General features: G+C 37.8%; 4 protein-coding genes, 3 long non-coding RNA genes, 1 other non-coding gene and 5 pseudogenes across 37 annotated transcripts; 7 read left to right on the top strand and 6 right to left on the bottom strand.

Annotated features, from left to right (window-relative positions):
* Positions 1–28803: 28803 nt before the first annotated feature.
* NEUROG2 (neurogenin 2) lies at positions 28804–31534 on the bottom strand. The gene is made up of 2 exons (XM_025922297.2): positions 31162–31534; positions 28804–30770 (listed from the first exon to the last, which is right to left on the bottom strand). Exon 2 carries the CDS (start codon positions 30767–30769, stop codon positions 29951–29953), a length of 819 nt encoding a protein of 272 aa, XP_025778082.1. The 5' UTR covers position 30770; positions 31162–31534; the 3' UTR covers positions 28804–29950.
* Positions 31535–32116: 582 nt separating this feature from the next.
* Positions 32117–35048, top strand: LOC147581811 (uncharacterized). Its single transcript, XR_015250289.1, has 3 exons — positions 32117–32275; positions 33731–33809; positions 34747–35048. It is a non-coding gene; the product is annotated as an uncharacterized LOC147581811 (long non-coding RNA).
* A 10839-nt stretch (positions 35049–45887) lies between these two features.
* LOC112859229 (U4 spliceosomal RNA) lies at positions 45888–46027 on the top strand. Its single transcript, XR_003223506.1, has one exon. It is a non-coding gene; the product is annotated as a U4 spliceosomal RNA (small nuclear RNA).
* An 11200-nt stretch (positions 46028–57227) lies between these two features.
* ZGRF1 (zinc finger GRF-type containing 1) lies at positions 57228–151632 on the bottom strand. Of its 5 annotated transcripts, none has more exons than XM_086704373.1 (30): positions 151200–151632; positions 144802–144891; positions 143072–143152; positions 134159–134218; positions 131518–131703; positions 128928–131202; positions 122739–122812; positions 118695–118745; positions 115807–115890; positions 113580–113765; positions 108129–108231; positions 107933–108030; positions 103491–103614; positions 99354–99997; positions 98070–98208; positions 96867–97051; positions 95510–95706; positions 93620–93759; positions 85120–85263; positions 83460–83571; positions 81011–81270; positions 79058–79217; positions 77726–77803; positions 77140–77287; positions 73178–73305; positions 70843–70966; positions 59777–59953; positions 59510–59644; positions 58555–58816; positions 57228–58402 (listed from the first exon to the last, which is right to left on the bottom strand). In XM_086704373.1, exons 2-30 carry the CDS (start codon positions 144820–144822, stop codon positions 58257–58259), a joined length of 6522 nt encoding a protein of 2173 aa, XP_086560499.1. In that variant the 5' UTR covers positions 144823–144891; positions 151200–151632; the 3' UTR covers positions 57228–58256. The 5 variants fall into 5 exon arrangements, with proteins under 5 accessions (XP_086560499.1, XP_086560497.1, XP_086560502.1 ...); XM_086704371.1 differs by having other exon boundaries at positions 83460–83574; positions 151200–151627; XM_086704376.1 differs by having other exon boundaries at positions 83460–83574; positions 99945–99997; positions 151200–151621.
* On the top strand, positions 119253–120141 carry LOC112858193 (large ribosomal subunit protein uL18 pseudogene; annotated as a pseudogene).
* Positions 151633–151655: 23 nt separating the features above from the next.
* On the top strand, positions 151656–170975 carry LARP7 (La ribonucleoprotein 7, transcriptional regulator). Of its 4 annotated transcripts, none has more exons than XM_086704379.1 (13): positions 151656–151802; positions 157879–158089; positions 158696–158796; positions 158866–158949; positions 159090–159254; positions 159335–159428; positions 159502–159852; positions 159948–160092; positions 161763–161911; positions 162700–162818; positions 165916–166075; positions 166283–166374; positions 170352–170975. In XM_086704379.1, the coding sequence occupies exons 2-13, from the start codon at positions 157888–157890 to the stop codon at positions 170430–170432; spliced, it is 1743 nt and encodes a 580-aa protein (XP_086560505.1). In that variant the 5' UTR covers positions 151656–151802; positions 157879–157887; the 3' UTR covers positions 170433–170975. The 4 variants fall into 4 exon arrangements, with proteins under 4 accessions (XP_086560505.1, XP_025777423.1, XP_086560504.1 ...); XM_025921638.2 differs by having other exon boundaries at positions 151657–151802; positions 159499–159852; XM_086704378.1 differs by having other exon boundaries at positions 151679–151802; positions 157886–158089; positions 159499–159852.
* A 20944-nt stretch (positions 170976–191919) lies between these two features.
* On the top strand, positions 191920–192444 carry LOC112858159 (small ribosomal subunit protein uS12 pseudogene; annotated as a pseudogene).
* Positions 192445–231242: 38798 nt separating this feature from the next.
* ANK2 (ankyrin 2) lies at positions 231243–905049 on the top strand. Of its 23 annotated transcripts, none has more exons than XM_086704361.1 (52): positions 334710–334864; positions 413475–413535; positions 694035–694136; positions 730330–730428; positions 731819–731917; positions 760660–760758; positions 764853–765038; positions 765484–765507; positions 768646–768744; positions 769982–770080; positions 776916–777014; positions 782346–782543; positions 784724–784822; positions 784989–785087; positions 790534–790632; positions 797195–797392; positions 800293–800391; positions 800992–801090; positions 806043–806240; positions 811502–811600; positions 812306–812404; positions 817790–817888; positions 818825–818923; positions 827196–827268; positions 828462–828515; positions 834723–834867; positions 841503–841605; positions 842236–842339; positions 847091–847126; positions 854038–854262; positions 855797–855895; positions 856885–857039; positions 859288–859499; positions 860077–860281; positions 863291–863387; positions 865606–865834; positions 866648–866773; positions 869271–869393; positions 871034–871066; positions 873265–873286; positions 876102–882350; positions 883906–883980; positions 886920–887051; positions 888007–888150; positions 891254–891539; positions 893159–893447; positions 895799–895891; positions 896420–896503; positions 896607–896771; positions 898045–898227; positions 899721–899812; positions 902792–905049. In XM_086704361.1, the coding sequence occupies exons 2-52, from the start codon at positions 413515–413517 to the stop codon at positions 902973–902975; spliced, it is 12429 nt and encodes a 4142-aa protein (XP_086560487.1). In that variant the 5' UTR covers positions 334710–334864; positions 413475–413514; the 3' UTR covers positions 902976–905049. The 23 variants fall into 23 exon arrangements, with proteins under 23 accessions (XP_086560483.1, XP_086560487.1, XP_086560480.1 ...); XM_086704347.1 differs by lacking the exons at positions 334710–334864; positions 413475–413535 and adding exons at positions 659294–659696; positions 837581–837592 and having other exon boundaries at positions 841518–841605; XM_086704357.1 differs by lacking the exons at positions 334710–334864; positions 413475–413535 and adding an exon at positions 231243–231858.
* Positions 279383–280708, bottom strand: LOC112858803 (cytochrome P450 2G1 pseudogene; annotated as a pseudogene).
* Positions 284002–291534, top strand: LOC147581810 (uncharacterized). Its single transcript, XR_015250287.1, has 3 exons — positions 284002–285587; positions 286476–286538; positions 287321–291534. It is a non-coding gene; the product is annotated as an uncharacterized LOC147581810 (long non-coding RNA).
* LOC112858194 (small nuclear ribonucleoprotein E pseudogene) lies at positions 703451–703799 on the bottom strand (annotated as a pseudogene).
* LOC112859230 (U4 spliceosomal RNA) lies at positions 800406–800486 on the bottom strand (annotated as a pseudogene).
* LOC147581809 (uncharacterized) lies at positions 837961–872432 on the bottom strand. The gene is made up of 2 exons (XR_015250288.1): positions 872176–872432; positions 837961–841823 (listed from the first exon to the last, which is right to left on the bottom strand). It is a non-coding gene; the product is annotated as an uncharacterized LOC147581809 (long non-coding RNA).
* Positions 905050–951583: the final 46534 nt, after the last annotated feature.

The following is a 951583-nucleotide window of genomic DNA, read 5'->3' as shown; positions in this document are numbered from 1 at the left end:
CGTGAATTCGAGCCCCGCATTGGGCTCTGTGTTGATAGTCCAGAGCCTGGAGCCTGCTTTGAATCCTGTGTCTCCCCCTCTCTCTGCCCCTCCCCTGCTCACACTCTGTGTCTCTCTGTCTCTCAATAATAAATAAATGTTAAAAAAAAAAAAAAAAAAAAAGATGATCAATAGGGGAACCCGACCGGCTCAGTCAGTAGAACATGTGACTCTTGATCTCAGGCTCATGAGTTCAAGCCCGACATTGGGAGCCCTACGTTCTTAAAAAACAAACGGTGATCAATAAATGTTGCTATAAACTCACATTATATGTATTATACGATATGCTTTCAATAAAGCACGAATTGCTTTAGAAATAAAGAAGGCCTAATTTATTGGTGCTGGCTCAGACACCAAGTGCTTTTAAGTGCATTAAGAAGGGTATTTTTCTGGGCGCCTGGGTGGCTCAGTCGGTTGCATGAACTACTCTGGCTCAGGTCATGATCCCCTAGTTCATGGATTCAAGCTTCAGGTTGGGCTCCGTGCTGGCGGTGTAGAGCCTGCTTGGGATACTCTCTCCCTCTGTGCCCCTCCCCAACTCATGCTTTCTCTCTCTCTCTCTCTCGAAATAAATGAATAAAAACTTAAAAAATGAAAAAGAGGGGCGCCTGCGTGGCTCAGTCGGTTAAGCGGCCGACTTCGGCTCAGGTCATGATCTCGCGGTCCGTGAGTTCCAGCCCCGCGTCCGGCTCTGTGCTGACAGCTCAGAGCCTGGAGCCTGTTTCAGATTCTGTGTCTCCTTCTCTCTGTCCCTCCCCTACTCATGCTCTGTCTCTCTCTGTCTCAAAACTAAATAAACGTTAAAAAAATTTTTTTAAATAAAAATAAATTAAAAAATAAATAAATAAATAAATAATAAAAAAGAAGGGTATTTTTCAGTTTTAAGAATTAAAGAGTTCACTTCCTTCTTTAGCCAGAGGAGATAAGCATTACTGAGATTAAGGGCACATTATAAAACTACAACAGGCACTTAAATTTTCTGTCCCAAGATGCTGCCATTGTTTCCTGGTTTTTTCCTGGTTAATCTCAGGATCATTCTTCACTACCTACACCCAAGGGTTAAAAGATGAATAGTATCAAGCTGAAAGATTTTAAGAATTAGAAAAAGCATACATAAAGTTATTACAACGGTGTTTGTCGCAGAGTAAATATTCCATAAATGGTTGCTCTTGTTTCATCATTATTTATTCACCATAGTTTCGTTCTCTAAACCAAAGCAGAACCACCGTTATGTACTTTAGCTTTGCTTTCCTCTAGAGCTAAGGCTAGTTTCTAGATGAAGGCCAGTTGCTCTAGTTCTCGTTTACTGATAGAATCTGGTTTCTGCATAGTTACCTCCCCAGGCATCCACATATGGTTTCATGGTATTTCCTGCATGTTTGCTATGATTCAGTCTCTGCTGTAAGCCCATTCAACATCATGAATCTTCCATCCTGATTATGAAAACCTGTCTTTCCAAAAGCCTCTTATTCTGGTAATATAGGGTCATTTAATATAGGGTCACACAGTCATTTATGATCAGGGCTGCAGGACTGCGCAGCTTCTGAGGATTCCGTTCCCCTGAAATCAACATGTGGTAGTTTTCTTTTGCTATGTAACAAATTACCACAAATTTAGCATCTTAAAACAAGGCAATTTGTTATCTTACAGTTCTATAGGTCAGAAATACAGAATGGTGTAGCTAGGAGCTCCGCTCAGGATCTCACAAGGTTAACATCAATGTGTCAGCTAGGTAAGTTCTCATCTGGAGATTAAGTCCCTCTTCCCATCTCATGCCTGTTATTGGCAGAATTCTGTTCCATGCAGCTGTAGAAATGAGATCTCATTTCCTTGTTGCCTGTTAGCTAAGGATTGCACTCAGCTACTTGTGGCCACTCTCCAGTCCTTGCACAGGGCCCCCTCCACCTTCAAAGCCCACAAAAGTACACTGAAATCCTTCTCATGCTTCAAATCTCTCCAACTTCTCCTGCTACCAGCTGCAGAAAACTTTCTATTTGAAAAAGAGTCACCTGATTGAGTCACGCTCACCTTGAAAATCTTCAGATCTTAAAGTTAGCTGCTTTGGGATTTTATATCTGTGAAATCTCTTTAGAGCAGTACCTAGATAAGGGCTTGAATAGCCAAGGTATGAGAAACTTGGGAGTCTGTCTCTAAAATCCTGCATACCACACAATGTGAATTTGGTTCTCCTGATTTTGAGATGCTGGATGTCATGACATTGTTTAAAATTTTTAGTTGCAAAGAACAGACACTCTTTAAAGATAATTAATTTGGGTCCACATGAGATAATAAGGAAGTAGTTTCATGTAAAGTCACTGATTGACTTCTTTCTGTCTTTTTTTTTTTTTTAAAGGTCTTTTTTTTTTTTTTTTTTAATTTTTTTTTCAACGTTTTTATTTATTTTGGGACAGAGAGAGACAGAGCATGAACGGGGGAGGGGCAGAGAGAGAGGGAGACACAGAATCGGAAACAGGCTCCAGGCTCCGAGCCATCAGCCCAGAGCCCGACGCGGGGCTCGAACTCACGGACCGCGAGATCGTGACCTGGCTGAAGTCGGACGCTTAACCGACTGCGCCACCCAGGCGCCCCGACTTCTTTCTGTCTTTAAGCTTAGATTTCTAGAGTTTGCTTCTACTTAGGAGGTGGAAAATCAGAAGAGAAACACAGTTCCCACCTTAGCAACCAAACAAAGCTAGAAAATCTACAAACTTTTCTTGAGCCCATATGAGAACTGAGGCTACAAGCCAATCAAACAAGTTAAATCCCAAATAATCGCAAGCCCTTCCAAGGAGAGACAGGAAACACAAACTCCTTTACCTTTGGCAAAACAGAAAAGAAATACATGACCACTATATAAGTCAGTAAGGAAAAATTAAACGTTTGATAAAGTCTTAAAGGACAAGTATGGACTAGAGTATCAGTGTGGAATGGCTGGGAGTTGAAGACAAGAGGACTTTGCCCTAATCCACAAGTTCTTTTCCACTGGAGTCTCATAAGAAAAGCTAGAGTCAGAGCGGGCAGGCAGGAGGTGATCAGTGGTGTAGACATATAGGAAATTTTTCGCTGTCACTGTGGCAAAAGTGTGAAAACCCACCCAGCAACCTGGTTCGTTCTCTCATAAAAAGCAAAAAGGCTGAACCTCCTGGAGGAAGGGGCAAACCTATTGCTTCTAGGGAATGAATAGAAGCAAAGGTCCTATGCCTCTACACAGAAGCAGGAAAACTCTTGGACTTAGGATCCTGCTCTGGTGTGAGGATGGGTGTATTACTTCCAGGAATACACAAGAAACTCTTTTCTATCCATGACCTACAAGTAAGAATTCAGCATTGGGAAGAGGGGTAAGAAATGCTGATAAAATCCTATTCCTGACAATCAGGCACAGGGAGTCTGCCAAAGACTAAAATCCCAGAAAAGTAAAGATTCCTTCTTTCGTACCATAAGCCTAGTACGACAGGGAAAGATAAGATTCAGTAGACAGAAAGGGAGAGGCTAGGGCTTAAAGGTCCCTGGGTGGTGAAAAACACATATTTTAAAATATTTCCTCTGGAAACATCCTCAAGCAAAGTCCTTCAGGTGTAAATTCCTCTTAAGAATGTGACAGACATTGCCTATCCGCCTCAGGTTTCCCTCAGGAATTTGACAAAAGACCTGGCTAAAAATAAGTAGACCATAAGACATATGACCCACAAGGAACAATATGGCCATAGACCACCCCTCATACAATGGAAATGAGCCAATCAAAAAGGAATGACTAGGCACTTCGATTTACCTGGCCAATAGGGGTAAAACCTGAGGAGGAACAAGGGGGAAAGAAAGGGGCCCGACCAAAATCCTATAGAGCAAAGTCCCTTGCATATAGCCGAGGCATTCACTTTCAAATACCCCCTCTCTGTAAAGACAGCTTTCATACTATTCTTCCCTTCTGATCTTATACTCTACTAAACTTCTGCCTGCTGCTCATTTTGTTTTGTGTCCACCTCTCCATTCTTCGAAGTGGGGAGACAAGGAACCCCGGGCATGGAGGTAAAAAATCCTGCAACACTAGTGCATAGTAACAAGAAATGTTAGCTCACGGTAGAAGGAGGACGAAGCACATGGAAAGAGAAACAGGCACGCAGGGAGTACGGGACGCTGAAAATGGGGCAGGAGCAGTAAGAACAAAAATGAAAACCCACAGTCCTCCAGGAGCCCAGGCCCGCCCAGCTCTAGGCACAAAGCACCGGAGCCACCTCTGCAATGAAGAAAATGAGGGTAACAACGAAACCCAAAACCAGCTGAGCTTCTGACCAGACTAATTCAACTTCTGACATGACAGCCTGACAAAAGAGGCATGTCTATTTTCAGAGTTAAATATTATTTCCCTCAGCTCCCTTTACTCTTCGATAAATGATATCAAGACTTCATTGAAATGGTATGCAATATTAAAAAGCATAAAACGCGGGGCGCCTGGGTGGCTCAGTCGGTTAAGCGTCCGACTTCAGCCAGGTCACGATCTCACGGTCCGTGAGTTCGAGCCCCGCGTCGGGCTCTGGGCGGATGGCTCAGAGCCTGGAGCCAGTTTCTGATTCTGTGTCTCCCTCTCTCTCTGCCCCTCCCCCGTTCATGCTCTGTCTCTCTGTGTCTCAAAAATAAATAAACTTTAAAAAAAAAATTTTTTTTAAATAAAAAGCATAAAACACAATCTATTGTTAACGTATAAAGCAATCAATAGAAGTAGTCATTAAGGATGACCCAGATGTTGAAAGTATCGAAGATTTTTTAATTGCTATGATTAGTATTTTAAAAATTTAACAAGGGTTGATAGCACGTATGGGAACAGATAGGAAATTTCAGCAGAGGCATAGAAACTATAATTTTTTGAAGTTAAATGGAAGTTTTATATAAAGAAAAAGAGAAACACATTATCAGAGATGAAGAATTCCCTAGATGGGTTTATCAGCAGACTAAGAAAAAAAAAATCAGTAAATTTGAAGTTCAATCAGTATATATTATATAAACTGAAATGCAAAGAGTAAAAAGAGTTAAAGAAAGAGAGAGAAAGAGAGAGAGGGTTAAGCTGTGCTGCAATATCAAAAGGATGAATAATATACATGTAATTAGATTTCCAGAAAAAGAAGTAGTAGAGAATGTGGCAGAAGAAACATTGCAGAGATAATTTCTGAGAAACGTCCAAAATTAATAAAAGACAAAACTCTACAGATCCAAACACCCAGAGAATCCCCCAAAGTATAAATACCAAAAGAAGTCACACCTAGACACCTTGTAGTAGAATGGCTAAAACCAAAGATAAAGATAAAATCTTGAGCCACCAGGGAGGCTCAGTCAGCTGAGCATCTAACTCTTGGTTTTAGCTCAGGTCATGATCTCATGGTTTGTGGGTTTGAACCCCCCGTTGGGTTCTGTGCTGACAGTGCAGAGCCTGCTTGGGATTCTCTCTTCCTCTCTCTCTGCCCCTCCCCTGCTCTCTCGCTCTCAAAATAAATAAATAAACTTAAAAAAAAAGATAATGTCTTGAAAGCAGATAGTAAGTGTGTGTAGGGTGGGATGGAGAGGGTGTTACATAAAGAAAAACAAAGGTGAGAATTATAGTAGATTTTTGGCCAGAAACTATACAAGTCAGAAGACAATGGAGAAATATATCTGAGGTACTGGGGGGAAAACAGTTAAACAGAATTCTATACCCAACAAAAATCTCTTTTAAAAATGAAGACAGATACTTCCAAATAAACAACAGCTGAAGGATTTCCTCACAAGCAAAACCGCTGCAAGAAATATTAAAGGAATTTCCTCATGCAGGAGTATGATACAGACAGAAAGCTGAATCTACAAAAACCAAAGAGTGGAAGAAATGTTTATAATCAATTAATTAATTAAGAAGAAATAAATAAATATAAATGTATATGTAAAGGATGATTTCCTTTTTTTTTTTTTAATGTTTATTTATTTTTGAGAGAGAGAGCATGAGCAGGGGAGGGGTAGAGAGAGAAGGAGACACAGAATCCCAAGCAGGCTCCAGGTTCTGAGCTGTTACTTGACTGCTTTGAAGCCCCACCACTCTTTCTTATCTTTCTGCCTCCCATCCAGAGAAGGCAACCAGAAAGCCCAGGTGCTTTCTCTTTTGGCACCAGCAAGAAGTTAAAAGCATGCCAATTCCAACTTAAAAAAAGGGTTTTTATTTTATTTTTTTTTTAATTTATTTATTTATTTTGAGAGAGACAGAGACAAGGTGAGAGGGGGAGGGGCAGAGAGATAGGGAGACAGAATCCCAAGCAGGCTCTGCACTGCCAGAGCAGAGCCCAATACGGGGCTTGAACCCATGAACGGTGAGATCATGACGGGAGCCACAACCAAAAGTCGGACGCTTAACCAACTGAGACACCCAGGCACCCCTTAAAAGGATTTTTAACGAGCCCCTCCCTCTAAATACCACATAACTTTAAACCCATTCTTTCAAGCCATTTTAGACATGTTTGGAAGCCTGACTTGTTCCCCCCAGAAAGTTTTATTATATGAGCGATACTCTCTTCACACTCTTGGTGAATGTGTGGCATCATCAGTCTCTACATCCAAATTTTGTATCTGCAGGCTGATCACAAATAGGGGAGAATTGACATCGTAGCAATATCAAATCTTCTGATCCATGAGTACCACACATCTTTCCATTTATTTAACTCTTCTTTAATGTTTCCCATAAAACATTTAGTTTTCTAGCTTTCAGCATGCACATCTTGCCTATATTTTGTTATATTTGTCTTTGAGTCGTTTATATTTTTTATGGTATTGCATATAGTGTTATTTTCTTATGTCAACTTCAATTGTTCTTTAATAGTTCATGGAGGATACTTCAAATGCCACCAGCAAGATGGCAGAGTAAACATTTTCTACCTTCATCCCTCCATAATACATCAATTTTGGCGGTCACCCATAGACAAGAGTCCATTCATGGGAGTCTGGGAGTCCAGCAGAGGAGTTGCATACAATTAGAGCAGAATAATCCAAGAATAGATGCATTGAAGAAGGTAAGAGGAACAGTTTCACTTTGCCCTCAACACTCGTCCCCCAAGGCAGTCTGGCTCAGTGCCAGGAGACACCTCTGCAGATGTGATTCCTCCCACAGGGAAAACTGAGAATAGGTAACGGAGTTCCTGCCTTCCCTAGCCATGCAGGATGCTGCCCAAGAGACCCATTTCTTTCTTACCTCACCCAGATTACTGAGGTGATCTGCAAGCCTCAGGGATTGGAAGAAGTTAAGAGTATAAACGGCCAGGGCTCTGAACTCATCAAAACGATCTTACTAACTGCTTCATAGTTCTGCTACTAACCAATTCACAAACTCCATTAGGAAGCCTACTCACAAAAAACCGTGGATGCCCCAAACGTGGGCCCCAATTGCCCCACATCCATCTCTAATGTTTCTCATGCATCATCCACACTCTTCTCTCCCTGCATGGCCAGCTTCCATGGACAGTGAGAAGGAGACTTTGCAGCTGACTAGCAAGCAAGCACAGAAAGCCAGACTAACTCTGTGCGAGATTAGGAGAACGCTCGCATGCATTTCAGGGCACCGTCCCAGGGAAAAATGGGAGATTCTCAGCACCCAAAACCCAGTTTTACAAGATTAAGAGAAGGCATACAATTTTAGTAATTTGTCCCTAAGAGGGAACAAAAAGCATGGAGTGGCACACCCATAGAGGAGATCTGAAACAGCCTCAGAATCCCTAGCTGTACTAATACGTGACGGTACCTCTCTCCAAAAGTCAGTCGTTTTCCTAAAGGAGGTAACCACTTCTTTAAAAATAAAAACAGCAATGTGAGACTTCAAGGAACATGAAAAATCAAGGAAACACAACACCACCAAAGGAACACAATAATTTTCTAGCAACTGGCCCCAGAGAAATGGGGATCTATGAATTGCCTGACAAAGAATTCAATGAGATGATTATTTTAGGAAGCTCAATGAGTACAACTCAGATAGATAAAACACAGATAGATAATACAATAAACTCAGTAAAACAACACAGGGATGAAATAAAAAGTTCAGCAGAAATATGAGCTATTTGAAAGAGAAATTAAGAAAATAATCTCATTTAAAATAGCATCAAAAAATAAAATACTTAAGAATAAGTCTAACTAAGGAGGTAAAAAATCTTTACACTGAAAACCATAAGACATTGATGAAAAAAATCAAAAGCTCAAATAAATGGAAAGATATCTTGCATTCTTGGATTGAAAGAATTTGTATTGTTAAAATGTCCATATTACCCCAAGTAACCTATAGCTTCAACGCAATCCCTATTAAAATTCCAATGGCATTTTTCATAAAAATAGGAAAAAAATCCTAAAAAATTTATGGAACCCCAAAAGACCCCAAGTGCCTATAACAATCTGGAAAGGAAGAACAAAGTTGGAGGCATCACATTTCCTGATTTCAAACTATATCACATAACCATAGTAATCTAGGGTATGTTACCATTTTATGATTTTATGTTAGTACCATAAAAACAAATACATAGACCACTAGAACAGAATAGAGAGCCCAGAAATAAAATACAATCAACCAATCTTTAACAGTAGTACCAAGAACACACATGGAGGTAGGATAGTCTATTCAATTAATGGTTTTGGAAAAACTGGATATTCACATACAAAAGAATGAAACTGGACCTCTATCTTATTCTACTTCCCCAAATTAACTTGAAATGGATCTTAAAAGCCTTAAATATAAGACCTGAAACTATAAAACTCCTAGAAACAAACATATAGGAAAAGTTCCTTGAAATTGGTCTTGGCAATGATTTTTTTTTTTTGAATAGGAAACCAAAAACACAGGTAACAAAAGCAAAAATAAACAAGTGGGCTACATCAAACTAAAAAGTAAAGGAAAAAAATCAACAAAATTAAAAGGTAAACTATGGAATGGGAGAAAATATTTGCATATCATATATCCAATAAAAGGTTAACATCCAAAATATATAAGGGATTCATACAACCCAGTAGCAAAAAACAAGCAAATAAATAAAGAATAATACTATTTTTAAATGGGCAGAAGAACTAGACATTTTTCCAGAGAAGATATACAAATGGCCAATAGGTATATGAAAAGATGTTCAACATTACTAATCATCAGAGAAATGCAAATCAAACCAAAATAAGATATCATTTCACACACCTTAGGATGGCTAGGATCAAAAAGAGATATCAAGTGTTAGTGAGGATATGAAGAAAAGGGAACCCTTGTACACTGTTGATAGGAATGTAAATTGGTACAGCCATTATAGAAAAAGTATAGAAGTTCCTCAAAAAATTTAAATTGAGGGGCGCCTGGGTGGCGCAGTCGGTTAAGCGTCCGACTTCAGCCAGGTCACGATCTCGCGGTCCGGGAGTTCGAGCCCCGCGTCGGGCTCTGGGCTGATGGCTCAGAGCCTGGAGCCTGTTTCCGATTCTGTGTCTCCCTCTCTCTCTGCCCCTCCCCCGTTCATGCTCTGTCTCTCTCTGTCCCAAAAATAAATAAACGTTGAAAAAAAAAATTTAAAAAAAAAATTTAAATTGGAATTGCTATATAATCAAGCAATCCCATTTCTGGGTGTATATGCAAAGGAAATGAAACCAGTATCTTGAAGAGATATCTGCACCCCCATGTTCATTGTAGCATTATTCACAATAGCTAAGATATGGAAACCACCTAAATGCCCATCTACTGATGAATGGATAAAGAAGATAATAGACAGAAAATTCAGTATTCTTCACTCATAAAAAATGAGAATCTTTTTGCTACTGAGTTGTATGAATCCCTTATATATTTTGGATGTTAACCTTTTATTGGATATATGGTATGCAAATATTTTCTCCCATTCCATGGGTTACCTTTTAATTTTGTTTTGTTTTGTTTTGTTTTTCCTTTCCTTTTTAGTTTGATGTAGCCCATCTGTTTGGGACAACATGGATGAAACTGGAGGGCATTAAGTAAAATAAACCAGGCAAAGATAAGTGCTGTATGGTTATCACTTATGTGGGGGGTGGGGGGGAAGGTTAATCTCATAAAACCAGAGTGTAGAATAGTGTTTTCCAGGAGCTGAGGGATAGAAGAAGTGTGGAAATGTTGGTAATGCTGGCAAAAGGGTAGAAGTTACAAGATAAATAAGTTCTAAGGATCTAATATACAGCATAGCGACTATACTTAATCATACAATATGTATATTTGAAATTTGCTAAGAGTAAAGCTCGTGTTCTCACCACAAGAAGAGAAAAGGAGGGGCATACGTCTGGCTCAGTCAGTGGAGCATGAGACTCTTGATCTTTGGGCCGTGAGTTCAAACCCCACATTGGGTGTACAGATTACTATCAATATAAAATAAGTAAAATAAAGATAAAAAAGGAAATATAAAATATAAAAAAGAAATATAACTGACTTCTGTAGAATGTGCTTATATGCTCTGATCTTACTAAATTCTCTTAGTTCTAGTAGCTTTTGTGTAGATAGGTAACATGTCAACAGTGTATAGTGGTATTTTACTTCTTTCCTTCTAATCATTATGCCTTGAATTTCTATTTCTTGCCATTAGCACTGACTAGGAACTCCAGTTTGATAGTGAATAGAAGTGGTGAGAGTAAATATCCCTGCTTTGTTCCAATCTTAAAAGGAAAACATTCAGCCTTTTATCACTAACTATAATTACTGTAGGGTTTTTGTTGAGGTCCTTTATTGGGTTGCCAACATAATTTCTTTCTGTTCCCAGTTTTCTGGAAACATTTCTGATGAATTGATGTTGAATTTTGTCAAATGCTTTTTCTGCATCTATTAATGGTCGTGAGGATTTTCTTTTTTAGTTTCTTTATATGGTGAATTACATCGATGAATATTCAAATGTCAAACCAACTTTGCAATCTTGGGACAAACCCTATTTGGTCTTGAGGCATTTTATATATATATATATATATATATATATATATACTGTTTTTATATATATATATACTGTTAGATTCAATTTACTAAAATTTTGTAAAGCTGTTTTGTGTCAATATCCATCAGGGGTATTTGTCATTTATTTTCTTTACTTAATTATGTATTTAATAAAATACATTTTAAAAACTAATTATCTAATAGAAATAAGTTTCTTTTATTGTAATGTCTTTGTCTGGTTTTATTATATATATATACTGTTTTATATATATATATACTGTTTTATATATATATATACTGTTAGATTCAATTTACTAAAATTTTGTAAAGCTGTTTTGTGTCAATATCCATCAGGGGTATTTGTCATTTATTTTCTTTACTTAATTATGTATTTAATAAAATACATTTTAAAAACTAATTATCTAATAGAAATAAGTTTCTTTTATTGTAATGTCTTTGTCTGGTTTTATTATCAGGGCAATCCTGGTCTCACAGAATGAGTTGAGAAGTATCCCAATCTCTTTTATTTTCTGGATATGTTTGTGTAGATTTGAGATTATTTCTTCCTTAAATGTTTGAAAGAACTCATGAGTAAAAACTGTGCCTGGAATTTTCTTTTGTTGTTTGTTTGTTTTTGCGAGAAAGTTGTGAGATGCACATTCAATCACTTTAATGGCTATAGAGCTGATACAGAGAGTTCTATGTAGCCATATTCTGTTATGGTTCATCTGGTACAAAGTACTTCCTCTATCAGCCTGTAAGGAAACAGAGGTTCTGTCTTTCTGGTTATGTTTTAAAATTTTAAAAGGGTGAGAGTTTAACTGTTGTTTAGTGGGTACTGAGTTTCTGTTTGGGATGATGGGCAAGTTCTGCAAGTGGATAATGGTGATGGTCACACAATATTGTGAATCTTTTAATGCTGCTAATTGTACTTAAAAGTGGTTACAATATAGGTTTTATGTTTAAAAAGTAATATGGGTTCAATGTTGAAAAATATAAAATGTCGAATAAACAAAAATTATAAATTTTTAAACATTCATAATCCAAACAGATTACTATGAATATATAAAGTTTGAATGTCTTCGTCTATAAAGCAGGAATAACAATAGTGCCTACTGTAAGATTTTTTACACAACTATCTACGTAAAAGACTTAGCAATGGCCTTCACACGTGGTAAGCACATGATGAAATTTAGATATTATTATACCTAGTGTGTGACAATTTTGCACACATTATTGTAATCTGCTCCTTTTAATCTTATGATATATTGAAAAGAAACTTCGATGTGAATAAAAAGACACGTGGTGTCTTATTCCTGTGCACTCTTCAGTGTAAGAAAATTAATGTGAGTGCATAGTTTAGCTACAGTGCTATTATTTATGACAGCTTTGTATCAGCTAGAGAAAAACTGCAAATAGTCTAAACACCTTGTGATAGGAAATATAGCTTACAGGTGTAGAACCAAGAGTTCAGAAAGGCTAAAGAACTTATTCAGAATTACACAAAGAACTCAAACCCAAACCCAACCTGCTCATTACGAATGCTGTGCTTTTTCTCTCAATATACTCCTTTTGATTATCAAACCTTTAACCATCAGTACAGTATAGGCAAAAGGGTCTTTTGTTAGACATCGAATTTTTTGAGACATAAAACTTTAGAACTTTTTTCAGCTTGTAGGAATTCTCACTCTCCCCTCTACCTGTTGTCCCAGCAGAAACCCATTGTTAGAAACTTCTTCCAACACATGTACCTGCTTTATTCTCAAATCATCATCAGATCAGAAGCCTTGTGCACAACAGATGTTTTGAATATGTGTTCACCTTATCCTGGAAGAACTTTTGTCAAATAACACTTCATAGGCCTAAAATCCCCTTAATATTCAAAATATATGTAATGACTTTTTCCCTTTTTTCATAAAAAAATGAAATAACACATTGTAAACTATTTTCAGGATAGTCCCACCATGATCACTGTGCATATTCCTCAGAAAGAAACATAATTCACAACATGGTAACAAATGGAATGTAATATTTGTCGAGTTCCTTTGAGTAATTCTTCTCCAAAAACTATACCAACTTACAGCTTAATGTGACTGCCAAAGAAGAGAGAGAGTAACCTGTCCATTCACCTTGACTCAAATGAGGCAATGAAGTTAGGACTAGATGTTCTCATTGCCAATCCTATTTGCCGGAGCAAAAGCATTTGGATGACTTTAAGGTGACTTTGAAGCAGATGCCAGGTTAAGAGCAAACCCTACTGGAGAGTCTAGATTTGCTTAGATAGATGAGAAAGAAAGAAATTTCTCAAGGAAGAGGCTAAAACTGATTGGATTAATTTGAATATTTTAAAGCAGGAAATAAAGGGTCAGCAAGATTATCCCTTGACTGGTCTCCAGGTCTCCGGGTGTCCTGAAATTGCTGTCCCTTTATTAATTGTCAAAGCAAAGTAAGGCTGGCTTAAAGAAGAGAGTCAAACCCCAGGTTGCTGGGTGGCTCAGTCAGTTAAGTGTCCAACTCTTGATTTTGTCTCAGGTCATTATCTCACAGTTTGTGAGTTCAAGCTCCATACCCAGCTCACACTGATAGTGCAGAGCCTACTTGGGATTCTCTCTCTCTGCCCCTCTCCTGCCTCACATGCTCTTTCTCTCTCAAAGTAAATAAAAACAAAAAAAGAGAGAGTTATACCCCAATCTCACAAGGACCAAATATATGTCCTGACAGAAGCTTAGGAGGCTTGTCTTGACTATATTTCATGTGTTTATTGGTTCTTTTTAATTACCTGGGTGATATAACCTCACAAAATTGTATACCCTATTGTATATAGTACAAAGGATACGGGCCTCCTTTACCCCACCAATGCAACCCCACTCCCCAATGGCTACTGTTACTATTTGGTGTATATTCTTTCATATGTTTTCCTATGTTCATGTGAACAAGTGGATATAGATAAAAATATGTGGATATTTTTATTAAGATTGGATGATCCCATGCCTGCATTAAGCGAGACATTACAATGACAAAATCCACAAAGCTAATTCAGCCGCAGCTTGAGAAAGAACTCAACACTACTGAGTTACTGTTCCCGCTGCCCCCAGCACACTGGACAGTTCCCTGCACTGCCCACCACCTCCCCCCACCCCTCCCCCCGTCCCCCCCCCCCACCCCTGCAGGGAAAGAAAGGCAAAGAATTTGAATTCTCACAGTTGCCCCTCAAACCAGAGTTCCTGGAGTGCAGTGCCCGAGGGTGGAAAGAAGGGACACTGCCTCCACTGATAACCAGGACCTGGAGAAATGGCTGGCTAAAATTGCCTGATAGGCAGATCCAAAGTGCAGGACATGAATGTGTATGTGTGTCCCTGACAGTTTTGGAAAAGGGTGTGGTAGTCTGGAGTTGATACAAAAAAGCACAGAATGTAATTAGAAACATTGTCTTGTTCTGGAAACTGCTGTTGAAAGTAACTTGGAATTTTTTTAAGTTTAGTTCTCTGTCATTGCTTTCTAGACACTTATTCCACTTGTGTGTCTTCCCTTTGTTAAGGTGTATGTAATATCCCTTGAGCGTATGCTTGACATAGGGTCAAGGTCTTTGTGACCACAACAAGTGTATCCACATAGAGAGGATATTATCATGGGAGTGTGTTTATCATCTGAAAAAGTTTTTTTTGAGGTGGGAGGAGAGAGAGAGAACACACACAAGCGAAGGAGGGGCAGAGAGGGAGACAGAATCCAAAGCAGGCTCCAGGCTCTGAGCTGTCAGCACAGAGTCCAAATGCACGAACCGTGAGATCATGACCAACTGGAACCAATTGATTTCCAGTTGCTCGTGACATTCATGGGCAGCATATCATCTAGTTCTTTGTGAATTCTCAGGTGCGTGGTTATAGTGACAATGTGGTCTCCTGACATGTGAAGACAGGTAGAAAATAACAAGTCCATGTTGACAGTGGGTCTGTTCTTCATCAGCTTGGTGACTTGTCCACACTCCAGCCTTACAGCACTTAGGTTTCAAAAACATGTCTTCAACCCTTGGAGTCATTCACAGATGATGGAACTGGAAATACTAAATCCCCAAATGCTAAGGGTCTAGTGTGTTCTAGTGGTTTCCCTTAACTGGGGGATTATATGGCAATTTAGAAGCTGTTCTATTTTTCTGGATGGCAGAGGGTCCCTGGGCTATGTTCGCTTTGTTGTTTGTCCAGCCTCTATTCTGTACTCTTAGCTAGAATGCCATGGAATACATGTGAATAAAAGTTCTCTTTAAAAAAATAAAGATTGGATGATTCCGTACATAATATTCTACAGCTTGGTATTTTCATCTACTAAGATATTGCGGGCAATTTACCCCTTCCCAGTTTATCCCAAGGTAGACTTTCCCAGGAATAATGTAAATGGGAAGCATTACCATAACTTAATACAACTTTCTTGCAAAAGAGCCCTCCCAAATTGCATACTAAAGCCATCTGGGAATAACCCTTCATATGTGTCTTTATTGTCTTATTTCACAGTTCCTGAACGTCCATCCCAGACTGATGCCAAGGTGGTTGCCTCAAAATCATTTCAGTTTTTTAAAAACCATACAGATTCTGGTTTCTTGCTTCAAAAAAGTCATCCCATAAGTCTGAGGAAAGGGCTGGGAATCTATAAAATATAACACATATAAATATAAAATATAACACAAGTGATTCTGGCGATCAGCCAGGTTTGTAGATAATGAAACCGTCAGTGTTTCCTGGAGAACACGTTACCGGTGTTAGTAGTGGGAGATGAGCTCGTGATTATCCGAGCAAGTCAGTTCACCTAGCAATACTCCATTCTTTTGTGATGATGTATACTCTTCCAGCACATGAATGTGCCAGGCATGAGGTAACTTATTCCCTACTGATGAACATTTAAATTGCTTCCAAACTTTTTTATTTTATTAGCAACACTATCATAAATATTTGTGTGTGTGTGTGTGTGTGTGTGTGTGTGTGAAGAACAGAGAGACAATGGGAGAGTTCCTGTAGGATAACTTCCTAAAAATGGAATTTCTGGTTCTAACAGTATATGCTTTTTGATTTTTGAAACAATTCGTCCAGAACCACATTATATAGACTCCTGTCTTATCCCATAATATATTATCAAAGGATGAAGTATTTTATTTCACCTCTCCAAAGAATTATATTCATTGTAGTTATTAACTGTAAATTGCCTCAATATAAAGTCAATGGTAGTTACAATTATTCTAAATTGTTACTACTACAGTAAAACCTTGGTTTGCAAACATAATTTGTTCAGGAAACATGCTTGTAATCCAAAGCACTTGTATATCAAAGCAAATTTCCCCATAAGAAATCATGGAAACTCAGATGATTCTTTCCACAACCCAAAAATATTCATATAAAATTATTACAGTACTGGAATATAATACAAAATAACAAAGAAAATACAAAATATAAAGAAAAATAAACAAATTAACCTGTGCTTACTTTGAAAACCTTCGTGTCTGGTGTGAGGGAGACAAGAGAGAGGTTTATTGTACAGGACAACTTTCACTGTCACTAATGGAATCACTGCATCTTTTGGCTCCATGGAATCTTTTTCTTTTCCTGCAGCTTTAACAAGGAACCTATCCCATAACACTTGCTTTTGCCTCCTTCTGAGGATTTCACCGAAATATGACATTGTCATTAAACAGATTCGTTGTTCGCACTGCTACAGCTTTATTCTGGTAGTACGTTTTTTTCTACAAGACTTTGCACTGTTCCCCACATTCTACACATCTCCCTAATCTCATTTGAAGTGAAGGGTTCCTCCGCCTTTTTCTTCTTCTCCTCTGCAGATGAGAGGCAGATGTAGACTTCTTATAAAATTTTGCAATTTCGGCCACTTCCGTACCTCATTCATATTCTTGATGATTTCCTTCTTAATTTCCAACTTAACCTCCATCTCCTTCTCACCACCACCTTTCTTTTCAACCTTTCTCTGCATGGGGGCCATTGTATACACTCGCACAGATATTGACTAACCTCTTGTCATCGACTGTATTTAATGTAACTGGCAATTAGGCAGCAGAGGAAAGGGTCTATATCTGCAGGCAGCCTGACCTAGAATGAGGCAAAGCATTCTTATGCTTACTCTTGTATGGAAAAGCAAAGGACTGTCCATAGGTGCTTTGAAGTGACAAAAAATACACTAGTGCCCGTTGTGGGCACCTACCAATGTTCTGAAAAACCACTGATTTCTGCCAAACACTGTGGCCTGAGACCGGGAATCTGAGCATGGAGACCATCACTACAACCCAGCAGCAAGAGAGAGAGAGAGAGAGAGAGAGAATCATTGGCTCAGTTGTGATCATGTGGTGTTTGGTGGCACATACTACTCCTGGAAGATATCACTCATTTATCAAGTTAAAATTTATTAGAAATGCTTGCTTGTCTCGAGGAACACTAGCAGCACAAGTTACTTGCAATCCAAGATTTTAATGTATACATTTTTCTTTGATATTTTCATAAACCTGATGTAATTTTTGAAACAACTAAAATTCTAAAGCCTGTATAATTTTATACTTAAAATACCATGTACATTTGGTACTCATAATTTTCAAGAAAATAGTGGAATAGCAATCATTTATTAGGACCTACTATGTGCCAAACACATGACATGCATTAGCTCATTTAACTATTAGAAATAGGGAACTAGGGGCACCTGGGTGGCTCAGTCGGTTGAGCGTCCACCTTTGGCTTAGGGCACGATCTCTCAGTTTGTGGGTTGAGCCTCGCATCAGGCTCTGTGTTGACAGTTCCAAGCCTGGAGACTGCATCGGATTCTGTGTCTCCCTCTCTCGCTCTCTCCCTCTTTTGCTGGCACTCTGTGTGTATCTCTCTCGAAAATAAATCAACATTAAAAAAAATTTTTTTTAAAAGAAATAGGAAACTAAGCTCAAAATTAAGGTGCTTAAGACCACAAAGACAATATATATTAGAAGTGGGATTTGAACTCAGGCTGATTGATTCCCAAACCAAGCATGTAATACTCACAGTATTAAAATTATTTATTTTATTTAAGAGAAAGAAAGCGAGAGCACAAGGTGGGGGGAGGGCAAAGAAAGATGGAGAGAGAGAATCCCAAACCTGCTCCACACCAAACATGGAGCCCGCCATGGGGAAGGGGGAGGCTCAATCCCAAAACTGTGAGAACATGACCTGAGTCGAAATCAGGAGTCAGATGCTTAACCAACTGAGCTGCCCAAGCACCCCTCAAATTTCACTTTATTTTGTTGTGATAGCAATGTGAATGGAAACTCAAGTATATTAAAATGCAGGTAGAAAGGCATTGCTATTGACTCTTAATGTCTTCAAACAATTGTGTTTATATAGAATATATCTGAGCCCCTAACTCCCACCTCATTCACTACTTCACAATATTATTGTAAGTATGCTTTTCTTAGCTCTGGAAGATTCCAGATGCAGCTTGAAAAGATGAACTATTGTGTAAAGAAGAAAAACTAGAATTTAGGCAGACCCACTTATGACCACATCTATGACAGAGGTTGGGTGAAATGTTAACATTTGAACAAACTTTCTTCTTATCAAGGAATCAATGGGGGGAAGGGACATTGAGATGTGTCTTAATTGAGTATATAGATAAATAGGAACTTAGAACTGACTATTCTTTGTCTATAAAAAATTACTTCATGGAGCACCTGCATGGCTCAGTCAGTTAAGCATCCCACTCAGTTTAGGTCATTATCTCGCAGTTCTTGAGTTTGAGCCCCACGTTGGGATCTCTACTGTCAGCGCAGAGCCCACTTCAGATCCTCTGCCCCCCCTCCCCCCGCTCTTCACCCGTGCTCACTTTCTCTCTCTCTCAAATATAAATAAACATTAAAAAAAATTTCTTCATCAACATTAACACAACAAATATTTATTGAGCTCCTACCGTGTGGGAGGTACTACTATAGGTGATGGAGATAGCACCGAACAAAGCACGCGCATGCACGTAGGCACGCACAAACACGGGTCCTCCTGGCATTTGCATTCTAATGAGGGAAGACAATGTAAACGAGTTACTTGTTGGTGATTCATGTAAGAAAAATAACGATGGGTGGGCGTTTCCAAAGTAAGGGTACAATGTAACTGGAACAAGAGTACAAAAAATCATAGATGTATTTCATATATTGTCTAACTGAATCAGTACCTAAAAATAAGCTACAAGTTTATAAAGGTCATTTATTGACTTGGAGCTCTCCAAGTCTCTGCATCATGAAGGGAAAATCAAACCTCCTTAGGAAAAGATGGATACTTTTGTTACTTTTCATGAAGTTCAGTGACAGAGTAGAGGACTTCATCTAGCCTTTGGAAACAAAGTATTATTCTAAGTTGATGCTAGGTGAACACTAGTTCATAGGAGTGAAGTAAAAACCGTAACTGACCTGCTTGGGGCTGGTTACTTCAGATTTCACTACCTTTCTCTGTTCTACAACTCTCTGCGCTGAGGCCCACCCTCTCCCTTCTTCAGCAAACCAGACCGTCATGTTAATAAGAGTTGATTTGTAAATAGCGTCTCCCTCACCCCATCTCTACCCCCCTTTGGCCAGGCTCCTACTTTTCTGCTCAATGGCACAGATGCGGCTTTGAGCTGACTGGGACCAGGCAGCTATTAGCAGCAAATCCAGTGAGGGAAATTAATGAAGGGGACAGCTAATAAAAGACAGCTCAGGACAGCCAGACTAACTTGCTCGGAGCAGTAATTAACTTTTTTTTCTTTCTTTCTTTTTTTTTTCTTTTCTTTTTCTTTTTTAACTCATGAAGGTAAATATGCCATCAGCACTGGTCCAACTCTTCTTTATTAAAATGGAGAGAGCAGAGCTATTCATGGGGACCTGAGACTTAATCTGTTTTCCCCCCAAGAAGAACAATTTTAAATTACTTATGTGATGTGTTTATAGATCCATGATGTCCAAATCAAGAGACGCCTTTAAAGATGAGAAATAAAGGAGGCAGATGAAGGAATATGAGTCCCTGAATAAAAGACATAGTCATCCTCTGCCTGGACGCAGCTTAAAAGACAGAAATCTTTTTTAAAGATTTGCTTTTCTTCCCCACCTAAAATGATTGGCTTCTGTTCAGTGCCAAGTGTTGAATGGAAAAAAAAAAAAAAAAAAAAAGATCGGATTCAAGGTGCATGGCAAGTCTTACGTGTCAGTGTGAAATAATAGCCTAGCTTGAGGGACTTTTCAATTGTCTTCCTCAAACCTCCAGTTTCCATTTTTGAAGACCCATTTATTAAAGGCAACTTAAAATTTGGTTTCTCCATCCATTTTTAGAAATCAATATGGCTCTTTTAAAAATAAATCTTTCTGAGATCTCTTTTGCACTGCTGGTGGGAATGCAAACTGGTATAGCCACTCTGGAAAACAGTATGGAGGTTCCTCAAAAAGTTAAAAATAGAACTACCCTATGACCCAGAAATTGCACTACTAGGTATTTATCCAAGGGATACAGGAATGCTGTTCCAAGGGGCACATCACCCCAATGTTCATAGCAGCACCTTCAAAAATAGCCAAAGTATGGAATGAGCCCAAATGTCCATCGATGGATGAATGGATAAAGAAGATGTGGTATATACGTATATATATACAAATGTATGTATATACAATGGAGTATTACTCGGCAATCAAAAAGAATGAAATCTTGACATTTGCAACTACGTGGATGGAACTAGAGGGTATTATGCTAAGCGAAATTAGTCAGTCAGAGAAAGACAAAAATCATATGACTTCACTCATATGAGGACTTTATGACACAGAACAGATGAACACAAGGGAAGGGAAGCAAAAATAATATAAAAACAGGGAGGGGGCAAAACATAAGAGACTCTTAAATATGCTGAACAAACAGAGGGTTACTGGAGGAGTTGTGGGAGGGGAGCTGGGCTAAATGGGTAAGGGACATTAAGAAATCTACTCCTGAAATCATTGTTGCACTATATGCTAACTAACTTGGATATAAATTTTAAAAAGTAAATTTTTTTAAAAAGTAAATCTTTCTAAAAAATACATTGAGATAAAGGGTGCCTGAGTAGCTCAGTCAGTTAAGCATTTGACTTTTGGCTCAGGTCATGATCTCATGGTTCACGAGTTCAATCCCTGCATCAGGCCCTGTGCTGACAGCTCAGAGCCTGGAACCTGCTACAGATTCTGTGTCTCCCTTGCTCTCTGCCCCTCCCCCACTTGCGCGCGCTCTCTCTCTCAAAAACAAACATTAAAAAAATTTTTTTAATTACCTGTGTGTCCCCTTATTAGGCTTGGGTACAAGAGGATCAAATGACATTATGACAGTGAGTTTTATCCATAGTGTCCCAGGAATCAATCTACTCTTCAAATGAATCTCCAGAACCTATCAAACCACTTCAATCACATTCTGATAGAATGAGGCAAAAACATAATTACCTTCAGGGCTCTCTCAAGAATAGGTGGCTTCATTCAAGAGGGACAGGTACCCAGATAATGGGTGCCCTCCCTGCAAAATTGCCCTCAATCAGTCACTACTATACAAAGGAGAGCACAGCTCCATATTAATAATTATTTCCCACAATGTAGCAGAAAGAGTAGGTGTGGTAAACAATAGAACTTTATACAATGTTCGTTTCTACATCAGCAGTGTGGAGAAATAAAATTAAATCTTATTAAAATGAGATAGAGAAAAGTAGGGACAGGGATAACATGTGCTTCAAAAATGAAAACAGCTTTTATTATATAACGTATGTAACATACGCAAATTCATAGAAAGAATAGTGGTTTCCACGGTAGGGAAAATAGGAGTTGTTATTTGATTGGTACAGTGTTTCAGTTTTGCAAAATGCACAAGTATGGGGATTACTTGTACAACAATGTAAATATACTTAAAGCTACTAGGCTTACAAAATGGCTAAGATGATTTTAAAAATCACTTTTAGGATGGCTATAGATTTCCAGGCATTAAAGCTTTTTTTGCACGGCTGTAAATAAAAACTAGAATGGTTTTTGTAACAGAATCTTCAAGCTTTTCAGAGATTAGTTACCAAGTTTTAGTCAACTATAAGACATTGTTTTGCTGCAAGTAAGTTATGTAGTCCCCAAATAAATATACATGCATATTAATCAGAGTAGGCTATTACAATGCAATCATATAACCACCAAGTCCTAGTGGCTTTTAACTCACAAGTTTCTTCTCTGTCACTCCACATCCACTGCAAGTTTGGGTGACTCGGGAGGACCACTGCTGCTTATATGGCCATTCAAAAGCCCAACCAGCTTTACTATTTGTCCTCACCATGTCAAGAGAAGAGGAAGATAGAGACCAGAGATGGGGCCCCACCCAATGGTAAGGGCCCTGAACATGCCCAATAGGGTTAGAACATCAGATACTGGTGGAGACTAGGCACATCCTCCACAATATCCAGCAGCAGGGTTTTGTCAGATGGAATGAAATGAAATAACGGGCTTTGAATAATCATTAGATCAGCTTCCTCTGTATAGTTTAGAACTTTTTGCTTTGAAAAAACTCTAGGGAGTCTAGAAAACTCCCCCCGGTATGAAAGAGCAGAATAGTCTAAGATTCTAGAACTGTTCTACATGAGGAGAACTCAACGCTTTTTAAATGATTTGGTCACAAAAAAGAAAACTCATTTTTCACTGCATTCTTTCTGAACTTCCCAGACCGAAGATGTTGTCAGGTGGACTCTTTAAGTTTCCTGCACAGGACAGGAGCGTCTTTTGCCAATGCCAACAAGAGCTTGGGAAAGGCTTGCCTGGGTACATACTCCCTGTCAGGTGGATATGGTGAAATCATTTTTCTTCCAACTCAAGAGAAGCACTGGATTTGAATTCAGGACTTTCAAGATTCCTTTTCCTGCTCCACCAGGAAAACGATGTTTCACTTCTCTATTTCCAAGTTTCTGCCATGGCAATCTTTGAGAGTTAAGGAAAATAAAACTAGTTCAGATGGGCTTGATTTTTTTTTTAATGTTTGATCATGTTCTAGGCACTGTGATATGAAAGAAGTATTAATGCATTAATACCATACTTATCCAAGGTTATGGTTACACTTTCCTCCACATAGTTTCAAAGATATGTTCAAGGTCTTAACCCCACATGATTTCTTTTTTCAAAATTAGCTGGAAAAAAATTATATCTTCACATTGAATCAATCTTCTTGTATTTGTTTGCATGTTGTGTTTCGTTAGATGTAAAAGCTTGAAAAAACAAAATCAAATTAAAGTTATACTCAGAATCCCTCATTTTTAATTGTTTCAAGGCATACCAAGATTTATGTACTACAGAAAGCAAGCCATGGCAAGCCTGTGGGCTTACTCTTTTGTCACACTGGCACTAGTTTGGCTTCTTTCTGCTATTCTTATACCGAGGAGGCAATAAACCCCCTTGAGAGTCATGGAGCTGCCCGTGGAGCCCTGACGGTGCGGAGAAGCTTTTATGCCAAAATACAATGCACAAAGGGATCATAAACACGTTTGAAAAGGAAGATGACCTCTTTGTCACAAGGAATTAGGCTTTATTGCAAGCTGCTGCCATGGAAACCAGCCCTGAGTTTCCCTCTGCTTATTTTGAAGGTTCCTGTTTCCATGTTACATGGACTTCAGCACTTTTATTTAATTGTTGCTGGATCAAATAAAATAGGTGAAAGGTTTTGGTTCTTGGCGCCGCTGTTGACCATCTCCAGGTACTCGTCCAGGCACTGGAGGGAAGAGAAAGAGGTGGTGATGGTATCATGAGAAAGCAAGGAGGAATGTGGAAAGACCTTGGTGGCACAGTCTGCTCCCTGCAATTCAACAAGATCAGAGAAGATACGCCCTCGTTTCTAAACCTTTGAAAAGCCAGTTACAGTGCAAACAGCCTCTCCTGGAGACGTGTCCTTTGAAAGAAATTTAACTTTTTGCAACTAGATTTCTTACACCCCTGGAATTCAATGTACACTATTAACTACAGTGCCTACCAGGTCACATGAATCTAAAAGCACTGCCCCCAAAGTCCAACCAAAATTAAAAGTATGCTTCCACTGGGAGGAATCTTAGATCCCAAATCCTTTTATTTCTTAAGAAATGCGACTTTTGTACGGTGAGAAACTTGACATGAAAACCTAATGCTGACACAGTTACAGCCTTGACAAGTACAAGGGAAAAATAAGTAAAAAGAGGATTGATAACGAGCTAACCACCACTGAAGCTCTGAGATCCCAAAGCTGGTTAGAACACCTGATGAGTAATGGCCCCGAGTCCGCTCGGTGAGAGGCGGGGGCTAGAGAGGGAGAGGAAAGCCCTGCGGATCTTCCTTCCCGCCTGCAGCTCCCCACCCCCAACCCTAAGGGATTCCGGCGCTCTGATCCCAGGAGGCTGAGCCCTTTTGGAAGGTGAGAGATCTGCTGGGTGGAGCGCAGAGCTGGCCCCTGTCCGGGTGCTCAGGGAGTCCCGGCCTTTCACTGGGTGTTCCTGGTCGATAATCCAAGTTGACTTTGCCCCTTTGCGCTGTGAGTGGCTGGAGAAGCCTGGTGCGAGCGAAAGCAGACAGGAGCACTCTTGTCGCCCTCCCTCTTCCTCCGCCAGTGGCACCAAGGGGTTGGGGGGAGGGGGTCATTTGTTGTAGTGCGCACACCATCGGGATCCTTTCCCACTCCATCCTCCCGACTCACGCCACCTTGCAGGAAAATAATAGCTTCGGCCACACTGGCTTTCCAGTTCTGCTTTCCGGATGACTGCATTTCTTTGCTCCTCTCTCCTGTCGGGGACCATCTAAAACTGCCCCCAAGTGGTGTCCCCAGGAGACCCCCCCCCCCCCGATCCGACTCGGGGACTAAAGAGCAACTCACTTCATCTTCCTCGGTAAGAGGAGCTCATCCAGGCTGAATAAAGCAAACTGGAAAAAGAAAACCAGGGGGTAGGGGTGGGGGTGGGGGTGCAAGGAGAACCGCTCCTGCAGTTCTCGCTCCTCCCCGCCCGGCCGGACCTTGCGGGTGCCCACTGTGTGCCACGTGGGGCGGCCCCTAGCGAGCCGCCCCGCCCCCCCCCCCCCCCCTCCACATCCACACCCAAAGGTTTTGGAAAAGAAACTGCCCAGAGCAATGAACCCTAGAGGATAGGGAGAGGGGGTGGGGGGTGAGAACCCTCGTTTTTCACACTCACACACACACACCCCTTTTTTTGACACTCCTTAAGTGTAATCATTAAAATGAATTTTTAAAAAAGGCAGGCAGCAGCTTAACGCTGCCGTTTCTGACAATCTGCCCCACACACTGTTAGCGAAGTGAAAGATCTGGACCGAGCTTTGTTGCTTCGCTACCAATAGCAGACTTGGGGAGACCAAGCCTCCGATTTCTGGCCACATCAAAGCACTGATTATGCAAATACCCCCCCCCCCCTTTATTTTTAAGAATAAAATGGAAGGGGAATTATTTATCACACAATGAACCCCCTGCCAGGGAGGGAAACAATAGATCAGACCAGATAGCCCTTCTAGCCCCAGGCTGGGGGAGCGGGAAGGGGGTTGCTGGAGCCCTCACGTTTTATTGGTCTAACCTAATTTCACTAATTCTCTTTTCACACATTTTCTTTTGCGGATTCGGAGGCCGGGACTTTCACGCTCCCGGGAGCGCCCTGCATCGGTGCGATTCAAGGGCTGCCTGCTTTATTTAATTAATACATTCAAAGCTCGCCTGGGAGCCCAAGAACTGAGGGGGCGCTGCGCCGGGGGGATTGTGGGGGGCGGGGGGTGAGGAGGCCCGGCACGCGGAGGAGGCGCTTTTAACGGGTTCCAGGTGTCGGTGCCCAGAAGTCAGAACCTGCCCAAGGCTGTGCAATGCAGGGGGTGCGCCCGACGAACGGCGGCAGGCGGAGGGCGAGACGGGTGGGGGACTCGCAGCTCCCAGCCTCTCCCGCAGCCCTGGCCTGCCGCAGCCAGAAGCCCTTGCCATCAGGACCCGGGGGTGTGCGCGGCTAAAGCGGGCCTTGGGCCCGGATGTCCTTCGTGCGTAATCGAGCTAAACTCGGAGAAGGACCGACGACCCCTCGCCCTCTCCCGGCCAAGGCCGCCCTGGGCCTTCGGCTGCCCTAGCCTCAGCCTGCAAGGCTCAACTCCTGCTCAGGAGCGGCGGGACCCCGGGCTCCTCTAACCTCGGCTGGGCCTGGGCCGGGGTCCCGCGGCGGGGCCCAGCAGTTGGCAGCCCACCTCTCTGCTTTTTTTCCTCCTTGTTGGTCCTCAGCTGGATTTATTTAAAATCTGGTGAAGAAATAATAAGGCTGTTAACAAGTCCTGGGCAGTTCAGAACAAATAAATATAACCTGTGCCGGAAACCTGACGGCGTCGAAGCCACGTTTCCAAAGAGGACAGAACCAGGCTTCACACCTCTCAGCCATTAGGTAAACACGCGCAGCTCACGGGCTGGCGCGCTGGAAAGATCTAGCAACTCTGCTGGTGCGGGACTGGCATCGGAAGAACATCGCCTTGGCCTAGTTTGAAACGTATGCCATCAAATAGCTGCCAGAAAAGAATGGCCGCTCGGCGGCCCACGAGCCCTCTCGGTGTAGACAGACCAGCTTTTCATGGTGTGGTCAAAGCGTGGGGAGGAAATGGAGAAACTGGAAGAGCGACTACACTCGCTACTGCAGAAGCAGCGGCTTCAACCGTGTAATTCTCATTCCTACAGAGGCGAGGAAAGGGCCGTGGGGCCTCAGCCCACGCGCTGTGGAAGTTGCTGTAGGTTGGGGAGGAGAACTTCCAGCGCGAAGTGAGGCAGAAAGAACATCATTCTTAAGCACTAAGAGAGATTGGACGCCATAAAAAATAATTGCACCAATTTAGTGTAAAATAAGGTCTGCTCTAGATGGGGGAGGGAAAGCCTGAGTGTAGATCACAAATGGTGGATGGAATTCTGGCCATGTGTGACCACTGACGTCTATGGGGACCGACAAGCTCCAGCTAAACAGGTCTCTCTGGTGCCGTGTGGAGGTGGCTGCTAGGCTGAGCAAAGTAGCGGGTCTAGTCGTTCGCTGTATTACTCTTACTCAAAGCTGTGATTACTGGACCATCTGACCATGCCTCTCCAAGTAAACAATGAGTGTCACCTGTTTATGGGGTCACCTCACCAACTGAGGAGGTTTCCCCTAGTCTTGGGAGAGTAACTGCACCTGAGAGTTTGCCTCCACAGACCTGTGCCATGAACTGTTTCTTTGGCAAATTTCTGAAGGCAGCATCTTGTATCAACATAAGCCGCGTCATGATGAGAACAATTATTTGTCACTAACACTGACATTTTAAAACGCCCATACGGGGCGCCTGGGTGGCGCAGTCGGTTAAGCGTCCGACTTCAGCCAGGTCACGATCTCGCGCTCCGTGAGTTCGAGCCCCGCGTCGGGCTCTGGGCTGATGGCTCAGAGCCTGGAGCCTGTTTCCGATTCTGTGTCTCCCTCTCTCTCTGCCCCTCCCCCGTTCATGCTTTGTCTCTCTCTGTCCCAAAAATAAATAAACGTTGAAAAAAAAATAAATAAATAAATAAAACGCCCATACATACTACAATTGTTTTGCTTACAATTGTTTGGCTTCTTAAACATTAGAATTAGAAATGTAAATATGAGGTATGGCACTTTTTTCTCATATCAGATCATCAAGAGTGCCTAGGAATAACAGGCCTGAAAATAGAAAGGTATTCCAACAGGTCTCTGTTATGTCCAGCTATGAAAACAAAGCAAAACCCTGGCTCGGTTCTTCCTTTGATAAAAAATGGAGTCATTAAGATATTAAACACTTAATATTTTCCATATGGATAGACAGGAGGAGTCATTTCAGATAGATATCTCAGGAGAAGTTATTGCTGCTTGAAGCAGAGGACTGGAGGATTTAACCCAAACCAGAAGCAGATATGAAGTTCATGGGCGGTGGGGGAGTTGGGCACGAATGACCATTTCTTTGCCAAGGTGATTTTTTTTAAGCTTGTGTAGTCCAGTGGACACCCTCCCCCCAAGGAACGGGCTTAAATCTAGAATGGAGTCAACCTTCACTTGGTCATCTTTTTTTTTTTTTTTTTAATAATTTATTGTCAAATTGGTTTCCATACAACACCCAGTGCTCATCCCACTTGGTCATCTTTGACCCATGGTGCTATTCATTTCTGCTTTGGAGATTGAAGTGCAAGTTATAGAGTTTTGTGCTTTGGAGATTAGGAAACCATTTTTGCTTTCTCTTTGAAGAAGTTTTGGCTATGTAATTATTCTAACAAAAAATGAAAGCTGAGCTATTTCCCTTAGATACAATTTTATCCCAGCTCACTCTGAGTATTTTTTCTCCAGGAGTTTGCTTTTCAAACCAACAAGCTTGTTAAAGCAGCTAATACAAAATCAGCTTCTGATAATGAATTATAAATACAATACAAATGCTAGAACTGGAAGGGGGCCTTCCTTAGAAGTCATTGTCTAATTCCTACAATTTACAGATAATAATTGAGACTCAAAGTGTAGGCACCACATTTTTACACATTCTAAGAAGAAATTTCAACCTCACTATCTCTTTTTAAATCAAGAACTTTGGAACTTACCACGATTTAATTATCTTTTAATCCCCACCCCAACCCTTTTTTTACTGATCTTGTATGCTCAGAAATTGATTTCTTAAAAATCAAATTTTGGTTGTATGCAGAGCAACACTCTGATGTCAGTGTCTCAAATATGATTCAGCTTCTTGTGATTTCTTAGACCTTATGTGTCAGTGAAATTCTACACACAAACACTGATGAAAAATACAAGGACTCTACTCAGTTTGCTATAAGGAGAATTTCACAAAGACACAACACATTCTTCTAAAAACCACATAAGCAGGCAAAAGTTACAACACACAGAAATTATGAAAATTATATATTTTATTTATAGTTTAATCACAAGAACAATTTTTTTGTTCAAGATGTAAATACATACTAGAATAAACTCTGTAGAATATACAAAAAATACATACTTTTCCCATGAAAAATTTCTTTATAATAAATAGAAGGGAACACGTGTGTGGCTGATCCTGATAATGCTCCGTGTCTGCTTAGGTTTTCAGTCTGTTGATTTATTTTTAATCTCTTGAAAGACTGGGGGAGTTCCTTCTCCCCTAAAAGGTCGAGATAAATAATGCATGAAGCAATCCTCCCTCCTGATTTTTCCCTTTTCCTCCACATTTTTCCTTTTGATAGAGAGTTCAGCCTAAATTTCCACGCTTGCATTCAATCATTACAAAGCCTACAAATTATACAATGACTTCTAACCTGGCCCTCTAACAAAACAACTTTTTCCCCCCTTATAAATCATAAGAGACAGATGGCAAAATGGAGAAGAAAAAGGAAAGAGAAGGACGGGACAATAGGCATTGTGACGAATCTGGGAAACAGAACAAAGTGCACATCAGAGAGGGAAAGTTTGGTTTGACAGGTGAAATTCCCACAGCCCGCAGACAGCAATGGGAATAAAGCAGATGCCAGCCATTGCAAATCTGTGGATAATATTATTACCGGTAAAATCATTCAGATGCTAAGATACATTTCTTTCTACTCGACATTAACATCTCTATGTAGAAGCAAAGGTGAAGAGATCAGAGGAACCAGTTGCATTCCCCCTGGGAGATTCACACGCACTGCGCCGGGTCCCTCTGGTGTTACAGAGAGGGGGAGGAGCGTCAGTCCGCTCTGCAAACTGTTTAGACTGGCCACCTTCTTTGCTTCCCAGCATCTTTTTAGCCTTAAGAAACGCCCCCTCCCCCCCAAACTCTACCCTCCTCTTTGACAATAAGCTCCATCACACCTTCAATAAATTAGAGACCGTCTGACGGAAGGAAACCCTTGGCCAAGGAATGCAGCAAACAACCCAGGAGTCAGAACGGCTACATCTGCCCTGCGAAATGAGATGGTTTCCAGGGCGTAGAAGTGGGGACAGGAGAGGGGTGGGAGGGCTTGGTCCAGGACAGGAAAGGGAACCCACTAAGGCCTGGCGCGGGTAGCAAGGATGGCAGTTCTAGATACAGTCCCTGACTATGGGGAGGTGAGGTGCGTAGCGGTGCTTGTCGGGAGGTGGGGGCTGCCAATAGTCCATGTCAGAACCAGCCGGGCTGGCAGGAGATAAAGTGCAGCTGTAGGGGGAGGTGGAGTTGGAGGACGCCGAGGAGGACGGCGCCGGGCTGTTGGTGCAGCTCCAGGTGGAGGCAGGCGACGGACTGTCTCCGCTGCTGCTCAGGGAGGCGCTAGCGCTTCCCGGACTCAGCAACACGGTCTCGGAAAAGAGCGCCCCCGGCAGGCCTCCGCCGCCACCCCCGCAGTGGTCCGCCAGGCGAAGGGTCTCGGTAAGCGCCCAGATATAATTGTGGGCAAAGCGCAGGGTCTCGATCTTGGTAAGCTTGGCGTCCTCCGGGAACGTGGGGAGTACCTCGCGCAACGCGTCCAGCGCCGCATTGAGGTTGTGCATGCGGTTGCGCTCACGGTTGTTGGCCTTCAGTCTACGGGTCTTCTTGATGCGCTGCACGGTCTCGGCTGTCTTGGCGCCGCGGGAAACGGCCCGCGCCCTGGAGGGGCGCCGCTTGCATTCATGCACCAGACCCAGCAGCCGCGCTGGCCGGCAGCCCTCAGCTCCGGCCGACGGGCCGCCCAGCCCCCCGGGCCCGGCCTCGGCCCCAAGCTGCCGTCGCGCCCCTCCCGACGCGCCCAGCTCCTCCTCTTCCTCCTCGTCGGCGCTGGACGACAGCGGGGTGAGGGCAGCCGAGGCGGGGGAGGCCGAGCCGAGCAGGACCAGCACGTCCTCTTCCTCCTTCAACTCCAAGGTCTCGGATTTGACAAACATCCTACCGGGGAGAGCGGGGAGGAAGAAAGAACCAAAGGAGATGTAAATACAGAAGCAGAGGCACGTTCTTGGTGCCAGCGGGAAGTACTCCTGCGCGCACCCACTAGGACTGGTTCGGAAGGGCGGCGCCAAGGAGGAACGTAGTTAGGGAGGAGACCCCGCCAGTGCTCTCCAAGCTCAGGAGAGCCCCTCGTTGTGTCCCCGCTGCCAGCCAACAGGGTCCCGCCCTCGGCTGGTCGACCTCGCGGCTGTGTTCCCGCCCGGAAAGAGACAGCAGCCCCTGGGACAAAGATTCTGTGCCTGCAAAGGGTGCTCTGACGTGGTGGAACAGAGTGCCGGAAAAGAGTGCCGGAAACACCCTTCCAAGTTGGAAGACACCGGCGGATACTTACGTAGTTCGCTCCCTCAGTGCGTCTCGGCGAAGCTATTACTTTGGCGTGTGCTGCGATTCTCCGCGCTGCCGGGAGCGCAGCGCTGCGTCCTTCTCTTAGCGTGAAAGCGGCGGATCTGGCGCGGCTCCGCGGGGGACCTCTCCGACTGGCGAGTTTGCCAAGAGCCCCGGAGGCCGCGGCGATCCGCCCGGGTCTCGTGTGTTGTGGTGGTGGTGCGTGTCTGTCTGTCAGTCAGTCCTCGGCCGTGCAGCTCCTGGCACGCGACTCCCGGGCACTCCAGTTAAAGCGAAGCTGCTTGTGGTTCAGTGGCTGCGTGTCTGGCACACGACTCTCCTTAAAACCCCTTATATACCACCAAGAAAACAATCAGATCTGCCCCCAGGGCCCCCACCTCCCCCCCAACCCCTGCCGCCGCCTCCTCCTCCCCCCTGTGCAGGCCCCCCTTCTCCCCCGCTTTTCCCTCCCCCGGCTTATTCTTTTCATTGCATTATCATCATTCATTTCTTTCTCTTTCTTCACCCGCTTCCCCCCTCCCTGGCCCTGCCATCCATCCTCCTCCTCCCATCGCCCCCCGCCTCTCTTTTCCCCCTTTATCTAATCAGCATAAAATGGTTCTAAAGCTCCTGTTGGAGCTCGAGGCTGCGGTCGGAGCGGCTGAAGCCGCGGTGGCAGCTTCAGCTCAAGCTGCGGCTGTTGTCGCCGCCGCTGCCCATTGTGATTGGTGGCTCGCGCTCGGCTGGAGCGTGCCGCTAATTTATTAATGAATGGAGGTCGCGAGGCGCAGCTGGCCAATCAGGGCGCCCCGGACTCCGGGAGGCCTGCGAGCCACGCGCACCGGAGCCCGCTCCCTTTCAGCAGCTCATTAGGGGCCGGGGCGCCGGGGGCCGTTGGGGAGACGGAGGCTACCTCCCCCCGCCCCCGTCCTTGCGGCCGCACCCCACCCCCAGCCCCGGCGCGCGCTCGCTCACCGCACCAGGCGCTGCCCGGCCTCTCAGCTCCCGGACGTTGAGCTCCGAGGAATTAGTTAGTGGGGGTCAGAATCTCGGGGAAAGCAGCAACCCTCTGGTGCTACCCGGCGTCTCTTGGCAAAGCCTCTTAGGAGCTGTACCAAACAGTAAATGGTTTTAAAACGCATTCATTTGGTCAAGGGAGGAGTGGGGTGTGGGTGGCGAGTTGTGGGCACATGGTGGGCAAACGTGTTTAGGTTCCAGAGAGAATGGCGTAGAAGGGTGAAGGAAGAGGACGTTGGAAGGTTCATCGAGGCGTCTCCTAGAAGGGGAGATCCAGTGCGGGAGCGGTAGATGGGCTTTTAGAGGATGTGAGGATAAACGCACTCACAGGTTAAAGCTAAAAGCCTCCTCATTTTGCCGGTGACGAACGGAGTCTCCGGGAACCGACACAGGTTCTGTCTGTTCGTTTGCTTTGTTTTGTTTGTTTTGTTTTGGGGTTTAACCCCGGTTTACGGCAGAGCCAGACAACAAGTTGGCTTCCTTGCAAGGGTGGCAGCCAGCGGAGTGGGAGGAGCGGCCGACCTGCAGCGCCTGTGAGCGCCTGGGCTGAGCTGACATTTCCGTGACCTCTGCTCCGCGCTGGGGGGCGTTGTAGGGACAAGGGGCCCGTCCTCCCGATACTCGGCGCTTTTCAACGGGAAAATAGAGCCGAGGGCTACTGGACTTCGGAGGGAACTTGTTCTGAATTGCTCGTCGGCCCTCCCTCTCTCCTCCTCCCCCACGCTCACGCCCACCCTCTTGTCGCCTTGACTGACTTTTCTTAGAGACAGAACCAGAGTCCCTAGAAGTGTGTGTGCCGGATGGAGCGTTAGACCGTGCCAGAGTAGCTGACAAGAATCCGGACTGCGGTAGATAGGAGAGGAGTCCCTTGAGTTCCCTTTTGCAAATTCAGTTTAAGCAAGGCGTATTTGGAATGGTGGAAGTTGAAAAGTGACAAGAGAGAAAAGATTCTTGTCTGCAGGTCTCTGTGTCACTCAGGTTGTAGGAATTGGAAACAAATTTATTTCAGAGAAGGGCATGATGAAAGCGGTTGTTAGTGTTTTGGCATGGTTTCAATTTGTTTAATGCTTTCTGCATGGAGTAACTGCAGGATTGGAAGGTGCAAAGTAAAGAAGATGGAAATTAGAATCCCGTGAAAGAGACTTTTGCCCACTGCAGCCCTCCAACCTCCAGACTCCCTTCTGTCTTAAAATGATTTGAAAACTGCCTCAATTTTCACTTTGCTCGTTGATATTTGTGTTTTGCCTCTCTTCCCCTTGGAAAGAGCAAGTTCCCTACGCTTAAAAGCATTATTTCTCCAGATGCCCCCTCAATCTTTTCAGAACAGCTTGATTTCATGTGTTAACAGTTCAAACATTTATAAAGAAGAGAGACACTTTCAGTCTCCAGAATACAGCATCTGCCTCTCTCACACTTCTTCGGGTCTCTGATTCTGGATCATGAGCCTACAGAATCAGAACTTCATAAAAGAGTTTGATCAAGCAGAAGATAGGTCAGTAGTAAAAGTTACCAGAAGTGCTTTACCATGGTTGCATGTATATCTTAACATTATTTTGCAGGTGATGCTCACCGATACCAAACAAGTGAATACTCTTCACAGTCCCTCTAAAAGAAAGCCTTCAAAGTCATGGCTAGCAGGTAAAGATTGAAGGAACACAGGAACACTGCAGTGGATGCAAGATTTTTGTGTTGAGTGAAACAGAGGATGAGAAGGCTGGGTTCTGAGGAAATGATCAAAGACTGCTAAAAAAGAAATACTGGGATGATGGGAGGAACCACGCACGGAGTGTCAGTCTTTAGATAGATACATCTCATGTAGGAGTTGCCCGCAAAGAATGACAAGCCAATTGGTTAATGTAACAGAAAGCAAAGGAAGCTTCATTTCGGTATCAGTAGAAACGTACCCTTTGGACAGGTTGTTGTAAATTTTTGGTTTGGCTAGAAAGTGCTGGGTTGATACGATAAAATATATTTGGGTGAAGAACAGAATCAGAATCCAGTTAAGAAGAAGCTTAAAGGAAAATCTGGTAAATCTTGTATAACTCTACACAGAGATCCAACTGGGTCTAATGCTTAGTGCTAGTGAAACACACAATGGATTTCTTTAGTTGATTGTTAACAGCATTTGGGTGTCTGACTTCCCAGCTTTTATGTTCTCCCAGGTTTTATGTTTTTATGATGCACCGAAGGGGTGCATGCTTTCTCTTGTCAAAATCCAAACTTTCTACACCGTAAGAAGTTAATAATACATATTTAAACATGTCCTGTGCAGATATTTAGTAAAGATAAAATATCATGAGGGTAAACTGCACATTTTGGATTCCAGAAATTTCCTTCAAAAGGAAAAATTCTGCGGAGAAACTTAAGGTTTCAAACATAGACGTAAATCAGCTTCTAATCTTTATAAATATAAGGATATCATGGAGTTCATAGAATTTTATCTTTAAAATAAGGGCTTCTTTGGGTGTATGCAGTGGTGTATCTTAGATTACTGTGCAAAGTACAGAGTTTTTAAAAATCACCCTTTATATCATCTTGGAATTCTAAGAATTTTGGTTGTATGTTTGTGTTATAGCTTTCAAGAGAATCATCACTCAGTAATAGAGCACTTCTGGAAATATTTCCCACTATGAAGAATATTATTTTTAAAAAGAAAAGAAACAACTCCAAGAACAGTCTAACAACGCTAGTGAAGTCCAGAAACCAACCATTCACACTCTGTTGCAGAATTCTTTTTGTTCAGCATTTTGCTCCGTTTTGCTGAAAGAAAGAAATTTTAATTTGTACTCAGATGTGCGAAGACGTGACCGACGCCAAATATCCTTAGCTGGACTCTTCTAGCACTCTTTTAACTTAAATAAATTCAAGAGGCACTTGTGTGGTCTAAAAGATTGTCCAGATGAAACGAGGCTGAAATGTTATGCGAAGGGGGAGGGGAGCGCGTGAATAGCATCAGTGAGGACGGTGACCGAGGGCCGCTCCTGTCCACTGCGTGAACTGTCCTGAAGGGTCAAACTGTTCATCTTCAGCCCTTCTTTCAGTGTGCAATCCTACTTTAAGAGAACAAAAGCTCAAAGCAGGCAGTTATCAAGAGATGGGAGCACAATGATTTAAACTCATCCCTAAGCCTTCGAAAGAAAGGGGGTCGAATCGTGTAGCGAGAGAAAAGTGAAGTAAGGGGAGGGGTGAGAGGGTGGAGATCTTTAGAAAGTCTTTGTTGCCTCTAAGAAGCTTGAACTTTGAGGCGACCCAAAAGCCCTAAAGTTTAGGGTAGGTGTTGCTGTGGGGCCATAGGCTACATCCCATCCACACTTCGACCTCACAAGTGGCCAAAGAGGGCAAATGGTCTCCTCCCCAAACTCACGCTGCTGCAGGTGAATGCGGGGTGAGGGTGGGCGGAGAGGCCGCGAGGGAGGGCTCTTTTCCCAGAGTGCAGGAGGAAAAATTTGCCTGCCCAGCGAGCCTGTCCCCCAATTCCCAGTAAACCATCCTGCCTGCAAGGAGAGGGAGCGTCTACACCCTGCTAAAAGGATAGGGTGCCGTGCCTGCCAAAGGGATTTTATAGCCTAATGTCCCAATCCCCCGAGGGAGCGCTCAGAAAGGCGTAAAGATGGAGAGAAAAAGTTAGCCAATCCTGAAGATCGTTAGTTCTTCACTGGGGGCTGCAAACGCCGTTTCCAGGGTCGGGGAGGCCGGCCTGGAAAAGGTTAGCTTTCCTCGCCGAGGACTCCTCGCGCTGCCAGAGTTCGTTATTTGTGACGACAAGCGCTGGCAGCTAGTGTGAGCTCGGGTATATTGGCGGTCCCCTTCCGGGGGAAAAAAAAAGAAAAAACAAAACTGAAATCACGCCCCACTTTCGTCCTGGACCCCTGCATGGAATTCCCAGTCTTCCCCGGCTTTCCCCTCGGATCTTGTCCGGGGAGGACTGGGCATCACCCTCGTACTGGAGAGGTGCAAGCTAGGAGCTTCACCGCGCCAGCGCCCCCGCCCCTCTCTTCCATAAACTGGTAGTCGCGGAGAAATCGACGGGAGGAGATCCAGGGCAGACCATCTCCCCACCCGACCGACCCCACCCTACTCCCTGTCGGAGCCCCATTCCCGAGATCCTCGCTCCAAGCCCGCACAAAGTGCTTTGGTCCCTCAAGCCAAATATTCAGGGAACCCATCTTGACGCACGAGGTCGTCTTGAAGGCGGCGAGATCTGCCCGGCAAGCGAGGGGAGGCTCCCTTTCTTCTGCCCGGACCCTAACCCTGTCCCCATCAGCTCTGGAAAGGCAGTGCCCTACAGGCTTCTCCTCACTCCTTAAACGACCCAAGTGCCCCTTTGCTTTCCCAGGAAGGAAAGAAATCCCTGTTAGAAGATTTTGCCAATCCACGCCAGCTTTCTGATTGTTTTCTTCAGGTAAGAGGAAAAGAACAGCCGGCGCGTGAATGGGGACTTGGGGGCCCACTAGTGAAAGAAGGCTCCCCCACCCTAACCCTCCGTGCCTGCAAAAAGGGACATTGGCTATCCAGGGGAAAGTGCAAGAAAGAGAGCACTAATCGCTGAACCAGGAGACAAACACGATTACCAGCTCCGAGCCTTGAGTCAGAAAGTCTCATAGACTTTAAGATGTTAATCCCCAGCATAATCCTTCCTTTGGCGTGTAGGAATAGTGCAGCCACAAGAGTTGTTTTGTTATTTATATTGGCGTTTAATAAAACTCAGCCAGTGGTGAATGGGCTGCCCACTCTCCAATGGTAATTAATTCCCTATTTCAGTGACCCAATTGTCCTGGGACAGAGCGTTGGGCCCGTCCCGGTGCCCCGGTCCCCCTTTGTGCGGATACACGGCCCTCGTGCTTCAACAGCTATGGAAACTCATTCTTTTGATGTCATTCAAGGAGTTTTCCTTGGGCATCTTCTAAACTTCAAGGACCCTTTTCTTTCTCCGTTTCATGAAAAGCAGTGCGAGCTTGACCACCTCTGTAGAATTTAATGATTTGGTGAAAGGGCCCTTTGGGTTTGTATAAGGAGTTAGACCGACAGAAAGGAAATTTGGCAGCCTGCTCCCTCGCCCGGACAGTACCGAACCTGGAAAACACAAAACTTATTCAGAGCGATGGATAAAGATCTGAAAGCTGATTTTCCCCTCTGCTTTCCCCACTAAAGAAAAAAACAAAACCCCCCAAACACCGAATTCTCTTCTGGAGATAAGTGCATTTTTCATTGTTGCTGATATAGATTTTTAAAAAGGGTGAGATTGCACTAAATAAATTCGAATCTTTAGGAGAGAAGTTTCTTTAATCGTATCTTTGGGGAATAGGAGGATCCGTTTACCGCTTTAACTCATTCATTCAATCATCCCTCCTTCCTACGTTCAAAATACACTTAATGAGTACCCTATGTGTGCCAAGCACTGTACCAACCCCTGGGAACAATGCGACGCGCAAGACAGACACGATTTCTACTCCCATAAAGCTTGCATTCAAATAAGTAGGCAAGAAAAGAGAGAGAGAGTTGCAGAAATCAGGAAAACGTGTGTTGTGTGGACGATAAGACAGTGTTATTAGTGTCAAGAGAGAGCGAGACTACGTTTTCTTTTGAGAGACCCAAAGTATATTTTAGAACCGAAAACATTCGGGGTCGACCTTTGTCGCTGATGTATTCATTCTTTCATTGCCCCCGAGTCTCCTCGAGCGCCTACTGTGTGCCAGGCGCCGTGCAAGGCGCAGAGTACGCACCTCGAGCGAGCGAACCAGACAGCTGCGGCCGGCTCGGTGGTTGGTCACGTCAGTGTGCTAATGCCATCGCTGACACCGCACTCCGCGGAGCGGCGACGGCCGGGTCTCCAGGCCGGGAGGGGGCGGCCGCGGCGCGCCCGGGCAGCGCTCCCTGCACAAGTAGCTCGTCTATGTCTTTATACGCATTTCCAAAAAAACTTCGCAAGTCACAGAAACAATACAGAATTCAACTAAGAAAATACAGAGTGAACCATATGGCCTGGGTGGCTCGAGTCGGCTGCATTTTCCTCCAGACAAAGAAGGGATTGAGAGTTGAAGGAAAGGAGAAAAAAACCAACTTTCCGGCTGATGAAGCTGTTGTCTGGAGGCAATGATCCCAAATCTGAAGGCTTTATTCCGGCTCCGACGGAGACGTGATATGTCATATGATTAGCATCTTTCATATTTACAAGAGTGGTATGGGCTGCCAGTCTTGAGAGAAAGGCCAGAGAAAGAAGGGGGCATATGCTGAAATGGATTTTGCATTTGAAAGAGAGAAAGGAGATCGGATAAATACACTTAAACGAGGATTTCGTTTTACTCCTGTTGAGTTCTAATGGATTGTTGATTGAGATTTTAGGGGCCTGGAACCGAGGTGTCAGCAGTAATTTAAAGAAGGCATTCAGTCCCCCAGCGCCTCTTTTCTCCGTTTCCCCCTCCCACCCCTCCCACCGTCTCTCATTTACGCCTTCAAGCAGTACCGGGACGGAGAAGGCTTTTAAAACAAAACACAAAACAAGATCTCACGCGAGGGCGATATCCGCGGGAACGCGAGCGGCTGCTGGGTTTGGAAGAGGCGCCCCCTACCGCCGGCCGCACCCCCGGGGTCAGGCTCCCTTCCGGTCACACCTAGAGTTAAGCGCAGAGGGTCCAGGGGAGCTGGGCGCGCGGCGAGGTCCTGGCGCCCCCTGGCGGGACCACGGGCGGACTACGGCGGGGCCCGGGGTCCGCCGGCTGCAAACAGGACTTTGGGCTGTCCGTCACTTCGCAGTTCCTCCGGTGGTACCCTCTGGTGCCTTCACCTGGACTTGTTTTACAAACGCATGGCACCCGGCCACTTCTAAGCATCAGACTCAAAAGCGTCCGTAGTGTGTGTGCGCCTCGGAGCCGAAGTAAACATACAAGGCACCTCCCCCAGCGATTCTGATGGCGGCCAAGTTTGAGAACAAGGGGGCCTAGGCCCCAAGACTTTTGTTTTGAGGATTTCTCTATTCACCAGCTAGAAGTGACGCCAAGATGCAGTAGACTAAGGAAAAGGCCTGAATTCCAGACTGTTGAAAGGACTTCATCTGCACTTATTGAGCATACACTATATCTGTATATTATATAAAGGGTGTAGATGAATGTTTCTCCTGACACACAAAGAGCCACTTTCCAGACTCCTTCTCAGATTGCTTGCCGTTCCCCTAGTATATGTTTTTCTCTTCCAAATTGATATTCGATACACATTTTAGCTGGATATCATGTATGTTGGGAGAGGGGGCTATGAGGCACACAGTGCCAATTGCCTTAAGCTTCATCCCTTGGATTCAGAGGCTCAAATTCCAATTTCTGCTACCCATTTTCATTTCTTCCCCACTAGAATGTACTTGTCTTTAACTTTGTCAGGCAAATTGGGCTTTCCCAATTGTCAAAGATAACTTAAGGACTTATAATTTTAGCACTTCGCCTGCGATTTTTTTAAGTTTGACCATATTTACCAATGTAGAGTCTAATAATAAGTTATAGTATTACCACAATAACAAAATGTCGTGCAAACTTTCAAATATTTTTGGCAGATATTTCACCTTTAAAATCATGATGTAATTCTTAGTATGACTCCAGTTTGTAGACAATATGTATACTTGAAAGATTGCAGGGACATAAAAACACATACATCCTGGAAAGAAAAATATTCATCGTGCTTTTTTTTTTTTTTTTTTTTTTTTTGCCATTGGGTAGTGGTAATTGAAATTTTCTTCTTTGTGTTTGCCAGGTAAACTTGGGGACATTTATAATCAGAAATTATTATTTAAAAGCTAATGACCTTCTGGGGTTCACCTTTGTCTTTTGTAGTGTTTGTCAAAGATTGGGGGTAAATTTCAGATTAGAGATGCCTGAACTGGGGTGAGTTAGATCATAGAACTCCTTCACGGTTAAAATTAAGGATCACACAGACGGATCGATTGATCCATCTTTGGTTGATTGTTATTGATTGATATTGGCTTCTGTAACTTGAAACCAACATTTAAAACTTGCTCTTGAACCACAGTGTAAACATTGTTGTATAGGAAACATTCAGTGCTAATTTCAATATTTTTGTAAAACACAATTCTTGGGGTTGGATAGGGAAAGGAAATCTCCTTGATGCTATTGTTTTCTATATTCTGGGTAAATCACATATAATTTTCCCAAAGAGATGAGATCTCATCACAGATAGTGTTTTGATGGATATCTAAAGAAAGATTTTTTAACCATGTATCAAAGTAGTATATCCCCCTTTTAAATGGCACTTGTTAACAGAAAATTCTTTGTGTCTAATCTTCCTTAAATGTACTTCTTCTTGACCTGTTCTTAGTAGTGATTAAAAACTTTCCTCCTCTTACATTCTGTGCTTGAAAATACGGCATTTAAAACTTCTATTTAAAAAACAGTCAGGATCCAGAAATTGTTTAATTCTGAATTTTGCTTTCTGATGCTATTAGGGCTTTGGCTTTATTGACAGAAGCCATCTTTACCCTGAAGGAGACTATTGTGGGTTTCTATTTAACTTTGCATTTTTATAGCACCAATCATCACACTGAAACTATGTTGTGTTATTGTCTGTGTATGAGGCAGCAGGACTGAGAATAAGAGAAAGGAAAGGATTTGCCAGAGGATAATGGCATTCTTCTCAGCAAATTCTCTTTTTCTCCAAGGTTTTTTTTATTTTTGAGGATTTGAGAGTTCACTTTCTCTTGGTGAAAGGAAAAGAATAATTTCACAATATTAAGCAGAAAAATCAAGAGATATTTTCTAAAGTTTTTTTATGGTAAATGTCTGTTAAGAAATTTCTGAAAAAGAAAACTTTTTTAAATTTCCCAGCTGCACTGGATCTAATATGCCCCTAAAAATTGGAGGAAAATACAGTTTATTTTTTGCATGAATCTGATCACCTTTTATCCTTATACTTCAAATTATTTGGCCTACATTGGATTTGAGATCAACAGTTTCTCAGAAAACAAGTCATTGGAAGGCTTAAAGGAAGTTGTTTTATGACGAAGTGCATTGTTCCTGAGAATAAATTGCTGGCTGCTCCCGAAAAATCACATGGTATTTGGTTTTCTCTCTGAATATTCCTTTGGCACAGTGTCTCACAAAATAGGCATAAACAGTGCTTACCTACCCCCATGGTGATGCTTGGAAACAATTCTTTTGTTCAAAATAAGCTAACCAAGGAGTAGTGTCTTATTAAAATACAGTAAAACCTTGGTTTGTCATCATAAGTCGTTCAGGAAACACGCTTGTAATCCGAAGCACTTGTGTATCGAAGTGACTTTCCCCATAAGAAATAATGGAAACTCAGATAATTCATTCCACAACCCAAAAATATTCATATAAAAATGATTACAATACTGTAATATAATACCAAATAATTTTTAAAATGCAAAATATAAAGAAAAATAAACAAATTAACCTGTACTTATCTTTGAAAACCTTTGTGGCTGGTGTGAAGGAGACAGAGAAAGAAGGGTTATTGTGTAGGACGACTTTCACTATCACTAATGGAATCACTGCTATCTTTTGGCTCAGTGGAATCTTTTTCTTTTTGTGCAGCTTTAACAAGGAACCTATCCAAGGACATTTGCTTTTGCCTCCTGTTGAGGATTTTGCCGAAATGTGACATTGCATTGTCGTTAAACAGATTCACCACTCACACTGCTACAGCCTTATTCTGGTGGTGCTTTTTTTATACAAAATTTTGCACTGTTTCCCACATTTTACACATCTCCCTAATCGCATTTGAAGGGAGGGGTTCCTCTGCTTTTTTCTCCTTCTCTGAAGAAAAGACACAGATGTAGACTTCTTATAAAATCTTGCAATTTCGGCCACTCACATACCTTGTTCATACTTTTTGATGATTTCCTTCTTAACTTCCACCATAATCATCTCCTTCTTACTGCCTTTCTTTTCACCTTTTTTCTACATGGGGGCCATTGTATATGCTAACACGGATGTTGAGTACAGTATTAATAAACGCTTGTCATATACTATATTTAATGTAACTGGCAATAAGGCAGCAGAGGAAAGGGTCTATATCTATAGGTAGCCTGACCCAGAATGAAGCAAAGCATTCCTAAGCTTCCTCTTGTATGGAAAACAAAGGACTGTCCATAGGTGCTTTGAAGTGATAAAAAATACACTAGTGCCAATTGTGGGCACCTTCCAGTGTTCTGAAAATGTTAACTGATTTCTGCCAAACACCTCAGTCTGAGACTGAGCATCCGAGCAGGGGAGATCACCCACAATGTAGCAGCGAGAGAGAAAGAGAGAGAGAGAGAGAGAGAGAGAGAGAGAGAGAGAGAGAGAACCACTGGCTCAGTTGTGATCATGTGACATTTGTCACCACTTACTACTTGTATGGCAAGACATCACTGGTTTATCAAGTTAAAACTGATTAGAAATGTTGGCTCGTCTTGTGGAACACCCGTGGAACAAGTTACTTGCAATCTAAGGTTTTACTGTAACAGGTTTTTCCTTCCCTCTTAACTGAAAAGCTCAAAGTGCTTTTTCTTCTTCTCATAAAATAGAAATAAAAGCAAGTAGGACATACAGATTTTTTAAATAATAAATACAACAAATTAAATAAAATATATGCACACAGTCTAATAAGAAGTCAGTAATACATTTCTTGGTTCCAAGCATTTGGCCAAGAAAGGATACCTAGGTGATTTCAATCATAATTTGGCAACTGAAATTCTAACTTAATATTTATGGAGAAATAAATCTGTAACTAGAGAACACAGAGTAAATTTAATCATTGTAGAAAGTCAAGTCAAAATTTAGGTTAACACAGCATTCACAGAGATGAGGACCATCACTTTTTCTTCTTGTTTCTTTTCATTAAGCAATATTGATTACATAATATGTAGTTGATAGATGTATCAAGGCTGTGTCAGATCAACATCAGTGATCTTGATAAAACTTTTTTTTTAAGTTTATTTGTTTATCTTGAGAGAGAGAGAGAGAGAGAGTGCAAGCAAGCATGACTGGGGAGGGGCACAGAGAGGGGGAGAGAAAGAATCCCAAGCAGGCTCTGCACTGTCAGTGGAGAGCCCCACATGGGGTTTGATCTCACAAACTGGGAGATCACGACCTGAGCAGGAATCAAGAGTCAGATGCGTAACCAAATGAGACATCCAGATGCCCCAAAACTGTGTTCTAAAGGAATGATTTCTTGGGCAGTTTTTTCTCCACTTAATCTTTCCCCATATTTTTTGGTTGTAGTGAACAGCCAGGGAAGACAGTGTTTTCGGGCTGATACCTGATGAAAACTGAGAAAATAGAAACTACTTCTTTTTTTGTTAATTTATTTTTTCAAGTTTTTTTTAATTTATTTTGAAAGAGAGAGAGCAAGTTGGGGAGGGGCAGAAAGAGAGGGAGACATAATCCCAAGCAGGCTCTGCGCTGACAGTGCAGAGCCCAATGTAGGACTTGAACTCGTGAACTGTGAAATCATGACCTGAGCCAAAATCAAGAGTTGGACCCTTAACGGACTGAGTCACTCAGTCGCCTCTATTTATTTATTTTGAGGGAGAGAGCACAAGAGAGTGGGAGAGGGGCAGAGAGAGAGAGAGAGAGAGAGAGAGAATCCCAAGCAAGCTTCATGCTGTCAGCACAGGGCTTAATGCCACAAACCGTGAAATCATGACTTGAGCTAAAATCAAGAGTCTAACACTTAATCAACTGAGCCACCTGGGTGCTCTATTTTTTTTTTAAGTTTATTTATTTATTTTGAGAGAGAGAGACACACACACACACACCAAGGTCACATATTAATTAAAGGTCAGGATCCCGGTCACAGACTAGATCTGTCACACTGTATGCCCAGGCTTGAGAACTCCAAGCCTATGCCCTTCCCTTGAGAAATGCAAAGAAATATTTGAAACAATGACTGAAATTTCCCCCCAAATTAATACCAAACACCAAATTACAAATCCAGGAACCTCAGAGAGTACCTAGCAGGATAAATGCCCCATTCCCACCACTCCTCCCCCCACCTCCTGCTAAAAATCACCTAGGCTTTATCATTTTCAAATTGCAGAAAATCAAAGATGAAGAAAAAATACCAAAAGAAGCTGGGTTGGGGCAGGAAGGAATACCTTACCTGTAGAGGGGCAAAGATAAGAATTACAGTTGACTTCTCCTCAGAAACCATGTAAGCAAGAAGACAGTAGAGTGAAATGTTTAGTGTTGAGACAAAAATAAAAATAAAAATAAACAAACAAAAAATACCACTCACCTAAAATTCTGTACCCTGAGAAATTATCCTTCAAAAGTGAAGGTGAAATAAAGGCTTACTCAGGAATACAAATATTGAGGGCATTTTTTGGCTAGTAAATCTGCCTTATCAGAAATGTTAAAAAAAAAGTTCTTTTGATGGGAATGCAAGCTGGTGCAGCCACTCTGGAAAACAGTATAGAGGTTCCTCAAAAACTGAAAATAGAATTACCCTATGACCCAGAAATTGCACTACTAGGCATTTATACATGGGATACAGGTGTGCTGTTTTGAAGGGACACATGCACCCCCATGTTTATAGCAGCATTATCAACAATACCAAAGTATGGAAAGAGCCCAAATGTCCATCGATGGATGAATAGATAAAGAAGATGTGATACACACACACACACACACACACACACACACACACACACACACATATACACACACAATGGAGTATTACTCAGTAATCAAAAAGAATGAAATATTGCCATTTGCAACTACGTGAATGGAACTGGAGGATATTATGCTAAGTGAAATTAGTCAGAGAAAGACAAAAATCATATGACTTAATTCATATGAGGACATTAAGAGACAAAACAGATGAACATAAGGGAAGGGAAAAAATATAAAAACAGGGAGGGGGACAAAACAGAAGAGACTCTTAAATATGGAGAACAAACAGGGTTGCTGGAAAGGTTGTGGGAGGGCGGGTGGGCTAAATGGGTAAGAGGCACTAAGGAATCTACTCCTGAAATCATTGTAGCACTATATGCTAACTAATTTGGAGGTAAATTTTAAAAAATAAAAAATTAAATTAAAAAAAAAAGTTCTTTTGAGAGAAGGATGATGATATAGTTCAGAAATTCAGATCTACATAAAGAAGAAGAACACCAAGTAAAGAATAGGTGAGGGTAAAATGAAACCCTTTATTATTCTTATTTTTAATTGACCTAACAGAAAACAATTTGTTCAAACTAATAATAACAACAGTGTATTGAGTTATGTATACTTATGTGTATATGCTTATGTCTGCTTACATATAAGTGAAATGAATAAAAGCAAAGATACAAGGAACAGGAAAAAAGGAATTAGGTTTATTTTGTTATTATAAGGTACTCATGCTACCTGTGAGGTGGTATAATGTTATTTGAAAATGGGTCTGGATTAGTCATAAATACATATTGCAAACTCTAGGCAATCACTAAAAAAAGTAAAAAAGTAAGAACAAACCAACAAAAGCAAAAACAAAAAAAGAAGTCTAACTGACACACTAAGGAGGAAAAGAAAATGTAATCATATAAAATGTTCAATTGAAACGATAAAAGGTAGAAAAAGCCAAGAAGACAAAACAGGAATAAAGATCAAGGACAACAACAATGAATGTGGGAGATATTAATCCAAATATATCAACAATACTTTGAATGTCAATGCTCTAAATGCACCAATTAAAAAACAGAGTCTGTCAGAGTGGTTCAAAAAACAGAACACAAGCTTTGCGCAGTGGCAGTATCGTAGCCAATGAGGTTTATCCGAGGCGCGATTATTGCTAATTGAGAAAACAGAACACAACTATATGTTGTCTACTGGAAAACCACTTTGACTACAGACAAATTATAGATTAAATATAAGTGGAAGGATAAAAATACACCATCCTAACACTAATCAAAGGAAAGTGGGAGTAGCTATACTAATTTCAGACAAGACAGACTTCAAAGTAATGAAAGTTATCAGGGATAAAGAAGGGCATTACATAACGATAAAGGAATCAATTCTCCAAAAGACATAACAATCCTTAATATATATGCACCTAACAACAGAGCATCAACGTAAGGGAGGCAAAAACTTATAGAACTGTAAGGAGGAATAGATATATCCACTAATATAATTAGATACTTCAACACCCCTCTCAGGAATGAACAGTCCAACAGGTAGAAAATCAGTAAGGACATAGTTGAATTCAACAACACCATCAATGAACTGGATATAATTGACATCTCTAGACTACTTCATTCAACAATAGCAGAATACACATTTCTCTCATACATGGAACACTTACCAAGCTTGAACATATTCTGGACCATAAAACACCGTAACACATTTAAAAGTATATAAATCATACAATATTGACTTTCAGACCACAGTGGAATTAAACTAGAAATCAGTAACAGAAAGATAACTGAAGAATCCCAAAACATATGGAAACTAAACAACACACTTCTTTTTTTTAAAGTATATTTATTTATTTTGAGAGAGAGAGAGCAAGTTTGGGCCAGAGCGAGAGGGAGAGAATTTTAAGCAGACTCCTTGCTCATCGTGGAGCCCAAAGTGGGGCTTGATCCCATAGAAATGAACCAATTCCTTGAAAGATACAATCAGCCAAAACTCATAGAAGAAAAACAATCTGAAAAGACCTATATTTTTAGAGAAATTTTATCAATAACTAATAACCTTCCAAAACAGAAAGTACCAGACCCAGATGGGTTGACTGGTGGATTCTACCAGACATTTATGGAAGAAATTATACCAAATATCCAATTCCCTGCAATCTCTTTCCAGAGGATAGAAGCAGAGGGGATACTTCCGAATTCTTTTTTTTTTTTTTTTTTTTGAGGCCAGCATTACCCTAATATCCAAACCAGTCAGATATAACAAGGATAGAGAACTACAGAACAGTTATCTCTCATGAACATTGATGCAAAGATCTTCAACAAATTATGGGCAAATGAAATCCAAAACAGAATTATATGCCACAACCAAGTGGGATTTATATAATCCACCACATCAAAAACTGGGAAAGAAAAATCACATTATCATCTCAATAGATGCAGAAGAGGCAATTGGCAAAATCCAATACCTATTCATGATAAAAACTCTCAGTAAGTTAGAAAAAGAGGGGAACTTTCTCAACTTGTTATAAAGCCTAGCTACAAAAAACCTACTGCTAATTCCATACATAATGGTGAGGAATTCAAAGCTTTCCCACTAAGAACAGGCACAAGGCAGGATGTACCCTCTCACCACTGCTTTTCAGCATCATACTGGAAGTCCTTGGTAATGGAATAAGGCAAGAATAGGAAATAAAAGGCAAAGAGGTTAAGAAAGAAGATATAAAACTGTCTTTGTTCATAGATAATATAATTGATCTGTGTAGAAAAGAGTCCACAAAAATCTCCTGAAACTAATGAGCAATTATTGCAAGGTTGCCAGTTACAAGGTTAATAAACAAATGTTAACTGTTTTCCTATATGTTGACAATGAACAAGTGGAATTTGGAATTAAAAACACAATACTATTTATATTAGTACCCGATTCAATGAAATACTTAGGTATAAATCTATTAAAATATAAGATCTATTTGAGGGAAATTACAAAGCTCTGAAGAACAAAATCAAAGAACTAAATAAATAGGTATTTCATCCTCACGCACAGGAGGACTCGATATTATCAAGGTATCGGTTCTTTGCACTTTGATCTGCCAATCCAATATAACCCCAGTCAAAATCCCAGCAAATTATTTTATGAATATTGACAAACTGATTCTAAAGTTTATGTGGCCAGGCATCAGACCTACAATAGCCAACACAATATTGAAGGAGAAGAACAAAATTGAAAGATTGATGCTACCAACTTCAAGACTTGCTATAAAGTTTTAGTAATCAAGACAGTGTAGTATTGGTAAAAAAAAAAAAAAAAAAAAAAAAAAAAAGACAACAGAGCAGAATGGAGTCTAGAAATAGACCCCTATAAATATAGTCTACTGATATTTGACAAAGGAGCAAAGGCAATAAAATGGAGCAAAGGATAGTCTCAACAAATGATGCCGAAACCACTGGACATGCACATGCAAAAAAATGAATGTAGACACAGACTTGACACTCTCCACAAAATCTGCAAAATGGTCCATCACCTAAATGTGAAATGCAAAACCATAAAACTCCTAGAAAATAACATAGGAGAAAACCTAAAGTACTTTAGGTATGGCGATGCCTTTTTTGATACAGCACCAAGGGCATGATCCATAAAAGAAATAAATGATAATCTGTGCCTCATTAAAAACTTGGGCACACACAAAAAGAAAAGATCAAGAGAATTAGAAGACAAGCCACAGGACTGGGAGAAAATATTTGCAAAAGACACATCTAATAAAGAGTATCCAAAATGTACACAGATCTTAACACCTCACCAAAAAAAAAAGATACAGATGACAAATAAGCATATGAAGAGATGCTCCACACCATATGCCATCAGGGAAATGTGAATTAAAAAAACGAGAGCACTACACATGTATAAAATGGCCCAAATCTAGAACACCAAAAACACCAAATGCCAGTGAGGATATGGAGTGACAGGAACTCTCATTCATTGCTGGTGGGAATGCAAACTGGTACAGCCACTTTGGAAGATAGTTTGGCAGTTTCTTACAAAACCAAATATACTCTTACCATATGATCCAGCAATCACACTGCTGGGTTTCAACAAAGGAGTTGAAAACTTCTGTCCAAACAAAAAACTGAACATGGATGTTTATAGAAGCTTTATTCATAATTGCCAATACTTGGAGGTAACCAAGATGTCCTTCAGTAGGTAAGTAGATAAATAAATTGTGGTACATCCAAATAATGGAATATTATTCAATGACAAAAAGAAATAAGCTATCAAGCCATGTTGTGGCACCCATTTGCATATTAGTATAATTTTCATCTTTTCATGTATAATTTTCTCAAGAGCACCCAGCAGCAGCCCAGGTATGAGAAATGGAAAAGGATGTTAGAGTTTTATCAGCTGGAAAAACCCACAGCGAAGAGTCAATGCACCAAGGCAGTTGAGTGTGATTAACACAATGGTGTCTGGGCAGACAGGAAAAGATCAAAGGATGCAAAAGATCAAAGGCAGAACAGTAAGGAGTCAGGAGATGAGAGATCATGATGAAGCCAGGGAGTACATGTTGGGGAAGTGAGGGAGAGGCTGTGGTCAGTGGCATGTTGGAGTAATTTATGCTGATGACAAATCTCAGGTGATTGTTTAAAAGTATGAACATGGCATGAACTGGAAGACAATACTGTTCAGTAAAAAAAGCAAGGTACAAGAAAGTGTGTATAGTAGAGTACCATCAGAGGGCAAAGCCACTAATATTTATTGTATGCTAGTAAAATATTTCTGGAAAGAAATTTAAGAACCTTATAATATTGGTTGACTCTGGGGAAGAGAACTGGGTAGCTAAAGGACACGACAGGGAAGTAGACTTTTCACTCTGCTCCCTTTTGTTCCTCTTGAATATTGAATCATGTGTATGTTATTACCTGCTCAAAAATATATAAATAAGCCTAGACAAAAGGAAGGGAAAAGAAAATATGGTATAATGAATAAACACAGAACAAAGTGAGGTATTCATGCTTTAAGTATACAAATTAGGCATATATATGGACAAATACTAGAAGGTGAGAAAAATAAGCTCAACTTGATTTGTTTAAAAACATAGAAGAAAATGTTTAAAAAAAAGAAAGGAAAACATGCGACCTGGACATTCTAGATTTTATATTATTCAATGTGTAAACACTGAGAACCTATTGTGGTGGTGCTGATCCTAATTTAGAAACGCAGAATAGGTTTTGAAAAGCCATTGGCACTAAAGTTATGAATGTAGCACCCTTTGCAATATGTTCTTTATTTTGTCCTTAGCCCCTTGTATTCAGTCAGCTTGCTTACACAGTATGCCTGATACGTGAAAACAAGTCTCATATAACAATGTCTAGACTCAGCAATTTCCCTGAAATGCTGTTCATTATACTTCGTCTGATGCCCTGATTCTGCACTCATGTGATGTCTCCATGTGGAAGGTCATCATTATGCATTCAAAACACTGGATATGGCCCATGATATGTGAAAAGAGTCATAGACTACTTGGAGATGCCATCTGGTTAGACACACACACACACACACACACACACACACACACACACACACACTCACCCCATCTGTGAGACTTGGTATCTTTTCATGCCTCAGAATTTGTCAACCCTGAATATTCCCCATCAGTTACCCCCCTCCATGCACATCCAGCCCTCTTCTACTTCTCGTTGCCTTACCTGGTCTTCAAAGATCTGGCCTCTACCTCACACCCCAAAGCCTGACACTAACTCTAGGAGTAAGGAATCTGGAAATGTAGGTAACAATGTATCTGAGCTCCCAACATCATCATGGCCATGGTAGTTCTTGCTTTATTTAGAAATAGACACTCCAAAAGAATGGTCAAAGAAGCCTGATATTTTTACCTCAAGAATTCTGCCAAGTTTCTCTATCAGGGATAGCTTTAGCCTGCCCCACATAGGCGCAAGGTGGTACATAACTAATTCACCTGTACTCCATGCCTGGGCTGACAAATAAGACAAGCTGCACACATGTGTTCCCGAATACTGAACCAGCCTGCTTTCCATTGAATATGGGGCCAGCCACAGAGTAGATGCTCAATGAATGCACTGACTTCAACTGAATCAAGGAATGATTTCTATTCCCCAAAGCCACAAATCCATTATAATCCAGCCAATAAAATAAATGTACTCAAAGTTTCTGTTGTAAAAGAGGTACTCTAGGGGTTCCTGGGTGGTTTGGTTGATTAAGCGTCCAACTCCTGATTTCAGCCCAGGTCATGATCTTAGAGTTCATGAGATGGAGCCTCGCATTGGGCTCTGCACTGACAGAATGGAACCTGCTTGGGATTCTTTCTCTCTGTCCCTACCCCACTCATTCTATGTCTCCAAATAAATAAATAAACTAAAAAAAAAAAAAAAAAAAAAAAAAAAAAAAAAAAAAAAAAAGAAAGAAAGAAAGAAAGAAAAGAATAGGAGAGAAAATCAATAATAAAGAGACTAAATAAAACAGAAGAGTTAGGGGCACCTGGGTGGCTCAGTCGGTTGAGCATCTGACTTCGGCTCAGGTCATGATCTCACGGTCAGTGGATTCAAGCCCCGCATCAGGCTCTGTGCTGACAGCTCAGAGCCTGGAGCCTGCTTCGGATTCTGTGTCTCCCTCTCTCTCTGCCCCTCCCCTGCTCATGCTCTGTCAAAAATAAATAAACATTAAAAAAAATTTTTTTTAATTAAAAAAATAAAAATAAAACAGAAGAGTTAAAAATATTAACCTATCTAGTATTTCAGGATGAAAAGAACTCAGGGCCTTGCAGAGATATTTGTATTGTATTTTTCCTTTATTCTATCATCAAGTCATGCTAATATAAACCAAAAACACAACTTGAGCTAAACACACATTTCACTCATGACTAATTACGAAGCAGGCATTTCAAGTCAGCATTAAGCTAATGTTTTTAGAACAATTATTTAATTTTCAAGGTCCAATATCTGTCGAGTAAATCACCAATTTCCATTTCCTTCTTATTTAATATAAAAAAATCAAATTAGTAGAAAGCTATTTCACAGCTGTCTTTAAATTAAACCATAGTCAAGAGCATGCAGCATTGCCAAATCAAACATTCTTTTTGTTCCAATATCATAGAACAATACCAAACGTTACATTTTACTGTGAAGTTTTAAGCTGGGCTTCATAATCTCAGATTTTAACTTGTGATTTTTCACAAACGACTCAAATATTGAAATGCATATTTCTAAGGACAGGGGTTGGCAGCAGAGTATGAAACATATATGTTCTTTTTAAGTCAACTTTTGAAAATAAGGATTTTAGGAATCACCAGCTCAGCTATTAAACTTCTTTGCTGGTAATCAGTTTTTCTTGCATTAAGTAGCAAAGTGGATCCTAGTAGCAAATGTAGACCTTCAAAGACCTTCAAAGAGCAATCAACAATCTGATTTCTTCACAGTTTGGATGAATGTTTAAGCGTGCAATTGCTGTTAAACTCAGGAACACATTTGGGACAAGGCTTGGAGAATTATGAAACAAGTTTTGTTTCTTCAGTGGCTTTATTTCTTTCCCAAACATAAAAGAATAGTTTTATAGAAGTAGACTGGTCATTTTTTATTATAAAATAATTCAAGTAAGCGGTTTTCTGTTTTAACTGATAAAGACAACACTTCATTGCTATTAATTATAATCAAGCCCTTGCCATTTTTCCATATAGAATGAGTAAATGTTCCTTTGTTAATGTTTAAAATCATACCACAAATGGGTTAACTTATTCACATATATACATTGTTGTTTGTAACGATTATCTCTGGGTAGTGGATCCCTAGGTGCTTTTTGTTTTCTATTGTATACTCTGCTGTATTTTACAAATTTTCTACAAAGAGAATGTATTCTTTTCATAATAAAAAATTGTGTGGGGGGGGTAGGCACCTGAGTGGCTCAGTCGGTTGAGAGTCCAACTTGATTTTGGCTCAGGTCATGATCTCATGATGGTGGGATCAATACCCACATTGAGCTCCATGCTGCCTGCTTGGGATTCTCTCTCTCCCTCTCCCTCTGCCCCTCCTCTGCTCATGTGCACATGAGCATACACATTCTATAAATAAATAAACAAACAAACAAATAAATAAATATTTTTTAAAAAATTTAGGAGTGACGTCAACAAGATGGTGACATAAGTTGTTCCTGACTTTGCTCCCCCACACCAGAACAACCACCACTCAAGAATAAGACCCACTGAGAGAATCCTAGAACACAAAAATGAGGCTGAAACACCCCCACATCACAGACACCAGAAGAGACTGCATTCAAAGGGTAAGAAGTGACTACATGTTGACCACATTGCCCCTCCCCTGAGATAGCACAGCACCACTTGGAGAGGTCTCCCCTGAACCTCTGGATCTTCCAGTGAGAAGAGACCCAAGAGGAATAGCCAGTCATCCCCAGCATTGGGTCACTTTAAGGAAGTCCCTACTCTGATCTCACTCCATGGAGATTGCTGGGGAATCTGCAGGGCCCAGCCACTGGGAATCTGACTGTGACAAAGGAGGCAGGGGCTTACAACAAACAGGACAGTCAGACTGAGTTCACACCTGCAGTGCCCAAGAAGTAATCCCAACCAGGGGTTTTTGCTTACCTGCAAAACTCTGACCAGGGAGCTCAGCAGGTAGGAGATCTGCCTGATTTAGTTCCTCAAAAGAATTCTGCCAGCTCTAAAGCCTGGCTTGCCCCAGGCCCAAGCCAAGGACCTGAATCAGAGCTCCACCCTCTGTAGAGTGTCTTATGGCCCCATCTGACCAGAAGGGCTGGCACAACTGGAATCTGCGGTCCAGCAGCAGCAGTAGAGCAGAGAAGTGGATGGGCAGAGCTGATTGTCCCCGGAACAAAGCCAGTACTGGGAGTGGAGTGTTCCCACACTACACACAAGCAGAGGGGTCAATTCACAGCCCAAACTGAGGGTAACTTCTGGCTCCTCCCCGTGAAACTTCAGAGTAGCCTGAAGTAGCCTCCCCCTTCCCACCCAGACAAAGGAGCTTCAACATAGCCCCATCCCTGTGAACAGTGGCTTTCGACCCCATCTGACCAGAAGCACTGTGACAACTCCTGGAAACTGTGTGGCCTAGCAGAACTCAAACTGAGAGGTAGACAGCAGAGCCAATAATTTGACAAGCAAAGCCATGGTCCTGTTCATCCAGGGAACGTGGGATGTGGGTTGGTTTGAGTTAAGACAACAAAGAGCATCTGAGAGTCTCCCATGGCATTTGAGAATCTAATTCACAGCTCCGCTCATTGCTGAATATAGCCTTTACTACGTCTGACCAAGGAACCTAATACACAAGATGCTACACAGTCCATTCAACAGCACTGCTTACTGTGGCACTGGAACAGAGCGCAGCCCAGGCTTCCCCCCTCTGCAGAGAAGAGCCAGTGGCCTCACCTGACCAGGGAATTCAGTGTACAATCTGACCTGATTTGGGTCGCTCAATGATGAGCCGTCTGGGCCCTGGATCCTTTCCTACTGCGCAGGCAACCCAGAGACCATCCTACAGCCTCGCTTGGGTAGGGGACTGAGCCAGCCGTTCTATCCAAATGTTCTCTGCCAGTGGCACAACCCCCCACCTAATCGTCAGAGCTCAAACCCTTACCTCACCCCAAAACAGACAATACCATGCCCCACCTGCCCAACAACACGGCCAAGAAATCCAAACTGAGCTGACTGGTTAAGAACTGTCTCTGCGAAAGCAAATCTTTAAAGACTGGAAGGGGAGCCTGATTACTCAAATGTACAGGTACAACATACAAATCAAGGATCATGAAAAATCAGGTAAATATGATACCACCAAGGAAAGCTAATATAGCTCCAATAATTGACCCTAAAGAAATGGAAATCTATAAATTATCAGAGTTTAGAATAATCCTCTTAAAGTTTAGTGAACTATAAGAAAACACAAATAAATGAAATTAGGAAAACAATGCATGAAAAAAAACCACAAGAAGTTTGACAAGGAATAGCAACCATCAAACAAATTAAGAGACATAACCCCCCTTTTTAAAACTAGGATTGTAAGTGAATTATGTACCATTATTACTATGTTGCAGAATCTAACTATGACTATATATTTACCATTATTGGTGGGATTTACACTACCTGTGTTTATGTTAATTAGCATTCTTTTACTTTTGCTCAAAGAACTCCCTTTGGAGGGAGGTCTGGTGGTAAGGACCCCCCCTCAGCTCTTGTTTGTTCAGGAAACTCTTTATCCCTGTTTCTGAACGACTTCACTGGCTATAGAATTTCTGGTTGACAGTTATTTTCTTTTGGTATTTTAAATATGTCATCTCATTCTCTCCTGGCCTGAAAAGTTTCTACTGAGAAACTGGTCAATAGTCTTATGGAGTTTCCGTGGTATATAACTTCTCTCTTTTCTTTTGCTCCTTTTAAAATTGTCTTTGACTTTTAACAACTTAATTACTATGTGTCTCAGCGTAGTCCTATTTGTGTTGACCTACTTGGGATCCTTTATCCTTTGGGCCTCATAGATCTGAATGTCCATTTCTCTCCCCACATTCTCTGATTGCTTTAAATACAGTTTCTGTTCTTTTTTCTTCTTCTGGAATTCCCATAATGTGAATAGTGTTTGTTTTGTGTTTCATAATTCCCAAAGGCTTTCTTCAATCTTTTTTTTTTTTTTTTTTGCTTCTCTGGAGAATTGTCAATATCCCTTTCAATGTCCTTTACGTAACAAATTCTTTCTTTTACATGGCAAAGTCTACTTTTGAAAATCTCTATTGAATTCTTCAGTTGTATTTTTTAACTCTAGATTTGTGTTTTGTTTTAGATGGTGCCTATTTCCTTGTTGAACTTCTTGTTTTGTTCATACATTGTTTTCCTAATTTAAATGCACACTAAAAGGATCATTCACCATGATCAAGTTGGATTTATTCCTGGAATGCAAGGACAGTTCAATATATACAAATCAATGTGATACCCTGCAATAATAGAACAAAAAAATGAATCATCATCTCAATAGATGCAGAAAAAGCATTTGACAAAATTCAATATCCATTCACAATAAACTCAATAAATTAGGCAGAGAGGAACATATCTCAACATTATAAAGGCTATATATGACAGGCCCACAGCTAATATCATACTCAATGATAAAAGGCTGAAAGTTGTTCCTCTAAGATCAGTTAAAAAAAAATGGGCAAAAGAACTAAGTCTTTTCTCCAAAGAAGATATATGAAAGGCCAGCAGGTATGTGAAAAGATGCTCAACATCACTAGTCATTAGGGAAATGCAGATTAAAACCACAATGAGGTATCTACCACCTCATGCCTGTTGGAATAGCCATCATCAAAAAGACAAGACAACAACTGTTAGTGTGAATATGGAGAAAAGAGAACCCTTGTGCATGTTTGTAGGATTGTAAATTGGTATAGCCACTATGGAAACAGCATGGAGTTTCCTCAAAAAAAAAAAAAAAAAAAAAAAATTAAAAATAGAACTACCATATGATCCAGCAATTATATACTTCTGGAGATATATCCAGAGGAAATGAAAACTCTAACTCAAAAAGTCATCTGCACCATTCATAGCAGCTTAGACGTGGAAACAACCTAAGTGCCCATTGATGGATGAATGGATAAAGAAGTTGTGATATAGGGCCGCCTGGATGGCTCAGTTGGTGGCACATGTGACTCTTGATCTTGGGGTCATGAATTCAAACTCCAAAAACGGTGCAGAGTTTACTTAAAAAAGGCAGAAGCTGTGATATATATATCATATGTAAATATGAATATGAATGTACATCATATATGAATATCACATGTTATTTAGCCATAAAAAACAAGGAAATCCTACCATTTGTGAAAACATGGATGGACCTTGAAGGCATAATATTAAGTAAGTCCAAGAAAGACAAATACTGTATGATCTCACTTATATGTGGCATATTAAAAACAAAAATCCCCAAACTTCTAGAAAAAGAGATCAGACTTGTGGTTACTAGAAGTGGAGGGTAGAGGGAGGGGGAGTTGGAAGAAGGTGATCAAAAGCACAAAATTCCAGTTATATGATAAATAAGTACTAGGAATGTAATGGACAACGTGATGACCACAGCTAACACTGCTGTACAATATATAGGAAAGTTGTCAAGATAATAAACATAAGAATTCTCATCACAAGAAAAATTTTTCCCTTTTTCTCCCTTTTTATTGTACCTATATGAGAAGATGGACGTTAGCTGAACCTACTGTGGTCATCATTTCACAATACATGTGAATGAAGCCATCATGCTGTATGCCTTAAACTTATGCAGTGACATATGTCAATTATTTCTCAATAAAACTGGCAAAAAAAAGAGTAATATATGTAAGTAGATTACAGTTATTTTTACAGTGGAATATCAAACAGGAACGAGAATATTAAAAACTACCAATATTCAAAACAATGTGAATGAATCTCGTGAGAATATTTAATCAATCACATGTAGAAGCATAATGTGATTACATTTCTATAAAGTCCAAAGCCTGCACATGATAACATGAATCTCAAACCTATGTTTTTAAAAGTTATGATATTGGTTACCCTGAGGGTGAGAGTGTAGTAGCAGTGAGGGGACACCGAAGGGGCTTCCCGATACTGGTTATGTTCCGTCTGTGATCTGAGTGCTGATTACAAAGATGTATTCACTTTATGAAAATTCACTCAGCTGTATACTTGTAATTTGTACACTTTTCTAGACGTGTGTATTAAAAAATACTTCAAAATAAAAAAATTTAAATCCATTATATATTTTATATACCAATATCTACCATGTGAATAAATGCACAGGAAAAAGACTAGAAGGAAACGAACCAAAGGTAGTCTCTCATTCATTCATTTGTTCATTCATCCAATGGCTACTTACGGAGAACCTACAATACCAGGTATGGTGTTGGGTACTGGACAAGGCCAGGTACTGAGCACTGCATTCTCCAGGAGTGAATTTTTTGCATTTTTCTTCTTCTTTTTATATTTCTAAAAAGTTATTGTGAATATGTTTTTACTTATAACTGGGCATTATATATATTTAGTTTTTAAAGATTCTGATAGAACTGTAGTTCAGAAAGGGGTGTATTGATACAACTTTGTAGCCATGTTCTAATAGATGAGTTTTTGAGATATTTACTTATTTTTGAAGTAACATTGGTATTCTCCAGGAGGGCTTTTCCATACCCTTTGTAAAATTTATTCCTTTAGCAAACAGAAATAATAATTTTTAGAAAAAAGTGTATTTTTATTAGTAAGATTTTATATTATGTTCAACATCTGCCTATCTTAATATAAGTATGTATATTTTTTGAAGAACAAATTTTTATTTGGAGTTAATTTATTACATAAATATTATAAATTTTTTATCAATAACAACATTTTGGGGTAGTAAAAATATAAAAAATATATAGTGTAAAATGAATTTGAATTCATATAAATACAAATTATCTATGCCATGACTTTTTGTGAATGAGATTTATCTTTTTCACTCTTTTTCTTCTGTTTCTCTTCTGCTTGTTTTTCAGAATAATCTTTAAGAAGATGATTCAGCTGTGGTTCACATTGGCTTGCATGTTGTAATCCATCTTCCCTTCCTAAAAAAGAGATAAAACGTGAGACGACGATATTTCAGTCATCTCACACAGTGGCAAAGTCAGAGCTAGTCCTACCTGAACCACTCCAAGCACTAACTCAAGAGTCATTTTTAATTCAAAACACTTGAATTAAAGATATTTTTATATTTTACCTTCACAGTGTTGGATCACACGTCCCCAGAGTCGATTTTTCCGCAAACAGGCTAAATTTCCCACGATCAATAAATGCCTCCTTCCTCTGGTCAATGCAACATTCATTCTTTTTTCTGAATCAATAAATCCTACTTGTCTTGTCCTTACACAGGACAGAATAATAATCTCCTTTTCAGCTCCCTGAAAAGCATCTACTGTGGATACCTGCACGGCTTTGATATCAGGATGATCAAAGTCCACGGCATTGAGTGAATGACAAAGCTGTGGAGGAAAAGACGAGATCACACAGGGAAGAGACCATGAAGAACTTAAGCCCTGAACCTATTCACAGCAGCTATTTTTATTTAACTAGTAGTGGATAATTTTCATTTTTTAATGATTCACATAGATTTGGTAGTTTATAAAATGATTCATAAATAACTAGATGTCAATATAAATTAGGAAACAAAAGCAAAAGTGATGATTTATCTATTGTTGGGGAATTCATCCAGATATACTAATTCAGAGTTGAAAATTAATAATAGAATAGATGAAAAATATTTTAAAAAAGAAAAAAAGTAAAAACTAGTTAGAAGTAATTGGTTTATATGTACATTAATATTTGCTATCTACTTTTGATTTATTAATAAAATGAAATAATAATGAAAGAACATTTTGGAAAACAGAGATTGAATCCCATCTGGCCCAAAACACAAAGCATACACTGTATTTTCTTCCCTCTAATTTGTTTATTTGCATTTTGCCCTAACAGCTGTAAACTGAATTTAATTAAACCTTGTTAGGTTTACATTTAATTATACAGAAAAAAAGCCAGACCACACAAAAATCAGAATTTTTAAAAATGTTACACTCCCAAAAGTTTTTTAAGTACCAAACCCAACTACTACTCAAATGTAACTATCAAATATTGTAACAAAAAGTCCCAATATTTAAGTGTCATAATACGATACAAACCTTGTACATCTGGGATTTGTATAATGTTATCACCCCGATCACCGAGCCTGCTATTCCACTCACAATCAGTGATTGAATCAGCTTGAGTGTAAAAGCAGCTTCTGCCACATTATGAAAGCTGTTATCTCTTTCAATCTGGAATATGAAACAGAGCCTAAATTATATTTCCCAGAAAGGCTGTGGAAAGACCAAGAAAACCATATAAACAACAACAATAAAATTAAACCAGGAAACTAAACCATGTTGACTCTCATTAATGTCATTTACCTGCTCCAGTCCTTTAACGTTATAGAAACACAGAGTTGGGAGCCATTCCAATAAAGGGCTCCTCTCTGTTTCTGAAATGCCATTCATGAGGTTTCCTTCATAAAACAGATCATTAGAGATAGCACTGATTGCAGGGTGACAACGGTATTGGGTTCTCAACAGAACTGGCTTATGACCCTAAGAAATTTAAATGAAGAAAAAAAAGTTAAAGCATTTTTTTCCTTAGGGGGAAAAAAAGATTAGTATTTAAAAATTTAAAAATATCAACATACTGTGCTCTTAGTATTACAACTATGATCAAATAGACTATAAGTAACAATTTTTAATTACTAAAAATATCTTCATGGTAACCTATTATTTACACCACAAAATTATACAGCATGTCAAATGTTAGACTTATCTAATAAGTTTGGTGCCTAACATTAGGTGGTTTCATAATGTATGTGGAGTTGACCTGACACTAAATTGAAAAGGAATCTTCAAAAAATATATATTTGAGGGGCACCTGGGTGGCTCAGCCGGTTAAGTGTCTGACTTCAGCTCAGGTCATGATCTCATGGTTTGTGGGTTTGAGCTCTGCATCGTGCTCTGTGCTGACAGCTCGGAGCCTGGAGCCTGCTTTGGATTCTGTGTCTCCCTCTCTCTGTCCCTCCCCCGCTTGCGTGCGTGCTCTCTCTCTCTCTCAAAAATAAATAAACATTAAAAATTTTTAAAAAATGTTAGAAAGAGTTGTTGATAGCTCATTAATTTTTCTCCTTGGGCACAAGCCATCTTATATTTTGAATCCTCAAAGAAGTTTCCAATCTTGTTAGTGCATCATAAAATCCACATTCCATCCAAGTTAGAGCTCTTGTAGAGCATGCTCTGTGTTTGCAAAATGTTCTGGAGCACTATTTGAACATTTTGAATAACTAAAAGGTACTCCAACAATAATAATGCACAGTTAAAGGCAGGATTAATGATCACACAGACAAGGTATCTTTTATGGAAGAAAAACAGTAAGGAAAAAAACAGTCCTTGTATTATTTAGGGCATAAGTTTGTGGATGAGTCTAAGTCAGTGGGCATGTGAAAACCTCTGCCAAAAATACAAAATATGCTCAAAGTACAAAAATTCTCAAATGATTTTTTTTTTATTCAAAGGACCATTATTTAGTACTAGAAACAATGTTAGAAAAATGATTAAATTATGGTATATTCACATAATATTTGGTGATTAAAATATTTGTGACAACAGTGATTACAAAGCTAGTAATAACACAGGGAAATGGTTTATTATAATGCAAAGTTTAAAAAAGGCAGGAGAGGGGCGCCTGGGTGGTGCAGTCGGTTAAGCGTCCGACTTCAGCCAGGTCACGATCTCGCGGTCTGTGAGTTCGAGCCCCGCATCCGGCTCTGGGCTGATGGCTCGGAGCCTGGAGCCTGTTTCCGATTCTGTGTCTCCCTCTCACTCTGCCCCTCCCCCGTTCATGCTCTGTCTCTCTCTGTCCCAAAAATAAATAAAAAACGTTGAAAAAAAAAATTTTAAAAAAGGCAGGAGAGTAACTACATGGTATGGTTTCAACTACGTAAAAATACATATTTTTACAGATTTATTGCGATATAATTGACATTTAACATAATTGTGTAAGTATAACACAATTGTATAAGCTGAAGGTGAACCATGAATTGATTTGATATTCATATATTGCAAATTGACTACCACCATAGCATTAGGTAACACCTCTATCACATCACATAATTAGGTAATTACATTTCTTTTTTAATAGTGAGAACATGCAACATCTACTCTCTTAGCAATTTTCAAGTATATGATATTATTAACTATAATTACCATGCTGTTAATTAGATCCCCAGAACTTACTCATCTGATAACTGGAAATTTATGCCCTTTGACCAACATCTCCCTCTTCCTACCTTTCTACCTCCTAGCTCATGGTAACCACCATTGTACTCTTTGTTTCTATGAGGTCAGCTTTTTTTTAGATTCTACAGGTAAGTGATAACATACAGTATTTATCTCTTTCTGATTTATTTCACTTAGCATAATGCTCTCAAGGTATATCCATGTTGTTGTAAGTGGCAAGACTTCCCTCTTTTTTTATGGCTGAATGATATTCCATTGTGTGCACATATATCAAATATATGTATTCTTACAGTGTATATATTTGATATATGCAGACATCCCTAGGATAAAAGCTGGAAGGAATGATACCAAAATATTACAAAGGATTCTCTCTTGGGGGCAGTGAGGTTATTATAGATTTTTTTTAACCTTTTAGTTTTCTGTAGTTTCCACACTTTCTATAATGAATAATAGATACTATTTTTGTTTCTTTTAATTAATTCTGAACTAGTTCAAATATACAGAAAAGCAAAAAAATATAATACTCATCTATGTACCACACAAATCTGACATTAGTATTTAGTCATCTTGCTTCAGATTTCCTTTTTGTTAAAATATGAAATGTAGCATAGATAGCTATGCCCCCCCCACCTGCCCCCCGCACTCATCTATTTCCTCTACCACCTTGTCTAGAAACAGCTCCAATACTAACTGTGTTTTATGGCATTCCCATGCAAGCTTTATATGTTTCATACATGGGCATGTATGTATGAATAATACACATTATTTGCTGTGTTTTTGAAATTCACATAAATTGTATTTTATACTATGTATCTCTTTGTACCTTGCTTCTTTCAACATCTACTATGTTTATGAGAATGATCTATATGGATCAAGTTCATTCACCTTGAATGTTTTATATATTCCATTTCGTAAATTCAATTCCATTATATTCTACAAGTAAATCCACTTTTCAGTCTATCTTTATTTGCCCTTTTAAAATTCCCTCAATAATCTACTTCATGTTTTGAAAATCATCGACAACAGATAAGTGAAAGAGCAAAGAGCATAACGGCATGTGTTGTACGGTAGCATTTGTAAAAGAGGGGGGAAATATTTTATGTATTTGCTTATGATGGCATAAATTATCACTAGAAGAATACAAGAAAAAGATGACAGTGCTTTGGGGCAGAAAAACTGAGTGGTTGGGAGACAGGAGTAAAAGTCTTCACTCTACTTTATGGTTCCTTTAGAATTTGCATTTTGAATCATGTGACTAGGTTACCTATTTAAAAATGTTTTCAGAATATAAATAATTTTTTAAATTAAGATTTTTTTTTAATTTTTTTTTTTCAACGTTTATTTATTTTTGGGACAGAGAGAGACATAGCATGAACGGGGGAGGGGCAGAGAGAGAGGGAGACACAGAATCGGAAACAGGCTCCAGGCTCTGAGCTATCAGCCCAGAGCCCGACGCGGGGCTCGAACTCACGGACCGCGAGATCGTGACCTGGCTGAAGTCGGACACTTAACTGACTGCGCCACCCAGGCGCCCCTAAATTAAGATTTTTAAAAAGCCAATGGAAAGGTCTGATTCAAAAGAATCTGAACACGGACTTATCATGGAAGGGGTAGAAAGTTGTGCAATTCAATTCAGTTACAATTAATAACTCAAGATAATTGAAAGCTTGAGTCTTCACAAAATTGAGTACAACTCAACTCAAAACAACACAACTTGAAACTCAGTGTAAGGGGAAACTTCTGAAAAAGGTGGAATAACACTGACTTGCAGAATCCATTCTCCAATACCTAAAGAAACATCTACAACAATATATTAAAAATAGCAAAGGAAAAATTCAGTAGCCATGCACCAAAGAAAGGTTTAGAGACAACTCAATGCCATAAAGTTTATAAAGTGCTTATCAAGAAACAGCATTCTAAAGCAGAAGGGAGAGGGGTGCCTGGGTGGCTCAGTCGGTTAAGTGGCTGACTTCCGCTCAGGTCATGATTTCGCGGTCCGTGAGTTCAAGCCCCGCGTCGGGCTCTGTGCTGACAGCTCAGAGCCTGGAGCCTGTTTCAGATTCTGTGTCTCCCTCTCTCTGACCCTCCCCTGTTCATGCTCTGTCTCTCTCTGTCTCAAAAATAAACGTTAAAAAAAAGTAAAAAATAAAAAATAAAGCAGAAGGGAGAAATGCAGTACAGATCTTTCTTGACTTATGATGGCGTTACATCCTGATGAACTCATCATAAGTTGAAAATGGAAGTGAAAATGCATTTAATACACTTACCCTATGGAACATCATAGCTTAGCCTATTCTACCTTAAACATGCTCAGAATACTTACATTAGCTAGCAATTGGGTTAAATCATCTAACACAAAGCCTAATTTATAATGAAATATTGAATATTTCATGTAATTTATTTAACACGATACTGACAGTGAAAAACAGAATGGCTGTATGGGTGCAGAATGGCTGTAAGTGTATAGGTTGTTTACAGTCATGACCATGTGGCTGACTGGGAGCTGTGGCTCGCTGCACTGCCCAGCATCATGAGAGAGGATCTTACATCATATCGTTAGCCTGGGAAAAGATCAAAATTCAAGATTCAAAGGATAGTTTCTACTAAATGTGTATCACTTTCACACCATCATACAGTTGAAATTGTTAAGTCCAAATATTGTAAGTCAAGGACCATCTGTATGGTGAGATTCCTAACTTCTCTAGAAGTCATAACATAGAAATTGCTCCTAAGAATAGTAATGAAAGAGGGAAAGTGATCTGAGCAGTTAGTTTTTAGTGAAGTGAAGGCTCTGAGGATGAAACATCAAACTGGGGGGACACCTGAAGTCCAAGAATATTCCTTGTCTGGGAAAGGGACAATACCTCCAACTATGTGGAATGAATCCTGATACTGGATATTTAATAAAACCTTAGAATTGAGAGAGCCCATGTAAGCAAAAAAAGGCAGTACACGTTCTTAACTTTTTTTTTTTTACTTATTTTTGAGAGAGAGAAAGAGAGAGAGACAGGGAATGAACAAACGGGGGAGGGGCAGAGAGAGAGACACACAGAATCCGAAGCAGCTCCAGGCTCCAAGCTGTCAGCATAGAGCCCCACGCAGGGTTCGAACCCATGAACCGTGAGATCACGACCTGAGCCAAAGTCGGACGCTCAACCGACTGAGCCACCCAAGTGCCCCAAGACAGTACACATTCTTAATTCAGTTCTATTCCAGTCCCACACCTACCCCACTCCCCACACCCTATTTTCAGGGTACTAAGAAAATACAGAATCTGAGAGCTACCTAAGCAAGAACATCAGGAGATCAAGCAGGAATGGCAACTGTGCTAACACACTACAGCTTCCCCTCAAACTAACAAGATAAAGACAATGCAAACACTATGTATAGAACGCAGCCTAGACAAAATATAACCAAGAAACAGAAGAAAGTTTTCCTCAAGTCTCAACCTTTAGAATATAATCAGAATGTAACTGAGTGAAATAAAATCTCAACAGTGAGATGATGAAAAGACAATGAGATTTAAAAAGATAATGAGATTAAAAGGGAAATTTCAATCCTAACAAACTAATTTTCAAAATAGTATCATTAGAGAACTAAAGGAAGCAAAGAACAAATGGAATTTCTTCATAAAACTCACTACAACCCAACTTAAAACTCAATGCAACTTCAAACTCAATGTAAGGGGAACAGACATATTAGAAAGCCTTCACAGATAATGAAGACAAAAAATTAAAGTAACATTAATGGAAACAGATAAAGATACCCAATATAAAAATAATTGAGGGGCCTTTGTATTTTAGACCAAATGTGTCTCCGACCCCAGTTCCTATGTTGCAGCCCTAAACCCCACGGAGATGATATTTGGAGGCGAGGCCTTTGGAAGGTAATTAGGTTCAGATGAGGTCATGAGGACGGGGTCCTTATGATAAGATTAGTTTCCTTATTAGAAGAGGAAGAGGCCAGAGTTTTTTTCTCATTCTACCATGTGAGGACACGGCCAAGAAGAGCATTCTTACCAGGAACCAAATCTGAAGGTACCTTGATCTTGGCCTTCCCAGCCTCCAGAACTGTGAGAAATAAATGTCTGTTGGTTAAGCCACCCAGTCTATGGTATTTTCTTACAGCATCCTGCACAGACTAAGCTACTGGTAGAGAATTCATCAGGTAGAGCAGAACCCTTTCCTGAAACAAAGAAACAAGAGTCTCCAGTTTGAGAGAACTTTTATTACAGAACGATTAGTTACAGAAAGCTCCACACTGAGATATACTGTGGCAAATTTATAAACTTTAAGGTTGTAAAAAGAGTTATTGTATCTAGGTAGAAAAAATAAATCATTACAAGGGGAAAATAATCAGGCTGGCCCTAAAATTCACAGTAATACTTGATGCAACTATTCAGTAAGCCAAGATGCCTTTTACATTTAAAAGCAATGGACATTTTGAAACAAAACGGACTCAGGAAAGTATGTATCTATAAGTCATTCTTGAAAAAAAAAAAATTGATGATGCAGTCCAAAGCACCCATATGAATGACACTGAAACTTCTAAATATAGAACTAATTCTAGGGTCACCTGGGTGGCTCAGGTCATGATCTCATAGTTTGTGAGATCGAGTCTTGGGTCGGGGCTCTGTGCTGACAGTTTGGAGCCTTTTTGGGATTTTCTCTCTCTCCCTCTCTCTCTGCCCCTCCCCTACATGCATGCGCACACGTGTGTGTGCGCGCGCATGCATGCGTGCTCTTTCTCTCTCTCAAAATAAACACTTTTTAAAAAATTAAAAAATATATAGAATGACTCTAAACAATTGTACAAATTATGACTATAGAACAAAAAGAATAACAACGTAACTAACAAAAATAGGAATAAGGGAAGGGATAAGAAAAGGGGGAAAAGCATGAGAGCACTAATATCTCTACCGTTTAGAGCAAAGCAATCAATCCATCCATCTAAAATCTCTTGTTAGAAGGATCTTTTAGGAAATACTATCTCTTGAGGGTGAAGAAACATTTACTTGAGATTTAATCATTCTTTTAGTTTCATTTCTATTTTTCTTCCTCTGTTAAGAAAGTACAGATTATTCGGTGTCTGGGGGGCTCAGTAAGTTAAGCATCTGACTTCAGTTCAGGCCATGATCTCATGGTTCATGAATACAAACCCTGCTTCAAATGAGCACAAGCCCCACTTTGGGTGAGCATGAGCCCTGCTTTGGGTGAGACCCAGTTCTCTCTCTCTCTCCCTCTCTCTCTCTCTGTCTGCCCTTTGCTCAGTTATACCCTCTCTCTCAAAAAAAAAGTACAGATTATTGAAAGTTCAAACAGCAAAGTAACTCCTTAAATGCAATTTAAGCTAGCAACACTGATAAAATTTTTCTTTTGGTAGATTTTCTATATTCTTTTGGTCGTAATACTTTAATATTCTGCTTATAAAAATAGCTTGATTTTGAATATTGCATCAAAACAATAGTAATAATAAATAGATAAGCAAATTGTGGTACATGCATACAATGGAATATTATTCAGCCATAAAAAATTAAATAATATAGACCAATGGAATAGAATAGAGGGTCCAGAAATAAACCTGCACATAGTCCACTGATTTTTGTCAAGGGTGCCAAAACCATTCAATGGGGAAAGGACAGATTTTTTTTGACAAATGGTGCTAGAAAAACTGAATATATGCATGGGAGAAAAAAAAACTGGACCATATCTTATACCTTTACAAAAATAAACTCAAGATGGATCAAAGAATCTTAAGTAAAATGTAAGACCAAAACTATAAAACTCTTGAAGAAAACACTGGGGAAAATTTGTATGTTACTGGATGAGGTTTCATGGATATGACCCCAAAAGCACAAGCAACACAAGAAAAAAAAAATAGATAAACTGGATTTCAGCAAAATTACAGAACTTTTGTTCATCAAAGGAAACTGTCAAGGGGCGCCTGGGTGGCTCAGTCAGTTAAGTGTCTGACTTCAGCCCAGGTCCTGATCTCACAGTTCGTGAGTTCAAGCCCCACGTTAGGCTCTGAGCTGATAGCTCAGAGCCTGGAGTCTGCTTTGGATTCTATGTTTCCCTCTCTCTCTGCTCCATCACTGCATGCACTCTGTCTCTCTCAAAAATGAACAAAGGTTAAAAAAAGAAAAAAAGAAAAAAGAAAAGAAAAGAAAGAAACAGACTCTTAACTACAGAAAACAAACTGATGTGGTTACCAGAGGGGAAGTGGGTGGGGGATGGGTTAAACAGGTGATCAGGACTAAGAAGGGCACTTACTGTGATGAGCATCAGGTGTTGTATGGAAGTGTTGAATCACTACACTGTACACCTGAAACTAATATTACACTGTATGTTAACTAACTGGAATTTAAATAAAAACTTAAAAAACAAAGAGAAAGGATTTAAAAAAAAAAACCCATAAAATTATTATATGACCCAGTAGTAGCACTTCTGCATGTATACTCAACAGAACTGAAAGCAGAGACTCGAATAGGTATCTGTATACCAATGCTCATGGCACTGTTATTCACAATAGCTGAAAGACAGAAACAACCCAAATATCCATCCACAGATGAGAGGATATATGAAATGTGGTATTACATACAATGGAATATTATTTGGTGTTAACAAGGAATGAAATTCTGACACATATTACAACATGGACACACTCTGAATGGATTATGCCAAGTAAATAAGCCAAACACAAAAGGACACAAATCATATGATTATACTTATATGAAGCACATAGAGGAGGCAAATTCACAGAGGCAGAAAGCTGAATAGAGGTTACCAGGTGCTCAGGAAAGAAGAGGCATTATTGTTTAATGGGTACAAAGTTTCTGTTGGGATAATGAAAAAGTTCTAGATATGAGTAGGGAGATGACTACAGTACCATTAAGAATGTATTTTTGTTTAATGTAATACAGTATTGATATATGCTATAATGTGGATGAACCTCAAAAACTCGGTGCTAAGTGACATAAGCCAGGCACAAAAGGTCACATATTGTATAGATTCTGGGTTGTATATGATATGAAAGTTGTAAGATTGTATGACATAAAGTATACTGACTAGATACGACTATACAGACTGAAAACAGACTGGTGGTTGCCAGGGTCTGGAGAGAGGAGGGAATGGAGAAACTGCTAAATGGGTATGGGTTTTTATTTTTGGGTGACAGAAGTGTTTTCAAATAGAGCCCGTGTTTACACAGTACCGTGAACGTATTAAATGCCACTGAATTATCCACTTTTAAAACGGTTAATTTTACATTATGTGAATGTCACCTCTATTTAAAGATATATTATCACCACTGTTATTCAACACAGTATTGGAAGTCTTAGCCTCAGCAATCAGACAACATAAAGAAATAAAGGCATCCAAATCGGCCATGAGGTCAAACTTCCACTTTTCGCAGATGACATGATACTCTATATGGAAAACCCAAAAGATTCCACCAAAAAACTGCTAGAACGGATTTTGAATTCAGCAAAGTTGCAGGACATAAAAACAATGCACAGAAACTGGTTGCATTCCTATACACCAACAATGAAACAACAGAGAGAGAAATAAAAGAATCGATCCCATTTACAACTGCATCAAAACCCATAAAATACCTAGGAATAAATCTAACCAAAGAGGTGAAAAATCTATACACTGAAAACTATAGAAAGCTTATGAAAGAAATTGAAGACACAAAGAAATGGAAGAAGAGTCCATGCTCCTGGATAGGAAGAACAAAGATTGTTAAAATGTCAATACTACCCAAAGCAATCTATATATTCAATGCAATCCTTATAAAAATAACGCCAGCATTCTTCACAGAGCTAGAATAAACAATCCTAAAATTTGTATGGAACCAGAAAAGACCCCAGATAGCCAAAGCAATGCTGGAAAAAGAAAACCAAAGCAGGAGGCATCACAATTCCAGACTTCAAGCTGTATTACAAAGCTGTAACCATCAAGACAGTATGGTACTGGCACAAGAACAGACACTCAGATCAATGGAACAGAATAGAGAACCCAGAAATGGACCCACAAACATATGGCCAGCTAATCTTTGACAAAGCATATTTATCCAAGGGATATAGGTATGCTGTTTTGAAGGGGCACATGCTCCCCAATGTTTATAGCAGCATTATCAACAATAGCCAAAGTATGGAAAGAGCCCAAATGTCCATTGATGGATGAATGGATAAAAAAGATGTGGCATACACACACACACACACACACACACACACACACAATGGAGTATTACTCGGCAATCAAAAAGAATGAAATCTTGCCATGAGCAGCTACATGGATGGAACTAGAGGGTATTATGCTAAGCGAAAAGTAGTCAGTCGGAGAAAGACAAATATCATATGACTTCACTCATATGAGGACTTTAAGATACAGAACAGATGAACACAAGGGAAGGGAAGTAAAAATGATATAAAAGCAGGGAGGCAGACAAAACATGAGACTCTTAAATATGGAGAACAAACAGAGGGTTATTGAAGGGGTTGGGGGAGGGGGGATGGGCTAAATGGATAAGGGGCATTAAGGAATCTACCCCCGTAATCATCGTTGCACTATATGCTAACTAACTTGGATGTAAAGTAAAAATAAATACATAAATAAATTAATTAAATTTTAAAAAAGATACATTAATAATTAGGGGAGCCTGGGTGGCTCCATCAGTTAAGTGTCAGACTTGATTTAGGCTCAGGTCATGATCTCATGGTTCACTGAGTTCGAGCCCTGCATTGGGCTCTGCGATGACTTCTTGGGATTCTGTCTCTCCCTCTCTCTCTGCTCCTCCCCTGCTCAGGATCCCTCTCTCTCAAAATTAGTAAATGTTAAAAAATATATATGTGTATATTAATAATTAATTAAAAAAAATTCTTTTAAATGTGAAGCAGCACTCTACAACAGCCCTACAATAGGGGACATGGATAATAAAGACATTATAGAGTTTTTTAAGATTTTAGAGCAAAAGCCATATATTTACTACCCACTATTAAAGTAGTACATGGGGAAAAGATTCATTATATAAAAGGGTACTTAAATTACAAGGTGCTAGTTATCTTTAAGAGGGGTACTTTCTAAACAGTTACAATTATTTTAGGGCAGGGACTAAGCCTTCTAATATTTTCATTTTCGATCTATCTACACAGTATATAATCCATAAATGATAATTCTGCATGAATTGAACAGTAGTACCATTAAGCAGAGCCGATCAAAAAGAGTTTGTTCTAATCCATTTTCATGAGCTGCATCAGAACCCTGAATAGTAGGAGGAAGCTGTTTGGGATCTCCAACAAGAATCAGCTTTTCACACTCGAACCTAAAAACAGAATTCCAAAAATTAATCTAAGCAATAAGAGAAGGCATGCATTGACATCATTTGCTGCACTATTTTCCAACATGTATTCCCAGAGTTCTGGGAACTAACAAGGCTTAATAATGCTAATAAATGTATTAAAAGGCTTTGAACTTACTCAGTAAAAAACCCCTTACAATTTTTTCCTACATAAAATGTACTAAATGTCCCCTTGCCTCTGCATGGAATTAGCATTTTGCCCAACACGTTTTGAGAAACAATGACTTTTAAATTCTATAAACTTAGAGGCTTTCATAGAAAACATTTGGCTTAAACTCTTGCTTTAGAATGAAATAAAGTTCCTGGGGCTAAATGTCTTTTTAAATCGAGGTAGGATATCGTGGGAAAATGTCCAATTTTTTGTAGAAAAACTTGTATCTAAATCTCAACTCCATTATATTCTATGGACACAACAAGTTATTTAACTTCTCCAAGCTTCAGCACTCTTACCAGTAACCTGGATATGCTACTACTTTGCATAACTGTTATCAGGACTTCGTGCAGTATATAATGTGTTTAGTATACAGCAGGTGCTTCACATAACAGGAAATATTTCTTGTTACTCATATTAGCATTATTGCTTCTATTGTTAAATAGATTAACCCTATTACTCCTCTATCCTCTGTGCAGGACCTTACTGTTCCTCCATTCCTGGCTCCTGAGTGGGGTGACCAACTCATATTGGTTTGCTTAGGACTGTCCCAGTTTAACCTAAAATTCCCATGATGCAAGACCTCCCAAGGCCTGGGAAAATCATGACAGTAGGTACTCGTTCCTTCATTAACTTGGGATAGAACAAGGATTAGAACTCAGGCCTACTGAGTCCAAGTCTAGCACTCTTTCCACTGCCTTCAGGATCCCTCAGAGATGCTTTAAAAGCACAATGTTTCAATTAACTGATACAGCTTAGAAGATTTTATAGTCTTCTAAATTTTATTGGACAAAGTTTCATTTTCAACTTATTTTTCTGTACATAGTTTATATCCTTTCATAATATAAATTTTATTTTCAGAACTTAAACACTGGAACTTTATCAAAGTAAGCAACTGAAGAACATTCTTCAGTAGACTTAGGTTCTCAAAATAGGACTAAAGAAGAACCTCTAATCTAGGTGAGAAACCTGCAAGGTTCTCTAGTAAAATTCTAGCACTAGTGTTATCAAGGCTTTAAAAATTATGTGATCTATCATCAGGGAAATGTAAATCAAAACTACAAGGAGATATCACCTCACACCTGTTAGAATGGCTAAAATCAACAACCAAAGAAACAACAGGTGTTGGCGAGGATGTGGAGAAAAAGGAACCCTTGTGCACTATTGGTGGGAATGCAAACTGGTACAGCCACCATGGAAAACACTGTAGGGGTTCCTCAAAAAGTTAAAAATAGAACTACCCTATGATCTAGCAATTGCACTACTAGGTATTTACCCAAAGGATACAAAAATACTAATTCAAAGGGATACATGCACTCTTATGTTTACAGCAGCATTATTTACCATAGCAAAGATATAATAGCAGCCCAAGTGTCCATCCAGTGATGAATGGATAAAGAAGTCGGGTATACATACAATGAATATCATTCAGCCATAAAAAAGGAATGAAATCTGGCCATTTGCAATGACACAGATGGAGTGAGAGTATAATGCTAAGTGAAACAAATCAACCAAAAAAAGACAAATACCATCTCATTTCACTCATATGTGGAATTTAAAAATAAACAAGAAAGGGAAAAAAATAAGAGAGAGGTAAACCAAGAAACAAACTCTTAACTATCGAGAACAAACAGATGGTTGCAAGAGGGGAGGTGGGTGGGGGGAATGGGGTGAAATAGATGATGGGGATTAAGGAGGGCACTTGTGATGAGCACAGGATGATGTACAGAATTGATGAATCACTATATTGTATACCTGAAACTAATATAACATTGTATATTAACTCCCTGGAATTAAAACGAAAACTTTAAAAAGAATTATGTGATCCAAATGTCTCAACTGTGATCTAACAAAATTTTGACACATTAACCCCTCTCAAGTTCCCCTCTGCATTCTTTTAAAAAGTCACTTTAGTACCTAAACTGTTAAAAATTTTCAAAAAGTTTGGTAAGAGTTTGAAGTGCAAAATTATTTGAAATATTATGATATCTGGGTGTGTTTTGGAAAGGAATTTTTTAGGTTACCTTGCAATGGGAAGGAGAGAGGCCGGTTCAGTTATTTGACTACACTCATCCAGCACAACTACAGGAAATTTAAGATCATTCATGCATGGGAATGGGCAGGCTGCACAGGTAACTCCAACTACCCGCACCTTTATTACAATAAGAATATTATTAATTAACAAACTTTTAAAAAATAAGACAATGTATTTACCAAAGAACTTGTAGGCTAAAATCAGAAACGAGCTGTCCTAATTTAATTACTGGCAATCAGAAATCATAGGTCACTTTATTTCCACATTTTTGTCATTCCCACAGAGTGAATGGAAATCACAGCATAGAGGCTACTTAAGCCACAAGCCCCTTAATAAGAACAGATAAAAGACACATTTTGACATTCACAAGGGAGGTATTACAGTGTCAGGATTTAAAACGTTAAGGATGATATGCATATTTTATCCTTCTAGATGAAGCTAAATAAACACCACATGTGTTATCATCAACACAGGCCAAAGTGCTCCACGAAGAGCACTGAACACACTAATGAACTGCACTCTAGGATTTTAACTTACTTAAGAAAGTAAAGATGGCTACTTCTAAACAACAGTAAATTAGTGTCCTTGTGGCCTGTAAGTATATTTGAATCTTATAAGAGAATACCATTATTCTCAAGGCAAAAAGCCTGATGTAAAAAAAAAAAAAAAAAAAAAAAAAAAAGCTCATATTTAATCTCTGCAACTAAATATAAACAAGAGGAAAATGACTGAATTTTCTAATTACATGTGGCCATTGTACTAGTAGTCTAATAGCTACACACACACACACACACACACACACAAACACACACATGTGTGTACAGATACACATACACACAAGCATATATACATTTTTTTTCCTCTCTTAACAATCTGAAGTATAATTCTACTTCTTGGTAGCAAGGGCAGTCCACACAAACTGACCAAAATTTTGTCAACAAATGTGATTGACAAAAATATGCTTTACAAATTAAACACTGCCTCCATAGGCCCTGTGAAACAAGAAATATTATAAACTCCTTATTTTCTTTAATAATAGATAACATTTATCACATACAATAACGCTTCGTCAGTTAGGTTCTCCTCTTGTTAAAAACAAAACCAAAAATCCCAAGGCCCCATTTATATTAGAAACTCCACAGTTTTTAAATATTCAGCTCTTGCGAAAGGATCCAGCAGGGGACACCACACGGTAGCACTATACATTCTCATGGTACCACTCTCAAATGGCATTCCTCATTTAATTTCTGGGAACTGTATCTGATAAGACAACCTTAGAATGAGAACCCTGAAGTTGTGACCCAGGAAGCAGTTTTTTTAGTTAAATAAATATCTAATACAAAAACCTAAATAACTAAGTTTTCTTTAAAATATCATTATTATTACTGAGGAGGGCACTCATTGGGATGAGCACTAGGGGTTGTATGTCAGCGATGAACCATGGGAATCTACCCCAAAAACCAAGAGCACACTTCACATGCTGTATGTTAGCCAAGTTGACAATAAATTATATTGAAAAATAGGGGCGCCTGGGTGGCGCAGTCGGTTAAGCGTCCGACTTCAGCCAGGTCAAGATCTCACGGTCTGTGAGTTCGAGCCCCGCGTCGGGCTCTGGGCTGATGGCTCAGAGCCTGGAGCCTGTTTCCGATTCTGTGTCTCCCTCTCTCTCTGCCCCTCCCCCGTTCATGCTCTGTCTCTCTCTGTCCCAAAAAAAATAAATAAAAACGTTGAAAAAAAAAATTAAAAAAAAAAAAGAAAAATAAAATAAAATACTGTATTATTTATATATTTTAATTTGTCCTTGTATTGCTGAGGTTCTAACTACAGAAGAGATTTTTATTATTGATCTAGGAAATAGTCAACCACGAAGCATTTTTTAAAATTAATTTTATTGTAAAGACATGCCACTTTAGAAATGTGTTAGCTCTGACCGTGGAAATTTGCTAAATAAACTTTAAGAAAAATGTTTCCTTTAAAAGAGTTCTCATTTGTGAACAGATATTACCAGTGAGCAACAGATTATGCTATCTGGGCTTTTGCTCAGAAAATTATCAAAGAAGTCGTTAACAATTATTCTTACATGTCAATATTATGTTGAGTAAGTGACTAAAATGGTAAATAATTTACATAAATGACTAATTTGCATTGATTGAACACAGTCAAACTCAGCCCTTCTGGATTAAGTAGAGAAGGAAGTAGAATTTGACTCTATAATTCAAAATACTTGAAAGCTCATCTGAAGCCTTCTGAGGACTTCTGTAAGCAAAACTTGTTGCAGATTGGTTATCATTTCCAAATCCCCCCCTCCCTCCTTGTGAGAGTATTACACATCCGCACCCTTTGCCATGTGGCTTTGCAGCGCTTCCCACCAGAGAAGTAGGTGGAGTGTATTTCCCTGTCCCACTACTGCTGGGCTTGGCCATCTGACCTGTTAAAGCAAATGGAGTATTAGCAGACATAATATGAACAAACGCTTTAAATGTATTTGTGTGATCCTGCCCACCTTCTTGTGCTTCTGCCATCCGTCAGGAGAAGGCCATCATGCCATAGGCAACTGTTCTCAGAACGAGAGACCTGAACCACAGCCTCAAGCTGGGCCGTGCCAAATGACCTCTACAGTCATGAGTCTGTTGTCTTAAAGTACTGAGATTTTGTTTGTTAAGCAGCATTTTTTGGAAAGAGCTAAGCAATACCAGGACCCAAGGATGTTGATTTTTCCAAATTTCTTTTTATATAATTTTTTTAAGTTTATTTATTTTGAGAAGGGGTGGGGGAAGGAGAAGGAGAGAAAGAGAATCCCAAGCAGGCTCCACACTGTCAGTGCAGAGACCGATGCGGGGTTTGAACTCATGAACCGTGAGATCATGACCTGAGCTGAAACCAAGAGTCAGCCGCTCAACTGACTGAGCCGCCCAGGTGCCCCGATTTTTCCAAATCTCTTGCAGAAAGTGACCAATGTCCACATGGTCCAAAAAGCCAACAACCCCCTTTTCCTCCATTCCTCTTTCTTTTCTGCATGCTCTCCTTTCATTGGTGGGAGCTACTCATTGGCTTCTTTCTCATCAGCTGCCAGCTGAAGGAAGCTGCTCTGGATGAGAAGTTGATAAAAGGGATGATGCTACCTGTTACAGGTTAGGATCCTATGTGCCCGGTCTTGGCTTCCAATACCTAGAAGCAAGTATCTGAGACTCCTAGATTCTCAGATACAGACAGACCCTGAAAGGCTTGGCTTTCTAGGGAAAGCATTAAAGACAAATTTCACTTGATATTTTGCCCAGGTCAGACCTTCTCCTCTCCAATTTCACCTAGAAAAAAACCAAGTTTCACTTAACTTGCCAAGAAAACTATCTTCTGTTTCCTCTTTAAGGGGAGGTTTTTCTCAATAAATAATTATTATAAATAATATACTTATATATAACTTATATAAAAATTATAAAATAATGCATTAATAATAAAAACCTTTTCTTTTTCCTCTTTAAGCTTATAAAAAGATATACAAATAGGGGCACCTGGGTGGCTAGGTTGGTTGAGTCTGACTCTTGATTTCGGCTGAGGTCATGATCTTACAGTTTCATACGTTCAAATCCTGCGTTGGGCTCGGTGCTGACAGTGCGGGGCCTGTTTGGGATCCTCTCTCTCCCCATCTCTCTCTACCCCTCCCCCACGTGTGCTCTTTCTGTCTCAAAATTATAAATAAATAATGAATAAATATTTTAAATACACACACGCAAATACAGAAAAGGAGAAAAGATAACTCAGTCATGGTAAGCTGGATCTGTTCACAAATTTGAAGAGTGTTTTCCGATAGGATAAAACACACACCAGATGGACATACACACACCTGATGTGAATCTAAACTATCACAGTCATTTGTTTAATTTAAAGGAAATATTCTCTGTCAACAAGAAAAAGAAATCTGAATAGTACGTATAAATGAAGAAACAAACTTACCTGCTTCAGCAGGGTTTTATTGGTCCCCAATTTATGCTGCTCAATACTTTTTCTGACATAGATCTTTTCCAGAGGAGTCAAGTCTTCTTTCATTAGTGCATTCAGTTCTTTTAGTTGCTCATTTTCATTTTCTGAGCTAGCATGCAAACTAAAAAAAGTATTACATAAAACAATATCCCTCTTTGTCCCATTTTCACATTATAAATATATAAAATATAGATTTTCTAAGTTAACCAGAAAAAAAAAGATAAATATTTCTCCACTCTTCTTCAAAAACCAAATTTAAGGTAAGAGTTATATAAAATTATTATACTTCTTGGGGCGCCTAGGTGGCTCAGTCAGTTGAGCAACAGACTCTGGGTTTCAGCTCAGGTCATGATTTCAGAGTGTTGGGATCAAGTCCCAGTGCTGGGCTCCACATTGAGTGTGGAGTCTGCTTGGGATTTTCTTTATCCCAATCTCTCTCTGCCCCTCCCCCGCTTGTGTGTACGTGGGTGCACTCTCTCTCAAAAATAAATAAATAAACTTAAAAAAAATATTGTACTTCTCTGAGCACTCTGTGACTTCTGGAATTCAGTGTTCTCACCTGTAAGGTAAAATTGGTTTGGCAATCTTCCTAACACTCCCAACTCTGACGAACTTTTCAAATCCAAGACTGAGAAGCCTTTAAAGAAAACAAGGTAAAATAGATTCCGATTATTTAGAAGAATATAAAGCAAAGTTTCATATAATATTTATGTTACTAAAATTAATTTTGTGTAATAGTGTATCTTATAGTTATAGAAGTCAATCTGTAATGTCCAAACTCAGAGTAAATGCAATGTAGCTAAAAGTCTTTTTTATATAAGGCGTTTTATAGAGAATTTTTAAATTCAACTGAGGGTTCATTAAATGTTTATAAGATATTAATGCTAGTATTTATCACATATAAAATTTTCTCTAACAACATAATAATATGGAAAACAATAGCTGCCATATACTTAGCATCAGGATTTATTAGGAATAAATACTTTATCTTTACATACATTATCTCATTTAATATTCATTACAGCTCTGCACGACAGTATCTCATCTTAGAGATGAGGACTCCAAAAAAAAAGTGAGGTATTTTGCTGAGGCCACATAGCTAAAAAGTGGAGTCAGCCATGATTCAACCTAGGCAAGTCCGTCTACCTCTAAAGGCTATGATCATTTGTATATATACATCACTCCCTTTCTGAAGGACAATTTTGCAAAATATATTAGGGAGCTTAAAAATGTTTGTATCTTGGGGCGCCTGGATGGTTCAGTCAGTTGAGCCTCTGACTCTTGATTTTGGCTCAGGTTATGATCTCACAGCTTACAGGTTCAAGCCCCACGTCAGTCTCTGCACTGCCAGGGTGGAGCCTGCTTGGGATTCTCTCTCTCTACCTCTCTCTCTCTCTCTCAAAACAAATACATAAACTTATAATAAACAAACAAACTTAAAAAAAATTTTTTTTTAATGTTTATATCTTGGGGCACCTGGCTGGCTCAGTTGGTAAGAATGCAACTCTTTATCTCAGGGTTGAGAGTTTAAGCTAACATTGGGCACGTTGGCCACAGAGCTTACTTAATAAGAAAAAAAGGTTGATATCTTTTATTCTAGACCTGGGACTGTTTCCTAAGGAAAGAATCAGAAATGGAGATAAAGATTTGTATTTAAGGATTTTGTCACAATATTATTTATAATGGCAAAAATATGGAAAAAATTAACGGATCAAAAATTGGTTAATTAGGGGCACGTGGCTGGCTCAAGTGGAGGAGTGTGCAACTCCAGATCTCAGAGTCATGAGTTTGAGCCCCACGTTGGTTGTAGAGATTACTTAAATAAATAAAACTTGTAAAAAAAAATAAATAAATAAAATATTAGACACTTAAATACACTAGTCATACCTACCCAAGAAGTACTCTGTCCACAGCTACATTAGTGGAAGAAGAAATGAGAAGTTTCCATGGTCTTGCATTTCCAACTGTAGGAACTTCACTCTTTTCAAATAGCTGTACAAAAAACAAAATCACCACTGCCAGCAAATAACTCTTTCCTGCTCCAAAAACACCTAATTATTTTGAAGGAAGGGGAAATAGAATAAAGGCAATGTCATAAATAAATTTTTGAAAGTATAAGAAATATTTCATCCATCTGCTTCCCTCTCCCTTTCATTTAATTAATTTAGTCAAAAGACATTCACTGAGTGACTACTATGTGCTTTGCACAAGGGATAAATAGATAACCAAAGGCCTCCACATTTAATGAATCTACACAGGAAAACAAAGTGAAGGAACAATGATAAAATAATATGATAAGCAACACTGTTATTGTATCAAAGAAAGAACATTCCTCTCTGCTTTGGTAAAGATGGGAATGCTTCCTAAAAATAAGAAGTAGCAGAACTAAGTCTTCCAGCATAATATATCCAGACTGCTTAAAGAAACGGCCATTCCAGGCAAAGGCATGGCAAAGTATGCAGATGTTAACTATTTCTATACAGCCTATAGCAAAATAGGTAAGAGACAAGGCCGACAAAGTAGGCAAGAGGATAAATCACAAGAATTCTGCTTGGTGTGGTGAAAAAGTTTAAATTTTGTCTTGCAGACCAGGGAAAGTCACTGAAGGATTTTAAGCAATAGAATTGACTTAGGCAGACTGTATTTTGTAAAAACTACTTGAGTGAAAATATTAAGAAGGAAAAAACTAAAGGTGGAGCAATTAGAAAGGGGTGTGAGATAACCATAACAATAATACATGCTAACTTTCCTCAGTGCCTCCCATGTGTCAGACACTGTTCCACGCCCTTTACCAGCGTTCACTCATATGGTCCTCCAACCCTAAGAGAAAGATGCTGTTATCAACTTATGTTACAGAGTAGGAAATTAAAGCTGAGATAAGTAACCTGCTAAGGTCATGCAGCTAATACATGAGAGCGCCAGGATATAAATCCAGGATTCCAGCTCTAGAGCCTACCTTTTCACCACCAGGCTATATAGGAGGTACAGTGAAGGCTTGGATGGAGGGGACCCAAGTAACCTGGAGAGGAGAAAACTTATAGGAAAGAAAGGTAGAAACCAGAAGTGAAACATCTCAGTGACTAATCTGATGGGGGGAGATAAACAGAGAGGAGGAGGAAGATTAAGAGAGTCACTTCATCTAAGGAGAAAGAATAATCAAGGATGAGTCCCAGGTATCTAGCTTGGTCAACAGGGTGAATGTGATATAAATCCTCAAAACAGCACAAAATAGCTTTGGAGTGGATGTTTGAGGAAATGAGCTAAAAAGGTGACAGAATCCAGATAGAATTATTAGCTCTGAAGAGGGGGAAGTAAAGCTCCTTTACTGGGACAGAACCAAAAAAGGTAAAAATAGGTTCAAACTTAGGTAAAATGGGGGAGAGCAGGATATTGAGAGGAATTTCTGTTATAAACTCCATTTCCTGTTTTGAAGGCAGAATCAATTTTAGAGGCAGTAGGGCAAGGGCCAGGAGAGATTAAAGGTTTGGAATAGCTGCTGGGGGAGGATGAAAGTGTGAGCTCACTAGGAATTAATAAAAGGCTTTGTTGCTCGGGCTTGAAGTTCACTCTGATAGTGCAACACGTAGATATCTAGATCAAGTCTGGATACTGTGAATAATGAGTATATAATGCTACTCATTCATTAGATACGCTGCCTATTCTCCCTTTCAGGATGGTCAGTTCTGCTCTCATCTAATAGTTTACTAAAGTAGGTTCAGACTCAAAATAATCTATGTAGAGTCATTCTAGAATCTTCTGTGATTAGGAAATTACAAGCAGACAGAGTTACAAAAGTGCATATAACAGTATATTTATTAGAACTGCTTTCTTTCTTGCTTCTTACCATGTATGATCGTGATAGGGAGGATATGTGTTTGCAGTTCCTTCACTTCAGCATTTTCGTGCGATGCCATCATTTGAGCTATCTGAATTAAGGCTGTAGCTTGATCCTCATTTAACTTGTGTGCCTGAATTAATTGACTAGCTAACTGCAATGTTGCTTCTAGGCTGAGAAGTTCAAATTTTGTATTGATACTTGAGAAGGCTGGTGGGATAAATTTTCTCTTACTGACTCTCTTGTTGCTAACTACAGTTGACGAAGACCTAGTAAAAAGGCAGCAAAAAAAAAAAAAAATCAAAGGAAAATGAGGGGTTTTTGAAATAGTGAGTAAACCTATTAATAACCTTCATTTCATAAGCATCATAGAGAACATTTTTTTTAAGGGCACAAATGGATATATATACCCCATTTTGAAAGAGGGTAGAGGAGAAGAAAACTAATGTTTTAATGCTATTTTGAATACCAACTATGTGCCAGCACTATGCTAAGCATTTTACATATTATTTGATGTGATCTTAAAAACAACACTAAGAAGTAGTTAATTAGCCCAAATAAGATACAGAAATATTAAATTTTTTTCCCAAAAAGCACACAGATAATAAGTGGTGTACTGACTTTAAAGCCCATGTTCTATTATACAAGGCTGTCTTAGGTAATTAATACAGCCTCTATTTCAGGTAAAACTATAATAAATAAATTGGTTTTATTTCTATTTTTATAAAGGATCAATTCATTTCAAAGATTAAATAACAAAGATAGATAATGACATAATGGGATCATAAGGATTTTTATTTTTTACCTAGAGCTTCATTATACTGAGAGAAAGGAAACACCACAAGACAGATAACATTCCAAATTAGAAACTAGACTTTTTCTACCATTTTAGTGAATTTAATAGAATATCACTTCCAATATTTTAAAATGGGGTATTTTAAAACTTGAGAAATTAAGTTTATGTCAAGAATAAAGCGAGTACAGGGCACTTGGGTGGCTCAATCGGTTAAATGTCCAACCCTTGATTTTGGCTCAGGACATGATCTCACAGTTCATGAGATCAAGCCCCCCACAGGGCTCTGCGCTGACAGCATGGAGTCTGCTTGGGATCCTCTCTCTCTCTCTGTTTCTGCCCCTCCCTTGCTCGTGCATGCACGCTCCCTCTCCCTCAAAATAAACATAAAAAAAATAGTATCGATGTACATACTGAATTCAACCTATAAAAAGGATTCTTTTTTATTTTAGTTTAGTTTATCTTTTTAATTTACATCCAAGTTAGTGAGCATATAGTAAAATAATGATTTCAGGAGTAGAATCCAGTGATTCATTATCTACATATAACACCCAGTGCTCATCCCAACAAGTGCCCTCTTCAATGCCTCTTGCCCATTTAGTCTATCCCCTGACCCAACACCCTGCCAGCAACCCTCAGCTTGTTCTCTGTATTTAAAAGAAAAAATTTTTTTAATGTTTATTCACTTTTGGGAGACAGAGGATGAGCGGCGGAGGGGCAGTTAGAGAGGGAGACAGAGAATCCCAACCAGGCTCCAGGCTCTGAGCTGTCAGCACAGAACCTGACACGGGACTTGAACTTTCGAGCTGTGATATCATGACCTGAGATGAAGTTGGACGCTTAACCAACTGAGCCACCCAGGTGCCCCTGTTCTCTGTATTTAAGAGTCTCTTATGTTTTGCCCCCTTCCCTGTTTTTATATTATTTTTGCTTCCCTTCCCTCATGTTCATCTGTTTTGGATCTTAAATTCCACTTTTGAGTGAAGTCATACAGTATTTGTCTTTCTCTAATTTCACTTAGCATAATACACTCTAGTTCCACCCACACTGCAAATGACAAGATTCCATTCTTTTTCACTGCCAAGTAATACTCCATTGTGTGTGTGTGTGTGTGTGTGTGTGTGTGTGTGTGTGTGTGTGTACACACCACATCTTCTTTATCCATTCATCAGTTGATGGACATTTGGGCTCTTTCCATATTTTGGCTACTGTCAATACAGCTGCTATAAACACTGGGGTGCATGTGCCCCTTTGAAACAGCACTCCTGTATCCTATGGATAAACACCTTGTAGGGCAATTGCTGGGTCATAGAGTAGTTCTAACTTTAATTTTTTGTGGAACCTCCATACTGTTTTCTAAAGTGGCTGCACCAGTTTGCATTCCCACTAAAAGAATTCTTTTACATGTTAAATAATTTGTGGCATAAAAACAGAAATGAATAAAAAATCAACACTCAGAATCTCCCTAAAATATCATTCCTTGAAGAAGGCAAAAATTTACACTAACATCCTTTTAACTACTGACAGACAGTAACCTCATGGTCTCTGAAAGATAATTAAAATATTTTTGGCAAAAATATATGTAATGTACTTTGAACACATTTTCATATTCACAGTTAGTCACCATTTTTGAACACCAATGACCGCTGGTAAATAATGACTTACATTGTTAACAAGTACGGTGTTAGAGGTAGAGTAGCTGGGTTAAAGTAGTCCTGAATGTTTTTCAAAGTGGTCAGCTCTGTGCTAGCATTACAAACCAACAATGCATGGACCACTACTGTAGAGAGAACGCAGAAACTGAACATTTAATGAAAATAAAATGGATCATAAAGGAACTATTTAAAACATTCGATACAACTCAGAGCTCAGCTACTGCATTAATCACATGACATAAAATAAACCCTTAAGTATATGGGGAGGTACTTCTACCCATTAAACCACTATACGATCTACTTATTCATACTTTGTCCACGGGTATCCATAAATTACATAACTCAAATCAAACTCGGATTTCTATATATCACCTAATGAGCAATAACTACTGTTCTGAGTTAGTGCATGGTGACCCTCCTTGACAGTTCCAACTAATCAGCATACCATCTTGTGCTGTATAGTATTTGTGTAACTTTGGAACATTTTCTTTCATTCTTCAACTATTTTATAGAAATATATGGAAAGCAGAAAGTTAGAATGCTGATATTGCTGGGGAAACAATGGTAGCAAATATTAAAATACACATATGGGGCGCCTGGTGGCCCAGTCAGTTAAGCATCTGATTTTGGCTTAGGTCATGATCTCACAGCTTGTGGGTTCAAGCTCCACGTCAGGTTCTGTGCTGACAGCTCAGAGCCTGGAGTCTGCTTCAGATTCTGTCTCCCTCTCTCTCTCTCTGCCCCTCCCCCACTCGCACGCATGCACGTGCGCGTGCTCTCTCTCTCTCTTTCTCTCAAAAAAAAAATAAAAATAAAAAAAAATACACATATGAAAGTGACAAATTAAGTAACAAATGTTTACTTAATTAGGCAGGCTCTTACTGGACTCAAGCTAGTTGACTAGATTTATTTCGTTCTTGAAGAAAATATTCAAAAGTTACAAATGTATATGAAGTACTTAAATGAATCATTAAATGTTGTCTTTAATTAGTTATAGACCAAATTCGACCATCAGGAATTATTTCAGAGATCAAGATGTATAGAGATATCTACAGATTCTTAGAACTGAACAGGGATTCAGCCTACTAAAATTTCCTTTATTAAAATAGTAATAAGACTGGTAGCCTAGTAGCTTATTGAAAATTTCTCAAGACAGATGATAAAATACCCTCAAAATAAAAATCATACCCTCCTCTTCAGTTGCCTACAAAATCTCTTGCAAAATCTATAAGACCTTCTCAATATAAAATAAACAATTTATTTACTAAATGTACCCTATTAGAATAATAAACCAAAAGAATTCAAAAACCAAGAGAATCAAAACTTGCTGTAAGAAATTATTTGAGAAAATACTTATTTATATGTTTAATGTTTATATTTTTAAAAATCAGGTATATTCTGTGTAAAGATCAACTTTAACAAATTAAGTGAGGATTCAAAATTTTATTATATTGTTATCCCTCTGAGACTTGAACTACAGAAATATTTATATATTCGACTTTTATACACATTTTTCAGGAACACATTATACACAATAATAGGAAGTAGAGGTGGATGCTTTTTGTTGGCTTTAATCAAATAACCCCAAAGTTAGCATCCTTGCTCACAATACATCTTATGTCTATCATTCTTCTTTTAATATAAATTAATATAAGCATGGCAATACTTACTGTTAGTGGGCCAGTTAGAGGGGAAATAACCTTGCAAAGGTAGTAGCTCCACCTCATTGGTAGATGATGGTCCAAAGAAAGCACTACATGCAATAAAAGTATCCAATTCAAAGTCTAGGGTTTTTGAAACCACCCAAAGATCATCTGAGAAGACAAACAATTTTTAAAGAACTTAGAACTATGCTCAATTTAAAATTACTTTGGACTTCTTACATGTTTAGTCCTATGTTATTTCTCAAAAAAACAAAATTGAAGGGCACCTGGGTGGTGGTCAGTTAAGCGTCTGACTCTTGATCTTGGCTCAGTTCGTGAGATCGAGCCCCAGGCTCATGAGAATGTGCCCCATGACGGGCTCTGCGCTGACAGCTCAGAGCCTGCTTGGGATTCCCTTCCTCCCTCTCTCTCTGCCCCTCCCCTGCTCACGCTCTTGCTCTCTCTCTCTCTCAAAATAAATAAATATTTTTAAAAAGACAACTTTATAACTGTATTAGACTTTCCCAAGGTAGAACATTAGTCTGAAAAGAGGCTCTGCCATATAATGGTTTTCATGCTCAAATAAAGTTGGCAATCTGTGGATAGAATACAAGTTCTCTTAATGGATTGTCCTTAACTGATGCTGTAGATTAATTAATGTACTTCTTTCTTTCTGTATAATATGCCATCTCCATGGCATATTGAGCACTCATAGCTAGTAGGCTATTTTCCACAATACCTGTACACCATTTCTACCACCAGTTGAGTTTACACTTACAAAGAGTCAATTGTATTTGTTCTAAAACTTATTTATACAGTTGGATTAGTTATAATTATATATTATATATAATTATTTGAGTATGAAGAAAAATAATTGTTTTACGAAAACTAAAGTAATAGTTTAGAAAGAATTCATTACAATTTGCTTTAAGAAAACCACAAAACACAAAAACACTGCTGTTGACTCAAGCATAGGTGAAGGAAATATAAAAGATTAGAAAAGAAATTGAAAACATTTATTTATTTTTTTTTTTTAATTTTTTTTTTTTTTTTTAACGTTTATTTATTTTTGGGACAGAGAGAGACAGAGCATGAACGGGGGAGGGGCAGAGAGAGAGGGAGACACAGAATTGGAAGCAGGCTCCAGGCTCTGAGCCATCAGCCCAGAGCCTGACGCGGGGCTCGAACTCACGGACCGCGAGATCGTGACCTGGCTGAAGTCGGACGCTTAACCGACTGCGCCACCCAGGCGCCCCAAGAAATTGAAAACATTTAAATCATTCTCTACTTAGATCGCTTCACAAGTTCTTGCTCTGTGTTTAAGAATTCAGAATGGTAAATCTCTGAGTGGTATATTTGTGGGTACAGTTTATACAAGATAAAAAAGATCTCCAACCACAAACCCCACATTCCAAGCAAAAACCTTGATTCTTCATCAAAAGATCATTAAATTATCTCATATATTTTAAGTTAAAATGTTTTATGTTCATATGCATTATTTATTATAATCCCTGACCTTAACCAACTAAGAAAATTAACTGACAAACCACAAGTCTCAACTGCATCAGAAAAGATAGTGTACTGGGCTACATTCCCATCTTGGAAAGTCCAATGCATTCCAGCATGTTTAAGATTCTGAAAAATCTTAGATTAAGGTTATTTGTTTAACATAGCACTCTCCAAATTTATTTAGCCACAGAACCACCTGCCCCTTTTTTTTACACTGAATTTTATCATACCCCATAAAACTACTGTTTTAGAAAATATGTTTAGGAAACTATTTTTTAAAAAGTTTATATATATTTTATATCTAATTTTTAAAAAACTACTTGCCAACTTACGTAATATATATTTAAACAATTTTCCCTGGGCACCAGGGTAAGATGAATAGATCAGAATCTATTGGCAGATCATGTATCTATGGGAATTTTTTTTTTTTTTTAATAAAACGCAATAGCCTAGGGGCAGCCTGGCTAGCTCAGTTGATGGAGCATGCGACTCTTAATTTCAGAGTTGTAAACCTAAGCCCATGTTGGGTGCTGAAATTACTTTAAAAAAATAAAATCTTCCAAAAATAAAAATAAAAAAACAACCCCCACAAAATAACCTATATTATATTCTGGGTCAATAGATATTTTAAATGTCAAGTAGGTATTATTATTATCACCATTTTATTGAGGAAGGAAGACTGACCCAAAGAAGTTAAATTGTCCATAGACACAAGGCCAGTAAATAGCAGATCTGGGACTGAACCCAACTCCCTGACCTCATTGGAGCTGACCAGACTGTGGTCAGCCTTCACTCATATGCATTGTCCAGAAAGAACAGCTGATACCACGAGGGGAAAATTAGTTCACGGGCCAAAATAATGAGACATTTAAGGAGACAAAGACTTCAAAAGAAAAACATACTGGATTACAGAGTCCTACAGAAAAAGAAATACCAGAACAGATGGACCAGTCATTTAAATTTAGCCTGGTAAAGAGATTTTTTTACAAGAAGGAAGACAGTTGCAATGCAAAATAAGAACCAGAAAATAATGAAAGGTAATGAACAAAAATATCAGGTTGAAAAAATATGGTAGCTGAAATAAAGCTATAATTGATGTGTTAAATCATAGAATGGATACATTTGAGTAATAACTAAGCAATTTAGAAGACCATATTAAGGATATTTCCTAGAAGGAAGAGATGACAAAAGCCTAGACAATATAAAAGAAATGTTGAGTCAGAGGTGCTACATTGGAATAATAAAAGTCTTAGAGAAATAAAAGTAAAATGAAGATTATTCGAAGATAAAGGAGATCAATTTCCCAGAATTAAAAAAAAAAAAAAAAAGGACTTTAGTATTTTTTTTAAAAAAACACCTTATGGAGGTATGAATGACATACAAAAAGCTGTACCTATTTAATGCATATACTGGATGAGTTTGGAAATAGACACTTAATAGATTTAAAAGGCTCACAGTGTGCCCAAGAGGAGGAAAAGGAAAAACCACATTTAGACACATTACAAGGAAATATAAGACTATAATAGTCAGAGAGAAAATTCTAAAGCTTCCAGTCAGAAAGAGCGAATAACATACAAAGGAATAAGAATTGGAATGCCAACAGATTTTTCAACAGCAAGAAGATAACCAAGTATATTAATATTTTCTTAAAACATATAAAATTGCTGCTTCTGGGGGTCAAAAGTATTAAGTGAAAAGAACTTATAACCTAGAATTTTATGTGCAGCCAAACTATCATTCAAATATGAATGTATAACAAAAACATTCTCAAGCATTCAAGGCTTAGAAGGTTTACCATACAACGACCTACATTCAAAACAGTTTTTGATGAAATACATTAATAAGAGAAAAATTTAGGAGACGCTAAAAGAGATACATAAACTGGGGCGCCTGGGTGGCGCAGTCGGTTAAGCGTCCGACTTCAGCCAGGTCACGATCTCGCAGTCCGTGAGTTCGAGCCCCGCGTCGGGCTCTGGGCTGATGGCTCAGAGCCTGGAGCCTGTTTCCGATTCTGTGTCTCCCTCTCTCTCTGCCCCTCCCCCGTTCATGCTCTGTCTCTCTCTGTCCCAAAAATAAATAAACGTTGAAAAAAAAAAAATTAAAAAAAAAAAAAAAAAGAGATACATAAACAAACGTAATTAAATTACCCTGGACAAGTCTGAGTCATCTTTTAAAAAGTACTTACATTCAAAGAAGATAGAAAATAAATCCATACTAACCTAAAATTTATAGGTTTAGATTAGTGCTATTCAAAGTAGCCTGTCTTAAATAGTTCTGTTATAGGTCTGCAACATAAAGTCAGTGCTAGAATGCAATTTAACAAATCAACATAACGCTTCCTTCATTCAGAAGTCTTGCTACAAACAAAACAAAGCAAAACCCAACTAAACTAGTTTGCTTATTGACATGGGTAGTTTATAACACCCTGGAGCAGCTCCTCACCTCTCTTTGGAAACCAGTAACAGTGTTTGGACTAAAACCAGTCTGCAGACCATACTTTGAGTAGCACCATTGTAGAAAATATCAATAAGATGTAGGGAAGGGGAGAGTGAAAGAAAAGGTCAAGAGGAAGAAACAAGCTCTTAAAAAAAAAAAAAAACAGGAAGAAACAAGAGGTGTGTTTTGTAAGTTCTTATCTTATTGGAGGGTAAGCTTTTAAATATCAATTTTAAAAAAAGCAAGAAATGATTTAAAAGAGCATAGATAAAATGGGATAAAAAGAAATAATTTAAAATTGTAGAAACACGAAAGGGCACATGCGCCCCATATTTATATCAGCACTATCAACAATAGCCAAAGTATGGAAAGAGCCCAAGTGTCCATCAATGGATGAGTGGATAAAGAAGATGTGGTGTGTGTGTGTGTGTGTGTGTGTGTGTGTGTGTGTGTATATATATATACCAATATATATGTGTGTGTGTACACACACACACACACACACACACACACACACACACACCAGTATGGAGGTTCCTCAAAAAATTAAAAATAGAACTACCCTACAACCCAACAATGGCACTACTAGGTATTTATCCAAGGAATACAGGTGTGCTGTTTCGAAGGGGCACATGCACCCCAAAGATTATAGCAGCAGTATAAACAATAGCCAAAGTATGGAAAGAGCACAAATGTCCATCAATGGATGGAGTATTACTCAGCAACCAAAAAGAATGAAATCTTGTCATGTGCAACTACGTGGATGGAACTGGAGGGTATTATGCTAAGCGAAAGTAGTCAGAGAAAGACAAATATATGACTTCACTCATATGAGAACTTTAAGACACAGAACAGATGAACACAAGGGAAGGGAAGCAAAAATAATATAAAAACAGGGAGACGGACAAAATATAAGAGACTCTTAAATATGGAGAACAAACAGAGGGTTGCTGGAGGAGTTGTGGGAGAGGGGATGGGCTAAATGGGTAAGGGGCATTAAGGAATCTACTCCTGAAATCATTGTTGCACCACATGCTAACTTAGATATAAATTTAAAAAATAATAATGATAAAAATTAAAATAAATAACAATTTTAAAAAATAAAATTGGAGAAACATACCCAAGCATATTATTATTATTATTATTATTATTATTATTATTATTATTATTATAAATTTAAATACTGGACCTATTCCATTCATAAGTCAAAATTTTAAAAATTCAGACATCTGCTATTTATAAGGGACAATGTAGGAACACACAAAGGTGGAACAAGAATGTTAGAAGACTTATCAAACAAATACTAATCGAAATAAATCTCACATAGTTATATTAAAAACTAGATTATAAGAAAAAAGTATTATTACAGATGAAGAGGGTCTCTATACAATAATAAAAGTTTCAATTTATCAAGAAGATAATAGCAATTTAAAATATAAACCTCAATATATTCAAATATTAAAATAACCTCAATGTATAAGATCCAAAAAGTAGTAAAATAGCCGGGAGAAAGTATACCATAGATGGAGCTACAGTAATTTAGACAGTATGGAATGGACACGAGGATATACAAATTGAACACTAGTATAAAATAGGGAGTCCAGAAACAGATCAACATTATTTTGAACTTGGCTATAACCGAGATACATTTCAATTTAGAGAGGAAAAGCAGGACTAATTAATAAAAAATGATTACTATGCTAGCAAAACTGTTCATTAAAGAGACAAAAAATGAAATTGGATCCCTATCTCATACCATGTACAAAAAAAAATAAAAACTCCAAATGGATTGAAGATTTTCGCATGTAGTATGTCATTAAGAAAACCTTAATAAACTTTAAAGAAGTAAAAAAAAAAGTCAAAAAGAAAACTTTAAAAAAAATTAGTAGAAAATAAAGGTGAATAATTTTAGACCTCAGTATAGGGAAAGATGTTAAAAATGAGACACAGAGGGGTGCTTGGGTGGCTCAGTTGGTTAAGCGTCCAACTTCAGCTCAGTTCTTGATCTCATAGTTTGGTTTGTGAGTTTGAGCCCTGCAGGGCTCTGTGCTGACAGAGTCAGCTGGCTCTGGCTGGCTCAGTCAGAAGAGTACATGACTCTTGATATCAGGGCCGTAAGTTCAAGCCCCACAGTGGGTGTAAAGATTACCTAAATAAATGAAACTTAAATAAACAAACAAATAAATAAATAAATAAAAATAAAGTAAAGTGAAAAGACAGGATACAAACTGTGAGTGGACAGTCACAATATACATGATCAACAAAAAATTAGCACGAAAAATACAGAAGAACTATAAATAAGATTACAAATAATAAAATGGGTAAGAAACAACAATACAGGGGCGCCTGGGTGGCGCAGTCGGTTAAGCGTCCGACTTCAGCCAGGTCACGATCTCGCGGTCCGGGAGTTCGAGCCCCGCGTCGGGCTCTGGGCTGATGGCTCAGAGCCTGGAGCCTGCTTCCGATTCTGTGTCTCCCTCTCTCTCTGCCCCTCCCCCGTTCATGCTCTGTCTCTCTCTGTCCCAAAAATAAATAAACGTTAAAAAAAAAAACAGAAACAACAATACATAAGCAAAAAACACATGAAGAGCTGTTCCACACCATTGGTGAGCAGAGAAATGCAAACTAAAACCACAGTGAGATCCTTTTACACCCATTTGATCAGGCTGATGCAAGATAGTAGAAGATAAGCTGATGTAACCACTTTAGAAATGACTTTGGCACTACCACCTGAAGGTGTGGGCATTTTCATTCTTAGAATTATATCCAAAAGAAGCTGCTGCACATCCACAAGACAGTACAAGAATATATGTAGCATACTGCTCACAATGGCAAAACTTAGAAACCAAAATCACCATCAGTGGAAGAGCGAATGAATAAACTGTGGCACATTCAGAAAATAAATTGATATAGCAGTCAAAGCAAGTAATCTACACTCTAGATTTCAGATCAACATCAATAAAACGTCTATATTGCAACGATATGTCTGTCACTAAGTGAAAAAGATAAATAAACTCCAAAAGATTACAGATTTATATCACTTTAATAATGTTTAAAAAAAAAAATTTAAACTACAACTGACTCCTGAACAATATGGAGGTTAGAGGTGCTAACTTCCCACAGTCAAAAATCTACATATAACTTTTGACTCCCTAAAGACTTATCTACTAATAATAGCCTACTGACCAGAACTTTACAGATGGCATAAACAGTCAATTAACAAACACTTTGTATGTTATATGAGTTATCTATTGTATTCTTACAATAAAGAAACAAAAAAGAAAATTTTAATAAGAGAAATTATAGTTACAATACTGTACTGTATATATTTTAAAGATCGATGTATAAGTGGATCTGCACAGTTCAAACCTATTTTGCTCAATGGTTAACTGTACGCTCTTGAGGAATTCATTTCTATCAACTTACAAACAAAGAGGAGCAAGATGCTGATGAACACAGGGATGAAATGATAATTACCTTAGGTTAGGAGACAGCCAGATTGAGTTAGTGGGGTCACTTTATATTAAATGTAGGTAGCTAGAAAGGTACTTGATTTTGCCTCAGTTTGTAGATTCACAGATAATTACATTTAAAGTAACTAAATAATCAAAGCACTCTAGGTGAGGACCAATGATATGAGTAGGTCATGAAACCAAAGATAATGATGAACCCAATTTAGTGCATCTAAGCTCCTTAGAAAAAAAAATTCTTTTAAGGATTTTATTTCTAATTCTCTATAACTGGTGGTCTAGTCCTGTCAAATTGTGCAGACAATGACAGAAGTGTCAATAAAGTCATTACATTTTCAGTTTATTTTTTTAAAGTTTATTTCTTTATTTTGAGACAAAGAGTGAAAAAAAGAAGAGAGAGAGAGAGAGAGAGAGAGACTGTGAGCGGGGGAGTGGCATAAAGAGAGGGAGAGAAAGAATCCCAAGCTAGAACCCGACACAGGGCTTGAACCCACAAACTGTGAGATCATGACCTGAGCCAAAACCACGCGTCAGATGCTTAACTGACTGAGCCACTCAGGTGCCCACATTTTCAGTTTATTTTTGATATTAGATCAGAGTACAGCTGAATCAATATACTTATTTATATAATGGTAAGAAGCTAGTATAATTTTTCTAAACAAAATTAAATAGATTTTGTTAGCCTTTAATAAAATTTTTAGGGACTAAAACTAAAATTTTAGGGACACTTGGGTAGCTCAGTCAGTTAAGAGTCTGACTTCAGCTCAGGTCATGATCTCGCATTCCGTGAGTTTGAGGCTTGCATCGGGCTCTGTGCTCTGTGTGTCTCCTTCTCTCTCTGCCCCTCCCCCCTCACGCTCTGTCTCTTTCACCCTCAAAAATGAATAAATATTTTTTTATTTAAAAAATAACAATAATAAACTAAAATTTTAAAATACGCTTTTTGGAAATGGTCTAATTTATTACATAGTAACTCTTATATAATAACTCAGAGTATATGCTACTATTAAACAGTACTTTATAAACCTTCTTTAATGTAAAGAATTTGCAGAGCTGTATGTAACGGAGATACAAGGGTAGACTCTGTCACCACCATGACCAGGTCAACTTACTTTTACTATAAGTTGAAGAACTTTCCTTCCGACTCAGCTTAAGATAAAGTTTGCTTTTAGGTTCACTATAAAATTCAGGATTTACAGTTGTAAACTTCTTTAGTTTGCCATACTGTGTTCTTTGAAAGTCAAATCCTTTTCTGAAAAATGAGCAAAAACAAAAATGAATTTAAATATTAAGATACAAATTTTTACTAAGATATAATTGTCAATAACAATTGAAACAATTGTATTAGGTGTACAATTAGGTGTATTAGGTGGTTCGAGATGTGTGTGTGTGTGTGTGTGTGTGTGTGTATTTATGGTAAAATGATCACCAAAATAAGTCTAGGTAACATCTATCACCACACAGAGTTACAAACTGCCTTCCTTGTGATGAGCACTTTTAAGATCTACTCTCTTAGCAACTTTTACATATACAATACGGTATTATTAACAACAGTTACCATGCAGTACATTACAACCCCAGGACTTTATAAGTTTGAAAGTACATTTTTTTTTTCATCTTTAAAATATAGCATTAAAAGGAGGGAACCAGAGTGAGTGTATGTTTATATACTTTCATCCATGGACAAAAAATAAAAAAGTAGGAAGAAAATAGCAACCCTCACAGAATCATTAGTTTTATTTTTTTTTTAATGTTTTATTTATTTTTTGAGAGAGAGGAGCACAAGTGAGGGAGGGGCAGAAAGAAGGGACATAGGATCCGAAGCTGGCTCCACACTGGCAGGCTGACAGCAGCAAGCCCGATGTGGGGCTCGAACTCATAAACTACAAGATCATGACCTGAGCTGAAGTCAGATGCTCAACTGACTGAGCCACCCAGGCGCCCTGAATTATCATTAGTTTTAAGATGAGTAAGCCAGGGGCGCCTGGGTGGCTCAGTCGGTTAAGTGTCCAACTTTGGCTCAGGTCATGATCTCACGGTTTGTGAGTTCAAGCCCCGTGTCAGGCTCTGTGCTGACAGCTCGGAGCCTGGAGCCTGCTTCGGATTCTGTGTCTTGCTCTCTCTCTGCCCCTCCCCCGTTCACGTTCTGTCTCTCTGTGTCTCAAAAATAAATAAAACATTTAAAAAATTAAGGGGCGCCTGGGTGGCTCAGTCGGTTGGGCGGCCGACTTCGGCTCAGGTCATGATCTTGCGGTCCATGAGTTCAAGCCCCGTGTCGGGCTCTGTGCTGAGAGCTCAGAGCCTGGAGTCTGTTTCAGATTCTGTCTCTCTCTCTCTCTGACCCTCCCCCGTTCATGCTCTGTCTCTCTCTGTCTCAAAAATAAATAAACGTTAAAAAAAAAATTAAAAAAAAAAAAAAATTAAAAAAAAAAAAAAGAAAGAAAGAGAGACTAAGCCAGGACAAGTATTGAAAAAGTACACAAAAGATAGAGTATCTCAGCTTCAATAACTGTAATAAATCATCCCCATTATTTCCGTATCTTATAGGTTATTATGATGATTAAATGAAATAATACATGCAAAGTCCTTAGAAGAATGCAGGCATGTATAAACTCCCCAAAGATGTTATTAAATTACGATGCACATGTTCATTATAGCTACTTTTTGGATAATCCCACTTTTATAGGACATGTTTCCAAATTGTAGCATTCTATTATCCTATAAAACTAACTAGTTAGGCTACCTATTATCCTGCACTGACAAAAATTATTCTTGTGGTTTGTTCAACAGGGTTTTCTAAGGATTGTGACTATATATAAAAATGATTGTCTAAAAATAGCTTTAGAAAATTATTTCCATTTTAAAGTTAGAAAACCTGAGGTACTCTATCTTTCAGACAATTTACCTATCTCAATATCTTTTAAAACTGGTAACAATCATGTGAGGTTATTATTTTCTGATATAATAATTAATTACAGGCATTATTTGCTACCAAAGCATACCTCACCAAAAGCTGGCATTCCTCAAAGAGAGGTATCTTTTGACTTCTTAAGTATAAGCCAATACTCTTTATATCACTTAAAACCATGCTAGTTAGAGAGGCTTCCTTTGTTAAATATCCTGGGGTCACTTCTTCAAGCCACTTGAAAAATTTACATCGGTTGGCTTTGGGTCCATCACAGGTATAAAAGAGACGACCCTAAGAGGAAAAAGATATTGCAATTGAGTAAGAAAAATTTTATATTTTACTATTTTTGTATTATGTTTGTCAAGACTTCTATAAAAAGGTGCTTGGCATTAATGTGCTCCAATAAATTATTCATCATACAAGTTAATCTTTTTATTAATACTAAACAACAAATTAAAATTTAAAACCACTTAGTTGACATTTCTCTTTATCAGAAAATTACATTATTCTGAGAACATAAGCTTATTTGAAAAATAAAATTTTTTGTTTCTCCAATTTAAAATGTTCACCATAGACACCCTGAAGGCTACCCAGAAACAACTACAAGAAACATCTTGTGCATTTCTTTTTGGCCTTTTTTGTCACTCACATAAGTGTGTGTGCGCACAAGGACACACACATACACTGTTTTTTTTTAAAAAAGTAAAACTCAGATGATGATGTGTTTTCTATTCCATAACCTAATATAACCTAACACAATAACATGCTGTACGCATGACAACCATGTCATCAAATTATCTTAAAAAGAAAAAAAAGACTTTTGATGGCTCTATAATATTTTATTCTATGGTTATAATATTATTTACAAATTCTTGCCTTTGACGCCTAAATTTAAATCTCAATGTACGTACGCAATACATAAACATTTTACTAACTTGACATCTTCCATAATAATGTTATCAGCAATGTAAATTAAATCAGTTTGCTTTTACATTCCTCAGGCCTTATCTATTACTCGTACTGGGGCTCACACAGGAGACTACTTCAACTTTCACTTCTTCAGGCTCATCTCTGCATTCTCTAAGATCTCAGGTTGGGACATATTCCTTCTCAGTGTTCTCACTGTAACTTGGGCATATCCCCCTATTCTATCAATTATACTATTACATAAAATTTATTTTTATGTTTCTGTCTCCAGCCACCACTATGCAATAGATTCACAGGCAATCTGAAGGATTATCTTAACTCATACTTTTATACCCTAGAACACAGATCATCTTTTAGTAAAAATTTACTGGGAGTTTACGGTAGGTTAGTTACTAATACCTCAAGTAGAAGGCTCCTAATCAGGACCTGCTCTTTAACAAAGCCGGTCATAAAGCAATAGGTACCTAAATTTTCTACAAGACAAGTATTCGGTGGGGCAACCGGTGAGTAACAGGGAACAATACCTTATTTGGACCTTCCTTTTTAACCGTGACAAGTTTTGCAGGTTGATGATGATGGCAGGATGGCACATTACTTTCTACATTTTTCAGTTTCTCTCTCTTTAGTGATGTGTAAAATGATATGTCAACTTTTGAAAGAGCTTTGTGCAACCTCTGTGCCAATTCAAACAGCAATATATTTAGATGTTCTACAAAAAAAAAAAATATATATATATGTATATGTATATACATGTGTATATATATATATACATAAATACAGATGAAAATTAAATACAAAATAAGTTTGTGTTTGTATCATGTGTACTGTTAGCTAAGTTTGAAAATGACTTTTAACAGTAATCTATAATCTAACACTAATATTCATTTTTTTAAAGGCAAGTTTTGCCCTTATACAACAAAACAATCAAAACTAATCATGCATCATACTTAAAATTTCTTAACAAAACCATCTGTAACACTTCTAGTTGTTATTATTATTTTTAAAAATTAAATTGAGCCATCCAGGCACCCCAGTAACACTTCTAGTTTAATAAAAAAAAAAAATGAAGAGGTGCTTGGGTGCCTCAATCAGTTGAACTGCTGAATCTTGATTCAGTTCAGGTCATGATTTCATGGTTTGTGAGTTTTGTTTTTTTTTTTTCAACGTTTTTATTTATTTATGGGACAGACAGAGACAGAGCATGAACGGGGGAGGGGCAGAGAGAGAGGGAGACACAGAATCGGAAACAGGCTCCAGGCTCCGAGCCATCAGCCCAGAGCCTGATGCGGGGCTCGAACTCACGGACCGTGAGATCGTGACCTGGCTGAAGTCGGACGCTTAACCGACTGCGCCACCCAGGCGCCCCATGGTTTGTGAGTTTGAGCCTAGCATCAGGCTCCGTGCTAACAGCCCTGCCCCTCTCCCTCTCTCTCTGCCCCTACCCTGCTCTCTCTTTCTCTAAAAAATAAGTAAACATTTTTTTTTTTAATGAAAAATTCTAACTTTTAAAAGATAATACTGTCATTTCCTACTTTTGACACTCAATTTGACCTGAAATTAGAATGTAAGTTACTGTTGAAAACTGGAATGGACATATGGAAAATAACAAAACTCAAGTAGAGAATTTAATATGAAAGTTCACAATATAAGATACTATGTTTTCTCACAGCTATCCTACTTACGTTAAGCAGCAACCAATTATAATAAAATAGGAAGATAAGTCATACCTATGAGACAAGATGTAAAAATTTGCTTATAATGAGCAGGAGACTGAAAAACAGCCGGTATATGAATTTGCCTTTGGGGAAGATAAGCAGATTTTATTTTCTGCCCACTTGGGAAGCACAGCTCAGAGCCACTTATCCCCTGAAATGGAATAATTCAAGTTATTATAACAACTCCAGAAAAATACTGTCTACTAATGAGTAAATTATTTTCTATAGATATGTTTAACAAACACATTTTTTTGATTTTTCAGAATCCTTGAAAATCATTTTCTGATTTTATTATTATTATTATTATTATTATTAGTAGTAGTAGTAGTAGTAGTAGTATTTTAGAGAGAGAGAACACAAGCAAGGGAGCAGGGCAGAGGGAGAGAGACAGAATCTTAAGCAAGCTCTATGCTCAGTGCAGAGCCGGATGCAGGGTTCCATTCCATGACCTTGGGATCATGACCCGGCTGATATCAAGAGTCAGGTGCTCAATCGACTGATCCACCCAGGCGCTCTTCATTTTCTCATTTTAAATGAGATACCAAGTATAGCAAGAATGGCTACGCATCGCACTTTTAATCATATAAATAAGACTAAACGTGGGGTGCCTGGGTGGCTCTGTCGGTTGAGTATTCAACTTCAGCTCAGATCATGATCTCATGATTCATGAGTTTGAGCCCCATATTGGGCCCACTGCTGTCAGGGCAGATTTCACTTTGGATCCTCTGTTCCCTTGTCTCTCTGCCCCTCCCCCACTTACCCTCTCTCTCTCAAAAATAAATGAACATTAAAAAAAAACAAAACTAACCATTTCTGGTCTGCCTCTTAATAAGTTTGTAAAAACTTTTTTCTAGGAAAAACTTAGCTGATGTGAATGGTATCATTATGTGTTTCTATTTCCGGTTACAACTACAATAGAATTTTGCAAAACCAATGTATAAGATGTAACTTTACCCTAATCATGATCTGATCGGCAAAATTGAGCTGATAGTGAAAAATGAAAACAATCACAGTAATAGTAGTGGCAGAAGTGGAAACAGTTGGAGCTATCATTTATTAAGTACCTATTACGTGCCAGATACCACATAATTTCTTTTAATGCTCATAACTACTAGGTAAGATTTTAAGTCAAAGAAGATATGACTATAGCTAGAGTTCTGTAAAACTCAAAAAAAGAAGTCATTAGCTCTAAAAGCAAAATCATTGCTCCTATATGATTTTGGTAATTCTTTTGTTGAAATTCAAACACTAACTATTAGACACAATGCACCAAGATACATTGGCTCATTTCCTCACCTGTAAATCTCCTGTTACACTGTAGTTGCAGCAGGCAGACTCTCCTAACACATTGTGAATTTTCTCAGTCTTGGTAGTCTGCTTTAAATTCAAAGACAGTGCTTTCTTTCTGGAAATCAAATCCTGACTGCTAAAATCCTGTTGCTGCTGATGGAGCATGTCTTTTATCATTTGCAAATGCATGGAGCTTTCATTCACAGCATCACTCTGTCTTTCACCTATGTCACTACAATGTGTCCCAGAAACAACCTCAGCAAAGAAGCCATCTGTTACTTTATCAACTACATTTAGAGCAGTCAAGTTGCACTGGGGTATGTTTTGATATTTCAGCCACTTGCTTTGAGTAGATATATTATTGAGAAGTAAAACATCCTTTGGAGTCACTTCTCTGGATTCTTTAGAGAAGGAAGTTTCACTTTGGCTGTCAAGTCCAAAGCTAAAAGAAAGAACCGCTGACTTTTCACACAAGTTGAATATGGGGGAACCAGAAGATTCTTGCCTGTCACAGATGATGTCGTATGAACGAGAATCTAAATCAGGTGACCTATCAACATGTGGCAAAGTAATAAGTGGAACTCGGGTTCTACTTACTAATGGAAGCCTTTGAAAGTTCTTATTCCCCAGAGAACTGGGTTTTTTGATAACTGGAAAAAAAAAAAAAAAGAGCTGATTAAATAAAAATGTATTATGGCCATCAACTAGGCTCTAAAAACCAGTAGCTATCTATACAAGAAAGAAAAAGTAACAACTTGCCTTGCCAAAACAAACAAAAAAACAAAAAACAAAAAATAGGTAATTTTAGTTCCTTTTTCATAATAAAATATTTTTAATGATTTTAGTCTCAAAAAAATGAAGATTTCAAAGCTCAAGAGACTCAAACTTTTTTAAGGTTAATGCATTTGAAATCCTTCCCTTTTTCTTTTTCCCTTAGCTAAGATTCCCCCCAACCCACCACCACCAATCACTAGATTATATTTACATAGCACGTAACTTTTCAAAGTACTTTACAACCATGAAGGGATTTATTATTTTCATTTTACAGATGAGATTGCCAAGGCCTAGAGGTAACATGACTATCAACTGGCAGAGTCAGGACATGAACTGAGAACTGGTTTTTTGTTCTTAATTGTATATTCCTACTCCAGAGACTGAAGTTCACGGTTTATTTATCTATGTGACTGTAACTTCCTTTATATTTACTATACCCATGAAGTGATATGTTAACCTTCAGGGTAAAGAAGATAGTTAGCTTTATTCTGATCTATTGGTATGTGGTAAGAGTATAATTCTCCTAAACTAGATTTTGGCTGAGTTTTAGAATTCCTTCTGTCAGCAGTATTAATAATAAATATATTCCTAAAATGTAAAAAGCAATAATAAATATTTTTTCAATAAATAAATGAATAAATAATACCGCATGGGAGCTATATAAGCTTAACGTTTTTATCTGACAATGCTATGGTTTCCTATTTTATAATAATGTACCTTCTTGACAGAGTTAATATTTGTTGGAAATAAACTTTGGGGATCATTTGGGTAGGTAGTAGAGCAGTAAGTGAGCAAATGATATTCTTTTATAGTGTTATTTTATAATTCTAACAAGCCAATCAAGCAACACTGACAGAAAAGTTAAAACATCATTAAAGAGTAAAAGATTGGCACAAAAATAGACATATAGATCAAGGGACAGAGTAGTGTCCAGAAATAAGCCAACACTTATGGTCATACAACAAAGGAGGCAAGAATATACAATTGAGAAAAGACAATCTCTTCAACAAATGGTGCTGGGAAAACTGGAGAGCTACATGCAAAAGAATAAAACTGGACCACTTTTTTACATGAGACACAAAAATAAACTCAAAATGGATTAAAGACCTAAATGTGAGACCTGATGTCATAAAACTCCTAGAAAAGAACATAGACAGTAATTTCTTTGACACTGGCCATAGAAACATTTTCCTAGATAGGTCTCCCCACGCAAGGGCAACAAAAGCAAAATTAAACTATTGGGACCGCACCAAAATAAAGCTTTTGCACAGTGAAGGAAACCATTAACAAAAGAAAAAGGCAACCTACTGAACAGAAGAAGATATTTGCGAACGATATATCAGATAAGGGATTAATATCCCAAATATATAAACAACTTATATGACTCAACACCAAAAAAAGCCAATAATCTGATTAAAATGGGCAGAGGAACCAAGGCACCTGGGTGGCTTCATCAGTTAAGGGTCCAACTTTGGTTCAGGTCATAATCTCACGGTTCGTGAGTTTGAGCCCCACACCAGGCTCTGCGTTGTCATCGCCAAGCCTGCTTCAGATCTTTTGTCTCCCTCTCTCTCTGCCCCTCCCCCGTTCTCGCTCGCTCCCTCTCTCTTGCTCTCTCAAAAATAATATAACATAAATAAAATAAAATAGGCAGAGGACCAGAAGAGACATTCTCCCAAAGACATACAGATGACCAATAGACACATGTAAAAATGTTCACTAATCATCAGGGAAATGCAAATTAAAATCACAATGAGATATCACTTTACACCTGTCAGAATGGCCAAAATCAAAAAGACAAGAAATAACAAGTGTTGGCAAGGATGTGGAGAAAAAAGAACACTGCACTGTTGGTGGGAATGCAAATTGGTGCAGCAACTATGGAAAACAGTATGGAATTCCTCAAAAAATTGAAAATAGAACTACCATATGATCTAGTAATTCCACTGCTGGGTATTTACCCATAGAAAATGAAAACATTAATTTGAAAAGATATATGTACCCCTATGTCTACTGCAGCATTGTTTTCAATAGGTAAGATATGGAAGCAACCCAAGTATCCATTCGTGGATGAATAAAGAAGAGGTAGTACATACCCACCCACACAACACACACACAAACACAATGGGATATTACTCAGCCATAAAAAAATGAAATCTTGCCATTTGTAACAACACGGATGGGCCTACAGGGTATAATCCTAAGTGAAATAAGTCAGAGAAAGACAAATATATTATTTCACCCATATGTGGAATTTAAGAATCAAATGAACAAAGAAAAACGGAGATAAAAAAACAGACTCTAACATACAGAGAATAAACTGGTGGTTTCCAGAGGGGAAGTGGGCAGGAGGAGGAGGGAAAGAGATAAAGGGATTAAGAGTACATTTATCTTGATAAGCACTGAGAAATGTCTAAAGTTGTTAAATCATTACACTACACACCTGAAACTAATATAACACTACATGTTAATCATACTTGAATAAAAAATTAAGAAATCAAGAGTAAGATTCATGCTTTAACTATGAAAATCATCTATTATTCCACTGTCACTTCATTTGTTTTCGATACCCACTCCTCCCATACTGACTTTTCCCTACCTTGCTTCCTCTACTAGCCATACCCACTAAACCTTCTTCAACCCAACTACCCATTCACATTACAAAGTTGGTGGGGTTTTTTTGTTCTTTTTTTTATATCGTCCACTCCCCAAAATTACCTACAACTTCATCCCTTACCCAACATAACTTCGGAATCAGGGAAGATACGTTGGTGAGATTTCAAGAAAAGAGAGAGGGAAAGAAAAGTTAGTGGAAAGAATCCTACAGAATGTACTGTACTTATCAAGAAGCAGGAAATTACTCATAGGGAAGACTTAAAATGTATGAAAACACAGAGATCTGAGAATGCAACTGTGGTAGCAACAGTTGGAAGAGTTCCCTGATTTTGCCAGGATCCCAAAGCAAAAAAGGGGAAACTAAGAGGTTATACCAAAGTCAACCAATGGTGTAAATCAGACATTCACAATGAATCATTCCCTGGGAGGGGAGGGCACTATAGAGGGGCCCGACTCTGGAGTTACAGCTGTGAGAAGTACTGCAATGATGGAAGACATTTGCAGAGGTCTGTCATGAGAAGTTGAGAGGAGAAGAAGGACCTGAGAGTTAGAAGGGTGTACTGTATTTGGAAGTAAGAGCCATCTCAAATAGAAAAGTGGTGTGGGAAGGATTGAGGGGGATGACACTGAATCTGGTTTCAAGATATTTTTAGTTTAGTGACAATTTCTCAAATAAAAAACTTCATTTTACACATATAAGTATTATTAGAGCAGCAGGGTAGCAACTGTCTAAGCTGAGGAAGTAAAGGTCACCAGGTAAAGTTCTTGCTTTCAGGGACTCCGTAGAGAATTCTAGCACAAAGTCTTCATCTCTTGAGTTCAAAGAAAAAGTAGAAACAGGGTTTAAGGTCGAGATCTTTTGCTCTGGTGATGTCATCTATTCAGAAAGAAGAAACAAAATTACTAACCAAATGTTACTACATTTTTTTCCCTATAGTTTGAATGAATTCTAGTAATCTATATCATACAAATAATGCTTTGAAGCACATTATGTAGAACTACAGTAGGGCAAAAACTCTTCCCAAAGGGACAGGATAAACTCACTAAAATCAACAAGAATAATAAAAAAATAAAATGCAGAACATAAAAACCATTGGATTTATTTGAAATGGGTCAGATCCTGACTTAGACTGATCTGGGTTATGGGGATTTGGTTCTGAAGATGAATTTCTAGTCAATAGGGCTTAAGACTAACTCAGATTTCATGTTTGAAGATGTGAAGGTAAAACTTCCTGCAGACTCATGGAATGAACAGCTTTCTCTTATGTCCTCAGGTCTAGGGTTTATCTACAGTTGACCTAAACTTGAAGATACTACTTCCAAATGGACTGAACTTTTTTGATCTATTCAAGACATGAATAGTCATATTACTCATTATGTTATTCTCCTTAGAACAGTATTTAATTTTCTTGCTGCTTCCAGAAATTAATCACCTTAAAAATATAATACGATGATCACATTTAATATATATATATATATATATATATATATATATATATATATATATATATATATATTTGTATAACAATAGAGTGAAAGAATAAAAGTTTGGAAGAATACATACCAAACTGTTAAGAGTGGTTGGTTTCTAATGCAGGTGGAATTAAGGAGAAAGGATTCTTGTAACTTTATGTACTTCTGAATGGTTTAAATTTTTTAGAATGTGCATGTCTTTTTTTTTTTTTTCAGTAAATTACAATAAAGTTAAAAAATGTATATATAAATTTTAAAACACTCTCTTAATTAGTCATTTGGTTCTAGGTGTTGTGCTAGGAAATAAGGATGTGAAGATGATTACTCATGATCCCCACATTCAGGGAGTTCAGTCTAGTAGAAGAAACTGACAAATCAATGGGAAATTACATTCAATCATCACCATAGTAATAGTCTTATTATAATAACAAATTCTTACTATGTGCTAGGGACTGTCCTAAGTACCTTTTAGTTTTAACTTATTTGATCCTTACACAACCATATGAGGTCAGTACTCTCATTTTCCTTATTTTACAACTGAGAGAATTGAGAAAAAGAGTAGTTAAGCAATTAAACTTGTTTAAACTCATCCAGCTTATTAGCAGCAGAGTTGGTATTCAAACCTAGGCAGCCTAGATTGTATTGCACTTTCAACAAAAGTAACAATAATAGGCAATACTTACTGAGTATGCACCTTGTTCCCACAGTACATTCTCTATCAACCAGCCATAGGTTTCTTTCTAAACATAAGTTTAATCATTTCACTCTTCTCATTAAAACTAATGGTTCCCAAACTCTCTCAAAGTACAACGCTCTGAAAATGTCCTACCCAGTTGCCCTATAAGATTAGGTCCTTTACTTCCTTTCTGATCTCACTTCCTACCACTTTCCCCTTCGTTTGTTCACTCATTCCATGGCTACCTCCTTGCTGTTCTACAAATTGGCCAGCATTCCCCCGTCTCAAAACCCTTCCATTTGCTATTCCTTATGCCTGGAATGCTCTTCCTCCAGATATCTGCATGGCATGCGTGTCCTCTCCCTTCCTCTCTTTTCTTTCAGTTCTCCACCTCAGTGTTTTATTAGAGAGGCCCTATTTTACCTATAAAATAGAACTCCATCCCTCTTACACAGCTTTATTGTTCTCCACAGCACTTAAACCCTCTAAGGTACTATATACTTGCTTATTATCTGTCTCCTTTCATCAGAACGCAAGCTCCAGGAGAGCAGATCTTTGCCTGTTTTATTCATAGGCCTACCTCTAACACGTAGAACAGTGCAACATACAGTAGATGCCCCCAAAATATTTGAGGAATGAGTGGCTGATCAATCAAATATGTTACTCTTTTTAAGGAATTTTCCATATCCAGTCACTACTTTCTTACATCTCATTTACCATTTAATCCATCTAAACTGGTTTCAATCCTCACTATTTCACTGAAACTGCTCTTGCCAAAGTCACCAATAACCCTCAAGTTGCCACATGAACCTGTTTCTGTCATTTTACCAATGTCTCCACAATAACTGACATAGCAAACCCTCCCTACGCCCCAATTCTTAAGAATGGGATATAACACATTCTCCTTTCTCTACACACTCTTGAAATGAACCCATCCATTCTCAGTGCTTTAAACTTTGCTATGTGCAAATGACCATGCAAACTTCTCTGAACCAGACCCATGTATCTGATTTCTAACTTTACATATCTACCTGACTGATTCACAGGTGTTTCTGTCTGTTCCTATGTATTCACCAAACCCGCTCCTCCCTGCTGTGGACTGAATTGTGTCCCCCACAAATTCAGATGTTGAAGCCCTAACCCCAATGTAACTGTACTTGGAGACATGGCCTCTAATAGGTAACAAAGTCTAAATGATAAATGAGGTCATAAGAGTGGGGCTGTGATCTGACAGAATTAGTGGTCTTATAAAAAGAGAGCTTGCATTCACCTGCTCTCTTTCTTTCTTTCCATGTATACACATCGAGGAAGGGCCATGTGAGGACACAGTGAGAAGGTAGCTGTCTGCAAGCCTGGAAGACAGTCCTCATGAGAAACCAAATTAGCCAGAACTATGATCTTGGACTTCTGGCTTCCAAAATTCTGACAAAATAAATTTCTGCTGTGTAAGAGACACATTCTGCAGTATTTTGTTATGGCAATCCCGGCAAACTCATACTCTCCTCCTTCTTACTCCACGCAGTGAAAATCACACAATTGTTAAGTCAGATAGCCAGGAATCTTTCTTCTCCCTTTTCCTTCACCCTAACTATCTACATTCAATCCATCAACACCCATGCTTCTAACTCCTTTCACTGCCACAATGCCTATCCTCAAGTCCCTATCAATTAAGTCTCCTCTAAACTGGTTTCTCTGTTTCCACCACAGCATCCATTAAACCCATCTACCACAGAGCAACCAGCAAACCTTTTAAAAATGTAAATTAAGGGGCGCCTGGGTGGCGCAGTCGGTTAAGCATCCGACTTCAGCCAGGTCACGATCTCGCGGTCCGCGAGTTCGAGCCCCGCGTCAGGCTCTGGGCTGGTGGCTCGGAGCCTGGAGCCTGTTTCCGATTCTGTGTCTCCCACTCTCTCTGCCCCTCCCCCGTTCATGCTCTGTCTCTCTCTGTCCCAAAAATAAATAAAAAAACGTTGAAAAAAAAATTTAAATAAAAATGTAAATTAAGTCATGTAATTTTCTGCTGAAAACCCTTCATGGATTTCCCTGAGGAACACAGAGGACTATCAAAATTCTTTACCTCACCTGTAAGATTGTGTGACTGGCCCTGCTCACTTTTCCAATCTCTAATTACCACTTTCACGCTCTACAATCCCACTACTCTGGCTCTCGTCCACTTTCTCAAGCCCACTCAACTCTTTTCGATCTCAGGGTATTTATACTTGCAGTTTCTTTACAAGGTATGCTCCTCCCCCTACAGCTGCCACAGCTGGAAAAGCCATAAAGTAGATTTATCCATAAAGTAGATTCCCTTATTTCAGAGTACGTTCATAGCTTTCTTACATAGCAATTATCTCAATTTATTTGTTTGCTTGCACTCTTGATTAACATCTCTCTCCCTCCTTTAACCATCTCATCCTCTTTCTCCTTGGCCTTTAAAGACAGAGATCATACATACCTATTTTGTCCATCACTCTATACCCAAGTCTTACAAGTTCTGACCTACAGAGGGTATTTGGTATTGGTGAATTGCTATGTATTCATGAATTTTATATTTCATAGTCTATTCCACACATGTTCCATATATTTACAATTAAGATTATGCCTAGGCATTGTATATCAGTTGTTATTATTGTCGGAACACTTTTCTATTTTGTTTTCTAACTGGTTCAGGAAAGCTATTAATTTTTTAAGTTTATCTTGCCTTCAACTAACTTACAAAATTGTTCTTAAACTTCTCATTTTTAATTGATTCTTCTATTTCTTCCCCTCTAATTATGTATGCCTCCTATGTCATGTCATATTAGAAAATTCAAAACACCTTTGAATAATAAGATGGTAGTCATCTACATTTTGTTAATTATTCTAACAGAAATTTTGCTGCTTGTTTTATCGTTAAAATAATGTTGGCTGGTTATTGATAAACTTTATCACGTTAAAAATGATCCAATCTTAAAATTTTTATCTTTTTCGTTTTTAATGGATTCATTTCTTATAAGACTACCAAGATTTTTTACTACCAACTATTAAAACTTTGCTTACACTGTACCTTATTTGCTTCCAGTGAAGTCCTCTCTGCTGATTTAAAATCAGAATCCAAATAATGATATGAACGTTCTGACTTTTTAGGAGAGAAATCTAAAATTGCTGTGGAGGAAAAAAAAAAAAAGCGTGGATTTTTACATAATGGTTTGTTCAATGTCAAATAACTTTTTAATGTTATGTTTTATTTAGACTTTACTTACAGTCATTTTCAACTGTGTCCTTATTAGACTCAGCTCTCACTTGAAAATTGTCTTCAATATTAAAACTAATACCTCCTTTTGGAAAGTCGTCTTCATCTGGGAACTAGAAAACAGAGATCCATTTATCAGTTTATTTAGTAAAAAGAAACTGTATGTGTGTGTGTGTGTGTGTGTGTGTGTGTGTGTGTGTACATATCTATATCTTTATCTACCTCTCTATATATACACATATAGCTTGTGGTTATAACGAGACACAGACAAACAGAAAACAATATGTTATGAAACCAATTCTAGTCAGGGAAAGTAGAGTATATTACATTTCATCTATTCTTACAGTTCACATTTCTTATACCTTAACACCATTGAAATGCAGATGAAGCCTGTGATGACACTTTTACATCCCTATAGCACCAGCAATGGTTGTAACATAGTTGGTATTGCTGTGCAAGTGAAACTATATGCAAGTTAGACATACTGTTCATATATTGGTCACTTAAATAGGAGTTTGCATTAACATTACCATGTTATGAAATTTTGCTGTTTAAATGTATTCAAAAGGATGACGTTATCATTTGCCATTGAACAAAAAAGTCTTGTGTTCACAGAAGGGCAAGGAAACAAAGCAGGGTGATATACCTTACTTGTGATATACAAATAAATCCAAGACTTCTTTCAATAAATATAACATTAAAAATCTAAGTGAAAGTGAAAAAGTTCTAGAGATCTGTTTCACAACATTGTAAATATACTTCACATGACTGAACCATACACATAAAAACGGATGAGGTTGGAAACTTTATGATGTGTTTTTTACCACAATAAAAACTTTTCAATAAAAAGTCTAAGTGATAAAGCATCGTATGTTAACTGACTGTTCTTCTTTCTCAGTGGTGTATAATAGAACAGTGCGCCTTTCAATCAGTGAGAGCACCTGAGAATTTAATGAACTACAGAATTTTTTTTAAAGTTCAGAGACTGCTATATGCAATTTGCCACACTCACACCAAAAAAATTCTCTCTGGTCCTAGATCTATCTGGTCATTTTGCCTTAAAACATATCATAGAAACTCATGATACAAAACATTACCATAACCAACGTATGTAAAAATAATTAGAAATAAAACAAATGGGGGTGCCTGGCTGGCTCAGTCGGTACAGCATGTGACTCTTAAGCTCAGGGTGGTGAGTTCAAGCCCCACATTGGGCACGGAATAAAAATAAAATAAATAAAACAAATGGATACAAATTTCATTGTCAATATGAGTGCCTCTATTCTCCTCAAAAAAACCATAGGAAATAAGACACAAAAACATCTTCTATCTTTGATGAAACTAAGAAACAATGGTAACATTTAACAACCATATATTAAGAGGATGGGGAAGAATACAAACTTCATCATATGAAAGAAAGTCACACCAAAGTACCTATTACAGGGGAGTCCAATGACAAGTAAACTGATTTACCCCTATAACCATGGAAACACTTAGAAACTATGCCGTCCACAGGGGCTGCTGAAAAAGTAGGCTACAAAAGGCTAAAAACATTTGATAGAAGCTTTATTTTAAAAAAAAAAATTTTTTTTCAACGTTTTTATTTATTTTTTTTGGGACAGAGAGAAACAGAGCATGAACGGGGGAGGGGCAGAGAGAGAGGGAGACACAGAATCGGAAACAGGCTCCAGGCTCTGAGCCATCAGCCCAGAGCCCGACGCGGGGCTCGAACTCACGGACCGCGAGATCGTGACCTGGCTGAAGTCGGACGCTCAACCGACTGCGCCACCCTGGCGCCCCTGATAGAAGCTTTAGAATGAGAAAAATCAAGAAAATAATGGGGAGGAAATTACCAAAAAATTATTTTTAAAAAAATTTTTACAGGACTGATGGACTTGTATCTGCAGGATAGATTCACTGAGAATTCAATATCCAGTATTAATAAAACCTGAAGGAAGGTTCATCACTGTGAAATTTCAGGAATAAAGAATACAAAGAAAATATGCTTAAAAACCTCTAGGAGAAAACACTGCTAAATTTAAATTTAAAAAGAAAAATAGCAGATCATATCCAATTTCTATATTTAGCCTATCAATCAAGGATGACAACAGAATAAAAATATTTACAACATACAAAGTCTCCCAAATTCTATTTCCTATTCTCCCTTTCTTCAGAGGCACTTAAGATGTGTCATAACAAAACAAGAAAAAAAGACAATGTTCAAGATATAGGCAACTCAAGCTAGGAAATAGGCAAAGTTTATTTATTTTTTTTAATTTTTTAAAATGTTTATTTACTTTTGACAGAGAGAGAGAGAGAGACAGACAGAGTATGAGCGGGGGAGGGGCAGAGAGAGAGAGGGAGACACAGAATCTGAAACAGGCTCCAGGCTCTGAGCTGTCAGCACAGAGCCCGACACGAGGCTCAAACTCACAGACTGCGAGATCATGACCTGAGCCAAAGTCGGACGTTCAACCGACTGAACCACCCAGGTGCCCCTAGGCGAAGGTTAATTTTAAGATGCCAACTATACAGTGTAGATTAGAACAGACAGATGGAGGACATAGGAAAGAGATCCAAGGGGGAAAAAAATGAACTAACAAAGTTTATCTAATAAGTTTGTGTAGATTCCTGTATTGAAGGGTATTTTATAAAAAGCTTTTCGAGTATGTGAAAAATCTTTACTCCAATATTCAAAGAATACTAAGCAAATTTTTAAAAATGAGACAATTAGAAACTAAGAAAAAAATCCAAAATTATAAAAGAAACAAAATGTAACCACAGTATATTGTTTCAGCTGTGAAAATATTACAGTATTTATAATACAAATGTTGAACATCTATTTATCTAAAAATGATATAGTTATACTAGGAATCTGAGAGAATATAAAGAAGGAATTCAGAAATAACTTATTCTACTTAACATAGCCAATCATTAGTTCTTACTAAAAATAGTGTAAAACCATGATAATAAAGAAAAGCAACAAGATTTATTATTAAAAAGAACTAAAGGAAAACTTAAGAGTTCTGGCTCCAGAAACCATGAAAAAAAGCACTGATAGATCTGATTACATAAATATTAAAAATGCATTTCTGCAGAAAATCATAAACAGAACCAAAACACTAATACATTAGGAGAAATGGCAAACGGTTAGTTTTCTTAATATGAAAAGAGCTCCTACAAATCAAATATACAAATAACAGATAGAGAATGCTGTATGCCACAAATGTAAAATTTTATGGGAAAAATTTAAGATCAAAATAGAAAATATATTATTACAATATTGAAAAAATATCAATAAAATATTGTAAAAATGTCAATTCTCCTCAAGATTTACATACACAATGAAATTCCAATCAAATTCCCAGCATGTTTACGTACATGTGTGGAAATTATTAAGCTAATTCTAAATGTATATGGAAATGCAAAAAGCTAAAAAGAAGAAAGTGGGAAGATTTAGAGATGCATGAAAACACATACTTTGTAAGATATGAAGACTTCCCAAACTACAAACCAATGAATCAGAACAGAAACCAAAACTGGACCTGAAATATAAGGACACGTGATTTACACAGCAAAGGGGGAAACACAAAAGGATGGAGAAAAGATAGCCTTTTCAATAAACGGTGCTAGGTCAACTGAATGTCCATATGGAAAAAATATGAAACTTTATCCATATCTCAATACATAAAAAATTGTACATCAAAGTGTGAAAGGCAGATAATAAAGCTTCTACAAGATAATATGAGAGAATATTTTCTTTTCTTTTTCCTTTTTTTTTTTTTTTTTTTTTTTAGAGAGAGAGAGAGTGTATCTGAGCAGGGGAGAGAGGGCGGGGGGGGGGGGGGGAGACAGAGGGAAAGAAAGACAGAGAGAGAGAGAGAGAGAGAATGAGAATATCCCAAGCAGGCTCCACAGTCAGCACAGAGCTCAATCCCGCAACGCTGGGATCATGACCTAAGCTGAAATCAAGAGTTGGACGCTCAACCACTGAACCACCCAGGTGCCCCATGGAGGAAAGACTTCTTAGACCTAAGACAAAAAAGCATTGATCATAAAGGAAAGGGTAGATAAATTGTATTATGTTAAAAATTATAAACTTCCATTCATCAAAAAGCATCATTAGGAGTAAAATATAAGACAGAATCAGGGAAGGTATTTGCAAAGTATTCAACTGACAATGAGTATATATCCAATATATAAAGGATTTCAAAAATTAATTAAAAAGATAAACATGAATTAAAAACTGAGGAAAAAATCTGAACAAATACTTCATCAAAGAGAATACAGAGAAGGCCAATAAGCATCTATAAAGGTCCCAACCTCACTGTTAGGCAGGAAAATGCAAACTAAAACCACAATGAAATACCACTACATATCTACCAGAATAGCTAATATTCAAAACACAAACTGTCAGAACCAAGCGTTGATGAAGATATAGAGTGATGGGGACTCTCATACACTTCTGATAGAAATGTAAACTATAACAACCATTTTTGGAAAGCAGTTTGGCATTATATACTAAAAGCAAAGATATGCATATCTGGTGACTCAACAATCTCACTCCAATAAAGTATAATTAACAGAAGTGCATGGCAGCACACGAATGTTCCTATCAGCATTATCCATAACAACCAAATGCAAACAACTGAAGAATGGACAAACTGGGGAATATTCATACAACGGACTAGCACACCAGCAATGAAAATGAATAAACTACAGCTACAGGTAACAACAGTGATGAATTTCAAACATTCAGTGTTGAACAAAAAGAATGAGACACAAAAAATACATTGCATATTACTACTCTATTTACATCAAGTTTTAAAAGCACAATGAATATATGGTGTTTTAAGTCAAACTAATGGTTACCTTTGGAGGGAACAGAAGGAGTAGTAGTTGAAAGGGAGTAGAGGGGGACTTCTGGGTGGAGGTTACATGGGTGTGTTCACTTCGTGGTAATCATTAAGCTGTGTACTTATGGTATGTACATTTATTTTGTATGTGCATCACACTTTAATAAAAAAGAAAAAAAATTTAATCTCTTTGACATTGTTTCAAATATATGCATATTGTTCTCTCTCTATGACCTCTATTTGGTAGCAATGAGAAGTACCTGGTGTCACAGTGAAGTGGGGGTGGGGATAATAGAAGAAAAGAAAAAATCTATAGCTGTTAAATATATTTTCTAAATGTGATCTATTTGCCATTGTCATGAATCCCTAGTCTTTTCTTAAATGAAAAGTAATCCTTTAAATTCCAGGTCCTAAAAGGCAGCAAATCTTTCAAATAAAATATTTTTCTCTTATTTAGATTGATTTCAGATACCATGCTTATCAATTTACTAAACTCCTTTGTAACTTACATTTGTTCAAAGATTTAAATATAATCTGTTTATAAGATTTAACATTTACGTAAAGAAAATGATTTGGCAAGGTGCAACTAGAAAAAATATTTTTACCTGCAAGAAATCAATCTGCATACAAGCACTAGTCAATTTTGGTGTCAAAAAACAAGAGTCCGTCATGCAGTTTCCATACTCAATACTATCTGGGAACTGACTGCATTCTAGCTGTGAGTTGTGTCCTCTGACCATCACAGTGCTAGTGGCTGATCCTTTCACTTGGTGCCCTTGAAACTCAACAGGCTACAAGTAAATTATTAAAAATGAGTATTGCATAAGTATATATTGATATATAGTCACAATGTATATATACACAGAAATCACAATTCAGCTCTATTAAATATTACTTAATGTAAGTAATTACTAAGTGACCAATACTAAAACCAGGAAAGACCCCTATTATCCTAATATGTTAATTATGAAATATAATTCAGTTATTGATTTAATTCAGTTCAAAATGAATAAGTACTAATTTTTTCATTATAAGCATAAAAGTATAGTTATAATGAACTAATTCCACCAGAAAGATGTGGAGCAGCTCACAGTTTGTGAGTTCGAGCCCTGTGTCAGGCTCTGCGCTGATGACAGTATGGAGCCTGCTTCAGATTATCCCTCCCTTTCTCTCTGCCCCTCCCCCACTTGCTCTCTCTCAAAAATAAATGAATAAATTAAAAAAATCAGAAAGATGCAGCACCTGGGTAACTCAGTCAGTTGTGTCCAAGTCTTGATTTGGGCTCAGGTCATGATCTCATGGTTGTGAGACTGAGCCCCCAGTCGGGCTGTGTGGGACCTACTTGGGATTCTCTCTGTCCCTCCCCTACCTGTGTGTGCTCTTTCTCAAAACAAATAAACATTAGAAGAAAAAAAAACAGGAAGACATAGTTGCTCCTTTCTCTATGCTTCCCCTGTACATTATAAAATTTTCCATTATAGACTTACCACATTATAGTACAACAAAGTTTCTTCTTATCTATATACTACCTATACTGTAAGCTCCTTGAGGGAAGAGACCTTTTTGTTTCATGAGGATATAATGTGCATTTAACACTGTCTTTGGCATATAGGAGACAGTCAACAAACATGATAATAGGAGGGAAAGTAAGAGAAGAAATACAAGAAGCATTTTCCTTTGTTTAGGCATTTTGTACACTATCAGGCTTAACAGAGGAGGGATGGGGGCTCCCAGAAGATCTGATCCTATTGCTCTGAGACCAGAGGCCTAAAAATAGGATGCCAATCTAGGCATGTACTTCAGGGAGGTACTGTCATCTCCTCAAAGACTTGATCAGCTTTCAGGCTCCAAATGGCTTTCTCTGCTGCCCCCTTGAGGGCTCTAGGATTTTTACTCCTCACAGGAAGACCAAACCTACCCAGAAAGGAGGAAATTAAGATTGCTAATAGAGCCAAAGGAATGTACATAAAGGACAAATTTATTTCTAACTCATAAATGAACAAAATTATAATAGTATATAATCTGAATATTCTCTTATTAAAAATGAAGATTCTAAATCACACATTTGAGAGGAAAATCAAATCTAAATTGCCCCTGTATGGGACTTTTATTGAAAATATCCTGAATTATGAAGCACACACATTTCAATAAAAAACAGTCTCAATTGTTAAAGACTGTATATTTCCGTTTTGTTTGATGGGGAATACACATTCTCCACAAGAACACAGATGCCTTGTTGTCTATGTTTCTAAGTGGATCTCTTCTGTAGAGATCTATTGGGTTTAAGAAACAGAATCGGTACTTACAAAACTCAACTATTTATATGCTACTTTCTCTATCAATTTTTGATATGCAGTAGGTGGAACTACTTAGACCTTGGTTTATATATACTTCTACAGAAGTAGAAGTGGTAGAGTAGACTATATGTTCATAGCTATAAAGAGCTCTATTTTGTTCTCCACAGAACATTCATTAATTATACTTAATTTATTATCCTGTCCAACCCCTAGGGCATCCTTCACACACACACACACACACACACACACACACACACACACACACACACACACACACACACATATATACACACACATATACGTGTATATATATCCTTCATATATACATATATATGAGATGCATTATTCTTAGTTCATGAGTAAAGAGAAAGGGCTCAAGACCAAACAAAGGCTAGCAGTCAGTTACTCTTGCTCTTAAAACCAGGTTAATTCATTATGCTCACTAACCTTCTACCTATGAAAACTCTGATAGTTGTATAAAAAACAGCAGGAAAAGATAGTAGATTAGAAAATCAAAGTTCTTCACAAGTTTTACCTTAGGATCACAGGTTTTTCTCTCTAACTGTTTAGGAATAACATCTAGAAAAGTAGCCTCTTCTTCATCTCCCAAGGGAAAGAACTAGAATAAAATATCAGTAAGTGTGTTAGCTACAATAGTTTTGTAGGTGGTTCATGGCTTAGATGGGAAAATACTCCCAAAACTTAAAGTTTCCCATTTGAAAATACACTTGCCATTTCAATCTTCTGTATATACATATGTATAAAAGGTACCCCTGGCAAAGGAGTTCTCTAGCAGATAAGGCACTATGCTAATTAATTTTAAAATTCAGCAATAAAAAAATTCTAATCCTAAAATTTTAATTGAATGTTTTAACACTAGAAAAAATTGTTGAGTACCTAATAATTATCCATCAAACCTAATATTTAATGCGAATGCAGATTATTTAATTCAAAAATTAATATGAAATCAAAGGAGGAAAAATTGTAAACAGTGTTAACAGTTTATCTAAAAAATGAATCAGGGCACCTGGCTTGCTCAGTCAAGCACGCAACTCTTGATCTCAGGATTGTGGGTTGTAAGTTCAAGCCCCAAGCTGAGTGTTAAGCCTACTTAAAAAAAAAAAAAAAAAAAAAAAAAAAAAAAAGAATAATTTTCTAGCAACCATAAAACACAAGATATAGACAATAGAAACTAGTCATTTTTAGTTCATCAAATGACAATGTAAAATAACCATGATTTCTCCTATGATTTAGATAGAAAAATGAATTCAACTGAGAAGCAATTTTTATGTTTAAAAAATATAGAGAAAAAAATTTCCCCAATAGACAGAAGAGATAAATTAGTGTATTTCTTCAAATAATGGGAGCTTTCCATTAATAACAAAATACATTTACACATCTCCCAACGAAGTAGTTCTTGAAAACTTTCAACTCTTATTTTATTTTTTTTATCAACTCACATTTTAGAATTAGAATTTTCTAATACAGTGAATTTAAAAAATCAATTAGCATAGCACCTTCTCTTCTGCTTTGCTATGTGTAGCTAATTATAGAAATAAAGTGGCAGTGTCATTAAGTGTATCCTCAAAGAGGACCCTAATTTAAAATTTTGAAAGTTCTTTCTATCACTAGTGTACATGAAGAGATTGCTTCAGAGGGTTGTAGTACAAAACGCATTACATAAATGCAAATATATTCCTATATTAATGCTACAGATTTAAATAATTTTTTTTTGCAAAAGACCGTAAGACCTTTTTCATTACTGTTAAAATTACAATGCACTTTTTAAAAAACATGTAACTATTTACTTATTTATTTATTTAGAGAAAGCGTGAGCAAGAAGGGGCAGAGAGAGGGAGAGAGAGAATCCCAAACATCTTTGCATTGTCAGTGCAGAGCCCTATGCAGGGCTCAGTCTCATGAACTGTGAGATCAGGACCTGAGCCAATACCAAGAGTTACATGCTTAACTAACTGAGCCACCCAGGCGTCCCAAAACATGTAATACTTGTTTTAAGAGGAAACTCATTCTGGAGGAAAAAACAGTGATATTGTTTATTTGCAGTTTATACTTTGTGATAACTGTTCTTGAAAGCATTAAATCCTAATTTTTCAAGTGAAAGAAAGCATTAAGAATATGATCATATATGGCCCTGGGTGGCTCAGTCAGTTAAGCGTCCCACTCTTAGTTTCTTTTAGCTCAGGTCATGACCTCATGCTTCGTGAGTTCACACCAGTAGCATGGTTCCTGCTTTGGATTCTCTCTCGCTGTCCCTCCCCTGTTCCTGTGCATGGTGCACCCACTCTCTTTCTCTTTCGAAATAAATGAATTTAAAAAAAAAAAAAAAAAGAGGGGCGCCTGGGTGGCGCAGTCGGTTAAGCGTCCGACTTCAGCCAGGTCACGATCTCGCGGTCCGTGAGTTCGAGCCCCGCGTCGGGCTCTGGGCTGATGGCTCGGAGCCCGGAGCCTGTTTCCGATTCTGTGTCTCCCTCTCTCTCTGCCCCTCCCCCGTTCATGCTCTGTCTCTCTCTGTCCCAAAAATAAATAAACGTTGGAAAAAAAAAAAAAAAAAAAAGAGGGGTGCCTGGGTGGCTCAGTCGGTTAAGCGTCCGACTTCGGCTCAGGTCATGATCTCGCGGTCTGTGAGTTTGAGCCCCGCGTCAGGCTCTGTACTGACAGCTCAGAGCCTGGAGCCTGTTTCAGATTCTGTGTCTCCCTCTCTCTCTGACCCTCCCCCGTTCATGCTGTCTCTCCCTGTCTCAAAAATAAATAAATATTTAAAAAAAAAAAAGTGACCATTTATAAGCTAAATTATGCAGTTGCTAATTTTGATTTTATACATTTGCTCTTATTATATACATAAAGTGTGAAACATGATTGAGCCACCACAATATGAATTTTATTTGTTATGTTTTGTTCTCTTTTAGGCAAAGGAGTTGCAGGTGCAGCTTTAATTGTCAATGACAATTCTTGGATTAAGTAATGCTTACAAAGTTTACAGACTTAGTTTTATAATAAAAGATTTGTTATATAACCAAATTGCATTGACCACACAGGCATTGGTACAAAAGATAGCAGGATCATCTAAGTAAGTATAAAGGAGCAACTAATTATAAATGAGATTGAAAACTAGTGGTGCCTGGGTGGCTCAGGCATTAAGCATCTGACTTTTGATTTTGGCTCAGGTCATGATCTCACGATCATGACCTTAAGATTCTCTCTCTCTTCCTCTCTCTGTGCCCCTCTCCTACTTACACACATACTGTCTCTCTCTCTCAAAAATAAATTAATTAATTAAAAAATAAAAAATAAGATACATGAGACTGAAAACTGACAATGTAAAATACAAACATAAAATTATATGCCATACCTATATATACAACTATAATTTCTGGCTACTTTATAGTTTCAAAATGAACATACCTGCAAAGACTGAAGTGGTCCACTTGGTTTGACTTCATTTTCTTTTATAATCTTAGGAACAGAATATTAATATAAGAACAACTAAAAGGTAGTAGTAAGTTACAAAAAATACATAAATTTCAATTAGACATAAGAAATAAAAGAACACCATCACTAATAATCAAGGAAGTAAAAAATGTTAATGAAACACTATTTTACTTAGCAAGAATTGAAAATATCTTAGTACTGGTGAATGTAGAGTGAAATAAATATTCATATTGTAAAACAGTAAGACTTTTAAATTTGACAATATATATCAAGAAAATTGTTCTTAGCCTTTCAAGCTATCAGTTCCACTTCTGGGACTCACATCTAAGGAAATAACTTAAATGTAAGCAATGATTCATGTGCAAAAACATTTACTAATATTTTATTTATCCTAGCAAAATGCTGGAAATAACCTAAATGTTCAAAATAGGGCACTGCTTGTCCAAAGCACAGGATATCCATAGGACGGAATAGTAAGTAACCTCTAAAAGATATATTTAACTGCTGGTCAGTACCCAGTAGCAAGCCCCCAATGCCAAACTCTGTTCCGCAGGATGGGGTTTATTAAAGTTGTCAAGAATAAGACTGATTTCAAGAGATACCAAGTGAAATTTAGAAGACAAGAAAACAAAACTGATTACAATGCTTTGAAATGCTCGGCGATTCAGGATAAAAATAAGTACAACACACCTTAATACAGGATGGTAATTTGTGTAACAAACAGAGATCTCATTTGTCAGATTGCTAATGCCCCTAAAGGAGATACACTAGTTTGTACAGCTCATGGGCATGAACTCCCAAAGTACGGTGTGAAGGTTGGCCTGACAAATCATGCTGCAGCATAGTGTACTGGCATGCTGCTGGTCCACAGGCTTCTCAGTAGGTTTGGCATGGACAAAAGTCTATGAAGGCCAAGTGGAGGTGACAAGATGAATACAACGTGGAAAGCACTGATGGTCAATCTGGTGCCTTCGTCTGCTATTTGGATGCAGGGCTTGCCAGAACCCCTACTGAAAATGAAGTTTGGGAGGCCCTCAAGGGACTTGTGGATGGAGGTTTCTCTACCCCTCATAGTACCAAAAGATTCCTTGGTTATGATTGGGAAAGCAAGGAATTCAATGCAGAAATACATCAGAAGCACATCCTGGGTCAGAATGCTGCAGATTATATGTGTCACTAATGGAAGGAGACTGAGATGCTTACAAGAAACAATTCTCTTGATAAAGAACAATGTAACTCCAGGCATGATGGAGATGTATAAGAAAGCTCATGCTGCTGTACAAGAGAATCCAATCTTTGAGAGAAGCCTAAGAAAGAAGTTAAAAAGAAAAGGTGGAACCATTCCAAAATGTCTCTTGCCCAGAAGAAAGATCGAGTAGCTGAGAAGGCAGCTTCCTTAAAGCGCAGGATCGGCTGCTGAGAGCTAATAAACCAAACCATTATTTTCTTTGAAGATTTTTCAGATTAAAGATAATAATAAACCTATTCACCAAGCAGGTAAAAAAATAAAATAAATTAATAAAAGATATATTTAATAAGTGTTTTAATGATGTGAGAAATACATTAAGGGGATAAGATAAAAACTACTGGCACACATCAAGCTAACCATATTTTTAAAAATAGGTCAAAAAATCCTGGAAACACTAATAATAATTATCCCTCAGTAGGTTGTTTTATTTTTCTTCACTTTATTCTATAATTAAAAAAGAGAAAACATCAAGATTATTAAAAAAAAAACAGTAACATGGAAAACAGAGTAAGATACAAAGTGGGGCAAATGAAACATTTCACTTTCTTTTCTTTTAAATATATCTTCTCGAAAAAGTGTCATATGAATTATCCCTCCAAATATGCTAATAGTATCCCCACTGAGAAACAAGAATTTAGATTTATTCTAATAAATTAATTTTATTCTAGAATTTCAATGTATCTAATTAGTACTATTATTTTTATATTACTACAATGGTTCCCAAACTGTTCAAGGTACTTTGGGGTGCCACAGGAAACTCAACATGGGCTCCATAAGATATTTTAAATTTAAGGGAAATACAGTGTCATTTGACCTCTATTGAATGAACTACTAACTCAAGGTAGTTCTATTTCAACAGATCTTATGTCATTTCTCTCAATGGCACCTTGTAAAGCTGAGTTTTCAGAAATTGCTATGATAAAAAAAAATCAATTACCATGAGAAAAACAACGTGAACTAATTATTCTAAGGTTTGAGAAGCTGAGCAGTGCCCAACAAATGCATACATTCTATCAGTGATTGTGTTTAAAAATAAAATGCTTACAGCAACTTCTTACTTAACACATCTTTAGAGGCAAGGGAAACAAAAGCAAAAATGAACTCTTGGGACCTCATCAAAATAAAAAGCTCTGCACAGCGAAGGAAGCAATCAGCAAAACTAAAAGGCAACCGACAGAATGGGAGAAGATATTTGCAAATGATATATCAGATAAAGGGTTAGTATCCAAAATCTGTAAAGAACTTATCAAACTCAACACCCAAAAAACAAATAATCCAGTGAAGAAATGGGCAAAAGACATGAATACATATTTCTCCAAAGAAGATATCTAGATGGCCAACCGACACATGAAAAAATGCTCAACATCACTCATCATTGGGGAAATACAAATCAAAACCACAATGAGATACCACCTTACACCTGTCAGAATGGCTAACATGAACACCTCAGGCAACAACAGATGTTGGCGAGGATGCAGAGAAAGAGGATCTCTTTTGCACTGCTGGTGGCAATGCAAGCTGGTGCAGCCACTCTGGAAAACAATATGGAGGTTCCTCAAAAAATTAAGAATACTGGGGCGCCTGGGTGGTGCAGTCGGTTAAGCATCCGACTTCAGCCAGGTCACGATCTCGCGGTCCGGGAGTTCGAGCCCCGCGTCAGGCTCTGGGCTGATGGCTCAGAGCCTGGAGCCTGTTTCCGATTCTGTGTCTCCCTCTCTCTCTGCCCCTCCCCCGTTCATGCTCTGTCTCTCTCTGTCCCAAAAATAAATAAACGTTGAAAAAAAAATTAAAAAAAAAATTAAGAATAGAACTACCCTACAACCCAGCAATTGCACTACTAGGTATTTATCCAAGGGATACAGGTGAGCTGTTTTGAAGGGGCACATGCACCCCAAAGTTTACAACAGTACTATTGACAATAGCCAAAGTATGGAAAGAGCCCAATGTCCACTGACGGATAAATGGATAAAGATGTGGTATGTATGTATGTATATATATATATATATACACATACATACAATGGGGTATTACTTAGCAATCAAAAAGAATGAAATCTTGCCATGTGCAACTACATGGATGGAACTGGAGGATATTATGCTAAGCGAAAGTAGTCAGAGAAAGGCAAATATCATATGACTTCACTCATATGAGGAATTTAAGATAGAAAACAGATGAACATAAGGGAAGGGAAACAAAAATAATATAAAAACAGGGAGGGAGGCAAAACTAAAAGACTTAAATATAGAGAACAGAGAGTTGCTGGAGGGGTTGGGGGGGGGATGGTTTAAAAGGGCAAGGGGCATTAAGTAATCTATTCCTGAAATCATTGTTGCACCATATGCTAACTAACTTGTATGTAAATTAAACAATAAACTAAAAATTAAAAATAAATAAAATGTTTACAGTAATCATTTCACTATACATATATCAAATCATTATGTTGTACACCTTAAACTGATCACAATGTTATATCTTTTATATCAATGAAAATGGAAAAAATAAAAAGCTCACTAAATTACTAGGACATAATACTTACTATGTTGTTTAATACTACTAACAACTTAATAAATGGAACTGCCAGTTTGGTTTTTCTTTTTTCCTTTTAGCCAAGGGATATAATGAAAAATATTCTGATACAAAGTGTGGGAGAGTCATGAAGCAAGATAGCTTGGAACCCTTTATATTACTGTAATTTCATTACTAATGACAACATTCTATATCAAAATATAAGAATATGCTGATAGGAAAAAAAAAAAAAAAAGACGTACCTGTTGAGAATCCTGGTTCAGATGAGGAAACTTTGGTAAAGTTTGTGAAACTACTTCAGTCAATGGTTTCCTAGCTATAATAGATAAAATGAAATTATTTTATTCATCATACATATAGTAGTGTTTTAAACTTTTTAAAAACTTATTTCTAGGGGCACCTGGCTGGCCCAGTTGATGATGACAACTCTTGATGTCGGGGTTGTAGGTTCAACCCCACACTGGGTATAGATACTACTTAAAAATAATAAAATCTTTGGGGGTACCTGGGTGGCTCAGTCGGTTAAGTATCTGATGCTTGATTTCAGCCCAGGTCATGATCTCATGAGAGATCAAGCCTCCATGCTGACAGCACAGAGCCTGCTTAAGATTCTCTCTCTCCTTCTCTCTGCCTCCCCCCAACTCCCACTTGCACGAGACTGTGTACGCTCTCTCAAAATAGACATTTAAAATAATAACAATAAAATCTTTAAAAAACCACCTAAAACTGAATGAAACAAGGAATACAACTTAAATTTGAAGATAAGGTAGTCTTGATAATTGTTGAATATGGATTTTGGATATCTGAGGATTCATTGTCTATTCTCTGTATGTTCAAACATTTTCATGATAAAAATTTTTAAATAAGATTTTTTTTGGTTATGTTCTAAGTCAGTACTAGAAATGCTTCCTTTCGTCAAACTAATTGAAAAACTGAGTAAACAGCTAATAATCTATACTAAAAATTCTAAAAATGAAACATTAACTGTTAGAAGAAAGCCAAGACCACCCTATACAGCTGCTATGTGCAAACACAGAAAAGAAAAGAAGAACTTCATGCTATTTCTGGGTCTATTTTAAACCCATTTGACTATGGTTTGAGAAAAAAAAAACTTCAATTATTTCCAAAGTGTATTATGCCAGACACTGGGAAAACAGCAGTCCCTTGAAAAGGGAGAGCCACAGAATAAACAAACCGCATAAATTCAGATTATGATACAAAAGGGCATCATAAAGGTTGATATGACAGAGACTAATGTAGATATGATGATTGGAAAGCTCTCTTGTGGGAAGTGATACTTAAGTTGAGATCTGAATATAAGAAAAGGCCACCAGCTATGCCAGGGGTAAAGGTGTTGAGAACAAAGGCACAAGTAAAAAGACTCTTGAGACAGAGAAGTTGACAAGTCTACTGAATACAAAAGACATGGTGGCCAGGCCATCCTACCTTGCTTCAAAATAGGATTTTTTTTTTCTTAAAGAAAAGTGCATATTCAATCATTTCAATTCCTTCTAAAGTCACAAACACTATAACTTTTTAGTCAATTGTTATTTATGGTTTCATTATTTTCCTGTTAAAATTCAGAATACATTAAATGAAATAAAAATAAGTGGGTCTTGGAACTTGATGCTATTTTTAAAAAGATTTTCATGCACTGCATGAAAATTGGTGTGTTTTCCTTGATTGCCTTCACTCAAGAATAAAATTCTAAATTAACATTTCAAAGTTATTCTTAATTATCTCATAAAAACTTTAACCTACTGAAGAAAAAAAATTTTTTAAACACATTCACACATCCTAAATTGGTGGTAAAACTGACTCATCTCTAATTCTGTATTAATTTTCTCAGATTGTCTTAAGAAAACCAACATTCCTTTTTGAAGAAATACATTTATATCAGAAAACAAATACAGTTAATCTTCCTTACTCACAGATCTTACCTACGCACTAAAATTTATTCAGAAACCCCAAATCAATACCCTGTTTTTGAGGTCGTTTGTAGACATACAGAACTACAAAAAATAAGTTGCCCGACATATACATTCCCAGCTGAGGTAGAACAAGGCAACACTCTGCCTTCTTGAGCTCTCATACTATAAACAAGTATCCTTTTTGTCATCTACTTAGCCCATGTTTTTGTATTTGGGGGCTTTTTGTAAAGGACTGTGCTATTTAAAATGTTCCCTAAGCAGGGGCGCCTGGGTGGCGCAGTCGGTTAAGCGTCCGACTTCAGCCAGGTCACGATCTCGCGGTCCGTGAGTTCGAGCCCCGCGTCGGGCTCTGGGCTGATGGCTCAGAGCCTGGAGCCTGTTTCCGATTCTGTGTCTCCCTCTCTCTCTGCCCCTCCCCCGTTCATGCTCTGTCTCTCTCTGTCCCAAAAATAAATAAACGTTGAAAAAAAAAATTTAAAAAAAAAAAAAAAAAATAAAATAAAATGTTCCCTAAGCATAGTGCTGTCTAGTGTTGCTAAGTGCAAGAAGGCTGTGATGTCCCTTACAGACAGAACATATGTTAGATGAGTTTCTTTTTTCTTTTTTATTTATTTATTTTGAGAGAGACAGAGAGAGAGTGCAAGCAGGGGAGGGGCAGAAAGAAAGGGGGAGAGAGAGAGAGAGAGAGAGAGAGAATCCCAAGCAGGTTCTGCACTGTCAGCACAGAGCCTGATGTGTGGCTCCAACTCACAAACTGAGATTATGACCTGAGCCGAAAACCAAGAGTTGGACGCTTAACCAACTGAGCCATCCAGGCGCCCCTAGACAGAGGTTTCTTTCAGACATTAGTCATAGTGCTGTTCACTACAAATTCAATGTTAATGGATCAACAATATATATTGTCTTCAAATGGAAACACAGATAAAAACAAGATTTTGATCAGTTGATGAAAATGCTTTGACCAGAGGCTTGAAGGAATCTACCCCTAAAAGCAATGACTCATTTTTCACTAATTCAGTGTTTATGTTGATTTTATAGAATATAACTACCACAAATAAGAAGAATCAACTGCAATCCTCTTTTTAACTTGATGAGAAAAAAGATTTCTTAAAACTAAATTCTATAATTCTCAAGTCTTCATACTAGGGATTTACATCCTTATATATTACATAATCATATCTACCCCTACTTATTTTTCATTAAAATTTCTTCTTTCTTTTTAATTTTTAGAAAACAAACTATCAACTGCCATCAAACAACTACATTTTTTAAATTAAATTAAATTTTATTTTTACTTTATTTTTTAATATGAAATTTATTGTCAAATTGGTTTCCATACAACACCCAGTGTTCATCCCAACAGGTGCCCTCCTCAATGCCCATCACCCACTTTCTCCTCCCTTCCACCCCCATCAACCCTGTTTATTCTCAGTTTTTTTTATAGTTTTTAAATTTTTTTAACGTTTTTTTAAATTTATTTTTGAGACAGGTAGAGACAGAGCATGAACAGGGGAGGGTCAGAGAGAGGGAGACACAGAATCTAAAACAGGCTCCAGGCTCTGAGCTGTCAGCACAGAGCCCGACGCGGGGCTCGAACTCATGGACCGCGAGATCATGACCTGAGCCAAAGTTGGCCGCTTAACCGACTGAGCCACCCAGGCGCCCCTATTCTCAGTTTTTAAGAGTCTCTTATGGTTTGTCTCCCTCCCTCTCCAACTTTTTTTCCCATTCCCCTCCCCCATGGTCTTCTGTTAAGTTTCTCAGGATCCACATGAGTAAAAACATATGGTATCTGTCTTTCTCTGTACAACTTATTTCACTTAGCATAACACTCTCCAGTTACATCCACGTTTCTACAAAAGGCCATATTTCATTCTTTCTCATTGCCAAGTAGTATTCCATCGTGTATATAAACCACAATTTCTTTATCCACTCATCAGTTGATGGACATTTAGGCTTTTTCCACAATTTGGCTATTGCAAACAACTACATTTTAAAGAAACATATCAGGGGTGCCTGGGTAGCTGAGTTGGTTAAGCTGGCCAACTCTTGGTTTTGGCTCAAGTCATGATCTCACAGTTTGTGAGTTCGAGCCCCTGCTTGGGATTCTCCTTCTCTTTCTGTTCCTCCCATACTTGTGCTTTCTCTACCCCTTTCTCTCACTCAAATAAATAAATAAACAAACAAACAAACTTAAAGAAACATATCAGTACATATAATAATTTATTCCTATTTTTCTCAGGAATCCTTGAGATATTCAAATAAGAATTCAATTTTAACTTCTCTTTGAGTATCATAAAGTACATTGTTCATTCACATTCATATGTATATAATATTTGCTATATTTACTAATATGTTCTATAATAGTTTTTCTTTAAAAAAAAATGTTGCTGTTGGCAACATACCATAAGCAAAGTCAGAAGACCAATACTATACTGAAAGAAAATATCTGCAACATATATCATAGATAAGAGGCTAGTATCTCTAATATATAAAGAACCCTTACAAATCAATGAGAATAAAAAGAACAACACCCATTAAAATCTGGACAAAAGGGTAAGAAAATTCATGAAAAAAAGATATATAAATGATACTTAAACATATGAAAAGATGCTCAATTTCACTTGTAGTAAGAGAAATGCAAATTTAAGTATACTGAATGCCATTTCTCATCTATTAGATTAGCAAAATTCAAAAGCTTGGTAACACACTATATTGGCAAGACTAGAGAAACAAGCACTCTCAAACATTACTGACAGGGCTACGAAATGGAGGGAATGTTGAAATATCTAATAAAGTCACGCATTTACGCAGCAAACCTACTGGGAATTTGCCCTGAAGACACACCTCAAACAATATGCAACACACACACACACACACACACACACACACGGTTATGTATTGTCACATTATTTGTAATAGCAAAGTATTGGAGACAGGTTGCATAAATGATGGTTTATCCACACAGCGGATCCACACAGCGGAGTATTACACAGATATAAACAAATAAAATGAGGATGTGTCCTATGAATTGATATGAAGTGATTTCCAGAATATATTAAGTGAAAAGTAGGTGCTAAAGAATATACAGACTTTACTGTCTTTTGTTGAATATGTGTGTGTCGGGGGCGGAGGGGGGGACAAGAATTTAAACATAGAGCTGTTTATTTCTGCAAAAAAGAAACACAGGTATGATATATTGGTTACATATAGCAGGTGAGTAAGAACAGGATAAAAGGCTTAAGGAAGGCATATGAATTTATGTTTTCATACAGCTTTGACTCTTAACTAGGTTCATATTTTACATAGTCAGAAATAAAAATAAATCAACAAGGTTGAACAAAAAACCCCTCATACTGAAATATAAACAATAAACTTAACTATATTTACATCAAATGATACTACAATCACAGTAAAGAAAAGTAACCCAAGTAACTTTTGAACATAATACTCCAACTCTATATTCCCAGGATACATTCTAAAAAAAAAACCAAAAAAACAAAAAAAACAAAAAAAAAAAATCAAAGGATTTGTGAACTTCACAAACTTGTAAAGGTTTTTTTGCTAGTAGTGATACTAGTATAACAATTTGGAAGCTATTTGATGTGTATTGTATGTAGAATTGAGGAAGTAAATATACGGATGTTGTTGGGAACCAGGGCCCCTTCTCATTTTAGAAGTAAAGAAATATAATCATGAAATGGAAGGACAGGAAGAACCCTGTGGTTTAGAACTGGAATTAGAGATATCAATATGAACTCATGATTATTTTTTAAAAGTATCTTCCAGCAGGGTGTCTGGGTGGCTCAGTCAGATGAACCTCTGACTTCAGATCAGGTCATGATCTTAGGGTTCATTAACTCGAGCCCTGCTTCGGGTGAGTGTGAGCCCCACTTCTCTCTCCCCCTCTCTGTCTCTCTGCCCCTTGCTCACTTGCGCTCTCTCTCAAAAAAAAAAAAGAAAAAGCATCTTCTAGCACACATCTAAAAATGTAAGACAGGAATGGATATTCACACACATATTGCTTATATATGCCTATATATGTTTATATATGCATAAAACATTTGCAGAAGGATATCCTGGAAGGAAACTGTGGCTAATTCTGAGGATTGGACTGAGGGACTGCAGAACTTACTAGATTATCTATTAGAACTGATTTTACCAAGTACATGTATTACCTATTTAAATACTATGTAATTCTTAAGTTTATTTATTTTGAGAGAGAGAGAGAGAGAGAGAGAGAGAGACAATGAGCAGAGAGGGAGAGAGACAGAGAATCCCAAACAGGCCCTGCACTATCAGCATGGAGCCCAACGCAGGACTCGAAACCACGAACCATGAGATCACGACCTGAGCCAAAATCAAGAGTTGGACACTCAACCGACTAAGCCACCCAGATGCACCAATACCATGTAATTCTTTAACGTAGCCTCCAAAGCAAATACTTCTCATCCTTACAGTTATACAGAGAACAATCCAAAACAAACACACCAATCTAACCTTCAGGATTGCTGTCTGGCTCACATGTCTCCAGAGTTCCTTGTTGCTTAAAGGTTGTATTTTTCTTTTTCAATATTTCCAAGCCTTCTAAAGCCGTACTATGTTCAGACAATGACTTTAAAAGGGAAATGTTATTTACTAATCCAGAGAGTTCTGAAGGATTTCTAGGAATATTCCAGTATTGTTTGCTTTCTCCAACAGTTTCTACATCAATACGGTCATGGTCTAAACTTCTAATCCTTCCCAAATCTTCAGGTTCAGGAATACACGCTTCTGTGTCTTTGGAAATTGGACGCTTTTTTCCCAGAGGGTAAAACAAAGAATTAGAAACTTGGGTATTTGATTTATCAAGTGCAACACATTCTTCAGAGTGATTCTGATTGACATTTAATTGTTGGATACTGATATCACTGCTAGAAGTTGATGGTAAAACCCATTCATCGTTTTTGTCTACATTACTTCCCATAACAAAAGGCTGAGGCTCCTCCTGGTCTGAGAATAGGCTATTTTCAGGAGTCTGATTAATGACTATATTTAAATGAGGAATATGTAAATTCGAGCTGACATCTTTAGATTTACTCAGTAGTGAAGCAGTATCATAGTTAATTCTCACTTTTTGAATAGATTTATTAGCATCTTCATTATTATCTACATATACATCATCAGTCCATTCTAAGGATGAGTCAAAATTGCTTAATGTGTCACTGTACTCTTCTGTTCCTTTTCTAACGTTTTCAGCTTTCCAAGGTCCTGTGTCAAAAGCCACATAAGCTTTATCACAAAATTGTGATAGAAGAGTCTCTTTAATAGGAAATGTCTTTGTAGGTTTATCCCCAATAGACGTTAAGAGAGACAAATGTTTACTGCCAACTTCTGTACAGCTTATATCTTCACATCTCTTTTGAACATCTGGACTACTGTCATTAACCAAAGTTTCCTTTACACGACTCCCTGAATCCTGGGAAATTTTGTTGTTTTCCTGTGACTCCTCCTCAGTGTCACTGGTTTCAAAATTGTTCAGATTAAAAGTCACCTCCACAAGTGGCTGTGTTACATTGCTCATAGGTTTGGGAATACTATTAAGACTTTCACTATCAGTATTACTGTTAGAAAGCATGCTGGTAAAGTCATCAGAGACCCTAGAATTTTTACTTCTAGAAGATTCAATCTGTAGATGTTCAGATTCTGGCAGAAACGACACTGGCTGTTTGTACTCCTTTTCTGGTGTTCTACATATATTTATCTCCTGAGTATTTTCTCTAATGAGAACTGATCCTTTTAGACACATCTGGTCATTTTCATTAACAGGTATTTTATTATTTTTTTGAATGTCAGGCTCGGATAATAAGCCATCATTCTCTACATTGCTACAGGTAACTGGTATATGGTTGCTTTCACAGAATGAAGGAATTTCCAGTTTTACTTCCTGATCCCAAAATTGATCATTAGCATCTACTGGCTTGTCTTCATTATACTTTTTACCCTCTTCAGCACATGTTTCAAAGAACTGTATCTTTTCTTGTACCAAAAGGTCTCTCAAATTTAAATCTATATTGTCTCCCTGGGCCTTGGGTTTCCTTTCTATATTATTTCCATCTTCACTAGAAGAATGTACAGGTGAGCTCTGTGAGGATAAATACATGGCCCACCGGCTTTTATTTCTCACGTTTTTTTCTGATTGATGTCGGTCGTGTAAACTTTCTGTGCTCTTCACGTCAGCACACTCCTTCTGTTCAATTATGCACTTTGGTTTAGTAGGAATGTTTATACTTCCTTGCAGTTGTATCTGAGGGATATGTTCTGTAATCCCAGAATTTAGCTCCTTACACATAGTTGACTTGGACTTCAAAAGAGCTAATATATGTGCTTTGCTTCTGACGTTTTGTGAAACTCCCAAACAGTGAGATATCAAACCATCTTTTTTTATGGCCTCATTGGTCAGTAAAGAATCTGAATGCTTATTTACAGAACAGACAGGAAAGCAAGAATAATTTTCTTCACATAGCATTTCTGGGTTACTCTTAAAAGATGGAGTAGAGACAACTGAAGAAAAACGTAAGCCATTTGCTTCTCTATTCCTGTAAGTGACAATGTTCTCAGGGTCTATTGGCATATTATTTATATCTTTCTTGCCAGCAGTAGAAAACAAAGGAGGTGTGCTGTACAAGGGAGAAAGAAAATTAGGGCCAGGTTTCTTAGCCTCAAGTGATGCAGTTGATTCACCATTTTCTGTATTCATCATTTTCTTTGGCACTTGACGTGGTCCTTGAAAACCCTAAAAATATTAAAACAATTATTAGCTGTCCCATTATCTACAAAGGAAGTGTAAAATGAACTGGCTCAAAAAAACAGAAAGAAAAAAAGGAGTCTGTTTTACCAGGTACAGTAATAAAGATATAAAATCTGCTAAATTAAAATGTAAATGCTCATTTGTATTAAGATTTTTCTAATTAGGGTTTACTTCCCTACCTAAACATATATTATGAAGTACCATTTTAATGATACAGAGTACAATAGCTTCAAATTCACTACTTCTTGGAACAATATTATAAATATATATTGACTTATTATTTTCAACAGATAAACTTACAGTAAACTTCCTTTTTAAACCAGCAGGCTGACATCCAAGGGATCGGCCAGAGGATAGAAATGTCCTTGGACTTAACTCTGGTGCTTCTTTACTGACATCCTGTTTAATAGCTATGCTTCCAGCAACTTTAACCTCCTCAACTGTGATTAAGTATCGGTCACCTTCTAAGTCATCTCCAGGCTTCACCTAAATTTTAAACAATACATTTTAAAGAACAAATAAGTTCTAAAACATAAATTCAAAATCACATGTATCTAATTACTGGATTCTGTGTTCCAGTAGGTCACTAACACTACTAGCAAGACACAATAGGTATTCGATAAATAATTGTTAAATGTATTAATTGATAACTAAGTCTTTATTTATTATTATGTACTAGTTAAGAAGCACAAAAAGGAACAATACAGCAAAAAAATTGTCACCAATTTATGTATCCAATAATACACATATGAGACCCTTTGTTGCATGCAGGATGTACAATGACAAACAGCACAAGTATGCCCTCTTTCAAGGAGTTCACCAGGAACTAAACGTAATTTTTTAAATTAGAGCTATTAAATAGCAATTATATATTTATCCTTATAAATTCAGATGAATTATATGCTCATAATTATTACAAATTAAATATTATTATAAATTATTAACTGAAATATTATAAATTATTAACTGAAATTGCTGAAATAATCATACTCCAAAAATGCATTTTAATTACTTGAATAAACAAAATATATTTTTTAAGATGTTTATTTTTGAGAGACAGAGAGACAGAGTGTGAGTGGGGGAAGGGCAGAGAGAGAGGGAGACACAGAATCCGAAGCAGGCTCCAGGCTCTGTCAGCACACAGCCCGACATGGGCTCGAACTCACAAACCATAAGATCATGACCTGAGCTGAGGCTGGATGATTAGCTGACGGAGCCACCCAGACACCCCATAAATACTTTGAAAAAACAAAACAGGGGCGCCTGGGTGGCTCAGTCGGTTGAGTGTCTGACTTCAGCTCAGGTCATGATCTCACGGTTTGTGGGTTCGAGCCCCACATCAGGCTCTGTGCTGACAGCTCAGAGCCTGGAGCCTGCTTCAGATTCTACGTCTTCCTCTCTCTCTCTGCCCCTCCCCTGCTCACACTCTGTCAATCTCTCTCTCAAAAAATAAACATTAAAAACAAAAAAAATTTTTTAATAAAAAAAACCCAAAAAACATAGCACCTGCCACCATCTCTGTAGCATAAAAATAAGATTATTAACCCCTGGTAATACACAAAATCTGTGTATTATCTCACACAATGTGCTTAGTCTTTACTCATTAGTAAATGATTTAAAATGAAATAACAGGGGCGCCTGGGTGGCGCAGTCGGTTAAGCGTCCGACTTCAGCCAGGTCACGATCTCGCGGTCCGGGAGTTCGAGCCCCGCGTCAGGCTCTGGGCTGATGGCTCAGAGCCTGGAGCCTGTTTCCGATTCTGTGTCTCCCTCTCTCTCTGCCCCTCCCCCGTTCATGCTCTGTCTCTCTCTGTCCCAAAAATAAATAAACGTTGAAGAAAAAAAAAAAAAAAAAAAAGTAAAATGAAATAACAGTAGTTAGGCCCAATTAAGCATCTACGGAGATAGTGCTTTTCCTCTTTATGATAAATATAAAGATACCACAACCACTATTAATGTCACATAAAATTTTAGGAGATTTATGGGGCGCCTGGGTGGCTCAGTCGGTTAAGCACCCGACTTTGGCTCAGGTCATGATCTCACGGTTCATGGGTTCAAGTCCCGCATCGGGTTCTGTGCTGACAGCTCAGAGCCTGGAGCCTGTTTCAGATTCTGTGTCTCCCTCTCTCTCTGCCCCTCCCCTGTTCATGCTCTGTCTCTCTGTCTCAAAAATAAATAAACATTAAAAATTTTTTTCTTTAAAAATTTTAAAAGATTTAACACCATGGTCAAAATCAACACAATGATAACAAGAATATGCATTTTAACACTTTTAGAATCACCATACTGAACTGCTAAGCACTTCACATACATTATTTCTAATTTTTAGACCAACACAATGAAATCTGTCTATTGTCTGTATTTTATAAACAGTAGAGAAGTTAGACACAGAGAGAGGTTAGCTAGGAAGCATTTGAAAGTGGGACATGAACCCAGAATGACCTACTTTAATAGCCTTATTCTTTACACTGAAATTGCCTTTAGTTCCCTTTTTTTCCCTCCAAAAGGGAAAAACAGAGAATAATTGAGAAAATATTATAAATAGGAATAATTTCACAAAATATTTCCCACTGTAGTTCTCAGCCTATCAAGATCATGTAATAGAGTTAGGATATAGGGTCACTTCCTGGGTTCAAATCCCAGCCCTACCACTGTAACTCTATGAACATGAGCAAGTTACTTAACTTTTCTGTACTGCACTCCTAATCTATAAAAATCACAGGGTTGTGGAAAGATTAAATGAAACAATATCTAAAAGTTTTTAGCACAGAGTGTGGCTAATAATAAATGTTCAATAAGTACTAACTATAATTAATACTATAGTAACACTAATAGTAACACTAACAGTATTTGACAATATTCATAAAGGAAAAAAAGAGATGTTTTTAACTTAAATATAGAGATTTAGATAACTTAAAAATAAGATAGAAACATTAAAATACCTCAAGGCACTTAAGAAATATACTCTCCAAACATTCTCCTTTGTCATCATATAAAATTGCCTGTATTAAAACAAATGTTAAACAATATAATATTGCTTTTCTTAAACATCTTCAATAAATAGCAAATCAAAAGTTGTTGCATAAGTAATCATATAATGAAAGAATTACCCACTTTGTTTTGGACTAGAAAGTGTACTTCAGCGTACCTGGGTGGCTCAGTGAGTTAAGTGTGACTTCAGCTCAGGCCATGATCTCATGGTTCATGAGATAAAGCCCACATTGGGCTTGCTGCTGTCAGTGCAGAGCCTGCTTCAGATCCTCTGTCCCCGTCTCTCTCTGCCCTCCCCAATTTGAGCACACTCACTCTCTCTCTCTCTCAAAATAAACAAACATTTTTTAAAAAGTAAAAAAAAACCAAAAAACAAAAACAAGGAAAAAAAGTGCATCTGTCTCAAATGTTTCCTAAGCAACTATTCAGTCTGTGCAAGAGAGCAAAGGTATACACGTAAGGAATTCACAAACTTAATCTCTACCAGAAGGATCTGGGATGGAACTGGAAAGAAAACAGAACTGGAATGTATTAGAGGGCAAAACAGAAGGCAAAATGAGTAAAGAGATTATGGTAATGGTGTGGCACAGAGCACCAGGGAGATGATCAGTGCTTGAAATAAGTCATCAGCATTGGGACGGATACTTGTTTATGAGGTATAAGGAATAAAATTTGAAGGAGAAAAAGGAAACTAAGGTAGTTATAACTTTCTGGCTTTCTCCTTGTTATCTCTAGACATTTTTTATACCAGTTTCTCCACTAGTCCCTTAAATATTACTGTTTCCATCACTTTGGAAAATAGTTTGGCAGTTGCTTAAAAGGTTAAATATGAGATGCCACGTGATCCGGCAATTCCACTCCTCGATATATATACAGAGAAATGAAAACATAGATCTTCACAACTTCACAAATATTGCACACAAATGTTCATACCAACATTACACATAACACACATAACAGCCAAAAAAGTGGAAATGACTCATATGTATACCAATTGAAGAATGGATAAATAAAATGTGACATATCTACACAATAGACTATTACTGAACAATAAAAAGGAATAAAGTACTGACACATGCTTCAACATAGATGAACCTTGAAAACATGCTAAATGAAAGTAGTCATTCAATGAAAGAACACATATTATACAATTCCATACACGTGAAAAGTCCAGAATAGGCAAATCTATTGAGACAGTAAGTAGATTAGTGGTTGCTTAGGGTTGGGAGGTGGATACTGAGTAGTGACCATTAATAGGTATGGGATTTCTTTTAGGGGTGACAAATGTTCTAAAATTATATTGTAGCAATGGTCAGCAAAATTCTGTGAATATACAAAGAACCATTAAACTGAATACTTTAAATGGGTGAATTGAAAAGTTTGTGAATGTTATCTCAACACAACTCTTTAAAAGACTGGTGTTTACAAAGGCCCTATCTTTTCCCCTCTATTCTTTACATTCTCTACTCCATCCTTTGGCGATATCATCCACACACACCAGATCATGTCATGCTTCTGTTCAAATCCTTCCAATGTCTCCACAGCTCCCAAAAAATAAGAACAAAAGTTCCTACCACGACCAATAAGGCTTACATAATCCCCTTTATCTCCATTCTCACCCTTGCTCACCCTACTCCTTGTTGTTTGCCTAACTCACTAGCCATACGTATTCATTTAGTTTATTGGTCTCTTTCCTCCATGCTATTTCCATGAAGTCAGGGATTTATGTGTTTTGCTCTCTCTGCATCCCCTAGAATAGTGTGTAACTCATAACAGGTTCTTAAAAAATATCTGCTAAATGAATAGATGAATGTATTCACTCCAGGAATTTCAAATATCTAAGTTTACATACTCCTAACATATCTATATCAGTGGCCCAGAACTTTCCTGAGTTCCAGGTCTCTAGAGACAATTACTTAAATGTTCCTAGGACAGAAAAAATTCAGTAAATTCAAAACAATGGAACTCAAAATCTTAATTTTTCCTCCTAAACTTGCTTTTTTTCTTTTTGAGATATCCTATTTCAGTACCATAAAAACAATACAAAAACCTGAAAGTCATTGTGAATTCTCACCTTTCACATCCAAGACCTTAAGATTCTATAATATTTTCATAATTTCTCCCTAATCATCCTTTCTCTCCACTGTCATTGCTAATGCCTGGTTGGCCAGACCCCCATCACTTTTTGTCTACATTATTCTTTAGACTACACTCTTCCTAACTTCATCCTACACAGCTCAGAAGTTATGATACACATTGCTGCCAAAGTGATCTTTCTAAAATAGAAACATGATTATGTCACTCTTCGACTCCTAATTCTTCACTGGCTCCTGAAGCAGAGAAGACAAAGTCCTTCATTATATGACTCCTGACTGCCTCTTTAGCTATATTCTACAACTGTCCAATATGAGTTCTTCATTCCAGGCATATTTAATTGCTTATAGTTCCCCAAATGTTTAATACACTTCCATACCTCCACGTTGTTACAGTTATACCATCTTTAGCTTCCGTCCCTCCAAGCTATCAATTCTGTTTACAAAACAAAACAAATCCTCAAAAACTATGCTTCATCTGGATAGACTTGTCTGAACCGGAGTCAGACTTTGATGTCTCTCCTTTGTAATCTCATAGAACCCTAAGCATATCTCTTTACATATTATAATCTTATGTTCTCAGGTAAAAGCTCCTTGAAGGCAAAACTATAATAACAGTTACCATTTATTGCATTCTTACAGTGTGCCAGGTACTCTGATAAGAGATTTATACATTTTTCTTATTTTTCTTATTTAATCCTCAAGACAACTTAAAGAAACTATAGCCCTTGAGAGGCTAAATAACTTGCCAAGATTACACATCTAGTAAGTGAAGAACCAGGATTCAAACTAAGGTTGTTTGACATTAACTGGTCTTCTACATTGCCTCCATATGTCTTATTTAACTTCTCCCACTGCCTACCAGCAACATATGTTTATTGAATGATGACTCAATTAATGGAAGATGAGTAACTATGACGGTAAGAATTTGGATAGGTAGGGAAAAGGTAATACTAGTAAGAGAAATGGTGCAAGCAGTGGTTTGGATTTGAGAACAAGGCTGTAATTTAGGATCTACTAACTTTCTTGCATCACAGAAAATCCCTAGGACTAACTTGAATTTATCTTGTCTTCCTGTAACTTACCAATGAGAGGCATAAAATAGACATTCAATAAATATATGCTATACGTGCAGATAAAGTTGGATAACACTACTAGTGTGACCTAATATTATGATTTTGTAACAGAAGACATGAAGGATATGCAGAATCTAATCAGATGTCTTTTTTTTTTTAATGTTTATTTACTTTTGAGAGAGAAAGAGAGAGAGCAAGGAAGGGGCAGAGAGAGAGGGAGACAGAACGCAAAGCAGGCTCCAGACCCCGAACTGTCGGTACAGAGCCCGATGCAGAGCTCGAGCTCACAAACTGCGAGATCATGACCTGAGCCGAAGTCAGATGCTTAACCAACTGAGCCACCCAGGGGCCCCAGATGTCCTTTTAATATAAGACAAAATCTATAAGACTTTGCAGACTTGGCCCAACCAAATAGGAAAACTATTAAATATGTGTATATATATAGAGAGAGAAAGAACAGCTCAAACAGTGAATGGATTAATTAGTTTAAGACAAATTATTTAAAAATATGAATGAGGGCAGGCATAGACATTCATCTATTCAGATTAAAAGAATTAGGTAATTGCAAACTGGTGCAACCATTCTGGAAAACAATGTGGCGGTTCCTCAAAAAATTAAAAATAGAACTATTCTACAATCCAGCAATTGCACTATTAGGTATTTATCCAAAGGATACAGGAGTGCTGATTCGAAGGGGCACGTGCACCCCAATGTTTACTGCAGCAATATAAACAATAGTCAAAGTATGGAAAGAGCCCAAATGTCCATCAACTGACAAGTGGATAAAGAAGATGTGATATACATATACGATGGAATATTACTCAGCAATCAAAAAGAATGAAATCTTGCCCTTTGCAACAACGTGGATGGAACTAGAATGCATTATGCTAAGTGAAATAAGTCAGTCAGAGAAAGACAAATATATGATTTCACTCATATGTGGAATTTAACAAATAAAACAGATGAACATAGGGGAAGGGAAGCAAAAATAAGATAAAAGCAGAGAGGGAGACAAACCATAAGAGACTCTAAATACAGAGAACGAACTGAGGGTTGCTGGTAAGGTGTTAGGAGCAAGGATGGGCTAAATGGGTGATGGGAATTATGGAGGGCACTGGTTGGGAGGAGCACTGGGTGTTATATGTAAGTGATGAATCACTAAATTCTATTCTTGAAATTATTACATTATATGTTAACTAACTTTGACTTAAATTTTAAAAAATAGGGATGCCTGGGTGGCTCAGTCAGTTGAATGTCTGACTTTAGCTCAGGTCATGATCTCAAGGTTCATGAGTTCGAGCCCCTCATCGGGCTCTGTACTGACAGCTCAGAGCCTGGAGCCTGCTTTGGATTCTGTGTCTCCCTGTCTCTCTGCCCCTCCCCCACCACGCTGTGTTCTCTTTCAAAAATAAACATTGAAAAAAATTTTTAATAGTAAGTAAAAATTAAAAAATAATAAAAGAATTAGATAATGCCATGACTTAAACCTAAGATATCAACTCTGAGACCAACACTCTCTAAAGGGCATGGACTTAGACATCCTGTTGTTACTCCCACTAAACACAAGGCTCAACATATCCCTTTATGATGCTGGTAAGGGTACAGTGATTATTTTTAACCCTAGGTCTCAAGTCCCAGCCTAGAATCTAATTAGTAACTTGTGTTCACTGATATACCTTCAATTTACTTGGGCAGTAACATTTTTATCTAAAGTTTATTTATTTGTTTCTTTGTTTATTTTTAAGTAATCTCTACACCCAATGGGCTCAAACTCACAATTCACAACCCTGAGACCAAGAGTCACCTGCTCTATGGAATGAGCCAGCCAGGTGCCCCTAAAAAAAAAAAATTTTTTTTAACTATGGAAAAGGACTTTTTAACTCCTGAAACATTTAGAACTGGATAGTGATAAGGCAGTAAATCACCCCCAAAATATCAATGCTTTTGAATTAAGATCATGAATAGGTTTTAGTAATTATGCAACCCATGATTTTGAAGTATCTGTGCTATTTTAACATTCAAAAATTATTTTTTACTTTAAAAAGTACTTGTAATGTTTAAATTTACAAAGACAGATTATACATTTATGATCCCAAATGTGTAACTGAAAAATTCATTTTGGATATGTGGCCTTTATTTTTTTGTAACTCTTAGAGAGAGAGGAAGGAAAGGGAAGAGAGAGAGAAAGAAAGAAAGAAAATCAGAGTCACCTGGCTGGATCAATGCAAGCAGGAGAGAATGCAAGCAGGGGAGAAGAACAGAGGGAGAGAGAAAGAGAATCTTAAGCAGGCTCCATGCTCAGCACAGAACCCAACATGGGATTTGATCCTACAACCCTGGGATCATGACCTGATCTGAAATCAACAGTTAGATACTCAACTGAGCCACCCAGGTGCCCCAGATATGTGATTTTTTTTTTTTTTTAATTTTTTTTTTCAACGTTTTATTTATTTTTGGGACAGAGAGAGACAGAGCATGAACGGGGGAGGGGCAGAGAGAGAGGGAGACACAGAATCGGAAACAGGCTCCAGGCTCCGAGCCATCAGCCCAGAGCCCGACGCGGGGCTCGAACTCACGGACCGCGAGATCGTGACCTGGCTGAAGTCGGACGCTTAACCGACTGCGCCACCCAGGCGCCCCGATATGTGACTTTTTAAGTGAAAGAGGTGGGTAACTTAATTTTACTAAGTTTATAAACAGTATTAGAATACTTACAAAGCCTTAAGAATAACTATGTTTATGTTTAATTTACTAGATATAATAGAAGGATTTTGGCAATTGGGAGGTTTTTATTTGTTAGGACAACTAAAATGCTAAAGAAAGAAAATCAGAGGCACCTGGCTGGCTCAATTGGTATGACATGCAACTCTTTTTCTTTTTCTTTTTTTTGTACTTGAGAGATGGAAAGAGCTTGAGTGGGGGAGAGGCACAGAGGCAGGGAGAGGGAGCATCCCAAGCAGGCTCTGCACTGAATGTGGAGCCCAAGGGAGGGCTTGATCCCACAACCCTGGGATCATGACCTGAGCTGAAATCAAGAGTCAGACACTCAACCGACTGAGCCACCTATGTGCCCCAGCATGCAACTCTTGATCTTGGGATCATGAGTTTGAGCCCCACATTGGATGTAGATATTACTTTGGGGGAAAAAAAAAAAGAAAGAAAAAAAAAACGGACACCTGGCTTGTTCAGTAGGAGGAGTATTTCACTTTTGATCTAAGGGTTGTGGGTTTGAGCCCCATGTTGGGTATAGATTACTTAAAAACAAAATCTTAAAAAAAAAAAAAAGAAAAAGAAAAAAGAAAATAAATTTATAAATTTAAAATATTTAAAATTTTATGTTTAAAAAAAAATTTTATGTTTGTTACTAGACTGATGATTAAAAGTATCCAGTTTGTTCAACTTAAATTGACTAAACGTTAAACCCACTGAACGTTAAAGTTAATAGGAAGTGTAAGTTGAACTTGAAGGCTTAAAGCAAAACGATTTTTTTCTTTTAATTTTGTTTTAACTAATTGCTAATTTAAAAATAATAACAAGTAGCCTTTCTACATTGAAAAGCTTCTCTGGTAATTTCACAATGATAGATATGTAGAATAAGGACAGAATATGGAGATCTTTAACTGCTAACTGAGAAGTATGACTTCTAACTTTATGTATTGTCAACTCAAATGTGTTGGAGGGTTTTTTGTTTTTTGTTTTTAATTTGTAGTATTAACAGAGACAGCAGAATGGTTAGGATATGGGCTCTGGAGCCAAAAAGCCTAGGGTCACATATGACTTCTCCATTTTCTAACTGTGAGATCTGTGGACAAGTTACTTCACCTTTCTGTGCTTCAGTTTCATCCTCAGTAAAATAAAGATAAAAATAGTACCTAATAGTGGAGTTACGTAGACTAAGTAAGTTGACACATTTAAAGCATGCCTGGCACCTAGTAAGCAGTTGACAATATAAGTTTTTTTAAAAATCCATCTGGGGGGCACCTGGGTGGCTCAGTTGGCTGAGCATCCTACTTCGGCTTGGGTCATAATCTCATGGTTTGTGGGTTCGAGCCCCACATCAGGCTCTGTGCTGACAGCTCAGAGCCTAGAGCCTGCTTCAGATTCTGTGTCTCCCTCTCTCTGGCCCTCCCCTGCTTGCACTCTGTCTCTCACAAAAATAAATAAACATTAAAAAAAAATGTTTTTTTAACCCATCTGGGAAGGGGAATGAAGGGACAAAATGGATGAAGACGTCAAAAGACACAAAATTCTAACTATAAAAATAAATAATGTACAGCATAGTGACCATAATTAATACCACCATACTGCATATTTAAAAGTTGCTAAAAGTAAATCTTAAAAGTACTCATCACAAAAAATAAAAGAAAAAAAATTTTGTTAACTATATATGGTGACAGATGGTACCCTACACTTACTGTGATCATTTTGCAATGTATATGAATATCAAATCACTACACTGTACACCTGAAACTAACATAATGTTAAATGTCAATTATACCTCAATAAAAAAATAAACAAATAGAGCAGATTGCTCTCCCTAATTGGGTGGGCCTCATCTGATCAGAGGAAGGACCGAAGAGAATAAAAAACTTGAGTAAGAAAAAACTCCTCCTGCCTGATTGTCTCTCAGCTGAGTTATGAGTGCTCTCCTGCCTTTTGACTCAAACTGAAATACTGGCTCTTCCTGAGTCTCAAGCATTCCAACATTTATATTGAAACTACACTATTGGCTTTCTTGGGTCTCCCATCTTACCAACTATGGATCTTGGGACTTGTCAGCTTCCACAATCACATGATCCAATTCCTTAGAATAAATCTCTTTTCTCCCTCTCTCTCTCTACATGTGTGTATACACACACACACACACACACACACACACACACACACAGGGATAAAAGAGAGAGTAAGAAAGATTTATATACCTTTATGTATTTCTTTATAAGTACATGTAAGACTGAGTCCTAAGGAAAAATTTAAAGTTTGAGAAGAGAATGAGCCTACCGAAATACTTAGACGTCAGTAAGCAACATCAGGAAAGTGTGGTGTCACAAAAGTCAAATGAAGAGGTATCAGGAGGAAGAATGGAGGAGCCAACAGTGTTGCATAAGGTCATGAGAACTGGTTAAAGAATATTACAATTTGGCAGATGGAGATCCTTGGGGGTGAGAAAAGAAACCCATAGAAGGATTACCATATCTAGTAAAGTAAAAGATCACCCTAGCAAATAATTCTCTCCAGACTGATAGGTACATATCACAATCAAAGTAACTGACTGAAAGAAAACATGAAAATAAAGAGTACTCTGTACATAATTTTAGAAATCAGCAACTTTTCTACAATGGTGTGTCAACTCTGTACATACCATTTCCCTCTATTACCATGTTAGAAATATATTTTAATATATTTTTTTATCATTAAACTCATGCCTGCAAAGAAAAAAAATATGCCAAAATTCCTAAATCATTTTATAGAAAACCTAATCCAACTTTTGAAAATCAAAACAAATTCAATAATATTTACTGAACTTTTATAATGCACAAATTAATCACTATAATCATTTGATCACTTCTGTTTTCATATTGTTTCAGTTTATGGACAAATTTAACATTCTATCATCTATAGAGTCTTTTTTAATACTCAATCAAAAGGCAAGAATCTAGCTCTTGAATTTTGTAGTCAACTGCTTTGTACTTACTTTGTTTCCCAAGTGAGTGATCTTCAGAGTTCCATCTTGCCACACTTTTGACTTCTTCATTTTTTGATGAGTATATAGTACCTTATTTCCAAAAGTACAAAAGAAATGGTTTCTTTTTACATGTATTAAATGTTATATATCTTTATACACTTCTTACCCACAAAAAATATTTAGACATCTTTTATCGAAACAAAACATATAATAATAACAACAAAACATGAGGGTGTCTGGTTGATTCAGTTGGCACAGTACATAACTGTGAGTTCAAGGCCCACACTGGGCCCTGAGCTTACATGAAAAAACAATAATAATAACAATAAATAACAACAAACATCAATTTAAAAAAAAGAAACTTGGTAGTAGAAGTCAAGGCAGGAAAGAAACAAGATAAAATCTAAAAAGGAAACTGAAAAGTTAACTGGACAACAACAATTTTGAGGGGCACCAGGGTGGCTTAGTCACTTAAGCATCCGACGCTTGATTTCAGCTCAGGTGATGATGCCAGGGTTGTGGGACTGAGCCCCATATTGGGCTCTGTGCTGAGCGTGGAACCTGCTTAGGATTCTCCCCACCTCTACCCCTCTCTCCTGCTTGCACGCACACTTATACACTCTCTCTCGCTCAAAAAAATAATAACAATGATAATTTTGAGCTTCTCAGTCATCTGTGGGAAGGAAAATATTTGTTGAGTTATACAGAAGTCATGATCTGTGCTCAAAATGTAGTCCAGAGACTCCTATAAGTCCCCAAGACCTTTTCAGGGGTCTATGAGGTCATAGGTCTATGAGGTCATATTTTCGTGATGTTATTTGCCTTTTCTCTCATTTCTTCAGGCATGCAGAATGGAGTTTCCCAGGGTTATGTATACGCAATGTTGTAAGATTCAATTTCAGACTAATGCAGAGGCAGATCTGAGAATCTAGCGGACTTTTATTAAGTCAATTGCTCGGAGGATTTGCAAAAAAAAGTAAAGCAATGCCACTTTTTTCTATGTGTTTTTCTTCTGTTGTTGTTTTGGAAAATATAGCTATTTCCATTTAAAAAAAAAAAGTAATTTATGTCCGATGTAATGGGTTATTTTTAATGAATTAATAAATATTTTTTAAATTTGTTACAATTTATCATATGAAAGACATCAATAGACATAAGCCCCATAATCAAAAATTCTCTTGGGTCCCCAATAATTGTTTAGAGCATAAAAGGATCCTAAGACCAAACAGTTTTAAGAATCACTAATCTAGATAGAAGAGGCATGCCAATTCTTCAAAAGAAATTATTTCCTGGTCCTAACAAAGAGCTTACAAAGAGTTTGTTCCAAAGGACTTTGTATAACAAACCTGAATAGTAGGCAAGAGATAGGGTTGCCAGGTAAAACATCAGGCAATATTTGAAATATACATATTTATACCAAAAAAATTATTCACTGTTTATCTGATACTTAAATTTAACTAAGTGTCTTGCTTTTAGGTTCTGAGGTTGTTTGTTAAATCTATCAACCCTAGCAAGACATTTGTGAAATGTGAAAGGAAGTAAGAAAAAGGAAATAGTGGGGCACCTGGCTGGCTCAATGGATGGAGCGTGCAATTCTTGATCTCAAGGTTGTAAGTTAGTGCCCCACAGTGGGTGTAGAGATTACTTGAAAATAAAATATTAAAAAATAATAATAATAATAAAATAAAGAGGATTTTAAAAAAAGAAAAAAGGAAATAGTGAAAACTGGTAAGACTCACAATAAATTCCTGGCTTTCCATTATTTCTTCCGAAGTTATAAACGAGTCAGGTCCAGAAAATAACTGTGGTTATTCAATTATTTGTATCACCTAAAATGAAAACAAAGAACATTCAACCTTGATGAAAAGAATAAATATCAAACACAATTGTTGCCCACAAACTCGACAGAAGAGAGAAATCTGAGAGTTCTAAGTCTCTTAGAATCACCAAGGGAAACATAGGTATAATCAAATTATCTGATACTAAGTACACAATAAAAGAGTGACCCTACCCTGTGGAAAAAGAATTTGCCAAGAAAAACTAAAAGAGAAAACTAAGTAAAATATGTAAGATAATGTATATTATAAAATACATAAAATAACATGTTATTAATATATATTATATAACAATAATATATATATTATATAAAATAATTAGCGTGGAAAGCTTTTTCTAGGTGCCATAACATGTATTTGAAAATGATCCCACAACATATGGGATCCTTGTGGAAAGAGCTTCAATTTTCCATTTTCTAAATTGCTATAGGCACCACAAGATGGCCCCCTTGCGTTTTGAATTTTTCCTTTTACATCTTAAAGTCAACATATCCTAGCATCCAAGAATATACAAATTTCCTCTGCAAGGAATAATCTTTGCAATATCACTGCAATGATATTGGAATGAGTACTGTAGGTATCCTATGCTACTGGATAAAATTGTTACTGTGGGCAAATTTAGAAATCTAAAATTACTGATGGGGAATTGAAGAAGTAAACAGAGATGCCAATGAAAAAAAAATTTCTAAAGCACTGGTTCCAAAGGTATGAACCCTGGACTAACAAGACAACATCACCTGGGAACTAGTTAGAAATTCAAGGTCTTGGGTCCCACCCCTGCCCTGTTCAATCAGAGAGTCTAAGGTCAGGCCCAGTACTTCGTTTTAACATGCCCTGCAAGCGATAGTGATATATGCTCAATTTTGAGAACACACGGCTAAACCACCCAGGATGAATCAATAGAAGTATAATTTGCGATTCTAGATTCAAATCCCCTTTCATACATATAAAATATACCACATACGTATCATTTATAAATTACATATATTATTTCGTTAGTACTTGCCAGACAATGTGCTAAACTAGGTACTAAAATGAACAAAATACTATTCTTAATCAAGGAAATTTCAGTGTAGCAGGGTGAAAAACAGTACTTACAATAAACCATGACAGAAATAAGCACAGGAGGGGCACTTAACTGGGTCTAGGGCATCAAATAAGGCTTCCCGAAGAACATAATGTCTAAGCTGCAAGTTGAAATAACCATAACCAAAAGATGCCAGGAATGTATTTCCAAAATGAAATCAATATATACAAGGACCTGTGAAAAGACACAGCAAGGCATGATCAAGGAACTCAGTACAATTAAGGAGTCAAGATAGGGAATAGTGAGAGAGAAGACTGAAAAAAACCGAGAAATAATAGGAGTCAGAGGGCCTTCTATGCTATGCCGAGTTGTTTGAACTTTGCATAAAGGCAGTGGGAAGGGTAGGGTTTTAAGAATAAGATTACATAATCTGATTTGGGTTTTACAAAGATTGCTCTGGCTGCTGAATGGAGATAGGAGGGATAAGGGATTAGGCAAACGAGGTATGAATACTTGCCCCAGGACATAGTTCACAGGACGGGACACAGGCCTATGGAGGCACTGCCTTTCAGAGATAAAAACTCCCATATCCTACATCCCTCCCCTCAAACCCACAGGAATTGCTAAATCCCTAATGAATGCCAAGAAGATAACAGATGTCCAGAGAAACACATCTTTTACTACTGTTTTAGAGCAACTTGCTCCCAGCCACTGAATGTGTTGGACATTCTACATATGTATGAGACTACATGGTGTAGGCACAGTGCTTGGCATGTGGCAGTTATTGATATGAGATTGCTTTAATAACAGCTATCATTTATTCAGTGCAATTATGTGCTAGACATCTAACATGCTTTAAATGCTCACCACCTTACTGTATAGATTTCAATTTTCACATTATTTTACAAAAAAAGGAAACGAAAGTATATATCAGTAAATAATTTGCCCAAGATCACAAAATAAATGGCAGATTCAAAATTCAAAACTAAGTAGTTTAGGGGCCCCTGCCTGACTCAGAGCATGCACCTCTTGATCTCCAGTTGAGTTCAAGCCCATGGTGGGCATAAAGTTTACTTAAATACGAAATTTTAAAAACTAAGTAGTCTAAACTCTGGCACTCATACTCACAAATATGACATATAACTATTTATTGAGTGCCTACTATATCAGGCAGGAAGTAGACTAGATAATTTATATCATATAAAAATCATATATAATATTTGCCAGTCTCAGAATCCTGAAGGCATGATCTAGAGCACTGGTTTAGATATTATCACCACAACATACAGATTAGGAAACCGGTATTTACTAATATAGGATTACTTATATTCTATTTAGGAATTGCAAGATAAATCCCCATTGTTTTCCTAAATCTGAGATACTACTTGCGGGATTTACAATTTAAAAGGAATTGTAAAGATCCATGCTCTCAGAAGTGTAAATTAGATAATAAAAAAAAAAAAAAAAAGACTAGCTTAAAAAAAAAGGCTAACTGTATTCAAAAATATTTAAAGAGGCCTGGAGTGCCTGGGTGGCTCATTCGGTTAAGCACCTGACTCTTGATTTTGATTCAGGTCATGGTTCGTGAGTTCGGGCCCTACATCAGGTTCCTACTGACAGTGAGGAGGTTACTTGGGATTCTCTCTCACCCTCTCTCTCTCTCTGCTCCTCCCTCTCACACAGGTGCACACACTTGCTCTCCATCGCAAAATATATACATTTTTTTTTTTTTATTTAAAAAAATTTTTTTTTTCAACGTTTATTTATTTTTGGGACAGAGAGAGACAGAGCATGAACGGGGGAGGGGCAGAGAGAGAGGGAGACACAGAATCGGAAACAGGCTCCAGGCTCTGAGCCATCAGCCCAGAGCCCGAGGCGGGGCTCGAACTCACGGACCGTGAGATCGTGACCTGGCTGAAGTCGGACGCTTAACCGACTGCGCCACCCAGGCGCCCCTATAAATTTTTTTTTTTAAAAGAAGAGCTAGTAACTATTCTTCTCAAACTGTTCCAAAAAATAGAATTGGAAGGAAAGCTCCCAGACTGATTCTACAAGACCAGCATTACCTTGATTCCAAAACCAGACAAAGACCTCGCTAAAAAGAAAAATTACAGGCCAATATCAATGATGAACACGGATGCAAAAATTCTCAACAAGACATCAGCAAATCAAATCCAACAGTATATTAAAAGAATTATTCACCATGGTCAAGTGGTATTTATTCCTGGGCTGCAAGGGTGATTCAGTCTTCACAAATCGATCAACGTGATACACATTAATAAAAGGATAAGAACTATATGATCTTGTCAAAAGATGTAGGAAAAGCATTTGACAAAATACAGCATCCATTCTTGATAAAAACCCTCAAAAAGTAGGTATAGAGAGAACATACCTCAACATCATAAAAGCCATATATGAAAGACACACAGCTAATATCATCCTCAATGGGGAAAAACTGAGAGCTTTTCCTTATAGTCAGGAAGGAATAAGACAGATTTCCAGTCTCACCATTACTATTTAAATAGTACTAGAAGTCAGCCTCAGCAATCACACAACAAAAAGAAAACAACAGGCATCCAAATCAGCACGGAAGAAGTCAAACTTTGCTATTTGCAGATGACATGATACTCTATGTAGAAAACCGGAAAGACACCACCAAAAAAATTACCAGAATACGTGAATTCAGCAAAGTCTCAGGATATGAAATCAACATGCAGAAATCTGTTGCATTTCTATACACCAATACGAAGCAGCAGAAAAAGAAATCAAGCAATCTATCCCATTTGTAATTGCACCAAAACGATTAGATACCTAGGAATAAACCTAGATAAATAAAGAGGTAAAAGACCTATACTCTTGAAGACTATAGAACACTTATGAAAGAAATTGAGGAGGACACAAAGAAATGGAAAAGCTTTCCATGCTCATGGAGTGGAAGAAAAAACATTGTTAAAATGTCTATAGTACCAAAAGGAATCTACATATTCAATGCAATCACTATCAAAGTAACACCAGCATTCTTAACACAGCTAGAACAATCTTAAAATCTGTATGGCACCACAAAAGACCCCAAATAGCCAAAGCAATCCTGAAAAAGAAAAACAAAATCGGAGGCATCCTGATTCTGGATTTCAAGCTATATTACAAAGCTGCAGTCATAGAGACAGTATGGTACTAGCACAAAAACAGACACATATATCAATAGAACAGAATAAAGAACCCAGAAATAAACCCATAATTATACGGTCCATTAATCTTTGACAGAGCAGGGAAGAATATCCAATGGAAAAAAGACAGTCTCTTCCACAAATGGTGTTGAGAAAACCAGACAGCAATATGGAGAAGAATGAAACCAGACCACTTTTTTACACCATACACAAAAATAAATTCAAAATGGGGGTGCCTGGGTAGCTCAGTCAGTTAAGTGTCCAACTCTTGGTTTTGGTCATGATTTCACAATTCGTGAGATCAAGCCCCATATCAGGATTTGCACTGGCAGCACAGAGCCTGTTTGGGATTCTCTAGCTCCCTCTGCCCCTCCTCAGCTCATGCCATGTTTGTCTCTCTTAAAATAAATAAATAAACAAACAAACAAATAAATTTGAATGCATGAAAGAACTAAATGTGAGGTAGGAAACCATCGTAATCCTAGAAGAGAACAAGCAGCAACCTCTTTGACCTTGGCCAGAGTAACTTCTTACTAGAGACATTGTGGAAGGCAAGGGAAACAAAAGCAAACATGAAGTATTGGGACTTTATTTAGATAAAAAGCTTCTGCACAGGGAAGAAAACAATCAACAAAACTAAAAGGAAGCCTACGGAATGGAAGAAGATATTTGCAAGTGGCATATCTGATAAAGGGTTACTATCCAAAATCTATAACAAACTTATCAAACTCAACACCCCAAAAATAAACAATCCAGTTAAGAAATGGGCAGAAGGCACGAATAGACATTTTTCCAAAGAAGACATTCAGATGGCAAACAAGACACATGAAAAGATGCTCAACATCACTCAGCATAAGGGAAATACAAATCAAAACCACAATAAGATACCACCTCACACCTGTCAGAATGGCTAAAGTAAACAACACAAGAAACAACAGGTGTTGACCAGGATGTGGAGAAAGGGGAACCCTCTTGAGTTGTTGGTAGAAATGCAAACTGGTGCAGCGAGGAGGCCCGGGGCGAGCAGCCCCGGGCCTGGAGAACATAATGGAGGTTCCTCAAAAAGTTAAAAATACAACTACCCTATAGTCCAGCAAATGCACTAGTATTTGCCCAAAGGATAAAAAAAGTACAGATTCAGAGGTACATGCATCCCAATGGTTATAGCAACATCAACAATAGCCAAACTATGGGAAAAGCCCAAATGTCCAGCAACTGATGAATGGATAAAGAAGATGTGTTGTATCTATACATATATACATGTACACACAATAGAATATTACTCAGCGATCAAAAAGAATGAAATCTTTCCATTTGCAACGATGTGGATGAAGCTAGAGTATATTACGTTAAGCCACATAAGTCAGTCAGAGACTTACAGGATGGGGGGAAAAAAGGGAAACAAACCATAAGAGACTCTTAAGGATAAAAAACAAACTGAGGGTTGATGGAGGGAGGAAGGTGGGAGACAGTAGATGCATGATGGGTACCAAGGAGGGCATTTGTGAAGAGCCCTGGGTGTTGTATGCAAGAGATGAATCACGGAGTTCTACTCCTGAAACCAAAATTGCACTGTATGTTAATTAACTATAATTTACATAAAATTTTGAAAAGAAAAAAAATTTTCCTTAAAGTCTTCATCTAACCACATCAAGTGTTGATCCACTAAAGGGTCAAAGTTTAATGTGGAAAACTTTTAAAGTGGTATGGAGCCCTCAGATGGTGTGATGAATATATAACCAGACACATACAAACACACCCACCACACACATACATACTCACACATCCTTACACTGCTTTGTACATTCATATATAAAATTCAGTGTTCTCAATGAGTACCACTTCCTTTTAAGTACCACAAAATTTTTTTGGTCTTTTATTCTGGAACAAGCAGGACCTTTAGAATCCCTAAATGGTTCAGATTCAAAAGTTTGAGTCTCGAACCCAATATCCTGTTTAAGAAACCAGTCAGTCCAAGTAACCAAAAGAAGCCCACACTTCATTTACCAAGATAGTAATTACCATGATCCTGTGTTAACCAAGTGGCAATGAGACTTGACCCTTTGTCAGTCCTAAAAACAAACAGAAAAACCCTCCCTGGTCCTTACACGTATGCGGGAACTGCAGAGCAGAGGCTTGGAAACGCGGCGAAGAGGAGGCAGCAATTTTACAGGGATTCGGAGCAAGTTGCGACAGTCACTACCCAAACGTGGTCCGCACGGCACCCGGACCAGTCCGCTTCTGGCGGAACAGATTCTTTTAACTCTTTGCCCTAAATCAGTGACGCTGCCTCTCGCTCAAAATCCCCTTGCCTATCCACCCTCAATCCCGGGAAAACAGTTCACTTCACCGGTCCATTGCATGAAATCCACTTTCGAATTTCTCCCGCGAAAAACTGTGACGTCATTAGCCCGCGACCGGAACAAATCAGGACCCAATACTTGGCCCGCCCACGAGAAGCAGCATTTTCAAACCGCCAAACTTTTCGCTGAGAGCCTAGGCCAGCCGCGTACTCCGACGCCCCGCCCCCTTCGCCAGCTCACGCTTGTGACGTAAGCGACGGACGCGCGGTCTCCGTGCTCGTCTTTTCCGAGGCGTACGGGAGAACGGTGTCGCTCGTCCTATGACGCGGAAACCCGGACCATAAGGATCCAGAGACGAAAAGGTTGGAAGACGCAGTCCCCAGCCCTGTGTGTTGGGAATTGAGCGGAGTAAGTTCCAAGTAGACTGTAGATAGTGTTGGTCAGGTTGAGCGAGGTCTCAGTTTCTCTTTTTTCATGCAGTCCATTTTATCTATCGTTCTTCTCACCTCGCCCCTCCCGCAAACCCATCAGTTTGCTTGTGCTAGTTCTCTGTGCGCACGCGCAGAAATGCTTTGGCAGCCCTTGTAGTTCCAGTTTTCAGAGGTTGGGGGCGCGTATTGTCCGGCGTTGGGAGGTTGGGGGTCCGCCCAGCATTTGGCGACGTCCTTGCGAAAGGACGGGTGCTGAGGGGGGCCGTAGCCAAAGTGGAAATTACCTTACTTCGTCGATCTGAGCCTTGGCGGCCAAACGATAGCGAATGTGAGGGCGTGTGTTGTGAAGTTAAGTCATTTTCTTTTTCAGGATTCTAGTTTTTGTCATCAAAGGATGTCGAAAATCAATTACGGAAAGGAGCTAACAAAGTAAAAGTGTTAAGTGTACTGAGTGCGTTCATAGATGCCCTTTAGGGAAAGTAAGGTAGCAGTTAATTAAGGAAGAAGTGGTCTTGGAAAGCTATAGAGAGTAAGATGCCATTTAACGTGGATCTTGAAAATTGAATAGAGGTTTATAAGACAAGTAAGGTAAAAAGAACTTGCACACAGGCAAGGGAGTTCTGGTACCGTTGGGTGGTCAGCCGTGACTAGAACTTAACGTTTTTGACACACCATTTCCTCCAAAAACGATAAAAGCTATGGATGAGTTTCCCAGGAAAATTCATGTACATGTCCAAATATTTTGCGTATAATTTTGTAGGGAAATTATGAAGAACCTTGAAACGGCCAAGAAGCGTTATATTGTATGTGTTGTCTAGGTTATCTCTTTCATTGTCATTGAGTTATTTTACTTTGTGTAAGTTGTAGAAAACGATAATAATGGAAATTAGTCTTGGAATTAAATTAATTTTGCAATTACTGCCGTAACCAGTTTTACACCTATTAACAAATTCATTTCAGTGTTCCTCATTGCTTATTTATTTTAATTCTCCTTCGATTTGGTATTTTATATAATTTTTTAAATTTATTATTTGTTTATCTTGTTTTAGGTAGGCTCCACACCGAACATGGGCCCTTAAACTCATGACCCTGAGATTAAGGGTCACATGGTCTTCTGAATGAGCCAGCTCTGCACCCCCTGAGCTAGTTTTTAATACTTAACTGTTTCCTAACACAGAACACACACATAAAAAATCCTACTTAACTAGTTCCGTGATTTATTACTTAAAATATTTGATGTGTATTCATTTTATATTCACATATTTAGATTTCTCTTTTTAAAATATGTCTTTTAACAATTTCATGAAATTGACAAGAATGTTTGAAACCCATCCAAAATTCCCTGGACTTTAGGTTAAGAATATCTGAGTCAGAAGATAGAATGAATGATGACAGACTACAAGAGGTTCTACTAATAGGAGTCAAATTTACCAGAACTTGTTTACCTAGCTAGTTTCGGCCAATTCACTTCACCTTTAAGCCTGTGTCAAAACAAGTTGGAAGAAACTACCTGATTGTGACTGAGGATTTAAAACAATATATGTAAAGTAACTGGCATTGTTATACAGTAACTTTTATTCCTTAAGCCCCTGTTTAGAAGCCAGTTAGATGTCACTGGTTCATTACCAATTTTTTAATTTTTATTTTTTTATTACCAATTTTTTAAACTTGCATATTGTAAGAAAGTGGTAAAGGATTTTTAATGTTGAAAGTTGTAACATTAAAATCATAAAATTATAACTGTGTTTTGGACAAGTTACACAGCTTCTGAGAAGGATAGATGACTTCTGGAACCATTTATAAACTGTTCCCGTATTATAGTAACAGTAGTTGTGAACACACTGGAAGGAGAGAAAGAGCCCTTCCAGAAGTTGGTAATAATAATGGTAATAATAATGGTTACGTTTTATGGAGGGAGTGAGAAGTCTAGTAGAGTTGAAGAATCAAGACTGTGACAAAAGTACTGCCATGTAACTTCCTGATTTTCTAGCAGCCATTGCATAGGAAAGTTAAATTGAATCCTATCTTGTTACTTTATGTTTCATCCATATCTTCTCTAATAACAGAGATGTGTTTGATTATCTAGAGGATATATTTCTTAAAATCGAAATTGCAGGGGCGCCTGGGTGGCGCAGTCAGTTAAGTGGCCGACTTCAGCCAGGTCACGATCTCGCGGTCCGTGAGTTCGAGCCCCGCGTCGGGCTCTGGGCCGATGGCTCAGAGCCTGGAGCCTGTTTCCGATTCTGTGTCTCCCTCTCTCTCTGCCCCTCCCCCGTTCATGCTCTGTCTCTCTCTGTCCCAAAAATAAATAAATAAACGTTGAAAAAAAAAATCGAAATTGCAGACATATGTTATACACACTAGGCAAGAGTTTTGGAACTTAATTATTCGGGTCACAAAAATAATCCTTAGGAAAAGGAATGAGGAGGGTCTCTGAGATGAGAATGATAGGAAAAATCTGGTTTGGGGAAATCGTGACTTTCTTCACTTCTGCAATTCTGTCCACTGTTTCTTTAGATGGTGGCTCTGACAAGGAAAGGAACTAGAGAGCTAATAGTATGCCATTTACTAATTTGGAGTTTTTACAAAAAGGAAAGTTAACATTGGATACTTATGTAATAATTTTTAGCTTCCGCGTATTTTTAAATTATAATCCTACCCCCTTTCAAAAGAACTTGAAGTGCTTAACGTTTTGCAGTGTATGAGAGATCCTTTTAAGTAATTAGTTAACAAATGCTTAAGTTGTGATCAAGCTCAAGTCCCTACCTTCAGAGTTTTTTGCATTCTAGTGGGGTAGACAGACAATAAAATTATAACTCCAAGAAGATACAAGGATACAAAGTGGTGACAGAGGGGATAGGTGGGGTTAAAGTTGCCAGGTAAGGAATATCTTAGGTTGAGTGAAAGAAAGCCTTTTTGAGAAATTGACATTTATGGAGACCTGAATGAACAGGGAAGTAATCCCTGCGATGTGGCAGGGAAGGTAAACAGCAAGAGCACAGGCCTTGAGATGGGAATGGCCTTAGCATGTTTAAGGAATGATATGTTGTAGTTGGAGTGAACCTGTTGGAAAGAATTGTTAGGAAATGAAGTTAGATATCCCCAGGCTAGAGAACATACTGCTTAGGCATACTATGGATTTTGGATTTTGAGTGTGATTAAAAATCCTTTGGAGGACTTTGTCCAAGATGTTGACATCTCTGGTTTACATATTCTGGCTGCTGTCTGGAAAGTTGGTGATAATGGAAGAAGAGTAGAAGCAAGCACAAGTTATGTTCTTGTAGTAGTTCAGACAGGACACAATGATAGCATGAACCAGGTGATAAATGAAAAGTATTCATATTCAGGATATATTTTATAAAGGTAGAGCTAACAAAAATGCTAATGGATTTGTTGTGGTATATGAGGAAAAGAAGGAGGATTTCAGAATTTTTGCTCTCAACAGTTTTGTGATTGGTGTTTTCCAGAATGGGGAAAACAAGGCAAAAAGAGGTTTGTTAAAATTTGAGCGTTCGGTTTTTGCCATTTTCCACATGAGATATATATAGTTCAGGAAGATAAGTGAAGATGTCAAATGGATGATTGAATATTGGAATGGGAGGAGCTAATGGGAGAAGTAAGGGCTGGAGAATATAGATTTGTAAAACATCAGCATAGAGCTAAACAGCGTAAAGCCTGGGAAAGGATATGTGTGGAGATAAGAAGGGAGCCCAGGACTGAATTCAATTCTGGGTAGCATGTAAAGGTAGAGCAGAGTAGAATGGTCCAGAAAAGGAAATTGAGAAGGAGGAAAACTCTCCTGGAAGCCAGATGAAGAAAATATTTTCAAAGAGGGAGTTTGACTGCAAGAGCTGCTTAGGGGTCCAGTAGTCAGTGGAGATCACTGTTTTCAGTTTCACTAGAATGATGGAAAGGGAAGCTTCACAGAATGGGCTAAAGAATGTGGTTATTCAGCACTAAATGACACCTGATTGGTTTTTGTTTTTTTTTGTTTTTTTTTTTTTTTAATGATTAATTCTGACAAGTAACTCTTTTATAAGTATCTCAATAAATACTTCATTACTTGTATATTTTCAAAATTGGTACTTGGTCAGTCAGCTCCAGCCTGTTCTGAAAATGCCAAAATACTCATCTGATTTTTGTGAGATTGCATGTTTAGTTGGAGATTTGAACATGCATTAATGGCTTGTACTCTCTTACTGGGTGTCACTTTGAAACACATTTTCCATTTCTATTACTGTCTGCAGCATTGGTGCTCAGTAACTGATTCCAGCTGACAGGCCAAAGAGACAGAAATAGGCTTTAATACTATGTACACTGAACTTTAAAGAAGGATAAAGACAGAAGATACAGTAGGGACAGCATCTTCATCTCATCTGGAGTCTCGGCCCCAGCACTTACTCAAACTGAGCAGTTAATCCAAATCCACTTTTTTCCCCCCTTTACATTACAACAGACGTGTGTGACTTCCATAGATAACGGACCAGAATGTTTTAGGTCACCTTGATGTGTAAAAGCCTTAGCCCCTGTTTCCCATCAATCTAGTATGCCATTCTGGTCCATAGGTCCAAGGCCTGCATACCAACCAGTAGTGGCTCCCACCCTGGTGCAATCAGATAAAACTCTCCCCATATGTCTTCACTCTCCTGTGTCCCAAGAAAACAGTTATGGGAGCCTGGGAAATAAAATATGGGAAAACTATGTTACAGAGATAAATCTCACCGCAGGCCCGATTTAATAAGCCTTTGCTCATTTACTTCTTTTTGTGTATGTACTTCTAGTGGTTCAGTGAAGAGGCCACAATTCATTCAACAAATTTTTGAGTGACTACTGTGTGCCAGGGAATGGGAATTCATCAGTAAACAAAACAGACAAAAACCTGATTTCATTAATATTACATTCTAGGAAGGATAAATAAAAATGTACAGTAGGGGCACCTGAGTGGCTCAGTTAGTTGAGCATCCAACTTCCAGGTCAGGTCATGAGCTCACGGTTCATGAGTTTGAGCCCCATGTCAGGCTTTGAGGAGCTTCCCTAGTATTGTCTATCTCCCTTTCTCTCTGCCTCACCACTCCTAAAAACAAATAAGCATTTTTTTAAATGTACAATAATGTTAGAAGATAAGTGCAATGAAGGAAAAGTAAGGCAAGGGAGATACAGGTATCCAGAAATTTGCAGTTTTAAATGAAGTGACATTTGAACAAGACTTTAGTAAGTGAGGGAGCAAGCCATGTTATCTAGGCAGCAAGTGTTTGGAAGGGAACTGCAAATTCAGAAGGCCCTCAGTTGAAGATTTGCCAGCCAGGTTTTAGGAAGAGCTAGAAAACCAGTTTCAGGACGAGCTAGATAACCAGGTTTTAGGAAAAGCTAGATAACAAAGAAGATACATGCAAAGTAACTCAAGGAAAGAGGTTTGCTGTCCCAAGAAATAAACACTGGGATGGGAAGGTCACCTGGAAAAGAGAAAGCCAGTTCTGTTTCTAATGAACAGAAATTAACATTTCTGGGCACGTGGCTAGCTTAGTCCATAGAGCATGGGACTCTTGATCTCAGGATTGTAAATTCAAGCCCCCAAGCCCCACTTTGGGTGTAGATTACTTGAGAAAACACTGAAAACAAAAACACTTAAAAATCAAAACCAAGATCAACTTATTTCATTGGAGATTGTATTTTTTAGTTTGTTAAGATGGAGAATGCCTGAGACTTTAATCTTATAATTTGACATATTGATTTAGAAGTGTACTTTGGTGAGATATAGATGTTGGTAGAGATTTTATGCTATACTAGAACATTCTGGCTCTGAACTAAAATGCATCAAAAGCTTAAGCTAACTAATGACATAGGTTGTAAATTATTTTGAAAGTAAAAAGGCCAATGAAAAGTGAACAGGTAAGAGATTTAAAAAAAAACCACAATGAAAGTTTTCTCAGCTAATTACAAGTGTTAACTCAAAGTTTGTTCTCTGCCAGCTGAATGAGTCTATTAAGCCTTCAGATAATAAAAAGGGTAACCTAAATATTTTCCTATTACATGTGATATAAACCTTTTTTCAGTACACAGGAATGGAAGCTGAAAGTGGAAATCAAGAAAAAGCAATGGAAGAAGAAAACCCTGAAAAGAAAAAAGAAGTAGAAAAAAAGAAACGGTCACGAGTTAAACAAGTGCTTGCAGATATTGCTAAGCAAGTGGATTTCTGGTTTGGAGATGCAAATCTTCACAAGGATAGATTTCTTCGAGAACAAATAGAAAAGTCCAGAGATGGATGTAAGTTTACTTCACTGTATAATGAATGGAACTAGTTTTAGAGGGTTATTGCCTTAAACTAAGTACAACGTTTACCATAAATACAATAAACTTGTACAACGTTTACCATAAATACAATGGTAGCATATTTTGTATTGTGATATATACCATATACTATACATACAAATCCATTAGTTTTTACACGTGAAAACTATTATAGCTCACTTTTGCTTTAGAAGACAGATTTCTAGTGTTAAAAGACAAAGATTTCAGTTAATTCTGGAGACACACATCCTATATTTTTTTGTTTATCTTAGAGATAGAGCAGAGATATGGGGACAGGGGTTCACAAGCAGGCTTTGTGCTGAGAGCAGATTATGACCTGAGCTAAAGTCGGAGGCTTAACCTAACTAGCCACCCAGGCTCCATGTTTGTGTGGTTGAGCTCCTTGCAAGCTCAGTTTTCAGTGAGCAAAGTTTTCAGTGTTGAGTTTTCTTGAATGCTGTGTGCTTAGTGCATTAATTCTCATAAGGCATTTTACTAATTAATTTTGAAAGGAGGGAAATGTGATTAATTTTTTACCAAAATGCAATTATTCTGTAATACTAACTTATGCATTTCCATTAGATGTTGATATATCACTTCTCGTGTCTTTCAACAAAATGAAAAAATTGACCACAGATGGAAAGTTAATAGCCAGAGCACTGAAAAGTTCATCTGTTGTAGAGGTAAGAATTATTACAACTATATCATGGAATTATTATGTCAATTATTAATCTCATGTAACTATTTCATAGCTGGACTTAGAAGGCACCAGAATCAGGAGAAAAAAGCCTTTAGGTGAACGACCAAAAGATGAGGATGAGCGGACAGTGTATGTGGTATGTATGTGGTGAGACCTTATTTTCTAAAAGCTCAGTGCTGGCATTCAAAAGAATGACAGAAACATTCTAACATTACAAGTAAAAATTTATTGACCCTGAAAAAGTTCTTCTATTTTAATATTGCTTCTCACTTATAGGAATTACTTCCCAAAAATGTTAATCACAGCTGGATTGAAAGAGTATTTGGGAAATGTGGCAATGTTGTTTATATAAGTATACCACATTATAAATCTACTGGAGATCCAAAGGGATTTGCCTTTGTAGAATTTGAAACAAAAGAACAAGCAGCGAAAGCTATTGAGGTAGGTCCCGAACCTAAAAAGAAAAGCAAAGACAATTAGCAAGTGTTTTTAAATAGTAACAAAATTTTATTGGTTTTCAGTTTCTTAACAACCCACCAGAAGAAGCACCAAGAAAACCTGGCATATTTCCTAAGACAGTAAAAAATAAGCCTATTCCTGTCCTTGGAGTATCAGGTAACTTAATATTGATATTTAAGTAAACGTAGTTGAATTAAAATGAACACTAATGATAACATTGTTACAGAAGAAAAGAAAAAGAAGAAGAAGAAGAAAGGCCGAATGAAGAAAGAGGACAATATCCAGACCAAAGAGTCAAATATTGACACAAGTAAAGAGACTGTAGGAAAAATGAAAAGATCCAGGACCACATCTGAGGGATCTGAAGTAGAGATTACTGAACCCCAGAAGCCACCGTCTAAGAAAAAGAAAAAACGGGAAAGAGCAGAAGCATCCAGCTTACCTACAGTCAGAACGGGGAAGAGGAAGAGAAGTATCTCTGAAGAAGCAGAACACCCAACTCCCAGGTCAAAAGTAAAGAAAATAACGCAGAAAGACAACATTAAAAAAGAAGATGTAGAAGTTCCCAAAGAAAACAAAGGTATTGACAACTTCAAGGTTAATTTATCTACAATTAAATTAAAATGAGAGATTAAGGAATCCTTATTTACCTAAAGTTAACTTTTTGATATTAAGATTTAGAAGTCTCTACTGAAGAGGAAAAGGATACTGGAGATGCAAAAGATGGATCCCTTTTAAAAGCAAAAAGGAAGCATAAGAAAAAACACAAAGAGAGGCACAAAATGGGAGAAGAGGTTATACCCTTAAGAGTACTTTCAAAGTAAGTAGACGATACAGATTCTGTAGTTGAAAATTGGCACACGCCATCACCATTGCTAAAGTGCAATTCCAAGTTGTATTGAACAGAGTTGCATATTAGCAACAGTCATGGCATGTAGCCAAGATCTGCACATACAATGGATATAAGGCAGTTGAGGATTTGAAAGGAACCACCACACTAAAACATGGAAGCACTTATTTTTATCATGTCACAGCAAGTGTCTCCATGTTAAAGTAGAGGGCGTTCCTTAACAGTTTTAAGGGTACAGCTTAAATATACCATAGATGGTCATTTCGGTGAGGCTTAAATTAAGCCTTATAAGTTTCTAAAATGTAAAAGTAAGACTTACCATCACTAAAACATGGAAGCACTTACTTTTTTAGATACAAAGCAAGTACATCCACGTTTAAGTGGTGGGGAGCCCAGTCTTGTAAAAATGTGAAAAAGTTACCATTCCTTAACCTGTAAAGTAAGCTTAGAAGATGCCGGATCAAGATAAAAGTTGTGTCCATTTGGGAATACCTCCACTGAAACATGGAAGCACTTACTTTTGTTTTACACAGCAGGTACCCCCATGTTAAAGCAAAGGGACTCCCCTTGGGCTATATAAGGAACTTGCCTTGTTACATTCAGAGGAATGATTTGGATTCACTTCTACTAAAACATGGAAGCACTTACTATTTAAAAGTCAAAGAAAGTACTTCCATGTTAAAGTTAAAGGGAGTCCATCCACACAAGAAGCGGAAGCCATGTAGGAAAAGAAAAGGCAAAAAACCATACCTTTGCCAAGAAAGTTTTTCTGATCCTTCTTGAATTGTACTCTCGAAGTGCCCTGTCCTCCTCTTGAAGGTTAAAAGGCAAGGACTTCAGGCACTTGTATTTATACTATTCTTAACTGCTGAATTCCTCTTGCCTTTTTATCTCAGAGAATCATTACAAGAGGTTTTTGTTATTCTAATGTATCAGCTCTCTGGGAATGTATGATCCTGGGTGGGTCTGGATACTTTTTTTTTTTTTTTTGAAGTATACAGATGTCAATAATAACAGCTAAGACCATTACCACAAGATATCCTCTTTAAAAAAAAAAAAAAAAAAAACCCTATCTGCTTGTTTGATGGCATAGATTAGAGTAACAATGAGTGCTCCTGTGGAGCCTGGAGAGGCATTGTGTTTCTATCTGGAGGAGCTCTAGCTGTTTGAAGAAACATCTACATGTTAAATGCATGTAAATAAATAAATTGCTTCCATGGGGCGTTTTTTTTCTTCTTAGAAATTCCTTTTGAGTCAAGTAAATGCTAAGGAATGTTATCTCCCAAATTGGAAGCAGTTTAACAAATAATCTCTAAATAGTAATCTGCCATTTTCCCCCTAGTGATGACTAATTGTTACTAGTTAATTAATTCAAAACTTTTATTTTCATAAATGAAAATATTTGAAACATACTCAAGAATTGAATTGTCAAATTTAAAACATTTAATCTGAATGTTGGGTCAGATGGAACTCCCCTTTATATATTTACTGGATGGACTTAGGACTCCAGAAGTAGTGTGAATGTATGTGTTTGAAGAAGGAAAAGATTACAAGGCACTGTGAATGTATATACTTTGATAATAACTTTTTATTTGACCATCTTTTTTCACTATTTCAAAAGTACATTCTTTTCGTTACAGGAGCGAATGGATGGATTTGAAAAAAGAGTATTTAGCACTGCAAAAAGCCAGCATGTCTTCTTTAAAAAAAACAATATCCCAAATAAAATCGGAGTCAAAAATGGAAACAAATGGAGTAGCTCCTAACTCTGGAATAGAAAATGAAAAAAGTAAATACCACTATAATAGTTTTTGTAGTATTGTATTGTGTTTATATACTAATGTACTATTTCTGAGTTACAGGATAAACCTTAATTTTTAAAAACTTAAATGTGCAATTTATTTTTGATATAAGAATATTTGAAGTGCTCGTTTCCATGACTCCTGTTTTTCTGGGCACCTGGCTGGCTCAGTAGAACATGTGTCTCTGGATCTGCGTCCTATGTTCAAGCCCCTTGTAATTCAAGCCCTTGACATTTAAAAAAATTAAAAAAAGAAAAAAGAAAGTGTCTTTTTTACTTAAGTTTTCTCTACAGTTTTTATTAATCAGAATTAGTGATGAGTGTCTATCAATTGAGCAAGTTTGTAGAAAGAAAAATTACAATTTCCGTCTGTAATTTTATCCTATTAGGACATATTTGGAATTCTTACAAATTGAAAATCTTAAATTTTCACATTTTAATTATAATGTTTGTTGAATGTTAACATACTGTTCTGTGTCTGTTTACTAAGTAAAGTACTCTATTATTTGGTTAAGAAAAAGGGGGAGTTTTTTCTAAGGTTTTACAAGTGTTCTAACCAGGCTCTGCAATTAGAGTAGTAAAGGTTTGGGTATTTTTATTCATGGTAATCTGCAGTAAGCAGTATGACACCAGAATAACTTATTTTACAGTTACATTAAGTAAATTAAAATTGGTTACTTAAATCAGCTGAAGAAATTACTGTTGTTCTTCTAAAGTGGGCCTACTAAATTACTGAGTGTAAGAGGCTTATTTCTCTTTCCTTTTCAAATCAACAGCAAACAGTGAAGAGTGTTGTCCCCAGGAAAAGGTTAATGCAACAGGACCACAGTTTGTCAGTGGCGTGATTGTGAAGATCATTAGCACTGAGCCTCTGCCTGGCAGGAAACAAGTCAGGGTAATGCTTTTGTGTGTTGAGGATAGTTGTTGCTCTTTCCTTTTTAAAACTTCCCCATGTGAAAATGTTTTGCATATGGAAAACAAAGCAAGTAAAATTAGAATTTGTTCCTCTGCAATAAACTATGTCTAGATTTGATTCTACCGTAACTCTTGTATTTGACTTGAAGCAAAATCTGAAGTCTGAAATTCCCTGCTGGATGAAATTTGCAGTGAGCTCAGTTTAAAACATCTTTCAGTAGAACTGCACTTGGCTTATTTTTATTGGTGCCGTTAACGATTGATTGAGTAGTTGAATGAGTAAGCCTTACTATAGTCATTATAACTTAAAAGAATAAATTAGTAAAATGCTTTCCTGGTATTCCTTTAAGGGACATCTATTTTCAGAGAAAATTTATTTTAGAAAATATTTCATGCTAAAATGTATTAAATATCTAGTCAACGTTAGAGTTGGTCTGAAGTTATTACGAATTTTTAATCATCTGTTGTTGTCTGATTTTGTAGCAAACATAATTCGTTTTCATTAGAGCTCTTAATTTCCAGTAGATTCCCAAAAGATTTTGTGACCTAAAGAAAGTCAGAGCTATTTTGGAACAAAGGGGATATTATATGCATATTTTTTAACTTAACGTAAATTTAGTAATTTTGTCTGTTAATCCTCTTGGAAATTGAAATTTTTTCCTGGAAGAAATGGAAGATATTTTTGGAGAAAAAATATTTCGTTAATATTATTTATTAATTTTTTTTGCTATTTTCAGTCTGCACTGATTGTTTAAAAATGTGAAACAATTTTTAAAAATGTGAAACAATTACAGAAAAGTGTAAAATATTTTGAAAAGCTACAAAAATTTTGTATGCGTGTACAAATAAATACGGAGTCCTATATAATTTACAGTACACATTGTTATATCTATTGCTCTGCAGTCTTTTTTCACTTTATCTATTTGATCTTCTAACAGCGTTTTGTAACAGCACAACCATATTTCTTTATTATTGACATATTCCTATGTAAAATAGCATATATATTTTCATAGCAAATATATTTTCAATTGTTATGCTGACATTCATCATCATCTAGTATGTTGTTTTGATTTTGCATAGACTCCTACCAGTCACATTTTTTTAACTTGCATGACCATTGAAGTTGCTCACTGAAATAAGCTTGTGAACACTTTATCTGAAATCCTGTTTCCTGTAAAATCCTGTAGCTGTCACTAACATAAATTTAGATTCTCTTTAAGATGTTGATGAGGGATGTGGTGAATCCCAAATTGGTATTACCAACTTATATTTCAGAGTATGGTAACAATACAGAATTTCAGATCAGAAGGGTAAAAAACTGAGGATGTAAATGAAGCTGTGGTTAATCAGGTTGCAAAAGATTTAAAAGAAAAATTAGAAAAAGTTTGTTATTTGAAATAACATAGATTCAGTAATATTCATCAAAGAGCTTTTGTTATCTAAAAGATAATATATCAGTTAAAAATTACTTACAAAATCATAACATTGTTAAAAGTTAGTAGTTACTTACATTTTGCCGGAACAAAAATGGAGTTATTATGGTATTTACTGCTATTTAACTTGCCCATGTGATTACCAGGCTAATTTATCATTTTAAGGAATGGTTTTAAGTCCTGGGATTAGCCTAACATTATAATGGATATATAGGTAATATTTTGAATTGTAGTAATCGGGTCTATCTGGTAAGTCAGTTACAAAACACTACCAGTTAATATATTCACATTTCATTAACTTCATACCAATTATTTGTCTTGCTTTCTAAATTTAGTACTCAAGTACAAGTGGAAAGAATTGGCAAGTATATTTCCCTCCAGTTCTATTTTTTTCATGTAATTAGCAATCAATAAGTGCCAATTTTGAGATAGGCAATATGCTAAGAGTAGGGTTGAGTTAATACTCCCTGGCTTCTCAGGTTTTTATTGCTTATTCTTTATTATTAACTAATAAACTTTTCTTATATTGTGGTGAAATAATATTTCCAGAATACTGCTCAGTTACAGAATTCAGACCTTAAAAATCCAACATCTAAAAGTAATCTAAATTCTTTGAGGCTTGAAATTTGGGTCAAAAGTAAAGCCAGATGCGTAAAGGGCTTTTTTTTTTTTAAGTTGGGAATCTCTAGTAATTTCTTTGGTTTTCTGAATGGAAGTTGATGAATGAAGAATTATATAACATTCCTGCATAATTGCATTGTTTACACCACAGAACATGCTGGGAAGAAATGGTTAGGAATGCAGGAATCTTGTTAATTTGCCCTCACAGCAGGCATTATAGGTAAAACTTTTCCTTGCTGGGGGACCACAACTTGTTTAGAAGAGATTGTTGAGGTATTTCATCAGAAAGTATGAACTCTTGAGCTATATTCCCATAGATCTACTCAGGAACCTAGGATTTTTGTAGGCTCCCATGAAATGTTTTTTTTCACAAGTTGTTAGAAAAAGTTGAATTTTTTTTCATATATTTTAAGTCATAAGGAATTTTGTACAGATAAGTGGAAACGCACCTTCTCCCCCAATCCATTCTGGGTTTTTTGTTTGTTTTTAATTGTATTCCTTATTTTAACTATACCGTGACTTGTAATCCCCTTCTTGATGTGGGGGCTAGGGGAAATTATTTGTACATCCTGCTCTATAAATCTGTTGTCTCTCTGTAGTAGTCCTATGCTAGTTAATATTCTAAGATTGTGATTGAAAAAAAGGGTTTGATTAGAGTTTTCAACTTTGTCCAAATCAATTTTAAGAGTATTTGTGTATATTTTAGAGGTGCGTGGCTGGCTCAGTCAAGAGAGTTTATGACTCTTGATCTTGGGGTTGTGAGTTCTAGCCCAGATTATGTAAATGATCTCTACCCTCAACATGAAGCTCGAACTCAAAACCCCTACATCAAGAGTCACCTAACTTGTACTGACTGAGCCAGCCAGGCACCCCTGTGTATGATAAGTAGGATAGTTACTCCTCATTTTAAACTGGATATGGCTTATTTATGTAACACATTCTAACACAACCATGGGAATAATTTTATAATTATTATCAAACATTTCTATTATTTATGTAAAATCTTTCTGAACTCTAATGCAGGATACTTTGGCAGCAATCTCAGAAGTTGTTTATGTGGACTTGCTAGAAGGAGATACAGAATGCCATGCTAGGTTTAAAACCCCTGAGGATGCTCAAGCAGTAATAAACGCATATACGGAAATTAAAAAGAAACACTGCTGGAATCTCGAGATCCTTTCTGGTAAGACGTCAGAGTCTTTTTTAATAACTCTTACTTAGAGGTGATTGCACTATGTTTTCTGATTTTGATTAATAAACTTTTTATTCATATTCTAGCATGTACAAAGTAGTATTTAATCAGACAACTATAGATTTATTATTGAAGTGTGATTAATGCCTTGAATATGTTTCTTCATTTGTATCAGTGATTATTGTTTTTGTTTTCAAGGTGATCATGAGCAGAGGTATTGGCAGAAGATTTTGGTAGATAGGCAGGCCAAACTTAATCAGCCTCGTGAAAAGAAAAGAGGCACTGAGAAGGTAATCAATTCATTTTTTTGTTTTTTGTTATAGTTGTTTGATAGCTTAAATATAATAGGTTGAATGTTTTCTGGAAGTCAGTAATGTGTAGTCCTAAAATAACCTTGGTTTTCCTATACACGATAAAGATTTACATGGTGTATACTGCATTTTAAATTGTGAGAGACAATACTTGTTTCTCTGCATTTTGAAATATACGAAATTAGAATTATTTTCCCCACAGGGTACATAATTTTAATTTAGAGTTTTCTTGTTTTCCTTTCTTTTATTGTACCTGTTAGTAGCAGTTTAATTTCAACAGTGTTGAATTCTGGCTGCTATGTATCATAGTTTGGTAGTAAATGATTATTTAAAGATTGTCTTAATGGTAAAAACACAATGTATTTAAGAGTGTAGTTTTTTAAGATATGACCCCCCACAGATAAGATTGGGAGACTTTATGCCTAATGTTTGTTATAGCAATGATAAGCTTTATTCCTTTTTCTCTATAGTAGTCAAGTGAAACAAACAAGCTTAAATACTTTAAATAATGTAAAATAGACTCTGTTTCAATAATTTCATTTTAAATGATAGTGAGTAATTTACTACTTGTTGCTTGTGTGCTGTCACGTTTATTCTTTTTAATCAGATTATTATAAATAGTAGTACATCTTTAAGTGCTTAGAACAAATTAAGGGTACATAATAACTAATGCTATTATAAAATTTTTAAATGTGTATTATTAAATAAGAATCTAAAAAGATATGCATTCTTCTATGACTGGTTACACTTAAAATCATAATACTTCCTGTGTGCTAGGTTTGTTGAGTGTTTTTCATTGGCCTTGCATTGCCAAGGATTCACTGGAATTTAAGATGATTTGAAGGGAGGTTTCCTACTGGTCTTTGTTAATTCTGTTTCCATGAATACAGACTGAATTTGCTGAAATGTGGGAAGGCCTCCTTCCTCCCTAAGGATTCTTTCAGGTCTAAGAGGTGGTAATTTCAAAGCCTGCTTGAGATTATTTAAATGTTAAAATCATTGAACCAGAGCTCATAACTAAAATGAAATCACTTTGTTAAATAGTATTTACCATTCTAATTGGTGTGAAATTTCATTTAAATCGTATATGTTTTTAAAACTAGGAATTAGTTTTGTTTTTCAGAAAGATCCAATCTCCATAAATAAACTTGAGGCAAGGAAATAAACAATGACTGGGGAATTTTATAAGTTTCATTGGAACACAATGAGTGCCTCTGTTACTGAGTTGGAAAGTTTTTTCCTGATCTCATTTATCTGTTGCACCACCAGTCTTGTCCTTAGCATGATTTGTTTGATAAATAGTATAGGATTCTAGCTGAAGATGTGAAAGTAGCTAGTTGGCTCCCGTCATATAATTAAAATAAGGTACCACACAAAGTGGGTATTGTACATACTTTTCAGAAAACACAGTAATTAGTATGTCAGTCTACCTTTTTGATAATTCATTTAATTAATATTTTTTGAGTGCTGATTTGTGTTAGCCACCATTCTAGGAAATAGCTGCAAGTAACAAAATACCCTGTTTTCGTGAAGTTTGCAGATGAACAGTTTAGGTCAGGTGATGACAAATGCTGTGTATAAAGAGCAAATTAAAGGGTATTGTGAGATATCTTTACATCACATGAGGTTCTGGGAAGTTCTCTGTGAAAGCGACACTAGAGCAGACCTTAGGAAAGTGAGCATACAAGCAGGAGAGCTTAAATGCATGGCTTTCCAGGCAGAGGCACCAGAAAGCACAGAAGCCTTAAAGGGAAGGAGGCCACTACAGCTAGATCCCTGGGAGCAAGCACCATAGTAACGGAAGTTAAATATTTAGAAAAAAATTAGCGGCTAAAAAAGTATGACGTTAGCGCTTTTCTGATAGGACAGTTCAAAGTTTCCCAGTAGTATTGTAGTGTTTGGTCCATGAGCGAAGGAAGAAAAGCACTGGTAATGAATCTTCGTTCTGCATTTTCATGTCGGGGAGCAGAAGGAAACTAGGGACAGTTTCCTAAGTCCCAGTCAGTTTATGCAATATTAAAAGAGGAGAATAGGTGAAGAAAAAAGGTGTTTTGTACTCATGGTAGTATTTTTTACATATAGAGATCAATATGGGTAAATTCTCACAAAAGATTAGTAAGATGAGGAAGCGTCCCCCAGAAAGGGGCTCATTCCTTCTGGCGAGTCTTTGTAGCCTTTGTAGTCTTCCCTATCACTTTGAGCATGTGGGTAAAATGCAGTAACAGCTACTGGAGACAATGAGTCTTTTCTCATTCATCCTTAGCTTTTAAAGCATATTTGAAATTTAGTTAGCATGGTCTTTTTTCTACAAATTACTGATATATCAGATATTCAACAGGTAAAGACAGAATTCATGAAATTATAATGAGGAACAGGCTTTTGGTTTAATCTTGAAGTGACTTTGTACAAAAACAACAAATACAGGGGCACCCTAATTTCATTTCCATGGTAATAAAATCTTAAATATATCCCATAAACCTTTACTTCCATAGATATAAACCCTGGTTATGGCTTTGCTGATGACTTTTGTGAATGTGGTCCTCATGTGGCTATTACTGTTTTCTATCATAAACAGACTGTTTGGTGACCTTGGCATCTTTTGAGTTTTTGTTTTTAAGTACTTGTATTTTTAACTTGTGTAGCCGGTCTATCTCTATGCTGACTTCTACTTTAACTTTTAAGTAAACTTTTAATATTAAGCAAACACTTTAAGAAACTAAACAATAAATAAAAGTGACTTCCTACCAATGGCCACAGTCACAAAACATTTTAACGAAACTGGTGAATAATTACTAGAATCTATTTTTTTTATTTTTTATTTTTTGATGTTTATTTTTGAGAGATAGAACACGAGCAGGGAAGGGGCAGAGAGAGAGGGAAACACAGAATCAGAACAGGCTCCAGGCTCTGAGCTGTCAGCACAGAGCCTGACGTGGGGTTCAAACCCACGAGCTATGAGATCATGACTTGAGCCAAAGTTGGATGCCCAACCATCTGAGCCACCCAGGAGCCCCTAGAATCTATTTTTTAAGGGAGTAAGATTTTCATTTCCTCCAAAGCTACAATAAGATATTTAAATTTTTTACATCAAGAAAACTTTTGGAATATTTAGACATCTTAAACGGTCTTCTACATTCCATACAATTTCATTTGCCTTTAAAAAATACTGAAGTATTGGGGCGCCTGGGTGGCTCAGTCGGTTGGGCGGCCGACTTCGGCTTGGGTCATGGTCTCGCGTCTGTGAGTTCGAGCCCCGCGTCGGGCTCTGTGCTGACAGCTCGGAACCTGGAGCCTGTTTCAGATTCTGTGTCTCCCTCTTTCTGACCCTCCCTCATTCATGCTGTATCTCTCTGTCTCAAAAATAAATAAATGTTAAAAAATTAAAAAAAAAAAAAAATACTAAAGTATTTATGTAAGGGTGTGGTAAGTAATAAGTTCTCTTAAGAGTGGATCCCTAGGTAGAATATTTTAATCTTCAGATTTGTAAGCAAACCTTTGTGTAGCACTCAGACCAAAATATATTGTCTCATTCCAATAATGCATGAATTCGCACGCACAATATAATTATTTAGGATCACATATCTTTTAAGAAATTTCTTAGTAATTAATACTCAAGTCCAAGGGGATATGAAACAACTAACCAGTATGGGTCTTGAACCCTCCTAAAAGGTTAAAAAAAATTGCCAGCATGGAGTGGCTGTTTTCAACTGAAAATTTTTTAGTAATGTGAAACTAAAATTTGAGTGTTTTAGGTAATTCTAAGATTTATTATCTATTATACTTAATAAGCCATAATCCTGAACAGTTCTTTCTATATTGATTTGGGCTACGCTTAATTTATGTCTTTTGTCTACCTTTCCCTCTTTTAAAAAATTTTTATTCAACCTGATTTTTCTAGTCGTAATTATCTTTTTAAGCATCCGGTACATTCTGATTTCTAATTTCTTTCTCCATAGTTAATCACCAAAGCTGAGAAGATTAGACTGGCAAAGACTCAACAAGCAAGTAAACATATTAGATTTTCTGAATATGATTAAAAAACACTTTTGGTTCACCTCTTAAGATTTCAATGATTACTTGAACTTTTCTTAGGAAATCCATTTTATTATGGTAGTCAATAATAAAGAATGTTTTTCTGAAACCTACGTTAATTAAAAAAAATACCTTTGTTCCTTAACTTGTAAATAAGACTTTTTTTTGAGACAAGTACATCATATACCCACAGTTTTACATTAAACGTCTTATTTGCTGAAATTATCTTCTACAAATCAACCTCAAAATAATTAGTAAATGTTTTGAACATTATCATTGATTTTGTTGTTTTTATATTACAAAAAACAAAATATTTGCAAAAATAATACTACACAAATAGTTTAAGAAAATCTGTTTGACAGTAGACTCACTGTACTTGTTTTATAGTTTGCTTTTTCCATTTCAAATATCTAGGATATCTTTTCATGTTGACTTATACAGAGACTTATGTGTGATACTTCATTCTGTTCATTGCACTTTGCTTATGTGAGCTTCCACTGAATAGGCCATATGAACTGTCCAATTAAAATATTAAACTTTTAAAAGTATTGAGTTTGTTTTTCATAAATGAAGTTAAACATTTGATTTTGCTTAACCAAAGTAAAATGTACCAGATGCTCTGAACACAGGGAGAAAAAACATCTTCTCAGAATCAGCCTTGGGCATAACTGAACTCTATCATTTTATTCAGGAAAGTGGCAGACTGGAGTATTTTAAGTCCTTCTCAGAACTGAATCTACAGGGCTTTTTCATGACTGGCATCTTGATCCCCTATCAGAATATTAAAAACAGCCATGGGGTTCATTTCCTTGGGCTAGAAACCATTTGTAGTTCCATCAGCTTTATCCAGAAGTGAGGGCCTCATTTGGTGCCTAATTGTAGAAGACCTACAGTCAGGAAACTACTTCTGTGGGCCAGGGATTTGAGGAGATTGGCTGCCTCACTGGTTGAGGTGACAGCAGTTTATTAATACTAAAAACAGGTATCTGGCAAGTTGCCCACTGACCCGTTCCCTTTTTTTTCTCTATAAAGGAAAGCTAACGTACACACACTGTAATGGAGGGAAAAAAATATCTGTAAATAGTTACTAAACCTTATTATGAAGATTATGACTAAATATGCTTCAGTTGATCCAGAATAGTCAACAGATGGATGTATGTTTAAAGGATTCAGTTGGTCTCAGTGAGGACGGTCTTAAGGTAACTTTGGAAGGGTTATTAAGTAAAATTTAAGAAATTCTCCCCTTGGCAGTTTTTAAAACAAGATAAGTGGTCATTCAGCAAATCTCTTTGGACACTTTTAGCACTTGGGACAAAGATCTCTCTCCCATGGACCTTATAGTTCAGCAGTAGTTAGAGATGGTAAGCAAAAATAAGTAATAAAAGTTATACTTTGTTAGGTAACTCCTTAGGACAAACAGAAAAGGTGGAGGAGAAACCCCATTCATTCATTCTTCTATTTATTCTTTAATTCATTTAATTAAAGAAATACTTAGTCTTTGCTACACATTTGACCCTGACAAACAGCTACAAATAAAAGGTAAGGCATCCTGCCCTTGAGCAGTTTACAACCTTGGGGAAGACCCACAAGCCAACATAATCATGATACTATGTAAGTAATGTAACAAGTAGCTCCAGATTATGTGAGATACATTCCTAAAAGCTTACTCATGATAATTGAGTTGACCTTCCAAGGTTTCTATGAACCTTTAATTTGGTGGGGGGGTGGGGGGGGGGGTTGGTAAGTGAATTTCCTTTTTATCTAACACTTAGCACATAGTAATTGTTTAATACATATTTGTTTAATTGAGTTAAATTGAATATGTGTTTCAAGATGTACCCCCAGGATGGATGTTACAGTTTGCTCCAATGAAGGATATTTTCTTACTCAACTTGCTGATTCTCAGTGTTCACATTCCTTTTTTTTTGTAAGTGCTTGCTATGTACCTGTCTTTATGTATTTTGGTGGGATTTAGTTTCTTAACTGCAAAACTAATTTTATTTAAGCACCTTACAGTAGCTCAGTACCACTCATTGGTCATTGTCTGTTGTTAGTAGTTGTTGAAACTAAAGCACTTGTCAAGGTTATAATACCTAATCTGAGATTTAAGTTCAGTTTCTCTTATTCTAAAGACCACACATTTAACAACTGTGATACCTCCCTTCTTAACCACCTTCCCGCCTTTCTCCTTTTCTTATTTTATTCTTTCTAGCCAATGTTTTCCATGTTATGGTAGAGATGTACTGTAGTTTATTTAACCATGCTTCTATTGGACAAGTAGTTGTCTGCTTTTTTACTACTAAGAGCAATGCTGCAATGAACATCATGTCCACCTTATTGAAATGTATTTGCAGGATAGATTTCTGGAATAGGAATTGGGACAAAGATATCTTTTAGGGGTGCCTGGCTGACTCCTTTGGTAGAACATGAGTTCAAGCCCCATGATGGGCATGGAGCCTACTTAACAGTTAAAAATACATATATATCTTTTATATTAGTATGTCTGAAATAGCCCAAAATGGTGTATAAATTTTCACTGGGCAACAATTACATTTTCCCTTTTTTTTTTTTAATCTAAACTCTTACTAATACAGAATCTGGGGTGCCTCACTGGCTCACTCAGCAGAGCATGCACCTGTTGATCTCAGGGTTATGACTTGGAACCCTCTTTGGGCATAGAGTTTACTTTTTAAAAAGTACAGGTTGAGCACCTGGGTGGCTCAGTCAATTAAGCATCCAACTCTTGGTTTTGGCTCAGGTCATGATCTCATGGTTCTTCAGATTGAGCCCGTCAGGCTCCACGCTGATAGCTCAGAGCCTGCTTGGGATTCTCTCCCACTCTCTCTGCACCTTCCCCCCTTGTGCCTATGCTTGTTCACTCTTGAATAAACTATTTTAAAAAGTACAGGTTCTAATCATAATCAGTCGTTTTCGTTTTTCCCGATCTAAACATGAAAATGTGAAGTGTATTCATGATAAATATGATCGTGACGTGAGCCAAAAACAAGATTCAGATACTTAACTGACTAAGCCACCTGGGTGCCCCAACAAATTATTATTTGTAGATTTTTATGGCATGGATAATTTCTTTTTAAGGACTGAACTGCAGAACTTTTTATGTTAACATATCTTTATAAATATGTTCTCCCATTCAACCACTTGCCTTTCAACTTGGTTTATAATACATTTGTTGTATAAATATTTTATATTTTTACAGAGCTGTATCTTTCAGTCTGCTGTTTACAAAATAATTTCCCAGTCTGGAGTCTGTGAATCCTGCCTTCTTTTCTTATTTTCTCATGTTCAGAATATTGACAGATAAGCAGGAATCTTTGAGTTAGCATGAGAGACTTTGTGGACAAGTGCAATCTTTTTTTTTTTTTTTTTTAACATTTATTCATTTTTGTGAGACAGAGCATGAGTGGGGGAGGGGCAGAGAGAATTCAAAGCAGGCTCCAGGCTCTGAGCTGTCAGCACAGAGCCCGATGTGGGGCTCGAACCCGCGAACCGTGAGATCATGACCTGAGCTGAAGGCAGATGTTCAACCAACTGAGCCACCCAGGTGCCCCGCGGACAAATACAATCTTAATTAAAGCAATACCTTTCTTTAAAAAATAAGTCACAAATTTTATTTTTTTTTAATACCTTGGGAAGTTTATAATATAAAGAGAATTAAAATGAAAAAGTAGGAAGCAGTCACACTAGAAGAGTCCACACTATCACTTTTATTTATTCCCCATTTGTCTGATGACTGACTTATCACAAACAAGACTGTCTCATTTATGCAGCTGCACAAGTTATGCACCAGTGCTAGCATTTGCATAGAGTACGATGTGAAGGTGTTCTTGGAGGTATATAGTGCACAATCTGCACACTGTACATGACAGCCCAGTGATCCTTAGCTTTTTCTGTTTTGTGATTGAGACCATCCTTACACTGCTGGGGAAATAAGACAAAAAACTAACATTCTTGTAAATTACCACAGTACTCCAGGTCTGAGGTGATCCAAACCTGGAGACTTGGTTTATATTACAGAGCAGGTTATCAAAATAGGGACTTACAAGTATAGACATTATACTAGGGATCTCTAAATGTCAACCTGAGGTTTTGCAGCCATTATAGGAAAAATTTCTATAGCAATACTTATAACTATAATATATATAACTATATTGTGAATGTCTACCGAAATGTTTTAGATTTGCTCTATCTTGACTAACCAGGGCTTGGTCTTAAAAGTTGTGTTTTGGGGGCACCTAGCTGATCCAGTGGGTAAAGCATGAGACTCTTACTAATCTTGGGGTCACAAGTTCAAGCCCCATGTTGTGCACAGAGTTTAGTTTTTATTTTATACTTATTTTTTTTTAATTTTTTTTTATGTTTATTTATTTTTGAGAGAGACAGAGTGTGAGCAGGTGAGAGCCAGAGAGAGAAGGAGACACAGAATCTGAAACAGGCTCCAGGCTCTGAGCTGTCAGCACAGAGCCTGACACGGGCTCGAACCCACAAACTGACATCATGACCTGAGCTGAAGTCGGGTACTTAACCGACTGAGCCACCCAGGTGCCCCCAGAGTTTAATTTTTAAAAAAGCATCTGGGTGACTCTGTCCATTGAGCATCCAACTCTTGATTTCCACCCAGGTCATGATCTCATGGTTGTGAGATCAAGCCCCATGTCAGCTATGTGCTGAGAGTGGAGTTTGCTTAAGATTCTCTCTTTTTACTCTGCCCTTCTCCCATGAGCATGTGCGTGGTCACTTTCTATTTATCTGGAAAAAAAAAGTCAACTACACTCACTTAATATGGTGCCCAAACTCGTCCCAAGATCAAAAGTCATATGCTGTACTAACCAAGCCAGCCAGGCACCGCAGGCATAGAGCTTACTAAAAATATATATAATAATGTTTCATATTTGAATAGCTTATTGAAATGATAATATTTATTGGCTTAAAATATTACTAAACTTAATTTCATTTGCTTTTTTTTTTAACCTTTTTAATGTTGCTATAGAAAATTTTATTTTTTTAATTTGTTTTTAATGTTTATTTTTGAGGAAGAGAGAGTATGCACACACGAGTAGGGGAGGGGCAGTGAGAGAGGGAGACAGAGGGTAGGAAGCAGGCTCAGGCTGTGTGCAGACAGGAGAGAGCCCATGCAGGGCTCTCCAACTCAGAAACCTTGAGATCATAACCTGAGCTGAAGTCAGATGCTTAACCAACTGAGCTGCTCAGGAACCCCCGCTAATAGAAAACTTTAAATTACTTACATGCCTCACATTATATTTCAGTAAGATAGCACTGACTTGGAGAAACCACAATACAACTGGAATCAGTGGTAGTATTTATAGTAATAGCTTTTATACTGACTCAGTTACTGAAAGAATCAACTGAAAATATCCAAATGCTTATTGCTCTACAAAAGACTTAGTCGATACTAGGAAAAGAAAAGTCTGTTCTAGGTCTTACCATTTGGTAAGGTTTGTTATCTTTTGATTGGAATAGATCTGAATTTGTATTTCTGTAAGTCCCTAGTGGGGTAACTAAATAAAAATTGTCGGGGGTGCCTCGCTGGCTCAGTTGGTAGAACATGCAACTCTAGATCTCAGGGTTGTGAGTTCAAGCCCCATGTCAGGCATAGAGCTTAAAAAAAATTATCAGGATTTAAGGGGTTTCTCCCCCCCGTATACCTGAAGAACTTTTCATGAAATTACTTAGTAACCAAACACACACCTGCCTAATCCTTATTTTAAATAAAGTGATACTTAGAAAAATTGGGTGAATGTATTAAAATTAATCTTGATATACTGTGGGTTAACTAGTGAATTCATTATATAATTGATAAATTAGATTTTGGATCCAATGGATATGGTCAAATAATGTTTATCTTACAGTACTTACGTATTACAAAATCCAAGGGTACCTGGGTGGCTCAGTCGGTTGAATGACTGACTTTGGCTCAGGTCATGATCACATGGTTAATGAGTTCGAGCCCTGCATATAGCTGGCTGCCGTCAGCCTGGGGCCCTCTTCAGATCCTCTGTCCCTCCGTCTCTGCCCCTCCCCAACTTGTGCTCTTTCTCTCTCAAAAATAAGTATTACAAAATCCATTATTTCTGTTGCAATATAATAAATCTTGGCCCACAAAGGTGTGCAAGTATAACTTTATATTTTTATAATTCAACTTAATTTCAATTTCAAGCCCTACTTTCTACAAAATTCTTAACCTCAGTCAATGTAGGGTTCTCTCCTTTTTTCTTAAAAGTTGAGTCAATATTAGATGCTTATGCAATACCAAGTGGGAGGGGCACCTATTTGTTTCCAGTCCTATTATCTGAGAAGGCCACTGCCCCAGTTCCAAGTCATTCATTCACTCCAGGTTTATAAGTATCCCTTGTTCCTGCGTACTTAGCCCAAAAGTTCTCATTGCCACTTCTCAAGCATGCTCACGACTGGTAAATAACTACAGAGCTTTTGTGCTGTTCTGTAACTTGCCCGTCTCATGAAGTAAACACTTCGTGACTGTTGATTTACTTCTCTTCACCTGTCAGAGTAAGGATAGGTCAGTATGGGACCCGGCAACATATTTACAGAATAAGTATGCAAGAAAAAAAAATTAGAAGAATAAGTGTGCAAGAGCAAGTGAGAAATATTTTGTTTTTGAGAGAGCACAATGGGAGGGGCAGAGAGAGGGCGACAGAGGATCTGAAGCGAGCTCTGTGCTGACAGCAGAATGCCCCAACGTGGGTCTTGAACTCAGGAACCACAAGATCATGACCTGAGCTGAAGTCAGATGCCCAACTGACTGAGCTACCCATATGCCCCTTCTCTTTGGTTTTTGTTTGTAAGTAGGCTTTACACCCAATGTGGGGCTAGAACTCATGAAAATGAGATCAGGAACCGAATGTCCTACTGACTGAACAGTCAGATGCCCTATTTACTATTTTTTGGTTGCAAGAAATAGAAACTACACTAGATTAAGCAAAGGGGAAAAAAATTATTGTAAATACAAGGGAAACTTGTGAAATCTGAGAAAGAAGTAAATGAAGTACAGGAGCCAGGACAGCTCTGGATTTCCTCACAGATTTTAGAGAAGCTAATTACTGTTCAGTCGATTCAGCAACAGTGTTTTCCAGGCTCATGGACTCTCAGTTCAAAATTCCCATTTCCCTTAGGAGACCAACTCTCCTGACCAAGCTTGGGTCGAGTCGAGTGCATTCTTGCATTATTATTAATTATAGTAAGTAGATATTCTGAAAGACGACTACAGGTTTAGGATTCGTGCTTCAAGACGACAGCAAAGGTTGTTAGCTGACCTTTGTTACCATCTCTTGTATCAGTAGAGTTAAGAAAACAGCACATATAAAAATGCTAAAGGAGGAACTTGCCTGGTGTGTTTGAAAAATCTCAGCAGCTGAAGAAAGTTCGTAAAAAGAAAATAGGGAAAGATAAAGAATAGGATAGGTTGATAAGGATCGGTCTATAGAAATTTTTTGAATGTTAGATTCAGGGATTTACCCTGTGGCAACTGTAGATTTTAAACAAGGGAAAGATATCAAAGTATCAGTGTAAAAAAACCAGCATCAATATGTCAACTATTGGAAGGAAAGAAGGAAGAAACAAGTAAGTGTCTGGCTCTTGATCTCAACTCCGGTCTTAATCTCAGTTTTGTGAGTTCAAGACCCGTTATGGGCTACAAGCCCAACATGGAGCTTACTTTAAAAAAAAAGTGTCAGGGTTAGGGGTGGTGCCTGGGTGGCTCAGTCGGTTAAGCGTCTGACTCTTGCTTTTGGCTCAGGTCATGATCTCACGGTTCATGAGTTTGAGCCCCACGTCAGGCTCTGTGCTGACAGTTGTGGGCCTGTTGGGATTCTGTCTCCCTGTCTGCCCCTCCTCTGCTTGCTCTCTCTCTCTCAAAAATAAATAAACGTTTAAAAAAAAAGTTCTTAAAAAAAAAAAACTATTAGGCTATTTCAGTCATGAAGCAGTGGGGTTCAGAGAAAATGAAAAAGATGTTATGAATGCAAGGTCTAGGTCAGAAGGGCTAACAGTCCTTGGTGACTGATCAGATAAAAAATGGTGGAAATGGAAGAGTAAAAGCTATCTAAGAAATTCTAGGCTAGGTGACAGAACACAACAATTGATTTTAAAAAATAAAATAAGTTTGAGACCCACATCAGGCTCTGCACTGACCATGCAGAGCCTGCTTCGGACTTTCTCTCCCTCTATCTCTGCCCCTTCTCCACACACAAGCTCTCTCTCTCAAAATGAACTATAAATAAATAAATAAATAAATAAATAAATAAATAAATAAATAAGGTTAAGATGAGAGTTGATTTTCAGGAGGTGTGCTGGTGGGGTGAGGATATAATTAGCAACTTTTTAACATGTTAATTTGAGGGTGGAGTTCTGTATGAAAATGTCCTACAAACTGTTGGACGAATAGAAACTACAATCATAATACAAGAGGCCAAATACAAGGATTTTGGGTTTCTCCCAAATAGCTGTGTATAAAAACTGATGCCAGAGCAATATCTGGGAATGTAAGGTTATATGTGTTAGTCATACATTTGTAACAATTATATATTTAGTTGTTGAAATATGCAGAAGCACAGAGCTAAAATTCAGTAAAAGTAACCTAGCTAATCACTTTATGTTGCATAAAGCACCACTGTTTATGTCCTATAAAGCACAGCACCAACAACTACCTTGTCAACTTCTTAAGAAGCACAACATGTATACTGAAAACTGTACTTTGTGTTTTTGTTTGTTTTTTGAAGCTTAGTAAAGATCAATGAAATTTTACAAAAGGAACACATGGGTAAGCAGCACCCAAATCAAGAACTATCATCATGAGCACCCTCGGAGTCCCTCTTCCAGCCACCCCCACTCCCTCCACAAAGGGAGGAGACTTAGCATAGATTACTTTCATCTGATTTTGTACTTTATATAAGTAGAATCAAATGTTTAGATGTTCTTTTGTGTCATTGGTGTGGTCATTCCAGGAAAAACTCTATATCTTCAAAAAAGAACTAGTTCTTTACATTACTATATGTTTATCCAATTGAATGCAGAGGTTAAGATTGAAGTGGAGGAAAGATGTTATAAGTCAGTAATAGAGTATGAGCCCATCTGGGTAAATATATTAAAGATAATGTATCTACTTCAAAAAGCATTTATCATATTTGTGCTGTTGCATACATTAAAAACATTTTATTATTATTATTATTTTAATGTTTATTTTGAGAGAGACGAGGCAAGCCAGGGGATGGACAGAATCCCAAGAGAGAGAATCTCAGGGCTCAAACTCAAGAAGCTTGAGGTCATGACTTAAACCAAAATCAAGAGTCAGACATTTAACCCACCAATCCACCCAGATGCCCCTTTACATTAAACACATTTTAGAATACTACATAGGAAATTGATAACCGTGATGCCTTTGGTGAAGATGACCAGACTTTTTGGGGGCTCCTGGGTTGCTCCATCGTTTGAGAGTCCTACTCCAGCTCAGATCATGATCTCAGGGTCTGTGGTCTCGAGCCCCCCATAGGACTCTGTGCTGACAGCTCAGAGCCTGGTGCCTGCTTTGGATTCTGTGTCTCCCTCTCTCTCCTTGCCCCTCCCCTGCTTGCACTCTGTCTTTCTCTCTCTCAAAAATAAATAAACATAAAATAATTTTTAAAAAAAAACAGACTTTTTAATTTTAGCTCTTTGTGTCTTTAATTTTAACAACCATGCATTTTATTCAATTAAAAAAAACATGAGTAGAAAGTTGAAGAATCCTTTAAATACAATCCTCGCATTTAATTTGAGAACCCTTGTTGACTACTGTGGTAATAAAACATTGGCCCAAGAACTTAAATCACAGCACTGAAAATGTCTGAAAATTCTAGGAGTAACTGGTGACCCACTTAAAATTGTTGATTTAAGCTGTTAAAATTGTTGATTTAAACTTTGAATCAGGCCATTTTCACAGTCATGATTTTCAAGCTCCCAGAATAAAATCAGAATAATTAGTATGCGTATCTATTACTCAGGAAATCCAAACAGTTTTAAAAGAAAGTAATGGAAAAAACAAAAAGAAAAGAATGTTTGGGAGCTTTAGCTGCTATTACTAAGGAAACCAACTCTATTTGCCCTGTCACTGGATTTTAAAAAAGAAAACCAACAAGTTTGATAAACAATAAGGAAGAAAGACTAAGAGAGTGAAGAAAGATTTTTAAATTCTCGCAAGTACTGAAAATAACTTTTTTTTTTTTTTAAGTAGGCCCCATGCCCAACATGGTATTTGAACTCACAACCCAGAGATTAAGACTCACATGCTATATACCAACTGAGCCAGCCAGCACTCCCCTGTCCCCCAGTTGGGGTTGTGAGTTCAAGCCCCAGGTTGGATATAGAGCCTAGTTAAATTTTTTTTCAAAAAACAAAAAACAAAAAAAAAAAAATTTGCCTATTATATTTGAGTTACATAAATAACACAAATTTATTAAGGAAAAAATTAGAAATTGTATGAGAACAAAACAGAAAAGAAAGTGACCAAAATTTTATACAGGTTATTACACTTTCATAACCTCCTATGTTTAGTGAATAGTATACTGTAAAGATTTTTCTGTCAATAGATATTACCTTCTCCAAGTGAGGTTTATGTTTTATTTTTATTTTTTATGATTTTATTTTTAAGTAATCTCTACACCCAATGTGGGGCTCAAACTTAAAATCCTAAAATCAAGAGTTGCATGTTCTGAGTGAGCAGGCCAGGTGCCCCTCCAAATCATGTTTTTAATCTACAAAATATGGACAGTAATATTATGTACCGTGTAGCACAGGCCTGGCATATGATAATCATTCAAAAATAGCATCTTTTTTTTTTTTTTTTTTAAAGCACCTGGGGGGTGTTCAGTCATTAAGCATCTGACTTCAGCTCAGGTCCTAATCTCATGGTTTGTGAGTTCAAGTCCTACATTGGTTGCGCTCAAGTACCACAGTGGGTGAGCTCAAGCCCTGCTTTGGGTGAACATGAGCCCCACTTCTCTCTCTCTCTCTCTCTCTCTCTCTCTCTCTCTCTCTCTTCTCCTCTTGGGATTCTCTCTCTCTCTGTCCCTCACTCACATGCGCCCCCCCCATAAATAAATAAATGTTTGTTTGTTTATTTTGAGAGAGAGAAAAGAATATGAGAGGGGCAGAGAGAGAGAGAGAGAGAAACCCAAACAGGCTCTGCACTGCCAGCATGGATCCCAATGAGGGGCTTGAACCCACAAACCACAAGATCATGACCTGAGAAGAAACCAAGAGTCAGACACTAGACCGAGCCACCCAGGTGCCCCACATTGTTATTTTTATTTTTATTTATTTTTATTATTATTATTTCTTTATTTTTGAGAGAGAGAGTGCGCAAGTGAGCAAGGGCAGGGTGGGGGGGTGGAATCCCATGAGGGGCAGACAGAGACAGAAAAAGAGAAGTGGGGCTTACCTGGGGCTCGTGTGTGTTTCTTTTTTTTTTTTTAACCCAAAGCAGGTCTTGTGTTGACCGGAAGTAGGCCTCAAGCTTGCCCCATGTGGAACTCAAAATGTGAGATCATGACCTGACCCCAAGTCAGAAGGTTAACGGCTGAGCTACTTAGGCACCCCTACATTGTTATTTTTAATAGCTACTTAATACCCTTTATGTTATTTACTATAGCTTCTTTTTTAAAGATTTTTTGTTTTTAGAAATTTTATTTAACTATTTTTTATTATTTTAGAGAGAGTGGGGAGTAAGGGGAGGGGGCAGAGGAAGAGAGAATCAGTCAGGCTTCATGGTCAGTGCAGATCCCGACTCAGGTCTTGATCTCATGACCTGAGCAGAAATCAAGAGTTGGATGCTTAACTGACTGAGCCACCCAGACACGCCAAGATTTTTTTTTTTAATTTTAGTTTTAAGTAGTTTTTATCTGTACCCAATGTGGGGCTCAAACTTACAACCCTGAGATCAAAAGGCACATGCTCTACCAAATGAGCCAGCCAGGCACCCCCTACTATAACCTATTAATGAAACAATTATTGCTTGACATTTGGTTTCCTAATTTTCTTTTAATTAAAAAAAAATTTTTTTTAACGTTTGTTCATTTTTCAGAGACAGAGACAAAGTGTGAGTGGGGGAGGGGCAGAGAGAGAGGGAGACACAGAATCTGAACCAGGCTCCAGGGTCTGACCTGTCAGCACAGAGCCTGATGCAGGCCTCGAACTCACAGACCACAAGATTGTGACCTGAACCAAAGTCCAATGTTTAACTGACTGAGCCACCCAGGTGCCCCTCTAATTTTTTATTATTATGTGTGTGTGCTTAGAAAAAATTCCTAGAAGTGTTTATGACAGGCAAGGGGTGCAGTACAAAGAAAGTGAAGGAAGTGGTCCATGAATTCCTAAGGGCCTGCTAAATATTTCTTTTTTTTTTTTTAATTTTTTTATTATTTTTATTTATTTTTGAGACAGAGACAGAGCATGAACGGGGAAGGGGCAGAGAGAGAGGGAGACACAGAATCGGAAGCAGGGGGCCTGCTAAATATTTCTAAACGCATTTTCCCCCTCCTATAAAGTTCATATGGTTTGTGCCATGCATGTCAAGTACTTATGTTGCTACCATGACCATGACTGACTAGACCAGACTCAAAAGCAAATGTGTGGCCTAGACCTGGGGGAGGCCAAGCGTCTCTGGGGCGTCTGGGAGTCAAATCCCATCCAGTTGGTTTGCCACTGGACCCAGCATCACCTTCTCTCCTGGGTGATAGGTGTCTCGATGAACAGACTGAGCTCCTGCAGTGCTGCTCCAAGAGGATTGCTCTTATCCAAAGCTTGGCTGAATGGCTGAGGAGCTGACATCTGTGTCTTATACTGAAGAGACATGGGTATGTCTCTCTGCTATGACTCTTCTAGAACCTGATCTTCCATCTTTAAAATGAAATAGGAGGGGTGCCTGGGTGGCTCAGTCGATTGAGCATCTGACTTCGGCTCAGGTCACGATCTTGCGGTCCGTGAGTTCGAGCCCCGCATCGAGCTCTGTGCTGACAGCTCAGAGCCTGGAGCCTGCTTTGGATTCTGTGTCTCCCTCTCTCTTTTTTAAACGTTAAAAAAAATTTTTTTTTTTTTTTTAAATGAAATAGGAGAAACTGGAAGGAACACCTTAGGAGACATATTAAGGCACTATAAATTTGTCTTCGTTCTGAATACAATGGTTGTACTTTGGAGCACTAGCTGAACTGTTGCTCTCTATCCGTGCCAGCATAAATACTTATACATCCTGTTTCTTCCCAGTTGTGGGTTCAGTGTTTGACTGAGCTGATTGAGAACACTGTCTCTCTGGGGTGACTGGGTGGTAGCTCAGTCAGTTGAGTGTCCGACTCTTGATTTTGCCTCTGGTCATGATCCCAGAGTTGTGAGATGGAGCCCTGTGTCATTGAGCCTGCTTAAGATTCCCTCTCTTTCTCTCTCTCCCCCTCTGCGTCTCTACCCCACTCGAGCTCTCTCTCTCTCTCTCTGCCTCTCTCTCTCTCTCTCTCTCTCACTCAAATAAAAAAAATTAAATAGGGGTGCCTGAGTGGCTCAGTTGGTTAAGCATCCTACTCTTGATCTCAGCTCAGGTCATGATCTCATGGTTCATGGGATAGAGCCCCAGCTCAGGCTCTGTGCTGACAGCTCAGCCTGCTTGGGATTCTCTCTGCCCCCTCCCCCCACCTCAAAATAAATAAACACACTTAAAAAAATGAAATAAAGGAGCCCACCTGGGTGGCTCAGTTGGTTAAGTGGCCAACTTCAGCTCAGGTCATGATCTCATGGTTTGTGAGTTCAAGACCCACATCAGGCTCTATGTGGACAGCTCAGAGCCTGGAGCCTGCTTCAGATTCTGTCTGTCTGTCTGTCTCTCTCTCTCTCTCTCTCTCTCTCTCTGTCTCTCTCTCTCTGCCCCTCCCCCCACTCATGCTCTGTCTCTTTCTCTGTCTGTCAAAAATAAACATACATACATACATACATACATACATACATACATAAAGTGGTTTTAAAAAAATCACAGCCTTTCTGGGGTTCCTGGCTGGTTCAGTCAGTAGAGCATATGACTCTTCATTTCAAGTTTCTGAGTTCAAGCTCCACATTGAGCATAGAGCTTACTTTAAAAAAATATTCAAAAACAATGAAACAAACAAAACCACAGTCTTTCTAAGAATAAGCTGTCCAAAAGCCTCTGATCACATCATACTATTGACTTGAATTCCCCATTGGTCCCACCCAGGACTCTAATCCTCAAGACTATTCTTTGTTTTATGGACATATTTTGTTTTGGATGGTGCTGACTTTGGTCTCAGTTTTAATATATCATATATCAAATTATCTTAGATTACTCTTAAAGGAGAAAAGCTGACCTCAATATCAGTGAATAAATAGATTTTTCAGTTTAACAATGGACCCTAGTCTCTATTATACACTTACCCTCTCTAACCAAAAACTATCCACTTTGGTTTTTCAGGTGGCCTAAAGGTCATCTCCCTATCCATATTTGATTACGAGTGTGTGGAAGAATGGGCCTAATTTATACATAGTGTATTTTTTAAATGCTTTTTTATTTTGAGAAAGAGCAAGGGGAAAGGGCAGAGAGAGAATCCCAGGCAGGCTCCATGCTGTCATGCTCACGGTCAGTGTAGAGCCCCCACAGGGCTCCATCCCACAATGGTGAGATCATGACCTGAGCTGAAATCAAGAGTCAGACACAACCGACTGAGCCACCCAGGTGCCACTAGAGTATATATTTTTAAAGATTTTGGGGGCGCCTGGGTGGCTCAGTCGGTTAAGCGGCCGACTTCGGCTCAGGTCACGATCTCGCAGTCAGTGAGTTCAAGCCCCGCATCAGGCCCTGTGCTGACAGCTCAGAGCCTGGAGCCTGTTTCAGATTCTGTGTCTCCCTCTCTCTGACCCTACCCCGTTCATGCTCTGTCTCCCTCTGTCTCAAAAATAAGTAAACGTTAAAAAAATAAAATAATAAAGATTTTTATTAAAAAAGTTTTTTTAAATGTTTATTTATTTTTGAGAGATAGAGAGAGAGTGCAAGCAGGGGAGGAGCAGAGAGAGAGGGAGACACAGAATCTGAAGCAGGTTCCAGGCTCTGAGCTGTCAGCACAGAGCCCGACACAGGGCTCAAACTCATGAACTGCAAGATAATGACCTGAGCCTAAGTCACTTAACCCACTGAGCCACCCAGGTGCCCCAGAGATTTTTATTTTTAAGTAATCTCTACAGCCAACATGGGGCTTGAACTCACAACCCCAAGATCAGGAGTCGCATGCTCCACCCACTGAGCCAGCCATGTACCCCTACAGTGTATTTAATCCTCTATAATATATACCAGGTATCGATTTCTTTCTGATTATAAAATAAATATAGTTAAGTGAAAAAGCAAGTTGAAGAGTAAAACAATTTCATTCATATAAAACATGTTTACATACATACAGATATAAAATTTATATTTGCATACAAAAACTAGGGACAAATATAAGCCAAAATGTTAACAGTGGCTATATCTTCAGAGTGGAATCTGGTGTGGATTTTCACTTTTTACTTTATTTTTTTTAACATATATATATTTTTTTTAATTTTTTTAACGTTTATTTTTGACAGAGAGCGCATGAGCGGGGGAGGGACAGAGAGAGAGGGAGACACAGAATCTGAAGCAGGCTCCAGGCTCTGAGCTGTCAGCACAGATCCTGACATGGGGCTTGAACTTATGGAGTGTGAGATCATGACCTGAGCTGAAGTTGGACGCTCAATCGACTGAGCCACCCAGGTACACCTAACATATATTTTTTAATATTTATTTTTGAGAGAGAGAGAGAGACAGAGTGTGAGCAGGGGAGGGACAGAGAGAGGGAGACACAGAATCTGAAGTAGGCTCCAGGCACTGAGCTGTCAGCACAGAGCCTGACGTGGGGCTTGAACTCATGAACCATGAGATCATGATCTGAGTCAAAGTCAGTTGCTTAAACAACTGAGCCACCCAGGCGCCCCTTTCACTTTTTACTTTATACAACTCTGTATTAATTAATAATAAAAGTGAATACAGGTGTTTACTGTGCCAAGCACTATAGCAAGCACTATATATTTATAATTCATACTTAGAACAATCCTATGAGATAGATACATTTACATATGAAGAAACTGAGGATCAGAGAGATTAAGAAACTTGTCCAAGATCACAGGCTAATAAAAGGGAGAGCTGGGATTTTAAACCAGGTCTCCCCAGTGCCCAGATAAGTTCCTGGTGCATAGAAAGCATGTTGGTCATCTTGATAGATGCAGAGAAAGTATTTGACAAAATTCAACATCTTTCATGATAACACTCTCAACAAATTAGCTATAGAAGCAATTTACCTCAACATAATAAACACTTTATATGACAAGCCCATCATACTTGTGAACATCATACTCCATGAAAAGCTGAAAGTCTTTCCTCTAAGATCCGGAATAATAAGACAAGGGTGCCCACTCCTACCACTTCTATTGACCATAACACTGGGAGTCCTAGCCAGAGCAACCAGGCAACAAAAAAGAAAGCACAAGGAAATAGAAAAGGAAGAAGGGAAATTGTGTTTGCAGGTGACATGCTTTTATATATGAAAAGAACTACAGACTCCACCAAAAACTGTTAATACTAATAAGTGAATTCAGTAAAGTTGAAGGATGAAAGATTGACACACAAAAATTTGTTGCGTTTCTGTTCACTAACAATGAACTATTTACAATAGCATCAAAAAGAGTAAAATATGGAGTGCCTGGCTGGATCAGTCAATAGAATATGCAACTCTTGATCTCAGGGTTGTGTGTTCAAGCTCTATGATGGGAATAGAGTTCACTTTAAAAAAAAAAAAAAAAAAAAAGAATAAAATATTTAGGAAGAAATTTAACCAAGGAGCTGAAAGACATATTTACTAAAAACTATGACACTTTGATGAAAGAAATTGAAGAAGACACAAATAAACAGAAAGATGCCCTATGAATTGGAAGAATTAATATTGTTAAAATGTCCATATTACCCGAAGCTATCTACGGATTCATTGCAATCCCTATCAAAATTTCAATGGCATTTTTCACAGAAACAGGAAAAAGAAGCCTAAAATTTGTATGGAACCACAAAAGACCTTGAATAGTCAAAGCAATCCTAAGAAAGAACAAAGCTAAAGGCATTTTGCTCTCTGATTTCAAACTATATTACAAAGCTATGTTATTTTTTAAAAGTATGGTACTGGCATAAAAATAGACACATAGACCAATGGAACAGAATAGAGAGCCTAGAAATAGACCCATGCACGTACAGTCAACTAATCTTTGACATGGCAACAAGAATTCACAGTGGGTAAAGTATCTCAATAAATGGTGTGGGAAAACTGGAGAGACAAAGTGGAAAATAATGAAATTGGACCTTATACCATACATAAAAATTAACTCAAAACGGATTAAAGTTTTAAATGTAGAACTTGGAACTATAAAACACCTGGAAGAAAACATAAGGAAAAGCTCCTTGATACTGGTCTTGGCAATGATTTTTTGGATTGGACACCAAAAGCTTAGGCAACAAAGGCAAAAATAAACAAGTGGAACAATGTCAAATTGAAAAACTTATGTACAGCAGAGGAAACAACAAACAAAATGAAAAAGCAACATATAAGAGCAGTGCCTGGGTGGACCAGGCAGTTAAGCATCTGATCTCATAGTTCGTGAGTTCAAGCCCTGCATGAGACTCTGCACTGACAGTGTGGAGCCTGCTTGGAATTCTCTGTCTCCCTCTCTTTCTCTGTACCTCCCTCACTCCTTCTTTCTCTCTCAGAAAAAGAAAGAAAGAAAGAAAGAAAGAAAGAAAGAAAGAAAGAAAGAAAGAAAGAAAAGCAACGTATGGAATGAGAGAAAATATTTGCAAATCACATATCTGATATAAAATATAAGGAATTTTTATATAACTTGATAGCCAAAAAAAATCTGATTAAAATATGGGCAGAGGACCTAAATAAAGACATACAGATGGTACTGTATGTAGGTTCCTAAAAAGGTACTCAATATTAGTAATTATCAGGGAAATTAAAATCAACCACAAAAGATACCACCTCACACATGTCAGCATGGCTATTGTGTATAGGACAATAGATACCAAGTGTTGGGAAGCGTGTGAAAAAACGGGAATACTTGTACACTGTTAGCGGGAATGTGAAGTGGTAACAGCCATTAGGGAAAACAATATGGAGATTCCTAAAAAATTTAAAAATAGTGCTACCATGTGATCTAGCAGTCCCACTTCTGGGTATATATACAAAGAAAATAAAATCAGTATCTTGAAGAGATATTTGCACCCCCAAGTTCACTGCAGCACTTAGTAACAATAACCAAGAAATGGAAACAACCAAATTGTCTGTTGACAAACGAATGCATAAGGAAAATATATGGATGCAGTGGAATACTACTCGGCCATAAAAAAATGAAATCCTGCCATTGGTGACAACATGGGTAATCCTGGAAGACATTATGCTAAGTGAAATAAGTCAGGCACAGAAACACTGTATGAGCTCACTTACATGCAGAATCTAAAAAAGTCAAATTCATAGAACTACAAAGTAGAATGGTGGTTGCCAAGGGCTGCAGGTGGTAGAAATGGGGTGATGTCAGTCAAAGGGCATAAACTTTCAGTTATACGATAGTAAGTTCTGAGTATCTAATGATCTAATCTACACATGGTGACTGCAGTTAATAATACTGTATTGTATACTTGAAATGTACTATGAAAAGTAAATCTTCAGTGTTCTCATCATAAAAAAAGGAAAAATAAAAAGTTGGTAACTATGTGAGGTGATGTGTGTGTTAACTAACTTGACTGTGGTTATCATTTCATAATGTATATGTAAATCATTGTATTGTGGGGCAACTGGGTGGCTCAGTCGGTTAGGCATCCTACTTCGGCTCAGGTCATGATCTCACGGTTCATGGGTTCGAGCCCTGGGTTGGGCTCTGTGCTGATGGCTCAGAGCCTGGAACCTGCTTTGGATTCTGTGTCTCCCTCTCTCTCTGCCCTTGCCCTGCTTATGCTGCCTCTCTCTCTGTGTCAAAAATAACTAAACATTAAAAAAAATTTTTTTTAATTATTATATTGTACACCCTTAAGGAAAGATTAAACATTATGAATAAATTAAGCTTATTTTAATTAGCATCAGTAAGGTATTTTTGATTACTTAAATACTAAAAACAGAAGAAATATTCACTTACACGTGTTATTAACTTCAAATTATTCCTATTTAGTGATACTGTGCATGCTGTTAGTCCATCTTCAAGTACTGCCAAGGAATATATGTCAAAATAAAGAAAATTCTTTTCAGTTATTCTTTAAATCAGATTTTAACTAATTCAGACATCTTTCTCCATTGGTTTAATATGTGAGGCCAACATCTATGAAATCCCATAGAAGTATATTAACTGTAGATCTGGGTTCTACTGAGCATTTCTCCTCAGAGACGGCCATCTTTGTGGAATCTTTAGGGAGTATTTCATGTTGTTTATGATAGGGGCTCAAAACCCTATCCTACCACTTACTAGCTAACTGCTTTTGGGAATTTTCTTCACCTTTTTCTGCCTCAGTTTTCCAAACTACGACGTAGAGATTAGGATAATACTCTATTGTAGAGCATGTGAGGAAAATTAAGTCAGTTAATAGGTCTTATGTGCTTAGTACAATATCGGGCATGTAGCAAGGGCTCTATACATACTCATTGCTATAAGAAAAAAGATTGGTATTTATATAAATAATACAATAATCTTTTAAGAAGGGATATGAGAAAAGTGATCATTCTATGCCATAGTACTTGTAAAGTTTATTTTTAAATTTTGAAAGAATTTTCAGGTCTCAAAATAATATCATTTTGAGATGTGGAGTGAAAGAACAACAGAAAATGCTTATTGATTGGCCTATAAGCAAACATGAGTGATCTTTCTTTTCTGACACATTTTGCATATTTCTTTTACCTATTTTTTCTATGGATTCTTCTTATTCTGATGTCTTCAGTTTCTTAACTAGTTCTTCATATAATTACTCATTTTTATTATTTTATTTATTTTCTTACATTTATCCTTAAAAAACACACTTTCCATTAAGAATCAATAAAAGAGGTATACGATGGAGTATTACTAGGACTCAAAAAGAATGAAATTTTGCCACGTGCAACTACGTGGATAGAACTAGAGGGTATTATGCTAAGCGAAAGTAGTCAGAGAAAGACAAATATCATGACTTCACTCATACGAGGATTTTAAGAGACAAAACAGATGAACAGAAGGGAAGGGAAACAAAAATAATATAAAAACAGGGAGGGGGACAAAACAGAAGAGACTCTTAAATATGGAGAGCAGAGGGTTACTGGAGGGGCTGTGGGAAGGGGGATGAGCTAAATGGGTAAGAGGCATTAAGGAATCTACTCCTGAAATCATTGTTGCACTATATGCCAACTAACTTGGATGTAAATTAAAAAAAAAAGAATAAAGTAGGAAGGGAACACCTGGCTGGTTCAGTCAGTTAAGCATCTGACTCTTGATTTTGACTCAGGACATGATCTCATGGTTCATGGGATTGAGCCACTGTGCTGATAGTGCAGAGCCTGCTTGGGATTCTCTCTCCCTCTCTCTACCCCTGCCCCCCCTCAAAATAAATAAATGAAACAAAATCTCAGTCTCAAATCTACATAGATAATTAATTTAGAAAACTTCTTTAATTTCTGTAATACAGGTTTGCAGTATTAACTAATTTTCATTAATTATATACTTGCTGTTGTGATCTAAGCAGGAACTAAAAATTCCTGAACCTGAGGATGGGGTTCAATAGGTTAAATATTTTATTGATAGTTCTAAAAGTTCAGACTCTTTCTGAGGCAGGGATAGATAGGTCTGAGAAAGGAAGGCTGCACGTGGAATAATCATGTGCAAAAAAGACACACAAGCATCATCTTGTAAATTATTGCTTATGTTACAGATGAGAAACAGAAGCCCTGAGTTGTTCAATTACTTGTCCAAAGTCACAGGACAAATGGAGTTATCCCAGATGCTAGATTTAGGTGCTAAAGCCAACACCTAGGAGAAACGCCACTAGTAGTCAAATTTATCCTAGGGAAAAAGAATCCCCCAGGAATATGCCTCGGTAGAAAAATTAATTCTCGAGGCACCTGGGTGGCTCAGTCAGTTAGGCGTCCAACTTCGGCTGAGGTCATGATCTCACGGTTCATGAGTTTGAGCCCCATGTCAGTCTCTATGCAGACAGCTCAGAGCCTGGAGCCTGCTTCAGATTATGTGTCTTCCTCTCTCTCTCTGCTCCTCCCCCACTCTGTCTCTCAAAAATAAATACATGTTAAAAAAGAAAAATGAAGTTCAACAGAACCAATTTTCCTATTATTAGAAGCAGTCCCTGTTCCTTCCAATGGACACAGATGTATGTGAAGATCATGTCATGAGACAAGTGAATCTTGCTTTTGCTCAAGCCCATGGTGCTGGCAGGATGGGCAAGTGTCATGGTCTTCATACTGCCAGGAAGCTCTGTAGCCACTGACGAGATCAGAAGTGGTACGATAAACAGTACAAGAAAGCCAATTTGGGCACAGTCCTGAAGGCCAACCATTTTGGAGGCTCTTCCCATGCGAAAGGAATTGTGCTGGAAAAAAGTAGGGGTTGAAGCCAAATGGCCAAATTCTGCCATCAGGAAGTGTGTCAGAGTCCAGCTGATCAAGAATGGCAAGAAAATCACCGCCTTTGTACCCAATGATGGTTGTTTGAATTTTATCGAGGAAAACGGTGAGGTTCTGGTTGCTGGATTTGGTTGCAAAGGTCATGCTGTTGGTGACATTCCTGGAGTTTGCTTTAAGGTTGTCAAAGTAGCCAACGTCTCTCTCTTTTGGCCTTATACAAAGGCAAGAAGGAAAGACCAAGATCTTAAGTTTTGATGATGAAAACATGACAATAAATTTTCATATACAACAACAACAACAAAAAGACAAGTGAATCTTTTTTAAAAAAATTCTTTTTTTTTTTTAATTTTTTTTTTTAACGTTTATTTATTTTTGAGACAGAGACAGAGCATGAACGGGGGAGGGTCAGAGAGAGAGGGAGACAGAATCGGAAGCAGGTTCCAGGCTCTGAGCCATCAGCCCAGAGCCCGATGCGGGGCTCGAACTCACGGACCGTGAGATCGTGACCTGAGCCGAAGTCGGATGCTCAACCAACTGAGCCACCCAGGTGCCCCCCCCAAAAAAAATTCTTTAACATTTATTCATTTCTGAGAGACAGAGAGAGTGTGAATGGGGGAGGGGCAGAGAGGGAAACACAGAATCCAAAGCAGGTTCCAGGCTCTGAGCTGTCAGCACAGAGCCTGACGTGGGGCTGGAACCCACAAACCGTGAGATCATGACCTAAGCCAAAGTTGGATGCTTAACTGACTAAGCCACCCATGTGCCCTAAACCTTTTTTTTTTTTTTAAGATTTTATTTTTAAGTAATGTCTACACCGAAAGTGAGGCTCAAACTCACAACCAGAGATCAAGAAGTCACATGCTCTACCCACTGAGCCAGCCAGGCACCCCAAGTGAATCTTTAAGTGCTAAATCACACACAAGTGTGGCTCAATGTTCACACTCAGAAAAGAATTTGGAAAATGAAGCCTGGGAAGAGTATATTCCTGTTTCCCAATTAAGACTTTCCCATATAAATTAAATTATCACACTCTTTCTCTCCTCTTCTCCCTCTTCTTTACTTTTCTCCTTTTTCTCCCTCTCTCCTTTCTGAGCTTGTAGGATTTGTTATTTCAGGGAAATGCATGGATTTTCTTGACTCCACCAAGGTTGATGGGACTGTAGGACTCTATAAGAGATACTGGAATAGTGGAAACAGCGAAGAAAATACATGAATAACAATCATCTGTTATCGAGGAATGCCTGGTGACTTTCTTTGGTTTATATCACATAGGAAGTATTTACCATTTTTTTCTCACCATCCCAATGACTTACTCTCCCAAACCTCAGACCTCATTTCTCAGTACTTGAAACAGTTTGGGCCAAAAAACTATTTAAACACGTTGAACCAAATCTATGGGTTCTGCTCTTCAATACTTTGCTCTGCCTAGCTCTCAGAGTCCTTAACAGGTTTGAAAACGTTTCATTTGGAAATCATCACTCCGCAGGGTATCGAGCCTTGGCAAAATTCCCTCACCAATTCATTATCCATCAGCTCTGCCCTTGATTTAAACTCACTACCTGTGGGGGTGTCTGGCTGACTCAGTCCAAGGAGCCTGCCCCTCTTGATCTTGGAGTTGTAGGTTCAAGTCCCACATTGGGTGTAGAGATTACTTAAAAATAAAATCTTATGGGGCGCCTGCATGGCTCAGTCGGTTAAGCATCCAACTCTTGATTTTGGCTCAGGTCACGATTTCACGGTTTATGAGACTGAGCCCCGAGTAGGGCTCTGTGCTGCCAGCGTGGAGCGTGCTTGGGACTCTCTGTCTCCCTCTCTCCCTGCCCCTCACCCACTCACTCGCCCTCTTGCACATGTTGTTGTTTTCCACCCCCCCTCTCCCTTTCAAAAATAAATACATAAGCATTTTTAATTAAAAAAATAAAATCTTAAAAAATAAAAAAAAAAACTGAATTCACTAAGGTATCCTGGAGTTATATGGACCCCAGAGTGAACAATTACTGCTCAATTATAGATGGCTTCTCATATATGTAGGATTTTTAAATTAAAAACAAAAATATGTAGGATTTTTAAATTAAAACTGGACAGTGTAGCATCACACTTTCACTTTTATTTAATGTATTTGGCATATCTAAAATATTAAGATTTTTAAGAGCTATTTTCAGCCCTGTTACTGCTCCAGTCAAAGGCAGTGAAATGTGAGTAGAGATGCAATTGCATTAAATGAAGCTAACAGGGTTTGCAAAGCATATACAAGCAAGGGCTTCGCTGGGTTGACTAAGGTTAAGCAATGCAGCTTTAGAGCTCAATGTAGGTGGAAGGGGATCAGAAAAGTACTTCAGAAATACAGTGTTAAGACTGACTCAGGAAAACTTGAACTACTTTTGCATGACAGAATTCGGAGTATCAGTCAAAGGCTATTCTTCCTAGCACAAACTTACAATGGAACTATTTTACCTGGTGATGCTGGAGGAAATAGGACAGAGAGTTGTGAAAGCACCTGAAGTATACAAACAAAGGAAGAGAGGCATAATAGTGGAAATTATTTTACATCTTACAATAATTCTTGTTTTAAATGGCTTACACTGCCAGCTATGAAAACTCGTGGATTTTACTTCTATATCAATACTCATTTTGGATGTCAACCTTTTTTTTTTTTTTTTTTTTTTTAATAGTTTTATCACATCACTGCCTCATTTGTGAATCTATCAAGATTTCCTGTTTACTGGTTACTATATCTCTTAGCTTAGCATTCTGGGCTCATTGTCAACTCCTCAACCTCATCTTTTGTTATTTCCTAACATGACCTTCTTCTTGAGCCAAGTTAATTGGCAGATAGCACCCAGCACATGACTTGCTAGTTCCTCTCTGTGGGCCCTTGGAAAAGCCATTCTTTAAATGTGGAATGGCTTTGCCACTCTCTGCCAATCTATATCCATCACTTCCTCTCAGTGCTGATCCAAAACTTAATTTTCTCCAAGGAGTCTTGGAGACTCTGATCACTTCTTTACTGCATATTCCCCAATCATCTAAACTCTGAGGTGCTTCTTACTGTGGTCCTTGTTAATTTCCTTAAATTACTTCATGTGACTGCTGTGTCTACAGAACTGGGACTGATTCTTTCTTTGTTATTTGAATTGAACTTAGCACCTGATGGCACTAACTGATTCCAATGCTATTGCCACTACTTGTCATAAATATCAGAGTTAATTGTTCAATATTTATAAGCCAGGGAAAAGGAAATACAAAGAAAGATTGTAAAGCATAAAAGTAACAAGCACATGGGATAAACTGATACATGAAAGTGTGCACATAAACCAAGTGGAAAAAAAAAAGCAATAGACCCTAATGCTTTATAGATAAAGGTAAACATAAATATATTTTAAAAATAAATAAATAAAGTCACCTGGCTGGTTCAGTCAATAGAGCATGAAACTCGGGGCCCCTGGGTGGCTCTGTTGGTTAAGTGTCTGACTGGGTCTCAGGTCATGATCTTAACAGTTTGTCAGTTCCAACCCTGCGTCGGGCTCTGTGCTGACAGCTCGGGGCCTGCTTTGGATTTGGTGTCTCCCTTTTCTCTCTGCTGTCCCCTGTTCATGCTCTGTCTCTGTCTCTGTCTCTCTCTCTCAAAAATTAAATAATAAACTTAAAAAAAAATGTAAAAGATAGAGTATGTAACTCTTGATCTCAGGGTCTTGAGTTCAACCACCCACGTTGGTCATACAGCCTACTTAAATGTAAATAAATAAATGAACAAATAAACTAAAATAAAATAAAAATTGTATCACAAAATAGTATATATACTGATTTCGACTCAGTAAAATATTAGGTACATTTATCTCATACCTGGTAATTGGTGTTAGAGATTAACTTGTCTTCTATAAATTTGAGTCTAACAAAAAACAAAAAGTAAGAGATAGTGATGGAAGTTGAATAGTTCTGCTTCTTCAGTTTAAGGGAATAAACCCCCATCCCTCCTTTCCTGTCGTCCACAAGTCCACAAGAACTGACGAAGAACATATCCTGTGCAGGGCATTGGCAGTTGTGATCTACCTACAGGTGACTGATGCTCACTAATGTTGGAGAATCTCTGCACTAGGGCACGAGATCCTGTGGTTCAGTGGTTCTCAAACTTTAGGGTTGCATCAGCATCACCTGGAGGGCTTGTTGAACTCTCTACCTCCAGAGTTTCCCATCCAGTAGGTCTGGGATAGGTCTGAGAATTTGCATCTCCAACGAGTCCCCTGATGATGCTGATGCTGATGCTGCTGGTCCAGATGGCTCTCTGAGGACCAGTGTCTTCACGATTATCTGACGCTAATCAGATTACCTTGTACAGCTAATTTTTGCATATCATACGGCTTCTTCTACTTGCTTAAGCCCATATCATATTCCCTTGTAAACTAACCTATGGTCTGCGTCCATCCAACACAACCCCTCTCTCTTTCTACTTAATTTTCCTTCCCCAAGGCTTCTATGAAAAAAACACCACCACCCTCTAATTTACCTATGCCAAGAAAGAGAAAGCTATGATTAAAAGTTCTCAGAGCAGGGGCGCCTGGGTGGCGCAGTCGGTTAGGCGTCCGACTTCAGCCAGGTCACGATCTCGTGGTCCGTGAGTTCGAGCCCGGCGTCAGGCTCTGGGCTGATGGCTCGGAGCCTGGAACCTGTTTCCGATTCTGTGTCTCCCTCTCTCTCTGCCCCTCCCCCGTTCATGCTCTGTCTCTCTCTGTCCCAAAAATAAATAAAAACGTTGAAAAAAAAATTAAAAAAAAAAAAAAAAGTTCTCAGAGCAAGTTTTTGATGATTCTGCTTTAGTCGACACCCAAAGCTGATGTTTAATCCCAGAGGCATGAGACCCTGTGCAGGCCTGAAGAAGTGTTTGGTTTCACCACACTTCTGCCCCCAACCTGCATATCATTGAAAGGTAACCTCTTCTGATTATATACTTACTTAACTTTGAAATGGTTTCAAAAGGTAGGAGGGGACTTAAGACCTTCCTTATGTTCTGCTCTCACAGGGTTATTGAGAATTGATTTCACAAAGACACCCAAACCGAAGCAGAGGCTGCAGCTACTGTTTGAGACTATGCATACCCTCAGAAGTGAGAATGCTGTCAGCACATGACAAATGTTCTTGCAGCAGCTGGGAAGGCATACCAAGCTTCCAATGTGATACGGTATATTTTTGCCCAGAGTCACGTAGTCCCTGCCTTTAAATATCCAGGTTGCACTTTGAAAGGATGAGCCAATCATTTAAAATTTCTGATTATTATATGCAAAATAGAGAACTGTTAACCTTAGCTTCTTTAACTTTCCTACCTCAAAGTTGAAACCAGGAACAACGTAATGTGTTCCTTGATAGGCTCTTATTTTGGCAGTCTTTATTATTTACAGTACAATGTGGTTGTATTTAGGGAGTCATTCCCTTCTAAGCCCTTGAAATTTTTTGTTTGTTTGGTTGGTTTTAGCACCCTTAGAGGAAGAGGAGAGATCTATTAACATACATGAGAAGTGACCACAAAAGGGTTTTAATACAGCAGTGGAGTTTCTGAGATTAGGGTTGGGTTTTCCTCTATTGACAGGATTAATGCAGTCTTGTTTCTGGCCCACTGAAGAGGGTTGGCCTTCTGCAAAGTGATCAAGTAGACAGGTTAATCTTCAGGGTCCGAGCCTGTCCCATTCTTGGGGTGTCTGGATGGCTCAGCTGGTTGAGCATCCAACTCTTGATTTTGGCATGAACTCTCATGGTTCATGAAATCAAGCCACACGTTGGTCTCCTTGCTGAGTGTGGAGACTGCTTGGGACTCTCTCTCTGTGTCTCTTTCTCTTTCTCTTCCTCTGGCCCTCTCCCCCACTACATGCTATCTCTCTAAAATTAAAAAAAAAAAAAAAAAAAAAAACGAAAACCTGTGCCATTCTCTGTCCTTCACCTTCTTGGGTGGTGTCCATCTGATCTCATGCCTCCTTTCATGATTGTACTTTTATTAAAATATTTTCTTAGATTTTTCATTACAAATAGCAATGTATATGATTCATGTATTAATTCAGCAAATATTTATTATACAGCTATTTGGGGCTAAGCATCAGCAACAAAATAATATATCTGGCTTGGCTGAGCTTATATTCCAGTGAAGGGAAATAGCTGTATATGTATATGTATATGTATATGTATATGTATATGTATATGTATATATATGTATATGTGTATATGTATACACACCCATATATAAAACATTTATATTTATTTATATATAAATGTACACACACATGCATACACTATGTTAGATTATGATACACAGTATGTAGAAAAATAAAGCCAGGAAAGGAGATAGGGAGTTCAAGTGGGTGGTGTGTATGCAGATACTGCAATTTTAAATAGGACACTCAGGGGTTGGTCTTACTGAGAAGATGACATTTAAGTCAGGACCTAAAAGATGTGAGATAGAAAGCAATCCAGCTTTCAAGCCGAGGAGGAGCAAATGCAAGGGCCCTATGGTGGGAATGTGCCTCAGATATTGAGGTAACAACAAGAAGCCTGGCCTGGATGGTGTGGAATGAATACGGGAGAGAGAGGCAGGAGATGAGGCCAAGCGTGGAGGTGGACGTCAGATGATATAGAGCCTTGGGGATCGCTGCAAAAAAAAAAAAAAAAAATATTTTGATTCTGAGGGAGATGAGAAGCCACTGGAAGGTTTGGAGCAGAATAATGTGGTCTAAAACATCTTAAAGTACTATCCTTTCTGGGACTACAACACTGTAGAGGTAATGACAATATGTAATATTATGTGTATTATAATGATGATAGAAATAGCCAACATATATTGAACAATTAATATGCACAGGCACTATGATAAGCATTTTATAAGGAGATTCTAAAATAGAATTTCAGCGATAGATATTTTTAGGCAGGAAGTGTCTTCTTTATGAAAACACCTCATTTTCTCTCATTCTCTGTCTACAGACAAGATCAGTCATCCAGTGCCCTAAATTTTGCTGGTGATGTAGAAACTAAGCACTCTTTCAGTCAGAAGAGGTAAAATAGGAAATAAAGAGAAAAGTTTCAGATTACATTTTTCCAGAAACACTATTCTTACTGGAAACCCATCATTAAGGGAAACCCATCATTCCTATCTCATCAAAAAAAAAAAAAAAAAAAATGCTGACCAACTCTTAGCTCTTCATATCCATTCAATGCAAATTCACAGCTCTGTCCTTTTTAATCTTAAATTCTTTCTAGGATGGTGCAGGGCAATTATTTCTCTTTTCTTCCTAAATTCTTTAAATTCTCTGCTTGAATCAGATTTATATTGAGAATCTCTGAAGCTGATGGCTAATGCAAAGTCCTATGTAACTTTGTGTCGATTCAGTAGGGCAAGCTCTGTGGCAACATGGTGGAAAATTGCTGGGTCTGTGTCCTTCCTACTGGCCACTCTTTCAAATTCTCAGTCTCTTTCTTTTCTTTGACATGCACCCAAGTAGATTCTTAACATGGTACATGTATAAGTAAATGGCAGTGTTGGGCACCCTTCTGCAGCACCAGAAGACCAAGGAGCTCTCTCTCAACTTTGCAAAACTTCTCAGATGCCTATGCTGGCAGAGAATTAAACTCATGTTTATGTGGTATGCTCACCTATTTAATTCAATTGCAACAAATACACGAGACACCATTCTAGCTGTGATAAGGAATAAAGGTTTAAGAAACTATTTGCCTGGCCTTATATTTGTCTTTTTGAATATGTTATTTCATATAAAACTTAAATTTTTAGTTAGGTATTATTAGCTACATTTCATCTAAGGAAATTGAAGCTTGGAGAATTAAGATCCTTGATGAAGCTCTTATAACTTGTAAGTGGCAAAGTCAGGAGTAAGATTTCAAATTCAGCTGACATTGAAGCTCATGTTTTGCCAACATAGGTGGTAACATTTTATAAAATAGAATGTAAATATCAAGCACACAGCCCATATATGTATTCATTATTCTATGGAACATTTAACATAATTAACCTATTTGAATTGTGTATTCCTGTGGCAAGAGATTTCTTCTTCGATCTTTTATTGAGATACCAATGTTGTCAAAACACAAGGAAGTCCCCTAAGGCAATGCCAATCACTAGAAACTACGAAATCACTCAGTACCAGCTGGAGTGTCATGGTCGTGTGCATTGTAGGGTTAGCACAGGAGACTGGGAGTTTAGGCTCCTCATGTCTTAATGTGTGTCTCCTCAAGGGCAGGAGGGAGGAGGGAAGTCAAGGGCAGGCACTTGGTGCTCGGCAGGAGGCCAGGTGCAAGATGAGAAGCAACAGCAGCTGAGGATCCGGGGCCTCTGAACCTGTTCTTTTTCTTCGACCTTGACTTATTTGTTTCTATTTTCTTTTACATTCAGTATCAACCTTCTCTCACTTGGTGTTTTCTGTTCCCTGAACTAAATAGGTAGGACTCCCTAAATCCCTTTGAAAAAAACATCACAAGAATATGAAACTTCGGTCCAAGGATACAGCTTTTGTGTGTGTGTGTTTTCCAACATGAAAAATTAGTTTCTTCTTCACTGTTCATGGCAAATAACATAGATAAGTGCAGATGAAGCGCAAGGGGCACATACATACACATGCATATACCTAAAAAAAAAAAAAAAAAAAAAAAGATGTAGAGGGGCGCCTGGGTGGCTCAGTCGGTTAAGCGTCTGACTTCAGCTCAGGTCATGATCTCGCAGTCCGTGAGTTCGAGCCCCGCGTCGTGCTCTGGGCTGATGGCTCAGATCCTGTAGCCTGCTTCCGATTCTGTGTCTCCCTCTCTCTCTGCCCCTCCCCCGTTCATGCTCTGTCTCTCTCTGTCTCAAAAATAAATAAATGTTAAAAAAATTAAAAAAAAAAGATGTAGAAAGGTATATGCTAAGAGTTAGCACTGTTGTCTGGATTGCAGTGTTTGTAGTTCTTTTTCCTTGTCTGTTTTATAATGTTCTTTTTTTTTTTAAGTGATTAGGTATTGCCTTTTTAATAAGGAAGATGAAGATTATAGTTACTATGCATATATGATGACTTATCAACATATTAAAAGTGAAAACTAACAAAACTAACAAAGACTATGTAAGGACAAATGCAGAACCAAGATAGAATTAAGAAAACTCAAAATAACAGGCGAATTGTTAAGAAAAATATAGCATGGAGGCTTCTGCAAACATACCTCCGCTTTTTGGGAGAGTCTTTTCAGTGGACATGGCATGCTGAGGAAAGACTAAAGATCGCTTAACTTGATAGATTAACCTAATTAAACTCTGATGGATGGGTTAACAATAGTCAAATATAAATCATATTGATATCCAAGTAAATCCATAGAACATTATTTTCATTAAAAAAGTATTTTTATTGGGCACCTGGGTGGCTCAGTCGGTTGAGCATCCAACTTCGGCTCAGGCCATGATCTCGCAGTTTGTGAGTTTGAGCCCCACGTGGGGCTCTGTGCTGACAGCTCAGAGCCTGGAGCCTGCTTTGGATTCTGTGTCTTCCTCTCTCTCTGCCCTTCCCCTGCTCCCACTCTGTCTCTCTCCCTCTCTATAAATAAGTAAACATTAAAAAAAAAAGTATTTTTATGAAAACTGTTTAATTGTGTGGGGAAATGTCAAATGAATAAGTCAGGATGAAAAATTGTATTTGTAGTAGGAATACAAATAATTTTTTAAAGTAATCTAAGCATTAAAAAAAATAATAACTGGAAGGAAATTTACCAATAGTCTATCCATGACAGTGATTGTGTAGTGGGACAATGAATAAGCTGTTTTTCCTACTTCTTTCTTTCTGTATTTCTAAAAATTTTTAAATAAGTGTATTACTTTTGATAGGAAATAACAGTAAAGCCATAGTAATATAAGTTTTTAAATAACTATCTTTTTCTATATCAATCAAATAATTTGAGAAGGTTGTTCTTGCACGATTTTTGAGTGAGAATTTAAAAGCTTAGGCCTCCATAAAATTTTATGTTCACCAAGTTCAGTTAAATTTTTGTTTTAGTCATATAGATACTGAATAGAGAAATAGAATTAAAATACATTTCATGAGATTAGACTAAATATTCATTTTTTTTTTTTTTAGTAATCTCTCTCCCCAACATGGGACTAGAACTCAATGACCCCAAGATCAAGAGTCACATGTTCTAATGACTGAGCCAACCAGGCATCCCTTAGATCATAATTTTAGATTATGCTCTAAATTATTAGTAGCATGCTCTACTCTTGATTTCAGGGTAGTAAATTTGAGCTCCACATTAGTTGTAGAGATTACTTAAAAATAAAATCTTAAGAAAGATAGATAGAAAGAAAGAAAGAAAGAAAGAAAGAAAGAAAGAAAGAAAATTATCATCTAATAATATAATCCAAAAAAAGAAACACTCCTTAAATGTTATTTATTTATTTATTTACTTACTTATTCATTTTTTTTTTTTTTTTAACATTTATTTATTTTTGAGACAGAGAGAGACAGAGCATGAACAGGGGAGGGGCAGAGAGAAAGGGAGACACAGAATCGGAAGCAGGCTCCAGGCCCTCAGCACAGAGCCCGACGGGGGGCTCGAACCCACAAACCGCGAGATCATGACCTGAGCCGAAGTTGGCCGCTTAACCGACTGAGCCACCCAGGTGCCCCTCATTCATTAATTCTTAAGTGCTATTTATAACAAAGAAGAATTGGAAGATGATGCAAGGGGAATAGTTACTGAAATTGGGATGTAGATACTTTTTATTGTACAACCATTGTACATGCTACTTTTTTTTAAACATGCTACTTTTGATTATCATGCAGACAAAAGGTAAAACTGAATATGCAATATAGACAGTGGGTTATCCCTGATAATTTCATTATGTAAAAATATGCATGCATCTTACAAATTACTAGGAAAGGAATATACAAAGTATTAATGTTAGCTTTAGGGAAGTGTTATAATGGATGATTTCCCCTTATTTTATATATACAAAAAACTTAAAACATTTTTATAAATGTAGTTTGCTTTTTAAAGGGAAAAATCATCTACAAAATTGCCACTCAAAAAATAACCACAGAGCGAGAGGGGCTACTTTATGTGAGAACAAGTCTGGGCTAGGCAGAGGCAACAAGAGGATAGTACCTATCTGACAGGATTATTTAAGAATTAGTAATGGAGTGCTTAGTATAAAATCTAACACAACATATGTCCCAATGAATGAGGGCCATTCTTACCAACTCTCTTACCCAATTTCTTTCATTTGCTCATTTATTCATCAAACCTTCTTTAAAAAGGGGGGGGGGGGGTTCGGACACCTGGGTGGCTCAGTCGGTTGAGCGTCTGACTTTGGCTCAGGTCATGATCTCACGGTTTGTGGGTTTGAGCCCCCCGTCGGACTCTGTGCTGACAGTTCAGAGCCTGGAGCCCACTTTGGATTTTGTCTCCTTTCCCTCTGCCCCTCCTCCCACTCATGCTCTGTCTCTCTCTGTCTCAGAAATAAACTTAAAAAAAAAAAATAAAAAAAATAAAAAGATTTTTTTCTTAAGTAATCTCGAACTCACACGAAAATCAAGAGTCACATGCTCCACCAAATGAGCCAGCCAGATGTCCCACATCAAACCTTCTTTAAGTGACCGGGCATATGGCATGCTGAAGGTAGAGAAGAGTCTTTCTCTTTGGTTAAGACTAATAGGTATCTACACGTACAAGTTGGGTTGACTGTGTTCAAGAAAGTCCCCTGAGTAGAAACTGGCTATTGAGGAAATTAATGACTTGGTATAGGCACAGCAGACATCACATATGCAGGCCACAGTATTCTTTTGGGCTTAAGAAAATGTTTTAATTGGGGCGCCTGGTGGCGCAGTCGGTTAAGCGTCCAACTTCAGCCAGGTCACGATCTCGCGGTCCATGAGTTCGAGCCCCGCGTCAGGCTCTGGGCTGATGGCTCAGAGCCTGGAGCCTGTTTCCGATTCTGTGTCTCCCTCTCTCTCTGCCCCTCCCCCATTCATGTTCTGTCTCTCTCTGTCCCAAAAATAAATAAAAACGTTGAAAAAAAAATTTTTTTTAAAAAGAAAATGTTTTAATTTATTTTAAAATCAGAAGGAAAAATGACTTTCAGGTTCAAAAAAATATTTTATATTTTAACACATAATATATATTTGCCTTTATACAGCACAGTTATTAACTATAGTTTCAATATTTATAAGGGGACCATGAAGGTAAAAGTGCCAAGGCCATGAAGGTGATAATTTGGTTCTGCCCTCTAGATATGGTCAGCACTTTGATAAAGCACTCAAAACTTTAAACTTAAAAGTACTATAGAAAGGACATTGAAGAAGAAAGAGTGACATTGCAATGCATTGGCTGTAGTGGTATTATCAGGAAAAGGCCAATATTTCGGGTTGACCCAACAGACCTCAAAGGGGAGAGACATGTATTTGAGGCACACTAGAAAGTTACACTCTCTGGGGGATACTCCACAATGGTTTAGTTAAATACCAACTAAGTTCCCTTCCCCATTTGTGCTCAGCAAACAATCTTCTCATGTCTTTTCTTTGTGATTCCTTCATTTTGTTATAATTAAATGGAATCTGTTATTCCCCATAGGACTATAAAGACCTTGAGGGGAAAAACCATAAGCTGCTCATTATTTAACTGTATTAACTTGCAGATAATAGGCACTTAATGTGTACTTGTTGAATTTGTTATTAAACTGATTAACCAGATAGCTCGTCAATAGGAAAAGAGTGATTTGCAAATAAGACACATATATTCAGTCACTAGTGGACTATACACTTTATTTAAAATAAGTGAATTAGGATGCCTGGTTGGCTCAGTCCATGAGGCCTGTGACTCTTCATCTTGGGGTTGTGAGTTTGAGCCCCACCTTGGGTGTAGAATAAAATAAAATCTTAAACAAATATTATATTTATAGCATGTGAGTTTGGGTAGCTTGAGCCATCCTTGAGTAAGCTACCAAGGTCCCAGATCAAAGAAGTTGAAGAACAGACTTTAACCTCATTACCCTTGCCAGAGTATCTTTAGCCCCAGGAGGTCCTCAGTCTTCTTAATCTCCAGTTAACTTTGTCTCAAAATTGCTCCTGCACACCACAAGAAACCCCCATGAAGGGTGTGAACACAAAAGTAAACGGCAGGTAAACTATGATACGTAAGTATGCCTAATATTTAAACATTTTAAGGTATTCAAATAAATGAAAACTAAAGCAACAATGGAAATCTTTTTTTTTTTTTTAATGTTTATTTATTTTGAAAGATTGAGAGAGAGAGAGAGAGAGAGCACACATGTGAACAGGGGACATCAGAGAGATAGGGAGGGAGAGAGAGTATCCCAAGCAGTCTCTGAGCTATCAGATCCCAGCACAGGGCTTGAACTCATGAATGGTGAGATCATGACCTGATCTGAAATCAAGATTCAGAGACTCAACTAACTGAGCCACCCAGGCGCCCCAACAATGGAAAATCTTTTACTTTTTTCTTTACTGCAAAAATTGGCAATTAAAAAAGTTACTACTTGGGTCTCCTGGCTGGCTCACTTAGTAGAGCATGCAACTCTTGATCTCAGGGTTGTAAGTTTGAGCCTCACATTAGGTGTAGAGATTACTTAAAAAACAAAAATAATAGAACCTTTAAAAAATTTACCACTCTGTGCTGACAAGGGTCCAAAGAGAAAAAAGTGATCATATGTTGCTGATACGTATATACTTGACATTTTCAAGAGAACTACTTAACAATTTCTTGAAGAACTTTCAAGAAATTTTGGTCCTTTGATCTAAAAACTCCATTTCCAGGGGCGCCTGGGTGGCGCAGTCGGTTAAGCGTCCGACTTCAGCCAGGTCGCGATCTCGCGGTCCGTGAGTTCGAGCCCCGCGCCGGGCTCTGGGCTGATGGCTCGGAGCCTGGAGCCTGTTTCCGATTCTGTGTCTCCCTCTCTCTCTGCCCCTCCCCTGTTCATGCTCTGTCTCTCTCTGTCCCAAAAATAAATTAACGTTGAAAAAAAAATTAAAAAAAAATAAATAAATAAATAAATAAATAAATAAATAAATAAAAACTCCATTTCCAGGATTCTTTTTCCCAAAGAAAATAAGTCAGATATGTGGGAATGGTCAAGAAAATCTTGGTATACTCATAAGATGAAATAAGATGTAGCCATTAAAGATAATATTTTTGAAAGACTTCACATGACATGTCAAAGGAACTATATTGAGTGAAGAAATATTGGGTTCAAAACTCTGTATAGAGTATGATCCCAACTATATGACATTACATGTATTCTAGACAATACATACATTAGATATTAAATGACAGGAAGAAACCTTGTTTAATATGCTCATATTATAGGGGCGCCTGGGTGGCTCAGTCCGGTTAGGTGTCCGACTTCAGCTCAGGTCATGATTTCACGGTTTGTGAGTTCGAGCCCACGTCGGGCTCTATGCGGACAGCTTAGAGCCTGGGAGCCTGTTTCAGATTCTGTGTCTCCCTCTTTCTGCCCCTCCCCCACTCATGCTCTGTCTCTCTCTGTCTCAGAAATAAAAACACATTAAAAAAAACTTAAAGAAATCCTCATTTTATAATAAAATAATATTTCAAGGAAGAATATATGTTTAAATTTCAAGACTTTAATACCTTGATGGGGATTTTTTCTTTTTTTTGCTTCTTTCTCTCAAAATATCTTCAATCAATATTAGTTTTTTTTTCAGTTTATTTTACTTATTTTGAGAGAGAGTGAGAGAGAGAGAGAGAGAGAGAGAGAGAGAGAGCACAGAAGGGGCAGAAAGAGAGGCAGAGAGAGAGAATCCCAAGCAGGCTCCTCAGTCTTAGCACAGAGCCCAATATGGGGCTGGAACTCACGAATCCTGAAGTCATGACCTGAGTCTAAATCAAGAGTTGGACACTTAACAAACTGAGCCACTCAGCCGCCCCAATATTAGTTTCATGATCAGGAAAAAAAAAAGTTATTGAAAAATATGCTTCTAAAATCTGCTAGGCTAAAAGGTTTTCTTTTCCTTGCTTTCCAGCATCCAGCACATTTATTGGCATTCTGTCAGCTTGCGGAAATACTGGATAAATAAACTTATAAAAGAATGAACAAGTAGATGAATAAATGAAATAAGACAAAGTCCTGTATATTTAAGCCACTTTAACTGCTTTCTTGTCTTCACATTTCACATCCAAACCATTCTCAGATTTTGTCAGTCTTATCTTTATAAACAACCCAAATCTGACCTTTATTGTCACCTATGATACCACCCTAGTCTAAACTACATACTTGGACAACTGGACATGTGCAATGACGTCTCAGCTGGCCTCCCTGCCTTCATGGTTGCTGCCTACAATCTCATCTTAAAAAGCAGTAAGAGTGTGGCTCGGAATGTATAACTCCTCTGCTCTGAAACCTCCAGTGATTTTCACTGTCAATCAAAATGATCAAAAGTCTTTACAGTGGCCCATGAGGCCCTTTGTACCTGGCCCCGCCCCACTTCCCTCTAACCTCTTCTACCTCTTTTCACTCCATTCTGGCTACATTAGCTTTTTGCTCCTGCCCTATGTCCTTTGCATCTGCTTTTCTCTCTGCCTGAAATGTTCTTTCCCAAAATAACTGCAAGGCTTTGCTCCATCACTTCATTCAGGTCCCTGTGCAAATGCCAGCATGACAGAGGGGACTTCCCAGATCCTTCTATTAAAAACAGCACTATTCCCATCCATTATTCTCCCATCATTTTCTGTGCCTTTATCTTCCTTTTTCTTCTTCACAGCCCCTTTAACCACCTGAAATATATATATTTATTTGCAACATCTATCTCCCCTCCCAACCCCCTGCCTAGAATGTAAGCTCCATTAGGGCAAGGGATTTTCTTGTTTTTTCTCTGCTACACACAAAATTAATTTTTTGAAAATGACAACACAATTACTAATGATCAAAATGTTAATGATATGTTCTCCCCTCTGAATTACCTCAAAGATTTGTAATAAGGGTACCTTAAGTTCATTTCTTCTTTAATTTCAGTTTCGAAAGCTGAAAAGTTCCAAAATGTCCTCATGCTATAAGATAATGTGTTAAACTGAGCTGTACAATGAGAGGTACTAGACATCTGGTATATAAAGAACTATAATGCACTTTGTGTCCCAAATTAGAAGTATTTTGATTGATTGCATTTTTAAAAACATTTTAAGGAGCGCCTGACTGTCTCAGTAGAGCATGTGACTCTTGATCTCAGGGTCATGAGTTCAGGCTCCATTTGGTCTAGAGCTACTTTGAAAAATATGTATATAGATATATTGGTTAACATTAATTTATATTGAAAATTATAAATTTCCTATATAGTTGTCATATAGCTTATGACAGAAGAAATATTGTAGTAGTCATTGCTTGATATTTTCTGAGGTTGTATATTTATGAATATGACTTCTGGGGACCTGATTTGATTTCAAACTCTTTGCTACCGTCTTTTTTGTTTGTTGGTTTATTTTTCTTTGCTACAGTCTTAACAGTTACCTAGAAACACTGGTTCCACAGAGCATGTCCCATACATTTGTTTCAGACAATTTAGGTGGACCGAATATTATGATCCTTATTAATGTACATATTCCAAGATTGTTCAGCTCTTCACTGGCTTTGTGATCTTGATCAATGAACTTAACCTCTTCAAACTTCAGTATTCTTATCTGGAAATGGGGATGATAATAGCAGGTAACTAGTAGTCTTGTAGGAATTAAATCAGATGGTATCTATAAAGTACTTGGCATAGTGTCTGAAACACAGTATGTGCTCAGCAAATACCAGCTATTTTTATTATCACAAAGACATATTTATAAGAGTGAGGAAAACATCTCTGGGAGGCTCTCCTAAGCAAAGGCACACATGAAAATTTGAAAGAGTAAGTTCAACCTCACTAGTCATAAAAAAAAAAAATCATCAATTAAACAATATATAGTATTTCACGTATCAAAATATATTTTTAAAAAAATCAATGCACATTCTTCTCGAAACTAGAACAAGCAATCCTAAAATTCATATGGAACCACAAAAGGCCCCGAATAGCCAAAGTAATTTTGAAGAAGAAGACCAAAGCAGGAGGCATCACAATCCCAGACTTTAGCCTCTACTACAAAGCTGTCATCATCAAGACAGCATGGTATTGGCACAAAAACAGACACATAGACCAATGGAATAGAATAGAAACCCCAGAACTAGACCCACAAACGTATGGCCAACTCATCTTTGACAAAGCAGGAAAGAACATCCAATGGAAAAAAGACAGTCTCTTTAACAAATGGTGCTGGGAGAACTGGACAGCAACATGCAGAAGGTTGAAACTAGACCACTTTCTCACACCATTCACAAAAATAAACTCCAAATGGATAAAGGACCTGAATGTGAGACAGGAAACCATCAAAACCTTAGAGGAGAAAGCAGGAAAAGACCTCTCTGACCTCAGCCGTAGCAATCTCTTACTCGACACATCCCCAAAGGCAAGGGAATTAAAAGCAAAAGTGAATTACTGGGACCTTATGAAGATAAAAAGCTTCTGCACAGCAAAGGAAACAACCAACAAAACTAAAAGGCAACCAACGGAATGGGAAAAGATATTTGCAAATGACATATCGGACAAAGGGCTAGTATCCAAAATCTATAAAGAGCTCACCAAACTCCACACCCGAAAAGCAAATAACCCAGTGAAGAAATGGGCAGAAAACATGAATAGACACTTCTCTAAAGAAGACATCCGGATGGCCAACAGGCACATGAAAAGATGTTCAGCGTCGCTCCTTATCAGGGAAATACAAATCAAAACCACACTCAGATATCACCTCACGCCAGTCAGAGTGGCCAAAATGAACAAATCAGGAGACTATAGATGCTGGAGAGGATGTGGAGAAACGGGAACCCTCTTGCACTGTTGGTGGGAATGCAAATTGGTGCAGCCGCTCTGGAAAGCAGTGTGGAGGTTCCTCAGAAAATTAAAAATAGACCTACCCTATGGCCCAGCAATAGCACTGCTAGGAATTTATCCAAGGGACACAGGAGTACTGATGCATAGGGGCACTTGTAACCCAATGTTCATAGCAGCACTCTCAACAATAGCCAAATTATGGAAAGAGCCTAAATGTCCATCAACTGATGAATGGATAAAGAAATTGTGGTTTATATACACTATGGAATACTACGTGGCAATGAGAAAAAATGAAATATGGCCTTTTGTAGCAACGTGGATGGAACTGGAGAGTGTGATGCTAAGTGAAATAAGCCATACAGAGAAAGACAGATACCATATGGTTTCACTCTTATGTGGATCCTGAGAAACTTAACAGGAACCCATGGGGGAGGGGAAGGAAAAAAAAAAAAAAAAAAGAGGTTAGAGTGGGAGAGAGCCAAAGCATAAGAGACTGTTGAGAACTGAGAGCAAACTGAGGGTTGATGGGGGGTGGGAGGGAGGAGAGGGTGGGTGATGGGTATTGAGGAGGGCACCTTTTGGGATGAGCACTGGGTGTTGTATGGAAACCAATTTGACAATAAATTTCATATATAAATAAAAAAAATGTAAAATGTAAACTCTTCATTTTATAGAGGAGGAAATTGTGGTCTATAGACATTCCATGATCTGCATAGAATTACTCAATTAATGTCAAAGCAAAACCTAGAACCCAGAGAACTTAATTCCAAATAAAAACAATGCTGTACTAAGAAAAGGAAAAAAAAATAAAATAAAATAAAAAAATAAAAAAAAATAAAAAAATCAATGCACACTGTTCATAAGTATATGGTGAAAAGGCCACTCTTCTATTCACCACTCATGGGAGTCTAATTTTGTAAATTCTTTCAAATCTGTGTTATGTATCTAAAGCTTCAAAATGTATATGTAAAAAAATATATTTTGAAGTGCTAGAAATGCATTTGAAAGCCATAATTAACAAGGGGTAAAAATATTCAACTATAATGGTACTCATGGGGCACCTGGGTGACTCAGCTGGTTAAGCCTCCGACTTTGGCTCGGGTCATGATCTCAAAGTTCATGAGTTTGAGCCTCACATCAGGCTCTGTGCTGACAGCTCAGAGCCTGGAGCCTACCTTGGATTCTGTATCTCCCTCTGTCTCCCTGCCCCTCCCCTGCTTGTACTGTCTCTCTCTTAAAAATAAGTAAACATTGAAAAAAAAAAAAAGCACACATAACAGCATAGTTTACATATGTTATAATGAAATAAAAAATTAGAAACAATCTGAATAGTCAAAAATAAATAACTGAATAATAATTTACGAATATAATAGAATTCTATGCAGCCGTAAAAAGACGCTGTAAAATCACATTTATTTTTTTCATTTTTTTTTTTAACGTTTATTTATTTTTGAGACAGAGAGAGACAGAGCATGAACGGGGGAGGGGCAGAGAGAGAGGGAGACAGAATCGGAAGCAGGCTCCAGGCTCTGAGCCATCAGCCTAGAGCCCGACGCGGGGCTTGAACTCACGGAGTGTGAGATCGTGACCTGAGCTGAAGTCGGACGCTTAACCGACTGAGCCACCCAGGCGCCCCTTAATTTAAAAAAATTTTTTTTTTGTAAAATCACATTTAAAAGATATTTATAATATATTATTAAATTAAATTAGATGCAGTTTTTTAAATAATTTTTTAAGTTTAATTATTTATTTTTGAGAAAGAGAGAGCACATGTGAGCAGGGGAGAGACAGAGAAAGAGGGAGAGAGAGAATCCCAAACAGGCTTTGTGCTGTCAGTGTGGAGCCTGACTCAGGCCTTGATCCCACAAACTGTGAGATCATGACCTCAGATGAAACCAAGAGTCATACTCTTAACTGATTGAACCACCCAGGTGCCCCCCTCTTTTTTGGAATCTCCACCCACAATGTGGGACTAAAACTCAGGACCCTGAGATCAAGAGTTACATGCTCTAGCAGCTGATTCAGCCACGTGCCCTAGATGTTGCACTTTTTAAATCAGTAGAAAAATAGTTGGAAGAATTAGTCAAGGTGTTACTAGGTCAGAGCCAGTTGGATTATAAATACTTTTCATTTTTTCACCTTGTTATCTATATTTAAATTTTTTTCAATGATAATCTTATGGTATTGCACAATTACGAAAGCACACAGAAAGGCATTTATTGAATGAGAGCATAGCAGTTTAAAGCATTGGCTCTGAGTCAGATGGCTTGTCTTGTCATCCAGCTGTTCCATCAACTATATAAACTTTGACAAATTATTTAACTTTTTTGAACCTCACTTCTCTCTTACAGGAGTGTTGAGGACTAAATACACCAGTGAGTCAAAGTTTAATATTACTTTGTAATAATAATGGCTAACATTTATTGACTACTTACTGTGTGCCAACACTGTTTTAATCTTTACACATATTAAATCTTTTCATCTGTGAAACAGTCTTCTAAGGATGAGCACTCAGTAAATGATGTAATAAATGTAATAATAATTATTATGGTTATTTTAATTGTTCAGTTTAGGACTATATACATATATAAGTAATGTATGTATGTATGTATGTATGTATGTATGTATGAATGTATGTATTTAAAGTAGGCTCGACGCCCAACGTGGGGCTTAAACTCACCGCCCTGAGATCAAGAGTCGAATGCTCTACTGACTGAGCCAGCCAGGCATCCCAGGATTATCAGCTTGAAAACATAGCTGTTTATAAAACAAAAAATGTACACCAAGCCATAATTTTCACATACAGAGGCAATGATATATCTTGTCAACCTATTTTCTGGGGGAGCATCATGGAGGGATTCATCCCAAAGTCATTCCCAGCTCTGAGCATATGATGCCATGATTGAGATATTTGCTAGAAAATTCAGGTATACCTCAAACATAATAAATGTTGACCTAATGGTATTCAGAAATAGATCACAGTATCCTGTAGGCCTATTCTTAGACATTAGCTTTTCACACATTGTGGATAAAATAACTGTGTCATCTTAAAACTATTAAAGCAAAAAGAAGATCACTTCAGTACCACATGGGCTCTCTATCTAACAGATTGCTATTTTATTTTTTAGACTGACTTACTTAATATGTAGTTTAGAAGGAAGCAGAGGTGTAGGAAGGGACACGTTAGTAGAGAACATAGAAGGAAAAAGACCAAAGGATGCACATTCACTGTATTTGTGGTACTATTATGTGTCCAAAGGCGTTGAGTGCTTTATGCAGATTCAGAGCACGGTGATAAAGAGTGTATGCTCTGGGGCCAGACCACTTGGTTCTGACTCTGCCTCTGACACTCTCAGGGTGATCTTGAGCAAATTGCTTAAGCCAGTGCTGTCCTATAGAAGCTTATGAGACACATATTACTTATGAAGTACATAAGTAATTTAAATTTTTTATAGTAGGCAAGTTACAGAAAGTTAAAGTTGTTAAAATATTTTATTTAAGCCAATATATACAAAATATCATTTCAACATGCAATTAATGTAAACCAATATATATTTTTTAAAGATTGTGTTTTATTTTTCCACATAGTTAGACACATTTTTTTTATTAAAAAAAATTTTTTTTAACGTTTATTTATTTTTGAGACAGAGAGAGACAGAGCATGAACAGGGGAGGGCCAGAGAGAGAGGGAGATACAGAATCTGAAACAGGCTCCAGGCTCTGAGCTGTCAGCACAGAGCCCGACGCAGGGCTCGAACTCACAGACCACGAGATCATGACCTGAGCCGAAGTCGGACGCTTAACCGACTGAGCCACACAGGCACCCCTGACACATTTTTTTTTTTTTTAACATTTATTTATTTTTGAGGGAAAGAGTGCCGGCAGGGAAGGGGCAGAGAGAGAGGGGAACACAGGATCTGAAGCAGCATCTGCACTGATAGCAGTGAGCCCGATGCAGGGCTCGAACTCACAAATTGTGAGATCATGACCTGAGCTAAAGTCAGATCCTCAACAAACGGAGCCACCCAGGCACCCCAATGTCAACCAACATTAATGAAATAGCTTGTATTCATCTGTGTATCTCAGTTCAGATGAGCCACATTTTTTTTTTTTTTTAAATAGGCTCCATACCCAACATGGGACTTGAATTCACAACCCTGAGATCAAGAGTCTCATGCTCTCCCAACTGAGCCAGCCAGGCGCCCCACACAGGCCGTGTTTCAAGTGCTCAATTGCCACATGTGCTTCTGACTACTGTGTTGAACAACCCAAGCTTCCACTTCTGCCTGTCTGTAAAACGTGTGTAAAATCAGTACCTGTCTGAGGAGCGGGAGTGAGGGCAGGCAAACTAGGGGAAGAGAGTCAAAAGCTAGAAACTTCAGTGGTGCTTGGCTGGCTCGGTTGATGGAGAATGTGACTCTTGATCTTGGGGTTGTAAGTCTGAACTCCCGACTGGGTGTAGAGATTACTGAAAAGTAAAAGCCTACAAACTTCTGGTTAAAAAATAAATAAGTCAGGGGCGCCTGGGTGGCTCAGTCAGTTAAGCCTCAGTCTTTAGATTTCAGATCAGGTCATGATCTCACGGTTTTGTGAATTCAGGCCCTGCATCGGGTTCTGCCCATGAGCCTGCTTGGCATTTTCTCTCTCCCTCTCTCTCTCTCCCCCTCCCCTGTTAAAGCTCTCTCTGTCTCTCTCAAAATAAGCAAATGAACTAAAAAAGAAAAAAAAAAGTCGTGAGGACGTAATGTACAGCAAGGCATCTGGAGTTAACAATACTGTATTAATATATTAGAAAATTGCTAAGAAAATAAATCTTAAAAATTTCCATCTATTAACTAGGCATTGTGGTGATCATTTTGCAATATATATAAGTATTGAATTATTATGTTGTATGCCTGAAACTAATACAATGTTATTTGTTGGTTTTACCTCAATAAAAAAAAATAAAGATAGCATAAAAGAAAAAAGAAAACAACGGTATGTGTCCCATGAGATTAAATGAGTTAATGGATAGAAAGTGCTTACCACAAACTCAGAATTAAACAAGACAAAACAAAACAAAAAAGCCACCTTTACACCTTCTTCAAAAAGGGCCTGGTATTCTTTAGGGGAAGGCCTGAAGCTTGTTGACAAATAAAGGAGGGGAGATCTCACGAAAGCAGGCTGAGCATGGCTGTAACCATGTTAGCAAAGGTTACAAGGTTGCTTGAAAGAGGCACTGATAGCATAAATGTAAAAGGGATTACAAGATTTGCCTAGTAAAACATTAATGATCTACCATTTTGTTGAGGCTTCAGCTCTCTTTCTCTAATTACTGATATATATGCCTATCTTATTTTGGAGGAGTTCATTCCTACAAGAGAAAATGCCCAATAAGCAATTGCTCTTAAACTATTATCTTTTAAAAAAACTTTTATTTCACTGTGGTAAGTCCACTTAACATAACAGCTACTCTCATACAAATTGTTAAGTGTACATTGTTGACTATTTAAATTATTATCTTAATCTATTCACAACACAATAAGAAAAGTGTTTTTTTTTTGTTTTTTTGTTTTTTTTTTTAGTAAGTTCCACACACAGCGTGGAGTCCAAAGTGGGGCTTGAACTCATGACCCTGAGATCAAGACCTGAGCTGAGATCAAGAGTTGGATACTTAACTGGAGCTATCCAGGCCCCCCAAGAAGAGTGTTTTTAACCTCCATTTTTCAGGTTAGGGATTTTATAGATCACAGAAGGTAAAATAGCTGTTACTCAAAGATCACCCAGGGGTGAGCAAGGATTTGGACCTGGGTTATCTGTTTCCAAAGCTCATGCTCTTTTCATTTCACCATATACTGAGGAATTTCATAGATTCTGCCAGATGTTTAAATCAAATCAATTTTGTAATTTGTCTTTTCACAATACCGTATCTTTTATTTATTTACTTATGAATTAATTAATTAATTTTTAAAGTAGGCTCCAGCCCAATGTGGGGCTTGAACTCATGACCCTGAGATCAAGAGTCACATGCTCCACTGACTGAGCCAGCCAGGGGCCTCCACCATACCATATCTTATTACTATTTTCTAAACAGGTATATGTTCAAATATTAATTTCTGTTTTGGTAGATTTTAGTTTTTAAAAAGGTACTAAATTTGGTACATTAATACCACTGCTATACAGAACCCAAAGAATCTTGAAGTAAGCAAAATATTCTGAGTATGCAAAATAATTGTCCTAAAGTCCATTGCTCTAGAGTTCATGACTATTCTCTTTTTTTAAGTTTATTTCTTTTGAGAAAGACAGAGACAGTGTGCAAGGGGCGGGGGAGGGGGGAGAGAGAGAGAGGGACAGAGACCTGAAGCAGGCTCTGTGCTGGCAGAGAGCCTGACACAGTGCTGGAACTCAGGAACCGCCAGATCATGACCTGAGCTGAAGTCAGAGCTTAACTGACCGAGTCACCCAGCCACCCTCATGACTATTCTTACAAAAGAGTCTTCAGGACCTCATTCTGTATCCATCTGTTTGTATTTTGCATATAGTTACAGCAACTTTTATGATGTGTCTTCTAAACTTAAACTGATCAGATTGGTGTTAGAGGAAGAACATCTGTCTCAAGTGGCATATTGACAACAGTAGTAAGCAAAAAATCATTTCATATCAGCAAGGAAGGAAAACAAAAATATAGAAAAAACTTAAATACTTCAAAGAAAAGTAATAAGGAGTCATTTAGTAAGGTCAAACAGTAGTAGTATTTCTTCAAACAGCAGGGAGTTTCCACACCCGGAAAACAAATAACCCAGTGAAGAAATGGGCAGAAAACATGAATAGACACTTCTCTAAAGAAGACATCCGGATGGCCAACAGGCACATGAAAAGATGCTCAATGTCGCTCCTCATCAGGGAAATACAAATCAAAACCACACTCAGATATCTATCACCTCACGCCAGTCAGAGTGGCCAAAATGAACAAATCAGGAGACTATAGATGCTGGAGAGGATGTGGAGAAACGGGAACCCTCTTGCACTGTTGGTGGGAATGCAAATTGGTACAGCCACTCTGGAAAACTGTGGAGGTTCCTCAGAAAATTAAAAATAGACCTACCCTATGACCCAGCAATAGCACTGCTAGGAATTTACCCAAGGGATACAGGAGTACTGATGCATAGGGGCACTTGTACCCCAATGTTTATAGCAGCACTCTCAACAATAGCCAAATTATGGAAAGAGCCTAAATGTCCATCAACTGACGAATGGATAAAGAAATTGTGGTTTATATACACAATGGAGTACTATGTGGCAATGAGAAAGAATGAAATATGGCCCTTTGTAGCAACGTGGATGGAACTGGAGAGTGTGATGCTAAGTGACATAAGCCATACAGAGAAAGACAGATACCATATGTTTTCACTCTTATGTGGATCCTGAGAAACTTAACAGAAACCCATGGGGGAGGGGAAGGGAAAAAAAAAAAAAAAGAGGTTAGAGTGGGAGAGAGCCAAAGCATAAGAGACTCTTAAAAACTGAGAACAAGCTGAGGGTTGATGGGGGTGGGAGGGAGGGGAGGGTGGGTGATGGGTATTGAGGACGGTATCTTTTGGGATGAGCACTGGGTGTTGTATGGAAACCAATTTGACAATAAATTTCATATATTGAAGAAAAAAAACAGAAAGCAGGGAGTTTATAGTACATCCTAGAAATTTTTCTACATAAAATGATTAATACAAAAATATTGTTGGTGCTTATAAAGAACACTGTCAGCTATCCTTTAAAATCTCCAACCCTCTGTCTGTCTGTCCATTCATCCTTATGGATGAATCCACTATGCAGGGAATTTACATTCAAAGAGGGAGAAGAGCCACATAAATCATCAAAGCACAGTGACAATATAGTAGAATTCCTGGCACATAGTAGGCACGCAAATAATTGTTGAATGAATGAATGCGTAGCATAAGTAAAATGAGAGCATAAAACAGGAATTTATGTGGGGGTGGGAGGTAACAGAACCCAGAAGAGGGACCTTGAGCATTGGTTTATAGAAGTAAGAATGAGCATTTGACTCATAGGCAGCAGGGTGTTTGAAGGCAAGAAGGTAGAAAATAGCAAGATATATTCAGGGCACGTGTGGAAATGGTAGCTGATGATGCAAGAGCCATGGGCAGGGACCAGACTGTGAAGAGCTTTGCTCATTAAACTCAAGGATTTGGATTTTATCCTGAATCCTGTGCAGTGCCTTTGAAGGAGTGAAAACAGAAGTGCCACCTGATTACACTTTTGTTTCAGAAAGATCATTGGAGGATAGATCATGGGATCAGAGTCAGACAGAGCAGTCAAGGAGTCCCTGCCGTAAAATGGGAAAAGGTGTCAGGAGCTTGAAATTGTGGCCACTGTGAGGAAAGAAAAGGGGACTGTTACCAAAGAAGTTGGTAGGAAGGGAATTTAATAAGTGATGTGGGGAAGATTGGTGGAAGAGAAGAAGGAGATTAGGATGATCCCGGAATTTCTGGTTTGTGCTGTGAGAATGAGAAGAAGCAGCTGAGGTTGGTTTTGGTCATGCCATGTGGGGTGCTCACTGGTCCTGAATAGTTGACTTCTAAAGGATGTTTTATCCTTGTCTTGGTCTTTCAGTATTATCATTCTCCATATCCCCTTTTGCACTTAAGAAAGAAAGATGCATAGAATTGAAGCAACTATTTCAAGGACACCAACTGAAACTTTGCTTACATGCCCAATTGACAAAAAAAAAAAAAAAAAAAAAAAAAAAAAAAAAAAAAAAGATACTTATCTTAAAAGCTAAGTAACAGATAAAGCACTTTTAGCAGAACAGGAAAATGGTTGTTTAGTGTGGGGATTCAGACATTATTTTATCACCGAAGTAAATTAGTCTTTATTTCTTTCCTGTTCTCTCTGATCTGTTTTTACAAAGTCACATCTATGTGCCATCTGCAAAGCAATGAAATTTGTTATTCAAAATTCCCTAGTTGTTTATGAATATTCTGCTCCAATTTACAGATCCTTAGATTGCATTTTAATTGATAAAAAACATACAGGGTCAAATGCACATTTTCTCATTTATAAAAGTATATCTAACTTGATTTCTTCTGCTTTTATTCCCTTTATTACTTCACCAAGAACTAATATCTATTAGGAAAGAAATTCTATCATATGGCAGAATTCTTATTTATTTTATAAAGTTGTTTTCTATTCTACATTCTTTTAGAAAAGTACTTTTTGACAGAGTCCTATTTCACATTTTTTCTTATTTTATTTTTTTAATGTTTATTTTTTATTTTTGAGAGAGAGAGGGAGAGCAGGAGCAAGGGAAGGGCAGAGAGAGAGAGGGAGAGAAAGAATCCCAAGCAGGCTCTGCACCGTCAGTGCAGAGCCCGACCCAGAGTTCGAACACAGGAACTGTGAGATCATGACCTGAGCTGAAACCAAGGGTTGGATGCTTAACCAACTGAGCCACCCAGGAACCCGCTCTTTCACATTTTCTGAAACACCTTATACAGCTGTTTCAGCAACTGTGAGGTGAATGTGTCCTAAATTTGTAGTTTTCCTCAGTCTTCCTTGTACTTCAGTTTCCTAATTGTTCTGAATGGTCACTATTAGCTATTTGGAAGGTGGATAATACTATCTTAATACACTAAGGTACTTCCTGTCTTTCAGTGGGATTTGTTTCAAACACTAGAGCAAGTCTATAAAAGAGTACTTCACCTGTTTGACCTACACAGCTGATTTTCACATTGGCTCTTCATGTACCAGGCATATTGCCCTGGATGAACTGGAAAATATCCCAGTGAAGAAGAAGGTCAGAAGCCTTCTGGAGGTTTTTTTCAGTCAAGATTACCTTTTCTGTCCTTTAAGGTCAAAGTAAATCATGTTGTCCAAATGATTTTTGGATTTTGGATATTGCATGTCCAAAACATGCAATAATAATGGTATTTTCTAATTGTAAACATTTTCTATTGGAAAGATTATCCTGTACCTCATCCAGGACAGTACTCCTAAAGGTACCATCACACTCCTGAAACCAAGCCTGGGCCTATATTAATTTCATAACACAACCTTTGACTTTTAGAGTCACTTATATTTGATTTCTTAAAAATGTGCTGTGATAGAAGATGCTGTGGTGTCTGATAATACCATGTTGTTTATGGTATTAAGACTTCTACTACACCACAATCAAAAGAAATGAACCACTGATTCATCCAACAACGTGGCTGAGTCTCCAGGGAATTCCTCCCAGCGAAAATGTCAGTCTCAACTCTTTGGTCTTGGCTGCAGAAAGGAGATGACAAAGGGGACATCATCATTTGGAAAGTGTTGCAGGGGTGCCTGGATGGGTCAGCTGGTTAGCGTCCAACTTTTGGTTCAGATCATGATCTCATGGTTTGTGAGTTTGAGCCCCGAGCCTGCACTGATGGTGTGGAGGCTGTTTGGGAATTTTTCTCTTCCCCTCTCTCTGCCTTTCCCTGGCTCACGTGCTCTGTCTTTCCGTCTCTCAAAATAAATAAATAAACTTAAAAAAAAAAACAAAAACTAAGTGGATTTGTATATACTGATATGGAAACATGCTATATTGTACAGAGATTAAAAGCACCTTGTGGGGGGAAAAAAAGGAAAAAAGCAACCTGTAAAGTAGAATGTATAACATAATTCCTAAAATATACTTATTTTGTCTTTTCAGACATGTGTGCTAAGAGTTCTGGAAGGACAAATAAGAAATAATTTATAGTAGTTGACTACTAGGGCATGGGACTAAAGTAACGGGAAGTAAAGGACTCATTTTTCACTTTATATACTTTGTATGTTGTCTGTTGTTTACTATGAGAATGCATTACCTTTATAATTAATATTTTATAAAAGATTCAAGCTTAATAACTATTTAGAATCTTAATAAAATTTTGTAAAATACTGAGATACACTTATAAATATGAGTGTCAAAAGCATCTGGAATAACTTCAGGTGATAAGGTATATTGTTATTTAATATGTAAATGTAATGCCATATATTATAATATGTAATGCATGTACAGGTATAAGCTGCCAACTGAGGACCAATGTGTTCTTCAAAACTTGTCTCTCTAGGGGCGCCTGGGTGGCGCAGTCGGTTAAGCGTCCGACTTCAGCCAGGTCACGATCTCGTGGTCCGTGAGTTCGAGCCCTGCGTCAGGCTCTGGGCTGATGGCTCAGAGCCTGGAGCCTGTTTCTGATTCTGTGTCTCCCTCTCTCTCTGCCCCTCCCCCGTTCATGCTCTGTCTCTCTCTGTCCCAAAAATAAATAAAACGTTAAAAAAAAAAAACAAAACTTGTCTCTCTGTACTCTTTATTATTTTGAAGAAGTCAAAAATGACTGGAAAATGAGAAAAATATCCCTTTCTTTTTGGAGCTCCTACATAAAAACTAATGTCCATTTCTAGGGATTTTTTTTATTTCTGGTGACTTTTTAGAAATATCAACAATCATTTATTTCATGCCTATTATTTGTAGGACATGTACTGGGTTCTGGAAATAAAGGCAATTATATGACATAGCCCCTGACTTTAAGCTGTTAATGACATAGCAATTGGGAAATAAACTGCATACATAAAATACAGAAAACTATACACTGTTACCCTGTATTATATATACATAAGAGTGATAGGATTGCTACAGACAAAAAGTGCTAATAAATAATCAAAAGTTATGGCCATTAGAGAAGTCTAGGGAAATCCAATAATACTCTAACTAGAAGGCAGAAATAAATGTGGGGATTAACTTATGACTTTTTCGTTTGTTTTTAAGTAGGTTCCATGCCTAAATCGGGGCTTGAACTCATGACTCTAAAATCAGGAGTCATGTGCTCTACTAGCCAGGTGCCCCTGTGGGGATTAATTTACACATTAGATTGGTTCAGCTGAAAAAAGTTTTATGTAGACAAAAGATAGGAAATAAAATTTGAAAGAAACAAAGGAGTCTTAATGGAAATCTTCAGTGTCAGCTTCCTAACATTCAGCCTATATTTCATAGGAAACAGAACTTGGATCAAGATCTATGTGAGCTAGGGGCACCTGGGTGGCTCAGTGGGTTAAGTGGCCGACTTCAGCTCAGGTCATGATCTCACGGTCCGTGAGTTTGAGCCCCACATCGGGCTCTGTGCTGACAGCTCAGAGCCTGGAGCCTGTTTCAGATTCTGTGTCTCCCTCTCTCTCTGACCCTCCCCCGTTCATGCTCTGTCTCTCTCTGTCTCAAAAATAAGTAAATGTTAAAAAAAAAAAAAAAAAGATCTTTGTGAGCTAGAATATCTGAATTTCAGGCTATTGATTGTTTTTAAGTTTATTTTGAGAGACAGAGAGAGGGAGAGAGGGTGCACAAATGGGGGAGGGGCAGAGAGAGAGAGAGAGAGAGAGAGAGAATCCCAAGCAGGCTATGCACTGTAAGTAGACCCCGACACAGGGCTCAATCCCATGAACCCATGAGATCATAACCTAAGCAGAGATCAAGAGTTGGATGCTTGGGAATGCAAGCTGGTGGAGCCACTCTGGAAAACAGTATGGAGGTTCCTCAAAAAACTAAAAACAGAACTACCCTACAACCCAGCAATTGCACTACTAGGAATTTATCCATGGGATACAGGTGTGCTGTTTCAAAGGGACACGTGCACTCCCATGTTTATAGCAGCACTATCAACAATAGCCAAAGTATGGAAAGAGCCCAAATGTCCATCGATGGATGAGTGGATAAAGAAGATGTGGTGTATATATATATATATATATATATATATATATATATACACACACACACATATACACACAATGGAGTATTACTTGGCAATCAAAAAGAAGGAAATCTTGCTATTTGCAACTACATGGATGGAACTGGAGGGTATCATGCTAAGTGAAATTAGAGAAAGACACAAATCATATGACTTCACTCCTATGAGGACTTTAAGAGACAAAACAGATGAACATAAGGGAAGGGAAACAAAAATAAAAATAAAAAAATAACAAAAAAATAAAAACAAAAAAAATACAAAACAGAAGAGGCTCATAAACATGGAGAACAAACTGAGGGTTACTGGAGGGGTTGTGGGAGGGGGGATGGGCTAAATGGATAAGGGGGATTAAGGAATCTACTCCTGAAATCATTGTTGCACTATATGCTAACTACTTTGGATGTAAATTAAAAAAAAAAAAAAAAAAAAAAAAAAAAAGAACATAGATTCTGGTGCAAGACTACCTACCCAGGTTTAAATCCCAGCTCCACTCTATTCATCAGCTTTGTGGCCTCAGGCAAGTTACTTTTTCCTTATCTATGAAACAGGGATCATATTGATCCCTATTTGATAAAGTGATTGTCAGAATTTAATAAGTAATTACCTACAGGCTGCTCAGAACAGCACCTTAGAAACATTAAGCAAACATTGAAAAAAAAAAAAAAAAGAGTTGGATGCTTAACTGACCGAGCCACTCAGGTGCCCCTATTGATTTGTTTTGTGTAGTTGAAGCTCCTGTTCTTTTAATTGATTAATTTTAAGATTGTTTTGGACATTATATATATATTGTTTTAATATATTTATTTGGGAACGAGCCCAATTCTCTTTAGAGATTTATTACCCTTTTCAATTTTGTCTGGAAGCTGTAGGAAGACTTTAATTTTTTTTCTTTTTTTCCCTCCCAAGTTTGTGTTTTGCTTTGTTTTGTTTTGAATTCCAGTTAGTTAACATACAGTGTGATACTATTTTCATGCATAGGATTTAGTGATTCATCACTTACATACAATACCCAGTGTTCATCACAACAAATGCCCTCCTTAATATTCCCCATTTAACCCACCAGCAACCCTGTTTGTTCTCTATTTTTTTTTTTTTTGAGTATAGTTGACATACATAAAGAGACTTTTTTTAGCCTTAGAGTTTAGTGTGGAAAGTAAGGCCTTTAGACTACAAATCCTGCCTAAAATGCCAACTGTACTATATTAAAACTATCTTCTCTTATGAATACGATGAGTCCTTAGCTTTTTCCCCCCCAGTTACAAATGGAATTAGAAGAGGAGAAAGCAGCCATAAATGAATGAAAACACTGTAGCCAGGTGGTATGCTGAGGACAAGGACACTCGACATCTGTATGCCCTGGCTACTTATTCACAATTTGCTATCGCATATACTTGATCCTCTGGAAGGCAGCCCTGGATAAACATCAGAAGGGGTGGAGTAATGCCACATTAATGGTGGACCCATGACTTCTAGGAAGTTGATTCAGCAGTTTAGGTGATGTACCCTGGTTACATACTGAAGCATGCATTTCATGTTATTCGTGGTCTTCAGTTGATTTTAGGAAACCGGGAAAAAATGGTAGAGGGAAATTAGGCATCAGAGTTCAAACAAGAGAAAATTCTTTTTTTGTCAGAATCAGAAAACACCTGTGAATTTTTCCCCTCCCCCCACCCTCCGCCAAAGAAAACCACCTGTGAATTTTACTCAAGTTCCAATGTAGTGTAATTCAAGAGAAAATGTTCAACAGGAGCTCTGAAAACAGCACTTACTAGCATGACTTGGGTCATACATCTAAACCCTGAGACTCGTTTTCATTATTTATAACATAAGCATAACACTGTCCTGCCACTCCACATAGTAGTTGTGGGCATAAAATATATGATACCTATAAAAGCCTGCAGATACGGGCGCCTGGGTCGCTCAGTTGGTTAAGCCTCGGACTTCAGCTTAGGTCATGATCTCATTGCTCCTGAGTTCGAGCCTCACATTGGGGTCTCTGCTGCCAGCAGAGCCTGCTTTGGAACTTCTGTCCCCCTCTCTCTGCCCCTCCCCAGCTCGTGCTCTCTCTCTTTCTCAAAAATAATAAACAAACATTAAAAACAGCCTACAGATAAAATAAATGGGAATGTCAGATTAAGGAAGAAAATAAGACCTAATACAGCTTTGAAGTCATTGAGTGTCCAGACACAGTAAATGATTTATATCGCCTCTAGACCTCCAACTCCTACCACACACATACAACCTATAAGGTTTAGAGGGGTAACTTATAATCAGATATAGAAGCCAGACTCAAAGCCAAGTTTGTCACATCATAATACGCACCTTTAATTTTTGGACCTGCACAAATATCGCACCAATGATAATGAGTCTCTGTTCTAGAATGGAGATCAATAGCTATTTAGACATTTGAAAGTTTGGAGGCTCTGGGTTTTTTGAAGCTTGATTGAAATGTTAATGAACTTACTTTAAATATATTTATAATAATGTATATAATACTATTTGGGGAGATATGTAGATCTATGAAAATACAAGATCATACAAATTTATGTGTAAATTTCTATATCTCCATAAGTGGTTGTAATCTCTTTGAGGAAACAAAACATACACCTTTGAGAAGTGTTGACTGTTTTCTGAGAATTGTAAGTTAAGAATTATGTGGTTATGTTTCTTTGCTTCATATTTGACACAATGGTCACTCCAAATTATTTATACAAACACACGAACCTACACACACGTATACACATTCTCACACACACACGTAGTTTGGTGGAAATTCAATGCAGTCAGCTAGCTGTGGTCATAAATTATGATTCGATATTGTTTCAAGTTGTGCTCCTTGAAATCACAAGCTTTATAGAGCACTTACTAACTGTGAAGGGCTCTGCTAGGAACTGAAAATTCAGAAAAAAAAAAAATCCAGTCTTAACTCCCTTTGAAATCTCGTAGTCTGGTTGGGAAGATAACTGTGTAGACAGAAAAATTACAGATGTGCAAGTATTAAAATAGAACTGGCTAAAATTGCTCTGGGGGCACTGAGAACAAAACTCTATCTAAAGGAGTAAACAAAGACTTTTTCTTGATCTAGGTCTTGCAAGGTGCACAGATGTTAGTTAGGTGAAGAAGGGAGGTGAGGGCATTCTGGGCAGATGGAACCCAGCATGTGGGGGGCCAAAGGCATGGTCGAGGCTGGTTTCCAAGGACAAGAAAGTGGCAGAAACAGAGAGTGAATCAGGAGCAGAAGGAAACAAGCTCAAAGGCCTAGTTGTGGAAAAAATGGAGAAGGGCACTAAAGGAAAACAAACAAACAACTGATAACTTGAAACAATTATTTTTTTTGCCTTTTTAAAAAAGTTAGGTAGGTTCCACACCCAATGTGGGGCTTGAACTCAAGACCCTGAGATTATGTGTTGCATGCTCTACTGACTGAACCACCCAGGGGCTCCTTGAAATGATTTTATTATGAAAACTACCATACCTGAAATATTTGCCTGAAGAATTATTTGAATGAGTTAATGGCATTCCATTATACATTCCTGTAATTGGAAGTTCCACAATGTATGTACTCAATTCCCTTCTTTAGAATATTTAGGTGATTTCCAGGTTGTTATTGTTTATTTGTCTTTGTTTTTACTATTATGAAGAATGCTGCAATAAAAAAACCTTTGTTCATGTTTGTGATCATTTTCAAACTCAAAAATTATATGTATATTTGTATATTTTACAGCTTTTTTTTGTACAGAGTGACAAGATATTCTTCAGAATTCTTTTGGAAGCTCTGGAGGGATTTTCATTGCTTAAAATTCTCTTTTCTGTCAATTTAAACATGAAAATAGTAGTTTGTCACTTGCATTTCTTTTATTACAGAAGAGGCTCGACATTTTTTTTTCATCTGTTTATTAGAAATTACTATTCTTTTGTGAGTTCTCCTAAAAGTCCTCCTCTCTTTAAAAAAATTTTTTTTTGTTTTTTTTGGGAGCTAGCATGAGCGGGAAATAAGGCAGAAGGGCAGAGGGAGACAGAGAATCTCAAACAGGGCCTGGGCCCAGCTTGGAGCCTAACGCAGGGCTCAAAGCAGGGCTCTATCCCATGACCCTAGCATTATGACCTGAGCCGAAATCAAGACTTGGCACTCAACTGACTGAGCCACCCAGCTGCCCTCGGTCATTTAGCTTTTAAGTTTTTTCTGTTCACACACAAATACATATTCATAAATATTTTCATGCCCTATAATAGAGTGAGTTTTAATGTAAAGAAGTTTTATAATTTTATGTAGGAAAATCTACCACTTCTCTTTAAATTTTTTTTATAGCTATCATTCTTAGGAAATCTTCCTGAGCATAAAAAAAGTATATTAATATTAAGAAGTGTTTTTATTTCAAAGTGAAAGGATGTAGATTTCATCCTGAGGGCAACAGAAAGCCATCAGGGCTTTTGAAATGGGAGGGTTTTTTGTTTTTGTTTTTGTTTTTAAGGAAGATACTCTGAATTATGCAAGATGTTTCAGAATAGAAAAAGCTCTGAAGGGCCATTATTAAGAAACTACAATAACACACTAAGTGTAGCTGAACTAACCTGGACTAAAGCCATGCATATGGAGAAAAAGAAGCAGGGCTTTACCATATTAGAATTCACAGGGTTTGGTGAGAGATTATGGAGTGTGAGAGATGTAGAGAGGTTGAGAATGACACTAAAGTTTCTAGTTTGAGTGACTCAGTCGACAGCGAGACTCTTTATGTAGATTAAGAATGAAGAGGTTGAAGCAGGTTTTGAGTGTTTGTGTACATGAATGGATAGATGGGATGCATAAGGGAAAAGGGAGGTGTTGTACTTTGAATACCTTATATTGAAAGGACTGAATCATGTCTTTACTTAACCCACTTGAAATAGCTCACACTTTCCTGAGGCACTTTAAAAAAATTTTTTTTAATGTTTATTTATTTTTGAGAGAGAGAAAGAGAGAGGGAGGGAGACAGACCATGAACGGGAGAGGGGTAGAGAGAGAGAGGAAGACACAGAATCTGAAATAGGCTCCAGGCTCTGAGCTATCAGCACAGAGTCCAATGTGTGGCTTAAACAGAGGAAATCTATTCTCTCTCAGTTCTGGAGGCTAGAAATCTGGGATCAATGTTGGCAGAGTGGGTTCTTCTGAGGGCTGTGAGGGAAAATCTGGTCTTTGCCACTTTTCCAGCTTCTAGTAGTTTGTTGGCATTCCTTGGCTTAGAAATGCATCATCCCAGGGGTGCCTGGGTGGCTCAGTCGGTTAAGCAGCCAACTTCGGCTCAGGTCATGATCTCGCGGTCCGTGAGTTCGAGCCCCGCGTCGGGCTCTGTGCTGACAGCTCAGAGCCTGGAGCCTGTTTCAGATTCTGTGTCTCCCTCTCTCTGACCCTCCCCTGTTCATGCTCTGTCTCTCTCTGTCTCAAAAATTAATAAACGTTAAAAAAAAATTAAAAAAAAAAAAAAGAAATGCATCATCCCAATCTCTGTCTGCATGTTCACATGGTGCTCTCCCTGTGTGTGTGTCTCTGTGTCTAAATCTCCCCCTTTTATAAGGACACCAGTCATATTGGATTGGAGGCCAACTCAGTATGACCCCATCTTAACTAACTACATCTGCAACCACTCTGTTTCTTAATAAGGTCATATTCTGAGGTACTGGGGGTTATGACTCAATATATGAATTTTGGGAGACATAATTCACCAAGGAGACCTCACTGATAAGGTGATATTGGCACAGGGGCCTGAAGGAAGTAAGGGAATGATCTATGATGATATCTTCTGGAGAAGTGGTTTAAGTCCAAAGGGCCAAAACCAGAGTAGGCCTGGAATGCTCAAGAAGTAGAAACAAGGTGGTGGGCAGGAATGGAAGATGGATAACATAGACTTTATCTTATATCAAGAGGCGTTTGCTCTGACTCTGAGTGAGTGAGATGAATAGACATAAGAGGTCTTTGAGCATTGGCCAGCTGCTCCATTGCAAGCCAACTGTGAGGAGCAAGGGTGGAGAATGCAGACTGATTAGAGACTTGTGCCATCAGGCAAGTGAAAGATGATGGTGGCTTGGGCTAGAGAGACTATGGTGTAAACGAAGTGATGAAATGCTGCATGAACATAGAACCAATAGGATTTGCATTTAGATCAAATGTGGATCGTGGGAACAAGAGAGGAATTAAGAATATCTTGGAGGTTTTTGCCCTGATCATCTGAAGGATGGGTAGAGCTATAGCTGAGCAGTTGATTTGGGAGGGGAGGATAAAAAGGAGCTCAGTTTTGCACCTGGTAAGCTTGAAACTCCTAGATATCCAGGTAGAGGAGGAATTAGTTGGCAGTAGGAGTTTAAACTTAATAGGGGAATTTGGGGGTGGAGATACACATTTGGGAATATGTATCAGAATACAGATTCTATTTATTTATTTATTTATTTATTTATTTATTTATTTAACTTAAAAATTTTTTTTTTCATGTTTATTTTTGAGAGACAGAGACAGAGCATGAGTGGGGGAGGGGCAGAGAGAGAGAGAGAGAGAGAGAGAGAGAGAGAGGGAGAGACAGAATCTGAAGCAGCCTCCAGGCCCTGAGCCATCAGCACAGAGCCCGACATGGGGCTCAAACTCACAAGCCGTGAGATCATGACCTGAGCCGAAGTCGGAGGCTCTACTGACTGAGATATCCAGGCACCCCATAATACAGATTCTATTTAAAGCCATAGAACTGAGGTCATCTTAAGATCAACAACAAAGTGAGTATAAATAGAGAAGAAAAGGTGGACCAGGACTGAACTTTTTGATATTTCAAAGTGTAGAGGTCTGGAAGATGAGGAAGAAATAGTAAAGGGGACAGAAGAGAAGTACCGGTGAGTTAAGAAGATGATCAAGAGGAATGGATTTTTTTTAGTCATGTTTATGAGCATTTCATAATGTATATAATTGTTAAGTCACTATGTTGTACACCTGAAACTAATATAATATTACATGCAATCTATACTTCAATTAAAAAAAATATCCTTTAGGGGTGCCTGAGGTGGCTCTGTGGGTTGGGCGTCTGACTTTTGATTTCTGCGCAGGTTATGATCTCACGATTGGTGGGATTGAGCCCTGAGACAGGCTCTGTGATGACAAAGTGGAACTTGTTTGGGATTCCCTCTCTCTTCGCCTCCCCCCCCCCCAAATAAATAAATAAAACATTTGAAAAAATCATTTAGCGGTCAAGCCAAATGAAGACTGAGAATTGACCATTAGACCTGGTAACATGAACATCACTGGGAATCTTGGCAATAATAAGTTTGGTGGAATAAATGGAGGAAAGCTTCTATAAGAAGCTTTAGTGGAGAGTGTAAGGATAAGAATGGGAGGTATTGGAACTTTGTTGAAGATCTTGCTGAAAGAGGTATAATCAACTGAAATACTAGCTGGGGGATAGGAGTAAGGGGACGGTATCTGTGGTAAAGTTTGTTTTTTTAATATTTATTTTTTTTTTCAACGTTTATTTATTTTTGGGACAGAGAGAGACAGAGCATGAACGGGCGAGGGGCAGAGAGAGAGGGAGACACAGAATCGGAAACAGGCTCCAGGCTCTGAGCCATCAGCCCAGAGCCCGACGCGGGGCTCGAACTCACGGACCGTGAGATCGTGACCTGGTTGAAGTCGGACTCTTAACCGACTGCGCCACCCAGGCGCCCCAAGTTTGTTTTTTTAAAGGCGGGAATATGTTTGTATGGAGATCCATAAGAAAGAGGAAATTGATGCATGAGAGAGGGAACAATTAATCTCTTGAGGGTCACCTTATCTGTAAAAAGCTGTCATTTCCACCTCAGTGGGGCAGCTGAGCCAATAAAGAGAAAAAATGATCAGGTCTTGGAAAGTGGTTTGCACTTAGCCAATGACAGCTCCAGATGTATCCCTGAGAGACAATAATGCAAACAAAGCTGGTCCCTGTGCGGGATTCACTACTGCTGCCACAAGTTCTTGCACAGATTGAGGTCTGCAAAATCTGGTCCTGTCTTTTAAGTTCTTCACAGGGCTACTACAGAGGACGTCCTCTTCACCTTAGTGAGGATGGGGTCCATCACTACCCTGGACAGTAGTTTGACGGATACTTTCTCATGAATGAAGATGGGAGGGGAGAAGCTGGGTCTTGGGGAAGGGGAAACGCCCAAAGACACACTGCTTAAGGCAGTTCATCAGCCCACAGATGACATAGGTTGAAGTCGCAGTGGCATTTCACGCCGTGTCCAGTCCATAAATTAATTTCTCCTTCTCAATAGGGAGTGGTTGACAGAACAAAGAATGTGTGCCTGTGGAGGCTAGCGGTGAGCGCTGGTGAGTGCGTGGCTATCACAATGCGAAGGGGGAGAATGGGTGTGAACAGGCAATGTGTGCACTGTATGAATGGAGAGAGACGAGCGAGTGTGGAGATGGGCAGGGAAGAGCTGGACGTGTCCTGCAGGCCGGGGGCCTCCCGGGGGAACGTCTGCCTGTGATGCGGGAGCGCCAGCCGAGGAGCCTCCTTCTCCCCACCCACCTCCCGAACTCCGGCAGTCAGTGGTGCATATAGACATATTTCTGGGAGCTGTCCATGAGCTCATCGCTCTCCTGGCGATAGCGGCAGCAGCGAGGGAAGCAGCCTCCTTTCTCCCGGCGCCGCTAGAATAAGCCCCGCCGCTAACACATTCAGACACACGCGCGGAGCGCGGCGCTGGGAAGTGGCCGCCGTCCGCCCGGCTTCGCGGCCAAGGTCGCGCCAGACCCCGGACCGCCATGGCCCCGAGTCTCCCGGCCGGGAGGTAGGTGGGCGCGGGAAGGCGCTAGGGGCTCCGGCCGGGACTCCGCCAGGGCGAGCGAAGGGGCCGGCCGCTCCTTGCACTCTGCGGCGGAGGGGCCCGGGCGGGGCCGCGGGGCGCGGCGGCTGCGGAGTCTCCCGGTCCCTGCGGGGCCGCGGGCCGCAGGCCGGACGCTGAGGACTCCAGGAGACGCGGGGGACCCGGGCGTGACAGGAGGAAGAAACCCGGAGCACCAGGAAGATGGCTTCTCCCACCTCCCCGGCCCCGGAAGGCGGGGCCTCCACCCCGCCGAACCCGCCGCGGATTCGTCAGGTGGGTGCACAAAGTGCGGGAGGGGCGCACCCCATTGTCCTCGCCTCCCTCAAGGACCGGGACCTCGCCCCAGGGTAGGGGCTGAGCGAGAGGTGGGGCTGACATAGGCGTACTTGGCCGCATCGCCTGGCCCAGGACCAGTCTCTCACTCTCTTTTTCTTCATCTCACTTCACACACAGACACACACACAGGCACATAGACACACACACACATACACTCTTAGAGAAACACGTCTTCCAAAACCAGACGTGTAACTTCTGCACACCCCCCCGCCCCCGCAAACTCATCCTCTCACCCCCCCCCCCCCAAGTCGCGCACAGAGGCACACACCCAAATGTCACATGATCTACTGCGGAGCTGCACCATTAGAAGAAACCCGTGGTGCCCTCAGGGTGGAAATGCACCCCAGACCCAAATCCAGCGAGGACTCTGAGAGGGACTGCCGGAAGCATTCACTTCCCACTCTTAGGAGAGGAGGAATCTTGTCTATATGTTACTTACCAGTTCTCAACTTTCAGACAGAGCTACCCCGGACAACTGCAGCCCTGTAATAGACATGTAGTACTAGAAAACATGTGTTCCTGCTCTGTCGTGTGCAAAGACAGTTTTCCCCAATACTGCAAGAGGGGAATGCACATTGCTTTCGCTATTTGAATGAGTCCTGTTTTCTGTTTGTATGGTAATATTAAAACAAGGGAGTACTCCATCTGGTTGTGATCTGCGATTTGGTATCTGAAAGAGTTTTGTGTGTGTGTGTGTGTGTGTGTGTGTGTGTGTGTGTGTGTGTGTGTGTTTCCTGCTGTCATTGCCTGAACTACATACCACTTTAGGTTATCGCCGTAGGAACGCAAGGGTTAGCCCTGATCAGGTTAGTGCATGGGTGTGAAAATATGATCCACTGACTCCAAGGAGGCAACCTCTTTACCAACGATAATTGGATTCCTGTTTAGAAATAGGGTAAAATCGGTTTATGGAAACTATCTGGGCGGGAAGATAATGCCCACCACAATGGTCTTTTTTCAGGACGGTGTAGAAATTATGAAGAACACCAGGGGCTTCAGAATTTCTGAAAAAAAGAAATTCTGCCCATAAAATTTAGTTGACACTTAACCAGGTCTTTGCCATATTTGAATTTTAATATGTACAGGTAGTGCTATTTTAGGGGCAACCTTTGTTTATGTGCATTTTTTAATGCAACAACTAAAAATTAATGTATACTTTTGAAAATCTTCTTTCTTAAAAATGTATACTTTTTTTAATGGCACTTTTTAAAATGGTATCCCAAAGAAACTGTTAGGGTTTTAAACTCTTATAGGGCACAGGACTCTAATTTTATGACAATGCGTTTTTAATTGCACATGGAGCTATTGTGGTGGCAGGTATCGTTAAATCTTTGTGATAAATATTTGTGATATTTATGCATGTAAGAATGAAGGTGAAATTATTGGTATTTGCAATATAAGAGAAAACACATCCTATGCAAAAAAATAGGATGAAAAAACATTTCTATATCTATTTGACTAAATATGTATATATGTATGTAGTATATATATTCATATAAGCATTAAGGATAAAAATATATTAGTTTAAACAGAATATACGTACTCATAAAAATCTCTATGAAATCTTATTCTATATTTAGAATACTTGTATTGATCTAAGAAATTATATATGTAAATAGTTACTAGAAAAAATTTGCAAGAAAGGTCATTGTTATTTTGTAGATATCTACTTAGAGGACCTCCTAACTAGAAGCTGTGTAAATGACATAATGCTGCAACATTCAAGTAATTGAGTGGTGTCCTCTGGTTAGACTTTCATTTATATGACCTTAAAGAAGCACTCTTTTAGTGATTGGTGCATTAATTTGCATAGGATGTAGAAATAGGCTCCTGGAATTATTGGTCATTCCATTCTACCTGATTCATCCAGGTAGGTGGAAAAAAAAATACTGACAACCTCTGACTGCAGTATCACCATTTGCCTGCAAGTGATTTTGAGACAATTAGGAATAAAAAAAAAAACCCAAAACCAAAAAAAACAGAAGAGATAACAGTGTTTTCCTGCAAGTGGTGAAATATTTTAGGCCCCAGTCCCAGTATATTTTAACGGTGTCACTGTTTCTCACACATCTTTTTTCCTTGTTCTTTAAGAATTATTTTTCAAACCAATTCTGGATTGAATCACAACTGACTTAAAATCTGAAATTTTTTTCTTTTTAAGTCATGATTGAGAGAAAAAGTATAATTGAGAAAAGCATAGAACTCCAAAGCAGTGAATTTTAATTATGTAATGGACATTTAAGAAATAAAAAATACTTTAGAAAGTCTTTTTGTGAATATAAATATAATTGGTAAATTAGTGTGTTTAATGTCTAATTTCAATGAGAATATGTTATGTGAAGATTCATTTATTCAACACACATATATTCTGCATAAGGTAATATTTCATGCCTTAAAGATAAAGAAAGGAAGAGGACACACACAAAAATCTTATCCATTAGCAGGTGTAGGTATTTTTAATGAAGACTAACATTAAAACATTTAAATTCTGAATTGCTTATAAGGTCCTTTCCACATTATTTTAAAAATATGTTTATTTCTCAGCTTTTGTTTTGATCATTCCTCTAATAATGAGCCTAAATAATACCTAGGCCTGCATATATCTAAAAAGTCACTGTATGACCAAATTCCTGTTTGCATTAATTTGATATACTTCTGTTCTCTTTTAATTATTTAATATGTTATTAGAATTACATATCAGATACTACATGTATTATTTTACAATTTGATATTTTGGACAAATATTTTTGCTTAGCTTTTGGAAAATACTGATGCAGCATGAAATAGCTAAAGTAGTCCAGTGGCTTCACATACCGTGGTTAAAATCTAGGTTCCAAAAATGAGAAGGTCAAGGGAAAATGACCTTCAACTTCATTCTGTCATGTTGAAGGAGAGAAAATTTATCAATATACTCTGTCTTAGGCTCCTAAGATACTAGATACATAATTTTACCCTCTTTTTTTTATTATTAAAGCATTTTTTAAGTGTTTATTTATATTTTGAGAGAGAGAGAGAGAGAGAGCAGGGGAAATGTAGAGAGAGCCAGAGACTGAATCTGAAGCCAGCTCCAGGCTCTAAGCCGTCAGCACAGAGCCTGATGTAGGGCTCTTGAACTCGTGATCTGGAGATCATGACCTGAACTGAAGTTGGTCACCTAACTGACTGAGGCACCCAGGCACCCCAGTTTTTTCCTTCTTTTAAATAAAGGTTTATCTTTATTTTATATACAAGGTGACGTGGTACAGACGTTTCACCTACTTTATAAATATCTGCATTAGATTAGTTTCCAGCAGAAAGATACATTTACTGGATTTCTTCCTGTGTTTATTCTTCATTCACTTTTTCACTTTGTAAAGAAAAGATTAAGAAATGGTAGTTTTGCAACTAAGTTTTTAAATAGTTTGTCTATGTACATTAAGAGACCCATATGATACCTATGGCCATTGCCAGAAAACTTAAATCAATTAATTAAATGAGTATTTATTGATATCTTGAAGTTAAGATATTTTGCTAGCCTCTTTCTGGCCTTAACCATCTTTCTGATGAACGCTGATGGGAGTTTCCAAGGCAATGATTGCTAGGAGAATTGAAAAGATATAAGAAATCCTTTGAAATTGGTGCTAGTAACATTTAGTGTCTTTTTCCTTTCATGATCAGTCCTTCTCCAAGATTTGTTGGTACTGGTGTCTTTGCATTTATGGCAGCAAGCAAACCAGTGTTCCTTCTTTGTATGCTGTGGTAACTTAGACAACTCCCATATATGATAATGATGAAATATTTATAATGACTCAGGTGTGATGCTAAGCTAGGTTTTTCTCAAGGGTTCCATGAAGGAGGTATTGTTATTCCTCTTCTCCAGATGAGAAATGTGGGTTTAGAGGAACTGAGCTACCTGCTGAAGGTCATAGCTAGACAGTTGCAACTCAGGGATTTCAGACTTGGTCTTATTTGATCATGCCTTGTTTCACAATCACTATTATTTATTGTATTCCCCTTCTAATTTTCAGACATTGTGACTCTTGAGGGAGCTTGTCTTAGCACTCTTGCTAAGAATGTAACCATTCTCCTTTAGGTTACCTTGAAAATAACTGCAGAATTTATAGCAGAGTGAAATAATTTTCATTATTGTAATTTGTTAAGTGAGATAACTTGAATTCCATTTTCACTTCTGTATTCTCTAAGAGAGTATTTCTCTAGCGTCATGGTTGCTGAGAGACTAAATCCCTCATTTAGCTTTTGCTTACCCCTGAGAACTCTTCAATTATTCCTGCTGTTAATACAGTGGTCCTGAAAAAAAATAATTCTGGGGCACCTGGGTGGCCCAATCAGTTAAGCGTCCGACTTCTGCTCAGGTCATGATCTCATGGTTTGTGAGTTCGAGCCCCACATCGGGCTCTGTGCTAACAGCTTAGAGCCTGGAGCCTGGAGCCTGCTTCAGATTCTGTGACTTCCTCTCTCTCTACCCCTCTCCCGTTCACTCTTCGTCTCTCTCTATCAAAATGAATAAACATTAAAAAAATTTTTAAAAATTCTGAAAATGAGTTGGGTTAATGGAGAGTCTTCTGGAACAGGCGTAAACAAACAAACAATAGTCTTATATTTTCAAGTTTTTCAATGCTTCTAATATCAATTCCATTCTTTGTTTATGGTTAAGGTCAAGATAACTTATATTTTGAATTTTCATGTTATGTAAGGTATTTTAGTAACAAAAGAGTATAATTTCCTTCAGACAGTGAAGTAATGGAAGAACAAGGCCATAAATAATATAGCAATACATTGATGTAACTGGTTTTGAGTTTTTAATTTTTAAAAATTTACATACAGTAAAATTCACTTTATATACAGTTTCATGAGTTTTGACAAATACTTAGGCTGTGTCTCCACCACCACTGCCCGGGTACAGAACAGTTCTATCTCCCTGAAACATTCCCTTGTGCTAATTCCACTGTAGTCAAACAACTCTTTCCTTCTCTGACCCCTGGCTGCCACTGACCACAGCCACCGACCTGTCCTGTCCCTACATTTTTGCCTTTACCTGAATCATTATAAATGGAATTATCTAGATAATCACCTTTGGATTTTTTTTTCATCACAATGCTCTAAATATCCATCTAACTTCCTGTGTGCATTAATATTTTGTTCCTTTTTACTGTGGAGTAGTATTCTGTTGTATGGATGGTACCACTGTTCAGCCATTTAGATGAAGGATATTTGGGTTGTTTCCAGATTGCAGCAATTGAGAATAAAGTTGCTATTAAGGTTTTGTGTGAACATAAAGTTTTAATTTGTCTCGGGTGTATACCTAGAAATAGGATTACTGGATCATATAGTAAGTGTATATTTAACTTTATAAAAAAACTGCTAAACTATTTTCCATAGTGATTATACTATTTTGCTTTCCTCCCAATAGTGAGAATTCCTGTTGCTCTGAGGCTTTGTCAACATTTGATGTTATCTCAGTCAGAATGGCTAAAATTAACAACTCAGGCAACAGCAGATATTGGCGAGGATGCGGAGAAAGAGGAACTCTTTTAACACTGCTGGTGGGAATGCAAACTGGCGCAGCCATTCTGGAAAACAGTATGGAGGTTTCTCAAAAAATTAAAAATAGAACTACTCTACTACCCAGCAATTGCACTACTAGGTATTTATCCAAAGGATACAGGTGTGCTGTTTCAAAGGGTCACATGCACCCCAATGTTTATAGCAGCACTATCAATAATAGCCAAAGTATGGAAAGAGTCTAAATGTCCATTGACAGATGAATGGATGAAGAAGATGTGGTGTATGTATATACATATATATATACACAGTGGAATATTACTCAGTGGTAAAAAAGAATGAAATCTTGCCATTTGCAACAATGTGGATGGAACTAGAGTGTATTATGCTAGGCGAAATTAGTCAGAGAAAGACATATCATGTGATTTCACTCGTATGTGGAATTTAAGATACAAAACAGATTAACATACGGGAAGGGAAGCAAAAATAATATAAAAACAGGGAGGGGGACAAAACATAAGAGACTCAAATACAGAGAACAAACTGAGGGTTGCTTGAGGGGTTGTGGGTTGGGGATGGACTAAATGGGCAAGGGGCATTAAGGAGGGCACTTGTTGGGGGGCGCCTGGGTGGCGCAGTCGGTTAAGCGTCCGACTTCAGCCAGGTCACGATCTCACGGTCCGTGAGTTCGAGCCCCGCGTCGGGCTCTGGGCTGATGGCTCAGAGCCTGGAGCCTGTTTCCGATTCTGTGTCTCCCTCTCTCTCTGCCCCTCCCCCGTTCATGCTCTGTCTCTCTCTGTCCCAAAAATAAATAAACGTTGAAAAAAAGGAGGGCACTTGTTGGGATGAACACTGGGTGTTATATGTAGGGGATAAATCACTGGATTCTACTCCTAAAATTATTATTGCACTCCATGCTAACTAACTTGGATGTAAATTTAAAAAAAAAAGTATACAAATTGGTGGTATCATTTTTTTGTTTTAGTCATTCTAATCGGTATGCAGAGGTACCGCATTGTAATTTTAATTTGTATTTCTCTAATGACTGATGTTGTTGAACATCAATTTTCATGTGCTTAGTTGCCATCCTTACATTTTTTTTGTTGAAGTATTCAAATACTTTGGCCATCATTTAAACTGGGTGTTGTTTTCTTATTGTTTAGGGAGTTATTTATATATTCTGGATGTAAGTTCTTTGTTAGATCTGAGATCTGAAAACATTTGCTCTTAGTCAGTTTCTTGTCTTTTCTCTTTACACTTTCTCAGAAATGGCTTATAATTTTGATGAAGTCCAATTATCATTTTTTTTTCTTTTATAGGTTGTATTTTTCTTGTGTTTAAGAGCTCTTTCCCTAATCTAGAGTCACAAATATTTTCTCCCATATTTTCTTAAAAGTTTTATAGTTTTAACATTTTATATTTAAGTCTATGGCCCATATTGAGTTGATTTTTTATAACTTATAGATCAAGATCCTTTTTTTTTTTTTTTTTTTTTTTTTGCCTATGGCTATCCAGTTGTTCCAGCACTATTTGTTGATATGACTGTGCTTTATCTATTAAATTGCCTTTGCATCTTCATAAAAAAATCAATTGACATATTGACATGAGTCCATTTTTGGACTGTTTCTTCTAGGTTTAGATGTTTTGAGTTTTTCAGATTTCAGAAATAGGTATGTATCATGTAATTTTTAGGAAATCTTAATGACATTAAAATGCTTTTGGCTTTGTTTTTTAAAATGTTATTTACATAATTTTAAATCTAAATGTTATATGAAAGTACGAGGCAAATCCTCATGTCTGGTAGGGAAGCCATTTATAAAAGTGAAATGCATACAATAAAACTATATCAAGAAAACAAATGGAAAATGACAAGATAATATGTCATATTGTGTCTGCTTGATGAGTAGAGCTTCCAGGGGCGTTAAGAAAAGTTTCTAAATGAGCTATATTCAATATTGGTAATGAAATGAAAAATAAATAGGGACTTCATTCATTGTAGGTTTTAGAGAAGATTAACGTTTCATGTTTTTTGAAGTTATTTTAAAAAAGAGTTGGGGCGCCTGGGTGGCGCAGTCGGTTAAGCGTCCGACTTCAGCCAGGTCACGATCTTGCGGTCCGTGAGTTCGAGCCCCGCGTCAGGCTCTGGGCTGACGGCTCAGAGCCTGGAGCCTGTTTCCGATTCTGTGTCTCCCTCTCTCTCTGCCCCTCCCCCATTCATGCTCTGTCTCTCTCTGTCCCAAAAATAAAAATAAACATTGAAAAAAAAAAAAAAAAGAGTTATTTGGGGTGGCTGGTCTGGGTGGCTCAGTCGGTTAAACGTCCAACTCTTGGTTTTGGCACAGATCATGATCTCACGTTTCAGTAGTTCAAGCTGCGCATCGGGCTCTGCACTGACAGCACAGAGCCTCCTTGAGATTCTCTCTCTCTCTCTCTCTCTCTCTCTTTCTCTCTCTCTCTCCCCCCCATCCCCTGCCCACTCTCTCTCTCTCTCAAAATAAAGATAAAAATAAATTAAAATAAATTTAAAAAAAGAGTTATTTTATAGGTAGGTTATGGTATATTAAGGAGCTAATAAGGGGGTGCCTGGCTATCTCAGCCTGTAGAGCATGTAACTCTTGATCTCCGAGTTGTTAGTTCAAGCCTCACCTAGGGTTAGAGTTTAGTTAAAAAAAAAAAAAAAAAAAAAGAGCAATTACCTATTCCTAATGACACATACAACCTTGAGTTCAGTAAACCTAGCTGTGATTGCAAAGATTTATAAATAAAATTTCAGTGACCTATTGCTGCATAACAAGTCACCCCAAGCATAGTGGTTTTGAGCAATAGTAATCATGTATTTTGTAATCTGCAGTGTGAGCAGGGCTTGATGAGGGCATTGGGAATCAGCTGGGGTTACCAGAAGGCTTGAGGTGACTTTCTGGCTGGGGGCAGGAATCATGTAAGGTTTGCTCACGGACATGTCTGGTGGACAGTGCTGGCTGGGCTGTTGGTTGGAACGCATGCACGAGTCCTCACCATGTAGACACTTCTTTTCCTCACAGCGTGATGACTGTGCTCTAACAGTAAGAGTCCCAAGAAATCACAGCCGAAGTAAATAACATCTTTATGATCTAGACTTGGAAATCACACAGGGCCACTTTTGCCATAATCTATTGGTTGAAGCAGTCACAAATTTTCACCTAGATTCAAGAGGAGGGGACCTAGATCCCATTACTCCATGGGAAGGGTGAATATCAATCCTACATTTTTAGAACAGCATGGGGGTTAGGATATTAACCACTTTTGCAAACGTGATCTACCACGTTCAGAGAGTGAGAACCAAGTTAACACAAAGTAAGTTGGTATATTCAGCACGTTGTTTTTGTCATTGGAGCAGGAGGTAATACACAGGTGACAACAACTAGTTAAATAAACATTTCAGAGGAAATATTTTCCCACTTACATCTTTGTCAATCACTATATGAAAACACTGAATATACTTTGACTGACTTTCAGTTGCTCAGTGGTCCTGGATTTGGGTTCTGTCATTGGAGTTTGGCGGGTGTCACACAGAATCACCCTTAGACAAAAGCAAAAGAGTCCCCGGCCTATGGACGCTCCCACTCTGGGCCTCCTCTGATGATATCCTTTTCTACCAAGGGAGGAGTGCTTGGGGCCAGGGAACTTGCTCACACTGAGTCAGTACTTTTGTCTTTGGAATTATGCTCTGGGTAGTCAGGAACCAGAATTTTCTGTTCCAGTGACTTCGGGTCTGCTTTCCTCCTAGTCTGTTCTCCAGAGAGCAGACTGAGAGGTATGCGTGTGCACCCGTGGCCCAAATATTATTTGTGGAGGGTGTAGACAGAGCTTGACAGTGAAGCCTGGGGTATGCAGGTGTCCTGTGCAAAGTCTGGTTTGGTCACTTATTGGCCATGTGACCTGATCTTAGGCAAACTAGTTAACCTATTTGTGCCTAGTTTCTTCACTTATGAATGGGGGAATCATAGTGGTATCCACTACATAAAATTAGCTTAAAATTAAAGAATATAATGAATACAGTGCACAATGCCTTTTGCTTAGTGCTTGGCACTTGGTAAATACCAAATAATTTTAGGTATTGTTGTTATACGAGAAATACTTAATAAATATCAGCCCCTTCCCTTTCCCAGGGACAGTGCTAGAAGTAGACATCTAAGTCATTTTTCTGAGGAGTAGACATAAAAGTCAGAAGTCAGGCTTGTACAGCTAACCTGGTTGCTATTTGAGTAAATAAATTATTCTGAGTAAATAAATTATTCAGTCTTGTTAAGCCTTAGTTTTATAATCTATAAAATGCAAATAGGAGCGCCTGGGTGGCTCAGTTGGTTAAGCATTTGACTCTTGATCTCGGCTCAGGTCATGATTTCACGGTTCGTGGGCATGAGTCCCATGTCAGGCACCACACTGACAGTACAGAGCCTGCTTGGGGTTCTCTCTCTCCCTCTCTCTCTGCCCCTCCTCTGCTCCCCTGCTCTCTCTCTTTCTCTCTCTCTGAAAATAAATAAACTTAAAAAAATGCAAATAATTATCATGCTAGCCGAAAGGCCTAGTATTAAACTCTAATAATTCTAAGTAAACCTTACTCCAAACCCAAACTCCACAACCCCCTACCACTAAAGCAACCACTTCTTATATATTCCCTAGAGAAATATTCTGTGTTTATATAAAAATTTACCTGGGGGCGCCTGGGTGGCGCAGTCGGTTAAGCGTCCGACTTCAGCCAGGTCACGATCTCGCGGTCCGTGAGTTCGAGCCCCGCGTCAGGCTCTGGGCTGATGGCTCGGAGCCTGGACCCTGTTTCCAATTCTGTGTCTCCCTCTCTCTCTGCCCCTTCCCCGTTCATGCTCTGTCTCTCTCTGTCCCAAAAATAAATAAACGTTGAAAAAAAAAATTTTTAAAAATTTACCTGTATACATACCTCTACCCCCTTTCATTTACATAAATGTGATCCTACTGTACACATTGCTTTGTACTCTGTTTCTTTCATAAAAAAATATTTTGGTCATCACTCCATTTTGGTACATACACTTCATTTTTTATTCAGCTATGTATTATTTTATTAAATGAACATATCATAATTCATTTCAAACTTTCTTTATGAATGGACATTTCTGTTGCTTCCAGCATTCTGCAACAGTGAAGATCTTGCACATTGTGTTTAAGGGGATGTGTGGGAATATATGGGTTTTTGAACACATGTATTGGTAGATAAGTTCCCAGAAATAAAATTGTTGGATAAAGGCTACTTTTTACCTCCTCGCACTTCTGAGTACTATATTCAGCAATGTAGAAACTCCAAGTAATGAATGAATTACGTCAATTTTGGTCCTAAGTATACAATTGCCAACCAAGCTTTATGTTTTGCAGATCCTTTTTTGTTTCCCTCCACTTAAAAAAAATTTTTTTAACGTTTTATTTATTTTTGAGAGAGAGAGAGAGAGACAGAGTTGAATAGGGGAGGGACAGAGAGAAAGGGAGACAGGATCTGAAGCAGGCTCCTGGCTCTGAGCTGTCAGCACAGAGCCCGATGTGGGGCTTGAACCCACAAACTGCCAGATCATGACCTGAGCCAAAGTTGGACACTTGACCTACTGAGCCACCCATGCACCTCTCCTCCACTTTTAATGTTACGTGCTTATATGTCATCATATTAGGGAAACAGTTATCAGAATCTTGTGATGAGTCCTAATGGATTATATATACTTTGGCTGAAAACTTTTTCTTAACTCCATTATTTTCTTAGATCACTTTGTTTATTTATTTTTTAAGGTTTTATACGTATATAGTAATCTCTACATCCAACTAGAGGTTTGAATTTACAACCCCGAGATCAAGATTAGCATGCTCTATCAACTGAGTGAGCCAGGTGCCCCCTTAGATCCCTTTCTTTCTTTCTTTCTTTCTTTCTTTCTTTCTTTCTTTCTTTCTTTCTTTCTTTCTTTCTCTTTTCTTTTCTTTTCTTTTCTTTTCTTTTCTTTTTTTCTTTTCTTTTCTAAGTAGGCTCCACACCCAGTGTGGAACTCATGACCCTGAGATCAAGACCTGAGTTGAGATCAAGAGTTAGATGCCTAACCAACTGAGCCACCCAGGAGTACCTTAGATCACTTTAGATTAAGTTCCAGGATATTATTAGCAAGTACCATTTCTGTTCACTTTTCATATTCTCTCTTTCATAATCACTCTTTTTTTTTTTTTTTAAAGTTTATTCATTTATTTTAACAGAAAGACAGGGGGCGGGGAGGGGCAAAAAGAAAAGAAGAGAAAGAATCCCAAGCAGGCTGTATGCTGACAGCATCGGCCAATGGGTTCTGAACTGTGAGATCATGACCTGAGCAGAAACCAAGGATCTGACCCTTAACCGACTGAGCCACCTGGGTGCCCCCATAATCATTCCTGACAGTCACTTAATGACTAATATCTGTAACAGCTTGGAAAGCAGATAATCTGTATTTTAGATTTCAGATTAGGTAAGTGGATGCACAAGGAGTATAATGTGCTCAGCATTACCTAGCAAGCGAAAGACAGTCTGAAAAAGACCCTGATTGGTAATTATTTGCTTTTAATCAATGGAACTTTATTGTCTTTCAAAGCAGAGTGCTATCTGCAATCACATTTCCAATTTTAACTATCATTTGATGGAAGATATACTAACAATGTAATCTTCCTCTACAACTTCATTGGACATTATAAAAGGTTGCTCTTAAAATGAAAAACCAAATTGCAAGTGTAGGTGTCTCCTGGAATATTCCTCTAGGTGGACATTATAAGTGATAAGTTCCTCAGATTTTTTTTTTTTAACGTTTTATTTATTTTTGAGACAGAGAGAGACAGAGCATGAACGGGGGAGGGGCAGAGAGAGAGGGAGACACAGAATATGAAACAGGCTCCAGGCTCTGAGCTGTCAGCACAGAGCCCGACGCGGGGCTCGAACTCATGGACCGCGAGATCATGACCTGAGCCGAAGTCGGACGCTTAACCGACTGAGCCACCCAGGCGCCCCCTCAGATTTTTTTAAAAGATAAGCCATGATTATAGAAGTTCTGGTTTATTTGGAAAACTTTTCCTAAAAAGGACTTTAAATTTACCTCTACTCTCAAAATCTTAACAATTCTATGGAAGATGAAATCAAGGAAGGTACACAGCTTACTATAATACAGATAGAATATGGTAAATACAATAATAGAGTACAAAATACCATAAGAAAACAGATAAAAGATGTTTATTTTGGTTGGGGGAAATCACATTAGCTTTACTGAAGCAGTTGAAATATGAGATGGATATTGAAGAATAGATTTAATTTTGACAGGTAGAGATTGGATAAAAAACATTTGAAGGGAGCCTGGCTGGCTCAGCTGGCAAAGCATGTGACTCTTGATCTCTGGGTTATAAGTTCGAACCCCATGTAGGGTATGGATATTACATAAAAGAAAATCTTAAAAGAAGAAGAAGAAGAAGAAGAAGAAGAAGAAGAAGAAGAAGAAGAAGAAGAAGAAGAAAGAAACATTGGAAATTCAGAATGAGTGCATGAAGAGACACATAGAAATGGGGGGAAAAAATGAAGAGTAGACAGAATAGTTAGTAATCAAAACTGACTGGCTACAGAGTAAGAGACCAGGAGTGAATAGTGAAAGATGAAACTGGAATGATAATTGGTATACCATGGAGAGTCTTCAATTTGCTGGAGTTTGATCTTTATTCTGTAGAAGATAAATACCCCTGCTAGGGTTTGGCTCTATCATCATTATCATCATCATCACCTAATCATGGATAAGCCATATTTATACAGTTTTAACTAAAATGTGAATAAAAGTAACTCTAGAAACTACTATTTTCATAAATTCTGTAACATAAAATCTAAGAAAAACGATATGTTTATGTTCTGCATGAGTAACTTCACATCATGCTTCCTTAGAATCTCCCTGTCTTCCTATCATATTTCCTCTCTTAGGTCCCAACTAAATAGAAATTCTGAAGCTGCTGCTGCATGTAGGGATTTTAGTTGAAAGAATAATTTATTTCAAAGGCTGAACAATAATAGATTTAAGATCATAGGTCTAACTGAGATCCTTTTGTGTAAATATAACTTGTAGAACGCTCAGAAAAAAATGAGCACTGTAATAGATTTGCTTATCTGGTTTGGCTCATTTGAGCACCAGAGTCTTGACCAATATTTAAGTATTAGACCAGATATCTTTTTATAACAATGCTTGCAAGAGGTGTTTTTGTTTGTTTGTTTGCCTTTTTTGTATTTTATTTTTATTTTATTATTTTTTTAAATTTTTAAAATTATTATTTTAAAGAGAGAGAGCATGAGTTGGGAAGAGGGACAGAGGGAGAGAGAGAGAGAGAGAATCTGAAGCATTCTCAGTGCAGAGCCCAACACAGAGCTCGATCCCATGACCCTGGGAACGTGACCTGAGCTGAAATCAAGTCTGACACTCAACAGACTGAGCCACCCAGGCACCCCATCCTTTTAAATTTTATTTTGTATTATTTCCTTAGGATTTTGTTTTTAAGTAATCTCTACAGCCAACATGGGGCTTCGACTCCCAACCCTGAGGTCAAGAGTCACATGCCCTACCACCTGAGCTAGCCAGGTGCCCCTAGTCATTTTTTAAGTAAGCTATACACCCAACATGGTGCTTGAACTCAAGACCTGCAGATCAAGAGTCCTGTGCTGTACCACCTAAGCCAGTCAGGCATACCTAGGTTCTTTACTTTAAGACTTTATGGAACCAGTAAATAATTCATAAGGAATAATGGAACTCACAATATAAATAAAAATTACATGCATTTAAAGATACAATAGGGACACCCGACTGGTCCGGTCAGAAAAGCATGCGACTCCTGATCTTGGGGTTGTGGGTTTGAGCCCTATAGTGGGAATAGAGATTACTAAAAAAATAAATTAAAAAAAATGAAGATACAATAAGTTAAACACATCTGTGGTTATTAATACTATCCAGTCAGGGTTTGAAACAAAATACTGTGCCTCTTCACTAGGAAGTCTCAGTCTTTGGTTTTTCCAGATCCAGCCTGATCATATTCTCAATTCCATATTCTTTCCTAGAAATGTCTATGCTGTGATTGATAACTTCCTTGTTTTAGGGTTGTTGTCATTATTTACATGTTAATCTTATTTGATGCTAATGTGATTTAGTTTAAAATTAATTAATTTAAATCAATTAATTTCAACACTAATTTAAATGTTATTTAAAGTACTAAATTTTACAATCTGATTTCTGGGGTCTTTTGCTTCTGTCACTTTACTCTGCAAAACTTCTACCATAATCTACCTATTAACCTGATAATGATATCTATCTAATTGGTGTCTTCTGTCTTGAACATGTGTATTTGGTCATGATCCTCATTTGGTGAGCTGGAGGCGATAGGAGGGATACTTTAAGTTATAGCTTACTAGGTCATTTCTTGGTTGAGTTCAGACTGAAAACAGAATCCTTTGGGCAGAATACAGACTGATGGTATTTCCTATGTTGCATGTAACCAGTTTAGGTGGGGATGTGCCCAAGTTTAGGTGATGGAAACCCAACAAGAAGTCAAAGATATGATCATGCTAGTTGAGAATGGGTATCTTACAGCTTAAAGAAACTAGAGGAGACATCAAGATAGGAGTTACTGTCAAATGCTATATCTGGACTTTATTTTTTCTTTTAATGAAATTAAGGACCTAGGACATATTCTTTTGTTTTATTTGCATATATCTAAAACAATGTTTTTTTAAGCAGACTTCATGCCCGGTGTGGAGCCCAACATGGGGCTTCAACTCACGACCCTGAGATCAAGACCTGAGCTCAGATCAAGAGTCTGATGCTTAACTGACCGAGCTGCCCAGTTGCCCCTCTTTTTTTCTTTCTTTCTTTTTTTTTTTTTTTTTTTAATGTTTCTTAACTTTTGACAGAGAGGGAGAGTGAGCACAAATGGGGAGGGGAGAGAGAGAGACAGGATCTGAAGCAAGCTCTGCGCTGACAGCAGAGAGCCTGAGCCCAATGTGGGACTTGAACTCATGAACTGTGAGATCATGACCTGAGCCAAAGTCTGACGGTTAACCACTGAGCCACCCAGGTGCCCTACCCCCTTTTAAAAAGTAAACTTTACCCCCCAACATGGGGCTTAAACTCATGGCTCTGAGATTGTCATATGCCCTACCATCTGAGCCAGCCAAGTGCCCCAACAATTTTGTTCTTAAAAGAACAAAGCATTTAAAAATGCTTTGTTTTACTTGGAGTAACATAGCAATAAATCGCCTCGAATCTTCCACACTGTCTTATATAGAAATTATTTATTTCAACAATTTTCCTTTATAATGGATGGTAGCTTGCCAGACACTTGGTATTAAAAACTAGACTCCTAGCAATGCAGTTTTTTAAATTCATTAACCTTTATTCAACTCTTATGTTAATAAAAGTAGAAGGATCATGTCATTTTTCTGCAATGTATGGTATAATATAAATTGGGTTTGTATGACCTAAAGAATAGGCTTACAAAAGTACAAGAAATCGGGGCGCCTGGGTGGCTCAGTCGGCTAAGTGTCCAACTTCGGCTCAGGTCATGATCTCAGTTTGTGGGTTTGAGCCCCGCGTAGGGCTCTGTGCTCACAGCTCAGAGCCTGGAGTCTGCTTCGGATTCTGTGTCTCCCACTCGCACTCTGTCTCTCTCTGTCTTTTTCTCTCAAAAATAAATAAACATTAAAACTAAAAGAAATCTTCCCACAGGTTTTATGAATACTGAGTTTCTATTTTAATGTCTGTCTTCAGTTGCATACCATAAGGTCATTTCACCCTAGTTCATTTTGGGATCAGGCAAGTGAAATAAACGCTTTTGGGAACTGGATTTAACCTGGTTTAACCAACTTGCTGCCTCATGTAATGAATATTACATGCATCATACTGTGATATTGCTTAAATTAAGTGAGCTTATAAATTTAAGAATAATGGATGTAGGGGTGCCTGGGTAGCTCAGTCAGTTGGGCTTCTGACTCTTAATTTGGACTCAGGTCATGATCTCACAGTTGGTGGTATGGAGCCCCGTGTTGGGCTTTGTGCTGGCAGCATGGAGCTTGCTTGGGATTCTCTCTATCCCTTTCTCTCTCCCTGTCATGCTCTCTCTCTCTCTCTCTCTCTCTCTCAATCTCTCTTACAATATAAATAAATAAACATTAAAGAAAAAGAATAACAAATATATTTGACATAACTTATATGGACTATTCACTTTCATAATACTAGTTTATAAGGAAAAATACTTGTTTTTTAAGTCTGCACCATTGAGCTAAAAATAATGCTTACCAAATCAATGTATGTCGTGCTATTACCTATCCATGATAGTTATCAAGTATTTGTATACCTTTGTTAGAAGTGCTCATATAGTTGATTTAGACACCAATGAATAATAAAAGACCCATTTACAAATATAAGAAGCTAAGTTGTACAAAAACACCAGAGCTGTTGACTAAATCAGAATTCTAATTGGGTAAGGGAACTTGTATGCCAACTTTGAAAATCCTATTTCCTTTTTTTTTTTTTAATGTTTATTTATTTTGAGAGAGAGAAAGAGAGTGAAGGAGGGGCAGAGAGAGAAGGAGAGAGAGACAATCCCAAGTAGGTTCTGCACTGTCAGTGCAGAGCTAGACGTGGGGCTCAAACTCACAAACCATGAGATCATGCATGATGTGAGCTGAAATCAAGAGATGGGGCGCCTGGGTGGCGCAGTCGGTTGAGCGTCCGACTTCAGCCAGGTCACGATCTCGCGGTCCGTGAGTTCGAGCCCCTCGTCAGGCTCTGGGCTGATGGCTCAGAGCCTGGAGCCTGTTTCCGATTCTGTGTCTCCCTCTCTCTCTGCCCCTCCCGCGTTCATGCTCTGTCTCTCTCTGTCCCAAAAATAAATAAACGTTGAAATCAAGAGCAAAATGCTTAACTGACTGAGCCACCCAGGCGCCCCAGTCCTCTCTGTTTTTGATAAAAGCAGATTGGTTTCTTGTATTACTGACTTAATTCTTTCATTGAGAGTAAAAAATGTTTTATTCACAAATGCCTCTTTTATAGTCATCCTCTTTAGTTATAAAAGAAAACCAGAAACATACCTCCAGCTCTACACATAGTATTTTCACATATTCTTGCTTTCTTTATTCCTGTTTCATAGGAAGAATTATCCTGACCTTGATCCCACTCCTTTTGCCTACTCTAGGAAGTTACTTTGCCTAGGAGTTGTTTTTTTTCCCCCCATTTTTTTTGTCTTCATAGTTATGGAGACCGGAGCAGGGTTGAGCCTGATGGTGAAGTGAAAGACGCCCAACTATGTGGAGAGAAGGTTGCTTTGGTTGAAAATTTAACAACTGGCAGCCCTAATCTTACTAGACTTCTCAGCAGTTTTGATTCTGTTGATCTTTCTTTCCTTTTTGAAACTCTTCCTGGGAGGACTGTAGAGCACCATTCATATATTCAACCATTACATTGAACTCCCTCTGAAATATGATGCTAACTCTTAACGGAGCCTGAGTGTGTGCCAAGTTCTATACATGTATTCTCTTATTTCGTTCTCCCAATCTATAAGGCAGAGAAGTAGGCTTAATAGTTTACCTATGATCACATGGGCAAGTAAACGGCAGAGTAATGGATTTATATCCACATGTGTTAGGCACCATAGCCATGTCCTTAAATAGAGCATATAATACCCACTCCTCATTCCAGGTGCCCTGTTAAGGCCTGGAAATGCAGAGGTGAAAACAGTCACTACTCATGGAAGTTACCCTATGGTGGGAAAACAAAGCAAAACAAAAAAACAAATAGAATGTGATGATTTGGATCATGGGGGTATGATCCCAGGCAGTATGGGCCTTTGTTTACTGGGGGGGATTTCAGCAATGGCCTGGGAGAGAAGCTGGTGTTTGAAGGAAGAGTAAAAGTTTGAAAGATAGAGAGGAAATTCCAGGCAGAGGACAGAGCAAGTGCAAAGACATAGAAGTAGAAAGCATATTGTATTTTAGTGAGTTATCAGCAGATATGAATGGCTGAACCAGAGTGTTGAGAGGGGGTCACAGGAGATGAGACTGGTAATTCAGTCAAAAGCCAGATCATAAAAAGCCTTATTTATGACCATGACTCATTCATGATTTTCCTCCCAGTGCTTTCCCAGGAAGTTCTTTATTATTCTCCATCATTTCCTCTTCTCTCACTTGTCTTCGTTATTAGTGTCTCTCAGCGTTCTGCATTGGACCGTTATTCTCCCTCCTTCTCTCTCTCCCCGCCCCATCTCTCTCCCTCTCTCTGCAAACGATGAAGTTGTGGTCTGGAATCACAGCTGTTTAATGGAAGAGTGTACCTAACACACATACATATACACACATCATTTAAGATGCTTCAGCTAATCTTGCCTTAAGCCATAAAGAATCTACTGTTTACCTAACAAGGAGGTCAGAAGTTATTGATGTTATCAGTAATGTTATCAGTGATTGAAGCCTCTCTAATCTTTCTGTTTTGCAGTCCTCAGGTGTAATCTATGTTGTACCTCTTGGTCACAGGATGGCTGCCACAGTTCTAAGCATCATGTAGTTTTTTGTGGTAAACTACATCCAATGTGGGGTTCAAATTCATGACCCCAAGATCAAGAGTCACATGCTGTCTCTCTTTTTTTGTAAATTTAATTAATTAATTATTTTTAAAATTTATATCCAAATTAGTTAGCATATAGTGCAACAATGATTTCAGGAGTAGATTCCTTAGTGCCCCTTACCCATTTAGCTCATCTCCCCTCCCACAACCCTTCCAGTAACCCTCAGTTTGTTCTCCATATTTATGAGTCTCTTCTGTCTTGTCCCCCTCCCTGTTTTTATATTATTTTTGTTTCTCTTCCCTTATGTTCATCTGCTTTGTCTCTTAAAGTCCTCATATGAGTGAAGTCATAGGATATTTGTCTTTCTCTGACTGCCTAATTTCACTTAGCATAAGACCCTCTAGTTCCATCCACATAATTGGAAATGGCAAAATTTCATTCTTTTTGGTTGCCGAGTAATACTCCATTGTATGTATATACCACATCTTCTTTATCCATTGATCCATTGATGGACATTTGCACTCTTTCCATACTTTGGCTATTGTTGATAGTGCTGCTGTAAACATTGGGGTGCATGTGTCCCTTTGAAACAACATACCTGTATCCCTTGGATAAATACCCAGTAGTGCAATTGCTGGGTTGTAGGGTAGTTCTATTTTTAGTTTTTTGAGGAACCTCCATACTGTTTTCCAGAGTGGCTGCACCAGCTTACATTCCCACCAACAATGCAGAAGAGATCCTCTTTCTCCTCATCCTTGCCAACATCTATTGTTGCCTGAGTTGTTAATGTGAGCCATTCTGACAGGTGTAAGGTGGTATCTCATTGTGGTTTTGATTTGTATTTTCCTGATGATGAGTGAAGTTGAGCATTTTTTCATGTGTTGGTTGGCCGTCTGGATGTCTTCTTTGGAGAAGTGTCTATTCACGTCTTTTGCCCATTTCTTCACTGGACTCTTTGTTTTTTGGGTGTTGAGTTTGATAAGTTCTTTATAGATTTTGGATACTAACCCTTTATCTGATATGTCATTTGCAAATATCTTCTCCCATTCTGTCGGTTGCCTTTTAGTTTTGCTGATTGTTTCCTTCGCTGTGTAGAAGCTTTTTATTTTGATGAGGTCCCAGTAGTTCATTTTTGCTTTTGTTTCCCTTGCCTCTGTAGACATGTTGAGTAAGAAGTTGCTGTGGCCAAGATCAAAGAGGTTTTTGCCTGCTTTCTCCTCGAGGATTTTGATGGCTTCCTGTATTACATTGAGGTCTTTCATACATTTTGAGTTTATTTTTGTGTATGGTGTAAGAAAGTGGTCCAGGTTCATTTTTCTGCATGTCGCTGTCCAGTTTTCCCAGTACCACTTGCTGAAGAGACTGTCTTTATTCCATTGGATATTCTTTCCTGTTTTGTCAAAGGTTAGTTGGCCATATGATTATGGGTCCATTTCTGGGTTCTCTATTCTGTTCCATTGATCTGAGTGTCTGTTCTTGTGCCAGTACCATACTGTCTTGATGATTACAGCTTGAGTCACACACTCTTTTGACTGACCCAGCCAGACGCCATTACTCCCATCTCCCCGCACCCACCAAGTATCATGTCTCAATGTAATGTTATCCAAAGTAGAAAGCAAGGTTATGTGGAGTGTGGCACATGATGGCTAGGTCTTTCTCTGGTCACATCTCTTTTTGTGTATCAGGGAGAAAAATCTTTCCTAGATGTCATCCTTCAAAAACCTCCTTTCATTTCATTGTTAGAACTGGATCATGTGCCTGCCCCTAGAAAAATCTCTAGGAATAAGAACACGATGCCATGTGTTGGGGTTGGGTACATTATCATTTAACCAAAATGGTTGGGGAAAATTAGAGAAAGGTGTTAAGTAGCAAATCAACAATATCTGCTAAACTAAATAGCTAGAACTTGATTGAATTTTAGATCTCATGAATCTGCAGTTAATTTACTGGAATTTACTTCTGTTAGGCTTAAAGACTGAGTTTTATGTTCTGAGTTTTATGTTCTGAGTTTTATGTTCTCTTTCTATTTAGCTATCTCTATGAGGGCTTGATATAAACTTTGTGGTTAATGTTTCCATGGTGATCAAAAGCATTATCATCTAAGAGCATTCCTTTAGAACCTAACAGCAAAAGACACAGTTTAGATGATGATCACAGGAATAAACAAAAATGGTCCCTGGCAATTGTTGAGAATGTGTTTAGAAAGAATTTGTTCTTCAGTTCATGTGATGTATGCATTACATTACTGAAATTACCTCTGGGTTTAAACTTTAAAATATAATCAATAGAGATAAGAGTCTCAATTTTACACTCAAACTTCTGAGAGAATCTGTTGAGATGGTCTATATAATAATTCTTACAATAACTATGCTCTTATCTTTTCAACTTGGAAATTATGCTAAGATAGTGGTGCCTGGCTGGCTCAGTTGGTAGAACATGAGACTCTTGATCTCTGGGTGGTGAGTTTAAGCCCCAAGTTGGTCACAGAGCTTACTTAAAAAAAAGAAAAGGAGAAAAAACACAAAGAAAATTATGCTAAGATGAAAGAAGGTGTGGTATCACTTAGTTCATTTTATAAATATTTTTTGATGCCTAATATGCCTTTATAACACTGTCAGGCAGCGTTACAGAATTTGGGAAGCAACAGTGACAAAATGAAGTCCCCGGCTTCATGAAGCTTATATTGCAGCAGGTAGGAAAGATAGAAAAGAAAGATATAAAAATAAATATATGCCATGTTACGCCTATTGGTATAGCTACTATCAAAAGGCAGAACGTAATTATTGACAAGGATGTGGAGAAATTGGAGCCCTGTGCACTGCTATTGGGTATGTAAAATGATACAGCTGCTGTGGAAAACAGTATGGCGGTTCCTCAAAACATGAGAAATAGAACTCCATATGATCCAGCAATTCCTCTTCTAGGTATATAACCAAAAGGGTTGAAAGTGCGAACTTGAACAGCTATTTGTATACCCATTTTCACAGGAGCATTCTAGCCAAAAGGTGAAAGCGACCAAAGTGTCCATCCATGGAATAGTGGATAAACAAAATGTGGTATATACATATTATGTTTCACATATATTTCACATACAATAAAATATTATTCAGCCTTAAATAGGGAGGAAATTCTGACACATGCTACAATAATGGATGAATTTTGAAGACATTATGTTAAATAAAAGAAGCCAGTCACAAAAGGACAAGTACTGTATGATTCTACTACCATGAGAAACCTATAGTAGTCAAATTCAAAGAGACAGAAAGTAGAATGGTGGTTGTCAGGGGCTGTAGAGAGGGTGAAATGGGGAAATTGTATAAGGGGTATGAACTTTCTGTTTGGGAAGGTGAAGACTTTTGGAAATTGGTTGCATGACAATGTGAATGTACTTTACGCTACCAAACTGTACATTTAAAAATAGTTGAGCAGTAAATTTTATGTTATCTGTATTTTACCACAATTAAAAAAAATAAAACAAGAAGGGAAGAAGGAAGGAAGGAAGGAAGGAAGGAAGGAAGGAAGGAAGGAAGGAAGGAAGGAAGGAAAGATAGGTAGAAATATTAGGTAGTGATAAGGGCTATGCAAGAAGTCAAACACAGATATGGGAGCACATGGCATGAGCAGGGTACAGATTGCTATTTTATATTTGGTGGTCAGAGAAAACCTCCCTGATGAGCGACAGTCAGTCGTACAGAGTTTTGAAGCATAGGAAGGAGGGATCACCCATCTGGGGGAATAGCATTTTAGGCATATGTTAAGCGGATGAGAATGGTCAAAGGTAGGACCAGTTTGGTATTTTCCAGGAATAGGGAGATTGTCGTTGTAGTTTAAGCAGTCTAGGTAAGGTCGAATGAGGCCTCAGAGGTGAGGATGGGCAGATCGTGTTTCAGGTTGTGACACTGAGTGTGTTAAATGCATCTTGGTACGAATAAAATATGGATATTATATTTCTCTATACTTGTAGGCATAATGTCATTTGTTTGAAAGCAGATGATCATATTGACCTAAATCATATATGTTTTCATTCTGTATACTCCTACAGTTAATAGAGGAACGTTCATATTGGTGTATACAGCCCCTAAACTGTCTTTAGTGACATTCTTCTCTACTCCCCTCACCACCTCCCACTCTACCCCATTTGCTCATCTTTTAAAGGAATATTTTTCCAAGATTTTCAAATTACAGACTTAATATTCTGTTTATATCTTCAGAGTCAGAAATTAAGCTTATTTTAAGAATTCTGCTTTTGAAAAAATAATTTAAAAGTACAGAAATCAAAGTATAAGCCTTCTTGATTTTAGAATCATTGAGCAATTTACTGAAAACGTATAATAAGAGGAGTTTTCTTAGTGTTTATAAATATCCAGCAATAGTTTACTATTAACTTTATATATAAAATTAGATATTACATACAAGGTTCAGTATATAGCTAGCTGTAGTGTTCAATATAGACAGTTATTGTTAAAGTACTATTATATAAATTACTTAACGCATATTTTTACATGGAACTGAAAAACAAAACAAAGCAAAACTTGTAATTATGGCACAATGTGTGATTATGCCATAAGATTTAGCCTCAAAAGACCAGGATCAAGCATGTATTATTTACTAGATGTAAGCCCTTTGGAAAGCTGGAAAGTTAAGAATCCTCTCTGAAACTCAGTTTCTTCACTTGAAAATAATATCCATCCAACATGGTTGCTATATGGACTAATTGAGATATTGTAAGTAAAGCACATGGGATACACTTAATTAATTGTTACAAAATTAGAAATCATATGTGGTTAATAATGTCATTCAAATAGGAATTATTAATGCATTTACAGTGGCTCTCCTCCATCTAGAAGGGGATTAGGGGTGGAAATCTGATTAGAAGGGGCAGATACATGGGGGAATCTGTCTTGAATCTGTAGTTGCATAGCAAACGTACTGTTTCAGTTAGGTTGTATGTTCTTTGGGGGCCTCTTTTGCCCCCTAGGCACCACTATGAATTTAGTTATTCTGAAAATTACAGTCTGTTTCAACATTCCAAAATCAGAGAAAATGCTATCATTCATATTAGTGTATATAGTGACTAATATCTACACATTTTATATATATAGCACTTACCAAGTGCCACTTTTATAAATAACTTTACATGCAGTGATGTGGCCATGTAACCAGTTCAAGACGAACCTATTATTAAAATACCAGAAATTCTGTGAGTTGACTGACCTCACACTGGTAGGAAATTGGTAATTGCTACAAAGCATACTTACTACCCAGACCTATTTTTAAACATTTACGATCACACCATTATGTGCACCAACTCCATTTACTCTCACAGTGACTTCATAAAATGGATACAATTATCATTCCCACTTTACAAATGACGAACTGAGACCAGGGAAGTTGAGGTCACTTGTCCCATCCACGGTCACATAGATAATAAGTTGCACAGTAGGGATTTTTATTTCAGCAATCAGGCTCTGAAGTTCATGGTCTTAAACTCTTTGCATTGTCAATGTTGCTTGATCCCAAAGCTGTGTTCTCTCCTTGCAGTGTTTTCTACAAAAAAGAATGCAGCCTCACAATGGAAGGTTGGAATGTATTCTTAAAAGTCATCCACATGGCGGGGGCGGGAGTGGGGTGGGGGGTGTGCCTGGGTGACAGCCGACTTCAGCTCTGGTCATGATCTCTCTGTCCGTGAGTTTGAGCCCCACATCTGACTCTGTGCTGACAGCTTGGAGCCTGGAACCTGCTTCAGATTCTGGGTCTCCTTTTCTCTCTGCCTCTCCCCTGCTCACGCCCTGTCTCTCAAAAATAAATAAACATTAAAAAGAAATTTAAAAAAAGTCGTCTACATTGGTTTTCACCGACAGCAGACACAATGGGCTACTCTGGATTGGAAACAGCCTGGGTCTCCCTCTACTTCTAAATAGCACTCATTTACCCCCTGAGACTTGTATTCCTCTTCTAAAAGTAAAGAATTTGATTATATCTAAAATGTCTTCCATGTATAAAATTCCTACTTATCCAAAGCCTGTCCAATTCTGTCTCTTGGCACCGGTGTTTGTAGACTCAGCATCTGCCCCACAGGTAGCCTGTGATTCTACCGGTGAGCAAGCATTTGAGTCTGTTGGCAATTTTTCTCTGGTTGTTTTATACACGTACATATTTTTTATAGAAATCAGGTAGGTTTGGGGCACCTGGGTGGCTCAGGAGGTTAAGCACCCAGCTCTTGATTTTAGCTCAAGTCATGATTTCACTGTTCCTGGGATTGAGCCCTGTGTCAGGCTCAGAACCTTCTTGGGATTCTCCATCTCTCTCTGCCCTTCCCCTGCTTTCTCTCTCTCTCTCAAAAATAAATAAGCATTAAAAAATTAGGTAGGTATTAGGCTAATAGCTTATCATGATTTTGAAAATTACACTTTAAACGTTGTGAAGGAGGAAGCCCTATCTGTTTTGCTCACTGGCATGGATGAAGTATTACCTCAAATTTTGACAGTTGTTGAGTGATTACATGAAATTTTCTTTGGTTCACTTCAGCAATTCAACTGCAGTTCGAATCAACAAGTGTTACTATTATGGGTGTAGTTGAATATATTGGGGGTGGAAAGAAATTAGAAAATTGGAGACAGAAAAGCTACTTGCTGGCTTAATCGGTAGAGCATACAACTCTTGATTTTGAGGTTGTGAGTTCAGGCCCCACAGTGGATGTAGAGATTACTTAAAAATAATTAAAAAAAAAAAAAGAAAGAAAAATAAAAAGGAAAGAAAATTGGAGACAGACACCAGTGATGTGATGTCATATGTGTGTGTGTGTAACATACATATTTGCATATATATGCATAGACTATCTGTGGAAGGAGGGGCGCCTGGGTGGCTCAGCTTTAAGCTCCCGACTCTTGGTTTCAGTTCAGGTCATGATCCCAGGATCGTGGGACTGAGTCCCCCATTAGGCTCCGCAATGATTGTGGAGCCCACTTAGGATTCTTTCTCTCCCTCTGCCCCACTCCCTTGCTTATGTTTTCTCTCTCTCTCTCTCTCTCTCTCTCCCCAATAAATAAAATAAAAAGATTTAAAAAAAAAGAATATCTGTGGAAGAAAATGGAAGAAACTGATAACATTGCTTTCCTTTAGGAATGAAAAGTGTAAGTTCAGTTGTAAACCTACCCACAGTCTCTCCTTAAAAGAAGATCCCATTGGGACGTCTGGTTGGCTGTCAGAAGAGCATGTGACTCTTGATCTCTTGTGAGTTCAAGCCCCACACTGGGTGTAGAGATTACTTAAAAAGAAAAAAAAAAAAAAAGAGAAGATGCCATATCTTCTTTTCTTGTGGAGAGGAAACTAACTCCCCTAATTGGCTCAATGATGGGACTGTCAAGTTCTATAAAACATCTTAACCGATGGGAGCCTTCCTGCTGTTCCTTCCTTCTAGTTAAGTGCAGGGCCAAAAGGCACCTCAGGAATGGTGTAGTGACTTTCCATCATATGTATTCAAAGTCATTAATTGTCAAGAGCTATTGACTCAGACATTATGCTGGGAAGACCTCTGTTAGGGGTATGTATGATCAATGGAAGACAAATAGCTGTAGTCCCCACTTTGCTTGGTGATACAGAGATAGAGAGAGTGATCTGAGAACTTTGAGGAAATCTGACCAGGAGAACATGTCCCCTCATTTTATTAAGGATGATCCCTGGGGCACCTGGCTAGCTCAGTTGGTAGGGCATGTGACTCTTGATCTTGGGGTTGTAAGCTTGAGCCCCATGTTGGGTGTAGAAATTACCTAAAAGTAAAATCTTAAAAAAAAAAATCCGCATCATTTTTCTTTCAGGATCTCAAGGAATAATTCTCTCATTTTCCAGTGTCATTTATTATAATAGCAATTTGTTTCATGAAATGTGTTTCCATTGTACAAAGTGTTCATGCTTATTTTAAAACATAAGAATAAAAAGCAATACAGAGAAAAGGTCTTCCATTGTTTTACCACCCCAAAATAACCACCATTGCTGTGAGACATTTCTTTCCATTTTCACTTTTTATAGTACTTTGTTGGTGTGTGTAGGAAGTAATCTGGGCATTTTGCCCAGTTTGGTTTAATTTTTGTTTATTTGTGAAGTGTCTTAGGTTGCATTACACTTATTAAATCATTACTGTTATTAGCTGTTACTAATGATACATCATAATGGGTTCTTATCAATCTAAAATTGAAGCAATAAAAGTTCATTCCTTAGGGCAATCTGTCATATATTGTTTTAATTATGAAGAAGTGACACACAGTGGAAATATAACTCTAACTACAATGAATTTAAAATTCCCTGGATTGTGGTTCTTTAAACATTTCTTCTCTGTATATATTGCTTCGTGTAAAATCAGAGTGTTTCTTTTCCTGTCCCCAGCACTCTGTGGCCTTTTCTACCTTCCCACTTTTACTCATCTCTTCAATCTTCCCAATCTCTACCTGTCAAGACTTAGGCCATCTTCAAGGACTGCCTCCAGATTTACTTCCTACAAGGAGGCTTTCCTTGTCCCACTAACTTTCACCCTTAACTTTCACAACTTAAACAGCAGTGAATCTGTCATTTTCTCAAGCTCCTGCACTACTTACTATCTGTACCATTCATGTGGTATTTATATTCCATTTCCCTTTTTTATTGCGGTCAACAGCTCATAATGTAAAATTGACTATCAACCATTGCTAAGTGTACAGTTCAGTAATGTTAAGTATATTCATACTGTGGTGCAACTGATCTCCAGTACTTTTTCAACATGCAGAACTGAAACTCTATACCCATTAAACAACAGTTCCCCGTTCCTCTTACCCCAGCCCCTAGGAACCACCATTCTGCTGTGTTTCTAGGAATTTGGCTACTCTTGACACCTTGTGTAAGTGGTATCAAATAGTATTTGTCTTTTTGTGACTGACATTTCATATATTCCATTTTCCTTGGTTGTGATTATTTACATATGTGTCTTTCCTTTTCTATCAGATGTTAAGCTACCAGAAAGATATTGTCATGCACATTTTCTGATCCTTCGTATTGATCAGTATGGAATAGTTTTCATTCAATGTGCTCAACATGGGGCGCTGGGATGGCCAATTGGTTAATGAAGCGTCTGACTCTTGATTTCGGCTCAGGCCATGATCTCACTGTTCTTGAGATCAAGCCCCCACATTGGGTTCTGTGCTGACCCTGCAGATCCTGCTTGGGATTCTGTCTCCTCTCTCTCTGCCCCCTCTCTGCCCCTCCTCCTGCATGCACTTGCATGCTCTCTCTCTCTCTCTCTCAAAATAAATAAATAAACTAAAGAAAATTAAATATGTTCAATAAACTTGTGTTGAATGAGTACAGTCAGATTTTCAAATCTGACCCATGCATAGAATTGCTTTAGCTACATGTCCTGCATACTTGTGGGAACCATGAGGGATACTTAGGTAACATTTCCAATTCCTAGGTTCTTTTTTTTTTTTCTTTTCACAGCAAGTTTTAGCTTTGCTGGCAGATTCAGTGTAGGTAATTTGAGAGTCATTTGTACTGCTTTCCCCCAAATTCTATGTTTTCTTTTAGGTTTCAGAATAGAGGGGCACCCGGGTGGCTCAGTCGATTGAGCATCTGACTTTGGCTCAGTTCACGATCTTATGGTTGTGAGTTTGAATCCTGCGTCAAGCTCTGACAGCTCAGAGCCTGGAGCCTGCTTCATATTCTGTGTCTCCCTGTCTCTCTGCCACTTCTCTGATCATGAATGCACTCTCTCTCTCAAAAATAAATAAAAATTGAAAAAAAAAAAAAAGAATGGAAATAAACCCAGGGATTACCAGTACCTTTCAATTAAATTTTATATATAATATGTATGTTATATATAACATACATATGTTATATATTATATACTATATGTTATATATAGAATTTATTATTTTATTATTTTACTACATTTTATTATATTATTACTTTATTATTTTATATGTATAATCTTTTACCTAACTTAATGACTTAAACTGCTAAATTACTTCATTTATCTAACTTAAGGACATAGCTGCCAAATATATCTTAAAGAAATGAAAAATAGAACCATAGAATTTATAAGATCAAGTTCTCTAATTTACACATGAAGAAATTGAATCTAGAGAACTGGGGGTACTGAAGAATGTGGCAGATCATCATCACTTCCCCTCCGTGGTGGCAAATTTCAGGCTTGTACCAGTTGGGGAAGAAATTTTTGATCACATAGGCTTTTCCTTGCAAGCGACATCATTTCCACAGGTGCTGAATGTTGGTAGGGTTAACTCTCTTTCTGCAAATCCTTTTTAGAGGTAAAATGGGTGATAAGTCATCCCACTCACAGGCGCTGGTGGGGGGCTAACTTACAGTGATATTGCCCCTTATTCCAGTAGCCCTGGTGGAGCGGAGCCCTGCCGAGCTGGGGAGAAAGAGAAGTGCCTAGAGAATCATGACAGCAATTCTTTCTTTAAGGAGCACCATTAAAATGGTTATGACAGTTGGGTAGTGGTGGTGGTGATGGTGGTGGCTCTTTCCAGAATGTCCCCTAGTGTTTTTAAGATCTTAGGCTCTGAAGAGTCACTGGCTAGGTTGAAATGCTGGCACTGATGCTTACTTGCTGTGTGACCTCAGACTGGTGACCTCATCTCTCTAATCCTCAGTTTCCACATCTGTAAATTAGGGATAAAGTGTAGCATAGAGCTGTCGTGAGAATTAAATGAGGGGCACCTGGCTGGCTCCATCTGTAGAGCATAGGACTCTTGATCTCAGGGCTATGAGTTTGAGACCCACATTGGGGACAGAGATTATTAAAAAAAAAAAAAAAAAGGAATTAAATTATATCTGGCACATAGTAAATACTTTATAAACATTAGTTATGTTACATGGCTGAAAGAAAAGTGCTAACAGGTCATAATGCTTGATTTAAAAACACAGTAGACTATGATATGTCCAGAAAACATATAGCTTCTCTCTGGAAATTTGCTGCCTGTCACTGAAACAAGTCTTTCACTGTACATATAATATTATTTCTGTGAAATTTAAATTAATATATATCAATCATCTATCCTGGTTATCAGTTCCTGCATAACAAATCATTTCAATATTTACTGGCTTAGAACTATGGTAATCATTTATGTGTTCATGATTCTGCCATTTGTGCAGGACTGGGTATAGCACCTTGTTTTTGCTGCACATGGCATCAGCTGGGACAGCTTGCCTGGTGTTGGATGATCCATTTGTTTTTTGTTTTTTTAAAAAAAAGTTTAACATTTTTATTTATTACTGAGAGAGAAACACAGAGCATGAGCAAGGGAGGGGCAGAGAGAGGTGGAGATACAGAATCCGAAGCAGGCTCCAGGCTCTGAGCTGTCAGCACAAAGCCTGATGTGGGGCTAGAACTCACGAACTGTGAGATCATGACTTGAGCCAAAGTTGGAGGCTTAACCAACTGAGCCACCCAGGCGCCCCTGGATGATCCGTTTGTAAGATGGTTCATCACATGACTGGGAAATGGGTGCTGGTTATTAACTGTGAGTTTGGTTGCAGGAGACGTTCATTTCTTGCTCAGCTGCAGTTCCTTGGTTCTGTCAGCTGGGTTCTTGGCTGTCTTCCACGTGGCCTCAGCATACAGATAGCTTGGGTTTCCCCCTAACTTGGTGGTTTCAGGATAGTTGACTGTGTATGTGGGGAGTAACTTCCATGCGTGCAAAAAGAGAAGCTACTAAGCTTTCTTGAGGCTTAGGCCTGATTAGTGGTGAGCATGTATCTTCCACTGTATTTGACTGGTTAAAGAGTGTCGGATTCAAGGTGCCTGGGTGGCTCAATTGGCTGAAAATCCAACTTTGGCTCATGTCATGATCTCACAGCTGGTGGGTTGGAGCCCCGCATCAGGCTCTGTGCTGACAACTTAGAGCCTGGAGCCTGCTTTGGATTCTCTCTCTGCCCTTCCGCCACTCACGCTCTGTTTCTCTCTCTCAAAAATAAATAAACATTAACAAATTAAAAAAAAACCAACAGTGTCAGATTCAAGAAAAGGGGACTGCATAAGGATGTAAATAGCAGGAGATGTGGGCATTGGGGCCCAAAGAGCATCATACCACTCATCTAATACAAACATTTGGCTACTTCTTGGAATATAAGAGAATATTCATTTATTATTTCCACAGTTATTTGCTGAGCATCTATCCTGTGCCAGGGCTTGTAGTAGACACCGGGGATACCACTTGTACAATTGAACAAAATGTACAAGGTCCTTGTCCTGATAGATCATACATCAGGCAATTAAACAAGTGATTTCATTAACTCGTAATTTGATGGGTGCTCTGAAAATGGTAAGAGCTATACTGCCAACATTTAGCAGGGATCTCAACTTAGTCTGTGGGTTCAGGGAAATTCTGATTTGTGAGGTAAAAATAATACATTCTATAGGATTTGACGAAAGGAGAGAAACAGTTAAAGTAGGCAAGGAAAAGTCTGTTTTTTTCTGCTATTAAATGATGTGAAACACTTGAAATGGTAAGGTGTAAGGAGGAAGCTTTCCAGATGAAAGAAATGAGTGCTGAGCCTGGAAGCAAGTGTGTGTGTGTGTGTGTGTGTGTGTGTGTGTGTGTGTGTGTGTGAGAGAGAGAGAGAGAGAGAGAGAGAGAGAGAGAGAGAGAGACAGAGAGGATGAGAGAGAGAGAGAGGGATAGAGAGAAATGAGGTGAGTGGTTCCTTTCTACAGCAGGAGTGCTGGGTTTGTAGTACTTTACTGCTCTCTAATTTGGGGCCATGTCACATGCTTACAAAATAGCAGGCAGAGAGGAGTGTATTTGATATTCATGAATCTAGGGATTGGCTGTTTGACCTTGAGGTAATCAGCAAAATACCCAAGTGATTCCAGAGAGAGGGAAGGCAAATGTGCATGGGATGCAAGCTTTTAAAGGTTACCTCTGCCTTCCCTCCCTTGTGCCAAATTACCAAATTCCTGATATTCTCATGGTAGAGGGCGGGGAGTGGTTTCCTCCCATCTCCCCTCCAATCACTCTTTCTGACAGATCTATGTTGTTGCCCTTTCTTTTATTAACAGAGGAAAATATCAGAGAACCACTGGTTTAATTCAGGTGTGCTGGGAAGTTTCCAGAAAAAAAATTTCTTACTGAAAATACCATTGTCATTGTTGAATATTACCATTGCCTGATTTCCTATTTAAAGTAGGCATTTTTATCAATTAGAATAAAGCAGGGGCACATTTAATCAGTTTAAGCCTACTCACCTGTGTAATAAGGAAGCTGGATTAGATCCAGTAGTTTAGGTTTAATACTCTGTTTCTGCTTTAGGAATTAAAAACATGTAGTTTGAGTTTCATTTCTCAAATATATTTGTTTCATTTTTAGACATTTTTTAAAAAAAGCATACACATTGAAATACGTTAAGTGCAAAATTTAATAACTGGCAAACACAAATTTGAGTTAAATTAAAATCTCTATTTTTTTCAAGCCTGCACCCAATAGTTAAATTTGGTCAATGAAAACTATACAACAGTGGTGTCATTTTCCATCAATAATCCTGAACCTTAAGGGACTCTTCCCCTCCCCCGTTAATGCTCTGTCTCTCTCTGTCTCAAAAATAAATAAACGTTAAAAAAAATTTTAGAAAAAGAAAAAAGGAAAAAAAAGGGGCGCCTGGGTGGCTCAGTCGGTTGAGCATCCGACTTCAGCTCAGGTCACGATCTCGCGGTCCGTGAGTTCGAGCCCCGCGTCGGGCTCTGGGCTGACGGCTCAGAGCCTGGAGCCTGCTTCGGATTCTGTGTCTCCCTCTCTCTCTGCCCCTCCCCCGTTCATGCTCTGTCTCTTTCTATCTCAAAAATAAATACATGTTAAAAAAATTTTAGAAAAAAAAAATAAGGGACTCTTAATGCTGTCCGGAAACATTCCTGCACTTCCCTCATCTCAGGCATGCAGATTTCATTGAGCATCACTCTCACCTAGGGGGCCTGTTAAAACATGAATCAGGGGTGCCCTACCTCCAAAGTTTCTGATGGGGCCTTGAGAATTTGTAATTTCTAACAAGTTCCCATGCCATACTGGTGCGGCTGGTCGGGGCACCACAGTTCTGTAAACCTGTGTCTTAAGCCACTCACTCTCTCACTTTATTTCATAATTTCCCCTCTCCATTCTCTTAAACTTCTAACATCTCCTCCTTCACACTCATTCTCAGCTGATGACCTTGCTTCTGGATTCACTGAGAAAACTGAAACTATCAGAAGAGAACTACGCAAACTCCCATCAACATCAGCAAGTCTGTGCCCACCCAGTGGGGCCGAGCACATAATAAGCAACCAAGTTATTTTCTTAGATAAGTCTTATGAAGTGCCTTAACAACAAAATATAGATTTGGATTTAAATAACACATTTATCCTAATAAAATACAGCTTATATCACTTTTATATTAGTGAACATAAATATATTATGTATTTATCTATTTGAGTTATACTGCAAAAAACAAAATTGAAAACCCACTGGAGTTTATGACCTTCAAGATCCCTTGCAGCTGAATCGCTTTTAAGACTTCATGTAATGTGGAATAATGAGATAGGAATTGAAACGAGACAGAATAATCCTCAAAAAGGGAAGGAGGGGTGTCACTTCCATAGACAAATTAAGTGGAGAAAAACTACAGGAGTTATTTTGTTGGGCAAAAGGTCATTGTCATGATGAAGGACTTCCATAAAGAGTTGGATTAGTAATCCGTCACCACATGAAAAGATATTATGTAGGTGAGTGATCATCTGAATTATGTTTAAAAAAATCACTTGCCACCGTGTGGTGCTTAGGTGCAATGAGGACAAGAGTGTTAGCATGACTGGTGAAGGCAGTACAGTAATCCATGGAAGAGATCATGGTAATTTGGTGCCATCGATAGTGCCATCAATAGAGGTAGAGAAAAGTGAATGGTATTGAATATTTAGGAGACAGAGTTCACAGACTTCCTGATGAATATGGTTGTTGAGGGAAAGAAGGGAAACAAGATGATGCAAGGTTGTCATTAATGATAGTTCGAGTCATTGTTCTATTTTCCTCTTAATACTTTCTGTATTTCCCCAATTGTTGTCTTGCGTTAATAATGAGAAAGAAGGAGGCACCTGGGTGACTCAGTCAATTAAAGATGGGACTCTCAATTTAGTCTCATCTCAAGGTTTGTGGGTTGAGCCCCGTGTTGGGCTCTGTGCTGACAGCATGAAGTCTGCTTGGGATTCTCTGTCTCCCTCTCTTGCCACCCCTCCCCTGCTCCACACTCTCTCTGTCTCTCTCAAAATAAATAAATAAACTTAAAAAAAATCAGAATGAAGTAACAGATGTCATTTACAATATTAAACATAGTGAATAAAGTTGTAAGCCATCTAAAAGTAATATATTATATATATATTCTTACATATATTTTTAAAGTTTATATCTAAAATATTCTGTTTACAGAAACAATCGTGACATATTTATTGAACGATAGATACTTTAGGAGGACAATCTTCAATCTCTCGGCATAAACATACGTTGTATTTTCTGCACTAAGATGCGGGAACTTCAACATACTCCAGATTGATTGGATCGCTGTTAATCCTAGGGGATTCTTTCTAGCTGTAAGAAAGCCCAGGTTACTGTTTTAATTAGTGGTTTCTCTGTTTACTTATTTCCAAGAGGGTGATAGTTTGCTGTGTTAGAAACCTGGTCTGCTTTAGATGCAAGTGTATAATTAGCACTAATGTTCATTCAGGGCCAGAAAACATCAGTATGCTTTTTTTTACAATTTATCAGAAAAATATGATTAGAGTTTTTGGGGCTGAGAGAAGGGCTGTATAATGCATTTTTATACTAAAATAATAGATCAAAATTAAATCGTTGCCAGTATTTTTCCTCCCCTCCCCCAGGTAGGATGATCAGGTAGTGACTCTTATATGTCCCCTGTGTTCTTTTGCTTTCCTTTCTCTCTTGTCTCTTCCTAGCCTGTCTCTAGTCTCACGCTGTTCTAGTTTGATCCTTTACCACTAGAGAGATCTTTAATAAACTCACATTTCATAAAGGCTTATAAAGATATATTTCCTTGCTTGAAACAATTAAATGATTCTTCATTACCTTTAACAGAAAGTCCAAATTCTTAATAAGGCTTCTGAGGTTCTCCAAAGTCTGGCTTGTCCCTTCTGACCTTCAGGGACTTCAGGGCCCCAGGTCTCTGAATGGGCTGGGAAATTTTTGCTTCTCGTCCAAATTCCTTTGTTTAGATCCCAAGTCTTCCCCCTCCCTTTCAACCAAGGAGTCTACTTCTCTTTCTCGAGTCCTCTCAAGAGTCACACCTCTATGGGAGGCTTTTCTGAGTCTCCAAGGTTGAATGCATCAGCCCTTCTTTGTGCTCTGCCTCCACCTTTACAGGCTTGCATTACTGTCGCCTACAACAGCTTACTGCACTTCTTTTTGGTAACATCTGTCACATCCTTAAAGGCATGGACTATGTCTTATTCATCTTATTCCCAGTGCCTAGCACAGGGCATAGTGCAGAGAAGGCACAAGATATGTTATATGAATCATTCAATGAATGGTAGTGGTTTTCTTGGGAAAAAAAAAAAAAACTTTAAGAAGTAAACATTTTGGTTACAGGATGATTTTTCTAGCTTGGAGGTTTTATTTTCCAAATTCTCACCACCATCCGGTTCCTTTAAATGTGGTTAGCTGTCAGTATTCTAGTCCAGGTTCTGAAGAGGGAGAAAAAAAAAAAAAAAAAAAAAAGGAAAAGCAGAAACAAATAGCTATTACCAAAAGAGCAAAGGCATTATTCTCCGAAGGATTATTATCTCATATGACAACCACTCTCTCCCTAGCAACCATCATTTATCATGTGCTTCTGCATCCAGAGATTCAGCTCTGCCTTTTGCACCCAGGCATCAACACACAAGAGAAAGATATTAGCTCAACTTCCTTTCCTTCTGTGATCTAACTGCTTTCATTAGTCTTTTCCCTAATGAATAGGCTTCCCCTTTTCTAAAAGCACTTTCCAATAAGACATCTTCTTCCCAACAAGTCTGGCACCCCTACACTTGGCCCTACCCAGAAAGCTTCCTTTTCCTTACATTGTCGTCTTGACAGACAAAGCCTGTCCTGTCCATGGTCTCTCTAAGGGCTGGAATTAGGAACTGTGGGTGGCAGAGCAGCCTTAGGGTTCATAGCGTTGTCTAGTGCAAGCATTCATAGTCAGAGTTCGTTCTGGATAGAATTTAGAATTGCGATTTTGTTTTTTCTTCACCATTACATTTAGATGTTATTATTCTTCCTGTCAAACAGCTTGTTTGTACATCTCTATAATTGGCATTGGACTCAAACAACTGCATAAAGCATTTTCCTTACTAATTGATATAGTTATGATGTAACAAAGTTTCAGGTACTAGATGCTAAATACATGGCCCCTTTACTTGAATAGGTTACTGTTTAGAAAAGGGAATAAACACTTAAACAAAAGTGTGATAAATACCATGCAAACCTGAGGAAGGTCTTCAGAGAGGAGATGAAATCCATTCTATGTTAGCATGGCATCCTCCTTAAACTTTGTACTGATGAAAGAGAGAGAGAGAGAGAGAGAGAGAGAGAGAGAGAGAGTGGGGGGGGGGAGGGGGGGTGTGGAGTTGGATGAACAGAGACCCTAGATAAGGCTGGTTCAGGTAGGTTGGGGCCAGAATGTTAAGGGCCTTGTTTGTCTTGATAAGGAAGAGTTAGGGCATTATCCTTTGAACAATGGTCACCCATAATAGATTTGCAAGTACAGGAGTAACATGAACAGATATATTTTCATTCTTAGAACAAAGTAAAAGTAAAATTGCAGAAAAGTGCCCCAGAATAAAATGTCAGATGATCCAAATGTCAGATGATGGTTCAGTGACAATGCATGAGATTTGGGGGATTAGCCCTCATTCCCTATCTCCTTTTGAGATCTGTGGGGGCTACCATAACAGATCAAAGCCCAAATATTGACTCTGATCCTTTGCATGAAGAGTATGGAACTCTAATCTTCCTCAGGCTGTAAAAGCAAATCTTTTTCCATATCAGCTCACTACCTTGCTTGGTCAATAACACTGTTATTAGGGAACTGGATTTTTATCCAGTCTTGCCATTTTAATGGTTGTTCTATAATCTTTCCTTTCCATTTAAAACAGAAGTGTGAAAGTGAAGGCAGTTCTCTTTGGCTGACACCTGGCGAGTCCTATATAGTAGAATTTTATATGGTTCGCCTTGCTTACTAAGTTATTATTTACATATTTTATTTTAATCCTACATAATGAATTTTATTTAAAAGTGTGCAATTTTCTGGTTACAGCATAATATATGCTTGTAAATCATCAAACACTCTAGAAACATATCAAAGGGAAATGGCGATCTTTCATAGCTTTCTTCTCTAAAGATAACTCCCTTAGTAGTCTTCCAGCTTTTTCACAAGTTGGTTGCTTAAACCAACACTTAGAGATGTATTATTCTATATTTTATATTTCTCATTAGCATTTGGATACAATAGCACAGATAGATTTATTGAATGGCTATAGAGTATTAAATTTAATGGATGATTCTACTCTTTGAATCCTTTCCATTGTTGCCAGTTTGTTTGTTTGTTTGTTTTTAAATTTACATCCAAATTAGTTAGCATATAGTGCAACAATGATTTCAGGAGTAGATTCCTTAGTGCCCCTTACCCACTTAGCCCATCCCCCTCCCACAACCCCTCCAGCAACCCTCAGTTTGTTCTCCATATTTATGAGTCTCTTCTGTTTTGTCCCCCTCCCTGTTTTTATATTATTTTTGTTTCCTTTCCCTTATGTTCATTTGTTTTGTCTCTTAAAGTCCTCATATGAGTGAAGTCGTGTGATTTTTGTCTTTCTCTGACTAATTTCACTCAGCATAAGACCCTCCAGTTCCATCCACTAGTTGCAAATCATTGTTGCCAGTTTTTCATGTTATCTATATTATTTCCTTATGATGAGATCCTAAAAGTAGAATTTCTGGGTCAGACTATATGCATTTTAAATTTTAGTATATGTTGTCCTCTGCAGTTATGGCACAAATTTACATTCCTGCTTAAAAAGAGTATCAGAGTGCCTGTTCTAGCAAATGCTTCCCAATATTAACTATTTTCTCTTCTTTTTTAATCTTTGCTAGTCTGATAGCCAAAATACATTTCATTTGGTTAGCATGTATTTCTTCTTTTGTCATCAGGTTAAATATATTTTTGTAAGCCTATTAGCTATTTTTATTTCCCTATTTGTGAATGTACACAGTCTTTGTCATTTTTTATTGGTGCTTTGGACTCTTTCTAAGTGACTTGTGAGGCCTTTTTATATATGTGTCACATACGATCAAATAATTCTTTCCTGGTGGAATTGGAATCCTTGGATTCCATTTATCATGTTTTTTCTTCATATATTCATAAGTAGGTAATCACATTTATCAGCCCTTTTCTTTCTTCACTATTTACTTCTTCCTTGACTAATTTGTAAAAATCAGTAACATGTATTCACCTATCACACAGGTCACAACACATATGCCTGAGGTATAAACTCATACATAAAAACGATTTTAAAAATACTGTTTTTTGCAACACAGTATTCATCTTGTCCTCTTACCCACCCCTTCTCACTTCAGCCCATTAAAGGAATCAACTGAATTTTCAATTATGCAGTGGCTAAGATATTTTGGAAGTTCTTAGAAAAGATCACAAATTTGGGGGATTACAATGAAGTTAGTAGGTATAGCCAGCTTTTGTTGATCATCATGTACAAGAATTAAGAAAGTAGAAAAATTATATTAACCTGAGACTAGTTTTCCAAATATATTTCAAGAGGACATTATTTGCGTTTAACTTCAGTGAAAACTACTTTTTCAACTCTTAAGTATGATGTAAATAAAGGAGAGTCTAGATAAGATGCTGTTTGGTTTGTGAAGTAGCAGAATTAACTTGGGAACCAGAAAATGCCTTTGAATACCTCTCTCCTGACATGCAAATGATATCATCATTTCTCTTGTATTGGAAAGGTACGGATGATGTGTTCCTTAGCTTATGCACATGCTTTACTGTTAAGTAATATTTAGTATCACATGAAGATTTGTAACATAGAGACAAATAACTTGACACGTTAATCTAAAGGAGTTTGTTCATTTTTATAATTTAAGATAGGTTTAAATAATAAGGTAAATTTTAATCAAGCATAACAGAGAAAACCTGATGGAAGTTAAAGTTATTCCTATTTGATGACAAAAGATATGGTTTTATTTTTCTGCAAATACTTCAAATATATTCAGAAATCCGATTTTAAGCAGTAAGTAGGTTTATAACTGTATTCACATATTTATGAGATCCCTGAAATGAATTTCAACATGTATTACATTATTTTGGGAATTGAGTACAATTAATGGTGTCAGACTTAAAGCAGCAGACATTACCTTTACATTTCTCAAAAAGAAGAGAGGAACAGTAACCAGATCTTCTAAGGTTGAGGAATTCCTAAGAGCATAAATTATAATAAAGGGTATCAACATCCTGAGGTGATACATTCTTCACCCAAACTGTGCGGATTTTCAAAGTGAGAAATTCTTTTGTATCTTTGAAACGAGGAAAATCAAAGGAATTTCTTTTAATCTGGCTTACATCCAGGTCAGTGAGTGGCACTAATAAGGAACAAACACATTAGCACCAAAAGGACATGATAATTAGAAAAGAAATCTTAATCCGTAGACCACAGGCTGGGATGTATAAAGCCTTGCCACCGGACTTTAAATGTAAAAATCACATTCAAATGTGCAAAATGGTAATACACAAGAATATTTGCATGTGAAAATGAGTGGCTTATGCGCAAATTGATTAGGTGAATACCTTTTGTTGGGGAGATGGAAGATGGTTGTTTTCTCCTAGGAACTGTTGGGGGTGGGGAGCGAAGCATGATTTTACAGGAAAGCACTGGATTTAAGAGAAGATTTATTTTTTCAAATTAATAAGTAAATAAGTGCTTCCGATTAAGCAAAGTGCTTTTGCTCTGATTTATTTTAATGGTGGTTCTCTAAATTTGGTTCTGCTTATCGGAAGCCATTTCCCTTCTTAATACTGAGAATGAAAAGGTGGGAAAAGTATGAAGAGTGATAGGACACAATAACAATCTACATTAAATAACAGACTTTAACTCTTAAATATCTTAGGGGATGAAAAGAGGTATTAATTGTGAGACAAAAGTTGAATACTGATACCTGCTAATGTTTTCAGTATAATCCCTGCACAATGAATTAATTTCTATTGTAGAGAGTTCCCAAAGATGTCATCAAATATATTTTATGAACTTTTTTTCATTGATGAAAAGATTTGCCTATTATTCTAGAATATAAGCTCTCCATTAGCTATCGAGAGGTAGTAAAAGCTGTTTTCGTACATGTATCTTTTGGTAAGCATACTTCAACTAATTTCAATATCTTCAGTACATCAGGAAAATATGGTGATTAATATTGTATGATGTATAACACCAAAAGCTCTTCTGGAAGACTGTCTTGTTCTTGGATTCCCATACCACTTGACAAGGGATGCCCCAAGCAAAAACCAGTTTTTAATCTGGAGCAGAATACCATCTGATTTGCTTGTTTACACAGACATGTTTACTGTGTAACAATTGTAAGATGGCAAATTAGAATGATCATCATGGGTTTTTTAGAGTAAATGTGGTGTGGCAAGTCAGAAATAAGTTTCAAGGTCCCCAACGTGGTGGTAAATCTAATTCAGACTTACTAGACCTGAGCTTGCTGAGGAAATGTAGAGAACGCCTTCATAATGAGCCTGAAACAAAGTTTGTCTTCTAGGAACATGTGTGACCAGCTGTCCTTAGTCTCTGAAGAGGGTCAGTTCATAGTGATAAATTCTTTGTTCCTGAAATCTGCTTTTTTTTCTTGTTTGCTTTATCTTTAACCTAGGAGGGTATGTTAATTTCATGCACAGACAATACATTACTGTTTGACTTTCCTGTTTTTTCTCTGGCTCCTGCTGCCTTTGGGCCTGAAGTTCTCAACATGATTTTGTCCTGGATATGCTCTGAAAATGGATGCATACAGGATACTCCTATACGTACATGTTTTATAGTCCCCTTAAAGCAGGGCAATTGAAAACCACTTGGTTGGAGAACATCTTGAAATATACCTATATTTTTTAAATGCTTGGATTATTGGAAACAAGAATTACACATTATTAACTTCATAAATAGCAGTGAAAAGTAGATTTGGTTCTTTAAAATAAAGGTATGGTACTGACTCATGATTCTCAATCACCTTTAATTGATGCTTTTAAAGATTTTATTTAATTTTCTAAAGTAATCTGTAACCCCAATGTAGGAAGCAGACTCAGGACCCCTGAGACCAAGAGTCACATGCTCCAGTGACTAAGCCAGCCGGGCACCCCTCCCTTTAATTGATTCTTTTTGACCCGTGTACATTTCATCAGTTATCACCATAGATAAAATCTCCAGTGATGTTATTCGTACCGCATATGTGAAGATTTTGTTTCTGGTGGAAAAATGTCTTGGGTTGCTCTGTACTTAAGTATAAAAGTAGATCCATAGATACTAATGGCAAGCACTTGTTGATGGATCAAAGTAAATTTTGGAATTTGGAAGAAAATGTTACATTCAGAAAATGTATGGAAAAGCATGGGTTGTTTACTCTAAAATTTACCAAAGTCAGCTATCCCCAGCCCTGCAGAGTTTGTGAGCTAGATTGTCTGAATAGAATCACCGGATTGAAAACAATCACAGCAGTATTTTCTAGGATTGCCCTGTAATGTTCCTGGATGGTGCTGGATAAAGAGGAAGGATTTTTTTTTAATATATAGAGGCTTGGGGCACCTGGGTGGCTCAGTCGGTTAAGCGGCCGACTTCGGCTCAGGTCATGATCTCGTGGTCCGTGGGTTCAAGCCCCGCATCAGGCTCTGTGCTGACAGCTCAGAGCCTGGAGCCTGTTTCAGATTCTGTGTCTCCCTCTCTCTGACCCTCCCTTGTTCATGCTCTATCTCTCCCTGTCTCAAAAATAAATAAAATGTTTTAAAAAAATTTAATAAAAAAAATATATAGAGGCTTATCATGGAATATAAAAGGTGTTCATTTCAGTATTATTCAAACCTAGGCACCTTCTAACACATTATTTTCTTATTTCCACAATTTCTTACTTAGAAACCCAAAAAATATGCCTCATGTCCAACGTTTTTGATTACCCTAGTGATCATGAATGAGAAAAATCCAAATAGATCAATACTATATACACACCTGTTTGTTTCCATGCAGTAGAGCATGGATATTATTAGGCTTCATTTTATCTATAAGAACATTTGCTTTCTGTTAAAGGTAGCAGATACTGAGGGAGTAAATCTCAGGTTAATTGAAGAGGAACAGGAGGAGTCAGTGGTTAAAGAAAGCCCCCCCCCGGACACTTTGCCCCATTCCACACGTCAAAGAAAGAGTAATGGAAGCCCTTCAGAAATTCACTAAGTAGGGAAAAAGTCTGCCATTGTTTTTAGAAAAATCACCCTTCAAACTTTTATGTATTTGTCTGGATGAGTTATAGGTGCAGACAAGGATCTCAGCACACTTTCTTTTAACCAGATTTATTGATTACTATCATATATATCATTTCTACACACACACACACACACACACACACACACACACACACACACATACACAAACACTTGTGTATATCGTATGTATATATGGACTTTGAGATTCCTCCAAATTTCTTTCTACCACCTGCCTGCACAGTTTTTCAAATCTCAGCAGATGAGGCAAGACAGGTGATCTGAGCCCAGGGGAAGCACCAGGTGAGACAATGAGGAGTCCTAAGAAGGAAAAGGCCTAGGGCTAGAGAAAAGAACGGGAAACCGAGGCCTGAAGAGAATGAGGAACTAAGCTGGTAGGAAGGTTTCTGAGAACAACACTGGTATGAAATGAAGGCGGTGAGGGAAAAGAGATAGTTCCAGGCAGGGGAGGGTTGTTTGGGAGAGCTGGTGAGAAAGGCTGTGTGTATACTTCAAGGCCAGGCTGAGAATGAAGCAGAGAAGCATTGATTGACCCAAATGTAATTACCCAGAGAAAAAGTGCCTCACTTGTTTCACCTCATCCCAACCGTGTCCCAGCGGCAAGAGCAGTGCTCTCTATGGATAACCTACAAGTATCTCTCAGGGTAGAAACAGATGGTAAAGAGCAGAAAGTAATGTCAATTTAATGAGGACCAGAAAGAGAGTGAGGTTCCAAAGTGTCTGATAAAGAACTCGGTAGAAGACTGATGAATGAATGAAGGGTTGATTTTTCCTCCGTTAATTTCTGTCTCCTAAAACAATGGTAGTTCCTGGATGAGGGCATCAGTCTGTGGCACGTGTATAAGAAGTCTTGCCTTCAGTGGTCGTTTGCCCTCATGAAATAAGTCTTAGGAATGGTGGCAAAAACACCAGAGCACACCCCAAACTCTATTTCCCTTCTTTTTACTGAGAGTAAAAGTAACTCACTAAAATTTCATAGTCTTCCTTAAGCAAAGCTTCTCACCTCTGCTGCAACATCCCTTCTTGAACCCTCACTCAGCACAGCCCCCAGAAGAAAAGATCCAAAAATTTGCCCCACTTCTTCAAGCCTTAACAATTCTCTTGGGATTCTTTATGCACATGGACTTCACTTCCTACTTTAGAGATAAAATCTCTGCCATCTGTTGTAAACTCCCTCCACACCTTAGCATATCTCTGGGTGCATTCCTGTCCCTACATTTTTGCTAAAACTATTTCCTTCAGCTTTCCCCTCCCCTGCTTCTAATTCCATCCCTCCCCCACTGCTACTTAATCCTTCTCATCCTTTAGGACCTAATCTAATCCATTGCTCCTCTGCAAAGTTTTCCCTGACATTTCCTGCCCACAATGATATCTTTCTTCTTTGAACTTCAATGAAATCTGTCATAAAATGTCTTAGAATCACCAAACTGGCAGGCAGCTCCTTAAATCGCCTTGTAGTCTAACCTCATCAGTTTACATATTTGCTTAGTCTTTTGGCTAGTTAATGGCTGAGCCAGGACTAGACTTCTGTTTTCTGATTCCAGTGCTGTGTTAGCTGAGCCACCATATTGTTAAAATTAAAGGCCAAGTGTTTCTTTGCTTTCACAGATTGCGGCATTCTAAATGCTGGCAGGTTTCCTCCATTTATGCAAGCATGGTCATGTTTTATGTTGCTACATTTCCTTGGTGGGAGGGATTGGGGTTGTTTTTGGGAACCAAGAGGCAGTATGGTAGAGCAGGAAGAGCTTAAGGCTGGAGAAGAGACTTGGGTTGAGATGACAGGCATTAACTGGCCATCAGATACTTGATATTTCTTTCTTTGTTTTATTTCTTCTGTACATTGAACAATCTATTATTGCATGGACATTGATAAAACTACTTTCCAAACATTCACAGTTTCTTTCTTCTGCTAGACTGTGAGCAGCTTGAGAACAGGGACTTGAGGGCATCCATGTCCTCTGTCTGGTGTGGTAATTTATCACCAATTAACACTGATTCACTTGTACTGAAGCCACAGTTCCTCTCTGGGCCAGTTTCTCTTTGCCATAAAACAGAGTGTTTGCTCCTGATGATTTCTAAAATCCTTTCCAGTTCTAAATTTCTATGGCCAATCTGAATCTTCTTGTAAATCGAAAGCAGAGGTAGCTGTCAACTTATGGGCTAGGTTGGGTTGATGTCATATTTTTGGTGTGTGTGTGTGTGTTTGGCTACATTATATTAAAATTTTTTAATTAGCTTCCAGTGCTTAAAAGTCTTCATATAAAACTGTGGACTTTTACCTTCTCTCTCTCTTTAAAAAAAAATATATATGTGTATATATATGTGTGTGTGTGTGTGTATATATATATATATATATATGGCATACTGAGTTTACCAGTGACTTTCCTTCAGTTTGCAGCCACCACCTGCAGACTCCTTGAAGTTCACCAGTTTCCAGGTCTCCAACCTGTGTCAGCCTTTCATGTGTATTTCCTAGCCACTCTGTGTACTGTGTCTGTTGTCCCTGCCCTATAGCTGCCCAAGAAAACCTGCTAGAAAGGAAAGTGGTAGAAGAGAGTGAGGGGTCATGGAAAGAAAAATCCACAGTAGAGATTTGGGGGAATGAAATACTGAATTGAATGATAGATTCTAATATGATGACAGTAGTTACCTCTACAAATAATGACAGAAGAATAGAAAGGAAAAGGAAATATTTTACTTTTTACCTTAAACTCTTGTGTCTTGACAGTTCACAAGCAAGGAAAAATCCAAGATGAAAACTTAAAGGCATATCAGCAACTTAAAACTAGCTAATATTTACTTCGTTAAGATTTTAAGTCTTATGATTGACTAATACATATGCTTTGGCAGGAACAACTCTTTTTCATTCTTTTCATTAACCTATAAGCCCTGTGGAATGCTACTGGTATGGAATAAATGTTTATTGAATTGAAATTAGAGAAATATATATTTTTAAGTTTATTTATTGTGAGAGAGACAGAACACACACATGCGAGCAAGGGAGGGACAGAGAGAGAGGTAGAGAGAGAATCCCAAGCAGGCTCTGAGCATTTGGCACAGAGCCCAATGAGAGGCTCAAACTCACGAACGCAACCGTGAGACCATGACCTGAGTGAAATCAAGAGTTGGACGCTTGACTGACTAAGGCACTCAGGTAATCCTAAAATAAGAGAAATATTAATTTTAAGGTTATTTTTTTATGTAATTAAAACATGTGGGGCACCTTGGTGGCTCAGCCAGTTTAGCATCTGACTTTGGCTCAGGTCATGATCTCACAGTTCATGCATTTGATCCCCACATCCAGGTCTCTGCGGTCAGTGAAAAGCCTGCTTTGGATCCTCTGTCCACCTCTCTCTTTGCCCCTACACTGCTCGTGCTCTGTCTCTTAAAAATAAATAAGACATTTAAAAAAAGTAATTGAGGGGCGCCTGGGTGGCGCAGTCGGTTAAGCGTCCGACTTCAGCCAGGTCACGGTCTCGCGGCCCGTGAGTTCGAGCCCCGTGTCGGGCTCTGGGCTGATGGCTCAGAGCCTGGAGCCTGTTTCCGATTCTGTGTCTCCCTCTCTCTCTGCCCCTCCCCCGTTCATGCTCTGTCTCTCTCTGTCCCAAAAAAAATAAATAAATGTTGAAAAAAAAAGTAATTGAAATATGCATATATTTCAGTATTCCTCAGAGTTGATTCCTAGAATCCTTTGGTCTTGTCTTTGAGGTTTATGGATGTAATTTGAATCTGTTGTGATAATGGTTCCGGTATTTCTGACCGTGCATTTGCCAGCATCTAGAGGATGTTTATTCAAGTGGCTGAGGGCAGATCATTGGATTCTAGCGCATTAGCATGTCATATGGCTCTGTTCCTGCCCTTTAGACTGTGGACCTGGTTTCTACCGTTTAGAAAGAAAAGACTACATTCTCAAAGGTCAGGTGGTAAGTTCCTCATAAATATTTGTTGACTAGATGACTGTGGTCCTTCCAATATTATCTTGTCAACATTTTTATCCAAGGCTGTTCTGCTACTGAGAACAGTGGAGGAAATAGGAGCCTTAACTTTAAAAATAAAAATACTTCAGTTTAAAGAAGTTTAAATAATCTAAATATACAAGCTCTGTTTAGGTCTATCTATATTCCCTAACACCTCCTAAATGCCAGACAGATTCAATGTACCATTTAAGTTTCTTTCAGGAAAGTCATCTAGTTTACTCTGTAGGTCTGCCTTTTCTAATTTTTTAAAGATATCCAAGTTTACTCAATTGAATATTCTTCAACAAAACTAAGAACGTTTTTAACGTTTTAAATGGTTGAAAAATTGGAAGAATAATAATATTTTGTGACATGTGTAGTCAATGAAATTCAAATTTCAGTGTTCATAAATGATGGTTTTTGGCATCAGAAACATTCTTATTCATTTATGTACTGTCCATGGTCACTTTTGTAGTACATGGTAGTGGGTGAGTAGTTTTCAGATTCCGTAGTTCAGACAGAGAGGGTATGACTGGAAAAACCTAAACTATTTTCTATTTGGTCCTTAACAGAAAAAGTTTGTGGACCACTGTTTAGTGTTATTCCTTTTCTAATGGTCAGAATCATTGGTTCTAATATTCTATGATTATGGGATTCTGGGATTCTAAGATTCTATAAAATAGCATTCAACTTACCATTCAGACCTGAACATCAGATACAGACCAATGAGGGTGCCTGTTTGGCTAAGTTGGTGGAGCGTGTGACTCTTGATCTTGGGGTTGTGAGTTGGGTGTAGAGATTACTTAAAAATAAAATCTTAAAAAAAATAAAATCTTAGTTAAAAAATAATATAGACCAGTTGTTGGAGGTCATATCTCACATGTTCCTAGGGAGAACTTAGACCATAGAGACTTATCAGAAGAAAAGCATACAAAGGCTTCATTCTTCTTGAAGCAGCCCTGCTCATCCACGAAGTGCTGGGTATAGAAGGCATCTGGGTAATGTAAGTATTTGGGGTCTATGAGGACAAAGCCAATCAGGGGCAACACATTGGTGCCTTTGGGCAGAAAGTAGCCTTTGAAATGAATGTCCCTGGATGACATTATGGGGGACACCCTTGGTACAATATTTGTCAGATTTTATATCTTCTGGATCATAGCATCTGTGTAGGACATTTTGACTTGGTTATCTACACCTGTGGTCCAGTCACTTAATCTCTTCATGAATCTTGGCTTTCACCTTAGGATGCTTCATCATTAGCATAAATCCACAACATTGCATAGAGCTCACAGTCTCTGTGCCAGCCAAGAAGATGTTGAGAGTGGTAAGGACCAAGTTCATGAGATTGAATTCTATGTGGGGATCATTTTTATCCTGGAGCATCTGGATGAGCAAACAGTCAATGAAGTCCCAACGGCTTTGTGGGTCAAGAGATGCTTTGTTGATTTTGATCCTAGAGGCAATGAAGTTCTTGAGCTCCTCTAACAAGTAGTAGATGCAGTTGTGTCTTCCTGGCAAATATTGCATGATTCTGGAATACATGTCATATAGCTTTGCCCAAGGTGTGCTCATCTCAGTGAAACTCTCAATGATCATGTGCAGCAGCTTCAGGAACTGCTTGTCCTCACAGTCTAAGTGGCTTCTGAAGACAACCAACTGATGATATTGTAGACAGTGAGGTTCAGGAAGAAGGTGGGTTCAGTGGGAACACCTGTTGTCTTCTATCATACCTCTACTAAGAAGCCCGTCTCCTCCTGGATCCACTCCTCAGTGCCCTACTTTCCTATCCCAAAGCCCAAAAGAATGGTTAGGTAGGCGCATCAGAGAATCTTCCATCATTCTCCATTAGCCAGATCTACACCATGACTTCGGAAGTTACACTTTATTGAAACCAATTCTCTGCGGCTGCTGAACTCATCTGCTCTATGCACCAGGGCCTCCTTCACTGCTTCTGCCCACATAAAACAACTACTGGCTGGGGACCCATGTACACAGTGAAGACTGGGCCATATTTCTCCCTGAGCTTCATATAAGACTGAAAAATGGCATCAGTAGGGACTTGCAACGGTTGCCCAGGAAGTGTATCAGTGTGGAGCGGGGGATGCTTTCCTCTTTTGGTCCTCTGTCTCCAGGCAATAAGGATGAGTAGACAAGGAGAGTGCCAGAAAGATAGTGGAGGCCCTTCCCAGCTCCATGATGCCAGGTCCAGGTATTTGTTGATATATTTGTTGTGTCCAGGGCACCAGATCCTGCTCAAATATATTCTGGGAAATTAGCTGTGCAGAAATCTGAATATCCTGAGATTTAACTTTTCTGGGTTTGGATGCCATTAGACAGGATATTGCTGTATCTGGTGGGTGGTTATATAACCTAGAATCTCCCACCTGAATAAAGGTGGATTGAGGGGTGCCTGGATGGCTCAGTTGGCAGAGCATGGGACTCTTGATTTCAGGGGCTGTGAGTTCAAACAGAATGTTGGTTATAGAGATTACATAAAAATAAGATCTTTAAACAATAAAATAAAATCTTATAAAGAAAAGTTTGATTGAATTTACCCAGGGACATCCACTGGGGCCACTCCTTTCTTCTTATTTCTAGTCCCTCAGCTCAACTCCTCGTTCAACATGTCTTGGTAGGATGTGGGAGGCACTTGAACATCATTTTTAGGCTATTGCATTTAGGAATCAGATGATCTGGGTTCAAATTTCGGTGCCTTTAAAAATTTTTAGAAACAAATGTCTATTTTAATTTTAAGCTAAGGTTTACTATTGCCCTTGTAGTAAATTCTGTTGGGAAAATACCAATATAGTACTAGCCTTTATAAAATCAGACTGTTGAGGGTAAGAAGATAAGCTTGTCTATAGTTTATAGAAAATAAACTGAGAGTCCAAAGGTTCTCTGTGCTTTATCTTTATCAACATTTATATACTATAGTTCAATTAATGGCATTAAGTTCTTGCTGTTTGTGAGAAGGTATAAGATGTATAGGGACCCTTCTAGCCCTTAGCTGCTGACAGATTGGCGGGGAGGAAAGGACTTGAACAAAGAGTGGCAGTGTGATGCATGGGGGAGGAATGCCATATTAAGGCAACAAAATTAATATGTTACAATTCAAAATAACTGGTAGCATAATGGGTAAAATGAGAATTACTCAGAGGCAGTTAATTAGCATTCTTTTATCCCCCTTCATTTGATTTACAACTTTGGCTAACTTTACCAATCTTATGTATCTTACCATCTCTTACGTAGGTTAATTGTTGTATTATTATTTTCTGACCATTATGTTTATAAGTATTATACATTGTCTAGCTATTTTTTACATCTTTTTTACTAGAAACGATTATTAAAATGAGTCACTGTGTTTCTGGATAGTTTTAAACAAAAAGAAGAAAATGTCCTCTACTCTTTAATGAGTGGAAAATATATTTAAGATAGAAAGACCCCTCAGTCCTTCTAACAAAGGGCTTTCCTTGCTGGGATGTCAAACAGCCCTTGAATGAGTCAGGAATGCAGGATTGGCTTCTGGCTACTGAGCCTTCACCGAACTAAAATAGAATCTAGTGACAGGACAATGCAAAAGGGGCCTAGAAGAGAAAGCAAGTGTAGGTGGATTTCTTTCTTTCTTTCTTTAAAACACTCTTTCTCCGTATTACAAAAGCAGTGTCCAAGTATTTTCTTTAAATAGAACGACCATTTCTTGTAGGATTTTTGAGAAACTGATATTATTTGTTGCCTCTGGGAAGAAGAGCTTATGTTGGGGGAGGGAGAGGATATTTTTGTATATTTTATCTGTTAAAACATTTGTATGTAGTAATTTAAAAAAATTAAGTGATGTCTTGTAATTGTAGAAAAATAAAAGTAAAAAAAATTAAGCAAAAAGAAGAAAATAAAAAATACCCTGATTTTATAACCCCCAAATGATCATTGCTAACATTTTGGTTTTTTTGTTTTGTTTTTGTTTTTGCTTTTAAAGGAGTTGGAAGTTTATTGAGTACACTGTTAGGGAGTGGAAGATAGGACAGCAAAGGAGAGACTGCCTTATTGCTAACATTTTGATGTATACTTTTCTATTTTCCCCTCTATGCATCTGACTTTTAACAAGAAAAGCAGGTCATACACACACACACACACACACACACACACACACACACACACACACACATGCACCTCATTCTCTAGGAAGACAGGCTAATGTAGAACACCCCCCCTTTTTTTTTCTTATCCTTTTAGGGTAAAGTTACAGAAAGCAAGTTCTATCAATCTATCAGATGAAGGTGACAAGTAGTGTATCAGTGGTTGAGGAAACCACTGTTGCAGTTAGATCAAAATATTTTAGATTAGAAGAATCTTAAAGATGGAATTCAAATCCCTCATTTTAGAAGCAAATTGTGTTGTGAAAGGTAAGGCTACCAAATGGTGCATGAGAGAAGTGGCCTGAGTCTCAGGTGAGGGATCATCATGTCACTATGTCATTCTTCTAAAAGTCCTAAGTTTCAGTGTGTGGACAGACTCCACACGAGAGGAAAGCCTAGAAGGGACTAGACTTCCCCTGACATTGAAGAAGTTCAGTTTTGATATATGTAGGAACTTGATTTAAAGCAAAGATTATTAATGACAGTAGAAATGAAGAACAAACCAGCAGAAATAAAACTCCTCTTTTGAGTTAAAACTTTTGAAGCTAGCAAGAGACTCAATAATAAGTAATAGTAATGATGTTGTTATTTCTTAATTATGTTGTTGTTTTAAGAGCTGTGTACTTCTTACTGCTTTTTTAATTTTTAAAATCCCTTTTCTTACTAGGGAAGTTTTCAAGCCTTTATAGAAGTGACATGAATAATTTATTATTCCTTTATATAACCATCACTTTGGTTCAGCAGTCACCAACATTTGACATTTGCTTCATCCATCCCTATTTTTATCTTTCCGTCCATCCTTCATTTTTGTTGCTATAGTATTTTATTTTTTGTTACTTCTTAAAACATTTTTAAAACATGTTTTTTATTTATTTTTAAGAGAGAGAGAGAGAGAGAGAGAGAGAGAGAGAGAGGGAATGAGTGGGGGATGGGCAGAGAGAGAAGGGGACAGAGGATCTGAAGTAGGGTCTGCACTGATGGCCGTGAGCCTGATATGAGGCTCAAACTCATGAACCATGAGATCATGACTGGAGCCGAAGTGGGACACTCAACTGACTGAGCCACACAGCTGCCCCTGTTGTTATAGTATTTTATTTATTTTTTTATTTTTTATTTTTTTTTTATTAAAAAAAAATTTTTTTTTTCAACATTTATTTATTTTGGGGACAGAGAGAGACAGAGCATGAACGGGGGAGGGGCAGAGAGAGAGGGAGACACAGAATCGGAAACAGGCTCCAGGCTCCGAGCCATTAGCCCAGAGCCCGACGCGGGGCTCGAACTCACGGACCGCGAGATCGTGACCTGGCTGAAGTCGGACGCTTAACCGACTGCGCCACCCAGGCGCCCCGTAGTATTTTAAAGCCAACCCCTGATTTCTCATCATTTCACCTTTTTGCATTTGTGATTACGTCACCCTGTAATTGCCATGTTACAATTTCATTGCTGACAATTTGGGTTGGCACTTTCCTTAGATCTCTTAATGCCAGCAGTGACATATTTTATCAGTAACTGTCTAACAGAATTAATGAGAGTCTACATTGATGGAGTACCATGTGCCAGGCAAAGGTCCAGGCATTTTTACGTGTATTAAATTTTTTAATCAGTTCTGTGAGGTGTGAGTTACTATCATCTCTGGTTTTATAGATGAGGAATTGGAGGTATAGAGAGTTAGTTTATGGTAGATTACTTATGGGCAATTAATCACTTATTTAATAAGTAATTCACAGTTTACAGGTTATGAATCTTCATAAATTGAAGCCAGGGAGCTTCTCACTCATGAATATTTTATACTTTTCTACATTTTGCTCTCCAGATTTTAGGCTAAATCTTATTTTTGTGTCTTTAGTCATTTTCTCATACCACAGGAGGTAAGGCTGAGGACTGAGAAGTGTGTATGTGAAGGAAAAAAAGAAAGGTAAAAGGTTTCTTAATTTTGAGCTGTTAATTGTAGACGTTTTCCTTGATCTCCCAAGGTTTCCTGGCTGGGTCTGAAATGTAGACTGACAAAGATTAACAGGAGAAAACACGCAAATTTGTTTAATACAAGTTTTACATGACATGGGATCTCTTATGAGAAAAGATCTGAACGAAGTCATTAAACTGGAGTGCTTTGATGCTAGGTTTGCTGAAGAATGACATTGTGGAAAGATATGATAGGACAAAGAGTGTGAAGTAGTTGTAGTAAACTGGGGAAATGTAGCAAGCCCTATGTATTAGATCTCCTTCTGTGTCCCTTTCTCTGTAGAGATAGGGAGGGCATCTCACGTGAGGAACTTATCACTTGCTTCAGGGAAGGTTAGGAAGTTCTTCCTGCACCTCCTGTTTTTAGATGCCTTCAGTTTAGAATGTTCCAAATGCACAGGTGCCATATTTTTGGGGTAGTATGTCTTGATTACATACCCTGTATAATCATTTTAAAGATGTGTAATTGGGGCACCTGGCTGGCTTACTCGGTAAAGCACATGACTCTTGATCTTCGGGTTATAGGTTGGAGTTCCACTTTGGGTGTAGAGATTACTTACAAATAAAATCTTAAAAAAACGCATTGTTTTAGGTGTATGATTCTGAGTTACATTCAAGTTTTACTAGTGAGTTGGAAAATAGGATTTTGTTTTCTATTTATAGCCTACCTGGGATTTGAAATACAAGCCTACATATATTTTGTTCTCTGATCAGTTTTAAATGTTATTTCTTCCTAATTAGTTTTTCTATTTATAATTTTCAGACAACAATAGCTTGGGTGAGATCTGCTGTCAGAACAGTCTTTAGAAGATAGCCAATCTTTCTAATTACTGAATTTTGAATAGCTATTTTCTTTCCCTTTCTAGGAAGTGTTATCAGACAATAAGAATAAAGGTGGATGTTGCCTAAAAATAAGAGGATTCCCTCCAGCCTGTCCCTTGGTGGTAAATTCCATCTCAATACTGTAGAGAATGGGGAGGTGAGTCAGTTAGCATGTGAAAGGAAAGCCCACTTTCTCCCTTATCCTCAGCTTCCCTGGTTTTGATTAGGTCCTGTAGTTTCATTTCCACATTTTCCTGTCATCCAGGTCTGGAACCATATTGGATTACTAATGATCATTTTAACTCCATACCTTGTAGGGGACTTGATGCTTTTCAAAGTGCTCTTACCTCCTGATGTACTATATGTTGTTCCTCTCTTCCCTTTATTTTCGTCCCATGCAATTTGTTGTCAACTTCCTATTGATTTCCTGACTGTAATGTCTTTCAGATTCCACCCCTCCATTCCAGTAGCTGATACCATAAAAATTACAGCATGGTGGGGCTGGAAGTATCCTTAGAGATCATTTAATATGAACTCCTCATCTTTTAAATAAAGATATTAAGATATGATGACGGTTATATAACTTGGGCAAGATTAGAGGTACCCTTAGGTCCCCTGACCGCTTGCCTTCCAGGCCACAAATTAAAGCCTGACTGCTTAGTTCCCCCACCCCCACCCTAACCCCAATTCTAGTTCTTTAGTGTGCAGCTTGGAGGAAAATAGATTTCAAATTTCATTTTTGATTTCAAATTTCATTTTTGTAACGTTGACCTCTCTCCTCTAGACTTAATGGGACTTCTTATTTTCTGATGTATTAAATCAAATGTGTCTTAGATTGGTTTAGTATGTGTTCTTTTTAAACAATTCTTTTTTTCCCCTAAACACATGTGTTTTTTTTTTTTTTTATAGTAAATTCATTACAGTTGAATATATATTGCTTTTATAGTGTCCTGAAGTGTTGGATATGTATTTTTTATTTATCTAGTAGGCTTAAAACATCTGTGAGGAATGATATCCCTTATTTCTTTCGTATGCTTCTCCACAGTGCCTCCTATGTATGGTGTTCTGAGCTGGTACTCAGTTAATAAAAAGAAGGTTCCTTTCCAAGGTGAATATAAAGACAGTGTTTGGAAGTATTTCTTTTAATAATGTATTCTTAACATTTACTGATCTCCCTGTCTTTCATTATTATACTTCTACTTTTGCATGTAACTGTATTTTTTTCCTCATTTTACTCTATTACTTATTGTAAGGGAGCAAAGATATCTTTCTTCTACCCTGTTAAGTTCTTAACTGAGACATCTGTAACAAGACATAGATTAACAAGAAAAAAGCATACAAGTGTACTGAGTGTAAGTTTAATGTGACATGAGAGCCTCCATGAGAAGGGAAGTCCCAGTGAGATGGTTAAGCCTGAGTGCTATTATGCTAGGTTCGATGAAGAGTAGGAAATGGTGGAAAGATATGATGGGACAGAAGACAGAAGGAAAGTGTAGGAAACTGGGGAAACTTAGTAAGTGAGGCTTGTTCATTCAGATTTCTCTCTGGGAATGTTCCTTTCCTCTGGGACTTGTGACCTTTCTCTGGAGAAGGTCAGAAAGCACTTCAGGCAGGTGTCATTTCTCAAATTCCTTAAGCAGAAGATATTCAAAATGCCAGTTTGCCACATTCAATCAATATTTACAATATTTAACATTTAATTTGCCATATTTGGGGGAAGCATGTACTGAACCCTGTGATATAGACTTCTCGAGGGAGGAACCAAGCCACTGGTGCATGCAACATAGTAGATCGTTAAGAAATATTTCCTTCATGTAATTGCACTGAGTACACCAAGTATTGTAGGAGTACAGAAATGCACAGAGGAAGGAATCTTTGCTTTTTCTACAGGTGATGTGGTGCTAGAGAAACCTGGACCGACATTTCAACTAAGCCTGGAATTACTGAGCTAGGGAAAAGGACATTTCAGGTAAAAGAAATTGTTTTACCAAAGGAGGGAGAGTTCCACCATTTTAGGTGGGATTTTATCCAGGTTGCCCCAGTTGATTAGTGCATCGGAAGATTGAAAACACAGACTTCTAAGAAAAGTGTGCTTCTTTAAAATTTACTTTATTATTTAAGTAAAAAAATGTTTCCTTAACTTTTGATTAGATCATTGGAAAATGAAAGGATGCAAAGATACTTGCTAGTTAAGGGAAAATTGCTAAGCTCAAATTTGCACTCTTAATAAAGCGAGGTAATCTGCTTGGTTAGGCAGAGTAACATCTGATTTGAAATTGCAGCAAGGTTTGACAATATTGTTCTGTTGAAACTTTACTTTTGTAAGAGTTTCAGATATTTATTGGCAATGTTTAAAAATCAGTTTAAAAAAATATTTAGTGGGAAAGAATAAAATTAAGCACAAGTTAGTTTTCCTAAATATCTTGACACTCTAACTTGTACTTTTTTGGTTTGTTTTTAATACTTCAGAATTGAATTGTGTAGCAACTTGAAAACTGCTTATTTTTTTTAATGTTTGTGCTTCTTGGCTTTTGGTGCCCTCCAGTGGCAGGAATGAACTGTTAAATCCTTAATTAAGTGTTTTGAAAACGCTCAATACTACTTGATAGAGTTAATTCTATGCATATTCAACATTTCATTAGGAGAAAATTAAACTTGCAACTAATGGGAAGGAAGTACTAATTTGGATTAGTATAAAGTGATAACTCCTGGAAATATTGTTGGAACACATGATGAATATTCAATGCATTTAAGGCAAGAAAAAGAATCTGCTGCAATTCTCAAAAGGTATTAAGGAACATAGCTTGGAGCTGAATCCCATGGAAATTTTATCTAGGAAGATAAGTGTATCAAATCAAGAGGATATGGAGGACATACAAAGTGTAGTGATAATTTACATAGTTTCTTACATCTATAGATTTGTGATAATTAGGGAGTATGGTCCCTAGGAGGGGTAATCTGCTGCTTTCAAAAGATAAGTAAATGTGGTGGAATTTTCCCTTGTCCCAGAAATCAGATTATAGAATTACAAAGTACCAGATAAACTGGTCAGTTTCCCAACTTGAGTTGAATCATCCAGTTGAAACTTTACTTTTAAAGTAAAGTGGTTCTAGTTCAAGATCAGTCTTTGATCAGCAGTCACTAGTGGGAGGGAGGTTCCCACAATATTACATTACATTATATTATATTATATTATATTATATTATATTATATTATATTATATTTAAAATGTTTATTTTTGAGAGAGAGACAGAATGCAAGTGAGGGACGGGCAGAGAGAGAGGGAGACAGAATCTGAAGCAGGCTCCAGGCTCTGAGCTGTCAGCACAGAGCCCAATGTAGGGCTTGAATCCATGAACTGTGAGATCATGACCTGAGCCAACGTCGGATGCCCAGCTGAGCCACCCAGGCGCCCTTCCCACAATATTTTATATGCCCTTGCTTGCCATCATGTTTGTGGTGGGCTCAAGATCCAGAATCCCAATACTGAGTTTGGGCAGTTGCCCCAGGTCTGACTGGCCATTGCCGTTATCCTTCTTGGCTTTGTTTTCTCATCTGTAAAGTAGGGATAGTTAGAGTTTACCATTCATTACTTTTGTGCCTTAAGTGACATGTAGAGATAGAGTGTTTCCTAACTTTAAAAGACCTTTAGGTGGCTCAGTTAGTTAAGCGTCTGACTTTGGCTCAGGTCATTATCTCATGGTTTGTGAGTTTGAGCCCTGCATCTGGCTGTCTGCTGTCAGCAAAGAGCCCGCTTTGGATTCTCTGTCTCCCTCTCTGTATCCCATCCCTGCTCACTCTCTCTCTCTCAAAAATAAATAAATGGTAAAAAAAAATCTTTAAAAATTAGGTTATTATTGTTCCTAGGCTGTGAGGAGACAGAGCCATGCAGGGCCTTTCAGAAGTGACATTTCAGCCAGGCTTTTAGCAACTGCTAAAAGATTTAAAAGATTTTGCCAAGCTGTTGAGTTCAGAATTGTAATGCATAAAGGAGACTAGGCCTGAAAGGTAAATGAAAGTATAAAGAATTAGTCTCCTGCAGGAAAGGCACTACACATTTCTTTCTAAATCTGTGAACAGTGTTTATTTTGCACTTTTCTCTTTTCACTACATAACTATTAGGTCTTCATTTGAGCTGTTGTTGGGGGAGTCTGGGGTGATCTCATTCCTTTATAAATTGCCCTTGATACTTTTCAAAACTCATTTTATGTCAATTATCACTTTATTTAGGAATGACCATTAAGATCCAGGCCCAATGCAAAACCTCTGCTTTTTCCTACTTGAGTCTGCCTATGAGAGTTAACACTGCAGTAACTCAGACCCAGAGAAGCTTCTGGAATGGGGAAGGTTCACTGTTCTAAGAGTTCTTTCTATACTTTGACTAGCTCTACCATCTGGCAAACAGGAAATTCTCCCTCAAAGCAATCATTCCCTTGGGAGTCCCAAACTTTTCTTCCACTGAGGTATTTCCCAGTATCTTCTATCTGGTCTTGACCCCACTCTCAACTCTTGTTAATTCAGTGAGTAGCTCATAGTCTCATTAATGGAGAGCCCATACACAACTGCTGAAGCTAATTTCAGGAGTTCCACGGAAACTTGACTATTAAGAATGCCTGAAGAACCTTGCTTGTGTTGAATTATTACAATAATTTCTCATTAACTTAAGGCAAGGATAACTGCCAACATTTCTGAGGCAGAGCCTCTCAGCATACGTTGCTGTCTTCCCCCTAACCCCCTCCCCCCCTCCCCCCCTGGAAATTACCTGTCTTTTGCACTCAACACTTAGGAAATATTGAGTGTTCACACTTTCGGGTTTTTTTTTTATTAGCAGACTCTTATTTAATCCTCATAATTTTATGAGGGAGGTATTATTATGAACCTCGTGATACAAATAAGGGACCAGATGGAATAGAGATGTGAAGTAATGTGTTCAAAGTCACTTCCTAGTATTTGGCAGGGTGAAGAATTGAGCCCAAGAAGCATAACTCCAGAGTTCTTGCTGTCAACCGTAGTACTATGCAGGCTTTTTGTTTTGCTTAAAATCCTTTCTTGATCCTGCCAACATGTTCTTTCATCACCCAAATCGCATCCACTATCTCTATTCCCTTATCAATGGCTTACTCTTCACCTCCCTGCATTCTGCCTTTCTCTATTGACATTACTTCTTTCCTTTTTTTTAAGATCAGTAATCACCAGCTGTTTCACATGTTTTCATTTTTTTAACCTTCCTTTATTCTTAGCATTGTTAAGTCTTTCCTCCTTGAAACTCTTTCTTTTGTTTTTGGTGACACATCAATCTCTTAATTGTATTACATTCCTTTGACGGTTCCTTCTTTGAGTCATTTATTCAGGCTTTCATTTAGTGTGTGTGTTGTGTGTGTGTGTGTGTGTGTGTGTGTGAGAGAGAGAGAAAGACAGAGAGAGAGAGAGCAAGATTAAGAGACAGAGCAGGCAAGAGGCACTACTTGTCATTGGAGGTTGAAAAATTGTTTCTTAACCTGAGTGCTTATTAGAAGAATATGTTTACTCTGTGAAAATTCATGAAGGCCTGCATTATTATTTGTGCTTTTTATGTCAATCTTCAGTAAAGCATTTATTTATTTTCTAAGGTTTTATTTATTTTTGAGACAGAGAGAGACAGAGCATGAGCAGGGGAGGGGCAGAGAGAGAGAGAGTGAGACACGGAATCTGAAGCAGACAAGGGGCTCGAACTCGTGAACTGTGAGATCATGACCTGAGCCGAAGTCGGACGATCAGCCGAATGAGCCACCCAGGCACCCCTTTAGTAAAACATTTAAAAACAAGTACATGTAATGAGGAGCTCGGGGTCTGGTGTGGGAAAGACAAACAGCTGATGACATTGCAGTATGATTGCAATGCCATATAGACTGATGTGGGCCACATAGACTGATATAGACTGATGTGGGCTGTGACCTAGAGTCCTATGAAAGTACAGACTGAGCAGTGACAGCTGAGGAAGTGATGCCAGAGTTGAAAATCACACACAAAAAATGTTTAAGAAGGTCGAAGAGTTTGAAGAAGATTTAATTAGGACTGTATGTAAGCACCTTTTAGACAGAGGTTATGGCACGTCAAATGTACATTTTTTTTTTTCAACGTTTATTTATTTTTGGGACAGAGAGAGACAGAGCATGAACGGGGGAGGGGCAGAGAGAGAGGGAGACACAGAATCGGAAACAGGCTCCAGGCTCTGAGCCATCAGCCCAGAGCCCGACGCGGGGCTCGAGCTCACGGACCGCGAGATCGTGACCTGGCTGAAGTCGGACGCTTAACCGACTGCGCCACCCAGGCGCCCCAAATGTACATTTTTTTTAAATAAGGTTTCTTAGTGCTTATGCTTATTTATTATTTTTTAATGTTTATTTATTTTTGAGAGAGAGACAGAGACAGAGAGAGCGGGGGGAGGGGGGAAGGCAGAGAGAGAGGCGAGAGAATCCCAAGCAGGCTTTGTAGTGTCAGCACAGAGCTGATGTGGGGCTCAAACTCAAGAACTGTGAGATCATGACGTGAGCCAAAGTCCAATGCTTAACCGACTGAGCCACTCAGGTGCCCTGTCAAATGTGCATTTAAAACATAAAGAGAGGTTGTTAAGTTTGGAAGGTTTCGTAGCCATCGGTCCATCCATGTGATAGTTTTTGAGTGCCTACGCTTGGATGCTATGCTAGGAATGACAAAGTCAGTCTCCATTCTCAACAAGTTTACCAAATAGCACAGTGTATGAGATAGACAGTTCATCAAGCAGTTAGTGTAAGGTGTAATGAGTACCACTACCAAGGAAGTTGAGAACTAAAATAAATTAATAGACATTAGACTTGAAGCTGAGTCCAAACCCTAATGGTTACATTAGTTGTTTAGGATTTTATCTCACAGGCAGTTTGAAGCCACTGATAAGTTTGCCATTGGAAAGCAAAAGGGTCAAATTTGTAGTTATGGCAGGTTCTCTGTCTATGGCTGCGGGGGTAAGGCTGGACCTAGGATCCCAGTAAAAAGGATGTTGAGACAGTAGACATGTAAGAGATATTAGATGCCTGGATTTGCTAGCTGCCTTCATGATAGTGAGACCAGGTGGATTCCATAGACTGACTTCTCAGAACCTGGTGTTAATTGGATGTCAGCCAGAGAGGGAAGGGAAGCCTCCCTCAAGGGAGCCTCTCATGCCTCAGGCACATTCAGTTGAAGAAGACCAAATGCTAAAACTGAGAATGTGAGATCAGGTCTTGTTGTAGGGAAAGCTGATAAGTCTAGTTTTGGCCTTGTTGAGATGAAAGTTCCTTACGGCTGTATGGCCACAGCAGGTTGCAGGTGGACTAGGGACATGGGTGGGTAGCAGATCTGTGAGGACATTCCATGTCTGTCTGTGCCCTTGGAATCTCTCCCTAAAGGCCCTGAGGAGCTCTGAGAGCTTCTTCCATTCCAATATTTGACGCGCAACATTCTTACACTTACTGATCTCATTTACCGCCAATAATTATTATGTTCATGTGGGATATTCCTAAGTCTATGTTTCAACGTACATTTCTTCAGCGATCCGCATACATCATTTCCATTGGCCTACTTGGTGAGAGGTGCCACGTGGTTGTCCTATATCTCTCTTTAATATCTCACTCACACTTAAATTTCAACGTGACTCCCACATTTGCTCCTTCTTGGTCTCATAATTATTTTTTTCTCGCACCGTCCTCCCAATATACAGCCACTAAAAATTGGCAGAATCTTTGATGTCATGTACTCTGCATATTCAGTAAGTTCCTGGTCCCATCGATCTCTTTTCCGGTGTCTCTCTCTAATCTTGTTCCTTATTTTCCAGTTACTTCTGTGTTTCCTTTTTTTTTTTTTAATTAAAAAAACATTTATTTATTTTTGAGAGAGACAGAGAAAGACAGAGCATGAGTGGGGGAGGGCAGAGAGAGAGGGAGACACAGAATCCAAAGCAGGCTCCAGGCTCCGAGCTGTCAGCACAGAGCTGGATGTGGGGCTCAAACCCATGAACCATGAGATCATGACCTGAGCCAAAGTCAGATGCTTAACCGACTGAGCCACCCAGGTGCTCCATTTCTGTGTGTTCTTTATATTTCTCATCGATTTTGCCCATGTATCTTCTGACTGGTCTTCCTGACCCCACTATCAATCCTCTCTAAATCAGTTGTCCTGACTGGTGGGCCTGGCAAACGTGGTCATCATGAATAAAGATCACTTATGGTTTTCTTTTATTTCTTGTCCTACATAGTTTGTACATCTGTAAAAAGGAAAGGATGCATATATATTTTAATATTCTCTGATAAAGTTCTAGTTTTCTTAACATTTTATTATGAAAAGTCTTTTAACATAAAGAAGAGAGAATAGGCTAGGGAAAATTCATATATCCAGCAATATTTTAACAAAATAATTAAGAAGTAATTAAGGAGAATATTCATTAAGATGCTAAATTGAATCTTTAACCCAGTATTCTAGCTTTAACAATTTTTAAGATTTTGCCACATGTACTTCATCTTTTTTTAGGTGAAATATTCTAGAGTACTTAAAGAAGACATGATGGTTGTTCACCTCTGAATATTTACCTATACATTTCTAAAAATATGAAGATTTTCCTACATAACTGTATCAAACAAAATGAACAGTTCTTCATATTATCTAAGATCCAAACTATGTTCAGGTTTTTCCAGTTGTCCCCAAGCTATCTTTGACAGCTAATTTGTTAAAATCAAGAGCCAAGCAAGGTCCACATATTTATTGCATTAAGTTGTTTTGTTTCTTAGGTCTCTTTTAATCTAGAACAGTCCTCCCTGCCCCAAGCCCCACCCTTTTTTATGACCTTGCCTTGTTGAGAGGGAAGACCAACTGTCTGCAGAATGTCGGCCCTTTGAATTTGTCAGATGGAAACTCTATTTTATCATTAGCTTGTTTTATCTGGCTCCTCTGGTCACCTCAGGCATTTTTTTCTATGTTGGTCCTTAATCATTTGCTTTTTTGAAACATTTTTTTCTACTCACTGAAACCTTTATTTGCCTTTTATCTTCTGATCCTGAATACCACTCTGTTCTGCCTTCTGGAACAGATTTTCCTTTTCCATTTGTTTTCCTTATTGGGACTTCTGACATGTCTTTTATACAGGATATGCCTGACCACTCTAAAATCCTCAGTTCTAGGATGTCATGGTCTGGATCTTTACCTGAATTCAATGGTTCCCAGTCAGGAGTAGTACTGCCCCCTAGGGGCACTTCTGGAATGTGTGATACTTTCAATTGTTACAGTGACTGGGGGCTTACTGGTCAATATTCACCAGTGGCCAGGGTTGCAAATGTTCTTCTCTACTTGGAATAATCTTGAGCAATTAAGAATTATCTTCCCTAAAATAATAATATGTTGAAGAACACCTGATCTTTGTTAATTTACTCTTGGGTTAACTGACGAGATGTGATACACCAGCACGTAGTAGGTGAAATGTTTGTTGAATGAATACGTGGGTTTTGAAATTTGACCTTTTAAAAGCAGACTTGTATGCAGGTATGTATGTAATCTCTACACCCAAAGTGGGGCTTAAACTCATACCTCCAAGAGTTTCATGCTTTTTTGACCAAGCCAGCCAGGCACCACAATAAAATCTTTTTAAAAAAAGAAATCTCTACACCCAATGTGGAGCTTGAACTCACAACCCCGAGGTCAAGAATCACATGCTCTACTGACCTAGCCAGCCAGGTGCCCCAGACAGTGGGAGGTTTTAGAAGTTTTTTGAAAAGAGATTTAACAGAACTCAATACTATTTGTGGAAAACAGCGTCACAAAGAGACGTGAGCCCCAGGAAAATACTTTTTTGAAACTCTCAGGATTTTTATTGGTATACAACAAGGTCTTCCCATCAGTTTCTTCCCTTCTCGTGGGTTTTTTCCAGAAGGAGTGTGGGGGACAGATTTGTGTGAGGATCCACCAGCAGTGAATAGACTGGGTACTGATTCTCTGCAGCATAAACAGTGAAGGTCAGAATGCAGAATAGGTCATAAGAGATGTTGCTAAGGTAGAGTCAGAACGTGGTGACCAGATGGGGCAGATAAGAGAAGTAAACTAAAATACATGTTTTTGTTTTTGTTGTTGTTGTTGTTTTTTAATTCTCAAGTTAGTTACAGTATAGTCTTGGCTTCAGGAGTAGAACCCAGTGATTCATCACTTATGTATAACACCTAGTGCTCATCCCAACAAGTGCCCTCCTTAATGCCCATCACCCATTTGACCCATTTCCCCACCCCCATCAATCCTCAGTTTGTTCTCTGTATTTGAGTCTCTTATGATTTACCTCCCACTCTGTTTTTATATTATTTTTCCTTCCCTTCCCCCATGTTCACCTGTTTTCACAAATTCCACATATGAGTGAAATCATATATCTTTCTCTGACTGACTTACTTCACTTAGCATAATACTCTCCAGTTCCGTCCATGTTGTTGCAAATGGCAAGATTTCATTCTTTTTCACTGTCAGGCAGTACTCCATTTTGTGTGTGTGTGTGTGTGTGTGTGTGTGTGTGTGTGTATCTCACATCTTCTTAATCCATTCATCAATTGATTGACATTTGGGCTCTTTCCATAATTTGGCTATTGTTGAATGTGCTGCTATAAATGATTTTTAAGATTTCTGGGCTAAGACACTGGGTGAATGTTAGGTATTAACTGAGATGGGACAGTAGGAAAAGGGACAGGTTATAGGGTATACGTGGTAGGGAGAGGGGTAGGAAGATAGGAGCTTATTGCTTTGTTGGATTTGAGATACACTGAGGATATTCAGATAGAGAGATGTAGCAGGCAGATGAGAACTTAAGTCTGGAGCTCATAAGAAAGGCCAGAGCCAGCAAGTATAGATTGATTGATATTATTTTTAAGTTATCTTTATACCTAATGTGGGGCTTGAACTCATGATGCCAAGATCAAGAGTCCAGGGCTCTACCAACTGAGCCAGGTAAGCTCATCCCTAGAGTTTCTGATTCAGTCTGGGCAAGGCCCAAGAGTTTGCAGCTCTAACAAATTTCTAGTGACGCTGCTGGTCTGCTGACCACACTTCGAGAAGTACCAGCCTAAAGAAATAGGTAGTGAACTGGGTGGGGGTGGGGGGGCATTGGAGAGCGCCCAGATTAAGAAGGAAGTGAAGGAAGAAAAGCTAAGTGAGAGATACCTATAGACATGTCTTACAGTCCTTGCATTGTAATAGAAATAATTGTACATTAAATGTACTTATTATGCACACTTCTTTGCATATTAAATGTGCACGTATTGGGTATACAGTTAGATAAGGAGTATCAGAAGAGAACTGAGAAAACAGAGAATGCTATGAATCCCAGAAATTTCGTCTTTGGAAGAATCCCTCTCATTCTGTTTAATCCCTAAGTGGCTTTCATTTGGGACTCATCCACTTTATACAGGCCTCAGTGGCCAGTCCCATTCCTGGAATAAAAATGTCAAGCCAAGGGGCACCTGGGTGGCTCAGTAGGTTAAGCGTCCAACTTCAGCTTAGGTCGCGATCTCACGGTTTGTGGGTTCAAGCCCTGTGTTGGGCTCTGTGCTGACAGCTCAGAGCCTGGAGCCTGCTTTGGATTCTGTGTCTCCCTCTCTGCCCCTTCTCCACTTGCACTCTGTCTCTGTCTCGTCTCTCAAAAATAAATAAACATTAAAAAAAACTTTTTTAATGTCAAGTCAAATTTATAATCTGAGATTTTCTGTGAGCTGCTCCTAAAAAATTAAAATGGATTTTAATTTTTTTTATTACAAGGAAAGTGAAAATAACATCAGTAACAAAAATAACTCAGTGAGTGTTGACATAATATATTCTTGTTAATTTTATTGTTTCCATATACAGTTTTGTTTTGGGGGAGAAACTATACCTCACCAGCAATATGCATGCAGAAGACTCAAATGAGCTAAATCACATTGTGGGGAACTTACTCAGCAAAGCAAAAATTTTAAAAGCCCTGTTACTAATAAAAATATTGAAAGTATTGAAATTAGTTTTTAAAAAAAAATGTCCATGATCTCATATTTGAGAAATAGCCACCACGAAGATTTAGGTATATTTCTTTCCAGTCTCATGTATATTGTAGGGGAGGCAAAATTATTTTTCCTACTACCCTCTAGGTTTGCTTGCTGGGGTCCTGCATATTGGACTAACAAAAGATTAAGAAGAGAAAAAATACATACACATTTAAGTTTTATGTGGCACAGGAACCTTCACAAGGAGATGAAGCCCTGAAGAAACCCTTGGGTCTGAGTGTTTTTATATGAGATTTGATGAAGAATGTATAGTCATGGAAAGACATGATAGAATAAAAGGGTATGAGCTAAAGGTAGTAAAGAGGGGGAGACTTAGCAAGGCCTGTTCATTCAGATTCTTCTTTACCTCCAGGTAAAGGGAGGGCACCTTTCCCACTAGAGTCTCATGACCTGTGTTAGGGGAGACCAAGGAGGTCAGAGAATCCTTCCTACACCTGCTGTTTTCTCAAACTCCTTCCAGTTAAGTATTCAATATACCAAGTTACCGTATTTGGGTGTAGCATGTTCTGAACTCCATCAATATTTGGAAATGAAAATAAAATAATTGATTCAATTTTGTATCTCATTCTTTTCCACTTGATATTATAATGGGACATTTGTCCATGTCATTAAATGTCCATTGGCAACCTCATTTTTTTTTTTTTTTTTTGAGAGAGAGAGAGAGAGAGAGCAAGCACACAACTGAGGCAGGGGGAGAAGGAGAGAGAGAATCCCAAGCAGTCTCCATGCTGACTCGGGGTTTGATCTCACAACCGTGAGATCATGACCTGAGCTGAAATCAAGAGTCAGATGCTTAACGGGCTGAGCCACCCAGGCTCCCTGGAAACCTCATTTTTATTGGCAGCCCTGCATTCTAGTTTATGGTTGTATCATAATTTATTTAACTATTGCCTCAAGTTGTTTCCTTTTAAAAAATCATTCTAATCAAAACATAGGTAAATATTAACATTCTTTTTTGTATGATAGAGAATTTCTTCTAAAATGTCATAAACAGATATTTGGTTTTTGGCAACATTCTCTTTGCTATTTAGATATTTAGGTGATATTTTAGTTTGACGGATGCACCTAGTGCTCAAATATACTCAATAGTTTTACTTTTCTCCATTTCCTTCATTTTGTTAGCCATCAGTCACCTGGATGGGGCAATTTTTTTTGCTAACTGTATGTGTATAACTTTTAACAATACTCAGTAGCAAACTTGTATTCAACTATTATGAAGAAATATTAGGTGTTCTGGGAAATTACAGAGATGCTCCCAGAGAGATGATATATAGTGAGGCAAAAATATGAGTAGACTATAAATGATAATCAAATTTTTAAAAAAGATTTTCTTTTTAAGTAATCTCTACACCCAAAATGGGACTTGAGCTCACAACCCTAAGATCAAGAGTCGCATGCTCCTCTGACCAAGCCAGCCGGGCGCCCCCCCCCCCCCAATATTTTTTAAATGATAATCAAATTTAGTTTTTTGGTCAAGCACTCTCTGACTTAAAGTTCCAAATTAAAACAAAGAAGTTGTATGTATGACATTGTAGATTCTCTTCACATGTAGATTGTAGAAATGTAGATTGCTCTATGTAGAAATTGTATGTATATTTCCCTCCTTCTCTAGTGTCAGGAATAAAATTCCAATTGTGTTAAATGTGCATGTTGAATAGAAAATGCATCCCCATATCAGAAACATGAAGTGTGCAAAGATACATTTTTCAGAATTGAGAAATTGTAATTTATATGCATGTAGCTGTCTGATATATGTCCACCTATCTATCACCTATCATAGATCACTTAGTGATAGGTATTTTTTTTTTTCCTCTTTAGATTACCTAAAGAGTCTCTTCTTCTAGAACCAACTTGTGGACATTTGACTGGTATCTCTGCCTTCAGTCACCTCTGATCTGGCTTATTACTTCCAGACCAATATTCCCAATCCCCAGTTCTCATCAGGACAAAGTGAAATCAAAGTCTGTGCTCATCTGGGGCAGCTCATCCCAGCTGATTCTGGGATTGTCAAGACAGTTGTTCTCCATCTTGGTCACAATCGAGACCAAGATCCTGCTGTTACCAGTGAGATCTTGAAGAGCCAGGAAGGGTGGAAATCACCAGCCCTTTTCTTTTCTTTGGTTGCTGAAATGTGATAGCTCATCAGATGAGGTTTGGAGAAAAGCACACTGGATGTAGTGTAACACAGTTTGAGGCCCATCTTTATTACCAATCTTTGTGTCTTTAGGGAAGTGTCCCATGTAGTCTTGGTCGGCTTTTATAAATCAGGATAACCACTGTTTAGTTCCCTCTCAAAATTGTGGTTAAAAAGATACCGACTGTGTATACGAAAGTGCTTTCAAAAGGATAAATTGTTTCACAAATATATAGAAGTTAAATTTTGTCAGTACCCTGCTACTGCAAGGGCTGACTAAACACAAATCCCAAAATATTATGTCTTACAATCAACTAACTTCAGCAAACATCTGTGGAGGATTCAGAGACCCTAGAGGTCCTAAAGACTGGGGAGAAAGATAAATAGCACACACAGTTCCTCTCCTGAAGGGGCTCATCATGTCCAGCTCCTGGGAAGCAGGTCCCGGTGCCTTGCTGGCCCCCTGCCATAGCTGCCAAGGAACCAAATCTTTGAGAATGGATACTAGCCTGCGACTGATGGCTAGCTAGAATGTTCCTGTTTGTGCTCGGGGGGCAGGGTGGGGGGTGTGATGTGGGAATGGCTGACTACTGGACAACTATCCAGCACACCATTGCCTAGAGCTGGATCTGTCGGTTTGCTAATCTTTTGTATGGTGGAAACTGAATTTATAATGACTTCCAACTTCTCTCAGCATTATCATTTACAGACAGCTCTAGCGCTTGCCACTGATTTCTAGCTTGCCGAGCAAGCTCAAATTGCCTGTTCTTTGCATAAAATTGGACCTCTAGGGAAATCTGGTTTGTACCAAAGTGGTTAGGAATGGAAGTCTGCTCCCGTGGGAGTTTTCTGTACCGTCAGGTTGTGTGATCTGCAGCCCCCATTTTTCAATGCTGGGGGAACCACTTTTGGTGAGGTCCTGGCGTACTCTCTCTAGCTGTGCACATCCTGTAATATCAATGTGGAGTAAGCAATTTTTTGATCATTCTGCTTTGTTCTTTAAAAATCAGTCACCTTTTTCTTATTGACAAGGCAGTATAATAGTACATAGATTTCTCATTTTCTTCTCATTGACTCACATAATTATCTCAATTACACAAGTGCATGGGAGATTTTACTACCAGATTTAGCGTTTTTCTCGAGATCCTGGAGGATGGAGTGCTCTTTCTACATGACTGTTTTACATAAGCATTTATACATATCTCAATCTCAGACCTTCTCACAATTATTTTATCACACAGTCTACCCTTGCCTTCACCTGAACAGAATCCTAAAGTAGGATTATGGAGGAAAAGGAATCATGGTGGAGCCTGACTTCTCTGTGTTCTCAGAACGAGCGGTTTGTTGCAGAGCATCTGTCAAGATTTTCTTTTGCCAGGAACTAAGCCGGGAGAAGGCGCTGTGCTCTGTAGCCCCTTGCCGGCCCTGAGTCATTAGCCAGCAGTGAAAACCCTGCAGTTGGAAAAGCCCATTAGCCCCAGAGAGGCTGACAGGAAATGAATACGCTTCTGCATCTCCAGTCAAGGACAGTGCCATTAAGGGCTGCAGAACTACAATATCCCAGACTAAAGATTTTCAAATTCTATTGCTGGTGCACCATTAAGACTTTCACTGCAATTTCGACCCAGGGCCGGAAACCCAAGTAATAGGAGCACAGTTGTTAAGGTAGAACATAATTGGGATTATGAACGAAACAAGTGAATTCTAAAGGGAATCTATATATTGAGTTAGCTGTAGAATAGGTCTCTTAGTGTTTGTTATTCTTTAATGACCGTAAGTTCAATCTGTTTTTAATTTTCAATGATATTTCCTTTTTAAAAAATGTTAATTGATGGCTATGCCTCAAAAGACTGCACTGGCAAATTTTATTTAAGTAAATCTAATATGTGCATATAGTAAAAAGGTGAACGCTAAAGAAGAGTAAAAAATGAAAAGTAATGTTTGCTTTATTGAATTTCTGACTTCCATTCCCACTGCCAGTGGTAATAGTGTTTTAAATATTCTTCTAAAAATAATGAAAACCCCCTGAATGGCTAAAAAGCAGAAATAGGCCTGTATTTTTCACTGTTTTAAATTTAATTTAAAACTTAATGGGACTCCTGGCTGGCTTAGTCGGTAGAGCATGTGATTCTTGATCTTGGGGTTATGAATTCAAGTCCCACCTTGTATGTAGAGCTTACTTAAAAAAAAATGTTAAAAATAACCGTGTAAGAGACTGTCAGCCAGATGTAAGATATGGAACCTTACCTGGATCCTGATTGGACGAAATTATTTAAAAACTCCAACCCTCCCCCCTCCAAAAAAAAAAACAAAAAACCTAATGTTTTATTTCTTCTCCCAGGTGCTGGCTGGTTATGTGGGTAGGTTCACTTGGTAAAAAATTCAGCAAGCTGTATACTATAAATACTGCAACACAAATTTACTTATAAGCATTTATAAAACAAGCAAGGAGATTTTAATATTTTTATAAAGTAAGCTCTAGTCCCAACATGGGGCTTGAACTCACAAGCCCAAGATTAAGGGTTAAATGCTCTACCGACTAAGCCAGCCAGGTGTCTTCATGAAGGAGATTTCAGTAGTGACTAGATATTTGATAATATTAAAGAAATGTTAATTCTTCAAGTGTGATAATAGTATTTTTGGTTATGGTTTTAAAAACCCTTATATATTAGAGATCTATAAAGAGATACTTATGGATGAAATCTAGGATTATTTTGAAATAATCTAATATGTGTTTTTGGGACGGGGATGGGGTAGAAGGGAAATGTAACTGGCCATGATTTGCTAATTATTAAAGCAAAATGATTGGTACATCTATGTTTATTATACTAGTCTCCCTGCTTTTGTTTATACTTACAGTTTTCTATAATAAGAAGTGAAAAAATATTTTCATGAAATATTCTGAGCATAAAAACTGTAAAATAATAGTAGCTAAATTAAATAGTGCTTACTCATGTGTGAGGCATTAAGTACTTTACATATATTAACTTATTTGATCTTCTGTCCCTGTGAGATATGTATTGTTATTATCCTCATTTCACAGATGAAAAAATTAGGTTAAGTAACTTGTCTAGGGTCACAGAGCTCAATAGTGGTAGAGCCATATGGGTTTCTGTGAATATTTGCCTCTTAGCTTAAGAAATAAAACCTTTTGAGACGCCTGGTGTCTCAGTTAGTTGAGCCTCTGACTCTTGATTTCGGTTCACATCATGATCTCACGGTTCATGTGTTCGAGTGACAGTGCGGAGCCTGCTTGGGATTCTTTCTCTTCTTCCTCTTTTTCTGCCCCTCCCCTGCTTGCCCTTTCTTTCTCTCTCTCTCTCAAAATAAATAAATAAACTTAAAAAAAAAAAAAGGAAATAAGGGGCGCCTGGGTGGCTCAGTCAGTTAAGCGTCTGACTCTTGATTTCAGCTCAGGTCATGATCTCATAGTTCGTGAGTTCCAGCCCCACATTGGGCTCTGTGCTGTCAGTGGGCAGCCTGCTTGGGATTCTCTCTCTCTCCCTCTTTCTCTGTTCTTCCCCTGCATGAATGCTATCTCTTTCTCTCAAAATAAATAAATAAACAAACAAATAAATAAATAATAAATAAGGAAATAAAACCTTTTAACATAGCCAATGACTACTTATATTATAGGTTCAATCATGTGATATTGTTTTTATAGGTCAAAAATGGTGGCACATTGGCAACATCATGTGGTTGACCCCGATACTTCTTCCTAATTACATCCTGCTCTGAGTCCCCAGATAATAACTACCATCATTCCCACTCATTTCTTTGTAGTTTTATTTCACGTGTATATGTTCCTAATAGTGCATAGTATTGTTTCTCATGTTTTAAAATTTTATATAAATGATATCATCCTATTAGCATTTTAACAATTTGCTTTTTGCTCTCACCTTATGTTTATAAGATGTATTTATGTTGATATGTTTATAAATATACTCATATATATGGTATACTCATTCTGGCATAGTATACAATAGTAAAAATACACAAACAAAACCTAAACATTTTATTTTCACTTTCACTTACTATTCTTTGGAAAGTTTTCCATAGCAGAAATATAGATCTATCTCATTCCTATTAACTAACTGCAAAGTATTCATTCATTGTATGAGTAAACTAATTTATTTAACCAGTTCCCAACAGATGGATGTTTAGGTTGTTTCCAATCTTTTGTTATGATAAGCAATGATCCTACAAATGTATATGACATACTTGTATGAGTTTAAAGAATAAACGTTAGGGGCGCCTGGGTGGCTCAGTCGGTTAAGCGTCCGGCTTCGGCTCAGGTCATGATCTCACGGTCTGTGAGTTTGAGACCCGCGTCCAGCTCTGTGCTGACAGCTCTGAGCCTGGAGTCTGCTTCAGATTCTGTGTCTCCCTCTCTCTCTGCCCCTCCCCCACTCATGCTCTGTCTCTCTCTCTCTGTCTCAAAAAAATAAATAAACATTAAAAAACAGAATAAACTTTAAAAGTTTGTTAAAAGAATAAACTTCTATCAACAATGGCAATTTGTAAACTTTAAAATTAGTAGGTAAAAATGCCACACTAATCTTCTTGAGCTTCTAGGACATATTTGATTGAATTTTATTTGGTCCTCCCTGACCGGATTCCAGATGGTTCTCACCGATATTCGTGACAGACTACATTTCATCTGTTGTTCCGGAAAAGTATACCTCCCCTTAAGAGCATTTGAAAATGTGCATAGATAGGCAAAGCAGATAATGTGGTTGAGTTGGAAAATGTTTACTCAGTTTGACACTGTGGCAAATAAAATAAAACAAGAAAAGAACCAGAATTACGGGAAGAGAGGGAGTCTTTAAAATAATAAAAAATTAATCTTAAAGTAAATTACTTTGATGTAGCTTTGGGAGCATAGCTGCTTGGTCTGGAGAAAAATCCTTCTTCAAGGGTCTGTGGGCTGAGGATAGAGATGATGGTAAAGTTTGTTCTTCTGTGTTGTTGGTGGGGATATTTATCCTTTTTGACTGCCCACTCTCCTATGCTTCTTTTGCTACCTCTCCTTGATCCCTAATATGTCTTTTTTGCCTCAGCGTGGATTATGAACAACCTTCCTGGTGACTGTCAATGGCAAGGCTCTTGGCAGTAGTGACTCTCACCTAAAACCTGAAAATGTGAAGGGAAGCCTGAGGTTCAGTGATAAATACTGGGCATCCAGGATGAATATTCTCTGCCCGGTTGCAGCGGCCCTTGTGCTATTGGTATACATACACATTTGTATAAAGAGGTAATAGGTGCTGGAATGACTTTGGGAAATGAATTGTTACCATATGTGCATAAGCTTATTTCTCATTCCAACCTTAGCAATCCTCAGTGGTCAGTGTTCTTGCATTGTGGGTAGATTCTTAGTTGAGACCATCTTGGAAAACTGGATGTTTGCTTTCCTATTCTGAATAGTAAGCTGGTTTTGTAAAAAGGTTTCAGTGTTTATCTCAGCCTTCACTTCAGAGAGAGCCAAGGAAGATATTTTAATAAAAGGATTACAGTTAAAATGTTTAAAGCATACTAACTAAAGAAAAAAAATTTAGCATCTTATTCCTTTAGGCTTTCTTGCTGCTTATGCTTAGCTTTAAAAATCCATATTAAAGGAGACCCTATTATCATACATTAACAATTGGAACCATAAAGCCTTTAATGTTTAAATTCAACTGCAAGAAAATCAGTCTTTGAGATATCCTGTAAACTTTATAATGTTGACCAAAATATTTTAGCTTGCCAAATCTATTCTTCACTGTGTGAAAAAAAAAAATATGGCAATATGAGGTGTGGGTGTAGATGTACTTTTTTTAAGCTTTATTTTTTTAGAACAGTTTTAGTTTCACAACAAAATTGAGAGGCAAGCGCAGAGATTTCTCATATACCCCTTGCCCCACACGTGCCTAGCCTCCTCATTATCAATATCACTTACTAGAATGGCACATTTATTACCAAGGATGAACCTATATTGACAGATCATAATCACCCAAAGTCCATAGTTTGCCTTAGGGTTCACTCTTAGTGTTGTACATTCTAATTCTTTTTGTTTTTAAAACAATTTTTTTTAACATTTATTCATTTTTGAAAGGCAGAGAGAGACAGAGTGCGAATGGGGGAGGGGCAGAGAGAGAGGGAGACATAGAAACAGAAGCAGGCTCCAGGCTCTGAGCCATCAGCACAGAGCCCGATGTGGGGCTCGAACTCACGGAGCGTGAGATCATGACCTGAGCCGAAGTTGGCCACTTAACCGACTGAGCCACCCAGGCTCAGTACATTCTAATTCTATGGGTTTGGAGAAATGTATAATTACATTATCCATCATTATAATATCATACAGAGTATTTTCACTGCCCTAAAGATCTTGTGTGTTTTGCTTACTCATTCCTCCCTATCACCTTGTCTCTAGCAACCACTGATTATTTTTTACAATCTCTATATTTTTGCCTTTTCCAGGATGTCATATAGTTAGAATTCTACTATCTGTAGACTTTTCAGATTGGCTTCTTTCACTTAGCAGTTCATATAAAATTCCTCCACGTCTTGTCTTGGCTTGATAGCTCATTTAAAAAGAATTTTTTTTTAACGTTTGTTCATTCTTGAGAGACAGACAGAGCATGAGTGTGGGAGGTGAAGAGTGAGAGAGGGAGACACAGAACCTGAAGCAGGCTCCAGGCTCCAAGCTGTCAGCACAGAGCCCAACACAGGGCTTGAAGTCGGACGCTTAACCGACTAATCCACCCAGGCACCCCAGTAGCTCATTTTTTTTTAAGTACTGAGTAATATTTCATTGTCTGGATACACCACAGTTTATTTACCTATTCACCTACTGAAGGACATCTTGGTTACTTCCAAGTTTTGGCAGTTACGAATAAGGCTGCTATAAATATTAATGTGCAAGCTTTTTTGTATGGACTTTTTTTCAGCTTTTTTGGCTGAATGCCAAGGAGCACAGTTGCTTGATTGTATAGTAAGAGTATGTTTAATTTTGTAAGAAACTGCTAAACTGTCTTTCAGAGTCGCTGTACCAGTTTGCATTCCCAACAGCAATGAATTAGAATTCCTATTGTTCCACACCTTTGCCAGCATTTGGTGTTGTCAGCTTTCCAGATTTTGACCATTCTAATAGGCAGGCAGTGGTATCTCATTGTTTTAATTTGCATTCTCTTGATGAGATATGCAGTGGAACATCTTTTCATATGTTCATTTGCCATCCACTTATCTTCTTTGATGTCTGTTAAAGTCTTTGGCCCATTTAAAAAATTATTTATTTAATTTTTTAATTTTTATTTTTTTTAAAATTTAAATCCAGGATAGTTAACATATAGTGTAATAATGATTTCAGGAATAGATGGCCCATTTTTAAAATCTGGCTGTTTGTTTTCTTATTGTTGAGTTTTAATAGTTCTTTTTGTATTTTGTTTAACTGCCCTTCATCAGATATGTCTTTTGCAAATATTTTTTTTTTCCAGTCTGTGCCTTGTCTCTTTTTTGCAGAGCAGAAGTTTTAAATTTTAATGAAGTACAGTTTATCAATTATTTATTTCAATGATTGTGCCTTTGGTATTGCATCTCAAAAGGCATTTTCACACCCAAGATAATCTAGGTTTTCTCTTGTATTAAATTCTAGGAGTTTTATAGTTTTTGTATTTTACATTCAGGTTTATGATCCATTTAGAGTCAATTTTTCTGAAGAGTGTAAGCTCTGTATAGATCCATACTTTTCTGTACATGGATTTCAGTTGCTCTACCACTGTTTGTTGAAGAGACTATCTTTGTTCCATTGTATTGCCTTTGCCCCTTTGTAAAAGATCAGTTGATTATATTTATGTGAATCTATTTCTGTCCTCTCTATTCTGTTCCATTGATCTATTTGTGTACTCTTTTGCTAATACCACACTTTCTTGATTACCGCATTTCTAGTAAATCCTGAAATTGGATGGTGTCAGTCTTCTAGTTTTGTTCTTTTCCTTCAATATTGTGTTGGCTATGCTGGGCCTTTTGTCCCCTCATATAAACTTTAAAATCAGCTTGTCAATACCTATAAAATGACTTGCTGGGATTTTGGTTGGGATTGCATTGAATCTATATATCAAGTTGTGAAGAACTGACATCTTGACAATATTGAGTCTACCTATCCATAAACATGGAATATTTCCTCACTGATTTAGTTGTTCTTTGTATTTACTAATCAGAGTTTTGCTTATATAGATCTTGTACATATTTCGTTAGATTTATACCTAAGTAATTTTGGGGGGTGCTAATGTAAATAGAATTATTTTTGATTTCAAATTTTGCTTGTTTGTTGTTGGTATACAGGAAAGCAGTTGACTTTTGTATGTTAATCTCGTATCCTGCAGCCTTGCTATAATCACTTACTAGTTGTGGGACTTTCATTTATTGAATCTTTTGGATTTTCTACATTGATGATCATGTCATCTGGGAGCAAAGACTGTTTTTTGTCTTCCACCCAATCTGTATACTTTCTATTTCCTTTTCTTGTTTTATTGCATTAGCAAAGACTTCCAGTACAATATTGAAAATGGTGGTGAGAGGAGTTATCTTTTCTTTGTACTGATCTTAGTAGGAGATATATATCTTTTTTGTGTGTGAAAAAAGAAAGATTTAGAACATCTTCTTACTAGGTCAACCCACCACTAGACTTTTTAATGCCTTTAGTCATCTGTGACAAAATAGGTATAAAATCAAACATTTTTATTTGTGTCATTCAAGTCGTATATATCTCTTATAAATTAATTAATTTCAGCCTAGACTGATAGATTCTCTCTCTTTTTAAAAATGTTTCCAAATTCACAATGGCAAAATTAAAGTAAGATTAGATTAAAAAGGAAAATAATATAGCCACATGTGAAGATTTTAAGTTTTTCACATGTGAAGATCTTAATCTACTGTTTCAGACTTAACTTGTGCTACTCCTCTGGATAAACCCTTCATTTGGGGTAGACTTGTGTATTGCTTGCTTCCCAAATATATTATATTAGGTTATTATTATTATTATTTTTTGCTTGCAAGGAAGAAATTCACTCATATAACCTGAAGATAAAGGGTTTTTATTGTGAATACCCAGGACTTAGACTTTGTCTAAGCTGGGTGGGCCAACTTAGCTAAGTGGGCTCTTGGGTCAGGCCCACTCTGGTCTAGTCAGTGGCCACTTCCTGTGAAGAATAGAGTAACACCACTGTCATGGGCAGGCAGTTTCAGCTGAAGGATGTAAGTTTCTGTGTGACTCTGGGACTGTCATATACAGAACATGTCTCAGGTATTTCCACTGCTCTCCCTTTATGGATATCTATTCTCTTATCCATAGGGTTTCTCAGTGAATTCGCTCATATTTTGATTCTACCCAGGTAAAATAGTAATAAGTTAATCAAATCCTGCCTCAAATAGTGCAGTCTGTTGACATATTCCATCTATGATCTTTTAATGGATCACTACTGAGGGCATATATGTGCTAATATTATTTGTAAAGTATTAAACTTACATATTGAATCATCTTTTTAAAAGATTTCCTTTATTTTACATTTTCTAAAGTTTATTTTATTTGAGAGAGAGAGAGAGAGAGAGAGAGAGAGAGAGAGAGAGAGAGACTCTATATGCAATGACTTTTTAGTGAGAGTACTACTTTACTGGAATTGGGTATATATAATACCGTTTCTTTAGAAACGAATGTGATTTTTAAAAATAGGCAAAAGGCACTGAATCATAACCTAGTACATAGAATCCATGCCCTAAACATTTTGGGGAAAATAAAGACACACAGAGATGGCCCTTTCCCTCAGAGAGTTTATACTCAGATGATTCAATATATGGAGTGCCTGGGTGGCTAAGTTGGTTAAGCATCTGACTCTTGATTTCAGCTCAGGTCATGATCTCATGATTTGTGACAGCCAGCCCCATGTCAGGCTCTACACTGACAGTACAGAGCTTGGGGTTCTCTCTCTCCCTCTCTCTCTCCGCCCCCTCACCCACTCTGTCTCTCACTTTCTAAAATGAAATAAACTTTAGCAAATGTAAAATAAAGGCAATCTTTTAAAAAGATGATACATACTGATGTAAGCTTAATAGTTAAGAAATAATATTAGCACATGATATGCCCTCAGTAGCGATCCATTAAAAGATCATAGATGGAATATGTCAATAGACTGCACTATTTGAGGCAGGATTTGCTTAATTTATTACTATTTTATCTGAGTAGAATCAAAATATGTATGAATTCATAGAGAAAACCCTATGGATAAGAGAATAGATATCAACAAAGGGAGAGCAGTGGAAATACCTGAGACATGTTCTGTATATGACAGTCCCAGAGTCACACAGAAACTTTCATCCTTCAGCTGAAACTGCCTGCCCATGACAGTGGTGTTACTCTATTCTTCACAGGAAGTGGCCACTGATTGGATATAGTTATTATAGAGTTGACCCTTGAACAACATGAGTATGAATGGCATGGGTCCACTTATATTCAGATTTTGTATAGTTCAGTACTGTAAATGTGCTTTCTTTTCTTTAAGATTTTTTAAATAATATTTTCTTTTTTCTAGTTTACTTTATTTCAAGAATGCAGTATATAATACATATAACAAACAAAATATGTGTTAATTGACTGTTTATGTTATATAATCATAGTTAAGACTTCTAGTCAACAGTAGGCTATTAGTACTTAAAGTTTAGGGAGTCAAAAGTTATATTCAGGGATGTGGGTGCCCCTAATCCTTGTGGTGTTCAGGGGTCGACTGTATTGTGGTAAGACGGCAGGTTCAGAAAAAGATCAGAACAGACTTGAAGAAAACCCTCAATTTAATTTTTATTCATTTATTTATTTTTTATATTATTTATTTACTTATTTTTATTAGAGAGAGAGACAGAGAAAGTACATGAGCAAGTGGGGGAGAGGGGCAGAGGAAGAGGAAGAGAGAATCAAGCAGTCTCCATGCCCAACTTGGAGCCTGATGCAGGGCTTGATCCCATGACCCTGGGATTATGACCTGAGCCAAAATCAAGAGTCAGACACTTAACTATAACTGAGCCACCCAGGCGTGGATACCCCTAATTTTAAATGAGGATACCCCTAATTTTAAATGAGCTGAAGCCTGGGGCTCACAGCTCACTAGAAAATCCTCAATTGTTAGAAGACTACAACATCTATTAGAAGAAGAAGATAGGTGAGACAAAGACATCCAGACTAGGAAGATCAAAATGGAGAATTAGCTAAAATGATACTTGATGACTAAATCATTGGGGATCCTTAAAGGAGGAGCACTGAGCATACCTTCTAAGTTAGTAAGTAAGATGGCTGTCAGGGAAATGGTTATGATTTGGGACCAAGGAGGTGAGGAAGGACCTAGAAAGGAAAGACTTTTTCAACAGGTTATAGGAATGCAAATATAAAAATAATTACACTTATTAAATTTATTTTTTTTTTTTAATTTTTTTTTCAACGTTTTTTATTTATTTTTGGGACAGAGAGAGACAGAGCATGAACGGGGGAGGGGCAGAGAGAGAGGGAGACACAGAATCGGAAACAGGCTCCAGGCTCCGAGCCATCAGCCCAGAGCCTGACGCGGGGCTGGGGCTCGAACTCACGGACCGCGAGATCGTGACCTGGCTGAAGTCGGACGCTTAACCGACTGCGCCACCCAGGCGCCCCAACACTTATTAAATTTAGAGTTGAATTTATGCTGGTCTTGGGGTTGAGGGGAGAAGCAATGTGGACTAACAAGGACAGCAATGATCACTGAATGGTTGACATCTTACCAGTGATTTACCTCAGATGTATGTGGTTTGTATCCCCTTAGGTCTGTTATACTCTAGTGGATCTGTGCTTTTTTTTTTTTTTTTTAATTTTTTTTTTTCAACATTTATTTATTTTTGCAACAGAGAGAGACAGAGCATGAACGGGGGAGGGGCAGAGAGAGAGGGAGACACAGAATCGGAAACAGGCTCCAGGCTCTGAGCCATCAGCCCAGAGCCCGACGCGGGGCGCGAACCCACGGACCGCGAGATCGTGACCTGGCTGAAGTCGGACGCTTAACCGACTGCGCCACCCAGGCGCCCCGGATCTGTGCTTTTTATCTCTGTGTTATGGACCATTAGCAGTTGATATTAAAAGTAATTTTCTTCTGGCAATTCAGATGTGACATATTTACAAGATAGGCACAACAGCTGGAATAAGAAAAAGAAATCAAATAAGAGGACATGAACCAAAAGGTGCAGGGCTTGAAGGCAAAAATCTCCCTCTCTTTGATCCTTGGAAGCAACACCAGAGAGTTTCAAGATGGTGACAGCAAGGGGTTCATTAAAGAATTCCCATGGGGTGCCTGGATGGCTCAGTTGGTTAAGCATCCAACTTCTGCTCAGGTGATGATCTCGTAGTTCACAAGTTGGAGCCCTGAGTCGGGTTCTGTGCTGACAGCTCAGAGCCTGGGACCTGCTTCAGATTCTGTGTCTCCCTCTCTCTCAACTCATCCCCTGCTCTCTCTCTCTCTCTCTCTCAAATAAATAAAACATTAAAAAAAAAAAAAGAATCCCCTAGACAGCAAAGAATTAGGCTTATTTGCTCTTCTAATATAGTAGAGATAGCTTGTGTAAATGTGTCTTGGGCTACCTAGTTTGTCTCTCTGGAAAAAAAGAAAATGAATAAGAGAAAACTCATTTAGACATTTTGGACATCAGCAAGATGATAAAATATAAATGAACTTGTACTTGTAAGAAGGAAGAATGAATTCTTTGTCCACAGTGACCTTGAGGTAAGTAATCTGTCCTTGATGATGTACTCATTTATCTTCGTGAAATTGATCTTGAAGTCTACCTTGTTGATTTCTTTTTTTAAAAATATTTATTTATTTATTTATTTATTTTTTTTTTTTAAATTTTTTTTTCAACATTTATTTATTTTTGGGACAGAGAGAGACAGAGCATGAACAGGGGAGGGGCAGAGAGAGAGGGAGACACAGAATCGGAAACAGGCTCCAGGCTCTGAGCCATCAGCCCAGAGCCTGACGCGGGGCTCGAACTCCCGGACCGCGAGATCGTGACCTGGCTGAAGTCGGACGCTTAACCGACTGCGCCACCCAGGCGCCCCAAATATTTATTTATTTTTAAGAGAGAGAGAGAGAGAGAGAGAGAGAGAGAGAGAGAGCATGTGCATGAGCACACACAAGCTGGGGTGGGGGGCAGAGAGGGAGGGGGACAGAGGATCCAACTGGGCTCTGTGCTAACAGCAGAGAGCCTGATGTGGGACTCAAACTTACCAACCATGAGATCCTGACCTGTGCTTAAGTCAGATGCTTAACCAACTGAGCCACCTGAGCACCCCTACCTTGTTGATTTCTGAGCCAGCTCACTAGATTTCCATTAGGGTAAGGGGGGATTATAGAAGGTTTTTCTTCATAGATAGATGATCTTGTTGACTGTTTCCTTCCTCTTAAGGATTTTTAAGGGTGTGCAGATAAAAAAAGTAGCTTTTCCTCAGGAAAATGCTACCCTTTAGGACTAATTTAGCAAATATTCATATTTACAGAGTATTTGAGAAGTCTTTCTAGCTGCCACATTTTAAAGAGAGTCTTGACAAATTGGGACATTTCTAAGAAAGTCAGGGCCTAACAGGGAAGAATTCTTAAAATATCTGGGTCTCTTCATGTAATTTTTATTTTTAATTGAAAGAAGGAGATAAATTTATACCATATAGCTCCAGAAGGTGGGAGTTAGATTATTGGGTAGACCTGCAGAAAGCAGATTTTCTTAAAATAAGAACTTTTTTTTTTTTTTTCAATTTTTTTTTCAACGCTTTTTATTTATTTTTGGGACAGAGAGAGACAGAGCATGAACGGGGGAGGGCCAGAGAGAGAGGGAGACACAGAATCGGAAACAGGCTCCAGGCTCCGAGCCATCAGCCCAGAGCCTGACGCGGGCTCGAACTCACGGACCGTGAGATCGTGACCTGGCTGAAGTTGGACGCTTAACCGACTGTGCCACTCAGGCGCCCCAATAAGAACTTTCTAACAGTTAAGAGTTGTTTGAGAGTGGAACTGGCTACTTTGTGGCGCAGGCTGTATTAGTCATCTTGGGTTGCCAGAACAAACAATGATAGGCTAGGTGGGTTAGACAAGAGAAATGTATTTCTTTCATAGTCCTGGAGATCAAGATCAAGGTTTCCACTGATTTAGTTTCTAGTGAGATCTCTTTTCCTGGCTTTCAGGTGGTTGTCTTTTTGCTGTCCTCATATGCATATGCACATGTCTTTTCTCAGCACATATATGTAGAAAGAGAGAGAGAACACATGAATGATTGCAAGTGCTGTGGTGTCTCTTATAAGGACACCAATCCTATTGGACCAGGGTCCCACCCTCATGAACTTATTTAACATAATCACTTACGTAGCAGCCTTTCTTCACATATAGTCACACTGGGGTTAGGGCTTTGGCATATAAATTTTAGGGAGACACAAACAAAATAGGACAATACTATGTTTGGAGTATTTAAATAGAAGCTAGTTAGCCATCTGTTAAGATGGTTGTAGAGGGGAATCCTCAAACTAGGAGATGCTTGATCTGATGATCACAGTTTTCTTGAATGTAAAGGAACAGGGTAGAGCTGTAGAGTATTGGAGACAGGCATACATAAGGGTGCATATTTGAAAAAAAAAGATTTTATCTCATTCTGGGAGCTTCTTAGGAACCTAAATCATAGTTGTTGGAAAATCAAGGTAGAAATAAAGAAAACCTCTTACCTCTAGAGCTGCTTGGACTTGGTTAGATGAGGGAATTGAAAACGATAGACTCTACCTACCTAGAATTTTCAAATACCTTAATCTTCTTCATCAATAATAAAAGTAAAGGTAATATATACATATTTGTCATGTAGCTGATTCTTTAAAGGACAGATTCATAACAACATTATACATATGCTGTGTCATTAATAGATGCTGGTAACTACTTTTAGAGAACATAAGCCACATTTAATTTTGTTTTCCAACGCATCCTTTTTTGGAGGAGTGGGAAGAGCACGCAAGTGGAGGAAGGGGGATGGAGAGGGAGAGAGAGAATCTAAAGCAGGCTGCATGCCCATTGCAGAGCCCAAGGTGGGGCTCAATTCCACAACCTGAGATCATGACCTGAGCTGAAATCAAGAGTCTGACACTTAACCAACTGAGCCACCCAGGTGCCCTTGTTTTTCAACACATCCTAACACATAGTTCCTTTTCATTAGGCAGTGAAGTAAGTTTTGCATCCAGTAGTATATCAGAATTGGACCTAATAACAATTAACATTTGAATTATTTGAAAAACTTTTATATACAGATCGTGTTGTGATGGAATTTGAATCCATTTAATATTAAAAATGAATGACAGTCAAAATTGTTCAGTGTTGTTGATGGCTATAACATAGTTACTGGGAGAATATGGTTATCATTTTAAGTGTTTGGTATTTACTATGGTTCTTATATACATTAATATTTATGTTAATCACAGTGAAAATTTGTTTGCTGCAAGATATGCAAGAAACATAACAGATGCTACACATTATATAATGCTCCATTGTAGGGGCCCAGGGCAGGCTGCCCCAAGATAGGCCACTTTGGCATAAAGATGATTTTCAATTAAAAGTAATCAAAATCCAGCAGATTCAGGAAAAGCTCTCTGCCTCCCCCTCAAATGGCTAAATTTACATTGGAAAGGAGAACCTGTAACTAGAAGAGAAGCTATTAATGGAAACTCTTCTTTACCTAAGAACTTTATCTGCATAGTGGGGCAACCTTGTTTTTCCAAACACCTCCTTTCACCTTCTTGCTAATGAGCTTTCTCTCCTTTGTATCCTCAGGCTTCTCTCCCTTGCCTTAGCTCATATAAGCTTCATGTTGCCTCATTGTCCTTGGAATTTCATTTCTGTGTGGACTCCCTGTGTGTATGCTATAAAATTTGATTTTCTCCTGTTAATCTGCCTCATGTTGATTTGATTCTAAATCCAGCTAGAAAGACCATAGGGCAGGGGAAGGTCTTCCTCCCCAATGTTTAGTTGATGTGCTACTATTTTGGGAACATGGAGAAATGAAGATCCAACAGGAAGTAGAGAAATAGAATAGTTTTGCCCTGATATAAAGGAGGTTGTGAATTTTCTTTTCATGTTATGCTATTTTTTGTTTTTCTTTCATTATAAATTTGATACATATTTATAGAATGCTTTGGGAAAACGTATTATTTTTAAACTCACCATCTGTTACCTCAAAACTCGATTTTTTTGGACAATATGAATTCATCATTCCTTTTGATCCAAAGTCTTAAAATAAAACAACAATGTGGTTTACTTTAAGGAAAACTTCAATTTTTACTACTAAAAACCTACAAATAATTTTAAAAGTAAGAAAATCCTCAAATTAATTTTCTATCTTTTGATAAAATTTATTAAATTGTTTTGTCCAAGAAATTAAAATTAAGTCACAAATGAGCCAAAAATTAAGGTGTTAAGATGGCTCATATAAAAATTATTGATATGAAAGGCTGTGATAATATTTATATCTTGTTCAAAGAATTTAATTATGTGATAAGCATATTAGTATCCAATAATAGGGGTACCTGTGTGGCTCAGTCAGTTAAGCATCTGACTTCGGATCAGTCATGATCTCGAGGTTCTTGAATTTGAGCCCCGTGTTGGGATCTATGCTGACAACTCAGATCCTGGAGTCTGCTTCGGATTCTGTGTCTCCCTCTCTCTCTGCCCCTTCCCGACTCACGCTCTGTCTCTCTCTCTGTCTCTCTCTGTCTGTCTGTCTCTCTCTCTCTCTCAAAAACAAATATTAAAAAAATTAGTATCCAATAATAACTTACAAAAGTGGCTATAAGGCAAGTAGTTTTGAGTCATTATTATTTACCCTGCAAACCCTTTGTTAATGTGGGGTCTCTAGATCAGATGGGGGCCACCAAATGTGGGCAACTTGATGAGGTCGTGGCTGGCAGCGTGAGTGGTAAAAGAATTCACCCAAGGCAGAACAAGAGACAGAAGTTTATTGAATACACTGCAAGGGAATAGCGTGCAGGACAGCAAAGCAGAGACTGTCTGCCATGAGGTAGTGGTGGGGGGGCTGTAGTTAAAGGGGAAGGTGAGGACTGGTACCTGTGTGCAGCTGTAAGTAACCCAATGTTTAGCTAGGGCTTATGGATATTTTCAAGTGCGTTGTCTAATGGGCCTGTTTGTATTCAGCGCATTGGGAGTTGGGGCTTACTAGGGCCCGTCGACCTTACTCAGCTTTCATTGTTCAAGTTGGTTGCCCAAAAGTGGCCTCTACAGTTAAGAATTTTATCTTATTATGCCATTGCTTACTAAAATTTAGATAGGAACTATTTTATATTTTGGTTTATAATATTGCTGAATAACCAAATTATAGAAACTCGAAGACTGAAATATCCTTGGAGATGATTTTGTTCAATTTCATTTTTCATAGATGAGAAAACTAAAGCTCAGACAGAAATGAAATAACTTCCTCCATTGGGTTACTAGTACCTCCCTCCCCCGTCATCACATTTCCTATGTGGGAGTTATAGAATAACTAATTGTTGATTCCCCACCCCAATCCAGTGTGTTGTAAGACATAGTTAACAATGTAAAAGAGAGCTCTGAAGTGCTTCTATGACAAAAGTGAATTTAAGACAAGCTATAAAAGGCCATGAAATTTCTCTGGAAAGTTTTCATGCAGTTAATAATTTATTTGTCCAGATTTCTAACTTGGATGTCTTTTTTTTTATTAAAAATTTTTTTAAAATCTTTATTTATATTTGAGAGAGAGAGTGTGAGCAGTGTGAGAGAGAGGGAGACACAGAATCTGAAACAAGCTCCAGGCCCTGAGCTGTTAGCACAGAGCCTGACACGGGGCTCGAGCTCATAAACCATGAGGTCATGACCTGGAGCCAAAGTCAGACGCTCAACCAACTGAGCCACCCAGGCGCCCCTAACTTGGATGTCATATAAAATCAATTGCTGTGAACAAAGATTTTATTTATAAGAATTTATGTATTGATACAGTATTTTGATAGATAATCCTCCTGTTGCCTGAAAGAGGCATCACACCATTTGCTGGAAGATATTTAATTGGTTCAATGATTAATAAAAGCAGAGTATGTAGTTCTCTTATATGTTTACTGCTTTGCCTGTTCTTAGCCAGTTAAGTTAAACCAATCCCATAACAAGTACTCCTGGAAATGCAATTTAAGTATAATTAAGCACACAAGGTCTAGTGTGCTTGTAGGGGAGTACAGTATCCAAGCCTGAATTTATACTTAGTGATTTTCAGGCAGCAGGTTTAATTTGTTTTTGTTCAATATGAGCTGGTGACTACGTTATTTATTTATTTATTTATTTATTTATTTATTTATTTATTTATTTGACTTTTTTGAGCCAGGGAGGTGCTGAATGCGGAAGAAGCACTTTCTCGTTACCCCTAATTATTCTAGGTGGGAATCAATCTTAAGTGCTTCCATTAAAGAACAGACTTGCTGCCAAGAGCCTTATTTATCTGCCAATGTTAAGAATTTAGGCACAGATTTTGATTTCTTAATGACATCGGTCTTTTCAAGGAGGAGCCAGTGTTAGAAATTGGCTCTATAGGCAACAGTGAGAGTGATAAAATGAGTCTGGACTATTGGGTCAAAAATAATTAGGTTTGAATCCTGGTCCTAGGAATTGTAAAGCAGTATGACTTTGGGAAATATTAACTGTTCTGAGCTTTAATTTGGCCATCTATGAAATGAGGATAACAATATGTTTGTTATGAGAATCAAATGAAATTGTGAATGTCAAGCATGAAGGGCAGTATCTGGTACACGTTGTATAAGTCTTAATTCCCTTCCTGCCTCCTTACAAATCCAATTCTACTTCCCTTGGATTCCTTTGCAGACTAAAGTGCAGAATACTTGAAGTGGGGATAGAGAGCATTGGGCTACTACAGCAGCCATTTTACTGGTGAATATTACCTTCCAATAAATGTAGGAGAGGGATCAAGATTACCATTCCCCATTGTGCTCCAATCCTAACCCCAGTTCTAATTGCAAACAGCCCACATTCAATTAAATCCAATTCTCAGAAGCCTCATCTGTGGATATTACTTAGAGACTTGACACAATGATAGTCCTGTGTTGCAAGGTGAGGTAATCCAGGACTGGCCTCAGTTGCTTACAGAGTCCCGGTGCTCAGGTAAAGTGGCTTTTCTACTTTTCTCTATGAAAGATGAACAAGAGCTACAGCTGTTAAAGTAAGATAGATGCCAAGATCCAGGGACAGGATCAGAAGGGCAATTAGATTAATTTTTTAAAAATTATAGGAGGCACCTGGGTAGCTCAGTTGGTTGGGCACTCAACTCTTGATTTTGGCTCAGGCCACGATCTTGTGGTTCGTGAGTTTGAGCCCCGCATCAGGCTCTGCAGTGATGGTGCGGAGCCTGCTTGGGGTTCTATCTCTGTTCCTCCACCACTCGTGCTCTCTCTCTCTTTCTTTCTCAAAATAAATAAAAACTTAAAAAATTGTACATATTATGTATATATCATAAGCTTAATCATTTTAACCATTTTTTTAAATTATTTTTTTTAATTTTTATTTTAGAGAGAGGGAGAGAGTGGGGGAGAGGGGAAGAAGGAGAGAGAGAGAGAGAGAGAGAGAGAGAGAGAATGAATATAAAGCAGGTTCCACACTCAGCATGAAGCCTGATGTGGGGCTCAATCCCACAACACTGGGATCATGACCTGAGCTGAAACCAAGAGTCAGTTGCTCAACTGATTGAACCACTCAGGTGCCCCTAACCATTTTAAAAAATGTTTATTTATCTGTTAGAGAGAGAGAGAGAGAGACAGAGAGAGACAGAGAGAATGCAAGTGGGGGAAGGGCAGAGAGAGAGGGAGACAGAATACCAAGCAGGCTCCGCCCTATCACTACAGAGCCCAATGCAGGGCTTGAACTCATGAACCATGAGATCATAACCTGAGCCAATATCAGATGCTTAACTGAGTGAGCCACCCAGGTGCCCCATCATTTTAGCCATTTTTAACTGTACAGTTCAGTGACATTAAATCCATTCACATTGTCAGGCAACCATCCCCACCATTTTTTACTATCTCTACACCAAAACTCTGTACTCATTAAATAATAACTTCCCTGTCCCAGTCCCTGGAAACCACCATTTTATATTCTTTCACTCTATAAATTTAACTATACCTCATATAAATGGAATCATATAGTATTTGTGCTTTTGTGATTGGCTTATTTTGCCTACTATAATGTCTTCAAAGTTCATCCATAGTACAGCATGTGTCTAAATGTCCTTCTTTTTTTATGGCTGGATAACATCCCATTGTATGTATATATCATATTTTATTTATTCATTCATTAGATATGGTTGCTTCCATTTCTTGGCTATTGTGAGTACGTAGGTATGCAAATATCTATTGGAGTGAGTGTCTGCTTTCTTTTTTTGTGGTATATATCAAGAAGTAGGATTGCTGGATCATATGTTCATTTTATAATTTTTAGAGGAATTGCCAAAACTGTTTTCCATAGTGGCTATAGCATTTTACATTCCTACCAGCCATGCACAAGAGTTATAATTTCTCTACATTGTTGCCAATACTTGTTATTTTCCCTTTCTTTCTTTCTTTCTTTCTTTCTTTCTTTCTTTCTTTCTTTCTTTCTTTCTTCTTCCTTCTTTATTTTGATAATGTTGTCCTAATAGGTGTAAAGTAGTAAATTACTCTTAAAAACGTGAATTGTGGGGGCACCTGAGTGGTTCAGTCGGTTAAGCGACCAACTTGGGCTCAGGTCATGATCACGCGGTTCATGAGTTGGAACCCTGCTTGGGACTCTGTGCTGACAGCTCAGAGCCTGGAGTCTGCTTCGGATTCTGTGTCTCCCTCTCACACCCCTCCCCCGCTGGTGTTCTCTCTCTCTCTCTCTCTCTCTCTGTCTCTGTCTCTAAAAAAGAAACATTAAAAAATATTTAAAAACATGAATTGTGATATACAATAACCTGTCTCATTTCCTAGCCTGGGATCCAGGCACATTGTAGGTGTTTGTTGAATGAATGGGCAAGAATCCACATGTCATATATGAAATGAAATATCTGTAGAATATAATCCAGGAAGTAATACAATACAACATATTCATCCATCCATCCATTCAGTCAATGAACAGGAGTATGCACTATGTTAATTGTTAGGAGGTCAAATTTCAATAAAAATTGAAGCCAAGACAAATGAGGCTTCTTTACTCAATGAACCCACAGTCTGTTATCTCCTTAGGGAGGAAGGCTGAGTCACCAAGATATGACAGCTCAATTAGAGTATCAAAAAAAAACCCCAAAAAACAAAACAAAAAAACCCACAAAAAACAAAACCGAACCCTTTTGGCATCAAAGTCAATATTTTTCAAGCCTCATCGTGATCAGTAATGATACTCTATTCTAGTTTTGGTGACACATATGTTTTCTTATGCAAGTTAGTAAATAATACATATAATACACCCACATATATGGATTACATATATCTGTGTATATGGTTTAATTCATGATATTTAAGCCCATCTGAAATTCTGGGATTGAAATAAGCCCAAATGGCTCTAAGATAGCCATTGTATCTAGTGAATTAACTTTTCTTTTCATCTAGAATGGTACTAGCTATTTGCCATCTTAGGAGAATTGAAAAATATTCACTCAAATCATTTTCTGTATCTTGTGTTCAGATGAAGAACCCCTGTTGAGAAAGTCTGCCTCAGTGACTTTCCACTTCTCAGTGAAATAATAAAATTGATCTGAACCTGCAAAGCTTTTACTTTCTGTATAAATTGAGAAGGATAGGCGGACATTTATTTGCAACTGAATCATAGTCTTTCTTCCCATAGAGAAGAATGGGCTCCTTTTTTGGGGTGGGATTTATTTGTCTTTTTTTTTTTTCCAAATTTTTATTTAGATTCTAGTTAATTAACATGTAGTATAATATTGGTCCCAAGAGTAGAATTTAGTGATTCATCACTCACATATAACACCCAGTGCTCATCATAAAAAGTGCCCTCCTTAATGCCCCTCACTGATTTAACCCATTCCCCACCCACTTCCCCTCCAACAACCCTCATTTTGTTCTCTATCATCAAGAGTCTCTGGGATTTATTTGTCTTATGTCCAAGTCAAGAAAATGTTGTAAATAATCATACTGTCATTTGGTTTATTATACTCAACCTATGCACTGAACTTATTCTCTGAACATAAATGGATGGTACCTTGCTACTGAGACTCTGCATTACTTTTACTACCTATTTAATTCCATTTTATTTAACAATTATTTATTGAGATCCTACTATGTACTCAGTACTATGCTAGGTCCTGATAACAGAAGAGTGAACTGATCCTGTGGCCTAGTGGTGGAGAAAGACAAATGAATAGACAATTATAATTGCTAAGTATTAATTAAATAGCAGAGCGAGCACAGGATGCTGAGGTAGCACAGAAAAGCGACCCCAACTGAGACAAAGAGGATTAGAGGAGACTTCCTGGAGGACTGATAATTAAGATCTAGAATTTTTTTTAAGTTTGTTTATTTTTGAGAGAGAGAGAGAGAGAGAGAGAAAGAGAGAGAGAGAGAGAAAGCAGGGGAGGGGCAGAGAGAGAGGGAGACACAGAATCTGAAGCAGGCTGCTGGTTCTGAACTGTCAGCACAGAGCCCGACGCGGGGCTTGAACTCAATGAGCATTGAGATCATGACCTGAGCTGAAATCGGACACTTAACCGACTGAGCCACCCAGGTGTCCCAAGATCTATGATTGAATAGGAGTTAGCTGAACAAGGAAAAGAAAAATTCTTTCTCCGAAGAAACAGCATGGGTAAGCATGCATTCTTAAGAAAATAAAACAAGATAAGAGTGGTTTTGAGACCACCTTGTGAGCGTGTGAGATGAAGCCAGAGAGACAAGCAGGAGCTCATTTATCTGGGATGTTATGAATCCTCTTCAGGACTCCATTCGGAGAGCATGGAGACTCACAGAGCTTGAGGAAAGGGTGCATCACAATGAAATGTATGTTCTGAAAAGATAGCTCCAGCTGCAGTGTGGAGAATGGGTAAGGGAAGGGCAAGTGCAAGTCAGGGAGACCATGAATTTTCTGTACTAATCCAGGGATAGAGATAATTTTATAAATTTGGGCATTCTTTTCCAGGATTTGGGGACTTTTTGGATATGTGATGTGTAGGAAATGGGTGACTCCTGGTTCCTGGCTTGGCCACTAGGTGAGATGGAAAACGGAAGGCGTAGCCATCTCCTAAGGAAGATGATAAGTTCAGTTTTAGATAATTTATATTTGAAGTGCCCGTGAGACGATGAAGAAGGCTGTTGTGAAGTTTTAGGGGAGAGATTAGGGAAAGTTATTGTCGATGTTTAATTTTGGCTCTTATTGCCCATCTTCTTTTAGGATGTCACTATGTGATTAATAATTAGTAATTAGACACGCAGTGTTTAATAATAAGAAGACACTGGGTATCTAATTAATTAATTTTATATCTTATTTCCTGTGGAATTGGATCCAGAGAGTACAACAGGAAGGGATACATGACTTGCTGCTGGGGAGCATGATGAGCTGAGGTAGCATTGTTTTGATGATCATTTTCTGCCAACAGCTCAATGTTTACTCCTTCCTATTTATATAAATAAGAAATAAATATTTAATTGCAAATGTATGTATATGTAGCTAAGTATGATCTGTTAAAAAATTTTCATGTTTGTTTATCTTGGGGGGGGGGGAGAGAGAGAGAGAGAGAGGGAGAAAGCAAGTGGGGGAGGGGCAGAGATAGAAAGAGAATCCCAAGCAGGCTCTGCATTGTCAGCTCGGAGCCTGACTCGGGGCTCAAACCCATGAACCTGTGAGATCATGACCTGAGATGAAACCAAGAGCTGGATGCTTAACTGACTGAGCTACACAGGTGCTCCAGACAAATATGAGGAGCGGGGAATTACTAATTTATATAATCTTAACATTGCTAGAATGTTTTTTTTTTTTTGCACAAAGTATTTTATTTTATGAAAATAATAAAATTATTGAGGAAATAAATTGAATAAAACTTATGAGGAGACTGTGTTGATAAAAAATAATTGAGGGGTTGGGAGAATTTTGAAGCACAATGTAGAAGAAACAGAAAGGAAAAAAATGACTGAAGGTAACATAGAAGGTTTGGTGATACTTCACAAGTTACATGGGGGAAGGTCTCCCTGCCTTCTTGCCTCCCTAAGTGGTATATTAGGAACCATGTATAAAGAATTTTTGTCATTCAGTTGCTGCTTCTTACTTATTCTCCTGTAACAAGCCTCCAACATTATACTTGTTAGGAGACTAATGCTCAACTGTTACTCACTGGTAGGCTGTGGTGGTTATTTATAGCTGGTATCTGTTCTGGTTTGTCTGGTTGCTGGTTGTTGTTATTACTGCTTTAGTAATTTATATTCTCTGACAGCATTGATTTAGGGAGCCTTTCTTTTCTTTCTTTCTGTCTTTCTTTCTTTCTTTCTTTCTTTCTTTCTTTCTTTCTTTCCTTTCTTTCTTTTTTTAAAAGACTATTTATTTGAAAAAATGTGTATTTATTTTGAAAGGGAAAGAAGTGGGGGGAAGGGGCAGAGAGAAAGGGAGAAAGAGAATCCTAAGTAGTCTCTGCACTGTAAGCATGGAGCCCAACACAGGGCTCGATCCCACAAACCACGAGGCTGTGACCTGAGCCAAAATCAAGAGTTGGATGCCCAACTGACTGAGCCACCCAGGCCCCTTTCTTTTTCTTTCTTCCTTTCTTTCTTTCTTTCTTTCTTTCTTTCTTTCTTTCTTTCTTTCTTTCTTTCTTCTTTCTTCCTTCCTTCCTTCCTTCCTTCCTTCCTTCCTTCCTTTCTTTCTTTCTTTCTTTCTTTCTTTCTTTCTTTCTTTCTTTCTTTCTTTCTTTCTTTCTTTCAAGTTTACTTATATATTTTGAGAGAGAGAGTGGGGGAAGTGCAGAGAGAGAGGAAGAGAGAGAGAATCCCAGGCAGGCTCCACACTGTCAGCACAGAGCCCAATGTGGGGCTCGAACTCATGAACCATGATATCATGACCTGAGCTGAAGTCGGATGTTCAACCGACTGAGCCACCCAGGCACCCTCCTCTTTTTTATTTTTAAACTTTTATTTATTAGTTTAGTTTAGTTTTGTTTTGTTTTTTGTTTTGTTTTAGTAAGCTCTGCATCCATTGTGGAGCTTGAACTTAATGACCCTGAGATCAAGAGTTGCATGCTCTACTGACTGAGCCAGGTACCCCTGATTTAGGAAGCCTTTCTTGACATCTTCCTCTTCTTCCACTTTTCGTTTAACTGTCAGCTCCTTCTCTGCTACTCCAGTATTCCTGGATACATATCTATAATGGCACCTGTACTAGGCTGAATTATGGCTCCCAAAGATATCAGGTCCTAATTCCTGAAATACCTAAATGTTACCTTATTTGGAAAAAGGGTCTTTGCAGATATGCTTAAATTAAAGATCTGGAGATGGGACAATTATTTTGGATTATCCAGGTGGGCCCTAAATGCCATCACAAGTGTCCTAATAAGAGATAGGCACAGAGAGATTTGACACAAGCACAGAAGAGAAAGGTGGAACAGAGATTTCAAGATGTTTGCCTTGAACATTGGAGTGATGTGGCCATAAGCCAAGGAATGCCAGCAGCCATCAGAAGCTAAAAGACACAAGGGACTGGTTTTCCCCTAGAGTCTTGATTTCAGCCTAGTGAAACTGATTTTAGGCTTCTCAACTCCAGAAATGTGAGAGAATGAATATTCTAAGTATGCATGGAATGTACTTATACATATTATTTGTTGTTTATCTGAAATTCAAATTTAACTGGGTGGATCTCCTATATTTTATTTGGTAACCCTAGACAGAGATCACGTCTTAATAATCTCTGTGTTGTTTAGCAGTATTTGGTAAAATGGAAATTTGGTATAAATGATGTGATAACTTTGCAAATTTTGCAAATAGTTAAAAAGTGTTTTTACTATTGAGACTTCCAAATATATTCAAAAGCAGAGAGAATAGTGTGGCAAAGCCCCATGTATCTATTACCTAGGTTCCACGGTCATCAATACATGTCTGATCTTAACAGTTAAAAAAATACTTTGGGGGCACCTGGGTGGCTCAGTTCGTTGACTGTCTGATTATTTTTGCTTGTTTTTTAAAAATTTTTAAAAATATTTACTTATTCTTTGAGAGAGAGAGAGGCAGAGCCTGAGTGGGGGAGGAACAGAGAGAGAGGGAGACACAGAATCCAAAGCAGGCTCCAGGCTCTGAGCTGTCAGCACAGAGACTGATGCAGGGCTTGAACTCATGAACCTCTGAATAATATTGAATTGTGTGTTTATTCATTCATTTGTAGACAGACGGTTAGGTTGTTTCCATATCTTGGCTACGGTGAATAATGCTACGTGACCATGGGAGTGCAGATATCTCTTTGAGGCACTGATTTCATTTTCTTAAGATACCCAGAAGTGAGATTGCAGGATCATATGATTGTTCTATTTTTAGTTTTTTGAGGAACCTCCATACTGTTTTCTATAATGGATGGACCAGTTTACACTCCTACCAACAGTGTACAAGAATTTCCTTTTCTCTACATCCTTGCCAATACTTGCTATCTCTTAAAAAATATTTTTAATGTTTATTTAGTTTCAAGAGAAAGGGAGAGTGAGAGCGGGAGCAGGGGAGGGGCAGAGAGAGAGAGGGAGACATAGAATCCGAACTCTGAGCACCAGGCTGTCAGCACAGAACCCAACGTGGGGCTCGAACTCACGAACCATGAGAGCATGACCTGAGCTGAAGTCAGACACTTAACTGCCCAGGTGCCCCCCAAAAAGGTGAGTTTATTAAAGCAGAGGGAGGGGGAGAGAGAGAGAGAGAGAGAGAGAGAGAGAGAGAGAGAGAGAGAGAAAATCTTAAACAGGCTCTATGTCCAGCATGGAGCTTGATGCAGGACTCAATCCCATGACCTGAGATCATGACCTGAACCGAAACCAAGAGTCAGATACTTAACTGACTGAGCCACCCAGGCGCTGCTGTGTAGTGTGAACATTTTAACAATATTAATTCTTACAGTTCATGAGTATGGAACATCTTTCCATTTAATTGTGTTCTTTTCAATTTCTGCCATCAGAGTATCGTAGTTTTCAGTGTACAGGTGTTTTACTTCCTTGGTTAAATTTATTCCCAGGTATTTTTTTGATGCAATTGTAAGTGGGGTGGTTTTCTATCAGCAGTTGCAAAAATTTAGGGCTCCAGACAAGTAGACAAGCTCCTTTCTAGAAGATACCAGCCAGCTGTATTGAGGCAGATGGATGACGTGTAGATGGCCTTCCTTGGCTTACATTGCTGTCGTTCCCTGAGAGCACTTCGGTAGCCTCTAGATGGTGCCCAACCTGAAGGCTGCCCCTGGGGCCTATGCTCCAGGACTAGCACGCAGGCCTCTTTCACAGAAAGGCTAGGGGTGTGTTTTAGCATGCTGTCCGTGCAGTGCCCTGGAGGTGGTAGCCTGCCAAGAACTGTTTTTCTAATTGTCAGTCTCATGGGACTCAGGAATGCAGCTCCCTCCCCCTCCTCCACTGGCCACTAGAGCCAGGCAATCAAGAGGTCACCCCTCTGGAGCAGCCGACAAAACCAGGCACCAGTCGTAAAAATGGTCAGCAGACACATATCACAGCTCCCCTCCAAGAGGCGCTGGTTCTCTAGAGCACGGCAGAAGGAGAGTGTGAGGATAATGCCTGTGCTCTGAAGTCCCAGGAGAGGTTTACGGTCAGCCTTTAGATGTGTGTTTAATTAGAAGCCTGTCTCTCAGGCTGCAGCTCTGAGGAGAAGCTAATAGGTCTCTTTTGCAGAAACATCGAGCACCTGGGTCTGTTGTCTCTTGCTGAGCCCTGGGGGTGGTAGCTGTTTGAGTCCTTTCTCCATTGGTTGTAGGTCTGTGGGACCTGCGAATATAACCCTTGCTGGTCACTGGGACCGGGCGATGTAGAGGAGTCCCCTAAAAGCAACACCAATAATCATGAAACCACAAAGGTATAAGATCTATTCTGGAAGACACTAGTGAGGTGGAGTGAGGCAGAGGGAGCGTTGCAAAGACTGTCTTCATCAGCCTCTGTACCGTAAGCTGCTATGAATGTGCAGAACAAGAAGCCTGCCCCTCAGGTAAAAACTCTTGGACAAGAGATAGGCCTTTTTCACAGAAAGTCCAGGGGTATGTTTCGGTCTGCTGCCTGTGCAGTGCCTTAGGGGTGGTAGTCTGTCAAGAAATGTCTTGGGTGGCTCAGTAGGTTAAGCGTTTGACTTTAGCTCAGGTCATGATCTCATGGTTTGTGAGTTCAAGCCCCACATCAGGCTCTGTGCTGACAGCTGGGAGCCTGAGCCTGCTTTGGATTCTGTATCTTCTTCTCTCTCTGCCCTGCCCCTGTTCACACACACTCAAAAATAAATAAACATAAAAAAAAAAAAAAAGAAATGTCTCTTAGATTGTGACAGTCCCATGGGACCCAAGAATGTAAGTCTTTCTGGTTTCTGGAGCCAGATCCTCAAGGGGGCATTCCCTGGGTGGCAGCAGCAAAAACTGGGTCACCAGATGTAGAAACTGGAGCACCATAAATGTGTAGAAGCTACCCTCTGGGAGATACCGGTGCTCTGGAGTACAAGAGAGGGAGTGTGTAAAGATGACACTGGCTGGATTGAAGCAGAGGAAGAATGGCAAAGATGGCACCCACCCATAAAAGGAAAAAGAAAAAGAAAGGAAAATAAAAAGAAAAAGAGAAAAAGGAATAGGGGAAATAAAAAGAAAAAAAAGGGAAGTGGGTGGAGAAAAAGGCCCTTTCTGGTGTTAGCAAGGCAAAGGGTGAGTGTCCAAGATGGTGCCTGCTGACTAGAGCATAAAGATGGTACCCGTGGGAAAGGGAGGAAAAAAAAAAAAAAAGGATGGTGCCTACTGGTTTTAAAAGTGCAGTGTAAGAGCAGTAACAGCCTGCTACCCCCAGAAATATCTTAGCTGGCCCCTGTCCCTCAGACCAATACTTTAAAATTAGGAAATGAGTTTCTTTCACATAAAGTCTGGGCATTTTTCAAAGGGCTGTTTCTTGGCCCTGGAGTGGGTGAGTCTGCACACAGGCCCTTTAAGAGTATTCCTCAGTTTGGCACACACAGACCCAGGATCTTGTGGGCATAAGTCCCATTGACCTTCAAAGCCAAGTGTTTTGGGGGCTCATCTCTCAGGTGCTGGTCTTAAAAGTTGGGGTGTCTAATGTAGGGTAAAACCCTTCACTCTTTAGATAGAAGCTCCTGGTTTGAGTTCCCTCCTGACTGTGGGTTGTCTAACCAGGAGGTGGGGTTTATAGCACTATTGCATCTTAGACTTTCTTCCTTGTTGTGCTTTCCCTCTCATTTGCCTGATGTGAAGGCACTATTTATCAGTTTTTTAGTCCTTTTTTTTCCCCAGAGAAAATTGTTCCATATATAGCTGTAGATTTGGTGAGTCTGCAAGAGGGGGTGAGTTCAGTATCTTCCTATCTTGCCATCTTGAACCAGAACCTCATTATAATTTCTTGTTGAAGAGACTGGGTCAATTTTCTGGTAGAATTCTACCTTCTGGATTTATATGATTGTTTACTTACATTGAAATTCTGGTTTACTTTCCATTGTATTTCCTGTAAACTGGACTTTTTTTTTAAAGTTTATTTATTTTGAGAGGGAGCAAGAGAGCGCGAGCAGGGGAGAGGCAGAGAGAGAGAGAGAGAGAGAGAGAGAGAGAGAGAGAGAGAGAGAGAGAAAATCCCAAGCAGACTCTACACTGTCAGCACAGAGCCAGATGTAGGGCTCAAACTCACAAACCATTAGATCACAACCTAACTGGGAGTTAGACACTTAACCGACTGAGCTACCCAGGCACCCCATGGACATTTCTATCTAAAGTTGTGACTACAGTCAGGTGTCAGGTAAAACATTCTTGTCAAGACTATTTCATGAGTGATGCTGTGAACGGTATATTGTGCCATATCAGGAGTTGCACACTACCTACTTGTCTTTATGTTAACCTCCGTCATTAGATTCATTGTTACTGTGAAAAATGCCACATCACTCCATTGGGAAGTTATGAGTTTTCCCCTTGAGACAAGTAAATATTCTGTGCGGAGACAACCTGGCAGCAGATTGTTATCCAGTCTTTGTCAACCTTATATTCAATTTTTTTTTTTTTTAGTAATGTCTAGGCCCAATCTGGGGCCTCAACTCATGGCCTCAAGATAGAGTCACATGCTCTACTGACTGAATCAGCTAGGCGCCCCATACACAGCACTTTTAGCACCCGTTGCTGACTCCTCCCTGAACCAGTTATTCCATTACAGATTGCAAAATGGTGATTTTTCCAATTCTGTCAATCCTTTTTCATTCATTAAGATTCTTCTATCAAGAAGAGCTTCTTCTCATCAACTGAAGCCAACTGTTCCTCTGATATAGAGTTTCATGTGGTAAAGAAATAGTACTTAAAATCTCTCTCTACAAATTTTCAAGTCAGAGAGCTGGTATGATGAATTGAACTTCTTCTCAATTAGTGGCAAATATGTTCTTTTTTATTTTTGTGTTAAAGTATCATTAGGATTTTTATATATTCAAGTGGATTAATCATTATTTATTATTCTTTAGTATTCTTTATGAATCTGTCACAGACTGTATTCACCTAAGAATGCTATACCAATATATTTGGTCCTACATGTTCTTCTTCTTCTTCTTCTTTTAAATGTTTATTTTATTTATTTATTTATTCTTCTTTAATTTTTTTTAACATTTATTTATTTTTGAGAGACAGAAACAGAGCATGAGCGGGGGAGGGGCAGAGAGAGAGGGAGACACAGAATCCGAAGCAGGTTCCAGGCTCCGTGCTGACAGCTCAGAGTCCCCACGTGGGGCTCAAACTCACGAATTGTGAGATCATGACCTGAGCTGAAGTCGGACGCTTAATCGACTGAGCCACCCAGGAGCCCCTATTTTATTTATTTTTGAGAGAGAGTGAGCACGTGCAGGGGAGTGGCAGAGAGGGAGAGAGGGAGAGAGAGAATCCCAAGTAGGCTCCGTGCTGTCAGTGCAGAGCCCCATGCAGGGCTCAAACTCACAAAGCACGAAATCATGACCTGAGCCGAAACCAAGAGTCAGATGCTCAACCGACTGAGCCACCCAGGCGCCCCCACATGTTCTTCTTATAAAGTGATATTGACATTTCTCCATTGCTTCTGCCCAGCCCTCTCTAGGGATATGTGCTTTCAGTGAAATCCAACCACCCTGAAGCCCCCACACCAAAGAAGAGAAAGCATATGGAGAGACAACATAGAGATATAGGAGATGACTAGAGAGTCCTGATTGTTTCATCCCTTAGTTGTTCCAGGCCAGGCAACAAACATGTGAATGGATGGGTGAGGCTTCAGATTTCAGCCTTTAGCTTTTGAGATGATCAGTTGATGTGAGTGGAGTAGACACCAGTTGACCCACTGAACTCTGCCCACACTGAAAATTTGAGAGAACATGTATGTTGTTTTAAGTAAAGTTTGGTGTGGCTTTTTGTGTAGCCACAGTAGCTAGATGAAGTTGGCCTGTAGGAGCCTCCCCAAATTGATTCCTACATTTTTTGACATGATGTTTATGCTCTTCTATAGTTTCTTTACTTCTGGCATAAAATAATGTCTTAAGCTCATGTTACACATGTTCTGCCTCAGATCTGAAATCATTCTTTTCTCCAAAGAGTCTTGGTTCTTTTTAGTGGGAAAAGGTATTGAGGGTTCAAAATGTGAGCATTAAGAGAGTTTTCAAAGGAGCAAATTTCAATAGAAAAATTACAAATTTGATGATAATAAAACATTTCAACATGTTTCCTGAAAGCAGAATTGAAAGACAAACCATGACGGTCAACAGAATGGACAAGAAAAGTAATAAAATTCTAACAAAAGTAAAAACAACATGTATAGTGTTGCCTCGCTGGCTCAGTTGGTAGAGCATGTGACTCTTGATCTCAGGCTTATGAGTTCATGCCTCATGTTAGGTTTAGAGATTACTTAAAAACAAAAGCAAAAACAAACAAAAAACATGAATAAGCCATTGTCAAAAGGTGGAATACCTATGGATAGTAAATACTGAATCATGTTCAACTTCCTTTTACTAAAAAAATTGAATATATACTATTTTTTCTTGATCAAATTAGATTTTCCTTAGAAGAAATAGGCTTCAACATGAATGTAGTAAAAATGTAGAAAAAATGTGATCTTGTACACATTGGTAGGAATGACACTTGATATTTGGCTTTCTGCTAAGTAATTGGGCAATATGAATTATGCTACAATATTAAAAAGTTGCAACCATTCTTACTAGTTAGGACAGAGCCTATGATACTGTGACAAAGAGGTACCAAATGAGATCTCTTGAAATTAAAAAAAAAAAAGATTCTCTCCTACAACAGGTTGAGAGTGAGTAGTCCAGGTTGGAAGGGCAGCTCTGCTTTCTGTGGTCATTTAGGTACCTGGTTCTCTTCATTCCCTTGCTCTGTCGTTTCCTAAGTGTTAAAGCTGTGTGGTTCAAACTAGGTCACAGGCAAGTCCGGGTTCCAGGTTGTATGAAGAGGAGAGAAAGAAGTCCAGGACAGGCACTATTCTCTTAAGGAAGAGAGGCAGAATTCTGCTAACAAGGCCCCACTTAGCTGGAAGGGAGCTGGGAGCTGCGGTGTTTAGACAGGAACTGTTTATCTAGCTTGAACCCTGTCACTTCGGAACAGACCACATCCTTTGATTCAATAATTTCCATTTCTGCTAATCTATTTTAATGAAATAAATCAATTACAGAAAATGTGTTAACTGCTTAACAATTACTCTGCCAAGGAGAATAATGTTCAGTTATGTACTCGAGAGGAAAATCACTTGAGAAACATCTTATACATATTATTGGAGCATTTTAGAGGCCATAGCAAGGAATTAAACGAGGTGGAAACCAGTGGAGGGTTTTGAGTAAACGAGTGATTCAGTTTAAGAATATTTTGCTTGCTGTTTGGAGGACAGGGTGGAAGCAGTTGCCAGAATCTAGGAGACACATGACGATGGTAGTTTGAACTAGGGTTTTAGCAGTGTTAGTGAGAGTCAATCGAATATTAAACTTTTATTAGCTGTGTAGATTTTGGAAGGAGCATTTTGTCCATGAGGCCAAATTTCACACTTTAGTTTGCCCACATAATTAGAGATAGTGGCAAAAGATCACTAGGTACAGACACATTTCTAGAGTGTTATTTTAAAATGTTCAAAATTAATTACGTTTATAAAGTTAAAGGTAAGAAAAATGCCAAGAAACTCTAAACAGAAAGGTATTTCTCAAGCAAAAAAGTATCACTTTCATTTGTTTATATCTTAGTTTATTAATATGCTCTTTCCCACAGAATAATAACAAAATAATGATAAACAAGGCTTTCATTATTTTGTCTTTGTTCCTTACATTTAAAGTGGATTTCAATATTTTTGTATGTATTTACTAAAGCTACAACATCAATATTTAAACAGTATCTACATATCCTCTTTGTTATGGGGATAATTGAATAATCTATTAAGCTATATGATTTTAATATAATAACCTATTTGTCACTATATATATACACACACATGTACACATATGTGTGTGTGTATATATATATATAATATTTAAATCTTCTGCTTGTTTTGTATCAAGTTTTTGATATTTTCTCCTGAGAAGGTGACCAGGTTGCTTCTGACTATGGAATTCAATATGTGATTCCATGAGGCAGCTAATTTCCATTTGATTTGTATTGGGAATAAGCCATATAAACAATAAAACTGTTTGAGTCAATTAATTTATTCTCACTACTTGTTGAACACCTATGATGTTTAACACCTATTTACACTGTGTCACTGTAAATAATACCAAGGTGCATGTAGAGACCTCCTGTTTCTACATAAATATCTGAAATACAGTTGATAAACCAAACTCACAGGAAGTAATACAGTTAAATTAGACAAAGAAAGTGAATTCTCCTCTTGACCAGGGAAGAAGTATGCTTCTGGTTACTGCTGCCTTACTTGGCTATGATTTTGCTTCATAAAAGCTTAATAATTGTTGTTATTCTTACCTTAAATGTTACATTTATTGCCGTTTATTATAATGAAACTGAGATGAAACATAGTTTTATTACTAGCCTTCAGATTCAGTATTAGACACAAAACATGTTATAAGGAGCCTTGAGAGAGCCATTATTTCTTTGACTTATCACAGAAATAGAATTAGAAACCCTGTGCCAAATAAAAAGAAATCTTATTTGAAGATTCAAATACCCTGCCCCTAAATCTACTAGCCCCCTTTGTAGTAGGTGCTTAGTAGGTGATCAATAAATGGTTATTGAATGAATGAATGCAAGCATGAATCGATGATTCTGAATTTCTACTTACCTAAGTCTATAAGTCTATTTCTGTTGGACTGTATGTGAGGAATTATTGCACATGGCACTGAATCTAGTGGTTACCTCCCTGAGAAATTCCATGAAAGAAAACCAGTAGTGATTAGCTTAAATAAAATTCACACACAACCCACCTATATTTTAGGACATGTACACATATATATCTACTGAAAGGTCGGTGGGGGGGGGGGAGGTGGTAGTGATTTGCAGATGAAATTACTCCCATGGTTCTTGGCATCTTGGTGGTAGGTCATTTTTCACCTTCTCTGAACTAGGTGTGGAACTTCAGCTACTTCCCATATATCTGCTAAGTTCTGGCTGCAAACACATCCCAGTGCTTTTCTTGCTTATTTCTTCCTTGTGTTAGAAACAGAAGGAATCAGGCAAAAAAAAATTTTTTTGTGAGAAAACAATTCCTTACTCTGTACCACCTGCTTAAATGTAAGCCAAAGGCACCCAAATGATGCAGCCCACGAGTGTAGAAGAGGCTGGCGGACGGCTGTCACGTCTGGCTGATCTGATGTCAGAGCGGATCATGTGGTGCTCCGTGGGCCGCTGGGACTGGCCCGCCGAAAGCACATGGATTACCGTCTGAGGCTGTAATGGGAAAGTCGGCTCCGGGGCTGCTGTCTCATAGACACCAGCCTGCAGGGAAGCTGGGGGCTCTCCGGTTTGCCCTGCTCCGGGGCCCCTCCTGCTGTGTGACTCACAGTTACATTGCACAGAGAAGCTCCTGCTCCCAGTAAGTACTTAAAGAAGGTTTTTATTCAGAGCATTCTGGAAGCGGGGAGGAAGTGTTGGTGTTGATGGGGGTTACTGGAAGCCCTTTGTAGAACACTCTCCCAGGATCTGGGCTGGGCAGAGCGCCTTTCCATGCCATCCTGGAGTTGATAGGCAGCGCTGATGTGCAAATGTCCCCCAGCCCTGATTTCGGTTTGTTCTCCACGGTGATGTGTTTTTCTGAATTGCATTTTCTATTTTTGTAATTGTGGGGTAGATTTTTTAGATGTGGTTCGATTAAATTGATTTCAGATTCTCACACCCCTGAGTGGTCCTGGTGTTCTCTGTATGGTAAACAGGGAGAGGGGAAAGAGGGTGGTGTCTCTCTTGGTCAGAAGCACTGTTTATGTTAAGATACTGGCTGTGTCTGTGCCGGAGAAATATTTAGTGGTTGCCCCCTCTTTTTTGGCTTTGGGTAAGTAGGTGATGGGAAAGAAAGCAGGGTGAACCAGCAGTGAGGAGCATGTAGATTTGAGGAATTACTGGTAAACTGAAATGCTGTTAGTATATTGCTTTTTAATGGTCAATTTTATATGAGGTAGTGTCAGCTGGCAGCACAGGTGCCAGTAATGGAAGAATGATGGAGTTTTCTCTCCCTTTTCCCAGCAAGCAAATTGTTTTTACTGCTTCCAAAGCCCCGTTAAAGAGTGGTGAGAAGTGCAAGCAGGGCAGATTTCTAAGCACTGTTTTTTGTTGTTTTGCTGGTAACAAGCATCACATTCCCACACTCATGGATCAGGAGAGATCCTTACCTCTGTAATGTTTAGGTGTGGCCTTTTTGGAGAGCAAGGGAATATACTCAGTAACATCTTATTGTTCCTTCTGGGCATGTAACACTGAATTTGTTTTAGAGACTGAAAATAAGTCTCTTGCAAGGGGCTACAAAAGGAAACTTAGGGGAAGAGATTGTTTATTTGCCTGGGCGCTTTTCTAGGAACACTTGACAGAGTTTTAGGTCAAGGTGTGGGATGTCCACTTGAAAGACATAAACAAATAATTATTTAGGCTATGTCTTTAAGCATTGGGAAATATTTATTCTTTTTGTTTGTTTGTTTGTTTGGGTTTTAGGAATAACCCTAGTCTTTTCTTTGAGTCTCTGCATTAACTGTAGGCGTTGGGGTCAAAGCCTGATTCTAGAAACATTTAGGTATCGAAGAAACTTTTGGGTGGGAAAGACAGTGGGATGGGAGCAAAGCAGGTATGCTTAGATGCGATCCATTCTTTTTTGTAGGCTTTTGCAATAGATGATTTAAGTCACAGAACATCAAACAACAGACGAGAGCTTGCCCCACCCATAGTGTTGTGAACATGGATTATTCATTCACTTGCCATTTTATTCCAATGAACTGCATAAGCACTAAGTGCAGAGAGGGTTCTAATTCATCGTTTGAGCCCCGTGGAAGCAGAGTACAAGCCAAATAAAATGAAGCTGTAGAAAAATGAAGCATCTCTCTTTCCTGCCCCACCCCATCTTGTTCTCCCTCCATATTGTTGAGTGAAGCTAGATTTATTCTGGAAAGGGTCCTTATTACTGCTTGTAATTTCGTTAGCCATTTCAGAAGAGGGGACAAAGGGCATAGGATATGCAGTTGGTACTTGCTGGAGGAGAGTAGGTGAGCATAGCGTGAGAAATGTTTTCAGAAGTACTCTTACTGACCCAGCCCTAGACCACACCCCCTTTTTTGGCTAGCTGCCAAATACTGTATCTCTGTCTAGGGAAGCCCGATGAACTGATGCCCATGCTTTGGCCCATCGATTCTTTGGTGATAAAACTGAGGAGCCCTCATCTCTGCAAGGACACACCAACCTGCTTCTCAGGGTAGAGATGCCAGTTTATGGGTGTTTTAGAATTTCTTTTCTTCAAAAATTAATATACTCTTATGAAAAGAAATGGAGAAAATGACTCATTTCCCTATCTCACTCACAAAAGCTTTGCTTAATGCCTCTGTTTCCTTGTCTTCATTGTCATTTTTGGCAGACTGTGATTAATGCACAGGGGCTATCTACACCCCAGATTTCTACTTTTCAGGGAAGGCATACGCAGTTAGGGACTTAGAAGTAGAACAGACCCTCAGGACTGACAGTCCATCTGCTTATTTTACAGAGGGCAAAGTGGCCCGAGTCATACATGTGATGAGTGACAGAATCAGGACCAGAACCCCGCTCTCCTGACTCAGTGTACCTTTCACAATCACCTAACTTAAGGAGAAAGCATTTTTCTATAATTTTTTTTCCAATTTTAGGTGATTTTTCATTTTATTTAGCTGTGGTACTACTAGTAAAATCACTACAATTTTGCATTTCTTTCCTAAGAATATCTTGGAATATGTTGGAATGTCCTTTGAAAGAAAATTAAGTTTTATTTTGTTAGGGGAGTAGCATGTTCTTTGTGGGTCATGTGATGAGATCTCAAATACCTGATTATTAGTTTTCCAATCTTGCCTTACTGGGAATGTGGACCACCTTAATTAGTAAAGTGATCATTATTCAATCATTGTTCAATTATGGCAAACAAATACCACAGTAGCATTGAGAAGCTTCTTCCCATTTGGGTAGTTTTCTTTTTCTTTTATTTTTTTCTTTTTATTTTTTTTATAAGATTTTATTTTTAAGTAATCTCTACATCCAACCTGGGGCTTGAATTTACAACCCTGAGATTAAGAGTGGCATACTCTACCTACTGAGCCAGCCAGGTGCCCCTGGGTCGTTGTCTGAGTCATATTAATATTCTTTCTTTACATAGGCCCTATTCATGGGGACATATTTAAACCATTTAAGAGATATTTAGGGCTGCCTAGGTGGCTCAGTTGGTTAAGCATCCGACTCTTGATTTCAGCTCAGGTCATGATCTCATGGTTTGTGGGATTGAGCCCCGCATCAGGCTCCATGCTGGCAACACAGAGTCTGCTTGGGATTCTGTCTCTTCCTTTCTCTCTGCCCTGCCCCAGCTCACTCTCTCTCTCTCTGAAAATAGATAAATAAACTTAAAAAAATTAAGAGATGTTTAAAATAAATTTTCAGCTTAACTTACTCTCTTTAGATTGCTGCTAGACATAAAAGAGATTTAAAAAATACTTATTGATTGATAGAATATACAGGGCATTACAATGCCTGCTGATGAGTGTATTGAGATTTAAAAGGTAACACAATGTTATGCTTTCCTATAATGGAATTAGAATATCCATCTGTTAATTATTCAGTCTAATTGTGGTCAGGGTGAGATTCACATATTTGTTTGAAATCAAAATAAGTAAGAATAAATGTCACATGTAATTCATGCTATTTGTAAAAGCAAGAAACATAATTAATTAGATTGGGTGTTGTTTAATTACATTTTTTAGAAACCTTGCCTATAATACAGAGGATCTCTGATTATATCCTTAATGTGTAATAATCAGTTTCTACTGGTCTAGTGAGGGCATCTTTTCAATCTAGACATTATACTATAGTGATATATTGGAAGAAATTAGTTCTGGTGGCTTTGAGTGGTTTCAACAAGAATAATTGGAACACTGTTCCAAAGAGCCTGCACTCCCTAGCTCTGAAACAAATGGCTGCATGTGTGACATTTCTAAATGGTGACATCTTCAAGGAGCCCTCTAGCTGATTTCTTATTTTAAGTTTCAGGTTATGGTGGGCAAAAAGAAAACAGAAAAGAGAAATTGTTAATATTTCTAATATGGAGAGACAAGGGCTTCAATGAAAGGTATTACTTATTTAAAAAAGATATAACTAAGAGGAAATGCAAAAACAATGGCCAGAGGAGCCTCAATACAGTGAATGGCTGCTGTCCGTGTTGTAAATTTCACTCTTTAAGGCCTTGGATGCCTTTAACTGGTTCCATTTAGGCAGAAAGCACAAGCGAATATCTCTTGTTGTAAACAAAGCAACAGATTTAAGTTAATGCTAATGTGTTCACGGCCAGAGCCAAAAGCTTTTCAGGGTTATTATAACACACTGGGCTCTTAGCCCATCCATCTAAATGTCTAAAGTAGACTAAAGTTATGGATCAGCCCATTGTATACACCATCCCACATGAGAGCCAGATGCTACTGTTTACTGTGCTAGTAACTTTGCCAGCTTCAATGTGAAATCTGAGATTACTGTTTGGGGTCAATGGAAGTTATAGATTGATTTCTTTGATCATGAATTTAAGCTCCTACACTCCAGTCTGTTTTGATTAATGCTGATTTTTTAGAACAATCTCTTAAAGTTAATTTACACCCAACTGTCTAAATTGTTTAGATGGAGGGCTTCCTCATGAAAACTGTGTTTATTTATTATCTTTTGGGTCTTTGGGTTTGATGTAGGTCTTCAGCATATTTTTTGTCCTTTGTCTTGAGCATGGAAAAGAAGTTATGAAGATCTATTGCACAGCACTACACTTGAAAAGAGCACTACAACACAACTTTTGAGGAGATTTGGTAGAAAAATAGTTCTATATTTCCTAAATATAATGATTTAGGAAAAGATTATCTGCTGCCATCAGTCAAAAAGAATATTCAATCATTCAAGACCCAGTACTGGGTTTTGATGACATTGTTAAATCTTTATTCCTTAATCTTAATCTTAATTTGATTTGTACCTTATGTATCAGATTAAACTGGGTTTTGAGGAAGTATCATAAGTAATAACAATAACAATGACAATAGCAGCTGCCATATGCTGAGCACTTCCCATTTGCCAGACCATTTCCTAACTTTCATTTATTTATGGACATTTCACAGATGGTAAGGTGAACTTGCACTAAAGCACTTGACTTGTCAGCTCAGATTCCAACCAGGTCTTTCTAAGTCTAAGGCTCTCTTTTAACTGATGCTATTGTTTCAAGTATAGATTTCTGTAGAGTTGTGTACACAAACATGAAGATTGTGGTAAGACCTATTTGTTTATATATATAATACAGATGTGGGGAGGGGAGTGTTGACTTATAGGTGAGGAGAGAATGCCTTTATTTTGGATAAGATTCCATTATGTTAATAAATTGTGATGTGATATGATTAAAAGATATGGGAAATGTTTAGGAGTAATAGTTACCTGCTTATTAGTTCTACCAGGAGTATTTAGAAGACAGTCCCCATTACAAGGTCCTAATAGATACCATAATTTGACAAAATTTTGTTTTATTTTTTTAAATGGAATAAACATATTTATTTATTTATTTATTTATTTATAATTTATCATCAAATTAGTTTCCATACAAAATTTTGTTTTATAAGACCTTATTCTTAAAAGCATAGTTCTTTCAGCTTTATCTAAAACATGGTAGCTTTGTAACCAATTTAACTCACAGCGAAATGATTTATGGACTCTGTAAAGGTAATGCCCTAATAAAAATATATCACAAGGAAACAACAGATGTTGGTGAGGATGTGGAGAAAGGGGAACCCTCTTGCACTGTTGGTGGGAATGCAAACTGGTGCGGCCTGGAAAACAGCATGGAGTTTCCTCAAAAAATTAAAAATAGAATTACCCTACAACCCAGCAATGTCACTACTAGAAATTTATCCAAAGGATACGGGAGTGCTGATTCATAGGGGCACATGTACCCCAATGTTTATAGCAGTGCTATTGACAATAGCCAAATTATGGAAGGAGCCCACATGTCCATCAACTGATGAATGGATAAAGAAGATATAGTATATATATACAATGGAATACTACTCGGCAATGAGAAAGAATGAAATATTGCCATTTGCAACAATGTGGATGGAACTGGAGGGTATTATGCTAAGTGAAATAAGTCAGTCAGAGAAATACAGATATCATATGTTTTCACTCATGTGGAACTTGAGAAACTTAACAGAAGACCATAGGGGAAGGGAAGGGGAAAAAACAGAGAGGGAGGCAAACCATAAGATAGTTTTAAATACAGAGAACAAACTGAGGGTTGATGGGGAGGTGAGGCAGGGGGGAAAATGGGTGATGGGCATTGAGGAGGGCACTTGTTGGGATGAACACTGGGTGTTGGATGTAAGCGATGAATCATGGGAATCTACTCCTTAAGCCAAGAGCACACTGTGCACTGTGCGTTAGCTAACTTGACAATAAATTATATTAAAAAATTTTTTTAAAATATATATCGCAGAACAATATTACTGGAAGTCTGAAAAAGCATGTTACCATATTTATTACATTTTCTTCCTTTTGCCAATCAGTTCACATTTCCTAACTTGAGTAGTGAATTGCCCACTTACCTTAGGCTTCTTTAAGTTCCTTGAGAGAAGGGCTGTTTTACCTTTGTCTTCCCAGAGCTGGGCACAGTGACTCGTATAGGATGTTGTTTGTTCACAAAATTGCCATCTACCATGAGGCCCACCTCTCTAAAGGTGTAGGTTTTGTGGTCGAAACTCAAAGTAGGATTTCTTTGGCATTTTAAGAGAACACATTGTGGAAAAACAGAACTAAAACCAGAAAACAAAACGTAAGTAATCCAGACTGAACTGCTTATGTCTTGTTTTTTAGCAAAACAATTTCACAGATCCTTTCATGCTAGCCATTCAGAATATCCGTTGTTGGGGTTCCTGTTTGTGACATGTAAAAGTATACCCTTGAGTGTGGTTTTCAAGTGCTAAAGAAAAAATAGGCTCCACAAGTTTCATATGATTAGATCTTTTCTCATCTTGATGTTGGAACATCAATGCTGCAATTCATAACTTTTCCTCATATCTTAATATCATTGGGTTTTATACTAAAGGGAACATTAAACCATCCTAAATGAAGAATGATGCTGGGTTGAAAGTAGATTTTACATCATTTTACTGTCATACCATTATTTTGTTTTGCTCAGAAAGGACTATTGTTCCTTCACGTTGTACGTATTTACACTTACTAAAACTTTGTTGATATACATACACAAAAACATATTCCTCTAGTTGTAAAGTTACTTGTAGAACAATACTGAAGAATTTTAAACACCTTATTCTGATATCACATGGTATTCAATTTCAGAATAAACTAAATTCTGTTAAGAACATTTGGCTCGGATGTTACTAAAAATAATTGTTGCTCTGAAATCTCACACAGGGAATAAACATTCCATGCCTTTCTACTTGTTACGCATTTTCGCTTTGTTTCCATTTGGGACTGAAAAGAGGACATTTAGGAGAAATATTTTAAAAGGAGATGTATTGGTGCTTTATAAACTCCCAATATACTGCCTCTGTTAAATCTAAATTGTTGCTATAAAAAGACAGCTATATACTTGTGTTTAGGCACTAACTGTAAATTATTTAAAATGTAATTTAGAAACAGACAAATCCCCCTAAAGATAGCTAGCCCAATATATGTTAGTTAATCAGTACTTAGCTAAACCAGGTAGGATAGAAAATGGTCTGTAGCAGCTACATTGTACGGCAAGTCTCATTTGGACACAGGACAGTTTTGAAAGGTGGTCTTACTTTCGGTTTGAACCACCAGAGGAATTAACAGAGAAAGCCTTTGCTCTACTGAAGAAAGTCTTGAAGTGCAGAAATAAATGTCCACATATGACATCCATTAAGACCCTTTTAAATTTTAATACTTCTTTTCCTTTTAAAAAAAGGTTTGAATCAGAATAAGCCAAACAGGAAGTAGTATGTAAGAGGAGATGACAGTAAACTGAAGTGGCAGTCTTTTAGACCACAGTAGCTCTAAAACCCAGAACCCTAGAATATTGGATTGGATAGATGGCTCAAGATTTCTGATTTTAGCGATATCAGGGCAATTTTGCATTGTCAATCTGGTAGGCTACCAAAATTAGATTAGTGTAAGCTGTGACTGATGATGACAGTTAATGATTAGTTTTGGTGATGCGTGATGTAACCAAGTGGCTGTGCATTCTGTTTTTTCTTTTAATTTGTGAATGATTTATGTTTTTTTTTAAATTTTTAAATGTTTTTGCTTATTTTTGAGAGACAGAGCACAAACGGGGGAGAGGCAGAGAGAGAGGGAGACACAGAATCCGAAGCAGGCTCCAGGCTCCGAGCTGTCAGCACAGAGCCTGACGCAGGGCTCAACCCCACGAACTGTGAGATCATGACCTGAGCCAAAATTGGATGCTTAACCGACTGAGCCACCCAGGCCCCCTTGATTTATGTTTTTGAATATATGATATACTCTCCCAAATTCAAAAGATAAAAAAGAATGAGTAAGTTTTCTTCTTGCCTGATGCTCCAGTTCCCCTCCTGAGATGTAACTGCTATTTTTAGTTCCATGTGTATCTTCTGGTTATTTGCCTTGACTATACATACATATATCTATCTGTATCTTGTTAAGCATAAATAGTAGCATACTGCATACACTATGCTGCTGTATTTTTTCCACTTAAAATGTCTTTGCCCTTGTTCCATATCAGGTAACATACAAAGTTACCTTATTCTTGAAATAAATGAAATAAATTTTTCATAAAAAACATATATAGAATTAGATTGTGTAATGAACACCCAGGTATCTATTAACCAGCTTCAACAGACATATAAATATTTTTGACAATCTTACTGTATATTAGATAATATTAAGGGACTTACCATTAGCTTTGTTAGGTGTAATAGTGGTCTAGTGGTTATATTGAAAAAAAATTTCCTTATCAATTAGAGATGCATGCTGATATATTTATGAGTGAAATGATATGTTGTCTCATGTTTGAGATTTACTTTAAAATATGCCAGCAGAAAAAGTATGTGTGGGAGATGCAGCTTGAGCTAAGATTGGCAAAATGTAGAAGCTGGATCAATGCAAATTCATTATTTCTTTGCTATGTGTATGTTGAAATAATTCCAAAATAATAAATACATTTGCAAATCTACTTTCATATACAGCTCCCTCTTTTTCTCTGGAGTATTTATTTATTGTATTTTATTATTATTATTATTTATGTTTATTTATTTTGGAGAGAGAGAGAGAGACAGAGAGAGACAGAGAGTGAATGAGGGAGAGGCAGAGAGAGAGGCAGACACAGAATTCAAAGTAGGCTCCAGGCTCTGAGCTATCAGCACAGAGCCTGGCTGGGGGCTCGAACTCATGAGCAGTGATATCATGACCTGAGCTGAAGTCTGATGCTCAACTGACTGAGCTACCCAGGCAATCCTGGAGTATTTTTTTAAATGTTTATTTTTGAGAGAGAGAGAGAGAGAAGGAGAGGGAGAGGGAGAGAGAGAATGCGCAGGGGAGAGACAGAGAGAGGGAGACAGGATCTGAAGCAGGGTCCGTGCTGTCAACGCAGGACCCTGTGTGGGACTTGACCTCATGAACTGTGAGACCATGTCCTGAATGAAGTCAGACGCTTAACCAACAGAGCCAACCAGGCACCCCTTCTCTGGAGTATTGTAAAATAAATCTTACATATCATGTAATTTACCCATAACTACCTTTGTATGTATACATTTTTTCCTCTCTGTATGTATTTCTAAGAAAGACATAAAGACTTAAAAAAATAACTATAATACCATTGTCACATCTTAGAAAACTAACAATAATTCTTAATATAATCCCAAACCCAGTCTATTTTCCAGTTTCTCTGTCTCAAAAGAATCTTTTTATAGTTGTTTTGTTCGAATTAGGAGCCAAATTGTGTCCACATATGACATCCATTAAAATTCTTTGAAATTGTTAATACTTATTTTCCCTTAAAAAATGTCATTTATTTATTTTAAAAAATTAGTTTTTTTTTTTTTTATCCTATAGAAGGCCATACTTTTGGATTTGACTGTTTCCTCTAGGTGCTTTTCCACTTGTTCTTCTATTCCTTGCATTTGAGGCTTGGTTAAATTCATGTTGAATGTTTTTGGCAAGAATTCTTCCTAAGTGGTTCCTGTGTTCTTGCTCAATCACCTCGGGAGGCTCATATATCTCATGTTTCACTTTGAGTGATTTTAAGATTGAGCAGAGGATTTGGGTGACATCGGGCTGATCTGCCTGTATAAAGTTTCCCATTAATGTTTCACCTAATGTTTTTGGCATTCAGTGATTATTTTTGCTGTAGTCCATTATTCCATTAAGGGTTGCAAAATGATTTTCCGGTTCTTCCGCTCATTTTGCATTACCTGGGATTGTTCAATAAAGGCATTTCTCTCATCTTTTTGATTAGTCTAAATATAGTTAGTTTATTCTTTTTAAAGACCATATAGCATTTTATTGTATCATAATTGAACAGGTTCCCCCCCCCCTTTTTTTTAAATAAACTTTACCCCCAATGTGGGGCTTGAATTCATGACACCAAGATCAAGAGTCACATCCTCTACTGACTGAGCTAGCCAGGCGTCCTTTAGAATGTTTCTGTTACTATTTCTTGATTTAAATATTTTTTCTTACTGTTTATTACCTCATATACTTATGTATTTATGGTGAATAGTAAACTATGGAATTTTGAGAGAATTATATTTTAATTGAAAAATTACTGGAGTTTTACTTCCTGCATGTTATTTTCATATAAATATGAGAGTTAGAGTCAGACAGATCTGTATTTTAACCCTGGATCATTTATTAAAAACAGGACCTTGGGCAAGTTATTTATCCTTTCTAAGCTTCGTATGCTGAGAATAATAATAATAATAATAATAATATCTGATTCCTTGACTGTTTTAAGGATTAAATAAAATAACCTATCAAAATACTTGGTACAGTGCCTGTCATACAGTGAGTGTTGAATAGGATGAACTTTTGTTAATATTTGATGCTTAAAGAGCACCTGCAAACTCAATTTGGCCTGGCAAATAGATGCTCAATAAATAGTGCTACTCTTTTTCTCTTTCTTCACTTTGTCTCCAATCTGAGCAGTCATAAAGATTATTCTTTTTCCTGACCGTTTTCAGGAATTTAAGAAAAAAAAAAAAAACCCAAACATGTCAGCTGCCCTGAGCCTTTTGCTGTTTTCATCCTGTAATTCTGCTATTAGCCTTTCTGGAAACTCACCTGGGATTGTTGGAGTCACAGCCCCCTATCCCAGGAAGCCTTCTTGCATACTGAGAAACGCTAACTTTCAGACCGTCCAGTCCAAAAAGGACCAGGTGGAATGCAAACAACACTACATTTTAATCCTGAGCTGTGGAAATAGTGTTCCTCTTGTCTGTCTTGCCCACCCTGCCTCATCCATAGTTGCCAGTTCATTTTTAGGATTAAAAAGTTAGTCTGTTACAACTCTGTGTATTATTCCCTGTGCTCTGTCTAAACTGTGTGGGAACCAAAACTAGGTAGAATCATGACAAATTAATCTTCCCATCAAACTTTAGAATAAAGGGCATTTGCCTTGAAAGTTGATATGCTGACTTATTTTATTTTAGCAACTCATGAGAATTACTATTTGTTTTGCTCTTTTGGTATTTCTCTTTTCCATATATTCTTCTTCTTTGTAACATCTTCAACCTTAAATTTATTCCTCCACTTTCCTCTATCCAATCCTGGCTAGTCTTTCCTCTTTCCCCACTGGTCAGACTTCTAGCATCCCCTCTTGTTACTTTCTGCCTCCATCCTATAACCTTTCAATTCTTAGACGCATCATGTGTTGATGAAGTAAGTACACATTTTGCCCCACTCCTTAGCTATGTGATTGGATAAAGCTGGGCTTTCTTGGCATTATCTGATCTCTTTTTCCTCTGTCTTTATGTAATACCTGGCAAGCATTGTACTTTTGTTCACTGACCCCAAGGTTTTACATACACAGAATGCAAAAAGGTTAAGTGATTTGAAAGGATGTGTTGAAGATAACAACGTAGAGCCAGCACTGCAGATTAGAGACAACACCCGGCTCCCGGATGCTCAGATCAGGCTGTTTTCCAGTGAAATCTGCTGAAGGAGCACACACATATCTTAGTAATGGCCTGGAAAACAAGACATACTTTTCCTCATTCTAATGGTACTCTTTCTATTTTGATAGAAGGATATGATAAACATGGGCTGAGTCTTTAAAGAACGATGATACTACCTATTTTGACAAATTTGAATGGCTTCTTAAGTGTTAAGAAGTGTGGTTTGGTTAAGATAAATCCTATTTGGTGTGTTAATTAAGATTTGGAGCATCACAAACTCTCACAGAATGACACTACTCTTTAACTAAAAAGTTATGGTATAAAGCAGAGGAAAAAGATTAGGAACAGGGAGGCTGGGAACAGCATGGAATATGCTAGGAACAGCATGGAGCCTGATGTGGGGCTCAGTCCCATGACACTGGAGTCATGACCTGAGCCGAAATCAGGAGTCAGAGGCTCAACCAACTGAGCCACCCCGGCGCCCCTCAATGACCAGCTTTAATAATGATCCATGTCTGCTCTTCATCTTGGGTATAGAGTTTTGTTTTTGTTTTGTTTTGTTTTGTTTTTGTTTTTGTTTTTTTCAACGTTTATTTATTTTTGGGACAGAGAGAGACAGAGCATGAACAGGGGAGGGGCAGAGAGAGAGAGGGAGACACAGAATTGGAAACAGGCTCCAGGCTCTGAGCCATCAGCCCAGAGCCCGACGCGGGGCTCGAACTCACGGACCGCGAGATCGTGACCTGGCTGAAGTCGGACGCTTAACCGACTGTGCCACCCAGGCGCCCCTGTTTTGTTTTGTTTTTGATTGAAGGATGCCTTTTAAAAAATTATACATAATTGTTGAAATTTTGTCTTGCTTGTTTTCTGTGCCTGGGATTGCTTCAGGGGGAAAATCTCCTAAAAATGCCCATTTCTAATCTTTCTCTGCCAGTTTTGCATTCCTCTGTGTGTTGGGCAATGGATTGTTGTTCCCAATCTATGAAGGACAAGGGTTTTCCTGTCTGCTCTCACACATTCATTCTAAGCAACTATTATGTGCTAGGTCTGGTGCCTCGTGCTGCAGGTACAGAGATGAGGAAGACATGGTCCCAGTGTAAGAGCTGGCGCTAGGTCAGGCATCTCTGCCTGGAACAAACAGGGTTCCCAGAGTGTGGTCTGTGGTCTCGCCTGGGGCCCTGCTTCAGCTATTGAGTAAGAATCTCGGGATAGGCTTAGGAATCTGCATTTTCATCGAATGATTCTTAGGCATTGGCCCAGAGCATGGTAGGAGCCAGGTGGTTCATGGAGAGAGTAGCTGCCAGTGTGCAATGCATTGCATCTTTTAGATGCTTTTAGAGCTTTCTACTCAGCATTAATATTTCTGGGAGGCTCCTCAGGAGGGAGACACCTCGCCTGGCTTGAAGGAACCCCCTCTGGAACAGGCAGGCTGAAGGGCTAGTAGAAAGGCTTCTGGGAATGGCGTGAACTCTGTCTTTCAGAAAGTCATGGTCCTGAATTAAGGGGCAAGGTTCTGGGTTAGGTTGGGAGGAGAAGAGCCAAGGATTTGGATCCCTAGATGATTCACAATTTTGTCCCTGTGGTGTCCAAGGGGGAGAATATAGCTCCCGGCTAATATCATGAGGATTCATCTAGGGAGAGAAAAAAATGCAGAGATAAAACTCTAAGAGCCAGCACATATATAGTGTCTTGCTGTGCCTTCCTTCTGTTCCGTGCACTTTACGTATGTTAATTCCTCCAATCCTAACAAGGATCTTAAGAGCTAGGTGCCAGTACTACCATCTTCAGTTTACAAATGAAGGAACAGAGAGGTTATGCAATAGTCCTTTGGCAGAGCCAGCATTTCAACACAGGTAAGTGTGGAGCCGAACAGAAGTTCATCACTAGAGCATTCCAGTGCCTCTCAGAAGATCATCACCGGAAAACGTAAAAGCAGAAGTATACTGTTCTCCTTGAGCATTGGCTTCTTCCAGCTTGTCGCCAGATGATACCCATCCTCCCCCGTGGGCCACCCAAAGAACACTTTGGAAGCCCTGACAGTTGCTCTCTTAAATGCCTTCAAGGCTGGTTTCTTCTGTTTTAGAGAAGACATTACATGCTTCCTTTTGTTGTTAACCTTCTAATCCAGATGCGTATGAAAATCTCCTTGGCAGTAGATCTGATCCTGCATTTCACTGCCTGAAGTGAAGACTGGACGCACTATTTTTAGAGGCAAACCCACCACATCTTAGCCTTTGAACAACTGCGTGATATAAAAAAAGAAAATTTCGCAGTGCCTATTTAAAAGCATGAACAACTTCTGAGTGTTTTTAAATTTGATTTTAATATGGGATTGGGTATCTAAAGGCTTTGTGTGTGTATTCAGTAATGTGGATAGTTATTAACAAATTAAAAAAAAATGGTAACCAGGAAAGGTACATTTTAACTGCATCTGAGCTTCTGACATGAAGAGTTATTTAACCTGAATTCTTTTTCAGGAGCGATTTCACTTTTTACGTTATCGTACCAGATGCCAGAGACCTGGCTTGCAAGCTGATCTAAAGATGTCCTGAATCAGTAGGAAGTCAGTGAGCTGTGATATTGCTCTATTTATTTTTTCCTATAGGATGAGGAGCGAGAGGGCTGCCATTAGAAATTTTGCTCCAGTGGCCTGGCAACTTAACCTTTTTCCTGGTCTCCTTGTTGGAAGAGTTGCAACCACAAAACATTATCTAACTGACGAAACCATTCTCAGGTATAGGTTTATTGCACAAACACTTATTCTTTCACTCAATCAATGCCTACCTGTGTTAGCACTGGTAGAGTTACTGAAGGGCATGGTTAATTCTGGCAATGAAAGGATGCATAAACCTCTCATGAGGCAGGAACCACTGTCGACTCCACTGAATATTTAAACTCCAATGATTTTCATTAGTCTAAACCAATTCTTTTCTATTAAAAATAGTATACGCTTCTTGTTAAAAAATTCAACAGAAGAAGACATGTTTGAAGTCAAAGATGAATGACGCTCACCCCAAAGTATTTTCAAAGTCAACAGATATCTAGTGCTTCTTTTAAAATAACATTCCCACTGAATAAAGCGATATTTCAACTTATGATGACCAGAGTTATAATTCCTATTTTTTTTTTACTTTTAACTACTTGGACATTATATTAGTTTCCTATTGCAGTTGTAACACATTTCCACAAATTTAGTGGCCAACACAAAAATATTACTTTATAGTCTGGAGATGAGAGTTCCCCACATGGGTTTCACTGGGCTGAAACCAAGGTGTTGGCAACCTATGGTTCCTCTGAAGACTCTAGGGGAGGATTTGTTTCTTTGCCTTTTCCAGATTCTAGAGGTTACCTGCATTTCTTGGCTCCTGACCACATCCTCTGTACCAAGGAACATCACTCTGGTCTCTGGTTCTGTTACCACATTGCCTCCCTCTTATAAGGATCCTACCTGGATGGTCTTTCCATCTCAAAACCCTTAGTTTACTCACATCGGGAAAGTCCCTTTTGCCATATGTGCTAACGTTCAGAAGTTCCAGGGATTAGGATGTGGACATCTTTGGGGAGGGGGCATCGTTAAGCCTACCAAAGAGATGTACAAATCCGATTTGCTAAGGGATTTTGTGTGGGAGAAATTCATACTAAATTAGTACTTCTCCTTCAACTCTTCTTTCTGTTTTCATTCAAATACCAGAAACTCTATTATGGTCTCACATTTGATTTATCTGGGAGCCCCTGACCATGATGTGAAGGGTCCTAGAGCAACATTTTCTAAACTGAAGCTTGCTATCGTCTGTGATTCCGAATGTATTTTACAATGGAATCTTTTATTTCTCTTTCGTATTTTCTTTATTTTTTCTTTTTTAAAAAAATGTTATTAATGATCTTCTGAAGGAAACCAATGTGTTATGATTGGGAATTGTTGTCCTTAATGCAACTTTCATTCTGAAGCTTAACTATATTCCCCTGAAAAAATAAATAAAATAAAAAGGGTGTATTTAAACTGCCTCTAAATATCTTCTAAATGGCATCTTTCATATTTAATCTTCTTTCTCTACTACCTATGTTGAACTTAGTTTCTTTAGACTTTATTTTTTTAATTCATTTATTTTGAGAGAGAGAGAGAGAACACAAGAGAGGGGGCAGAGAGAGAGAGAGAAAGACAATCCCAAGCAGGCTCTGCACTGTCAGCATGGAGCCCAATGTGGGGCCTGAACTCATGAACCATGAGATCATGACCTGAGCTGAAGTCAGATGCTCAACCAACTGAGCCACCCAAGCACCCAGTTTCTTTAGACTTTAAAGCAACTAACTTTCATAATTTGAATTGAGGTTAAGAATAACTTTATATTTCTATAAATAAAATTTGAATAATATTACATGCAAGCAAAAATTTTGTGACTATGATAACACAAAATTGTTTTGAAAAGTAATTGTTTAATGTCAGAGTTTTTCAAGGTGTGTAGAAAAATGTACTATTTGACTATCTCAGAATCCCAGGACTGGCACACATTAATTTCTTTAAAAAATTGTATTTATCTTTTTCCTATTTTGGGAAGGTATTTCCTCTAAAGTGGTCCACAGTGGTACCTGATAATTAATGCTGGGTCACCTCAGAGCTCCCGAAAATGATGTGAAGAGATCTTCAGCCTCCTCTGCTGGGTTTGTGGTGAGATAGCCCTTAGCACAGGTTGGCAGTTCAATCTTCACAAGATAAAAGTTTTTTTTTTAATATTCATTTATTTATTTTTGAGAAAGAGCACTTGCGAGTAGGGGAGGGGCAGATGATCCGAAGCAGGCTCTGTGCTGACAGCAGAGAGCCCGATGTGGGGCTTGAACTCATGAACCAGAGATCATGACCTGAGCCGAAGTTGGACGTTTAACAGGCTGAGCCACCCAGGCACCCCAAGAGTTTTTCTTTAAAATAAGCTCTACATCCAACATGGGGCTTGAACTCGTGATCCTAAGATCAAGAGTCACATGGTCTACTGACCGAATAGAGTGCCCTGCCATGTGCCCTGCAAGATAAGACTTTCATTGCACTTTCTTTGTCCTTTTCTTATGACATTGATTTTATTTTCTCACATATCATTAGTTACATGCATGTTATGGTTTATATGCCCAGAGTAAGGTTCTTAAGGGTAGGACTCATCACTATATCCTTCCTGGTGCCTGGTTCAGTGCTTTCCCCACAGTAGGAACTGGACCAGTGCTTGTCAAATCCGTGAATGAATGAATGCATTAACTTACGATGGAAATATTACGTGTGTGCTTCAATCACCCATCAGTTGATCCACATTTATATCCTACCCTAGTTAAAATTTGGGGAATGTCACAAAGATATACATATAAGTAAAGAAAAAGCTAGATTACTGATAGGTGAGATAACTTAGAAAAAGGAAGGATAGGGGTTAGAAAGTAAAATCGCTTTAGGAGTGGCTGTTCTGAAAAACATGTGCCATTGCCGGTGGAGGACATTAATTTGGTACTCAGCTTATTAAGAGCCTGTGAAGGAAACAGTTGGTTATTTGATTTTCAGTATCTAGAATCTATTTTTTATTTTTATTAAATTTTTTTAATGTTTATTTTTGAGAGAGAGAGAGAGACAGACAGACAGAGCATGAGCAGGGCAGGGGCAGAGATAGAGGGGGAGACACAGAATCTGAAGCAGGCTTCAGGCCCCGAGCTGTCAGCACAGAGCCAGACGCTGGGCTCAAACACACAAACTGCGAGATCATGACCTGAGCTGAAGTCGGATGCTTAACTGACTGAGCCACCCAGGAGCCCATAGAATTTTTTTTTTTAATGTTTACTTAGTTTTGAGACAGAAAGAGAGAGAGAGAGACAGGGAGAGAGAGTGAGTGGGGTAGGGGCAGAGTGAGGGAGACACAGAATCCGAAGCAGCTCCAGACTCTGAGCTATCAGCACAGAGCCCAAGATGGGGCTTGAACCCACAAGCCAAGAGATCATGACCTGAGCCAAAGTCGGACACTTAACCAACTGAGCCACCCAGGCACCCCAGTATCTAGAAAATTTTAATTTCAGTTGCTCACATGAAACAGCTATTTCTGGAACTAGGATCAGAGAGAAATTCTTCCCATGGGATATCAGAAGAAGTTTACTGTGTAATATGAAGAATAATGTATGCAACATATCTTTAGATACAGCAATGCATTTTAAAGAGAATTTCTTATATTACCCTTGGTTACTGATAGCATCCCCACCACATCACAGCATAACCAACTAAGGAGTACAGCTGTAGAAAGGGATAAACAGTGGTTCATGAAATCATTTTATGCTAACGAAATTGCAAAAACAGTTATCAAACATTTTTTCCAATGTTTAATTAGCAATTAATATGGATATAAAATTCCACTAGCAGGGAAAAGAAACTAGTATGGAATAATGCAGCATCTGTTGCCTAATTGTTAGAGTAAATACATTGTAATCAGTCTTTATAATCAATTATCTGAAGGTGGGGCTCAAATACTGATGACCGTTATTTACTTAAAGTGTTTTTTGCCAAAATTTTCTTTGTATAAAGTATTACAGAATGCGCCAATAGGACTGGCTGTTAAACAACAGGAAAACGTCAGCTAAACATAGAATATATTTCTTCCTTAAGTTGCAATTTAAGTTCCTTTTCAGTAGAAAGAAACTGACTCTAGTGAGAATTCACAGATACCAATTATCCCAGAAAATGATGACTTAAAAGGAAGGTGTGAGAATAGAAACCAATTAAAGAAGGGCAGGCACCTGGAGCCCTCTCTGGGGAAAGGGAAAGTTGGATGGAAGCGTTCTAACTGCAGGGATGTGATGGATGGAAATAGCATGTCTTCTGGGAAATTAACTGCCACTCACTTCCTTTCTTATGTGCCTGTGTGGATCTGATACTGCCGGCAGATAATAAAGACAGTGCCAATGTCATTTTGGAAATACCTTTCAACAGCCATCAATTTATTGAAAAGAGTTTATAAGAATGTGGGATTCCCAAAAGTTATTTTTAGATCTTGGGAATTTTCTTGGAATGTTGTCTTAACATTGGAGGTTTTGAGGTTAGGATAAAAACTTGCCCTGACCTCCTTCCTTACATCTGACTTCTGGTGTTGAGGCTGATTGGGGTGTCCAGCCAGATCGAGGATGGCAAAGAAGCCTTTTTATTTGGTTTCTAATTCCTTTGGGTCACCGTGACGTTACATTGATTCACATTTAAGAGTTTTGTTAAGTGTGTGTAAGAAATTGTAATCCTGACCTGCAAAATACCTTTTTTCCATCTCCTTCCCTTCTTGAAACAGTAGTCTTCCTTGCTTGTATCTGCTTCCTTCCATCCTAATAGCCTCTAATAAGCCATTCACCCCTATGACTTCACTGACTTTGTTTTGGCAAAAGTCACCAAATCTGTTAGCTTCTTTTTTTAAAATTAATTAATTTATTTTTTAATTTACACTCAGTTAGCATATAGTGCACAATGATTTCAGAGTAGATTCCTTAATTCCCCTTACCCATTTAGCCCATCCCCCCTCCCACAACCCCTCCCGTAACCCTCTATTTGCTCTCCGTATTTAAGAGTCTCTTATGTTTTGTCCCCCTCCCTGTTTTTATATTATTTTTGCTTCCCTTCCCTTATGTTTATCTGTTTTGTATCTTAAAGTCTTCATATGAGTGAAGTCATGCAATATTTGTCTTTTTCTGACTAATTTTGCTTAGCATAATACCCTCTAGTTCTATCCACGTAGTTGCAAATGGAAAGATTTCATTCTTTTTGATTGCTGAGTAATACTCCATTGTATATATATGCCACATCTTCTTTATCCACTCATCCATCAATGGACATTTGGGCTCTTTCCATACTTTGGCTGTTGTTAATAGTGCTGCTATAAACATTGGGGTGCATGTGCTCCTTCAAAACAGCATACCTGTATCCCTTGGATAAATACCTAGTAGTGCAATTGCTGGGTCGTAGGGTAGTTCTATTTTCCATTTTTTGAGGAACCTCCATACTGTTTTCCAAAGTGGCTGCACCAGTTTGCATTCCCACCAGCAATGCAAAAAAGGATTTCTCCGCATCCTCGCCAACATCTGTTGTTGCCAGAGTTGTTAATGTTAGCCATTCTGATGGGTGTAAGGTGGTATCTCATTGTGGTTTTGATTTGTATTTCCCTGATGAAGAGTGATGTGGAGCATTTTTTCATGTGTCGGTTGGCCATCTGGATGTCTTCTTTGGAGAAGTGTCTATTCATGTCTTTTGCCCATTTCTTCACTGGATTATTTGTTTTTTTGGGTGTTGAGTTTGGTAAGTTCTGTATAGATTTTGGATACTAACCCTTTATCTGATATGTTGTTTGCAAATATCTTCTCCCATTCTGTCGGTTGTCTTTTAGTTTTGTTGTTTCCTTTGCTGTACAAAAGATTTTATTTTGATGAGGTCACAAGAATTCATTTTTGCTTTTGTTTCCCTTGCCTCTGTAGACATGTTGAGTAAGAAGTTGCTGTGGCCAAGGTCAAAGAGGTTTTTGTCTGCTTTCTCCTTGAGGATTTTGATGGCTTCCTGTATTACGTTTAGGTCTTTCATCCATTTTGTGTTTATTTTTGGGTATGGTGCAAGAAAGTAGTCCAGGTTCATTTCTGCATGTCGTTGTCCAGTTTTCCCAGCACCACTTGCTGAAGAGTCTGACTTTATTCCACTTGATATTCCTTCCTGCTTTGTCAAAGATTAGTTGTCCATATGTTTGTGGGTCCATTTCTGGGTTCTCTATTCTGTTCCATTGATCTGAGTGTCTGTTCTTGTGCCAGTACCATACTGTCTTGATGATTACAGCTTTGTAATACAGCTTGAAGTCCAGGATTGTGATGCCTCCAGCTTTGATTTTCTTTAGCCTCAGCAATCAGACAACACAAAGAAATAAAAGGCATCCAGATCGGCCAGGAGGATGTCAAACTTTCACTCTTCGCAGATGACATGATGCTCTGTATGGAAAACCCATAACTGCTAGAACTGATCCATGAATTCAGCACAGTCACAGGATATAAAATCAATGCACAGAAATCAGTTGCATTCCTGTATACCAATATTGAAGCAACAGAAAGAGAAATCAATCCCATTAACAATTGCCCACCAGCAATTGTTCCACCATGGAATCAGTTCCATTAACAATTGCCCCAAAACCCATAAAATACCTGGGAATAAATCTAACTAAAGAGGTGAAAAATCCATACACGGAAAATTACAGAAAATTTATGAAAGAAAATTGAAGAAGACACACAAAAAAAATGGAAAAATATTCCATGCTCCTGGATAGGAAGAAAAAATATTGTTAAAATGTCAATACTACCCAAAGCAATCGACATATTTAATGCAATACCTATCAAAATAACACCAGTACTCTTCACAGAGCTAGAACAAACAATTCTAAAACTTGTATGGAACCAGAAAAGACCCAGAATATCCATTAGCTTCTTTTTAATCTCCCTTCTAGTTTTCTCCTCTCCTGTTTTACATTTCTAAAGCAGCCTTCTTGCCTGAGGCATCCTCCTCTCTCATGATCTCCTCCCTCCTCCTGGCTATTTCTTTTCAGTCTTGTCAATGGGGCTTTCCTCACTTTTTAGAGCTTGTTGTTTATTATCAAGATCCTCTAAGTTTTCTTTCCTTGTTTTCCTGGTTGATCTCATTCATCCTGAGGTTTCAACTACATGCAGATGACTCCTGCAGTAGTCAGACTGAGGCTGAGCTGCTGTAACAAAAAGGTAGCTGGGTGATTCTCCTGAGTGATGAGGTTACCCAGGAATGTGCTTTTCTTCTCTCTTGCTGCTCTGCCACCCCCTCATGTGTAGTCGTTAGCTGCACAATCCAAAGTAGCTCAACAGCACCATGTCTGTGTTCCAACATCCAGGAATTGAAGGTAACAATTTCCTTTTAAGTAAGAGAAAAAGAAGTTGTACATGAAATTTCTGCTCAAATTACATTGGTGAGGAGGCAGTCACCTGACCACCTGTAGCTTCAAGGGAGCCTGGGAAATGAGTGGCTTTGTACTCTGTAAAAATTGTGAGTTTTGATAACTATGAGGAAGAATGAGAGAAGGGATATGGGGGCAAAGTTAATGGCTTCTGCTAAAATACTTTCAGACCTGCTCTTTGATGTTCCAGATTCATAGATCTGTTTACTTTGTGAGGTCTTCTGCTTTCTTAAATGGTTCATTAGATTAAAAAAAAAGTCAGCTTTGGGGTGTCTAGTTGGCTTAGTTGACAGAGCATGTGACTAGATCTCAGGGTTGTGAGTTCAATCCCCACGTTGGATGTAGGGTTTACTTAAAAAAAAAAAAAAATCAGATTTATTGAGGCATATTTGCTGTATAAAATTGTAAGATATTTAAAGTGTACATCATGGTGATTTGTTATACATATATACGGTGAAAGGATTGCCCTTATCTAGTTAATTAACCCATGTGATGTCTTCTGTGTATCCTGCACCCACTCAAATTTAACATCACAAAACAGAACAAGTCTGAACTAATTATTTTCTCTAAGCCTATTCCTTCTACCACTTTCCCAACTCAGTTAATGATCATTACTCAGTTGTTTGAACTAGAAACTTCAGTCATTCTTGATTCTTCTATATGTCTTATTCCTCAAGTAAATTTGTCACCATGTTCTGTGTATTTTGATTACTGAATTCATTTTTCTACCACTATCTGTGTCTATCTAGACCCTAAAAACTCTATCTTTTTTTTTTTTTTTAAATTTTTTTTTTTTTCAACGTTTATTTATTTTTGGGACAGAGAGAGACAGAGCACGAACGGGGGAGGGGCAGAGAGAGAGGGAGACACAGAATCGGAAACAGGCTCCAGGCTCTGAGCCATCAGCCCAGAGCCCGACGCGGGGCTCGAACTCACGGACCGCGAGATCGTGACCTGGCTGAAGTCGGACGCTTAACCGACTGCGCCACCCAGGCGCCCCACCCTAAAAACTCTATCTTGTGTGTGTGTGTGTGTGTGTGTGTGTGTGTGTGTGTGTGTATTTTTTTTTTTTTTTAAAAGTAATCTCTATCCCCAATGTGGGACTTGAACTCACCACCCTGAGATTGAGAGTTGCATGCTGTATTGACTGAGCCATCCAGGTGCCTGAATATTGTATATATTTTTGCTAATCATTTTGTATACTTTTTGAAGCCTCCTGACTGGCCTCCAGCCCAAGAGCTGTTTCCTTAGATGACCATCCCTCCCACACAGCCACTGTATTTATCTTTCTAAATCACATATGGGATGATTTCATTTTCATTCCTTTTTTTTTTCTTTTTTTGAGAGATAGAGGGCACAAGTGAGTTAGGAGCAGAGAGAGAGAGAGGGAGGGAGGGAGGGAGAGAGAAAGAGAGAAAGAGAGAGAGAGAGAGAGAGAAGCAGAGCTCACCTGAATCAAGACTCGAGCTCACTGGAAGCAGGACTTGAGCTCATACAATGTGGGACTGGAACTCATGAACCATGAGATCTTGACCTCACCTCGGCTGAAGTTAGATGCTTAACCGACTGAGCCACCTAGGTGCCCTCATTTTCATTCTTAAAAGTCTGTCATGACCCTCCATTTGCTACTGTGGGTCTGTAAATGTGATTTTTAGAAATGGAACCCTCTTTCTTTCTTTCTTTCTTTCTTTCTTTCTTTCTTTCTTTCTTTCTTTCTTTCTTTCTTTTTAGAAATGAGTCTTCCACCAAATTACTCAACATAAAAAAAAAAAAAAATGGAGAACTTCTTGGATAGGGATTGTCTCCGGAGAGTGTAGTGTGAATTCACTGGCCTGCAGAATTTTAATTTAGATTACTTGATAACAATTAAAAGAGCCTTCACAAACCAGTACCAGCTGACTTTCCCAGATTTATTTTTAGCCAGCATTCCCATCATCTTCCCTGCTTTAGTCACATGGCATTAATCACTTCTGTCACTTGTGGCAGGCATTTGTGGGTCTGTGTTCACTCTTGTTCCTTCAGTCATAATTGGTGTCTCTCCGTTGTTCACTGGGCACACCATTACTCCTCTGAAAGAGCGGGAGCTTTGGAGATTGGCAGAGCTGGATTAAGAGTTCAGTTGAGTCCTAGTTTTCTCATCGGAAAAAATGGATTCAATAAGAGAATCTACATAAAGTACCCTGGCCATAGGGGAGTGTCAAGATGTCAGTCCTTTCTATCTCCTTCTCAGATGTCACTTCTGTATTTTTTTTGTGACCACCACGGGAGAAAGTAGTTTTCCTCAGTCTCATATTATTTCACATTATTTGATTTCATACTATTTGATAAAGCTTGTATTAGAGAACTTTTATGATTATATTTATGTATGTATGTGCTTGTCACATCTGCTGGACTTTGAACTCTTTGAAGGTAAGAGTCCTGACTCACTCACCTTTGATCCTTATGCTTGGCAAAAATAGACATGAAGTAAAGGTTAAATTGAATTGCAATGAATTGAATCAAAATGAATTTACAGTAGAAAAATAAATCCAGTTTCCTTGGCTCTGACTCACCCTCCCCATAAGGAATGGAGCAAGAGTTTGATGGATGTGCATATGCTGTTTTGTAATAAAAAGGAGCAGTCTTCTGATTCTGAACATGAAATAGCCGCTGCTGGACTATGAAACAATCTGCAAAATTGCATTTATCCTGGAGTGTTCTGTTTTGGCATCAACAGGGTAGAATGTTGTTTCATAGTCCATGTTTATTGAACCATGTAAGGGATTTACATGAGCATCTGTATGGAGGCCAAAGTTAAAGTGGGGCACAGTCCCAAAAAAGTGACATGTAAGACAAATTGATGTATTCAGGCATTCACAGTTGTCAACATAATCTGCTATTTTTACAGACGACATTTTGACACTGGTTGCAGAGTGTGTATATATGGGACAAATCAAGCCCGATATCACCTCCCCACCCCAAACATATAAGCAAATTTTTCTTTTCTTCTCTATTTCTTTTTTAAAAATGTGGTTTGCAAAAACCATATCACATTAAATTTATCATTATAACCATTTTTAAGTGTCTAGTTTGCTAGTGTTGAGTATGTTCACGTTATTGTGCAACAGATCTCTAGAATTTTTTCATCTTGTAACCCTGAAATTCTATACCCACTAAACACTGATTTTCCCTTGCCTCTTCCCCCTACCCTTGGCAACCTCCTTTTAACTTTCTTTTTCTTATTTTGACTACTTGAGATACTTCATCTATGTGGAATCGTACTGTATTTGTCCTTTTATGGCCGGCTTATTTTGCTTAGCATGATGTCCTTGAGGTTCATCCATGTTGTAGCATGTTATAGGATTTCTTTCATTTTTAAAACTACATAATATTTCATGGTGTGTGTATACCACATTTTCCTTTTCTATTTATCAATAAATGGACAGTTGGGTTACTTCTATCTCTTAGCTATTGTGATTAATTCTGTGATACACATGGGTATACAATTATTCCTTCAAGATCCTTCTTTGAATCTTTTAGATAAATATCCAAAGTGGAAGAGGTGAGTCATATGGCAATTCTATTTTTCACTTTTTTGACGGATCTCCGTACTATTTTCAGTCATGGCTGTACCATTTTACATTCCCATCAGCAGTGCACAGGTGTTCTAATGTCTCATTTTCATCAACACATGTTATTTTCTCTTCTTTTGATAGTGGTCATCTTGATAAGTGTGAAGTGATATCTCAATTGGTTTTGATTTGCATTTCCCTAATGATTGGTGATGTTGAGCATTTTTTCATGTGCGTATTGGCCACTTGTATGTCTTTTTCTGGAGAAATGTCTATTCAAGTCCTTTGCTCATTTTATAGTTGAATTATTTGGGTTTTTTGTTGATGCTGTTGTTGAATTATAGAAGTTTTTTTTTTTATATATTCTAAATAATAACCCCTTACCAGTTATATCATTTGCAATCATTTTGGCATATTCTACAGGTAGCTTTTTCACTCTGTTGATTGTTTCCTTTGATGTGCAGATGTTTTTAAGTTTGATGTAGTGCCATTTGTCTATTTCTGATTTTGTTGCCTGTGCTTTTGGTGTCATTCCCAACCTTTCTATTTTTTTTTTAATGATGTTTAATGTCCAGTCTTTGTGTTATATAGGTTTTAAATCTCAAAATTATTTCTCTTTCACATCCTGTATTTAGAAAGTTGCCTAAGACCACTCATGCCTATAATGGTTGTCACCTTCATTCATTCTCTCCCACTCCCTCTCCATGCACACATCCGGTTTATCACCTCATTCTGAATTCCTCTCTCTTCTACTTATTTGATACTTCTTATATTTCCAAACTACTAAATATGCTGCGTCTAGTTTATGCTTCTTTTTTTAAAAAATGTCTATGTATTTTTGACAGAGAGGGCGTGTAGAGAGAGAGGGGGACAGAGGATCTGAAGTGGGCTCTGTGCTGACAGCAGTGAGCCTGATGCAGGGCTTGAACTCACACACTGCGAGATCATGACCTGAGCCAAAGTTGGACACTCAACCGATGAGCCACCCAGGTGCCCCTCTAGTTTATATTTCTTAAGAAAGAGTCTAAGTCATTCAGAATACTTCAACTTTCCTCATTGTTGTCCAGAAATGTCTAAATTTTTCTAAAATTGGGTTCTCACCTATCTTTCCTGCTTTATCTTTTGTTCCCTTTTTTCATTACCTACACACAGTTTATAGTTTAGTCAACAGGGTTAATTGCTATTTTCTCATAGTGCCACATAGTTTCCTAACATGGCTTGTACTATTCTTTTTTATTTAAAATATATCAGAATGCTTTAGTGACTCTTCTTTGGTGATTCATTTGTCTGTTCTCAAGTTTCCCACTCAACCTCACATAGGAAGGAGTGAGTGAAGAGGTGGAATGGGGCCAAGGGGGTAATAACACTACTGGACATTTGCCCATGTGGAGAAAACATTGGGAATTGAAAGAATATTTCTCCTCTCCCCCCTTCCCCACATATATCTCTATCCAGATATCTCACTATCACCTCAAATAATGTTCATCATATTCTCCTTCAAGACACCTTTCTTCCCCAATTGCTTCTGTTACACTAAAAGATTGAGTCAGCTTTGACTTGACTTTCCTCAAATGCTACAGAGTTGAATATTATAATATCATTGTTTTTCTTTAAAATGCATCTTTTATTTTGTCTGTTCGTCAGTATTGCTACCACCAACTGTGACAAACCTTTAGCATCCTTGAATAGATCTGTCCAATATGTAAGTCTTCTTTGCTTCTGGTTTGCTTCTTAAAGATTGTTCATAAATCTGTAGTATTTTGGATTAGATGCAAACTGGCACTTAAGTGTCTCTCCATTGCCCTAATATATGACATTCTTTTACAATATGTTCCAGCATATAAACAGCACTTTAGGAAAGATGATGTTTTGGGAACACACCATGCTCATTCCTATTGCTCCTTTGCCCAAGTGGGCAGCTGTGCCCGAGAACAGCTTCTTGACCTTCCATAGTCTTAAATTTCCCAGTTCAACTTCCCTATCTCCCAGATGCCATGTACTCTAGTCTGCATCTCTGCTAGTGTACTTAACTGCTTTGTGGAATTAAAATGATTATTTTATAATTCTGAAATTGTTTATATTTTGGCTTTAGCTTTCTAACTAACTTGTATAGAAGTATAGTTTCCTATACTTCTAATATCTCCCCACCCTTCCTCTGCATGTCTAGTAGAGACAAAACACATAGTAAATAATTAATGAACTTGATCAGTATAGAAAGTTAGAATGGCGTATTATTCAGTATGTTTGAGGTTAAATTTCTAGGCTAAGATGTGAGCCTTTTAAGAAGAAGAATGACAAAATTTCTTCCAATATTTCCTGCTTAGAAATTTCTATAAATAAGTAGCATTTATATGTACATGATTTAAACTTCTTCTGATGTATTTTATGTTGGATAATAAGACCCTTTTCTTTGGTGAATCCCAAGTAAGAGTATGGGAATGGAATACTGACAGGAAGGGGGAAAAAAAAACAACAAAACCTTTCAGATAACACATGGCCTCAATCAAGAAAGCATTGGAAGAAATTAAGAAGGCATTTGGAGAAAAGACATATTGTCATCTGGACACATTGCTTTTAAAAGAAAAAAAAACATTTGGGTGTATGTAATATTTAAATCCATTTTGTGGACCCCTCTTCTTGAAAAATAAAATAAATTATTTTTTATAATGACTCCAGTTTGTCTCTGATGCGTATACTTGCAAAATTGAATTTGTTTTGTACAACAGCATAAAACATGTGATGGAAAGGCCAACAAGCATTCCAGAAATATCTATTAGAATTTAGTTGCCTAGACTATAGATGCTGTCAAGGATGTGGAGAAACGGGAACCTCCTGGCACCGTTGATGGGAATGCAAACTGGCATAGCCAGTCTGGAAAACAGTGTGGAGGTTCCTCAAAATATTAAAAATAGAACTACCCTATGACCCAGCAATAGGACTGCTAGGAATTTACCCAAGGGATACAGGAGTGCTGATACATAGGGGCACTTGTACCCCAATATTTATAGCAGCACTTTCAACAATAGTCAAATAATGGAAAGAGCCTAAATGTCCATCTATTGATGAATGGGTAAATAAGATGTGGTTTATATATACAATGGAATACTACTTGGCAATGAGAAGGAATGAAATCTGGCCTTTTGTAGCAGCATGGATGGAACTGGATGGTATCATGCTAAGTGAAATAAGTCAGAGGTAAACAGATACCATGTTTTCACTCATATATGTGGATCTTGTGAAACTTAACAGAAGACCATGGGGGAAGGGAAGGGGGGAAAAAGTTACAAACTGAGAGGAAGGGAGGCAAACCATAAGAGAGTCTTAAATACAGAGAACAAACAGGGTTGATGGCGGTTGGGGGGAGGGGAAAGTCGGTGATGGGCATTGAAGAGGGCACTTGTTGGCATGAGCACTGGGAGTTGTATGGAAACCAATGTGACAATAGATTATATTTAAAAAAATTAAAAAGAACTTAGTCTTCTAAGGAAACTTAAAAGAAGAAACTTTTGTCTTACTTATATCCACATAATTGTTTGCTTTAATAAATGCAGAACAACTTGAGAGAGGTTGATTCCCAGAGCTTTTATTTTTCTTGAATTTCAATTATTAAAAAATGTTTTCCTTTTGATATTAGAAGAACACCTATTGAAAATTAGCTAATCAATTGAGTCTTTCATCTTCATGAGTATTTTGGACAATTGGGAACAGAGGGATATCTAGAAGAAATTGGAATGTTTCTTAATTCACAGGATTTCAGTATTTTGGAGAAGGTGCCATTTCTAGGAATGGCCACAAGATGGTGTAGAAATAAATACCTAGGCATTCATAAATGTCATTCATTCATTCAGTAAACAAGCATTTAATAATCCTCAACCACATGCCCAGGATAATGTTAGGCATAAGAGATACTGAAGTGATTTATATACAGTTCTGGTCCTCAAGGAGCCAAGAGTCTAATAGGGGAAGGTGTATCTGTAAGAAAATGAGGACAATAGTGTTTTAGGGGCTATATTGAGCTATATATGGCAAAGAATGGGGCCCCAAAGGAAGGAATGGACACCTCTACAGATGTTAGGGGGTGGGTTTGTAAAGGTATTGGAGAGATAATGATTCTAAAACAGAATCTTTTATACCTGGAGAGGGGGTTACTAGGAACTAGATTATATAGATTGCAGAACTGGAGGAGGTGGTGCCTGGGAGTAAAGGGAGATACATGAGGGAAGGACCAAAAATCCAAGAACCAGTCTGGCATATTTAAGGAAATTGAAGTAGTTTAATATGATTAAGACATACAGTAGGAGACTGTATATAATGCAGGCTAGATAATCGATGGCTTGGCATGCCTTCCATGGTGAGTTTGTTTACTCACTTTTAGGGAAGTCACTTTTACGTTGTTTACATAGTTTACATAAATGGTGGCCGTGAGATAGGGATGTAAGTTGGGAGACTATTGTAGCCTGTACAGGAGAGATGATAAGGGTCAATACTGTGGGAATGAGTGGTTAAATTCACATGATTTGACAATAAAATGGCTGTCTGGCAGAGGTAGTATTCTAGGAAGGCATCGGGAGTTCTGGTTTAAGTGATTGTCACAGATAATTGACCAAGATTGGAATTATAGGAGGAAGAATGGTTTCAGGAGTAAAACTATGAGTTCATATTGGACTTGTGTCTTGAGGGTTCAGTTTGGGACTAATGGTACAGAGATGGGGACTGAGGTGATGAAGGGGAATGGTGGGGATGACCACTGTACTGAGATGGGGCTCAATGTGGGAGAAGTGGGGCAGAATGAAAGGTGAGGTGTTGTGATTTGATTTTGGTTGACATTTTTGTATTATCTGCGTTCCTGATTGGTTGTTAGAGTTGAGGACCGCTTGCCAGACCACAAAAAAATATTTTAATTTGTTTCTAAATATGAAACTCTTAATGACACAAGTATTGACTGTGTTGTTTCTTAATCCTACAAATACATTGATTAAGACAGGCTGTGTACTCTTTGGGCATGGACCATGAACTTGGGCTCTGCATGGCTATATGACATTGGACAAGTTAATTATTCTTTCCTCAGTTTCCTCATTTTAAGGTGGAAAACTTTATATACTAAGGAGCTCATGTATAATACTTTTCTCTTCCCCATGGGTTATAAATCGAGAATGACCAGGACTCAGGCAAATAGACAGCAAAGTACTAACTTTAGTACTGAAAAGATGCTCTCTGAGAGGAGGTGGCTTAGATGTGTGGGAATAGTAAGCTTCCTAATATTTGCTTTCTCTCATAGCGACCTTGGAATAGATAAATCACACTAAGGAGAAGCACTTTTGGCTGTGTTTTGTGAAAATTAAAAACAAGTGCCTGGACCTGGGGCCATCTTCCAGGCTTTGCACAGATCCCTGGGGGGTGGCACTGCCTGCTGGAATCACCTCAGCAGCCCCACTGCCCAGAGCTCTGCATCCATCTGCCTTCTCTTAACACCCATCAGCCTGCTCCGACTGAGGTGCTACCAACATTTCTACTCTGTTGTCGTGCACTTTAAACATCTGCTGGGACAACTTTCAGTATGTCAGGTGGCCTACCTGGGCAGTTTAAGCTATTCTGGTACAGTTTTTGGTAGCGTTCTGATGACAGCTTGTGTAGTTTTTGAGAGGTACCTCTATTCCTTCCCTTCCTGCCCCCGCCAGCCCTATATTCTATAGTTTTGTAGAATACAGAGAATTTTTTTTTCCAGAATGTATATATCAAGCTACAGCAGAAGTACCCGTAAAGATAACTAACACTTAGCTATTACTTACTGTGTGCCAGGAATTACCCTAAGTGAATTACACCTATTTACTTGAAAACGATGACAGACAAGGTAGTATACTTACAGGTGGGAAAACTAGAGGCACGGAGGTCAAGTGACCTATGCAAGATCCCACATCTGGAGAGAGACAGAGCCGGGTTCAGAGTCAGGCAATTCTGGCTCCAGAGTCCATGACCTTAACAACTATGTTACTTATCTCTTCAATGGAACAGCAAATGGTGAATAATAATGAGTACATGTATCACCTCTATTATCCTTCCCATTCGTTGCTTTCTTCGTTCCTCTTCCCATTTTTCCAGTACCCTCAGTGATTGTGTTTCATCGTTCGGAAGAAATGGGAATTGTCTGTGAACTGCTGCAGGCAGCCTGGGCTCTCATGGCCCTGTCAGCTGCAGGTGTCTCACCTCAACCTCATGGGCCTGCTCAAATGCCTCTCACCTTCTGTGGGTGGTCCCAGCAAGGCTCTTCTCCCGCTTTCTGACTGCAAGGGCTTTTCTGGACTCCTGTACTTTACCTCTGTGCTCTCTACCCTTAAAGGAAAAGATTTCCCCATTATCCTGATTTTTACGAGATGAGAAGATGGAGATGGTGGTGATGGTGTTGGTGTTGGTGTGGGTGTGTGTGTGCATGGAGGGGCCGTGAATGCCATACCTTAATTCTTTATTAAGCTTCATTGATAAAACATACCCTGCCCTTCCCATGTCCTCCTTTTCTTTTCCAAAGAAAATGAAGCCCTCACTACACGGTTCAGCTATTTTCCCCAAGTAATTCACAATGTGAGATTTTAAAAAAGGGTTCCAGGGGTGCCTGGCTGGCTCAGTCAGAGGAGCATGTGAGACTCTTCATCTCGGGGTCATGAGTTTGAGCTCCATGCTGGGTGTGGAGATTACTTAAAGAAACAAATAGGAGCGCCTGGGTGGCGCAGTCGGTTAAGCGTCCGACTTCAGCCAGGTCACGATCTCGCGGTCCGTGAGTTCGAGCCCCGCGTCGGGCTCTGGGCTGATGGCTCAGAGCCTGGAGCCTGTTTCCGATTCTGTGTCTCCCTCTCTCTCTGCCCCTCGCCCGTTCATGCTCTGTCTCTCTCTGTCCCAAAAATAAATAAACGTTGAAAAAAAAAAATTAAAAAAAAAAAAAAAAAGAAACAAATAAACAAACTTAGAAAGAATGAAGCACTCTGTGACAATTGTCTTTGGAAAAACCCTAGATTAAACCAAGTTACTAAGACTCCATTTTTTTCAGAATTTTTTAGAACCATTAAATGCTAATGTGATTTAGAATTTTTTATATGTGAATGAACACACTTTTAAACTGGGAGGATTGAGTATACATTCTTTTCCAAGTTTATTTGATCAAGGAACCACTTTTTTGGAGAGCATCTCATCGGCTAGTGTTCTGCAGAATGTGGCCTTGGAAAACAAGGAGATCCCGCTAAAGTGTCCTGAAATTGTCTTATCATCTATCCACATTTTAGTGACTGCATCTACTTTGATGTATTTTGTTACTTTTCAGACTTGAGAGTATTTAGAGATTTATTCAAAAATGTCCCCAGTGAAGATGCAATAGCTTGATGTAATGGGCAGTGTTACTTAGAGTACCTACCTCTTTGGAATTGGACTGCCAATCTTTGGTTCTTATGTCCCTGCTGCCATTCGGATGGCCTTTGGAGGGTTGTGAGAGGTCTCACATAATTGCTTTTCTGGGACTTAATTTGAGTTTCATGAGCAGTGTGAGTGAAACTTAGATGTGGGTCCTTGGCCAAGATGTGAGTTAATGCGGGATCGCCGTACCTCAGTTGAGCTTGCTCATTTCTATCCACACTCCAAACAGAAATGGATCATGAATATTTTGGGACTGCCCATTTTTGGAGGGTCATTTAGATGCTTGATTTTCTTTTGACTATCCCTATCTAGCATTCTGGATGAAATTTCAGACTTGCCTCACTTAACTTGCATTTGGTAAGCTAAATAGTCCCAAGTATACTTTTCATAAAATGTATTCTATTCAAACAAACTGGTCCCAATATAACTCCCTGTGGATAAGCTATACTTCTTGGCAGCATTTGTCTGTGCTCTGGCTACCTCTTAATAAGAATTTTTAAGGAAGTATGTTGTTAAAGAAAAAAATATTCTGAAACTTGCTAAAATGGCAAAGAAATCTCTTCAGGACTGTTGTGAATGGTGTCAGCACTATTGTACCAGGAGAGGGAGGTTGTAATAGGGAAGAGAGATGGAGTTACACTCCAAATCCAGCAAAGACAGCTGGAGATTTACAGCCAAGGAACAGAGTGAGGGGGTTAGTGAGTAGGAAATTACTAAGAGGAGACATCAAGGTAGGGGGATTCTTTCCAAACTGACTTAACATAATTCTTGCTGAAGAGAAGTCAGGGTGACCAGAAATAAAGGGTGGGAGGTGAGGAATTTGATCAGATCATTGAGAATGGAGGCTTCTTTATAAACTGTCTTATCAGGATTCTTGCTAAAATTTGGCTATCTAGGCCCATCAAGGATGGGGTCCGAGATGGAGTCTTAGTTGAGGAAGGGGTTCAGAGAAACCTGACTAAAGTTGCTTTAAGGAGGGTCTTTATCAAGATTAAAAAAAGATAGAAAAAAGGACTTTGAATAAGAGACGTGTGGATGAAGTTAGTTTTTACTATATGTAAAATATTCTGCCCTCTGAGTTCGTTGTTACATGTTATTGAAGGTGTATTCTCTTCTATAATGGCCATAGCTCCAAGGACAGGGGCTCATGATTTGGTTTAGGCACATTGAAAAACATTAGGAAATACTCATCTAGTATTCTCTTGTATGTCATGTTTGAGTTCATAAGAATATATTTGCCTGAAGTTTAGCACCATGGATATCCCAAGTCCCTTACATATTGTACAAAGCTCTAAATGGTTATTTATTTATATTTTAATTATTTTTTTATGAAAAAAATTTTTTAATGTTTATTTTCTTTTGAGAGAGAGGGAGACAAAGCATGAGTGGAAGAGGGGCAGAGAGAGAGAGAGGGAGAGAGGGAGGATCCAAAGCAGGCTCCAGGCTCTGAGCTGTCAGCACAGAGCCCAATGTGGGGCTTGAATCCACAAACCATGAGATCATGACCTGAGTCAAGTCAGACCACTTAACCGACTAAGCCATCCAGGCACTTCAAGTTTTTTAAATTTATGTGTTATTTAATTTATTTTTTAATTTTTTGAGTCAGAGGGAGAGACCAAATCTTAAGCAGGCTCCACGTGCAGCATGGAGCCCTTTGCAGGGTTTGATCCCACGACCCTGGGATCATGACCTGAGCTGAAATCAAGAATTGGACACTAAACTGACCTAGCCACCCAGGCCCCCCTGGCTGTTTTTTTTTAAAGAAATTATATATTATTGTTTTTGCATTTTTATAAGGTTCCCAGATGATGCTGATTCCTCACTCAGGTGAATAGCAAGGACCTAACTCAAAAGGAAAAGCACTAAATGCTCTTTTGAGCTATTTATTTACTTTTTTCTCCCCCCAATTTAAGAGAGATAGTTCCTAGCTTCAAAACACATGTATAAAATGAACTACTGGGCCCTCATCAGAATAAAAATCTTCTGCACAGCAAAGGAAACAATCAGCAAAACCAAAAGGCAACCGACAGAATGGGAGAAGATATTTGCAAATGACATATCAGATAAAGGGTTAGTATCCAAAAATCTCTGAAAAACTTATCAAACTCAACACCCAAAAAACAAATAATCCAGTGAAGAAATGGGCAAAAGACGTGAATAGACACTTCTCCGAAGAAGACATCCAGATGGCCAACTGACACATGAAAAAATGCTCACCATCACTCATTATCAGGGAAATACAAATCAAAACCACAATGAGATGCCACCTTACACGCATCAGAATGGCTAACATTAACAACTCAGGCAACAACAGATGTTGGTGAGGATGCGGAGAAAGAGGATCTCTTTTGCATTGTTTGTGGGAATGCAAGCTGGTGCAGCCGCTCTGGAAAACAGTATGGAGGTTCCTCAAAAAACTAAAAATAGAAATACACTATGACCCAGCAATTACACTACTAGGCATTTATCCACGGGATACAGGTGTGCTGTTTCGAAGGGACACATGCCCCCCCCCCATGTTTATAGCAGCACTATCAACAACAGCCAAAGTATGGAAAGAGCCCAAATGTCCATCGATGGATGAATGGATAAAGAAGATGTGGTATATATATATACAATGGAGTATTGCTTGGCAATCAAAAAGAATGAAATCTTGCCATTTGCAACTACATGGATGGAACTGGAGGGATTATGCTAAGTGAAATTAGTCAGAGAAAGACAAAAATCATGTGATTTCACTTCTATGAGGACTTTAAGAGACAAAACAGATGAACATAAGGGAAGGGAAACAAAAATAATATAAAAACAGTGAGGGGGACAGAACAGAAGAGACTCATAAGTATGGAGAACAAACTAAGGGTTACTGGAGGGGGTTGTGGGAGGGGGGATGGGCTAAATGGGTAAGGGGCACTAAAGAATCTACTCCTGAAATCATTGTTGCACTATATGGTAACTAATTTGGATGTAAATTTTAAAAAATAAAATATAAAATTAAAAAAATCCCACATGTATATATTTATAGAAGAGGGAGACAAAAATTTGCCCTCTAGTTACTGTCTTACATTTTTTTTACTAGGATGTGCAAATTGGACTGACAAAACATTGTTAACAGAAAAGACATATGTATTTTATTTGATGTTAATATTTTGATTTTTGTGCACAGAAGCCTTTATAAATGAAATGAGAATTTGAAAAAGCAGTTTGGCTTGAGAGCCTGTATACATTTTAATAAAGGGTGATAAATCGTGGAGAGGTGATTAGACAAAAGAAAAAGTGTTTGGGTTTCTAGGGGCAGTGAATTGTGGGAAGGTAAATATATGGGGAAAACTGATGGAAGATGATGGTTATTTTACTAAGCTTTACTTGTGCAGACCCATATCAGGTTCATCTTTCTGTCTCCAGTGGTGACAGTTTTCTTCCTCCTGGTAGAGACAAGGGAAGGGGAACACCATCACAAATGGAAATTTGTGTCCCATTTTTAGGCAGATGGGGGAAAGCAGAGACCTCTTTCTACATTTGCTGTTTTTTAATTGCCTTCAGTTCAAAGCAATCCTTATGCCAAAGTGACATATTTGGGGTGGCATGTTTTGATCCCCATCATATTCTTGTCATGTTGTGAAGAAAATCAGAATTGTAAATTATTTATTACTTCCAAGCAGTGAAGATGACTGTTATTTCATGAAAAGATTGTGCATTATTTATAGATATCACTGCTTCCTCAGTTCTAGGATCCCTTATTAGGAGGAAAAAAAGCTATTTTTATGGATATAAGTTCCTAAAGAGTGACAATATTATTATTCATAAAAATAACATCAATAATAAAAATAACAAAACTGTCGTACATTGAGCCCAGACGATGTGCTAGGCATGTTTCTAGGTGCTCTTTTTATATTGTCTTTATAAGTCCTTACAACAAGCTTGCATAGTAGCAGTAGCTATTATTAAATATATTTTGATTGAATGACGAGGAAACCATAGTTGAGAGAAGTGAAGGTATCTGCAGTGCTAGAAGGGAAGTTTGAACTCAGATCTGCTTGACTCCAAAATCGTGTATAGTCTATAAGAGCAAATCTAATAGTAGTAATAAGAATAGTATCAGGTCCCTTATTCTACTTGGACAGTTCTATTCCTCATTATCCATCTTAGCTCATGTATTGAGTGAAACAAAGGGAAAATTAGAAAAGAAGACCAGTTTGGCAAAATGATCCTGTCTAGGACTATGGCTGTAACATCTGTAAGGTCAAAGATGATTAGGGAATATTTAGTCTCTCATTTTCTCCCTTGAAAATGTCTCTTTTCTTGACCTTCTCTCCACATGGTAGGTAGTCTTTCCCCCTTTTGGATTGAGAGATGCACACAGTCCAGAGCAATTTGGCCATTTAACAATTATCAGGTTCTTTTGGAAGGTACTTGAGTAGCTTCTGCTGGCTAATGTCATGGGGACCACGGATCCCCTCCATAAAATCTTTCTGTTAGAAGGAAAGCAAGTCTTAGATCAAATTCTGTTGTGCCTATAAATACCTATGTTAGTAAGAAGACCAGAACGGTTATAATACTTGTTACTAGAGTTTGCCCCAATCTCTGTCCTCAGGGACTCTGCACTCTTCTTCAGAACTTCCCATGAGAACCTCCCTCTAAGGAAAACACAAGAAGTTCTCATGAAAGGCCCAGCTAAGCTTGTGGGAGATGAGGTGACCAAGCCCTCCTTGAAGTGGACAGAACTGGTGGTACCAGTGGGATTCCAGATACGAGTGTGCTGTTCGTATAGGGCAGTGGGGCCCAAGCAAGTCTCCACTCGTTTTACAAGGAAAAATTATTTCAAACCTCGTTTGTGTTAAGTAGCAAACCTTCTGGGTTAGATTGTACTTAAGATTGTACTTAAGAAACCTCCTTTGGAGTATTGATTTACGATTACTTTCTGCAGATGTTAATCAATCACTTCCAAAGAATAGACTAAAAATTAACACATACAAGCATTTTCAATACATTACCATGCTGGCAGCGTAATACTCAGCGTAATTTGTTTTTCTTCACAGAAGTGGGTTCTTGTAAAAAGAGGCAGCAAAAGGTTTGGTGTACAAGCTGACAAGGCCTGAGAACAAAACCAAAAAGCAGGGGCCTGAAGGATCGTATTTACTGAAAATTGCATGTGGTTCACAGCTTAGCAAACCTTCATAGGCTGTGCCTCCAGTCACCCTGAGGTTCCACAGTGTTCCACTTGTCAGCAGTCAGTGGAATTGATCTGTATACAGCTACCAACATCACCCATATATACCAGCCTTTTCCTTCCCACTTAATCATTTTGCTAACTAATCTGGGGATTAGGGAAGTAAATGTAACAGTGACAATTTCAAAAGAAAAAACATTTTAATCTTTATTTCTGAGAGAGATAGAGAGAGCAGGGGAGGAACGGAGAGAGAGGGAGACACAGAATCCGAAGCAGGTTCCAGGCTCTGAGCTGTCAGCACAGAGCCTGATGTGGGGCTCCAACTCATTAACTATGAGATCATGACCTGAGCCAAAGTCAGATGCTTAACTGACTGAACGACCCAGGTGCCCTGACAGTGACAACTTTTATAGTACTTTATTCTAGAGAGGGCATAGTGTGGGTAATTTTCCATCAATTTCCTATCTGTACAAAACAAGCACAAATAGATGTGGGCAGTGGTTGGGTCCAATGGCACATCTCTCTTGAGAGTATAGTCATTCACAGTTCTCAGGTTCTTGTTTTTAACGTTTATTTATTTTGGGGACAGAGAGAGACAGAGCATGAACGGGGGAGGGGCAGAGAGAGAGGGAGACACAGAATCGGAAACAGGCTCCAGGCTCTGAGCCATCAGCCCAGAGCCTGACGCGGGGCTGGAACTCACGGACCGCGAGATCGTGACCTGGCTGAAGTCGGACGCTTAACCGACTGCGCCACCCAGGCGCCCCACAGGTTCTTGTTTTTAATTAAAAAAATTTTTTTAGAGGAAGAGTGAGAGAGAGAGGGAGAGTCAGGGAGAGGGCCAAAGGGGGAGAGAGAGAATCTTAAGCAGGCTCCATGCTAAGCGCAGAGCCTGACGCAGGGCTCGATCCAACCACCCTGGGATCATGACCTGAGCCAGAGTCAAGAGTTAGAAACTCAATAGACTGAGCCACCCAGGCACCCCTCTCACAGTTTTGGTGCACATTGTAGCCTCCATGAGTGGTGGAGGTGATTGGAAACTGTCTTCTGTCCAGTCCACAACCTTAGTACCAGGTAATCTGATACAACAAAGGCATGTGTTGAACCAAATTGTGTCCCATGAGCATACATTTGATAGTGAACAAGCACGAGAGCAATCATACAACCTGGAAGGCAACTTCCGGTCTCCACTGTCTTTTCTGCACTTCTGCAATTATCAACGTATGGAAGGTTCATCTAAGGCAAATTCTATGATGTTCTGGCAGTAGGGTTCCTAACCTTGTAGTTGGATCAGGTGCCAGAAACCTGTGTTATGTGACAGACAAAGGAACAAATGGAGTTCTAATTACAAAAGCTACCTTAAAGTTGTCATGCAGCTAGGCTTGACAGGTGCTTATACACCATGCAGGGCCGAGCTGGCCAATCAGTGTTTCCAGCCAGTGTGCATTGTATGGACAGTACTAACTTACCTATAATAGATGATATCTAAGACCCTTGTGTTAATTAATAACCTCTCTCAGCAGCTTCAGATGGAGATGCTTAAAGTGTTTGCCCAAGCAGGCTTGGGAGTTTGGTTTCCTCGTGGGGTTTGTCCAATGCCAACAACCGGCCCAGGAAAACATGACTCAGGGTGTAGATTAAAATCAGTGTATGATCACATCATGCACTGCCTATCCTGACATTTCTTTAAGTAAGTGACAGACACATATGTCTGACCAACGGCTAAACAGTTACTGGGCAAAGCAAAAGAGAGAACTTAGTGGGTTTTTTTTTCTTAGTTGTACACTCTCAAAGAATTTTCACATGAGATAATTATGATCATCTGTTTCAATATTTACATTAAAATACTCTGACTTTTAAACTCCTGGTACTCTTATTTTGTGCTTTCTGGATTTGGGAAAGGATAAGAGAGGTAGGCCCAGTTAGATGTCTGTCTTTCTGACTTATCCGGCCTCAGCAGGATCCTTCTTCTGTTCAGGAAGGTTCCAGCCCTCAGGGGAGCAGAACTATCTTGGCTTAAACTTGTACCCTTCTATTGCCTCTTATTTGCTGCCAGCTTATATGGCTGGAAGCCAGAGCATTTTGTTCCTCTGTTTGAAGTCTCTTTAATAAAGTCTCTGCAGAGGAGCAAGTATGTGTAGAAAACGGCGTCGCTACTTATCTGTGACCACCCTGCCTGGACCACAGCCCCTTTCTGGGGCTCTCTCTCACCTGGCTGATTTCAGGTCAGATCGTGAAGAGGGCTAGCATACAGGGACTGGTTTCCCCAAACTGATGACGTTTATTACTTAAAAAAATAATAAAAAGATGAAACTTTAGTTGCTTACTAAATTTGTCCTGGTTTCCATGATGTTGGTTTGCTACCTAACAGATGTGAATACACTGGCCGATTGCTGCTCTGTCAATAATAGAGCAACCATTCTCTGCAAAATAAGGGGGTGTTGTTCCATCAGTTGGGTGGTACGTACCAGCAAATCTGGTCCATCCTATGGGGGAAAATTGCTCTAGTGAAAGGAGGGTTCATATCCATGTTTTATTTTTACAGTGTTCTATCACCCAGACAATAAAACATCTATTTGATTACGTGCCATTTACTGTACTTCCCTTCCCAGTCACCTTTTCATCCACACAGTTTCTTGGAGCCAGATTTACCATTTAATGTGACCCAAGTTTTTTTGAACAGAGGTTTCTTTCTTTCTTTCTCTTTCTTTCTTTCTTTCTTTCTTTCTTTCTTTCTTCTTTCTTTCTTCTTTCTTTCTTTCTTTCTTTCTTTCTTTCTTTCTTTCTTTCTTTCTTTCTTTCTTGTTTTTTAAATGGTGGTTGCAATTTTTTTTTAAGTTTATTTATTTATTTTAAGCAATCTCTACACCCAATGTGCAGCTTGAACTCACGACCCTGAGATCAAGAGTCGTATGCTCTTCCAACTGAGCCGGTCAAGTGCCCTTTTTTTTTCTCCTAAAGTTTTTATTTGAATGCTAAAAAATAATCGAAAAGATCTGGGTTCTGGATTCCCCTTGCTACTAACTGGAAAAGATACTTGGGCTCTCTGGGCCTCAGATCAAGTATGTGGAAAAATGAAGTGGTTGGAAAAAAATGATTTCTGATATCTTTAGGTCTAAAATTCTATCGCCATATATTTTACAAAACATGGCAATGCTTGCTAAATAGGGGCTTGCTTCATTACACGAGTTTCATAAATACCAGTATAATATGTAAGAAGTTAACATTTTAAAGTGGGAAGATTTTACAATGACTATTTTTTGGATGTAAGTCTTGCTTTCTAAGGTTGGGTGACTGGGGCTATTGTGATCTGGGGTCCCTAGCCCTAGGGGCTGCCAAAGGGTACAAAAGAATTGCTTCACTGTTAATTCTGCTGGACTTTTCTAAAGGTAAACAAACTTCCTTTGACATGAACAAGTTCCCAAAGCCTTGCTTAGGGAAGGTAGTTGAAGTTAACAGAAACAAAGCCTTTCGATTTAATTCACTGGGTGAACATGAAAGCCACACATAAATCTTACAACTGTGCTCTGCTAGGAGGCAAAGCATTCCCCCTACACTCTGAGGTGGGGATATGCTGGAGGGGCCCAGGAGGTCCCTGTGAGGGTGCAAACCAATTAAGTAGAAGTCTTGAGCTGAAATAGCTTTTTATCATCTGGGTGAGAAGCCACAGATTTAAAGAAAAGGACTATTGTTTGACAAAGATCTAATTAGCTGGGCTACACTCAAGCTCTTGGATTTATATCTTATTAGGGAAAGGAAAGGTTGATATTGTATATGGAGTACTCATTAGGTTGGAATTCCTTGAAATTTGGAACTTACATCCATTTCTGAGGAATATAGGACTCTCCCAAAGGCTGTGTGTGTTCGACTAACTAGGTTTTAGATTGAGACCCAAACTAAATATGTGATTACTCTGATTGACTGAGGGCTGTCTTAAATATCTTCTTTACTGCAGGCTTGGTGGGTAGCATACCTGTTTTAGCCTGTTAAAGAACATAAACTCCAGAGTAAATAATAGGTGTGTTTCCATTTGAGCTGTACAAAATCTCAGCTGTCCACTAAATAGCTATTTGCTTTGAGGGTAGTTATTTGAATTACTTGAGTTTATGTCTAAAACGGGGTATGCACATTGTTATTGGGAGGATTAAATAAAATTTAATGGCATTGTTAATGTCCCAAGCAACCTGATAGGGCTTCTCATTCTTACTTGGTATGCTGTTATTTATTTTTTAAAGTTTATTTATTTATTTTGAGAGAGAGAGAGGAGAGACGGGGAGGGAGAGGGAAAGAGAGAGAGAGCGGAAGAGGGGCAGAGAGAGAGAGGTAGAGAGGGAATCTCAGGCAAGCTGTGTGCTGTCAGCACGGAGCTGGATGCGGGGCTTGAACTCACAAACTGCGAGGTCATGACCTGAGCCAAAATCAAGAGTCAGATGCTTAATCGACTGAGCTGCCCAGGCACCCCTACTTGGTATAATATTTAAAATGTGGCTCTTTCAGGGTGGCAATATCTCATTGTAAACATGAACTTAGCTAATTCATCTTTGTTAAAAGTAAACAAGCAAACAAAACGATGGTAAGTAAGAAAGAGGAAAGAATGGGAGCGGGACTCACAACTAGGTGGAGAACGTAACTAAGAAAATTTTTCCTTATTCTTTAAGAGCAGCAAAGACTTGGCACTTCACGTTTGGCACTTCACTTCAACTCCTTGGTTGAAATCTGGAGTGTGCCTCTTAGCTGAGTGGGGTAAATTATTTAATTTCTTTGCCTCCATGTCCTCATCTAAAAATGGTGAAGATAATTGTACTCCTGGGGTGTTGTGAAGACGAAGGGAAATAAAAGGTGTAAGGAAAATACCTGGCATGCGCTCACCGCCCAGTAAAAGCCCCCATCATTACCTCCACGACTGGCATGAAACTGCCCAGCACTCATGTACAAAAATAGGAACAAAGAGCTTTAATATTCTGGTGTTTGACAGATTTAAGGAACAATGCTTTCCCTTAAAGTATATTAATTTCATTATTTTTTAGCATGCAATTATTACTGTTTGATTTCTAAAGAGATATAGATGGGCTTGTCCAATGAAAACACTTCTGAGCAACATTTTTAAACAGGCTAATCTTCCACGTGAAAACTGGGCTTCATTATTTCTGGAGTGTTCCTGGCCAAGGCAGATCAGAGTTTTAATTTTTGGAATGCTAAAAAGGGCAGCTGTATTCCAGAGTCCCAGTTGTTTTTATGGGATTTTTTTTTTTTTTAAGTCCAGAAACAAAACTAGTGGGAAAAATGTTTATGGACTCTCAATCCCTTGCAAAGGGTTATTTCTCTTCAAATTAGATGGCAATAAAATTAGTCAATCAAATACTCAAATGTGAGGTCTCACGGCTTATAACTGTATTGTTAGATTAGTTTTTTCTTTGCAATTAGTTTATATATTTGATTTTGTAAGCATTTTTAAAGCATGAGATACATGTTTTTCCTATAAAAAGTTGAATGAGAACCATTTACTCTAGAGGATTCAGGGAATTCCAGTGTTTGAATTTTCCTGTAAACACAGTTTTTATACATAAAATGCTACACGTATCTTTTTTGATAAAGTTTTTGGAATTTATCAGATGTTTTGCCATTTCATAATTTATCCTAATCTTTGTGTTTTTTTTTTTCTTGAACAAAAGGTTAGGAAGTTATCTTATTTTTTTTTTCTCAAAACATGCTGTATTTCACTTTTGAAAAAATGATTTTGAGACACTAATTTCTATATAGTCAGTGTGACTATAACCATGAAAACCCAAATGGTCTTTCAGAAGAGAAAAATGCTAGGAGGAACATTTTTTACAAATTGTGAGTCATGAAAATGTTGGCTATTTAAAGTTTTTTATCTTTCAAATATTTTTATTTAAAACATTTTAATGATCATGTATTACTCCTAAATTAAAAAGTCATAATTTCCAACTTTATGTAAGATGTGATAAATTCAATAGCCTGAGATTTCAGCATTATCTTAAAAATTACAAAATCTTGTTTTTGTTTTTAACTCATTAGGGGAAATATATGACTTTAAAGTATCTTTATACTATTTTGATATGGTGATGGCTATAACTGGTCAATTCCATGTTATGTGCTGTGAGGAAAATAATTAAATGTTTATAAACAAAAGATTGATAAAATACTGTTATTGAAAGAATTAATAAAAAAATATAAAAGGCAGTACAGTCTGAGATCACCAAGAGCCTTCCGTTTATGTGGGACTACACGCAACTGGAAAAACCATCTCAATGTAGAGGTCATGGAAGAAGCAGCAAGGATTAGATGAGGGATTATGGAGAAAAGCTAAAAATTACTTGTAGAGAGAAGAAAACAGATTTGAAATAATAAGAAATCACTAAAATAAGTATTCTGGTTAATTCATGACTATATTTTATTTATGTAGCATTTAACAAAGATTTTGTTCCAGGTGAGATCAAGATATCCCCTACCCAGACATATCACTGGTCCTTAGTGTCATATCTTATCACGATGACATTATGACCTTGGGGAAGGACCGGTAAAATTGTCACTAAATAGTAAGGATTAAAAAAAATCAGCTTATTGAGGTATAATTGATATATAACATTGTCAGATATTTACATTGCACATTTTGGTGATTTGATACATGTATACATTGTAAAGGAATTACCCCATCTGGTTAATTAAAATATTGGTAAGGATTAAAGAAAAAAAATTTAAGAAAGACACTGCCAGCATCTGCATCTATGACCTTTCTTTTTGTTTCCTCCATACTGATGAATTCCAATTTAAAATAGTACATTTTTACTTTAAATGTGTTTATGTTGTCAGTGAGGTCTCAAAGTGTTACTGACCTTACAGACTGTCACTCAGTTACTCAACAAATATTTGTTGAGATCCCATTAGGTACCAGGCACTGATTAGGGCAGGAGGAATATACTAGTGAACAGCACAGACAAAAGTCCCTGGGCCCACAAGACTTGTATTTCCTCTCTTTATTTAACTTCTGCTACTTTGCCTCTTTAAGATAACTTTGCGTTATAGTCTTATTTTATAGATTAATAGTTTGAGGCAATTCAATTTCTCATTTGTGACTCTTGCCATTACATACTGCCTATAAATACAAAAAGCAGGCGGTATCTTCTATAAGGGTTTTGGAAAAGGGACAAAGGCATGGAAGTTCTACAGGTGATAACAGTGTTGGAATCTACACCTCCAAGTTTTTTTTTTTTGATGTTTACTTGGCCAAAAGTGATTCATTAACACATACTGTGTTTGGATATCATATAAAAGCAACCAAATGCTATGCTCACGGTACTTTGATTTGAGTGTCTGCTAGGAGTAGAAACTAGGGAGTCATTAGCCTTAGAAATGGCACTGGCAAAGACCTGTGCGTTGCAATGAGTGTAATCCACCCAATGCTGTGGGCATTCTGTTTGCTGTCAAATAATGTGGAGAGCTCTGGTTCAGCATTGAAAGTCATTAATTCCCAAAAGCAATATAGCCAGTCATGAAGCTTAATGCAGAGAGATTTAAAAAATGGCAGTGAAGAAAATAGCCCTCCTGTCTTTCATTTTCTCCCAACCCTTTGAAAACTGTTGCTGCAATTACAATGAACTTTGGTTCGGTTTATACCAAACTCACAACCGTAAAATGTCTCAAACTGGGTGTTTGTATATGGTTTTTAATTCAGGTTTCCTGAGTACGTAAAAAGCATTATTCTGCCATGTAAAAAGGATATATATTTTCTGGCAGTTTCACCTATGAAAAATAGATAAATAAACTACTTACAAAATGGTTATGGCAAAACGAAATGTGGTGTGGGGATGTGGAGGTGGGGAACATGATGAATCACATGAAAGAAGTTTTGAGGCAACTACAACTTATAAACTGTGTGATAATAGGAAATACTACAAGACATCTAACTTAATCATATGCCATGACCTTAAAAAATGTAAATATTGTCATTTACCTAAGATTTATTTTATGACACATACTTGAAATGCTGAAGATGGATGAATTTCACAAATTTCCTTGCAGCTTTATTAAGATCTGTTACTGGTAGGGATGGTCTAGTAGGTTTCTTATGCATTCATTCCAAAATAATCATTGCTGCAAGTTTTAAGGAAGTTAAGTAGCCTGTTATTTTTCATAGCAATGGGTGTTTCAATTTTCTAATAATGTTTTGTAGGAAATTAAGATTAATTGCACACATGGACGCACAAACATGCACATATGTGGCCTTACTTTAGCTCTTTGGTGGATCATTTTTCTACATTTATGAAGCATTCTATTTTAACAAGACTCAACACTGTAGTTTTCTTAAGTACCAGCCCTGGCCATTTTTTAATTTGGGTCAGTATATGGTGCAGCAAGGGAAGATATTTTTTGGAGAATTAAATACTCTTTTATTTTGTTTGTTTTTGTTATGAGAGTGAGAGAGAGAGAGCACAAACAGGGGAGAGGGGCAGAGGGAGAGAGAAAATCTTAAGCAGGCTCCATGCTTGCTCAGCGTGGAGCCTGACTCGCGGCTTGATCCCACAACCCTGGGATCATGACCTGAGCCAATACCAGGAGTCGGGGCACCTGGGTGGCTCAGTGGGTTAAGCCTCTGACTTTGGCTCAGGTCATGATCTCCTGGTCTGTGAGTTCGGCCCGCATTGGGCTCTGTGCTGACAGCTCAGAGCCGGGAGCCTACTTTGGATTCTGTCTTCCTTTCTCTGCCCTTCCCCGCTCTCACTCTGTCTCTTGGCTCTCAAAAATAAATATTTTTTTAAAAAGTAAAAACAAAAAAAAAAGTTGGACGCTCAACTGACTGAGGCACTCAGGTGCCCCAAGAATTAAGTACTCTTAACTGTCAGTTATTGGGTATCCACTTTGTGACTGTAGTTTATGTTCTTCCCACCTGCTATAAACCTAGATAGGAAAATCTTTAAAGCAGCATAATAGAATGGCTGCTTCTTATCCAGCTGCTAGGTAAGGACATCAAAATCTGGATCGTAGTTGAGACCCGGTTAAGGTTTTAGTCAATATACCTGAGGGAACCATTTATGTGAGATTATATGAGGACAATAAAAAGATTGAGTGACTAAATCCAGACTATAGAATAAGAATGATATGAAGTTGAATATTCTTCAGGTAAATTAAACACAGATATATTTACATAACAAACTAAGATTAATGTACAGTATTGTTCTTTTTTATTATTTTGTAATGACTTGGTTATTCCAGAGAAAAGATAAAATTAACAAAACACAAATAAGCAAACTGACGATAAACTTCACTTATCATTTAGCCATCCAGAAATTAACGGTTATTTTTTTAAAGTTTTTTTTTTAATGTTTGTTTATTTTTGAGAGAGATAGAGTGCGAGCAAGGGAGGGGCAGAGAGAGAGGGAGACACAGAATCTGAAGCAGGCTGCAGGCTCTGAGCTGTCAGCACAGAGCCTGATGAGGGACTCGAACTCACAAAGCACGAGATCATGACCTGAGCCAAAGTCAGATGCTTAACTGACTGAGCCACCCAGGTACCCCAACAGTTAATTTTTGATGTTAACCTGGTGTAAACTTTTTGTATATTTTTCCTTGTGTTTATTATTTTTAAAGGGATGGTAGCATTATGCTGTGGTCCTGAAGTTAAACTCTAAGCTTTTCTTAAAAGTGAACCGACTAAAGGAAACCTTTATGTCATGATTTTTCCTTTTTCCTCACAATTCTATATTGTAGCTCAGCAAATGTATGTTGGATGATATTTGGAAGTGTGGATTGAAAAACTGAGGGACCAGAGTCAGGAAAACTAGTTTGTTTTTGGAATTTTTGGCAAGAGACACATAGATGAATGAAGACGATTCTGAGAAATTATGTTTAAACTCTCTAATTACTTTTAATTTCTGTTTTTATCATTAAAGCCAATGTGAAATAGTCCCTGGGTAGTTGGGATTTTTTTCTCTTCTGGAGATTCAGCGTCTTTCCTATATTTTGAAGTGCTTTCTCTCATGAGGATAATCAGTCCTTTGCCAATGTTATTTTTCAAGTAAGTTTGTAATTTGAATAAACAGAAAGCCAATATATAAACTGAGCAAAAAAGCAGCTTAAAGGGACTCAGCACCATGATAATCACTATATCTCTTTAAACTAGGGAGTCCTGCTTGGAGTTTCTGTGTGCTTTGTAGCAAGTTAATTTAAATCAATGTAATTTTGCATATATTGTGGGGACATTTTGAGAGATTATGCAGCATTATCAATCAGGATTCTGACAGAAAGCAGCTGGCATGCTCAAAATAGGATACATTAAGGAGGTTTTATTTATGCTGAAACTATTTACAGAGGTAACTAAAGAGGAGGAGGAAACCAGGGGAATGGAAGATATTTTAAAAGCAAGAAAAAAATGTGGGGGATGGAGGGCACAGGTGTAGGCTTTAACTTTGAAATGAGATGTACCACTTCCTCCAACCCCGCAGGAAGGGACTAAACAAACAGATGGAGATACACGTGGATACACGGGAGCCAAAAGGTGATGGGAAAGTGCATGTTGCATGCCTGGGACGAGGCTAGAGTTCTTGTCCTGGATTCTCACTGATTGCACAAGGCCTGTTTGCTGCTAAGGGGTAGAAGGTATCTTTATCTTCTAGCCAAACAGAGAGTAGTTTTTTCATTGAGGAGAAATACTGCACATAGACAGGTCTACAGAGGGTGAGAGTTGATCTCCCCGTGAACCTACACATCGGGTACCACACAGTGCAGTGTACCAGATCACTTTTGTCCCCCTGTCCCCACCAGCAGAGACGCTGGACAGAAGTGTAGTGTGGTTGTACTGACAACTGCAAATGACGCAGAGCCATTGACTCAATCCATTAAGTGGTTTTTTTTTTTTACTTTTTTTTTTTTTTTTACTTTTTTTAAATGTTTATTTATTTTTGAGACAGAGAGAGACAGAGTATGAACGGGGGAGGGGCAGAGAGAGAGGGAGACACAGAATTAGAAGCAGGCTCCAGGCTCTGAGCCATCAGCCCAGAGCCCGACGCGGGGCTCAAACTCACGGACTGCGAGATCGTGACCTGAGCTGAAGTCGGACCCTTGACCAACTGAGCCACCCAGGCACCCCAATCCATTAAGTGTTTAATAGGTGTATTGAATTAATGTGCATTATATTTAGTAGGTAGAATTTGATAAGTTTTGACATAGGTGAACAACTGTGACACCATTAGCACAGACAGGGTGGTGAACATACCCATCATCCTGGGAGTTTCCCCAGGCCCCTTTGTGTAATCTCTGGCCCCCCCTTCCCCCTCTCCTCCCCCATCCCCCAGCCAGGCTTGTTGTTACTGTAGATTGATTTGTGTTTGCATTATATAAATGGAATGATACAATATTTACTTTTTTCATTGACTTTTTTTTACTCAACATAATTATTTTGAGATTCATCTATGTAAAATGTTAAAATAGCAGTTGGGCTCTCTATTTATCATTCAACCCTTCTACCTCCTTTTGGTGAACATTCTTTTCAGTTCCTTCTGATGTTAAACATTCTTTTTCTTGTCAAGTTTTCTAGCCAACAGTCTTTTCCTCTTTTCCACCTATTTCTAAGTGGATGACTTTTTTTTTTCTTCATTGAGATAAATAAGACCATCAGACCAGAACTCTGTTCTTTTTTCTGTTTTCACTTTTCCCCCTCTAGTCTCAGGGAAGAGGTGTCTCCTGCTCTCTGTTCTCATTCCTTTCTTTCTCAATGCTATTTTACTCTATCACCAATCTCCTCTTTCTTCTGTACCTTCAATGGTACCTCCTGTACCACTGCCTCCTTTCCCTAAGCCTGTAAGCCTTTCTCATCCTAAAATAAAAATAACAACAACAACCACCAAAATAACCAAAAATAACAAACAACCGCAATATGCAAACTGTTGTCTGCATATCAGTCTGATTGCTTACTGTCTCATCTCTCTTTCCTTGTTTAGTCAAGCTTTTTAAAATTACACTCTATCCAGGACTGGCTACAGAATTTGCAGAGTTTGGTGCAAAATGAAAATGCAAGACTGCTTATTCAAAATTATCAAGAATTTCTAGATGGCAGCAGTGGAGTAGTAAGCCAGGCGTGGGCTCTGGGCCCCATGTGACTGCTTAGGTTGCACACCACGAAGCTGACTCTGGGTCTACATGCCTCATTTCTACTTACTGAATTCCCATTCACCTCTCAACCCACTGCAGACTATCTTTTACCTCCTTCTTAATGCCATGTAAGCTCACATGTAGCTAAAATCAGTAGATATTTTTCAGCTCTTATTTTGAACTTTTGCATTAGCATAATCTTTCTATGTATTCCCATCTTCCTTCCATCCATTGTGGTTGCTGGAAAATTATTTATTGAATGAATGAATGACCATTCTTGGACTCCTGCTCATTGGATTTCAGGGTCCTCTCTCCTCACTTACTCCATACCTTCACCCTAGTTAATCCCTCCAGGTTTATGTGTAAACTGGTGACCTCAAAATCTATGTCTAGGTCTTCCTCTAACTTTACACACACATATACACACACATATGCAGATTTGCTGTCTCTGTGATATCTTTACCTGGATGATCAATTGATATTTTAAATTCAACATATCTCAAACCAAACTTAATACCATTTCTTACAGTAAACTTTGTTTCTCTGTGATTCTTATTTTTAATGGCACAAAATACTAAGGAGGACTCATTGAGGGAAAGATTATATATATATACATATATATATATTTGTTTATATTATGTATATATAGGTGCAAAATGAAAATGCAAGACCGCTTATTCAAAATTATCAAGAATATGTATATATATATATTTTTTTTGAGGGAGAGATTATATTTTCTGACCAATGTAAGGAGCTTAGGAAAGATATCAAGTCTGAAATAAAACTTGAAAGGTGAATAAATGTGGAAAGATACAAGTGAGATAGAAGTTACATAAAAGGTAAAATGCTACTGTTTTTTTCTTTTGGAAAAGAAAAAATAGATGTGACTGTGGTAGCCAGCTTCTAAGATGGCCTCCAACGATACCCACCTTCTGATATTTACATCTTGTATAGTACCTTCCCGTACTAACAGAGCTGACTTGTAGAACATACAGGAATTTGCTGAAATAATGAAGTTTGACTTCTGAAGCTGGTTTATGAAAGATATTGTGGCTTCGATCTTATTCTCTTGGATCACTAGTTTTAGAGGAAGCCACTTGCCATGGTGTGGAGGACTCAAACAGCCTGTGGAGAGGTCCATTGTTTGAGGAACTGAGGCCTCCAGACAAGAGCCATGTGAGTGTCCCTTCTTGGATGCAGATTCTCTACCTCAAGCAAAACTTCAAATGCTTGTAGTCCTAGCCCTATGTGTTGATGCGAGTTTGGGGCTAATTTGTTACACAGCAATAGATAACTAATGAAGAGGGCTTTTCCTTACATACAATTTTATAGGTGTTGCACTTTTGAACTCTAGACATGTATTATCTCTATAAAGAAACACAGCAACAGAACTACAAAGGGAGCTATGAAAATAAAATCCCTGCCTCAGTCCCCCAGTGGTTTCCCATTACACTTAGAATTCCTTGTACTTACCTCCCCAGTCTACGTGATCTGGCTCCTGCCTCCCTCTTCAGCATCTCCAGCCAGGAGGCATTTAGGGCTGGTTCCCCTGGACTTCTATTAATGTTCTGACATTTCTGACTTCCAGGATCAACAAAGATCAGGTTCTTGAATTGAAACTCCAACTGTATACCCTGAAGCACTTTTTACCAAAAGTGATATTCCCTATATGTTTCTAGCATAGTGGTGCACACACTCACATACACACACACACACACAGTGAACATTATGCTTATAAGTTTCCTCCAGGCCATTTTGTAGGCTTTTCCTTCCTCTCACCTTGTCTCCTCTGCCCTAAACTACTTATCTAGACAGATTATAGAACATTTCCATCATTATGGAAAGTTTTATTGGAAAGTGCTTGTGTAAGTCTTGTAAACAATACCTGATTTTGTTTTGTTTTAGTTAATATACTAGTTGTCTATAGAGCCCATGACATGTTGGAAGCTAGTAGTGCAGGAAAACAATTCTATTGACAGCTGTTGATGAGATAGTTCTTGGCTTTTAGAGATCTGCCTTCCAGATCAGCTGAGGTATATCAAGTTCACACCATTGTGCAGTGTGAAATGCCAATAGCGAAACATATTCCTCTAGGAAACTAGTTCCTGACTATAATTAGAAAAGGTAGCTTTATAGGTTGAGAGAGAGATTTGTAGTCTTTGATTGAGGGAGGGGAAAACCAGAGTTTGTTCCTTCCATTTAATTATCAGATACAAATCTGACCAGAGTATCCTCTATCTGTATCTTCTAATCCTGGTTCCTTTTCCTTTTTTCTCTGCTTACCATGGGTTGGTATCTTCCCTATAAACCCTCAAAGAGGTTGATGGAATTAGACAGGGTCGTATTTGATTCTTTAGTTTTTCATATGGAGGCTTATACTGAGGGAAAAATGGGATAATACAGTCTTTTCCTAGAGAATAGCTCCAGTTGTTGTTTCTTGTTACAAAAGCATATTGTTTTTTTTTTAATGTTTATTTATTTTAGAGAGAGAGAGAGAGCAAGAGTGCATGAGTGGGACAGGGGCAGAGAGAGAGACACACACACAGAATCTGAAGCAGGCTCCAGGCTCCAAGCTGTCAGCACAGAGCCCGACGCAGGGCCTGAACCCATGAACCATGAGAGCATGACTTGAACCGAAGTTGGAGGCTTAACTGACTGAGCCACCCAGGTGCCCATGGAAAAGCTTATTGTTAAAATTAGATGTATTTTCTCTCTTTCAGAATAAATGAATATCTTTTTTTTTTAAAGAGGTGTCCGAGTGGTTCAGTTGGTTGAGCCTCCAGCTCTTGGGCTCAGGTCATGATCTCATGGTTTATGAGTTTCAGCCCCACGTGAGGCTCTGCACTGGCAGCATGGAGCCTGCTTGGAATTCTCTTTCTCCTCTCTCTCTGCTCTCCACCTGTGCATGCATGAACTCTTTCTCTCAGAATAAGTAAAGAAACTTAAAAAAACTTAGATGTACAAATGAGTTAAAAGAAGAACGTAAAAATCATGACCATGCTGAATCACACAGAAATAACTACTTAATATTTTAGTATGAACAGAATTCTCATTCACCTTATAAAAATGAAAATTGCAACATATATTTTACATCTTATGTTACTTACTCATGTTACTTAGGAGTGTATTATGTTATCAAATATGTTCTGTAGCGCAATTTTAAATAACTGATGGAATTGTATACTATTGTTTACTGAATATTTGAATGTATCACCTGCTGTGAATAAAGGCTTTTATTTTCCTTTAAGCTGAATTGTTTGTATAGTCCCATATATACGGAAAAATACACAGGAGGAATTCCCAGCAATATTAGAGTCAAGTTAGTTTACAAAAGCAGAAAAAAGTAAATCATTTTTTAGTTGCTGAAGTATTCATTAGTAGTTTAAAATGTGTTTTCCATCTCAAATCCTGAATGATGTTTACTAATTTTCAATGGTTGGAAACCTGATCTGAGGAATGGAATGTGGCAGCTGTTCAATGGTTCAGAACAATAAGAATGTTGGTTTAGAATCAGGATGACATATCTAATTGAAACTTTCTGTGGAAAAAGTTATGTAGACAGAATGAAATTTTTCCAAATCAGAATTATACAGGAATACCTGCTGTAATGCATCAATAAATAAAAGATTAAAAAGAGAGAGAGAGAACAAAAAACCTGGCTTCTGTTGGTTTCATACCTTAATAAAGGCATATATTATTTAATATTGTTTTAGGAACATTGAGAATGTGAAAAATATTTCTAGGTAAATTCCATGAAAGTGACTGTGTCTCTTACAAAGGATCCAAACCTTTATTAGCCTGTAACAAAATACAGTGGAAGTGTTTGCAAAGCCCCCAGGCTGTATCAGCTTCTATCTTTTTTCCCCTAGGAGACCTCATTGAATGGGTCCGTGATGTGCTGAGTGTATGCAGCTAGTGAATACTTTCTGATTTGCCTAGGAGTTGGGTGTCTACTCACAGTCACTTGTGTTTCTTCTCACTTGTATTTGTTATTATAATTATGCAATTCAATTAAATATTACATAGGAAGATGAAACATGTTTGAAAAAATTATTTCTATAAAAAATGGAATACTTTGTCAAGACTTGATAAAGGTGAATGAAGGTGGGCTAGAAAACTAAAAGTTTGGGTAGAAATTCACCAAAAATCTTGAAAGATCTGCCAAGTTGCTTCTCATTTGGCTTGGTAGCTATTTATATATCTTTCTTATGATTCTCAATTCTACCTTTTTCAGTTTATAATCAACACGTGGACCTGATTGCTCTAGATAAGGTTATAGGAGAGTGAGTGTTTTTCAATAGATTTAAAAAATAATGCAATAAAGGTTCAACCAAATGTGGTCTCATTTCATAAATTCCCCCAAGTGAGTATAAAAATATCACTTAGATTTATGAATGTGTTTCTTAGTTACAGAAAAACTTGAAATTCTGATAAAAGGTTTTCAAAAAAGTGATAGACAACAGTACTCACTCAGGTACTCTTATCACAAAAATGAAACAAACTGGTCTATTCTTTTTTTTTTTTTTTACACTTATTTATTTTTGAGACACAGAGAGAGCACAAGTGGGGAGGGGCAGAGAGAGAAGGAGACAGAATCCAAAGCAGGTTCCAGACTCTGAGCTGTGAGCACAGAGCCCGACACGGGGCTCGAACTCACAAACCATGAGATCATGACCTGAGCCAAAGTCAGACGCCCAACCAACTGAGCCACCCAGGTGCCCCATGGCCTATTCTGACTTAATATTAAACTTATTGGTCCTTAGGCGATAGAATAGATCATGAGTTTGGTTATTTAGATGAGGGATTGCAATTTTTTTTTTAAGGACTAGATAGTAAATAATTTTAACTTTGTGGATCATATGGTTACTACTCAACTCTGCTCTTGTACTAAATGCAGCCATAGGCAAGGTGTAAATGAGTCAGTATGGTTGTGTTCCAATAAAACTGTTTTTATGGGCACTGAAATGTGAATTTCATATAATTTTCACATGTCATGAAATATTATTCTTGTTTAGATTTTTTTCCAACCATTAAAAAATTTAAAAACTATTTTTAGCTCACAGGCTGTAAAAATCATGTGGCAGACTGGATTTGGCCTTCAGGCCCTGATTTACCAACTCCTGATCTAGACACCGTTACCTTTCTCACAACCTTCTAATCAGGTTGTGTTAGTATTACAGAAACACATTGTGTTCATATTTGCTTACACATTTTTTGGCTCATATTTCTTCTTGTATAGAATATCTTCTGTTCTTTTAATCTAAAAATCAGCTGACTTCTCTGTCCTCCCTTATTATTTCCCAGACCTGCTAGCCCTCAGGTATCTCCCTTGCCACCAAATTCTTTTAAGTACCTTCAGTCTCTTTCACACAATTAGTGTGAATTAGTTTATTATTTCAGAGATGTGAGCTTTGATTTTTTTGATTATCACATTTTAGAGCAGAGACTATGTGGTATAGTCCCTCTAATTCCCTTCGCATAATATTGGGCATGTAGATGGATAAATACTTACTAGAATGACATGTTTGCTATCAAAATACAATATTTATTATTCTTCTATTATGTTTTAAAGCACTTTTATTTGGCTCTTTGGTCTCAATATGCTCTTTTTTCCCCCTCTGGGTTTTCACTTGGTCTTCCCTCACTAGAATTCCTTCTCTGTCCATAATCATGCTCAAGTTCTCTCTTTGTAAAACCTAGCAACAATAACAATGAATCTTCCATTGACATTGATATTCATCTATTCCCTATTGAGTTAAGGAATTCAGTTATTCCTTGAGATAATGTTTTTTCAGGATCCTTTAGATACTCAAAAGGAGACACATGAGCTGGGCCCTAGCTTCTTTCTGGGAATGCTTCCCAGTCATGGCACATGGAGGTGGAGACCAAATGGAACACAGTCTCACTGGGCGGAAGGGGCAGAGATCATTGTTTACGCATGCTGAAGCAGCTGGAATTTGTAGGGCAGGGTCCTGGAGAAGAGGAGAGTCACAGAAGTCTGTATCCTTAGCTAAAGGCTGACCTGCACATTTGTAAGGAATTCCCTGCTACAGACATGAGAGCTGAATGAGATACAGAGGTTGCATAGTGCTGGGAGTTTAAGCTATGGCCCAGTTAGAATAGATACTCCTTTGGGCACCTTGAGTGTCCAGCTGAGACCCTATGAAGGCTGCATTCCAGTAAGTGTGTAGAGTAAGGAGTAAGAGCTATGCTCTAAGTTCAAAACAGATTTGCCCTAACAAGTAATGCAAAACTGACTCTGATGGGACCAAACAGATCTGTCAATAATTTAACTGCCTTTTGCAAAAATGCTCAGCACTCTTGCAGGAAGATGGCATAATCTAGACTTCCTATAATGTCTCACCCACAGTGTTTACAATAAAACATTTCTATTTATTTGAATAAAAAATTCAAAGAAACAAGAACAATGAGACCCATAATCAAGAAAACAAGTTGAGCCAATAGCAGCAGTACCTGAGATAATTCAGATATTGCCATCCCACGAAAAGTCTGTAATGTCTTTCCCCATATTTGTTGTTGTTGTTGTTTTGTTGTTGTTAATATTGAACCCATGCTCAAAATCCTATTCAAATGGTAGGAGATTTTCAAGAGGCTTCTCTGAATTCCTCCAGCTTGAAATAATTTATTTCTCTTGACTTCTCTCTGGTTTATGTCTCTTCCAGGCTACCATATTACATTAATTATATTATATTATATTATATTATATTATATTATATTATATTATTTATTTTATTTTATTTTATTTTATATTAATTTATTCATGATATGAAATGATACTAATGTTATCTCCATATCTACGTGTTTTCCCCCCTGGTTGAGGTCAGGTTTTTTTGTTTTAGCTTCTTATTTTTATCTATTTTTTTAAGTTTATTAATTTATTTTGAGAGAGAGACAGAGAGACAGAGAGGCAGAGAGAGTGCGAGCGGGAAAGGGGCAGAGAGAGGGAGAGAGAATCCCAAGCAGTTGACCTGGGGCTCAATCTCACAAACCATGAGATCATGACCTGGGCCAAGATCAAGAGTCTGTTGCTTAACCAACTGAGCACCCAGGTGCCCCTGTTTTTGTTTTTTAAATCTTTTTAGTCACTAATGGACGTGCCCACCAAAATCATATAATAATCACTCAGTTATTATTTTTGAATATATGAGCAAAAGATGTATGTGTTCTATATACTCCTGTTTAAAAAATACTCACTTTCTGGGGGTGCCTGGGTGGCTCAGTTGGTTGAGCTTCTGATTCTTGATTTCAGCTCAGGTCATGATCTTATGGTTTGTAGGTTTGAGCCCCCCATCAGGCTCTGTGCTGACAGTGAGGATCCTGCTCTGGATTCTCTCTCTCTCTCTCTCTCTCAAAATAAATAAACTTAAAAAAATATATATTCACTTTCTGAAATTTTTATATTTTGTATTTACTCATGTACATATATATATGAATGGAAAACCTTTAATGTTATCATGGATCATGAGTTTTTATAGAGGTTTCCACAAATTAGCTGGCTAAAGTGATTGCTTTTCTCTTCCTTTGTATAAATGGAAAAAATAATTGCTTATTGTTTTTATCCCAGAATATTGAACATAAATTTAGTTATGTTTATCTTCTCCACTGCAAGTTCTTTGGGAACAGAAAGTTTGTTTTGTATCTTCTGTATTTTCAACATTTTCTGGCACAATAGTAAATGCTCAACAAATGTTTATTAAATGCGTAACATTGGGTGTTTGGCCAAACTTTGCTAAATATGATAGACATTTTATCATTCATTATAAATTGTTTTAAACCATTTGAGTGTCAAAAAAAAAAAGCTTTCAGAGTTTTAAAATAGTTTTCCTCAGAAATTTTATGTGGAATATAAGGCCTATTAACTAAAATCTATATTTTAACAAAAATAAGTAGTCTTTTTCTTGTTAGTTACTTTGAAGACGATTTTAGCTGTACATTTTATTGCTATTTGTACATATAATACTGACAGTATTTTTATGTTCCCTTTGTTAACAACTCAGAAGTTAGAGAAAAATCAGTTGGTGGGGAATTGCTGGTTATATAGAGGGTGGAAGTGGTTAATTGAATGTTTAATGTCATCATCTTTTAAAGCTGAAATGGACCCTAGAGATCATGTAATCACTAGAGATGTTGAAAATGAGTTCCAGGAAGTTATGGACAGTGGTTTGCAGAGTCAAAATAAGTCTCTATTTTGTATAATTAATGAAACTTTTTTCAAGCAAAAAATACACATACATACACACACACACACACTATATATATATATATATATATATATATATATATATATATATATATATATATATATTGCACTCTGAAAATACACAGAAATTTGCATTTTAAAATGTAACTAAGATAAATATCCAATATCAAAAATATACTTTTTGGGGAAAGTTTTAGCAATGTAAACTCTAAAATTTTAGCAATGTTAGCTCTAAATTATTTTAATTTTGATACTTTGTTTTGACTTTACAGAAAGGGAGCCCTGTCTGTTTTCTAACCTCTCACCTTCCCACCCCCAAAAAAGAAACAAACCAGCAATGCTCAAAGGGATAAATCCAGCCTTTGTTCTACCAGATTCTTTCAATCTGGCACTGGCACTGCTACTGGCTTGGTTTGATTATAGTTAATCCACTGCCTACAACATGACAAATGTTTTTGGTCCAAGTTGAATGGTAAAGTCTTTTCAAATGGGAAAAGCAGTTGTCAGCTGTCATTGTTGTGGTCCCAACATGTATCATGTCAGGACAGCCAAACAAAGAGGAGGATGATTCAGAATGCTGACCTGGGTACACTGAACCTTATTAACTTGGATGGTTTCCTAGAAGGCCTGTTAATTGTGGTGGAAAAAAAGAAATCAGGGCATAAACCCTATGTTATATTTTGTCCCTTTGATGGATATAAATTTATCAACTAGCTGACATCAAGTGGTGTGACAAAATTGTGAATTGCAATTTCTAAGTCCCCTATAAATGATATGTTTCTCTTCTTAAAATCTCAATTTTTGAAGGTTTCCTTAAAATATTTGTTTCCCAGTTTATTAAGCCTGTTTAGCGGAAACTATCTCACTTACAGTTCTTGGATTCTATGAGTGCTGTTTCTCTTGAAGTACTCATTCAAAAAGATAAACTTGAAATTCACTTGAACACTGTGCCTACTCTTAATGATTGCTTTTATGGGAGATATTGCCTTCTTTTCTCTTTGGGGTGAGGATGCATGATATTGTTTCTAGAATAGAATATACCGACTATGATACACATTTAGGGATGTGTGCTCTACATAGCCTATCTTGATCTTTCTAGGTACAGTGGATCCCACAATTCTGCAGAGCTATACTGAGTAGATTAGAATAAACACTTATCTCAACTTTATGTTAGATGTCTACTTTACTTTTTTTGGCTATCCTGTTGTATTTTTTTAGAACTTTCTTTTTATCTTTTCCTTCTGTTTTTTTGTGGGTTCCTGATTGTTTTCCTTTTTTTTTTAAATGACCAATTTCTAGTTTACAAAATTAATGTGAGAAATGGAAGTACACCGTGATATTTTATTTACTAGTAAAGCATGTCATGATTCAATAGGTTTATGTTTTAATTTATCTTTGGAAAGAACTGAGTTTATGGTCTTTATTTCACATCCCAGCTGTTAGGGAATTACTAAACCCATAGGGAGTTGCATGAGTTATTTAATTGGCGTGAATTATTTGAGTTTAAAGAAGCACAATCATCCCACAATGTAGTGTTAGCCAGTATTGGATGAATCCACATTCTTCAAGGAATCAGGGTAGCAAAGGTCTGTGGAACTGTGATGTTTTCTTAGTTGAGTGCCGTTTTAAATTTATTTCTGCTTTTATAGCTGGTTAAGTGGAAACACATCATTCTTAAGCATCTTGCCTTATTACTACCTAAAAAAAAAGCCATGCTATGAAGAGAGACTACTTAAAAGATGAAATAAACAAATAGGCTTAGGAAATGTTAAGCTAATAATACTGAGTAGTTTATAGTATATTCAGACTGTCCCCATTTTCCCACCTCGTTTTCTTCCTTTATAAACACAGTACAAGGGAGTACACACACGGTACTCCTTGCCAAATAGTTTTGTTCTTTCACAGTGGGAGAAAAGGAAAGAGCTTCATCCTACCTTGCTGCTCTGGGATTTCCTTTCCTCTTCCCTCAAAATGAGTCTTCAAATTTGGCTCCTCAGTCTTTGAAGTCTTAGATTCTAGAATGAAAATAAGTATCCAAAGCATGGTGTGGTTTTGCTACTTCAACCTACGTGGTAAGACCACCTACAATGACTAGATATTTGGCCCATAGAATATTACGTGGCCTTCAAGGAATGCATTATGGGATGGATTCATTTTCATACATAATTCCCAGTGCTATCACTCTGAAGAATAAAGACTGTAGCAAGAATTAATGCTATAAATTTCTATTGGCCCTGTAATGTTAGGCGCCTATCCAAAGGCTGTTTAATCCCTATAAGAGCTCACTTTCATCTGTAGTAGAAAAAATCGTGTATAGTAGAAGAGAAGCTCTTTTTCAGAGAATAACTTAACAGCTATTTTTTTGAGACCTTACTATGTGCCAGGTGTAATGTTACTGTTCCAGGCACTTTTCCTATTTAATCCTATTTGCTTTTCACCACAGCTCTGGGAGTTAGTGTTTTTAACTCTATTTTATAGGTAAGATTAATTGAGACATAGAGAGGTTATGTGACCTGCCTGATGACACACAAATAACCATTAGCAGAGCCTGGTCTTGAATCAGTTTCCTTTGACTACTAGTTTTTTTGTTTTTCCTTCCTCTTCGTACTCTCTTTGTGTCTCAGTGAATATGTTATAAGTTTAGTTTATCTGGTTATAATAAAGTCAGGTAAATTAATAGTCTTGTTGTATTGTTTCTATATATGACTATTCCAGTCATGTCCAGTTAACAGTTACTCTTTCAGGGGCCCCTGGGTGGCTCAGTTGGTTAAGCGTCCACCTCTTGATCTCAGCTCAGGTTTTGATCTCAGGGTCATGAGTTCAAGCCCCACATTGGGCTCTGCACTGGGCATGGAGCCTACTTAAACAACAACAACGACAGCAAAACAATTACTCTTCTATAGAAATAGGGTGACAATATAAATTATTCTTTAAGGAAACACTGTTTGAGAGGGAAAGGGTGCTATTAGTTATTCTGGAAAAATAGGCTTATACCAGAATTATCCCAGGCAAATTAGGATGCATACATGCCTTGATTATAAAACAAAAACAACAGAAACAAAACTTGAGGTAGTATAGCTTACTAGGAACAGCAGCTCTTGTGACATTGTGAAGTTCAAACTCTGATTCCAGTATTTAAGAGCCACGTGATTTTTGTCAGTGCCTCCCCACTGTTTTAGTTTCCTCATATGTAAAACAGGAGTATATTACTAGTACCTGTTAATAAGGCCATGTGTTTTAAGTGAGGTAATACGTGTATAGCATTAAAACAGAATAAGTACTGATGTTATCTATTGTTATATGTAGAAAGAAAATGACTTCTGGAAATATACCTTCTTTGAGTGCTATCCAAAGATTTGTCAAAGATAAACATAGCTTCGTTGTTTCTTAGTATTAAAACGTTAGTTTTCCAGAAGTACTACATAATAAGTTCTCAACAAGTTTTTTAAAAAAATGAATATGTGGGGTGCCTGGGTGGCTCAGTCAGTTAAGCGTCCGACTTCGGCTCAGGTCATGACCTCACGGTCTGTGAGTTCGAGCCCCGCGTCGGGCTCTGTGCTGACAGCTCGGAGCCTGGAGCCTGCTTCAGATTCTGTGTCTCCCTCTCTCTCTGACCCTCCCCTGTTCATGCTCTGTCTCTCTGTCTCAAAAATAAATAAATATTAAAAAAATTAAAAAAAAATGAATATGTGCTAGCATCCGTATGCGTTACAAAGATAATTTGTATTTCAAAGAGACACAAATGAATAGAGATGGGTTAGGACAGTTTGGATGATGGCAGTGGGAAGACGGGAGTTTGCGTAGGAGAAATATTGCATGGAATTCCTGGGAAAGCATCTCAGATGGGATGTGGGATAGATGTGGGATGTTCTAGACAGCTCTCAGCCAGTGAAACTTCTCTGGATACCAGGTGGAAGGAAGAGGTGGAAATGGAAGAGGCCCTTCGGATACCTGGTATTTGCACAAAGATTTTATTGGCATTATGTGCTAGGAAAAGAGAAATAGGTTTGTCAGGGTGAGAGAATTTGACTCTTGAAATTAGACTATGCTTATTAATCTTGTAGAAGTCCCTTGGGCAAATAGCCTCAGCTTCATATTGGGGAGCTAGGGATAATAATACTGACTTTATGGAGCTATTATAAGGATTAGAATGAAGCATGGGTGTGCATGTGCGCGTGCGTGTGTGTGTGTGTGTGTGTGTGTGTGTGTGCATGTATATAATGTTCTTGGTGAAAAGTCAGCAAATTGGGGCTTTTATAATTTTTTATGATCATAATAATATTTGATTCGTAGCATTTTGAAGTAAGGTATTTGATGGCTCTTTGTGAACATGAAGTGCTTTGCAGAGATAGGGACTTGCTGTGAATGCTGACATTGCCCCAGTTACAAGCCCTGGCCCTTAGGTGTGCTGCTATCATGAAATCGTGGTGTTCCCTGTTCATGTGATCAGAGCAGCGAGAATTTAGTAAAGGTTGTGACTCCTGTGTATGCTAAGAGTGTATTGAGGTTAAACTTGAAAGCATGATTGCTCTTTTTAGTTTCCTTCTACTCCCCTTTGAATCCTGAGGTCACAGGCTATGGGGTTTTAGTACTTTTGAGCTTAATAATAATTTCTGAAGAAAACAGTTTGACTCCACATACTTAATGCTGCCGTGACAGTGTCCTTTAAGGTGAGGACCTTAAGGTAAGATGAGGACCTTAAGGTACCTTTAAGGTAAATCTTCATGCATTTTCATATGCTTTTCAAGTATCTTACTCAAATATTTTTACAAGTCATTCACTAAAACAGATAACATGTCCCCCAGATTTTCATTTCAACTACACTTTGGTTAAATGTTTGAGTTTTCTTTAGTTAAATTTTTAATGTTTCCTTAATAGCTCATTCTGATTTTTCTAACTCAAATCTTGTGAGTATGCCCAGAAATGTGAACTTCAATTTTCTCAGGTATAAAATGAAGATAATACCACTTCACAAGGTTGTTGATAGGTTAATAAAGTAATCTTTTAAGGTGCTTAGAAAAGTACATGATACCCACCAGTGTGAGATATCATTATTATGGTGAATATAAATAATAGTGCACTTTTAAATCTTAATTTGCTATAAAGAACCTCAGGACATATTATCATAATAATTATCATTTGTCATTCTGCATTTTGCATCTATTATTGTCTATTCTATAATGGTCTTGCAGGGTTCTTCTCTTTTTAGAGATGGAGAAAATCTGCAGGGATATTGAATTATTTATTCAACGTCACACAGCTAGGAAATGGCAAAATCAGGATGCAAATACAAGCCTGTCTGACACCAAAGTTTGTGCAGTTTCTACTGTGTCATAAGCGTATTCTTTTTCAACCTAATTATTTCATTTCTAAGCACCTACTCTTTACCAGATAACTCATAGGCCCAGCAATATAGAAGTGAATACAAACAACACTGGTTCTATCTTTGAGAAATTCAGTCTAGTTGGGAAAGAGGACTCCATACATTTATATAGATAGAAGACACGTGCTAGTCTTTTCTTTTTAAGGAAATTGAAATTGTTGGCTAACATCAAATCTTTTTTGACTATTTTCTCCGAGTGTGCTATAGAATGTTCCATTATTGCCTAAGAGGTATAGAAAACAATGAAATACACAGACTCAGAGATCCATATCATTCTTTTCTTAAAAATTTTTTGTTGCTTATTTATTTTTGAAAGACAGACAGACAGACTGGAATAGGGGAGGAGCAGAGAGAGAGGGAGACACAGAATCCGAAGTAGGTTCCAGGCTCTGAGCTGTCAGCACAGAGCCCCATGTGGGGCTCGAACACACGGACTGGGAGATTATGATCTGAGTCAAAGTCGGACGCTCAACCGACCAAGCCACCCAGGCGCCCCCTATCTTTCTTGACTGAAAGCATGATATTCTCTTGGATTAAGTCACTGCCCCAAGTTTTTCACCATCTTTTAGCTATTCCAGCATGACTTCACAGGAATGAAAACAAGAGGGAAGTTTGTTATACTCATGTTTTAGTGATGGTTTCTCTGAGTCATATCAGTGAAACAGGCTTTAGAACAGCAGAACTCATAGGTATGATAAGGTTGCATGATCTGAATGCCAGGTTTGGTGTATAATATTTCTTTCTTTCCTTGATCTTTATGAACAGCAAGTGATAAAATTTCAAGTAATTCACTAACTGCCTGGCAGGGTTAATGAACAAATTTTACCACTTGGTGACATCAGGATGCTGATGCATTAGATACATTCGTTGCAATAGTCTTCTAAGGCCACTCCCAAAGGAGACGCTCAGAAGCGAAGCATCAGTGTGCTGGTAAATGACCTAATGGTAATTTAGTTATCCTGAATGCTATTGAACATATTTTTCTAATGGAAATTTTTATTGTGATAAGCACTGAGTCACTTAGTATCATTGCTATCAAATTTCATGTATCTGGGTAAAAATACAGATGGTACTAAAAACAGCACATTAGCCTAATGCAACAGTGGATGACATCAGTATTGGGGAGACATCAATACACTGATCATAAAGGCTTTGAATCTTCTCTTTCACACATGTGAGCAGGCAAGCCTGTTTTCAAATGAAAAGAAAAAATCATTCAAAGAAGAATTTGCAAAAGGAATTTTCACTTTTTTCTTTTATTAATGAAGACTGGGATTACTTTCTCCACCAATTTTATGATCCTTTAGGTGAAGAGTATCATTGGTTTCTCTCCAGACTGGCAGAAAGTTATCATTGTCTCTTCTTTGGGAAATTAAATAGATTTTTAGAATGCTGCACTGAGGTCACAGCTTTACTATGGGCTTGCAGAATACTGGCACTTAGGTGTTTTCTAAACAAATGATACAATCATTGTAAGAACCCAAAGGAACACTTTTAATTCATAAGCAGCTGCATTACATAGTTCAGTTACTTCGAAATTCTACCCATGACCCCCAGAATGTATTCTCACACTAGAGAGTAATGCAGCTCCTATGTTTAAAAAAATGCCAACAACAACAGCAACAACAAACCAGGAAAGACATCAAGTCAAGTCTATTTTCCTAAGTATTTATGAATTCCAAAGTCAAAACATGAACAAAAGCAACTTAAAAATAGTTTTCTTGGCTGGCAGTAATTTCAGAAACCAGCTAGAAAACTGTTGAACTCTGGGAGTAAGTGGCAAAGTGAAAGCATTCAAACCGTGTGTTTCGATGTTGGCACATTGTGGCCTGTGCATTGCCCCTAATTGGGCTGGGTCTGTGAGCCCGACTCTCATTTTGTCTGGACAGCTACACAATGGAAGCATTTGTTCTCATTCTCTTGTCGCCCTACTGCTTCAGCTCCAGGCCACTGTGCCCAGACTCCAACAGAGCACAAGGATCTCATGTTAGAATGCTTTGAAGGGTCAGCAGGATTGCTGGACTTGGAGTAAAGCTCTGACTTATGTCCACTGGCTATTTAGAGAGTTCAGCTGTTTGCAAACTGCTTTCCAGCTACAAGGGGAAGGAGCTGAAATGCACTTTCAAAAGCTTTTTTGGTTTTTTTGCCATGTGTGTGATATAGACTATGGTCTGAAAAAGTTGTTTGGAGCCCAAGTTGTTTATTCACCGGGGATGTATTCTCAAGTGCAAACATGAATTTCTCCTGCATGCAATCTGTTGCCAAGCCCTTTGGTGTGTCTAAGCAAGTAACAATTCTGAGAGGTAATATGTGTGCCTTGGAAAGAAAGTACAAATCACTTCACCAGAAGAAAATAGAGAGGAGGGGGAAAAAAGAAGATTGAGGAACACAGCATAAAACTCAGCTTACTGAGATCTCTCTTCCTTTGCAGGAAGGAAAAATCAATGTGTGGGTGCTGGTAAGCCTTTTCCCCAGGTAGAGAAAGACAGCCTTTGAGTTCTCATTTAGTTCACCTCAGATGCTACGGCGGGGGTTAAAGACATTTTGGCCAAGTTTGTTACTGCTGCTAGGGGGCTGGTTGGGATAAACGCTGTAAATGCGGAGCTCACACATCTTGCTTGTTGTTCATTTCTGCTGTCACCAACCCGAGACCTTATAAATTAGGGTTTTCTCTCTGTCTTCACTTGGAAACATGACCATGGCCACTTACCTAAGAACAGCTCCTTTCACTGAGTCGTCATTGACTTCACAGTAAAACTGTTCTTTAGAGGAAAACAGACCACTTACCTCCAAGTGTAAGGAAGCTCTCAGCTTATTAACTATTTGCAGACATGCTAATTAAAATGCAGCTTCATGGATTTTAGGGGAAGATTCTTCGTCAGTCATGAACTTGTTGTTTCAGTTCCCCTTGCCTAGTCCACTAGCTCTCTTCCAGCTGATCTGACAAGTCTTGTTTGTCTACTAGCCAGGCCCTCTCCCTGAGCTTCTCTGATAACTGGTCATGAGGAACTGGCCAGTTTTTAGAGATCCAGTTATTCAGGTTTTCACTCAGGCAAAATGAACACCATATCTGCTTCAAAAACCTTGTATGATTATAGCTTTTGGTCCTCCATGACAGATGTTTCTTCCCTCTCGTGGGTTTCCCATGAGCCTTGTGTTTATTGACCTAGTCTACCAGTCTTCTTTCTTTGCTCAATGCTTCTTATTTGTGCCTTTGTCCTTGCTATTTTTTCAATGGCCCCTTCTCCGTAAGAGGAGTTCAAATGGAAAATATCACTTGCGTCAAGCAAAAATTATCTGCGTACGTGATTATAGAGAAATAAGGTGATGTTCTTTCTTTCTTTCTTTTTTGAAATTAATCTCGGGACGCCTGGGTGGCTCAGTCAGTTGAGTGTCCGACTTCAGCTCAGGTCATGATCTCACAGTCTGTGAGTTCGAGCCCCACATCAGGCTCTGTGCTGACAGCTCAGAGCCTGGAGCCTGCTTCGGATTCTGTGTCTCTCTCTCTCTCTGCCCCTCCCCTGCTCGTGCTCTGTCTCTTTCAAAAATAAAAATAAAGATTTAAAAAAATTAAAAAAAAAGAAAAAAAGAAAGTAATATCTACACTCAACATGGGGCTCAAACTCACAACCCGAGATCGAGAGTCTCATGCTCCATTGACTGAGCCAGCCAGGTGCCCCTAAGCTGATCTTCTCTAACTCTTAGAATCGGCTTATTTTTCACATTTCAAAAAAGTACTAAAAGGATTGCTTATCAGAAATTAGTTGGCTGTTGAAATTTCCTCCTCAGTGCAAATGAAGGGATTAGAGCAGATGATCTCTTAAGGGTCTCCCTAGCCCTAAAAATTTTCATGCACTGATGATCTGTCTTCTTGTGGAAGAGGACAGATGGATGCTCAGCTCTCCATACTGCACATCTTTTTGATCAATGAGTTGAACATCTGTTTGGGACCTCTTACACCAACACACTGCAATTCCCATTGCTCAGTGTTTCAGCTAGCAGCAGCAGAATGCCTCTCCAGAAGGTGTCAGGCCTCCTGTCTCTGGAAGAGCTTCTTCTTCTCACTATTTCCAAGAATAATAAAAGAGCTAGCTCCTTCTATATCCACTCTTTGAGACTGGTTAATCTATTTTGGAGTAATGCGGAAAATATGTGTATTCCTCTCAAGAATCTCAAAAGAACAGAGATTCAATATTAATTTATAAACCTTAACATATAAGTCAAAAAGGTAAGAATATATTTTGACTTACTTCATCAAGGGAGAAGCCAATCTTTTAAAAAAATCATAGACTTTATATTTAGAACAATTTTATATCTATAGAAAAGTTGAGAGGGGTGCCTGGCTGGCTTAGTTGGTAGGGCATGTGACTCTTGATCTCTGGGTCATGCGTTCGAGCCCCATGTTGCGCATAGAGATTACTTAAAAAAAAAGTTGAGCAGATAGTAGAAAATTCCCATATCTCCCCCTCAATCCCCCATTTTACCTATTATTAACATCTTACAAAAGTATGATGCATTTTTTTTATTAAAATTTTTTTTTAGTGTTTATTTTTGAAGAAGAGATAGAGCGTGAGCAGGGGAGGAGCAGAGAGAGAAAGGGAGACACAGAATCCAAAGCAGGCTTCAGGCTCTGAGTTGTCAGCACAGAGCCCTATGTGGGGCTTGAACTCATGAGCTGTGAGATCATGACCTGAGCCGAAATCAAATGCCCAACTGACTGTGCCACCCAGAAGCCCCAAGTACGGTACATTTCTTAAAAGTTAATAAATTTTTATTAATTATATTTACAGGTTATAGTATGCGCCTTTGTTTTTAACCTAATGCTCCTTTTCTGTTCCGAGATCCCATCCAGGACACCACATCACATATACTCATGTCTTCTTAGTCTCCTCTTAGCTATGGCAGCTTCTTCAGGCTTTCTTGTTTTTGATGACCTTGAGAGTTTTGGGAGTACTGATGAGTCAACTGATAAGTCAACATAACTTATTACTGTTGACGTGGACCTTAGTCATCTGCTGGAAATAGTGTTTGTCAGGTTTCTCTACTGAAGCCAACTATTTTTAAACTAGTGTTGACTAGTTTTTCAAATAAAAGTTCTAGATTCTGGATTTGGAAGATTATTTGGAAATTATCATGAGGAAATGGCCTTTAGTGTAATGAAAACATCGGATATAATACATTTGTTTTTCTTCTCCTGTCTAAAGAACACAGAGCTAGTTATCTGTGACTTAGACCATTATCCTAGGGAGATAAATTTTGTGTGTGTGTGGTTGACACATCAAGAGATAAAAAGTGAGGAAAGAGAAGATGATCCCCACCCCCCCGCCCCGGGATGTGTCAGCTCCATGAAAGAATTTCTGCCCTGTTGATCATGACTGTTGGCTCATATATTTCTCATCTGAGAGACTTTTAAGGAAGTGACCATCCAGGGGTAATTTTAGTATTTTAGAACACCTTGCTCAGGAAGCATTTCCTAACCCTTGTCTGAATCTTTCTAGTCTTACTCTACTCAGGCTGATGGAATTGTGAAGCCTTTCCTGTAGGCTCAGGCTCATTATTTTTATTTAAAATTGAAAGAAATGTAGGGTGCCTGGGTGACTCAGTCGGTTGAGCATCCCAACTTCAGCTCAGGTCATGATCTCAGGTTTTGTGGGTTCAAGCCCAACGTTGGGCTCTCTGCTGACAGCTTGGAGCCTGGAGCCTGCTGCAGATTCTGTTTCCCTCTCTCTCTGCCCCTCCCCCACTTGTGCTCTGTCTCTCTCTCTCTCTCTCTCAAAAATCAATCAATCAATCAATCAATCAATCAATCAAAGAAATATTACAAAGAATAACTCAGGTATGTCATTACTTGACTATCCTGTCACCAATTTTAATATTAGTGAAAGTTAGCAACGTCCTTAACAAAATACAGATGTGACCTTAGTTAGATATCCTCTAATTTGTATTCTTCCAGAGTTTAGATTCTAAATACACATATTTGAGTTCAACAAAGGGAGTCATCTTTAAATAAAACCCATTGCGTAGATTAATGTGTATTATTAATGTGTATTTTCATATTTTCTTAGTGAGGTCCACAATGATTTTTATACTACTTATTTATATATTTCTCCATATTTTTTCTCATTTTAGTAATTAGTATTTTTTTTTTTTTTTTTTTTTGAGAGAGAGAAAGAGAGCATGAGCAGGGGAAGGGCTGAGGGAGAGAATCCCAACCAGGCCCCATGCCCAGTGCAGAGCCTGACGTGGGGCTTGATCTCATAACCATGAGATCATGACCTGAGCCAAAATCAAGAGTCTAGGACACTAAACCAACGGAGCCACCCAGATACCCCTCATTGTATTAATTATTGCTATAGGATGCATGCATATACAACTTCCTCTATTTTATCCTTTGGCTCACATATAAAAACACAATTTTCTTAGCCATTTAGTGTAGATGACAGGATCAAAAATATGATTTTCTTTTAGTTATTTTATTATTAAAGGTAGTTATATTATTAAAAGTAAATTATAAGTGGTAGGAGATTCATACTGTTTCCTTAAAGTTTCTTATATTTATCCCTTTTTCTTTAGTTTCAGTGCTACTAGTTCAGTTCCCATCCTCTGCTTTTCTCAATTCATTAGCCACTCTACTACCAGACGGAGTTTTCTAAATACTAAATTGAATTATGTCTCTTGTGTCTCCACTGTAACTTGTCCATATCTGTACATCATGCGTGATGACTCTGGATTGCTGTCACTAATTCGCTGTCCTGCCTCCCCTACGTGATTATGAGATCTCTGAGGGTAGGGACAGTGTCCCATTCACCTATGAATAACTGGCAGCACACTGTAGGCTCAGTAACCATGGGCTGGATAAATGAATGAGTATAACCACATTTGGAGGTTTTCTGGTGGACATCTCCATGACTGAAATGTTGATGTTTGTTTTCGTTTCACAGCCCACATTTTAGAAGACTCTTAAAAATCTTTTGTGGACATTTTCAAACACAGGCCAAAGTAAGGAGAACAGTATAATGAATTCCCATGTAACCAGTCAGCTTCAAAAATCGACATCAGCTTGCAATTTGTTTCATCTGCCTCCCACCCCACATTTTTTTTTGGTTTGAATTTGGTGGAGTATTTGAAAGCAAACACCAGACGTCATACCATTTACTTGTAAACATTTCATTAAGTATTTAACTAGTAAAGTTTTTTTTTTCATCATCCCGTTATCACACCTCTTTAACATAATTTAATACCAAATATCTAATGTCCATATTTCCTCAAAACTGCCTTTCTACAGTTGATTTGTTAAAATCAGGACCTGAACAAAGCCTGTACATTGCATTTGATTATGTTGAGGCATTGTTTATTTAGTCTTCACATATAGGGGAGTGTCATTTATGTGAAAGATAAGTAAGTGATGGCCTGCATAAAAAATGTATTTCTGCTTTGTTTTCTCTCTATTCTATGTATGTAAACATTTAATAACATTAGGCCTAGAGTTAAACATTTGCATGACTGAGCATTTTGGCTCATTCACACCGTTATTCATTCAGTAAATATTTATTGAGTGCCTACTCAATGTTAGGCACTGTTCTAGGCACAGAGAGTCAACAGTTAACAACATAGAGCTTATGTTCCAGTGGCTGGAGCCTCTGCACGTGTTCGCTTTAGACTTGAGCTGGGTAAGGAGGGGTAGTTCCCGAATAAATCCAGAAGGTTTAATTGAGGCAGACTTGACATGTAGGAGCTAGGATCTAATTCTTAACGCTTGAGATGTTTTGCAATTGTCAGGTCCTTGTTAGAACATTATTACCATTACAGTTATCTCTTTCTAACCTCTACACCAACCAGGCTGCCCCCTTGCTGGATGAATCTCTGTAAAACTCCATTTTGATCTTGTCATTGCCTTCCTAAAACAGCTGAAGCATGACTTGTCATTCCTATCAATAAAGGTCAAACCGCAATACCTATAAAAGTAACCCTAACTTACACTTTCAATGTTATCTTTTTGCTATATCAACTTTACTGTAACCAGGCTGGTCTCTTGAACTTGCCTTGAGTTAATTCTGCTCTGTAACTTTCTTAGGCCGGAATTAACTCATTACCTTCTCCTCTTTCTCTCCCCTTCCTTCTTTCCTCCAATTTTCTTTTCTATTCTCTCCTCTTAATTTCCTTAAAGCTCGGCTTAATTTTTATCACCTCTGTAAAGATTACACACCACCAAGCCATTTAATGCCTAATCCACCAATATGACAATTTACATTGCCTTGATATATAAAACCACCTGTGGTTGGGGCGCCTGGGTGGCTTAGTCAGTTAAGCAGCTGGCTTCGGCTCAGGTCACGATCTTGCGGTTTGTGAGTTTCAGCCCCTCATCAGGCTCTGTGCTGACAGCTCAGCGCCTGGAGCCTGCTTCAGATTCTGTGTCTCCCTCTTTCTCTGCCTCTCCCCTGGTCATGCTGTCTCTCTCTGTCTCCCAAAAATAAATAAAACGTTAAAAAGTTTTTTAAAACCACCTGTGGGTGAGACCTAGGCTTTATAAATCAGAAAGCCCTGGATTTGATTTTCAGTCCAGCCACTTATTAGCAATATGGTCTTGGACAAGTCTGTTTACTTCTTAGAGTCTCACTTTTTTTTGGTCTATAGAATGTAAATATAGGTTGATTTTCATGGGGTTTCCTTGAATAATAATTAAGATAATATATGTAGTCAATATAATTTTTGATACTTGGAAACACTCTATAACTGGTAAGTTATTATTATTATTAATTATATTTTTGTCTAATTATGTCATCTCCAACTAGATGGGAAGGCACTTAAATAATGCCTTGTACATTGTTGATATTGCACATTGTTTTGTGAAGAGTCATTTTTAAGATCTTCCGCTTTTGGCTCCAGGGGTTCCCACACAGTCATTTAAATATTCATCCAGTTGTTCAGATGTGGTTTTTAGTAGTCATTTGAGAGTGGACAACACTAAGGCAGGAAAGGAAACATACATCCCAGAAAATGGTCTAGAACATGTGGGAAAGAAACTGTACCTATTATACTATTTAAGTAGTTGCTAAAATTAGGCCAAAAAAGTGATTGAAATTAGTGAGTCTTTATTTTCGTATGAGTTCCTTTATTAAGTTTAGGGGAAAAAAGGGATGTTGTGAATCTGATGCTGAGAGCATCTGTCTAGTTAATATTTTATTTGTTGCAAATGGTTCTCAGTGTTGTTTCTTTGCCAACCTCAAAGCAAAATACTCTGCCTTGAAAGAAGGAAATTAAGAGGCATGATATATTTCACTACGGAAAGCTGGTGAGAGTCCGGGAGAATCAAATTGAATTGTGGGTCTGAAGGAGGCCAAGAAAGAGCATTTTAAACCTAGCTAAGCGTAAGACATTGCATCATTAAGCCGGGAGAGTTACAGGCTCATAGTGAAGAAGAAAGCACTTAAATTGCTCTCGATTCTCTTGGAGAAGAATAAACACGTATGCAAAGGCCCAAGATCTGATTTTCAGTGTCAAAAGGAAAATGCGTATTCTGTCAGTGGAGCTCCAATTATTCAAGGACTCAACCGAACAGCCCAATGGGAGCTGGAAGCAAGGACTTCATGCAGTAGCTCTGTGTCTTTGGCAGTCTCTTGAAATTGGGACTAAAATTAAAAGTAGTTGAGTGTGACCAGTTCTAAATGTCAGATGGAACACTTTGCTCAGCAGGCAGTGCACAACGCTGATTTTCCTGTTATGTTCTGCATTGTTATGTGAGATGTTGAATCAGGTCCTTGTTAGTGCCTTCACTAATACAAGAGCTGGAAAGCAACTCCACAATTAATATTCTGTGATGTTATTGCCTATTTGCCTTGAACTTTAATTGGGCAAGGTTTTTGTGAACTTGTTTTTTTTCTCTTTAAAAATTTTTTTCTTAATGTTTATTTTTGGGAGAGAGAGAGAGAGAGAGAGACAGACAGACAGACAGAGTGCAAGTAGTGGGGGGGGGGGGGGCAGAGAGAATCCGAATCAGGCTCTAGGCTCTGAGCTGTCAGCACAGACCCCGATGCGGGGATCAAACTCATAGACCGTGAGATCATGACCTGAGCCTAAGTCGGACGCTTAACTGACTGAGCCACTCAGGAACCCCATGAACTTTTTTTTCTCTTTTGACACCTGGAGGCAATATTTGTCTTTCAATTTGATTGGTCTTTTCTATGAACACTTCTTATGAACGCTTGAAAGTTGTACTTTCTAAATTGCTACTAAGGCATAGAGAAGGTTGTTTACTACATAGAAAGCATAGAAAGTGAAATATGGGAAGACTTTTTTCAAAAGACTATTATGCTAACCATCTGATCTCTATGGTTACATATACTATTCTAAGGGAGTTTTAAATGATGGGTCTGATTTAAGCTTCTGAATACCTGTTTATGATTTTGGTAGCTCCTAGTAAGGCTACGTGAAGGTGGACACTGCATCCAATCTAGACATAGGGTAGATCAAATAAGATGAAGGCAGAAATGGAGAAATGGTGGGCTTTGAACACTGTATGTGCCAGAGGCCTGTTATTGACAGTTCATAGAGCCTCCTGGGAGACTGAAGAGCCACAATGCGTGGCTCTATAACGGCTCTAGAACATTCATCCATGAGAGATTGCAAGTAGTACAAAAGATCCAGAAAATTGCTCCACATAGGGCAGTACTCCTCAAACTTTCACTTACATCAGAATTACCTGGAAGTCTTCCTAAAACACAAATTATTGGACCTCATTCTTGGAATTTCTAAATCAGAAGGTCTGGGGTGGGGCTTAACAATTTACATCTTTAGGGTGCCTGTGTGGCTGTCATTTGAGCCTTGGACTTCGGCCTAGGTCACGATCTCACAGTTCCTGAGTTCAAGGCCTGGTTGGGTTGGGCTCTGTGCTGACAACTCAGAGCCTGGTGCCTGCTTCAGATTCTGTGTCTTCCTCTCTCTCTGCCCCTCCTCTGTTTGCACTCTGTCTCTCTTTCTCTCAAAAATAAATAAACTTTAAAAAAAAATGAATTTACATCTCTGACAAGTTCTTAAGTGATGCTGATATACTGCTGGTCTGACATCCACTGAAATAAGGCGATGATTCTTGCCGTATTTCTCAAACTTTAATAGGCAGAAGGATCATCTTGGAGAAGTTGTAAAATGTGTAGTCTTTAAAAGTTACACTGGTGAGGTTCAGGACTCTGGTGTTATTAAAGACACCATTAGTGATTCTGCTGTAATTGGTCCAGGGACACCGGCCTAGGGACTCTAAGCCACTGGAACATCTCTAACCCTTTGGTATTTGAGTTTTTCATGTTGTCATAACCATTCATGGCTTGAATGTCGGTTAATGACTGTGAAGTTCTAAATCTCCTTGAAGAGCAAAAGAAAATGAAATGGAAACATTACAGTATTTTAATGGCTTACTGATAACATAGGCCAAGCCACATCTCATGAAAATATGATACTGTGATATAATATGATAAGCATGTAGCCAAACTTAAATATAACATGACTTTGGCATGAAAAAATTGTCTAATCTCCTGTTATTAAGTAAAATGTAAGTAAACCCAATCTTTTGAAGGAGGTAGCAGGATATAATGAAAAAGAAGACTTTGGAGATAGATAGATTCTAGTTCTAACACTTACAAAGCCTGGGCAAGTTACTTAACCTTTATGATGATTAGTTATCTCTTCTGTAAAAGAGATTTAGTAATTTATGTCTTTTTTTTAAACTTTTTTTTTCCTTAGTAGGATCCATGCCCAATGTGGAGCCCAATGTGGGGCTTGAATTCACAACCCTGAGATCAAGATCTGAGTTCAAGGGTCACTCAATCAACTCAACTGAGCCACCCAGGCTCCCCAGTAATTTTTGTCTTATATGTCATGAAGAATAAATAGATAATATATAGAGCTTTTAATATATTGCACATGTTTACTAAATGATAGTTAAAGAAGAAATGATAGAACACAGGCATCTCTCATTTCATAATTTTTTTTTCATTTTGGTTTAACTATGATATGGAAGATGCTTATTCAACTTGACATTCCTTGGTCAGCCATTTCGGCCAATGCTTTTGTACATATTTTAGACTGACTCTGAAGCAAATTTCATCCCTCAGGTTTCTTTCGTATAAGAATTATTGAGACATCTGGCTGGCTCAGTCAGTAGAGCATGTATGTGACTCTTAATCTCAGGGTTGTGGGTTCAAGCCCTACACTGGGTGTGGAGCCTACTCAAAAATTTAAAAATAATCAATTTGACAATAAATTTTGTATTAAAAATAAAAATAAACATAAATAAAAAACTAAAAATAATTATTAATGTAGTCTTTGCAGATATAAATTAAAACTAGGAAATTTTAAAACTAATTGTGGATGTTGTATGATGAAAAGAATGCCTTTTCTTTGATTAAATAGGTATATGGTGCATGCATATTTTCTGTTAGGCTAAGAAAATATTTTTTTTAAAAGAACAGATGAATTTGTATATACTGGCATGACCAATATCCACAAGGACAAAAAAAAGCAAGTTCCAAAGCAGTATTATATAATTTTTTTAATGTTTGTTTATTTTTGGGAAAGAGAGAGAGAGAGAGAGAGAGAGAGAGAGAGAGGGATGGAGCATGAGCAGGGGAGGGGCAGAGAGAGAGGGAGACACAGAATGTGAAGCAGGCTCCAGGCTCTGAGCTGTCAGCACAGAGCCCAACACAGGACTTGAGCTCATGAACTACAAGATTATGACCTGAGCTAAAGTTGGATGCCTGACCGACTGAACCACCCAGATGGCTTAATTCACTGAATTTTTAATGTAAATTTGAAAGCATTCTTTTCCAATTATTACAAATTAAAAGGAGACCTTTAGAATATTATGAAAAACTGGATCTTAGTAGAAAAAAGGAATGAAAACAGAAGATAGGATGTTACAATAGAGACCTAGCATCAGAGAGACAATGGCTAGAATCCTGGATCAGCACTGATCATTTGTGAACTTGTTCAATATAGACTCTGAACCCATTCCTCATGGGCTTAGAGTGCGTAATATTTCACATGGCTATTGTGAGACTAAATGAATAAATGTATGTAAAACGTTTAAAGTCAAGACATGGCCTTCTTTCAACAAAGTATAGAACCTACCACCTTTTGAGTGCCAGCCTTATGCCAGGAGCATCTCTAATCTTCCAAGTAAGCTCATTTCATGAGAAGAACTAAGGCTCAGAGTTTAAGCAATTTTTGCAGGGCCTATAGTTAGCAAGTGGCAGAGTTAGGCCTTGAAGCCTGGCCAATAAGATTCCAAAGCCAGGCTCTTTCTGTTAAACTGCAGTTCACATCCTTTGACCTTTTCTCCCATAAGGCACAAATACACTTAAAATAGCTTTCTGAGAAAAGCCAAAGGGTATGATTGTGTAGTAAGTTCTCTCTGCAAATCTGTATAAGAAAACTATTTAGGTTGATTCATATAGGCTCGTAAGGCAAAAGTATAAAATACTTGAATATTCTGTGTGATTGAAGCCTGCTTTTGAAATGTGGCTCAGGAAGTCATCATAATCGTCCTCACTGCCATCAACTCCAGATTATTCTGCGTATCATAGTCTGTCTGCCTAATTTTATTAACTTCTATAGTGGGGATACTCAGGAAAAATTGGTGCATTTTCCTTATAGTTTTAAAAATTGTTATGTAATCATAGAAATGACAGAAACTTTAAAGAGCCTATAAACCCTAAAGAGAATAAACACAAAATAAAAGAGGAGGGATTAATAAGATTAATATGTATCAGAGAGAAAATGCAAGAAGAAGATCCTGTTGACAATTGAAGAAGAAAATGTATTAAATATTTAGAAATGAGCTTAGGAAAGGGTGTGCATGGAATATACAAAGAAAACTGAAATGCTTTTTTTGGGAGATGAAAGGAAAGATCGAATAAGGGATGGATGAGATGGCAAACAATTGTTGTGGTTGTCAATTCATGTAATCTATTTATAGACTGAATGCCCTCCTCTTAGGCCTTATTGGACCTTAAGGAATTAAACTCAAGAAATTGATACTAAGCTTTATTTGGAAAACACATAGGCATGAATCTAAAAGTATATTCTGGAAGAAAAAGAAAAAAGAGCAACAAAGAAGGATATATCCTACCAGATATAGCAAAACACATAAATCAGCAAAAATTAGGACTGAAGATGAGTGGAGCTGAAGAGATAAAAAGAATACCCCCCCCCCCCACACACACACATACATACAATACACACTCATACTTAAATTATTTTTATAGAAATTTGGCAGTATTTAAAGTCATTAAAAAGATAATGGCTAACTAAATTTGCAGACCTTGAAATGACATGCATGAACTCTAGGCAGTGGCATGGAAAATAATTATAAACAATAATAATTGAGAAGAAGAATACAATAGTTTATATTTACAGTGTGTTAGATATGCTAGGTTTAAAGAAGTACATACTTAACATTCATGCGAGGATTATATTTACCTGTTAAACTGAGTACATATTCATATTCATAGATTTAAAGGAGAGAGAACGTGAATTAATAAGAACAGTGTTGAGTTCAGATAGTGGAGTAAGAATGATTTTTGTTGTTCCTAAAATTCTTTTACTGTTTTCATATTGTTCTAACAATAAAAGTTTTAATATTGGTTATGTAAACTTTTATGTAGAATATGACCAAAGCATCAAAGTATTGTTTGGCATATTAAACTTGAACCAATAAAGACAGTTCTCTAGTATGAACACAAGAGTTTCATCTTGTTCACAAGTATCATGAGCATGTCAAATCTACTAATGTTGCTTAAAGTTCCCTATGATTAGATATTTTCATAACTTCTTAAATCTGTTCCTCTTATATATGCTATTTTTCCATCTTTTCACTAGCTTTGTTTGCCTACTTTTCTGGGCTCTTAAAATATTTACATATTTTTTTTGTTTTGCTCTTTTGCATTTATAATAGAGTGAGTTTTCTTATAAAGTAATTTTTAAGTGCTACTACAAACCTATTTTTATTAGAAATGGAAAAACTCTTCTTAATAATAAATTAAAATGATTTCAAACTTACGTTTCCTTTTTTGTTCTTTTAGGTAAGTAACTGAACAGGGACATGAAGAACTGATATTTCAAATGACAGCCATGTTGCAAAAGGTACTTTTGGTATTTTAATATCACTGTAAAAGTAATCCTATCGAAAGATATAGAGGTTGGAAAGTAACTAAGTACAATTTTGGCAAAAATAATTTTTTATGTAAACAGACTTAAAGATGTTAGAGCTTTAATAATATTTTAATTATAAAAAATGTAATATTGTCAGTATTACAGGGGAGTAGAAAGATAAAGAGATTGATCATTTTGTCAACATATTGACTGGTGGAAAGAGGGAGGTTGGGGACCAAGTTTGGTGTAATAGACAAAGTGAACACATTGGGATTTGTGCATCAGAGTCATCTATTTTCTCTAAGGGATTATGGTTTCTTGTCTGTTATCAAAACATTATCTCCAGGATTGCTCATCAAATTGATTGCTCTAAGCTTGTCAATAGCGCAGTTTGATTCTGGATAATTTAAATAGATTGAATCACTGTGGAGAACTCTCCAGATTCTATTTATGTAAAAAAAAAAATGTTTTTAAACAGAAGGGAGGGAGGAAGGGAAGAAGGAAATATTACACTTAGAGAGAAATAAAGAATAAAAAAATTCTCAGTTCTGAATATCTGTCACATGCATGGTTTGTGGACATCTGATTTTTTTAAGTCCCAAATCTCATCTAGAAGAATCTCTTTCTTCTCTAGAAGAAATCCTTAAAATATTGTAGAAACTATCATTGTCACAGGGGAAACAATTGCATTATGAATTGTTAGACGAGCTGTGTGATACCATTAACATTGGCAATCACACAAAAGACTGTGATATTTTAGATGCACTGAACCATGTATTGTCCCTTTGTACTAAATTAACAATTCATTTCAATAAGCAGAAGATACATGAGAATATCAGAAGAAGAGAAATCAACTCAAATATAAAATCACAATAAAAAAACTTCTCATTTTGCTTAAAATTTTCTGAAGGATCTTACAAATCTCAGGACAGGTGCCACTGAAGAGGCCTAATGTGAAGAGAAATTTGAAAAAAAAAATTGGGGGAACAACTTTATACTAGGAAGTTTACTTTTTTATTTTTTTATTTTTTTTTCAACGTTTATTTATTTTTGGGACAGAGAGAGACAGAGCATGAATGGGGGAGGGGCAGAGAGAGAGGGAGACACAGAGTCGGAAACAGGCTCCAGGCTCTGAGCCATCAGCCCAGAGCCTGACGCGGGGCTCGAACTCCCGGACCACGAGATTGTAACCTGACTGAAGTCGGACGCTTAACCGACTGCGCCACCCAGGCGCCCCGGAAGTTTACTTTTTTAATGATCATTTAATTAGCATACATTTTCTCTGCTTTGTGGCTATTCTTTTGTCAAATGAGACCTGGGGAATTTTATCAATACCGATAATGAGAGCACTAATCAGCTTGGGCTGTTTTTAGAAAGGGCAGATATTACCCTGTCATATTATAGTAATATGTTATGATACAATTTGCTTCACTTGAGGTACAGTGAGGCTTCCAAGTGTAAATGCCAAGTCAGCAGTTGGATTGATGAGTCTTAGAAACTCAGAGAAGAGATCTGTGGTGGATTTTGAGAATCATTGTCTCACAGTTCGTAGCTAAGACCGTTGAAATAAGTAAGCCACTTTTGTAGAGACTATAGTGTGATAAAGATTTGAGGACTAATTCCAATACTTGAAAGAAAGGTGAGACTAATGAGTTGACAGAGTGTCAAACGTTACTGACAGGCCAAGAAACATGAAGGCTTCAATAAACCCATTAGATTTTCCCATGTGAATGTCCTTAGTAACACTGGCAAGGGAAGTTTTGGTGAAGTAAGGACAAAGGCCAGATTGGAGGTGGATTGAGGAATAAATAGGAAGTAAGGACATGGAGTTGGCAAAAATAATAGCTCTTTGAAAAATTTGTCTCTGAATAAAAGTGGAGAGAATCCAGTAGCTGGACAGGGACGTTGGGATGAGAGAGAGCCTTGAACATGTTTAAATGTTCATGGGAATGGTGCAGAAGAAGGGAAGAAACGAAGGTATGGGTTTCTTGCGAATGAAGAAAGGGCTGGAGTAGGCAGTGCAGGAAAAGAGATTACCCGTACCTGGTGGGAGGATACCTACTTCAACGTAACTAAGGCAGGGACAGGAGGGTGTGCACACATACAGATAAGCTCATAGACTTGGTATAATACTTATAAGGAGTATTAACCATGGTTTCTCTTTTCTCTATGAAGAAGGTATGGCCAGTGCAGTTAGGAAAGTTTTTGAGGAAAAGAGGAAAGCTGGAAATAGTGTTTGTAGAGAGTAGAAGGGGAGAGGGAAAGTTGTGTTGGAGACTAGGTTGTTAGACTAGGCTGGTATCAATGACTGAGAATTTGGAGTTTATCAGATTCTCTGAATTTTGCAGTGGTCTTAAGATTCCAATTTGTGAACTTGCCAATTCAGTCAACCTTTGTAGATTGTGACAAGCCTTAGGTGGTATAAGGATTTATTGAAACCTAATAAATGATTACCTTCTTCCGTAGAATTAGGATGGAACCATATTTGAGGACATTCATCTAAGTGTGGTCATTTCCCTTAATTTTCATGAATATATACTATGTATATTTGTAAATGTACTATATGCATGAATATTATTTTCAAAAAATCAGAAATCAAAGATTTTCTGCTTCAAGGAAAGGGATCAGAAAGATAGTGACTATTCTTTTTCAGGTCCTCAGTTTTGGTGTGTATTTCCTAATGACACTATTTTCATGGCAAAATTTAGGATCACTGTTTGACTTTGAAGAAAAGATTCCTTTTTTTAAAATCCAAAGTTTGTGTCCTATTTGCCATGACCGAAGAGAGCCTGTTGTCCCTACTCAGGCGTCAATAGCTTGGCACATTCTTCCTCTTCTGGCGAGTATCCTTTGGATAGTCAATTAGACTGTGAAAGTATTAAGTGGGTCCAGAAGATGAAAAACTTCAGTTTGTTGACTTTGAATTGTAAGACTGTTATGTTAATATGCACATTTAACTAGAAACTCTAAATTTCCATTTCCCATTTTGATTTTTAAGAGTGTTTACTTGAGGGCATAGAGCTCTTTATTAGACTGAAGAGATCTTCTAGTTCAGGAACTTTCAAATGTTTTTTTAGCTGCAAAACCACTTGGAAAATTAAAATTTGGTATAAACAAAGATAAAAAGAGAACTGTTCTGGTTTCATTAGGCATGGGGGATCTTGGATCCACCTATAGTCACCACCTCCTTCTCATCCCACTTTTGGGTAGGTCTTCTGAGACCTCACCACTGAACCTTGGAATATGGAAAATTAAAATTCTAGGTGATCACAACTATACTGAATTTCATTAAAATATAAAACTTTTAAGATAAATGGTGGTTTGCGGATAATTTTGTTCTCTGATTAAAATAAGCAGGTTACTGCCTACTTTGACCCAAGTCATATAATTATTTTATAATGCTAATTTTAGTGATAATAGATACTAATTTTGGCCAAAGAAATTCCATAAAAACCATTTCTAACTATGTTTCAAATCTGCAGTTGAAAATGCCAGGCACTCCATTTAATTATGTTTGCTGGTCCGGATGACCAAAGTTTGTAAATGGGGAGCCCTTTGGTAAGCTCATGAATAGAACTGTTCTTTATTGTTCTTGAATGATGGACATATGACTACGGTAGAGAGGATTTAACTGCCTTGATCTTGAGCCACCATGAAAGTGTGTAAGTTACCAAGATGGTACTCTTCCATTATGGTATGACTTTGCCTAGGGCTGACAGTATTTATAGACATGGAATTGAATATTTTCGAGAGAATAACAGTACCCTGTCTAGTTGGAAACTAGAACATGGATAAAACAGATACAGTAAATGGTCAAAAGAAGGTTAAATCGGAGTATGTGAACTTGCTAACAGAATTATAAAGACAGACTAATAAAACCAATTGGGGAAGTACTAAACATATGATATGTGACACATACAATACCGAATAGTTTATTTGTGTTATTTTTAATAGTTGTAGCAACCCAGTAAAGTCGATATTATGACTTGTTTTTATATTGGATGGAACAGAGGCTCATGGAAGTTAAGTGGCTTGTCCAATTTGCACGGTAAATTACCAGCAAATGTGGTAGAGCCAAAATTTTGCTGGATCATTTTATTTCAAGACCAAAGTGGCCTAATGAAGTCAGATCCAACAGCCTGCTGGGATTAGAAGTAGCCGAAGTTTTGAAGGGAAAGTTCAAAACTGTTAGAGACATAGCAAGAAGAGGCTTGGTCCTCCATGCCAGAGAGTGCTGCCCAAGAAGTTAAATACTTCAGTGGTTCACTGAGAAAGAAGTGGCTCTGAGAGTCCAATGAGGGTTTGTGTCCTTAGAACCTACTGCCTTTTTAATTGCCTCAAACAGTCCTCCCTCTAAATAACTGTGGTGATTAGAGGACTATCTCTTCAAGGCTCAGGTCACTTGGGGCTTATGCCAAAGAGAGCTCTGAATATAGAGATCAATGGGATGAGCTCTGGCTGGCTGAGGACTCCCTGTGGTGTCCCTGACTTTGGAAGCCTGGCCCATTATCCTTTCTTTCATTCCAAGATTCATTTCCTGGGGAAGGAGAAGGAGCTCAGTTCTGGATTATGTCCCTGACATCTTCAATTCAAGTGTATATCCCTGAATCATACATTCGAATCTACACTGGTACATGAAATCTTGTTCTAGGTATAGAGAAACAAGTAACAAAAGGAAATGGGAATAATTAAAAGGGTTAAATAGGACATCATGTGAGCCAAATATAAAATTTACAGTCCTGAGTGTTTACATTTTTTTCAAGGCTTGTTTAAATATGTAGGGCTTAACTACTAATACTAATACTAATACTAATACTAATACTAATACTAATACTAATACTAATACAACTTTAAAAAGGGGCACTTGGGTGGCTCAGTGGGAAGAGCATGCAACTTTTGATTTCCAGTTCATGAGTTTGAGTCCCATGTTGGGTGTAGAGATTACTTAAATTAAAAAAACAAAAACAACAAAAAAACCTTAAATATGTAGGGCTACTGGGAGAAAATAGCAGAGACTAATCTTTTCAGGTATTAGGAAATAGAATAACCTACACTGACATGACTATTGATAATATGTATATTTTTGCTTGCCTGTGATGTCAACATTTTTTTATACTTCAAATTGTGCCAATGTATCTGTTCATGTAAATCATATGTAATATTTGAGACATTTCCTCTGGTAATGGAGTATTGGTCCTTTGTTTTGATCAACAATTGTAACACGGTTTGCTTAAATTTAGTTAACCCCAAACTCTCAAGCTCTGTATTTTTGGGGTATTTTTTCCTGAAGAACATATATAATTGAGAGAACAATAGAATTACATTTGCGCATCTTAATCCATTTCAATGTTACCAAACCTTCAAATAAAAATGGGGGCTTTATAGTCTCTCCCTCTCAGTTCTTGTGACCAGAGAAAAGAATGCTTTTTTCTTTCATTCTGTTTCCTCTTTTGTTATGTTTTGGTTTTGGTTAAAGCTGTTTACAGCTGGCATACCCCCCCTCCCTTTTTTCTGTTCTTGTGAAAAAAGGAGAAAATGAAGACTCAGTAAACCAAAGCACTACTAATGTTTCTAAGTACTACTAATATACTAAGAAAAGAACATAATTTGTGTGTGTGTGGGGGGGGGAAGTGTTCGCTCTATGACAAATTTTCCTCTTTCACAACCGGAAATACTCCTTCACTCTGGTCAGTCTATGTACAACAGAGACTATGTAGAAAGGATTGGTATCAGATAAAGTGAACAAAGCTCTAATGAACTAATTGATTACTTACTTTTTTTCAAAGCAAAATTTGCCTCCTGCTCCCATAATTCCTCCATTTAACTTGTATAAATTATAATTCTAGCAAAGCTAGTAACTATTACAGTTGTTAATTGGTCACGTAATTAACCACAGACACAACAGTAAAATTTATGTTAGTTTTGGTGGTCAACCATATCTTTAGTGTTTTAAGTTTTTGTAACAAATAAACAATAGAGTAAGCAAGTTCTTCTTGGGCTTCTCCCACCGTCCCCCCACCCCCCCAAAATTAACATGAATCACATCAATTTCCAATGTCTGAGGCCACATGCTTAGAGGCAAAGCATATGAGGAAAACAGGACCTTACCCTGATCTAAAGCTGAAAAAACGGATCTCACAGAAAAGAGCATGCCCTTCTTAGCATGCATCTGGCCCTTTTCATTTTGCTTTCATCAGCTGGGGCTGTTCAGTGGTGCAAAGAAAACATTGTAAAATGCTTACAGCTTTTAGAAGTGCTTCTGAACTCTTCAAATAATGGTAAGAGTTGCAAATCTTATAGGAAGAGCCTATCACAGAAAAGCTTTATTCAGCTCCACGGGGAATGGTGAACTTCAGTTACTGAGAGCTGCTCTAAAGTAAAATACTTATGATAAGGAGGTACTGGAGTATTCATTGTGGTAAAGCTTAACGGGAACAAATGTGTGTTTCATTGCATGTCTAAATCTAATATCTGTAAAGGGTGTCTGTGGCCGCCAGCAGAAAAGGAAAGAGTGAAATTTTGCAGATGGATAAAAAGGAACTTTGAATAACCAAGCTTAGGTTTTTGGCAAAAATCCAATGCACTGGGAATTCTCTAGCAAAATGGGTTGAACTTGGCAGATCTACAAATATGCATATTTCTACTCAGAACAATCAAGCAAACATAGAGACTTCCAGAGGAACTAATTATCTTTGTCTTTTTTACCTTAGAAAGAGGGTCATATTTGGAAGACAATTAATTGCTAAGAGATTTTAGAAGCAACATTTAAAAAATGTTGAAAGAAAAACCTATATTTAGCCTTTTTCAAAAATGTTTTTAATACCCCTTTGTGCTCCCAAAATAATTTATCATAATTGACAGAAGCCCAAGCCATATGGGTTTATAATTTGACGACTTGTATATTTTGCCATTTACCTTTTGAGTAAAAGGAAAATTCTATTTCAATATCTTTTGTTTTTCTTGCTACTTTTTGCTGTAGCTTTATCATTATGAAATGAATCAATGCAGTCAATTTTCTAAGTATGTATCTGTACAAGACAAACCCTGTCTACTGACTCAGATTATTTACATTACAGAAAAACAAGCTATAGAGGAATATATATGAACGTATCTCCAAAAAGTATTTTCTGGAAAACATTGCCATGTGAAAATGTACTGTATATATTGATATTAATATATAGTATATGTTTTATATTTGATTATATGCATATAAATAAATTGGGTGATGACTTGGTTTTTCAGTATAAAATATTATAGCAATTACAACTAATTTGACCCTGTGTTCTAAATTCAAATATAGGTATTTTAACTATTTTATTTAAAAAATGAAATCATACAAAACAGTAGAAAGAACTGATTTACTTAAAATGTAAATCTCTGAATTTCACATGTTGTAAATTTTTCAGTTACAATTGGGGTATTATAAAATGTTTGGGCTAAAAATAGAAAAATTAAGAGAACACTTATTTTTAAGAGTGGACTGGTAGATAGAGAGCTTTTTAAATAGAATGAATAAATTTCTATTTTCTGAGGTAGAAAGATGTCAAGGTAAGGAAAAGAAAAAGAAAAGAAAAGAGATAGGACACCGTGTGTGATTCTATTTCCATCATAAATATCTGTGCATAGTTCTAGAAAATATCTGAAGGATACTACACAGTTAATTGTGGTTACCTTTGGTAAATAGAACTCTGTGAGTGGACACAGGAGACTTTCACTTTTATAAATGCATTTTATACTGTTTAGATCTTTTTTTCAATATGTATGTTTTCACACACACAGACACACACATATTTTTATTTAAGGCAGTATGTGTACATATTTAAAGGGCTAACACAGTGAAAAAGACTACTGGTCCTGACTTGAAATTTACTAACCATCAAAAGTAAATTGATCTGCTTATTTTATATCATTATTATGAGAATTATTTGGCATTACGAGTGAGGAAGGGAAGATTAGTTCTTTTTTTGTTGTTGCTGTTAAATATGAACACTAATAGCCAGAAGATGGAGCAGGTCTACTGAGACAATTAGGCTGAGAATAAATAGATCTGGTTGACTTTTGTAGAAAGTATAGAGTTAAGGTAGTGTTGTTATGAGATTAACACTGACATAACATTGTTTCTCTTTGTAAATATTGCCCTGAAAGGATTGAAATTAGGGAGTCACAAAAACATCCACATGGTAGAAAAGATTGTTATGTGATAGTAAGAAAATACATGTCATTAGCCTTTGTTAGTGAGTGAAACAAAAATAGCAATTAGGTTCTCCCTCCCCCCCACCCCCATAATACATGTGGAATTCTGGTTATGGTCCATCAGTTTCACCTACTATAAATCTACATTAAAATTCCATACAGCCTGTATCCTTCAGGAATATGGCTAATTTAAAATTTTTTATTATAGAACAGGCGTGCATAACTCTTATGCTACTGTTATAAACTTCCTAGATTGTGTGTATATATCTATATCTATGTATCTGTGTATCCCTTTAGCTGATGAGTATTTCACATTTGATTTTTATTATTATTTTCTGCTTAATGAAATTTATGAGATGAAACAATTTAGTAAAGTTATCAACTGTGTGAAAAGTTTAGTGAATAAACAAACTTGATTAACAAGAGACAAAAATGAAGAACAATAATGGCAAAGTAGTAGCAAACCTAAAATATCATAGAAGCACTATATTAAGATTTTTATTTTATTTTATTGTTTATTTATTTATTTATTGCACCAAGAACTTGGTGAGAACTTTTTATTTTTGTCAATTTTATGTAACAACCAAATGAGAGAATTATCAATATCCACTTACCAAGTAGAAGGAGAGTGAGGAACAGAGCATTTAGAAAATCATCTCAAAGTCCACTAATCCTTTAAGAAGAGTGTGGGAGTGACACTACTTTGTCTTCTCTGGATATCGCAATAGTGTGATTAACTGTTGAGTTTCTGCCATCTACTGCAAGGCACTGGCCTAGCCCTGGTGAATTCCACCTCCACCTTGTCAGTGTTACATTTCTATATTTCCATGCGTGCTCCTTATCTTTTCTTCTTATGTATATTGTGTGACTTAAATTTTCCTTGTGGAGAACAAAGGGATTAAAGTTATTCCAACCAAGATAACTACAACAAAGTTGAGGATTAAGCAGTTAGCCAATTCACTTGATGTCCTTTTTGTTTCAGCAGAATAAATCATGTTGCTCAGCCTCTTGTATATTATGGGCATTTAATAAATGTTGCATAACTGGAGGAATGAATACATTAGGATGCTATTACAAACCTCATCAGTATACTTCATGATTCTTTTACTATAGCGAAACCAGAATCCAACTCTAGAATTTATCATTTAAGTCTTATCTATAATTTTAAAAAATGCTGGGACACCGAACAGTTCTGTAGTTCACGTAGGTTACACGGATTAGCAATCGAAAATAAAGCAGCCTAACCCACATTCCTATAAAATTAAAAAAAAAAATTACGTTCATTTGTTTGATGGAAACTGGAAGTGTATATATCAGATAAGTAAGTAACAAGGGGTGGGGATTCTCCTTTTGAATTAACCATTTGATAGTGCCTTATAATCACCTACAGATTAAGATTACTTGGATGACATGGGCTCAAATATTGATGGTCTCTTAGATATATTAAATTTTGTGTGGTTCTATTACCTTTCCTCAGTGAGTGTTTGTGTAGTTGATTGGAAATGTGCTCTTGGCTAAGCCTGAGTGTATTTGAGACCAGGTCAACTGAGTGAGTGACTGATCCTGTCAACAATATGATTTTTATATTTGCTTTCAAAATGTAGACACAAATGTCTGGTATTTTGTGAACAACTCAGTAATGAATGTCTTTCTATTTTAGTTAGTGCGTTTTACAAAATGTCCCATACCTAGGGGCTGTGTCTCAGCATCCCCCAAGAAAAGCCATTGGTTTTATCATATATCCTATGAATCATGGGTAGAAATTCAATACTTTTTTTTTTATTGTGGTAAAAACCACATAACATTATCAATACAATTTTAAACAAAGTCTAACGCTACTTTTGTACTTACTATACTGTCAATGACACCAAAAAGAAGCTAAAGTTGTCTCTATATAATTTGTTTTGCCAAGTTATTCAGATAAAAAAAAGAAAACCAATATGTACATAAAATTTGTCAATAATTTTTTGAGTCAGCTAGAAAAATAGTTCACCTTTCTGAAGCAAGTTAGCTAAGAGCATAGTTATGTAACTACTGTACTAGCGATTATGTCATGTTAACAAATTTGGATATGGCATTTTATGGATATGTGGGCATAGTATTTATGGCTCAGGGGAAAAAAGGCCATTTTTAATGAATATTTTTTCAGTAACATAAATTTGGGAAAAAGGAGAAATCACTTATAAGGTCTAAGAATTTCCAAACAGGACTGCCCCACTAGTTCAATTGGTAGAGCATATGACTCTTAATCTTGGGGTTGTGAGTTCAAGCTCCATGATGTATCTAGACCTTAATTAAAAAAAAAAAAAAAGAATTTCCAAACATACTTCCTATTAAGAGATGACCAAAAACTTTGATACTTGATATAAAAGCATTGCTTTATAAGCCACTCATTTCTACTTCAGCTTCCAAACAAAATTCCACTGGTATAATATCAAATGTAAGAAAAACCATTTAGCTGCCAATTTATTTTGAGGGGAGTGGGGAGAGGTTATATTAGGATTTTATTTTTTCTGTCCCTCTCATTTTCTTCCATGAAAAGCAATTTGTCTTTTCAGTGGGGATTCCCAAAATGTATATTCTTAGAAGAGTAACATGGGGGGCGCCTGGGTGGCGCAGTCAGTTAAGCGTCCGACTTCAGCCAGGTCACGATCTCGCGGTCCGTGAGTTCCAGCCCCGCGTCAGGCTCTGGGCTGATGGCTCAGAGCCTGGAGCCTGTTTCCGATTCTGTGTCTCCCTCTCTCTCTGCCCCTCCCCCGTTCATGCTCTGTCTCTCTCTGTCCCAAAAATAAATAAACGTTGAAAAAAAAATTAAAAAAAAAAAAAAAAAAAGAGTAACATGGAAAATATCCCACAATTCAGAGAGCTGGATAGTGGGTGGCCCATACTACGGTTTCTAGAAGACTGAATTTGTAAATAGCCTAATTTATTTTAATATTATGAAGAGCAAGTCAGCCATGTGACCATAAGTGGAGTAGAGATAATGTATTTGTAAATTAAATACTTTCCAGTTTCTAGAAATAACTACATCTAGGAAAACATGATTTAAAAAAAAATACTGGACTGGAAATCCAGTGAAGTCTCTAAGGTTTCTTCCAGATCTATAATTCCATGATATATTGTGTCAATCAATGATTGGACCAAGACATACTACATAGGCCCAGGGTTGCCTATGTAACAATAAAAGAACTATTATTAGCTTGCATAGTACTTTACATAGTTGTTCACATCTATTGTTGTTAGGTTCTTCCCATTGTAACTATTCAAATTATTTGTAACATTGGAATAATGCTGTATTAAACATTGCTTGAACTAAGTATGTAATATTAAGTATTTATATAAAAGGCCAGTAATAGGCACTTCAATATCCTTCAGCAATATAAACTTTTATGGCAAAATGCAGCTTGTTGTAAAGGTTTTTGAGCCATATAATTCCTTTCCCTGTTGAATAAAGTCATTATCATTCCCACTTTCTAGCAAGGTAATGAAAATACTGGGAGGATAAGAGATTTGTCCAATATAATATATCCTTAATAAAAGCTTTTAAAAATAAATACAATCCCTATCATTCTAAAAACAAAAGAGGTAAAAAGGAAGGAAAAGAGAGATGGAGGGAGAGAAAGAATGAGAAAGTGAGACTTCAGTATATCATAGGAGCACTTTATCAAGTCAGTATTAATCCTTTATAATATAAATGGCATATTATAGGGTTGGAACATTGATTTTTTTATTTTGTGCTTTTTACCTATTTTCCTAAAACTGTTTTTTATTAGAATTATTTTTTATTAGAATGTATTTCAAAATAATACATTTTGAAAAATATGTGTTCTTGAATTTTTCCCCAGTTAGATTATGGATTCTATAGGAGGTCAAGACCTTGAATTCTCTAATTGCTTTAAAATTCACTTCAGGGTGCCTGAGTGGCTCAGTCAGTTAAGCGTCCAACTCTTGATCTTGGCTCACTCAGATCATGATCTCACAGTTCATGGGTTTAGCCCTGCATTGGGCTCTGTGTGGACATCACTGAGCCTGCTTAGGATCCTGTCTGTCTCCCTCTCTCTCTGCTTCTCCTCTGCTTGCTCTCTATCTCGCTCTCAAAATAAAATAAATAAATAAATAAACGTAAAAACAAATAAAAAATCTCTTCATATCCTCTGTCCTCTTCATCTGTATTGACCTCTTCTGTAAATTTGTTAGATATGTATCATAAAGTTGTACAGATATACTATTTTTGTCTAGTAAGTTGAAAGTCCTACTTGGAAACCATAAAGAAATTGTAATACAGTACCTATAGTGGAGCTTGAAAAGAAATTCAAGAGTATAAAAATGGGACAGTTTGGTATGAAATTTAGCTATAATTGCATCTTCAAGATATGTTTTAGATATAATTGCATCTTCAAGATATTTTTTCTCCATTTATGTTTTATGTTAGGGATCATTTCACAGATGTTCACCCTGTGTTCTTTTCAATTGAAATGTTTGATTGCAATACTAGCTGACATCTTTAGTGCTTACTTTCTGCTAAGGACCTCAGGTGCATCATACTTGGAGGTATAGTTTTATTATTTTGTGCTTTTTATATTTTGTATTTTGCATTTTGTAGAAGTGGAAGTTGAGGTGAACATGGCTATATAACTTGTCACATGAATTGTGGCATAGCTAAGCTTCCAACCTACCCCTGTCTGATTTCAAAACTCATGATTTTACTCATGAAATCAAACTGTGTCAATATATTGAAAACTGTTACATGTACACATAATGATGAAATGTTCATTTTTGTTACCGTTATTGCATACAGTTATTTACAGAGTCATCATACGGTAAAGTTAGATATGATTGCATAAGCTATCTAATGTGGACTACAAAATGATTTTTTCCATACCTGCTTGCTTTTCTTTCTGTGAGCTGAGGGAGAAAAGGTCCAAGCACATGTGTATGGAGACTGAGAAGGAATGGTACATGCTATTTCCTAAAATTTAGAGATGGAAGGGGCTTTAGAGAACTAGTTCAACTCCTGTTATTTATTTATTTATTTATTTATTTATTTATTTATTTATTTATTTATTTATTATTCTCAAGTTAGTTAACATACAGTGTAGCCTTGGCTTTAGGAGTAGAACCCAATGATTCATCACTTACATATATCACCCAGTGCTTAGCCAAACAAGTGCTCTCCTTAATGCCCATCACCCATTTAGCCCACCCCACCCCAATCAACCTTCAGTTAATTCTCTGTATTTAAGTCTCTTATGGTTTGCCTCCCTCTCTGTTTTTATCTTATTTTTCTTTCCATTCCCCTATGATCATCTGTTTTCTCAAATTCCACGTATGAGTGAAAACATATGATATCTGTCTTTCTCTGACTGACTTATTTCACTTAGCATAATACCCTCCAGTTCCATCCATGTTGTTGCAAATGGCAAGATCTCATTCTTTTCATCACTGAGTACTAGTCCATTGTGTGTATATATATATATATATATATATATATATATATATATATATACCACATTTTCTTAATCCATTCATCTCAACTCCTGATTTGAATTCTTGTCTCACGATTGAAGTGATAGTCTAGGTAAGAACATAATATTTCCTTCATTGGAGGAAAAATTTGTTGAGAATACATGAACATGTGAATTTGAAGATGAATTCTACTCTTGGAAACCTTAAGGCAACACAGTCTAATATTAATGGTAATGACTGGTGCCTCTGAATCCCAATGACTGCTGCTTTCTTCTAAATAGTTACTGGAAAATATATCTAGAGTAAAGTTTGTGGCTAAATTTAGGGTTCATATTTTCTGATTTTCCCAAGATAATAAGTCTTTGACTTCTACTGAATTGAACTGAGTTATAGTAATTAGATTTTGATTTCTTCTCTAGTTATTATTGCTCTCTCCACTTCCTTGTGTGTTTTCTAGAGAGAACTCCTTCGGAGCAAGAGCCTTCTCTGCTTTCTTAGCCTCAGGATCCTCAGTGAAACACTGGGAGAGTTCAGTAAACATCCTGGGATACACATACAAATGATAAATGCCGAACCTGATCTAATGAAATCCTTACTGAGAACATAAGACCTGATAGGGCAATAAGACTCAAAAGAGATGTTTTTTTTTAAGGATAAGTTAAAATTCTCAAAGAAAAATACAGGATGGAGTGTGTCTTGCATAATATTTTGGGGTTTTAAAAACTTGTAACAAGATGCTATGAATTATTTTTCAGTTTGTGTTGGGTTTCAATTTTGTGTTTGCTTTTGCTATTTAGGCTTTGCAATTTGGTTTGTAGGCACATGACTTTGCTTAGTGTAATTAGTAAGTATAAGTATACTTAGTATAACAGTTGCCTATTATCACCAAATTTGATATCTAGAATATCAAAGATTAATATATGCAATTTTTTTTCTTTCCTCCTACTTTTTAATGTTTTTAATTGAATTTAGATGTTTCATTGAGGAAGCTGATGTGTGTGATTCATTAAGACAAGAAAGTTATTCTTAAATTATCTACTAAACATGTTTGTTTTTTTTTTTTTTAATTTTTTTTTTTCAACGTTTATTTATTTTTGGGACAGAGAGAGACAGAGCATGAACGGGGGAGGGGCAGAGAGAGAGGGAGGCACAGAATCGGAAACAGGCTCCAGGCTCTGAGCCATCAGCCCAGAGCCTGACGCGGGGCTCGAACTCACGGACCGCGAGATCGTGACCTGGCTGAAGTTGGACGCTTAACCGACTGCGCCACCCAGGCGCCCCTAAACATGTTTGTTTTAGAGATCAAACAATACTTTTAGCTCATGGACTCTAAATGTTATAATTTCTGAATTAATAAACCAGTCACGTGAATCCCTAGTATTTTTGTGTTCTGATGCAGTTTTGCAAAGAAAATGGGTTAACATTAAACCCAATAGTTTATGAATATACATAATAAAAATCTGCTTTCGATTTGGTTATTGAAGGTTAATGCAGTAAATGTACAATTGCATCTTTATCATTGAGCAGGTCTGTGAGCTTCAGTAATGGAAAATTAGAAGAATGTGGGGTTATTTATCAAAGTCATCTTTGATATACATTATAATTATATACCTAAGCTATAATTATGAAGCAGAGGAAATTGATCTATAAAGACTTGATGAATAACTAATGCATAAATTAGAATTTCCACTTTTAATCTGTTAAATATTTAAGCACTTCAATGAAATACCTGTAGTTTATGCATATTTCGTGGCATATTTGGATAGCAATGTGACTGAGAGTGAAAGTGTCAACTTTCACTAAAACTATAATCTCTTTCATGGTCAAGATTGAGTCACTTTCATTTTTCCATTCCTAGCACAAAGCCTGAAACATTAAAAAAGTAAAAAGCAAAAATCTTGATTACACATTTGTCAGGTTGAGCAAATAAATGATTACTTATGAGAAGATCTTCAACTATTATAATAGCATCAGGATTTCCATTCAATGTATTTTAATGAGTAATTCAGTGATCCAATTTCCTATCTTCTTACTATATACAAAGTACTATGAAAAACACCTCTGGGACGCCAGCCTGGCTCAGTCGGTAGAGTGTGTGGCTCTTGATCTTGGGGTCGAGTTTGAGTCCCACGTTGGGTGTAGAAATTACAAAATAAAATCTTTAAAAAAAAAATAAGAAAAGCACGTCTATGGAATTAACATGACTTAAACAGGACCTTGCTTTTAAGGAATTTGTACTCAAAAAGGGAATATATAGTGACAACTTAATTCCAAAGCTATAAATGCTATGGGAACAGAGAGGAGGCAAGACTTGAGCAAAGGCCCATTGGCGTTCTGGCAAGAAGTAAGAGTGTGTGCAAAGGTACAGCAGTGTGTGGAATATGCCACTTCCAGAACATCCAGTAATTTGGGGTTGCTACAGCTCAGAGTTTGTGCACAAGGTAGGTTTGAGTAATGAGGCTCAAGGGTCACACAGCTGCTTTCAACGACCTTATTTCTGCCAAAGCACCAAGCACCACCACAGAACTCATCACAATCTCTTTAGTGATGTCCCTTTTGAAGTTTTTCTTTTTTAATGTTTATTTATTTTTGAGAGAGACAGAGTGTGAGTCGGGGAGGGGCAGAGGGAGAGAGGGAGACACAGAATCTGAAGCAGGCTCCAGGGTCTGAGCTGCCGGCACAGAGCTTGACGCGGGGCTCCGACTCATGAACTGCGAGATCATGACCTGAGCCGAAGCTGGACACTTAACCGGCAGAGCCACCCAGGCACCCCAGTGATGTCCCTTTTGAATCCAAATCCAGTTGCCATATTCTATTATATCCAGGTCAATTCTACAAGCTTTCCATGCTCCCAGCTTCCAATGTGGTTTCTTACTTTTCTATTTTAGATTTTGCTTCTCAACTTTAGATCTGATAGTGAAGCAACATCCTGTCTTCCACCACCAACACTGCCATGGGTGACACTCCTGTTGTTGGTACTGTTTGTTCCATCATATTGGAGGTAAAATTGGAAAAATTTAAGGGTGGGGCTCAAATCACAAGGGACTTTTCTTCCGCGTGTTACATGTGGAGAGTCCTCTGAGAAAGATGTAGCCTTAGCAATAAACTCCAGCTATTTGGTTGTTATGATACATTATTAGATGATCTAGATCTTGGGGAATTCATCATAGTTTTACACTGAATCCTGACTTTGTAGCCCAGGAACTAAGTTTGTCAGCACATCAAGCAATTTCTTAAGGTGAATTCATATTAACTGACCTTGTAGAAAGTTAAGTAAAACAGAATTCCAATGTATTGTCACATAAGGTGTGTAGGGTCAACATGAGTGTGGTATTCTAACTTTATAGGCAAATAAAATTATATGGGAACAAATATTAACCAGAAGGTTTTTTGCATGAAAGAGGAGATAAATTTATAATTTGATTGTCAATGGCATCGGCCTAGTATCCCGAGGCACCATCTGCATTAAGGGGACTATCTGGGGATGCCTGGGGTGGATCAGTGTTGAATGTCTGAGTTCAGCTCAGGTCATGGTCTCATGGTTCATGAGTTTGTGACTGTCAGCTGTCAGCATGGAGCCCACTTCAGATCCTCTGTCCCCCTTTCTTTCTGCCCCTCTCCTACTCGCACCCTCTCTCTCAAAAAAAAATAAAACATTAACAACAAAGACAGGACTATTTGGCTACAAGGATTGGAACGTAGGAGATGTGGGGCTTGTGGATCACTTCCCTTGCTTGGATTGGCTTGATGACTCTCAATATCTCTCCTCCCTGAATCTGTTTAATTGTGAGTCCAGTGATGCCCAGGCCCTCCTCTGGTCAGATCACTCTTTTGACTACCAGTATCTTCAGAAGGTGTATAGGTTTTATTTTATGGGCCATCTCTGACGGATTGGATTTGGCTGCCTGGAGCACTTTTGAGAAGGACTCTGAGATTCAGACAAGCTCAGCGGGCTAGAGTACCTGGGAGGTTGTACTGGAAGATTGCACTCGGCTAGGGAGGAGTGGAAATAATTCACTGGATTTTCCTTCCTTTCGTGAGTAGTTCAGATTGTGTAGAGCACCTGAATGAGCATAAGCAGGAAAGTGGCATCAACAAGTTTTCACTTAGAGAAGGACAAGATCACGTCAAATCAGGTCACCTGCCCAGATTCGTCGTACTCAGCATCGCTCTGGGTGTAAGCTATCTGACCGGGGGTAGCTGAGAAGTATGGCAGCAACATTTAATTCCAGACACTGGTTTTCTATGGTTGCTTTCTCTGTGGCCGATGTATTTCTTGTCCAAGTGAATATTACTTTCTCTGTCTGAAGAACGAGGAGAAATAGATATAAAAAAATCTTTGTTTTGTTGAGCAGAATTGAGGGAGTTTTTAAATTCAGTCAAGACTCCTTAAGTATAAAGCAGAAAATTCTTGCTTAATTACTCGGTAATGGCTGATTCAAAGATCAGAGCATCATATTTTATTAATGAAATCTTCTTGTGCCTTTTTGTTTGAACACTACCTAGTATTATTCAGACTTTTCTGCTAAGTGCTTTTAATGCTTACCACCATAATTCTGTGCTCACATCTAAAGATTTATAGTTTTGTTTGTTGTTTATTTCATAAATAAACAGAATCAATTTGATAAGAAACTTTGATTGATAGTCACTTTCATCAGATTGCTGTAGGTGGGGTTAGGCAGTCCATGACTATAACCTGAGTTGGGTGTATACCTCACTAATAGAGTTATGAACTTTTCTTGAACAGCATTTTTTTTTTTCCGGGAAACAGACTTTTTAATGACTAGAGTCTCATTTTCCTGTTAAAGATTATTTTTAAAATATTATATATAAGGCACTATGTTTAGGGATATAATTTATTTTAAGATGTGGTTATTTTCCAAGTAACTATAAATGAGTGTACTTGGGACTTTTATGAGCCAGATGCTTTTTATGTGCTAGACACTTTGTGGATGTAATTTTGCATCCCCATGTCTAATCTTTGAGGGAGCATTATTAATATTTTCTTTTGCAATATACATTATAAGGAACAGAGGTCAAATAATTTGTTCGAGTTAGGCAGCTAAAAGCGATGTTTAAATGACGTTTGAACCCTTGTATTTGAACCCACGTCTGTTTTAATGACACAGCCTACAGTCATTATAACTACATAGGACCGTATGTGAGGGAATACAGTTTGCAAAATACATTGAGTGTTATTGGTGCTGTTTTCCCCCAAAGGATTCTGTAGGGCATAGTTCAATTGATAGTATTTACATTCTCTCTCAAAACCTCTTGACCTGAAAATTATGCCACATTCTAACAAATAAAATCAAAAAGCATGGCAATAATATTAATGATACTACCTACCATCTTCTTAGTATTTTGCATTTTATATCTCTGTTGTTTGGCATACCAACAGGATTATGGGTTTTGGATTGCAAATAATTTTTTGAAACCTTTAATTTTCATGCTAATTACGTTTTGCTTTTGAAAAATTGTTAAAAGTTTTCCCATGGCCATTTATTTTCCTATGTCCCCACCTGTTTGTTTACTTGGCTGTTGTTTACTAGGCTGGCTCTAAAACTAGGATTCATGTTTGCATATCATCATTTCTGCATGGTTGTTGAAATTCTCTATGCTGTTAATCAGAGGTGGCAATATACTCTGCTTTAATGAACCCTTGATCACGTAGACTCTCTACTGAATTTCCATTTAATAATGGAAATAATTTCCATAAATACAAAATTATTCCACTTTGTATTTAATAATAAAAATTTGTTTCTCATTTTCTACATGCAAAACCTTTTAGGGCTACAGTGGAGCTCTTCATTTCTTAATAGAAATCTTTCAGTATACTGGAATGTGCATATTAATATTATCCTCAAGACTTAGCTCCACATTGAAAATTGGCAGAAGCATCTATTCATAGGTGACAACAAGGACTTGTAGCAGCTCTACGGAGTAGGGAATAGCATTAAGGAAGTCATTATTTTTCTGTTTATACTTCCATTAGCTTTAGTTGGGTTTCATTTCTTTATGCGTATGTTTTAATTTATAAGCATTAACTACGTTTTAAACGTGGCATTTTATTTTATTTCTTTTTCAAGTTTTTACTTAAATTCTAGTTAGTTAACGTATAATGTAACATTGGTTTCAGGAGTACAACTTAGTGATTCATCACTTACATGTAACACCCAGTGCTCATCACAACAGGTGCCCTCCTTAATGCCCATCGCCCATTTAGCCCATCCCCCACCCACCTCCCTCCATCAACCCTCAGTTTGTTTTCTATACTTAAGAATCTCTTATGGCTTGCTTCCCTCTCTTCCCCCACCCCCTCTTTCCCTATGTTCATCTATTTTGTTTCTTAAGTTCCACATATGAGTGAAATCATGTGGTATTTGTCTTTCTCTGACTTATTTTGCTTAGCATAATACACTCTAGCTCCATCCATGTCACTGCAAAAAAGGTGATATATTTTTTTTTTTAATTTTTTTTTTCAACATTTATTTATTTTTGGGACAGAGAGAGACAGAGCATGAACGGGGGAGGGGCAGAGAGAGAGGGAGACACAGAATCGGAAACAGGCTCCAGGCTCCGAGCCATCAGCCCAGAGCCTGACGCGGGGCTCGAACTCCCGGACCGCGAGATCGTGACCTGGCTGAAGTCGGACGCTTAACCGACTGCGCCACCCAGGCGCCCCAAAAAGGTGATATTTTAAAAGTAAGTTTAAAAACTTAACATAAGCTCACTCATTGCTGGTCATTAACGTTGGTTGAAGTCCAAACTTTCAGATGAGGAAATAGAACAATTAGTTTATTTTATGAGGGTCAACGGAGGATAATTAGTATATATACTAATTTTAATACACTTATTTTAATATATGTTGAAATATTTTAATACACCTAGATCCTAACAATTTGAGTTGCATAGCGCTTTTAATATTCTCTTTACTTTTCCTAAGACAAACAAAATTAGTGTATGACTACATCTAATTCCCTTAGCAAAAAAGTAGAAAATTTATAAACTGGTATTTTGTCAATACTTCTGTAATAGGGAATAATCCTGTTTGTTTTAGTGTACTAAGTGTCTTGCTAATGCTTGCAAATGTAGCTAAGTGAGGTCAAATCAAAGTTCCAGTTGGAAAATACAAAAGTGAACTTGAAATGCATTGTAATGTCTGCTATCAATGAAGGTTGAACATCCTAGTGAGAAAATTATTTATTTTGTCTAGACAAGAATAAATATCACTTTAATCAATCTGTTAATCTGCCTATAGTTTAACTCATGCGGCTACTAATAAAATTTACCATATTTCATAGTGAATAATAAATTATAGAATTTTAGGTCCCAGAAAGGGCCCTGACAGATCATTTGAACCAACGATCTTATTTTAAGTACGGTAGACGTACAGGCTCTTCCCCTGGCCGGTTAGCGGCAAAGCAAGATGCAGCACTCCCGTCACCTGCCTCTAAGCCCAGAATATTTTTCACCACGCTACACTGCCTTTGACCTATATGGTAGGTGATATCCACTCAGCTTTTTATAAGATACAGAATTGGTCTGCACTTCCCATATTGAGGAGACCCCACTCATTTTTCTTCTCACAAATATTTATAAAATATCGTGTGCTGGCATATTAGTAGTTGCGGATAGGTTGTCGGGTGAGAGACATGACATTTGAGTGGGAAATGTCAATGTATACAGATAGTCTTCCCATAGCCAAACAGAACGTGTTCCCTATTGGAAACCAATAGTTAAGACATAATACATGTTCCCAAATATTATGTACATAGGCAGAGGATATAGAGTGTAACACTAATGAGATAAGATGCATTTTATTTTTTTTAAGATCTCTGCTTTCAAAATCTGAACAAAGTAAAACAGTCTTCAACGATTTTGGGTTAATAACAATTATATTTTATTTTCAGTTATAACTAATATAATTTCAGCATTAATATTTTAGATTTCCTTGGATTTTGACAAGATTTACCATATTGGTTATATATAAGTAGTGTACAAATTGGCACAGAGAAGCCATTTATTAGCTTTCTTTCTTCATAGATATATGTATACAGAGTATGTATGTATATACATATATATGTATAGTTATATGTATGGATGGATTTTAATACTACCATCAAAGACAGTCTGTTCTTTTTGAAAAATTATTTATTTATTTATTTATTCTTTCTTTCTTTTTTAAATGTTTATTTATTCTTGAGTGAGAGACAGAGCACGGACATGAGCAGGGGAGGAGCAGAGAGATACAGAGACACAAAATCAGAAGCAAGCTCCAGGCTCCAAGCTGTCTGCACAGAGCCCGATGCCAGGCTCAAACTCACAAACCATGAAATCATGACCCGAGCTGAAGTCAGGTGCTTAACCAACTGAGCCACCCAGGCACCCCTTTATTTTTAAATTTTTTAAAGTTTATTTATTCTGAGAGAGAGAGAGAGAGGCTCGAGCAGGGGAGGGGCAGAGAGTGAAGGAGAGAGAATCCTAAGCAGGGTCCACACTGACAGCAGAGCCCCTGATGGGGGCTCGATACCACAAACCATGAGATTTGAGCCAAGATCAAGAGTCTGATGCTTAACCAACTGAGCCACCCAGAAGTCCCTGCTCTATTCTTGTTAATTGAATTGTCATGTTTACTTTGTAGATTTGCTTTAATTCTGGCTATCCCTTATTGCACACACACATACCTAATGATCAAGAATTTCTCATTCCACCCATACTCCCTCCTTTTCTGTTTAATATTACTTTAAATGCCCCACATAATGTTGTGAAATTTTATATTTAAAAATCCAACCTCAAATTAAAACTTTGGCTTGCATAACTCAGGGATTTCTGGTTAAGAAATATTCAGGGAATCCTATTTATTTAAATACCTCATGTTAGCAAAGTGGTTTTAATGGCGATTGGTCCAAATGAGTAATTCTATGTATTATTTTCTTATGAGAATATTTTCTGCATTTGGTTTCTTAAGTTCTTTGTATAGTTGCTATTTGTTATATGCTCTGATACAGAGGCACAGTAATGTATTTTCAGAAAGCAAGACACCATTTCTGTCATTTTTATCAAATTTTTAAGAGTGAATTTGAGATATAGTTCCACTTGTTTGCATTTTTCCATTTGTTCTTGTGTTTAATTAAATGTTTGTTACCATGGCAGCTAAGAAGAATTGATCACTTGTTTCTTGTCAGATGTCAAACATCATGAGCTCCTGTGTGTCAGGCTTAGAACTCACAGCAATTCAGTTCTAGTTCATTTGTCCTTGAATACAATGTGCCTGCGAACTGGCACCTGACCAGCAGCAGAGGGAGTAGAACTCTGGGCTGGACGTCAGAAGACTCGCGTGCTAGTTCCAGTTCCAGTGCTATTTAATCTTGTGACCTTGAACAACTGACCAACATTTCTGGGCCTCAGTTTCCCAAGTTGTTAAATGAAGAAGTAGGACTGAATAATTTTTAAGGTTATTTTTAGTTCAAATATTATAAATAATGAAATCGTAGGGCTACTCTGATTGATCTTGGGAGTGTTCGTATGCATCAATCTCTAGTACCCTTGGTTCCTTTTAACTGGATAGTTGGAGAGGGAAGAGTGGTTCTTATCTTTGGGAGTTTTGAGAAAAGAAAGAAATTCTTGAGTAGATCTGTATTGGGCAGCACCTGAGTCAGCTTGTACTAACCTCTGTACTTTTCTTGAGTGATTGTCTAGTCCTCTTTTTCATGGAGTCCAAGGGTTCTAGATGAATTCATGATGCCACATTCAGTTTTGCGACTGGGTTCTTTACCATCTCTATGAGCCATACATAAGATAAAAGATTAATATTATTTATCTTACATTTAGTATTCTTTGTCAGTGTTCACCAACTATGAAATCATGTTCAACTAACTTAGCCCAACTAGGATGTATGTTGGCAAACTTTGAAGTGTTCTCAATTGATGTTCTGTAGCAAAGTGATACAAAGAATCGAAAGATAACTTGATGTAATGACACTTGAGTAGGAAAAACTCACTTCTTCACCTGTGTGTCTCTCCTTTACTACTCACACAGAACATTTCACTTGATACCTCTAGTCACGAAATGTGTGTGGGGTTTTCCCATACCAAGAAGTTCTGTGACACTAGCTACATGTCCTATAATTTACCTTAAATTGGATATTCTTTACCTGCAAATATGGTTAGATCCCCCAGATTAAGGCCTAGTCTTGCAAGACTGCCCCAACCTCTCAGATGCTAATGGCAAGCCCAGGTTGTTACCAGTGCTTCTGACCTACCAACTAGAAATTGGACATTTTCATAATTCTTTCCTCTGGTTCAATGATTATGTTAGAGCAGCTCATAGAACTCAGGAAAACTGTACTTACTGTTTACTGGTTTATTCTAAAAGGATATATAAAGGACACAGATGAACATCCAGATGGAAGAGATGTATAGGGCAAGGTATGTGGGACGAGGCATGAAATTCCATGCTGTCTCCCAGTGTTCCACTCTCCCGGCGCCTCCATGTGTTCACCAACCCAGAAGTTCTCTGAACCCCCTACTTTGGGGATTTTTATGGAAGCTTCATCATGTGGGCGTGATCCATCATTAACTCCATTTCCAGCCCTTCTCCCCAGTCTCTGAAAATTGAGACTGAAAATTCCAAGCTTTTGGGCTTTTCCAAAAGTCCTCATTCACGATCCCAGTCCTCATCCACAGTCCCACCAAGATCCAGGATCACCTTTTCAGAACAAAAGACACTGTATGACCCATGAAATTCCAAGGAATTTAGGAACTCTGTATCAGGAACAAGGGTTAAAGACCAAATATTAGAACAGACGATGCTCCAAGTGCTCTCATCACTTAGGATAGTACAAGTGCTTTTAGGAGCTTTATGCCAGGGCCCAGGGGCAGAGACCAATAGATATGTTTTGTGTCATCTTATAACAGTAAAGTTCATATTAAATAATGTGTGTTTGCTTTGGAGTGTTTGAGATAATAGCAGAAACTACTCAGCCTGGTGTGATGGAGTCTGAGATGGGGTGAGTCACTTATTTTGAGCAAAGGTTTCATAAAGAGCATATTTGGAATATTAAAATGAAGGTCTTGAACTTTGGTGCTGACTTAATGCATTAATCAATTCAGACAGTTTGATATTAATGTTGCATTTTAGTTAAGTATGGTCAAACCTTGAAGAACAGCTATAATTAAAAATGTGTAATATTCATTGTCACTGACACTAACCTAGCAAAACCCAAGATGCACTAGGGGAGGAAATAGAGTTCTTATTTTAGGTTTTGTCTCCTCTTTTTCTAGTATTATAAAGATAAGTTGTTTTTAATGCTCCTTTAAAAAAAAGAAAAAAATTCTTATGTAATGCTAAGATTACTTTTCTAACCATACAAAAAATAATACTTTGAATTTTAGAGAGAAATTGATTTAAAAGTCACAAGATATATATATCCAAAATGGATGTATAGTTTTATTAATAAATGTACTCTAGTGGACACATTATTCTATTTTTAGCTCTTTTGTATTTTGGCATTTAATAGCACTAGATTCAGAGCCAACCCACTTAACCTGTAGCACTAATCTAGAGATCAGAGAAATTAAGTTTATTTATATTCCAACGCTTTAAATAATTGCTGTAAGGGATAATATGAAGAGTTATTTAAAATGTCTTTAATATTGTTTCCTCGCCTTTTGAAATAAAATGCTAAAACAATTGGTCTAGTAGCGAGTGCTGTGTGTTAAACTCCATAATATGGAATTACTTTTGGAATGATGCTGATTATTAAGCTAATTGTTGCTATGTTGTTTTAAATGAGCACTGAGCTAATAAAATCCCAACAAATAGCAAACTCAAGTAATATATGAAGTTGGGGGAAAATAATCCGATCAAGATATTTTTGAAAAGAAAAAAGACTATCTTTTGCAAATATGAATTGGATATCAAGCAAAAAAGTTCATGACTGCTCTAAAATTAGAATGTTCATTTTTAATACCCAAAGGGCCAAGTGTTGATATTTGAACAAAATGGGAACCAAAATATTAATATTAAGCAATCTCTTGAGTAAAGTTGTAAGAAAAAAAAAAAGGATTGGTCACTTTGGGCACATTGCTAAGCTTTAGATATTGGAACAGAGAGGAAGGAGGAATTTGGAAAAGAATATAATGAAACGCCCAAATTCTTGGAATTTGATTCAAACCAAAAGGAAATGATTTCTGAAATTTAGCACACATTTGAAAATAATGATTCTTCCAGTTGTGAAACACTTTAGTCACACCTCTGTTTTAATGACCCAAAATATAATTCTATAAGTTTTGGTATGAAAAATGAAAGGCTGTATATAAAATGATTTTTAAATTTAATTAATTTACTTATTTTGTCCAGTTTTATTGAGAAATAATTGACATACGTCACTATAAATTTAAGACCTACATCATGCTGGTTTGATTTATATACATTGTGAAACGATTACCACAAGTTCAACTAATATCCATCTTCTCATATAGTTATAATAAAAAGAAAAGGAGTAAAGAATTTTTCTCATGTGATCAGAATTCCTAGGATTTATTTTCTTAACTTTCCTATGTCATCATGTTGCACCTTACATTCCCAATACTTATTTATCTAGTAACTAGGGCTTTGTATCTCTTGATGAGCTTCTTCCAATTCATCCTCCCCAAACCCTCCACTTCTGGTAACCACAAGTCTGAGCTCTTTTTCTACGAGGTTTTTTTTTTTTTTTAAATTCCACATATAAGTGAGATCATACAGTATTTGTCTTTCTATGTCTGACTTATTTCACTTAGCATAATAGCTTCAAGGTTCATACATGTTGTTGCAAATGGTAGGGTCTCTTTTTTTTTATGGTCAAATAATATTTACACACACACACACACACACACACACACACACACACACACCACAATTTCTTTATTCATTCACCCATTGATGGACACTTAGGTTGTTTCCACTATTGTAAATAATGCTGCTAAGAATAAGGGATGCAGTTATGTTTTTGAGTTAGTGTTTTTGTTTCCTTTGGATATATTTCTAGAAGTGGTATTGCTGGGTCATAGCAGTTTTATTTTTAATTTTTTTTTTTTTTACAGTTTATGTATTTATTTTGAGAGAGAGACAGAGAGAATGAGCAGGGGAGGGGCAGAGAGAAAGGGTGAGAGAATTCCAAGCGGGCTCTGTGCTGCCCCCCAAAGAACCACACACAGGGCTCCAACTCACAACCTGTAAGATCGTGACCTGAGCTGAAATCAAGAATCGGATGCTTAACTGGCTGAGCCACCGAGGCACCCCTATTTTTAAGTTTTTGAGGATCCTCCATACTGTCATAGTAGTGGCTGTACCAATTTACAATCCCAGCCACAGTGCACAAGCATTCTCTTTTCTTTACACCCACGCCAGCATTTGTTATCTCTTATCTTTTTGATGATGGCCATTCTAACAGGTGTGTGGTGATACCTCATTATGGTTTTAATTTGCATAAAAATGATTTTGAAATTAATTTAAAAAGCTGAGTGCATATTGGTATTTTAAAATTAAGGGCTTTTAGAGTTCTTGAAGCATCTCCAGAAAATTTGAGTTGTTTATCCATGACTAATACTTTGTCTTAGACAATTAGTGCATAATTTGGCTATTGCTTGGTGAGAAAACAGCTTTTCAAAAGCTGGCTCATAGTTTTTATAATTGTCCCAAATTGAAAATAATTAAAATATTTCATAATAAAGAAGTTGTTAAATAAATTAAGGTATATCCATGAAATGGAATATTATGCATTCATTTAAAAGTAGTTTTATTTTTATTATTTTGTTAATGTTTATTTATTTTTGAGAGAGAGCACATGAGAGTGGGGGAGGGGCAGAAAAAGAGGGAACAGAGGATCTGAAGCAGGCTCTGTGCTGATAGCAGAGATCCCAATGTGAGGCTTGAACTCACTAACCGTGAGATTGACTTGAGCCAAAGTTAGCTGCTTAGCCGATTGAGCCACTCAGGTGCCCCTAAATGTAGTTTTTAAAAGAAATTTTAATGACATGAAAATGCTCATTATTTATTAATTTAGAAATTCAGCATAAAACATGTACCAAATATGCTCTCAAATATATAATCCATATGTAGAGAAACATGCAAAAGAAATACATATATATATGGGGTGCCTGGGTGGCTCTGTCGGTTGAGTGTCCGACTTTGGCTCAGGTCATGATCTCACAGTTTGTGGGTTCGAGCCCCGCGTTGGACTCTGGGCTGACAGCTCAGAGCCTGGAGCCTGCTTCGGATTCTGTCTGTCTGTCTGTCTCTCTCTCTCTCTGCTCTTCCCCCGCTCATGCTCTCTCTCTCTCTCAAAAATAAAAAAATAAACATAAAAAAAAGAAATACGTATATATCAATCATAGTTTTATCTGGATACTTATTATTTTTCTTCAATTTTTTTCTTGCATTTCAAATTTTTCCTATAGTGAATATTTATAACTTTTATAACTAGGAGCTACATTTTTAAAAACTTACTGATTCCAAATGTTCCTTACAGTGGTGAAAATAATCATTATCAAAAGCATATGATAAAATCTTCTTTTTGCTCAAATGTGTGGGGAAGAAAGAACAAAGAATGAAAAAATACCTGTTACCCTGAAAGTAGCATCAAATGCTTTAGTTCACCTCCCAAGCATGGCAGTCACCGTCTTAAAAGAATAACATCCATCTGTATTCCATCTGCCATAGTAAGTCATATAACATTTTTAGAAATGCTTATACTTTCATTGTATTATCAGTACAAAAGATACATCTACCTAATGTAGATCCCATTGACTATATGAATTATGTTTTGAAAGAAAAACTTCACATGGTTGGAAGAAAATCATAGCTTAAATCCAGCAGATCCCTGCCAATATGAACTTGGTATTGTCCTCTGACTACACTATGATAGTGATAGTAAGTACCTCAAAGGGATTTGTTAAAAATATTTGTTTGTTTATTTTGAGAGAGAGAGAGAAAAAGAGAGAGAGAGAGCACTTGTGTGCACATGAGCGGGGGAGGGGCAGAGAGAGAGAGAGAGGGAGAGAGAGAATCCCAAGCAGGCTCCATACTATCAGTGTGGAGCCCTACTTGAGGCTCGATCTCATGAACCAGGAGATCATGACCTGAGCTGAAATCAAGAGTTAGACACCTAATTGACTGAGCCACCCAGGTGCCCCAGGAATTTTTAATTAATAAAATCAAATTGTGCAAGTATACTATAAACATTTGGGGACTATTCAAGAGGAATAAACTTGGAGGAACTTTGAGAGATTATTCAGAGGAGCTAACTGGTACAGAATATAATAAATAATTTAATTAAAGTTATACAGCATGAAATGAGTTTCTTTCATGGACTTCTCTGGTAATTGATCCATTCTTCCACAGTTGAGGGGAACTATAGTTAGCTAAGGGAGAGAGTTTGTAGTTATCATGAAGAGAAAATATAGTGATACTTTGCTTTTAATAGAATAGTTACAAATAAAGTTAGGCTTTAGTTTGTGTTCTAGACCCCTACGCAGTTTAGAAATAACTTCCTTGAACATTTACTTTTCAGTCGACTATCAATGTGTCTCCCCTGCGGCTATGCATCAGAATTGTTTAAAAACTTCAGAGACATGGATTTTATGCCTGGAGAACCTGATTTTGGTGATTTTCAGTATAGTCAGGGTGACTATAGTTAAACAAAACAAAACATAAAACTTTTTCTCGTGGGGCTCCTGGATGGCTCATTCGGTTAAGCGTCTGACTCTTGGTTTTGGCTCAGGTCACCATCTCAGAATGGTTCAATGGTCGTGAGATTGAGCCCCATGTTGGGCTTTGCACTGCCTGCTTGGGATTCTCTCTCCCACTCTCTCTGTGCCCCACCCCCCCCAACCCCAGCTTGTACTCACTCACTCAGTCTCTCTCTCTCTCTCTTTTTTTTCTCTTTCTCTCAAAGTAAATAAATAAACATTAAAAAAAATCTAGTAATGTTGATGTGTAGCACAAATTGAGAATGACTAGGATGCATATGCAAGTTGCTGGGATTACAAAGAAATAAAATATCAGGCCAGTCCTCATATTATGCACTCTCTGAAAGAGGAGTTCAGTCTCTACTCTTTCACATTGGTAAAATATTCATTTTTTTAATACAAAAGATAATCTCCTGTCATGAGCTCTCCACCTACATATTGATAGATTTTATGTGTATTGTCAAAAGTTCTACCATTCCAGGAATACAAGGGCAAAGAACAGGCTGATTGATTGATTGATTCAATTATGTCAGAATAAATTGTCGAAGATCTAAAATGGGCAGAAGAGATTAATGGGTGTGTGTCCAGTGGAGTGCTGGGTGTTGTCTAGCAGACCCTTCAGGAAATTACTGCTTTTATAAGGGTGTGCATATTTAATTCTTCTTCAAGACCATTTTACAACTTTGTAGAAGTATAAGTTAATTTTTAGAAAACAGTAATGCAAAACATTTTTTAATAGAAGTACTAATAAATTTTGCCCAGTATGAATACAATTAATTTTTACCTGTAGAAAAGGTAATCCCAAACATAATATTTTATTGCCACATAAAATATTAACCAGTTTTTCATGTATGGGCAAAATCATTTCCATATTTAGCGTATATAGTTGTCTGTATAAATCTGCTCTTCAACAAACCCACAGCTGCTTTTTACTACTGAGTAAAAAGCATAAAGTTTTTCCTCTAAGATCAGGACAAGTCAAGGATGCCAGTTTTATTCAGCATAATAGTGGAAGTCCTAGCTACAACAATCAGACAAAAGAAAGAAATAAAAGGCATCCAAATTGATAAGGAAGAAGTAGAACTATCACTGTTTGCTGAGAAATAATAAGTGAACTTAGTAGTCATTAGATACCAAATTAGTATACAGAAATCTGTTATATTTCTATACACTAATAACAAACTAGCAGAAGGAAAAATTGAGTAAACAATCCCACTTATTATTGCATCAAAGAATAAAATACTTAGGAATAAATTTAATCAAGGAGGTAAAAGACTGTACTCTGGAAAGTATAAGACAATGATGAAAGAATTGAAGATGACAAAAATAAATGGAAAGACGTACTCACAGACTGCAAAAATTCATATTGTTAAAATATCCTTACTACCCAAAGAAATTTACAGATTCACTGCAATCCCTATCAAAATGCCAATAGCATTTTTTTTATAGAACTAGAACAAATAATCCTAAAATTTATATGGAACTACAAAAACCCCAGTGGCCAAAGCAATCTTGAAAAAGAAGAACAAAGCTGGAGGTATTCCACACTCAGATTTCAAACTATACTACAAAACTATGGCAATCAAAATAATATGGTATTGGCACAAAAATAGATTTATAGATCAATAGAACAGAATAGGGAGCCCAAAATAAGCCCAGGCTTATATGGTCAATTGATCTATGACAAAGGAGGCAAGAATGAATGAAATTGGACCACTTTCTTATATCATATATGAAAATAAACTCAAAATGGATAACAGTCCTAAATGTAAGACCTGAAACCATAGAACTTCTAGAAGAAAACATAAGGAGTAAATTCTAGGACATTGGTCTTGGCAATATATATATTTTTGGATGTGTCTTCTCCGGCAAAGGTAACAAAAGCAAAAATAAACTATTGGGATTATATCCAACCGAAAAGCATTTGCACAGCAAAGGAATCTATCAACCTAATGAAAAGGTAACCTACTGATTGGGAGAAAATATTTGTAAATGATATATCCGATAAGGGGTTAATAGCCAAAATATATAAAGAAGTCCTACAACTCAACATGAAAATATTATAAATAAATAAACCACCAAACAATCTGATGAAAGAATGGGCAGAGGATCTGAGTAGACATTTTTCCAATAAAGATGTACAGATAAGTAACAGACACATGAAAAGATGCTCAACATCACTCATCATCAGGGAAATGCAATCAAAATTGCAATGAGATATCATGTCACATCTGTCAGAATGGCCAAAATAGAAAACACAAGAAACAACAAGTGCTGGCAAGGATGTGGAGAAAAAGGAACACTTGTGCACTGTTGGTGGGAATGCAAACTGGTGCAGCCACTCTGGAAAATAGCCTGGAAGTTCCTCAAAAAATTAAAAAAAGAAATTACCCTATGATCCAATAATTGAACTACTGGGTTTTTAGCCTCAAGATACAAAAACAATAATTCAAAAGAATACATGCACCACTATATTTGTTGCATTATTTACAATAGTCAACTATAGAAACAGCCCAAGTGTCCACTGATAAATGAATGGATAAAGAAAAAGTGGGGACATATGTGTGTGTGCGTGTGTGTATATATATGTGTGTGTATGTATGTATGTGTGTTTTTGTGTGTATATATATAATGGAAATATTTTCATCCATAAAAACGAATGAAATCTTGCAATTTGCAACAACATAAATAGAGCTAGAGAGCATAATGCTAAGCAAAATAAGTCAGAGAAATAAAATACTTAGGAATAAATTTAAATAAATGTGGAATTTAAGAAACAACAGTTGTTAAGCAAAGGAAAGAGAGACACAAACCAAGAAACAGACTCTTTACCTAATTAATTAATTAATTAATTTCTAAATATAATTTATTGTCAAGTTAGCTAATGTACAGTATATACAGTGTGCTCTTGGTTTTGGGAGTAGATTCCCGTGATTCATTGCTTACATACAACACGCAGTGCTCATCCCAACAAGTGCCCTCTTCAATACCCATCACCCATTTGTCCCCCTCCCCGCCGTCAACCCTCAGTTTGTTCTCCATATTTAGGAGTCTCTTATGGTTTGCCTCCCTCTCTGTTTGAAACTATTTTTTTCCCCTTCCCTTCCCCCATGGTCTTATGTTAAGTTTCTCAAATTCCACATATGCAGACCCTAAACTGTAGAGAACAAACTGGTTGCCAGAGGGGAAGGGAATGGGAGGATGGATGAAATAGGTGATGAAGATTAGAGTGCACTTGTCATGATGAAAAAATAAATAAATAAATTGGTGTGAGAAGAAAGAGACAAAAAGTAACAAGTGTTAGCAAGAATGTGGAGAAAAGGGAACCTTCATGCCCTGTTGTGGGAATAAAAATTTCCACTTTGGAAAACAGTGTGGATGTTTCTCAAAAAATTTTAATAGAAATACCATATGGTCCAGTAATTCCATTTCTGGATGTTTACCTGAAGAAAACAAAATCACTGAATAAAAAAGATATATGCACCCCATTGTTTATTGCAGCATTATTTACAATAGCCAAGATATGGAAGCAACTAAAGTAAGTACCCATTGATAGATGAATAGCCATTGATAGACAGAATGAATGGATGGACCTAGAGAGTATTATGCTAAATGAAAAAAATCAGACAGAGGAAGAAAAATATCATATGATTCCACTTATATGTGCAATCTACAAAGCAAAACAAAAGAACAAATAGAACAGAAACAATTTCATTAATACAGAGAACAAACTGGTGGTTGCTGGGGACTTTGGAGAGATGGGTAAAATGGATAAAGGGGATTAAGAGGTACAAACTTATAAAATAAATAAGTCACAGGGATGTAAAATACAGCATAGGGAATATAGTCAGTAATATTGTAATAATTTTGTGTGGTGATAGATGGTAACTACATTTATTATGGTGAGCATTTTGTAATATATATATAAAAAATGTCAAATCACTATGTTATGCACTTGAAACTAATATATTTTGTTAGCTATACTTCAATTAAAAAATAATACAAATTTGGTCTTCAGATTCTTTAAACTAGTTTTAACATGTTACTCATTTTCTCATTTCCCATTAATCAGCTACATTATGTCTTTGACATGTAGCATCTTGTATTTGAATGATAATTAGATGAAAATGGTGATTTCACAACTATAAATATCGGCATGCCTTAGACTTGCCTTTGGAATGGATTTTGAATCAGGGCTATTTCTACACCTTATGCTATTTCAAGCAGTGGCTCTTTTCTCACTCATCACTACTTGCCACTGGAGATAGGATATACATCCTCCTTGACTATCAGTGCTTCTTTCATAATTTGAGATGATATATTGGCGACTCCTCCTCTGATATTACACAGAAAAAAATTATAGAATCATCTACCCAGGCTTTTTCTGAAAAATACATTCTGGCAGATTTGTTGACAAATAACTATCTTGTAGCTATTGATTACATCATAACCATTTTTATGGCTTTTGCTAAGCTATGGTCATAAATTCTACTGTGTTCACTGGAGAAGCATTTTTTGCTACCATGGCAACAGTCAGAATATGTCAAAGTTATATATAAATTGTACTTATTTCTTTGACCTGGGCATGGAGATGTGACTTTGCTCTTGAAACAATTCAGAGATATCCTCTCTTGCTTTCACAACCAATAAACTCTCTCATCCCAAATGATCATAGCCAATATACCGCTATTTCTAGACACTCTCCATGCTTAAGAAAGCCCCTGCTCTGCCATTGCCTATTAAATTTATAAGCATTTTTGATTTTCTAATGGTCCTGTTCTAATCACAATAATTGCATTTTGACTTAAACAAATCAAGAAAAATTAATGTGTACACTTTTCAAAATATCAGAAAAATAATTTGCCAAAGAGTAGAATAATTTATGATAATTTATTTCAGTTTTGAAATAGTGCAAATATGGAGAAAAAATAATCTATTGGATTTCAGATTAAAACAGTTGCTGGTTGTTTTGTTTCGTTTTTGAACTGAGTTTGGAAATAATTGCAATTGATAGAGGAAGTAGTTTTCATTTTCCTAATCTGATCCAATTAGGATATGTTCTAAATAGAAAAATAATATATTCTCATGTCAATAGCACTTATGATAGAGCTAGATAGAAAAATAATATATTCTCATGTCAATAGCACTTATGATAGAGAGCACAAGGCACTATGAGATCGTTCCATTGACAACCATAAAAATGTACAGTTTTCTTAAAACATCTAAGGCAGAAGTTTTTGGCCATAGTAATTGTTACAGACTGACGTGTGTCCCCTCCAAATTTGTATGTTGCCTAACCTCCAGCACTTTAGAATGTGACTGTATTTGGAGATATGGTCCTTAAAGAGATAAATTAAAATGAGGTCTTTGGGTGGGCCCTAATCTAATATGACTGGTGTCCTTAAAAGAAAAGTTTAGAACCCAGAAACACCCAGAGGGAAAACCACATGAAGACCCAAGGAAAAGACAGCCATCTATAAGTCAAGGAAAGAGGCTTTGGAAAAAACTAACCCTGCCAATATTTTGATTTTTGACTTCTAGCCTCCAGAGTTGTGAGAAAATAGATTTCTATTATTTAAGTCACCCAATCTTAAGCTTTTTTTATTTTTTCCCCATTGAGTTCAAGATAAAATAGGGCAATCATATATATCAAATTCTGTAAGTAAGTTAATTTGTGATTACCAGTCAAAATTTATTTGTCTTTTTTGTGGGGAGGGGAGTCAGAGTCAACCTCTGTTTTTAGGAAATCCCTGATTTATGCTACTGCACATCTCTTAGTTTAAAAATGATTGACCTGGACTCCTGCCTGGCTCAGTCAGTAGAGCATATGACTCTTGATCTCAGGGTCATGAGTTCAAGGCCCATGTTGGGTGTGGAGCATACTTAAAAAAAATTTAAAAATATAAATGATTGACCTGCTATTTATTCCTTAGACATATATCTATTCTAATAAGGGTGTACAACGATGAAACAAATTGCTTTCGGGAATAGAAAAATATAGAAATGAAGAGAGTTTTGCAGGAGGGGAGCTCCTAAATGAGTAGACTTACTGTGACAAATATTTATCCTATTCTTTTTGGATTCATTCTGTTTTTCTGTTCCTGAGCAGCCCTTGCATTAATCTTCCTTTATTGTTTCTGTCATGGCCAACACAGGCACTAGCCAGCTGTTCATGCTTATTTTCCCCAAAGAAATCTTCCATTTCTTAATCTCCAGTGACTGGTCTCTAGGTGAACTCTGAGATAAATGAGGTCTGGATTACAGTGAGCTATTGCTCTTGCATCCTGAGGTAAGCTCCTTCTTTGTTGTTTTCACCCTAACAATCTGCACTACAGACAGCCTTAATTCTTTCTCTGATGACCACAAACTTAATGATATCTCTCTGTGGAGTGAGGACTGACATAGTAACCTGTTTTCCCCAGAAGATGGCGGTCTGTACAGATATTGGAAGCATATGCCAAACCCAGTTTACAGTGAATTAGATGTTTCCCAGTGAAGAGACTGGGATAGAGTCTCTGATTCATGAGGTGCAGTCTCTTTGAGTGATTGTCTTACCACTAGCAGGATAATGCACTTTTTGCTTCCAGGTCCATAAAATAGAGTCGGTGAATAGGAGGTACAGAAAGGACAGAGGAATAGAATATTTGGTTGTGGAAGATCATATCAGAATGAGGATTCCTCTACTTTTTTACAGTCATTTTCTTAGTTGTTGAAAATGTTCAAGTGTTGTCTAGGATGCTCCCTGTGAATACCAGGCAGGGGAGTTAGGGTATGAGGGGTAGAGAAGGTTGGATTAGACTGTAAATGGGGGGAGGGGGGGAAGAGGGGGAAGAGGTATAAGATTAGGCTCTAAGTGAGAAAGGACAAATACAGGAATAACAAATGAAGTCTCCTAGTCTCCAGACATTTACAAATATAACATTCCTTAGGAGGAATATTAAATTAAGCAAGGATTGAGAATACCTGCCAGGGTCTGGTCAGAGCACACTTGGAATAGGACATTGGGGCTTCAGGGTATCAGAGGTGTTGGCCAGCAGGCAGTCTGGTGATTTGTAATGTCCTTTAATCCTTTTCTCTTATGATGAAACCGACTATAGACTCTGCATATGGCTAGGGGAAAAGCCTGAGTGCAGATGGCAGGGAGACATTTCTGGCAAAGTGGTTGAGGAGGGCCGTAGAGACCAGAGTAGGTGTTGGAAATAGAGGGCAGCCATCCTAAAAAATTGGTCTTTCCTCAAATGCTCACAGCATAAATATATAGGGATTTAAGGAGCCATATGTTTGTTGTAAGTTAATGACAAGCTTCATTGCATACAACTTATTTTGTATACAGTTCAAAGATCTCTACCATAATAAGTTCCATAAAAACTCCTCCCCCGCTTAATGTAACTGCAGGTTGGTCTTGCTGCCTTGATTAGAGAATCATGGTAATTTCATCAAACCGCATCCACTACTGATTCATATCCTCAATCCAGGTATCTCTAATTATCATAATAACAAATGTACGTTTTTAACAGACAAAATTAATTTTCACTTGTATTTGGGAGTTGTCATGAAATCAAACAATGAAAGCTGATAGCAACTCTAAAAAATGGAAAAATCACTATTTAATATAACATAGGTACTGGTTTCCATTTATTTCATATTTTAAAATGAATCTTTTAAAGTATGTCTGTTAAAAGACAACAGAATATCAGAATGTTCCTACTACTAAGAACCAGTTATTTATCAACAAGTGTTAATTTGCTTTTTAATAAGTGCAAGGGTCAGCCTCTAGCCTGAAAGAGTGACAAAGATAAAATATTTGGCTAAAATGTTGAACAGTCTTAAAAAACTAGCCTCCTTCTGTTTGCAGCTGTGGCCTTTTGTCTGGCAAAAGATATAAGGTTTAGTGTTAATCCAAAGTTTTAGTTGTTTGTAATCAGATTTCATAGAATGTTTTAAGGCCAGTGAGAAAGAAAACTTCTTGACAGTATTTACCAGGTCACCATATATAATTTTACTCTTCAAAAATGTCTTTCAATTAGTTTTTAAAGTAGTTTCATAATAGATAAAATGAAAGTTTCCCGAATATAGAGCTGAAGGAAAATGATGTGTTAGTAAAAAACTTTAATAAAATGGCAAACATACTTTTTCTTGACTTAATCCAAGGAGTCAATATCATGTTACCTTTGATATTCTTCTATTTTTTCCTATAGTCAGGAAAATGTAAAAATCAGTTAATTGATCTTTCAACAAAGAATTATTCCTTTCACTTGTATTTCCTTAAGCATATTTTTTTTCCTATTTGTTTATAATTTCCATGATATAGTAGGAATAAGAATGGATCAGGAGTTACAGAATATAACTCATGAACAAATTAATTCCAAAAAAATCTAATTGTTTTGGACATACACAGAGAAATTTAGATGTGGAGTAGGAGATGATATTAAGAAATTGTTATTATTTTTTAAGTAAGCTCTACGCCCAACATGAGGCTTGAACCCACAACCCCAAGATCAAAAGTTGCATGCTCCTCCGACTGAGCCAGCCAGGCCCAATATTAAGAAATTATTGTGAATTTTCTTAGATGTGATACCAGTTCACGGTTATATAAGCAAATGTCCTTATACTTTTAAAGATGCATACTAAAAGATTTAGTGACAAAATTCCAGGATGCTTGCAATTTGCTTTAAAATATTTTATCAAAGGATAAGAAAAACTTGGATGAAGCCAGTGCTGATAATTGTTAAATCTAGGGAGAAAGGATATGGATGGTCATTTTACAAATCTCTCTCTGCTTTTATGTATGTTTGAAATTTTTCATAGTATAAAGTTAAACAAAAACAAAACCCGGGGCACCTGGCTGTCTCAGTAGATAGAGCGTGAGACTCTTGATCCAGGGCTGTAAGAACAAGCCCCACATTGGGTGGAGAGATTACTTAAAAATAAGAAATCTAAAAACAAAAACAAAGCAAAACAAAACCAGATATAGGTATTCTGATAGCAGATCTACATTCTGTAGCTTTGGATATATCAACTAACCCTTCTGATTCTCAGTTTTTCCAGCTTTAAAATTGAAGGGGAAAAAAGCTTTCTACAATGATGACTGAACAATATAATTCATGTGAAAGAACTCTGAAAAAAGTAGAAAATTATTTTCTAAAATAAAGTATACATTATTGATGTAAACATAATCACCTAACCTGGGCCTATCCCTTGCCGATAACCTTTTTTAAGAAGCAAATTGAAAAATTAGGATAGATCTGAAGAAGGTTGACTAAGAGGATGACCGTCTGGAAACCATGTCATATGAGATGGCCAAAGACACTAGGGAGACTGAGCTTGGAGGAGGGAAGACTCATGTAATGGGTGGAGGAATTGGGCCTGTTAGTGGGTTTTGAATATTTGAAGAGTTGTGGAAATGGAATCAGCGTAGTTCTGGAAGGCAGAATTGTGATCAGTTTATGGGAGATGTAGGTGGTTTGGGTTCAGAATGTGGAAGAACTTCTTAATGAGAATTTGCTTCTAATAGAATTTAATTGTCTTGTAAATAAGACTATTCCTGTGGCTGAAGTTTTCAGTTGAAGCTGGTGACCAACTATAGAGCCCTGTCGAGGTGTTTTTGTCTTTAAATGGGAAGTTAGATTCTCCTGAGCCCTGAGAAAACTTCCAGCTGTCTGTGGTTTCATTGATCCCTCTTGCTCCATATCTTTCTGTTTTTCATGTTATCCAAGACATTACTCTCTCTTAACATTCTTTTCTTCTCCCTCTGGTCTCCTAATTCCTCTCTACTTAAATTTTTAGCCAACATCTCTGCATTTTCAACATTTAAGTCAATTCAATGGTATTTATTAGATTCCGCTATCACGTTTCCTCTTTCCATCATTAAAGGTCATTATCAATCCACCTCCAATAGAGGTCCTATTACTGTCCCTATTTTACAAATGTGGGGGTTGATAGATAACTTTCCTCAAATCTTTTAATTGGCAAGTGGGGAAAACCCAAACAGTCTGTATTCTACAGAGATCATGTCCCAAATTACTCTCCTGATAAAGTTTACTTATATTTCAACGACTTTTTCTTTAATCCCAATGCATAGATCCAAACTTGTTTTTAAGGAGCTTTCAAGTGTCTGAACAGGGTCTTGAAGGATTGGATAATATAGTGATAGGTGGTGAAAATCATATCTTTCATTTCTTACCTTTTAGATGGCAGGTTCTATGTTGGAGCAGCTATAATTAAAAAAGCTATATAAAGCTGTATGTGTGTATAGATGTTATCTGACTGATCACAATTCTTATGTCTTTTAATTTGGGGTATTTTTAGGTCTGATTAGCTTCATTTCCTTGTATGAAGCAGTTATATTCATTACTTTGCTGTCCTCTGAAAAGAATTCCTATGTTTTAGTCCTAGCATACCCCAAATGTTCCATTGGTTATGATGTTTTCAGTGGTATAGGAACTCTTCAGACAGCTCATGTGAGGGATGTGGTGCATAATAAAGAGGTGGTCCTTGGGAAAAGATGAATTCTGCTGCTTAAAGCTGTGTGGCCTTTGACAAGTTATTCCATCTCTTTGTAACAGTTTTCTCGGCTATAAATGAGGATAATAATGGTGTCTACATTCTTAGATGAATTATTATTTTAAAGCAGTTGGAATAGTTCATGATACATAGTAAGCACTAATTGAAAAAGTAAATTAAAAATATTATTTATTGTATTCATAATTCCAAAAACCATGTGTTTTCTCTTAGCCAAAATATCTTGTTAGACCCACACAGCTAAACGTGTCCAAAATAGCAGACTTTAAATCATTTAAATCATTCAATCTTTACGAGACCCTTGTAAGTGAGTAAGGATATATTACTCTTTGTTTTTCTAATGAGAAACTTAAAGTTCATGGTGATCAGGTGAATTGTCCCTGGTTGCTCATTTCAAGTTGGGTCAAAGGGGAGACAAAGCTAGGACTTGAATGCATAACTCTAGACACTTTCTCTAGGCTTCTTGTTCCATCATTATACATTTCTTCCTAGGGGTTCTAGTCACTGGTGGTGAAGTCTGTTCAGTGTCATGTGTGTTGGGGTATGATTGAGTGACAGATCATGCCTTATAGCTTGTCTTGTTAGATTAGAAGGCGGTGTGCTCTAGCAAACTCAGACCTTTAGCTCATCTTCTTGTGTTCTCCAAAATGGCATATGTCACGGAAAAAGCAAGTTAAAAACAAAATCAAAGGAAACAAAAAGAATACATTCCCATAGAAACAGGAAAAGTTGCTTTTATTCTGATAAATGAGACAATGCCACCTAGTGGATTTTTTCTAGATAGGTGATCTATGAAAGAAAAATTAGAGGAAGCAAGAACATATAAATGGAAAATGCTGAAATAAACGATGTAAGACATAATGTCTATTTACCACCTCAGAATCTCATCAGTGGAATATTACACTGAAATGTAAGTGCCATAATTTTTCTGTTTTATTCACTAATATGTCTACCAAAACTCAGAATAGTACCTACCAAATAGTAGGAGCTCAATAAATATTTATTAAATGAATTGATTGTTAAAGTTATTTTTTTAATGTTTATTATTGAGAGAAAGAAAGAGAGAGACAGAGCGTGACAGGGGCAGGGGGTGGGGGCAGAGAGAGAGGGAGACACAGAATCTGAAGCCAGCTCCAGGCTCTGAGCTGTCAGCATAGAGCCCAACCCAGGACTTGAACTCATCGGTGGTGAGATTATGACCTGAGCTGAAGTTGGAAGCTTAACCGACTGAGCCACCCAGGTACCATGACTTATTTTTTAAATTAAGAATATTATTCATATATTTCCTTTTGCTGGACAATTTTCTATACTTCATATATGAAAACGGTTTGTCAGTTTTATTTGTACTTTATAGTTTTGTATCCTAGCTCCTATTGTAAAGTTAGTTTGCTAGTATTTAGTGGAAATTGAAACAAATGTCTTTAATTTTTTTTTTTTTTTATTTTGAGAGAGAGAGAGAGAGAGAGAGAACACATGTGCATGAGTGGGGTAGGGCAGAGGGAGAGAGAGAAAATCTCAAGAAGGCTCCACGATCAGCGCAGAACCTGATCTGGGGCTTGATCCGAAGACCCTGGAATCATGACCTAAGCTGAAATCAAGAATCAGATGGTTAACTGACTGAGCCACCCAGGAGCCCTGAAACAAATGCCTTTTTAAAACTAAATAAGACTTGTGGAAATATTTCCATGGCTATTATTTAAATTTGCTTGAGAAATGGCAAGTTAGTTAGTAGAAAATGGGAAAGCAAGTAGGCATATTAAGTCAAATTCAGGATAGACTAAATAGACTATAAATTTAAAAAGCATAATATCAGGGAACAGTCCATTTTTAAAATTAAATTTTTATTTTAAAATTGGACATTCCGTAAAAATTTTGAATTCAAAATTCAAAGGTACAAAAAAAACCATATTATGAAAATTCATCCTATCTCTGTTCTCCAGTTACCTGATTCCCTTACCAGGAAGTCACCAAAGTTAGGTTATTTTATTTTATGTTTTTTAACATTTTTAAATGTTTATTTATTTTTGAGAGAGAGACAGAGAGCATGAGCAGGGAAGGGGCAGAGACAGACAGAGACACAGAATTCGAAGCAGGCTCCAAGCTCTGAGCGGTCAGCACAAAGCCTGATGCAGGGCTTGAACTCATGAGCCATGAGATCATGACCTGAGCTGGTCAGATGCCTAATCGACTGAGCCACTCAGGCGCCCCACCAATGTTATTTTTCCATGTGTCTTTCCTGAGACTTCTTAAATGTTTGCAAGTGAATATGCTTTTCTATAAAATTATACCTCTTATTATAAAGAACCACTATACAGAATGTACCTATTATTACAAAGAACAAAATTTGATCAAAAATTTAGAGTTGTCTCAATTTCATAATATGCTTTCAATTTGACAAAAATGGCAATGTTTTCCTATTGAAAAAAATTCCTTTTGGCATTCCCTGGATTATGTTTAAATGGTAGTTGTTATTTTAGCTTTGTGAATTTAAGTTTGTTTTTATAATAAATATACATTTGCATGTAAATTATTCACATGGATGTTCAGTATGTTGGGTGACAGTTTTACCAGGTTGTAATCGTCATCTCATGTTCCCAGTGCCTTAATAATTTGCTGCAATTGTTTCGGCAGGCAAGAGAAACACAATTATGGGCTTTTTACCTTATCAAATATTATTTATCTATTAGCCGGACCAGTTTTTGTCCAATTTCTTTATTTTGCCATTAAGCAAATGGTAGAGAGAAGGAACATACATATTCATCTGACAAGTCATTCTTAAATACTCTATGCTAGAGACTGTAGAAATCACCTAATAATTATGTAGAGCATTTATGGGACAAACCCTACTTAGGAACATAAAAATAAAAGAAGCTAGTGACATTTAAAAATTTGGCTCTATCTGAACACACACAGGGAATGTCTAATTACTTAAAACAATTACTGGCACCAGATCACCTTCAGTATTTGGTTATAATGAGAAGTGATGTCATTAGTATTTTCAAGAATCTCCTAAATGCTGGAGGCATTGTACAGAAAATGAGAATACCCATTAATATTAGGTGCTGGGCTTTGGACTGTCTGACATATGCTCAGTTGAACAACTGTTGTAGGACTTCATTTGACATAACAGCCTCTGAATCATAACTCTAATGCTAGCCCAGTATTTACATTTCAAATAAAGGAGCACAAAGTCCCAAAGTGGTGGAATCTATTGAAAATCTTTGAACATTTTTTCTTTTGCATGGAAAAGCAGCCTTTTTAGTTGAGACAGTTGAAAGCACATTGATTTGTCCCTGAGGCATCCGTTCTGTCTTGGTGAAAGCATAGCCAAACAAGAATTCTTATGTCAAGCAGTATGATTTATTTATGTTCTGGAGCACAGGCTTCAATGCTTGCCCTGCCATTAAGAAGTTAAGATCAGTGGGAGGAAGGGACAGATACTTTCAACCGCCTCATGCTATTGTTGATAAGATTTTGGCATTTTAAATTTTTTTTAATCTTTATTTTTGAGAGAGAGAGAGAGAAAGAGAGCGAGCAGGGGAGGAACAGAGAGAGGGAGATACAGAATCCAAAGCAGGCTCCAGGCTCTGAGCTGTCAGCACAGAGCCAGATGCAGGGCTTGAACTCAGACCATGAGATCATGACCTGAGCCGATGTTGAACGCTTAACCGACTGAGCCACCCAGGCGCCCCAGAGTTTGGCATTTTTAAAGATTGGGGAAACACATGCTGAACAATTGTTAGAGGAGTTTGGCTACTTTTTTCATGAAAGTTGTTAAATGTATCTTTAAGATATTTATATTGGCCATTTATATAATATCCTATTATATACTCAAAAGTACTCTAGAATCATATGGCAGAAAAGCCAATAGTATTGGAAAATGTTTATGTTATTTTCTTGAGTGAAAAAGCATATTAGGAAAGGACATATTAAAGCATATTTAATAGAACATGAATTATATTAACCTAATTTGTTTAAAAAGAAAACTGTATATAACATGTACACAGGAAAAAAAATGGAAATCTACACATCAAAATTTTGATAGAAGTGTTTTCTGTGCTTTGGTTTCTTCATTTAATTTTTTTTAACATTTATTTATTTATTTATTTTTTGAGAGAGAGAGACAGAGGGTGAGTGGGGGAGGGGCAGAGAGAGAGACACACACACAGAATCTGTAGCAGGCTTTAGGCTCTGAGCTGTCAGAACAGAGACCGACATGGGGCTCAAACTCATGTACTGTGAGATCATGACCCAAGCCGAAGTCGGACACTTAGCCAACTGAGCCACCCAGGCTCCCCATGGTTTCTTTATTTTAAAAGTAAGGATAATGATGGGAATGCAAGCTGGTACAGCCACTCTGGAAAACATTATGGAGGTTCCTCAAAAAATTAAAAATAGAACTATCCTCTGACCCAGCAACTGTACTACTAGGTATTTATCCAAGGGATACATGTGTGCTGTTTCTAAGGGACACATGCACCCCCATGTTTATAGCAGCACTATCACCAATAGCCAAAGTATGGAAAGAGCCCAAATGTCCATCGATGGATGAATGGATAAAGAAGATGTGGTATGTATATACAATGGAGTATTACTCGGCAATCAAAAAGAATGAAATCTTGCCATTTGCAACTACGTGGATGGAAATGGAGGGTATTATGCTAAGTGAAATTAGTCAGAGAAAGACAAAAATCATATGCCTTCACTCATATGAGGACTTTAAGAGGCAAAACAGATGAACATAAAGGAAGGGAAACAAAAATAATATAAAAACAGGGAGGGGGACAAAACAGAAGAGACTCATAAATATGGAGAACAAACTGAGGGTTACTGGAGGGGTTGTGGGAGTGGGGATGGGCTAAATGGGTAAGGGGCACTAAGGAATCTATTCCTGAAATCATTGTTGCACTATATGCTAACTAATTTGGGTGTAAATTAAAAGTAATAATAATAAAATTAAAATAAAAGCAAAAAAAAAATAAAAGGATTATGACAGGACTTATTTCATAGGGTTGTTATAAAGGTTAAATGAAATAATACTTACAATATGCTCAGAACAAAGTCTGGCATAAATAGTAGCTATTATTGTTTTTATTTCTATTGCTATGCACAATGTTTTATAGATTACTGTTTTTTCCTTTTCCTAATTTTCTATAACCAACATGTTAATTTTATAATTAAGTTATTTAAAAATATATTATCTACTTCTAGAATTTTTTTTTTCAGCACCCAAACTCTGTCATCCAAACATTAGAGGGGGGGATAGGATCCCAGCATTCTCCTTTGCAGCACGTGCTGATATTATAATTAATTAATTGTTTGAGGATTGTCTTCTCCAGGAAGCTGTAAGCCTCACTGGGTAGGGATGTGTTAGTCTTACTGATTTTAGTTTCCTTTGTGACTAATGCTTTTCCACTTCTTAGTTGGTGCTTAATAAATATTTGCTGAATAAATGGAAGTTAAGGATATATTCAAAGTAATTCATGGTCACTTAGTACTTTGTGGTTTAGTTTATACATTAAGTCATTAAATCCTATTACCCCAATTTATAAATGAAAATACCAAACAGACTCACAACAAGCAAGTAGTAAAGTCAGAATTGGAACCCAGTTAATCTCATTAAAGTATACTGCCTCCCATAAGAAAACTGAGGAAAGGGGCACCTGGTTGGCTCAGTCAATAGAGCTTGTCTTGGGGTTGTGGGTTCGAGACCTGCTTTAGGTATAGAGATTACTTAAAAGTAAAAAATCTTAAAAGAAAATGAGGAAATATGATCAAAGTAATACTATCTAGGAGAATTACACCAAAATATAGGACATGCTTGAAATATTTATTGGAATTAAAAAAAAACTGAAACTGAGAGGAATAGAAAAGAACATGTAGCATATCTATCATGCTTTACAAATGGGCTTGTGTGTGTTCACAAGCTATCCTTATAATTTCCCAAACAAATAATTATTATTTACATCCACTTTGTTTTTCACTGGTGTAGCTCTATATCCCCTCTTATTCATAAAATAAAATTAAGAAAATACTTTTTTCCATTAATTTTTTACATACTACCTTTTTCAGTGGAGGGGTGCTTTTTAAACTAACGGCAATCTGAAGTTCTAACAACAAAACAAATTGCTACCTTGAACACAATTTTACTTGCTCAACCTATAAATGGTTAAACTTGGTAACCATTTTCACAGCTCTTGATCTTTCTCCTTTCTCCAGACTTCTGTGAACAGGGGCAGGGCAGAGCCTAAGTCTCATAATGGACCCCTAACCCTGAGAACAAATTTAAGTAGTAAGAAAAGGCCTCAGCAGGTCGCTAATTCTCATCCTTGGTCTATAGGTGCCGATGTCTCAAATGTAAAACTTGAAAGGAAAGTGAGTTCTCTGTGAGACCTCTCTCCTAATAAATTGAAAGTTTCTCTCTCTCTTTTTCATCTCTCTTCTTTCCTCTTTCTTTCCTTCTCTCCTCCCTTCCCCCTCCCTTCTTTCTTTCTTCTACTTGCAAATCTGGGCAGCCTCAGTTAACAAACTAATGATTAGATAGCTGCTGGAACAAAGAGATTCGGGGAGAACCAGATTCCTGTTATTCTTCTCCTTTCTGTTTATTTTCACTTTGTGGCCATTGTGCTGTGAAGGAAGAAGCTCTTGCCTGAGAGTTACATAATCTCCATTCAGGTCTTAGATTTGATTTCTGTAGGATCCTGTCTCCTCATTGTTACAATAATGGCATTAAGCATCCAAGGACCCCATCAGCCCTAAACCCTTCTATTTTGATTGCGTTTGCAAGAAGATATTGTGTATGTAAGAAGATAATGTCAGGATCAATGAAGTTTCACAAAAATAAGAGTAAAATGAAGTTTATGATTTTTTTTTTCTTTCTCTCTACCTTGTTTTGCTGTAAACATTTGGGGGATGGAGTAGGGGTGGTGGAAACAGAAGATTACTGTTAGAGAATATAATTTAATTTGTTTTCTGGCATTCTTGGGTAACAATTTTTAATTAGGAAAGCAGAGTTCGTATTTAGTCACAAGGTTTATACATACAAACCTAATTTGTATGTCAGATATAATTTAGATGACTTCAGACTATTTAAATGAAATGGGAATGGGTTTTGGCAGCCCTTGATTAGAGAAACCAGGTTTTGCAGATTTTTGAGTCCACTGAATTAATATTTATATTTAGCAAGGACTAGAAAACACAGGTATAAGGCTTATCTGCATAGAAATCAGCTATGAAACCCTCTTCCATTTCTGGACAAGCTTTTCAGTCTAGTAGGATTTGGTCTTGGTAGGCATCTCTTTGTTACGGCCTTTTCCTAATTGACAATAAATGATGTATTGAATTAACTGCCTTGTCTGGTTACCGTGATCTCATCCACAGACTACTGCAGAAGTATTTTCATTTCCAGTTAATAAACTGAGGAAATGATTTTTGCAGGCGACAGACCTGCCAAACATAGTGTTTTCTTTAACTTGGGTAAAGAAAATCATCCATTAGTTTGGAGTTCGTAAAAAATGCAAACATTCTATTTCTGTGTGAATAGGATAGGATGACGATAACGGGAAATTATTATTAATGAACACATTTAATGAATGTTACAGCCTATAAAAGGTACCCTTAATTTTAAGAGTCTAGGGCCTTCTAAACCCTAAGTTTCTCTTTTATGTTCATTTCTTCTTCTCTTGGTGGGGATCTCTAATGTGTGGATCCCTGAGGTTTGACAAGCTGGGTAGTTGCTTGCATATGGGAATTGGGAAGTGGTTCCGAGGTTAAGATTTAATGTGGAAAAACAAATGAAAAGACTGTAGTTTGTTTACAATGAAGAGAGCTGAGGCAGATAACACAGAATAAAAATATGGCTTGTAGAGGACATCAGACGGAATGAGAGGTTAACACAGACTTTGGTGGACTGCTGAAAATGATACCTTGCCTTTGAGACAATATGATTTGGCGCAGGTAACTCTCCTTCTCGGGGCTGATTACCTTTTAGGAAAAGAAACCTTATTGAAAAAGGCAATGCTGTAGTAAGAGCTAACATTCTCTAACCAAGAGTGCGATATCCAAGGATTTATACAAGTTATTATATAACATTTAATCATCTGTGTACCAGTCAACATGGACTACGTTTTACTAAAGTATAACATAGTGACAGAAAAACCACAAAGATGTATTTCTTGCTCATACCACGTGTGTATCTTGGGTTGGTGGGGACTGTGCTCTGCCTTGTCCTCATTCAGGGCACAGGCTGGCAGAGTTTCCACCATCTGGAAATCTGGAATATTGTTGTCTGCCGTGGCACTGGGAAGCAACAGGATGGAATGTGTGTTGCTTATAAATGGCTTCTCCTCGGAAGAGAGGAATGTTACTTATATGCATACTTTATTGATGAAAGCAAGTGCAGGAAGGGGCAGTCCAACCTTGTGCCCAGAAGGAGAACCAGAAACATTGGGGAACTGCAATCAAAAAGAGCAAATAGTATTTCCAAATATTATTATATCAATGTTTTTCCAAAATATTTTAATTGTGTGGATAGTTTTGCCAATTCATTTCTTTTTATTATTTAAAAAAATTTTTTTTAACGTTTATTTATTTTTGAGACAGAGAGAGACAGAGCATGAAGGGGGGAGGGTCAGAGAGAGGGAGACACAGAATCTGAAATAGGCTCCAGGCTCTGAGCTGTTAGCACAGAGCCCGACTGCGGGGCTCGAACTCACGGACCGTGAGATCATGACCTGAGCCGAAGTCGGCCGCTTAACCGACTGAGCCACCCAGGCGCCCCTTCATTTCTTTTTAAAGATGTTTTTATTTATTTTTGAGAGAGGGAGTGAGAGAGAGTGAGCAGGGGAGGGACAGAGAGAAAGAGAGGGGGACAGAGGATCCCAAACAGGTTCCACGCTGATAGCAGAGAGCCCGATGTGGGGCTCAAACTGGAACTGAGAGATCATGACCTGAGTCAAAGCAAATGCTTAATGACTGAGCCACCCAGGAGCCCAAGATTTTTAAAGTAATAAATTAGTTCAGGAAAAACGGACCTAGGGACTAGTTACAAAAAAAAGTTATTTAATAAGTCCTTGGGTCATGGCTACCATTTCTGATTGGTAACCACACAGCAGTCACTCTAAGAAACTGGTAGGCTGCTTTCCAAAAACGTTTATTAATGTTTAATAAGGAAAAGTTTATTTCTTTTGTAAAGTTATTGGTTCAACGGACTCTAGTTTGAGATACACAAGATTGTATCCCATAGTCCTTAGCTCAGAAGCAACTGACCTTTGTCTGGCCTTAACGTTCATGTGCTCAGCCACTACTCTGATAGCTTGCACCAAACCTGGGCAGTACGTGATCCCTGAGCACTGGGTCCGTGGGTGGTTCAGGAGACAGTGATGGGGAGAGAGCTGGTGCAGCTGGATCAGCTCCGGGGGAAGAGTGAGGGATCTTGGCACTCCACAGTAGTCGTGCTCATCATCTTACCAGAACATAGAAGTGTTTTAAAATTAGTGGTTTTCGGTGCTTTCGCTACAGAAGCTCAGTTATTGTTGTTGTTTTTCCTGGGCCTGGGAGGAGAGCTCTGAGTGAGGCTGGGAGCCAGGGATGTCCCAGAAGATGAAGACCAGAGCTCTTCCTGGAAAGGAGCCCCTGCCGGGCAGAGCGGCCTCCTGATGCCCGGATGTGGTGCGGCCGGCCGAGGGTGGCGTGGGCTGTTAGGGGCTGGAGTGCTGAGCAAACGAACGGGCTGGGCCGTCCTGTTAGCCCTCCACACCCTAAGTGCTGCAAAAGTCAGAACAGGGGTGTAAATGGCGTGGGCTGTGAAGATTCTCGTAAATTGAAGACTGCCTCTAATTTGATTAAGGCACAGACAGCTAATGGACCTTTATAGGAGTGCTTAAAGCCAATCAGCCAGCGAGGGAGAGGGCGCCTGGGGAAGAATTAAAAGGCAAGCAGGGTCAAATTGCCAATCAGACGCGGCTGTCCATTATTCACTGCTTCTAACTTACAAAGGAGGCCTATATCATTTATATATCATGTATATATAATTTATGTACAGGAATAATGTCAGTCCAACTAACTTTGGAATTTGTAACAGTAAAAATCTTATTCTTAAAATTGGCTGCGAAGCAGTGCCAGGCGCTGTGCCAAATACAGATTGTTTTGACTCCTCGCAACAGTCCTGTAAGGCAGGTATTATTATTCCATTTTACAGGTAAACAGCTGAAGCCTAAAGAGATGAAGTCATTTCCTCAAAGTGGTATGGCTGGAAAGTGGTGGGGCTCAGCCTCGGATGTCTGCTTTCCTTTGGAATACACTTACAAGGGTGATGACGTTCAGGGGATCAATTCTTTCAAGTTGAAGAATGGTATCTTAAAGTTGTTACCCCGCATTGTCTAAACTACCTTTCCCAATTAACACTGATAGGCAGAAACAGCAAGCAGGATTTTCTCATGAATAGGTCCTGCATGCTTCTTAAGTCCATATTATCTTTCCATCATATTGTATGCCCTTTGGGAGTAGAAACCATAGCCACACAGTTGTTTCACTCCCATTATTCTTGGTGCGGTGCCCTTCGGTTAATGGCTGATTTTATGAAGTGTAGTTTTTTTATGGTTAGGCACTTGGTGTAAGTCGTTAACTGATAATACATGCCCATAATTTTAATGAAAATCTTTACTTTGGTATCTTGCTATCAAATAAGTTGCTTACGGTTTGTTCTGAGTTATGCCAAAAATGACTAGAATTATTTAACTCTATTTTTATAACCTTGAAATATGGAAAAGAGAAGCATGCAGGCATCTGGAGCAAAGCTCCAGAGGGAAGATAACTATAATCCTCACAATTGAAGGTTAGAATTTTATTGTTTCCAGACAAGTAGAGTATACATTTATTTTTAAATTGTTTTAAAAGTTTATGTATTTATTTTGAGAGAGAGAGCACAAGCAGGGGAGAGGCAGAGAGAGAAGGAGAGAGAGAATCCCAAGCAGTATCCTCACAGTGCAGAGCCTGACATGGGGCTTGAACCCACAAATAATGAGATTATGACCTGAGCTGAGATCAAGAGTCGGATACTTAACTGACTGGTCCACCCAGGTGCCCCTAATGGGTATACATTTAACACAGATGTTATACTGATAAACTCCAAGATTTACAAAATGAAAAAAATCAATGCAATGTATGGTAATTAGCTAGAGAGCTTGTGGGAAGTAATGGAGAGCACATGGGGCACAGTCTGTCAGGTTGACTTGAGTTCACATCCAGGCTCTGTCACTAATAGCTATGTCACTTGTAGCAATTCAAATAATCGTTTTGAAACTTAGAAGATTTATTACACGGAGTTTGTAATTTCTAACTTGTGATGTTCTGAGGATCAAATGTGTGTAAAACATCGAGACCTAAGTAGGCACCTCAGTGAGCAGTAATTACTATTATTGTCCTCATTGAAACCCAACACTCAGGACTATTTTGATAAGTCAGAGAATCTAATGAAGATGTCATCTTTTCTGGTTTTCTGGAGAATACCTTGTGGCTAAATGGAGAACCTTACAGTACCTGCCAGCCTTATGACAAGATTTAAAATTTCTGGTCCCACTAAGTGCTCAGAGTCACTCTCCCTTGTCATTTTATTACAGGCAGGTGTAATGTATGCATGCAGACCCATGATCGCCATTTTCCTCCTCACGGTTTTCTGCCCAAATCAGAAATCAGAGTAGGGAAAGAGGGCAAAATGCAGATTTGGGGGTGTTATCACAGAGGATCAGGTGTGCGCCACTTGCCTGGGGCCACTGGGCCTTAATAGTCAATAAGGTTCCTGGTTGAGGAGATCGCAGCTAACTTTTGTCTACTTCCTAAAAATCAGCACCTTGCAGAAGCCGAATGTCTACTGTCTATGGTTCATTTTTATGAGAACTGACACAAACTTGTAACTGTTTTGATTAAAGTCGAACATATTCGTTATTTGTGTTTGAATAGTTTAAAAGTAACAGTAATTCATCATTAAAACTGGCCCTAGTGAAGAGAGAAAAGAGCAATGAGCCAGAACAGAATCCAGAAAGAAATCCAATTATATGATAAATGCGTAACTGGCTTCATTCAGCGAAGGAGTTACACACAGGAAACAGCTTTGATTGTTCTCCCCACATTTCATTCAAACAGGCTCTGTCGTCTCTCTTTAGTGGCCTGGATATGATCTCAAGTCATCCAATAGCTTTTTGTCACTCTCATGTGACCAAATGGCCTCATTTTCAGACATTACAATGCCTGGGGTGCCTGGCTGGCTTACTCGGTAGGGGATGAACTCTTGATCTCAGGGTAGTGGGTGTGAGCCAGGCCTGGGGTGGCTTTAAGCTCACTTGAAAGAATAAACTAAAAATAAAAGTCTGGTCCGGGTATATAAAAATCTTATTTTGATATCCAGTTTAAAGCCTTTGCCTTCTTTCAGCTCAGGTCTGACTTATGGTTGACTCTGGAATGAGCAGGGAGTGAGGAAGAGTATGACCTGTTCTTTCACTCTGCTTGCCCCATATTCTTCCCACTTTTATATCTGCTAGGGTTAGGAGAAGGAGGATAATGAGTTTTATTGTTTTTGGTACTTTCCTTGTATCAGATGCCCTTTTCATTTCAAGTATTCAGATGCTGTCTCTTTTGTGAGGTCACGAGAGTTCTTTCCAGATTACATGTGGAATTTCTCCAGTGACTCTGAGAGTTTTTCTTCGTCCTGAGCTTTTGCCCCGGGCAGCACAATTCCAGTCATTTCCTGTTAGGCCTTTTGGCCCCTGCAGGCAGCAGCTTTCTTGGGGGATACCTGTCAAGTCAAGATGGCAGAAGTCTAGCTAACTGCTGGAATCTACTTTCATTGTTGTCATCTGGAAGGAAGAGATTGGTATCTCCCTGGCTAGGTAAAATGGTAAAATTTGCAGCCATCTCCATAGTGGTTCTCTTGGTCCCTCCTTTTCCTACAGGGGTTGAGGGAGAGAAAATCTCACAGAGCAGTTTCCTGAAATTCTCTTCAAAGAAACAGTCTTTCTAATGAATCGATAGCCTTCTTGTATATGTTCCCTGGTTTGTGGTCTTTTAATTCTTGTAAAGATGATGGATCTATTGGTTGGTTTTAGAATATTTGTGGGTATTGCTGACCTACTGCGTCAGGGATTAACAACTCAATATAAAAGAAATGCAACTGATCAATAAACGTAACTATAATTACATGTCCTCACAGATAACTTTCTGTTTGGTCTGCTTACAGACTTCTCCCCTTTTCTTACAAATTTTATCAGGTCTTCACTCTAATATTCTTTAACTCACTAACTCCCTGTCTGCCACCATTTGAATAGAAGCTTTTAAAAAAAAAATTTTTTTTTAACATTTATTTATTTTTGAGACAGAGAGAGACAGAGCATGAATGGGGGGAGGGTCAGAGAGAGAGGGAGACACAGAATTTGGGAGCAGGCTCCAGGCACCGAGCTGTCAGCACAGAGCCTGACGCGGGGCTCGAACTCGTGAACCACAAGATCATGACCTGAGCCGAAGTCGGCCACTTAACCGGCTGAGCCACCCAAGCTCCCCAAATAGAAGCTTTTTAAGATCAGGTACCTAGGGGTGCCTGGGTGGCTCAAGTCAGTTAAACGTCTGCTTCAGCGCAGGTCATGATATTGCAGTTTGTGAGTTCAAGCTCAGCGTTGGGCTCTGTGCTGACCACTTGGAGCCTGGAGCCTGCTTTGGATTCTGTGTCTCCCTCTCTCTTTGCCCCTCCCCCACTCATATTCTGTCTGTCTCTCTCTCTCTCTCAAAAGATAAACATTAAAAAAAGTTAACAACAACAACAACAACAAAAAGATCAGGGACCTAATCTCTGTTTCTTTTTTCTGACATATATCTAGTGACTGGTCCCAGTAGACTCTCAAATGGTTATTGAATAAATGTATATATGAATGAAAGAATTAAGAGCAAGTAAATAAAAACAATTGAATTGAGGAGGTTAAAAACTGAAACTACCCAGCATGGGTAAAATAGTGTATTCTCATTTCTGGAGGTGTAAATGAGCACAATATTTCTGCAGGAAGATTTGACAGTTTGCATCACATTTTAAAAGGTGCACCCCTTAAAAAAATAAAATAAAATGTGAGCCCTTTCAATCAAGTAATTCTACACTTTGGAACTTACCATAAGAAAATTATTGGATAAGTGCATGCGGTTGTTTATTAAAGTATTGTTTATAATAGGGAAAAGTTATTAGCAAGTGAAATGTCTATTAATAAATAGAAAGTTGATATATTGTAGTGTATCCAAATAGCCAACTATTATGCATTCACTAGAAATGATGTTATAACATCTATGTATCTTGACATGAAAAAAGTGATACAGTAGGGAAAAATAAATTATAAAGAAGTATGGATAGTATAATCCTACAAGATTATTCACCAAAATATTGACAGTACTTAATTCTTGAGTCATATTATGGGTCATTTTGCTTACCTTATATGCCCTTGTTTATTTTCTGAACTTTTTATACTGAACATGGGTTACTTTGATAACCAGACATTACAAGATAGCTTTTTATTTTAATTTATTTATTTTATTTTTTATTTTTTTCAATATATGAAATTTATTGTAAAAATGGTTTCCATACACAAGATAGCTTTTTAAAAGGTCATAGTTTACTTTTATAATATTATTTAATGAATCAAATGAAAAGAAAACAGATGAAGTAATATCTTTGTAGATTTCCAGTTTGCTTTCCTGAGGTTTTCTTAACTCTTGTTACTGCCACCTAGTGGATAAGTGTTAGTTTACTTTTTGACTATTTGAGAATATAGCTTGTTTTTTTTTCCCCCAAAGATGGTTCTTTTGACTTAAGAGCTTAAAAAAATAAGCAGGGAAGTATACTAAATGTTTAACAATTAGCTCTCTCTCCAGAAAACAAATGCATACATATATACACACAAACATGCATTTTTAGTGAATTTTACCTATATAAAGGATATACACAATTTATATAAAAGTAACACACAATTTACAAGTAATAATAAAGGAAGAAATACTCTTTATTTAAATTAAATACATCTAATTGATTACCAGAAAATGCTTTCATTGATTTATGCTGAACCTATGTGTCTGTAGCCAATCTATGGTTGCAGTACAACTATCAATTGACACACGGAGTTATATTCCAATCCACCAATTCTTTTCCCAATTATCATTAAATATTATATATGATCTACTGTATAACTATGTCCCACCCTTTTACAAATTGTATTCATTAAACTCAGATCTCAGTTTTTAGCACTAAATCAAACCCTTATGTGTAGCACTTGTAAATTTTGGTTGTATAAATATTCTTACCATAGTCAATTTCAGTCTACCAATGTGACATCACTGCACATGGATTTGGGAACAGACTCACAGTAGCACACAAGTATGTATAGTATTTTCACCATACAGGTATGATAGAACCTCAAAAGCATCAATAATAACCTCAAAACATCAATAATAGTAAAATATAGTAAATGTAGCATAATAAATAGGAAGTGATGAGTTTTAAATGTATATTTATCTTTATTTTTAATGTAATTTATTTAATTATAAGTTTACATAACTTAAATGACAGTTAAAAACAGGCTTGCAAAGTTCTTGAAAATTTAACACTTGGCTCTTGTTAGCCTGTGTGAGTCAGCTCCGGCACGTCCTTGAATATAGTTGTTATCTTTGCTTTCTGAGTTATCTTTATTGTTCTAGGAAAACTGCAGAACCATGAAAGAGCACCATTCTTAGAGTTTCTAATTTGTATTTGTATGGCATACGATGGCATGTTTTATTGTTATCTGCCATTAGTGCATGTTAAGGAGGAGTAATCGCTCCCTTAACATGCACTAATTATGGAGATTATTCTTCTTTAACGTGTGCTTTAAGCCTTTGAGCGTCTTGCAAAAAAAAAAAAAAAAGGAAGAAAGCATAAAAGATACATGCAAAGTTCTCAATTACTTACTGAAATTATTACTATACAGATATAATTATCTAAACTAAAATATCTCTTGGAAATACTTTATAATGTAATCTTTTTACTTTTAAATTCCTTCTCCACGTTGTCTCATTTAACCCTCTTAACAAACCTATTAAAGGGGGTATTATTCCTTTCATTTTACATGTTGGGAAACACGGATGCAAAGATGTAAAGGCGCTTGACCAAGGTCAGGAGAGATTAGGAGAGCTATGATCAGAATTTTTTTTAATGTTTGTTTATTTTTGAGAGAGAGAGAGAGAGAGAGAGAGAGAGAGAGACAGAGTGCGAGCAAGGGAGGGGCAGAGAGAGAAGGATACACAGTATCCGAAGCAGGCTCCAGGCTCTGAGCTGTCAGCAGAGCCCCACGTGGGGCTCGAACCCACGAACTGTGAGATCATGACCTGAACCAATGTCAGACACTTAACCGACTGAACCACCCAGGTGCCCCAGGAGGGCTATGATTATAAAGATGATAAAACAGCAACAGTGTCACAACAGAAAGGTTGGCTGAGCACTGAAAATATGCTAAACAATATTCTAAATACATTGCAGGTAGTATTTCATTTAATCCTCTCACGAACCATATAAATCTCCATTTTTCAAGTAAGGAAACCAGACCAGAGAGGTAGAACAGTTTGCCCAAGATTATAAAAGTAGTGGGGATCATGTGATTCACAGCCAGGTGTGTCTGACCCCAGAACCTGACTCTAAGAGATAATATAATCTCCTGCCCCCATTCCTTACCTGTCCCATGCATATGTAGATAAAATGCAATGTCATATTCTATCCATTTCTCAGGCAGCTATACTTTATTATAGCTTAAGTATTGCGAAAATAGTTTCAGAAAAATATCACTGAATACCAACTTTCTCTTGAAAGAGGATTGGTTTTCCTTTTTGTTTCTTAAACTTGCTCTTATTTCAAGAGCCTAAAAGGGATTTTAATATCTTTGCCTTAAATAAGTTAAAAAAAAAAAAAAAAAACTATGGTGAATCACATTAGTTTTTTTCCCCCCAAATCTGTGGTAGAAATACTACCAACTTAAACTAATTGTAGTATTTCTGAAACATACATATTATTTTGATTTCCGTTTTACTGTTTTTCTTTGTGCCCATTTTTCCCCTTTCCCTTTCTTTCCTCTGACACTTTTGACCTGCCCTGATCACCCTTGACCTCACCTGACAGTCTTCTCATCCAAGAATTAACATATGGTAGTAATTTTTCTTCTTTGAATATTTTAATACCTAGGAGAAGAATACACCATAGCTATTCTTAATAATAAATAATTAAAACTGGTTTCTCATAACAAATATACTTTATCATACCACATAGAGTTTTGTTTGTTGATTTTGGTTGAATGTGTGTCTTTCTGCTAACTGGATAAACTTAATATCCTGCCATTTGGGGGACTGCATATTTTTAAACGATTAGCCACTACGTAGTACAGCTTCATTGTTCTCAGCTACACATGTTCCTATTTTGCATCATTCCAGAAAGAAGTAAAGTGCTGCATTCAGATATTTGGTGCTATGGGAAACTTAAAGGCTGGAATTCTTTTCTGATGTTCCAGAGGGGGAGATGTTCACAGCAAGGACCACCCTGCTTACTATTCCCAAGCCTCCGCATATGGCTGTGGGGAGAATCCTATCATTAGTTTTTTGAGAGGATTACATATGTGTAGTGTGCAATAATTTCAGAGCTTTGACATTAGAGTTTCTCATATGGGACTCTTTCTGATAGATATTAATTCCCAGTTAAGGAAGTTAAACTTCTGGCATTCTCTAGAGGTCAAGCCACTGACTTTTCCCTGGCTCTCCACTCTACAAGAAGGTAGTTCTTTTTTTTTTTTAATTTTTAAAAATTTTTTTAATGTTTATTTTTGAGAGAGAGAGAGAGAGAGAGAGAGAGAGAGACAGCGCACAAGTTGGGGAGGGGCAGAGAGAGAGACACACAGAATCTGAAGCAGCCTTCAGGCTCTGAGCTGTCAGCACAGACCCTGACCTGAAGCGGGGGGGGGGGGGGGGGGGCTCAAACCCACAGACTGATATCATGACCTGAGGTGAAGTTGGTCACTTAACGGACTGAGCCACCCAGGTGCCCCTAGAAGGTAGTTCTTTTGCTTGCTTGTCACAAAAGCTTGCCTTTTGAATTTTGGTAAAATTATCAGGTGTTTGGTGGTCTAATAAACATCTCATACATCTTGCAAATAAATAACTAACCACAGAGAGCTTATCCACCCCATTCAAATATCTCAATTTTTCAGTTTCTTTTAGGTGGTTGAAGTCACATGCACAGATATTTTCTGCTTTTGTATAAATGTGAAGGCAAAAAACAAAAACAAACAAACAAAAAAAAAGCCAAACAAACAAAAAAAGAAAGTAGGATATAGAATAGGGTAGGTTGGTTCTTTATAAACTCAGAAAAATGCAGTAACTTCTGGCCATGTTTTAAACCCAAATGAGATTTCAGTATCTAATTGCTATTGCTATGTGAATAATTCGGTTTCTTTTTATAGAATTAAATTTACCACTGGATAATGATGCCCTCCTTTCTTCCCACCCCTTCCCTCCCTCCTTTTTTTCCTTATTTCTCCTTTCTTACCTCTCTCTCTCCCTCTCCCTTCCTTCCATTTTTCCAAAAGCTAGTTCAGTAATATGTCAGCACTGAAGAGCATAGTTCCCTCTACCAAATTACAATGGCAAAAATCACTTCCATTAAATTATTTTCTGGACCAAGGCAAATATTATTTGAACTCTAGTTATGCCATTTACTGTCTATGGAAACAATGAGATAAAGTATTTAAATGGAAGAGATTGTGCACTAGGAATCCAGATGGCTCATGTCTAACACATAATTCAAATACAAGCACACTACTAAGAACTCTGAACTGTTAAACAGGTGGTGGCTTTGGGACTTAATTCAGTAGAAAATAGCATTAACTCTCTAGACCAGTAATTCCCGGCTTTCATCCTCCATTGATTTTTAATAGATTTAATTTTATTTGGCCACTACCCATTAACATTGATTTCTAACCAAAATGGATAGCAAAATATAAATATAGTCTTTAGGAAGACTTTGGTTTCTTAAACTAGGAAGGTGCTAATTTTAGAAATGAAAAAGTTGAGAGAATTATCTGGCCATCTTTTCTTTTTGTATGTAGATCTAAAATTATAAATAGGGTCTGTTTGCTGGTATGAGTGTAAGATGGGATGATATTTGGGGAAAATAATTTGGAAATATGTATTAAACAGATGAAAATGTACATAAGCAAAAAGTCAACTTTTAGGAAGTGGTCCTAAGCAAATAATCCTAAATATACAAAAACAAACAAACAAACAACCTTGCATGGCCAAATATGATTATAATTGTGAAAAATGTAAATCTTTGGCAAGAGGTGTCAAGATACTTTAACTATGCTCACATTACAATTATGTTAACAAAAACAAGGCAGTAAAATGGAAATTATGGCAACGTAAGTAAAAAAAAGCGATGGAAATCATTCTTTGATAAAATCATGTAAAGTTCACTAAAACCAGGGCAGCAATTTAAGCTCTCTATGGAAGAAAATGCCAATATATTAATAGTGGTTGTGGGATGAATATTTTTCATCTTTTTTAAGTTAAAAAGGTCATATTGCCTTTGTAATGAAAAATATGAAAACTCAGAAGCTGCATTCCTGACCCAGAACTAGGCATCAGATTAACCTAGGCCTAATGATTGAATAAACCATTTTTAACTCACATAATAATTTAAGATTACGCTCAAGGTAAGAGTTTTTAATAGTGAAAGGGCCAGAACCTTTGAGATCATGTATTCTAAATTTCCATTTGGAATGTAGATGTGTGAACATTAGTAACAAGAAAGACTAAAACCCTAGTCTTTTTTTTTTTTTAAGTTTATCTTGAGAGAGACAGAGACAGTGTGAGTGGGGACACGGCAGAGAGGGAAGGAGAGAGAGAGAATCCCAAGTGGGCTCTGTGATGCCAGCTTGGAGCCTGTCACCGGGCTTGAACTCGTGAGCCGTGGGATCATGACCTGAGCTGAAACCAAGAGTCAGATGTTTAACCGACTGAGCCACCCAGGTGTCCCTAAAGCCCTACTCTTTTAATTCTTAGTCCAAAATCTTTTTTAAAATTAATTAATTAATTTTTAAATTTACATTCAAGTGAGTTAGCATCTAGTGCAACAATGATTCAGAGTCCAAAATATTTTAAACCACAAAACATCTTGTAATTTTTTTTAAAGTGAAAATGAAATTATTGCTCAGTTGATTATGTAAGGAATTACAATTTACCACATGGTACGCATACAGCCTGATACAATGGGATTCTAGACTACCGTGTCATAAATATTACTTACTAAAAACAAGCATTATATATGTAGTAGTATGCTGGGCATAATAAAACATTGTATATATAATTGCCAATATTTATGTGCTAATATTTGGTCATTAGTAGAATTGAGGGAGAACCAAAAACAATGGACTCATACCCCTAGTTAGGAAAGTTTGTGTGGATGCCATCTTGTTCCCTAAATATATTTTTTCTCTGGCAAGTACAGGCATTTATTTACTCACATGTTCACTTAGTAGATAATTATAAATCACCTATGATGTGCCAATTGCTGTTCTTAGTACAGGAGAAATAATGGTTAGTATAAATATATAAAAACATTAGAAATAATTGCTTTTCTATTCTTCCCTCCAAAAAGAGCCATTGCATTTTATAAGTATCACGCATCCCTAAGGTACTCATTGTGGATAATCCCTCAGTCATTACTACCTGAGTTCTTAATGAAAAAACTGAAATTGAATGAAGACCATTCAATGCGTAAAGACATTGAGTGCTCTGGGTTTTGGTTAAATTTAATGGCTAAAAATAGAAAGACACTGTCCATACTATGTATTTCTTTTTTTTTTTTTTTAATTTTTTTTAACGTTTATTTATTTTTGAGACAGAGAGAGACAGAGCATGAATGGGGAAGGGTCAGAGAGAGAGGGAGACACAGAATCCGAAACAGGCTCCAGGCTCTGAGCTGTCAGCACAGAGCCCGACGCAGGGCTCGAACTCACGGACCGTGAGATCGTGACCTGAGCTGAAGCTGGTGCTCAACCGACTGAGTCACCCAGGCGCCCCCATACTATGTATTTCTAATGCAGTTTTTAAAAAATGGCCTTTTAAATTTCCCTAAAGCAAATCTGCAATATTGCCCTTGTCTTAAAGATTTCATGTATACTACATAAGATCAATTGTTTGGTATCCTTTTTGAGTTGACTTTACTTGAAAATCATGTTATGATGCATTATTAATGATTAATAATTGTTACTAATATTATTAATAATAGGGCCAAATGTTTATCCCTATCCAATGATAATGGTTATCTTATTGGGACAAGGGAAGTTAAAAGGGAGAGTGGAACCCTAACTTAACCTCCAATGCAACAGATTTTCCAGATGAAAAAAGTTTATGACATGTTAATTTTTTATGTGATTTATTTATTTATTTTCAAACATTTTTATTGTTTTTGAGAGAGAGAGAGAGACAGAGCGCTAGCAAGGAGGGGAAGAAAGAGAAGGATACACAGAATCCAAAGCAGTCTCCAGGCTCTGAGCTGTCAGCATAGAGCCCGACGCGGGGCTTGAACCCACACACCGTGAGATCATGACCTGAGCCAAAGTCAGATGCTAAACCGACTGAGCCACCCTCCCCACTGCCACAGATAAGAGGATGCTTCTTAGGGATTTTGAAAGTTATTTTCAAGTCTCAAGTGCTTTAATCAATGCTTGCCTAACTGTATTGATGCAAAGGTAGAAAAGTGAAGGTTTGGTAACCTTGTGAAAATATTATGGGACACACATATGTATAGATAGGTAGATAGATAATGGTCTTTTCTACCTGAGACAGTCTCTGTAGTATAATTGTCTTTCATGACCAAAATTCGTACCTCAAATGTGTCCATATGTAGGAATGTAGGTGCATTTTAGTTTTTATGTTTGTAACTAGCAGTGTTAACTAATGCAAGTGCTGGTGTTAAGATCAAAGAGCAGAAGTCAAAGGAACACTGGTTAACAGACCCAGGAAGATTGGGAGCAGAATTATCGGATCCAGCTCCAACTACTTGCGGGGTCCCCGAGGAGTACCAGTTGGAGGAACCCCCTTTGAAATCTGACTTAGAACTGTCAACAATTGCAAATGTTCCTACAACCTGGAGGCCAAGGCTTAGACAGACTTAATGTTAAGCAGCTGAAGTAGTTTGAAACCAAAAAAGTAAAGTGCATAATAATAACTCTGATGAGCCTTTCATTGTACTGGTATTCCATGGTGACACTGGTAATAATAGTCATTTACTTAAAATAACCCAGGTAGAGACAAAAGTCTTTGTGTATTCAAGCCAAACAACTCAGATGAATAGGTTACCTAGGAGAAAAACTTTCGGGAAAACCATACTGTAATAGAGTTAAGCTCACCTGTGTCAGTGATATCAGGAGGTGCCACCGTATTTCTGTCCAAGAGCCTTCTTCTGGGGCAAGGTTGCCTATAGGGTGGCTGTAGATGAAATGTATGCAGGGTGGATGTAAACCGGAGAAGTAACAGTGTTAATATCTGCTTTAATTTTTAAAAATGTTATTGTTTTCTTCTGGTATCTCATTTCCAAAACCATTCAAAATGACAGAAAATAGATGAGTATTATACCAGGGACATAAAAAGTTTCTCTTTTCTCTTTTTAAAAAAGATTTTATTTTTAAGCAATCTACACCCGACTTGTGGCTCAAACCCACAGCCCCAAAACCAAGAGTCACATGCTCCACCATCTGAGCCAGCCAGGTGCCCAGGAAGTTCATATTTTCTAACCAGTTTTCCCGGTTCCCAAATGTAAGCACAGTTTGCTTTCTTCTGTGTTTGTTTTTTAAGAACCAGAACCCAAAACATCCTTTATTAATTAATTAATGTTTTAAAAACATCCTTCAATTTAAAAGAATTCATTAGTTCTAAACTTTGGGGCAATGATAACATTCCAAATTAGATTGTATTTCGTTCAATACCAGAATTAAATCAATTAAAAAAAAAAAACCCACAAGCACTATTGTCTTGATAAATTTATTCTTTAACATAATAAATTAGTCAAATCACTATTTGTATATCTGGAACTGATATAACACTGTATGTTAACTATGCTGAATTAAAATAAAAACTGAACAAATTAAAAATAATAAGTTAGTGACACTTCTTAATTAATGGTTCTCTGCCATTGTTTTCCTCAACGGTAGCATTTTTATAGTAATAAGAGTAATTTATTTCTTATAATTGGTTTGCCAAGTTTCCTCCTATGCTTTTTCCCCCTTTTTACTTTCACAGTATCCCTACAAGGATACTGAGGGTAAGTATCATCACTTCAATTTACAGATAAAACCAAGCTTCTGGAAAGTTCATTTTTTCCCTTAGGACATAACCTCCATATTATTTTCAGTTTGCCACATTGCCTTAAATCATCAGACACTTTCACAAATAATCAGATATGTGAGGTGTTTGCAATACTCAATTTCCATACCAATCTTGTGTAGCATTATTATTTTTTAAGGTGTATTATAAATTTTTTAGCGTATGTAAATTATTTAAGTAACTGCTGCTTAATAGAGACAAATAGGGCTACAGATACAGTTCCATTACAAAAATGTCACTACCGAGAACAGTTTTGCACAAAAGCTACCTCGTTGTCTGGGCAGACAGCCCACAGAAAGTGCTTGTCTGATCTAGTTGCAATGAATTCTCTGTGAAGAAAAACAAGCGCTTTCTCTGGATTCTAAAAGTCAGTATAACGATAGCAGCAAAACTCTTATGTGCTACTTTCACTGTAGATAGGAAAAGGAGAACTGAATTAAGGTTTGAGTTTTTAGGGCTATGGAGTGATAGTTACTTGTTTCCATCTTAAAAAGATTACCAAACAGAACCCTTCTCTACTTCAATATTACCAAAACAAAGCTGCAAACATAAAGATTCCGAACACAGGATGGAGAAAGGAGAAGTGTGTGTTTAATAAATTCCCTATTTCTTTAATGAACTCAGTACTTTCAAATGCTTTAGGGACTGGGCCTTGGCTTACCTGTAGGTACCGTAGGTTGAAAAACCATTGGCTTTCTACAGATTGTAACCAGGATGAAAGCATGCTCCATTTCCCTTTGTCATGTTTAAGACAGTTGTACCATGTGTCTATGGTCATCTTCTTGTTAGCAATTTTGTCTCCTTAAGTTAATGTGAGGTATTGTGCAGATGATCTTCAGATAAAAATTGCCAGCATAATTATAACAACTAGAGCGGACTGAATTGTTGCAGGAAGTGAAAAGAATGCAGTGCTTCTTAACCCTGTCTGCCTATTATAATGACTTGAGGGCCTTTAACTATACTGATGTTGGGCCCCTCTCCAGAGATTCTGATTTAATTTATCTTGCATGGGGCCTGGGCTTAGGAGTTTTTCTAAAGCTTTCAAAGTACCTACAATGTGCAGTTCTAGTTAAGAACCACTAATCTAGTCTGTGGTCCTCAAACCTTGGTTCCTTGTAGATAATGAGGACTAATTAAGGAAACATGCGTAAGTCCCACCCCAACTTAATGAATCAGAATCTAGGGAGAGAGGACTGCCAGCATCTTTTTAAAAGCGTCTGAGAATCACTGATTTATGGCAAAAGGAAAATGGCATGACTTCACTAAACCTTAATTAGACTTAAATATGGAGTTGCTCAGTGATAGGAAAGGAAATCATTTACTCTGGGAATCTCCAGTAGGTTACTGCTAATCATTTGTGTGCTGAAGTGTTATTTCTTTTTATACCCCAGCTTATCTTCAGCTAATAGATGAATATTTCCTGATTATTTAGTTTGTTTCCCACCATTTAATTATTTTTTATAATGCTTAATAGTCAATTACCTAGGAGAAATGTTTAATAGGCAGTGGCATGTTCTGTCTCTGTTGTCCTGGCAATGAGATTGACTTTTCTAAGTCATCTGGAGCTGCTCCCTCCTCTGAAAGCAATATGAGAATGTAGTTTGATTTAATTCTTTCTCTTTCAAAGCCAAGTGTATTTCCAAGTACATGTTGGTTATCTTGGTGGACTCTTTTAGTTTTTAATGATCTTGATGATAATAAAGCCATTCCCACCTTTATAGTTGTGCTGTACAAGGCAAGAACATTCTTTTCTGGGAATGCACCATACTTCATGCATCTATTACCTCTTAACTTCTAATAGTCAAAATATCATGCCACCAAAGGTAATTATAGCTCCCAGGTGAGTGGGTTTTAGTAAGATTGTGTAGATTTCAGTCATTCTTGAAATTACAGAAATAATTTATTAGTTCAAAATTTTGATAACTAAAAATAATCTATGGGCCACAGTAAGAGAGTAGCAGTTGGCTTTATTGTGGATGTTCAGAGAAGCAACAGGGTTAATTTGCTTTCCCAATTCAATCACTATTTCTCTCCATGACACTTTTTGGTCTCAATGGGTCTAAAATGGAAATAAGAAAACATTTTTAACTTTTCACATATTTCCCTCAAGGAAAAATAATAGCATACAAAATCTTCATAAGATATGGAAAAAAACATGTCTATATAGAATGTGATAATTTTAAGAATCAGTTATAATTCAAAATATCTAACATAACTTTGAAATAACAAAATGAAAATTACAAGTGATAACACCCAAATACTAACACAATTAGATGTTTTCTGTTCTTTTACAGTCTTTATGCCTATATTTATAGTAGCCAACCATTTACCCTTACTAATAATGTTGGTATTTTGTAACCACTCCTATGATTGAATATAGTCAAACTATTTACCATGTTAATGCCTGCATTATATTGTTGTTCAACTGTATCTCTATTGTAGATTCTTATGTTATTTACAAAAAGAATGACATTTTCAATTTTTACTATCCTTTTATCTCTAGATGATATTTTGAAATTTGTTTTTAAAGTTTATTTATTTTTGAGGCAGAGAGAGACAGAGTACGAGCAGGGGAGGGGCAGAGAGAGAGAGAGGGAGGCACAGAATCTGAAGCAGGCTCCAGGCTCTGAGCTGTCAGCACAGACCCCGATGTGGGGCTTGAACTCTCCAACTGCGAGATTGACCTGAGCAAAAGTTGGATGCTAACCTGACTAAGCCACCCAGGAGCCCCAGTAGATAATATTTTGAATCACATATGTTAAAATATTTCTTCATAGCAAACTATGCAATACTGTATTTTATAATAATACTTATTGTCTAATTTTACCAAGCCATCAAAATTCATAAAAAGAATTTTAATGACACTTTCAAATTTAGAAAGACTCAAAATTAATATGTTTAAATAGGATTATATGTCACATTAAGTATAAAACTTTTAAAAGTTGAAATCTATAAACATGTTTAATTATAATACGTTAACTATGTGCATCAATTAAGGTTAAAATACTTTAGGCAGAAACTACAATGATATGTTTCCATTGCCTTGTGAACACTTATGCTGTGAAACCCAATTATATTATAAATGTTTGATTAAACTTATGATATCTTCTGCTTCTTCCTAAAAGATTATATGACTCATTAAAAAGTTAAAATATACTAAAATAATTTTTATTAATGCAATGCAAGCATAACTTTTTTCATATGTATTTCTCATTATAAATGTAATCCATAGAGGCACCTGGGTGGCTCGGTTGGTTAAGCGTCCGACTTCAGCTTAGGTCGTGATCTCACAGTTTTTGAGTTCGAGCCCTGTGTCAGGCTCAATGCTGACAGCTCAGAGCCTAGAGCCTGCTTCGAGTTCGTGTCTCCCTCTCTCTCTCTGCCCCTCCCCGCCCCTGCTCACACTCTGCTTTCTCTCTCTCAAAAATAAATAAACATTAAAAAAATGTAATCCATATTACTAGTAGAAAATTTAGAAAATTATTCACAGTCACATTAATCACATAAATTAATGTTAATGTTTGGTTTTTCATTCTAGTGTTTTTAAAATAATATGTATATATACATATACAGTTTTTAAAAGCAAATTTGTGATCATATTAAAAATTAATTTTTAACTGAATTATTTAATAAGAATTTCTTATGTTTGTAAATATTCACAGGAAATATTCTCTTCTCAGTGTTGCACTTTTCTTTCTTTCTTTTTTTTTTTTTGGCTATATCAGGTTAATGTTATAGTGAACATTTTTGTTTCTAGAATAAACTTTTAGAGAATTAAAGATGTCCATATTTGAATATCACTGAAAACTATAACCATATGTAAGATAGTAGGTATAGAAAATAATATATTCTACATAAGCCCTTAAAAATCTATTATGAAATTGTTTTACAAACATTTAAGAAACTGGATCTGTGGTGTTTGATTGGCAATGCATAAAATGGGGTAAAACCTTATTAAATGATATTGTTGCGCCTTCTGACCCCCTCTTCTTGGAATGGCAAAATCTCATTTTCAGCCTGAACAAGCACTGTCAATAAATATAGGAAAATGTAAGAACACTTGATGAGAGCTTGGAGGTAGCACGTCAGGGAAAATTGCTGGTTGTTTTGCCATAATAGTTATTTGGGGATGTTCTTAAGACACATTAAACAGTTCTGAATTGTAGGAGAGAATATCTTCTTTACAGAGAATTTAGACATTTTCTCAGTTGAACCTCTCATGAAATAAGTACTTATAAATGTTAAATGCTGAAATATTATGGCATTGTACCGAGTTGCAAATAAGGAAGTAAATGCAGTGTCCTCTCTACATTCCAGGACAGTGCAACTTGCAAGCTCGCGTATGGCCTTAGCTTTCCCTTGTCGGAGACAAAGGATGGCCGGATTAGCTCCTATTTCTTCCTGGGACTGGGAACCAAGAGTCAAGGCTAGATTAATCCAACTCTTTCCTTTTGTAAGTGAGTGAAATGATGCTACAAGAGGCTAAACAGCTTCCCTAATAATCCCCACACAGTTCTGTGCCAGAGCTGAAACATGCCTTTGCAAGACCTACTTTGATCACCACCATGTAGTATAGAGATTCAGAAGTCTCTCCTTCTACTTATGATCAAAACAGTAGTTTAGATGACAGAAGTCGCCCATATTATAATGGCTCTTGCCTTTTTTTAATCTGAAAAATGCTACTGAAATGATGCGTACATTTCTAAAGGTGTGAAAGAATAAAAATGAGCAGAGGTAAAACCAAAGTAAACTAAAAGTGTTAATGATTTCATGATTTCATATTATACTAGTTTTTATTTTAGTTAGAACCTTCATTTCTTGCTGTATAATCACACTGAGATTTTAAATGCAAAATCCTTGGTGAGGATGGCAAAAATGGAGAGATAACAGCTTGCTTATTTTAATATTTAATCATCTCCCCTCTCAGCTTGAGGTGAATAGACAGAGGCTTGTGGATATGTCAAGGAAGAGTGTGGAATCTATTGTCTCCCATAAAGAAAAATCTAACTGATCCATTTCATCTACTCTACAGGCATCTTGCCCTAGTAGTTGATAGTAGATTACGTATGCTACTAGGCAAAATTAGATAATGCTTACTTGTTTTTTTTTTCCATCTCTGACCTTTTTTTATTCCAGAGACATTTACCCAGTAAATTTATAGAATGTGTAAATCTCAAAAACATTGAACTCTCTTTCAGTTGGTTATTCATTTGAAGGTCTTTCCTATGAATCATTAATCAGTATTTAACATTAATTATTAGTAGATTAGTGTTTTTCTTGAGCTGAAAGTTTTATTACTGCACAGGGTTCAAAGAGGTATTAGCGCTATTGAATAATGGTCAGATGAATGGATCCTCTTTAGCCACAGATTTTACTTTCAGAGGTTAGGGCACACTGGGACATTTATCACCTCATTGTTGACAGGGCTCATTGGACTGGCTGGATGATGCTGTTTCCTATCTCAGCTCTCCTACTCCAGGCGTTTGGCTGAGAGGATGGCCATCCCAGAGAAAAGAGTGTTTTTAGTTGAGGAATTGTTTATGCAGCCTTAGGCCAGATTTTTTCTTCTATTTGTCTGTACTAAATGTATCCTGGACAGAGGATGGGAATGGGAAATGGGAATACAGAATTTCTTCAAAGACTGATTCCCTACAGTATTATCACCTTTTTTTCCTCTCTCTTGAATCTTTTTTCACATTGTGATTGCTGTTGCCTATAGCAACCACCATCACAACATTCAAAGCAATTTTTACTACAGTGGGAAGGAATCCCAAGTTAGAAATTGCATGCTTTTTCCATACAGGACACATTCTTTCATTACTTAATTAGCTCAGTGTAGGGTTAAAGCATTAAACAATCTCTTCCAGAGAGTTTAATATTTTTACTAGCCCTTTAGTTGCTCACTTTTTTCCTGATACTGACCTTTCTTGATTGTTCACACCATTTTAAGCTGGTGGTAGATCCCTGGAAAAACAGGGTCTTTTTGTGTCTTGGCCTCAGATCCGTCTCCTCAACCTGAATTAAAAATGCTATCTTAATACCTATAGATTAGAATTAATTAGCTAGCTCTTTGTTTGGTCCAGGCACTATGCTGGAGGCTCTGCATACATTGTTTAATCTTCACATGAAACTTGCAGGGTAGGTGTAATCATCATATTCCACAGATGGGAGGAAGACAGGGGCTCTTACCCCAGGTCATGTAGTTAATAAATGGTGTCTAAATCTCTCAGACTTCAGGCACTGGAGCTCTTTTCATAATCCACACTCACTCTGTTAGTGAGAACTACTTCAGCTTCACTAAATACTCTTTGTTTTGGATATGCAGCGTCTCATTTCTCCTGAGGTAGAGTCTACCGTTTTCTGAGTATCCAGGGTGTAGGTGTTGGCCACATTTTCCCTCCGTACCTCCAATCTCTCTCTGAAATTTTTATCCTTTCAGCCTTCCTTTCTGACTTCTCAGAGAGTCTTTGGCTTTGCTCAGGGCTTCAAAGTTGAACACTTTATGCTGTTTCCATAAGAAGTTCGGACTCTGTATGGGAAGGCTTAGGGGAAATGGAGGAGAAGGAGGAGAAGTTAATTTAAGGCTAATGCTCTGAAGAGGCAGAATATGAACTGAATGCTATGGAGGAGAAAAGCTCAAGCAAACTTCATCTAGTCAGTTTTTTCAAAATATTTTAGGATATTTTCTCTATAGAATATTTGTTCTTACATTTAACCCAACTTTTGTCCCGTGAAATGAGCCTGTATCCTCTCTTTCTGTTCTTGGTAGATATGGGTAGCAATTTATTCAGCAACTTCCTTTTAAATTTGATAAGGAGTATTTATTTTGTCATAGCTGAGCCCTCACATAAGATTTAATATGGTCTCACTGGTGGTAAGTCTGAGAGGGCTAGTATCGAATTCTAAATACTGTTTTTGATGCAAGCCCCTTTCATACTGTCTTATTTGATAATATTGCATATATATATATATATATATATATTTGTCTCTACTAAATTTCCATATATACATATATGTATGTACACACACACATCCATATATGTGGATAATATATTTAGATGATGCTTTCATATATAAATATAAATATAACCTCATTTTAATTTATTTCTACCCGACTTCATTCTATAAATGATAAATAATTCAGGCTAACCTACAACAAAAATACATATAACAAAATGGGAAAATATAAATGGAAATTTAAATTTATGATTACATAAAATATGCTAACATATAATTTTAAAAATGAAAACTCCTGATTCATGAAAAGATAAAATGAATGCATGCTGCAGATTTCATTCATCTTATTAACTGATGAGGAAAAAAGTAAAATGTTAAAAACCTAGCCAAAGAACATTTGGTTTTTATTAGATTTATTGCAATTTACTAGATTGCTAGATTAGATACAAAACTGGCTATTGTCCAACAGGGCCATAAACCACAATTTTGGGGTTCCACTGGATAGTGATTATTTGCATATCTATTAAACCAAATCTACAAGTTAACCTCTGTCCTTACACATTGTGAATTGTCACTAAATACAATGTCAAGCCCAGCACTGCCCTGAAAACATACCTAATAATTTCTTTTGCCTTTTCCCAAATTTTGGATAATTTTTCTGACAAATAATTCTTAAAATTTGTGTAAAGGACCATGATCAAGGTGGGAAATGAAATTTAGGTACATAGGCAGTAAGGGCCTACATAATTGCTATCCTTGAAACCGGCATTTAGTTTCAAGTTCTGTGGAAGCCCAGAATGGAAGATGTGAAAGGTTAGAGGATTTTATGGATAGAAAAAAGAAGTACTTCAGTTCCTTCAAGGAAGATAAGTTTCTCTTCAGAAAAAAGACACATGTACCTGAGGAGCTTCATACTGGGGCTTGGAATTTCACATCTCACAGTCTTTACACAGCCATCCAGCAAATGAAAAAACAGACGTCAGAGGGCTGTTTTCTTGGAGTACACTGTAATGGAAGCCTTGAGTGTAACATTGAAATCCACTCAGAGAAACCAGTTCCAGTGGAGCAGGGGTGGAGTGAGAAGGGAGAGGAAATGATAATTATAGTCCAGGAGTCTGGTTTGAAGATGGCCTACTTGATCCGTCTCTAGCAGTGGGTCTTCATCAAAGGAATGTAGAAGGATCACTCAAGGTTTCCTTTTCACAATTCTGTCAAGAGCAGTGTTAAGTTTAAGGGAGAGGAGTCTTTCCAGGGTAGGCAAATAAAGTAAACTTACTTAGCATAGTGCCTGGCATGGAGTAAATGTTCGATAAACTGTAACTGCTATTATCATCATTGTAATTATTACTATTATAAAATAAAATTTTTAAAACCATTTTGAAGTTTATTTAATTTTTTGAGACGGACAAAGCGAGCACCCAAGTGGGGATGGAACAGAGAGAGAGAGAAGGAGACAGAGAATACCAAGCAGGCTCTGCACTGTCAGCGCGGGCCTGACACAGGGCTTGAACCCACGTACAGTGAGATCATGACCTGAACCAAAATCAAGAGTTGGGCGCTTAACCCACTGAGCCACCCAGGCACCCCCAAATAAACTTTAATATGCCCCTTAGATATTTAGGTGGGCATGTCAGGTAGACCCAAGTTCAGAGGATAGAAGGGGACTGGTGATAAATGTTCGAGAGTTACCAGTGTACAGGAGTTATTGTAAGCCAGAGGAGGGACTGGAAAAGACAGGTTAAGGCCTTGTCAGTATGATAGTACAAATAGTGAATGTGGGGGTGATAGTACTCAGGCTTTCACAAATATAATTTCCTCAATAAGGCTTGATACGAGTAGGACAACAGAGAGTTGAGGTTATTTTCTCTGGAATGCATAGCTTTCATGTTTTTATTTTAAAAATCAAATGAGCAGATGTAGTTAGAGTTTCCCCAAACTCTAGCAAATAGGTGTGGTAGGACATTTCTATCCCCATTTATGACTAAAGTATAGAAATGTGAAGCGATATGCTCAAGATTTAACCGTATATGTATAAATATATACTTATATAATATAACTAGAATAATATATTAACAAATATATATTATAGATTTATCTAGTAGATGGCAGAGTCAAGTCTTGGCCTCAGAACTCCTGGCTAGTTTATGGCTTTTCTATCTTATCTTTCCTCCCCCATTATGTTTATCTCTACTCTCCTGGCCGAGTTTTGTTGCCTTGCTTTTGATAAAGGATCCAATTAGATACAGTCTCAGAGCTGATTAATGTTTTCTCAGATCCTAGCCTCTGCCTTCCTCTCAGCCTGGCTTCCTATGCAGATTTAATGAGCGTGTTCCTTGTGCCATCACTGAGAATATTGACTGAAATCTTAAATAATGTAGGCTCAGGGCCACTTCTGACCATTGTTCCTTCAGTCTGAATAATCACACTTTGGGTGATGGGTTGTGTGATGTAGGTGGTTCTCCATTAAGGAACTAGATTAAAACCAGAAACTTATTTCTTACGGGCCACTGCACTGTTGTTAGGGGTCAGTCACTGTCCAGGTGACTGGATGGATAGCTGAAAATAAGAAATATTTCATTATAATCTTAGGAAAGTCTCAAACTACTTATGTCACCATAGAAAAAGAAAACCATTAAAAGGTATAATAACTAAAGCAGTACCTTACCCTGACCTTGCCTCTTGATTTCCTGGGACATAAAAATTGTTTGCTACAGCAGTCAGCTTTGGATTTGTGGTGTGTTTGAAAAACAATTCAAATCATGTATTGGAAAGAGGCCAGAGACCCATCTGCTGAGAGTTTGTCTTTCTAAATTGGGCACAGTGCATAGTGCTGAGGGAAAATGACACACCTCTCTTATGAATATTTTCATGAACCTTCGCAGTCTCTAGAGAATCCACCCATGCACTGTTAAATTGTGTCATTTGTGGGAACACAACGACAAGGGCTAAATTAGGAAGTAATACAGATTTAGCAAGAAAACGTTTTCCATTCAAAGGGGACTTTGCTAATTTCCTGTGTCCAACATAAAAAGGGATCGAATAAGCAACATAAAGTGCTAATCCCAAAGGCTTACTTTCTCGTTACTAAATTAAAATACTACCTGATATTTCATATAGATCATCACACAGAGTGAAGTGGAATTATAAAATATTTGTGAAGAGAGGGAAAATACAATAAAAGGAAGGAAGTGAAGACGTAGACAAACCTGGACTGTAGTCTATTTTTCCTTCCATCTCCTCACTATAAATAAACAACAGCACTAATAGCCAGACTTAATTAAGTGCTTTCTATGCATTGGGGACTCCATATGGATTATCAGGATAATTTTACTTCTTCACTTTATAGGTGAGGCCAGTGTAGAATTTGGAGAGTTTGACAAATTAGTCTCATTTCCCTAGCTAGTTTTCTGTAAAGAGCTCACATTCCCCATAGAAATTCCTTTTTGGTTTCTTCTCTCCCACTCTCCAATTTAGCTCCTGTGGCAAAAGTAGAGAAAGAAGAAAGGAAGTGAACACAGGTTGGTCTCTGCCTACATGAAAGAGGGGAAGCAGGGTTATCAAAAGAAGAGTGGGAATGCCATAGAAGGAATTTGGCAGGTGACCTATTCCAACATTTTCATTTTTGGTTGGCGTAGCTATTTAAAGATAGTAAAATGAAACATTTAGTTAAAAGTAAATCTGGATTAGAAACTGATGTTACCTGGGGCGCCTAGGTAGCTCAGTTGGTTAAGGGTCAGACTTTTGATATCAGGGTCATGGGTTGGAGCCCTGTGGCAGGCTGTGCGCTAACAACATGGAGCCTGCTTGAGATTCTCTCTCTTCCTATCTCTCTGTGCCACCCCACTTCTTTTTAAATAAACATTTTTAAAAAAACGATGTTACCTATTCCCAGCCCAGCACTTCTCAGATATCACGTTGCCTTTTGTCATTTCAAATCCTTTTTCCTTCCACTGAGAAAAATCGAAGTTACTTATCTGACATTATCTTTTGTAAAGGAATCTACTGTTTAGGAACTTTCATTTAGTTACATGTATAAAATGAGTATATTCTGTTGATGTTTATATTCACTTAGCAGAAGTCATAAATTTCCTAAGTTTATGATAATTTTGTCTTACGATTTTTTTTTCTGGCTAGAGTAAATTTGGAGATGCTACTGCGCCTTTAAATAAAATGATATACTCATAGTTTTCAGGTTGTTAAGTGTAGTTGAGATAAATATCAACTTGGAAGGCCAAAAAAAAAGATGCTTATTGGATCTTAAACAACATTCTAGAAAATATTACATAGAACTTTAAGTAATCTTTCATTGTTTGTTGTATCCAGTAATACAGAAAAATGGGTTTATTTAAACTGGAGGAAATAGGGGCACCTGGGTGGCTCAGTCGGTTAAGCAGCCGACTTTGGCTCAGGTCATGATCTCCCGGTCCGTGAGTTCGAGCCCCGCCTTGGGCTCTGTGCTGACAGCATAGAGCCTGGAGCCTGTTTCAGATTCTGTGTCTCCCTCTCTCTGACCCTCCCCTGTTCATGCTCTGTCTCTCCCTGTCTCAAAAACAAATAAAACGTTAAAAAAGATTAAAAAAAAAATAAACTGGAGGAAATCAAAAGGAAGGGCTGATAGTTTTATTTAATGTGAACTGTGAATTGAAAGCCAACACCATCAACCACTCTAATTTTTATTTCTTTTAAAAATAGTATACAGCAGGACTGGAAGCAAATAAACTTCCTTTTATAGTTCTCCACTTTTCTCTGTTTTTGCACAAATGCCCGCCTTAATATTGGCAATAATCAGGTAGCATCATTCAAGGGAAGTTCCTTTGTATCATGATTATCAGATATTTCATTTAAACTATCAGATTATTAGATTAGAGCACCAATTAATTACTTTTTAGAGAACTTTCTAAAATCGGTAACTGGGTACCATCTATGGATACATTTGAATATGACTAATCTGTGTCTGGTACTGGTTAATCATTAGTTGTTTTTTTTTTCCCCCATTATTATTCAGAAAGCCTCAGATGCCTGAGTAGTTATATTTAGTTGATGTTTCTCAATTTGAAAATTTAATATGCCAACACATGCTTCTGACATCTCTTCATTTCGTGTTATTTTTTTCTGAAATCCACAAATTCTTTATGCCGTTCTTTTGTTAGCCAAAAGTGTGAAGTTTAGTGAGGAAGCAGTTGAGAAATTAAAAGAGTTTTTTATAAATAGTCCTGGGTTTACTAGCTCCATAATTTTGAGCTGGCTGCTTCTCTGGGAGATACCTTCCTCATCTGCAGTGTGGGAATAATTACAGAGGCCTTGTCGGGTTGTCACATCCAGTAAAGTACTGGATGAGAAATTGCTTACTAAATTTTACAATGAAGGATAAGGTGATATCAGAAATGTAAGGTGATATTAATGCAGATATTGGTTTCTTTCTGAAGACACCCATTCCAGAACAGAAAGACTTGTAATTTTCTTTCTTTCCAGTCAAGAGAGCTCCAGAATCACCACACTTAGATTAACTACTTCTTTGTGTCCCTACTATACGTTCAATCTACCTCTTTTGTTAAGTCTGCTTTCTTGAATCTCTGCCCACAACATGGAGGTGCATTTACATACATGTTTATATCTCCCATGGACTCAGTTCTTTAAGAGCAGGGAGAAAGCGTTTCAATCATTTTTGTATCTCTAGCATCACGTACAATGGTAAGCTTGTCAATGGTAAGCTTTTTCAAGTCACTGTTGAATTAGATTTAATGTGGAAGACTAGGAAACAGGATTTTATGTTCTATTCTTACACCTGGTTTTCTTTTCTTAAAGTGGAGGTTTGTCCTTCTAAAATAAAAGTTTATACTGATCCAAGTTTATTTTAAAAATTAGATTTTTATGGGGCACCCAGGTGGCTCAGTTAATTAGGTGTCTAACTCTTGATTTTGGCTCATGTCATGATCCCAAGGTCGTGGGATTGAGCCCTGTGTTGGGCTCTGTGCTGTGCATGGAGCCTGCTTAGGAGTCTCTCTTTCTCTCGGGGTGCCTGGATGGCTCAGTTGGTTAAGCCCCTGTGACTCTTGATTTCAGCTCAGGTCATGATCTCATGGTTCGGGAGTTTGAGCCCCATATCAGGCTCTGCACTGACAGCACAGAACCTGCTTGGGTTTCTCTCTCCCTCCCTCTCTCTCTCTGCCCCTCCCCAGCTTATGCTCTCTCTCTCTCTCTCTCTCAAAATAAATAAATCAACTTTCAAAAATAATAAACTTACTTTCCAAATTTCTTTACGTTTTGAAATTAATATAAAACTATTCTCAAATGTCCACAAAGTACTTTGTAACAAGTCTGTGGTTTGTTTAAAGAGAAAAACATATGCTGCTATTGTTCATTTCAACAATATTTTTTAAGGAAGAAAGGTAATTGTTTATAATAAATAACTTAAAAATAATTTTTTTCCATACTGAAATAGTCAAGCAATATAATGTCAACAACTCATTTCTTTAAAGATTACAATAAAGATGAAACAAAGGCGTATGGATAGGGCTTAATCCCTACTATTTGCTCCTTTTATACAAATCTAATTTTTATTTATTTATTTTTAAATTTCTTATTTTAGAGAGACATAGATGGTATATGCAGTCAGGGAGAGGGGCAGAGGGAGAGTCTTTATTTTATTTTATTATTTTTTAAATTTATTTTGAGAGAGAGGGAGAATGAACAGAGAAGGAGCAGAGAGAAAGGGGGACAGAGAATCTGAAGTGGGCTCCACACTGTCAGCACAGGGCTGCTCAGGGACCCTGTCAGGGGCTCAAACTCATGAGCCATGATCATGACCTGAGCCGAAACCAAGAGTCGGACGCTTAACCAACTGAGTCACCCAGGTGCCCTTGTTTTCACTTTCATTTAAAAATTCATCTTACTCTGAGTTAGCAACAAAATTTTGTTCCAGTTTTAAAAATTGTGGTAAGATATACATAATGTAAAATTGAAACATTTTTAAGTGTATAGTTCAGTGCATTAAGTACATGCACATCGCTATGCAAATATTAGCACCTTCCATCTCGAGACTTTTGCATCGTCCCAAACTGAAACTCCATATTCATTAAACAATAGCTTCTCATTTCTCCCTTCCTCCAGCCCCTGACAACCATCATTCTACTTTGTATCTCTATGAATTTGATTAGTTACTTCATGTAAGTGAAAATGAAATCATAAGGTATTTGTCCTTTTGTGTCTGGCTTATTTCACTTATAATGTCCACAGCGTTCATCTGTTTTGTAGCAAATGTCAGAATTTCCTTCCTTTATAAAGCTGAATAATACCCTATTATATGTATATAACGTATTTGGTTTATCCATTCATCCATTGATGGACATTTGGGTTGTTTCCATCCATTAAAAAAATTTTCCCAGTAATGTGATGCTTCTGGGACTGTAGTTTTAGCAATTTGAAAATGTTTCAACAAATATGAATTTTATGTAGTCATTTGACCTTTTACACTATGAGACCACAGTGTATGGTTAGGCCCTAAATGGGCTCAAGTCTTAACTCTGCAGATCACTAACCATGTGACCTTTAATAAGTTATTATAGCCTCTCAGGGATATGATGGTTCCAAGAGCAGGATTAATAAAATCAGAAGGAGGAAGTGACTTGGAGAGAAGGCGGGGGGGGGGTGAATTCTGTTTGGGGTAGTTTGAGTTGAAGAGTCTAGCAATTAATCCTTTTGCTGGTATACCTAAGGAAGGAATATTGGGGAACACTAACTTTAGTGCTAAAGAAAGATCAAGTGATTCTGGGTTAGAGATAGGAATTTGGGATTGCAAAATAATGTCTTTTCCTTAGAAATAAATCCTTAAACTCTAAGATTGAGAAGAGGCCAGGTTGTGTGATTCTAACTTTATTCTTCAAAAATCATAAGATGCATTTTCTTGGGAGTGGGGGTGTGACAGTGTTTCTCTGCCTTTTGTCACTTGTCTCTGGCAACATGATGCTTGTGGAAACAGCAAAACTTTCACTTTGACTTAGAGAACATCTGGGACAAAGTTTAAAAATCCCAGCAAAACTTTGTCAAACTGAACCATTCTCAGTGTGTTCTGTGACACAACAATCATTGGTCCATGGAGAAATAAAGAGGCCAAAAGAGTTTGGAAATGCTGGAGCTACACAAAGGTAAATCCTTTTTTGAAAATTATAAAATCTTGTTTTATTTTGCTTCATTTCATTTTGACTGGACTTTGGTTTTGAAGTTACCATTTATTCACCATCAATCATTGAGAGAAAACTATAGAATGCTGAACATTTGAGGGATTTTGAAATAGAGAATAATTTTTAAAAATCCTAAGCATAATGGAGATAAAAATATTCCTAACTTCCCTTTAGCTTGGACGTGCTACAGGTGTGTTTCTTTTCCTAGCTCCCAGTCTTTCTCGATGTGACCATCCTCAAACCCACCATCCAGGATTCCAAACCTAACATCTTTTCTCTTAAGACTTTTGATCAAGACAGATAGGTTAATCTTGTTTTCCCTCCAAACTGGGGCCTGTCTTGATTCCTGTCTATGGGTTTGCCTCTTTTGTGGGTCTTTGACATGAAAGCTGACCTCACTTGGATAGTATTATTCTCCATGATAGGATGAAGCAGTATTAATTTTGTAAGTTTTAACTGAGTAATTACATTTCAATACAATATAATCATACAATATTTGTTATGGGTTGAATTTGTCCCCCTGTCCCTGATTCATATGTTGAAGTTCTAACCCCTAGAACCTCAGGATATGATTATATTTGGAGATTGTACTCAGAGATAATTAAGTTAAAACGAGGCCATTAAGGTGGTCTCTAATCTAATATGACAAGCATCCTTATAAAAAGAGGAAATTTAGATACAGACATGTGCAGAGAAAAGATGGGGTGAAGATACAGGGAGAAGACAGCCACTGTCAAGCCAAAGACAGTTGCCAGAAACAGACCCTTCCCTCACAAGCCCTCACTGGGAAACTTGATCTAAGACTTCTAGCCTCCATAGCGTGAGGAAATACATTTTTGTTGTTTAAGATCTTCTATCTGTGGTACTTTGTTATAGCAGTCCTAGGTGATCAATACAATACAATACAATACAATGCAATATATACAGTAATGAGGGATGTTAAAGGGAAAGATTGGGAACTATCATTTCCTTAGAATGAGGTAGGCATCTTCATTGAGGACATTTATGAAGCCTGGTGAAGGATGGGGTCATTGAGGAAAAGAGTACAGAGATAAAAAATTGATCAAAGGAAGAAACTTCAAGAAATGTCTGTTTTTTTTTTCTTTTTTTGAGAGAGAGAGAGAGAGAGAGAGAGAGAGGCAGATAGAGGAGGAGACAGAGAATCCCAAGCAGGCTCTGCTCTGTTCAATGTGGTACTCAAACCCATGAACCTTGAGATCATGACCTAAGGTGAAATCAAGAGTTGGATGCTTAACTGGCTGAGCCACCAGGGGCCTCAGAAAGTGTCTATTTTAAATGAAAAGAGAAAAAGAGTGGAATGCAGGCAATGTGAGCCTTGAGAGGCAGAAGGAAAAGCATAAACTTGATGGACTATAGAAGCTGAAGGAGGAAAAAAGGTTTTAGTTTTTTGTTAGGGATCTCCAACATTAAATTTTGAAACATGATCATCTTTGACAGCCACTGAAGAGTCATATTGTTATTTTATGTAGAACTATCAATTTTAAAGTAATTAGAAAGGCAATAATCTAATTTGTATTAAGAATGTGAATTCAGCAAATTCTGAAATCTAGAGAGCAATGGAGAATTCTTCTTTAAAAATCAAAATTAATTTTAAAAACACAAATAATCCAATTAAAACATGGACAGAGGACCTGAAAAGACATTTTTCCAAAGAAAATGTACAGGTGGCAAACAGACACATGAAAAGATATTCACCATCACTAATCATCAGGGAAACTCAAATCAAAACCACCTTCCACCTGTCAGAGTGGCTAGAATCAAAAACACAAGAAGCAATAAGTGTTGGAGAGGATGTGGAGAAAAAGGAAGTCGCACGCGCTCTTGGTGGGAATGTAAATTGGTGCAGCCACTGTGAAAAACAGAATGGCGGTTCCTCAAAAAATTAAAAATAGGAATACCATATTATCCAGTAAATCCACTAATGAGTATTTACCTAAAGAAAATGAAAACACTAACTTCAAAAGGTATATGCACCCCTATGTTTGTTTATTTGTTTATTTAAAAATTATTTTTATTTTTTAAAATTTACATCCAACTAGTTAACATATAGTGCAACAATGATTTCAGGAGTAGATTCCTTAGTGCCCCTTACCCATTTAGGCCATACCCCCTCCAATAACCCCTCCCATAACCCTCAGTTTGTTCTCCATATTTATGAGTCTCTTCTGTTTTGTTCCCCTCCCTGTTTTTATATTATTTTTGTTTCCCTTCCCTTATGTTCATCTGTTTTGTCTCTTAAAGTCCTCACGTGAGTGAAATCATATGATTTTTGTCTTTCTCTGACTAATTTCACTTAGCGTAACACCCTCCAGTTCCATCCATGTAGTAGCAAATGGCAAGATTTCATTCTTTTTGATTGCCGAGTATTACTCTATTGTATATATATATACCACATCTTCTTTATCCATTCATCCATCGATGGACATTTGGGCTTTTCCCATACTTTGGCTGTTGTTGATAGTGCTGCTATAAACATGGGGGTGCATGTGTCCCTTCGAAACAACATACCTGTATCCCTTGGATAAATACCTAGTAGTGCAATTGCTGAGTCATAGGGTAGTTCTATTTTTAGTTTTTTGAGGAACTTCCATACTGTTTTCCAGAATGGCTGCACCAGCATGCATTGCCACCAACAATGCAAAAGAGATCCTCTTTCTCTGCATCCTTGCCAACATCTGTTGTTGCCTGAGTTGTTAATGTTAGCCATTCTGACAGATGTAAGGTGGTATCTCATTGTGGTTTTGATTTGTATTTCCCTGATGATGAGCGATGTGGTGCATTTTTTCATGTGTCAGTTGGCCATCTGGATGTCTTCTTTGGAGAAGTGTCTATTCATGTCTTTTGCCCATTTCTTCACTGGATTATTTGTTTTTTGGATGTTGAGTTTGATAAGTGCTTTATAGATTTTGGGTACTAACCCTTTATTTGATATGCCATTTGCAAATATCTTCTCCCATTCTGTCAGTTGCCTTTTAGTTTTGCTGATTGTTTCCTTCGCTGTGCAGAAGTTTTTATTTTGATGATGTCCCAGTAGTTCATTTTTGCTTTTGTTTCCCTTGCCTCCAGAGACGTGTTGAGTAAGAAGTTGCTGCGGGCAAGATCAAAGAGGTTTTTGCCTGCTTTCTCCTTGAGGGTTTTGATGGCTTCCTGTCTTACATTGAGGTGTTTCATCCATTTTGAGTTTATTTTTGTGTAATGTGTAAGCACCACTTGCTGAAGAGACTGTCTTTATTCCATTGGATATTCTTTCCTGCTTTGTCAAAGATTAGTTGGCCATGCACCCCTATGTTTATTACAGCAGTATTTACAATAGCCAAGATATAGAAGCAACTCAAGTGTTCATTGATAGATGAATGGAGAAGATGTGGTGTATATACAATGGAATATTATTAAGCCATAAGAATGAGATCTTGCCATTTGCAGCAACATGGTTGGACCTAGAGGGTATTATGCTAAATGAAATAAGTCAGAGAAAGACAAATACCACATGATTTCACTTATCTGTATAATCTAAAAAACAAAACAAAACAACAAACTCTTAAATATAGAGATCTAGCAGGTAGTTGCCAGAGGGGATATGGGGGGATGGGTGAAATAGATAAAGGGTATTAAGGGGTATAAATTTGCATTAATGGAATAAATAAATCATAGAGATGAAAGGTATTGCATAGTGAATATAGTCAATAATATTTTTAAAGAGAAAAAAAGGCATATATTAGTAGCTGTGCTTTTGAAAAATACAATTGAGTTGATACAAGAATTAAAAAAAAAATAAAAAAAGTCATTTGGTGAAATATCTTCAGTCCATGGGGAATTTCTAGGACCTCTGTCATAGGGGGAAAGTCATAGAGAACATGGGGGACAGCCCTAGAGAGGGGCTTTTGAAAGTTCATAGAGGATGGAGGGCATCATGGTATGAATTGTGATTCTTATGAGACAAATCAATCCCTGTTGAAAGCTGTGCCCAATGGAGCGGGGGGTGGGGGGGGTGGGGGGGTGGAGGGAAATGACATAAATGCTGACCAAATTCAAAACTAAATCACCTGGAACATTCTATGTTTACAAATTTCTGTTAACCAGTTCTAGAAAGTCCCGTCATTTAGTATATGTTGTATGGTTTCTCCTGGTAGTTGAAGGAGAAAGCAGAAATGAAAAAGCTGTTTTGCAATCTGTGCAGTAGAATTCATTCTTTCAACCCTTGTTATTGAATGCAGAACTGTATTATCCTCTATTTGAAGAACGCAACAGTATACACCATGGCAACCAGTGCACCAGGCCCATATGCCATTTCAGCCACCCCAACAAGACTAATAATAGTAATCATTTTCATTTTTCTCATTAACTCTAAGCAGTATATTTAGCCATCTTTTAAGACAAAATTCCCTTTTATTGCCTGAAGAAAAACTGTCTGATTTTCAAAATGATATGCATTTCTGAATATAATGGCTTTATTCCCTCACATTGTTATATATTTCATTTTATTCAACATATTAGATTCTTTATTATTTTCTAGTTCATGTACACATATTATAAAATCATTATGCAGACAGTGACAAAATGTTTATGTTTTCTTGACCTTTGGGTGCATTAAATCTCTATGTATTTGAAGTGCTTGGACTTCTAACATCATTGTGCAAAATGGGAGCTAAAATTAAGAAACTGAACCCCCTTGGGGCACCTGGGTGGCTCCGTCAGTTAAGCATTCCACTTCAGCTCAGGTCATGATCTTGAGATTCGTGGGTTCAAGCCCAGGTGGAACTCTGTGCTGACAGCTCAGAGCCTGGAGCCTGCCTCAGATTCTGTGTCTCCCTCTCTCTTTGCCCCTCCCCCACTTGTGCTCTGTCTCTTTCTCAAACATTAAATAGTAAATAAAAGGAAATTGAACTCCCTTTAAAAATTTATCTCGTGGGGGTGCCTGGGTGGCTATCGGTTGAGCGTCAGACCCCTGATTTTGCTCAGGTCATGATCTCACAGTTTGTGAGATTGAGCCCTGCATAAGGCTGTGAGCAACACCATGGAGCCTGCTCGGGATTCTCTCTCTGTCCCTCTTTCTCTGCCCCTCCCTCTGCTCTCTCGTTCTCTCCCAACATAAATAAATTAAATTAAAAAAAAATTATCTCCTGTGTTTCTTTTCATCTTTCTCCATACTTTAATGGGTAAAATAGAAGGCAGTAGGAACTGAGTTCTGGAAGAAGACTAAACTGCTATCTTTCTCTTTTCCTCTCTTCCAATACGCTTCCATGATACAGTAGACACTTCAGGAATTCTCAGGACTTCAGGGTCAACCATTCAACAACCCAAGTATTTTATTCTAGATGTATGGAAGTTAAGGAAGCAAAGTCTACTTAACAGAATTTATATTTTTAGCATTCTTGACAAAATAATAATGATAATTTGACATCCTACTGCCTAAAAGCAATTTTAATTTTTTCCAAGTTTATTTATTTAAGTAATCTCTGCACCCAATCTGGGGCTCAAACTCACAATCTCGAGATCAAGAGTTGCATGCTCTTCCGACTGAGTTTGCCAGGTGCCCCTGAAAACAATTTTAAAGTTTTAGACAATTTTTCGCCTGGACAAAGGCTCAGCCAATGTGGAATAATAACCAAAGGTCTTTTGCAATGGGTTTGCATCAACTGTGTAAAATTTAAGTTAGTATCTTGGTTTTCCTGATGTATGAGGAGAAGATCAGGAAGTTTGATCAGTATAAGCAGTGAGGTCAGTTAGGATCTGAACTGATTCAAAGCAGGTCTTTATTACTAGGCTCATGGCTTCCTGTGTGAAGAATAAAGAGGACTGGGTGTTTAGAGCCCTGGAAATGTATCCAATTCTAGTAGATTACTATGTAAATTTTTTTCAACTCTTTTGAGGTATAATTGAAAATAAAATTGTAGGATATTTAAAGAGCACATCACGGTAATTTGATATGTGTATACAGTGTGGATCCTTCCATCTAATTAACACAGGAAATGTCTCACATTTTTATCTTTTCTTTTCTTTTCTTGCTTTTTTTTTTTTTTTTTTTTTGATGAGGACATTTAAGTTCTCCTCTCTTAGCAAAATTCAATTATACTATACAGTGTTAGCAACTGTCGGCACTATGTTTTACATTAGATCTCGGACCTTATTTAATTTATAACTGAAAGTTTGTATCCTTTTACTAATCTCTGCCTCTTTCCCCCACCCCGTGGCAACCACCTTTCTACTCTGTTTCCATGAGTTTGACATTTTTTAGGATTCTGAATATAAGTGATACCATGTGGTATTTTCTTTCTCTGTCTGGTTTATTTCACTTAGCATAATGCCCTCAAGGTCCATCCATGTTGTCCCAGATGTTACTATGATTAAAGTTCATAGCAGCAGTCAAGAGTGAGCTCATGCACCCCACTCTGGGGAGAACACTGAGATGGTCTCTGGATTTAGGCTTTGCAGTTAGGTCACCAGCGTGTGTTGTAGCCATACATAGTAACTGATAAACTGAGCTCAGTGAACCAACTCCTCTGTGGCTTGATTTCTGCCCTACCCTGTCCAACATCTTGTTAGTAAAAGGTCAAATGTACAGAAAGTTGAAATATTATATAGTGAATATTTGTAGATCCACTACCTGAATTCTACAATTAAACTTTTATGTACCTTGCTTTTAAATAACGGCGATGTTGTCATTGGAAACGGGACCGCACTCCTGTATCTGCTGACATGAAGATGGAATTATTTATGTCTCGAATCTGTCTATTACATTATCTCTGGGCCTCCCTCAAAATACTCACTTTTGAAACACTGTTCTGTGCCGAAGCCACTCCAATGAGATTCAGTTCCAGGTATTAATCAAGTGTGTCTGCAAACTTGTCATGTTTGACTCTGACAGGTGAGAGATTTGCATTACAACTTAGACTACCCCACAACACCCACCTGTGCCATTGCACTAAGAATGCTAACTTCAGCCTGAATCTTCTCTGCTTCTCTCCAGTCATTTTCCTAAGGGTGAAAAACACGCAGTGAGAGCAAAAAAGTTCTAGGAAGGCTCTCGTAGGAGTGTGCTTTTCCTATTTGGGTTGTGGTTTTAACAGAAAGAGAATTCTTCCTGAGCTTCTATTGAGGATAGACCTTATTCTTGGTACAGTAAAATCTTGATTTGCAAGCATAGTTCATTCCTGAAACATGCTTGTAATCCAGAGCACTTGTCTATCAAAGCAAATTTCAAGAACCATTGGCTCAGTTGTGGTTATGTGACATTTGGCATCACATACTACTCGTATCACAAGACATCGCTCGTTTATCAAGTTAAAATTTATTAGAAATGTTTGTTCGTCTTGCGGAACATGTGCAGAACAAGGTACTTGCAGTTCAAGGTTTGACTGTATTTGTAAAGTGGTTCTCCGAAGATTTGTGAGGACATTTGCTATTCCATACAGATGTGCTTGGTTTAATGTTAAACTAGCTTTAGAGGACATGTGTATATTGTTTTAGTAATATAGAAATCTACCTTTAGTCTCATTATCAAGTTGTCTAGTGGATGCTCTGATTAGGGTCCACAGCTCTCCCTAGAAGGCATAATTTGGGGGGGAAGAGTCAGACACCCTAGGCTCTGATTAGAGGAGTATATAGAGGGATGAAGATCCAGGTGAATTCAGTTTAGCTCTCTAGTTCCTGTTTATAACTGACCGGTGCAATACATTTAGAGAACTGTGTACCTTCTCTGTATACAGAGCCAAATTTTTTCTAGTTGAATAAGTTATGTCTGTATGTACAGTTCAAATATATTTAAGGATTTAAAACATAGTAGAAGCTTCATCAATAAAAAATACAAACTTACAGAATTTGAAGTACGCTGCTGGTTTTATACGAAGGCACATGATTTGGTAACCCACATGAGCATAAAATGCAAATTGTAAAAACCCCAGAAAGGTAGTCAGCAGAGTGTTTTCCAATACATTACTCCAGTCAGGGAACTGTTGAGAATAGGGAAGAAGAAACACATGCATAGAAGAAATGGCTTTTGACTCTGGGGAAGAATCTTCCTGGTAACATTCAGCTTGGAAAATCTTCACCATGACTGAGATGCCGTATATTGTGTGACTGCAACAGATGTCTTTGTAGGTGACATTTTTACAGAAAGCAGTTAACAGTGCTTTTAAGGCATTTCACTGTTAAGCATTTCCAGTATTTTAGATACGTGAAATATCAAATGGGAAAAAAATCACTAGAGTAATAGCATAATGGGTAACGAAATAGGTGGAGCTGTTTAGCGTGAGCACTGGGTGCTTGCCGATGAGATTGTGCAGCGTTCCACCTTTTGTGTTCAAATTTCACTTAATTTGCACTTTAGCACATTAGATAGACCTCAACACATATTGCATATATCGAAGTCAATTTTTTCCACGTTTCCATTACCTAATGATTTCAAGGTCTTCCACGGGTCTACAGTCCTATCCTCCTGTCTGTTCATACTATGTTGGCATATAGGGTGAGTATCTATCTGCCTTTCTGCTTGAACTTCCTCTGCCCAGTGCTGTGGGCAGTGCGGGGCTGTAAGCAGGTGGCAGTACAGCCGGGTGATGCTCTCTGAGCTCACCTCTCCTGGTTGTTGGGGGCAAGAGATAAACAATGGCCCTTGATCCTTTGCTTCTGATACTAACCAGATTCAGTTTGAAGGCCGGCTTTCTGACAAGCCTATGATAGAAGGTGGCAGGTCTTTGGGCAAGAGGATGCCTGACTCAATGTGGTAGGACATGGAAATGACCAGTTGGCTCCCAGGTCAGCAATTTCCAGACAACTGTGAAAATTATCACCCACCAGCTAGATTGCATGGCCCTGTGGGAGGGCCAGAAAGAAATTTAATTCAGGAATTATTTGTTGTGCTTGATTTCTGAGGGAACAACTATAACATGAAGGTCTGTTGCCCAACTTTGAGACAATAAATGTTGTAACATTTTTTTTTCATAGATACATTACATATGAAAATAGGGAATTTTATATTTGTCATTTCGGATTCTAGGAAGTGACAATATTAAGTATGCAACAGCAAAGGATAAAGAAGCAGGGGAGGTGACTCAGATACCAGAGGAGATCTAGTATGACAAAGGAGGAATGGGTTGCAAATTAGGATGTGGGTTATACTCTAACATTTCCTCAGTGTTTGTTTCACTAAAGAAATCAGTGGTTTACACTGCAGAGTAATAACAGCTGTATGTTTGTGGAAGAAGAACTCTTTTAGAAACTGTAAAAGAAGCATACTTAAAGCCAGTGAATTTGTTCATTAGATATTTGTTGAGCATCTACTATGAGCCAGGCACTTTTCTGGCAACTGGGATGCAGCATGAAACAAAACACAGAAAACCCTTTGCTCTTTTGGTACTTAAACACATTTGTGGGAATCAAGTGTCCTTAGTAGACCTTTGTGTTTGTTATCCTGGTGACCACATCAGGAGTGTCCCCTACAGGATAATGACTGAAGTACCTTGAGTGGGTGATCCACTTCTGACTTATGTAGACTTGTTATCCCAAGGTTTGAGATGTAGAAGCAAGTATCTAGGAGGCCAATGGAAAGAAGGATTGAGCTGAGAAGAAGTCAGCATGCATTTACTCTGTAAGGGAGAGGAAGGAAGCTATTTGCTACAGGCCAATCAAATATAGTTACTTCCAGCCTCCAGATTTAGGGATGGAAATGGGAGAATAGTACCTGGAGATACGATGACTAATCTGGGATGTGCTTTGCATCTCTTTTTGTTAAATAGCAACAGCTAAAATATGTACAATGCCTCATTATGTACAATCTTCTTCCCTGCTAGCGTATCTTATTGTAACCTAACCAAGATGTACTCCTATTGGGTCCATAGGAGAGGTAGTATTAGCCTAATTGTGTGCATGAGGACCAATAGATGGACTAGTAGAAGGAGGTTAGAGTCTTTAATGTACTGACAGTTAAAACAAAATTTTTTTAAAATTTTTATTTATTTTTGAAATAGAGCGTGAGCAGGGGAGGGGCAGAGAGAGAGGGAGACATGACTCTAAAGCAGGTTCCAGGGGCTGAGCTGTCAGTATAGGGCCTGATGTCGGCTCGAACCCATGAACCTCGACATCATGACCTGAGCCGAAGTCAGACACTTAACCGACTGAACCACCCACGTGCCTCAATGTAGTGACAGTTTTTAAGCAGACACCAATATCTAAGCTTTTGCTGGATAACTCAAATGGTGTAAAAAAAAAAAATCTGATGGGAGAATAAAGGAACTTGGTCTTAAAACAGTATAAAGCAAGGAGGAAGATTTTCTAGTGTGCCAGGTTCCACGGGGATGATTCTATGGACTCTGTGGACACAAATGCTACTTTGATTTATGTGCAGATAGATCTCCAAGTTGTTTTTCTCTTAAAGCAGATAAAAACCAATGCTAGGACTAGAGGTAACCCTAGAGATCTAGTTATCATGTTTTAAATGAGAAAACTGAGACACAAAGAGGTTGTCAGTTTCCCAAGTTAAAAATTCTTACTTAATAAGATAGCAGAAAGTCATATTATAAATAACTTTAATGAGACAATTCACATTATAATATTGATGAAAGTGAAGCCTGTAGACACAAACAGATGATCAAACATGTGGTCTTACTGATTCATTGATTCCTCTTAGCCATAATATTTACCTACCAAATTTCCTTCTATCTGTAGTGGTGTTTTATATTTATTGTAGCTAATTGATTCTGGGGATAAAAATAAGCTCTTGTGCCTCTGAAAGCCTCAGCAGCCTTGTACAGTATGTTCTCATTATAATTTCATAATGTAAGTCTCTGGATTACCAGATGTTAAGATACATCACAGTGGGCCAAATTTAAGTGAATACTTTCAGAAAATATCCTGTAGCCTTGTGGTGTAGGCTTGTTAGCTCCCCCAAATGGTGGAAATTCATCAGAGATCTTGGAAAGAGTAGAGTTTAAAAAGGAATGGAGGGAGGTCAGGGAGCCTGATGGTTTAATGGTAATATATATTATGTTAATACGCTGCTTAGTTTTGTACTGCAAAAGTAATAAATGCTTTTAAACCAACTAATTATAAGGAAACACACATATACATGAGTGCATTTGCATTTTTTGACTTCGGGTAGTTCATAACTATATCCCTCCAAGATGAAATTGAAAATTAACATTTAATTTCATAGCTCAATAGGAATTGTTGAAATTACAGTGTTTTGGCAAACTAAATTAATAATTTTCTAAAACAATGTAGGTATCGAGCCAAAACAATAGTTTTGAGGCCATAACAAGGCTGGCATAATCAGAATCTCTAATAGTCAATGTATGAAAGTCCCTTCTCTCAGCTGTTAGACAACACTCCACTCTGAGTCATTGTTCTTTGATTAATCCCAGATGCTTCTTTGTTCTTTAATGTCCAGCATGTTTGCGAGAGGGATTTTTTTTTTTTTTATACCTGTCTTGGTGTATCTAAGAACTACATATCCATGCTTGGGTTTGTTCCAGGGAGACAGATTCCACTTTATCATCTCTAATGCACCCATGTAGATCAACATTTCATGTTTTTAAGTGATAGCCACTGCAAAAAAAGAGAAGACACAAATTTGGTGGGGGGATGGAACATAGTAGACAATGATCCATTGCTTATATGTATAAAATCTATCCTCATCCTGGGACAGAATATGCTTAGAGTACCAGCATTCTCCTGTCCCCTTCTCCCCCCCTCCTTTTTTTTTTTTTTAATGTTTATTTATTTATTTTTGAGAGAGAGAGAGAGAGAAAGAGAGAGAGCAAGCCTGCACAAGTGTGAGCAGGGGAGGGGCAGAGAAGGACAGAGAGAGACAGTGAGAGAGAGAGAATGAGAATCCAAGCAGGCTCCACACTGTCAGCACAGAGCCCGATGTGGAGCTCAAACTCATGAACCGTGAGATCATGACCTGAGCTGAAGTCGGATGCTTAACCGATTGAGCCCCCCAGGCACTCCACTCCTGTCCCCTTCTTGCTCTCCCTTCACTCCTGTCCCCTTCTTGCTCTCCCTTCACTCCTGTCCCATCCCTCTACATGCACATGGTTACTGTGACTGTCTTTTTGATGTGTCCACTTGATGAGGCTACAGTCCCGTTATATAATCAAACTCTAATCTAGATGTTGCTGTAAAAAAGATGTGATTAAAGTCCATTAACTGATTTTAAATAAGGGAGATTAACCCAAATGATCTGGATGGGCCTAATTCAATCAACTGAAAGGCTTTAAAAACAGATCCAAGGTTTTCTGAATGAAGAAAAAATTGTCTTGTGGACAGGAGCTTCAGCCTGTACCTGAGAATTCCAGCTTGCCTTTTTCTTGATGACCTGCCCTTTGGAGTTTGGACTTGCCTAGCCAGCCCCACAATTGCATAAGCCACTCCTTGCAATAAATCGTTTAATATGCACCTCCTACCAATTCTGTTCCTCTTGTGTATCTTTTATATGCTATGCATTGTTATGGGTGCTAGCAGCATAGAGGTAAACGAGGCGAAGTTCCCAGGTACATGCAGCCTACATTCTGGTGACAATTGCATTCCTTAGCTCATCTATACACACAAACATGTTTCCATTTGACAGTCTGGGACATCTTATTCATTGCTAGGTAGGTTTGCATGCTGACACTTGGACCTGAATGGAATAGTGAATGGATTAACTGAAACACATTTGGATCTAACTGATTTTCTTGTAAGAGTTTTGACATAATTTCTGAGACAGCAACATTTTTACAGATTCTCACTGACACTTGAGGAAAGGACATTTCTTCTTTCATGTTTTGCCACATATGCAATAAACAAGTAGACATAATATCCTTCTCTGGTAAATTCATTGCACCTAATAGCAAAAAGAAAATTCTTGTGATTGTTTACAAAATTTAAATACTTACATGCAGGCTAGGTCAATAACTCATGGGAGAATTAGCTAAGAGCTACTAGGGAGTTCCTTCTACTAATGAAGTTGTGGCAGCACTGAGAATGCAAGTTTTCATGGGCAGGTCTCCATTAGTTTAAATAATTCTTCTTGAGGGAAAAATTGGTTCAGGGAAATAATTCAGAAGACAGCTGTAGTGTTATTTCAGATAAGAGATGTTTGTAGTTTAGGCTAGGGGTTCAGAAATGGAGAGAAATAAATGAATTTGACAAATATTTAGGATGTGTAGAATGTATACACTGTGAGATAGATATGAAAAAACTTTTAGCTATTTGCTGTATTTTAAACCTTCATTTATTTATTTTAAGAGAGAGAGAGAAAGAGAAAACGTGAGTGGGGGAGGGGCAGAGACAGAGAGAGAGAGAGAATCCCAAGCAGGCTCCAGCTGTCAGTCCAGAGCCCAATGTGGGGCTTGATCCCATGAACCATGAGATCATGACATGAGCCGAAATCCAGAATTGGAAGCTTAACTGACTGAGCCACCCAGGCGTCCCTCCTATATTTTATGTTGCCTTTCCTTAGAACACCATTCCTGCTTGCTGGTGTATCAGTGTCCGTGGATGCTTCTGCACCTGTACTGGGGGAAATAAGGAATGATACAGATCAGGAATAAGACAAAAATTGCCAATGAATAGTCAGTCAGTACATCTTGGTGTCACCTTCAAATTCTCTTTGGGATATTCAGTCAATTCAGTGTTCACCTCCCATTAAGTGCTGTTTCCTCTCTGTCAATGCATATTCTCTTCCTTTCTTCCCTCCAGCGTTGAAATGAGAGGTCTAGACACACATGCCCTGGTGGGGAGAGGATCATTTTTGTGCTTACTGACTTCTCTATGCCTTCAACAAGTTGTTCACTTTGCTTGGTCCATGGTGTCCTGAGACTGTACTCTGAAATGAAGTCTGTTCTATGATTAGGGAAATAGAACACTTGCTCAAATAGTCTTGGATTATCCCAGATCTATCTGGGTGTCTTTCCTCCCGATTCCCCTGAGGTTTGGATTGTAATAGGAAGTCAGAATACTTATTTCACTATTCCTAAACATTTTCATTTCTCTACCTCATTTACTCATCTCTCCCCCAATTCACACCCACCCACCCTAAATAGTCTTTACCATTTCTCATAAGAAGGGACTTTCCCTACATCATATCATGCATTTCCATATCATGCATGTGCCTATCATATATCCTCCCTGAAAAAGGCTTTATCAGAATGAAGTTTATGTTTTGTTCCTCCTAGTATACTTTATACTCCCCAAGTCTTATTCTTGGTGTGTAATTATAAACTTTAGATATTGGAAGACCTTTGCCTATTTCTATAAAACCTGGATTTCAATATTAACATTTTACTATTCACACAAATGAATTCTAATTTGAAAGTCAAAGTGAAACAAAGAGCTATTTATTCTTGATTATCTTCCCTACATCATATGTAATAATTCAAAGATGGAAAATGTAGGAGCCCATAATGGAATTATATTTACATGTAATAAAAAATTGAAGCATGTTTAGAAAAGAAATTCTTTGTGATATATACATTGGATTTTTGATAGGATGATCCATTTTTATGGGGTATTGGTGAGGATTCTACATTCTTTCCAAATTCATATGTTGCTGGCGGAAATGTAAAATGGAACAATCACTCTGGAGAACAATTTGACAGTTTCTTAAAAAGTTAAACATACATTTATCATATCCAGCCATTCAACTCCTAAATATTTACCCAAAATAGATAAAAGCATGAATCCATACAAAGACTAGTATGCAAATATTTATAGCAGCTTTATTTGTAATAGTCCCAAACTTGAAACAACTCATCAACTGCTAAATGGGTAAAAAAAAAAAAAAAAAAAGAGGAAAAACTATTGATACATACAGCACAGATGATCTCAAAATAATGATCTAAGTGAAACAAGCCAGATATAAAACAAACACATACTGTATTATTCCATTTATAGACAATTCTAGAAAATGCAAACTAATCAATAGTGATAGAAAGGAGATCAAGTGAGTTCCCGGGGACAAGGATGAGAGTAGTGAGACAGATTACAAACGGCTGGGAAGAAGCTTTTGGAAAGATGAAGTTAATTTATACATTAGAACCCACATTATGGAGGCGGTTCCAGTGGCTGGGCCCATGTCACAAATCCAAACCTAAGTCAGTCTGCAGTTACTACAAACGCCTCACTGTCAAGGAAATCTAACACACACCAATCACAGTCTTCCAGCTCAGCTTCAGTAAGCTTACCTTACTTAGAAAATAGGACCTGCTAGTCTAATAAGGAAATCCTCACCTCCTCACCAACAATGCCCTGTTTCTCCACGCCTCTTCTAATGCTCTGTAAACCTTGCTCTTACCCAAAATCCTTTGGGAAGAGTACGCTACTGCTTGTGAGGCACCGCACCCCCCCAAATCCATGGAGTGGTTCCCCTTGAATAAAGGACATCAAATTCGTTACTAAATTGTTTTAGTTTTGTCATTTGACAGGAAGTAATAAATGTTCAATATTTTAACTGTGGTTACGGGTATGTACATATATGAAAACTCATAAAATTGTTCTCTTTATACACAGGTTATTGTGTATCAATTCTACCTCAATAAAACTATATTTAAAAAAGGAAAACATATATACTCACTTAAAACATGTCCTATGGTTGTAGAAGGCAATAGGAACAGTTCCTTTTATTGCACCATTCACTTAACTTTCATAATATTTCATCTATTTTACTCCACATACATTTTAGGGTTCTCTGCTAAGTGTGTTTGTGCTCTCTGGTATGTTAAGATTATGGTTGAGATTATGGTGAAATGAATTTTCCTGTAGTAAGACTACGTAAAGATTTCAGATTGCACCTACATCCCTGTTCTGTGGAATTTCTGACAGACCAACTCGAGGAGCTCCCCTTCCTCAAAACTACTGGTATCAAATATGCTTAGCAAACACAACCAGCACAACCGGTTTTTCACTTCAAGCCCTTCAAATGCAGAGGTGATGCCTTCATCAAATCTCTTGGATTTTTCGTTGCTAGTTAAATACTTACAAAGATGCAACAGAACTCCCGTTTGGGGAGAATGTATCCATTTTTTTTTTTTTTTTTTTTTTTTTAGAGTCTATGTGTACACAAATATTTTGGCCATCTTTCTAATTGCAGGGTCAATTTTGACAAAACATTGCTACCATTGACTACTTTGTCTAATTAGATAGCATGTGAGACATAATACCGTATACAAAGGTCATCTTTTGAGCTGTGGTCCTAAGTGTGATGGTCTTAATTCTTCATATTTTATTCTTCAAAGCTACTGGAATCATGCAAACTCTGTTAGTTGGACTAATATTTTTACACAGGGTCTGATGCATTGTGAGTGTTTCATCAATCTTAAGATAATCCAGTGATAGTAAATAATTGCCATTTTCAAGGTACATTTGGTGGTTTTGCCAAGGGCAAATGGACTCTTTCAAGCAGAAGTCAATTATGCCTGCCTCCTTGTAGGTGCAATTTTCCCCTCACTCACTGAGCCCTTAGGGTACAATTCAGAAGAGGTTTTGTGCCCAAAATGAGTGATGGTCTTTAACAACTGTAATACTTGGTGCCATTTGCCAGAAGTGTCCTCTGCCTTTCATTCAGTCTCAGCCACATGCATCATATGAATTTGCCGGGTTTTCCAGGATGACTTTTAGGTTGAAAGGCAATGTTAGTGAATGAGAAAAAAAGTGCTCAGCCAGCCTAGTGTACAGTCAGTGCTGAGGGTCTTTGTTTTTTTAAATTAATTTTATTTTTTATATTTTGAGGAGGTATCTTTTATTTTATAAATAGCTGCTGCATATCTGAAGCACACTGCATTGGTCAGCTATTCCCAAATTGTTATGAGAGCACTAGAGGTTCATGAGATATTAATAGGAGGTTGCTTAAAAAAATTAAAATGTCCCATTAAATAAATGTGCCTGAGTGCCTCAGTTGGTTAAGTAGCCGACTATTGATTTCAGCTCAGGTCAAGATCCCATGGCTCGTGAGTGGAGTCCCACGTCGGGCTTTGTGCTGACAATGCAGAGTCTGCTTGGGATTCTCTCTCTCCAACTCTCTCTCTGCTCTTCCCTTGCACGTGCTCTCTCCCTCTCAAAATAAATAAATAAACTTAAGAAGATAAAATAATTTTGGGAAACTGTGTGTTAAATAAAGTTGAGCAGATTCCTCCGCAGCAGGATTTCTCAAAACCTTTCATAAGCCACTGAATTTTTAATCCCTAAGATAAACCCGTAGTACACAGGACTGACTAAGCATATTTGATCACAGCACCTTTTTTTAAATTCAAAAATGCCTAATTTTCATCTTGCAGAACATGAACACACTTAAAATTAATTTGGAGAAATCCTTCTCTATCTGCTGCTTTTCATATATATTTTAATTAAATATAAAACCAAATAATTAAAATAAATTTTAATTTATTTAAAATAAAATAATTTAATAATTTAATTAAAACCAAAATAGAAATAGAAAAATGACTATAAATTTAGCAAATAAATTTGTCTTCATACTTGTGTATGTATAAAGTATATACATATATTAAGTATTGCAACACATATACAAATTGCCACATGTGTGCATTATTGCCTTTTTAAAATATTAAAATGAATAACTTCCTGTCATGCGTCACACTTCTACAATTTTCCTCTGCAACATTTACTAAAGAACGTCTAAACTTTTGTACAACAAAATTAGTAGATTTCTAGTGAAGTGCCTCTGTTCATCACCACCTTCCTACCCCATCATCCTCAAAAAGAAGAAAAGAAAAGGAAAGAAAAGGGACAGTTCTGTTGGTTAATTGTCCGACTTTGGCTCAAGTCATAATCTCATGGTTTGTGAGTTTGAGCCCCATATTGGGCTCCCTGCTGTTAGTGAGGAGTCTGCTTTGGATCTCCTGTCCCCCTCCCCCCCCCCCCCCCCCTCTCCTGGCTCCTTCTCTGTCTCTCTTTCTCAAACTAAATAAACTTACAAAAAAAAAAAAAAAAAAAAGAAAGAAACTCATTAAAGAAAAAGGAAAGAAAAAAAAAGGAAAGGTAAAGGTAAGAGCTCATATTCACTGTCAGAATGCCAAATATGAAGCGTCTTGCTGTCGATTTTAATTTTATTTGATGCCCCTAGAATTCTTTCTGGCTTTTCTTCACAAATATCATAGCAAAGTTTTAATTTTGGAATGTGGTATCTGGAGAGTCTAAGAAATGACTGAAGTCTAGAGAGATAAAGGGAGTTGATTCAGTAACACATGCTAAAGTTGGGGTAATTGAGAGTAACATTTGTCTTTCCTTTTTTTTTTTTTTTTTATTTTTTTTTTTAAATTTTTTTTTTTTTTCAACGTTTATTTATTTTTGGGACAGAGAGAGACAGAGCATGAACGGGGGAGGGGCAGAGAGAGAGGGAGACACAGAATCGGAAACAGGCTCCAGGCTCTGAGCCATCAGCCCAGAGCCCGACGCGGGGCTCGAACTCACGGACCGCGAGATCGTGACCTGGCTGAAGTCGGACGCTTAACCGACTGCGCCACCCAGGCGCCCCTCCTTTTTTTTTTTTTTTTTTAATTTCCTTCCTTAATTTTTAATTTTTTTAATTTTTTTTTAATTTTTAAGTAAGCACTATGCCCAACACGGGGCTTGAACTCACAACCCTGAGATCAAGAGTTGCATGCTCCACCAAATGAGACAGCCAGGTGCCCCAAAGATTATGTTTCTTAATTCACTGTTGAATCAATGTGTTTATGGAGGACGATAATCTGATAAGTGAGTTTCAAAGTTTTCAGGGATGTAGAATGATAGGAAAAAAATCTGTGAGAATAGAAATTGAGAAAAGCTGAATATATTATCTAAAGATAGAGTTATATTTTGAGTAAATCAAGAAAACTGCTTCTGGGGAGAAAGTGTGGGTGGTTCAGGTCAACTACCAGTAAAATCCACTAAAAACTCCCAGTACGTTCACATAGGTCCTTGTCACAGGTCTTAATGACTGAACAATGGCATTAGGATTGTTGATTTCATTATCATCCTCCTCATTATCCAAACCATCAAAATTGTGAGGAAGAGTGACTACTTTTTTTTTATTTTGCTTTATCTGTTTTTTTACAAAAGACACAGAAATAATGTCTACAAAACTTTGAGATAAATGTTGAACATCTTCCTCCTTTTCAATGTTTTCTTGCTCCCTTTCACTTTTTCTTAACAATAATGTAAACTTTTATAATTGGCTATTAAAAATATCTTATGTGTGTGTGTGTGTGTGTGTGTGTGTGTGTGTGTGTGTGTGTATACATACATGTATATATGTTTATTTTTGAGAGAGAGAAAGCTCAAGCTGGGGAGGGGCTGAGAGTGAGAGAGGGAAAAAGAGGATTCGAAGCAGGCTTTGTGGGGCTCAAACTCATGAACCGTGAGATCATGACCTGAGCAAAAATCAAGGGTTGGTTGCTTAACTGACTGAGTCATCTAGGCACTCCAAAAATACCTTTATTATAAAACAAAACATGAATCATGAAGCAAAACTTCCAAAGGGAAGACTGCGATCAATGGTTGATGTATTCTTGAATATTCTAGGCATGTGTCAGATTAATAAATATTTAACTAAGATTTCTCCCTTCCACCCCAGATTCAAAGCATTTCAAGTGTCCCTGTGATTTTGATTAGGTAAGAGTTATTCAAATATTATTTTTACCTTTGATTCTAGTGACCATTCATTCTTTATGAATTTGATCTTATACTGGATTCTGGGATACCAGTGAATAAATTCTGCTTACTGTTCTGGTCATTCCTCAGTCAGTCTTGCAAGGATTCCTTTTCTCCACCTGACACTTATTTGAGATTTCCTAGTTTTCTGTTGTCAGGCTTCTGTCCTTTCCCTTAGCTCTCAGATTGAATGTGAAATAAACCACCACTAAATGAGTAAGTTAACTGTAACTGTGTGTTTTAATTATCTTTATTTGTCTATCTCCTTGAGGTTCTCTCTCTAATCCTGGCCAGGAACATGTGCATGCCAAAAAGCTAGAATTCTCTCTCTTACTTGCCATATTCTATCATTTATAAGTCCTAAAATTCTTGGGGCACTTGGCGGCTCAGTTGGTTGAACATCAGACTCTTGAATTTGGCTCAGGTCATGGTCTTGTGGTGCATGAGATGGAGCTCCACGTCGGGCTCTGTGCTGACAGCATGGCACCTACTTGGGATTCTCTCTCTTTCCCCTCTCTCTCTGCCCCTCCCCCACTTGTGCTCTGTCTCTTTCAAAATAAGAAAATAAATTTTAAAGGAATAGATAAAATACACCATTATATAAGTCCTAAAATTCTACTTCTTAAGCATCTCTTTAATCCATTTCTTGATCTTATTTCAGACCTTTGTCTGAAAATTGAAATACCTTGAAAATTGAAATAGCCTCTATTTTCCTAATTACCAGGCTAGTCCCTTTCTGGGGCACTTTGGACCTTGTCTATTTATAACCCTTCAGTATCTGTATAATCCAAACCCCTTGGCAGGACATAAATCCCCATTGTGATTGGGCCCTTGTCCACCTTTTCAGCCTTATCTCCCCCCATTCTGTCTGAGGCTGACAGATTTGTTCTGGGAAACTATTGCAATACGTCAAGTTACCTCTTTCTCTCAGGCCTCTGCAGTTTTGTACAAACTCCTCCATCCATCGGAAGCACTTGTGCCTCTTTGTCTTTTGAGAGACATCTATTTATCCTTCAGGTGACATTGTTCTGTGCCATCATCTTCATGACCCCAGTCCTGTAGAATGTGTTCACAGACTTTTTTATGACATGCATCGTATTATATTTTAGTGGTCTTGGAGACCTGTGTGTTTTATTTGCGTATGGAAATCTTACCTTGCAGCTCTTTGTACGCTCAATTACAGTTTCAACATAAAAGATAAAATAACTAGGAATGAACAAAATGACAAGTACATGATTTTTCATGAAAAAGTTTTGTATATATTCCCCATATCTTAAAGAAGACATGAACAATTGGAAAGGCATACCTTGTTTTCACATAGGAAAATTCAGTATCTCATACATTTTTTTCCAAAGTTTATCTGAATATTTAACATCCTCCAAAAATAATATCACTGATGTTTTTCTTTATTTTTTTGAGCTATACAAGCTGAGTCTAATATTCAAATGAAAAAGAAAAAAGAAAAAAATGACCAAAAATTGCTGGAAAAGGAGAATAATGTGTGAGGGGAAGAGGACCAGCCTGGATGTTTCAAATATTTAAAAATATTGTATTAGGTATTTAAAGCATTAAATATTTAAAAACATTATAGGGGCACTTGGGTGGCTCAGTTGGTTAAGCGTCTGACTTCAGCTCAGGTCATTGTCTCATGGTTTGTGGGTTCGAGCCCCGCACCAGGCTCTGTGCTAACAACTCAGAGCCTGGAGCCTGCTTCAGATTCTGTGTGTCCCTGTCTCTCTCTCTGCCCCTCCCCTACTCATGCTCTGTCTCTGTCTCTCTAATAAATAAATAAATATTAAATAAAAGAAGAAACACTATAGCACTATAACACATAGAACATAGTATTGGAATAGAAAAAGATACAAACTAATGGAAGGGAATAGAAGGCCAAGAAATAGATTGGGATACATATGAAGATTGAATGTATGATTAAGGTGGCATCTTAAGTCTGTAGGGACCAACAATTGCTATAGGGACTATGATCAATTTTGAAAAATAATTTTTACATGCCACCACAGTAAGTAGCATTGAATTAAAGATTTAAATGTGAACAATTAAAGCATAAAAGAAATACTTCAATAAGCCATAGGAAAATCTGTTGATAAAATTGGAGTAGGGAAAAGCTTTCTTCACTATATGATGTAAAAACAATAAGCCATAAGAAAAAAAAAAAACTGAGAAATTCAACTACATGTAAAGAATTTCTGCATGCAAAGATTACCATAAATAAATTCAAGAAAAAATCTCCAAATTAGGGGAAAGTATTTGTAACTCACACCACAGACATAGGGCTAATCTACCTAATATACAAAGGGCTCTCACATATCAATAAGAAAAAGACCAATGAACAAATAAAAATAGGTAAAATAAATGAGGAGATAGTTAACAGAAAAGGAGGTATGAATGCTCTTCAGTGTAGGAAAAAGAGCGTGACTTTACTCACAAGAGCAGGTACACATTGAAACACTTTGAGGTGCTATTTATTGTCTTTCAGATTAGCAAATATGAACACATTTTGCTAATAATTAGTGTCAGAAGATGTGGGAAAACAATCTTTTCCCAGAGATTGTTGGTAGGAGTGTAAATGGGTGCAACTTTTACAGAGGGAAATTTGGCAACATGTATGAAAATTAGAAATCCAACGATTTGATCCCACCATTCTCTATGTAAGGATTTCATTGACAGGTATATTTGGGACTGTGTTAAGGTATTTCCTATTTTAAAATCTAAACAAATTTTTAAAATAAAAATTAAATGAACTTTTGTTTAAAAAAAGCCCTCATTTCACCATCTTTTGGCCCAGATTTTCCCTACATTTTGTTTCAAACATTTAGGACTTTGTCATGAATCCACTGTGATTCTGACAAATACATTTCTCTAGAAACTACATACTTTAAAACTTGGTAAAAATTAGTAGAAAATTTAGAAGGAAAATGTTTACTCTTCGTATCTTCAAGTTTGAAACTGAAATGTTAGCATTTTATTTGGCCTGAGAAAGTAAAGGGTCTTAAAAAATTATTGATATAATATACATTGGTTATATACCATCCACTGCTTTTCTAAAACACTTATTTTAAAAAAAAAAATCAATTATGTCTTTTAGGGTGGATGCTTTGATCAAATGTTGTTCGCTTATTTTAACTGAGAAGAAAAATTAAAAATATGTGTGACATATGGAATTACCTGACTCAATGGTTTTGTGGAGCTATCGTATAAATATTTGACCTTCATCTGGGCCTCCGGGGAGCAGAGTAAGCTTTAAGCTTTTCAGAATAGAGATCTCACACATATGGCTACATGCTCTGCTGTCCTGGAGAAGCAGGTGGCTAAGTCTGGCCCTGGCCACAGAGTCCCCAAAGATTTACTTTTACCTGCCAACCACACAGGGAAACTGTATAATCAATAGTTCCATTATAGGATACCCGGAGTACCATGTGCCTAAGCGCATCGGGATGTCTTTTTTTTTTCCCATGTGCTTCACTGAGAGTGTTTTTTTTCTCCCCTTCTCAGAAGAAGACTGTTCCCCAGAGAAAGAACTCCGAAAGATTTCGATATAAGGAAATATTATGTAGAATCACACTGCATTTAATTAATGACACGGGTTGCCAGAGAACATGCACACTGAATTTATTGGTGGCGAAGAAGTTTATGCCTTGAAGTACAGCATTAAGATTTTAAAACAGAAGCAGATAGATACAGGTAAATAAATAAGACAATGTTATACAAGCACAGGCATGGCTAAGATGAAAACCAGTACTGGAGTGGATTGCAAACTAAATTGTAATGTGGCATCAGAAAAATCAAAATGCAGCATTCAGGAATTGCAAAGTGCCGTTTCCGAACACCGTGTAAATCCAGGCTAGTGCGCTCAAGCATTCCAGTTCACCTCCTCCGTAATCTTTCAGTTTCAGGAGCAGCATACATTTTCATCTTTGCAGCCACCATTATGTGCAGGTTTAATTTTGTACCCACACTATTCACTTATTAAGGTTTTTCATTGTTTTCTCCTTCTGAATGGAATTCCCTTGTTTTCCCTTTTGAACTAAATATTTAGAGGAAATAAACACAGGTTGTGATTTTAGGATTTCTCAGTTGCATAGGACTCTAAACACTGCATAAAGTGTTGTGTGTTACACTTTATTGCCTTTCAAAGGCAGTTGAGTGGAGTTTATTGTACAGAAGTCTTGTATTTGTAGTTAGAGAAAAGCCTCACATGATTACCATCTGTTTGTTTTTGCAAGAGTAGCCTTAGAATTTAGTTTAGATATGCCAACGGAAATGTTATTTTAGTTTTAGTCAGGACTGGAGTTTTTAGACAGGAAATTTAATTCTCATACCAGAAAGAATATTTGTGACCTCTGATCGTAAGCCACTTTTAGGCTACGACTTTGAAAATCACTTACAAAAAAAAAAAAAAAAATAGAATAGGTGGTGTAAGAATTTCATTTTAATTCCTGCTTGTTACAAAGTTGGGGTCCCTGAAATAGGCCTTTGTTATTGGGGGTTTTAATGTGGAATAAATGTATCCAAGTACTATGTGGAGAGCATAGGGAGAAATTTACTGGATCAAATGGTCATTTTCCATTTTGTGTCATTAATGGAGTGATTTTGTTATCTAATATTTCAGACCCTGCATTACTTAAGTAAGCACAATTCTTGCTGGCTGGGGGCACATTTCGGCGTTGCATGTCTGAGTGGTGAATAGGAGCAATCCGGTCCAGCTGCCCCCCAGCCTCAGCCTGTTCATTAGGGAAAAGGGCTCAGTGACCAGAGCTAACAAAGACAAGCTGGGGAAGAAAACAAAAAACTTGCAGCTGCTGATCGTCAGCTGCCTCACTGAAGGGGCCTCAGAGAAAGAATTCAATTTGTCTTACAACACACCTGCTCATAGAAATATTCTTCCACCATGCCTGAACCAGAGATTTTAAATTATAAACATGTGGAGATGCAGTTAAAGGAGAACACCGTTCTGGTTGGTGGGGTCTTTGCTTGTTTGTTTTGTTTCTTGGGATTAGAGCAAGAGCAAGTGACATTGATGTGGGGTCAAGTGGATTCCTCAGAACAATGGCAAATCCATGCTATTCTTTGGTTTAAATGTATTCTGAAAACTACAGTGTTCAAAAAGTCTGGAACCATTTTAAATATACATTAGTTATTTTTATTTTTATTTTTTGTGAGTAAGCTTTATGCCTAGTGTAGGGCTCAAACTCATGACTCTGAGATCAAGAGTCTCATGCTCTATGGATTGAGCCAGCCAGGTGCCCCACCTCAGTTATTTTTTTTTTTTTTAATTTTTTTTTCAACGTTTTTATTTATTTTTGGGACAGAGAGAGACAGAGCATGAACGGGGGAGGGGCATAGAGAAAGGGAGACACAGAATCGGAAACAGGCTCCAGGCTCCGAGCCATCAGCCCAGAGCCTGACGCGGGGCTCGAACTCACGGACCGTGAGATCGTGACCTGGCTGAAGTCGGACGCTGAACCGACTGCGCCACCCAGGCGCCCCTCAGTTATTTTTTTTTAATGTTCATTTATTTTTGAGACAGAGACAGCATAACTGTGGGAGGGGCAGAAAAAGAGGGGGACAGAGGACCCAAAGCAGGCTCTGTGCCAACAGCAGAGAGCCTGATGCGGGGCTCGAATTCAAGAACCAAGAGATTGTGAGTTGAGTGAAAGTTGGACATTTAACTGACTGAGTCACCCAGGCGCCCCTCCTCCCCATTGGCCACTTTTAAATTTTATGTGCTCAGTTTCTTCATTCTCCAGATATGTTTTTTTGTTGTTGTTGTTGAGGTACCTCCAAATTTAAAGCAAAGGGCCCAATTGTTAATCTGGAAAAGATACAATAAATACAAAACAGTGTATGCAAAAATTCTGCAAACACCAGGAAATTTAGAGGTAGTTCACCTGAAAACATGTCTGGAGGTTGAAGAAAAACATATTGAGAATGCTTTGTGTAAATATGACTAATATACTCTTCTGTTTCCCAACACCCTGTGGTTCTAGAAACTGTAGTTGGATGCAACTGTAGTCGCATCAGAGGATGCCTGGACCTCTCCTGAGGATAAAAAATGCTCTAAGGAATGAATTTGGAAGTTTTAGCATTTGGTTGTCATATGTCCTTTGTAAAGTAATCCACATTAATCACTGTGATTAATCATTTTTGGAAATGCTTAATTGTATATTGAAAAAAAAGTTTTACCTTTATAAAGTAGTCATATGCTTCTAATTCTCATCTTATCTTCATAAATAAGCCCAAAGATTTGGGAGATTCCATGCTTTCCAGGGCTTCATTGTTAGGAGAGATCACACACACCCCATCCATATACACACACTCACACACATCCACACCACTATGCTTGTGGTCCAATATGACAGCACTTTGGTTTGGGAATTAGAAGAACAAATAACATAATAATTCACACCTGGTGGAGGGCACAAGCAGTAATGTGGATCCTCTACTGGGACTACTTTTATCTTTCACTTTTATTTTGCCTGCTTTCTCATTTTGGAAGGATTGCTCTGTGTGATCTTGACTGAAGAAATTCTTGATAGCAGGAAGATTATGTACTTTTTGTAATGATAAGTGCTTTGAGAGGAGTGTTTGGTGTAATGTGAGTCAATTCAATCACTGATATACTGATCATTTAAAAATTGTTCCCTCTATTCCAAAAGGAATACGTGGTTTCTCATAGATAATTTCAAACATAAAGATAAGCCCCAAAGGAAAAACAAAAACAAACAAAAAAAAAAAAACAAGCACCCCTGCATCCACCAAATTGTTAAATTTGGTCTTTTTTCATCTTTTAATGCACATATATTTACAAGAACTCTTCTGTTTTCTCATTTATTCATTCAACAAATATACGCTGAGCACAGACTAGGTGCCTGACATTGTGCTAGATGCTATAAACACTTCAGTGAATACGACGAATAAGATCTCTGTGCTCCTGGCACTAGCTGGGAGCGACAGATAGTCACTAGATGTGTAAGCGAAGAAACAAATGGGATCATCGATGCTTGTGATAAGTACTATGAGGGAGGTAAACAGCACATGCGATGTGAGATGGAGAGTAATGCAAGGGTCCTCTTTAGACATGGCAGACAGGACCTGACTCTAGGAGGAGATTCGTAAGTCCAGATCTGAACTGAAGGATAAGAAGGAACAGCCATGTAAGAGAGAGAGAGACTATTTCAAGTAGAGAGGACACTCGATGCGTACACAATTTTTATCCTGCCCTTTTCCACTAAACATAAATGTCCGCAATTCTTTGTAGACATCTCTTGTGGTGATATTTGGGAATTCAGAAGTTTTTGAGCTCTTGAAACATATTATGGTTAAGTACGCATATTTGGTAACATTTTCAGCAGTGTCTGGGCAGCACCCTGTAATCAAACACATGACTATTTCTGCAATGAAGCATAAGAATAATCACGCTGTGTGAGATAAAAAAAAAGCCTCTAAATAGTCTTCCTTCTAATTAGGTTTTGGTGTCAAATGAGTTCTAGCGAGATTGGGTTTTTCTGCCAAATAATTTATATATAAACTTGACTTTTTGTACTTTCTAGGTTTCAAGATCATAGGTAAGGGGACTGTGGAACAGTATTCCATAATACAAAACATCATAGGGGTGTCTGGGTGGCTCAGTCAGTTAAGCATCCGACTTCTGCTCAGGTCATAATCTCACAGTCCATGAGTTCGAGCTCCGCGTCAGGCTCTGTGCTGACAGCTCAGAGCCTGGAGTCTGCTTCAGATTCTGTGTCTCCCTCTCTCTCTCTGCCCCTCCCTGATCACACTCTGTCTCTCAAAAATGAATAAATGTTAAAAAAAATTTTAAAAAGCAAATAATCGTAATTAATGCCATGTTTTTGTATATTTAGATCATCTCCACTTAATTGTTATTTTAGCCTGCTGGGATGAACATTCTTCTAGCCACCTATTTGTGCACATTACTGATGATTTTCTTAGGAAGCATTAAATCATTATATAAGGGATGTGCAAAAAACATTTTAATGCAGATTTTTATATAGATTTGATATTTTAAAGGAACGTACTAAAATTGGGGACTCCTCAAAAGAGCTTCCTAATTCTAAGCTTAGCTGAGAGTAATTATTTTCATAATATCACATCCCTATCAAATTTAATAACTTTTAAAGGCAATGACAACAACAAAAAGCATATCTTTGCTTCTGGTTGGTTTTCACCTTGATACCTTTTCACTCCTCCACTTGTAACAGAAACCATATATATAGAGAGATTGGATTATTAACCACCACAATGTCACCACTCAGGGGAAGGGGAGAGTGTACTTGGTTTATTTGCTATATCCAAACAATGATTCAGGATCTGTGCTGATAGAAAAAGCATCCTTCATTTAATTATAGAAGCATGGGTCATGTTTGCAGATTTCCGGGCTGTCGTCTTCTCTGAGCTTTTATGGATCTGATCATGCATCTGACCTTCCTGATTAAGATCAGCCTGGGGAGAACTCCAGAATTTAGTATTCAAACCTTATTCTGCTCAGAATGTGACAGATCCTTCCTTTCAAAGCAGTAACTCAATAAGTTCCTCACATCAGCTCTGGTTTAAGCATGTGTGATATCAAGGCCACCTTTCTGCTAGGCACCCTCATTATGAGCCATACGGTTCTCTCTCAAAAGTACCTGGAGGTTTTCAAGTGTGATACCAATTCTGATGAAAACTTTAGAATCAAAATGTCAAATTGTTGCTGTTTGTTGCAAATGTAATTTTATCATCTCTGTCAATTCACTATGAAAGAGTATACAGTTTGAAGAGCAGGTAAACTTTAGCAACTACAATATGAAATTCAAAGATTCTGCCATTATTTACACATATGTGCTCCAAGAGCCAAATGAAATTCTTCTTTACTTACACTGTACAATACACTTTTATATGGGTTTACTGTATGCATACAGGGTGTGTTCAAGACCCAAGTGCATTATTAACTCGCGATTCCTTTGGATCTCACAGGCTTCTCAAGCATAGATGTCTGTCACTGAGATCTGAATATTTTAAAAATTGGAATGTCAACATTATTCTTCTTGGAATAAATGAAGGGATTGTGGGTGTGAGTTGTGGCTGGTTGCTAAGAATATCTAATCAGGTTGCATTGCTATAGCAACAGTGTTGCTAGGACTTTAAAGTTCCCCTGCAATCAGTTGGAATTCATAAGTGAAAGACATTGTTTATCTCAGTGGTATTTTAAAGTGATCCTGGCTAGCATAAGGCAGGAATCCCATACTTTGGAAAGGAATGATGCCCCAAAGAACTGCACTCTATTTTATGATTAGTTCAGAGTATGTAATCTGCAGTACCAGGGTGATAATCTAACAGCCTGTTTTTAAAAGTGTTTCTCTTTCACAGACACTTCCTAATTCAAGGGCATTACCACCTGACTCCTCCACAGGCCCACAAAGTAGCCAGACCATCAATTATAACACATTAATTATTTGAGAGGAAAAGTATCATTTCACATTTCTGTCATACATCAGAACGTTGATAATGCCAAAAAAAATTCTGTTAATGTTCATTTTTCTCGTTTCCAAAATGAAAATCGCTTTTTTTTAAAATTATAGTTGACATACTTCTTATCTAAAATACAGACAGTTTAGAAAGCATAAAGCAGATAGTTAAAAATCTAGAGCTAACTACTTTTAACATCTTGTAGTAAAAATCATGTATATCCATATTTGCTAAATAAATAGATATAAAGCATGTATATGTTTCCTTGGCAGTGTGTTATTTCAAAGGTAACTTTACACTGGATTTTTAAACTGCTTTAAAATTGTCTTCATGTTTGATCTATTGTAGTTTTGAACACTTTTTTTTTCCTTCATAAATACACTCAAAACACTGAAATTGTTAGGGGTTAGTCTCAGAGTGGAAAGCCTCTGTGTTTCTTACATATCTGCTCTGTCCTATTCTAAGAGGTATTCAAAATATTTGGTTAAGGATTTTGGTAATCACCATCTTAATGGAACATAAAGTCAGCATTTTTTTTCTTGTTTTAGTCACTAAACTTTTTTTTTTTTAAAAATTTTTTTTCAACGTTTTTTATTTTATTTTTGGGACAGAGAGAGACAGAGCATTAACGGGGGAGGGGCAGAGAGAGAGGGAGACACAGAATCGGAAACAGGCTCCAGGCTCCGAGCCATCAGCCCAGAGCCCGACGCGGGGCTCGAACTCACGAACCGCGAGATCGTGACCTGGCTGAAGTCGGACGCTTAACCGACTGCGCCACCCAGGCGCCCCAAGTCACTAAACTTTTAAATGAGGGAAAGACATTGTATGACTGTTTCATTTCAACTTTATAATATAGAATTTGATTCAGTTTAAAGAATTAAAATAACTACATTTTTTTTAATGTTTATTATTTTTGAGAGAGAGAGAGAGAGAGAGAGAGAGAGAGAGAGAAAACAGGGGAGGGGCAGAGAGAGAAGGAGACACAGAATCTGAAGCAGGCTCCAGGCTCTGAGCTGTCAGCACAGAGCCTGACATGGGGCTTGAACTCACGAGCCATGAGATCATGACCTGAGCAGAAGTCGGACGTTTAACTGACTGCGCCACCCTGGCGTCCCTAAATTACTACGTATTTTTTTTAACAGGTTGAGCACTGAGGACTGAAAAGCTAGTTTTAGGTTGGCTGAACATGTAGTTGAAATGAGGCATGGACTATAAGTAGTATTCTCTGCTGTTGGTCATCTCACAGAGACCCAGAAATGAAAATAAAACAGAAAATCTTTGAAGATTTCATGGGGTGGCTTGGCAATCAATAAGGACTGAGCTGCTTGTAGACCTAAGAGATAATAATAATAACTAACAATTTTTGAGAAATACATATGTGCCGGGCACTGTTATAACAATTTCATTATTATTAACTCACGTAGGCTTTAGGATACCCTGTAAAGGTTCTATTACTTTTGATAGCCCTATAAGATTTCTGTTATTCCTATTCTATAGATAGGAACACTGAGGCAGAGTAAACAGCTTCTCAAGGTTACATGGCTAGTAAATATCAGAACCAGAATTTAAAACTGAGAGTTCACTTGCAGAGCCCTCTTTTATTTTATTTATTTATTTTTTTCAACGTTTATTTATTTTTGGGACAGAGAGAGACAGAGCATGAACGGGGGAGGGGCAGAGAGAGAGGAAGACACAGAATCGGAAACAGGCTCCAGGCTCTGAGCCATCAGCCCAGAGCCCGACGCGGGGCTCGAACTCGCGGACCGCGAGATCGTGACCTGGCTGAAGTCAGACGCTTAACCGACTGCGCCACCCAGGCGCCCTGCAGAGCCCTCTTTTAAAACCACAGTACTTTGCTTTGAGAAATACTGGGTGGCTGTTTAAGCTAAGCTTTTCTGTTGGGGATTCACAGCCCATGATTTTATCCACAGTTTTGCTGGTCAAGAAACGTGCTTTTGGTTTTGTTGGTTTGTCCAGGGGGTGGACTATCTTTAGTGGTTTGCTCACAATAGCTCAATGCACAGGGTATGGATTATAAATCATTTAAACTATCTACAAGGAAAGATACAACTCACCCGGATACACAGACTAGTAATCTCCACAGAGCATATATCATTTTCTTTGTGTAAATCTACTAGAGAAGCAAGTTACAAATCAAAGAGTTCTGATGAAAATGGAATGAGAATAAGTATTTCTCAAGAGAAGCTTTCATTTTATTTTTTAAAATTTATTAAAAAAAAATTTTAATGTTTTATTTATTTTTGAGAGAAGAGGGAGGGGCAAAGAGAGAGGGAAAGAGAATCCCAAGCAGGCTCCACACTTACAGCAGAGAGCCAGATGTGGGGCACGAACCCATGAGCCGCGAGATCGTGACCTGAACCAGGAGATCATGTCTAGAGCCAAAGTTGGACACTTAACCAACTAGGTCACCCAGGAGCCCTGAGAAGTATTCATTTTCATTGTATCTGATTTTCTTTAATTCTAGGAATATATTATGTGAAAAAAAAAAAAAGAGGTCATCTGAGGTCAAAACACCTTCTCTTCACAGCAGTACTGATGGAACCAGCCAATTGGTATTAATTGGTTGTTCTTCATGCATTTAGCTTGCCTCATGTTTTGATAAATGACAATTTACTTCTTCATTTGCTGACCAACTTGAAGAGGTTAAGAGGCCCAACTGGTTTAGGGCCATAACTTTTGCAGGCTGACAGACTGGGATCAAACCTGACTTTGCCGCTTAATGGCTATGCCCCTTTGGAGAAGCTACTTCTCCAAGCCTCAGTTATCTCATCCTTATAAATAGAAATAATAAGGGCACCTGGATAGCTCAGTGGGTTAAGCATCTGACTCTTGATTTTTGCTCAGGTCATGATCCCAGTGTTGTGAGATCCAGTTCCGTGTCTCTCTCCTTCAGCCCCTGTCCCCTGCTCATGTGTTCTCTGTGTCTAAAAAGTAGATGATAGAGATAGATAGATAGATAGATAGATAGATAGATAGATAGATAGATAGAAATAATAACTATTGCTCTATTGCTATAGATTGAATGTGTTCCCCTCCCACCCAAATCCATATGTTGAAAACCTATTGGTATTGGGAGGTGATACCTTTGGGAGGTGATTGGATCATGAGGGTGGACCCCTCATGATAGGATTAATGCCCTTACAAAAGAGACCCCCAAGAGCTCCCCTGCCTCTTCTGCCATGTGGGGGGTACAATGAGAAGTCAACAGTCTGCAGCCTGGAGGAGGCCACGCTGGCAGTGACCACACTGGCAATCTGACCTTGGACTTCCAGCCTCCATAACTGTGAGAAATAAATTTCTGTTGCTTATAAGCCATTAGTCTGTGGTATCCTATTATAGCAGTCTGAAGGGACTAAGGCATCCTCTTAAAGTTACTGTACAGAATAAATGAGGAATGTATATAAAGTGCGTAGTGCTGTGTCAATACCCTACTGCTTGGAAGCCAATATTCTGTTCATATTGATTGGACTGGGGAGACATCATTTCTGTAAGTGGGGATCATATAGCATTTTGTCTACTGTTTATGGAGCGGGTTTAAAGAAATTGTTAGAAATAGCTCTGGCACCTTATAAATGTGTAGCTTTTGGCAAATCCCTAACCTCTTTTAAGCCTTAATTTCCCCCTATCTTTGAGAGTTATAATAATACCTTATTTTCAAGGTTGTGATGAAGTTTAAAGTTAGGATGAAAAGAGACTTAGCTCAGAGCCCTAAATAAATGCTAATGACTACTTTTTACTAATGTGACTGGTTGAAATTTTAACAGGTCTTACTTTCCTGATCATATGCCCAAACTTTGAGAACATCTAACCTGTAGCTCTCTATGCACTGTTAACTGCATTTTTAGTTGTTGAACTAAATGTTATGACTTAACATGTTCATAAAGTTGTTCACAGTATCAGTATTCTTGGGTTTTTTTTATTCCTTTTCTACCTACAGTTTCGTTGCTCTTAGTTCTACTTCATGAATAATAAAAAATATGTGGATTGTTGGATCACATTGAATCATGTTCCCTTTTCAGTGCAAACTACATGGTCTAATGATTAGAGTTAGGTGGGGTGTCATTTCACAAAAGGAATTCAGAAATATCATGAAACCTGACAGATTTTGAATTCCCAATTGTGTATATTTTCTTTTGTTCATCATGTTTTTTTTTACTTCCTTGAATTTTTGCTTGTTTATTTCCTAGAGGATTGAAGACAATTCAGCATAAATCCAAAAAGTCTTGCTCAAGGTTGAAGGATTAGCATCTTGTACATTTGGGGAGATGAGCAAATAAGGAGATAACGGTATGGTCTTTAGAAGTCAGTGTTAGCGGGGCGCCTGGGTGGCTCAGTCGGTTGAGTGGCCGACTTCGGCTCAGGTCATGATCTCGCAGTCCGTGAGTTCGAGCCCCGCGTCAGGCTCTGTGCTGACAGCTCGGAGCCTGGAGCCTGTTTCAGATTCTGTGTCTCCCTCTCTCTGACCCTCCCCCATTTCATGCTCTGTCTCTCTCTGTCTCAAAAATAAATAAACGTTAAAAAAAAAAATTAAAAAAAAAAAAGTCAGTGTTAGCAAAACACAAATGTTATCAGGGTACAAAAAAAAAGATATAGAAACATTCAAGAGAATTATCAGAGAAAGTTCTTCCCAGATAGCTTTGTTTTTTTTGTTCTTCTTAATTTTTTTAAATGTTTTTATTCATTTTTGAGAGACAGAGAGAGAGCACGAGCAGGGGAGGGGCAGAGAAGAAGGAAACAGAGAATCCGAAGCAGGCTCCAGGCTCTGAGCTGTCAGCACAGAGCCCAACGTGGGGCTCAAACCCATGAACTGTGAGATCATGACCTGAGCTGAAGTCAGATGCTTAACCCACTGAGCCATCTAGGTGCCCCTCATGTAGCCTTGTTTTATTCCAAATTCCCTGGTAGATGACAGGTTTCCTATCATTGTGGACAGTTAGGGAGAGAGGCCTAGAGAGATAGAAACTTCATCTGATGTGTGGCCCGTAGAATCTTTTATGGACATTTTAATGACTGGGAAGCACAAACTCTTCTAGGTTCTTCACCCACCAAGTTTCTGCTCAGCAACTCATAGCTCATGTGCCAAATGGTGATGCAAGACAGTTTTGATGGAATGGTAAAATTGTCACATTCTTTTTGAAAACTACCCTTTTCATTTTCAGAGTCCCTACTATCTCTTCCTGCTCTGGCATGCTCTTCCCCATGTCTCACCTTCTTCACTGGGCTGCCATCTTGGCCCTGCAAAGGGCTAAATTTCTGCTGAAGGCATTAGCTGATGTGATACCTCCCTTCACCTCTTGTGGCAAGAGCTGTGACACATCTCCACCACTGTAGGATTTGTGCTTTTTTTACAAGACCCAAAGGAATGGAAAATTATAGAGAAGGAAAATGGCTCCAGGGCAACAGTGAAGAAAGGATTCTGATTTTTTAGTGAGTATGTATAACATTCTGCCAGAGAGACTTGTCATGGAGAGATTGTGGGAAGGTAGTGAGGATGGGAAGGTTCAAAAGGCCTACTTTTGTTACTGTTCTTCCCTGTTCTGCTGAGTCTAAGGCTCAGAAGGGTGTGGATTGTCTCTCACTGCCCACCTCACATCAGCTTAGAGGGCTTGGGGGCCATGTGTCCATACCCTCAGCCTGATTCCTCTCTCCAGCAGATGAAGGAGAATTGCCATTAGCACTCTTTACTGTTCCCTTCACTTTTTTTCTAAGCCTTAGAAATGTGGCTCCCAACTTCTGAAAATTTTGTGGGTACCTACAGCAAATAAACAGCCCTTAATTTTTTTAAAGAGTTTATTTTTAAGTAATCCCCATACACAGCATGGGGCTTAAACTCACAACCCTGAGATCAAGAGTCTCATGCTCTACCAACTGAGCCAGCTGGGTTCCCTAACAGCTCTTAATCTTTAATTTAAAAGTGTCTCAAAGGCTTTGTAGCTAATTTTTAACCTCAATGTATGCTTCTGGATTGTCTTTTGCAAAAGTTTATCTTCCTATTTTGTTTAGCTAAATATTAAACGTATTTCATATTCCTTGAGTACCTTATATAGCTTAAATGTTTCTAAGCACCCATTTCACTTTTGGAAAATGTCTTGGATGTGTGAAAAGTCTGATTTGGTCAGTTTTCTGTTTTGTGAACAGCATTGTGGCTGACAATATGAACTCTGCAGAAAGTAGAAATAGAAAAAACAAAGGGTGAAGCCCAGTGTGCAGTATGTCTGAACAAGGTAGTGTTTTGTTTTGTTTTGGTTTTTTAGGTTTTTACTTAAATTCCAGTTAACATACAGTGTAATATTAGTTTCAGGTGTACAATATAGTGATTCGACAATTCCATATATCACCCTGTGCTCATCACGACAAATCTGCTCCTTAATCCCCTTCACCCATTTCACCCATTCCCTCTCCTGCACCTCCCTTCTGGTAACCATCAGTTTGTTCTTTACAGTTAAGAGTCTGTTTCTTGGTTTGCCTTTCTGTTTTTTTTCCCCATTTGCTCTTTTCTTTTGTTTATTAAATTCTACTTATAAGTGAAATCATATGGTATTTGTCTTTCTTTGATTTCGCTTAGCATAATACTCTCTAGCTCCATCCATGTCATTGCAAATGGCAAGATTTCATTCTTTTTTAAAACTAAACACTATTCCATTGTGTGTATATGTGTGTATATATATATATGTATATATACCATATATGTATGTGTATATATATATATACACAACTGTATATATATATATAAACACACACACACATATATATACATATATACATATATATACATATATATGTGTATACATATATATACATATATATGTGTATACATATATATACATATATATGTGTATACATATATATACATATATATGTGTATACATATATATACATATATATGTGTATACATATATATACATATATATGTGTGTGTGTATATATATATATGTGTATATATATATATACACACCACATCTCCTCTAACCATACATCAATCGATGGACACTTGGACCATTTCCAAATTTTGCCTATTGTAGATAATGCTGCTATAAACATTGGGGTGCATGTGCCCCTTTGAATCAGTAGTTTTGTATCTTTTGGGTAAATACCTGGTAGTAAGCATAGTCGTTTTTGGGTTTTTTCTTTAAAGAGAAAACTTGGCAAGACTGAAGTCTCTACTTTGGCCTATCACAGAAGAGAAAAGCTAAAGCCAACATTGCAGAAATGAGAACTGTAATACATTTTCTGAAGGTTCTAAAATTTAGTTAATGGACTCTTTCTTATAAAATATGCTACAACTGTAAATCTTTTAGGAACCCATATTATTTGGGTTCCATCCAAACCTTGGATTTGCATCTCTCATTAACATGCAGATTTTCATATGGACCTTTAATGCTCTAGTTGTTTCAAGTGCGCTTGAAAATGGATTAGAAAACCTTGGCTGGTGAAGGGTGAATTTTAGCCGCAGCATGCAGTTTGTATGGAAGCTCCTATCAACTAGACACACTGAGCCAATGGTATATGATACAATGAGATCCATACCAATTGTTCTGAAAAGCTTTTTCTCTCTACCTTTATTTCAGTGTCAAATGACCCATGAGACCTGGTCCTCAGATGTTGAAAACATTCATTTTCCAAATAATTGGATGTGGTGGGTGTAAAAGAAAAGGGCTGCTGAGATACTCTTTCTTATGTAGACTTAATGGGATAAAAAGAAGAAAAGTTCAAAATAATATGTGTGAAAACAATGGGAATCTATCACCCTTCTTGATGATATTTCCCTTGAAAATAACAAGATGAAATGTTTCGTGCGTTAGGTTTTTAAAGAGTGCTTTCATTGTCAGTCAGTCTCACATCTGCCTGTTCAGACTGATGAGACCAGTATTCTGTAGCTGGAGGCAACTGGCTGAAATTAATGATATGAAACACAGGCAACTTGACAGCAAGTCATTTTACAAAGCTAGTGGTTGTGACTTGGAGAAAATGTGAAATTAAGTCTATCTTGGAGTAAGGGCCGTACTTTGAGGGATTTTAGTCATTGACCATCAATCAAAACACCAGCTTACAATTAAAATGCATGGGTTTAACTTTGGTAGCAAAATCTCTAAGGAACTGTTGTGTTAAGAGTCGGTGTCATAGGAGTTGCTCATATTCTTCTAGGAGAGAAGTCTCTGTGAATGGAAGATAAGTTAAATCATTCTTTATTATTTGACAGCTTACCAGTTGAGAAATTTAGTTGAGGAATAGGGTCCAAAGGCTGCTTTCTTTACCACTTGTGCTGTATGTGGTAAGTGAGATGATTGTTTTTCGGAGCCATAGCCAGGGCCAGCCACAGCAAAACTGTAAAGAATATACCAATTCTAGCATCAACATGGTTTCTCTTCCTGTCGTCCTACAGAATCACAGGAGCCTGAGGCCTGGGGGATGTTTCTCCACATTGTCCCTGGCCTTGTTTCAGCCACCAACAGGCAACTGCAGCCGTCCCATTCTTCCTGAAGGGCTACTTTTTGGCTGGCACCACTATTTTCATTTTCCCCATTTCCTTGGGATGTGAATGGGCAGAGTTTGGGTTGGTGATTCTTGCAAGGATACCAATTTCTTGTGTTAACTTTATAATTCTCTGTGATTATCTATTATTCCTTTCATCTAAGTTGACACATAAATCCAAGGTGAAGCCAATTCTACTAAACTATTGGACTTCTCCCAAAATTAGCAAGTTTAGGGGAACAATATCACCTTCTTATTCTTGAGTGCTTATGGTAGGATTTCAAGGGTTTTAATTTAAATTAGCAATTAAAGATGTATGTGTATACTTACATTTAAAGATATACATACTTATAGATTCTGATCTGCCAGGTTTTTTAAAAAAAATTATTTATTTATTTATTTATTTATTTATTTATGAAATTTATTGTCAAATTGGTTTCCATACAACACCCAGTGCTCATCCCAACAGGTGCCCTCCTCAATGCCCATCACCCACCCTCACCTCCCTCCCACCCCCCATCAACCCTCAGTTTATTTTCAGTTTTTAAGAGTCTCTTATGGTTTGCCTCCCTCCCTTTTTTTTTTCCTTCCTCTCCCCCATGGTCTTCTGTTAAGTTTCTCAGGATCCACATAAGAGTGAAAACATATGGTATCTGTCTTTCTCTGTCTGACTTATTTCACTTAGCACAACACTCTCCAGTTCCATCCACGTTGCGACAAAAGGCCATATTTCATTCTTTCTCGTTGCCACATAGTATTCCATTGTGTATATAAACCACAATTTCTTTATCCATTCATCAGTTGATGGACATTTAGGTTCTTTCCATAATTTGGCTATTGTTGAAAGTGCTGCTATAAACATTGGGATACAAGTGCCCCTATGCATCAGCACTCCTGTATCCCTTGGGTAAATTCCTAGCAGTGCTATTGCTGGATCATAGGGTAGATCTATTTTTAATTTTTGAGGAACCTCTACACTGTTTTCCAGAGTGGCTGCACCAGTTTGCATTCCCACCAGCAGTGCAAGAGGGTTCCCGTTTCTCCACATCCTCTCCAGCATCCGTAGTCTCCTGATTTGTTCATTTTAGCCACTCTGACTGGAGTGAGGTGATATCTGAGTGTGGTTTTGATTTGTATTTCCCTGATGAGGAGTGACATTGAGCATCTTTTCATGTGCCTGTTGACCATCTGTATGTCTTCTTTAGAGAAGTGTCTATTCATGTTTTCTGCCCATTTCTTCACTGGATTATTTGTTTTTTGGGTGTGGAGTTTGGTGAGTTCTTTATAGATTTTGGATACTAGCCCTTTGTACAATACATCATTTGCAAATATCTTTTCCCATTCTGTTGGTTGCCTTTTAGTTTTGTTGATTGTTTCCTTTGCAGTGCAGAAGCTTTTTATCTTCATGAGGTCCCAATAGTTCATTTTTGCTTTTAATTCCTTTGCCTTTGGAGATGTGTCAAGTAAGAAATTGATGTGACTGAGGTCAGAGAAGTTTTTTCCTGCTTTCTCCCCTAGGGTTTTGATGGTTTCCTGTCTCACATTCAGGTCCTTTACCCATTTTGAGTTTATTTTTGTGAATGGTGTAAAAAAGTGGTCTAGTTTCTTTTTTTTTTTTTTTTTTTTAAATTTTTTTTTTTCAACGTTTATTTATTTTTGGGACAGAGAGAGACAGAGCATGAATGGGGGAGGGGCAGAGAGAGAGGGAGACACAGAATCGGAAACAGGCTCCAGGCTCTGAGCCATCAGCCCAGAGCCCGACGCGGGGCTCGAACTCACAGACCGTGAGATCGTGACCTGGCTGAAGTCGGACGCTTAACCGACTGCGCCACTCAGGCGCCCCGAAAGTGGTCTAGTTTCATTCTTCTGCATGTTGCTGTCCAGTTCTCCCAGCACCATTAGTTAAAGAGACTGTCTTTTTTCCATTGGATATTCTTTCCTGCTTTGTCAAAGATTAGTTGGCCATACTTTTGTGGGTCCAATTTTGGAGTGTCTATTCTATTCCATTTAAACTATCCCTATCTATTCCATTTAAACTATCCCTGTCAAAAGCATTTTGTATTGGGGCGCCTGGGTGGCTCAGTAGGTTAAGCATCTTACTTGATGACCTTGTGGTTTGTCACCTCAAGCCCCACATCAGGCTTTCTGCTGTTGGGTTGGAACCCGCTTTGGATCCTCTGTCTCCCTCTCTCTGCCCTCCCCCCGCTCACACTCTCTCTCAAAAATAAACATTTTTAAAAAAGTATTTTGTATTTCTCATTAATATCTAGTTAAAAGTGCTCATCAGTTCTGTCACTTCACATACAGTGTAAAATAGATACACAGAGAACATGTTACTTTAACTACACTTGTAAATAAAGTTGTGAACACACTTTCTGTATCTAAAATCTGCCCCTAGATTTATAAAAGTCCTTCCAAGCAAAACACTTTCAGTTAAATGTTTTTATTTGTTCTTGTATAAATGTTCTTTATTTTTTCTTTAATTTTATGGACAGAAATAAATCAGGTGAAACAAAACACATGCAAAATATTCCAGAAAAAAAAAAATTGTACTGGTTCTTAATGATCTAGTGATCTAATGATCTACCTATTTTTGTTCTTGTTAGTATTTAAATTTTTTGAAAGAATGGATTCAGTGTTAAAAAGAAATTAAGAGGTATGTTATTTATGAACACAGATTCACAATCATTTTAAGTCTAAATGCCATTGTATGTGAGAAAATTATAATGGTATTCAATAAAATTCAGTACTTCTTCTGAGAATGTTGTTTTGGACCATTATTATGTTTTAAGGCGAAACCTCCCATTTTTCTATTTTCTAGCAGAGTTATTTCACTAGGTTAAAATCTGAAATAGCGAAGCTATTTTTTTATGATCATAAAAATCCAGAAAAATAGTGTCCATATACCTAAATGCAACTGATTGTATTTATTTGTGGATTTTGTTTCTAAGGTAAGTGTACATGAAGGAGGCATTCCCTATTGTCTAATAAATGTAGTGCAACTGTATAGATGATGGAGCAAACTTCAAAGACTGGATGTTGTTTACTGCATCAAAGATATAGTGGTCTTGGGGCACCCGGGTGGCTTAGTCGGTTAAGCATCCGACTTCAGCCTAGGTTATGATATGGTTCATGAGTTTGAGCCTCACATCAGGCTCTGTGCTGACAGCTCAGAGCCTGGAGCCTGCTTCAGATTCTGTGTCTCCCTCTCTCTCTCTGTTCCTCCCCTGCTCACATTCTGTCTATCTCTAAAAAATCAATAATGCTTTAAAAAAAATTTTTTTTACCGATATATTGGTCTTGCTGTGATTCAGAAGACCTATGTAACTGGTTATTCAGTCATTAGATTGATACCAGCTGTGCAGAATTTTTCTATTTTAAGTACTTATCAGCTAAAAAATTTATATACAAGACATATCCCATTTTCGCTGTCTTGGATTTTTTTTGCTTATAGTTTTTGACCCCCTGAGCCAAAGAAATCCTTCACTTTTGCTTCTGAAATAGTTTTAATGATAAAATATTTCTGGTCTGTATTCTACCAAAAGACAAAGTGAGATTCTTAATGAATTTATCTGAAAAATGGAGAGAATAGCTTAGCAGTTCATTTAGAGGATAGGAGTATAAATTCAGGGCATTGCTTTGGGTTAGAGAAATAGAAATAATAAATGATTTTTTCTTTCTTTTTACGCTTTTCAGCAGATACTCATTTATTATAAGGCAGGAGCTATATAGCATTAATTAATAAATAATAATGGCATGGAACATGTTCTTTGGAATCCAGTTCATGGCTTCTTGCCCAGGACAGCAGAACAGCTGTTTCTGCTGAATTATTGGAATGTGAGAAGCAATGATGTAAACTCTTCAAAGCATAGCGAGTCAAGGGATTTTTTTTTTTCTCTTAAATCCCAATGAATAGAAGCTTTTATACACAAAGAGAGAATTCAAAGAGCCTTGTACTTTTTGAGCATAACACTTCTTCCCTTTGCACATTCCCATTATTCCACTAGATTCTGAGTGTGAGATGTTCCAGGGGTTTCTGGTCACATAGACTATTCTATTCTCCCATAAACCACTCAGAACCGGACCCCTCTAGAGTCTCCCTAGCATGAACACCTGTAAAAGCTCTGCAGCGAGAGGGTGGAGAGCAGTGCTAAGTGGAGGGAAGCTTGGGCGTGGCTATCGTGTGACCTATAAGGGCTCTGGAGCTGAAGGACCTTAGAGCAGATCCCAGCTCTGCCTCTTCTTAGCTCTGGAAACTTGGTCAAGTTACTTAACATTTCTATGCCTCAATGTTTAAAATTAAAGAAAAACTTATCAATAGCACAAGGATAATAATAGTAGGATCAATCTTAAAGGGTCCTTAATGAGTATTAACAGAAAAGATTTGTGTAACGCAAAATGGCTCCTGGTAAACACTGAATGAATGTGGAGCTATTTTTCATTTTATTCCAAGGCATTTTTCAATAGGTTCATTGTACAGTAGGTAACATTTATAGTATTGAAAGATCTGTTTAAAAACATACTGGAAGGAAAATCAAGGAGATCCTGGTCAGACACTACTAAATACTTTTTGTATGATCTAGAAAAGTCATTTAGGGGTGCCTAGGTGGCTCAGTCGGTTAAGTATCCGGCTTCGGTATAGGTCATGATCTCACGGTTCGTGAGTTTGAGCCCCGTGTCGGGCTCTGTGCTGACAGCTCAGAGCCTGGAGCCTGTTTTTGAGATTCTGTGTCTCCTCCTCTCTCCCTGCCCCTCCCCTGCTCACGCTCTGTCTCTCTTTATCTCTAAAGAATAAATAAACTTTAAAAAATTAGAAAATTCATTTAACTTCTCTACATTTCAGTTGATGTATCTGAAAAATGAAGGCAATAATGGCTTATATTGATTCTATGCTTGTTACATGCTAGGTACTGTGCTAAGTGCTTTGCATGTCTTAGTTGATTTAATCATCCTAACAACTTTAAGTGATAGGAACTGTTTACAACATTATACAGAGGAAGGGACAAGAGAGAAATCTGATTCCATTCATTTGAAGAGTACTTACAGGACACCTACTATGTGCCAGACACTTTTTCTTGAAGCTGGAGATGTAGCCCTGGAAAACATAGACAAAAAGGGCAACAGCAGGGTCTCTTACAGGCCTATGTTCTAACAGTAGAAGAGAATGAACCAAGTGTTTTAAAAAGAAAATATAGCATATATTGGGGTGATAAGTGCAAAGAAGAAAAAAAAAAGAAAAAGAAAGCATGAAACATGTGGGATGATTTGTAATATTAGGTACAGTCACCAGGGATGATCTCATGGCAAAAGGTAGCATTTTGAGGGTAAAACCTGAAAGGATTGAAGAATTCTAGAGAGCGGTAAGAAGAAAGTGTTTGCATTTTCAAATGCTTCCCTATGCTGCTAGTGTAAACCCACCCACCTCTTTGAGCTCTTGAGAAGATCAAATGAAATAATATGAATAACCTTTGTAAACAATAAAGCACTAGGTAAGAAATAATAATCGTTATTCAGAAGAGGAAGAGACCGTTGTGATACAATTTAGAATCAGACAGAGATCTGTTAGATTTTCTTGACTCTTTTATTCCTTAAAACTACATTCTCTAATACAGAAGACAATGTGAATTCACTTCCTAATGCAAATCTTCATAGAGAAAGCACCTTACTCTGCTATCTACCAGATGTAGACGCATCACTGAATTTCAATAGCTCCTTGGCAAGTTTCTTGATTTGTCAAAATGAAGGCAGTGTGGGCTATCAGAAAATTCTTTCTCCTTTTGTGATATAACGTTCAAATAATGCAGCTCTTTCTAATTTTTTTTCATAGTCCAGTAATCATTAGTCACCCATATGATTCAGCCCCACCTGACTCAAAACTAGCACTGAAAACACTTGCGATTTTGTTTAACAGCTTCATGATTTTCTAATGACCCAGATGATACCAAGTTAGCCGAAGTGACTGACCATTTATTCCAGTGATTAGATCCAATAAGTTCTCTCCTTTTCCATTGTTGTTTCTTTTAAGGTCATATGGCTTTAAGTAAGAATTCTTCCAATGTATTTACTGAAGTTTAGGAGTCTGCAATATAAAAAGGATTTATCTGGGAGAAATCTCATACAATTCAAAGAAGCTTTTCTTTTAGGACTGCAAAGCTTTCAGATCATATAACCCACAAACTTTAAGCCTTGTATTAATTCTGACAATAGTGAATACTCCTCTCAGTTAAGCAACTATTGATACCGTAGGTGATTCTTCATGTTTCATTCCTCTTATTATTTTTTTTAAATAAACTTTAAATATATAACATTCACATCAGCTTTGTAGTAGAAGAGCTTCCCAAATGTATGGGGTAAAATGATATAGAGAGCCTCTGGTGATTGATCCTGAGTTGAGAAAGCATATTCCTAGCAGAACCAGGGGAAAAAATCCAGACTGGGCTCCTGAGGAGCAGAGAGCTAAATTCTTTGGACACTTTTTATTTATGTCTCCTGGATTGGACCCCATTTTATCTCTCTTGTATGATTTTTTAAATGTCAAGCAACATTATCTTGGAAAAAAACTTTGCCATCTTTCTAAGCAGATGACTTTCTGAAATATATACACGTATCTGTACTTCATTGGCTGAGATATTTTATTATGTATTTACGGCAACCCCTCTACTTCCCTATGTGATTGTTAAATCTGTGTTACACACAAGTATGTATTAGGTAATCTGACTCACAACTTTTGAGGAGCTTGGAATCTAAGGGAAAGAAAAAACACTTAGATAAAACTTTTGAGAAGTAACTATGCTTTAAAATATTAACATGAAGCTTCCCACTTTGAAGTCAATAGTCCTTGGATAGCTTTCTTGTTCTCTCCTACTTCCCTTTTTTTTTTTTTTTCCTAAATCTTTGAAACTTCTAAATGTTTCTCCTGTTTAGGTAATTTTATATTAATAGATCAAAACTTTGGAATTTTTTTGCTGGTCAGGGAATCTGGCCAGTTTGCTTCTACAAAGAATTGTGTGTGGGGGCACCTGGTTGGCTCAGTCGGTTAAGTGCCTGACTTCAGCTCAGGTCATGATCTCACAGCTTGTGGGTTCGAGCCCTGCATCGGGCACTGTGCTGACAGCTCAGAGCCTGGAGCCCATTTCAGATTCTGAGTCTCCCTCTCTCTCTGCCCCTCCCCCACTCGCACTCTGTCTCTCTCTCCCCCCAAAATAAATAAACATAAAAAGAAAGAATTGTGTGTGCACATGTTCATGTTTGTGTATATTTTTTCCCCCATGGGAAGGGAAAATAGGGCAGATTATCAATCTGTGCATGCAGTGTTACAGCTTGTATGTATGTGATAACACACATAAATCTACACATCATTATTTTACAGCAAATTCAGCATTATTGTTCCCATTATTTATGAAGTGTATGTTTTACCAGATTGCAAACAGGCTTAAGAGGAAAAGCCATTATTTCTGTTAAATTGTATTCTAGTTCCTTTTCCTTAAATTGCATATTTCTCATCTGTATTGTATTTGATATTCAGCTCTAAGATAATGGCAATGTCCAACTGGAAGGGGCTCTGGTACAAACCCTTCACTCTTCACAGTGGCGTAGAACAGTTCAGAGAGTTACCTAGTGTTTGGTAGGCCTGGAACCCCGGTCACATTCTACAGGCTCTTGACCGTTGCCAGTGAGTAGGCACGGACTATATGTGGAATTTTAGGGTGTATTGCATCCATTAGAGTTAAACCTGATAAAAATTTTAGAAACCAAAAATATAATTGCTACTGCTTCTGTCAGTGTGGGTGACATGAAGTCATTTAACCTTGAGGGAGTTAAGGGAGTGGCTTTGGTGTCATAAGAACTATGGCCTATTTTTAGCGGAAACTTCGTATCACCTTTCATTGACTGGATGATGCAATAATAAGTCCTGAAAAATTAACCAAATTTGCCTCATTATGCTTTTTCCATCCTGATGGGAGCAGTGCTGCTGAATTTCAAGAGGTTAGCATAATCAGTACAATGAAGTGACAGCAAAAGGGAAGATTTCTCCTTCTATTACTTAAATTCTTACAGAAGTAATACATGTTAAAACTGATTTTAAAAAATATGTACACAGTTCTAGGGGTGTCTAATATTCAAAACTAGTTTGGAGTATGGGGGGGGGGAAGGAAAACAGGAGCGAGTCAGTCCATAAATGAGGACCAAAAAATAGAGTGAATTCAGATCACAAAAAGCACTTTTAAAATGCTGCGAAATTTTTTCTTGAGCTACAAAAACACACAAATGAAACACACACACGCAAATTCAAGACCCTCCAGGGGATACTCCTAACTGTCCCTGCCAGGAGTTGTGTAACTATAGCAATAGTCACGTGGCTTGTGGCCAGCATGATAATTGTGAACTACTCCAGGACAAACCCATTTCTCCTGGGTCTTTGTAAGGACTGTAGAGCTTTTATCTTAAGGACTCCAAGGACATTCTGCAAATTTTTTTTTTTTTAAATTTTTTCTTTTTCCAACGTTTTTATTTATTTTTGGGACAGAGAGAGACAGAGCATGAACGGGGGAGGGGCAGAGAGAGAGGGAGACACAGAATGGGAAACAGGCTCCAGGCTCTGAGCCATCAGCCCAGAGCCCGACGCGGGGCTCGAACTCACGGACCGCGAGATCGTGACCTGGCTGAAGTCGGACGCTTAACCGACTGCGCCACCCAGGCGCCCCGACATTCTGCAAATTTAAATAAACCTCTACTTCCCAGCCTTACAAAGAGCATAAAATGAATACCGTGTACAAATTATTGTTAGAGCCTAGACGATAGTACAGTCTAGGTTATTGGTTCTAAGTATTTGTTAGCTGCAAAATTTCAGGCCCTGTGGTAGTAATAACACGTGTGAAGAATGTGCTATTAAACATGCTAAAGATTAATCTCTTCCAGCATATATTTTCTTTTAGGTTTTAAACTAAAAGAAATCTTTATTTTTTAAAAAAAGACTTATTTTTTTAAAGTCATTTTAGGTTCACATCAAAATCAAGAGTAAGGTACAGAGATTTCCCATATACCCCCTTATCTTTACATTTATAGTTAATCAGATTGCTACAGTTTTAGAAACTATATTTCACGTTAGTTTTGTACCTCTTGGTTTCTGTAGCATACAATTGATACTCTTGGAATGTTCTCTCATTAATTATCCAGAAACTAAAATTCTGAAAGTCATTATCTTTTTTTTCCTAATTCTTACATTTGTAATCCTTGTACAAAGTATCCCTCATTATTCCTTTCTGTTCTAATTATTTCGTTGGCTCTTTTCTGCCTTATTCCCTATTTTATCCTAAAAATAACAGCCAGGATCAATCCTTAGATGCCACTCTAATCACATTGCATTTTTTTTTTAAAAAAACAGGACAGCATATATAAAGGGACTCCCTGCATGAACTCCCCCATCCCTGACCCTTCACATGATGTAAGAATTGTGGCAACACGGGAGGTATATATGTGGGTATTGGGAGTCTCCCTGGCTATTCTTATATACTTTACTTCATTCTTGCCACCCCCTCCTCACATATTTATTTCCTGATAGGACCATTTCCAGTTGTATTCACTTTGTCCAAACAAATGTAAATTTCTCTCTCTTCCTCCCTCTCTCTTTCTCTTTTGTTCCTTTATGGATAATCTCCAAACTCCTGGTATATAATGTTTCTTCTATTCAAAACATTGCTAAAAATTAATCTCTGTGACATTTTCTAGGCTTCTCTTGGATCGTACCTAAATTTCTTCAAAGTGAATAATGCTATCTCCTTATGCAGTTGTAATCAGTTTTGTATGTTTTTTTTTTTTTCTCCCCCATGGGTTCTTGTGAATGGTTAATGAGTACCTCTTTCTTTTTCTATGTGAATTGTGTAAATGCAAATTGCTAAAGGTTGGGGGAAGGGAATTATTTTGTGGAAAGTAAGTTTTTGTGAGATGTGGCTGTATGGGCGGCATAACTAATAGCTATATAATTTTAAATAGTGAGAAATTATACATAGGTAAACTTATTTAGACTATTTCATCTTTATGTGTTTTTATTTCCTAACTTACAAGGAGGCCAGGGATATAAATTAAAATAGGAACAGACAGGTTAAGTAAATGAATGAAGCAGGATGGGCATAAGAATTGCTTGGTTTCTTGGTTATTTTGCACTTTGACATTGATAGACACAGAATATAAGATAGATTTCTTAAGGAAAAACAACACCTACAAACACAAGTGCTGTGATATATGGCAACTGGCACTTGGGACCTGAGATGTGGAAAGCAAAGCTCTCTCTAAAAGGGACTGCTACAATTTAGCTCTACTTACTGTTTCCATGTAGAGTTGTGAGATCCGTGTTGCCAGATCTGAGTTTTCAGAAGTAAGAAGTCAAAATTTTGATACCAAAACTCCTGACTTTTCTTTTTAGTGTTTATTTATTTACTTTTTTATTTTGAGAGAGAGAAAGCAAGCAGGGGAGGGAGAGAAGGAGGGAAAGAGAGAATCCCAAGCAGGTTCTACGCTGTCAGCACAGAGTCCAATGCAGGGCTCGACTCACAAATCATGAGATCATGTCCACAAGCCTTGAGATCATGGCCTGAGTTGAAATCAAGTCAGACACTTAGCTGACTGAGCCACTCAGGTGCCCCCAAACTTCCTGACATTTTAAGTTGAGTTCTAACAAAAACAAAAAACTGTGTGGGCCAAACTAAACATAATGAGGCTACACAGTGAAGCCATCTTCAGCCCAAGGACTGCTGTGATCTATGCCCTAAAGACTAGGCTATCTCTAAGATTTCTTCTTGTGCCAGAGAGCTCTCTTCTAAGTTCCTTGGGGTCAGGAAGCATCTACTCGTACCTCTTTAACTGCTGCTGTGGATTAACAACTGATAATCAGAAATATTTTTATCAAAACTTTCATTGGATTGAATTTTTATAGAGAAATTTGACCAACTGAGGTATTTTCAGTGGACAGAGAATGTTGATAATCCTGAGAGCAGCCATTTATAGGAAAGGGCCCAAATGCGAAGCTGTGAAATATAGTCAAATCTGGCTTAAAAGATCTCATAGGATGCAAAGAAAAATGACAGAAATGACTGAAGAGGGTGGGATCATGTCGGGAAGTCCAGGGAAATGTCTGGAAGTGCAGAATCAAGGAGAAGGAAGTTATTCGTGGTGGTGGACTGTGCTGACTGGCTTTTTGGAGGAATGAAATAAAATGATTAGTCCAGGAAAGAAGCAGTTTGATTTGGCTGAGAGGAGGTTATTGGAAACCTTGGAAAGGGTGGCCCTTTGCAGTAGTTGGGATCGAAGCCAGACTGGAGAAGGTTAATGGAGTTAGAGGTGAGAAACTGGAAGCTCCAGAGGTATGCCACTTTTCCAAGAGCTTGGATACAAAGAGAAAAGGGACCGGGATGAGAGTGGAGGGATCCACTGGTTTCAGAGAAGACAGTGCATTGAAAATGGGGAGTGTCTGTGTTTGCCTGAAGCTGGATCGTGATACACTCTCTTCATTGCCGTTGGTATCTTGGAGAGTAAGTGACTTCTTTTGACTTGCATGTCTGGTGACAAATGTGAAGTCCTCTATGGTGTCGAAACAACATTTCTTGGTAACTTCTGGGTGGAATGATTAATAGAATTTTGAATCATTATTTCAGTATATTCAGCATATATTCAGAAGCTTAATACCTTCACTAAGATACAGGTTTCATTATTTCCTATGTGTGAAAGTCACTCTAGCATGTAATAATGTCTCTAGACTCATGGTCTTAGTTCCTTAAAGGTGGGTTGTACTTCAAATAATACCACTGTGGAGCCAACCTGAGCCAAGTATTTGTGCTGACCATACAGAACCTGATCTCTACCTGTTTACAGGCAACACTTCTACTGAATTCTGTCTGTTCCCTTCCTGGGGCTACCATTACGTGAACTGAACCACATGTTCATATCCCTAGGACTCTAGCATTATATCATGTTGCCAAGAGCTTAAGGAAAAGCTCATGTCCCCAGGTGTCTTACAGCCATTTTCTTTATCTCTTTTGAATGGTATGGTACATTACTATTTTCAAGAATTTAAAAATTCCTGTTAGCCCGTTGTTTCATAAAAATTAAACATAAATCCCGTATTGGGAGGTATTCAGGAGATAAGTAGAAATAGGAGTCTTTGTTTTTGTTGAAATTCCCTAAAAAAACAGAAATATAGCTCGTATACAGTAGGGAGACTAGTGGATTTATTTAGAAATGGTGGCTTTGGGTGAAATGATTGATTTCTTTGCTTACAATACACTATCGTGTTTTCGTGTAATGTGGTGGCACAGTTTTGTGGATGCTATAAATAACAAAATTATGATGGTGTAAAATGTGCATTCCTCTAGCTAGTCCATTTATTTATTTCAAATTTCAAATTTCGATGTATTTCTTCTGCTCTGGTACAGCTATTAAAATAGGTGACTGACATTCACCCATACTAAAAACACTTATTTGGGACCATCTGTGGATTCTGCACTAGTGGTGATGGTAAGCAATTTGCACATGTCTACTTTGTTTCGCGGGAAACATGGCCAATTAAATGATTGCAGTGGAGTAACATGTGCCATGGCCGGGGAGTGCAAAGTACAACGAGAGCACAGAGTGGACAAGCAGCTGATCTAACAGGACAGAGCTTCTTTAGGAAGTCACCTTTGGAATAAGACCCAGAGGAGGCATAAGGGGGAGCCAAACAAAAGTATAGCTGTGACCAGAGGGAAAGGCCGGTGATACTGTCCAAGACGTAAGTCAGGGCGCAGCAAGTCAGAAAAATGCAGAGAACATCTGTTAACTCTCTTTCATCAGAGAGAAAGAGAGGCATTGGATTAGGCGCTGGGAGTTATGAAATGCAAATGTCTTCATGGTGTTTATTATGTAGGCAGGAAGTAACTGGGCATTAATGCATTAGCAAATAATTGCAGGACAGTGCATAAGAACTGGAACAGAGGCATGTACAAAGGGTGCGGTAGAACAGAGGAGAAATAATTATGTTTGGAGTCCTGAAGGAAGGCTGGAGATTCATTTTACAGCAACCCAAATGTAAGGGGACCTTTTGTTAGGTTTTTATTTTGGGGCTTAATTCTGAATTTAACCTTGTGCGGCCAAGATGGTGTTTGCTTTACAGCAGGTTTCAGAATCAGAAACCTAGAATGAATGAGAAGGATGCTTATGGAGTGTCCATAAATCCTATTCAGGGCAAAGGAAAACATGTGTTGTTTCCCTGATGGAGAAGAACAATTTGCTAACTCAAAGGTTGCAGGAGATACCTCAAAAGCCTTCGACTTCTATCGTAAATTGCTTTATATGAACCAAATATGCATAGTCTCCTCAGATAGGGGATTGAAGTAGTAAGTGAATACAAGTACTGGGTCTTAATATACATTAATATCTTGGAATGACATGTTGCTATGTGTTCTGTTAGTGCAACTCGGTTTCTGTTGGCTTGATCATATTTGATGTCAACACAGTTGAGTGAATTTAGAAGATTGAAATAAAAACCTGGATTCAGAATAATTGGAAAAACTCCAGGCAATTTTAACACATAAATAAGAGTAGATTATATATTACTTGTCAGTTTTCCTAGAAAAATAGTATTTTAAGAAAGCAAAATTACTCTCAAGCAAGGGGTTTTAGGATACATGGGGATTTGGTGTTTTTAAAAATATACTGCAAATGAACAAGGCAGAGGTTTCTCTAAAATAAAATGGACATATGGAGCTTACAAGGACCACAGTGATTAGTTGGTTTGAGGCCCAATGAGTTGGAGTGATCTGCTCAGAATTATACACCCACAAGTAGAGCCTGACCTGTGCATCTCTCCTCATTCTTGCCTGTGATTTTCTCTGTAGCTCCATGCCTCAGGATGATAAGCTTATCTTAAGAAAAAAAAATATATATGTTTACATATATATTTATATGTTTATTTATTTATTTTGAGAGAGGGAGAGAGCATGCAACAGTGTGAACAGAGGAGAAGCAGAGAGAGAGAAAGAGAGAGAGAGAGAGAGAGAGAGAGAGAGAGAGAGAATCCCAAGCAGGTTCTGTGCTGTCAGCATGGAGCCTGATGCGGGGCTGGAACTCACAAACCATGAGATCATGACTTGAGCCCCAGTCAAGAGTTGGTTGCTTAACTGACTGAGCCACCCAGGGGCCCTGACAAACTTATCTTAACAGCTCAAATACTTTTTTTTCAAAATTCCCTGGTAAATTAAGGAGGTAGAGTTATGGGGACACCTGTTGGCTTATTCTTAAGTTAGAAGTAAGAGAAATAATACAGCATGTATACCTTATTACTTGATTGATATTCACACAATTTTACATGATTTTCTCATTGCTCTATTTGAAACTGAAATGTAAAATCTGGTTTACTTTTTGGTTTACTGCTTCTGAGGTACGCTTTTTTAATGAAAGTAAATAATGATATTTATTATCTAGGATAAAATATATTATTAAAAAATAATATCTAGGAGTGCCTGAGTGGCTCATTTGTTTGGGTGTTGGACTCTTGATTTTGGCTCAGGTGAGTACTCTCTCTCTAAAATAAAATAAAAAAATAATCTAGTGTACTATGTGAATCAAAAGGCAACAGAATGATGGTGTATAGATGGGTAATTTTGAAAAAGAAGGATGTGTTTCATCTGTAGAACTAAAAATTGGAAGAGGGTACATTCTTCATATTACAATAAAAAATAAAATAAACCAGATAACTTATAAGGGGAGGGATCAGCCATCCGGAGAATGGAAAGTCTTATATTTGGCTTGTTGGATAGTTTTCTAAACAAGGCGGTCATCTCTAGCCTGGCTGACCTGTTGAGAAGAGAAGAGAACTGAAGTAAGCACCTAGGCAGTTCTCCATAGTTCAGTTCCCTTCTTCTGAGGTATCAAGTAATGGGATGGGGGTTGAGGTCACTTGATTTAATATCTTTACGGATGACCTGGAAAAAAGAATCTGGAATATGTCTGTCAGATTTGTATTAATGTTTAAATTAGGTGAAACCCCAAAGGATAGAAATAAAAATTCAAATAGTTTTGCAAACAGAATAAAAATGATATGCGGAGAAGTATGGTGCCCTTTATAATGCGAATACAGGATTGGACTCAGCATAAGAAATGAATCTGGAAAAAAGCTGAATATGAGCTAGCAATATGTTGCCATTGTTTAAAAATGCCTGCACCATGCTGACTGTGGTTTTACTAATTCCGCGTTTGTGAATTGCTAAAGTGCTTTACGAACTAAAAGGTAAAACTCCAGAGTGGTTAAAATGTAATCCATGGTGCCTGGGGGCTCAGTTGTTAAGCATCTGACTTCAGCTCAGGTCATGATCTCACAGTTCATGAGATCCAGTTCCACATCTGGTGAGCTCAATCCCTGCTTCTGCTGAACATGAGCCCCAGGTGCCCCAGCTGAGCCCCGCTTCTCTCTCTCTCTCTCTCTCTGTCCCTTGCAAACTTGCGCACTGTCTCTCTAAAAAAAAAAAAATAAATAAATAAATAAATAAATAAAATAAATAAATAAACAACACTTTAAAAAATGTAATCCAAATGATAGAAAAGAAAGAAAAAGGAGGTCACTCATGAGTACAGGTTTAAGAAATTAGGATGGTTCTAGCCAGAAAATTAAAAAAAAAAAAAAAGGTAAGGTAAAAATTAATCATGTAGATGCTTTTAAGTACAGGAAGAGTTATTTTTTGGTTTTGGATGAGGGAGAGGTTGGTCCTTTCCTTTTTATACTGAGATGAACAGAAAATGGGTTCAGTGAAAGTAAAAAGATATTTTTGGTGACTATGTGAGTAATAAATATTAGAAAGACAAAGAGAATAGTGAAATTACCATCCTGGAAAGCTTGACTAAGATAATGAATGGTTGTTTTTCCTTAAGATTTGAGATATTTACTTGCTTGAAAAATACTTAGCAGATGACTTGAATTGTCTAGTCTGCCAATTCTGTGACTATATTTTGAAGTTTGCCAAAACGTCTTTGAAATGAATTGTAAATTTTAACTAAAATAAACAAAAAGAAGAATTAGGCAACATTGTTAATGTTGAGACTTCTATAGAGATACATTAGAAAAAATTTTAATTTTGTAATTGATTTATTATTTAGTTCAATATTTCTCTTTATTTCATCTTGTTTGGAGATATTTGTCTTTCTCTGAACCATCCATTCATCTTGCCTTGGATTTATTTATTTAAGGAGAGAGAATGCCCTGGGGACTGTTGCAGAATAATGGGCAGATGGGCTGATTTCTTGCTTATTAGTAAGCTGGAATGATTTGACTATCAACTTCTTCCTAAGGGATAGGAGCCACTTAAAATGAGGTTTGCTCAATCATGGAAATATAATTAAAAAATAAAGATATTATTTTGTCTCTCCCATCCCCTACCTTGTTTCTCTCTCTCTCTCTCTCTCTCTCTCTCTCTTTTTTTTTTTTTTTTTTTCTTTTTTTGGTATTCTGGTTTGGCTTGATGACTTGGTGTTATCCCTGATGAAACCTTAAGTAGACAGACCAGTAGTTTGTTCTTTTGTTCTTTTGTTATCAGAGTTGCACAGATGTAACTGCAGGATTCAGCATTAGGTAGCTAGGAGAAGCCTCTCATTAAAGAAGAATTGGGAAATCCCAACTGAACGCCCTCCTCCCATTATTTAGTACATGGGGGACGCATGATGAATAAAACAGGGAAATTTTTAATATCAAATGCAAGGGTATGCAAAAACTGCTGTCAACCTATGTGTGCCTTCTTAATTTTTTTTCTTTTCTAAAACAAAACATTTGCATTTACTGAAGTTAGACACGGCATGTTTTGAGGTAGTCACAATTGCATGCAGTTACTACATTATCAAGTTGTAGTTGAACTCTTCTGTGAGCCCGATAGAGTACTTGAAAAATAAAGAACTTCTGAAACCAAAGCATCCCAGACATCCATGGCAGGAATGTTAGTGTTATCACACATAAATCAAAGTATGATGTTTGACTCTAATTCATAGTTCTATTTACTGTACTACTCTTTGGCTACATACACTATTTGATAAATATATGCAACTTAAATCATGTGTCTGCAGTTTTTGGAGGGAGAAAAACAATGACTGTTTTGAATTCATCTCTTTCTCTCTCTTTTTCTATTTTTCCAATTGGTTTCTACATATGGAAAACCTATTGTTCCACGAATTTGTCCCAGACCTGGGCGCAAACGGTGTGGAGAGTCAAGAGCATGGGTTAAATGTGGAGCATGTGGAAAGTCGGAATGGGAACTAAAGAGTCTGCGTTGCAGCCTCTCCCCACCCTCCCTTCCCCCCACCAAGTGGGGTTTGCCTGGATTAGTAACCTCTTGGAGCCACAGGTCCCCTCCCATATGAAACAGGAGAACCTCTTCATAGAGGGTTATGGTGTACATTAAGGACAATAGTCTAGGTAAATTCACCTTTGCATGTTAAGTGCTACGGTACCAGTTTGGTTTCTCATTGGGGAACTGAACTCCATTTTCTTAGTGAGCATAAAAGGGATCCCAGAGAAGTGCCATATCAATCTTTCTTGTTTGAGTCTTTTTCTCTATTGCCAACTATTCTTTATTCCCACCTTCATCTTTGCAATGAGTCAGACTGTAACATAACTAAGAGATATCGCCTACGGTAGTTTCTTCTATTTTCCACTGTCAATGATACTAGTGAAAGACCTAAGAATCAGCTTAGAGAGAAGGAAGGTTCTCTTTTATAATTGAGTAATCTCACTTGTATTATATTATCCAAAGAGACAGTCACCCTGTAATGTTCTCTTTCTGATAGGACAGTGTTCCTAGGCTGAATTTGAATACTCCTTCAAATACTTGTAGATATATCCTTTCTGAAAACATCTACTGGCAGCCAGGTGAAACATTCTTGTCTGATCTGTGAAAGTAGTGAGTTCCTCCCGAAGAACCAAATTTTGGAAAGAGTTTTAGAAGAGGATCCAGCTGACATTCACTATACCACAAAACAGCGTCCAGTATCAGGGAAAGCATATGCATACACATTTGTGGAATCACAGATACTGCTTTATTTGCCCACTTGGGCCATTTAAATTAGATTACACTTTCCTGTGTTTGGAAAGCCGCTTATTGTCTGGAATTGAGAAACATGATAAAGATCCAAGGAACAACATGTGGCCACCAATGTAACACAGGATGACATCACCATCTTGTATTATATAAGGTAAGGATGGCTGAGTATATATCAGAGTTATAGGTTCGTAGAACAACCTTGGAAATCATACCTGTAGTCTAACTTTCTAGAAATAAAGGCACAGAGATTCAGGTGATTTGCCCACAGTTGTAATTGTGGTCCATCCAGGAATGGGATTCTTGTGTCCTGACGACTCATCCTATAGAACAAACCAAAAACTCATGGTCTATAATGGCATGATATGCAAAACAGTTCTCTTTAGGCAATTAAATCTAAGAAACAGAGAAATGCTTAAAAAATAAAACAAAACTTCTCCACATCAAATGCTCACTTTGTGATATTATATGATCTTATTACATTTTTGGAGAAGAGAGATTTCTTTCTCTAATAATGTTAACTGACGATTTGAAAAAGAAGTCTGTGGATTTGATTTTAAGTTTGGTTAGATGAACATTGTCATTTTCACTACTGCCTTATCCAACATTATCAAGAAACCCAGCCATATGCGTGATTATTTATGATAAAAAACAAACTAAGGGGGTATTTTCCTTTGGTTCTAGGAGTATAGGTTCTGTGACAGGCAGCAGTTTAGGGACAATCTAACTGCCCATTTCTTACTAGCACCTGACCCCTGTATCGACAACCTCCAGCAGTCACTTGCCTTGATTCTTTCTCCCACATTGTCTTCTTTCCACACCTTGGATGCCTGATTTGTCTGAGTCACAGGAAAGGCAGTCTTAATGATCCTGAAGAGTGTGTTGTGGCGTGCTGGCTGGACCTCCACTCCCGGCCGAATCTCCAGACCTGGTAGGTAGATTTGGGAGACCATCTCTTTTCCTACCGGTTCTGTTTTTCTGTGAGTGTGCTGCCATGCCAAATTAGCTAGCTGAATGGAATGAGTAGTTTGCTTGGAATCATCAAAAAAGTTCAAGAGGAAGAAGCTCTCTCTTTTTTTAATGTTTATTTTTGAAAGAGAGTAGAAACAGCACAAGCAGAGGAGATGCAGCATCTGAAGTAGGCTCTAGGCTCTGAGCTGTAATTACAGAACCCAGATATGGGGCTTGAACTCATGAACCATGTGCCAAAGTTGGAAGCTTAACGGACTGAGCCACACAGGTGCCCTGAGGCTTTAAAAGACTGAGGTTGAATGGTAGAACAGGAAAACCTTGAAGATGGGGTATATCTGAAGATGAAAATTATACCACGAGAGGGAGTCACGATCAGTTTAAATTATGTCACAAATATTCTTTAGGTGGGCCAAGAAGAGGAATCTCTGCCGTTTGTATTTTTGTTTAACTTATAACCAGATGGAGTTTTCCAATTCAACTAATAATAACTAAATAGTCTTGATTTATCTGCAATCTATTAAATTGATTAAGAAATATACACTGCCTGCCGTGTGATGAGTACTACCAGAAATATTGATAAGAAAAGACTGCAGCCAATATAAGGGAATCTCCTGGGGGTGGTTTTAACCTTCCTAGGTTAAAGTGAAGGCCGAACAGAGAGTTCTCAATGAGGATGCTTTTTCATGCATACCCTTGAGGGTAAGCATCATGTCTTAATTATCTGTGTATCTAGAATGGAGAAAGGAACCTGGCACTTAGCAGATATACAATAATGTTTGCTGAAGGGGTATTGACAATCTTTCTGGGTAAATGTAGAGAATGAATAAATTACTAGATTCTTTTTCACCTAATGAAATCCCTCTCTCCACTTTTCTCCACTACCATGATGAGGACATGTATTTTGGAATCTCTAGTGGAGTATGAATTTCATTTTCCTATAGAAGACATATTTAAAATGGCAGTTTAGATATAATTGAAAACTGTTTTGGGGAGCACAAGGAACTTTGTGGATTATCTAGGAACGTATCAAGTCATATCTAACATAGTTTCTAGGACCGAATGTATTCAAAATTGGGAACACAACCATTTTTCTAAGGTTCATACCCACTTGTTTTAAAAAAATTTTTTATTTAAATTCCAGTTAACATGCAGTGTAATATTAGTTTCAAGTGTACAATATAGTAATTCAACATTTCCATATATCACCCAGTGCTCATCATAAGTATACTCCTTAATCCCTATCACCTATTTAACCCATCACCCCACCCACCTCCTTTCTGGTAACCATCAGTTTGTTCTCTGTAGTTAAGAGTCTGTTTCTTGATCTGCCTCTCTCTCTTTCTCTCTTGTTTTCCGTTGCTCATTTGTTTTGTTGCTTAAATTCCACATATGAGTGATATCATATGGTATTTGTCTTTCTCTGACTGATGTTTATAGCAACATTATTAACATATTAATAGCCAAATTATGGAAACAGCTGAAGTGTCCATTGACTGATGAATGGATAAAGAAGATGTGAGATATATATATATATTTAAATATTTATACTTATATTTTATTAATAAATATATTAAAATATATTTATACTTATATTTATTTCATTAATAAATATATTAAAATATATTTATATTTATGTTTTAAATAATATATAATTAAATATTGCTCAGCCATAAAAAAGAATGAAATATTGCCATTTGCAACAACATGAGTGGAGCTGGAGAGTATTACGCTAAGAGAAAGAAGTCAGTCCACCTGTTTTTTCTAGATAGGCTCTTCTACTGTTCTACTGTTCTAGCTACTATGAGTTTGTAGAGGAAACAACAAATACCAACAGCACCTTGCACCCAGGATAAAAAGATACTTATCAAAAAATATCTTTTTTATGGTGAGAGGTTGTCTTGGATTATCCAGGGTTATTTTATTTGATGTTGCAAGGCGTCTAGTTGGGCATACAAAACAGATGCATATTCAGCAGTTAACTAGTTTGTGTGATTAATGCAGAGAAGTGGCATAGTGATCTCGAGAGAAGGAAAGTTTGATGTGGTTTGTTGTTAGAAAAAGCTCCATGGTCAATTTGGGACTTGAGTTGTGTACATTTTAGAGAGAAGGAAAAAAGTAAGAGTAGGTATTTTTTTTTTTTCAAAGTGGGAATTTTTCACTGACCCACCAACTCAGGATTTGATGCTCCTCCCAGAAGCTCTGGTAACATTTCCTTAATAAAAATCTGATCACATTATATTTTGGTTTACCTATCTGCTTTCATAGGCCACCTTGGAGACAGGAATGTATAAATGAATTTGAGCAATAATTGGAATGCTTAAATTTATTCTGAGGATATTCAAGAGTGGAAAAAAATGTTCTATGAAGAATAAAAGTGCAACAGTCTGAAGGTCAGATTTGAGGAGGAAACCTGAAGGTGATGAGACAGCAAATCCTGTTGATTAAAATAGTTCAGATAGGAGAGAGAAAGAGGTGGTGCTGTGGTGATAGAAATAGAATGGCAGGAATAGGTAAGATGTGTTTCCAAAGTAGAAACAAAAGGTTTTGTTTCCTGGGTATGAGAGACTGGAAAGAGAGAAGGGAAAGGTGACTACAGTTTCAAGCCTACTGGACACTTTCGAATTTCTGTCCAAACTGGTGGGTAAAACTCCACAGCATTTGTACAAGTGCCAGATTTGCTTTCAAGGTCTAAATAGTTTGTGCCATAAATGTTAGTATTTCTCTTTTCCTCATTTTCCAACTTCATTTGTTGACCTTGAGAAAAGTTAGATTCTGTAGCATCGTTCATCTTCTAGTGGGAAAAAGAAAAGCTCATTGAAAATGAAGACAGCAATATGACATTCTGTTTGCTATTGTATCACTGGCTATTTAATCTGCTCATTAAATTCTCTTTGAGTTATTTTCCCCCATAAAGTGTAGGTTTGTAGATTCAAGGACTTTTAGCAGTAAAAAAAAAAAAAAAGATACAGAAAAGTATCTTAGAGAAAAATAAGAGAATGATCACACATTAGGAGAGATATAGAAAGTGAAGCCCAGGTAAATTATAGGACATGTTGTGAATAAATGGCTGTTAATGACAACATGGGGATTTAAACCTACATGTACTGACTTTCAAACTCTTTTTCCTTATTGTATGCCATAGTGGTTCTGGCAAAACTACAGATAATGTGTGAAATCTTCCAAATGATATAAGCTAACTGTTAAAAACTTACCTCACAGACATATATGTATGACTGCAGAGAATATGCAAGAAATCTTGCTTAGTTTCCATTTAAATTTAGACTGTCACGAAGGGCATTTTGGCATTTATCTCTTCAACTGTAGGATAACCTGTATTTTTTGAAACTTCCTGTTGAAGAGAGAATTATCTGTGGGCTCCTTACATTTCTGTACATCTTGCAAGCCAAGGCACTGACTTTGTTCCAGATTAGTTTCTCAAGGAAGTTGGTATAGCAAACAGCCTTGGAAGATAGAGAAGCATGCTTACTATCCAGTATAATAAAGGTAATGGCTTCCTCTGTAGCAAAGCACAGATATGTTTACTGCCTACTATAAAAGATTCAGGTGTCCTAAAGTCAGGGTTCCTCTTTTCTGTTCAACCCACTGATTGTGCACGCATCCATTTAGACCATATCCCTCTGGACCACATCTCAATTCTGTGAGAATTGAAAGGAAAACTGACATGAGTATGCTGATGGCCATGCTATGCTGTGAGTCATGAAGTTCTTTGTCTCTGACCCAGGAGTCTCATATCTTCTGGCAGTATCCATAAAAATACAGCAGACCAACTTGTTAGGTTGTAAGTAGGATCTCAGATACTTCACAGTTCTTGACACATACTAGGTGTAGAGGTTTATGGGCCAGGGAAAAAAGCTGATAATTGGCTATGTATAAATAAAATTCGAAATGTTGTATATCAGTTTTTACTCAGACTGTAGTTTTAGATTAAACAGCTTAAGATCTGAGTGTGGTATTACTATCCTGGGGTTCACTGATAGGATTTGTGAAGTAGTACTTGCTCTCATCCATGACAAACTATACAGCATTGAATATAGTATTGTTGTTATATTCTAAATTGCTTTTGTAAATTTATAGGGTGGAAAAGGTTATTTTGGGAACAATTATGCAGGATAAGCTGGTAAACACATATTATGTAGTAATTTGTGTAGATAGTCAATGTGACCAAAATGGATGGCTTCACCATACTTTGGTCCCTGAAGTTTGCTTGTGTGAGTTGGAGAACTTCCTGGAGGAAGATGCTACTTCCTACCTGAACTTGGAAACTTCCTTTCCAGGTCTGATTCTTACCATATTATCAAGGCTCCAAACATTTTGTTCTTGGTTGCCGGAGACCAGCTCCAGCAACCAGGGGTTCCTGAAGGAAGAATGGCGTCGGTGAAAATAAAACAAAACTAAAATAAAAAAACTAAATAAAAAATGAAAACTAAAATAAAAATGGACACAGACAACAGCAGTGTGTTGAACTGGCTGATTTATTGTAGTAAACGTGGCATTATATATGCTAGTGATTTCCTTGTAGCATACATCATCTATGTTTTTCTAACATTACCTAATTTTGAAAATGTTCCTATGTGTAAACAACCTTTAAGAAATAACATGGTGAGTTTCCTGTAATATTCCCACATACCCTTTGATTATTGATTAATTTCTTACATTATTCCATTATGCATCTGCGTTTATCTATAATTATCTATAGTCTATAAAGCATTTGCTTTGCTGTTCGCGTCAAAGGCCCTCCATTTCTCAATACCTCAAGAGGAACAGTTACAGGGACATGACCTCCTAACCACATGAGGCCAGAAGAACAATGTATTTGCCTCAGTCCGAGGTGCCAGGAAGGGGCTGAAAAAGCTTTAGAAACCCATGCCTCATACATTCTCAGAGAGACAATGCACCTAGGAACCAATGAACCATTCTGTACCTTAACCGACTAGGTTCAGTCATCATCTGGAATGCCTCTGGGGGGCCAGGTGGGCCTAGGGGTTGAAGTCACCTGTGCCCAGAGATACACTCCTTAGTTGCCGGAGTGAGGCTTTCAAATCCATATGTCTCTCCTTTACAGGTCCTCTTTGCTGGCAAATCTATGAGGCTATCCTTCCTGTAAGTAGAAGAGTCTCCATAGGGGATGGCAAGGACTAAATGTAAGGCTGCACAATTTCTTGCGGAACCTTATTTTCTTTCCTAATGGTTCTTTTCCCAGAGGGGCTGTCGAGGGCAATTCCCCAACAGACAATACCCCAGGTAGTTTTAAGGCCAAATTACCTAAAAGCGGGAGTACAAGAAGCTTCACTGTCGGTGGGCCGCCTTGAAGTCACCAATCTGTCCACAGCCCGGGCCCTGCCACTCAGGCTGGGATAGCTTGACTTCCAGCACTTGGGAGTTAAGCAGATTGAATAATTAAAATAGACATTGTCTGTTTTAGTTTTGTTTCTAAGCTCGAAACAGTAAATGTGAGGCTTACAAAGAAGAAGACATCATAAAGATTGAATGACAAAGGGAACCCATCAGATACATAGGTTTTGCTAAGGTCCGAAACATAATAGCCAACATCTACACAAATCACTACTAAAGACTAAATTTGGGTATGTGGTAACAGTGTGGTTAACAAGCTAATAATCTTGCCTCCAACTCTAATGTATGTTTAATCATTTTCTTGGTGTTGGGTTTAAAGCTAACAATGAATATGGCTGCACTGTATGTCTCTCTTTGGACATTATTTCAAGTTAGTTCTAACCTATTTTACTTTTATTGCCTTTGTAGGCTTTTTTAAAATAACTTTTTGTGCAGTAGAATTTGTGTTTTAAAATCATATTTATATTGTTTAAAAGGATAGAACGGGTGCAAGAGTGGTAAGAGAGGACAGTGCAAAGAGGGTGAGAGTAAAGAGAAAAGTGCAAAAGAAGCCATACTTCAAATATACAGTACTTTCTGTGAATGTATTAGATACAATGGCTCATGTTCAGAAAATCTGATACATGAAACTCATCTTCAGAGATCAATAGAGACTTTACTTTGAGAGGAAATAGTAGAGTTTGACCCAGTAATATGTAGTAAATCATTCCAGAAACTGACATTGATAACCTTGTTTGTAAAAAAAAAAAATATGCAGAACGGTGCATTTCTAGCTAGCAGAGTCTGCTCATTTGGGAAAAGACTTTGTGTTTATAGTATGCAAAGTCAGCCCTTATACTTCATTTCCCTCATGGCCTACTTTACTTGCTAGCCATCTGTGGCAGATTACATTTTCCAAGATGGCTCCCATCCCATATGTTCTTCTGCGATGTGACCTGTCCACCCCCTCTCATCAAAAGGTGGAGTCCCTTAAAAACTGAAAATAAACTGAGGGTTGATGGGAGGTGGGAGGGAAGGATGGGTGGCTGATGGGCATTGAGGAGGGCACCTGTTGGGATGAGCACTGGGTGTTGTATGGAAACCAATTTGACAATAAATTTCATATTAAAAAAAAAAGTGGAGTCCATTTCTTTGCTACTTGAGTCTAGATGGGCCCCGGGGCTTCCTTGAACAGTAAAATATGGCAGAGCCCTTAATTGACTTGGTACTTTACATTTCCTGAAAGGTAGATGCCATGGTCTCTAAATTACCTTCTACATCATAATCTTTGTGTTTTTGTCACTTCTGTTACCACCATGGTTACACATCTTTTTAAAATATGATTTTACATTTATATAAAACTTAAATATGGAGCCTCTGGATGCTTTCTATGTTCGGTACTTATAAATGGACACATACTCTCTCTTCATAGTTAATAGAAGCAAAAACATTTGCCATTTTCAAGATGGTTTAAGATTTAAAATATTTACAGTAATAAAGTTCAGTTGCACTGGAAAAAATATGTCTGTCAAGGACACAACCTACCCCAATGTGCCATTCATTTGCATCTACAGGGAAACCCAATTATAACAGCTATTTTCAAGAACTAATATCACTGGAGACTGAGCAGAGCTACCCTGTAGTAGAGCAAGCAGGTAACAGCGTGTCCTAAAAAACTGACCCAGACAGGAACATGTACATGGTGAGCTTACCCACATTATATTATTCCCCCATGGAATTCTACATTTGATCTAAAATACTGTTGCTAGTGTTTATGTAAAATGAGATTATAATTAATCATTATGCTAATTTTAATAATTTCGTGTCTCAGGTGGATTGAGGTGCTAAAATTGTATGTCGTGGGTTCCCAAAACTGTCTTTTTGGGTTGGGCATGGTACATTTTGCAACCAAATACCTCCTTTGTAAACCTTATGTAAGACTGGCATAAAGCGAAAGAAGCAGGTCCCTAATCAATTGTTGCTGCTACTTTAAGATCTATCTCAAGGAAACGTTTGTTGAGCTCACTCCAATCCCTGGCAGGACACACACCATATTTACATAAGAAACAAGGGTCATTCTTCCCAATCATTCCTTGGGGGAGTGGACTAATTTCTCTCTGGTCTGTTACACCTTATGCAAAAGCTGATGGCTCCTTAATTTCAAATAATAATAGATAAGATTTGACATAGGCTTTTTAAGTTCACCCATGTGGAAAGGCTGCTCACTGAGGTGGCATGATCCCGAACTTCCCTATGCCATTAACTAGTTGTGGAACCTTGAGAGCAATCTCTAATCTTTCTGAGTTTTGTTTCCTCGTTTGTTAAAAGAAATGGACTTCAGAAAATTTTCTTTGAGGCCTCTTACCAATACCAGACTTTAATGAAGATGAACTCTCTTTCCCCTTGCTATTTAGGCAGGAGACCTCCCCACTGCCCTCTGCTTGCTTCTTACTTTTTCCTAGGACTTATGAATGGAACACTGTTCACAGTGACAGACTAAACAGTGCGTCTGTCCACTCCGTCTCCATCTTTTCTTCTCCCAGACTGCTGATAGAGCCTCTTAAACACATCTCTTCATATCCATTCTCTGTTTGGTTCCCACACAATAGTTCTTTATATTAAAACAAAAACAAGACCACCAGATCTTATGATTTCACTTCTCTCCTTAAACCATGAAAAATGGCTTCGTGTGGCTTTTCAGTCTGAATCCCAAACCCTCAACATGGCTTACTGAACTTTCTGCTCTTTAGTCCCTCCCTACACCTCTGACACTTCTCTTGCCCCCCTCACCTTTCAGTTTGCAGTAGCCTGGAGTTGTCCCTCGGAAGATTGAGGTGGCAGCTTAGTGAATATGAATACTTTGTTGTGGTATAAATGTGTTGCAATAAGCACAATGGATATGCTTTTACCAGAAGACTTGGTGGCGTCAGACAGAGAAATTGCTGGATATGGCTTCTTAAGTGTCCTAGTTCTTCCTGGGAAGCATGCTCAGTTTTGTGGTCATGGAATTTTTCCTGTCCAGAGTATGGGTTGGTTTTTTTCTATCTCCAAACATGATCCACGAACCTAAGGAAATGATATGTTACATGGTTGCAAACTCAGCCTTTTCTGGCCACACCACTTGCTTTTAACATCCATAAGCTAACAGGGCCATCTTACTAGCGGTTTGCAAGTTGTATAATAATGATTAGATATCACACATGGATACTTACATGGAACAATAACCAGTCTATGGACAGGCACATTTGGTGCTACATTATGGTCTAGGATGGAGTCACTACTGCAGGCCCGCCTAGGGAGTACTATACAACCACATGCACCTTGTCTCAGTTATGCCAGTGCCATGTTCCTTCCTACTGGAGCGCTTTTACCCTTGCTGTTCCTTCTTGGATCATTCCTCCCAAACCCCACCTTATACCTTCCTTTCCATTTAGATAATTCCTACTTAACATTCACATCTTCTCAATATTTGAGTTACTTCCTCTTAGAAATATGTCCTGCTCTTTAGACTAGGTTGGATATCCCTGTCTGGTCCTTCCATAATGCACTTAACATTCCCTGTAGATAGAGTCCTTGCTCTTGCAATTCAATGATTGTCCCACTTTTAGATTTTAAGCTCTTTAAGGGAAAACTTGTCTAATTTATACAGAACCCCAACATCAAGCATGAGGCCTGACATATAGTAGTCAGTCACCCAATAAAGTATCTGTTGTTTGAATAAAGAAATACATGAACAGTGGAAGGGGAACTCCCAGATGAGAAGAAGGAACAGGTCACAAGGAAGGAGAGGAAGTACTTCCTGCTGATGCTGATGGTGGAACTGCAATTAACTGTGAGGTAAAAAAGAAAAAGTCTCCTGCCTGGCCCATGAGCCTGACTTCAGCTTCCAAGGAAGTGTAATTGTTAGAGTCTGCCTAGGTTTCCTGTGGAAGAGAGATTGCATCAAATAAGACCTGTGCAGTACACCCAGCAATTCAAGAGAGGCACCAGAAGAGAGCAGCCCTGAGGCCTGGAAGTGGATCTGAGCACAACTCTGGCTACACACCCCAATGCATTCTAGGACTTGTATGGTGAACTTTGAGAAACTATGTTTTTCCTTTGCTCTCTTTCCTTCATGTCTTCTTTCTTTTTTTTAAAAAAAAATTCTTTTAATGTTTTATTTTATTTTTGAGATTCAAGAGAGAGACACGGTGCAAGCAGGGGAGGGGCAGAAAGAGAGGGAGACACAGAATCTGACGCAGGTTCCAGGCTCTGAGCTGTCAGCACAGAGCCCGATACGGGGCTCAGATCCATGAAAGCAAGATCATGACCTGAGCTGAAGTTGAACACTCAACTGACTGAGCCACCCAGGCGCCCCAACCCTTCATGTTTTTCCCATTGATAACAAAACTATTTAAAAAGAGAGAGAGAAAGAAGAATCATTAGAGGACATCCGGAAGTTAAATGCTTGCCAAAAGATAAGCAAGCATTCTGTGTTTTCATTCTCAGTGGGTCAGAAGCAATGGCACCTGGAAATAGGAAAAGAAAGGATTTATCCAGGAAGAGAGATAGGAGAAAAAGGAGAGTGGGCACAGGCTGCTTTGAGATTGTGATCCCCTGAGACCTATCAGGTATCCCTTTCTTGTACCCACCCCTAATCAATAATATTCTTCTCTTCATCTCTTCTGATTCCTCTCTAATTACTTGTGGTCCTTTTTTTTTCATCAGAGTAGCACCCTTGCTCCTGGACATAGGATCCATTTCCAATGGCTAAAGGCTTTGATGCACTGAGAGTATCATTGATAGAACAGGCAACCCAAAATAGAAGTGTAAGTACATATTCCCTGGGAAACATAGGTAGACATGGTTAGGTACCATAAGCTAACTGTTGTAACAAATAGCGCTGTAGTCTCAGTGACAAAACACTCATGAGAAAAAGTTACTCATGTCTACTGAGGGTCAATGGAGGAGGGAATGGGAAGAAGAGAGACTCTGCTCCACACAGTGACTCAAGGACTCAGGCTTTTTTCCAACCTGTTACTCTTCCACCTTCTAGGTTATGTCTTCCTCTGTTTTCAGCCAGTCGGTGGGTAAAGAAAGAAGATCACTCATGGGAGGGTTGAATTCGCTAGCCCTGAAAGTGGCATACACTTCCATCTTTTATACAAGCCAGAACTAAGTCACAAGGCTGCACCCAGTGGCAAAGGTAGCTGGCAAATATGGTTGTCCTACTTTCCCAGGGTTGTCAAAACAAAGTACTGGGTGGTTTCAAATAACAAGACTTATTCTATCACAGTTATGAAGGGTAGAAGTCTGAAACCAAGGTGTTATCAGGACTAGCCTCCCTCTGAAAACTTTAGAGAAGACTCTTTCCTTACCTCCTCCTTGCTTCTGGTGGGTTGCTGGCAATTTGTCATCACTGGCTACAGCTACACTTCTCCAGTTTCTTCCTGAGTCTTCGCATGGCTGTCTTACCTCTGTGTCTCTGTGTCCAAATTTCCCTCTTTTTATACGGACACCAGTCATTGGATTAAGGCCCACTCTAATCCTTATCTTAACATGATTACATCTACAGAGGCCCTAATCCCAAATAAGGTCACATATACAGGTACTGAAAGTTAGGACTTAAACATATTTTGGGGGGAGAAGGGTTGTGGTACACAGTTCAAGTATGACAGTGGCCTAGAGGAAAAGATGAACTGGTGAACCACTTTCCAATCTCTCTCTGCCTAGCTGTTAAGATACTCTATCACAAGTAATGGTGAATAGGAAGGCCTTTTGAAGGGTTTTTTTTTTTTTTGAAGGTTTTAGAGAACTAAGCCTTTATTTCTCACATTGTTTCTAGATTAACTGGATTTAACACCAGGCAACTCTGACTGATAAAGGAACTTTTGGAAGTTAACCTACCTCTAAGACATAACTGCTTATACCTCAGGGAAATTTACCCCACTCAAATAATGTTGCAAGTTTTTTTTAAAGTAGTATGTGTCACATTTCATAATAATATTAACTCTGATGGTTCAATAAAATAAAAGTAGGCATATTAAAATTAATATAAGCACCTCTAAAACTCCATGCCTATTAAATATGCTTAGCATAAAACAATAAAGATTTCCTTTTTCTACTTGGGTCACTGTCATCTGACTGTGGTTTCTGCTCTTGGCATTTTCCATCTTGGTCTTTGCTCATCTGACCACACTTTATTAAAGTGTGCACTTTGTTAAGTCAGCCATGATTTAATAAAAGAACAGTGGCCTTAGAATCCGAACTTTAGCTCTGTATTTTATTAACTTTGTTATCTTGGGCAAGTCACCAAAAAAAAAAAAAAAAAAAAGTTACTGAGTTTACTTCAATGTTTTCACCTGTACTGTGATTGATATTAACCCTTTCCCTGCGTGGTTATGCGAATCCTATAAAGTCACTTAATATTTGAGTGTGTGTCATATGCCAGGATTGTTATAAGTGCATGAGATGTATCAGTGACACCCGACAAAGATTTGTCTTCATGGAGCTTTTATCCTAGGAGATAAAAATCGTATACATTATAAAATGCTTTACAAAGGTAAGGTATTATCATCATTGCTATCTTGCCAGCAGCAGCTCTAATTTTTCAAGTGTCTTTAAAACTCTTATTATGCGTATCTCCTAGATATCAAGTACACAAAAAGAAAATGTAAGAAATGAAGTATTTACCCATTAGAAGTTTAACTACAAATATAAACTGGATGGTAAATATCGAAAATGTTTCTTTATTGCATTTAAAAGTAATCCTTGGACCCCTAGTATATGTTGTGAATGAGGCTTTGTGTGGAATGTGAAAATAGGCATTAATCCTGTCTTCAAGGAATTTATAGAGTCCAGTGAAACACATGCCCACAAAATACCTGCAGTATTGGGGGGAGGGTGCCTGGGTGGCTCAATAAGGGTCTGATTCTTGGTTTCAGCTCAAGCCATGATCTCATTGTTCCATGGGTTTGAGCCCTGTGTCGGGCTCTGCACTGACAGCGTGGAGCCTGCTTGGGATTCTCTCTCCCTCTCTGTCTGCCCCTTCCCCATTTGCACTGTCTCTGTCTCTCTCGAAAAACATAACAAAACAAAAACAGACAAGCAAACAAACAAACAAACAAAACCCTGCACTGTGAGGATAGAAAGTGAATAGTGCCCAAATGTGAGGCACCAAAAAATTGATTGAAAGCTTCAAAAGACGACCCCAAACACCTGCAACACTGTAATGTCTTATTGACATTTTCTATATGTAAAATATTTACCTTCCACTGTTGTGAGGGACATAGCACTCCTAGTACCTGTTTCAATTACCTACTTACTGCGATTTCATTTTACACGTTGAATGTAGATGTTGACATCTGTGGTATGCTGGTACAGTGTTTGTGCCGTACTCTCACTCTGTAGTAGACATATATTGCCTAAGAGCCTACATGATATTTCAGAACAGCATCCGAGCATCCAGAAGGTTATACCTCATTGTCAAAATTGGAGGCCTGTACCTGACTATTTAAAGAAATTTTTTTAACATTTATTCATTTTTGAGAGACAGAGTGTGAGCAGGGGAGGGGCAGAAAGAGAGAGGGAGACACAGAATGTGAAGCAGGCTCCAGGCTCCCAGCTGTCAGCCCAGAGCCCAACGCGGGGCTTGAACCCATGAACTGTGAGATCATGACCTGAGCCGAAGTCGGACGCTTAACAGACTGAGCCACCCAGGCGCCCCTGTACCTGACTATTTAAAGCCATGTATATATATTTGGGTGTTGGCAGAGAAGACACTGTTATAAGAGCCTGTCTCATCTTAATTAGAAGTTTCTAATTCATGAAGTATTGAAATGTGAAGTACATTTATTTTCAGTTTATGTTACAGTGATTGGGCTCCTAATTGGTCCACCAAACCCATTGATTAAAAAACACATTTTGATGTCACTGGAGAGTAAAGGGTGTTAGTAACACATCTCTTCTATTGATCCAGTTGCTAGAAAAGTTTTCCTTTTTCCTTCTTTTCCCCTTTTGGTGATATCACTTTTTCCCCAAAATATGTGCCAAGAAATTCCCATTTCAGAACTTTGGAGGGCTGTTCTTCTTGGCTAGAGTGTTTTTACTCCAGGTAATTGCTTGACTTGGTCCCTGAGTTCATTCGTGTTTTTAAAGAGCATTCCTCGACACCGTACCTAAAGTAGCACCTGTCTCCCATCACTCCTTATCCTAAACTTTTTTCCCAGTAGCACTTACCACTTACCAGTGTCTTAGTTCCCCTGTAAGAATATAAGCGCCATGATAGTGGAAATGTTGCCAGTTTTGTTGACCATTATACCCCCAGTGGTTAGGACAGTCTATCCCTAGTGCTTACTTCCTGGTACATGGTAAATGTTCAATAGATATTTATTGTTTAGATGAATCCAGTTTCCAGGCTGGGGGTGCTCCTGAGAAAGCTTGAGTAAGGGGGCCCCAGTGGGGATGGGTGAGGGAATAAGTGGAATAGCTGGAGGGCTAGCAGAGGATTAGGATACCATGGGGGATTTCTGGCAGGGCTCTGACAGCAGTGGGAATTGAGTTCCCGAGGTTTTTGGACAAGTCCCTGTAGGATTTTGTTTCATAAAAAAGAGGCCAGTGCCCCTGCCTGGCTGTGGGATCCAAGACACCATTGGTGGTGGGTGCATCTGCTCAAGAGGAAGGAGGGTGGAGAGAGTAAGGGGCAGCAAGACTCAGTTGACTCGAGATGAAGATGTGACAAATGTCTTTAGGGTGGTAAGCCAGAGAGGAAGATTAATCCTAGTAGCAGTCTGGACAGAAGGTGAGTTTTTCTTCTCATGTCTATTAAAAAGATGAGTTCCCAATTTTGGTAGCCCTTTTCATGTTAGAAACATTTTTTAAGGTCAATTTTTCTAAGTTGAAAATTACCCGTATTTGTAAAAATAATGGTAGGATCAACAACGACAATAACACATTGACATAGGCACCTTCAGTTTTCAAAGTGTATTTAAATACATTATCTCACTGATTTGATCCTTACTTTATTTTTACATTTAAGTATTCTGTGTATTATACTTTGAGTTTGTTTTCTAGGAATAGGGATGAATGTTTAGCATATGTATTAGTATAAAATACTGGTCGCATCCACAATTTAATATGTTCAAATATACAGATATGGCCACCTTGATCCAAAAGATGAAATTGGGTTTCTTGTGATAAAAACCAACCCTGTTTTCTTCTTATCAAGAATAATTCTGGAACTTTATATATATAATTTCCTTAAAAGCTGGGATTGTGTTTTATTTGTCAGTCAATAAGGAGAATTAGGTTAAGATTACTTATAAAATGTTTTAACTGCATGAATTTCTTGTATTTCTATTACCCAGTGTCTTACATATAAATTGACAAACCTTGACTAACTGCCTTCAATATATCATGCTTGGTTCTGGGAAATGCAGTGATCTCCCTCCAACCCAAGCACGCATGTACACACACACACACACACACACACACTTTCCCTGGCCTTAAGACCCTTCTGTTGGGTAAACATACAGTTGTGCGATATGTTACAGGTGCCTTGTCAGAAGGGTACAGTGGAAAGAGGAGGCACAGGGGCGGGAGTGGTCTGTGTTACCTGCTTGATGGGGAACCTGTTTTCAAGTCTCCATGACAAAAGTCATTCTTAAGCTGAGTTTTGAAAGATTATCATTTGAAACCAAGTGAATAACATCTTAAAACTGTAACTTTCCTACATGCACTTTAGGATATTAACAGCTAATCCTTTCCCTTGAGTAGCCTCTTCACTGGCTGAAATGTATCTCCTCAGTTTCAGAGACATCAAGATTGTTATAGTTTTCTTATTATGCATTGTGTCTGTTCTGTGTTGAAGTACCTGTAGGAAGAAAATTAAGTGCAGGTTTTGTGTGTGGGTTGAGAGCTGATCGAATTGAAGGTGTGTCAAGAACCAACCAGCAGTGTCCCCACATCATCCGAGTCCCTGGTATTCTTTTTTCCAGGCTTTCTGCATTGTAACCGGTCCCGATGGTAATTGGTTGAATCAGATTTAACAATGCAGTCAGATAAACAGTTGTGGCAGCTGCTGCCATGGCAACGTCACCGTCCTTACCCTCCCAGCGCGCGCCCCTTCCCCACCCCTCCTCCTCCTCCTGCTTTCCTCCAGTAAGTGCATACTCGCTAGTGGTCTGTGCAGGCAGCAGGGTTTAATGGCAGAGCTATTTTCTTTCCAAACTGTTCAAAATGATGAACGAAGATGCAGCTCAGAAAAGCGACAGCGGAGAGAAGTTCAATGGCAGTAGTCAGAGAAGAAAAAGACCCAAAAAGGTAAATTGGCAGAATTAAGAATGTCTGTATCTCGATATGTGTGTTTATGTGTTAGTGTGTAATCTCAGTGAGATTATGGAACCCGTAGAGCCTTACGAGTGACTGTAGACTGTAGCAGTGCCAAACATTGCTTTTTAAAGAGGCAGGTGCACACTGCTGCTTTCTGAGAATAGGAAAGGAACCCGGGTTCATAATGGATTCATTGACTAGAGCACAGTGAAGTGAGCAGAGATAAGGTGTGTTCTGTATGTGGATTGTTGAGGATTGTGGCCACCGATGGATGCTTCTGGTGTGAACTGGGTATAGAGAGAGTCATTTTATTTTTAGAATGGGTGAGTTTAAAAGGAAATGTTAAGCAAGGTGGATTGTGAAGCAAAACGAAGATTGTGGCCAGATGTTTGCTCGGGGATGATCTTGAGACAGCTAGACAGCAAACGCCTTTTGGTTCCGTGCTAAGTGTATTCTTCCTGAGGAGAAAAGACTGTTGTGACAGGAGAAATATGATCCCCAGCATGGTATTTCTTTGGTTTGCTTAGCTTCTCTACAGTTTTCTCAGACATTATAGTGTGATGCCTCTTTCATTGATTAAGATAAACAGCTAAAGATATTATGGGTCGGGGGTGTTGGGCACACAAAGCCGTGTGTAGGTTTTTTTAGCCTGGCATACATTCCCACACCCTTGATTTTCATGGAAACGATACCAGTGAGAAACAGTGGGAAAAGATGCAAACTATTCAGCCCCACCCAATGCTAGCACTTCTTTCTTTATGGCCTGACTCCTTCTGGTAAACTGTTGCAGCCTCACAGAGCCATGTGAGCCCCACCTCTGACAGAGATGTCTCTTAAATAAATTCTCCTAAAATCCGTTTATTTCTTGAGGCAGTAAGACGGGCAGAATGTAACATGATTCTAATGTAAATGCATTCCAACGTTAGACGGTTTGCATTTTGAGTGAGCAGGTTGAAAAAATTAGCATGAACAAATGAATGTTTTTCATTTTGACAATTTTGAAATTGCATTGCACTTCAAAATTATAGGTCTCTGGTACTAAATGTCTCATAATCTAAAGAATTAGAAATGATTTGAAAGCAAACCTCTGATATTTAAAAGATCATTGTATTAGCAAATAGGGGTTAGTAAATTTGTATGGTGCCGCGTAATTTGATAGAGATAAGCATGCCCACATATGAGTTAAAAAAAAATAATAGTGTAAAGATAGTGATGCAGTCTGATAAAGGCAAAGGATAATTCAGGGTAGGCAGGAACATTGGTAGAAAATCCTTTTGTACCTAAGGATTCTGGATCCTCCAGCCCTCGATGGCATTTTTGCAGAGTGTTAGCTAATTAATTGGTTAACCTTTAAAAAGAGAAAAAACAAATAGAAAAGAAAAAACAAATAGAAAAGAAAAAGAGAGCAAGTGATAGGGAAAAAGAAAGAAGGAATTTTTGTTTGAATTCACAGTATCATTTCAAATTCGTCTTAATTTCTCTCTGAAGTCCCTGTGCTGCATTGGAAACATTATACTCAGAACTACTAAAGGGGTGGAGAATCTGTATCACGAAGATTTCATAAGCTCCGAGGGTTGATACTAAATTCACATGGCCAAAGCCATCTTAAAGTATTTGAGGGGGCAGAGAAGATGAAATCATCATATGTGAGAACTATAATATTTTTTCAGCTCTATTTTCTCAAATATGTTTATTTAGGAATAAAGTCTTTTCAAACTTGTATTCAAAATGATAGCAATTGATTGTAAGCTTTGCATATGTGTGTGTATTTTTACATACATTCAGAAGCATATATTAAATGAGCTATGAAAACACAGTGAATATTGAGGGTTAGGAGTAATTGCACCTAATAGGAAAACATCCACACACATGCATGCACAAGTAACCAACCTTTAGTTTGTCAAATCAGACATAAATGGGTTTGAATCTTAGCTCTATCTCTGAATATAGTGTGTTTGCAGCATATGGTTTAATTTCTCTGACTTAGGTTCTCATCTACAAGGTGAATGATTCTATACACCTATTGGTATTTTGTGAGGATTAGAAATAACGGGCATCAAATTCTTTGGGCAGTATTTAATATATAGTTCATGGCAATGACTTTTAGGTGTTGTTACAATTCCCTTGAATGGAAATTACTTATTAGAATAAGCCCTATAGAAGCAAAGTCTGTTTATATTCTTAAGAGAGGCAGAATATAATATTGGTACTTCGCAAAGGCTAGTATTCATTTCTCAAAAGGCCAGAAGTTATATACTATAATTGAAAACTTGTGATCTCATACAAATTATTGAGATCCACATAAATGTACCTCAGGTCTTTAGATTACTGCTTCACGTCTTTTTTCATAGCAGGCGACTTAAATTTTCATATTTAGAAACTAGACCATTAAATGTGCTTTGATGAGGAAATAATAATCAAGAGATAAGCATCCCTAATAAGGATAAAATCTGAGCAAAGCAAGAACTGGAGCAAAGTCAGTGTCATATCACTTCAATTCAATTGTCTGTTTTTTTACTAGAGGTTCACATTGAATGCATGGTAGGATTCTGTGTGAGCATCCAGGACTGTGGACCACCAAGCTCACTGTGGCCCAGGTGCTGATCCAATAGGATGAATCATATTCCTTGAAAACATGCCTCCTCCTCTAGTAAATATTTAACAGATGAGCCGTAATACACTTGTTTATTCCACATCTCATAAAAGTGGTTCTTCTCAGGGACAGAATGAAAGGGTCTTTTGCCACAAAACCCACAATGTGGAAAAATAAGCAAAGGAATTTATTTTATATTAGAGTTTTAGTGAGTACCTTGAAAATAGAAATGATCCTACCTTTAGTAAAGAAAAAAAATTCTATTCTGTTTTTAATAATTGAGCATCTCATTGCCCTCCATGCAAAGACCACTAAGAACACACCTGTGATTGGGGGCGCCTGGGTGGCTCAGTCGGTTGAGCGCCCGACTTCAGTTCAGGTCATGATCTCATGGTTTGTGGGTTTGAGCCCTGTGTCTGGCTCTGTGCTGACAGCTCAGAGCCTGTAGCCTGCTTCGGATTCTGTGTCTTCCTCTCTCTCTCTGCCCCTCCCCTGGTGGAGAGAGAGATCTCAAAAATAAGTAAACATTAAAAAAAAATTAGGGGCGCCTGGGTGGCTCAGTCGGTTAAGCGTCCGACTTCAGCTCAGGTCATGATCTCACAGTTCGTGAGTTTGAGCCTGGTGTTGGGCTCTGTGCTGACAGCTCGGAGCCTGGAGCCTGCTTCAGATTCTGTGTCTCCTCTCTCTGCCCCTCCCCAACCTGTGCTCTGTCTCTGCCTCTCAAAAATAAGTAAATGTAAAGAAAAAAATTTTTTTTAATTAAAAAAATAAAAATAGAAAAGAACACACCTGTGATTGAATGTGTCGGGGTTACAACTCATTGCAGTGAGGGAGGATGTACATTGTGAGGAGCTGAGTTAGCAAGGACTCCTAGGATTTGGGCTTTGGATGAGTGATTTGGGGGAGGGTCCAAGAAAGTGGGAGCTCATTCTGGATTGAGTGCTGTCAGAAAGCAGGGACAGTTCTATGATTGTTTATCCCAAGAAATCTTAGCTCTAAGAATGCAGACTAAAGCTATAGTTGGGAAAGAAAGAAAGAAAGAAAGAAAGCAAGCAAGCAAGCGGAGGGAGGGAGGGAAGGAAGGAAGGAAAAGGAAGAAAGCAAGCAGGAAAGCAAGAAAGCAAGCAAGCAAGCAAGCAAGCAAGAAAAGAAAGAAAGAAAGAAAAAAAAAAAACTCCCAGCAATCTCTCATTTAGTAAGAAAGGGGCCTATCTGGTATTTTGTGGCTTGGACACAATGTTTGTGTTTTGTCTGTATTCAAACATGATAAGGGACTGGTGCTGTTTTTGCCCTGCTCCATCTTAGTCCCAGAGTGGCCTGGTCTGATGATGATGCTCTGGGAAATTGTTTATGTTCAGCAAAACACAAAGGCCAAGTTGATAGTACCCGGTTCACTCCTGGGTGCCAGTGACTGCTTTTCTCTTTCTCAAGCTTGAACACAAAGATTCTTTTGGAGAGACAGAGATTTATTATTGGATGCTCTTTAGTGTTCAAGGAAAATAAATCAGATATTGTTGCTAAAGTATTCATAGAAATCTTTCTCATGTAATACTTCAGCAAATAGTTTACTTAAGGCCCAGTTATTTCACGCAAACAAATATTACCCGAGGTACAGATCTGGGGTTGATATTCTAGTGGTTGTTCAGTGGAAAAGAGGAAATGGGAAATACTCTAATTCCCAGCGGGAATCTTGGACTAAAAGGAAGTACAGAGACCCATACTGTATCACTGTAGGGGAGTGTTTAGCCTATTCTAATCCCAGACAACTCAATAAATATTTTATTCCAGACAATATTTTGGCAGATTAGATTAAAATAATTCAAGACCATGTTAGTGTGCAGCACCTCACATTTCCCAATTTTGTGTCAGTGACAAGGCTGTAGGAGCCTCTGATAATTTACATAAATGAAAATGGAAATGCCCAAGCATCAATCACACATGACAGAGCCATCTGAAACCATGAGGCTTTGTGAGTTCTTCTAAAACAAGTAAACAACCAAATGACTTAATAACTATTCACTCATTTGGTGGAATACCTATATAAAGATTAAAATATAAATCCTACTGTTTTCAATCGAGTAGTAGGATAAAATGGCTTTGCGGCATATTTTATATTCATTTATAATGTTTTGTTCTGGACCATTATTTTAAAATATTCATGAGCGTTGCAAAATTTTTTGGTTATATATATTTTTATTGCTGTTTACTTGCCACTGCCTAAATAGGGAGATGGAAGTGATACCAGATGTGTGATTGAAATGTTGCACCATTGAAATGTGAATGAGAGACACAGAAAAAAAGGTTAATTTTCCAGCAGCCACAGAACGTATGGCTTTTCTAGTACAATCAGGTAGCAGAGCCAATGTTTGGGTGTTCAAATCTTCTTGCAGGCAAATTAGTTTTGAATTTAGTTGGTGCCTTACCTAGTTCAGTCAAGTCTAGAAAGGCTTTCATGTATAATTCATTCTGAATAATATCCCCATTTCTTCAATCTTCCAAATAAGTTATGATTTACCTTTTTTTTTTTAACATGAATTTATAACCCGAAATAGCACGTGTTGCCTGCAGACAGCAATTCCCCGTCACTGAAGGTGTTTAGGATAACCATCTGTCAGAGGTGATGGAAATTTTTTTATTGGAAAGAAGAATCCCTTACAACGTGGTATTCTGTGGTTTTCTATGTCTCTCCAGCTTTCTATGTACCTTCATGATAGGATTCTTTCACTGATAATTTCGTATATAAATAGTAGCTACATATTAAACCTAAAATACCCTTTTTAGAGTAAAGTCCTGTCTGCTGATCACGACTATCAGAATTCCCTGGGTTGCCTGATAAATGAAGAGAATTCTTAGGACCCACTTCAGACTTGCTCAATCACTTTTGGGGATTTTTTTTACCGGCTTCTAACTCTTTTTTATGTACACTAGAGTTTAGAAACATTGCCTTAGAATGTGGTCAGCAGACAGGAAGTGGAGTTATTTTAGAAAGAAGAGTCTCTAATTTCAGTTAGATGTGTTAGATTGTTACTTGGCTCTTACAGTTACATCTATTTCTTTTAAGTCTAGATGGCAATAACAATGACACAAGAGAATAGACAGCATTTCTCCCCTATTTTACTCTTATTCAATGTCTAGGACCTAGAATTACTTCACATACACCATCTCTTTTAATCTCCAAAATAACTCTCGTGAGTATTATTACGCCAGTTTTGTAGATGAGGAACTGGAGACTCAGGCTTTATGTGGGGATGTCGCTGGAGAAATGATAAACATTTTTCCTACTATTCACCAAATGACATATTTTGAACCATTTCTCCCCCAGAAACCAGGTGCTAACCCATATCTCTGTGTCTCCTGCAAAGCTTCTAGAGTATCTATGGCTTCATCTTCTGCTACAAGATGTCCTCCAGATTTTTCCCCCAGTTTTGCTTCCTGTCTTGCTTCCTATCTTCTACCAGTTGGTGACTTTCTCCAAAATGCTGACTCTAATCTGGGAATAATATATGTAAAGGTGATTTATTTCCTGGATGTTTGTAATATTCTTCCATTCAGGCCTCCCCTTTCCTCTTCTTTTGCTCCTATTACATTTTGTGATATGTTGGGGTAGCTGTTTCTTTCAGTCTATACAGACATGTACTGGACTTTGAAAAATCCACAAAAATGAATGGGATAACATAAGTAAACAGGTATCTTTCTGTGGTTTAGGTGTATCAAATTAAGCTAGCATAAAAAGTTGATCCTACTTTCACAACTTTATTCTAGTTGCCTGAGAAACTTTGTTAGTATGATATTCTCAGCAATTGTTGTATGAAAGATTCATTTTCACATACAGTAAAGTCTTGGTTTGCAAGCATAATTCGTCCCAGAAACATGTTTGTAATCCAAAGCACTTGCATATCAAAGCAAATTTCAAGAACCATTGAAATGGTTGTGATCATGTGACATTCAGCATTACATACTACTCGTATTGCAAGACATTGCTCGTTTATCAAGTCAAATTTAGTAGAAATGTTTGCTTATCTTGTGAAACACTCACAGAACAGGTTATTCACAGCCCAAGGTTTACTGTACTCTTTTCTAAAGTGTTTGTGGGTTTTTTTTCCTTCTCAATAAAGTTTCTAAAGAGACAAGTGAATGCATATTGAAATAGAATTAAGATTTTTAAATCTGTATTTGTTACTATCTCGCCCTGATTTAGAGCATACTAAATTATAAATATGCCTACAGCTTTGTTTCTTTCCTGCTTGTAATGTGTTCAAATTCCTGTTGGTAGCAGAAACAAAACCACTGTCTATTTTTATCTCAGTGGGCACTGGCAGGATTCATCACAACAAATAAACTTACCATCTCCATTTCCTTTCACTTGAAAAGATCGAGTTGGAATTGCTACCAAATGAGACCATCTTTTGATAGAAAAAAAATTAACTGTTTTATAACTTGAGAGCAAATAAATGTGATAGGATATTCTTTTTCTTTGAAATTCATTAATACCTGCCAACCCGTTTTGGAGGGTCAATTTTTAAAAGCCAGAGAGAGAGAGTGAAATATGTTTTCATGAATGATACACCTAATCTAGAGGGTGAGCTTATAGTTAGTTATCAAACCTGGTTTTTATTCATGTCTTTCTGTTAACTCACAATTATCATCTTCTACCCACTAATTTGTGTTTGTACTCATTAAGAAAAAGACCTTGATTTCTAACATTTGCCTAATGAGCTTTAGTTTCCAAGAATCCACTTGTTTAACTCAGTTTAACTTAAGTGTTTCCTCCTAACACACAGGAAACCTCCCTAACTCAACAATTTTGTATTGGTTTGCTAGGTGCATATAGCACTGAATTAACTGTTATGGCATTTCAGGGATGAAAGTCAATGGTTGATACCTTCATGGAGTTTATAATCTGATGGAGTAGACATTTCTATCAAAAAAAGGTAATGAGCAACTCAGAAATATTGTAAGTATTATTTAACAAGGATTGTAAGTATTATGTTGTGCAGTGCCCAAAATAAATTCTCTAGGATCCTGGAGAAGAGCAAGAGATCAGTGTGATTTTGTTAAATTATTAAGCTCCACAAGGCGATCAGCAAATAGCCCTGGGCCTTGATTTATGGCTAATACTGGAGTATGAAGGATGGGGATAGATGGGCAATCTAGATGGGACGACCTCAGCCATGTAATCACAAGTCACATTAACGATTAGGAAACTGTTGAGAAATTTGTTGTGGTTTATCATCATACATTTTTTGGGTGAATTCTCCTTGACATGTCCTTATGCTCTGAGCCTTGGTCAGTTCTAGGCTCACATTTTAGAATTCATCTTGTTTGGGAGACTTATCCTGTGCCCTTCTTAAAGCGCATATTTCTTTAATCACTGATCTTATCTCATATATATTCTTGTTTATAAATTATTCCTTTTGTCAATAGTAAATTCCAATAAATAAGCCTCCAAATTAATAAGGCATTTCAGTCTACTACTATATTATCCAAATAATCAACCTCTGCCTTTAGAGAAACTGCTATGGTTACCCTAAGACTGTAGTTGTCTAGAAACTTACACAGGAACTCCCAAGACTTTACACTTACGTGTTAGCTAAAAATGGTTTTTCTCATTTGGTTATCATTATATCTGTTATATGTTGGCCCATTTTATGTATTGGCATACTTTTGAGTTTGTTCTGAGTGACTAAATCCTGTTGAATTTTCAGATCCTTGAACATGAAATTCATGACTTTCCCCTCCTTTCCACTTCCTGGTCTGTCCACAGGTTTCTGCGTATGGTCTTTGTTCATCTTCACTGGCAGGCAGAGTGACTTAGGGTCAATTATTTTACCTCTGGCTGCCTTGAACTTTTTATCCATAAGAACAATTGTAGCCACTGGTACTTCAGAGAACACTCACGGTTTAAAAAAAAAAGTAAGGGGGGCATATTAGAAGTAAAACTATGGAAACAGAAATACGTGTCAGGATCTGTGTTGATTTGGGAAGTTTGAAGAATTTAAAAATGGAAGGTGGACCATTCTAGAATGTTTTACCAAGTACTAGTAAGTGATATCTTTTTATAAGTATTTTAATGTAATAATGTAGTAATTTATCATACTGCTGATCTTTAACAACATTTTTAAGAATAAATATTTCTCTGTGAAAGTTGAGCCAGTCTAGGTGAGGGTGTTCTAACTGGACAAAAAAATACTAAAAACTTAAAAAAATTGAAACACCATGAAAATTATGGATGGGAAATTTGGTATTTTCTGCGTCATGATTTTAGTTCCCTTTTCACATAATATTTATCCCTAAAGATTCCTTTTCTCAGATGTTCTAAATGTTTGCCCTGAATTCAGGGGGTGTGACGGCAGATTGACTTTCTCTCTTATTTTATAGTATTGTCTCGTAATCATTGCACGGCGGTGAGGGGTGGAAGTGGGGAGTGGCAATAGAGATAAAGACCAGTATTTTAGAGTGAAAACCAGGAAGCGAAAAACTAGAACAAGTACAGACATTTTGCATTCGGTAGTTTAGAGATGCCATTAGAACTAGTAGATCTATTCATCCTATTGGGTTGTTAAAATTGGCATGAATATCTGCTTTAATTTGTTCACATTCAGTCAGACCTGTATCAGATCAAACTGGCATATGATTGTTTAGTATTTTCCATATAGTTGTCACAGTAAGTCATTTCGGTATCCTCTTGAATCAGCCAAATTCAAAAGAGTAGGTTTACTTAAGAGTTTGATAGGTGTACGTTGTTGGTATGAACTGTGGTAAATATATTTGTAATTGTCTCTGCAACTTAGACTTAGTATGATCTATCACATAATATCATTTGTGTAGAAAAGTTGTTCAAAAGCTCATATCTAAATGGCCAGTGAAGATACTAAGTACCCTATAGGAATCAGTTCTGTTCTGCCTCAACATGAAGAGAAGATTAGCATAATGCTGTATTCTTATAGGTCATTCTTCTGTCCTGGTACTTTGATGTGGCTGTATGCCACACATCTGTGCATTGCTGGGTCACACAGCGTGTAATGGGGATGTGTGTCTGTGACAGAGTTAAGGCAAATTTGTCACACTCAGGGTTGTGATAATTCTTCTAAATCTCATGAAATAAAGCTGGTATGTTTTTTTCAATGTGGTTGTCGGCTTCCCACCTTGTGTAGAAAGTCAAGGTTCCTGCTCTATCCTAATGACAATGTTTTATCCTGTGTAGTACAAGGATAAAAGGTGAGGAGAAGGATTAAGGAAATACCATGTAGCAGCTCCTCTTCCATTCATTTCAGAAGCTGTGCGTAAGTCTGTGGATTCAGAAGTATGAAAAACATTCACATCTGAGGTTTACCTGCAGAGTGGTTTTGTTTGTGTTTCATGTGACAATTTGAGAACATAAATCTGATATTAGAGTAGAATTCACCTGTAGAGTTTACCCCCCACTATACCAAAGGGATATGGTTCTCCCAATACAACGTACAGAACAAGTGACAGGGGCAAAGTAAAGTACACCTGTAAAATTCTTTTCTGAGAAATTTGTATTTGTACTTTGAGAATTCAGAAATTGGCAACACTGTCCTCGCAGTTGACGGTTTACAGTAGTGACTGTGAAGAGACTTAATGTGAATTATCCATTTGTTTTCATGATTTTAGACTCTTTTGAAAACCACATTTGAGTAGCATTAATAAAATGTTAATAAGTAACACATTATTCTGAGACTCAGAATAAGTCCGTGTAGTGAGGTTTCAGGATAAGTGGTGACGAGGTTTTGGTTTGAATTGCGCAGCTGGTTAGGACATAGTGCTAATCTAGCCACTGCTATTCCACGCAAGGCAATTATCTTCATTTAGTCTCAAAGGCATAAGCTTCATTCTTAAGCTCACAGAGTAGCTGATCAAAGGGAGACAGTACAGGAGAATACTGCTAGATGTGTACAAACCCAAATCCATTACCCCACAAAAATAAACTTAAAAATCGACATTCTATAGGCACATATTTATGTGTCAAGATTATCCTCTAATTACTTATCTCTTCAATATGAAAAGGAATCCCAGTCCCTTTTTAGGAGGTCCACGTGAGGGGTAACAATAGTAATAGAATGAAAGTAAAAATGGAGGTCTTCTATGGCTTCATGATGAAGTTAACTGAATTCAAACTTGTTTGAATAAGTTACGTTTTTTCTAATAAGCTGAACAGTTTAATTATGGAAATATTTTTCATTAGGAAAAATAGCTTACCTCATTAAAACATTTTATAATAATAATAGGAACAACATTTTTGAATAATAAGCAAAAAATAATACATATTGAGAGTTTATCATTGTATTATGCACTACCCATTGTGCTAAGAGTTCTACATAGATTATCTAATTTTATCTGCACAATAATTCAATGAATTGGCACTATCCCCATATTAAAGAGGAAGAGGTTGATGTCTAGAGGGATTGAAAAACTTCCATAATTGAATTCACATAGCTGCTAAATGATGGACCCAAGATGTTACCCCAAGTCAAAATCACCTTCTTGCCTGTCTCCAAACCCCTGTGCTATGCTGATAGAGCAACATTTTAAACAATTAAAATAGGATCAAAAATTCAAAAAATAGAGGTTTCTTTACGTTCAAAACCCATTGGCCCCAATACACCTCGCTGATTAGTCAATGAATCTAAAAAGCTATTTTGATTGTTTTTTTTTTCAAATATATTTCAAAACTGAAGTATAAATCCAAATAGGAAAATGTTTTTTTTTTATTTGGCCATTGATTAAAATTATCAGATGCGCTCATAATATTCAAGTCAGATGTGAGTTCTTGGTCTTAGCACTAGAACACTGAAGAATGAAGCCTTATATGTTGATATTTCCATCTGCACTTCAACTATTTTTGTCAAATGGCTGACACTCTTAACATAGCCTCTTCAATATAAGGGGGAGTTCATGTTGTTTGTCCTAATTCAAAAGGTCAGTAATCTATCATGTGCTTCATAATCTCATTACACAGCAGGGACTTCTTTCCAGTTGTTAAAGAATCAGTAGGAGTGATTGGGCCATTACATGGGGCAATCAGACATTTGTATACGGGCCCATGTAGGAACATGCACTCTAAACTATTTTTTGAGTGGGTAGGAGGTCTGTTCCATCAGGAAACTCTTCCAGATGACCTGACCCCAAGTGGCTTCCATGCCTGATTTGTGCAGGTAGTTCTTTGGCAATAGCAACAGGTTGGATGTGGTTTGGGAATTTACTCTTATTTTGACAAAATGCCTTGATCAGATAAAAAACGGTTGTTGCAACAATTTTCTGAATCACTTGCTGGCCAGAGTCCAATGGAAGAGTGAAGTTTGGCTCCTTATTGCTTCTTTCTGATAACAATTTTAAGGGATGATTATTTTTAAAACTTTACAATTTATCACATATGAAGAAAATGATTTATGAATGGAAATAATTCATCCTTTGCAGAGCAATTAAAATTTTCTTTTTTCAAAAAGGAAATTGGGAGATACTTCTTATAGATTGCCTATACAACAAAGTCAAGAGTTTAGGAAAAATTATATACACACATAGATACACACTTGGATTATTCTTGGTTTCAGATATGATACTATTGGAAATGGCTTAGAAACTTTGGACTTTTTAAAACAATAGTCTTAATCATGCTCTAATTCATAGTTTCCTGGTGTTTGAAGTGTTTGCATTATTACCATCACCATAGAAAGCTTTTATAATGATAACTAACCCTCTAAAAACCTAATGCCATGTCATATGCAGATTTTAGATCCTTGTATAAAGCTGGATTATTAATTTGGAAGTCATAAATTGAATTTCCAAATATTCAAACAGGCTTCCCTCCCCCTAAGGTGAGTTTGGCTCTCTTTTTCTGTGTGTGTATGTCAGGACCTATGATGGTAGTCTCATGTTCCAACCCAAGAATCAAGGGGCATGTGAACACTATCAGAGGATGGCCTAATCTATAATTTAAATACCATGTACATTTCCACTTCATACTTTAAAATAAAAGTAATATTTTGGGAACTTTTACTATTTAGAATGATTTCTCAAATTTATTTTAACGTCATCAGTGAACAATGAGTTTGGATCATAGTATATTCTTTATATCTGTTGCTATACAGTTCTTTGTATACTTCTATATGAATACATATCAACCTTTTGCAGTGTCTTTTTTTTAACATCCATAAGAGCCTTATTTTAAATAGAGATTGTTCAATACTATATGAATTGCAGAAGTAAACAGTGTGAATAACTTGATAAATTGAGAATATGTGGTCTAACATGGGACTTTTAGAATATATTTGACACGAATGAGTACATCACAGGGGTGATTGATACTTAGGCAGGTACAGCTGACTACATCTTTCAACATACTGAATTTTCTGGAATATGAGAAGGATTCTTGGCAGCTTTTCAATGGCAACTGTCTAGTACACATTTATTTACTATTTGTCCAGTAATTTCAAGGTTGTATAGCTCAGATATTTATGGGTATGATTAATATTTTGCCCCTTCTTTCTACAGTACTAATTTGATTATTTTCCCTAGGTCTATCATGATGACAAGTAATTATGTCTTTTGACCCTAAGATGACCTCAAGGAAATGAGGTGCTTATACCAATTTAGCTAACAGGTGACAAGTGTCTGTGTTATAGCTGACCAAAATTCAAATTCTATAGTGTAATATCTTCTTAGAGTTGAAAATTCTGAGATAGAATATGAAATTGAATATAAATGTATCTATACATAATCACTTATACATAATCACTCATATATGTGTGTATGTGTGCATAACAAATATTATCTTTGGATATTTCCAAATAATGGCAAAAATGACACAAAATTTGCCGTGTTTCCTAAATGAATTGTATTGGGTTATCATTTAGTAAAAGTTTTCAAATTATCCCTGCAGCCAGTATTGCACATAACATTTGGTAACAGTCGTTAGTAAAATAAATTCTGGGAGAGGTAAATTTCAATACTGCTTTCTCAAAAAATATATTGTAGTTCTTGAATTTGCTTTTTTCTATGTAGTGTCTAGTGAAAGTGTATTTCTTTGATGATGCGGATATATCCTTTCTCAGTGTAAAATGCATTGCTTTTTATTACAATCAGAAAACATTGTTTTTGTGTGGCTACTTTCTCAGTTGGCAGAAGATGAGAGATCAAATAGACTGATAAGTAGAATCCACATCTATGATATTAATTGCAGATTATTTTTATTGGCTGGCGGTTATAGGTAGGTATTTTTATATTATAATTAAAAATTCTTGCAAATTAACAGCATATGTGGAAGTCAAAGAGTTGAATTATGAAAAATGGTATTTTTTCTCACATAAAAATATTTCTACTTCTTAAGATGTATGAAACTTGACTGTGCAAATATAAAAGTAAGGCTGAAAAACACATTTCAGGGCTATTTTGAGTAGACATTGTGTTAATTCTTGCTAATTTTCACCTAACTACATGGAATTTGTTTAGATTGCAATGGGAAACATACTTTTCTGTTTCTTTATTTCACTTGACGCCTCAAATGGCAACTTACTTATGGGAAGCTCACCTCCCAAGTTATTTTAACATAATGTTTTATTTTCGAATTGACCTATAACATTAAACTGAAATTTAATTTTTTTTCATAAACACACACACACATACAAACTGTTTTTTCAGTAGATATATACAAATGTCTTTCTTCCCACTGAAAGTTGTGTTTGGAATTTACAGTAACATGGTCCAATTGAAACTGTATAGCTTTTACGTGTAAAAGATCTATATTATATTGTTTTATTTTAGCTTATTTTTATTTTGAATACTTTTTTTTAAGTTTATTTATTTTGAGAGACAGAGCACGAGCAAGGGAGGGGCAGAGAGAGAGGGAAAGAGAGAGAATCCAGTGCAGAGCTCAATGTGGGGCTCCAACTCACAAACTGTGGGATCATGACCTGAGCTGAAATGAGGTGTTGGACACTTATTTTAAAGAAATTTTGGGGTGCCTGGGTGGTTCAGTCAGTTAAGCGTCCGACTTCGGCTAAGATCATGATCTCAGGGTTCTGAGTTTGAACCCCGTGTTAGGCTCTGTGCTAACTAACAGCTCAGAGGCTGGAGCCTGCTTTAGATTCTGTGTCTTCCTCTCTCTGCCCCTCCCCCACTCACGCTCTGTCTCTGTCTCTCTCTCAAAACTGAATAAACATTAAAAAAAAAATTAAAGAAATTTTGCCTTGTTAATTCTTTAGAACATGAAGTGCTTTAGAATTTGGTTATGACACAAATGCCTTTTGCTGGGAGTCTAACAGGAGAAAAAGTCCTTTTTACCTACCTCATTATCTCTCAGTGCAGACTAAACTCCCATAAGAACACTCTGTGTGGTTTATCACGATGGTGGGATTTTGTGTCTGATTCAGTAATGTTTCCCATATGCAGGTAGTCAATTGTTCTGGGAGTTTATACATAACAGCAGGTGGTACGCGGCAGGATTCAGCTAGGATTAAGGAGGAGGGCTCTACATTCCTCTGTGGTGCATTGGCCACCTTTTGTTTTTCCCATGACTGAAACCCCTTACCTCCCCACCTGCCAGACCAGTTTACCCATCTCGCTCTAGGAGCTCAGTCTGTGGTGATGTGCCTTGCCACAGAATACTTCCTAGTCCTTGCCGCCTCTCCCGCCACCCCGTTTTGAGAAAATCCAGACTATTTATGAAAATTGTGGCCTTGTGTGGTTCTTTGGAAAGTTAACTTTCTAGGGCGCCTGGGTGGCTCAGACGGTTAAGTGTATGACTTTAGCTTGGGTCATGATCTCACGGTGTGTGAGTTCGAGCCCCACATCTACTCTCTGCTGTCAGCGTGGAGGCCGCCTTGGATCCTCTGTCTACCTCTTTCTCTGCCCCTCCCTCACTTGCACACTCACTCTCTCTCTCTCAAGAAGAAAATATAAAATAAACATTGAAAAAAAAGAAAAGTTAACTTCTGTGATTTAAGCCATGCATTAAAAATTAGCTTCCTTGTACCTCTGTAGAACCTCCAACAAGTAAAAAATGTTAAAATTGAAATTTAAACAAACACAGTACCTCTCAAATTCTACAGACACATATCGTATCACTCATCCTGTGTGTCTAATAAAAGCAATGATTATTTTGTTATTGCAGTCAATATAAATATATGAGTGTACTCTCTCTCATGCATGTGAGAGCGTGTATACATACAGATGACTTTGATATTTGATTAACACTAGTTTTCTTTGAAAGCGATACAGGCAGGCTGGATCTGAGGACCCAGAGAGGGGGTCCCACAGGACCAGCCAAAAGGGTCCCTCGCTTCACATAGGATAGAAATCAAACACAAGGTGGAGAAGGTAAAAACAGAGTTTATTGAATAGCATGAGTGACAGAGAATAGCAGAGTATTTAGGAGACTGGGAAAGGAAAAGAGAATGAGTCCTGTGGTTGTTTGGGGTTAGGGATTTATGTCGGAAAGGGATCGAGAGTATGTGTTCCTTTAGGGATCTAGGGTAGGGTTCTATCAAAGGCGAGTGTCAGGTGAACAATAGATGTTATTCCAAAATTATCCAAGGTAGGGTATTGATGCCAGCATCAGCAGAGGCTTGTTTGAGGCTAATGTCCTAGAACATATTCTGGATCTTCTTAGATGTTATAAGGTGTTTTGGGTCTAGGACAAAACTCAGAGAATGATTAACTTTCTTGCTTCCCCCCTTGAAGTGGGAACATAGCTCCTATGGCTTATTCAGGGGCAGAATACAGAACATGGGTAAACAGCCTAGCAGAAAAACAGAAGAGACAGGGACTTTCTAAAATGGAGTCCTTTCAGCTTCCCTACCTCAAGAGTGTAAGCTTATAGAGCTGAAATTAGCTTAAAATTTCCAAATTCAAATGTCTTATGTTACATGAGGAAACTGAGACCCAGAGAAGTCAAGCACATTGGCCAAAATTGTGTAAGCAGTTACATGGGCCTAGACTTCACATCTCCTGACTCCTAGTGATCTTCTTATTGCTGAGAGGTCATCTTAAAGAGCAATAAAGCCTAGCAGTGAGAAAGAATTTAAGTGTTGATGTTGAGAGGTACAGCATCAGAAATGTCCCTAATGTCTGCTGTGTGAAGGACATGTGGGCCAGCTTGACAATGAGGACAAGCTATGTTTCAAACACCAAGTGAGGTACCAAGTTTTTATCTGCGAAGATATTACGCAAAAGCCAATTTCCTGGTATTTACTATCAAATGCTTCATGAGAATGTGTTATACTAGGGCTACGAAACCAGAGCTGTCTTTCACTGTGACTTATGAAAGCAGAGCTGCTTTGCTGTATCATTGCTCTGGTGTCTGCCTGGATTCAGGTATATATTTTACGATACCTTAAGGCCTTTTTAAATTAGAACTTTAAAACAAACTAAAAAGATGGTTGAAATCAAAACATTGCGAGGGAACCGTATACAGATTTGTCGAACCATTAACACACATTAGTCTTAGAAAGGTGCTTCGTTTTACTTTGTCTGTGTATACCATCCTTTTCAGTCGCTTGCTCCCTTGATTTATGTTATCCTGTCCTTCTCCCTGCATCACGTGCGCGCGCACACACACACACACACACACACACACACACACACACACATTCAGGCTTCATAAGGTTTTTGTAAATCAACTGCAGTGACTACTGAACTCACTCTGTAGGTACTGAAAGTTCAGTTACTGTAGTACTCTTATCAGGAATGGTTTTTGGTTCCTGGTGGGGGTGCCCTTTACTCCTCCACGTATTAACTAATTCTTCACTCAGCACACATTTATCGAATGCCTCTTAATGTCTGGACACTGCTGTGCAAAATACAAAATAGCAAATACAAAAATGAGGGAGACATATTCCTTGGCCTCAATTAAAGAGAATTCCTCAAGGAATAGGTCCCCTTCATTAAATAGATACATTTTTAAAATTTGTTTTACTTGAGGAACCTCTACACCCTACGTGGGGCTCAAACTCACAACCCTAGGATGAAGAGTCACATGCTCTTCTGACTAAGCCATCCAGGAGCCCCTAAATAGATAATTATTATATTAGAGGTTAACTGCTATGATGGGAATATACAGAGCCTACTATAGAAGCATAAAATAGGGGCACCTGGGTGGCTCAGTTGGTTAAGCATCTGACTTCAGCTCAGGTCATGATCTCACAGTCTGTGAGTTCAAGCCCCGCGTTGGGCTCTGTGCTCACAGCTCAGAGCCTGGAGCCTGCTTCAGATTCTATGTCTCCCTCTCTCTGTCCCTCCCCTCTCTCAAAAATAAACATTAACAAAATTTAGAAGCACAGAATATATACACATATATATGTTTTATATACAATATAAAAACACAGAAGTGGCCCCTGTGAGGAAGGGAAGAAGGTTAGGCAAGAACTCCTATAAGTTGGTAGTGACTGAGCCGCCATCAGCTATGATGATTGCATTGAGCTTTAAAGGATATGTAGGATTGACCAGGCACTGGGGTGACAGAAGATTTTCTGACATACGGTAAACGTGGGCCATGTCATGGGGAAATGAGAACAGGGCTTCCTCCCAGGAAGGGAGGGCATAATGGGGTACAGCATGGAGTCTGCACCTGGACCACATGTTCTGACATGTCAAGGTGTGTAACTTTGGGCAAGCAGCTTACTTCTCTCTGCCTGTTTCTTCATCTATAAGAACTGAGGTAATTACGGGACCTGCCTAATAGGGTTTCCATGAAAATTATGTGAATTAATGTATATAAAGTGCTTAGCGCAGGACTTGGCAATAGTGAACACTCTGTAAGCTTTCTGTCTAACTTATAAAGGGAAAAGTAAGTAGGTCTTATGATAAATGAGACTGAAAATGTAGGCAGGAGTAAAAATGTTGTACCTCATGCTCATAAGCTTGGGCTGTATGCTGGGTAGCTAATGAGGAGACTTTGAAAGACTTTAAGCAGTAAAGTGCCATGGCCAGATTTTTTTCCCATTACGGTGGAGACGGCAGAGAATGGGAAAGTCTGGGGGCAGATTTTATTTAGGGAGCTGTAATGCCTGGGGAGATGTGGTATGGGCATCCACTAAAGCGTCATATAGTAGGTGTGGCAAGGAAGGGATAGATAAAGGCAAATTAGCCTGAACCAGACATTGAGTGGATACAGGGGTGAGGTGGAGGTGGCAAACAGCAGGTAAAAAAATGACTTCTACATGTCCAACTCTGGTGACATGGTAGCAGGGGGTACTAGGAACTGACATAGACAGTAGTAAGGGAGGAATAGGTTCAGAGGGCAAGATTTCACGTGGAACCTCATCCCTGAGGTTCCTGTGGGATAGGCAGATGGAAAAGTCTAGCAAGCATTTGAAATGTGACACTTGGGCAAAAGGGTCAAGATAGATATAATTTTAGGAACCGTCAGCCAGGTGAGGTTGAAATCGTAAGACGTAACGAAATCACTCGTTGGTGGAGGACAGAGTTTTGGACAGAGTTAGCTACAGGGAAAGTTAAGAAAGAGGTTTTCAGGAGAGACAATAAAAGGAGATAGCAGAGCTCCCAGGAAAGCTGGGAAAGAGAATGTGTTCATGTTTTTGCCTCCAAGAATGATTTCCCCATTTGAATGCCAGGCTTAGATTCTAACAGGTGTTCTTCTGAGGCTGCAGTTTGCAAATCGAAGCCCCAAGCAAGTCTAAGTCCGCCTAATTTGTCAACACTCCATGTAGGCTGCCTGGCCACAGTGAAAATAAGTTAACCGGTCACATCTTTCTCTCTGGGTGGGTGGACCACTCTTGCTCTCCGTCTATACTGGTCACGCCGTCACCGTGTCTCTGGGGCCACTCGGTGATGCCAGTTGCTTTTCCAAGCGTGAGGTTCTGAGTCTATCTAGTTCCTGGGGCAAATGCAAATTAAAGAGATCATTTGGGCAACTATTCCCAAAGAGAATCAAAACAAGTCCTCTCCATCGAATTCTTATTTCTTTCTCTTCTGTTTTCCCCTGAGTGTTGGAAAGATGTAAACTTTATAGCCACATCTTTGGAACAAAAACAAATCTGCTAATAGTTGCCTGTGAGTAGCAGATAAAGGTCTGTAAGGGTTTTTCTGCCCTATGCATGAATTTCACCTGCACAATGAAAAGATTGTAAAAATACACAACAATTGAGACAGTTAGTTATGTCTATACTGGATGGGTTGCATATAAGCGAGACTGGATGGGTTGCATATAAGTGAGGCTGAAAATTATCATGAGAAAATTTACATTGTTATTTTTAAACAGTTTGCATGCTGGAGGTCTTCGGCAATCCTTTAAATTTATTTTACCCTTATTTATCTCTACCATTTAATTGTTCTGAATGTCACATAAATAGGCTTCTCAAAAAACTGGAAAATTTCAACTTTATGATGTAAGATGAAAAACAAATAAAAGTATATAACACTATTTTAGTAATGGATTTAAAAATTCCCTTGTGTAACAGGATCCTATGTGTATTTTCCAGATTTTAGATAGAGAGTTTGCCATCCCATAAGGATAAAGAGGATGATCCGAAATGAATCATACGATTGTATATTTGGATATTTGTATTACAGTAAGAGCAATGACATGGCTAGGAGTCAAAAAATTGTAGACGATTTGATAAGAAACAAACAATGAACAACCACTTTAGGTTTAAGGGAACCTAAGGTCTAAAGTCAAGTAAGGGATTTCAGACTCAACAGATTAAGAAAATGAAATCAAATGAAGATCGAAGTCCTGAAAGTAACAAGTAATGTAAGCAGATCACAGAAGAGAGTGTAAAACAAGGAGTGAGGAACGGCCTCCGGGGCGTGTAATCGGCGAGCAGAGAATGAGCAAGGTCAGGGAGAAATGAAGAAAAGAACATTTATGCCCTAATTAGCCAGCAATTTGTTATAAAACAGCTTTGCCACCTGGAGAGTAGAATTAAAAAATTTATTGGCACAAACCATCAAATGAGCCAAATGAGAACAGGCCGTCTTCCAGGTCCGCAGCCCAGGCTGCAGCGGACAACTGGTAATAGCAACACAACTCGCGAGGTCTGAGTGAGAAGAAAGCGTGCTTTACTAAAGTAAGACAGAAGACAGTCAAGGATCAGCATAAACTCATGAGACTTCCATATTGCAGTCAGTCCTTTAAAAGTTAAATAATGAGGGACCCCTGGGTGGCTCAGTCAGTTGGGCATCCAACTTCGGCTCAGGTCCGTGGGTTCGAGCCCTGTGACAGGCTCTGTGCTGACAGCTCAGAGCCTGGAGCCTGCTTCGGATTCTGTCTCCCTCTCTCTCTGTCCCTCCCCCACTCACGCTCTGTTTCTGTCTCCTTCAAAAGTAAATAAACATTAAAAAAAACCTTTCTTTTTAAGTTAAATAATGAATTTGGCCTTTGGCACAACTATATGATATCTTAAACTGAGTGTTTTGCTGCCACATGAAACTATAGAGGACAAGGAAAGAGCTGCTCATCTCTTTTTTACATCATCATTTATGCTAAACTTTTCCATTGAAGGGTCATGTTTCTCTTTAACCTTGGGGCCATATGTGACTCATTGTTCTTTCTTATGCTGAATATCCAATATATTTCTCTAACTCGTCACTTTTACGTTTAGCACAGTGCCTATTCATTCCTCCTTCTCTAGCCCCCCACAAAGACTGCACGACTCTGTTCTACCTGTAGGGCCCCTGCCAAAGTGGTCTCTTCTGCTTGACTCCTCCCTTTCATCTTGTTTTTTAGGCATGGGGGCTTTCCAGGCTTCCATCATGTTGTGAATTGATACTATCTCCCTCTGTGTTTGACAGTTGACCAGAACGACCTAAACCATCTCCTCCTAAGCCCAGTTGGATGTCCCAGTCTACACTGTCACTCCGCTCATGTGTTGAGAGTCAGTCCACATTTCAGTCTTTACACCACTTGTCTCTTTTGTCCCTGATCCTGAGCGGACACTGCAGAGAACTGGCACACAAGTTCTTTCCACGCCTTTATACTCAGAGAGACTACATCTTTATCCTCCAAATTGAAATGTAGCTTCCTTTACTCACTTCCCTTCTCTTGGTATGCTTTCTCTTATTCTAGACAAAGTTGATCAGCTCTATTCCTAGAATTTGGACATTATCACTTTGTCATTTAAAAAATCTTGGCATTGTTAAAGTCATGAAACCGTGAGTCCTAACTACAAGGGTAGTGGTGATTCTCCAAGCACATGATTACATGGCATCTTTTACTTGGAGATTCATCAGTATCAATGACATTGTTCCATATTTAAATTTTTCCTTCTCATTCTGACTGAACTTAGTGACTCTGAGTTTGAATCTCAACCAAAATGTACTTATTTTAATTTCCTGGTTTGGCACATCCAAGCAATAAATTTCACTGGAAGACAAAGGGTCCATTTGCCTTATGAGTCTATCTGTACAATTTAGGAACCAACCAATCAAACACTATTTTTTGTCCTTAGGTGGCAATCATTCCTGCTCAGTCAGACTATACTACATTTCCTTCCATGGAGATCCTGCAGCCCCATTCCCTTGTGTAATTTTCCTGATTTTATTCACTGCTGCCATTGAATGCATTGAGTCTTTTAAAAACCCTTAAACACTAATTAAATGAATTTATGGCATATGTCATTAACATCCCATTCTGCTTTGATCTTTTCTGTCTAAGACAATAAGCCCTTGGGGCATTTGAAATGCTTAGGTTTAGTTGCTTAGTAAATCCTTAGTACCCATCATAACTCAGATTTTGATGACAGTAATGGTGATGGATAAAGGAGGCCATCACACCCCAGAGAAGTTATGGGCCAAGAATGTCTAGTTGGATTTATTTAGAAGAAGTAACGGACAGGATAAAGCACTAAGAATAAGCTTGGGTTCATTTTAAATTGAGATGACAACCATCCCATAGTCCTAAAATAATGACTGCTTCTCTTATATACTGTACATGTCTAAATTGCCTCACATTTATTTAAAAACAAAGCCGTAAATGAAATAGCAGCTGACAGAAGTTTAGGCCTTATGTCTTTTCAGTCAGATTAGGGACAAGGACTGGCAGATAGCATGGTTTCAAAGTCAGTCAGCTGACAGAATAGTAAGCTAGATAATAAATCCCAATTACAGTTCACTGTGATAAAGGCTATGATGCATATTTTTAAGAGTGGTACAGAGAGGGGTGGTGCCCCTGGCTGGCTCAGTTGGTAGAGCATGTGACTCTTGATCTTGGGGTTGTGAGTTCAAGTCCCGTGTTGGGGATAGAGTTTACTTTAAAAGAAGAAGAAGAAGAAGAAGAAGAAGAAGAAGAAGAAGAAGAAGAAGAAGAAGAAGAAGTAGTAGTAGTAGTAGTAGTACAGAGATTCATAGTGTGGTTCCCTACTCAGACCAAGGGATCAGGTAGGGCTTCATGAAAATCACCCTGTATTTCATACCTTGTGTCTTACCTGCACTCTAGCCTATCTTGGCTGCCAAGATGACTCTAACAAGACTTAATTCAAATCCACCTTCTTAAGCCGGACTTCCTCTTTGCTTGATCAACTAAGATGTTCACTCTTTCTTCCTCAGGGTTTTCTTAACCCTGGTAGGACTTATTACTTCCATTTAGTTGCCATAATAGCTTTATAGTCTGGTCTAGGCTTAGATAGAAGTATATATACCCTGTCCCTAACCCATTTTGAATAAAATCAGCATCGTACAGCTAGAGAGATCAGACAGAAGGACAAGTACCTTAAGAACACATTTACAAGCTAAACCACCCACATTTACAAGCACTTTTACCATTGCCCTATTAATAGGAGTAGAAAAGGACTCTGGCTTCATGATAATCTAAAGGTTACTTGGTATGGAAAAGAAGGTCAATAAAACAACAGCTTTTATAATAATCTTTACATGCTCAAACCAGATTCCTTTTCCAGGGCATCTTCAGCATGGAGGGAAGGATTCAGAGACTCAGTCCTATGGAGTCATAAAATCAAACTCGAGCAGCATATACAATTGGATTTCTGGGGAAAATTGTGTTTCCAATGCTACAGTATTCTTTTTTTTTTTAATGTTTATTTTTGAGAGAGAGAGAGAGAGAGAGAGAGAGAGAGAGAGTCATGGAGGGGCAGAAAGAGAAGGAGACACAGAATCCAAAGCAGGCTGCAGGCTCTGAGCTGTCAACACAGGGCCCGAGGCAGGGCTCGAACTCACGGACCACGAGATCATGACCCAAGCGGAAGTTGGACTCTTAATTGACTGAGCCACCCAGGCAATCCCCACCCCCACCCAATGCTACAGAGTTCTGGTGCCAGTCTCTTCAGGTGTTCAAATGTCAAAGACCTACCAGACTGGTCTTTGTGACATCCAAATAAAATGAGCATGAGATATCCTCAATATTAGAAGACACCTGTGACTATTTTCTTAGAGGGGTGTGTGGGGAATGGGGTATGAGAACACCTCAGCTGAGTTGTAGAGCAAGGTTGTGGGAGCAATAACAATGCCTAGGCAATGCTCAACCAAAATATAAGTGTAAGAAATTCCACTATGACATTTTTGCTCTTCTTCCCCCCCACCCCCCCCAAGAAAATGAACAGTTACTTAAAAAAAAAAAAAAAAAGGTTTTCTCTGTCCTGCCTTTCCAGCTTCGAAAACATGTGTTTAAACTTTTTATTGTGTGCTATAATTGTAGATATTATAGTGTCTTTACTCAAACTGTTTCTATTATAGGATTTATGACAATTACATCTTGCTGTTAGTAGACCCGTCTTCACAACTGTGTCACAGACACTGTGTCTTATAATTCCTGGATTTTTGCACAATACCTGGCACATAAATATGTCTCAATTCATTTATTTTTAAAATAATGAGTAAATTAGCTAATTATTGATTGAATACATACAATTTCGATCTCTACTAAATGAGACTGAAGCATACCAGAACAGATTTATCTGGATAATACATCCAAAACGACCCAGTATACCTGGATCATTTATGTAATTCAGGTGAAACTAGGTCTCAGGCTGAATTATTTGAATAATTGCCCAAGTCGTCGGCAGAAGAGTATAGGCCGAGTAGAACAAAGCAAGGAGAATGGCATTCTTTCTTACAGTCAGCTTTTAAAACACCCCACTCTCTTGTTTCCATGGCAAGAAAATCTCCTGGGTGCATTGCCAGGAGGTTCTCCCTTAGAAATTGAAAAGAAGAAAGAGATGAAGGGAAAGAAGCAACCCGTTACTGTGTTTTCTGAAAACAGCCTTACTCTCCTGCTGATCATCGACTGCTGCCGCGCCATGGAAACACCTCATCCAATGGTGCCCAGGCCGCCTCTACTCAGCATGCTGGAAGCTCATGATTAATTTTGTTTGACAGCAGCAAAAAGTGTGTCCTACCTTGGATGCCAGCTGATTATTTCCAGTATGGTTGCTGCTGAAAATTCCATTAATGATTTGCAATATCTATTCAACTTAAAGAGAGGAGAAAAGTGCTTTCCTGAAAAACCAAAAGTAAACCGGACCCAATCTTAAGGAAAATCCTAATCTACAGAGTGAACATTTGATGGCAGAGGAATTGAGAAAGATATCAGCAACTTCAAAATTCTTTTGCACAAAAGATTTGGTCTGTTATTGACAATGTATCATTAAAGAATGTGTTGTGAAAAAATAATTTTTGATTGATGTGCTTTCCTTTTCTTTCCAGTATTCAAATATGACAAATGTACAATTTGTGTGTATTTATTAGGTGCCTACAGTGTTCAAGGTCCTTAGTAAAATGTATTGAGTTGAACTGAGTGTACTGTTCCAGATGTTTGTGAATAGGACCTAGTGCAAGCCCTTGAAGAGCTTCTCATCTGAGACAGTGATTCTCAACTGGGGCTGCACATTAGAATCCCCACAGATGACTTAAAAAAAAAAAAAATCCCGATGCTGGGTTTCTTCCCAGAGACTTTGATTTAATTCATCCAAGGTGAGGCTTGTGGCCTCAGTATTTTTTTTCTATGTCTCCTTATCTCCACGATGTGCAACCAGATTTGAGAATGAAAAACTGATCTAAAAGGAAGTGAAAAGGTAGCACGTGGCTAAGTCCAAGTCTCTGTACAAAGGACATTGTTTTTAATCATCTGTCTGCTTGAAAAATATAAACATTTAAAAGGAGGAGAAACTACATTTCATTGAGTCTGTCAGGAAACATTTCAAGAAGGAAGTAATATTTTACTGAACTTTGAAATTTTGATGGGCAGAGATAGGCATCAGAAAGAGGGTCAAAAGCAAGGCTAAGCTTAAGTCAGTTCTGTGAAAACTAATGCATACCTGATATTATGAAAGTTATCGCAGATTTGTAATTTTAGCTAGCTAGTAAGAACTCAAATACATTTATGAAATGGTGGGATATTTCAGCAAGTTTTTTTTCCCATACTCTAAACATTATTTCTAAAACAACAAAGCTGAAAGTGCCTCATATATGGTGGGGCAGGCATATATTTAAAATGCACTTTAGTACCTTGCTATTAAAAGTATATGATTCTCAGATCAACAGCATTAAGAATCTTGGATCCCACTCCAGACCTAATGAATCAAAATCTGCATTTTAAAAAGATTTTTGTATGGACACTGAAGTCTGAGAAACACTACTTTAGTATATAAATTACTATTACATAATTAGCTATAATCAATTGAGGGAGGTAGAGAAGTGTACATATGTTTTAATAAATTAAATTTCTATTTGACTATGTGAACAAAGAATAGTATTGACAGACAATAATCTTCTCATTTAATCGGACACCATTAAAAATGTTTGTTTATGAGACAGAGCATGAGCAGGGGAGGGGCAGAGAGAGGGGGAGAGAGAACCCCAAGCAGGCTCTGTGCTCTTAGCATGGAGCTCCACGCAGGGCTCAGTCTCACGAACTGTGAGATCATGACCTTAACCAAAATCAAGAGTTGGATGCCTAACCAACTGAGCCACCCAGGCTCCCCTCAGATACCTTTTTATATTTATCACACTATATATTGTCATGTAATAATTTACTTAAGTGTGATGAAAAAATTTAAATTCCTATAACTTTGTCTTGGTGTTTCTCTCCAGTTCCATCCCGGTCCTGAATAAGACCTTGGTAATATTTCCTATGCTTTTCAAATGGATGTCCTCAAAATCACCTCTGAAAACCAATTATAATCTAAGATTCTGTGCCTCTGCCATCCCACTGCACATGGGTTTGGGTGGCATATGGCAGATGGGAAAGAAAGACAAGGGACTAGAAAACTCCATCCACGGAAACAGGGATGCCAGAGTAAACTTGTGGCACACAAGAAGATGGTCTAGCGTGGGTGCTTAATCATTATTTACCTCTTTAAACTGAATTAAACAATTAACTGTAAATAATGATTCAGAGAAGTTTTGCTAAATAGCAGAATATTTCACGGATGGGGGTTTTCCAGCAATGCCTCTGATCCATGAAAAGGCAATATATTTACAAATAATTATTAAAACATTCCTTTTCCCAAGTAGTATTGAATTTAGTGATCTGGTTAAATCACCTTAGGTTGATACTTAGCAACAAGAGCTAATATGCTTAATTAACAGAAATGATCTGCCTTTCTTGAACTGTAGTGTGCAAAAGAATATCTGAGAATGTTGTTCAAAAAAGATGTTCCAAACCCTACTGAGATTGTGACTCAGTAACTTGGAGAAAGGCTCAGGAATCTGCACTGAAACAAGCAACCCAGGAAATTCTGTTACTGGTGCTAAGGATATTACATGTTGGAAGAACATTGCTCTAAGACACTGCGATTCTTAGGAATTGCGAACTTTCTTCTAGTGCCAATTGTCAGTCTAATGGTAAACTGTAGATTGATCCATTTAATCAGGCAAGCTTTCTGAAGACGATATTAAAAAATTACTTGTATTTACTGGACGATTTTGTATTTTAAGCATTAAAATATGCAATCCATTATGTCTAACTATTGATCATGTTGCATTTTTATAGGGAATAATTCAGTACTTTTTTTTTTTAATAAGAAAACTATAAATTAGTATCTGACTAGTGCTGGGAGGTTTTTTTGTTTTGTTTTGTTTGTTTCTTACTACTTACCATTAAAGGAGGAAAAGAAGGACGGGTGGAAGGGAAGATGGGAGTAGGGAGGGAAGAAGAAAAAGGAAATAAGTGGTGTTTATTGTGATGCACTTCAGTGGATTGAGAAATATTCGATAACAATTTTCCTGTTGTGAATTTGTTACATGGGTCCATGTCAGGAACTTTTAATTTTGGAAAAGTGGAGAGTTTGTATCATTTCTCATTTATCAGTGAATATTTGCAATTGTGACTAGACAATGACTTCATTGCATTCCCATGTAAAATGGAGCTAAGAGAGTTTGTAATATATACAGAATACAGGAGTTTAAATATTGAAGTTGACAGATTTGGAATTTCTTTTTGACAAATAAGGGAGAAAAAATACCATTGATTTATGTTACTTGATTAAGACACCATGAAATCTTTTACTTGAGGATTTATTTATGGCATGACCAAAAGTTGGCTCATTCCTTTATGTTTCAGATCACTTTATCTCTTGTTCCTAACTTTATGTTCCATCAGACAACAGCATTAAGAGTTTGTAACATCTTAGACTTTGTTGTATTCCAAGGCAGTTTATCTTCAGTCATTCAGTGTTTTGTCAAGGGTGGTTGTCAAATCTCCTTCTCTGTATGTCTTTAAAAATAAAATATGTTCCAGAAATATTTACATACTTTTGGATTGCCGAATTAAAAAATAAATATAAGCATAATACTCAAAGTTGATGAATGTAGAGGGTGCCTTTTTTATATTACTGGTGCTTTCTCAAAAACAACTTGTCAGTGTTGTAATAAAAATCATAAAATCTGAATACGTCCTCAACTAGTAATTCCCTCACTAGGAATTTGTGTAAGGAAATAATTAGAAACTTGAATTATTTGTATGAGTAGACATTGTAGTATCATTTATCAATAGCATAATAAATCTGTTGACCTGTAGAAACATAGGTAAACATATTATAGTATACCCATATAGTTTGGAAAACACAACCATTTAAATTCATATTTTCCAAAAATATTTAACATAAGACTCTCACCATACAATGTTAAGAGAAAAAAGCAGGATACAAGAAAGTTGATTTTGAAAATAAAAAATATATATACACATTAAAAATTTGGATGGAAACATGTCAAAGTATAAGAATGGTCATATCTGGATTATTGAATTGCAGGTGATTTAAACTTTTTTTCTTGATAACTTTCTGTACACTCCAAAATCTTTTCAATGAGCTTATGTTACTTTTACAACTAGGAACAAATTTTAAAGGAATATAAGTTTAAAATTTTAGATTGTTTTAAGGGTAGTTCTGCTTAAGAACAGGTGGAAGGGGGGGAACCTGGCTGGCTCAGTCGGTAGAGCATGCGACACTTGATCTCGGGTTCATGAGTTCATGCCCCACGTGGGGCATAGAGCTTACGTAATAAACAAAACAAAACAAACAAACAAAAACACAGGTGGATGGGCTGAATGAACCTTTAATGTCCCTTCAGTTCCATGGGCCATCTGCCCAGTCCTATTAACCAGTAACCACTGAAAGAAGTTCTATCCAATTAGTAAAGGCAGAAAGAAACCATGCCTTTGTGAGTTCTGTCTGTTACCTCTGTGCATATCTGCTGCCTTAAACTAATGGACTATTTATTGAGTTCAAGCTGTCCCCAAGGAAGGCTGTTTCCACTTTGCTTCTATGCAAGTGTTGTTCACGTTTTGCAACTAGCTACCGGATCAAAGCCAGCAGCTGGCCATTCGTGCTTCTGCACAGATCCACAGCCCAAGTCCAAGAGTCTCAGGAATGAGCCTGCTCTGGTGTCTTGAATATGCCTGTATAAAAAAAGCAGACACCACTGAGGATGGTTCTATCTGCTTCTGCTCATGAGGTAAATACATAAAACGTGAAGACAAAGTATGTGGAGGGCCACAGCTTATTGGGTGACCTTGGGAAAGCCAACTGCACTTCAGTTTATTTATCTTTAAAATAAGAATCATAATGGCTTTCTCTGTTTATGTCCTATAAAATATTGTAAGAAAGAGGTTTCTAAACTACAGTTTTAAAATATTAGTTGATACATGGTCATATTCACCTTTTCCACATTTTTCTTTTCCTTCTTAAGTACATAGTGATGCTAAAGAGACATTAAAATAGCAGCTGTCCTCCCGCCTTGCCCAGGACTCATGCCGCTTTGTAATGTGATCTCAAAATGGAGTGCAACTGGATGGCCCGATGCTATTTATTATCACCACTTAAAGTGAACCCATATGCCAGTGGCATATTGAGCTGACAAGCTGTGATGTCATTGGCAGGAGCAGTACTTCCAGAAGGCAGAATTGCTGAGGATTGTTTATGACATTATTGTATGAACATATTGAATGCTGCTGGTCAATAGTAACAGTGGTGTCTGGGGAAATAAGGTCAAGCGAAGTGAAGACCCGAGTTGCTAATGACTTAGGGGTGACCACCTGTTGGAGGCACAGGCTGGACACAGATGGATTATGATTTTTTTTTTCTAAAATTAGGCTTAAATCCAGTAGTGTTGTCCGCACTTATTTCTTTTGCCTTCAGAAAGTTTATTAATTTTATGGTAGATAGACATTTACCCTTTGTCAAAATAGAAAAATACCCAGGTGTGAGCCCACCCTGCTATGTTTTCTTTTAGCTGTTTTATTACTGAATTTATAGAGGAATATTCCTATCTTTTTGGGAAAGAAGACATATTTTGATATATTTTACAATGGTCAGTACACTGTTCTGATTCTCTTTCTACCTTACTGATTGCACTTTCCGTGACATCCTGTCTGAGGTCATTTTATGATATTTTGTCTGGAGCCTGGTGAGCAAAGAAAGGTGAGTAGGCACCACATATTTTAAAAGCCTTAAAAGCCAAACTACATTGTCCTGTACAAAGTGGAGTTTTGATCAAGACAGGGAATTGTGGAAATACATATATTGTGGAAAGGCCACTTTGGCAGCTCTGTGGACTGCAGGCAGGGAGACATATGAGGAATGAGGAAGCTATGATAATCCAGATGACACATGGGAATTTCTTCAAAGAGGGCATTAGTAGTCAGGGATCAGAAGGATTCGAGAAATATTTAGGAGGTGAAATCAAACAGGTATAGATTGGGTGTAACGATGACTCCAAGTTTCTAGACTGGGTATCTAGGGGGATACATCAAGAAGTAGCTACCAATGCTTTTTGTCTACTTACAGTGTTCCTTGAACTTTTAACTTCCGCATCTTGAAGTTGCACTTACTTGATTTTTATGTTCAGTTTTCTAGAGAGTTGGTTAATTGGGGACGGGAATCATGCTTTATTAGTCCTAGGTTTCTTAGCGCTCAGCATACTGCTTGGCACATTTCAAAAAATGCTTTTTAAGGGCGTGACCTTAAATATAACTGTATTTCTTTTAAAAACATCCTTAGTTTATGTCGACTTTTTTTTCTCATTAATCTGAATCATTGTGTCATTATTGAAAATGATTCGATCAGATGAAATAAATATTTCAGTTGCATGTGGGTCGTTATCTTACTTGATTTTCCCTCAGAATACCACAAATACCCAAAAACAATAAAGTAAAAAATATTCAAATGTAACTAAAGATGAAAGCATAAGGGTGTTTTAACTATTAATTTAAGAGAGGAGAGCCAGGTGCAAGCCTGGACCTTCTAGGTCTTCCTTCTGGAGGATGTGGTTCTAACCAAGTTGGGTGTGATCTTTGTGACTTTAGAGAATGATGAACCTGCCACATGGTTTAGCTGGGCTTTGAGATGATCTCTAGAGCCCAACTGTTGATATTCCTCTCCTGAGGAAGAGATTTGTGTGTGGCTTATTGCAGTGGAATTGGTTTTAGTTCTTAAAGCGGTCTGTCATTTCACAGTCAACCTAGAATCGTAGTATTTTCCATTGTTATTCTTTAGTACTAGAAGACTGAAGATCAGGAATGATAAAATCAAGTACAACAGTTCTGGAGAGCCTTTTAAACTGTTGGGAAAGCAGTTTTGTTTATGAGGTTCACAGTTTGGTGGCCTCCTTTTCATATAGTTTTGAGAATATATGCTCAATATAATTAATATAAACTCTACTGTATATAAGACTTAGATTCTAATCAAAGTTAAAGGTCACTTTGTAAATGGAACCATGACCGATTTCTATATGATTATGAATTATGACTAAAATCTCATGACTTTATAGTTTTACGTGTTGCAATGTTCAAGTCTGGAATTACCATGAGTATATGCAAAGACATTAGAATCCCTTCAAATGGAAAACAAGACATTCTGCTACTTGAAAAAAAATCTGTCACATCTGTAACTGGCTTGGTCTGCTTTACTAGCTTTCCTTTCCCTTTTTTTTTTTTTTAATTTTTAAGGTTTATTTATTTTTGAGAGAGAGAGAGAGAGAGACAGAGTGTGAGCAGGGGGAGAGGGAGACACAGAATCTGAAGCAGGCTCCAGGCTCTGAGCTGTCAGCACAGAGCCCAGTGTGGGACTTGAACCCAAGAACCACAAGACGTCATGACCTGAGCGGAAGTGGGATACTTAACCAACTGAGCCACCCAGGCACCCCTGCTTTACTAGTTTTCCTAAATCTATGCCCTGTCACCTGTTGGTTATCAAGTGAGCTACTTGGTGATTTTGTTTTCTTTTTCACACCTTTGTCTCTGTAGGCCTGTATTTGGAATCAGTCTCCCTAGGACAGAAAGGCAAAGGAGATGTAAAAGAAGATGAAACCAGGGGTGCTCTGGAGAGCAAATAGAGATGGAAAGAGGTTGGGCAGAGGAAAAAGACACAGGAAAGTCTGTTAGGTGCTGTGTGGTAACCTCCACACTGATCTGCTATCAATGCATTGACAAAATGAACAAAATTGTACGGAAACATTTTAATCTATAAAATACACAAGCCAACTGTTTTTAAGCGCTTCAAAGGCATTACTCATGAAATGTATATTATTCTCATCAGACTCCAGATATTTATTTTGTATATTTTAAAGAAGTTGAGTTTCTTTTGAAAAAACTCCAATAGAGAGTTTTCACTAACTCAGAATGTCTTTTCTTTTAATTAGTCCTATTGATAAGAGCTTACCGCATGTATCTAGTACCACTTACGACTTTACATTTTAAAACTCAGCATAGGGGCGCCTGGGTGGCGCAGTCGGTTAAGCGTCTGACTTCAGCCAGGTCACGATCTCGCGGTCCGTGAGTTCGAGCCCCGCGTCAGGCTCTGGGCTGATGGCTCAGAGCCTGGAGCCTGTTTCCGATTCTGTGTCTCCCTCTCTCTCTACCCCTCCCCCGTTCATGCTCTCTTTCTGTCCCCCCAAAAAATAAATAAACGTTGAAAAAAAAATTAAAAAAAAACTCAGCATAAACTGACATCAGTGGGAAGTTCCTATGGACATCGATTGCTTTTAAGTTTGAAAGGAGTGTTCTTCTAAATGGTCGTTGGTTCCTTCAAAGAGCATGATTCCCTTCCAGGATGACATTCCTTGATGCCAGCTAGAATGATGGGGCATTTTCTCTTAATTAAAAAAGCTGACTTCTATTTAACTTAATCACTAATTCAACTATCTTAATCCTAGCAGCATGACATGTAGACCATTTAGCAATAAAGTAATAAGAAGCTGAATAGTTTATAGAAAGATCTATTTTTTATTTTATTTACTTATTTTTATTCTGTTTCTCTTTTTTCTTTTTAGAGAGAGAGTGCGTGCATGCATACAAGCAGGAGAGGAAGGGGCAGAGAGAGAGAGAGAGAGAGAGAGAGAGAGAGAGAGAGAGAATCTTAAGCAGGGCTCCGTGCTCAGCAATGGGCAGCTCCATCCCACAACACTGGGATCATGATCTGAGCCAAATTCAAGAATCAGACGCTTAACTGACTGAACCACCCAGTCACCCCCCAAAAGGATCTATTTTCTAACATGAAAAATTCATTGTCACTGACAATTCTTGGGGAGATTTTTACTATCATGGCAATTATTCTTAGCAGAGTCTTGCCTTGTTCTTCTGTTGTAGATCCAGGTGTTTTGATGATAGGACCTTAAATAGGAACCACCTTCCTTTGAAGAAATTATTTAAATCCCTTGTGGGGAATACATAATAGTTGTCAGTTTAGATTTCAAATAGTTTTGTATGGTAATTGATACAGTGCCTTTAATGATGATGAAATATTATTTATTATTAACAAGCAAAGCTGGCCACTCATCTGTCCAGTCTCCACTTAGATGTTTTTTCCTTAAGGAAATCTTTCTTCAACCTAGAATTAAGTAAATTCAATCATTAAATTCTACACTTTTTCATCTTGTTTCCCATAAAATAACTTGCTCCTATTTATATTCCCATCAATTAGTACAATGGCTGTACATTGTAAGTGCTCAATAAACATTTGCTGAAAAAATAATACATGAACACCTGCATACAAAAATTTTACATTTTGTACTAACTTGGGTTTGAATTTGCATGATTTATGTTTTGCATCTAAATATGTAGCAAATGTGTATAATAATTTAGCTTTATTTGCTACAAGAATGTATTACTTCTTATTTCTTTAGGATTACATTTATTTTTAGATTTTGTAAAAGTTATACATTTTATTAATTTATTTAATAATTAATTTTGTATCATTATTAATTATGAAATGCCATAATTATGAAAACTTAATGAAACATTTTTTAAAATTTATTTTATTTATAATCTCTACACCCAACGTGGGGCTCAAACTCACAACTCTGAGATCAAGAGTCACATGCTCCACCAACTGAGCCAGCCAGGCGCCCCAGAAATACAATTTTTTTAAGGTTTATTTATGTTTGAGACAGAGAGAGAGCATGAATGGGGGAGGGTCGGAGAGAGAGGGAGATACAGAATCTGAAACAGACTCCAGGCTCTGAGCTGTCAGCACAGAGCCCGACGCAGGGCTCAAACTCATGGACTGTGAGATCATGACCTGAGCTGAAGTCGGATGCTCAACCGACTGAGCCACCCAGGCACCCCTGCATTTTGTTTTAATGCATGATTTCCTCTTCCATTTTATCCATTGGGCTGTTTATAAAACCAATTCACCTTCAATATTTGAAACATACATCGGAGTATTCCTCTATTGTGGATAATTATTTCAGTTGTGAATATTATACAAGCAAGGAGAGAAAATGTGGTTTAAATATTCTGACTTAAAATAGTTTGCATCTTATGAATATAATGAGGCAGAATGCCTTAGTAGTTTAATTCCAGTTCTCTCTTTAAATTTTATATATTTGGTGCTCATTGTTATGGTTCTTGAAATAAAATATCATGTAAATTTGCTATAAATGTTGAGCCAGCTTTATAAAAGTGGTCTTGCTGAAGACTACAAAATCTGTCTGGGAGTCACATAGGAAGGTGGGAATGTGTCCGGGCAGCTTGGGCACAAGAATCTGAGTGACTCTCAGATACATGCCCTCAGCCTGATCTGGAGAGGACAAGGCATGTCTCAATATTTTCTTAACTACTCTTGCAGTTAGATAGCACTAGTGACTTGCATCTCGTTTTCAACCCTATCCTCTAACCAGGTCCGTGGTGACAAGGAGTTGAAAAGTGGGATTGCTATTATCCTCCCATTGTGTAATCTATAAAACTCTCTGCACCAAGCAAAATCACGTGGGCATTTTAGGTCAAAACCGTAACATAGATATGTTGATTTATAGTGGTAGTGTTGCTTAGGCAACAAGCAATCTCTCCAGTAGGCAGCAAAAAATCTTAATCTCATTAAAGAAACTAGTCACTAGCAAATTTAAACTATATGATTTTATATATCTGGTATTTTGAGTCAGTTCATTTGTGTTTTGTCCCCCTACAGCTATATCTCCAATGGATATTGAGATTTGATGCTAAATTTAGCTGATATGAGAGTTATGGCTGATAGTTGCTATAACATGTAAGCCTGCAACTTCATGGCTTAGCACAAAAGGAGCTTAGTTTTGGTTCACCTGAAGTCTAGTGGAAAGGGGCGGGGTGAGGCTTTTGTATCTTTTACATGCAATTGTCAGGGATTGGAGCTTGTATAAGTTTGCTTAGAGGCTCAGGTTAGTAGGGACTCTACTTCTCCCATTGGGCTTCTGAGACATCCCTAGGGGTTGACATCCATTCGCCAATTGAGGAAGTGAGGATGTGGAGGCCAGAAAAGGTACGCATCTCTTCTGCTTAGGTTCCGTAATCCGTCTTATGGTCTAACCAAATGCAAAAAGGAGTGGGAAAATGAGGTCTTCCAGTGGGGTGACCATTTTCCAAAAACAACACTTCTTCGTGATAAAGCAGCGTGAGTTTTTGGTGAATAGCTAGCTTCCTCTGCTAAGGTGAGAGAGTGATTATGATTGCTATATTCAAGCAACAACTGAAAATTATCCTTAGAGTAATGGTATTGGAAATAAGGCTATTTTTTAAAAATGGAAACAAAATACTATTAACCCATAATTGAGTAAGTTTAGGACTAGAGGGGTTGCTATGTCATCAAATAGAATCCTGTTTAGATGATTAAGGAGATATTCTTAGATTTCAGAAATTCAGAACAGTTGTTCCCCTTTTTTCCCTCTGGTGATTATTTTTAAGTGGAGGGATAAAAATCCTTCTTTCTACAGTTGCTTAAATAAAATTGCTAAGCAGAATGATAGTTTTATTTAGAGGATACATACAACACATCCCTCTGTGTTATAATGATTATATAAATATTCTATCATGCTAAAATAAATTTCTGTGATTAAGAATAACTATGTCCTCATATACTTTACAAAGTATCTCTAGGTCTTTGTGCCACTTGAGCCCCTCAATGACCCTTTGAGAAAGTTACAGTAGGTATTATTATTTTTTTTTTTTAATTTTTTTTCAACGTTTTTTATTTATTTTTGGGACAGAGAGAGACAGAGCATGAACGGGGGAGGGGCAGAGAGAGAGGGAGACACAGAATCGGAAACAGGCTCCAGGCTCTGAGCCACCAGCCCAGAGCCTGACGCGGGGCTCGAACTCACGGACCGCGAGATCGTGACCTGGCTGAAGTCGGACGCTTAACCGACTGCGCCACCCAGGCGCCCCACAGTAGGTATTATTAACTCCCCTTTTGGACAAGGAATGTGACACTCACAAAGTTTTTGTTTGTTTTGTTTGTAAATACTCACATAGTTTAAATCACTATCTCAAACGCCTTTGGATTGTAAGGGTTAGAGGAGTGAGAACTAAAACCCTGTGATGCTGTTTTCATGACCCAAAGTGGTATCTATCTGGACACTGGAAAGGACCATTAGTGTCAATTTTTCAGTTTGTACAATCTATACACATGACCACAGATGCAGATAATGTGAGAATCACCAAGGTGACTGAAATGACAGATCAGCATTGCTGGGTTTTTCATTTTGCTGGTGCAGGCATATTTTGTGTTTTGGCTTTTAAATATTTATAGAGTAGAATTCCAAGAGTGGACAGATATTAAGCCTTTTTCTTTTGATCCGCAAGGTACAAGCCATCAAAACGACAGCTCCAATGTATGTATTTCTCAATGAAGCCAGAGCTATTTCTACTATTTTCAAGAAATATTCTCATTTAGTATAGTTGACTTTTCACCTTTTATTCATTGCCTCTTTATTGAATTTTTATTGCCTAAATTTGTTCAATACAGAGATAAAAGACAAGGTCCCTTTTCCCAAGATCACAGTCTTCATGAGGGATAGACAGAGAGGAAGCTGAGACTTCCTATAGTCGAATAAAGGTGATAAACGAAGGCTACTAAGGGAGTCTTATAAGCCCTAGGAGTAGAGGCTAACAGCTTTGGGTGGGATGGAATGGGGTGCTATAGAAGGTGTTCTGGAGGAGGTGATGTTTGAATTGATTCTGGAAGGATAAGTAAGAGTTCAAGTGGACATGTATTGTTTTTTTAAATGTAAAATACAAACTTCAGTTATATTTATATTTATTTATAGTTTTTTTTTGAGAGAGAGAGAGAGAACATGTGCATGTTGTGGGGAGAGTTGCAGAGAGAGAAAGAATAGTAAGCAGGCTCCACACTCAGCATGGAGCCCAATGTGGGGCTTGATCCCATGACCCTGGGATCAGCCAAAATCAAGAGTAGAACACTCAACCAACTGAGCCACCTAGGTGCCCCCAAAATTTAATTACATTTTAAATATTTCACTTAAATTCAGAAATAAGTCTAAAATATAATATCCACATCTGGGCTTCAAAAAAATATTTAAAGGACAGCTCTGTAGAAAGTCATAAACACTGGGAAATAAAACCAATAAAAAATACTGGGTGCTAAGGGTGCCTGGGTGGCTCAGTTAGTTAAGCGGCCAACTTCAGCTTAGGTCATGATCTCGTGGTCTGTGAGTTCAAACCCCAGGTTGGGCTCTGTGCTGACAGCTCAGAGGCTAGAATCTGCTTCCGATTCTGTGTGTGTGTGTGTCTCTCTCTCTGCCCCTTCCTTGCTTGCTCTCTGTCTCTCTCTCTCTCTCTCAAAAATAATAAACATTAAAAAAAGATTTTAAAAATATTGGGCGCTAAAGTCAGCATGCAATAAATATTGTTAGATTCATAATGAACTTGAACTTACTCTGTACTTCCTCATTTATTGTGACCTACGTATATTTCTTGATTTGTAAAATTTATCCTTCTTTTTAACTCTGTCTCTGTTCTGACTCTGGCTATCCTATATGAAATCTGTCCCTGCACCTGCTGTGATGTACTTATTATGTGTATTTTTTCCATAAGTATCTAAATATTACATATATTTGTTGATTATTTATGCCCAGTTTCATTGTATCAGCACTCATCTTTTATAGATTTCTGTAGCACTTATGGTTCTGTGGGATTTTTTTTTTTAATTCCCAATGGCGATATGTATTGTCTACCTAGAAGTCTTCTATGTTTGCATATGAAAATAAAAACCTTTATCTAATTTTCTTTTAAGAGAAATAGGCTCTCATCTTCTGGAACAGTTTATGAAAAGTTATGCATGACAGTAGAAGAGAAAGGGAAAGATGGAAAGAACAGAAGGCCTAGAAAGAACATATTAGTTTTGAGCCCCATATATTGTAAGTCAATTTCGTTGGAACTTTGTTTGCAATAATTCTGAATATTTCTGTGAAATATAGAATCCTATAGTCCCAGTGCTCAGACTGCAAAAGGTTTCTCCTGTCTTTGGTACTTTGTTGGCAAATGGCTTGAAGGCAATGCGGCTGAAGAGCTTGTCCTTGACTGCGATGTCAAAGAACAGGGTGGGTTGACCTTGGCCAGCCTGCAGCAGTGTTGATTGCATCTGCAAAACCTCATTGGTACTCTTTTTGAAGATTGAAGTTCTTCTAGAATTCTAAAAGAACATTGTATGCTGTCCATAAGAAATTAGAAATCATGAATGTTTTTCATTGGATATGTTTAAATTGCTGTGTCAGTTACCCTTTGATGCTCTTCATTAGAAGTTCTATGGTGAAGCAATGTTTTGGGAACTGTGAGCTGTGTAGAATTTGAGCTCAGGGACTCTGGGGTTCTCCAGAGGAGGAGGCAGCTCCCTGAGAGGCACGATTGGGTCACTGGGAGTTTTCACAGGCGCCTTTCTGGCTATGTGTGAGGGCCTTCGTTAGTATTAGCATCATTCTTCATTTTCAAACATAATTCTAGAGTGGAAGTGTTTACCTATATCAGGTAAAGATTTTTAGAGCATACCATCATTAACAATTGGCCACACATGTCTAAAAGCATGATCATAGTCTTATTTTAGTGGACTTTATATGACAAAGCTCAGAAACCTCGGAATATTAACCTTTTACAAACTGGTATTTAGAGAAGAACATTTTATGTCTCCAAAAGACATTGAAACAGAAGTCAAAGGACCTGAGCTGGGTAGAAACTAACATTTATCTGCCTATGGGCCTTTCTTCTGCTAGTGGAACACATCAGTTCATTTGCCTGCCCCAGTTGTTACACAGACATAAATAGCACCATATTACACAAATGCCTAAACTGAGGCTCAGAGAAGTTGGACGACTGTATCATGAATCGGAATCTAGGCCTTTCTGGCTCTTATGTCCATGGTGTCACCTATCAATTCTACTTAAACGCATCATTTAATCTTCCTGAGCCATGATTCTGCTCTACTTAATTATCACAGCGTAATGAACCACCCCAACACTTAATGGTTTAAAACAACAACAATTTAAATTCTCTCATACTCCAGTAGGCTCCATCAGCTTTATTATATGGTAGTCTCAGGGCAGCATTCCAAGAAGTGAAAATGGAACTAGGGTCTAGAAGTCCCAGGGTGCCACTTCTCCACATTCTGTTAGTCAAAGCAAGTCCTAAGACCAGCCCAAGTTCAGAGGGTGGAAAATAGTTTGTACCTCTTGATGGGAGGAGCCACAAATTATTTATGATCATATGAAATTAAATTAAATTAATTCATTTATCTTTTTAATTTTTAAGATGTTGTATTATGCTGCACCATTACCAAAGCACTTAAAAATGTTAGAAAATGAAGTTTTACATTCTTTTTTTTTTTTTTTTTTTTTTAAATTTTTTTTTTTTTTCAATGTTTATTTATTTTTGGGACAGAGAGAGACAGAGCATGAATGGGGGAGGGGCAGAGAGAGAGGGAGACACAGAATTGGAAACAGGCTCCAGGCTCTGAGCCATCAGCCCAGAGCCTGATGCGGGGCTCAAACTCACAGACCGCGAGATCGTGACCTGGCTGAAGTCGGACGCTTAACCGACTGCGCCACCCAGGCGCCCCGAAGTTTTACATTCTTAAACATGTCTTCTAATTTTGTCCTACTTTACCATTGTGAAGGAGATAGTTGAAAGAAGATGATGAGCATGAAGATACCTTGAAAACCTATAAATAGAGCCCTCTGTAAGCTAAGGTGTTATTATGATTTCTAGAAGATGCTAGAAGGACTTACAGTTGAAAGGAGTTTTTCATAGATTAAAAATAAATGAAAAAGAGATTTGAAACATAATCTGTAGTTTACAGGGCATGTAAATTTTCCTCAAGACTTGGAAGTATGATTGGTTTTCTGAAATGAAATAAGATGTGATTTTTTTTTAAAGTAAATGTTTTGTTGCTTGTTTGTGCAGAATCAAGCAATGAGTAAAAGTTGTGCAAAGTCTTGCCATATTTTGGGTTAATAGTATTAGATCCAGATGCTTTCATACCAACAAGTCTGTGGAATCATATCATGGACATGGGATCATCCTGACAAATGCAGAAATGCCAGATTACTCAACCTTAATCCCTCCATAAAATCTAATTCCTTTTGGCATCCCAGAATGTTGTGCTAAAATGAGTTCTAAAATGGGAAACCTACGTGGTGCTACAAAAAAAAATATCCTCCAGGGATTTCTAAGAGAGGGCTGGGTGAGATTTGGGGACTTTATTTAGGAAGAAGTTCTTAAAAATTAACCTTGGGAGACACAGGTTTCCAGTTATGGAATGAAGAAGTCACGAGAATAACAGATACAGCACAGGGAATACAGTCAATCGTATGGCAAGAGCGTTGCATGGTGACAGGGAGTGGTGAGCATAGCATACTTGCAGTGAGCACAGCATAATGTATACAGTTGTTGAATCACTATGTTGTAGGCTTATAAGTAATGTAACATCGTGTGTCGATTATATTCAGGTCAAAAACAATGGTACAAGTCCTTGCTATTTAAATTTTGTCCAGGGGTGCCTGGGTGGCTCAGTCGGTTGAGCGTTGGCCTTCGGCTCAGGTCATGGTCTCATGGTTCATGAGCTCAAACCCCACATGTGGCTCGCTTGCTGTTCTTAGTGCAGAGCCCACAGTAGGTCTTCTGTCCCCATCTCTCTGCCCCTTCTGCCCCTCCTCTGCTCACACTCTCTCAAAAATAAACATTAAAAAATAATAAAATATATAAAGTTTGCCCATAAAACCAGGAGCATGGACATTACCTGAGAACATGTAAGGAATGCAGAACCTCAGATGCCAGCCATCAGAGCCCGCGGGGAATCAGAACCCATGTTTACATCAACAGGTGATTCATGTGCACACTGAAGTTTGAGAAGCCCTGGGCTAAAGCATTGGTATTCTGTTAATAATTAGTTGTGTAAATATGAATAAGTCACTTACTATGCTCTGTATTTTAGTTTCCTCCATTCCTGGTCATTTAGTGTGCATTGATTCTGGACAAGTTAATTCTGTAATCTTCATTTAGTTGTCTGTAAAATAGAGGTACTAATAATAGCTACTTTATATCATTATAATGATTAAATGAGGTAATAATAATTGTAAGGTTTGTGGAATACTGTCTGCATAAAGTATGTGGTTAATATATGCTTGCAATTATTATTTTAGTTATTGTTTCCTCTGATATGCTATATTATCTTGTGGATTACATGGCAGCTGGGATAATAAATTTCTCCCAAATTTCCTATACAGATACATAAGTTGTTTTTTTTTTTCACATTTTCAGCTTTATGAGATAATGCAAAACTCTTCCAAAGTGGTTGTACCAATATAAATATTGGTTTTAAATACTTGCCTTTAAAAATTGAAAAGTTTAAAGCCGCAAAATTTTCCAAGAGTTACAGTGCCCAGTGGGAAAAAATCACTGGCATGGAGATTAGATGGACTATATAATCTAGTCCTAATTCTTCTGACCTCGAACCTGTCATTTAACCATTTGGCTTTCTTGGATGTTATATGAGAGTATAAAGTGCTTTAAAAACACTTACAATACTATTTTATGGATTTTGTAGAACTGGCAAAACCCGGGGTGCCTGGGTGGCTCAGTTGGTTAAGCGTCCGACTTCAGCTCAGGTCATGATCTCGCAGTTCCTGAATTCAAGCCCTGCGTCAGGATCTCTGCTGACAGTGCGGAGCCTGGAGCCCACCTCGAGTTCTGTGTCTCCCTCTCTCTGTCCCTCCTCTGCTCACACTCTGTCTCTCTGTCTCTCAAAACTAAATAAACATTTTTTAAAAATTAAAAAAAAAAAAGAACTGGTAAAACCCAATTATTATGCATACGTTATTTTAGTCTGTGAGAATTTGTGACACGGCTCTTTTGTGGCACCATATCGGGTACTTTTAGAAGCTTCAGAAAATCTTCCAGATTATATTACTGTTTCAGCCACAAATATATGCTCTAATTCTCTTGATTTAATCCCAAATTCGTTATGTCTACAAGAAATAATCTGCTATTTGAAAGTGTGCTCATTATGGAATAGTATCAACACATTTATTAAAGCTTCACATAGAAGTCTTTTGTCCTCTCTTCTATCACCTTATTGTCTGGGCGTTATGTGAGCACACTGGCTGAATCATTGCAGGCCTGCAACAAATCTTCACTGAATGAAAGACAGTGACTTCACCTGCATTGTTCTCCATTTGAAAATTCACTGAAATTTGTTGCTTACCTTTCTTGATAGTTTGTAGCAAAATATCGACTCTATGATAACCAAAAAGTCAAATGTTTGAAGTTCACTGAAAATGAAAATCTGTCTCCAATTCACAATTAACTCAGCCAGTGTTTATGTGGGACCAGAGTATATAATGAGACTTTCATAAATGAAAAGAATTTCTTGAACTTTCCTTAGTTTGCTGCTTTTGTTTCTCTTTCTCAATTAGTGATGATAAATTTCCCTGCTGAACATGTGGCCAGCAGACTAAATAAATATTTAAATTGAACTGGATGTTGAAGTGATTGCAAATTAAATAAGGTCATTTTTTCCCTGCTTATTCTGATTATCTGCAAGTCACAACCCATTGAGGTACTCTGTGATTTAAAAAGAAAAGAGCAGTTTCTTAAAAACTGGGGGAATGAGATTTTGCTTAATCGTTGGATTCATAAATAAGTAAAGACTGTTATCAAAATAGCTCTGTGGTAAAGACTTTAAGTCATTAGAAAAGAGATGGTCCTGAGAGAATTCCATTTATATAAAATTTTAAAATGTGGACGTTCATCTGAAGATCTGATTATGTATTCAAAACAATTGCTTCAGCAGCGAGAGGGCCAAAAAGAATTTATTGTCATGGAGAGCAGGGTACTGCTTTTATACATATAGAAGTTAAAAAGCTGCAATGGATCTGTTATCTTCCTTTCTTTTAGTAGCTTTTAAAGATGTGATTGACATAGATATTTAGTGTGGCGTACAATGGGACGTTTTGACATATATATATATATATATATATATATATATATATATATATATATATATATATACCATAAAGCCATCACCACAATCGAGATAATCAACATATTTAGTGATCTTTGGAATGATAGAGGTCTTTAATTGAACTATCAGAACCAGATTCCATCTTTTCTTCAGCAAATACTTTACTACTGGGTTGGATTTTAACATTAAAATGAGATCTGAGTACACGTTTTTGTGGCTAGTCACAAAGCATTGTTTTCTATCATTTAGATCTATTCATGTTTTAATTTAGGGTGTGGCTGGAATACAAACTGTAGCATGACTGGCCTCCAGTGGTGTCTTTGAAGAATAGCATCACAGCTAGATTCAGAGCCACAGGTGAGATTGAGAAAAGAGCCTTTACCTGTCAGCTAAGATCATGCACATACACTACTTGGCAGGGCTGGTGAAATGGAACGTCTATCGCGGGCAGATTCCTCTGTATCGGAAAAGTGTGCTGATACTAGGTTATGTTTTAATGCAATTGCTGCTCAAACCTTCTTTTTATAGAGGAAGATTTACACTGATTTTCATTTTAAGAAAAGAGACTTCCTTCTCTCTGCCTGTGTTCTCTCTGCTATGCTGATACTTCTTCAAAATATATCTTTATTATATTACCTGTTTTTTCTTTTGTGTCTTTTTTTTTTCCTTACAGCTTTTGATTTTGGTTAACTACTCTAAGGACTCTGAAATGGCACCTATATGAGTACAAATTAAGGATCCACATAACAATGGCATTATTAATTGGAAGTAATTTTAATGATGAGTGAAGGTCACTGGGAGGTTTGCCTATGGTTAGTATCGGGCATGAAGACAAGAAGTATTCAGATCTTTTTTTTTTTTATTTTAACATTTATTTTTGAGAGACAGAGAGAGAGCATGAGCAGGAGAGGGGCAGAGAGAGGGAGACACAGAATCCAAAGCAGGCTGCAGGCTCTGAGCTGTCAGCACAGAGCCCGATGCAGGGCTCGAACTCACGAACCGCGAGATCATGACCTGAGCCGAAGTCAGATGCTTAACCAGCTGAGCCACCCAGGTGCCCCAAGAAGTATTCAGATCTTAAACTGCTGTGTTTGGGAGTGTTTTTATTTTCTTGCTAGTATTTCTCGTATTCTATCGTCCACAGCAGTAGAAAAGAGGAATCATAAATAAAATAAGGAAAACCAGGGAAAGAGTCTAGGTTAGAATAAGTGAAGCAGATATTATTTTTTTCTGATTATAATAACAATTCTTCTATAGAAATAAAATCTTTCAGCATAGGGGTGGGGAGCCTGGGTGGGTTGGTCAGCTGAGCATCTGACTTCAGGTCATGATCTCATGGTCTGTGGGTTCGAGCCCCGCGTCGGGCTCTGTGCTGACAGCCTGGAGCCTGGAGCCTGTTTCGAATTCTCTATCTCCCTCTCTCTGTGCCCCCCGCTCCCCACCATGCTCTGTCTCTCTCTTTCTCAAAAATAAATAAACATTAAAAGAAATTTAAAAAATCTTTCAGGATGGGAAAAAGAGGACTTCAAATACTTGGATTGGTCAGGGCCAGTTGAGGTAGACAAGAAAATCTGTCCCACCACTAAATTTTTTTCTCAGACTTTTCTGCTCACTTTCTTCAAGCCACCATCACTACCTAACTTTCTTCTGATTTCTAGCCAAGGCTAGGAACTCTGGAATCTTTATGTTTGCCTAGTGTCTCATCTAAATACATTTATGCTCTACCTCTCACTGTCTGTGTATGCTCACATTTATGTTCTTCTGTTGCTGTTGTACGTGTGGGTTTGTATTTGTTCACTGTAATTCAGGCAAGGGCGGATGGAGACCATATCCAGATGTCCAAATTTTCTTAGGCCTCATCAACTATGGATACAAATGAAGTCAGTTTAATAGTCACATGTCTTCTTTTATGACCCATATCACCATCCCAATCTCCTGAAAAGCCTGCTTTTCTTCCCCCATTCACCACTCTTGTATTTTTGGTGGGACTGTCTTCAGGTGGGTCTGATATGCTCATGAATGAATCGTGTGAACCATCTCATAAGCTGCCATAGAGTCTCTAAACATATTATCCCTTTTCTTCTGCTGCCCACTGCCCTATGACCAGGCTCCACTGAGTCACTGCACAGTGACCAGGCTCCACTGAGTCACTGTCAGATGCCAAAGACAACATGTTATCTCATTGGAACCTATTCCCCCATTGTGTTATGTTGGAGGGTGACTGAAGTGGTATTGCTTTTGCCTCAGTGCCTGACAAAGTCCATCCCGATTCTTTCTATAAAGTTTAAATATGAGAAGGACTTGGGAGCTGGCAAGGAGTTAAACATCTGTGACAGCAGCCAGCTCTTCCTGTTTTACGAAGAAGACCTTATTATTGCATGAATCTCCTGTGATTTGCTCTCCTTCCATTTGGATGAGTTCTTTACCAAAAGGCTCTCTGGTTTCTTTATCAATTAGGATCAATTGATTAGATAATTGATTTGCCATTAGAACCAATGAAAACCTACAATGACAGTGGGTTAAATGGGTTAGAAGTTAATTTCCCTCTCATAAAATAAATCCAGATATGAATAATCTGGGGCTGATAAGGTACATACTCTACTTGGTCAGGATTCGAGGGTCCTTTTGTCTTTTGCTCTTCCATCCTCTCCACGAAGCTTCTACCTCATAGCCTGATCTGATGGTTCACGTTCTAACTGTTATGTCCAGCAGAATGGAGAATGGTGGGGAAGGGTATTTATGCTTTGTCTTTAAGGACATTTCCAAAGGTTGCAAGTAAGCCTTTAAAAAAAACCCTATTGGTCATCACATAGTTATACGACCACTCTTGGTTACTGATGAGGCTAGAAAATGTATCCTTTACTATGGCAATGATGTGCCTAACTATTATTATTATTATGATTTTATCAAAGCAAGAAGGGAGCACATCTATTAAGGAAAAACAAGTGGACTTTGTCATAGTACCATGGAAATAGGTTTCTAGAACACCCAGCCTACCAGCTGACCTTGGGCCAAACCAAGATTGTCATTTATAAAATTGTCCAGTGCACTTTTTCTTCCTTTTTATCTCATTGGATTAGCTTAAAATGAGACACTCATTCTTTCTGTGCTGTGCTAGATTTATCTATATGATATGATTGGTTTCCTGACTGTGATCTTTGCACCAAATTGTGTCAGATGGCATGCTTTGATGACAAGTATTCATTCCCTTGATACCAAAACCATATAAAGACATGACAAGAAAGGGAAACTGTAGACCAATGTCTGTCATGAAAAAATAGGTGTAAATATTCTTAATAAAATACTGGCAAAGAGAATGCAGCAATGTATAAAAAAGATTTATACATCATGACTAATTGGCATTTATTCTAGATATATATGCTAGGTTCAACATCCAAAAATTAACTAAAATAATTAATTACATCAATAGGCTAAAGAAGAAAAATCACATAATCATATCAATAGATGTAGAAAAAACATTCGACAAAATCCAATACCAAATTGTTTTGTTTTGTTTTTTAGGTAAACTCTACTCTCAACGTTGGGCTCAAACTTACGATTCCAAGATCAAGAGTCACATGCTCCACTGACTGAGCCAGCCAGTCATCCCCAATATCAAGTTTTGATTTAAAAAAAACCTCATCAGGGGTGCCTGGGTGACTCAGTTGGTTAAGCATCTGACTTTGGCTTAGGTCATGATCTCAGAGTTCATGGATTTGAGCCCTACATTGGGCTCTGTGCTGACAGCTCAGAGCCTGGAAACTGCTTTGGATTCTGTGTCTCCCTCTCTCTCTGCCCCTCTCCTGCTCATGATCTGTCTCTCTTTCTCTCAAAAATAAACATGTTAAAAAAAAACTCAGCAATCTAAGAATAGAGGAAACTTACTCAACTTGATAAAAAACATCTACAAAAACCTACAGCTAGCATCGTACTAAATGCTGAGAAATTAAATGCTTTCCCCCTGAGACCAAGAATGAGATGAGAATGTTCCCTAGTATTTTAACATCATATGGGAAGCTTAGTTAATGCAATAAGATAAGAAAAGGAGTGTATAAAATATTGGGAGAAAGAAAAGTTTCTTTGTTTATAGATGATATGATTTTCTATGTAGAAAACCCCAAATAATCAGCAAACACACCTATGGAACTAATAAAAGATGATAGTAAATTTGCAGGATACAAAGTTAATATACAAAACTCAATTGCTTTCCTATATGTCATCAATGAACAATTGTAATTTGAAGTTAAAAACACAAACAGGTACAAATCTGACAAAACGTATACAAGAACTACATGAGAACTACAAAACTCTAATTACAGAAATCAAAGAACATCTAAATATTCTATGTTCATGTATAGGGAGACTCAATATTGTTAAGATGTCATATCTTCCCACTATGGATTTAACACTGACCAAAATCCCCGTAAGTTATTTTGTGGATATTGACAGAGTGATTCCAAAGATTACATGGAAAGGCAAAAGATCCATAACAACCAACACAACACTGAAGAATAAAAGAGGACTGACACTACCCAACCTGAAGACTTCTCAAAAAGCTACAGAAATGCAAACAGTGTGGCATTGGTGAAAGAATAGACCTAGATGAGTGGAACAGAATAGAAAGCTCAGAAATAGACCAATGCAAATATAGTCAACTGATCATTGGCAAAGGAGCAAAAGTGATTCAATGAAGCGTCTTTTTAACTAATGGTGCAGAATAATGGGACATCTGCATTCAAAAAATGAATCTAGATGCAAACATTACACTTTTCACAAAAATCAACTCAAAATGGATCAAGATTTAACTGGAAAATTCCAAACCATAAACCTTCTATAAGAGAACACAAACCTTCTATAAGAGAAAAAAAGTCTAGGTTACCTTGGGTTTTTAGGTATGACACCAAAAGCATGATCTATGAAAGCAAAAACTAATAAGTTGGACTTTATTAATATTTAAAAGTTCTGGGGACGTCTCGTTAGCTCGGTGAGTTAAGCTTCCGACTCTTAATTTTTTTTTTTTTTTTTATAAATTTTTTTTTCAACGTTTATTTATTTTTTTGGGACAGAGAGAGACAGAGCATGAACGGGGGAGGGGCAGAGAGAGAGGGAGACACAGAATCGGAAACAGGCTCCAGGCTCTGAGCCATCAGCCCAGAGCCTGACGCGGGGCTCGAGCTCACGGACCGCGAGATCGTGACCTGGCTGAAGTCGGACACTTAACCGACTGCGCCACCCAGGCGCCCCATCCAACTCTTAATTTTGACTCAGGTCATGATCTCACGGGTTCGTGGGTTCGAGCCCCACAGTGGACTCTGCTCTGGGCCTGCTTGGGATTCTCTGTCTCCCCCTCCCTCTGCCCCTCCCCTGCTCATGTGCTCTCTATCTCAAAATAAAATAAATAAATAAAATTTTTAAAAAAGTTAAAACTTCTGTCCTGCAAAAGACTCTATTAAAGAATGAAAAGACAAGCCAGAGACCAGGAGAGAAATCTTTGCAGAACACACACCTGGTAAAAGGGACTTGCATTAAAAATACATAAAGAATTCTTCAAAGGAATTCAACCATAAGAAAACAGCTCAATTTAAGAAGAAAGAGACAAAGGATTGGAATAGACACCTCACTAAAAAAGACAATACGGATGGCAAATAATCATATTTAAAAATGCTGGATCTTATAGGTTAAGGAATTGCAAATTAAAACAGCAATGAGACACCACTCTACACCTATTGGAATTATTAAAATCCAAAACACCTGATAATACCAAATGCTGGTGAAGATGTGGAGTAACAGGGGTCCTCACTTATTGCTGTGGGAATGCAAATGGCACAGTCACTTGGGAAGTCAGCTCTTAGCAAAGCTAAACATAGTTTAGCAGAATCCAGCAGTTGTGTTCCTAGGTATTTACCCAAATGAAATGAAAACTGTCCACACAAGAACCTGCACTTGCATATTTATAGCAGCTTTAGTCATAATTAGCCAACACCAGAAACAATCAAGATGTCCCTTAATATATGCATGAATAGGGGTGCCTGGGTGGCTCAGTTGGTTAAGCATCCGACTTTGGCTCAGGTCATGATCTCGCGGTTTGTGAGTTCGAGGCCCGCCTCGGGCTCTGTGCTGACACCTCAGAACCTAGAACCTGCTTCAGATTCTGTGTCTCCCTCTCTCTCTGCCCCTCCCCTGCTCATGCTCAGTCTCTCTCTGTCTCTCAAAAATAAATAAATGTTAAATTTTTTTTTAAGTATGCATGGATAAATAAACTGTGCTACATTCATACAATGGAACACTACTCAGTGATAAAAAGAAATGAACTATCAAGTCATGAAGAGACGTGGAGAAATCTTAAATGCATACTGCTAAGTGAAAGAACCAAGTCTGAAAAGGCTCCCTACTGTTTGATTCCAACTATAGGACATTCTGGAAAAGGCAACATCATCGAGATAAGAGAAAGGTCAGCATTTGTCAGAGTTTCTGTGCTGAGATGGAGGGTAATGAATAGAAGAAGCATAAGGATTTTTCAGGTGGTGAACAATTTTGTATGATCCTTTAATGTTGGATACACGACATCCCAAGTTATTTCTCCCTATACTTCTAAGTTTTCTCCTTTTTGGACCAAAAGAAAAGGATGTCTCAGAGACAGGGGAGGCAGGAAAAGGACAAAAGAAAAGGGTAATACAACATACAATGCAACAGATGATTCCTTTGTACCATTCTTCACAAAATTACTTTTCCTCCCTGTTACAATACCCTGAGTTACTTGCCGTCATCCACTTAGAAAATTCAATTATAAAATATCTGTTTAATATCTGAAATGTCTGAAGTTCAATATGAACCCCAGGGGAACTTTTCATGAAGCCCATGTAAATACATCCTTGTTTGGACTGCTTCTGGTGTGTTGAATCACAAATAGAGCTGTTTTGCTTTGCTGTAACCCATAGCACAAAATGCAATTGATCTTAGTGTAGAGGACAGATACTGTGATATGGCTTATGTCAAGATGACTTGAAACTTTTCATCCTTTTTTCACTTATGTTATTTCTTTATAACATATAAGAAAAGACATTTAAAACTGTTTGTTTATTTTGAGAGAGAGAGAGAGAGAGAGAGAGAGAGAGAGAGAGCACAAGTAGGGGAGGAGCAGGGAGAGAAGGAGAGAGAGAATCCCAAGCAGACTTCACAGTCAGCACAGAGCCCAACACAGGGCTCCATGCCACACACTGTGAGATCATGACCTAAGCCAAAATCAAGGGGCGCTTAACCGACAAAGCCACCCAGGTGCCCCAAGAAAAGCCATTTTTGTTCATATCAGAAAAGACTTGGGGGATGTCTGGGTGGCTCAGTCGGTTAAGCATCTGACTTCGGCTCAGGTCATGATCTTGCAGTTTGTGGGTTCGAGCCCCTCATCGGACTCTGTGCTGACAGCTCAGAGCCTGGAGCCTGCTTCAGATTCTCTCTCTCTCTCTCTCTCTCTCTCTCTCTCTCTCAAAAAATAAATCAACATTAAAAAAGAAAGAAAAGACTTGGCATTAAATGCTAAGAATAAATGCGTAAATGGCCAGGAATTGACTAAGTTTGTTAGCCTTTATGGTACAAAAGCATCGACTATTTTGAAAATAGTGTTATCTAAGACTAAAGATTTCTTTTAAGTGGAAAGTGTTTTTTTTTTTTTAAATAAAGGTAAATGTTAGTAATGTTTTAATGGCAATTTCTGAAAGTAGTAAAAAGTTGCTCTAGTATATACATCATCATGCATTTATTGTAAGGGACTAAAATCATTTAGAATCCTGCTTAGCACCAAGCAAAATCCAGTTAAACTGGGTGCTTAGTATTTTCAAAGCACATAGGATCTCTGGAAATGCATTACTGAATATTATTTGTGCCTTTAATGATTCATCAACATTTAGGAATATAAGCTTTTATTGTCAGTGTTTTAAAAGTCAGCTATATAAAGTTGATAGAGTATACACATTAGATATACCCATTAGTCATATCTCAGGAAATGGAATATGTATGCAAATCTGAATGTTTATCTAGATATAAAACAAGAGGAAGATACACCTCATTTTGTAATAAAAGACAAATATTTGAATTTCAGCAAGTTAAAAAAATATTAGTTGTCATTTTTGTCCCTGTCTGCCTTCATGCCTCTCATCCTTTCCCTCAGAAAACACACAAGCTGCTTACTCAGGCAGTACTTTTTAAAATATCAAGGACCGCAGAAACCTGGGGTTCTATAGTATTTGATAGTGTTAGAATAGGCTGAAGGGTAAATCTTTGTCCACACTTTCATTTTCCAGCCTGTTTCATTTTTAATAGTTAGCCAGGAGTATAACCTCTCCATAATGTTCCTGTTCCCTGAGTAAAATGCCACAGACCTTTTTTCAAAAGTTAGATGCTGTGTGTGTGTGTGTGTGTGTTGTGTGTGATATTGATGGAGACATGGTGGGAATTCTGGGTTGGGAAATGAGAAAAAAAAAGAAAAGCAGGTTTTTGCCCTTTGCCTTTTAAAAAATTTTGGAAAACTAATCACAAAGAGCTTTACAAATCTAGGCAGTTGCTTTGAAGAAAAGAATTGTGAAAAACATGTAATTAAGAAAAAAAAACTGAAAGAGAAGGTAGGATCATTTTAAAACAGGCAAGTGAAGTAAGTCTATGATTTAAAATTAGTAAAATAAAATATAATGGGTGAGGATGAAAAACCTAATTTTGGTAAAAGTGTAATGTTGTTACTGGACAGAGAACCAGTTCTGAACTCATGTTTTCCTGCTCAGCACTTGAAAATCAATACTCAAGAGATGAGTGAGAGGTGCCTGGGTGGCTCAGTCAGTTAAGTGTCCAACTTGGGCTCAGGTCATGTTCTCACAGCCCGTGAGTTCAAGCCCCGTGTTAGGCTCTGTGCTGACAGCTCAGAGCCTAGAGCCTGCTTCAGATTCTGTGTCTTCCTTTCTCTCTGCCCCTCCCCTGCTCACACTCTGTCTCTGTATCTCTGTTTCTCTTTCTCTCAAAATAAATAAACATCAAAAACAAAATTTAAAAATAAAAAAAAAAGAGACAAGTGATGGTGGAAAAGAAATGTTACTTTATTCAGGAAGCTGGCAGCCTGAGAAGATGGTGGACTAACCTCTCAAAGACCGTTGTCCCCACTGAGACCAAGCTGGAGGGTTTGAAAGGGGAAGGTGCAAAAAAGGGAGGGAGGCCTATGTTCAGGAGAAGCAGGTGCCCAGGCTAGTTTGTCAATATAACCCTGAACAGACTTGCTGGCATCCCTGGTGCTGTTTTCAAATGTAGTCAGGCCTTATCTCTAGGGAAAGTCTGGTCCTTCACTCCTCAAGGTGAGTAGTCTGCAAATCTCAAGGAAAGTAGGTTAGTTCTGCTGCAGGCCAAGGAACTTAGGTGAGTAAGCAAAGAGTACATATACTGGAAGCAAGTTAACCCCTCAGACCAGTTGGAGTGCTGTTACAGAATCTTGGGACTCCTCCTGGCAGTGTCTAATTAAAGATAATGAAGAGCAGACATAGGAAGTAGCTGGACTTCAAACACTCAATGGTTGTGGTGTTCATAGAAAATGGCCCCAGGCAGTAGGTAATAATCCAAACAGATTGAGAAGATCTAATGGGCATGATGCTCACATGTCCCAGCAGGCAGGTTATAGTGTGGACACAGAAATTCAGGAGAGGATATTTGGAGATTCAGTAGAATGATGGGCTGTTGGTAATAAGCACATCTTGCCCGTTGGTAGCACTTCTAAAGTCCTACCCATTTTACCAATCTAGGATGGGATTAAATTTTGTCATCAAAGCATAAGCCCAGTTATCTAAACTGAGATACAAAAGTGAGTCGATCCTACATTTTGGTGAATTAGAAAGAAATTCCTTAATCCCTTTTTGTTTTAAGACAGGACTAGCAGAATTTGGAAGTGAATATCGCATGGCTCTGTCATGACGGTGAGAAGTTGAAGAGACTGTAGACCAGGCAAAGCCTTATCAATGGTTTTGGAAGCAGCAGGGACAACAGCTAGGTATATGAAGAGAGGATTGAAAATAAGAAATTTTTTTTTAATTTATCGCTTTTTAAGTTGATTTATTTATTTTGTGTGAGAGAGAGACAGAGAGCATGCACAAGCAGGGGAAGGGCAGAGTGGGGGTGTGTTGGGGGGAAGAAAATCCCAAGCAGGCTCCGTGTTGTCAGCACAGTCCAACCCTGGGATCCATACCACAACCTGTGAGATCATGACCTGAGCCGAGATCAAGAGTCAGATACTTAACCCACGGAGCCACCCAGGTGCCCCAATAAGAAACAGTTTTAAGTGATACAACAGAAAGGTAGGATTTTAGGAAGATTAGATATGTGAATAAAATTAATCCGAAATTGATCCAAGATCTTTAGAGACTATTTCAAGACTCATTCATTTTGAGACTTACTATTAAGACTTGCAAACACACATCAAATAATTTTCCAATTGGGTTTGGAGGTTCATTTGTAAAACAATTTTTGTAAAGATAATAGTGTTCTAGGACTTGACATGCTTCAGAAACTGTACATCCAAATTAAGAGTTGAATGAATATTCTAGAGTGATTCTGCCATATTGTTGAGAAATTGTCTTGCTCTAAAGAAAAAGCCTGATTAAATTGTACTACTCAGAAATGTAGAAGAATACAACTGACTTAATGCATATTAGTGTACAGTTTGAGACTGCATCAACAAATAATTTTTTAAATTAATTATAAATATATTAATCTTACCTAGAATGAGGTTAAGACAAATACCAGATACGGATTTGACAACTGAGAATTTACAAACATCTTGCTTGTGCTCAAATTTTACTTGCTTTGTTTCAATTTCTATTTTTATTAAAAAAAGAAAACCCTGGGGGTACCTAGGTGGCTCAGTCGGTTGAGCCTCTGACTTCGGCTCAGGTCATGATCTCACGGTTAGTGAGTTCAAGCCCTGCATCGGGCTCTGTGTTGACAGCTCAGAGCCTGGAGCCTGCTTTGGATTCTGTGTCTACTTCTGTTTCTGCCCCGCTCCCGCTCACACTCTGTGCCTCTCTCTCTCTCTCTCTCTCTCAAAAATAAATGAAAACTTAAAAAATTAAAAAGATGTTTACTTAAAAAAAACCCTGCACAATATTTGAATTTATAATCTGTATTAGATGCTTCTGGTTTAATCTATATTGTATGACTTGGAGATACTTCCTGTCTCTCTTGTGTAAAACAGAAAAATACCCACTAAATAAAAAGAAAAAAAATATATATATATTGCAAGCATATATATATATATTGCAAGCATTAGAATAGTCCTCTAAATCTTATGGAACATTTAGATCCTCAAATACTGCTTTCTTGTAACTGCATTTAATATCTCTCATCCAGCAGAGGGCTATCAAACTCCATTAATTTCTATTTGCACACACAACAACATAGAGTTTATTTCACTCTTCTGGTGAAATATTTTTTCCTGATTTATTTATTTATTTATTTATTTATTTATTTATTTATTTAGTAGTAAATTCCTTTCTCAAAGTGGAGATTTCCAGTATGTAAAGTAGGTATATATATATACCCAGAGATGCTCTAATTGCAGAAGGGACCGGAGCTGCCACTGTGAAAACCCCCAGCAAGGTGTGGAGGATAATGGAAACTCTCCGCTCTGATCTATCCAAAAAATACCCTTCCAAATTCAAAGTCAGCTCTTCTTGGGTGGAGTTGTAAATATTTTTTCCCTCTGTAAAAATCCAAATGCTGACACTGCAGGGAAAATATATAAGCAGGATGATGTCCAAGTTATGGAAGTTCCTCATGGTTGGATTGCCTTCAATTGCAATTGTAATTCCTACCGTGCGGTTGCATGTCTTGTTTGTTTTTGTTGTTATTTACTTATTTATTTTTTTAAACGTTTATTCATTTTTGAGAGACAGAGAGAGACAGAGCATGAGTGGGGAAGGGGCAGAGAGAGAGAGACACACAGAATCCGAAGCAGGCTTCAGGCTCTGAGCTGTCAGCACAGAGCTCGACGTGGGGCTCAAACTCACGAACCGCGAGATCATGACCTGAGCCAAAGTCGGACGCTCAACTGACTGAGCCACCTAGGCACCCCTGTTTTTGTTTTGTTTCAGTAACAATGGAATATTATCTTCAGTATTTATTATGAGTACAGAAAGCATTTATTTTGACAAATTTTGTTCAAATATTTTAGGTGCCAATTTGATGGACTGGTTGACTGTGGCTTTCTATATTTATGGCAATGGGGCCCGTTCTGCTCTCTCCTAAAACCGAATTTTAGGGATTAATTATGAGAGTGAAAAAGCATTCCATTTCCTGACTATTTATTACTTTGCATTAGTAATAAATCCATTTGCGGAAGAAGCTATAACAGAACCTTCCATTTGGAACTATGCCTAGTTGGTAGTCTAATGGTAATTGTTATTTGTTTTGCTTTTCCATTCAAAACAGAGCTTTTACATGGTGTCCCTTTATGAATATTGAAGCCTGGTACTGAATTGGTACTGAATTCATTTAAGTAGTATGACCATAAGGAGCTGTGTTATCATGGGGTTAATAAATACTTTCTCAGGCACAGATTTTGTCTTCGTCTGTTCAGGCTGCTATCACAAGACACTATTGACTGGGTGGCTTACAAACAGCAGAAATTTAATTCTCACAGTTCTAGAAGCTGGGAATCCAGGGGTGCCTGGGTGGCTCGGTGGGTTAAACATCCGACTTCAGCTCAGGTCATGATCTCGCGGTCCGTGAGTTCCAGCCCCGCGTTGGGCCCTGTGCTGACAGCTCGGAGCCTGGAGCCTGTTTCGGATTCTGTGTCTCCCTCTGTCTGACCCTCCCCCTTTTATGCTCTGTCTCTCTCTGTCTCAAAAGTAAATAAACGTTAAAAAAAATTTAGAAGCTGGGAATCCAAGATCAGGGTGCCAGCGTGGTCAGGTGAGATGAGGGCTCTTTTTCAGGTGGCAGACTTCTTAGATCCCAACATGGTGGAAAGGACACAGGGAGCTCTGTGGAGTCTCTTTTATAAAGGTGTAATCTCAGTCATGACCTAATCACCTCCTAAAGGCCCTCTCTACTAACATCAGCACACTTGGAGTTAGGATTTCAACATATGAATTTTGCGGGAGGTATAGAAACATTCAGACCATAACCCATGTTGCCTGATTTTTAAGACTCATTCCACAGTGTTACAAGCTTTATCGTTAACACATAGCCTTAAGAAGTATGAACACACTTACAGAGTGATCAGCATTTTTTTAAGTTTATTTGTTTAATTTGATAGAGAGAGGGAAAGAGAGAGTAGGGCAGGGGCAGAGAGAGAGAGAGAGAGAGAGAGAGAGAGAGAGAGAGAGAGAGAATCCCAAGCAGGCTCCACGCTATCAGTGCAGAGCCCAACACAGGGTGTGATCTCACCAAGTGTGAGATCATAACCTGAGCTGAGATCAAGAGTCAGACGCTTAACCGACAGAGCCACCCAGGTGCCCCAGAGTGATCAGCATTTTCTTCCCACACACTATTTTTGGGGGTGACCCTGTCTCATTTTCTGTCTATCCCCTAGTTTCTGTCTCAAAAGCCTACTTTTCTTCCCTTTCGTGCTTTTATATTTATGTTTTGTGTGTGTTTGTTTTTCTCAGAACAGTAACCACAGTAGTCACTACTTACTGAACACCTACTAGATGTTTGACACGTGCTATTTCTCTCGGTTCTGTCAGGTAGACATTACCTAAAAATCTATATAAAAGGAGATTGGAGCTTACAAAGGCTAGGTAACGTACTTGACATTACAGAATCCAAGTTGGAATTCAAAACCCGCCCCCAAGACCCTTCATCACACAAATAAAAAGCTCGATTTTATAACATATCAAATCTCTGTTATTCGATCAATTAATGAAAAAAGATGCTTAATTAGAATACAAATGATGAATACTGCTTTGGAATATCTGCCTTTAGCAACTAACAGGAAGTCACTGATGCCTCAGCTGTGTCTTCCTGTAATAATTTTGAATCTATAAAACATTAAATAAAAATGTTTAGTGAACAACATTTAGTTGGTTTATTTAATGTTTCATATTATGTAGTGTGCCTATAGGTAATAAAAAAGGCAGACTTTATTTTTTTTATTTAAATTTTAGTTAGCTAACATACAGTGCAATGTTGGTTTCAGGATTAGAATTCAGTGATTCATCACTTACATACAACATCCAGTGCTAGTCAGAACAAGTGCCCTCCTTAGTACCCATCACCCATCTAGCCCATCTCCTGCCCACTTGCCTCCATCCACCCCATAATTTGTTCTCTATCATTAAGAGTCTCTTGTGGTTTGTTTCCCCCTCTTCTCCTCCCCTTCCCATATGCTCATCTGTTTTGTTTCTTAAATTCCACATATGACTCAAATCATGCGGTATTTGTCTTTCTCTGACTGACTTCACTTAGCATACTACGCTAGCTCCATCCATGTCCCTTGCAAATGGCAAGATTTCATTCTTTTTGATGGCTGAGTAATACTCCATTGCACATGTACACCACATCTTCTTTATCCATTCATTGGTTGATGGATGTTTTGTTACTGCTGATAATGCTGTAAGCTACAAGCTTTTAAGTGGGCATTTGTGTTCATAGAAGGAATGGAGAGATTTTGTTAAGTAAAAGGTAAGGGAGCCTCTATTCTGTCTTTCAAGAAATGAGGGAAGAAAAGGTAATTTGCTTTCTGTGAAGACATTGAGAGCTAAATGTATCACAGGACTTGAAACAGTAAAAATTCCAGAGATGTTTTTACTTTACTAAGTTAATTGGGTTGAATATTGATGAAAGTTTTTACTGAAGCCACGTTTGTTTCCACATAAAATTTTCAATATGTGAAATTATTCTACTATATTTTTCAGTTACATCTTATTCGATTTTGGTGACAGTTTTGAATTCTCAAATGTTGAAGGATGCAAAAATATTTTTTTATAAAGAAAAAAATAGACCTTCTAAAGTCCTATTATAAATACATATAATCCTACAGTACATATTATTTCTACAATTCCTTCGATGCTTAAAATGTTCATTTACCTAACATTTGTTATCTGTTCTTACTCAAATTAGCATAGCTTGGTGGACAGGGAGAGGTAAAAACGTGAAATAAGCTTGAGCTCAGTGAGTTCAGATTACTTAACTCCCGACTAAATGCTTTATATGCTTTAATGCTTTTATATTTATGTAAATATAAATGATATATAAATGATATATAATTATATAAATGATATATAAATATAAATGATATTACTTCGGGGAAACTGTTGTCATTGTTGTTTGTTTGTTTTTTGTTTTGTTTGTTTTATTGTTTGTTTCTTTTAATAACTCATCCCTTTTGTGTCAGTGGTTTGTCCATAGTTCTATTATTTGAAGGTTTTAAGGGTCTGTTTCTCTGTCCTGTTGTTTCTGCTATATGCTTGATCATCTCTGATTGTTTGCTGATCACTGTACTTGGAAAATTATTTATGCACATAATTCAAGGCCAAGGATGGAGGTCAATCCTTCACAGAAGATATATATTCACTTCAGGCTCTGTGGTTAAAAATGATTTGGAGATCACCCTAAGCCAAATTCAAGGCTTGCGTTTTGTTGAAACCCCAGAAAGTAAAACCCAGTTTGTAAACCTGCTGGAGAACTGGTTATTTATTATTCTACCCTTAGACTAAGGGTATGGCTTTTTGAGGTTTCAGATGATTGTAGGGAGGTCCCATAGTGGACCCTCCATCTTGTATAGACACTGACCTTTGATTTCTGCCCTCTTACTTACGATGTTTTAAGAATGAAAGTTTAAAATTTCTAGGGAAATACACTCAGGAAACAAAAGCAGTTTCTCTGTTTATCTCCCAGTGGTTCCATTTTCCTTCAGAAATTCCTTATTATCATGCCCGCTATTTGTGGCTTATACGAAGTTACTTATATTTTATCCAGCATTCCTAGCTTGCTTCAGTGGGAGGGTTGGCCTGAGGGACCTGGCTCCTATTAGCTGGGAACATACACTGTATAGGTAGATACTTCGTATTTCAGTGATTGATTTGATTCAGAAGTGATCTAACCACCGTGTCACGAAAAAGGTTTGATTATGCCTTACCTTTGAAAGTGTGGTTTCCAGAGAAAGTTTGATTTAATTTTATGCTTTGGTTTCCATATTTATGGACTATGACTTTGCATGAGTAGGTATAAAATGAAAAGTGCTGGTCATGCCTAAAGCAAGAAACATTAACTGCCTAGCAACAGATTTTATTTATAGGTCAATTGAACAAGGGTTGCAATAAAAAGAATAGCTTGTATCTGTTGGTGAAAAAATGAAAATGGTTCATGGAAACTCTATTTTAGTGTATATGTAGGGAAGGTGGGGAGATAGTTAACTAAATGTGGTGGCATCCAGAAGCAGTAATAATCCAGATGTTTATTATACGTTCATAAAAATTACTAACCACCCACGGATACAATAGTAGCACTTTGTAGCACTGCAGTTTTCTGGTACCAACAACACAGCCACAAGGGGATTGTTTTTTGTATGGCTGTGTTATTGAAACAACATATTTTAGAAGTCTTTTATATTTATTGCTGCATCCATGCACAAAAACTCTACTGGGTATAGAATTGATTGTAGGAATTGCGAGAAGTGTTTATGTCCCTGTCTTAATGGTAAGGGCATTGGGTCGGAAAACTGGAGATCTTAAACATCTGTCACTGATTTGATGTTTGATCTTTCACAGATTTGGATATACTCTAAGATTGCATTCTGCCATCTTTCTGTTGTTAATTCTGAAGTATAATTAGATATTTTTGCTAATAATTTACCGGCCAGGAATGCTGAGTAAGAGAGCTATAATTCACGGTCCATAAAAAGTATAGGATTAATAGCTCAGTCATTTAAAGCCCACATTTACTAGCTTTTAAGCCTTATTGACTTATATGCAAATATAAATTATTTCACAAAATTTAAGATACACATGGCTTAAATTTGGAATCACGTGAATAACAATTAAAAACAGTTTGTCTCAATCAAGAAAAATTAACTTTTGCCTTTTGCAAATAATCTAATTAAAACATTTACAATCAATGGGGCGACTGAGTGGCTCAGTCGGTTAAGCGTGGACTTCGGCTCACGGTTCATGGGCTCGAGCCCTGTCGTGTTGGGCTCTGTGCTGACAACTCAGAGCCTGGAGCCTGCTTCAGATTATGTGTGTGTCTCTCTCTCTGCCCTCCCTTGCTCACGCTCTGTTTGTGTCTCTCTCAAAAATGAATAAACTTAAAAAAAAATGTCCTATCAACCTGTCCCAATAGCACTTCAAATTGACACTATGCAAGTGCACAAGTTTCAAGCATTGAGTCCAACTTCTCTCTCCATTACCAATAAAGTTGTTTCTTTTAAGATACTAAAATACTAACATATAATTCCCAAGTAAAAATATAAATCCTAAAATAAAAATAAAAATTTCTTTATAGATAAAAGGCACACAAATCTGTCTTCGGGGATCTTCAGGACTAGCAGGTTTAAGATTGCATTTTCACATCTTTTTAAAAAAAAATTTTTTTTTTTTAATGTTTATTTATCTTTGAGAGAGAGAGCATGAGCAGGGGAGGGGCAGAGAGAGAGGGAGACACAGAATCCGAGGCAGGCTCCAAGCTGTCAGCATGGAGCCCGATGCGGGGCTTGAACTCATGAACCGTGAGATCATGACCTGAGCTGAAGTCTGACGCCCAGCCGACTGAGCCACCCAGGCACCCCGCATTTTCACATCTTAACCACAATTTAGTGCTTTTTATTTGACCAAAATAAAAGGACCAAGAAATATGCGCAGAATTTTTATGGGGAGTTGTTACAAACCCAAATGGCAGGTTATATGTGTTTTAAACCACAACAGCAAATTGTCAGCAGGAGTTAGAATTTAACTCAATTTAAGTCAATCCCTAAAGGACTATGTGGCTTCCTGATCCAGGATTGGTCTGTTTTTTTTTTTTTTTTTTTTTTTCCCAGAATAAAAGTCCATTTATGAGAAGAGAATAGTCCTGAGAAGATATTTGAAGATATGTAGAAATAATCTGAAACTTGAAACCAAGCATTTGAAAATTGTGAAGCAGCTTTCTATTCGAGGTCTGAATATTGGTAGTTGTAATCACTGTAGATTGGACACAGTGACTGAGATGTTGCCGGAGGTCTGCAAATAATTCACTTATAACAGCTGGATTTTTATGACTTTATCATTTTCACTGATGGATCCCCAATGCTTCTTGACTGACTCAGATTAGGCCCTCAGTAACTGTAGTTGATAAAAAGATAGCATCAGAGATAGGTGCTGTGCAGTAATGGGATGACAGTGAGAAAGTTTTCAATTTAAACAAAGAATATTTAAAAGGCAAATATAAATTCCCAGGCTTTCAGTCTAAGATAACATATAGAAAACTAAGAGGAAGAAAGATTTTAGCCTTGTGAGGCTTTTCGAATTCCTGAATGAACTTATTTCTTTATTTCCCGTCAAAGTGAGCACAGAGAAAGTAAATTTGATTAAGAAGCCTCAGTGAAGGGATTTTCTGTCAGAAGAGTTTTCACAATGAGCAAATCCCAGCCCCGTTTACACAGGCTGCCTCCAATTTACACAAGCTAGGCTAACGCACATTCATCTTTGTTCATCTGGGTTTGCATTTTGGGGATGAATGAATGGAGTTGGGGATGGAGGTTGGGTGGGCGGCACAGGGAGATAGGCTGTCTCTGTCTTTTCCTTGGGAACAGTTTTTGATTTTCCTTTCCCTGTGCCTTTCCCTTCCCTCTGCTCATCGAGAATGTGGCTGCTGTGGATCATCCCCTGACGATCCTCAGAGTGGTTATAGAGCCACAGCCTAGGATGGTGACAAAATGCTAACTATTTGTGACCTACACTTTTGTGGCTTTATCTTCTTTATGTGAAGGGATCCCCAGAGGGAAGCTTTTCACTCCTTGTGTACTTACCATTATTATTAGCTGGAAAGTTTCTGTGAAACATCAAAAATGTTAATGAGCTCGGTTAGGAGGCTGGAGGATAGGGGTCTTTAGGCTCCTGCTTCCTTGTCTGAAACTCTAGACACCACTTATTTTGACTTGGAACTGGGGTTCCTCAGGCAGAAGCAGAAGAACTATACCATTTCGATAGTCTCATTTTAATCAAATCATCTCCTTACAGAAACTGTTATGAACGGGAAGTAGGATCTAGGATTATTAGCAAGCTCTGCTCTCTTAATTTAGTGTTATCAAATTGGCTTTTGGATTTGGCTCTGGGTAAAACGAAGTGGGGAGGCGGATGGATGAATGCTACTATTCGTTCAGTCTGCATTATCTTACGCGGACCATTCGGGAGTCTCAGAACACATGTGAATCCTCAAATACAAACACCATTGCACTTAAGCAGAATGAACTCTTGGCTCCCAGCTCAAGTGAGCAGAACCTTTGCCTTTTTTTTTTTTTCCTTCCTGATTAGGTGATGTTTTAGCCGTCTTTGTGGTGCATCTGCTTCTTTTCCCACTTACCACCCACACTCCATTTGTGGTAGAGTGACAGTATATGCTGTTTAATTGCATTGCTCCTTCTCCTGGGTGAGACTGGGAGAGAGAAGGGGGATTAAGTTGCATATGGCTAGCTCAGTTGTTATTGAACGATGCCCTGACTGATGCCTGAGGTCTGCAGAGGATTTTCTTTGGATTCTGATCAATGGAGTGCTGGACACTGAGGACAGCAAATGGCCATTTTCTCTCCTGCCTTTAAAATGAAGTATGTCCTCTCTGAAGGGCAATCTATCTAGGCTGGCTCTCAAGTTTAAATGTAAACGACAGTGTGTTCCTTACTTTGAAGGCAGACACCAGCTTATCCCATTGATGGCCAAGATGCTTTGTGGAAGGAAGCGACTTTTGTTACAAGTTTAAAATTCAGCCAGTATTATATCTCTGCTGGAAGCTTGATGGGAAGACGCCTTTAATGTGGTGCGTGTATCCTTTAAATGGCTGGGAGCTCCTGGGACTGGAACCTGGTGCCCTGTCTGTGCAGAGGTCAGCTGGTGAGTGTGCCCTGCTCTCTTTCCTCAGAAAGACTGGCACTGATTTTTTTCCCATTCAAGTAGAAATCATAGGAAAGTCTGAACAACACAAATATACAAGAAGGTATGGTTTTTTTAAAAAAAAATCTTTTTCTCAACAGCTTACTATTGAATAAGTCAGTTGTAGAGGGACAACATTATCACTGCGTAGGGATGCCTCATGTGCCTGGTGCTCCAAAAAGGGTTCTGTGTTGCCATCCGTCTCACCAGGAAGCAGTGTTCTATGATTGGGGAAGATAAAAATAAAAGATTGAACGCTAAAAAAAAAAAAAAAAGGACTTGTGACCAGTTCATTTTATTTAAAAATATTCATCCCAGTCTGAGATTTCCTGTTTTGTGATTTGAGTAGTAGAGCCTGCAGTGGGGCTTTTTGGGTGGGTTCCTTCTCCCGAGATAGGCTGATTTATGAGTGCTGAAACCTGGTCCCCCTGCCATTGTAAACTGTCCTGGGAAAACTATCTGGAACACGTTATTCGCCTTCTAGTGTCCTCAACTAGAAAAACACAGTGACTTTCCTTCTCTGCATCGCATCTAAAGACATTATGAGAATATGTAAGCAAAGTAGGGTAATTACTCTTTTTAAAGATTTGGCGATCGTAGTGAAATATTTATGTTAAACTAACACCTGACAAACTAACATCTGATTCATTATCTTTTCTTCATGAAACAAAGTAATGAAACAGCTCTCAAGCCTTGTAGAAAGAGGGGACAGAGGGACACCTGACTGGCTTCATCGGTAGAACATGCGACTCTTGATCTCAGGGTCGTGAGCTTGAGTTGGGCATAGAGTTTACTGAAAAAATAAATTATTAAAAAAAAGAAAAAGGGAGAGAATCTTGAGGGCTAAGACTGTTAACCATGTCTAAGAATGTGTTGTTGTTGTTGTTATCAGATTGAAGTTTTAAAAGTGTATAATTTTCCTGGCATTACAAAACAGCAGAATCCAATTGATACTGTCCAATGTACAAGTAGGGCTGTTGAGCTCGTTAAAGGCTAATGAAATAAACATGGGTTTTTGGGTTTTTTTGCTTTGTTTTGTTTTTTGTTTTTATTTTTGTTTTTTTTATAACAGTAACTCCTCACTTTCTTCTCTAGCTGTGCTTGTGATTTTCCACCTTCCTTTTGGGAGAGCTACAAAGGGAAGAATATATTGTGAAACACTATGAACAGGTTCTAAAGGGACTAGGGAAGGGCATTGTCCCAGAGGAAGCCCAAAAAAGTCCTTCTCACTAACGGGAAAACCACTGTATGGCTGTGGCTCAGCCACATTTTTGTTGGGACACATGTTATTAAGTTAAAAGGACATCCACGATCCAAAAAAGAGTAGCTTGGTTGTAAACATTTTTTAAAAAGTATTTAGAAGAAGAAAAAATGCCAGATGGTGTTAAGAACACCCTGTGCTCCAGTCTTACCGCTTTCCCTGAACCATCTTCATTCCTAATGACTGTTTTGACACCATCACCACTGATTATCTTGAAGTACCTCAGGGAAGAAAATGTTTCAATTATGTTATATCAAGTGGCAGGCGATGATTCACCTGGTTAAGAACATATAGGAATCCTCCCCAAGTCCACATATTATCTTCCCAGGAGGCCTAAATGTCTATGTGTGTTTCCTTGTAAATATGTACAAGATTTTTCAGAGGAGGGAGTTGATAAGCTGCTACTTTTTTTTTTTTTTTTTTAGGAGATTAATTCTCAGCTGTTTAAGTCAGGGAGGGTTATGCGTCCCGTACATAAGAAATTAATAGTGCTGGCTAGAAGTTCACTGACCTCTGAACCATGCATGCTGGCCCATACAGTGGCAATTATTTTCTCCTTTGGCTTTTGGAGGAGGTTAAGTGCTGGGTTCATCCTGATTACTGAGTTGTATCCTTTCATTCAATGAGTCTCCCTTTCGGGTACATTAACAGCAACATCTAGGAATGTTAAACCCTCTTTACTTCATCACATGGCTTAATGCTTATTTGGTGTTTAACAGAAGCCTTTGGTAATTTAACAATGAGTACCTGTATGCCCCTTAGAATGATGGAGAGTGGTTTTAGGTGTTCCTACCCCCCTCTCCCTTTTGCCTCTGCCTTCCTCCCCCTCTTTGGAGGGCCCACTTTTTCTCCCAGGGTAACGTGGCTGAGCCCAGATTATGCTGTGTGCTCACTGACAGCTCCTTTCGATTCCGGCTTAATGCAGCTCCCTAATGCAGCCTCACGTGGGGCTGTAAATGACACAGTGAGGACCGGGCTACTCCCAGCCCTTCCGGGACGCGCTCACCCGGGTATTGCCATAGCGGTGGCAAGTAACGCCAACTGTGCCCGTCTTCTCCCCAAACGGCAGCGTTGATTCTTTTCTGGAAAGGAACCTTGGAGAAGGGAAGGGCTGAGATTTAAAAGGCAGGAATTCATGTCATGTGCTGCAGCAGAACTGCCGTAGCAACAGCAGCAGCAGCAGCAGCAGCAGCAGCAGCAGCACCCGCAGCGGCAGCGAGTCATTTAGTGAGACTGCACCATTTTCTTCTCACCCTGCATAGAGGTGTGGTTGGAAGCGGCAATAAACTACCCACCCCCTAGCAGTTCCACAGAGGTGGCCTCTTCCTGGCTCCAGTCGGAAGACACAGACTGTCTGGAGGAGTCCCCAAAGACTGTTCCAATTGGTGATGTGTGTCTAAGGAAGGCTTTTTCAACTAGTAGGATGCTTGCCTGCACTTGCGGCCACCCAACTGCTGAAGAGCTCCAAGTCTAGTGCTCCGCCTTCCCCTGGGACCATTTCCCAGTGTGGGTGCACACCTATGCCCGCGTGTGTGCAGGTGTGTGCTGCTGGGGGGCTTGGCCTGGGACCTTGGTACGTTCTGGTGAATTATGGGTGCTGCAGAGGCTGGAGCAAGATTATGACCTAGCTCGGGGGCGGAGTGGATTATTTTGTGAGTGCTCTGGCCGCCAGCCATTGCCCTGGTGGGGAAAACCGTATCTCCATCTAGCTCTAAAATCACCTGGCTTGCTGGGGAGTGGAAACTGAGCCGCCGAAACTGCTTCTGCTGATTTTCTCTGCAAAATGGCTCACGCTGCTGCTTCTATTAAAAAAGTTCGAGAGGCTGAACTGGATGAAAAAGAAAAAAACCTTGAGAGAGAGAGGAAAAAACAACGGAAAATCCCCAGGGAACGTATGGAACGGAAAAGAAAGGTAACGAGGAACATCCCTTTAACCCTTTGCCTCTGAGGCTACGTGTAGAAACCCACCGTCCTCAGAGCCGGCAACTTCATCTTCCCTTCCCTCCATCATTCCCCTGCACCATTCCCAAGCTCAGTTTGCAGCCTATAGCTCATGTCCAAATTTGCTGCATTGGGAGGAGATGCCTGAGCAGGGCAAATTTCCTTCGCTTTAACCAAGCCAAACCGCACTTCGTTTTTCTCTGGTTTTCTCAGTTATGTGTACTCAATCTCAGAGCCAGGTGCTTTATGCCTCCAAGTAACTCCCAACACTTGTCTTAGGAGAAGGAAAGGGCTGATTGATGGTTAGCAGGGTAGAGTATTTTTCTCTTCTTGTTCCTCATCTCTACTTACTAGACCTTCAGCACAGCGCCTTCTCACTGACGATATGTGTTATGTAGATCGCTGGTAGGAATAAGCCTCAGGTTTTATTTACTCCTTTTTCTTTCCCCTTCCGGAGGTGCACACTGTTCTATGTGAAACCGCACTAAGAATATTGGTGCAGTGAGCTGTGTCCTTGCATCTTTAAAATTGTAATGCATTTATTTTCTGGTTTCCATCAGTAATCTTATGATTTTCTCTCCTGGCTGTAGCAGTTAGGTGAAAAGACCAAGGTTAAATAACAGGAAGAAACGCGGATTCCCTCTACATTAAACTAGAGAATTGTCTCTTTCTGTCTTTCGAAACATTATTTTTTTTCTTTACAATAGAAATAATCTTACACCTGGGCGGAAGGGAAGTGTTCATTTAGTCAGTGGTCTGGTTCTATAAGGGAAGAAGATCTCTGTAAATGCCTTAATTAACAAAGTAGGTCACTGAATAATTTCAGAATGTGATAAACAGCATATTACATTAGCAAAGCATAAAAATAGCGGTTGGTACACAAGCTGTTGTTAAACATAACTCGGGGGTTGGGGATACACTGCAGATCAGATGCTCAATAATCCATATGTTCAGTGCTTCCCCCACCCCTCTTCATTAATAGGTATGTTTACCTTTCCATTTTGAGGATGCTATCTTTGCCTAATTTTCGGAAAGACACGTGAGGACCCACATTGAATTAAGATCTTACTATGTAGGGATTCGTCCCATTTCAGTTTTACTACTTATTTCACCACTAGTTAGTGGAAGTAACTATTATTAGGCAACATAATTAAATAAAATTAGAAGCATATTCTTGTTTTTCCTTCTGGGAGAAAACTTTAGTATTGCCTGTCTGACCTTTAGAAGGCCTTGTTTCAAGGATGCCGTAATTCTTTTTTTATAATACCTTGGCCATTTTTGTGGGAGCTGGCTTACTTCTTGACAGTTACCACAGTTCTGCTTCTAATCCTCTAAATGGAACATTGTTACATAAAACAATTTCCTGTGATCGTATCTTTTTTATCTTATATTCTCCAAAACATAGTATATTGCTTCTTGGCCAGGACTGTTCAGCATCCAGTTGTGACCTAGTAACTTTGCTTAGCTAGAGTACCACGCATACACCTAGAACATTTCTTGGTCTCGCTGTGGCTTGTTTCTGTATCTAGTTCACTTTTCCCCTTTTCTATCCGTTCTTGAAGTGGAAAGACTACATCATTAAAATGGAAAGGTGCCAATAGTTGTTGAGAATCTCCATTGTTTTAGCTGCATTGCTTTAGCTTGAATCCAGCACCGTGGCAAGATCGATGGTTAATCATGCAGTCTTATGACAGCATTATCTGATCTTCACATCCAGATAATATCATTAAGCTAGAACCAAGGAAAATTGGGGGAATAATCGCATAGCTATTATTTGTTCTTGTTCTTTTTTTTTTTTTTTTTTTTTTAAACATACCTTCTGGACCTCTTCCCTTTTATACTGCAGATGCTTGAGTTTTTACACAGCATAACAAATGCTAGCTTAGAAGAGTGACTGACATTTTTAGGTGTTTTAGATTTATTTTCAACGCCCCCCCCATAACTACTTGATCCAGTTCTAAAATTTGGTTTAAGATAAAAAAGTGTACCTCATTATTATTATTTAAGGTATGTAGAATAGTAGTTCATAAAGAAATGAAAAAAGGATAGTTGCCTATTAGTGGTACTCTGGAACACCATCTCCGGAAAGTAACCTAAAACTTATTATACTTTATTTGCTGTTGCCTTTTTATAACCATAAAGAAATGCATCAGTAGTAGTGATGATTAAATATATCACTTAAATATCCATTTGTAAAGTATCTTGCGAAAGAACTTGCTTATTTGCAAAATTCAGATGAGACCTGCCCCAATTCAGGTAATAGCCAGCTGTGGAGCTCAAAAAAAAATAAGCTGGTGTTGAAAAGATTTTTACTGAAGTAAAAATGATTGAGTATTAAATCAATTAGGCAGCTTCATATTTGGATCTCATTTTAAGATTTTTGTAAACTTGCTGTTGATTAAAAGAATCTTTGCATTATTGTTTTATACTCTGTAAAACATTTTAAGTAAGTTTTAATTATTGTAAACTTGAAACACATTGCATGCTTGGCTATAAGCCTTTTACTAAGTTGTCAGTGGCATGTTTTTTTTTAAATGACTAATTTGTATAGTAGGGGATCTAGTTTCAACCTCAGTATAAGCAGAATTTATCTTGGAATAAAATGTTCAGTCTTCTTTGAGTCTGGATAGCTAATATTTAAATATAGCGTATATTAAATATATATAGTATATGTGTCATACTATGATAGAGCTATAATAAAGCTTACCTTTAAGCAAAGGGACCAAGATTAAGATTAGTTGAAGCAAACAAACATTTTTTGCCCCAAATGGTACACTGATATTCTAGGTTTTTACAGGAATAAGAGGATATTCCTATACTAATTATTAGCTTATATGAACTGAAGTCATTTCTTTGTAAGTCCAGTCTTACACTACTTTGTAGTGTAGTCTTATTTCTACACTAGAACCTGAGACATTAGACTTGAGAAGGATGCCAAAAGGAATGATTTCTCACAGACTTGTAAGATTTAGTTGTAGGAAGTGATTTTGAGTATAATATTCTCTCCACAATCACTTTTTTTTTAATTTGGAAAAACATAATTTCAGAGAATCTGTAAAAAACAAAACAAAACAATTCCATCCTTGGAAAAAGCATATACTTAAATACCCTTCTTATTTAAATTTATGATTACCAGTTATTTTCAAATAGTAGATATGTTTTCCATTTCTCAGCATGGACAGGCCATTCTCTAATCCATTATAGTGTCTACAACATTCGCTGGAATCGTATGTCATAAAAGGCAATCTGTATGACTGGTGCTTAGCATTGTGATGTTTAAGAAGTTCTTCCTTTATTATTTTAGTTTATACTATTCAAAAAGCCAGAGTTCATGTTTTCTGTATAAATTATATGATAATAATATTTATTGAGTACCAATATGGCCCTGTATCTGGCACTTTATATACATTGTACTGTTTAATCAAGAGACAGGTCTACACATTAGGGATTATTCTCTCCATTTTGCAAATAAGGAAACTGAGACTCAGACTCATGGAAACTGCTGTATCATATGCAGCTATTATGTGGCAGAGTTGGGATTTGAATCCAGGCTCCAAAGTTCATTGGGAAAAAGAGGTGATGATTCCTTGGTCTTGTACATACACTGAATGTAGGGAATAAGTAAATAATTTAATCTGTCAATGCTTCAATTGCTTCATCTTCAGAATACCTCCCTAGTTCCTGTAAGAAGTTAAATGACATGTTTGAGAGGAAACTATGTATTTAAGTTTGTGATTCTATCATAATTGCTTCAAAATATTCCATGAGATTTCTTGGAAAATCAACTTATTAAAAGTTAACATTTGCTCCTTAAATATAGCAGTTGCGGTCAAGGATAGACTATGATATATTATCACTCTTTGTTACAATTGTATCAGGACTTCAAAATGTATTTGCATATTCACATTCACAAGCTGACACAGGAAGGTGATTTTGCAGGGGATTTACATAGAAAATGAAAGCAAACTTTTTTCCAAGTCTTTTAAATTGAATTTCATAGGAAAAGGTTCTGATCAGTTATTTGCTTTTATTTTTTCTATATATAATTTTTATCTTGAAGGGAACAAGGCTCACTGTTTTTAGGATAACCTTTGGGAACCCTCACTGACACTCCCCCCCCCCCCCCCATATTCTTGTCCACATGGTTATTAAGTTGATGACAATGAGAATACGTATTGAGTATATATAATGGACTTATCATCCAGTTGTAAGGAGACATGGAGAGATGGAGACTTTCTAAAGTTATTAATTAGTGTACTTTATTAAAATGGAAGAATGTTTTATTTGCAGTTGTGGAGATGAATATATTCTATAACTTTTTTATTGTGTTATAAGAATGAGTTTGTAAAGAAACACAATAGATAATGGCTGACTGTGGCATTTTTCTGGTGGTCTGTAGGTGAACCCTATGGTGTAGGAGGAAGGTGGATAGCCCAATCATTCTTTCTATCCTTCAGTGTTCTGCTCAGACACTCAGCAGCATGATTCCAAAGGCAAGACCAACACTGACAGCAACAATACTTAGCCAAGAACCAAGTACAAAAAGATTTCCAGGCACTAAACCAAACATAATGTGATGAAAAATACAATGACAACATGATAGTGTGATCCTTTGTATTTATTACATGCTAGATCTTTTCACATGTGGTAAATGCCAATAACACTTTTTAGGACTCACATCAAATTGTCTTTATATAACTTCTTATAACCCCTTCATCAATATGTCAGTACTTACAGAAACCACACTAACATAAGGTAGGTTGGTGATTTCTTGAGCTTTACCTGGACATTTGCTCTTCCTATGTCCTAATGTCTACTTATAAGTAAAAACTCAACAGTTTTGTTGTTGATTTCCCATTTGAGTCTAAATAAATATGTTCAGGTATATCTACTTACATGCGGAGGTTTCTATGCAATCATGATTTTTTTAAACCCCATTTTCTTCTTCCTTAACATTCCTTCTATCCCCTTTTGTAGTTCAATTCATAAACCCTATCTTGGCTAGAACAATTATCTTTATATAAGTGACTTGCACCATTAATGGTATTCTTTGCCAGTACTGTAAGTCTGAGTTTTTATTAATTTTTACTTATAAAGAACCTCTTTCAACCATTGAGTGGGTGACTACTAGCTTAGGGTTACAGCTGTCAAATTTGTGGGATTGTGGTAAAAATAGTCCCAATTATATGGCTTGAGATAAGTTTTTAAGAAGACTGTAAAAAGACAAAATCAATGTAGAAAAGCTACTATGAGTGAGTTTAATTTGTTTTGGAACCTAAAAACATATAAATGTTTTTATCTTGAACAAAACCAGGATTAATTCACTGGTGTTCTTTATTATGAAAGTTTTAATTGTATTAGTTACCTCATTTATCCATAATGATATTTATAGCACATTTTGACATCATAAAGAATACTGAAAATACTTTATAGAAGTACTGCAGGGGTCAGTGATAATATAAGGAGGTTAAGTCTACTCACATCATATTTAATAATCTTTTAGTGTTTATATTTTACATTGAGTCACACTTTTTCATTCATATTTCTCAAAATAATTTCTTCCTCACAAAGAATACACCTTTTTTTTTTTTTTCAGTGACACTACAAAGAAGGCACTTCCCAAATTTTGGAGTTCTACTTAAATTGCTAGTGGAATCATCAGTATTTAAGTGTGACCCTTTTTCCCACAGAAGTGACTTCTGATTTTAAATGTGTACAGTATTGTGGAAAATCTCATCAGAATGATTTGACTTTATCCCGGTAATAAGAAGTCAGAATCCTGGAGTAGATTGGGAAGGAAAGGGGACTGTAATCTATATATTTTTTAAGTTCTCCTGGTGATTCCTACCAGAATTGAAAGCCACTGGAATAAATATTCATATTCCCTCTGCCATCCCCTCCCACCCCAACTCTTACTCTGTCCCATCTTTGAATTTGGAACAATAAGAGACCTACTTTTAATAATCAGTATGACACTAAACTGCTACCGAGAAAAAATTTCCTGTGTCAATAGGAGGCACTCTGGCAACCTTTTGAGAGTTTAATGAGACTAAGTGGTCTATATAATAACCAATTAATTCTGGGCATAGAGAGGAGGAACCAAATGTTTAGAAGATAAGTTGTAAAGCTTCACGGTCTGTATGACCATCTCTGCCCTAATGGAGTAACCTTTAGGAATGAGTCTTGTGTTTTTCTGAGTTCTATGTTAACCAAGCTCAAAAAAAATCAGACAGTTATGTAAGTTAGGGTTTTGAAGGAAAGCCATTCAAATGTGATTTAAAAGTGATGTCTTAAATAGATTTTGCTGTTTTGAATACACTCAAGTAAATGTCCCAGGGATTTCATTGGTAACTTAGCAGTCTTGGTGTCCTCAGACCTTTAGAGATGTCAACACTTCTGGAGCTCCTCATGCAAGTCAACAACTACTTTTTGTTTCTTGTACCTGGCTTTGATAGATTTTCTGTATCTTTATTATATATATAATCCTTATATATATTTATTATATATTATTCTTTAGATATTTCCTTTTAATGTTTCTAATTCATTAACTTCTTAGTGCCAGGGTTTTTTGTTTGTTTGTTGTATGTTTCTTTTTCACGTGAATATTTGACTTTCTCACTCTCTTCCCAGTTCACCGCAGCTGTCAGGCCAGCCAGAAATGGATTTCCCCACCAGTGTGTACAGAATTCAGGAAAGGACTTTTTAGCATGTATAGTTGGAATTACTCCTTCCATTTTCCCTCACTTTTTCAGTAGCTTGCCAGGAAAAAAACCCTTTTTCTTTCCCCTTAGAACTTCACTGTAAATTCAACCTGGCCTTTCTCTAGAGATGTTCCTTTAACTCTGTATCATTACTATGCTGCTTATGTAATGGGGAACACCTCGATAGAAAACCATGTATCTTGTATTAAAGAAGAGAAGTACCAGGGTGCAACAATTATTATAAACGTATCAACCTAGTCCCCGTTTGATTGGGAGTGGTAGTGTTATTTGACATTAATAATTTTATATGAATATGTATTTCTTGGATTTTTATATATTTTGCATGAAGACCTGTTCATTACCAATTTTAACTCACTTGTTTATAGTCCTTGTCTGTAAAACAAGGCTGAAATCTAGACTGACAGTGACCTCTCTCTTTATGTAGCTCTATGCGAGTAATGGCAGTTTTCCCAAATGCCTGACTTTCAGGGGAGCTATTAAATCTCAAGGTTAAATATTTTAAAAATAATGTTAATATTACAAACATGGACTCTAAGAATCTACTTTAGCTTTATTATTAATATAGAGATAAAATATTACTTTTGCCTTTGAAATCAACTGTAGCTGTCAATACTTTCAAGATGTTAAGCACAATTAGAAGTGGATGTGAAATGTAAGAATAGACATCACAGCTACAGAGAATACACAACACAGCAGAAAGGTGTTTACTAACTTAATAAGTGCTATTTATACAAAATTATCGGATGCTTCTAAAAGCTCCATAAAAGCAGATTTAGGAGAACTGCGTTTAATTCTATCTACTGACTGCGACATTGGGTAAACAACTGATCTGACCTTAGTTTCCACATCTATAATATGACGAGGACCTGAGATCGGTTAGAATTCTTTCTGTTCCTGTATGACTGTACAGTTTTAACTGTGTCTTTCCCTCTTTTCATTTTTATACATGATTGAGATAGTTCAGTGGAATCTCCAAGGTTTTCTTTATTTAATAGAAATTTTCTTGAGTTGATACTACATCCAAGGCATAGTGCCTTCATCCAAGGGGTTCTCAGACCAGCCCGGGGTAATAGGTACTTTGACACATAACAAGAATAATATGTTATTTGGGCTATTAAGTTGGGTTGGAGATTGTTTATCTTGTATATATTATGCAATTTTTCTTTAAGAAGTCTTGTGTCAGTAAATTCTTATCTGGCAGAAGAAATAATAGAAGGGAATAGTTTCTGTTGTGGTACTTGAAATTTTCTGGAAGCTGTTAAGGCAAGATATATAAAATGAAGCATTCTTATGGATCTGTGTGGTTGGATACAGTATTTTGGATACTGATTTATTTCTCAGAAAGAAGTTTACTGCGGTTCCCTTAGATCATCCGTATGCTGATAATACCATGAATTATAAATCTATAGAGAAATATTATCATGGTGTTTTAAATCATTTTACAAAGATATAATAGTAGTCAGAATAGCTATCTTTGAAAGGCAGGATGCTATGATGAACAAGAGTCCACTGTAAACACTTCTACCCTAGCAACTCACAAACCATTCAACTGTCCAGCTCAGTGAAAATAAGACGTTGCCTGAGTTGTTCCAGGAGTACAAGTATAAACTTCCTCCTTATTTATGGTTCCTGCCTCAAACTGGGCCAGAATGCTTAATTAAACCATGTCACATCCTGAAACAACTGAAACCAATAAAGTGTAAGTGGAACAGGTTACCTGGAAACAGTAACTCCTTTGAGAAGAGAGGTCACTTAGGAAATGAGGAGCTTTTGTTCAGGGTGGTCACCTTCAAAACATGGGGCTTCAGTGTGGGCTCCGAGGGACAGGAACCAAAGACTGGGTGTGGGTGGGGGGGGAGAAAAAAAGACATCTGTGTAAGCACAAGTTGTCCTTACTGGGGAGAAGGCAGATGACAAAGGACCAAGTGGCAGATGCCAATTCTCTGAGTACAAACACTTTATCGAATTGGATAAGGGTCTTTGGTATAACATAAACTAGTCATACTCAGTCATTTAACACAAAAAGAAATATTTCAGAACTTCTGGCTTTTATGCTAGAAAACAACACTGGAAAGATAAAAGAAGAATTGGTGACAAGCTAGTATCAGAAATATTTTGCCATCGAAGGAAGCTTGATAACTGAGATGCATTTCACTTTAGTCACTGCAATTAGCCTTCCTACAAGATCCTTCTGGGTTACGTATTCCCTAGTAAGTTGTATAAGAGCTCATGAAACAATTTAGTCACTCCAGTGGTCTTTAAAATTCTATAAAACTTGATTAATCAGGAAGCTCAGATAATTATACTTTCTAGTTTTGATTGCCTTTTACACTTAAAGTCAACCAGAATCTCTTTCTTTCTCCCTCTTTCTTTTTCTTTCTTTCTCCCTCTTTCTTTTCTTTCTTTCTTTCTTTCTTTCTTTCTTTCTTTCTCTCTCTCTCTCTCTCTCTCTCTTTCTTTCTTTCTTTCTATCTTTTTCTCTTTCTTTCTTTCTTTCTTTCTTTCTTTCTTTCTTTTTCTCTTTCTTTCTCTTTCTCTCTCTCTCTTTCTCTCTCTCTCTCTCTCTCTCTCTCTCTCTCTCTCTCTCTTTCAGTTTATTTATTTAAGTAATCTCTACACCAACATGGGGCTCAAACTCACAACCCTGAGATCAAGAATTGCATGTTCCACCAGCTGAGCCAACCAGACACCCCTCCAGAAGCTCTTTCAAATTATGCTTGTTTGTTTCTCTTCTTTCTTGTGCTGGATTAAAAAAAAAATTGTCATGCTTCATGTACCATCAATCATCTTCCCTATTTTCAATGTGAATTTGATATGTACAATACATGTAATATAATTCAGGATATTTCACTTCTTTGGATCAAAGAATTATTAAATAACTACCATGAGATAAATTTTAAGTTAAGAGTGGTCAAGATTTTGGTTGAGTTAAAAATTTTTTCTCAAGAAATTTCTCTGTTAGATAGGTATTTAAGGTTAATGTCAATGGGGAAAAAGTAGAGGACAGTGCTAGCTTAAGTGTTATAGCTTTTTTATATTTATAGAAGTTGTGGATTTCAAGCTGGGCCTTGGGAAGACAGTCAAGTTTGGCTTAAGCGGAGGGAACATCTCAGAGGACACACATAGGAGTTGATGAAGGGCCTGGCATGACGACCAGAGTGGCAGGGCTGGGTAGGAGTTGGTAAATACTTGGAAATAATGCTGACCACACAGGAGAGACTTCAGGGCAAGGAAGAGGTAACTGAACTCAATAAAGAAAAAAAGAAAAAAGAAAAAGAGGAAGAAAGAAAGAAAGAAAGAAAGAAAGAAAGAAAGAAAGAAAGAAAGAAAAAAAAAAGAAACTATGGAAGGTTGTATGATAATGTAAGATTATGGGGGAGGAAATGGAGGTCATCCAGGAGACTGTAAAGTAATCTAAGAGGGATGAACAGACCTGGATTAGAAGATTTGCACGGGAAAAATCAGTGGAGAGGGAAACAGGATGGATATTAGCACCCAAGTGGGAATAGTGAAAAAAAGAGAGGTGAATAAGCACGACTTAAGATTACATATTTCAGGGGCACCTGGGTGGCTCAGTCAGTTGAGCATCTGGCTCTTGATTTCGGCTCAAGTCACGATCCCAGAGTTGTGGGATCGAGCCCCACATCAGGCTCCACAGATTATACATTTCAATGATATTTGAAAGGTGCTGGTGTCATTGGCAAAAAAGAAAAATTTCAAGTGAAATTCAGGGGGAAATAAAAATACATTACTTTATACATGGTTAATTTGAAATGTTGTCAAGATGATCTCTGTCATATTTTTTTTTAAATACTCCTTTTTTTTTTTAAACGTTTATTTATTTTTTGAGACAGAGAGAGACAGAGCATGAACGGGGGAGGATCAGGGAGAGTGAGACACAGAATCCGAAACAGGCTCCAGGCTCCGAGCTGTCAGCACGGAGCCCGACGCGGGGCTCGAACCCATGGACCACGAGATGGTGACCTGAGCCGAAGTCGGCTGTTCAACCAACTGAGCCACCCAGGCGCCCCTAAGATCTCTGTCATATTTAAATGCAGGAAATTTTTATATAAAAGGCCAAAAAATAGAAATGTTATCTATCTTTCTGATTTGGTATAATGGAAGAAGTTGTAAAATGTAGAGTCAGTGTACTGCTTAGCTCTACCACATTCTGGTAATCTGATCCTTAAATTGGTTTGCTTTTCTGCAAATCTGGGTTAGTAATAGTTAACTCTAATAATTAACAACATATATATCATAGAGGAGGTGTAAGGACTAAAATGAAACAATGTTTTGAAATCACTATGCACATGATATTATTCATTATTATATTACTAGATTTACTTGCTTTTTATGCAGGAAGAGCAAAGGAAATATACTTGCCACTGAAAGGATTAAAAATGTTCATGTGAGCATCAGTATAATGTGCTCTGTCCCCTGAGAGCCCCTGGCAGCAATGATGCCTCGGTAGCAATGAGTATATGTAGCCCAGATTTTTTCTAAATGCCATTTTCCAATGGAAGGAACCAGTACTTCTTGGGCAAATGGCTGATTCAAGTAAGGAAGTGTTCAAAAAGTGATGGGGCATGTCAACTTGCAGGAGCTTCCAGTGACCTACTATAGAGAAATTGGAGCAACAAAATAAATAATGGAAGTAAGGAATTATAACTCACAGAATAAATCCCTATGAGTTCGTACTACCAGAAATAAATAATTGAATAAATGAATAAATAAGTAAGCAAGAAGGGAAAGCTTTTTCTTCTAGTAGAATTCCACTTAACACATTTGTAAGAAATCATGTAAATTATAAATAATACAAAGGTCAGCAGTTTAGCCTATTTGATAGTTCAAACTATCAAAAGTTCCATAGTGAATTGTTTTTAACTACAGAATTCAGTAAGAATTAGCTGACTGTGTCTAAGGCATCACAGAAGGAGGAATTTAAGAGACACAGTTACCTTGTGGAGTTTAGAACAGCTTTTGCTCTCTCTTGAACTCCCAGATACATTCAGAAAAAGAAATTGTGTTGATATTTATTAATGATTTATTTTAAAGACATAATGAAATTATAAATGCAAAACAGAATTTTTTGTTTTTTAAATATACTTTTGCAGGTTTTTACATAAATTAATATTTTCTTTATTTTTAAGTTTATTGATTTATGAGAGAGAGAGGGACAGCATGAGTGGGGGAGGGGCAGAGAGAGAGGAAAACAGAATCCCAAGACGGCTCCAGGCTCTGAGCTATTAGCACAGAGCCCAACGCGGGGCTTGAACTCACATACCATGAGATCATGACCTGAGCAGAAGTCAGATGCTTAACTGACTGAGCCACCCAGCTGCCCCTACATCAATTAATATTTAAGGAAATGGTACATGTAAAGAACTTCTGGATAGTATTGAATGATATAACCAAATTACCAGCATAGTATTTTGTTTATGATTGTTGTTTTTTGTTTTGTTTTTTTTTTCCAAATAGCTGCACTTGGTTTTTACGAATCACATGTCTTCTTATATTGAACATGGCACTCTTGACATGGCTGATGTCAGCACTGATGCAGTGCTTTTCTAATTTTTCCATTTTATTCCTGAATTCTTTCTGGGTAAAATGGTTATTTAAAAGATCGTTTTTCTGGTAATGGGTAGAAGTATTTTTATTTATTTATTTACTGGTGATATTATATACATAATGTATATAATAACATTGGCAACTGACATTTGTTGAGCACTTTTCATCTTCTTACCAGTCTGGAAGATTTCATTTTATTTAGTTTGAGTAACTCAGATAATCATCTTACTTCTCTGCTTCTTCTTTTTTTTTTTTGTTTTAATGTTTATTTTTGAGAGCAAGTGAGCACCAGTGGGGGAGGGGCAGGGAAAGACGGGGACAGGCCATCTGAAGCAGGCTCTGCACTGATAGCAGAGAGCCCAGTGTGGGGCTGGAACTCAGGAACAGGGAGATCATGGCCTGAGTTGAAGTCAGCCACTCAACTGACTAAGCAAGCCACCCAGGTGCCCCGTCTGCCTCTTTTTTGTAACTGACACACCATGAGTCTGTACGGGAATCTGTGCGATGTGCTGCTTCTATTGCAGTGGTGATAATGCATGACTGAGTTATCCTTTTCACTTTGGCCATGAGAATTAACTTTCTCTTTTATTTACAAAACTTGATTCTCTAATAATTTTCATGAGCAGGCTGCTGCTCTCCATATACAGATAATATTCTCACAACTAATGAATCACTCCCTGGTCTCTTGGAAAAGTGCACTCCATTTCTCATTTTAATTAACTTTGCTACTGCATGGCCAAACTCAATAAAATTTTTCCTTCTGTTTTCTCTGCCTTTAGTAATTCACTTGCTTATCTTAATTGAGCTTGGTAAAATATTTAGATATGTAATGTTGGTTCCCTCTTGACACTAAATTCTTAGTTATAACCAAGTGTATAATGATACTGTAAGTTGAGCATATATTTTAAGTACTATAGAGCACTTGACCACCGATTAGAGAAAACACAAGTACTTCTATTAACGTTACATACATGTTCTCTTTACCTAAATGTGTTTACCTTAGGAGGATTTTAGGTTCTTTTTCTAAGCCTATGTACTTGGAAGTTTTAATACATGAGATGAGAATAATATCCTACCTGGGGCAGCCTAATGCCCTGGTGTCACAGTATTTGACCAGCTTGCTGTGCCCATAATGAGCACTGATTTTCTTCTTATATCATGTCACATTGCCTTAGACACAGCAAATACGCACTGATTCTAAACATCGAATTATTGGGGCACCTAGGTGGCACAGTTGGTCGAGCATCCGACTCTTTTTTTTTTCTTTTTAGTTACGAAAGTATTTATTTATAATGAGAAAAAGAATCACAATGAATTACACATTTTAAAAGTAATAAATACCACATACCATGAAATCCAGATAAATAATATGATATTTTTATTAATTAATGGCCTGAATCACTTTTTTTTTTTTTTTTTTACTTTACATCCACATCAGTTAGCATATAGTGCAACAATGATTTCAGGGGTAGATTCCTTAATGCCCCTTACCAATTTAGCCCATTCCACCTCCCACAACCCTTCCAGTAACCCTCTGTTTGTTCTCCATATTTAAGAGTCTCTTATGTTTTATCCCCCTCCCTATTTTTATATTATTTTTGCTTCCCTTCCCTTGTGTTCATCTGTTCTGTGTCTTAAAGTCCTCATATGGGTGAGGTTATATGATATTTGTCTTTCTCTGACTGACTAATGTCACTTAGCATAATACCCTCTAGTTCCATCCATGTAGCTGCAAATGGCAAGATTTCATTCTTTTTGATTGCCGAGTAATACTCCATGGTGTGTGTGTATATGTGTGTGTGTGTGTGTGTGTGTGTGTGTGTGTATATATATATATATACCACATCTTCTATATCCATTAACCCATTGATGGACATTTGGGCTCTTTCCATACTTTGGCTATTGTCGATAGTGTTGCTATAAACATTGGGTGAGCATCCGACTCTTTATTTCAGCTCACATCATGATCCCAAGGTCATGGAATTGAGCCCTATATTAGACTCTGCACTGAGCATGGAGCCTGCTTGAGAGTCTCTCTCTCTCCCTCTGCCCCTCTCCCCTGCTGGTGTTCTCTCTCTCTCTCTCTCTCTCTCTCTCTCTCTCTCTCTCTCAAATAAAAAATAAATAAATAAAATAAACATCAAATTACTATTTTTGTGTCCTAAACTCAAATTTGTCATAGGTTAGTGTTCTGAATCAAACCCTGAGGACAAGGTTATTTGGGTAAGTTGGAGATTGTATCAAGCATGAGCACATATTACAGAATGAAACATAACCAGAGCTTTTAACATTTTGTGATCAACTATTCTCAGTCACATATATTAACAAGGAAATTCAAGACATTACAAAAGAGGGGACAAAAATTTTTCTGAAATGTATTTTTTTAATTAAAAAAAATTTAAATTTATTTATTTATTTTGTGAGAGACTGAGACAGAGTGAATGGGGGAGGATCAGAGAGAGAGGTAGAGAGAGAGAATCCCAAGCAGGCTCTGAGCTGTCAGCACAGAGCCTGATGCAGTGCTGGAACTCACAAACCGTGAGATCATGACCTGAGCCGAAGTGAGAGTCAGACAGTTAACCGACTGAGCCACCCGGGTGCCCCTGGAGAAATATTTTTCATCTTCTTTGGTACAAGTAATATTTAAATGTTAATTCCCTGTGTTTCCATCTTAAAGTCACACTAATGTTTAAAAACTATTAAACACCCTTTTAATTGTTTTATAAACTATTAACTTTACTATTTTCAGTACAAATTTTCTCACCTTTGTGGGACTTGAAACGTTCCTCTGGAGTACATGAAATTTACCACATCAAGCTGGCATGACCCTCTCAATACCCTATTTGCACTCTTTCTCTCCTAACCTTGATTCTTGTTCACACTCAGTACATATTATTGGCATGTTTAGCTGCCCTAAAGCAGGGCTAAACTCCGGAACTTTCCTTATTCTCTTCCTGCTTTGTTTTGATGTCACTCAAGCTCCTGGGTCGAGGTGCCTACAGGCCAGTGACTCAAGTATATAGGTTATCTAGATATAAGTTACATTGCTGAAATCTAGGTTCCATTTCTTCTAAGATGTATCAGTGCTCCATTGATTTATAAAACTTTTGAAGGACCCCTCCTCTGATATATATAGGTTTCTCCCATTTGAAAGCTGCTAAAAGGCATGCATGTCATTGTAATCCAAAAGGACTAAAACACAAGGAATTGAAGTGTGATGCTCATTTAGACGTTAAAGGCTGGGTACGTGGTTGTGCCCACGTCAGGGTAGTTTCCAGACTCTCAAGCGGAGACAAACCTGTATGTAGAGCACGCCACCAAAGACACTTCAGTTACAACAAACAGTATATCGTAACTGACTTTAAAACCTTCTAACAGTCCTGCACACTAAAGCACAGCGGAGTTAAATGGGAGCTCTGTGATTCCACATATCCTAAAGAAGCAGTTTTTCTCTGTGTGAAACCACATGCATTTTCATGGACGATTCAGGGATAAAAACACATCTGGGCAAGACACAAGAGTGGAATGTATAGACAAAAGCTTTAAGGGTTCAAAGGCTTTTTCTTTTTTTCCCTTCTCTTTCCTCTTTGAGCTCAAGTATCATTGAATGCCATGGAGTAAATGAGGTCAAGAATTTGACCTAACAGACTAACAAAGTTGATTAGGAAAATGTCTCTACCATATAAAAGAAAAAATAGAATACTATCCTGAAATGTCAAAACTATCAGACCCTAAACTCTGATACAACTTGATTAGAGTTTTTTTTCCTAATTAACTCATTTCAAAGTAGGTTCTTATTTGAGAACATCTATGGTTGGAATTCCGTTGTTCTTAAGGTATGATGTGTATGTATATGTGTACATATGCATGTGTATACAAATATGTCTATGTTTCTCAAAGTTTTACTTTTATATGTGTTTTATCTCTCTCTGCTCTTTTTTCCTCTGAGTTTTCAATAAATTGAAGTTACAGTGTTGTAGTTTTACTATAGTAGGTACTCAAATGTACTTCAGGGATTGATCATTTTAACAAGCTTTATCAAAGGGATGGATCCTTTTCATAAGCATGTGAAATTGAAAACAAATTTTGTAAGTTAAACAGTATTGAAATTTAAAGTATAGAGTCATTCCACAGAGCAGCGTTGTACTTTGCAAGTATATCGTGAGGTATGGTAGTCGTGTCTCAACCAGACTCGGCCCATGAGGGCTTTTGGGATCTGGCTTTAGAATAGATCTAGCTGCAGACACTGGGCCCAGCAGACTATGATCAAAGATGGGATCATGTGTCACTAAGATAAATAAAAATATTTCTGACATATCAAGGAACAAAGCAAACTGGATAGGGAGAGCCTCTTAAGAGTTGTAATGTGGTTTATATAACAAAAAGGTCTTTCATGATAAGAAATGCAAAGAAGCAGGACAGAATGGTTAGAACTATCAAGTACTCAAACCATCTGTAATACCTGTATCTCTAACAATCAAAATAGTATCAACGAAGATGTCTAAGTCCTAGATGTTTTCAACAGGAATCTCTTAGAAGAGTGGGGGACAGATGAAGTCAGTTTCACAGATCCAAAATTCAAATGGTTAATATGAAGTCTGTTTATCAAATTGCAGAGGAAGGTCTAAAATTTCCTGGAAGTTAATTTTTTTCACTGGACTGCGGAACAAACCCAAGGACATAAATATATAGCAAACTGGACAAGGAGGACTACTGAGGTACTATTGGCTACAGAGACAAAACATAGCACATAAAGAGGTTTAAATGCCATTTCTGCTCTGCTGAACAATGAGATCAGGGGTCTGTATGATACCTTTATAACATAGAAAGAGCCATCTTCCATTATGTTAGTGTGGGATATTAACAAACTGAACCGTATCAGATTATAAAACAAAGAGAAAGTAATACCTTATCAGAGATCATTTTTAACGTTTGTTCCCCAAAGCAGCTAAAATTGAATGTTACCAAAATAGAAACAACATATTTCAGTAAAATTGACATTTTAAAATGTCAGCGGTTAATGGAAGCTACTTTCACTCTTACTGATGATTCTTTTTTTGGAAGAATTTAGTATAAAATTAAGTTGTCGTGACATACTTCTTGATCAACCAAATATAACATGACCTATGTGTTTAGTAAAATTTGACAAAATTTGGGTAGAATCTTGCCATAAAGTTTAATGAATTATCAAAATATGAAGTCAGAAATAAATGTTATTGCCTTAGGGATTTAGAAGCTGGGAATCCTTACTTTGTTTATTTTTATTTTTTTAATGTTTGTACATTTATTTTTAGAGAGGGAGAGTAGGACATGGGCAGACAGAGAAGGAGAGAGAGAAAATCCCAAGCAGGCTCCACACTGTCAGTGCAGAGCCTGACGTAGGGAGGGGCTTAAATTGATTTCCATGAACCGTGAGATCATGACCTGAGCCAAAAATAAGAGTTAGATGCTTAACTGACTGAGATACCCAGGTGTCCCTGGAAATTCTAATTGTAAACATTAGAATGTCATAAAAAAGAAGGCAAGATTTTAAATTTTTATGGTGCTCCTTTCTTCAAGATGCACCTTTATTGCAGTTAACATACATCTAAATTACTGATATCTAACAGTGGAAAAATTGGGGAGTTCCACCTGCCCCCTTGAATTGGTTGTTTATCATGAACAAAAGTAGGAAACGCATGTCTTTTCTATGACTACTTGCTATAGGCTGATAACTGTAAGGTATTTTCCTATGAATTTGTTATATTATTGGTTGTTGTCTACAGAGGTTAGTGTTTGTGTTGAAAGCAAAACATGTTAGAAGGAAAGGTATATATGAATAAATAAAGAGAGACAGTGGAGAGAAGGAGAAAGAATTGAGTGTCATAGGTAAGAAGCAATGTCAGAGAAGGTCATGGCCAAAAAGAAGTGAGGTCTGTGCAGAGGATTAGTTGTGACTGTAAGGGTAGGGAACTATGGATAACCCATCATCCTCAATAAAAAAGAATGAGATAACACAGAGCAACTCTATGGGTGGAAAGAATGGAATGAATAGAGGTTTCCAGGGCATATAATACCTTAGAGGCCCACGATGGCCAAGCCATGGAGTAATCGGGGGGAGGGGGGCGGTGTGTATGTGTGTGTGATAGACATTCATTGTAAGAGTAATCTATTTGTCCCTCTAGAGAACAACTGGAGTGTTTCTCTGGCATCAACAGTGATTACTCTGCATAGGCTTTAGGCATGGCTGGAATATCCAGTGTGATTAATAGTCTTATCCTTACTTAATAAACCATCTTCTGGTTTGTGGCCACTATTGCTCTTATAGCCATTTGCATAATTGTTCCTCTTTTCATTCCTGCTTATATTCAAATGATTACCAGTAGGTTCAGTACCTCGACCACTTCATGACAAAATCAAACATCTGAAAAAATAATCTAACAAGAGCTGACAGAATGGTAATGCGAACAAACAAAGGAGCATTTACTGGCAATTGAATAGATTGCTACAGATTGCCATTCCCAGAGATTTACTGAAGAATGTATGTGTACATCAGAAATACTGCCCATTTGCCTCTTTTTATTTAAATGACATGTTCCAGCCTGGCATAGAGTGCCAAATAAATATTTATGGGATAAATGAAATGAATGTTTGTGAAAACCAATTGCATTTTAAATGTGTCAAGAAAGATTTTTTTTATTGTTTATGTATTCAGTAATCAATTATGAGTGTCTGCTCTATTAGAGACATTGTCAGAAGTCCTAGGAACAAACAGACAAATAAAATATAGTGTCTGTCCACCATGAGCTCATAGTCTAGTGAGGAAGACAAGCATGTAAAAAGATGATTACAGTGCAGGGTAGCTATCGCTGTGATGACTCTGTGTTCACAACAGGCCCTCAGTCTTCTGTTGGCCAGGCAGGGAGGGTTCCAAGAGAAGTCTTGTAAATACAGTGGGAGGGAGGGAGGTGATACGCGTGGAGGATTCCTTGTTTATAAAAGTCCAAAAGAAATTACAAGAGAAAAGGCAAAGATAAGATAGGGGAGCGGGGCCACATCATTCAGGACTCTGTAGAGCACATTCAAGGTTTTGTCTTTTATCGTGGAAATTATAGGAAGTGCCCTGAACAGCTGTGAGCTTCAGAAAGCTCACTCCAGCTATTGTGTGGGAAATGGATTTGGAATAGAGCAAGGCCAGAAGCAGGAAAATATTCAGGGGAGAGTTCTAGTAATTCAGTCAGGAAATGATGAATTCCTGACCTAAAGTAGTGACTAAGAGATGGAAAAATGCAGACTCTTTAGACCTAAATGTATGGGAAAAGGAATGTCAAAAACATCAACATTTCTAGCCTGAGCAGCAGAGAGTATAGGGTGCTGGTCAGTTGAGCCAGAGGAGGCAGGGCCAGGAACAGGTTTGAGGAGAACACATACTTAGGGGAGAGATTCTTTATTGACTTAGGAAAGCCCTGAGAATATTTAAATACTAGCTCTAAAGAGCTAATAGAAAGGAAAAACATTTTTATTAGAAATATTTTTAATAAGTGCTCTTAAAGCAAAAACTCTTCTTAGGTTTGAGAGACAGATCTGCATTTTCTTATATTTACAATCTTTCCTTCCTTCCTTCCTTCCCTCCTTCCCTTCTTCCCTCTTTTATTTCTTTCTTATTGTCCTGAAGAGTAGGTAAATTATATGCTGACCTCATAGGATGATTTATAAACTTATGACTCTAAAGATTTAACACATACAAATATTAGCGGAAGAGTCTATTTGCTGTAGCTCATTATTACACAGATTGGAATACTAAAGTTCAGATTGGTGACTGGCAGTGCTCTGCCCAGTGTTTGTTCCTTAACGACATATGGCCAACAACATTGTAGCTCAGAGGACATAAGACCACAATGGCACAGTTTTAGGAGAATTGAATTAATGATATTGATTTTATAATATTTTTAGTTTTAGTTTTCCCAGGGTTTTGATTGCCTATAAAATTATTCTCTCTTCCAAAAAAAAAAAGTAGGATATAATTAAAAACTTTACCCCAAAATTTCCCATTATCCAGGGGAACAAATGATATATAATCAAGATATTTATTCTAGTATGAATAGTAGGTAAAGGATTATAAACTATTATTTATACTTTAAGGTACATGGAATAAGTTTGCTCAAGAGAGATCTTGAAATAGAACCCAAATTAAATATCAGTTGGACAATGAAATTCAGATTCTTTTTGGTGCTCTAAGTTTTCTCAGCCTTTGAAATAAATTGAATTTAGTCAATCATTCTGTAATTGTTAATTTAATTCTTGATTAAATGCATACTCAACATGTAATTTAAAAAATTAATAATAATGTATTTTATAATCACTGAAACTTCTTGACTTAGTATTTTAATGTATAGTATAAGGAAATCAGTTACCATCCTCATAACAAGTCAGGTTTAATTGGTAATTTTGATAAATACTTAAATCTGCCCCAGTTTGAACTAATATTAAAAATTTAGTTTGAACTTGAGTTTGTTCTTAATTGATCAGTTCCTGGCTATAGCCTGGCAGTGTATTTTAAATGTCTATGTCTCCTGTCTAATTTCAAAGAGTGTATGTGCACGTGTGTGTGTGTGTGTGTGTGTGTGTGTGTGTGTGTGTTTGCGTGTGCACGTGCATTTATTTTGTTGGGAAGTTACTATTTTAAAATACTTTGAGAGAAATAGATTAAAACATTTGAGTGTATGATTACATTGAACTGGGCTCTGCTTTAAATTGAAGAGACTTTTTCAGTAATGGCAAATGTATCAAAACATTTAAGCTTCATATTGCATGTCATAACCCAAAAAATTTATGAAAAGTTGCTATTTCTCTAGAACCTCTAGGGTTCTCTAACTGAGAATATGTGTATGTAAAATAATGCCTGTGAACCATCAAAGGAAAACTGTCCATATAGGAAGTGAAATGAGACTTGAGAGATATGGAAAGGATAAATGAACTTTTATTTGCTAATCTCAGCCATGGAAAATTTATTTGAGCTTAGTGGTGGGGTTTCTTATATACTTAACAATAGTAAGACATTATTTGAAGAGGTTGATTATAAATTCTTGCTAGGATAGCACTCCCGTTTATCTTGTTCTAATTAATGATCAAGCATGGTGTGTAACTACCATGGCATGTGAGAGACCATTTTCATAGATAGGTCTAGACAACTGTGGCATGCATCATATAGAGTATAACCGGTCAGCTTGTGAAGAGTTACATCCTCTAAGAACATTGTTCCTCTAGGCACTAGACTTTACCCCATTCAGTGATCAACACTTGTGCTGTGCACCATTCATTCATCTTAAAATCCCCTTAACAGAGTCCTTTTCAGATTACCTCTATCCACTGTCTCCCTAGTTTACAGATGGAAACTTACAAGAAATGTTAATAAACTAAAATACTGACTTAGGTTTCAGAAAGTAACTATTAAAGCCTGATTGCAATGGAGCCCCCTTCCTGCTTTTTTATTTTCATCCTTGACTCTTTCTACAAATAAAGCCTTGGGAGAGCCCCTGCGTTAGTAGTTATCCATTTTCTGAGTATTATGTGAATATGTATTTTTCTTCAGAAAAAGTAGGAGTGCACAATGGCTAAATTGTTTTATGTTGTGTTTCAAAATGCTGTCCAATATGACAGCACGTCACGAACTAGTCACGTGGCACTTTAGGCTTGTTTTGGACACACTACACTTCTTGGCTCATAGTGTCTTTAATGTCAGTTACCGACACTTATTGAGTGCCCACTTTGTGCCGGGCATTGTGTGGAGTAGCCTTTAGAAAACTTCTCAAGTTGTTAGCACTGTTTACTAAAGAATGTCCTCCTTTATGTACTAGGAGTCAAGAGGCAGCAGTTTGGAATGAAAATAATAGCTGGGAGGAATGTAAAATTAAATTGGTTAATTGATGTTTGTGGGCACATAAATAGCTTGGCAATATTCATTTTGATTAATTTGTGGACAGCATAAACAGTAAAACTCATTTATCCTGACCTCAATTAGAAAAGTTATGCCACATGTTAATATGGAGAATCTGTGTAGATCTATAAATTATGCAACAGTTTTCCTGATTGATCAATTATATAACAGATCCAACTGGTAAAAATAGTTACATGTTTAACTTTTAGCTAAAGAAATTATATTGAATGCACCCAAACAGAGGAGAAAATAACGTGCTGTCTCCTGTGTTGCATGGAATGTTCTAGTTTTATTTCCACAGGTCAGTGATTCCCAAAGTTAGGGGAATTTGTCCCTGGTTTCACGTGATTGGACATGGAGAATTCTGCACACAATAGGAGTAATGAAATATTAGTTTAATCAGATAAATACATTTGACCAAAACAATCAGTTTTGAATTACAGCTAGCATGGTTTAAAAAAGGAAAAAGCTGTTGGTGGGGAGAACCGGGGGAGGTGGATTGTAATCTGAACAGTTTTCTAAATTCAGGATAACTCTTACATACTAATGATCTGCAAAATGCAATCAAAGTGGTAACTATCATGTTAGGACTTTTATGCTGCAATGATAGTTTAGATTAAGAGACTGCACTTTGCTTTTTTCATTTCTGTGATACATATCCTTGCATAACCCTTACCACTTGGAAGAGAGAAAAAAATTAAATTCCATAATTCTGAGTGAAACATTCTTTCAGATTTGCTACTTTCAAGACTCCTGGCAAGATACGTTTTTCAGTATTTTTAATATTGATAGCACTTGCCCTTTAAGAACAAATCAATTGACATATATGAGGGAGAATAAAATCCTTTCTATTTTATGCAGCTGATTTGCAAAAACATTGTGCTACAAAATCCTATAAAGCTGTCCTACAACATCAGTTTTCCAGACCGAGACCATTTCCAGGTGAAAGCTGTTTTACTCTTGTGAGATGTAGAAAACCGGCAGGGTGAGGTGTCCAAAATGTTTCCCGTTTTTCATTGGAGCTAATTTTCAGGGAAGGTGGAGCAAGAGCAAAAGGGTCTTCACCTTGCAAAAGAGCTCCTAGATACCAACAGTTTGTCGTGTTTCACACAATGGTCCTTTCAGCTTCCCTTGTGAGTGTCCCACGGAAATGCCACTGAATGCAGATAGCTCGTAGAACCAGGGACTTGTGATGCAAGATATTGAGTTGTTCTTATCTTTCTCTCTCATGCCAGCTAACTAAAGAGATGGGCAGCGTCAACTCCCCTCTTGTTAGATGTATTTTCAAATGTAAACAAGTAAGGTTGCATGGAACTGAAGAACTCCAGAGCTGGAAGGGATGGAGTCTGACCTCCTCATTTTAAAAAAGAAAACTAAAGCTCAGATTTGATAAAGGTTACACAAATCCATGCAGGGAAATTAGTGATCAAACCAAAATCTGGGATTAGTTTTTCCTAGCTAAGAGGTCTTTTCATTCCTCTGCAGGAGCTGTGATCAAACTCTTTAGGTTAAATTCGAGAACTGATAAAGTTATTTCTTCTCCAAGGGGTTAGTTTTCTGATGATTCTATAATCGCTGCTTCATATTTAAAAGGTGAACTTTATAAAACTGCAGTGGTCAAAACTGCTTTGCTGTCATAGGGACTTTAACAGCTACTTTCAGAAGATTGCAGTTGAGAAGCTGGCTTTTGTTCTCCGTCCTTAATCGCTTTTCTCCTGATGGATTTGAAACAGCAATACAGATGAAATAATAACAGTAAAAGTCCCTGGAAATTTAAGAAGGATATTGAAACTATGTCACGTCATGGGGGCTTTGAATTTCACTTTCTAAATCATGTACCAAATGCAAGTATCCTGCTCTAAGTGTGGCCAAACATGCAAATATTTGCTTTCTGAGTAATTTGCCCTAATGACTTTGAAGCATTTTTGAGAAACAGTGGTGACATTGTTCTGCCCTGGCAGAAAGCATATCCCTTGTCAGATGTCCACAGAGATCCCAACAGTCTACGGGTACATTAGTAAGGCATGGGTAGTACACAGTATTTGCTAACTTTGCCTTCTGATTGGCAAAATGTTAGGTATATGGGTTGTCACCTCATCAAGGTTTTGTTACAAGTCTGCCCAGCAGCCAATCTTAGTTTGCCACTAGGAAATGGAACTAGCAGTGTTTTAACTTCTAAAATAATGCTCTCTTCTGCAAACTCCTCTCACCCTTGTTTTTGATTACGTAGAAACCACCATGGGCAAAGTCTGGGGTAATCACGAGTAGTATGAAGTTGTTCATTTGAAAGTTCTATTTTTCACACTTCGATAGCTTCCAGATTGATAATTTAAATCTGTTTGGCCAGGGGCGTCTGGGTGGGCGTCAGTTAAGCACCGACTTCGGCTCAGGTCATGATCTCGCAGCTCATGGGTTCGGGCCCAGCGTCGGGCTCTGTGCTGGTAGCTCAGACCCTGGAGCCTGCTTTGCATTCTGTGTCTCCCTCTCTCTGTGCCCATCCCCCGCTTGTGCTCTGATTCCCCCCCCCCAAAACATTAAGTAATTTTAAAAAAAAAATAATGAAGTCTGTTTGGCCAGAAAATGGAAAATTTTAGCAATCACAGGGGCACCAGCAGTTTATATTTGCCTTTCCTTTTCCCATACTCGTTTAGGCACTAAACTTTAGTAGTGGGACTTTGTTGCCACCTTGGATCCCTAATGATAAGGAGGGTAGGTGTTATTCTCTTCAGCAAGCAGAACATTTTTCTATTGGGGAAAGGATGGGAAGATTTCCCTGGGATGAAGGAAAGAGAGAAGGGTAGAAAACTAATTGGTAGATGTTTAGAAAAATTATTTTGTAAGAGTTGTTAACACGTTTCTTTTCTGGTTTATGTTCTTAGTGTACTTTACAACATTTTTTTTTCTTTTGAAACAAAACACTACAAATTATTTTCTAGGAAAATTTACCCTAAACAATGTTAATATTTTTTAAAGGCTAATCAGAGTGTTTATTGTAAATGTGGAAATGAAATCAAAGATTTGTCACACTTAAAAATGTTTAAAATTATTAAATCTGTTACCATTGAAGTGTAAAAAGGTTACCACAGTGCAGTTAAATATTGAAAAAATCAATTGCCCTCCTATCGGTGGCTGCCTTTTATTCATTTACTTAACAAGCATTTAATACTGCCGTGTGCATTTTACATCTGTGAGGTCAAGGAGAGAGACAAGGCATATTCTGTAAAAAAAGCAAATAGCTGATAGTAGTCCCACCTTCATTAAAAAAGATAGAACAAATTAAGGGACTAATATAAGTGTAATTAAGACTTGTAGGAAAAAGTGATTTTAAGATGTGCTTTGAAAGAGACGATGAACAGGGACTGGTGGAGAAAGGGGGATGTATGCTTGGCTGAGGCAGAAGCCACTTGAGGGCATAGCGGTAGAATGGGTAATGTATTAACAAGACGGAAAGATTCCAGGAAATGATTCATGCTGTTAAAGCACTACAAAATTATTTATCAAGCACCTAGGGACATATTTCCCTAAGCTGGAGTGGTTAAATATTCCTCTCACATGTGTAAGTACAGGTATTCAGATCTAAGCTCTAGAATGAAGGAATGAGGCTAGAGAGAATTTTTAGGATTTGCCTCCAGGTTTTAAGTTGCATGATCTCTATTAAAAGACTGTTGAATATTAAATTTTTAGGTTTTAAAAACACTCGACTAACTGATTCTGAAAGAGAGAAAAAAAAAACTGTACCTCTTTTAACAGCTAGCGAAATCTTGGTTCATAATCTGAATAAGATCGTTCATGTATATTCAAGAAGAAGCACCTGTTTTAAGACTTTGTAAGGCCCTGTAAGGCTCTCAGCACCTTAGAGAAGATAGGAAATTTTAAAACCCATCCTTTTAGGAGAGTTGCTAAACACATGATTAAACATCATTTCTTATTTAATTTCTACAGTACACTGTTCAAGCATGTGTGGCATTTAATGAGGAATTACTGTATTGTGATAAACCATTAGTTTATGTAAAAATAACATGAGCAACACAAAAGGTTTTGCCTGGTACATCTCAGCTACCAGTCTGATCTTGTTACTGATACTGAAGCTTCATCTTTATGAATACTTTCACCTACACCTGTCACATCCCCCCCCGCTTTTCTTAAGTTGTTATCTAAATTCCAGTTAGTTAACATAGAGCATAATGTTAGTTTCAGGTGTACAATATACTGATTCAACACTTCCATACATCATTCGGTGCTGATCACAGCAAGTGCACTCCTGGAACCCCATTAAACCTTTATCATTTAAAATGTTTGGGTTATGCTTGTCTTTAACATGAATGGAGAAAATATGCCCCCTCCATTTTTATCATAATATTATTGGTTCAGTCAATATTTTTTTAAAAAAACTTTTAAAATATGCTATCATCTGTAGCTGAAAGATAAAAATAATTTCACTGAATACTGTCAGTGCCTCTCAGAAATTGGAATGTAAGGGTAGGATCCTTATAGTAAATAGTATACACTAGGTTCTTAAGCTCTGGGATAAAGAGCTATTCAAAGAGGATTGGTAAAACAAACAAACCAGCATGGGGCTGTAAGAATCAACAATGCAAAAATACCATTCTTGGATTTGAGTTTGTTAGGGCTTTGGACAGCAATATAGAGTGATAGACTATTTGAGGAATGCTGTTTTTAATTTAAATAAATAATAAAAGTGACGGGCATTTTTAGTTTTTAGAAAATGGCAAATCAGAAAGGTGAATTTTATCCTATCAAATGAAATGTGGTTGATGTCTAAATATCTTCCACATCCTGTGTTCCCCAAATGATTGCTTTCAATTCAGTAGATTTCTTTAACATTATTTAATACATAATGTGGATGGGTGATAACAAACATCTAAATCTTTATCCTGCCATTGAGTAGTTTAAAACCTGTTTAGAAGATATGAGAAAAGAAAGCAAATAACAAGGATAGGACTAATAGTAAAGCAATGACATATATAAAGTTTTAGAGAAAACCCTAATGGGGGGTAAGGGGAGGAATAAAGTTTCATCAATAATAGTCAATAACAAAGTCTTGATGTATGTCACAATTGGCGTCATAAAGCTACTGTGCTCTCATCTCGGTGGGAAACAATTTCTTTCAAAGATCTGTAATGTGGTTTCAAAGATAGTATGTATGTTTTTAAAAGCCATTCTCAATTATTCTTTTATAAAGCTGGAGGAAACATTTTCAGAATATTAAAAGTTAAACTTGTACGTAAAGCAAAATGTTTGCTCTACCGTAGCACAATCATGAATAATGGAAAACTGTAGATACTTTGTAAAATTCAAAACATCCAGACCAAGGTAAAATGACTCATTTTGATTGCTGTGTTTCCGATGAATTTTAAATGCTGCAAGGACAACCAGTTATTTTCTGTAAAAGATCATGAGAAAGACGATGTATGTTAGCTGAGTGCTCGCCTCTTGGTTTAAACAATTACAAAAATAATTTCTATCTATTATGTGGGTGAAGCGGACTCATTAGCAGATTTGGTGTTCTGTGTAAGTAGAAAGATGGAGGGGGAAAATCAAAGGATTCAGAGGCATTCACTGAGTAATGCAAAAATTCTCATATGTAGAGACATTTTACACAGCAGGAACTTAAGTCCATGTGTAGAGCAGGCTGCTCACATGGTGAAAAACAAAACAACACCGCCCCCTCCCCTGCTCTCTCTTGGCCTCACCCCCCTCACTCCATTGACATGCATAGCTGGCCTGGTAGGTGTAAAAATAGACTGGCAGAGCCTGAATTGGAAATGGTCACCGAATGCAGCCTGCAGTTGCTGGGGTTTTGAGTTCTCTCTCACACCAGCAAGCCAGCCAGCAGATGGGGAGAACTTGTGAGGGGCGTTTAGGGGACTTGAGCGGAGGAGCCAAAGATCGTCTGGATGAATTGTCCGCATTAGTGTCCCCCAGGGAGCCCTGGACAGAGCACAGAGGGCAAGCACGGGCCCAGGGACGGCAGGAACTGTAGGAGTGAGATGGGTAATGCAGCTCTCTGCCCGTCTTGTCATGCGGATAAGAGCGTAAGAGTACACGGACACATGCAGGAGTTGGACAGAACCCCAGACTACTATGGCTGTAACAGCGAGGACACCCAAGAGCTTGGGGTGTGGGTAAGTTCTAAGCCACAAACGAGAAGGAGGGGAGGGTGGTGCCATAAGAATCAACAGTGGACCTCATTGGTCAACCTCTAAGCTTCCTAGAAGGAAGTAGACAGAATAAACCCAATGTGACCAAACTACCCAACTGCCTCGGGTTCAGCGGCACGCTGTTGTTTCCTCTTGGAGCCATGCAGTGTCACATGTCTGTTCCTCCTGAGTTGGCTTTAGCTGTGAATTGAGATTTGGAATAAGCAACGATGTTGTCTTTTTAATTTGAAACTCTGTCCCAAGCTGAACATGTATTTCATTATAGAGTGACTTGTAGCCTCAAGACACTTACATTCAGGGTGTCAAATTCTTTTGCCTGTTTATATATTCATGTATGGTTCATTTTCCATTAGGTCACAGGGCATTTTTTAAGCATATGCTAACATCAACTCCCAGGTGCAGCTTATAAAAGTGTTTTTCTTCCAATATTTGACTAACCTCAGTGGAAAGGCCTTTAAACACTGTCCTGATTACGATAATAATATTTTGTGCAGAGGCTTAAAAGTTGAGCAAATATCTAAGTGACTTTCAGATTTTTGTAATTCATTGTCATGATATGTTCCTTAAAATAGTTACAAAGGTTTATTGTGAATTGGGGGGGGGGCGCTAAAATCTCTTTCTGAAATCTTTTGATTTTCAAATTTGCTGGAGAATAAAGTTGATCTTTGATCTGCCAGGCCCAGGAATTTGACCTTATTGCAAGTTATTTATTTCAGAGAGAAACCATGAGACTAAGATGTGTAGGATTTCTGAGTAAAAGAAACAGAGGGGTTGGACTCATATTTAGTTTGTGTACCTGATATTTCCAGGGGTGAGAATAACAAGTAGGTGAGGGTCTGAGGTGCTCTTTGGCCTTTTCTCTGATCTGGATGAATTTCATAATTTCCTAGCATTGAGTCTGTCAGACCACAGTGAAACTGAAACAGAAACTAAGAACTTACCAATACAAACAATCTGCAGAGGCAGTGTGTGCAATTAGCAGAAGTGAAAAGAAAGTCTGTCAGCACTGTAGTGAAAAAGAGGACAGTGCTTCTGGAATGGGGATGGAAGTCACCAGGCAAGAGAATTAACTTGAAAGGCGGGGAGCTTGGCAATCCCATGGGGGAGGGGAGAACACCTGCCTGAACAACCACACAGCTGAGGTTTCTCCTGGGGTTAAGGCTTAAATTATCCCCATCCACCAGGAGAGTCACTCCAGATTTCTGATCGGCCACTTCTAGTGCAATTTCTGAACTGAGGTGTCAGAAAAGGTAAACTTTTTTGGTAACTTTTTAGTAACTCTGCATGCTTGCTTTGTTGCAATATGTAAATATATTCCCTGAGAAGTAACCGTCTTGTTTAAAAGGTAATTTCTATGAATATTTTTTATTAACTTAGAATGTAGACCATTCTTACAAATGTTAGTTAATAATTCCTTCAATATTTTTGTTACCTAAGTGTATTCCATTTTTCACCTTTTAAACATCATTAAGAAAAATGTAATGCATTAAAATAAGTTAAAGGTGCTTTAAAAATTAAATATAGGTAAACACGAGCACGTGTCAACATGGTTTTGAGGTCCAAGGGCTGGAATGAGAAATTCACTCAAAACTTCAGAGTTCAGAAGACAATGAAAAATGTTTTAAGAGGAAGACATAATCACCAGCAAGAAAGACCATCCCCTGGTTGAAATCCTTCTATTCCTATTAATATAGATAGGTTCTGAAAAATGGGAGTTGACTTTAAAAATGTATTACAATCTGATTTCTCTGAATTAAATAACATTCTTATAACCTGCTGATTATTGAATAAACTCTTCTGTCAGAGATTTTATAGATGGGAGCGTATAATGATTGCTGTGACTTAGAAAGTTATAGTAGAGGTTGAAATCCACCTGTTGTCCACCTTCGGAAGTGATGTTCTGCTCAGAATTTCTCCACTTTGGCTGTGGGACCAAAAACCAAAAAATAATTAATTTCTAATACCAAGGGTGACTTAAACTGAATATGTGGTTGTATCTTGCTGAAGTTTTCTGAACTTAAGAACTGTGTCATCTTTTCTTTCATGTTAAGTGGGTACTACAAGACTGATGTCACTCTCTGAATCATGTAGATAAATGTGTTCCTTAGTCACTTTCCATCATTCATGTTTGTCACAATTAATGATAAACAGTTGTTAAGAACTTTAGAACTGATTGACTTATATTTTTATTTTGTTTTTTTGGGGGGGAGCAAGACAGAAACAGTGGTACTGGGCACTTTTTTCTTGGAAATAAACTTAGAAATGTTTTATATAATTTATTGTATTGTTAGGCCAGAAATTTCACATAAATAAATTTTCCAATTTTTTTTTTCATAATCAGAAATCAGCTTATGGGGAAAAGTAAAATTTGAGATGCTAAAACAGCTTTTTGTGTAAATTAATACTTCATTTTTTCTGTAAGTTTTATTTAGAATTTTGAATATTCTGGCATTTATTTGTATAGATAGTATAGCAATGAGGAATATATCAGCAATTGTGTTGGAAGTAAGTAACCAAAAATAATTTCTCCTTGAACAATGTTATTGTATGTCTATATTTGCAATTCCACTTATGTATAAGCTTGCAAGTTTTTTATAAAAATGATAAAGGAAATCAGACCAGAATAATTTCCAGATGTGTTACATAGCAAAACACAGAAATTATACCAAAAAAAAAAGAAAGAAAATGAAACTCAATATTATTTTGGCATTATGACTATTTTTTAAGTTTTAAAACAACTTTTTAAAGGTATAGTAAAAGAGATGAACAGCTATTATGCCAAAAATTTTTTTAATTCTATAACTGGACAAATAATATGTTATTTTCATAGCGCATATACTAATTAAGGCTTACATTCCAGAGCAGAATTAATTAGCAAGCATTTTTTTTTTTTTTTTTTTTGTAAAGAACTAGCGAGTGAACATTGTAGGCGTTGCTGGCCACCTGGTCTCTGTCACGGCTACTTCTGTCCGCTATTGTAGAACAAAAGTGGCCATGGACAATAGGTAAACAAATTGGGGTCTGGCTGTATTCAAACTTTTACTAAATTTTTCTATTATTATTCCATTGCTAACTTTTCAATTACTAAATATTAATTTAGTTACTCTTTTCCTATTTTGTAAAGATATAAATTAAAATATTAATAAGTTACCATTCCACTAACAAAGATGTAAAATATGATAATATTTAGTCTTAGAAGATTGCCTTGAGAGTGATGAACTTTCCTGGGTGTGCTGTAAGTTTTTCTAATTATTTGAAAAGCAATTTGGAAATACATTTCAGACTCTAATTACAATTTCTGCTTTTCAATTTTCTAGTGCAGTGAGGACTCTAGTAGCAGGCAGGTATTTTCAGGGAGACAAAAGAGGAGGTAGGTAAAGCTTCTGGGCAGATTCCCACCTCCAACAGCAGCTAATGGGCTGGACTGGACTCCAGTCCATTTGTTGTGAGTATTCCCAACACTCTTAAACATTCCTCCTTTCACTCAAATTTTAGGGGCATGAGAGAATTATACTCCTTGAGACCTTATTCCAAATCCACTGAGAAAGTAACTGCCTTCCTAGTGAATATATAAAGCTCCTGAGCATATGTTAGGGTTTTCCTCTGAAATGTGGTTGCCTCTTACTTTAGACTTTAAAGGACTTGACGATCTATTATTATCACAGTTAGTTTTTTTTTTCAGCTTTTCAATTTTTGTGAATTTCAATGTAACTGACACTCAATGTTATATTAGTTTCAGGTGTACAACATAGCAATTCGACTCTATGTTATGCTGTGCTCCCCACAAGTATACCGACGGTCACCATACATTGACTATATCTCCTGTGCTATACCTTTTGTTCCCATTACTTATTCATTTCACAACTTGAAGCCTGTATCTTCTACTCTCCTTTACCCATTTTGCTCATCTCCCCACCCCCTTCCCATCTGGCAATCATCAGTGTGTTCTCTGTGTTTATAGTTCTGATTCTGTTTTTTTGTTTAGTCTTTTGTTCTGTTTTTTTTTAATTTTTTTTTTTTTAGATTCTACATGTAAGTGAAATCATATGGTATTTGTCTTTCTCAGTCTAACTTCACTTACCATGTTGTCACAAATGGCAAGACCTCATCCTTTTCTATGGCTGTGTAATATTCCATTATGTATATATATTTCTCACATCTTCTTTATCCATTCATCTCCCAATGGATGCTTGTGTTGCTTTCATATGTTGGATATTTTAAATAATGCTATGATAAACATAGGAGTACCTATAACTTTTTGAATTAGTGTTTTCATTTTCTTTGGTTAAATATACAGTGGTTATCAGTTAACACTTTGACATTTCCTTACAGAGGAAGCATGTGGAGCAGATAGGAATCCAGAACAAAGTTCAGTTGTTTTAAAATTCTTATTCAGAATAAATCCGCATAATGGTTCTAGTTTTTCCTGTTGATCACAGAAGGGAAAACTGCATCATCTCTCACATTCCTTTTCATTTTCACTTATGCAGATAACTGGTATACATATTCCAAGTTCACCTACAAAAAAAGAAGCTCTTAGAGATGCTTTATAGTCTTTCCCCTTGTTTCCAGGATAGCTGTATCTGGGACATGAGTCAGCAAAGCCATGAGGAATCCAAGTAGGCTCCAGAGATGGCTTATTGACCATGCTTTGGTAAAATGCAATCTAGAACAACATGAACAAAATCATTTTATGTTCTTCTTGGCTTGTATTTTTATTATGGCATCATTTATAGATTTGTATGTTGCTCTAAGTGTACTCTCTATTTTTCTGGCACTGAAATCATGTATTTTTAATTGTAGTTTCTTTGCTGTATCACATTACTTTGCTTTGTCCCAAGAACAAAACCACAAATTTGTTGCGTCATCAAAAACATTACTTTGGTTACCTGTCCTAGCTGATTTTTGAGCTATTAACATTCTTCACTTTTTTATCAGTTATGCTCAGAGATTTTTATTTTCTTGGTTCATTTATTTGAACAATTTTTCCAATTTCCATGAAGAATTTTATCTTGTTTGTATCAACCTTTTGTTATTCTATAAGTTTTCCTATGATTTTTTAGACCATGAACAGTGATTTCTGATGTTGTGAAAACATTTTAGTTTTTTCTGCTATGCTGAATCAAAAGATGGTTTGTTCATTGGCCAGTATTTATTGAGCTGGGCCTTCTTCTAAATGTTGGCGACGGAATGATGATAACAGTTTGTGGTGGGGAGACAAACTTTAAACATATGTTGGGGGAGGGGGAGTGTGCTGCCTAGCTGAAGTAAGAACATGCTGGGGGTATTCAAGGGACAGAAAGACAGCATGGCAGAAGCATAGTCATCAAGGAAGAGGGTAGATGCCAATGGGGTCTGAGAGGCAGGCATAGCCCTACCATGGCAGAGGTTTGGATTACTTTCCTTCTTTTTTTTTTTAAAGTTTATGTATTTTTGAGAGAAAGGGGGAGAGAGAGATAGGGAGAGAGAGAGAGAGAGAGAGAGAGAGAATGTGCATGTGTGCAAGCCAGGGAGGGGCAAAGAGAGAGAGAGAATCCCAAGCAGGCTCCTCACTGTCAGCACAGAGCCCCTACATGGGGCTTGAACTCATGAATCAGTGAGATCATGACTTGAGCCGAAGTCAATAGATGCTCAACTGACTGAGCCACCCAAGTGTCCCTGGATTTCTTTCTAAATGCAATGGGTCTTGGTAAAAGAGTTTGGATTTCATTCAAAATACACTGGGAATCCTCTGGGAAATAGTAGGACCTCATTTATGCTTTGAAAGCTCTCCCTCTCTTGCTCTTCCCTTGGTGAAGGAGGGATGGTGAGTGCAGCAAGAGTGAAAAAAAAAGAGGCTAAGTTTGGTAGTCCCAGAGACCCCTGAGGTGAATGATGATGGAGGATCAGATTTAGGATGCTAGCAGGGGAGGCCAGAAGTGATCAGATTATGGATGTGTTTTTGTTTTTATTGAGGGATTGTTTTGGCATTGTAAAAGAAATAAGGGACTTTTGGCTTAAACAACTAGGTACAAGACAATTCTATTTATTAAGATGGAATGGTGTGTGTGTGTTTAAGAAAGAGAGAGAGGTGATTCTTTATCTAACAACCAAGCATGTCTGGACATCAAGACAGTTAAAAAATTTCTTCAGTTTTGAGTTCTAAGTGCGTAGAAATTAGAGACTTTAAGTGATATAGTGAGCATAAATGATGTCCAGTGGTCTGTCTATAACTGCTATAAGGAAACTTCCTATAATTTTGATATTAACTCTAAAATGAGCCAAGAGTATAACGAAATCTATTCTGATAAGGCACTTCAAATAATACGAAATGATACGGAGCATGGTTATATAACTTCTGGATGATTTATTTAAAGGTAAATATTGAAAGAAGATAAGCTCCTCCAGGAGCTTTCAATCTAGTTTGAGAACTAGAACTTATCCACATGCAATCAATTAACCATACAAGGGAATAGGCAATAAAGTGACAATGCGAGTGATAAAATGAGCACCCATAGGATGCTGAAGAAGGGGAGAGCAGTGCAAGGCTGTGTTTGGGGGATGCCTTATGGACAGCGCTGATGTCCAGCCAGTATGGAGCAGAACAACTGTCCAATTGTTTACACTTTGAAATGCTTCCATACATGTTAATTAAACAGTTGCTTTTATGAGCCCACCAAGCTGCACCTTCTACTGAGGCTGCCTGGAACTGATTTCTAGGATTTCCTAGTCCATTCCATCCCCTAAATAAGCAAACAAAGGAATAGTGCCTGGACCAGCAAGGGGCCTCCAGGACCACTTGCCTCTAGTGCTACTGCCGACATCTACTGTGATTGGTTGGTGCCTAAGCTGTACCAGTTGTTAAATATTTTGGCTCTCCCTCTGCTAATGGAGAAGCTGGAGCCTGTAGTAAACCTTGGAAGCAGAGTGCAATCTTGGTTCCTGCTGAGAAGAAAGTATATGCAGTAAGCATTTATTGAGCAACTGCTAAGTGCCGGCCACTGGTCTACCAAGATGAATAAGACATGCAACCTTGGTTTAAAGAATGTAATCTAAGATGGACAAAGAAGGAGTCCCAGTGTTGCTACAGTGTCGTGAGAAGGCACAGGGTGTTGTGGAACACCTAAGGGTGACAACTCAATCAGAGGATTACAGAAAAATCAAATCTTTTTTTTTTTTTTCAACGTTTTATTTATTTTTGGGACAGAGAGAGACAGAGCATGAACGGGGGAGGGGCAGAGAGAGAGGGAGACACAGAATCGGAAACAGGCTCCAGGCTCTGAGCCATCAGCCCAGAGCCTGACGCGGGGCTCGAACTCCCGGAGCGCGAGATCGTGACCTGGCTGAAGTCGGACGCTCAACCGACTGCGCCACCCAGGCGCCCCAGAAAAATCAAATCTTGAAGCAGTATGGGTAGATCACAGAACCAATGTTGGAGTCAGTAGTAACACTGGAATGATAGAGAAGCAGTAGGTAAACCCCCATGGCTATGACACAGCTAGTTTCTATCGGACATGTGTGGAACTCAGGAAATTTGGATAGTAAGCGTGGAATCAAATTATCAAGAGTTTCATAAGCCACGCTTTAGAATTTGGACTCTATTCTGGGGAAAGGTCACTGAAATCTGTTTTAGAAGAATCGATTAGATCGTGGTTTGCATATCAGAAGCTCCGTCCTCTTTGCAGGGCCTAACAGAGTACCTGGCACCTACCTGGTGATTGCTATGTATTTGAGAAAAATAGGAATAATGACTAGGAAATCACCCAAGTTAGCCAGTCTAGTTGTGGGTGTTTTCCAGCTGCAGGTGACAGCTGAAAACGGATGAAAACAGAAGCTGTGAAAACGGAAAAGTGATAGAGGCACAAAAGACATTTCTAAAAACATTAAATTAGTGCTGTGAAATAGTAATTGTATGAAACGTATTTACTATATAAAAAATATATTTTCTTGACTTATTAGGCATTCTTTAGATCAAGTTGTACATAAAATGCAAGTTTGAAATTCATTGAAAGATAACATTGTGATAAGAGGAATCATTATAAACAGTATTAATATAATATTTCTCTTATATTTTTCATATACTGAGGTTCATCCAAACCAAACATAATTCTTTAATTGAACTGTGTAATAGTTTTTAAGAGTCCTTCTTCTGCTATATTTAATAAAATTAGTTCCACTGCGTTATATACGTGGCTTTTTCAAGGTCACATGTATGATGGAGCTGAGAATACTCTGTGGAAAGAGCTCTTTTCAACCATATTTTGCTTCCTTCCCACACAGACATCTGTCATACTTCTTATCCACTTTCATTTGTTGTCTTAGATTTAATGCCCTTTTAGTGAGTGAAACTTAAGAAATTTGGGGCATACTAGATCATATTTGACTGTCAGAATTTTCAGTGTTTGACTTTTCAAAGCTTACATTCACATCATATTTGTGTGGGCTTATGTGACTCTAGTAAAACATTCTTGTGCCTTTCTTTAAATTTGCTTATAAGACGTAAAAATACTACAGTGATCATCCAAAGTATAATCATCTCAGTGTTATCTTTGTGCTGACAAATTGTATCTGAAAGCTATGCAAAAGCCAGGTATTTAAATAGTAGAGATTGTGAATTGAAACCATGTTTTTGATTAGTTATAAATATTGCTGCCATATTATTTTAAGTTTTGAGATTTTTTTGGTAGTTTATCTACAACAGTTATTAATGACTTACACAGGGGGGCATTGAAGTATATTTAAAAAATTTTTTTTTAATGTTTATTTATTTTTGAGAGACAGAGACACAGACAGAGTGTGAACAGGAGAGGGCAGAGAGAGGGAGACACAGACTCTGAAGCAGGCTCCAGGCTCTGAGCTGTCAGCACAGAGCCTGATGTGGGGCTCGAACCCACAAACTGTGGGATCGTGACCTAAGCCTAAGTCTAACGCTCAACCAACTGAGTCACCCAGGTGCCCCTGAAGTATATTCTTATACAGTATGCCTGATACTCTAACAATTTCTATATTCTGGTTAACAGCTCTATTAAATAAACATATCATGTACTTAAACATTAAATTTCTAAGGTCAATAATTTATCTAATAAAGAATTGTCTGTCACTTTATCAAGGCTAAATATGAGAAATCGGTCAGTCCAGGCAGAAATACTGTGTTAAAACTAGAGCTGAAGTCCATTTAGATGTTGCCACTTCAGTATCATATCCTTCTAGGTTGTTGACACGCTGAAGGAAATTGGAAACCATCCACTAAGACCTCTAGTGAAATAGAAGGATGTAAGAAAATTTGTGACTCTTAACTTTTCGGAAATCACTGGTTGTCACAAATAGTTTTCTCCCCCAAATTTACAAAAGGAAAAAAAGCAATTTTTAGAAGTAAAAGGGATTCAAAAAATTTCTACCAATAAGGTGTATGTTTTACAAAATTGTCCACATATCTATAATACATAATTATTATTTTTTTTAAAAATGGCTTCTCAGATTCAGCCTATTATCCATTCTTACATCAAACATTTTGACCAAGTAAATGATGGATGATGACATAAGGGATAAGGTGTATTTGAGTCGTGTAATAAATACATAGAATGAAAGGTCTAGTTAATCCTTTATGTCAGCACCTCCCAAAGTGTGTTCTGTGAACCACTCACATCAGAAGAATCATCTGGGGTGTTTTAAAGTGATGTGGATTGCTGAGGCCAACTTCCGACCTCCAGAATTAGAATCTCTGAGATGGGAGCCAAGAATATCTATTTAATAAGATTAAGCATGATCTCTAAGTAACCCTTAAGTGCACTAAAATATGATAACTACTGCTTTCCGTTCTAAGAGGTTGATTTTATTGAAGAGACAGGACTGAATATGTACCATCAGCGCAAAAGGACAAAAGAGTATAAAAACCCTTCACATTTGATTAAGATTCTTCTAATCCAGATTCATTCAACTGATTGCCAAATTTGGTGGCAATTGCAGAAGCCAGGACCACACAGGACACATGGGAATGGAGTCTGCTTTGCTAGCAAACGTTTCACAAACTTGTTCGTATATCTATAATACATAATATTGTTTGGACTTCTGCAGTTCTCATGTACAGCTTTTAGAAGCAAGAAAGTGCCTGCATTGCATTCAATGGAATTTTAAACCTTAGCACTTAGAGTACATTTCAGCTCCACTTTCAAAAGCCAATAATTACTGAACGTGTGTATAGCGTCCTTTTATTCGTTGTTTAATATTGTAAACTCCCATCAGATATCTAGGCACTGAGGTTCTATAAGATATTGTTGTGCAAATGTGTCAAAATTTTTTAAAAAATCAGAATTTCATTCCACTATTGAGCAGCCAGCATGAACAGCCAGATTGTTCCAAGTGATCTGATTCTCCCTTAGAACTGACGTCTAGTACAATATCCTGGTTGAAATCCACACTGTGCCTAAAAAGTTATGTAGCACATAACAGATGATTAACAAAATTCTTCTGGTCTTGTTAAAATTTCTTAGTATATCAACTAATGTGAAGCGTCAAATACTCATTCCATATATTTTCAACTTTTAAAATTATTTATATATTTCTATTTTGTTTTAAATTTTTAAAATATTTATTTATTTTTTTTTTTAATTTTTTTTTCTCGACGTTTTTATTTATTTTTGGGACAGAGAGAGACAGAGCATGAACGGGGGAGGGGCAGAGAGAGAGGGAGACACAGAATCGGAAACAGGCTCCAGGCTCTGAGCCATCAGCCCAGAGCCCGACGCGGGGCTCGAACTCACGGACCGCGAGATCGTGACCTGGCTGAAGTCGGACGCTTAACCGACTGCGCCACCCAGGCGCCCCTAAAATATTTATTTTTGAACAAGAGAGACAGAGTGTGAGCAGGCGAGGGGCAGAGAGAGAAGGAGACACAGAATCTGAAGCAGGCTCCGAGCTCTGAGCTGTAAGCACTGATCCCGATATAGGGCTCGAACCCATGAACCGTGAGATCATGACCTAAGCCAAGGTTGGATGCTTAACCAACTGAGCGACCCAGGTGCCCTATATATGCATTTCTAAAAGAGCTGTGAAATTAAGTATGAAATCAATCTCTTCCAAGAAAGTAAATAATGAATTCCATTGTCTATATGCTCGCTCCTCTTTCTCTCTCTCTCTTTCTCTCTCTCTTTTATTATATAATATATAAATACAGATTGAAAATCAATCTTTTCTTTGGTGTTGATTTACATATACTCACCAAATAATTTTTTGAAGAATTAAGCAATGATCCAGATGGACATGTTAACTTCCATTCCTGTTTAAACTGCGTGGGTCATACAGTTATAGCTACATGTCAAATGGCCTATCCATGGACATCGTCAGCCAAGTTATCGATACTGGTTTGCTTTCTGGCCCATCTCTAACCTCTTGATCTGGTACTGGGACTAGACCTATTCTACTTGGGATCAAAAGTAGACTGAGATGTGGAAAATAATAGTAGCATTTTTAAAAAGAAAGAAAATAAATAAAAGAAATGGAGACATGTATGGAGGGATTCCATATTAACTATTAATAATAATAGCTGCCATTCATTTAGCTCCTATTTTCACCAGATTCTGTCATGGTGCTCTACATACCATTGACAGAACGTAAATGCCCTTTACTCCTGGCAATAGCTCTGTGAGTCAGGTATTCACATTTCCTTTTGCTGAGAGTGTGCTTCCTCAATACATTCTTTTTAAGGATTTCATATACATTACCTTCTTTAATGCACATAACACTATGTGTTTTATAGACCAGTAATTTGAGGTCAGTAATTTGCTCAAGATCAGACATCTCATGGTCAAGTTTTGGAACCAGGATTGAAAAGGAAGTCTACGCTGACTATGTTATGGTTTTTTAAGGAAAGAAAAATGTTAAAATGGAGACACTAGAGAAATTTAAAAGTGGGCTGAAAGATTTTCAACAATTGGAAAAAATTGCCCCCTTGGAAAACGCCAAGTAACATTGTAACTTATGCTTAATACCAAAATAAATTTCAGAGAATTAAAAGTTAAATGGAGGGGTACCTGGGTGGCTCAGACAGTTAAGTGTCCTACTCTTGCTTTCTGACAGTGCAGAGCCTTCGGATTCTCTCTCTCCCTGTCTCTCTGCCCCCCCCCCCCTTAAAATAAGTAAATAAAAATCTTTAAAAAAATAGTTAAATGTAACTTTTTAAAACTAGAAGAAAATGAGGAGAAGTATTTCATTGATTTCAGGGTTGGAAAGCATAAAAGCAATGGAATAAAAAAATCTAAAAGTAAGATATTTTATACTTTTTAATTTATAAAATTAAAAACTTCTAGAGGTCAAAATATATGTTAGAAAGAAAATAACAAACTCAGAAAAGTTTGCAACAAATATGACAAGATCTTAACTTGTCAATATGGAGTTTTCTTTTTTTTTTTTTTTTTTAACGTTTATTTATTTTTGGGACAGAGAGAGACAGAGCATGAGCGGGGGAGGGGCAGAGAGAGAGGGAGACACAGAATCGGAAACAGGCTCCAGGCTCTGAGCCATCAGCCCAGAGCCCGACGCGGGGCTCGAACTCACGGACCGCGAGATCGTGACCTGGCTGAAGTCGGATGCTTAACCGACTGCGCCACCCAGGCGCCCCAATATGGAGTTTTCAAAAATAAAAAGGACATTTAAAACTCCAAAAGGACCAAAAATGTGAACAGACAAGTCAAAGAAGACAAAAACGTAATAGACAATACATGTATAATTAAGTGCCACATTCTTCAAAAAAGGAAAAGATAAATCAAAACCATGATGATACACATATCAACTGAGCAAAGCAAATTTGAGGGTGTTGTGTGGAGATCAGCTCTTCTACAAACAGATACGACTGTATCTTTTGATTCAGCCTCTCTCAAGGGAAGTTTTGCAGTATTACAATATGTACCAAGAATCTACATCTTTGACAGGATTATTCCACTTTTAGGAATTTAAACAATGGACATAATCACAACAAGGACAAAGACAAAAACTTTTCACCATAACCTCCTTGACAATAATGAAAATCAAAGGTACTAGTTGTACAAATGATTAGGAAAAGCTAAAAAGAACTGTGATCTATCAACTATTGTATGAGAATTAGAATGTCTTTGAAACTTTTTAATGATGTGGCAATACTTAGTTGATAATATTTTAAAAGGAGAAGACAGGGTATTATTTCTTAGCTTTGTAAAAACCTGATCTTTACACACGTATACAGCATATAGGTAGAGAAATTCTAGAAGAAAATACATCAAAATATGCACTGTTAAATTTGAGTAATGGAATTGCGGCTGCTGGCTGATTTTTGAAAATTCACTTTCCAAATGTTGTACTGTGAGAACATATATGTTTTTATAATTACCCCCCTACATTGTTTAAGGGAAGGGAGATATAGGAACAAAAAAACTGAGTTAAAGAACATAGGCAGTTGTATGGTTTTAGGCAAATACTCTTATGGGATATATATTTATATATTCTTTTGGTTTTATAACAAATTATTATTTTATTTAATATCCTACTGTTATTTAGCATTTCAGTTCATTTGCAGGAACAGACTTTATGAGAACATTTTTACTACTTAATTTTTACTGGGAAAATAAGATTTACTATCAAGCTTTCTTCTAGGTATAATCAACATTTAAACAGCAGGTGTGATGATTAATTAAGAACAGCTGAGAGAGGTTTCATCCCTCTTGGAAGCAGTCCAGGTTTAAATCCCACTCAGGGAAATATGTCAGTATGAGCTAGTAAAAGTCTGCATGCTGCTTTAAAAACAGAGGAACAAATGTCTTTGAAGCTTACCATGCTGTGGAGCTTGAAAAAACTTGTCCTTTGTATGGTAATCGTGATCACTGAGAGATGTTGCTCTAGATCGCCAAATATGGTTTGCAGTCATATTTTGAAATAGTATAGCTGTGTCTTTAAAAGTCACAACTCTTGCGGGGGCGCCTGAGTGGCTCAGTGGGTTAAAGCTCGGAGTCTTGATTTCAGCTCAGGTCACTATCTCACGGTCGTGGAACCCCATGTCCGACTCTACGCTGGGCATCTAGCCTGTTGGGATTCTCTCTCTCTGCGCCTCCCCTGCTTGTATGTGCACGCCTTCTCTCTCTCTCTCTCTCTCTCTCTCTGTCTCTCTCTCTCAAAAAAAAAAAAAAAAAGTCACAACTCTTGGGTTAGCAGTGTTAAAGAAAAATCTCAGTATTCCAGAGGTGTGAGTGCCTTATGGTTAAACTTTGGGCCCCGCCTCTAGCTCAAGAAAGGGAACTGGGCATCAGGAGAGATCAGAACATGATCTTTGGGCCAGGAATAAGGCCGCAGTAACTTTCCTCCGGAACAGAAAGCAGCAGATACTCCTGGTAAGTCAGTCAACAGTTAACAGTGAAAACTGTAGGGGAGGCTGTTGAGAGATGGTAGTGTTTGGTGGTTATGATTAGGACCTCTGGATTGAGACTGGAGACCGGTCTTTGCTCTGGCATTTATTACCGAAAGTCCGTGGACAAGTGGCTTCACCTCACTAAGCCTCAATTTCCTGACTTGGGTGCTTTATCAGGATTAAGTGGGAATATAAATGTGTTTGGCATACTGTACAAGGAACCGTTAATATTACAGTGGAAAGTGTAAGAGATACAAAAAGTACAAAAAACTCCCTTTAAGGAGTTTGCAGTCTGGTTGAGCCGCAGAATGTATGCACACAAAAGCAAACTGTATGTTGAAGAGTCTCACGAGTGGGTGGACAATTTAGAGGAAGCAATTCTGGGTGGTATGTAGAATCTTCACGTGGTGTGTGTCAGTAGGATATTCTGTAGGATGATATTTATACATTTTAAGAAAGGAATCACTAAAATTACATTAATATAGTTAAATCATGTAAAAATGATGAAGAATTGACTTGCTCACTCACAATGCTTTTTGATAACTGTATTAAAACAAAATACAGGGGCGCCTGGGTGGCGCAGTCGGTTAAGCGTCCGACTTCAGCCAGGTCACGATCTCGCGGTCCGTGAGTTCGAGCCCCGCGTCAGGCTCTGGGCTGATGGCTCGGAGCCTGGAGCCTGTTTCCAATTCTGTGTCTCCCTCTCTCTCTGCCCCTCCCCCGTTCATGCTCTGTCTCTCTCTGTCCCCAAAAAAATAAATAAAAAAACGAAAAAAAAAAAAAATACAGTGAAAAAAATGTAGTAAACCCAATAATAGCATGTGTAACCAATTCTCTTGCTCGAAATCATAATCAGAGAGAAAGGCTTTAGGTCAGGCTCAATCTTTGTAATAACCACTTTACATAATAAGTGATAAATTGATAGTTACATTTATGAGAAGGCATTATCAGAGGAAACTCAGTTACAAAATGCCCTACAATTTTTATATGTGGGAAAAATAAACCGAATAGAAATGGAGCTTCTCCAGCTATAGAGGACTGTATCCTATAGCGATGCCACAGGATTTAAATGTATACCCAAGTTCTCGTCATGCTTCACATATGTGTTGGGTTCCCGTTTCAAATGTTGCTAATCGGGAATGGCCCAATGTAAACATCTTTTTTTAAAATTATGTATTTTGAGAGAGAGAGAGAGAGAGTGGGGGAGGGGCAGAGAGAGAGTTTGAGAGAGAGAGAGAAAGGGAGAGAGAGAATCCCAAGTAGGCTCTGTGCTGTTGGTGCAGAGCCTGAAAGGGGGGCTCGAATTCACAAAACTGTGAGGTCATGACCTGAGCCAAAACCACGAGTCAGATGATTAACTGACGGAGCCACCCAGGTGCCCCAATGTAAACAACTTTTAAATAAAATTCTCAATACCTCTTATTTTCACAAGGTTTGTCCTTGAATTATGGAGACAAAGGTAGCCTGCCACCTGGTTCTTAGTCAAGGACCAGTAATGATGTATCTATGGTGTTAATATTTATGAAGAGTTTTGACATTTCAACTAAGTTAATTTTGTTAGATGAACAAGAACTTTTTGGCTGTAGTTAACTACTGCTTTGCAAAGCAAGTTCTAATGCTATCTTTTTATATGTCCCAAAGTAACCTAATGCTTGTTTAGAATTCTTTTAGTTTCTAAAGTTTAATTTTTGAGCAATTAAAGCTAGAATAACTTCTTTTTATCTTACCTGTTGTCACCTTTGTATAAGCTTTGTGTACATGCTAATGTTCTTCCCAAGGTTTCATTATCGACATAAGCATCTTTATTGACTAATATATATATTTTTAGGTATTGAATCAGCCTTGGAAATTCTAAGGATTATGGCATGTTTCCTGCCTTCAAGTAAAATTATAGTTTTGTTCTGAAGATGTGCTATATGACTCTGCATACACACACACACACACACACACACACACACACACCGGTTTACTTTTATATGTTATACCACAGGTAGATATTTAAATACGAATGTAGAGGTGGAATTAAATATGCAGGTTTCCTATGACTAAAGTGAGGTATATTTTATATGCATAATAATTCTAAGAGAAAACAGCTTCTCTTCTGTGTATCTTGGTCAGAATAATTGAAACAAGCCAATGATCTTTTTAAAAATTTATTTAGAAAGTTAATTAGTCTTCTGGTAACTACTGGGGATATTGAAAGAAATTGCTGTACATTGTTATGCATTCAGAAATACTGAGTTGTCAGGAATTCTCCTCCTCTGGATAATTTATACAATATTAAAAGCTTATATTATTACTTTATATAAAGTTTTTTTTTCACAGAGAAGAATGAAGTTATAGTTTCTTATTTCTAAAAAAACCAGAACACTAATGGTTCCGTGTAGTTAGTATCAGTAAGATACTAGTTCCTTCTATGTTTAATTTCTTTACTAAGGTCATTGTTGTTACTATCTGTTAACCTACCCAATCGGAGAATGTTGAGCTCCAGAGCCCATCTAATCAAGTCCATTGCTAAGGATGGTAGTGTTCTCATGACTTCAACTGAAAGATAATAATGCTACAAATGGAGGCCATCCTTACCCATTACTCTTTATTCATTTATCCCTAGGAAGAGTTAGGCATCATGTGGTTTTATTGTGGATATCTGATAGAATTATAAAAGAAACTTCAAAGAAACTTAATCTTGGGTAATGAGTTTTAGATAAATTGATATAACAAGTATAAATTTTGCTGATCAATATTTGAAACCAAGTTTTAAAATTCAGGAAATCTGCAGAAGTATTTACTTGATTCAGCAAAATTTTCACTAGTTTAATTCCCATTGACCAGTGCTGATTCATGCCCCTATTTGGTCAAGTTTACCTTGTTGAACTTCTTCCTTTGTTTCATTTCCCCAAGTATTTATTGATCTACTCTGTGTTGGGCACTGTGCTGGGCAGTGGAGACACAAAGATGAGTAAGTCATGGATTCCCTCTACTGTAGAGGGCCAATCTAGTTAGGGAAACAGGTAAACAGGTAAACTGTGGGCGCTAGTGAATGATTGAATGCTCAGGGTGTTATGGGATCCCAGAGTACAACTTAAGGAGAGGGTAGGTTAGGAAGGTTTTTTTGTTTGTTTATTTTTTTTAATGTTTATTTATTACTGAGAGAGGGGCAGGGAGGGGCAGAGAGAGAGAGGGAGAAATAGACTCTGAAGCAGGCCCCGGGCTCTCTCAGTACAGAGCCTGACTGGGGAACCGTCAGATCATGGGGCTCAAACTGCGGAACCGTCAGATCATGACCTGAGCTGAGTCAGATGCTTGACCAACTGAGCCACCCGGGTGCCCCAGAAAGGTGTCTAAAGAAGCTATCCCAAACTTCTGGGAAATAGACCCACAGGGTCCATTTAATATAAATTCTTATAGGAGGCAGAAAATTAAAAACAGCTAGTAGGGGATTCTTCATTTTTCATTAAACCTGGCTTAGGCCTGATTTTTCTTTTAAAATGGTCTTGGGCATCTGAACTAAAGCTTAGTTCTATAAGATGAATTAAGCCTGTTTTTGTTTTAGTTTTGTTTAAATTAGCAGTTCCATTACTTTTCAAAATTCTATTTAGAGTTGATGCCAATGCTCTTATACCAAAAAATCAAGAATTTGTTTTGAAAGCTGCTTCAGAAGACATGCAGATATTCTTTGAAAGTCAGTAATAAGTAGAGGAGTTTTTATTGACCGATTTCCAACAGAGGGATTTTGTAGTATGAGCTGGAATGTTTAGGGGAAAAAAAAGTGGTGCAAGCTACAAATATTTGATTTGTTAATCTTTTTTCCACTGCCATGTGTTATATACTATAATTAATCAAATCATTGCTTTTTAAAGCCAGTTTTCCATTCTGTGTTTTACATTTCAGTATAAAATTATATAAGCTCTATACCTTGCGTGAATTTAGTAGCTCAAACCATTCTTGACATTTGCAGTTCATAGCACAAGGGTAAATTTAGAAAATTATAGTAGGTCACATCCATTGAGGATAAAGCAATATCTTAATTGTATTCCAGTCTTGTGGGGAAATGTCAGCTGCATGATATCAGTATTCTGAGCCCATGAGAAAGCTCCTGTACAGAATTCTATTTTAGTCTTAGTCTCACTGATATATATGCTGTGTACATACATATATATTGCAATTTCTATTTTATTAGCACTTCCTGGCATTTCATGCAAAATGTTGATGGGTCAATATTATTCACTTGTAGAGGCAATACAAAAGGGCTTCCCTGTTCCTAGGAGTGTTATGGACAGAGAAATGGTTAAGAGTGAAGCAAAATCCAGTATTTCTACAAAAAAAAAAAAAAACAGACCATCACCCAGAGGTTATTTCTATGGGCTATTTCTTTAGTACATACTCTCTCTTGGACTCTGTTTATTATTTTTTTTTTACTATTTCTTTATTTTTAAATCATTCATTTATTATTTAGACTTTATATTTAAATAATTTCTATGCCCAATGTGGAGCTCGAACTCACAACCCACGATCAAGAGTAGCATGTTCTTCTGACTGAGCCAGCCAGGCACCACTCTCCTGGACTATTTAGTCTTGTATTTCTAATACACTACTGTGTAGTGTTAGCACTTTATATTTAATCAGTCTAAAACCAAACTATTGTATTCTCTCCAATTTTAGGGTATTTTGTCCCTAAATTCCTAGATTGATTAGATAGGTCACTCATTACCTGCTGAAGCTAGATGCCTCCAAGCTTTCCTTAATTTCTTCTCTTCCATAAACCCTCTAATTCAATTTCCCCAAGTTTTACAGCTTCTTTTCTCTATATGAGAAATTATGTCTTTTTCACATTGCTGTCTCTGATGAGATTGCTCATCAGGACTATTGCAGTAGTATTCCAAGTTGTCTCCCAAGGTCCATTCTTTTTCCCCTGTAACTCATACTCCATATGTTACTAGAATGACTGTTTTAAAACAACATTCTGATCCTGGACTTTTTTTTTTTTTGGCCCCCCACGTATAAGGTGACAATCTTCTTATGATGGCATACAAGAACATTCATGGTCTGGGACTGCCAGACTTCTAGAATTTTAGTTCTTTCTTGTTTTCAGCATGATCTTTCTAATTCACATACACTGAATTACTTAGAGTTTTCTGCATACTATATTCTTTTATGCCACTATGACCTTGCACTTGCTAGTCCTGTGCCTGCTATGTTTCCCACCTGACTTATCTCCAGGAACTTTATCAAATACTATATTGCTATTTCTATTCTATATCTTAATGTGTTTGTGAGCAAACATATTTGTTTGTAGTATGTTTTTTTTTTTTTAAACAAAACAAGCATTTATCTCTTGGACTACTGCCTCGAAATTGATCTCCCCAGATCCACTAATGTCCACTTCTAATTTATGGACCATACTGCAGCTTAAATTGCTCTTTTGAAAGTTTTTGAGGGGATAGATCATATTTCTTCTACATTCAATCCCTTGCATCTAACACAGCACCTGGCACATGGTAGGTGTTTCAACAATATTCATCTGACTCCTGACTAAATAATTTATCATTAAGGACTGACTAAATTACTTTAATTATTATCAGAATAACTTGTTGTTTCACTAATTGTTTATACTTTTTTCAAACCAAAGAGATGGTTTTTCTGGTGCGTACACATTTAGGTAGGTACAACTGTAGACCCTCCAGGAATTTTTTGTTTTGAGAAAGAGCATGAGCAGGGCAGGGGCGAGAGAGGAGAGAGAGGGAGACACAGAATCTGAAGCAGGCTTCAGGCTCTGAGCTGTCGGCACAGAGCCCGACACGGGGCTTGAACTCAAGAACCGCGAGATCACGACCTGAGCCAAAGTCGGATGTTTAACCAACTGAGCCACCTAGGCGCCCCCCCCAGTAATTTAATCAACATCATTTAGTGAGTCTGAGAAGTGATTCTCTTCTTCCTTTTTTGTATTTTTTATTTTTTTTAATGTTTATATTTATTTTTGAAAGAGAGAGACAGAGACAGCACGAGCGGGGAAGGGGCAGAGAGAAATGGAGACACAGAATCTGAGGCAGGCTCTAGGCTCTGAGCTGTCAGCACAGAGCCTAATGTGGGGATTGAACTTGAGAATGGTGAGATAATGACCTGAGCTGAAGTTAAGACACTTAACTGACTGAGCCACCCAGGTGCCCCAAAGTGATTTGCTTCTTAAACAGTATACATCTTAAAAATTATTTGTTTTTTCCATTTTTTAATGTTTCATATTTTTATTTAAATTCTAGTTGCTAACATATAGTGTAATATTAGTTTCAGTAGTAGAACTTAGTGATTCATCACTTATATACAAAACTCAGTGCTCATCACAACAAATGCCCTTCTTAATACCCATCACCTATATAGCCCATTCCCCCCACCTCCCCTCCAGCAATCCTCAAGTTTGTTCTCTTCAGTCGAGTCTCTTTTATGACTTGCCTCCCTCTCTCTCTTTTTTTCTGTCCCTATGTATGAATTTTCTTAAATTCCACACAAGTGAAATCATATGGTATTTGTATTTTTCTGACTTATTTTGCTTGGCATATACACACTAGCTCCATCTATGTCATCGTAAATGGAAAGATTTCATTCTTTTTGATGGCTGAGTAATATTCCATATATATATATATATACATATATATATATATATATATATATGTATATGGAGAGAGAGAGTTATATATACATGTACATATCTGTATCTATATATCTATATCTATATATAGATATATATAGATATAGATATATATCATGTTTATCCATTCATCAGTGGATGGACATTTGGGCTTTTTCTATAATTTTACTATTGTTGATAATATTGCTATAAACATCAGTTTGCAGGTATTCCTTTGAATCGGTATTTTTGTATTCTTTGAGGTTTTTTTAAACATTTATTTATTTTTGAGAGAGAGAGACAGAGCATGAACAGAGGAAGGCAGAGAGAGAGGGAGACACAGAATCTGAAGTAGGCTCCAGGCTCCAAGCTGTCAGCACAGAGAGCATGTGGTGCTCGAACTGATGAACTGAGAGATCATGACCTGAACCAAAGTTGGATACTTAACTGACTGAGCCACCCAGGCGCCCCCTTTGAGGTTTTTTTAAATTTAACTTTTAAAAGTTTGTTAACATTCTCCTCTGTAGCACTGAACCGGCATCATAGGGGCCAGGAAATGGATGTAAAAATGATTTTATGTATTACATTTAGCATTATGCTGACTTATTAGAATTGGAATTTTGCCTTCTAAAGCTCATTGTTTGCACTCAGTGTCCATGTAGATCATTGCAAACATGCAAAAGAGGCTGAAAGCAGTGCATGCCCCTTTGGGACCCACATACTTTAGAGAATGGGGCAAATAAACAACTTCTTAAAAACTATGTGCACATCAGAAGGGTGGGCTCTTGCCATCTTACAGATGACAGTGAACTTAATAGTAGTTTAATGAAAAGGACTAAAGACACACAAATTATTTCTAATAAACAACATAATTATCATGCTGAAATTCATGACATCCAGTAATTAGAAAGATTTTCCAAAAAAAAAAAAAAAAAAAAAAGAAACCCTAAGGGTGGCACAACCAGAATTCTTGGGTCTATTATTCCTAGAAAATAAATATATTGTCTTGAGACAAGTAATTATATTAGAAAGTAATGACTTCAAATTCCTGTGTTATTCTGAAGTAGATATTAATATTGTGGGACATATGTACTGAAAAAAACAAAAATAAAAAATCTGAATTGGGTAACTGATGCACTTGCTCTTAGTTTTTTTTTTTTTTTTAAACACTATAAATGAGTTCAGAATTGCATTTAAACAAGCTGAGTCAGGTTGTCACAGTGTGTGGTTGTTAAGCTGTAATTAAGTGATCTCCCTAGAAAATCCATGTGACCGACACTTACAGATGTACTCCAGGCTGTTGTAAACACAAAGCCCTTCTGTATTTCTACATGCTTCTTAACAGGGCTACACGAAAGTCAACAGTGTAAGGATATATATCATGATAGAAAAACATATGCAAGTTCTTTTAAGATAGTGGTTATATTATAAAATAAGCCATTTGTGAAGCTTTCATCGCAAGAATGTACTTTTTTTTTTCAATCCTGAATAAGTCCATGCTAAAGAAGCAGTTTACTTTTTAGTATGTGCCAGCCATGGGGGTGCAGTCCGCTCCTCATCTCTGTTGCCTCACGAAGCTGCTTCTGTTTGAGTGATGTCTCCTTCAGAGCATATGGTCTGAAGATGAAGAATAATCAGACAAATAGGGATAAAAATGCGGTGCCTACCCTCAAAGGGGCAGTAGAAAATTAACACTGTAGGATGCCTGGATAATAAAAATTGATGAAAGATATTTTCACTTGGTTGGGTCTGTTTTTTCATCTCCAGTTTTAAGAGCCTTCAAGGGAGACTAAAACCTAATTCAGGTCCAATAATTCTGATCCTTAAGTATAGCAGTGGGATGAACTCTAACACATCTTCTCTCCTCAAAGGTTCTGTAAAATTTGAACACGCTGATTAGTTAGGGACTGAAAAGAGTTTTGGTGTAGAGAAGATTCCTTAAAGAGGTCAATATTGTTACCAACTTATATCAAGAGCTTTCTTTTTTCTCCTCACCTCAATGTTATTACAGTTGGTTATTATTCATTTATAAATCTGACTCTTTTTATGGCCAGTGACGATCCAAAAGGAAATTCCTTTGGGGATTTGTGAACACTACATAAAAACTCGATAAGCTCTTCCGTGTTTGGCCCATGTTCATTTGGGCCGTGTTGAGCTTAATGTTGGCAGAACACTTTTATAGAGATGTCCAGATAGTGGGAAATTAGAAGAGAGATTTGGTCTGGGATACGAGTTATTTAATTTGTTTTCATTATTTTACACACAATTAATACCATTTGGGGATCCCTGAGCAATAATAGAGAACTATTTAGGATTCAGCCATGTATGGATATAGTATTAAACTTATTAGTTATTATTATTAATATTAGTATTATTAAACTTCTATGGTGGATCTCTAAGTTTTCATTATTTTTATTGTTGGCATGTTAAATGCAGACTTCCATGTTACCTTAGCTATTGAACATATTAAGGGATATTATGGAGAAACCATAATACTCAGTATAGGATTTGTGGACCATTTTGCTTGCCTTTGCGTCCTCAGCATCTTGAACATAAAAACCTAGGCAGGACTTTTCCAATAGACCAGGTCAAGCAATAGCGTATTAACTCTTGTTCAATAGTTTAATAGCTAAAGCAATCATCAAGGTTCTTACCTGACTGAAACAGTAATGTCTTAAATCTGTTCATGTAACTGACACTTCCCAAAGAATGTATTATCCCTTGAAAAAATCTGAAGCATTCAATGTCAGTACTTTTCAATTTGTTTTTAAGATGACTCTCAAGTTATTTAATCTGACATCAGAACTATAGCTACAGCAAAATGTTTTCCCTATTATTCTGATTTTCTTGTGGAGATTTGTAAATGTGAAAGGAGCCGCAAATATTTCCATCTACAAACTTACCATTTTCTCATTGAAATTCAGAAAAAATTGACATGTTGTATTCAGTGATGGAACTTCTGAGTTCTGTAGGTGTTTCAGAGTCATAGACAGAACATACACCAGAATACAAGTAATCAAAGCCTGTGGATTTTCTGCCTTATGAGAAGTTGCTTAAATTCACCATAATGTTCAATGGGCAAGTGAGAACTATAAGCAGTTAAGAATGTTTCCACCTGTCTTTGTAGAAGTTCCCATTTTAGTGAAAGTTTTGATGTGTTTCATTACAATAAGCATCTTAATTATGAACCTGGATATAGAAACATTTTCTAAAGTCAAACTAATGTCAGCAAAACACTCACTTTTCAAGTCAGACTTCTACTGTATCATAAAATACTAACTGGGGAATTCATATTCCTCTGCTCAATAATTCTATTAAAAATAGATGCATATAAAAACTTATAGAAATTTCAAAATCATGTAGGGAATTTGAAGTATAAAATAGTTATCAACGGTACATCACAAATGTTTTTTCTAGCTTAGAGTTACTGTTTCTACTAGTTTAGGATTTTTGTGTTCTTGTGGTAGTAATTTCAATTCATTCAGGAATGATATCATCATATTATTAATATTTTGGTTCAGTTTTTAGAAAGTGTCACAGAAAAGTAAGTGTACAGAAATTTTTTAAGGTATAAAATTTTTAAGGTATAAAAGGTGAGATCCTTGAACCAGATCTTGTCTTCTTAGATTTGTAGTAAACATTTTGAAGAGCAGAGGAGTACCATTTGTATGATATGTACAAAGGACCAGAAAAGTAGAATAGCCTTAACTAATACTAAACGAAGAGTATAATCAATGCATGATGAGAGAGAATCATAAGGTTTTTATAATCGTGAAGTCTCTGTAAATATCAGAACCACTAATAAAGAGCTGCTCTAAAATTTGACTTAGGAAACCTTTGGAGTTAAAGAACAAAATTGTGGGTAGTTAGTACTCTGCATTGCTTTTTCGACTGTGTAATACCTTCAATATATTTTCATTAAAAACCTTGCATAATACGAACAGTCTGAATTAGAAAAATTGTCTCCACTGTGAGAAAAAAGATACTGCTTTTGAATACTAATTTTTTTCATCTAGTTTTAAGTGCTTTTGTTACCATTGTGGAAGTTAAAAACAACATGCTTCTCTCTCAGTGTCACCATCTTTTTAAAGTAAATATTTCATTTAATTATAACGTACATAAAAAATGCATAAATTATAGTGTTCATCTTGATATTTGTCACAAAGCTTACACACCCAGTTAACAACACCCAGAGCTCAAAAGTAGAATTAGGACATTACCAGCAACTAGATGCGTTTTTTCTGCCTCCTTCTAGAACTTACTATTCGGACTCCTAACACTATAGATTAGTTTTTTCTGGTTTTTGAACTTTAATAAATGGAATCATAAAGATGTTCTTTTTTAAGTCTGGCCTACCTTGCTTGGCATTGTTTTTGTGAGATCTGTTGGTCTGTTATCTGTGGATAATGTTTATATTCATTCCTATTCCTGTATAATATTGCAGCTTTACTCTCCTTTAAACTGTAAGAATTGTACAAGGGGTTTATGAATCTTCACATAGTATTGTAAAACAATCTTAATGTTCTGAAAGGGATGGAATAGGTATGTTATATGTTATAGTTGTTTTTTTTTTTTTTTTTTTTTTAGTTTTTCTTTTTTATGGGTGATAATCTTGGGGAAAACATCAATGAGTGAAATAATTTACCTGGTGTGCTAGTGAAAACCAACATCCAAATGCAATACTAAGGGAAAAAATCCCTTATCTTTATATAAAAATGTAATTTCAAACAACCGCATGTTTAACTAGAAATTATCAGGTGGGATTGTGTGGTGTAAAGTGTTTTACCTGTCCTATGTGTGTTCTAACTGCAGAAGGACCACTTGTGAAATTATTTCTAAAAAAATTCTAGTACATCTAGTGTGTGGTTCTCAATTGCCCCCGATTTTTGGCTTATAACAAGATAGTGATAACAATTTGAGTTACTAAAAGACCTAATACTTAAACAATCCAGCAATCCTTATACAAAAGTATGGCTATTTAAGTAAAAACATTACTATATCACAAAGGGGTGCTTTGTCAAATCTTTGTAGTTGGAAACAGACCGCACACATCCCATTCTGGTTTCCTTTTTGTCCTTTTGCACCCGCACACATCAGAATATTTTCAAACACTCTGGTCTTCTGGCAACAGCCTTTATATTCAAAGAAGATCATGAAGATGCATCTTTACTTAGCTTTGCTCACTGTGTCCTCAGTGTGCCTGTCATAAGGCTAAGCACCTTCAAATCATCTTATTTAATCCCCGCAGAAACTACAAAGTACATTTATTTTTTTAATAAGGAAACTGAGATACACAAAGATGTGAGATCATACAACTCGTGATTTGCTAGACACGGATTTACCTTATCCGGCATTCCTAGGAAAAGACCTAAGGAATGGTAGAAATGTCCTCCATTTCATGATATTCATACTAAGATTCCTCCTAAGTTATTTTAATAAATTTCATTTATTTTGCATTGCTATAAAAATGTGGATCTCAGCTAGACTGATAAACCACCCTGCTTTTATAAAGGAATAACTGCGTCCTAAGAAAATAAGCAAATTATTAAAATTCCACAGGGAACATGTGCTTTCCTTCAGGTTAATCAGCAAATATTTGTGGAGGCTGATAAAGGCTGCTGGCCGACTCACACTATTCAACCCATGCTTCTCAAACTTGAATAATGTAGTCTACTCTTTCAAAGTATAAAAACAAGTTCATGACTTCCAGTGTTGTTATATTTATTATAGTGTTAATTTTTTTTAAGTTTCTTTATTTACTTAGAAAGAGAGAGAGATAGAGTGAGTGGGGGAGGGACAGAGAGAGAGGGAGAGAGAATCCCAAGCAGGCTCCACACCATCAGCACACAGAGCCCAATGTGGGACTTGAACTCACCAACTTTGAGATCATGACCTGAACTGAAATCAAGAGTCAGGTGCTTAACTGACTTAGCGACCCAGGCTCAGTTTTGTAAAAACAAAACTACACAAAGCTCCTTAAATCATAACCCACTGCTAAAAAGAAAGTTTACAAAGTAAGCATAAACAAAACTACAAAACAAGCATTATTCAAATGCTTGGCTCCAATTGAGTAGAATGTATAGCACTGACTAAAACTAACAGATACATGGTTTAAGAGTAAAAAGATTTAACCCCAGATTTCTATAATTTAATAGGTTTCTGAATTTGACTTGAATGAAAATAACAAAGAATTGTTTTTGTAAGCATGTTGTACAAGCCATTATTAACACGTTTAAGGTTTTGTTTTTCACGTCACAGTAATAAAACTTAAAGCTATCAGAGAAATTTGCTAATGTCAATTTTAACGGCATACCATTTGATAATCGTTTAAAGCTCTCCGTATTTACTGAGAGAGGAAATTAATATTTCCACGGAGGTTTGTACGTACATAATCCAGTAAACGCGAAAATTGGGCACTGAAAAACGTTTCCCTGTGGACTTTGTTACACTCACTGCCAATGGTTGATGCAAGTTGAACCATGCAAAGATAGCATCTGAGCCGTACGTTTATTTGCAACTTTAATGTGGCTGCTGACTGCTGTTTTTTTTGGTTTATCATGTGTACCATCCTGCCATGTACAGTGATCAGATTCTCTGATCATTCTCTGCACCACAGCAAAACTTTCTGCATATCATGCATCTATATGGCATATCTACCTCACTTGTTACGCAGTGAACTGTAAACACAAAGGCAGATACCAAAATTGCATGGTTGTACTTGTTAAAGGGTAGCTATCTAGATGACCTGGAACATGCTTATATTTTTCTTGTTAGGTTATTGTTGAAATGTAAGCACAGAATTAAAAAAAAAATCTTGTAGCAAACTCATGGACGCCTGTGAATATGCCCCTAGACTCTGGGGAAGCACTATCTTTAGGATATAATGTGGCCCTGTGAATGCACATTCCTCTTTGCCTTTCAAGTCCACCCTGCTGGGTGCTAAGAAAGTATTCTGTTTTTCTAACGTTCAGATACAAAAAATGTACAGAACGGTGTCAAGAGGAATCTAAAAGGAAATTTTTCTTTCTTGGCTTGAGATGCCACACCAGGGTTGCAAAGGGGGCAAGTTTTAATGACATCCATCTGTTTCAGATTCCAGTAAGTGGGACTCAGCATTTGAATTCCTTGTCCGGAATCAGACTTTATAGGCCTAAGTACAATTGGTTTTAGGATTTGAGAGTCCTAGGACATAAAGCAGCAGAGCAGAAAGAGGTTAGGTTTACATTTGTTAGAGACTTTCCCCCAAGGCATTGCTATTACCTCACTTTCTCTTTATTGAGCTGTTATGTGTGAAATCAATCTATTTTGAGAGCATACTTCCCCCCTACTTACACTTAACTTTGAAATAATTACTTTTGTCATAACTCCGAGGGAAACACGATATCATAAAAGCTGCCGCATCTCTCACCGTGAGTCCCTGAATCCTCTATCATCTCGGTGTTGACTGAAGGTAACCAGACCGACTACTGTTTATCTTAAGCTCTTGTGTCGAGAGCTTTAATCACAGATTGACCTCATTGTAGCACAGGGAATGCCTGTGTCTACGTGGAAGCGGGAAAAGAATATGGATTTCCATGCAGTTCTATACTTTGTACCTAAAATGAGGTCAATATTACATAAAACTTGACCTCTCATTTTAATTTTCTCCTTGAAACCCATCTTCTGGATCTATTTTCTAATAACACTTTCGTTTGTTTGCATTTGCAAAATGCATTTATGATGCATTTTCTCCCTAAGTTTTTCTAGCGGGTTCTAAAAGAATCCAGCTTACCATAACTCACTGTTGAAGAGATCCCTCTCAGGGTGGCTCAGATGTTACATTTCCGTCGGGTCTAGACCCACCAGAACACTGGGAATGCATTTTGCTAAAATTCCACAGATTGACTGTAAGTCTTTGACTTGCATCTACTTTTTAAAAGTTTGCTTCAGGAAAGAGAAAAACGGTTATGAAAAACAGTCATGTAGGGGTGCCTGGGTGGCTCAGTTGGTTAGTGTCCAGCTCCTGATTTTGACTCAGGTCATGATCTCACGTTCCTGAGATGGAGCCCTGCATGAGGTTCCATGTGCTGACAGCACAGAGCCTGCTTGGGATTCTCTCTCTTCCTCTCTCTGCCCCTCCCCAGCTCACATGTGCACTCTCTCTCTCTCAAAAAAAATAAACCTAAAAAAAAAAAAAAGTTGTGTAATAGCTAAAGCAATCCTCTGTGTCATGCCCAGTCCCTAAAGAAGTTCTAAGAGGGTCTATTGGGTTTTCCTCAGTGACGCCTGTAGCTCCCCTTCAGGTCAACATCTTCGCTTTAAGCTTCCGCAGCTATGTCTGCAGGTGTTTCTTCATCCCTTCAGGATCAGGTGTTCCCTCTGGCTCTACTTATTCTAGGCATTCTTTTTTTTTACCAGAATGACAGAGCACCCTGATCTTAGCTCCTGAGTTTAATCCTATTAGGCAGGTAGGCAGAGATAGTCCACTGGCTTTTTAATATAATGTGTGCTTCACCCCCTCTTCTCCTCATTCCCCAAAGATTATGTTTCTAAGTAGTTTTTCACAAGCCAGCTCTTTTTTTTTTTTTTTTTTTAGCTTTCATCCACTCCACGGATTTAGTTTATTTCATTTTATAATGAGCACCAGCAAATGCGCCTCTCAAACCAAGAACTCGAATATCACCATTAACAACACATCTTACGTACCCCCTCCCATTTCATCCCTACCCCTGACTTCCCTCAGAAATAGCCACTAGCTGAATTATACAGTTAGCATCTTCTTGCTTTTTTTCCCTTACCTTATCACATTTATGATACTTTTGCTTGCCTTTAAACTTTATTTGTTTATATTTTTTCTCTTTTTTTTTCTTTTTTAATTTACATCTAAGTTAGTTAGCATATGTTGCAACAATGATTTCAGGAGTAGATTCCTTAATGCCCCTTACCCATTTAGCCCATTCCCCCTCCCACAACCCCCTCCAGTAACCCTCTGTTCTCCATATTTAAGAGTCTCTTATGTTTTTGTTCCCCTCCCTGGTTTTATATGATTTATACTTCCCTTCCCTTATGTTCATCTGTTTTGTATCTTAAAGTCCTCATATGAGTGAAGTCACATGATATTTGTCTTTCTCTGACTAACTTCGCTTAGTATACTACCCTCTTGTTCCACCCACGTAGTTGCAAATTGCAAGATTTCATTCTTTTTGATTGCTGAGTAATATTCCATTATGTATATATATATATACCACATCCTCTTTATCCACTCATCCATCGATGGATGTTTGCGCTCTTTCCATACTTTGGCTATTGTTGATAGTGTTGCTATAAACATGGGGGTGCGTGTGCCACTTTGAAACAGCATACCTTTATCCCTTGGATAAATACCTAGTCGTGCAATTGCTGGGTCGTAGGGTAGTTCTATTTTTAATTTCTTGAGGAACCTCTATATTGTTTTCCAGAGTGGCTGCACCAGCTTGTATTGCCACCAACAATGCAAAAGAGATCCTCTTTCTCTGCATTCTCGCCAACATCTGTTGTTGCCTGAGTTATTAATGTGAGCCATTCTGACAGGTGTGAGGTGGTATCTCATTGTGGTTTTGATTTGTATTTCCCTGATGATGAACGATGTGGAGCATTTTTTCATGTGTCGGTTGGCTATCTGGATGTCTTCTTTGGAGAAATGTCTATTCATGTCTTTTGCCCATTTCTTCACTGGATTATTTGTTTTTTGGGTGTTGAGTTTGATAAGTTCTTTATAGATTTTGGATACTAACCCTTTATCTGGTATGTCGTTTGCAAATATCTTCTCCCATTCCATTGGTTGCCTTTTAGTTTTGCTGATTGTTTCCTTCGCTGTGCAGAAGCTTTTTATTTTGATGCGGTCCCAATAGTTCATCTTTGCCTTTGTGTCCCTTCCTTGCCTCTGGAGACATGTTGAATAAGAAGTTGCTGTGGCCAAGATCAAAGAGATTTTTGCGTGCTTTCTCCTCGAGGATTTTGATGGCTTCTTGTCTTACATTGAGGTCTTTCATCCATTTTGAGTTTATTTTTGCGTATGGTGTATGAAAGTGGTCAAGGTTCATTTTTCTGTATGTCACTGACCAGTTTTCCCAGCACCACTTGCTGAAGAGACTGTCTTTTATTCCATTAGATATTCTTTCCTGCTTTGTCAAAGATTAGTTGGCCATACGTTTGTGGGTCCATTTCTGGGTTTTCTATTCTGTTCTCTGAGTGTCTGTTTTTGTGCCAGTACCATACTGTCTTAATGATTACAGCTTTGTTATACAACTTGAAGTCCAGGATTGTGATGCCTCCTGCTTTGGTTTTCTTTTTCAAGATTGCTTTGGCTATTCGGGTCTTTTCTGGTTCCACACAAATTTTAGAATTGTTTGTTCTAACTCTGTGAAGAATGCTGGTGTTATTTTGGTAAGGATTGCATTAAATATGTAGATTGCTTTGAGTAGTATTGACATTTTAACAATATTTGTTCTTCCTATCCAGGAGCATGGAATATTTTTCCATTTTTTGGTGTGTGTCTCCTTCAATTTCTTTCATAAGCTTTCTTTTGTTTTCAGTGTACAGATTTTTCACCTCTTTGGTTAGATTCATTCCTAGGTATTTTATGGGTTTTGGTGCAATTGTAAATGGGATCGATTACTTGATTTCTCTTTCTGTTGCTTCATTGTTGGTGTATAGGAATGCAACCGATATCTCTACATTGATTTTATATCCTGCAACTTTGCTGAATTCATGAATCAGTTCTGGCAGTTTTTTTGGTGGGATCTTTTGGGTTTTCCATATAGAGTATCATGTCATCCGCAAAGAGCACAAGCCAGCTCTTACTTTTTCTAGGTGTATAGATGGCTGATAGATGTGGGGACAGGGATGTCAGCCAAAAATTCTCTCTCCAGCTGAGGCACTCTATTTAGGAAGTGCCATGATTTGCAGAGCAAATATGTAGACCAAGGGCGTAACAGTTTTCTCACAACTGAAACCAATCTATAGCTCATAGGTTAGGTATCTGTAGTAACATCTGCTTTGATGCTTTGGAGGAGTGAGATAGAGTAGCAGTTAAGACTAGCTCTGGACTGATAAACATAAGTTAAATCTTGGATCTTCCACTACATAATTGTGTGACCTTGGAGATCTTCTAAACCTCACCTATTAAATGAGCATAACAATAGCTTCTTTCTCATAGTGTTATTGTGAGTATTAAGGATATAATACATATGACTGGCTCCCTTAGCTCTGTGCCTGACCCACAGTAACGAGTGAATGTTAACTATAATTATTTAGCCTCATGTACAAGATAACAGTAGTTACTAGGCATAATCTCTAATATAATATAGAATATATAGTGCATAGACTTACTTTTTAAAAAACTATAGGGGCGCCTGGGTGGCGCAGTCGGTTAAGCGTCCGACTTCAGCCAGGTCACGATCTCGCGGTCCGGGAGTTCGAGCCTCGCGTCAGGCTCTGGGCTGATGGCTCAGAGCCTGGAGCCTGTTTCCGATTCTGTGTCTCCCTCTCTCTCTGCCCCTCCCCCGTTCATGCTCTGTCTCTCTCTGTCCCCCAAAAAATAAATAAAACGTTGAAAAAGAAAAAAAAAATTAAAAAAAAAAACTATATATGGAAAATAATGTCATACTTTCTGTGACCTAATAGTGTTTCATTTTAGTTTTTTTATAGTAACTAATGTTTCCTGTGAGATATTGACATAACATAATGCATAGTATGATCTTTCACTTTTAAGTGCTGTGGCAAGAAACCTGAGATGGAAAAATCTTCCTGGAGATTAGAATTTGCCGCAAACCACAAAATAATTTCATCGAATAGGCAGTTTAAAATGAGTCACAACTCAGTCACTGTGGCATTGCAGATACACTTAGGGCACCCTGCCATGGGCATAGCTTTCAGGAGAGGCAAAGAGTGAGGCACTACAGATCACAGCCATGCAGGGAGGGAAGGACAGTCAGGCGTTAACCAAATGATAGACTTCTAAAGAGTGAGAGCATGAATTCCAGATGTATAGATTTCGGTCATACCTTTCAACTCTTTGTAAATTATCTGTCTGATTTATAACTATATAAATCATTGTGGTATTTGGGTTAAAAGTAAGGTAATTTAGTCTTGGGTTTTCCATCTTCCCATGTGTAAATCATTTGAACGGTATGCAAATAATTCCCTATTTGAGGCTCCCAGAAAAAATACCTCCATTTCTATCTCTGTACATCATCACCAGCCATAATGAATAGGTCTGCAAGAGTGTGCCAGGAGCCCCTGCCAAGCACATTCTTCAAGGGAGAGAGGCAGTGTAGCCTACTGGGGACAGTGCTGGATTACAAGCTGTCACAATGGTGTCTCACTTCCTAGTAGGTCAGTGGCATCCCTTTTCATGTTACCACATTCTCTTTAGTCAGATGCTATACCACAAGAAGAATTATAAAGTTACACAAGTGTCTTGGAACCTAACAAAGTTTATCATCGTTATTGGGCTAAGATTTGAAAGTCAGGCTTTGCCAATAAGCCAGAGAGTCAGGTGACTATGGCTTCATCTCTGGAGCGGCTCTCTTCTGGATGTTCTGTGGGGAAAATTCAGCTGTTTCTTCCATGATCAGATTTTGAAAGGTGCTGGGGGAAGACGAGGACTTAAAAAGCAGCCTCCGTTAAGAGTGCTCATTTTTATCAAGGGATTTTAGTTTGGTATTATGTCAGCTGGGTTAAATTGAATCTTGTTTTCCCAAAATCACTGGGATCACAAAATTTGCATTGGCCCAGTCCACACTAGTGCTATCCTCTTTCCTCAAAGCATCCTCGGAGCTTTCTGTTTTTCTCTTGTAATGAGGACAGATGAATACCAAGGGACCCATGCTCAGCATTCTCCCTCAGACTTTTCTGAAAACCAAACAGTAAAGGAAAAGAAAGAAGAAACCCAGTGTCTTTAATTTCTTTTACTATTTTGATTCCTTTTTGGCTTGACATTAGGCTTACTGTAAGGTCGCAAGCATCTCAAAGCTAAAATGAATGGGTAACAGTGGATTTGGGGGTAGTGTAAATTCATCTTCAAATGTGGCCAAAGATTTAAAATAAAGCAGTAATGAGTATTTTTATTTTAGTAGTTCTTCTACACTCTGTAACATAGCAGAACACATTGACTTTAAACAACTCTCTAGAAATACTACGAAGTTGCTACCTTATCCTATGAATTATTGTTCAGTGTTTTAAACTCAGTATTGAGGTATTTTGCAACTACAGCTTTTTTACCTGCAGTGTAAACTTTCTTTGTCTTTCTGTCTTTGATATGTTTTTATTTTATCAGTAATAACCTAAAAGTCTTTTCTTTTTCTCACAGTCTGACAGCAATGCAAGCTTCCTCCGTGCTGCCAGAGCAGGTAACCTGGACAAAGTAGTGGAATATCTGAAGGGGGGCATAGACATCAATACCTGCAATCAGGTAAGAGCATGACTCTGTACACAGTGAAGAAACACTCATTATCTATAGATATATTCCAAGAGCCAAGGTTAATTTTTGTCTTTATTGAATTTACTAAAATATCAGTGATTCAGACTTATGAAAATCCATTTTCATCCTCTTACCAACTTTTGAAGCCTCAGACATTTGTGTCTAAACCTAATTTTGCAGCAAAGCAGATAGATCAAAAATAACAATTGAATGTCAGTTTTTGTCTATGAAATGGCTGGGCCTTGGTCAATAGCTGGAGTATTGACCAAGAATGATGTTTCACTTCTCATTTATCATCAACTAGTTATCCAGACTGGCTTCTTTTCTTCTCTGCCATATGCATTTTACTCATAGGTAACTGAGTGTTAAAATTTGAGATAGAGAAATAAGAGAATAAAATAAAAATGATCTCCCCCTCCTTCCCTAATTATTTTTAAAATATGGATTACAATGAGAAGAGTTTGAAACTGTTGGCTTAAGTATGAAGTGTTTGGATTATCCATTCATTTACATCCATTCAGTAATGACTCCAGACAGTATTGTACATTTTGGATATTATTCAGTCCCATGGATATTGAGATTTTTGTGCTATTTTTGGACAAGATTTTTGTACCATGAATACAGTGTCTAGTAGACTTCAGTGTTCACTACAGTGTGCTAAATGTTGGTGGTGCGTGTGTGTGTGTGTGTGTGTGTGTGTGTGTGTGTGTGTGTGTGTTTGACATAGCTGACTGGGAAGTGAGTAATCCTGGCTAATTTTAAGTGAACAGAAGGAAAATCTCATTGTTGGATTCTACCTTATCTATAGAATGCCCCTTTATATCCTGGTATATATTGAGCCCAGTTATGCTCAACTTATGGTTTCCTGAAATTAGTAAATCTTTCAAACACAACTTTTCAAAAAGTAGACATATTATCTCAAACTTACTCTCCTCTCAAAACTTCTACCTGCTGATTTCCTCATCAATGTGTCAATTCCAACAGTTCTCCTATCATCTCCCCCTATACCCACCAACCCAGCTCCAGTATGGCACTCCTTTCTTAGTCCATTTTCTACATCCATATTTCCATTAACTGAATCACCTCAGAGTCACTTATCATGGTTGCCATAATACCCTCCTTAATTAGGTTCTGTCCTCATCCTGTCCACTCTGGTCAATTTCTACACTATGCCTTGAGTTATTTTTATAAAGTAAAAATATAATTATGTCATTTCCCCCAATAAATTTCCAGTGGCTCCCAATGCTTAGATTAGTGAAGTGGTTGTACCAAAATCACTTGGAGGATTTTGCAAAGATTGCAGGATTTCCCTTGCTCCTCACCAGCAAGGGAGAGGCGACTCTTGCTGAAAGTCACCAGCATAGAAAGCATTGTCACTGTTGGCAATATTTTTTATCCTTTAGAGGAATGCATTTCTTGGCATTAAAAAATGGTGACAGCCACTTGCTATTGGGAAAAGCAATATGCTGTTTTCCCAATATCTCTAGTATTCTTTTGAATATGACAAGAATTGAAGGACCCTGAATGTTCTTTATCTGGGCCATTTCTTAGAGTGTGCTTACAGTGAGCAACCTTAGGTACCATCTACCTCTTGACAAAAAGCAGGCTTATGTTTTCTTTTTTTTTTTTTTTTTAAGTTTATTTACTTATTTCTGAGAGAGAGCACAAGCATGCAAGGGGGGAGGGAAGAGAAAGAGAGGGAGAGATAGAATATGAAGCAGGCTTCAGGCTCTGAGCTATCAGCACAGAGCCTGACGTGGGGCTTAAGCCCATGAACAATGAGATCATGACCTGACCCGAAGTTTGACCCTTAACCGACTGAGCCACCCAGGTGCCTCAATGTGTTTTCTTATTATAAAAGCTGCGTCCTTCTTTAACATAACCCAGTGTGCACAGGCATCTATCATTGGCCCTGTGTGTCACTTCTGAGGGATTGGGAAGGGGCATAGGGAACTGACACAAGCAGCATGGTGACACTCAGCAAGGGCTTTTGCTGTGAATCATAAAGTCATTTGTCTCTGATCTAGGAAACTCTTACCTTCTGCCAACATCATGAAAGAGTAGAGTTTGACTTTTTAGCTTGTATGTGAGATAAAATTCCAGACCTTACATACTGACACTGACCTATGGAATAAGGCCAAATCCCTTTATCCCAATATATAAGATCTTCATATTCTGCATCTACATTCCTTTCTTTATCCATCTTATTTTCCATTAAGAATTGTTTTGATATGTTTCTCATGTTCTTTTGAACAAATAATTTGAACTTTAAGTATATTAGTTACTCTAAAAGAAAAAGAACATCTAAATTCCCATATGGATACATGAACTTCTTCCAAAAATGCCTATGAGACTAAATATAAAATATTTTTATAATTTTAACATATTGCCTTAGATATTTTAAAGTATATGAAATACATTCCCAAATTTTAATATTGATCCATTAAATTTCTAAATGTGCAACATGCTAGAGAATAGGCAATGAAACTATCAGTTCATTTAGGTAAAATTATCATCAATAATGCCAAAAAAGGAACCCAAGGAAAATGAAGTTGACTGCGGTCAAAGCAAATGCACTTAACCCAAAATTGTAACAAACATATTAATTGTATGAAGGATCTTAAGGGTTTTTTTAGGGTTCTTTGGTTTTTTTTAGAAAAATAATCTCTCAGCAGTACTCAGTTTTTTTCTCCTCCTTAGACCAACCTAACTTTTTGAGTTACCTCAAAAACTTTTTAGCGCCTAAATTATTTTTCTTACAGTGGCCAACTGTCCAGTAACATGTTGCTATACAAGGGAAGAACATTTATTTTTGTGAATACGTAGCACAGTATCATGAAACCACACAAAACCTAGAGCCCAGAGACTACAATTTAAGTTCCCTAAGTTCCCTCTCCACTTTTGTCAGTCATTTCAATTCAGAAAGTGACACTTTTCTAATCTCTAAAACAAGACAATAATAATAATACATTCAATCTTATATCACTGGGTTGCAGGGTAAATTAAATTATTAAATAAGAAAGGAATTTTTAAGTTGTACATGTTCTAATTGCAATTAGTATATATAATTCACCAAGAATCAGAAAAATTAAAATTCAACTGCATACAACATATGAGATTGAGTCTCCTCAATCACCTGAATTTACTAGGTAAAAAGTAAGTGTTGTTGTCTGGTGTTGGTCTTTATTATTACCATGCAAGGATGTACATTAAATAGAGATTAGAGAAATAAAGTGACTAATGTTAACTATTTAGCCACTGTGTATCAGGCTTTCCGCTGGGGTCTTTACATGTGATGCTTTATCAACCAGCAGAGACAAATGTTATGAGGTAGGTAGGTATTTGCTGGAACTTACAAATGCAGAAACTGAGCCCACAAGTGGTTAAGTGATGTTCCCAGGGTCACACAGCTCTGTCTGTCTCCGGTGTACAAGTGTTTTCTACTGCAGGACATTTTCCTGAGATGTTGGGATCTGTCCTTCAGGATGTACAATGTGGCTTCCTTTATCTTGAAGCTCAAATCTTCAAGATGTACCATTGTTAGTGTAAAAAGAGCTTTATTCATCCTTAACATAATAGAGATAGAGGGACTTTTAAATCAAAGTGCACCACTACCAGGATTACACTAAAACTCAAAATTCAGAGCTGAATATAATTTCTGAACACCTAAGAGGACAACTCTTCAGCCAAAATACAGCTGTATCTAGCGAATATGTAAAAGCTCAAAGTTACTATGGCATATGAAAGAAGAGAAGAAAAAGTGTCCATTATTTTGCTTGTAAGCCTGGGTTTCTGGGGAGCATCATGGCATGTGACACAGAAACCAGAACTTTCTGTACCCCGCTATATTTCTCAATGAAAGGCAATCTGGGCTGTACCAGCTTTCCAAAAATATCGGGTGTGTTGGCGTTCTAAGATTCCTTAAGCTGAAATTTGGATGAAAATTTTTTTCCTTATAAAATTTGTCTCATGACTACCAGGAGAAGTTTGAAATTTAATCCAAAAATACAATTTGGCTTTTAATCACTTAAAGGATACGAGAAAAAAATTCATAATTTTGGCACAAAGCAATGTTCTTAAAAAACAAAGACGACTTCAAGTCTTCATTTTTCTTTTCCAAATGGTTAAAAAATCTGTTAGCTTCTGTCTTCTCTAAAAGATAAAACTAGTAATTTATTTATTTTATTATCTCTTGTACACTCAGAAAAGAGAATAAATCTTAGCATTTGCTCCCGATCTGAAACTCATATATATGTAATGCTTTTATTTATTTAGTAATTATTCACAGTCTAATAATGTTATCAACAAGGTTAATGTCCAAACATTAAAAATAGACACTATAACCTTTTCATAAAAATATTTATGGCCGGGCACCTGGGTGGCTCACTCCGTTAAGCATCTGACTCTTGATTTCAGCTCAGGTCCTGATTTCATGGTTTGTGAGTTCCAGCCCCCCACTGGGTTCTGTGCTGACAGTGGGGAACCTGCTTGGGATTCTTTCTCTCTGCCCCTTGCCTGCTTGTGCTCATACTCACTCTCTCACTCTCAAAAATAAATAAATAGGACCTTAGAAAAAATGTAGCCAATTACAAGTCAATAAAAGGCTCAGAAGATTCAGGTACTTTCACCAGGCATAAAATTTATTGGTTTCACTGCAGTGACTTCAAAATAAAGGTTATCACTTATCATTTATTGAATGTAATCCTGGAGATGACCCTGAAAGTTAATAGTCTTTAATATATTCTAATTTTTGGTCTTGACCTTTTACTACTGAGGTATAAAGGTGCAAAATTACCAGTTAGATCTTATGCTTCCTTTATCAAAGACAGAAGGCAAGGTTAAAGGAACATTTTCAAAAGAATTTTAATGTTCCTAAAATACCAATCCTTTACCAACAAGAAGGTACACCAAACAATGACTTTATCATATGCTCACGTAGTTATGACTCAGACCACAATGCATTTTTGGAAGTCATTTTAAGAATGTAGGTGCTGGAATCCAAATTCTCATTTTATCCACTTACCAGCTATGTGACCCTGGACACCAAGTGTTTCTAAGACACCGTTTTCTCAGCTGTAAAATAGTGATCGTAACAACACTGGAGCCATAGCATAGTTGTGATAATTAAATGCGATGTTTGCAAAATGCTTAGCAGAATACACATTCAATAAATATTAGCAAATGATAATCCTTATTATAATAATACAGTCTTTTTATATTGATTCTCAGCCTAAACTTTAGCAAAAGCGGTGCTGGTTCTCATAGGCAGGGCAGATCATAAAAGTTATTCTCATAGCCTGTGTCATCAAATAGGAAAGATTGCAGTTAGTAGCAATTTGGTAACAATTTCTGTTTATCTGGGTTAAATTAAACTAAATTTCTTTCCTGGAACTAAAATCCTTTTTACCAATGCCATTTGGATCCATCCACTCTGGACCTCTCTTTAAAAACTCTAACACCAATTCTATTAACCTGGGAATTTATAGAGGCGACAGTGATGAATACTTGAGAATTGGACTTCTGGAATTAATGGAACATGGAATGAACTATATCCAGTTTCCTAACCAATTAAATTGGGGCACAAATATACCTGCAAACAATCTTGTTAAGTATTCATTATCTGACATCTCATTTAGAGGAAGCAAAAGTGGTACATCTATCTGGTTCTGGTTACATGTGTCCTTTTGGTTTTGGATTCTATATTATTCTCTAATTCTCTTCAGTGCATTAACACTGGTCCTTGGTCTATACTAAGTAGTACAGATTCAGGTTGGATTTAAATAACATCTGCCCAGTATTTTGAGCACTTAGAATTTTCATTTTCATTTTCTTTCTTTCTTTTCTTTTTTTTTTTTTTTTAGAATTTTCATTTTCATGTTGATAGTTGTTCAATGCAAAGTAATTCCAGTAGACTTTTCATCAGCCACTTGTCCATAACTCTAAAAAATTTTGTCTCACAGATTTAGGAAGATGTTTGAAGTGCAACTCTTATTTCATTTAAAAACGCCAGGGGTATCTTCATGCAAAGCATTTCTGTGACTGTCTTACGTACTGTGCTGCGGTGGTTTAGATGAAACCAAAACAATTTATATTCTGGGAATTCTCTTGAATGCTCTTTTCCTATGACTAAAAGACATGGGTTTTAATACACAACTCCCATGTAGCCACTCCATTCTCCTTAATTCATCTCAGATATTATAATCACATTATTTCTGCCAGTCTGAACTCAGGCTCACCATTTGTTTATCTTTTTATTCAAACATATAATATGTGTTTACTATGTGGCAGGCACTGACCTAGGTGCAGTGAAAACAGAGACAACACCCCTGCTCTCATATAGCTTATAATCTACAATGTAAGAAGACAGAGATAATCATCAACCAAAAAAGTTAGATATGTGGGGCACCTGGGTGGCTCAGTTGGTTGAGCGTCCGACTTCGGCTGGGGTCATCGTGGTTTGTGAGTTCAAGCCCCACATCGGGCTCACTACTATCAGTGCAGAGCCCACTTTGGATCCTCTGTTTCCTTCTCTCTGCCCCTCTCCCTGCCTGCGCTCTCTCAAAAATAAATAAACATTTAAAAAAAGTAAAAATGTGAAAGGAGTAACTAGTAAGTGATAGTGGGAAAATATAGCAGTAGAGAAGGAGAAGGAATGGAAGGTAAGCAATGTGTTATTTTAGATAGGATGGTCAAAAAAATGCCTGAAGAATTTGACCAAGGAAGCCCTGCACTATTTGCAGGGAATATATTTTAGAAGAAGGCCTGACCAGTGAGAAAGTCCCAAGGAGGGAGCATGCCTGGTGAGTTCAAGGTCCAGTAAGGAGGCTAGCATAGCAGGACTAGTAGGAGATCAGGGGAAGAGAAGTAAGAGGTCAGGAAGAGTCATCCGCAGCACCAGGTCATATAAGATGTTACAGGGTATTTTAAGAACTTTGGCTTTAATTCTGAGAGGGAAGAGAAGTGATTGATTAGAGGGTTGTTAGCAAAGAAGTGACATAGGTTGACTTAAATTTAAATAGTAACGCTCAGACTGAAAACTGAGAAAGGCAGAGGAGGAAGCACTTTTGTAATACTTTAGGTAAGAGGGCAAATGTTCTAGACCTGGACAACAGACAGGAGAGATGGTAAGATGTGGTTGGATTCTGGATATATTTTGAAGAGAGAGCTGATAGATTTTTTTATGGAGTTAGGATAAGATAAGAACAAAAAGAGAGGAGCCAGGGATGAAGGTTGGGGTCACAAGGAGAATAATAAGGGTTGAAGATTCATTAACTGAGAGGGGAGAGGAGGTGGGAGACAATCATCTAGGAGAGTGGAGGGAGAGTGAGTAAGGGTGGCAGAGCATGATTGGAAGGCGGAATTAAAAGCCTACTCAAGGATCGTGACCAGCTAGTATGTACGTGTGTTCTTCTGCAGCCACAGTCAGATACGGACTCAGATGGAGAGTTATATATAACCAGGAATGTGGTTTAGCTAAGCATGTATAGTATAGCTAGAGAAAGACAAAAGAATTGAGGATGCATGCAAAGGAATGAATAAAATGATTCTAAAAGACTATGCATGCGATGTAGCTCCACTGAGTGAGGAGAGAAACAGGCACTGTGAAAAGGTGAACAGACTGTAGGTGTCAGGCATAGAAGGATTGTTGAAATTGGATCAGTAGATTGGCAAGAGAGTAAATGGTGGTTAAAAGGTCAATGTTCTCAATTGAGATCTGGGGCGGGGGACGGGGGGAGCAGATTATATTATTGGAATGAGAAGATCTGGAATGTGATGATAGATGTGAGGAGATGATGTAGAGAAAAGGAAAAATCCTTGGCCAAGAAGTCAGGAACCCTTAAGTCCAGAGTTTTGGAAAAATCACTTTTGTATAGGCTGGAGAAAGTGGCAGTGTGTGTGTGTGTTGATGATTATAAAGGAGTAAACTAAATCCTGTCATCTCTAGTCTTGTCAAAGCCTTTTCTCTCCTTGTATAAGAAGCAGAGGGAATAAAAAGGAAACCTTGTTTTTAGATGGAAACTTCCCCCAAATTCTCAGAAATGAAGAAAATAGATATGTAGAAGAGAATGTTGCAGTCCGTTATTAAAAAGTGGCTGTCTGCTGAGCTGGCATGATCAGAAGCTACCTGTCTGTTAATGAACCTGCATATGTACATGTATACACCTCAACATAGGCAATTCTTTTTATTTTCATACTCAGTTTCTCTTCAGCCTCTTCCCTCAGAAATGAAACGTCTTCAAGATAGGGTGAAAGAGTCCAAAATGCAGAAACACAAAAGCTCATAAGGGTACGCCTTGGAGCATGTAACTCCTGGCTCCCCCCTCCTACCACCATCATCACTACCAAAGAAAAAAAAAAAGAAAAAGAAAGCAAAGCGGGGGTGGGGGGTGCCTCGGTGGCCCAGTTGGTTGAGTATCAACTTTGTCTCGAGTCATAATCTCATAGTTCATGAATTTGAGCCCCTCATCGGGCTCACTGCTGTCAGCACGGAGCCCACTTCAGATCCTCTGTCCCCCTCTCTCTCTGCCCCCCTTTGCTCATGCTCTCTCTCTCAAAAATGAATATAGACATTTTTAAAAAAGGGCAAAAATATTTTAAAAAGGCAACATCAATGAAAAAAGAAAGTTCTTTGTACAGGGCAGAGTGGGCAGTGGGGACAGTCTGAAATGAAACCCTGTATCTTAGTGGTATGCAAAGTCATTGCTGGGGTGAGTAAAGAATGCTTGGGAAAGGGGTTTATGAGAGAATTCATGGCGTGATGTTTTCTTGAGGAATGAGGAAAGACAGCAGTTGTGCCCATGGCACGTAGAGAAAGGTAGGAGACAGAGAGAGAGAGAAACAATTTATCAGGGAGTTAAGAATATATTTTCTCGGGGCGCCTGGGTGGCTCAGTCGGTTAAGCGGCCGACTTCGGCTCAGGTCATGATCTCGCGGTTCGTGAGTTCGAGCCCCGCGTCGGGCTCTGTGCTGACAGCTCAGAGCCTGGAGCCTGTTTCAGATTCTTTGTCTCCCTCTCTCTGACCCTCCCCCATTCATGCTTTGTCTCTCTGTATCTCAAAAATAAATAAATAAAACGTTAAAAAAATAAATTAAAAAAAAAGAATATATTTTCTCATCCAAAGCAACCACCAGAAGTTTATCAAGAGATTTATTATTCAAGTTCCCTTGGAATTATTAGTTTATTATTATTTTTGTAATAAAAACAATCCCACAGCATTCATTGTTATCCAGTAATGACATAAAGGTAACCAAAAGAATAGGAACAAACGTTTTAGAACTATGCTCCCAACAATGGATCTCTCAAAAAAACCAAACTACATGGTCTTCTCAAGAATTTCTCACTTCATTGATCATTTATAGTTGGAGACACTTTGAAACAGGGTAATATTATCTCCTTTTAGCATGATCCGACCCAGTTGTTTTCTTGATTTTGTTTTAGAATGAATCTCTTCTGCATCATCTAATACAAGGTTCACGTACTCATCAAAATCAATGATACAGCACTCTATCTACATGTTCACTTGCTCATAAAACCACACCTCAATCCAAGATCTATTTTGCAGGTATCTGAAGATGAGGTTGATGGGCTGCACCATCACCTTCTGCACTTTTTGACCCTGGCCATGGTACGCCATGGTGGAAGCTGACAAAGACCGCTGGAATTATTAGTTTAAACATCAAACTAGCAATGGTCTCTACCGCGTTTCTGAAGTATAGCTGACATACAAAGTTATATTAATTTCACATGTACAACATAGTGAGTCAACAATTCTATGCCCTAAACGATACTTACTGCAACAAGTGTAGGTACATCTGTCACCATACAATGTTCTTACAATATTATTGACTATATTACCTATGCTGTATTTTGCATTTCCATGACCTATTTATTTTACAACTGGAAATTTGTACCTCTTCATCCCCTTCAGCTATTTTTCCCATTCTTCTGCCTCCCTCCCCTCCAGCAATCACTTTTGTTCTCTGTATGTATGAGTCTGTTTCTGTTTGTTTTTATTGTTTAGATTCCACATATAAGTGAAATCATCCTGATTTGCCTTTCTCTGACTTATTTCAGGTAACACAATAAGCTTTAGGTGCATCCATGTTTTCTCAAGCGGCAAGGTCTCATTCTTTTTATGGCCGAGTAGTATTTCATTGTAACGTATACTCTAGAGCCCTTTTTAACAACACCTTTTAGTGAGATTTTTTTGTGTTTCTCTAAAGGGGCACTAGATTATTTTTAGCTATTTGCACCCACAACTAACAATTTAGCAATATGCAGAAAGCCGCATAAACTGGGAACTTGGAACATTAGCAACACAGGAAAATTAAGAGGTTTATAAAGAAAGGTTCATAAAATATACCAATGCAAATATGGCTAAAATTAAACTTAAGGGGAAGAGAGGCTAGCACTGACTTATATGATCATGACAAAGAATGATTACAAACTAGAATTTCAGCTTCAGTGTTGTTGGTCAGTGAAAAGGGCACTCTGTTGGAAAGACTAGGAGACCCAGGATTGGCACATAGTAAGAATCCAATTAATATTTGATAAATAAATAAATAATTGAATGAACACAGACATTTGGCCAGTCACTTAAACTAGTCTGAGTCTCAAATTATCCATTTTTGAAGTGAGAAAAAGTAATACCTATGATATCAAATAATAGTTACCTTTGGGGTGCCTTGGTGGCTCACTTGCTTAAGTGTCTGACTCTTGGTTTTGGCTCAGGTCATGATCTCACGGTTCATGTGTTCAAGCCCCATGTCAGGCTCTGTGCTGACAGTGCAGAGCCTCCTTGGGATCCTCCCTCTCCCTCTCTCTCTGACCTTCCCCTGCTTGTGCTCACTCTCTCTCTCAAAACAAATAATTAAGCTTAAAAAAATAGTTACCTCTATTGCATGTCTACAATATGCTTATCACTGTACTGCATACTTTATAATCTTCTCAACATCCTTCTCTGTCTCAAAGGGAGACCACTGGGTGCTCAAATTATACATGTGAAAACCCATTGTGTTGTGCACACTCAGGAGACCAAAGTATGGTTCTGACAGTTGCAGTTAGATAGGATTTAATTAAGATGTATGGCCATGATTGATGATTTCACTCAAACTAGAGTAGCTGTATGGACAGGTTTGGGAAAGTACTAACAAGTTTATTCCTTCTAACTTAACCAAAATTGTCATTATTTCTTTCAGATAACTTGTAATTTTGTGTAATGCATAGGAAGGTCTTGGTCATGCCTCCTCAAACATTTATTCTGCTTTCTAGATGGAAGGACCCATGTTTTGTCAGGTTATGTTTACAAACCATCTCTTAAGGCAGTATTGCTTCTCTGTAGAGAGAGGAGACTTTTTTTAGAACCCTGAGAATACATCCATATGCTTCAGTGTGAGAAATACTGCGTTTAAATTTGGGTGTTCCTTTCAGTGATCACTTGGAATCAATTGACACAGTCATAAACATGACCAAGAAATTACCACATGATATTTAATTAAATATCCTCAGAATCCTGAGATCCTTAAGAACACATCAAGGGATTTCAGACTGAGAAAAGCCCCTTTAGATTAAGTGTTTCTCTCAGGATCTAATTTCGTCTTATGCATGTTAATGTTAACCAGCTTTAGCCTCAGAGAGTGAACTTTTCCTGATTGTGTTTACAAAGGCTAGAAATCATTCTGTTTGTACCTGACTTGCCCACGCATTGACTACATTTACTGACAAATGTAGAATAACTGGATGGATTAAGCAGATGCCTATTTACCTCCATATGGTACTTACTATTCATTAGCTCACCCATTGTACGAACATTATTAAAGTATCCTTTTTCTTATACTAGATACTATATGAGGTGTAGAGCTTACAAAAGTGAATAGGATTTGATTCTTGCCCATGATAAGCCTTGTTGGGAAGATAAACAGAGAACACAAACACAATTGTAAGAAGAACCAAATTTTGTGATTACTCAGAGGATAAACTAAGCCAGCTTGTGAGTCTTAGACAAACCTGAAATTGACACTAGATGAAATTTGTAGGAATCATTTTATAATGATGGAAAACAGAGTAGTGGTATGTTACCTGGAAGACTCCTAAAGCCAACCTTTATTTTGTGGTGGCTCCGTCCTCGCTCTCTTCATATTCTTTTAGAGTCCAGGATGCCAACTTCAGCTTGTTTTTAATTAAAGTTGTTTTAAAAAATGAGAACATTAGAAGTCATTGTAATTCTATAATAATATTGCTAACTTTTATATGGGTACCTTCACATGTAGACTTGGTTCCTAGCACAATTTGGCATACCATAAAAGTTCAGTAAATGTTTTAATATGTGAGTAATCGACACTCAATTGTTATTTCACATTGAATTTAAGCTTCCTCTAGTCTATATTAAATTTGAACTTTGTAGCATGTTTTTATGTGAATTTGATATTTAGTACAAAACTGTTTCTTCACTTGTGCCTCATTAGGAGTGGGAGGATAGGGGGGTGCCTGGCTGGCTCAGTCGATAGAGCATGTAAAAAACCTCTTAATAAACAGGTTGTAAGTTCAAGCCCCACGTTAAGTGTAGAGATTACTTAAAAATAAAAAATCTAAAGAAAAGAAAAAAGAAGTAGGAAGGTAGGGTACATTCTGGAATTGCTATGGAACGTTTTTATGTTCTGTTCTCCCTTCTTGTTTTCCTTCTCTTTGAGATCCTGCCACTCTTTCCCTTTTTTACTTCAGTCTCATCCTTGAGCCCTGGAGGCAAATCCACTCGAGGCCACAGCACTAAGGAGTTCTTCCGTTTCATTAACAAAAAAAAAGTTACTGGTTGATTCTGATATATACTCCTTATCCTTGCTTACCAATTTTGATAAGTTCCATGTTAGAAGGAGAAAATCCAGGTTTTAAAAAAATGTTTATTTTTGATTAGAGAGAAAATACCCGCGCATGCTCGCACACAAATGGGGGGAGGGGCAGAGAAGGGAGACAGAGGATCCAAAATGGGCTCCAAGCTGACAGCAGAGAGCCCAATGTTGACAGCAGAGAGCCTGATGTGGGGCGAACTTACAAACGACAAGATCATGACCTGAGCCAAAGTGCAATGCTTAACCAACAGAGCCACCCAGGTGCCCTGAAAATGCCCACTTTTAAAATGAGTTGATTGAAATATTAAACGAATCAGTGATAAATCTACAAAGGCAAGATTTATTCTCTTGTATATTTATTTCCTTTAAAATCTTCTGGAAATTATACCCTCATTACTTGTCGTTTGATCTAAGAACCACAGAATTTTATTACTAAGAAACTTAAAGATCAACCAATCTAAACCCTTTCCTTAATTTTTACTTTAAATTAAAACTAGCTAAGTTTCACATGGATATGATAATAATATTCTAGAATGCATTATAGAATTCTTTTCTAATTTTGACACATTTGGACACTTTATGTCTCGAAAGGAGATTTCCCTTTAATTACTGACTTACTGTGAGACACTGAGATACTTACTATTCCACAAAATACCAAATAGAATTAATGAGAAATTGAAGTCTAAAGAGAGCTAAATAGGATTATAATGCAGAGTCCATAGATTTTTTTTTTTTTTCAATTCTAGGAGTTAAGGGTATAGTTTCTGAGCTAGAATCACCAGGTAATTCATAATTCATAATGTTCAATTTAAGATTAAGTGAGTTAATGCAATTAAAAGCTTAGAACCAAGCTTGACACTTAAGAATGTTGTATGTTTTAGCTGTTTAAATAATTTGCTGCTGACTTTTAAAGTTAATATTTAAATCTCTTTAAACCATGACTATTATAATAAGTAGCTCAAATAATGTTCTTTCTTTGAACTTCATATAGTATTTTGCTTTAGCATGTGTTAAGTCAAATATGAAGGAAATAGTGTATCTATTATTTCTCATTAAAATTAACCAAAGAATGAGCCCATGTGAAAACAACACTTAAATGAAGAGAGTTAAAGCTTTCTGTCATAAAATAGCAGCTCTTTGAATTTTGTAAAGGATGACTACTAATGGACCAGGTTCTGTCTTTCCTAGGTTTCATTAGAATTGAAAATGCCTTCTCTGTAAGATTTTATTTTTTTTAATGTTTAAAATTTATTTTTATTTTTATTTTATTTTGAGAGAGAGAGAGAGTGAGTGTGAGTTGGGGAGAGCAGTTCAGGGAGAGAGAAAGAGAACCCCAAGTAGGCCCCATGCTCAGCGCAGAGCCAACACAGGGCTTGATCCTACCACCCTGGGATCATGACCTGAGCCAAAAATCAAGAGTTAGACACTCAACCAACTGAGCCACCTAGGAACCCCTAAAGATTTTGTTTTTAAATAATCTCTTCACCCAAAGTGGGGCTCCAACTCACAACCCCAGCATCGAGAGTCACATGCTCCACAGACTGAGCCAGCCAGGCATCCCAGAATCAAAAATACTTATAAAGTAAATAATTTCTGCATAAATTAATAATTTCCCTAGTCCAGGTAAACATTGTACAGTAGACTCAAAAATGCTCAATTCGACTCATTGTATTTAACCAAATATCAGTGATAGAAAACAGGAGTTAGGAGTATATGAATTTATTACTTCTTGCACTTAACCAGGAAATCATAATATTTTACATTTGCATATTATTTTATAGATTCAAAATAGCATAAACATGCATTATTTTATATTCTTTTTTAAAATAACTATCTGACGAAAGCAGAGTGGGAAATTCATCTGTTTTACTAACGAAGAAACTTGAAATTGTGTTGTTAGTAATGGAGACAAGCTAGGAACCCAGGTTTTGTGTTGCCTCCCCTGCACCACACCCCCTCTCAGAGCCCCGGATGTGCATGTGGTTCAGCAGTGACTTAGTGGATATTTCCAAAGTGAAGAACTCTTCTTTGTCCCATCATCATCCTTCATATTTACATCACAACACCCATCTAAAAATAAGAATTATTAAGTTCAGAAAATTCAAATAAGCATACCATAAAAACCAATCCTCTCTTAGAATGGTCTTTGTGAGCGTTAGCTTTGATCTGAAAGAACATCTACTTTTCCCAACATGCTTGCATGTCTTACCTAAACCTCCTTAGTTTTTTTTTTTTTTTTTGCAGTCCAGACCATGCATGTGTACACAGTCGTGTGCATGTATGTGTGTGTATTGTGAAAATTTTCACCAAAAAAACCCAAAACAAAACAAAATCAACACTTGCTCATCTACTTGTACTCTGTTTGTCTTTATTCCACTTTATATTTTAAAATGTTGATTGGCAGTCCATTCAATAGATTTTATTTTTTTAATTTCATTCATTCATTCATTCATTCATTCATTCATTTATTTATTTAAATATAATTTATCGTCAAGTTAGCCACCATAAAATGTATACAGTGTGTTCTTGGTTTGGGGGGTAGATTCCCGTGATTCATCGCTTACATACAATGCCCATTGCTCATCCCAACAAGTGCTCTCCTCAAAGCCCATCACTTATTTTCCCCCCATCCAACCCCCCCCCCCCCAATGAAACCTCAGTTTGTTCTCTGTATTTAAGAGTCTCTTATGGTTTGCCTTCTTCTCTTTTTAAAAGTATTTTTTCTCCTTCCCTTCCCCTGAGGTCTTCTGTTAAGTTTCTCAAGTTCCACATATGAGTGAAAACATGATATCTGTCTTTCTCTGACTGCCTTATTTCACTTAGCATAATACCCTCCAGATCCATCCACATTGTTGCACATGGCGGGATTTCACTTTTTTCTAATTGCCAAGTAGTATTCCATTGTATATGTAAACCACACCTTCTTTATCTATTCATCAGTAATAGATTTTACAACCCACTTATGCAAAATGACCTACAGTTTGAAACTTGATTTACAACTTAATTATTTTAGCTTTACAAACATAAATACGTAACTCAGATCAAGTTTGGACTTCTGCTCTTCCTCTTTTTAGTGGTGAGGATTTTGAGGCAAGTCACCTGATTTCTGAGAATTTTAGGGTCCTTCTTTGTAAAATATAATGTGTGATGTAATATATGTAAAATATAATAATGATGTCTATGTCATTGAGTTTCTTATTCTTTGATTCATCAAGTATTTATTTCTCAGCCCCATAACTTCTTCATCCCTCTTGATCTTGGTAAATTTTGAAGAATTTTCACAACTCTTTCTTCTTCCAGGCCAAGTCATCATCATATTTAATGTCATTCTCTATATTTGGGGGATTATATGGTAGAAAGATTTGATAGGGCTGAACAGGGGAGAAAGACCAGTGGCCAACAAGGGAGCTACTAGCCAGAAGCACTACAGATATCTGGGTTTCCCTGGATCATAGATGATCCTTAGATGAAATGGAGATCGGGAAGTGGACTATACAAAGTGATATTTTCAAAGCATTCTTATTCTAAGCATTTTCCCATGTAATGATCAATGAGCTACCAAACTCCAAGCCTCATTGTAAATTAGGAAATACCTTACTAAAAATTCATCTTCTGGGAATTACAAAGAAAGCCTTGAAGATTTGAGAATAACTCACTAATAAAACAAGTTTCCTCTTGGGTCACCCACAGTTTGATTTACTATATTAGATCAAAAACCTTTGAAGACCAGCCAAAGACATGGTAAAATCAGTTAAATTGTATCTGACACATTGTTTGCCTTGCTGTTCCCGATCTTTCCCAAAACTGAATGAATCCTTAATTCCATCACAGTAAGCACTTTTAGTTTAGAGCAGCCACCATGGAAGAGATGGGAAAGGTGCAGCTAGATTATGGCTGGGTGTAACCAGTGAAAATTGGATTGGGAATATATAAACAGGTATTTTTGTTATGAGTTTGATTTTTTTTCATATGTAGGTAATTTCTTTTGCTAATGTCATTTATGCCAATATAAGTATGAAATTGTAAATCATACTCATAATTATCGTATGTCTAGATGTGGGCATTTTAGTTCCTCTTGAAAAGAACTCCTGGTTTAAGGCATCTCTGACACAGGAGCCCCATTCAGAGTGGGGGTGAGATGGAGATTGGGGGTCAAGTTTCATTTTCTTTTCTCTGTTACTGTCCTTTGTCCCCATTTGCTCTCCCTTTTCCTTCTAATATTTTTCAAGAACTCGTATATTTCAGTTGCCTCCTTCCTAATATTTACATGTTAGTAGAATTAAGGAAGTTAAGGAAGTTAGTTGTACTTTTCTGATATGCATAAGACAGACTGGAGTACCCTTAACTCAAAATGTAAAATTTGTAAAGAAGAGAAGCCAGACATTTGAAAAAACTCACAGACAAGTATATGTTCGTGCAGAGGTGGTTTTCAAGTGTGTAACTAATAACTATTTTGGGGCTCTTTGGGGACAGAAAATACATCACATGTCCTTTGCTTCTCCCTTAGAACATAGCTCCTAGAGATGAGCACTTGGTGGGTAGCTGGCACACACTTGCTGATTAGCTGATACCTTCCTAAGTGTTGATGCAAAACAGTTGAATGGATTTCGATGCAAAAATTTAACCTTTATATATGTTTAGCTGTATCTTCTTGAATCTGTTCCTTAACTTTCCCAGATGGACTACTCTATATCTTACCTGTGTGTGCCAGAAATGTAACCGATGCTTGAATGGCTCTGTACAAATTTTTATTGACTATCTGTTCTACCTGAGGTTTCATATGATCATAGTTTTATAGTTTTATATGATCATAGAAAAGCAGCCAATGGGCAGAATATCTCATAAAATCAACAAGAGAAATGGTGACTACAGCTTATTGTAAAACCTGACTGTAAGCAAAATGTTATAATGTTGCTTTATAAAAATTTAATAGAACAAAAATATGACCTTTGATTGAGTAATTTGCACATGGTTTGTTTCAAAGCAGCATTAAGACCTTATTATTTTTTAAAACTATTTAGTATGTTTAATCATTTTAATGATATTATATACAAAAAGCATTATTCCAAAAGTTGTAGAATCAAAGGTGAGAACATGTCTAGGACTTACAGAACTATAAGTCCTTGCTCACAGTAAGAGCTGAATTAACATTTGTTGATTGTTTCAAAAGACTCAAATTCATATTGTTTTTATCAACATTAATTAACATTAAGTCAATATCAAGGACTTATCAATAGTAACCTGCTGTGCTTGGTTCCCATTCAGTATGTGGCCACGACATTAACTGGTAGGGTTAGCTCCAGGACTCCCGGTGCAGGAGGGCCTGTAGTGCTGGGCGCCAGCACAGGAATCCCGGATAAGAGCAGCAAGGAACGCTTGAAGGAAATGGAGGTGGGGATTTGAACAGGAAGTTCTGAGGGCTCTAGTAACCAGAACCCCCACTGTCATGCCTGCTGCACCCAAGGTCTCCACGGTAGTACTGGTGCAGGTGCCCGTAGCTCCTGTGATTTGCCCAGTTATTGTGACCAAAACATTCCAGCACATCCAACAGACTCTTGGACTCATGGTTCCTCCTATGGTCCACTTAGCTTTGGCCCTGGTGATTGGAATCATTTGAGCAGTCTAGGGGCTCAGGGAGCCCTGTTCCTATCTATGTCATGCAGCTGTGGTCTCCCAGAGGACCCCTATCCTGCATCTGGCTTCATTTGCCACGTACTGCAGAGAGCAGATTACGATCTTAACTCTGTAGTAGGTAGTCTCTCTGCCTCTGGCTTTGCAGGCCCTCCCACCGGTCTTTGTGGGGCCCCTATCGTGCTGCCCGGAATGGCCGGCCCACTTCCAGTCTCCATGGGTGCACTGAGGCCTCCCCTAGAAGGGCCAGCAACACCCTGAGAACTGGGCTTAGGCCTGGCATTGGCCTGAAAGAGAAGGAAGAGGTAGTGGCAGCAGCGGATGGGCTAGACAAGACTAGTGCATTGGTGGCTGTGGAGCAGGAGGCACCCCAGCTGGTGTTGCAGTCACCGGTCTCAGCCAACCAGAGCGCCCTCTCCCTGCCTTTGCCTGAGCTCTAGCCCCAGCCCCTCCCATTGGAAGTCGGCTCGCACAGTGCATATCTGGACTTTTGTCCCTGAATCTATGGACCCGGCCACTTTGCCTTGACCTTATGACTTTGGAGGTCCCAGAGGCCCTGGATAAGGACGAAAAGGAAGGAGAGCCAGAGGAATCGAAACGCACCATTTGTTCAGCACCTAGGAGTCCCCCAGCCTGCTGGAGCGGGATGCAGATGATTTCCACATCTTCTGTGGGGATGTGGGCAGTGAGGTGAACCATGATATCTTGCATACACCTTCAGCTGTTTCCCATCCTTTTTTATGGCTAAGGTGATCTGCGACAAGTCTGAGGCAAGACCAAGGGTTCGTCAGCTCTTAACGACCCCAGCCATCATGCACAGACTATGTGCGTGCCAAGCCTGAGATGAGTGGGAAGTAGGTGAGCTTGTGCCCCCCTAACCCACACACCTCCCCATCAAGGGTGGAAGGACCGGTAGCTGGATGTGGTGCAAGAAGCAGAAGGAGAAGAAATCAGACCTAAGATGGGGTCTGTGGCCAGGCACCTACCCCCTCCTCCTGGGGGGCTGACTCCTTCCCACAGTTCTCTTTGGAAAACCCTCAACAATTCACCCACACATCCTCCCCCAAACCAGTTTCAATAAATTTACATTCATTAAAAATAAAGGCTAAAACATGGGGCGCCTGGGTGGCGCAGTCGGTTAAGCGTCCGACTTCAGCCAGGTCACGATCTCGCGGTCCGGGAGTTCGAGCCCCGCGTCAGGCTCTGGGCTGATGGCTCGGAGCCTGGAGCCTGTTTCCGATTCTGTGTCTCCCTCTCTCTCTGCCCCTCCCCCGTTCATGCTCTGTCTCTCTCTGTCCCAAAAATAAATAAAAGTTGAAAAAAACAATTAAAAAAAAAAAGAAGAAAAAAGAAAAAAAAATAAAGGCTAAAACAATGACACACAACTGGTGCTCATAAAGTTTTATTTCTTTATCATTGTCATTGAGTTTTCATTATTCTCATTATCATCATTTTTATAGATAAGACCATTATAAGACAAAGAGGCTAAGTGATTTGCCCAAAGTCACACATCTGGTTTGCAGCAGAGCAAGGACCAGTTTGCATTTCTTATTCCCAATAGCATGTTATTATTTCTGCAGTTGATCACACTGTCTTAAAAGGAAGGAAGGAAGGAAGGAAGGAAGGAAGGAAGGAAGGAAGGAAGGGAGGAAGGAAGGAAAGGAGGAAGGAAAGGAAGGAAAGGAAAGGATGGAAGGGAAAGAGAGAAGGAAGGAAGGAAGGGAGGAAGAAAGAAAGAGAAAAGAAAGAAAGAAAGGAAGGAAGAAAAAAGGAAGGGAAGAAAAAGGAAACACATTCAGTCAGGTGTGTACAAATGAGAAACATTTAACCTTTTAACAACCTTAAAAGGAAAGATTTCCAATGAATGACAATAAATGCTCTTCCAATGTCTCATACTTTTTTTTTTTTTTTTTTTTTTTTTTTTTTTTTTTTTTACTGTGTATTTATCTGTTTTCCTCCAGATTTGCTTCAGTAGAGTTATAACACCAACACCTTTTATTCTCAAGCATGCTGAGGATATCAATTCAGCTTTTAGGCTACTATTTCTCAGGTTTAATTTATTCTTAGATTTTCCTCTTGTACTTTTGTTTTTGATTTTTAAATGATTTTACATTTTCTTCTAAGTTTTTTTTCCAAACTGTTGGTCAGTATGTTGAGCCACTGAGTAGCTAATTAGAATCAGCAACCGTGTTAATCAAAGTATCCTTGCTGTCCATAAATCTTGTGAGGTAGGGAATACATCAAGCTCAGTGAAAGCACTTGGCATAGTGCTGTTGTAAGATACAAAAGATGTGAAAAATTAAAAAAAAAATTTTTAATGTTTATTTATTTTTGAGATAACGAGAGAGACAGAGTGCAAGCAGGGGCGGGGCAGACAGAGGGAGACACAGAATCTGAAGCAGGCTCCAGGCTCTGAGCTGTCAGCCTAGAGCCCCACACGGGGCTCAAACTCACGAACCGTGAGATCATGTCGGACGCTTAACCGAATGAGCCACTCAGGCGCCCCAAGATGTGAAAAAATTTTAAAGTTTTGGTGGCACTACATGTACATACATACATACACTCCCATGTACTGTCATTCTGACATCATTAAAAATGAAACAAGATAAAAGCAAAACCAAGTAAAAAGAGGGATAGAGAACTTGTGGTAATTAATTCTGATGAATACTGAATTTATTTTGTGTTTCCTGGAAACTAGTGAAAAAGACAAACATATGGATTTATGCTGTTTTCCTAAATTCAAGTTTAGTAAAAAGAAGCATAGAGGGTTTTCCTATTACTAAACTTTTCCCTGTTATTAAATTCAACAATAGTTAATCCAGAAAATCCATATAAAACAAACAGAAGGATATAAATATTGTTCAAATGGACATTTCTTATATTCACTTGACATATAAGCCAAATATGTAGTAATATTTTATAATTCAGTGAAGCCATTTCTGCAGGGAATACAGATAACATACTCCAGGTACATTGTTTCCTGGTGATCTAACTGAATGTCTAACCTGATATTAATTTAAGAGAATGAGTAGTTATTGTTTCTGTTAAATATGAATTGTTTCAGAAGACTCTTTGGCCAGAACCCAGTAAGCTCATGGTGAGTGTTCTAATAAATACAGAAACTGACAATATTTTATGTTTTGGTTATGTGCCTCAAACACTTTATGTGTGGGAAGCACTGTTGAGAAAGTTCTAGAACCTGCCCTGTGTTTGCACTCAAATATAAAAGATCTGACTAGTTGGGCATGTCCACCTCCTTATTCCCTCACTTGGCAAAGTGAAGAATACCTAACAACAACATACCGTCCTTTGAAATGTAGGCCAATATTACTAACTGACCATAGTAAGCCAAAGTATGTCAGTGTGGCTCCAGTGGGAAATCTGAATTTTAGAAACATGACCTCAGGGACTCACCAAAATGGGTTGACTGCAAAACATATTCTCTAGGAGTTAACCGAGTTGTACTATTAGATGGGATTATTTATCACCTTTCATTTAAACGCGATTAATTTATATGTTAGCTCATATTCGCCAGATAAAACTTTTTCTTTTAAGTCTATTGATGCTGAGCTGCTTTTTCTAATAAAAATTACCCAGCGTATTCAATTGCTAATTAAACCTATTTTTGGTTAGAAATTCCAAAAACAAAACATTAAGCAGAAAGTTGCTTGTCTTCTGATTCCTACGGCTAATTCAATAGGATAACAATAATGTGATAGTCCCAATTTGACTGCATTTTAAAAAAAGGCAGATTAAAAATTTATAGCATTTATAACTAGAATGGCACCCATCATCTGTCTTTATATCAACTCTAGTTTCAGTAGAGTTAGTATTACAGAAATCTTAAAGACCCATGTATATCCTGAATTCAATTTATAGTTTATATAGGGTTTACAAATTATTCCCTCATATAGAAATTTTAATCACATTCTTCATGATGTTTTCAATAAAATGCAACTAAATTTCAGTGATTTGTAGTAGGATCTCTGTGCTTCCAAAAAGGGTGCTTTTCCTTAGAAAATTCTTATAAATTAGAGCCTCAGCTTTGTAATCAATAAAGAAGAAAGCTAACCGATTATTGAGGGCATGTTTTATCTTGTCCTGTGGATTTAAATGTTTTGTCTATTTTGTGAAAATGAGGTCAGCTACATTTTGAAATGATGAAAAGAAAACTGGAGTAAACTAAGGTAAATAGTTTGGCATTGGAGTCCTCTTTAAGATAACTTCTGAATATATTTAATTTAAATATATATTTAAAGGCGCCTGAGTGGCTTAGTCGGTTAAGCCTCCGGACTCATGATTTCTACTCAGGTCATGATCTCAGTTTGAGAGTTTGAGCTCTACATTGGGCCCTGTGCTGACAGAACAAAGCCTGCTTGGGGTTTTTTCTCTCTCCCTCTCTCTCTGCCTCTCTCCCTGCTCACACGTGCACAAGTGCACTCTCTCAAAATAAATAAACGTAAAAAAATAAAATAAATATATATTTGAACTTTATAAGTTTTTAGACGGTGTCAGCTATATTATATTTGAGATAGTGTCTTATTAGCCTTGTCAATTTTTTTATAAAATGTTTTCCCAACATTTATTAAAACACAAAAATAGAAACTGTGTTCTAATGGTCTGGGCTACCATAAGTTATAGCTTTTGGCTGAGGTGGTACTATAGAGTTCAAGGAGAAAGATCTCCCAGAGGGGAAATTGAGAAGAGTATTATAAATCCTTTAAACATCAGAGAATTGGCCACTCATGGAACTGAAGAAAATTTGATACCTTTTTAAACATCTTAATTCTCAAACTTTTCTATTGTAAATTAATAGAAAGTTATATTCAGAATGCCACTGTTGAAATCACTTTCAAGCCAGTCTACATCACCCATTTTAAGCGATAAAAGGTTGATGATTAGTTAACAATGAGGTTTTGGAGTGGTGGTGGCGGTTGGGAGCCTACGGCCAAGAAAGAATTCTTGAAGATCTCTTTGGTGCAAAAAGGGTGATTTTATCAAAGCAGGGGAATAGGACCCTTGAGCAGAAAGAGCTGCACTGGGGTTGTGAAGGGTGACTGCTTATACACTGTGGGGTTGGGGGAGGTAAGGTCAGGAGGAAGTTTCTTAAAGGGATTTCCATATGCTAAAGAGGTCACAGATAACTGGAGGTCTAGCTATAGTGAAGTTCAGGTTGTTTTTCCCTCTAGCAAAGCATTACCCTTAAGACAGTAGGGAGTTCCTGGGGCACCTGGGTGGCTCAGTCGGTTGAGCATCCGACTTTGGCTCAGGCCGTGATCTCATGGTCTGTGAGTTCAAGCCCCTTGTCGCGCTCTGTGCTGACAGCTCAGAGCCTAGAGCCTGCTTCGGATTCTGTGTCTCCCTCTCTTTCTCTGCCCTACCCTGCTCATGCTCTGTCTTTCTCTCTGTCAAAAATAAATAAACATTAAAAAAAAATTAAAAAAAAAAAGACAGTAAGGAGTTCCTGGAGATTAGGCTATTGATAGGGTTGCCCTTTTCTTTTAATATTACTAAGATACTTGTAAGCTGATGGAGACTATCAGTTTAACCATTTGTTTTCTGTCCTTTTCTTTGTTCTTGGGTAGCCAGGAGTGCCTGAGGAATGTCACACATATCCCACCTGGGTGGGGGATGTGCTAGTTTGTGCTTGGACCTCAGCTTGCCTTGTGGTCTCTCAACAGTTAATAATACTTGACTCTTTATAAAGCTTGTAAACAAGATTACCTGTAGATATATCCCATATTGTAGAATTTTAGACATAAATGAAGACCAGATTCAGGCCATTGTACCTTAGAGATATTGACCATTGGGGAGCCATTTTTTCAGTTCACATTATTTATTTATTTTTTTAAATGTCATTTAAGAGAGAGAGAGAGAGAGAGAGAACAAGTGTGGGAGGGGCAGAGAGAGAGGGGAACAGAGGATCTGAAGCAGGCTCTGTGCTGACAGCAGCAAGCCCGATGTGGGGCTCAAACTCATGAACCACGAGATCATGACATGAGCTGAAGTTAGACACTCAATGAACTGAGCCACCCAGAACCCCTCCAGTTCACATATTTTAAATATAAAACTGCTGTCAAGCCATCTGACTTTGGCATGCAGTGATATTGCTGGTAAATGTTTAACAACTGGCTCTCTGGAGTGGGAGGGAGGGGAACCCTGATACATATTATTTGTTGACTTGCATAGTAAAACATTTCCATGACAGTATAGGAAGACATGATTCTGAGAAATATTAAATTAAATTAAATTAAATTAAAATATTAAATTAATATTAAAATTAATAAAGAACTAAAAGAGAAATCACTGGCAATACTGAGAATATTGAGGAGATGCTTTATTTTTCTCTTCCCTGTCCTCCTCCTTCTTCAACTGATTACAGCTCAGAGCCATGAGCTTAGTCCAGGAAAACTTTGTAACTGGGGTGCAGGAGTATAAGAGCACCTGGCTTTGGGGTCCCAAATAGACCAGGTTTCACCACTTGCCTCCAATAAAATCCAAAGACAGAGAGCTGAGTGGTGGTGAAACAAGAAAGGAATTTATTTCAGTGAGGCCAGAACTGGAAAGACAGGGGACTAATGTCTCAATGACTGTCTCCAAAGTGCTGAAAATACTTCCAGGTTTATACCAGGAAAATATGGGACAGAAGTTGGTGGATGCGTGTAGATGAGCAATGTAGTTCAGGTCCATCGTTGTCTTGGGGTCAATCATGTTTTCTGTCCTTTTCTTTGGATCTCTCTGGCGTCAGGTCATGGCAGTTGTATTGCTTGAGGGGTGGTTTTGGTTCCCATCACTGGATGCTTTGCCCACCGAACCTTTTGCCTGAGTTAAAAGATAAGCTGGAAAGAATCAGAAAGTACAGACTGAAGTCAAAATGGAGGTAGTTCAAGTCCTTTTTTAATTTGATCAATTTGGGGTGGTTAAAGGGCTCTGGAGAACTTAAGGTGGGAAATCTTCCATGTTCTCTCAATTGGGAATTTCAATTCACAGGTTAAACTCTTCTTTTAATTTACATAAGCATTGACATCAGATAAAATAATCACTAAAAAGTAAAAGTTATCCAGTGAGAAAATTCTAATGGGATATAGAAGTTGACAAAAAGAAATTTTTTTCAAAAGCTAAAAGAGAATTGCAGAGGAGCAAATAAAATGATTCCCTATTCTTCCAGTCGTGGAGAGGAAGGAACTTCATAAAGAATGGATCAACACAGTAGAAGTATCAGCTTCATAAAGAATGGATCTCAGTCAGTTAGAGCATGCAACTCTTGATCTTGGTGTTGTGAATTCAAGCCCATGTTGGGTGGAAGAAAGGAAGAAAGAATGGATCAACACAGAAAGTCATATATGAAGAGGTTTTATTATTTGAAGAAGCCAACCGTTGCCCCTCATGTAAGAACTTATGGAATTATATGGCATGAGATTTTAGAAAGAAAATAATGTAACTGAACCATTGTGAGTTCTCTCCTTGGTGAGTCACAGACACTCCATGTGGACTTGTTGCACCAAGTAAGCTTAATTTGCAGCAAATAAGGTGGTCATGAGGAATAACTTTCAACCCAAAAGGGTGAATGGATTCCTTTTATTTAGGATTAGGATGAGTATTTGGATAGGGAAGCCCTGTCATATGTAAAGGTGGGAATAAGGCCATTTATGCACCTTAAGTAAACTTGCCTATATGTGCATTGTATGTTATGTAAATTAGGCTTATACTCCTCCTTGGGTGGAAATTTTAGTATTATCATAGGGGTAAGTCACACACAAAGTCGGGACACTGAGGCTTTTCTTTCCAGGAAGCAGCTTTATTCATGCCAGGGTGGGATCATCGGGCTAAGACCCAAAAGGCTGAGCCCCAAGCACGGCAGGGGGGGTGGGTCACCTTTTGTACAATTTTTTTCCTTTGTCTCCCATATTTGGTAAAAAACAGTCTGAATGGGCGGTCTATATTACAGAGTCATGAGGAATGTCACACACACACATAACCAGGTTGCCTTCCCTTGTCTTGAGGTTTTCACCACATTCCTTATGGAAGGACTCTACCACATTCTCTCCTTTGATGCTTGGACCCCCTATTTTTGGTCAAAGAACATCACCTTGGTTTAGAGGTTTATGTTTGCATAACATCATCACATGTGTGGCTGCTTTCCTTTTGACCATTACCTCAATGAGGCTGGAGACAGACTGTAAAAGTAGGGGAGCTAGGCAAGGCAGGATTAAGCAAGCCCCCCAGAGCAAGAGAAAAATACTTATGAGGGTTTGGAATCCCCTGCAAGTTGAAAATAAATCCTCCTAATAACTCTCCAGGGCCCCAGCCTTTCCAGGTCTGGACTGGGACATGAGCAACATTTCTCATTCGATCTGTGATCTCCTCTATGACTTTTCCTTTGTCATCTATCTGTAGGCAGCAGTTACTCAAGTTAAACTTTCCACAAACTCCTCCCTCAGAAGCAAGCAAGTAATCTAAAGTCAAGCGATTTTGATAGATACTATTGTGCATTTTGGTTTGCTGCTTTGCTAGCGAGTTAAGAGCTCTAACAGTTTCATTGTTTATAATTTCTACAACTGCTTGCAGTCTGATTATGCGGTGTAGCATGTAAATAGGAGTGTGGTAGCCCCAGGACCCATCCTCTGCCCAGGTGGCAGGGCTATATTAGATTACACACTTGGGAGGCCATTCATCATCTTTCCAGTTACCAATTGTTAGGGCTTGTCGTTTCCTTTGAGTCTCCCAGTCCCCCTACACTTGGACTCTTAAATGTTCCGCTCTGGCAAGTGGGAGCAGGAAGAAAGATGGACAAATAGTTCCCAGCACACATGACCCTGACCATCATGAGGAAAGTACTTTTTAGGTTGTCCTTCCACATATCCAGTACAGTTCACCTGGACCCCACCATTCAAAGGATGCATTGACATTGTCCTAGGCCTCTTGGAGATAAGAGAATTTAGAAAACGGGTTGGGACCTGCCTCAAGGTGATCTGGTAAACTCCCACCATTGGGTTTCCTAGGAAATTGAGTTATAAAATCTTTGGTCTAATGTTAAACGTCCAACATAGATGGTCAACTTTCTTCCTCACCGGGCAAGGCAGTTTTTCCCAACAATTGAGGTTTTGAGGAGCCAAACCCTGGTAGTAGGACTGGGGCATTCTGTTCCATTATAAGGTTCACAGGGATCTAATTCTCTAGTCTCCCATGGCCATTGATTCCCCATGTTGGTTTCCCCACATATATAGCAAGAAGAGATCTTCAGAGTCTGGGCTATAGTCTCTGCTAGGGTTAGAAACAAGTTCCATACTGTGACTGAAATGGGAAGGTGGCTACTTCTTATTTCTTCACAGAAGGAGTGGAAGACTTGGTGGGATGTGGCTGGATGAGCAGTAGTGACTCTCTTGAAATATAGCACAGTCCCTGGGTCTCTGTCTCACCTGTGAATCTGGATGCCAATTATCCTGGGTTAATGATGGTAAAATTAACAGGGTTATAGGTTGACTGATAACCTGATATAGGAAGGAGTGCTATTGTGCCTTCTTTTTTCCAAGTAGCCCATGAAACACAGCTCCAGCTGGGGCATACAAACTCAGGTGTATAGGCACATAAACCATTTTCTTCACAATGTATTTGTCATTGAGTTGTTTTTTCCACTCCCGATTTAAGCCTCTGTATGGTATATCATGAGTCCTTGGGCCCTCTATGACAAGTGCCTGCTTTTTTTCATATGACAGATGCCTCTGGGCCAATATCTATAACTGCACGTATGTCAAACAGCATTGACACTGGTCCTTTTGGGTTAGTAATTTGTGTCCAGCTGACCAAGCTCCTTGCCCCACCTCTTGGTAGGATTGGACTTCTAACCAATCTTCACTGGGGGAGTGTTGTGGGTCAAAGCAAGTGTATTGACTCTCCCATTGGCAGATAGAATAGATGGTCTTATTGTGTCTGCAGGACTTTTCCTTGGCATGAGAAACGGGTATGGTATAGTAAGGTCCAAGTGACTCCCTGGCCTGACCTGGTTATACAAATACATGGGTCACATGATGAGGAATCTAGGCTATGCTTCAGAGTCAAGGGATGTAGAAATGTTGGCTCAATGTAGTCTTTAGATCTGTTCAGCCAATATGGATTTCCTGATGGAACTGCTTGACAAAAGCTGGAGCCAGTGCCTCAGGAATTGCTACAGAAGGGGTCCAGATTAGAAGCAACTGATACCAATGAAGCATCCTATCCACAAAGGGAAGGTGAGTGCTAACAGAAACCTCTCACCACACTTTCAGCCAGCCTCTGCCAATCCTATGGTGAAAAGTAGAGCAAGAATCACAATAACAGCAAGAAACAAGGGGGACAGTGCATCACAGTAAGGAAACAAATATAGAAAATAAGGACAGTCTATTTGTTCCATCGGATCGTTGATTCTTCAAGCTTCTGCCGTGCGTAGATTAGTCAGCTTCCGGAGTGACTAAAGCAGGGCTGCAGTCTCTCAGAGCCTCTGGAGTCGCAGATTGCTTCTTCCGTGTGGTCAGCTTGCACAGCATTGATGGCTCAGGAATGCACTCCTAGTTTCGAGATGCCAGCTTCACTCTGCTGTGATGAATCCAGGGACCCACTTCGGGTACCTTTACTGAACTAGGGGTGGACAAGATGACAGTAAATGGGCCCCTCCAGAGGGGATATAGGGATTGGACATTCCACTCCTTCACCCATACCCTATCTCCTGGTTTAAAGGGGTGAGCCTGTCTGGTCAGACTCACAGGTAATCACTTCCTAACCCAGTGGTGTAAGGTGGTTAGGGTAGAGCCAAGGGCTTGCATCTGTTGCCTTAGGGTTAGATTGCCTATCTCGTTTAGATCCCCCCTTATGCCCTTGATAATGGGGGGAGGGCACCCATAAAGGATTTCATAAGGGGAGAACCCTGTCTGCTTAGTGGGACTACATCTGATTCTTAACAGGGTGATTGGCAACACCTGGTCCCAGTGTAGGTGGGTTTCTTGACTTAGTTTACTTAATTGCAGCTTCAGGGTTCTGTTCATTTGTTCCACCTTCCCAAGAGCTCTGAGGTCGGTATGCCATGTGTAACTTCCAGGTGATTTTTAACCCTTTAGCCACCAGCTGCACCACCTCAGCCACGAATGCTGACCCATTGTCTGATCCTATAGTGATAGGGATCCCAAATCGAGGAATGATTTCTTTTAGAAGTCGGGTCACTTCATGTGCCTTTTCTGTGTGAGTAGGGAAGGCTTCCACCCAGCCTGAGAAAGTGCACACAAAGACCAACAGATATTTATAGGCTTGGACCCAGGGAAGCTCAGTGAAATCCACCATCATATTTTCAAATGGGGCTCCCCTGACACTCTGCACCCCAGAGGCGGCCTTGGGTCCTTGATGTGGGTTATTCCAGGCACACGTTTCACATTGCTCGCATACTGCTTGGGCTATGCTGAAGAGTCAAGGGATATAGAAATGTCGGCTCAAAGTAGTCTCTAGATCTGTCCAGCCACTATGGATTTCCTGATGGAACGGCTTGACAAAAGCTGGAGCCAGGGCCTCAGGGGATTGCTACTTGGCTGTCTTCAAATTTCCACCATCCACCTGGGAGTTAGCTTCCATTTTCAGTCAGTACCAGGTACTTTCAAGTTGTGAGTAATTAGGGTCCCATTCTGCCAGTGGACTAGGGAACAGTGCTGCGGTTAAAGCTGCTGATTCTGCTGATCCTTTGGAAGCCACAAGCTTTGCCTCTTGGTCTTACCATTTCCCCATGCAGCCGAGGTGTCTCCCCTTTGATGTCCCCAACAACGCATGATAGCCACTCGTTTAGGGGCCCACACAGTATCTAAGAGTTCAAAGATTTCCTTACCATACTTTATGTCTTTCCTCCTGAGTTTGTTAGACCCTTCTCTTTATATAAATCCCCGTGGTGAAGGCATAGAGTCTGTGTATATACTAACATGTATCCCTGCCTCCAGGCAGGTTAGCGCGATGAGCTCTGCCTTCTGTGCCAAAGTCCCCTGACCTACGAATGACGTGTTGACCATCTGCTGGTTAATGGGCGCCTCTAGATCAAAAGGGGTGTTGAGACGAAAGCCCTCACATAGTCTTTGTAGAACTGGCTTGGGCTCTCCTCGGGTCCATGGAGTACTTCAGATGTTTTGCTCATATTTATGGCCTTTCACCCCACTTTCTTCATGCCATTTAGAAGGGCTTCTTGATACCGTTCAGTCCTTGTGAGCCCTCTGTCTACACTTGAGTCATTTCGGTCCCATTTGGGGTCCTCCCCAGGGAAGTGGGCCCAAGCATAAGCCTGAGTGTCTAGTGACCCAGTGGGGCATTCTCCTCTAACCATTTTAGGCTGCCTGGGTAATTTGGCAACGTTCCTCCATGGCGAAGGGGGTCATGAGGAGTTGGTGGCAGTCCATCCAGGCAGGTTTTTGGGTTTGAATTATGGACTGCATTAGTTCAACCATAGTCTGGGGCTTCTCCGTATAGGAGGGAGTATGGTGCTTCCAATTTAGGAGGTCCGTAGTGGTAAAGAGTTGGTGCACAAAAACATGCTGGCCTCCTCAGATCTGGCCTTCCTGATCATAATAGATGGATCCCCTAGTTTTCCCTCAGTGGCATCTGTAGGGCTCCCTGGTGTTGTTTCAGGGAGGGACTGCCTCCCTTGGCCTGATATTCTTATCTCCTTCCAGGAAGGGTGTATGGGGTTAGGACTGGTGATCCGGGAGAGCTGGCCACATCTGGAGAGGCCGGTGGTGCTAGAGGTGGGGAGTGAGGCCTCAGGACTAGGGGCAGGCTCTTGTGGGGTTTCTGCAGCTGGGATGGCTGGAGGCACAGATGGCAGTGGGGCACATGGCAGTAGGGTCCCTTCGGGCCCTCCCAACAGTATGGGCTTTTCAGTTTTGGGTTGGCATTTGGAGGAAGCCACAAGCCATCATAACTTTACAGCTCTCTTCAATACACACTTTTAGTCAAGGCGGCCGGTATAGGACTAGGTCTTGCCAACAGTCAATGTAAGGAAATTGGTCCGGGTGGCCTGGATCCCGTACAATGACTCTGAACACTCGGCCAATTAGTTCCTTCTCAAGTGAGCCCTTAGAGGGCCAGCCCACCCCAAACAATGGCCAATCAATTTCACAGAATGTCCAGAGCTTTCTGGGAGTTAATTTCACACCATAATTTCCTGAATATCCTTTTTGAAATTCCTCAACATACATTCTAGGGGAGTCAGTTTTCTCTTCTTTCTACCCATTTCCTCCCCCTAACTGGCAACTTTCATGCACAAGAGAGGGCTAGGGGGAAGGGAGGGACTAATTTGGAGAGGACCCACACCAACTTTGTCCACTTTTGGCTGCTCTCCTCTCAGAGATATTTCAGGCACCTCTTAGCCTTGATGGGTTCAGTATCAAGCTCTGACCCAGATCAGACTCCCCAGGAAGTCTGACACCACCCTAAGCTGTATGAGGTCACCAAGGAACTGTGGATGGGAACTCAATACTCACTTTGGCCCATTGGTCAGGTTGGAAACTTTCTGCTGTTTCTCATTCACACACAGTCACATAGTGACTCCAATCCGCTGCCCAGTGCCCAGCACCTTAGAGTTGGTTTTGTTCCTTATGGAAATATTCAGGCAGCTCTGGGAAGTGATCAGGCTCTCCTTCTATCTCTTAGGGGCAGGTATACCAAAATGAATCCAGGTTCTTACCAGTCTGATGGGCTGTGCTCCCTGAGCTGGTTCCTGGGCCTCGCTGGGTTCCTTTGTGTATCCGGGGCCCTTACCCCAGCATGACAGGAGGGGCTAGTCTCCTATGGATCAAGCGGTCCACTGGTGCCAGGCAAGGTCACCTCTCCTAGTACCCCAAGCCCCGGTGACAAGGGAGGTGAAACGCTGTGTCTGCCTCCTGGGCAAGCCCCCACGTAATGTAGCAGTGAGTCACACACGGAGTGGGGGCACCAAGGCTTTTCTTTCCAGGAAGCAGCTTTATTTGTGCCAGCACTGGATCAGCAGGCTAGGATCCAAAAGGCTGAACCCCAAGCGCAGTGGTGGGGGTGGGTGCCTTTTGTACAAATTTTGCTCCTTTGTCTCCCATATATGGTAACATGCAGTCTGCATGGGCGGTCTATGTTCCAGAGTCGTGAGGAATGTCGCCCTTGAGCACATAGGCAGGTTGTCTTCTCTCGTCTTGAGGTTCTAACCACATTCCTTATGGAGGGGCTCTACCACATTATAATGAGGTAAAGTCAGTTGTTTATCATTCTAGAAGTCACTCTGAGGCCTGTCTATGCAGGCACAAGTGGGGAGTTACACTCAAACTGGCCTGGGTGGTCTGGTGGCTAGAGGTCTCATCAGGGTAGTCCCATGGCTCAAGGAGTGGTTTCAGTTTCTAGTTGCCTGAGTTAAGAGATAAACTGGAAAGAAGAACTTAAAGAAGAATGTGGTAAAAAGATTGGTGAGTATAAGCAAGTGGGCAGTGAAGGTCAGGTCTTAGGGTCTAGCTGGTGACGATAACAATTCCAGTGCAGAATAAGTCCAGTTGTTCTATGGATAGGCCTTAAGCACTTGGAAAATATATCTCCAAACCAATAATCTCTAGTCCCACTTGGATAAAAATCCTGATATATGGAAAGCTTATAAACTTTAGGGACTACTCAGTCTTTTCCATTCAAATATATTACATAGGTTTGATTGTTTATAAATGTAGACTTTACCAAAATATTCCCTCTATTCTCTCTTTAGATTCATTCATTCATCCAACAATATTTATCAAGTAGGTACTATTTATCAGACCTGGGGCAGACAGAGTGTTAGGCAAATCACTGGATTAGATGTCTCAGAGGTCCTTTCAAACCTCTCAGGTGGAAACTTCAGATGGAGGCAGAGACAAAAACTGAGAAAAAGGAAAGGCAACTTCTTATAATAAGCATCTTAATATGTAAATATTTAATATTTAAATCTTCATATTTAAATATTAGTTGGCTAGGCCATCTAACAACTCCCAGTGATCAGCAGATTTGATTCTTACTTACTGAAGTAACAGATCCAACTTAAAAAACATTTATGTAATGGCTTATCATACAGAGTAAAAGATTTCTTCCAGTAAACAACTTAGGCCAACTAATCAAATGTCATGCTGAAATATATATAGAATAAAAAATTATCAGAAAAGTTACAGGCTCTAAAATATCAGGTTAATTATCTCCGTAAAAATTCCTACCCGAAGATCATACTGCTTGTCCTTCATTGTGTCAGAATGAGTTTACTATTTGTGAAGTGGTTTTTACATCTATTAAAATTAAGTACTTCCACTTCCCATTACCAAAGGGACTGGGTGTTGAATAACTCAGAAAACAACTTTGGTCTGGTAAAGGGAGTGGAAAATAATTTTGGTTGAATCATTTGTGTTAGTTAATATAGTTATCATTATTTGCATGCTGGTAGGACACGGGAGTCATAAAAGTGTCTTTATCAAGCTTTTGTTATATTGTTGATTAATTCGTTAAATTTTCTAGGAATAACGTATTTTGAAAGTACTTTAATTCTTATTTTATGCCAGTAAATATATAGAAACCATGACATGCGTGTATTAATGGTCAACTATATCAGCTGCTCAGAGTTAAATGTTGCTGAAAAACCAGGACCATGTTTTGCAAAGAAGAAAAATAAATATTATCTTATTTTTGAAACAGGTATAAAAGCTTGAAGGCTTCCCATAAGAGAATCATTAATATAAGCATTGACCAGTAACAGGAAATTTGCCATAGAGCATTTTGTAGATGTATTTGGTTCTCCTTATATGTGTTAAAAAAACAAAATTCAACAGAGTAAATTTGAAAATACAATTAACTTTATTAAACAACGAGTGGATCAGGCAGCATCCTATCTAACAAGTAGAGGGGAGCTCCAAGGAGTGGTATAAAATGAAAGGTTTTATAGGAAGGAGGGTTGGGCAAGAAAGTTATTAGCCAAAAAAAAAAAGTTCTAGGCAAGGTCACTTTCCCTTAGGGGGAGAACAGGGGTTTTTATCATGCAGATTACCTCATCTTCTTTGGGGAATGGAGAGGGCCCATGTGACAGATTACCTCATGGGCACTGATCAGAAAATTCCTGATTGACTATAAGTCATTTCTGGGGGAGGTCAGTATAATGTATGTAGATACCATATTTGGTAAAATTATCAATGAGTTTTTTCAATGTTATGGTGGGTAATTTTTTAGGAATTTAGATGTGAGTCAGATATTATAGCACTAATGATGGGGTTTGGGGGTGACAGCGGAGTTTGGAGCTTATGGCCAAGAAAGAATTCTTGAAGACATCTTTGGTGCAAAAAGGTGATTTTATTAAACCACGGGGACTGGACCTGTGGGCAGAAAGAGCTGCACTGCGGTTGTGAAGAGTGACTGATTATATACCTTCAGGTTAGGAGGGGGTTAGGGACAGTGTAAATCTCTAAGGAATTTTGGAAGCAAGGTTTCCAAGACCTTGAGGGGCTAGCTGTTAGGAAAATATCATTTATTACTGTTTAGTAAAACCTCAGTCATGAGACCCCTCAGATGTATATCAGGGGCCATATGCTTGGAGTATAATTGCCAACATATACTTGGGGGTTAAAGCTAAAGGAGGTTTGCAAAGGAATTTTTATGTGTTTAAGGAGATTCACAGGATCCTGGGGGGGTCAGGATAATGTTAGGCTAAGATTCCCTTTTGCCCCTAGCAAGTGTCACTATCAAGGCAGCCAAGCTCCTTGAGGAAGGTCACTCTGCCTGTCTCAAGGACATGTCAATGGGCCGTAGGTACTAAGGAAATTTAAGTTTTAATTTGCCTTTGTTTCCCATATCACCATGACAAGCACTTAAACCCTCTTACATCTTGATGAGGGTGATATTAGGGCTCCAGAAACGGAGTCTATAGGTTTCTGGAGATTAGGTTATGGATAAGATTATCTTTTTCTTGAAGTTTACTAAGTTATCTGTAAACTGAAGAAGACTCCTGTTCTGCATGACTGTGATCTGTATCAGTCAACCATTTGCTTTCTTTTCCTTCTTTTGTTCTTAGGCAGCCTGGAGTGTCTGGGGAATATCACACATATCCCACCTGGGGGTGAGAGGGTGGGAGGGAGTGCTATTAGCCTGTACTTTGCCCTCAGCTTGTCTTATGCTCCCTCATCTCTATCAGAAGTTATAAAATAAATTTTAAATTCTTGGGAAAAAAACTTACAGACAAATTAGTGACACAGTGCTAAGTGTCTTTAAGTACAATGTTGTTATTGCAAAGTTTTGTTAGCTTAGAAATTGTCCTATGGCTTTTGAATCACTTTTTATGAAAAAAAGATTTCCTTCCCATTTGTTAAAAAGTAAGATTTATTTAAACTCTCTCAATGTTCTAGAAACTGGAAAGAATTTTATTTGTGACTGGTGCAATAAATGATACAGTTGTTCTTTTTTTCCTCTCATTAGAAAAGTATTTAGATATTTCTTAGTCAAAAAATTGTTGAGATAAAGTTGGCAAATCCACGGCTCTAATGAATATTTACTACTTTCCCTCTCTAAATCAAAAACACTGGAAATTAGTCTCTCTGAACTTAGTAGCTTCAAACTAATGCAAAAAGAAAAAGTACAATGAAGAAACCAGAGTCTGTCTAGTCTCTGGGTTAAATACTTGCATAAAAATCAGATACTACCCACAACTATTACTCAGTTTCTGAGGACTGTTTGCTTCTCTTTTCAGAATGGACTCAACGCTCTCCATTTGGCTGCCAAGGAGGGCCATGTGGGCCTGGTTCAGGAGCTGCTGGGAAGAGGGTCCTCTGTGGATTCTGCCACTAAGGTAATGTTCATGCTAGTAGAATTTATTTCCTTGGACAAGAGGAAATGATTTAAAGTTATTTTGTCTGGTTATACATTGCAGACGTTTGCTGGAACACCAAGGTTCTTGACCATGAAGAACTGAAATTGAAACTCTTTCCACTAAACTTTGCAGAGTTTGAGTTGATTCTTTTAGAGACTTATCAAACATGAGACTGGAGAATTCTGCATACTTTGTTTCAAATGTTCTGTCTTTTTTTCTTTGATTCATGTAGACACTAGATTAATATAATCATGTGTGGACGACAGCACCTATTTTCCTAAGGTTGATTCATTTTTTTCAAAAGTATATTGATGTAGTAAACTTCTCAGTGGAAATGGACAGGTAATTTTCATGCTTTAATGAAGTTGTTATATCTTTTAATGTATTCATTTAACTTGGTAAGAGAATATTCGGAATCTCTTATACTGTAATGGAAAAGAGATTTTGGATCATGGATTGAATTATTGGGGAAAATTAGATTTTATCACTATAATGTGTGTTTGTAAAGCTATTGGACTCATTTTTAAAGACCTGTACAAGATGTTTGGTATACTAGAAACTATTTTTTTTTATTGATAGTCCTTTTACTAAAATATATTTGAACATTGTCGTTGGGGAGTCATTTCAGAAACAACAGATCTAAGTATTTTATTTTATCTGAGGGAGAGAGAGAGAGTGGGGGAGAAGAAAAGAGGGAGAGGAAGAATCTTAATCAGACTCCACGTTCAGCTCGGAGCCTGATGTGGGGGATGAATCCCACAACCTTGGGATCATGACCTGAGCTGAAATCAAGAGTCGGATGCTCAACTGACCTAGCCATCCAGGCACCCCAGAAACAACGGATATGTATTTTTTAAATATCATCACTGGTGACAAATCTTTGTCTTTAGAAGGTGAAATTTTAATTTGCAGAAAAACAGTAGTTAGTCAGAATCAAGCTTGTTGCCCAGAGCTGGAGTGTGATAATATGGTTGTGAGAGATGCAGAGAGTCTAGGCTGTAGGCCCTCAGGCGACCAGCTGGGGCTTTAGTCTGATCAGGGTTGGACAAAAAGAGTGGTGGAATAAATTAGGAATATGGCCAGTTAACCTGGATTTCTAACACCTCATGCACACATGATTGTCAAAATATAGACTGGCCCGACACCTCACGAGAATTGTGAAGGATGGAAAAGGAAAGCACTATACAGGAGGCTCAGTGTTTTGATGGCAGGCAATTTATCCCCTTCCAAGGTGGGCTACTATCTGGATTAGAATGACAAACTTTAACCACTTGAAGTTATCAATCAGCAAAATTGAAAATGCCTGTACATTCGATGTCTACAAAATTTGGAAACCTCTAATATTTTCTATTTTGTTTCTCCGAAACAGAAGGGGAACACTGCTCTTCACATTGCATCTTTGGCTGGACAAGCAGAAGTTGTCAAAGTTCTTGTTAAGGAAGGAGCCAATATTAATGCACAGTCTCAGGTACTGCATTCAGATTTTCTCTGGTGTGAATGAATTTAAATTAGAACAGCTTTGTGAAATTGATTTAATGGGTTGAGCCAGCTGTTGGATAGTTAAATTTGCTATAAATATTTCTGTTATTTATTTCAGCCACATTATTTTATGAACTCATGCTATGATATTTTTTTGATGTATTATGATCCCCCTCTTAATATAACTGAAAATTTGACAACTACACAGTCTGTCATTCTCTTTAAGTGCATTAAAAAAGCATATAAAGTGTTTTTTCCCAGAATGACAGTGACATCTGTGAAATATGAATTATTCATGCAAGTTCTATGTTGTGCTATAAAAGTAGTTTCTCTCCTGAAATTTTAAAAATTCTCAAAAGATTAGCATTCCAGTAGGAGATCTGCTATGAAGTGGGAATCACACTAATTACCTCACACCCCAAATGTGGACTTTACAAAACTCCTGAAGGAAACAAGAAAATTCGTGACCCACGGCCTTACAATGCATGTAATAACAATTATGTAGGATAGAAAATGCGTGTTCTTAAAATGAAGTATTTTTTTAAATTAAAAGAGTAATCAAAATACATCATAAACTTGATGCCCATTTTCTGGGTGAAGAAATGTTGCTTTGCCCAAAGCTTTCCTTTTGGTATCTATTATGAATCTATGTAGAAATTGAGGGGTGTATCCTTTTAAATCCATTTCTTCTCTCTCTCTTTTAAAGTTTTTAGCCTCTCTAGCATACCACAGGCCATGCCACGGGGACTATTAGCAAAATAAACCAGTTCCTGTCTATCTATTCTTTGGGATAATCTCACCGGCTTGCTTCTGAGGGGCCTTGTGTAGGAATATCTCTACCTATTTTGTTCATTCATTCGTTATGTTGACATGTCTCCAGTGGTATAAATAGCACTACAGGGCAAAAGTTAGAATCAGCCCTTTTTTCTTGGACTTTGATTAGAGGGAAGACTCTGTTGAAATTATGACAGGCAAGACGTTATTTATTTTCACCTCTATAATATCATACTGTTTTAAATAACCACATTTTTCTTTTAAAGCATAATTTTTCTTTTGAAAGTCCAATACACATCTCTATTTTAACATTTATTGAGAATATTCCATATTATAACATCTTCATGACATGAAAAATTTTTTTAAATTGATACCATCTGTAAAGAATTCCCATATAACGTATAAAGTATAATGGCATCTTGGGCTTAGAGACACAGGACTTGACAAAATCTACTGCTCTAAACTAAGGGATTAAAATCTTTTCTTTATAGCAAGAGAACATCTTTTTGCTCCAGAGCAAAGTTTCCAGACCTTAGCTGGCATCATAATCACCCACAGGGCTTGTTGAAGCATGTGCTTCTGGGCCCAACCCCAGAGTTTCAGATTCATTTCTGGAGTGGGACCTGAGAATTTACATGTCTCACATAATGCTGAGGTTTTCCATTTCAGGAACGCTATGAGACCCACTGCTTTGGAGAATATAAGAGAAAACTGGGCTTAAGAGCACTGCTATAGAGATTCACTAAGTACAGGTTTAATTATGTGCATAAATCAGTAGTTTGTATACTTAAGAAGCATGGAAATGAAAACCTGGTCAAGTTCAATTGCCCATAGGAGGTTTTTAATGGGAAGTTCACATGCCAACTGTTAGTGCTGTTAGTATCTATAAAAAGAGCTTGGTTGCTGTGCCCAAAATGACTCGTTCGTTGAACGTTGTGATCTCATAAAAGTTGACAGGTAGCAAATACTGCAAGATAAGTGCTTGTCAAAAGTTGTATCAGTTATTACACTGTGATTACTGGAAATTTATATGCTTTGGAGGTTTTCAAGAATAAGCCAAAACCACTTAATCGGTAATTTGCTTTCAAGAGTCAATGAGCCCATTCTTTATAGTCATAATCATGCCAGATTATAACAGATCTTATAGAAAGATTTATATTATCATTAAAGTAATCTTTATTTGTATTGTATTTAATTAGCTCAATTTAGGATTCATATTGTAGGGAATCCTGACAACTAGCTTCAAACTGATTTTATATTATAAGAAAGTTTTGGAGTGAAAAAAATTAATAATTAAAATTTAGGATGCTTTTCTAGATGCCTAAGTGATTTGATAAGCCCTATGAGATTATTTACTATATTGAATTTAGGTGGCCATCATTACCAAAGACAAAAATTACTATTACTTAAAATATTTTGTAATTTAATGATTAAGATTAAAATACAGGAATTTATATAAAACTATTTGATTTTTTTTGTTCCTATGTGCGAACAAATCCTAAAGGCATGGTTTTAAGGGCCATTGGGAGAGGATATGAGTCCTTCATACGTGATTCTCATTAGTCTTGTCTTGATTAAGATACAGATTTTTTCCATGACAACAAGGGACCTAGATGGGTGGGTAGGACCATGCTCATGGTAGTTAGATAGTCCCTTCCTTTTGAGAACCAGAAAAGGGGCATAGGAATACCAAATGTGCAACATAAATTCTGAATTTTGTACTCAAATTATACCTTCTCCCATATCTTTCTATGAACATAATGCAAGACAAATGCAGAATAGTCTGTTAGTATAGGAACGTTGATAGCTGCATAGTACTTTGCTTTTGACAAACTTCTGAATTTTTTGGAAATGGACCACTAAGGTTATTGTGGAATTAAGAAAAGCCCCAAGGAATAAATGGTCAGTAAACATTTACGGAGCTCATAGGTCATGGAGAGGTATACACCTGTGGATTTTACTGCACTCTCTCTACATAAACTGTAAGATCCATGTGAAGCTTACCCTGACACGACACAGTGCCAATTTTGGTAGTGTCCTTAATTCATGAAGAATTCCAGAACACCAGCAGAAGCAATTTAAGAGTTTTAAATGGAACTATGTGATCAGTATAATAACAATCCACTGATGTTTAAGTTTCTGTGCTCAGCAGTGGTAGCAGTGTGGTCTCTACTGAGACAGTTGTCCATCTAAAATCTCGATATGATTTTAAATGTTGTTCAGACCTTGTAGCTCTCTGGCTTGGTTCTTTGCTCTCCTGGATTCGGTGGCACGGAGATCTCATCAAGGTCTCAGTGCAAGCTGTGTTGGTGGAATAATGGGGCTAGAAGTCAGGTTAGAGTGATTGGAGGAATGCTATTTGCCTTGAGGATGGTTGCTTGCTTTCTGAAAACTTGGGCACTTTCTGACAGTCTTTACTCGGCACATGGACATCTTCTACACAGTCCTACAAAGTAATGCTGGAATGCTTTCTGGATATTTGTACTGGCATTTATTGATCACTTTTATAACCTGTACAGCTATTAGATTCAAAGATATGACTTTTAAACCATTGTTCCAATTATATGTTGTACACGAAATTTTGAAAAAAAATAAAAAAATACTCTCAGAGTGATGAGCTCCTTTAAATTCTTATAACACTTTTGCCCATTAATATTTGCCTATCTCAGGTTTATTTTTTGTTATGTATATCTACAGTTTCTGCAAGGTGGTACATTTCTTGGGAGCAGATCATTTTTTTCTCAACGTTCCTCTGTATTTTTAGGATTTGGTGTAATACCTTGCACATATATGATTGGAGGCTAAACATATGCACATATATTCTTCCTGTATAAGAATTAGCTCCATTGCATATTCCAATCATTCTTAACAATAGATGTTAATAATAGTACAAAAAATGATATTGACTGCCAGGAGCTATCTCTGACGCATTGTGTATATTATCTCTTTTGATCTTCATTTACTCTGTCATCATCGATGACAAACTGAGATAAAGATGATTCATTTACTTACTCATAATCTTCATCCCCAGGCAAAACTGCTTCTTAGAACTCTCATAACAGTTAGACCTTTGCTACAGACCCAGGAAACAATTCCTAAAATTCTTTTTCTTCTGTCCCAGACCCTATGAAGGTCTAAGTCAGCAGATTTTCCTGCAGCAGCATCCATGCAAAAGGTTTAAGGTGACAACTTCTCCTGTAGTATTTTTTGTGAACTATAAATGCTAGAGCTCTGCAAAAATGTTCAAAACACGATGAGATTTTGCTGTTGCTGCCAACAAAATCTGGCCTGCAAAATTTCCCTTCTTTAATTTTCTCCACAATAACATGTGACTTTTTGTTCCTCACACAAGAGTGTTTTTCCTTGCAATCTTAATTTTATTTTCTCATGTAAAGTTATTAAAATCCAAATGACCCTCATAATAAAATAAAGTTACTTTAAAAATATGTATTTGTTTTTTGTTTTTACGAAGCAAGCCGGTTTGCGTGATGCCTATTTGGCTACAATGAAAAAAAAAAAAGAGCACAGTGGATTCTGGTATAGGTAATATCTCTATACAGTAGGAGCTAAGTGAAATTGTGGAACATGGGCACAGTAAAACTTGTGGTCAACTGTAGCTTTCTGACTTTTACCTTATACAATGGAGATTGGGATGTTTGAATTCCCTGATAGTTACAGAGAGAAAAGAAAATGTGACTTCATTGGAAGAAAGGATGAGCCAGAAATTCCCACAAGTCTGTTTAAGGAGTAGGTGGAAGTGTGTGTCCAGGGAGCTAAGTGTGGGTTGGAGGAGAGTCCAGATGCCACAAAATTACAACCCCATAGTAGTATCTTATACTCAACCTCTTAATTTTAATGTATAGTTTTATGTATTATTTAATCTCATTTTATCTTTACAATGATGTGAACTAGCAGTGATTACGCTCATTTGGATATAAGGAAATTTGAGGCACAAGCAAGGAAATCTAAGGTCTCATAACATATTAGTGATTGAGTCACAAGCCCAGGGCCATTTGTCATGGACACCTCCCTTCCAATAGTCCTCTACATAGTTCACTGTTTCCCTTAAGCTTTCTCTACAATCTGCCTCTTCTAGGTCAGTTCAGTTACCTCCCACAAGAGCCAGGTCCCTGGCTCAAATGCCATCCATTCTCTCAGGGTCTAGTTGCGAAGATGCTGGGAATAACTAAAAACATTCCATAAAAGCGAGGCATTTCCAAGAAAAGGGATTCATGTACACTGGGACACCTATCTACATTTGGGACATTTTCACTCAGACATTCATTCTCTTAGGGTGTTCTTTTATGAAACACAATTCTTAACACACGGAAGACTTAAATATACTTTCTGAAGTATAGTTGGTGATGTCTTTCTGATTCATTTTTCTTATTAATTTTTGCATTGTTCTACTTTTTCTTGAATTTCTTGTGTTTTAGTATTATGAGGATTCCAGAAACAGTTTTTTTTTTTTTCTCTTTTCATCCTATTTTAGTGGTGAGTGAGTCCAAATAAGAAATTCTGATTTGGTATTCTTCATAACATATTTTGCTGAAAATTTACTTCTGTTTTTCTTGAATCCTTTTGCTTGTTTTATGGTCACTACTCTTTGTTCTTTCAATTCTGGAAATTTCATTCCAAAGGAGGACTTTCCTATTTGTAACACAAACATGATTAGACTTTATTTTATTAGCTTTTAGATTCTCAGACTGTGGCCATTAATGCCGGTTGCAAGATTACATGACCATTAGTTACACCCCCAGAATTTTAGGGGTGCATATGCCTACTCTATGCAATGATAAATGTTTTGTTGGGTGTAGCTTCCAATAATTTTTACTTCATTGGCCCTCACTCATTGTCACAAATAATTTGAATTGGGCTGTGAAGAGGAAGAAAGCCTACACAGTTGGCCGGCATGCCCATTACACTGAATTGCTTCCATATGGCCATGGAGCCATCCCTGGCTCTTAAAACAAAAACTCATAATGGAACATTCCGTTCTGTCACACGCACAAACACACATGCATACACACACACACACACACACACACACACACACACACACACACAGTATATAAAATAGGATCTGGACTCACAGATCCAAAAAAATTGTTATGTTTTCAGCATTTTTCTCCAAATATATACATATAGCTCTTTCTTAATAAGGTTCTTAGTTGTTTTAATTAAGAAAATTATTGTAACACTTTATTTGAAGTTAAGGTGAACATGTACTTGCATTTGACTGGGGATGAGAAAGAACTTGGGACACTTATGTTGTCTTTTTGACTCTGAAAATCAGTTTATTGAATGATTACACACGTGGAAGTGCATCTACGTTCCTCAGCATTTGGAGCTAAACAAAGGAAGTATGCTTTTCCAATTCTCCATTCTCTGATATGGATCATTTCTCTAAAAGAAATGATGAGAATTGCCATCTTTAAAATTTTGTATAAAATGGAATTCTCTCATATTATAGTAGAATGTCTTTTTTTTTTATTTTTTTATTTTTAAAAAAATTTTTTTTTTCAACGTTTATTTATTTTTGGGACAGAGAGAGACAGAGCATGAACGGGGGAGGGGCAGAGAGAGAAGGAGACACAGAATCGGAAACAGGCTCCAGGCTCTGAGCCATCAGCCCAGAGCCCGACGCGGGGCTCGAACTCCCGGACCGCGAGATCGTGACCTGGCTGAAGTCGGACGCTTAACCGACTGCGCCACCCAGGCGCCCCTATAGTAGAATTTCAACACTGAAAGTACTAGTCTGTTCATACACACATCTGAAAAGACATAATATTTTCATTTGCAATAAAATAAAGCAGTTTGCTATTTTTGAAATAAAGTTGAGACATTTATATTTGTCTTTATCTTCATTAATCTGGGGACAGGTGATGTGGCAAGGCTGAATACTGGTTGCCATTTTGTCCTGAAATTTGAATGAAGTAAGACATAAATGTCATTGAATGTAAATCTATAGTAGATGGCCATATATTTATCACTTCAGAAGACTATCTGTGTCCACTATTACTGTATTTTAAAGGAACTAAATTGTAGAAAGGTGAGACTTGTAGGGAGAAGAACAAAATGGCTAAGATGGATCTACATTTCTCTTAGTAGAAACAGAGTTCAAATTTCATACAGAGGATCCTTCTCTGTCCTTCTGAGTTAAAATGGAGGATAAGCACCTCTGGCAGCAAATAGTTAAAATTGTACCAGAGCGGTTTGCTTCTTACCTCAGATCTTATAGCACAATGTGCACGTTCCACAGCAACTAAGATGCTAGAAAGACCTCAAAGTTGTGATCCTTCCAGACAAAGATCACAAAACAAAACAAAAATGTGAAAACATGACACTAAATAAATGAAGTAAAACTTGCTAATAGAAAATTATTGGAAGTAGTCATTCCCTCCCTCCATCTTTCCCTCCCTCCCTCAGCACGTGTTTGGATATTCAATTTGTGCCCCCTCATGTTTGCTAGAGATACAAAGATGGGGTTGGAGTGGGGGAGACCAGAGGAACTAGTGACTGAACTGCTTTCTTTTGTTTTTAACTCATAGATAATTTTATTTTTTATATTTTTTCCAGCTTCAGTGAAGTATAACTGACAAATAAGATCGTAAAGTAGTTAAAGGGTACAATGTGATGATTTGATATTAGTATACCTTGTGAAAGGGTTCCAGGTTAATTAACATGTTCATGACCTAACATATTTGTTTATTTTCCTTTCTCCCTCTCTCTTTCTTACTTTTTAAAATGAGAACATTTAAGTTCTCCTCATTTAGCAAATTTCAATTGTATAGTCTAGTGTTATTAACTACATAGTCATCATGTTATATATTAGATGCTCAGAATTTACTCATAACTGAAGGTTTGTATACTTTTACCACCCTCTCCCTACTTCCCTCACCCCTCAGCCCCTGAAGACCATTTTTGTACTTTCTGTTCCTATGAGTTCAGTTAAAAAAAAAAAAAAAAAAAAAAAAAAAAGATTCCACATGTAAGTGATACCGTGCAGTATTTATCTTTCTCTCTCTGGTTTATCTCACTTAGCATAGTACCGTCCAATAACTTTTCTCTTAAAAAAAGGAATTGATGTGATAATCAGGGGTGAGAGGAGATGCAGTGTGCTGTAGGAAAATGAAATAGGACATGCGAGAGCCTAAAAGAAATCCAGGAGCTGAAACATGAAGGGGAAATGTGGTACATATGAAGCTGAGAGAGAAGATCACAGCCTGCAGGACTCTGTGAGCCATGTTAATGATTTTGTTTTAAGATGCTTATCCTAAGCCCAGTATGAGGTAGAGGTGGGAGGTAGAAAAAGATAAGATTTGGATTTTTAAAGATCACCTTGATGCAGTTTGGAGAACTATAAAAGGGGCATCATAATAATAGTACCTCCCTCATAGAGGATATGAGAATTGAATTAGTTAATCCATGTACGGCACTTAGAACAATGCCTGGCATGAGAACTCAGTGACTGTTAGCTGTCATTGAGATATATATATACGCACACACATATATATACACACATATATATATACACATATATATACACACATATATATACACATATATATATACACACATATATATACACATATATATATTTTTTAAGTTTATCTATTTATTTTGAGAGGTGGGGAGGGGCAGAGATGGAGAGAGAGAGAATCGCAAGCAGGCTCTACACACAGAGCCCTCCAGGGGCCCGAACCCATAAACCATGAGATCATGACCGCAGCCAAAACCAAGTCAGATGCTCAACCAACTGAGCTACCCAGGTGCCCCTAGTCGTCATTGTTAATAACAGATTCAGTGATAGCTCATTTGTGTCAGAGTGGCCTCTCTGCATGCCCCCACTGCTTGTTCTCAGCACAGTGGAGACAGCAGCAAAGTCAGTTCCTTGACATGTTAACAAGTTGCTACTAAAGGGGTGCCTGGATGGCTCAGTCATCTGTGTCCGACTTCAGCTCAGGTCATGATCTCACCGTCCATTGGATTTGAGCCCCTCATCAGACTCTGCTGACAGCTCAAAACCTGGAGCCTGCTTCTGATTCTGTGCCTTCCTGTCTTTCTGCTGCTGCCCTGCTAGCTGTCTCTTAAAAATAAATAAAATGTTAAAAAAATTTTTCTTTAACTAAGTTGCTACTAAAAATGAAAGCTGCAGTTCCCGTGACTGTTTTTTGTTTTTTGTTTTTTTTTTGTTCCCACATGCTCTTTGGAACACTGTCAATTCGGATGCATGAAATTGCATTATCCTAAACACAGATATCGTAGTCATGTAACAGTTTAAGTAATTCAGTAGCCAGGACATTTAGGATATAGACTGATCACCTAGAGACACGTGCGGCTTTAGATTAACGGATCAAATATGAGAGTTCTCATCTTAGATATTCTGGGTGATGGAAACTGAAATACAACTACCAAAATATGTTTTTAACCGAGTATTATTCTTGAAAATCACTTTCAGAGAGTAATTCCAGTGTGGAAAATTCTAAATGGAATAACATAAACCAAAAAAGAGTTGTTTACATTTATTTATGGTAAAATAGTAAAAAAGATTTTTGAAGTGTCTGAAATATAGTATGAGTATACCTTAGAGCAAGGTATCATTGAAGCTAGCATAGAAGTTGAAGATGTGGAAAAACAATTTTAAATTGTTTTTTAAAAAAACATCCAATGACCTTGATTGGACTGGGTTTATTTTCTTTAAAAATAAAATTCCATTCTACACCTTTTATTTGGGCAGTTACCACTTTTCAGAACTAATGGTAGTAACTTTATGGGTCATTTTAGCTCTCCACTATAGATATTTTTGTACCCAATATTTTAATATTATTTTCAATCATATATTTAATATGTATGCAAATTAATAGATTAAATTTTATTTTTAATAACTTAAAAAAATTACTCAGCAAGGAATATCAGGCTGCTTGCAGAGGAAATATACCTAAACCACTGCAAAACCATTTAGAATTATAAGTTATTAAAGGTATTCTCATGAAAGCCAGTAGCAAGAAAAGGATTCTTCTTAGTGATACTGTTCAACATTGTGTTCAAGCCCTAGCCAATGTAATAAAATAAGAATATGAATGGAAAAGGAAAAGACAAAAAATGTTGTATTATAGAATATGATTATTTAGATAACTCAAAAGAATCTGCAAATCAATGAAGATATTTTTACATTAACTAATTCATTAAAATTCTGCCGCCTGCATTTTTCTATCCCATACATCACAGAGTTGTCTTGTATAGTCTTTGGATAAGATTTTCTTCAGCCTAAAAGTTAAAATGAATTATTCTCTTAAAAGTTAATACTAAAACAAAGTAGTAAGTTCCACATCTAAAAATGGTAGATTAGGACTTCATATTCTTTAAAAAAAATTTTTTTTACATTTATTTATTTTTGAGAGACAGAGAGAGACAGCGTGAGCAGGGGAGGGGCAGAGAGAGAGGGAGGCACAGAATCAGAAGCAGGCCCCAGGCTCTGAGCTGTCAGCACAGAGCCTGATGTGGGGCTCAAACCCATGAACCATGAGATCATGATCTGAACCGAAGTCAGACGCTTAACTGACTGAGCCACCCAGGTGCCCCAGGACTTCATATTCTATTTAAAATTGGATTTGTGAAGCACAGGTTAAAGCTTCATTAGAGTGTGTTTGCATGACTGCCTTTATATATTCTGGTTTTTTCAAAGCATTGGGAAGTACTTTTCGTATTTTATTTTTATTTTATTTTATTTTATTTTATTTTATTTTATTTTATTTTATTTAAAATGTTTATGTATTTATTTCGAGAGAGAGAGAGATCAAGCAAACGAGCGTGGGTGGGGGAGAAGCAGAGAGAGAGGAAGAGACAGAGAATCCCAAGCAGCGCAGAGCCTGACGCAGGGCTCAATCCCATGACTATGAGATCCTGACCTGAACCAAAATCAAGAGATGGACACCCAGCTGACTCAAAGTACATATTTTTGGATTTGCAAATAGCAGCCCTTTAAAATTTTGGAATTTTAGGATTTGAAACACATGTGAACCAACAATGTCATAAAAAGACATTTATTAACTCTCTGCCTGAACATAACCTGGTATAGTACTTTAAATCATAACCCTTTAAAACTTTAACTTTAAATGACATATTGACTTGAAGATATGAAGAGCAGGAAACATAAGGAGTTGAGTAACACCTTGACATTAAAATGCAAAACAACAAAGGCACATCTTTTCAGGAGAGCAAGATAAAGACATCACTAAGTAAAGACAAACACAGGAGCTGGGCAAATCCCACTCTGGAATAAGAAAAGAAAGGCAATAAAATGTGTTTAATTAATCCAGGAATACTACATGCAGAGATGGAGACTTCATGAGAGATTCTAGAGTCTAGTGGTCAGGAACCCTACCCTATCACTTTTTATTTGTGTTACCTTGGACTTGTTACTTAAATGGAGTCTTGGTTACTCCATTTCCCCGTCTATAAAATAGGGATACTACTATTTGCTGCACAGGGTAAATGATAAAGATCAAATGGGTTAATACATGTAAAGTATTAGAACAGTACCTGGCACTTAATAAACGTAATATAACTGTTAGCATTTATCTTAATTATTAGAGATAATGGTTTATCTACTCAAATTAGTGATTAAGTAATAAATGGTTTGGAACACTAATTAAATTAAATGGGATTTTAATTAATTAAGCTGTTGTTTTGTCTGATTATCCATTGGAGCTGACAAATTATTATGTTCTGGAGGTAGTGGTAGAGAAAAGATTATACAGAAATTTCATCTTTAGTGATTAGCAATATGGAACGTGTCCTTGGTATGACATAGGTTTGGAACAAAGAACGTGAAGCTGAATGAATAGAAAAAGCACTTGCTACAAACAGCAAGACAGAAAAACAACTATATTCACTGAACACATACCATATGCTAAGCACTGATCTACCCACTGGGATGCAATAAAATAGTCTCTTGCTTTATTAACTTTGGGTAGTTAAAACATCCACATTTAAAAACATTACTTTTGTGTGTGTGTTTTCTTTATCTAATAATTAATTTTTCCATTTTCTGTTTTTTTAAATTTCCTATTATTTTAACATAACTTCTGTTTTAATCTATTTATTTAACAAATTTAATTAAATATGATTTAATAAAGGAACAAGCTGTTCTTCATCTCTTATGCATGAAAAACACATTTTGAAGGTTGAAGGTAAAGGATTGCTTACATAGAAAAACCCTTATTTTTTTTTCTGCTTCAACTGTTAAATCAGGCAGATCTCCCTATGTTTTCTTAAGATATTTCAAGTCCCAGCCTCTTACTGTATTACCTTCCATGAGAAGCAGGGAATTTGGGGCAAAACTATTTCATTGCTAATATTTGTCACAATCTTTCAACTTACTGAGAAAATTCTTAAAACAGTATAAATTCTCATAAACGATTTACTAATGTTTTTGTTACCTTCTGATTTTATAGCTAGGAACTGTCTGAGGCCAAGCTACCAGATGCTGTCAGCAATCTCAGATAATATAAGCTTTCTTAAATAGTGTAGTGTTTAACATCGGGAAAGGAAAGCATTATCGACTGATGGACCACGTTCTAATTTTAGACCTTTTAAGGTACTTCAATCTAAAGTATGTGGGGCACCTGGGTGGCTCAGTCAGTTGAGCCTCTGACTTTGGCTCAAGTCATGATCTCGCAGCTCATGGGTTCGGGCCCCATGTTGGGCTCTGTGCTGACAGCTCAGAGCCTGCAGCCTGCTTCAGATTCTGTGTCTCCTCTCTCTCTGCACCCCCTCTCAAAAATAAATAAACATTAAAATAATAATAATAATAAATAAACTATCTGATGGTGTCTTTACATGATTTAGTAAATAGTCACTTGCCACAGACTAAAGAGAGGTAAGAATTGTGTTCAAGGGCAATGACAATACCTTATGAACACAAACTAGGAGTAATCCTTTTTTGCAGTTAGATCTGTTAAAATATCATCATTGGAGGGCATAATAATCATTACTGTGTAGGTTGGCATGACAATTATTTGGGGCAGGCATGCTCCAGAAAACACATCTGACAGATCAGCCTAGTTAGTTGTTTCTGGGTACATTTTGAAGCCAATACATCCAGGCAGAACTATCAAAATATATTTTTGTTTAAAATTTTTTAGTGGGAGGATGAAGAGTGAATAGAGCATACTTAACATAATTTTATGGGTGAGGTTTGAGGGGTGACCCCTTCCCTCAAAATTATTTGGGTGCCAGTTGTAGCTTCTCTATTTTGAGATCGAGCTCTGCACCCAATTTTTTAAAGCAGATCAAACACTTAAAAGGAAAGTGGTGCTGTAGGTCCCTGTAGGCTGGAATAAGGCTGCCTCTGTCTCAGTAAGGATATGTCACAGTTTTCAGGAGTAGCATGAATCAACCTTGCCACCTCAGATTCTAATTAGAGTTTATTCTCCTGGGTAAGAACTCTCTCTCCTTTCCATGACAATTCTTCCTGTAACATATATGTACCTAAGAGAGCTGTTCCAAGAAACAGCCTCAGGCACATTTAGACAACCAACTTCTGTGTCTTCTCTGTCCCTTGTATAAAATCAGGATTGTGGATGGCAATCAGCAAGTTTCTGTTTTTTAAAAGTATGACGTTTCCCATCATCTATTACATTTTCCTTATTTCTGTGGCTGCCAAAATCCAAAAGTTCAATTATTGCACCTAGCTCACTCTGGGTTTTGCTTATCTCTGCTAGATCTCTACAGTCAAAGTTGTTTAGGTCTGCTTTTATAGCCTTATCTTGACTATGGATCTATATGTTATCTATAGATGTTTTTATGTTTTTATCTATATATCTATATGTTTTATCTATATATGTGTTTATACACACACACACACATACACACACACACAGTGTTTTAAATAACCTTAAATTCTTTGTGAATATGATTTTATTTCAAGATAAAAATTATTTAAAAAGTGCTCCAAAGGACACTAAGTCTGGGCTTGTGACTAAGTGGTTGATGTGGTTCATGAGTTTTTCGACCATTTCATTGACAGTATTCATTCTTTAAGATTATATCTTTGGCAAGTTGTGAATTCAAACTTGTGTTAAGCAGCTTTTAACTACTGGGTATACCACTTGGGGCTGGTTGTTTTAATGGATCTATTTTCTTTCTTGGTCTCAGCACTGCATGGGAACATTGCCTGCTCTAACTCTCCAGCAACTTCTAACAGAGTTTAGAGAAGGGCCCATCAGCACACACTCAAACTCACACTTAGTAAGGGCAGAGTTCTATACTAAGGCTTTTGTTGCCCTTAAACTACTATGTTTCTCAGACATTGCTGAACCTGTGTATATCCCTTGGTCTTGTTTTAATTTCTGTTGGTATAATATGTATAGTATCATCTGAATGAAACTTTGGTTATCCCAAACTGTTCATATTAAATAAGAGGTAACAATAGCATTATAATTCCGACCACTTTTGAGTGACTAAGAAAACTTACAGTGACTATCTTGCAGAGAAAAGGAAACTTTTACTTTGAAAATTTTTTTTGAAAATGTTTGAATCCTAATGGAGTGTGTCAGTGTGTTTGTGTCTGCATGCTCTCGACTATATGTTTTAATTTTTAAATTAGAATACGAAGGACTCCAATCATTAAATGGCAAAAAAGATTGACCTTGCTGAAAGAAGCAATAATTTCACTTCATTAAATATTTGGACTTTCTAGATGCATGTTATTAGGCAATAAAAAAAAAAATCCTGTATGATTACCTTCTATATTTTAAAAAAAAGCTCTAGTTGCAGCTGTTGACAGGGTTATCAATGTGGCTTTTGAAAAGTTTGTTCAAATGAACCATTCAGTGTTTCGATGTTAGATGTGCTTTTAAAGACTTGGAGCAGCATCGGGGCACCTGGGTGGCTCAGTCAGTTAAGCATCTGACTTTGGCTCAGGTCACGATCTCGTGGTTCACAAGTTCAAGCTCCACATCAGGCTCTATGCTGACAGCTCAGAGCCTGGGCCCTGCTTCAGATTCTGTGTCTCCCTCTTTCTCTGCTTCTGCCCCACTTGTGCTCTCTCTCTCTCTCTCTCTCTCTCTCTCTCTCTCACTGCCCCTCCCCTGCTCATGCTCTGGCTCTTTTCTCTCAAAAATAAAAATAAACATTAAAAAAATTTTTAATTAAAAAAAAAGACTTGGCACAGCATTTTCTCAAAGGCAGCGGGTTAGAATTAAGAAACCTTTTCAGTCATCATTAGTTAAATTTCTCCTTTTTTGTATAATATGCAAGACAACTAATAAGAGTTGTAGCTTATGTTGAGTATTTTAATATGGAGAGTAAAAACTCTTTGATCCTGATATATTTAAGCAACTTCAAACCAATAAAATAATAACCATTTGAATGAGTACTAGGGCTTAATTAAAAATAATGCTTTCAGGTTTATGGATTTCACTCTATTAGGGCAAAATAAAAGCATCCTCCAGTGATTGTTATTGACTTAATTTTTCTTAACATCATGGACCAATACACAGCAGCCAATAGTTTTGCTTTGGGAGATGACACATTTCCTTTCGCTTCTAAGCTACTGGGTCATTTATGAAGTTGCTCAACAGTACACATTTTTAAAGCAAATGCTATGTATGCCAAGCAAATTACAATACAGATTTCTAAAGGTATAGATAAAGACCTATAAAGATATGGACCCAGTAATTTATGTTGTTCAGTAATTTCAACGTTTAGAAAATTTACTTAAAATGTATCAGGGAATTAATCCCCCCCCCAATTTCACTATTCAAATATTTATTAACTTTATGTTAAAGTTTCATCTGTGATATTGAGACCTTTTCATTACGTCTGCAGAGATTAGTGAGGGCACTACATGTGCAAATTTAAGTTTAGTTGCTATCATTAGAATCATTACATGTGGAACATAAAAGCGTTCTTATAGATTCTTATAAAGTTTTATGTGATATAGTGAGAAAGCACTAAATCCAGTGATAAACTTGCCATTTCTATCAGTAGCTTAAATGAAAGTTAGCATTATGTATGCAAAAATAACACTGAATACCTTATTTTGGTTGCTATTCACGCAGAAAAAATTATTTTGAATCTTATCTCTTGGAAGAGAAAATGTATTTCTTTTATTTTTTCTAATTAAAAGATTTTTCTTTTATATTTTATTTTATTTTTGAGAGACAGAGAGACAGAGTGTAAATGGGGGAGGGGCAGAGAGAGAGAGAGGGAGACAGAGAATGTGAAGCAGGCTCCAGGCTTCAAGCCGTCAGCATAGGGCCTGACGCGGTGCTCGAACTCACGAACTCATGAACTCATGCGATTATGACCTGAGTAGAAGTCAGACGCTTAACCTACAGAGCTACCCAGGCGCCCCAGAAAAAATGTATTTCTTTACTGAAAATAACCTACCTATTTTTTTTTTTTTGTAGTTTAACCTTATTCTTAAAGATTAATTTCATACTTTTTCTGCAGATATGTCTCAGGGTCACTGAATGACATTTTTAATATAATAATAGATTTTGCTTTTAATACTTTTGTTTCTGTGGTACGTTTTGTGACATTCCAGATTTCCTGGAAAATGCTTCATTTTAAACTAATCCAGTAGGGCAAATTATATTTTAGTATAGATATCTCTATCAACCAGAATGCCTTCAATTGCAAATAAGGAACAACTTACTTCATACTCAGGTGATGAAAAGAGGGACTTTCTTGGCTTTCATGAATATAAAGTTCAAGTAGGTAAGGTAAACTCCAGTAGTATATTGATTTTTTTCTCAGTTTTTTTTTTTCTTCTACTGGCGTATTCATAAGTAAGGGCCCAGAATGTCTTTTTCTCTTTGCTATGATTTCGGCAAGCTTTATTTTACCGTTGGCCTCCCTTGTGGACCTGATTGGAGCTATGCTTTCTCTTGTTTAGAGTCAAAATAAGGGAGCCCTGTCCCAGCTTTCCAAAAGAGAATCCTGAACTTGACTGATTGGACCATTTTACTTCTTTTGCCCAAACTTGACCCAGCTTGTATCCAATAGAATGGAATGTGTTGATTGGCTTAAGTCATCTGATACTCTGCCTAGAGCTAGTAAAGGAGAAGTTCAGCTTCTTTGGAATTAAATGAACTATGTGAGGAAGCATAGATGCTTTAAAGAAAAACCAGGATGCTATCAAAAAAGAGGAAGGATACTGGGTAGGCATGAACAAATGCCCACTACTATATCTTGGGCATTCCATGTTAAAAATTAATTTGCTTTTTTCAGTTTTAATATTTTATTTACTTTAAAAAATTTATTTGCTTTTTCTAGGATTATTTAAAAGTTCATTTTACTTTCTATTTTTGGTTTACAAATGCAATGATATAAACAATAGAATTATTCAGGTATAGGTTAACAGTTTAATGAAGTATTTATTCGCTTTTGCAAAGTAAAACATGAGATGCATGTTTTCAATATTTTGGAGTTATATGAGAGTAAAATAAAACATCGCCAGCCACCTCAACTCTTTGTGGAATAAAGTGGTTGTGAGTCACCTGGTACATTTAATTTTAACCTTGAATAAAGGAGAAATGTACAAATCTATACAAATCTATAATTGTCAGGAACTGAGTAAAATAAAGGTAATAGTAAACTGTTAGTCAGCAGCTGTTTATTGGGTGCTTACTGTATACCCATGAGAGTTCTCATTTCTGTGGAGGATTCTAAACAGTTGTCAGATAGGAAGCTGCTGTTAATTATTTTTTTAATGTTTATTTATTTTTGAGAGAGAGAGAGAGAGAGAGAGACTGAGCATGAGTGGGGGAGAGGGAGAGAGAAGGAGGGAGAGGGAGACACAGAATCTGAAGCAGGCTCCAGGCTCCGAGCTGTCAGCACAGAGCCCAACACAGGGCTCGAACCCGTGAACCGTGAGATCATGACCTGAGTCGAAGTCAGACACTCAACCGACTGAGCCACTCAGGCACCCTGACAGGAAGCTGCTTTTAAAAGACAAATACAGAAGAAGCGAAGACAAACAACAGAAGATAGTATATGACTTGGTACTAAATTGTATGGAGCCAACAATGTATTAGAGGGAAGACTGGAATTGGCCAAACTCTATTAGAAAAATTGACAGAGGTGGGGTACCTGCGTGGCTCAGTTGGTTGAGCATCTGAATTCGACTCAGATCACGATCTCGTGGTCCATGAGTTGAAGCCCCACGTCGGGCTCTGTGCTGACAGCTCAGAGCCTGGAGCCTGCTTTGAATTCTGTGTCTCCTCTCTGCCTTTTCCCTGCTCTCTCTCTGTCTCTGTCTCTCTCAAAAATAAACAAGCATTAAAAAAGAAAAGAAAAGAAAAATTGACAGAGGACTTGAGCCAGGCATTGAAAAGGAGATAAGGGGAAATTCTCCCCTGCAAAGGTACACTTAAACTTGGTGAGTTCAGAAATATTGGTGAGACAAGCTCATCTGGAAAAATGTCAGAATATATATTAAAGGTTTGCTCTTAATATGACTATGAAGCAAGGGTACAAAAAATCTTGATCTTCAGCTGTGGTCTATGAAAACTGACCTTCAATCATGGTTGGTAAATAGTTTACATGTTTTCTTGGTTATGTATCCATGAGGAGCTGAAAGCAGGGATTATGGTAGATCTAGTGTGAATACAGTATTTTCAGTGGTGTTTCTGATTGCTAGCAATACCCAGATATGATAAAATAGTGTCCGTCAAATATACTGCTGAAGCACATGGCAGTGTAGTATAGTAGAAAAAGCCTGAGCTTTAGAATTAGTTATATGTAGGTTCAAATCCCAGCTCCACATTTTGAATAGTGTGGAACTTAATACCTGTGAATGTCTATTTCCTTGAGTTGTACAGAGATCTATTACTTACTTCACTGGAAAAATCTTTACACCTAAGAGAACACTTGCACATTCTTCATCAAGCAGTTCATGATAATTCCGTCACTGTCATTAGGTAAAGCTTCCCTGCTTATCTCTAGCGAATGGCTTAGGAGAAAATGGAAGTCAACTAATTCCTCAGTTACTAGATAAAAGCAGGGTGTTCTCTGTGACAATCTGATGTCAGTTGAAGGGAACAGTTGAGGGGAGTGGAAGGAGCCCTGGGTTTGGAGTCCTCCGGAGTTCAGACCCTGATTGCACCATTTGTGAGTATGTCTTTGGGTGAATGGTTGCCAGCTACAGTCTTCTCTGTTAAATGACCCCAATAGCACAGTTGTGGGGATCAAACAAGATGACATGGTAAATATTCCATAAAGTAGAACCCCCTTCAAAAGATTTAAAACATTAATCATTTTAATGTCATTTAATAGTTTAGCTATAATCCTTTAAAGAGGACCTTTGGAGAGAAGAAGGTGGTTAAAAATAACCCCTAGTATCTTAACCTTGGTAAAGAACTGCCAAGTTCAAATCACCTTAGAAAATTCATATGGTATTTTAATTAATAAAATTCCTTCTTCACTACCAAGCAAGTGTATAATCGTATCTATTGTTCTTTTGCCCTAACTACACCCCCACAGTACACAAAATAGTCTTTATTTTTGTGACTACAATTAATACCCATTGTTTGTTGTTTTTTTTTTTTAATCCTTTGCAGCTGTGCATTTACGTTATATTTAGGGAAATAATTTGAATCATCCTGACCTTAAAGCTGGGTGATAATTTGGGGATTCTTCCCAGCCTTGTCTCTCATAATGCTAGTTCAAAGGAAGAAGATGATACATGGTATCTGGGATGGTAGCTAGAGGAGTAATTACCAACCTGTGCTAACCACCGTCTGATGAAGAGTTTCCTAGGAAGTCATGGCTAAGTCTACTGAAGAATTCTGCTCTGTGAAAAAACCTAAATCTTGATACTGACCTTCCTGCAAAAGACAGAAGCCTTCATCAGAAGGGGAATTTTACTTTTGCAAGTTCAAACCCAGTGCTATCTATAACCATTTTCATATTCTACGGTTGGAATTGGGCATATAATTTGTTGATTAGTTTTCTAGTGGATATGAAAAGTATATGTAGTACTCTTAGAAAACTGGCAAAAGGCACATGGCATTAGGGGTATTATAAAGCTTTAAAGCTGTAATTTTCAAATTCTCTTAGATTATAGATTGCTCCATTTAAGCAAATATGCACGAGTGACCTACTTCACTCTTTCCTTCTTATAAATGCAAAGACTTAATCTTTTCCAATTGCAAAATATGATAAAGAAGGGTAACACATGACTACCATATTAGGTTGCTTTGTCTTTGTGTTTTGTCAAAGTTATATGAAAATAACTGTCTAAGATATGAATTCCTTTCCTAAAAACAAAGGAATCAGTGTAGAATATGAGTGGTAAGAGGTTGGCAAGGTAAACCATGGTCAGATCATGTATGACCTTGTTGGACATTGTGTCAGCTAGCAATTGCTCATAACAAATTGTCTCCAAACTCAGTGGCTTAAAACAGCAATAAACTCTACGATCATAACACTTTCCGTGGATCAGGAATTTAATAGTGGCTTAGCTATGCGATCATGGCTCGGAGTTTTTCATGAGGTTGTGATGAAAACGTTGACCATCTGAAGGGTTTCCTAGGGCTGGAAGATTCACTACCAAGGTGGTTTTTCACATAGTTGGCAAGTTGGTGCTAGTTGTTGGTGGGAGGTCTCAATTCCTGCTCACCCGCTTCTCTCCACAGGCTGCTGGAATGTCATCGTGACTTGGCAGCTCATTACCTCCAGAGCAGGTGATCCAAAAGAGAGCAAGGCAATAAGCCAGTCACTTTTAAACCCTAGTCTCAAAGTCGTACACAATAGTTTCCACCACAATCTGTGCACTGAAAGTGAATTACTAAGTTGGCCCACACTCAAAGAAAGGGGAAATAGGCTTTACCTTTTGAAGGGAGGCATGTCAAAGAATTTGAAGACATATTTTAAGACCCCTGCAGGCATAAAAAGGAACTTGGTTTCTTTTGTTGTTGTTTGTTTGTTTGTTTATTTATTTATTTATTTATTTATTTATTTATTTATTTATTTATTTATTTTAGAGAGAAAGAGAGAGAGAGAGTGAGCACAAATGGGGGAGTGGGGAAAGAGAAAGAGGAAGAGAGAGAATCCCAAGGAGGCTCTGTACTGTCAGTACAGATTCTCACAAATCATGAGATCATGACCTGAGCCAAAATCAAGAGTCGGACACTCAATTGACTAAGCCACCCAGGAGTCTCAGGAAGTTGGTTCCTGTTCTACATTATTCACTCACCCATTTAAATATTTATTGAACATCTGCTCTGTACTGAGAATTGCTTTGGGCATTGAATAAGGCCTCTCAGAGAGGGTGATGCTTATATCAAGGCCTGAAAGATGAGAAGGAGAGGGTAAAGCAAGCATCCCTGCATGAACTGTGTCCATTTACCTTCTATTCTCTCCTTAATCTGTGTAACTGGCGAGTCCACCTGGTGGTGCACTCAGTCTCTGGGTTAAAATTTCCTCAACTATAAAATGATGAGTTTCCTTTCAGCTACAACATTTTCACCTATGAAAATATGGCAAGTTTTTTAGTCATTAAAAATTATTTAATAAGTTTAGCTGCATAAGACCAAGAGTTAAAACAGGTAAAATAACAATGACTAGCGTTCAGAGATACACCATTTGAAATTTCCATAAGCACTGTCCACTCTTTTAGCTTATGCTTGATCCATGAAATCACCTAAAGTATATCTTTAGCTAGGTGGTGATGTGAATTTCAGTTTTCTTTGTTATCTGTCTGGTTAAGAATTTAAAAAAATTTTTAAACATACATAAATATAAATATATATAAATTTTTTTAAAAAAGAAGTTTTAAACCTGTAAAACATTTTTTCAAGATGCATTCTTGCATTGGCTTTTACTCATCTTTGGTAATTTTGCTTACTGTTCTTTTACTATTCACTAGATTTGTTATTAGGCTCGGGGAACAGAATTCCCCAAGTGAAATGTGTACCTACAGCAAATGCACTGAGAATTCTCATACAAACACCACATTTCTTGAGAGATGGGGAAAATGAAACCAGAAAAGAATGGCAAATAACATTTTCTTTTCTGTAGATCTACTGTCTTGATTTCATTAAGGCCTCCTAATTTCTTCTCAGATCTATGTGCTTGAGCCAAAAGTACCTTTTTTCATGGTACTAATTGCTCGTTCTTTAGTGATCTGATAGCACTTTTTTTGTGCTTCTTTGGAAATTAGTATGTATTGAGCCAACCATATATATATATATATATATACACACATATATTAGTATGTATATACTAATTACATATACATATTATATACATATTATATATATATATACATATTAGTATGCATTTGCTCAATAATATGTATTGAGCTACAGATGGTCCTATATATGTGTATTCTGTGAACTCTGTTATATTTTCTGTTCATGAGGACATAAACAATACTATATGCATATTCATTACTCTCAAGACATCTCATCTAAGTGCCTAAGTAACAAACTGTGGGCTAAACCTGGTGCTATAAAAAGACCCTCTGAATTGAATAGTAACATTGACTCCAGTTAATATTAGAATAATTTGATATGATCAATCTTTCAAGTCATCCAATTGATGAATCTCCATTTGTGTAAGGAGAGAATAAGGTTATATGTGGTGATAGAATTAAGTCTGAAAAGTTAAGATCTTAAAAATTGCTAATGATGATAGTTCTTATAATTTTATTTCGGTCCTTGTCCAAATCATTGATTCTAAATCATTTATTGCTTTGCATACTGACATTATTTGTCTCTGTATAATTGCTTTGAAATGATATACAAATATCAATAGATCTACTTCTTTTAAAAATGTTCTGAGAAGCTTCAATAAATCTACATTTGATAGGTAGATACATAAATAGCTCATGTTCATTCAATTTTCCCAGATAATCCAATTACCTAAAGAAATTCTCACCAGCAGCTGAAATCTGATTACTGGGTTGTTGTTATATCACTAATAAAAACAGGAAAACATTTTTTGTAATATTACAAGGGTTTGAATTCTTGAAACAGCATAATTTCTGGATTTAAGAGACTGTTATAACCTCAATAATATGAGAAATATTATTCAATATGATCAATCTTTAAGTAGAATATAAATACATAAATACTAAATTACATTTTAAAATATCAAAATCATATTAATATTCCTAATCCTCATTTCTCAGCTGGATTATTGTAAAAACCTTATTACTACTTTTCCAGACTATACTCTGGCCATTTTCCAATTCGTCCTCCTCAATCCTGGTAAATTAATTTTTCTTTTTTTTTAAGTTTATTTATTTTGAGAGAGAGAGTGAGTGTGCACATGAGCAGGGGAGGGGCAGAGAAAGAAGGGGAGAGAGAATCCCAAGCAGGCTCTTGCAGACTCAGGGCTTGAACTCACGAACTGTGAGATCATGACCTAAGCCAAAATCAAGAGTGGGATGCTTAACCCACTGAGCCACCCAGGTGCCCCAAATGAATCTCTTTAAAATGGAAATGTGATCGTGCCAAACCCCAGCTTAAAACCGTGATTCTCAAGTCTTCCGAATAAAATTCAGACTCCTTAGCATGACACATGGGAACTGATTCCTGCCTGTGTCAGCCTCCTCCTGCTGCTAGCCACATTGAGTTATTTGCAGATCCCTAGATGTTCAGTGTTTTCTCATGGGGTTTCCGCTGTTTGAAGTCCCTTTCCTGCGTCTATGCCTAACTTCAGCTTTCGTGATTCAGTTCAAACCAAATCACTCCCCTTGTCTACCAAAGTGTCACTTCCAGTGACTTCCTTTGGATATGATTTCCTTACCCAGTTTAGTTCTGTGCTCTTCTGTGTTCTCTTTATATCCCTCATGTAACTTCTCTCTTCTTTTCTTTTCTTTCTTTCTTTCTTTCTTTCTTTCTTTCTTTCTTTCTTTCTTTCTCTCTCTCTCTCTCTCTCTCTCTCTCTCTCTCTTTCTCTTTCTTTCTTTCTTTCTAAGAAACGAATTCTATATGTGTTCACTGAACTGTAACATAGTAGTTTCCTCACTTGCCCATCTCAGTCTCTGGACTGTGAGCTCCTAATTAACAGGAACTTTGCCTTTCCTCTCTGAATCACTATGCCAAACACAATGCCTAGCAGTAAAGAGTCACCCAACACATTTTTGTTGAATAAATATACATGAGTGGCAATGGAGACGAATAATGTTAAAATATTTAATAACTGGTTGGTAGAGGCACCTACTGGTCACGCTGTTAATTATCATAACAGCTGATAATTTGGTGCTTGTTAGCATCCTCCTAGTATCAGCCCAGGTTGTGGATCTCTTTGACTTTTTTATACCAACAAGAAGAAAATACATATACTTTTATACCTACCTGCAGCCACACTATTTTAGAAAGGCATGGAGACATAATACATTGGAAAGCACCTGGAAGCATGGACACAGGCCAGTAATCCTGTGTTATTAATCTATTTATATGCAGAGATAAAAGCTTTCCTGTAAAACTCACAGTGCTGTTAAAAGGCTGCAGTGCCCTGTCCCAATTACCCAGAGGCATGTTTCACATTTTCTGGCGGAGTATTTCTTGTTAAGTAGTATCAGGAAGTTAGGGAAGGATAATTTCCCACGTCTTTAGGACCTGTAGTAAATCTTTATCGCCTTTTTACTTCACATATTTGTAACAGTAAATAGCTCCCTCCCTCCCTCGCCTAGCCAAGATGTTATTTTGGCTCAGGCTTCCTTCATCTTTTAAATGTACTATCGCAAATACTACAAAATCTGATTAACCCCGTACTTTCATTCGTGTCTTCCACCACCCCAAACCACAGTGGGTGTGGTCCACTCAGTGTTCACCAGAGTGGACGCTCTGAAACGCAGATGTGATCACGGCCCTTCTTGCCCTAAACCATTCATTTGCTCTGCATCACCGATAACAATATTCTTCAGGTAATTTCAAAAATTGAGCTTTTTAAAAATTGCAGGTGCTTTGGCTTCACCCATGGAGACTCCAGTTCAGCAGAGACACTTTCACTTCACTTACTAGCTGTGAGATTTTGGCCAAGTTACCCAACTATCTGAGCCTCAGCTGCCTCAGTTCAAGTGGGGTGAAGAGGGATGCCTGGGTGGCTCAGTTGGTGGAACATGGGACTCTTGATCTTGAGGTCATAAGTTTGAGCCCTACTTTGGATGTAGAGTTTACTTTAAAAAAATAAAAAAAAAAGGATATGGCAGTACCAATGTTGCAGCAATATTTTAAGTATTAGAGATAGTATTAGGCCATTTAATGTGTCATTCAAACTGAGACACTATTAATTATTACTCCAGGGTACTATACATAAACTTAGACATAAACTTAGACTGTCCCAGACAAACAGACACATACATGATCACAGTAATTAGAGGTGACATCGAAATCATCTCTCATAGTGAATAGCGTATAGCAGAAGTTCAATAAATTATTTTTATTGTTATTGTTCTTCATATCTGTATCCCCTATACTGCTGAAAGCCCTTGCATGCTGAGGCGGTGGCACCAGGCACAAATGGGATTCATGATGTACTCTAATCAAGATCCTGAATGTTTGTGACTGCCCTTTCTCCCCTCCCTTATATGATATGTACTGATATTTCCCCCTTTTCTTTCTCTACCACTAACCCACTATTAATACTTGCAGAGCCCAGGGCATGAATGCAAAAGAGGCCCGCTTACAATATACTTTTTTTTTTTTAAGTTTATTATTTATTTTGAGAGAGAGAGAGAGAAAGCATGAGTGGGCAGAGGGGCAGGGAGAGAGGAGAGAGAGAATCGCAAGCATGCTCCGTGCTGTAAGTACAGAGCCCAACTTGGGGCTTGATCTCATGAACCGTGCAATCATGAGCTGAGCTAAAATCAAGAGTCAGATGCTTAACAGACTGAGCCACCCAGTTGCCCCTACAATATACTTTTTTAAATTAAAAGCTATATATCAAGTTAACTTTAAATAAGTATCTCCTATCTTCCTATCTTGACAAATATATCTTTATAACAATATGACAGGTCCAAATTTAGACTTCTCAGAAACCTTGGAGTTCCACACAGGATTGTGGCTGGTGGCGGGGTGGGGGTGGGGGTGGTGCTGATTCTAAACCCTGGCCTACAGCGGGTTCCTCTTCTTGGCCCATCCCTGGATCCATCCTCCCCATAGAGCATCATGTGTAAAGGTGTGAACACCCTGACCTGCACCTACTGCTCTGACCTTCCCTAGCAAACAGCTCCTGGGGTGTCTATTAGATTCCTGTTGCTGCGGTAACAAATTGCCACAAATTCAATGACTTAACACAGATTTTGTTATTTTATAATTTTAGAAGTCTGAGATTAGGCTTAGGACTAAAACCAAGGTGCTGCCCCTGCTGGTTCTTTCTGGAGGCTCTGAGTAAAAATCTCTTTGGATCACGTCCCCTTCTTCCATTTTCAAAGCCAGCAGTATGGTGTCTTTTCTCCTTTCTGACCTCCTGCCTCCTTCTTATAAAAACCCTGTGATTATGTTACACCCAGTTGAACAATCCAGGATAATCTCCCCACCTCAAGATCCGTAACCTAATCACACCTGTAAAGTTCCTTTTGACATATAAGGTAACATCTACAACTTCCAGAGATTAGAGTGAGGACATATTTGGGGGCCATTGGTCAGTCTGTCACATGGTGTGCATGGCACTTTTGGAAAATGAACCCAAAGAAGTCTGAGCAAGCACTGGAACCATGCTGGGGGCTGCTTAGTCAAGGATTATGGGTAACTTCATGCCTAATGTGTGGTCTGGAAGCAGGAGAGCTGCAGGATCAGGATGGGCATGTCCCTTTGGGCCTCTGGATCCCTACCGTGTTCAAATAGAGGAGGCCCCCTCTAAAGCCCAGGACCCAGGGTGGGAGGCTAAGAATGGTACATTTTTTTTTTCCCTATTGATGTGGCAACCATGGTCTATCTCCCTTTCTCCTGATCTACATCCAAGATTCTGTCAGAGGAAAACATGTAAGCAAAGTGTTTTACTCTATTAAAAGTTCTGTTTCGTCTTTTTTTTTCCTTTGCATCCTGCCTTTTCCTTGTCATGAAAGAGCCCCATTCCACACCCACTCATTGTTTTTAACCATACTCACTGGCTTTCCCTTCCTTTGAATCTCTAATTCCGTCCTTCCGCCACCTCTTCAGTGTTCTTAAAATACCCAAGATTTCACCTGTTTGCTATGTTTAAAAAAAAAATATGCTATCCAACTAGCAAGCTATTCCTGCATCCTACAAAATTGTCAATTCGTTCCTTTGACAATATTTCTTAGTTTAAAAATTTCCTCCTCTTTTGAAGTCTGCAGATTTTCTTTTGTAATCAAATTTAAAATTTCTTTTCTTATTCTACTTCTATATTCTGTATTTTTATATTTTGCCAGATCTTGGCCATCTTAAATAATGTTGCCACACTTAAACGATGCATATAGAAGAATTTTTCAAAACAGTTATTTTTTTCTCCTTTTATGGTTTTGAAAATCCCTTGTTTTTGCTTATTCTCATTAATGCATAGAATTTTTCAGGGAATCAACAACACGTAAGGCTCTGACATTGTTCTGAGAGAATTGTTAGATTTAAGAGTCTATATAGTGTCCCATGTTTTCTATTTTTTTACGAAGTCTTTTTTTAATGCGGTGTTACCTATTGCAAAGGATCTGATGAAAAGAAAATTTGCCAATTTAAACTTAATTTTAAACTCAAGCTGTATAATTTCAGTGATTCTTTTAACTGTGACTATGTAATAATGTTATAATATTACCATAGTATATGTTTCATTAAGGCAGATGTCTGTCTTATTTATCAGTGTATCCCAGTGATGTCCCAGCTACCAGTGGCTGGATTTTAGTAAATAACTGAATGCATGAATATGGGAGTTAATGAATGATAGAATTTCAGAATGGCTTTAAAAATAATATAAAGATATTCAGTATAAACCATATTACTTCAATCAGAATACTGAAATTTAGATTTTTTTAGAAACCTTTTCAATCAGATTTGCAATCACTCCTAGCCTATTCTGGAATGAGTAATAATTTATACCTTTAAAAGTGCTAATTAAACCGCATACATTCAAGATAATGGTGGCCTGTTTAAATAGTTTATGATTTAATAAAGTACAGAAGATAGGTGTCCCTGGGTGGCTCAGTTGGTTCAGCTTCAGACTCTTGATTTTAACTTAGGTCATGATCTCACCGTTTGTGAGTTTGAGCCTTGTATTAGGCTCTGCACTGACACCGTGGAGCCTGCTTGAGATTCTCTGTCTCCCTGTCTCTCTGCCTCTCTCTCTCTCTCTCTCTCTCTCTCTCTCTCATAAATAAGTCAATAGACATTTTTTAAAAAAGTAAAGGAGAGGGGCATCTGGGTGGCTCAGTCGATTAAAGGCTTCGGCTTCAGTTCAGGTCGTGATCTCACGGTTGTTGGGTTTGAGCCCCACGTCAGGTGCTGTGCTGACAGCTCAGAGCCTGGAGCCTGCTTTGGATTCTGTGTCTCCCTTTCTCTCTGCCCCCCCCCCCCCCAACTCGCACTCTCTCTAAGAAATAGATAAACATTAAAAAATTTAATTGAAAAAGTACAGAAGATACTATATAAATATTATTTTATAAATACACTACATATAATGAGAATTTATATGTATGCCATAGGATTATATTAAAATTCTAAATATCTTTAGTTTTAACAGTGTTAGGTAATGGGAAATGTAAATCTCTAGAACTGAAACGAAGATAGGGAATTTGGTAAATATTGTTTCCGTATCACTTTGTCCTCATTCTTTTAGGAATTATGTGTAGGAATTGGTTCACTTTGATTATAGCTAGTTTTATAATAGTAAATATATGTATACTACATTGTGAAGGTGTGTTATATGTATCATCATTTCAAAAGTTTACTTCGTAGTATTCTCTCTTTCCTTTTCTGGTATTCTTCCCTGGTTTAAACTTTACAAATGATTAAAGATGTCTTTTTTATTGTTTGTCCTCAGAATGGCTTCACTCCTTTATACATGGCTGCCCAAGAGAACCACATTGATGTTGTAAAATATTTGCTTGAAAATGGAGCTAATCAGAGCACTGCTACTGAGGTAAGACCATCAACCCAGAGGTTCAAATTCTTTGATCTTAATGTCCATAGTCTTTTTATCCAGCTGCAAAGGATCTCCATTATCTTGTCTAAAATATGCTAGAATGTTCATGGGGCACCTGGGTGGCTCAGTCAGTTAAGCATCTGACTTTGGCTCAGGTCATGATCGGGCTCTGTGCTGACAGCTCAGAGCCTGGAGCCTGCTTCAGATTCTGTGTCTCCCTCTCTCTGCCCCGCCCCTGCTCATGCTCTCTCTCTCTCAAAGAATAAACATTAAAAACAATTTTTTAAATAATAAAATATGCTAGGAGTGTTCATGTTACTTGTGTAACGTACAATGATGGCCGTGAACAAAGGACCCAGTGCACACAGTTGAATGAGTTTATGCCTTGATTTGGGATTCATGTCAACTTATTCTTACATGAACTCATGCTTCCATCAATTTGCCATTCTCTAGGTTTTGGGAGTTTTTATACTATTTTAAAATCAGATTACAGTAAATCCTATCCATCTCTTTTCATCACTATTGTATCTGTTAGGATCCAATTTAATTCTCTAAATGAACAATTTTTAATGATCAGAAATTATTCATAGGTATCTGTGTTAGCACAATTTTATGAGGAATGTGTGACAAAAATAAAGCTGTTCACATTTTCTGAAGCGCAAATTATGGCATATAGTTGTATGACTATGATTATAGCAACAATTAAATAGGATGTTCAAAGTCCATTTAGTATCAAAACATTCAGGACATCTAGACATAAGAAAGGGTTAGAGTGGGCCAGTTTAGAACATCACTTTCCTCTTCAAACTATGCATGTCCTCCAAGAAACAGACTTGCTTTGTTATTTTCTTTCTCATTTTTGCGTAGGCACGTTAAGGAGCAAGTTCAGTGGTTGCTTAGAACTGCGATTTCTAAGTGATCCTCCAGAAACCCTTGAGTTTGGAGAAACTGTCTCCAAACCACCACTGTGAGGTGGTGCCTTGTGGGGCCAAAGCTTCGAAGTGAGTGACACAGAGAAGGGAAAAAAGTTCCACTGGGTCATGCCACTCACTCCTCACCCCTTTCAACCAGATTATGCAGGCTCTGTTTTTCCTTTCTCATATTTTGTGCCTCCACTGATAGAACTTTAAAACTCCTGGCTTGGAGTGAGAGATGATTGATAGATGCTTGCCCTCCAGAAACTAAGTTGGTAACTTTTAACGTCTATTAAGGACTTCCTTTCTTTCTGAACGATTAAGTCTTTAGGTGAAATAAACATGAATTCCTTTCTATCCTGCCCTGGGGGAAGAGATCATCATAATCTATTAAATCCATTTCCAGTCCCTTTGGCAGAAAACTTTTTATGGAGCCAATTGCAATAACTTTCTGACAGCTTATTCTCATTACTTAAAAAAAAAAAATCCCAAGAAACCACTATTAATGGGGCCATGTTTCTTATTTATGACTGGAAAACACAACTGCCCAATGTAAAATGATTTCAAGTTCTGTATTTATCACACAGATTTTACACTCTTACCATGTGGGTAAAGTGTGATTTTTATGATTTGAGGCCTTTTTTTTTTTCTTTTTTCCTGAGACACTAATTATGTCAATGAGTAGCATATGACTATCTTCAGGTAAATCTTGAGTAACTATGTGAGACTCTATCTCTGTATCAGGACAACTGAGAAATGTACCAAAATAAGGAAATCTGTGTCTGTTTTATTTTAGTTTCTTGAATGCAGAATCACTTCCCCCAAGAAACCATCACAGTCCAGAGTTCTAGTCACCGGATAGATTTATTATTTCTAGTGTATGGTTTAGAGAAATTCTGCTTGCTGGTATTCATAGCTGTCTCAAGGCTCCTTTGGTGTAGCTCTCTGTCACATTTCAGTCTGGTTCAAAAAATATCCCTTTATATACACTGCATCAGCAGAAGCCATGTTGCACTGTGATTCTCAAAAAATGAAAACCCTCTCTGATTTCTACACAAAAATGCAGCTTTTGCGAGGGAATCGTATGAGGTTTGAAGCTTAGCTTAGACATGTTTATGCTTGTTGTTTAAGTTTTTAATCACTTAAATAACTAGAATTAATTTCTGACTGACTGGACATATATAAGCTTAGTTGATTAATTCCCCCCTCCCCTTTGCTGGCCCTAATGATTATCAAGTAACACGCATATGGACATTCCCTTTTAGTCTATCGTTCTGTAAAACCTACCATGTTTCCAGGGCTTTAGGACTGATTACTGTTTGATATTTTATATTGTATTGCCAGATACCTTGTACAGTCTCATGTGCACACGTGTGAATATGCCTAAAGAAGACCTTTCCTCTGTGCCCAAAAGTAGCCCTAATTTGTAAAAATTAACTACTAATCAAGACATTGTGACCACTTTAAAAAGCAGATAATCATGAGATTATTCAATACTTCCATGAAACTCATGTTTGAAAATAAATCTTTAAATATTTGAAATTTCCCATAATTATAGCAGTTAGCATTGGTAAGTAAACGATGAAAAATGAAGCTACTGAATTTTCATATGGGTTTCCTTTTTCATGGAGTTAGTTGAGGCGCTTGAAAAAATCATTTCAAATATTCATCCCTCCCTCATGAAGCATAGAATAGAATGAAATCCATGTGGTAGACATTGAAAGTTAAATTCTTTTAGGGGAATTCTCTGTCCCTCCAGTACTAATTTTATAACTCTTAACTCTCCTTCTTCCTGAACATTACCAAAATTGAAGGCTAAAAACTTTTTCATTAGGTTCTGTACTGTCAGCAAATGCCTTGTCTCTAAGAAAAAACAAAAACAAAGTTCATACTCTTTTCATATAAACTATCACAGTGTTGCAGGGGATAATCGAATATGTATATGATAATGAGCCTGTTCTTTCTTTCTCAACAGAAAACTTAATTTGTGCCAAAGTTCTAAATTTAGGCTACTATTTTTCATTTTACAATGCTACATGTTGTATTCTTACATTCTATTAAGTAATGTGTTTATCTAAAATTCAATTCTTATTAAAACAAATTCAAGTCTTTTTGTGGTAGTGCTATAGGAAATCACTTTTTCTCAAAACCCTACAGTTTAAAAAAGTTATCATTGAAAACAAATCGAGTAGTTAGATTATGGTAAATTGCTGTTGTCTCTAAAATGTAATCATTAATATACAATCTTATTGTCCTCATCTCTTCTATGAATGGAAACTTCTGAGACTTGTTTTCAAGTTTTTGTGGAGTAAGGGAGGTTTTAAAATACACAGAGCCTAGGATATATATGATATATATATAGATTTTTTTCTATTTGTCACCTTTCTACTAACTGAATACTTGTTTCTAGAAAGAAAACATAGTTTCCAAATTTACAAGCATGGTTATCCATCTACCCTTAAAATTCCTTTAACTTTGATGATCTGTGCTATTGTTTTATTTTTTTTTAACTTGTTGCCAAGTTGAGAATTAAAAATCTGTTTTTTCATTACCTAGCACATTGTATCTAAATGATCTAAGTAAAATAAAATTCAATGAAGTATATAATTAATGAACTAGCCTTATTTATCAAAAAGTTTTAGGTTACATTATGTTTCAAATTTGCCACATTAATTGGTAATAGCCCATTCCATTGATAATTATTATTGTTCTCCCCTAATCGATACAGAGACATTTAGAAGCTTGCATATTTAATTACAGAATTTATTTCCCTGTCTTAGCTACTGTATCTTTGCTTCTCAGTCAGACTTGGTCTCTCTTATTCCAACCCTTCCCACTTTTTCCTTTTGATTAGCCTGTATACTTAACGTTGGTTCCGATTTTTATTTTCCCATTCTAAACATACATTTAAGTTCACCTTATGTGAAGTATGCTTTGTTAGGGAATGCAGATGTTTTTCAAAATATTTAGAACAGAAGCTAGGAAAATAATCTGATGAAACCAGTCCATAGTACAGCATAGGACAGTTGATCATCTGCTTTAATCTTCACAGGAATATTTAATCCCTTTGCTTTTCTTCTCCATCCTAATTCTTATTTTAAACATTAGAGGCATTGCTTACAGTTGAATCCCATGCTTCCAAAATTTAATTGAGGGTTTTTCCTTCTATTTTGCTAGGATGGCTTTACGCCACTAGCTGTGGCACTCCAGCAAGGACACAACCAGGCAGTGGCCATCCTCTTGGAGAATGACACCAAAGGGAAAGTGAGGCTGCCGGCTCTGCATATCGCAGCGAGGAAAGACGACACCAAATCTGCCGCACTCCTGCTTCAGAACGATCACAACGCTGACGTACAATCCAAGGTAAAAGCTGAACACATTTGTGGACAGGAACTCTCCGGCTGCCAGCTTCCTCCTGGGGGATGATACAGAAGTAGGCCATGGTGATGATGCAAAATTACTTCCGGTCATCCTAAGAGATAAATTACCGTCGGAGGTATTTCAGAAAGAAGGGGACCGGCTGTTGGGTATAATAACAACAAAATTTAAGATAATTGTCTCTTAAAGATGGGGTTCAGCTTTTTAGAAATCTGCTTACTTATTCTATTGGTATGGAATAAGAAAGGTATGGAATAAGAAATGGAATTAGAAAGGTAAAATTGTATTGTATGGATAGCATTACGGATGTCTTTTCTCAGTAGAATGTATTTTGGAACAGTGTATCCAGTTGCAGTGAGCAGATTGACCGTTTACTTAATTTTGCACTGTGTAATATCTTCCCTCTTCTTCCCACACAACACTGCTTCAGATGATGGTGAATAGGACCACCGAGGTACAGTATTGTGGTTATACCAAAATATACCTTGTTTTTATTTATTTTACTTTTTTGCCCAGTTAGAATAAATGCTCACTAATTCTTACTAATGATTGGAATTTCCATTATTAGGAAATTGATTTTAGAGACTTTTCCCATAATTAAGGCAAATGAATAATTCAAAAATTTTAATGTAATATGTATTTGATGTTTTTTTAAATCAGTGAAAGTATTTAAATAGCTTACTAGAGTAGAGCATGAAACAGAGCTCCTTAATATGTATTTTACTGAGTTAGCTTTACTGTTAACTTTTTGCCAGTAAGAGATATGACCTTCTCTTAATGAAATTTCTCTGCTTAGAGTTTAGCAAAGTGAAATTTAAGGAGGTTTCTTTGCAACTGTTTTATCTTCTTATCTCATTGCAGTTGCCCTTTTCTTCCTGTACTTTTTAAACCACATTGCATATAATCAATAGTGATACCGAGCATATTATTATCGAAGCATTTGCTTTTATCTTGCTAAGTCTTAACAGTACTTGACATGAAATTATCTATTTTCCACATACCAAAGTAAGTCACATTGATCACCAAGAATATTCAGTTCAGAAGTCTCTCAGTAGTGTGTGTGCGTGTGTGTGTAGTCTTTCGACCATTGCTACTGAGATGCCTTCTATTGTTGAAAGTATATGATAAAAATTAACCAGTATTCAAAGGCAAATGACTGTGTAGATTGATTTTCACTTAGTTGAGGGGACTTTGTAGACTAACCTCTCATGATCACTGGGCTGTGGATCTAGAGAGGTTTTGAGCATTCATTTGGTATTTAGTAGTATTAGAGTATTTGTAAAATTAAAATCTTGTTTGTTAACAAATGTACCTATTGAGATATGAATATATTTGAATTAGTCATATTATTTCTTTTGTTCCATATCTGTACATGGGACTTAGGTCATAGATTTTTTTTAAAAAGGCCCAATTGGTTGGTGAAATTTCTCAAGACTAGAAACATATAAATTGATATCTTAATTGCTGGTTTTAATAACTTTAATTTTGTAGGTGATTTTTGGTGGTTGTTTAAGAGATGTTTTTGAAAGCAATATTGGCTGTAAACATTGTATTGAAAGCAGCAGTTTGGGAAGATTCGTACTGAGTTAGAAATATTTCTCTGAGGATAATAGAGTAACAAAGAGGGGAGCCCTTCCATTGATTCCCCTGTAGAAAAGTGAACTGAGCTTTCTACCTCCATGGTAACCAGGCAAGAGTTTCTCTGAGGGGCTTCTACGAGCCACATGTCGATCCAAGAGTCACAGTCTGAAGCATCCTCATGGACGGTTGATGAGGCTGTGTCAGACAATAAATTGGTTTATTTTTGCAAATCAGAAAAATAATTTGAAAATGATTCACCAGCAATCACTACGTTCTTTTCCTGAAGTGAAATTGTAACTTAAATGGTAGACTTACATTCAGGATATGTCTAGGTGGCAGGAACTATCAAGATACAAATGAAAAACTTCCAGTCAATTATTTCCTAAAATATAAAAATTTGACATTTTATAAAATAACAGCCAGGTTTTAGATTCATGTTTCCCTCCGTTTTGACATGAGTATTTGGCATCCTGTAGACACAAAAATATCTTTACCTCAAGTGTGGGATTTGGATTGATAGTTACTATTATTATTTTGTGTCTTGTTTCTCTACAGTTAGAAATCATTTGTAGCTAATTTGGTTGATAGCAGGGAGGAATTTCCATTACCTAAGATATCTGAATGCTTATTTAGTCCATTTAAAAAGCAAAATCAACAAAAACTATCAAATGAATAGAAAAATAATGGTTGTGATTCATATAATATTTCTTAAAAACAATATTATATACCTCAAAGTTCATTTCAAATAAAAGGGAATGATACAAATTAACCTCAAAGCTGCAGGATTTGATATCCAATTCTATAGGAACAGTCTTTATTGTTCCTCTCATCTTTTATTGAGTAATGAGAATTATGAAATTATGGAGAGCAAGAATAATAGATTTTTTAGCATTTTAATAATGAAAGAGTAAATATACTTCTTTTGTGAAAATGGCAAAAATTTCTAACTAAATTTCATCAGAATAAGGAATGAAAGAAAGTATACTTTTCTTCCATGAAGGTTTTCAGATTCATTTTTTAAATATTTTGAGAGTAGGAGTGCAGTTGGTTAAGCATCTGACTTCTGCTCAGGTCGTGTTCTTGTAGTTCATGAGTTTGAGCCTCTCATCGGGCTTTGCGCTGAGAGCGCAGAACCTGCTTTGGATCCTGTCTATCCCCCTCTCTGCCTCTCACTCACTCACACTCTCTCTCTCTCTCTCTCTCAAAAATAAATAAACATTAAAAAAATTCTGAAAGTAAACAGTTCTCTAATGTCCATACATTTGATTTAACTTGCTTATTATTTTATGTCAATATTATTGATAAAATTTGGTTTAATTAACATTCAAAATTGTGTTCAGCTAAATTTTTTTTTCTTTATTTTATATTTACATTGATGCCAGGTATATTATTTAATTTTTGTTTTTTTTAATTTTTTTCATTATAACAGCATAGTCTCACTAAACAGTTATTAGAAAAGACAGAAATATCATGACAGTGTAAATGATGTGGAATGAATTGTACACCTCTGTAAAAGTTTCTCACAATATTTTCATTGTTCCAAAGACACAATGTCAACTAATGTTGGTTTCTTTTTTAATTGAAAATCCCCAAACTAAACAAAACTATAGTTTTATGTCTTTCTCTGAAGAAAAAATCTTTAATTCATAATTATGTGAATTCTGTGGCTGAAACCTTATGTTGTTTAATCATATTCTGTTTTTCTCTAAAGCTTAACCAACTCAAGATACATGGTTTTGTATAAACAACAAATCTCATAGACAGATAAATCATGAAGCTAATTACAAATAATGTTGCCAAGAAACATAGGGTATTTATTTACCTGCTTATAGCCTTAGTTATTTACTATCTTGTAATACTAAAAGTTAAAGAGCTTTATTAAAGCATTTATTATCTTAATTGTATTGCTCACATGTTAGGTAGACAATTATGTGTGATTTTCTTCACTAATCCAGGGACTATAACAGATGGAGGTGAAATGATTTACTGTTATTCTCTTTGCTTTCCATAGAGTGGTTTTACCCCTTTGCACATTGCCGCCCACTATGGAAATGTCAACGTGGCAACTCTTCTTCTAAACCGGGGAGCTGCTGTGGACTTCACAGCGAGGGTATGGTTTAAAATAGTTTCTCATGTTAGATAGCAGTAAATGAGAATTTTATTAAAGTAAAAATGAATAACAATAAAGTTTTTTTTTTCCTTGACTGAATCTATGCTGGATATATTAGATTTTTCATTTTTTTTCTTTGCATCATAGCACATCATCATGACCCAATAAATGAAAAATAAGAATGTGTAAATTCACAGGCACACAAATAATTTGTAGTAGTTAAGGAGGATATTAGTTCTGACCTCAGTGTGAGTAGTTATATTTAAAGATCACTCCATGAATCATGAATGAGCAACTTCAAGTCAATAAACAATTAAACTGTTAAAACATTAATTATCAAATGTAAAAGAACATTTATACAGTGTTATGATCATTATGGGGCATATAATTTGACAGAAAAATATTTTTAATGAATTGAGAATGTGCTCATATAAAGAGTCTAACCAAAATACATAACAAGACATCATGTTGCATTATATGTTTAATGGTATGCTTTCACTGAAAGAATTCACTTACATGCTAATTACAAAAGTCAGTGTACTCAGTATGAATCAGTAAATGCAATATTTGAATATTTGCAAAATTACGACATATAAAAAATTAGGTACCTATTTTTGCCATAATGATGATATACGATAGCCAATAAAATAAATAACTACAATTCATATATATGGTGTTTTTGGCCCTGAGAAGTCTTCTGTATTGAAACTGTGTCGAGTTATTTACAAGTTGTTTTTCATACTGAAATATTCTGAAGAAGATGTTTTTAAGAATCTTTTTTTTTAACGGTTATTGAATATGTATATTTATATCCTGTTTTTAAGTATAGGAAACTTTAAGATGTCAGAATCTTTCAGTTCATGGATATTTTAGAAAGAGCGGTAGACTTTGGACTAGAGCTCTGTCCTAAGTAGAATCTGAAATTTTGTTTATTATGCGAAAGTGCTCCCTTTGTCCCTTGACAATGTGTACAATGTAATGTGTACATTCAATTCATATGTTGTGGTTATAGACAAACTTAATTATGCAGCTTCATTCCATTTTTCATTCTCTAACTATAGTGCTTTGTGGTTTGTGTGCTTTTTTGTTCCTTAAAAATCAAAGACATGAAACTTTAAAAACCTTGAATCAAATTACCACATGGGTCACAACCTTCTTTGTGCCTTTTAACACAAAATTTTCACCATCATGCCCTGTCATACCCAACATGCTCTTATTTCGTCTTCCCATGGTGTAGAATGGAATCACCCCTCTGCATGTGGCTTCCAAAAGGGGAAACACAAACATGGTGAAGCTCTTACTGGATCGTGGTGGTCAGATCGATGCCAAAACTAGGGTGAGTGTCTCTGTTCTTTGAATTTCCTACCATTTTTGTTTTTTTGTATTCTTGAAGCAGGCACCTTAAAATACCGGTGCTTAAATATAAACAATGCATTTTCAAGGAAATTGCTTTCTTGGATTCAATTTAAATTTCATACAATATTTAAAGGTTTCTCATTGTAAAGTGAAATTAATATTTGCTCGTAAGTGCTGAAGAAACAGAATGCTAGCTCCTCAATGAGACAGTTTTTTAAATCCATGCTTATTTTGGGGAACAAAGATCAAAGATTGAACGGAAGCATCTCTGATTATCAGCTGTACCTTTCAAAAACCCAAACTCATAAAAATACATTAAGCTTTGAGATTGTGGCTTTTACATAAAATATTTTAATACATGTTGACAATCCTTTGCTTCTAACTTTCCAATTTTTAGATCGTTTTTCTTAGGTGGTCATACTATACTGACCTGAACAAACAATCTGCTGTATGCTTATGGAACAAAGGCATATAGTTATTAGATTGCACCTTTAGTCAATCCAATTTGATACAAGTCAGTGCCCTTCATTCACTTCAAATTTGTTAAGTAAAATGTAATTCTGATTTTCTGTACTCCCAACAAATAGATAATAAGATAGGCAGGAGAATACAACTGTTAGAAGCGCAGCCTCTGAAGGCTGACTACCTGATTTCAAATTTTACTTCCACAACTTACTAGCCGTATGATATTGGCAGTTGACTTACTATCTTCTCTGAACTTAGGCTACTGTTGGTAACCTATCTCATATGGTTGTATGAGAATTAACTCTTAGATTCTTATTTTTTTAAAAGTGTGTGGGGGGGTCAATTACTTAGCTACTCATAATTTTTTATTATGTTACTGGAACTATAAGTAGTTACTTGTGGGGCGCCTGGGTGGTGCAGTCGGTTAAGTGTCCGACTTCAGCCAGGTCACGATCTCGCGGTCCGTGGGTTCGAGCCCCGCGTCGGGCTCTGGGCTGATGGCTCAGAGCCTGGAGCCTGTTTCCGATTCTGTGTCTCCCTCTCTCTCTGCCCCTCCCCCGTTCATGCTCTGTCTCTCTCTGTCCCAAAAAAATAAATAAACGTTGAAAAAAAAAATTAAAAAAAAAATAAGTAGTTACTTGCTTAAACATTAAACCAGTACTTCAATATTCGTTCTCTGGAATACATTTGCGTAATCATAGACTTCAGCAAAATTTTAAATATTCCTATAATGTGAACATTTTCAAATACACAGTGGTGTAAGAAGTCTATAAAAGATTGGGGAATAGGATGTATCCCTTGTGATATTTTATTCACTTTGTTTAATCCTGGGACTTTATATTTTCAGAGTCAAAGGACTAGGGATCAAATCTAGTTCTTTTGCAAATCTTGAGGCTAGCAAATGCTTTTATTTAATTAGCCTTATCATCTTTGTGCTTCTAAGAACTACACCAGTCCCAGACTGTACATTCTGTTTTTTAATGACCTCAGGAACTGTTGCTTTCATAATCTCATTTCTCTAAGACATTTGATCCAGATCATCGACGTCATATTATCATGTGGGAACTCTAGAGTGGTTTCCTTTGTCTGTCAAGATCTTTGTTGTAGTGTCTACTGTCTTTGCATTAGAGTTTTATATGATTTCTACTCTTTGCTGTGTTGGCATGCCTTTTCCCTTGCTGTGCTGTAGGTATGCAGAATTTGGAACAATTATGCACAGTGTTTCATGCCTTGCTTACTTGTTTTTCATTTTTAAAGGACAGTTTCTGTGCCTCCTCTTTTAAATATGTTATTAACATAATGTCTCCCTTTACACTTACCTCTCCATTTCTATTGAGACTCTCTAATAATTGAGAGTACCAATGGAAAGAAAGCACTTGGCAAATGCAACAGAATTTTATCTTGGCCAATGTCTTCAAAATCCGCATGCTCTTGTTAGTATTTTTCTGGAGTATTCATTCATTTTGAGGCAAGTGATTTTGTTCTTATCGATCATTGCAATATTTGCTTAGTTCTTTAAAAGATGCTCTAATTTGCATAGCCTACATACATTTGCATATGTAATTTAAGTCTAACTCCAATTAGGGAGTGCGTTTTCATAAAAAGCATACTAAGATATGGAGAGAAATGGATTCTTATGCTAGTTCTGCCATTAACTAATTGTTCTTGAGCAAGTTAATCAAATATAAGCTTTGGTTTCTTCTGTAAAAGGAATATTTGGGCTGTATTTCATCCAATGAAACTTTTAGATATACAAATAAGTTGAATTTCATTCAAGAACTTATAAATCAAAAAGTAGATTTTATAATTGTATACATCGTGTGGATCTTCTGTTCATTCATTCCCTAAACAGATAGTTTTTGAGTTCCTACTTAATGCCTAGAGATACAGCAGTTAATATGATAGACTAGGTCCCTTTACTCACAGAGATGCAAATCGATAGTACCCAAAGAATTAGATTAGCAGTATGCTAGTAAAAGTTTACTAATTGGCTTTCAAAAAGCAAACTCTGATTTGGAGCTTTTGCCTTTGCTGACTTCTGTAGTGTAAATAGTCCCCATACCTCCATCATGGCCAGTGAGAGCTACCAATAGGGTATCACTGAATACAAAATTGGGAAGAGATGTGCAAAAACTTGGCTCTCACTAGTTTGTGTGGGTTGGCTCGGGCACACCCCAGGATTGAGTACAGAACAGTATTGAATGGTGGTACTGAGCTTTTCCTGCCGTAAGTTAAAATACTTCCTTATCTCTAAGAAGTAGGATTTTAAAAGCAATTGAATTCTTTTAATTCTGGCTGTAACTAAAACAACTATATCTTTCTTACCAAAGGCAAAGTCAAGTACTGAAATCAAGGACTGCGGTCTGGAATTTGGAGGCTGGTTCTGCAACTATCACATTTTATTATTAAAGTAAAAGGAATCTGGTTAGCTTTCTCTTTTGTCTTTTGAAAGTATATTTTAAAACAGAAAAATTTTACATTTACTGTTGACTGCTTTTTAGGTAGTACAATGGAGGCTCTACATAAGGAATTAAGAATAATATTTTTTTTTCATTTTTTATCATAGAGATCTCAGTTTCTTGTAGCAAACATACTAGTCGTAAACATTCTCAATCTAGTATATTCTATCAAGGATTTTCCACCTGATCTTCTCATTGTTAATCTTGTATATATGGTTTTCATTATCTAGAGAAAAGCAGAATATGTAGAGGCTTTCAGGTAATTAAAAAAAATCTTGCCCACTGATCCTTTCCCACTTTTGCCAGCACTTTGTCAATCATTGAGACATTGTGCATGTCATTGACATTCTCATCATTGACTGGGATCTAGTGGGAACCTGAGACATTTTCACCAGAGCTCGGTTTTCTGCTATCTGAAAAATCTCACGTTAATGTTAAAAACATTAACAGGAATTTCATAGCTGGTTTAAAATGGTATTACTAATCCAGGTTTTATTAAGAACATTATTCTGTCTTTATTTTTAAACTTATATATTATTTATATGTGGAGATACTCCATATAAGGTTAAATTATTGAAATGCATGTTTCAATGCAAACGATGAAAGTATACAAAAACATTAAAAGATGATGAACAAAAACCAATATATCAGAAAAAGTGTTCATAATTATTAAAGCAACAGCAATAGTGGCCACCAATTGTCATATGCTCACTGTTCTAGGCCCCCTGCTAAGTACTCTACAAATATTTTATTTCCTTTTCCTAACAGTTTATGAAGTGTGTATTATCTGCTTGTTGAGAAAATGTGGAGGCCTTCATTTGAGAAATGAGACTCCCAACGGGAAAAGTGACTTTCAGAGGAGTTATGTAACTTGACCTAGGATACACAGGGTAATAATTACAAGAGCCTGTGTTCATACACAGACTTCAGGCTACATCTACAATCTAAGCAGAGGGGAGGAAGGGAAAAGATAAGGAAAGAACTGGTTGTAAAAAGCTAATGCTGTGGGCTATCAACTGGAAAAATGGTGTCCCTCTAATGTTGATTGATTTAACCTATTAGGGATTATCAACATCATGGTGTGATATGAACTGATTCTAGTGAAGAAAGAAAAAGAACAAAAGGAAAGGAACTGTGGGAGGGGAGGAATGTAAGCTTTAAATACGGTCTTAAGAATTTAAGTTAAAAAAGGTATTGAACAGATCATTGCCCCTAGGAGTTGAAAAAAGTAAACAAAAAAGTCCTGGAACACAAAACCTTGGTAAGATTCAGGGGGTGGCAGGCAATAATGAGACACTGTACTTATAGGAAATATGTAAAATCTATTCAGATTGAGCATGTTGGGAAACTTGAATTTAGTATAATTCCCATATCCTTGATAAGGGTAGATAAATTGCATCAGATTTAGAATCAATGTAATCCTTACTGTTCTTTGACGTTCTTGTGTGTTTTTAAGTGTTCTCTATATTTTCCTATTGTTATTCTGAGAATATCAGAAGATTTCAACATGATTATACAATGAATATTTCATGTATTCTGTAGGAAAAATACCTATTCTAAAAACGATTTAAGGCAGAGTCCCCTCATCTTTCAAACAAAGGTTGTAAGTTAAACAGGATAAGAAGAATTATCCCCATTTTATGTATTGTGAAGTTGAGCCTCACAGAGAATATCCATAGTGGCTGATCTGAGACTCACACCTGAAGCTCCCTGATTCCAGAGCCCATTTGCTGGACCATTGCATATAATGCCTTCATTCACTACAGTTGATTTCTCAAACTCTAGTTCTCCATGGAGCCCCCACCAAGAATATGTTTGAGAAATCAAGCTATATCTAATAGTTATATAAATTAAGTAGCAACTAACGCTCTGTACTTTAACCACAAGGTATGTTATCAAGATACAAAAGCACAATCATCTTAATCGCTTTGCCTGCACAGTTACTTTTTTTAGACTCCTCTCTGGCAAACTTTAAAATAACTTGGCATCCCAACTACAGTAGTTAAATACTTTTTTTTTTCTGGAAAGGCAGTCTTTTCGTGCTAATTCCTACATATCTAAAATTGCAAGGTCTATTTTGGATATTCAGTATCTTAATACTAGCTAAGGAGATTTAACAAAGCAAAGTATCATTATAATTCAAGGTTCTAGACCGGGGCACTTGGGTGGCTCAGTCAGTTAAGTGTCTGGCTCTTGATCTCGGCTCAGGTCATGATCTTGTGGTGCCTGAGTTTGAACCCCACCTTGGGCTCTCCGCTGACAAATAACTCAAGGTCCTAGCCAGGACCAGAGTGCATGTTCAAATATGATCATTTGAATATGGATTTATTAAAGGATCTGTTTATAACATTGAGGGTGGATTGTAGGGAAGGCACAAAGGATAGTAGAGTATCCCCAGAGCTACCAACAGCAGGGCTCATTACCAACCCTAGGCCTGCAAGGTGAGAAGTAGGTTGCCAGAACTTCAAAGGAGAAAACTACATGATGGAGGCTGCTTTGGCAGGAGCATAATATTTGGTAAAGAGACACAGCCAGACTAAGGAGATCCTTTACAGAGTGGCTTCAGGTCTTGCTGCATTTTCCATAGTCAACCAGAAGCCAGAGGGCAAGGTGGCTCACCAATACAATCTAGAGTTCTTTCTGTCCGACGTGGAGCAGAGGAGAGAAAGGTAGAGCGTGGATCTGGAAGGTGAAGGGAAAATACCTAGCATAGGATCCCAGAATGTTGGGATAGGAAGAGTGTTGTGATTCAGATGACTTATATTTATTAGGGGGAAAACATAATTCAGAACAATGGTCCTGGAAACAGAGACACAAAAGATAAGCTATTAGAGTTCTGGAAAATTCAGCTTTTGAAGTCCTCTTAATGTCCCCATCCCTCATTTTCTCTGAATGCTACCTACCTTCTCAATGTCTTTCCCCATGACAATCTTTTTTTTCCCTTAAGCTTGAAATCTCTAGTTAATTTATGTACTCAGGATTTCATTTTCTCTCTCACTTCTTACCCATCATTCGTACATTTTGCCTGATATTACCCATGCACTCTGCTCTCTGACCATTTCACCCTAAAGAGAAATAAAATCCAAAAGACAGAGGGAATTTGAGGATTTCTCTGGAATCAGAAACTACCTGAGAAGCATCAAGGTCTGAAAGTTTTATAAGTAACGTAACACACAGTTGTGCCATAATTCTGTTTGACACCTTTTTAATGCTATTATTATTAATAACAAATTTCACCTCTGAGAAATAACTATGTAGTTTTTAAAATGTTGAAAAATATATGTGGAAACCTTTAGAAGAATGTGAAAAACATGACTTTCTTCTCATGAGCAGCAGGGAGCATTTTAGGAGAATTTATAAAACTAGTAACAATTCAAGAGATGACATAGATGGACAAATTAGGTTAAGAAGAATTTGGGGGTAAAATTGTGTTAGGGCAACCAAAATGAAAATAGTTTAATGATATAACATCTGGTTGTAGTTTCAAGCAAGTAGGGTTTTCAAGTTTGACAAATGCAACAAACTCTGCTTTTCCATCTTCCCAAACAGGGAAACACAGGGCCAACAACATGTGTTTTTACATTGAGCCTCTGCATGTGAGATCTCGCTTGCCTACACCCTCACTCTGTTTCATCCCTATCTTTCTTTTTCTCTCTCTTGCCCTCTGTCAGGATCTCTCACTGTCTTGTCTTCTTCTCACTCTTCTCCTCTATCATTTAACTAATAGCAGTTCTATTACTGATGTATTGAATCACTAGGAACAAGTTCAGGAAACCTTCTCTTTGAAGTGGCATAAGAGGCGATCTTTGTGTGTGTGTGTGTGTGTGTGTGTGTGTGTGTGTGTGTGTGTGTTACGTTAACTCAGGCTTAATTCTTCAATTCTTTGGACAGGATGGGTTGACACCCCTTCACTGTGCTGCAAGAAGTGGACATGACCAAGTGGTAGAACTTCTGTTGGAACGGGGTGCTCCCTTGCTGGCAAGGACTAAGGTGGGTCATTATGGGTAAGATGGGTCGAAAGAACTCTTTAAGCCACTTTTTTGAATATGTCTTTTCTTCTTGAAATCAAAGCATTAATCAAGTATTTCCTAATTACTCAACAATTGCGTGCTAGAAATGAGGAGTGTATATCAAACTGTTTTAAAGTTATTTAAAACTAAAAAATACAGGCATTAAAATGTATTGAATGTATACCTTCAAGTTCTTTCTATATTTTTACCACAGATGGAAATTTGAATATATTTCTATTATATGTAAATGAGTATATTGTATATAAATGAGAATATTCCTTACATTCTATACGTCTGTACTTTTATGATTCTGTGGGATGCTATAAAATACATATAAAATTGTCTTTTAAAGTAGCACAATTAGCAATACAAGATATTCTTTTGGCTCTCTAATCTTTATCTCTTAGGCAATACTAGTAAAAAGAATTACTTATCAATGGTGTTGGATGATTGTATTTAGGATTAGTAGATGACATGGAAAGCACAGTTTAGGATAGGCCATCTTCGAAGAACCATTAAAGAAGCCTAACATTCTCTATGGCACAGTACATCTAGCATTTCTTGTCTTATTTCATCTATATGCTCAACTATGAAGAAAACTCTAACCAAAACCTGCACCGGGAACTGATTTGTTGGAGGTTTTCATTACAAAATGTATTTTACAAGCATTATTACTGTGCAAGTCCCCATTTTCTAGTCACTCTTTGGGTTACCAAGGAATATCATGAGATACAGATAAAAAATAATCACACAGAACTATTTTATAGCATATGCAACAATTGGATCCTTAACACAAGAAAAATTTAGACAAAGGACACTTCTTATGTTTTCTCTCTATTCTACCTCGCCGAGCCCCTGAACAGGATTGGCACCAACTGATGCTTTTACTAGGGTAAACTGAGAAGAATAGACAGCCAAAATAAGCAATTTTTTTTTGTATTATATTTTAATTGAATATTTATTTGAAATTATTTGGAGCAAAACCAAGCCCACATATTTAAAATATGTGTAGAATGAACTTAATCTTTAAAGCTGTGCCCTATAGGCCATGAAATGGTAGTTTCAAATCATATGTATTATTTTCATTCTCATACTGATACCATGAGTGTTGTAGAGTTTTATCTTTAAAATGTGACATTTTGGGCTGGATAATGCAGAGATAATTGTAGAAAGTTTTGTGGAGAAAACTTATTGAAATTTAAATGAAAATAACAAAATTTCACCAGTCATGTTGCAACCAATAAAAAACATATATCAAATTGAGAACAGACAGATTTGCTTTTCCACAAACTATAAAATAGTCTTGTCTACAGAGTTCACCTAAAATTGTCATGTCACTAATGAAGACAATGGATTACCTAGATGAATTTTTTACTGGCTTTCTTATAATATCAAATATCACTTATATGTAAGGATGTAGCATAAAGTATCTGTGACTGCATGATTGTATCTACTCATTTATTCAGTCATTTATTCATCCATGCATACAATTATCATAGTGAGTAGCTACAACGTGCCAGGCAGTGTTCTGATCACTAAGGAACTATCAAGGTAAATAATACACAGTGTTTGTTCAAGAAGCTCAAAATTGAGTGGGTAAGATAGATAAGGAGATAATAACAAAAAGTAGAGCTATGTTCAGGGTAAAGAACAGAGAGAAGATGAACTAATCAGGTTGGCAAGTTGATACCATAAGCCTGTGAGTGGAATAGGCACCTAATGCCAGACTATTCTTCCTCTTACATAAAACTCCTGGTTTTGAATCATCCATTATTCCTCCTTGAAGCAAATATTCATCTATCTAGTCACTCCCCCCCTCCATTCTTTGAAAATGCTAGCTCTTGGCAAACTGACTCTTCACCACAACCCCTCTTCTAATACATGATGACTTTAATGATCTTGGCCACAGCTGTAGATGACCTTTCTGGTTGGCCTCTCAATTTGGTAACTGTAAACCCTGTGTAAACCCCCCTTTCTGTGTCTAACCTCTGACTCTCCAAACACCCCTGTATGTTTTAGCTACTTTTCTCTGGAACCCCAACTCTAGAAATGTGTTTATTCTTCTGAGTCCATCAGCCACTGTTTTACTGTCCCTCATTCACTTTTATGCCCTCACTTTTGCCCAGCATAATCATTCATATCACTCCCTGACATATTCATGCTCACTTGCTATATTTGACCCTGATCAAATCTTGCAGCTGAGTGTGGTGGCAGAATACACCCGGCCGTACTGACTGGGTTCACTATAAATTCATAATTGCTCACCTCAAGTTGACCTTTAATGCTGCCTGACAATCACGATATGTTTCCCAAGTGTGTTCGCTCTTACTCCCTGTTACCTGACTGTTCTATACTTTTTTCTTTCTTTAGACTTCTTTCTCTGTTGTCACTTCTCACAGCACTGACAAAACTGAAGTAATCAGAAGATAATTTCTGTAGACTCCTGTCTTTCTATCTACCAATTACGTGAATCTGTCCATATAGTCTACGTTCTCTCCTCTTGCTATCGTCTGACACAGTTGCTTGCTCCTCTCTTCTCAAAACACTTTCCTTTCCTTATTTGTCTTCTGGGACATTACACCCCTCTGTCTTTCCTTCTGCTTAGTCTCCTTGCCTGTCTCCTCTTCCCTCCCACGTCGCTGAATGTTAGAACCTCCAGAGCTCACTTTGTTTATTTGTCTATCCATACTCACTAAGAAATCCCATCCAGTTTCATCTTTAAATACAACTTATACGCTGATGACACACATCTATGTATCTCCAGAGCTCTATATTGTAGATGTCAACTTACCATTGCTGCATAGATGTCTACTGTGCATCTCAAATTTAGTACGTTCAAAACTCAGCTGCTGATATTTCCCTCACCCCTGCTCCTAATCCTTCTTGTAGTCTTTTGATCTCAAATGATGTTTATTATCCCATTCTTTCAGTTTCACAGGTCAAATACATCATGCAGTGCTTGACTCTCCTCTCTCTTCATATCCTATCACTAAACCTTGTCACGTCTTCCCTCAAAATACCTCATAATTCAGCAATTTCTTAACAGTCTTATTACCACCCCCCTGGTCTAGATCACTATCAACCCTACCTCAATGATTGCAAGAGATGCTAATTTGACTCCCTTTTTCTCATTTAACCCCATTCGGTATATTCTCAACAGAACAACCAGAGTAATCCTGTTGTCTTAAACCTTCCAAAAGCATCCCAGCTCCCTCCAAGTAGAAATCAAAAAGTCTACCCTGCCTTGTAGGTCTCTTACCTGAGTTGCTCTCCTTATTCACTCCTCTTATTCACATGTCTTCAGCTGCATTCTGCTCCCTACTGTTTCATCAGTCATGCTGGTGGTCTCAACCGGACATGCTTGTATTTGCTTTTCCTCATCCTCAAATATTCTCCCACAGATGAGCAGGACCAGCTCTCATACTGTCATCATGTCTTTCACCAAAACTCACCTTGTCAGCGAGGCTACTTCTGGCTAGCCTATCCACAGTGCACTCATATACACAAACTCCCTTGGCCATCCAATGCTTTAGTGTTCTTCTTAATACTGGTGGCCTTCTGGGGCGCCTGCATAGCTCAGTTGGTTAAGCATCAGATTTCAGCTAAGGTCATGGTCTCCCAGTTTGCGAGTTCAAGCCCTGCATGGGGCTCTGTGCTGGCAGCTTGGAGCCTGGAGCCTGCTTTGTTTCTGTGTCTTCCTCTGTCTCTGCCCCTCCCCTGCTCACACTCTGTCTCTCTCTATCTCTCAAAAATAGATGTTAAAAAAAATTAAAAAAAAAAAAAACAAAACACTGATGGTCTTCTAACATACTATATATTTTAATTCTTATTCTTTTTGAATTGTCTGTCCACCACACGTTACCTCCATGAAGACAGGGGGTCCGTCTGTTATGTTTCTAGTTGTACCCTCAGTACTTGATCAGAACCTAAGTAGGTATGCAGTAAATATTTGTGAAATGTAACAAAGAATTAATTGCTGAAGATTTTATTTTCCACATAACTTTTAAGTGGATAAAACCACATTAAAGATTGATAGACTGTCAGAGACACATGTCACACATCACCCCAGATACTGCCAAGGCCTGAATTTCTTCTACACTTTGCCCTTATGCTATCTCCCCTCCAATGCATAAATACCTTCTCATCACCCTGCTCTTCTAAGTTATTTCAAGAATTTTTTAACATAAAAGCAATAATTATGGGCAGAGTATTAAAAAACAAAGAAAGTATATTAATAATTTCAGAACCGCATACTTCTGCCACCCACAAATCACAAGTGAAGACTTTGCTGTATTTGGTTTCAGTTGTCCCTCATTGTTGAAATCACCTTCCTTGTTGAGAATATCAGGCCTTCAGCACATTCTGGCTTTTTATCCAGACACAGTTTCTACTTCTTTGAATGTAATGACTTCCAAGCTGGGTACTTGGTCAACAATTATTCCCTAGTCACTGTATTTGCATTGCTTATTAAGAAAATACTCTTTTTTAATGGGCAGATGTTTTCTAATTTAGTTTCTGCCCTAATTTGACATGTTTTTTCTTATAAGCTTATTTATTTAAATTTTAAAACGAGTGTCGTACCTAAACTGATAATCCTCAGTGAATTACCCTCCTATCTTACATTCCTGCTATTGACCTTCTCTGACAATTAAGACTAACGCTGTTTTGGGCACCATCAATGATAATAAATTCATATTATTTTCAAAATTTAAAAGCTGGGAGGTCATTGGCACATGATCCACATTTGTCTCACACTTTTCAGCCCTTACCTGACTGCTTTCTCCAAGTCCAGTTCATGTCTCATGATAGGAAAAAAGGAATTCTAGAATTTCAGAGCAGCACGGATCTAAGAGATGATCAAAATATCTTTCTCTCTTTGATGAACCCACTTTCTCCTCCTTCATCCACACACCCCCCCCCCATTTAGAAGTAAAGAAAATCTTGCAGAGAGATTAATTGAATGGAATCGGATACAAATAATTTCAGCATCAGCCATCGCTTGTTTTAAATATCTAACATTGCCCTAAGAATTGTGAGAGCCATCTGAATTGCCACACAATATCATGTATTCATTCACAAAAGACGTATTAATTTCTGTTTTGCCTAAAATAGCATAATTATGAAATTAAATGTTCTCTTAGCTTCCCTCAGCACCTCACACAGTCTACCATACATTTAGATGTCAAGTGGAGATTATTTTTCCCTCTGCTACCAACTGTACCAGATATCAAGAATTGACTTTGCTGTGTTTCACAACCTGGAAGTCATGACTGAAATGTGGACTTGGTCTTGTTGTGTTTTCGATATGCAGAATGGGCTGTCTCCACTTCACATGGCTGCACAGGGGGACCATGTGGAATGTGTGAAGCACCTTTTACAGCACAAGGCGCCTGTTGACGATGTCACCCTAGACTACCTGACGGCCCTCCACGTTGCTGCACACTGTGGCCACTACCGTGTCACCAAACTCCTTCTGGACAAAAGAGCCAATCCAAACGCCAGAGCTCTGGTAAACCTGGCCTAGTCCACATTAACAGAATAGAGACTGAGATCAGTATACCATAGTGATTGATCAATGGTGCACCAGCAAAGTGTGGTTACATATATGAAGTTAATTCTGCTAAGTTTGTTGCCTCCTACAAGTGGCCTGCCTACCTCATGCCTTCACAGTTTGCTATTAAATGATGGTGAGCGAGGATAGATTTAGGAAAACACCAAGGTACCATTTCCACAACTAGCAAGCTTCAGATAGATATGAAACTTCTGTAGTGGTAAGCACTTTTAAATGGAAAATAGAAGTTGAAAATAGGAAATCACAAAATAAATTCTAAACACCTCTATACCAAGTCAGAATGAAAGTGTGGAAAAGTTGAATGTTATTAATCCCTATTTGGGGAAAAAAATGGTTTTAAAGTGCTGAGTAGGTTTGACCATGTTAAGAGAGGGTAAAATGTAAGCCTGCAAAGAGTTCACTTAGAGAATTTCCTTACTGACCTGATTCCCCAAACACAGTCTAATAGAAAAGTGATGCTTAGCACTTTCCTGCTTCAAGAAACATTTCATATAAACTATTATGGGAATTGCTCAAGAGAAATCTACAAGAGGCTGTCCCTAGAGCAGCATATGTATTTCCCAAGGTCTAATATTGAATAAATCTTCCTTGCTTCACTTATATTCTAACAATAATCGTTGGGAGTATTAGGCATGTACTAATTTATGCCTCTTGTTTCCTAATTCTCAAACTAAAAGCAATCCTTTATCCTATACATGTACATGGTTTATGCCAGTTAAATTAGTCTTCAGATAATATTTAAAATGAGAGAGTGCCATGAGAAGTATTAAATAATAAATCTTATTTTTATTAGAAAATTTTCCATTGGAATCAATTTATTCCTAATTGCCCAGGAAGCAAATATATTTTTAGGGTTATATGAAATTATGTAAGGATATTTATTTTCTTATAAGGAGGAAAATACTCACTTTCATTTGGATAGTGGTCAATAAGCTTATAAAATATTACACTCTCATAATTAAAAGTCACTTAAGTGCTACACATACATTTGGCTATTTATACCTGGCTTACTACATAGCTTATAAATGGGAAGTGACTTGAACATCGTGAAGAATAATAAGTCATTAGGTTAAGTAAGACAATATGCTTTCTTGAGAACTGCTAATGTAGAAAAATATTGACTGATGATCAGTCCCCATTCGGACAAGCAAAGTAACTAACTGGCAGAACAGATATAGCCATTCTGTATGTAGGGATCATTGTTCAAATGATAATTGTTCAAAGGGATAATTGTCCAAATAAAATTATAATACTTACACATAAGGGTTAAGCATGGGACTAATTAACAAATTTTTATGTAATTGCCCCCAATTCCTACACATTGCCTAGTTTGGAAAGTTAAAAACCGTCTTAGAGACATCTCCACATTCCTTTGCCTCAGAGATATCTTATTCCACTAATTCCAGAAATTCTCCATACTTGTCTTGAAAACATTCAAGAACTTAATAATCATATCTTTATAAAATGATAAAACTGAAAATGTTTTAATGTAAGAAATATAACTTCTGGATATAAAATATTATCAGCATAATTATTTCTGCTAATACACAACAATTCCTTATAAAAATTTCTTAATGGAAGATATATAACTTTTGGAGGTAAAAATTATTAGCATAAATAATGATTTCTGCTAATTTGCAACACCCCCTGCCTGAAGATGTTAGCGAAGCTGAAACATTTATTGTAGAGGCAGTCATGCTTGTAGAGTTTTGAAGTCAAACAGGTGAACAGTTTTTATGCCCTAAGAAATGGTCTTTCATCAGAAAAATAGATGTTTACCTTCCATGCACCTTCAAGCCATTTCATCACCTGACCAATCAGTATACTTTAAAACATCTCAGAACTTCTGGTAAGGAGGCCCATGCAGTGTTCTTTACTTTTGTTTTTCTCTGTAACCACACGAATAGAATTCTATGCAGGCCCCCCACATATAAACAAAGTTCGGGGCCTACGGGAGCACATACCACTTTTCTTTCCAAATTTCCAACACCTACAGCATTTGAAAAAATGGTAACATTACGTGACGATGTAACATTATTGCCTGCAATGTGCCAGCATGGAGTTGCGTGAGGATCGTTTCTGCATGTTTTCAACTAACTTGATTGTCTTTTGCACAGAATGGTTTTACTCCACTGCACATTGCCTGCAAGAAAAACCGCATCAAAGTCATGGAACTGCTGGTGAAATATGGGGCTTCAATCCAAGCTATCACAGAGGTAGAAAAATGTTTCAGCCTGTCACGAAACATTCCTTCTCTTACTCCTTCTTTCCCTTCCTGTCCCCCATCTTCTGTCCTCTTTACTCAAGTGTTATTTATCTGAAGAAGTCCCCAAAGCCCCCACTGGTGCAGAGGAGTAAAACTGCTGTTGCTTTGTTTCGCAGTCTGGCCTCACACCAATACATGTGGCTGCCTTCATGGGCCACTTGAACATTGTCCTCCTTCTGCTGCAGAACGGAGCCTCTCCAGATGTCACTAACATTGTGAGTATGGCTTGGGTCAGAATAACCACAGGGAGAAGGAGCGAGAGGAAAAGAGAGTATGGATGTGTGTAGGGATGTCCGTGTGTATGTCATCATAGGTAGAGCAGCCGAGTTTTGAGAAGAGCCTCCATAATAACAAGTTATTAAAATAATCACCAGACCTTCGCTGAGAACAATAGTGTTAGAAAATAGAATGTAAGCTGTGGAAGCTGTTTCAGCTTCCTGGTGCAGATGGATTAAACATGCATCGTAAATCCATTTATTAGAACAAAATACATTCTGAAAGCTCCTCAGAATGTGAATGAATAATTGATTGGAATAAAATCTTAAGGACACATTCTAGTTGCTTGAGTGAATTGTATTCCGGGTTATTTTGATTGTCGTATGAAGTCAGTACCACAATGACTCATAGCAGATAGTTAACCAGAGATAGACACATATTATGGATTTTCATTTGATATCAGATTCTTCCTCTTTCAATAACATGGACTTTTCATTTTCTAACCTTACTTTGATTTTTCATTTTGATTTGATTTTGTTTGCTAGAGTGGAGCCTCTCTTACCTGAAATAATTATACCATTATGACTTTTTCGTGTATCTTGAAATGAATGTTGGTCTCCAGACAACGTTTATTCTGCCAGGGACTACTGGATGTCCCAGAATTCTTCTGCCTAATCTGAATTAGGATTTTAACTTCCAACTTCCTTATGTTTCTTTAATTTTCTTGGAGTCTGCCACTTTAAACTTTGATCGTTGAATGCAAAATTTCTCCTTACTCTGCACAAGGTGTAGTCAGTATTTAGAGCTCAACAGGGGGCCACTGGAATATTGAGATTTTTTTTTAAGTATGCGATAGAGATAACTCTCCCCCAATAAGCATCAGTGCTTATTATTGAGTCATATTTTCAAAAGCAATTGATTGACTACCGTTGTTAAATTTTGGTATATCATTCCATTTGAGTTGTGAAACAGAATGTTTTCATTTGCATTCCCTCTCACTTGTTCATGTCTTTGCATTTTACACACTATTTCTGTGCTAAGTTTCTGATGCATGGACAAAATCCATGTGAGATGAATTGATTTGGTTTAAATATTATTTAATACTCTCTCTTTATATTATTCCCAATTGGAGCATAAAACCATTAAATCATTGAAATATAGTCTATGTTTATATTTCCCTAATTATAGCTTATTGGTCCGAAGGTAATAATATCATAAATTAATCTTTAATTATTCCATTAAGGATAAGAGTAATTTAAAAACATGCCAATCTGAGTTTAATTTCTAGTCACTTCTTAGAACTTTAAAAGTAATCAACATCCTTTTTCTGTGCAGAGATGGTGACCACCTCTCTTTTTTAAACCGAGACCTGTATGAACCAGTAACTTTCAAGGAAAGTGCTCTGTATATTTTCCCACCATACTGTATTTTCTGTATTTGCATTTCAATGCCTTCAGGATCAAGGAACAATGGTGATACTGTGTTAAATTATGTTATCATATTATAAGAGTAACATATATAAGTATATTCTATGTGATGCTTTATTGAAATCCCCTAGGTTAATATTTTTGAGGGGAGAATTTTATAGAATCTTCAAAGAAACTCCATATGAAATGGTTGTGTGATTCTGTGGCCACTGTTAATTTGCTTCTTAACTAACCAATTCCAAACCATTTGGTGGTTATGGATTTACTCCATATTCATATGCTCCCCTCTGCAAAAAAAAAGAAAGCGCTATGTAGGCTACATGTAGATTTTCAAATAAAAATAAATAAAATATTAATCAAAACAATAAAAAAAGTGCTCGCATCCTTTAGGCTGAGAAATCCCTATTTCGGTAATTGTAATATCAAACTAAACTTCAACCTACCAGTCACTATAAAGTTCACTTTGTTTTATCTTCTCACTTGTCTCTTACATACTCTTTCCCTTCAGTTCCCTCAAAACAAATACTTGAGAGGCACCTGCTAATATAATCCTCTTAACATGTTTCCTAGTTGTTGTTTTTTTGTTTTGTTTTTGTTTTTTTGGTTTTTTTTTTTATTATTTTATTTTTTTTATTCAATGTCCTTCAGGGAGCAGATACCATGTAGATAGATAGGGTTATCAGATAAAATACAGAACTCCTGGTTAAATTTGAATTTCAGATAAATGACAAGTAATTGTTTTCAGTATAAGTATGTCCTGTGCAATAGTTGAGACATATTTATCTTAAGATAATTATTCATTGTTTGTCTGGAATTCAAATTTAACTGGTCATCCTGTACTTTTATTTACTAAATCTGGCAACCTACATTTAGAGGGATTTCATTTCTCTAGCAGTGGGATGCCTGTGAACTTGTGCATTCTCAGGACATGAGGATATAACTCCTGGATCCAAAACTCTGTGCAGATGAAGAAACTGTGTGAACCCTGACTGCCTGCGCGCTGTGTGAGAGTTGGTCATTTCCTGACCCCAAAGTACCCCACCCTTGGAGCCTTTGTGTGTTGCCTGAAATCCTGTTGCATTTTTGAATGTAATGCTGTCTGTTGTGCTTTGATGCTTTCCAACTGATGCAGCCAAAGTGGAAGTCAATGTAGCTGTCGGCCAAATCAGTTTTAACAACTGAGAAGAGGGGCATGAAAAATTTAGTACCTGCTTCGTACATGAGCGTACCCATTCTCTTGCCAGTCTTGTTTTTGTCTCAAAATTCATTCCAAGTGTGAGATGTACCAATAACTGAATCACGCACAGATATTATTATTGCAAAGCTTCCTTTCCGGAAAGCTCACAAATGCACTTTGCACTTTAAAACCTGGGAAGTGGAACTACCACTTGTAATACATCCATAATCCAAAGTATCCGTTGACAACCATGGGAGTCGAAAACGAAGCACTTTGGGGTCTGTCCAGAGTATGGTGTGAGATATTACCAAGTTTTCGCATATAAAAATCAATGCGTTCATGCCAAAGTTCACACTTTATATTATGTTTAAAAATTCCCCCCAGTACTTGAGGTGAATTAGTTTAAGATAAAGAAAACAAGGGTGTTGAATAAGATGAGGTACCCAACAATCAAGAAATGGAAGTCATTAAAATAATATACGCCTTCTTTCATTTTTTTATTTATATTTATGTATAAACAAGGGTAATGTAAATATAAAAGGGTTAGGGAAATTTACAATAAAAATCAAGTACCCCAGAGTCATTAAATAAGAAATGAACAAGACCATTGCTTTAAATTGGAGAGACGTGTGTGTATGTGTGTATATATATATATATATATATAACTTTTCTTTGAATATATAGTTATATATATATATATATAACTATATATATATATAACTTTTCTTTGAATATAGTGTTTAATATTTTAGATTAGGTTTTATATCTAAGTCATTGATTTTAAATATATAAATATCATAAAAATAACTCATTTTAAGTATAAAATAAAATAAGGTTATTGGAAATATTAAGACTAGTATTGGAAACATTTTACATTCTGAAAACTCCTTATTGATAAAGTCTGGCTTGTAAACTAAACATATAAATCCATCCATAAGTAGGAACTCATGACACCATAGCTTCTTATAAGGAAATTTGTTTTTGTCTTTATTTCTACTAACATTAGTAAAATTGCTATACTTCTGTTAGTCTTAGAAATAGAATAAAGATATGAGGGCTTTTTGTGATTGTTTAATAGTTAGATCTTAACCATCTATTTAGAGACAGGTTAAGTGATATAGAAAACAAGTTTGAAATCGTGGGTATCCAAAGAGGAAAAATCTTGCCATACACCCAAAGGTTAAGGACAAATATTGCTATTCCAATAATGTGTTTTATGAGACAGCACACTTCAGATACATTTACTTTACAAAAGTCAAAACTTGTCATCATTAAGGCCATTAGAGGATAAGTGAATCATCAATAAAACAGAAAAAATATAGAGTAGACATCCAGGTTAATGCTTTCAAAATCAAATCATTTGAAATGAATTTTTCATAACTTCATAAGGAATGGGTCTCTGATACTAGGAAATAAAATGAACTGTGAGCTATGTACCAAACTTAAGTTGTGCAAGGAATCAGAAGAAATGATTCACTGGAATTTGTCAGAAATATGCAATTACCACAACCAACTTTAAGATCAATTGCATTTCTTTGGAGTGGTTTACTTTACATAGTTGAAATCAGCTTTATTTTCTAGAACAGTTGTGGTGACTAGAAGTAATCCCTTCTATTCCAGTGTGTTGGTTTTTTATAACTATAAAATTGTTTGGAAGAATGAACCCCTGCCTTCTTCAGAACAACATGGGGTTTTAAAATACATTGATTAAAACAAACAAACAAAAACTCCTCTCTCACAGGCAGTACTTAACAAAGTTTTCAATGACAAAAACCCTTTCATCTAACCATCATCCTTCATGCTGCAACTTAAGCTACCATTTCCTGACAAGTGTGCCCTATCTTGATGTAGCATGAAAATACTTGAGGAATGACCTGATGGCTGGTGCTGCCCGCCTCAACAGATGACGCTGTTAACAGTTGCTTTACTCATCTCTTGGTAGTTCTCTCAAATAACCGTCTATAATTAAATATGCTCATTAATAATAAATAGGGGACATCTGGGGCAAATCACATTTCTTATGTGAATAGCCATCGTCTAGCCTCACAACACAAAGACAAATTGAATGTAAAAGCGTTTATTATGGAAGTAAATTTTGAATTCTGAAAAGGAATGACTTATGTATAGTACAAATGATGTGATTTTTTTTTTTTTTTTTGCACTGTGTTGACTTGATCTAGCATGTAGAGTTTCTCCTTAAAATGGGGTCAAGTTGTAATCACATAGTCAAGTGTGACAATGACAGATTTTAGGTTTGAAGGATAAAAGATAACACCTAAAGTATTTTTTTTAACGTTTATTTATTTATTTTTGAGAGAGAGAGAGAGAGAGAAGAAAGGAAGGAAGGGAGGAGGAGGAGGAAAGAGAGAGAGAGAGAGAGAGAGAGAGAGAGAATCCCAAGCAGGCTCTGTACAATCAGTGCAGAGCCTGATGCAGGACTCAATCTCACAAACCATGAGATCATGACCTGAGCCCAAATGAAGAGTCCGATGCTGAACTGACTGAGCCACCCAGGTGCCCCTCACCTAAAGCAATTTAAATTATGCCAAATTAACTATGAAGTTAAACCTCAGAGTATACCGGATTTTTGGGTAAGTTCACTTGTTTGTCATGGACTGAAAAAAAAAAAACCTAAAAAACATTTGTTTTATCCTTATGAAGATGGAGAAGATACAAAACTGTGTTGTTTCAGACTAAATAATTATGAAATAATTATACCTTTTCATAGATTTCCTAAACCTTTGGATTGATTGCTGAATTTCACAAACAGGCACATTTTCATCCTTGACCATTCAGAGCAGTGAATTTACTTATGACTCAATGGTCTCTGTTTCCCGGCAGCGTGGGGAGACTGCATTGCACATGGCAGCCCGGGCAGGGCAGGTGGAAGTGGTCCGATGCCTCCTGAGAAATGGTGCCCTTGTCGATGCCAGAGCCAGGGTACGTGCTGGTGCCGGAGGTTCTCTCCTACTGCGTGCATGAGTTTCACCTTTATGACGGAATGCTATTCTTCATGTCCCTGACTTGGAAATGCCATGGATTGTATACGAAAGTATCAATTCAATAGCAGTTTTACAGGCAAAAAAGGAAATGGTATAGTAAATATACACAATGGAAAATGCACCCCAATTTCAGAAACATTAACTTTGAAAAAAATGTATAATTTACTCTCTAAGAAATATAGCATTGACTAGCCTAATAATTTTTTAACCTATGGAAACACTTTTACTTATATCTCTTTTCATGAATTTAAAAAATTTACCGTATTATAGACATAGTATGTGTATTAAAATATATTTCTTACCATAAGCCAATCAAATTGCCACAGACATTCCTTACTAGTTACTTACAAGCAAATTATACTCAAAGTTTTAATGTTGTACCTTTATCTCTATTATTATTTTCCTCCTTTCTATCATGAATTATACTTTTCTTCTTACTCTGATTTTACGTATTTAGACAGTCTGCACTTCTGTGATTCCAAGTAGAACAATTGGGGTCTGGAGATTACTTTATCAGATTCTCTTGTTTCTAATTGCTTCAAATCCCTTCACAGCTTGATTTTTCCTTCCTTCCGTCCCTTTTTTTTAAATTCACTTCCCATTTGCTTTTCTCACCTTCTTCCTCTACACTGAATATGCTAGTAATTTTTTATCAGTGTACTATATCTTCAATTTCCTTTTTCACATCGTTCCTTTAATTAATTATTCATTTATTTTTTTGCACTAGCATCTTTGGGATTCTCTCTGCTTCAATATTTGAAGTACCTAAGCTAGAACTCACTTCAGCTTGACTTGTACCATCATGACTCCCTTTTAGAAATGGTATTGTATTAGAATGAAAACATCTGGCTGGAGTCCTTACACATTGTTATTTCAGGCAAGTCATTGCACTTCTAGGTCCTTAAAATATAAAGGTTGGACTTGAAACTCCATTGCAGACTTCCTTAATATTCTCTGACTCTATGAACTTAATAGAATTTTTTCTACAGACCTTCATGAAAAATCCAGTGAAACATGGGCAGCCTTAACATTACTCTTGTCCTTTTGGATTTTATCTGCCTTTTTAACCATTGTGTGAGCAATGTAATTTATGTTCTTTGGTAATCATCATTGGTATTTTATGTTCTTATATATTTAGAGCTTTTGTTATCCAAACTGTATTCTTCTCTGCCTTGGCACTTTTCTTGTTTCCTCTCACCCTCAAGACTTTTTTTTTTTTTTTAACATTCATTTATTTTTGAGAGAGAGAGTGAGCACAAGTGCCTATGAGTGGGAAAGGGGCAGAGAAAGGGGGACAGAGGATCCGAAGCTGGCTCTGCACTGACAGCAGAGAACCCAGTGTGAGTCTTGAACTCACGAACTGTGAGATCATGACCTGAACCTTAGCTGGATGCTTAACTGACTGAACCACCCAGGCACCCCTTCCAAGATTAGTTTTTAAGAGCAGTTTTAGGTTCACAGCAAATTGAGAGGAGGTTACAGAGATTGCCCATATACTCCCTGATCCCACACAGGCATAGGCCACCCTGTTATCAACTTTCCCTATAGGAGCAGTACATGTGTTAGAATTGAGGAACACACATTGACACATCATCATCCCCCAAAGTCAATAGTTTACCTTAGGGTTTACTTTTGGCGTTTCACATTCTGTGGGTTTGAACAAATGTATAATGACATGTATCCATCCTTATCATACAGAGTAGTTTTACTGCCCTAAAAACCTTCTGTGTTCCACCTATTCTCATTTCCTTTCAAGCTTATCTGGCATTAGTTATTTAAAAAATACACACACACACACACACACACACACATATGTATATATATACATATAGTTAATCAATGCACTCTGAGTATCATGAACTTCAGTATTTTTTCTAGAAATGTGGTAATATTTTTAGTAAATATTTGTAATCCATATTTAATAGTAAAAGGGTTTCCTGTTTATCTCTCAAAACTAAACTGCTTAATATCTTTCTATATTCAAATTTAATGTATTCTATTTATTTTATTTTATTAGAGAAAGAGAGAGCACAGGCAGGGGAGGGGCAGAGAGAAAGGGAGACACAGAATCTGAAGCAGGCTCCAGGCTCTGAGCTGTCAGCACAGAGCCCGATGCAGGGGCCGAATTGGTGAAGCACAAGATCATGACCCTAAGCCCAAGTCAAACGCTCAACCAACTGAGTCACCCAGACACCTCTAATTTATTCTATTTTTAAAGGAAATTTGCTTATTTTCATATATCTTTGCCAATTTTTTGTGTTATCAATTTAACCTGTTATTTATCACCTTATGCTTTTTTGGGTACCATCTGCAACCCCTTCCTCAGAAACCACTGGCTACAGACTCTTTACTGTGAAATATTATAACATTTATGTATGTGTTTATTTTTACACACAAATTCCATCAATTCTAATGTTTTGCTTCTCTTTTTCAACTACATTTAATGCCATGGTCTACATATATAAACATCTATAATTTTTTGTTCCTCCTTATTTAAGTATCACATTTTATGACCCTTTGTTTTTTCAACTCCACCACCTACCCTAGGATGCAAGTGAAATTCCTTTCTTATAGCATCCTTCTGTGGTGGACAGGAGAAACTGCCATAGCCTTATATAAAGGCATGCTAATGAAAGGCCATTATGCATGACATCACCTGGGGATCCTGTTAAAATGCAGATTGAACTCAGTAGGGCTGGGATGAGGTCCAAAATCTGTATTTCTAAAAACTCACAAGTGATGCCCATGTTCCTGATCCTGGGATCATGCTGAGCAGCAAGAAGCTTTGGTTTTCCTTTTCACATGTTCTATTTTAAGTTGTACTTTCACCATGAGTTTCTATTTTTATTTAGCCCTTTAGGTTTCCCTGGAAATCTTTGATTTAGTTAACATTTGTACAGCGGTTTATACTTCATAAAGTATTTTAACAAATTATCTTCTTCAACACACAGAACAACCCTGTGTTGTAGGGTGGTTTAGAGTTCTAAAATTCAAAATGTTGCCGTCTTGCCTGAGGTCATGGAATTAGAAAGGATGAGAAAAAGGTTCCTCCTTGGTTCTGTGTCTTTCTCCTAGGTTTTCTCTGCTGACATCGTTATCTCTGTTTCAGATGTAAAGGGAGCCCTTATCTCTTTCATCTAAACAAACAACACGATTCTAATTAGTCACATTTCCCACCTGAGCCAGGTTATCTTACCAAGCCTGGGTTCCATGCCCATTCAGGAGGTGGGATGAGATGATTGGCAGTCCCCCCAGAGCCACATGTAGTGTGGGATGTCCCCTTCCCCCAAGGGAGGGAGGGAGGGAGGGCTCTTCCCAGAAGAGTGTTGAACAGAAAAACCAACATCTATCTGTTCTGTTTTACCTGCTGGTTTCCCAGCAAGCATACACACATGCCTGCGCTTCTGAAAACTCTCTATTAACCTAATACATTGCTTTATAATTCACTCTGTGTCAAAGGGGAGATGGTCAGCAGTTACACTCAGGTACTACACTGAACTCCAAGGGCAAGTTCTCTGGATAGTCTATACTTCTTAATCAGGTTTGGAAATAATATCTCCTGGTTATATAATCATGGCACTACTCCTAATTTATAATGAAAGAAAAATCATGTACTCACAACAGTATCTCTCATTTGAAAAGTGCAAGCGGCATACTCTCTTCAACAGTCAAGAACATAAGGTATATTTTGCTGGACAGACTGGGGAGCATGGACTACAGTGGCGTAAGTTTGTCAGTCAGTCCATATGCTTGCCCTCAGACTCTGCTCTCATCAAGGTTCTTCCTTGTCCCGTATCCTCCATGGACATGACCGAGAGAACCCCTGGAGCCTGCCCATTGGGGAGCTCTCTTGCTTTAGGTGCCCATGTTCTGTTGGCATTATATGGGGGGCTGACATTTGCTTTGGGGATTGAGCAATAAGAAGGCCCCTAGGCTTAAACTCACTTGAAACTTAATTCACCTTAAAATTTTAGTCAGCTCCCAGTTGATTAGGTTCCTGGGAATCCTGTTAGCTAAGAACTAATAGCAGAAATTTTATCAAATCTTTGAACCTTGTCCCAGCCATTACTGTTTCTGACCCTTGGTAAAGGAGTTGGGGCTCAGCAAGTCTTCCTAATTTGGGAAGACTGTAGCTTGTGGTAGTAAGGCAGAGCTCATCTCTTCCTGGTCCAGGCTGTATCACAGTCAATGGCACTTTATGGTGAGGGAATAATTATTGCCCCTTATATTTGAAAGAGGCCTAGAGGATCAAGCTAACCACCACCACCCCCCCTTTTAAATCTCTTTCCATCAATATTATTTTCTGTACTTTCCCAATTCTTTGCCTTGGCTTGAATTAACTTTAGCTTGGGACAGCAAATTCAACTCTTGCAGTTCAACAGGGAAATAAATAATTCTGCAAACCTTAGAGGTCTTATATCTCTAGTAGGCAAGACAGCTTATTTCTTAACTTAAACAAAAACAAAAACAAAATGAAGGAAACAAAATCAAGTGCCTGAATGCTCTGTAGTCTGAGAACCAAAGGACAACTTAACCAAATACTTGGCTGTTACTAGCCCTAGATTAAGATGTCCTCATTGCCCCAATTCTTCCACTCACTCATCAAGAACACCTTTTAGATTATGTCACTTGCAGTACCCACCTCTATCAAATTGTTGGGCAGAAGTGCAAGAAGGGAAACCCAGAAACAACAGATATTCATGATAGCTATTCTCAAGTTCTTCAGTTCTTTTATTGTTGTTGTTTTGTTCTCCATTTATCCTCATTACTCAGTTTTCCCCATTTGTCTATTTTCTCTGCTATATTTTTAAAAACAGTTGTATCTTCCAAAGTGTTGTCAGTCTCCTTTCCTATTGAGAGTCGCTTCATTCTGTTAGTTTCCTCAGTGGCCAATGTAACTGTGTCTATTTCAGTAGAATGTATAGAGGAATAAATATCTTTTGAATCCAATGCCTGAGTTCAAGTCCTGTTTTAATAGCCTGGTGACAATCCTGGAGAACTACTTTAATTCCTCTTAATCTCAGTTTTCTAGAAAATGATACTAATACTACATTATACGCCTTCTTTTCAGGTCTTTTGTAAGACTAGGATCAAGTATGCATCATACCTGAAGGAAGTTTATAAATTGCAATTTTTCAAAAAATTCCAATTCTCTTACTAAAATATTTGTATTATTGTTATTTATTATTTACTTTTCACCACCCTGAAATTCATACAATGCTACTTCCTCTCATCCTGAATACTTCTTTTTTCTGGTACTTTAAGACACTGCATTTATTTGAACAGCTCTTCCCCCACTCTATTATATCTTTTTTCCATTCATTCTTAGCTCAGTATGCTGACCCAGATTTTCCTTCCTCACTCTGATTATGACATGCCTTTGGACAGATTGTAAAGACATACCTGTTTTCATCACTAAGATTATACTCAACTTTCTTTTTATAAGAAGATGGCTTGGCCTGGTTCTCTTAACACTGAAATGAAAGCATTTTTCTGACTACACATTAGAGTCAGGTGATTTCTTGAGCCTCCTCCAACCTATCCTCCCTGTTCGTAGTACCAACTATGTCTTCTCTGTGTTTCTAAATGAAAAGCACTCGGCAAATAGTTAACCCCATTCGCTTCTTGCCAGAGTTCCATTTCATCTTTGAAGTCTTGGATCCAAGTCCCAGAACTATATGCAGTGTTTCCTGGAACAGCATTTTTTTTAAAAATAAGATTATGATATCTTCTTTTTATGCAGTCCCTTCTTGAAGAAAATGACCAGCATTTGTATCCTTGGCTTGTTTGAGTTAAGTAAGAACAGTTTTCCCTGGATCCCTTTTTTTTCCTCTGGATATAGTTCCCAGAATAAGTACTGTCTCTTTTTTTTTTTTTTTTTTTTAATTTTTTTTTCAACGTTTTTATTTATTTTTGGGACAGAGAGAGACAGAGCATGAACGGGGGAGGGGCAGAGAGAGAGGGAGACACAGAATCGGAAACAGGCTCCAGGCTCTGAGCCATCAGCCCAGAGCCCGACGCGGGGCTCGAACTCCCGGACCGCGAGATCGTGACCTGGCTGAAGTGGACGCTTAACCGACTGCACCACCCAGGCGCCCCTAAGTACTGTCTCTTAATGAAAGCTTTTGGATGAGAATCTAGGTCTTAGGCCTCTGGACTAGATTTTTTTTCTTACTCAGAACCACGAGTTGGTTTGTATTTAAGCATTAGTGGGGGCTAAAGCCTTAATGAGTTGAGAAACATGTGCGTGTGCCCCGGAAACAATGGCCAAGTTCATGAAAGTACATACTTCTAGAAAAGTCTAAGGAAGATTTTGTGACCAAACAAGTCACCTCCATAACAAAATATACCATAAATCATGGTCAGAGTAATAATAATATCCTTTTGGCTAGGCGCTACTAGAAATTCCAAGGAGACATCAGGAAACATCTGAGTGAAATATGTCATCAGTGAAGTTTGGCTTGTTTTGGCACTAATTTTTTACTTGACTTGAGTTGTAGGAGGAACAGACGCCTTTGCACATTGCCTCTCGCCTTGGTAAGACAGAAATTGTCCAGCTGCTTCTACAACATATGGCTCATCCAGATGCAGCCACAACAAATGGGTACACGCCCCTGCACATCTCTGCCAGGGAAGGCCAGGTAGATGTGGCATCAGTCCTCTTGGAAGCAGGAGCAGCCCACTCTTTAGCTACCAAGGTAAGGGGATGGCTCCATGACAACATGGACCGGGAAGGATCTGAGTCAGGATTCCTCTGTTCTACTATATAGAGTATCAAGAAATGTACATCTCCTTTAGGCCTCTGACTTCTTCCTATTTAAATATTTTAGATTCCTCTTCTAAATCATCAAAGGGGATTGTGAAGTTCCATACCATGCCTTCAGTAAAGAGTGCTAGATTCCATCTTTCTAGTCAGTATTGTTTCTAATACAGGTATCTAGTGCTTTAACTGAGATTATTTCCATAGAGCAAGGGCCACTTTCTCTTCTCTTTCCATCATAAAATGTATAATGTAGTCCCAAGAGAAAAATATAAGATTCTCAAATACATTGAACTAGTATTACTAATGAAGAAAAAAATTGCATTAAATTGGCAATACTGTATTTGCTAAGAGTTTTAGTACTATCTAGAAGTTCACCTCACTTGATCTTGCGATTTTATAACTGTGGTATCAGCCAGTTATCATTCCCATTCTGCTCTCTAATATTTATAGGCTATATTCTTGCCTGGGTATGTACAGTCTCTAAATAGAGCTGTGCTAGAAAATCACTTCATTAGTTGTGTATTCTTTGTATATGCCAGCCTGAATTTGACTTATGTTTGGAGTTTCATGCCGGGGCAGAATAATTTTTCTCCACTTTATACATCCTATTTGAAATTCACTCTGTGGATGTGACTTAGAATAAAACACAAACACACTCAGCTAATCAGTGCTAAAGAAATTGGACGCGTACAGAAGAGTAGGGAAATGAGACAAGTTTAAAGCCTACCACAAGTGTGTTGTTTGCAAGGCAAAACAATTCCCATGAGTACAGCAGTGATTCATATTATTTAAAAGACATTTTCAATTTGCTCATAGTAAATAAGCATAAGTACTACATCTGAGGGAGAAGTATGAACTGGAGTAGTATTGTCGCATCTGTTGTACTAGCAGAGGGGCAACCGCTAGCTATGACTTAATCTGGTTGCCTGTGGCATGTTTTCAATGTAAGAAATTGATACCTATTCAAATGCTGAAATCTGAAGAGTTGCCAGGAATTTAAAAGTCATTTTTTAGAAAAACCCAAACCCAGAAACTAAGCAACAAACTACTAATAGCAACAACAACCACCCAAGAGAGACTGGGTGACTGTCTCATCAGATGAAGGTGGTAAATAATTTCAGGTATCTAAAATATAGAAATAGAGAATAAAATATGTGCCTTCCAAAGTTGTTTAGGATTTCAAAAATATGTCTAGCGCAATAGTAAAGTGCAGCAGTCAAATGGAAGGGAATATTAAACTGACCAGTTTAACAGTGGAACTCACTGGGGTTCTGATGAATAGTTGACTCATCATCATTAAAGCTGTTGGAGTGTTTATACATATCAGAGGGTAAATGAAGTCCTGATGAGGTTAACATAGGGAAAGAAGGAATGTGTGACTTGAGATGCTTTCCAACCTCTATTTTGTGATTCTACATTAAAGATTCTATGTAGTTTTGTCTAGTAATAGGTTCCAAATTTATAAAGGGGCTGGATCACTCTTCCAGCAGGACTTTAAGGGTAAGGCATTTATTCTTCTTCCTTACCACATGGTTTTTTTCTCAAAGGATTCTTCTTCATCCTGATTGTCACGCCAACCATTGTGTGCATTGAGCAGACGGAGCACATTAACACTAAATGTTGGCTTAAATGGGCTAGTGCAAGTTGGAGGAAATACTTCTTATATTTGTCCCACACTTGGAGAAAGTGAAAGACTCACTCTCCTCCAAGGACTTATTAGTGCCAAAGGGTTCAAAAAGAAATAAAAAGAAAAACAACATCTTAAAAGTAATTTGTGTGGTGACACTGTGAACGGGCAATATTGTTTCTGGGGAGATACTCTGTATTGCAACGAAGGCTTAAATGGTCCCAAGGATAAGCTATATCTTACACCACCTACAGCAGGCACATTTACTTTGTGTGTTGTACAGGCCCTGGTCAGCTTTAGAATTCTCCCACTCCACTGTAGTGCCAGAAGAGCATGTGGCTAGACTGTCTGGCCAAGAGGATGGATTTGAGATCATGGTGTAGGAACTGTGCCATCCTTGAGATCTGAGCCCAGCGACTTGGCTGTTTTTGTAACACACTGCTAATTACAGAGAATGGCATTAGTCAGGCACATAAGTCATTGAATCTATAAACATGGGTAAGAGAGCATTCTTTTAAAAACGCTTTACACTGTGGTGGGTTTAAAAGTCTGATGTCAATCAGCTCAACATTGTGCCAGAAGTAGAAGTGTATTTTACAAAAGGAATTGGTCTTTTATACAGCGCAGGTCTTCTGGGAAAGGGGATAACAGGATGGGAGGTGCTTTTTAGTAGTGAACATTTTTTTCTCTGTCAGCCTATTATCCTGCTATTTCTGCAGAAGATACAAATCAACTGAATCACAATAATAATATTTTTTTTACCATTGCTGCTGAAATATCCTAAAATTTAAATGAAGAAATTTGGAATTCAGGTATTATAAAGAGAAGGCAGCTATTGTCTCAGTCCTATTAATTTTAGAGACAAGAAAAAGCCAAGCTCCCTTCCACATCCTGCCCAACTCACTAACGAGAGCCATTTTAGGGACACTGGTAGCTTTTAAATCCCAACCCCATAAAGTCAAATGTCAATTTCTAAGCCCTCAAAATAAAATTTGTTTTGTTCAGTCTATTAAGTCAAACTCTTGTGCATTAAATTTCCTTCTTTTTTTCTAGTCCTTGTTTGTGGCTCACAGATTTAATGCTTCTCATTATTTCTCCCAAATAGAGAGACCCAATATAGTTTGCTTAATATGTTAGCAAATAAAACAAGTTTTGTTAGGAGTCACAAAAATAAATATTACATTTTACTTTTGTTCTTCACATTCCAGAAAGGTTTCACTCCCCTGCATGTAGCAGCCAAGTATGGAAGCCTGGATGTGGCAAAACTCCTCTTGCAACGCCGTGCTGCCGCAGATTCTGCAGGGAAGGTAAAGGTTTTTACTAATACGTGACATTTTTCAATTAGCAATAATCGCGCCTCAGATAAACCTCATTGGCTACGATACTGCCACTGTGCAAAGCTAATATGTGACATTTTTATAACTCAGTCAAGTTGGAAGCTTTGGAGATCTGTGCTTAAGGATATTTTTCCCACTCTCCTGAAAGGAATATGAAAGCAACTGATGAAACTATGCCAAATAGACATGATGGCTCTCTGTCCGTGATCTGTCCACATACACACCAATTTAGAAGGCATTTAAAGCTGTGCCTCCAGTGTATGTTTTTGTCACAACAGGGCCCAGAACATCTCTAAATTGCAATGTTAACGTAGTAATTCTTGCATAGCATTTTAGACTTCTTTTTATGGTGGATATCAAGATAACCTGTGCTAATTTAAGCTCAACCAAGCGTTTTCAGTTTTAGCTAAGTTTCTAATATGAAAACCATTAGGCATTTATTTGATTTTTTTATTGACCGTATTAATTAATTAACACAGACTTAATATACATCGGTTTCCATGCATTTTGGTAGCTTCAGGGCAGCTAACGCTAATTTATTAATGCTGAATTTAAACACACCCTTTACAGAATGGCCTTACCCCACTCCATGTTGCTGCTCATTATGACAACCAGAAGGTGGCACTGCTGTTACTGGAGAAGGGTGCTTCCCCTCATGCCACTGCCAAGGTGAGGACTGCAGACAAGGGTTTACAGATACAGGGTATAACTATAATCTGACCACACGTGGGAATTTTTATTTTTTTAAATTTTAATTCCAATATAGTTAATGTACAGTGTTATATTGGTTTCATGTGTACAATATAGTGATTCAATAATTCCATAAATCACCCAGTGCTCATCATGACTAGCGCCCTCCTTAATGCCCATCACCTGTTTCACCCATCCCTCACCCATCTCCCCTCTGGTGACCATCAGTTTGTTTTCCATAGTTAAGAGTCTGTTTCTTGGTTTCTCTCTCTCTCTCTCTCTCTCTCTCTCTCTCTCTCTCTCTCCCTTTTTTCCTTTGGTTGTTTGTTTTATTTCTTAAATTCCACACATGAGTGGAATCATATGTTATTTGTCTTTGATTTCGCTTAGCATAACACTCTCTACCTGCATCCATGTTGTTGCAGGGAATTTTTTTAAAACACATGCTATCGTATAATTGCAAGTAGTTCTAGTGATAGTAGCTTTTGATATTGACTTTTTAAAAAATTTTCTACCAGTTGCTTCCACAAAGTCGTTTAAGATTTTTTACCAGTCAGTATAGATTAAGGGGATGTGCCTACGAACCAATAGAGATGACTTTTATTGCCAACACTCTGTTTTAGAGACTGAAGTTTTGAATTTTGAGAAATGAAACCTCATAAAGGCAGATAGGTTTTTTCTTTTCCCCTGTAAACAGCGTGTTCTCCTATAACATAACCTTTGAATTGTTCATTCCTTTAGACTTCAATTTTTTCATTGTAGTATATGTAAGACTCTTTATTTATTTTTCTTTAAATAGTTCATCCATGTCAACTATAACATACATCCTTTTAAGTCACTAGGCTAGGAATTCCTTTTTGGTGTACATGTAGCACCAATTTCTGAGATGGTCCCAACTAAGACTTGTACCTACGGATAGGGCATCTTTCGCCATTGGAGCTGTCCCTTATTTACACTGAAAATACACATGAATGTCATATGATACATAAAGTAATCATTGTACCTTTCATTAATTCATTCGGCAAACATGTACTGAGGACATATTAGGATTTATTTAAAAAGAAAAAGTATTTATTTTGTTAGGAAAATAGTCATGTAATGTTAGATGACATAATAAAACAGCGCAGCTACCGTTTATTAGCCAAGCACTGTGCCTACCACTTTACATGCAATATCTCATTTAAATTCATAATAATCCTTTGAGATTGGTGTCATAATAATTTCTATTTTACAAATAAAGAAGTGATATTTGAATAGGTTAATTTGTTCAAAGTCACATGACTAAAAAGCAATGGAGCTAATATTTGGCCTCAAGCAATTTGACTTTAGAACCAGCACTCTTTTTTTTTAAGTTTATTTATTTATTTATTTAGGTAATCTCTACACCCATCATGGGCCTCAAACTCACAACCCCAAGATTAAGAGTCAGACGCCCAACCGACTAAGGCACCCAGGCGCCCCTAGAACCAGCACTCTTAACCACTAGGTCCACTGTGTCCCAAAGCAGTAGAGAGAGAATTAGTCTACTTCTATTATACAAATATGTACTCACATGTCTATTTAAATTACATAGTTATACATATATAATAAAATGGGATACATTATATAAAAAGTATACTCTGTATAATATTATATATTTCATAAAAAAGTATGTTACATATAAATATACACAACTTTGTACATATAACTACACATATGTCTACTTATATATTTATACATTACATATGTATGCATATTTTATTGGTACAAATATACACTAACAATAAAATACTTAAACTATCAAAAAAGGAGGACAAATATTGATAATTATGCTTATCATTCTTATTCCTTGATACTCTTTTCTTAGTAATCTCATCAATTCTGTATTTATTTGATGTCTTTCTTCCTGCTAGATTATAAATACTTGAGGACAGTAATTATGTAATATTCATTTACATATTCCTGAATTACTTCATACAGTACTATGTGGGTTCTCAATACATTTAAATGAAAGAATGAAGGCTAAGAAACTATTTCAATGGAATAAAAAATATCTGCTCACTTAACATGCCAGTATTTTTTTCATGAACTTTCCAGGCTGGCCATTATCAACATAGATATGAAAGATTTCATCAATACCCAATAATTCTTTAACTCTTCCTATGTATAAAGAAAGGATTGTGGTAAAACATTGTTCTCCTCCCACAAGAGACTCTCAATCTACTTGGGAAAGAAAATCTAAATTATAAAATAATCTGTATGGTTTTGCCAGAGAGACAAATATATCCCTGATCTCTAGCCTCTATGGTGTATGGTCTTAGCCACATGCATGGAGTCCAGAAGACCAGGTAGAGCAATCCTCTGCTCCGGAGTTCACAGTAGGATGGGTGTTCAGGAGGCTCCTGTGGTATCTTCCACTCATCCACCCCAGCCTGTCAATGAGCATGAGTCCTCTGGGACTACTCCAAAAAGAGGAACAGAGAGAGAGAGGGAGACACAGAAGCTGAGAGAGAGAGAGAGAGAGAGAGAGAGAGAGAGAGAGAGAGAGAGTAAGCATGAGCGGGGGAGGAACAGAGAGAGAGAGGGAGACACAGAAGCTGAAACAGGCTCCAGGTTCTGAGCCGTCAGCACAGAGCCCGACGTGGGGCTCAAACCCATGAACCATGAGATCATCACCTGAGCTGAAGTCGGAGCTTAACCGACTGAGCCACACAGGCACCCCTCCCATCCCCACTTTTGACTATTCACTGCAACCACCTGTCCCAGCCACAGACATAATCTCTTGGGCCTTAGAATCTGTTTGCTTCTTTCTACCAGAGCCCAGAGCTTTTCTTAGTTTTTATTGGATTTTTTTTTTTTTTAGTTATTTGATTCCAAAAAATGTCACTGTACATGAAGTATGAGGGCTCTTCAGATCTTTTAGGTCAAGTATCTACTGGACAGTCAGATCTCTTATATTGTCAAAATTGACACTCTCTTTGATGATCTCTTATGTTGTTTTGATAAAACCTGCTGTTCTCATCCACATAAGTCTCTGACTTCCTAACCTTGGTAAATTTATTCTGATAATTCATCTAATTTGCGTAGAGCCTATGTGCAGGGATGGGAGATGTTTGGATGGAAGAAAATACACTACAGTGGCAAAAAAAATACTAAACTTATATGGTCCATAAAAATTTATGTGTCCTTTAAAGGAGCTCTTGGTTCTAAGTGCAGTGTTCTAGAACACCTGAAGCATCTGGGACCTACGATAATATCATGAAAAGGCTTCTAAGGAGAGTTGCCAGATTTCCTCAGCAGCTGAAAGGGAAATATCATTTATTTGAACTGAAAGAGGCCTACTTTTACTCGGAGAAATGGGGGGCAGAGTAGGTAGATAACATAGGACGTTGAGGAACAATATTCGATGATGGCATATAAAGACATTTAAATTCTGAAAACTACTTTTTATTTTTTGGTTCCCTTTGCAGTTAGGCTTCAGGAAATAACATAACCTAAAATGACCTCTTATGATAAACTCACAAGAAGCAATTGATCGTTATGCGGCCTTTACCTTCGTTATAACACAGTTAATGTCAAAAACCACCATTTTTAGTTTCTATTACACATTTTTCATGGAAAATTCTACCAGAAAAAGAAAGTTCTACCTTTGAAAAAAGAAAAGGAAAGGGAACAATATAGGTTCCAGACTTACATTTGTTCCATGGGTCTGTTTGTTGTTTCTTTTAACCAAGTATAGGGTGTAAGGTGTAGCTCTTGTCAGCAAAGTCTGAATTCCTCTGGTCCTCTCTACAAACTCCCACATAAAACTAGTAGCCTCATATGTCTATTTTTGAGCTACAGGTTATAGGGGCAATGGGAGATCTAGGATTTTACCTGGCCACAGGATTAATATAAGCTAGTTTTGTTTTTTTTAAATATCTTTTCCATTAGAATGCAACCGCTTAAAGACAGGGATTGTGGGGCGCCTGAGTGGCGCAGTCGGTTGAGCGTCCGACTTCAGCCAGGTCACGATCTCGCGGTCCGTGAGTTCGAGCCCCGCGTCGGGCTCTGGGCTGACGGCTCAGAGCCTGGAGACTGTTTCCGATTCTGTGTCTCCCTCTCTCTCTGCCCCTCCCCCGTTCATGCTCTGTCTCTCTCTGTCCCAAAAAGAAATAAACGTTGAAAAAAAATTAAAAAAAAAGAAAAAGACAGGGATTGTATCTTGTCCACCTTTATATCCTCACACTCTGAGTGGCATGTGCTAGCTACTTACTAAATAGCTATTGAATAAGTAAAAAGTACAATCCAGCTAGAAGCATAGTCGCAGGAGTGTTATAACAAATATACAATATAAAATATACAATATAAAATTCCATTTTATTCTGTACTATTAAAACTGTATCCGAAGCATAGCATTCAGTTCTGGGTAGCACAGTTCAAGACCAGTGTTGACAAACTAAAATCAGTCCAGAACAGATCCTCCTTAATGGAGAGGTCTGGAGATGGGGCTTCTATCAGGAATAGTTGAAGGACTGGGGAAGTTTAACCTGGGAAAGAAGAGTAAAGGGAGACATGAAAACCATCTCCAGGTATTTAAAGGACAGTCATAGGGAAGAGGAACCTGGCTTATTTTATGTTGCTCTGCAGGAGACAACCTATCTTATAAAAAGAGATGTTAAGCTTTGGGGTTTTTGTACCTATACCTGTTTTACAGTAGAATGGGTGCCTTTTGATGTTGGTTGTAAAGATACGAGTGGGTGTTGTTGGATGGGAACTTTAATGGGTAAGAATCTAGATCTACTGTAAACTCACTTTTTAACTTTTCTATTGATTAGAGATTCTTATTTCCTATTGAATATATATTCCTACTTGAATATATATGCAAAGATATATATTAAGGCAAGTGTCAAACTTACAATGTATATATGTTTTTGTTTTTGTGTTTTTGTTTTTTTGTTTTTTGTTTATAGAATGGCTATACTCCTTTACATATTGCTGCCAAGAAGAATCAAATGCAGATCGCTTCCACACTCCTGAACTATGGAGCGGAGACTAACATTGTAACAAAGCAAGGAGTAACCCCACTCCATCTGGCCTCACAGGAGGGGCACACGGATATGGTCACCTTGCTTCTGGATAAGGGAGCCAATATTCACATGTCAACTAAGGTATTCTGTTTTTGCCTTTTGTTTTAGCCAAGAGTCTCTCAGATGAGTGTAAAGAGAAACCAATCAAAGATAACGTGTAACAAAAAAATGGGGGATATATTAAAAGGAAATAGAGATATCTTATAGAATTCAAGGACAGTAACAGTCGAGTCTTCCGATGAACAAGAAACCACAAGGAAGCAAGAAGCGGACTCTCTGCCTATATGGCTACATTTCTGAATCTTGACTTTTCCCTGTGAGTCAGTTTCATTTACCTGTCTCTGCAGATCTACTTTCTCTGCTTCTCTGTGTTTTGTGAGCAAAGTGATGACCCCATAGCTCCGAAGAGGTAACATCACTTCAGTTTAAGAAGTCAATCCAGATTGCCATAGTACCTGCCGGTCATAATCCCAAATTTCAGAGAGAGACAGTAAGAGTGAGGGATACAGAGAGAGGTGACAGTTCTCTGGGATCTGGCCCAAACAACTGCTTCTAAGCTGTTGGTCCATGGCCACTACCCAAGCCATTCTGGAGCCTGATTGAGCATCAGAGGCACCTGAGAGGTTGGGGGGTGGGGACAAGGAACTCGCTAGAAGTCTGGATAGCCAACTTCAGCCTAGCTTGAGTAGTTGTGGTGGTGGTGGCCAGGGAATTAGTGTTTTTAATAAAGAACTGCAGTCGTTTAAGCCTTTCTCCAGAAAATGGCTCCTGAGGACAAGCACATTAACTGTAATAGAGCAACAGTTAGGAAGAAGAGGAAAAGATATTCTTCAAATATGAAAATATTTGGACTTTACAAGTACATGTCTGTCTATACATCTCCCTCTTTCTCTCTATATATATATCTATAACTCAACCTACCTACCTGCCTGTATACCTACCTACTTATCTATTTAATGTATAGTAAAACATTATACTTACATATACTCCCCTGGAGCCAGCTGCTGAGAAACTAAAAGTTGAAGCCTATGTTTATAAGTCAGTTCATCATTTATATATTTATTTTTACTTTTCTTAAGTTTATTTATTTATTTGAGAGAGAGAGAACAAATTCCAAGCAGGTTCCGTGTTGACACAGTACAGAGCCTGATGCAGGGCTCTGAACCCACGAACTGTGAGATCATGACCTGAGCTGAAATCAAGAATCAGACATTTAACGGACTGAGCCACCCAGGTGCCCCAAGTTAGCTCATCATTTAGATCTCTTAATGCTTTACGTAAGACAAGTTATAGGTTTAGTGAAAATTAAGTTTCTTAGGATTTTTCACAAACGCACAAATACAGTGTTTTCTACATCTCACCGTTGAGCTAATTAATGCTTTTGGAGACTCAGTTGTAAATTGGTCTTAATAACATTTATCAATACGTTATGTAGCATTATGTCCTTTAGAAATAACTATGAAAAAGACAGTTGTCTTGAATGCCTCTAGAGTCCGTTTCTGTGTCTTTATCACTCAGAAATGCTCCAGTAAATCCCTTACCCTTATACACTTCTCTGTTCTCTATCCAAAGTCCTCACAGATCCTTTTTTATAGTCAGAAATAATTATAGAGTTGGCTCTCCAAAAGATATTTATTTATATTTTAGCATGAATGAACATGATTAAGCCTTACATTCAATATATCAGCTGTCATTACAATCTGGGGCATGGATTTCCTTGTGGTCATCTAAACCATGCCATTCAGGTGGTCATTTACCTACTGGGGATATTCTCACTATGAGACCAATGGTAGAATATTTCATTTAACATCAGTATATGAAGAGGGCAGAGAGTTTTTATTGTCCATTAAAAACAAATATGCATTTGAAAATAAACACAAGAAATCCATAAACAAATCAAGCAAAATTTTGAGTAGAATGAAATTCTAGGCATTTCATGAAACTGATCATGCAATGCTTCTGATACTGCTATTTTTAATTTGTAAAAATGGTGTACTCATATCTGGAATCAGTTAACTATGTACTCTCTGATAGTATTCCTCTAAACATATTACTTCCTTTGAGGGAGTTTTATCAGTCACAGTCAGTGAATATTTATGAATATTTTTGAGTTGCATACTTCGCAGTGAAGAAATATTTTCAATTTTGAACCACAAACTAATTATGTTATCTTCATAACAATGATTTCAATATTAGATTTGAGTGCTGTCCTAAATTAAGGTATGATGTATTTGTCACTAGAATAAAACTTTAGGGAATACGCTTATATATATCTTAATAATAATACAATATATAGAATCTATCTATAAAAATATAACCTTACCCTTTGGTTGGTATTATAATGAGCTAATGCAACTGCAGGTAAAAAGCAAAGCCAATAATACATTTTTCTAAAGCCTTTGAAACATGCATATATTCTTTTGCTATTCAAGACCAACTGCAATCAATAATTTCATACTCTCCAAATGATTACTTCTCAATAAGAACTAAAATATAGAAATTATATTACATTTCTTATCCAGTCACCATGTGATAATGAAAAAACAGTTGTAGAGTCCACTAGTGCATTTCAGGAAATAAGTTCCTCTTTTTGAAAAGAAGTCCTTCAACATCTTCTATTTTCTTGATTTATTAGAAAAGTTTTCATAATTTGATTTAGGTATGCAATTTTATCATAAAAAAGTGTAGAGGATTCTCATCTTGGCTGTTAGTTTGCAATCTTATATTGTAGAAAATCTATTCTGCAAATAGTATAGAAAACAGCAGATACATTTGACATGCCATTTAAAATATCTTTGAGATAGTTGATGATCATTTCCCTTCGTAGTCACTTCAATGACATTTTAAAAGACCAATTGTGTCCATAAAGAGAAATATTTTTATGTTTGCTTTTTTCATATGAAGAAACTCAAAATGAGGAAGAATCTTCTGTTTTGTCCTTATATTCATGTTGTTCGTACTTTAGGACCGTATAGTATTTGTTTAGAAGGACGTTTTGGGGCACCTGGATGGCTCAGTCACTTAAGCATCTGACTCTTGATTTCTGCTCAGGTCATGGTCTCATGGTTCATGAGTTCAAGCCCCGCATCGGGCTCTGTGCTGACAGTGGGGAGCCTGCTTAGGATTCTCTGTTTCCCTGGCTTTCTCTGCCCCTCCCCAACTCACCCTTTCTCTCTCTCTCTCAAAACAAACAAACTTTAAAAAAAAAGTCCTCTTTTTTCAGTTTATTTATTTATTTTGAGAAAAACTTAAAAAAAAGTCCTTTTTTTTTTTTTCAAAGTTTATTTATTTTGAAAGAGAGAAAGAGCGAGAGCGGAAATGGAGGAGAAACAGAGAAAAAGGGAGAGACAGAGAATCCCAAGCAGGCTCCACACTGTCAGGGCAGAGCCCTACATGAGGTTTAAACTCCCCAAATGTGAAATCACAAAATTAAGAGTTGGATGCTTACCCAACTGGGCCACCAGGCACCCCAAGAAGTGAGCACATTTTAATGCAAAAGGTCTATCTTCCATCTCATCCTGATGGTTTATAGAACTCAAAGCTGAGCTCAGCCAAAACTATAAGGATTTCAAAGCCCCAGGCCTCAAATAAAAAAAAAAAAAAAACTTCTCTCTAGTTGGAGAATGTTTTTCTCTCTGTACATTTATTTTTTTAATTTTGTTTTTTAAAGGTCAGAGGACTTGTCCATTTCTAGGAGTATTCCCTGGCTAGCGATCATGAATTTTCAAGAACATGGCTTAGCTGTCTCAACCTAACCTGACTGCAAATCCATGGTCAGGGGAGGCTGGTCGATTCTAATTGGATGTGAATTGGGAAAGTGGAGGTGGGGGTGGGAGTAGGGGTGGGCAGGTGGATGGGGGCTGACAACTCAGAACATAAAGAAACTACCTCAGTATACAGCTGCAGGATGTACAGGAAGAGGATGCATATCCCAGGTATTTGAGCAATAGTAGGGGGAGAGAAACATGGAATGAATATACTGCTAACTAGCATACAGGGAAGAAACTTTTGTTCACTGATATATTCAAATACCTACAACACTTCATGGCATATGAAAGGTAGTCAGAAAATACCCATTAAATACACAAATGATTTAGGATTTAAAGGGATTCTTTTAATGTCAGTTTTGTTAGAAACTACTTGCGCATGTAGTGAGGCTGCCAGATTGTGGCATTGACTTAATAAACCAGTCTTTCCCTCTTCTTTCATCTTGTATTAATTCATAACTGTACTTTAATTGCATATACAAATAATCAAAATATTTACTTGATGTGTACATGCCAAACATTTTACATAAAGCTGGCCGATTTATGGTGCTGTATATAAATGATGGGGTCACGGGGCGCCTGGGTGGCTCAGTTGATTGAGCGTCCGACTTCAGCTCAGGTCATGATCTCACAGTCTGTAGGTTCGAGTCCCGCATCAGGCTCGTGCTGACAGCTCGGAGCCTGGAGCCTGCTTCCGATTCTGGGTCTCCCTCTCTCTCTGCCCCTCCCCCTCTCATGCTCTGTCTCTCTCTGTCTCAGAAATAAACATAAAAAAAAATTTTTAAAAAAATAAATGATGGGGTCACTTTTTAGTTAGTATTTAGAGGAAACTCCAAGATTGTATACTATCCTTGGTACTGGAGAAAACTGTTCTCAACTAATTTCCTGTAACCTTGTACATTTTTTACATTGAGACGATATTTTATTGATGAAAATACAGATTATTGCTACAGTTATAAAGTAGAAGTTGGTTGACTGATTATTTAAGGGAATAACTAATTTCAGCAGGTGGCACAGATGGATTTGAAATGAATGTTGGGGCGCCTGGGTGGCTCAGTCGGTTACGTGTCCGACTTCAGCTCAGGTCATGATCTCACAGTCCGTGAGTTCCAGCCCCACATCGGGCACTGTGCTGACAGCTCAGAGCCTGGAGCCTGTTTCAGATTCTGTGTCTCCCTCTCTCTCTGACCCTCCCCCGTTCGTGCTGTGACCCTGTCTCAAAAATAAATAAACGTTAAAAAAAAATGAATGTTGTTTGGAAGCTTATTAGCTGAGTTACTTTAAGCACATTATAATATAATATAAATACATCATATATAATATAAATATTTAAGTACATTATAAGTACCCAAATGTAGAAAATGTAATTTGTTATTGAAAGTGTTGATTAACTTAGAGAATATGTCATAAATGGAAAGACATATTAACTTTGAGGGTTTGTCTTAGATATCAAAAGTTGCAGGTTCTGGGAGACCCTGTGAATTTTCTGGGATTTTTTTAATAGCTATGACATTATAGATGATGAAATATATTTTCTTTTCCAAATATACCCATTTGCTTCCCTTCTCTCTCTAGAGTGGACTCACATCTTTACATCTTGCAGCCCAGGAAGATAAAGTGAATGTTGCTGACATTCTTACTAAGCATGGGGCTGACCAGGATGCTCACACAAAGGTAAAGCAAATCACCTTGAATAGTGTGACAGGTTCTGAACTGGATGACTCCCAGTAGCCCCCATTTAGGTCACCCAAGTCCAAGCCCCTCTCCTCAAAAGTCCATTCTGAGTTAATTATGACTCTGTTTTGCTCACAAATCTATAACGGTTCTCCAGTTTTGCTGGAATCCAGTCTAAATGGAGATGGTGATATCAGGACCCTTTAAAACAGTGCTGGCTTAAGTCCACCCTCTCTCCCTTATTGCTTCTGCCAGTCAAGGTGACTTTGCTGTTTTCTTCCTGTGCTTACTTGCCTCCAAGCCCTTGGTCTTAAACTGGCTTTTCCTTCTCTATGCCATGAAACTTTTCAAGCCCACCTAAGCTACATTTTTCATGTATCTCTTCCACATCCGGCTATCAGACTCCATCTCTCATCTCTGTTTTCAGATTCAGTTATTTGTGTCTCTCTTGGGCCTTTGTCAGATGAAGTCACACACGTGTCTAATTCCCTTTGCTGAAGTTCCATGTGCTCCGGGATCTGCTTCAGTCCATATTTGTATCCACAGAAAGTGTCAATAATCTGCTAAGTAATACTTACACAGTGGAATAGAATTTCTACCCATCATACCATAGTTGAAATTCTACCTAATCCCTCTCTCCTTGAGTATTAACCATTAAGAGTACTTATTTATTTGTCTGTTTGTTTGTTTATTTATTTATTTTAGCTTGGTTACACTCCTTTAATTGTGGCCTGTCACTATGGAAATGTGAAAATGGTCAACTTTCTTCTGAAGCAGGGTGCGAATGTCAACGCAAAAACCAAGGTAAAATATGTGTACTCATTTTTATTTTCTATAAGCAGAAAGCTTCTGCCTTGTGGACACTTCACTAGCTCACCATAGCTACAAATGTACTTTTTTCTTTTTAGTTCTTCTGAAGTGATTTTGAATAAGCAATATAGTTTTGTACAATTGTTTGAGGCTTTTCATTCTCATAACCTTTGACAGCCAGGTAGGTTAGCTTCAGAACTACTTTTATTGTAGAGTTAAAGTAGCTCATATCCAGTTAACAATTTACTGCAGAATACAATAAAAGCCTGTTAGAACACTTTGATATTCTGGCTGATTCTTCATGTTGTTTCAAGGCCTTGGCCTGCCTTCCTGTCACCCCCTCTTTCCACATGAAGAAATGTAGACATGCAGCCTAGACCCTGAGCCTTTCATTTTTTAAAAAAAATTTTAAACTAATATTTATTAAATGCAAGCTGTGAGTCACATATACATTATATATGACTTTATTTATATTAAATCATTTAATCCCTAAATAACCTCATAGTCAGATGCTAGTCCTATCTCCATTTTACACTGTGAATTTAAATAACTTATCGAAGGTCACAAGAGTATATATTGGAAGAATTGGAATTCATACTCAGACAGTCTGCCTCAGGGCCAAAGCTCTCAAAGCTATGGTATAATGATCTAACTTCTACATCACTATAGGTCATTAATGTCAACTCACTGTACCTAAAATCTTATCAGTCATCATTCAGTCTCCTACCTGACATTTATTCCATGCTATGAAATCCTCTTGAGTTCTCTCACCTAGTCATCCTTTTCCTTGTTTTCGAGTCTCTATATTGTGACCTGAACTAAGTTGCCAGAAGACCACTTCATAACTTCCCTACAACTAAACTAGCTTATCAGTGCTTCACTTTCTCACAACAGTATTTTCCTATACTATGTCCTGTGAATAGCAATAGTGCTTCCCTTTTAAATGTGTGTGTACAACATTTTTATTAGCAGTACATACCTCTAAATCTCTGTGTTTTTATTGGTGACGCATGATAAAAGGTTGGGTATGTTCTAACCACCTCTTCTTCACCCTTGAGGGAAGGATCTCACCCTCTAAATACAGAGGATATAGCTGAACACAGGACACTCAATATCATGTAAACTTTAAATCCATTGTATTTCACTTAAAAAATGTTTATTACCCTGTGATACCTTTCGCTTGTTTCTCCCAACTCCCCACCCCCTGCCTCTAGCAACCATTAATTTGTTCTCTGTATCTATGAGTTTGGATTTTGTTTTGTTTAGATTCCACACAGAAGTGAAGTCATATGGTGTTTTCTTTCTCTAACTTATTTCACTTAGAATGTTGCCCTCCAGGTCCATCTATGTTGTCGCACATGACAAGATTTCATTCATTTTTATGGCTGAATGATTTACATTGTGTGTGTGTATATGTGCAATTGTATTTATTTTTTCATTCATCCATTGATGGGGACTTAGTTTGCTGCATATCTTAGCTATTATAAATAATGTTGCAATGAACACGGGGGTGCAGATTATCTTTTTGAGTTCATGTTTTAGTTTTCTTATAAATACCCAGAAGTGGAATTTCTGAACCATATGGTAGTCCTATTTTTAATTTTTTGAGGAACCTCCATACTGTTTTCCATAGTGGTTGCATCAGTTTACATCCCCACCGATCCCACCAACTCTGTCACATTTGGACTATCACGTGGTAATGCTTAGTAAGGCAATGGTGCGTAAGGCCTGGGTTGCAAGTTCTCAAGGATAATGCAGAGCTGACCTGAGCCTAGATGTTTTTTCTAGTGGCAACTGAAAGGTCCTACTCAGCAAAACAAGGTTGGAGCATGACACCATACTTCCAGGCACTCAAACTGTTTCAAGGGAAAGAGAAGTGAATAATATAGCTACTGCTACGATGGCTAATATAACTTGCAGCTCCAGGTTCTTTGGTCCAAAGAAATATGTAATTACATGTTTGTTCATTTAAGTTTATATATCAGAAATTCTTTATTGCAGCTATGTGAGTGGGCTCGACTAAATTAGTGTGAGCGCATTCAAGAGTTTTCAAAGTCATCGTTCAAAGATGCTAATAATTAGAAACGTAAGTTTTGGAAGTTAGTCTTTTTATATCCTCTTAGAAGCAGAAGCACAATCATGTCTGTACATAAGCATATTTACAAATGAAAAATAGTTGTTTTGAAAATCATAACTACTACTATTGATATTTAAGATTCAAAACTTCTCATGTGACTCTGGGAGGAACAGCTGCTGCCTAGATTCTGAGCAGTTCTGGACTTTTCATGAAATTGTACTTAGAGATCATGTAAAAGGTCGAAGATGAATTCTTGGGTATTAGCACCCAACCCCATTTCTGCTGAGTCAGATCACACTTAAGCATACAGGAAAGACATTTTTTTTTTAATTTGTATTCATTTTTGAGAGAGAGAGAGCATGAGTGCAGGAGGAGCAGGGAGAGATGGGGACAGAGGCTCCAAAGTCGGGTCTGCACAGACAGCAGCAAGCCCGATGCTGAAACTAAAGATGAGCTGAAGTCAGACACTCAACCGACTGAGCCACCCAGGTGCCCCCAGGACAGACATTCTTATTGGAATCCAGGTCTTCTGAGAGGAATAATGGTAGCTCTGCAATGAGACTTTGGTGGAACTTGAAAACAGTTACTGTAGACTTTTGTTAAGTGTGTCAATGTTGAAATAATATTTACAAGCCAGACATATTGTCTAGATAACGTCATTTACCCGCTTGGGGTTTGGTATACAATCACATAGACATTTGGTTGAGAGAAAAATCTCATTTAAAATTTTCAAGTTTTTAAAAATTGAACTGTGTAGATTTGACTTGCTTCTGGAAGAAAATATTTCTTTTAATATGTCTTCAGAGGAGTGGACAGATACATAAATCAAAAGATGTTCTTTTAATAAACACTTCAGAATTTTTTTCACATCAAATGGCATTTTTGGAAAAGGATTTATGTTTTCTGCCTCACATCTCATGTAACTATGGTTACTAAAAATTTGTTTTGTTGCTGTGAAAATGTAAACATATGTACTGCCTTTCCCCTCAAACATTCATGATTTGGTATAAGAACTTAGAAAAGTGAACTTGTTTTATGGGCCTATTAGTTGCTTAAAATTAAAATGAAACGCTATAACATCAGCTTGCGGTAACCCAGATTTGGTTAATTATATGATCAATTTGCGAAAAGGGTTTAGAACTTCAGCATGTAAAAGAAAATTTTCTTTGTGAAATATAATGCAAAGATCATAGAATTCTTCAATGAGAAAGAAAAAAATACCAAAATGTTTCTTAGCATATATAACTTTAGATAAATCAAAGTTACACAGACAGCACATCTGATCCTTCACCAGACTTGAAATCTTGGCCATTCCCATTTTGCAAATGAGAAAATGAAGGGTTAGAGGGGTTTTGGGATATGCTAAAAGTTGGCAGAACTGGGTCAAGAGCTCCTAGCAGAATGGGCGTAAGACCATGGGTAAGCTGCAACCAAATGTTCATGTAAAAGTTTTTGAGTTCCTCCAGACTTCCCTGGCAAATATACTCATGCACCAGAGGCTTCAGGTAAAGGTTAAATTAAGTCAGGCCCGGGAGACATTTTCCTGGCTATGATGTCCATTGACAAATTGAAAAATGTGAGCTCTTGGGGGCAAGAATGTTACTCTGACATTATTAATTTATGGAAGCACAGTGTCTCTTATTTAGCACATAACATGTGGTTAGTAAATGCTTGTTAAACTTGGTTGATACTGAAGAGGTGAACTAAATTTGGTTGGTGGAACATTTGTAAACAATGGAAAGGAAGAATTTTCGGGAAAAAAAATATCACTACTTTATGCATCTCAGATGTCCATGAATTACTTTATTTGAGAGCAGAGTCCCTGCAATAGCAGGTTTCTCAGAGTCCCTGTAATCGGTTTATATTTCCAGGTTGCCTGGGGTGATTCCATTGCAGGGATGAATACCAAACATGGCAGGGCTGATGATGTTCTAGACTGAAAGGCTCTCAGACTGATAGACTCTCACACATGTGGGGACATCCCCATGGACAAAAGGGCCACAGCAAAAGCATAGAAGGAATCACGTGGCCCCTTGTGCATACAGACACTTCATGTAGATAGGAGTAGTATTGGTCACGAGGCAGCAGTGACACTAGATAAAGGGATATATATTCCTACAAGTTCATGGTATGAATGGACTACTCAGAACTTAGAACCCAGACAATGGGGTCTCAAATATATAGATGAAATTTTATCAGGATGAGGCAGGGAGATAATAAAAAAGTAGTCTGATAGCCATTGGCCATTGTGATCTATACAGGTTCTGAACCTAGAATGATCACAAAGAAATGATTTAACTGTTGTTTTCCATTTAATCACCTCTGACACAGGAAGAAAAATATTCATTTATCCAATCATCTATTTACTCAGTCACTCATTATTTATGGGACACCAACTATGTACCAAGCACCTTCATTTTTAGGATGATAACAAAGATTAAAAGACAAATATAAGGTCTGGTATCTGGCACAAAGTGAATGTTCAATGAATAATAGATAGTAATGCTTTGTTGTGCCTCCAAGGATTTGGCGCCCTTTGTTTAATTAACATGAATATGCAACCAACCTGTGTCCTACCTGCCACCCACTGGAGTTCTGAGCAAGACTGGCTTCCCACTAACCTCACCAGCAGCTCCTCACAAATCACGGATTACAGAGCTTTCAGCTATGAGGAAGTTCAGACTAGGATGTTAAAAAGAACCTAATTCTTAAAGTCATTTTTTGTTGAAAGTGGGCCACTCAGCTTTCAACGAAATGTTCCATTCTCTAAGTGTGCTCTTCTTGGACCAAAGCTGCTCTCTGAAAGGAATGGAAGATTTCGATTTCCTTTCGTTGGTTTAGAACCCCTAACGCTGGCCCAAAGATTATTAGAAAAGCCCTAACAAACAAGCAGTGGCTTGTGAAAATATCCTATGCATCTTTCCGTTAAAAAGATTTTGAGATTTTACTCTTTCTTTTTCCCCGGGGAAGAAATCATTGTGATAATGCCCTTCTGTCATTAGAAATCTCTCAGCATACCCATTTTTAATGCTAATTAGTTAACATATAATAATAGCTATAATTTGGAGTTTGTTAGTCTATTTCATCAGCTAGTCTTTTCTCTTCGTTTAGCAGACCATAAGGTGAGAGGGAGTATTTGCTGGTGAGAAATGGGGTGGTGGTGATACTGCGCTCCAAATAAAAGGCATCCTTGATGGATTTGCTGTAAATAAGACTAAGAGATTCAAAATGAAGGCTAACCTAGTTTTCCTTCTCCCGCTGCAAATCTATGGTCGGGCCGTCGTCGCCACCGTCACCCACAGAACGGCTACACGCCTTTGCACCAGGCCGCCCAGCAGGGCCACACGCACATCATCAACGTCCTGCTGCAGCACGGGGCCAAGCCCAACGCCACGACCGCGGTAAGGCAGGCGCCGGCTGCCCCTCACCACGCTGCTGCTTCCTCCTCCTCTGCCGCCCTGGCGGCCCCTTGTCTGAGCTGAGTTCAGACACATCCCCCTTCGATAAACCCCCGCACTCTGGAAAGCCCGGGATTTCTGGAAAGCCTTTCCAGAAATCAGCGTGACTTCTCCGGTAGTGCTTCCCGGGGAGGGAGAGCCGTGGGCCCGACTCGGGCCGTCTCTCTCTCTCGGGGGAGTGGGGCCCTGCGTCTAGGCTGCTGGAACGTGCTCTGCTTACAGCTGGCGCTCAGATGTGAGCGCGAGTCCGCCCCTCCCGCCCGGCCTTCTTAAGGGAGCACAGTTTGCGAGGCTGCTGGCTTAGACAAAGCTCTTCGGGATGTGGAGCCATTGAAATGTAAACTAAGCGGTGCAATTAAACAAACCGGGATCCCCAGTGGCCTGGGCTGGAGCTTGAGTTGCTGGCTCGCGCTCTTTTGCTGCACCGTGAGCTCTGTGCACAGCTGTAGCTAAATATGTTACTGAGTTCCCTGTGGTAACATCTTACCTGCAGCAGATGGCCTGACCTCTGATGAGGAGTAAGAATATTTGATACTTGCTAATAATTTTTGGAGGCATCATTCTCCGATCAAGAGGTACTTTCCTAAACACAGTGCAATATCTGTTGGGATGTTTGACAACCTTAGGGTTAAAGCGTCAAGTGCTTCTTATTAGAAGAGCAGGCAGATGCAGCTTGTTGTGTTACCATGGTGACCTGGGCTATAGTCTAAAGAAGTTACAAAGAGATTCAGCTGTAATGGTAAAAACTAGTGATTTTCCTAAGCTGTGCCTTGTTTTGGAAGGAAATGCTGGCTCATGCGGAGCAGCCGGTGAGCTCATTGGCTCACGGCGCAGTCCTCCCTCTCAGTTCTCACTCTTTCTCTCTTTCACTGTCTCCAGAATGGCAACACTGCCTTGGCGATTGCTAAGCGTCTGGGCTACATCTCCGTGGTCGACACCCTGAAGGTTGTAACGGAGGAGGTCACCACCACCACCACGGTGAGTAAAAGGAACTGATGGGCTTTGGCTCCATTGTGTTGGTTTTCAAGCCACACACTTTTCACGTATAAAACGTGTTGAGCTTTTGGTTTTTGAACTTCTTTTGGTGACTATATTGCAGAACATAGAAGTATGCAGATGTAATAAATACATTTACACAATGGATACAGGGGTTTTAGCTTCCTCTAGTTAACATCAACCCATATAAAATGTAAACATAATTTTATTATATTTAGTTCTCCCCCCCCCACCCCCCACCGCCCCGGACTGACTTCTTTGTCGTTTCGCTGCTCTGCCCTTTCACTGTAGTTGGGTGTGACACCTACTGCGGGCACAGTTGTAGGACACTCCACAGCAAACTTCTGATCTTAGCCATGAGGTCACTCCAGCCTCTGGAAAGACCCTCAACCTCCAGATGCTGGGCTCATGACTGGATCAAATGCATTCCCGTGAGAACAGTTCATCCTCACTTTCTTATTTCTGATTATTCCTTTACTGAAAAAGAAAATTGATTGTACTTAGTAGGTAAACTATATCTGTATCATGACAGAGTATATATATGCTTAATTTTTTTTTAATTCCTTTGAATATGATTGCTGATTCTTTAGGAGAAGCGGTGATAATCACTGCCGTTTGCCAGAGAAACTCTAGGAGAGTGAAGGCTATGGTAATAGTGAGTTGTAAGGCTCTCTTACTATTCAGTTGGAGCAAAGCTTAACGGAGGCCTCGGAAGAGGGAGACTCACAGCCGAAAGTGGAAGTGCTATTCTCTTTGAACTTACTTCTTAACGTTTTTTTCTTAAGCATGAACTCTAAGAACAACAGCTCTTTAATTTCTTTTTAAAATAGAAAAATAGAGCAACAGTAGAACATTAGATGTTCTTTAGAGACAATAAGATCATAAATCAACACAAAAAAAGTCTGGATGGGGTTCTAGTAAATGTCTTAAGCGAGCAATGATGCATATGGTTTTAGAACACTTGTTTATTTTGATAGATATGTGGAAAAAGAAAGGAATTTTATTCTTCAGACTGACACCAAGCCCCTGTCAACATTGAGGTAGATGGAATACAGTTGGTTTGATGTGAAATTTTAAATAGAGTGGAGTATGATTTATTAATGAACTGCAAGACACAGCCTGAATTTAGATGGGAGAGAATAGTACTGCTTGTTTTCTCAAGCAGAATCTTAAAACCTTCAGCTAGTGCACCACAATATTTTGTTTAAAGATTTAAGGTATAGCTTCAATAAATTATATAGGAGAAAAAACAAGTCTTGTCACTGCCTGTCACTATACTTCTCAATTGTTATGTGTGGCTGAATCTTAATGGCTTTTTCTTACTAGATGATTACTAGAAGAGGAAAATCTTCATATTAGGAACCTATAATATGTGTCTTTATTTGGAAACTTTGAAACAATGTATAAATCACAGATAAGTAAAGGCTTTAGTGGCAAGATTTAGTGGCTAAGCACATCAATTCTTAGAAGTCATGTTTTCTGTCAACTTTATTAGCTTTTCCATGCTCTGGTTATCACGTACATACATTTTTATCAAGTGACCACTAGATGGCAAGCTTGCTTTTTTTTTTTTTTTTTTCTATTTGATCTGCTTTTCCATTCATTTCTTTAAGTAACTCATTTTTTCAATATTTATTAGATAAAAAATATGCCCTGGGGTCTGTGCTGAGTACTGAAGAGTCATTAGTGGTGAAAACATTACCACCACCAACCCCCTCCCCTCCCCTCCCCTCCCCTCCCCTCCCCAACCAGCAGCTTACAGTTTAATGGGAGTGGAGAATGAGGCATGTTTTATAAGAGTATAAATTCTTCCTTAACATCAACAGAACTATGGGACTTACGTGTCTGGTTTCAAAGGGATTCTAGGCTCATAAATATTACTTAGAGTGAATTATTTTAACTGTATAGTTCTATATTTGAAAACAGGAGCAATTAGCTTGCTAAATGCTATCACTAAACAAGTTCAGATACCTTTCAGAAATTAGACATGTGGTTGTATCTCTACCACATGTAGCTCTAGTGGAATACGAAAACTACTCTTAGAGCTGTGAGCTTTTTATCTTTTCTGGTAACTATGATTCTTTACACTGCCTAGCTGAGCATTTCCTCAATAACGACCACTATACTTAGAAATCAAGTTTCTAGGTAAAAAGCCAACAAACAAATGTAAAACATAATAGCATGTTTGTTTTTAGTTGGGATGAGAAGTCATTGCCTACATTAACTAAACAAGTACCCCCTTTATCTAAATGGCTAGTTTTATTGGTAACATGTTTTGATCCTGCCCTATTTTTGCTTTCTGCCTCTCAGTATTGAATTCTTCTCTTAGAATTGTGAGTTTTATTGTTTCGTGAAATGGAATTTGGGATTAAGGATTGAAAATACGAACTTATTCCTGTTTATTATGCGGGCCTTCTTACTTTGCACTTCCTCTCTTTAGGAAGAGATTTTCATTCATACTTTTTTCACATATTGTTATGTGAAGCATGTTATCACATGTTAACATAATTTTAATGATATTAAAAATTAATATTTAGCGATTACAGATATGGCAGGCATTGAGGGTAGATCTAGGATTCAAATTTAGGTTGTCAAATTCTGAAGACCATGTTCTTAATCACTCTGACATAACTGATCTTGACTTTACTAAAAGTAGCTTAACATGAATTTTGTGAAAGAAGTATTTTAATCTAGGGGTGCCTGGGTGGCTCAGTCAGTGAAGCATCCGACTTCAGTTCAGGTCATGATCTCGCGGTTTGTGAGTTCGAGCCTCGTGTCGGGCTCTGTGCTGACAGCTCGGAGCCTGGAGCCTCCTTTCGGATTTTGTGTCTCCCTCTCTGTCTGACCTTCCCCTGCTCACGCTCTGTCTCTCACTCCTTCAAAAATAAACAAACATTAAAATTTTCTTTTAAAAGAAGTGTTTTCACCTTATTTTCTATTAAAAACAACCCACTTAAATAGTGTTCTTTGTTGATTTTCCTGGAGGTATCATATTCAATGTTATTTTCTAAAGTCTGCAGATTCACTAAGGACAATTTGGAACTACTCACTGGTGAATAGGCAAATAGCAGAGACCATTTAATAATTATGTAAAATTAATAAAATTAAATTTAATGTTACCACCATTTAAGTGTAACAGTTGAATTACAGCTACACAACAAATGTACAAATTTCACATAAGTAGATTCATACGATGTGCCATTTGAGCAGCCATGTGAGTTCTCTTCCATGAAAGAAAGTTTCCCATGCTAATCCTCCTTCCAGAGTTCTTTCCCCCAAAGTATGAATAAAGTCATTGTGTAGAGAGAAGAGTAAGGCGGCAGTCTGTAAGGGAGAAGCCACTGCTTCAGAAATTTCTGAGACATTCTGGAGTTGTGGTTTGTTTCCTTAACCTTTGCTTTTCTAACTTCACTTTGTAAGACCCAGTGGGGGATATGAGGCAGTTTAGCATTCTCCCAGGAATACAATCATTGTATGTTTGCCAGAATGGACATCCAAGTGTGGGGGACACATTTCTGGCATCAGAAACCGACAAGCTCAATTACCTAAAGCAGTTTGGAAGACTGAGCTATGACTCATCCCTCTACTTATGATCAGCTGTCATTGATTATTTGTGTTATTTACATAATTTCAGAAATGATCATGTTTTAAGTTGCATATGATCACTGTTGTGTAGACTAAAAATTACTGATTCAGCTACTAAAATAACAATGACATCATAAATTACTGAATAAGCTACTAAAATAAAAATGACATTATATTTACATTAGCATTTAAACATTGGGGAAATTTTTGACAAGAAATTAAGGAAATGTAAATATGCAGTGTCCTAAATCTTATCTAATGCTGTAAGTCATTTCAAACAGGAATCATAACAACAGCAATGCAATAAATCCATTTGAAGTTATATGACACCTTTTGAGGTGGAGTCAAGATCTTTTTTTGAATACAGGTCCATTGACTAGAAGAAGGCTAAATGATCATTCTTGCGCAAAAAAACATTATGACATACTATGTTTTATTTGTGTATATATCCTATATCTATATCTTGATAGTATGTCTTGATATATCTTAATAGATAGTATCTATATCTTGATAACTATATCTTGATCTAAATACTATCAAGTATATTATCTTAAAGCAACGTATATTATCTTAAAGCTTAAACATTATCAAGTATATTATCTTAAAGCAATGTATACTTAAAGCAAAGTATATTATCATAAAGCAACACTATGCTGAGTGCAGAACCTTTTTAAACTTTTGACATACTTTTTTTTTTCTTTCTAATCTTCTGTATAATTGTTTCAGCCACACCTGAGTAGCATTTATTTTTGGTGACTCACCTATGTTGAGATTTCCAAACCATTTTCATTAGTTTTTATAGAAAAATATTATTTACATACTATTTAAATTATTACAGACATTCTGTTAACATGTACAATTGGTATAAATAGGTTTGGGAACAAAACCAAATTTAGCCCGTAGCTCCACTGATGGGAGCCATTGTGTGTGGGCATTAGAAGGTGGCATACTAGCCAAGACCACTCATCGTGCTGTGGTGACTTGGTGAGTATGTGATACAAAGGAAATGGTTGACAAGGGATGTGAGCTAAGTAGAGGTCAGTGAAACACACTTTCTTTTGCTTAAAAGAAACCAGATATTATCTATTATTCACAAAAGAGCACGTTAAGGACGCCTGTTTTATTTTTTACATCTTTCCCACATCATAGTGCATATTAAAAACTCATTGTTAAGCCTTCCATCTATCATATCCTGTTTATATTGCCATGTTATCTCATTTAATTACATAGGATTAAATTTGTGCCTTGTGCACCATTTTAACTTTGGAGTGGTTTCTAATCTTGACTACAGAATCTTAGATTCTATAGCAGGAGGAGAAGCCCGTGATCATTTAATTATATCCTTGTTTTCTATGTACTTTTCAGATGCATTTGTATGAAACCATATATTTATGTTTTGATAATCAAGTTTTCAAAGGACACTTCTTTTTAAAGGGAAATATGTATTCATTTCTTATTACTCATAAGTAGGAGGGCTTATTTGTGCATTTGACATGTATTTATTGATGGCCTTCTAAAGGTCAAGCACTACATCACGAACAAATGCATACTATATTGACTACATTGCATGTGGAGGGCATTTTTACTATATTTACAGAAAAATATCTATGACCAATGTGATCACTGTGTGTTAATTTTTGATTGCCACCTATATTTGCTGATAATAACTTTGTAGTATTCAATGACCAAACTAAAGCAAAGCTATTTCCACTCTTAGAAATTCAAAGAAAATACGGTCCTATTATCAGTGTCTGAAGATACAAACTAAGAATATTGGGCAAGTTAACTTCATCATTTAAAAAATATTTCTGTCGCTTATTTTCAAATACAGAAGCATCCTCTTGTGGAACGTGACCTCTGAAGGGCAAATACTCTAGAACATTTCTGCAAAATAAACTTTCTGGTGTAGTCTAGTACAGTAGATATCCCTTCACATTTTTAAATAATTTACACTGAGAATCTTATTTAAAAATAGAATATCATAGTTTAATAGGATGTCACTGTCTCTTTCCTCTATTTTAAATGCAAATCACTTTTTGCAATTTGTACGCTTCTCCAAATGGGTTCCATTTTGAGCTCACAATAGACCCATCTGAACAGCTTTTTAAACATACTCATAGTTGGGGCACTTGGATGGCTTAGTTGAGCTCTGACTCTTGAGTTAAACTCATGATCTCACAGTTTGTGAGATAGAGCCTCTCTGTCAGGCTCTGCACCATGATTGCAAAGCCTGCTTGGGATCCTCTCTCTATTGTCTGTCTGTCTGTCTGTCTGTCTCTCTCTCTCTCTCTCTCTCTCTTCCCCAACCCTGCTCAATTGCATGCTCTCTCTGTCTCTCTCAATTTCCCTCAAAATAAATAAGCTTAAAAAATAATGAAAATAAAAATACTCATAGCTGGGCCCTCAGGGGTTCTTATTTAATTGTTCTGTAATGGGATCCAAGTGACAGTGCTTTAAAATTTTCTCTGATTTTAATTAGCAGCTAGAGTTGAAAACCTTTGATATAAAACATAGGTTTTAATCTATTCATGTTAAATTTATAAACTAATATAGAAATAAGTAAATGATAGTCTTCTTAAGTTTGTTCATTTAACAAATATTTATTGACCACCTGTTATTATCCAGAATTTTGAATGGGTGCTTTTGTTTTTCCTAAAGTTTAGTTTGTTTTTGGTGAATAAGACATTATGGAATTCTTTAAACACCATCTGCAACATGCAGGAAAGCTGAATTTAGGACTTTAATCTTCAACTGTGGCTTCATTGGGATGACATGAGACTGACTTCTCAGTTTCTTCCCATTCTTTAACTGTTTTGTCACCCAAAAGAAAGTCTATTCAGTGGTTATGTGGATTCAAAATATATTTTGCATAATTGTGTATCATTGGTTTATTCAGTGTGTATTTGAGAAGCACTTAACTATGTTTCAGGTTCTGTGGAAACAATCATATCGTTAATGACCCACACTCTTCTGCGGGAGCAGATAAAGGCACATACAGCTGTGTATGATGTAGTTGTAACAGTACATAACAGCAAATAGTCACAGTTAAAAATAAATTCATCAGGGAGGATTGGGGAATGTATCTCCATGGAAGTTACTTCTAATATGAGCCCAAGAAAAGAGGGAGAAGAACGTTTCTGGTAGAGGAAAGAATACATGGAAAAACTTAGAGGTATAAGAGAACGTTACCTGTGAACATGACTGTAACATGGAGTGAGAGATGAGGCCTTCCTGCCTCTCCTTTCTGCAATACCTGGCTCTTCTGAGCCACTTTGTCTTGCTTTTTCTCGGAGGAGATACAGGACCACTGAAAGGGCAGGTAGTATCGCATTGTGATTTCATCAGTCCCTCTAGACACACAGATATACATGTATATGTGAATATATTTTCAAATTAGTTGACTTACCCTGTAAACATATTTGAAGTTCTCTACTGCTTTGGGAAAGAAAAGAACTGGTGATAGGGCCATTGTAGCCATTAAAACAAGTCTGTTCTTTATGTAGCAAAGTTTAAAATCCTGAGACAAGCTGTTTACTCTTGTATTTTAGTGGCTTTAATTAAAAATTTGACTTAGGTAGAGTTCCTGTTAAAATGCCAGTCGATGCACTTAATACATTTTCAATGCAGACACTAGAGATATGAGCTTGAGACTTGACTGTCTTTAGGTGATATTTCAAGTAGTGAGATTGGATTTTTGTCTTTTTTTTTTTAATATGTAATATCCTTGATGTCTGAAATAGTGCCTGGTATGCAGTAGGCATTCTAAATGTTTCTTGAGTGCCTTGAATGACTAAAAACTTCAGAGCCTCTTCAATTTTAGGATGAATTTAGTATTGAATTACAGTTATAATAACGATGTTATGCCTGCAGATATTTGAGTGCTAACATGTTCCAAGCACTGTTCTTAGAACTCTTATTTATATTATTTCACTTAATCTTCATAACAGTTTTACGAACTAGTATTATTATCTCTGTTTTACACATGAGAAAATTGAGGCACAGAGATATCAGGGAAATTGTGCCTCATAGCTAATAAATGATGAAATTAGAATTTGAACCCAGGTAGCCAGTCTTCAGAACCTGGTCTCTTAACCTTCCATTGCCTATCAGGAATGGAAGGCAGTGGCCTTGACAGCTCTGGAGTGCTTTGGTGGAAGGCATATAAGCGACAAACCAGAACCATAGACCCATGGATCCTCTGGTCTCAGAAGACATGCGTCACATTTTCTGCCCAGTTTGTCTTTCACCTTGTTTACAACTTCTTTTCCGATGGCTTTGTTTTTAACAAATTACATATGTTCATTGCTTCTTTTTAAAGCTTTTCTGGAGACATCACTCAGTTTGTTTTAGGGAAGCCCTGAAAATGTTAATCTGCTTTCTCAATATGACTAATTATTAATGCCATTGCTAAAGAATTTATTTTCAAAAAGGTACTCAAAATAATGAACTTCCTCTTGTACAACTTCACCGGAGTCAATGATCGTATATCTTCAGAAAGAACAAAGGAATTTTCATGAAAGAGAATAAGAAAAGAAGCTTCGAAACATGCATGTGGGAAGATGAAATGCCCAGGGAGGGATGGCTTGCTGAGGCTGTCCATGTGACCTCCTCTGTGATTCTTTTGTGTTGGAATTTAACTTGCATATTAATGATTTTTTTTCCTTTGCAGACTATTACGGAAAAACACAAGCTAAATGTTCCTGAGACGATGACTGAGGTTCTTGATGTTTCTGATGAGGAGGGTAAGAATTTTATTCAGTTTCTGTGACATCTGTCACTCTCTTACACAAAGACAAGCAAGCCATCCTTTTTCTCAGGGACTAAGCTGGTGCAGTGAGTATGAGTGACAGCATCTTAACATTTAAAATCACTTTTTCACCCTTGTTTCAGAACATACACTTTTGCCATTTGGGGCAGAGAGGATAGCAATTAGTCTATTTTTTCAATGGGTATTATCTTTAATGTGTTACTAAATGACAGGACTGGAAAAGTGGAAAGGCACTGGAAATTGGCCAACTGTGGAAAAAAAAATCTGCCTGATAATACAATTATTATTAATGTATGTTTTAATTATGTTAAAATACACTTTCAAAGTGACTCTTAAAGCCCTTAAAAGTATACTTTCTCAATGGTATCTCGAGCAATCTCTGTTTCTGATTGGTTGCAATGAACAGAATATATTTTAAGTCCAGAGGAAAGGAGGCTTAGATAAGGTTAAAATTAGTAAGTCATACTAATTCAACATAAGAATTTGATTAAGTCATTGCATATGACCTGTATAGTCTTAGAGTTGATAAAAAGTGTCTAAGGTGGTGGATTTCAAAGTGTGAGAGGCTAGGGCTCTAAAAGGAGCACCAGGTCTGCCTGGCGGGAGGATGGGGTATTGGAATGTAATACCCAATGGGGTAGGGAGTGTGTTGCTCCCTACCTCCACTTCAGTTAGAGCAGCTGACTTTCCTTGAACAAAAATATCACTGCCAAAAAATCATGCATGCAGCTAATGAGGTACGTAATGAAGCATGTAACCAAATTTCAAGAGTACAGCTTTTGGTCAAATGTATATGTTTGAAAAATTATTGCCATCGATCGTAGTACTAGTGTCAATAATAACTGCTTTTACTAAGAAATATTAGAAGCAGATTTTTAGGTTCCTCAAGATAGAACCATAAAGTAAAACTTCACTTGAGATGTTATTTGGAATCAATTTGTTCACCTACTGGTAACAGGCACCGACGTATCTCAGCTTTTGTAAGAACTTACGACAAGAATGAGCACGTTTGGTCACTGTATTAGTATAAATAAATTAATAATGGCCAAAAGTAGTAGTTCCAAGTATTATAATAATGTTGTGTTCCTTCCTAACACTTGCCAGCTAATTTTTAGCATCCATATATGCGCATCATATTTTGTTTTCTGGGGTCATCTTTCTTAACAGCTTTTAAACAGTTCGGTGACAACTTTATTGATGGGGAAGCGCTTAGTGATTCAGGTATCTTTAGAGGAAGGGATTGGAGTGAAAGCTTTTTTTTGCTTTTAATTTTTCTTAACTGGAGAGAAGCAACTTGCCTGCTATTTAAATCTGGGTGCCTAATACTAATCTGTTTCTTTTGAAATAGCATGTCTAATATGCATGTGAGTGTGTGGATTTTATTAACTTGGAAGCTTAAAGCCATAACCTGCTTTTACTACTAATGAGTTTGCTACCTATTATTAGAATTGAATTGTTGAGACCTATTAGTAGAATTAAATTACCTAATGAGCATTATATATAAATATTTTTCCGTAACTAGGTCTCTTGTTAGAATACAAATTCAGAGAAAAAAAAATAATTCTTTGATAAGTTGACATTTAACTAGCATGAACCTGTTAAAACTAAGATGACTTGACTGATTGTATTTCATATCCTTCTTGGATGGAGATAAGTTTTAGATATGGCTAAAAATATATGAAATGGATAGCTATTATGTGATTTATTAAGGTAGCTAGGAATAAAGAAAAAGTAACTCTTAAAATGATTTAGGGCAGCTTTGGCATATAGGGAAAAATGAATAAAATAAAATATTCTATCCACTGAGAAAGATTCAAGGTACATTTGGCACCACTTTAAGCAAACCTGCTACATGAAAATCTAAATTTATAGATCAAATAAATTAGTGATTATTTAATTTCCTTATTTCCTACATAATTATTAAATAATTCTGATAGCGAATGCATTCAGAGTACTTCGTGGGTTTATAGAAATTCCATTCATGTGAAACAGTTTCTTGGAGCTGCTCATTGCATAATGTAAGATGTAGCTATAACATCTTGTGTACTTTTGTTAAAACACTTATAGATTAAGAGTTATTAGTGATAAAAGTCTTGATTTGAGAGAAATATTGGCTAATGATCAAGAATATCTTTTACGGTGACAGAAGAAGCTTTCTTTTTTTTTAGACATAGCCAAACGCTTAGTAACATTTTTTTTTTCCGAGAAAGAAATTCAAGTTGAATAATTTTTACATGTAGGATATACAGTATTTGAGTATTGTGAAGTAACTTTTAGTGCAAGAATTAGTATAAAGAAACTTGGCTCGTTGACATTGCCAATGCTTTAATGTTTTATGTGTTTAAAATGTTTTTGTGTGAACCTATTATCCATATGGACGAGGTGCAGCCACGTGTGTTTTGAAGGTATTAGTCAATTCCTGCCTTTTTTAAAAATCTGTTTTGATAGTAGTATGTGTTTCAAAATTCAAAAGGATATTCAAGCCAAGTATAGATGTCCTTTCAAGCTAACTTGTTATAGTAAAGTAATCAGGATATCCACTTATGAATCCAGTCCACAGATAGTAAAAGTGATGTTATCGTCTATAAAGTTCTATCCCTGTACCACGGGGGAATCAAAGGTGGACATAGGGCATGCCGTTAGAAACATATATGGAGAGATAATGTAGAAGTTAAATGAAGTGTAACTGCAGGCACTATCCCATCACTGTTCATATCTGCCCTGGAAGGTCAGGAGGAGAGACCTGGCACAGTGCCGTGGACTTGCTGAAATGGAGAGATCAATAGGAAGGTGACACAGATTTTAGAGAGTAGAGAAGGAGTGTGGAAGTATGGAAGGTCCTGAGATAGGAAAGTGCAAGAGAGAGACACAGAGTGGCAAAATAATCCAGTCATTCGGTTTGGCTAATGCATTAAAACATATCGGGCTTCGCTGTGGAATGGTTGAATTATTAACTGAAAAGTCTGGGAAATTAGGACATATTAAAAATTTTGATTAATGAGTGAAACATATCTAATTTTTACAAAGATTAAGCCAGCCATGATACACTAAACGAGTGTATTAGGAAGAAATTGGAAGGAAGGAGATATTTGATGGAAGAGAAAATATTTGCTAAGCATCTACAATGCTAGGTGCGTTATCTCATTTAATCCCCATGGCATCCACATGAGATAGGCTATGGATTTCCCCTCATTGTTTTTCAGGTGAGGAAGGGCTCACCTGAACATGAGAGGACTAAGACTTAAACACACTAAGTAGTTTGCTCAACAGCACACAGCCATTAAGTGCTGGATGGAGAATGTAAGCCCAGTATGAAAGCTGCTATAATAGCTCAGTCATATTATAAATAAGTCCTGGTGGAGCAACATGGCAGGCAAATGGGAGGAAAAGGTGGAAATGGGAATTCAGTCCGAGAGTATCGTACTGTGCAGACGAAAACAGAGCTGTAAGAGTAATCCTCTACATCTTCATAGGATCATGAGCTGATCCCCGCCTTTGCTGACTCAGCTCCACAGCAGTAAGTTATATAGTGGGGCTCAGGGGTCATAACACTTATGTAACTAAAATACCTGTAGAAACATGACTCCCGTCCCACATACTCAAACAATTGTTTCCTTTTTTTTTTAAGTAAAAAAAGTTTTTTCCCCCGTATATTCCTGTGTTTGGATGGTTTGTACAAACTTCTCCACTGGCTCTCTGGAATGATGTGTACTAATAATAATCAAGAGAACTCCAGAAGGGCAGTGTTATGATGCAGTGTAGAGGCATCAGCTATTATCTCCATTGGACACACTTCTGCTGTGAACACTTGACACTTTGTGAGGCTGTTCACTTCTTCCTTGTATTACATGACAGATTCTGCATCCAGCTATTCCCTTCACCTTTGCATAAATAAGAGTAGACTTAGTCTTCCTGAATGTTAACAAAACTTGCGTACTTTTTTTTTTTTTTTTTCTGGAAAGAATTTAGGCTTATAGCCAAACCAGACAAAGCCTGTGTTTCGGTACACCAATTCTTAGAATTGATCTTACAATCTTTTCCCCCAGAAATAAACAAAGGGGCACCCAACTTAGTTGGACTTATAAAAGCACTCCTATGTAAAAATGTACCAATCATACAAGAGAGGGGTAAATAGGAGGAACAAATAAATCCTACAAGGCCTATAACAAAATGTCTGAGCTTCTTGATTTTATCACTATGTTCAGACACTCTCTTTCTGGACTGTTTGCCATTGCTCACCAACATGAACGTGTACTATTGCCAAGTTATTTCACATAGTATTCTCTAAGTAAGTGATGATTATTACTCTTTCATATTGTTTTTACTGCCCTCCATGACCCCTTACACATGAGCCTCTCTCCTGAAGTACTGACAATCTCTGCCCATGAAAACTGAGCCCGAACAAATACTCAGCTTCAATTCTTTCTTCAGTGAGTGCTTCACCAGCTTTACTGAATTTCCGAGGAATACCACAAGAAATTACTACAAACTTAGTGGCTCAAACCTATCCTCTCACAGTTCTGGGAGTGAAAAGTCTATGGTGGGACCATACTAACCTCCGATGGCTCTAGGGAAGAGTCTTTCTTGTCTCCTCCAGCTTCTAGTAGCTATCAGTGATTCTTGGTGTTCATCCCTTGGTTTTTAGACACATTGCTTCAACCTTCATATGGCATGCTTTCACATGGCATTCTCCTCTGTGTCTCTTTCTCTGTCTCTTATATGAATGTTCACATTGGATTTATCCAGTATATCTCATCTCGGTCCTTAACTTAGTTATGTCTGTAAAGGACATATCTCCAAATAATGCCACATCCTCAGGTTCCAAATGGACATGAAATTTTAGGGAGGAGACTACTGAGCCTACCACATCATCCTAAAGTGATCTCTCTCTCTTCTGACCTTTTGGGCTTATTCTTTTTTTTTTTCTTTTTTTAGAGAAAGAGAGGGAGAGGGGCAGATGAGGAGAGAGAGAGAACCTTAAGCAGGCTCCATGCTCAGCGTGGGCCTCGATGCAGGGCTCGATCCCATGGGATCATGACCTGAGCTGCAATCAAGAGTCAGATGCTCAACCAACCGAGCCACCCAGGCACCCCTGACCTTTTTAGTTCTTAAAAAAATTTTTTTTTCAACGTTTATTTATTTTTGGGACAGAGAGAGACAGAGCATGAACGGAGGAGGGGCAGAGAGAGAGGGAGACACAGAATCGGAAACAGGCTCCAGGCTCTGAGCCCTCAGCCCAGAGCCCGACGCGGGGCTCGAACTCACAGACCGCGAGATTGTGACCTGGCTGAAGTCGGACGCTTAACCGACTGCGCCACCCAGGCGCCCCCTGACCTTTTTAGTTCTTAAAGTTGACAAACATCATGCATTTTGTCTTTGACTATATTGTTATTTATCTGTTGTTACATATTGCTTTGTGAGGGAACACTTTGAAGAGGAAAATAATGTAAGGGCTGGAGGTGGGGTGGAGACCACTTTAACAAACATAATTTTAAAAACTTTACCTCATGTTTTCCTTAGAGCTATCAGATTTATGAATTTTTAAACAATAAAATTCTATTTCTTTATAATACATATATTTAAAAATATTTTTGCATAAATGAAATTTAGCTCAATGTGTAATACGTTCACCATTTTGTATTAGTAGAAGCAATAGCTAGCAGTTATTATACTCTGGCATTTTATTACACATTTTTATGTGTTATTTAATTCATATAACTAGTATATGTGATAGATTATTAGTATCATTCCCATTTACTAGTTGTGGAAACTGAGGCTCTGGAAGATTAACAAGCCAGTAATAACAGAATCAGAATTTGAACCCAGGTCTGTCCAATTCTAAAGACTCAACTTTCATTTTATCTTGAAAGTTTCATTTCTCTTTATTTTTGAGAAGGATACAAAAAGCAAATGGAGGAGGGGCAGAGAGAGAAGGAGACAGAATCCTAAGCAAGCTCCACATGGTCAGCACAGAAACTGATGTGGGACTTGAACTCACAAACCATGAGATCATGACCTGAGCCAAAATCAAGAGTTGGATGCTTAACCAACTCAACCACCCAGGTGCCCTTAAAGACTCAATTTTTAATAATACTCTGGGTATCCTAACTCAGAGTGCTAAAACTCAATAAAAATCTAATGGTGTCCCTGAAAGAGCCATGAAAATATTTTTAATGTGAAACTTGTAACTGTCAAATGTTAAATGCATTGATTTTAAGACGAAAATCTAATGGTGAATAAGTTACGTCCCTATTTACTGAAAGATCTTTTTTTTTCAGTCTGTCATCAGTTTTAAGTAATTTAGAGACCTAATAATCTGAGATCTTAAAATCATATATACAGACAAATATAATGAAATGTCAAAGACCCACCCTTCTTACAGTTCTTTAATGCTGTATCTCTATAAATTAGTGTTGATTTGGAACAATTATTTGAAACAAATGAGAATAAAACAATATTTAACTTAGTTGTAGGAATAAAGTCCATTCTTTCAAGTTTTCCTTTACATAGATTATGAGGCTTAAAGTGTGTGATAGTGTCTCAGAGTCCTCAAAGACAGTTTCTCTCAGCTATATTATTTATTTCTCCATCTCAGCATGTTAATGGCATATAGAACATTTCTGTGAATGGGGTATTATTTATTGAATTACCTGAAAAAGATATTGTTGAAAGCATCCTATTCCTAATCATGGGCAGGGGATGTACCCTTAACATTTGGCCTTCTAAATATTAGCCACCACACTTAGTCATCTCTTTCTGCTACAACTTGGTTACTTAATTCACTTTTTTCCCTATAGTTCACCTTTGGGAAGCCATCTAGTTTCCAACAAAACATATTTTTATGCTCTCCAATGTTTTTAAAATTAAATTCAAGGTTGTTTATTAAAATGTCACAATCTGTTCACATTGTTCTGGTGTTCTTTCCCTAATGTGCATATCTTGCTAATCTTATAAATTATATCCCTTCCTTTAATATACCACAGATTTGTTTTAGAGCAGTAGATATTACTTAGCATATTGCCAATGACATGAAGAGAATGTTAATGCTGGACGTCATGTACAAAATTATTGGAACTGTGTGTAGAAGTTAAGCAGCCTACATATTGTACTAAGTTAAATAATATAAGCTATAAGCCAGCTAAAGAAAATGAGTAAAGAAATGAGTGATGAAGAAATGAGTAAAGAGAACTGACTGATATTAAGAGAATTAGAATTCGGGTAATTATTTCTTCTTGGTAAGCGATAGAAGTGGGTCAAATATTGTTTCTCTAAGTTTTATCACTTTTTAATTGCATGCGTTGTTTTCTTTGGTGTGTGGTGTTTCAGTGATGTCAGTGCTATTATGCTGGTATTTTCCACAATCCTCCTATTTTGTAGTTAATATTACATTCAACGCATAATTCTTTGTCTTTCTCTGGTTGCTTCAAGGTGATGACACAATGACAGGTGATGGAGGAGAATACCTAAGACCCGAGGATCTGAAAGAGCTGGGTGATGACTCTCTACCCAGCAGCCAGTTCCTGGATGGTATGAATTACCTGCGATACAGCTTGGAGGGAGCCCGCTCAGACAGGTATTCACCTAAAGCTTACATTTGATGTCAGCTAGGAGGGAATGCAACACTTTTTTCATGATAATAATAAACAAGTAGACATAATTATTGATACCTAAACAGGGACTGCACATAACAGCTCTGAGCATGTTACCTTACTGCGTTCTTGAACAGCTTTTTTTTAAGTTTATTTATTATTTGAAAGAGAGTGAGAGAGAGCAGAGGAGAGGGAGAGAGAAAGGGGGAGAGAGAGAATCCTAAGCAGGTTCTGTGCTGACAGCACTGAGCCCAATGCAGGGCTCCATCTCATGAACTGTGAAATCAGCTCATGACCTGAGCTAAAATCAAGAGTCAGAGGCACCCAGGCACACCCCTTGAGCAACTTTAAGTGCCTATTTTAAAGAACAGGAAACTGAGTCGAAAGAGATTAAGTTACTTAGTAAAAGTCAAACGACCAGTAAAAAGCAGAGAAATGATAAGTAAAGAAATCTCTACTTTTCAATGTAGTGTTTTAATTATTTGCCACTTTTTTCTCTAGGCAAATAAAAAGGCCAGTTTTACCTTATGGACAGGCTAACTACGTGGCAATTACAGACACATGCAGTTTCCTAGAGTGTTTTTGTTAGTGCCATAATTTCTGTGAATAGAAGTATGTTGTGAAGAAGGACTAAAAAGAAGTAAATTCAAAAGGAACCTGTGCCTGAAACTGACTTCTTCATGAAAAATAACGAGACCACAGTCCTCCAAGAACTTGAATACAAAAAGCAATCTGAGAAAAATATGAAGGAGCATAGGTTTTGTAGACAAATCTGAAGAGGTTCATATAATACTCTGAAGTATAAAATCAGTGTTATTTTCTGACTGTTACTTACTAGCATAACTGGTGTTGGTTATTTTTTGAGGCAAGCAGAAGAACATTCCATGGTACCTCATCAAAAGAATGACTGCCAATTTAGGTTAAGCATATGGTTGTCCACATAGCGTGTTTTTCACTAATCAATAATCTTAGGTTTGTAGTTTTAATCTTGGCTGTTTGCTAAGCTATAGTTAACATATACGGAGTCTAAGAAATAGACATTTTAAAGTTCATTTTTTAAATGTTTGTTTATTTTGAGAGAGAGAGAATGAGTGGGGAAGGGGCAGAGAGAGAGAGAGAGAGAGAGAGAGAGTGTCCCAGGCAGGCTCCATGCTGTCAGCACAGAGCCGTATGTGGGGCTTGATCTCAACAAACCATGAGATCATGACCTCAGCCGAAATTGAGAGTTGGACGCTTAACTGACTGAGTCACTCAGGTGCCCCTAGGAAATAAATACTTTAAAACGTAGTCAATTCTAAATGGATAATTAGCAAAAACAAGTTTTCTTGGGGGTTTTTCCTTGAGCATCAATGCCTCCTCCCTATTTTTTCTCTTTTTCTTAAACAATTCAATGTGCATGTAGTGAGTGCCTTTCTGGGCTGGCTTTGTGGTGGTTGCTAGAGGTACAAACATGACTAGGACACAATTGCTAAAATCATAGTCGAATGGGATGTGAGAGAGACTGGGCTGTAGTACCCACAGAATGCAATTGAAACCCCAGCGCTCAGGCTTCCTGGAGGAGATGAGCCCAAACTGAAACACAGTGATGGCTAATGATGGTGAAGAAGAGTGGGAAAGGCATTTGAAGCCTTAATGAGATCATGAGCAAAGGCCCATGGTGTGTGAGAGAAAGAGTATAGTGCAGTGTTGCTAGAGTATAAGTGTGAAGGAGGGGAGATCTTGTCTACATTTTGGGTGGATCCCTCTGACTGTGAGATTAAGGGTGAATTTTAGGGAGAAGTTGTCAAAGGGCTAAACCTGGCAGTTGGGACCACCTGAAAAACTATTGCAGTAATATTAATTGAAGCTGTTAAGAGAAGATTTGAACTTTAACCCTGGTGGTAGTGATCATGGAGAGAAATTGGGAAATGACAAATTCAAATTTGTCATAGATAGAGCCTATCCATGAGGTGAAACTAGCCAGATTTGGTGACGGATTTCACGGAGTGGGTGAAGAAGAGGAAGAAGATTAGACTGACCCCTTGGCTTCAATGACATAGATAGAAGGTGGTCCATGGGGTCAAGAGGCAGAAGGAGGAGCACTCAGGGATGAGAGTGGGAATGCTCATGATGGAGCCAGTGTTTTATAATTGGATTCTGACGTCCTGGTACATTAGGACATCACAATCTGAAGTTTCTTAATAAAAGACTTGAGATTTCAAAAAAAAATAAAATGTTTATGGCTTTGCACAGATTCATAATAATCTATACATAATCATATCAGTGTCAGAGGAAAAAAAAAAACCTTTATTTTAAGCCTGTTCTATTTTCCTAAGAATAAATTCTTAATCTGATTCTTTTTCTTTCTTTGAAAGTACCAGGTTAAGAAAAATTTGGAACAATACTATCTATAAAACAGGGGTCAAAGGTTTAATGATTCCTCTTAAACTGAACACTTATCAGCATTTAAAATGAGGCAATAAAATGAATACGTCATGGTCAGTTCTCTAGGTCCACACTTGCATTTATGGGACCCCAGATTGTATTCATGATCTCCAACATGGAATTACAGGCAACATCTCATTTTCATGGAATTCTTGTTTCACTGATTTTGTTTTTTTAATTTTGCTTAGGCAGTTAAGTGGAAATTTTCTTTCTTTTTTTTTTTTTTTGTAACCATTTTTACTTTTCATTATTTATTTGGTATGCTTTCAATAGTACCATGCCCAGGTAGGTATTAAATAGCATGAAGACATGATCCTCCTGGATACATCCACATTTCCTTGCTCACTTTTCGTGTGTGTGTGTGTGTGTGTGTGTGTGTGTGTGGGCAAGGGGTGCTTATATTCTAGAATTATGGATTTATTCTCAAATTAGAATTTTGATGTACTGAATAACTAAGCTACAAGGGTAAATATATTACTAGAATAAAAGTCTATGACATGCCCCTGGTATGATTTTGTGTTAACATCACAGCTCCACCTTGTGGCTGATAAAACATTAGCATGGCTTCTCCAAAGGAACCTAGTCAGCCTTGTGTGTAGTTGAAAATGGTAGAAAAACGATTCTGATGCCTAAAATGTACCTGGATGCAGGAGAACAAAAATAAGTACAATTTAATGTACATTCCTAAAAATATATCCAAATTCTGATTAGATGTTGTGTCCATAGTATTATTTTTTTAAATTAAAAATGCCATTTAAATTTAATGTAAAACACTAAGTAACAGTGAACCACAGAAGCTTTTACAGACAATAAAGCACATAAAGCGTAAACATTTTTGGATATTCACTTGTTCAGTAGGGTTGAAAAACTTCATTAATTGACTAATAGTACAGCATACTAAGGTAGTAATTATTACATTTTTCAGTGAAATTACAGACTTTGATACTACCTATTGTGTCCATAAAGTAGTTTACTATAGTGGAAAAAAGTATAATTTTAAGACCATAACAGAACTTTTGGCACAATCCCTAGCTGAACAGCAAGTAAAAATTCACACTTCTATGGATACGTGTTATTTTGACCTTATTAACTGAATGGCATGATCTCTGAGTTTATGACAAAAATGAATTGTAAAACATTTAAACCTGTTTGTAATGTTTTCAGTCAGGGTAGAGACTTGAATTATTCCAGACATTTGTGCTGGTCATTATTTCACTAGAATAATTTCTCCACTGTTGGAATATTCTAATTTTATTTATTTAAGTAAATTCTATATATCAGAGACAAGAGCAGTTAGAAACTATAAACGTTGATTGAATACCCAGTTAGCATTTTAGAAGGCAGCAAACAGTAAGACAGAATAAAATCATAGAGATATTTGGGCCTCGTTCTCACTCATTCATTCTCCCTCCCTCTGTCTCTCCAACTTTTCTTACTCTCTGTTTCCATATGCTAATATTTTTCTCTCTCTACCCTAATCTCATCTTTGGTTGTAAGTCAACTGTATCTCTTTTGTTTTTTTCTTTCTCCTTCTGTATTTCTTTTCTGTTGAGGCTTTAGGAAAGATAAACAAAACAAAACAAAAAACACCAGTACTCTTTTGGCCCTCTGATTCAAACCAGTTAAGAGATAGACCCAGGTATCAAGTAGATAGATATCAAAACAATCCACCTTTATTACTGATGCATAGATTGCAAAATGCAGCTCTGTACTTGCAGCCGAATGAGTTCTTTAAGACTTCATTCCCAAGCAGACAGACATCCACCGAGTTATAGGATCACCCTGAGTGTGGCAATTGAGACCCAACTGCCTTCTTTCAAAGTTCAGACCTTTATAGTGATGGCAGTTATGCCACTAGGTCTTATTTCATGTACCTTTATTGCCAGTTTATTCCCATCCAAGCTAAATTTCCACTTTCTCTTTGAGACCTGTGTTTCCGCTATTCCAGTGTCACATTTAGGAGTCAATTCTACCTACTGCCAGAGTCTCTACTCGCTGTTGTGAGCAGGCATGTCTAATCCTGTACCTCAATGCCTCTTGCTCCTTTTGCACTATTCATTCATATAGATCTAGCACATTTACATGTGTAAAGTTACAACATGGAGCTCTGAATTCTAAAGCCATGGATAGAGCTAATGTAATTAACAAATCTGAGCCGGGTAAGAACCTGACAGGGGAAGATGGTTGACCCTATAGACAGACCTATCATTTCAGGAAGCTGATCCTTCACACCTCCTTTTTCCCTTCTCTTGGCCAAATTCAAAACAAAATAAAGCAAAGTAGAATTAAGACCTACATATCTCTTGCTGCCTGGTACAAAACATATACAAGTGGATCTTAGCTATCTTCATGATTTAAAGCAGGGAAAAAAAAATTTACTCAGCAGTTGAGACGAGCTTTTGCTGAGATTACAGATCCTTTCCCCCAATAATTTAATCTCTTTTCATCCTCAAATTCAAGGTTAGGCCAAAGTTAATCATAGTAGCCTGAAGCCTGTTTGTGAAGTACACCATCGAAATCCCAACTGCACAACTGTAAAACCAGCCCCAATATCAGCTGCCAGGACTAAAACCCCTATGGATGGGCTCACTAAGGTGTCTGGGCTGCTCCTGCCTTTGCTGTGTCTGGAGCCTGAATCTTCGAGAGCCTATAAAACACAAAATAGTGAATTCCCAAATTAGATTTCTTTGTATTATAAACACACATTTATATATGATCTGACAATCGGCTGCTTTGCTTCACATCACTTTACCCTCTGATATTCCAGGTCTATTTTAGGGGCATAAAACCTACAGCAGGATAAGAGGGTGAAGGCCCTAACTTCCTATGAATTATCTACCAAATGATGATTTCCTCAAAGATAATTGAAGTTGGCTATATTGGCACTTCATAAAAATGACAGTTATAAGGCTTACAGAAATAGGTATATTTGCAAAATGAAAATAGCTTTTGCTCAGAAATATGCTAACCTGACATTTAGTCCATAATTCTACAGTGCTTCACTGGCCAAATGCCTACTAGCTGAAAGTAAATGAAACTTTGCTTCTATAAATATTGTGAAAGCTTGCACATCTCTATTTTTCCCTATGGGCTTTGGGCTAATGTTTTGAATACAGATTATTTAATTCTTAGACTAACACGTGTAAAATATATGAGCTTATATGAGATCTCAATCTATGTGTCATTTGATTGTGCAAATTGATTAGGAAGGAATGAATTGCACTTATGCAAATGTCAAATTTTACCCATCACATTTGCGTATATCATTCCGAAGTTTGAAATTCAGATTTATCAAAAATATACAGCATCAATTATCAAGGCCTAAATCCCATTTTGAAAGCAAGCCTCATTTTTCGGTTGTGTCCACTGGCAGTTTGTTTTTGTGCTGGCAGATGTGTCTGTGTTCTGGTTGGTGCTTAGAAACGGTTTCTTGTGCTCTTGCATCTCATCGCCACAGCAACCGGCACTCTTTGGTGCTTCACTCACCACACAGAGGACATGCAAAGGGAACAATGCTGCCCTTTGAAATAGCATTGTTGGAGACACCAGAGACAAACAAGAGGAACTCCACTTCCGCAGGAAGCATGCATCTGGTCACAGTTCATTTCACTCTGTACCTTCCAGGGGAGTGCACCAGTGTTGAGTCATTCACAGTTGGAGAGGAGGAGAATGAAGCATGGAGAGAATGGAAAAATGAGAGAAAATGAAACCTGTGCTTTCATTTTGTTCTCTCTGAGGGTGGTCTATTCCCCGCCCCCCCCCCCCTAATATTTTTCTTAGTTGCAGGGAGATTAACATTTAACACAGATTTAAGCAACCTATTCTGGCATTATTTCCTGTGTGAATTTCTTGTCCTGGCAGTAAGTAAACTACAGTGGCTGGTTTCAAACACTTCTGGGAGGAAAATAAATCAGATTAGAAGGATCAAATTTTCACTTCTGGATTCCCTTGTGCCCTTGCCATTGAGTGGTAGGAACCAGTCAAAAGATGTGTTAGTTTAGTTGTTGGACAGAAAGGTAGGGCAACACAGAGACCTGGGTTTCCTTCTCCCATGGTTGCGATTAATGTCCCCCTGGAAGTTGCACTGTTAGCTAATAGCAGGCTTTTTTCACTCTCCTGCTCGGCTCATCCTTCCATCCTCCCAACCCTGCCACTGCTGTTGGTACATGACCATGGCCTCCTGCCAACCTACCAGCCTTCGATCCTTCAGTTCCGACAGGTCTCACACCCTGAGCCATGCCTCTTACCTGAGGGACAGTGCCATGATTGACGACACGGTTGTCATCCCCAGTCACCAGGTACGTGACTTTTCACTTTGACGTTTCAACTTTCTGGAGAGCTTTTGAACATTACTGGTTGCTGAAGATGTCCAGAGAAAGTTTTTTTTGTGTAAAGAAAATCCTTTTAATGTGGTTGACAAGCTAGGATAAGAGTCTGAGGACTTTTCCAAAGTGATATGCTGCATGTTAATTCTTCTGTGGAAATTATACATTAAATCGATTTCTTCATAAAATATCTGTTAAAGGAAAAAGTGAGATAGGATGCATTTAAGGTATAAAATGAAGGGTACAGGTAAAGCTATTATATTTACCTTATATTTAAAATTGTTTTCAGTTCCCAGAAAACAGGGAGAGGCAATTATGGAATATTTTAATCTTAGATGTGATTTTATCAGTTTTGGCTGGTTGGATATAGAGAAATAGATGGGAATACCTATCTTTAAAGACAATTTCACAAATGTGGTCTTATGTCAACAGTGTAATTTAAATGGGAATGCATTATAAAACATGCATTTTAAATGACTTGGTCTTATATTTTTAAATGAAAAGGTGGTAATACCACTTTCCTGTGATACTTTTTAGAGTTCATTATATTTTATTCACTTGGAAGAAAGTATTTTTGTTAAATCCCGTGTTCTTTGTATTTAGGTGTCAACTCTAGCCAAGGAAGCAGAAAGGAATTCTTATCGCCTCAGCTGGGGCACTGAGAACTTAGACAACGTGGCTCTTTCTTCCAGCCCTATTCATTCAGGGTGAGTAAATCAATATTATGTATCCAGATCGAGAGGTAAAAAGAGATGAGCTTGAAAATAACAGCTTTGTCCAGTAGCTTTAGCTGATGGCTAGCTTACAGGGGAAGTGACCTTTGTTTAAACTTGTAAATAACATTGCTTTATCCAACATGGACTCGATCTACACAAACAAACCTGCCCAAAGAGTTGAATTCAGCATAGAAAAACTGACTGTTGTTTTAAAATAACTAGTAGAATTGCATCAGACAGCTTGCTAACTAACCAGAATATACCAGTGGCCTCCTTACTGTTCACATTTTGTCTGAAAGATATCTTTAAAAAGAGGGACAGGATCACTTGCTTTCTAGAAAGTTCTGTTTTTCTAAGGTTAACGGACTAGTTTAATAAATGCCTTTCCTCACATATTCACACGTTTAAAATAATGTTTACAGACGTTTGGATCACACAGATAGAAGAGTTCATATACTGTTTGAAGTAGGGGTGTACCAAAAAGGGAAATTTTAATGCAACCTGTCAGGTTCTCAGTCACCTTCTAAAAGTTATCCAGATAATATATAAGTCATTATGCATGAAATGCTGCCTCTTTGTATAAACCCATTAAAAAGTAGGATTACTTAGAGTTAATAATTTTGAACATACTTAAAGATGTTCGTAAGATGTAAGAATTAAGTTATGCAGAAAATAATTTGCTTAAGGAGTTTTAAATTGTTTCACTCTTTGCAAAAGATTATTCCCTTACATTTTGGTAGTTTCAATTTGTATAGTAATTTTATAACTACATAAAAGCTTTAAAAATATTTTTCATTTAATCATTTCCATTTTCATTTAAAGAAGCCTCACTTGTATTTTATCCGTGCAATACTTTAATATAAATTATTATCCCAAACTCCTTATCCATAATCCCTGGAACTATTTTGAGTGGTGGATCCTTTCTTATTTTTATTATTCTAAAATATTCTCCTTTCAGAAAAGCATTCGAAGATACTGTAGTTAAAAATTTGGGATCTTGTAGTCTAATTTTCTACTACAGGCTCATAGAATTTAAAACTAGTTACATAGATATTGAAAATAATCATAATATTCTTTTCCTTTTTAAATAAGTAAAAGGCAGTTCCTGATACAAGAGTTATTTCAAGTGAATAAAAACCAAGTTAAACATCATCCAAATTTACTAACTTTTTTTAGGTGTAAAAGAGATAATTAAAGTCTGACAGCTATCATTATTCTAAAGACATAACATTACATTCTTCTACCAGATTTCTCAACAATGCTAAGGAGGAAAAGAGTCTTGGACCTAGAGTACTGAAGGACAATAGATCAGAATCTAGAAATCACAATAAAATATTTGAAGTCTATACCAGCCTACAAAGTGACAAGATTATTTTAGGCAAAGTGTGATTAAATATCAATAGCTGAATTTACAGGAGTCAAAGTGTTATGGTAGTACTTCAGTTTTCAGAATAAATAATTTACTTTAAAAAAGGAATTCCTTAAACCTTTTAACTACTGAAGGGCAATAAACTATTCAGCTTAAGTACATCAATATACACACCAGTTGTATAAAACTAGAAACATGCCGTAAGTAATTCTAGTTAATTACTTATGATGAAACAAGATCATCCACTGGTTAAAAATTAACCACTTATTAAGATAAGGATGTTTAAACTCTTGGTCTGTAATAAGCCAATTTTTCTATAAACTTCAAACATGATCATTGATTCTAAACAATTTTCAACGCTGGCTGTACATTAGAATCCCCTCAGAGCTTTAAAAAATACTGATACCCAGGCCCCCAACTCAAACTAATTACATTTAAATCTCTGTTGTTGGGGTCTCAGCATTGGCATTTTCTACCAGCACCAGTAGTCCAAATATGTCTGTTTTATACATAAACTGTTAGAAAGGAACAACTTTGCCTAATAAAGCTTTGATTACCAGGGAGATCTAGGTAATTAACATATACTTAGTTCTCTCAAATGTTTTTTAATTTTTTTTTTTTTTCAACGTTTATTTATTTTTGGGACAGAGAGAGACAGAGCATGAACGGGGGAGGGGCAGAGAGAGAGGGAGACACAGAATCGGAAACAGGCTCCAGGCTCTGAGCCATCAGCCCAGAGCCTGACGCGGGGCTCGAACTCACGGACCGCGAGATCGTGACCTGGCTGAAGTCGGACGCTTAACCGACTGCGCCACCCAGGCGCCCCTCTCTCAAATGTTTTTTTATCCCTTTCATTCACTTATTTATTCTTCACACATTGCTGAATTCTACAAAGTACTGAACCTTGTGTCAGGCACTAAGGAAAATAGATAAGTAAGATCTAACCTCTACTTTTAAGAAACACACCTCTCTGTTGTTTTTGAAGTTGGAAGACAATCAGTGGAAGGCAGATAACATGTTGGTTATTCAAACACTAACCAAAGTGTGCTTTGGAGTCAGACCAATCAGAATTCAGTTCCCAGCCCTGACACTGGGCAAGGACACTGGGCAAGTTATGTAAAATATCTATTTACATAATTTATCTATAAGTTTCAGTTTATAAGATGAGTGTTATATTATGGATCCCATAAGGGAGCTTTATGGATTCCATGCCTCTTAAATAATTAGCATTTTGCCTTGAAAGAATACGTACTCAATAAATTATAGCTATTAGTATTTATATAACCCTCATATACACCTTCTAAATCCTTCACAAATTTCAAATAAGCAGAATGTATTCAGAATACTTCAAGTGACAATACCACTCTAGTATAATTCATAATGGTAATATTTGACTTGTTATTTTTATTAGATAATATCTAGTGAGGTCTCTAGAATTTGAATGCAATGCCACAGATGCCTCTAATGGGATGAGTAATTACACTGAACACAAGGATTTTGAGTGTCATGGTATTTGAAAGCTACCATGATATTAAAGGATATGAATAACATTCATTATATCATATCATCTATAATTTCTCTTTTTCATTTTGTTCATTATACACCAGGCACCCGTGTAGTCATTTTTATATAGTTTTTAGGGAACTAAGTTTTTAATTGATAGGGAGAATTCTTAAGTCACTTCCAAATCTGCCCAAAATGTAAGGAATAGTTGATTTTTAGATAAAGGGGATAATAAAGTCAGCGTTTTTTTGCATATGCCTCTAATTTTATGTATAATGTTCTATTTGATTCCATAAAGGGCTTTTAGATTAATAGAAGGCACACTTTCTACCAAAAGTAGTATTAGTAATTTTCTTTAACCTCTGCTCTATTTTTCCAATGACTAATGTCCATGACTACAAAAGAGTAGGTATCAGTGCTTAAAAAAAAAATCTGCACCCAGTATATACAGCCAATATCTGGCGAAAGAAAGGCTGACAGTAATATTTTTGTTGCTGTTCTTTGGATCGTGTTACTGATTCACAATCTAAACAGTCATTTCTAGCAAGACCAGTCATGAGTATACCAACATAAGCTTGGGCAAAGAATTTGAAGTTTTTAATTCTCCTCCATTTCATAAGTGCATAATGAATTAACAAATAAGGCACAGTTTCTAGTAATAGTTTTGTGATTCATTTTAAATGTTATTATTTCAGTGGTATTATTTTTATAGTCCTTTAATGACAGCCAGTGCCAACAATTAAATGCCACTTCGTGATGTTATGCTCAAATATATTACAGGAGCTACAAACCTATAAGAGAGTGATCTTTTAAAGGACTCCTTTTTCATTAAAACATGGTGACAATTTTTGCTGTGAATCTGAAACTACTCTAAAAAAAAGTCAACAAAAACATTTATGAAGGTAATTAGCTCAAATAGTGGAAGGTGACGTTAGAAAGGCAAGGAAATCAAGACTGTTTCTCATTTGACAATATTTATCAAATTCCTATAGCAGTGAACTTAGTTGTTTATGTATTTCAGACAACCCAGTTTCTTAAGGTACATGAGGGTAAATTCTTTTGGATGAAGACAACTATTTTCTGAGTGGCAGAACAACTGTTTTGTAAGGCTGGATTTCTGGTCCATTAAACATGTATCCCTTTGTATATTGTCAAGTGTTGAAAACACAAGTGAATCATATGAAAACTTACGGAGGGTTTTGTGGAAAAGCAGACTCAGGGTGAAGAGGCATGAAAGGACTAGAAAATGGGACTAGACAGTGTGGCCAGTGAGAACAGTAAACCACAAATCAGGGAATGAAAGTCTTGAAAAAAGCATAGTTTTTTGTTACCTGCTAGTAGGTAATTAATGTTACCTGCTCTACCTTATAGTTGATGCGACTGTTTGTCATTGAAGCTATTTAAGTTGTGCCTTTTCTGCTTGCATTTCTTTGGAAGAAGACCAAAAGGGCATTACCATTATTTTGAAAGTATTAAAAGTATGACTGAAAAGTTTGGAGACTATGTCCATCAAATCAAAGACTGTGATTTTTATTGCAGTGCCCCTTGGTGTTTGGCAACTTCCCTGGGACACTCAGACTTTGTTACATGACCTTCCCCCAGCCAGTGTTGAATAAGGCTACAAATCCAAATCCAGTGATTTTATCACATCCCCAGTTCCCTGAACTGGGAGTCACTGCGAACCCCCATACCTTGCTCTTCTCTCCGCATTTGCATAGAGCTATATTTCATTTGTATTTCCATCTTTTTTCAGTGAATACTGTATTGGTGTATAAGTAATATATTTCGGTTGAAAGTCACTTCTGATTTCCTTCTTTATATTTCACTTTATCCATTCCTTCTCTGTGCTAAAGTATCTATTCTGTTGCAGCCGCATCTCTCCATGTCTTGATCGTGACAACAGCAGGTGAACTTCTGCATAATTCCTTCCCTGAACATGTCGCCTCCTCCTCTCCCCCTTTCACCATCTCCTTCTGCATATACCCCATCTCAGGATGCTTTAGTGTGAAGATACCTAGCCAGAGAGAGACAGATTTATATTCTCCAAATTGTGGTCATTTCTGAATTCTCTTTCTCTGTGGTGAAAGGAAAGTGGGTATTTTTTTTTTTCCTTTGGAAAGTAGGTGGGGTTGCACCACAATCAATGTAGAGCTACTGTGAGAGCCTGTTTTGGACCTGAGTCTCCACATCTCTACTTCTTTGGTGAGAAAAAGTGCTACATAGAGCTGAAGAATGTTATTTTCAGCTTTTATGCAAATTGGTTGAGCTATTTTAGTTATATTGTAGGTTATGATTTTAAGTGTCACTTAGCAGGGTTTTTTTTTTAACTATATTCTAGGCGAACCAAAGTCTGAAGATTTATTAATAGGGCATTTCTTTGCTAGTACTGCTTTAAGTGCAACCTTTTGATATTTTGGAAATTGTGCTATAGAATGATTCTAGCCAGTTTTCTAAAAATACCTATTCTTCATTATTTCAATAAAGTTATTTTTAAAGGTTCTTATCAGACTACTGATTATAGTATTTTTATTGTACAGTAATTCACCATGATACCACAGCTTGTCTACAAATAAGACAGTTTATTTTCCAATTTTGGAATTCAAAATTTCAAATCCATCCTTTTACTTTTTCTGAAACACACAGTAAATATTCTGTTTCTACATTTGAACGTTGTGAGTGATAAATAATTGGGGATTTTTTACAAATTGGAGCCAATTTTTTTTCAAAGCGATTTTCCACCAGTTTTTCAGCCTATGGAATTTGGAGAAGTAGGAAGGAATTAAGGGAGTTAGAGAGGAGAAAGAGATCACGATATTGTTTTCTCCCATAAGCCCAGAAATCAGATTTAATTTAAGGCCCTCTTGCTATGTATATGTGGATCACTGAAGCACCCTGATGACTTTTTTTTTTTTTTCCTATTTTCACCCAGTAACTAACTCTGAATGCTGTTAATTCCCTGTCCCCACCCCTGGATGAATTAAAAGTGAACCTAAGGATTAGTAACTTTTGGGGTGGAGGATGTAGTCCTCAAAAGACCAGAGTCATTGTTTTCTGCTGCCTCCTCTGAAGCATGTACCTGTTTAGCTAATCAAATTGTGTATTTGCAGGCAAATCATCTGCATAATAATGGTGGACTGCTTTTGCTTTTATTCTTTTTAAATTGTGATAACACTGTATCTCACAATTTAGAAAACTTCAGAAAGACTTTCTGTTTTGCATGATTGCTGAATTTCATTTGGAGAGTAAGATATGCAATTGAAGCTGAGTATATTCTGTGATAAATTTTGTCTGTACAGGCTTCAGTCAGTGTTCAGTGGAATGTGCGTACACATTTTCTCCAAAACTGTTCGTTGACTGTTTTAAGCATACAGCGAAATAATCTATATTTCTTGCAGTAAAAGCAGTTTATTTTCCCAATAAAAATTCTTACAGAGCGTCTGACGTGAAACATTTCAGTAGGTTTCCAAACTTTAGTTAACAGGAAATGGTACATAGAATTTTAACACCAGCTCACTTTAGAGTTTATTTAGCCGAATTCTCTCATTTTGTGGATGAGAAACTTGAGGGCCATGGTTACAGCAGTAATTCAAACAGAGATAGATTTAATGATAGATGACATATAGATCCAGGAAAGAGCAATGTACTTGCTCCATTATCTTGTGCCCTGTGATAATAGCTTACTTAAACAGTGAAGTTCATAAACTAATAAAAACTCCACCATTGTATTAAACTGCTTTAGCAAGTTTCCATGTTTATTTTAAATATCTGATAAAAGTTAGTTTCTCTGTTTCTTAGGTGTTGCATTATATTGCACTGTAGTTTTTATGACATTCGAAATACAAAATCATATGGGTGTAGGGAATGGAAAAGGATGGCAACAAGCCTTTACTGACTTCTAAATGCTTTACCCACACATGATTTAATCCATGCTACACCCTCGGTGGTAATACGATTCTCCCTCATTGAGACAAGGCTTAAGTATTTTTTTTTTTTTAATATTTATTTTTGAGAGAGAGAAAGAGAGAGAGAGAACGGGAGAGGGACAGAGAGAGGGGGAGACACAGAATCCGAAGCAGGCTCCAGGCTCTGAGCTGTCAGTACAGAGCCCACGTGGGGCTCGAACCCACAAACTGCAAGATCATGACCTGAGCCAAAGTGGGACACTTAACTGACTGAGCCTCCCAGGTGCCTCACAACAAGGCTTCAGTCTTAAAGTTCACAAACAGCAGGGCTGAGCTTCAGTCCATATACCATCTCCTCTGTACATATTCAGTTATATGTTTTTACTTCTATTCCTTTTACTTCCAAATGTTTACAGTATTATCCCATTTTTAATCTCCTGAAAATATGAGAAAATCCTATTTATTTAATTAACTCTAGTATGTGAGCTGATTCATCTCATGACTCATACCTTCCAGGTTTTCACTTTTTCCTGTGGTACAAAAAAAAAAAGTGCATGGTCTCTTACAGTCTGTTTTTTACACTGCAGAATAGCTTTACTAACTCTACTACCTATCCGAATAGTGAAACCTTTTGGTATTCTGGTATTTTTAATATAAGTGTTCAAATGCTTACCCAATTTTATATTAGAAATTGTTGGGATTAACGAGCATGTTTTATCTAAAAGACTTTTCATTGGCACTTGAATTAGTATTTCTCTTATTCCCTCTCATTTGAAGAAAAGACTTCTTTTAGTATACAATTCTGCATATTCGGCTTTTTAATTAGTGGGTATTCCACAGTTATGTTATTTGAGTCTGTAGACTATAGAGTAAGTTCTGTAGACTTTTTTCTTGCTGAATTTATACACCTTTTTATTCATTCTGACTACTACTGTTTAGTCCTTTCATGTCTTCTCTTCTTTCCGTTTCTCTCTTGACCTCTTTCTGTTTTGCTTTCTTCTCAATTCTCCTGCCTCTGTCTCTCTCCCCCTCCTGCCTTCCCTTTCCCTCTTCCCCTCCTGGAAAGCCCCCTCCCTAGCTCTCTGGCAAAAGACAATTCCCTCCCCAGAGCTTGTCATTTTAGGTTAGTCTTGCTACTTCCTTTAGTTAGTTGAGAAAGACACAAAGGCTTGTTTTCTCTGGAAATGTTATTTTTCTTTTCTCTGAATTAGGCATATTGACGCTTTAATTTCCCCAATTTGCTTTGGTTGGGTGCAGTACTTAAGTATTACTTCCCAGATCTATATAAACTTAAATTTATCGACTTGCAGCTTTAGCCTTTAAGTTCTTTTATTTTGATTTCCCAATCTTTGGTCTGTCTTCATGAAATTTTCACTCCTAATAAAATCGTTGACTTTGTTATATTCAAACTCTTGATTTTTGGTTACTCCCATTTTCTCCTAATCATCTACCAAGGGAAATAAATATATGAAGTCTCCTATTTGGGGGCAGGAAAAGGCCTATAGAAGAATATTTAACATTGAGTATAGTCCTTCCCAACTATTTTGCTATTTTATGAGCTGAAATATCTGGGTGTAGTAATTTGAATGAGTTCTGACTGGATTGGTTGTCCAGAGACCAAATAATTGAATTACCTTCACTTTTGCTGCCTTTTCTCTCTATTAGATATAAATATATACAAGTCCTTACAACTTGCTCTTTTCATTCTTCCATTCACTCATTCAACCATTAGTTATTGATGACCTATGTGCTCCATCTACATTGTTCTAGGCATTGGGAGAACACAGGAAGAAATAGGAGGAGCAAGGTCACGCCCAATATGGTACTTACATGGCTCCTGTATGTGGTTATAATTCACTTCTTATTGACCAGGAAACTAAGTGATTCTGAGTAAGCAAAACCATCATGTGAAACCTGGGGCTTAGACTATGAGCATCTTGGCAGGAGCAACTGTATTTTTACTACCAGTATCCTCAGTTCCAAGCAGGGCACCTGGCACTCAGTAGGAGGGAAGCAAACATTGCATGCTTCTCATGCATGGGAATGGAAATTATGGAGTAAATAGAACAAAAGAAGATTTCAAAAGGAACAGTCAACGACACAAAATCAGACAAAGTAATCAAACGTTGTTATGGAAACATTGCCGCTAAGAACATAGCTACTTCAATTCACTTTTTTAGAAGATGCACCACCAGAAGATATTTAACATGTTTTTCTAGATAGGGACATCTTATAGGTCCTAAGTCATCACTGAAATACATACATGGGAAACACAATAGCATATAACATGAGGTGGAAATTCCCTAAATGGCTTTATAGGTACAAATAATATTCAAGACTGATAATATTAAGTGGATATATTCTAATAAGTTCTTATGGGTTTGAGTCCCTGTTCTATTGTTCAATGGTGACAGTAATCAAAAGATGAAAAAATTTAAAGAAGGTAGAGAAAGTCAGAATATTGCAATGCATTTGGAACATTTGGAATATTTCAGCTACTAGTTGAAACTTAGTGTTGCCTCGTTTTTATAAAAATTGACATAAATATCATTGTCAAATAAAAATAATATGGAGAAGAAACTTTTGTATTCATCTAGAAGTGTTACCAGTTTTTCTTTAACTTTTAAAGAAAATGTTTATTTTGAGAGAGAGAGAGTGAGCACAAGTGGGGGAGGTGTAGAGAGAGAGGCAGACAGAGACTCTAAGCAGGCTCCACACTGTCAGTGCAGAGCCCAGTATGGGGCCTGATCCCAGGACTGTGAGGTCATGACCTGAGCCCAAATCAAGAGTCAGACACTTAACTGAGTGAGCCACCTAGGTGCCCTGAAGTGTTACCAGTTTTACATCCTTTTGAGCTATAGAACATTGTAAGAAACAAATAGAAAATAATTATTTTTAAGAATTCATACTTAGACAAGTAGTAAGAACAGCAGCCAACATTTTTTTTTTCATTTTGTTTTGATAAAGCCCAGAAACATCTATTCTTGAGTACTGAACAATTGATTACGCTACTCAGTTTTTGCCCTATACTAAAAACTTAGGGGGTTGGGTGTGAGGGGTAGTTCTAGGCTGGCTCCTGCATGTGAGAAGGACAGTGACAGTTCTTGTGGTCTCGTCCTGCATGATGTGCTTCAGACAGGCACTCCAGGCTCCCTCACATCCATTTTTATTACTAGCAACAGGATTTCTGTTTAATAGCATGCTTAATGAGTTCTGTGTTCTGCTATGAGGAAGATGCTAACATATTTCCATCACTTGTCTAAAAATAACATCAATGTATTGTGTTTCTATCCTTACTTCAATGAAATACCTTTCAAATGTTTTAAGTGTCATCATGGATGTGATATCTAGATACGGTGAATCTGATGTAGTTCTGTGCTTGTTAAGCTCTAAATAGATCCATAATACACCTGTATGTTGCTTTCCTTTTTTTGTTTTGGTATATAAAGTCTTGCAAATGCGATGAAAATTGGGAAGGATAGTAATGTAATCTGTATAAGGGTGCACACATTGTTTGTGTCTTTGTGTATATGTGTACAACACTCAGATTGCCTGGTGTAATTTTTGCTGCTTAATGAAACAAGTACCTCCAAGACTTTAATGAGTGTTAGGACTATCAGGGTGACAATAACTCACACTAAGCTGTAGCAGGATCCTTTAAGACCATCCCACAGGAAGCAACTTCAAGGTTAAAACTAATCCTTTTTCTTGGTACTCTTAAACAGAATCGTTTGGATTATAGTTCTTTTATTCAGGAACAACTCATTTGGCAGAAAAGGAGCAACATAATAGGAATAGGAGCCTTTACATTTCTAAATTATTAGCTGTGATTTTCCATACACAGCTTACTATACTTTGGGGAAAATCATGATGCACAGATCTCTCCCATTAGTATGAGCCCAGGGTTTCCCACTTCAAAACACAGAGTAGAGATGATTTGTTATCTTATTTCCCGCCCACCCCATCTTTGCTTTAGTTACAATGGTATGGCAGAGGGATTCCTACTTAAGAACTGAAAAAGTGCATGTGAACCAGTAAACTCATTCTATCCAAAATGTTTAGTTTTTCCTTCTCCTTTAGAATGCAGTAAGTTAAATACCTGCATCCTGGGTAAGACGACGTTAGAGCAGGATGCATGTACATGGGTTTGATCTTGGGAAAAGCCCTGTGAATCTTTTTTTTTTTTTTTTTTTTTTTTTTTTTTTTTTTTTTTAGGTCATAGAATTAAAGTGGGGTGGGCAAGATGCAATTTTGAAAAGTCAGGTTGAATTAACTTAGAAAAAGTGCAATTTGATATTTATTTATTTATTTATTTATTTATTTATTTAGGGAACATGTAGGGGAGGGGCATAGAGAGAGAATCCCAAGCAGGCTCTGTGCTGTTAGCGCAGAGCCTGACATGGGGCTCAAACTCACGAACCATGAGATCATTACCTGAGCCGAAATCAAGAGTTGGATGCTGAACTGACTGAGCCACCCAGGCACCCCAAAACCACAATTTGTTTTTTTCTCTTTATCCGTAAACTATGTGGATTTTTACGGATATACCTAGAAAGGAGAAGTCTTTACATTTACAACAAAAGAAGACTCACTAGTGTTCATTATATAATTTCATCCCAGTTTCTTTCTGAGTTAATTGGACAGATTTTGAATTTATAGTTTGTATTTAACATCGGTATTGTCAACAAAAATTAGAATTCTTCTATAAAGATCAAAATAATACAAAAATGAAAACAATGACAAAACAGAAAGGCACTGGCATAAAGTAAAATAACTTTTAAAGACAAGTATTTTGCCACCATGCCAAAAAATAGAAATGAGAGTAAAGCTTTACGGGAAAGAATTAACTTGGCAAAGCTTGTTTATCTGGTTCCAATATTTCAAAACACAGCTAATCTTCTATCTTAATTTTTAGTTTCCTGGTTAGTTTTATGGTGGATGCCCGAGGTGGTGCGATGAGAGGGTGCAGACACAATGGGCTCCGTATCATTATTCCACCTCGGAAATGTACTGCCCCAACTCGAGTCACCTGCCGTCTTGTCAAACGTCATAGACTGGCGACAATGCCTCCAATGGTGGAAGGAGAAGGCCTGGCCAGTCGTCTGATCGAAGTCGGACCTTCTGGTGCTCAGTTCCTTGGGTAAGGGTTTCTGATAAACCTCCCACTTAGTCACGGATGAGCTTGTGTCCTCTACATGAAATCACTAGGATGGAATGGAAAAAGGTACGTCAAAACGTCGTGAAAGAAGATTGGCCCATGACGTTTTTTTTTTTTTTAATTAGAAGTAGCACCTCCATGCTTGACTCCAATTACATGCCTCTTATTTTAAGGCATTAATGAGTTCAACATTCAGGTGAATTATTATCCTTTCTCTTTGGATGTTACCATAACCGCTAGACTCCCAATGTGAATTATCATGCTTTAGCCATTGGTAGGTTTTTTTTTTTTTTTCATCTGAGACTCACCTCGTCAAATCATAATGAAAAATACTACTCTATTCCAAACACAAATTTAAACTCTTGTGTACTAATGAAATGGAACGATTATCTTTGGAAATCAGTGTTGTCTTTATATAAGAATATCCAAAATTTTACTCTATGTGATTTGTCTTTTCTGTCATCAAAATTGCTACCTTGAGTCTTAAAATTACACTGGGAGTCTCTTTAGTTGTAGTTTTCCCTAAGATGACAAAATCAAGACTAACTTCTGCCGTGCTCATTTTAGCAGTTTTGAGCAGAAGTGAGCATTTCTTCTTTCTTCTGTTTATACAGCTGCTGTTATATTAAAGTGGTATTACAATATGCCAAAAGATGAGTAGCTGCCCTTGAAAACTGACAAAAGGATGAAGTTTTGGAGGGGGACAAGTTTCAAAATATTTTGAAACAAATCAATTTTATTTAAGTCTTGTCACGTCAAGTCGTTGTTGTCAAAAATTGAGAGAAAATCCTATTAATCACGAACTCTTTGCTTTGCCACTGTCATTTTGGGGAGAAGGTTTGCTTTAGAACTCAAGGAACGTTCTAAAGTCTTGTAATTTGGAGCAGACTATTAATAAGTTGCTGCAAATTATGTTCACACCTGAAAAGGGGTGTCTGTATTTCCCAATTATAGAAACCACCTCCCATGTCCTCCTAAATGACCAGAGATTTAGAAGGAGCCTGTGAAGTTCTGGGTTGCATCAGAAAATGCCAGTATGGTTGGAATAATTCCCCAGTGAGCCCTTTCATATTCTGTGCCAGGCCCTCTTCCCTCCCTCATGCTCAGGTAGTTTTAGGCTTTTTAATAAATTTCACATCTGTTGAGGAATATCCATGAAAACATCTGGCCTCTATCCCGAAGTCAGAGTTTTTATTATATTCCCAACAGCTTTGTCTTTCCTGTGGAGCATATATATATATATTTTTTTGTCATTGTTTATTTTTTGGCTCATGCCCTGGCAGTGAACCTAAACAGGGTCAGATCAAACACCCAAGTGTCTCCTTCCACGTGCCTCCATTGTACACTCTGGGTCTCAGTTCCTTGCTCTTTGTGACCAATGGAGGGGGCAGAACCAAACGCAGTGTGAAACCAAACTTCACCCTGTTGATCAGCTGGTGACGCTGGGGTTCTGTGGAAAACAATACCTGAAGCTTACTTATGTTCTTTCTTTCACTGCTGCTTTGGATGTACTCAGTAAACTTCACCTGCCAACGGCCCCTCCCCCACTTAATGAGGGAGAAAGTTTGGTCAGCCGCATCCTTCAGCTGGGGCCTCCTGGAACCAAATTCCTTGGGTAGGAGTGACTTAAAACAAATTGATGGCTGCTGGCCCCCATTCTTCTCCTTCTTCTGCAATATGATTTCTCTTTTTGTCATTGTGCCCATGACATGTCCCTCCCTATGATTTAAATTCTGTATAACCTATCTTTAGTGGACCATTTCTGACCCTTGTGGTATGTGACTTTTATTTTTGAGTGACGTTTTTATATCTTTTCCCTTAAAGTGCTGTGACCTTCATTTTCGTTTAAAGCATGAGATCTGCCTAGTTGTACTATGTGCTAGTTACGATGTTGTTATGATGAATTTGAAGTCTGTATCAAAGCAACCTGGACTGAAAAATCAAAAGCCTCTATAATTTTTGAGAGTGAATGCGACCTGAAAACATCAGGGCAGTGCATGTTCTGGATCCTGAATATAATAGGCATGGGACACAATTGGGCTATCTACTGAGGCACTCAGTTAGGGCCACACTGTGTACACATGCCTATTGTTCCCTTGAATGAAAAAGATATTTAAGCAAAAAACATGAGTGCATGTCTCTTTAGTTCCCAAGTAGTTAACTTTTGTGACATCTTTTCATTTACAACACGTCAAATTATGCAACATATGAGCCATTTTCCTTCTTAAACCATTTTGCCATTTGCACCTTGTAGAAACTGTTTTAGGAGATTGGCACACCTCATGGATATGCATGCACATTTCTTTTGGTTAAATGTGTTATACTTACATTTATCAAAGGAGAAGTTCCAGAATGCCACATGCACTCACAGGGAAACGTTATTTGGCTTAAGGTAGCAGCATGCCCCTAAGGATTGGTGCCCCCGAGGTAGAATGCTACTGTGTGACCATCTGCTAGCCAATGGGCTCCAGAGGAAAGCCTACTATGCCCCTGTCCCAAGAAAGAGAACAATTCCAGGTCACTTTGCAACAGACAGAGTCAAGGTGCTTGTCTTAATGTTGGCCAGCTCTTGTCTACACTGAATGTTCTGCCTTACTGTGTCAGGCCTGTGATCGTGGAGATTCCTCATTTTGCTGCCCTTCGAGGAAAGGAGAGGGAACTGGTGGTCCTGCGCAGTGAGAATGGGGACAGCTGGAAAGAGCATTACTGCGAATACACTGAAGACGAATTGAATGAAATCCTTAATGGCATGGATGAAGGTACTTCATATTGAGGGTTTTAAAAGAATTCTAAAGTGGAAGCATTCACATGATATATTTCTTTCTTATGACCTAGGGATGTGGGCGCGGGGACGGGAGGTGGGTTTGGGTATAGGTGTTCCTTGTGTTATTTTACCACAGCAGGTATTCGGTACATTCTGGGGTTGGAATGCATAATGAATTTGCCTACTCTTACCTCTGTTATATTCAGGAAAACAAATCCTTTCAGTAGAAAATATCTCATTTAATAAGGAGATATAGCATATCTCCATCCTTATTCAAACCTAAAACATGAGATGGAATAGATGTTGTTTCATTACAGAATGAACTGATACTGGATAATAAATCCATGACTTTTTGAAATGCCTAACAAGACAATTTAGATATAGTTAAGACACTGATAAAAGTGCTAAGCTTTTTTGTTGGAAAACTTACATAAACCCAAAACCAGTGCATTATAGGATAATATGATTTCTTTTGAATTTTCTATTATTAAGGAGGAAAATTAAGTTCACTCAAACTTCCACATCTAATTCAAATAGGGAGTTAGCCAGGGTAGAATCTCATATATACACCTACACATATAGTTAAGGAATTTATTTTTTCATTAGGGCTTTGAGCTCTGTAAATCCCAAATCTCGCTTGGGCCATTTTGCCACAGGTTGAAATAGTTCCGTGTTACCGGAGGTAATGGATTAATTCTCTGGCATCCTTAGCTTGCACAAATACAGAGTGCCAGTTCTAATCCAGGAGATGTGTTCCGCTTTAAGTAACCACACAAATAGGGCAAATTCTTTGCCCAAGTGCCAAGAGCATACCAAATTTTGTACAGAACTGGACAGGCAGCTGTAGAGCTATTTGTAATGTGTAGCTTTGGGTATGGCTCACGGATAGGAGGCGTAGCCTGACAGCAGCTACTTTAATATTTCTTTCTGCATCCTGCTGAGGTAGACTAAGAAAAGGGGCCAGCCTTACCCTATCTAAGAAGTAGATGGAAAAAGAAACAATGTCCTCTACATGCATAGGTTAGTATCTTCCAAGCAAGACAAAAAGATCAGGATTTTTACTGATAAACCTTGTTCCATGCAATATTTAGCTGTTTTCTGCTCCTTGGAAACATTTGTTTTGCCTGCATTTAGGTTTAGGATGTTTTCTTCTGAGATATTTACCTGTCATTAACACCGCGATGAGCATCGGCATCTTGTCCTTTTATTATACTCTACGTGTGTATGAAGCTTGTTTTAAAACAAAGAATGGGATTTTTGTATTTTTTGTTCTCTGTGCTTGGAAATGCATTCTTTTGTAAGTATATGCTAGTGTTTGCCAGTGTATCAGTTTCCGATGCCATGATTAGATCCTGGGACTTCTGGCTTTTGCTATCTAGTTATATTCAATAGTCAAGAAAAACATAATTGCTGTTCCTGCCTCTATAATAGATTGCAAATGATTTCTAAAAATAACAAGTTTCCATTATCTCTGAAAATTCAGTGATTCCCTTAATGCAAATTTTCAGCATTTTAAACCAGTCTGGGTTTGGTGTTGCCCTACATAGCTATACTAATGCAATTTAAAAAGAGCCCATTATCCTGTCTTCCTAATACTAGATGATATGTTTGGTAAGTTAATGGTTTCAGGAGAATATTGAAACCCTGAATTCATAATCGCTGATTTTTTTTTTTTTGTATCTGACTATTTCAGAGACAACCACGTCACTAGAATAAACACGTGAACACAAACCTTACCCTTACAAGACAGATTTTATTCCGTCACTATGGCCTTGAGAACTGAAAGGGCCATCTTCCTTCTTAAAACCACAGTAACTGGTATTTGAGCTAACTTTGAAATTTGCAAAGAAAAGGAGTCCACAAACAGTTTCCTCTCTTTCACGTGAACCAAGAATAGAACAGGTTCATTTCCATTTCAGGTTTGCCCTCAAAACCCCTCATTTACAAAGGCAGTGCTGCAATACTGTATCTGGAGCTGGATGCTCTCTTTTCCCAGGGCCCTGCAAAGACCTAGTTTCCACAGAGAAATAAAACGTGCAGACTAAATGCCAATAGGTCTTGAGAGACTGCAATTTTTTTTTTTTCTAGTGTTAGGATAGGTAGTCTTGCTTTTTAAATTTTCCTATTTAAAACAAGGCATCTTGCTGCCATACTGGTTTACTATGAACTGTGCCAAGGAGTTTGCTAGAATGTTTTTGGATGGAAATCCTTGCTCTATGAAGATGGGTCATTTCTTGTCTCAGTGCTGGATAGCCCGGAAGACCTAGAAAAGAAACGGATCTGTCGCATCATCACCCGCGACTTCCCACAGTACTTTGCAGTGGTGTCTCGGATCAAACAGGACAGCAACCTGATTGGCCCCGAGGGGGGCGTGCTGAGCAGCACAGTGGTGCCCCAGGTGCAGGCCGTCTTCCCAGAGGGGGCGCTAACCAAGAGGATCCGTGTAGGCCTACAGGTAGGCCCATGTTGGATACACGTTAACCTAACATGGATTTTTATTGTAGTGATTGGAAATCAGCTTTTCAAATGGGAAATGCAGTAAAACCTTGGATTGTAAGTAACTCGATGAGCAAACCCTTCTAATAAATTTTAACCAATTTGACAATAAATTTCATATATTGAAAAAAAATTTTTAACTTGATAAACTCTCAGTGTCTTGTAATACAAGGAGTATGTGACACTGAATGTCTCATGATCAAAACTGAGCCAATGGTTCTTGAAATTCACTTCAATATACGAGTGCTTTGGATTACAAGCATGTTTCTGGACTGAATTATGCTCACAAACCAAGGTTTGACTGTAAGTGGGTAACAAGTCAAATTATTCCCAGGTGAGCAAAAGCTGCCATTAGAGATTGTAGGTCTCATGAAGTTTTATATATGTGCTTAGTACTAAACTTAACAATTATCATGTTTGAAGTCACCAAACTGACTTATGGCTAAAAAGTGATACGTGGAGAAACTTATGTCAAAGAAATTTGACATATATATAATGATATATCATTTATTTTAATATTGTTTTTCTTTGAAAAGGCTCAACCTATGCACAGTGAGCTGGTTAAGAAGATTCTAGGCAACAAAGCTACCTTCAGCCCTATAGTCACTTTGGAACCTAGAAGAAGAAAATTCCACAAGCCAATTACCATGACCATTCCTGTCCCCAAAGCTTCAAGTGATGTCATGTTGAATGGTTTTGGGGGAGATGCACCAACCTTAAGATTACTATGCAGCATAACAGGTAAGTCACTTGTGACTATGCTAGTAGAAAGTTCCAAAAGAAGTAACGTAGATCATTGTAAATATTCAGTACCTTTGCCATAAGATACCTGTGAGGTTATATGCATTAATTCAGGAAAAGCATTCTAATTAGGGACAGGAAAGGTAAAGGAAATGAACTTATATTTATTACATTTATATACAGCTCGTATGCCAAACTATTGGACACTTTATATACATTGTCATTTTAACCTTCACAGTGGCCCCATAAGGAAATGTTAAACCCATTTACGCAAAAGGAAGCCAAGGCCTAGTGAAGTTCCGTAACTTGCCTGAGATCATACCATACATATTTGCTAGAGTTGAAATTCAAACCCAAATTTATATACCTCTACTCCCAAGCTTTAAGCCTTCATCGAAGACCTCATCTTATATCTACTGAAAAACAAACACTTGAATAACTATACCCAGTAGTTCAAACTTCTGTCTAGGAACTGATATGTCTTTATCATTAATCTATTAAACTAACTTTGGAAAAACAAAGTACAGGTTTTTAATCATTAACTGAATTTTGGCCTTTTCAATTGGAAGTTGTAGTAGCTTTCAGATGACTACCACACTCCAGAAAGACATTCCCAGAATATTGGTTTTCTCTGCTCAAAATACCACCACCACTGGGTAAGAGAAAAAAAAACCCACACAAATAATCTGTGTTAAGACTACATAATTTGACTAATTTCCCTATTCAGTAAACACATGGTATTGGCATTCAGTAAATATTTATACTGTTGTCAGTAGGAATAACAACCATCCCTGGTTGTTTAGGTATCGTTAGAATTTTTTTTTTTTCATTTCTCCTCCATATTGAAAGGAATGTTCACTCTTATTTTGTTCTCTTAATTCCCCTTCTAATTAGTGTTTTTCCTCTACTTACGACAGCAAACCATTGAGACTTTACCCCATAAGTTTAATAATATGACAGAATTTTAAGATACACAGACTATAATGAGTATAGAAGGAAATCATGCTTCACGTGTGACTTCTTTCCCAATTACCCATTTCTGGTTGTCACCCAGCATTCCTGGGTGTCAGTCTGATACTTTTTGTTCCATGGGTATACAGTCTCTCTATAATGTGAAACATTCATGGCATGGAAGCAAAAGTAGTAAGACCGAAAAGTGTCTGTGGCACACCCTGACCTTGTAGAAGATCCAGTGAAGATACCACGTGGGCCTAGGTGCCACCTAATCTAGTTATTCAAATGGGTTTATGCTAAACACTTTCTTTTTTTTTAATTCTTTTTTTAACGTTTATTTATTTTTGAGACAGAGAGAGACAGAGCATGAGTAGGGGAGGGGCAGAGAGAGGGAGACACAGAATCCGAAGCAGGCTCCAGGCTCTGAGCCCTCAGCCCAGAGCCCAACGTGGGGCTCGAACTCACAGACCGCGAGATCGTGACCTGAGTTGAAGTCGGGCGCTTAACCGACTGAGCCACCCAGGCGCCCCTAAACACTTTCTTAAATTTATTTGTTAATTAAAAAATATGTGAAAGTGTTTAGATTTTTGTGTTTTGCTCTGTTATGTGCTTCTGCTAAGAATTAATATTTTAGAGGCCTACTAGAATAAGGTTCCATGAACTTTCTATGATAACTCATTTCTTCCTTTAAGAAAGTTTAGAGTCACAATTTTTCTTCATCTCAAACATACATTCCTCTTGCAGTGCTTTAAGACTCTTTCATCCTTATCTATGCCAACTTAATTTTCCAGTAGAATGAAAGTTCACCTCAGCCTCCATGGTGATTTTTCTATGTATAGAGGTCATTTCTTTAGCATTCATTCATGTGTTCACCCACCTTTCAGTATTTATTGAGCTCTTAATATCTTCCAAGCTTTTTTTTTTTTTTTTACCAGCCTTTAACTACAAATTGAGAAGAAATTTTATTTCGTTTTTTAAAAGTTTATTTATTTTTGAGAGAGAGAGAGAGAGAGAGAGAGAAAGTAAGGGAAGAATGCAGAGAGATTGAGAATCCAAAGCAGGGCTCAAACTCAATCTGTGAGATCATGACCTGAGCCGAAATCAAGAGTTGGATGTTTAAGCAACTGAGCCACCCAGGTACCCCAAGTAATTTTATTTCTTAAAATATGAATAAAATATGATAGTTAAAATACAAAATATGGGGGTGCCTGGGTGGCTCAGTCGGTTAAGCAGCCGACTTCAGATCAGGTCATGCCCCGCGTCGGGCTCTGTGCTGACAGCTCAGAGCCTGGGGCCTGCTTCAGATTCTGTGTCTCCCTCTCTCTCTGCCCCTCTCCTACTCATGCTCTGTCTCTCTCTGTCTCAAAAATAAATAAAACATTAAAATAAAATAAAATACATACAATACAATACAATACAATAAGTGAAGTCCAGGAATAAAAGAATACTTGGATTTTTTATTATCTTAACAAAGTATTCAGCTCCTTGGTTGATCAAAGTATCTTTTCACATCATCAACTGCTACAATTTAAAATATATTCAAAGCCTAGCAATTACAATAAAAGCTTCAGAGTGTTAGTCAGATCTTAACTATAGAGAACAAACTGAGGGTTGATGGAGGGAGGTGGGCAGGGGATAGGCTATGGATATTAAGGACATACCTGTTGTGTTAAGTAAGCACTGGGAGTTATATGTAAGTGATAAATCACTAAATTCTACTTCTGAAACTAATATTATACTACATGCTAGCTAGAATTTAAACAAAAACTTGAAACATTAAAACAAAAAGAATGTCAGAGCATAGAATACTTGGTAAGTAATTTGAGGCATTTATTCAAATAACTTCCCTTAAGTTTCTCGAAAGGTGGTGTCTGCTATTTGTTTTCAGTGTGTCATTTTTTAGCATGTGGTTTTTAGACATGTTTCCAACATGTCATTTTGAGGGGTGGGTGGGACTAAGAGGTGAACACAGCCAGAACCACAGTGACTTTATTTTACAATTCAAAGTCTGGAGTTTTGCCCAAATTTTTTTTAAAAACAATCCTATTATTTCAGGTGGAACCACCCCTGCACAATGGGAAGATATTACAGGAACTACGCCATTAACATTTGTCAATGAATGTGTTTCCTTTACAACCAATGTGTCTGCCAGGTATGGTTATGCAGCCCAGAAAAGCCCACTATGATATTGCCCCTCCCCATTGTCTTTTGTTTTTAGTTTCTTACATCCTTTAAAAGTACATCTTTTTGGTTTGCTTTTAAAGATCATCTGCATTTTCAGATTTTAAACCAGACCTGCCAGCAAATATAATAGTGATGATATAATAACAAAGGACAAGCAGTCAAATTAAAATCTAAGAAAAATAAGTGATTGTCGGCTTTGACTGTATGACCTTGACTTTGGTTTTAGCAGCCACCACTGATTTTTCCAGTCCTAAAGGTCTTAGGAAAGACAAATTTCCTGCTGTCAAAAAATAGCCTGAACTACTTTTTCCAACAGAGTAATAAAAACACAAAGCCGGCCATGGCTGGCTTCAGTGGTTTAGAGGTTTCAGTGACCCTTATGCTTTCTAACACATTTACCCATTACCCATGTCTTATCCATTTACATATCACACATCTTTTAAAAGCTGAAGCTATCTAATTTTATGTCATGCACACAAGAGTCAGTTTATTTAGTTCCCATTTGCATTGGGATCAGTGGATTGCTAAGCATTTTCCCATTTATTTAATTTGACAACTACAACAACTGTGTGACTTAAATAGAACAAGAGGTATTGTGTCCATTTTACCGATGAGAAAACTAAAGTTGAGAGTGGTTAAAACGTAAATTTCTATTTAGTGGGGAAATGAAAAAATAGAAATTCATGAATAGCTCAGTAACAGTGCACAGCAATACCTGGGTTTGATGGCCCATGTTTATAGTCTCAGCCACTCAGGTTCAGCAACTGAGTCTCGAGCTCTCTGTCAGTATGCTCTGCCACTCAGGCATCTATACTCTAATGCAAGACAATGGCAAGTTTTGAATGAGAGGTCCACCAGAGTTACTAAAGAATTCAGCAGAGAGTGTTTGCATTGGGATGTAGAGGATGTCCAAGAAGAGGTAACTCATGAGACATGTAGGAACCCAATAAGCAGATTGGGAAAGTGGAAAAGAGAGTAACATGAGCAAAGATGCCAAGATAGAATGCAAGAGCGTCCTGAGGGGTTGCAACAATGATCCAGGTAATCTATAATTCAGAAGTAATGCTGGATTGTGCATTGTTTATAGAAGGCCTTGTGGGATAGACTAAGCAGTTGGTATTGTAAGTGTATTTAATGGTTACACTTAAGTATGGTTACACTTAAAAATGGTTAAAATGGTAAATTTTCCATTATATATATTTTACCAAAGCCAGTAAAAAAAGAAAAGAGATGGATCAAGAACTTGAAGAAAAGAGAGGCCAAGACGATAGGGAAATCTCAGGAATGTTGAAAGATTATGGGAAATGAGCCAAGAGGAGGAAGGTGATCATTGTTGAGGAAACGTTTCAGAGCAAGAGGATGTGGAACAACCTTTGAAAGTGTATACATAGCAGATTGGGAAAATGTCCATCAATGACCTCTTTTTCAGTGAAGTTGTCTTTCTTAGGGCCTCAGATGAGGGGCGGGGGGTGGGGCTCAAGCTTTGCTAAAAGCTTAGCAAAGTTAGTATGCTGAATAAAATGATATCCGAGGAGAAAGTTGCCAGGCAATGTCACAGACTTAGTTGGGGTTAGAACTCATAAATTGGTGACAAGCAAATAATTTCTTCTATGAATTATACTCAATATTTAGAAGTTCTGGAGCAAAAGCAAATTGTTTAAAATGGTTTTACCAACCTTGGTGTCTGGAGAGGTTACTGGAAAAGAATGATGAACAAAAGCTGTGTAGATATTATTGAAAAGAGTTTCAGGAAACGAAACAAAGAATAGGAAAGGGAATCAAGGAAATAGAAATTCTTATTCAGTGCGATACTTGTCATAATGTCCGATACTGAATTCACATGCTAGAAGATTCTAAAGTGCTGAGATAGAGTTGAGAAGATTGAATACTCAGAAGAGTCTCTATGGAAGAAAATCACAAATACTGCATTTGATAGCTGATTTTAAACACCTGATCTTTCTCTCTTCTCCTGAACTCCCTTGCTCCTTCCCATCTTTCTACCTTTCCTTTCACTTTCTTTCTTTCCTTTTAGTTTCTCTTATCATCTCCCTCTTCACTCCCTTCTTTTTCCAAGAAACATTTAGTGACTGTTTTGATCACAGTGAAGGGATTGTTGTTGTTGCTGTTGTTGTTTTTCAACTGCTGTACTTTAAATTTCAAATAACTTACCTTATTTCCTTTTGTAGGTTCTGGCTGATAGATTGTCGGCAAATCCAGGAATCTGTTACCTTTGCATCACAAGTGTATAGAGAAATTATCTGTGTACCATATATGGCCAAATTTGTTGTGTTTGCCAAGTCACATGACCCCATTGAAGCCAGGTTGAGATGTTTCTGCATGACTGATGATAAGGTGGATAAGACCCTTGAACAACAAGAAAATTTTGCTGAGGTGGCCAGAAGCAGGGATGTAGAGGTACTGTATTTACAAAAATAATTTGTATTGACATGGTGTTTATACCCTTACTAATATATTATATTTAAAATAGTATTTAATAAATAGAGCTATAAAAAAAAAGACCAATCCACATTTTGATCAGTTAGAAGGTCGAGGTCCAAAATCAGCCATTCTTAACCTGTTTGGGTATAGGGACAGTCTCAGTGTGTATAAGTAGATAAAAGGACTCTGTTGAAGATTATTTTGGGAAAAATTATGAGTTATTGGTAAAGTATATAACTGACTGTAATAGTTTAGATGTCTTTATCTTTCCTTGTTGTTTCCTATTATTGTTTAATAGTAAAGAAAGCCGTTGGGAAGTATATCCTTTGTGTAAATGTGAAAGTACCATATCCAGGACTTTTCTACATTACTTTTTCTTATTTTGGGTTTTTTTTTTTTTTTTTTTTTACCAGTGGGCCTTTGGATTTTGAAGTCAAGTTACCTGATTCATTATGATGTCAAAAATTACCCAGTCAGAAATTCAAATGTGGGACTTAAAGAGATATTGGTTTTGGAGGGGTAACATGAAACTATTAGAAATGAAAACATTAAAACTGCCACCATGCATTTGAAGATTCCTGTAATTCCTATACCAGTAAGAAGAGGAAGGGGGTACTAGCACATGCTTTGTCACCGATAAGACAAAAATGTCAGTCAGCAATTTAAAGATTATATATGTGTATTTTAAGAATTTTCATGGTCCAAGTAGCATCACCACTTTTTTTATGTAAATAACACGTGATAATTACAGCTATTATACTCTATGTTATTTTTCTCTGTTTTCATCAGGTACTAGAAGGAAAACCAATCTATGTGGATTGTTTTGGCAACCTGGTGCCATTAACCAAGAGTGGCCAACATCATATATTCAGTTTTTTTGCCTTTAAAGAAAACCGACTTCCTCTCTTTGTCAAGGTAATATATACATGAAATTTTGCAATGCCTTTTATTTAAGATCAAGTAAGGATTTGATTTCCTTTAGGAGGAGATAATATTTGCTTTTCAATGATTTCCAGTAATTTTTTTAAACCATATCTATGAAACTTTAAAGTCCTCTAAAACCAAACACTTTTGTTTTTGAGGTTCAAATTCATAAGGCTGAGAATTAGGACGGATAGACAATTTGTTATTTAGAAAAACTGGCCATTTTTCCCAAATTTTGAAAGAAGTCTCTTTCTTCTTTTTTACTATATTTCTTTTAAATATTTATGCTTAATTTTTAAAGATGCATGAATATCATTAATGTGGAGACCAAAAGAGTTCTAAGTGACAATATTTTGTAATAGAAGCTCTCAAAGGACCCAGGGTCTCACTTAATCTAGTAAGAAATTATCCCAGATAGAGCTGTGAATTGGATATATTTTAAAAAATTCATCCAGCAAACGTTTATGGAGACACTTCACTACACCATGAATCTGTTGTCTCTGTTTAAGTTGCGTTTAAGAACGTTAATCCAAGTTAGGAATTTGGCCTTCATGGACACACATTTCATTCTAGAGTCCAATTATAAAGAGGGACAAAAATGTGTGATGGAGAGATTCATGAAATTAAAAGGAAGTAATAATTCTGTTATCTATTTCTCCAGTCACTCAGTTTTTTCTTATTTCTCAGTGTATTTCACTGTTCTAGAAGTCCTAATAATGTTCAATCCTCACAAGATAGAAGCTGGTCTCCATCAGTTTTTATTACACTGACTTTAGACTACTAATTCCCAACAGTTTGTCAGCAGTGACTTATTTTAATCCCTTATTATTTTCCAAGTATATGTCAGTACACCTCTTTTAACTTTTTAAAAAATCTATTAAGCTTTCCCCAAATCTCCTCTGAGTCTTTTGTGGTGCCATTTCTGGTTTGATTGTTTTGCCTGCTTAAAGAGAAGTTCTGTAGATCATCACGTTAAGCTATAACTGCCGAGTGGTAATGGATCCATTTAACGCAAATGGGTGTATAACTAAGCTAATACTTGGTATTGTTGATGTGCAAAATCATTCTATAAACAACCAAATACAGAAATGAGCAAAGGACTTAGACATTTCTCCAAAGAAGTTATATGGATGGCCAATAAGCATATGAAAAGATGCTCAACAGCTTAATGAAATTCAAATTGAAATCACAATGAGATACCACTTTGTACCCATTAGGTTTGCCATTGTTAAAAAATGAAATAACTAACAAATGTTGGCAAGGATGTGGAGAAATTGGAACCTTGATTATTGCTGGTGGGAATACAAAATGATGTAGCCACTGTGGAAAACAGTTTGATGATTCCTCAAAAATTTAAACATAGATTAGCATATGGTCCAGCAATTCAACTTCTAGGTGTATACCCAAGAGAACTGAAAGCAGGGACTCAAACAGTCACTTGCACAGCAGTGTTCATAAGAGCATTATTCATAACAGCCAAAAGGTGGAAACATCCCAAATATCCATTGACAGGTGAATGGATAAATGAAATACGGTATATACATACAAAGGAATATTATTCACCCTTAATAAGGAATGAAATTCTGATATAAGCTATAGCATGGAGGAACCTCGAGGATATATCCTAAGTGAAATTAGCCAGACACAAGGGGACAAATATTCAATGTTTCCACTTAACATGAGGTACCTAGAGTGGTCACATGCATAGAGTCAGAAAACAGGATAGTAGTTGCCAGGGGAGGGAGGCAAGGGAGGAATGGGAAGCTATTGTTTAATGCAAACAGGGTTTCAGTTTGTGAAGATGAAAAAGTTCCAAAGATGAATGGGGGTAATGGTTGGACAACCACGTGAATGTATTTAATGCCGCTAAAAACTGTGTGTGTAAAAATGGTTGAAATGCTAAGTTTTATATTATGTATATTTTAACACAATTTTTTTAAAGAATGAAACTTTGATATATGTTGCAATATGATTGAACCTTGAAAATATCATGCTAGGTAAAATAACCTAGAATCAAAAGGATAACTCTATCCTTTGTATTGTATAACTGTCTATTCAAGGTACCTGGAAGAGGCAAACTGATAGAGACAGAAAGTAGAATAGAGGTGACTGAGGGCAGGCAAGAGGAGAATGGGGAGTTCTTGCTTAATGGGTACAGAGTTTCTGTTTGGGATCATGGAAAATTCTGCATAGTAGTGATGATTGCACAAGTTTGTGAATGTGCTTAATGCCACTAAATTGAACACTTAAAAATGGTAAGTGTAAAAATGGACGTGGTAAATTTTATGTATATCTTACAGCAATTTTTTAAAAGCCGAATGATTTTTTTAAAGTCATTCTAAATGATAATAGCAAAAGAAAGGAACACCTCTAAATCCTTGGCATTATCAATGAATTTATTTCTTCCTGATTCTTTTGAGTATCCTCTAATTAAAATAAATTATATACATCATATCTGGGTGAAGCATGTATGCCTTTTTCCTTCAAGGTACGTGATACGACTCAGGAACCTTGCGGGCGACTATCATTTATGAAAGAGCCCAAATCCACAAGAGGCCTGGTGCATCAAGCTATTTGCAACTTAAACATCACCCTGCCAATTTATACAAAGGTATTGTCAAATCTGCTATAGTGCACTTCAGTCTGTATAGGATTTAATTTTCAAATCCTTTAAAATAAAACCAAAAGCATTGAATGCAAGCACATATAACAGTCATTTTTAAAAGATGTTTATTTATTTTGAGGGTTGGGGGGGTGGAGAGAGAGAGAGAATGAATGAATGAATGAATGAATGAATGAATTCTAAGCAGCCTCCATGCTCAGTGTGGAGCCAGACACAGGACTCGATCTCACAACTGTGAGATCACAACCTGAACTGAAATCAAGAGTAGGACATTTAACTGACTGAGCCGCCCAGGCACCCCACCAGATACTACTTTCTATTTAAACCTCTCACCATTACAGAATTCCTTGCTTACTCTGATCAAGTTGAAAATGACAACCGAATGAATTAAATGTCGGGGATAACTTTATTTGATTACTTAGAACAATTTTAACCAGTATCTTTTCCATAGAAAGCTCGCATGTGGCAGCCTATAGGGGGCTGCAGCAGGTTGTCAGAGTGTGTACTAGAGGTTGGGGTGGAGGGTGAGTAGTGGCAGGTGAGACTTGGAGGAGAAGTAGAAATACATTTAAAACCCTAAATCTTGACTCCACAAAAAAAGCATTTTCTACACTTCTTTTTAACCCATGATGGTCTATTTTTCTTAACCACTTGTTCTTATAAATAGAGATGAGTCACATAGAGAAAAGCTCATAGCATCATGTTTTAATATTGCAAATTCTGATTCTGTGATAAAAACGAAACATTATCTGTATATGTAAACTTACATGTTATTCCAGTAATTAGAACAGAGCAATAGGTAGTATCCATCCAAATGAGCATAATCTAATCTCACTCCAGTTGATGCGAAATGTACTTTCGGTTTATAGATTTGTAAGTCACTGAAACAGAATGCCATATAAGAACCTTAACAACATATATACTGCTGTGCAGTCCACCTGCGTGACATATAAAGATGAATGAACTTTGTCTCCGATTTCAGTGAGCTTCAATGTGCGATGAAAGAAAGAATTTCCTGTATTGTTACACTGTATTTCTAAGTCAGTACATATTATTAATGCTGTGATGGTCCAGGACAGCTTTCCATTTAGCAGCTCAAAGCAAAAAGGAAAATAATGACAACATTGTACACTTCAGATATACTTTAGAATTTAGTAGTTCCTTATTATAATAGAACTTCTAAATATTACCTGTATATTCAAAATATATTCACCGTATGTTTTTTTGTGGCTTTTAAGATTTTCAGCCAGCGTCTGTAATGACTGGGATATTCATCATCATTTCTGTAGACATGGGCATCAAATCCACTAAATGTCAAGCCTTAAGGCTGCTAGTAACCTAGTATCTGAAATGAATATGTTTATAATTTTAGTTCCTTTGACTAATAAATTAGCATATAATGTTGGTTCTTTTGCCTCTTCAATCTACAGACTTTGGCATTTAAATCAATCCTTTTTTAAATTTTTGTGCCTGTCTTCTATAAGCTCTTAGAAAAAAAAAAAGTATGCTGTCTGTATGCTTGCCTGTTGATGTTTGTTGGCAACATATTAAATCTTTTCTTTTCTTCTAAATACTGTCTACTCTTTCTGCTCTTTTTTCTATCTTGCATGGCATCTTGGGGCGGCAAGGAATCAGAGTCAGATCAAGAACAGGAGGAAGAGGTAATTATATGACACTGTTGCTTGTTGATGGCTGTATTTGCTCTAACCATTAAGAAGAACATGTAGTTAACCTGTGTTCTAAGAAGAGTTATACAGTTGTTAGTAATTGAAGGGTCACGGTCTTTCTTAACCTCTCTGAGCCTCTGTTTTCTCATCTCATCTCGTAGACTCAATTCAAAGAATAGTAAAGCGTTCCCCTGTAAATTGTTACCCTGTCTCTGTGCAGTAATATATGTTTCCCTACCAACTACTGAAGGTCAGACTATTATTTCATTTCTCAAAGCTTGATCTGGAGATGTCTGGGGGTCAAAACTTGTTTTTAATGCTACTGAGACATTATTTGCCTTTTATTTCCCATATCTCCACAAGCTGTGGAGGAGTCTTCCGGGGGACTGCATTACATATGATGAATATCATCACTCTGACTCTGGCATATTGCTTGTGTATATTTGGGTTCTAGCATTTTCTCAGTTTTAATGTATGAAACAGATATTTACTTGTGTATATCAAACATAAACAGAAGTTCTTCAAGGTTCTCAGTCCCTTTTTAGGAGTGTAAAGGAGCCTTAGGACCACAAAGTTTGAGAACCACTGAGACCAGAAACTATAAGTTTTGAGTGTATAGCTCAACCATTAGCCTATAATATTATAATGCAGATCTCTACTAATAATGAGCATTTCTCATAAAATAGATTCTTTATTAAGTGCTCCACATACCTCATAAGCACTAATGTCTCACAATTGCCCTGTGAGGGCTATGCTGTCATATCATAGATGCTATATCATAGGTGAAGAAAGCGAGTCTTAGAGAGGTTACCTTGAATAAAGAACCATTTGAATTAGACCTCTTCAGGCACATGTGTGTTTGTTTTCCTTCTAAAGATTTGAAGGTGCCCAAACATTATCATAGAAATGAAAGAAATCATTGGGAAATACCTTCTCCTTTCCTATTTACATGCTGGTTCCTGTTTCTAAGATAGACAAATGCAGTTGTTAATAATTGCACATAAATATTTTCAATAATACTAGTTTTATATTTTTAATGTTAGTCTGATGGATTTTGAATACAAAAACATAAAGAAAAATATAATAAATACTCTTGTACTCACCAGCCCAAAATGTAAGGCCTTGTCAGTGCAGAGGATCCCCCTGAATTCACTTTTCCTCCTACTCTGGCAGTGGAGCAGGACAAGAGGGGTGATTATAGACTCATGGTCCCACCATGTGTAACCATATACATAGTACACTGCAACAAGACTGATGTCATCCTTTCCCTCAACTGGAGAGTCACTCTTTTGGCTCACATATTCTGTTTCCCTCCTGCACTTGGTGCTTCTATCACCAGAGCTGTTCAAAATGGTACCTACACACCTTCTTAGAAGAGCAATGCAGTTTTAAAACCATGGTTTTTTAACGTTTATTTGGGAGAGAGAGAGAGAGAGAGAGAGCGCGAGCGTGCACATGCGCGCGCCCAAGTGGGGGAGGGGCAGAGAGAGAGGGAGACACAGCATCTGAAGCAGGTTCCAGGCTCAGCTCAACTCCGGGCTGATGGCTCAGAGCCTGACGTGGGGCTTGACCCCACAAACTGTGAGATCATGACCTGAGCCGAAGTCGGACATTTAACCGACTGAGCCACCCAGGTGCCCCTCAAACCATTTTTGCTGTGTTTAAGTGAGTTTCTTGTGTTAGGTTTATGATTACTCTATTGAGTATTCTCAGGAGCTGTTCAGGGCAGTAAATCCAGTTTCCTGGATCCTTTTCAGGGTTTGGAATTTTGGCTTGTAATTAATGATACTGAAACTACTTCCGTAGAATGTATTACCTGGCATGCTCTTTGTTCTTTCCTTCTTTTTCACAACTACATTGACACTTACTGTCTAACCCCTATTTTGCACTTTTCCTGGCCTTTCACCTAATAAATATGTATTTCTAACATCAAACACACCCTGGATCACATCTTCCTAGGAACGACATGTTAAAAAGCACTTTCCACCTATAGCGCCTAGAAAGGAGATTTGTTTTTTCAAAGTTAGGATAAGAATCCAGGAGACTCTCAGGAAGAACTGTAGCAAAGACCTTCCTCTGGTTTATGGTGTCTCCCCATGGCTGTGATTATCAATAGGAGCTTACTTGCACATCAGGGGCTGTGAAACAAGACGCAATTTGTAACCATTCAATTTGTGTATCTTTTCTTTCAGATCGATATGACATCAGAAAAAAGTAAGATTTTAAATAAAATTGAATTTGTTTGAAAGCTGGCTACAATAAAGAGAAGCATGAATTAAGATGCAAGCTAGTTGCCATTACTAACCACTATAATTATTATATTTTTATATTGTCCTTATTAATCATTAATGTATATTTAGAAAAGCAGCTTGGCCAGTTAAATTACAAAAATATCTTAATGAGCTAATTAGCAGTAAAATGCAATTATTATTCATCTAAGCATTCACTTTCTTTTGATACCCCTGTTAACCCTGCTACTGCTGTTATGCTTGTTTAGAAACCCACCCTACCGTTTTTGTCCATTTGTTAGCATAACATTGTCATCTCATTTTTTTTTTTTTTTTTTAAGCACTGACATGACAGTATCACTTTTTATATCAAGCAACACTGACTTGGGCAGAGGGCTCATTATTTTTGTAGGCTACACCTGCAAAAGTGATACTGTCTTAATAGTTCTCAGCTAAAGCTAACCCTCCCCCCACCCCCACCACCTAGCACCTCTTACTGTGGTGAAGTGTAACTGACTTCTTTAGGGCTGAGGTCTAACGGACTTTTGTGAAAACTTTCTGGGGAAGAAAAAAAAAAAGAACCAAGAATGCAAAGATCAAAAACTCCTGGATGAAATTATTAATCACAACAGTGTGCCATTATAGGGCTAAGTTTAAATAATGGTGCAAATCCCAAACATAATTTAGTACAGACACAACTGGTTTTCACAGACCTTAAGAGAGCTGTCTTAGAACTCGTTTCCGGTTTGTAGCAATCCATTAACAGTTTAGTGTTTTGGCCTGTTTCTGGCTTCTTGTGTGGAAAAAGTTGAATTTTTCAGGTTTCTTTTTTGTTTTTATGCCCCAAATGGTATAGGGGAAAAAATACCAATTTTTAACGTTTATTCATTTAAAAATTCATTTTTATTCACTGTATTTCAGGGTGCTAATTCCAAAAGGAGGAAACATAGGACCATGTTTAATGACCACCAGATGTGGTCATCTGACCCTGTGCAATGATCTGGGGGTTTTTTTGGGTTTTTTGGTTTTGTTTTTTTTTGAAGACTTAGTACAATGTGAATTACAACTAAGTTATTGGAATACTTTTGATTGAGTCTCTTTGCTCTTATATTAAATTGACATTCAGGACTAGATTATTTGAAATTCTGAATGTTTTCATTGGCTTATACTTGAATAAATTTACATCAATATAAATTATTTTAATATGTCTTTATATATGCATATTCACAGAGTATGTCTCCTCAACAAGTGCTGATTCTCTCAAGGCACTTTTATTTGTTAAAAAAGTGACATTATTATTGCATTAATTAACTCCTTTTCTTAAAAAGAGATTTTGTTTTATTATCTTGCTTTCTTCTTCAGGGCTACTAGGTTTATTTAAATGGCCTTTCTTTTGTTCCTTGAATGCTAGCTAGTAGAAGTTAAAATTTAATACACCCCCCCCCCACTGCTCAGTCATTTAAAAAAGGAAAAAAAAGTTACTGTGTTGCTATGATGACCCAGATTCTAGGTGTTATAAATATATTTTAAAGCTTAAATATAGACTCATGTTTGGTTTTCTTTTACTTTAAAGACAATCATTAAATGATCTTCATCTAGGTGTAAAATAATCTCTAAAGAAGGGTTCTATTGAAGAGACACTTTCCCAATTCTTTTCAAGAGCAAATCCTGAACGAGTTTGAGTTTTCCTTTTTTGCTGTGAATGGGTGCAGGTCCCCACTACCTATACCTCAAATATAAGACACTCAGCACCTTAGGTACAGACTTGTGTGGAATTAAATACGCCTCACCACAGTAACGTTTTACATACTTGTTCTAATTTCCAACCCATCCTCCTGCCCGTGCATTTCAGCAAGGCCACCCTGGCCACCGGTTTTCCTTCACCTTTGCTTTGCATGGAAATAACTTGGCTTACATAAACTGTGCGTGTGTCCTGTGTGACTGTCTCTGATTTGGATTGCCATGCATCACATTTTAACTTTGGACTCACATATATGTTTAATCACAGTTGTTGTTTGGTTGTTTTCTTGTTTTTCCTTTCCTTTCCTTTTTTCCCTCCTTGGTCTGTCCGTTATGTGTCTAAACCAGGAGGTTGCTCCAAGGAAAGGACCATGCCTCTTAGCACCAGACCATTTGTTTCATTGTTAGGTGTGAATTTCCCTTAGATGAAATGCCGGTTTGCAGCTGATTCAGACATCTTCAATATAGTCATTGTATAATGGCAGAACAAAACATACTGAATTCCTTATTTTTTATATGATTAAAAAACACATATACATCATTAGAAGGCATTCTGAGTTTGCTACTACTGGCTTTCTCCTAGAGGAAATCAACTTTCTGCAATTTCTAATGCTTTTTTCCGTTTTTTCCCATGTTTATATTTTTTTCAACATTGATCTGTAACATCTGAACAATCTTGAGATACCTCTGTGTAATTTCACTGCGTTCGTTCTTTGTTGTGATCTGTGATGGGGTGTGTGTGTGTGTGTGTGTGTGTGTGTGTGTGTGTGTCTGTCTGTCTTGGCTATTTGTTACAGCTTTGTTGTATGTGTGAATGTGCTACAAGTGAGAAAATTAAGCAAGTTATTTCCTGCTCATTTTTCCTTTTCAGTTTTTTTTTTTCCGTTAGCCTTGCTTTGCTTTTGTATCCTGAGACCTTGTGGCTCCACCATTCCCAGCCCATTTTGTTGTCCCTCCCGCCACAACAGGAAAAGACACTGTGTTGTTTCAGTCCTGATTACATTTGCCAATATATTTTTTGATTTCCATTTTACTTTCAATGTTTTTCATTCACATCAAAGATGATGAGACAGAATCTACAGAAACATCTGTCCTGAAAAGTCATCTGGTTAATGAAGTTCCTGTCCTAGCCAGTCCGGACTTGCTCTCTGAAGTTTCTGAGATGAAACAAGATTTGATCAAAATGACCGCCATCTTGACCACAGATGTATCTGATAGGGCAGGTTCTATCAAAGTGAAGGAGCTGGTGAAGGCTGCTGAGGAAGAGCCAGGAGAGCCTTTTGAAATTGTTGAAAGAGTTAAAGAGGACTTAGAGAAAGTGAATGAAATCCTGAGAAGTGGAACCTGCACGAGAGATGAAGGCAGTGTGCCGAGGTCTCAGTCGGAGAAAGAATTAGTGGAAGAGGAATGGGTAATTGTCAGTGATGAGGAAATAGAGGAGGCTAGGCTAAAAGCACCCTTAGAAATCACCGAATACCCATGTGTAGAAGTTAGGATAGATAAAGAGGGTGACGTAAAAGTAGAGAAAGACTCAACTGGGCTAGTGAACTACCTTACTGAGGATCTAAAGTCGTATGTGTCTCCTCATGAAAAGAAACAGCAGACAGCTCAAGAGATAGCAGGGGAGAAATGTGAGGCCCTGGCTGTGGGCAGGAGCTCTGAAAATGAAGGGAAAGATGCACCCCCAGGTGAGACACAGAGTGCACAGAAACAACACAAACCAAGCCTGGGCATAAAGAAGCCAGTGAGAAGGAAATTAAAAGAAAAACAGAAACAAAAAGAGGAAAGCGTACAAGGTAGTACAGAAAAAAGTGAACTTAAAAAATGTAGTTCCGAAGAGTCATTAGATGAAGACACCGGTTTAGCCCCTGAGCCTCTTCCCACCGTAAAGGCCACTTCACCTTTGATAGAAGAGACTCCCATTGGTTCCATAAAGGACAAAGTAAAGGCCCTTCAGAAACGAGTGGAAGATGAACAAAAAGGTCGAAGCAAGTTGCCTGTCCGCGTCAAAGGCAAAGAGGATGTGCCAAAAAAGATAACCCACAGGACACATCCAGCTGTATCACCCTCTCCGAAGTCAGAGAGGCATGGACCAGCATCACCCTCTTCTAAAACAGAAAGACACTCTTCTCTTTCCGCCTCTACAAAAACTGAAAGGCATTCTGCAATATCACCATCAAGTAAAACTGAGAAACACTCCCCTGTGTCTCCCTCTGCAAAAACTGAAAGGCACTCACCTGTGTCATCAAGTAAAACTGAGAAACACTCACCTGTGTCACCCTCGACAAAAACTGAAAGACACTCCCCTGTGTCATCTACAAAAACAGAGAGACACCCACCTGTTTCACCTTCAGGTAAAATGGACAAACGCCCACCTGTATCGCCTTCTGGGAGAACAGAGAAACATGCCCCAGTATCACCCGGGAGAACAGAAAAACGCTTGCCTGTATCACCAGCTGGAAGAATGGAAAAGCATCCACCTGTATCAACCTCTGGGAAAACTGAGAAACACTTGCCTGTGTCGCCTTCTGGGAAAACAGAAAAGCAACCACCTGTATCCCCCACCTCAAAAACAGAAAGAATCGAGGAGACCATGTCTGTTCGGGAGTTGATGAAGGCTTTCCAGTCAGGTCAGGACCCATCTAAACATAAGACTGGACTCTTTGAGCACAAATCCGCAAAACAAAAGCAGCCACAAGAAAAAGGCAAAGTTCGGGTAGAAAAAGAAAAGGGGCAGATGCCAACCCAGAGAGAAACACAGAAAACAGAGAGTCACACAATCAAACGAGGTCAGAGATTTGTGGTAACGGGAGTTACCGAATCCAAAAGAGCGGTCCGTGCTTCCTCCATAGGGCTTAAGAGAGAAGAGGTAGCTGTAGAGAAGGAGAAAGTTCTTGGCCACAAAACACCTGAACCTGTTCAGTCAGCACCAGAAGAAGAAAGCCATAAAGAGAGCGAAGTCCCCAAAGAAAAGCTGGCAGATGAACAGGGAGACCTGGATCTCCAGATCAGCCCAGACAGGAAGACCTCCACTGACTTTTCTGATGTCATTAAGCAAGAATTGGAAGACAATGACAAATACCAACAGTTCCGAATGAGTGAGGAGACTGAAGAAGTACAGCTTCACCTAGACCAAGTGCTCACTAGTCCTTTCAACACAACATTTCCACTAGATTACATGAAAGATGAATTTCTTCCAGCTCTGTCTTTACAAAGTGGTGCTTTGGATGGCAGTTCTGAGAGCCTAAAGCCTGAAGGGGTGGCAGGTTCTCCATGTGGCAGCCTGATGGAAGGGACCCCTCAGATTAGTTCAGAAGAAAGCTACAAGCATGAGGGCCTAGCAGAGACCCCTGAGACAAGCCCAGAAAGCCTTTCTTTCTCACCAAAGAAAAATGAGGAGCAAATTGGGGAAATAAGCGAACCTACCAAGTTAGAAGCACCAACAGAAATTCGTTCTGAAAAAGAACATCCCTCAATAAAAGACACTACTGATGGTTCTGAAGAGCAAGGTGCTCTAGTCACTGAAGGCACAGAGCCCTCAGCTGAGTGTTTGCTGAAGGAGACCACCCTAGAGCCTTCCAAAGACACATGCCCCAAACAAGAAGATGATTCCCTTGGCAGCTGTAGTGTGTTAGCAAAAGAAACACCCAAAGAATTGCCTGAGGAAGCATCCTCTGATGAGGGTCAACTTAAATATGGTGGTTCAGCCCACAAGACACAAACTGATACTGAAGCTCAGAAATCCACAACCACCAAGCCCTCAGATGAGACCAAGTCCTCTCCACTGCCTGATGCTTCTGTAAAGACAGGCACAGGGGCTGAATCAAAGCCCCAGGGAGTAGCTAGAAGTCCCCAAGGGTTAGAACTTGCACTCCCTAGCCGAGATAGTGAGGTCCTCAGCCCTGGTGCTGATGAGTCATTTGCAGTGAGCCACAGAGACTCCCTGGAAGCCAGCCCTGTGCTAGAGGATAACTCCTCACACAAAACTCCAGATTCTCTGGAGCCAAGTCCTCTGAAAGAATCCCCTTGCCGTGACTCTCTTGAAAGCAGTCCTGTGGAACCAAAGATGAAGGCTGGAGTTCTCCCAAGTCACTTTCCTCTTCCTGCAGCCGTAGCCAAAACAGAAATCTTCACGGAAGTGGCCTCGATGCGGTCCCGGCTGCTCCGAGACCCAGACGGCAGTGCTGAAGATGACAGTCTTGAGCAGACATCACTGGTAGAGAGCTCAGGGAAGAGCCCTCTTTCTCCTGACACCCCCAGCTCTGAAGAAATTAGCTATGAGGTTACGCCCAAAGCCACAGATACAAGCACACCCAAACCAGCTGTAATTCATGAATGTGCAGAGGAGGATGACTTGGAAAATGGGGAGAAAAAGAGATTTACACCTGAAGAGGAAATGTTTAAAATGGTAACCAAAATCAAAACGTTTGATGAACTTGAACAAGAAGCAAAGCAGAAAAGGGACTACAGAAAAGAACCCAAGCAAGAAGAATCTTCTTCATCCTCTGACCCAGATGCTGACTGTTTAGCAGGTGTGGATGAACCAAAACGTATGGAGAGTGTAGAGGATGAAAACAATGTCCCTGTGGTAGTAACATCAGAGAGCAGAAAGGCTTCTTCCTCCTCAGAAAGTGAACCTGAGTTGGCACAGCTGAAACAAGGTGCTGACTCAGGCCTCATACCAGAGCCAGTTATTCGAGTGCAGCCTCCTTCCCCACTTCCATCCAGCATAGACTCCAATTCTAGTCCTGAAGAAGTACAGTTTCAGCCTATTGTTTCCAAACAATACACTTTCAAGATGAATGAAGATACTCAGGAAGAATCAGGTAAATCAGAGGAAGAAAAAGATCATGAACCCCACATACCTGAGGACAGTCATACCATTTCTTCCAGTGGCCCAGATACATCTTATGATGATCTGAACAGATGTGCTGATCAACCAGAAGTCTGTGATGGCCATGAGTGTGAGGCTGGGAGTCCTAGTGGCTCAGTAACTCCTGTATCTTCAGGTCTCCGCAGCCCCACTGGGGGAGAAATCAATGAACAGCTAGTTATCCATAAAGAACCATTACCTCTCCAAGACACTGATGACAAAAACATAGAAGAAGAAGAGCTTAATGTTTCTAGAGTGGAATCTCTACAAGTAGATTGCCCCAGTGAAAGCTCTTCATCTTTGTCCTCTTTTCCTCATTGTCCAGCATCTGAAGGAAAAGAATTAGATGAAGACATCGCCTCTCCATCTTCTTCAAAAATGGAAGACACCAAAACTGACCAAGAATTTGAGAACTCACCAAAGGACCATTCCACTCAAGACTCGTCGATTACTACTCAAACAGATAAATTGTCCATGGATGTTCCTGTGTCTGACCCAGCTGAGACTGATGAAATCTACGATCCTCAAATAATAAGCCCTTATGAAAATGTTCCTTCCCAATCTTTTTTCTCCAGTGAAGAAAGCAAAACCCAAACAGATGCAGGACACACAAGTTTTCACTCTTCTGAAGTGTATTCTGTTCCCATCAAATCCTCTGTCGAAGATGTAGTGGTAACAAGCTCCTCCAGTGGAACTATTTCAAGTGAAGAATCTAATTTTGAGAACCAAAATATGGAAAAAGAATCCAAACAAGAAAGCACCTTGTGGGAACCTCAATCAGAGAAAGGCCCCTCATCTTTAGAGCCTTCTATACCAAATACAGCAGCAGTCGTTGGTGAACAAATTAGCAAAGTCATCATCACAAAAACCGATGTGGATTCTGATTCCTGGAGTGAAATCCGTGAGGATGATGAAGCCTTTGAAGCTCGAGTGAAAGAGGAAGAGCAGAAGATATTTGGTTTGATGGTAGACAGACAGTCACAGGGCACCACCCCTGACACCACTCCTGCAAGGACCCCAACTGAAGAGGGGACTCCAACCAGTGAGCAAAATCCATTTCTCTTTCAGGAAGGAAAATTGTTTGAGATGACCCGAAGTGGTGCCATTGATATGACCAAAAGGTCCTATGCAGATGAAAGTTTTCACTTTTTCCAAATTGGGCAAGAATCCAGGGAAGAGACTCTCTCTGAAGACATGAAAGAAGGGAGTCCTGCGGCTGAGCCCCCACAACGGGAGACATCAGCTGAGTCACTAGCTCTCTCGGAATCAAAAGAAACAGTGAGTGATGAAGCAGACTTACTTCCAGATGACCTGAGTGAGGAAGTAGAGGAAATACCTGCTTCAGATGCTCAACTTAACTCCCACATGGGGAATTCAGCCTCCACTGAAATATCAACAGAAGAGGCTCCTTCTGTAGGAGCTGAGGACCTCCCCACCATGCATATGGGGGATATGCCTCCTAAGTCCAGTGTGAAACATACATCTTGCCCTGACTCCCCTGAACCAGTCATACAAGTTCAGTTAGATTTTTCCACAGTTACTAGGTCTGTATATTCAGATCGGGATGATGATTCTCCTGATTCTTCCCCAGAGGAACAGAAATCAGTAATTGAAATCCCTACTGCACCCATGGAGAATGTGCCTTCTACTGAAAGCAAATCCAAAATTCCTGTAAGGACTATACCCACGTCAGCCACAGAGCCTCCATCTGTGGAGTATGAGAATTCCCTTTCTGAAGATTTTTTACCCAGCCTGGATGAGGAAAGTAAAGAGGATGAAACGAAACCAAAGTCTAAAATCCCCGTGAAAGCACCTGTCCAAAGAGTAGAGCAGCAGCTTTCGCATCTAGATTCATCTCTCCAGAAAACAGTGGCTCCTCAGGGTCAGGACATGACAAGCAGAGCACCAGATAGTAGAAGCAAATCTGAATCTGATGCCAGTCCTTTGGACTCAAAGACCAAATGTCCAGTAAAAACTAAAAGTTACACTGAGGCAGAAACAGAAAGCAGAGAGAGGGCAGAGGAGCTTGAGTTAGAATCAGAAGAGGGGGCCGCAAGACCAAAGATATTTACATCCCGATTGCCAGTTAAGAGCAAAAGCAACACATCTTCCTGCAAGGGGGCTGTGAGCCCCACAAAAGAAAGTAAGGAGCATTTCTTTGACCTTTACAGGAACTCCATAGAATTCTTTGAGGAGATTAGTGACGAGGCTTCAAAGTTAGTAGATAGGCTTACCCAGTCAGAAAGGGAACAAGAATTAGTTTCAGATGATGAAAGTAGTAGTGCCCTGGAAGTTTCAGTAATTGAAAATCTGCCACCTGTTGAGAACGAGCATTCAATTCCTGAGGACATCTTTGACACAAGGCCCATTTGGGATGAGTCCATTGAGACTCTGATTGAACGCATCCCTGATGAAAATGGCCATGACCATGCTGAAGGTATTTGCCAGCCACTGGGATTCCCTGTGCTACGCATGTCATAAATTTTATATAGTTTTTTGTATATCTTTTATTTGGTGATTTGTGTCTCATTTTCTTTAAGCTTTCTGTAGTGGTTACTGCGTTTGTGTAAGCCCTTTGTGTTTTGTGCTTTCTCTGTGTACTTTTGTCTATGAAAACAATCTCAAGATTGAGTAATGAGAATGCTTATGGAAAACATAAACATGATAAACAGGCAATGGTGACCTTGCCTTTCTCGAGCCGCTGCACGTAAGGCCATGCAAGCTTTGAGTTTTGTTGCTCTGAAGTCCCAGGCTTAGCCTCAAATTAAGCACTTTGGCTTTTGCACATGAATATATTGGGGTTTGTTTCATATGGTAAGGATTCGTTGCTTTTTCTTCTTACCCTTAAATACTTTAAAATAATCTGTACTTAATAATTCTATAATCATTAGGAAGCCATTTGCCCAAGAAGATTTCACATTACCCTGAAATTCCAGTTGTTGTGGATCTGTTTTTGATTCAAAAGGTTGGATTTCAGATACCATTGGTAAACACTTTAAGCAAACAAATATAAGGTAAAAATGTACTTTTTGTTTTAGTAGTAGGTGAATGAAGAATCTACTCTTATCAGGTAAAGCAGACAACAAAAACTCAAACTTTGCATGATTTAAGTGACTGTGAGAGAGGATGATGGCCCTTTGAATTATAAAAAAGGAAACCATAGATGGCTTTGAGAAGTAGCCTCTGGTCTTCCAGTATCTCTACAATAAAGACTATTATTCTTATGTTTGTGTTATGAGAAAATGTCATGATGCCTAAAACGCTGCCCGTTAATTAATTGAGGTTAAAAAATGAATGGGAAAATTACAATTTGTGGAAGTACTGTATATATAGCTTACTTAGTAGTAAGCAGACAAAAATTTCACACAAAAGACATAGGTACCTGTTGAAACAACAGACACACATACATGTGCTTTTATCTTCCCTTCTTCCAAGGTCACCAGGACCAAGGAAGATGTTGTTTCTGGCCACACTGAAAAAACACAGGATGGCCTGATTAACCCATGATCTGTGTCTCTTATGAATCTTGGATGTGATTTCTTTCAGACATGACCTGGAAGCGATCTATGCTACCACAGGCAATAGTGGAGGTCCTAACTAGTTACTCCACTTCTGCATCCCATTTATGATTTTTCTGTTGTTTGATGAACAAGATGATTGTCTTCCAGTGGGCAGTATCTTCTTATATAATTTAAAAAGAAAGTGCTAAAATTAATTACTAGAAATCATTGACTTCTATAATATGTCCAGTGGCTAGTCTTGATTAAAGAGATATGGAAGCAGTTGGTTTTCATGATTTATAATTACATTTATTCCCCATTCCATTCCAGAAATCAGGCAAACACATAACTTAAAATGATTTAAAATATGATAGCTAATTTGTGCTGTTATCAAATATTTGGACAAGTGACTTCCTTTTTTGGATGATCAGTACTATGGTTGCTCTCCTGTCATAGACAACCTTTGGCCATTCTGTTTTTGACCTTCTGTAGATCAACAGGATGAGCAGGAACGGATCGAGGAAAGGCTGGCTTATATTGCTGATCACCTCGGCTTCAGCTGGACAGGTAAAATGAGTGTGACACACTTTTTCACCAAAATTTGCTTCACTTAAATAACAGTGGCATCAGCCATGTGTTGTTAACAATGAACAAATTGTGTGTTTTGTTTCTTTCCTTGAGGAAGACCATGTGGAATAGTGAAAAGAATAATAAACTATGAACTAGAAAATCCAGGCTCTGCATTAACTCACTGTGTGAACCAGGGCAGGCCTTTTATTATCTCTGGAATTTAGAAAAATAATACTTTCTTTTTTGTTTATTTCAAGTTTTTATTTAAATTCTAGTTAACATATAGTGTAATATTGGTTTCAAGAGTAGAACTTAGTGATTAATCGTTTACATACAACACCCAGTGTTCATCACAAGTGCCCTCCTTAATGCTCATCGTCCATTTAGCCCATCCCCTCAGCCACCTCCCCTCCAGCAACCTTCAGTTCTCTAGAGTTAAGAATCTCTTATGGTTTGCTTCCCTATCTTTTTTTCTTCCCCTTCTCCTACGCTCATCTGTTTTGTTCCTTAAATTCTACATATGAGTGAAATCATATGGTATTCGTCTTTCTCTGACAGACTTGTTTTGCTTAGTATAGTACACTCTAGCTCCATCCACGCCATTGCAAATGGTATACACACACCACAACTTTATCCATTCATCAGTCGATGGACATGTCGACTAGTTGCATAATTTGCCTATTGTTGCTAATGCTGTTGTAAACATCAGGGTGAATGTGCTCCTTTGAATCAGCATTTTTGTATCCTTTGGATAAATACCTAATAGTGCAATTGCTGGGTCATAGGGTACTTCTATTTGTAACTTTTTGAGGAACTTCCATATCATTTTCCAGAGTGGCTGCACCAGTTTGCATTCTCACCAACAGTGTAAGAGGGTTCTCCTTTCTCCACATTCTCCTCAACATCTGTTGTTTCCTGTGTTATTAATTTTAGCCATTCTGACAGATGGGAAGTTTAAATTTGTATTTCTTTGATAATAAGTGACGTTGAGCATCTTTTCATGTGTCTGTTAGCCATCTGTGTGTCTTCTTTGGAAAAATGTCTAGTCATGTCCTCTGCCCATTTCTTAACTGGATTATTTGTTTTTTTGGGTGTTGAGTTTGATAAGTTCTTTATAGATTTTGGATACTAATGCTTTATCAGATATTTCATTTGCAAATATCTTCTCCCATTCTGTAGGTTGCCTCTCAGTTTTGTTGATTGTTTCCTTTGCTGTGCAGAAATGATGAAGTCCCAATAATTCATTGAAAAATAGAACTTTAAATTAGGAGATTTGATAATATGCTACATGTCACCATCCTCCTTTGGGAGCTATGGATACCTAAACTTTGGGGAGATGACTGTGTTTCAAAATCATTGTGAGACGTAATTGTCATAAAATTTGGTTGGAGATGTAACCCAGGGCTCCCTATTTTAGATACCTTATATTAGATATCTTCATTGTGAACAGTACTAAAATTTGCTTTGGATGCCTGTTGAAATACATATGAGTAAGATATTTAACTAATTTTCTGAGAGATTAGGATATTTAAGCATAAAAGCTATAATGTATGTTAAATAATTTTTTAAAGGAAAGTGAATTATGGAATCAGTATGATGCATAGAATTCCGTAAAACCTTTAACAAAGGTAATTGATAACAAAACAGAAAGAATAGTCCTGTCCTCACTTTTAAACATTTTAAAGCTATTGTTAATAATAATCAGATTTATTTAATTGAGCGATTTAGGGAAAGGAAGGACATCAAAATATCCATGATTGACAAATAGGTAACATTCAGAATTACTTAGTTTGTTTTTTAAATAAGTGTGTTTGTGTATAAAGCGTAGTATCTGTATACTCGTTGAAAATTCAAGCCCCACAACTATACAGGATGGTATAAAATGAAAAGTAAATAAGTTTTTCACACCTACATCTGGTCTTCTAACACCATGCCTCAAAAGTAACTGCTTACACTTTCTCATGTATTCCAAAAAAATATACAATACCCACATCTATGTCTGTTATTTAAAAGTAAGCACAATTTTCCCCAGTAATATTCCTTGTAAATATTCCATCAGGGTAAACATATCTATTCATTCTTTGAAACGGCTATTTAATTTTTACTGTATGGAAGTATCATACTTTTACCAGTGGCCTTTATTGCTGGATATTTAGGTTGTTTCCTGTTAATGACAAATATCCTAGTGCATTGGTGTATTTTCATGAGTATCTCTACAGGGCACATTACTAGAAGTAGAATTGAATATCTGGATAAAGGGTATTTATATTTTTAGTTTTGTAAGATATCGGCAAGCTGCCCTCCAAAGAAGACACTCATTTACACTCAGTCACTCATACCACAATGTATAAGTGTCCAAATACAGTGTTAGTGGTAGACTTTAAAGGAAAAATTTGTGGCTTTTCCCCTAGGTCAGTTAATGCTTCCCAGACCTTTTATTCATGTGACATCCAATCAAAGGAGTTTAGCCAACCACCATAATCTAACCACAGCCAGTATTTACCCAAGTATCCAGAAGTAGGATTTATAGTACTTAAAACATTGCCTAATGATGATTAAAAGTGAGAAACAGTCTATAACTCCTATTTTTAGTAATTTATTTTTCATTATCTTGGTTAAGAGTATAGGCCTGTATGAATGGTCTCTTCTGCATTTTGGAATTAATTGAGCCTGAATTGTACATATTTGTATCAACAGTTGTCTCAAACTTAGTGATTCCACAATGAAAGTTATTGATTCTATATCCAGTTTTAATAAAATCCACAATTAGTGCTAGAAGAACAAAGACCTATTGAGAGTCACTTCTAATACATAGGGGAGAAAATGAACCCTATTACAGCAATACAAAGAATACATCACTTACAAAATCACAAGGCAAGGTGTTAGAGACTCAAATGTTGAAGTTACTGTATTTAGAGTAATATTTTCTTGTCTAGAATTAGCAAGAGAACTGGATTTCACTGAGGAGCAAATTCATCAAATTCGAATTGAGAATCCTAACTCCCTCCAAGACCAGAGTCATGCACTATTGAAGTACTGGCTGGAAAGGGATGGGAAACATGCTACCGGTAGGTGGGAAACTGTATGTAAAAAGCATTAGGCTAAAGGTTGGGGTATATGTCTCATTCAACAAGCCCTCTCTTGCAAATTCAGTAAAATAATAACAAATGCCATCAATCTGAAGTGCTACTGTAAGCAAATGAGAACAAGCTATGATATTTCTAAAATATGCATGTTGCATAAAAATTCTTATATTCCCATGAACAATGTCAGCGGAAACACTGGCTGCTAACAGGAACATTATGAAAGTCCTAAAATTTTCTAAATATTGAGACTGGACGCAGTTACTTTATTTGTCATCGTTTTATTGGTAGTATATTACCTTTACTCCTAAATAACTTACATGACAGAAAGATGTCAGGTAGATATTCTTTATAATGATTTATGTATAATATTCTGACCACATCAAATAAAATGAGAAGTGATAAAGACCATTACTTCCTCTCATTCTTCAGCTAAATTTGCTACTTCCTCTAACGCCTCTCTGAAGATCTACCTACAGACCTCCCTTATAAACATCCAGTCTACCTTTATCTTTCCTTCTCTTACCATTCTTCTAGGTAGGATTGCCAGATTTTGCAAATAAAAATAAAGGGCTTCCAGTTAAATTTCAAAGAGTCTACAGATAATTTATTTAGTATAAGTATACCCCCTGCAGTATTTGGGATATACTTATATTAAATTTTTTTTTAATCTGAAATTCAAATTTGACAGGATATCCTATATATTATCTGGCAACTCTACTTTTAGGGCTTTTGCCTATGCTTTCCCCCACTATTTTATGCATACCTCCTTTCTATTTGCTTTTTTTTTTTTTTTTTTTTTTTACAAAGACCTTTAGTTGGGCTTTGTTTCCTGTACAGATATAAAAATTTTAGTAAGGCAACTAAATGAAAGAGATTTTCAAAAGATTACCCCTCAGATATTATAAATGTTTTTCTGTTTTTTTCTCTAATATCCCAGATACAAGTCTCATTGAATGTCTCACCAAGATCAACCGAATGGATATTGTTCATCTCATGGAGGCCAGCACAGAGCCTCTCCAGGAGCGCATCAGTCATAGCTATGCAGAAATTGAACAGACAATTACACTGGATCATAGTGAAGGTCAAACAATCTGTGTGGGTGTGGGTGTGTGGTGTATGTATGACTAATTCAGGTGACTGGAACAAATCTTCCTTCTTTTTTTAAAGGGTGGTCTGTGGACTCCGGTGATCACATATTTTTTCTCATTTTATAGGTACCTTCATACTGCTCATTCTTTGTTATTTCACCTTTGTTCCAACCATTTTGGACTGCTATAACACAATGCCATAAACTGGGTGGCTTAAATAAGAGAAATTTATTTCTCACAGTTCTAGAGAGTGGAAGTCAGAGATCAGGATGACAGCACAGACAGGTTCTGGTGAGGACCCTCCTTTGGGTTGCAGATGGTTGCCTTCTTGCTGTGTCCTCACCTGGGGGAAAGAGAACTAGCTAGTTCTCTGGTGTCTTCTTATAAGGGCACAAGTCCCAGTCATGAAGGCTCTACCCTCATGATCGAAGTACCTCCTAAAGGCATCACCTCTAAATATTATCACATTGGGATTAGGGTTTCATCAGATGATTTTAAGGGGATACAGATACTCAGTTCATAACAACACGGATGACCTATCCAATGCCCTTTCCTCGGATCCTTGGTGGTACTTATACTTGTGTCTTTTACTCTAGCTACCCATTCCTGTGCTCACAACCAAGACTATATCATTACCACTGACTATATTACTTCTGGGTCCTGATTTGAAGCATTACACTTACTTCTTCTTTTGCTTCGATACTGGTGATTCTTCAAACCCACTGGGACCTCCAGCCATTGGCCCTACCACCTTTTCAGTACTAAAGTTTCTTTGATCCATTCTCCTTTATTTGCATGCTCATTATCTTCTCTCCCTCCCTCTCTGTCTCTCTTTCCCTCTCTCTCTCTTTCTCTCTCTCTCTTTCTCTCTCTCTCTTTCTCTCTCACACCTCTAGTTTATACCTTCTCTTCTTCTTTCAAGCCTCCAACATTTCTCTTCTCCTTTTTTAAAGCTAATGACCAAGCTTCGTATTTCTTAGAAAAAATAAGAATAGTCCTAAGCGAATGTCCATATTCTTTCACCACAAACTCTACCAATCTAAGTGCATCTCAATGTCTGTACTCTACCTTCCCTTCTGTATGAAATGTCTTTGCTTTGCTAAAACCATTATCTCTTCTTTTGTACTGGATCTCATCTCTTTTTATCCAATTAAGGACCTCACTCCTTCAGTTATCCACTGTGGCTTCCTACAACTAGATCATGCTCAAGAGCATTAAAACATGCTTTAATAGAGCCCATTCTTTATTTTTTTAATATGAAATTTATTGTCAAATTGGTTTCCATACAACACCCAGTGCTCATCCCAACAGGTGCCCTCTTCAATGCCCATCACCCACCCTCCCCTCCCTCCCACTCATCGACCCTCAGTTTGTTCTCAGTTTGGGCTCCTTCCCTCTCTAACCTTATTTTTTTTCCTTCCCCTTCCCCATGGTCTTCTGTTAAGTTTCTCATAAGTTTCACATAAGAGTGAAAACATATGGTATCTGTTTTTCTCTGTATGACTTATTTCACTTAGCATAACATTCTCCAGTTCCATCCATGTTGCTACAAAGCCATATTTCATTCTTTCTCGTTGCCACATAGTCTTCCTTTGTGTATATAAACCACAATTTCTTTATCCATTTATCAGTTGATGGACATTTAAGTAGAGCCCATTCTTTAAAAACAAAACAAAACAACTCCTTCACCCTATATGCCTTCTTGTATGATTGTTCTGTTTCTCCATTCATTTTATAGAAAATCTCTTCAGAAGAATAGCCTATACTCCCTATATCTACTTCCTGTCTTCCTGTTCTCTAGAACTGTCTCTAGAATTTGTGACAGTCATTTTTTGAGTCATCACCACTCAACAGAAAGCAATCTTATAAAATTCACTAATGATTTCCTCATTGCCAAATACAGCGAATAATTTTTCAGTCTTCATCTTATTTACTCCTTAGTAATACTTGACAAAAAATTAATATTTTTTAAAAACATTTTCTTCATTCACTTTCCATGACACCCTCCCTTCATGTTTTTTTTTTTTCTTTTGCTTATTTTTCTGGCTATTTTTACACAATTCCTTTCTGTAGCTTCTTTTCATAGATTTAAATGATGGTGTGTGTTACTATCCAGTGAAAGTTTGTCCTATCTCCTGTTTCTCTCCTTTTTTTATATAAATCCCAGACACCTGGCCTCCTTGATGTTCCCTGGGCACCCTATGCATTTTGGGGCTTTGGAGCTCTGCTACTTTCTGTTTCCTCCACTCTGGAGCATTCTTCCCTCAGAGCATCAAATACCTACCTATTCAGGCCTCTGCTCAAAATCAATCTCCCCAAAGCACCCTTTCCTGACAATTCTATCTAAAATACTAGCCCTATTTACCCTTTACCATGGTTTCCTTTTCTCCTAAAATTTATCATAAATATATATCTGCAGAAATAAAAGTTCAGTGAGGACTTTTCTACCTTGTTCACTGCTATATCTCTAATGTCTAAACAGCACCTACTACATAGTTGATAATATATACATCTGTTGAGTGAATAAATAAGTAGATGAATGTCAGTCATACCTCTGCTAAAGTTTTTAGTGACTCCTCATTGCCCTGGGTATGATAATATTCCTTAGCATGGCATGAGAGACCCTCCACAAAAAAGGGTACTAACCTCAAGTGTTGTTAATACAAGTTAATACTTGTGGAACACCTAGAACAGTGCCTAACACATAATACTTAGAATGTATTAGCTATTATTAATTATTATTAAACTCTAATCCTTCTTCCTACTTACATTCTATGCCTCAGTAGCAGTTATCATTAGGTCTCCTTAAAATGTCACACCCTCTGCGTTTCCCTTCCTAATTCTTTAACCCTGAGTTGGGTGCTCCTGCATTTATTGACTGGCACTGTGGCCCAGTCACTCTGCATTTCAACAGATTCTTACTTGCCTGAGCTTCAATAGATGATCTGTATCTTGAAGGCAGACACGGTTATCTCATTCAGCTTTGTAACCATGGATCTATCACAGGATGTGGCACATTAATAGTTACCGAGTAAATACCCATTTAATGTAAGTGAGCTTCAGTTAATATTTCATTTAAATTGTTTCTCCCTGTAGGGTTCTCAGTACTTCAAGAGGAACTATGCAGTGCACAGCACAAGCAGAAAGAGGAGCAAGCTGCTTCTAAAGAAAGCGAGTCCTGTGATCACCCTCCCATTGTCTCAGAGGAAGACATTTCTGTCGGTTATTCTACTTTTCAGGATTGCATCCCCAAAACTGAGGGGGACAGCTCAGCAACAGAGCTCTTTCCCCAAACTCACAAGGAGCAAGTTCAACAGGATTTCTCAGGGAAAATGCAAGACCTGCCTGAAGAGTCATCTCTTGAATGTCAGCAGGAGTACTTGTGAGTTTCAAAAGAAAGCCTGTCCAATGTAATTCCAAGAAATAAGCCAGGATGGCAAGAGTGCCAGGCATGTGCAACCATAAATTGTTTTCAGATGGTTTTCAAATAAGCCCACCAGTAACAAGTGCCAGAACTACAGGAAAAAGAGCGAAAGATTTGAGACATAATTATGGCAGCATTGTATGGTAGATCTGCTTAAAACAACTTCCGGTTCTATGACCTTGGGCAAGCCCCAAGCCCTTTTTGGTTTCTGTTTCCACATCTCTAAGTTATAAGAATATATACCTTATTCGTCTCATAGGGTCACAGGTCAAGGATATGCCTGTGAAAGCATTGTTTAAACTGTAAGATTTCATAAAGACCTCATGCTTATTGCTTATAAGACTGTTGCACTTGACTTCTCTGCAGTGCTCTGATATGTGCCAGTTGTCCCATGGCTAGTTCACAGTATGAACAGGGATGCTGTAGGTGAAGCAGCCCTCAGTGTATGTCACCAAAGCATTGGGGTGGCTGACAATAAAAATAGAAACGCAACACAAATTATTCACACAGAATGAAAGACCATCAAAATAAAGTGGGATAAGTTCAGAGTGGAAATACAGAGAAGTCTTCTGGAGACTTTCTGGCTAAAAGAAGCTATAGAACAGTCAGCTCAGAACTCAAGTACTGGGCTTCATAGAAGCAAATGAGAAAGAGAATTGTTTAAATGACGCTTGTTATATCTAGAGAAGGAAAACAGATGATGTGAAAGGCAAGTGTGTCCCCAGACCTGAAATCTGAGAATAGTGTGTCAGGAGATTACACCAGTAAGCGAGTTTTCTGCTGGGGTCACTGGAGCTTGAGAAGAGGGTGAAATGGGTAATAAAATCCTCTTTCTTCCACTGAGCCACCGCCTACCAACTACCTTTAGATTTTAGGGGAGAGAAGAAAGAAAGAAAAATAAAAAGATGGGAAGCAAAGAGGGAATATCAGAGAGGCATTTGGGCACTTAGTATCTACAGAGTGACAGAAATTTGTAATAAGAAGTTTAAAAGCAGAAAAAGAATTTTCGTATTTAAAATTGAGATTATAAAGATTGCATTGGAGTAACTCCAAATTAAATCAGAAGAAAAAGTTTTAACTAGGTCTTTCCATCAAGTAATAATTTTCCAGAAGTATAATAAGAATCTCTCTATATTTGCAATTATGATAACCATATTAACATGGGGTTTATATATGTTTAAAAAAATTTCCCAAACTTTGATTCTTGCTTCAGAAGCCTTATTATCTACAGATCTTTGTTATATAAACCTCCTCAAATCTTCAAGATAACCTTGAGTTATCAAAGAAAAGATGAAATTATAATTTATATACTTTGTAGAGATTAAGAAATGGTAATACATTTTAGAATAATTTTTCTCTTTAGAATAGATCCATCCCAGCCAATACTAGATCAAGGAGCTGTAACTTTCTTACATATGATTTTTATTCAAATTTCATTTCTCGGCCATATATACAAAACTTATTTTGACTTGTCATGGACCATGAAGACAAGTTCCATCTTTTGTCCCAATTGCCTTGCTTCAGCAAAAGGGGAAATGTAAATGCTCTCATGGTGTAACTTGGCTTTTCCATTTCAGTGTGACAACCCCAGGGACGGAAGTGTCAGAGACTCAAAAGCCTACGGCTATATCTGGCTCTCAAAGCAAGACACCTGAGGAAATCAGTACCCCTCCTGAGGAGGAGAGGCCACACCTCCAGACTCCAACATCTAGTGAGCAGGGCGACTCTCCCATCGTACAGGAACCCGAAGAGCCCCCAGAACATAAGGAGGAGAGTTCTCAGAAAACTAGCCTTGTGATAGTGGAGTCTGCTGATGACCAGCCACAGGCCCTTGAAAGATTCGATGACGATGCAGCTTTCCATAAGGTAAGGATCTCCTCTCTTTCCTTGCCCACAGGCAGCAAAGCTACAAATCTTCCCCAGTTTCCATTTCTCTGATGGTTTATTTTTTCTCTGAAAAAAATTGACCTGGACCCTGGAAACCCCTCAATCCCCTTTAAAACGTGGGAGCCAGGGAATCTAGGAAAAAAAAAAAAAAAAGATACACAGTTCTAATTCTTGCTACCTGAGCATGAGCCTTAATTTTCCAATTGGGAAACCCTTTTGCTAAGGAAAATGAACCCTGGAGTGAAACAGTATGCCTGATGTAGCTTTTCAGAGTTGCTAACCATGGGCACGAAGACTAGTGAGGGGGATTAACAGGGCCCCCGGTACGTGCCAGCCATGGAAACTTGTGGGAGCCAGACTCTGGTTACATCTGTCTGTGCTGTCAGGTGATGAACACGCAGACTGTGGATATCAGGTGGGGTTTTCCTCCCCTCCCCAAATTTTCCTCATTAAAGGAAGGATTATTTCCAAAATAGGTCTCCTTATACCTATTTTAAGAATGACTTTGAAAAAGGACAGTGTACCTCAACTTATCGTGGTTCAGAATGTCAGAATAAGGAGCAGAAACTTACTTAAGTGTTTCCTTTGTCATTAAGGGAGCTTTGATGTTGCAAAGAGGGGTCTCCGGAGACCATCTAAGAAATTAATTTAAACGGTGTATTCTGAATCATTCACATGCCTCAGTGTTCACCGGCGGTGTTTAAGCCCTCCTCAGAGGAATGAATCTCAGGGAAGAGGGGAGCAAGAATCTGCATTTTAAATAACTCTCTGGATGATTGTCATGCACAAAAAAGTGTGAGAATCTGTTTGGATTAAATTTAATATCTATTAAATTATATATTTGTCCTTTTAGAATTCAAAAGCATTTTTTTATGTCACCGTGTTTTTAAAGCATTAATATAGGTCTCAGTAGTAAAGAATGAGGTATAGAAAAGAACTGAAAGGTTTTGAAGAAAAGCATGATACAACATATCTGTGGGCTTAAGTCCTACATTTATTTTTGTTCACTATGAGGGTGACATCTGCTAGCAGGATTTATCTAAGATCATAACTAAAATTAGGGGAGTTTCAGGCAAATGAGAACTGTGTCCCAGTTTTGGTAGTTATCTTAAATAATGAATTCATCCCATGAATGGGTTTTTATTTTAAGTGTACCTTTGCAGAGAATTACTCATCTCCCAAATTCTCAGCTTAAATGAATTCTGGTAAAAATGTTTCAAAGATGCTGTCAGGGCTTAGGAGTTACTAAATTTAGCCTAAGAATCCATTGGCTAATTGAAGTATAGATTTCAAACAATTATCTGTATAATTCATTTATTTTTTCTATGCATATAAATAAATTTTGATAAGTCATTCTGTATTCCACTTTCTATGGGCCTGTTCCATTGATTCTTGGTGAATATCCAGTTATCTCTGTGACGCTTCCTATTTTGACCCTTAATTCTCATGACCCTAACTTGAGGATCTGACTTCAGTCACTTTTCTTGCTGATCATCTTTCTAGGCAGCAGATTCCAGAATGTACAGTTTGGTTTCGATTTTACATGTTTTCCTTTAGCAGAAAAGCATATAGAAATATGTCAGATATGTTAAAATATGTTGAAAAAATATCATTGAGTTTTCTTTAAAAAAAAAAAAAAAAAGTAGTATCCTGTTAGGAAAGAGTAATTCAATGGAACACTCCCGAGATATGTTCTAATCTAAAATTGTGTTCTTAGCTCCATCTTTGACTCTGGGCCAGACCCATAAAATCAGACTGGCCTGTGCATCTTAACTTCTCTGCAAAATGAGTCTAATATTATTCATAGCCTGCCTTGTTTGTTGCCAGGGAGATGCTCAACTGGCTAGATAAGAGCTGCAGGAAATTTTGACTTTTTGCAGAAAGTTCTGCTACAAGCATGAGTTGTTTCTATACCTGTGGGTTAATCATTCTAAGCCTAAGCCTGAGTGTTGAGTATTGATGGCTTCCAAGTGTTGTGTGTCTGTGTGTGTGTGTGTGTGTGTGTGTGTGTTGCTTAAGTTTTGGTTTACATTTGCTTGTTTATCAGGAGTTTAAGTCCAAGAAGTAATGTGGACAAGTGGCTCATTTCTTTTGATAGATTCTGACAGATGGGCACTCAGCTTTCAGAATTCCAGAATTGTTTGCATTCATTGAACAAAAAAGTATTCTTACCAAAGTGTCAGACAGACACACTTGTTTGCTGTGCTGGCTTTTCTAGCACAGCCTCCATGAATAAAACTTTCAGAAAACCGTGTGAACTAAAGCAGAAACCAGTAGTGAAGACATTCCTTAGCGTGTTAAACAAAACGATGCTTCCATGCTTCCACCAGGAGCTAACAGAGGAATTAGGTGAGCTGGAGGCCAGCTCAGATGAGGAGGCGATGGTAACTACCAGGGTTGTCCGCCGACGAGTGATTATTCAGGTACCAGCTGTTACGTTCCTGCACGTCCGGGACACTTCTGTCCCCGTAACCCTCAGAGAGTGATGCTAGCCATGGAGCCACGAGGGCTTGGCATGCTCTTTAGGTAGTGCATGGCCATTCAAAAGCAGACCCCTTCACTTAACTCTCCTAAGTTTTGTTCGTAAAAAAAAAAAAAAAAAAAAAAAAAAAAAAAAAAAACCTGCAGTGGTGATGACATTGGCAGCCCACTTCCAAGAGAGCAAGCAGCAAGAGAGAGACCGCTTCTTCAGTTCCACCCACCTCACCTTGCTTGTCTGTTTTTGTTGGAGTGTTTGTTTTACGCCTAACTTTGGTCCACTTCTCCTAAGCATGTTACTTCCCACCTTTTTTTTTTTTTTTTTTCTTTAAAACACACTACTCGACAGGATTTGGCATCTCAGCAGTGCTTCTCAGTAGCTCCCTTCATTTTCTAACATTATAAGCACTTGGGAGTAGTTTCTCAGAATTGATGCCCGACACTGAAGTGACCGTTTTCTCTCAACTGTTTAGGGAGATGATATGCCTGACATACCCCCAGAAACAGTCACAGAAGAAGAATACATTGATGAGCATGGACACACTGTGGTAAAGAAGGTATTGTCCTAACATGGTTGATCTCAAAGCCTCCTGTTTAAAACTTATCGGTACCCCGGTACTGTCACTCAAACACAAGATACATGAATAAAATATCTTTCAGGTCACTAGGAAAATCATTAGGCGGTACGTAGCCTCTGATGGCACAGAGAAAGAAGAGGTTACAATGCAGGGAATGGCACAGGGACCCATCAGCATTGAGGAAGGAGATGGCTATTCCAAAGTCATGAAGCGCATTGTATTAAAGAGTGACACTGAACAGTCAGAGGTAAGATCATCTGATTCTCCAACCTGATTTTATGGAGAGGTCTAAAACAGAGTCAGAAGAGGTGGACACGATTGTCCATACTGGCCCCACTGCTCCCGCTTATATGGCACTCTGCTTTCGGTTGCATATTCACATGTTTCTTCATGATTTTGTGGAATTTTAAACTAACCTTCAAGGACATTTGTAGCCATTATACTCATTGTCTCTGTTTGGTCCTTCTTATGTATTTATTTTTTTAAGTTCATTTATTTATTTTGAGAGAGAGAGAGAGAGAGAGAGAGAGCGAGCGAGCGAGCGGGGGAGGGGCGGGGGGGGGTAGAGAGAGAATCCCAAGCAGGCACTGCACTGTCAGCACAGAGCCGGATGCAGGGCTTGATCTCACAACCCTGAGATCAGGACTTGAGCTGAAATCAAGGGTCGGACGCTCGACCAACTGAGCCACCCAGGTGCCCCTGGTCCTTCTTATTTCTATTTTCTGTTTAATTCATGGCTGAGTACATAAAACAGAAATCCAAAACTGAAATTTTAAAAGACCAGAATTCCATTTGCTGGTGAGCTGTATATCATGAAAAGACCTTGTAAAATTGTGTTGTAATGCTTGTGCCCGGGCAGCATAGCAGTCTTCTGTAGGGCACTGGAGATAAATATTTGATATTTAAACTTCTGCATTTCAGTCACTAAAGCCAGGATCCAGAAACTCCTTGATTTATAGTTTTACTTCTTTCTGTTCTACTTCCCTCTCTGAGGAACGTTTACTCCCTTTGACATATCATTGGTGACACACTCACTGTTTTGCATTCATTCACATCCTCAGAAGTTTATTATCGCACCCACAGTTTCTCTAGAAATCTACTTTTTCAATTTCTCATATCTTTGAGAGTTCCTCTTTTGGGGTTTAATTTTATCTTCATAAAATCAAAACCATTTAAACATGGGGGAAAAGAGAGTTCATGCTCAGGTTGTCATGTCGCTGAGGAATCAGTTTCTTATTCATTATACTTCCTGACAGATTTTCGTTCAGCTGATTAATGGGTGGTGGGTTTGGTGCTGTGTGTATAGAGTCATTATATAGGCATTACCGGTTGATTATAGGCTTTTTTCTTTCTTTTAGTACCTGCTTCTCTTTTCCAAAATACTATTTTCCAGAAGGCCTGTGTATACCATTTTAAGGTTTTGGGGTTTTGTTTGTTTGTTTGTTTTTACATAGAAAAATCCATCACTGTTACATTTTGGCAGTCAGAAACTGTGTTATCATGTGTCCTTCATTCATTAGGTAACTTTGTCTGAGCCCAGCATTTTGTCCAGTACCTCACAATTTCAGGCTGAACCAGTGGAAGGCCGTAGAGTCAGCAAAGTTGTTAAAACAACTATGGTACATGGAGAAAGGATGGAGAAACATCTGGGTGATTCTAGTTTAGCCACTGATCTTCCTTCAGCCAAAGATGACTTTGAAGAGGTATAGAAGCATTATCACTTTTGAGTTTTTGTGTTGTGTGTTTTGTGCTTGCTTTGTGTTTAAAAATAAAATGATTTACCATTATGTCATTCCATATATGTATTCATGGAAGGGTGCAGAATAATTCAAGAGGGTAGAGTTGCTGTTTGAATAACTTGTACAGTGAGGTAACGTTTTCTCAACTTGTGGTATCCACAAAGCGACAAGTTCCGTGTCATCTTAAATGCTTTTAAAAGTCTAGATGACCAGGATTCGCTTCAACTGAATCAGAATCTCTGGAGTTAGGTCACGATTGTACATCTTGTTTAGATGCTCCAGAAGTGACTTTAATTCTTTAATTAGTAAGAGAAAGAAAGAAAGAAAGAAAGAAAGAAAGAAAGAAAGAAAGAAAGAAAGAAAGAAAGGGAGGGAAAGAAAGAAAGAAAGAAAGAAAGAAAGAAAGAAAGAGAGAAAGAGATTGTGAATTATCTCTAGTAGCTAATGCTCTCAAATATTTCCAAAGATAGGCATTAATGAAAACTCTGATTTATTTTAAACCTAGATCTAAAACAAGCATTTATAATTATTTAAGTTCTGATTTTCAGTAATTAGGAAATGGGTCCATAGGGACAGATCCACAAACCCTTACTAGGATTAAAAAGATCCCAAAATTCTGAAAACCAATACAAATTTTGTAGGTTAATAGCAAGCTAACTTGGCAGTAAAACTTAATGTGAGCTGATATGGAGTTATAATGACATGGAGAGTCTTTCGGTCCTACCTAGACTGAATATTCATATGTTTTGCTGTGGATATATTTATGCGTTTGATTAGTAGATGCTGTCCCTGCCCCATCAGAGGTATTCAAATATACAGCATATATATCATACTACCTTTCTAAAATCCAAAAGGGAAAATATTCCGAATTCTGAGATACATCTGGCCCCAGGGGTTTTCACTAAGGGATTGTAGGGCATATGCAAACATCTACAAAACATTTTTTTGCTATTGAGACATTTTGAAGTTAAATGTTATATGTGCATTCTCTTCTACACCCACAATGTGCATTGAGATTATATATGGGAATGCATTGGGATATGAAAAGCATACCTTATTTAAATACTTTTAAGGACAGTATTTTGACCTTGTATAACCAAAAGGTGAATTATGTGAGTTGCACGCTTTGGGCTTTATTCATTTGCTGCTTGTTTTTGCCTCTGATCATTATATTCATCATTAGAGTCTCCACCGGAGAAAGAGGGGGGATGAGGTGTGGAGGAAATTAAAAGTCGATCGGTACAGATGCTATTTACCAACATTTATGAGTAATACAATACATCGCCCTCACAAATGGGAGAGATGTAAATAAAACTCAGTATTTACATTTGTTCCTAGGATTGTTTTTATTTCTCCTTTCAAGTATATCTTTTTATGGTATCAATTAAGCAAAGTAATAGCTTTTTTTTAAGTCCATGGCTCATGGTGGGTTTTGTCTTACTTTCTTTTTTCTTCAGGCTTTGAGCTATACAGGTAGCCACATGAAAGTGCACTTACCCAGTTTAGTAGAGAATGAGATTCTGAAAGAGGATGGATCAGTAATTAAAAGGTTTGGGTTAGCATGGGGTTATGCTCTGCCTACTAACACCTTGACTTTTTTTTCCACTTGTAAGAAAAACAGAGCCCCTACCTCTGCCCTAACGTCCCTTGGGAATTACCAACTCTGTCTACGTTGTCCGCTTTGCCAAGTGGTAGATCTGTCAGTGTGTCAAACCTGTAGTGTCCTCTTGACGCTTTGAAAATGATACCAAGGCTTGAGGGGAACTGAGACACCTGTTCACACAACCACTCCCTGGGTTTTAACAAGTCATCAGTTTCGTTAAGGCCAACTGGCTAGAATATTCCATTGTGTTGACAGATTTGGAGCACATTTGGAGAGGAAACCAATCAGCTGCTCACAGATTAATCTTGTGACCAGCTACCTTCAGCTCAGTCGTATCGAATCATAATGCTGAGTGGCACATGCTTTGGGGTTTTGTTTTTGTTTTTAAGCTGCTTCTAAAATCTTTAAGTTGTTTCATGATCTTGCATGCGAGTGGCAAATAACATGAGCATGAGTTGGATACCCACAAATCTGATTGTAAATGCTGAAACCAGGGATTTTAACAAGTTAAGAAAGGGCCATAAAAGAAGTAAGTGGCTCATTTTTGTGCCTGAGGAAAGAGACAAGCTGTGACGCTGTGTCTGTGTCGTCCCTATCACCTACTTGATGCGTGATTGTCAGCACCGTTGCCTTGTCTCCTGGCCCTTCTCTCTAGTCCCCTCTCTCTTTGGTCCTTTAGCAGCACCATGCTAAAAAAGTGTCCTCAGCTTCTCAGTGAAAAGACACAATGGAAATTCAAGTTACTATTGTTCTTCTCGCTTCATTGTAAAGAAGAAAAAGATTGTCATTTATAGTACTCTACAGAGCTATTTTCAGCCTGCAGAACATAATAATTAGAACAGCGAATTAAAGGTTCTGTCACAATTCCGCCCTCCAATCACATGTGAAAAACAGCAGCAGCTAAGAATTTAAAAGAGTGTAATTGCTCAGGGAACTTTAAAAATGCCCCGTGAATTAAGGATAAAGAACTTTTTATACTCTGAACTTTTACGTCTTTTATTCAGTTATGCAGACAAAGCCACACAAACCATGTACACCCTAACATCATGAGATCTTTACATCGGGATAGATTTAGAGACCATCTAATCCAAACTTCTTAATTACTGCTGGTGAATTTGAAGCCAGGGATATGGAACAACTCAATTAAGTTCTACAGCTATTTAGTTCCGGAACTGTATTTGTCAGTACACTGCTTTATCTTGTATGTTGCTGAAGATATTTTATCATCCCCACTGCTCCCCTGAATACACATAAGTAAATTCATTCCACTGCTTGAGTTACATGCATACACATGCTCATAAGCACATTCATCTACGATATCTGCACAAAATATCAGGGATTGTCCTGTGATAGAAGCTCATTCACCGCCTCCCCCCCCACCCCCCAACACAGCCACACCAGTGCCACGAAGGCTGCTATTAGCTCTTGGCAGAAATAATCAGATATTTGCCTTTTCGGAGAAGAAAAATATTATGGGTGCTGAATCGTGAGAAAAACACAATCTGATTTCAACCACTGGAACAAAATTGGACCTTTTTTATCAAGAGGAATAAATTTAAGTTTGCTTTCAGATACAAAATAATTCATGTGGTGTCAAAGGAAGGAGAGAATAAGAAAACATGAGAAGAAGGAAGAAGGAGACAAAGATGCCCAAAAGAAAACCTGAAAGTATTTTGGCTAAAATAAGTCTTTTTTTTTTTTTAAATCAGGAGTATCTTAAGTGCATGGCAGTGTGAGAAGGTAGAACAATGAAAACTCGGGATGATCTTAAAGGCATGACAGTGCAGAACCTCTAGCTTCTGAACACTAGGAATCCATTAAGAAAAATGCTGGAGTAAAGCTAAGAAGACTGCTCTTCTGTGGTTTTAAGTGAAGATGCATGGCATCGTGGTTACGGATTCAGGCTCTGGAATCCTTGAGTCTTGGCCTCACTTCATACTAACTGTGTTACTTTGTATTTGGAACATCGCTTAAAATCTCTGCGATTTGTTTTCCTTATTTATTACAATCATAGTGCCTGGCACATAAAAATGTTCACCACATATTTACAGAATGAATAATTCTGTTGAGAAGTAGATGGAAGGACAGAGAATGAACAAATTACAGTTTAATAATTTTCAAGTAGGGATACAGGAAAATAGTACTAAATACCACAGTACATCATAGCCCCTTTTGTCAAGTAATCATTAGGAGGGAGCCAAGAAAGCACTAGTCAGTGGCATAGAAGACCAAAAATGGGCAAAGTCCTGGAAATCTGAGCAGATGGAGGAAGGATCTGTCTCTCGGTGTTTTCTCTCTCTCCTCTCTCTTCCCTACCGTCTCCAGATGAAGTTTCAAGGCTGGGGCAGTCCTCGTCTCTCGTTGGTATTCACCTTCCTCTATGTTGATAGAATAAGATTCCCGTTTTTAAAGATCTGTGTCTCATGGAAAAGTTTTCCTAGAACATTTCCCAGAACAGGATGCAACTCTAAGGATTAAGCTGACAGCTGAGGTGTTTTCAGAAAATCAAAAACTATTTTTCCTAGCCTGTCAAAAAGTACATATGGAATCCCTGTTTCGGGATGTGCCAAGCGCTTTCAAATCAGTGCACCTTAAACAAACATGAATGGTTGTATGGTTGCTTTTGGAGAGAATCTTATTGAAGCATGGTTTTATTTCTTTGAAATAGTTCTGAAAGTTTTAAAAAATATTCTTTGTTCCAAAATACTTTAAAACATTTCATGACTTACGTCAGATGGGAGAGGCCATGTTTAAAAGAGAGAGGTGGGAGGATGGCTGCAGATGTTAAACTAATAGCTCAGTCTAGAAGTATCCAGAGGTAGCACAGTGAAGTATTTTCGTGTCACAGTGATCACTCCCACCCCAAAGGTGGTGGCTGCCTTGTAGTGAAGAAAGTATAATTCTCTCTTGTCTGCTTTCCTCCAGGACGACAATGAGTAAAGCCAGTACACAGAAGAGGGCTGTGGTGAAGGACCAGCATGGAAAACACATTTACTTGGAGCACCTGGAGGATGTACCAGAAGCACTAGACCAAGATGACCTCCAGCGCGACCTCCAGCAACTCCTTCGGCATTTCTGCAAGGAGGACTCGAAGCAAGAGGCCAAATGAGGGGCTGCCCTGTCCTCACACCAGAAACCACACATCCACTCGATATGCAACTTCCCGTTTCACTAGCAGAGCGACCTAATGGGATACCCTGACACTTCCACTTTTAGCAAAAACACTGCATTTTGTTTTAGTTTTTCCCCATCCTCTTTAACTGTAAGCTAATTTGTGACCAAAGATAGCATCCTTCAGTCTGGATGCTGTATCCACTACTTTGTTGTGTCTGTGCTAAACTGGAAACTGGCCACCTCCGTCATTCTTTGCTTCTGCACAAGCTCCATGAAAATCCATCGATCAGAAGAACTTCACCTACAGACCTCTTCAAGTGTTGATATATAGGAATCCTTCCAAGGGATATCCTTGTACAATGTATATAGCTAAAATGCTCAGATGAACAACATATTAAAATTAAAACCACTGCCTATCATAACTACACTGGGCATCATGGAAATAAAAGGCCTCTAGAAATTGCTGAACAATGGTTAATTAAGATATTGCTAACACAATCGAATGATAATACAGTTCTACTGCAAAAGAAGCACTTCAGACCTACCATGTCCTTAGACCTTCCAGAGTAGCCATTGCTCCTAGTTAAAGATGGGTTAATGACCTCAAGGAACTATCCTAACTAAGCACTTATTGCTGGTGCTGGCCAGCCTTGATTTATGATTCTCCAACAGCCACTCTGAGGGAGGGGAGAAGGGGAGCAGAAGGCAAAAAGAGTGAAACAATGAGGTATTCAGCTGCTAACAGCTACATCCTGTGGCGTTCTAGCATCTTCAGGTCTTTTGGATTTTGGACACATTGGCAGGGTATTTTAAAAGCTATAACTACTGTACTTTTCCAGTTTTCATTGCTGCTTTAGCAAACCACGCTGTCTTATTGGTGGTACTTTCTTCTGGCCACTGCACTGTAGATAATTCATTGGAAACAAGATTTACCCACTACGCAAAAGGTTAAACTCCTTCACCATGCTGGAGTGTTTTTTCCCCCCTCTCCGGGTTTATATCTTCTCTAATACCTGCATGTAGCATTTAAAAATCAAAACCACAGACAAAACTTCTCTTCTAATCACACTGATGGTTTTCATTCTTCTGACCCTGAGCAAGCACTTTTCACTTTTCAGCTAGGTCTGTTTTTTAGCTTGCAGACAAGGTTGAGAAATCCTTACAAATTGGGTTTTGGTTAAAATTTTTGATTTATTTATTTGAAATCCAAACTCCCTTGGAAACTCTTAAGTGCATTTGTGCACTTTTTTGTTTGTTTCAAAGAAGGAACTTTAATCATCTGAGTGATTTCCATGTCCTAATTCCTTATTCCTCTAGTGGTTGAAGCTGTGTAGCATTTTAACATATATATATATTCACAAATATATTCATATAAACAGTATACATTTTGAATCAGTTATTTGTTAAAGAAAAGTATATTCGATGAAGATGAAATTAAAAAAAAAAAAGAGTCTATCCTCCAGGGATTGAACATTTTCCAATTCTATCTGGTCTTTTCCTGTTGTGCAAAAATGACTCATTGCTCCGAATGTCAAAAACAAAAGTGACAAACAATGGCACTTCATCATTTCAAGTAGTGTTGCCAAGGGCGCAAATTTCCTGGGAGGGAGATTTCCCATAAGCCAAATCTCTTAAGCCTCAAATGCTAGCACTTTTTGGCAGTTGGATAGGAAATAAAGCTTTTTTGGCAGCCAAAATGAGAGAGGCTGATGGTGAAACTTTTTGAGACACACCATGGCCTTCTTGTCAGAACCTTCACTGGAGCTCAAGAAAAGCATTTCTGTTGTGTTATTTGCAGTGCAGATGATGTCTGTGTAACAACATAATGGTTATTCACCTTTTTTTGGTTTTGATTTTTGCTGTGTAATCAAAAAACTTGAATACTGTGAGAAGAAGTGAATTTTCAGTTGATGAATCAGCATCTTGTTCCCATGGTGATAACACTAATTGAATATATCTATGAGGGCATGTATTAGTTAATGGAAAAAAAATACAACACTAACAATACATAGCTGCAAATGTGTACAATGGCTGATTTAATTAAATAAAATGTACAAGTGTTAAATGTGGCAACAGTGATTTATTCTTCTTTATCACTTAATCTGTGATTTCAGGAGCTAAGACATTATTAAAGAGATGTGATACATTTAAAGCCAAAAAAGACACAAATTGCCCTTTTCCTTGTAGTTTTTATTTAGTAGCTGAAGATGCTACATGCCCAACACTGTGTTAAACACGGAGATGAGCAGAAAGATTTTGTCCTTGCTCTCAAAGAAATTTGTATTGTGTTTGTTATGCAAAAGGAGAAAAACAGGGGCGCCTGGGTGGCTCAGTCGGTTAAGCGTCCGGCTTCAGCTCAGGTCAGGATCTCGAGGTCCGTGAGTTCGAGGTCCGTGAGTTCGAGCCCCGCGTCGGGCTCTGGGCTGATGGCTCAGAGCCTGGAGCCTGCTTCCGATTCTGGGTCTCCCTCTCTCTCTGCCCCTCCCCCGTTCGTGCTCTGTCTCTGTCTCAAAAATAAATAAACGTTAAAAAAATTAAAAAAAAAAAGAGAAAAACAAAGATTTATATTTAGTTTTGGGATCATTACTAAATAAATAGGAATTTGGGGGCTTGGGGAAAATGAGGGGAGTGTAACCAGGGATTGGTAGGGCAGCGAGGCCCACTGGGCATGACTCTTCCATTTTAGTTTTCTCTTACAAGGCAGTGGGGTGCTCTGGAAACACCCTTTTTTGGGAACAGCATTTTGCTGGGGTGCGTGGGGGTGTTATTTATCTCCTAGCCTGAGAATTAAACACTAAATGGATACATCAATATAAACAGCAAAAGGGCAGAAACATACAAGACTGAAATCAGTTGTATTTGGAGAGTTTTTTTGTTTTTGTTTTTTGAAAAATCTCTTTAGTGCCGCTAGACTATTTTTTACTGTAAAAAAACGTACAAAAAGACATGGGTAGGAAATCGAGTAGGTTTTACTGAAGTTTTAACTAGTATAAGCTGTAAAGCTCACTGGATCTGGCTCATATGCCTAGTTGATTTACAAGATCTCCCGAAATTAAAATACCAAGTATGCTTGAAATTAAAAAAATAATAAAAATAGAGTCAAGGTTAAAAAAAATTCCCAAAGTAGGATTGTCTGTGTGACCATCCTCTTCCTCTCATTTTTCTCATGGGCTGTGTTTTCTACTGACGGGAACTCATGGCTTCCGGTGCCTTGAGTTTGATTAAGGAGATTAAAGCATCAGGGAATGAATATTCAATGTCTTCTCACGTTTCATTAATTGGTGTACAAACTCCATTAAAACAATGAACAGTGGTTCATATGTCCTTTTACAGAAACATATTTAAAATGTAAGGTAGGGTGAACACCACCCCTCCACCTCCCGACTGAGGGAAGATTATGCACATTTCATAAATGAATTGAATTAGTTACAAAGAAGAGACAGTTACATATACACACATTGAAACGGGCACGAACAGCATTTGAACTTAGGTGGCTAGTGATGGAATTCAATATATTTCAGCATGGAGGGTCTGGTCTGGGTGTAGGCAAGTAGACAAGCACATGAAAAGAACAGATAAAGAGAAGCCAACCAAATATTTAATGAAAAACAAAATCACTACAAGGTTTTCTTGAAGAATGGAAAAAAAGATGGTCAGCTTGCTTTCATTATTCCATAAGAAAAGAATTGCTTAAATGTCTTGGTCCTCTGTTGCCACTCGCTGCTTAGAAACTACATTCTCCTTCAGTTAAGGTCTGATTTCTGTTTCTGATCTAATTAAAGCTAGAATTACAGTCTTAGAATGAACCACCCACGTAAATGTGTAATACAACTTTTGTTTCACTGTAATAGTGGAACATTTAAGAAAATCTTTTAAGTATCTTGAGAAAAACCTTTATTCCTAACTCCTACAGACAAATTATTCTTTTTTGGTTAGACTCCCTGGGAAAAACAAAAGAACTCTCTCACTTTAAATTAGCTCCACAGAATGGAATCGATGACACATATGAATAGCCTGTGGGTGGAGGGTAGACAGGGACATTTAAAAGGGCTATTTGTAGTACTCTACCAGATATCTTCAATCACTGGAAGTGTTCATTTGATGAGTCCTTGAAGTGTTTCTTTGAGGCAAAATGGTTCAACAGGTAATCTTGGCCTAAGATTGGACTGCTATGTCAGGACTTATGTGACTTTGTGCAAGTTTACCCTCTGGAATCCTCATTAGTAAAATAAGACAAAATGCCTTAGAACCCTCTCGCCATACCAGGTGCAGGCAGCGCATCAAGTCCTGTCCCATTTATCAACCCTTTAATTTGGAAGTGCCACACTGGCCTGTGTGTCCTTGGAGCTCATTAGATATGGACCCATATTTGTGACCTTCCATCTCTCTGGGAAGAGAGGGCCTCAGGGTAGGAGTTGAAGGCTGTCACCCCTCTAGATTAGAAAGTAGAGTTAACCGCTTCCTCTTAGGCACTCACAAGATTTTTTTTTATGTCAGTTACACCCTTCAATTCACTTCCTTTTCTGAGGAAGGATTCTTTTTTTTTAAAATTTTTTTTTCAACGTTTATTTTTGGGACAGAGAGAGACAGAGCATGAACGGGGGAAGGGCAGAGAGAGAGGGAGACACAGAATCGGAAACAGGCTCCAGGCTCTGAGCCATCAGCCCAGAGCCCGATGCGGGGCTCGAACTCACAGACCGCAAGATCGTGACCTGGCTGAAGTCGGACGCTTAACCGACTGCGCCACCCAGGCGCCCCAAGGAAGGATTCTTCAGGATCTCTTTTTTCTTAGTAGGTCTTCATAACTCAATTCTGGTTTCCATTCCTTCTTCAAACTTCCTGCACATATTCTATTTTTGGGTTTTCACTTTTTCTTTACCCTTAAAACTGCTGAGTTAGGTAAAACTACCCAAACTCCCCTATTGAATATTCTCTGCTGGCAACCGGTCTAGCATAGCTGCTGCATGTGCTGGCAGGGCCCTGGGTTGTCCTGGAGGTGGGGATGAACGCAACAGCTGCCTTTGTGGGTGTGCAGAAACAACTGAATTACCGTGTTGCGTGACATCCACACCGTGCCAGTTTTTCCTGGGTGTTGATCAGCACTCAGATCTCATCTAGGCCATGAGATGGAATTTTCATGGCATTAGTATAGCAGCAACTTCTGGGTAAGTTGGACCTCGTGTGAATTTTTCAAGCGACTCACTAATATGTGATACCTTAAACACCTCTCCAACCACACTGTCTCACCCCGAAGAATCAGAGGGATAATGTAGAGAGTCTTTGTTCTCATACTCCAGTTACTGTTCCGACCGGTATGTTAGTTTCATAGGGCTACCATAACAAAATACCCAAGGATGGTATTTATTTCCTCACAGTTCTGGAGCCCAGAAACCTGAGATCAAGGCCCTTCAGCAGACTGGTCCCTATTGAGGCCTTTCTCTTGGGCTTATAGATGGCCACTTTCTTGCAATGTCCTCAAGTAGTCTGTGGTCTTTCTTCTTTGTAAGGGCATTCCTGGTGTTCCTTGTATATCCAAATTTCGTCTTCTTTTCAGAACATCAGTCAGATGTAATTAAGGCCCACTCAAATGGTCTCATTTTAACCTAATCATCTCTCTAAATGTCTATTTCCAAATACAGTCACAATCTGAGGTACTACACCCAAGTGCTTCAACACAAGAATTTGGGGGAGAACACAATCTAACCCATAACAATTGGGTTTAGTCCAAGAAACAAAGCCCACGAGATATTTTAAGCAGGAAAGGATTTAATGAAGAGAACTAGAAACTTATATAAATGTTGGAAGAGCCAAACAAGTGAAGCCAGGGAAGGAAGCTGCTGCTGTCTGGAAGAAACCCATAATGCAGAAATCAGAAGTCCAAGCTGCCACTGATGGATTTGGCTTCATGTAGCAATGAAGTTGATGCTTCTTAGGAGAGTGCCCAGACATAGCTGCACAAAACACTTCATCTGTCTTCTGCTAAAGTCCTGCAGTCTTGTACTCTCCCCAGCTGCCCTGAACAAATCATTGTTTTCCTTCTCTTTCCTGTTTGGACTTTGGGCAAACACTTATCTTTGGCAGAATCCAACACGTAACCCCACTGCAAAGGGATTCCGGGGAATACGGTTCTGAGGATCTTCCCTTGGCCTACAGTGAAGAATGTAGAATAGGGTGGAAATGACACTGAGTTGGCAACCATTAGCCATAGAAGCTAAGCCACAGAATAGTTTTCATCCATCCACTAACTCGTGTATTCAAGATCTACTATATTCCAGGTATTGTGCTAAGTGCTCAGGTAGATTGAGGTCAAGACGTTCATGATTTTTACTAGTGCCAGTCACCATTGAAAGTGCCCTGGAGATTTTTTTAGTTTCTACCACAAGCCTATTAAGTAAATACCGATGAGGAAACTGAGGAGCAAAAAGGTTGAGTATCTTACCCAAGATAATGCAACCACAAAACAGCAAATCTGGGATAAGAACCCAAGCAAATGGCTCCAACAGTAAAGCACGCTCCATCTTTGAAAGACAGTCCTTACCCCTTGAATTTATAAGCTTGCAGTATCGATATATGGAGTCAATAAGTTCACAAATAATTAAACATTAATTTGCTTTGAGACAAAGACCTTTTATACAAAGAAACAAGCCCTGTTCAGTACCATTCTCATTTCTATTCTTCTACAAAATTCCTTTCTTTTTTCACAAACCTACTTTACCTTCCTCATGTACCTCATGCTCAGCAGATGACCTTGATTCTGTTTAATAAGAAAGTAGGTGTCAATGGGTATAATTATTTCAATGCTGTATGGGTCAGGGTTCTCCAGAGAAATAGAAATAATAGGATGTATGTATAGATAAAGAGAGATGTATTGTAAGGAATTGGCTCATGTGATTATAGAGACTGAGAAGTCCCAAGAGCTACAGTCAGCAAGCTGAGACCCAGGAGAGCCAATGGCGCAGTTCTAGTCCAAAAACTGGCAGACCCAGACCTCAAAGTCCATGTTTCAGTTTGAGTTGGAAGGCAGGGAAGGGCTGAAATCCCAAGTCAAGGCAGTCAGGCAGGAAGCGTTCCTTCTCATATAAGGGAGGGTCAACTTTTATGTACTATTCAGGCCTTCAATTGCTTAGATGGATTCGACCAACCTTAGGGCAATTTGCTTTACTCAGCCTACCAATTCAAATGTTAATTTCACCCAGAAACACCCTCAGAATCCTATTCAGAATAACGTTTGACCAAATATCTGCCACCTGTGGCCCAGACAAGTTGATGCATTAATCATCGCAAATGTTGTCCCTATTCCTACCTCCAAAATTATGTTTATCTACCTCCACCCTCACACAAAATCCAACTAAATTTTACAGATCTTACTGGCTTTATTCAGAGATTCATGAGTTGGGCAGCATCCCATCTAGCAGATAGAAAGGAGCTCCAAGGAGCTGTACATCCTGCACCAAATGAAACACTCTTACAGGCAGATGGGAGCAGGAATAAGGAAGTTATACTAGGCAAAAGTGGGTTAGTTATTACAGTTCCTTTCCTTTGGGGGATGGCTGGGGTCTCTCAGGCAGACTACCTCACTAGAGCTGATCAGGAGATTCTTGACTGACTGGTTTAAGATTCCACTTCTGGAAAAGCTGAAACTAATTAAGCCTTGATTTCGTGATGTGGGGCTTAGCATTAGTGACTCCACTTTGCACCTGTGTTCTGGTTTTTAACACATTCTTGGTTCTCGTGGATGTTCTCTATAGCTTTCTCTCCCAGCCGAGGCATACGTTCAGATTTCTCCTGGTTACAGAGAAAAAAAAAATTATCCTTCAATCCTGGCTTTGCATCTAACTAATGCTCACTCTCTTGCTCTCTTTCCCTCTCTCTTTTATTCTCTCTCACTCTTTTTCTCTCTTTTTTTCCCCTCCTACATATGCTTCCCCAGTTTCTTATTTCTCAATCCTCCTTCAGTCTGTCTTCAAAGAATCTAAAAACTTAATGTATTAGAAACTATGGCTTAGCACCTGTTTATGGGTAAGCACCTAAGCCAGGCTTGGGACCTGGCTTAGCAGAGGTCCTAGGAAAACCAAAACCTTAAATGGGAGAGTCATAATTAGTATGTCCACATGGCCAGACAGGAAAATAATGCATGAATTATCTTGGCATGGGAAATAAGAATTAGTGGGGCCCCGTGGCAAACTTAAGAGAGCATGCCGCATGTTATATATATATTGAGATAAATATAAACCATCAATAATTAATGTATTATTTAGAATAGAAAAATAGTAAAAATACAAAATATATCTGAGCTCTCTTTTGGAATAATACAGATGGTCACCACTGACATAAGCAAGAGGTAAAGAAGCAGAAATGTGCAATGTTAAAAAAGAGAATTGGGGAGTGTGATACTGTGACTTATAATAAATATGTATTTTGTTTTCATTCATTTCTGGCACAAAACTAAAACCCTCGGACGTTCCTGAGCAATAAGGGCATCTTTTGTTACAGTATTTACTCTCATGTCTTCAGTTTCTGAAATGGTTCTAGAGGCACAAGGTGAAACGTGTGTCTTGTTATTCTTAACAAGCCTCTTTCCACCGCACCTGAGTCTCTGTTAATGAGGTGACTTCTGGAACGCACCTAGGAATGGGGGCTGGTTGCCAGGGAAAGGACCTGAACAGAGGCAAGGAACTTTTAGTCCCACCCTCTGATTTCCAGGGAGGGGAGAAAGGTCTAGATAGTCAATTAATCACCAATTTCATCAATCATGTCTGTGTAACAAAGCCCCCATAAAAACTCGAAAAGGAGGGGCTTTGGAGAACTTCCAGATTGGTTAACACGTAAAGATTTTGGGAGGGTGGTGCACCTGGAGAGGGCTTGGAAGTTCTACACGGCTCTTCCCACACCTCACCCTGTGCACCTCTTCTGTCTGGGTGTTCTTAAATTATACCCTTTTGTAATAAACCAGTAATCTAGTAAGGAAAATGTTTATCTGAGTTCTGTGAGCTGCTCTAGCAAGTTGATCAAACCGAAGGAGTTTGTTGGAATCTCCAATCTATAGCTGGTTGGTCAAAGCACAGGTAAATTATTAATTATAAATTATTAAGCCATATTAATGGGCTTTTGACTGGTGTTGGGGGTGGGGGGTCCTGTAGGACTGAGCCCTTAACCTGCGGGATCTTAAGCGATCTCCAGGTTGATGGTGTCAGGTTGATAGTCTCAGATTCCCAGTTTGTGTCAGAGAATTGTTTGTTGGTATGGGAGACCCTCCCTCCACCCCCCCCCCCCCCCCACTCTCTGGAATTAGAAGCAGAAACCCTTTAGGGAGATAATCAGAGAGGAAATAGATATAACAAAATGTTCCATAATTTTATGTAAGCAAGTGTAGAAAACTGAATTTTGTTCTGATTTTGTTTAAATAGAAATTACTAAAATTTACCACAGAAGAGATAGCAAAAGTAAACCCCAAGGTGGTGGTATTTTTCTGTGTCTGCTTGACTAGGCTGAGGAATGCCTAGAAAGCTGGCACATTATTTCTGGGTGTGTCTGTTTGCTGTTTCCAGAAGGATTCACATTTCAGTGGGTAGAGTGATGAAAACCCACCCTCAACAGTACAGGTGGGCATCATCTAATGCATAGAGGGCCTGAATAGAACAAAAATTCAGAGGAAGGGTGAATTTGCTTTAGTTGGGACATGTATATTCTGCCCTTGGACACCAGCGCTCCTGATTCTTAGGTCATGGAACTTGTATTAAGCTTTCAACAGATAATTCCATTACCATTAAACTGACACAGGGCCCTATGAGAAAAAAAAGTTCCCAATCATTTTAACAAAACGAACCCCCAAAACATCAAAAATAACAAAAACTCGGATAAATTCATTAAGAAATAGCTATACAAAAAGTCGCAAATAAAATAAATGTAATCTGGCTAATATTTTGAAAATTAAACCAACCAAGTGGCTTCATTCCACGTCCAAAACTGGTTTTTTGCTGATAGCTGTTAGTATAAGTACCCTCATTGAAAGGCTAAAGGAGAAAATGTATAATGATTCCCATAGATGGCCAAGAGACATTTGGTAAGATGTAGCATTGGGTTCTTGATTTTTCTATTAAGAAAATCAAAAGAGAGATACGCTGCCTTAAAATGATCAAAGGTTTTATGTGTATGTATAAACAGCACTTCTCTAACAAATGTTTAAATAAATTTAAGTGAACAGCATCTAAGTTATGCTCGGTTTAGCACAGCTTTTGCAATAATTTGCCATAATAGAGAATAGCTTATCTCTGACAGTACACACTACTGGCTCGTTCCTTGTAAGGTGATATCAGTCATGGAAAGTTTATGAATCCTGTCCGGTAAAGGGTTCCAAATTAATACATTCATTGAGTTATTTTTTTTAAAGTTTAAAGCAAGAGAAAAGAAAGAATGTGCCACAAATAGAGGATTCTTTTATTTATCACATAAATCATTTAGAAAGAATTTACACTTAAGGTGTAGTTCACTAATGAATTTGCAATTTTAGCCAAAATTTGTGCTTATAGGAAATAATTTTTATTTCATGCTTTTTTGCATTTTGTTTTAAAAATGAATTTTTAAAAAATGGATTGAAACACTAAAGAGGGGACATGTGGTCCTCATGACTAAGTTCATCTTAATGATGAACACTGGGAACATTCTTATTTTAAAACTGTGAACAAAACAAAAAAGTTTAATATTTCCATAATTATCCAGAATGGACCAGGAGGTATTAATCAATGCAAATTTACAAAAAAACAAAAACAAAAACAAAAACAAAACAACAACAAAGAAATAAAGCTTAACAATGGGAAAACAAGAGGCAAATATTATCAATATAGGCAGATGATAGGTTTGTGAACCGGAGAAACCAAACAATCAAACCAAAAGAAAAATTAATCAACAATTTTGTCATTATTTTCAAAGTTAACAGAAAATCTGTAACTTTCTTTAACATAGAAAATTTCCAAATTAAAAATAAAAATGGAAGAAACAGTCATATAATTTACCATAACAGTAAAAAGATTAAATGTCTAGTTATAAATTTAACAAGAAATGTACAGGATCTATTAAAAAAATGTTAAAAGGTTTTACTTAAGTTATTGGAGGAGCATACACATATATAATTATAGAATATGAAGATGTCAATTCTCCATTAATTTATTTCCTCATAGGATAATAATAAAATTGCTTGTGAGATTTTAACTTGACTTTACGTGAAAAAAAAAAAATAAGCATGTGAAGTTAATCAAGATTCTAGGATTTTAAAAAGGAATGTATGTACCAAATTAGCCCTACTAGATATTAAAATGTTTAAGCTACCGTTTCTAAAGCAGTTCAGTATTAGTGTCGTCATGTAACATAATTCACATGAGTTCTCTCCTTTGTGAATCACAGATAGAAACTAACCCAAGTGAGTTGTTGCACAAAGGAAACTTTGCAGCAAATAAGGAGAACATACGGAACAATGTAAAAGGCTGAGAGAGTCAGTGGGTACCTTTTGCTTAGGGTTAGGTTGAATATTTAGAGAAACCTTGTCATCATATGCAGAGGCAGGCACAAGGTTGCACATGTGCCTTAAAGAGACATGTCTATCCGTACATTGTATGTTATATACGTGAGGCTTATCCTTCTCCTTGGGTGGAGATTTTAGTATTATAAAATGATGTAAGGGTAATTGTTGGTCATTCTGGTGGTCACTCCATGGTCCATCTGTGTAGGTGTGAGTTGGGGTTTAGTTCAAACTGGTCTGAGTGGTCTGGAACCCTGGAACACTGGAACCCTCCTTCTAGGCATGCAGTCATTATTGTTTGAGAGGTAGTTGGTTTCCATCTGGGATATTGTGCCCATCCTGTGGGGTCTTTTGCCTGGGTTAAGAGATAATCTGGAAAGTAGAGTTTCAGGGAAAATGTGGGACAAAGGTCAGTGGGTACAAGCAAATGAATAGTAAAAGATCAGGTCTTGGGGTCTAGGTGGTGACAAAAGCAATGAAATAGAGGGGCACCTGGGTGGCTCAGTAAGTTAAGCATCCAACTGTTGGCTTCAGCCTAGCTCATGATCTCCTGGTTCCTGGGATTGAGCCCCTGTCAGTCTCTGTCCTGAAAGTGAGGAGCCTAGTTAGGATTCTGTCTCCCTCTCTGCCCCTCCCCCATTCACACTCCTACTCCCTCTCTCAAAATAAATAGGTGGACTTAAAAAAAAAAAAAAAAAAAAAAGCAAGGAAATAGAATGAAGAATCCAGAAAGAGAAATTGATCCAAACTAAAAAGGAATTTGCCATATGATAAATGTAGTCTTTTAAATCAACCAGAAAATAGTGGACAATTCTATACAGTGTTAGGTCAAATGACTAGTTATTTTGGAGAGGAAATAATGCTAAACCTGTATGTGTTTCTTTCATTAAAACAAATGATAGTTCAATTATTACATATAATTTTTTTTTAGGTAGAAGTTACAAAGAGAGCAAAGGCAAATTGTTTTAGCACTTTCGATGGGGAAGATCTTTGTAGACAAAAACAGAAGCCTGGGTGAGGAGAAAAACCACAAATTTGACTATATAAGTATTTAACATTTCCATGAGGAAAAGATATAAGTAAAATTGAGAGATAAATGGAAAAGTATAATTTACTAATTATATGAAGAGATTGCATGCGTATGTAAATGACTAATATATAAACAGAAAAGACTATTCATACAGCACTGGAAGAAATTTGAATGACTTGTTTACCTGGGAAAATAGCCCAGTACCACCTGTATTTAGACATCATAAACTAAAACACCAACATGATATTTTTAAACTTATCAATTTGGGAACAATTACCATTTCATAAGCCCAAGGATGGGAAAATGGGTCATGTATGCCAGTGGGAATGAAAATGTCTTTCAGAATTAAATATGTTCAAGTTCTTTGACTCCACAGTTCTACTTTAAAGGATTTATTGATAGTCTCCATGTGGATGGAAAATATTTTATCTTTTTAAAATAATAGGTAAAAAACAATGGAGACAAATTTTATATCCATAATAAGATGCATGAATGGGAGCAGTATGTAGCTGTTGTCTTCAAGTATGTCTATGGGAATAAGCCTGAATAGGTAAGGTCCAAAAGAGGGGGCATAATATGCCTACCTCTATTTAAAAATGTATATGTGTTGGTGTAAATGTGTAACAGTTGTTCTCCAAGTCTGCAGGTAAGGGAGACTAACTTGGTACTATGTAGCCTCTGGCTGTGTTTAATTTCACTCTTTTTTTTTTTTTTTTTTAAGTACATGCTACTTGAAAGAAAGGGGTGAGGGTGCCGTTATTATATAGATGATTAAGTCCAAGTAAAAATAGATACTGGTAATGAGCTGTTGTTAAAAAAAAAAAAAAAAAAGCAACCAACACTTTAAGTAATTTCAAACAAATTGAGAGGTGCATTAAACAGAGAAATTTAGAGGCACCTGAGCGGCTCAGGTTGAGCCTCCGACTTCAGCTCAGGTCATTATCTTGCTGTTAGTGAGTTTGAGCCCCATGTCGGTCTGTGCTGACAGCTCAGAGCCTGGAGCCTGCTTCGGATTCTGTGTTTTCCTCTCTCTCTGTCCACCCCCCACCCCCTTTTCTCTCTCTCTCTCTCTCTCTCTCTCTCTCTCTCAGAAATAATAAATGAATAAACTTTATTTAAAAAAACAAATGTAAATACTCAAAGCACAGGAAAATCCTTTGTATTATTTGTATAAAAACAATTTAAGCTACTTGTAAATATAAATAATGAAGACATCCAGTAGTTTTAATTTTCGCTTTCAATATAGAGACAATATATAGGAGGCTTTGTTACATGCCTGGTGAGCCCTCTGTTAGTGTCATTTCCATTACTGTACATAAGGAAATTTCCCCAGTCTGCCATGAGAGGGCAGCAGACGATCAGTCATTTGCCCAACAGCTCCAGGTCCTGGCTGCCCCATTAGAATGGCAATCTCTCAGCTCAGGAGGTTTGTGACTGAAAAAGTTGCTGAACTTTCTCTTAAATCTCAATTTTACTAGCAAAATGTAAAGGGGTTGTGAACTTGATGACCCTAAGACCTTTGCCAGCGGTATCAGGCTGTGATTTAACTCACAGAGTCACATAGTGACTATAGTGACTGCTGTTAAGATAAAATGTAACCATGTTAAAGTGTAACCATTAAACAAAAACTATTTCAGCTCCAATCTGTTTAGATACTTTTCTATTTTTTTTTTTAAAATAGCTAACAGTTTTTGAGAGCTTCTTATGATCCAGATACTGTTCTAGTGCTTTGCTTGTCTTGTTATTTATATAACACTCCTATTGAGGTAAATGTAGTTATTATAGTTATTATTCCCATTTTACAGATGAGGAAGGTGAGGACAGATGGGTAAAGTAACTTGCCCGCAGCTAGGAATGGTAGGGCCAGATTCTGAGAGCTCTGACATCCGAGGCTAAGTTTACAACTGCTCCATCATGCAATGAAACTACCAGTGCAATGAAAGGCAACCCAAATGTCTAATAAAATCAATAATTGCATCTGGCAATGCATAGCTTTGTCCTTATAGAAAATGACTTTCTTGGGAGCTTTTCAGGGCATATAAATCATGCAATTGTACCCTATACCTTGTACTTAAGCAAAATTTTGTTACCATAAAAACACTGTAATCTGTCCATTGCAATGACTGTTGATCTCTGAGCTAATCTCTCTGCTACCGCAACTCCACAGCTGCTGGCAACATTCCCCCACAGCTTTGCTGTGAGCCCCACTGCAGTTCACACAAGCTTTTCACTGAATGGCTCTCCCCCATCCCTGTGGGCCATGCTTCTAAACCATGACTCAAGCGTGGTCTCCCTGTAAAGCTTTCCCTATGTGGCGGTCTAAGGTGCACTTTTTACATATCTCTACTTTAGCAACAATCTTAGTGCACTATATTTGTTTATTTTGTTGTTTTTTTCCCAGCTAGATGTAAACTCTTAGATACTTTATCTCTTTTCCTCTTTGTAACCTAAAGTTTAACGTAGTACCTGGAATATAGTAGATAATAATTATTCTTTGAAGGAATAAATGAATGAATGAATGTAGGTTTTTCAAACATTTGCTTTGAGGTCTTTGAACCAATCTGCCTTTTACATAGATTTTTTTTTTCCTGCCAGTGACCTAAATGATTTTGAATAACCTAAAAATAATTCTCTGACTTTATTTAATTGTTCAATAATTTGCAATGACAGTTCTTCTATTTTGCTTTATCTTTTAAAAGTCATTGTGCCCAGGTATCTTGGATGCTGAAAACTTGATTAATGATCTCTAGGTACAAGTTGGTATGCCCAATCATTATGAAGAATCAGCATTAGGTATCAGTTGTAGGGAGGCAGGGTTGCAAAAACCAGCAGCATGTGGGAGATTCCCGACACCTACTGGGGTGTGTAAACAACTGACTAGACAGAGGTAGCTTCTTACCAATTTTGGAATAAGCAATTTAAGTCAGAACCATGTAACTTCCATCTAGAAACACCTTATCTTGCTTAAGGGGTCACTGGATTCAAAACATTCTTGCTGATTGATGATTCTAAAACTAGATTGTTTTTCCTCACAGGTGCTGAGGATTCAGACCAGGGATTATGCCTGGCGGGTAATCATTTTTTACCTTTTGGATCAGCTCTGCTAGCTTTTGTTTGGTTTTAAACTGGTTTTCGTATGGGTTTCTACCCAAGCTTTGGTACCTCAGGCAAAATGTCTTTCTAAAATGGGTGTCCTTCTGTTTACAAATATGTATGAAATCAATGCCCTCAAAGTACTTCAGCCTCTCACACTTTTCTGTAAGTTGATGTTTCCCTCATTGAACTGTGCTTTTGATAGCGTCCTATCTCATCTCAGTTCTATCTCTCTGAGACATGAAGTTCTTTCTCCTTGACTATAAATATGCTTAAACTTTTTCTGGCTAATTTAAAACAAACCTCACTAGAATCTGTTATGCCCCCAAAATACATTCCCTCTCAAGCACTCATGTTCTCTCTCTCTCTCTCTCTCTCTCTCTCTCCTTTCTTCCTTTCTTCTCAAACCAAAATGTTCACTAACATTCCTAGAAAGGTGGAGAAGAGCCTGGAGGAATGTATGAGCACAGCAGGGAAGAGGGAACGTGTAAAGCATATTCAGGGAGTGTGAAAAGACCAGTTTCCCTGACAGAGGAAGTTTGGGGGAATGATAAGTAAATCTGAAGAGATTTTTTTAAGTTAAATTACAGAAAGTCTTGAATGCCAAGCTGTGAAGTTTGGATGTTATGTGGTTGGCCATGTACAACTATAGCAGATTCTCGGTCAGTAATGTGCTAGGTGGAATAAGTTTAGGGACACAGACAAGAGACAGAGAAAGCTGCCATGTCTGGGGCGCCTGGGTGGCGCAGTCGGTTAAGCGTCCGACTTCAGCCAGGTCACGATCTCGAGGCCCGTGAGTTCCAGCCCCGCGTGGGGCTCTGGGCTGATGGCTCAGAGCCTGGAGCCTGCTTCAGATTCCGTGTCTCCCTCTCTCTCTGCCCCTCCCCCGTTCATGCTCTGTCTCTCTCTGTCCCCCCAAAAAAAAAGTTGAAAAAAAAAAGAAAGCTGCCATGTGGTCTAGGAATGAGGCCCTAATGCATGCTGGAAAGAAAATAAAACCCTGATGATGTTATCAGGATTAAACTTTTTGAAAATTGAGTTACTGGAAATAAAATATAGTTTGCCAAGGTCAGGGTTTTGTTAAAATAAAGCTGTAGCTGGTATTCAAAAATGTGTTTATACATGTGTTTATAAATATGTTTACACAAAAATGTGTTTACACATAGTTGAAAATTTTAAAGGAGTATTACTAGTATATGGAGTAAAATGTTATTTTGCAAAGGAGAAATGCACATACAAACACATATATGCATAACTAATGTTTTTTAAAAAAAAAAACCTAAGAGGAATTAAAAGGAACAGGTTTGTCTTCCATTCTGTGTGTGTGTGTGTGTGTGTGTGTGTGTGTGTGTCCCAAAACCCCAGCTACCAGTGGTCTGCACTGGGGACTACTTTTCTCTGCCATGTCCTCATAATGAATCCTCAGGCAACTCAAAGCCAGTCACGTTTTCTTGTCCACTTGGCTCTTGTGTAATCTCACCCTGTTAATCTCTAAAAATTCAGGCCATACCAGAGTAGACCTGTTTCTTCTCTTTGCTCTGCCATTACAGACCACAGATCACTCTAGACTTCCCAGTTCCATCTCCCAAATTCGGAGGACATATGCCTAGTTTTTGCAAGTGGCTTCCCTGAAGCTCCATATGCTTAGCTGGGGAGTGAAAGAGGAATTCACAGGACATCAGCAGTCTCTGTAAAGTACTCCACACCAACAGGCCTGGCTCTCTCCATACCTTTTTCCTGTTAGATTCTTGCAAAATAAGTGATGAGCTCAAGCTGCCAAACTGGTTTTACAAACTCATCCTGTCCTGTATGGAGGGATGGTCCAGCACCTATAGTCGTTGACCTTTGGGGCTCTGAAAGCTCTAAGGTCTGAGTCAGTAGGAAGATTATCATTTAGCATCTGACACATGCACACACTTTCACATGCTCACACATTCTCACACACACACTCACACACATGCAGATAGGACTAGAGCAACAATAGTTATCTGAGTACAAGAATTAGCTCAATCTTTTTCTTTGTGTCTTTGTGTGTTTTCCAAGTTTTCTGCCTGGAAAACATATTACTTCTTCAAGTAACATAATAGCAAAGATTGTAAAATGAAAGAAATTATAAGCAAAATAAATTTTAAGTATTATTTGCTCCAGTTAGATAAAACTCACCAGAGAAAAAATATTTTCTCTGTAATATGTCTAATGACCCATTAGAATCCCTTCTATTTGTGATGCTTTACTGTCTTATTAATTACTTTTCAGAAATCCTTACTAATTTATGAATAAAATCATTGAAATATTTATATATTTTAAGTTGTTGTACCTTGAAAAGGAGACCCTACAATTGTGCTGATTTCCCATTTCATTGAAAATTCAGTCTGGGGGTTTATAATGCATAGGAACTGTTGTGGCTCATAAATACCTATTTAGAAAATTTGATTAATGCTTGAATGTTCTTCCTTTCCTTTAGATAATTATAATATAAGCCCTGAATCACACATATAACGTCAACAAAACTTTGTCCCTACCCCATTTATCTCACCACAGACTGGAGATTCTGAACGTACTTGCATTTGGGCCTTATGTATCCCAGCTGCCTTATCATCTCTAGAGAGGTTCACAGGTGACCCTGAATTTGATCAACAACAAACTCAGAAAATCATTCAAAAGGGATATTGGAATTTCCACTTTCAAAATGAGTTTTTGAAACTAGTTTTCATAAACCAAATCTGAAATATGTACAAGGAAGTTAATCTTCTTCCTTAATTATCTATTCCTCTGCTTGGAGTGAGGTCTGAGGTCAATGGTGAATCACATCCCTCCTCTGTGAATGCTTATCCAGATAAGGAAAGTTATAGGAGTAAATACCAATTTTATTTTGTTAAGTAAAAATAAAATAGGCTTAGGCATAGATTTAGAGCCCTAATTGGGCTTTCTCCTCCGACTTTTCCACCCAGTTCCAGGGTGGGTGAAAAGGCTTTGCCCTGATGACTTACTTTTCATGTGGTGGCATGGTATGTGTCCTGTAAGAAGATATGTGTTCTGCAGATGTCTGGACTGGCCCAAGCATGGTGAAAAGAAAAATAAAAGTTTTATTCTAAAATGGTTTATTCTTAGGCAATAGAGCTCCCCTCTTTAGCAATACAAGGAACAAAGCAGTAAATGTCATGCTTATTATTGAACTTGTCTGAATGCTTTGTTCCCATTACTAAAAATGTAAAACTCTGTAGATGAAATGTGATTGGTGGATCACCTCCAGCAATGTCTTTGGTGGTTATTTTCATAGTGCTTCACTTAGGATTTCATATAGTTTCTTCTTTGGGATTAAATGAGTGGAGTTAGTGATCATCAAAATAAACATAATAGATCATGAGTATTTAAAAAAAAATTTTTAATGTTTATTTATTTTTGAGAGAGACAGAGACAGAGTGTGAGCAGGGGAGGGGCAGAGAGAGAGGGAGACACAGAATCCAAAGCAGGCTCCAGGCTCTGAGCTGTCAGCATAGAGCCCGACGTAGGACTTGAACTCACAGACTATGAGATCATGACCTGAGGTCAGTTGCTCAACCTACTGAGCCACCCAGGCACCCTGATCATGAGTATTTTTAAAGAACTCAGGAGTGCCTGGGTGACTCAGTGGGTTAAGCATCTGAGTCTTGATTTCAGCTCAGATCATGATCTAACAATTGGTGAGTTTGAGCCCCACTTCTAACTCCTCACTGGCAGTGGGGAACCTGCTTAGGATTCTCTCTCTCTCTCTCTCTCTCTCTCTCTCTCTCTGCCCCTCCCCTGCTTGCACACACTCTCTCTCTCTCTCAAATAAATAAACTTAAAAAAAAAATAAAGAACTCTGTTCCAAGAAGAATGTTGTTTTTGTGTATTGGTTTGATATGACTTCAAGTCCAGTTGTTTATGACTTAAGTGGAGTTGTTTTAATCCATTTGTTTATGAAAACTACCAAAAGAAAAAAAAAGGTTTTTTTGATATAGGAAAGAAGTTCTGTCAGAATGTCATCATCTCATCTGTTCTCACTGATAAAAACACGGTAAACTCAGCAGGCTGAGGGTCCTGCTAGGGGCTTATGAAAACATATGAAGAAACCCCTAACTGTGGCAAGGGGACATTTGGATTATAAGTACCGACAGTCTGCAAGAACTGAGAGTGTTCAGTCTGGGCAAGGTGGCTCTTTGCTGATCTAAATAGCTCTCTGGAGATCTTGGGGCAATTGCTTCCTGCATGGTAAAGGCAACTGTTTTACCAGCTATAGCAAAAGCTGTACAGCACCCTCGAGAAGAAAATCCTCTTGTCCATCACAACCAGTGCCCTTGTTCCCTAGTAATGTGCTTTAGCAACAAGGGACAGTTACTTTTGCACTGGCAGCTGGACCTCAGCTCTCTGTTGGCTAAGGCCTCTCATCCGAGTACTCACCTGTATAAAGGTACACCTCAACTACATTTGGACTGTATTCCTTTTATCTCCCCTAGCCTGGAATAACAGTGATCAATCCATTATTGGTTTGGATCAATGATAGACTTCTACTGTCATTTCTTTATTGGCTTATTAAGAGACATTATCCTATATGCTCTTGGCTGTGAAATTCACACAGCAAACCTGTGTTAAATAAATTGTTGGTGAACACAAACTCAGTCTCTGAGTATTAATTTTCCTCCCAAACAAAACATTTGCCTTCCTGTTTGGCCTAGGGATGAACGGAGTAAACAGATCATTATGGCATCATGTGCTTTCCTATCAGAGGAAGATCTGGTAACTGAGCATCCCTGAAATAACCTGTGAGTCCTGTAACAAATGGAAACTGATGAATAGAGGTCTTATTTGTTTCTGGCCTGGATTCCTCAACAATGATCCAAGATTTTGTGCAGAGAACCAAGATTTGGTGTTGATCCAGGATTTTGTATTAGGAGCCAATTTGAATTAAGAGCATATTGCTCAGAAGAGGTCAAAGACCTCTCCCTGACAGGGGAGGAGGGATGGGAGCAGAGATGAGGAACAAAACTCCTCTACTCTCCTTCTCTCCAATGGTTCACATTTTCCTTCACCCTCAGCAGCTGCCTTAGTGGAGGTCAACCTTTTCTTCTGAACTTAAATGTCCCAGAATGTGGGGAGATATGTACATAAGGGTAAAGGTCTTCATATTAAAGGAAAAATAGGAAAGTGTATGCTCCCAGCAAATGTCTCCTGCCCAGACCACAGTAGACACTCAATAAATGCTGTTCTACTACATAGAAGAGGTTTCAAAATGACTATTTGCATCAGCAGAACAGGTCACATAATATTAGACTGAGCAGCAAAGCCAAAGGAGACTAATAAACCGACTCCTTTGGAAGCAGCATCAGCCATCACTCTATCCAGTGGGATGCTCCAGCCATGGTGACCTTGAGTTCCAGATGTGAGCCCCACCTTGCTCTGTGGGAAGCCCAATCATAAGCGGCAGAGATCTGTTAACCCCTGGAGGTTACAGGGGTTTTTGGACGTGTGTACATTGGCTGGCACATGGTGGGTTCTCAGCAAATACAGAGGAACTTCTTTAAACATACCCCCAGAGGACAGCAGACACTTGTGTGACTGGTTTTTTGAGCTAGGCCGAGAGAGAAGTCATATATCCTATGAGCACACAGAAGGTAGGGTTTAGTCTACCAAGTCCACTATGTTGGTTGAAGCATGTAGTACACAAAGTTGTGAAGGATGCAAAGGTCACTCTCACCCACTCCGTCAGGATTCGGATCTCTTCCTTTTTTTTTTCATTTTTTTTTTTAATGTTCATTTAGTTGTGAGAGAGAGAGAGAGGGAGAGAGAGAGAGACAGTGTGAGCAGGAGAGGGGCAGAGAGAGAGGAAGACACAGAATCTGAAGCAGGCTCCAGGCTTTTAGGCTCCTAGCACAGAGCCCCATGCAGGGCACAAACCCACGAACCGTGAGATCATGACCTGAGCCAAAGTCGGATGCTTAACCAACTGAGCCACCCAGGCACCCCAGGGTTCTGATCTCTTCTTATATGTTCCTTTTTATATGTCTTCTCCTCTGTGACCCGTGTCATAATCACATCTCAGGCAAACTTTGAATGAATCATCTCACTGAGGAGAAAATTACCAACAGACCATTTATTTTATATATCCCAGACATATTTGCCTTTTATTAGGGTTGGACAAAAGAAAAAAGTTGAAATCCAAAGTGGTACATTTCCAACAGTGAAATTTAAGACAGTGTGTTAGGTAGAACAAGTGAAACCACCATGTCAACAGTTCAAACGCAACAGATTTTTATTTCTCATTCACATAACAGTTCAGTACGGATGTTCAGGTGACTGATTAGATTTCCTTCAGATGGTAATTCAGAGACTATGTCCTAGGCCTTATAGTTACATGCAGCCAGCAGAAGAGAAAGAGAGTGCAAAGGCCAGCTCCTTTGTTAAAAGCTCCCATCAGGAAGTGGCAGAATCACCTGTGTAATGTTTCATTGGCGAGAACTTAGCCACATGGCCACACCTACTCACCTGTTAGAGTTCTATCACCCTGCAAGAAGAGGGGGGTGCATTTTGGCATACGACCAACAGTCTCCGCCAAAAACGTTAACCCTACGTATGGAGCTCCCCTGCTCTGGCGGGGTGTAGACAATGAGGGAAGGTGAGCTCTAACACTCAACTATGTCCTTCGCAGTTACCACCTAAACTGAAGCCCTCTGCTGCTGCTGAAACTAATTCCCAAGATTTTTCAAACAGATTAACTAATATCATTGAACCTCTTTGCAGCTCTCCCTAGTTTTGCAACAGTAGAAAAATTTTGCACGGTGTTGTATGGCCACTAGACCCAGGGCCATTTACCAGCTCCTCCACTGCGCCAAGCAGACCCAAGGAGTAAATCCCAAAAGACCCTATGGTAGCAGGGGTCCCATTCACTGACTCAAGGCCATTGCTTTGCTTGGAATCAGCCACGGGGCCTCTGGTTTCTCCTCCTTCCCCTGCTTCTCTTTTCCCTGGACTGTTTCAACACTGATTAGCATTTGAACCAGATGATGAGGAGAATGGTACAGGTGGCAAAATAAACATAAGCCTGTTAATTACTTCTTAAAGCTGTTGAAAATAGAATTGACCGGTTGCAGCTGAAATGCGGTTAGAATTGCGGGTAATCATCCCTTACCTTTTCTGGGTAGCATTAAGCACAGAGTTAAAAGGTGTCTGTGATATTATTTAACACTCTAACTTTATCACACATTCATGTTAAGAAGAGCTTAATGCATTTTTTCTCAGGGTAATGTAATATGATTTATGATAAGAAATATTTATTTGGTTTTCATCCCCATTTCTAGCTCAGAGCTCTTACAACCCTTGGAATTTCCTAAGTGGTGAGAGGGATAAAGGTGTCTTATGATGCTAATGACAACTTTTGGGAAGCACTCAGGTATGGGGGGCTGGTTGCCTTTGGAGTCAATCAAGTGATTAGAGGGTTGGAACTTTCAGTCCTACCTCCTGACCTGGGGGCAGGGGAGGAGAGTTGGAGATGGAGGCTGAACCAGTTACCAAAGGCCAATGAGTTAATCAATCATGCCTGTGTAAAGGAGCCTTAATAAAAACCGAAAAGAGAGAGGGTTCTGGGAGTTTCTGGGCTAGTAAACCTGTTGGCAGTGTTGGGAGAGTGTGGTGCCCAGCGAGAGCAAGGAAGCTCCTCGCTCCTTTCCATGTAACTGGCCCTAGGCATCTCTTCCATCTGGATGTTCATCTGTATCCTTTCCCATATCTTTTTATAACGAAGGTAAGTAGAATGTTTTTCTTAGTTCAGTGAGCTGCTCTAACAAATTAAACCCAAGGAGAAGGTTGTTGGAAGTTCTAATCTACAGCTGGTGGGTCAGAAGCACAGGTAACAACCTGGGCTTGCTGTTGGCATCTGAGGTGGGGGTGGGGTGCGGCATCTAGTAGGATTTGATGCTGTCTCTGGATAAACAGTGTCAGAATTGAGTTAAAGTGTAGGACACTGAGCTGACGTGAAGAATCGCTCGGTATGGCAGAATGGCTCCCACAATTTGATGGCCAAAATTGTCAGAAATGAAGTGTTCTGTGTGAGTAGTAAAGGAAACATACAGAAAAGAAAAACACAAGGGAAAGACTTATTTTCCTCCACGCTCGATAAAAGAACTATGTGTTTCTTTTCAAACCTGTTAACAAGAAATAATTGTAACAGTGAATGTTGATTGAGAGATTACATGTCCAGTGTGGTCTTAAACACTTTGTGTACATGGTTCCATTTAATTCCCTCTGCAGCCCTGACTAGTAGGTACTTTTATTAACCGTATTTCGTAGTGAAGAAAATTGGGCCATAGCCAAATACACATACCAAAGAAGTGACAGAGGCAGAGCTATATAATTGCAGAGCCCAAGAATTGAACCTTTATGCTATTTGCCCTCCCTACTCCAGTAACCAACTGTGGCATGCCCCCCCCACCTTTTTTTTTTTAATATGGTGAATGTATTTTTCTTTTAAGAAGGTGAATTAGTCTGTGAAAATTGTGCTTTCTTCCATGGGGTTAGAATGGAATGAGCTATCTAATCAAGATCTAAGATTCCCCATTCTATGTTGATAACTCTGTCATTAAAGCAACACACCCTGGATGGTCTTCATCAAAATAGTGGGCAATGAACTATCATGGAATTTAGATAATCCATACGTCCCCAGCCTACTCTAAAGAGAGAAGGTTTACAGCAGATGAAAATGTAAGGCAGAGGCAGGGAGCCACACTGTGTACCCATGTCCCCCACACAGAGGACAGAATAGATGGGATGGTACCAGTTCCTGTTGACTAGTCTACCTAGTTTATGAAGGAGATCCCCTGTAGGGTTGGATAGCAACTGTGGGCCGCCATCACGGATCACACTGAATCTTTTTCAGTCCTTTCTGTTCTGTGACTCGATAAATTGTAAACATTTCTCTAGCAAGTGCCAAACAGAGTAGCAATGAGCATGGAGCAGGCAGTTCGGGTCACCTGGGGACATGCCAATTGCTGTGCCTAATGACAATATCGGAAAGCCCAATTAGCTCCAGAAAGTTCCCTTGAGCAATCCCCGATATGGTGTTGACTTTTGTGAGGCCTCGGCGATACTGAGCACCTGCAAGGGGCTCATTAGCTACAGGAAGTATCTTTTGCTGTTCAGCTGCACCTCCAGCTCAGAAACATGAAACTCGTGGTGGGTAGAGCCTGCCAGCAGCTCAGGGAAATGTTTCCTTTGGTTTTAGTTCACAAGACTGAGTGACATTTTCAGTCACCTGAAAATCCACAGGAAGATGCAGCCAGATGTCCCCATTTGTAATAGTTATGGCCATACACACTGCTTATTGTTGCAGAGTTCCAAGCAGTATAAAGCACTTTTAAGAATTAGTCTCTCAAATACAGAATTTTTATGCCCCCCCTGACACCTACAGAGCTCACCCCTTTCCTGTGTTCTATTTTGTAACCTCTAAAAATAACGTCTCACGCCAGCCATCACTATTTGTTTTTAGTATGTTTGATTTGCCCTGCAGAGACCTTGTAGGATATATTTTTCCTGGACATATAAATTAACTTCATTTATAGTTAAGTGACTTCAGAGATAACTTTAAGGCACAACTTTTAATCACAGTCTCTCTCCTTCCTTCAGTAAGTCTTTATTTACTTTGCATTATGTGCCTGCACATTAGACCCCGGGAATATGACAGCAAATAAGAGACCAAGTCCCTTCCCTCATGGAAAAAGGGAGATCTTCCTAACTAAAGTAAATGAGTATAATAAATAACACAGATGGAAAAGGTTTTATTGAGATGAATAGGGAAGCACAATAGGAACTAGTGTGTAGGGATGGTGTTGTTTTGAACCAACTGGGCAGGGAAGATCTCACTAAGGTGACACTTGAGTAAAGACTTAAAACCGTCAAGAAAATGAGGCAGCTCTGGGTGGGGAAGAGCAACTGGTCAGAGAAGAGGGAGTGTGGTTTTATATGGACTGGTTCCTTTCAGTCCTTCTATTGCAAAGGGAGCAACAATTCTATATTGACTGGTTGTGTTTATGACTAAAACCCATTGCGATGGACTGCATTGCCGTGTTCCCCTCGAATTCACTGCTGAAACTCTAATCCCAGTGTGATGGTATTTGGAGATGGGCCTTTAGGGGGTGATCAGGTGATGAGTGTGGAGCTCTCACCAATGGGATTGGTGTCTTGTAAGAAGAGGTCAAAGAGCTCCCTCGGGCTCTGCCCCCTGCCATGAGGTCACAACCAGAAGCCAACCTGGAAGAATGCTTCCAAAACACAACCATTCAGGCATCCTGATCTCAGATCTCCAGTTTCCAGAACTGTGAGAAATAAATTTGTATTGTTCGTAAGCTGCCCAGACTATGGCAATTTGTTATAGCAGCCCCAGTGGATGAAGACACCCCTAAAATTAACTAATTAGTTTGGAAGGATAAAACATTCTGGAGAAATCTCACAAGATTTGGTCTAGACTGGCTATGTTGATACACACAGATTTGACTGTTTTATTTTAGTATGGAATTCAGACAAAACAAAAAACTATATTTTATCAAATAACTGCTTTAACTACTTTTCATTTTGAGGCAGTTATTTTTTTGGCAAGTAACAACAATAACAAAAAAGGCTCTGTGTGGAGAAAGAGTGAAGATATTAGGCAAAGATCAATGAAATTCAGGTAATGATCTTTCCTCAAGAGGAAATTAATCAGACTTGATTTGCCAGCTGCTGTTGATAAGTGAGATAAATCTAATACTTTGAAAGTATTTCATTTTGCAAGCCTGATAGGCTCTACATCTCTGAATCTTCTGCTAATGATGGAGGATATCCCTATACTGTTCTTGTAGGTAAAAGCAAAAGTTCTGGTAACCCCCACCCCTATATCTTGATAACCCCTGTATCTTGGAAAATCCTTTAGTGCCTATGCAATTCTCATCCTGTTTTCCATGACGAGAAACTATAGGGAAGAAAATGGTAAGAAAGCAAGGATGCTGTAACTCTTTACTGGTTTTGCTCAGTGGTGACACTGTCAAAGTTCTAGAAGAGAAGTATCCATGTCTGTCCTCAGTCAGAGAGGGAACCCTACTCTGCTCTGGGCTTGTGGCAGGCACAACACACCCTCGAATTCCTTGAAGATCAGTAAGCTTCGGCACTCAACAAGTGTTCAGAAAAGTTTTCAATGAGGATTCAGTGACTAACTTAGTCTTAGGAGTTCAAAGGCTGGTTCTATTATTTTTGAGTAAGTGACAGCACAGAGTGCTGCAAGGAAACCAAAGGAATGGGAGGGATCAAGGGTCTCTGGCAATGCACAGGAAGTTCCAGATAGGGCTCTGCACTCAAGTCAGGCCTAACGTTGTAAGCTCTGCCCTTGCCGAGGCCTTCTGTGCACTTAAGGCCACAAAGGGTTAAGATTCACTAGACATTTGAAATCTGCCATTTAAACACAGTCAACTTCCAGCTGAGAACCAGTTTCATTTCCCCAGTTCCTTTTAAACATACTCAGTATTTGTTACTGGTTTGGGACCATAATAGTGAAATGGGCTCTTTCTTCATAGAGACCTCAGAAATCAGCCAGGGTTTCTCAGGGACTTCACATTCTTTAGCAATGGTTTTAACTTTTGGAATTTTTTTTTGTATGTTTGTTTGCTTTTAATCCAAACTGCATTATATGGTTTGCCAGCTGAATGGGTTATCTCTATCTGGTGTGTTGTTCTTAATGATTCTCTGTGGCATCTTTTCCATTTCTCATTCCCTGATCACCAGAAGTTTATAACAGAACTCTAAACAAATGAGCCACTATTTCCAAGGGACCATTTCTGCCAGTATTAGATTATTTTTGTATCATGTGAGGCTGTTGCCTAGGAGCTTTTATTTTCAGTAACCAGTTTTTGTTGTTTCTTGCTATCCTGGATGGTAAAAAAAAAAAAAAAAGGCAGTTTTGGAAGTATGTGTAGAAAAAGTATCTTTAAAATCCCCAGTTAACATGGCATATAATTTTCTATAAAATTCTTCCTGTGAAACACAGAAGAGGAACCTTTTAATGGAAGTAATTACTATAAGCTTTGTATTTAAAGCACCTGTGAAGAGCTATTTTATAAGCTAAATCCCGTATCCCAGAACTCATTTAAGTTCAATGGGTGAACTAACCGTAACCAATTTCAGCCTGTGGAAAATAATTTTACCAGTGTGTTTACTCAAAGAAGTCTCTCACAATGGACAAAGACTTTTAACTGATTGAGAGCTATTTGGTTTAACTCTATGAAATAGCCTCTTCTCCGCTGCCCCCCCCCCCTCCCCCGCGCTGGTCAAAAATGGTGGGATATCAGCAATTTCATAGGTCTGATTTACTAGACTTAAAATGATAGAAGAAGTTCAAAAATACAGTAACCGCTATACAGAAACCTGAAGAAGGGGAGGAGAAAAGATCTTTAAGGATAAAATAGAGCAGCTAGGTAACCAGGTGCTGATTCTCCACTGGGTACTCTTCTGCTTTGGTTCAAAATGTAATGTTGTCTGTTTTTGTGGAACAATTACGATGACCTAGTCACTACATGACTCGCTCTGCATTTTCTATATATGTTGTCTAGAGATACCTCACAGATTGACAAAATAATATATTTTAATCTTCGTTTTCATGTGTGAAGGAATTATTTCTCAGAATTGAAATACCTTTCCCAAGGCCAGACAGCTTTCAAGACAACTCTCTTGCCTGATCCTAAAATTTCTGTGCTGAATCATTATGCCATTTTTGTCTTAAAACCAGAAAGTAGGAGAAAGCCTAGATGCTGGAGAGTTTTTTTGGTGGTGGTGGGGAGGGGGGTGCTCTGTGTGTTGTATTGTCAAAAGAAGAATCCATTCCCTGAAGCAAATTCTGCAGTGTTTCTCTCTTTCAACCTACTCTTATATATATATCAGAGCTTTAAACCACCAGGTGTTAGAGTCCTGCAGATTTTAAAAGAAATCATTTCTTGCTATACCTCAAAGATTAGAGTGTTTTATTTACAGTTAGAGTTTAAGTTATAAATGCCATCTTTTGTTGTTCTGCCAAGGATGCATCAAAGATAGAAAATAGCTCAGCTGCAAGAGGTATGGATGGATAGGAATGGGGCATGAGGTTGCAAGAGTGGGGGGTGGGGAGGGAATGTCTTCCTGTTTCATCCCAGGGTTCTGATATCTTGGAAGTTGTTGAATTGTGAGCCCTCCCCCATCACATTTCCTTTTTTCAAAGTGTATCTGATTTATATTTAAAAAATAAAGGGCCACCTGGGTGGCTCAGTTGGTTAAGCCTCTGACTTTGGCTTAGGTCATGATCTCAGGGTCATGAGTTCAAGCCCCCCATCAGGCTCTGTGCTGACAGCTCAGAGCCTGGAGCCTGCTCCGTATTCTGTGTCTCCCTCTCTCTGTCCCTCCCCTGCTCAAGCTCTATCTCTCTCTCTCTCTCAAAAATAAACAAAAAAAAATGCAGATATATACGATGGGATGCAGTGTAAAAACATGGGAGAAAATAGGCGTTTAAAACAATTAAGTCCTTGGACAAATCTACACATGGGTATTTACAAATGTTATCTTTAGTTGGGGAGAGTTAGATTCAGAATCTTTATAGCTGTGACAATGCCTTTAACATCACTCCTCCCCACCTCAAAAAAAAAGAATACCACACATGCCTCCTTCATATTTGTAAGCTTGTCTTTTACTTTGTATGTCTCCTCTTTTGTGAGCTTAAGCTGATGTGGTTTTGTTTGTTTGTTTGTTTTTTAAATTTCTCTGCCCCACAGGGGCACCTGGGTGGCTCAGTTGGTTAAGGATCTGACTCCTGATTTCAGCTCAAATCACGACCTTGTTGTTTGTGAGCTTGAGCCCCACACTATGCTGATGGTGCAGAGCCTGCTTGGGATTCTCCCTCTTTCCTTCTCTTTCTGCCCCACCCCCACTCTCTCTCAAAATAAATAATTAAATAATTAATTAAATTTCTCTGCCCCACCAATCTTAGAACAAATCTAGTGAAGTAGATGCAATGCAGGGTTGAGACCTGGGGAGCTGCCTGGGTTGCCAGTGTGAGTTCCACTATGGATCTGACACGACTGGAGATACTAAGAATTCTCCTAGAAGCTTGTGGGAGAAACTAGCTCTACTTTCCAGGAAGTTAGTTTATTGATTCATTCATTAGACTACTTTTTTTCATTGCCTACTTTAAATCAGGCATTTTGCCAAGAGTTGTGGATACACAGATGGTTTGGGCATAATTTTTACCCTCTCGGAGAAATGACAATGGGTTCAGACAAATAAACTGTTAATGACACAGTACTGTAGGAGGGCTGTTACAGGGCTGAGGGGAGCACAGGATGCTAGCCTACACCAGAGGAAGTCAGATAAAGTGTCTGTGGAAGGGACAGAGCTGTTCATATTGAAACAGCAGCCCTAGTGGGATGGTATTCCTCAGTCGTTTTTGGGTTTTTTGTTTGTTTGTTTGCTTCTGCCTACCATGTAAAGATTTATTTAGGTCATGGTGCTTCTGGTTCTCCATTGGAGTACTTTCCTTCATGTGCAACATTTTTGTGATCCATAAAAAAAAAAAAAAAAACGCGACTTCTTCAGCTGACGTCAGACAAATGTGAAGAGGCGATTTGATGGGCAACAGAAAAGGAAAAATGAGTACATCTCTACAATGTAAACACTTATCCATTTTGTGTATGGTCAACCACGGGCAAGATAGTCATTCAAAGGAATTTAAAGTCATGCAAAGGAATTTAAAGTTTTAGTAACTTGTCTAAGAATTAATGGCATTTCTGCTACTAAGGAAGACAATCCATCAGTCCCTTATTCTCTTTCTCAGTAGCTAATCAACTACATAAAACACCATTTCCATACTATCAGTTGGCTATAAGGAATGCTTAGAATGTAATTAGCAATGGCCAACAATTAGGGTTAGTTAAATATATCCATGAATATTACAAATCATAAATAGAATTCATCCCTACCTTTTCAATTTGTCTCCTAGAGTCTGGTCCAAGGAGTAGCTGCATTACAATCAGATAGGTCGCTTGTTATGGATACAGATACTTGGGTCTCTCTTCCGGATCTACTGATTCAGAATTGCTTTGGGTAAGGAAACTAATATGAATTTTAAAAAGGAGATTGCTCAGTATTCATGCCACAATTCAGAAGGCACTGCTTTGATAGCTTGCAATCTTAGAGTGTAATCTGGAATAGACATTCTTATAAACTAAGAATATATGTAGAAAAAAGAAAACATTTAATAAATGGATAGAGAGAATAATATTCATGATACTGAGGTCCTGAAAGCCATTGACATACAATCTATATTGAGCAAAAGTGCAGAAAGAACACAAGTTTAGAGACTCTTCATGGATCTGCTTAGATTACAAGAAAACCTTTCAGCTGGACTTCAAAGAGGCAGCCTAAAAATCATTCCTTACCAAATTTGTCAAATTATAAAATAGTACTGGGGCACCTGGGTGGCTCCGTTTGTTAAGCATCTGACTTTGATTCAGGTCATGATCTCACAGTTTGTGAGTTTGAGCCCCGCGTCAGGCTCTGTGCTGACAGCTCGGAGCCTGGAGCCTACTTCGGATTCTGGGTCTCCCTCTCTCTCTGCCCCTCAAAAAATGAATAAACCTAAAAAATTAAATAATTTTTTCCACAAAGCTTCTAGCCATATTCATAAACAGGTACCAAGGACCAAGACACAGCAGTGATCTGTGAAGAGTTCAAGCATGCATGCTTCCTTCGTCTATCATGCCTTTCCAAAAAGAGCAAAAAGTTTTGGGTACGCTCCATGCCCGCCAGCATTAGGATCTTTTTTGTTACTAAGTGGAAACCACAGATGCTAACTACTGACCAGTCTCAGATCCAGGAATTTTAGGTCAATTTTTCGGATGGCTTTCATTGGCTCATATGCTACATGTATCTTTCCAGCAGTAGGTTCAAGGACTGTTTCCTAGGCACCAATGGCACCTTGACATAAACAAAAATTTGAAACCAGAGTCCATTTATCCCATGATATTAGTCAGGATCTGGGGGTGAGAGGATGTCCTATCACAACCAAGAACTGTACAAATTTTATCTGCGTTACAAGCGATTTTCTTAATTATTCAAGTCTAGATTAATGGATTGCACATGCAGAATCTTACCTTTCCTTGACCACTATTCATCTCATTGTAGATGCTCGATTTCTCCTTCTTTTGGCTCAGCCCCATCCCTCTTTCCTGGGTTTAAGGATCACATATTCCTAGCAAACCCTGCTAACCACATAATTCCAGTTTATGATCCATGTTGGCTAAAGCTAACTTAATTAGATAATTAGCAGAAAACAGGGAAGGTTCCAAAGTCTGAATCAGGGACTTAGATTTTCATACTGTGTAGGAAGAAACAGTGATGGAAAAAGGGAAATATTGAGGAGAAAATTATGTACATATAAAAATAAAGCAAGATTATGCCAACTGGAAACATCAGATGACAGTAACATTTTATAAAGTTCAAACTTGGAGGGGGAGGCACTTTTACTTATAAAAGGTTTTACTTAAAAAACTTGGTTGTGATAGGACATCCCCTCATACAGGTCCTGACTAATACATGGGATAAATGGACTCTGGTTTCAAATTTTTGTTTATGCCAAGGAGTGACATTTGGAGTGACATTGTTTCTCTTCCTTCTTGTTCTGGGTCATCTCGTGTCCTCCCCAGAGATGTGGAAGTCCTAACCGAGAGTATCTGTGAATGCAAACTTATTTGGAAATAAAATCTTTGTAGATGATCAAACTAAGATGAGATTATTAGGGTGGTCTCTATCCAATATGACTGATGTCCTTATAAAAGAAATTTGGGCACAGAAATAAACGGGTAGAGTAAAAACAAGGTGAAGACTCAGGGAGGAAACCACCTGCAATGAAGGGACACCTGAGGCTACCAGAGGAGGAGAGAGTCACAAAACAGAAGCAGATTCTTTTTTATAGACTACAGAAGGAACCAGCCTTCTCAACACTTTGATTTCTGACTTCCAGCTTCCAGAACTATAAAACAATGTATTTTTGTTGGTTAAGTCACCATTTCATGGTATTTTGTTATGGCAGCCTCAGGACATATCTATATATAACTTCTTAAAAATATTTCAGAAATAAAAGAACAAATTAGAATGCTATCAAGATCTAGAACTTTGTGGGACATGAGACTTTTCTAAGCAATTTTCTGTTTTGGTAAGTGATTGACAGAAATTGAGAATAGGCAAATCCCAGAAACCAGTCATTTCTCTGAGTCCTGGTTCCTTTCATGGGAGGAAAGTGTAAAAGATCTGATCAATAGGTATAATTGTTGCTACTGGGGTATTGTTTTTTCCAGACCCTCTCAGCTACAGAGCAAGAAAATGGATGTGTGTATAATAACCCATACATACATTACAAATATATGTAATCATTTGTATCTACATTGAACTCAACAGGAGTTCATACTGAAATCTCCAACTGGAATCCATTACTACATGGATCTTTCTACTCTGTCCCTTATTTATCATAATCTCCCATTCAAAGCACCTATTTTCCATTTATGTAATATTTGCTTCCAGTGTTTGTGTATAGCGGTATCAGAGTTATAATAAACCCACACACCCAGGGGAAAGAACTTTATCAATTAGAGTATATAATCCTTTGCTTTTTGTCTTATGGATTCCACTCTGTTACAGAGTTACCTAGGTCGGTGTCTTTTCCCCTACCCTCTTCAGTGAGGCTGTTGTATCCATTTGTAATTCAGTGGGATTGTATCGTCACATTCTGTGTGCCATCCTTGGATCCCTCCAATTTCCTGTATGACATTTTAAAAATGTTTATAAAGATTCTGTCTTGATACTGTAAAATTCTGTGGGTTTGACAAACTCATAGTGTCATACAGTCATCACTACAATATCATATGGGATTTTTTCACAGCCTTAAAAATGTGACTTGTGTTTCACCTATTCAACATGTCCCCCCACATTAAGCCTCTGCCAACCATTAATTTTTTTAACCATCATTGGAATTTAATCTTTAGGATGTCCTCTGATTGGAATCATGGAGTATGTACCTTTTCAGACTGGTTTCTTTCCCTTCTCAATATGGATTTAAGATTCATACATGGCTTTTTGTAACTTAATAGCTCTTTTTTAAATTGCTGAGACAGTATTCCATTGTGTGGATGTACCAGTTTGTTCACCCATTCACCTTTTGAGGTTCTTGGCTGCTTCTAGTTTGTATTATGAATAAAGCTGCTATTAACATTCTAAAACAGATCTTTGAGTAGACATTTTCACCCATTTGGGTAAATACATAGAAGAGTGTGATTTCTGGATTGTACGGTAAGTCTGTGTTTAGCTTTGAAAGAAATTGCCAAACTGATTTCTAAAGTGGCTGTACCATTTTACATTCCCACCAGCAATGAATGAGAATTTCTGTTGCTTCATACCTTTGCCAGCAATTTGTGTTATCAAGTGTTTTGAATTGTAACCAGTCTAATGAATGTGCAATGCTGTCCTATTGCTATTCTAATTTGTAATTACCTAATGACCTGTAATGGTAAACATCTTTTCGTTATGTTTGTTTGCCATCTGTATATAGTCTTTGGTCAGGTGTCTGTTCAGATTTTCTTTGACCTATTTTTAAAACGTGGTTCTTGGGGCGCCTGGGTGGCGCAGTCGGTTGAGCCTCCGACTTCAGCCAGGTCACGATCTCGCGGTCCATGAGTTCGAGCCCCGCGTCAGGCTCTGGGCTGATGGCTCAGAGCCTGGAGCCTGTTTCCGATTCTGTGTCTCCCTCTCTCTCTGACTCTCCCCCGTTCATGCTCTGTCTCTCTCTGTCCCAAAAATAAATAAACGTTGAAAAAAAAAAAAATTTAAAACGTGGTTCTTTTCTTGTCAACTGTTAAGGGTTTTTGTGTGTGTGTTTGGGATAGAAGTCCTTTACTAGATGTGTGTTTTGCAAATATTTTTTTTCCTAGTCTAACCTGTCTTTTCATTCTCTTAACAATGCCTTCCACAGAGCAAAAGTTCAATGTAACAATCTTTTCTTCCACGAATTACACTTTTGGTGTTGTATCTAAAAACTCACCACCAAACCCAAGGTCGTGAAGATTTTCTTCTTCTAGAAGTTTTATATTTAAAAGAAACTATAGTGTGGGAAAATAGGTTCAGCTTACATAAATGGGTTAGAAAAAAGCTTAGGGTGAAAAGCCGCCACCATGGGGCAAAAGCACCAAAGTTTAGCTAGCGAGATATTGTAATGAGATTACAAGTAATTTGTTATATCACCTGCAGGAAATTACTTTCCATCTGGTGCCAGTATACTATTGTACCTTGATCACAAACACCACTTGCCCCCAAGACCCTTTGCTTCTTACACATACAAGTTAATGATTACTGTCTGATTGTTTTCGCCACATTCACGTGTGTAAGATCTTGTTTTCTTCATATTCACCATGTGGGTAATATCTTGTGAACTCAATAAATAGATGATACCCCTGTTTGGGGCTCTTGTCTCCTCCTGGACATTAGCCTCTCTCATATTCAATTCTGCATCTCTCTCTTCCTGGACAGGAGAGAACTCCAGACTCCTAGTCTGTGACACTATAGCAAAACTACTATAGCTTTCCACTTAATATTTAGGTTTGTGATGCATTTTGAGTTAATCTTTGTGAAAAGTATAAGGTCTAATTTTAAGTTCTTCTTTTGTTGCTGCATCTGGGTATCCAATTGTTTAGCATCATTTGTTGAGAAAAACTAGTCAGTCTGCATTAAATTGCCTTTCCTCCTTTGTCAAAGATCTGTTGGCTATATTTCTTTGGGTGTATTTTTTGCTCTCTAGTCTGTTCTAACGACTGGTATGTCTGTTCTTTCACTACTACTACACTAGTATTGATTACTTGATTACTGCAGTTTTATAGTATGCACCAAAATTGAGTAGTATAAATCCTGCAGCTTTGTTTTTCTTCTTCAATATGGTGTTAGCTATGCTGGGGCTTTTGTTTTTTTTTATATCAACTGTAGAATCATTTTGTCAATTATCTACAAAACCACCTGATTTTGATTGAGATTGTGTTGTAGCTATAGAACAAGTTAGAAAGAAAAGACATCTTAACATATTGAGTTTTTCAATCAATGAACATGCAACATTTCTGTTATATCTTTATTTCTTTCCTCAGAGTTTGTAGTTTTCTGCATACACATTCTGCATATATTTTGTTCGTTATTTTTTAGTGCTACTGTAAACAGTATTTTTTTACTGAAGTATAGTTGACACACAATGTCACATTAGTTTATGTGTATAGCATAGTGATTCAACAAGTTTATATGTTACGCTGTGCTCACCACAAGTGTAAGCTACCATCTGTCACCATACAATGACTATACTCCCTATTCCCTTTTATCCCTGTAACTTATTCATTCCATACTGGAAGCCTTTATCTCCCATTCTCCTTCTTTCATTTTGCCCATCCCCTCACTCCCTTTTCATCTGGCAACTACCAGTTTGTTCTCTGCATTTATGGATCTGTTTCTGCTTTTTGTATGTTTGTTTTTACACTTGTTCTTTAGATTCCACTTATATGTGAAATATATGGTATTTGTCTTTCTCTGTTTGACTTACATCACTTAGCTTGATAGCCTCCATGTTGTTGCAAATGGCAAGATCTCATTCTTCTTTTTATGGCTGAGTAATATTCCAGTGTGCGTGTGTGTGTGTGTGTGTGTGTAGACCACATGGATACTTGGCCACTTGGGTCACTTCCTTATGTTGGTATTGCAAATAATGCTACAATAAACATAAGGATGCACATATCTTTTCAAATTAGTGTTTTTGTTACCTTTGAAAATTACTGGATATTATGGTATTTCTACTTTTAATTTTTTTTTTTTAAATTAATGTTTATTTTTGAGAGAGACAGAGAGACAGAACACAAGTTGGGGAGGGACAGAGAGAGAGAGGGAGACACAGAATCTGAAGCAGGCTCCAGGTTCTGCACTGTCAGCACAGAGCCTGATGTGGGTCTCAAACTCATAAGCCCTGAGATCATGACCTGAGCTGGAGTCAGACGTTTAACCGACTGAGCTACCCAGGCACCTCTTTACTTTTAATTTTTTGAAGAAACCACATTGTTTTCCACAGTGGCTGTACCAATTTACATTCCCACCAACAGTATGTGAGGTTTTTTTTCCCACATCCTCACCAACACTTGTTTTTTCTTGTCATTTAAATTCTGACAGATGTCAGGTGATGATATATCATTGTGGTTTTGAGTTGCATTTCCCTGAGTATCGTTCCATGTGTCTATTTCCCAGCTGTATGTCTCCTTTGGAAAAATGTCTGTTCAGATCCTCTGCCCATTTTTAATGGAATTGTCTGGTGTTTTGTTGTTGTTGTTGTTTTGGTTTGATTTGGTCTTGAGTATAGTTTCTTTGAAGAATTTGTATATTAATCCCTCACCAGATATATCATTTCAAATATCTTCCGTACAGTAGGTTGCCTTTTTGTTTTGTTGATAGTTTCTTTATTGTGCAAAAGCTTTTATTTTGATGTAGTCTTGATAGTTTAATTTTGCTTTTCTTTCCCTTGCCTAAGGAGACGTATTCATAAATACTAAGACTGACATTCAAGAGATTACTGTCTATATTTTCTTTTAAGAGTTTTACAGTTTTGAGTCTCACATTAGGTCTTTAATCCATTTTGAGTTTATTTGTAACAATGGGGTCAGAAAGTCACCCAGTTTCATTTTTTATGCATATAGCCATCTGGTTTTCCCAGCACCATTTATTGAAGAGACTGTCTTCTCCCCATTGTGTTTTTTTGCTAGATTAACTGACCATATAAGCATGGGTTTATTTCTGGGATCTCTATTCTTTTCCATTGATCTGTGTGTCTGTTTTGGAGCCAGTACCATACTGTTTTGATTACAACAGCTTTGTTACAGATCTTGAAATCTGGGTTTGTGATACCTTTGGCTTTGTTCTTTCTCAACATTTATTTGGCTATTCAGTGTCTTTTGTGCTTCCATACAAATTTTAGTATTATTTGTTCTAGTTCTGTAAAAAATGCTGTTGGTATTTGGTAGGGATTGCATTGAATCTGTAGATTGCTTTGGATAGTATGGATATTTTAATATTCTAATCCATGAGCATAAAACATCTTTCCATTTTTTTGTGTCATCTTCAATTTCTTTCATTAATATTTTATAGTTTTCAGAGTACAGGTCTTTCAGCACCTTAGTTAAGTTTATGCCTTTGACACATTTGGAAATAGAATTTTCTTAATTTCTCTTTATTCTACTCGGTTATTATTGTATAGGAATGCAACAGATTTTTGTAGGTTGAATTTGTATCCTGTGATCTTAGTGAATTCGTTTGTCAGTTCTAATAGTTTTTTGGTGGATTCTTTAGGGTTTTCTATATATAGCATTATGTCATCTGTAGATAGTGAGTTTAACTTCTTTCTTTCCAGTTTGGATGCCTTTTATTTCTTGTCTGATTGGTTTCGCTAGGACTTTCAGTACTACTATGTTGAATAAAAGTGGTGAGAATGGACATAATTGTCTTATTCCTGATTTGGGGGAATCTTTGGTTTTTGCCATTGAGTATAATGTTGGTTGTGGGTTTTTCATATATGGTCTTTATTATGTTGAGATATGTTCCCTCTAATCCCCTTTGTTGAGAGTTTTTATCATGTATGGTTGGTGAATTTTGTCAAAGGTTTTACCTGCATCTGTTGAGATGATCCTAGGATTTTTTCCTTTGTTTTTTTTAATGTGGTGTGTCACATTGATTGATTTGCATATATTGAACCACCCTTGTATCCTCAGAATAAATCTCACTTGATTGTGGTGAATCATCTTAAAGTATTGTTAACTGTGGTTAGATAATGTCTTGTTGAGGATTTTCATCTATGTTTATCAGGGATATTGGCCTGGGAACTATTATCAGGGATATAGTTTTTGTTGTTCTTTTCTCATAGTGTCTTGATCTGGTTTTGGCATCAGAGTAATGATGGCCTTATATTTGGAAGTTTTCCTTTCTTTTCTATTTTTTTTGGAATAGATGGAGAAGAATCGGTATTAACGCTTATTTAAATATTCAGTAGAATTCACCTGTGAATCTATTTGGTCCTGGACTTTTGTTTGTTGGATTTTTTTTTATTACCAGTTTAGTTTCTTTGTTAATTCTTGGTCTGCTCAGACTTCTGTTTCTTCCTGATTCAGTTTTGGAAGATTGTGTTTCTACGACTTTATCCGTTTCTCTAGTTTGTCTGATTTTGTGGCATAGAAATTTCATAGTAGTCTCTTATAATCCTTTGTGTTTCTGTGGTGTTAGCTGTTTCCTTTCCTCTTTCATTTCTAATTACATTTCTTTAGGTCCTCTCTTTTTGTCTTCATGAGTCTGGCTAAAAATTTATCAATTATTTATCTTTTCAAGGAACTAAATCTTGGTTTCACTAATCTTTTCTCTTTTTTTGTCTTTTATTTTTAACTTCTCTAATCCTTGTTGTTTCTTTTTTTTTTTTTTTTTTTTCAGTTCCTTTAGGTGTTTCAGATTTTTCTTGTTTCTTAAGGTAGGCTGGCATCAATATAAATTTCCCTCTTAGTACTGCTTTTGCTGTATCCCAAAGATTTTGGACTATTATGTTTTCATTTTAATTTGTCTCCATGTATTTTTTTTTTAATTTACTCATTGATTTCTTCATTGACCCGTTGGTTTTTTAGTAGCATGCTGTTTAGCTTCACGCGTTTGTGTTTTGTCTAGTTTTTTTTTTCTTGTGATTGATTTCTAGTTTCATACCATTGTGGTTAAAAAAGATACATGCTATATCAATTTTAAACTCATTGAGACTTGTTTTCTGGCCTAATATGTAATCTATCCTGGAAAATGTACATATGAAAAGAATGTGTATTCTTTTACTTTTGGATGGAATGTTCCATATATATTTGTTAAATCTCTCTGGTCTTATGTTTCATTCAAAGACACTGTTTCCTTATTTATTTTCTGCCTGGATGATTTGTCCCATTGATGTAAGTGGGATATTAGAGTCCCCTATTATTACTATACTACTCTCAGTGTCTCTCTTTTTGTCTGTCCATATTTGCTTTTATTAGGTGTTCCAATGTTGGGTACATTAAGTATTTATGATTGTTACATTCCTTTGCTGGATTGACCCCTTGATTATTATGTAATGCTCTTCTTTGTCTCATGTTACAGACTTTGTTTTAAAGTCTATTTTATCTAAGTGTTCCTACCCTGGCTCCCTTCCCCATCTGCCCTCCACCCCCACCACTTCCATTTTCATGGAATCTTTTCCTCCAGTGTTTTCCTTTCAATCTGTATGTGTCTTTAGGTCTGAAGTGAATCTCTTATAGGCAGCATATAGATGGGTCTTGTTTTTTTTTTTTTGGTTTTTTTTGTTTTTTTTTATCCATTCCATCACCCTATGTCTTTTGATTAGCCTTTAGCCCATGTACATTTAAATTAATTACTGATGGGTATGTACTTGTTGCCATTTTATTAATTGTTTTCTGGTTGTTTTTGTAGTTCTTTGTTCTCTCTTGTGATGAATGACTTTCTTTAGTGTTATGTTTGGCTTTCTTTCGTTCTATCTATCTATCTATCTATCTATTTATTTATTTATTGTGTATCTATCATAGGTTTTGGGTTTGTGGTTACCATGAGGTTTATATACAATATCCTGAGTCTATGTTAAGTTGATGGTCACTTAAGACTGGACACATTCAGGGGCGCCTGGGTGGCGCAGTTGGTTAAGCCTCCGACTTCAACCAGGTCACGATCTCACGGTCCGTGAGTTCGAGCCCCGCGTCGGGCTCTGGGCTGATGGCTCAGAGCCTGGAGCCTGTTTCCGATTCTGTGTCTCCCTCTCTCTCTGCCCCTCACCCGTTCATGCTCTGTCTCTCTCTGTCCCAAAAATAAATAAACGTTGAAAAAAAAAATTAAAAAAAAAAAAAAAAAGACTGGACACATTCAAAACAACGTTTTTTACTCCCCCCCCCCCCCCCGCCACGTTTTAGGTATTTGTTATCATATTTTACATCTTTTTATTCATAATTATCAACTTTTCTTTTCACTTAGAGAAGTCTCTTTAACATTTCTTGTAAGGCTGGTTTAGGGGTGAGGAACTCCTTTAACTTTTTATTTGTCTGGGAAACTCCATCTGTTCTTCAATTCTGAGTGATAATCTTACCAGGTAGAGTGTTCTTGTTTGTAGGTTTTTTTCCTTTTCAGCATTTTGAGTATATTGTACCTCTTCCTTCTGGCCTGCAAAATCTCTGCTGAAAAAATCAGCTGATAGTATTATGGGGTTTCCCTTGTATATAACATTTTGCTTCTCTCTTAATGCTTTTGTTTTTTAATTTCTATTTAAAAAATTTTTTTAATGTTCATATTTGAAAGAGAGAGAGACAGAACATAAGCTGTGGAGAGGCAGACAGAGGGAGATAGAATATGAAGCAAGCTCCAGGCTCCTAGCTGTCAGCACAGAGCCAGATGTAGGGCTTGAACTCACAGACCATGAGATCACGATCTGAGTTGAAGTCAGTGCTTAACCAAGTGAGCCACCCAGGCACTCCTCTCTTGCTGCTCTTAAAATTATCCCTTTATCTTTAAATTTTGACATTTTAGTTACAAGGTGATGTGGTGTGAACCTCATTGGATATTGTCTTGATTGAAAATCTCTATGCTTCCTGAACTTGAATGTTTGTTTCCTTCTCCAGTTTAGGGAGGTTTTCAGCTATTATTTCTTCAGTTGAGTTTTCTGCCCCTTTCTCTCCCTCTTCTTCTGGGATGCCTAAAATTTGAATGTTTGTTTGCTTGATGTGTCCAAGAGATCCCTTAACTTACCCTTTAAATAAAATTCTTTTTTCTTTTTGCTGTGCAGCTTGAGCACTTTCTATTATCCTGTCTTTCAGATTGCTCATCCATGCTTCTGCCTCTGCTAATCCACTGTTGATTCCCTCCAGTGTATTTTCCATTTCCATTACTGTAATCTTCATCTTTGTTTGGTTCTCTTTTACATTTTCCATCTTTGTTGAAATTCTCACTGAGTTATTCCACCCATTCAGTCCATTCATCATTCATTCAGTCCAATGAGCATCTTTCTGACCATTAATTTAAACTCTTTATTGGACATATTGCTTATCTCTGCTTTATTTAGTTTTTATTTCCTGTGGTTTTGTCTTGTCTTATCATTTGGAGAATTCCTCTGCCTCCTCATTTTGCTTGACTTTCTGTGTTTGTTTCTATAAATTAGGTAGAACTGCTACTTATCCTAAACTTGAAAGAATGGTCTTGTGTATGATCATCCCCTTTATGCCTGGTGACTTCAACTGGCTGGAGCTTTGGCTGGCATGGGCTGGGGGTCCTGGGGACTCTTTGCTGGGGTTGCCCTTATGGGATGACAAGGGCCAAAGTGGGCATGGGATGGGGCAGTCCCAGGGTTCTCTATGATTTTTTTCTGTGCTCCAGAGCCTCTGGGGCTCATGTGGGCTAAGGGGCTGGAGCTTGCTGAGGTGGCGTGCCAGCTATGGCATTCAGACCCTTCTCCTGTCTGCACTATTAAGGTGGATATGGAATGTAAACCATGTCCCTTGCCAGCCCCTCTAACCTGGAGAGAGTTCCATTAGATTCCCTGCCATTTGGGGGAGTTCTAAAGCTGGAGCTATTAAATATAAATCACCCTGTTAAACCACAGCTTTTTTTTTCTGTGCCCTAGGGCAGAAAAATCTACTCATGGTCCCTCAATATTATCCCTCCCCAATGCAGTTCACAATGTGGATGAATGTACGTTCCCTTTGTTATTGTGTCTCTGTCTCTCTTGCCATTCTATATGTGGTCTCTATCTTTTCTTGTGAAACTGTTCAGTCATCCTTCATTTCTCCTTTAGGAGGCATTACTCTATAAACAGGCATAGATTTGGTGTGACCATGGGGGAGTTGAGTTCAAGCTCTTCCTATGTTACCATCTTATACTGGAACTCATGTAAACAGTATTTTTATTTTTAATCGAGCATTGAATTATTCATTGCTCGTGTATAAACAAGCAATGATTTTCTTACATTAATTTTGTATTCTGCAACCTTGCTATATTCACTTATTCATTCCAGGAGTTTCTTTTCGTTTGGGACTTTTGACCTACGCAATCTGTAATGCTATTTTGTCATCTGCCAACAAAGGCTGTTTTATTTCTTCCTTTCCAATCTGTACACTACTTTCTTACTGCACCAGCTCAAGCTTCTGGTAAAATATTGAGTAGGAGTTGCAAAAGAGAGCATCTTTGCCTTGTGCCTAATTATCAGGGGAATGTATTCAGGTTTTTACTATTAAGGATGATGTTAGCTGTTGGTATTTTGTAGATGTTGAGAAAGGCCACTTCTTTATCTCATCTTTATTGAGGTATGATAAATAAAAATTGTATGCATTTAAGTTGTACAGTATGATGTTTTGACATATACACATACATTGTGAAATGATTACCACAATCAAGCTAATTGACATGTCTAACACCTCCCATAGTTAACCTCTCCCTTTTTGTGGTGAGAACACTTCAGATTTACTCTTAGCAAATTTCAAGCATACAATATGTTATTGTTAACTATAGTCATCATGCTGTACATTAGTTCTCCAGAACTTATAACCTTGTTTTCTCTGACCAACATTTCTTCTTTCCTCTACTCCTCAGTACCCTGGCAGCCACAATTCTACTCTGTCACTATGAGGACCTTTTTCTTAGATTCCAAATATAAGTGAGATCAGCAATGTTTGTCTCTGGGTCTGGCTTAATTTACTTAGCATAATGACCTCTAGATTCTTTCAGGGTTTCATAAATGACAGGATTTCTTTCATTATTAAGGCCTTATAATAATTTCTATCGTGTGTATATGTATATAAACACATATAAAACAGTATGTATGTTCTATTGTATATATGTATATGTGTATATATTATATATATTCTATCATGTATATACACACACACAATATGTTTTCTTTATTCATTTATGGATGGATATTTAGATTGTTGCCCTTAGTTTCTGTGAATAATGCTGCAGGGAATGTGGGAATATAAATATCTCTTCAAGATAGTGATTTTATTTCCTTTTGATATATTCCCAGAAATGATATTTGCTGGATCATATGGTAGTTATATTTTTAATTAAAAAAATTTTTTAATGTTTATTTATTTTAGAGAGAGAGGGAGACAAAGAACGAGCTGGGAGGGGCTGAGAGAAGAGAGGGAGACACAGAATCCGAAGCAGGCCCCAGGCTCTGAGCTGTCAGCACAGAGCCTGATGCAGGACTTGAGCTCAGGAGCTGTGAGATCATGACCTGAGCCAAAGTCGGACGCTTAACCAACTGAGCCATCCAGAAGCCCCATATTTTGATTTTTTTGAGGAACCTCCATGCTCTTTTCCTTAATGACTGTAAAGCTTGCATTCTCACCCAGCAGTGTACAAAGGTTCCCTATTCTCCACATCCTCACTAAAAATTGTTATCTTTTGACTTTTTGTTAGTTGCCATCCTAACAAGTGTGAGATTATATCTCATTGTGGTGTTGATTTTAATTTCCATGATTATTAGATATGGTTAGCATTTTTTTCACATAACTATTGGCCATTTGTATGTCTATCTAGGTCTTTTGCCTGTTTTTAAATGAGGTTTTTTTCTATTGAGTTGTTTCCTTTTATATTTTGGACATATACCCCTTATTGGATATATGGTTTCCAAATATTTTTTCTCATTGTGTAGGTTGCCTTTTTATTTTGTTGATTGTTTCCTTTGATGTGCAGAAACTATATAGTTTGATCTAGTTTAACTTGGTTTATTGTTTTGCTTTTGTTACCTGTGATTTTGGTATCAAATCAAAAAAATCATTGCTAAGACATTCCCCCATGTTTTCTTCTAGGACTTATACAGTTTCATATCCCACATTCAAGTCTTTCATTCATTTTGAGCTGATTTTTGTTAAGTGTAAGTTAATGATCTAGTTTCATTTGCATATGGACATTTAGTTCTCCCAGCACCATTTATTCAAACAATGTCCTTTCCTTATTGTGTATTCTTGGTGTCTTTGTCAATGATTAGTTAACTGGATATGTATGGGTTTATATCTGGGCTCTCCTATTCTATTCTATTCTATTCTATTCTATTCTATTCTATTCTATTCTATTGGTCTATGTATCTGTCTTTGCACCAGAAACCTGTTTTGATTACTCTAGCTTTGTAATATAATTTTAAATGAAGAAGGGTAATGTGTCTAGTTTTGTTTTTCTTGCTGAAGTTTCCTTTACCTATATGGAATTTTTTGTAGTGCCATATGGATTTTAGGATTTAAATTTTTTTTTGAAATGTTATGGAATTTTTTTAAGTTTATTCATTTATTTTGAGAGAGAGAGAGAACGAGAGCATGGTAGGGGCAGAGAGAGCGGGAGAGAGAGAGAATCCCAAGCAGGCTCTGCACCGTCAGCGTAGAGCCCCATTTGGGGCTCGAACTTCCAAACCACAAGATCATGACCTGAGCTCAAATCAAGAGACACTTAACCAACAGCCACCCAGGCACCCAGCCATTGGAATTTTTATAGATTCTGTTCAATCCATAGATTGCTTTGGATAGTGTGAACATTTTAATAATACTAATTCTTCTAATCCATGAACGCATATTCTTTCATTTATTTGTATCTTCAATTTACTTCATCAATGTGTTATAATTTTCAGTGTACAGATCTTTCACCTACTTAAATTTATTCTTAGGTAGTTTATTCTTTTTGTTGCTCTTATAAATGAGATTGTGTTCTTTTATGTCTTCAGAGAATTTGCTTTCAGTGTACAGAACTGTAACTGATTTTTGTGTAGGCATACCTTGGAGATATTATGGGTTTGGTTTCAGACCACTGCGATTAAGTGAATATCACAATAAAGTAAGTAAAATGAAGTTTTTGGTTTTCCAGTGCATAAAAAAGTTATGTTTATACTATACTGTAGTTTTTCTTTTTTGAGAGAGAGTGTGAGAGTGCAAGCAGGGGAGGGGCACAGGAAGGGGGAGAGCAGGAATCTTAAGCAGGCTCCATGCTCAGTGCCGAGCTCCCATGCACAGGGCTCCATCTCATAAACTGTGAAATCAAGAGTTGGATGCTTATTGACTGAGCCACCCAGGTGCCTCATAGTGCAGTTTATTTTTTTTTATTTTTTTAATGTTTTATTTATTTTCAAGAGAGAGACACAGAGTGTGAGTAGGGGAGGGTCAGAAAGAGAGGGAGACACAGAATCCAGAAGCAGGCTCCAGGCTCTGAGCTGTCAGCACAGAGCCCAACTAAGGGCTTGAACTCACGAACAGTGAGATCAGACCTGAGCTGAAGTCAGACACTTGACTGACTAAGCCATCCAGGTGTCCCTAGTGTAGTTTATTAAGTGTGCAATAGCATTATGTCTAAAAAATGTACACACCCTATTTTTAAAATGCTAATGCATTATCTGAGCTTTGAGCAAGTTGTATCCTGCTTTAAACGCTGATGTCCACTGACTAATCAGGGTGGTGGTTGCTGAAGGTTAATGTAACTGGTAATTTTTAAACATGAGGCAACAATGAAGTTTGCTGCATTGGTTTACTCTTCCTTTCACTTGAACACTTAGAGAGGCTATTGTAGGGTCTTAATTGGCCTAATTTATTGTTGTGTCTCAGGGAATAGGGAGGCTTTCAACGGGGAAGGGTGGTCAGTGGACTAGTCAGAACACACACAACATTTATTAAGTTTGTCTTCTTATGCTGCCACATTTCATAATGCAGCAAAACAATTACAATGGTAATATCAAAGATCACTGATCACAGGTTACCACAATAATATAATAATAAAAATTTGAAATTTTATAAGAATCACCAAAATGTGACACCGAGACATGAAGTGAGCAAATGCTGTTGGACAAATGGTGCCAACAGACTTACTTGCTGTGGGGTTGCCACAAACCTTTAATATCTAAAAAGGGTGTGTGTATGTGTGTATACACACACCTGAAAAGCACAGTGACAGTAAGTACAGTAAAATGTGGTTTGCCTGTATATTAATTTTGTATCTTGAAATTTTACTGAATTCATTTATGAGTCTTAACGGTTTTTTTAGTGGAGTCTTTACATTTTTCTAAAGAAGATCATGTCATCTGCAAACAGAGACAATTTTGCTTCTTCCTTTCCAGTTTAGAGGTCTTTTATTTCTTTTTGTCATCTATTTGTTCTAGCTTGGACTTCAGGTGCTCTGTTGAATAAAAGTGGTGACAGGGAACACACTTGTCTTATTCCTGATCATAGAGGAAAAGCTTTCAGTTTTTGAATGTAGAGTATGATATTAGCTATGGACTTGTCCAAATGGCCTTTATTACGTTGAGGCACATTTCCTCTATAGCTAATTTGTTGGGAGTCTTTATCATAAAGCAATGTTGAATTCCATCAATGATGAATTCCATCAAATGATTTTTCTGCATCCATTGAGAGGACCATTTTATTTTTATCCTTCATTTTGTTAATGTGATATATCACATTGATTGATTTCCTTGTGTTGCTTAATTATTGCATCCCAGGAATAAAGCTCACTTAATCATGGTGTATGATACTTTTAATGTGCTGTTGAATTTGATTTGCTAGTATTTTGTTGAGGATTTTTGTGTCTATGTTTATTCAGTAATATTGGCCTTGTTATTTGCTTTTTCCTTAGTGTCTTTGTGTGGCTATGGTATCAGGGTAATGTTAGACTGGCAAAATAAATTTGGAAGTGTTTCTATAATTTTTTAATGTGTTTGAAAAAGATTGGTTTTCTTTAAATGCTGGTAGAATTCACCAGTCTAGTCATAGACTATTCTCTGTGGAGACTTTGACTACTGATTTGATACCCTTGCTTGCTTAATATATTTTGGTGCTCCAGTGTCAGGTAAAACTATATTTACAATTGTTATATCCTCTTAATGAATTGACCCCTTTATCATTATATGATAACTCTCTTACTCTTGTTAGAGTTTTGGACTTGAAGTCTATTTCATCTGATGTAATTGTTGCTACCTCCTCTTTTGGGTATCAATTTGCACGAAAATTTTTTCATCCCTTCGCTTCAGACCGTGGGTGTCCTTAAAGCTGAAGTGAGTCTCTTGCCAGCAGCATATAATTATTTGGGTCTTGTTTTTTAATCCATTCAGCCCCTCTGTGTCATTTGATTGGAGAATTAAACCAATTTTTAAATGGTTTTTTGATTTTTATTTTTGAAAGAGTCGGGGAGAGACAGAGATCGGGCAGGGACAGAGGATTGGAAACAGGCTCCATGCTGACAGCAGTGAGCCTGATGCGGGGCTTGAACTCGTGACCTGTGAGATCAAGACCTGAGCTGAATGAAGTTGGATGCTCAACCAGCTGAGCCACCCAGGTGCCCCTAAATCCATTTATCTTTAAAGTACATTATTAACAGATTAAGATTTACTACTGCATCTTGTTAGTTGTTTTCCAACTATTAGTTTCTTTGTTCCTTTCTTCCTCTCTTGCTGGCTTCTTTGTTATTTGAATTTTTAAATGGTTTGATCACTTTTTCTTTATCTTTTGTGTTTTTACTATAGTTTTTTTTAAATTTATATTCTTTAAATTTATTTATTTATTTTGAGACAGAGAGAGACAGAGACAGACAGATGTGGGAGGGGCAGAGAGAGAAAGAGAGAGAGAATCCCAAGCAGGCTCTGCACTGTCAGCAGAGCCCAAGGCGGGGGCTGGATCATCTTAACTCTGACATCATGACCTGAGCCGAAACCAAGAGTTGGAAGCTTAACTGACTGAGCCACCCAGGTACTCCTACTATTGTTTTTTTTTTTTGAAATGGATGCCATAAGCCTTACATAAAACATCTTATAGTTGAACAGTCTATTTTAAGATGATTATGCATTTAAAAACTACCTTTTTACTCTTCTACCCACATT

The sequence above is a fragment of the Puma concolor genome, chromosome B1, assembly GCF_028749965.1.
Source record: "Puma concolor isolate L17-30 chromosome B1, mPumCon1.1.hap2, whole genome shotgun sequence".
NCBI classification, from domain to species: Eukaryota; Metazoa; Chordata; class Mammalia; order Carnivora; family Felidae; genus Puma; species Puma concolor.
Note: the sequence above shows the minus strand (reverse complement) of the source record. Positions and strands in the feature narration are given on the sequence as shown.

Coding starts and splice junctions, on each gene's coding strand:
- NEUROG2 (XM_025922297.2), bottom strand. CDS start 30,769: ATGTTTGTCAAATCCGAGACCTTGGAGTTGAAGGAGGAAGAGGACGTG.
- ZGRF1 (XM_086704371.1), bottom strand. CDS start 144,822: ATGGAAAGCCAGGAATTTATT. Junction 143,153..144,801: donor TGGAAAGCCAGGAATTTATT/GTGAGTCTTACC, acceptor TTTGGAAATAAG/GTACTATATACTCATCAAAA. Junction 73,306..77,139: donor ATAAAACCCTGCTGAAGCAG/GTAAGTTTGTTT, acceptor ATTGTAATAAAG/GTGCGGGTAGTTGGAGTTAC.
- LARP7 (XM_025921638.2), top strand. CDS start 157,888: ATGGAAGCTGAAAGTGGAAATCAAGAAAAAGCAATGGAAGAAGAAAAC. Junction 158,090..158,695: donor AGAAAAGTCCAGAGATGGAT/GTAAGTTTACTT, acceptor CATTTCCATTAG/ATGTTGATATATCACTTCTC. Junction 161,912..162,699: donor TGGAATAGAAAATGAAAAAA/GTAAATACCACT, acceptor TCAAATCAACAG/CAAACAGTGAAGAGTGTTGT.
- ANK2 (XM_086704346.1), top strand. CDS start 659,562: ATGGGTAATGCAGCTCTCTGCCCGTCTTGTCATGCGGATAAGAGCGTA. Junction 790,633..797,194: donor TTGTCGATGCCAGAGCCAGG/GTACGTGCTGGT, acceptor CTTGAGTTGTAG/GAGGAACAGACGCCTTTGCA. Junction 801,091..806,042: donor CCCCTCATGCCACTGCCAAG/GTGAGGACTGCA, acceptor TTTTGTTTATAG/AATGGCTATACTCCTTTACA.